Consider the following 965,479-nt stretch of genomic DNA (forward strand, 5'->3'; position numbering starts at 1 on the left):
TTGGAGCAAATGGGGAATCAAGCAAGGGTGTAATTTCAGGTAAAGTTTCAAAGGTAGCTTCAATTCAGTTCCCCAGGAAAATTCTGGATTATGCTTCATTTTAAAATTCTACATTATGCATGGGAGCTGGGCTCTAACAGCCTGAGGGTAATACACCTCAGAAGTCACTGAGTGAACTTCCACACCAAAGTCAGGAGCAAGAACAAAGAGAAATGGGAAAAAGGACTTGAAGAAATCCAGCAAGGCACTGACTACTTGCTCAGTAGGGACACTCAAAATGTTTCCCTGCTTTTTAGAACTGTTGGCTGTTCTAAGATTGTTACAGGTCTGCAGTGGGATAAGTAAGATATTGAAAGAATGCATTTAGAAAATTTGTAGCCATTTGAGAGAGTAATTTTGTCTTTTGAATCTAATAATAATTTTTTAAATTGGCTCTTAAATTTTATTTTTCTAGTAATTCACTTTATTTGCACTTTACAAAAGAATTGGTCTATGATGTATGAGGAAAAAAATAACCTGATTCTTCATCATATGTGTACCATTGGGTTGTGGTATACATGAAAGATGTAACTATTGCTAAAATAGAAACACACTCACTTAAAAATATTTGTTAAATTTTTGTTATGGACCAGAAATCTTTTGGGGGAGTTGCGAATTCAGTTGTGAATCTTTTTTGATCTTACATTTTAGTAAGTAAAATTAAGTCACAATTTTGAAAAATAAATGTCAGATAGTGGTAAGTATATAGAGAAAAATGAGGAAAGAAAAGGGATGGCAGAGAAGTTTTCTAGGTGATGTATTTGTTATCTATTGCTGCATAACTGATTAGCACAGATTCAGTGCCTTGAAAAGTAAACATTTATCATCTCACAGATTCTAGGATAAGGGTCTAGCCACTGCTTAGCCAAGTCCTTTGCTCAGGATCTCATAAAACTGCAATCTAGGTGTTGACTGGGCTGTGTTCTCATTTGGATACTCAACTGAGGATTAATTCATCTTTAAACTCATACTGGTTGTTGTTGGTAGAATTAATTTCCTTGCTGTTCTAGAACTGAGGGTACTAGTTTCTTGCTGGATATTGATTGAAGGTCAACTCATAGAAGGTGCTCTCTGTTCCTTGACACTGGGCTTCCTAACATAGATGCTCATGTCTTCAAAGACTGCAAGAGGGTAAGTCTCCAGAGTGAGTCTGACAGCAAGATGGCATATCATAAAATGTAGCATAACCATGGGAATGATATCTCATTACTCTGTCATATTCTATGTAGTTGAAACCTGTTATAGGTCCTGTCCACATTAAAGGAGAGGGATTGCACAGAGACACGAACATCAGAAAGTGGGCATCATGAGGGCCACCTCTAGAGTCTGTCCATCACAGTGGTCAAAGAAGTCTGCATATAAAGTCAAAGAAGGCTCAAACATGGGAATATTTGAACGATGCTCTGAATATAGCAAGAGAGCAAACCATACAGACATCTGGTGGAAGATTGAGCTAGGCAGAGAGAGTGGGAGAACGCAAAGGTCACGAAGCCAAACTTGAGGCTGAGATTAAAAACAAGTGTAGGGGCTTTCCTGGTGGCTCAGTGGTAAAGAATCCACCTGCCAATGCAGGAGACACAGGTTTGATACCTGGTCTGGGAAGATCCCACATGCCAAGGAGAAATTAAGCCTGTGTGCCTTAACTATGGAGTCGGTGCTCTAGACCCCCAAATTTGCAACTATTGGGCCCACAGATCATAACTAGTGAAGCTGAGAGCACTAGAGCCCATGCTCTGCAACAGAAGAAGTCACTGCAACGAGAAGTCCACGCACCACAACTAAGAGCACCTCCTGCACACCGTAACTAGAGGAAAGCCCAAGCAGAGCAATGAAGACACAGTACAGCCGAAATAAACAAATGCATAAAATTATTTAAAAAAACTATATATAAAGTGTAAGTAAGTGGCCATACCTAATGGTAAGAGAATATAGGTCAGAAATTGGGATAATTGAAGCAGCCAAGTTTGAGTCCTTCAGCTGGGGAAGCAGGAAAGCCACTGTGTCAAATGCTTAGGTGTGGTCTCTCTCCATCAGTGACTGGCTGCATAACCAAGTCCCTGTGTAAAAGTCGCTCAGCAGTGTCCGACTCTTCATGACTCCATGGACTTACAGGTTCTTCTGTCCATGGACTTCTCCAGTCCAGAATACTGGAGTGGGTTCCCTTCTCCAGGAGATCTTCCCAACCCAGGGATTGAACCCAGGTCTCCCACACTGTGGGCGGATTCTTTACCATCTGAGCCACTAGGCAAGCCCAACCAAGTCCTTGGAGGATTTCATTCATCTCATTTTCTCTTCTGTCAGAGGAGGCGAGTAATACACATTGTCATGACTCGAAAGCTGATTCCTAAGAAGCCTGCAAAGTGAAGCAGGAGAAAGTAGTGTAAAACAGCACTTTGCAAATGAGTGTTATTTTCCAGAAGATATGGGCATTCCAAGACTCCCTGGGATTAGAAGAATCAAATACTATACCGAACACAATAGCTCCTGGGGCAGAAGGGAGGGAAGAGAGAGAGAAGGCAGAGTGGTATGGCAGGGATCAGGAGTCAAACAGCAATTAAGGGAACAAAGGTCAGCTGGATGATAATTACAGACAGTTAGGGAGGGAATTAGAGCTGGTGAGGTGCTAATTACACGGGCCATTTAGACAAGGGTGGGGCTTCCCTGAGAAGAACAAAATGAAGGCTGATTACCTGCTAAAAATAAAGCCTGCCCCTCTGAGCCTGGGCTCCAGTTCTGGCAGGGGCCCAGGCAGCAGTGAGGCTGAGCACTGTCTTGAGTGTCTCCTGGGCTTCTAGTATGGGTGGGGTCTGCCTCCACTTCTGATCCTAGGCCTGGGAGCTCTCTCCTTGAGGGGCAGGGATGGGAGTTGGCAGTAGTCAGCATCTGGGTATCCATCAATCAGTGGGATCACTCTAGAGCTTGGCCATGCCCTGCAGAAAGGTGCCAACCAAGAGGGCCAGAGGGGATAAATTCAGTCCAGGCTTTGTTCTTCATACTAGTGCCCTGGAGTGGGGCTGCAACTGAGGGAAGAAGGGGCACCTCTTCTTGATTTGAATCAAGTCCTTATATGGATGATCTCGACTCATTTGAAAATACCCTGATGCTGGGAAAGATTGAGGGCAGGAGGAGAAGGGGACGACAGAGGATGAGATGGTTGGATGGCATCACCGACTCGATGGACATGGGTTTGGGTGAACTCCGGGAGTTGGTGATGGACAGGGAGGCCTGGCATGTTGTGGTTCATGGGGTCGAAAAGAGTCAGACATGACTGAGCGACTGAACTGAACTGAACTGAATGCTGTAGCCCATGCAAGAAAGTTGGGGCAGGTTTCCCAGAGGCTGGTCCTGTGGCTTTTATTTCCCTTATCACCTCGTGGGATCACTGTTCCCCACTAAGGGCATGCTGGAGCAGTGAGAAGAGGTGGGAGAGGGGGCAGGGAGAAAGCACATGCTCAGAGCAGATTCTCCCAGCTCAGGCAGGCTCCTCTGCATCCTGCTGTGCTTGTCCCCACCCCACAGCGGGCACGAACGCTCTCTCCTATACTGTAAAGAACCTCTGTTAGGATGGGTAAATTGATTACCGGATACTAACTCCTCTGTGTGTTTCATACTTTTTCTTTTGTTCATTTTGCTTTGTAATAGTTACCCATTCTTGTGTGACAAATTACCCCAAGATTTAGTGGCTTAAAAGAGCAGTTAACGTTTATTATCTTTCATAGTTTCTATGGGTCAAGAATTCAGAAAGAACTTAGGTGAGTTGTTCCACCATGGGGTGTCTTATATAACATTCAAGATGTCAGTCGGGGCTATAGTCCTCTGAAGGCTTGACTGAGGCTGGAGGATCTAGTTTATTTATTTATATCAAAGTTTAGTTGATTTACACTATATATACATATATATATATACATATATATACATACATATATATATGTATAGCTTGCTCCTTAGAAGGAAAGCTATGACAAACCTAGGTAGTGTATTAAAAAGCAGAGACATCACCTTGACGACAAAGGTCTGTATAGTCAAAGCTATGGTTTTTCCCCCAGTCATGTATGGATATGAGAGTCGAACCATAAAGAAGGCTGAGTGCTGAAGAATTAATGCTTTCCGATTGTGGTGCTGGAGAAGACTCTTGAGAGTCCTTGGACTACAAAGAGATCAAACCAATCAATCCTAAAGGAAATCAACCCTGAACTTTCATTGGAAGGGCTGATGCTGAAGCTGATGCTCCAATACTTTGGCCACTTGATGCAAAGAGCTGACTCATTGGAAAAGACTCTGATGCTGGGAAAGATTGAAGGCAAAAGGAGAAGTGGGCAGCAGAGGATGAGATGGTTAGATAGCATCACCAGTTAGCTTGCTTTCACCTTTTCCAGCTGGGGCACATCTGCAGCTGGAAGCCAGGATAGGATGTCAGCAGGCCTTTCAGAGAGTGGAAACACAATCCCGTATTTTGGGAAGGAAAGAGAGTAGATGTTTTTTCATTGAGATATAATTTGCATACAGTCAAATGCCCAAGTCTCATGTGTACAACACAAGCCTGTATATAAAGTCACATGTGCTCCTGCTGAAATATTTGAAACAAGTCTGGGTGTGAATATAGTTCGTATTGAAATTTGGAACAGATGCATCTAGAGGCAAAGTTTAGTATGAAAAGAAACCTCAGTCAACATCAAGGCATTTTTAGGGCTGAGAGGGAAGAGAACTTACACATATTGAAGAGCTGCTTTAGGCAAGACCTTTTCCATGTGATTTTTGATATAAGACCTGCCACAATGTTGTGAGTTCCTTGTTAAGAACTGCATTTCACAGAAAAGGAAATTGATCCTCAGTTTATGTAATTTTCCAAAGTCACAGAATATTTTCTGCTTTTGAATTGAACCCAGAACCGTCTTGCTTCAAATTACTATACTCTTTTCTTCCTAATTACAATTTATTTAAATTCATCAGGTCCCTTATCTTAGAGACACCCAATCCAGTGTTTTTTCTTTTTTCACAACATATTAAGACAAAACTGTACTGGGTGCTAGGGAAGAAGACAGATCAAAGCTACGTGCCATATTTTAATTGCCGTCAAGAGTCTGGAATGAGTCCAAATGGAATGAAGCAGAAAGGCAAGTCATGTATGATTTGTCTCATCATTTTGGAGCTAGGGAGGAAGTATTTATAGAAAAAAATGTCATGAAGATATATAGTAGAAACTAGTGACTGTTGGCCTAGACATGGATGATGAGAGAGAGAAAGAGAGAATTGCTTCTCTGTGCTGGCCCTACAAGTTGGCAGAGTTGGTGTGGTGCAGGTGTGTGCAACTAACATTTCCTCGCCTCCCTCCACCCTAACCCTAGCCCTGATTCTTCTGGGCTGCCATCAACCCGTCCTACCAGACTTTCAGTACACCTAGCAAAGGTCACACTGAAGAAGTCATTAGTTAGCGACATCAGATCAGGGTCCTGTAAGAATAGATCACAGAAGAGCGAGGAGGCCAAGGAGACAGGAGAGGGAGATCTTCATAGCAGGGTCAGGGAAGGGAGAGGGAGGCGGTCAAGACTTCAGGAACTTCACTTTTCCAGAACACACACTACTGTCCTGTGGGAGTCCATGCTAACATTAGGATTTCTATCTTCTGAGTCCTGAACTTCCAGTTTGATTTTCTAGGAAATGCATTGTCTCTTCTGAGGCCTCCCAGTTTTGATGGTATACAGGAACATAACCAATATACCACACATGCGCTTACACACACCAGCACATCCTTAATTACACATGCTTATTTCTTTTTATAATTAAAAAAAATATTTATTTGACTATGCTGGGTCTTTGTTGCTGCTCGAGGGCTATTTCTCTAGTTGCAGTGAGCAGAGTATACTCTTTGTTGCAGTGCATGGGCTTCCGTTTGTGGCAGCGTCTTTTGTTGTGGAGCCTGGGCCCTGGGGCACAAGGGCTTCAGTAGTCACAGCACATGGGTTCACTAGTTGTGGCACATGGGCTTGGTTGTTCGTGGCATGTGGGATCTTCCTAGTCAAGCATCAAACTCATGACTTTTGCATTGGCAGGTGGATTCTTTACTACTGAGCCACCGGGGAAGCCCCATAAGTTCATTTCTGCTAGAAGTTTTACAAAGTCACTTTCTGTTGGATTCTCTCATTTGTATCCATTTTTGGGAGGCCAGACCTTCATCAACTGGCCGCCTTCTTGACTTGGCCTCATTTAAATTTGTGCTTTCTGGATGGCATCCTTAGGAAAAAACTGAAGGAAAAGTAAAGACAGATTGGGGCTTTAACCAGTTCTTTGGGGAGTGCTCACACCCTGAGGATCTGGAAGTCCCAGGGAGAGGGAGTGTGGGTGGGCAGATAAGACCCCAGTGAGAGCCAGCTCTCAGATATCTGGCTTGGCGTGCTGAAGACTTTCCTTTCTTTTACTCATTTATTCTCTCTTTGACAAATATTCCTTCTCCGTATTCATCTGAGTTAGGGATACAATAGTGAATAAACTGGTCTCTATCCACTTAGACCTTGGTCTCATGAAGAGTACAGACAGATAAATGATAGGAAAAGTACAAAGAAGGGTCACCCAATCCAGCCTGAGGTCTTACTTTTAAGTTGACTCTACTTTCTCAGCTCCTCATTTCCATGCCCCCAGAGCAGATCAGGAATGGTGGCAGACGACCTGGGTGAAATGCATGGTGGTTCCTTCTCGATCTTACCCAGAAAACTGTTCAAACTGTTCCAACCTCATCAATGAACTGAGAAGGTACTGCCTAGCAGTAAAGCCCCAGAGAAATGCAACTGTTTTCAAAGCTCCTGTGACTGAAGAATAAATAGTATACTTGCTATTTAGGAAATAAGGGAGTGTTGTGGGCTGAACAGTAGTTGCCCTCAGAAAGATATATCCAAATTCTAAGACCTGCAACCTGTGAGGATGATGTCATTTGAAAAAGCAACTTTGAAATTGAATGGTATGGCTCAAAAAGGAATTATAAAAAGAAAGTTATAAGTTATTATTAAAAACTCTAGACTGTAACAGCAACTTCCACTGGCTGTTAAAAATTAAAGTATATATTTATTACTATTTAATATGTAATGTCAACTACTAAATAGAACAAAATATTAAGCAGAGAACATGCAACCCTAGAGCAGACACTTTTTAATACTGCATCCCCAGATAATATTTAAGTATCAATAAGCTAGTTCTCAAGGTGAGAAAAAAGAGAAAAGCAACTTCACAGATACAAGTAAACAAAGAATCTTCAGATGAGATCATTTTGGCTGTAGGGTGGAACCTATATCCAATGCTTGGTGTCCTTATAAGGGAAAAGAGAGGGGGAGTTGAGACAGACAGGCGAGGGAGAAAGCCCTGTGGATACAATGGCAGAGACTGGAGTAATACAACACACAAGCCAAGGGATGCCTAGTGTTGCCAGCAGAAGCTAGGAAAGAGGCATGGGATGGGTTCTCCCTCAGAGCCTTGGAAAGGAATCAACCCCCTGACACCTTGATTTCAGACTCCTGACCTTCAGAACTCTGAGAGAATGCATTTCTGTTGTTTTAAGCCATCAAATGTTTGATAATGTTTTACCACTACCCTTGGAAACCAATCAGAAGATTAATGAGATTTTGCTACAGTCTCACTTGCTGAGTAGACACGAGGCGAGGAATCAGGATGAAGGGGTCCTAATCCCTACAGAGAATGATGCAATTTTGATATGGCGTCTTCCCCAGGCTTGAAAGGGGCAATTCTATGTGGCTGAACTTGTACCACATGATGATATCCCTCCTAGGTTTTAGCTATTGGATGATATTTGGACCATAGACCCAAGGAGCCAATAAGCAGACCACCCACATACACAGACCAAAATCAGAGGCAAACGTGTCACCAAAAGCCTTTGAAATATTTTGTTTTTGATATTTCAAAAAAGAATTAAAATAACCATAATGCCAAAAATCAGAACTTTTTTTTTGAATTATTTATATTTATCGTATTTGCATGCATTTAGGTCTCACAAATGGGATTATTCTCTGTTCTTTCTGCAAGAAAATCAACAAGAAAATTTTGCTTGTAGCACAAACAGATAAGCTTCTAGGTATGTAAATGGAATAATCCAAATATATGCTTATTGTATCTAATCTATTAATTTAATTACATTTAAATATTTGAATCACATATAAAATACTACATCAGTTTAAAAGTATGCTTCTTTTTCTTATTTATCACAAAACAAACTTACTCAAAAAATATCTTTGAAGTCAATATTTTTATCACTGGAGATACTTTTGAGCCCCTGAATCACTTAAGACTTACAAAAGTTCATTTGCAGAAAACATCATGTATATTTCTGTATGGGTTGTTGAAAATAGAATACCTATTGAATCCTTATATGACATGGTCACTGAATATTTTATCTCAAGCACACAAGAAGCCATTTCTTAAACACCATCACTGCGTTTTTCATATGTATGTATTTGCAATTTCCACAACGTTAACATTTACTCTGTTGCATGCTAAAATGACCCTCCAAGAACTTATTTACAACCACATCTAATATTTGAATTATGGTTTCTATCACTTTAAATTTTTTAAAACGCTACTTGATCAGCACATTGACAGGGGCCTTTGAGGAGAATGATACTCTAATCCGAAGAGATGATTCTAAAGGTACAGATCTTTGAAATGCCAAAGAGTAGAATAGATTGGAAAGGACCCTCAAATCAACGAGTTATGTTGCTGCTCTTTCACTCATCTGAAGGACAAGACCTGGACCAGATGAGTAACATGAGGCCCTCTCCTTGCTCTAAGACTGGCCCCTAGCAGGAAGTTGGCAGCTCGCCCAGCCTGAGCAGATAAAGAAGGGGCTGGCGCAGCCGTGCGGAGGTGGATAGACAGATGGCATCTACTTATACTTATTAAGGTTACGACTCATGGCCAGAAAGCTCCAGCTAGATTAGGGATGATTACAATTTCCCCAGTGAGTTTGTATTTGTCAACATCCCTGAAAAAGTCATGGCCCTGGTTGTAGAGAAAGGGAGCCCTCAAGAATACAATCGAAAGGAACACGGAGAAAGCTGCAAGTGTCTTAGTCCCGAGGAAAGGATGCTCTGGGTCCCTTGCTAGCACGGATCACGATTTGTTGGCCCACATCCATTCTCTATATTGATCAAAGGCTTTACATGCTGTGGGGCCTGCAACATGATACAAATCCACCTAAATAATCACCAAGATCTCTAAATCCCTTCCAAATGTCATAGACCACTGTCCAAATTCCATGTATGTGGGTGGAAAATGATGGCTCTTAATGACCTCATTGGAAAGACCAAGGCTGATAGAGGAGAAGACAATGGGTTATGCTCCCAATTTTATTTCATAATGGAATGCCTGCCTTCTTAACATCTGGAGTTGAGAGCTCTTTCATGTTAAAACAAAACAAAAAACCTGAACACCTACTATGTGCCATATACTTTTTATAATGAAAATGGAGCAATGAAAAAGATAGACAAGGTCTCTAACCTCATTGATAAGACAGTAAGTACAGGACACTCTGGCAGTATATTGGATGGCATCTAGCCTATCCTTTGCGGTGGTGACCAAGGAAGACTTCCTGGAAGAAATGAGCTAGAGAAAAAGAACTTGTGAGGGAGAAGGGCTGACAGATAGATAATTGAACCAGAAAGAACCAAGAGAGAAGTTCAAGTTTGAGGAACTACAAGTATTTCACCAAGGTGAAATCAGATTTTACAAGAGAAGGAGTGATGTGAGATATTTGGATTAAGTCAAGAAGGATTTTATAAGTTGTTTAGACACTTAGGTTTTATTTTGAGGGTAATAGCATGTTTACATAGAAAGGTGAGTCTGTCGTAATTCAGAGTTCTTGTCTTCAATGCCAGAGAAGAAACCAGATACTTTTAAGATTTGCAGACTCTTTCTTCTTTCATTATATGAATTAGGCATCATTTACAGTAGAGAGAAGGTTAAAGTGAGAGATTAGACAATGAAGCAGTAAATATGCAATGGTATTCCTGCCAATTGTATTTTGTTCTGTGGGCTCCCCCTTTCCTCTGCTGTGTCTTCCAGAAGTCAGCATTGTCCATCCTTTCTGATGTCTACGTCAATGTTGAGAAAACCCAAAGGCACTGGGATCTTGAAAAATGCAGTGTCGACAACCAGGAAAGGAGGTGGCAGCTTCCCAGAGATACTGAATTTGAGCTCAAAGTAAAAGATCTTTAGCTACCTATTTTCATGCATTCATTGGAGAATCAACAGAAAACACTTCTAGAGGAAGCTCTATTGGCAGTTACACTATTTTTACCTTAAATCTCATATGGAGTAATCCACTAAGCACTTTTATTATCTCATTGAATTTTCTCCAAAACTGATGTCAGGATTATTTTCTCGTTTGACACAAGAGGAGACTGTCTCAGTGTGGTTTGCCCAGAGTCATAGAGCTCATTCATGGTAGGAGTTGGGTTGGAAGCCATGTCCTGATCCAGAGTTTGCTTGTAATTTCTGGCAATGCTGAAAACTTTTGATTTGAAGAAAAGTCCAAGAACAGGGCAGGCAGTTCTTTAGTCTGAAGAAGAGAGAACACATGAAACAATCATTCATTCATTCAATAAATTATTTGAGTGTCCACCATGAACTATATTCTCTGACTAGTGATGAAGAGAACAGAGAGAAGCTCTTACTAAGAGCACACACAATTAAGGGAGAAGTTGGGTATCAACACAAAAACTCCATATTTAATGCTTGCCCAGGGTCTCTTCTTTTGAGACATGATCCATTACCTTTTTCATAATGGAGCATAATTTCCTGAAGTGCTGGCCTTGTACATCCATTGAACCCAGAGTGGGCACCTGGCCTAGTGCTGGCTAATGAGTGACTCCTGTCTTCAGCGATTGGTTTGAGCCTGGCTGTGATCATGCCCAGAGTTGTGGAAGCCTCTGGCAAGGATATTTGTGTTCTTTTCTCAGGGATCTTGGTCTGTAAAGGAGTATAATACCAGAAGAGACAGTGACTGTTTTTGCCATCCCATGGGAAAAAAATAGTCTGCTTGCAAAGAAGTGAAAGGAACAAAGAATAAGGTAGAAAAGTTAGGAGACAGAGAGAAAGAGCCCTAAAAGCTTGCTGGATCTAGAGATGCCTTTTGGATTAGGTAGGGCAATAGATTCCCTTTCACAGGTTAAGTTAGTACTGGATTTCTGTCCCAACTGGTACATAAAGAATTACATAATTGCAAATTGTGACAAGTACTACTAAGAATGAAAGGAGGATGAAGCTCTAAAAGAGCTTAACCTTGGGGATGTCCTTCATATGAGGTTGTTAAGTAGAACAGAATGCATTTTATTTGGCTACATCAGATGTCGATACCAATGGTTAGAAGTTGCAGTAGGTTGGCTATAGATTAAACCAAAAGAAAACTTTCTAGCAATAAGAAAATCATAATTTTCCTGACCCTGGAGGATCCCAGAAGGGAGCATGGTCACCTATCAAGGGTGTTTTACAGGGAAATTTCAGTTACTAAATGAGGGGTAACTGTTGTTCAGTCGCTAAGTCTTGTCCAACTCTCTGCAAACCCATGAACTGCAGCACTCCAGGCTTCCCTGTCATTCATTATCTCCCAGAGTTTGCTCAAACTCATGCCCACTGAGTCAATGATGCCATCTAACCATCTCATCCTCTGTCATCCCCTTCTCCTCCCACCTACAACCTTTCCCAGGATCAGGGTCTTTTCAAATGAGTCAGTTCTTCCTATCAGGTGGCCAAAGTATTGGAGTTTCAGATTCAGCATCAGTCCTTCCAATGAATATTCAGGACTGATTTCCTTTAGGATGGACTGGTTGGATCTCCTTGCAGTCCAAGGGACTCTCAAGGGTCTTCTCCAACACCACAGTTCAAAAGCATCAATTCTTTGGGACTCAGCTTTCTTTATAGTCCAACTCTCACATCCATACATGACTACTGGAAAAACCATAGCTTTGACTAGATGGACCTTTGTTGGCAAAGTAATGTCTCTGCTTTTTAATATGCTGTCTAGGTTGGTCATAGCTTTCCTTTCAAGGAGCAAGCGTCTTATAATTTCATGGCTGCAGTCACCATCTGCAGTGATATTGGAGCCCAAGAAAATGAAGTCTGTCACTGTTTCCACTGTTTCCGCATCTATTTGCCATGAAGTGATGGGACCGGAGGCCATGATCTTAGGGAATGGCTTCTCAGGCTGACTCTAATTCTACAAAAGGCTGACTCTCAACCTCAGGTAAAAGTTCTCCTGAAGCCTCTGGCTGGGATCTGAAGGCAAACTTCTATCATGGTTGGGAGACTCAGTCCCAGAATAATGTCAGATGAATGAGCTCTAGTGCTTGTTAGAGGAGTTAGACTAGCAGCCTGCCTTACATGATGATACATTAACAAATACAATAAAGAAAAAATAGTACTATTTGAAGAGCATAGAATTCATCTTAAGGAGGGACCTGTCTGTGGGAAAATATCTTGAAAACTTTTGGCGAGGGCTATAAAGTGCTGGGATCATAAGGGATAACAGGAGGCCTTGTAGAATGAGATGTTTAGGCTTTTCTGTGGGGACAATAAGAAAAATTTGTGTTTGGTTTCGTTTGGGTTCTGTTTTCTCAAAGATTGAGAGAGGGCAGGGAGATTGGAGCTGCAGATAGAAGAGAGGAGATGGAAAAATGGGTCATGGGAATATCCCTGGTCATTGGCATTTTAAGACTAGAAGATGCCCGGTGGTCCCTATGAAGAGCCCTGTGTTATTTCTCCATCTCCCTCAGACCCCTGACTCTTGAGTTTAGTCTACCACCCTCAGGAATGTCTCCAGGGAGGGTGTGAATGTGTTTACATCTGGGTGGACATCAGGGAGGGAACCGGATTTGTCACTAGGTCCATATTATGTAAACAGAGACACTATGCCTGGACACAGGAACCCAAAGGTGACAGTGATATATAAGTCTCTGACTTTCTGCAGAAATCGAGGGGAGGCCTTCGAATCCTACAGGGAAATAGAATGGGAAGATTTGGACCAATTTTATCTGCATCAGGGACAAGGACTCAACATGATTGCTCCAGATTATGCCAGTCTTGAGCCTTTAAAATGAGTGGCATTAGTCCAAGTGCTCTTTGTATTAACTTCTGCAATCCTCACATACCCATTGAGGTAGGTGCTGTCTTGCTTTATAGATAAGCAAACAAGGCACGGGCTTCCCTGGTGGCTCAGTGGTAAAGAATCTGCCTGCCAATGCAGGAGATGCAGGAGATGCGGGTTCGATCCCTGGGTCAGGAAGATCCTCTAGAGGAGGAAATGGCAACCTACTCTAATATTCTTGCCTGGAGAATACCATGGACAGAGGAGCCTGATGGACTACAGTGCATAGAGTTGCAGAGAGTCGGTTATGACTTAGCAGCTAAACAATAACAACAACATAGCTTATTCTAGACTGAGTATACTAAATGTTACACTTCCAGTAGAGCATGAATTATATCATGGCTGGAGGTATACATACATCTAAGGACAGGGAAGCCTGGCATGGTGCAGTTTACAGGGTTGCAAAGATTCGAATACAACTTCGCAACTGAACAACAACAACAGCCACCCATCCCCAGTATGAGATCTTTGCAAACAAATCCTTTGTAGCTTCTCTGGTGCCTAGTGGTTGATGTAGACAGGGCTAGAGAAATGCTTGTTTGGGGGCCATTCCCCTATAGGCAAAGGAGAAATGACTCAGCCTTAAGCCACTAACAAGTTACAAGCTCTTAGACAAAGGCCTGCCTCGGTTCTGGGAATTGTGATAATGAGGCTGCGGAGGGCCTCTGGGCTGAGGCAGCTACTAAGGACACAGGCGCTGCCCAGCTCCAACCTCTTGTGGACTCTGACTGGAAACAGGGATGTGGCAGCTCATTAGGGAGGAATGGTTTTAAAAAATAGTCTCATCATCTCTAATCAGGCAGTGGGCTGGGGGTCAGATCCTTCTCAACAGGATGTGGGCTGGGAGGGCAGATGTGATAGGATGCAGAGGGGCAGCTGCAGTCAGCTGCCGGGAGTGACCCTTCTGGTCACCCTTGCCCACCTCCGAGGGCACTGTGCTTGGAGGTCTTAATTAGGCTCCTCTAGGGTGCAGCTGGGTCCTTGGGGAGCACTGCCAACCAGTGCCCCCAGCCTGACAGGAAAGAGTAGACGTGCTCGGGCCTGGGCCTCGGTAGGGGAAGGTGAGGCTGGCCTGGCACGAAGCAAGCAGCAGAGAAAGGCCGTCTCACCCACACAAGCCCGGCCCTGCCAGCAGCTCTGGGCCTGTGCTTCCGGGACTTCTGATGGGAATGCTGAGAATGGATGAGGGGAAGGCCCAGGCTTCCTCCCCACACAGACACTGCTTATTGGAAGGATGTTGGCGCAAACCACACTGCTGGCTGGCCCCCGCTTCCCCTCAGCTCAATTAAGGCAGTAATCGGTATTTCTTAATTGCTGCTCCATCTCCTGCCCCTCCTCCTCTCCTGGTCCACTGCAGTGTAGCACCGGGAGACCAGTCTGTCCTCTGGGGCTGGCCTGGGGACAGAAGGGAAGTGGTTTGAGGAGGCTGAAAGGCCTCAAGGCCTGGTAGGGAAAAGCCTCGTAGAAACAGTTCTGTAGTTGGAACCTGCCCTCCAGGGCTCAGATCCAAATCTAAGGCCACCCTCCAGCACCCAGGGTGACACTCCATCCAGTGTTTGGGTTTATCTCTACCTGGTCTTGCTTTTCTATTGCTAGTTCCTCTAAATTTGATTCTCCTTTCATAGGTCTATTATTATAGGTAACATTGTCTGTGGTATACTTACTCAGATCTTTGTGGAATGAGCTGAAGTATAAATATAAAAGGGCTTCCCTGGTGGCTCAAAAAAACTTAATTGCAGTTATTTGTGTGGGAACAGAAACAATAATGCGAGGGTGAGGAACTGGAGAGGGTATGTAGCGGAGCTGTAAGAAAGGGATTTTTGATGTCATCAGACCCAACTCAGACATCTCCTCTGAGGAGACACCAGATTACTTACTATCGGATCAAGTCCTGGAGTTGATTGTTAATTCCTACTGAAGAGCTCAGGGAGCCTGGGGCACTGTGAGGGCTCTCAGATGAAGGCTTCTCTAACTGGCTGTGCTTCTTGATCCTCCTTCCCTTCCTCTCTCTTTTTGTTTCCTTCCTTCCTTCTTGCCTGCCTTCCCTCTTTCACTTCCTTACACATGTAATTGAACATTCAAGTTCAAGGTTCTGTATCAGATGGTAACACAAAGAAAAATCACATGTGTATCCTTATTGGAAACATGGAGCTCTATTCTGTATTCTATATATATTCTATATTCTGAAGGGAATATAGACAATATAGAATATACTATATTCTGGAGGGAAGTCAGGTATAGTCACATAGAATCATCATGTCTGTGTAAAGACGTGTCTTTGAACAGATGTAGAAGTACCAGGGTCTCTTCCCATATCACCCCTTATGTTCACTGCCCAGGGAAGATATTCAGGTATTCATTACACCTTTAAGGCTGCCCCTCTTGGATAGGTCGACATTATTGTATCCTGAGACTCTCTGTCTCAAGGCAAATACCTATTTGAAGCCCTTGAGGCCAAAGATTTGTTTAACTCACCCCTGGAATGGGCCTGAAAAAGTGCCCAGTTGAGGCAGACACTCTTAATTGGTGATTAAGTTGGCAATGCGAGTTTGTCTGTGAGAGGCTGACAGAGTGTGGGGTTGTTATGAAATCAAAGTCCAGACCCAAATAATGGACTCCAGACCAAATAATGCTTTTTCCCAACCCCACTTTGAAATCTGTCTCTATTAGGCATAATGTCTTCATCTTCTTAAGCTAATTCATTAACTCTTTCCAAGTCCACATCCTGGAAATTCTGCCTGGTTGCCAGGCCCTCAAAGAATTGCTCAGGCAGCCTGGAAGTGATCAGTGGCTCTGCGTGGTGTCAGTAATGAGGCCAGCGGTACAAACAAGGTTACGGGGTGGAGGGATTCCGAGGTGCCTTCAACAACTGGACCGTAAGAACCATAATATGAACTGCAAGCATGAGCCACTATATGATTTAAAACTGCAGAGTATTGGACTTATTTTAAAAAGAAAAAGGATTTTTAAAAGTAAAATGAAACAGGTAAAATTAAATTTAATAACAGATTTTATTTAATTCATTAAATGTAAATATCCCTTCAACATGTAATTAATGGAAAAATGGAAATATTTTCTCGTTTTTGGTGCTGGATCTTCAAAATTTGGCACAGAATTTTCCTTTACAGATTAGTGACATTTTAGGTGCTTAGTAGCCACATGTAGTGGCTAGTCTAGCACAGCACAGATGTGGACAGTTGGGAGAATCTTGTGACCATCAGAGTGCACTGGCTAGAAATAGCAACTTTAAATTTTATCTTCATCCCATACATATACCACATATACACATCACTTTTCTTTCCAAAATACAGTTTATCCATCTAACAAATCAGGAGGTATGTATATCATCCTCATTTTATAGATGAGAGAACAGAAGCTCAGAGAAATGTAGTAATTTGCCTTACAAATTACTATGACAGGTAACAAGACATGGTGCTGGAACTTGACTCTTCCGTGTCTGTTTGATTCTAAATCCTACCAAGCTAGTGTTTCTGGAGGTCCCATAAACTCTACAAGACAGGTTTGGGGTCAAGGATGTTTGAGGAATGTTCTTGGTGCTTTGGAGAAGGCAATGGCACCCCACTCCAGTACTCTTGCCTGGAAAATCCCATGGACGGAGGAGCCTGGTAAGCTGCAGCCCATGGGGTCATGAAGAGTCTGACACGACTGAGCGACTTCACTTTCACTTTTCACTTTCATGCACTGGAGGAGAAAATGGCAACCCATTCCAGTGTTCTTGCCTGGAGAATCCCAGGGACGGAGGAGCCTGGTGGGCTGCCATCTATGGGGTCACACAGAGTCAGACACGACTGACGCGACTTAGCAGCAGCAGCAGCAGCAGCTTGGAGCTTTACAACATAAGTTAGCATGCGAAAAGTGCTGTGAAGTCCTCGGGTTAATGGAACCTGCTTACTTTTGTTTAATACAAAATTTCCCAGACATGGAACATATGATTGTTTTTCATGCAACATCTATTAAAATTCTAAAGAACCAGTGTTTCAGGTAACGTGCTTTGGGAAATGCACTGTGCTAATGGAATTGTGCTTATTGAAACAAGGCTCCCAGCTATATAAGAGGTCACCTCGCAAGTAATGACAGGATTTTTGAATGTCAGCCTCAGGCATTCAAAGGAGGCACTGACTGGTGACTTGAGTTCAGCAATAATTGTGTTCATAGTTGGTCCTTCTACTTCAGATTAAAATTACAGAGAGTGACCCACCAGGTTCATCTTAGGCAGCCAGAATCCAAGTAATATGAGAGCTCAAACAACCAACTCACTCCCCACTTCACACAGTAGATGATTTATACTCATCATATTAATTGGGACCCTTTAAGATCTTAGAGGGCTTCCCTGATGGCTCAGATGGTAAAGAATCCGCCTGCAATGCAGGAGACCTGGGTTTGGTACCTGGATGGGGAAGATCCCCTGGAGAAGGGCATGACTACCTACTCCAGTATTCCAGCCTGGAGAATTCCATGGACAGAGGAGCCTGGTGGTGTACAGTCCATGGGGTCGCAAAGAGTCAGACATGACTGAATGACTAATGTTTTCACTTTCAAGACCTTAGAACAACTTCAGAACCAAAGCAGAATGACTCAGACTCATTTGGTGTAGTTTCAGCATAAAGCAAATGTGATCACAACTTCCCTGGTGGCTCTGTGGTTAAAAAGAACCCACCTGCCAATGCAGGAGATGCAGGAGACACGAGTTCAATTCCTGGGTCGGGAAGATCACCTGGAGGAGAGCATGACTCCACTATTCTTGCCTGGAGAATCCCATGGACAGAGGATCCTGGTGGGCTACAGTCCATAGGGTCCCACAGAGTTGGACATGACTGAAAGCAGCTGAGCACACGTGCACAAAAGTGATCACATTTCCATTGCTTTGGAAAAATCACTAACTTGTGAATAGGAAAACTGGCACTTAAGTGCACTACACATGGTTTGAAGACTTCACAACAGCTCTGTGGAGGTAGGAGCTAGTATCATCATCATCACCTTTTTAAGCTGAAGAAACATAGGCACAGAGAGGTTAAGTAACCTCCTAGAGGTCGCCCAGCTAGAAAGTAAAACTCCAAAGCAGAACTGTGCTTTCAGGGAGTCTGGCACCTCACTATATGTTTAACCATTTAATCCTGAATCAATGAACTCTCCTGAGTAACCCATTTTAGAACCCAACTGGGCAAATGGGATAGTTAAGCATGTGTGCATATGTGCAGAGAGATGGAGGAAGAAAGAGACACGATAAAGCAGGCAAATTAGAATATATTAGAGACGGGAGAGAAGTCCTGATGGATCCTTGCAGTCACATAGTACTTTATAAAGAGCTTTTATATACATGATCTCATTTGATCCTCATGATAGCTTATTTGCATTAGACCCTAGTGCTGCTAACAAAGTGGCTGAGTGGGAGGGGATCTCTGGGCATCTGAGGTCAGTTCACACCCCTTTCTACCACTGCTCGAGGAAATTAGCCACATGTTCCCTCCAGTCTCCTCTCACTGCCTGAAATCTAGACACATTTTAAAACAACGACTTTGCGTCCACACTTCTAAGATTGACCACAGCCCCTCCTTCAAAGGCTGAGTCCAGACACCACCCAGGCTTCAGTTCACGTTTCTAAGGCCCAAACGAGACTGACCAACACAGGGTGGCAAGGAGCCAGCATTCTTATTTCCTGAGGTTGGATGGCTGGGAGGCCTCCGGGTGTCTGGGCCCATTTCCCGGCACACAGCTGCTGTGGCCGAGCCCGTATAAATGTTTCAGCATTAGATGGGGAAACCGCGTGAGGCACCAGGCGGAGGATGGAAACGCTCTCCCTGTGTCAGTGTCAGGAAGGAGGAAGTGGACCAAGGCCTGCAGGGAAGCCTGCTTGGATACCTGTCTGGCGGGTGCCCTGGAGAGCCCTGGCCTGGAGAACAGCTGAAAACTCCAAACCCCTCCGGGTTCTCAGCTGCCCTCAGAGACCCCGAAAGACTGGCTGGGGCTCAGGGTAGGAAATTCATGCTAAAGTGTATGGGGGACGGGGGTTGTTAGTATTCCTCAACTCAGCCTAGTCCCTCTGCTGGAGGGTCACACGGGGAAGTTGTTCCTTTGAGGGGACCTGGGCATTATCCTGGCAAACTTTGGGTCTCTCTTTGTTTCTCCTGCTTGTTCCTTCCAGATGTAAGAAGAAGGGGCCTGTTTTATATTTCTGTTGAACAAATTAGTTACACCTTTTGGGTTTCCTCACACAGTCCAGCAGATTAAAACATGCCTTAGAGCTCTGGAGAATGTCCCAGTGGTCTCAGACCCTCTGGAAAAACACTCATGTGGACAGCTGCAGGAAGTGGGACCAAGCACTTGCCTTTGAAGCCCCTCAGTCAGAGAAAATTTGCCAAAATGGTCCCCCACATGGGATAGGGAAGGAATCTATGGTGAACTTAGTGGTGTCATCAAAATAGACTCTTTTATTAGATGTCGCTCTTGCTGATGATGTTAATAGCTACTGCTTATTGAATATTACTTGTGAAGCACTTAACACATTCATTCATTCAATAAAGATGGCTTCTCATTATCTTATTTAATTCTCACAATAACCCTTTATGAGCTAAGTATTATATTCTCAAGATGATAGAACTAAAGAATAGAACACTTACGAAATGTGTCTAGTTTCCCTCAGCTGGTTTTGATAGTGGAGGTGGGACTTGATGTACAGACTTTTTTCTGATTCCAAAGCTCATATTCTTAACCATTCATTCATCCATTCACTCATTATTGAGTGCCCGCTGTGGCCAATGCTTTGGGCACCTGATGTGAAGAGTCACTCACTGGAAAAGACCCTAATGATGGGAAAGATTGAGGGAAGGAGGAGAAGGAGGTGACAGAGAATGAGATGGTTGGATGGCATCACTGACTCAATGGACATGAGTTTGAGCAGACTCCAGGAGACAGTGAAGGACAGGGAAGCCTGGCATGCTGTCATCCATGGGGTTGCAAAGAGTCTGACACAAATTAGCAACTGAACAGCGACAACAACAGCACTATGATCTGGGCATTCTTCTAGGGATGTAGGAGTGAACAAAACAGCATAGCTTTCATTTTAACAGACAGACAAACAAAAACCACAGTAAACTAGTGAAATTATAATATGTTAGATGTTGATTTGTAGGAGGAAATGATGCAAATGTTAGATGCTAAGTTTAGGAAAAAGATTTAAGCAAGGTAAGGAGTATAGGGAATATTGGAGTAGAGAGAGGAGAATTTATTCTTTTATATGGGGTGGTAGGGAATATGACCTACATAAGAAGACACCTTAACAAAGGTCTAATTTACAGGAGGGAGTCATTTGGGTGAGGAGAGTTCTAGTTGGTGGAATCTGGGCAAAAGGCCCTGTGGTGAGAATATGCTTTGCTCTGGAGGAACAGCAAAGAAACTGGTATGACTAGAGTGAGACAAAATAGAAGGAAATCAGGTCAGAGAAAAAGTAAAGGCATAGATTGAATAGAGTTTTGTAAGCCATTATGTGGGGTAAGTGAAATGAGAAGTCAAGGAAAGTTTTGAGCAGAGGGATGACTTGAGCTGACATATTCTGAAGCCTGCCTTGCGTGGGTTAATGTCCGTACATATGAGTAGTTCTGTCTGTGGAGGAGTCCCCAGGAGCAAATATACCCCCATACCAACAGATACCCCTAGCACCCAGATCTTGGGTTCTAAAGGTTATTTTCCCAATAGAAGACACCAGAAGTCCTTACAGAGGTTGTTATTTCAAGGATTAGGGCAGGAAAAATGCAAGATGGGATGTTTTCTGGTGCCAGAAATGAAGGCAGTATCTGAAGAAAATTAGATGCTTGTTGAAAGGGGACGGATCTCAACTTGAAAGCCAACTCTAAGGCAATTTGAACAGTAAAATAAATAATAATGGAATTTGATTTAATCCATAGGATAAAATAAAAATAATATAAGCAGATAATTGAACAAATTAATAAATGGGGGAGAAGGGATAGAAATAGTCAAATTAAGAAGTGTAGAATGAATGAAGCAAATACAAAATCAACATGAGAAGACCAAAATAATAGTTTTTGCAGGCAAGTTCCACCAGTGAATGCTAAAATGGGAGGGTGAAAATTTGAACAGAATAGAATATTAGTGCAGTTTTAAAGTACCTCCTCCAAATTGTCAACCAGTTACAAAGGAAATCAAAGTAACTTTGTAGTGGAGAAACCCAGCATGGGGCACTTTGAAATTAAGCAATTAAGGCTAGCATCACTAACAAGGTGTTGATATTATGGAGCCCCAGGATGTTGCATGAGAACATACCATCACTTCTGCAATGAGCTTGCTACAAATGCGTAATCCCAGCTTTGTCATGAGAACACACCAGATAAACTCAAGTCGATAGACGTTCTACAAAATGACAGACCCATTATTCATTCAAAGATGATTAAAGTCAGGGAAAAAATTGTCACCAATAGGAGGAGACTGAAAAATAACAACTTCAAGCAATGTGGATCCAGGACTACAGCTGGAAAGAGGAAAAAAAATTTAAAAACAGGAGAAAATGGTGAAATTTGAATACAAACTGTACCTAAGAGCTAACTGTAGTTAATAGTTAACTGTACTTAATAAAAAATGGTGAAATTTTAATGCAAACTGTAGTTAATAGTGTTAATATCCTAGTTTTGTCACTGTATTAATATGTAAGTCATTAACATTAGGGGATGTTAGGCAAAAGATATACATGAATTCTCTGGACTAGCTTTGGAATTTTTCTGAAAGTCAGTATTTCAAAATAAAATATTTTTAAAAGCTACAGACGTTAACCAGACCTATTGTGTTGATCATTTCACACCATGTACACATATAGAATCATTATGGTGTAGGCCTAAAACTAACGCATATTGTATGTCAATTATATCTCAATTTAAAAGGACTAATTAAAAAATTAAAAATCTTAAATCAGATGTTGCTCGATTGAGACTATACTGTATAGGGACAAGGACACAAGTCAAGAAACTAGTTAGAAGACTGCAGTGGACATCATCCTGGTGAGAATAATGGTGGTTTGGACTGGGATATAATAGGGAAGAAGGTGAGGAGTGGCTGGAGTTTGGATATTTTTGACAGTAGAGCTGACAACATTTGCTGGTAGAGTGATTTTAGGAGGAGAAAAAAGGAACTCAGGATGACTTTAAGGTGTTTGACGCAAGCAACTGAACTTCCAACAGCATACATTTTTAAAAGTATTGTATATTATTTCAATTAATCCTCAAAAATATGAATTAAATACTCTAATCACCCCATTTTAATAGTAACAAAATAACTAATATTTTCCAAGTATTTATACTGGGCTCTTCACATGTAATATCTCAATTCATCCTCATCCATATCATTTTTCCTATTTCGTTTATAAGAAAATAGAGACCCAGAGAGGCTACATAGCTTTCCCACCATCACCCAGCTGGTAAGTAATGGAACCAGGCTTCGGCATGTTGAGCCTGATTCTGGTGCCCACACACCGCACTGTCAGAGCACTCTACTGCCTAATTTTATAATTGAGGAAATGGAATTTAGTAGGTGGCCGAATCCTCCAGGATTCATGCAGTTCGAAAGTGGCAAAGCCAGAATTTGACCCCAGCTCTGATTTCAAAGCTCAGATTCTTCAGCCTCAGGCTCTGCTTGCTGTTGGATTGTGTATGTCTGAGTGTGTACGCTGTTAAGAGATGGAGCTCTCTGGCACAGCCTGCAAAGGGCTGGCTGGGGGTTGTTTGTGGCCACTAAGGATAAATCTGCCACTGGGGGTACCGTCTCCAGACCGGGGATTCAGGCGGCTTCCTTGCCCCTGGTTCTCACACCGACCAGGACGGTTCCATGCCCTGAACAATGATTGGGACGTCATTACAGACCAGGGCAGCCCTGCAGTTCCATATGCTGGAACCACATGTGCCCGAGATGCCTGCTATGCCCTTCAGCCTCTTTGGTCAGCTGCCAGTTGGAAAGGACAGATAAATCATGCACTCATTTTAATGGGCCAAAAGGTCCCTGCTTTCCCTTTCTACTTGTTCAATAGACTGCTCTTCCCAGCCCTGCTCCTAAAGCACGGGGAATTATTCTCTGTCCTTGAAAAATAGTAATGAAATCTCTTAAGAGAATATGCCTGAATAATCAGTCCTGAGTGTCTTGAGTAATAAATTAACTCTAGGTACTAAGAGAAGGTGTTAGTGATTTTTTTCTATTCCTTTATATATTTTTGTTTTTTCCCCATTTTTGTAGTGATCATGCATATTTAGATGATTGATAGTTTGATAATTATTTAAAAGAAAAATCTAAGTGTGGACTCTGACTTAAGGATCCTTACATTTGAATAGTAGGCCCACTACTTATTAGCTATGGGATTGTGAGCAAGTTAACTAGTTAAAGCCTTTCCCTGGTGGCTCAATGGCAAAGAATCGGCCTTCAATGCAGGAGACTGCCTGCAATACAGGAGATGCAGGTTGGATCCCCGGGTCAGGAAGATCCCCTGGAGGAGTAAGTGGCAACCCACTCCAGTATTCTCGACTGGGAAATCCTATGGACAGAGGAGCCTTGTGGACTACAGTCCATGGTGTCCCAAAAGTCCAACGTGACTTAGTGACTAAACCACCACCACCATAACTAGTTAAGTCATAGTTTTCCTGTCTGTGAAAAGGGATTAATGTGAGGTCCCACTTTATGGAGTTTTTACTAGGATTAAATGAGATAATATATGCAAATAATTTAGTAATGACTTCTAGCTATATTGGTATTATGATTATTAACTTCAATTCTACTGGGTTTTCTTTCCTCCATGCTATCCTATGTCCCCCATCCCCATCTGAGTGCTAAACTCATCTTGTTGGCCAACAGAAGGATCCTGGGAATATGTGGAGCCCCTTCATGGATGGTCTGAGTGAGTGTTGACTGGAGGGAGATTTCCCTGGAAAAAGTAGCCATTTTGTTATTATGGTTCTTAGCAAGACAGTCAAACAAAGGCTGATGTTTTTCGTTATTCCCATTCTCCAGGGAGCACATCCGCACTGTCTCCAGTAAATTGGACTTTCAAAGGTAAATGTAAATTCCAGTGTTAATTTATTTAAAGTAAATTATTCAGAGAGTCATATGTCAGCAAACCTCATTTTGTGGCACTATATTAATGTCTTCCTTAAATACAGCTCGCCCTTTCTAAAAGCTGTTTTATGGGTCCAGGAAATCTGTCTATTACAAAGAAGTGCTTATTGTAAAGGATGTTTTAGTCTTCGGGTTCAATTAGGGAGAGAGCCAGGGTCAATGGGAGCCCGATGTGTGAAGCAGCCTTAATAGCTGAGATGTAGGAGGGAAGTGGGAAGCTCGCTAAGGCACCTGGGTTTTCACCCGGCAGGAAGGGATGTGAAGAAAGAGAGATGAAGGGCTTGGTTCAAATTCCATCAGCCTTCAGGGAGCCCAGTGATAGCATATGACCAATCCATTGTAGTAGAAAGAAGCCAGGTTCAGTATGGGAGGCTCTGCGTCCTCGAGTCTTCTCAGGTACAATCTCTCCAGGTCTTGATTTCCTTCTCTTTACCTTGGGGAGAGGAATGTCTCCCCATGGAGCTGCTTGTTATCAAGATCAAATAAAAGAGCTGTGAAACAGTTTGAAAGAGTTAAAGAGTCATAGAAATACAAAGCGTTATATGTGTGGTAATGATTTACAATTTTTATTATCATCAGATCTCAGTGGCACAGGATTGAAATATCATTACTCTTCAATTCTTGACATAGTATCATCATCATTTTCTTTATTCTCTTTGATCCTGATTCTTCACCCTTATTCCCTGCCATCCTGCACCCCCTAAAACCACTCTTATATGTTTAATATATTCTTTAGAAAATACACACACATTCACTCACACACTTATGGGTGTTTTCTGAGTGTGTGGATTTGTAATTTATCTACAAATGGCATTGTTCAGTAGATCTCATTTTGTTTTCTCTTATCACCCAACTCTATGTTTTTAAGAATTGTCTGTGCTGCAACCGAGGCATCTAGTTATTCCCTTAGAATTGCTATGGAGTACTTCAGGATAAGCTTTTCCCACCTTCAACAATGAACTCTCCCAGTGAAGTGTGAGTTCACACTGCCTCTGATTGATTCTCAGCCACCGCAAAAAACAGCAATGACTGTTCTTGTGTACCACTCTTCACATTTGAGAATCTATTTGGAATAGATGCTCAGGAGCAGAACTGGGCGAAGGACAAGAACAGGCAATTTCCAGGAGAGAAAACCCAAAGGAATAGCAAGCATCTGAAGTTTTGCTTGAATGTATTAGTAATCAGAAAAATTGGAATCAAAACAAATGAGCTATCACTTTACATATTTTAAACTGACAATAATTGGAAAACTGGATAGTGCCAAGTGTGAGTGGAGATGAGGGATACAGGCCCTAATTCATGGCTCGTGGGGAGGGGTGGGAAGTGGTACCCAGCACTGCCAGTTTTGGGAGAACCATCAGGCAGTGCATGGTTTCTGATAGGTATTATTTTTATTATTGAATTAAAATCATGATTAAACACTTCCTTTTCTCAGTAAAAGATAATTATCCAATATCTACTAACCTAACTCTACCTAGCTCTATCTGGTGCTAGATCTCAGACATGGTCCTTATTCTCATGAAAATTAAGATACAGCTGGAAATGCTTGGCCATATCTGTACCACCAGGACCTAGCATGTTGTCTGGCTCACTCTAGCTCAGTAAGTGTCCCCTAAAAATTGAACAAGGAGCAGCAGATACTAACCCCACTACCGCTGTCCAATCTTACCATAAGTGGACCAACTCTCAGCCTCTAATACAGTCCTCCAGGCAAGGCCGGTTCTTTTTGTTCTGCAATCTACTCTTGGCTTCCAGGACAAGCCTTAAACTCCTGTCTCCCAACCCCCGCCCTGCCTCCTGCCAAAGTTCTTTGTAACTAATATTAATTATTTTCCAAGCACTTGGTTAAATCCCCTTACCACCTAATACATAGTCAATGATGTAGGTACTATTGTTGCTGTTGTTCAGTTAGTTGCTCAGTCATGTCCAACTCTTTGCGACCCTATGGACTGCAGCACGCCAGGCTTCCAAGTCCTTCACCATCTCCCAGAGCTTGCTCAAACTCATGTCCATTGAGTCGGTGATGCCATCCAACCATCTAATCTTCTGTGGTCCCCTTCTCCTCCTGCCTTCAATCTTTCCCAACAGCAGGGTCTTTCTAATATCAGCTCTTTGATTCACGTGGCCAAAAGATTGGAGTTTCAGCTTCAGCATCAGTCCTTCCAATGAATATTCAGGGTTGATTTCCTTTAGGATTGACTGGTTTGATCTCCTTGCAGTCCAAGAGACTCTCAAGAGTCTTCTCCAACCCCACAGTTCAAAAGCATCAATTTTTCAGCATTCAGCCTTCTTTATGGTCCAACTCTCACATCCATTATTATTATTACCTAATAATGAAGTCACTCAGTCGTGTCTGACTCTTTTCGACCTCATGGGCTGTATGTAGCCTACCAGGCTCTTCCATCCATGGGATTTTCCAGGCAAGAATATTGGAGTGGGTTGACATTAGTACGTACTATTATTGTCCTCATTTTACAGATGACAAAACTGAAGCTCAGAGCAGTGATAGGACTTGCCTGAGATCACACAGCTTTCGAGGTGCAGGCTAAGCTCCACCACAGATCATTTTTGCTCCATGGTCTGAGTGCTCTCTACGACATCAGCCGGGTAGGGTGTAAGGTTGGTTTGGGCTGCTATAACAAAACACCACTGACTAGGAAACTTATAGGGGGCTGGAAGTCCAAGATCAGAGTGCCAGAGGGTCAGGTGAGGGCCCTCTGGGGACCACAGACTTCTCACGTGTCCTCATATAATGGAAAGAGGGAGGGAGCTCTCCTAGGTCTCTTATAAGGGCATAAGCCTAATCTCTTCCCCCAAATCAGTCTATCACCTCCCCAAAATCTCACCTCCTAATACAATTCCATTGGGCATCAGGACTTCAGTGTATGAATTTGGGGGGACGCAAATGTTGAGATCATAGCACAGAGCATTTACCTTTGTGGCAGTGCCTAGTGCCTTAACGTATGTACATTATGTTCTTGGCAAATACCTGCTGAACACAAAGGGCATTTTTATAACAGTCTGTTAAGGCATCAGTTTTCACCCCATGGTCTGATAGAGAATCACCCACACCAGCTCCCCACCCTCACCCTCCAACAGCACAGCTTTAAGCAGCAGAAGTGCTCATTAGAATGGAACCCCAAAGCTTTGCCTTAGTACCCCTCCCCCCAACCAGGAACCTCTGCCAGTCAGCTCCCAAATGGCTCTGTTCAGGGTTGAAAAGATTTATAGCATCCTCTAGCTGCTGACGATATTTCCCTATTGATCCTGCTTCCGGGAGCTCTGCTCAGGGGACAGGGAGTGACCGAAATGCTAAATTTTTACCAGGCTCACTCCAAAATCAGCCAGACAGCCCAGGCCTCCTCTGGGACCTGGAGCTGAAGGCAGAAAAGAGCCACTGAGTTACACACACTTCCTCCTGAGCCACAGTGGGCAAGATGTCCCCCTCCCTCAGTCAGCATCTCAATAGTCAGTTCCCGGGTTTATTTAAGGTCTTTGCTTACAGTTTTCAGTCTTCCCTTTCTCCTAAGACATTTGCTCCTCCACGACACCCCTATACCTCCATATCCTGACACTCTAGCCCCTTTCATCCTTCTGAACTGGACCACCCTAAGACACGCTTGTCTTTACCCTCTCTGAGGGCAGGGACTGTACATCCGCAGTGCTGAGAACAGAGTCTGCTGGGGAAATGTTGAATGAAAGCAAGGCACACACCCTGGTCAATTTTCACAGCAGGAACTGAGAATATGAGAAGCCAGTACTACCATGGATGAATTATAGATGCCAGATTTCAGTTCTCAGATTCTGGAGGGCAGGAGCATCATTTGTTTCATGTTTAGATGAAAGAAATCTTATCTATGGGACAAAATCTGGGTCGGGGTGGCAAAGTATCTGTCCACATATCACCCCTTCTTACTGTCACATCCATGACAGACATCATTAATTGTTTAAGGTGTCCTGTTGCACTGAATACGCAGGCAGGTTTTCCTAATCATGAGATATGAAACCCCGTGCCATCCCTCAGCTGGGAACTGCACCATCCTGTGCTTTGCACCGTAAATGATACAAAGCTGTGGTTTCTCACAGTCTAATTGGAGAGAGAATGCTTTCACATTCAAGAGTGTGTGTGTACATGCTCAGTTGATTAGTCACGTCTGACTCTTTGATAGCTTATGGATTGTAGCTCTCCAGGCTCTTCTGTCCATGGTTTTCTCCAGGCAAGAAAATTGGAGTTGGTAGCCAGGGGATCTTCCTGCCCCAGGGGTCGAACCACATCTCTTTGCATTTGCAGGCAGATCCTTTATCACTGAGCTACTTGTGAAGCCCTTATGGAAAAAGTAAATAACACTATGATGTTCTATGATAATTTATTCATTCATTCAACAAAAGTTTATGGAACACCTATTATATGCCATACGAACTGCTGGGGATATATGAAGATGAATAAGGTTCCAGTCCCTGCTTTCAAGGAGTTTGTAGTCTAATGGAGGACATGGAAACACTGCATTAAATATACAGTATGGTAAGTTGTTTGATGCAGAGAATGTGCGGTGCTATGGGAACTCACAGGAATGGCCTTCGGAAGTCTAAGAAGAAACCAGCTTTTCGATGCTACTGTAAAAAATTACTACCATTATTTGGCTTAAGACAATAGAAATTTATCCTTTAATAGTTCTGGTGGCCAAAAATCCAAAATGGGGTCCTTATTCTCTCCAGAGTGGCTAGGGGATAGTCTGTTCCATGCCTCTTCCAGCTTGCCAGCTTCCACTGTCTCCCTCTTTCAAGGATACATGTGATTGCATCTCAAGATTCTTAATTGCATCTGTAGTCTTCCTTTCATTATATAAAGTAACAGTCATAAATTCTTTATGACTAACTAAAGAATTAGAATGTGGGATTTACTATGTAGGAGCATTTTTCAGCCTCCAGCAGGTGTACCCGGCACTTGAATGGTACCTGGCACACTGTAGACACTTGATAAATGTTCCTTGAATGAGTGAAATTGCATCTGATCTGTGAACACAAAGGTGAGCAAGTCAAGAATGATACAGTCTCATGCAGAGTATGGGGGATGAGAATCTACAGAAGCTGGGGAAGGAAGAAGGAAAAAATGTTGGAGAAACTGATGCAATTGGACACCAAAGTGGAACAGATAGGTGATAGGGGGTGAGGCTTGGGACAATGGTGAGCAAAAGCAAAATACTGAGAAGGAAAGTCAATCCAGTTGAGGATTAACTGCTGTAAAACAGAAAGTTCACCAGCAGTCCCTTTTAGGCATGTCTTTGGCCCCTTCGCTGGGCTGGGACAACCATGAAGAGAAGGGTTATGATGCTGAGATGCTGATGGGCTCACAGTTTCCTGGTACATATTCTGGAGCAGACACTGGTGATCACTCTAATTCTGTTTTGTACAATAAGATCTGATTTCACCCATTTCCAAACATACACAAAGAAGACCGTCAAGTTTGCCTTATTTGAAGGAAGGTCCTTGTTCCAGCCCAAAGGAAGAGAGAACGCTTGTGATTTGTTAAAATCACCAGTGTGTTTGCCCCCCAGCTTCCACTGTGGCTATGCTCGATGAGGCACCAACATGGCATCAGTCTCTGTCTCCACTCACTCAGAAAGGGAGTTGTACTGGAAATGGCAAATTTCCGATGTTCTTTCAAAATGTATAGCTCTACTGGCCTTCTCAAATGGTTTCCATTTATGCGTTAATTTCAGAAATGAGAATTAATAACATATTATGTCTAGAGTATCGTGCCGGGTGCTGAGGTTGTAGAGGTGATGGAAGCAAGACAGACAAGATGCTGTCAGGACTGACACAGCTCTCAGGAAAGAAGCAGCTCCAATAATAAGAGGAAGTGTGGGTCTTATGGGCTTTCCTGGTAGCTCAACTGGTAAAGAATCTGCCTGCAATGCAGGAGACCAGGTTCGATTCCTAGGTCGGGAAGAACCCCTGGAGAAGGGATAGGCTACCCACTCCAGTATTCTTGGGATTCCCTGGTGGTTCAGTCAGTAAAGAATCTGCCTGCAATGCGGGAGACCTGGGTTCGATCCCTGGGTTGGGAAGACCCCCTGGAAGAGAGCATGACAACCCACTCCAGTATTCTTGCCTGGAGAATCCTAATGGACAGAGGAGCCTGGTGGGTTGCAGTCCATTGGGTCACAACGAGTTGGACACAACTGAGTGACTAAGAACAGTACAACACAGTGGGTCTTACGGAGAAAGAAGTGCTCGTCTATCAGAGTGGGAGTCACTCACTCAGGTGGAGAAGAGACTTCCCTGGACTTTCAGAGAAAGAGAGACTGATGCTGAGATCTGAGCGATAAGTAGGAAGACTTGGTTTAGTAAAAAGAAAATGCTGGGAGGTCAGAGACAGCACAGCGGCTAGACAGAGTGCACCAAGCTCGCAGAACTGAAAGAAATCTAATATGACTGGACTGAAGAACTGGGACTTCCACCGGCACAGCCATTATTTTTCAAGCATGCTCACTGGTATATCACTCAATGTGTTTCTTGGCCTTTAATCTTTTTTAAAATTTCAGTTCCCTTTTTTTGATGGTTGCCTGCCCCATTACAATATCCACTTTTCCAGATGGTCACCCCACTTTGCCATATGTCCAACATACCTTCAACTTCTTTATTTTCTCCAGCATCCCTGACTCTGCTTTCCTCTCTTGGTATAAATGACACCCTCCTGTCTGGTGGCTGCCCCCCAACCTGCCTTTTCCAGGACTCAGATTTCACACCCACAGATACCAGTCTTCAAAGGGAGATTGACTCAGTGTAATAAACACTCCGCCTTTGCAAAATGAAGTAGAATCTTTGATCCCTCTCTGGTTGCCCCTTGGAATGAAATGAATCCTTTGAAGTTTGGCACACCTAGAAATGACAAAACAGAACCAGAAGAGTTACAAGGTTAAGACCAAGATGGTGCCACATGTATGTTATTTTGTTAGAGGACAGATTTGAAGAAAATTTCCCAAAACCTAGCTGAAATTAAGGTTGTCAAAATCAGCATCAGAAACTAGATGATAATTCAAGCTGAAAGATCTTCCCTCACTCTCCTGGCTCCTACGCACCAGGATAGCAATCCCATACCATTATCCCTTCTCCCTGTAAGAACTTTCCAGAATGTATTCCAGATGCCATACAAGTCAATATTCAGATTCATTTTGCACGGTCCACAAACACACACGATCTGCCTGTTAGAATTACACCCAGACATGTGCCAGCCTTGTCACTGGGGCTAGGCACTGGGGGTAAGCAACAGCATCATCTGAGCACCTACTCACCAACCTGAAGCCATGATGAGAGCCACACCACAAAGGGAAGGGAATCCAAGAATGCCAAGTTTGCTTTGTAATTGGGTCCACCAGGCAGGGATGGTTATGGGTTGCCCTAGGCCCTGGAAGCAAGCCCTCAAATAATTCAATCCACCCTGTTTTTCTCTCTAAATCAGTGACATGTACTGAAGATCAGCTGAAGTATATGCTCATTAAATATCCTCCAGACCAAGACCATAACCAGTCTCCAACAGGAAGTGTTACTACCCTGCGTTTAGTTCTAGCACTTTGAGTTGCCAGTAGGTGGCAGAAATTCAAAAAAATTTTATAATTCTGCTTTCTTTGAAAGCAAGGTCCAAGTGTGTCAAACCCAATCTTCAACAGTCTTGCCACATCTGCATGAGATTAGAAGCCATGAAAGAAATGTTTGGGAAGGTGATGGACAACCAACGTGGGTTTGCCATGTTTTTAAGTAATTTGGACAATTTCCCTGGAGGGTGTGAAAAAAGACTGTGGTACAAAGCATTTGATCCACTGTGTTATTTTTATGACCCGTCATAAGGAATTGTTCTGTAATGTGTGGATTTTATTCTGAAGTCCACTCTGGTCTTGTGTCTTTTTAATGTCTGTCCACACTCACCATCCATGAATTTTGAAATGTTGTAGTTCAAACTTTTCTGAAGAGGATGAAGTTGGCAGCTTCTAATCCACAATCACTCTTTTTAATCTACAATGAATAGTCTGATAGAAGTTTTTTTTTAATCCCTAAAATAGCTAAAAATAAAAAGATACACATTTTCAGTATGCATTCAGTAGGCAGAATTATGTGGAAATAAGAGTCAGAGATGTGAAGAAATAAAATGTTAAGTCATGGAGTGGAAAAAAATCTTACATCTATTTCAAATTAAGATCTGCAAAATACGATTTGTAGGCTTTCAAATGGGACTAGTTGAAAGTAACAGGAAACACACAGCATATGAAATACGATGAAAAGTTTTCTTTTTTGAAGAAAATAGGAGAAAAACCAAGCTCCAAAATAGTTTCTTTTTTGAAAGACAAATCAAGCAACACCCAGAAGATTCTTAGAAGTTTTGGAAATTTAATGTTTGACATTCCATCAGTAACTGAAAATTTTCAGGAAAGACTGCCTTGGAAATACAAAGAACTAGAGACTTTCTGATGATACCAAGGAGTCAACTCACCATTACAAAAAAATCTGTATTTTTTCCGTACTTTTGGTTAGCTTTTTCCCTCCCTCCTGATACAGAGAGGCAAGACCCAACCTAATTCCATTTCAAGTAGATATTAAGTTTCCCTCCGTCAGCTATGCTGTGATCCTTTCCAAGCCAGCTTCTCCACTTGGTGGTTCTGCCAATAGATGATCTGCCAATAAAGACACCAGTTTGTCGCTGTGGTTGTCCTTTAGGTTTGGAAGCAGGACCCATCCCAGATTGCCCTGTGTTGCTTAGGCCAGTGGTTTTCAAAATGTGGTCCCCTGACTGCCACCAGCAGCATCACCTGAGAAGCTATTAGATACAAAGTGTCGGACCTTCTCTTTACACCAGTGGAACCAGAAACTGTAAAGGTGGAAACTGGTAACTGGAACCTTCCAGGTGCTTCTGATTCACATGTAAATTTGAATCTTCAACAGAGTTGAGGCTCATTGAATTCAAGTTGTAGGGGCTTCTCCTGGAGGGCTATAAAGGTATACCCCAGAGTACAAAGAGCGGGCACAAGGAGGGCAGAACTTGGAAACTCTTTGGACATTCTCAGTATAAGAAAGTGATTTCCGTTGTTTTGGGAGTGAAGTTATTTTTCCACAAACTGATTTTACTTTCTGAAAATCAGTGTAGTGTAGCCTAAAGAGAATGGTTTCAGACTCTATCACTTTCTAGCTGTGTAACTTTGAGCAAATTCCTTAATTTATCTGTGTCTCAATGTCTACATTTGTAAAGTAAAGGTAATATCAATCCTACTTTTTTAGATCGTAAGGATGAAATGAGACAGTGCATGGAAAGCATGAAAAATAATGCCTGACATTTGACATCCACATAATAAATGTTTAGGTATTAGTATTTTTATGGTCCTTCAAAATCAAACTCATTTGTCACCCCAAGCCGAAGTCTTTCTGTCTCCAGCATCCTGAGTTGTTTGGTCCTTTTGCTGTGCTGGAACTATATTTTGTCCTTAGCATTTCCGCATTAGCCTGGTCATGTATCACCCACCTTAATGGAAGAGGAGCAGCTTTCCAATTGAAAATCAAGGTGTTAATACTTGAAGAAAGGAAAGAGATTCTAGATAGGAAAAATGACAAACATCTATAACAGGCATTATACTCAGTACTTGCAAGTCCTTGCTTATTCTATAAAACCAAGTTAAACTAACAAATAGGCATTGAGCCCAATATGCATAGTTACGTGTAGACATACAGTTACCATCACAAGTGACTATCCAGTGGTTATCTACATACGCATTGCTCAAAAGTGACCCATGTGGCATGCTTTATTTCTTGCATAACAGGTGTTGGAAAGATAAATATGAAAGACTTTCAAATTGGTAAAACAAAATTAGTGAATTTAGTTCAATCATCCAGGTTGTCTTTGCCTTTTTTTTGTGTTTGATCTATTTTATAATTCTATACATTGCAGAAAACTAATAAGGATGCATGTTATTGTTATCCACAGAAATGCAAATAATTGTGTTGGTGGGATGCTGGGGTAGGCAGATTCTAAGATAACCTCCCAGTCACCCAGATCCTACAATAATTTCCTCCCATTGAGCTTGGGCAGAACATGTGAATGAGATATCATAACTGTGATTATGTTATATTATACAGCAAAGCACGAATTATTCGAGTGAACCTAACGTAATCACTTGAGTCCTAATTTCATGGGCCCTTTAAAGTAGAGGCTTCTCTCCAGCTGGTGGCAGAAGGGGAAATCAAAGAGATTCAAAGCACCGAAAGGATTTGACCTGAAGTTGCTGGCTTTGAAGAAGGGGGCAGAGTGCAAGAACCAGAGAAGTGTTTCTAGTTGTTGACAGCAATCCCCTTCGACAGCCAGCAAGTAAATGGGGTCTTCAGTAGCCACATGGAAATGAATTCAGCCTGCAGTCTAAACAAGCCTGAAAGCAGATTCTTCCATAGAGCCTTTAGTTAAAGAGTCCCACCCAGCTGACAACTTGATCTTGGCTTTGTAAGATTCTGAGCAGAGAACTCAGTAGAGCCCTCAGACTTCTCATCTATAGAACTGAGTGAGATGGTTAGGGTGTGTTATTTTAAACTGTGAAATTTATGATGTTGGTTACACAGCAGTAGAAAACCATTTTGAATGAAACTGATTATTGCCCTGTGAATAGATCATTTTGCTGTTTTTGTAAATTTATTTCAGGATTCCTTGTTCCTTATATATGATTCTGATCTTTGAATTCACCCTTTGTACTAGTTGTACTATTTTACTGATTCCCTCCTAAGGTGATGAGTTAAATAAAAATCTTTGACACATGCTTATTTTATATTTATATTACAGTCATGATTTGATCTTTTTTATTTGCAAATCAATCTTTAACATTGGAATGAACAACTTTTTTTTTTTTTCATTTGCTGTTTTCTGAGTACCTGTTACTTAATCAGTCTATTTTTTTTCTTTTTAAACTCTTTCAATGTGGTAAGTCACATCACATGGTTTAACTGTTGAATTCTGCCCTCACCTGCCAGCATCTCTTCTGAAGCCCTTAGTCCTGGTACTCAGTTGGGACTGGTTACCTTCAAATCTTTCTACAGAGTTGTCACCCTGGAACCTCCACTGATCACCATTCTGCAAAATTCCTTCACCTCTCTCTTTTTCTTGTCCCATTATTTCTTGGAATTTCTTCCTTTGACTATGCCTTCATTTTATGGGATAGCATCCTTAGGTAGTTTCCTGGGAAAAGATATATTGGAGGTAAACTTTTAAAAATCTTTCATGTTTACAAAAATTTTTTTTCTTCTCTTACTTGACTAGGAATATAATTCTGAATTGAAAATCATTTTCCCTTGGAATTTTGAAGACTTTATCCATTTGTATTTTAGCTTGTAATGCTACTCTAGAGGTGTCTCATGCTATTCTGAATCCAACTCTTTGTATGTGGCTTGTTGTTGTTTTGTCCCCTGCCAGTGGCTTCTCTATTTCACATCAGCTGTAGGAACCAGAAACTGGGAACCATCGTCAACAACTCCCTCCCCCTCATCATTGTATTCAATCCCATTCAACTCCAGTCACCTCCACCTTGCATGTCCATCTTCTTGTCTATGGCTCCATGGCCACGGACTGTCACTACTTTCCTGAGGACTGTAATAGTCTACCAACTGATCTCTTTATGTCTGTTCTTTCTCCAATTCATCCATTCTCCAAACAGTAGTTTCAGTGATCAAGTTCTAAGGTCAACTCTAATCACATTTGTTTTCTGGTGAGAACTCCTCAACAGTTCAGAAAGCATCTAGAACAAAATTCAATATCCTTAAGAGACTTGTGAGGCCCAAATGACCTGACCACTGCCTATGTCTCTAGAACCTGTAAAATTCTCTGATTTCCCTTTGTGCTCTAGTCACGTTGATTTGGTTTATGTGTTAAAAGTGTCCAACTTTTTCCACTTCAGAGCTTTTTCCTGGAATTTTTCCTTCTTCCCTTCACCCAGTTCCTACTCATTGCTCATATTTAGCATAAAGTCCCCTTTCAGAAAGCCTGCTTTTGGTCACCATAGTATAGGTGGGCTTATACTGATAGCTTAGGGCTCCCATGATAACTCAGTTGGTAAAGAATCTGCCTGCAATGCAGGAGACCGGGTTCGATTCCTGGGTTGGGAAGATCCCCTGGAGAAGGGAAAGGCTACCCATTCCAGTATTCTGGCCTGGAGAATTCCATCAACTGTATAGTCCATGGGGTTGCAAAGAGTCGGACACGACTGAGCAACTCTCAATTTCATAGTATAAGTGAGGGCTCTCTTTCATTTCTTTTCCTTTATAACTACATAGAAGAAAGTGAAGAAGAACTAAAGAGCCTCTTGATGAAAGTGAAAGAGGAGAGTGAAAAAGTAGGCTTAAAACTCAACATTCAGAAAACTAAGATCATGGCATCCAGCCCCATCACTTCATGACAAACAGATGGGGAAACAGTGGAAACAGTGGCAGACTTTATTTTGGGGGGCTCAAAAATCACTGCAGATGGTGACTGCAGCCATGAATTAAAAGACACTTACTCCTTGGAAGGAAAGTTACGACCAACCTAGTCAGTCAGTTCAATCACTCAGTCATGTCCGACTCTTTGCGACCCCATGAACTGCAGCACGCCAGGCCTTCCTGTCCATCACCAACTCCCGGAGTCCACCCAAACCCATGTCCATTGAGTCAGTGATGCCATCCAACCATCTCATGCTCTGTCGTCCCCTTCTCCTCCTGCCCTCAATCTTTCCCAGCATCAGAGTCTTTTCCAATGAATCAGCTCTTCACATCAGGTGGCCAAAATATTGGAGTTTCAGCTTCAACATCAGTCCTTCCAATGAACACCCAGGACTGATCTCCTTTAGGATGGACTGGTTGGATCTCCTTGCAGTCCAAGGGACTCTCGAGAGTCTTCTCCAACACCACCGTTCAAAAGCATCAATTCTTTGGTGCTCAGCTTTCTTTATAATCCAACTCTCACATCCATGCATGACCACTGGAAAAACATAGCCTTGACTAGACGGACCTTTGTTGACAAGGTCAACAAAGTGGTGTTGGAGAAGACTTTTGAGAGTCCCTTGGACTGCAAGGAGATCCAACCAGTCCATCCTAAAGGAAATCAGTCCTGAATATTCACTGGAAGGACTGATGCTGAAGCTGAAACTCCAATACTTTGGCCACCTGATGTGAAGAACTGGCTGATTGGAAAAGACCCTGATGCTGGGAAACATTGAAGGCGGGAGGAGAAGCGGACGACAGAGGATGAGATGGTTGGATGGCATCACTGACTCAATGAACATAAGTTTGGGTAAACTCCAGGAGTTGGTGATGGACAGGGAGGCCTGGTGTGCTGTAGTCCATGGGGTCGCAAAGAGTCGGACGCGACTGAGCGACTGAACCGAACTGAATAATAACTACCAAAATTTCGTAGAATTTGTGTAATCTGTTTGCTTCTATTTTTCTTTTCCAGTAGATAGTAGCTTCCATAAAGATAAGAACTATGTCTGTTTGCTTTTGCTAGTCCCTAGCATGGAGAGTCAGCTCTTACACAAATGGTTATCTATTTGGAATTTTAGGAATCTGACTCCAGTCCTGGCCCTTCCATTAATTGTGCAAATATGGGCAAATTACTTAACCTTTCCTGGGCTTGGTTTACTGTATAATGAGGATAACAATACCTATTTCACAAGGCTGTTGTGAAAAATTAAGGACAGAATTCATGGGAACAGCTTTGCACAGTTCCCGGCACATATTAAGTATTTAGTAACTTTAGGTGAAAATAAAAATGATGATGAGAGGCTGTAATTTCAGATCCACGAGTGAGAGAAACAGAAAGAAAAGTCAAATGAAAGGTTCCAATTGTTCCTACATGTTTCAGTCCATTTATGCTGCTATAACAAAAATATAGACACTGGGTGACTTAATAAACATTTCTTTCTTATAGTTCTGAAGGCTAGGAAGCCCAAAATCATGGCTCTGGTTTTCTAGCTCTCAGATAGCTGTCTTCTCATTGTGTTCTTATGTGTTGGAAGGGGTGAGAAAGTTCTCTGGGGTCTTTGTTATGAAGGCACTAATCCCATTCATGAAGACTCCACCCTCATCATCTCTCAAAGGCCCCACCTCCTAATAGAAACACACTGAGGTTAGGGTTTCACCATATGGATTTGATGGGTTATACACAAACATTCAGTTCATAACACCATAAAGCTACATAAACTATTTCCATCTATTGCAATTAATTTCTTCCCTTCTTTCTTACCAATAGAATATTTTTTCTGTTCCCTCCAGAGAGCATCCTCTCTAGACAACCATATGCCTTGGTCAAGAAAGTCATAGGACACCCCCCCCCCCGCCCCGCGTTGGTGGTAACTGATTTTGGAGTGGGTGTGTACTTAGTTCTTGTCAATGAGATGAGGAGTGAACTCTGCTTAGGGTCAGAAGGGAGCCTGGGAAAATTTCCCCTTTCAAGAAGGTGAACAAGAAAAAATAGTCTCTCCGCTGCCTCTGGACCCTGGCTGTGACATCTGTAACTGCTGCAAGGATTTTGTGACTATTAGGGGAATTTGTCTTAGAAAGAAGCTACTGCAGAGCATAAAAATGGAAGGGAGGTGAAAGGAAGATGGGTCTGTTGATGACATCATTGAACTGCGATGGTACCAGGCCTGAGACCTGCCCTCTTTCTCCTCTGCGTTTTCTGGCCATGGGAGACAGTTTTTCCTATCATTGGGGTCTGAGTCAGGGCATAATGTCACATGGAGCCCTAAGCATCCCAACCAGGACCAAGTGGCTAGCTCTTCATCAGAGACTGTATGGCTGAGGGCCATGGACCTCTGACCTCCCTTCCAACTTTGAGATAACAGAATGACATTTAGTCATTTGTTAGACAAAAATTACTTGAGGCAGGGGGATGAGGAGGAGGGAGTTTGAAAATACTTCTGCCAGTAAACAGCACTCCACATTTGAGTGTTTGTAAGTGGGTGGGGTGATATAAACTTGCCATTCCCAGCTCCAAGACTGGGCCACAGTGGCTCCAGTGAATAGACTCTTGTTTCTGCAACATTATTCTTCCACAGCCTTGCCACATGGAAAACATCATGTTTTTTTCCTCTGGAGATAGGCGATCAATTCATTTTCCAAGTGTATCAAAAGAACATTCATTGTTTTGGTTCTCTTTGGCCCTGTTTTGGATGATTTTTATTACTTACCCCAGACTTCAGAGGTCTTAGAAGATACTAAAGTGAAAGGAGGCTTCCCAGTTCCAACAGAAAAGTGCCAAGCTAAGGACTGATCAAGCTAAGAGGTCAGAGCGAACTGGCATCAGAGGGGGCCTGAAGATTTTGTTAACCAGCAGGAATCCCTCATACAGTGTCCCCCTCTGTATCTAGGCCTGGGGAATATTGAAGAGAAGTTTAGTGACATTGTATTCTAAATGCAATGCAAAGAATTTAGTCAAGCTAAGTTCTAAAGTTAACCCTAAGGCAAAATTGCATACTGTCAAGTGGTCTTGAAAGAGACTTTAAATAATTGGTATAGAATACGGCACATGGTTTGCTGTACACAATCCCACATATATATATCTGTATATGTCTAGGTATATATATACAACCTTGCATATATACATATGTATATGTTTATAAATATATAATGTATTTGGTCATCTGTAGTAATTCATGATAAGAAGACAGCAATATGTAAAAAAATACAGATCTTGGTTGGAATAATACTCAGTAAGGCAAGATGCTCACACCATGAAAGGCCAGAGGATCTGAGATTATGAAGGAAAAAGCAGTTTCATAACCCCCATCCTTTCTTAAATGATGCCCTTTCTTAACTGTATTATAATCTCTCCACTGGAGGGTTGTGGTTTAAAGGTGCTTTATTTTTCAAAACATAGAAACCTAGGAGAATGGCCAGAGAGCTTATTCAAAGTCACATCAATGATTAATGGTGGTAGCAAAACTCCACACTGTCATTGGGGATAGGGTGGGGGTTGGGAGCTCTGGGAGGAGGATTGGCATATCCATCCAACACCAGGAGGTTGAGTGTGTTTGTGCCAGAGGTTCACATACCTGCCCAGGTGTCCCACTGCTAGGAAGTCATTATGCTTTTACAGGATACCATGGACAAATCGATATGTGAATCTTAAAATGATTACATCAGTAATCTGCTGCCAAATCAGATCTAAAATGCACTAGCAAATGCCTGAGGCTTAAGAAAAAGTCATTGCTTAAATGCCTTTCTTTCTTTTTTCTTACTCTGCCTGTTTCATAGAGTTATTAAAAAAAAAATATCTTTGCAAATGTTCTCTGTGGATTTTAAAGAATGAGAATTTTATTTTGTTTTTAAGAGGCACGGAGATCTCAGTCCACAGGCCCTCGTTTATGGAATTGTCAAAGTGAGTGGTGAATGATTGTGAATGAAGGTGTTGCCTATGGCCCTAGAAAACCTGGAGATTGCCTGGGTTGTGGGGAGAAGGTGGCTCAGATTCTGCCATAGTGAGAAGCCCTGGATGTTTGTGGATCAGGGTATGAGCGCTGGAACTCTTGGAGGGGGCACTGTAGGTAGAGCAAGGGAGATTAAATTCAAAGGAAAGTCTAGTCCTACTAAGAAATTTACCTCAGACGGGCCCAGTTAAGGTGAAGAATGGGACGAAGTCCTCTAATTTCTGGGAGCTAACAATTAGTGGAACATATTAAGAAGTTCTAGGTAAGGTGACTACACCCTTCCTTCTTATTCCACTGAAATTCTGATACGATTGAGAGAGAGAAGAAACTCTGAGTCTATTGTCTTTCATAAAACATTCAAACAGAACAACAGATCACTTGTAGGCAATTTAGTACTCTTTTGCCATTTTTGCATGTATGTGTCTCTTTATCTGTTTTTTTCTCTTTTAGTTGGGGCATAATTGCTTCATAATGTGGGGTGAATTGAGAGAATAGCATTGACATACATATGCTGCGGTGGTGATGGTTTAGTTGCTAAGCCGTGATCGACTCTTGCGACCCCATGGACTGTAGCCCGACAGGCTCTTCTGTCCAAGGGATTTCCCAGGCAAGAACAATGGAGTGGGTTGCCATTTCCTTCTCCAGGGGATCTTCCTACCATGTGTAAAACAGATAGCTAGTGGGAAGCTGCTGATTAGCACAGGGAACTCAGCTCAGTGTTCTGTGATGACCTAGAGGGGTGGGATGGGGGTTGGGGGAGGAAAGCTCAAGCAGAAGGGAATATATGTGTACATAAAACTGATTTATTTTGTTGTACAGAACAACAAAAATTTTGTTGTACAAAATTTATTTATTTTGTTGTACAGAAGAAGCTAACACAACATTGTATTATTGAATGGTTATTGAATGTTTATTTATTCTTCTTAGGCTCCCTCCAATCTTTCCCCTCACCAAGCACTGAATGGGCTGCTGTAGGAACACCCCAGCTGGTCTTCCCACCCATTCACTCTTGCCTGCTGCAGTCTATTCATCAGCAGACCGTGTGATCTTTTCCAGACATATATGTATCACATTCTATCCGGTAGAAACATAATACAAGCCACACCTGTTAACTTTAAATGCTCTAGTAGTCACATTAATAAAAAGTAAAAAGAAATGTGTCAATTTTAGTGATATATACAAATTATATTATTTAGATATTCAAAATATTACTATGGCAATATGGAATCAATGTAAAAATTATTAATGAGATATTTTACATCCTGTGTCTTGTAATGCCTTAAAAATCCAATGTATATTTACACTTACATCTTGGTTAGGACTGGCCACATGACAAGTGCTCAATAGCCACACACACTTAGCGGCTATGTAATGGACAGCACAGACCTTGCAAATCATGTCACTTCCTCGATTCCCACTGCTGCCCTCGTCCTGTCTAGCGGGTATATTTCACATATGTAAGTTTTAGGAAGGCAGGGATTTGAGCTATGTCTCTAGCACCTGGGATAGTGCTTGGTATATAGTAATGACACCATCAATAATTGCTGAAAGAGCTAAATATTGAATGGCTGTGTATTTTATCTATGAATGAAAGGGTATAGGAAATAGTCTGGAAGGATATATACCAAGATGACAACAACGGTTACTTGCGGAAAGGACAGGTTGGAGAGAATGACCATAGGGAAATTGATCTGCATGTGTTGTTATCGTTTTGTGCATGCATGCATGCTCAGTCACTCAGTTATGTCCGACTCTTTGTGACCCTACGGACTGTAGCCCACCAGGCTTTTCTGTCCTGGATCCTGGATCCTCCAGGCAAGATCACTGGAGTGAGTTGCTATTTTCTTCTCCAGGAGATCTTCCTGACCTAGGGATCTAACCTGTGTCTCTTGAATAGGCAGCCAGATTCTTTACTACTGCGCCACCTGGGAAGCCCTTTCATTTTGTATATATGTTTTTATTTTTATGTGTATTTGGGCATTACTTGTGGAGGAGGGCATGGCAACCCACTCCAGTATTCTTGCCTGGAGAACCCCATGAACTGAGGAGCCTGGCGGGGTAGAGTCCATGGGGTCGCAAAGAATCAGATATGACTGACTCGACTGAGCACACATGCATGGGTATTACTTGTGTAATGAAAATAAATAAATATCACTTTAAAGATAAGAAAGAAGATAGTGCTATTTATAATCAGAAAAACTGGAGATAAAAATCAAGAAGTATTAACAAAGAAAAGAACTAGGTTATAATGTTGGCTTCCTACGGCTCTTGAGAGTGCCTTGGACTGCAAGGAGATCCAACCAGTCCATCCTAAAGGAAATCAGTCCTGAATATTCATTGGAAGGACTGATGCTGAAGCTGAAACTCCAGTACTTTGTCCACCTGATGCGAAGAACTGACTCATTTGAAAAGACCCTGATACTGGGAAAGATTGAAGGTGGGAGGAGAAGGGGACGACAGAGGATGAGATGGTTGGATGGCGTCACTGACTCAATGGACAGGAGTTTGAGTAAACTCCGGGAGTTGGTGATGGACAGAGAGGTTTGGCGTGCTGCAGTCCATGGGGTTGCAAAGAGTCAGACACGACTGAGCAACTGAACTGAACTGAACTGACGGCTGTTGTTAACAATCACCACAAACTTAGTGGCTTAAGATAAGAACACTTAATTTCTGAAGACCAGAAGTCCAAAATTTGTCTCACTGGGCTGAAACGAGGGTAGCAACAAGGCTATGGTAGTTCTGGAGGCTCTAGGTGAAAATGCAGTTCCTCGCCTTTCCCAGCTTCCAGAGATCACCCACACGCCTTGACTTCTGGCTCCTTTTCGTCTTGAAAGCCAGCAGTCCCATGACTCCGATCTCTGCTTCTGTCATCATCCTTCTGTCATCCTTGTTCACTTACAAAGACCCCTGTGGTTACCTTGGACCCACGCAAGTAATACAAGATAACTGCTGCTTCTCAAGGCCTTGAGCTTAGTCATTTGTACAAAGTCTCTTAGGTCATGTCAGGTAACATGAACTCAGGTCCTGGAGACTAGGATGGGCACACCTTTGGGAGCCAATATTCTGCCTACCACAGTTACCCCATCACACTCAGCTGCCTGCCTATCTGGGATATCGAATCGGTTATGTGCTCTGGAATTCCCCCATCTGTGGGCTCCGAGGTCACTGAAATAAAGCCTGGCTGCTACTGCTGCATGTGGGTCCCTGGCTCTCTCTCTAAACTGATATTCTTAGAAATCAGGAGAGGCTGACCTTGGAGTTCCTACTGTTTTTATCTGTCATTTCCCCTTGGGGTGAAAGTTGGCCTGTTTCCTGAACTCGTGTGCCCAGCCTCTGAGCGGGTCCCAGACAACTGCCACCTCCTGGTATTCGTGTCCAGGATAACGTTTTCCCTTGACTGTGGGCTGGATGTCCTGATTGGCTTCTAATGAATAGTCTGTGGCAGACACAATGGATATTACTCCCAGGTTTGGTTACAAAAGACTGCATCTTCTGCCTTGAGTGCCCGCTCATGTTCTTTTTCTGGCTCCAAGGAAACAGCAACCAGCTGCTAGGTTGTGAGCTGCCCTCTGAAGAGGTCCTGTGGCCAGGAACTGGTATCTGTTGCCTACAGTTGGGGAGGACCTGAGGCCTGCCACGAGTGAGCTTGGAAGTGAGTCCCCTCCCGGTGCAGGCCGGAGATGGCTGCAGCCTTGGCTGACACACCGATGGGGGCCTCATGAGACCTGGAGCCAGGGACGCTGTCTTAGTCCCTTCAGGCTGCTATAATCAAGCACTGAGTGATTTATAAACAGCATGCATTTCACATAGTTCTGGGGGCTAGAAATCTGAGGTCAGGCTGCCAGCATGACCAGGGTCTGGTAAGAGCCCTGCTTCAGGCTGCAGACCTCGGTCTTCTCCTTGTGCTCTCATGGGAAGGAGCAGATTGTGGAAAGCCCACTCACGACTCTTATAAGGGCACTTTATTCCATTCCTCTAATCCTAGTTTCATCTAATCCTGATTACCTCTTAAAGGCCTTACCTTCTAATTTGTGTTGACAGGGTTTCAACAAAAATTCAGGGAACATTTAGTCCATAATATACCGAACGCATAATAATAGAACATTCAGTCCATAACAGACACCTAGCTAAGCTGTGCCTGGATTCCTGATCCATGGGAATGATGAGATAATAAACTTGTGGTTTTTAATTCCTTAGGTTTGGGGGTAATTTGTTACACAGTGATAGATAATCAATACAGACCCCTCCTTCCCTCATTTCCTCCATTTTTTTCCTCCCTCCATCCCTTCCTTCCTTCCCTCTTTCCTTCTCTCTCTCTTTCATTCTTGTCTGACCTCATCTAGTTCCCTAAGATGACTTATCTTGAAGAAGGCCAAATAATAGATATTTAAGGTGGTGTAGGACACATATAGTATCAGTCTTATATTCTTTCTCTATATATGGTTTGTTAACCCCAGGAACCCATGTGTTCTGGATCAGAAGCAGTTTATACCAGTCTGTCTCCTCCAGCAACTCTTTGGCTCAAGCCTTGCCACAGCTTCCCAGATCTCTAGGACTAAAGGCCCACGTCCTGATGATGCTCTGCAGAGTTCTGCACGTTTACTGTGTGCATCCCCTTACCACCCTGTTCTGGTCACACTGGCCCCCTTGATGGTCCTCATATGAGCACCCGGCTCCTGCCTCAGGACAAGTGGGTTCCTATTCCCTTGCCTGCAATGCTTCCCCCAAGGATCCACATGGCTTCCTCCTCCTTCACCTCCTGTCGTCTTGACCATCCTATTTGAAATTGCCCCCTTACTCCTTCCCCCAAATGCTTACCTCTTCTCTGTTTTTTCTTTTCCCATCTTACAGACTAGATGCATCTACTTATTTGTTTATTATGTCTTCCCCATTAGAATTCATGTTCCATGAGACCAGTATTTTTTTTTTTTTGGTCTGTTTTTCTCAACTGCTGTATTTATAAAAATGCATGAAACTTAGCAGACACTCCATAAATATGTGTTGAATGAATATTTTAAAAAAGAGCACTGGTCTGGATTTGAGGAGCCCTGGTTCTCATTTTGGCTTCCCTGGTGGCTCAGCAGTAAATAATCCAATTGCCAATGCAGGAGATGTGGGTTCAGTCACTGGGCCAGGAAGATCCCCTGGAGAAGGAAATGGCAACCCACTCCAGTATTCTTGCCTGGGAAATTCCATGGACAGAGGAGCCTGGTGGGCTGCAGTCTATGAGGTCACACAGAGTGGGACACTTAATGACTAAACTAAGGTTCTCTTTTAGCTATGCCAAGACTACCAAAGGGGCTTTAGGCAGGTATACAGTATCAAGCAAAAATTATAATAAGTAGGTGCTATCATTGAGCACTAATTTCATATCATGTACTATGCTAAGTGGTTTATAAACATTACCTTATTTAAACCTCAGAGCAAGTGCTATTATTAGCTCTCTTTTATGGATGAGGTTTACTGAAGCTGAATTTCATCATCTTTAAAATGAAAAGGTTTTGGCCAAATAATCCCTAAGGTCTCTTTCCCCCTCAAAAGTATGTCTTTTGATTTGAAAATTTATCTATGTCTTTCTCTTTGAAAAGATGCATTTATTTATCCATGACTCAGAGGAAGAAAGTAAAGTCTCAAAGCTCCGTCATAAATTTGAACCTCAGCACAACTTTCAGATAAACAATCTTTTGCTTCTTTTTATTCTGAAATGCTCACCTCAGTTTTCTGAATCTTGGGTAAATTCCCTGGAAAGAAATTATCACCATGCTATATACCTTCCATTTGCAAATAACTTCCAACATGAATACCCAAAGGATGAAGTTCAAAATCCTTGTATTTTGAAAGAAAATCCAGGACCATTTATTTTTAGGGCACCAGGAAAAAGTTCAATGTTCATTATTGGTTTTCTATTAGTAATGGAATTCAGGGTTGTTGTCACTGAATGTTCTTTGCCTCTAGCTTAATAGTCTTTCTTTAACAACTTGTCCTAAGAAAATTGGATTAAGGAAAAGTTTTGTGAGACTCTATGCTTACACCTGGAATTACACATTTGAAGGCTGAAAAGGACCAGAGTGATAACCTGAGGCAACCCTCTCATTTTGCAAAACAGAAGGAAGGCTCAGAGAAGGTAAGCTGCTTACCCGAACACACACAGCTAACAAGTGGCAGAGTTGGAAATTTGAACAATTGACCCGATGCCAAAGCACATGCCTTTTCCACTTAATCATGCTTCTCACTGTGACCTTGAAAGACCAGTTCTTTTTGGAGATTTTATTTGCAGCAGTAGTTTTTTTTTTTTTTTATTCCCCACCACAACAAATGTGGCAGAAGACACTCACGAATGCAATATATTTTCATGGTGTACTCAGAGTGTGATGGAAATCAGACGGTATTTTGCATGAATGTAAACAAATAGTACCACAGGGCACTTGCAAGCCTTACCATAATTTATAATTGGTGCAATTATGCAAAATAATATAAGCAAGAGATTAAATGAGTTATAAGCACTTCTCAGAATTTGAAATATAATAATGAAAATGAGACTGAGAATAATAGCTCTGACTAAGTGCTGATTATGTGCCAGGTGTTGAGCTAAATGTTTTAAGACCAAATCTAGATGGAACAAAGAACAGTGGTTGCCCAGATTCCAATCCTGGCTCTGCCATTTGCTAGGTGTTGTACTTGAGCAAGTTCTTTAAACCATTATTTTACCCATCATTTAGGTGTAGCCACAGAGGAGGACTACTATAACATCTACTTCACAAGATTATTTTAAAGATTAAGCATGCAGAACAGTCATTGAGGTTTACCACTTGCCAGGCTCTGTTCTGAGCCCTCAATAAGGGTTAGCTCTTATTACACCACGTCATCCTTAGTGTGAGACCACAGATGCTTGATCTGTTCCCTGCAACTGATACAATCATGCATGAAGATGTGACAGAAGTGCTTGGAATATAATAGAAACTCAATCAATACTTCTTTAATGAATAAGTCCATGAGTTGTGTGCCCTTTTTACTTTTCATTTTGCAGTTGAAGAAACTGAGCCTTAGTTCTTTTTAAAGGGTTACATGGCTATGTTTTATGATATGATGATGTATTAAAATGTGTGACAGGCAGACATATAGAACAGCCTGTGGTTGCCAAGGGGGAAGGGGAAGGGAGGAGTGATGGGCTGAGAGTCTGGAATTAGCACATGCAAATTATTATATATATAGAATGAATGAACAACAAGGTCTTACTGTATAGCACAGGAAAATATATTCAGTATCCCGTAATAAACCAGGGTGGAAAAGAATACGAAAAAATACTTTGCTGTACATCAGAAACTAATACAACATTTTAAATCAACTATACTTCAATAAAACAAAATTTTTTAAATGTGTGATAAGGAATCATATAAAAATGCAATTACAAGAGCATGAGAGAAGAAAGAGGATCCTAAATCTGTTTTAATTAGTTTTAATAATCTGATTGCTCTCCAATATGACTATTCATGATTTGAAGGCATAAGTTACTAGAGCCACACATGATTCTGAGATCAGTGTACTGGGATAAACCTGTGGGCAATGCAGAGCCACAGGGCATTAGGCGTGGGGTGATGCGTGCAAAGGCATTGAAGGAAGATGAGTGTAGCATAAGTGTGCACGAAAGATTGAGGGGCCAGGGCTGGATGCAGGCAGGGTTGTACAGCAATAAGGTAGGTCAAAAAAATACAAAAGCCACCTTAGGTTTTTGTAAACCATTAGATTATTCTGACAGCCCCCTTCCCCCACCCCACCTCTTCCCCCACTTAGGATCTCATTCACCAGGACACAATGAGCAGGAGGAAACCTAACCCAGCCTGGCCAATTCCAAGTGGCCTCCAAGTACCCCCAGCTCCAGCAAGAAAGGCTATATGGTGAATCTGCCTGACCCTAGGGATACTGATAGGGTCCTTTTAAGGGGAAGAGAAAAATTTGATCTGGGATTTTACCTGCAGCTGTCAGAGGGGACTATGTGCACTCATGAATAATCCAGAGGGAATTCAGAACCCCAGAGTGTCCGCTGCCCCGCCATCGGCTGGCTTGGCTGACAGTGGAGTCAGACTGGCGGTTGTGACTGTGGGGTCAGTTCATCCACAGGACCCATCCACAGCACACAAGGTCCTGCCTGGCCTGGGGGACTAGCCATGTCAGCGTTAGTCTCCCTGGGGGGAATAAAAACAGTGTGGCCTTCATGCACACCCAGCACTTCCACCAGTGAGAATGAGATGCAAGTCTGGAAGGCAGGGCATGAAGATAGACAGGGGCTGCAAGAGACAAGGGTGCGGCTGTCTTGTGATGATATTGGCAAACAGTCAGGACCCCCTGACCATTATTAGCCACTGTATTTGCCATTGTTCCTGAGATGCTATGACTGCATTTGGAGATGTGCGTAGGGAATGAATGGGAAAGGGGAAAGATTCCTGAATCAGCAGGGGATGAGCCTGAAGGAGGCAATGATATGCTGCAGAAAGGGCAGACTGTAGGGTTCAAGAGACTTGGGTTCAAATCTCATCTCAGCCAGTGTCTCGTTGTGGGACTTTCCACGGGCTTTGTCACCTATCTGGGCCTCAGTTGCATCATCTGTAAAATAAGGATAACTGTGATAATAAAATACAACAGCTCATGTTTTGGGGCACTGAACTATGCCAGAATTATATTACAGCATAATGTATAAAAGTTCTATATATAGATTCAAACCATGTGGGCTTGAGTCCTACTTCTGTAGTTAATTAAGTAAACCTGGAAAATTAACTTGTCTGAGTTCTCGTTTTCTTGTCTGTTTGATGGAGATGGTAGCAGTCTCCATCTTCCATAGAAAACGCCCAATAAATATTTGTTGAATGAATAAGGGTGGTTGAGACGGTTCCATATGGATAACATGTATAGAACCTTAAGCCTAATGCTTGGCACATAATCATTCAAAAAATACTGGTATTATGACCAGTGAACAGGAGTGAGTAGTGGTTCAGTGGTAATCTGCCTGCCAGTGCAGGAGGTATGATTTTGATCCCTGGGTTGGGAAGATCTCCTGGAGAAGAAAATGGCAACCCACTCCAGTATTCTTGCCTGGGAAATCCCATGGACAGAGGAGCCTGGCGGGCTATAGTCCATGGGGCCACAAAAGAGACGGACATGACTCAGTGACTTAACAACAACAGGAGAAAACAAAACAGAGCATTTAACATTCCCATGATTGTTGCTTACTTGGGTTAGTCTCTCCCGCCTTTGTTCCTTTTCCAGCTCTATGAATGACTCTTCAAAATTCTCTCTCACCTAGCCTTGACCTCCATCCAGACATCTCTACAGCTCCAAGTTGGTCAAGGATTTGTAAGTTAAAGTAAAATCAATCTGTCCAATAGATCTGAGAGAAAGGGCATTGAAGCTGGCGCAGAGCCCTGGGTGGAGGTGGATTCTTTCCAGAATCTGCAGCTTCCTCCCTGTGATGCCGTCCTGCTCAGAACATCCAAGCATCTTGCTATAGCAGTGATCATGGGGAATCCCACCATGTTTGTGGTGATCTTTGCCTCCTGTAAGGAGATGAGGAGCAGACCCCTGAGTGAACTGCTAAAGCGAGTACCTGAGAAGATGACCCATCCCATTCAAAGCCAAAACTTTATCCCAGACAATCCATGGATATCCACCATTACATGCATTCAGCCAAATTACTGGAAATCCTTTCCCCTCCTTTCTGCCTGATTAGATCCGATCTACCCATGAAAGTTCCATGTCTGCTGCTGCTGCTAAGTCACTTCAGTCATGTCCGACTCTGTGCGACCCCATAGACAAAAGCCCACCAGGCTCCCCCGTCCCTGGGATTCTCCAGGCAAGAACACTGGAGTAGGTTGCCATTTCCTTCTCCAATGCATGAAAGTGAAAAGTGAAAGTGAAGTCTCTCAGTCATGTCCCACTCTTAGCAACCCCATGGACTGCAGCCTACCAGGCTCCTCCATCTATGGGATTTTCCAAGCAAGAGTACTGGAGTGGGGTGCCATTGCCTTCTCCAAAGTCCCATGTCAGCAAGACCCTATTCACCGATTTCCTCACAGTCTGGTGCAGCAGGTTAATTAACAGAACACAGGAGTCCTCTTAGGCTCGGGGCATAGCCAGTTCATGTGAAATCAATGACCTGAACTCTCATGTGCACTGAACTACCTAGAATTCGGGCTGCCTGGGGGAAGGGAGTTTGCTTATTTTGTTTATTCTCTAAGTCTGGCTCCTGGAAGGGGCCTGGGATGTAGCAGGCACTGAGCACACACCTGCAGAGTGCGGGAGTGAGTCACGTGATCCTTATCGTACCTCTGTGACTTTGTAGGGCAAGTGTTGCTCTCATCCTCCACATCCACGAAAGGGGGTCTCCGCTGCATAAATACACTGGGTCAGGGAGCTGCTGGACCGCAGAGCTGAGACACCAACCTTGATCTCAGCCTCTGAGTCATCCTCTCTCCCGTAAAGCATCTTTCACTGCATGTTAATCTCCCCAACTATGTTTGGAGTTCCTTGGAAGCCCTGTACAAGTGACTCCTCGTGGCAGTTCCTCCACTGTGAAATTCTTCATGGCAGCTTCCTGACTTGAGAGTTTTGCTTATTTTCAGGCTCCAGGCCTACTGTGACTTCAGATAGCTACTTGCCTATGGTTTGCCGATATTGAAAAGTGCAGAGCTCTGCTTCTATCCTCCAGTTCCAGCATGTTCTCTTACTACTGCCTGACTGTGCTAGGGTCACCAGCCCTCTGCTCGGTGTGACGGTGTTATAAAAGCCTTTGACGTTCAGCCTACTTGACAACACATATTTGTATGTATTTGAAGTGCATATGCTTTGACAATCATGGGCCAAACCTGGGGTAGGAGAGAATTTTCTTCTCCATGTATTTGTGAATTGAAAAAAAAACAACCTTTTTACAAACATTATTACCTTTACAATTAGCATAAACAAAGATAGCTTCAATAAAATTTTTTTTAAAAAAGATTTTTGTCATCAGCTTACTGGAAATGTCCCGACAGACATCTAGGCCACACAAACTTAGTCTCCAATTGTCCCCTCTTGTTCACTTGTACCTTGGTCCATTCTGTCCATTACTTGCTTTGTCCACACAGTGCTTCCTTCGAGTTATCAAGCTCTATGATGAACATAGATGCAAATGTCCTTAACAAAATTCTAGCAAACAGAATCCAACAACATATTAAAAAGATCATACATCATGACCAAGTGGGCTTTATCCCAGGGATGCAAGGATTCTTCAATATTTGCAAATCAATCAATGTTATACACCTCATTAACAAATTGAAAGATAAAAACCATATTATCATCTCAATAGATGCAGAGAAAACCTTTGACATAATTCAACATCGATCTATGATAAAAAACCTTCCAGAAAGCAGGCATAGAAGGAACATATCTCAACATAATAAAAGCCATATATAATAAACCCACAGTAAACATTATCCTCAATGGTGAAAAATTGAAAGCTTTTCCCAGGAACAAGACAAGGGTGCCCACTCTCACCATTACTATTCAACATAGTTTTGGAAGTTTTAGCCACAGCAATAAGAGAAGAAAAAGAAATAAAAGGAATCCAGATTGGAAAATAAGAAGTAAAACTCTCACTATTTGCAGATAACATGATCCTCTACATGGAAAACCCTAAAGACTCCACCAGAAAATTACTAGAGCTAATCAATGAGTATAGTAAAGTTGCAAGATATAAAATTAACACACAGAAATCCCTTGCATTCTTATACACTAACAATGAGAAAACAGAAAGAGAAATTAAGGAAACAACTCCATTCACCATTGCAATGAAAAGAATAAAATATTTAGGAATAAATCTACCTAAAGAGTTACCAAGCTCTAGTTACGTTCTTCCAGCTTCTTTATTTTAGTTTTTCCTCTTTTTGCTCATACTTCCCTGAGAGACTACAACTTCCTTTCTAGTGGATGAACTGATAGTCTGTGAAGGTGAACTTCATCTGATAGGGAAGGTGCCAAAGGAAAGATGGTTTGAATATAAAGCTTCCTTCTCTGATTCCACACAATCAGGCACTAGGTTATATATCCAATTGTTTTCTCATTGGTTCCTGATATTTGCCTTAGTTTTCCAGCTGTATTTTAAGTGACTCAAAGGCAGGTATCTTAAATATAGTTCATTTTATCCCACCTAGAAGGAGCTAAATATGTTTTCTATGTTCTGGATTCCAGATGGTTTTACTTTATGATGCCTTTGCCCAATGTATACAGAATTCCTCCCTCCACCCAATCTGATAAGGCCTTCTGTTTCTTTTAAGACTCATTTTGATGACTTCTTTTCCAGAATAAGGGGCTTCCCAGGTGGCTCAGTGGTAAAGAATCTGTCTGCCAATGCAGGAGACTCAAGAGATACTGGTTCAATCCCTGGGTCCGGAAGATCCCCTGGATTAGGAAATGGTATCCTACTTCAGTATTCTTGCCTGGAAAATCCCATGGAACAGAAGAGACTGGTGAGCTGCAGTCCATGGAGTCACAAAGAGTCATACACAACTGAGCATGCATGCATTCCGGAATAATCTTCCATAGTTCCCAAGGCAGAGCTAGTCATCCTCTCCTCTATAATTTCCCACATAACTTTGTTTAATACTTGTCACCTTATTTGTATGATGCTTTCTCTCTGACTTTCTCAAGTTAAGACTTGGGTTTCATTTTTGTGTGTGTGGGTCCATAGCAGCACCTTTTATAATATCCAACTGAGTTGCCACTCAATAAATAAATGTTGAATATGTGTGTGAGCAGAAGACAGAAATGTCCTCCAGGTAGTTACCGCGATGGATTTGAATGCAGAGTGATGGTGAACAAGGAAAGAAAGAAAGGCGGTGGGGGTGGGGGAGGGGGTATTTTACTGGAAGTCAAACGGATTAGCTCTTGCATCACGCAGTGCTGCTGACCGCTCCCAGAAGGGAGACATCCAAATGTAAGATGCAGAACATTAAATATTGAAAGCAAAAGTTAAATATTAAATTTTAATATGAAACATTAATGCCAATAAACAGAGCCAGCCAGAGGGGGACAAAATTAGGACCAAGCCGTAGCCAAAACGGAAAGAGTCATGGCTCAGGCTGAAAGCTGAGCATGGCCTGGGCTTTCCCAGCAGGGCCCACTGGTACCGGTCACACCCATCAAATTTCCCGGGAGAAGCAGAGGGGGAGGGAAGGAAACCTTTTATAACCCACAACCATAAAACCCAAGTGTTTCCTACAAAACAAAACACAGTAAAGTGTTTCAGAACCGCCAAGGCTTCAGAACTCCTGGTACACTGGAACAAAAATAGAGGCAGCAGAGAGGAAAATGTGAGTTTGCTAAACCCTTGGGGCAGGAATCCTATCTTTTCTTGCACTGTGAGGGACTGGGGTTGTGTGCAGCCAACTTGGGCAGAAAGAAATAACAAGAGTCATAAGAAAAGCAAAAATAATGGGCTTGCTCGGGTGTTTTGCCCAGATGAGAAACAGCCCTGGAAGCAGAAAATTGAAACTAGCACACAAAATTTTAACTTATTAGGACCCAAAGCTTCTCCCATCAGGGGATGTTGGAGCAGTTTTGTCTACCATGACTGTTCAGGGTCAAGGGCCTACCTGCCTTAAAGGGACTCAAGTTAAACCTGAAACATCTCATAAATGGTGAGTTTTCCATCAGAAAACCAATGGAGTTGCTTGGTAAAACTCAGTAATTAGGTAAGGTGTTAGGTTAAATGTCAAAAGGATCTGGATAACTTACTCCAACACTTATATCCAAACCTTGCTTGGTACCTTTAGTTTATGCAAAGCTCTTATGCTAAACGTGAAGGCTGGGACAGCAGGGCCAGATTGGATTCTTCTGGGGCAACCTCTGTGAGGCCCTGGGAATGGAAATCCACGACCGTGAAAAGGAAATAACTTCACGGCATTGGCTTTCAAGGTCAGGATGACACAGAAGACTATTTGTCTTGCTTTAGACTTCAGAGTTGAGGGGAGGAGTGGAGAATTCCAGGAGCAAGACATCCTGCCCCCACCATCACCATCACATTCCCAGGAAAGATCTCACATAACCAGTCCCTGGGCTCTGAGAAATTTCAGAGGTCACTGAATGAAGAGCCCCTACCCCCCAGCCATTCTCTTTCCTAATTTGGGAAAGACATGAGAGTTTGTAGGACGTCAAGGACAGAGGAAGTGCTCCAACAAGTCTCCCATTCTTCAGAAACTTACAGCTTCCTGTGGAAATACGGATGTGATAATAAAAGAATGTGATAATAAAGGAATGAGGGTAATTTAGCTGGAAGGATAATCTTCACAAGAAATTAGCAAGCGTAAGGGGGGAAATGAGCATGGATTGGTGGTTTAATTTTAACCATATGGAGGGATTAACTGATTGGTGCTATCGAGTGACCATATCAAGTGAAAGTCAGTCAGGAGACAGCTTGTGGGGAAATTAGGTTTTCTTAAAGGAAACAAGGTATGAAAATGGGAACTGGAGCCAAGAAACACAGAATCCCTGTCATGTGATGTTTTCTTTCCTCCAGGTCTCTTTCTTTCTCATGCTATAGTTTGGTTATTTTCTCTCCTTTCAAATCTATTTGAACAAGTATGTCTCCCTACTTCTGCCTAGCTTGTGTAATCATAGAAGGCTGAAAGAGGTTAGTCCTGGAAGATAGCGTAGCCTGCTGAGTCTCAGAAGAGAATGGGGAGTTTTAATGTGAGTAAATTGTGCTCTTCTTGGTGTAGACAACCTCACTTATGTCTGCAATCTGGGTGAATATAATCAGATCCTCTGGTAAAAATGTTGTCTCCTATGCAAATTTATATTGAGAATGTTTTCTGGGAAGAAAAAAAGAGAAGTTATACTTTGTATGCCATCAACAACACTGAATTATTCTTAATGCCTCACCAAATGCAGAGAAAAGATGAATGACCCAGACAGTCAGGAGTAGAGCCCAGCTTTCATACTGAGTCACTGGGTGACTCTGAGGTGAGTTGCTTAACAGTATGGGCTTTCGCCTCCAAGTCTGAAATATGACAGGATTAGACCAGTAATTGGTTCTCAGACTATCACCCAGGGATCCCTAATGGTTCACAGGGAGTTGATGTAGGTCCACCATAAAAGCAAAGGGATTGGAACAATATGAGCTTCTTCAACCAGAGAAGGTCCATTTCAATTAAGTTACTTTTCTACTGACTTTTCCATAACAGTTTATAGTTAAAAATGGATTCATGAGTTCAAAAAGTAAAAACTCACTGGGCTAGAATAGCTAATCACTCAGTAGTGTTGCCCTTTTCCATCTCCTTTTACGTACATATAGAATGCCCCCTTCTGAGCATGAAGGAGCGATAGGTGAGTTTCCTCCTTTGACGTGTGAGGAAACTGCAAACTAGAGCAGAAGCAAATTGCCCAAGACCTCATGACAAGTTGATAACTCCACAGATTTAGTCTTTCCGTTATCCCAGGCCTACTGCTTCCTCCACTAGATCAATGATGGTGTGCTAGGACTGCTAGAGCAGATACCACAGACTGGTCACTCAAGCAAAAGAAATTTATTTCCTCACAGTTCTGGAAGCCAGAAGTTCAAGTTCAAGATGCCAGAAAGTTTGATTTCACTCCAAGGCTTTCTCCACATGTCTTTACATGATCTTCCAACTGTGCATGTCTATGTCCTAATCTCTCTTCTGATAAGGACACTGGTCGTATTCGATTAGAGCTCACCCATGTGACCTTTTAGTCTGAGCTACCTCTTGAAAGACTCTACCTCCAAGACTCCATCTTATTTCATGCTGAGGTACTGGGGTTTGGGATGTCAGTTTATGAATCTGGAAGGCAAATAATTCAGCCCATAACACTCAGTGATTATAAGAATCACTCTAAGAGTTCTTCTTTTTAAAAAAAGTTGTTTCAATCCCTTTTGAAAAAGTAACATATGCACTCAATCAAAAAATGCAGGCAAATGCAGGTATAAAAAATTACCTCAGTTCTCCCCTAAACCAAATGCGGTTACTTTTTCTCATGTATCTTTCCAGAAATAACTGATATATATCCAAACCTATATAGTGTAGGTGTGTCTCCTTAGTATATGGGTGTGTCTCCCCAGTATATGCTTCCCAGGTGGCTCAGTGGTAAAGAATCTGCCTGCCAAGCAGGAGACGCAAGTTCGATTCCTGGTTTGGGAAGATCCCCTGGAGAAAGAAATGGCAACCAGCTCTAGTATTCTTGCCTGAGAAATCTCATGGAAAGAAGAGCCTGGTGGGCTACAGTCCATAGGGTTGCAAAGAGTCAGACCTGGCTTAGCCACTATACCACCACCACTGCCCTAGAATATAGCAAGGAGTTTTAAAACAAACTGAAATTCTCATCTGGCTCAATCCCAGGCTAATTAAATGAGAATCTTGGAACCAGTAATAAGGTAGATTTGGCAAACTGTTCCAGACCCTTGTTACTCAGAGAGTGGTCCAAAGTCCTGCGGTATCAGTATTAGTATCAGTAGAGAGTGACAGTGAACAGGTCCAGCCAGAACAAAGAAGGATGGGCTGATGCCTTCAGAAGCAGGAGACAGAGTCCCCTTGTGGAGGCCAACCTCGAGAGCTGCTTCACCATTCCTGCAAATGCTCAGTGCCCACTGTGGTGCCAGTTACTTCAGATGATGCCTGTTCTGCCATCAGACCATCTTTTGCTAGGGAACGAATGTGCCCACTGAGAGCTGGGGCATGGCTCTCGTAAACCACAGCAAGCACACTGCAGAATCGGCAGCCTGGCAGTCCCTCTGGGCTGGTGCAATAAATTGCTGAGGCCATCATCCGTGGCAAATAACCCAGCTTGGCTGCCCAGAGGGCCTGGGAGGGAGGTGTCAGCCAGTCAATTAGCCACGGAAACAACATTCCTTCCTCCAGGGTGGATTTTCCTCTTTTCAACACCACTAACTCAAATGTCGAACAAGTTGTAACTGCCATCGAGGGCAGGCCCTCGTTACAGTATTTGCTTTCTGTTAAGAAAGAGAAAATACCTGTCTATTTCGGTCTTACCTTTGGACATCCGAGGCTTGGGATGGGGCCAAGTGAGCTGCTGGTTAACCACTTGTCTACTCCCACCCAGCTCCATTTACTCCTAGTGCTGCTAAAGGGAACCACTCCTGAGGCTCCTCAATGCTGGTGCAAACCCAGTGCTGGGGTCAGGATGGAGGGATTATTGCATGAAGAGCCATCCTTCTAGGGGACTAGACGTCAGTTGTGACTAGACGTCAGTTGTGACTAGACGTCAGTCCCAGTCAACTTACAGCATATTTCAACATCTTGAAACTCACCTAGGAAAGAGTTAATGAAGTCTTGGATTTGACCCAGTCCTTGAATGAACTGAGATGCCCTTCACAATCCTGTAATGCCAGGCGTTTGCCTCAAAGAGACAATTATGGGAGCCACCAGCTTTGGCAATTCCCTTTGGCAACAGCAACTGAACCATGGGAACTGACCACCTGGGGGAATGTTAAATGCAAGAGCCTCTGTGACTTGCCCAAGACCACTTGGCATGGAGACCGCTAGGATCACAAATTCGCTGACACCAAGTTCCTGGAAGGCAGGCATCATAATTTATGAACTGAACATGGTATCTGGGGGTTCTTTGGAGGGGAGGCATGTAGGAAAGACTCAATGCGAGGCAGTGATGATGATGTCTTTGAGAGGTCTGCACCCAACCCTGGAGCCACTAGGGCATGGCTGGCTACAACTAAGATCTCAAGACAGGTGGACATCTCAGTCAGTGAGAGGGCAAGTTCCCAAAGTGGTTCTCATTTTCCTCCTCTACTTGTGGTTCTCATTTTCCTCCTCTACTTGGAGTGAGGCTGAGGGAGGTGGTAGTGGGTGGACATTTGATCTCTACTTAAGGGGACTGTGAAGTGAAGTGTTAGTCACTCAATCGTGTTTGACTCTTTGCAACCCCATGGACAGTAGCCCGTCAGTCTCCTCTGTCCATGGAATTCTCCAGGAAAGAATATTGGAGTGGGTAGCCATTCCCTTCTCCAGGGGTTCTTTCTGACCCAGGGATTGAACCCAGGTCTCCTGCATTGCAGGCGGATTCTTTACCATCTGCACCGCCAGGGAAACCCCTAGGGGAACTGTGTAGACCTAAGCAAATTTTGATGCTCAGGGGTTAAGAGGGCAGGTCAAAAAAGGAAGCCAGAAGTAGGAGGAAATACCAAGTGAGCAAAAGGTGACTGTTTTGAGTGGGTTTGAATGGTGGAGGCTGAATTCTAAGAGAGAAAAGCAGGGGTGGAAACAGAATGGAAAGATAAACAGTCAAAAGCTGAACATAAACAGAAGGTGGAGTGAAACAGAGTAGAAACAGACCCTGGGGTCTCCTAACTGGTTTTTCTTGGCTGCCAGCTGACTAGGGTGTGGGTGTGTTTCTTGGGTTAAGGGGGCAAACAGAGTCTTATGCACAAAATGCTGAAGCCTCCTTCCCTCTGCCATTAGCATAGTTAGGCAGAGTTAGGCTGTGCACCGGCAGTCATGCAGGTTCCTCTCGCAGCTCTGCTCATTATGAACCAATAGTATGTTAATTGCATCCATGGGTATGCAGACAATGGTTGGCCAAACCCTGGTCTAAACCACTCCCTTTGCTTCCTGGATCAGCTGGGTAGTCATTAATTGCGACCTCCATTAAGAGCTTATCTCACGGTTTCCTCTCTTTGACAATCAATTAAATTAACAGCTACCACTAATACAGGGCCTACTAATATGTTCCTGTTGTTCAGTCACTAAGTCATGTCTGACTTTTTGCGGCCCCATGAGCTACAGCACGCCAGGCTTCCTTGTCTTTCACTATCTCTCAGAGCTGAGTCAAATTCATGTCCATTAAGTCAGTGATGCCATCCAACAATCTCATCCTCTGTTGCCCCTTTCTCCTCTTGCCCTCAATCTTTTCCAGCATCAGTCTTTTCCCGAGTCAGCTCTTCCTATCAGGTGGCCAAAGTATTGGAGATTCAGTTTCAGCATCAGTCCTTCCAATGAATATGTTCCTGACACTGTTCTAAGTATCACAGAAATATTTACTCATTTTATCATCACAGCAACACTATGAGGTAGGTACTAATATTATTCCCATTTTACAGAGGAGAAACTACTGAGGTACAGAGAGATAAAGGAGCTTTCCCAAGGTTATGTTTAGTGAGCAGAGAATGGACAGAAGCCCCAACAGTCTATCTCCAGAACTGTGTTTTCAGCCTCTAAACTGAGTTGCATCTGGAGCTCACTCATGAACTGTTAGAGCTAAATTCATGTTATTTTCCTCTGGATTGGCCTGGGGGGTTGGCAAAAATTGTCTACCCAGTAGATGCTTTATGAAAATCATTCATATGCTGGGAGGAAGTATTTGAGCTAAGATGAGGCCATCTCTGCCAGGACACCTGTGGAGCTCATGGATTGCTCAGGAAGTACTTTATCCAAAAAGCTCAAAGCAGAGGCCTCTAGCAGATCCATAACCAAATGAGGACTATGTGGCAAATGCTTCCAGGAAGCACAATCTAACCTTAATATAGCTGAGGGCCCATACAATCCAGTCTATGTCTAGAGTCATATACAAAGAAGTACAGTCCAAAGTTGAAAATAATTATATATGCATTGTCAATTTTTAGTTGTTTCTCTCCAAAAAATTTAAATGGAATCTACTTCTTAACTCACACAGAGTTTTAAAAATCCCTTTGTTTCTCTTCCTTAATTTATTTATGGCTCAAAAATGTTCTGGTTCCTCTCTTTCCCAGTTCACGTTTTTCATTCTTCCCTCCAAATCTCTCCTTCCAGAAGTGGCATTTGGAGATTGCTTTCCATGACTATTGAGGGACTTGGCAGCTCTGGGTCCTCCTTTCTTTGCTTGCACCCCACGGAAGACACAAACTCATGCAAGAAGTTTATTTCTTTTTTCATTTTGACTGTTTCTTAATGAGGCACTCTCTTGAAGGATGTCTGGAAAACAAAATTCTTACTTCTTACATTAATAAATACCATTTTTTGAGGCCCTCCAGCCTGCCGGTCTGTGGGCTAAGTCCTTCAAGTTTGTTATTCCTGCTGTATCAATTTTACAGGTGAAAAATTTTAGGCTCACAGAGATGAAATAACCATGCTGAATGTCATACAGCTACTAAGCAGCAGAGTCAGCCCTTGTGTTTCTTAAAGAGTGGTCTGCAGAACAAGGTGATCAGAATTAATGAGGTTGCTTGATAAAAATGCAGATTCTTTGCCTCATCCTAGACCAAGTTATTATGGGGAGTGGTCCTGAGGAATCTTAATGAAGATTACAATGTAAGAACCTGTTATATACTTTCTTGCCTTATTGACTGTCGCTTTGCCCTCCCCAACACCTCCCCTCCAGTCAGCTCTCTGTCAGACCCAGGACCTGCCAGGCATCAAACTGGATTTTTCCTGCCAATGAAGTGCAGGACTTTCACTCTCCTCCCCTTTCCTCATAGAACAAGGACTGGCAGCACACACTTGCTTCCTGCTGGGCCTCTAGACTGGTATTTTCCATTTGCAAAACACCCGCTCTCCTCCCTGACCTCCCTGAGGTCTGTGAGTAGGGTGTCCAGTCGACTCAAAATCAGAAAACAAACAAGGCTCCTCTCTAGAATGATCCAGGGAGGGAGGGTCCCCAGCTGTCCAGGGCTGCTGAATGGAGGAATCCATGCCCCGATCCAGCTCTCTGGAGCAGATGACAAACGGCCTGGAAGGAAGGCTGGCTGGCATTCTAGACAGGGCTTGGCTGAGAGTGAGCGATCCTGGTTCTAGTCCTTGCTCTTGTCATTGATTTCCCATGATTTACTGGCTTCTCTGAGTTCTGTCTGTGTGATCGATGGTTAAACAACAGCTCCAAGGATCCTGTTCCCTTCCAAGAGCCTGTGCTTCTAGAAAAGCAGGGTCCCAGGCCATCTGGGGGGTCTCCCAGAGAAACCGTGGTTGGGACCCTGGGACATTTTGCTATTTTGGACAGTTTCATTCTCTTCTCTGATGTCAAACTGCATCATGATTAGCCCTTCTGTCTAAACAAGGCTGAGGCTTGACATGGTTATTGATGAAGAGTTAACTTAGACATTCATGAAACACAATTTACTGAGTACCTCCTATTTGCCAGGTGCCATACTAGGTACTTAACGATAAAGCAGAGGTGACATTTGTGCAGTATTTATGATATGCCTAGCGCTGTTTCCCATGCATTGCTTCATTTAATCTTTACAACAATCCTCTAAGTAGGTAATTATTATCCCATATTCCAGGTAAAGAAGTTAATGCTCAGAGAAGGTGGGCTAGGGTTTGAATCCGGCAGTCTGACCTCAGAACTCGTGCTCTTTGGCATCACACTACACAGTCCACACCAGTCCTCCAAGCTATCAGCTGCCAGTAAGGATGTCTTGTGCCGGTTTTCTGGGACCCACCCTGCTCCTTACGGTGTGCTTTACCAGATTCATCCTCCACCAGATCCTCCATGGCAACCAGATCAGCTCAGGACCAGCCCCACCTCTGAGGCTCCCACCGCTCAGGTTACACCAAGTGCAAACTTGACATTCCAGACCCACCACACCCTGGACCTGAGTACCCACCTCAGCCTGGCCCTTAATCTTCTCATACACCTAAGAGAGAGTGACTCTATGGGGCATGACCTGCCTTATGCAATCTGGGTCTCAGAGCAGTCCTTTGATTGTTCTCATTTTATAGAAGTAGAAATAGAGGTTAGACTTTCCCAATATCAGGCAGCTAGTGAACAGTTGAAATTTGAACACAAGTCGTGTGTTCAAATTCCATACCCCACACCAGCATTTTCCTAACTTCATTTTTTTTCCTCTTTTCATGATTTTGTTTTTGCCATATCCTCATACATTGAACTTAGAGTTTGATATTTTTCTTTCAAATAACCCCCTTTCTTTTTTCCGCTTTAATACATCTTGCCCCATCCTAAACCAAAAATCTAAAATAATCATAGGTTTGATGTACTGGTTACTTTTTCTAGCAGATGTTCAAATAAATGTTCCCTACATTTATCTACATGCCCCTGCTGTTCTTAACTTTCCTCACTGTTCTCTACAGATGTGATTCTAACGACAGGGATGATAACAAGCAGCCTGGGGTGTTGGAAAGACCCCAGACCTGACTGTGCAGCCACAAAGCCATCAGACTCTAGGGGAGGAGACGCCCAGCCTCCACTGTTGGAGGTCGCTGGACAAAAGTGATCTCTAGAGTCTCTTTGAACTCTGCCACCTTAAGCCTTTCCTCAGAGCACACAGGGACAACCAGGGGTCTAGAAAATGCCCCCAGTTTTCCAAGGCTGCTTGGGGATCTGGTGTATCACACGCCCCGCACCCTGCAGGAGGCCTGGCACAGGGCAGGTGCAGAGGAAGTGCGAGCCCCTCTTCCTGGGGGGCTGCTGCATGAGCCTTTCATCCTTTCTACCTCTCCATCCTAACCACCCCCCACCCCTCACCTGCCAGGAACGGGGAGGGAAAAGAAACCAGAGAGGACAGACTGGTGCAGCTGGACCGGGGAGGGAGGCTGTAAAATAATCAGAGGGCAGCCGGCCGGTATCACTTAGCGATGATTGCTCTATCGAAGTGCGAGACTGAGTCGCCATCGTGAAACATTAGTATGCTGACACACACGGCGCCCCCCCACCACCCCCAGTAGAGCAAGGCTCTCTGGTTACAAGAGGGCATGACCTCTGCCCTGGCCCCTCAAAGCCGGGCGACTGAGAGGACTCTTCAGCCACTAGGTCTAGGGACTTGCCTCTGTGGGGAATCACTGTTGTCCTGGAGGGAGTCTAAACCTCGTAGTTACCTATGACCTGTGACCCTGGAGAGACTTCTGGCAGACCTCCCTGCTGGGGGGACGTCAGTGCTCCTGTCAGATGCTGGGTGGGTGGTCTGTCCATGTGGAGGCAGCTGAAAGCCTTGTTTTGGACTTCCTCTTCTCTTCCTGGGGTTTGAAGCCAAATTGCCTACCGTTCCACCTCCAAGAGTCTGTGAGACTTTGTAAAGTTAGTCTTCTCTGAGCCTCAGTTTTCCTTGTCTGCAAATGAGGATAAAGATATCAGGCTGTCAAGTTAATATAGTAAATTCTTTTATAAGACAAATCAAATATTGTGTGTAAGGGCTCCAGGGAAAAATCTCCAGATAAGACAAGAGGAGAGCAAAAGACTGTCAGGACAGTAGGGACAATAGACGCAGTGTTTGGTTTCCTTCTCTGCCAAGATAGCTTGGGTTCATGGTTGATGCCTATAGCTTTTGAGGAGACTATAGAATGAACTTCTCGGAATGACCTTCTTTAGTAAGGGCTGTGTTTACAGACAGGAGGCCTTTCCCTCTTGGACGTGTATGACGAGTCAAATGTTGATAAACACAGGTTAGGAACTTGCCTGCGATCACTTAAGCAGGCCTGTTACCTATGTGGGGATTTTCAGAGCTCAGGGAGGAGTATGGGTAAGTTGCCCCATATCATCTTTTTAATATCATTAGTGCATCGATGTTCACATCTCCTACCTAAGGACTGGCTTTCACAAAACTTTACTGTGAAGTCCCCGTGATGGTCCTCAAAGGTCCTCATGATATTCACATTCTTGTGTAGTCTCCTCCTACACTGAACCAGAAATAATCTATAAACAATTGCATGGCTTCCACCTGAGTCTCTTGGAACACCTGCTCTCAAGGAAGTTAACCACCATATTGTGAGAATACCCAAGAAGTCCTGAAGAGGCCCATACAGAGAGGAACTAAATTTTTTTTGCCAACAGCCAGTACTAAGATGCCAGCTCTGTGAATGAGCCATTTTGGAAGTGAATCTTCTAGCCCAGGGGTCCTCAACCTCCAGGATCTAATGCCAGATGATCTGAGGTGGAGCTGATGTAATAATAATAGAAATAAAGTCACAATAAATGTAATGCCCTTGGATCATCCTGAAACCATATCTCCACCCCCTTACCCTTGGCTCCCAGATCTGTATCAGAATCTCTTTGAAAACTTGTGAAAATACATATTCCTGTGTCCTATCTGGGAAATTTGGGTTCAAAAGGTCTGGTGCCCACAGATCTATATTTTACTTACTTCTATACATTCCCTGGAGTTTTTTTATAAGCAGAGATTTTAGACCTAGTCTGATATTCTCATTTTATAGAATGGGGCAGAGCTGCCACGGCAAATGGCCATCAAACCACATTGCAAGGCTGGGACAGAGGAAAGACTAGAACTCAGGAGTCCTGAGTTATACTTGAGGCTCTTGCCCTAAGTTCACAGATTCATCAGTGGAGCTCAGATGTCAAAACAGGAGGGCAGCCTGGGAGCAATTCATCTCAGGTGTGGAGACACAGCACTGCCTGTTTCCCCCAGGAAGTGTTGGATGGGCCAGGGTAGGCAGTCAGAACAGGCTTCACTGGAGGAACAGGCTCCATTGCCTCTGTGGCTAGGCTAATCACACCCGTCTCCACACAAAGGCCAAGTAATAGCATTGTAACGAGCCTGCTGTACTTTTAAAGTTGCCCTGAACCCAGCATTTGAGTGAAGGCCACTGGATTCAGGCTGGACTTCCATCTGCCAGCCACAGTGAAACACTGCCAGAACAATCGGGACCGCTGTGACCATCTTACATATGTGTGCACGTGGGCCGGTGTGTGTCTGAAACACTGGGTGAGTGAACACTGGGTGAATGAAATGGTCTCTCCGTGGTCCCCTATACACGGTGTCTGCCTATAAAATACGTGAACACACACGTCTGTTTGGGTGTTTCTTGCTACCCTCACATCCTTTTCTCCAGCAAACACACATGATTTGCAGATGCAGGAAATGTCTTTGATGTCATGCATACTTCTTGTCCATTCTTGGTGCCACGCATGGTGATTTACAAAGCCAACCTCCTATATTTGATCCGAGCGAGACCTGCCGCGGAGCCATCAACCTGGTGGCTTTGTAAATATTTTCAGGGCTCCAGTCACAATGGCCACGGAGAGCCCTGTGAGATCAAAGACCTCCCCTCTGCCGTGGTATTTGTAAGAGGAAGGGATGCAGCCAGGTAGGTGTGAGGGTGTTTGTAGACACATTATTTGAGAAGGGTGTGTGGTAGGGGGCAGAGGATCACCTACCAAGATTAGTGCCTGCACCCCCCTGCCCCCCGTCATAGTCGCTCTCACCCTCCTAGCTAAAGACTTAGGCTCCTCTCTCTGTGGGCCGATTTCCAGCTGAAACGGGGAGGAGCAATTTTCAGGAGCTCCTTACAGTGTTTGGCAACTTGGCTACTCGTCAGTCTTGGATTTTAACGTCCTAGTTCTAACAATTAATTGCTGGTGATTCCAGCAACTGCTCCTCTCTCTTTCTTCCTGAGGCTTTTGATGTATATGCTTCTATGAGAGTTTTTTGTTTTTTGTCTTTTTAAATCATGCTGTATTATAGAAATTTGTTAATGTGCCTGACTCTCCCTCCTCCTAGTCCTGTAGCTCTTTAGGGGCAGTAACTCTAGCTCCTCTACTGCTGTCTTTTCAGCCCCTAGTCCAGTTTCTGGAACTCAGTTGATGGGAACTCAGCAATGGATAGGTTCTGAGTTATGGCCTTGCTCCTGTAAACAATCCTTTCCTTGAACCCTAGAGCCTTAAAACTAAGATCCTATTCTTAAAGCATCACTTATACTCTTGAAGAAGTGATTTGTCTGCAACCCCAGGTTTTCCTTCCGGGCACCAAGCAGCAGAAGCTGAACCCCTGCCCTCGCCTCCCAGCCTATGCCCAATGGCAAACACAGAGAGCCTAAATTGAGTGCTCCTGAGGATTTGCACATGCAAAGGGCCTGGGGCACTCAGACTGTGCCTGGCTGAGGTCAGCACTCTCGTGATGCCTGTGAGGTGTCTCAATGTCAGATTGCAACCTCCTAGTGCTTCAGGAGCCTGTGCAGTGGCAGGAGCCTGTCCTGATAAAGGATCATCATAACGATAGTGAAAGTCACTCAGTTGTGTCTGACTCTTTGCCACTCCATGGACTCTACAGATCATGGAATTTTCCATGCCAGAATACTGGAGTGGGCAGCCGTTCCCTTCTCTAGGGGATCTTCCCAACCCAGGAATCGAACCCAGGTCTCCCACATTGAGGGTGAATTCTTTACCAGCTGAGCCACAGGGGAAGCCCATCATAATGACAGATGAATGGTAAAGCTGTTGTGTGTCTAAAATGTCTAGTGCCAAGCATTTGATGTACTTACCCAGAAGCTTCTTTCAGTCTCCACTTTTACAGGTGAAGACACTGAGGTTCAGAGGGCTTAAATAAGTGTTTGACATGACACAGCTTCTGAAGTCAAGACCAAGGGGTCAAGGGGACATAGGTTACGGATTTTGTCACTAATTTGTTGATTCACCCAGCACAACATACTGTTGGAGACATCTGTAGAATAAGGAACACGATAAATATCTCTTTGAGCTTCCTTAGTGGCTCAGCAGTAAATAATCCACCTGCAATGCAGGTGACACGGGTTTGATCCCTAGGTCGGGACTTTCCTCTGGAGGAGGAAATGGCAACCTACTCCAGTGTTCTTGCTTGGAGAATCCCACAGACAGAGAAGCCTGGTGGGCTATGGTCCATGGGGTCACAGAGTTGGACGTGACTTAGTGACTAAAACAACAGCTTCCTCTTTGGGTTCTTATGACAATCCAATGAGCTGTGTCTAGGTCAGAGTTGGACACTTGGTAGGTACTCACTCAATAAGAGTTTGTTCCCAACTCTTCTCTTGGCCTCTTCTAGTACTGTCTTGAATTCAGGGACCTGACAAAGACGCAGCACACTGATATAATTTCTGACCAGAACTGTCAGAGTTATAGTTTCCTCTTGTCACCTCTTTCTTTCGTCGACTCTGTTGGGACATAATGAGAAAGCTGGCATTCTCCAGTCTTTAAAAAATTTCCCTCATGACAGTAAATGTACATCCCCCCTCCCCTTACTGTTAGATCACTGTGAACGTGACAAGAGAGAGCCTTATAGAGAAGCAATTATCCCGAGCAAATGCATTCCACATAATTCAAAGGCAAAGATTACAATGAGAACAGAGACGTACATTATTAGGAAATTAAAGTGGAAATCAAACAAGGATTAGGAACCCCGAGTCTCAAATATTTAATTGTCATAATTGCTTAATTAAAATAGGTTTTTAAGCACTCCATCCCCCCCCTTGCCCATGAGTGCTGGGAGGGTTCTATTTCTGGGAAGACAATCCCAGCACTTAAACTTATCATAACGTGAAGGCTGACCCTTGGCAAACCTTTTCCCTGAAAGAAAAGTTGCGCTGCCTCTTCATTCATGCTTTCATTTACCAACTACAAAGTGAGTGTCTTCTACTACATATTATTTCTTAAGCAGCCTTGGGGCCCACATCCTCGAGGTAAGTGGGTGGGGGAGGCCTTCAGAGCTCCGCTGAACTGACTGGTGTTACCCAAAAGACAGTTCATAGTTTGCCAAACCAAGAGGGAGCCCAGGGCCTGTCGCCTGTATGTGGAGCTGGGTCATGACCAGGAGGGAGGTCAGACTGGAAGGAATAAGGAGAGCAGAAACTGAGATGAGTCACACAACTGAGCAAGTCGCAGGAATGGACCAGGTAATGGACAGTTGGATTTAGTCTGTAAATGCAGGAGTTCCCTAAGAAACCCATTGCTCGTTCAGCATCTGTCTTGCTAGACTGAATGCCTTTTGAGGATAAAAAATATGTCCATCTGATTTGCTGTAGCCCCAGTTCCTAGCACAGGCTTCCCAGGTGGTGCTAGTGCTAAAAGAAAACACCTATCAAAGTGGGAGATGCAAGAGACGCGGGTGCGATCCCTGGGTCAGGAAGATCCCCTGGAGGAGGGCATGGCAACCCACTCCAGCATTCTTGCCTGGAGAATCCCATGGACAGAGGAGCCTGGTGGGCTATAGTCCATGGGGTCGCAAAGAGTTGGACACGACTGAAGTGACTTAGCACACACATATGCATGCAATGCCTAGCACACAGTAGGGGCTTTAAAAATGTGTTGTTTAGTTGAATGAAATTAGAATGACTTTCATCTGATGTAGACCTTGATGTACTTTTTAAGAACAGAGACTTTGGAGAAGTCAAACTAAGATAGACACCTACTAGGCCTGGCCTATAGTAGCTGCTCATTAAGAATGCATTGAGTGAATGAATCTGTGAATGAATGAATGTCAAGGACTGTTCTACACCCTGGAATAGAAAAATGATTAATGCATGGCTCTTGCCCTTGAATAGCTTCTAGATGAATGAGGGACACAGATTTGTGACCAGTTAATGAGAACACAACCTAATCTGAGATGAGTCATACCATTTATCAAGCACAGGAGCTGGCATTTCATTTTCATTAATCTAGAGACTGATGCCAGGATCATTTTTGTGGGTCTAGAGACTTTATCTCCTCAACTTGAGTGTAAACTTTTTGAGACCAGAGACCTGCTACAGTAGAAGGCAATCATTTCATATTTGCTGGATGAAGGCATGAATGAACAGGCAATGTAACTTTCCTTCTGTGTAAAACATTTGCCTGAGGTTGTTTTCAGATTGTGACAAGCACTGTGATTGTCTCCCAGAATAAACTTTATGCATTGCATCCAAGTTTGCCTCCTTTCTTAACAAGTACTATTTCCTCTGACATTCCAGATATCTCTGAAAATTGGGTTGACGTGCTCTTCATAAATACCTGCAAACTTTATGCCAGATACTAAGGGGAGAAGGACAGAAGCATACGATTTGGTCTCTGCTCTCAAAGGCTCATACTCTAGTTGAGGTGATAAAGCCTAGATCCACCAAAACTATCACATCGGCAGCACGCCAGTAGAGAAGATGAGATGTCAGGTTTCATTTTTGATAAAGGGTAATCAGTCTACCCCCACCCCCCCCCCCCACCACAAGCTTTTGCCTGCTTCACCATTTCAGTTCTTTAGCACCACTGCCCTGGTAAATGAGTTGGTTAGGCTAGGAACATTGATTTATTGGAATGGACCTATGTTTCTATCACTCCGGGTTAAAAATAAAAAGCGTTGGTGCCTAGGACTGTCATAAAGAACCCCAGGGTAGAAGAGATGACAAGCCACGTGAGATGAGTAGGTAACTGACTGAGATGTCAGAGGTGAGTCAGGGGACAATTCACCTTGAAAAATGATGTTTGAACTGTGCTTGGAAGGATGGATAGAATTCTCTGTGGGGAAAAGTGTGAGCACAGAGAGGGAACATGAGGAACTGCAGTAAGATTCGACATGTGTACCTTATTGTAGTTCATCCTCCCAAGAGTCTAATGAGGTGAGTCCCACTAATATCTCCATTCTGCATTTGAGGAAACTGAATTCAGTGGGGTTGAGTTCCCTGTTCACAGACATACTGCACCAAAGTGGTCAAGCCAGGCTCAGATACTGGCTGTGTGACTTTGAAACCCTCTCTCCCGCCCTACAGAGTTCTATGCAGGGGGCTGGGTTTGATAGAATTGGAAAGTAAACTTGAATTCACTGAAATCAATAAGCTAGTGCATTTATAAAAATAGAATCAGAGCTCTTTTCTAATTTTCTAGCCCTTTCATTTGACTGAGTTGTGTAGTTATTTTTGCCTTCACTTTGAAAGTGAAATCTCTGCAGGTTGGGGAGGCGCTCATATGACTGACAACTTCAGTTGCATTCAAAGTGCAGGTCAGCTATTTCCAATGTCTGGCTTCTGAAAGAAAACAATCTGCTTTGAGGAGAGATTAAGAGAATGTGGTCAAAAAATGTGAGAACTGGTAGAAAGGGACCCTAAGAAAATACATATGGTAAGTATTACTTTGATTTTCAACATTCAAATCAACAGGACTTATATAATTCCTTGTTCCAGAGTTCCTGCAAAAATTGGGAGTGGGTGGTCTTTGGCGTTTTCCTAAGAGGAGTTCAAGTCATAAATAGAAAAAAATGCTCAAAGTGCCCCAAAGAAGGGTTGGAAGGAGAAACAGAAACAAAACTCAAAAGAAGGAACCATGATATTTTTCAGAGTAGATACAGAGATGCTTAATAATTTACTTCATTACAGGATCCAATATAACACTTGAAAGCTTCAATAAATAAGCATAATGGGTTCCCTTTAAAAAATGTATTGGTTGGCAATTTATTTACTCATGTATATGCACCTTATGGTATGTGACATGTTGCCTTTCCACTCTTCAAAGGAAATTGCTCTATAGGAGGCAGGAGGCTTTAATTAGTGCTGGCAGCTATGGCCAGAGACTCTTTCCTTTCCATAGTTAATTTCTCTCATTCTGCATAGGCTTCTAGGTCTATCTTTCTTTTCACCTTTCTTTTCTTTTTTCTCTTTTCTCTGTTGCTTCCTCTCATTTCTTTTTCTATCCTTCACTTTTTTTTCTGTTTATCTCTTTTCTTTCCTTCCTCTTTCTCTATTTTATGTTTTCTTCTCTCCTTTCTTCCACCTCTCCCTCCCTCTTTTCCCTTCTTCTTTCTTTTTCTTTCTTCTTACTCATTCATTCACACCTCAACAAATGTCAACAAATCTGGCCCCAAGAGATCCCAATTGCATGGGGGGAATTGTATAGGAAAACTAGGCTATGGTATTACTGGTATCATAAATGATGTCTGTAGGAAATTCAAAGCACGTGACATATAAGTGACAATTAGTATAAACTTTCTAGAAAGCAATTTGAAAGCAAAGCTTCCAAAGCGGACATACACACTGACCCAGTAATTCTACTTTGGGGAATCTATCTTAAATGATGGAAGAAAAAGTAAATCTCTGAATATGGAAGAAGCTTTATGCAAAAGATATTTATCATAACAATATTTATTACAATAAACAAAAATAATTCAAATATGCTTTTCAAAAGCTCTAAGTTGTTTAAAAAATAATGGTACTTCTACTCAATAAGGTTAGTTCTCTGAGGTAGGGGTTGGAGGAGGATTCTAGAAAGGCTTCCTGTAAGAGTTGACAAGTAAGCACAATTTTGGGTTAATAAACAAATAATTGCTCCAGAAACAGCATTAACAATCTTAAGTAACTGCCAAGGGGTCTGTATTATGTAGGTGTTTTAACATGCTTGTCTTTTATTATTTATTGAACACCTACTATGTGACATTTTGCTCGATTTTCAATTTTCACTTGGGCATATCTAATGTTAAAGTCTCCCAGGAATTCTGAGAGGTTAGTATAAGAATCATTATTTTAAATGTCAGGAAGATGAAGCTCAGAGAAAAGAAACCACTTGTCGAAGTTCAAACAAAAAAGCCGTCATGGTGGGATTTAAGCCTTGGTCTCCTTATTCAAAGTCTGGTGCTTGTTCCAGTCTCTTGGCTGACATGATGAGATTTCTACATTGGCACATAATGGAGTATGCAAAGCTCAGAAGCATCAGATACATCTGGAAGTGGACAGGATGCTTTTCCCTAGGCCTTTGTGTTCGTTTGTTTTCCATTTGGGAAAAGGCTCCACACCATTCTTATGATATCAATAGTGCTCCTCTTTGGAAAGCCCAAATTAAGACAGTAGTTATGAAATGTAGTTATTAAGAAGTTATTAAGACAGTAGTTTCCCGTTATGAAATCACAGCAACGTCTGCTCACTGTGGTTAGTCCAAAGGGCTGGTCAGGGTTGCAATGCACAGTAACCTGCATTGAAATGGATATGTTGGCAGTTTGCACCAGAGGTAGTCTCAGCTGCGCTGAGGAAGGTCATGTTTAAAACACCATCTCTCCCTGTCAATGCCACTTGGCCTAATCAGACGCTGTCACCAAAGAGAAATGACTACAGTGATAGATCACTTGACAGTTTCCAAAGCATGTCTATGTACATTTGGGTTCTCACAATAATCATATAAAGTAAGACCAAGCAAGCTTCAGTACCTTTGCTTGAGAGATGAGGAAATTGATCTCTGGTGAATGCAAATGCTATGGCAGTGCTGTAAATGGGTGCTTTCATTTTGGAAAGTAATTTGAGCACATGTTAACAGCAACTAGGGCTTCCCCGGTGGCTCAGTGGGTAAAGAATCCTTCTGCGAAGCAGGAAACTCAGGACACGCGTGTTTGATCCCTCAGTTGGGAAAATCCTTTGGAGAAGGGAATGGCAACCCAGTCCAGTATTCTTGCCTGGAAAATCCCATGGACAGAGGAGCCTGGCAGGTCACAAAGAGGTCCATAAGGTCGCAAAGAGTCATACACAACTGAAGCGACTGAGCACGCACGCACACAAACAGCAACTTAAAACTACACCTGTTCTTTCACCCCAGTAATTCCACTTTGGAGAAACTGTCCTATGGAAAGAATACAAAAATAAACAATAGCTATGTGCCCAGAGACAATTACAACAATATTATCTGAAATAACAATAACGAGAAACCACCTTTAGGAAGGTGTCAACACCTTTAGGAAGAAATTAGATCATGAGAGAAGAACCCCCATGGATGAGATTTGGTGTTATTGTTGTTCAGTCACTAGGTCCTGTCTGACTCTCTCGCTATCCCATGAACTATATAGCCTACCAGGCTCCTCTGTCCGTGGGATTTCCCTGGGAGGAATACTGGAGAGGATTCCCTTCTCCAGGGAATCTTCCCAACCCCGGGATCAAACCTGAGTCTCCTGCATTTGCAGGCAGGTTCTTTACCACTGAGCCACCAGGGAAGTCCCAGGAATGAGATTAGTGCTCTTATAAAAGAGACCCTGGAGAGCTCTCCAGAGCTCTTTCTGCCATATGAGGACACGATGAGAAGTCAGCGGTCTGCAACCTGAAAGAACCTGACCATGCTGGTACCTCGATCTTGGACTTCCAGCCTCCAGAACTGAAATAGTATAGATTTCTGTGGTTTATAAGCCACCCAGTTGATGGTATATTTATTACAGCAGGTTGAACTAAAGCAATATCTCTATAAGACAATGAATATTATTACAGCTGAAGCTGAGGCATAGCAGCTTAACTTGGTCTCAGTTTGTAAATGGCAGAGCCGGGCTGCAAACCCAGGCTTTCTGGTTTCCGAGCCCACACTCTCCCACACTGCCCTGCTAGTCTCTCTCTGACATCTGAGAAGCACAAAGTACGTGCCTAACTACGTTTCCAGTTTTTTACCCAGATCATCTCATTTCATTCTCCCATTAGCACTATGAGGAATATACTACAATTATTCCTATTTTTACAGATAAAGAAGCTGGTGTCTGAAGAAATTAAGTTCTTTGCTCAAGGTCCCACAACCCTGATGCAGGCAGGCCGATTTCTGGGTCCTTGCATTTGACAGCTACAGTGAACTGCCCGCTTCTTTTTAGTATTCTTTTGCATCTTTTCCTAAATGCTCTTACGATGAAGGTGCTTTTTATTATGATTTCAATTAAATGCTCACCCTGCTGCCTTTTCTTGTAACTAGAGTTTTACTGGAACACAGCCAAGCCTAGTGATTTACATATTACCTATGGCTGCTTTTGCTATAAAGGCAGAGTTGAGTGAGAAACAGACTCTAGATCCACAAATGCTAAAATGTTCACTATCTGGCCATTCATAGAATAAGTTTGCTGACCCTTGATTTTAGTCCTCAGTGAGCTTGTAAAGGTAACAAGGGAGTCCTGGTTTCCCAACCATGAATTTCTTGAAGGCAGTAGGAAGGAAGGAAGTGAGGAAGCATGGTCTCTATGTACATTTGTAGGTGTGACACAGTCATGCTCCAAATCTGCAGCTCTCTCTTCTCTCTGACTAGATCAGACTAGCAAAATCTAGAACAAACGGTGTGACTAGCACACTGGTTTCTTCTCTAAACCATTTCATGAAAGCCCAAGCAACCATAAAAGGGGCAATGACTGCCTCTGGGTCTTTTGCAAATTACCAACATTAAAACCACTTTGAAAGACTCAGCTATGTCCACAGGATTAAAAAATTTGAGCAGACAAGTGAGAACTGAGAGTTTTAAAGAACATTCCAGTCATTTCAGAAGTTTCCAGAAACAGAAACTCAGTAACTAGGAAGACATGCCCTTTAGAACTAGAAGAGTCTTTCTGTGGCAGTGGGCCCTGGGGGCCTTCCAGCTTGGGATAGGGGTGGGGTAATACTTGGCAGCCCCTGAGATTGAAACAAAGTGTCCAGGAGGCAAAAGAATGGTCAAAACAGCCTCAGGACAGTGAAGCAAAACTACAGACAACTGAAAAACTGATGACAATCAGGGTTTATGCTCAATCAGTTTCTTCCTCCTTGGGCTAGGGCTGTTCTTATAAATACAGAAAGAAGTTTAGGGAGAGCTAAAGAAGTAAGAAGAAAAACACCTTTTGAATACTTCTGTATGTTTTACATACTATGCTAGATTGTTCTCTTATGACATTGTTGGTGCTGTCCTCAGTTTAGAGATGAGGAAACTGAGACTCAGAAAGACCAAAGAACTTGCTTAAGATTATACGTCTAACAGTAATAATAATAATGCTTACTTAATGCTACATGGTATGGTGGTTTGAGGATGGCTTCCAGACCCAAGATCTCTAGGGTTTGTGTCTCAACTCTGCCTCTTACCTTGAATATATCACCTGACTATGGTTCATTTTCTTCATCTGCTAAGTAGGGATAACATTTGCACTCACCTTGAGCAGTCATAAGAAGTTAATAAGTTAATTGATTTGTACAGTGCTTAGAACACTTTTTGACACATAGTATAATTTAAGTGTTTAAATTAAAACTACATGCTAGGCAGTGTCCTAAGTACTTCTTATACATTATTCATAGGTTCCTAATGACAACCCTATAGAATAAGTTCTCCCTCATTTTATAAGTGAAAAATTTAAGACCCCAGACAAACAAGTAATTTTTTCAAACGGAAAAGCCAAGAGGCAAACGTAAACAGCCGGGTTCCAGAGCTGACACTTTCAACCACGTTGCTACGCTGCTTTACTCTGGTGAGCAGTAGGGATCTATCGTTTCCTGCGTTCATCTCCTCGATGTTTTCTCACTTGGCACCTTCCTTGGCACCGCAGCTCTGTTTGAGCATGTGCTCCGTCACGGGAGCCCCAAATGGCCCCAAGCCTCAGACTCTGGCTCACGTGCCAGGTCACCTTACATTTCCTGTCTGGGTTTGCCTTGTGCCTGGATCTGAATTCAAGGGCTCTCTCCCTATCAACTCTCAGCGGCTATTAGTGGAGAGAGACTTTGCTCAGGATAGTTTCCGGCTGGGCCTTTTTCAATGCCTTCAATGTACTCTAAAAAGAATATTGTCCAGTAGGGGAATCTGGCCAAAAGACTGTATAGTAAAATAGAGAAGACATGCAGTTGGATTCTTAGGATGAGGCTCAAGATCTGAGTATTAGTTTGCTCAGGCTGTCATAACTACATACCATAGACTGGCTGAGTTAAACCACAGAAATCTACTCCTCACAGATCTGGAGGCTGGAAGCCCAATATCAAGGTGCTGGCCGGGTTGGTCTCTTCTGTGGCTTTTCTGCTTGCATATGGCCATCTTCTCCCTGGGTCTTCATATGGTTTCTCTGTGTGTCTGTGTCCTAATCTTCTCTTCGTACAATGTCACTAGTCATATTGGATTAGGCTCATCCATGTGACCTCATTTTACCTTGTGTGCGTGCTTAGTCATGTCTGACTCTTTGTGGCCCCATGAACGGTAGCCAGCCAGGGTCCTCTGTCCATGGAATTTTTCAGGCAAGACTACTAGAATGGTTGTCACTTCCTGTCCGAGGGGATATTCCCAATCCAGAAATCCAACTGACATCTTCTGCACATCTCCTGCTTTGGCAGGTGGATTCTTTATCACTAGAGCCACCTGGGAAGCCCCCCTTTTATCTTAGCTACCTCTTTAAAGAAGCCCTATCTTGGAATACAATCACATTCCAAGGTATTAGATATTAGGACTTCAACATTTGGACTCTGGAGAGACAGGATTCAGTTCATGACAGCCAAGTTCCACCACTTTTTAGCTGCATGGCTTTGGGAAAGACATAGAATTGCTCCAGTCTTTCATTTTACTCCCTCTGTAAAATGAAACAAGAGAAAGACCTACCTCATCAGAAGATTGTTGTATAAGGCAACTGTAACAACACTGGGACCTGCAAATTTATTTTGCCTCCCAAGCCTATAAAAAACATAGAGATAATGTTAATACATGCAGAATACCTGTCCAATTTTAAACGTTGTACTTTAATAGGGACATTGGCAAATTGGAGTTGCAAATTTGAGAGGAACCAGAATCATGAAGGATCTGGAATAGAGGGAACAGAAAGAACCGTTAAGTAAACCAAGACATCTAGCTCAAAAAAAAAAAAAAAAAAAAAAAGATGAGATGGGGAAGGAGAATGCAGACAGTCATCTTAAAATACTTGTACAGTGTTATGTTGAAAGGGGAATGGAATTTGTGTTTGGTTCTGGAGAGGAGATTCAATGACAAAAATGTATAGGGAGGAATATCTGAGCCCAATAACAAGGACAGTTTCTAACAGAGCATCCAAAGCTGAGGCACTGTTTCCTTTCCCAGAAGGTATATAAAAAAGACCAAGGTGCTTTGTTGAGCATCTGCTCTGTCAAACATGATGTTAAGCAATTTCACATAGAGTAGAGAAGAGAGAATCAATCCTGCACTGGTTAGGAGGTTGGAATAGCTTGTCTCTGAAGTCTCTTCAGTTTTGAGGATCGGTCTCCCATTAAACTATATTACCTATGTGGAAGGAAAACTTACTCAAGCAAATTTTAGTTAATGAAGTTATCTTAGAAGGAAGCAGAGATGCTCATGAAACTTCCTGCAAAAAGTATTAATTTCTTATAAGGAACTGGGACTGGAAACTAAAATGTTTTCAAAGATAGAAGCAATTTCTCTCCCTTCCTTACTGTTCATGGCTCTCAAATGCTGCCTTTAGCCCCAGATTCCAGCTCATATTTCAGATCCAGCATACTCAGCTAATTGGCTAGAATTTCTGACTTTCAAGTCCAAAGGAACTCAGCTCAAGTAGAACCATGCTTGCTTCAGTGATCTATGGCAAAGGCAGGATGGGATGGAGGGAGTCCATGGGTCAGGGAGCTGTTGTGGTCCATCCTTATAAGAATGAGTCAAAGCTTTCAGAACACAGGGCTGGTACCTGCCCTAAATCATGGTTATGTGAGGATTTCTCAAATACCTGGATAGAGACTTTGACTTCCTCTTCTCTCAGAGATTCTGTTTCCATAGATATTGGGTAGGGTTTGGAAGTCTATATTTTTGAATTGTTCTCCTCGGTGATGCTAACATGAAACACTGTATTATATTGTGATTCTGTCCTTCATGCCGCTAACTTCATTTCTCATTTTCTCCTTACCTGTGGAGAAAAGGGAGCCCTCCTACACTATTGGTGGGAATGTACATGGGTGTAGCCACCATGGAGAACAGTATTAAAATTCCTTTAAAAACTAAAAATAGAGTTACCACATGATCCAACACCACTCCTGGGCATATATCCAGAAAGGACAAAAACTCTAATTCAAAAGATACATGCATCTCATTGTTCATAGCAGCATCATTTACAATAGCCAAGACACAGAGAAGTAAACTAAATGTCCACTGACAGGTGAATGGATAAAAAGGATGTGGTGTGTGTGTGTGTATATGCAATGGAATACACACACACAATGGAATATTACTCAGTAATAAAAAAGAATGAAATAAAGCCATTTGCGGCCACATGGATAGACCTAGAGATTATCATACTAAGTGAAATCAGACATAGAAAGACAAATATCATATGATATCACTAATATGTGGAATCTAAAAAATTGATACAAATGAGCTTATTTACAAAAGAGAAATAGATTTACATACATAGAAAATAAGCTTATGGTTACCAAAGGGGAAAAGCAGGGGAGGGATAAATTGGGAATTTGGGATTAACAAATATATACCACTGTATATAAAATAAACAACAAGGACCTACTGTATAGCACAGGGAACTATAGTCAATATCATCTAATAACTTATAATGGAAAGAATCTGAAAAAGAATATATATATAGGCATATATATGTTTGTATAACTGAATCATTTTGTTGTACACCTGAAACATTGCAAATCATCAACCAGCTATATACTTCAATAAGAAAACACACACACCTTTGCCTCACAGGAATGTATTTGTGCCTCTCACATAACATCTATTATATTATCCTTACTCTAACTTTGTCTTATAACCTTAACTTAGCTATATGTTCCTGAAGGGCCCAGATTATTTCTTCCAGATCTTACCAATCCTACAGCATTTACCACAGTGCCAACATGGCTCTAATTTCCCATAGAATCAATATGGTTCTGAGAACCACCAATAAGCTACATTAATAAGACGTTTCTTACCTCCCCAACCAAGGCAGGGAAACGCACTCCAGAAATGCCTAATTGTTCTGTGATTCGACATAGCTGGGTAGTCAGGCTGGCATGAGGGTGATTAATTACAAGCGGCATGCTGTGCTGCCCCAGAGGCTGGTAGCCTATGTTACACAGTCAATTAGCTACCAGACACAATCATCTAGGTTGCTATTTATTACTGGGTATATCTGAGCAGTGAATCCTGTGAGGCAGAGAACAAGTGAGGGGATCTGTCACCGTGGGCCTCCAGGCAGAAAAACCAGAGAGTGTGGTGGGGGGACTGGGGACCCCTGAACAGAGGCCATTCCCTCCAACTCAGGCAGCTGGAGAGGTTCCAGATCCTCCCAGCCACAGCTCTCAATACACAAGATGAGGAAGAGCTAAACAAATTCAGTTCGACCAGAGTGTGCCAGACACCAAGGAGGCCCTGGGGTAGAGAACACGAAAAAAATATTTGTGCATGAGAAGACTGCAAGCTGGTGGCTGAGGAAGAGGCATAGGCTAGAGAAAAGAGAGATGAGCATGAACTCTTGAAGCAGCTCTCCCAGGCCTTGGTAGATGGGTTGCAGATGAGAAATCAAAAGACAGCTCATGAGTGCCGTGGATCATTGTTGCTGGAAGGCTAAAGACCATCACTTCTGACAAAGGTGATCTGGAAGGGGGTGGAATGCCAGCCAGACTTGGAGAATAAACAGAAGAGCATTGTAGGAAAGAGGGGGCAAAAGAAAGGTTAAGCTTTGTAGACACCTCCTCTCAGAGTACTTGATGTTGTTGAAAGACAGCGTTTCCTAGTGGAAACACCCTGGATACTGGGGTCAGATTCAACCTGACTTTGAAAATCCTAGGTTCTGTCACTTACCTTGAGCTAATTTCTTACCCATCTGGGGCTGTTTCCTAACCTGTGAAAAGGGAAAAAGATATTTATCTCAATGTGTGGTTATGAAGACAGATTGAGATAATCATGTATGTGGAACACCTGGTTGATTCTCAAAAAGTGATAATTCGTGATATTATTACTGCAGTTCAAAACAGACCCAAAAAGCTGGCTTACCCATTCCACTGATGAGAATGAGGGAAAAGGTGTAATTTATCCAAGATTACAGACTGGTAAACAGCAGAGTTGAAATTTAAACTCGTAATCTGTTTGATTCCAAAGTGCATGCCTTCCCCAGGACTTCTTAAAGAGAATGGGAAACACAGGGAATATTTAAGGGAAAATGAGTACAAAATCTTGCATAGAAGTGAAAGTTCTTAGAAAGAGGTGTGCTTGTGCATGCTAAAGCGTTAGTGTACTCACCACTGGCCTCAATCGCTTTGAACTCCCTGCCCACCTCTGCCCTCCTCTCCTGCACCTCTTCCTGTCACTTCCTCTGGCCTTGCTTCTACTGGCTTCTGTTTCTTCCTGCCGTCTTTATGCCTGAGGATCCAGGGCAGTTTGGTAATATCTTGGAGAGTTTTCCCCTTCCTAATAAACTGAGCAGAGCCCCTGGTAGAATTTTCCAGACCTCAGAGACTAAAGACATAAGCTCTGTAATGTCACACTTAACCATTTTCTCCACAAGGGGACCCCACATCAACAGAGAAATAAGGAGAATCGAGTTAAGAACCAGTTTCTGAGAGGGCTGGGGACCAACAGCTCTTTTTTTGACCCTGGAGTCCAGTGACAATGTCCATTTCCTCAAACTGGACTCTCTCACTGTGATGAATTATCTTTCTAGTGTCCACTCACGACCATTTGCAATTTTGCTCCAAATACGCTCCACCCATCCACACTTCCATATGATACCTGTGTCCACTGGTGTTTGACCCTCGAAACTGGGAGTCAATTTCTCTCTAAGAGGCTCCTCAGCTTCCAAGTAGTGTCATGGTATAGATCATGCAGTTACATAGGTACACCTTCTAGTCACCCCTGAATATCAGTTCCAGTGTAGCTGTTTCCCTGTTGCAATATTATTACTATTGTTTCTCTTTTGGATACCAACTCTACAAGCCATTTTTCTTAGTTAGGAAGTCCAGATTCTTCTTTTTCTTCTTCCTCTTCTCTTCTTCATCTGTACCCACCTCCTCATCCTTCTTCCTCTTTTAGGAGAAATTATGTCTTTAGGTCTTCCAGAAAGAAATCCTTGCCATTTCCTCCAAAATTATAGTAGCTAACATTGAGCTGAACACTCAATCACTAAACCAGGACTTAAAAGAAACTTAGAACTAAACTCCCCAAAAGCATTCTTGGACCTGGAACACTCTGACATGGGGATGTTGACTGGAAACTCTTGTGTTACAGCAATGGTTTTCAAAGTCTAACATGCATTAGAATTACTCAGTTTCTAAAATGTCAACCATATTCCCTGGTGATGTTGATACTGCTAGTCTGGGGACCACTTTGAGAAGCACTTTTTTAGAATGCCTCTTTGCTTCTGCATTGCTGAAGTTTAGCCATTTTCTCAGGTGGCTCAGTGGTAAAGAACTTGCCTGCAATGAAGGAGATGCAGGTTTGTTCCCAGGGTCAGGAAAATCCTCTGGAGGAAGAAATGGTAACCCACTCCAGTATTCTTGCCTGGGAAATCCCATGGACAGAGGAACCTGGGGGGCTACAGTCCATGGAGTTGCAAAAAAATCAGACATAACTGAGTGACCAAACAGCAACAATAGTTAGGATCCTGAGGAGCCTCTACTCTCCCTTCTGCTGACCTTCTGCTCTTAATTAGGGCCAGGAATTGGCTTGACTTGTCATTGACTTTTCCAAATGGTGAAAACTATCTCCCTTTGAGAGTCAACACAAATGGTTCCAAAGGGTGACTCTAGGCATGCTCCAAAAAGTTGTCTTATCAACCTGAAAATCTCATTTAAGCTCAATAGCCAGGGGAATGTCAAGTGTGTAAATTATATGGAAATCTTGCACAACAGGGAAGTTCAATTAGAAATACTATCAGAAGTGTCATATTTCTTTTTCCTTTGGGTAATAATGTGAAAAAAAGGACTTTCACTTACTTGGCCACTTCACGTTTATTGTTTGACAACCCTCTCCCCTGATGCCTTATTTATGCATGTGTAAGCTCACACAGCCAAAGCCTAGATGTGCATTGTCCTCATCAAATGATCTGGTACATTTGATTGTTCAAAAGAGAGGAGATATATGTATACCTATGGCTGATTCATGTTGAGGTTTGACAGAAAACAACAAAATTCTGTAAAGCAATTATCCTTCAATTTAAAAATAAATAAATTAAAAAAATACAGATGATTCCTTCATTCAGAAAAGAGATGGTAGATAGGGAAAAGAGGTTTTTTCTTCCATTTTACTCAGAGGCTAAGCATGCACGCTCAGTTGCTCCATCATGTCCTACTCTTTGCAACCCCAGGGACTACAGCCTGCCAGGTTCCTCTGTCCATGGAATTTTCCAGGCAAGAATACAAGAATGGATTGCCATTTCTTACTCTACAGAGGCGAAGATGAAACTATAATTGGATCCCTCTCCATAGATTTCACTTAAGGGTTAGTTCTCTTGAGTAAGGTCCTTTGAGCAGGGCTCTCCATTCAGGACATAGGGCTTGGGGCAACCCTGAACAGTTCAAGGCCCTGATACAGTGTTTTCCACCATAGCAGGCACCACAGGATGTGAACAAGTATCAAAAAGGATGAGTTTCAAAATCAAATATGTTTAGGAAACTTAAACAAGTTCATTTAGGACTTCTCAGAGACTTTATCTTGGTGGTGTTCATCATGGATCTCTCAGAGAAAGGATAATTCTGTAGATGTTTCATAAACTTAACTTTTAAGTAGCCAATACAGTCAATGGTCCAAAATTCAGGATGTATAAAAGTGTATATACTTCAAGAATCATTTTTCTTCATCCAGTTCATCTCACCACAAGCAGTATTATTTTCTTGTATATTTTTCTAGAAATAATTTATTCGTATATAGCAAATAGATAAGGACTGAAAGGAGATCATACAAGTCAATCCTAAAGGAAATCAACCCTGAATATTCATTGGAAGGACTGATACTGAAGCTGAAGCTCCAACTTTGGCCAGCTGATATAAAGAGCTGACTCATTGGAAAAGACACTGATGCTGGGAAACATTGAAGGCAACGGGAGAAGTGGGTGGCAGAGGATGAGGTGGTTGAATGGCATCACCGACTCAATGGACACGAGTCTGAGCAAACTCTGGGAGATAGTGAAGGACAGGAAAGTCTGGTGTGCTGCAGTCCATGGGGTCTCAAAGAGTCGAACATGACTGAGTGACTGAACAACAACAAATAAATTTTCTCCATTTCTAAATAAATGGCATCATATTATAAATACTAGTATATACCTAATTTTTCTCTTACCAAATATTCTTTCTATTTTTGTACATTAAAAAAAATCTTTATATTTAATGACACCATTTCATGACTGTGCCATTTATGTTTTGCATGAATGTGTACTTTTTTCCCCTAATTTTCAGTTATTGGAAATACTTCTATAATTTATAATCTCATATGGAGATATTTTTCCATATGTGAGACAAATTCCAGGAAGTGAAATCATCACATCAGTGTATACATAATACAGAATGTATGAGAGTGCCATGTCAAATTTTTGGAGATTTGCTAAATAGGTGAAGAATGATTTTTTTGGTGTAGCAATAACTTGTGTTTTTCTTATTAAGAACAATGTTGAACATTCTTTCATACATTTAAGACTTTTTTATATTTACTTTTCTCTGAAGTCATTATGAAGTTTGCCCTTCTCCTGTTGGATTGCTGGTCTATTTTTATTGATTTGTAAAATCTCTTATTAATGTTTACAGAAGTATTCCCTTTGTTAGATGAGTTGAAATATTTTTCTTTTTTTTTTCTTTGCTTTTTATCTTTGTTGGGTTTTTTTGCCATCAAAAATTTTTCAAAAATAAACAAAATTATTAATTGCTTTTAAAAGACTTCTATATTTTTTAAAAATCATAGTTGGAAAGCTTTTTCTGCTCTGAAATTGTACAAGAATTCTTCCAGTATCTGTTAGTACTTTTATGTCCTCATTCTTACATTTAAATAGTTGATTCTTTTGAAATTAATACAGGATAAAGTACAGTTTATATATCCATTTTTTCCCCCATTTGGCTAACCAGTTGTGCCAACAATAATTATTGAATAACCCATCTTGTCTCCAAAGATTTGAAGTATCACTTTTTATTATTAAGTTTTTGTGAGTACTGAGGTCTATTTCTAAACTTTTAATTGTTACACGGATTACTTTCCATTCATGCATCAATAGCACACTCTTAATTATTAAGACTTTATAGTATGTTTTAATATCTGGTAGGTTTGCTCCCTTGTCACTCATATTTTTCCAGAATTTTCCTGACTATACATTTTTGTTTAGTTTTACAATGAGCTTTAGATCTGGCTTGCCTGATTTTTTAAAAAAAAATTCCAATTGGTGTATTTATGAGATTGTTTTAATCTTATAGATCACCTACTGAGAATTGACATCTTTCTGACTTTGCAGCTTCCTTTCCAACAATATAAAATGCTTTTTCCCTGCATTTGTTTAAGCCTTTTTGAATCCCTCAAAAGAGTTTAAATTTTTGTATTATATAGATCTCACATATTTCTTGTTAAATTTATTTCTAGATATTTCATCTTTTGTTGCTATTGTAAATGGTCTTCTCTGCTATTACTATGAGGCTTTTTTTTTGAAGAGACTTGTGGTCTGTGGGACCACTTTGGGAAATTCTACTCAGCTCTGTGCATCCTCTGTACTCTAAATAGTGGGTGTCCTGGATGGGGAAATTACAGTTCCAAACAGACCATCCAGGGACCACGTGAGGAACGGGAGGAGGAAGACTGTTCTTTAGCCTTTGGAAGAGTTGGATAGTTTTGGTCCCATTCTGTGTTGTATAGAAACACTTAGAGAATATCTGAATTGGAAGATTATTAAAAGTTCAAGCAATTGAACCCTCTTACATGGAAATGAGAAAACAAATGATCAGAAATTAAAAAAAAAAAAAAACTCACTGAGGTTGGTCAGAGGCTAAGTTTTTGTCGATACCTGTGAACATCTAGGGCTTCCTGTAGCTTAGCTTCCTTACTACTAGAAATACACAACACCCTCTTATTTCATCCTGAACTGTCCTTAATTTCTTCACGAATTCCCGAGGGTTTTAGGGTGTGTACTCAGTGTTTATTTTGCACTAGTTCTACATATTCCCATCTCTTGGCCCTGGGCAATCTTGACTGATCTGTGTTCCTATTTCAGTAAAAGCTTTATCTCTTTTCTAGACCTAGACAAATGGCTGGGTCTATTTGTCATTGCATGTGCAGTCAATGGTCTGGTGTGTGTAAACTATGGCTAGGGGGCTACGGGGACCTGAAATGAGTTCTCCTGCCCAAAGGGGTTCAGAATATAAGGAGTTTCTTCTCTTGTTGAATAGAAGGAACATTTAGAACCCCACTATTCTGCTAGCTCCTCGATCCCCTAGCCCTTCTCATTTCAGGTAACAGGAGTTTAACTGTGGAACTGTTTAAACCTGATGTTTCTTTGACTTTCATGAGGATCTCCTTCCCTCTTCTTTTCTTGCTCAATCAGGAGTTGAGTGCAGTTTACTCTCAAGGTTTTTTTGTGATAATAATCATCCCATTAAACCTTTTCCATACAGCCTGGTGGGAGCAGCACTGTCTTGGGGAAGCAAAAGGCTTGGGCTGCTGTTTTGCTCTGATGGCTACTCTTTGCATGACTTTGACGATGATCACCTAAGCTCTCAGACTTGTTTCCTCCTCCCACTAACAGGAGACAGTAAATTAACTCTATTGAAATATTATTAAGAAATATAAAAATACGCAAAAATCTGGGTGGATCTTAGTGATATACTTTTTGTGTTTAGTTTTTTCTTTGTTCATTTTGAAGCCAACTCAAACTTACAGAAAAGTTGCAAGTATAGTCCAAGTGCTTTTTTTTCTCACTCATTTGAAAATAACCTGCCAATCTGATATTCTATCATCTTTGAATAGTTCAGGATATATTTTCTACATATGAGGGCATTCTCTTACATAACTACAGTAAAACCAACAAAATCAAGAAACTGCGTTAACATTTGACCACCATATAGTCCTCAAACCTTGCCTTTTAGAGCAAAAGAGTCGAGTTCAGAATCACATGTTACGTTTAGGCATCATGTCCTTTTAGTTTCCTTCATCTGGAACAGTTCTTCAATTTTTCTTTGACTTTCATGACCTTTATACTTTTGAAGATTACAGCAGAGTTGTTGCATAGAATGACCCTCAGTGTGAGTTTGTCTGATGTTTTTTCATGATTAGATTCAGGTTGTGTATCTTTGGCAAGAATATCCCAGAAGCAATGCTGTATTCTTTTCATTGCATCCTATCAAGCACATGATTTTGATTTGTTCCATTGCTGATCAAGTTCACTTTGATCCCTTGATTAAGAGGGTGTCTGTCAGGCTTCTCTGCTGTAAAGTTGTCCTTTTTCCCTTTAGCAATATAATTTTAGGTAAAAATATTAAGTCTAGAAATTTTAAGTTTTATAATGTCATTTTATAAAGTTAAAAATAACTAAAATTTTTAAAAATGCTTATTAGGAATATATATATATATGATAAAATCACATTAAAATGAAAGCAAAGGGATGATGAACACAAAATTCAGGTTGGCAGCTACATTTGGTCGAAGGAGGTGGGGAGGTAGGGAGATGAGAGGAAAAGGAATGCACAGATTTATATAAGTTGTTGACAAGTTCCAGGTGTTTGTGTTGGGTGGTTGGCTCAGAAAGACTTATTTAATTATTAAAAACAAAGTAAGAAGTAAAAGAAGGCCATGCTTAGACCAGTGGTGAGAGTGAGTCAAGAACCATTGATTATGATTAATCCAATTCTATGCACTTAAGGTCCAATTGTCAAAAGTTAAAAATTGTTTGATAGGTATTAATTAGAGAGATATTGGAGAGTGGAAGAGACAAACTTCTACATTCACTTCAAAACCCACTGCCTTTAGCTCCAGCGACAGGGCTTGTGCTGGAGGAGCACAAGCTCTTATTATTAAAGGAGCCAAACGCTCCATATCCCTTTACTCCTTTAGCCATAGCTGATTGATTGGGGCCCAGAGAATAGACTGTACAGACCTAGGAAAGCCACGGTAACTTAGAGCATTTTGATAGTAAAATCTAGGAAAATTATTTTTCCTAGAGCAATTTTGCATTCTCAGATCCTTTGCATCCTTCCAGCTTCATTTCCCTTTTGCAAGAACACATTTAGACTTCCAAGTCCTCTACTTCATCCAGGCCCTGGCTCTTGCATGTGTGGGTTTGGCATAGTTGATACAGGTGGGCCTTTCTTGGAAAGAGTCCTGGGTTCTAATCCCACTTGTATCCTTAATCATTAAGTGACTCAAGGCAAATCATTTCTCTTCCACAGGCCTCAATTTATCCAACTGGAATTATCCACCCTTCTCTTTACTCCAGAGATTTTGATTTAGTAGGTGTGGGTAGAGCCCAGGCAGGTGTATTTTGAAAAAGCTCAGTTAAGAATCAATGTACTTGCTGATCTCTACATCTCATTCTCACTTCAGTGGTCTTCTGTTTTCCTAGATGTTCTGCTCTGTGATGGATTTCCACTGAGGAGTTTATCTTTAGAAAACGACCACACTCCATAGATGTTGGTAGCCAAATGTCTGCCCTGTGGCTCCCACCCCTAGCTGTAGCCAGTTTGTCTAGGGGTTGTCACCTGACTCAAAACAAGTCAATTATAGTCTCTTTCCTGAGAATTTGTAATTAGGACAAAGATATTCCAGTCTTAGTCTTGGGCATTCTCTTGAATCACAGTGGAGATTTCTGTATGGTAACTTTGAGTAATAGAGAAAAATTTTAGAATGAAGCTGATGCACTGAAAAGAGAGAGATGCATTCTGAGTTCTTAATTTCCTGGTTCTAGTCCCTGTGGACACCTGGTTTCTTTAAAGTCCTAACGTGATGGTTCATTTTATGTGTCAACTTGACTGAGCTAAAGGGTGCTCAGAGAGCTGGTAAGCCATTATTTCTGGGTGTGTCTGTGAGGATGTCTCTAGAAACAACTGAATCAGTAGATTGAGTAAAGATCAACCTCCCCCAGTGTGGGTAGCCATCATCCAATCCACTAAGGGTTTGAATAGAACAAAAAGGTGGAGGAAGGACTCTTCTTTGCTTGAGTGGAGAGGTCTATTTTCTCCCGCTTTTGGACACAGTGCTTGGTTTCTTGACTTTCAGACTCAAACTGAGACTTATTCCATCAGCCCCCCAGGTTCTAAGCCCATTGGGTTTGGACTGAATTACAACCCTGGCTTTCCAGCTTATGGGACTTTTTGATTTCCAGAACCACACGAGCCAATTTCTATGATAAATCTTTACATATACAAACATATATACACATATACACGCTATTGCTTTTGTTTCTCCAGGGAATCACACTGACTAATACATTTTGGGTAGGTGAGATGATGAAATAATAAAATTTTCTTTATTTTACTTAAGTTGCCTCTTTTGAGATAATTGTCTCTCTCCTGTTCACTGCCCAGCTCATCCTCTTTCATTGTAGACTCTAAGAGCTTCATGTGGGTTGATGGATTATAGACTGAATAGATGTAGGTGCAAAAAAACCTCCTGCTTTGGGGGCAAGAAATAGGAAAGTCAGAGGGATATACAAGTAACTTAAAGTTCTTAGCTTGTCAGAGGAAATAATGTTTATTAATTCTACATTAGGAAAAATATATTTGAATATTAGACCTTTTAATATTATAGCTCTTTCCATTAGAAAGACGAAAATCAAAAACAAGAAGTATTCCTCAATGAAAAGTCCTATGATGTTAAATCAACAAGGAGAGGCCACTTTTGTCTACCCAACTGACAAACAAAACAAGCAAATAAAAATCATAAATACCTAGCATTGTTAAGAATATGGAGAAAAAAAAAAAGAATATGGAGAAATAAACTCCATGTGAACTTTTGGTGTGAATATATATTGCTACAATCTTTCTAGAAGGAAATTTAGCAGCACATGCCAAAACTGTGATTTATGTAGCTATGATTTTTGACCCAGAAATTCCTCTTCTAGGAATGTGTATTAAGGAATTATGAAGGTAAATAAAAATATTCTTTCTAACATGGCTTATGATAGTGAAAATATTAAAATAACCAAAATGCTCAAGGGAATTCCCAAGTGGCTCAGTGAGTAAAGAATCCACCTGCAATGCAGGAGACTCAGGAGACATGGGTTCAATCCCTGGATCAGGAAGATCTCCTGGAGGAGGGCATGGCAACCCATTCCAGTATTCTTGCCTGGAGAATTCCATGGACAGAGGAGCCTGGGGGCCTATAGTCCATAGGGTCGCAAAAAGTCAGATGTGACTGAAGTAATTGAGCATGCATGCAAATGCTCAAAGTTATGGTATTGTTATAAGAAATCATGCTACTTCCATGCTCCAGAACAATATGCAGCCATTATCAATTTTAAGGTAGGTTAGTATTTATCAATATAAAATTAAAAGACATTCACAATAGTCATGTTAAAGAAATAGCAAGATACAGAGCAATATGGATTGAGATTATAAAATTAATATGCATCTCTATATGCATAGAAAAACATTGTGAAGGACGGATAGAACAGCTCTGTTTTTAACCATCAGAAAAAACAGGAAACAATTCAAATGTACTTCTACTGAAGAATGGATGAAGACACTGTTTATCTATTCATGAAACACTACTTAGAAATAAAATAGAATAAACTGCTATTGCATGTAACAATGCAGATAAATCTCAAGTAGCATATAGTATATGGTATTAACTACTCTGTTTTTCTTTGAGAAATAGCTTGATTGTTCATTTTCTTCTTTTTGCCTTTCTTCTACAGTGATACCTTTTATGATAATAATATCTTTTTTGAAATGATTTAGAGTTTACCTAGAGCTTTCAGACTTATAATTCCACTTGAGTCATGTAACAGGACATTGAACGAAGAAAATATTTTCATCATCTACTTTTTACCCGCGAGAAAACAGAGCTAGTAAGGGGCATAACTGGCATTCATTCTTGGGACTACTTCATCTAAGGCCAGTACTCTTTCCCAACAGTGGCCCCAGTGGACATTTGCTTTTTCTTTTTTTTAATCATCTGTGCCCCAAAGTCATTCTGTGCTGAAAATGTATTCTAATTTCTGGTTCCCAACCCAACCACTTCTGATTCTATTCCCATTTCATGTCTACATTTCACTCTCCAAACTTCTCCTTTCCAGGCTCTTTCTCTGCACTTCATCCTTGAAAAGTGTCCTCAAGCTCCATTCCTTTCTGCAAAGGTATGATTCTGCACTACCTCCAAGGAACATATTTCTATTATTACCAAGAACAGTCTAGTGGTAGAATATCTCAATTGAGAGGCACTATGAGGTTTGCAAATTACGCTTTTAGACTCTTCCCTGCAAACTGCAAGACTCTTCACTCTCACTGCTGTGATGACTAGGAAGAAGGCTGGTGCTTGCTTACTTTGCCTGGATGTGGTCTTCATGGGGCTGAGAGATGGCAAGCAGTCATAATTGGATCAACTTTGGATGGGGCAAGTGCTTAGCCATTAGAGCCAGTAGGGGAGAGGTAGCCCTGAGTGTAGGAAAAGGGAAGACAGTTTTGAACTGATCTCTGGAAACTCAATCCACAACTGGTTTTAACTTTCGGAAGTGCCCTAACTTCAGTTGTCACTGCTATTACCAGTAGAAAATAAGCAAAAACTAAATAGCCTTGTGGGTTTGGCTGTAGAAGGTGAATTATCTTCATGGCCACATGAGGGCATTTCCAGAGAATTTTCCATAAACATTAAGGACAAGTACTGACAACTGGGAAATGTTACAGCTGGCTAAAGCAGGTAGGAAACAGGAAGAGATCTTCCTGATCTTGGGTGGTATTGAGACAAATTCCACTGAGCATTATTACAAAGGGGTCTTTCCCTGCCAAGACTTAGTTCTCACTGTGAGCATTGGATAGCATTACCTGAAGGCATCCCACACTTTGCCTGAATTCCCAAAGGGCTTTCATTCAATCAGCCGTTTATTCACCAAACATTTATTAAGAACTCATGGGGATGGGTTGAGGTTTGAAGGAAAGTCTTTCAGAGAGGGTAATGTTAAACTTCAAATTGGAGTCTTTCAATTAAAATGGGGGGACGTGATGATAGGATGGTGCTGTAAGAGTAGGTGTTTTTAACAAGGATACAGAACACCGAGTACCCCACCCCCAGCCCACGAAGAAGACATATATGGGGAAGGTAAGAGTGGAGAGATGCAAGGTTATATAAGACAAATAAGGGACTGTATTCTTTAGGTCATGGAGAGTCCTTAGAAGGTTTTATATGGAAAAGATTCATCTTAGGAAGCTTGCTCTGGCAACCCTGTTGCCAGAGGCTAAAACTGTTTATGGGGCTAAAACTGGAGTTAAGATCAGTTAAAGGACTCCTGTAATAGTTGAGAATAACAATGGCCTAAGCTAAGGCAATGTCAGTGAACATGAAGAGCAGTAAACTTTGAAAATATAATACTAGTAATGTCATGATATCAAACAATTTTGTAGCATACTGTAAGCTAGGCACTATTCTAATACAACAAACTAGGAAGCAGGTATTATTATTTTCTCCATTTCAAAGATTTTCTGAAACTAAAACCATGGTGGTTAAGGAACTTGACCAAGGCCATTTATTCCTATGGTGTCCAAGGACAAGGAGATGGGGATTTAACTGTACCTGCAGTCAAAGCCTTATTTATCTTGGCATGAATTAACTGTGCTAAGGTCTAACTGGGATCTAGAATGAGCTCAGCTCTCCAGAAGAATTCAAAAATTATACTTCTTCTGAGATTATCCAGGAAGAGTTATTCCCTCAGTAGTAAGATATGGAAGACTGAAACCTGAGAAAGAACTCTGAGCTAGAGGCATAGGTTTAGGGATTATCAGCAAGCAAGTGCTAATTGAAGGAAGCTTTATGAGGAAAAGGATTATTTAAGGAAAAGGGCTTCCCTAGTGGCTCAGATGCTAAAGTGTCTGCCTGCAATGAGGGAGACCCGGGTTGGATCCCTGGGTTGGAAGATCCCCTGGAGAAGGAAATGGCAACCCACTCCAGTACTCTTGCGTGGAAAATCCCATAGACCGAGGAGCCTGGTAAGCTATAGTCCATGGGGTCGCAAAGAGTTGGACACGACTGAGTGACTTCACTTCTTCAAGGAAAAGGAGTTGAAAGGAGATGAGTAGAGATGAAATAACACCAAACTGGAAAAGGTTTGAAGACCTCATGGAATATCAACATTTAAGGGTCTGGTAGACGAAAATCTATAAAGGAGATGGAGAAGGAGCATTCAGAGACAAAGGAAGCCTGCTAGCTTGAGCTCATGAAGGCCAAAGTGAGTTCATGGAGGCCAAAAATAAGAGGCCTTTAAGAAGAAGAGAGAGATCATTAGGGTCAGAGACTGCAAAGGTACAAGGTAGACTGAAACTACAGAGTATCCATCAGTTTTAGCAAACAGGAAGCTGGTGACTTTGGTAAGAGCGGTCAGAGCCGAAGGCCAGAACCAGGAGCTTAGAGTGATTATGGAATGAGGTCTGAGGAGCAGTGAGCGCAGACCACTATTTGAAGAAAATGTTCAGTACAGGTTTATCAGACAGGACCTAGCCAGGAAAACACAGCCACTATGAGTACTATTGGAGCAGGAAACGGCAAAACACTCCAATATTCTTGCCTGGAAAATCCCATGGGCAGAACAGCCTGGAATTGGAGGGTCAGAGAAGCAGTCTCTAAGCAAACTGCCTAAAGAACCGTGCAGGCTGACAAAGTTGGACCTGGCAAGGCCATCCCGGAAGCAGGTCTAGTTGCTTCTGAGTGGGGTCACTAGGGGAATACATGGAGAGTTCTGTGGAAACTGCTGTCTCTGGGATAGTCCTTGGCTCTGTGGGTCTGCTCAGGCACTTGGGAAATGTGTTGGTCAGGGGGTTAGCAGCCAAGAAGGTGAGCTAGAACAAGCCACTGAGCACTTCTGCAGCTGTTCCTTTGTCATTGTGTCTAACTGCGGTGACCTCCTGGTTCACTTCTGCCTTCCAAATTTTATGCTTGTTCCTAGACTGGCAAAAACAATGACCAAAGCCATATGAGGAAGAGTACTGGGAAACATGGCTTCTAACCTCAACCAAGTGGACAAAACCCAGTCTAGCGTGGAAGGGGAGGAAATATAAAAAAGAGGTGGTTTTGCTTTAGTGGAGGACCCTTGAGAATGTTGCAAGGGCAAAGTTGTAGCCCTGAGAGAGTGGCTGTAAAGAGGGCTAAAGGATGCAATCCAAGAGACATGTGGAAGGATTAGCCAGTATGCTACAAAAGAATGGACTCTGAATGCTCAGAAGAAGAAGGAAAGGTGGCAAGGTGGCCTCTGGACATCGATACCTTCATAACATAGAAATTATAAAGTCCCCATTGCAAAGGGGGATGGGGTACATTAAGCCAACATGGGGAATAGAGTAACTAGTAAGGAAAACCAAGGCCTTAGAACCAAGGCCTTTTTCTGGAGGCCAAGATAGAGAATGGCATGGGTCTCAGGTGGACCATGTAGTTCCAAAGCACGTGACTGCAGGCTGAGTAATTGAATAATGACTGAGAGTTTGGTTGCCAAGGGCAACATGGACAAGGAAAAGCAGTTTTCACTGATCTGGAAAAAGAGCTTTTGCAAGACAAGGTGTGATTCAGTGCGTGGAAGAACTGCATCTTTGTCACTTCTGCGTCCGGCGCAACACTATTTGATGAACTGAGGTGAAAAGGGGCCAGTTAGAAACTGAAGAAAGGGACTAGCGTGGAAATCTAATGGACAGCTCACTGGAGTTTATAACTCCAATCAGACCAATATTTAAAGCAGTCTCTCAACCTCAGTACATCTGATGTTTTAGACTGGATAGTTCTTAGGTATAGGGAACTGTCCTATACATGGTTAGAATGGTTAGTAACATCTCTGGACTCCACTACCAAAGGCCAGGAGTAGTCCTCTAGTTTTAACAACCAAAAATCTATCCAGACGTTGCTAACTGTCCCCCCGAGGGCAAAATCACCCCTAGGTGAGAACCACCCATTTACAAGAACGCATCCAGCTTTTTTCTATCTTGCTAAATTGAACTTTGGCTTCTAGTCAAAGCTATGGTTTTTCCAGTAGTCATGTATGGATATGAGAGTTGGACTATAAAGAAAGTGAGCGCCAAAGAACTGATGCTTTTGAACTGTGGCGTTGAAGAAGACTCTTGAGAGTCCCTTGGACTGCAAGGAGATCCAACTAGTCCATCCTAAAGGAAATCAGTCCTGAATATTCACTGGAAGGTCTGATGCTGAAGCTGAAACTCCAATATTTTGGCCACTTGATTCCAACTGACTCATTGGAAAAGACCCTGATGCTGGGAAAGATTGAAGGCGGGAGGAGAAGGGGATGACAGAGGATGAGATGGTTTGATGGCATTACCAACTCAATGGACATGAGTTTGAGTAAACTCCGGGAGTTGGTGATGGACAGGGAGGCCTGGCGTGCTGCAGTCCATGGGGTCACAAAGAGTAGGACATGACTGAATGACTGAACTGAACTGAAACTTCTACTCTACGAGGAGAGATTTGGGGTCAAGCTCAATAGGGCTTTCCTGAAAATAGGAAACAACCTACATATATTCAATAAAGGACTGGTCAAATTACTCAGAAATATCATACAACCCTTATAAATAATAATGTAAAAATATATTAACATGTAAATGTGCTTCAGATTCATTTCTCTAAAAGTATTTGTGTGTATATATGTGTATATGTTTGGCCTAGGCAAAAAAATGAAAAGATATACACCAAAATGTTAGCAGTGAAAATCTTAGGGAAGGAAAAATTACAGGCTTTTCTTTTCTTTGTTTCTGAATTTTATACAAGAGTATACATTTTTTAAAAAGGTAGGTATGAGAGCAGAGGGGTATTCTACTCTCAACTAAAAAAGATATACAACTTGAGAGTTGTGAGTTAAGTTTTATCTGGGGCAAAATGAGGACTGCAGCCCAGGAGGCAGCATCTCAGATAGCTCTGAGAGACTGCTCCAAAGCGGCAGTGGGGGAAGGTCAATATATAAGGTTTTGGTGAAGGGGGAGTTCAATACCATAAAGCACTCATTTTACAAAAGGTTTTTTGTTAGTCATGAGGATCTGATGTCACCATGAAGGGATTTTATGCTCCTTTAGATTTGAGGAAATGCAAGGACTGAGATCACAAAATCTGTTCCTAAAAACACGCAACTGTCTAAAGACCTGTCCCACCAGATTCCCTGGAGCACAGAGTGCCAGAGTGCCTCACTCCACCCTGAACTCCCTCAGGGGTTGTTGAAGGTCAGCTATGGCAGCATGGGGTTCAATCTCCGTAGAGGCAGATGGCAAATGCCTTTGTTGTTCACTCATTGGCAATGCCCTTGGTAAGTGCCAATTTGCAGTTTATACTGCTCTAGGCCAAAAAAAGTGGGGATCTGCTTGTTTATGTTCATTTGGCTGGTTTTTGCTCCCAAAGTTATATTCAAAAGAAGTGTCATAATTTGACCTTTGGTCTTTTAGCATCCATTGTTTTCTGGTAAAATTGAACAAAGCTTATCTGAAAGCTAGAGGATGAGTAAGCTGGGCTCTTTCTGCAGCCCCTCCTTCCATTGAGAAGTTCAGATAAGGGAACCATTAGGAAGAAGAGTCTCGAAGAAAGTGTACCCAATACAATGGCTTGGAAGCCACTCTTTCTTCTGATGACCCAGTAAAGGAAAGTGCAGCTCCAGGCCTCTCTTTGGGAACAGTCACTCTTTGGCCTAAATTGACTGGAGGCCTTTTTGGTGCAATAGCTACTTATGGGGCTGCATGCATATCTTTAATTACCCACTGGCTCCAGCTCCCTTCCCCACAGGCCATAACCCTGAGGAAGCAAAGCCTTCAGGCTTTAGTGAGTCAGCGCTAATCGGGCCAGAGAAGAACAAAATGAGGGGAGGGCAGCCACTCTGGGGGAACCTGGGTGCCTGAAGCTGGTCAAGCTGTAGGCAGCTACAAGGTGTGTATCTCTCCTGTGGGTTTTTTGTTTGGGGAGTGGGGTGCTCAGAGTAAGGGCCAGAAGGGGAGGTAGAGGAAATGAAGAACCCTTTCAAAAACAACAGAAGTGATTTCTTCTTGTGTATTTATAAAGACAGGTTTTTAAAAGTGAGATTTGTTTGACAGTGAGTCATCCCCAACATTTGATGGATATGATTCAGATGACCTTCCCTGACAGCATATTCTGAAAATACAGGCTAAGTTTCCTGATTGTTCAGAAACCCTCAAAGAGTTCTAAAAGGCAGCATCATCAGCCTGGTCTTTAATCATCTGTATGTTTGGTGGTGTTGTTGATAGGTTGAAAGCAAATAATAACAACTCCTGGCTCTGCTGGGAGGAATGGATGCTTTCCTAGGGCTGGCAATAATTAATTGCCATCAGAGGCAGAGGATAGAAATCAGGTAGAATTCAAGAGTCCTGAGTTCTAAAACTCTCTCAATAACCATCAGGATGACCTGACTGTGAACAAGACGCTTTACCAACCCCAGATGAAACACGAGGGCAGAGGTAGACTGCAGTGTTAAGGTTCCCATCAACCTTCCTTGAGAGCCCAATATTCATCGAGGTTAAGTGTCCATCCTCTGTGAAGTCTCAGCATCTCATGTTTATCCCTGAAATAACACTTCTCATAGAATATTGTCATTGCCTCTCTGGTATAAGTCCTCTTTAGACTGTAGACAGAAGCCCTGCCTCGTTCACCATTTTCCAAGAACTTGGAACATTTTCTCTCTGTTGCACATAGTTAGTAGATAATTTGTTAAAGTCTGACTGATCTTAGAATTCCCCATCATTTCCAGCTTCCAGTTACTCTTCTGCTTTCTATTATTTCCCCTGCCTTCTCACTGGGTCTAGAATAGCAACTTTGACTCAAGCTTTGGGTGACCTTTGAGTCACTTTAGGGAATCAGCTATGCTGGACAACTTTTGGGTTTTCACTTTGTTCTTCACGACCATTGTTGTGGCTGTGAGAAGGCACCTCTCAGATATTCACCTATGAGAACATGGCCAACCAAAGGGCTAAGCTGCTGAGCTCTGAAATGCATTTTCATGATTTCAAGACCAATCTTCCCAAAGGCTAATTATAGCCAGTGACTGAGTCCAGTAGGAATGATAATGTAGATCTCTTTCTGGCAGACATGAGTCTTCCCTGCTGAGTTAACTTTGATATGAGGACTCCTCAGGGGTCTTGCTCAACTCTCCTTATAACTTCAAACTTGGACTTAGAACTAGTCTAAGACATTTCCCTCCTCTGTTCCTTCTTTCCTTCTCTCTCCCCTTCATTTGGGGTCATGTTTACATCTGATGGCTCTCTCACCATTCTATCTGACAAAAAATCCCAAAATATATTTTATCCAATTTAATCTAGTCTTGGCATCTACTTCTTGGGGGATCTGGACTAACACAACCATTTTCTCTTAAAGTTTCCTCTACACCGTTGGGTTGGTCCCAAGTGTCTTCTCTGCCCTTCACCTACTCTTAGAAAAATGGACCAGGATTAGACTAATCACATCTTCTTTTCAAGGAATTTGAAATTGGTAATAAGTTAGTCTCTGTGCGTAGCTGTAACTGAACGTAACAAATGGTAACCATGGACAGCCATCTTCTGATCACCATGAACTTAAAGAAACAGAGAAAGCTGATCAGGAAAGAAAGAAAACACAATCTCAGTGCCCTAAAGATGGTATTGCCTGAGTACCTGATAACATTTCTCTTCCTTGTTTCAGACCCCCAAAGTCTTCATTGTGCTTAACTCCTGCAAGATACTTTAGTATCTATCAAATACATTCCATTTTTGGCATAAGCTAGTTTAAACTGAATTCTGTTGCTTACAATCAGAAGAATCTAGACTGAGATTCAGTACTCAACTTAATGAAGTTTCAATAATGAAATAGGCCCATTGCTTATATATGACAGAGCTAAAAGTCATTGATCTTCGCCCTATTGCAAGGTGATCATATAATTATCATTCAAACTGTGATACTTTTAGAGTAAAAAGGAGTGTTATTCATAGTTGAACTGAAACAACAGGCATAATCCATGACTGCTCTAGACAAACTGGGGCTATCATGGTCACACTACCTCCATAAAAAGAGCCAATCGATAAAATAATTAATGAAGCTGGATTCAGTGTGGTGTTACAAACCCCTTATAGTATCATTGAAATCCAAGGCATCTCTAAAATTGGAATTTTTGAGATTTTTTTTCAGTGTTCTCATTTGTCAGACAAGAAAACTGAGGTTCAGAGAGAAGTACTTATCTCAACTCCACTCAGCTAATAAGTAGAAGAGCTAGACTCAAATCCGTGTCTCTAGTCCCCTAGTCCAGTGCTCTTCCCTCCATGCAAGAGTTCTCAGAAGTGTTGACTAACTTTCAGGGTGAGTTTATCACTCTTCTCCCTGCCTGGAACATCAAGGCCATTTAGAGTACATATTCTTTTTTTTTTTATTTTTTATTTTAAATAAATTTATTTATTTTAGTTGGGGGCTAACTACTTTACAATATTGTAGTAGTTTTTGCCATACATTGACATGAATCAGCCATGGGTTTACATGTGTTCCCTTTCCTGGACCCCCCTCCCACCTCCCTCCCCATCCCATCCCTCTGGGTCATCCCATTGCCCCAGCCCTGAGCATTTGTCTCATGCATCGAACATGGAATGGTGTTCTGTTTCACATATGATAATATACATGTTTCAATGCTATTCTCCCAGAACGTCCCACCCTCACCTTCTCCCTCAGAGTCCATAAGACTGATCTATGCATCTGTGTCTCTTATTCTGTCTCGCATATAGGGTTATCGTTACCATATTTCAAATTCCATATATATTCACTAGTATACTGTATTGGTGTTTTTCTTTCTGACTTACTTCACTCTGTATAATGGGCTCCAGTTTCATCCATCTCAATAGAACTGATTCAAATGTTTTTTTTTTAATGGCTGAGTAATATTCCAGTGTGTATATGTACCACAGCTTCCTTATCCATTCGTCTGCTGATGGACATCTAGGTTGCTTCCATGTCCTGGCTATTGTAAACAGTGCTGCGATGAACATTGGGGTACACACGTCTCTTTCAATTCTGGTTTCCTCAGTGTGTATGCCCAGAAGTGGGATTGCTGGGTCATATGGCAGTTCTATTCCCAGTTTTTTAAGGAATCTCCACACTGTTCTCCATAGTGGCTGTAGAGTACATATTCTTAACGAGAGTATATTCCTAAACATTCTTGGGAAGTATCCTCTTTGTGCCAGTGTAACAAATTGCATTTTCCAAAGATGGTTGCAATGATATCCCTCATCCTACATGGTCTTCTACAGTGGATTCTTGCCACTTCTCTATCAAAGGTAGAGTCTATTTTCCATCACTTTGAATCTGGGTGAGCCCTATGACTGCTTTGATCAAGAGGATATGGTGGAAATAATGGCAACTTCTTTGCAGTTTTTGCTTGAGCTGTTTAGAATGCTTACCATTGGGAAGTTCCCTTTTGGAGCCACCCACCATGCTGTGAGAACTCACACCATCTGAAGAGGCTGTGGTCAGGAGCCCAGTTGAGTTTCTTCCCAACAGCCAGCATCAAACTCCCAGCCATGTGAATGAGCCATCTTGGACATCCAACCCTGGAGTGGAGTCTTCAGATGACTGTAGCCCAGCCAACGTTCGGCTACAATCTTACAAGTGACACTAAGTGAGAATCACTTAGATGAGCGAAGTGATAATAAATTTTTGTTTTAAACCACTAAGTTTTGGAGTGGTTTTTTAGGTGGCAATAGATAACCAGAACATCCAGAGTCCTCTGAGTCCAAAGCAGGTCCAAGTTGGGAATGGATTTCCTTATTTGGAGTAAGTACTAACCTCCTAATTATAGCCACTGAGAATGATCTATTGCTTGTCAAGACAACTCTTTTGGGGGAGATGAATGGGGAAACCATTTATGTGAATTTTTATTACCTGAGATAAGAACTGTGAGTCTTTTGGGGATCTTTTCCTTGAACAAACCAAGGTAAATTCCAAAAATACTTGGCACCCCATCCATAATTTGGCCCTTCTCCTACCTGCCTCATTTCCTAAACTCTCTGCTATGATTTGACAGTATCTCATGGCTTTAGTGCTTCGCTGACAGTGTGCTATTTTCCTGCATGTGCTGTGCTCATGTCATGGTCTCACCCTGGAATTCTAGTCCTATCTCAATTCACCCACTCCACTCTCACTCATCTTTGGTGTGCTTTGAGACTGGACGTTCTCCTCTCAGTGAGGTATCCCTGAATGCTGTGCCTTCATCTATCTAAGTAAGTAACATATTTATTGGAGTTGACTGCCAATATGCCCAACTTCTCAAGGAGGTTTAAGCCTCTGGGTGATGGGATGGTCTTTATCTATCTATTATTTATTTATCTACTTACATATTTACTTAATTTGGGGTCTTACTTCTTTTTGAGTCCTTAGCATTTGGTCAGACAATGATCAAGAAATGTTTAATGAGGTAACACCAAAGAGGGTCAATAAAAATAAATGGAGGGACTTCCCTGGTGGTCCAGTGGTTAAGACTTCACCTTCCAATGCAGGGGATGCCCGTTTGATCCCTTGTCTGGGAACTAAGACCCTACATGCCTCATGGCCAAAAATTCAAAGCATAGAAGTGGTAGTATAACAAACTCAATTAAGACTTTAAAAATGGCCCATATAAAAAAAATTTTTAATAAATAAATGGAAAATTTTTAGAGAATTTCTTCCCTTTCAACCATCCCATCTCACTAATGATTACTCCTTCTACCAACAAGAATCACAATAACAGCAAAAGCAAACATTTATAAAGCATTTACTATGTGCCAAAAACTCTTATAAATGCTGTTCATACATAATACATACAACCTTATAGATTTACGAGGTGGATATTATTTTCATCCCCATTTTAGAGATGAGAAAATCAAGTAACTCACCCAAGAACCCAGCAGAGCTGTCATCTAAACCCACAGTCTTGTTCTAAAGCCTGACTCTTGCTTACCCCTCATCACGGCCTCTCTGGAACTAATCTCCATGACTTGACACCTGGTTCCTTCCTACAGTGCTCTGTCTGGGGCAAGTTGCTAGTAGCTGCTGTATTCCCACAGGGAGACAAGGTTGCTGAAAGAGAAAGAAAGACAGATAAATAATTTACCACCTGAGAGATGAGAAGAGATTTTTTGGATTAAGATTCAGGAAATTCAAAAGACATAATTGAGACAATACAGTAATAAATGACACAATCATCCAATCGGCTACAGACTCATTCTGGCTTTGGAGGTTGCATTTCCCCTGACATGGCTCCTGCTTCTGCCCCTCCAGTATAATCCCTCCATAAACACAGGTAGATCTCTTCCCACCCACCTCTACCAAAATGAATTTGCTTGTAAAACTTGAGTTCTATTTTTTTTTTTAAGTGAATCTCCCAAGTTATTAAGGGTGTGCGTTGAGCTATGGAACTGGAAAAGGAGTCAGAGAGAGAGAAAGAGATGAAAAGAGGGAGAGAGAATAGAAAGGCTGGAGGGGGTGAGCAGAGAGAGAATAACGGAAAGAATCAGAGACAGAAAGCAACAGTGACACAGAGAGACATCCCCTGGCTGTTTAATATAATCTCCCGCTGAGTGGGGCATCCGCCTCAGTGGTTTCCTTGGAAATGCTGCTGAGCCAGCAATAGATCCATTGAGGAGATCAGTCAACAGACCACTGCAACTCCAAAACAGAACAGAAACTTTCTTTTCTGTCTAGGAGTTGTTATTTTCTCTTTGCAGGGGCTGTTGGGAGGCTGTATGGTTTTCATTGATGGAGTGTGGGTTCTGGGGCCAGATTTTGCCATCGAATGCTCAATAGCTGTGGGCCTTCAGGCAGGTTTTGTCATCTTTGTGCTTCAGTTTCCTCATCTGTAAGGTGGGTTTCATATCAGCACCTACACCAGGGTGGTAACGATGACTGCACCACATTGGAGGTATACTTGATAAATATTATCTTAAACAGTCTTAGTAAAATATCTAAGACCCAGAGCTCATCCCTTGTCTGCTGAGGGCTGTGGAGCCAAGATTCTGCAGATTACTTCTCTCTGTGGTCAGAGGGTAAAAGCCAGAGAGAAGAGTCTCACCTGATGGAGCAGAGGTCAGGGGGAAAGAAGTATTAAGGCTGCAGAATCACCACTTGGATCACTTCCTACCCACAGTTCGTTTATGAAACAAGCAGTTATTACATTCTTCTTGGCAGGTCCTGGGCTAGAAGCTGAGGATAGAGAAATGAGTAAGAAGAGCCTGTGCTCTTGAAACCAACATATAACAGGGAAGAAGACTTATACGTGGAATTAAAATGAATACAATGGGTTCCCAAGGAGATCTGGGTTCAAATCCAGTGACGGATGAGCTAAGTGACCTTAGGTTTATGACTTCTCTGAACTTCAGATTCCTTTTCATTAAAAAGCAAATAATAGTAGAAGTAACAAGAACAACAACAAAAATAATATCTAACTCAAAGTTTTTATGGAGCATAAACTTAAAAACTCACATAAGATACTGAACACAGAGCTTAGCACACAATGCTTGCTCAATAATTATAGTGTTAAAAGAAAGGCAATATAATAGAAAACACATGATAGCTTTAAAAGAATGGATAAAGATCTCTGAGGATCCAGAGGGGGTTGGTATTAAACACACTGTGCAGTGAGGAAAGGTGGACCACATGGGAAAGGCTGCAGAGACAGGGGCATATTGGAAATTATTTTTAAAATAATTAGGAGTTTACCAGGGGAGAAAAGAGGGAGGCATTTTTGGCAGAGGAAATGGCAGAAGTAAAGCACAGAGGAAAGAAAGAGATGGCGTGGAAAAATAGTATAGAGGTTCCTGGGCATATTATCTGGAAAAAACAAAAACTCTAATTCAAAAAGATACATGCACCCCATTGTTCATAGCAGGGCTGTTTACAATAGCCAAGACATGGAAGCAATCCAAATGCCCATCAACACATGAATGGCTTAAGAAGATGTGGCAATGTGGTATATATATGGGCTTCTTTGGGAGGTCAGATGTAAAGAATCTGCCTGCAATGCTGGAGACCTGGGTTCGATTGCTGGGTTGGGAAGATCCTCTGCAGAAGGGAATGGCAACCCACTCCAGTATTCCTGCCTGGAAAATTCCATGGACAGAGGAGCCTGGCAGGCTACAATGCATGGGGTAGCAAAGAGTTGGACACGACTGAGTAACTAACACACACACACACACACACACACACACACACACATATACACACACAATGTAATATTAGTCATAAAAAAGAAAGAAAAATGCTATTTGCAGTAACATGGATGGACCTAGAGATTATCATACTAAGTGAAGTAAATCAGAGAAAGACAAATACTATATGATATCACTTTATATGAAATATAAGAAGTAATACGAATGAACTTATATACAAAAGAGAAACAGACTTCAGACAGAAAACAAAATCATGGTTACCAAAGTGGAGAGGGGTGAGGGGGAGGGACAAATGAGGAGTAAGGAATTTAACAGATATAAACTGCTATATATAAAATATATAAGCAACACAGATTTACTATACTGCACAGTGAATTACACTAATATCTTACAATAAGCTATAAGGGAACATAATCTGCAAAAAATCCTGAATCACTATGCTGTACACCTGAAACAATATTATAAATCAACTATACTTTAATTATACATATATGTATATATGTATACATATATGTATATATGTATACATATATGTATATATGTATACATATATGTATATATGTATACATATGAAATGGGATGGCAGGTTCAAAGAGGGGAAATCCAGTAAGTTAGGGAAGGGCAAAAGAGATCAGAGATGAGATGAAAAGGTAAACCAGGCCAGGTCTTAAAGGAGACCTTTTTTGACAAGATATGGAGTTTATTCTGTATGCTGTAGGCCAACATGTCTCAAGATCTGTTCTATAAGACAGTCAGTCACATTGGGACATGTGAGAGAGCAGCCACTTCCCGAACACGGTCTGCTCTCCAATAAATTCAGGAAATGCTGGGTGAAGCTAAGGTGAGTTCTTTGCTCTGAGGCTCTGCAGCACCTTTTTAAAAATAAATTTTATTTTTATAGAAATTCTAAACATTACATTTCATTTACATTCATTACCAAATTATTGGCTATATTCCCTATTTTGTACACTATGTCCTTGAGCCTGTCTTATACCCTGCAGTTTGTCTCTCCCAATGCCCTGCCCTTGTACGAAGCCTCCCTCCCTAAGAAGAAGATGTGTATATAGCATTTCCCAAAATATGTTTGTCCCGTATCCTGTTCTGAGAAATTTTGTTAGGCAAATCCTGCTATAGGTATGACAGTAGAGGCTGAAACTTCAGATTGGCATTTAAGCAGATTTATATGACAATAGGAAGAATGGATTGAGGGTGAGGAGACTGAATGGAGTGTGGGGTAGACTGTAAGCCAGTATTTGTGCTCAGCCGTTCCAACACTTTGCGACCCCGTGGACTGTAGCCTCTGTTCATGGAATTTCCCAGGCAAGGATACTGGAGTGTGTTGCCATTTCCTTCTCCAGGGCATCTTCCTGACCCAGGGATCAAACCCATGTCTCCTGCATTGGCAGGCAGATTCTTTATCACTGTGCCACCTGAGAAGCATAAATGGCAAGGATCCAAGGCCATGCCAGTGGGGTAAAGGGGGGGGTGACTTAGAGTAGCAGTAAAGAGTGCAGCCAAACTGTGAAGGTTGGAACCTCAGCTTTGTCTCTTAGTAGCTAGTGATTCTGCTGGGTAGACCAATGATTCTACCGTTCCATGCCTCAGTCTCCTCCTCTGTAAAATGAGAGTAATAAGATGCTCAGGGGGATATTGTGAAGATTGAGATAATATTTATAAACCGCTTAGAACAGCGCCTGGCATATATTAACACCGCAAGAACATTTGTTAATTAAATGGAGAAGTCAAGATAGAATTCTCAAAGGAGTTTTGTTGGAGGAAATCAGAAAACAGAGTGTGTGCTGATCAGACCATGTCTCTGCTCTCTTGTCCTATGTTGGTTTCTTTTCTTTTTCTTACGGTTCCCATGGCTCCCTTTCTCCCTTTCTTGTTTCGTTTGCAGACCAGGCCAGTCATGTTGCTTGACAAAGAAGCAAACTGGGAATTTATTTGAGCATGCAATGTACATGAATGCAAATAAAACAAGATAAAATAAAATTTAAAATGATAAACACGTATTATATTAAACTGTATATTAATGCAACATATGCAATAAAAATGACATTTATATACAAATTTGAGTGATTGGGGTTACTAATCTTCCCACTCCACACTCAGGAGCTGTGACTGCTGTTGGGCTCAGAGGTCTCCATCCCCATGTATTGCTCAGAGATGAAAAAGCAACTGGCCTAACTGAGGATGATTCCAGGATTTAAACGTAGCTATTTTCTTACGACTTGTCTCCAAAATGCAAGCTAAGTTGGTCTGTTGCTCAACTGGAGAAAGACTGGCTGTGCCAGCCTTACTTGAGGCACCATTAGAAAGACTTTGCAAGGTAATCCTGATGATGTGTTATTTTTGTCTAACAAGCTTTAAAGCATCCCTGAAACTCTCTTGAAATGTAAAACTGAGATTATGACCTGGGTCTTCCTGACTCCAAAGTTCTTGCTTTTTCCACGACGTTGACCCTTGTAGACAAGTGCTAGTGAGTCATCCACTTGTTAATTCAACACCTCTTTACTAGGTGTCTGCGACATGCCAGGAAGTGTGTCGGATGCTTGGGGATTGGAGTGCAGGGCAAGTCAGACACAGTTCCTGATCTCATGGGGTTTCCAGGCTCTGCGGAAGGTGCTGAGCAAGAAATGAACTGCTGCCAGGCAGTGCAGGGAGAATGATTCACCCGTTCACATGCACGTCCAGCACTGGCCTCACCCACTTGGTAAGCCTAACATGAGTTAGGATCCTGGGTGTCATGATCAAATCAAATCAAAACCAGGGCTAACTTTTGGAATGTGGGGTCTCAGAGAACATGGCTCAAACCAGTTATCTTCCACCTTGGCTACCTATTAGAATCATCTGGGAAATATGTATGCTTAGCTCTTATTCTAGATAAATGGGATAAAAAATCTCTGCCTAAGATACAGACTAAGACCTGACCCAGAGCTTGAGAAGACGTTCTCTCCACACATCTGCCTGTGTGTGAAGAAAATGTACTTGATCTTAGAAATATGTATGGAATGGCCTTAAACACATCAGCAGTAGGAATAGATGATGAAAGCTGGAATTCTGGCTCTACCATTTGCTAGCTGTGTGTGGGTGTGTGGGTGTGTGTTAGTTGCTCAGTCGTGTCCAACTCTTTGTGACTACATGGACTGTAGCCCGCCAGGCTTCTCCATCCACTGGACTTTCCAAGCAAGAATACTGGAGTGGGTTGCCATTCTCTTCGCCAAGGGATCTTCTTGGCCCAGGGATTGAACCTGGGTCTCCCGCATTGCAGGCAGACTCTACCATCTGAGACACCAGGGATGCTCAGCTAAATGTGTGGCTTATGTTATTTGACCTCATAGAACTCCAGTTTTCAATTAAGAGGATTAAATGGGTTAGTAGATGTCACCGTCTTAAGAGAGAAAATGTATAGCAAATACTTAGTTGGTTCTCATTGTTTTTCTTGCTATCAGAAAATCTCACAGACAAATATGAAGCTCAGAGGAGTACCCTTAAGCTCTTTCTTGGGATTCTTGCTGTGTCCCTTCTTCTGTGTTCAGGCAGGTCTTCTCACATCATTTGGGTTTCCTATTGTCCTGAGTGTCTAAATTACTGCATTCTGTATCCCAGTGTCTCTTGTACTTGTTCTTTGGCTTTGGGTTGTTGTTTATTGTTGTTGTTTAGTCTCTCAGTCACGTCTGACTCCGATACACCATGGACTGTAGCCCGCCAGGCTTGTCTGTCCATGGGATTTCCCAGGCAAGAATACTGGAGTGGGTTGCCATTTCCTTCTCCAGGGGATCATGGCTTTAGGTACTGTGGAATATTAAAAAAAAATAGCTTTAGGGCTTCCCTGATAGTCCAGTGGTTAAGAATCTGCCTTGCAATGCAGGGCATAACGGTTTGATCACTGGTCCAGGAAGATCCCGTATGCTGAGGGGCAACTAAGCCCGTGTGCCACAACTACTGAGCCTGAACTCTGGAGCCTGTGCGCTGCAACTACTGAGCCCATGTGCAGCAACTACTGAAGCCTGCATGCCCTAAGGCTCAACAAGAGAAACCACTGCAATGAGAAGCCCGTGCACCAAAACTAGAGAGTAGCCCCCTCTCTGCGTAACTAGAGAAAGCCGGAGCACAGCAACAAAGACACAGCACAGCCAAAAATAAATAAAAAATACATTTTAAAAAACAGCTTCAATTTCTTTACTACTCATCCTTTTGAGACAGAGTCTAATTTCTGTTCCCTTGAATCGAAGTTGGGCTTAGTGTTTCTCTTGATCAACAGAATGCTATGGCAATGATGTTCTGCAACTCTGAGACCAAGTAATCAGAAGCCTTGGAGCTTCAGCCTGGGCATCTTTGAGCACTCATCCTGGGAAGCCAATTGCCATGGATGATGTCTAACCGCTGTGAGGCCACCAGGCTAGAAAGAGCATGGGCAGAGGCCACATGGAGTGGTCCTGAGACTGCATGAGGAGGGAGATTGACCCGAAGAGCTCCCCACAGCCAGTCTTACCAGATCCCGCAGGCTTCATGTGGAGTGAAATGAGTTGGCCCTGCCAAGCCTGGTCTCATTCACAGATTCAAAAGCACAAGAGATAAGTAAGTTTTAAGGTGGTTTGATTTGTAGCTGTAGGTAAGGGGAATAGAAGTTTGTAAACTCAGTGAAAGAGCCGCTTCTTTAGGAGACTGGAGCCATGCCTATAACATGATATGGATGTCCTGGTTGAAGAAGCACATTTTGTGAAGCTGAGTGATGCTGGCCTCAGTAATTCTGTGGTCTACTTACATGGTGTTAATTTAACTTCAAGAGTCCTCCCATTGCTGGAAAGTTTGCTCTTGTGTTCTCTACAGCTGAAAGCATATTCTAGAAGAGGGGTGCTGAGGATAACGGAGAGGCAGAGCTGAGTCACAAAGCCAAGACTAAGAAAGGAAATGATTCATATATTAAGAGTGTGAAACTCCATTCAACAAAACTCTATTGTACATCTAGGATGGGCCAGTGTGGATTCGAGAGATGCACAGATGAAATCCTCATGCATGTGTGGGTGGGGTGAGGGACAAATTATTGCCTTCCGTTTTGTTGAGAGCCAACCGAGAGGTTTCAGTGGGGCATGAGAGGGTATGTTTAACTTTACCCAGAGAGGTCAGGAAAGACTTCAGGGAAGAGGTGGTGCATCAGTGGAGTATTGAAGGATGAACAGGGGTTTGCTAGGAAGACACAGAAGAGGCAGCTGTAGCTCGGGGTTAAATACATGCAATCTGAAAGCAAAATGCACGTACCCATTCCTAGTTCTATCACCGTTAGCTTTGTAGATTAAGATAAATTACTTAACCTCTCTGAGCCTCAATTTCATTTTCTACAATAGGATCAACAATTGTAGTGCCTTATAGGATTATTCTGATGGCTGAGTTAAAACAGGTAAATCTCTGAAAATAGTGTCTCGTACTTTGCAAGCATGCAATAAATGTTGACTCCGACAGAGAAAATTGCCCGTGCAAAAGTATAGAGGCCAGAAACAGCACAGGAGAGTGGGTGAGCTGCTGGTGGTTCACAATGACTAGTACAAGGAGCTGATGGGGACACAGAGGATGGGGTGAGCTGGCAAGCAGTGGGAGATGAAGTCACAGATGACAGCAGGGACCCATCATGAAAAAGCTCACACGCAAGGCATGGATTTTCTCTCCTAGGGTAGTTATTCTTCACCATGATGTGTCTCTGGAAGGAAATATCAGAATCACTGGGTAGGCAGTATATTTTGTTCAAAGCATTTTCAACATTATACATCCCCACTGTTTCGCTAATGCGCAAAGGCAGGAGAACTCTTCTCAACACACAAGGCACTCTGTCTTCAGAGTATGGGGAATCTACCACTTCAGAGAAAGGAGAGGCTGTTGGGCATGTCCAAAGCTCAGCAAGAATGAGATTTTTTTTAATCTTGGGATGTGAGGAGCTGAGAATACTGATGTGGGAAATAGGGAGCCACTGAAGGGTTGCAATCAAGTGAGAGTCATGATAAGCCTTGCATTTTAGAAACAGGACTTTGGGGTCAGTCTGAAGAAAGCGTTGGACAGTAGAAGAAGCCAGTGAGTGCTGGGAGCAGATAGATGAATCGGAGAATTTTGCAATGGTCTAGGCTAGAGATTATTAGGGCTTTACTGAAGAGGGTGGTCATGGAGATGGAGAGGAGGGGGCACAGACTTTCTGGTGGAATAAATGAATGAGGATGTCACATGTTGTGCTGTGCTAAGTCACTTCAGTTGTGTCTGATTCTTTGCGACCTATGCACCGTAGCCCACCAGGCTCCTCTGTCTGTGGGATTTCCCAGGCAAGAACACTGGAGTGGGTTGCCATTTCCTGCTCCAGGGGATCTTCTGGACCCAGGGATCAGACCCACATCTCTTATGTCTCCTGTGTTGGCAGGCAGATTCTTTACCACTAGCGCCACTGGGGAAGCCAGAGGATGTTGTAGAAGTGTCCAAATAGCTGAGTGCTTTTGGATTTCTCTGCCCATGACAGGGCCCTTGGCCCTCACTGTAAGCATCTCTCTGCCTTGTCTCTCACATAAGATGGAATAGATGCATTCTGTGAACAGAGATTTGTGAGTTCCTGCACTGTGGCAGGCCCTTTGCTAGGCAATAAAAGTGAAGATCTCGACTGTTCTCTCCTGGGATTATCTCATTGTATATAGTCAAAAAGACCACAAATAATCTTGACCCAGTAACTTGTGGGTTTTTTCAGCTGAGAGCCAGAACCACAGGAAGGTCATTTCTTAAAACCTGTAATCAGGCAGATTTCCCCCAGGCTGTCTTTGCAACCAGGTGCAGACCTCATTTCAGAATCCTGCCTGACTCAAGAACACTGCCTTTGCTGTAAAGCAGAGATGTGAGGGGAAAGGAGGGCAGCCAAAACCATTCTGTCTTCACACCCAAATCCCTGGGGATTAGACTCATCATCATATGGTGACTGGGAGGCTTCTGACAGGAAAAGCCAAGACATAAATCCCGTCCATTGTAAAACCACGCGGGAAGTAGGCCAGCCCGTGTTTGAGGGCCTCATTCACAAAAGCCCTCTGATCTCCAGGAGCATCGCTCAGCATCTGAGTGCCTGTGGCTCTCCACCTATAAAGCCATGGGGACAGCCTGCTGGCTGCTGTTACCTTCTCCCCAGGGAAGGAGGAAGATACCTGTGTGGATGCGTCCATCATCTTCAGCTCTGAGTTCATTAGCAGAGGGTGCTTCTTGGAAATGTGATGTCCTTTGGTGTAGCAATGCTTCTTTTCAAACTTTGTTTTTACATAAATTAGCTGACTGTGTAATTAAACATCATGTCTTTAGCCCACACAGGCCAAAGGTAAAAAGGATGTTGGGCAAAGGATGCAAAAGGCAAGACACAGCAAGTATGCCAAATCTCCCTTCATGCAAAGGAGAGGCCCAGGGTCTTGGCTCCTGGCAGAGTCTGGCAGTCTGAGCTAGGCAAGGGGGATGGGGTGAGGAGGGTGGTTCTGGGGCTAGTGGGGGGCTTAATTTGCCTATTGCTTCCTTGCAATTCATGGAACTGAATGGTGGCCTAAAGAAAGACATCTTGGGATCAAAAGCAATACACTGCCCAACTGACTCTCCAAGGTCATTTGAAAAAGAGTAGACAAAGAGAGGGGCTTCCCAGATGGCGCTAGTGGTAAAGAACTTCCCTGCCAGTGCAGGAGACGTAAGAGACATGGGTTCAATCCTTGGGTCGGGAAGATCCCTGGAGGAGGGCATGGCAACCCACTCCAGTAATCTTGCCTGGAGAATCCCATGGACAGAGGAGCCTGGCGGGCTATAGTTAGTAGGGTTGCAAAGAGTCGGACATGACTGAAGTGACTTAGCAGGCACACAGACAGAGACTCTAGATGCTAAACTATGGGAGAGTAACTAAGAGACTGGTTAGGAGGTTTAAAAAAATTTTTGGCGAGTATAGGAAGCCTGGATAAGCTTTCTGTCCTAAAGAACAAAGGGGACTTTGGAGACTTCCAGTAGAGCAGTTATAGAAATACTGACCTGACTGACTGGGAAACCAGAATCTAATTCTGGATGCCACACCCACATGGGCAATCAAGGAACTGGAGAGCAGGATTTAGATTCCCATTATACAGATAAGGAAACTGAGGCTGAGGGAGGTGAGTTTGTACATCTAGTGAATAACAAAGCCAGGATTAAATCCAGGACACATGAGTCTAAATATCATGTTCTTCCTGTTATACATGTCTTACAAATGACTGAAGAGGAGTGAAACTTTTGGCTTCTCAAACTCCAAGACAGATGTGAATCAACTGAACTAATCAGACTGATAGTGGGCTCTAGTAACTAGAAATGGGTTGGAGGCAGGGACATACTGAGGATCCAGAGTGGGAGTACAGGACAGCAGGAGTCTCCAAGGCACGCAGACAAGGTTGGGTCTAGAAGGGGGACTGGATTCAGAGGTGGGGTCCACCTCAGAGGGCTGTCAGAGGACTACCATAGGACCCGTACCTGTCTGTCAGCCAAGGGAGGCAGGTTCTTCTCTGAAAGGCACCTACTACCTCAGCTTCTTAAGGGGAACGCACAGAGGTGACTCCATAATTAGAGGGTCCTGGGGCAAAAGGAAAAAGTGGGCCACTCGTCCAAAGAGCAGGGAGAAAGTGTTGAAGTATTAGAATATAGCACTTTTCTCTGTCTTTGGTTCTCTTTCTCAATCCTGCTATTTAACCTGCCTCTCCCTCAGGCATGGGAATCCTCATCAGGTGAGTGCAGCCCTCACAGGCATCCAAGGTTCCGCTCTGCAATTTGTCAGGTGGGCAAGCAGCCCAGCAGGTGCAGGGTGCCCCCCTCCTGCCACCAAGCACAGAGCCCAGGTTAGGGGTGGAAAAGGCACTCTCCCCTTCCCGCAGGCCCACCATCATAGCTGACTCAGTGCACCGCTGACGTCTGAAGGATTGCGACCTCGGCCCCAGGGTGTGCACATTCAAGTAATGCCTGCCCCGTTACAGATGGCTGCTACTGTCCTGCCATGCTCACCTCACTTGGATCCCACTGTGCCCAGCAGAGGCAGAGAGCAGGGCTGGGGAGATCAGGTGGGTTGGCACTTGGGGGCAAGGGAGTGGGCTGCTGAAAACCCACCCTGGGGAGACAAGAAGGCAGCATGAGGCAGAATGAACATGAGCTGAGACTCTATGTCCTTGGAACATACTCTATTTTCTCACTGGACCTGACGTATGAAATATAGTATCAAAGATAACATCATTAATAGTTTCAAGATGGTGACCACAGAACATTAAACCCCCAAAGCAGGATTCTTTTGAAGGCAAGGTCCTGGTTGCGTGCTCATGAAAGCAGCCCTGAGAATATGAAAACCCCAGTAGCAATGACCTTCAACAGATTAGCTTCCCTGGTGGCTCAGACCGTAAAGAATTTGCCTACAGTGCAGGAGAGACCTGGGTTCGATCTCTGGGTTGGGGATGATCCCCTGGGGCAGGGCATGAAAACCCATTCCAGTATTCTGGCCTGGAGAATCGCATGATCAGCGGAAACTGGTGGGCTACAGTCCATGGGGTTACAAAGAGTCAGACGTGACTGAGCGACTAACACTTTCATTTTTTCACAATCTGAGGAATGCTAAGGTCCCCGTCCCACTCTCTGCCCCTAAGCCTTCTGACTGTCGTGGCCAAAGTCCAGATGGCTTCCGTGATCTCCTCAGAAGTCATGGATCTCTCCTCTGTTGTCACTGGTGCTGTCCTCCACTCTGCAGCCTCCAGTGTTGCTGCAACTATTGTGGCTGCCTCCCTGACCCAGACAGGCAAGGAGGGCTCGCTTCCTGCATATGTCGCTTATTACGTTCTAGAAGGTGTGGCCTGGCTCTTTGCATTTCTCTTATACCCTGCATTGTAGAATTGGGGAAAGTCTGTTAGTGCTGTTGTGACTATCTAATTATCTTCCGCGTTGAACATGAAGGGGGTTAAATGAATAATTACACTAGGACTCAAGTGAGTAAATGAAACTGTGTCAGGCAAACCAGGACACAAGGTCATCCTATCTGCGACTGAATAAGGACATTTGGTTGGTCTTATACAGTGTCACACGCTTCTCATACAGCCACCTCAAACCAGCTGTTTAATATGAATCCTATACATCCCAGTTCTCTCCCTCCTTAAGGCAGCTTCACAGCACTCCCAAGGGAAAGATCAGCCCTTCCCTGCTGTAGCTCTGTTTCCCAAATAATATTCCTAATCTCAGTGTCTGTGAGCCCAGATGATAGTGGTGAACTTCCTTATATTCTTTCTCTGCTACAAGTCGAGATGGTCTTTATTCAAATTTGATTTTTAGAGAACTGTCTTGGGACTCCAGGATGGAACAGTGATGAAGGTGTTTCTTGTACCTTAGACATGTCTGTAAGTGGACTGATTTTTTTTTCTTTACTTCCCAACAGCTATTGGGAAGCACTGATCACCTTCCCCCTCACGTCCATGTGCGCTGATGTCCTTTCAAAGGTGACAGAGGTTTGGTGTCGCTGGCTGAGAAATCTTAATTGGCCTTAAATAACATATTTCCGAGTTCAGAAGGGATTTTTATTAATGATTCCACTCTAAAGGTAGAGTTCACTACTGCATAACCTTTACTATAAAGGTAACTGTTCAGCCCATACTATTTTTCTAAGAGGGTAAAATCATTCTTACCCTTTATGAAGAGCCTATCAATAAAAGAGAGATTTCCTGTATCCTGTCAACCCCTATTCACCCCAGCTTTTTCCCTCCTCCCTCCTGGGAATGTGGTCACAGAAAATCAAATCATTGTGTTTCTCATTTGACATCTGAAATGATTTTTAATCTTCATATTATTTTTCTTGAACAAGAGCCACCTTTTTGAAGAGTTCTATTTATGCTATGAAACACAGGTATAGCCTTTTTTGTTTCCTTCTGAAAACAGAAATAAAAACAAAAACAGTTTCCAGGGGTTATAACTTCAGTAGTATCAGCCATAAACACTTGGGAAATTGATGTCTCAGCAAGGGGACCCTCCAAAGCTTCCCTTACAATAGGATAATAGTGGGAAGCCTGATCTTAAACTCTCAAATTTTTCCATAACTTAATCATTTTGTTTGAAAGTTACCATTCAAACAGCTATGTTATCACTCTTTTCTCCCCCCACATCGGCCTTCCTACTTCACTTTTTTTTTTCTTTTCTAAACTGAGCTAGGATCCACAATCCACTAGGCTTCCCTGGTGGCTCAGGTGGTAAACAGTCTGCCTGCAATGCAGGAAACCTGGGTTTAATCCCTGGGTCAGAAAGATCCCCTGGAGAAGGAAACAGCTACCCACTCCAGTATTCTTGCCTGGACAACTGCATGGACAGAGGAGCCTGGAAGGCTACAGCCCATGGGGTCGCAAAGAGTCAGACATGACTGAGCGACTAAGACACGCAGGACCCACAAAGTGGACATGAAGATTTGATCAATCATTTTTTTTTTTTGACAGTCCTGCAGCATCCCAATTCAGCATCACCAATATTATAGTTATTATTTATTTATTGCATTAAAAAATATGTTTGGCTCTATAAGTATGATAGACTGAATGATATCACCTCAAAATTCATATTTTAAGGTCCTAAACCCCAGTATCTCAGAATGTGACCGCATTTGGAAATAGGGCCTTTAAAGAGGTGACTAAATTAACTGAGATTATTAAGGTAGGTTCCAATCTAATACGATTTAGTATCTTTATGAGAAGAAAAGATTAGGACACAGACACACACAGAAGGAAGATGACATGAAGACAAACAGGAGAAGATCATCTAAAAGTCTAGGAGAAAGGCTCCAGGAGAAACCAACCATGCTGACACTTTGATCTTGGACTTTTAGCCTCCAGAATCACGTGAAAATAAATTTCTGTTGTTTAAGCGACTGATCTTTGGTAGTTTGTCATGGAGCCCTAACAAACTAATCAAATAAGTTTATCTTGCATCCATTCAATTTACCACTGTTTTTAATTCTTTTTATTTCTAACATCCCTGAAGGATAATTTACATACAATAAAATTCATCTTCTTTTAAGTGTGTGGTTCAATGCATTTTCAACAAATGTATATACCCATGTAAACGTACCACAATTAAAATATAAAATATTTCCTGTAACCCAAAAAGTTCTTTCAAGCCACTTTGCAACCAATCCCCTCTCCCCAACTACAGACAAAATCTGATCTGCTTTCTGTTACAATAAACTTTGCCTATTCTAGAACTGCATACAAATAGAATCAGACAATATATACTTATTTGTATCTAGTTTCCTTCACTTAGCATAATATTTTTGAGATTCATCCATGTTTCATATATCAATAGTTTCTTTTTATTGCTAAATTGTATTCTGTGGCATGTATAACCACAGTTTGTTTATTCGTTCACCTGTTGATTGACACCTGAGATTTTTAACATCTATGAATAAAGGAACTGTGAGCACTTGTGTATGAGTCTTTGTGTGGATATATGATTTTATTTTTCTTGGGCGAATATCTCACAGATTTTGGAGATTCAGTTGCAGACCACCGCAATAATTTATTGACCATATTTATGTGAGTGTGTTTCAGGACTCACTATTGTCCAATTACTCTGTATGTCTTACGTCAATACTGCACCCTCTTAATTACTGTAGCTTTGTATATAGTCAGACTTCAGGTCCAACTTTGTTCCTCTATTTCAAAATTGTTTTGGCTATTCTAGGTTCTTAGATTTCTGTATAAATTTTAGTATCAGCTTATCAATTTCTCCAAAATCTGCTAGAATTTTAAATGGACTTATGTTAAATTGATGGATCAATTTCAGAAGAATGGGCATTTGAATAATAATGAATCTTCTCATGCATAGATATATGTTTTCTTTCCAATTCAGTGTCTCAGCAATGGATATTAGTTTTCACTGCACAGATCTTGTAGACATTTTGTTAAATTTATCCCTAAGTATTCAATATTTGCTGATATTGTAGTAAATGATATTTTTAAAATGTTATTTGCTAATTGTTTGTTACTAGCACATAAAATTACAATTGTTTTATATACTGACATTGTTTTTTGAGTTCCTTGTTAGTTCCAATACCTCTTTCATAGATTCTTAGAATTTTCTATGCACACAGCCATGTGTCCGTGGATAAAAATAGTTTTACTACTTCCTTTCCAATCTATATGATCTTTAGTTCTTTTTATTGTTTATTGCACATGTTAGGTTTCCAATACAAGGTTGAATAGAAATGATAAGAACAGACATTCTTTTTTTTTGTTCTGAGTGTAAAAGCATTCACTGTTTTGACATTGACTTTGATGTTAGCCTAAGGTTTTCTACAGATGTCCTTTATCCAGTTGGGGAATTTCCCTATTTACTGCTAGTTTGTTCATGGCTTTTATCATGAAAAGTGTTAGATTTTGCCAAGTTTTTTTTTTCAAACAATTTATTGAGATTATCCAATGATTTTTCCCCTTTGGTTTGCTAATGTGGCAAATAAATGTGATTTATTTTCAAATGTTAAACCAAGCTTGAATTTCTTAGATAAAGTAAGCCCCTGTTGGAATCCCAACTAGATTTGTGCTGCCCCATCAAAGGGACCATGAAGGGCTGAGGAGCCTCTTCCTCAGAAGGCTGTGCATTGGCTCTGCAGGGAAATTTCTTCTGAGACCCTGAAGTATGCAGGCCCTTCTCAGAGGTCTGAAGACCAACTACTCAGGGTTAATTCTCTGGACAACTAGTTTTTGGTAACCCCACCTCCTCCTCCTCTCCTCCCAGCCCTAGGGCTCATGGTGAAATGGAGCAGGACCATGTGGTCCTTGATGACCCCCCGCCCCCTGCTAATCATGTTCTCTGCCTGCATTTTTCCTGTGGAAAACTTTAGTCAAAGAATAAGTTTAATCAGAAAAGTGAGAAATGCTGAAATAAAAGAAAACAGTCTAGGGAGACTAAATAATAATATGGTCATTAAACATAGCCAAGGACCTTTAGTTCTTTCTCAAGGACTATAGATAATATTCTGAGCCATATCCTGTGAGCTGTCTTATCGATACTAAAACTCCAGGTGGAAAAGTTAACTACATGATGACCAGACTGTACCCAGGACATGAGCTGCCATAATTCCGAGAATTGACCGCAAAGAAATGGGAACAAATGCACCCTGGAACTGAAGATTAACTGTACCTAAAACAACTAAAATGATGCTGGTCAGACCGCTGATGATCAGTTGAAGATGATTATTAGAGATGACTGTGCTGTTTCTGCATTTAACCTCCCCCCTTCAACTCTGTCTATAAAAGCTCTCACCCTCTGCCTTTCGGGGGGTGGGGAGGGGGAAGTTGGCCTTTGGACAGATGTCCATCACCCTCCTACCAGTTGCTGGCATCTGAAATAAAGCAAGCTTTCCTTTCAACCAACCTGGCCTGTTTACTGACTTTTGAGCGGCGAGCAGCCAGGCCCCCATGTATACCTTTCAGTAACAATGGTACTTTCATAAAATCATGATTTCTCAGAATTGAAAATACCTTAGAGATCAGTTGGTAAAACCTTCCAGCCAATGCATGAATCCTTGCTACAGTGTTTCCGTTAAATGGCCATCCATGCTAGTCTTAAAATCACTTGAGACATTGAACCCAGTTCAGTTCAGTTCAGTTCATTCGCTCAGTCGTGTCCGACTCTTTGCGATCCCATGAATCGCAGCATGCCAGGCCTCCCTGTCCATCACCAACTCCCGGAGTCCACCCAAACCCACGTCCATTGTGTCAGTGATGCCATCCAACCATCTCATCCTTTGTCGTCCCCTTCTCCTCCTGCCTCCAATCCTTCCCAGCATTAGGGTCTTTTCAAATGAGTCAGTTCTTCACATCAGGTGGCCAAAGTATTGGAGTTTCAGCTTCAACATCAGTCCTTCCAATGAACACCCAGGACTGATCTCCTTTAGGATGCACTGGTTGGATCTCTTTGTAGTCCAAGGGACTCTCAAGAGTCTTCTCCAACACCACAGTTCAAACGCATCAATTCTTCCGCACTTAGCTTTCTTTATAGTCCAACTGTCACATCCATACATGACTACTGGAAAAACCATAGCTTTGACTAGATGGAGCTTTGTTGACAAAGTAATGTCTCTGCTTTTTAATATGTTATCTAGGTTGGTCATAACCTTCCTTCCAAGGAGCAAGCATCTTTTAATTTCATGGCTGCAATCACCGTCTGCAGCCATGGGACGGTGGGCTCTCATCGGATCATGGGCTCCGATTTGGAGCCCAGAAAAATAAAGTCAGCCACTGTTTCCATTGTTTCCCCATCTATTTGCATGAAGTGGTGGGACTGGATGCCATGATCTTAGTTTTCTGAATGTTGAGCTTTAAGCAAACTTTTTCGCTCTCCTCTTTCACTTTCATCAAGAGGCTCTTTAGTTCTTCTTCACTTTCTGCCATAAGGGTGGTGTCATCTGCATATCTGAGGTTATTGGTATTTCTCCCAGAAATCTTGATTCCAGCTTGTGTTTCTTCCAGCCCAGGGTTTCTCATGATATACTCTGCATATAAGTTACATAAGCAGGGTGACAATATACAGCCTTGACATACTCTTTTTCCTATTTGGAACCAGTCTGTTGTTCCATGTCCAGTTCTAACTGTTGCTTCCTGACCTGCATACAGGTTTCTCAAGAGGCAGGTCAGGTGGTCTGGTATTCCCATCTCTTTCAGAATTTTCCACAGTTTATTGTGATCCCCACAGTCCAAGGCTTTGGTATAGTCAATAAAGCAGAAATAGATGTTTTTCTGGAACTCTCTTGCTTTTTCAATGATCCATCAGATGTTGGCAATTTGATCTCTGGTTCCTCTGCCTTTTCTAAAACCAGCTTGAACAATTCCACAGTTTATTGTGATCCCCACAGTCCAAGGCTTTGGTATAGTCAATAAAGCAGAAATAGATGTTTTTCTGGAACTCTCTTGCTTTTTCAATGATCCATCAGATGTTGGCAATTTGATCTCTGGTTCCTCTGCCTTTTCTAAAACCAGCTTGAACATCTGGAATTTTACAGTTCACATATTGCTGAAGCCTGGCTTGGAGAATTTTGAGCATTACTTTACTAACGTCAAACTCAGTAGCTCTTGCAAATACAAAGAAGAAATCAAGAAGATTAAGAAGAGATGCTGTTATAGTGAGTCCTTTAGCTTTCCTGAGCATTGCTAAGGCTATTATCCACAGTTTAATCTTAGTGTTTTTGTTTTTGTTTGCTGGGTTCTGCAAACTCTATGGACATACTCTCAGGATTCCACGAATTTCTCATGGAAAAATAACTTTTAAAATTTATTTCTGTTGAAGTCTTAAAAAGTAATGTACATAAATATAGGTATATTTGAATCATTCAGTAAGATGATTTCCATGACTATAAAGAGCTTATAACAGAATAGCCGCACATTTTCAATGCCTGTGTCCACTTTTTCATTTTGTTTGTAATTATAATCTACTTGAGAGACTATTATTAGTTCCAAACAAAGACACTGGATCTAGGGTGTCAGGTTGGAATTCAAGATCAGAAACTCACAGTATGTGTGACTTTGAGCAAACTATGTTGCCTCTCTGTGCCTCAGTTTCCCCATGTGTAAAACAAGTGAGATAATTAAAGTATCTCACTGAATTAATATATTAGATGATATAATATATTAGAACAATACCTGACACATACTAAGTGCTATGTAATGTTTGGTAGTACTGAAACCATACAACTCAGACTAGGACTTGAACGTACACGCTGGGACTCACACCCAGCCAAAACATAGAATACGGCTTCAACCCGTGGTCGTTTAACTGAGATCATACTTGGCCTCAGGACTTTATGAAGCTCAGGTTCTTGATGTCTCACTGAAGAAAGAATTCAGTGAGAGATAAAATGATAGGCAAGAAATGGATTTATTTAGAGAGGAAAAAACTCCACAGACAGTGGGCCATCTCGGAAGGCAAGAGTGGCCCCAGGGTCAGTTTTTATATGGGTGGGTAGTTTCATAGGCTAATGAATGGGAGGAGTATTCTAGCTATTTTGGGGACAGGATCAAGATTTCTAGAAACTGAGCCATCACCCGCTTTTTGACCCTTATGGTCAGCATTGAAACTGTCCTGGCGTCTGTGGGTGTGTCACTTAGCTTGCTGATGTGTCACGGTACTATACCGAGGCTCGAGGTCTAATGGCAGTGGATTTATCTGCCATCTCAGACCTATTTGGTTCTAGTCAGTTTATGTCCTGTCCTCGGACTATGTCATTCTTTTAAAGGTTGTACCCTGCCTGTTCCCCTTCTGTTTCAGTATCACTAGACTGTATTAGCTTACTTATTGACAGCTATTAGCAAAGTGACTAACTTGCCTACAGACACAGGACGAGAAAGTAGGAGAGCTGGGGTTCCCACTCAGGCTGCCTGGCTCCAAGCTGATCATTTTGCATTATCACTTTGTCCTTGAAAGACATAGGCAAGCTCCGAGATGAAAACCTGTGACTACAACCCCTGCCCAGGAATTCTGGAATGCAAGCCTTACTGGACTGGCAAAACCAGAAGGGCTCTCTGAGTACTTCTTAGCCTCTGACCCACAGAGGAACAAAGCCTGCAGGCTCAGTTACTGTTAATTTTATGTGTCAACTAGACTGAGCTATGGGATGCCCAGATTAGTTAGTTACATGTAATTCCTGGGTGGGTCTGTGAGGGAGTTTCCAGAAGAGATTGGCATTTGAATTGATGGGCTGAGTAAAGCAGATGGCCCTTCCCAGTGTGGCTGCCTATGTGCTAAGTCACTTTAGTCATTTCTGACTCTTTGTGACTATAGCCCACCAGGCTCCTCTGTCCATGGGATTCTCCAGGCAAGAATACTGGAGTGGGCTGCCATGCCCTCCTTCAGGGGATCTTCCCAACCCAGGAATTGAACCCATGTTCTTATGTCTCTTACATTGGCAGCAGGTTCTTTACCACTAGTGTATCATCTAATCCACTGAGAGCCTAAATAGAAAAAAAAAAAAAAAAAAAAGGCAGAGGAAAGTTGAAATGACTCTGAACTGGGGGATCCGTCTTTTCCTGCCTTCAGTGAGGCTGGTTCTCAGCCTTTCAGACCCAGAGAAGCTCTTGTGTCTTCTAACCACACTACCAGCTTTCCTGGGGTTCTAGCTTGCAGCCTTATCCTTCACAATGGTGAGAGCCAATACTGTCACCTGAAAACCGGGTTTTTGAGTTGAGTGAGTGTTGGTGAGTGTTGAGGCAAAACACAGTCAAACCAAGAAGAGAATTAAGGGTTTATTATTACTTACACCAAGTAAGGAGAACACCAGGGATCTTTCCCAAAGCAGTGTCTCCCTGAACTACAAAATTAGGGCAGTTTTAAGCTAAGAGTACATGTATATTCATGAAGGGGCTTGGATGGTTGACAGAGTCCAAGGGAGCTAAGGATAAAGACCTCGCCTGCCAATTCAGAAGACATAAGAGATGTCTTGGCCGTCTGCAGCTGACAGTTCTAGCTGCAGCTCAAGCCAAAGAAGCATTTCTACCAGGAGTGTCTTTCTTTCTACCAGAAGTGTCTTTCTTTCCTTAACCCAATCATGTTAAGGAAGAACCACTGCCATTTATTTTCATAAGTGGTTCATGACCTCAAAAAGTTGTAGATGCAAATGTGCTTGGGATAAACAGGCTTTTCCTTCTGCAGTTTACGTGTCATTTTCTGCTAGGAAGTGGAGACTTCCGTATCTTATTGCTGGGAGAATCCTTTTCTCCCAGAATAAAGTAGGAGAAAGCACAGGGACCAATGCCTTCCTTTCTCTCCACCCATTTTTGCATTTTACTTGTTCTTCTCTACTAGAAAGCTACACACTAAACTTGTAGTCCTTAAACATTCACATGACAAGTTAGAGTTAAAACACCCCTCAACCCTCGATTTTCAGGAAGCCCGGTCCCCAAATACAGAGACCACTTTTGTGAAAATGTCCATTCTCTCCTCCTTTGCAGGATTCCCTAGGATTTCCCAGAGGCTGAGAGCCTGCTTCCTCTATGTCTTGGCTCTTCTGGCTTCCTTTACAATGTAGGATAAGGCCACTTAATATTTCTCCCAGTGGTTTCACCATATTGTTAAGGTCAGATGTGGTTTTTGTGGAGTGCAGTTAATATAAATATTTTAAAGTTATTGATAGTTTAGAAAACTTTCTTTCAGCTTTACAGCTAATATTAGGTAATGTCATATAAATTCAAATTCAGGAAAAACTTTATCAAGCTGTAAGATTTGGAAGGTTTTTTTTTTTTTTTTGGCTGTGAAACATGTGGGAATCTTAGTTTCCTGACCAGGGATGGAACCTGTGGAGTCCTAACCACTGGATAGTCTCTGGAAGGAGTTTTCACAGGCCAGCTTTTAGCTCCATACATTCCAAATCTTGTGTCCACATATTCTTTCCTGCTGAATGATACAGGCAACGATCATATCACAATGTGTCCTCTGGCCTTGAAACTTCAGGTCAGGACACAAGGTAAGTTGGCACAGAAGGATTATTCCTGGAAGTTATCTCTGAACCAGAATGGCTAATCATAATGTAACTGTACAGGGAAGTGACCTTGGCCTATGGGAGTATGTACTACCCGTCCCAAGTTCATTGTGTCCCCCATGGTCCATTTTTGTTTAGTGTTCATAGTGTTTTTAAAGGTGCTTGAGTATTTCTTGATTTTACTTCCTAGATTGCTGAGATAGATCATTCATCATTTAATTGTTATTTAAATAATGAACCCTTGCTGTCTCTCTTTTTTCAGAGTGTTGCCCATGGGAGAAACAATGATTCGAAGGGTCTTGCGCTTGTGACTTTCAACTTGGGACTTCAACGTAAAAGAAAAGTTTGTTGTCTCTGAACATGACACCTTAATATTTATGGTACATCTTTCCTGGTTGGTTAGTAATTTAGACCTCAGGTATCTCGTTTACAGCTCCTGAAGAGGTGATTGGGCATCTCTTTGAAGTGCCCCTCATGACCCCCTGAAGTGAATTTCATGTACAACACATTGCCTATAAGGGTCTAGTGATCTCAAACAGTCTCCATATTTGATGACAATCTAGACCTCTGTTGTCATGAGATGTTTTTACAAATAGACCAAAAATACTTTTACTTGTATGGTCTCATGTGCTACATCATTCCCTAAAGGACTTGAGACACTAGATGATTATAATTTCTTTTTATATTGTTCTCTTACAAACAGAAAAAAAAAAACCCCAACTAGAACAAAAGTGAAAAATAAAACTCAGAGGGAAAGGGAATGGTATAGAATGCTCAGAGGGCAAAGCTTATACATAGAAAAGCAAAAATGCAAATGTGATGACCATATCTGGGTTAGCAAATGAACACTGAGCTTCTTTGTAGAAAATGTAAAAAGGAAAACCTGATTAGTTATAAGATACACACTGTTGAGTAGATCAAACCATCACTATTTTGCAGAAACTTGGTTTTTCCTGGTTCTGAGATGGGGCCCAGAATATATTTCATTCACTGTTGAAATCCCAGAGTGGTGCCTGGTTCTTAGTTAACACTCATTAAATATTTTTTAGGAAATGAATAAACAGATGAATGAAGTCAATGATTTTGCTTTCTCTAATACGTTTAAAATTATTTAAAGGCCTATATTGTGCCTCATTCATCCCAGGGATGGGGGAGCCCGGTGGGCTTCCATCTATGGGGTCGCACAGAGTCGGACACAACTGAAGCGACTTAGCAGCAGCAGCAGCAGCATCTTTATATTCTCCCAAACACTTACTATGATTCATTCTTTCATTCAACAAACAATTACTGAGGGACTGTTATGTGCCAGGCATTGTTCTAAGCTCTAGGAATGTGATAGTAAACAAAACGTTCTAATGAAGAAACAAACAAAAACTGAGACAATTTGTATACATATGTATGTATTTGTATTCACATAGTATGTTAGATAGTGAGTGATTCTTTAATGTAATGAGCACATGTTTGAATTCCATATGAATTCCAAGAGAAGCCCCCTTCCCCAGAAAACTCTGGAGGGTCTTCTAACCAAGAAGACCATCAAAACTGTGATGTAATAACAGGGTCTGTGGAATGGCTTCACTGGAGGCCTTAGAATAGTCCCTGGATTTTGTGCTTTCCAATAGTGACTGGGAGGTCTTTTGAAAATCCTAAATCAGAAGACTGTGGGGTGGGAGACCTTGGAGGCCAGAGCTGGCTTGGGAAACCCCGTCCCTCTCAAATTCATCAGTGAGAGCCTAAACTGAGGCCATCTTTAGAAACAGAATTTCCTCAGGACCCATTTATAGCTCTGAGCCACTCTGCTTCCTACTAAGGGAACTCCCAGGCTGGGGCCCCTCTACCTGGCCAAATGCCCCCGGTCAAACACGGGCACTGGCCCCTGAAGAATGTTCCCCTCACTTCTCCTTTGGCTCTCCTTCTGCACAGGGACTGTTCCAGCATCCCTGTTATCTGTGGCGCCAAGAAGACTAAGAGTCCCATGACAGCAGGGGCCGGCGGGGCAGGCACTGGAGGCTGCCTGACGGCCAGGGCCCATTAACCTCCTCTTCCAGCTCATTGTTTTACAAGTGGTCATCGCCACCTTGCCGCCCAGTCAGAAGCTAGTAGCAGCTTTATAGCCTACTTACAGAAAATGGCTCAGCACTTAGGCATTTTCTGGTGCCCCAGGGTTCAAAGTGAAATTAATTTCCATTACCTACCATAATAAATCACCTCAACCAACACATGTATGAAATTCCATTCAGGAGACTCAAGTCATTCTGGGACTCCACAGAAAAGCATACACACTTCAACTTGCACTTACTTAATTTCTCGGCTTTGGGGAGAGCTGATGGGGCCCTACAAAACAATTTGGTTCCAAGAGAGCCAATGGAATGTGAAACAGTCCTAAAACACAGACTGGGAAGAGGCCCGATGATCCTAGGTTTGTGGAGAGGAGAAGAGGGAGTTCTTTCTCTCCTGCAACACTCTTTGGTCCCTGTCCTCTCTCTCTCTCTCTTTTTTTAAATCGTAGCACAGATGCATGGAAGCTGATGAAGCAATCAGGACAGTCGTGGCCCTGTGAGTTTGACATCATAATCTGGATCTGGTTGGAAATGCTTGGTGGCCTTTGGGGGCACATGTGTGGCTACTCATTCTAATTCTCAATCTTTTTTTCTAAAAGAAACCGCTGAATGATCACAAGTGCAGTGTACAGTAGATAATGAAGAAAGTAAATAGCAAGGTTTGGCATTACTGAGACAAATTCATGGAGGCTGAAGGGATGGTGAGCATAACTCAGTTGGCGAATCATGTCTGAGGAATTTAAGGCAGAAAGGCAAAGGGAGAGGGAAGGAGAGAGGCCCAGAATCTATGGGCTGAAAGTGTTGTACAAAGCCCTGAGTCCAAGCAATCACATAGGACATTATAAAGTAACCAACACTATGTGTTTGACCCTGGCTGTGACTAAGGGTTACCTGTAATGATTGTACTATTTAAACCCCTCAGAAACCCTATTATTCTGGTACTCTTTCCATTGGGATCACAGGTAAGAGAGAAGCAGACAAATCTTCAAAGCAAGGAGGCAGGGGCTGGACATAGTTACTAGAAGAAAGGGAAAGGGTACTGGTCAGTCAAAAACAGCCCATCTTCACCTCAGTTTCTCTCTACATAACACTTTGCATTTACAGAAGTGTGTCAGTTCTACAAATTAAAAAATGTTGTTTTCAAAAATTAGAAAAGAAAGAAAACCTACATCATAGGGTTTTATCTATTTTTATCCTCATAAGGTTTACAAGTGAGAAAACAAAGACTCAGTGAAATAAGGAGAATTACCCTAAATCATGTCACCAAGAAGTGATGGAGTCAGCTTTGGAACCCAGGTCTTTCTGAATCCAGAAATTAAGTTCTTAGTATCATACTGTTTCTTTGTAACTCAATGAGTTGGAAGCCCTACTGGGAATTTAAGCTGCAGCCGGAACTGATGTTTTTCTCACAGAGATGGATGGATGGATGGATGAAATGATAGGGAGGTAGGTAAGTGGACAGACGACAGATAGATAGACTTCTTATACTTTCTTTCTGATGACACAATCTTACTATAAATACCCAAGGACTATAGATATAGGAACTGAGGGCACCTTATAAGCAAGCCCTTTGAAAAAAATGCTACTGTTAGATATAGTCCTTTGATTTCTTCAATTTTTATGCCACAAATTATACCAACATATTTTTGAAAACAGAAGCACCTTTCCCTTAATTTTGCTGTGAACCTAAAACTGCTCTAAAAAATCATCTATTTTTAAAAATGAAAGCATCTTATACATATCATTCTGAAACTTTTTCCATATACGCTTTTTAGTTTGACATCAAACATTTTACACAATTTTAATTAACTGGTTCCTTGTAATGAACATCAGGTCTCAATTTACTGCTAGTACTCTTCCTATTAATGTGATGGGTCTAAATCTTCAGCAGGCATGAGCATCATTTGGGGAGCTTATGGAAATACATATTCATGAACACCAAGGCTAGAGATTCTTATTCAAAAGGTCCAGAGTATAACTCAGGAATTAAGATTTTTCTTCTGAACACAATTTCTTCTTCTAGGGGTCTATAGATGCAAGTGATTTTGAGAAATATTTTGCAAAAAAAAAGAATTCAGTTTTTGTATCTTGACAATATAGTCTTTCCATCCCAACATTCAGACTTAAGAAACACCAACCAATTAATTGGCTAGAGTGATACAAGCCTGAATTGTGACTTTGAAATATAAATGCTGTTTGAGATCCAAATGGACTTGCCTCTGTCTTTCTCATCCCTGAACCTGGCTCCAGTCTTTCATTTTTAAAAATATACAGACTCTAGGCAAGCCCATGGTACAGAGAAAAGAGTTCCCAGCTCTCCTCTAACTTGCTGGGCAACCTGAGACAAATCACCTCAGTTCCCAGGCATCGTGGGTGCATCTGTATGGCCCAGTGATCTCTAAGGCCCCTTGAGGCAGCGTGCTTCCCTGAGCCCCATCCCCACCCGGGTGAGGGAGAATTCTGGGACTGGAGAAAAGGCAGCTTCTCTCGTGAGAAGCCTTTATGGGCTCCATTCATTCAGTGCCCCATTTATCCAAAGGCCTCATCTACTCAGAAGTCAGTGTTTCTCGGCCTGTGAATTTGACCCCCCAGCCAGGAAAATGATGGGACATGCCAAGGTGGACATGCACCCACTCCAAGTGGAAACCAGGCACTCTAACAATCTGTTTGACTGAAGCATTTAGTGATTAGATCCTTTCTATTTGCACAGCACTCCGCACACATACACACGTGCCCACATGCACAACACAATCTGCCAACCAACACAGCCATTTTATGAGGGAAAAGGTCAGAGAGCACCATCCCAGTTTTGCAAACGAGAAAACAGAGGCACAGGGACATCGTGGATGGAACACCATCACCAGGTCAGGCACTCATTGGGACCCAAGCTCTGGTCTGAGGCTCTATGCACCAATGTTAACAAGTCTCCAGGGTGCACACATTCAAATCTATTTCAGATGTATTATATCACTTGGTCTTCACAATGGCCTTAAGAAATAGGTACAGGTATCCCTTCCCACCACCCAGCTTTTTATAAGTTCACTTTATGCCATTTCACATTCACAAAAGACTTATACTAGTACCTATCTTTGCTAACTGAAAGAAATCTGTAGAACATTTTTTGCTTTTAGGAAAAAAAAAAAAGCGAAAATTGTGATCATCCTTTGTCCTGCAGCGAGCTGTTACGGAGGTCATCACACATCCCAAGCAGGGAGAGTGGCCCTACCAAGCTCCTTCCCCAGGAACCACACTCAACATCTCAGCATCAAGCTGCCATATCTTTGAACCATGTCTGTGAGCATCTGTGCTTGTCTCTACTTATTTTGTGCATCTGTTAGCAAGATGTGTCCTTAGGTAATTGCTTCTTTGCCTTACTCCGTTTCTACTTGTGAAAGATTTCATAGGAAAGTTCTGCTTTTGGATAGCGGGGAAACCGGTATTATCACTTTATAAGCAAACCCAGTGCTCTATGAGACTTAGTATTTCCCCAGGGCAGGGTTTACATCACATTTGTCAGTGTACTCACCCAAAGTTACCTAGCTTGAAAGTGGCAGGGTCGGGGCCACAGGCAGATCATTTTTCAGTTCAGCACAGTCTTACAGAGCCCCTTTGCTGAAACGGGAAGGCTCTACCTGTGGTACAAAGCCAACAGCCACCTGTGCCATGGGCTCTGGGGAGGGGAGGAGCTGCAGAACGAGGAGCAGATGAAGACCTGGATGCACTGACCACCTCCTCTGTGCAGGGGCTTTACTTCCCTTACTGCATAAACGGTGTCAGAATTGAGGCCCTGGAGCTGCTGAACTAATGGATTCATCCAGTTTTTATATTTTAACTTATGCCTTAAGTGAGAGGACTCATACGTTTCCCTCTTGTCAAGATCTGGGGTTAGGATAATGTATCAAGGATGACTATAGGGAAAAAGCAGCAAAAACATCTCATCTGAATTCCGAGATCCAGGCTGGAGGGAAGAATTCCTCGAGACTGGCTGGAGATGGGCCTCAGTTCACACTAAATGCCATTCTGTTCAACAGGTCTCCACGCAGCACCCTTCCTGTGGCAGGTGCTGCATGAAGCACGGACAACATGAAAATGAGGAAGACTGTCCCTGCCCTCCGTCTAAAAGGGGAGATGGTTGGGAAGAAATGGAGGCAGTGTGCCCTGTGGGCTCTGGAGTCAGACAGCATGGGTGGAATCCCTGTGTAACGTGGGGCAAATTTCTGAAACTTAGTTGTTTCACTGGTGAAGGGAGAGATATGATATTAGTCCTACCTTATGGATTATTGTTGCATATATTGAATGATTTAATACATGTGAAGTGGGACTTCTCTGGTTAAATCCAGTGATTAAGACTCCATGCTTCCCCTGGAGGGGGCGTGGGTTTGATCTCTGATCAGGGAACTAAGATTCCACATGCTACACAGTGTGGCCAAAAAATAAATAAAAATAAAATAGAATGTAGGAAAATCTCCCAGCAGAAGTAATAGCAGAATCAAAGGAACTGTTTAAAAATAGATGGTGAATGATGAGTTTATGGAACTGTAAGTAGGCAACAGTGACTGCAAAGAAGGAGGGGTAACCAGAGATGATATGATGATGACCATGACAATAAATAATATCACTTAAAGAAGTACATGTGAAGTGCTTAGAACAATCCCTAGCAAGAAGTAAGTGTTACCATGAAACCATTATAAGGATGAAGAGTACAGTGACAGAGATACTAATAAACTCAACACACAGAAGAGGGAATGGTGATTCCTTTCCAGAGCAGTGGGAGTCAGGGATGGCATCCTGGATTTGGAAGAATGACTAGGATTTTCCCTGAGACATGGCAAAGGGAGGGCAGGTGGTACTATCACTGCTTCTAAGAAAAACAACTACCATCTACTGAGTGCCTACTGTTTGCAGGTCCTATGCTATGTGTTGACATGAGTTCTCTCCCAGAATCCTCTCAAAAGTGTGTGTGTGCTCAGTCGTTCATTCATGTCTGACTCTTTGTGATTCCGTGGACTGACTCTAGCCTACCTGGCTCTTCTGTCCTTGAAATTTTCCAGGCAAGAATACTGGCAAGTTGCCATTTCCTATTCCTGGATCTTCCCAACCCAGGGATCGAATCTGTGTCTCTTGTGCCTCCTGCCTTGGCAGGCAGATTCTTTACCACTGAGCCACCTGGGAAGCCCCCACTTAATCCTCTCAATAATGATTCCATTAAATTGGCACCATTATTACTATTATGGAACAGATGAGAAAATAAGAGACCCAGAGAGGTTCAATAACTCACCAAGGCCACACAGCTAGTGCATGATAGAAGACTTGAATTAATGATGTTTGATGTCAGAATAAACTTTTTAAGCCATCAAGCTACGTTTTAGTGGTTCTCTATCCCACCCACAGTTATTGAGGGCAATTTTCCTCACTTCAACATTGGACCCTTTAGAACCACTCATTCATAGAGCTTGCCATCAGTTTGTCTCTCCTGGCCCAGCCTTCTCATTGGCTGCCAGCCACTGTGCAGAGAGTGCTGGGGCTGCAGGGGCCACCTATTGAAAGGGGGAGATTTCAGAGGCCAAGACAGAGAAGAATAGAAAGGGGACTGCCAGGCGAGCCTTCCAACTTTTCTCCCAGCCCCTGCTACAGGCACCACCCTCCCTCTACCCTTTCTCTGAATGACCCTGTGACGCCTGATGAAATTAAACCTGCTTCAACAGGAGTGAGCTATGGGCGTCTGGTTCCCTGGCACTTTTAGTCTAATTGCTGCCCAATGAATATAATAGCTCCCCGACTATCTTTTCAACAACATGGGTTTCTGAAGCCATTCGGAGAGGGCTGAACACCAATAACACTCACCCTCCTGTCTGAGGGCTGAAATTCAATATCAGCCAGGCGGTCCTATTTTACTACTTGGTTTTCATCTCAGCAAGCTCCCTCAGTCTCAGGTTTACTGTCCAGTTGCTAGACAGGAGCAATCTGTGACACCCCCCTAACCTCTCTCCTATTTCTCACATCCCAGGGCTGCTAAACTCAAGGTAGGGTCACAGGATTACTTTTCAGTTGGAGAAGAGGCAAACTCCAATGGAAGTCCATTTTGGTGAGCCGGCTAGCTGCTGACCTTGAAGAAGCAACTGCTTGAAGTTGTGCTGGGTTCGAGTCTGGAGGCCAGACGGAGCCTTGGAAAACTAGTCAGACCTGCTATTGCAGTTGGCGAGTGTGGATGAGATGTTGGAACAGGCCTGCAGGGAGCTCTTGTCTTCACCCTTGGGCAGGCAAGGAGTCAAGAGACACCCCACTCCTGATAACTAAATCTTTGTTACCTCAGTACTTCGGCTGTCTCTTGTGGGGGAACAAAACAGCCCACCTCCAAACTGTGTGGCTTTTGTTATCTTTTTCATTTCTGGGATCCACTGGGAAGTTCATCTGCTGTTCTGAAGCTGTTGGCTGGGGCTGAAATCATCTGGAATATCCCAGATCACTCCCATATCTGGCACCTTGGCAGGGGCAGCTGAAAGACTGAGCTCCCTTGGGACCCCAAGGCAGGCAGGCCTGGCTCCTCAGATAGTCTCAGGGCTTCTTTCGTTCTACACGGAGCCGCCATGTGACCTCTGCCACTGGGGAGCTGGATTTCTTATGTGATGGCCCAGGACTCCTCAAAGTAGAAGCCATCAGTGTTTGAAGTTTAGGCTCAGAACTGGCACGGGGTCACTTTTTCTGCATTCACTGGTTATAGTCACAGGGCTAGCCCTTATTCAGGGAGGGATGTCACAAGAGTCTGAATACTGCTCAGTGGAAGCCATCTTTGGAGAGTAACTATTACATTCAGAGTAACTAACATTCAGAGGGTAACTATTACCCTCAGTTATGCATTCCCTGCTCTACACAAGCATGAATCCCATTCTCTTATGTAAGCATGCTTTTGTCTTAGAGAAGTAGCATTTGTTCTGTGCTTCACATAGGTGAGGCATTATGGTAAACAGATTATGTCATTGTCTTTTTTTGGCCTACAAAAACTCAGAGAGCTAGGTATTAGTACCACCAAATGAATAAACTCTCCAAAGTTTGGAGAGGTTGAGTAAATTGCCCAAATTATCCATCTCATTTGTGTGTGTCCCCAAGGTTTTAGCAAAGCTGTCTCTCAGAAGAGCTGGCAGCTAGTTTCTCTGCTTGGCGTTTGCTCTTCCTACTTCTTTGGAAGGCGCTGAGATTTTGCCAGGTGATATAGTCTGAGAGTCACCATTTATTCTTTCTGAACTCTTCAGTGAAGAGGACTTTCACACAAGGTCCACACTCTGCCCGTCACTTCTGGAACCAGTCTGTGGTCTTTCCCTACTTGCTGAATAGTAGTAGATTTTTTTTTTTTTTTAGTAGTAGATTTTCATCCTCCCCTCTGGGTCGTTCTATGTGTATTGAGACTTCCTACTTCTTCCCCACAGCAGAAGTTTCATGGAGAGGAGAGAAGAAGGATTCTGGCCATTTTGGTTTTGGTTTACTGGATGAGTGGAGATCTAGTTCAAATAAAGAATCAAAATGAGTCTTAGTATTAGCTAAGAATTTCACATCATTGCTACTTCTTTGTAAGCTTAAACTCTAGGAGATGTTTACATAAACGCATAAAAGTAAACATGTATTAAGCATATTTTGTCCTCAGTACTGAGGATATAAGAAAATATGATAAACATAACCCACAACCCAGTTAGTAAAGACATTGTTGTTCAGTCACTAAGTCCTGTCTGACTCTTTGCAACCCCATGCTTCCCTGTTGTTCACTATCTCCCAGAGTTTGCTCAAACTCATGTCCAGTAACTCAGTGATGCCATCTGACCATCTCACTCTCTGTTCCCCCCTTCTCTTCTTGCCCTCAGTCTTTCCTAGCATCAGGGTCTTTCCAATAAGTTGGTTCTTCATATCAAGTGGCCAAAGTATTAGAGCTTCAGTTTCAGTATCAGTCCTTCCAATGAATATTCAGGGTTGATTTTCTTTAGGATTGATTGGCTTGATCTCCTTGCAGTCCAAGGGATTCTAAAGAGTCTTCTCTAGCACCACAGTTCTAAAGCATCAATTCTTCAGCACTCAGCCTTCTTTATGTAAAGAGGTAGTAATTACAAAAAATGGGAAACCTCCACAATACTATGGAGGGATATAGGATGAGTTCGTAGCCCTGTGGGCCAGGTTTTGCTGTAGCATCAAACAATATACCAGTTTCAATAGCTTAAGACAACATGGGTTTGTTTCTCACTTATGCTAAGGACCATCACAGGTTGGCAGGGGATCCAAGCTAATGGGGCAAGTAGCAATGACAGAGGGATTCTAGCTCAGGAGGATTTCAACTGCCCATGGAATGCTATAGCCTAGGAGTGACACGTGTCACTTCTGGTCACAACTCATTAGCCAAATCCAGTCACAGCTCCTCCCAAACAGAAGGGATACAGGACACTCAGTACTCTGATTGCATAGGAAAGGGTGTTTAAGGGTGAGAGGTAGTGAAGTATGAGAATCTTGAGCAGGAACAAAGGCTTGGGGGCAAAGGAGAGAATATTATTTAGGAAGACATAAGCTAGGAGAATGAAGGGTGGGGAAGAAAAAGAGAATCCTTGGTCACCACTGCAGGATTTAAAACATCCCATAGATATTTCCCATATGAAAGATGCAGCCATTCAGTTTGTGGCCACAGATGTATTAAGAAATAAGAAAAGCTGCAGTACTCCCATTGTCTGGCTGTAACATTCAAAACGTCCAGCTACAAGGACAAAATTTAAAAAAAGAAAGTGACACCTTTTCATTCTGGAATTGTCCCCATTGAAGTTTAAATGAAGTATTCCAGTGCATGGGGAAGACGTTTCTCTTTGTGCTATTTAAAGGAGTGAAAGGTAAAGTAACACAGAGATACTATTTTACATCCATTAAATTATCAAGAAGAAAACATTGGCAGTAACAGTTAGGGATATGGAGATTGTGGGTATATGTAATACTTATGGATAGAGTGGAAAAGCAGTTTGCTAGAATCTTTAGTAAGCACTGTGGCATTCCATATTTTGGTAGATTGAATGACTGGTCCCAATTTTTTCTCTCTTCCCTTGGCCTCTCTCTGGAGGCAGAGTGCATTTCCCTGCCCTTGATTTTTAATGCTCAGCCACGTGTACTGTCTTGATTAATGGGTATTAGTAAGCATGACACAAATAGGGGCCAGAAATGTGCTTGTGTGATTGGGTATGACCTTTAAGGCTTTTACCATCTTCATAAGAACATGCCTGGGTTAACTGCTATTGGGAGGAGGATGAGAGATACATAGGGTCAGCGCGGTTGGACCAACCTTAGATGTGTTGAGCAGCAGATCCATGAAACTGAATGTTAAATTACTGGGTTTTGGAGTGTTTTTACACAGTACGTTTGAAGCACTAGCCAACCCATACACGTATCAAGCATCATTAGCAATGTTAATATTCTTCAATTCTCCAAGTACACATTGAGAGCTTATTTCGATGAATTCACACTTGTATCAGTCAGCATGGATAAGGTTATTCTGATGTACCGCAGGTGGCTTAACTCAACAACAAAGCATTTCTCACTCATGCAAACCAAATCTGGGAAACCATTAACAATGTGTATTCAATGGTAGGTGTTTTGAACCTGAGTCATGTCTGCCCGTAGTATACAATGGGGCAGTGAGAGAGAAACAGGACAGTGGTGTGGACAGCTGGATGCGCAGATCACTGCCAGTAATCAGAGGGCTATTGAGTTTCAAATCATTCTCTTTTGGCGGAGCTATTCCTCTTCTGTATATTTAGCTTTTGTAAATAATTTAACAAAATAAAAAAAAATTAACTTTGAGTTAATATGCTCTTTCTGCTTTTACCTGTAGTAGCAGATGAATTAGAAAGAACTTACATATCCAACATGGGGGAATGGGTAAGTATAGGTAAGGTATACGTAAGATCATAAAAGGTATTATGGAATAATATGATGGAAAAGAGAGAAATAAAATTTCTAACAGTATGATTTTTAGTTATTTAAAATACTCAAGTAAGTAAACAAATTTTAGAAGGAAATATACGAAAAAGCATAGAGTGGAGATTATCAAAGAGATATTTTTTCTTTAAAGAACTTTTAACCCCATTTTTATGTTGTTGTCAAAATAAAAATAAAATGGCTCATTAAATATCTTTCTGATGCTGCTTATCTGGGAAGCAACAAGTTAGAAAACACATTTGCTACAGAATGCTAGCCCACTGGAGAAATGAGATAGTGTCTATTTAAACATCTTAAGGGTATCAGATGCTAAGGTGTAGTAACTTGCAAACAATACCTGTAATTTGATGAACTGGTAACCAAATCTATCCACCTGAATCCAATCTTTTTTTTTTTTCATCACAGACAAGACTAAAAACAAATAAGAAGGTTTTAAGCTATCAATTCAAGTGAAACACAGAATTTGATCTTCAATAAACCTTAAAACATTATCTGCACAAAAGGGAGATGGTTTGAGGCTCTGGAAAGAGGGGTGGCCCAGCTGCTGAGACGACACTTCCCTCGGACTGAATCTAACAGGCACAGTGGCACTCTTACACTCTGAACCCACGCTCAGCTCTCCTCCCTTGCGCAGCCATGGCCCCAGAGTAAGGTCTAGGTCTCCGTCTCCCAGATGTCACATCAACAAGCACATTTCTGCTATGGGTCAAAGTTTTGGAAATAATTTCAGGAAGACTCAACGCTTCTGGATGCTATCTGGACATAACTCCTTAAACTCCCCGAAAGAGAATAAAAAATTTAACACACATTTTTGGAAACTATAAATAGATGCATTTTCACCTCCACCTGCAATGCAGGAGATCTGGGTTTGATCCCAGGGTTAGGAAGATCCCCTGGAGAAGGGAAAGGCTACCCACTCCAGTATTCTGGCCTGGAGATTTCGATGGACTGTATAATCCATGGGGTTGCAAAAGAGTCAGACACGACTGAGTGACTTTCACTTTCACCTGCTATAGTTCCAAGAGAGTTTCTGTGAGGATTAGTTAAGGAATGTTTGTAAAGCAACTATTATAGTCTTTGCCATATAATAAGTTCTCAAATAATTAATTTATTTAGCAAATATTCTGCCTAATTCTCCTTTGTAAATCTGTCTTTTTTCAGGTAGGTTAGCTCCAAATAGAAAGACAAGAAAGTAAAGTTTTTATGGTGGGGCCCACAACAGCATTTCCTGATAACAAATAACATACCCCATAAAAACCTTCCAGGGCTTTCTGCTTATTTGGTATTTCTTTCTTTTTTTAAAAAATAAGATTGTGATCTGGATCTTAAATGATAACATTTCCGTGTTTATGTAAAATATCCCCTAGCAATATCTTGACATCCTTGTACATGCAATCCAAGAGCATGAAGGGTCTCACATGGACAAAGGGAACAAAGGCTTTCATATCAGTACCTCAGGCCAGTTACTGTGACAAGGTAGCTACACTCAGTCTCATTTCATCTTCTAAGTAACACAAGGAGATAGATTCATTTTAAACATTTCATAGATGAGGAAACTTCCCAGGGGTAATAAAGTAATAAACGGCAAAACAGAAATACAGGCCAACTCCAGGCCCACGCTCTTTACCACATTTAATACTTCCTCAACATGCTTGGTATCAGCAACTCATGAATCCCACACCCCGAGTGTGCTACCCTTGCCCCTCCAGAACCACTCTCTACCCTCCACCACTCAGCTCTCTGCTCAGGGAGCCTGGCTTTTTGAACAGCATCACCAGGCTCCCCTACACCCTAGTTTCCACTTGAGTTTGGCCAGTGGGAGGTACCCACAGGAGACTATGATAGGCAGGATAGGCGAGAGATCAGTGAGGTTGGGAGATTCATTCTACCATTCTCGTTCCATCTGATCACTGGTTGGCAGTGGCCCTGGTTCTCTGCCAAAGCCATGACTTTCCCCCTATGACTCTCTCCAAGGTTATGGCTTTCTCCAGGTTCCAGGAGCTACTCCATTTTCTGCCCCTTTGGACCCAGGGGCAGCAATGACTTCTGGCCCCAGGTTATTAATAGAAGCAAGGTGCTTCACCGTCTCTTGCTGGCATTGATTAATCCTGTTCAAATCTTTGTTTGAATCGTGTTCAAATCCCTTGTGAAACCCTCCTGAATTGCCCCATTCCAGTGGCCATCTGTTTTTTGTTGGACTCCGATTGCTGCAGTTTGGGAAATAGAACCTAGAAAATAGGTAGGCAAAGTTATTTCCTTTAAAAGAAAATTAATGTACTTGGCACAGACCAACCCTAAAAGGAGACTTTCATATACTCAATGCAGAAAAATCTCTTTAATTTTTCTCCTTTTTATCTCTCCCTGAAGATAGAGTTTATCTCCCATTCTCTTCCTGAATTGCCAAGGAGACAAGGTTATTTTATTCATTCAGGGTACTTCTGCTTTAAGTTTGCTATTTCTTCATCTGAAAGTTTGGAAAGTTCAGTAAAGCCTGAGACCATAATAGATGCTAACATTTTAATATTAAACTTTAATATAACCCCTTTTGGTGTTACTAATGATGCCTGATTGATTTAAGTTTCATAGTAAAATAAAATCACTTTGACTTTATTTTAGAATGATGAAACATATTGAAGTCACATACAATTATTTCAAAAGAGGCTACCAGAAGGAGAGACACAGTAGTTAGTTGCTGCTGCTAAGTTGCTTCAGTCGTGTCCTACTCTGTGTGACCCCATAGACGGCAGCCCACCAGGCTCCCCTGTCCCTGGGATTCTCCAGGCAAGAACACTGGAGTGGATTGCCATTTCCTTCTCCAATGCATGAAAGTGAAAATTGAAAGTAAAGTCGTTCAGTCGTGTCTGACTCTTCGCAACCCCATGGACTGCAACCTACCAGGCTCCTCCGTCCGTGGGATTTTCCAGGCAAGAGTCCTGGAGTGGGGTGCCATTGCCTTCTCCCCAGTGGTTAGTTAGATGGCATCTGTTACCACTGGTCTCCCCAGTCAACCATCTTAATAATAAAAATGGATGTATTCAGGAAGCCAGTTAAAGCCTCCTACATTCTCTTTCATTGACCAGAATAATAATGGTTTTAAAAATGGTCCAGTTGGGAAAAGGAAATGTTTTCCCCAGAAATAGTATACCAGAATGTCTCTGTATTAATACAGTTCAAATCCAGCATTGGTCTTTGAGGTGTGTGTCCAGTCCTCCCTGACTCCACCCCTTCTCATTGCCATTGCCCTAGTCCAACAGCTTCCTAATGACTCTCTCTGCCTCTACTGTACTCCTCTCCCATCCAATCATTCATGCTCCAGCCAGAGAGCTCTTCCTGCAAAGTCAGTCTGATCATGTTTCTTCCACGTGTCGAACCTTTGGATGGCACCCCATGGTCTACAGAATAAAGCAAACTCCTGAGAAACACAGGCTAACCACCATTATCTTTCTGGTTATCCTTCTTCCCTTCCAGGATCTATGTTTTATATCCATTTTATCTCTTGGATGGAGCCTGCTCTCTCTCTCTCTTTCACAATCTTCCCATCCTATCCCTCTGTTTAAAATATCATTTGCCATCACCTGCTGTAAGCCTCCTCAGTGCCTTCTCATGCTCAAGAGACCAAGTGAAATGTCACCTCCCGGCTAACACTTTCCCTAACTGCCTCCCCACAACAGACTTCTGCCACCCTTCATTTCCTTCTCTCTCTCTCTCTTTTTTTTTCTAAATCTGCTAAATCTCTTTTTCTCTCTTTGTTCAAAATCATATCCTTTCAGAATAGGGAATATTACTAAATACTAATACTCTCTTATAATGCTATGTCTTTCTGAGTCAATGAAGCTTAATGATAGATTGAGAAAGAAAATGTTTATCAAGTACCCACTGATGTACTATGTGCTTTTTCTACATACATAGTTTCATTTAATCCTCACAATAGCGTTATATAGAGAAACAATTATCCCATTTTGCTGATGAGGAAACAGCCTGAAGACAGAGAAACATTGCTCAAGGAGTATAGTTGGTGGCAGGGAATCCAGAATTTGAGCTCTTGATCTTTCTGACTCAAAATCTATAAATTTTCCATTTTATCACCATTTTCTCTTATAAAAGTTGATTGATAGACTTTTAAGACACAATCTTGTCTACATAACATGTTACAGATGACAAAGTACTTTCAGAGCACCATCCGATTTGATCACCAGTAAACCTGTGAGGTGTTTAAGGCAGAGTGAGTGACCTTACTTTACAAATAAGATCAGAAAGGAGAAGGATTTGCCCAAGGTCATCAAACCAAAAACTGGAGGCATCAAGTCTAGAACTCCTGTCTCCTAAGCATATATTTTTCTTCCTGGAATGAAAGAAGCCTTGGATCATCTAAACAATTTAACTGTCTACGGAAGTTTCAAATGAACCTCCCACACATCTTGCGCTTTTGTCCGATCCTTAGCCACCAAAAACTTAAACCTCTGCCCTGATTGGTTAGATCAGCTAAGCTCTAAAATACCATCAGCCAACTTTGAATTCAGATATAAGATTTTGGTTTTGCCCTATGCTGTATTTTTTTTATAAATGCAATTAGTTCCTCATTTTTAAAAATCTGGTGTTGAGCTCCTCTTGGGGAAAAAAAAAAAAGCCAATAGTGCTGAGATCCTCAGATGTGATGATGAGATGAAACAAGTACATTTCCTTCTTTTGTAGACCTGCTGGCCCTGTAGGTTGCTGAGTTTCTGGCCTAGGTCTCACCATGAAGACTTCTTGTTGACCATGATGTGATGCAAGAGGGCTTGCAGGAGCACTTGCCACAAATTTGCCTTCTTTCCTAATTTCCTTCTCAAAGCTTAGCTTAAGGCTTTGCCTTCCTGGAATGATTCCCATCTCTTAAGCTTTGAAGAGCATCATCTAAGAGGACAACATCTTTGCTCCTTCAAGCAGGATTATAGATATCAAGCATCACCTGCTCCTGCTAGTATCCCTTTATGAAATCTCATGCCATCTGTGCTAGTGATTACTCTTCCCTAAATGCTCCAAAGGAAAAGGGCACTGGTGAGTGGGAATGAATTGCTCATTTCAGGGGATAAGAACTTACTTCTGCCTATTATGCTTTTGTTCTCTGTCTGGCCTTTTCTGATTTCTGGACGACACTGCAGAGACAAGAAATTGTTAGTTGCTCAGTTGCATCTGACTCTTTGTAACCCCATGGACTGTAGCCTGCCAGGCTCCTCTGTTCATGGAATTCTCCAGGGAAGAATACTGGAATGGATTGCCATTTCCTTCTCCAGAGGCTCTTCCTGACCCAGGAATTGAACCCAGGTCTCCTGCATTGCAGGCAGATTCTTTACCATCTGAGCCACCGGGGAAGCAGACATGACCATAATGTAAATAACAAAAATATTCCTCGTTAATCTCTCTGGGCCTTAGTTTCCTCACTGTAAATAAGGTAGTGAACCCCTTGCTCTCTAAAGGCCCTTCCAGATCTAATATTCTCTGATGCTATGAGGAACTATCTTTAATGCAAATTCAGTTCATGTTTCAACAGGGTTTTCCTTCCCCAATTAAAATTCAAAATGTGTCCTTATTTTCAGGTAGGAGAACAGCCTAATGAACTTTCACAGTGTTCTAGCTGTCCACAAGCCAGGGTACTTCCTGGGCACATAAGAGGCCCTACGGAACAGTTGAAAGAGCCTTAGGTTAATAGCCATGATACCTGGCTGTGCCACTTACTTACCATATGATCCAGGCAAATCACCTTTCTTTTCTGGGCCTGGGTTTCTCCATTGTAAAATGAGAGCAAAGGATTCAATAAGTCCGTGATAGTGGATGCAAGAAATCCATATCCATGAGCTTGAGTAGCAGGGGTCGTGGAAAAAATACTGAACAGAAAATCAGGAGACCTGGGTGCTATTAACAGTTCTGCTATTCATTAGGTTTGTGACTTTTGTAAGTCACTGATAGACTCTCAGAGCCTTTGTCTCTACTAGCATTTGCCACTTTTGTGCTATTTGCTTGTATGTTTATTTTTAATCTGGCCAGTATCATTTATCTTCATAAGCACTGGGACCCTGTAGGCATTTGAGTTTTTGTATCACCCTTTCCCCAGGAGTTTCATTTATTCGACTAGTATCTATTGAGCATCTCTTGGACACTACCATAATGTAAATGACAACATGTAATGAAAATGCCAGGACTTGTATGAGAGTTGGTGATAGAGAGAGAAGCATGCTACTGAGTGAAGCTGATTTTCTGGTGAAGTTTATGTCTCTATCTGGTACATACAACACCTGGTCTGGCTGCTGATACAACTGGTTTTCTTAATCTTTCATTACCTTCAACACTTTATCTTCATCCTTTCCTCACCTGCACCTTCACATCCTTTCAACAATGTGTGCCTTGCCCCCATTCACCTGGGTTCTTACTTAACACCTACCAACCCAGTGAGCAACCAGTGAAAGCAAACATATGAGTAAATATTAAAATTAAATGCACATTAATGGGTAACCCCTCATCCCAAAGGAGTGGTGTGCACAGGGCCCCAGGTTCAAGAGAATGTAGATTCAAATGGCCATGAAGCTACTCACTGGCTATGGGACTTGGGTCCGCTTGCTAAACATTTTGGAGGGAGCCTCAGCTTTCTCATCTGTAAAATGGGGATAACAATAGTAACTACCCCTTTGGGGGAGTTTCATGGTTCAGTATGATAATATACTATGTCAGTGTTCAGAGCAGTGCCTGGTGTGAAATCAGCATTCAGATTTTAAATGCTGAATACATGGTGGCTATTATGATCAGTATGAGGCCCAGACAATGGCATTTGTGGGTAGGGTGATCCCAGAGAGTTCTGAGAGAGGAGAGGTCTTCCTATCACCCTCAGTCTTGCTGATTAGCTGGTGTGAAGAATGGCAGAGACAACATTTCAGTTCAGAACCACCCTCAATGGAATGCCCCAGGGAGGGAATCAGCCGCTAGACTGCAATTTGACCCTCTGGCTGCTCAGTGTAGGAAGGAAAACCTTTGCTGGTTCCAGCATTCCCCTGGCACATGGTTTGGACTTCTAGTGCCAAAACACATGGCTTTTTACAAAGCCCTTGATTTTCTGCAAACGTGTTTGTCAGGGTCCTTTTTTGCAGACAATGGATTTATAAAAGAGGCCTGTTCTTCCTTTCTGGCACTTCAAAAGGAAAAAAACAAAATCCCGGAATGGGAAGAAGGATCAAGTGGCTGCTTTGCATGTGTGGGTGTCTCTTGCCTCCAGATTGGGCCACAGTGTTGGAGGCTAGGTTTCAAAATGATACAGTGCTGACAATTACCCACAATTAGGCTAATTATATAATTACACTGTGATTATCTCAAGATAACACTAAAAGTTCACAAAGGGGATGGATGGCCCGGAGGTAAACCTGAGGGAGTTGGGAGAGGGGTAATCAAGGGCCATTAAAGTGGTTCCCTGGGGTCCCAGCAATTGCGCTAGAGGCCAGGCACCAGCTTCCAGGCTCTCACCCAGCCTCCCCTCCACTGCTCAGTAACAAGTCCCTTCTACAGCCTCAGTGGGCTGGGTGCTTTTCAGGTGACCCCCAAATATTCCCTTTACCATCTCTATTAACACAACAAATCATAAAGGACAATTGGGTTGGCAACCACATCTAAATTTCAGGCCAACCCCTCAGCCACACTGCTGACATTTAAAGGCAAGCTGTGAGTGCATTCTATATTTCCACATGTCACTGATGGGCTTGTCATTCTCAGACGGCCAGGCCAGAGCAATTAAGCAAAGGTTTACACTGGCATAAAAATTACCACTTTCTGACAGAGGGCCAACTCTAGAACCTCTGGCCTGCTCTGAATATTGGCTGCCAGCTTCACATTCTGATGAATGCATGTTGAGCTCCAGAGAAAAAGAGGCAGCTTCACAAACATATACAGGATACATTTAGGGTTACTATTTCTGGACCAGGATTCTCAGTATTCATTCAACAAAGAATTACTGAATACTGATTATATTTCTCTTTGCCAGTCTCGAAATTTGAGGTTGGAAATAGAGCAAAGAACAAATCAATCACGGTTCTTGCCCATCAGGAGTTTATAGGCTGGCTAAGGGGACATGTTCAACTTTCGAGTGGGTTTGCCCTTGCTATGACTATAGGGAATTGCATTATTGATCCCAGTTGTTCACTCTGCCCTCTAGCCATGCCATTTGCCTTGTGACTTGGCAGTTCCTCTTCCTAGAGATGGATTTACTTCCTTATTCCCACTTTTGGTGGGCTGGGCCATGTGACTTGCTTTGACCAATGGAATTTGGCTCAGAGTGACAGTGAGTCCACTGCAAGCTTTGTCCTCAAGAGATATCGCTTGGTTCCACTCATCTCTCGGGGAACCTCCAACCTCTGCCATGAAAAGAACATGCTCCATGTGCCCTGATGGTCCCAGAAGAAAGAGAAACACGTGCAGCATAACTGAACTGAACTTGGAGCCAAACCTTGTTCATGGAGCAGAACTGAACCAGAACTTGCAAACCCAGAAACACAGTTGACATCAGCAGAGCCGTCCAGCTGACCCTCCAATGTATGAGTGAGAAATAAATACTAGTGGTTGTATGCCATCAAGGCTTGGTAACCATTCTGTTACACAGTGTTTTTATGGCAATAACAAACTGATAACAAAGACTTTTTGAAGGTCCTTATAAGGATATTGGGGTGTCTTTCCAAGTAGTACTAGTGGTAAAGAATTAAGAAAGAGTGGTTAGATCCCTGGGTCAGGAAAACTCTTGGAGGAGGGCATGGCAACTCACTCCAGTATTTTTGCCTGGGAATCCCATGGACAGAGGAACCTGGAAGGCTGCAGTCTATAGGGTTGCAAACAGTCGGACATGACTGAAGCGACTTCACACACACACACATGCACATAGGATATTGGTATAGGATGTGTTTGGTACAGGATGTGTTTTACCTGAAAAGATGGTGAAGAAAAAATTCTGGAAAAATACAAAGGGAATAAAACTGTTAATGGTGCTTTCCTTTAGAAAGAGGTTTGGGAAAAGGGGCTCAGGGTGTGGGAGGATAAAAAGAGACTATTTGTTTTTCACTCTAAGTCTCTGACTTCCTAAAACTTTCAGTGACAAGCATCATTATCTTTGTAATTTTTAGAGTAAGTGCACTTTAAAAAAACATGTTGGGACTTCCCTGGTGGTCTAGTGGCTAAGACTCTGTGTTTGCAATGCAGGGGGCTGGGGTTCAATCCCCGGTCAGGGAACTAGAATTCCACGTGCCACAACTAAGAGTTCACATACTGCACCTAAAAACGGTTCTGCATGCTGCAACTAAAGATCCTGTCACGTAATGCAAAGATCAAAGATCCTGTGTGCCACAGCCAAATAAGTAAAATAAATAAAATAAATACATGTTGTTTTTCAATCACCCCATCATGTCCAACTCTTTGCAACCCCATGGATTGCAGCATGCCAGGCTTCCCTGTCCTTCACCATCTCCCGGAGTTTGCTCAAACTCATGTCCATTGAGTAAATACATATTAAAAAATAATAAATAAATAAAATATGTCATTTGAAAAATCCTAAAAAGAGAAATTGAGAAGACACCCAACCCTTATTGTATTCTAGGCAATGTGTTACCACTTCTCATATCTTATTTAATTTTTACAAAAATCCTGCAAAGTGGGTAATACTACCCTTGTCTTAAAGATGAGGAAATTGGGCTCAGAAAGTTCTAATAGCTTGCCCCAAACCAAATAGCTTGTGTGCTGGGAAGAGAATATTTGAATTCAAAGCTGCCAACCTCAGCATCAGTGTTCTCTCCTTTATGTTATATGACTGTTTTACACCATCACAGATGAATGAACACCCAGGGCCTCAGTTTCCTCATCTGGAAAAAAAGAGAGTTTCGGACTACATTGCCTCTAATGTTCGTGATAGTCTAAGATTCCGCGAGTGAAAAGTCACATTATGCAATAAAGATTCTTTACTTTCAGAGGAATACAATCAAATTTCCTTTAAATATAGTGCTCCCCGGGCTCACGTAAGTGCTTATTATTTCCAGATCATTAACTGTTTGACATAGAGATTTGGCTGAGAAACTTGAAGCTCAAGAGTGAGAGGCCTCTGCCAACTGAAGATCAGTCAAATGTGGATAATGGCTTCTGTTACTATAAGATGAGTCTACAGGAAAATGTGATTCAATTTATAACAATTCTATCAAATGCTGCTTTTCAGGAATTCATCTGTTGGGTACAACAAGGTACATCTGTGCTATATTATCCAAATAGGTTCCACCTGGCAGGCAGATGACGGTAAAGCTTTAAAAGGAAAAAAAAGGAGTTTTTAGAAAGTACTTTCATTTCATCTTACTCTATTTTAACTTGTTCTCATCTATCACACCATAATTTCTAGGTGATGCAGAGACATTAGATTTGGCTAAGCAAGGAATGATGAACTTTCATTAATAGGTAGAAGTCAAGAGAAAATCATTCATTCCAAATGTCATTCCACAGTATGGAAAATTGGGAAGGGGGGAAATGGAGGGGAAAGCAAGAGCTCATTCTTTGTCCAACTGGTTTTGCTTATGATGAAATTCATAAAATGGTCATGGACGCTGTGTAATGTGAACCCCTAGAGGCTTGCACTAGCTTCTGCTAAAATCGAGGGTCCCAAGAATGCCAAAGGAAAACAAGCCATTAAGAAAACCTGCAACCATTTGGGAGCACTAGGAAGATCAGGCAGGTTATTTGGATGTCTGGGAAAGTCGGGCTAGACGACTACTTTTCGGTCCATACGATTGAACACACGGGATTCCTATTATCGTCAGTATTCTGCCTTAGGTGAATGGCCCCTCTCCCCATGCCTGCTCATTTTTCCTCTTGGTCTCTGTGGCTTCACCCAAGACAATGTCATCATTCTTACCGGGGCCTTTGTAAACCAAAATACCTCCAGACTAAGAAGTTAGCTTCAAGAGCCAGACATCTATTTCATTATGAGTATCTGTCTAGACACAAAAGGGGTCACTCAACACTTGCCGTCAAGGGGTCACTCAACACTTGCCGCCGTGATCCTGGGAGCACCAGGACAACAGAAGACCAACACAAGACAGACGCATGTACACCCCCCACCCCCGCCAACCCAGGCTCTGACTAACCTTAACAGATTCGACGTTCATTAGAAGTAAAGAGGAAACAGGGAGACTTCTCATTTGGTACAAGTCATCTTGCCATGTGCAAAGAATGATTTTATCTGCTGAGTTTGTGGTTTTGCCTCCTAAAGACAAGGGTGGTTGCCTGATTTTCAGAAAAGTCCAACAGGTTCAGCCTCACTATCCCTTGGATTCATTACCAAACCAAAAGGATCAAGAAGAAGATGTTTGTGGCTTGGTTGTTTTGTCCATGACTGGAAATCTTGTGCAGAACAACTGACCTGTAGTCAACAGGTGAAGTGCAGCTTTCTTAGGAATCCTGTTAGCTTATAAATTGTTCTCTATCACCATCCTTTCTGCAAAATTGTCATACAGAATGTAGACCACTTAGTACTGATGAATTCATAATGGGGTCAGGATAGAGGATCAAGTCTTTGGCTCAAGACAGAGGTTTTTTCTGAGATCTTTCTCCCTATAAATTGTTATTTGAAATCTCTGAGCAACCTGTCTTTTAATGTACGCATTCTCAGAAACAGTCTCCTTATACTCTCGTGTTTTCCATGAGGAGATTGAGGTGCCAATATAAGCACCCAACTAGATTTTGGAGGTAATAGTAACAAAATAAGACTTGGGAAAAATACAAAAATAGCCAAATTAACATGGCTTCCCTCAAAATTACGTCATCAGGAGGCCACATGTTTATTCGGTTGAGGCGTCTTTTGCGCCTAACCTTCTCTTACCTCCTTGAGAAAAGCTTTTTCACTTCAGGCACATGGAAAAATTAATCCAAATACCTCAGAATTATTTCTTTTTCTTAACCAAAAAAAAAAAAAGAGAGAGAAAGACATTTCCTAGGTTGTTCTACTCTTTTTATGTGTTTGGTACCTAAAGATTTTTAATATCTCCAAATGTCAAATCTCCTATCAAAGGATTATTTGCAGTTATTAAGGACATTCCAAAGAATGTAACACAGACCTTTAAGGTAATTTCAAAGTTTTAAACTAGGCAATTATTTTGGATTAAGACTTTCTAAGGAGGCAGCTACTTTTAGGAAGACTCTGCTCTTTTGCATATATATATATGCAATGTATATATATATATATATATATATATATATATATATACATTCAGGTCTTCTTTTTGCACAAACTACAGAGGGTCCCGGTCTTGTTGTTGTTGTTCAGTCACTAAGTTCTGTTCGACTCTTTGCAACCCCCTGGACTGCAGCATGCCAGTCTCCTCTGTCCTCCACTATCTCCTGGAGTTTGCTCATATTCATGTCCGCTGAGTCAGTGATGCTATCTAACCATCTCAACCTCTGCCACCCCCTTCTTCTTTTGCCTTCAATCTTTCCCAGCATCAGAGTCTTTTTCATGAGTTATCAGGTAGCCAAAGTATTGGAGCTTTAGCTTTAGCATCAGTCCTTCCAGCGAACTTTTAGGGTTGATTTGTTTTAGGATTGACTAGTTTGATCTCCTTGTATTCTATGTAAATAGCACTTCTTGGGATTTTGAATCATGAGAACTCTATGCATATCTTACTCTATTTGGGTAAAAGTAATACTATAACTCAAGAGTCACTCTCCCAGTCATCAAGCAACCATCCTTTTCACCAAATTTCAGACCCTTGAAGGTTACAAATTTTTAAAAATCTTTAGGTAGATTTTTATCCTGAAGAATCACTGGGTGATGACTCTATTTTATTGCTAAATTCTTTGTTACATTTATGAGCCTTTCAAAGCAATAGGAACTACCTTCTGGAGATGTTTAGATTTGTATAATTCACATCACATTGTAATTTTTATATAGGCAAAGTTAGAAACATTTCTATATTGAAGTTAATAATGATATGTTTAGGGTTAGTTGAAAGGCTTGGAATTTAAACCTTAGATGTGATTGAGAACTATACTGCTGGTATTATCTTCCTTTAATCTTTTCATAAACTGAAAAAAAACCACCCAAACCAAAAAAACCTACCCAGTTAAGAAAGAGATTGGAATAAATGATAAATACTCTTTTAAAAATTCAAGAATAGGAACTGGTCATTGGCCCCCTTAACTGGTTAGGTTTATAGGTCACATTAATCAATATTTGGTTTCATAGCAGATGTGGAGGAAGTGAAAAATCTGGATTCCAAGAAAAACCCAAGAATACTGAAAAGTATCACATTTCACACACATGGAAAAAAATGGAGAGGGAAGAAAGATTTATGTATATCTGAAAGCAATAAGGATGAAAAAAGCACAGCCCAAGACATCAAAATCACTGTTGAGAAACCAGATTTGAATGCTGCTTAGAGTTTTAATTAAAACATCAGAAAGCCCTGAAGAACAAGTGTACATCTCAGTACCCCACAGTGTGATCTGGTATCCACTGGTGGGGAGAACTTTACAATCACATATAAGTATCCATGCACAAAGGCATGCATTTCATCTTTATCTCAATCTCTCTCTCTTACAAACATTTAAAGTTCAGCTTCCAGTATCTTTTGCAAAAGATCTTCTGTGCCTTTTGTTCATTCCACAGACATTTGCTAAATTCTCTAGGAGGGCCAGCCTCTCTACTAGGTACAGGTATGGTGAGCGATACAAAGAGAAATTTGGCAAAGAGGAGCAAAGAAACCCCAAATGATGAAAATGACCAAAAACATTGGGAGAAACTTGAGAAAAAAAATTAGAACAGGATTAAATTTGGAGACAGGGAACACCGGCTCCCCTATTGGCATCCGCTCAGCCTGGCTCTACTTACTCATTCCTACTGTGTGCTTGTTGTTTACTGGGTACTCCAGAGAATATGACCAGAGCAATCAAGACAGTCTTTTGTTCTCACCAACCATGAACACATCTTTTCAAGTTTTACGACACTCTTCCTTCCAAGCCTTCCTAAACTTATTCTTCACTTGCATTCACCAAAGCACACAGCTGGATGTTAGAAGTCATGCCTGCGTCTCTCCAGCTGGGTTGACTGGGTAACACAGCTACAGATCTCCTACTAATAATTTGAATCCGTTGTCTGCCAGTACAGTTATTTTAAGGTTGGCGTGTGACTGCTGCTGGCAGGTTGGTGAGCAGAGGAAAACAGGAAATGAACTAAATCATTTATTAACATTGAAAATAACAAATTGAAAGGTGTTGGGTCCTGGGGTAAATAGCACTTGGCTGCTGCAAATAAGGGAATTGGAATTTTCCAAAGAGAAGCCTTACCTGAAAGAATTTTCCAAAATTTGGTTTTGATGTCGTGGAAAAACACTCATTTCCAACCAATGTTATTGATTGCTGGATGTGTCCTCAAGAAGACACATGCTTACTGAGCAACTAAGACCATGCGCCATGACTACTGAGCCCGCATGCTGTAACTTCTGAGTCCACGTGCTGCAACTACTGAAGCCCATGTGCCTAGAGCCCATGCTCCGCAACAAGAGAAGCTACTACCATGAGAAGCCCAAGCATTGCAACAAACAGTAGCTCCTGCTCACCACAACTAGACAAAGCCTGCATACCGCTAATTCATAATAGCTTACAATCTATTGTGGTCTTTTTCTGTGCTAAGCATCTTGCATGATTGATTTGACCCTCATAAGAACCTTGCAAAACCAAATGGATCAGCATCCCCCTTTTACAGGTGAGGAAAGAGACCTAAAAAAGGCTAAGGAATTTAATTCATTCATTCAACTGACATGTGCTGAGTACCCACTAAGGCCGGACTCTGCTCTGTGTCCTAAGAATAGAGTACTAGAGACAGAGTCCCTTTTCTCATAAAGGCTCTACCTCTGTGGGGGGACCCTGGGAAACATGATGTGTATCAGAAGCTCTCAACCATACCTTGGAGTTGGGCTGCTCCCCAAGCAGCAGCAGTTGGGCTTCTGTCACATGGCACTCACAGCATTTTATCTCAAAATTGTACCTGGCATCTTTGTTTTCTGTCCCTGGATATATCTTGGCCTACAAACAGCTCAGAAGTGGGCAAAGAATTATCACCCATGGATGCAAACTTCAACCAACAGAGGATGGGAGCTGATAGATAAAACCCCCAGTTCCCAGTTTAGGCAGACAGTACAGGGATACAAAGAACTAGAAGTTCAACACACACGTTAAGTGCTCTCAAGAATGCAAAGCAGGGATTGGATATTTTTCTTTGAGAGAATGAGGAATCAAAGATAACTTTACCTGAGTAACGACAGGGGCTTCCCAGGGGGTGCAGTGGTAAAGAATTCACCTGTCAATGCAGGAGATACAAAAGACCCAGGTTCAATCCCTAGGTCAGAAAGATCCCCTGGAGAAGGAAATGGCAAGCTACTCCAGTATGCTAGATTGGGAAATACTATGGACAGAGGAACCTGGTGGGCTACAGTCCATGGGATTGCAAAGAGTGGGGCATAACAGAGCATGCAGGCATACCTTGAGTGACTTGAAGGAGGAGGCTGCCCATATAGTGAGATAGGGAGGCTGCAGATGTAACACTCAGTACTATCAAGCCCTAGGAAGTGGCCCTCATTCTCATGATCAAGTGTACGTTGCCACTCTCTCTAATTCCACCTACATGGGAAGGGAGGAAAAGAGGAAGTAAAGAATATTCCTTTCATTTTAAAGGCACACATCTGATGTTGCTCATATGTCTTTCACTTACATTCCTTGGGTTAATGTTTTGACACCAGGTTTCAAGAATGATGAAACAATGTAGTCTTCAGCTGGACAGCCATGAGCTCAGCTAAAACTTGGGTGTTCTACCACCACAACAGAAGGAGAGAATGGATATTGTGGAACCATCCACAGCCTCTGCCCCTAACTCCTGGGCACATGGCGTCCCCAGCCAGCATGCCAGTATGTCTTTTGAATCTCTTTCTGCCTTAGATACCTTCTTCCACATAGTCCCCTGTTATTCAAGCTGTGTGGCATCTGTCACAAGTCCTATCCCACCCACGTCAAGTGGAATGCTAGCTCAAGTGAGAGATATGTCAGCTACTCATTCCTTTATCGGACAAAACGTTATCTTACCACCTAAAGTGATTAAGATCAAATAAAAGGAGCTGTGGAAAAACAAAAATTAAGGGGACGTGATCCATGTCATCCAAAATAAAGCTACAGAGAAGGGAGAAGCAGATATTTATAGGGAGAATTCTAATCAGAGGCATAATTAAATTAAATCAATAATAAGATATAAGCAGATGTTATAAGGGACAAGAATGCTTGGTGGACTATAGCTACTGGGGGAGTTATTTGAGTGGGTCTTTGAAGAGTGTAGAAAAATTTTGGTAGATCAGAAGGGCAAGTGAGGGCATTGTAGCTCAGATACAGACGTGGGGGGATGGAACACATATAGATTTCAAGCAACGATGAGATGCCCAGTGGTCTGTGGTATCACCCAGAGTGCATGGAGGGATGCAACATGATATGAGGTTGGAATGATGACTTGGGGTCAGAGGGCGACAGTCTAAAATCCCTCACAAAGGTGTTTATACTTTATTTTGCAGGTGTTGAGCCATTTAGGGTTGTGAACTAGGGGATGACTCAACTTGACTTTGATTTCAGGACAATTATTCTTGCAGTAAGGTGGATTAAGTGAGGGAGAGACAGCTTAGAGGTAAATAACCCCTCACACCCCCCACTTACTTTTGGGACTGTCAGGGACTTTTGCCCCGGAGCCTGTCAACTGCTCACTTTTCAAACCGATGTTTTCTCTCCTGGGTTTCCCAGAATGTCCTGGATTTCCTTCACTGCTGCAAATATGAATCATTTTGTGTATTTACATTGGGCCTGATTAAGCTGGAGAGAACAAGGCATCTTATATAATGCCTGAGGAATTATGGGACCTAAAACTGTTTCCCACAGACCTTGGGTAAAGAGATGACCCTGGGCAGCTTCTCTGCTTAAGCTCATATAAAAGTCAGAGCTCATAGTTTTTGGCAGATCATCTATTCCAGTTGTGAATACCAGGCCCACAGAGTTCTTAGTGACTGACTAGGACACAAGAACGCAGGGCTAGTGTCTAACATCATGGGATTCCTCATCTAGTGCATATTCTACCAACAACAACTACGCAAAAAACCCTCCTCAGTCAGTAGAGCCTCATATTTATACTAGTTTGGATTCAGCTCCTGGGCTAAAATGGGCCAAGAAAAATGTGACAAGTATTATTTCTAGTATTTTCCCTAAAACTCAGTTAAACCTAGTGTGTTTTAGGCCTATGGTATTTAATGCTCATTAACTCGTTTTTGGTCAAATTAGAGTCATAAAGTCTCATAAAGACTTTAAAGGTCATCTGGTCAAACTTTACAATCTTTAAAGTTCTACACGGCTTTGAGTAAGGCACAAGAGTTTGAATCAATTGTTGTCTTGGTCACAGAATAAGAAAATGTATGTTACATCATTCATTCACTCAACAAAGTGGTGGATGGGGTGGGGGGACAAAATAGACCCAGTCCTCAAGATGCACCCAGCCCAGTAAAATATCTGTATATCTCCTTAATTCTTTCCTCTATTACTTCCCCATCCTTCTTATTGATTTGACCTATTTGGTCATTTTAGCACTTTGTTCCTGGATTTATTCAACAGCCTGACTTTGACTTTAGAAAGGAGTAAAAGGTCTTCTTTAAGCCAGGCAGACACACCTCTCAACTGCCTTTCATCTACTCAGACTGCAACTTGCCAAGTGCAGTCTTCTGGAGCCTGAGTTCCTGCTCTGTTGGCTGTGTTCACTGCAGTGACTTTCCCCAGCCACGACCATGGGCACTATGGAGACTCTTGATGGGGCCTGGTGAAAAATGCACCCAAGTTTGGCCATAAATTACCCTGACAGTAGCAGTCAGAGAAAACCTGGTTCAAATAAAGGTCTGTTTGCCTCGTGTTGGAGTTTCACATCTTCCTGGGGCTAAACCCCTCAAGAAGCCCATCACCCTTGTCACAGAATTTTTGTTCGTTGAGTACCATTTCACCCTTCAAGTATGTTCAGGTGGGAACAGTGTGTACACTCTAAAGATAGAGCCGGCAGTGGTTATGATAGTAACAAGCTTGGGCAAAGTGCTTTTCTGTGTGCAAAGCTCTTTCTCATTTACATATGAGAATAGGAGACAAACTGCTGTTGAGGATGGGATATAATCAAGGTTCTTCCACCTTTCTTCTACCGTGTATGACCAAATTCCAATTTGATAGTCCAAGCCCTGTGGATCACTATGCTATAGGTAAGAGCAAAATCTGACTCCAGGTTGGATCTGTTTCTTTTACTTTAATCTTTGCTTCCCGTTGCCTTTGTTCCCTAAAAGGATATTGTCTATACACAATGGCCTGCCTTTGGGAACCCTGCCCCTCAGCCTGAATGCTAAACCAAAGTGCCTTTGTTCAGGGAAACACCCTGACCCTGTTCATCTGTGGATAGCTACAGGAACGAAGAAATTAACACATCCCCTCTCTAAGCCTGGCTATTCCAGGAGATATTTGCAAGACATATGACATTTTTACTTTACTTTCTCTACTCCTTCCCCTCTCTGTGCTATAAAAGAACCTGCCATCCAGACCCAATAAGATGGCTATTTTGAGACATGAGTCTGCCATCTTCTTGATCTGCTGGTTTTCCAAATGAAGTCATTATTTTTTGCCTCTACACCTTGTCATGCAGAAGTAGAGCCAGCTGGGACTCTGTAACAGCGAGATGTACCAAACAGTTGTAAACAAAGCTAACTGACCTAGAGAAATACAGGCATCTTGGGCTCTGTAGTTCTAGAACTGTGCTATCCAGCCACAGTAGCCACCCACAGAGCACTGGAAATGGGCTTGTCTGAATTAAGACCTCCTGGAAGTGTAAAATACATAAAATACACCAGATTTTAAAGACTTAAGTATAAAAAAAGCATTTAAAATATCTCTTTAACAATCTCCATATTGCTTGCATATTGAAATACTATTTTAGATATACTGAGTGGAAGAAAAGATATTATTGAAATGAATTTTGCCTCTTTCTGTTTATATTTTAAAATATGGATACTAATCTATTTAAAGTGCCTGCATTATATTTCTTCTGGACAGCGTTGCTCTAAAGACCTGTCTGGGGATGAGTGAGTTTGAATCTTTTTAGTTCCTCTTTAACTGATAAGAGGGCAGACCTCTTCCCAGTATGACAGTGTTGGAAATCACTTTAAAAGAATCCAGGAAACAGACTGGATTTGTTCAGAGAAATGTCTTACTGCTCCCTTTTCCCAACCCCATTTCCAAATGAAAGAGGCCCCTAGGGGTATCTCTGCCCTGAGAAATAAGCCACCAAAGAGATTTTAAAGACTACCCCATCTTGAAAGAAAGTGAAAATACCACAGGACTGAGGCCTAGTGGACAGGAAAGCCAGCCAGCATCACGGCTATCAAGATATCCAGGAATTGCTTTTTAGTCTAACTTACCCACCTATATTACGCTATGCCATGTCTCAGTTGTGTCAGATTCTTTGTGACCTCATGGACTGTAGCCCGCCAGGCTCCTCTGCCCATGGGATTTCCCAGGCAAGAATACTGGAGTGGGTTGCCATGCCCTCCTCCAGGGGATTTTCCCAACCCAGAGATCAAACCCGCATCTCTTGTGTCTCCTGCCTTGGCAGGCAGACTTTCTATCACTGATAAAGCCCACCTAACAAGCATGCAACCAGGGAAACCAGGAAGAGCCTTCCTCTCACCACCTCCAGGCTGTGATATCTTCTTTGGCCAGCTCACATACGGTCATTCACAAACCAGTCCTTGGTACTTGACCTCCTTTAAATCCATGACTCCATGGGTCTTCTTTCATAAACTAGGCTTCCTACTTCTCCCCTCGCCCCAGTCAGAGAATCCCTTTTAAGACCTAAGTCAGGGCAAGTCATCCCTCTACTCAGAAAAATCCTGTGGCTTCCAAGGCTTCAACAGTAGTCTATGAGACCCCCAGCACCTCCCTGACCTCATATCTCCTCCTCTTCCACCCAGCTCACTCAATTCCTGGCGGTGCCGAGAGCTTTCTCTCATATATCTCCATGACTAACTGCTTCATCTTACCTCCTTTAAGCTTTCCTCAGCTTCCACTTCTGTAGCAAGGCTGCCCTGACCACTCATTTCAAATTATAACCTGCCTTCCTGTATTCCCAGGAGCCCCTGGTGGCTCAGATGGTAGAGTCTGCCTGCAGTGTGGGAGACCCAGGTTCGATCCCTGGGTTGGGAAGAGCCTCTGGAGAAGGAAATGCAACCCACTCCAGTATACTTGCCTGGAGACTCCCACTCCTATATTCCCAATCTTCCTATGCTCCTCTATTTTTATTTTTTATTTTTTTCATAATACTTACTGCTTCCTTGGTGGCTTAGCTGGTAAAGAACCTGTCTGTAATGCAGGAGACCCAGGTTTGATCTCTGGATTGGAAAGATCCCCTGTAGAAGAGAATGGCTACCCACTCCAGTATTCTTGCCTGGAGAATTCCATGGAGAGGAGCCTGGAGGGCTACAGTCCACGGGGTCACGAAGAGTTGGACACGACTGAGCGACTAACACTTTCACTTTCTCCCCACTGTCTTCTAATGTTTTATGAAACTTACTTTTTCATCTAACCGCTTACTGTCTGTCTCTCTCCATTGGAATATAAATATCAAAGGGTACAGTCTTTGTGTGGATGCATGTATTTTGTTTATTGATGCATCCCAAGAAACTGGAACATTGGTAGATACCCATTAAGTACTTTTTTAATAGCTAAAGGAAATTATATAATGTCCATCATCCTTTTCACTCCTTTACTTTTTAAAAAAACAGAGAAGCCTGGCAGGCTACAGTCTCTGAGGTCGCAAAGAGTTGGATGCGACCGAGTGTTATGTGAGAGATAGTTGATTTACAATGTTCTGCTCATTTCAGGTGTACAATAAAGTGAATGTGTTATACATATACATATGTCCACTCTTTTTAAGCTTCTTTCCCCACATAGGCCATTATAGAGTGTTGAATAGAGTTCCCTGTGCTATACAGTAGTTCCTTATTATCTATTTTATATATAGCTGTGTGTATATGTCAATCCCAGTCTTCCAATATATCCCTCCCCACTTGTCCCCCAGTAACTGTAAGTTTATTCATTCCCTTTTCAGGATAACACATCACCTGGTGCTGAGAAGACCCCAGTAGCAAACTGACTCATTACTCTGTCATGGCCCAGGCCAGCTGATCCTCTTTCCACCCCTTCCTTAACAAATCCACTAGATACTTGTCAACAGCCAAAGTCAGTAACACACAAACCTTTAGCAAACGCTGGAGTGCAATTAGTTTATGATGGGATTCTCTAATGAGTCTCTGAGGTACAGCTCTTTTACTATAGGATATTTAGTTTTAAAAACCTGTAGGAAATAGAGAATAATTGAAACCTTTTTAGTAAGAGAGAGGTGTGATAAAATTGGTGCTTAGCTATTCATTCTTCTCGATTCTTCAAGGCAATTTTCTCAGAATCAATGCAGAAGAGTCATAAAACAAACAAGTCTGTCCACATTATCTCCGCCCTTGCAGGAATGCCTTCATCGAGTTACAGTTTGATTGTAAACATGAAGACCTTTTATAAAGAGCTGCACAAGGATCATTTATTTGGACAGTCTCGCTGTCTTTTAGAAAGTTTCTTGCTTGGTCACCAGTGAAATAATAAAAGACCTCCATGATTGTTACTACCTTAAAGGTAGTAACAGAAACAAACAAACAAACAAAAATTGTTTTTGCTTCCGCAAAGGAATGATTTGGTGTTTTCTTGTTAGGGAATGACAACAGTGAAATCTAATAGATTTCATGTTTTGCTTTAATTGTCAGAACAGCTTAATTCAGTTCCCTGTTATGATATTTAACTTACTACCCACATCTTGTAACTTTGGGGGGATGAGGAGTTAAGCTCTCCTCCTGATGGGAGTAGTATCAAAAAGCTGGGGACATAAGTTAAGACAACACAGTAATTAAGAAGTATTTGAGAGGGAGATCCTCTGAGGCTACCAAGCATTACTTTAACTCTAAATCAAGTCATCCTCCCCTCTAGGTAGATTTTCTAAAAAATAAGAGCTTTCATACTCAGGGTTCCTCACACACAGTGTTTGTCAGCATATATCAGTTTCAGTTCACTATGTTCTACCTGGAAGATGCATCTCTTTTTGTGTCGTACTCCAATGGCTAGACTCAGAATTTGTTATGCCCAGACCTCTGGCTGTAATTCTGCTGCTTCCCCTGTGTAGTACTTAGCTCTTGCATTCTATTAGGAGTCATTCTAAGAGTTGTCATGGTGGAGGTGGAGGATGGTGGAGGTGGCTGAAGTCGCCTCTGAGTCTCAGGCCTGCCAAATATAGCTATGAGACGTTGGGTAAGTCATTTTATCTTTCCAAACCTCATATCCTTAGCCATCAAATAGGAATGCTTGTAACAACAAAGCCAGCTTGTTGTGAGGATTAAATTAATTGATAGAGGCAAAACCCCAGTAAGAGTGCCCAGCATACAGAGGGCCTATTTGCTGTGGTTTCCCCACTGTGACCAACCACACTCACTCATAATCACAAACCCACCTATGCTTTCATGCATCCTCTGGACCTGTTGGTTTTCCTTAGGGGCCGCTTGGGAAAAACTTATGGATGGATCTCCAGGCCTGTACCTCTGCATCTTCTAGAACAGTCTGCTTTGGTCTATTTAACATATTAGTTTTAGCATTAGATTTAGTTTAAAAGAAGTGAATTCCAGAACTTATTTCTCTTAAACTTCCACTATAAGGTTTTTCAGACTTTTTTTTGTCATTCCTTGATGTAGACCATGAGATTGTATTGAGTTGGCCAAATATTTCACTCGGGTAAGATGTTACAGAAAACGCAGTAAACTTTTTGGCCAGCCTGAAACATACTTTTGACGTTCAGTAAACATCCATCAATGATGGAACTAAAAGCTCCTGTGGGTCTTGCTTGTGTAGCAGAGTCTGGGGCATTTGTCCACCAATTTTGGTTATCCCAAACTACGCATGACCTGCCCATAGATGGCCACGTGGTCTCCTTATGAAAGAGCAACATTATAAATGGCTTTTCTCAGAGACTCCATAAATATGGGGCTGTTAGCACTGATTAAAATATATTATTCACTTTCTGACTATATTCTAACTAGAAAGAAGTTGTGCTCTGAAACTAAGGGTTTATAAAAGCTCATAAAAATTCTTGTGTTTAAACTAAAGGTTTATAAAAGTTCATAAAAATTCTTGTATTTCTTTGCAAAGTTAATTTGGAAGTTGTATTTCCCTCTCTCACAGACACGCGCGTGTGTGCGCGTGCACACACACACACACACACATGCACCAAGCCACATCCAAAAACAAATACCAAACTGCTAAAACTATTTCCGTAGTGGTGAGATTATGCAGGTTTCTTTTTTTTTTTTCTTTTTGCTTATCTTCATTTGATCCTTTTTCCATAAAAATTGAATAAATACATTTTACAGAGAAAGTATATGAGAAAGAGGAGAGAGACAAACACAAGAGAGCAAATTAAAAGGACTGAACATGGAAATCTGCATTCAACTTTCTTTACCTAATAGATTTTGCCCCCAATCATTCTTAAAGTGTCATTACCTAAAAATGTCTGTGCCTTGGTTTACTGGTGACAATGCCATTTGTAGCTTCTCAGTACCTCTGGTGAGCAGGCATAGTAGGTTAATGTCCATGCTGCTGCTGCTGCTGCTAAGTCGCTTCAGTCGTGTCCGACTCTGTGCAATCCCATAGACGGCAGCCCACCAGCCTCCCCCGTCCCTGGGATTCTCCAGGCAAGAGTACTGGAGTGGGTTGCCATTGCCTTCTCCATAGCATGCCTCAAAAATGACAAACTCATCATCCAAAGACAGTCATGTCCTTAATGAACAAGCTCTGAAAAGAAGGAAATCTGAAGACTGAGTGTTTTGCATATTGTTTTCCTTTCTTTCTCTTTCAAATTATTCATTATATATATATATATATACACACACACACACACACATATACACATACATACATTAATTTGGCAGTACCAGGTCTCAATTGTGGCACATGGGATCTTTAGATACAGTATGTAAACTCCTAGCTGCTGCATGTGGGATCTAGTTCCCAATCAGGGATTGAACCCTGGCCTCCTGACTTGGAAGCATGAAGTCTTAGCCACTGGACTACCAGGGAAGTCCCCTCTTTCTTTTTCTTCTTTTTTTTTAAATCATTTTAATTTTTACTGGAGTATGGTTTGTTTGTTCATTTTTGTTTTTAAGACAAGGGAGCAATAGAACTCAAGAGCAGAGATTCAGAAAACAGAATCTTTACTGCATCACTTACCCTGAGACAAGCGAAGTTCAGAGAGGGGATGTGATTTACCCAAGACAATCCCTGTCTTCCCAGGAGAACTCCTCCACCTTTTTTTGGCTTCCTTACTTAACCATCACAGCTCTGTCTAATCAGTTTTCTCATTAGTCGGTTTTTTAGAAGTTGTACTTTAACTACATTTTCCAGGTAAATAAGAGCAAAAGCAAAAAATACCTTGTAAATGAAGCTGCATCTTGTTTCTTCTAGCTACTTTGCTTAATGACCTAAATGCATCATCCCTTTGGTCAGGGTATTGATTTATCAAGGAAGAGGGTGTTATTGAAAAGGAGTGAGTCAGAATGTCCAAACAGGGAGATGTTGCTCTCAACACACTACCAGAGAGATGCTGGGGGTGGGGGTGAGGGGGCAAGGTGGCAGAGAGAAGTGGAGAGGCAGACTGTGAGTTAGGGAAAAACAAAGACCTTTTTATATTTAAGGTACAGAAAGAAAAAATTACAGTCTCCAATCTGCTCACTACACACAGACTAGAAAGTAGGCCAAAGCTAAGGGGTCCCCGCTGGGTCTTGTCCTTTTAAACAAATCCCAGCCACACTCATGACTGGTCCGACAAGCTCCCGGTCTGGCACAGATTTTGATGAAGCTGAGTATCCTGCCTTCTTATGGCTGCCTTAACAAGTGACCACAAGCTCGGCAGCTTGCAATAACATAAATGTATTCTCTCATTGCTTTAGAGGCTAGAAGTTCAAAATCCAGGTGTCAACAGGGTTGGTTCCTTCTGGAGGCATTGAGAGAGAAACTGTCCCTTGCTTCTTTCCCAGCTTATGGCTGTTGTCAACAATCCTTGACATTCCTTGGCTTCCAGATACATCACTCCAGTCTCTGTCTCTGTAGTCTCATGGAATTTTGTCTAGGTGTATCTCTGTGTCTCTTCTCCTCTTATAAGGATACCAGTTATCTTGGATTAAGGGTGCATCCTACTCCATTCTGACCTAATATGAATAATTATGCTTGCAACAACCCTATTTCCAAATCAGGTCACATTCTAAAATACTGGGGTTTAGGACTTGCACATATCTTCTTGGAGAACACAATTCAACCCACAACAGAGGGTAATAGGCTTAACTGAGCAAAAGCCTTGCTACCTTAATGGGCAGCCTCCAGTTAGAATGATAAAATGTGGCGGTGATGGCATGGATGTGTGAGCCAGTGCTATCTGAGGAATGAGGATAGGGCAGTAAAGGGAACATGAGAGGGATTTATGAGAAAGTAAGAGTAAATCAATCGTGTCTGAGCTATGAGCTTGAGGTAAAGCAGATGGAATGAGCAGGGGAGCTGCCTCTGGAAGTCCAGTTGGGCCCATGGAGGGGAGGAACTTGACTTCACCAGCCTGGTACCTCAGTGGTAAAAGAATCCGCCTGCCAATGCAGGAAACACAAAGAGATGCAGATTCGATCCCTGGTAGGAAAGCTCCCCTGGAGAAGGAGATGAATGGCAAGCCAGCAGTAGTCTTGCTTGGAAAATCCCATGGACAGAGGAGCCAGGAAGGCTATATAGTTCATAGGGTCACAAAAGAATCAGACACAACTTAGAGACTAAACACACACACACACACATACACATACACACACCCTCAAGCTCATCAGCAGAAATTCTGAAATGGTTGGGATCAACTGCACTCATATTTGGTTCCTCTAGCCTATGCCTGCCTGTTTGCCATTCTACGTCTCTTGAGTATCTTGTAGACACATATGAAAGCCATCATGCTACTCTTTTCCCATAACTCATTAGATTGAGGGTTGCAAATGAAAAATCCAACCTGGGCCAGCAGACAAGAGAAATGAGTGAAGTGGGCTGGCTTCAGAATTCTGAAAGTTCATAGATTTTCAGTTGTTTAATTGGCTCTGGGTCTCAAAGCTGGGGAGGATTAAGGGGATGTTAAGGATCGTATTAACCAGAGTGGAAGTTCTATCTGGAGGAGAAGATAGATTCTGCTCGGGCAGCTGCTCGGTCACATGAGCAACTATGCCCAAGGACACAGGCTGTGGAGGTAAGTGGGGGAAATCCAGCCCATTCTCTCCTCACCAAGCTGTGAGCCCACTAGCCCCCATCAGCCCAGAGGAACACCTTTTTTCTAGTTTGTGCAAAGTTTCAGTAGAGACAGAGAGCAGCCTTGGCTCCAGTTTGTTGTTGCCAGGCTAGAATATAGGCTCAGTGTTGCCAAGTCTTCAGATTTTTGAAGCAAAGCCGGAAATCTGCATCTTTAGGCAGAATCTCTTAATTTTTAAATGGTACTTTCAATGTTGAAAAGCCCTCCACAGGATAGTGCATCCATGTCAATAGGCTCTGTCCCCCAAATAAGTGTGAGTCTTGTGTGATGGGAACAGGGGAGGCAGCACTGCACCAAGGTCCAAGCTTGCAGTCGGAAGGTCACAGGGGAGAGGGTGTGAACAGCCCCTGCCTCCTAGTGGTGGTGCTGGTTTAGTCACTAAGTCATGTCCAACTCTTGTGATTCCATGGACAGAGGAGCCTGGCAGGCTACAGTCCATGAGATTCTCCAGGCAAGAATACTGGAGTGGGTTGGCATTTCCTTCTGCCTCCTAGACAGTTTCCAAATTAGTCACATTAGCCCAGTGTCCCAGTGAAGCAGTGCCCGGCTAGCCCTGGCCCAACCATCAAGGCAACCCGTTTTGAATGAGTATGAATTGTTAGCGTGAATGGCTGCAAATTACTAGCTGTGATACCCTGGGAAAGTCATTTGAGTTTTCCAGACATTTGTTTCAGCAGATTCTTACAATGATGAAATGAGATAAAGTTTGTGAGGTGCCCGGCACGTGACTTTCACTCTGCTTGTGGCAGCAGCTATCATTTTCAAGACTTGGCTGTGAGTGCATGCTGGTACCCTCTTCAGAAGGAAGAGTTGTATCCTTATTCTTGTCACAATCAAATTCTCCCTTTGAGGAACAAAGCCTAATAACTCTACTCATAATCATTACAGCATACGACAGCGGGGCTCAAAACCCATCATCACCACCTGCTATTTACAAGCCTAATATAAATAGTTATATTTAATCACATGAAAGGAACTTAGAGATGATTTAAGGCACTACTTCAATTTCCTTATTTGCCGGTGACAAAACAAAGACAGAGAAAGTGAGAGTGAGACAGAAAGGGAGAGAGAAATATTCATCTATAGTCACATAGTGAAATATTAAGAGAGCATGAAATGCAGTTTATATTTGTGTTATTGTTTTGATTTTGAGCTTGAAAGAATTTTATGCTTTTAATTGAAACTTTGAGCATTGTAGATATTTCAAACAATGTTAAGTAATAAATGTGTTCTTGATTGATTTGGCAATGAAATACCAATTTTCCAGTCTGAACTAAAATGTAAAAATAAAAACTACATTGCTCAAATCACCCCCCACCATTCTCCACCATGTCTTTGAAGGGAATAGATTGTATTAGAAACATCTTGCACTGAGAGGCAACAAAAGCTGTATTTAGTGTTTTGAAGTGTAGGGTTTGCGTTGATGTCTTTCCGGGGGATCCTGGGGTGTATGTGCTAGAACTTTCCATACAGAGATGTGAGGATGAAATGACCAGTGCATGGTGCCTCCCCAGGGCTCAATGAATAGTAGCTTTGATTCTCCTCCTTTTCATGCCTACATAACTCTGCCCTATGCCCCATTCCTGGCCAGAAAAGACACATGGACTCAATGCTTCCACTCTGCACATTTGGGGGCCATATCAGTGTATTTTATTTTGTAAAGAACTGGAAACTAGCTCAGGACTTGTCACCACGAGCATACTCAGTAAAATTTTGAATTTAAGTAACTGATATTGTGCTGCATTCAATGGTGAGAATGCATTTACATTGTGCTCGGAGCACCCATTCTTATACACATTTGCTTTTAGCCGTGTTTATATCTACCATATGCTAAACAGGACTGAAGACTATTCAAACCAAGAATATAAACATTATTCCAAAGAAACTTAAGTTGTAGTTGTTTAAAGAGAAGACCAGAAGAAACTGCTCCGCATTCAGGGGCTAACTGCTTCCTTGAATTCTGAGGGCTGGTGTATTCATTTGTCTTCTCTCAGGTGGCAGCGCATGTGATGCCTGATGGTTCAAAAGAGGAAATCATGCTCTGGATTCAGTGGAGTCAGGTCAACTGTGAGAAAGTCAAAGCTCTCTGGGTCTCCTCTGGTACAGCGAGGGTGCGTGTCCTCCAGATCTCTAAGGTCTTTAGACAGGCAGAGATTTCTCCGATGGCTTGTTTTCAATGTTGTCCTTGTTTTCTTCTAGATAACAGAAATTTCAGGACCAGCCTCACCTTGACCAGGATGTATTCCTGTGCAATCTCCACCACTGAGAGCAATGAGGATACCTTTTTGTCGATGGGGCTTCTTGAGTAAAGAGTCCAGAGGCACCCTTCCCAGTGAAGCCAGCTGATGGGTGACACATGTTTTGTGGATGGATGCTGGCAGGCACAGCTGATGACTGGGGACCAGGTGCCACATCTGATATTGTGACACCCCACTGTTGTTTAGTTGCTAAGTTGTGTCTAACTCTTTTGCGACCCTATGGAGTATAGCCTACCAGGCTCCTCTGTCCTTGGGATTTCCCAGGCAAGAAAACTAGAGTGGGTTGCCATTTCCTTCTCCAGGGGATCTTTCTGACCCAGGGATTGAACCCACATTTTCTGCATTGGCAGGCAGATGCTTTAGCACTGAGCCACCACGGAAACCCGTGACACTCCATGAACTTCCTCAAAAAACACAGATGCAACCACTAAACTGGCTGATTTACCCTGAATTGACCAAAACTAAGTTTTTCTGCCTCAAAGTTGAAATGAACTACCTGTAGATTAAGTTCGACTAAAGGAAAATTGCATTTCTGTGCTTCTGAACTTGTGAACTGAATTTATACTAGATATATACATGTAGATAGGTATAACCTTATTTTTCTTCTGTTTTTAAAATGATATATCCTCACTATCAAAATGTTGCTTGCCTTCACTTTCATCACCTGTCTGTTGAAAAAAAAATTACTTCACACTTATATAGAACTTTATTAGTTAAAAGGTATTTTTAAGTAATGAAGTTATTCATTAGTAATAAATTTACTCTGTTCTCATGACAACTTTGTTAGATAGAAATCTAGCCCCATATTACAGATGAGAAAATCAAGGCTTATGAAACAATGTAAAATGCCCTGGGATCACCAAGGCATAGTCAGGAATTGAATCCCAGTCTTCCAACTCCAGTGCATCCTTCTTTTGTTTTTAATTTTTCTTTCCTTGAGCTGAGTTGTGTTGTTTATTATAGCTTTTGTGTGTGTTTGTGTGTGAAATAGCCTCTTGTCTGTTTTGCAGGGCAGATTATTTCTGCCTTAGTAAATATAAGAAAATAGATAAGAGCCTTGAGGTCAATGGAAAGGATCCTAAACATCATCATCTTTGCACTGAAACTCCCTAAAATCTGAAGTTTTTTTCTCCTCTCAAATGACTGATACCTAACAATTCTATAAGATTTAGTTCCACAATATTATCCCACTGCAGTTTTTACTCATTTACTGCAGACGTTTTGTCCATTTCTCCTCCTCAAGAGCCCATTTACTAAGGGATATTAGGTAACAAGAGGATTGATGAGAAGTTGAAAGGCCATTTCTGGGTCAATGAGCGGAGATCAGGAGATACCATTTTTTTCTAGTTCGGAAACTTAAATTCACTCGTGTCCCCAGTCCAAGTGGAAAAGCCTCATGTTTATATCTGAGCCAGATGACACTTTATTCATTCATTTATTCCTTCACATATAATGTAAAATGCATTTATTGAACACTTACTTTTGCTAGGTACCATTTTGTTGTAAGGCATTTAAAGGTGAATAGAGCATTAACCCTGTCTTTACAGAGTTAATATTTAGTGACAAAAAAAAATCAAAATATAATTGCATTATAGATGTGGTAATAGAAGTTGACTATCTGCACCAGGGGTCTTCATCTGAATTTATGTCAACTATTTTCATCATTTTTGTGGTCACAAGCAGCCTCAGTTGCATGAACAGAGAGTTAGTATTGACCTGAGCAGATGGAAGGGTCTTCATCAAGAAGATACAGCTGAACCAAGCCTTTTGAGTTTTTCATTTAAGAGACAGCATATTGATGGACTTGCCTTTTCTGGGGGCAAATGTCAAGTGGTGACCCAGTGCTACTTTCTCCAGAGATTTTGTTTATGTGTTTAGTTAAGACTGGCTTCCTGCTTTTGGAAGCAATGGATGTGAAATATGGAAGGAATGATCAAGACACTTGCAATGGAATTTCAACTGACCACTGAAACATTTACACAATGAAATGCTAAACATCAAATATGTTTTAACGTCAGGATCCTTAATATCAGGGACATAGACTGGCTGGATTTCCCTGGTGGCACAGATGGTAAGGAATCTTCCTGTAATACAGGAGACCTGGGTTCAATCCCTGGGTTGGAAAGATGCCCTGGAGAAAAAAATGGCTACCCACTCCAGTATTCTTGCCTGGAGAATCCCATGGACAGAAAAGCGTGGCAGGCTACAGTCCATGGGGTCGAAAACAGTTGGACATGACTTAAATGACTAACACTTTCAGACTGGCTGGGTAAAGCTTCTCAAAAATCTAGTGCAGTCTTCTCCTTAAGAATAATCAAATTTTTCTGGTTGGTATTAAATAGAGGATGATATCTTTCACATCAGGGGACAATAAAAGCTATAATCAGGTAAAAATAAGTAGAGAGAACGTGTCTGGACATTGACCATATCCTTATTACGTCAGAGGATACCATCTTCTGAATGCTTACCATGAGTCAAGGGCATATACGTAGACCCTGGTCTGTCTGTGATCATCATCTACAGGCTTATCCCTAAGGCTTTGCCACTTTCACACACCTGAAAAACAATGGTGTTACCTGGTCACAATCACTCATATTCGAGTAAAAGACTAATGCCTGACATGTATGCAACATCAATGTTACTTCAACTCTTTGGCACACTTAGTGTGCCTCACTGGAGTGGCCTGACAACTGAGACCACTGGCCATGCTTTTTAATTGTCATCATAGACTCTTGGCCTTATTATTCTCACAGATAGGACTAAAAATAGATAAGCCTTCAGTCATCCCAAATTCCAGGTCCTGGACACACACCAGAGTTTAAATTGTGTGCAACCTAATTCTCATCAAAATCTTAGCTGAGAGAACTAAAATCTGCTAGCACCTAAGAAACCTGCTTCTCTTTGCTCTTTTTTAATCACTACTCTACCAAAGATAAAAACAATCTTGATTTGTATCACAATAAGATTTGCCTATTATAGAAGTTTATATAAATGGAAACAAACAAACAAAACACTTAGCTGAGAAAAATGGTATTCATGAAAGAAGAGGCATAGTCTTCATCTAACCTTCTAGAATCTGCAAATAAGAATGTCAAAAATAGCACAATGTCTTTGACAACTCAGTTCCATTTTCTCGTGTAGTGAAGGGGTTGAAAGACCGGAAGCAACACTCCTCAGAAAACTTTGCTAGCAGACAACTAGCATAGAGCTAGAGCCTTCCACCAGAGCTGCTGCTGCTGCTGCTAAGTCGCTTCAGTCGTGTCCGACTCTGTGCAACCCCATAGATGGCAGCCCACCAGGCTCCACCGTCCCTGGGATTCTCCAACTAGTGTGCAAAGTTGGAAGGAGTAAGAAAAGCCTAAGCTATGTTATTACTTCTTGGGCAGTGGCAGAGATCTGTGAATTTTAAGACATATGAAATATTATAGTGGCTCCCAGATATTTTGCTGTGGAACTCTCCACCTTCATACTGGGGATACTGCCAGAAATTTCCCATCATTCCTGCATTTTCCTGGATCCCTGAAAGCTAGAAGCAAACACAGGAATTAAAGCATTTATTGTGCCTTCTCTTTGGAGAGTTCTTTTCTCAGATACCCACATAGTTCACAGGTTTACTTCTTTAGACTCAAATGTCACTCACCAGTGGGGTCTTCTCTGACCACTCTTTATACAAATGCACTCTCATGTCACTCTGTACACCTCACCCCTCTTTATTCTTCACAGTCTACATTCAATTTCTATTTGCTTTATTGTGTGTTTACTTATCCACTGATCTTCTCTCAGGAGAACAGGGATTTGGTTTTCTTTACTTTTGTATCCTCAGCACCTAGAACAGTGCAGAGAACATTAAAGTTGCTCAATAAATATTGGTTGAATGAATGTATAAATGTTGAATACATGAATATATAACAAAGGAGTTAATAACACTAGTCACAATAATAATGATAGTTGTCTTATTCTGTTTGAACATCTATAACAAAATATCAGAGGTAGCTTATCAAACTGGGTATCTTATAAATACAGAAATTTGTTGCTCACAGTTCTGGAGGCTGAAAAGGCCAAGATCAAGGTGTCAGTATGGTCACTTTGTGGCAAGGGTCCCCTTCCTGATTCACAGCTGGTTTTTCTCGCTGTGTCCTCAGATGGTAGAAATAGTCTAGCAGTCTCACTATAGCCTCTTTTATGAGGCAGTAATCCCATTCATGAGGGTTCTACTTTCACGGCTTAAGCACCTCCCAAAGGCCCAACCTACCAACATCACTACACAGGGCATTAGGATTTCAATATATGAATTGTGGGGTGACATTCAGATCATTACATTCTCTTCTGACCCTCACAAGAATCAGCCTTAATAGTTCATTCATGACAATGTGTAGGAGAAGGCAATGGCAACCCACTCCAGTACTCTTGCCTGGAAAATCCCATGAACGGAGGATTTTCCATCCACTGGGTCGCTAAGAGTCAGACACGATTGAGCAACTTCACTTTCATGCATTGGAGAAGGAAATGGCAACCCACTCCAGTGTTCTTGCCTGGAGAATCCCATGGATGGGGGAGCCTGGTGGGCTGCTGTCTCTGGGGTCGCACAGAGTTGGACACAACTGAAGCGACTTAGCAGCAGCAGCATGACAATGTGTAATAGAGTAGTTAATAACAGCAACAACAACCAACCTCTATGAGCAGTTCTATATGCCATCACAGTGCTAAGTATTGAAAGAAAAAGTGAAAGTGTCGGTCACTCAGTTATGACCAACTCTTTGTGACCAGAGTGGGTAGTCATTCCCTTCTCAGGATGTTCCCAACCCAGTGATCAAACTCAGGTCTCCCACATTGTAGGCAGATCCTTTACCATCAAAGTCACCAGGGAAGCTCCCAAAAGGGGATGCTGTGGCTGCATGGGCTGGAAAACAAACCCGGCTCTCCTGTGCTAAGTATTGACATGCATCAAATCCTCCCAGTAACTCTATGGTACAGGAGGCAACGTGCATTATCTCTCAGCATCCCATTCTCCTTGAGGCAGTGTTCGGTCCAAGGATAGAGGTGACAGAACCAAGGGGAAAGCCCAGAATCTTTGTGTGATGCTGAAAGACAGACTTCTCTCTTCTGGATAAGAAGCAGGGGACATGCAGTGCAAGATATTGCAGTAGTCATTCTATTACTACAAGCAGAGTCAGCTTAATACTTAAAGCCAATAGGACGGAAGACAAAGGAGAAAGAACGTGGGCCCGTGGTAACGTCACTGAGCTGCTGGGACAAACTTTACCTGAAGCTCACCCTACTTCTTTCAGTTATATAAACCAAAATATTCTCTCGATTATTTAATCCAACTTAAGAGTTTTTGTTGTTGTTCTTTGCAACTGAAATCATCTTAACTGATCCAGGTAGATATTACCAAGTAGCTGTTTGATCTTAAAGCAAGTTATGGAACATCTCTTTCCTTCTGTTCACTCATTGATAGAGTGAGAATAATAATAGAACTTAGCTCTGGATTTGTTGTGGGAAAAGAGACACATTGTAGATACAGACACTGAGCACAGTACCGGATGCTTAGCGAGATGAATGTATCTTAATATCACTTCAAGAAGCTCACAGTAAAGGGGAGAAGAGAGGACTGTAATTGTTTTAGGTCAGATGTGAGCATATTTGCTCCCATGGCAACTTTTAGATGCCTTTGTTAGCACACACATGTACTTTGATATTTGTTTATTCGTCAACCTCTCAAACTCGACTATGTGAGCTTCTAGAATCTAGAAGGCAAGGTGACTGTTTATCATTCTTTAAACCCGTCCCAGTGTCCAGCTTTGTGTTGGTCATATGGCAGGTGTTTCATAGAAGCATAATGAACTAAAGAACCAAGTTATGAGAAAGAGCCTAAGGAAGGAGGGGGATAGGCAGCCAGGGTTAGAAAATGTATACCTGATGGAATAGGTTTCAGGAGGGGCTGGGAGAGGTGGGAGCCAGAGCACAGGTGGAGGAGGGATTAGCCTTGGCCAGGAAAAAGGTTAATAATGAGAGGGATCTGATTTCTGTCCCCAAATGACCATCATTACATTTATTTCAGGGCTATGCACACAGCCAGGCACTAAATGTTTCCCAGTGGTTATTACTGAGGTAAGGCCTGGGAAAAACATTTGGAACAAAAAGAAATAGTGAACTTTCCTTCAAGAGGGCCAGGGCCAGTATCTGTATTTATGTTATAGATAAAACTGAATATGAATTTTTAAAAAAAGAAGTATAATTTTTCACACCATATTAATCTTCACTATACAATTCTGTGAGAATGAAACAGCTCCAAATGAGGAGAGAAATGAGTTGCTAAAGGTCTCAAGTTACATAACTGATAACTGTAGTAGCTACCTTGACACTCTCTAGTTGTATTTTTAGAAGTATTGTTTTTTCTTCATCAAAAGTTATGTCAGAGTTAACAAAGCATGTATTGTTACTTAAACATGGATTAGTCATGGATTAAATAATTTGGAGTAGATCAAATTCAACAATACAATTGTTGATGCATTAAGAAGCAGCAATAACGTATTGGGTTCAGAGGTTGCCATGGGGACATAGAAATAAATAAGGCATGACCTTTATCTTCATAGAAATTACATTTTTATTACCCTAAACTCAACTAGTTAGAACTTGCTTGCAGTCAGCTTTAAGGAGACAGAAAGCAAATAAGATGTCACCTTGAGGATTCTGCATTTTCACAGCATTAGGACATCTCCTGGGGTTAGTCCACATTGAACCAGTCTTCCACACAGCAGCTGACATTTTTCATTTCTATGATGGCCCGGGGCTCCCCTATAATCCTCTCTGGATGCACTGGTGGGCACAACTCCCCATCCTGCTTTGGAGATTTGAAATGTGCGTATAAATAACAGAAACACACAAAACAGCGGAAACACCTGTGTGTCTCCTCTAGGAGCCACATGTGTGGAGTGGCCCGGGAGTTATCTCAGCACCCTTGTTTCTATGCACTGGAGGATCTGTTTCTGATTTGGACTGTGGACAGGAAGTAACTTGTATTGCCAGAGGGAATTTACATGTTCTTTTCCAATTCTTCCCATGACTGCTCTCTTCTTCCTCTCTACCCCCTCAATTCCCATTAGAGAGACAGAAAGCTGCAGCACGAGGCATGGCCAGCATTTTGCAGAGCAGGATGAAAGGAAAGGAAGCAAGACTTACTAGACCATGTGTTAGTGGATAAAGACTAAATAGAAATCAAAGATGTACCTTAAGCACAAACTTTTAGGCAAATGTATCAGCAAAGATCAAGACTCAGTGGAAAGATCCTGGAAGGAACAGCAGACATCACAGCAGTAGTGATATAGAATTCCTGAAGGAAAACAAAGACTGTCCCAGATAAGGGGTTGGCGATCACCACCAATTTCCTAATGTTTAAAGAGAACATTTATCCAATACTGACTATGTGACTAAATTAGTGCCCTACATATTCGATCCATACTTACTTACTCTAACTTGAACCAATACAATCCTTTGAGGTCACTATTGTTATTATCTTAATTGTATCGATAAAGACAGTGTTTGTGCACAGTAGCTAAGTTGTGTCTGACTCCTTGTGACCCCCTGCCATACTGTAGCCTGCCAGGCTCCTCTGTCCATGGGATTTTCCAGGCAGGAATACTGGAGTGGATTGCCATTTCCTCCTAAAGGGAATATTCCCAACCCAGGTATAGAACCCGTGTCTCTTGAGTCTCCTGCATTAAAGTAACTGCCCAAGATTCCACAGCCAGAACTTAAATGCATGTCTGTTTAACTCACTTTGCTCATGACCACTAAGCCTCATTACTTCCTTAGCAGGGAGGAACAAGAAGCTGATAGCAGAATCCACCATCAATTCTTTACGATCTGTTGTGTGTATCTATAGTACACTATATACAGTTGGGAGTCATGCAATATGGCTTGTATTCCATACAGTGCATTCACCTACTTATAAAAAAGCCCTTTGTCTTTTCATCAACTATAACTGCAAAACAGTAGCTGCAATACCCTTGGAGATAAAAGACAAACAAAAATTTCAACAAATAACTGGAAACGGTAAAAATCAGGACATCGCTTATTTGCATGTATCAACTAGAAATGCTAGAACTGAAAAATGCAATAAGAAAATTAAGGACCCCAAAGGTATGATTTAGCATCAATGAAAGGATGGAAGATAAGGGAGAAACATTCTTAAATATATAAGTTTAGTATGCATTTAATTGGAGTCCTAGGAAAAGAGGAGAGAGAGAAAAGGCAGGGGCTATCAGTTATTTCATTGTTGCTGAGATACATTTTTTTCACATTTTATCTTTTCTGAAGTCAGCATGTGTTTTACTGGAGCTGGACAGTGGTTATCAATTATCATTGCCTGTGCATGTGAGGATCAAAAAGTGAAAACATCAGACTTTCAGAACAGGGGTCAGTGGCTTCGAAGAAAATTTCAAAGACAATAGTGGAGTACACTTTCCACCTACTAGGAAACAAAATATTTATGGAGGAGGGGTAAAGGAGATGGATCAGACATGTTTAACAACATTTTCAAGGACAAGTCAGTAGTATGTTGTTTCTACATAATTTCAAAGCCAGTCACTGATAGCTTTTATTTCCTTTATCGAATCTTTGAGGAAATGCTATATACAGAATTGGAGAAGGAAATGGCAACCCACTCCAGTAGTCTTGCCTGGAAAATCCCATGGACGGAAGAGCCTGGTAGGCTACAGTCCATGGGGTCGCAAAGAGTCGGACACGACTGTGTGACTTCACTTTCACTTTTCACTCTCATGCATTGGAGAAGGAAATGACAACCCACTCCAGTATTCTTGCCTGGAGAATCCCAGGGACAGGGGAGCCCGGTGGGCTGCTGTCTATGGGGTCGCACAGGGTCGGACACGACTGAAGCAACTTAGCAGCAGCAGCAGCATATACAGAATATTCATCGGAAGGACTGATGTGAAGCTGAAGCTCCAATACTTTGGCTACCTGATGTGAAGAGCCAACTCATTGGAAAAGACTCTAATGCTGGGGAAGATTGAAAGGCAGGGGGAAAAAGGGACAACAGAGGATGAAATGGTTGAACGGAATCACCGATTCAATGAACATGAGTTTGAGCAAACTCTGGCAGATAGTGAAGGTAGGGAAGCCTGGTGTGCTGCAGTCCATGGGGTTACAAAGAGTTGGGCACAACTGAGCGACTAAACAACAATAACAACATACATAGACAGCCAAAAAGTAATCCAAAAGACTTGGATTCTTCATGGCAAGAAGTTTTAAGAATAGCTGTGCAGGTAATTTCTTTTGCTTTTATTTTCCCTGTTGGGTAGTACGATGGTTAATTATGTGTTAACTTGGCTAAACAACAATGCCCAGATATAGGTCAGACATTATTCTGGATGTTTCTGTCAGCTGTTTTTGGACAAGATTTATATTTAAATTGGTGGACTAGGAGTAAAGGAGATTGCCCTCCATAGTGAGGGTGGGCAACCCATTGAAGGTTTGAATAGAACAAAAAGGCTGACCTCCCTTAAGCAAGAAGGAATTCTCCAACAGACCGCTTTAGGATTTTAACTGTAACTCTCCAGAGTCTGCACCTTGCCAGGCTTCCCCAGCAGATTTTGGACTCAGGAAGCCTCCACTAACACATAAGCAAATTCCTAAAATAAATCTCTGCCTATAAATATTCACAGTCTGTTGTTTCTGTTTCTCTGGAGAACCCTGACTAATACAGGTATGAAAACTGATATATAATACAATTTTGTCTACAAAACAGAACTTTAACAACAAGCGTGAGATAAAAATTTTAAACGACAAGGGTATATGTCAGGGTTTAGTTGAGCATGGGTTTATTTTTCCTATTCTTGGTTACATAAGTTATAACTGATGGTGTCATGAACATGATGAAATACAGTAGTTAAAGAGAACATTTAAAAATCTCCCTTGAAAATTTCCCTCACTAATAAAATGCACAGATTCAAGCTGTCCAAGCACTTCCATGTACGACTGAAAAATTAAAAGGAAAAGGAAAAAACTACACTCACATATAGGAAATTTGTAGAAAGCTGAAGGGAATATCTTAACAGCATCCAGAGAAAAAGATTATTTTTAAAAGGAGGTTCAAAAGGGAGGGGACGTATGTATACCTATGGCTGATTCACGTTGAGGTTTGACAGAAAACAACAAAATTCTGTAAAGCAATTAAACTTCAATTAAAAAATAAATTAAAGAAAGAGCAGCGGTAGGATTGACATTGACTTCTTATGAACTAAAGTTGAAACCAATGAAATGAAGTCATTACTGTACATAAAGTAAACACTTAGCAACCCAGAATTCTATAACCAGTTAACATTCATCAAGAATAAAGTGAAACGGGCAAAGTTGATCAAAAGGTAAAAACTTCCAGTTATAAGATAAAAAAGTTCTGGAGAGATGTTATGTATAGTATCTGGAGAAGGAAATGGCAATCCACTCCAATATTCTTGCCTGAAGAATTCCATGGATGGAGGAGCCTGGCAGGCTACAGTGCATGGGGTCGCAAAGAGTCAGACATGACTGAGCTACTAACACATACAATGTGTAGTATTGTAACTACAGTTAACAATGTATGTGTGTGTGCTCAGTTGTGTCTGACTCGTTGCAACTCCCTGGACTATGGCCTGCCAGGCTTCCCTGTCCATGGAGTTTTCCTGGCAAAAATATTGGAGTTGGTTGCCATTTCCCACTCCAGGGGAATTTTCCCAACCCAGGAACCGAACCTGTTCTCTGCCTGGCAGGAGGACTCTCTACCACTGTGTTACCTGGGAAGCCCAGAGTCAACAATATTGTATTGCATATTTGAAAATTGCTAAGACAGTAGAACTTGAAAGTACTCATCCCGAGAAAAAAAGTAACTGTGTGGTGATGGATGTTATGCAAATATATATATACACATACATATATTTCACTATATAAATAAAACCATTATGTTGTACGTCTAAAGTACTACAATGTTATATGTTATTTATATCTCAATTTAATTTAAAAAAGAATAAAAGTGAAATAAGACAGTCCCAAGTAAATAAAAACTCATAGAATTCACAAAAGGAACTGGACTAAAGGAGAGTTCTCAGGTCAAAAGAAGAGTCTGAAAAAGGATGAAAATCAACCGAAATGTAAAATGATGTGAGTAAATTCAAGTAAACACTACATACAATACAATTTTGTTTGCAAGTTAACATACAGGACAAATTCATATATAAAGCAAAAGCATGTAAGTCAAGTGAGGGTAAAAAGAGGTTGTGGTGATCTTTGTTTTGTCTAGGAAGAGGTAAAAAAACCAAGTCATTAGACTTTAGTAAGTTGGTGATGCATGCTGTAATTTTTGGTGTCATCACTAATAGTAAAATAATCCATACTTTAAAACTAAGAGAGAAAAAATGTGATAAATACAATCTAATAGAAGGCAACCATGAGGGAAAAAGGAAGTATAGAACAAGCAAGACAAAGAGAAGGCAATATTAGATTGATCCATATGAAATTCTTGGTTTGTAGGAAAAAGTGTTCAAATGTTGGTGATTTCATATAACTCATCCTATATGACATAATTGTGAAAGTTGCTCAGTCATGTCCAACTCTTTGTGGCCAGAATACTGGAGTGAGTAGCCGTTCCCTTCTCCAGGGGACCTTCCCAACCCAGGGATTGAACCCAGATCTCCCACATTGCAGATGGATTCTTTGCCAGCTGAGCCACAACGGAAGCCTGAGAATACTGGAGTGGGTAGTCTATCCTTTTTTCAGGGGATCTTCCCGACCCAGGAATTAAACCGGGGTCTTCTGCATTGCAGGTGGATTCTTTACCAACTGAGCTATCAGGGAAGCCTAAAGGGAGGCAGCCGCCAGGTGTAACTCTAATGCCGTGACTCTGAACAGTAGGCCAACCAAGAACTTCCAGATGTTCAAGCTGGATTTAGAAAAGGCAGAGGAACCAGAGATCAAATTGCCCACATCCATTGGATCATAGAAAAAGCAAGAGAGTTCCAGAAAAACATCTACTTTTGCTTTATTGACTATACCAAAGCCTTTGACTGTGTGGATCACAACAAACTGCAGAAAATTCTTCAAGAGATGAGAATACCAGACCACCTGACCTGCCTCCTGAGAAATCTATTTGCGGGTTAAGAAGCAACAGTTAGAACCGGACGTGGAACAACAGACTGGTTCCAAATTGGGAGGAGTACATCAAGGCTGTATATTGTCACCCTGCTTATTTAACTTATATGCAGAGTACATCATGCGAAATGCTGGGCTGGATGAAGCACAAGCTGGAATAAAGATTGTTTCTGGGAGAAATATCAATAACCTCAGATATGCAGATAACACAATTTCGCTTTTCACTTAGGCAAAAAGTGAAAAAGAACTAAAGAGCCTCTTGATGAAGGTGAAAGAGGAGAGTGAAAAAGTTGCCTTAATTCAACAATCAAAAAACTAAGATCATTGTATCCACTCCCATCACTTCATGGCAAATAGATGGGGAAACAATGCAAACAGTGACAGACTTTATTTTCTTAGGCTCCAAAATCACTGCAGATGGTGACTGCAGCCATGAAATTAAAAGACGCTTACTCCTCGGAAGAAAAGCTATGCCCAACCTAGACAGCATATTAAAAAGCAGAGACGTTACTTTGCCAACAAAGTTCTGTTTAGTCAAAGCTATGGTTTTTCCAGTAGTCATGTGTGGATGTGAGAACTGGACTATAAAGCAAGCTGAGTGCTGAAGAATTGATGCTTTTGAACTGTGGTGCTGGAGAAGACTCTTGAGAGTCCCTTGGACTGCAAGGAGATCCAACCAGTCCATCCTAAAGGAAATAAGTCATGAATATTCATTGGAGGAACTGATGCTAAAGCTGAAACTCCAATACTTTGGCCACCTGATGCGAAGAAATGGCTCACTGGAAAAAACCCTGATGCTGGGAAAGATTGAAGGCAGGAGGAGAAGGGGACGACAGGATGAGATGGTTGGATGGCCTCACTGACTCAATGAATATGAGTTTGAGCAAGCTCTGGGAGTTGGTGATAGACGGGAAGCATGGGGTACTGCAGTCCACGGGGTCTCAAAGAGTCGGACACATCTGAGCAACTGAACTGTAACTGTACTATATGACGCATTTACACTCAAATATATAGGAAAAAGGGTTTCCTAGGTGGCTCAGTGGTAAAGAATCCACCTGTCAAGCAGGAGACATGGGTTCAATCCCTGGGTTGGGAAGATCCCCTGGAGAAGGAAATAGGAGCCCACTCCAGCATTCTTGCCTGGGAAATCCCATGGACAGAGGAGCCTGGCATGCTAAAAGTTGGACACAACTTAGCGACTAAACGACAATATAGGAAATAATAAAAATGTTACTATCAGACTTCACATTATTAATACTGCATGAATCAGTAAAGCAATGTGCTCAAAGTTCTGGGTGAAAAGGATATGAAGAATTCTATATTCAGCCAAAATAATAACCAGTACTAAGAGGCAAGATGAGATATTTTTAGCTAAAGAGCTTATAAAGTTTACTGTCCATACACACTTTATTTAAAAAATTACTCAAGATGATAGTTATAATATAAAAAACACATTCAAATAAACAGACCAACATGAAACACTGTAAATAGAGTATATAATGTAATATATTATATGTAATATAAACAGAGAAGTAAAGGAAAAGCTAGAAAGACATTAAAAGAAGCTTCTTGGAAGATTCTTTGTCAAAGGGCTGTCTTCATACAGAACATAGTTTCTCAACAGGGGACTGTTCTTCCCCTGGGAAAATTTGGCAATGTCTGGGAATGTTATTGGTTTTCACAACTCGAGTGGGGAGGGCTACTGCAGGGGTTCCCAACCTCCCAGATCTAATGCCTGATGATCTGAGGAGAAGCTGATGCAATAAAAATAGAAATAAAGTCCAAAATAAATGTAATGTGCTCAAATAGTCCTGAGACTACCCTCCCTCCCAGTCAAGGGAAAAATTGTCTTCTGTGAAACTGGTCCCTGGTGCCAAAAAGGTTGGGGACTGCTGGATTTGCATCAAATGTGCAGAGGACTAGAATGCTGCTTGACATCTTATCTCATACAGGACAGCCTTCTGTACCAGAAAACAATCTGGCTTCAAAAGCCAATAGTGCCCCAAATGTCAACAGTGTAAACCCTGATGTCCAGTATTCCATGTTCTGCACTTTGAACCAACTCATACTTAGCTATGGATGACATGTACATAATTATAATAATAATATTGAGGCTTTTAGTAGGGTTGTAAAAAAAGGATAGAACACTTACTCTAGCACAATATAATTAAGAAACATTGATGGAGGAGGGAGAAAAAAATAGAAGGATATTACGAATCTCCTGGGGTTGTTAAAACATAGACTTTGATTCAGGAGGTCTGGGGTGAAGTCTGAGATTTTGCTTTTCAAACAATCTCCTAGGATTTTTCTCCCTAGAAACAGTAGATATTTTCTTTCTATACTTTTTGTTTTGAGATTTCCCTGGGAAAACCTCTGCCATAATAATTTATTTGGACTACAAAGAAAGCTGAGCACCGAAGAATTGATGCTTTTGAACTGTGGTGTTGGAGAAGACTCTTGAGAGTCCCTTGGACTGCAAGGAGAACCAACCAGCCCATCCTAAAGGAGATCAGTCCTGGGTGTTCATTGGAAGGTCTGATGTTGAAGCTGAAACTCCAATACTTTGGCCACGTGATGCGAAGAGCTGACTCATTTGAAAAGACCCTGATGCTGGGAAAGATTGAGGGCAGGAGGAGAAGGGGACGACAGAGGATGAGATGGTTGGATGGCATCACCGACTCAATGGACATGAGTTTGAGTAAACTCTGGGAGTTGGTGATGGACAGGGAAGCCTGGTGTGCTGCCGTCCATGGGGTTGCAAAGAGTTGGACACGACTGAACCACTGAACTTAATAATTTATTGATCATTTATCTTATGCTTATTATTATTTTATTTGAAAATAACTGTTACAAAATGGTTAGCATTACAGTGCCCTTTGCCAGTTTTAAATAACTAGAAAGCAACCAAGCAGCAACATTTAAACAAATCTTACTATAGTATCTTCTTTATGGTGGCTTTCTTGTCTCCTTCAAAGAGGATTGAGAGCTTTTTGATTGTTTCATATTTTGATTTTACATTTATTCCCTCTCTGGTCTGAATTCCTCTAAAGCCACAGTTTTATTCACATGGCAGTGTTGATGTAAGACATTTATTCATGTATTAATTTCACATTTAGCAATTACTTGCTGGGTGTCACATTCTCTTAAGGGCTAAGAACAAAACTGTAAATAAGCCACACAGCCTGGTTGGAGCATTTTTGGGAAAGCATTTGTCTTTTTGAAAAAGAGATATATCTGGGTAAAACCTTCCGCCTTCTTTTTCTTCTTGCCTTAAATATAGACAGTGACAAGAAAGGCCTAGAGGATTGCAGAGAAAACTTTACTGAGTATTGCTGAGAACAAACACCAGATATTAGTTATCTCGATTTCTAATATGTGAAAAAGTCAGCTCTCACTTCTTAAACTATTATAGTTGGATATTCTTTTCCTTGCATCTGAAGGCATTTTTGACTCACACAACATATGCAATCAATCAGGAAATGGATTGATGTTTCCCAGTAATGTTATCAAGTACTTGTAATAACAGTTAATGATACTGCATAAGATTCTACATTAAGTATAAGTGGTAAAACGGGAGCAAAAGATGCAGCTTTATTGCTTGCAAAAAGAGAACTGAAACCAATGGTCCAAAGTTTCAGTGGGTCAGATTTGGATTCTACATAAATTAGACCTTTCTAATACAGTGTACCGGAGAAGGCAATGGCACCCCACTCCAGTACTCTTGCCTGGAAACTCCCATGGACAGAGAAGCCTGGTAGGCTGCAGTCCATGGGGTCGCTAAGAGTCGGACACGACTGAGCGACTTCACTTTCACTTTTCCCTTTCATGCACTGGAGAAGGAAATGGCAACCCACTCCAATATTCTTGCCTGGAGAATCCCAGGGACGGCGGAGCCTGGTGGGCTGCCGTCTATGGGGTCGCACAGAGTTGGACGCGACTGAAGCGACTTAGCAGCAGCAGCAATACAGTGTACCGTTAATGAAGTATGCCATCTTGCAAAGAGATTAATTTCCAATCCATTAAACTTCTCAGGAAGAGGCAATAATACCAGAGAAACAATTCCAGAACTGCATGGAAAGACAGATAAGAAACTACCAATATTCCTTCTTACTCCAAGGTTCTAAGAGCAATCTTCAACAATAAGTGTCAAAATGAAAAAAGCTTGAAATCAAAAATTTAAAAAGTGGTTAAATTCCAAATTGAAATAACCAGAACATCCCATTTCCTCAATTCTGATTGAAATTATACTGGACAATTAGAGATCATTATAGTTTCATCTGATTCCTACTCATAAAGATGAAAGATTTTATTTACATCTACAAATGTAATTTTTCTTTCTTCTATGAGTCAATAGACATAGAAAAATGAGACTATAGTACAGAATTTAGGCTTCTAAGCATGCTGAAGAGGTAAACTTACACAGAGTTAATTGTTGTTGTGTTAGTCACTTAGTCGTATCTGACATTTTGCAACTACATGGATTGTAGCCCTGCAGGCTCCTCTATCAGTGGGATTCTCCAGGCAAGAATACTGGAGTGGGTAGCCATTCTCTTTCTTCTACAGGGGATCTTCCCGACACAGGGATTGAACCCAGGTCTCTTGCACTGTAGGCAGATTCTTTGCCATTTGAGCCACCAGGGAAGCCCACACAGGGTTAATAAAAGCTGTCTAGTAGATGTGTAGTATGAGTTTTAATTCAGCAAAAGAAAGAATTCTTTACTTTTAGCTAAAAATACTCTATAAATAATTGCAGTTATGACTCAAGGTGATTATTTAATAATCTTAACATTACAGGAAAGTTCAATATGTTAAGATTTGATTTTTTAAAAACTTAAACCAAAGTTATTATTAAACAATTCAATGTTTAGGGCTAAAATGAGAGCCTTGCTAAGAATGAAATAGTCACATGTCCCATTGCCCACACAGAGGGGAGAAATGGCATACACCTCTCAAGTTGCATGACTCACTCACTACCTGACAGATATAGAACATATGCACATGACCCAGGCCCCTCTGGAGAAGTCAGAATATATCTTAAAAAGACAGTTACAAGAAATAAATCTGAGGTTATTGATATCTCTCCCGGCAACCTTGATTATAGCTTGGGCTTTCTCCAGCCCAGTGTTTCTCATGATGTACTCTGCATATAAGTTAAATAAGCAGGGTGACAATATACAGCCTTGATGTACTCCTTTGCCTATTTGGAACCAGTCTGTTGTTCCATGTCCAGTTCTAACTGTTGCTTCCTGACCTGCATACAGGTTTCTCAAGAGGCAGGTCAGGTGGTCTGGTATTCCCATCTCTTTCAGAATTTTCCACAGTTTTTTGTGATCCACACAGTCAAAGGCTTTGGCATAGTCAATAAAGCAGAAATAGATGTTTTTCTGGAACTCTCTTGCTTTTTCAATGATCCATCAGATGTTGGCAATTTGATCTCTGGTTCCTCTGCCTTTTCTAAAACCAGCTTGAACATCTGGAAGTTCACAGTTCACATATTGCTGAAGCTTGTCTTGGAGAATTTTAAGCATTACTTTACTAGCGTGTGAGATGAGTGCAATTGTGTGGTACTCTGAGCATTCTTGGCATTGCCGCGAGAAATATCAATAACCTCAGATATGCAGATGACACCACCCTTATGCCAGAAAGTGAAGAAGAACTGAAGAGCCTCTTGAGGAAAGTGAAAGTGGAGAGTGAAAAAGTTGGCTTAAAGCTCAACATTCAGAAAACTAAGATCATGGCATCTGGTCCCAGCACTTCATGGCAGATAGATGGGGAAACAGTGGAAACAGTGGCTGACTTTATTTTTCTGGGCTCCAAAATCACCACAGATGGTGACTGCAGCCATGAAATTAAAAGACACTTACTCCTTGGAAGGAAAGTTATGACCAACCTAGATAACATATTAAAAAGCAGAGACATTACTTTGCCAAAAAAGGCCCATCTAGTCAAGGCTATGGTTTTTCCAGTGGTCATGTATGGATGTGAGTTGGACTATAAAGAAAGCTGAGCTCCGAGGAATTGATGCTTTTGAACTGTGGTGTTGGAGAAGACTCTTGAGAGTCCCTTGGACTGCAAGGAGATCCAACCAGTCTATCCTAAAGGAGATCAGTCCTGGGTGTTCATTGGAAGGACTGATTGTGAAGCTGAAACTCCAATACTTTGGCCACCTGATGTGAAGAGCTGACTCATTGGAAAAGACCCTGATGCTGGGAAAGATTGAGGGCAGGAGGAGAAGGGGACGACAGAGGATGAGATGGCTGGATGGCATCACCGACTCGATGGACATGGGTTTGGGTGGACTTAGGGAGTTAGTGATGCACAGGGAGGCCTGGTGTGCTGCGGTTCATGGGGTCACAAAGAGTCAGACACAACTGAGTGACTGAACTGAACTGATAAGCAATAAATCACTTAAAAAAAATGCTGGTGAAAAACAACATTCACCATGTAATTTGTACAGCATTGGATGTGTGTTCCTCTAAATGAAGCAGCTTGCTTTCCTCCGGGAAATGCCAAACATGAACTGTGGTAGGGCCTCCCACTGGATTTCTTGAAAAGAGGGAACAAAAGTGATATGATCTTGGATTTCACAGAGCTTATATTCTAGTTGCTATGAACATCGCATGACTAAAGTGGGATGGAATATTAAATACTGATTTATTCTTTTTAAGTGAAGTAACTTCCTTCTTGTTTTTCACACTCCAAATAGAAACCTCTCACTCCCAAGAAAGGCTTGCAAATAACACAACGGGTTCTGCCCAACATTTACTGCTATACAAACCTATTTGACTACTGGCTCTGATTTAAGTTAAGAAAAATAAATATAAATGACTCTTCTGAACCTTATGTGTATAGATTAATATTATAATACCAAGTCTAAAGTTTCAAAGTCTAATTGCCACATTAATATTTACAATGGGTATTTTTCTACTTAGCATTTTGTTTTCATCTAATGCAAAAAAGCAAAATGGCGCTCTGAGGAGGCTTTGCAAATAGCTGTGAAAAGACAGGAAGCGAAAAGCAAAGGAGAAAAGGAAAGATATACCCATTTGAATGCAGAGTTCCAAAGAATAGCAAGGAAAGATAAGAAAGCCTTCCTCAGTGATCAATGCAAAGAAATAGAGGAAAACAATAGAATGGGAAAGACTAGAGATTTCTTCAAGCAAATTAGAGATACCAAGGGAACATTTCATGCAAAGATGGGCTCAATAAAGGACAGAAATAGTAGGGACCTAACAGAAGCAGAAGATATTAAGAAGAGGTGGCAAGAATACACAGAAGAATTGTACAAAAAAGTTCTTCATGACCCAGACAATCACGATGGTGTGATCACTCACCTAGAGCCAGACATCTTGGAATGTAAAGTCAAGTGGGCCTTAGAAAGCATCACTACGAACAAAGCTAGTGGAGGTGATGGAATTCCAGTTGAGCTATTTCAAATCCTGAAAGATGATGCTGTGCAAGTGCTGCACTCAATATGCCAGCAAATCTGGAAAACTCAGCAGTGGTCACAGGACTGGAAAAGGTCAGTTTTCATTCCAATCCCAAAGAAAGGCAATGCCAAAGAATGCTCAGACTACCGCACAATTGCACTCATCTCACACTCTGGTAAAGTAATGCTTAAAATTCTCCAAGACAGGCTTCAGCAATACATGAACCATGAACTTTCAGATGTTCAAGCTGGTTTTAGAAAAGGCAGAGGAACCAGAGATCAAATTGCCAACATCCAATGGATCACTGAAAAAGCAAGAGAGTTCCAGAAAAACATCTATTTCTGCTTTATTGACTATGCCAAAGCCTTTGACTGTGTGGATCACAATAAACTGTGGAAAATTCTGAAAGAGATGGGAATACCAGACCACCTGACCTGCCTCTTGAGAAACCTGTATGCAGGTCAGGAAGCAACAGTTAGAACTGGATATGGAACAACAGACTGGTTCCAAATAGGCAAAGGAGTACATCAAGGCTGTATATTGTCACCCTGCTTATTTAACTTATATGCAGAGTACATCACGAGAAACCCTGGGCTGGATGAAGCCGAAGCTGGAATCAAGATTGCCGGGAGAAATATCAATAATTTCAGATATGCAGATGACACCACCCTTATGTCAGAAAGTGAAGAAGAACTAAAGAGCCTCTTGATGAAAGTGAAAGTGGAGAGTGAAAAAGTTGGCTTAAAGCTCAACATTCAGAAAGCTAAGATCACGGCATCTGGTCCCAGCACTTCATGGCAGATAGATGGGGAAACAGTGGCAACTGTGGCTGACTTTATTTTTCTGGGCTCCAAAATCACTGCAGATGGTGACTGCAGCCATGAAAATAAAAGACGCTTACTGCTTGGAAGGAAAGGTATGACCAACTTAGCAGCATATTAAAAAGCAGAGACATTACTTTGCCAATAAAAGTCCGTCTAGTCAAGGCTATGGTTTTTCCAGTGGTCATGTATGGATGTGAGTTGGACTATAAAGAAAGCTGAGTGCCAGAGAATTGATGCTTTTGAACTGTGGTGTTGGAGAAGACTCTTGAGAGTCCCTTGGATTGCAAGGAGATCCAACCAGTCCATCCTAAAGGAGATCAGTCCTGGGTGTTCATTGGAAGGACTGATTGTGAAGCTGAAACTCCAATACTTTGGCCACCTGATGTGAAGAGCTGACTCATTGGAAAAGACCCTGATGCTGGGAAAGATTGAGGGCAGGAGGAGAAGGGGACGACAGAGGATAAGATGGCTGGATGGCATCACCGACTCAATGGACATGGGTTTGGGTGGGCTCTGGGAGTTGGTGATGGACAGGGAGGCCTGGTGTGCTGCGGTTCATGGGGTCGCAAAGAGTTGGACACAACTGAGAGACTGAACTGAACTGAACAGTGCATACACTTCATGTTTACATCAGTGATTTCTTTTCACTGACTTTTCAACCAGTTGTGAATGCTTCTTAACATACACCCGTGGACAAGCTGATTGGTCCTTTCACAAACAGACATGTTTGAATACAAAAGGTCCATTCTATTACATGTCTGCTAATACTACAACTGATCTCATCAATATAGTAGTCTGAAGAATTGGTTATTCAGGAATAGGTTTTCTCCCTTCCCCCAACACTAGCATTTTTCTTTCTAATGACACTTGTAATTGAAAAACATTCTAAGTCCAAACCACTTGCTTTGTTGAGTCATGCTAAGTTGTGCAATATTATGTTCCATTCCATCTGGCATTAGACAATATGATAAGATCTAGAATCCTGAATTTTTATTCAAATATGTTTCAGATATAGATGTTTCAAGGTATCATGAAACTATCTATAAATCAGGATTTATTTTGCAGATGTGTTCTATAGCCTTTATGATGGTCACTAAAAAGTAAACAACTACAACATTTTTCATTGTACCAAATGTGGTTTTCCTATCCAAATGTTAAAAATTATTACCATTCATCTGAAGAACTTGTTAAGCATCTAAAATTTTGTACCGGTAAGTATCTGGAATATGCCTTGAAGCAACTTCTGTTTACAGACAAAGTCTGTAAGATATCCAAATACCACTGTGATGTGTTTACAGTTTATAAAAGAATGAAATAGCAAGTCCTTTTGAGTGCATATTTCTAAATGAGCATTAAATGAATTGGGAAAAAAACTAGAAAATTTTCATGTCTGGTGCATGCCAAGTGAATGATTGCATTCATCTTCCCTTTGCAGCTTGCTTTTGGTTGATGAGAGACTTTCTCTAATGGTCATTAAGGTCATTGCTGGGAATTAGTTTACTTTTGTAAATGGATTTCACCTGGAGATGTCATTTCCCTGCAATCAACTGTATCATCTTGGGACTATGAGCAATGATGCTGAACTACTGACAGATGGAGAATTTTGAAATGAGTTCCAACTAATTCTGACAGCCATCACTTCCCACCACCCTTAGTTAAAAATTAACTTTCAATAGTGGGAAAGAAAGATGATGAAACATACCCAATACCTACAAAAGATGCTTAATATCATAAATTGTTATCCATCATTTCTTTTTTGGGGAGGGAGAATGAGTCCATCTACAGAGTCCATCTATTAAATAAAACCGAAAGTTCATTACACTATATCGCCTATGAAATTAAACTTATAGTCAGTCACGAAGAAGCAATCTCCCAGGAAACATCATTGTTACAGGAATCAAAAACATTGTGTTGAGACTTCCCTGGTGGTTCAGTGGTTAAGAATACATCTGTCAATGCAGGGGACACAGGTTCAATCCCTGGTCCAGGGAGATTCCACACGCTTCGGGGGAATTAAGCTTGTGTGCCTCAACTACTGAGCCTGCACTCCACAACAAGGGAAGCCATTCCAACTAGAGAGAAGCCCCTGCTTGCCCCAGCTAGAGAAAGCCAATGTGCAGAACAAAGAGCCAGCACAGTAAAAAATAAACATTAAAAAAAAAAGCATTTGTCAAAAAGAAGCACTAAAATTCACTTGCATAGCTTATCTAATTTAATTAACCCTTAAGGCTTGTCTTTTAAAGTTTTCCCGAAATGGGGAATAGCAACAGTACATTTCTCCAATAGTCAAGAACATCCAAATATTTAAAGTATTTCAGAGGATACTGGTAGCCGGCTGGGGCCACAAAGAGCTAACAGGCTTGGTCACTGCTTCAAAACTGAAAAGGTAAACAAGAGGGAAGCCTCCCTCACTACAGGCTCTGAAAAAGAGGTAGGATCATGGATGCTGGGCCTTCAGTAGTGTAAGCACCCAATTGCTGGAATGATTTATGGTCTCGTGGGAAATTCTCTAGGGGGCTCTATAATTAACAAAATAGGTAAGTTTGGCAGATGCATTAGCTTGCAGCTGAACACTGCTTTTGGAAAAATCCAGGTGAAAGATGAACAAAATACACAGTCCTATGTTACTAGAATTACTGATGGATGTTCTACCTTTTTTCAGCATGTGTATCTCTTTTTGATACCCTATATCCCTGCCGGCTTTGCTGCTCTTGTGCCAGTGATGGCCAGGCAGAGAAATGCAAGCTCTGTTCATGCTAATACTTGACTTTTTTTTTTAGCATATTAGGAAAAGATGTAAGGATGTTGATGAGGGAAAGTTGGAATTTTATGAGCTAAATAGGTAAAAAAACAGTAATGTAAAAATTGTACATTTCAGTCATGTACCAATGTGAAAAAAAGCACTGATCATTATAATAAAGATGTGTTTGAAATGGGGATGGAAACTTGAGGATAAATGGAATTTAATAATGTAGCTATGGTTCATCTGTACATGGGGAGTGATTTAATTCAGAAACTCAGGATCATATTTGAGATTTTGATGTATATGTATATGCAAGGAAGAAATAAGGAATAGAGTGAACATAAACAGATCATAGAGTTTAAGTGAGCCTGCTGATACAATAAAAAAGAAATATAAATTTAATTATGTGAAGAACTTAAAGGTGGCCATATCTTTGAGAAGTCATATAGTACAAATAAGTATTACATGTTGGGAGTTTTGGGAAAAACTAATCCCTCACACCTCAACTGAGAAGTAGACATGAGATCTGGATTGGAGAACTCACAGGGTATAGAGCTTTTCACAACTTTTCTCCAAGTTCAGATCTTGAAATTCTTATTCAGTCAACCCCACGAAGGAACATGGCTTACACAATGCTCTCTGAATGCAAATGGGAAGAAAGGAAATGGTGAGAACAGTGGGACTCTTGGCTTGTGTCCTGACCCTGGCTGTTCACTGCATGGAGATAAAATCTGAGAAAACACAGGCCATGAGAAAGCAAGAAAATGTAGCAAAAGCCCAGGTTATACATGAGGTAGAGTAGTACCATTCTACACTTTAATCCAGTCCAGTAGAACAATGTGGAACCATGGATGTTGGGATTTTAATCTCCCAGATTAGATAGGCCACTTCTGTTGGGGAGAAAAAATAATGTAGAGAAAGAAGTTTCTGTATTTCCTCTCAGAGAATAAATGTTGGTGGAAGTTTCTATTTTTATGGGAAAATGAAGAAATATGTAAAGATGGAGAAAATTTTTCTTCCTACACTCTTCTGCTATTTTTCTGCTTGTTTTATTCAAAATGCTTTCAGTTTTTGTAAATGACAGAAAAATCAATGAAAAGAGCTCAACAAGCAAAACGTGTAAGTGAATGTGTAGTGATTTTATTTGCAATGGCCTCAAAATAGAAACAACCAAAATGTCCTTCAAGAAGTGGAGTTAAATTATGAACAGTTAAATTATGGTATATTCACATCATGGGATACCAAATAAGAAAAAGTAAAACAAACAAACAAAAATGAACTATTGGGATTTCCCTGGTGGTCTGGTGGCTAAGAATCTGAGCTCCCAATGTAGGGGGCCTTGGTTCGACCCCTGATTGGGGAACTAGATACTACATGCCATAGCTTAGACCTGGCACAGCCAAATAAATAGATAAAAATAGTAAAAGAAATGAACTATTGATACAGCAACTTGGATGAATTAAAGGACATTAAGCTGAGGGAGAAAAGTCAATCTCATATGGTCACATACTGTATGACTGCACTTATGTAACATTAGTCATAAAGATGGAAAGCAGATTAATGACTGCCAAGAGTGAGGGATGGTGGGTGGGGGGTGAGTTTGACGAAGAGGAGGTAGCATGAGCGAGGTCTTCGTTGTGAGAGCACAGTCCTGTGTCTCAGCAGCAGTGGTGGTTAGATAGAAAAGCACACGTGATGAGATGGCACAGGACTGTGCACACTTACATACTAACGCTCATATCTTGGCTTGATATTGATGTAAGAACAATTGGGGAAACACTGGGTGAAGAATACACAGAATCTGTACTATTTTTGCAACTTCCTGTGAATCTATATCTCAAAATAGAGTAAAAACAAAAAAAAAAAAGGAAAGAAAAAATGGCTCAAGTGAGAAAGAGAATACATTGGTTTACGGAATTGGGTAGTAAAGGGGTTGAATCTACCTAATTTCAGGCAAACCTGGATTAAACAGTTTAAGTGACATCATTACGAGCTTTCTCCTTTTCTCAGTTCTGCTCACTTTTCTGTGTGTTTATTCTGCAGACAGCTTTCTCAGTGAAGCTGGGGAAGATGTAAGAAATCTAGGCTTATCTGAAGCTAATACGTTTTAACCCCGAAACGAAACAAATTCTTTACCATTAGGGAAGATTCTGAACTTCTTTTTAAAATTTTTATACATTTTTAAAGGTTACAATCCATTTAGAATTATGCAAAATGGTGGTTATATTCCCCATGTTGTACAAAACATCCTTGTAACCTAACTTACACCCAAAAGTCTATACCTCCCACTCTCCTACCCCTACTCAGTCCCCACTAGCAACCAGTAGATTGTTCCATCTGTGAGTCTGCTTCTTTTTTTGTTACATTCACAAGTTTGTTATAATTTTTAGATTCCATATATACAGTATTTGTCTATGATTTCACTTAGCATAATGCCCTCCAAGACCATCCACTGTTGCTGCAAATGGCAAAAATTTCATTCTTTTTTATGAGTTGTATTCTATTGTATATATATACCACATCTTCTTTATCCATTTGTTTGTTGATGGACACTTAGTTTGCTTCCTTATTGTGGCTATTGTAAATAATGCTGCTGTGAACATTGAAATGCATGCATTTTTTCAAATTTTCTTTTTCAGATATATACTCAGAAGATGAATTGCTGGGTCATATGGTAGCTCTTTCTCTCTCTATATATTTTTTTGAGAAATCTCCATACTATTTTCCACAGAGGCTGCACCAATTTACATACTCACCAACAGTGTACGAGGGTTTCCTTCTCTCCACATTCTTGCCAACGTGTTATTTGTGTTCTTTTTTGATGACAGTCATTCTGACAGGTGTGAGGTAATAATACCTCATTGTGATTTTCACTTGCATTTCTCTGATGATTAGCTATATTGAGCATCTTCTCATGTGCCTGTTGGCCACCTGCATTTCCTCTTTAGAAAAATGTCTGTTCAGTTCTTCTGCCCATTCTTTAATCAGGGTTTGTTTTTTTTTTTTGATGTTGAGTTGTATAAGCTGTTGAATATGTTGGATATTAATCCCTTGTTGGTTGTATTATTTGCAAATATTTTCTCCCATTCAGTAGGTTGTCCTTTCATTTTGTTGATGGCTTTCCTATGAAGTGCAAAAGCTTTCATGTTTAATTAAGTCCCATTTGTTTATTTTTGCTTTTATTTCCTTTGTTTTTAGAGATGGGTCCAAAAAATACTGCTATGATTTAAGTGGAAGAATATTCTATGCTTTCTTCTAGGCATTTTATAGTATCTCGTCTTACATTTAGGTCTTTAATCCACTTTATTTTTGCATATGGGTATTAGAGAAGGTTCTAATTTCATTCTTTTACATATAGCTGTCTAGTTCTCTCAGCACCACTTGTCAAAGAGACTGGGAAACCACTGAATTTTGGATCAGATGTCTACTTGAAACCAATCATTGTTTACAGGAAGTTGGGGTACAGAATAGTCATGATGAGCTGAGGGAATGTGTGTGTGTGTGTGCACGCGTGTGTGTGCAGAGATAATTCCAATAGGATCTCACTGAGGAAGAGTGGTTTCCCAGAGAAAAAGTGAGATGGCTTCATCAAACTCAGGTTAGGTGGACCAAGCAAAACAAATGTCTGCTGTATTACTAAAATGTCAGAATAACAACTCTGTGGACATGTACAAATACTTGATAATCTAACTTGCAAAACATTTGAATAATTATATATAATACTATAATGAAGAGAGGTTACACGTTTAAATTATACATATCTTGGGGAAGAAAAGTAAAGGCTAGTAAGAATGAAAAAAAATTTAGTAATTAACTAAACACCTACAAGGAATATGGTCCCAAAATGTGTGGCAAAATCAATCTCATCTACATGGCAATCCTAGTGAAGCTGATAAAGTTAATTCACTTTGATCTCTAAGTAAGAGAATCAAATTTTACAGGTAAAATGATGAATAGCTGAAAGAGGTTAAATTGAAGTTTTGGGAAAAAAAGTAGAGGCCCTTAAACATTGACTCCAATATTTAAAATCACTTAGGCATTCAAACTTGGAAAATATCTTTTTTGTAGGGCAAAACTCCCACTGTAGTTATCTATTAAGCTCAGTGTTAGCTGGGAACTTTTTGTCTGAGTTGGGGACATTTTAGGTAGTGCTCTGTAATGTAAGACAGTAAAAAAGTTGATGGCTGCTGGGAATCTATTTTGTAAGTAGATTCTCTTCAAACTGTAGGGGCAGAGCTAACTGGGGGCTCAATGGTTCAGCTGTCTTGAAATTGAATAGGGAAGTGGAATGAAGGTAGATTTATTTGGAGAAAGCAAAGGAAGCAGGAAGAGTAGAGAACATACAGTCAGAGCAGTCAAGTGATGATCTTTGAGGCTTAGTTCAAATACATTAATATTTTTTTATGGGATATGAAGAATTCAAGGGAGCAATGCACTTGCAACATTCTCAGGTAGCATTTTGAACTGAATAAGAACTGGGGTGTGAGTTAACCTACATTAATAATTGCTATTTGGAAGAACAGGGGGGAATAATAATTAAAAAAGATACTGTGATTCTGAAACAGCCACATGAAGGGAGAATGGGAAAGGAATGTGAGCAGAGGGTAGTGATATTAGAAAGGATTCCTTATATTTTCTATTTGAGAAGCAGCTTGCAGAGAATAAGAATATTCTGCAGGGATAAGAAATAAGGCTGAGGACAGTATTTTTGTCCAAAGTCCTGATCATAGAACTGTTTTCCTCTCATGTCACTAATCTTCTTAATTATACCAAACAGACATCTTTCACCTTCCATCTGTTTGAAAGTATGAGAATAAACTACTTTTTCATTCTTAATTTTTTTTTATTATGGCTCTTGGCTTATTTTGTCTTACATCTGCTTTACGTACATATACACATGTGACAGAAATATCTCAGAACTAACCTTTCCTGGCAGCTCTTAACTTGATGGACTAATCCCTACAGTGGCTGTTATGCAGAACTTGCCATTTGCAAAGCTTGAGTGGTTTCTTAAATGATGTTCAATCTGAGAAGTATGGACTATCTGTCAACTGCCGCCTTTTGGGGGAAGTTACAGGAGAGGAAGAACTCAGCACTCTACATACACATTTCAAAAACAACCATCCTGTGCTGACTCCTGAAAACAAGGTTATATTTTGTCTTAGTGTCCGAGTTGTTTCTTCAAATTTTGATTATATACAAAAACATTTTGAATATAAACCAATGACTCAAATTTTATCTTGAGTAGTTGCCAACAACTTTTGAGCAAGTTGTGAATATGCAACAAGTAATATCATGTGATATTTTGATTGCAAGACACACATACAATTGTCCTTGAAAAATCAATACATAGGATTTGTGAATGCCTTTAGTAATATTAAGGGCTTCCCTTGTGGCTCAGCTGGTCAAGAATCTGCCTGCAATGGGGGAGACCTGGGTTTAATCCCTGGATTGGGAAGATCCCCTGGAGAAGGGAAAGGCTACCCACTCCAGTATCCTAGCCAGAATTCCATGGATTGTACAGTCCATGGGGTTGCAAAGAGTCAGACACGACTGAGCAACTTTCATTTTCACAGTAATATTAAAGACTGCTACTAATACTTAATAATACTCTAAATTGTTTTGTTTTTGATGTAAACAATACAAGCTAAACCTAATTTACTTATACCTATAAAACACATTGAACAAATCGTTCTACCGAATCACAGATGACCATGGGAATGGAATTTATTTCCTGTAGTAGATCCTTTTTGTATGCTTTATATATCCAGTTATCTATCTATCTATCTATCTATCTATCTATGCAGAGTATTAGCCCCACTGTAGATGGAGGCAATGCATGGACTAGGGATAGCAGCAACCCTTTTACACCAAACTGAGTTCAAAGTTCCAACTCTGCTACTGTGGTCTTTGACAAACTCACTTTGTAAGGGTCATCTTTTTTTCTAAGTAGAAAAATAAATATATTTTGTCTATAAACCATCATGTAAAATAATTGTGTCTAGGAGTTTGGGAATTCAAAATTTTCATTTTAGAAAATCAATATGATGTATATGCTGTACTTACATAACTACACCTATGGGGACTGAGGCAACATCCCATAATCAGACATTAGCATTTCTGTAGTGGAAACTTTGAATGTTCACACTAAGTGGGATAAAGACTATCAACAGTCCCACATTAGCAGAAGTATGGTTTTACAGACAAAAATTACAAAAACAGAAAACTTCTGATTTTCAAAATTTGTGAAGTTCTTAGAATTGTAAATGAGGGACTGTGAGTCTGTAACATCTACTGTAAAGGCTTGTTGTGAGGAATAAATGAAAAATGCATTTAAAGAGATTATCACGCGATGAGAGTCCAAAAGAGTTAAGACTATTATTAAGAGTTATTGACTGACGGCTCCTTCACAAATGATGGGACACTATAACGTCTGTGATTGGAAGTCGGTCTCAAAGCAAAGTTAAAATGTCTGATCTGATTCTAGGGCTTGCATCTTCATTAACACCAAAGGGCTAACTGAGCAGTTACCTTAGATATCCAAGTTATTTAAATATGAAGAACCAAAGGATAATTTAAAATAAAATATATTTCTTATGCATGCAAATCCCTTTTCTGATTATTAAGCATACATTCAATATTTATAGTTAGTTCTGCTGTAGCTGTTTTGAAAATATGCTTTTGCTATGACACCATTTATATATCAGGGAACAATTTCAGCATAATGTGCATTTTACATTTGTTTATGAGATTTCATCCAAACGCAACATTAGGTGAACACAGAAAACTGCACACAGGTGAACCAAGCCATGGGGTACACAAAACACACACTCTCAAGAACAATGCGCCACAGCCATCCACATCTGATGTTACACATTTCTACCTGATTTAGATCACCACCGGCCTGCCATCTTTTCATTTTAACCCACACACTGCAACTCTCTTACACCCATTTCCACTAGCAAACTTCACTTCTTTTTCAGGGCAAAGCGCCTTAATTATAGTAGCATTTATGCATTTCTTAAACATTTAACATGTAAAATGCAGTTATTTATATTAGGTTTTGGTGTTTTACTGTGCCAATGACAAAGTTTTTGAGTGTTGTACCCTTGACTCCACTTGCCTGGTAAGCCCTGTGGCTTCATTGCACAGTTTGGCATAGCTCAGTGATTCTGAGGAACATGTACGCCCTGTTACAGCAGAGCTGTCACTCATCATATGTGGCATGGACTGTACCTACCTCCTGGCATGTAAACAAAGTTAATACAATATCCAGGCACATGAGAACAAGTACTCCAACTAATTTACAAAAGTAGGAAAGTATAATAAAAACGTATTTGTATTATGTTACTCTACCAAAACCAAACTTTAAGTCTTAACTTAGTAAAAATGAAAGAGAGACTGGTGGAGTTAGCATTACTGTGTGAAAGTGTTTGTTTCAAACTGGCAAATAATTCTCATGAGTTAAATACCTAATAGTTTTAACTATATTCTATAATGTTCAGTTAATTTTAGTCATGATCAATCCCTACATTTTTGCTCAAAGTATGTTCTTAGGGATATCACTCAGTTCAGTTGCTCAGTCGTGTCTGACTCTTTGCGATCCCATGAACTACAGCACGCCAGGCCTCCCTGTCCATCACCAACTCCTTGAGTCCACCCAAACCCAGGTCCATCGAGTCAGTGATGCCATCCAGCCATCACATCCTCTGTCGTCCCCTTCTCCTCCTGCTCTCAATCTTTCCTAGCATCAGGGTGTTTTCTAATGAGTCAGCTCTTTGCATCAGGTGGCCAAAGTATTGGAGTTTCAGCTTCAACATCAGTCCTTCCAATGAACACCCAGGACTGGTCTCCTTTAGGATGAACTGGTTGGATCTCCTTGCAGTCCAAGGGACTCTCAAGAGTTTTTTCCAACACCACAGTTCAAAAGCATCAATTCTCCGGCGCTCAGCTTTCTTTATAGTCCAACTCACATCCTTACATGACCACTGGAAAAACCATAGCCTCAACTAGACAGACCTTTGTTGGCAAAGTAATGTCTCTGCTTTTTAATATGCTATCTAGGTTGGTCATAACTTTCCTTCCAAGGAATAAGCATATTTTAATTTCATGGCTGCAGTCACCATCTGCAGTGATTTTGGAGCCCGAGAAAATAAAGTCTGTCACTGTTTGCATTGTTTCCCCATCTATTTACCATGAAGTGATGGGAATGCTTTAATAAAAGGAGGTACTTTTTTTGTATTTAATAAGAACATGGCAATATTTTCAGATTCATAAACAAGTATGTAGTGATGAAATATCTGGGGTGCTTTACAGTACTCCAGCAAAGGAAGAAAAACAAGGGAAAAGGGGATCTCCCAGACAGATGTGGAAAAATTTGGTAAGTGGACTCAGTATTATGATTATATGAAGGTTCACTGTATTATCCTCAATTAGAAAGTTTTTTAAAAGTTTGATGTTTCAAAGGAATTTGGGAATTACTGTGTTAAATCAAGTAAGATTCTGACTATAAGACTTCAGGGACTTATATTGTCAAAGGGTGCAGCCAATGTCCTGGAAGGCTGCTGCTTCCCACTCTTGACATGGAGCCCTTTTCTTGGCATGGTATCCAGGTGAGCCATGTTCTGTGGACTATACTTTGGACATCATGACGTAGAGATTATACTGACTACTCCAAAATATTCGCGGAAATTGTGTGCAGTGTTAGTCAAAAGAAACAGCATCATTTGGGTTTCTCTCTGATCTTTTGACTTGCTTCATGAAAATTATTTGCTACCAATTATCACTAAAGAGCAATCTATCTGCGATAGTGGTATTTATGAAATTCACACTTAAGAGATTTTACAAAGATGCCCAGGCTGCTTTCAAATGAGAATAAAAAAATAAACTGCAAAACAAATCAGATGATACATTTTTTAAAAAAATTAAAAAACAAGTATATAGGCTTGAATATAAAGAAATGACTTGGCAGCATACCTTAACTATTAGCAGTGGTTACAACTGGGAATATTGGTAGTGGGTGGTTGAGAGGACGAGGAAACACATTTGTATTGTTTACAGTTCTTTTTGGAAAAAATATTATCTTTTAACAAAAATAAATTATTTTAGTTGAAAATCAATCTATGGTGTTGGGATAGTGGTCAGCCTTAGAGGGAGGCGGGATACAAGAGAGGCTTCTAGGATTCTGATAATTCTCTATTCCTTGATCTCAGGGCTGGTTACACGGTGTGTTTATTCTGTGAAAATTCACTGAGTCATATGTTTATGATTGGTCTATCACCTACATAAAGTTTATTTAAAAATTGCTTTCTAGTGACTTATTAATTATAGCACCTTGTTTTAGTATAAATGCATGTAGTTTTTCCTTATTCATATATTCAACAGGTTTCTTTTCCCACATTCATTATAATTTATTCCCTCTAATTTCTCCTTTACGTGGTTGTAAGAGCAATATTGCATAGGAACCTGGAATGTTAGGTCCATGAATCAAGGCAAATTGGAAATGGTCAAACAGGAGATGGCAAGAGTGAACGTCAACATTCTAGGAATCAGCAAACTAAGATAGGCTGGAATGGGTGAATTTAACTCAGATGACTACTACTGTGGGCAAGAATCCCTTAGAAGAAATGGAGTAGCCATCATGGTCAACAAAAGAGTCCAAAATGCAGTACTTGGATGCAATCTCAAAAATGATAGAATGATCTCTGTTCGTTTCCAAGGCAAACCATTCAATATCACGGTAATCCAAGTCTATGCCCCAACCAGTAACGCCGAAGAAGCTGAAGTTGAACAGTTCTATGAAGACCTACAAGACATTCTAGAACTAACACCCAAAAAAGATGTTCTTTTCATTATAGGGGACTGGAATGCAAAAGTAGGAAGTCAAGAAACACCTGGCGTAACAGGCAAGTTTGGCCTTGGAGTACAGAATGAAGCAGGGCAAAGGCTAATAGAGTTCTGCCACGAGAACGCACTGGTAATAGCAAACACCCTCTTCCAACAACACAAGAGAAGACTCTACACGTGGACATCACCAGATGGTCAACACCGAAATCAGATTGATTATATTCTTTGCAGCCAAAGATGGAGAAGCTCTATACAGTCAGCAAAAACAAGACCGGGAGCAGACTGTGGCTCAGATCATGAACTGCTTATTGCCAAATTCAGACTTAAATTGAAGAAAGTAGGGAAAACCACTAGTCCACTCAGGTATGACCTAGATCAAATCCCATATGAGTATACAGTGGAAGTGACAAATAGATTTAAGGGACTAGACCTGATAGACAGAGTGCCTGATGAACTATGGACAGAGGTTCGTGACATTGTACAGGAGACAGGGATCAAGACAATCCCCATGGAAAAGAAATGCAAAAAAGCAAAATGGCTGTCTGAGGAGGCCTTACAGATAGCTGGGAAGAGAAGAGAAGTGAAAAGCAAAGGAGAAAAGGAAAGATATTCCCATCTGAATGCAGAGTTCCAAAGAATAGCAAGGAGAGATAAGAAAGCCTTCCTCAGCGATCAGTGCAAAGAAATAGAGGAAAACAATAGATTGGGAAAGACTAGAGATCTCTTCAAGAAAATTAGAGATACCAAAGGAACATTTCATGCAAGGATAGGCTCAATAAAGGACAGAAATGGTATGGACCTAACAGAAGCAGAAGATATTAAGAAGAGGTGGCAAGAATACACAGAAGAATTGTACAAAAAAGATCTTCACGACCCAGATAATCACGATGGTGTGATCATTCACCTAGAGCCAGACATCCCGGAATATGATGTCAAGTGGGCCTTAGAAAGCATCACTACGAACAAAGCTAGTGGAGGTGATGGAATTCCAGTTGAGCTATTTCAAATCCTCAAAGGTGATGCTGTGAAAGTGCTACACTCAATATGCCAGCAAATTTGGAAAACTCAGCAGTGGCCACAGGACTGGAAAGGGTCAGTTTTCGTTCCAATCCCAAAGAAAGGCAATGCCAAAGAATGCTTAAACTACCGCACAATTGCACTCATCTCACATGCTAGTAAAGCAATGCTCAAAATTCTCCAAGCCAGGCTTCAGCAATACGTGAACCGTGAACTTCCAGATGTTCAAGCTGGTTTTAGAAAAGGCAGAGGAACCAGAGATCAAATTGCCAATATCCACTGGATCATCGAAAAAGCAAGAGAGTTCCAGAAAAACATCTATTTCTGCTTTATTGACTATGCCAAAGCCTTTGACTGTGTGGATCACAATAAACTGTGGAAAATTCTGAAAAGAGATGGGAATACCAGACCACCTGATCTGCCTCTTGAGAAACCTGTATGCAGGTTAGGAAGCAACAGTTAGAACTGGACATAGAACAACAGACTGGTTCCAAATAGGCAAAGGAGTACATCAAGGCTGTATATTGTCACCCTGTTTATTTAACTTATATGCACAGTACATCATGAGAAACGCTGGGCTGGAAGAAACACAAGGTGGAATCAAGATTGCCGGGAGAAATATCAATAACCTCAGATATGTGGATGACACCACCGTTATGGCAGAAAGTGAAGAAGAACTAAAGAGCCTCTTGATGAAGGTGAAGGAGGAGAGTGAAAAAGTTGGCTTAAAGCTCAACGTTCAGAAAACTAAGATCATGGCATCTGGTCCCATCACTTCATGGGAAATAGATGGGGAAACAGTGGAAACAGTGTCAGACTTTATTTTTTTGGGCTCCAGAATCACTGCTGATGGTGACTGCAGCCATGAAATTAAAAGACGCTTACTCCTTGGAAGGAAGGTTATGGCCAACCTAGATAGCATATTTAAAAGCAGAGACATTACTTTGCCAACAAAAGTCCATCTAGTCAAGGCTATGGTTTTTCCAGTGGTCATGTATGGATGTGAGAGTTGGACGGTGAAGAAAGCTGAGTGCCGAAGAATTGATGCTTTTGAACTGTGGTGTTGGAGAAGACTCTTGAGAGTCCCTTGGACTGCAAGGAGATCCAACCAGTCCATCCTAAAAGAGATCAATCCTGGGTTTTCATTGGAAGGTCTGATGTTGAAGCTCAAACTCCAATACTTTGGCCACCTCATGAGAAGGGTTGACTCATTGGAAAAGATCCTAATGCTGGGTAGGATTGGGGGCGGGAGGAGAAGGGGACGACAGAGGATGAGATGGTTGGATGGCATAACCGACTCGATGGACATTGGTTTGGGTAGACTCCGGGAGTTGGTGATGGACAGAGAGGCCTGGCGTGCTGCAATTCATGGGGTCGCAAAGAGTCGGACACGACTGAGCGACTGAACTGAACTGAACTGCAAAGGTATTGTTAGGAACTTTTATGGAAGATGAAATCCCTAGTTTATAAAAATGGCATATAAGAAAGTCACTCAGTTCTTATGGTATGAGGTGGACCATGAGGTAGGGTTACTTAATCCTGCTAGCTAGCCATTCATCAGTACATGGTAAAAAGATTTCTTTTGAAACCTTATAATTACCTAAGACAAATGGAAAGAAATAATAGACCAACGTAACTGATAAATAGGCAACACAACGAAAGTCCTAATGACAAAGGCAAAACAAAAATTGTCCGTTTGTTCTTCCTACAATAGATCCTGTGTGCACTTTGATGAATACGGAATTATACGTGTCACACTGGGAAGAAACTTCAAAGGTCATTATTCCATCTCACACTCTCCTAATTAGATTTTGATTTGAAAAACATGATCAATAACTAAAAGGCCTAAAATATGCAGCTGATTGTTAAATGGCTGTTTGCTTAAATGGGACAGTTCCTAAGCCATATGAAATTAAAAGTGCATTTAACCAAATACTTGTAATCAGAAGATAAACAGGCCAAACAAGGCAGGTGAACAAAGACATAAGATTAAGTTGCAGCCCCATGTACTTCCTATCACAGAAAAAAATGATTAAAACATGTTCTCATTATCATTAAGAAACCTATAGATTATTCTCAGACTTGGTTCTAGTGCCACTTATCTTGAACTGATTTGAAACACAAATATACAAAATTGATATTTTATGAAAAGTAGTAGTTTAAGGCGTGTAAGGGGTCTGGAAGATCCCCAGGAGGAGGGCATGCAAACCACTCATGCACACACACATGCAAGGGGTAGTCAGTCATGAGACAGAAACGCAGGCACGATCAAGTCTACATATTTAATATATCAAGTAGCAAGAAACAATATTAGTATTTTATTAATGAACACTATTTAAATAATATTTACAACAGCTTTATCAGCACATGTATGTACATTTGTACATCTAAATATGTTTGGAAAGAAAGGTCAGATATATGATTAAAACAATGTAAGACCAAATAAATCCTGGGTCATAATTTTATCACTCCTAAATTCTCATTTTAAAAAACCATTAAGGGAAATTTAACTCTACTATTTTCTAAAATGTTCTAATCAACTTGTAGCATAGTAAAACTGAGCTGCCACCACACTGACTCAGGAATTTTAAAGGGGAGCAAATATTTTAGAAACGTAAAACATACCTTTTCTCTTGAAATTTTATATTTGCTTAGAATACAAAAGCACAAAACAAAAGGAATTTCATTTTCTGCTTGCTGAAGGTATTTGGGTACACCTAGTTTTTAAGATGGTCTTGAAACAAGTTCCTGAAAGGGTCCTGGCAAAAAACTCTTTTAAAAGCAGACTCCTCGATTTTTTTTTCCTTGATTTCGAAGAGGCTCATCTTAGGTTTCCTTTTGAAATACTTCTTCCAAACTTTCTAACCATGCTCGGCTTTACCTTATGGATGTTTCTTTTATATTCTAGAGAAGAAACAGAGATATATATAAATATTGTAAAAGTATAATTCAAAAAGAATTTTCTTCATTCACTAAACTTCACAGTTGGTAATTAATGATTTAAAATATAACACCAACAAAGGAACATTAATACCTTGGCTTGAAAGTAGAAATACATTTCTCTATATTATAAACTGAAGTTTTAGTGCAGAGGTAACGTATGCCCAGCCCATTCCCCAAAGCCAGCAAGTGAAGTCAGTGAAAAAACTCTCACATTTACTTCCATTCTTTTTGAACTAGGAGAGATTATTTCTGTGGGCACTGTTCCCTTTCTTTTGTGCACCATCAAGTTTTTTTTCATTCTTTGGATTACTTCCCTAGGACTTTGAAACTTCTGTATTTTTCCAATTTAGAAGTATCATTGGAATCAGCACTTCTTAATGTGCTGATCCTGATCTCATAGTCCGTTTTCCTTCCACTGCAACCTCACAAATGGGTTCCATTTCTCTATGCCCCTCTTCTGGCTCTTCATCAGTGTTCACAATGATTCTCTACCCAATGTAGTGTTGTTACAACTGGAGGGCACTGACTTCTTTTTGGGTCTGACTAATCCCTCCTTGATTTTCTTGGTCACATTAGGTTTTAGTTTTAGGGGCACATATTCTCTTGACACTCCTTGTTTCTCTAAATGCTCAGTAAACAGAGTTAAGGTCATTTTCACTGATGCTTCCCCCCCCTTTTTTTTTTTCTTGGTACACTGTTAGTTGGAGAAGTCAGTTGCATAGATTCTAAGGAAGGCAGCCCTGGTTCTCTCTCATTTCTCTAGTAATTCCTAATGTGTATTTGGGCATTTTCACTTGGATATCCTAATGGACATAAACCATTCAGTATGTGTGTGTGTGCCCAGTCACGTCCAACTCTTTGTGACCCCATGGACTGTAGCCCACCGGGCTCCTCTGTCTATGGAATTTTCTAGGTAAGAATACTGAAGTGGGTTGCTACTTCCTATTCCAGGGAATCTTCTCGACTGGGGGATGGAACCTGGGTCACCTGCATTGGCAGGTGGATTCTTTACACTAGTGTTACCTGGGAAGCCCACATAAACCATTGGAAGTTGTGTTAGTTGCTCAGTCATGTCCGACTCTTTGCAACCCCATGGACTGTAGCCTGCCAGGCTCTTCTGCTGTGGGGTTTTCCAGGCAAGAATACTGGAGTGGGTTGCCATTACCTTTTCCAGGGGATCTTCCGGATCCAGGGATTGAACCTGGGTCTCCTGTATTGCAGGCAGATTCTTTACTGTCTGAGCTACCAGGGACCTTCACTTTAATACCCTTTTCTAAGGGCTCCGTTATTCTTAATAAGACATAATTATTTCCCCTTTGGCAAGTACTGCAGTTTAGTATTCTCTCCTACTGTTCTCTCATCTCTCTTTACGTATAAGATACTTGATGTATTTTACAGTATTCTTAGAAAATAAGCATATTAGGAAACCCAGATCTCTATTATTTGACAATTATCATAAATTCATTATTTAGTTGTAGAATTATGACTTTCTGGAGAATCTTTTCAGGAGACCAAAGGGACTATACATATCTACACCACCTGTATATACACACTATTAAACATTACTAAATATGGCATGTTAAATCAAATAATCATAGTAAATTTTTCTTTTCAGGACTTCATTGATTTTTAAATTTACATGAAAGACATTTCCATTGAACTTAAGGAACTTCTTGTGGCCACCACAAGAAGTAATGATTTATCAATGCAGCCTAACAAAGCTATTGAGAAATTTTATATTACTCTAATGAAAAAGCATTGACAGGAAAAAAAGTAATAATAGTTTTCATGTTATTCTCAGTATAATCACTATCTCATGAAATCCCTTTAAAAATTTCGAGGACTATAATCATAAGTCCCTTTAGGGAAGAACCAAACTGAGTCTTAATGATCTCTATATTCATCACAGAACCTAGCACACAGTGAGAGTGTAGTAAATAAATGCTTCCTAATTGAAGTCTTAGGAACTACAATGTCCGAAAAACAGGTCTGGACACAAAGGCCTAGGAACTGACTGATGCTATATCCTCTAGTTTCTTGAAGATGCTTTGTTACCATGGACTCATGTCACCTCCATAAGCAACTGAGGGGATGCTGTCACCACATGTGGTTGCAAAGAGTTGGACACAACTGAGCACAACACAAGCACCGTCACTGCCATCAGCATTCTTTCCAACCTGCTCACAGGAGTTAAAATATGACTGTAACCAGGTATAGACTTGAGTTTCACAGTAACTGCACAAATGAGTCAGAGGCCAAATTATTAAAAATAATGGGCAAAGAGGAAAAATTTCAGATATATTTACAGATACAGTTTATCTGTAAATCTATTAAGTAATGTAGCTAATTATATCAAATATTAAATTATTTACCCACCCTTCTGCAATATGAGGCAGTTTGTATAACCAAAAGGGTACAGAATGTAGAGTCAGGAGACCCAGTTCTCCACCAGGAAATCTTTCTGTGGTCTTGGGTACGTGTGTTTTCTATTCTGTGTCTTAAGTTTTCTTATCTATATCAGGGATAACCACTTACTCTGTAATAAAGGTGATGAGTATATAAAAGGAGATTCTTACAAAAGCACTGTAAAAATATGTGGCGTTTATACATGTTAGTTAATCATGTATTAAATATCAGAATAAGAGCTGAGACATACCCATAGTTGGTCTGTTTTCTTGTAAGTGCTTATCACTTGAATTATCTTGATGAACACGCTTTGCAGGTCCAGAGTTTAACTCAGCAGTTAATGAAGTATTTGATGCAGAGCTTCAGGGGAAAATTTTTTTATTTTAGTAAAGCATTCTTTTATATCTCTAAGTTCAAATACATATTCTACATTCAGTTATGATTAAAGAAAAAGTGAAATACTAAATATTCTTTTGTAAAATCCCATAGAAGTAACTGGAGATACTAAATAAATTTTTGGCCCATAGGAGAACTTGGCTGTGTGTGTTTCTAATGTGTATTCAAATCAGAGATTATGATTAAAGGTATATGTCACAATTCTTTAACAGAACATTTCAGAGTGCTGTGGTGAACTTCATGCAAACACTGTTATTCAAAGTGTAGAGATAAGGAGCTCACTCCAAGAGGTGAAACACTAAACTCAGATTATAATACCTCTAATCTGGGGAATATAAACAAGTGAGATTGTTTGGAAACCTTGTTTTTAAATTAAAGCATGATGATAACTGAGTATCTCTCTCTGATAATTGCAATTATACAAAGCAAAATGAAAAGAATGATATCAGTCTCATGCTATTAACAGATCAAATTTCTATCTCAATTTGAGGAGACAAATTACTGAGCACCTATTGTGGCTTCATGTCACAAAATACACAAGTGAGTAGGACACAAACAACGCGTGTCCTGAAAATTTACATAATAGATATATGGTGGAGTAGGGGAAAAATAAGACACATAAAATAATACAAGATAGAGTAAAAAACACTGTGGCAGGTTTTCAATGCTGTAGGTTCGTGAGTTCAGAAGAAGAAAGAAAAAGGGAAGAGTCTGTGGATGACTGGGCCCTGAAAAACAGCAATCCAACCCTTCTCAGTCCTACAGAGGTCAAGTTTCAGCAGGCAGTGTTGTAGGTCAAAGTGGAAGATCTCTTTCTACACTGATTCAAATAAGCTAATTTTAGGAAAATTTCTTGCAAGTCAAGATATTCTATACCATTTTACAAGTTTATATTAATTTGACTGTTCGTTGGGTTAACAATTAGAGACTTTTCCTTATGGCAACAACTTGTTCTGGGAATCCTAACCATGTGGAAAAGTGATGCAGGTTTATGTCTGTGGAACAGCAGAATATGGGTTAGTTATATGGTCATTCAAAGTAGTCAGAAATGACAATTTAATATGCTAGTAAAGAAAAATAGGTATAAACTCAGTGAATGCTGGGAAAAATAAGTCAGCCTATGTATCTAAATTTTTTAGAGCCTGTAAGAGAAATGATCATGGTGTTCATAATGGTGATTTACCAGCTCTGTTCAATAATGCAAATGCCTTCCCAAAATGGTTACAGAGAAGTACCTGTGTTATGAAACTAAATTCAGTTGTAGAAATTTTCTATTCCTAAATGGTGCCAAATAAATTACTATAAATCTATTTTGGATACTAAAGCACACATTTTTGATTTTATATATATATATATATATACATATATATATAAATATATAAACATATACATTTATAAAATCAAAAATTCTTTTTTGGTCATTTGGTGATTTTTATTTCAAGTATAAAGATCAGTGTCATTGGTTACTTTTGATAAGGTTTGTTTTTCCAAACAATTTATGTTAAAGTTGTCTTAACGATTTTATGGTATGATTTTTCACTTTGGCTAGTTCTAGGCCTTTTGTTTTCACTTGAAAATCAGGGTTTTGAATAAACCTACTTGAGTAAAACTCACATTTCTAGGCATGAAATCAAAGCCTAATAATAAAATAAGTTATATATTTATATAAAAGTAAAACATTTAAGTATTTTTAGGATTTAGTCAACTAATGAAATATTTGTTATAAATTTCTGTAAGATTTATATTATATCATAAGATAAAAAGACCTAAAATTGTTATGGGTACAAATTCAAATTATTTTAAAGATTACCTTGAGAAGAAACCTAGAGAATATTCTAGTTGTGTGCCAAATATATTTCCATAACTATTAATAAAAGATTAGCCCTTTATTTCCATACATAGGTAGAATATTTCTGCTTAATAAATGTAATGCATCTCATATTCTTTCAGCTGAGATTATTTCTAATTGGAATCACAGACTTTTTTCAAAACCAAAAATGTATGCACATGTGAGACCATTTTTGAGTGCCAAGAAAGATGGTGGAACAAACAAAAAACCAAGCAACCAACCAGACATAAAGCAAACAAAACCTCAAATTAATAAATATAATTTATAAGTACAAATTTACATATGTATTGTATTTGTATATTTGGCAAATTGATTCAGTTAGTTAAAATACTCTGTTAGAATGGTTACAGAAATTGAAATTATTACATATCTGATATTCTCAATTTAAGTAGTACTAAAAAATTCAGTCTGGTAGGTTTTTGGAATATCCAGTGCTCCTGGATGCTAATGTTTTGTGTGTTTTTTAGAGAGAAAAACTGACAAAATAGATAAATAAATAACTATATACATGGAGCCATTCTGTATTTTTAAAATCCATAATGATATATACACACATCTAAATATGTACATAAAATTGCTAAGTGGAAAATACCAGAGTCTATTACTCTCAAGCTCATGTAGGTTTAATTGGGGGAAAGGAAGATTTTTTTAAAAAGTAATTATGTACATTTCTAGCATTAATCTCTTTAACCTTAGTTAATGGCAGGATCTAATTATTGGTACCAGAGGGAATGTAACAGAGCAATTAATAGACTATGAGAAATCTTACTTTATTTGTCCTAATATTATTTCACAATATTAGATGTTTATATGGAAGCCCTTTAATTTATCTAAACCCACTCCAAGTACACAATTTATATACCTGGATATTTCTTGAAATATCATTTCATTTTGATAATGTCTATGTTTACATTTAAAAGTTATTCTTAGCTATAAACTTTTGTTACATTTGAGTTAAAACAGCAGGGTATGTTACCAGTGAAGAACAAGAAAAGTCTCCAGCACTAATTAATAAAAAGAATAACATGACTGACATAATAAAAATAGTGAGAAGATGGGTAAAACAGATGATGGTGGTTAGCTAGGCTCAGTAAATGATTGATTCCTATATATAACAAATTGCACAATTCAAATTAGTGACATGGCAAAATACAAGATTACAACTGTCATGGATAATCAGAGACATTCACGAAAAATCAATCCATAAAATTTAAGCATAAACATTCCAAGACTCTACTGTACTCTGGAGGAGAAGGAACAGATGTTGGATGTAACTATATGATCACACTCTACCTGGCACAAATAAATAGGCTATTTGTAAATTTGTTAACACTAGCCCAGAGGATAACAGGTCCACAGTGGAAAATAGGAAACTTAAAAAAAGTTATCTTAAGATCGTATACTCTTCTCTCCATAATCACATATTAAAGAAAAAGAGTTAAAGCAAATCAGATCCATTTTACAATTTAATCATTCACTATACCTTTTCATTGAATTCAGTGCTATAGGATATAAAGAATATATAATGGACTTCATGTCTTATAACAATATATTTAAGATATTTTTCCCTGTCTTTAACTTTTAGCTGTTTTACTGCTATTTACCTGGGTATATTTCTTTGTATTAATGCTGCTTGCAGTTTGCAGTGCTTCTTGAGCCTGTGTTCTCTTATCTTTGGTCAGTTTTGGAAAATTATTAGCCAGCATCGTCTCAAATACTGTTTTTGTTTGCTTTTACATTTTTTTTTTCTCATTTCTTTCTGGGACTCAAAATGCATACATGCTAGATCTGCGTACTATAGATGTCTTTTTTGCTCTTCTCTGTATTTTAGTCTTTTTATCCTTTTGTACATTAGTTTGGATATTTTTTTATCAACCTATCTCCTTTAATGAAACCTATCTTTCTTTAATGAAAGTTCATTAAACTTTCTTCTGCCATACCTAATTTGTTAAATTGATTTATTGAGCTCCAATTTCAGTAAATTCTATTTTTCAGCTCTAGAATATCCATTTGATTCATTTTAATAGAATCCAGTTCTCTGGGAAATTATCATCTATTTTATTGAACTTAATCACAACTAAATTTAAGTCCCTATCTGATAATTTCAGTATCTTCATTACTGCTTCTCTGTTTTTTTCTCTTGATTTTCAGTCATTTTGTCCTGTCTCCTGGCATATTTGGTAACTTTTGCTTAAGTGGTAAACACTGCATATGAAAAACTGTAGAGGCTGGAGATTATATATTCTTCAGAGACGATTTAATTTTCTTCTGGCAAGCGGGCAGAGAAGGAATTCAACTGGTCTAGATCTGTTCCAGGTTTTCAAGAACCAGTCTATTTCCAGTTTGCCCTACTCCTACCTAGACCATAGGCCTTCAAAGATTTCAAATAACACCCTGGGTGTTTAACAGGGCTTCTTCTCATGATGATCCCTAACAGTAATTTTTGTATCCTGGCCTCATGAGAAGATCAAAACCTTCTTTATTACTTCAGCCTCTTGGTAGCAACTTTTAGCTTGGTTTCTTGGTCTTTTATTCCACAGAGTTTAGAAACTGGCGAATATGCTGTAGGCAAAAGCTACACAGGATGATTTTGCTTCCCTAGCTCAGTGAGGTGCTGATAGCGCTAGGCTTCCATTTTCTGCTTGACCTCTATATTTGATGCCATGAATTGATGAGTCTGATGCAAATGCTAAATGGAAAAAAGAGGCAGAGAAAGTCCAGTTCTCCACAAGTTGTTTTCCATTTTTCTGGGATCTTAGACCCCCACGTCCTGGCTGTGTTGGTTGTTCCCCAGGGCTTTCAAGCAGCTACTGGTTGAATTTCATTAGCTTTTATAATTGTTTCTGATGGAAAGCCAGGTCTGATATAAGATACAATGTCATAGCCAGAAACAAAAGTTTATTCACTTATCACATTTTAACCAGATATCAAATCCATTAAAACAGTATAATTTTAGGACTGAAGAATTCAGTAATGTCTAAAGGGAAAAATACCAAATGAGTAAAAGTTATCAACAGAAGAAAACTTAAAATTAAATAAACTTTTTGAAGGCCAGAGATGTTTAAATTTATTTTTAATAATCTGAAATATGGAATATCTTATGCAAATATCAAGTGAAATATTTGGGCTTTATCAAGATCTTTGATAATATAAAAGTAGTGTCACATTCAGAGTAACTTATTATATGTATGCTCAAATGTGAATTGACAGTCTAATTTTAATAAAAAGAGCTGTAGGAAACAAAGTATAAAGATGATCTTACATGCACACAAAGATCAAACCAGTTTATGTTTAAATGTACCTTATTAGTTTCCGTTTCCTTTTGGCAGCGGCAGTCATTGCCATGTAGGATGGTACTATGCTTGGTATAGGCAGAGGATGTTTAGTTGAGACTGAAGAAGGGGCAAGCCTGTATATTAAATAATGAAAAACAGAGTAATTTTGATTTGTACTATGGAGGAAAAAAGGAGTATATACTCCCATAATTTGAACAGCACTTTGTATTAATTCATAAAGGAAAATACTGTTCAATACTATAACCTTTCCTTGATTGCCTAAGGTTTTCTTTTCTCTTTTTTTATACCACAGATGGATATCAAGAGATTTCTGCATCCCCACAGCACAGAAAAGTGAAGGTATCATTCTTCCCATGGTTAGACTAACTGTGAATATACAGATTAAGTGAGAAGGATATGTTTTTGCTTGGATGACACGTAGTCAACCATACCTTATACTTATGACTATTTCAGAGTAAGCTGAGAGGTTTGTTAATATCAATAGAAACTGTGGTATTTCTTTTAGTGAAGATATTAATGAATAATAATAAACACTTGAAAATCCACCATTGATAGCTTGTAACATCTAATGCTGAAGTATAAAGAACAAAATAAATATATCTTAAGGTCTCCTCTAGCCTAATGAGGGTCAATCAACTTAAGCTTCAAAATTAAAGACTTCACAATATTGTGTTAGTGGATTAATATTTAGAAAGACAAATAAGATTTAATCAAGGTAAAATACTGACTTTTGTAATCAAGATAGCATACTTCATCTATGAAATAGATCTTAAATATAGTTACAGAGCAAAAAGAAAGCCAATAGTTTAAAGGCTATATAAATAAAGAAGAATTGGCAAATACTCCTTTGTACCTTTGTAAAACGTTATTGTTTGGTAGGGATTCTTGTTCAGGTAGTTCACTTTCCAAGCTCCTGGTATCTTCACATATAAGAAATGTAGACTTTAAATCCTCCTGTCCATGTTCTTTTCTCATGCTGAGAGGGATATCTACTTCACACAACATTTTCAAAGAATTATCACTGTTTATATTTGAGCTGATGGTCTGAAAACTGGTAGTATGTGATGGTTTTAATAAGGTCCCTGTAGATGGATTTTGAAAAGTTTTTCTACAATTTTCTGGAGTATACACAATGGGCTGAAGCTCTTTGCTGAGGGAATCATTAAGCGGCGTATTTTCAGACTCTACAGACGTTTGGGTATGTTTTATGTTCAGGGGAGAAGGCATTAATTTTCTTCGGGTTCTTTTTTGTGAAGGAATTTTAAGCAGATTAGATTCACCTGGAGCTGTGTCTGTTCAACAAAATTAAAAAGAAGCTCAATAATGTTGCCTAAATAGTTTTCTAATAACCTTATCAGTTCAAAGAAGAAAAAAAACCTAATGATAAGCATATTTTATGTTAAATTAATAAAAATTTAAAAGAAAATAAGTTGGAAAGAAAAGAGCTATTGCTAATAATGTCAATAAACTCATTATAAAGAAATTCTAAAACAGAAAATAAATACTAAATAGCAATATCAATATTAATTTATAATAAATACAGCTATCTTGAGATACTGGGCAATTACGACAACAAACTCCAGTAAATGTATACATTGCTCTAAGGATCAGTACTTGACCTTCTAATTCTATAAGATTTTTTCTATGTCTGTCAATCTGTTTCTGTTCTGAACAATCAGCAATGAACAACACAATAATTGAAATAAAAAATATATTAGAGGGAACCAATAGCAGAATAACTGAGGGCGAAGAACAGATAAATGAACTGGAAGACAGAATGGTGGAAATAACTAAAGCGGAGTAGAATAAAGAAAAAAGAATGAAAAGAAATGAAGACAGTCTTAAAGACCTCTAGGACAACATTAAGTGGACCAACATTCGAAATACAGGGGTCCCAGAGAAGAAAAGAACAAGAAAGGGTATGAGAACATATCTGAAGAGATTATAGTAGAAAACTTCCCTAACATGGAAAAAGAAATAGCCAGCCAAGTCTAGGAAGCCCAGAGAGTCCCAAGCAGGATATACCCATAGAAAAATACGCCAAGACACATAATAATCAAACTAACAAAAATTAAACACAAAAATTAAAGGCAGCAAGGGCAAAGCAAAAAATAATACACAAGGGAACCCCCATAAGGCTAACAGCTGATCTTTCAGCAGAAACTCTGCAGGCCAGAAGGGAATGGCAGGATATACTATAAAGTGATGAAAGGAAAAAATTTATAACCAAGATTACTCTACCCAGCAAGGATCTCATTCAGGTTTGATGGAGAAATCAAAAGCTTTACAGATAAGCAAAAATTAAGAGAATTCAGCATCACCAATCCAGCGTTACAACAAATGCAAAAGGAACTTCTCTAGATAGGAAACACAAGAGAAAGAAAAGTCTTATAAAAACAAACCCAAAACAATAAAGGTTTTGGTAACAGGATCACATGTGCGCTCTCAGTTGCTTCAGTTGTGTCAGACTCTTTGCAACCTAATGAACTGTAGCCCACCAGGCTCCTCTGTCCATGGGATTCTCTAGGCAAGAATACTGGAGTGAGCTGCCATGCCCTCCTCCAAGGGCTCTTCCCGACCCAGGGATTGAACCTGCGTCTCCTCCATTTCCTGCCCTGCAGGCTGATTCTTTACCCACTGAGCCATCCTTAACAATAGTTACCTTAAATGTAAATGGGTTAAATGCTCCAATCAAAAAACATAGACTGGCTGATTGTACACAAAAATAAGACTCTTAAATATGCTGTCTAAAAGAGACTCACTTCAGACCTAGGGACACATACAGACTGAAAGTGAAAGGCTGGAACAAGATATTCCATGTAAATAGAAATCAAAAGAAAGCAGGAGTAGCAATATTTGTATCAGATAAAGTAGACTTTAAAATAAACATCATTACAAGTGACAAGGAAGAACACTACATAATGGTCAAGGCCTCAATCCAAGAAGATATAATGATCATAAATACATATCATTTTTTATATTCAACATTCAAGTGATAGCATATATTATTTGTCTTCCTCCGATTTACTTCACTTAGTATATAATTGCAAGGTCCATCCCTGTTGCTGCAAATGGCATTACTCAGTTCTTTTTTTATGGCTATACACTCTTATATACTCTGTCTATATACTGTCTATATACTATGTCTATATACTATATAATGTCTATATACTGCCTATACTCTGTCTCTTGAGAAACCTGTATGCAGGTCAGGAAGCAACAGTTAGAACTGGACATGGAACAACAGACTGGTTCCAAATAGGAAAAGGAGTACATCAAGGCTGTATATTGTCACCCTGCTTATTTAACTTATATGCAGAGTACATCATGAGAAACCCTGGGCTGGAAGAAACACAAGCTGGAATCAAGATTGCCGGGAGAAATATCAATAACCTCAGATATGCGGATGACACCACCCTTATGGCAGAAAGTGAAGAAGAACTAAAGAGCCTCTTGATGAAGGTGAAAGAGGAGAGTGAAAAAGTTGGCTTAAAGCTCAACGTTCAGAAAACTAAGATCATGGCATCTGGTCCCATCACTTCATGGGAAATAGATGGGTTAACAGTGGAAACAGTGTCAAACTTTATTTTTTTGGGCTCCAGAATCACTGCTGATGGTGACTGCAGCCATGAAATTAAAAGATGCTTACTCCTTGGAAGGAAGGTTATGGCCAACCTAGATAGCATATTTAAAAGCAGAGACATTACTTTGCCAACAAAAGTCCGTCTAGTCAAGGCTATGGTTTTTCCAGTGGTCATGTATGGATGTGAGAGTTGGACGGTGAAGAAAGCTGAGCGCCGCAGAATTGATGCTTTTGAACTGTGGTGTTGGAGAAGACTCTTGAGAGTCCCTTGGACTGCAAGGAGATCCAATCAATCCATCCTAAAAGAGATCAATCCTGGATGTTCATTGGAAGGTCTGATGTTGAAGCTCAAACTCCAATACTTTGGCCACCTCATGCGAAGGGTTGACTCATTGGAAAAGACCCTAATGCTGGGTAGGGTTGGGGGCGGGAGGAGAAGGGGATGACAGAGGATGAGATGGTTGGATGGCATAACTGACTCGATGGACATGGGTTTGGGTAGACTCCGGGAGTTGGTGATGGACAGAGAGGCCTGGCGTGCTGCAATTCATGGGATCACAAAGAGTCGGACACGACTGAGCCACTGAACTGAACTGAACTGATACACTCTTATTTTGAGTAACCTCTTGCCACTACTTTCTCAATCACCTGAGTCCCAAATAACTAGATTTTTACCTTTTCCTTGCATTTCCCAACCTTCACCAGTCTTGCCTTAGTTAAAACATATTCTGATCTTGCCATTTTCCTGATTAAAAATGTTTAAACAGAAACATACTATACAAAGATTTTTATTAGGGTAATTTTTGTCCCTTGCTCTAATACTGAGAGACAAATGGTTTTGTTTGAACTTAAGTGTGAACTCCCACAATACTAGACATGATTAAATATTTAAGCACATAGAGATTTCTCACTTTTTTTTAGTGTACAAAATAATGACTTGATTACATAAATAATGATAAACTTCGTCAGCTTCAGTGAACTTATGCTGCATTTCTTAATTTTTTTTTTCCTCCTTTGCTTATTTCATTCTGGTAAACTTCATGGTGCCTGACACAAAGTAATTCTGCATAGAGTGTGCTATTAAGGGAAGAAACTGTAATGTGTATTTCTCACCATGTTTTCAAATCAGGCAGTAAAATTTTCAATTGATGTCATATATGTTTTACAATATAACAATAACTTAAATTACACTGAAAGTTGAATAAAATAAGTGTTATGTAAATATTTCAACAAAACAGTTCAAACTTTCAACCAAGTTAAAAAATACAGTTATAACAATCAGCAAGAGTACATGCATTATTCTTATTACATTAGTTGACAACAGGCTGCTGTGGCTAGGTTGACAATTACCCTCTAGGAAATGCAATTTAAAAACAGGAAGAAAAATATGATCCCTATTCTACTAAGGAATTTTACTTTTCTGAGAACTAGATAAATGAGATCCAGATCTTAAAATAATTTTCCACTCCCTTTAACATGACATTTGTCAAATTTTCCATTACCAGATATTTTTATACTAATGCTGCAGTGTAAAGACAGTTACTTTTCTCCACTGTGCCGCTACCACCAATTTGGTGGCTATTAATAGCTGGAAGATTAACTTCTTTTCCCATGAGAGGCAGCAGGGGTATATAGAAGATAGAAAACTACATCGAGGACAGAGAACTGAATTGGAAGTCAGGAGACCTGGATTCTATTTCTGGTTTTACCAACAACTCACTGAGTGACCTTGGAAAATTCACTTGAGCAGTATGGGCATTAATGTCCCCTAGAAAAACAGGGATACTATCTTTCTATGTACAGGGATTTTTCTAGGATTAGATAACATCTCTAAAATACTTAAGGTTCAAGGAAAGGCTCTAGAATTATAGGCTTCAACTGTTAGCATTATGACATTCACAGGGTAAGTTGTAATTTGCTTTTCAGTATTCCATCAGGTGGTTCAGTGGTAAAGAATCTGCTTGTCAATGCAGGGATGAGGTTCAATTCCTGGGTTGAGAAGATCCCCTGGAGAAGGAAATGGCAACCCACTCCAGTATTCTTGTAAGGAAAATCCCATGGATTAAGGAGCCTGGCATGCTACAGTACATGCGGTTGCAAAGAGTTGGACGCAACTGAGCACATTCCATCAATACCCAATGCACGATTATCACCAAAAGAATATATTTCAAACAACGTCTTGCTTTCAGTTTATCGAATACCCAGTTTATCAAGGCTGATGATAAACTGTAAGAAAACCAAGGTATTATTATTAAAGCAGGAACATCTAAGTATTATTTGAACACGCAGGTTTCATAACAACATTGTAAAAATTCAGAACACATTGGACCATGAAATCTCAAGAGATAAGGATTATCCAGAGTAACTATTTTTCTTGCCCAGATCTATGGAGAGATAACCGCTGAAGTGGCAGTGGGCAAATTCCCATGATAGTGGACCACATTTGCTCTATTGCTTATAAAGAGTATGAGAAGGGGGTACTATCATAATACACCAAAGAAATACTGACATGTTCTTTGGGATAATCTAAACATATATCTAGTATCAAATGTTGATGTGATCAGATATTATTTTTAGCCATAATTCTGCTCTCTTGATAGGATATATTAATAACTTGAAGGAGAAACATGAAGATGTGGCTGATAATGGATTCACATACCACTGTTTTACTGAACCTGAAAGAAGAGATGCTATAGACACATAACATGTATAAAATACAAGTCCAGGAGGTTCTTTTCTTTTATCCTCTCAATTATTAAGTACAGATAAAATAATAAGAGAGCAGAAATCTAATAGATAAGTAGTCCTGAATTGACTACTTAGACTGACAAGTTACTAAGAAATGTTCAGAAGTTAATCAGATCAAAATAAGACTTAAAGACTTAAATAAAAATTCAGCAGTCAATTCACTGAAACTATAAGCATATAATGACTTCATTTACTCATGAAGACTAAAGAACACAATAAACAAGTGAGATTTCACTTTTAATATGATATCTAGAATATATAAATACAAGTTATATTATATATATTAGTAAATTATATATAATATATATATATATATATATATATATTACACATACATAATAAATAGTCACTCCCCTTTAGTTAGGTAAAGGAATACTTGAACTGGGTATAGCAAATTGGAGAGCACTGGGCTAGGGGCTATAACAACTACTGGATATGCTAGGTGTATAAGGGAGATCTGCTGTACTTTTCCATTACAAGATGTGCAGTAACTTTCCAGAAGAGCAGGCTTAGGCATCTGTAGCTACCACAGATTCAGCCTGGGAAAATACTATCTAATTCTTGGGCTTATAGTGGAAATGACAAAGAAAAAACCTGAAGAAAATTATAATTCCTTTAAAAAGGAAAAAAAAAAAAATACAGAGTGAAGTAAGCCAGAAAGAAAAACAACAATACAGTATACTAATGCATATATATGGAATTTGAAAGATGGTAACGATAACCCTATATGCGAGACAGAATAAGAAACACAGATGCATAGAACAATTTTATGGACTCTGAGGGAGAAGGTGAGGGTGGGACGTTCTGGGAGAATAGCATTGAAACATGTATATTATCATATGTGAAACAGAACACCATTCCATGTTCGATGCATGAGACAAGGGCTCAGGGCCGGGGCAATGGGATGACCCAGAGGGATGGGATGGGGAGGGAGGTGGGTGGGGGGTCAAGGAAGGGGAACACATGTAAACCCATGGCTGATTCATGCCAATGTATGGCAAAAACTATTACAATATTGTAAAGTAATTAGCCCCCAACTAAAATAAATAAATTTATATAAAAAAAAATAAATAAAAAAAATAAAAACTCATTGAGGACAAAAAAAAAAGAGTCCCTAAAACAAGAAAAGAAATCGTGTAGTTATGGATTTTCAGAACAAGAGGTTCTATCAGGCAATGTTAGGTCATGAAATACCTCAGCAATGGAGGCGCCACACAGGAGGTGACGGGACATTAAAAATGCATTTTTATAAGGTAGGCTTATAAAATTGGGATGGAAAAAATTGGCAGTTGCTTGGGAGGATAGCAAGTCTTCTCTCCAGGGTCTCTCCATCTAAGGCACCAGCCTACTATATCATATACTAAGCATAGAAGATAGCAGGTACCCTACAGTCTGAAAAAATTTGTTACTTGTAGACCATGTCTTGGAACTTAATTCTCCAACAAAAAGTGTACGTATACTGCATTTCTGTTGCCCTAAAATGGTTACGACCCATGGTTATGTGAATATGACTTCATGTCCAAATAACAACAATAACCATAATGTTGAGACTGTTAAAAGAAGTTACTACTATTCTTTTCAGTACAGTATTAATGTTTATTTGATTAATGAAAGAAAAAAAAAAGTTGTAGTCAGTAATGGAACAAGAAATGTACTCAGATTTTTCTCCTACTTGTCTAAAACTGGTAGCTAGGCTTATACAGCCTCTAAATGGGAAATCAAATAGTTCTTTTTAGATAATAAACTATAGCAATAAAAGAAGACCTAAGTATTGACATTTTCAGGTTCCCCTCAACTAATTTTTTAGACATTGCCATAAATCAAGGCTAATTAGCTGAAAGACCTATGTACACAGAATACATCAAAAGTCACCAGATATTTGAGAATAGATAATAAAGGAAACAGACAAGTATTTTAGGAAACCATGATTAATGTCTTCAGAGAAATGAGAAATTATTACAATCATGAAACAAAATTAAAGTGCTATGGAAAGAAACATTGAATTATAAGACAGAGTTCTTAGAAATTTAAAATGAGAGGAAAAAACTAAAAATAAAGGTTGTAAGATAAAGCTGAAGACATCTCCTAGAAAGACTAGCAAACAAACAAAAAGAGGTAAATACTAGAAAACAGATAACAGAATTAGAAGATTAATCCAGGAGATCCAACATCAGATTAATAATAAGGTTCCAAAGACAGAAAAGAAAGAAGGGAAACAATATTAGAAGAGGTTTATCTATGTAAGCATGTGTATGTAGTTTAAAACATGTGAAAATTTCCCAGAGTGAAAAGATAAAGGTTTCCAGAGAAAAAGGCCCACAAACTGTTTAGTATAATGACTTTAAACAACACCAAGGTATAGCATTGTGACATTTCAGAACAACTCGGAACCCAAAATTTTCCTGGGAGAAAAAGTCTCACACAAAGTATGAAAAATAAAAATGGCATGACAGTTAACAGCAACACTGGAATCTAGAAATCAATGGAAAAACATTTTCACAGTTCTTAGAAGAATTATTTCCAACCTAGAATTCTATACTGAGTCAAACAATCAGAAAATAAAAATATTGCTATACATCCATGATCTAAAAAAATTTTTATTTCCCATATACACATTCTCCAAATCTACTGGAAGATGTGCTTCTGTAGAATAAAGCAGAACAACAAGAAAGAGAATGGGAAAAACAAATACTACATACAGAAACGGCAAAGTGGTACAAGAAAGAGTTTATGCAGTTCTTGACTCAACAAGAAATGTTATTTACTTGATAACACTCGAAATTTATTTTTAAAAAGGTGAAAAACTGTTCTGGCAAAAAGGAGGAGGAAATGTATACACATTGTAAAGGAGTTAAATTCTTATCTTCTAAAATAAAAAGAGAAATATTTAAAATTGGAAAATACGAACAAGAATTAGCAGCATAAATTTGAAATTTTAGGATGAAAAACAAAAAGAAATAGTTAAAAGATGAGTAAGAATTGGGAGTGAGCAGTAATACTTCCACAAATGTTATAGTACTTGTTGGCTTACATAGGTATTACTGTATACAGGTATTACTTCATGCAGAGGCTTTTAATGAAAAGAAAAAGTCAGACCTGGGGGCTGTAAAAGGAAACAACAGACCAAAATTGTCTCTTGCTTATTCTGGGATAGCTTTACTCAAAATCTATGGACTGAGTAGGGTCAAACTAGACAAAGCTATGAAACTTTACATGCAAAAGTCTAACTGAAACATGCAAGGAAATAACATGAAATGGAATTGGCCATCAAACAGAAGGGCAAGATAAAAATTCTTAGGTGGAGAAGATCTTTTCTTTATTTAGCCCCATTCTCCCCTGGCTGACTATCTCACTCTCCCACTCATGTCTTTCCCAGCATTTAACAAAAAGAAAGGCAGGACAGTTACCTTCCTAGAAGAATTTAAAGAAGGCCAATAAATAAAGAATATGAAAAAGAATGTATAATATATAACTGAATCATTCTGCTGTCCAGTAGAAAACAACAACAAAAAGAAATTAACACAGCATTGTAGAGCAACTATAATTCAATAAAATAACGTCAGGAAAAAAAGTAAAGGAGGCCAATAAAAATGTGACTCAATCAGCAAAAATAAATCATTCAATATGATGAGAAGGAGCAAAGCACATTTAAAGTTATGAGTCCCATGATGAAGGAAAATTCCTTCTCTTCAGGGAACAGGTAATTCATTCATGAAATCTGAATGTTAGCATGAGTAATTCTGATAGACTTTAAAGTTTATAGTGAATTATAAGTAGTAGAAATAAAAGTAAAGTTTTATTTCTTAGAGAAATAAAAGACATATTTTGTACGAGGACATGGGTTTAATCACTTTGCTGTCGTATATTTTAAGCATCCTAAAGATCTCTGCATGTGGGCTAAGTCGCTTCAGTCAGGTATGACTCTTTGTGACCCACCCCATGGACAGTAGCCTGCTAGGCTCCTCTGTCCATGGGATTCTCCAGGTAAGAGCACTGGAGTGGGTCGTCATATCCTTCTCCAAAAGATCTCTAGTTTTAGTTATATTTCTTATACCGTTTCTTTATCTTTACATTTAGATTCCATACAAAGGTAAGATGTACTTATTTCTTTACAGGTTTGTTGAGAAATATTCAGATGATTAAACAGAGAGGACAGCGCTGTAAGAATCAAAAAAATTTTTCTATTACTACTTTCAGATTAACTAGAATACATCTAGGTCTAATAACAGTTTGGGGATGTCCTGGAGAGAAACTGGTCATAGAAAAATAACTTTGGTATTGCTTTACTTATAAAGGTCTAACATAGTTTTCAGGAAATTCAAAATGGTCTTTTAAGGTATATTACACCTAACATAGTTGAAGGCACATATTAATACAGTAACAAGATAATGCACCCAATTTTTGTTTTTGTAGTTATGAAGCTTTTATTAAAAACGATAATTTAGCGAAAGTGCAGAAACAATGCTAGAGATTTATTCAACAACTGCTAGTTTAGGGAAAATGGTAGGTGACGCAAGTTCAGTTCAGTTCAGTTCAGTCGCTCAGTTGTGTCTGACTCTTTGCGACACCATGAACCACAGCACGCCAGGAGTCCCTGTCCATCAGCAACTCCCGGAGTCCACCCAAACCCATGTCCATCGAATCGGTGATGCCATCCAGCCATCTCATCCTCTGTCATCCCCTTCTCCTCCTGCCCTCAATCTTTCCCAGCAACAGGGTCTTTTCCAATGAGTCAGCTCTTCACATCAGGTGGCCAAAGTATTGGAGTTTCAACTTCAACATCAGTCCTTCCAATGAACACCCAGGACTGATGTCCTTTAGGATGCACTGGTTGGATCTCCTTGCAGTCCAAGGGACTCTGAAGGGTCTTCTCCAACACCACAGTTCAAAAGCATCAATTATTCGGTGCTCAGCTTTCTTCACCATCCAACTCGCACATCCACACATGACTACTGGAAAAACCATAGCCTTGACTAGACGGACCTTTGTTGGCAAAGTAATGTCTCTGTTTTTTAATATGCTATCTAGGTTGGTCATAACTTTCCTTCCAAGGAGTAAGTATCTTTTAATTTCATGGCTGCAATCACTATCTGCAGTGATTTGGAGCCCAGAAAAATAAAGTCAGCCACTGTTTCCACTGTTTCCCCATCTATTTGCCATGAAGTGATGCGACCAGATGTCATGATCTTACTTTTCTGAATGTTGAGCTTTAAGCCAACTTTTTCACTCTTCTCTTTCACTTTCATCAAGAGGCTCTTTAGTTCTTCTTCACTTTCTGCCTTAAGGGTGGTGTCATCCGCATATCTGAGGTTATTGATATTTCTCCCGACAATCTTAATTCCAGCTTGTGCTTCCTCCAGTCCAGGATTTCTCATGATGTACTCTACATATAAGTTAAATAAGCAGGGTGACAATATACAGCCTTGACGTACTCCTTTTCCTATTTGGAACCAGTCTGTTGTTCCATGTCCAGTTCTAACTGTTGCTTCCTGACCTGCATACAGGTTTCTCAAGAGGCAGGTCAGGTGGTCTGGTATTCCCATCTCTCTCAGAATTTTTCACAGTTTATTGTGATCCATACAGTCAAAGGCTTTGGCATCATCAATAAAGCAGAAGTAGATGTTTTTCTGGAACTCTCTTTCTTTTTCGATGATCCAGCAGATGTTGGCAACTTGATCTCTGGTTCCTCTGCCTTTTCTAAAACCAGCTTGAACGTCTGGAAGTTCACGGTTCACATATTGCTGAAGCCTGGCTTGGAGAATTTTGAGCATTACTTTACTAGCGTGTGAGATGAGTGCAATTGTGCGGTAGTCTGAGCATTCTTTGGCATTGCCTTTCTTTGGGATTGGAATGAAAACTGACCTTTTCCAGTCCTGTGGCCACTGCTGCGTTGTCCAAATTTGCTGGCATATTGAGTGCAGCATATTCACAGCATCATCTTTGAGGATTTGAAATAGCTCAAATGGAATTCCATCACCTCCACTAGCTTTGTTTGTAGTGATGCTTCCTAAGGCCCACTTGACTTTACATTCCAGGATGTTTGGCTCTAGGTGAGTGATCACACCATCGTGATTAGCTGGTCGTGAAGATCTTTTTTGTTCACGATTAAATAATATAACTTTCAAAATGATTATGTAATACAATTTAACCAGGATTTTATAAGTGATCAGAGATAGATCAGAGTTAATGAAAGATATAGAAGAGCCTTTCTTCTAAACCCTAGGGTAAGTTTTGCCTAATGAATCCAATCCTAGTCTTTATAATACTTATCCATTAATAGTTTAGAAAACATCTTAAAATATTTATATAATGCTTTAAGGCATCTTATATACAACTGAAAATGTGCATTTCAGGATAAAGTGGTTTAGTGTTCTATTTATCTGTTTCTACATTATGGCTAGAGATTCCCGCTTCAAAAAGTTTGTTTACTGTAAGTCTGTAAAGAGATTTAAAAAGGAAGTCAGTCAAAAACATTTTGTTGAGATTGTCAAGTTTTAGAAACCTTTCAAAAGTTTTAAAGTATTAAAATGACTTTTAAAATTAACTCTAAATGCAAGTGCAGAAGTTGTGGATTAAATAGTGAAGAAACTAATTTTCATCAGTTGTAGTCTGAAATCTAACACAATATTACCTAGACTACAACACAAGTAAATTAACATTTGTGTTGTCTGTATAGTATTTTATAGCATAAAATATGCTATTAATATAATCTACAGCTTAATACCAAAACAAAAAACCTGAAAACAGCTATGAAGTTAGAAGGAATTTGCCTTCCCACTAAATTATATTTGCCAAGTGGTTAGAAGAAATTATGAATAAATATTTGATAAGTGGTTAATGAAGAATTAAAAACAACTTAAAGATATTCATCTGTCATTTGCTATCATTCCCCCAAACTTTTGAAATTTTAAGGAACATGATCAACTGATGACAGTGCAATAAAAGCAGTAAATTTAGATATTTTGTCTTTGTCAGTAAAATACAACTGAGTTTCATAAAGAAGTATAACAAAAAGACATTTGAGAAATTGCTTATACTTTAAGAGAAACATGGCTTCGTAGGTGGTGCTAGTGGTAAAGAACCCACCTGCCAATGCAGGAGACATAATGAAGAGAGTAATAATGAAGAGACATAATGAAGAACTTGGGTTTGATCCCTGGGTCAGGAAGATCCCCCTGGAGAAGGAAATGGCAACCTAATCCAGTGTTCTTGCATGGAGAATCCCATGGACAGTGGAGCCTGGCAGGGTACAGTCCATGGGATCGCAAAGAGTTGGACATGACTGAAGCAAGAGAGTTCCAGAAAAACATCTATTTCTGCTTTAATGACTATGCCAAAGCCTTGGACTGTGTGGATCACAATAAACTGTGGAAAATTCTGAAAGAGATGGGAATACGAGACCATCTGACCTGCCTCTTGAGAAACCTGTATGCAGGTCAGGAAGCAACAGTTAGAACTGGACATGGAACAACAGACTGGTTCCAAATAGGAAAAGGAGTACGTCAAGGCTGTATATTGTCACCCTGCTTATTTAACTTATATGCAGAGTACATCATGAGAAACGCTGGGCTGGAAGAAACACAAGGTGGAATCAAGATTGCTGGGAGAAATATCAATAACCTCAGATATGCGGATGACACCACCCTTATGGCAGAAAGTGAAGAAGAACTAAAGAGCCTCTTGATGAAGGTGAAGGAGGAGAGTGAAAAAGTTGGCTTAAAGCTCAACGTTCAGAAAACTAAGATCATGGCATCTGGTCCCATCACTTCATGGGAAATAGATGGAGAAACAGTGGAAACAGTGTCAGACTTTACTTTTTTGGGCTCCAGAATCACTGCTGATGGTGACTGCAGCCATGAAATTAAAAGACGCTTACTCCCTGGAAGGAAGGTTATAGCCAACCTAGATAGCATATTTAAAAGCAGAGACATTACTTTGCCAACAAAAGTCCTTCTAGTCAAGGCTATGGTTTTTCCAGTGGTCATGTATGGATGTGAGAGTTGGACGGTGAAGAAAGCTGAGCGCCGCAGAATTGATGCTTTTGAATTGTGGTGTTGGAGAAGACTCTTGAGAGTCCCTTGGACTGCAAGGAGATCCAATCAATCCATCCTAAAAGAGATCAATCCTGGGTGTTCGTTGGAAGGTCTGATGTTGAAGCTGAAGCTCCAATACTTTGGCCACCTCATGCGAAGGGTTGACTCATTGGAAAAGACCCTAATGCTGGGTAGGATTGGAGGCAGGAGGAGAAGGGGATGACAGAGGATAAGATGGTTGGATGGCATCACCGACTCGATGAACATGGGTTTGGGTAGACTCCGGGAGTTGGTGATGGACAGAGAGGCCTGGCGTGCTGCAATTCATGGGGTCGCAGAGAGTCGGACACGACTGAGCGACTGAACTGAACTGAACTGAAGCAACTCAGCACACATGCACAAGAGAAACATCTAAAAATACATTTATTGGCTGTCTTGTTCTTTAAGTTATTTAAGTCCACCTGTGAGCACAATCTAGTTTGCTTCATTATTCCAATCTTTCAAATATTTCATTTCTTCAAAAGTCTATCCCACAGATTTGGCTTAGGGCTCTAAAATGTTTCGAGTAGAAATCAAGAGAAAACAGAGTTGTTTCATGTTTGTCTTTCTAAAAGCAGTTTTAAGAAATATCAGTACATTTTTATTTTTAAAAGAATTTTTAGGATACTTATTTTTTACTTATTATTATAAACAAATTTCCTTAATTAGGCCTTAGGATTAAATACTACATTTATTAGTATACGCCACTTCTTATATGTTCCCACTAACTGACAAGCCAGTTTGTTTCAGTTCAGTTCAATCATTCAGTCGTGTCTGGCTCTTTGCAACCCCATGGACTGCAGCATGCTAGGCTTCCCTGTCCATCACCAGATAAAGGAGCTTGCTCAAACACAGGTGGATCGAGTCGGTGATGCCATCCAACCATCTCATCCTTGGTCGTCCCTTATCCTCCAGCCTTCAATCTTTCCCAGCATCAGGGTCTTTTTCAATGAGTTAGTTCTTCGCATCATGTGGCCAAAAAATTGGAGCTTCAGTTTCAGCATCAGTCCTTCAAATGAATATTCAGGACTGATTTCCTTTAGGATAGACTGGTTTGATCACCTTGCACTCCAAGGGACTCTCAAGAGTCTTCTCCAACACCACAGTTGAAAAGCATCAATTCTTTGGCACTCAGCTTTCTTTATAGTCCAACTCTCACATCCATACGTGACTACTGGAAAAACCATAGCTTTGACTAGATGGACTTTTGTTGGCAAAGTAATGTCTCTGCTTTTTCATATGCTGTCTAGGTTAGTCATAACTTTTCTTCCAAGGAGCAAGCGTCTTTTAATTTCATGGCTGCAGTCACCATCTGCAGTGATTTTGGAGCCTCAAAAAATAGTCTGTCACTGTTTGCATTGTTTCCCCATCTATTTGCAATGAAGTGATGGGACCAGATGCCATGATCTTAGTTTCCTGAATGTTGAGTTTTAAGCCTACTTTTTCACTCTCTTCTTTCACTTTCATGAAGAGGCTCTTTAGTTCTCCTTCACTTTCTGCCATAAGGGTGGTGTTATCTGCATATTTGAGGTTACTGATATTTCTCCCAGGAGTCTTGATTCCAGCTTAAGCTTCGTCCAGCCCAGCATTTTGTAAGATGTACTCTGCATATAAGTTAAATAAGCAGAGTGACAATATACAGCCTTGACATACTCCTTTCCCAATTTGGAACCAGTCTATTGTTTCATGTCCGGTTCTACCTTTTGCTTCTTGACTTGCATACAGATTTCTCAGGAGGCAGGTAAGGTGGTCTGGAGACGAAAATGGCAACCCCCTAAAGTACTCTTGCCTGGAAAATTCCATGGATGGAGGAGCCTGGTAGGCTACAGTCCATGGGGTCACAAAGAGTCAAGACACGACTGAGCGACTTCACTTTCTTTCTTTCTATAGTTCCTTTTGGAGAAGGAGATGGCAACCCACTCCAGTGTTCTTGCCTGGAGAATCCCATGGACAGAGGGGCCTGGTGGGCTACGGTCTACGGGGCTGCAAAGAGTCGGACACGACTGAGCAACTAACACACACACACACACACACACACACACACACACACACACAGACACACACACAGGTAAGGTGGTCTGGTATTCCCATCTCTTTAAGAATTTTCCACAGTTTGTTGTGATTCACACAGTCAAAGGCTTTGGCATAGTCAATAAAGCAGAAGTGGACATTTTTTTGGAACTCTCTTGCTTTTTCGATGATCTGATGGATGTTGGAAATTTGATCTCTGTTTCCTCTGCCTTTTCTAAATCCAGCTTGAACATCTGAAAGTTCACGGTTCACGTTCGGTCGAAGCCTGGCTTGGAGAATTTTGAGCAGTACTTTGCTAGCGTGTGAGATGAATGCAACTGTGTGGTAGTCTGAACATTCTTTGGCATTGCCTTTCTTTGGGATTGGAATGAAAACTGACCTTTTCTGGTCCTGTGGCCACTGCTAAGTTTTCCAAATTTGCTGGCATATTGAGTGCAGCACTTTCACAGCATCATCTTTTAGGATTTGAATTAGCTCAACAGGAATTCCATCACCTCCACTAGCTTTGTTCGTAGTGATGCTTCCTAAGGCCCACTTAAGTTTGCATTCCAGGATGTTTGGCTCTAGGTGAGTGATCACACCATTGTGGTTATATGGGTCATGAAGATCTTTTTTATATAGTTCTTCTGTGTATTATTGCCACCTCTTCTTAGCATCTTCTGCTTCTGTTAGGGCCATACCATCCTGTCCTTTACTGTGCTCATCTTTGCATGAAATGTTCCCTTGGTATCTCTAATACTCTTGAAGAGATCTCTACTCTTTCCCATTTTATTGTTTGCCTCTGTTTCTTTGCATTGATCACTGAGGAAGGCTTTTTTATCTCTCCTTGCTATTCTTTGGAACTTTGCATTCAAATGGGTATATCTTTCCTTTTCTCCTTTGCCTTTTGCTTCTCTTTTCTCAGCTATTTTGTAAGGCTATTTTGTATTTTCTCAACCATTTTGCCTTTTTGCATTTCTTTTTCTTGGAGATGGTCTTGATCGTTGACTCCTGTACAATGTCACAAACCTCTGTCCATAGTTCTTCAGTCACTCTATCAGATCTCATCCCTTGAATCTATTTGTCACTTCTGCTATATAATCATAAGGGATTTGATTTCAGTCATACCTGAATTGTCTAGTGGTTTTCTCTACTTTCTTCAGTTTAAGTCTGAATTTGGCAATAAGGAGTTCATGATCTGAGTCACAGTCAGCTCCTGGTCTTATTTTTGCTAATTGTATAGAGATTCTCCGTCTTCAGCTGCAAAGAAAATCATCAATCTGATTTCAGTATTGACCATCTGGTGATGTTCATGCGTAGAGTCTTCTCTTGTGTTGTTGGAAGAGGGTGTTTGCTATGACCTGTGCATTCTCTTGGCAAAACTCTATTAGCCTTTGCCCTGCTTCAGTTTGTACTACAAGGCCAAATATGCCTGTTATTCCAGGTATCTCTTGACTTCCTACTTTTGCATTCCATTCCCTTATAATGCAAAAGACATCTTTTTTGGGTGTTAGTTCTAGAAGGTCTTATAGATCTTCAAAGATCCATTCAATTTCAGCTTCTTCAGCATTACTGGTTGGGGCATAGACCTGGATTACTGTGATATTGAATGGTTTGCCTTGGAAATGAACAGAGATCACACTATCATTTTTGAGATTGCATCCAAGTACTGCATTTCGGACTCTTTTGTTGACGATGATGGCTACTCCATTTCTTCTAAGGGATTCTTGTCCACAGTAGTAGATATAATGGTCATCTGAGTTAAATTCACCCATTCCAGTCCATTTTAGTTCGCTGACTTCTAAAATTTCAATATTCACTCTTGCCATCTCCTGTCTGACCACTTCCCATTTGCCTTGATTCATGGACCTAACATTCTAGGTTCTTATGCAATATTGCTCTTTACAGCATCGGATTTTACTTCCATCATGTCACATCTACAATTGGCCATAGTTTTTGCTTTGGCTCCATCTCTTCATACCTTATGTAATATCCTAGCATCTTAGTAGATCAGAGAATTAAAAATAAAGCAGTGGTGTAAACAAGCTAAATCTTTATCTCTTAGAGTGATAATACCTCAATGTAGATGATTCAAGAAACAGCAGTAAGCAAACTGTTTAGAAATAGGTGCATACTAATAATGTAATAAAAATACAATGGGAATGTAAGAGTGTGTGTAGGCAAAGGGGAGAGGACTCATTAATGGGAAGGTTTCAAAAAGAAGGCAGTGTCTGAGTCGGACTCTCAATGAGGATAAGGATTTTAATTAACTAGGATGGGGAATGGAGAAGAAGTAGCACTCAAGACTGAGGGAAAAGCCTGCAAACTGTAGAGGCGAGAAAATGAAAGCATGCTTAAGAGAAGGTTGGGCACCAAGTGCCATAGGAAAGTGAGTCCTTAGTCTGACATGGGACTGGGTAAGCTTTTAAAGATTCTTCTAAGTAACGGGTCTGTACTTTGTGAGGAAGATCATTTTAGTGTGAAGACTAGATTCTAAAGGGGGATAGATAAAAAACAGCAACTAGTCTAGATATCACTATAATTATTTCTTACATCAAATTTTCTCAAAATGTTTTAAAAATAAATTGAATTAAACATCATTTTATTCTCTCTGTTTAAATAAATCTCTAAAACACAAGTACTAACTGGCAATTTCATATGGTTTCTTAGGTTGGAGGGGTCTATATTTATTTTTCAGCTTTTTGAAATATTCTACAGATGGTTTCTCTAAATAAAGAGACTAGATAATTTATTACTGATGAGTTAAAAATCCCACTCTTAAAAAATGGGCAGACCTTCTGGGGTCATCTTTTGATGTGTCATATCATGTGTCCTGAATGATTTTACCCAAAGGAACTAATTTATCAAAAGCTTAAGACTGCAAATGTTAAAAGATTTACAGAGCTGTACTTAGTGAAAAAAGCAGAATGCAGTGTTTCACTAACATGAGTCACAGGCTGCAAAGTCCGGTTCATGACAGGGAGACACTGATGAATGGGATTAGATCTAATTGAGGTTTGGTACAAAATGATGGCAAGGATTTTTTCTTTTGCTAGCAGTCATGTTAATATGTATGTGAGCAAGTATTTTAGGAAACGATGCTAAATTAAAATTAGTTGACAAGGTTCTAAAGTGAAATAAAGTATTAATATATGCATTTCAATAAACATTTCTGGGCTACAAGTGGTTGATACAATTACTGTTCTAATCATAAATCTGGATTCTTTTTAACAGCCTTGTGACTCATGGAATTCATAGTTGCAAATGTACAAGTGAATGAATTACAACTATTTAAAAGATATATAACCTTAAAGTACTAATGAATTAACCAAACTAATAACCATTTTATAATGAATTCATAAGACACTATTGTGGTTATTGTAGTATTAATGCCTACACAGATAATGTCAGTTATTTACAAATATCACAAAGAGAGAATACATCTTAAGAACTGCCATAGTCTTTTAAATTAATCTAGCACTATGAGTAATAAATCAACCACAACCTTTTGAAACTTGTCTCCATGGGAAATAGAAGATACCATGTTTTCCTTTCAGTATCATTTTCCTAGTATTCATACTTTTTTAAGATGGGGAAAAAGAAAAAGACAATACAGAGAATCTTTTAATTTGCAGCAGTATTTGCAGTTATGATGAGCATCTGAATACTACTTTGTGGACAAGGAGACTAAGGGCCAAATGAAATATATTTAGGCTTCAAAAATAAGTTTTATTGTCTATTGGTATTGATTAAATTTTATGGCCAAATGTGAAGATATAGGAAAGATTTAGCTTATAAACATTTTGATGCTTCATATTTTTATATGAGGAAGTAGTAAAGAGATCTTTTTTAAAAAATAAGATTTTTTGTATTCAACTAATTATAGGGGAAACAAACATATAAAAACCCTACATTATCAGAATGTCTGTACAAGAAACTGGTTCTACTAGTAACTTTTGTGTACTCTAAGATAAAACCACTGACATGGGTGCAAAATTTAAGAAAAAGAAAGGTTAGAGACAGAAATATTGCTAAATGTGAGTTTCCAGATGGATAATGAGGAAATCTTGACTTTTCATTTAATGTCAGAAATTTTATCAGTTCCATAAATAAACTCTGCAGCCGGCATCTCCACACTGCATGGCACTCAGTGAGTGCATTTTCTGTTTTCCAGACCCCAAAATAGGTGTATGCTTCATTCCAAGTCAACAGACATATAATTTGGAGTCAAAGATTTAAGTCAAATAAACATCAATCCCAAAATTAAGTACTGATCTTGGTAAAGTATTAAAATTAACAAAATTCAAAAAGTTAGTTTCTTCTTGAATAAGGAGTACTATATAGACTTATGAATATAAGGAAAACAGTCCATATAACAAAAATATAAAACCTATGGATGTCTTTAATAACAAATATATAAAGACATATATGAAGAAAATTCTAAAACTTTGCTGAGGAACATACAAGACAGTATGAATATAGAAAGACCATTCTAGACAGAGAAGGTTTGACAGTAGGAAAATGTGAAGACAAAACTGATTTACCAACTTTTAAAGGAACTTTACTTCCTTGGAATTGGAAAAATATTATTCTGACATACATTTCTCATGGACAGGCAAGAACAGTTTAAAAACAAAGAATAATAAAGGAGGATTAGCACTGCTATATGTAAAAAAAAAAAACTACAAACAATCAGTTATTAAAATAACAGTTACTAGTTCTAGGATAGACAAATAGGTAAAAGAATAAGAAAAAAATGCAATAAACAGAATTATCCATGACTACTTACTGTATGCAAATTAAAGTTGCCATAAGGATAGATTGTGAATATATTACACAAGAATGACTAACTCCTTGGAAAACAATTAAGTTAGAGTCTTGTATGTTATCTTACATCAAAATAAATTTGGAATAAACAGAAGTGAAAATTTAAAAAGATTATGGGTGAAAAGCCCTTTTGAGGAATAATTCCAAAAGCAGGGAGAGAAAACAAAACAAAACAAATGAAGCTATTACATAAAATTTCAGTATTAAAAAGGACATCTCAGAAAAAGTTAACAGTAAATGATAAACTTGAAGAATTTTGCAACATGTATCTTTCAGGAAAGAGTTAATAACCTTTGATAATGTCACCTAGTCCTACGGCCTTAAAAATCACCCAATTGTTACTAATTCTCAAATCTATCTTTGAGTTTAGACTTCTGGCATAAATTCCAGATCCTTGTACCCAACTACTTACATGATGTCTCCACTTGTATGTACCTTAGACAAGTTTAAAATGATCCAAACTGAACTCCTAATCTTCTAACTCCTCCACCCTGTAAGCCTGCTCCACCATCTCTTCTAAGGTGACTCAATTCTTTCAGTTGCTGAGTTCAGAAATCTTAGTCATCCTTGACCTTTCTTTCTCTCACACCCTGAATACAATTTGTTACAATGTCCTGCTGACTCTACCTTCAAAATATATTAGAATCTGACCACTTCTGACCAACTCCATTGCTACCAACTTGGTCGAGCTACCGTGATCTTTTACATGGGATTGCAGTGGTGTCTTAAGAGTTTCAACCCTTGTTATATGACAATCTATTCTCAACACAGAAACCAGAGGGATCTTTTAAAATCATAACTAAGATATGCTACTTTTCTGCTTAGATCATGTTATGGTTCCCTGTTTCATTCAGAGTAAAAGCTTATGTCCGTAAAATGACCTACAAGGGTCTGTATGACCTGCCTTTGTACTCTAATGTGTCCTTACTATCAAATAAGAACACAGGAGAAGTTCAATAAATATTACGGAATGAATGAATAAATATCTGAATCTTAAGCTCTTATAAATAAGTAACAATTTTTGCTATACAGACTGTGAAAAAAAGATAACTGATCAAATGATGGCTAAGTCATTCACAGAAAACCTATCTTTAAATAGATGAAAAAATTACTCAAGTATACTAGTAAACAAAGGAAAATTGGAAAGATGATATTTACGACTATTAAACTGGCAAAGAATCAATAAGTAATTAGCAAAGACAAAGAGGGAGGGAGAACCACAGATTTAAAAGGATTTACAGATACATCAACCAATGAATAATAATAATAAGGTATGGGTTTTGTTTGGATACTGAAATAAAAAAGCTATTAAAAATTATTCTGCTCCCTCTTATGTTTATATATATGTGTGTCTCTGTATATATATATATATATATATTTTTTTTTTTTACCTTCCTTCTCTCTCTTTCCTATTGGGAGTCTGGTTTTACCTTCCAGGGGTCATTTTAAATATACTCTTATTTTTTTCTAATGTATCTGCTACTATTCTATATTTATTGTAGTTTTCATTCTTTGTTATTGTTCTGTTTTTTTGTTTGTTTGTTTGTTCCCCTTTTCTTTCTTCTCTTTTTTTTTTCCTGTACCCCATGGCTAGGGGGATCCTTGAGGATCAGATCCTCAGGCCTGATCTCTGGGACCAGAAATCAGGCCTGAGTCCATGGTGGAAATGCTGAGTCCGAACTGCTGGAGTAGCAGAGAATGTAGTTTGAGTCTATTAGACTCAATAGACTCAATAATTTGAAGCTTCATGAGGCGCGATATGTTTCCACTTAAAACACTAAGAAATAGTACCATCAATGAAAACAGGAGAATCAACTTCTAAGTGTATCAAAGGGGTTGTAGGGCATGTAGGAGGAAAAATCTGCATTTGCTGAGGTACAAACAGAGGGAGTGTTCCTGAAGAGGTGCATTTAATTACTATTAATGGCAAACCCTGCAGATACAAAATAAAACCCAAATCACTGGTCACATAATTCAAAATTTACATGTAATAAAGGCAAGGCAATAAACTCAAGTCAATAGACTCATCCCGTCAGCCCCCAGCAATATTAATCAGAGTGAGATATTCCAGAGGTCCACATCTAAACATCAAGATGGTCCTACCCAACTGCCTGTAAACTCCACCGCTGGAAACCTCAGGCCAAACAACTAGTAAGACAGGAACACAGTCTCACTCATTAAAAAAAAAAAAAAGAAATAACACAAAAATATGTTACAGATGAAGGAGCAATGTAAAAAGCTATAAGACCAAAATAAATTAAGAGGAAACTGGCAACCTATCTGAAAAATAATTTAAAGTAATGATAGTAAAGAAGTTTCAAAATATAGAAAACAGAATGGAGAAAATACAAGAAACATTTAACAAAGACCTAGAAGAAACAAAGAATAAACAAATAGTGATGAACAGAACAATTACTGAAATTAAGAATACTGCAGAAGGAATCAATAAGAGAATAACTGAAGCAGAAGAATAGATAAGTGAGCTGGAAGATAGAGTGATATAAACAAATGCTGAGGAGCAGAATAAAGAAAAAAGAATGAAAAGTATTGAGGACAGTCTCAGAAACCTCTGGGACAATATTAATCACACTAACATTTGAATTATAGGAGTCCCAGAAGAAGAAAAGAAAAAGAAAGAGTATGAGAAAATATTTGAGATTATAGTCAAAAATTTCCCTAACATGGGAAAGGACACCCAAACAGCCACCCAAGTCCAGGAAGCCCAGAGAGTCTCTTACAGGATAAACTCAAAGAGACATACAACAAGATATACATTAATCAAATTAAAAATTAAACACAAATAAAAAATATTAATAGCAGCAAGGAAAAGCATAAAATAACATACAAGTGAATGCCCATAAGGCTAACAGTTGATTTTTCAGCAGAAACTCTCACACTAGGAGTGGCAGGATATACTTAAAGTGATGAAAGAGAAAAAACTACAACCAAGATTACTCTACCCAGCAAGGATTTCAGTCATATTTGATGGTGAAATCAAAAGCTTTACAGACAAAAGCTAAGAGAATCTGACACCACCAAATCAGCTTTATAAAAAATGATAAAGGAACTTCTTTAGGAAGAAACACAGGAGAAGAAAAAGACTCACAAAAATAAACCCTAAACAATTAAGAAAATGGCAATAGGAACATACATATTTATAACTACTTTAAATGTAAATGGATTAAATGCCCCAACCAAAGACACAGACTGGTTGAATGGATACAGAAACAAGACTTAGGCATATGCTGCCTAAAAGAGACTCACTTCAGACCTAAGGGCACGTATGACTAAAAGTCAGGGGATGGAAAAATATATTCCATGCAAATGGGAATCAAAAGAAAGCGGAAATAGCAATACTTATATCAGATAAAATAGACTTTAAAATAAAAACTGTTACAAGAAATAAGGAAGGACATTACATAATGATCAAAAGATCAATCCAAGAAGAAGATATAATAATTATAGATATTTATGCATCTAACATAGGAGCACCTCAATACATAAAGCAAATGCAAAGAACTGTAAAAGGGGAAGTCGACAGTAACATGGTAATAGTAAGGGAGTTTAACACCCCACTTACACCAATGGACAGATCATCCACACAGGAAAATTAATAAAGAAACACAGGCTTAAATCACACTTTATATCAGATGGACCTAATTGATATCTTTAAAACATTCCACTCCAAAACAGCAAAATACAACTTTTTCGTCAAGTGCACATAGAACATTTTCCAGGATAGATCAATTCAATCAAATACTTAGAAAAGAACTAAAAACCATCATTCTCAAACTATACCAAAAAATTACAGCGAGAGGAACACTCCCAAACTCATTCTATGGGGCCACCATCATCCTGAAACCAAAACCAGACAAAGGTATCACACACACACACACAAATATATGTACACACAGACCAATATCAATGATGAACATAGATGCAGAAATCCTGGACAAAATACTATGAACAGAATCCAACAACACATTAAAAGGATCATACACCATGATCAAGAGGGTTTTCCCCTAGGAATGCAAAGATTCTTCAATATACACAAATCAATGTGATACACCATATAAACAAATTGGAAGATGAAAACTATATGATATCTCAACTGATGTAGAAAAAGCTTTCGACAAAATTCAATACCCATTTATGATAAAAATTCTCCAGAAAACGGACATAGAAAGAACCATAAAAGCTCTCTAGAAAAATGGGCCTAGAAGGAATGTACCTCAGCATAATAAAGGCCATATATGACAAACCCACAGCAAACAATATTCTCAATGATGAAAAACTGAAAGCATTTCCTCTCAAATCAGGAACAAGACAGGAGTGGCCACTCTCACCACTATTATTCAATACAGTTTCAGGAAGTTCTAGCTACAGCAATGAGAGAGCAAAAAGAAATAAAAAGAACCCAGATAAAAAAAGAAGTAAAACCTTACTCTTTGCAGATAACATCATACTATACATAGAAAACCCTAATGATGCCTCCAGAAAACTACTAGAGCCAATCAATGATTTTAGTAAAGTTGTAGTATACAAATACACAGAAATCCCTGGCATTCCTATATACTAACAATGAAAAACTAGACAAATTAGGGAAATAATTCCATTCACCATTGCAACAAAAAGAATAGGAACAAATCTACCCAAGGACACAAAAGACCTGTATATAAAAAACCTAAGACAGTAATGGAAGAAATTAAAGAAGACATAAAACAGATGGAGAGACACACCATGTTCTTGGATTGGAAGAATCAATGTTGTGAAAATGACTATAGTACCCAAAGCAATCTACATTCAGTGCAACCTCTATCAAATTACCAGCGGCATTTTTCACAGAACTAGAATAAAAAACTCTAAAATTTGTATGGAAACACAAAAAAGACCCCGAACAGCTAAAGCAAACTTGAGAAGAAAAATGGGAGATGGAAAAATCAACCTTTCTGAGTTCAAACTACAGTTATTAAGACAGTATGGTATGGTCTTCAAAGCTACAGTCATCAGGACAGTATAGTACTGGCACAAAAACAGAAACACAGATCAATAGAACAAGACGGAAAGCCCAGAAATAAACCCACACACCTATGAGCACCTTACCTTGGACAAAGGAAGCAAGAATATATAATGGAGAAAAGAAAGCCTCTTCAATAAATGGTGCTGGGAAAATTGGACAGCTACATATAAAAGAATGAATTAGAACACTTCCTAATATCATACACACACACAAAAAAACCCCTCAAAATGAATTAAAGACATAAATGTTAATGCAGAAACTATAAAACTTTTAGGAGAAAACATACATAGGCAAAACACTTTTTGACATAAATCACAGAAATATCCTCTTTAATTGACCCCACCTCTGAAAGTAAAGGAAATAAAATCAATAATAAATAAACGGGACCTAATTAAATTTAAAAGCTTTTGCACAGCAAAGATGAAAAGACAATCCTTAGAATGGGTGAAAATAACTGCAAATGAAACAACTGACAAAGAATTAATCTTCAAAATATATAAGCACCTTATACAGTTCAATACCAGAAAAACAAACAACTCAAGCAAAAACTGGGAGGAAGACCTAAACAGACATTTCTCCAAAAAAAAATACAGATGGCCAACAAGCAAATAAAAAGATGCTCAATACTGCTCATTATTAGAGAAATACAAACCAAAACTACAACGAGGTATCACCTCACATCAGTCAGAATGGCCATCATCAAAAAATTTACAAACAATAAATGCTGGAGAAGATGTGGAGAAAAGCAAAACCTCTTGCACTGTTGGTGGGAATGAAGACTGATAGAGAACAGTATGGAGATTCCTCAAAAAACTAGGAATAAAACTACCATTCGACCCAGCAATCCCATGACAGGGCAGATATCCTGAGAAAATCTTAACTGAAAAAGACATATATACCCCAAAGTTCACTGCAGCACTATTGACAATAGCTAGGACATGGAAGCAACCTAGATGTCTGTCAACAGATTAATGGATAAAGAAGCTGTGGTACATATATACAATGGAATATCATTCAGTCATAAAAAGGAACACATCTGAGTCAATTCTAGTGAAGTGGATGAACCTACAGCCTATCATACAGAGTGAAGGAAGTCAGAAAAAGAAAAACACATTTTGCATATCAGCAAATATATATGGAATCTAGAAAAACAGTACCCATGAACATATTTGCAGGGCAGGAATAAATACGCAGATAAAGAGAACAGATTTGGGACACAGCAGGAGAAGGAGAGGGTGGGATGAATTGAGAGAATAGTATTTAAACACATACATTACCATAGGTAAAATAGATAGCTAGTGGGAAGCTTCTGTATAACACAGGGAGTTGAACCTGGTGCTCTGTGACAACCTAGAGGGGTGGTATGGGGTTGGGGGTGGTTCAAGAAACAGGGGACGTATGTATACTTATGACTGATACATGCTGTTGTATGGCAGAAGCCAACACAATATTGTAAAGCAATTATCCTCAAATTAAAAATAAATTTTAAAAAAGTTATAAGAAGAAACAGTTTATGCCATTTGGCTATTGCTTCATGTTTTTAGAAATGCAAGCATAAATTTCACCATTTATACTTTTTTAAATGAACTACTTCAATATTCTAAGATAAGAAAAATAAACATTTATTAGTGGACTTGCTTACCACTTCCCTATTATTTATAAAGATAAATAAATAAATATAAACTCTCTTTTCATATATAACATACATAATTCATGGAATGAAAAAAACATACTAAGCAGATAGTTAATCTATAAAATCACTTGAATATTAAAATAACAAAGAACAAGACATAATAATAAAAACAAAACCTATCTTCTAATACATTAAAAAAAATTATAAAGGTAACATGACCTCAAGTCTTTCCTTTTGAATGCTGTGAAAAAGAATTAAGTCAAATAAAAGTTTTGTTTTACTGTTGACAAGTATAGTCTATTATGCAACTGCATTGTAAGTGAAATATAGATTTTTAAATAAGGGATAATGATCATCATATAGCAGGTGGTATTTCTTAATCATGGTGTTAAAACTCTATTTCCTCTCCAGCATCTTGAATGCATTATAAATTAGGAATCAAGGTCCCAAAGGCATGAGATAATCTGAAAAAAATCTTAAGTTTTCTTTCTAAAGATCTCAACTAGGTCATTTCTAATGATGATAATGCTTTATTAAGAGAAAAAGAATATACATACATCTGCAACTTGTCTGTGATCTTAATGTAAAGATGTAGTACAAGAAACCTGATAACAGAAACCAAGGTAATTCAGAGCAACCTGTCTATGGAATGCAAGTAAAAAATCTGGGCAAAATATAAAAAACATATGCTAGAAGGCACAGGAGAGCTAACAAGATTGTGAAGAATTATAGGCAAGTATCAGGAGGAAGTTGAAGGCTCAGGAGAGTAATCTCTGCATTTATAGCTATTTCTCCCTTGAGGTGATTTGCTGATGCTGGAGGAGGTGGCAGAAAAGCTTAGCAACACTGTTGAGAGCTTTGTAGAACAGGAATGCAAGAACGAATTTAAGGCCTACTATAGCGAGTTCTCCGGAGAAGGCAATGGCAGCCCACTCCAGTCCTCTTGCCTGGAAAATCCCATGGACGGAGGAGCCTGGTAGGCTGCAGTCCATGGGGTCGCTACAAGTCAGACATGACTGAGCGACTTCACTTTCACCTTCCCTTTCATGCATTGGAGAAGGAAATGGCAACCCACTCCAGTGTTCTTGCCTGGAGAATCCCAGGGACGGGGGAGCCTGGTGGGCTGCCGTCTATGGGGTCACAAAGAGTCGGACACGACTGAAGTGACGCAGCAACAGTATAGCGAGTTCTCTGTAAACCCTCCTTGAACTGAGTTGGGACACAGCTAAACTGAAGGGGGTAAACTAGGAGCAGTCAGGCCCTTGCAGAAGCGGAAGTTCAGAAGTTTCAAATTATCTCAGGCTCTAAAATTGTACTGAAACAATTTTAGACTGCTAACCACAGAAGGAGTCTGGAATAAGCAAATGCAAATCCTCATTGAGGAAGACATTATTATCAGAAGCCTTAAAGAATTTTATAAACAATTCTGCAAATACATGTGTGATGTACAAAAATTAGCATGCATTCAAGGCAAAGCACATGAAAGAAATCCAGCAGAAAGAGAACAGAAACAGACCTAGAAAGGTCTAGGCTTAGGAATTCTCAGACACAGATTTCACCTACTGTATTCGGTGAAAATTTCTACAAAGAAATGGAAACTATAAAAAAGAATCAAATGGAAATTCTAGAACTGAAATATAAGTGAAACGGAGAACTTAATGGATTTAAGACTCATTTGACACAAATTTAAAGAGAAACTATAAAATATGCGAAAAGAAATTTCCAGGAAAAGAAAAAACAATGAAAAGCAGAAGAAAGCAAAGGCATGGATAAGAGAGTAAGAAGGTAACATGCAATATAACTGGAGCCTCAGAAGCAGAAAAGAGAACAAAAGTGGCAGAAGCAATAGTTGAAGATACAATGGTTAAGAACTTTAAAAAACTGATAAAAAACAGTACAGACACAAATTCAGAGTTCTGTGAACCCAGTAAGAGAAGCAGAAATAAAAGTACATTTAGGCACAATATAGCAAAACTACTAAGACCCAAAGACAAAGAAAAAACATTTTAGGAAGCCAGAAAAGAAGTCAGATTATACTCAAGGGAGCAACATTTAGAATGAAAGTTGGCTTCAAAAGCAACAATGAAAACCAGAAGATAATGAAACAGTGTCTTTAAAGTGCTAAAAGAAAAGAGTATCACACTGGAATTCTATACCCAGCAAAACATCTTCAAGAAACTTAAGTAAGACAAATACATTTTAAGATCTAATTGAGGTTATGAAATTTAAGATAGAGAGATTATCTTAGATTACCTGGTGGGCTCAATGTAATCATAGGAACTTTTAAAAACAAAAACTTTCACTAACTGTAAGCAGGAGAGATAGGCAGAAGGAAAGCTAAGCGATTCAAAGCATGAGAATGACTTGCCTTTGTTGGCTAGGAAATGAAGTGATGAAGGGAGTCACATGCTAGAGAACAGAGGTGACCTCTAAAAAATGGAGTGCCTGTACAATGCCAGGTACTTCAGCAAGTTTGGACTTGCTCTGAATTTGATCTATGTGGCTAATAGTCAACAAGAAAACAGAGACCTCAGCCCTACAGCCACACAGAACTGAATTCAGCTAACAATAAAAGCACATTCTCTCCCAGAATCTCCAAACAGGAGACCCAATCGGCTGACATCTTGATTTTAGCCCCTGAAACTTGAGACAGAGTAACTAGCTGAGCCTGCTGGACTTCTGATCTAAGGAACTTTGAGATAATAAGCCAATGTTATTTTAAATTGATATGTTTGTGTTAATTTCTTAGAGCAGCAATAGAACACTGATACAAATGGAAAAATCAAACAGTAATAGATGAGATTGTTAATAGTTCACCTCAGTATATGACAGAACATGAATTAAAAAATTAGTCAGTAAGAACATGATTTGAAGAACACAGCCAGTTTGACCTGACTTAATATATTCTTTAAAAACATAATTGAAACATTTATACCAACTCTATGCTGGCTTTAAAGAAGTCTTTACAAACTTCAAAGGATTAAAATCAGTAAAAATGAGTTTCAAACTTAAAAAGAATATACATTAGCTTAGTGTTGCTGTTCTTATGTTGGGTTAAGGTAAAGATGAGACATAAAGATTTGTAAATGAATCTCATAAATGTTTACATAAGAAAATTTTTGGAGCCTGACAGATCATTTTTTTAAATTATTTATTCTCTAATCCAGGAAACTAATTCCTATGAAACTGGTACACATGTAGAAATGTTAATACAGTAGTCTCCCCTTATCCCATGGGAGGAAACATTCCTAGACTCCTAGTAGATACCTGAAACCAGACAGCACTGCATCATATATTTCCTTTTTTTGTGTGTGCTTCTTCTTACCTGGAGAATCCCCTGGACAGAGGAGCCTGGCAGGCTGCAGTCCATAGGGTTGCACAGAGTCAGACATGACTGAAGTGACTTAGCACGCACACATGACAAAGCCACTTACCGTGAATGCTTGCATACCTGCCTAAGGTACAGTGTAATTTATAAATTAGGCAACAATTCTAAGAACATAATATAATAAAAGTTTGCAAATGTGGATTATGTCTCAAAATATCTTACTGTACAGTTAATGCCTTTTCCATCTTAACTAATCACTTATGCATTCTGACAGTAATTTTGGCAATTTGAGGTCCAACAGCAAACTCACATGAATTTCTTCTTTCTTCTTCATTATTTCATGGATAGAATACCTGTTCCTCCCCAAAATTTTAGCACCTCAGTGTGTGATTTATTTTTCTTTCCTAATTAAGCCAAAAACTTTCTCTTTTGCACCTAAAAGGAAGCTCTTAATGGATTCTCTATGGCATTACTGAATTGCTAGCATCACTTCAGCACTTTGGCGTTATTAAGCAAAATACAGGTTACTTAAAAACAAGCACTGCAATACTGTGACAGCTGATCTGATAACCAAAATGACTACTAAGTGACAAACAGGAAGAATATGATGGATAAACAGATGGTTCATATCTTGGGCAGGATAGAGTAGGACCACATGAAATTTTATGATGATACTCAGAATGGTGTGCAATTTAAAACTGATGAAGTATTTATTTCTGAAAATGTCCATTGAACATTTTTGGACTTCAGTTTACTGCAGGTAACTGAAATGGTGAAAAACGAAACAGTAGAGAAGGGAGGACTACTGTATACGGGTGTGTTCTCTGACATGCACTGTTCACCAATAGAACAATGGTTAAGTAAATGATTGTACAATTCTAACAGCTATTAAAAAAATGCTAGATTCTTTATATATGTACCCTAAAAATGATTAAAATGTAACAAAAGCTTAAAAGTTAGATTATCTGATACAAATATCATACATACACTGTAAAGATAACCAAACTGCTAATAAGCATTTATCTCTAACCTAGCACAGAAGATTGAGGTTCTGGGAAAAGCTGAAGAGGGCATTCTGTTTCTATATTATCTGAATATTTTAAAACCAAGATTATATGTTAGTTTTTCAATTAAAACGCCCCATGCATACTTTCATGAAAGGAGAGATATTAAGTGGTCTGACAACAGAAAAACAGTAAATTCAACACTGTCAGTTGATCTTAAGAACATATAAGATTGTTATTTATTACAGAACATAATATTCTTAATCATAATCTTCAGTCTTTAATTTAATACAGGTAAAGTTTTAAAGAAGGGTGGAAATAAAATTATCTCATCAAAAACAGGTAAAATAACGTCACTGCTAGCGTTATTTAGAACATCAAGCATACTTCCTCTTACACCTTTGAAAGATACCAATTAACTGAAATGATTCTGAAATTAATTCTCCCATTCTCACAAAATAGCAAAACTACTAAAAAATTAACTGTTCTATTGATCGATATTACAAAGATTAATCTTTATAAATAATGTTTATTTACTTAATGAAATAAAAGCTGTACTTACAACAAGGAGAAGAATGAACTGGTCCAAGTTGTGGAAAGGTCATAAGAATAGAAACTTCCGGTAGATTATTTTGCTTTGCCGGTTCACTAGTTTGATCAGCCCAAACCACCACTTTTTTCCTCTCGACCAAATGTTCGATTTCTTTAAAGTCAGACTCAAAAGTAGCATTTAACAGGCCAGATTCTTTTAAAGCACAGTATTGCTTTCTTAGGGCCGGAAGTAATGCATTCAGTACTCTACATACAGAAGGTGACAAGAAGAGAGAGATAAGTACTAAATTTTAAATACAGTATTACAGATTTATGTAATATCCAAAGTATTTGTTGTTGTTGTTCAGTCACCAAGTCGTGTCTGACTCTTTGCTGCAGCATGAGCAAAGATGCCACTCTTTGCCATGAACTGCAGCATGTCAGGCTTCTCTGTCCTTCACTATCTCCCTGAGTATGCTCAAACTTATGTCCACTGAGTCAGTGATGTCATCCAACCATCTCATCCTCTGTCACCCTCTTCTCTTGCCTAAGTCTTTTCCAGTGAGTTAGCTCTTTGCATCAGGGGGCCAAAGTATTGGAGCTCCAGCTTTAGCATCACTCCTTCCAATGAATATTCGGGGTTGATTGCCTTTAGGATTGACTGGTTTGATCTCCGTGTTGTTCAAGGGACTCTGAAGAGTCTTCAACAACACAGTTCGAAAGCATCAATTTTCTGGTGCTCAGCCTTCTTCATGGTCCATCTCTTACATCCATATATGTATGTGTAATATGTTCTTAGTCACTCAGTTGTGTCCGACTCTTTGCAACACCATGGACTGTAGCCCACCTGGCCCCTCTGTCCATGGGCATTCTCCAGGCAAGAATATTGGAGTGGGTTGCCATGCCCTCCTCCAGGGGATCTTCCCAACCCAGGAATCAAACAGGTCTCCTACATTGCAGGCAGATTCTTAACCGTCTGAGCCACCAGGGAAGCCCAAGAATACTGGAGTGGGTAGCCTATCACTTCTCCAGGGGAATCTTCCTGACCCAGGAATTGAACCAGAGTCTCCTGCATTGCAGGTGGATTCTTTACCAGCTGAGCTACCAGGGTAGCCCCACATCCATACATGACTACTGGAAAAATCATAGCTTTGATTATACAGATCTTTGTTGGCACAGTGATGTCTCTGTTTTTTAATACACTGTCTAGGTTTGTCATAGCTGTTCTTCCAAGGAGCAGGTGTCTTTTAATTTTTTGGCTGCAGTCACCATCGACATTTTGGAGCCCAAGAAAATGAAATCTGACACTTTTTCAACATTTTCCCCATCTATTTGCCATGAAGTGATAGGACCGGATGCCAAGATCTTAGTTTTCTGAATGTTGAGCTTTAAGCCAGCTTTCTCACTCTCCTCTTTCCCCTTCATCAAGAGGCTCTTTAGTTCCTTTTTACTTTCTGTCATTAAAGTGGCACCATCAGCATATCTGAGGTTGTTGATATTTTTCCCAGCAATCTTGATTCCAGATTGTGATTCAAAGTATTAGCAGATGATTAAAATGGTTCCCTGTACATATCTTCCTTTATAAATTTCAATCAAATACCTCTAATTAAATACCTTTAATACATTAAATATAGATTGGAAGGTACCTTGTATGGGAATTATAAGAACCAGGCTGCAGTGTCAGCTAGTCTTCACTTGCTTCTATTTGACCTTGGATAAAGTACTAACTGAGGTTTCTCCTCTATAATATGCAGTACAATTGGACAGCCACTACTTTCAACAGAGGACTGTTTTCAGAACTAAATTTCATATAAAATACTTTTACAAAGCATAATATGATTTAAGAATCAAAAACTGGGTTGTGGACTTCCCTGGTGGTCCCTGGTTAAGAATCTGCCTCATAATGCAGTGGGCACGGGTTTGATCTCTGGTCTGGGAAGATTCCACATGCCAAGGGGCAACTAAGCCTATGTGCCACAACTACTGAGACTACACTCTATAGAGCCCATGAACTGCAACAACCGAGTCCCTGTGCCCAGAGCCCATGCTCTAAAACAAGAGAAGCCACTACAATGAGAAGCTCCTGCTCATCTCAACTAGAGAAAGCCTGCATGCAGCAATGAAGACAGCGCAGCAGCAAAAAAAAAGTGTTGCCATTGTTACTAAATATTATGAGATTGAAATGAAATATTAATACACTGTCAAATGATGAAGGTCATCTTAGGTATATAAGATTAAAAAAAAAAAAAAATGAATAAAACTCACCTCTCCTTGAAGTTAGCTCTTTATGAGCTAAAGCAATAATTTTCAAAGACATTCAAAGGAGAAAACTGCAGAAAAGTATGGTGGGTATAGGGCTTCTCTGGTAGCTCAGCTGGTAAAGAATCGCCTGCAATGCAGGAGACCCATGCTCAATTTCTGGGTCAGGAAGATCCCCTGGAGAAGGGATAGCTACCCACTCCAGTATTCTTGGGCTTCCCTGGTGGCTCAGATGGTAAAACATCTGCCACGATGCTGGAGACCTGGGTTTGATCCCTGGGTTTGGAAGATCTCCTGGAGGACAGCATGGCAACCCATTTCAATATTCTTGCCTGGAGAATCCCATGGACAGTGGAGCCTGGCAGGCTATAGTCCATGGATCGTAAAGAGTTGGACACGATTGAGTGACTAAGCACAGCACAGCACAGCACATGGTGGATATAAGAAAAAGATGGGATGCTGGATGCTTAGCTCTGATTCAAAATCTATCCTATTGCTGTCAATCATAGGAGTACTAAACATTTCTTTTTATGTATTAGACCTCCATGAAGAATATTCACTGAAGGAATGCCAGCAACTAAAAAGTTATAAATGGTTCCTAACATTTATATCAACAAGATGTCAAACAACATGAATAACTTAAAATAACTTAGTCCTGGTGTTCCATATTACTCATGACGTCCAGAAGAACAGAACCATTTGAAGTATGGATAGGATAGTAGGAAAAGAATAGGCATTTTAATTTTAACACACTGGGAAATAATTGCTTTGTTATCTAGGAATCTTAAATATTTAGATAGCTGTACAAATAAATAGTTTGTGATATTTTTCTTTTTGGTGATTGTGGGGAGTACTCCATTTAAGCCCAGTAGGTAACAATTATAAGGAAAACTTCTTAATCAGAAAGTTAATAAAAACAATTACTTGTTGAGCACCTATACTAATCAGATGCTATGCAGAGAAGACTTAACACAGCAGGTCTGAAGCTGACATCCTTTGAAAGGCTTGTCAACAAGGTTGGTCCTTGGGTGGTATCTTGAAACACAGATTTTGAGAAGTTCAGATAATTCCCAGAACTATTAAGAGTGGCTCAATGTGTTTAACTCTTTGTACAAACAATGTTGTTTATGCTGAACAACTGCTTTCCTTTTAGAAAGGTTAGAATTTTGGGCCATAATGCTTGGCAGAGAGTACCTATGCCACCAGGTCCCAATGAAAACCCAGGGCACTAAATGTCAGCCTAATGACATTCCAAAGTAAACACCATTTCACATGGGTCATCACAACTTTTGTGGGAGGACTTAAGCACATCCTGTATGGGCCACAGGATGAAGACATAAATGCCTGCAACTAAGTGATTTCCTTTGTACTTTGCCCCATTCACCTTTTTCTTTTGTTGGTTCTGTCTTGCCTGCTTTTACTCTAATAAATCATAACAGAGGAGCCTGAGGGGCTATACAGTCCATGGAGTTGGAAACCATCAGACACAAATGAACAACTAAACCACCACCATGGGGTCAGACATATGATGGATTCTGTGAGTCATTCCAGTAAATTATCAAACACGGAGGTGGTCTTACAGACCTAGGACATATGCCATTTATGCATGTATATATGGCGTATGTTTATTTGTATGTATTTATGTATCCATTTGGCCCAGATGGCCCAGATAGTAAAGAATCTGCCTGCAATATGGGAGACCTGGGTTTGACCCCTAAGTCAGGAAGATTCCCTGGAAAAGAAAATGGCAACCCACTTCAGTATTCTTGCCTGGAGAATCCCACGGACAGAGGAGCCTGGCATGCTACAGTCCACGGGGTTGCAAGAGTAGGACATGACTTAGTGACTAAACCACCAATTGGATATTCTTAGCTACTTGGTTGTAAATTAACCGACCATATATGCATGGGTTTATTTCTGGGCTCTCTATTCTGTTCCATTGATCTATGTGTCTATTTTCATGCCAATACATACTGTTTTGATCACGACTGCTTTGTAAGGTAGTTTTAAATCTGAAAGTGTGATCTCTCAAACTTTGTCCTTCTCAGAATGCTTTGGTTATTTGGAGTCTTTCGTGGTTCCACACGAATTTTAGAATTATTCATTCTAGTTCTGTGAAAACACCTCATATTTTGTATCTTTTTATCCTGTATATTCCTTAAGTAATTATTATTACTTACATTTACAGTTATTTTCACTACTTTTTAATTTTAACCTTCATACTAGCATTCTAAGTGATTAAAACACTACCTTTACTATATGTTTACTTTTACTAGTGAGATTTATACTTTCACATTTTTCTTGTTACTGATTAGTGGCCCTTCTTTTCAAGTTAAAGGAGTCCCTTTAACATTTCTTAAAAGGCCAGTTTAGTGGTGATGAACTCCTTTAACTCTTGGTCATCTGGAAAACCCTATTTCTTCTTTAATTCTTATTGATAACTTTGCTAGGTAGTTTTCATAGCTGAAAGTTTTTCTTTCAGCACTTTGACTATACACAAAATAATTTTTTTTTTTGGTCTTCACTCTATAAGCTCAGGCTAAGACAGTTCATCATATCTATTATTTTTTGTTATTTAATCCTTACAAACTTGTTATAAGGAAAGTGTTACAACTGAAGAGATAAAAAAACTAAAGTTTAGTGAGGCATGATAATTTATGCAAGGTTATACTGCTTACATAAACTAGAACTCAAGACCAACTTCAAAACTCATACTCTTTCTACTATATTGTATTGTCTATGCTTTAGTTCACCAATTTTCTAAATAAATAAGAGAATGTTTGCCCATTTTGAGGCAAAAATTTATATTAAATATATTAATCTATTTTTATGATAAACCAAATACAGTATGGTTGAAATAAATTAAATGTTTCTTTGATAACTTTTAACTCTTGCAGGGGGTGTGAGTGCAAGTAAATGAATGTTCAGTGTTTGCTCTGTGTATAAATATAGGAAGTATGGGGAGAGCAGGGTGAGCTGCTATCCATAGGATAATATTTCCCTAAAGTTTTTCCTTTTCTTTTTCTTCTTCTTTTTAAAAGTAATTATGTTAATATAATTTCCCTTAAATCAAAAGTATGGAAAATTAATTATTGTTATTTGAGAACACTAGAAGAACTCCAGTAGAATTTTAGACTGGCAGAAAGCCTTTAGAGAAATAAATTTGTTATTTTTACAGAGCATGAAAGTGACACCTAAGGAAGTTGACTGACATATCCAATGTAATAAAAATAAAGATCAAGGTATACTTTTTTACTATTATGTTTCAAAAATTAAAAGGAGCTACTACTGAGTTAAAGCATGAATGAGATAGTATAGAATCACTTAAAAATTGGGACATGATGTTGAAAAATATATATATTTTAAATGATTTTAACGATAGCAAAAAATCATTCTGGAATTATGAATGCTTAAAAACTGTTTACTTAAAAATTCAGTTGGTATTAATAGTAGTAGTTTCTAAGAGGGGGAAAGGATGGCTAGAAGACAGGTAGAAAACAGGCTCCTTTTCACTGTAGAGGGACCTTTGGAATTTTGTATTACATGATATATATTGCATAAAAACAATAAATTAAAAAAGAGTTTTCAAAACTATAAAGCATTATTAAAAAACCCGAGGAGAAGAAGCACATCCTTTACACTCATTCTGTGTTTTCTAACTGAGCACGCTTTCTGATGCTGGCAGATATTTAAATAGTAATGTATTTTGTACTGGATAAAACTGATTTTTTTGGCAATGGAAACCTAGACTTCTATGCTTCAGGTTCCTCGGGTCTACAGTGTTAAAATTTTTAGAACAGGTAAACCCATGTACTTACACTTCCGTCTGCCTGTGCTGTTGTTCTTGAAGAGAAGCTAGATCCATCATATGTTTAATTTGTGCTTTCAAATCTTTGTTTTGGAGGTGCAGATGGTGACAATGAAGTTCTTTACTGAGCTCCTGGGGAAAACAATACAAACTATACCTCAGATTCTTTTAAGAATATTAAAGTTAAATCAATATCAATAAAACTTATTTTATATTGGTGTTAAGAATTTTAATTCTTAAAAATATCAAGTGGTATGTACAGAAACAATTTGAAAAACAAGTATTCTGGTACAGGTAGTCTATAACTTACAAGTAAGATAAGTTTCAAGTTTCCTCGGAAACTGAATGTCTCAGAACAAATTTTATTATAATAATAGTTTCTTGGTCTATCCAACTTGTATACAATACTGTCAAAATACATTAATTTGGTCCATTTTTGCTTAAATGTCACTTTTTCAGGGAGGCTTTCTCTAAGCATTACATTTAAAGATGGACACTCTTCACCTCCAACAGTCTCTGTCATGGCACTGATTAGTAACAATTCCATTTATTTATTTGCTTATAGATTCTCCATTCTAGACCACCATGACAGCTGTTTTCTCAAACTAGTTCAGTGTTTGGAGTTGGCAACTGTGTCAAACTGTCCAACTGTGTCAAACAACTCCAGTGTCTGGAGTTGCACACAATAAAAATTTCTTGGGGAATTCCCCAGCAGTCCAGTGGTTACAGCTCCACACTTTCAAAGCAGACAACACGGGTCAGGAAACTAAGATGACGCCTGGTGCAGCAAAAAAAAAAATTCTTAGCTTCACCCAATCTTGGTATAAGCTTCATCCTAGTGCAAAAGTGTAGAAAAGGTTTTGCAGGCTCCCATTTCCTAAGCCTCTTGTGCACATGCCCTCTAATTTACCACCTAAAATTATTTCTCTTTCCTTAAACTTACTAAGCCTTAAGTATGGAAAATGTCAGGTAAGTGGCTATACTAAACTATGAATGGTAATAATCTAATAGCATTTTCAGAATTTAAATTGGAAAATTTTAGTCAATAAAAGGGAGTGAAATATTTTGGACATTGTAAGAGGCTGAGACAAAAAGCCTTATGGTAGCTGTGCCCAAGAAACTTCTACAGATAACTCTCATAATCCACTTTAGATGTTCAGTACTCCTTTACCAACCTGCAGTTGGCCACTGACTGTCTACAAGCTTAAGGTTTTTTTTTTTCTTTTTTAGGTAATACTTCCTAAACCAGTGGTGGGTGCTTTGACTAGAAAACAATATAATTCTATATGTCTGAGATATATTAAAGTTAGGAGTTGTTTATCTACATGATTCATGATTACATTTCAGAAAACAGCAAGGATTTTAGAGCAAACTCTCTTTAGGGAGTCAGGTCAGGATGATACAGTTAGAGCACTGGCTCATGAGTCATGTGATTTTAGAGATGGCTTGACTATGACACAAACGCTACCTGAAGTCCCAAATATGGTCTTTATGGAGATGAGTTTACTTAACTGAAAGTTAAGAGGTTTACTATATGATCTCTTTCATTTTTTCCAGTTAGAAAATTCAACAACCCTAACAGTACGAACGTATTTGCCAAATATTCCATCTTTTCTCTTAAAATCCCTTATTTACTTCTTCTGATAATCCTGTTTTATCTTTCTGTATCACTCTTAAAGAGACAAGCCTTGATTGTATAACTATTTTATCCAATAATAATTCTTGGCTAGTCTGTCATCTTTGAAAAACCAAGTTTACAATTTTAATCTTTTTCATGCTTTGATACACTAATGATTGAATCCGACTGGAAGAGCATAGCCTTTCATGAGAGCTACAGTTAAGTTAGTAATAGCTGAAGTAAGAATATAAGAAGAGGTAATATATAAAACGAGAGCTTTTTGGATGATGTGCTAGGCCTGGGAAATCATAATAGAGAGTTTATACATGGGAGAAAGCACTAAAGAGTGATGCAATCAAAGTTACTTTTTAGAAAGTTCATTTTAGTTGCCGTGTAGAGAATGACTGCAGTAGGATATGAATGGAAGCAGGAAGGCCAAACACAGCAGTCCAACAATGGGGGCTGGAAGTCTGAATTAGGGTATTGGTAATGGGAGATGCAGAAGTGGATAAATTTGAGAGGTTAAGAGGAAGATAATGCAGGAGGGTACAGAAAAAAGGGCAGCAATATGAAAGTCACAGTACTGGGTCTCTGTCTAGGGTTGTATGACTGTGAATAAATCTTTCCACAAACTTATGTCTCAGTTTGCTTATACAAGAAAGAATGGCTTAAAAGTAGATACCTATTTCAGCTATGAAAATATCCACAAAAAAAAGGACAGAGAGTGGGATATGTTAATGGGAATAGAAACAGTTTTAATTTTTTCAAATTATTTACAATGAAATGCATTAAAAAGCAAGAATTGAAAAACTAATTCTAGATTCATATTCAGGTGTGAAAAGTTCTGCTTAAGAGAGTTATAGAAGACAGACTGCTAGAAAAATTAGATTGGACCATGGTAAACAAAATTTAAATTTACTGAAAATAACCTGAACAATATTAACTTCATAAATGCTAATAAGTAGGCAAAAAAACCCACAAAGCAATAATACTGCTACTAAAAAGAACACTGTACCATTTTAAAAATTGGGAGCTTAAGATAATTATGGGAAAACAAAGGCAAACCAGTAAACATCAATGGACTTTTTTGCTTTTTTAATACTAAACAAGTTCTTAAGTACTTCTGTAGTTGGAGATGGGCTATATTTTAGACTGTCAATTACATGAATATACTAGATTATAAGTATAATGCAAATTATACTTAATTTACATTCTAGATGGACTATTTTCAATTCAGTACATAAACATAAATGCATACAGCTTTCAAACTGGTTTTATTTGGCTATAATACAAATAATGGTGACCACATTTAAAACTAATTTTAAAACTAATAAATATCAATTTATTAAATTTAAATCACCTACATGATGAAAACTCAACTACAGTCTGAAAGTCTGCAATAGAATTACTTCAGTCTGACTTAAGAATGACCTCATAAAAGGATGCAATCACTCAAGAAAAACATTTAAATGTAACTTTATTCTTCTGAAAGTAAAGAAAAAGAAATATAGTAAGTAAACAGGGAGGTAGAAGGCATATTCAGTTAAAAACAGTAAAATGAGTCAGTTAAATCTGAGAGAGATGAACCAAAATTTGTCTTATGAAAGATATTTACACAACAGTGAGTTTAAGGAGTACAGTTCTAAGAAAATAAATCTGAATATAAACATGTATGTACCTTTGGAATACAACCATTTTGACCTAAGAGTCCCATTTCAGTTTTGACACGATGAAGCCAATTAGTATTCTCATCAAATCGCTTCAATTCTTCCTCCCTTTTCTTCTCTAGATAGCAGCGGCGAGTTTTCAACATTGCAAGTCTATGATCTCTTTTGCAAGTGGCCTGAAAAATAATGTATTTAATTGTCAATCTTTTGTGATATTTGATGTACGTGATATTAGTACAGTGGTATATTTCCTTTTAAGTGTGCTACTGTAGCCTATTAAATTAGGCTATACTTTTATACTTAAAGCTATTTCCCCTTTGAAATCTCACAATACTGCTGCTTGCAGGAAAATAGGAAATTGAGTTGTGAGTCATTTTTATAAAATTACATTTTGGGAATTTATGACTTTAAGAAAAACAATGGACAAATTGAAGACTATAACTTCTTTTTTGCTGTTGCTAAAATACATGCTTTTAAATGTTGCATTTGAAAAGTTCATATGGGGCCTGACAAGTCCTGTGATTTCCTTATTGAAAACAAAGCAGATGCATGTACTGCTCTTATCTTGCTTTCAATTTGAAAGATGTGAAGAAACAGAGTATTCTATTGTTTTAAGGTTTTGTCTATAAGGCCTTTAGACTGTTTGTTGTCAATGGCAGAAAACAGAGCTTATATCTGATTGTAATAAACATCTGATCTTGCCTGATGGTTGGTTCAGGACACATAATGCATAGTCCAAATATTTTTGGTGTTTTATCTACACATGCTGCTACTGCTAAGTCTGAGTTCAAAACTGGCTTTCTAGTTTTTTACCCCAAGGGTCCTACACACTATCATGGGCACTGTGTGGCAGAATGGTAGGATTTCTTTGGGCTAATTGCCAAAAGCCATTAAACTCAATCATCAACAGATATGATGGCTGGACCTGAGACAATACATCTCTAAAGGTTAGAACAAGCACTTGCAGTGGTTTTGGAAGTAGGGATAAACATACCCTATGGCAGGAAAAAAAAAAATGAAAAAGGAGCAGGAACTACATTTGAACTGGATTAAAGACCTCACTCTTTAACTTTCTTATTATCTTTCATAAAAGGTAAGTTGACATTTTGAGGAAAAGCCAGGCAATGAAGAAATTTGCAAAAATAGGGAACAATGTCACTCTTCTCATTGCCTCTTTCTGTTTTAGGAAACAACTATTTTCATTAAAGTGTTATTTATGTTGTCATGCAATGGGTAATTAATTGTTCTTAATTAATACATAATATACTTTTGAAAATTTCAGTTTAAATTTCAAATAGAATATTGGTAGATGAAATCCACATAAACAAAAGCTCTTTAAGGTTCCAAAATTTTATAAGTAGAATGGGGTCCTGAAACCTGAAAAGTTTAGAGCCACTGATACAACAGAAGGTAGGATACATGGCTTCTTGGCTTTTCCTGCTATGCAGCAGGTGTGAACATTTAGGCAAGGCAAATCTGTGTGGCTCTTCAGTTACCTCATCTGAGAAATGAACATAAATGTATTATACCTGCCTGAAGGAAGGCAATTAAATCAAACTACCTTCATATTTCTCGAATGTTTACAAATATTGCAGATACTCTTAGAAATCAGGGCAGGAAATGATCTATGGTTCTGATGGCAGTCAATATTTAACACTAAAAAATTTTGACTGAAAATCTCAAGAAATATGTTTTTGAGTTAGTACTTATGTTCATGAAATGTATCCTCTATGATGGTTCTTTATGGGGACATTTTTCATCAGGGTAATCCCTACTGAATTACTGTTCTGAAATAAATATCAAGTAAGTGTTTGGAAATAAATTCTAAAATATGTATATTAAACCTTCACCTTAAATTGTTTCCTATTAAAGTTTCAGAAAAGCTTTATATGTTTTATTAATACAATTTCCAAAATACCATAAAAGGTCTTGAGCAAGAATAAACATGTAATTCTAAAATTTAGGTATTATAATACTACTGCTTTGTGCAAAAGAACTGACTGCTAACACAGTGAACTCATTATTTCATTAATATGACTTGTATATTAACTCTATACATTCATAAAATTACCCAGGAGCTTCACTTTAATACTACTCTCAGAGTCCATATTCTAGAACCATTCATAGCTGAATCAATGAGATTCTTTTAGCAATTATGAGAGTAAACCTCTTTGGAGAGGGTCCAAGACAGATATAAAATCCCTTACCCTAGCAAGTAGTTTAGTAAAACTATACTTTGACAATTCTGTGAGAACAAACTAAATTTCTAGACATCTTTCTACATTTTTCAGTAGTTTACAGCCAATAAACTTAAGAGGTTTTATCTCCATTGCTTACCTAGTGTCATGAGAATAGCTATAAAAATTGGAAAAGCAATTGAAATGACCAAAAGTGAGGTATGAGAAAAGGCAAATGTATTGATAAAAGCAGAATAAGGATGCAAACAGAAAAAAGAAGTCAGTCAAATCTACTTCCTCACTCTATGTCTCAGTGTTTCCAGTCACACACATTGACAATTCAACAGGGTAAGTAAAAGAGTGAAAATAACTATTATATAAATTAGCTTGGGATTAAATAGACCAAACTTATTAAATGTACTAATATTTGAATGTTCAAAAAATGACAACCTGAGTCTAAGCTCTGCTAATACACTACTTATTTGCTTCAAAGATTGCCTCTTGACTATAAAAATAGACTATAAAATTCCTGGCAACCAACGCTTCCAGAATTTGGCCCTCCCTTCTAAATAGAATTGATTAATTCCCAATATGGCAAAATATGTCCTGTATCATGTGCCATCTCCAATCTATTTACAGTGGTTAACTCTGGCTACTTCAGATTCAGGGAGGAAGAGTGCTACAACCACTCAATGGTATCTTCTATGGCAAAGGGGTGGGAATTGGCAGGAAGTGTTGAGTATAGTTATGGACGACATAGTGCTCTGGTCAAATTGATGTTCTGTTTTGAATATTGTATTCCTTTTTATTTTTTTTCCCACTAATAGTTCTTATACAGGGTTTCCCAAGGGGCACTTAGTGGTAAAGAACCTTCCTGCCATTGCAGGAGATGTAAGAGATGCAGGTTCGATCCCTGGGTCGGGAAGATCCCCTGGAGAAGAGCATGGAAACTACTCCAGTATTCTTGCCTGGAGAATCCAATGGACAGAGGAGCCTGGTAGGCTACAGTCCATAGGGTTGCACAGAGTCGGACACGACTGAAGCGACTTAGCATGCACGCAATATTTTCATAAAAATGCCCAGTATAAATCTCATTTCTCTACTACGAAGCTTTTCTTCACCACAACCAGAAGTCACTGTTTTTTACTTGGAAAGCTATAGCACTTAGTACTTATAGTATAGTAGGATCCTCAGAAGTGCAGACTGAGGCCAGACAGCCAGAGTTTAATATTGGTTTGGTTACATTGATTAGGTATATATCTCTAGACAGCTTACTTGAATTCTCTGTATCTTTGCTGCTCACAAACTGTGGTAGTAGAGGATATACCTTATAGGCTTGTTATAAATACTAAATGAAATACCCCATGCAAAAGACTTTGAAAATTGTCTGGCAAACAATAAATGCTCAATATTAGCCATTTTTATTTTTGTACTACTACTTACATGACAATCATACAGTGCTGTGTCATTTTTATATCATTTTATTGCTCCAACTGGTTTATAAATTACTGAAGTACTATAATGTCTTATACTTTTATTTACCTCTATTGTGTCTAGCACAATGCTTAGGATATATATAAAAGTGTTCAAAACAAGCTGTTCTCAATCAGCTTTCCATGACTGAATTTCTTGCCTTTTTTCAAGACATAAATCAGATAATTGCACTTTCAGAAAATTGGCATTTATTTAACAGAAACCTACACAAAATTGAAAAATATTATCACTACTGTAAATTATAATATAACAAATGCAAATAATTGAGATATAACATACAACTTTTAGAATAGGTAATACAGCAGTTTTTCAGAATTCCATTTAACTAACATATGTAGGGATTTCATAATAACAAACTGATATATTGGTTGGCCAAAAAGTTTGTTTGGGTTTTTCAAAAAAACTTCAAATAAACTTTTTGGCCAACCCAATATTAATCCTATGAGATATTTTATTATTTGGAAGTCATGAAGGTTATCAAAAGTACTGGCAACAATCTTGTAGTTCAAGAAAGTTAAAGTACATAGCAACAAATTTTAAACAAAGATATAAATTCTAGTCTTCTTCTGCCTTAAAATGATGTGAGGAACATTTTAAATACACTTGAAAAACAAAATTAAGGAGAAATTTTCAGTATTCAATACATTACTAACTATAGGTCCTATGCTGTACAGTAAGTAGATCTCTAGGGTGTATTGGTCTTACATAACTAAAACTTTGTATCCTTTGACTAGTACTTCCTGGTTTTGCCTTCCCCATAACTCCTGGCAACACCATTCGATTCTACTTCCGAGTTTGATGACTTTAGATTTTTCATATAAATAGTATCATGTAGAATCTGTTCTTTGTCTGGCTTATTTCACTTAGCATGTCTTTCAGGTTCACCTATGCTGTTGCAAATGGCATGATTTTCTTCTTTTTTAAAAGCTGAATCATAGTGTATTGTTGTAATACTTAAGAATCATTAAGAGGATAGATCTTATGTTAAGTGTTTCTGTTAATGTAATACTACTACTAATAAAGTGGGTGGGAGGAAACTTTAGGAGGTGTGATACAGGATTATGGCATAGATTGTGGTGATGGTGTCACTAGTGTATATTTATCTTCAAATCTGTCAAGTTGTCTGTGTTAAATGTTTGTGAGTTTCTTTACACATCAATCATATATCTCAATAAAGTGGTTTAAAATAAACATAGTTTCAATAAGGCATAATAAACGCATATTCAGTAAATGAATTACTAATTTTGATAATTAGTTTAACAGTAACTGATATTATCATTGGAGAAGGAAATGGCAACGCACTCCAGTATTCTTGCCTGGAGAATCCCAGGGACAGAGGAGCCTGGTGGTCTGCCGTCTATGGGGTCGCACAGAGTCGGACATGACTGAAGCGACTTAGCATGCATGCATGCATGCAATGGAGAAGGAAATGGCAACTCAATCCAGTATTCTTGCCTGGAGAATCCCAGGGACAGAGGAGCCTGGTGGGCTGCAGTCTGTGGGGTCGCACAGAGTTGGACACGACTGACGTGACTTAGCAGCAGCAGCAACTGATATTATCATATTCATGACACATTATTGATGCTTTATGATTAATTTCTTAGCCTATCACATCTTTCCCATTTCTTGGGCTGAAAAAACCTAAAATGCTAGTTTTTTAAACCACTATAAAAGTTTGATGGCTTTCAGATATTAAAAACTGTGTAAAAATTTTATAGATAACTGTTACTTCTAGAAAAGTGGGAAAAGAAGACTCGGTTAAGGTGGAAGTCTAACAGGACTGGGGGTTATCTACAAAAGAAAGGTTTTAATAAGTAATATATGAATGCATCTCATGTATTTAATCTCTATGTGATTAAATTATATAAACTACTTTGAAAAGACATTAAATTACAAAAGTACTTAAAAATGCAATTAACCTTATCATCAATGAACACCAAAACTGGGGGGGAATCTATTATTTTCAAAATGCTTATTTTTCTGATTTTTGGTACTCTGGAGTTGCACACCTCCAAGTATACATTCTTCTTTCCTGCTTACAACTCATGTTTCTTGAATTTACATTTTATTGACAACTTATTAGTTCTAGAAATTTCTAAGCCTTAGAATTTGCACATTATCCTTTCTTCTTTTGCATTAACATATCTCTTTCAATATATTTACTAGATGAATGCATGTCTTTCTAGTTTTTTTTCACATAACAACACCCTGTTCACATATGCCATCTTTTTATCTTGTATTTGGTGTGATTTCCTTAGATCTCCCAGTTCTTTAATTCTCTCTTTGTGTGCTGTGCTTAGTCACTCAGTTGTGTCCAACTCTTTGCAACCCCATGGACTGTAGCCCACCAGGCTCTTCTCTACAGGGACAAGAGTTCAGGCTCCAGAATCAGCTTGCTTGAGTTCAAATAGTAGCTAGGACTCTTTGAGATGGGTGATCTTTGACAGAATGACTTCTCTGGGCCTTAGTTTCCTCAATTTAATTACAAGGATAATAATATTATATAGCCCACAGGATTTTCAGAGAATTAAATGTGTTAATGGATGTCAAGTATTTAAAATATTGCCTATTACTGCAGCTATAAATTGAAATTTTAAATTCCAGTAAATAAATCTTTAATTTTAGAAGTTTCATTTGTTTTCTTCTCATATATATATTCTTTTCATCTTTGATTCCTTCTTTGATGACTTTTTTATAGGTTTTTTCAGTTTGTTGTATCCGATGTTTTGCGGGGGAGGGGGTTTCTGTCATATTTGCTAAGTCTGCTGACTTGCTTGTGGAGGACTGTTTCACGTGTTTTGTAATTTTGGACAGTGAGTTCTCATTAGTGGTTTGAATTGAAAATCCAAACCTAGGCTTGTTTCACTAGGCTGATTTTATATTGCTTCTACTCAGTTCCCTGATTATTACTGGTCTGATTTCCTGGAGAAGGCAATGGCACCCCACTCCAGTACTCTTGCCTGGAGAATCCCATGGACGGAGGAGCCTGGTGGGCTGCAGTCCATGGGGTCGCTAAGAGTCGGACACGACTGAGGGACTTCACTTTCACTTTTCACTTTCATGCATTGGAGAAGGAAATGGCAACCCACTCCAGTGTTCTTGCCCGAAGAATCCCAGGGATGGCGGAGCCTGGTGGGCTGCCGTCTATGGGGTCGCACAGAGTCAGACACGACTGAAGCGACTTAGCAGCAGCAGATACCATTTCCTATGCTAATTTCTCACTTTAGGGATTTGCTAAACAAAACACATGGACTGTAAAAATTCAAACCTCAAAATCCTGTGAAAAGTGTATCAATAATGATGGTCTTCAAAAGAGACTTTCCTTTCTTACCCTAGGCTTGGTTTCTTATTTTCCTGTGCTAGTTGGTAACCGGAGAAGGCAATGGCACCCCACTCCAGTGTTCTTGCCTCGAGAATCCCAGGGACGGGGGAGCCTGGTGGGCTGCTGTCTCTGGGGTTGCACAGAGTCGGACGCGACTGACGCAACTTAGCAGCAGCAGTTGGTAACACGTTTTCTTCTGGTATACTTCCAATACGAAGAGCAAGGTTTCCTAGTTCTTGGACTGTCATTTCTGAATCCCTGTCTCCCCTTTGGGCCCCTTATCTAAGCAGTGGTGTACATCAAAGCAGGGTAGTGAAAGTGGTCTGTGTGTAGGAGGGGGACAGCAGTGCAACTTTGCTACATTAAATAATAAAACTGATTAAAAGTTTATCTTTTTTTTTTTTTTAAGCACTGATGCAATGGAAATTGTAACAATGTTAATGACAAAACATTCTTCTGGGGTGGGGATGGGATGGGGTGGGTGGAATCTCCTACTGATCTAAGCTGTAAACTACTGCCTGAGTCTGGGGTCAATTGTTCTCTCTGCTCCACTCTGGTACCTAACTCTCCTTGAGTGTGTTAACTTCCTGTTAAGCATTCTGTCAACCCTCACAGAAGCAACAGATTTAACTGAGATTTTACAGCTATTTCCTCTTTATTTCTGACACTTAGGAATTTATTTATTTTTCTTGTACACTTAACTACACATTTCAAAGAATGTTCTCACCATTTCCTCTAGCATTTCCAGGTATTTGTAGATGAGTGATTATGCAACATTATTAAATTTCTAGAATTATAAATCTCCATGTTTTTACCATCTCTAGGAATTAATGATAAAGTTGTTAAATACCTTTTCTACTTTGTCTTCAGAACACATCATTTCTATTTGTTTATGGCACTGTTGTTGATAGAATGATTTAAGTTCATTTTCTTTAAGCAACATTTCTAACTTCAGATATTCTTGCCTGATTTCTTCTCGATTCTGGAACAAGCAGTTCAGAATTTCTTGAAATCTAACAAAAATAAAACATAGAATCTCAGTATTTTGTGATAGGTAATGCAGTTTACTTAGAGAATTGCATGAACAAGGACATATGGTGCTTCTATGACCCCCTAGGGAAAGTGAGATAGCTGGTAAAGGGTTATGAACATTATTTTTATAACATTGGGTTTCTTTCTCTTTCTCTCCTTTCCAAGAAAGATCATGTTATTAAAAGATATCAGTATATTAAGGTCTGTGGTATCAGTTATTCACTGTATTTTGTCTGCATAATCCAGTAACTTACCAAAAATAAAATACTTTGTTTGTAAGAAAAGGATGATAATGTGGACTTGTACTATCTCAATTCACAAGGCCCCAGAAACACTGTATTGTGTGTTGTTTTGGTGTTGGCTCACTGTGAAGAAGCAAGCAATGTGTGGAATAATCATATGGTGCCTCTATGGCCCCCTAGGGAAAGTGAGATAGCCGATTTTTAGCTTCAGAACTTGTTACAGTGAAAACACACCATACGGTCAGGTACCCCCTGCAGCCTGGCCAAGAGTCAGCTGACAATTCCAAGACACAAAACATCCAAGTTTACAATGTGGTAAATCTAGAAAAGCCACTCCACTGTGTTTCCTTCAAAATGCAAGAGAGATATAGGGAATCAAAGTTGGGGAGTATGACTCACATCTCCTACAAATGCATAACAACCTCAAGTGGAATCACTTCTATGAAAGCCCTAAATGGAGTGTGTGGGCTTCCCTGGTGGCTCAGCAGTAAAGAATCTGCCTGCCATGCAGGAGACATGGGTTCGATCCCTGGATTGGGAAGATTCCCTGGAGAAGGAAATAGCAACCCACTCCAGGATTCTTGCCTGCAAAATCCCATGGACAGAGAAGCCTGGCAGGCTCTAGTCCTTGGGGTCACAGAAGAACTGGACACGACCTAGTGATTAAACACAAAAGGAGCCTGCAGTCCTGCATCCTCCAGGGTCAGCAGAATATTGGTCACAGATGATGTCTGAGCTACAGTAACAGTAGAGACAATCACATACAAGCAAAACTCTCAAAGAAAAATTAACTGTGAACCTTTTAAAATAAAATGGCAACACAGTATATGCATTTAAAAATAAATGTTCCTTGGCAAGAATTTTAGGTATATTTGTAAGGATTTGTGGTAAAAACACTGACAGTTTACGTCAGTAGTAAAGAGTTTTTAACTCTTTGGGGAATGAATATAAACCACAATACATCGACTTCACTGAAGTTTTGTCAAACTGATAAATATTTCATAAGAAGTATGTACAGACATTGCAATTTCATTGTATTACATTACAACAACTCTAATGCCAGTAAATGATTTGATAAGTTATCTTTAGGTTATACTTGAAGATAATTTCTTAGATTTTCTGTTAATACTTTACCCAAGGACATAGTTAAATATTTGTCAATTTTGAAATTTTATGGTCTAGATTTATTTTAGTTGGTGGTGTTTAGTGATTAGGAAGGAAGGAAGGGAATTAGTATCAAGGAAAGCTCTTTCTTTAAAAAAAAAAATCATTTTTTAAAAAAAGACAGACCTATGGGATTGGCTAATAACTATTTTCTAGTCATTTAAAACATTCTTGTAGCTAGAAAACAAAATCTTTGCCAATAATTTTAGGTGACATTATGATGAACTCTAGACAATGGTATAGCCCATAAGTGAAGTTATATAGTTACTCTCAACATGAACAACTCTACTATTTATGATTTTTTTCAGTATTTTCTTTCTTATTGTTCAGTTGCTCAATTGTTTCAACTCTTTGCGACCACACAGACTGGGAGCACGCCAGGTTTCCCTGTCCTTCACTATCTCCGGAAGTTTGCTCAATTCATGCCATTGAATCGGTGATGCTATCTTACCATCTCATCCTCTGCCACCCTCTTCTCTTTATGCTTTCAATCTCTCCCAGCATCAGGGTCTTTTCCAATGAGTTGGCTCTTTGCATCAGGTGGCCAAAGGATTGGAGCTTAACAATTATGCTTTAAGATTTTTTTTTGAGTATTATCTTTCTAATAGCTTTAACAGAGAGCAAATACTACATCGTCTTCCCTTTACCTGTTTAAACTTCATAAAAATAGTATTTTTTAAAGACAATGAAAATTCATAGCATTAAAGAAATTCTATGTGAAGTATGATTGACATGATAAAAAGTATTACATATATTTATTTCAGGAGACAGATGCTTTGGCGAGAGAATGACAAAGGCTTTGGGTTATATAACTGTATAATTACCTTCTTTATAAATACATGCAAATTATTTAACCTGTTGAGTGAACTACAACTCAAAGTTTTTTTTATAGTTGGTTAAGTCAGGTTGAAGTGTCAAAAATACCCAAATAAGTGTTCATAGCTCAGGCCATCTCCTTCTTGAATCAACAACCAGAAAGCGAATGTCAATGATTTAAAGCCACATCAATTCCAGAAGAGTCTACCAATTTGTACAATTTTAACTGATAATTAGATCTGGTTAAATAGAGCTGAGCAATTTTGTGCAAGCAATGACTCCAAATTTGAGCAGTGGGTGGCTGCTTTAATTTTCAAGAAACTTGCAACAACAAAGAGCTATCTGGTTACATGAGGCCCAATCCAATATTTGACTAACAAAATATAATAATACAACTAATGATATAGCTGGAGAAGGCAATGGCAACCCACTCCAGTATTCTTGCCTGGAAAATGCCATAGACAGAGGAGCCTGGTAGGCTGCAGTCCATGGGGTCGCTAAGAGTCGGACACGACTGAGAGACTTCACTTTCACTTTTCACTTTCATGCACTGGAGAAGGAAATGGCAGCCCACTCCAGTGTTCTTGCCTGGAGAATCCCAGGGACGGGGGAGCCTGGTGGGCTTCCGTCTATGGGGTCGCACAGAGTTGGACACGACTGAAGCGACTCAGCAACAGCAGCAATGATATAGCAGAGTTAGAAGCTTTAAGATTAAATGAATAATGAGTAAATTTTATTTAAGCTATTTTTTAAAAGACACTGTAAAGTTGGTAGAATATAACAAAAAGTATTATAAGACTATTAAATATAGTTTTAGCTTGACAATGGGTTGTTAGTGGGAGTAACAGAAAATAATTTAAACACTATTAAGGAAATCTCTGGCATAAGCAGAGCTATTAATAATACACAGGTCAACTTTATGCTGTATGAAAAATGGACTCATTGTCACTGATAGAAATAATTGTTTAATTATTGCTTATTGTAGCTGTAAAACAGCACAGTATGGAAGCATAGGATTAAGATTTGAAAGGATAATATATAATTCTTGTTCTAATCTGTGAGTTAGAAAAAAATACCCCATTTCAAATTTCAGAGGTGCTGTAGTCATCAGATGAAATTAATCTGGGCCTAAATATCATCAAAAACTACAATGACAGTTATAAAAATAAAGTGTTATTTTCCTAGAAGTTATCTTAGCATCTAGGGTCAAACTGAGGCAGAAAAAATTATTTTCTTCAAATCAAGGATCTTTTATGTAAACTTCAATACACACTTGAAACTAGGTTGAAAATCACTGTCAACTAGTCTTCCTTATGTACACTGAGACATCTTCTGCAAACTCAAGAGTTCTAAGTGTGAGTAATCAGTGCTTTAAGATATGGTTAGTTTCTCATATTAATGATAATAGAAATTAGCTTTGGAGAAGGTTTACTCAACTTTCAATCAAAGGTGAACAGGTTCCTTTACCTACGGGCCTCTTGGAGCTTTTAATATGTTCATGTACTTTGGAAACTTCTTAGATTCCTTAAGTAAGGAACAATTTTCAAACAATTCAAACAGTTTTCATCTTGTTTGATCCAAGAATTCCTTTCTGTCTTAGAACTACTCAAGATTCAAAGCTTTTCAACTATTGCCCATCAGGACAACTTGGAAATCATCTTAGTGCTTGTGAGTACTATACTACAGCTTTTGTTTTTTAAATTTACCTGCTAAGAAACTTAGAGGAAACAGATCATTTTTCTGTGTCAACTTATATCATTGAGAGATGTCCCTTTAAATAATTGCTTCAACCCAATTAAGTGGATTATTAGAGTTATATCAAGTTAGGAAAGAGTAGACACAATTTATATGCACCATGTAAATAATGATAATGCCAGATACCATTGCTTGAACACATTTGTGTCCTCCCAAATTTACATGTTGAATGAAACCTAACACCTAAGTTGATGGTATTGGAAGTGGAGTCTTTGGAAGGTGGTTAGGTCATGAGGGTGGAGACCTCATCTATAGGATTAGTGCCCTTATAAAACAGCCTCCAGAGAGATCTCCCTCTCTTTTGCTTATGTGAAGATTCAAGAAGTCTACAACATGGAAGGCAGCCCTCACCCAACCATGCTGGCACACTAATCTAGGACTTTCAGCTCCCAGAACTGTAAGAAATAATTTTGTTTGTTTATAAGTGACTCAGTCTGTGGTACTTTGTTGTAGCAGCCAGGAGGGACTAAAACAACAGAAGAAAAATATGGAAACTATTAAAAACCAATTTTGTAAGTGACATAATTAGCTTTACTTTTTCCATCCCATACTTAAGACCTGGTTCTCATTATCTGTATAATCACAATTAAAACTACCTGATCTCCAAAGTGTACCATATAAGACCAATCCATGACTTTCTGAATTCAGTTGAGAATATATAAAGACATACAACAAATGATGATAATAATAAATTTCTGACTAAATTTTAAACTTTAAGTATCTGACTAAAGTTTACAAAATCCTTAAAATGAGATCTTAATGTCAATTTTACCTTTCAATTTCTTTTTTCTGAGGGTTTGAAATCATTAATTTGCTACTTTCATCAGTAAAGGCTTTCTGTTCTTCATAGGCCTTTAGTTTTTCTTTTAACATTATGATCTAGTAGAGAGAAACAGTTGTTAAAAACACAAATTATCTGTTTCCATTATACACAGCCACAGAAAAATTTTAGCTGTGAAAAATAACTGAACAAAATTTCAATTATAATAGCAAAGCAAATCAAAGTTTTAGACAATAAAGATTGCAGAATCCCATAAATGAGGAACTGAGAGAGATTAGCAACAATGTAAAGAAAAGACATACCTCTTTCTTCTGTTCATTACAGATTTTTACATACTGAGTTATATGATTGTCAAGGTTAAGAACATTGCTCTTCAACTGTTAAGAAAAAGAAATTATGATTGTGCATATACAGAGATAAAAATCAGTTTTATATGTAAACAAAATAGCATTATATCCTCATTAATTCAGCTTCATGAATTCAGAATTTGTGACAATTACCATCATATGACAATATAATCAACTATGCTCATGCTTAAAATCTATGACAAGTGGGTAAGGGTATGTTGAACACATTAATAACAGATTTATAAAAGAAACTGCCTTCTTTACTATCAGAGAAAAGGTACTTTAAAGAACTTGCAAAGCAGGCATTCATATAATAAAAATTGCCCATTTTTTCCTTTGTCCTTTGACTTTTAAGATACAGAGATAATTAAAATTTTTACCAGTTTGTATGTTCAAGTAGCTTTTAACAAGTTCTTAATATATTTTATCCTTTTTATGAAAGTATGAGCCCCCTGGCAGCTATGGCATAGTGGAAAGAACATTAAATCCAAATACTTGATTTTGAGGCCTTGCCCACTTCTCACTTAACTTAGAATTTAATACTTAAAATTTTGAACATGTAATTCCTCAACTGTAAAGAAGAGCTAAAAATGTCTTCCTCAGTGGTTTGGTGTAAGCAGTGCATGAAAAATATGTGTGAAAAACCTCTGTATACTCAATAGAGCACAACCTCTCCCAATTTATTATATAAACAATATATGGATATTTCTCTAAGGAAGACAATAACCCACTTATCTTCAATCAGTGGGAGTAGCAGAGAGGTAAGTGGGAAGAGAAGCCATCATACCAGTTGAATTCTAGGTCTATTACAACTCTGAAGTCTTGTGATTTTTACATATCCATCATCATGTTTCACTTACATTAAAAAAAGTTACCCCAAATTACTGGCAAAAATATCAACCTAACCACTCATTATTACATTGCTGTAGCTATACAGATTGGCTACATCAATATCATGATGTGAAAATAAATTATTTTTAAAAAAACTATTTACTTTATAAACTGAGACAGATATTATATCTGCTTTATAGATGAAGTAAATAACTAAGGCTTGAAGAGATAGCAAACATGGCCACGGTTTTCAGGCGGAAACTGCTGATGCTGGGCTACAGTAGAGCATCAGCTTTGGCTGCAACAAATGTGTTGAGGCCTTGACCAATTAAACCAAAACGCCATCAAAATATCACATGTCATGATGTGAAAAAGGTTAGAAAGAAAGGCACTAAAACATCCTAATTCTTTAAGAGATTAAATAATCGTATTTATTATATATGTAATTAAGATGCTTAATGTTTTAATTGTCCTAGTTAATGCTGAATTAACTGGGTTAGTAAAGACATTTCTAGCCTTGATTTCTTAACTCATTAGTAGAAATATATCTCTATTTCATATTTCGCTAGAGGTATAAAAAAGAAAAAAAAAATGCACCAAGTACTGTTACCACAAAGGCAGAGTAAACACACTTACAGAAGATTTAATGTCCTTTGCGCGGTTAGCATACTTAAGAGTGTTATATGTGTCTTCGTAGAACACAGAGGAAGGACTAACAGCAGCAATCATTATAGTTTGACAGTTTCCTCCAAGAGAATCCTTTAACAAGCGAGTGAGCTTACTATTTCTGTAAGGAATATGCTGATTCTTTTTCTGAAAGAACAAAAACAGGGTTCTTATGTTATTTTCCACATTCAAATGCAAACCTGCTACCATTTCACTATAAGAATTTAAGCACTGCGCAACTTTGCCCAGCCTTACACATCTTATGGGACTGCTCAGTGAATATAAGAAACAAACTTCCCATTGAAAGATTATATCTCCATCTGACTAAGTGTGAATGTTAGTTAATCATAAAATATCAATACTGTTTCATTAGTTGTAATAAGTGTACCATATTAATGTGACATATTAATAGAGGAAACTTGAGTGTGGGGTATATTGAATAAAATCTTCCTGTATTATCAAATCAACTTTTCTGTATTTAAAACTATTCAAAATCAAAATGTCTATTAAAAAAAACTTTTTAAAAAAGAAATTAAAATATAAAAGTCATATATGCCCTGGAGAAACATACTCCAGAAGAATAATAAGAATTCTGTATAGCAGAGAGCTACTTCTCTCTTTAAATAACCATCTAATATGAATACAAAATAAATTATCATCTTACAAATACTTTATCTGAAAGCACAACAACAGGTCTAAGAGAACTCTATTTTTCTAGATTATCTTTTGCTTTAAAAGACAGTTATGATTTTACAGTAAAAACATTTCCAATCACTTCTACATAAAAACAGAGCAATATAATGTTAAGGTAAAAGCAATATTGTGCTATCCAATGTAACTCTTTCATATTACAGAAAAGAAAAATGAAGCTAAGCAAAAAGCCACATGACTTGCCTCAGGTCACATGGCTGGTAATTCACAGAGCTAGAAACTGGCCTGAGGTCTCCCAGCTCCCAGTAGTACTATGCTTTCCACCATAGCAGTCTTTCTCAAACAGTGTGGAGTGTGCACAGGCTGATACTACTTGAATTGATTTTGCATGTATAAGATATGCGTTAAACATTGACTAACAAATGACTCAACAGTAGTCGATTATTAACATTAAATCAATATATGGAAAAAATTTCATGAATGGCGAAATTTAGGAAATCAGTCTCTATACCATGCTGTCTGCTCACATATTCTGAGATTTTAACTTAGAATACAAAATATATTTTGCTTTCATAATATTCATGTGATTTTAGAAACTTGCCTTTTTAAAAAAAAATAAAAAAGACTTCCCAAATCATTTTAATGTACTTCATATTTATCAAAATGCAACATTTTGAAGAGTTTAACAGTAACTTTCCTACAGCTGCTGAGCTTGGTTTGAACTAAAATTATCATGTGTGTGAATGCTCAGTTGTGTCTGACTCTTTGCAGCCCCATGGACTGTAGTCCACCAGCTCCTCTGTCCATGGAACTTTCTAGGCAAGAATACTGGAGTAGGTTGCAATTTCCCACTCCAGGGGATCTTCTCAACCCAGGGGTCAAATCCATATTTCCTGCATCTCCTGCATTGGCAGGCAGATTCTTAACCAACAGCGTCAATTAACTTAAAAAAAAAGGAAGTCATTTTTACAAATATAGAAGTTATCGAATACACTGTGCTCTTGTAAGCACTTCTGGCATTGAGTAGACAAAAAATATTTTTTAATGACCCAAAGGCATCTAGCATACATTATCCTACTAGATGATTTAATTATATTTTATACCCTAAGCTCCTCTTCCTAAGAAAACTCAACATTCTTTAATATTTAACTCAATTTTACAGTATATATATAAAATACTAACCAGACCAGAATTAACTTTTTCTAGCGTGTGCTTTGTCTTCATGCCAATTTAATTATCATGCTTATTATGTAGTTGGAGAAGGAAATGGCAGCCTACTCCAGTATTCTTGCCTGGAGACTCCCATGGACAGAGGAGCCTGGTAGGCTACAGTCCACGGGGTCGCAAAGACTTCACTTCACTTATTATGTAGTGCTCATTAAATTGTCATTTAAAAAAAATCAAATTCAAAATAAATGATGAGAAAATATCATAAATATTAACTCTCAATCTGATATCCAATACCTTTCATTCAACAAATTTTGATTATAAAACGAGAAGTTAACAAAACAAACAAAAAAGGCCCATAGCTTTATTTGATATACTAGACTCTCTGTGGTCTTTGCTCTTTATGTAAACATGATTGTTATATTCTTAAAACTTGATTTATAATAGATCTTTAAAACAAAATTATATTAATATGTTTCTGGGAATTATACATATTTCAAAATACTTAAACAAATAAACATATAGTACCTACCTTTGTATCTGCTAAGGCATTGATAACATTCCCAAGAGCTAAAAGTGATCGATTGATATTTGTGCCTTCTATAAACCGGGTCCCTTTAGCGCTGGTAGCACTGGCTCTTTCAGATCCTGCCAGGTCAATGAGTGACATCTTGGCAATTCGGACATTTTGATTGATACTTGCTGTTTTATCTTGTTGTCTCAAATAAATCTTGTTGGAATTTCAGGATAATAGGGAAAATGAGGATTAGATTTAAGAAAATTAAAAGGGAAATGTACATTTTATTTTTAAAAGAGCAAGAAATCAATTATTTTCAGTATAAAGACATACTGAACAAGGTACAGCTTGAGTGGACTGGCTGATATCCAAGAGTACCAAAAGTAATTACCAAAGTTGAGAAAAATTTGAAAATGAAAAGACTTCCTGTATGTGTACTGGAGGGTAAATATTAATAACTCCTGGTTTGATAGAAGGTTAAAACAAGCTGCCTGTTATACTCTGGTAACACTGAGTCTAAGATATTTTGGGGAAATTTCAATGTCCCTGATAAACATTTCTCTCAAGATTACTGATAAATTAAGAGTCAGTGGGAAGAAGAGAAAAGATTAATAAAGCTTTGTGGATTAGAGACTTTCTGAAAGAGTTGATATCCTCAGATTTAAATTCTTTCAACTGTAACTATTAGATGAGTTTCAAATAGCATAATCCACAATAAAGCTTATAATCATTTGAATTTTAATAGAACTAGAAACTACAAATAATAACTACTAACCTATGCTTTAGGCTTTTCTAGACCTGCATTCCTAAAAAGTACTATATCAACTGAATCACACACTCTCTTAAAGAATGCAACTACTTACATGGTCACTATGGTGAAATCTTAATCAGTACCTCCCCAATTTATTGGTTCTGTAAATCTAGATCTATAAAGAGAAAGTCTGCTCTGAATAAAAGATTATCTTTTGGAAAGATTAAATATTTTTTACCAATTTAAGAAAAGAAAAGGAAAGAAAACTTCTAATACTTCCACTTTACTATCATGTATTTTTACACAGGTTAAAAATTTACATGTTTCTAACTAACATCATCTCAATTCTAAATATTCTTGACAGAATCTTCTCAAAGCTGCAAAATAAAGGAAGCACTGAGAAGTAGAAAAGTCCACAGATCAAGAGATATTTTAGAATGTTTGAAGGTTACTATTCATAAATTTGGCTACATTTAAATTCAATTTTAAGAGCTATGGTCTAGTGATCTGTTACCTGGAAAACAGCATGAGAACGAGAAGATGTAGCATTCGTATCAGTGGGATGTTGTGTCCTGTTTCTGTTACCATTATCCAATAACTGCAAAATTTCCTCTGAGGATTTGGGCTAAAGAAGTTGACACAGAAGAAAAACATACAAATTAATCACTGGTCTTTAAATTTTTTAATAAACCATCAACAATCAAGAAGACTTTTACAGGTAAAATAGAAATTATTTTCCATATATTAAATCCCATTAAATATCAATTGTGTATCATCTGCTTAGCACTTTTGTGCTATATGAAAAATAAAAGATAAAATCTAATCTCTCTGAGGAGATAAAATAATACATTAAGCAGAATAATATACTATATTAAATGTCCCAGTAGAGCTTTAAAAGAAAAACCCATTTGATTATTTTAAAGGAAAACAAAACAAGACTGATGATATACTTGATTATTTTAACTTGATACTTCATTATTTTAAAATAAGTACATGGCTAAATTACCATACTTGCTATTTGAACAAGCAAAAAAAGAAGTTTGTAAACATACCTGATGTAAAGTCAATCCCTGAACGACCACCCCTTTTTGGGCATCTTCCCGGACAGCAAGTGGCCCTGAATTTACTAAGAGGTCACGAATCTGTTCATTATATACCTTAAAATAAAAAGGATTGCTTAGCATTGATGCTTAGCATTGACACTGAAACAGTAGCGACAACATGACACAAACATGCATACATTGCTGCCTTAAGGTTATATTAGAATTTGTCTCAAAAAGAAGCAGCAGCTCATTTCCATTCATCTCATCCCTTCTATCACACATTGCCATGACTTTTCTAACATCTGATAAAACAGAAGAGTTTGATAACCAGCACTTGAACTTAAAATTTAATGATGGAGTCCTTACATCCTCCTCCTCTAATTCCCCATTTGATAACTACAAGTCAACAGAAATAGGATAGCTGGAATTGCCTCTTCCTATTTTCTGGAAATATCTGGGACAAATGGTCTTGGGAAACTCAGTAATGGATTGGAAACGTAAGTTATATGGAAGTAGTGTGGTTCTTACTGGAGAAGATATTATTTCATGATGCCCAACTAGTTCAAACTTTTAAATTTCAGAGCTTAAAAGTTAAAGAAAACCCCTGAAAGATGGATGGTATTTATTTCACTTATCCTTCAATTTCATTAAGTTTAACATGTAATGATAATTCCATAATGGGACAGTCTCCCCTCAACTTGAATGAGGGAACTGAGGCCCTCAGAGTTTAAGTGATTTGCCCAAGTTCACAGTCACAAAGGTAAGAGCAGAGTCTGATATCCTCACTCTACTGAATGGCACTGAATACACATCTGTATTTTAAATTTCTGGCAATTCTTTTTCCTCTTAGTAATTTCTGTAAGTAATGTAGGGCTTCCCTGTTGGCTCCCAGTGGTAAAAAAATCTGCACCCCAATGCAGGAAACATGGATTTGATCCCTGGATTGGGAAGATCCCTTGGAGAAGGAAAGGGCAACCCACTCCAATATCCTTGCCTGGGAAATCCAATGGACAGAGAAGCCTGGTAGGCTAGAGTCTATAGGGTTGCAAAAGAGTCAGATATGACTTAGCGACTAAAAAACAACAGTTTAAGTAATATACAGAAACAGTACAATTGACATACTTTTATGAATTTACTAAAGGTACTAAGTTTTCTACTTGATAACAAAATTACAATTATACCTATTTGATAAGATTAAAAAAACACATATAAAATGTAATCTTTAAGAATTATTTTTCTGTAAGTTATATCCATGTTCTAATAAATAGCCTACAGTGATAATTCATTGCTGGGAAAACTTGCTACAATGAATGATAACCATTTTTAAATGCAATAAATTTTTAGAAGTAGTAAAATGATAAAATGAAGAGATAATTTTTTAGTTCTTATTTTTCTGATAAGCAACAGTCACTTTTTAAATGATTTCCCTTACCCACTTCAATCATACAAAATACATAATTACACAATTACTATCAAGCTGGTCTATGCATCAAAATCACCTGGGACCTTTTAAAATACATAGATGTCTTGGCTATAATCCAGATCTATTAAACTAAAATGTCCAGGGGGTGAGGTCTAGGCATGTCTAGTTTTAAAAAACCCCACAGCCAATTTTGGTGCACAGACTGAGTGGAAAACCGTTAGATTAGACATTGCCTTACCATTAATAAAATGAAAAGAGACTTAAAGAAAGAAAAAACAACTAAAAACATTATAAAAATAAGCAAACTTCAAAATTCTCTCAGTTATAAAAGGATCTAAGGAAGAAATAATGAATACAGTGCTATGCTCTCTTCCTAATTAAGTTCAGAACAATTCTTTTCAAAATACTTAACTATAGAAAATGAATTTTACTTCTCATTTATCACCAAGTTCTATAGACTGATGACAATTTTTAGCAACATAATCTTAAATCAATTTTTGAAATGTGAAGAAACTCTCAAACAATAAGATGTCAGCAAGAGCAGTAAAAACTAGAAATTGACCCTTTGACATTACAAATGAAAAGGCAGTAAAATCAGGAATGTCTGTTTCTGCATTGGTTTCTGAAACACTATCTGAACACAAAGTGAGAGTGTCAACCACTTAGTTATTATTTGTTGAATGTCAGCTATTAAGAGGTAGAAAGTCTCAAATGATGAGGTGTGTCAAAAAAAAAAAAAAACCCACACACACGAGAGATAGCAGGAAGGAACCTCACCTGGCCAAATCTGCACAATTTAAGCATACAGATAAATACTTAGAGAAAGGGATTATAATCTATGGGATAATATTAAGAATCCATAAGTCTACATTGATACAGTAGAGGAAAGGGAAAGCTCTTCCTCATAGTAGAAAGCCAATGAAGAACTGTAGAAGAAATGATGGAATTTGAAAATTTCACTATCATCTGCAATCATGATAGTAATTGATTCAGGCATGAATCATCAGTGGATACTAAAATGAACAGACCAAAGACTGAGGAGTCACAGGATTTACACTGTTTCCCTACAAGTTATTTATTAATTATAAAGCGTAATGCATGCTCAGTCGATTGGCTCACGTCCAACTCTTTGCAACTCGGTGGACTGTAGTCTGCCAGGCTCCTCTGTTCATGGTATTTTCCCAGCAAGAATACTGGAGTGAGTTGCCATGCTCTCTTGCAGGGGATCCTCCTGATCCAGGGATCGAACTGGCATGTCCTCCATTGCAGGCAGATCCTTTACCGCTGAGCCACCAGGGAAGTCCCATAAAGGGAAATACAGTACCTTTATAGTGGGAAAACTTTGTAGACACCAGTGTAATGAAACCGATCAAAGTTAATGTAGCCAGTATCAGGACTAACTAATTATATAAGCCTGTTGATATGTTACATAAGAAGAATTCATCATCACTTATGTGGTATTCCTGCCTGTCCATAACCTGAATGTAATACTGACAAATCCAAACTAAAAGTTTTACAACAGCAACATAAAATATAGAGAAAAAAACATTCTGATTAAAGGGACTAAAGGGATGAATTGCAACTGAATACAATATATGATCTTAGATTTTATTTTCAATAAAGGGTGTTATTACAATAATTATCGAAATCTCATTAAGGTCTATAGACTAGATAATGGTATATCATTGTTAATTTCCTGATATTGATTACTATTCAGTTTTTATTTAAGAAATTTCCTGTTTTTACAAGCCTGTAACAAACAGTTCAGGGGGAAAAAAAAAAGGAAAACCACATATGGAGAAAGAAAGAAAAGAGAGTAAAATGTTAACATATGAGGAATCCAAATGAAGGGAATCTAGAAGTTCTTTATACTATCTATATTAATCCTACTACTTCTGTATACGTCAGAAGTTATGGCAAAATACTTAACAGAAAAAAATAATATCTACAACAAATAATTGAAGACCAGGAATTTTAATGATTTTATATTAATATATTCATGAAAAAATTTCTGCCTCCTGATAGAATAATTTGAAAGGACAATGGAATTTCTTATAAAAAGATTTCTCAGTACTATTGATTAAACCAAAAAATGATATTGCCAACTTACCTCCAGATAAGAAACTGCAGTACTACATACTTTTTCTTCTTTAATCTCATCCATGGATTTGTAAAGGTCCAGCATTGTTAGATACATCACTCCAGGTTCAGCAGCTGATCCTAGCATTGTGTGGGTCTTTCCAGCTCCCGTGGCACCATATGCAAGTACTGAGTTTTTTGAAAAGGGATCAGAGTTCTTTGTTATGACACATAATATTACTGTATCTACTGTTTAGTGAATAGTCCCATTTGGATATCCTAAACAGTAACTTGTAAACCCAACAGATCCAAATTCATTTATACTCATTCTTAAATCCTGGCAATTTACAGTATCATCCTGTATTTCTAACTGTTTGAGTTCCACTAAAGCAGAGACTATGTATCCTTCCTACCTAGTAAGTGACTTACACTACTAGTCAGTGATCTGGCACAAAGCAGGTACTAAATATTAATACAAATTTGCAGAATTCCAAATAAAAGCTATTCATAATAATTCCTTTTAAAATTTTTGTTTTAGGTAAATTACTTTGCTTTCAAGACTCTATCCAGTACAAAAGAACAGTGATACATTTCTTCAAATGCCAAAAAAAAAAAAAAAAACCACTCTGAATTACATATGGCAAATACCCAAAATAATATTCAGTTAAAGCAATGTCTTTGAGAATTATTTTTATAAATTAAATCTCTCTGCTAAGTTTGTTAACTACAAAAATACTTTTTAGTAGGATGGATTAAACTGATTCATGTTTCATTCTGTTTTATTTTGTGTAAGCTGGCAGTACAACATGAAGTCTTAAGATAGTTGGATAATATAAAGTAAAATCAAGAAGAAACCAAAGCTTCAGTATTACTTTTCTAGAGATTTTTTTCATTTGGAGTTAAAATAATTTTTTTAAATCTCTAGAGACAATATGGAGTTTCATGAATGAGGAAAAGAATATCTGCTTAAAAATGAGAATCAAAGAAGGTCTAATCAATAAACCACATTCCATTCTTTCTTGACCTAGAGGGTAAACCTTCTGCAATAAAAGTGAATGAGTCGGTGAAAGACAGGGAAACATGTTATAGTTTTGGGGTATCTTAAAGATAATGCCCTAAATGGTGGTAATTATAAAAATATTAATAATGGTGTGAAGTACCTGGTAAGCATTCAATTAACTGGCATTTTGGAGAGCTCTTTTTCTAGGAAATCAACAGAGCTGTTTTGAAAGGCAAATTATAGGTCTATTGAGAGCACTAAAGATGCTTCTTTGGGCTGAAGATATACTAAAACAGCACATGTATGATACTCAACACGGGCTTTAAAAGTAGTTACTTCAAGGTACTATAAAGAAAAAATAGTGCTATGAAGAAATTGCCAAGCGTTCAGAAATGTTCCACTATCCCCCAGGGATAGACTATTGCATAGGTAAACATTGGGAATATTTATGAATACAAATTGTGAGAAATCTGGCATCAACTATCTGAAGCATGTGGTTTTAAAATAAGAAATGGAAAGAATGACCTTCTACAGGAACCAAAGCAAGACCCAGGAAAAGAAAGTTTCAAAAATGTTATATATGATGACTAAATTTCAAAGAAAATCTACATTTACAATGAACTACTGAAGAATTTTTAGCAAACAAGCATCTTAAAATTGTTATATTTAGAAGAGTCAAGCAGATATCCTAATATAAAAATGAAATCAGATTAAATCTCAGCTCAAACAATTACCTGTGCAATTATATCCATTCAAAAAACTATGAAGAATTGGCTTAGTAGTGTGTTCAAAAACTTCCAATTGAGTTGAAGTTTCATCAAAAACAGCATCAAATACAAATTTAAGATCCTTATTTTGTCTCTTTGTAATGTCTCGATTCATAGTTTTCTTTCCATGGAAAAAGCTGATTTCTTCTTGCTTGGGATCAAAAACAAGAATATGCTTATCTACAACATGGACTACTTTATGAAATCCAGAGGCCTTTTCTTTTGTGTTCTCAGGACGCACACGGACAACTACTTTCATGTGATGACACAGGTCTTCCTCAGTGACAGACATTGTCGACTATCCTGATTCCTCTGCTTATGTGAGTGGTTGAATATTTTTCTGAAATTAAAGAGTATTAATATTAATTCTACTATATGCAAAATGACTAGCATGTAGTACTAACTAAAAAAAAGGTGTTAATTGTGTTCCACTCACATAGTAAATGTTGCTGGAAATCCCTAGTTTGAAACTTTCCAATGGTTCTTATTCAGACCTGAATTTCTTTTAATTGCCTATGTCTTCTACCTCATGTCCTATTGTCTTTCCCATTGCCCCTATTCCAACTAACAGGCCAAGTGCCCCAATTAACGCTCTTCTGCTAGCGATTCTATCATAAAGTGCTTTCCTCAATAATTACATGACTAACTTGGTCACTTCTTTCAAGTCCTTGCTCAAATGGTGCCCATTCTGCCCATCCTTATTAAAATTGCTAAACTGATTCCTAATTACCCTTATTAGGGTAATTACTGCTCAATTTTTTCCCAAAGCACTTACCATCTCCTAATAGAATATGTATTTTCCATCTATTTAGCATGCTTGGTGTTTACTTTCTCTATTCTAGTTAAACTATAAGCCCCTTAAGGGCATTTTTAAAAAATCTGTTTTGCTTACCAATGCGTTCCAAGTCTTAAACAGTGCCTAGCACATGGTAGACAGTATAAATGTACATGTGCATGATCAGTTGCGTCCCACTCTTTGCAACGCCATGGGTTGTGGCCTACCAGGCTCCTCAGTACATAGAATTTTCTAGGCAAGAATACTGGGGTGGGTTGCCGTTTCCTATACCAGGGAATCTCCTGGACCTAGGGATTGAACCTGTATCTCCTGTGTCTTCTGCATTGGCAGGCAGATTCTTTACCACCGCACCACTTGGGAAGCTCAACAGACATTATAAAAATGACAAAATATGCATGATTTTAGAGCAGAGACTAGGATCTATATTCAGAGATTAGAATTTCTGAATACACAAAAAATTAGAGGACTACACCATCTCTATTACTTTCTACCTGGACAAGCTAACTGACATATACCTGGAACTATTTTTAACTCTATGGGTCTCTGAGATACAGGTACAGATAAGCCTGGTTGTGTCAATTTCCAGTGCCAAGAGACTTGCAGACAAGTTCAATTTTATTAAAAATAGTTCGTAAGCCAAAGCTATCCCTTCAGTACCTTAATACAATTCTGAGAGACCCTTTGCTGTCCATTCTCATGACCTAAACTAAAGTAGTATCAGAGCTCTCTCGAAAAATCAAAGCTAGGTTTTTGAGTGGCCTACCTCGTGATTATATATGGTTTAGCTATAAAGTTAGGACTTCCCCGGCGGCTCAGATGATAAAGCGTCTGCCTACAATGAAGGAGACCCAGGTTCAATCCCTGGGTCAGGAAGATCCTCTGTAGAAGAAAATAGCACCCCACTCCAGTACTCTTGCTTGGAAAATCCCATGGACAGAGGAGCATGGTAGGCTACAGCCCATGGGGTCGCAGCGTCGGACACGACTGAGCGACTTCACTTTCTTTTCTTTCAGCTATAAAGTTTGAGTTGAAGTAGAAGCCCAGGGTCTGATTACTATTTCAGAGATTTATTAAGTTTTTGTATTTGCATATCATTTAATATTTTTGCATTTGATTTTTGCAATCTGATCACTTTCACTGTTGACATACTTGAGGAAACGGAAACTACTGAGGCCACTGAAGTAATGCAGACAAGAAATGATGCAGTCAACTTAGAACAGGGTGTGGTAAATATAATCTGAAAGTAAAGACAAAAGAATTTTCTGATAGATGGAGGGAATGAGAGAAAGATAGGATTCAGGAATTACTTCCAAGTTCTTGGCCTGAGTGTTGGAAGAATAGAATAGCCATCAACTGAGATAGAAATAATGGAGAGTAAAGTAGGTTTTGGGGTGAAGATCAGGAGTTCATTCTGGATATCTTAAATCTGAGAACATTAATCAATATCTGGGTGGACATTTCAAGGCAGCTGAAAGCTAAGTTAAGAAAGTAAAAGTTGTCCTCAGAGTTTTAATGCCATGTGAAGCTTTTCAGTTTTTCAAGCTTATCATGGCATTAAAATTTAGGGGGGCCTTCTAAATCAAGGAGGAGAGAATGATCAATTGTGCTAAATAACTGCTAATAGGTCCAGTTCAGTTCAGTCACTCAATCATGTCCGACTCTTTGTGACCCCATGGACTGCAGTATGCCAGGCTTCCCTGTCCATCACCAACTCCCGGAACTTGTCCATCTCATGTCCATCACTCTCGGACCTTACTCAAACTCATGTCCATTGAGTCGGTGATGCCATCCAACCACCTCATCCTCTGTCGTCCCCTTCTCCTCCCACCTTCAATCTTTCCCAGCATCAGGGTCTTTTCAAATGAGTCAGCTCTTCGCATCAGGTGGCCAAGGTATTGGAGTTTCAGCTTCAACATCAGTTCTTCCAATGAATATTCAGGACTGATTTCCTTTAGGATGAACTGGTTGGATCTCCTTGAAGTCCAAGGGACTCTCAACAGTCTTCTCCAACACCACAGTTCAAAAGCATCAATTCTTCGGCACTTAGTCTTCTTTATAGTCCAACTCTCACATCCATACACGACTACTGGAAAAACCAAAGCTTTGACTAGACGGACCTTTGTTGGCAAAGTAACGTCTCTGCTTTTTCATATGCTGTCTAGATTGGTCATAACTTTTCTTCCAAGGAGCAAGCGTCTTTTAATTTCATGGCTGCAGTCACCATCTGCACTGATTTTGGAGCCTCAAAAAATAAAGTCAGCCACTGTTTCCATTGTTTCCCCATTTATTTGCCATGAAATGATGGGACCAGATGCCATGATCTTAGTTTTCTGAATGTTAATACTTACTAAAAGTCATCACGGGATTTGGCAACATAGAAGCAAATAAGAGCAATGTGGGGGCAATGGCAGGACAAAGGCCTGAAGAGAAGAAGACTCAGCAAATACAGGAAGCTCTACTGCACAGGTAAGCAAAGAAATGCTGTGGGTGGAGAGGGACAGGGTTAAAAGAAGATATTGTGTTTCCTAAAGTGGAAGAAATAATAATGATAAAGCTAACATATATCATAAAACCATATACTTTTGAAAGGAATTCAAATTAAGGCCAAGGCTATCTAAAAGCAGAAGACACTGGACATAGCACTCGCTTTTTAGGACTCTGTGAGTGCCCAAAATAGAACACTGAAAAGGAAAGGATGGTCATTTATATTCTAACAGTTAGGTTCCAGATGAATTACTACTCTGCTCTTTCTTCACCCTGAGCTTCTATATAGCCAACTCCCATAAATACCTATACTCCTTTTCTTTGACTTTGGACAAGTTACTTGACCTCACTGAGTTCCAGGTTTCTCATTTGTATAAAAGAAATAATACCTAATAGATGTCCTTAAGGCTAAAAGAGATAAAAAGCATTAAGTGTATTAAGGCATTCAAGAAATGCCAATTCTTTTCCCTACCTGCCTCCAATCCTGCCTCTTCTTCCCAAAGATAACTGGCCCATCTTTCCATTGTTTCCCAATGAGCTTATCACAGCCATTTTCGGTAGGTCAATTCTTCCTTATTTGGAGCTGTCTCAAATATTAGAGGATGTTAACATTTCTGACCCCTGTCTATTAAAGGCTAGTAGAATCTCACATTCCTTGTGATACCAAAAACTAACCTCTACATAGATTTCTAATGGAGGAAAGTGAAGAGAAACTGAAGAGCCTCTTGATGAGGGTGAAGGAGGAGAGTGAAAAAGAGGCTTAAAACTCAATATTAAAAAAAACTAAGATCATGGCATCTGGTCCTATCATTTCAAGGCAAATAGATGGGGACAAGGTGAAAGCAGTGACAGATTTCTTCTTCCTGGGCTCTAAAATCACTGCAGATGGTAACTGCAGCCATGAAATTAGAAGATGACTGTTTCTTTACAGGAAAGCTATGACAAACCTAGACAGTATATTAAAAAAGTAAAGACATCACTTTGCTGACAAAGGTCTACATAGTCAAGACAATGCACTTTCCAGTAGTCAAGTACAGATGTGAGAGCAGGACAATAAAGAAGGCAGAGCATGGAAGAACTGATGCTTTCAAACTGAGGTGTTGGAGAAAACTCTTGAGAATCCCTTGGACAGCAAGGAAATCAAACCAGTCAATCTTAAAGGAAATCACCCCTGAATACTCTTTGAAGGACTAATGCTGAATCTGAAGCTCCAACACTTTGGCCACCTGATTCGAACAGCTGACTTATTAGAAAAGATCCTGATGATGGGAAAGATTGAAAGCAGAAGGAGAAGAAGGCAACAGAGGATGAGATGGTTGGATGGCATCACCGATTCAATGGACCTGAACTTGGGTAAACTCCAGAAGATGGTGAGGGACAGGGAAGCCTGATGTGCTGCAGTCCATGGGGCAGCAAAGAATCGGACATGACTTGGCAACTGAATAACAAAAACAGATTCTCACATTCCCTGTGATACCAAAAACTAACCTCTACACAGATTTTTCTAAAAGCTTTTAGAAGTGTTCAACAATGCCTTGCTTTTAACTGATACGATTCCCCCTCTCCCCACCTCAATGGTAGGTAAAATATACACAAATGAAATGGTTAAAAAACATATATAAAACATCAGGTGATTTTTTTCAAAACAGATCTTAGGTTGGAAGGTATCTCTTGTTAATTAATTAACTCATTAACTCAATAAGCTAACTGTTAAAATCCCAGTTCTTCTACTTACTGGCTGTGACAGTGGGCAAGTTACTCAACTCCTTAGGGATTAGTTTCCTCATCTGTAAAGTGGGACTAATAATAATACCTACCTTATAAAGTTCTTGTGCGGATTAGCACTTAGAAAAATACCTGGCACAGAGAAGGCATTATAACGTCTGCTATTATTATTAATATTACATATAGCTTAGTGAGGAAAGAGCCATTGATAAAATAGTGGTGCAAATATGCAAAGCTGTAACTCTGATAAGTGTTATCAGATAAAGGTTAACAGTGACTGATAGAGATCTAACAAGACTGATAGAGTTAAAAGCTTCCCAGAGGAACAACTGGAATGGAGAGCTGAAGATAGTTATTACCAGGTTAAAAAAAAAGATTTCAGGAGAGAAAACTAGTAATGCATTCAATAAATATTCACTGAGTGCCTTCTATGTGCAAGGCATTTTTCCGGGTCTTAGAACAGACAGTTAGAAGTGTATGTGTGGGTTCTTGTTTTAGATGGGAATGTTGTGAAAAGAGACCGAAGTGAGGGAGTGAGCAAGTAAGTGGCTCCCAGGCAGGAGTATTTCAGGGCAACAAGTCCAAAAGCTTGTGGTAGGAAACAGCTTGTGCTGAGGACATAAATGGCTGTGTGGTCAATTTGCTTAAATCTCATTTTGTTTAACCATTTAGTTTTACATGACTTTAATTCTATCTACAGCATTTAAAGAGATGCTCAGTTAAGCTTTGCTCAGTCCAGACTGTAGCTGGAGAACAAAAGGGAATGGAGAGGGCTGCATTAAAAAGATTGTGCTGGATACAGGTGGGGCCAGATCTAGAAGATTTGAATGTCAGGTTATAGAACTTTGAAGTTAATTGGGAATTATTAAATGAAAAAATTATGCTCAATTATGTTCAAATATGCTGATGTCATTAGGAATTAATGAGGTTGTTCCTGCATTAAAACATGATGACTGCTTTTTTTTCTAACATGGCCAAGTAAAAGAGACAGACATCCAGTTGATTCTGACTAAGGCACACAGAAATTACATTCCTTGACCATTTTTACTTAAGTGGCAAAAGAAAAGACTACAAAATTTTATCTGTGCAATAATGTGTTACCTCAAAAATTATTTTCAGATGATCATTCGGCAGATAGTATCACAGTCTCTGTTCAGTTTTGTCATATCTACTTTCAAGTGATATCTGTTGAATAGAATCAAAAAAGCAAGCTGGTAGGATTTCACTGGTGGGACTAAAACATTAAGGACAAACAAAACACCATTTCCTTTATAATAGAAAGGTATCTCTAGAGTGGGTAGAGTAGGAAAGAGAGTGATGAAGAGGCTTTAGTAGTAATCTATAAAATGATAGGGTTGGACTACATTGATAACTAATGTTCTTTTCTAGCTCTAAATTTTATGATTATTGTGTATGACAATACATAACAGCTAACAGGACTATATGTTTCTACCTTTATATTCCTCCTTATCTCTTGCAGTGTGCTTGGTATATAGTTAAGTTCTCAAAACAGCTGATTAATGAATAAATTAATTAATAAGTTATAAAAAGTAGACATGGAATTCAAAAAAGCAATATAGCCGTTTAGAGAGGAGGCAAACACATACTATACTTCTCTAAGAGAACCAACATACCACGGTAGAGTAAAATGGTTGGCAATAACAAGAAATCATAATGAGGACCCTGAAGCATCAAAAAAAGTTAAATAATGTGCCCAGTTTCTTTACAAAATTAGGAAAATGAAATCATTTTTATGTTAATTGTTGAAGACGGTTAAAACACTATCACTTAATAAGGGTAACAGTCAATTTTCTGGGAGAATGACAACATTGAGAGCCTCATTCTTCTGTTATGTTTAAAGAAGTGGTGTTAAAACTAATTCTCTTCAATAGTTGCAAGTTAACATAAACCAAGTTGAACAGGCAAATCCTCATCTTATATCTAGCTACTGTTTTCCTAGATAAAATTTAAGCCAGTTAAGTCAAAGATCATATATGTACTGATACTGTCTTCAAAAGAAATCAGATCATGTGATGTACCTCACCTTGTTCTGCTCCAATGACTTTCCAGCATATGAATAAAATGCAAACTCTTTACCAGGTCCTATAGGGTCTACACCTTGCTCCGGTCTACCTCTCCATCTCTTTTTCCAAATGTTACCCTCCCTCTCCATTACTGTTTCAGTCACAGTGTCCTTCTCCGTGTTTGTTCAACACCTCAGTCTCATTCTGGCCTAACTTTCTCTTCTCTCTGCCTGGAAGGCTCTATCTTCAGGTATTTACAAATCTTAGGATCTCAGTTCATCATTCAGGTCTTTGTTCAAACATCACTTCATAGAGGTTTTCCCTAAAGATTTCACTTCAAACTGTATCACCCTGCCCTTGCTTCTCTAATTCCTTATCAGTTTTATTCTCCTTCCTAGCATATAGACTACTTGGAAAACATATATCATTTGGTTACATATTTATTGCTTAGTTCCCTTCTAAAATGCAAGCACTATGAAAGCTGGAACTTCACCTGCACTCCAGAACCTAGAAAAGGGGTTGTCATATATTTAGAAATTATTACATACTTGTTGAATAATTGAATGAATGAACTAATGAAGATTTTCAAGATACGTGTGCAAAAAATAAATGCAGAATAGTGGATATGGTATTCAACCATTTGTATTTTCAAAAGACATATACATACTTGTATGTGTGTGGGCTCTCTCAGGAAGAGAACACAAGAAATTGATAATACAGTTGCTTGATGGTGGGAAAATAATTGACAAGCAGGTTTACTTTCTCCTTATATTCTTTTGTATTATTTGGGTTTTAAACAAGCTCAGGTATTTTTATCTCAAAAACAAAACAAAAAAAATAATAAAATTTACCTTAAACACAAAGTTTCCCGTAATAATTATGGAATACTTTTTCCTGAGCTGTTATTCTACAAATAGAAATGTGCTAAGCAATTTACACACTTATTTAATCTCTGTAACAACCCTATGATATAGGATTTTCTATCATAGGATATGATACAAAATCATACCTATTTTATATAGAGAGAAACTGTAATACAGAGCGATTAAGTTAACTGGCTGAAGTCACATTATTGGAAGCACAAGACATGAAATTTGAACTCTGACTGACTGAACCTAAAGTTCAAGTATTTAATTATCTTCTCCATAATGAGATAAATATATAACTCTAAGAAATTTTCTGATAGAAGAAGTTAAACTATTTATTTCCACTTTTGACAGAAACCTCAGGGCCTAGTACTGGGGCTCTTGAAATGAACATTGAAATAAAACTGGAAGTTCATAATTTTTCTGTGTCAGTTAGATAATGTAAGTATCTATTTTCAGAAAATGTTATTAATTGAGAACTCTTGAATTAGGTGGATATGGTAATAATTAATAATAATGAACAGTGGCTGTCATTTGAGTACACTCTGTATGTCAGGCATTATGATCAACATTTGACATTCATTATCTCATTCAGTCCTTAAAATATAAAATAGACTCTATTACTGTCTCCAATTTACAAAAACAGAGGCTTAGTTTTAGGATAAGGGATTTTCCCAAAATAACATAGCGATTAAATGAGAAGCCAGAATGTGGATACAGGTCCAAATCTACAATCCGTGTTCTTAGCAGTTATGCTCTATTGGAATCAAAACGAAAGGCTTTCAAAAAATGGAGCAGATGTGTTGTATAAATTTTCTTGAAGGTGTGGAGTAATACAGTTATAAATTATTTCTTAAATACAAATTCAAATTTGATTAAGATTCATTTTTTAGGACAAGGAACTACCTTCCACTTTATCATGTCCAGTCTCTACGTAACTTAAACCTCTTATTGGAAATAACTTGAGTGTTAGAGCCACTGCTTCTATTAACTTGTAAGCATCAAGGAAGAATGAAAATTTCAAATGGAGGGAAGGGCAGTACTAACAATGGACTATTTTTTTTTCTATTTCTATTTTTTTCCTACTAGTTTTCAGAGTTGACAGCATAAAAGTCATTTTATTGTGTACCTTAATTTATTCAAGATATATTTAGAGTGGAACAAGATATGTTTTTAAAATGAAAACTTTGTGTACTTGTAAATACTTGTTTAGTAATAGAAGAGGAGACAATTTCTACCGTTAAAAGGCAGATAACTTTTGTGTACTGAAACTAACAATTTCTACAAAATAGTAGAAAGTTAATAAAAAGCAGTATCTAGCCTTTGGATTTCATGTTCTCTGGCAACAAAGTTCATAAAGACTTAACAAAATCCAAGATGGGGGCGCTGACCATGGTAGAATAACACTATCAACTGAAACCTGTAGAATGCCTAAGACATCCTACCTGGTTGTTAAAAATTAGTAACCTATACACTATACAACACAAATTTTCAATTCTGGCCAAATAATGTCATAAACAGCAGTCAGCCTTGACTTCTCTGAAACGGAGTGCCTAATGAACACTCCTCAAGGCGAATCTCACAGAAACTTTAAGAAGCGATGGTAGAAGAACTGATTCTCAGTGCTTTAAGTACTTTTCATTTGCAGAGCATCATCTACCAGTATCTCTTCCATAGCCTGTCTGATTCTCAGCAAACCCATTAGTCAGTGTTGGCAGGTTTTATCTTGATGCTACAATTGGGGCTCGGGGGAAGGTTCCCAGCTGATCTTTGACAGGTTAACAGCAGAATCTCGCTGGACAAAAAACCTGCAAGTTGGTGAACCAAGGCTCCTTATCTGATAGTTAAGCCTAGAGTTGTACTTCCATCTGAAACAAAACACTCTGTATATGGAGTCCGGAAGAAACTTTGAACCGTAAGGTGCTGAACAGTTAGTGTTCTGCCAAAGTATGGGAAAAGAGCCACGATGCCCTTTAAAATTTCCGACTTCCTCAGAATCTCAGGAAGGAGATTCCTGATCTTCCTGCTGAGCCGTCGAGGACTCTCGTTCAGGCAGAGCCACATTCTAGTGCGTTCTCAAGTTCCTTCTTCCTTTCACTTTCTCCCCAAGGAACCTTAACCAGGCCCACCCGCAACCCTAGCCCATCGCCGCACTTAACGCTTCCGTGTTTGTCAACAAGACCACTTGGTCCTCTATTCCTGAGGCGGCAGGACCTCTCCGCTTCCAGCGAGATAGGTCATCCAAAAAAAGTCCCCGAGACCAGTTTTCTGCTCTAGCCTTACACTCACCTCAGGCCCAAAAAGTTTCAGAGACTCTTCACTCGAATGTCCGCCACCCGGCTATTCAAACTCTGCCTGGAGATTCAAACTCAAGCTAGCTTCCTCAGAGCCTCTTTTCATTGGCTGCCGTCTTCGTGACGTCACCACGCAGGACGTGTGCGTGGCGCGCGGCAGTTTGGCGCCAGGCGTCTTAGCGGCGCGGAGCACTAGAAGCTGCTTTACTCCGCGTCACCGTGGCAACGCGGAGGCTGTTTCCGGAGGCGTTGGCCGAGGTGGGCGGAGTTAGGCTGCAGCTGCAGGTGGGAGGCAGCCACCTGGGATCTTCAGGAAGCCTTCAGACCGCGGGCTCGGGCCCCGTCCCTGGGTTCAGGGTGTGAGTGAGACAAGTGCGGGCTGGGCTTGGCCATGCCCTCTGCTAGGGGGAGAGGCGGAGCCTGTTGGGTATGGATTAATGGGTTTTGGATGTTTTTTTTCTCCTTTTCTCTATCAAGCAATGAGGCCTCCAAGGCACAGGTCCCGCGATCTGGAAGCTATAGGGGCCTGTTCCTTCCAGCCACTTTCATTTGGACAGAACTGGGGTCAATTCATCTAAATTAATCGAAAGTCCAGGACTTTTGGTTTGAGGCCCCAGGCTTCATTGCTCAGGAACCCCAGGCCCATTCCCTTAGTGCCTGCTGACTGTGAAACTATTTGTTGTATGACTGTTTTTTCCATTTCTTTCTAAGATGGCATTACAAAATAAATTTATTTAAATTTATTGGCCTAGTTCATTATTGGATGCAGTGGGCTTTTAAGTCCTGGATTGTAGTTAGAATTTTAGAATGTAACTATAAAAAGAAAAAAATATATATCTGGAAAAAAAATGGCAGATGTGTTTGCTAAGAGAATTCATCGTTTATTTCTCAGGATATTTTTAATAGTATGATCTGAATTTTTGTTGTTCTTATGTTACTATTGTTGTATCCATTCATTCAACAGTTATTGATTGTATATTTTAAGGACATAATAGCACATAGTTGAGTCAAACTCCTGGCCCTCTTGGAGTTTATGTTCTAGTGATTCAACATAGCCATATATACAGGATGGCACACCACCAAATGTAGAGTATTATAAGTGAACAATGAAGGGGAAACCCTCATATTATAGGCATTTATTTCCTATTGAAGAATATCAGAAGCACTTTGTATTGTATATGATGCATAATACATGATTATTTCTAAGCACTGGATTAGAGCATCAATAAAGCTACTAATTGCTGGCTGTACTAGATGGATCTTAGCTAATGAGATAGTGATTTGGATGGTGCTTTTTATAGGCTTTTTATTTTATTTCAAATATGCACTCTGTGGTACTTTACCTTTGATGTCCGGGGCATTTTATTAATTTTATATATATTATCTAATCACTTCCAAGTTTCAAAACAGCCCATGACATGTATATACTATTTATTTTACTGAAAAGAAAACTGAAGTTTTCAGAAAATCTCCTAAAAATATTTCTTTTGAAGGGAACAACCCAGCCAATTCAGAATGGAGTCACTTGTTTCTGAAATACTTTCTGGATTAAGTGATATTAAAATGATATTCTAATCTAGTCTGAAAATAGGCGTGTTTTACCAATTCCTTGTAAAATTGTACTGATCATTGCTAAAGGAGAAGTGTTTAAATTTCTTCCTTTTTGATAGCCACATTGTATAAGGCTGAACCAATTTCACGGGTGTTTCTACACCAAATCTAGTGCTTATTTTACATTTAAATTCTGCATCACATTTGTCGTTTAAAAGAGTTCAGATTATGAAGTGCATATTCTTAAGGAATTGTCCATATCTCTTAAAGAGTAAGAGAAATTTTGTCGTTACAATCAATGTCATTACTCTGGAGAGTGTAATAGAAAGGATAGGAAACTGGTGTATTTTGTAACGAAATGAAGGCAAAAGAACCAAAATTTTTCAAACACGTAGTGCTAAGGAGACAGAAATTCCCACCTTTTGTTAGGAATTAAGAGGATAACTAACTGCCGTCTTACTTAGAACACAGAAATTTAACATAGGTTTAGAGTAAACTGGAAAGAGTGGAGAAAAAGATAAAATGGAAAGTTAAATTTGAAGTTGCATCAGACATAAAAAAAAAGTAAAAGTGAATTTAAAGCTGGCAATTGTAGGAATTTATATCGCACCCCTCCCCCAGGAACACCTTTTGGAGCCAGAGCGCCTGCGGGACTCTTTGGCAGCTGGGACTGGAAGCAACGGAACCAAAGGCAGACGGTCCTCGGTTGCTGGGGCGGACGTGGGTCCAATCTGTCCGTCCTCGCAAGTTTCCCCCAGGGCTGGGACCTGGGCGAGCGGCAAATTCAGATTTTCCCGGACCGTAGTGTTCGTCGCAGGCCCGAGTTGGAGGCTAACTGAGAAGTTCGTTCCTCAGGTGAGGAGAAGGTGGTCGAGTCCCGGGAGCGCTTTTGGAACCCAATCCACGCCTTTGGGGGAACTTCCAGGGGACGACGGATTCGCCCAGCGCAAAGGAAACTCGCGCCTCTGCTCTTACGCTTACTCTCCTCAGCACTCATTCATACCAGTTCAGAAGTTTCTAAACAGTTTCCCTCATCCGAGTGTAATTCTTACGCAAAAGAATGGATTTTCTTCTTCTTATTTAGGACCTTTTTCACATTTTCTGCGTTCGGTTGCCAGCCTCCAGGTCGACTTTTTGGCTTTAGGAATTAAATTTCCAAAGAGTTTTCTCTGCAGGGGGGAGCTGACTGCAATGATGGTAATTGGTAGTACCATTGAGGAAGTAGTTTTCAAAGGTATCGCTCACCTTTGTGTTCCCACGTTTAAAAGAGTAACCTAAATTTATAAAAAAATAAAAAATAAAAAAAATAAAGGAAAAAAGAAAAAAAAAATAACAAGTTATGAAAAAAAAAAAAAAAAAAAAAGAGTAACCTGGCTAATTCCGTGGTCTCAGCAGCTAGACTGAATTTTGCTGGCAGGCAAAAGTTAAATGGCTTACCTAGAAAACCACAGAGTTGGCTCTAGAGCTTAGATTTCCTGACATCCTGCTTCTTTACTGTAAACAGAGGGAACTTAAAACTATCTTAAATCTTTTAGGGTGGCTGGTTCTTAGCAGATTGCAGGGGTGCTCTGAGTTACCTGGATTGGGCTGCAGAAGAGAGGGGATTCCCTTTAGAGCTTGCTTCCTTCCATTTTTAGGGACATATTAAAAAACACAACCAAAGAGAAAGGTTAATTATTGAAATGTTTTTTCTATGCTCACTCAGGTTAGTAGCCAATTCATGAATAATGGAATCTACAGGCTTTGTACTTTGAATATATTTGAGTAAATACAAAGAAATTGATTGCAGAAGAAAATTAAATGCTGTTGAAAACTTCTTTTTTTAATCCTACTTGCCTTTCCCTGCATGGTTCTGATTCTGATATTGGAATTGATGGACTTTTTTATTTGTTTGATTGCTTGTTTTGTTAAAAAAATTATCAAAATCTGAACATCCAGTTTAGATTGTTTACATTTATTGGATAGGCAAAATAATAGAATAAGTTTTGGTTGTACTGTTTAAATACTCCAGATTCCAGTATTTAGGGCTGTACATCATTACAGTGTCTTCTGTTGGGTGCCACACTGTATACTGTGTTTCCAGGTGGAGTAGACCAAGCAATAGGATATTGGCTCCTTAAAAAAGATGAGTCTAATTCATGGCATACTAAAAATACATAGTGTAATCAAAGTATCTTTCCAATTACATGACAATTAAATAAAGCCAGTGGGCTGTGTTTATAACACATAGGTTAAGATAAAAAATTCTGGGGAAAGAATGCTGGTGTTACAGTTCTAGCTTTATGACTCTCCAACTGTGTGACTTTTTGCAGATTACTTCTCTGTTTTCTCCTCTATAAAATGGAAATAATAATAGTACCTACCTCTAACTGTTGGAGTAAGGAGTGAGTGAGTTAGTACATGTAGCGTGCTTAGACTAGTAAGGGCTACTTAGTAAGTGCTCAATAAATGTTAGCATTTATTTTGAAATATGTTAGAAATGCCAAGTTAGAGCATAGTTTGGCTTGTGTATACTTTCTGGAAAGCATAAGGCATAATTCATAATCTGGCTAATTTGTTAACTGCTGAGCAATAAAATTGTTATACTGTTATATAACATTATATAGCATTTATATATATAATTGTTATACAGATGTTATACTGAACATCTAAAATTAAAACACTCATTTAACAAACTTTTTTGGCACAGTTTTTCTGTGTCATATTTGCAACATAATTATGTGAATTATGTCTTTGGTACAGTTGACATATTATCCTTGCTGTTACATCTTATTGATACTGTATACAATATCAAATATATATTTCTGTTTTACAATTATTACATGTGATTGACTTTTCAACATTATTCTTCATTTTCTATTGCAAAAGGAAGTTAAGGCATATTTAAGCAAAATTTATCTTTCTTAGCTATTTTGAGAATGTGGTTTTGGTAGGGTTAGGGAGACAGGTGAAATTTTCTAAAGCAAGGTTTCATACAGACCAATTCTGTAGCATCTGGAATTTATCCAACCATTTTTTTTTCCCCCAGAAAGCACATATTGAACACCTAGTATGCATTTAATTTTATGGATATAAAGGTGTGGTTCTTACTTCTAAGTAACTCATAATTCATGAGGAAGGAAGTGTAGTGTTCAATTGTTATTTATTGTAATAGTGTCAAAAATGTTGTTTGCAACCACAAACAACATTTGGAGTAAAGAGCATAATATTTTCAAAAGGTATTCTGTTAATATGTTTCATAAATTATGTTTTTTCCTCTGCATTTTAAAGAGTTGAGCATTACAGAATAAAACGGAGCAAGTTAGAGGGAAAAAAAAGAATGTATCAGTTATTTACTTGATTTTTTGTTGGCGACAGGGAGCAGACAATTAAAACAGTGTTGGATGTGAAATGTCAAAGTGTTTTCAGTGGAGTGTTTATAAAGTATAGTTTAAAATGATATATATGTCACTGATACAGGGCATGGTGAGATGATCTTGTCAAAAAGTATCCATGACAAATCTATAAGGTTTTTTCACAGACTGATAACCTCTTTTTCTTTTCGGTTGTACATGCATAGCCTTTTTTCAGTTTCTCAAAGTTAAATTGAAAATTAAGATTTAGCATTATGTGAAAAACAATTAAAAGGGCTTGAAATTAAAGAATATGTGAACCTAAAATAGAATGATATTTATAATCCCTTCAGCCGTCTAGATAGCTTTTTCAGATTAGCGTTTTTGATGCATTGAACCCATTCTTTAAACTCAATTAAAATTCAAAAAAGCATATTTCAGAAAATGATGATTAATTAATAAATATTCATATCTCTGATGGTTAAAACATTAATGGTCTTAGAGCTTATCAGGCCACATTAAAAATTTTATTTTCAGATAGTCTCTGGGGTTCTCTTGGGTTCCTTGCCTTATGTAAGGAGGGTAGTCACCTTCACTTGTTTGGAATGATGAGTTTTATATATTTTTCATGTGGCAAATATGGCACACTAATTTACTTCCCCCAAGTATTATGACATTCCTTTTTTTTTTAAATCCAACAATCATGATTTCAATTTTTTTCTAGATTTGTTGATCTACAGAATGCTTCGATACCCATATTTTTGTAGAATCCATAAAAATTTTCTTTCATGCTGGTTGGAATCTGGCATATTTAATTTGGGTGTCTGGCCAAAAAAAATACATGCTACAGCAGAAAGATATAATGAATATGAAGCCCAGGAGGAAACAGATCAAACTGGAGTTCAGGAGTTACACAGATCTCAACATAGAGATTCTGAAGTGATGACTAAGTTACATATTCCAGTGATGGTGGATGAAGTTGTTCGTTGTTTGGCACCACAGAAAGGGCAGGTAAGTTGATAATCTTTTATTTTCTAACACTTTTTACTTGAAATACAATTCACTTAATGTTCACATTTAAGTGGTTTTTAGTGTATTTATAAGGTTATACAATTATCACCACTGTCTAATGCAAGAACATTTTTGTTACCCCAGTAGGAAACCCCAAACCCATTAGCATTCACTCCCCATTGATTCCCTTCTCCTTGTGCCTGACAACCTGCTAATCTATTTTTTGTCTATATGGATTTGTCTGATCTGGACATTTCATATCAATGAATTCATACACTTTGTGATCTTTTCTGCCTGCCTTTTACTTAGCATGTTTTCAAGATTTATCCATGTTGTGATGTGTGTCAGTAATTATTTCTTCTTCTTCCTGAATCATTCCATTGGATGGATATGACTTTTTTTTTAATCTGTTCATCATTTGATGAGGTTTATGTTTCCATGTTTAGACTACTCTGAAATGCTGCTATGAACATTCATGTAAAAATTTTTGTGTGAACATGTGTTCAGTTCTTTTGGGCATGTGCCTTGGAGTGGCTGCTGGGTCATATGCTAACTCTATGCCTAACTTTTTGAGAATCTGCCAAACTGTTTTCCAGAGTTGGTTAGTTTCATCAAATAACAGTTTTAAAAGGAAAAGAATATTATGTTCTATGTGGTTAGGATATGAAAATGAAATTCTATTTATAGGTTCTTGAGAATTTTAATATCTTTTTAGGAATGACTGGAGACAAAGGTAGAAATTTCAATTCCCATCCCGTTTTCTTAGGCTGAGTTTTCAGCTACCCTTCTGTCTTACTGAGAATTCTCCAGAGAAATAAGACAAACAGGATGTGTTGGGGAGGCGTGAGTATATATGTGGTTGTTAAGAGAGAGAGAGAGATTGACTGATTTTAAAGAATTGCCTCAAATGATTATAGAGGGTTGGTAAATTCAGAATCTCCATAGCAGGCTGGCAGGCTGGAGACTCACTTAAGGCTTCCAAAGGCAGTTGACTGGGTGCATTTCTCCCTGTTCCAGGGAGGGCAGTGTTTGTTCTATTAAGGCTTTCCAGTGATTGGATGAGACCAACCCATTTTTTTGGAGGATAATCTACTTTACTCAGTCCAGCAATTTAGATGTTAATCTAAGTTTAATTTGTTATCTGAATGTTAAATTTAAATTTTATCTGAGCCCTAGTTAAATGTTTCCTACTAGTAGCGAAAACCAAATATTTATTTTGGTGTAACCCATGAAGTAGAGAAATAACCAAAGAAAAACAAACCCCATAAAATCTCCTCTTAATTCAGCATTGTATCTGCCTTTTTTCAAAAACCAAGTGGAATAAAATTAGGCGATTCTACAACTTGACCTACCCTGCTGTTTCATTGTTTAAGTTCCTGATAAATGTAATGTTAGTTTGTTTTTACATTTCTATTGTTCTGATTTGAGTTTTCTAGTTACTTTTTATTGAAAGTTTAATTTTATGAATGTTATTTCTGAGAACTTTAATGTGAGGTACACTTAGAGACAATGTTATTTCTTACCTTTTCTGCTGTCTGGCAGACAGCTTTATTCACTATTCCCTTAATCTTCAAGTAATAAAGAACTGCTGACAGTCCTTGGACAGGAGAGGTCTTCATTCTTCCAGAATCCATTATTTGCTGCTTTTCTTTCTGATCCTTTTCTCCAAAATCATATTCCTTTGCAAACTATGAGTCATACATTCACCTCACCTGTATCAATCACCCACTTAATTACTGTTTTTCACATCACCTTCAATGATAAATTTACAAATGAAACTTTGATCATAATAAGAACTTTAAAAAAATCTACATGTAGTTTTGAGTGAGGCCTTGATCGTTTAATAATTATTTCCTTTTCTTTGATAGTTAAAAGATGCTTACTTAAAGAAAATAATTGGTTTTGAGAATTTCTTCTGTATCATAGCCTATTCACTACATATTAATTGTGCAAATATTTATGAGTTTGAATTAAAAGAAAAAAGAGTTGCTCTTATCTTTCTCTTCTTTAGGGCTTCCCTGATAGCTCAGTTGGTAAAGAATCTGCCTGCAATTCAAGAGACCCTGGTTCGATTCTTGGATCGGGAAGATCCACTGGAGAAGGGATAGGCTACCCACTCCAGTATTCTTGGGCTTCCCTTGTGGCTCAGCTGGTAAAGCATCTGCCTGCAATGCGGGAGACCTGTGTTCAATCCCTGAGTTAGGAAGATCCCCTGGAGAAGAGAAAGGCTACTCATGGGGTCACAAAGAGTCGGACACAACTGAGGGACTTTCACTTTCACTTTTTCTCTTCCTTGGAAGTTACTCTTGGTGATCCCATGGACTGTAGCTCACCAGGCTACTCTGTCCATGGAATTCTCCAGGCAAGAATACTGGTGTGGGTTGCCATTTCCTTCTCCACGGGATCTTCCTGACCCAGGGATTGAACCTGAGTCTCCTGCACTGCAGGGAGACTCTTTACTGACTGAGCCACCAGGGAAGCCTTGGGAGATACAGAAGGAATTAAACAAGTTATAATTCTTTCTCCTTTCCCAATTTTAATTATTTCATATTCTGAGTGAATAATGTTTTGTGAGAAAGTACTACTTGTTCTAAAGACATTTTTCTTGCTCTTGAAGATGTTTTAGTCTAGGCTACCTTGGTCAGTCTTTTATTCCTAATTTCTGAAAGCTGGAGACAATAAGCATGATCCTGTCTAGCTGAAGATGATAGCAGTTCAGAGGATATAGGAGACTTGGTATTCTTTGCCCAATAGTGTTGCTAATGTAGCTTGGTGCCTTGAGGGTTTCTGTAAGAGTGGTAAGTTATGAGGGACATGATGGTCATGCAAGGACTAGTACCAGTAGCTATGTAATTTCCTACAAGTAGCTTACCGTGGCTCTGCCTCAGATTCCTCATCTGTGAAATGAAGTACAACCTGTCTCATATGGTCATTGTGAGGGTTAAATGAGTTCATTTATTTAAATTGCTTAGAATGATGTCTTCTGAGTAGTATAAGCTCAGTAATCATTAGCTGATACTCTTATGGGGATTAAAAAGGATCAGCATTAGTAGCTAGATACAATAATATTCAGGAGCATATGTAAAATAGATAGCTAATGGGAAGTTTCTTATAACACAGGGAGCTCAAACCGGTGCTCTGTGACAACCTAGAGGGGTGGGATCGGGTGAAGGTTATATAGGAGGGGACATATGTATACTTATGGGTGATTTACATTGTTGTATGGCAGAAACCAACACATCATTGTAAAACATAAAAATAAAAAAAAAATCATGGAAAAAAAATTAGGAGAAAAATGCTAGGAGACAGCAAAAGTGGAAATAAAAGTACCAAGAAAGGTGAAAGCAACATGTTTGCAGCTGGAAAGTGCTGTTTCTTCTGCCTTGAACCATTCTTCAGGTCTTGAGTTAAATTTCACTTTCTCAGAGAAGCTTTTCCAGAGCCTGCAGAGGAGGATCGTCTCCTGGTTAACACATTCGTAGGGTCATACACTTTTCTTTCATAGCATTTATAATTTTTTTTTTAGTGAGATTATTTGTTCAGTGCATGTCTTTCCTAGCTGACTGCCCTCCATGAAAGTCATGGACATGTTAATTTTGTCTACCATTATGTTTCCAGGGCCTAGCATAAGGACTGTAACGTGGATTTGTAATGGTTTTTAAGGCAATGGATAAAAGTCACAGTAAACTGGAGCACAGATGTGAGGGACAGATAAAAGGAATATCCCTCAGGCTGAGGGAGCCTCTCAGGCTCAGGACTTTTGTATGATTCCAGCCTCAGTGTGGCAGGCCCAGTCTGATGAAGTAGCTGGAGAAGTCTGGTAAAGGAACAGATAGGAAGACTGAGAAAATGAGCTGGTATCTAATTGAGACAGAATGCTACTGCTACTGCTGCTAAGTCGCTTCAGTCGTGTCCGACTCCAGAATACATTATGATAAATGTCAGGCTAAGGTTGTAAGGTTGGGTTTCTAAATACTCAAAATAAGTGTTTTATCTATTTTGATATTCTAGCATCTAATATGAATTTCATTGTTACTTGATTTGCTGAGGTTGTCATGGTACAAGGTATAATTTTCTTTATAAAAATGCATTATACTCTATATAATGGATTTTTCCTAACATCAATAGCAGCATTTCACTTGTTTTACTTTAAATCTTTATAATCTTTAAATAGAGATTGAGCAAAAAGAGAAAATCCTGGGGCTATAGATTTACTTTCTTTAAATACTAAAAGCTGATCAATCACAGAAACAAGGAGCTTATTTTGTTTGACCTCAAATTATTGAGAAAGTTAGGAACCTCTATAAGAGACAGGCCCTGGACCATAGCACATATATGAAGATGCATTTTTTTCTAAAGAAAGGACTATATAAATTTCAGAGGAAATGGACTGTGTCAACATGTAGTTGTTTCCTCTCCTTTATTTTTAAACATATAGCTTTCTTGGAAACAGATTTTTATTTTAAATTTTGTTCTACCTTTGTTTATTTGAAAAATGTTTCTGTTTTAAAGCATCATGGAGCTAGTTAAGTGACCTTTGTTATCAAAATACCTTCAGAAGTGTGATATTTCCAGTGTTGACCTGGTAAATATTTAACACCTGGTCTGTGGGTAAGGGTGGAGTATGGAGTTAAAAAAAACAAAAACCCCAATTTATTTTGTTTGCAGATTTTCATGAAATACAAATTCCTATTATCGCCCATTTCAAGCTACTAACCTGGTATCATTGAATGTACCATTAGGAAGAAATATGTTCATTTGTCTCTCTCAAACCTGTGTGAATGACACTGGATATGACTCTCATGATTGATGCCATTAGGTATCTGTAGGTTATATAGTGGCAAAAATTTTTACCTGACAATTGTGAAAATTAGTATAGTCTTTCAATTTTCCCTTAGCTTATTTGACATTCTCTACTTAAGATCTGTATTTGGTGTTTCTCTACCCTGGAAGGTACCCTGGTGTAGCCATAGAATACTGTTTTCATTTACGTTTTTAGCAGTGACATTCTTTTTTTCTCTAATAAACAATCCATCCCAAATGGTATTCTGTAGTTTGACTTTGTTTATATGATTTACTTGTGCTAAAATCCATAATGCATTATATAACAGTGAGACATTTTGTTGAGTGCAAAATCTTTGAAATCAGCATCAGTGTCCTTTTAGTTTTTGCACAATTTGGATTCACATTGATAAATAAATATAAAATGTAACAGTTTGTTTTTTAAAGTTGTCCTAAAATCTCACCTTGATTTTTATTTCTGTAGAAGTAGTAAGATAATTTTAATTAAATCAAAAAGGGCATTTTAGTAATAAACATATAATTAAAGTTTCAATACAGCAATAAAGCAGTTATAAATATTTTTGCACCTAATTTCAGACCACCAAAATAAATGAAGCAAAAACTATCAGAATTGAGGGGAGAAAGAGACAGTGCTACAATAATAGTTAGAGACTTCAGTACCCACTCACAATATTCTGTAGAACAACCAGACAGTATTTAAATAAGGGAATAGAAAACTTAACACAGTAAACCAATTGTTTAAGACATATACAGAACACTCTACTCAATATCAGCAACATACACGTCTTGAGTACACATGGGATATTTTCCAGGATAGAACGTATGTTAGGCTGTAAGTTCAGTCTCAATAGATTTTAAAAGATATCTTTCAGAGTATCTTCTCCAGTCACAATGGGATAAAATTAGAAATCAATAGCAGAATACAATCTAGAAAATTCATGAATTTGTGGAAATTAAGTAAGACATTCTTAAACAACCAATAGATCAAAGAAGAAATCACAATGGAAATTAGAAAATACATAGAGATGAATGAAAGCAAAATCACAATATACCAAAACTTAAGTCACACAGTGAAAGAAGTCCTAAGGGAGAAATTTATAGCTGTAAATGCCTAGATAAAAAAACAATGTTCTCAAATCAGCATCCTAGCTGTATAACTAAAGGAACTAGGAAAAGAAGAGCAAATGAAACTCAAAGAAAAATGGTGGAGAAAATCAATGAAACCAACTTTCAGGGACCAACAAAGTTGACCAGTCAGTTGTTCCATACAAGATTCTAAGTGTTGCTGCTTGACCGGCATACAGGTTTTTCAGGAGACGTAAGATGGTCTGGTATTCTCATTTCTTTAAGAGTTTTCCATACTTTCTTATGATCCACAAGTCAAAGGCTTTAGCGTAGTCAGTGAAACAGAGGTAGATGGTTTTCTTTAGTTCCCTTGCCTTCTTTATCATCCAGTGAATCTTGGCAATTTGTTCTCTGGATTGAGAAAATAGTATGATAAGGCTGTTTATTGTCACCCTGTTTGTTTAACTTATATGCAGAGCACATCCAGAGAATGCAATGGCAACCCACTCCAGTACTCTTGCCTGGAAAATCCCATGGACGGAGGAGCCTGGCAGGCTGCAGTCCATGGGATCTTGAAGAGTCAGACACGACTGAGGGACTTCACTTTCACTTTTCACTTGCATGTATTGGAGAAGGAAATGGCAACCCATTCCAATGTTCTTGCCTGGAGAATCCCAGGGACAGGGGAGCCTGCTGGGCTGCCGTCTAAGGGGTCGCACAGAGTCGGACACGACTGAAGCAACTTAGCAGCAGCAGCAGAGCACATCATGAGAAATGCTGGGCTGGATGAGTTACAAGCTGAAATGAAGATTGTTGGGAGAAATATCAACAACCTCAGATATGCAAACAATGACACTCTTATGGCAGAAAGTAAAGAGGAACTAAAAACTTCTTGATGAGGGTGAAGGAGTAGAGTAGAAAATCCGGCTTAAAACTAAATATTAAAAAAACTAAGATCATGGCATCTGGTCCCAGCACTTCATGACAAACTGAAGGGGAAAAGGTGGAAGCTGTGACAGATTTCCTCTTCTTGGGCTCTAAAATCACTGTGAATGGTGACTGCAGCCATGAAATTAGAAGATTGCTTCTTGGTGGGAAAGCTATGACAAACCTAGACAGTGTGTTAAAAAGCAAAGACTTCACTTTGCCGCCAAAGGTCCATATAGTCAAGGCTATGGTCTTTCCAGTATTCATGTGCAGTGGTGAGAGCTGGACCATAAAGAAGGCAGAGTACTGAAGAATTGATGCTTTTGAACTCTGGTGTTGAAGAAGACTCTTGAGCATCCCTTGGACAGCAAGGAGATCAAACCAGTCAATCTTAAAGGAAATCAACTATGAATACTCATTGGAAGGACTGATGCTGAAGCTGAAACTTCAATACTTTGACCACCTGATAACGAATAGCTGACTCACTGGGAAAGACCCTGATGCTGGGAAAGATTGAAGGCAAAAGGAGAAGAGGGCGACAGAGGATGCAATGGTTGGATAGCATCACTAATGTAATGGACATGAACTTGGGCAAACTACAGGAGATGGTGAGGGACAAGGAGGCCTGGCATGTTGCAGTCCATGGGGTTGCGAAGAGTCAGATGCAACTTGGCAATTGAACAACAGGAACAAAAACAATATTGACAGTCTTAGCTAGAAGGACTAAGAGAAAAAGAGAGAAGACTCAAATTAACAAATTGAAAATAGGGTGGTAGCCACCAATTCTACAGAAATAGAAAGGTTTATATGAGAGTTCTAAGAATGATTGCATGTCAAAAAATTCGATGGTGGTTTAGTTGCTGAGTTGTGTCTTGTGACCCCATGGACTGTAGCCTGCCAAGCTCCTCTGTCCATGGGATTTTCCAGGCAAAAAAACTAGAATGAGTTGCCATTTCCTTCTCCAGGGGATCTTCCTGACCCAGGGATTGAACCCGGGTCTCCTGCACTGCAGGCAGATTCTTTACCGACTGAGCCAGCTTAGATTAAGTGGATAAATTCCTAGAAACAACAAGACCTACCAAGACTAAATCAAGAAGAAATAGAAAATCTGAATAGACCTATAACTAGTAAGGACATTGAATCAATAATGAACAATCTCTTGACAAAGAAAAGCCCCAGACTCGATGGCTTCACTGGTGAATTCTAGCAAACATTCAGTGGCGAATTACTATGAACCCATATCAGACTTTTCTGAAAAAACTGAAGAGGAGGGAATACTTTCTCACTCGTCCTATGAGGCCAGCATATTCTTGATACCAAAGCTAGACAGAGACACTACAAGCAAAAAAAACTACAGACCAATATCCCTTATAAACATTGACACAAAAATCCTCAGCAGATACTTGTAAACAGAGTTCAGCAGCACATTAATAGAATTATACACCATGACCAAGTAGAATTTATTCATGAAATGCAATGTTTTCGTCAAACAAAAAAATTGATCAATGTTATATGTCACATCAACAAAATGAAGAAAAAAGAAAAAGCATGTAATCATCTTGATCGATGCAGAAAAATCATTTTACACAAAACATACCATATTTACATAATAAAAACACTTAACAAACTAGAATAGAAGGAAAGTACTTCCATGTAGTAAAAGCCTTATATGAAAAACCCACAGTAAATATGATACTAAGTAGTGAAATACTGAAAGAGTTTCCAGGAACATGACAGTGATGCCCATTTCACCAACTCTATTCAACATACTACTGGGAGTTCTAGCTGGAGCAGGTAGGCAAGAGAAAGAAACAAAAGGCGTCCATATTGGAAAGGAAGAAGTAATACTATAACTGCAGATCATATGATCTTATACATAGAAAACGCTACAGATCCGACATAGAGGAAATAACCCAAATCAAAACAAAAAGAACTCATAAATGAATTTAGTGAAATAGCAGCATACAAAAATCTATACATGAGCAACCAACAATCTGAAATGGAAATTATAATATGGTTCCATTTGTGATAGCATTGCAAAGAATGAAGTACTTAGAAATAAATTTAACCAAGGAAGTGAAAGACTTATACGATGAAATCTAGAAGATATTTGTAAAAAATAATGAAAAAAAACATAAAGAATATCATGTGTTCATGGATTAGAATACTTAATATTGCTAAAATGTCAATGTGACCCAAAGCTGCCTACTGATTCAATGAAATTTGTTCCAAAATCTTAATGATATTATCTTAGAAATAGCAAAATCCATCCTAAAATTCATATGTAATCTAAAGGAACCCTGAATGGTCAAAACAATCTTGAAAAAGACCAAACCTGGAGAACTCACACTTGCAAATTTCAAAACTTACTGCAGAAGTAGAGCAATCATAAGAGTGTGATACTGGCGTAAAGTCAGACATATAAACCAATGGAATAGAAAAGAAAACCTGGAAATAAGCTCTCACATATATGGCCAAATGATTTTTGACAAGGGCACCTAGGACATTCAACGGGGAAAGGGCATTCTTTTTAATAAGTAGTGCTGAGAAAACTGGATATCCATGTAGAGAAGAATTAAGTTGGACTCATGTAATACTACATAAATAAATTTACTCAAAGTGGATCAAAGGTCTTAAATGTAACACCTAAAACCATAACACTCTTAGAACAAAAGCTTCACGACATTGGATTTAGCAGTGATTTCTTGGATACAACATCAAAGGTAGCCAAAGAAAAAAATAGATAAATTATACTTCATGAAAATTAAAAAAATTTGTGCATGAAAAGACACTATCAACATAATTGAAAAGGTGACTTATAGAATGGGAAAATATTTGCAAATCATATATCTGATATCAATTTAATATGAAGAATATGTAGAAAAAATTTAAAACTAAACAGTGCAAAACAAACAACCTGATTCAAAAATGGGCAAAGAACTTGAATAGACATTTCTCCAAAGAAGATATACAAATGGCCAATAAGCACATGAAATGATTCACAAGATCATAAATTAGGGAAATGAAAATCAAAACTACAGTGGGATACCACCCCACAACCGTTAGAATGACTACTGTCAAAAAATGAGAAAACAAGTGTTTGGTGAGGATGTGTAGAAATTGGAACCCTTGAGCACTGCTGACAGAACATAAAATGATACAGATGCTGTGAAAAACAATTTGCCACTTCCTCAAAAAAATTTTTAAAGTACAATATTATGATATGATCCAGCCAAGAGTCGGACACGACTGAGTAACTGAGCTGAACTGAACTGATCCAGCAATTCCATTTCTGAGAATATGTACTCAAAAGAATTGAAAGAAGGATCTTGAAGCAAAATAGTTGCACACCAATGTTCATAGCAGCATTCACAATATCTAGAACGTGGAACTAACTCAAGTGTTCATTGATGGGGGAAGAGAGAAGCAAAATATGACCTACACATATAATAGGGTATTATTCAGCCTTAAAAAGAAGGGAAATTCTTCAGTATGTTACACCATGGATGAGCTATAAAGAGATTTTGGTAGATGAATAAGCCAGTCATAAAAAGACATACTAACTATATGATTCCACTTATAAGAGACACTTAGTGTAATCAATATCGTGGAGACAGAAAGTAGAATGGCAGTTGCTAAGAGCTAGGGAAGAGGGGAATGGGGGAGTTATTGTTTAATAATATTGAGTTTGAGAAGATAAAATGAGTTAATGTAAATGGATGGTAGTGATGGTTGTATAACACTATGGATGTGTTTAATACCTAGCATTGAAAGCTACACTTAAAAATAGTTAAAATGATTAGGTTTTATGTTGTTTGTGTTAACATAATAAAAATTTGTTTTAAAAAATGCAAGTTACTGATTTGAAGAAAACACACTTTTTTATATTAATTCATGGCTACTAGAAAGAGATGATTGTTTCATAATTATATGCAAACATTCAAGTAAAATAAATATTGTTGCTTTTCTATTTTACTGTCACAGATTCTATGTTTCTTGCAGATTTTTCTGTATGCGTACTTCTAAAATATCTTTAATGTATATTTTAAAGCCCCATTAATACTAGATTTCATTATTGGTTTTCTGTTTATTATATATGATATTTTATTAGTACCATGAAGTCAAGTGGGCCTTAGAAAGTGTTGCTATGAACAAAGCTGGTTGAGGTGGTGAAATTCCAGCTGAACTATTTAAAAATCCTAAAAGACGTTGCAGTTAAAGTGCTGCATTGAGTATGTTAACAATTTTGGAGAACTCAGCAGTGGCTGCATGATTGGAAAATCATGTTCAAACTACTGTTCAATTGCACTCATTTCGCATGCTAGCTAGGTTATGCTCAAAATCCTTCAAGATAGGGTTCAGCAGTATGTGAACTGAGACCTTCCAGATGTACAAGCTGGGTTTTGAAGATGCAGAGGAACCAGGGATCAAATTGCCAACATTCGTTGGATCATGGAGAAAGCAAGGGAATTCTAGAAAAACATTTACTTCTGCTTCATTGGCTACACTAAAGCCTTCGACTGTGTGGATCACAGCAAACTGAAAAATTCTCAAAGAGGTGGGAATACCAGACCACCTTACCTAGAAACCTGTATGTGGGTCAAGAAGCAATAGTTAGAACTGGACATGGAACAACTGAGTGGATCAAAACTGGAAAAGGAATACGACAAGGCTCTGTACTCTCACCCTGCTTATTTAACTTATATGCAGAGTACATCATGGGAAATGTTATGCTGGATGAATCACAAGCTGATGTCAAGATAGCTGGGAGAAACATCAATAAGCTCAGATATGCAGATGATAACCACTCTAATGGCAGAACATAAAGAGGAACTACAGAGCCTGTTGATGAGGGTGAAAGAGAGTGAAAAAGCTGGCTTCAAACTCAAAAATAAAAAAACTAAGATCATGGCATCCAGTCCCATCATTTTATGGCAAATAGATGGTGAAAAAGTGGAAGCAGTGACAGGTTCTCTTTTCTTGGGCTCCAAAATCACTGCAGATGGTGACTGCAGCCATGAAATTAAAATACACTAGCTCCTTGAAAGGAAAGCTATGACAAAACTAGATAGCATATTAAAAAGCAGAGACATCATTTTGCTGTCAAAGGTCCATATTGTCAAAGCTATGGTTTCTCCAATAGTCATGTGCAGATGGTGAGAGTTGGACCATAAAGAGCCTGAGCACTGAAAAATTAATGCTTTTGAATTGATGTGCTAGAGAAGACTCTTTGGAGTCTCTTGGACTGCGAGGAGATCAAACCAGTCAATCCTAAAGGAAATCAATCCTAAATATTCATTAGAAGGACTGATGCTAAAGCTTAAGCTCCGATACTTTGGCCACTTGATGTGGAGAACTGACTCATTGGAAAAGACCCTGATGTTGAGAAAGGTTGAGGGTAGGAGAAGGGGACGACAGAATGAGATAGTTGGATGGTATCAGTGACTAAATGGACATGAGTTTGAGCAAACTCCAGGAGATAGCATAGGACAGAGGAACCTGCTCTGCTGTAGTCCACGGAGTTGCAAAGAATCTGACGTGATTTAGTGACTGAACAACAACAACAATTTATTTAATACGTTATCTGATATTTCAGATACTTGTCACATTTATAGGTGGTCTGCACTACCTGGTGATGTGATGAACATTTTACATGTGCTTGTTAAGGTATTTAAAATCTTCTAGGCAGCCAACAGTAATAAACACAAAACAATTAGACAATTATATATTGAATTCTTATATTTGATTATTTAATAAAAATTTTTTCTTATCTCTTCTTTTATTGGTAAAATACAGTTTATCAGCTCTAATGTGTACTAGTGAAACTCACATTATTCAAACTATCAAATTTAGAATTTCCTCTTAGAGTTTTAGGGTGGTGCATATGGGCATTTGAATCTCAATGGTAAATTTAGCATATTTTCTCTAACCAGAATGTATATATATTTAATGCTATTTATAAAATACCTCTTCATGTCATAAGAAATACAAAAAACGGATTCAGAAATGAGTTTTCTGGTTGCATTTTCAAATTTTATTTGGCCTTTTTGTTGTTTAGTTGGTAAATCTACTCTTGGGATTTCCCAGGCAAGAATACTGTAGTGAGTAGCCATTTCCTTCTCCAGGGGATCTTCCTGACCCAGGGATCAAACCCACCCCTTCTGCTTGGCAGGTGGATTCTTTACCACTGAGCCAGGAGTCTTTAGCTAGGTGAGTTACTCATTTGTGCCAAAATGTTTCCTAGCTTTTTAACAATTCTTAGAGTTTTAGAAATCCCTGAGCAATAGTCTAGTCATAGTTGCATAGTTTATGACTAAAAGGATAATAAGTTGTTCCTGCTTATTTTCCCATAAAGATATTAGTACTATTTAAAATACTCATTTTATATTATGTGCTTTTATAATTTACATATGATTACAATAGTTTTCATATTAAAATCTTTAATAATTGCAGTGTATTTCTTGAGTGTATATCCACCCTTTCTAGTAAGTTCAGTATCTGTGAGAATTTTCTTGCTTTTACTCCAGTACTCTTGCCTGGAAAATCCCATGGACGGAGGAGCCTGGTAGGCTACAGCCCATGGGGTCGCTAAGAGTCGGACACGACTGAGCAACTTCACTTTCACTTTTCCCTTTCATGCACTGGAGAAGGAAATGGCAACCCACTCCAGTATTCTTGCCTGGAGAATCCCAGGGACGGCGGAGCCTGGTGGGCTGCCGTCTATGGGGTCGCACAGAGTCGGACACGACTGAAGCGACTTAGCAGCAGCAGCAGCAGCAGCAGCAGCAGCTTTCAGTGACTTAATACAGTTTTATCAGTGAATATAATTGTCTTCATTAGAATTTAGAAGCACAATATAAATACAGGACATTGGACCTTTATTTACATAAATAAGATGAATAACCTAATCAATTCTTTTGCCTATCCAGTGTCTTTAAATTATCTTCTTATGATTTGCTCTTTTTATAGTCCAGAAACTGAATCCTACTATTTTGCCATTCAAATATGAGAATTTATGTTTTTTTGATTTAAATTTAGCCAAAAAATTAATTAGAAATTACAGTTTTCCTGCTTTGATGATAACTCCCAAATAAATGTGGTTCCATTGTTGTGAAAATGATCTTCCATTTAAAAAGTCAGATATATGTACTGAATTTTAAGTTTTATATGAGCCATTCTTCAAGTTCAGTAAATAGAGACCTAGGAAGAAACAAATGTCCATTCTGTAAGGGAAGCTCACAGGAAGAAAAAGAAACAGGTGAAGTTTTTCTGTTCACAAAGCATATTTGCATGAGTCATCCTGAGTACTGGTTACTCTCTATTTAGGTCAGCACTAGTCCCTGATCAATAGTCTAATCATAGTCACTGCAAGAGGCTAGGTCCAGTGGTTCTTTCTTTTCCTATTGTTTTTCTAGGTCCCATATTATTTTTGTTAAAAGTGCTAGTAAGTATACCTTGACCTTGTGAGTTCTCAGAACATTTCATTTTACTCTTCTTCCACTACCTTCTCATATAACTACTTAGCTGTAAGTAGCATACTTAAAATGTTATCTTATAATAAACCAAGTTACAAAGCTTTATGGTGACTCATCTTATTGTAATGATCTGTGAACTCTCTCTTTCTTCTTTTTTTTGTGGGTGCTAGTTTTTGTCTCCTTTGGGTGAAACAGATATTTACCAGGAGATAATGTACATTTAAAGATTTTATTTGCTTTCATGAATGTTGTTTCAGAAAGTATTTATATGCATTTTTATAGCTACTTACCTTTTCTTTTCTGTGTATATGTTTCATTTGGTTTGTTTGAGTCCTTAATGTATAAGATGTTATATTGCAGTGTATACTGATTTTAAGGATATATTTTATCTTTGTCATATTCATTTGCTCTGTGTGATATACAGTATTCTTCTATATTTATAATTAAATTTCCAGGAAAGAAAAATAATTATTTTGTTATTTTATATATATATATATATATATTTCTTTTTGAAAAGTAAAAGAAATTAACTCTGGATATATAATATATTTATAAAGATGGAGGCTTTTTCACGTGAGGCCAGTGTATGCTGGGAAAAGTATTATTAGTAACAACAGCATGAAGTTGTAGAAGATTTTAATGTTTGTGAAGCACTTTTATATATTGTTGTCTGTGCTTTTCATTAATGTTTATCTCAGTAGCATTTTGTACAAAGTATCATGTTAATTGCAGAAAAAAAAAAAAGAGGAAATATGTCCAGTCCTTCTGTTGTATTGGAACCATGAAGTAATAAATGATATTGGTTGGACTTGAATGCTCCTAGCTACCAATCAGATTATGTGGTTTATGTGTTTTTTTTCCCACCATTAGTATTAATTAGTTCTTAGGTACCTAGTGGTCAGCCTACAAAAGCTTCAGGACCTGTATTAGGCCTCTAAACTTATAGGTCAGGTACTTTGGTCTGACATCCCTACAGCATAGATCACTAGCTTCCTTGGCACATGAGGGACTACATTAGTGCTCAGTCATTTGAAGTATGTTAATTCCAGAAAAACATCTACTTCTGCTTCATTGACTACACTAAATCCTTTGTGTGGAATGCCACAAACTGGAAAATTCTTAAAGAGATGGGAATACCAGACTACCTTAACTGCTTCCTGAGAAACCTGTATGCAGGTCAAGAAGCAACAGTTCAAACCAGACATGGAATAATGGACTGGTTTAAAGTTGGGAAAGGAGTAAGTCGAGACTGTATATTGTCACCCTGCTTATTTAACTTCTATGCAGAGTACATCATGCAAAATACCGGACTGGATGAAGCTCAAGGTGGAATCAAGATTGCCTGGAGAAATATCAATAACCTCAGATATGCAGATGACATCACTCTATTGGTAGAAAGTGAAGAGGAACTAAAGAGCCTCTTGATGAAAGTGAAAAAGGAAAGTGAAAAGGCTGGCTTAAAACTCAACTTTCAAAAAACTAAAATCATGGCATCTGGTTCCATTGCTTCATGGCAAATAGATGCAGAAACAATGGAAACAGTAACAGACTTTTTCTTGGACTCAAAAATCACTGTGAATGGTGGCTACAGGCTTGAAATTAAAAGATGCTTGCTCCTTGGAAGAAAAGCTATGACAAACCTGTACAGCGTTTTAAAAAGCAGAGACATCACTTTGGCCACCTGATGCAGATAACTGACTCATTAGAAAAGACTCTGATGCTGGGAAAGATTGAAGGCAGGAACAGAAGGGGATGGGAAAACAGAGGATGAGATGGTTGGATGGCATCACCGACTCGATGGAAATGAGTTTGAATATACTCCAGGAGATTTTGTAGGACAGGGAAGCCTTGTGTGCACATAAAACACTTATGTTCAGTTTACAACTATTTACATGGTATGTACATTGTATCAGGTATTCTGAGTAGTCAAGGGATGATTTAAAGCATATGAGAGGATAGGCATAGGTTATATGAAAATACTCCATGGGGTTGCAAAGAGTTGGACGCAACTGAGCAACTGGACAGCAACATGCTTCTTTTGTTATCACAAAACTCTGCTGAGGAGCTCTGGTCTGTCTCAGTGGTCAGGTCACTGGTTTTTTCAGAGCTTGTTCCCAGATTGATCTTTCACTCTGGGTAAGAAATCTTCTGTTTGTAATGATAGGAGAGGGGGAGAAATTGCTCAAAGAAAGGTATGGGATAAATTGACTAGAACCATCAATAGAATGAGTCTTAGAAATAGAGTTGGAGAGGAAGGGTGCTGTGAAGGGCATGAAACTGTAAGAGAATGTTTTCAGGAAATTGTGTTAATACTAAAAAGGGAAACGGACTTCTCGATTTTCCATCTTCTCTATGCTTTTCCTCCTTTTTCTTGCCCCTTGCTACCTTATGTTTCTTCTGTATGGTTTTGATTTTACTCTTCCTTTATAGCAGAAATCATGAAATAAAGCAAATTCAGTCGTCTGCCCTTCCTGTTTTAGAAATGATCTTCAAAATAGTCTCATGAGGACTGACTTTTCCACCAGTCCAGAATATTTCTACCAAGGTGATTTCTTCTTTGAGTAATACGTGTGAAACCAACATTTTTGAATAGAAAGTCTTGATTTTGCTTTAATTTAAAATGATCAAAACAGCAAACAAATGAATTAACATGAAGCCAACTTTTCTTGCTAAGGACTGCTTAGAACTTAAATACAAAGTGAGCTATTTCAGAAAGGAGAATGTAGATAATTATGAGAGAAAAATATTTTATTTTTCTTGGTTTAATATTTTTGTAACATCATTGTCATAACAGAAACTGCCCAGATTTTTCAAATGTTATGTAGTTAATAATATATAATTATATCCACAAAGGGAAATTTATGATATAAAAAGTCAGATATTCATTTGCATTATGATATAAAAAGTAAGGTATTACTTTGCTTTTTAAATAAGATGAAATACAGCATCCCTCTCTAGCTCATTAGGTCAGTTTAGGATGTTAACCACAGTATTGCAGTCTCTGATACTTTTTACTTAACTTCTATGATAATGAAAGATCAAGAATTAACTAGTTAGATACAAAAACAATAAAAACATTTTTAACCCTTATGTTTGATTTTGAGTTGGGATGATTGCATATTCCAGTTACTCCTTTAAGTTGTATAACTGGTGTTCATTTCTTTTGTTTTATATTGGTTTTGGGTAAAAAGTCTTATAAGTCTTTCCAAAATGTAACCTTACCTACCTTAATGTCTGGGCATTTAAGTCAAATTCTTCTTAATTGGCTTAAAGTTATAATTTTGAATATCCATTCTTATTCTCTTCTATGTAACAGTGGAAGTGCCTTAATTTTTTCCATCCCTAAGTCCTTACATGGCTGTGTGTTTCTGGGTGCCTTTTTAATCTTTTTTGTTGGTATTCATTTCTTAGTATACTGACTTATAGCAAGGTCATCTACTCTGAATTTTCCAATAGAGCTAACATGACTGGCTCCCTCACTTCTGGTCATTTGAGTAACACCTTTTTAGATATATCATCCTTGGCCACCTTATTTAAAATTTCAACTACCATCCCACAATGTTTGATATCCCCTTTGCTTGCTTTTTTTCTCTCTCTAGTATGGTAAATCTTTACCACGTTTTTTTCATTTTCAATTTGATTCCTAACTGTCTCTTATGTCCTCCTTCTATGGCATCCTGGAGTTTAAGTTCCACAAACTTGAATTTTTGTCTGTTTCTTTGCAACTCTCTCCTCAATGCTGAAGACAGTGTCTGGCACATAGAAAGTGTCCTATCAATATTTGTTGAAATAATTATCACAAAGAAGAATGAAAAGTACTAGTAAGAGAAACATTAAGAAGGTGGATATGGCAAGTGATTGGGCGAAGCAAAGAAGGCCTTGGGGAAGTGACAAAAAAGACAATGAACTGTTAGGTCTAAGTTTCTGTGCAAAATGAGACCGTTTCCTCATTTTTTCAATAAATATTCATTGAGCTTCTACTGTGTGACAGATGCAGTGCTCTTCATCCTGGGGATACAATGTGGAACAAACTTGGACATGATTTTAGCCTCCAAGGAGCTTACAGTTTAGTGGAGGAGGCAGGCATTTATCAAATAATCATCGAGGTGAATGTGAAATTTCTGCAGCTGTGATAAAGAATACAGCTATCCCTCCTTATCTACAGTTACACATCCACAGATTCAACCAACTGCAGATCAAAATATTCAGGAAAAAAAAAATTCCACAAAGTTCCAAAAAGCAAACCTTGAATTTGTAGCTCACAGGCACACAGAACATTTGCATTCTGTTTGCAACTATTTATATAGCACGTACATTATATTAGGTATTCTAAGTAATCAAGGGATGATTTAAAAGTGTATGAGAGGATGGGCTTAGGTTATGTGAAAATACTACACCATTTTTCCCTTTAAGTTTTATTGAGATATAATTGACATATAGCACTATAAATTTGTGTGCATTGTAATGATGTGACTCACCTACATCATGAAATGATTACCACAGTAAGTTTAGTGATTATCTATTATCTCATATAATTATAAAACTGAAGAAATATAAAAAAAAATTTTTTTCTTCTGATGAGAGCTCTTAGGATTTACTCTCTTAACAGCACTCAAATATAACATATAACAAGGTTAATTTTATTTATCATATTTTACATTTCATCCCTAGTACTTACTTATCTTATAACTTTAAGTTCATTCCTTTTGATTTCTTCCAGTTCCTCCTCACCCACCTTCTACCTCTGTTAACCACAGTGATCTCTTTTTCAATGAGTTTGTCTCTTTGCTTGTTTTTGAGGTATAATTGACCCACAGGACTGTGTTAGTTCCTGTTATGTAACACAGTGATTCAATATTTCTATACATTTCAAATCATCACCACAATAAATCTAGTTACCATCTGTTACTGTATAAAGATATTACATTATTATTGACTGTATCCCCATGTTGCTTTTCATCCCTGTTAATCATTTATTTTGCAGCTGGAATTTTGTACCTCTTAATCTCCGTCACCTATTTCTCTCCTTTCTTGAGCCCCTTCCTCTCTGGCAGCCACCTGTTCTCTGTATCTATGAGTCTGTTTTGATTATGTTTATTCCTTTGTTTCTTAGGCGCCACATTTAAGTGAAATCATATAATATTTGTTTTTCTCGTACTTCCTTCATTTAGAGTAATAATCTCTACATCCACTCATGTCGTTGCAAGTGGGAAGATTTCATTCTTTTATGACTGAGTATGATTCCATTGTATATATACACCACATTTTCTTTATCCATTTATCTCTATATGGGCACTTAGGTTGCTTCTATATCTTGGCTACTGTAAATAATGCTGCTAAGTGATGTGTATATTTTCCAGTTGGTGTTTCTGTATCCTAGGCATGAAATTGTTCGATCTTGTGAAGTTTTAATTTTTTGGGGAGTCTAGGTACTGTTTTCCATTGTGGCTGCACTAATGTATGTTATTCAAGTTCAGTAAAACTTGAAGGGTACTTAAGAGAGGAGCTAAGCCAGAGGACCTGGGAGTAGGGTCTGTCCCAGGAAAGCCCATAGGGTCCTGCTCAGTTACAAAATCAGGGAACATAATACCACTAGCTTTGTTCTTTCTTAAGATTGTTTTGGCTATTTGAAGTCTTTTGTATTTCCATACAAATTTTAGAATTCTTTGTAATTGTCCTGTGAAATGTGCCTTTGGTATTTTGATATAGATTGCATTGAAACTGTAGATTGCCTTAGGCAATATGGTCATTTTCAGTTCAGTTTAGTTCAGTCGCTCAGTCGTGACCAACTCTTTGTGACCCCATGGACTGCAACACGCCAGGCTTCCCTGTCCATCACCAACTCTCTGAGCTTGCATGTTCATCAAGTTGGTGATGCCATCCAAATATCTCATCCTCTATCGTCCCTATCCCCTTCTCCTCCTGCCTTCAATCTTTCCCAGCATCACGGTCTTTTTCATGAGTTCATATCAGGTAGTCAAAGTATTGGAGCTTTAGCTTCAGCATCAGTCCTTGCAGTGAACATTCAGGGTTGATTGCCTTTAGGATTGACTGGTTTGATCTCTTTGCCTTCCAAGGGACTGTCAAGAGCCTTCTCCAACATCACAGTTCAGAAACATCAATTCTTTGGTGCTCAGCTTTCTTTATAGTTTAACTCTCACATCCAAACATGCCTACTGGAAAAACCATAGCTTTGACTAGATGGACCTTTGTCAGCAAAGTAATGTCTCTGCTTTTTAATATGCTGTCTAGGTTGGTTGTAACTTTTCTTCCAAGGAGGAAGGGTCTTTTAATTTAATGGCTGCAGTCACCATCTGCAGTGATTTTGGAGCCCCCCCAAAATAAAGTCTGTTACTGTTTCCATTGTTTCCCCATCTATTTGCTATGAAGTGATGGGACTGGATGCCACGATCTTCATTTTTTGAATGTTGAGCTTTAAGCCAACTTTTTCACTCCTTTCATCAAGAGGCTCTTTAGTTCTTCTTTGCTTTCTGCCATAAGTGTGGTATAATCTGTGTATCTGATACTGATATTTCTCCCGGCAATCTTGATCCCAGCTTGTGCTTCATCCAGTTTGGCATTTCGCATGATGTACTCTGCACATAAATTAAATTAGCAAGGTGACAATATACAGCCTTGACATACTCCTTTCCCAATTTGGAACCAGTCCATTGTTCCATGTCTGGTGCTAACTGTTGCTTCTTGACCTGAATACAGATTTCTCAGGAGGCAGGTAAGATGGTCATTTTAACAACATTAGCTCTTCCAATTCATGATCATGGTGTATCTTTATATATCTTTGTGTCATTTTCAGTTTATTTTCTCAGTGTCTTATAGTTTTCTGAGTACAGTACTTTTACCTCATTAGTTCAGTTTATTCCTAGATATTTTAGTCTTTTTTGTGTGTGTGATTATAAGTTAGATTGTTTTCTTAATTTCTCTTTCTGATAGTTCATTGTTAGGGTATAGAAACACAATAGATTTTTGTATGTCAGTTTGTATCCCATAGTTTACTGAATTCATTGATGAGTTCTGATAGTTCTTTGATGGCTTCTTTAGGATTTTTTAGGTGACTTCCTTGGTGGCTCAGAGGTTAAAGCGTCTGCCTCCAATGCGGGAGACCTGGGTTCGATCCCTGGGTCAGGAAGATCCCCTGGAGAAGGAAATGGCAAACCACTCCAGTATTCTTGCCTGGAGAATCCCATGGACGGAGGAGCCTGGTAGGCTACAGTCCACGGGGTCGCAAAGAGTCGGACACGACTGAGCGACTTCCCTTTCCTTTCCCTTTAGGATTTTTTATGTATAGTATCAAGTCATTTGCAGAAGTTCTACTTCCTTTTCAGTGGGAATTTCTTTTATTTCTCTCTTTTTTTCTGATTGCTGTTGCTCAGACTTCTAATACCATGTTGAATAAAAGTGGTGAGAGTGGGCATCCTTGTCTTCTTCCTGATCTTAGAGGAAATGCTTTCAGCTCTTCATCATTGAGTACTGTCTTACCTTTGGGCTTGTCATATATGGCCTGTATTAGGTTGAGGTATGTTCCCTCTAAACCCACTTTGTTGAGAGTTTTTATTATAAATGGATGTCGAATTCACTCCGGAGAGAAGATGGGAGTATGGCAAGAATGAAGGATTGTAAACCATCCACTAGATGAGCTGAAGACACAAAGGGGAAGGTGGTGAAAGAGGAGGCTAGAGAGGAAAGTGGCGGTCAGAGATGATTAAGTTTGGCTTTTGAAAAAGATTATTCTGTCTACACTATTTAGAATGGATTGGTACAGACTAATCCTGAGACATTTGTTCAGACAAAAGATAAAGTGAGTGGTGATAGTTATAGATTTGGAGATGCATGGACAAATTTGAGAGAGAGATTTAGGAGGTAAAATGTACACGATGAAGCTGACATAAATTAAACACTATTTTCATGTTAGATACTTACTAGGTTCTAGAGATACAAAAAAGATAGCCTGAAGTAGAGGAGCTCTCTGGGATAATACGTTCCTTTATACACATACACAGAAGCATACACATATGGATATTTATATATGTATATGTATTGCTTTGGGGTGATAGTAAGGGAAACTACTACCTGTTTTTCACAGAGAAGATGAATGAAGGCTTTTATATATCTTCTGAAATAATGAGGAATTTCCTTAGTGAGTAAGGAGAAGAAGGGAATTTTAGGGAGAGGGAACTATTTGAGCAAAGTCAGAAAGTCATGAGAAAGCAACATTTGCTCAGGAAAACAAATGTTTAGAGCATGAAGGAATTTGTAAGTTATGCTAACGACATAGAATTTTCCTTTTAAACTCGAGTAGCCTTAATACTGTCTTCCTCTCTCAGTGCCCTGAGGTTTGGCAAGGAATCTGTCGAGTTGATTGGGAAGAGAGATGGAAAGATGGGTTATTATGTTTGAAGAGGGGACTTTCACTTGAAGTGTTTACAAACAGAAATGAGAGACTAGAGATAGAAACTAGATATGGAGATTGAATGTACCACACAGGTGATGTCTAAACCCTTGATAACAGGTATTGTCAAGGCAAAAAGAAGGAAATCTTGAATAACGGTTACATTGAATATCAAAGTTGTAAAAGAATTTGGGAGATGGAAAAAGAAGAGATGGATAAGAGAGGTTGGTAAATGTGTAAAGTAAGTTGTAATATGAATGGCTGCTATGTCTAATTTGCTTCATTACTTTGGGTCCTTTGGCCTAGGACTTAAGGAAAGGGTTGTTTCTTGCTTTTTGAATAGGTTAAATAAAAGCTAAAAGTGATTTTTTTATGCCTTCCAAAGCTACACTGTTTTCATACTCATACTTAAGATTAACTCTTCCTTTGCTTTCAGTTCAGTTCAGTTCAGTCTCTCAGTTGTGTCCGACTCTTGCGACCCCATGAATCGCAGCACGCCAGGCCTCCCTGTCCATCACCAACTCCCGGAGTCTACCCAAACCCATGTCCCTCGAGTTAGTGATGCCATCCAGCCATCTCATTCTCTGTCGTCCCCTTCTCCTCTTGCCCCCAATCCTTCCCAGCATTAGGGTCTTTTACAATGAGTCAACTCTTCACATGAGGTGGCCAAAGTATTGGAGTTTCAGCTTCAACATCAGTCCTTCCAATGAACACCCAGGACTGATCTCCTTTAGGATGGACTGGCTGGATCTCCTTGCAATCCAAGGGACTCTCAAGAGTCTTCTCCAACACCACAGTTCAAAAGCATCAATGCTTCCGCGCTCAGCTTTCTTCACCGTCCAACTCTCACATCCATACATGACCACTGGAAAAACCATAACCTTGAGTAGACTATGTAGCCTAGTCAAGTAATGTCTCTGCTTTTTAATATGCTGTCTAGGTTGGTCATAACTTTCCTTCCAAGGAGTAAGTGTCTTTTAATTTCATGGCTGCAGTCACCATCTGCAGTGATTTTGGAGCCCAAAAAAATAAAGTCAGCCACTGTTTCCACTGTTGCCCCATCTATTTCCCATGAAGTGATGGGACCAGATGCCATGATTTTATCGACACTCTAAAACACCTGCTTGGTAGTCCACAATGTATGCATTATTGTATTTCTACTAGAAACCTAAGTGTTGTAAAGTGACTTTAATTTATTTCAAAGCTTTTCATTGTTGTTGTTTCATGTAAAATAAACATTACCACATAGATTCAACTAATCAAACTAATATTATTTTACTACTAATCCTGACAGATGTGTTTACAAAAAAGATACTAAAGAAATTACTCAGATGGTTCAAAGTGTGCCAGCTTGGAGATTACCCATCTCTGGTCAGTTATTTGAATTTTGCTGTATTTCTTTCCATGAGTTGATAGCTTCAGTGCCTTGGGCTAATATTCAACCTATTAGTTGGCTTATTAGCTTTCAGAAACCAGCCTGTGTTTGGTGTAAATTAAGTGACAGAGAATACCCACTTCAGTTATGAATGTGATTTCTTAACTTTATCTTTCCTGATCTACTTGGTGAATTATTTGTTTATACCTAATGGTGAAGAGGGAAGGGTTTTCTTGTGTGTGAATTTCCATTGAATGCTCTGCAGGGGTTTTGTTATGACAACTATTTTAACCAAAGCAGAAACTTTTTCTTCATATTTATGTATTGATAGTATTTAATAGATAGGATTAAAAGAATTAAGAGCAGAAAATCAATTAACCAGGAATAATAGTATAATCTCCAGATTAATTCTAGATGAATGGATATTGCTGTTAGGTACTATATACTACACTCATAGTCTATAATAAATTTTAAATAAGAATAGTTCAGCTTAAATCTATATAATAGAAAAGTAAGGTTTGTATGGTGTTTAAGAGAGGCATTCAAGGAGTATGGTTTTTGTATAGGTATTGTCAGTTGCTGAAAATTAACAAAAATGTGTATACTTGCTATAAAAATTTCATGATTCTTAAAAATTGGACATTGTATAATTTTTCCCTCAAATAATTTCATTGCTGGAGATAGAAGCTAATTTTTTTTTTAGTCAGGGTGTTTTATATGAATCTGATTGTGGTTTTATTTTCCAGTGTCTTGCATAAAAATTCAAATGTGAGCAGAAAGTATTTAATAAATTTGGCGATATGTGATTTCTAATGAAAGTCTGAGTGAGGAAACTAAATTCTTTGAAATGAGTTTTCTGATTATTCAGACTTTATAGGTAATGCTTTATTATCTAATTAACTTAAATGATGTATGTATGTATTGACTATCAATAGAATTTTTTAGACTGTAACTTAAAGTAGTACTAATGATGTTTTAAGAGAGTACAAAAGCATTAAATTGTCTACACTACATCAACTAGCCTTTGATGGTTTTTGTCTTTGTTATGCTAATTTATTCTACTGACTTAGAAATGAGAGATCTTTTAGATGTTTATTTACACAGCAGGTCAGTAGACTTTTGGTCAACACAGCTATGAATAGGTCCACGTGGTTATTTTGAACATTTGAAATTGTTTAGGTTTTCCTCCAATTTTCATAACATTTTATATATTAATTTTGTTAGATTGCAGAAGAAAGACACACTCATATACTTTGATATTTGTTTTTGTACTCTTTTTATTTCTAACATAATGACTAAGGGGGAAATCTTAAAGTCATATCAAATTAGTTTTGGCTGTTTTGTATACTCTAAAAGGAGTTTATAAAATTCAGTCCGGTAAGTATGCTTTGAGTGTTTTTGTGTGCCTGCACTGTTGGGGAATCGAGAGGTTACCAAGTGGAGATTATCTCCTGCTGTGGCGTCCAGTTCATGTGTTACTCCTGAGGAATACTGTGACCTTGAAAATGTCACTTGATTATTTAAGCCTCAGTTCCTACTATGTTTATTTACTTTTTTCATTTTTTTTTTCTTTTTCCTTTCTTTTAACTGGTTTTTCTTCTTTTTCTTTTTTTCTTTTCTTTTTTGTTGTTGTTTCTTCCTTTTTTTTCTTTTTGGTTCCTACTGTGGAAAAGGAAGATTTTGTAGCTATGTCATCTGTAAGGTCTCTTACAAATGTAACATTATTTGCAGTTGTCAGAGTTGACTTTATAAAGGGCCAGATATCTTCTGATTGCATTTCTCGAACCACTCTCTATTCTTCTCCACCTTGTATGTGTCCTGGGAGGCTGACCTTTACCAACTATATCATCTGGTTCCCTTTCCCTTTGGCCTCTGATTGGATTATACCAGTTAAGATACCAGCTGGAGATCAAAAGGTGAGGGGAAAGTGAATTCATTGTACTCCCTTGTGTTGCTTTGAGTTGGCTGCTTTTCTCTCCCTAAAGTCAGATCTCCTGTCAGAGGGCCCTCTGTATATAACTAATCATTACTCCTCTTGCCCTTCAGGCTTAGGAATGATAATGTCTCTGGTTGTTGTGAGATCTTCTGGAACTGTGCACTATCCCCTATTCTCTATTCCCTAAACTCTGTCTACATCTTTGTGAGTAGTTCCTTAGTTAAACTATCATTCTCAAATTGCCAAGATTGGGTGTGCTACCTTTTTCTTTTTTCTGCCAAAATTGAGTGAATGATTCTGTTCTCTAGGAATCTATCTTGCCACCAGTCTCTATATCTTAAGGTCTTACTACCAATAAGTGTCATCGAGAGTCTTTATAAAATGAAAATATTCTAGGAAGGACTACACGATAAGCTCTCTAACTAATGTTAATTTTCAGTAGTTACAATTGGATTGTATGCTATTTATTTTAGAGACATGTGAATGTATGTGTGTGTGCCCCCTTTTCTTCACTTTGTAATCAAGTGAGAGCTCAACAATTTTAAAGTAATTTTCCTTGTAGAAAATATCATTAGGCTAGTTAGATTAAGATGTGTGGAATCTTTTCTTGTGGCAGTGGGGAATCGTTGAAGAGTTTTAAGATACAGAGTGCTCTGGCTAAATTTCCATTTTTTTATAGGCTATTCAATGGCTATAGGTTGGGAGAATTTGTAGGCAAGGAGACTGATGTTTTATATTAGATAAAAGATAACAAATAACTGAACAAAACAGTGATAATCAGTGTGTTGAAGGAAGGAGTTGAAAAATCAGCAGTTGTAGCAGTGGATGGGATGAAGGGGAAAATACTTAACATCATTCTCTTTTTTGTGTGACTAATGAGATGGAGAGTGATGTTGCTCCATGATATGGAGAATAAGGAAGGAGGGTAAGGTTTGGGGGAAATTGATGAATTGAATATTGGGCTTGTGTGTTTGAAATGCCTAAAGGACATCTAAGTTTTCCTGTCCAAAAGGCAGTTGATTGACTGAATAGTCTGAAGCAAGAAGAAGACCTGATTAAAAATTATTATTTAAGAAGTCATCAGCAAGGCAGTATTGAAGCCAAAAAGAGAATGAGGTCTCTTGTGGGTTTTTTTTGTTTTGTGTTTTTTTTTGGCATGTTAAAAAATATTGTGTACCACAGAGGGAAATGCAGGGGAAACTACTGCATTACAAATTAGATAGAAGAAATTGACCTAAGGAAGGACAGAGAAGAAATGGTTAAAGAACTATGCAGGGATCCAGGACACTGGTTGCATATAAGCTAAGGAAATAAAAGTTTTAAGACATAAGCCATCAACAAGGGCAACTGCACCCAAATTTTAGAAAAATATTGTTTTAAGCTGACAGTTAAGTGATTATCGTTGGAAAAGCAGTTTCAAGGAGTAAGGATTTATTGAAAATCAGATTCCTGTATGGAAGGAACAGAGAGAGCAAGTATAAGTTGATAGGAAAAGATTTGGATGAGTAAAGGAAGATAGATGTGCTTAGTTGCTCAGTCGTATCCAATTCTTTGTGACCCTCTGGACTGTAGCCCACCAGGCTCCTCTGTCCATGGGATTTCCCAGGCAAGAAAGGAAGATAGAGGGAGGGTTTTATGTATGTGTGTATGTATGTATGTATGTGCCTGTATGTCTGGGTGGTTAGGAGGGTAGGTAGGTAGGTAGGTGGGCAGTTATCCTCCTTATTTCTGTGAGGATAGAGCAGGCCAGAGTGAAAGTTTGAAGATAACAGGAGAAGGGATGTCATATAAAAGCTGGAGGAGAGTCTTGGTTCAGTAGCACAGTACAAGATTGGCCTTGAGTGGAGGAGAGACTTGAAGTGAGGACAGGTGTGATTGAAGATAAATTTATAGGTAATGGGTCAGGAAAATTGAGAAGAATCTGGCCTGAGTGCCTTTATTTTCAGGTGATGTCAAAGACAATATGTGTAAATCAGAAAATTGTTTATAGATATTATTGAAGTGGGGGTTCAAGGAGGTTGTTGAAAATTTAGAATAGGTGTTGAAAGTGAGGCAGTGTGGTACAGTGGTTTAGAGTGTGGGCTCTGGAACTCTTCTGCTGATTACTTGTGTGACCACAAGCAAATTACACTATCTGTGCCTCAGTTTTCATCTAAGAATGGGGATAATTATAGTTCCTACCTCATTAAAATATTGTGTTAATAAATGTTTTAAGTATAAATATATGTGTGAAGTTTATCTGGTACATAGTAAATATAAATTATAGTTCTGATTTATACTGCTACTTTTCAAGTTTTCTTATTCTCTTTCTCACCCCTCCTCATGCTGTTGAAATGGAATACTACAGTGGTCACATACCTGACTTAAATGGTGCTATGTAATTATAACCATGAATATATGCATGGGTGCTTCCCAAGTGTCTCAGTGGTAAAGAATTCACCTACCAATGCAGGCTATGCAGAAGACTCAAGAGACATGGGTTCAATCTCTGGGTCAGGAAGATTCCCTAGAGGAAGAAACGGCAACCACTCCAGTATTCTTGCCTAGAGAATCCAGTGGATAGAGAAGCCTGGTGTGCTACAGTCTATAGGGCCAAGAAGAGTCAGACATGACTGGGTGACTGAGCATGCATATGTATGGGTAGCATCTCTTTGTTAAGTTACATTCTTTTACATTAAGGTATATTGGGTTGGCCAAAAAGTTCATTTGAGTTTTTCTGTACGATGGTATGGAAAAAACTGAACAAACTTTTTGGCCAATCCAATATATAATTTTTATGTGAGAGAAGTTAGATGTGTCATAAAATCCAATTTGTTCTTGTCCCTTAACCTTGATATATTACTTAGTCTATGTGTTTCCATCTCTTTTTCTCATTTTATAATGGGCCCTTAATAATCTCAAAAATGAGCCATTAAATTGATTAAAAAATTAATTTCAGCTGCTTTTAAGTTCATCTTGTGGAGGGAGATTCCTATGAGATTTTCATAAACTATAAATGAGTTTTTATTTGCCCTAAAGTGAGTTGTTCAGTCATCTGTCTTTGAAAATTTACTTTGGTGTGTCATGTGGTACATTAGATGAGAATTCTTTCTTTCTTTGACACACAATATAGTGTTTTTTGTTTGTTTGCTCATTTGTTTTACAAGTTCCTGAAAAGTTTTGTGGAAATCAAATAAAAAAAACCACAATTTTTCCTTCCCCATTGCATTCTACTATAATTTTAGTATGTTTTATTTGAATGAAGTACTGAATTAGTTGTTTAGTTGCTAAGTCATATCTGACTCCTTTGTGATCCCATGAGTTGTAGCCCACCAGGCTCCTCTGTCCATGGGATTCTCCAGGCAAGAATACTAGAGTGGGTTGCCATTTCCTTTTCTACAGGATCTTTCTGACCCAAGGATCGAACCCTCGTCTCCTGCGCTGGCAGGCAGATTCTTTACCACTAAGCTACCAGGGAAGCCTTCAATGAATTAGTAAGTATTCCAAAAATCAACAAAAGTTTGATATGATTAAAGGGAAAATTGTATTTTTTAATTTTCAATTTTCATCTCAGATTTGGAAGTCCATGAACATATTGGAATAATGTTGCATAAGGAAATTAAATGCAGCTTCTTAATCTTACAAAATAAAAAGTTTTAATATATGATACTTGTTAAAATATGTCATAACAAAATCCTATCTGGTAATATACTTAAGAGTAATCTGATTTAGAAAAAGATAAAAGGTAAATCTCAGGATATGAAATTTTGTAAGTTTTCCTTTATTGGAATATTTAGAAAAATTGACTGAAAAAATGTCTCTTGATGTAGTAGGGCTAGAAATAGTTGTTGAAGGGAGAGAGCAGGTGTAGAATGCTTTCAAGAGGATGTTTTTGGAACAAGGCAGGAAATAGGGTGCTTTCAGGATGGGAGCTGTGACTCAGATTAAGCATAAGACTTAAGGTAATTTCAGGCCAACTATAGTCACTTCAGTCTAGGTCTTGGAGTTTAATCTATTAGAAGATTTAAAAACAGATCAGTTAACATACTATCATAGCCAGTGTCCACAAGATGGCTTCTATTGATTTTTACTCCCTGGTATTCGTAGTATTTCACAGTTCCTTTCCATAATGAATTGGGTTGACCAGTGTGACTAATAAGATGTTAAGAAATTATGGTGCTTTTCATTTCAAAGGCTAGGTCAGAAAAGAAAGTGTGCTGTATCTTGGATTACTTGCTTTGAGAGGCAAGTTACCATGCCATTAGGATGCTTAAGCAACCCATGGAGAGGCCTACGTGGAGTGGAACTGAGGTCTCCTCACAACCAGCACCAGGTGAGTGAGTTCTCTTGAAAGCAGATCTTCTGGCTTGAACAAGCCTTCAGAGGAATGCAACCTTGGTTGACTCTGTTACTGCATCCTATGAGAGACCCCGAGCCGGATGATTCTATATTCCTGACCCATAGAAACAGTGAGATAATAAATGTTTATTGTTTTAAACCCTTTAATTTAGGGTATTTTGTAACGGAGCCCAGAAACATAATATCCACAAATAAGAACAGTTTCATCTGTGATAATTGCCATTAGAGAAAGGCATGTACGTTTGTGAGAGTGGCAAATAGACTTCTGATTTAGTATGGGCATTTGGGAAAGGCTTATGAGCTTAGATCTAAAGAATAGGAAAGAACATTCCTACCAGAGATAGCACATGAAATCTATTGTGGGAGAAAACAGGGCACTTCTGGAAAACTTGAAGACCAGCTGATTGGCTAAAACTAGACATCAGAGAAGAGATGGAAAGAGATGAAGTCTTCATCAGAAAATGATGGGCCTGAGACTATATTAAGGATTTTTATATTTATCTGAAAAACAGTGGGAATCCATTGAAAAGTTTTCAGCAGGAGATGTGGGTAAACTAGATTAGATATGTATTTTGTAAAAACATTTTGTGGAGCATAGATAAGAGGTAGTAGGCTGGGAATAGGTTGTGTAAAGGTGGATGAAAGGAGACTAGTTAGAAAGTAATTCAATTTACATAAAGAGATTTTGATAGAGTGGTGGCAGTTTAGATGGAGCAAAGTAGGCAGATTTGAGAGGTTTTGTATCAAAAATAAACAGAATGTGGTGATGGAGAGTTAGACATGAGAGGTGAAGCGAGATGAAGCTGTTAAGGGAGGTATATGACCTTGTCATTGGCTGCATGAAGACTCATCTTTTTAAGGAAAATTTCTGTTTTGTTTTGGACATTTTTTACATGCTTTTCACATAGCTAACGTGGAGTTTCAAGAACTAGTTGGATAAATTGTTCGGAAACTCAGAGAAGTCTGAGCATGAGATAAGAACTTGTCAGATTTATTTCAGTAAAGTCATAAATCATGTGATGCAGTCTTTGAGGAATATTGTGGTCAAAAGAACATGATTCATTAAAACAACAATTATTTCAAAATAATGCAAGTTTTTATGCATTTCTCCAAACTATGACTGGAACTCTTTAATTCTCAGCAGTACTTTCTAATATTGTTCTTGTTCCTTTTCTCATCTTCTGTCTTCATCAAATGCAGTGGCTCAACCATCTCTTTTTTCAAAACTCTTGAAGAAGCTACCCCTCTACTCCCATCGAAGCTAACATTTATTCTGACTCATCCTTCATCTTCTTTGCTCTTCATTACTTAATGTAACCATGTTTTCCTGTTTTGACAACATACCACAAAGCTTACAGTGTAGTATAGGGAAGGAAACGGGGAGCACAAAGCCAGATATTCTTTTGATGGTTTAGGAAGAACAAAGTCACAGAAAACCTGAGAACAGTTACACATTGCTGATTCTTGTCAAGTCACCTAGTTATCATCCTGTAAGTAAAAGTGGAAGTCATGGGCTTATTTGATTATTTTTGCCTTGTCAGTTCAGTTCCTCAGTCATGTGTGACTCTTTGCGACCCCATGAATCGCAGCGTGCCAGGCCTCCCTGTCCATCACCAACTCCCGGAGTCTACCCAAACCCATGTCCCTTGAGTCGGTGATGCCATCCAACCATCTCATCCTTTGTCATCCCCTTCTCCTCCTGCCCCCAATCCTTCCCAGCATCAGGGTCTTTTCCAATGAGTCAGCTCTTTGCATGAGGTGGCCAAAGTATTGGAGTTTCAACGTCAACATCAGTCCTTCCAATGAACACCCAGGACTGATCTCCTTTAGGATGGACTGGTTGAATCTCCTTGCAGTCCAAGGGACTCTGTAGAGTCTTCTCCAACACCACAGTTCAAAAGCATCAATTCTTCAGCACTCAGCTTTCTTCACTGTCCAACTCTCACATCCATACATGACTACTGGAAAAACCATAGCCTTGACTAGACGGACCTTTGTTGGCAAAGTAATGTCTCTGCTTTTAAATATGCTATCTAGGTTGGTCATAACCTTCCTTCCAAGGAGTAGGCGTCTTTTAATTTCATGGCTGCAGTCACCATCTGCAGTGATTTTGGAGCCCCCCAAAATAAAGTCTGACACTGTTTCCACATCTATTTCCCATGAAGTGATCAGACCAGATGCCATGATCTTTGAGTAAATGAAAGTGTCCTGATCCTTAAGTAGCTCCATCATTTAATGGTTGGGCTAAGGAAACTGAATCTAGAGGAGGACTGACTGGGATTTCTGTTAACTTCTGCCTGGGAGCCCTGAGCTAACTGCTGCTTCAGGTCTCAGGTCTCAGCTTAGATGGTAATTTCTTTGGAAGGCCTTTTTTAACATTTCATTTCCAGGTTAGGTGCTTCTCCAGCAGCCACTCAATTTTATCATTGTCTTTATCACTGCTGTAATTAGTTATTTAATTGCATGTGGTCCCCAGCACTCTAAACTCTGCTATAGGAGGATGGTAGACAAGTTCAACATTGTATCCCCACTAAGTACTACCTTATCTTTTATGTAATGAAACTCATTAAGCACTTGTTTAATTAATTCAAGCAGATGTTCTCATTAGATTCATTTGCCTTCTTATGTGTATATCAGCCACATTTCTTTTCCTGTTTAGCTTACTGTCAAAATAGATAGACTTGCTCTTTTGCAAACAACATAAAATAGCTAGACTCCAGGTTCTTGTCTTAGATTATGACTTTGAACTCTCAGCCACCTAATACCTATAAAAAGTTTGGGGGAAATAAAATTTATGAAGGACTGCAGTGTACTTGGACCATATAGTTTTCACATTCTTAGAATTGGTTTAACTGAATCATGCCTCACTGTGTTATTCCATTGCTTATATTGAGGAATATTAAAAGTAACACAACTTTTAAACTCATTGTTATATTCACTGTAAGGGTGGAAGAGAAGGTAAGAGAAGGCAGTTTTCTGTGATTTCTTTATGAAGACTGATTGGAATTTTTTTTTTCAAGGTACGGAGTAAGGAAACATTTTGAATGACTATGGTTTGTGTGTATGTGTTTAAATTTTTGTGGATATGACAAATGATGCAACTGCATATGTTTCTCTCTTTTTCAGTGGCTTCTAGGAAACTCATAAATTTTGTGGTCTGCCTTTATCAACTAACATAAATGTTTTATGTCATGTGTTTTGAGTAAGCCTTACTACTGATTTTAATTTTACCTTTTTATTTCTTCTGTTTTCATTGCCATCTTCGAACCTTTTCTATCTCCATTTACTTGCTTTTTTACTTTCTGAACTAACTTGTCTTTGTAAGTCATTTTAATTTTTTTTAATCATAAGGCATTAAAAAAATTACATATGGATTTTTACAGCAAAATGGATCTCTTACTGACAATTTGTTTAGGAACTAAATTGCTATTAACTTGACTTCCCTCCATGGATCCCCTGGGCTCTCCAGAGTATTAGGACTGGCTGAGTCCTGCTAAGCAGCCCCTCTCCTAGGTAACAGTTTCTGAATGAAGGGTCTTTTTTGTTTTTCCTGAAGGGAGTAGTAGTCTTTCATTGCTCTTTTTTCTCTCTTTCAGCCCCAAAATATTTCTAAACTATTTCAGAAATAGTCACCTATATTGCAACTGTGATTTAATAAAACGTTTGAGTTAGGTAGACATAAATTTTATAATAAAAGGAAGGAAAGGTAGTTACTTGCATTCTTTTTTTTTTATATTGTATTTTGTAGTTATTTTGAAGAACCATTTAAGACATTTATATTAATTCTAGAAAGGTCAGTAATCTTGGACCACACTAAGGATAAACTAAATCTAAAAAAAAAATAAGACATCTTCAATGGGCTAAATATATATGGTGATTTTAGGCTCTTTTTCATGTCTAAATTTTGTTTCCACTTCTGTTTTAAGAAGGTAGGAAACATGGGATATTTATATATGATGAATCAGTGAATTGAATTAAACACTTTAATAAACCTTGGTTATATTATTTATGTCCTCTATATAGTTTAAAAAACAACTAGCATTCTTTATAGAGATATTTGCAATAGCAATTTTAAAGAATATATTTTCATTGTTTTGTTAACAAATCAAACTTTTCAAGTTATTTTTGACTAGTAAACCTTTTTGGAAAGTTGTTCCATATCCTTCCGGTCATCTAAATTTATCACAGGCCTTTAACTAAGAAGGCTGGTGAACCTTCTTTCCTTTTGATCTTGCATCCTGGCGGGTGCTTGGATATTTCTTCTGTAAGAAAAGTTTTGGTGGATGAGTCAGTGCACTGAGTCATAGGCAGCATGAAGCCTCTAGTGTTCTATACTAACTAATTGGAAACAGTTTCAAAATTAATTAAGGCACAGTTGTCAGCTCAGTGTTACTGATTGACATCCCACCAAAGTATTTTGTTTTTTGGCAAGTTGCTTAATTGTTCTTTGGTATTTAGTTTTTGTTTTGCTTTATGATTTTTTTTTTTTTTCCTTTTGGTCTGTTGAATAGACCTATAGTTACTATGTTGACTTTTTAAAAAATCCCTTTTATTAACCCTGTTTCATGTGTCTTTAATTTCTCCCTTGCTTGATGCTTTTTTTCCCTTAAAAGTTATTTAATTCAGTCCCTTCTCTTTTTAGCTTGCTGATTTATCAGTCCATGAGAGAAGTCTTTTATGCGCCACAGAAACTAGTTCATATAACAATCGTATATTGATTTGTCAAATAAAAGCCTGCTGTCTGATGAAACATTATGTGTTTTATTTAAGAAAAACAAATTAAATGGCTTGGTTAGTTTCCTTTACATTGCATTAATTTGACCTTAATAAACTTATTAAAAATGATATGATTTTGAAATAGTCTGTTTCTTCATTGTGGTCATATTTGTTTTAAAGTACTTTTATGGCACCCTGCTCCAGTACTCTTGCCTGGAAAATCCTCTGGACAGAGGAGCCTGGTAGGCTGCAGTCCATGGGGTCGCTAAGAGTCGGACACGACTGAGCGACTTCGCTTTCACTTTTTACTTTCATGCATTGGAGAAGGAAATGGCAACCCACTCCAGTGTTCTTGCCTGGAGAATCCCAGGGACGGGGGAGCCTGGTGGGCTGCCGTCTATGGGGTCGCACAGAGTCGGACACGACTGAAGCGACTTAGCAGCAGCAGCAGCAGTTGTATAAAGGATTCTGCAAGGGGGATTGATTAGGTGTTCTTCATGTTTACAGAAGATTAAACAGGAAATCAAGACCAGGAAGGTATTTTGGCTGAAGTGATCAAATATGTTCTGGCAAGATGATAAAGTGCTAGGATTAATTACTGAGAGGAAAAACAAGAGGAAAGAGAAGGGAACTCACATATTAAGTGCTTACTAATTTCCTAGCACTTTACATATATTATTTCTTTAAATCCTCTCAGCGTCCCTGGAATATGGGAATTATTTATCCATAATCAAATGTGGAACTTGAAGCCCAGCTAGTAACTTATCGAAAATCTTCAACAAATCTGTGTAATAAATACATTAGGCAGTTTATGGCAACACATTAGAGTGCTGTCTTGTGCCAAATTTGGAAAGGAAATTTAAGAAAGTATTTGATCTAAATGTACAATAGACAATCTATATGGTAGTAAATTGGAAGAGGAAATGGCAACCCACTTCAATATTCTTGCCTGGAGAATCCCCGTGGACAGAGGAGCCTGGCGGGCTACCGTCCATGGGGTTGCAAAAAAGTCGGACACGACTGAGCGACTAAGCACACAGCACATGACAGGAAAGGGATTACAGTCTTTTAATCATTACTCTTAAATATTTGGCAGAGTGGTAAAGAATTCACCTGCCAGTGCAGGAGATGCAGTTTTGATTCCTTAATGGGGAAGGTCCCATGGAGGAGGAAATGACAACCCACCCCAGTATTCTTGCCTGAAAACTTCCATAGGCAGAAGAACCTGGTGGGCTACAGTCCATGACATTGCAGAGTTGAACATGACTGAACAACTGCGCATGAGCACTTAAATATTACTTTTGAAGTTATTTGAAATTGAGACATATTTTACAATTGATGACATGTCATAATTTATTGGCAGCATTTTTTTTCATAGTATGTATTAATATTGCATCTTATAATCAACATGATCTTAGATTTGTTGGACTAGAGTCAATGGTCTTTGTTCTTTCACTCCTCAGAAACATTTAAGAACAACAGCAACCATTTGACCTTTTGGTTTTTCATTCATTTTACTCTAAGTCTGTTCTAATGAGATGGGCTTTAAGAAATTCTATGGTTAAGTTTTAGAAACATAGGAAAATCTGCCCTTTTGTTGGAGATGCTTATTATTATTATATTCTTATTATGTAATAAGAATATATATAATATAATTATATATTATATATATAATTATATTAATATATAATAACATTCTTTATTATACACTAGTATGTAAGAATCCTAGGGGGAAAAAAAAGCAAAATGTTTTTAACTTTGTGTAGCCCATTGTACAAACTTATTTAACCAAAGAGTTCCACCCACCTCACCTCTTTCTGATCTGTTTTTCAAAAACATTGTTAATATGCTTGGAAAACTTAATGCTCTGCATGTGTAATGTTGGGAGATGCTGAATTGTACACTCTTTTGCCTAAGAATATCTCCAGTTAGTCTCACCTTTCTGAGGGTAAACAGATTTTTCTGTTTTTCTTCCAGTTTTAGTGAGATACAATTGACATATAGCATTGTATAAGTTTAAGATGTACAGCATAATGATTTGACTTACATCATGAAATGTTTACCACAATTTTAGTGAACATCCATCATCTCGTATAGATACAAATTAAAAGAAAAAGTATTTTTCCTTGTGATGAGAAGTCAGGATTTACTCTCTTAACATTCATAAATAACATATATCAATGTTAATTATACTAATCATGTTCTACATTGTGTTCCTAGTACTTAATTTGTAACTGAAAGCTTATACCGTTGCACTGCCTTCATCCAATTACCAACTCCCCCACAACCCCCATAACTGCAAATGTAATCTCTTTTTACTCAAGTTTGTTTTTGGATGTATAATGGACCTATGACACTATGTTAGTTTACTGTTACACAATATAGTGATTTGATATTTTTATACATTACAAAATGATCATCCTGATAAGTCTAGTTACCATCTATCACCATACAATGGTATTATTATTGAGTATATTTTCTGTGCTGTACATTTTATCCCTGTGACTCATTTATTTTATAACTAGAAGTTTGTACCTCTTAATTTCCCTCATCTATTTCATTCTTCCCCCACCCCACCTGAAGGATTCTTTTTTCAGTCTTCTTACCCAAACTCGTTTTTATTTTTTGCTCATAACTTGGTGACACTACTTTACTAACTCCTTGTCTTTCTTTTTTCCCTCGAGTCATCTCTTGGTATATAGTTTTTCCTCTTTTTTCCTCTTTTGCTAGCAAAATTGTGATATGTAAATATTTTTAACTGGGTGTTTAGAGTTTTATTAGGGATTCTAAGCAACTAGAGAATTATTGGTAAAGTATAAATTGCAAAGGAAAAAACTCCATTTTCTAGCATTTTATGACATCTGAAGTTCAGTGTGTTATGGGAACCTCATTACCATATCTTATGCTGATCTCTTCAAAGGTATGACATTTTTCATTCTCAAGAACTCATTAAGAAGGAGTAAATCTCCATTCCCTGGTATATTTCTTGTTTATCTCTTTACTTCTTGACTCCCCTCCTTTTCTCTCCCCACTTCCCTTTGCCCTCTCTCTAAATCTGGAGTCAGTTTATTTATCAGTACTGTGTTCTGCCAAGATTATATAACCATGTAATAGTTGGAGCCATATTAGCACTTGTAAAAAAGAGCCAGCCAAAGTCTTTGGCTTTTTTATATCTAAGCTAAAGTAGCTTCTCCTTATCCGTCTTTATGTTGACAAATAGAGGACCGTGTTTCTTCAGTCAGCAAGACATTCAGTATACTTGATTTTATTGTTACCTTTTTCAGTTTCTTCCTCTGTTACCTGTGGTACTTGTCATCATTCCAGTCAACAGGTGTTCTTGAGTTTGTATTATGTTTTTAGAACTGTAGTGGCTATCATGGAGTTCATATTCTATGTTTTTAAGCATACTATGATCTCAGGGATGAAAAAACCATTGATGCATAACTTAGTGCACTTATAAAGAGGACCCAAAAAGTATAATGCTGCTTTGAAGGATATGGGGAATGACATTAGAAGTGTGGACTGGTGCCAGATTGTTAAGCAATTTGACTCCCAGGCTAAGACACTGTTAGGTATGATTGCTTTGGGGCAGGGAATAATATGTTTCATTTTTTTCTATGCTGCTATTTATTTAGCCCAAAAACTTGAATTTATTTCAAGTAACTTGATGCTTTATTACCAGCACATCATCTTGGCTTCAGTCTCTTTTCTGATTGTTTTAGCCTTTTCTACTTTGATGAACCTATGTCAGGATTTTCTAATATTAAATTAGACATTGTTCATAAAGCATTTCATAAACACTGCTTGGTACATATGGAGATGACAATAATATGATGACGAAATGTACTGGATTATAGATGTAGCCAAGGTGTGTGTGTGTTAGGGGGTGGGGAGGTGGGTTGGTGAAACCACACAATCTGTTCTAGTCTAGGAAGGCCAAGGTGTGGCCTCCAAGGTCTAGCCAAGGCCATTCTTGTAGCTTGCATGTTTTAGACATGTGAATCTCTTGATTTGCAAATCAATAGACCTGTGTTCTGATCCCAACTCTGTGTGACTTTGCAGATCACCTTCCTTTCCAGCCTGCTGTGCCTATTATAGATTATGTAATTGTTTTGAATTAGACAATTATTAAGAAAGGTATGATTCTAGATTTACAATATATAATTGGGGTGAGGTAGGCAAGTAGTGGTTGAGGATGGCTTAAAGATATGATGCTGCGAAGTCACTTCAGTCGTGTCCGACTCTGTGCGACCCCACAGACGGCAGCCCACCAGGCTCCCCCGTCCCTGGGACTCTCCAGGCAAGAACACTGGAGTGGGTTGCCATTGCCTTCTCCAATGCATGAAAGTGAAAAGTGAAAGTGAAGTAGCCAGTCGTGTCCGACCCTTAGCGAACCCATGGACTGCAGCTTACCAGGCTCCTCTGTCCATAGGATTTTCCAGGCAAGAGTACTGGAGTGGGTTGCCATTTCCTTCTCCTAAAGATATGATGAGAGTAGGGCTATCTCTTTTCATTGGAGTATTTCTGATGGATTACCCAAACGAAACTAGTAAATGACTGTTCAGAATTATTTTGCTTCCAGCAGAAATATTATGTTAACTAGAAAAAGGACCTATACAAAAAATCATGATAACAAGACAAAGCTTAAAGTACATTTGCATTTCTCAAATGAGTCAATAAATAAAATTCTGAGGCAACAAAACATCCCCCCAAGTGGAAACTACTCACTGAGCCAACTGAGGAATTTAGAAAAAGAAGTTGGTTAATATCTGATACTTTCACACTCTTTACATGACTAGGGCCAATGTAACCTCTTCAGATTTCAAATATACAGTTTATGGGGCTTTCATTGCTTAGGATACATCTCTTGGGCAGGTAGTTTTAAACTTCTTGCCAGGTTAGGTTTGAAAGGCTTAATCAAACCTTAATTGAATCAACCTTAATTGAAAGGCTTAATCCTTATTCTTCCCACACCCTCCAGTCTCCTTCAGTGCTCCTTCATGTCAAAAGGTCGACAAAGTACTTTGCCTGGAAATATTTTCATTTTTCAATTTAGTAATTATAATGCACTAGTATAGTACTGGTCTTTCTTCAGCTTGGTCCATATTTTACTGTTACTGATTCTTTTCTCTTTTCCTGTTATTACCTGTTTCCCTCTTCTTTCTTATCACTTCTCTCTGGGTCATGGCGTTGATGTGAATTTGTGTGAGAGAGATTGTGGGAGCAAAGAAATTGGAATGGTATCTTCTCGTTAATACTTCTTCCATAAGCAAACACAGAAACAAACCAGTGTCTGTTGCCTTGGATAGGGAGAGGTTGGAGACAGAACAAAAGTTAGAGAGAAGGTTGAGTTTATTTATTGAGTTGGGAAACGTGCTTTAGGAATATCTCTACTGAATTTGCGGAGAAGGCAATGGCACCCCACTCCAGTACTCTTGCCTGGAAAATCCCATGGACGGAGGAGCCTGGTAGGCTACAGTCCATGGGGTCGCTAAGAGTCGGACATGACTGAGCGACTTCACTTTCGCTTTTCCCTTTCATGCACTGGAGAAGGAAATGGCAACCCACTCCAGTATTCTTGCCTGGAGAATCCTAGGGACGGCAGAGCCTGGTGAGCTGCCGTCTGTGGGGTCGCACAGAGTCGGACACGACTGAAACGACTTAGCAGCAGCAGCAGCAGCAGCTACTGAATTTGAAGTGGGGATGATTTTAAAAAATGAAAGATTCTCTCCCTACACACCCCCTGAGGGAAAAAACAAAGCTAAACAAAAACTCCCTGACATTTATATAATTTCATTATAAAGGGTGGGAATATGTTGTTATCATTTCTAGATATCAACAGTTTGAGTTCTACTCATAAGGGTTAGAATGTTAAAAACAGAAGAGAATAATAATGCTATCTATTCAGGAGAGTTGAGACTTTAACCTTACTTTCATTTAAGGCTTTATTTGTCAAAGGTATTCTCAGGAGGTAATGATGAACCTGAAACTGTTCCAACCTGTGCTGAAATACTCCCACACTATGTTGTTGGAATAGATTTAAGCACTCTTGTAAAATCATGCCAGAAAGTTCTTACCATTTGAAGTTTCTGCCCTCAGTTGAATTAAGAGGAGGAATTTCCCATCTGTTTAGACAGAAGAACAGTGATCAGAAAATAGGTAATAAGAAAAGGTTTCCCTGTTTGTGATGTGCTTTTTATGGATGAAAGCTTTTCACTGGAAGAAATTTGTTTTCACAAGACAAATATTTGGACCTGATATTCAAAATAGGTATTTGGAAATGAATTAAACTTATAGCTCTAAATATTCTACTATATAATTATTTGGTTGGTGCTTGAATTAAAAACCAGTAGGTACTCTGGACTGGATTATGCTCACTTTAAAACCTCCCCCACTTTAAAATATCACATCACCACTTTCTTATCCCTTACCAGGATGACTGCAAGAATGTCTTAATTGAGCACTTACTTTCAGTACATCTTCCACTTTGCTGTTCAGTGGATTTAACTTTACATCTGATCAAATCACTTTTCCATTTAATGGACTGTAAATTCCTGGCAGATGTACAAGTTCCTTTACCATCTGGCCTATTCTATATCATCAGCCTCATCTTCTGCCACATGTCTTACTTGCCATCCACAGCAGACCTATGAGTTTTTTCCAGTTTCTGCTACCTTGTATGTGCTTCTGTTCTTTCTTCCATGGTATCATTTACTACCCTTTTATAATTGTCTGCTAACTTACCTGTTTCTTTAAACCAGAGAGGTCATGCCTACTCTATATTTTTCTAACATTTAACTACAGTGTCTCACTTAGTAACTGTTTATTGAATTACTACCCCTTCTCCTGCATCTAGTAAATGTCTGTGTGTCTTCACTCACCAAAGTTTAGAATTGCAAGTAGGTTTATGGCCATTCTTTAAGACCTGTATTTTCTGAATTTTCTTCTGAAAAGGAATCTTTGATTTCTAATTTTTACCCCTGTTATTATTGGTTCCACCCTCTTTCTTCACATTTCAATTATCTGATATAGTTATTTGTTTCTGAAATAGGGTCAGCCAGTGGCATGAGTGTCTGCTTTATTCATATTATATAACCATGGCTATTATATCTGTATTTCTGCTTTTATTTCCTGAGACTTTTAGAGTTACTTTCTGTCCCCTTGGCTACACTTGCTACTTTATGTACATTGTAGACAAGTGAATTTAGGTATAGAGAAGGAAAATGGATCACCCAACTTCACAGAGCAAGGAAGTGATAGAATTTGTTTTATATGGCTTCAGAGCTTATGCATATCTTTTTGCTGTACCACACTGCTGCTTCCTTCTGCATTATGCTGAAGCTGCTTTTTAAAATCATCCTGTAACCTCCCCTCTTGTGAATTCAGTTCTCATTTCCAAATGGATGGCAGGAAGGAAGTGGGGTTCAGGATACAAAATTTTTCTTTCCAGTCAATTTTACTGAAAAAGATTTGTTTATATAGTTTGTGATAGCCATATGGTGGCCATACCACATGCTTTTTATAGTTTGATAGTTCATGGAGAGCAAAAGAAAAAACAATGTTGTGAAACTTTTTTTTTTCTTTTAATTCATGGCCTTTGGGGGACTTTTTTTAATCTGGAAAATAATTTTTAAAAGAAATTTTTAATGTGTGTTTCATACAGTTGGGCTTGATAAATCGAGGTAGGGGGAAGAGAGAAAGAAAGAAAGGTAGATGAGTCCTTAAAAATATTAGTCTATTGGTTGCTTGTGTGTCCTTTGTTACTTGTAAGACAGAATAATTAAAGACTTAGAAAATTTCATTATCCTGTTATCCCAAAGTTTTGTCTTGGTGACCCAGTCTATTGAGTGGGCAAAAGAGTGTGCTCAGAACATGATGGAACTGGCATTTAGAAAATCCAGCAGATAAAATATTACACCCACTGAGTCATGAAACAGAAACAATTAAGGTCCCAATTTAGAATGATTCTGGACAGAGGCTCTAATCGTTAGGCTCGTTTAACAAACATCCATGTGGTAGAGTTGGAAGCATGAGCTAAGTGCAGAAATTAGTAGCTCTTGAGAAAGTTCTGTTTTACAATTTGAGCCTCTGTTAATCTCCTAAATTGACTCCTTTGCATTTTAATATAAATACCTAATATCAGTTGAAATAACAGAGCTATTTAAAGTTTCAAACTCGGATTCTTATCTGATGTTTCTGCTATTGATTCTTTTCTGTGTAACTTATAAGTGCAAAGTTTATCTTATTTTCAAGCAGGCATTTTTATTTATCAAGTCTCCATAAAAGAGCTAGAAAGAGAATTAGAAGATCCAACTTGTAATTAAAAAGCAAGTTTTAGTATAGTGGCTAGAAACAAGGCTCTAGAGGCAAATTGAGGACAAACCTCTGTTCCTCCTCTAACTTGTTACTTTATGATCTACACAAGCCACTTTCCTTCCCTTTGCTTCAGATTTCTCATTTATAAAATTTGCTTTGTAATAGTACCTACCTTGTAGAGTGGTAAATTCACAGTAAATACTAGCAGTTTGTAGTTTCTGCCCTGCCATTAACTTGTTCTGTCATCTTAGGTAGGTTACTTTATATCCTTGGGCTTTGTTTATGTCACTTATTTTGTATAAGTTCCAGGTCTTCTTTGGGAAATGATATGCTGTTTGGAAAAATTTGTATGTTCTCACATGCATCTAATGTGTTATTATTCTTTTTCTTTAGGGTCTAAAGTGTACGGTAGGATAGGAAACTAGAGTTGGAAGGGACCTCATAGAAAATCTCATTCATCCCTTGTACTTTATGGGAGACATGATCTTGGAATGGTACCTAGTTGTAGAAGAAAAATAGGTGAAGACCTGAAATTTCTATTAAGGCAAATATAACATGGAAACATTTTCTTGCTTTAAAATAGGTAGAATAATTAGAAACTCATTTTTCTGTTCATGTCATAAATATGTTTTATGTTGATGGTTTTTAACAGATCTAAATGTATTAGGAAAGTGTATCTTTAGTTCAGTATGCCATAATTCTTTGTGACTGTGGATATTCATTGCAACAGAATATTTGAAGTCTTTAAAAATGACCTTTTCAAATAGATAAATATCTTTCCTCATAAACATTTATGTCATCACTTTCTAGATGTTTTAAGTCACTCTTATTTGTTTCTCAAATGTTAAAAATTAACAGTGCTTTATTCCCAGGGAAGGGGGAAGGAATAAAACAATCAAAAACATTTGTTCAAGATCATCTTATTAAATGATAGAAACTCTAAAAAATAATTTTTATAAGTTTTTAAACTTGTCTGTAGACAAATGTATTTCCCCTCTTCTATTATAAAATTATGTGTATCTACTGAAAAACTTACAAAGAATAGTATAGGCAGTTATTTTTGTTCTCTGGTAGCTTTAGTCATCAAATCTGATGGTCCCACTCAGAAGATAATGGCCTTCAAACACAAATTGGAGAATAGAGAATTCTGTGAAAAAGACACTTTAAATTGTTTCAGAAAAACAATTGTTGTTTACTCTGTGACAGAAATAAGAGAAATGTTATTTAGCCTTTGTTTCTGAAATAATAAACCCCAATTTCCTCATGGACATCACCAGATGGCCAATACTGAAATCAGATTGATTATATTCTTTGCAGCCAAAGATGGAGAAGCTCTATACAGTCAGCAAAAACAAGACTGGGAGTTGACTGTGGCTCAGATCATGAACTCCTTATTGCCAAATTCAGACTTAAATTGAAGAAAGTAAGGAAAACCACTAGACCTTTCAGGTATGACCTAAAATCATAAGATTTATATAGTGGAAGTGAGAAATAGATTATTCAAGAGATTAGAGAGCCTGAAGAACTATGGATGGAGGTTTGTGACATTGTACAGGAGACAGGGATCAAGACCATCCCCAAGAAAAAGAAATGCAAAATGGCAAAATGGTTGTCTGAGGAGGCCTTACAAATAACTGAGAAAAGAAGAGAAGGTAAAGGCAAAGGAGAAAAGGAAAGATAAACCCATTTGAATGCAGAGTTCCAAAGAATAGCAAGGAGAGATAAGAAAGCCTTCCTCAGTGATCAGTGCAAAGAAACAGAGGCAAACAATAGAATGGGAAAGAGTAGAGATCTCTTCAAGAAAATTAGAGATACCAAGGGAGCATTTCATGCAAAGATGGGCTCAATAAAGGACAGAAATGGTATGGGCCTAACAGAAGCAGAAGATATTAAGAAGAGGTGGCAAGAATATACAGAAGAACTGTACAAAAAAGATCTTTACAACGCAGATATCATGATAGTGTGATCACTCACCTAGAGCCAGACATCCTGGAATGCAAAGTCAAGTGGGCCTTAGGAAGTATCACTGTGAACAAAGCTAGTGGAGGTGATGGAATTCCAGTAGAGCTATTTCAAATCCTAAAAGATGATGCTGTGAAAGTGCTGAACTCAATATGTCAGCAAATTTGGAAAATTCAACAGTGGCCACAGGACTGGAAAAGATCAGTTTTCATTCTAATCCCAAAGAAAGGCAATGCCAAAGAATGCTCAAACTACCGCACAATTGTACTCATCTCACAAGCTAGCAAAGTAAGGCTCAAAATTCTCCGAGCTAGGCTTCAACAGTACTTGAACCGAGAAATTCCAGATGTTCAAGCTGATTTAGAAAAGGCAGAGGAACCAGAGATCAAATTGCCAACATCCATTGGATCATAAAAATGCAACAGAGTTCCAGAAGAACATCTACTTCTGCTTTATTGAATATGCCAAAGCCTTTGTCTGTGTGTATAACAACAAACTGTGAAAAATTCTTAAAGAGATGGGAATACCAGACCACCTGACCCGCCTCCTGAGAAATCAGTATGCAGGTCAGAAGACAACAGTTAGAACTGGACATGGAACAACAGACTGGTTCCATTCGGGAAAGGAGTACGTAAAGGCTGTATATTGTCACCCTGCTTATAAGTTAAATAACTTATATGTAGTGTAAATCATGAGAAAAACTGTGCTAGATGAAGCACAAGTTGGAATCAAGATTGCTGGGAGAAATATCAATAACATCAGATATGCAGATGATACCACCCTTATGGCAGAAAGTGAAGAAGAACTAAAGAGCCTCTTGATGAAAGTGAAAGAGGAGAGTGAAAAAGCTGGCTTAAAGCTCAACATTCAGAAAACTAAGATCATGGCATCTGGTCCCATCATTTCATGGCAAATAGATGGGGAAACAATGAAAACAGTGACAGACTTTGTTTTTTGGGCTCCAAAATCACTGCAGATGGTGACTGCAGCCATGAAATGAAAAGACACTTGCTCCTTGGAAGAAAAGTTATGACCAACCTAGACAGCATATTAAAAAGCAGAGACGTTACTTTGTCAACAAAAATCTATCTAGTCAGAGCTATGTTTTTTCCAGTAGTCATGTATGGATATGAGAGTTGGACTATAAAGAAAGCTGAGTGCCGAAGAATTGATGCTTTTGAACTGTGGTGTTGGAAAAGACTCTTTGAGAGTCCCTTGGACTGCAAGGAGATCCAACTAGTGTATCCTAAAGGAAATCAGTCCTGAATATTCATTGGAAGGACTGATGTTGAAGCTGAAACTCCAATACTTTGGCCACCTGATGCAAAGAACTGACTCATTTGAAAAGACCCTGATGCTGGGAAAGATTGAAGGCAGAGGAGAAGGGGACGACAGAAGGTGAGATGGTTGGTTGGCATCACCAATTCAATGGTATGAATTTGAGTAAACTCCGGGAGTTGGTGATGAACAGGAAAGCCTGGCATGCTGCAAACCATGGAGTCTCAATGGGTCGGACACAACTCAGAGACCGAACTGAACTGAACTAATTTTCTCATATCATGAAAAGAAAATAATGATTCTTAACTATAGGTGTATTGTTGGGAAGTAATTAAGGAGCAGATGATGGCATGATCTTTCTCTTAATATTGGGTTATTATACTACTTTCAGAATTGCTTGTGTTAAGACAATGAAAGTGAAAGTGTAAGTCGCTCAGTCGTGTCCCACTCTTTGCGACCCCATGGGCTATACAGTCCATTGAATTCTCCAGGCCAGAATACTGGAGTGGGTATCCTATCCCTTCCTCAGCGGATCTTCCCAACCCAGGAATCGAACTAGGGTATCCCGGATTCTTTTTCAATTGAGCTATCAGGGAAGTCCTGCAATTAACTCACTGGCTTAAGTTTCAGACTTAGGTATTTTTTAGAATTAATATCTAAGTTTAATCAAGAATGGTTTCCTTGATGTCTTTTATAAAAAAAAAGTCTATGGTTATATACTGATCTGCTCTATTTATTCTTAGTGTGACCCTATCTTCTTAAATGTGACCCTTGTTAGTTTCTAAAAGCATTTTATAAATATTGGAGTTGTTGTATTTAATTTTGGCATAGAATATGTATATATGAAGTTAATATCATAAGTGATATTTTGTAATAGCTCTGAAGAACAGGAACCAGAGATCAAATTGCCAACATCTGCTGGATCATAGAAAAAACAAGTGTATTCCAAAAAAAGCATCTACTTTTGCTTCATTGGCTATGCTAAAGCCTTTGACTGTGTGGATCACAGCAAACCGTGGAATATTCTTTAAGAGATGGGAATACCAGACCACCATGGCTGTCTCCTGAAAAACCTGTGTGCAGGACAAGAAGCAATAGTTAGATCCAGACATGGAACAAGGGACTCGTTCAAAATTGGCAAAGGAGTACGTCAAGGCTGTATATTGTCACCCTGCTTATTTATATTGTCACCCTGCTTATTTTCTCTGCACAGTGAAATGCCAGTCTGGATGACTCACAAATTGGAATCAAGATTTCAAGGAGAAATATAAACAACCTTAGATATGCAGAAGATACCACTTTGTTGGCAGAAAATGAAGAGGAACTAAAGAGCCTTTTGATGAAGGTGAAAGAGGAGAGTGAAAAAGCTGGCTTAAAACTTAACATTCAGAAAAGTAAGATCATGGCATCTGGTCTCACCACTTCTTGGCAAATAGATGAGGAAAAAGTATAAACGATGACAGATTTTATTTTCTTGGGATCCAAAATCACTGCAGATGCTGACTGCAGCCATGAAATTAAAAGCTACTTGCTCCTTGGAAGAAAAACTATGACAGACCTAGACAGAGTTTCAAAAAGCAGTGACATCACTTTGCTGACAAAAGCTGTATAGCCATGTACCGATATGAGAATGGACCATAAAGGAGGCTGTGCTGTTAAAGGTATGTAGTTATGTATGGATATGAGAGTGGACCCTAAAGGGGGCTCAGCACCAAAGAACTGATGCTTTCAAATTGTGGTCTGGAGAAGACTCTTGAGAGTCCCTTGGACAGCAAGGATTTCAAACCCTCAATCCTAAAGAAAATCAACCCTGAATATTCATTGGAAAGACACGCTGAAGCTCAAGCTCCAATACTTTGGCCACCTGGTTTGAACAGCTAACTCATTTGAAAAGACCCTGATGCTGGGAAAGATTGAAGGCAAGAGCAGGGGATGTTACTGACTCAGAGGACATGAGTTTGAGCAAACTCAGGGAAATAGTGAAGGACAGAGAAATCTGGTGTGCTGCAGTTCATGGGGTTGCAAAGAATCAGACATGAGAGCAACTGAACAACAACAACAACAATATTAGGCGTATGTAAAGTAATATGATAATGGTAGTGATTATCATTGCCCTACTCCTTGTAAATAAAATGTACTAAATAGTGAAAATATTTTTAAACAAACCAATAACTAACACTTCCTTCCTTTATAAACCTAGAAAGTCAATAAAGCTCCCTAATGTAGCTCTTCATTTAGTACATTGATTTTTAATTCTATTATACCTAACGTCCTTTTTTTTATTGTGAATGTTTTGTATCATCCTTTTTTTATCCTGAACGTACAACCAAATACACAATAAAAAAATCAATGTAATGTACAAACTGTAATTTAAAGAAATAAAAGTGAAATGAAACATAATAAATATTAAGTATTATATGTCAATGATAGAAAACAGCAATATAGTGAAACTTTGGAGTTAAGGTAGAGATTATATATCATTCCATACAGGAAACTTAAGTTGAAAGAGTTAATGTACAAATAGATACTAAAGTAAAAATGAGTGATGCTAGAATAACTTATGGTAGACCACATTTCTTACTATTTAAGTAAAAGAGTAATAATTTTAGTCAAAGTATGAAAACATTAGAAGACAAATTATATACTGCCAAATTGGAGAAAATGGGTTGGAATAATCGTCTAGATTATAATTTAAGATGGTATAGTACTGAAATTGGAGAAGGCAATGGCACCTCACTCCAGTACTCTTGCCTGGAACATCCCATGGACGGAGGTGCCTGGTAGGCTGCAGTCCATGGGGTTGCTAAGAGTCGGACGTGACTGAGCGACTTCACTTTCCCTTTTTCCTTTCATGCACTGGAGAAGGAAATGGCAACCCACTCCAGTACTCTTGCCTGGAGAATCCCAGGGACGGCAGTGCCTGGTGGGCTGCCGTCTATGGGGTCGCACAGAGTCAGACACGACTGAAGCGACTTAGCAAGCAAGCAAGCAAGTAATGAAATATTACTTACACTTTGAATTTCTACATCTAGAAAGAAAGCATAAGAAGCATGATAATTTTGAGGTGGTGGTTAGTTTTGTTTGGTGCCTATTGAATTTGTCCTGTTGGCAGGGTACTGTAATGGAGGTATTCAGCAGGTGATTCAAAATGAGAATTAAAGTTCTAGAAAAAGGTTACATCAACAAAATTTACTTTTAAAGATTATTCATAAAGTAGGAATAATTGAAGCTTTAAGATTAGATAATATTACAAAGAGGATAATAGTAATAATAGAAATTAACATCATCATTGCTGTTAGCATTTGTTCATTATGTGCCATGCAAAGTATGTCTATTAGACATACTTTTTTTACATATTTCTCATACAGCCCCTGTAAAATAGATATAGTACAGTTCTTCCCAGCATCTTTTTACAGATGGAACAACTAGCACACACAAGAGATTACCGTAGTTCACATAGCTAGTAAGTGGAAGAGTTTGAATACAAACTCAGGCAATCTGGTTTAAGAACTCACTTCCAACAAAGGGAATTCTTGGGATGCTCATTCATTTAAAAGAAAGAAGTAGCTGTTAGTGAAGAGGGTAAATCAGAGTGCACGTTGTTATGGACGTCCAAGGACAAAAGCGTGTTTGTTAGAATCACAGACTTAAGAGCATTTTAGAAAAGGCTATGGGATTTGATGATTAGTAAGTTCTTGGGAAAGAATCATTTAGTAATGTCATAGAGTCTGAGAAAATTACCCTAGTGTTTTTTTTTTCTTCAGAATTTTTAAAAATTTTTTATATTCTATTTATTTGTCCAGTACCTATTCTGAACTTTAATATACTTTATCAGACTGAATGTGAACCTTGCAACCATGGTGTATTCATTCTTTTAATAAATCCTGATGTCACTCTCTAAGGAAATCTATCAGAAACAAGCAATCTAATTTTAGATTTGTTTGGGGCAATAGAAACTGTTGAAGATACCAAAAGCTATGATTAAATTAGTTCTAGATGAAAAGGCAAATATTGCAGAAAAGTTTGGTGTGGAAAGTGAAAAAATTTTAAGTATGATTTGTATCATGTAGTTAAGAAAAAGTAACTCATCATTCTTGGGTGTGATAATGAAGAAATATTCATGTGGGTGTTTTGATGATTAATTAGTTGATGTGTGTAAAATGCTTTAAAAAAAAAAGTGTGGCATAAATTCTAAATATTTTATTCCCAGAATTCTGTCAGGCTTCATGGCTGCCTTCCCATGTGCTTGTCTTTCTGCACCTGTTGCTAGAACTTCTTTCCACAGTAGTACTGCTTTTGCTGTCATTTGAAGTCTGTTCCAGATTTCTCATCTCATAACTCTCTCCACATGCTGTTACTTGGTTATCTAATTTTAATATGATGCTTTTTTAATATAACTTTAATAAAACTATATATATATGTATAGCATATACATGTTACACAGTGAAATGCATTTTCTCACCTTTGGTGACTGCCGGAGTCCCACTCCAGCTGGTCCAGGGGTCCCCAAGGGATGAACGGCATCGGCGAAAGGAAAAGAAAGGAGACAGAGAGTTTTTGATGGCCCAAGGACCATAATCTTTATTGCTTTAGTCTGTATTTATATAGCACATGATCTTCTATGTAATGATTTTTACAATATTTTTCCATTCAGATCAACATCCCCTGATTCTAAGATGTGTTAAAAGTTTTTTCCTAGTCTATTGTCACATTTTGGTTACATGTTTACCCTGAAACCTATTTTTATTTTATTAAAACATTGTCTATAAATTATATTATTTTATTTACTTATTTTGTACAGCCTGTTACTACAGCAAATACAGCGTCTTGCTTCAGTGAATAAGTACTATAGCGGTGGTTAAGGGCAAAGTTTTTCATAGTACAGCCATTGTCAGCGGTGGCTTGTTTACCATCTACGCACATACCACAAGACTATTTCTGGCAGAGGGAAGTCTTTTGCAGTTTACTTAGAAACTATTTACAATGCAATTTATATTTTTCTTTTCCATTTATGCTTAGATTCTGAGGGTAAAAGGCAATTGGCTTAGTTTCTGTAATTTTCCCTGATACATGACGTAAGTTTTCCGGTCATCAATAACAATTCCCTCATGAGGCCAGGTCACAATAGGCTTAGGGCTTGTTTTCCAAATGATCATGGCCTTATTCCCTGGCTGAATGTTAGCGACCCACCAGTCAGGGGCCTCAGTAGGTTTAATCATTTTTGGAATGTTTCTCTGGGGCAAGGGATCATTTTTCTTTTTGCTGGACTCTCATGACCTCATCATGGAAGCCTCTACAACTCCAGCCATCAAAGAATAAAACAGAGTTAGCCACAACAAAAGCATAGAAATAAGAAGGAGGGAAGGTTCCAATCTTGGAGAGAAACTGCTTTGCAGTTTCTTCTTGATTGGTGCGTTGACTTTGTCATCCGGCAGTAGGTCCAGAACGGCTCCCAACAGGTGACTTAGGTAAAGTAATTTTGTTCATATAGTATTTTCCCAGAATCATCTGCCCCAAAATGGCTTATCCCTGGGAATTTAATAATATCTTTAACTAAAATTTAGTTACCTGTTTTACTAGCTATTTTTTTAATTCTTCAGTGTTCATTTCTTTCTGTTGTCTGGATGCCTTTTCCTTGTCCATTAAAATAAGAACTTCAATTTGAAAACTTACCACAAATAACACATATCCCCTCCTCTATTAAAATATTTATTATTTGTTAAAATGGGGCTTCTCTGGTGGCTTAGAGGGTAAAGAATCTGTCTGCAATGTAGGAGAGCTGGGTTCCATCCCTGGGTTGGCAAGATCCTCAAGAGAAGGGAATGACTACCCACTCCAGTATTCTTGCCTGGAGAATTCCCTGGACAGAGGAACCTAGAGGGCTATAGTCTATGGGGTCGCAAAGAGTCAAACATGACTGAATGACTAACACTTTCACTTTCATAATTTTAATAACATTTTCCAAATTATATTTCATATCTCTTTAGAAGAGGCTCTTTTTTATTGCTTAAGAATGAAGGTAATTTTTTTCTAATGGGTTTAAGTTTATTTTAAAAAATTAATTACGAAGAGATATTTGTCAAGTCTGAATAAAACACATGCATCAAAATACCATACGCATAGCTCTTTAAACATAAACATTAATTACTCCTGAGGATTAAACATTGCCAAGATGAAATCACTGTATTTCCTTGGTACTTTATTTTGACATTGAATTTATCACACACGCGCACACTTCTCGCTATTGTGTCTCTCTTTACTGATCTAAAACCAAGACCAGTATTTAAAAAGTGCTTCAGTTCAGTTCAGTTTAGTCGCTCAGTCGTGTCAGACTCTTTGCGACCCCATGAATCGCAGCATGCCAGGCCTCCCTGTCCATCACCAACTCCCAGAGTTTACCCAAACCCATGTCCATCGAGTCAGTGATGCCATCCAACCATCTCATCCTCTGTCGTCCCCTTCTCCTCCTGCCCCCAATCCTTCCCAGCATCAGGGTCTTTTCCAATGAGTCAACTCTTCGCATGAGGTGGCAAAAGTGCTTATCTGTGAAACAAGTACTTCAACTAAAAGGCACATTAGAGGATGATGTTATCATAATGTGATCATTCTCTTCAGATCGTAAAACAAGAAATGCTTCACTGTTGCCTTTAGTCCCATAGTTTATGATTATCATTATAACCACTATTTTAATTCTGTTATTGATACTGTAGAATGTGCTTATCTGGAAAGAATATGTTTCTGCTTGAAAGAGAGTAAAACAGTCCTTGTGTTTCAGTTTATAGTTGTCTCCCCCAATTTAGACATAAATGATTGTCTTTTGTTTTGAAAAATTTGATTATACTGTAATATTTGTGCTTTCTGAGTCTAGTGGTATACATAACTAATTTGCATTTACTTTCTGCCCCATTTTGCACACACTGCTCTTTATGCTGATGACCCAATTCTCTGTCATTAGTGATCTTAGATAGTATTGTAAGATAGGTTTGTGTTCTCAATGATAATGTGAATTTATAGTTTAAATTGGTTCCTCTGAAAACAATATAAGTGCATAGGAAATATCTCAGTAAAAGTAAGAGTAATTACAGAACATAAATTTTGTAGCCCCATTTTCTTTGGGGCTTCCCTGGTGGCTCAGACAGTTAAGAGTCTGCCTGCAATGGAAGAGACCCAGGTTCAGTCTCTCGGTTGGGAAAATCCCTTGGAGGAGGGCATGGCAACCCACTCCAGTATTCTTGCTTGGAGAATTCCATGCACAAAGGAGCCTGGTGGGGTACAGTCCATGGGGTCACAAAGAATCATACACGACTAAGAGATTAAATCTTTCACACTTTCATTGTCTTTCAAGCTTTCTTCTTGATTAGCATTCCCATTTCTGATATGAGTTCTCTGAGCGTGTGTACTCAGTTGTGTCTGACTCTTTGCAGCCCTGTGGACTGTAGACCACCAGAATCCTCTGTCCATGGAATTTTCCAGGCAAGAATACTGGAGTGGGTTGCCATTTCCTACTCCAGGAGATCTTCCCGACTCAGGCATCAAACTCACATCTTCTTCATCTCCTGCATTGGCAGGCAAATTCTTTATCACTGAACCACCTGGGAAGCACATTATGAGCTATACTGTATCACTTAAATCTTCAGTTCTACAGGACTTAAGGTTCTAGTCCAGGATTCAGCTATTCTTTTATATATTGTTGTTCCGTTTCTCAGTCCTGTCCGACTCTTTGCATCCCCCTGGACTGCAGCATGCCGGACTTCCTTGTCCTTCACCATCTCCTAGAGTTTGCTCAAATTCATGTCCATTGAGTTGGTGATGTCATACAACCATCTCATCCTCTGTCGTCCCCTTCTTCTCCTGCCTTCAATGTTTCCCAGCATCAGGTTTTTTCCACTGAGTCAGCTCTTCATATCAGGTGGCCAAAGTGTGGAACTTCAGCTTCAGCCTCAGTCCTTCCAATGAATATTCAGGGTTGATTTCTTTAGGATTGACTGAATTGATCTCCTTTCAGTCCAAGGGACTTTCAAGAGTCTTCTTCAGCACCACAGTTCAAAAGCATCAATTCATCGGTGCTCAGCCTTCTTTATGGTCCGACTCTCACATCCATGCATGACTACTGGAAAAACCATAAATTTTTATTTAAGTGGCTGTGAGTTCCTAGACCAGAGCTTCACAATTTAACAGTAACTGCTTTAAACTGAAAACATATTTCATCTGTGTTTTTATACCCAGCTGCTGCTGCTAAGTCGCTTCAGTCGTGTCCGACTCTGTGCGACCCCATAGACAGCAGCCCACCAGACTCCACCGTCCCTGGGATTCTCCAGGCAAGAACACTGGAGTGGGCTGCCATTTCCTTCTCCAATGCATGAAAGGGAAAAGTAAAAGTGAAGTCGCTCAGTCGTGTCCGACTCTTGCAACCCCATGGACTGCAGCCTACCAGGCACCTCCGTCCATGGGATTCTCCAGTCAAGAGTACTGCATTGGGGTGCCATTGCCTTCTCCGTTATACCCAGCAGTTCCAGCCTACACTTTTGATTGTGTTTGTTGTTGTTTCTTTTTCCCCTGAGTTAACAAGTTATGTTGTTGAATGACATAGTTATTAGATAAAGGAGCTTCCAGGAACTTTTGTGAGATTTTTGTATAGTCAAACAGATGTATATGGCTAAACTTCAAGGCACGAGTAGGGATGGGTTTTGGTAAGTCTGAGTTAGGAGTCTTTAATGAGAGCAACAGAAACTGACTTTGGCCATCACAGCGGAAAAGGAATTTATTGAAGTTAAGTGGGTAGTTCTCATAGACAGCAGGAGCCCTAAAGAAGCAGATTTATAAAATGGGCAGAAATCAAGGGCAGCTGGGCACTGGCAAGAATTACCAGGACTGTGTCACTGAACAATCCAAGTTGGGAATCATTCCCTGGACCTTCTCCATTGGATTCTTAGTCCTGTTGCTGCTTTTGAATTCTCAGTAGTTTTGCCACCACTGGACTCTAATCTCCATATGGATAGCTTTTTAAATGTCTCTGCATCTTAGCATTACTCCTTCAGGTTTCAGAATTCCAGGTGAAACATCTGATTGCCTTAATTCAGGTCACTTACTGCCAGGGAATGAGAGCAGAAGGGATCTTCTGGTACCCTCAGCTTACATATGAGGAGACAGAGTCTATTTCTTTCCAAGGAAGACCACACAGGGAGATTTAACTCCATAGGATATTGTTTGATGCTGGGCATTAAAAAAAAAAAAATCAAATATTTAATCCCAAGTTAAAACTTTGTAATCTTGATGTAGAACTTTGTAATCTTGATGTTATTTCAATATCTTATCACTGTGATTTGCTACTTAGATATTCTTTTAACCAATATAAGTTAACTTTTTAAATGATTTTATTTCCTCATTTTAGTGCTGAAAGCATAGAAGAAATCTGGTTAGCATCTATGTATGAGAACTCTTTATATTCTATAAGATTGTAATGCGACAATCATAAAGAAAACCATTTAAAACCTTTAATTCAGTTTTTGCCTATATTTGAGGATAGATTCCTATTCTCACATTAATTTTTTCTCTTATCTTTTTTCCTACTTCCTTTCCTCTTTTTCCCCTCTCATTCTGTTTCTAGTTTTTCTTTTCCTTTGTCACATATTTGTAGAGCACATCTATGTTCAGGTATGCATGCCTTTAAAAAAAAAAAAGACAATGACACCTTCAGCCTGACCAGTGCAGAAATGCAGATCTGAATGCACATGATTACTGTTATAAGTGAGAAATGAAAAAAATGCTGTAAAATAAGAAATTTGGGTTATGTTGGTCATATTGGTAGGATAACTAAGAAGCATACTCTTCTTGCTCACTCTTGTTTTTTTAAAGAATCAGTAATCCAGGTGATACTTCTTTTAAAGCGAAATTCTGAAATATGAAAAACCAGAAACTGTAGTACAAGTAACACTCATTCCCATCTCCCTGAGTTTAAGTTGTGTCTTATTATACACAAATAAATTATTTTCACTTTCACTTATTTGAACTGTCATGTGAACAGTGATTGCCATCTCTTATCTTTGTTTTGGGAAGTTTACAGCTTTTCTATTTATTAATAAAACTTCTTAAATGGAATTTTGGGAGTGTGCATTAATTTTAAAATGAAAGAAAGATAAGTAAAGTGACAGTTGAAGTATGTGAAGAAAACTGAATGTGGTCAGTTGACTTGAATGGAGCCCTGGCTCTGTGTGACTTGTAATATGACACTAGGTAGGTGGCTTGACTTCTTTCAGCCTTTATTTACTCATCTGCACAACAGAGGCAATATTACCTATCACCCTGTATTGTTGTGAGGTTCCCAAGAAAGGATATATGTGAAAGTTTTGCCAGATGTTCTTAGATTCATTTTTTATATAGCTGAAAAATGAGATTAAAAGGTTTATCCTGACTGTAAGTAATTCTGAGATTATTTTAATCTCAGTTTTTCGTAATGAGAGTGAACAATTTCCTAAAACATTTTAGATGACATTTCACTTGAACACATTATCATTAGTGATGCTAAATATAGTGACATAGTAGTGTCCCTAACTCAAAACCTTACTCTTAAAGGTTTCTTCCTTTAGTATATTTATGATTATTGCCTTACTGTAGGAAACTTTCAAATCTTTGCTCTTTTAAAATTTTCTTTGACCATAACCACAGAAATTAATATGTCTGATTCAGGAGGATGCGGTTTTATCTTTCTTCACAAAACAAAGATGACTTTGGCAATGAAGAAGCTTAAATATTCCAGGGCTGTGTTCTGTCTGCCTGCCTTACCTTGTCTTGTCTTTTCTTTATCTTTTCTAAGCATGTGAAGAAGTATTGATATTGCTACTAAGAAATAAACACTTTTGCCAGACTATCAGAAAAGATAGTTAGATTTGCAACATGTTTTGGCATAAAATGAACCACTTTCTTCCTTAGTGCATATTTGGGATTCTAGGTAGCATACAGAAACTCTGAATTCCTCAGATCATAAATATAGATTAAAGCAATTAAATTTCTAAGTATATTTATGTGTGTATCCAAGTTTGATAACCTGCTTTTAATTAAAGGTGTTCAGCACAGTTTTAGCCCATCTAAATGAACTGGAGCTGATACAGTTTAAGAGAGCAGAAATAGATTAGTCCCTTTTTTTTATATTGTTCTTGTAGCTTATATTATACCGGGGATGATTAGTTTACTGAACACAATACTTCCAAAAGCATCAGAATAGCTATATCTCAGGACCCAGCTTGATGAAAATTCATATGTTATTACCTTTTTACTTTTTTATTGCATTAAAGGATATACATTTTCTTTACTCCATCACTATTTTCTACTCACCTATTACTCCTAGTAGCTTCCATTTATTATACCATGTTTTAGAATTCTACCCACTGCCTTACATAATGTTTTACATTTTATCTTCGTAGGAGCTCAGTAGTTATTAAATGCCCATTTTAGAGATGAAGCGACTGATGCTGAGAGAGGCTGAATTAGTTTTTCCATGATCTCAGACACTGTATTTGGTACTACCAGCCTCCTAAGGGAGTTGAGAACGGTTTTTGATTTCCTCTTGTCTTCTAATATCAGACCTATATGTACTTCTCAAAGAAGAATAGACAAAATAGCAGTCTTGGACTGTGAGAAAATTGTTCAGCCCAAGGAAAGAAGAGCAAGAGTAAATGGCTCTTGAAGAGCAAGAGATTATGAAGAAAATCTCTCTTTTGTTGACTTTTTTTTTTTTTTATCTACCCCCTTTCAAACTTTGGTATTTACTTTAGTTTGCGTCTTTATTATGAGACTGTGTAGAAGAAATTAATGAGTGATTGGGGCAGCTGGTTTGAATGTAAATAATCTTAAAAGATTTCTGAACTTAGGCTTTATACAGAGGTTTGAAAATTTGTGAAGATACTACAGGGAGTTTCCATGTAACCTGTATCCAGTTTCCCATATTGTTTAACATTGCACATTAATATTGCACGTTATTTATAATTAATAATCCAATATTGATACAGTATCACTAGCTGAAGTCCATATTTTATTAAGATATTCTTAGCTTAATTACTGGCTCAGATGGTAAAGCATCTGCCTACAATGTGTGAGACCCAGGTTCAGTCCCTGGGTTGGGAAGATCTCCCGGAGAAGGAAATGGCAACCCACTCCAGTACTCTTGCCTGGAAAATCCCATGGATGGAGGAACCTGGTAGGCTACAGTCCATGGGGTCGCAAAGAGTCGGACACGACTGAGTGACTTCACTTTTCCTGCTCCAAGGTCTCATCCAGGATACCACACTACATTTAGTTGTTCTCTCTCTTTAGATTTCTGACATTTCTGACTGACAGTTTCTCATGTTCTCCTTGATTTTGAAGATCTTGATAGTTTTGAGCTTACTAATCAGGTATTTTGTAGACTGCCTCTCTCTTGGAGTTTGTCTGGTGCTTTGCTCATGGTTAGACTGAACTTAGGGATTTGGGGGAGGAAGGTCACAGATGTAAAGTGTTGTTTTTATTACTTTATGTCAAGAGTAAGTTCTAATAACATGATTTAACACTGTGGATTTAAGCTTCATCACCTGATTGAGTTAGGATTTTCAGCTTTCACCATTCATGGATTCTCTTTTTCCTTTTTCCATGCTATACTTTCCAGAAGGAAGTCACCACATGCAGCTCACACCTGGGGAGAGAGGGGATGGGGAAGAGTTATGCTCCCTTCCTTGGGAGTGGAATATCTGCATAAATTATTTGAATTTCTTCTGCATAGAATATTTTTCTCCTTTTCCTTATTTTTTTGTTTGTTCAGTCCTTTATTTATATCAGTATGGACTCATGGATATTTATTTGATATTGGGATATAATCCAGTACTTCCTTTTATTCAAATTGTTTTACTTTGGCTCTTGGGAGCTCTTTCAGCTGGTTTCTGTGTCCCTTTGATAAGCCTCCATTAGTTAAGGTTTTTAATTTTTTTTTTAATTTAGTAATTTCTTTCTAGTACTAGAAATTCTACAGGTTCACTTTGTATACATTCTGCCTAAGTCCTAGAATCATACATTTCTCCATTTTTTTGGAGAGTGGTATTAGAAACCAAGATCTGGGTGCTAGGTATGTTCATTTCTACTTGGATGTCTTCACCCACTCAGCTGGCAGAACAAGGAAAGGAAATAAGTGTATGTATACTAATCTTTCTATATACATATCTAAATATTTATCTATGTAACTTTGTATATCTGTATTAAGCTAAACATGTCTTTATACTGATGTCGCTGCTGTATATTTTATTTCTGTCCTTACATATAAAAGTAATTTGGGATTTCTTCCTAGGTTGTAGCACCTTTTCTCTTCCTATTTTATACTTTCTCTTCTCAGTATCCAGCTAATAGACTTTTAAGTTTTCTGGTTTTAATTAAATATCTGAATTATGCATTAATAATAATAAAAACAATCATTAATATCTTTGCATCTTCTCTACCTGTCTAGAGACTCTTAATATATATGCAAGCAATTACAATCATTTTAAAAAACTAATGAAAATGTTTGTCATACTTTGACATTTCCAAAGAAATATATATTAATTTTAGGAGGAAAAAATACAGATGAGTTTAAAGGAGTCCAAAGATATCCCCTGTGATTGAGATAACCACTGTCAGTCCTCTTGGCATATATCTTTCAAAATTCTTTTTGTGTGTATATGAATTTTCTTCTCTTACAAAATTGTAATCATACTATTCATACTTTTTTGTACATAGTAAACATAAATATCTTTTTCTGTAATGTCTTCATTAAAAGTGTGACTCAGAAACCAGAGTGTCTGGGTCACATCCTAGCCCTACAACTTACTAGTTGTGTCCTCAGGCAGCTCCTCTGCTCCTCTCGGCATCAGTTTCTTCATCTATAAGGTTATAGCAATGTAAGAGCTTCCCGTGTGGCACCAGTGTAAAAGAATCCATCTGCCGATGCAGGAGATACAAGAGACACAAGTAGATCCTTGGGCTGGGAAGGTCCCCTGGAATCGGAAATGGGGACCCACTCTAGTATTTTGCCTGGAAAATTCCATGAACAGAGGAGCCTGGTGGGCTAAAGTCAACGGGATTGCAGAGTCGGACACGACTGAGCATGCACACACTCAATAGGAGTTAAATCAGTGAATGCTGGCAAAAGTTTGGATCACTGCCTGTTCTAAATGAGTATTTGCTGTTATGATTCTCACCCAGTTATTCTCACTATTAACTCTTTCACTGTAGAGGACTACCTTATGTGATATCTAAAGAGGTGGTATAGTTTGTGGGGTTTGTAGCCAGATGGACATGTCTAGTGCTTCTAGTTATTACCTGAGTAACCCGGAGCATGTGGGGTTATGATAGTACTGGGAAGTTTTTGTAAAAATAAACTAAAGCTTTCCTATATAACATCAACTTAAAAAACTTTCTGGCATGAAATGCACACTCATTTAATTTTACCTATTATTCTTTTCAAAGTAAAATAGCTACATGAAGGGCGTCAAAAGTCTTTTATAAAATATTTTTTACTATTAAAAAGCCATGAGTTTGATAAACTTCTTTTATAAATGTAATAATTCTTAGCTGGACACACTAAGAGAAAAGTTCTATATAAGTAAAACCTGATTTACATTATAGTTATTTCTTAAACTGATGCATTATTAATTTATTTGGTAAGTCTTTAGAAATGAAAAATTTTGGTAATGTCTGAAAGAGCATATGTAAAAGTTTGAAAATATTTTATATACAGTTTTGATGAAATGGTAAAATGAAATGTATCTTTTCTGCAAACAAAGGATTAATACTTAATATTTTATTGTACAAATTTCTACCAGTGAGTAAGAACTTGCTATTGAAAATATATAGTAGAGTTAATTTTTTTTTTAAGTACTTGGCTTCAAATCAAGGAAAATGCTTATTTCTACAAAGATGATTGAAACAAATGTCTTCAAATTTGAAACATTTTCTGGCAAAGCAGATGTTTTATTTGAGGCAAGTGTTTCGGGTTGTGTGAAGACTCCAACTAAAATGTTTTCTATGCATGTAAAAAGCTGTATTTAATACGAAATATGGCAGTGTAGGCACAATATTTGGGTTGTATGCATTAGGTAAGAAAAAGTGAAAATCAGAACACTGAATTCTAGAAACTACAAAATTATATTACTCATTTAATTTATGAGATGAATTAGGAAAGCATTTGAACTTAGATGCTTTCTTTGTTTAATTTTCTTGGCATCCGTTTCCTCGTCTGGTGTGATAAAAGTAATGGAGTTTAATGGAATTTAGATCTCCTTGAATTTAAGTTGTGAGAAGGAACATTTACTGTGAAAGTCTGAAGAGAGGCTATAGCTTCAGTTGCTTTGGGTGGATGGTTGGATAGATGGATTTAAAAAAACAGGTTGAACAGTGCTTCATGAGTTCATGAGTTTATTGTATGTATGTGGGACAAGAATTTAAGACATGACTATAATTTAAGACTGTAGCTTTTGCTCTGTTATTATATCTCTGACTTGGGGCTTTAATCCTTCTGACTTCAGGAGAAGAAATGCTTAACCCAAGTTGCTTGCTTTTCACTTTCTATAGAAGTGGAAGTAATTTGATGCTTCACTGCCTAGTTTGCTTCTATTTTCCTTTGCCTGCCCAAACATCTACTAAGGGAAATCTTTACTAGCAATGTGATTGCTTATTCAGGATTATGGCATTATGAAAACCCCCATACATATACACTTAACAAGAATTTTTTATGTAGCAGTACATCATTAATATTTTTCATATCAACAAACATAAACAGTGCATTTACAGTATCCTCTTATAAAAATGTACCACACATATTTACTTTTCTTTGCTGTTAGAAATTCACTGTTTCCAATTTTTGTTATGGTTTTCTGTTTTTCCTGGAAACTTACTAACTGCTTTATGTAATTATTGCATTGGCATTAATTACTTAACATGGACCAAAGGTTAAGTACATTTTATGGTGTTTGGTTCATGTTACCCAGTTGACTTCAGCAAATATCTGCCAATTGACATTCTATCAGCAATATTACATGTGGCCAAATAGTACTACTCTTTTTTTATCAAGAGCACATTATTTCTGTTTTAACTTACATTCTCTTGTTATATCTGAAGTTGAACACTTTGATAGTCTATATGTATGTCTTACTTTTAATGTGCCCACTTAAAAAAATTCAGGTGTTAATCTTACTGGTTCAGATAAAAACTATTATTGACATGCATACTTTCAAATCATATTCATTAAAATTATTTTATCTAGTTTGAAAAATTGATTTTTAGATTATCTTTATAAGTTTGTTGTGTATATACTTCAGAAATTTTCATTTTTGTGAAACACAATCTGTTTTCCATTCAGTTGACTGCAATTTTTGGTCATTGTTTTCATGTTAGGTAGACCTTCTTCACTCCAGAACTCTATTGATAATCACTTATATTTTCTTTTTATATTTTAAATATATTTTTAAATATTTTAAAAAATATTTTTAAATATTAATTTTTAAACTAACTGGAATTTTTTTTTACCCGATATATGTTAAAATCTTTTTGTACTGATTTAGTATGTATGTGTGTGTGCATGTGCACATGTATATGTGTATTTAAAATCCAATCTAGAAATATTTTAATTGGAACATTTAGTTCATTGTATGTAATATAATTTCTGATAATTGTGGGTTAAAATATATAATCTTTTCCATTTTTCTATTTGGTGGCTTAGATATATTATTTTTACATTTCTTCCTTGTTAATTTTCTGATTACATATTCTTTTTCTAATGATAGTTTTTATTAAGTGAAGTCTAGCATACATGCATGAAAATACATTTTAAGTGTACAGTTCCATGAATTTTTATAGATTAATATATACTTATAATTGTTGTTATAAATTATTGTTGTTCAGTTGCCCAGTCGTGTCTGACTCTTTGCAACCCCATGGAATGCAGTACGCCAGGCTTCTCTGTCCCTCACCATTTCCCAGAGTTTGCCCAAGTTCATGTTCATCGCGTCAGTGATGCTGTCCAGCTATCTCATCCTCTGACGCCTTCTTCTCCCTTTGCCCTCAATCTTTCCCAGCATCAGGAACTTTTCCAATGAGTCGTCCATTCACATCAGATGACCAAAATACTGGAGCTTCAGCTTCAGCATCAGTCCTTCTAGTGAACAGTGAATATTCAGGGTTTATCTCCCTTAAGATTGACTGGTTTGATCTCCTTGCTGTCCAAGTGACTTTCAGGAGTCTTCTCCAGCACCACAGTTCAGAGGCGTTAATTCATCCCTGTTGGCTCAGATGGTAAAAAATCTGCCTGTAATTCAGGAGACCTTGATTAGATCCCGGGGTTGGGAAGATCCCCTGGAGGAAAGCATGGCAACCCACTCCAATATTCTTGCCTGGAGAATCTCCCTTGGACAGACGAGCCTGGTGGGCTACAGTCCATGGACTGGCAAAGAGTCGGACATGACTGACTATTATACATAGGTATAGGTGTTAGATAGAGCAATCACTATTCACTTTACAACCTTTTCCTAGTTTTTGAATTTTATTTAAATAAAATCATAAAGTTTATACTAACTTATGGTTGTTTTATTGCATTCAATGTGTTAGTGATAGTCATCTCTATTTTGGTAGGATTAGTAGTTCATTCTTTTTTAAATTACAGTACACTATTCTGTAAACCAAAAGCAACATATTTGTCCATTCTTCTGTTAATGGGATGTTGAGTAGCTACCAGTTTTGCCTATCGTGAATGAAGCTGATGTGATCATTCTTGTACATATCTTTGAGTGTATTTTATGCACTCATTTTTCTGGAGTATGTACCTAACAGTTTAAACACTGAATCAAAGTGTAAGCATATATTTAGCATGTAGTGCTAATCAGGGGATCTGACTGTAGCACATCAGGCTCCTCTTTCCATTGGTATCTCCAGGCAGGTAAGAATACTCGAGTGGGTTGCCATGCCCTCCTCCAGGGGATCTTTCTGACCTAGAGATCGAACCTGTGTTTCTTGCATCTCCTTCATTGGCAGGTGGTTCTTTACCACTAGGGCTACCTGGGAAGCCCTTAGCATTTAGTAGGTACTGCTAAACAGTATTACAAAGTGACTTAATCTCTTTACATTTCTGTCAGCAGTGTATGAATGTTCGAGTTGCTTCACAAACAACAGTTTTGGTATTATCAGTCTTTTAAATTTTAGCTTTTTTTGATATGTATATAGTGGTATTTAATTGGTTTCAATTTTTGTTTCTTTGATGAATAATGATAATTATCATTAATAATAATAACCAGACCACCTTACCTGCCTCCTGAGAAAACTGTATGCAGGACAAGAAGCAACAGTTAGAACCAGACATGGAACAACCGACTGGTTCAAAATTGGGACTGGAGTACGTCAAGACTGTGTACTGTTACCCTGCTTAATTAACTTTTATGTGCAGAGTACATCATGTGAAATGCTGGGCTGGATGAATCTCAAGCTGGAATGAAGATTGCCAGGAGAAATATCAACAGTCTCAGATATGTGGATGATACCACTTTAATGGCAGAAAGTGAAGAAGAACTAAAGAGCCTCCTGACAAAGGTGAAAGAGGAGCGTGAAAAAGCTGGCTTAACACTCAACATTCAAAAAGCAAAGATCATGGCATCCGGTCCCACCGTTTCATGGCAAGTCGATTGGGAAAATGTGGGAACAGTGTCAGATTTCATTTTCTTGGGCTCCACAATCAATGCGGATGGTGATTGCAGCCACGAAATTAAAAGATGCTTGCTCCTTGGAAGAATAGCTGTGATAAACCTAGACAGTGTATTAAAAAGCAGAGATATCACTTTGCTGACAAAAGTCTGTATAGTCAAAGCTATGGTTTTCCAGTAGTCATGTATGGATATAAATAGAGTTGAACCATGAAGAAGGCTGAGCACCGTAGAACTGACAGTTTCTAACTGTGTTGTTGGAGAAGACCCTCAAGAGTTCCTTGGACAGCAAGGAGATCAAACCAGTCAATCCTAAAGGAAATCCTGAATATTTATTGAAAGGACTGTTGCTGAAGCTCCAGTACTTTGGCCACCTGATGGGAAGAACTGACTCATTGGAAAACACCCTGATGCTGGGAAAAATTGAGGTCAAGAAGAGAAAGAGGCGACAGAGGATGAGATGGTTAGATGGCATCACTGATTTGATGGATATGAGTTTGAGCAAACTCAGGGAGATAGTGATGGACAAAGAAGCCTGGCTGCAGTCCATGGGGTTGCAAAGAGGTGGACACAACTTAGTAACTGAACAACACCATCAAAACAAATCAAGTCCTTATTCCATTACTTCATATCTTACATTTTTATCTAATGAAAGCATAATCCCACTCAATTGTTTAAATGAAGAGCTTGTGATGTCTTCTATGTGTGCTATGATATAGTGCTCTGTAAAAGTACTCATCAAGTCTTTATTGTTGAGTGAATAAATGAACAAATGAATCCTCAACTCTTCTCATCTTTCTTTTCAAATGGATGTATTTTGATAATGTGTATATGAAACATTTTAAAATATCTTATTTAGTCCCTGATATCACTGCTTTTATCCTTATCTTTCCACGATCCAGGATTCAGCAAAACTGACTTAAAAGTTCGTTTCAGTTCAGTCGCTCAGTCGTGTCCAACTCTTTGCGACCCCATGAATTGCAGCACGCCAGGCCTCTCTGTCCATCACCAACTCCCGGAGTCTACCCAAACCCATGTCCATTGAGTCGGTGATGCCATCCAACCATCTCATCCTCTGTCGTCCCCTTCTCCTCCTGCCCCCAATCCTACCCAGCATCAGGGTCTTTTCCAATGAGTCAACCCTTCGCATGAGGTGCCCAAAGTATTGGAGTTTCAGCTTCAACATCAGACCTTCCAACGAACATCCAGGATTGATCTCTTTTAGGATGGATTGATTGGATCTCCTTGCAGTCCAAGGGACTCTCAAGAGTCTTCTCCAACACCACAGTTCAAAAGCATCAATTCTGCGGCACTCAGCTTTCTTCACCGTCCAACTCTCACATCCATACATGACCACTGGAAAAACCATAGCCTTGACTAGACGGACTTTTGTTGGCAAAGTAATGTCTCTGCTTTTAAATATGCTATCTAGGTTGGCCATAACCTTCCTTCCAAGGAGTAAGCGTCTTTTAATTTCATGGCTGCAATCACCATCAGCAGTGATTTTGGAGCCCAAAAAAATAAAGTCTGACACTGTTTCCACTGTTTCCCCATCTATTTCTCATGAAGTGATGGGACCAGATGCCATGATCTTAGTTTTCTGAACGTTGAGCTTTAAGCCAACTTTTTCACTCTCCTGTTTCACCTTCATCAAGAGGCTCTTTAGTTATTCTTCACTTTCTGCCATAAGGGTGGTGTCATCCGCATATCTGAGATTATTGATATTCCTCCCGGCAATCTTGATTCCAGCTTGTGTTTCTTCCAGCCCAGCGTTTCTCATGATGTACTCTGCATATAAGTTAAATAAGCAGGGTGACGATATACAGCCTTGACGTACTCCTTTTCCTATTTGGAACCAGTCTGTTGTTCCATGTCCAGTTCTAACTGTTGCTTCCTGACCTGCATACAGGTTTCTCAAGAGACAGGTCAGATGGTCTGGTATTCCCATCTCTTTCAGAATTTTCCACAGTTTATTGTGATCCACACAGTCAAAGGCTTTGGCATAGTCAATAAAGCAGAAATAGATGTTTTTCTGGAACTCTCTTGCTTTTTCGATGATCCAGCGGATATTGGCAATTTGATCTCTGGTTCCTCTGCCTTTTCTAAAACCAGCTTGAACATCTGAAAGTTCACGGTTCACGTATTGCTGAAGCCTGGCTTGGAGAATTTTGAGCATTACTTTACTAGCATGTGAGATGAGTGCAGTTGTGTGGTAGTTTGAGCATTCTTGGCATTGCCTTTCTTTGGGATTGAAACGAAGACTGACCTCTTCCAGTCCTGTGGCCACTGCTGAGTTTTCCAGATTTGCTGGCATATTGAGTGCAACACTTTCACAGCATCACCCTTGAGGATTTGAAATAGTTCAACTGGAATTCCATCACCTCCACTAGCTTTGTTCGTAGTGATGCTTTCTAAGGCCCACTTGACTTCACATTCCAGGATGTCTGGCTCTAGGTGAGTGATCACACCATCGTGATTATCTGGGTCGTGAAGATCTTTTTTGTATAGTTCTTCTGTGTATTCTTGCCACCTCTTCTTAATATCTTTTGCTTCTGTTAGGTCCATACCATTTCTGTCCTTTATCGAGCGTATCTTTGCATGAAATGTTCCTTTGGTATCTCTAATTTTCTTGGAGAGATCTCTAGTCTTTCCCAATCTGTTGTTTTCCTCTATTTCTTTGCACTGATCGCTGAGGAAGGCTTTCTTATCTCTCCTTGCTATTCTTTGGAACTCTGCATTGAGATGGGAATATCTTTCCTTTTCTCCTTTGCTTTTCGCTTCTCTTCTCTTCCCAGCTATCTGTAAGGCCTCCTCAGACAGCCATTTTGCTTTTTTGCATTTCTTTTCCATGGGGATTTTCTTGATCCCTGTCTCCTATACAATGTCACGAACCTCTGTCCATAGTTCATCAGGCACTCTGTCTATCAGATCTAGTCCCTTAAATCTATTTGTCACTTCCACTGTATACTCATAAGGGATTTGATCTAGGTCATACCTGAATGGTCTAGTGGTTTTCCCTACTTTCTTCAATTTAAGTCTGAATTTGGCAATAAGCAGTTCATGATCCGAGCCACAGTCTGCTCCCGGTCTTGTTTTTGCTGACTGTATAGAGCTTCTCCATCTTTGGCTGCAAAGAATATAATCAATCTGATTTCAGTGTTGACCATCTGGTGATGTCCACGTGTAGAGTCTTCTCTTGTGTTGTTGGAATAGGGTGTTTGCTATTACCAGTGCGTTCTCGTGGCATCACTCTATTAGCCTTTGCCCTGCTTCATTCTATACTCCAAGGCCAAACTTGCCTGTTATGCAGGGTGTTTCTTGACTTCCTACTTTTGCATTCCAGTACCCTATAATGAAAAGGACATCTTTTTTGGGTGTTAGTCCTTAAAAGTAATATGGCCAATTTTCTTGTAAACTTGAAAGTGCTCTAAAAATAAACTCTGTTAGAAAAAAAATAGTAATATAAAACTCTGATTAGTTTTCTTTCTATTTCTTTCTCCTTTCTATTTTCTTTTTTACTGGTTTGGCCCAGTCAGTAAGGATGTTATTTAATGACTAATAAGGACCTGGGAGCTCTCCCGTTTAAGGATGCTACTGTTTCTATTAGAGACATATTAGTATAAATTATGACAATCCTCTCTTTGTATATCTGCTCTCTACTAGAGAATTAACATGCAATTTCTTAACAGTCTAATTTTTTGAGGTTGAAGAGTGAGAAACAATATGATCTCTATAAGCTATAAAAATAAAAAGAATAGCATATTTTAAACTCCAGTTTCCCCTGTTCCTTTGTACTTTTTAAGAATTTTAGAGCCTTTTTTCTTCCAGTGATGATCTTCCAGTGATGACTTGAGTGAGAAAAATGAATTTTCAAAAATTGCTATTATTTGTCACCAGTTTTTCCTTCATTTTTGTTGGTAAAGAAAGTAAAAGCATGAATAAATGAAATTTACACATACACCCTAAATCTTTCATATTTTCACTAGGTTTCATTTTCTTCCTCTCAGCTCTCACAATAGCTCCTGGAGATAATAACATTGATTGATGTTAATTTATTTTCCCTTCTTTTCTGTTTGTTCTATGGAGCTAGAAAATAGCCAAAGGCAAGATAAATAGTAAAGAAAATATTCATGCCCAGCATCAATAACTAACCTGTTATAAAAAGACATGGTCTTAAATGTATGTGCAGAGACACACTGGTGAGTCATGACCAATTTTAAGCAATTTGTTGCTAATAATATTTAAAGATAATACATTTAAGTACTTAAGACTGCTTGGCTTATACATCTCAACTGACATTATCTCTTATTATCATTACTACCAAAATGTTTGCTATATCTTACTTAAAGTTTTAAAAATTATAGTTGATTCAAGTTTATGTTATTGTAATGTGTCACTTAGTAATTTGCAAATACACCCATATACACACTCATAGGGGAGAAAAAGGGTAAATAATAGATAGTAATTATTGATTCCCTGTAGGATAGGCTCCAAGAAGTTTGTGTAACCTGTGAAAGCCATCTTCCATCAAAGGCATCAAAGAAAAACTTCTCTGTTAGGGAGTTCCTGGGTAAAGGAGATATACTGGAAGTTTGCTTTTAATGAGTAAACCACTTAATCCACATTTTACTTAATTTTTTTTTATTTTAAAATAAATGTTATGAGTATCACATTTTTAAAAAGCATGAAATAACTGCTTTATATATTCTTAAAATATTTTCTTATTTGAAATCTATCTGTAATCATCTCAAATTATTTATGATAAAATCCGTAGAATCAGGGATTGTATCTTTTCTATGTATGTTTACTGTCCTGCAGTGGATTAGATATTATAGCAGTTGACTGATTTTTTTTTAATTAAATTGAATCCTATTAAAATATCCTACTAGAATTAAGAAAGGCAGCCAGAATACAGATTTCTTTTAAAATCATTAAAGTTTGTTTTTGTTTTTAAATTGAAGTGCAGTTGATTTACAATGTTCTGTTAATTTCAGGTATACAGCAGAGTGATTCAGCTACACACACATACACACACACACACACACATAACTGTGTGTGTATATGTGTGTGTATATATTCTTTTTTAAAGTTTTTCCATTATAGGTCATTGCAAGATATTGAATATAGTTCCCTGTTAAAAGCATTGAGTTTGGAGTCTGATGGATTTGGTTTCAAATCTCAGCCCTGTTTTTAAAAGCTTGGGCAAGTTGTTTCATCTTGAGCTCTAGTTGCTATAGCTGGCTTTATTCTTTGTGTTTGAGAGGATTATAATGCCTATCTTTTAGAATTGTATTTAGAATTAAATATATTCAAAGCATTTTCAAATGACTAGCACATAATAGCGATTGAATAATTAGTAGCTACTACCATTGATATTTTTATTGTTGGTAGTTCAGGATCAACTTGACTTTGTTCTGAAACCAAAGCAGTCCATTATTTTATACTTCATTTAGAAATAAATATTAATTATTACCCACTAATGATTTTAGATTTAAAACTGTTTTACATATTATTTTAAAGCCCAAGTAAAAGCAAAGTGAAGAATCATTTTTTTTTCTAATTCTGTATGTTATTTATTCACTGGATAAGTGTGTGTAGAATTCTGAGTATATTTCAGGTACTGTTTGTAGCCCTGAGGTTATAACAGTTAATAGGAAACATCCATGTTTTCATGGAGTTTATGATCTTTTGAGGTAGGTATAATTAATACACAATCAAATAAATATGTAAAATGTGCCCTTTATATGTTATATGTACATTTAAAAATCTAAATATTTGTGTATGCATATATATTTTTATGATATAGTAGAATCAAGAATTCTGTTTTACCCATGTTAAGTTTTAGATGCATAGTAGAAACCCAAGTAGAAATGACAAATGACATATTTGGGTTTTTGAGTCTAGAGAACAAATGAAAAATTGGGCATTAGAAGGTGTTTAATCCCATAACCAGGGAAAACATAATCTGAGTAATAAATCAGCCACTGTGTGAAATGCTATCGTCAAGTTAAATATGATCTGAATTTTTTGTATGGAGGTCATTGGTGATTTTGTTAAGGAAATGCTTCAGGAATATGGTTAGGATTGAAAACCTGATTGAACTGGGTTGAAGAGAAAATATTATAGGAACAGCAAATGATGTTCTTTCAGAAATGTTCTTTCTTTCTCTACTGCTGCTGTTTAGTTGTTAAGTCGTGTCCAGCTCTTTGCAATCCCGTGAGCTGTAGCCAATTAGGCCTCTCTGTCCATGGTTTTTCACAGGCAAGAATACTGGGTTTCCATTTCCTTCTCTAGGGGATATTCCCTACCCAAGTATCAAAACTGCATCTCCTGTGACCCTAGCATTGCAGGCGAATTCTTTACCCACTGAACTAACTGGGAAGCCCTTCAAATTAGGAAATACTTGCTATTTGGAATATTTCAAATAACAAATAACAATGAAAAGTAATTAAATCATAAATTAATCAGAAATAAAAATAAAATTATACTGTGTCTAATATGAACTATAAGGTAATCATAAATTCTGTATTATTGTTAATCATTTAGAAATATTATATAGCCAATAAAAATATATTAATGTTCACATGCTTAAGATTTCTTTTTCTTTGTAAAAATCTTACAAATCTTTTCAATCTATATTACTGATTGATTTATTTGAAGGATAGTTTTGTGAGTTTGGATTTTATATTTATAATAAAAATTGTTTTACTGGTTCCCCCCTTGAAGACTACATGTTGTTTCATAAAAATTTCTTGACTAATTATAAATAGCCATAATTATCTAGTTTTTCATTCTATGCAATAATATATAGTACTTCTATTATGGACGAAAATGACAGAAATAGTGTGTGGCAAAAATTTTAAATCCTTCAAGTTTGATCTTATTTAGTTGACTAACAATTCTATGTAAAATTTTTTTGAAATGCAATATACTTGTTTACCTTTAGTAATTGCCTTAACTGTCTTAATTTTACCCAATACCACAGTAAGATAATGTTAATTTTTTTCTTTCAGGAAGAGGATACTGTGGTTAAGTAAGTTTAATCCATGTGTACAGTGTACTTGTCCAAAACCTGGAGATTCCTTGGGTGGAAGAGAATGGTGGAACCTGTGAAGATATACTCATATTGGTTAATCTTTAAATATGTATTTCTGGAAATAAACCACTTTGTTAATCACATATTTTCATCCCAGTAATCAGATAGGATGAATGTAATGTTAATACACTTGGAAAGAAGCCACATAAAAATATAAAAAGTACTGTTCTTAATGAGCTTAAACAATATAGCCTTGAATAATTTTTTTCTGAAAACTTAGAAGTATATAATATAAAGCTTCTGAAGTCAGTGAGATAATTGTAGCTCTTTAGAAATAAAAGTTAAGAAATATAAAAGTAACTAAGGTTTATTCATAAATCCAGAGGTTGTTCTGAACTAAAGTAGGTGAGTTTATAAGCTGTCACATTGGCCATGGTCCTCTTTGGCTAGCTCAATAAATCCTGGCTGAACTTTGAATAGATATCTTCAGTTAGGTGGCTGAAGAGTTTTAGAATGTTTTAAAATGTACCATTCAAGAAATACATAAGTAGAATGGTAAGACTATACATTAGTATACCATGCAATTCTTAGAAAGGATGAGGTAGGGCTGGTAAGGGAGGTAGATGATACTAGTAAGTATAACTCAGGATCATTACTTGGATTAAAAAGGTAGGACATATTAGATAGTACTCAGAACATAGGAAGCAGACAATAATGTTAACATTTTTTTTTTAACATGGAAGGATGTCCATCTTATTAAAATATAGTAAGCAAAAGAACATGCTTACCTCAGAGTTGCAGCATTAGACATATAGTATAAATTTATTTTTATTTGTGATTAATTTGTGGTTTAATTACTTTTCATTGTTATTTGTTGTTTGAAGTGTTCCAAATAGAAATATTTCCTATATAAATACACACACATATACTTTGGAGAATAGCTTTACTGTATTGTTTGTATATAAAAAAGTGTAAAGTTTGAACGTATATCACAGAAGTAAGTGATCAAGCTTATGGAAAAATATACCTTCGATTTTCTAAAATAATAGTATGTAAGTATTTATAATATGACTTAGATATGCAAATATTGCTGTCTTTGAAATTTTTCACTTTTAGCCATGTTCTCTCTTCAGGTTTCCCCAATCCTGGTCCGTAACCAGATTAGGTTAATATTTTGTCAGTTGTCTTCTGTTATACTAGTTTTTGTGGCATTTGAAAATACAGTGAATACCATATCACAAAATTGGGTATAACTAACTTTATAAGTGGAAAGACATTCTTGAACATCTCATAGTTGACTCAGACTATTTCTAGCATTTGATTCACCAAACAACATATGAATCACATATGTTATTGAAAATAAATTCAAATATATCATTGGAAAGATGTTTTAATAATCTGACAGAGTCTTCAACCAAGGCATGGATGTTATTTAATTCATTATGATTTTTAACAATGAAGATTATTAAATAACTTTGATCTTTTGTTTGGACTTATTTAGAGGTGAAAATATCATGTCAGATGCTCATTTACTGGACTTCATTTACTATGAATTAAAAGTTAGTGATGTAGCAATATCAAGCAAATATTTAAAAAGTTGACTCCTGCCTAAATGTTAACTTGCTAATTTTTAATATTCACAACAATAAATTGTTGAGTAGAAGAAACGGAAAGATATGAAATGTCTTTTTTAAAGTGAGGCATAATAATAACTGCATAGCTTATGTGTGTGTGTGCAAGTTCAGTCTCATCCATCTCTTTGTGACTCTGGACTATAGCCCTCCAGGCTCCTCTGACAATGGAATTTTCCAGGCAAGAATACTGGCTGCTGCTGCTTGCTAAGTTGATTCAGTCATGTCCGACTCTGTGCGACCCCATGGACTGCAGCCTATCAGGCTCCTCCATCCATGGGATTTTCCAGGCAAGAGTACTGGAGTGGGTTGCCATTTCCTACTCTAGGAGATCTTCACTACCCAGGGATTGAACCTGCGTCTTCCGTGTCTACTGCATCTCCTGCATTGGCAGGCAGATTCTTTACCACTGAGCCTCCTGGGAAACCCACAGCTTATGATGAAGTGAAAGTGTTAATCACTCAGTCATGTCCAAATCTTTGTGACCCCATGGACGGTAGCCTGGCAGGCTCCTCTCTCCATGGAATTCTCCAACAATACTGGAGTAGGTAGCCATTCCCTTCTCCAAGGTATCTTCCTGACACAGGGATCAAACCCAGGTCTGCTCCATTGCAAGCAGATTCTTAACCATCTGAGCCACCAGGAAAGCCTGCAGCTTATGTTAGGACTCAAGTAAGTTTACATTCAACTACTTAGTTTCAGAGTCTTGCTGCTGGCCATATATTCTTTTGACTGAGCCTTACCTTTTGGAATGCCATTTGAAGCATGATGCTTATATTTTCTCCAAAGTCAACATAAACGATATAATTATAGATTACTGTTACTTTTTCCTTTTGTATTGTGAAATGCCATCAATAACTATTTTGGTGTGAAATAATTTTTATTTCCTAAAGGAAACTGATTGTTCATGTAAATAGTAGTATAAAAATATGTGAACTTTTTTCTTCAGTTCAGTTGCTCAGTCGTATCCGACTCTTTGCAACCCCATGGACTGGAGCGCGCCAGGCTTCCCTGTCCATCACCAACTCCCGGAGCTTGCTCAAACTCATGTACGTCAAGTCGGTGATGCCATATAACCATCGCCTCCTCTGTCGTCCCCTTCTCCTGCTGCCTCCTGTCTTTCCCAGCATCAGGATCTTTTCCAGTGAGTCAGTTCTTCACATCAGGTGGCCAGATACTGGGGCTTCAGCTTCAGCATCAATCCTTCCAATGAATATTCGGGACTGATTTCCTTTAGGATGGACTGGTTGGATCTCCTTGCAGTCCAAGGGACTCTCAAGAGTCTTCTCCAACACTACAGTTCAAAAGCATTAATTCTTTGGTGCTCAGCTTTCTTTATGGCCCAACTCTCACATCCATACATGACTACTGGAAAAACCATAGCTTTGACTAGATGGACCTTGGTCGGCAAAGTAGTGTGTCTGCTTTTTAATGTGCTGTCTAGGTTGGTCGTAGCTTTTCTTCCAAGGAGCAACTGTCTTCTAATTTTATGGCTGCAATCACCATCTGCCGTGATTTTGGAGCCCAAGAATATAAAGTCTGTCGCTGTTTCCCCATTTATTTGCCGTGAAATGATGGGACTGGATGCCATGATCTTAGTTTTTCGAATGTTGAGATTTAAGCCAGTTTTTTCACTCTCCTCTTTCACTTTCATCAAGAGTCTCTTTCGTTCCTCTTCACTTTCTGCCATAAGGGTGGTGACATCCGTATATCTGAGGTTATTGATATTTCTCCCGGCAATCTTGATTCCAGCTTTTTTCTTAGTGATCCATTTATCTTAGTTTATTTTTAATGTTTTCACTTATGAAATATTGTTTACCATAATTTTCTCAATGTGTAATTTAGATCTGCAGCTTATTTCATTATTGTTCTATTCCCTAGAATACATTTGAACTTGTAATGAAATATAGCATATGGATGATGTTATAAACTGATTGAAATACTGTGCTAGTAAGTATGTTGCTGAATTTTAATTTCCCTCAGAAACCCACAAGAATTGTTAAATAATTTAGTGTGGATTCATAATTCTCAGTTTCTTGTCTTTCTTTAGTGTGCTGTTTTGAAATTTGGGGATCTAAACCTTACTGCAATGTAACTAATAATTTGAACTACCAAATGAAATATTGTGTTTAATGTCATTATATCTTGTGTATCTTCATTTTCTTATTTCCCAAAGAAACAAAGCCTTCAGAAAGTCATAATAGATAAAGGGAGGATTATGTCTGAAGTCAGTATCAAATATTATTTGTGGAAAAAGAGATGATGAAATAACTGTGAGGATTTTTCTTTGAGCTCTAACTTCTAAATTCAGTTCTAAATCAAACTACTTAGTTTTGTTTATAAATGTCTTCTTTCTATACCTTGAGTTCTTATTTTGATAAATTAAACACATCTGGATCAATTTATTATAGTCTCACTTAACCATGGAGCAAGTGGTAATAAATAACAGAGGCTCCTTTTAAAACCTTCTAACTCCATCAGTACTCCATCAATTGAAGTGTACAAGTGGTTAACGATTACAGGAGTCAACGTCCATGAATGAATCATTTCCATTTGATGATTCCCTGTGGTGATGAGCTAGCCAGTACAGTAAACTTCGCATTTTATAAAGCATTGCTAGGATGCTGTACAAGAGTATTTTGTGATTTGTTCAAGTAATATTGTAATGGAAATTTCAATAAAATGAAAGACTCCCAAAATGATCACAATCAGCTGTGTTTTCATTGCAACAGCACTTAAAGCAATACTACAAAGCTCTTTGAAGCGTATTTCGTGTATATTTGCAATGCTTTATAATTTATATTTGATTTATAGTTTTTCTTTTCAGGGTTCCTGCTACAGCCTACTGTGGTGCTCTCTATTTTGATTTATTGTAATTGATCTGCTCTTAAATGTTGACTATACTTTATTGACTGCTTTAATTTTTCCCCTCAATATTTATTCAAAAGTTGATTTAATACTGTTTATTGTTGATGATTTTACGATTACTTCTTATAAAGAGAAACTTCCCACTTCTAATTTCCCTTAATAGTTCTCTTGCCTGTGACAATAACTATTTAATCAAAGAAGGAAAATAGATGACCTCTTTTCTCATTTATCCTAGAACATAGATAAAATCCCTTCCTTACGTGAACCTTTTTTCCCATGACTAACAATAACAAAGAAAGCTGATGTTTTATTAAATGGTGAATAAATGTCAGCTAATGTTTTCAGAAATTGTAGGATAAAATTCACTGTTTCAAACACTTATCAATATTTTGATACTTATTCTTTGGATTTAAATTTCCAGCTCACTTGATGTGATATTAAGTTATAGAGTTATTTCAAGTTTACTTAGTTGTGTTAAATATGCAAGGGAAATATCAATTAATAGTCAGATATGTTTAGATGCTATTTATTTTAGAATTACAGAATATTTGAGCTTGAAGAGATCATGTTTTTTAATTTTCTTGATGTATCATTGAAGAAATTAAATCCTAGTAAGAGGCAAAGTGATTTGCCTGAAGTCATATAGCCACATTTTTAGATAAACAGATTAGCATGTTACTTATACATAAAATATTAAATAATTAATCTGTTGAATTATATGTGTTTCAGAACATGGATAAATGATCATGACAGAAGAAAAAATAATGTTTACATTAGATAGAATTATAATGTGAATTATTACAAATTAAAACAATTAACAAAATTAAGAAAAAAATTTAATGATAGAGTAAGTCAATATTTGCTATACTTAGTTCATTTGCTTTAGTTACAACTTGTTCAATCAAAGTAATAGATGTAGACTGGCTCTGATGAGAATTATCCTAGATTTCATTTATATCGTACTGTGTAGTGAAGTTATAACACTGAGCCTACTAATAATAACTTTGCTTCACAGTAGAATGTTACTATATATCTCCTAGAATGCAAGTGATGCTTCTTTCATATGATTATCATATTGAGGTTTATATTCTAAAGTTATCCCTGAAGTTATAAATTGTTTTGTAGAATTGAACTCTAGCATAGATGTTTTTTACTTTTGCCTGTAGAATTTAAAATTTGTCACGATACTTGTATTTAAAATTTCACCTGCAGTTTTAAAGTAAATATTTATTCTTTATGTAATTTGGTGAAATCTAGACTGTTTCCTTATAATGTCTTTTGTTTAGGTATCATATTGTACCTATCAAATTGTCCCAGTAATTCAAATTGCTTTTCTGTTATGCTTTTTTAGTACTTTGTGAGATACGGCTGAGAATTTAACAATTAACTAAAATTGGAAGACTTAGGAAAAAAACCTTGAAATATAGGTTTAAAGAGGCAAGAAGATCTAAATTTATTTAAACTTTATGTTAACATAGAAATTTAACTTTCAAGGACTGTACCATTTTTGTAAAAACAAATTTTTTTAGAACAATATTTTTTTTTTACAACTTAAAAATATTTCTATAAAAGTAGTGTATGGATGTACATCTGTGGTGTATTTCATGTCTTGTGGTAGTATCCTAGTGTTAATTATGAACTCCAAATATAAAAAGCAAGCGGTGATATGTTATGGAAGAGTGGTTTTGGCATAGAAACATTTTAAGCAGTAACAACAATTACAAGTCTGAAATTAGATAAACTCCTGAAAGGCAAAGTTGATTTATTTTTAAACCTATTGTGAAAACTAGTAGTCAGAAAATAGTTCAGCATTGTCTTCTGACAGTAAAATATCTTGCTAATTAACAGAAAGTGCTGGTTGTTTCTGCCTAATTTTCACTTCCCAGCAATAGTAAGAAAGAATTTTCTTCATCTGGTTTAATATTTTAACGTTTATTATTTTACAGTAGCCTGTTCCTGATCTCATTTGATATACTCAGTGTTTATATATTTTAAACCTTTTTCAAATGGTTAACTAGATCATTTGAAGTTATTTGAGGTATTACTTTTTACTTCAATCATAGGTAACTAAACTTCCTTCTTTGCTTATTTGTTTGTTTGTTTTGTAGGATCAGGTATTCATTCAAAGATATCATTTCTACTTTGTATCTTAAGATTGTGTCAAATAAATAATAGCCTTGATACTTTGTAATATGAAGACAAATGATATTGTCTCACAACAAATGATAACATATTCTGTAACTCACAACTTGGCATAACTTTCCAGGCTTTAACTGATTATCAGCTTATTTTGGGGTCATGTTTATTGTGACATAAATCTAGAACTGAAGATGGAGAATTGAGAGTAGAAACTTAATTTTAGGTGAAGGATTGAAGGAATAATCGGAAAAATTGACTTTTTGTGTAGTTTAATAGTGTTTCCTTCTCAAATCCAGAGAGCATGATTTAAGATGATTTAATTTAGAATGAATTGGAAATATTGGACATTTTTGGTTGTTGTTTAATAAATAGAAATAACTCCGAAGAAGCACTTGAAAAGTGAAAGTAGACACACAGGGAAGACTAGCTTCCCTTTGTTATAACAATTTATAGTTTTTTGTTTGTTTCAAAGAAGTTGTTCCCCTTGTATTTTAACATAATATAGTCCTGATGCTTAAAAAATATCCTTGTACTAGTTTTCACGTTATACTTATTGTTTAGAAACCTAAATAATCTCTGCAGTAATGCTCATATTTGACATTTAAGTACCTTTGTAACTCTGAGATGCTTTTATTGTTCTGGTTTATTGCTTCAAGTACTCCAGCCACACTTTTTTGAAAATGGGAGGGGGCAGTGTCATAACTGTGGAAAGTATGGGAGGCTCACGACACAGGTTTCATGAACACAGGTCCAAGAAGAGAGACCATCGTACAGGCTTTTGAAGTTCCTGATGCAGTCAAGCTAAACAGGTGTTATTTCTGTTATAGTGAGACCTTTAAGCTCTTTAATTATTTTTCATAGGTAATAAATCATTTTAACTCTCTGACTTAGTTTTCTGATTTTTGATTTATGCCATTTTGAAAGTGTTTCTAAATACATTTGAGACAGAATTAGATGTCATGCCATTATTGTCACTGTCAAATATTTAATAGCAATAATATTAGTAGTGATCTGCAGTGTATGAAGTGTTTTTATATGAATTATCTCTTTATTTCATATAACTGTATTAAGCCTCACCTTTATTAATTGACTTTCCAAGGTCATAGAATGGAGACCCTTTTCTAAATGAACCCCATTTGTTAACTTCATTTTCAGTGGTCTTAAGGGTACTCATGTGTTTTTCTAGCACCGTGTTAGAAGATTCTGTTGAAGTAGTTGGGTAAAGTATTGGCATATCTTATGCAATAATCAGAACGAAGAACTCCTAAAAGAATCCAAAATCTAAGATTCAAACCGAATAAAATTGACACTAATTCCAGTTATCTCTAATGAATTTTAAGACTATACAAATTAAACAAAATCTTCATTTAATATCTAAACTTTATTAAAACAGTTTTTCTTGACAAACAATATTTTCTTTAAGAATTTTATAGGTTTTCCTAGGCAAACAGGGTGAACAATATCTATCACAGGATTATTAGTTGAATGTTTAGTGAGTTAATGTATGCTAAACACCTAGTAGACCTTCTGGCACATGTTAGATGCTCAATAAATAATAATTCCTTTTTTCCTTTATCCTTTTGAAAACAAAATTTATTTAACTACCTATTTGTAGTTTGTATCCTTACAAACATATCATTATATTTGTATGCATTCAACAAATATTTATTCAGCTCTATGTGAAAGGGCTTCCCAGGTGGCTCAGTGGTAAAGAATCTGCTTGCCAATTCAAGAGACGCTGGTCTGATCCCTTGGTCGGGAATATCCCCTGGAAAAGGAAATGGCAACCCACTCCAGCATCCTTGCCTGGGAAATCCCATTGACAGAGGAGTCTGGCAGGCTACAGTCCTTGGGGTCACAAAAGAGTCACACATGACTTAGCAACTACGCAACAACATCAGCAACAGTGTGACAGGTACTGTTCCAGGAATTAGAGATACAAATTGTATTTCCTCTTTTAGCGCTTGTCTTCTAGTGATGTGACACAGATCATAAACATAGTACAAAAGAAGGCTATAAGGTTGATTTTACATGGATAAGTTCTATGAAGAAAAAGTGAAGCAAAGAAAGGGTCAAGGGAGAAATAAGGGTTGATGGTGGAAAAAACTTTTATTTGGGACAGCCTTACTAAAAATTATATTTAAGCAAAATCCTAGAAGAAAAAATAGAACAAATGCTCCATCCTTGAATATCTGCTGTGATTGGGCAGGCAGGTGGCGCATTAAGTACAAATACTTTGTAACAGGCATGTGTTTCAGGAACAATAAGGAGGCTCTGCTAATTAGAATAATGATTCAGGAGTAGAGGAGTGGAAGTTAAGATGAAGTAGAAGATGGAGTCAGTTAAGTTAGATGAGGTTTGCTGGGGTTTTTTTGAAGGGCTTTGTGAAATAGGAGGTCATTAGAAAGTCTGGAGCAGAAGAGGAATGACATGATTTGATATTTGTGCCACTCAGAAATAAATTATAGAAACTAGGAAGTTTTGTTAAGAGCATATCAAAGGAGAGGCTGCAAAGGTTCAGATAACTCTGTAATGTATTAACCATGCAACCTGAGGCAAATATTTCTCCACGTGAGATAGAAACAATAATAACATCTACCTCATAGAGCTGTCATGTAAAGTAGCCCCCAGTTGTCATACATAGAAAGGATCTGGTGAAGCTTTGCTATTATTAATAATAATGAGGATCGATTTATAGGATGACCCATTTTATGCTAGTGATCTAGAATTGATTCTTAACATCTGTTAGGGTCATTGATTTAAATGTAAAGCTATATTATAAACTAGAAGTGGTCATGAGTATGAAGGAAAAAATGCCTCTACTTATAAATTGGTACTTTAGATTTTGAAAGGGTCAGATTTTGAGAGTATCATGTTGATTTCCGATAAAACAGATTATTTACTCTGCTTATAGCAGAGGTTTTCATGGTCAGTGCTCTCATCTTTCTTTGATCCAAATAGGTTTGAAAGTTTTGTGACAACCTTGACATTTTTTACAGCTTTATCATTTGTATCTAAACTAAGCTTTGATTCTTATGTGCTCTTCTTCATGGTAGCACTCCTTCTGTATTCCTCATATGAACCCTTCCACTCTTACCTGTCATTATCCTAATGCAAGTCCTATATTTCATGGCCTCTTATCTGTTTTTGTGCTTCTTGAAGTTGGAAGTAGTAAGTATCATTATTATTATTATTATTATTATCATCATCTTTATAGTTATTAGTTTTAATCACTCACTATGTGCCAGGAAGCATTCTAAGCATTTTATAAACACAAATTTATTTCATTCTCATTGTAACTCTGTAAGGTGAATGTTTAAGAGTTCGTTTTATAACTAAGAGAACAGACTCAGAAATGTTAAACAACCTAATATCCAATCTAGTCTATTTAATTCTTTTTACAAGTCCTATATGCTATACAATTAAACCAGTTAATGATTCAAGGATAATGTTCCTTTGACTTTATTTCAGATTTTTCCTTTCTTCTGATGCACCTTCTTTCCTCTGTTAGGCTTATCTGGTTCTAACCGAGGTTTGACTTGGGGCCATCTTCTTTGAGGAGGGAGACTTTTCAGACCATGACCGCCTATAGTATTACTTGCTTCCATAAACGGAGAAGACAGTGGCATCCCACTCCAGTACTCTTGCCTGGAAAATCCCATGGACGGAGGAGCCTGGTAGGCTGCAGTCCATGGGGTCAATGAGAGTCAGAAACGACTGAGCAACTTCACTTTCACTTTTCACCTTCATGCATTGGAGAAGGAAATGGCAACCCACTCCAGTATTCTTGCCTGGAGAATCCCAGGGACGGGGGAGCCTGGGGGGCTGCCGTCTATGGGGTCGCACAGAGTTGGACATGAATGAAGTGACTTAGCAGCAGCAGCAGCTTCCATAAAACATAATTTACTCCTTGTTAACATTGACATATAACTATACACTGACACTTGACATGTCTGGAATTTTGTTATTTAATCATTTCAGGGATTCATGTTTGGTCTCTTCAAATAGACTGAAAGTCTATTAGGAAGCTAGCAGTATATTTTATAATTCTTTTTATCTCCCTGTAAAATTTATACTCCAAAATTCTCTATACTTCATACAGAATTTATGCAATAAGTGTATAATTTTTACTTTATTAACAAGGTTATTAGATAATTGATTTTAGTATGAATGTTGCTTCATTTGGCCAACTTCATTTGACCACAATTGAAAGATGTATAAAGTCTTCCTGGTCAGTTAAAAATTGAGAAATTTTGGATTCTTTGTTTCTAGTAATATGTCAGAATACCAGTGTATTTAAATTAGGCCTACTGTCCCATTCATTTGAAAATGCAGTTGTTTACGCTCCAAAATATGATTAGTATTGTGATAAAATTTTAAAGGGCAATACTAAAAATCTTTAAAGGTATTACTATCTGAATAAGAAAAATAATAATAATATTTACATTTTAAACATTTGCTTTTAAAGAGTATTTAAAAGATCATCTAGTAAGCTGTATTTTTTTAATTTGGGCTGAATTAGAAGATAATTCAAAAATATTTTCTTAGTTTTAAGACAGCAAAGTCAGAGTAATTATGGAATTGTCTTATTTCAGATATATCATAGGTGATTTTTATTGCATTTAAAATTCTTTGAAACTTCTCCCTCTAGAAGTCTTAGCATTATTGAGAGGCTCCTTTTAAAGACCATCTACCAACTGAAGGTTCTGTTTGTGTTCCTTCAAATTAAGAAGCTATGAAATGTTTTTTGTATGCTAAATTACTTTTGTACTTAGTATAAATTATTTGGGCTTCCCAGGTGGTGCTAATGGTAAAGAACCTGCCTGCCAGTGCAGGAGATGTAACAGACAGGGCTTCAATCCCTGGGTTTGGAAGATCCCCTGGAGGAGGCATGGCAGCCTACTCCAGTATTCTTGTCTGCAGAATCCACATGGACAGAGGAGCCTGGAGGGCTACAGTCCATAGAGTTGCACAGCCTCGGACACAACTGAAGCAACATAGCATGCGTGGATAAACTATTATGGAATTTAGGCCTTTTGTGAATAATTATTTTCTTAATTAAAATGTATTTTATTAATATTATTTACATAGCACCATACCATTTTTAAATTTCCTTCAAGGATATTGTCTTATTTGCATATCCCACTAACCTGGTGATATGGGCTAAAATGGTATATTTGTCTCCATTTATACATGAGGAAATTGAGATTCAGAGAAATTAAGTAACTTGCCCAAACTTTATGGCAATTAAGTGATAGATTCTGGATCAGAAATCAGATATTTTGACCTTTGATCTCTTTCTTGTATACCCTGCTGCCTCGTTCATATCTTGTTTTTCAATTCATGTAATACTTGAAAGTCACAGAAGCAATTTGTTCTAGATTAGATTAGATATTTTCTTCAACTTGCCTCTTCTAATTGTTTTGAATTTTTAAAGACTTTTTTGATTATTTTTCTTCTTCCTAACATATGGAACTCTTTGTAACTTCTTAAGTTTTAGTTTATAACATGTACTCCACATGAGGATTTCATGGTTGTGTAGTGTTTCTTAGTCTGAAACTTGTCCAATCTTGATTCACATGTTTAAACAAGTTAAAGAATATGAAGTTCCTCCTCACCCACCCTTATACATGTGCATGCACATGCATACACATAGACACATATACACACAGTGAATTGAACACTAATACTTATGTATATGGGACTTCCCCAGTGGCTCAGTGGTAAAAAATTCAGGAGACACATGTTTAACCCCTGGGCTGGGAAGATGCCCTGAAGAAAGGAAATGGCAAACCACTCCAGTATTCTTGCCTGGAAAATCCCAATCCATAGGGTCACAAAAGAGTCAGACACGACTGGGCGACTAAACAACAGCAACTTATGTATATAGGTTTGCTTTGATGTGTATAAAATTGATGTTATTTGGAGGCTGAGTAATAGAAAATATTACCGTCATTGGTTTTATTTTAATGGTGATTAAGATTTAATACTTAAACCACGTTGAAGCCACCATCAGTAAAATGACTTGTGCCCCCCACCCCCAACAAGAATTTTTTAAAGAGCATTTGCTGAACACATTGATGTAAGAATTCAGTATTCCATTATTTTCACATTATTTTTCCAAATCTATACACTTAATAATCCTTAGAAGAAAATAACTATCATGCTTGGTAGTTGTGTGTTATTCCTAGAGAAGTCTTGTCTGTTCAGAATATACCTTATCTGAATTTCTTGATGGTGTTGAATAAAAACTGTTTTTCTTATTCCAAAATATACTGACAGATTAGCATTGTCTGTGCCTGAGATCTTTGAGAAATTAAGCTTATTGAGACCACTCATGCCATATTGTTCTTAGTCATTTGTGTTAGTTCAACCATTGTATTTGAAAGCAGATCACATGGCAGTCCATTGTACAGGACTAAGATTTGTGACTGAAATTCATTCCTTATTATAGGTAAGAGTAAAAGTTACTCATCACCAGCAAGGATGAATACTCTAATTGTTTGATGTAATTGAAGAACATATTTTGTGAAGAAGAGAAAAAATAAGTTTTGTTATGACAAGTAAGATTTCTTTTGTGAATAAGATACAATTTAAGCTACAAGATGAAATGTTTGCAGAATTTAGGCAGAATGAGTCATCATAGTAACACCAATACTCTTGATAAAATAAGAAAGGAGATAAATTTATTGCAATGCATTGATTGTTTTGTTTGTGGTATAACTTTTAGGTTCTTTTGAGATTTTTTTCCTTTTACATACGCCCAGGTAATAGTTACAAATAAAACAAAAATAAGCACATAGCAGACGGATACTCAACAGACCTTGACAAGACAATAGTAAATCAAGGGGTTTTGTAGGAGAAATGGTTGCTGACTATGAGGTTGGTGGCCTTCTATGTTCACAGTTATATGTTCTAATTTATTTCTGGTCTGCAAATGCATCAGTATGACAAATGTCTACCTGTCAACAGATTAGACAGAAAACATCAGTAAAGTGTTAACAGAAGTCTGAGTGATTTAAGCACACAATGGTGGAATAATAGCTTGCCGTAGCGATTATAAACATCTCAGTGACATTATAAACCAGATTACTTTCTAGTGTTTTTTTTTTTTTTTGTCAGAATATCTGTTATATCATATATCCAAGTAACTAGCTCATCTCAACATTTTCCTCACTAGCTACATCAAAGAGCTCTCCTCTGTTCCATTTGGTAAATGTATGCCAGGTACATTATATTTGGGGCACAGTGTTCCAAAGGCTGCATGGTGTAATATATAGTGTAATATATATAATGAAAATAATTTAACTTACTCATATATATATGTGTGTGTGTGTGTTTTATTAGGATGAGCTTTTAAAAATACAATTTGGACTTAATGTTCTTCAAGCACTTTCAGGAACCAAACTTCTCGCTTCCTCTATGTATTAATGCTGTTATCATTGGGCCTATTACACTTGAGTGTGTGTGTGTGTTTTAAACTCTCTTCAAAATCTCTGTTCAGCAATATTCCTCACTTCACTGTTTCAATTACTACAAAGACTGATTCTACTCCTGTTTGAAATTCTTAAACCTCTTTGTTCTCCCTCTCAAGCTGTGCGTATCCTCACATATTTTTAGTTTTCTCTCTTCTGGAGTAAGAAGTTGATACTTGGCCCTTCTGGTCCTAACTGGGAGGTGGCAGGGCATGGAGGGGAGTGAGGAAAAGGAAATGCTTATTTCTGCCTCTGTCTGTAATTATACAACTAATTCATGTTTTCTTAAGTAAATGACTCTAATATGCTCATCTGTAAAGTAGAATTATTTTACCTACTGTGCAGGCTGTAGTAAGAATTATATGAGATCAAGTTTTTAAAGTGTGTGACATAGTTAACGTAATTGCAAATTAAATGGTGTCAGTTACCTCTTAGTTACCTAGATTAGCATGCTTTGTGAGCCTTTAAACAGTTCTTCTTACTTCTTCACTCACCACATCTATAATAATTACTGTCTTACCTCTGTAAAAAAGCAATTAGTAGTACATGTTTAGGAGACAGAACTGTTTTTGAAATCAGGTTTCACCATTCAATAGCTGTGCCTCAGACAGCTTGTCTAGCCCTCTCTAAATCTCCCCTTTCTCCTCTGTAAAACAGTAATAATAATAATAGTGACTTAGCTCAGAGTGTGGTTTTGAAAATTGCATTCAATTAACTAAATGTGTGTGTGTATTTATGCCTACATATAAAATGATTGAAAACTACAGATAAAATATTTAGCACCACATTTTGCATAAAATAAATATGAAATAAACATGCATACATTTGTTACTAGTCTCCATTCCTGTTGCCATTTCAGGCTTTTGTGTCCTCTTAGCTGAGTGCTCCACACCAGGTCACTGCTATATTCTCACACCATCCATCTCATACTGTTGTCAGTCAGTCTATTTTTTGTATATAAAAAAGCCCTCAAAGCTGTCCAGTGTCTAGCAAATATGGTATAAATGACTTGCCCTGGCTTTTTAGGACTGCTGCAATTGGATCTCACACTGCCTTTCCTGCATGATCTCTAGTTTGGCTATCTTACCCTGCTACTACGAGCAGTAAAACAGGCTACATACTGCAAAACTAACCCTGTATCTGGAGCATACATGAAAGGTTTTTTCTTTTTTTTATTTCTCTTTTTTTCCTTTTTCTCCTTTCCACCCTCTTCTTCTAATAAATCCTAGAGTCTAGTCGAACATGCTCTCCTTATACCAGACATATCCTTTTCCTACGTATTTTTTAAATTCTTTAAAAATGTTTTTTAAAATTCTGATTCTCTTTGTTTTTATTTATCCAGCAGGTATTTATGGATTACATTCTGTGTGTTATTTATTGTTTGCCACCAGCAACACAAATGTTTAGGACACTTTCAAAGGTTATTCTAAAAAAAATGTAATAATAATAATAATAATAATAAGATACTATATTAGAGAAACTCAGGCCTCCAGGCTGAAAACTACATGAGAGCAGGACCCATGTCTATTTAGGCATACTCTTGTATTTCTAACTTTTAGAATAGAGCTGTGGACATATTAGTGTTCTCAGAATTATTTGAGAATAAAATTTGAATAAAATTTGAGAGATGGAATAAGACAAATGGGAGAGAAGACATGAGACAGCTTGGCATATTTGATTATTGCACATACTTCTGTATGGCTGTAGAATACATTGTAAAATTCATGTCTGGGTGTAGTGAGAGATAATGTTAGAAAGAAATGAAGGGGCCAGAATATGAAGAATATTGTCCATTTTAGAAGTTTGGACTCTATCATGGACTTTTGGAGAGCCTGTGAGAGGGTTTAAGTAGGAATGCCACGTGCTGCTATTTTATTTTAGAAAGAATATCCTGTTAACAGTGTAGTGAGAAGAATTAGAAGTTAAATTAGAGGTATGGATATGAGTTTTGAGGTTATTGCATTAATAAAGCAAAGAAGTTTGAGTGCTTTGAATTGATGATGAAAATAGAAAGATTTAAGATATATTTGTATGATAAAATCAACTGGACTTGACAACTGATTAGTTTTGGAGACTGTGGAACATGAGAAGAAAGGGTAAGCTCTGACTTCTGCCCAGCCTTCAAGGCCCAGCTGAACTGTAGCCTACTACACTTTCATTCATCTAATTTCTGATTAAAATTAATATTTCTTTTTACTCCTTGTAAAATATTATATGTATCTTTCTTATATTGTTGATTTCTTTTTACTAATTGTTATTTGTAAGCATGTCTAAAGTCTCTCACCAAATTGGAAGTCTCCTAACTTATCTTTGTATTACCTTCTATGGCTTTATCTATATTGGATCTTCCATAAATACGCAGATTGTCAATTAATGCCATGCATTTTAATATAATAACCTCCTGAAAAAACTCTAGAAAGTTAAGTATATTCCTGAGGCATTTCAGTATTTTCAAAATGAAGCTAGTTACGAATAGGTGAAATTTAACTAACATTCTTTCAAAAACATTTTAATTCGAAAAATTCAAAATGAGTAATTGCCAGAAAAGAAAATATTCATAGGAAGAAATTTTAAAGTGAAATCAGGCCATATTGTTTCCAAATTCAGATGAGAACCTACTATTAAAAATCTTGCACAGATTGGAAATGACTAATCAACATTAGAAAAATGAAACTGGAAGATCTGCCCTTGTACTGTTCATGGCTAAAAATGTTTTCCTGTCCAATTTTAACAGTGTTGTTCCAGTGTGAAAATGTCAAGAATTAGAAGTCTTATATTGGAAAAAAAGAATCATTTAAGTATCTAGTCTATGGCGGGTGATCTGGGGCAAATCTCGTGATTTCTGTCAGTCTCACCCCTTCAGAGAGCAGCCTTAGCTGTCTTAAAGATATCACATTTGAGAGATATTATATAAAAGGGATACAGATATAATCTATAAAGACAGAGTGGTATATAATGATGATAAATTTGGATTATCTTTATAGATCCTTCTAGCTTTAATCACCTGTGAGTCTATGATTTTAGGTGTTTTAATTTTTTGTTTTCAGTTTCAAATCCATTTGAAAACTGTAACATCTTAAGAAGTAAGTCTTCACTAGTTGCTCTTGTACATAATGGCCAGACATTTTTTTTCAGGCCACATATAAAACATAATTGTCTTTGGAATTTAGTTCAACATATGTATCATCATAAAGTCTTAAGAGAATTAAAATGGTAGAACAGTAATTGTTTTTAACTGTGTTGGAGGCTCATTGTGCAGAGTTCCCACTGGCATATATCTTTGTATTAGGAAAATGCTTTTTCAGTGAGGAATTGTTTTTATTACAATGTGATTACATAATTTCAGTGGGGGAGTATTATGAGATGGAGTGGAAAGAGCACAGGATCTGCTTTTTGGTATTAACTTTGCCCTCAACTAGCTGCCAGCTACCTTCGTTGGGCCTTGGTCTCTTCATAGGTAAAATGAGGGGGTGGAATAGTTTGTTATGTCCCTCTGAATCAGTCCTGAATATTCACTGGAAGGACTGATGCTGAAGCTGAAGCTCCAACACTTTGGCCATCTGATGCAGAGTCCACTCATTAGAAAAGACCCTGATCCTGGGAAAGATTGAAGGCAGGAGGAGAAGGGGACAACAGAGGACGAGATGGTTGGATGGCACCACTAACTCCATGGACATGAGTTTGAGCAAGCTCTGGGTGATGGTGAAGAACAGGGAAGCCTGGCATGCTGCAGTCCACGGAGTCACAAAGAGTCGGACATGACTGAGTGACTGAACAACACAGTTCCCCTCTGAGCTCTGAAATTCAGTGTTTGTACCATGTCCATATCAGATCCACAGCTATTGGTCAGCTATTCAAGTGTGGCTCATCATGGTGAAAAGTAAAATCTAATCTTTTCTATGATATTTAGAAGACCATGGGGATAAAATGTCATTGAGTTGTATTTGATCAAAAGAACTAACCCAAACTAAGAAGTGTCATTTTCTTATTTCAAAGGAGACTGATCAGTAAATAAAAGCATGTTATAGAGTTGTATAATTATTTATCATTATTAATATTCTGAAGAAATTCTGTTATTAATGTGTCTATTGCTAATATTAGATATACGTAGATTTTAAATGGCTTAAAAGTTGGGCATCTTGTGACTCTTTTATGTGATCCTATCATAATGAGTCAAATCTTGAAGAGTATTTCTGAATTCATATAAACAAATGAGTATTGCTGTCTTCATAGTTGTATTGGGAGACTTAACTCTTTTTTTCATATCACATCATTAAATATATACTACACACCTACTATTGTGCACTGATACTACCATATTAAATTGGAGGCAAATTGAAGAATTGTAGTTATGCATCCTATTCTGCAAATGCTAGTTTTTTATTTTCTTTAAATCACCTTCATTTCAATTCTGCTCCTCAGTCTCCCTGTTCTGTAAAGCTATCAATTTCACTTATCCCCCAGACCCCACACACCATCCAGAGCCATGCCAAAGCCCTGCATCATCTTACTCACCTCATATCACATTTAATTTCCCCTAAGATGCCTTTTGTTTTAACCTGTGTAGACCCACTAGGACCAATGGTTGGTTTTTCTACTTCTATGCCATAGAGAGGCATGGAAATCTGGTAGCACGGGGAACCCCTTGACCAAGGATCCATCCCCTAATTCTGTCATCTAACTAGCAGCTCTGAGATCTTACGACCTGTCAGTCACTTCGTTGGTCCTGCACCTCTCTGGAATTTGTTCATCTTTTCCATCTCTCTTCTATTCAATTTCAAAGAAATCTCTTTCTTTTTCTTAAAGATACCACCTACCCAGTGTAACTAACTTTCTCTCTTTCTGAACTTTGTTGTTTTTTTGTAACTAAAAGATATAAAAGTGGTTGTAGAAAGTTTTTTCTTTCTTTTGTGCAAAAATCCTGGAAGAACCTACATTCTAAAGCTCTAGATACCTAGGTGTCTGCTTGAAACAGGAGAAGAGGAACAGAGAGGAGGAAGGAAGGGAGAGGGAAAGAGAGAGAGAGATATGCCTAAAGATGGATTTTCAAGAGTGTAAGTTCCAGTGGGAATGAATCATCTATAATACGTAAATTTTTCTTGTATACTTTTTATGAAGTCATCTCGGGCATGATTCTTATACCATCCACTTATTTTTTTTTCTTATTTTTGTTTTGTTCCTTCTCTCCTTTTTTCTCTTTCTTTATTTCTTTCAGAAAGAGCACAGAAATCAGAGATGGTGAGCTCTTGTTTAGAATTCTCTTTCCCTCACTTACTAGTAATATGATCTTAATCAAATGACATTTTCTCTCTGAACCTGAGTTTTCTGTTTGTAAAAATGTGGATAATGCCACTTTTCCATACTCCCTTACAGACTTCTGTTAGACCAAGTAGGAAGACATTAATGCTTGGAAAGCCATAAAGCAGTGTGCAGATATATAGACTTTATTGATTTAATGCATAGTCAGAGTGGTTTAGAGCCAGTTACACCTGTATTCAGCTGTTGCATTTACCACTTCCTAGCTTAGTGCAATTTTAGCTTCTGTGTGTAGAAAACTTACTAACACCTACTTTGCGGTTGTAAGGAAGAAATAAGATAATCTTTATAAATTTCAAGGTAAACAAGGGTATGTTTTATTCCCACTTCTTAGATGAAGAATTTGAAACTTAGGCAATTAAAATGATTTGGCCAGGGTTATGCAGGTATTAAATGAAATTACTAGAAAAAAAACTGTTGGTATCAAATATGGGTTTGGCTTTTTAGAGAAATTATATCAGGTAATTTCAAAGAAAGAATTCCATATGTTTGTAGCATAAAATAAACATTTGCATATATGTATAGTTGAGATTCATAAAAAGATTATTTGGAAACATTCAGATTTGTTGTTCTTGTGCATATGTTATGCAAAGAAAAATTGTCCAGTTTCCTTATTTTATTATCAAATTTTACAAATTAAAAAATGTAATTGCATGTCATGTTAATGACCCAAGAGAAAAGAAAAACTAATTGGCTCCTTTTTCAGTTGTAGTGCTGGATAACTCACAAGGTCTAGATGTCACTTATTATTTTTAATGGGCATTGTGTATTAGAATATTTAAAATGAAATTTGATGGCTTCACCTATTAACTGAAGACATATGGTAGGGTTCAGTTCTCATTTCATAAATCCTATATGTCTCCCATTTCATCCTTTGTGTTACACTTGACTGGTAATAGTAGACTATGTTTTTTCTATGAAAACTTCCTTGATTGTCAGTATATCACCAAGGGCATAACCATGAGAGATTAAAAAATAATCATGTAAATTATAATCATCTCATTCACATTTTCCAGAATATTTTTTAATACTGAGAATTTTTCTTTTTAAATATTGATTGGGACTTTCCTGGCTTGAGAGAAGGTAATCATATTCAAATTATTTTATTTGATATACTTTTAGTTTAAATCTAGGGTTATATAAGATTTGATGTTAGGGTTTAATAAGATAGTATGACTACTATTTAACTACCTTGTTCACATATATAACTTTTCCAAGCCTAGAAAAGTTCTCTGTTTAAATCATGCTAAACTGCTAGCAATTTTAAAACTGAGGTGAACTATGGTGGAAGATTTTTTCTTTTTCATAGATGTATAAAATAAGTATACAGCCTGGGAGAGGAAATTATTCAATCTTGAGATTTAAGTATGTACTGCTAACAGCCATAAAAATAATAAGACTTCAAGTATTGTTTTAAAGTTGCTATTTAAAAGGGTGAAAAATATATGTAGCCATATGTTTCGTGCTGACAGTTATAGAAGTGCAAGGTTAAGTTATGCTAAAAAATTTACGTTAAAAAGCAGTGCCTGTACCTTTTCATCACATTTACATCTTATGTAATACTTTATATACCTCCTCTTCTCAATTTTCATCAGAAAATTCCTCCATATTATTCTTTGAATAGTAGGCTAACTTTTCTGAGGACGTGATTGGAACACAGGACTCATCATGGTAGCTTGTAGCAAAAAAAAAAAATCAAAGCATAATTGTGCCTTGTCTCTGACCACTCTCCCTGGAAAAAGTTACAACATTTAGGACAGAGAAATGTTCAAATCCATTACAGGAATTTCCTTTGTGCAATGTACACATGAACTGTTTTTTTTTTTTTTTTAAATAAATTTATTTATTTTAGTTGGGGGCTAATTACTTTACAATATTGTAGTAGTTTTTGCCATACATTGACATGAATCAGCCATGGGTTTACATGTGTTCCCCCTCTTGGACCCCCCTCCCACCTCCCTCCCCATCCCATCCCTCTGGGTCATCCCATTGCCCCAGCCCTGAGCATTTGTCTCATGCATCGAACCTGGAATGGTGTTCTGTTTCACATATGATAATATACATGTTTCAATGCTGTTCTCCCAGAACGTCCCACCCTCACCTTCTCCCTCAGAGTCCATAAGACTGTTCTATGCATTTGTGTCTCTCATTCTGTCTCGCATATAGGGTTATCATTGCCATTTTTCAAATTCCATATATATGCATTAGTATACTGTATTGGTGTTTTTCTTTCTGGCTTACTTCACTCTGTATAATGGGCTCCAGTTTCATCCATCTCAACAGAACCGAGTCAAATGTATTTTTTTAATGGCTGAGTAATATTCCATTGTGTATATGTACCACAGCTTCCTTATCCATTCGTCTGCTGATGGACATCTAGGTTGCTTCCATGTCCTGGCTATTGTAAACAGTGCTGCGATGAACATTGGGGTACACGTGTCTCTTTCAATTCTGGTTTCCTCAGTGTGTATGCCCAGCAGTGGGATTGCTCGGACATATACACATGAACTTTTAAAAAATTTTTATGTTTAAACATTTTTAACAGTCTGACTTCTAGTGTATGTTGTCATAATATTCAGTATTATTGGAATAATTGTTTTTATTTTCATCATACCAGTGAAATATTGAGAGAGTGCATTAAACTAAAGAGCATAACTTTCAGAGGATGTGTTGAGAGTATCTTGACTTCCAAATAAATTACAATTCAACTACCTTGTTCACATACATATTTCTTATGCTCCAGGCTTGATTTCTTCCCACCTGGCCTTCTTGTTTTATAATTGAAGTATAGTTGATTTACAGTGTTATGCTAATCTCTGTTATACAGCAAAGTGACTCAATTTTACACACACACACACATACATATCTATATATATATATATAAATATTTACAATCATTTTTTAATATTCTTTTCCATTGTGGTCCTGGTCTAATTTCTAGTTTCTTGCCCAACTCTCAGCTGGCTTTTTATTAGTGTGGCTAAATAAAATAGCTAAGAAATAGATTCAGATCCAGTTATCTTCATTGTGTATCTTGAATGATCCAAGCATTTAAACTTACGTACCCCTGTATATTGTATCCTGTTGTCCTGGTAAATCTTTTACTTCAAAAGTGTTTTGGCTGCTACCTAGATGTTTGGGGCTTCCCTGGTGGCTCAAACAGTAAGGAATCTGCCTGCAATGCAGGAGACCTGAATTCAAACCCTAGATCAGGGAATGGCTACCCATTCCAGTATTCTTGCCTGAAGAATTCTATGGACAGAGAAGCCTGGCAGGATACAGTCCATGGATTCGCAAAGAGTTGGACACGATTGAGCGACTTTCACTATAGATGAGAAATTATATGTCCCCTTACCAATTAGGCAGATATTGGGATATCTTCTTCTAGACCTTCTTTTTTTTTCTAAACTCTGGAGACACCCTGGAATTTTAAGTGACTTTTCCAAGGCAATATAGCTCCTTAGTGGCAAAGATAGAATTTATCACAGATGTTTTGACTTAAGCCCTGGGCTTTTTTCCTGGTCTAATTTGTTAATTAAATATTTGTCCTATGACTACTGTTAGGTATAATCTCTCGCTCTTCTTGAATATCTTTATGTTTAATATAAAGTGTTTAGAGAAACTGTGATAAAGTGAGTCATACCAATTGTAAACTGTTTCCAAATGATGATAAATTGTTGGAAATATTTTTAGCCAGGAGCTTGAAAACCTTAAAAAACTAGCAGCACAACACAATGGCCAGTATGGCCTCATGGGAGGAAATGTAAATTTGTTGTGAACTGGCCAGCCTATGACAAAAATTATTATTTTGTTGATACTCTGACAAATTCTTTTGGACTGATCACTGATAATTGATCCAAACTTAACGTAAAATAAATTGAACTCTAGGCAAAAATATATTAATAATAGTATAATAATTGTTTTTCTGTTTGCTATCGTCTCTGAAAAGCATTATGTGTGTTTAGAAATAAGGTAAGCTGGCAAGAATAAATTTTGTTCATACTAAGTGGTAATTTTCTCTTTCTGTGTTGATTAGGTTTTTCTAGATATGACATTTGGTTCAGGAGGACACACAAGAGCCATTCTACAGAAAGAGCCAGATATTACTCTGTATGCATTAGACAGAGACCCAACAGCATATGCAATAGCTGAACAGCTTTCAGAATTGTACCCGTAAGTAATACTCTTGTATAGACATTTAATTTTGTTGCTCAGTTTTATGGGTCTTGGTTTACCATTTGGAATTTGTTCTCCCTTGTATAATGTTATACTTAACGAAATATTTCCTCCCTTTTTATCCAAAAAGAATTGATGTAAATGATATTTTTAGAACCACTTAAAAATATTGCAGCATTTATCCTTTGAAAATAAGTATAAACACAAAAAATTATTTTTGGCAGATATTTGAAGATGTGTTGAAATCCATCCTTCAATAGTTTTTTGCCAGATAACTCATACTTTAAAAACATTTTAAAAATATTTTATTTATAGTTTCTAAGAATTTAGTGGAGTAAATAAATATGTAAAAATTCTGTAGAATTCATGAGGTCACATACATCAATGTAATGCAATTTTCTTTGAAATCTTTTGGCACTTCACAAATAAATTTAGACCTTTCTATCCCCTGTCAAAAGTAGTGAGCATTTATGGTAGAACTTTAAAACAATTTAGGGTTATTGTCTTTGTAAGTCATAAAAGCATTTTCCTTTAGAGAAAACATTTGAATTAATGAGTTACGTCCATTTGCCATGTTGTTTAAAAGACATCAGGCTGTAAAAGACAGTTATCTTGGAATTCAGATGGTCATCTCCAAATATGTAAAGGGCTCTTTTCTGTAATGGGGAGTTGTTCTATTCTGCTAAGCTCCAGAGACTGAAATCAAAAAAAATAGATGAGAATTTTAGAGATAAGTTGTGACTGGACATAGAGTTTTTACCAGTTGTAGTTGTCCAACAATGAAAAGGTCTCTTTGGTGAAGTAGCGAAAGTAAGACCATGGAAAGGTTCAGTCACAGGCTAAAGTTAGAACGCTGGATTACAAATCTAGAATCGTCTTCAACCTCTCTCAGGTCCCAGACTCTTTGCAGATCTATGTGATTATATCTCCCAATAAAAGTGTAAATAAATATACCTAGATTTTTGTTTGCAAGATCACAGTGTTTGCAAAGTCCCTGGAAACACATTTGACCCCAGGTTCTTTATTTCTAACAAAAATATGGGGGTATGTTTTTATGGCACAGTATTTTTTTAAATCATTCTTTCATTTTAAGCAAAGTAACTTAAAATGCACCTTCTTGAAGTCTTGTACTGGGGCATTCATATTTGTGAAACTTTTTAGGATATGAACATTTGTAGAATGAATGTAGGTCTCCATTATATATCACTAGCATAGACAACCTCATTTTTCTTAGATATTATTGTTTCTAAAGGTGGTGATTCCCAAGATCTCTTATTCTTCCAAACACTCTAGTGTCTTAAATGGAATCTCAAGACTGTATTCTCTTTGCAGTTTACAAATGTGGAAACTATTAGCTATGCATGTTAGTTTGCTAAAAGGCACATATAACTTAATAGTGACAGGGATGGGATGTATATTTTGCTCATCACCCAATAATCTCATTTTACTAAAGTATAGTACTTTATCTCAAATTTTATTGAGGTGTTTTTTAGGTTCATTCACAAAGTAATTCCCTTTAATAAATTAAAGAACAAAAAGATAAATCAAAATAAAACAGAGAGATAATTCAGCTCAGTTCAGTTCAGTCACTCACTCGTGTCCGACTCTTTGTGACCCCATGGACTGCAGCATGCCAGGTTTTCCTGTCCGTCACCAGCTCCCGGAACTTGCTCAAGCTCATGTCCATTGAGTCAGTGATTCCATCCAACCATCGCATCCTCTGTTGTCCCCTTCTCCTCCTGCCTTCAGTCTGGCCCAGCATCAGGGTCTTTTCCAATGTCAGTTCTTTACATCAGGTGACCAAAATAATGGAGCTTCCACATCAGTTCTTCCATTGAATATTCAGGGTCAATCTCCCTGTAGTCCAAGGGACTGTCGAGTCTTCTCCAACACCACAGTTCAAAAGCATCAATTCTTTGGCACTCAACTTTATGGTTCAGCTCTCACATCCATACGTGACTACTGGAAAAACCATAGCTTTGACTACATGGACTTTTGTTGGCAAATTAATGTCTCTGCTTTTTAATATGCTCTCTAGGTTGGTGATAGCTTTTCTTCAAAGGAGCAAGTGTCTTTTAATTCCATGACTGTAGTCACCATCTGCAGTGATTTTGGAGCCCAAGAAAATAATGTCTGTCACTGTTTCCACTGTTTCCCCATCTATTTACCATGAAGTGATGGGACTGGATGCCATGATTTTAGTTTTTGGAATGTTTGAGTTTTAAACCAGCTTTTTCACTCTCCTCTTTCACTTTCATCAAGAAGCTCTTTAGTTCTGCTTCACTTTCTGCCTTAAGGGTGTTGTCATCTGTATATCTGAGGTTATTGATATTTCTCCCAGCAATCTTGATTCCAGCTTGTGCTTCACCCAGCTTGGCATTTTGCATGATGTACTCTGCATTTAAGTTAAATAAGCAGGGTGACAGTATATAACCAGAGAAAATCTAGAATCAATGATACTGAAAAGAAAAAAAAAATGGAGAAAGAAATCTCTCATGATCATTCTTTGAAAATAGCAAAATCCCTTTCAGCCTGATTGTTAATGGTAAAAGAGAGCAAAAATATTTATATGATTAAGATTGAGAGAGAAAACCAACCATAGGCACAAAGTAAATTGTAAGGTGATTTTACTGCAATTCTGTGGCAGCATGTGAACCATAGATTAAATGAATAATGTACTAACAAAATATAAATTATTAAAGTTGATTCAATAATTATAAACCTTTAATCGGTTATGCCATAAAAGACATTAGAAAGGTAACTAAAGTATATAGAAAAACGCATAGTGACCAGGTTTGCAATTGTTATCTAGCTCTTAAAGAATAGGAAAGAGCATTGCCATTTATGCTAGTCCTGACCATGGTAAATATGCAGAGCTCTTAATGTTCATTTTGTATTGAATTCAACAGTGTTTTAATGCCTAATTCTGCTAGAGATAGTATAAAAGAAAAAAGAGAAAAAGTCCAGCATCATTGAAGCATATAAATGCAGAATTCAAAATGCAGTGCTAGTATATCTAAGTCACCCATAATTTAGTTAAAAGAATAATAGTCCATGGGGGTTTCAAAAAGAGTTGGACAAAAAGAATAATAACTATGGCCTTGTAGGGTTTAATTCAAGAATACAAGGATGGCTTCATGTCATACAGTTAATGACAGGTTGATGAGCATCACAAGAATCAATTAGCTGTGCTTATTAAAATCTCAAACACTTTTAGATGTAGGCAGGGCATCTCTTGGGCTTCCCTGGTAGCTCAGCTGGCAAAGAATCTTGCCTGCAGTGCAGGAGACCTAGGTTCAATTCCTGGGTTGGGAAGATCCCCTGGAGGAGGGCATGGCAACCTACTCCAGTATTCTTGCCTGGAGAATCCCCATGGACAGAGGAGCCTGGTGGGCTACAGTCCATGGAGTCACCAAGAGTTGGACACGACTGAGCGACTAAGCACAGCACAACACAGGGCATCTCTCACTCGAGGCTCTTATGACCTGCAGGCGCCATTTCACAGATTCTTTCAGTGTAAAGATATTCAGTGTACCAAGGTGCCATAGTCTAAGATAACTTTTCCTGAACCCTATTAATATTTATCAAATAGAAAGAGTTCTCTCAAAATCAATAAGACAACAAATTCCAATTTGAAAAGTAGGCTAATAATAGAAGAGTCAATCACTAAACATCAGTGTGTGAAAAGATGCTCCACATCAGTAGCTGTGAAAAGGGAAATGAAATTAAAATAATAATAGTATAAAACTTTATACATAGTAAACTGCAAGACATAGCAATTTTGAAAATGAGGATATGGGGGAAAGTATTATTATTTTTCATGGAGACCTTTTAATATTAAAAAAGTAAATAAGCTGCTTAGAATCTATCACATCTAAATAAAAGAAGCAATACCTAAAGAAACATATCCATAGGCTTATTACAGACTTTGTGTATGCATTTTTGTATATATAATCATAGAGAACTTGAGAAAGAAGAAATTAATAGTGGAGAGAGGTACAGAGAAAGGGAAAGTAATAGTTAGAAGAAACAAGACTAGATGAATGATCACCATCCCTGCATACATATGAAAGTAGAAAAAGCCAAGTGATACTATATATTATTTATACATATCTCTCCAATTATAGTATAAAAATGTACATAACAAAGGTAAACACAAATTTGGGCTCGGGATTACTTCTGGGGATAATGGATAAATGGATGGGTGATTGGTTGGAAGGATGGACAGGTTAGATAAATTGATTATATTCTTAAAAATACATCTATAATTACAAGATATAGTGAAGTATGCAAAAAGGAAACATTTTGTCATTTCAATGTGCACATCTTTTGAGGAATGAATTTCTTTCTCTCTTTTATTTATTTATTTTGCTATTGTGAAAGTGTAGCCTATGCTTCTGAAAAATCCCAGGTTCTTCACTCTGTTAAAACTAAGTCAAAAATAGAAACTAACATTTTCACAAAAAAACTAAGCAGTTCATAGGAAAGCTGAATTTTAGGTTAACCCATTTTAGCACTTTCAGAAAAGATAACATGTCAGATCACCTGTTGTTTGAAAACTGAAACTTTTCCCTATTGCCTCTGAGGACTGTGCAAGAGGAAACATATTAAAATTGGAGCATTGGAGTGTTAGCTGACTTTTACCACAGTGGAAGATGGATGTTGGAAGACAATTTTTTTTAAACCTTTTTTTCCTGAATTTAGAGTTAATATGCACTCTGCATATTGAGTTTAGAGAATATAGACATGTATAAAGGAAATAAAAATTATAATTGACTACATCATTTGACTGTAGGTAAAGGAGTTATGGTGCTTTCCTGCTTGCTCAGTGGTAGAGAATCCACCTGCCAATGCAGGAGATGCAGGTTCGATCCCTGGCTCTAGAAGATCCCCTCAGGAGGAAATAGCAACCCACTCCAATATTCTTACCTGGAAAATCCACTGGACAGAGGAGCCTGGCAGACTACAGTCTAGGAGTCGCCAAGAGTCAGACATAACTTAGTGACTACAAACAACAACAGCAACAACAACAAAAAGTAAATTATAAAAGTACAACAAGGTGTTACTTTGAATAGTTTGTAAAAGTAGATATTCTCACTGGGGTAAACGTATATAGAAAAGTATGCAGAAAAAAATTAAACTCACTTGTTAAACCACCTCCTTACTAAGTAGTAATGATTTTGTATATTCCATTCCATCTTTTTAATTGCTAGTGTTTCATTATATTGTATGTATTATTTCTTTTGTGAACTTTTGGGTTTTTTTGGCTTTTTATACCTTTAAAACTTTGAATATCTTGACCAAGTTTAAAAACCATTTTGATCAATTGTATTAAATACATGATAAAGAATTGACATCTTTATCTGCATCCCAACCCAGAAGCATGATATATTTTTCCATTGATCACAGTATTTGTGTTTCTGACCAATATATTTACTGAATTAAAATGACAAAGTACAGAAAAGTGCTGAGAAGTAAATTGAAATAATTCATAGTCCATGACAACCAAAATAAGCAGCAACTCAGTTTACTAGAATTCTAATTCTAATATAGTCTTATCTTTATCCATATTACTGCTATTTTAAATCTTTCTATACTATTTTATTTTAGGTGTATTTCCTTAAACAACAAATACCAGATGTACTTTGTGTAAACAAATCTGAGCATGTTTTCTGTAAAGGATAATTAAATCAAGAGAAGCTTACTCTTTCTATGTCATCTTGTCTTATTCTTTCTATTTTTGTGTTTTATTGAAATTTTCTTCAACATTTAAATTTTCTCTTGTCCACTGTCAATGTATATATATTTGTCTTGGCCTTTTCTCTAGCTATTTTGACAACATTAAAATTTTTTTCTCAATTTACTAATAACTGATGTTAATATTTTTTAAGATTTAGTTCAGTTCAGTCACTCAGTTGTGTCCGACTCTTTGCGACCCCATGGACTGCAGCACGCCAGGCCTCCCTGTCCATCCCCAACACCTGGAGTTTACTCAAACTCATTGAGTCAGTGATGCTATCCAGCCATCTCATCCTCTGTCGTCCCCTTCTCCTCTCACCTTCAGTCTTTCCCAGCATCAAGGTCTTTTCAGATGAGACAGTTGTTCACATCAGGTAGCCAAAGTATTGGAGTTTCAGGTTCAGCATCAGTCCTTCCAATGAGTATTCAGGACTGATTTCCTTTAGGATGGACTGGTTGGATCTCCTTGCAGTCCAAGGGACTCTCAAGAGTCTTCTCCAACACCACAGTTCAAAAGCATCAGTTCTTCAGTGCTCAGCTTTCTTTATAGTCCAACTCTCACATCCATACATGACTACTGGAAAAACCATAGCTTTGACTAGACACACTTTTGTTGGCAAAGTAATGTCTCTGCTTTTTAATATGCTCTCTAGGTTGGTCATACCTTTTCTTCCAAGGATCAAGCATCTTTTAATTTCATGGCTGTAGTCACCATCTGCAGTAATTTTGGAGCCCAAGAAAATAAATTCTGTCACTGTTTCCCCATCTATTTTCCATGAAGTGATGGGACCAAATGCCATGATATTCGTTTTCTGAATGTTGAGTTTTCAGCCAACTTTTTCACTCTCCTCTTTAACTTTCATCAAGAGGCTCTTTAGTTCTTCACTTTCTGCCATAATGGTGGTGTCATCTGCATATCTGAGGTTATTGATACTTCTGCCAGCAATCTTGATTCCAGCTTGTGCTTCATCCAGCCCAGCATTTCTCATGATGTACTCTGCATGTAAGTTAAATAAGCAGGGTGACAGTATACAGCCTCGACGTACTCTTTTCCCTATTTGGAACTAGGCTGTTGTTCCATGTCCAGTTCTAACTATTGCTTCCTGACCTGCATACAGGTTTCTCAAAAGACAGGTCAGATGGTCTGGTATTCCCATCTCTTTCAGAATTTTCCACAGTTTATTGTGATCCACACAGTCAAAGGCTTTGGCATAGTCAATAAAGCAGAAATAGATGTTTTTCTGGAACTCTCTTGCTTTTTCGATGATCCAGTGATGTTGGCAATTTGATCTCTGGTTCCTCTGCCTTTTCTAAATCCAGCTTGAACATCTGGAAATTCACGGTTCACGTTGTTGAAGCCTAACTTGGAGAATTTTGAGCATTACTTTACCAGCATCAGTCAAACAGGAGATGGGAAGAGTGAACATCAATATTTTAGGAATCAGCAAACTAAAATGGACTGGAATGGGTGAATTTAACTCAGATGACCGTTATATCTACTACTGTGGGCCAGAATCCCTTAGAAGAAATGGAGTAGCCATCATAGTCAACAAAACAGTCCGAAATGCAGTACTTGGATGCAATCTCAAAAATGATAGTGTGATCTCTGTTCATTTTCAAGGCAAACCATTCAATATCACAGTAATCCAAGTCTATGCCCCAATCAGTAATGCTCAAAAAGCTGAACTTAAACAGTTCTATGAAGATCTACAAGACCTTCTAGGACTAACACCCAAAAAAGATGTCCTTTTCATTATAGGGGACTGGAAATTTTTAGGATTAAAGTACTTAAACATTTTTTATTGTTAAGTATGTAAAAAAAAAAAAAATGTATTGGTTAACCACCCCATGTAAAGTGAGAACTTGTTTTTGCTTCCTATTCTTTTCCTAGATCTTGGCTTTTAAAATATTATTTTGGCTTTTAAACATCACTGTCTACTATTATGATAATTATCAGATTGCATGTGCATTGTTTGGCAGTAATATCTAAAGTTAATTACACATAAATTGACTTGATTCATTTCAATGCATCTTACTAGCCTTTTTATAATACTATAAATTCCATTTTCAGTTCTTTATATAGGCTCAGTTCTCTACTAATTGATTACATCTTAGTTTTTCTATAAATATGCAAAAGGGAAACATCTGTGTGTTTGTCTACCTGAGACTGTGTTACTAATGCTTTCTTACATGGGTAATAGTTTATTTAGGATAACACTTTGGAAGTTGTATAGATATCAGTCTTTTTGTTTGTTTGTTTCTTGCTTTTAGTATTGTTTGTCTAATCTTACCGTTGATAAGAGATATTAATATTTTTCCTATAGTCTCACATCCTTGAGGAGCATTATGTCATTAATACTATTTGAACTTCCAATGTTTTGTTTGTTTTCAGAAAAAATAAGTATCAATAACTGGCTTCCATCTTTTTGTTTGAAGTTTGTTCTGTGATCACTAACTTGGAAAGTTACAGGTGTATTTACTTATATGATGTGATCTATTCTAAATTATGCATATAATCTGTTTAAGTTGTGTAGTCTCTTCTGTAGCACTTGAATTTTACCATTTACCTTCTTATCCAACGTTTCTTATTTTTCGTTAAATTTGCACAGGATATCTTGGCAAAGGCAAGTTTTGGCTTCAGTCTGACTACCTGGGTTCTTGCTACCACACTATTTTACATATACATGTAAATATATAAAACAGAAATTTAGTCACATTCAGTAGCAGAGTCCAAACTCAATCCCAGGCATTTTGTCTCCAGGAGCAATGTAAAAATCATGTGAAAGAAATATACTATCTTCTTAAACAACCCTATCTACCTAAAATTTAAACTGCAAGGATAAGATATGAGACACAGTTATTATTAATCTTACTAACCAGAAGAGGTTAGTTATGCTATGATTGTCAAAGTGAAAGAATTTTGATAAATATAAACAAGCATTAAAAAAAGACAACTTTGAAAAATTAACTAGATCTTTTTTTGTACTGTTGATGATGGTATGTCACCTCTTCAGTATTTTTGGTAATATATATATTACCAAAATAGAATCTTGTATTTTGCCCCACTAGATACTTTTAAATATAACCTTTATGCAAGGGATATCAGTCTTTACAAGATGAAGGTGTTTTAGGAGATGAAAGTACTTGACTGTGGTTTACTAAACGTTCAGTTCTGAAGCTTGAGGCAAACATGCATTGTACTAAGTAATTTTCGGCAATCTGACAGTTCTAGTGGTTTCAAGAGGATTAGGAAATATAGTCCGTGCCTTCACAGAGTTTTGTTGTTTAGTTGTTAAGTCATGTCTGACTTTTTCTGATCCCATGGATTGTAGCCTGCCTGGCCCCTCTGTCCATTACGATGAAGCAAAACAGATAGCCAACAGATAATTCCACTATTTGTAATTTAAATACAATTGTGATTATGTCTTAGAATGAATATAGTATGTTTTAAGAGAAGCATGAGTATGATATGTTCTAAGAGTGTATGTTCTTATCTAGTCTAGAACATCTTGAAAGACTACCTGAGTATGTGAATTTAACTCAGAATCTGAACTAGTGTCTGGTAGCTCAGTAAAGAGGGAGGGGCGGTGGAGCAAGGGGGAGCATTTGTAGTAGTGAGAACAGAATAGTTAAAGATCTTCAGCAGGAAATTATATTTCTGAAGGGACTGTAAAATGAACAATGTGAGTGGATGATAGAGAGTAAGTGTGGCTAGAGAAGTAAGCTAAGGCCAAACCATACAGGACGTTATTAAAGATTTTGAACTTTAAGAGCAATGAATAGGCAGCAGTGAAACAAGGAATTGATATAATCATATTAGCTTTAAGAGATTATTCTGCCTGCTGTATGAATAATGGGTTGGAGAAGGGTAAAACTGAAATGGATTCAGTAAGACTGTCACAGTGGTAAACAATACACCTGCCAATGCAGGGGTCACAAGAGACGTGGGTTCTGTCCCTGGGTTGGGAATACCCTCTGGAGCAGGAAATACCAACCCACTCCAGTATACTTGCCTGGAAAATTCCATAGACAGAGGAGCCTGGTGGGCTGCAGTCCATCTGGTCGCAAAGAGCTGGACGTGACTGACACCATTTAGAAGGCTAAGAATTGCCTCTCTACCTGGAAGCTAGTGGTGATTGAGACTTAAAGAGTTTCTTTTCTTTATCTTCCTATTAAAATTTTGCTTTGCTTTAATGGTCCCTAGCGTCCCATTCCCATTTTGATAGCATTCTAAAAGTAATTCATTCCAAAGTAAAATTATGTTGCGTGCTTATAGGTGAAACTGATGTTAATATTGTGGCACTAAACTTTAAAAGACCCTTCAAGTATTCCCACTTCTCTGACTTGACCAATATAAGGAAGAAGAAAAAGGATAAATACATTCAATCCTGCCATTTTCCTAATTCCTGCCGAGTATTTGCATTCTCACTGAAGACTTTCAGTAATTTTAATTCCTTCCAGAATCTGCTCTACCTCTTGTCACTCTCTGGGAGAATGGCACCAGCTGGGAAACATTCATTCATTTGTTGGGTGAATGAACCCAGGCAGTAGTCTTATTTAACTGTTTCCTTTTGTTCACCCCTTGTGTGTAATCAGCAGTGAGGGTCATTTAGTTCTTCCTCAAGTCTTGGTAACTTTAATATTTAACCTCTCTTTTTGTTCTTTATTATGAAGTTCTACAGCCAGACTGCTTCTTTTTTTGATCATAGCTCTGATTTTCTCACTGAAAAACTGGATAAATTACTTGACCTCTCTAAGTTTTCTCTTCTCTTATTTAAAATAGGGATAATAATAGTATCTATTTCCTAGGAATGTTGTGAGGATTAGACTTATAACACTGTATAATGTGTTCTTTTAGAGAATACATGAAGTCATTTTTTGGAGTCTTAATCAACATTTTATGGAATAGAATAGAATAGAAAATATATTACATAATGGAAGCTAAGTATCGTTTCTGTGTGTGAGTGTGTGTGTGTGTATATATATATTTATGCATATGGGCTTCCCAAGTAGTGCTAGTGATAAAGAACCCACCTACCAGTGCAGGTAGATGCAAGATACATGGCTTCAATCCCTGGGTCAAGAAGATCCCCTGCAGTAGAAAGTGGCAACCCACTCCACTATTCTTTCCTAGGAAATCCCACGGAGAGGAGCCTGGCAGGCTGCTGTCCATAAGGTTGTACATAGTCGGACATGACTGATGCAACTTAGCACACACATGCATATATGCATATATTATATTTTTGTATATCAGATTGAAGTTGAACCATATTTCTGACTATGTATCTTGATCGAAAATTTTTTAAAACTACCTATCCTAATATGGCTCTATTCTACATATTTGTTCACATTGTGTACTAAATGTTCATTGAAGACAGAAACTTTGTCTAATGTGTGTTCATACCCCTAGAACCTAGGTCTGCTTGGGATATATTAACATATGTAAGCTAGCAAGTTTTTATGATTCAAACAAAACAGAAACCAATGTGTAGATGACAGTTACACTTTCTAGGATCATGTTGCCTGGAAATCCCAATTTGCCTGGAGAATTGGAAGCCCCTGAAAACTGCCTTCTCTTAACCTGTACTTTGCTTGACTGTTTTACAATGAATGAAACAGATGTGAAATATACACACTGACTATGAACAAAGAACATGTAGTTGGGGAATGGAATTGAGTTTCAGAGTAAGAGATGTCTGTAGTCAAAATATTTACAGTGTATACCACTGAATTGTATACTTTAAAAGGGTGAATATTATAGTAAATGAATTGCATCTCAATTTTTAAAATTATGATTGCTTTTAGATTCAGATCTTTTAATTTAGATTTATACGGGATAAGTGCCTTATGGCAGAAAGTGAAGAAGAACTAAAGAGCCTCTTGATGAAAGTTAAAGAGGAGAGTGAAAAAGTTGGCTTAAAACTCAACATTCAGACTAAGATCATGGCATCTGGTCCCATCACTTCATGGCAAATAGATGGGGAAACAGTGGAAACAGTGACAGACTTTATTTTTGGGGGCTCCAAAATCACTGCAGATGGTAAGTATAGCCATGAAATTAAAAGACCCTTGCTCCTTGGAAGAAAAGATATGACCAACCTAGAGAGCATATTAAAAAGCAGAGACATTACTTTGCCAACAAAGGTCCATCTAGTCAAGGCTATGGTTTTTCCAGTAGTCATGTATGGATGTTAGAGTTGGACTATAAAGAAAGCTGAACACCAAAGAACTGATGCTTTTGAACTGTGGCATTGGAGAAGACTCTTGAGAGTCCTTTGGACTGCAAGGAGATCCAACCAGTCCATCCTAAAGGAGATCAGTCCTGAATGTTCATTGGAAGGACTGATGTTGCAGCTGAAACTCCAATACTCAATGAGCTGACTCATTGGAAAAGACCCTGATGCTGAGAAAGATTGAGGGCAGGAGGAGAAGGGGACAACAGAGGATGAGATGGTTGGATGGCATCACCGACTCAATGGACATGAGTTTGAGTAAACTCCGGATGTTGGCGATGGACAGGGAGGCCTGGTGTGCTGCAGTTCATGGGGTTGCAAAGAGTTGGACATGACTGAGCGAATGAACTAAACTGAACTGAAGTGACTAAAACATTTTAATCAAATCATTAAAAAATTTACGTTATATGAAAGTAATTTAACTTTTGTTCTTATTGGGAATTATGATAGTACCTTAGAAAAGGTATGATGGATAGGCTCAAAAAGGTATTTTATCATAGATTTACCAAATGGACTGCTTTTCTCAGTTTTCTTTGTCAACCTTTACTCTTCTGAATTACTACCAGTTGTTCTAAATAGTCTCCATTTGTCTTTAGATCCTCTCTCTGCCCTTGATCCCAGGAAGATGACTTTTACAGATATATCAACAACATTTATCTCCTGGCTTCTGTTGGGTTCAACCAATTAGTGACAGGGGCAGAAAATCAGAGCACAGAGGAGATAAGGTCAGAGTGTGTCTTAGCAGTGACCACATTCGTCTTCAGACCTCATTGTTCATAGGCCTCTTCTACTACATAACAGCTCCGACTCTTGAGAATTTCAGTCACCGCTTTTCGCCCTTGACTCTTCACCTCTTAGCTTTAGGATGCTTCTCACATCCTTTTTTGTCTCTCCTTAAACTAGTCATGTGTTTGTAAATAGTCTCTTTATTAAACTTTTCAGTTACCCTGCTTGGATGTTTTTCCTTTTTTTTTCCCTTGCCAGAAACTTGGTGGACTCACAAGATCTCTGAACCTTCTTTGTCTCTATCTGGATCATTCCCCCTTGGACTCTTCTGGATATGATGTATGACAGATACCACCTGAACTGCTGGAGAAGGAGTCTGGATTTTGGAATCGAACACTCCTGTTTTGGAGTCTTAGTTCTGCCTCCTTCTAGCTGTAGGATTTAAAAAACGTGACTTAGGCTTTCTGATTTTTTATTCTCATCTGTAAAATGAGTTCCTATTCACACACACCTCATGGTGTGTTATGAGGATTAAATAAAATTATGTAATTAAATGCTTTAGCATAAAATTTATAAATATTAGCTATAGTTTCTTTGTTATAATAATTATTGTATAAGACAATATTATTGTCATTGTTCAGTCATGTCTGACTCTTTGTGACCCCATGGACTAAAGCAGGTCAGGCCTCCCTGTCCTTTACCATCTCCTGAAGTTTGCCTAAGTTTATGATCATTGAATCAGTGATGCCGTCCAGCCATTTCATCATCTGACACCCTCTTTTCCTTCTGCCATCCATCTTTCCCAGCATCAGACATTTTTCCCGTGAGTCGTCTGTTTGCATCAGATGACCAAAATACTGGTGCTTCAGCTTCAGCATCAGTCCTTCCAGTGAATATTCAGGGTTGATCTTCCTGAAGATTGACTGGTTTGATCTCCTTGCTATCCAAGGGACTTTCAGGAGTCTTCTCCAGCACCACAGTTCACAGGCATCAGTTGTTTGGTGTTCTGCCTTCCGTATGGTCCAGCTCTCACAACCATACATGACCACTGGGAAGACCACGGGCTTGACTATATGGACCTTTGTCGGCAGAGTAATGTCTCTACTTTTCAACACACTGTCTAGGTTTGTCATCGCTTTTCTGCCAAGAAGCAAGTCTTCTGACTTCATGGCTGCAGTCACCATCCACAGTGATTTTGGAGCCCAAGAAGAGGAAATCTGTCACTACTTTCCCCTTTTCCCCTTCTATTTGCCATACAGTAATGGAGCCGAATGCCATGATGTTGGTTTTTTTAATATTAGTCTTAAGCCAGCTCTTTCACTCTCCTCCTTCACCCTCAGCAAGAAGCTTTTTAGTTCCTTTTCACTTTCTGCCGTTAGAGTGGTATCATCCGCAAATCTGAAGTTGTTGATGTTTTTCCTGCCTATTTTGATTCCAGCTTGTAACTCATCCAGCCCGGCATGTCTTGTGACATGCTCAGCGTATAGATTAAACAAACAGAGTGACAGCAGACAGTCCTATCTTACTTCTTTCTCGATCTTGAACCAATCAGTTGTTCCATACAGGGTTCTAACTGTTGTTTCTTGACCCGTATACGGGTTTCTCAGGAGATACGTAAGATGGTCTGGTATTTCCATCTCTCTAAGAGCTTTCTATAGTTTGTCATGATCTACACAGTCAGAGTCTTTGGCATAGTCCATGAAACAGATAGATGTTTTTCTGAAATTCCCTTGCTTTTTCTATAATTCCATGAATGTTGGCAATTTGATCTCTAGGTCCTCTTCCTTTTCTAAACCCATAATGATGACAACAATTAGTATAATCATATATTATTATCTTATCTTATATGATTGTTTATGATTATACTAATTTTTATCATCATTATTCTAAGATCCTGAGAAGTTTCATTGGTGTATACCAAGATGATTGGCTCTTATTTCCTGTTTCTATCTGCTTGGTTCCTTAACATGGATCTATCAGAGTTGGTTTAAAATTTAAGGTAAGGGACACTGCATCCAATATTCCTCATGATGCAGAGTGTTTTATTACAGGCTCTCTTTCCCACTGTCAGAATAAATACTGAAGACTATATAGAAGCACTTCTGGAACTGTATTATTGTCTTCCTCTCCCTCCCACCCAGACTTAACTGTTTGTAAGTTTTGATTTCTCCATCAACTCTTGGCTTCAGGCCAAAATAACTAATATTTATGTCACCAACCAATCATCTCCTGTTCTTTGGCTTTCTCTTTCTTTATTCATAAGTTGCTGGCCTCTCGGAAGCTACTTTTTCCTCATTAAAGAAGGTTGAAGTTTTTCCATATTTAATTTTTAGTCCCTTCTTATTCTGAAACCTGAAAATTCTGGAAGGCTGATTCTTGAGTTGCCTTCATTTTCTGTAGGTTTAAGTTCTTCTTATTATTTAACTTATTGCTGCATAAGTAGACAGTCTGCAGGTGTTTATTTCAGATGAAACTCTTTGGTTGTTGTTTTCTGATAATACAAACTTAACTGTAGATGTGTGTAGACCTATATAATTAGCACCTCCACACTCATTCCCAAATAGTGTTATAGATTTATTTCTTCAGTTAGAATATTTGATTTAAAGCTTACAAAACCGATTCATGGAAGTCAACATGTATATTTGAAATGCAAATGGTGTTTCGTATTATCATAACTGTGTGAAAATGAATTACCTCTTCACAAACTTAAGATAATCCATTTTTATTGCCTACGTCATTTGAACATAACCATATGGTACCAGGATAAGAATAGCAGCTTGTTCAGCACAAGAGTGACTATACCTAGAAAGACTTCATTTTATTTTATCTTGTATAAGCAATACATATTTAGAGACATATTTTATTACATATGAGAAAATTTTAGTAAAACCCTTTATGTTTGGGCTTCTGAGTTATTAAAAGAATGAAAACAATAGTTGTATTTTCTCTAACATCATAAACTAATTGAATCAAAATACATTTGCTGTAATTATATGTATAATCCTCCTGTTCTCTACACCCTCACTTTTGTCTGATATTTAAAATAAAACTGAAACAAACAGCTGCTGGATTGGATTATCTGCTTTAGTATTTTATTCTTGTTTCCTGAGAGAATGCAATCTAAATTTAATGCACAATTCAACATTCATTTTAGTGCCTGCCGTGTATAGAGAAATAGGCTGGGGATCTGGGATGCTCAGAAGCCCAAGATTAGGGCACTGTGTCTCTGTACCACAAGAGACAGCTCATTATCAAATATATAGGTAAACCACTAGTGAGATCAGGTAGATAAATCTCCTGGAAGGGAAAATATCAAATGCATTCTAAACTCAACCTTAAATTATTTTTGGAATATCTGTTCTTATTTTTGCTGTAAGTATTGTTTGTTGCTCATTTAGTTCAAGAAACTATTTTGGAGCAGATATTAAACTGCATTATGGAAATATAGCTCGGTAAAAAGAGCAATATAATCTCTTTCTATTTTACCAGAAATGATAGATACTAAACAGGAATTTATAGTACAGAGTAATGAGTGCCAGGACTCTTAGATATTATGGAAATAAGCTTGTAAAGTTTAGAAGAACTTACTCTATGTTATTTAAATAAAATGCCATTGTTATAAATATTTATGAGAAGGAAGGATACACATTACATAGGACATATTATGGACGTTTCATAGGACAAGTGAAATGTTTGTAATAACAAAATGTCACTGATCAAATTAAATAAGCTGACTTCCATACAGCAGGCTTTATTCCATGGTAAAATTATTAAAGTTTTTCAATGATGAACCATAGCTTTCCAGATAAAGTTAAACTTCTTGGCTTAGCATAGGAGGCCATTGAGCATTTGACCTCTGTCATTTCTCTCGATTTATTTCCTGTGACTCCACACCAGTCTCCTTATACCTTCCATGAAGTATTAAACTACTTTTACATAATAAACACATCACATTTTGTCCTACCACTCTCTATGTCTACATGCTGTTCATTATTCACCCCACTTATCTTTCAAGACTAAGTACCTTGTCCTTTAGGAAGTCATCAGTGACTTCCCAGTTTGATTTAATATCCTTCTTCTATCCCCTTATTACACCCTTTGCAATCTTTATCCAGGCTCTTAACACATTATTCTGTTGGTTTGCTTCCATATAGTATACTCCTTAAAGCATGACTGTGTCTTACCTGACTTTGTATCTTCCAAACTCTGTAGCAGATACTGGATTACGGTCATATGGATGGATGGATAAATGAATGGATGATGATTTTCCATTTTCTGCATCAAATGTGTAGAAGAAAAAATTAGATGAGTTTGCTGAGTTTATCTGGCTTGCTACTTTCACAATGTAAATAGAACTTTTAAATTCTCCAAACCACTATTTAAAGTAATGTTGTTAGCTTAGATCTAGGTTCCAGAGAGAATTAAGGGGCTAACTGCAGACTCAACTCCTCATTAAATACAGATTTTCTCACAGAAATATTAGAAGATAAACCTTGATTAAATATAGTATCCCTTCCAATGAACTCAGAGCCCTTATTACCAACTTTTACTATATAAAAACCACTTGAGGTACTGCACACCTAAGGAACCTACATGGGAATATACATATTCCCATTATGTCTTTAGGTACTATATGTTGTAAGAAACTTGATTCCATTCTCTACTCATGGTAGTCTGTTTTCCTTTCACTGAAATTGTAAAATTCAGATTTAAAATGTCAAACTCCTATAAACAAAAATAAGCATATCTTTGAAAGAAAAAAAGCTAATTATATGACAGGAAATTGTCATGTAATAAGTGAGGCTATCAGGATGCATAGAATAATATAGAAAATATTTTTTGTATTAACACTCTTACTTATTTTATATCTTAGAGAATTATTTTTCATATCAGCAAGTATATTAAAAGGAACATATTGTGTGCAATGTGTAGGCTCAGCGTAGGATTTTCTGCATGAAAATTTTGCAATGATATTGGTTAATTGCTAGATTTCAGGTACCTTTCTAACCTTTTTTTAGTGGGTGTGAAAGGGTTTATTTGTAAGAGATACTGCCACTGACAGAATTTTATCTTTTTCTCATGGAATTTCAACAGCAATTCCCACATTAAGAGGCATCCCCAGAAAGCTCGTCAAAGGATTTCCACCCACACTCTGAATATCTAACAGGGCTTGACCCATTTTTTTTCTCCTTATTAAGGTAGCAGCATACACATCATGAGGAAAAATAGAATAAGAATTAGTCTAAGCTTGGAATTTCAAAGTTATGTACCTGTATGGAAGGAATTCAAGTGGGAACCAAAATTAGTCTTTATTTCTTATTATATCTCTAATACAAACTAAATTTCTCACAGTGAGGAACCACATCTGGTATCATGAATATGGTTTTAAGTGGTTTAAAATTTATATTTATATTATCAAATGCAATGAATATAAATACCCAAAAAGGAGAACATTATAAGTCAAGAATACTTCTTTGTACTTATTTTTATAACACAAAGTATTTTTTGTAAACCACTTTACTGAAGGATGAATGACATTTTAAAACCTGTATGTATTTAGACATATACAACTTGTTAAATTTTGAGATAAGTATGCATCCCTGAAAACATCACCACAATCTGTGCCATAAGCATATTCATTACCTCGAAAGGTTTATTTCCATTTATTTATTTATTATTATTATTCTGTGATAAGAATACTTAACATAAGATCCACCCTCTTAGCAAACTTTAAAGTATGTAATACAATATTGTTTACCAGAGGATCTGTGCTGCACAGTAGATCTCTAAGACTTACTTATCCTGTGTAACTGAAACTTTGTACCCTTTGCTTAATAGCTCCCCAATTACCCTTTCCCCTAGCACCTGGCAACCACCATTCTCCTTTCTGCTTCTGACTATTTTAGATTAGGACACAAAGTATTTGCCTTTCTGACTAAATAATGTAGATAGTAATAATTAAAAGGAGACTAAAACTTTGAATATTGATATTAGAATTCTTTAAAAGCAAGCAAAATAATAGAGAATAAGAAAAGGTATTTTAAAAATAATTTTGATTATATAAATAATTACATCTGGATATTTAAATTTCTATATCCATCTGAACCATAAAGTTCTTCCCCCATCCCCACCCTGCGGCATACAAATACTCATATAGATTGTAGATGATTTCTTTTTAACCTGAAGAATGAAAGTCTCTTTGGAAGACAAGACTACCTGCAGTTTTTTTCCTCCCATTAACTATGTGACTTTGGCAATTACTCTGTGTGTCAGTCACATCATCTTCATGATGAATGAAGTATCATAAGTGAGAAAATAATGCCTAGTTATTTAAATAAATCTTAACTATTGTTACCATAGCGGTTGCATCTTCTGTTTTTATTATTTTGGAGTCAGTCGCCCAGTTAACATTCAAGTACAAATACGTAAGTGGTGTATTCACTTCTCTGTTGTCGTTATCCCATCATCTGTCTAGATTCAATTTTGAACTTCTTTTTCCATTCTTACTTGGATTTACCCAGTAACGTTTTCACCTGCTCCACCTTCCAACTCTACCAAAACTCCTCCTATCACAGACACCAGTGATATCCACGTTACCAAATTCAATGGTGAATTCTTATTTCTTGAACTGTCAGCATCGTGTGATACAGTTTCCCACTTCCTCCTCCTTGAAACGATATTATTTGGATCCCTTTGCTTTTCTCTTCCCTGTTAGTTCAGTTCATTTCAGTTGCTCAGTCGTATCCAACTTTTTGCAACCCTGTGGACTGCAGCATGTCAGGCTTCCCTGTCTATCACCAACTCCCGGAACTTACTCAAACTCATGTCCATAGCATCAGTGATGCCATCCAACCATCTCATCCTCTGTTGTCCCCTTCTCCTCCTCCCCTCAATCTTTCTCAGCATCAGGGTCTTTTCAAATGAGTCAGCTCTTTGCATCAGGTGGCCAAAGTGTTGGAGTTTTAGCTTCAGCATCAGTCCTTCCAATGAATATTCAAAACTGATTTCCTTTAGAATGGACTGGTTGGATCTCCTAGCAGTCCAAGGGACTCTCAAGAATCTTCTCCAAAACTAGAGTTCAAAAGCATCAGTTCTTTGGTGCTCAGCTTTCTTTGTAGTCCAACTCTAACATCCATACATGACTACTGGAAAAACCATAGCTTTGACTAGATGGACCTTTGTTGGCAAAGTAATGTCTCTGCTTTTTAATATGCTGTCCAGGTTGTCATAGCCTTTCTTCCAAGGAGCAAGGGTCTTTTAACTTCATGGCTGTAGTCACCATCTGCAGTGATTTTGGAGCCCCCAAAAATAAAGTCGGTCACTGTTTCCATTGTTTCCCCATTTATTTGCCATGAAGTGATGGGACCAGATGCCATGATCTTAGTCTGAATGTTGAGTTTTAAGCCAACTTTTTCACTCTCCTCTTTCACTTTCATCAAGAGGCTCTTTAGTTCTTCTCAAACTCCTTTAGAAGCTCCTTCTCATTTTTCCATTATATTTGTGCTTCTCTGGGGATCTTTCTGCAGGCCTCTTTTCTATTTACCCTGACTCCCTCAGTAATCTTATTCAGTCTCAGAGCTTTTAAAACTATCTACCCATTGTTGACTCTCATATTTTTATCTCTAGACATTTTCCTCCAATTGCTTAGTCAACATTTCCACTTGGCTGTCTAATAGAAATCGCAAATCTAACACATCCAAACAAAGCTCTTGATCTTCCCCTTAAAACCTGCTTTGCCCTGAATCCAACCATCTGTTAAGGGTGATTGTATTTTTCTATTTGCTCAAGCAAAATAAAATACATTTTTTAATTCAAAAAAAGAATCTTTTTTATTTGCAGTACAATTTCCTCTAGAAATCCGATTAGCTATACCTTCAAAATATACATAAACTTTGGCCCCGTTACCACCTTAGCAATACCATATTAGATCAATTTACCATCATCTCCCAGTTTCATTACCAGGACAAGTGTTCCTTTTTTAAAAACAAATTAGATCATGCCACTCTGCTCTGTGCCCACCTCCAGTTTACTCTATTCTCGCCTGACCAACCTCTCAGCCTGTTAGCTTATGGTGAACATCTAATTCTTGATCTCCAAAGAAGATTTAGCTTTGGGACCAGGGACCAGACTTGATCACTCAAGAGCTTTTGTGTAGCAGAGTTTTATAAAAGTATGAAAAGGGACAGAAAAAGCTTCTGACATAGACATCAGAAGGGGGACGGGGAGTGCTCCCACTTACTAGTCTTATCAAGGCCTTATATACTTGTACCAGACCCATTCCCACAACATACATCTTAAATTAAAAAGGTTGGAACTAACAACAGAAAGGTATTACCAGACCCACTTCCACAATATAAGTCTTAAGATAACAAGATTAGTCAGAAAGTTCTTGTTAGGGAGAAACATCCTTGAGTGTGATACTTTTTTATATTGACTAAGACAAAGCAGTGCAGAAAAAAAAAAGTTTGTCCTTTTCTTCTTGAGAGCCCCAGTCACCTTTCTCCTCGAGGGCTCCAGACTCCTTTCTCCTCCTTGGGAACCCTGGACTTCTTATCAACCTACCTAGGAATTGACTCTCTCACCTCTTTCCTATTTCAGTATTCCAAGTGTGCTTGAAACAGAGATACGAGTGAAAAGATACCTGTGTGAGAAAGTAGGTGATAAAATGATAGAGAATATTATTAATTTGCTGATGCATCCCAAACTTGAAAAACAATAAAAGCCAAGTGGAATATATCAGAAAGCAAAAGGTGTATTTTGAAGGAGCTTATCAGATTTCTCAAAAGAGTAACGTACTCTGGAAATGTTGTTGTTTATTCTGTATGTTGTGTTTAACTCTTTGCGACCCCATGGACTGCAGCACACAGTCTTTCACTATCTCCTGGAGTTTTCTCAAATGCATGTCTGTTGAGTCCATGATGCTATCTAACCATCGCATCGTCTGCTGCCCTTTTCTCCTTTTGCCTTCAGTTTTTTGCAGCATCAAGGTCTTTTCCAATGAGTCAGCTCATCTCATCAGGTGACCAAAGTATTGGAGTTTCAGCTTCAGCTCTAGAAATTGTATTCTTGAAATATCATTCTAGAAATATGATCATTTGCTCATTTCAGTTCAGTTCAGTTGCTCAGTCGTGTCCAACTCTTTGCGACCCCATGAATTGCATCACGCCAGGCCTCTCTGTCCATCACCAACTCCCGCAGTCTACCCAAACCCTTGTCTATCGAGTTGGTGATGCCATCCAACCATCTCATCCTCTGTCGTCCCCTTCTCCTCCTTCCCCCAATCCTACCCAGCATTAGGGTCTTTTCCAATGAGTCAACTCTTCGCATGAGGTGGCCACAGTATTGGAGTTTCAGCTTCAACATCAGTCCTTCCAATGAACACCCAGGATTGATCTCTTTTAGGATGGATTGATTGGATCTCCTTGCAGTCCAAGGGACTCTCAAGAGTCTTCTCCAATGCCACAGTTCAAAAGCATCAATTCTGTGGTGCTCAGCTTTCTTCACCGTCCAACTCTCACATCCATACATGACCACTGGAAAAACCATAGCCTTGACTAGACGGACTTTTGTTGGCAAAGTAATGTCTCTGCTTTGAAATATGCTATCTAGGTTGGCCATAACCTTCCTTCCAAGGAGTAAGTGTCTTAAATTTCATGGCTGTAGTCACCATCAGCAGTGATTTTGGAGCCCAAAAAAAAAAAGTCTGACACTGTTTCCACTGTTTCCCCATCTATTTCCCATGAAGTGATGGGACCAGATGCCATGATCTTAGTTTTCTGAACGTTGAGCTTTAAGCCAACTTTTTCACTCTCCTCTTTCACTTTCATCAAGAGGCTCTTTAGTTCTTCTTCACTTTCTGCCATAAGGGTGGTGTCATCTGCATATCTGAGGTTATTGATATTTCTCCCGGCAATCCTGATTCCAGCTTGTGTTTCTTCCAGAACCCCTACAATGTGCCAGGCACTTTTCTCTGTGCTTGGACTAAATCAGTGAACAAATCAGACCAAGAGCCCTGCCCCCATGAAAGTTAATCCTAGCATCAGAGAACCTATAATAAATCAAAGTAAATTGTCTCTGTGAGAAATGTGATAGGTACCCTGGAAAAATACTAGAACAGAACAAAGGGGATTGAGAATGTGGGGCAATATAAACAAAGCTAGTTGCTATTTTCAGTAGGGTGAAGAGGGTCTCATTAGAAATGGGACATTTGAGCAGAGACTGAGAAAGCATTAGATATTAGCACACAAGAGATCTGAGAGAATGAGCACTGAGGAGCAGCAGCAGCCAGAGCAGGGCAAAGACATGAAGGTTATACCACACATGCCCAGTGTGTTTAGGGAAAAGCAAGGTCCATATGGGAAGCAGATAATGAGCAAGTAACAGTTAGTTAAGAGTAAGAGATGATGTCAGAAAGCTAATAGGTGGGAGGGAGGGTGGTGGTGCTCAGATGACGGATCAGGCAGAGCTTTGTAGTCAGTTGTAAGAGCTTTGACTTTTATTCTGAGTAAAATGGGAAGTCATTGCAGATTTTTGAGCACAGGAATGAATGACACTGTCTGACATGTTTTAAAAGCATCACTCTGGCTGCTATGTTGAGAGTACTCTCAAGGGGCCAAGGGCAGAAATAAGGAAGCTAAAACAGGGGGCTATTAAAATAATATCAATAAAACTCTGTTTAAAATTGCGTTTTTCACGAGAATTGTGAGAATGTCAGAACCAAGTATTTGATAGAAGAGCACTAATATGTTTGTATGTTTTAGCATGCACTTGTTTGTCAGTTGCTCTTAGACAGTCATTTTAAAATTCTTGTTACTATATTTAGATTTATTGATTTCCTCTCATGCTTTGCACCATTTCTATCCTGGAGTATGAACAACTCAAAGTCAGAAATGATGTCTTATTTACCTCTATATTCTCAGTGCTCAAAATTTGTTTTTTGAATTAAATTAGTACATCTCAAATATACTGTTAATATGCAAAAAATTATCCTAGAAAGAGAGCTAAAGGTTACTTCCAAATAGTAAACTTTAGTCAGTGATAATTTAGACAGCATCATCCTAGAATATAAAAATGCTCATTTCTTCAAATGTAAGAAAGAGGATTTCGTCAGGTTATAAAGTTGTGTGGTATTTTCCTTTTCTGTGTTTGCCCATTATATTATTGCTTTTTACTTTCATCAGTGTCTTTCCTTTTTTTTTGGTAGATAAAATTTTAGTTTTACTTTATTTAAACTTTCTATAACTATTTTATTTCCAAGAGATAAGATAGATATTTAAAAAAAACAAAACACTCTTGAAGAATTAGGGAAAAGGACCTCAAGAGATCTGACTAGTGATTTTCAAAATGTTCTCTGTGAACCCTGGAGTTTCTTTGAGGCTGCTGTAAAGGGGAGGAGGGTGCTAGGCTGACTGAGAACCAGATCTCACAGATCTAGCCCAGCCTTCTGTAAGAGTTGGTTACTTTCAGACACCAAATTTCTTACATTGTTTTCTATACATCATATTACTTTAATAATTCTGTTAACCTAGGTTGAGTGAGTCGGAGAAGGCAATGGCACCCCACTCCAGTACTCTTGCCTGGAAAATCCCATGGACGGAGGAGCCTGGTAGGCCACAGTCCATGGGGTCGCTAAGAGTCGGACACGACTGAGTGACTTCACGTTCACTTTTCCCTTACATGCACTGGAGAAGGAAATGGCAACCCACTCCAGTATTCTTGCCTGGAGAATCCCAGGGACGGTGGAGCCTGGTAGGCTGCCGTCTATGGGGTCGCACAGAGTCGGACACGACTGAAGCGACTTAGCAGCAGCAGCAGCAGGTTGAGTGAGTGCTTGTTCTTCTGAAAGAGGCAACATGGCTTAAGCTTTATAGCCAAGAATAATTACATGTAGTTTTATGATTTCTTTACTAATCAGAGACCTTATTGAGAAAAAAATATAATTCTGTGCCACAGTTGAAGGATAAGAAGAAACAGTGTGGAAGTAAAAATAGTATATTTTAAAACTTGCATTCTAGAGGGATTTTGGATGATTTTGAAAATAAATACCAAAGAGTAGTTCCTAAGATGTATGACGTTTTGATGTCATCACTGTTGTAAGTAGAATAGTCTCCTTGCAGGGGTGCTTCAAGTGGAGTGTTCAGTTAGCTACAGAAATATTGCTTTGTTTAGAATTAGTCTTATGATTTCTTTTGGCCACACTTTTTCTCTCTTAGCAATAGAAGTTTATGCAGTATGGTATTTGGTACAGTTAAAATAGTTCAAGAGGGAAAGAATATCTAAAAACATAAACCAATGTGTTTGCTTCCCTGAATTGCTACAATTGTAGATCCTTTTATCTTCCTACCTGATTTAATAAGATGATATATATCATATTGTTAATATTTCAGCTACTTTTTTGAGAGGGAAACTTTTATTCTAGTTTCCTTCCATTAATTTTACAGCATTCAAATGCTGAAGCAACTATTAATATATTAGTATTAAGGTTTAGTTCAAATTAAGAATAGCACTCTGGGATCTCCAGGTAGCTTATAGTAGCAATATATAAAGTAAGGGGCAAATCATTAATTTTCCTGACCATTGAAAGCTCATCCTAACTATGAATGTGCTAAGTCACTTCTGTTTTGTGCAACTCTGTGCGACTCTATGCACTGTAGCCTGCTAGCCTCTTCTGTCCATGGGCTTCTCCAGGCAAGAATACTGGAGTGGGTTTGCCATGCCCTCCTCCAGGGGAATCTTCCCGACCCAGGAATCGAACCTGCCTCTTTTACATCTCCTACATTAGCAGGTGGGATCTTTACCACTAGCACCACCTAGGAAGCCCTAACTATGTATCAGTTTCAGTTCAGTTCAGTCGCTCAGTCGTGTCTGACTCTTTGCAACCCCATGGACTGCAGCACGACAGGCCTCCCTGTCCATCACCAACTCCTGGAGTTTACTCAAGCTCCTGTCCATTGAGTCGGTGATGCCATCCAACCATCTCATCCTCTGTCATCCCCTTCTCCTTCTGCCTTCACTCTTTCCCAGCATCAGGGTCTTTTCAAATGAGTCAGTTCTTCACATAAGGTGGCCAAAGTATTGGAGTTTCAGGTTTAGCATCAGTCCTTCCAATGAATATTCAGGACTGATCTCCTTTAGGATGGACTGGTTCGATCTCCTTGCAGTCCAAGGGACTCTCAAGAGTCTTCTCCAACACCACAGTTCAAAAGCATCAATTCTTCAGTGCTCAGATTTCTTTATAGTCCAACTCTCACATCCATACATGACTACTGGGAAAATCATAGCCTTGACTAGATGGACCTTTGTATAGCCTAACCTAATTCAAAATATATGCTCTGAGAAGGTTGTTTCCTCATCTGTAATCTGCAGGAAAATGTTAAATATTCAAAGAACAAATAATAACTTTTTACTAAAACCTTGTTTTAGTTATCTGTAGGTATTAATATATAACAAACCATCACAAAATAAGGCAGCAATCATTTTTTTATATTTGTGATTTTATAAATCAGAAATTTGGGCAGGACACAATTCATCTTTGCTCCATAATGACTAGAACCTCAGCTGATAGCTCAAATGGCAGGACATGGGTAGCACAGTGGTTCAAAACAAATTTTTTAAGATGTTCACAAACGTAAATAATGATATTTGATGATGTCTTCATAGAATAAATGAACCATGAAGAAAAACAAGGGAACAATTAGTGCAGAATTCAGGATTTGGGCTATATTTTGTTGTGCAAAAATATTATATTGCAGATGGTTGAGACAATTTTTCATTTCTTTACCTGGTGACTGTATGCTAGACTATCCATTTTATTGTTCTTTAATCTTAAAAGAGTAATTTATTATAACCCTGTTGTTTTCTTGTCTTAATATTTTTACTCTCAATATTAACATGATATTGTTTACATAAAAGTCATTTCAGTGATCATTATGCATATACTGTGGGATTTAAGTAGTTCTAATTTCAGCTGCATAAGAGTATTGAGAATAATTTTTTGTTTCTTTACTTCTCTCTCCTCCCTCCAACCCCATGCCATACAAATTCTTAGCTCCTAACTCCTATTTTTTTGTTTTCACTATGATCCCAGAATCTGCATTCCTAAAAGTTCTTCTAGGTTATTTTTAGGTATGTCCAAATTTGATAACTACTCTGTCTGTCATTCAAAGCTTATACTTACTGGAAAGAGTATTTATAAGCAAGTGTCAGAAGGGCTCGGGAACAAAAGGAGACTCTCTCACTGAAGGGCTTTGTATACAGTAATTAAAGATCTGAGAAGCCAGACTAGGGAAGCTGTCCAGGAATTAGCAAGGTCAGAAGACACTACTGATCCTGAGCCAAAGGGACAGAGGTGAGGAGCTAATTCTGGTGCTCAAGAACCGGGTCACCTGGCTAGAGCTACAATTGCAGAGAAGAGACTGAGAGGAAGTAGAGAAATGTCCCTACTTCTCTATTCCTCCTGCCTGCTGGTCTGTTGTCAATGTCTTCTGTTGCCTGGCTCTGATAGAATCCTGCGGGGTGCAGACTACAGAGTTTAGCGCCCCTGAAATACAAAGCAGATGAGAAGAAGGGCAGATGGTCGATCTGAAGGCAAACATGTCTAGGACCTGAACTGATGTCCAGCTAGATGGGGGATAATACGCCTTCTTAACTGATTTGACTTCTTATTCTTTGGACTGGGAATCAGAAATACAGAATTGTTAAAAATCACAGATAATGGATATCATTGTGTTCAAAACCCAGCTCTACCCTTACTCATTGTGGGACTTCGGGAAAATGACTTGATCCCCATTCCTATTTCCCCATTTGTAAAACGATAAGAATAATAATTAGCTACCTCTCCACCTCTGAAGGGCTTTCCTGGTATATCAGCTGGTAAGGAATCTGCCTGCAATGCAGGTGACCCTGGTTCAATTCCTGGATTGGGAAAATCCCCTGGAGAAGAGATAGGCTACCTACTCCAGTATTCTTGGGCTTCCCTGGTGGCTCAGATGGTAAAGAATCCGCCTGCAATGTGGGAGGCCTGGGTTTGATCCCTGGTTTGGGAAGATCCCCTGAAGGTGGGCATGGCAACCCACCCCACCATTCTTGCCTGGAGAATCCCCATGGACAGAGGGACCTGGTGGGCTATAGTCTGTGGGGTCTCAAAGAGTCAAACATGACTGAGCAACTGAGCACAGCGCAGCACCACCTGTGAAACTGTACACCAAGAAGGCTAAGTGAACTCATGTGGCTACAGAAGGATGCTTTACATTTTCAAGGGAAATAGTGATACTCAACACATGTTGTATACAGCCAAGGTGTTAGTTCAAGGTAGTCCACAGTTTCAACACTGTTGTTGTTCAGTCGCCCAGTCATGTCTCTTTGCGTGGACTGTAGCACTCCATGGACTGTAGCACTCCAGGGCTCCCTCACCATCTGCTGGAGTTTGCCCAAGTTCATGTCCATTGAATCAGTGATGCCATCCAGCCATCTCATCCTCTGACACCCTCTTCTCTTTCTGCCCTCAATCTTTCCCAGCATCAGGAACTTTTCCAATGAGTCAGCTGTTGGCATCAGGTGACCAAAATACTGGAGCTTCAGCATCAGTCTTTCCAATGAATATTCAGGGTAGATTTCCTTTAGGATTGAACTGGTTTGATCTCCTTGCTGTCCAAGAGACTCTCAAATGTCTTCTCCAGCACCACAGTTCAAAGGCATCAATTCTTTGGCACTCTGCCTTCTTTACGGTCAGATCTCACGATAGTAACGTGACTATTGGGAAGACCATCGCCTTGCCTTGACTATATGGACCTTTGTTGGCATAGTGATGTCTCTACTCTTCAACACACTGTCTAGGTTTATCATAGCTTTCCTGCCAAGATGCAATCATCTTCTGATTTCATGGCTGCAGTCACTATTCACAATGATTTTAGAACCTAAGAAGAGGAAATTTGTCACTGCTTCCATCTTCTCCCTTTCTATTTTCCATGAAGTAATGGGGCTGGATGCCATGACCTTTAGAATTTCCAGACATCCAGGCTGTGTTTCAACATTACATTGCATATTATTTCTTTCAACAGTGTCGCCCCTTAGCAAAACTTGATGTTTAGTGGTTGTTTTGATTAAAATAATAAGTAAGATATGAAAATTAATAGCAAACAACAGGTGAGGGTGGTAGTATTCAACCTGATGCCAAGATTCAAAAGTTGTACATTGTCTAACAGGCATATATATATCTTTACTAAGTAATTATGAATAGTATTTTTTCTTTTAATTAATGAATATTCCACGTAGCTCTAAATTTTAAGATGTAAATACTTACTAAGTTGCTTGGTCCAAACTACTTAATATGGAACTTATATATTTATTTTGTTCTGGAGATATTGTGAAAAAATTACCGAGGCACTAAGGGTAAATGAGCCAAGCAAGTTTGGTAATCTCTCATCTACCTCATAGAATTGCTAAGATTAATTTAGCTCAGTCATATCCAACTCTTTGTGACCCCATGGACTCTAGCCTGCCAGGCTCTTCCATCCATGGGATTTCCCAGGCAAGAGTACTGGAGTGAGTTGCTATTTCCTTCTCCAGGGGAATCTTCCCAACCCAGAGATCAAACATGGGTCTCCCGCATTGCAGGCAGACACTTTACAGTCTGAGCCACGAGGGAAGCTTAACTTAGCTGATAAATGTCAAATGATTTCTAAAATGCCTGTCAAGCAATAAGTACTGTGTGTCACATATTATAGGCCAAAAGACATGAATAATAGAATAACAACTCTAGCCACTGTTATTATTACCATTAAAATCATTGAAAACTGACCGGAGGCTTTTATGGTATTGTTATGGGACTCCTTTCCAGACTTCAAGCTAATGTCTCCTACTAAGATATGTTAGCAAACCAAATGTCTATAAGGAAGAATGACCATCTTTGAGAACTGCACTGTCTGATATGGTAGCCCCTAGCCACATGTGGCAGCCCCATTGAGCCCTTGACCTGAAGTTCATGTGACCGAGGAACTGAGTTTTTAATTTTAATGAATTTAAATTTTTTAAAAAATTGATACTTGATTTAATTTTTGAGAAACTTCTAAGAATAACTTAGGCATGTGAATTTACCCTTTCAACTATAAATTTTATGAAATCAAAATACAGATTAAGCATTTCTGATGAAATGTTGGCACCTGAATTGAGATGTGCTGGAAATGTAAAATACATACTAGATTTCAAAGACTTGATACAGAGAAATAGAAAGTAAAAGATTCATTAATAATTTTTATATTTTTAAGTTATCCATGATGGATATATTTTTTCATATAAATTTGTATGTGCTTGTAATTTCTCAAAAGAAAAATTATTGAAAATGGAATATGTGAATTTAAAAGTATGCATATTTTGAATTATGGTAAATACTGCCACAGTTGTTGCAGTTTATAATAATAGAGTTTTAATTTTGTTTTGTGACTGATTTTTTTCATTTCTTAGGACATCAAATTTGTTCAAAAAAGGGAACTTCTCCCCAAAAGTATGTTTATTTAATTCCATCTTAATTGGTTTATGAAGTGAGTTGATTCATACCTTGATTCCATAAATATCTGTTTAGCATCTTTTATAATCTGACCCAGAAATCGAGCCTCATAATAGTTCTCGAACCTGAGAACATTCTCCAATTGATTGGTTATTCAATAGAATTTTCTAAGGAGGAGAGACAATGCTGTGCTAGAACTCTGGAACTGAAAAATACATTCTCTCCCTAGCCATTGCTGGTATCTTTGTCTCATAATCAACTTTTAGAAGTACAGCGGGTGGCTTAAAGGTAAAATGTGTTAACAATAAGCCTTTAAAGGCTTTTTACATCACTACTTATTTTCAAATCATTTCCTAACAAGTTACCCAATGAGTTGAAATCAACCAGAAAAATAAAAGAAAACTGTTAAATAACTTTAACCAATAATGACTAGTTAAAATAAAATAGGGTAACTATAATATTAATTTAAAAATTTTTTAAATTTTTCAGGATAATATTTTTGAGTTTGACAATAGTGTTTATCAAATTCTTGGTAATTTATATTAAGTTGAAGACAGCCATGAGCATATTTGAAAGGGAGCACTATTTGTTTATTCTACAAATTTCGTCAGTTTAAAAACTTTAAGTGGTTTCTTATCTTTTAAGGATGAAATTCAAAATCTTTTTGTCAGAGGTTGAAAGCCATTTATGAGATGATCTATCGACCACTCTATTCTTGTAGCCTATCCTTCTTTTATTCCAGCCTGCAGTTCTTCTGTTTATTATAACATCTTTCCTGTTCCTTCACCTAAAAAACTCCTACACTGTAGCAAGTCTTCTTGGCTTCCCAAGTCCAAATAAAGTGTCTTAGTGTTCCCATAGCATCTACTTTTTATCTCTATCGTAACAGTTATTATTATATCATAGAGTTTTTACCTATTTGTCTCATCTACTACATTTGAATATCTTGACATAAGGATTTTTTTTCAATCCTCTTTGTTTAAAACAGTGGTGTAAAAAGGACCTAATAGATGTGTGACAAGGAATAAATTAGAGAATAAGGCATTCCACTTAAGAATGGATCAACTGCAGATGATTTTAAATTCAAAGCAGGATACTTTTAACCCAGAGAAGCTGATATTATATAACTTTGCTAATTTTAGTTTATTTTTTATTATAAAAATAATAATAAGCCAACGGAAATCATTTTGAAATCAAAGAAAAAAGTATAAAAAATTCACTCACAGTCATCCTAAATAAGCTTCGTGATATTCTTTCCTGCCGGTTTGTGTTCGGTTGTTTGTTGAATGTTGAAATCTCTGACCATAATTGTGGAATTGTGGATTTGTCTCTCTCTTTTTTTTTCCCTTGCTGTTCCATTAGTTTTTACTTCATGTATTTTGAAGTTGTTACTAGGTGAGTGAAAATTAGAGTACCATTAGGTTCAGTTCAGCTCAGTCTCTCAGTCATGTCCGACTCTTTGCGACCCTGTGGACTGCAGCACTCCAGGCTTCCCTGTCCATCACCAATTCCCAGAGCTTCCTCAAACTCATGCCCATCGAGTTGGTGTTGCCATTAGATACTAGAATAAAAATTATAATACCCATTTAGTACTCTGCCTAATACCATAACATATAAATATATCATGTCTTAAATTAGGTTTTATTTTCTATGAAGGATGTCTATGCTTAAATCTTGATACTTCCTTGTTTCTTTGCATTTTGTTAGAAGTTCAGTTAAGTGTTCTTTAATTGATAAGTCCTTTCTTTACATCATTAAACAGGTAATGCTCATCATTATACACATTATTATGTTGTGTAATTTAGCTTCCTTGCCCTATTAAACAGATGATGTTATTATGTGATGTTGCACTAATTTGGTATGACACTAAGGATATATTTTAGAACTTATCTTCCATTTTAAAAAAATGATGTTTCTCCTACATCATTTGCTTCATTTGCTCCTTGTTCATAAAAGTAGGGGTGAGAGAACCTAACTATATAACTTTCTGGGCAGTATGCATGGCTGATTAGGCAAAATTAATTATTGATTCAAAGGCCAAAGCAGCCTTCTCTTAGTTGGTTTTCTTGTCTAGAAATTCACCTTCAATTCTGCTTTTCACCTGCCAGAAAAAGCATCTTTTTTCTTGTTATCAGTGACCTTTGACTTATCAGTAGCATTCAAAACATTGTTATTTCTGCATCACTAATAAAATGTATCAGGTCAACCACCTTGTCAGTTTTAGCTCTTCACTTTCCTATTCAGCTTGCCTTATTTGTGGTTGGAGTGCTACAGAAGGGTTTCAGGAATTTCTGCAGATATTTTGAAAAAGAGCGTGATTCTTAAATCAAAATCACTATCAGATTTGGATTTTTCTTTCATCTTCTTAAGGCCTTCCCTCAGTCATATCTGAAATATATCTTTTTTCTTTAAGTCTTTGTTAGTTTCTAGCCTCTCGTTTGCTTGTTAGTAGTGCAGATTTATCATATTTTTACTAAAGTAGTGTTTGAAGTAGATTAGAAGAGATGCCAACTTACTACCTTTGCTTCACATACCATGCTTTTACCTCAATATATATCCTCTTCTCAAGCTACAGGGTGAAAGAGAAGGATCATTTTTTTGGACCAAATCTCTGTTTTTAAAAATTAGAAACTTAATATTTTGGGCAGAATTTTGCTTCATTCCTCACACATAACCCTCTCTGCAGTATATTTTATAATTAATAAAGCTTCTAGCCTTGAGGAGACCAAACCTCTCGACTAACTTGAAACTCATAATGTTCTCTCTCAAGAAATTATTGAAGGTCAATTTTATTCTTGCTAGGTCATCAGTTTTCTTGTATAATTGAGTCATTATTCCAGAGCTCTGAGATTCCCTGTGCCATTCAGAAGTAATATAATGCTGTAATAGCCTTTCTTTGTAACAACTCACAAAGCCCTAGATGCTTCACAGATGCTAGGTACCGGGTGCTCTAGGAATCATTAGAAATATGTCACTGACCACCCTAAATTCCATTCAACTTCCTGGTCTCTCAGTTGCCTAGGTTCCTTAACCCTAGTGATTTTTCTTTAATCCCACCTCAGCCATTTATTCACATGGTCACACCCTATATCTCTAAAATTTCCTTTTAAAATATCCCACTCTCTAACCTTGCCTTCCCGTCTTTCTAGATTCCCTACTCAGATATTTCCCGTGTTTTTCACCTCTTTGGTGAATTCTAGGCTGTAGTTAACATTAATGACTGTAATTCTTTTTCAATACTCTTGACTCCCTTTATGTCATTATTCCTCTTTCCCACTTTGTTTCTCTATCATGTTGTCATGTAACTCCCAAATATCTTTAAACCTAACCAACTCCTTACTCTGCACCTGCGTCTGAATATTTTTGGAGAAAAGAGTGTAATTGTACTGACTGGACTAATTTGAAATTTATTGCTTACCAGAAATTCATTCAATCAGTTGATATTACTGGGCACCAGCTGTGTATAAGTCATGCTGAGGATATATTAGTGAAGAAAAAATGCAAAAATCCTTTCCCTCTTGGGGCCTACAGTCTAGTGGGAGGTAAAATATCTATTATCAGCTGGTAGTAAGGAGAATATACAGTGGGGAAGAGAATAGGGAAGGGTTGATGAGAGGAAAGGGGAAGGATTGCAATTTTAGCTAACAAAGAAGGCATCGCTAATTTCAAATGGATTTGTTATTGCCAGTGAATTCGTTTCCCAGACAACTATATCATACCTCTGTTCTTCTTAAGGGGCTGCCTTGGTAGCTCATTGGCTCCACGTGCCAATGCAAGAGACATGGGTTCAATCCTTAGCTCAGGCAGATCCCCTGGAGAAGAAAATGGCAACCCACTCCAGTATTCTTGCCTGGGAAATCCCATGGACAGAGCATCCTGGTGGGCTACAGTCCATAGGGTTGCAAAGAGTCGGACACAACTTACCAACTGAGGGCGCACATGCTTTTCTTAAATCTCTTAGCTCCTTTTCTCTCTCTTTCAGCCAATGACCTTGCCACCTACAGATACAAAGATGAAATAAAATAGGAACTGTATCATATTTCTACCATCGGTTTCACCATCTTACCTGTATCTGTACTCACCCACAGTGCCTTTTCCATGTTCACAATGTACCAGCCATACTGTCTTTTCTGTATTGAGGATATGTTCAATTTCATTTCCATATCCGGTACTTCAGTTCAGTTCAGTCGCTCAGTTCTGTCCAACTCCTTGTGACCCCATGGACTGCAGCATGCCAAATTTCCCTGTCCATCACCAACTCCCGGAGCTTGCTCAAACTCATATCCATCAAGTCAGTGATGCCATACAACCATTTCATCCTCTTTCATCCCCTTCACCTCCTGCCTTCTATCTTTCCCAGCATCGGGGTCTTTTCAAATGAGTCAGTTCTTCCCATCAGGTGGCCAAAGTATTGGAGCTTCAGCACCAATCCTTCCAATGAATATTCAGGACTTATTTCCTTTAGGATGGACTGGTTGGATCTCCTTGCAGTCCAAGGGATTCTCAAGAGTCTTCTCCAACACCACAGTTCAAACACATCAGTTCAAAAGCATCAGTTCTTCAGCGTTCAGCTTTCTTTATAGTCCAACTCTCACGTCCATACATGACTACTAGAAAAACCATAGCTTTGTCTAGACAGACCTTTGTCAGCAAAGTAATGTTTCTGCTTTTTAATATGCTGTCTAGGTTGGTCATAGCTTTTCTTCCAAGTAGCAAGGGTTAATTTCATGGCTATAGTCACCATCTGCGGTGATTTTGGAGCCCAAGAAAATAAAGTCTGTCACTGTTTCCATTGTTTCCCCATCTCTTTGCCATGAAGTGATGGGACTGGATGCCATGATCTTTGTATTTTGAATGTTGAGTTTTAAGCCAGCTTTTTCACTCTCCTCTTTCACTTTCATCAGGAGGGTCTTCAGTTCCTCTTCACTTTCTGCTATAAGAGTGGTGTCATGTGCATTTCTGAGGTTATTGATATTTCTCCCAGAAATCTTGATTCCAGCGTGTGCTTCATTCAGCCCAACATTTCACATGATGTACTCTGCATATAAGTTAAATAAGCAGGGTGACAATATACAGCCTTGACGTACTCCTTTCTGAATTTGGAACCAGTCCCTTGTTCCATGTTTGTTTCTAACTGTTGCTTCTTAACCTGCATACAGCTTTCTCAGGAGGCAAGTAAAGTGATCTGGTATTCCCATCTCTTTAAGAATTTTCCAGTTTGTTGTGATCAGGTAATTAGCTCCTGCTATTCTTTTGCTTAGAGCATTCTTCCCTATTGTGTTACTGCCTCTTTCTCATCATTCAAGCTAAACATTTCAGCTTTTAGTGAAGACCTTTTCTTCATCTAAAGATGAAGTAGCCCCTTTCCTCATCTACACTATCACTGTTCTCTATTTCCCCTTTTTTATGTTCTTTATAACATTTATCAATACCTGAAATTATCCTTTTTAATTTGTTGGTGTAAAGGCTTGATTCTTTTTTTCCCTTCAGTGTAATTCCTTACATGCATGGACCTGTTGTCCTTATTCACCTCTTGACTCCTCTTTTGTCTTGGGACGTGGTAGTGATCAACAAGTATTTGTTAACTGATCAATTTCCAGAGAAGTCTAAAGACGCAGAAGAGCACCCCCAAACTCTCTGAGGATTCATTGAAACTGAATCTCTTGATATTTTTATTTCCTTGCAGGAAAATTAGGCTATCCTAGACCTGTATATTCTCTGGCTCAAAGAACATAGAATACCAGCCAAACCAAAACAAAATTATATCTGAAGCTTCCCATTTTGTATGTCATAGTTATCTAAAATACGTAAAATAGTGTCTTTGAAGGATGTAGCTGTTTTTCATGAGAGCTGCTCATCTTTAGCTAATCATTCAAGGGATAAATATTTCATATTATCACTCCTAACTGAGATAAGTGCTCCATTTTGAAGAGTACATTGCCTAAAATTTTTAATAATTCTTCTAGGTCTTCTAGAGGCAGGAATAAAAAATGTTTGACTACTATAATTAGATCTATTTCTTCTGTAACCTGGGCCAGTAGACCAATTTAATAATCCTGCTATTTTTCTCCATAAATGTTCTAGTTATTGGGTTTTAAGAATTGTGTCCTGAGACTTCTCTTGTGGTCCAGTGGCTAAGCCTTTGTCCTCCTAATACAGGTAGTGCTGGTTTGATCGCTGGTCAGGAAACTAGATCCTACATGCTGCACTTAGAGTTTGCATGCCTGTGACAATGAGGATCGAAGATCCCACTAGCCGCAACTAAGACCTAGTGCAGACAAATAAATAAATATTTTTAAGAAAGCCACTCCCCCTAAAACAAGAATGCTGCACACAATGCAGTTAGGTTTGTACACTTGGATTCTTAGCTACATTTAACTGTGTAGAATCTTAAAGTTAGGGCTAGAAAATTTGTGTAACTTTGCCTCAGTTTCACAGCTGGTTTACCCTTACCCTCATTCAAATCTTGTGATTAACATTGTGAAAAGGATACTCTTTTAAAAATATGAAAGTATTCCTCTGTGATCAAGAAAAAGACAAGATGTTCACTCTTGCCCATTCTTATTCAACATAGTAATGGAAATTCCAGCCACAGCAATCAGACAAGAAAAAGAAATAAAAGGAATCTAAACTGGAAAGAAAGAAATAAGACTATTACTGTCGTGGTTGTCGTGATATTACATATAGAAAGTTATAAAGATGCCACCAAAAGACTAAAGGGTGCATCAAAGAATTTGATAAAGTTTCAGGGTACAAAATTAATATGCAGAAATCTGTCACATTTCTATATGCTAACAGTGAATTATAAGAAAGAGAGATTAGGAAGACAGTCCCATTTACAATCATATAAAATAGAAAAAATAAAATATATACCTAGGAATAAATCTACCTAAGGAGGTAAAATTCAGAAAACTATAATATACTGATGAAGGAAATTGAAGAGAACACAAACAAATGGAAATATATATATGATACTTACAAATTACAAAAATTAATATTATTAAAGTGATAATACTAAACAGTCTACAGATTTAAAGCAATCCCTATCAAAGTACCATTGGTACTTTTCACCAAACTAGAACAAATAATTCTAAAATTTGTGTGGAAACACAGAAGACCCCAGATAACCAAAATAATCTTAAGAAAAAGCAAAGTTGAAAGTATCATGTGCCTTGACTTCAAACTGTATTGAAAAGCTATAATAATCTAAACAGTATGGTACTGGTGCAAAAATAGACACATAGATAAATAGAGAGCCCAGAAATGATCCCACACACTTGTGATCAATTAATCTATGACATAGGAAAAATATAACTCGGGGAAAGCCTCTTCAATAAATGGTGTTGGGAAAACTGGACAACTACATGCAAAAAATAAAACTGGATTGCTTTCTCACACCATGCACAAAAATAAATTCAAGATGCATTAAAGACTTAAATATTAGAACTGAAACCATCAAACTTCTAGAGAAAAACAGGCTGTGTGCTTTTTAACATTGATGATAGCAATATATTTTTGGATATGTGTCCTCAGGCAAGGGTAAGAAAAGGAAAAATAAACAATTGGAACTGCATCGAACTGAAAAGCTTTTGCATAGCAAAGAAAACTATCAACAAAAAGAGAAGGCCACATATTGAATGGGAGAGGATATTTGCAAAGGGTATACCCAATAAGTGGTTAATATACAAAATATGGAAAGAACTCATACAACTCAACATCAAAAAATGAACAGACTGATTAAAAAATAAGCAGAGAACCTGAATAGACGTTTTTCCAAGGAAGAGATACAGATGACCAACAGACACGTGAAAAGATGCTTAACATCACTAATCATGGCTTTTATCCAAAAGACAACAGGTAACAAGTGTTGACAAGGATGAGGAGAGAAGAAAATGCTCTTTCACTGTTGGTGGGAATGTATTGTCACAGCCACTATGGGAAACAGTATGAAGGTTCTTCAAAAAATTAATAGTAAAACTACCTTAGGATTCAGTGGTTTCACTCTGGGTATTTATCTGAAGAAAATGAAAACACTAATTTGAAAAGTTATATGCTATATGCACTCCTATGTTTTTTTAAGCCTTATTTACAGTAACCAACATATGGAAACGGCCTAAATGTCCATCAACAGATGGACAGTGGAAGATTGCTCAGCCATAAAAAGAAATGAGATCTTGCCGTTTGTGACAATATGGATGAACCTAGAAGGGAATTATGCTGTGTGAAATAAGTGTGACAGAGAAAGGCAAATGCTGGACGATTTCACTTATATGTAAAATCTAAAAAGTAAAACAGATGAGCAAACACAACAAAACAGAAACAAAGTCATAGATGTAGAAAACAAACAAATGGTTGTCAGAGGGGAGGAGAGTGTGGGAATGGGAGAGATAGGTGAGGGAGATTAAGAGATACAAACTTACAATTAAAAAGTAAGTGAGTCACAGGTATGAAATGTACACTGTGGGGAATATAGTTAGTAATTATATGACATCTTTGTATGGTGACAGACGGTAGCTTGACTTATGTGGAAAGCATTTAAAAATGTAAAGAAACATGGAATCACTATGGTGGAACTACCATAGTTGTGTATGTAAGTCAATTATACTTCAAAAAGAAGCAAATTAACAACTCATGGAAAAAGAGATCCAATTTGTACTTATCAGAGGCAGGGAGTAGGGGAAGGGGAACTGGATGAAGGTAGTTAAAGGGTACAGACTTTCAGCTATAAGATAATATGTTTTAGGCACATACAACATGATTAACATGATTAACATGTTACATGTTACATATTAAATATAAAAATTGTTAATAGAGTAAATCGTAAGATTTCTCATCACAAGGAAAAAGCTTTTTTTCTCTTTATTTAATTTTGTATCTATTTGAGATGATGGGTATTTTCTAACTTATTGTAATAATCTTTTCATGATGTACTAAAGTTAAATTATTGTGCTGTACACCTTAAACTCATACAGTCCTGTATGACAGTTACATCTCAACAAAACTGGAAGAAAAAAATGTGTTTTTTTCACCCTTTATCTCTAGTATAATAATAGCTGTAATATTGGTCGCTGAAAGTACAAGCCCCTGATGGTGATCAGGGCAATTGCAAAATATGGAATGAGCCAATCAGAGACTTGTATGAAATGAATTTAGTGCTGTGATGGGAGTAAATACAGTACAAATACCAAAGATATCTATTAAAAACAGACAGAACAAGAAAGGTTTTTTATGGTCTGTAAATGTAAAATTAGATCAAGCCCTACTTAATGAACATAGGCAGATACAATCCCTTCATATTTCCCATTCCTTCCCTTTGAAATCCCTAAATCTGCAAGGTATGAATTATCTAACCAAATTAATAGCCAGTGGAATGTGATGATGAAGCCTGTATCCCGCTAAAGTAGAAAGGCTAGACACAAGTAGCTTTGAGAAGAGCATGAAAGACTGGCTGAGCAAATGAAAGTGTCAGTCCTGTAGGCCTTCTCTTTACCGTCTTTTATTTGGAGTCTAGATAAATACAATATCTGATGGGCATCTTAATGAATAATATTATTACAATTAATCAATATAGCATGTGAGATAATTTCATCAGTATTTCTTCCTCAGTATTATTTTTAGAGTTCCTTGGTTTTCTTCTGTTCTCTGTCTGGATTCCCACTCTGTAAATTCATCAAGTTTAATGGCTTTCAAATAGTATCTTCATACTAATCTTCTCTCTGGAACTCTAGACTTGTATACCTAAATAACTTTTTTGACATTTCCATTTGGATATATGTAAGAAATCTCAAATTCAGTGTGACTAAAATTGAACACTTGACTTGTACCTGAAACTTGCTTTACTTAGGAGAAGGCAATGGCAACCCACTCCAGTACTCTTGCCTGGAAAGTCCTATGGACAGAGGAGCCTGGTAGGCTGCAGTCCATGGGGTCGCGAAGAGTCGGACCCGACTGAGCGGCTTCACTTTTACTTTTATGCTTTACTTACAGCCTTCTTTATCCTTCTTATTGATTTGGCCAAAATCCTTGTTGTCATCCTTGGTTTATCTCTTTCTCTCTCACCCTTCATCACTCCATCAGATCTTATTACCTGTAACTTCAAATACATCATGAATATTTAGATGGCACAACCTCCAGTACTACCACCCCAATCCTAATTAGATCACTCAATAACCTCTTATCCAACCTTCTTATCTCCTCAGTGTATTCTCAACACATCAGCCTTTGATGATCCTTTTAAAATATAAGCCGGGTTATGTCACCCCTTTGCTCAAAACTGCAGTGGCAACTATTTTATAGAAAATGAAGAATTACAGTAACTTACAAAGCCCTGCAGTGTTCAACCTCCTCATTACTTCTCTGTCCCTTTATCACTTGCTGTAGTCACACTGGCTTCCTTGCTGTTCTTCAAAAGTACCAGGCATGCCTCTGAATTAAGGCTGTTGCACTATTTCCTCTGCCTGGAAAGTTCTTCCCTCTCTTTTTCCCTCCTTCAAGACTTTGCTTAAATATCACCTTCTCAGTGAGGCCTATCTGACCACTTTATTAAAATCACGACCCTAACACTTCTGATCTTACTCTTGTATTTTTTGTTGTCATTTATCACTTATTAAACAATATAATTTACTTATTTAAAATATTTGTTATTATACCCCACCCCTACTAGAATTTCAGCTCCATGAAGCAGAATTGTTTGTTTGCTGATGATTTTCAGTAGCCTGTGATTGTGCTTGGAACATCATCGCATGTAGGAGGCATTGCTCTAGAGAGTTAGATTTGTCTGCCTGAATCTTCTCTTTGCCTCCTTATACAGAGTAAGTGAAACTAAGGGGAAAGAAGAAGTACATATATATCGATGGATTTATTTGTTATTGCATGGTTAAAACACATAAAAATGTCTAAATATAAAAATTTTCTGTCACAATATAGAAATAATTGAGTAATACTAGAATTTGAATAGTTTCTTGCACATAATTTGCTGTCTTCATCAGTAATTAAAATATATATTGCTTGGTTTTGATAATATTTCAATAAATATTCTTGCTGATAAAGGAATTGTATATTCCTTCCTTTTCTACACATATATATCCTCTATGCCATCCATAGCAAGACACTGGTATAGAAAAACCATTATCATTCTGATTGTATATTCTGTTTGATGGATTTGTCAAACCTTACAAGATCTCATTTACATCCACTTTAAAATGAAAGTGACTGTGTTAATTAGCATCTTTTCATTATTAAGGATAATACATAATTGGAACATATCTTCCAGGGATTTTCAACTTATAGTTTCAATTCTAGTTCTAGTTCTAGGTAAGGTGGTAAAATTGCTTCATTTTGTAAATTCCTATATTTATTTGAGCAATATCTTTTCTGAAAAGTGACTGATATTCCTATATGGCTAACATGATATCCTTTTTTTTTTTCCTTTTTTTGCATTCTGTAGATTCACTTTTGTTCCATGTTCCTGTTCCTGGTTAGAATGTTATTACTATCTATGTTCCTGGTTAGAATGTTCCATGTTCCTGGTTAGAATGTTACTACTATCTATCAAGGGAGATTTACTAGTCCATAAATCACTTCCTCTTTGGGGTGTATAAATATTTCTAATTTGACACTTGTGCTAACAGTGGGTAACTCAGTAATATACCACTTTAGAAAAACACAAAGTAAAATATAGCACTTTTTTTAATCTAAAATTTAAGGAGCAGGGCATCTTAAACCACTAGATACTATTTTGGTATAATCTATCACCTTTGTTAACATTTTATTGGATATAAATCATAACATATCAGGTTGCATAGCGATAATATGGTTCACCAAGCATTCTATTTTTATAACTTTATTTAAAACTGACATGTAACTTGCTGTACCTGAAACCCCAAGTGAGCCAGTTATTGGAGTGTAACAAAGTTTTGACGTCAGAGTAGCTATTTATTCCACTGGAAACCATTAGCAATGCATTACCCTTTGGCACTGCTGTTTTTTTCAGAAACATGGTTAAAATTTTATGACTGATTTTGACCAATTAGATGTCTTTCCCTCTTGGAACTAAAAACTTGCTTATAATACATAAATGTATACATAGATGTGTGTATATGTAATATCCATATGATTTGTATTCCGAAGAGATATATCTTAATATGTTTGTATATGTGTATGTTTATACTAATACTGTACATATTAAGCCTTTTGAAGGTTTCTTTTTGAAAACCAAGGATTATTGTTTTATTTTTCTTAATTTAATGACATTACTATTTTATAGATGAGGATTAATTGCATGTTATTATTGTTGTTTATTACAATGGATATAGATACTACAGAATTCTGCCATATTTATTGGCATTATCACTATTGCTCTTATTTTAAGAGGACTCCTTAGCATTTCACTTGTTTATTTTGAACTGTAGAGTGTTTAGAAGCAATGAGGGTGATACCATTTTGTACAAATGTAATATAATCAGTTACAGATAGGTTTTCCTCCTGCTTAGCTTTACTGCTTTTTTTCCCCCAAAGGTACTAAAATATGCACAGTGCATCCATGCATGCAGTTAAAGTCTCTTGGCTTTTGAGCCAGCCAAGCACCAGCTTACATGCTGAGCTCTGCCAGGGCATTTCAAATTGGATCTGATGGGACCACCATTTGAAATTAAGAAGAGGAAAAAGATTTCAGTTTTTTATTTAATGACCTTGCTGCTCTTAAAACCCTGTATGAAACATTGCCAGAACTGTGTGTATGGAACAACTCACTTGTGTCAATTAAGGAGAAGCTTGATTTAATCTGAGAGAAAATTATTCTCTCAAACTCCTGTATCAGACCTCAAATTCAACAGTTATTAGTAGTATTATTTTTAATGTAATATCTACTTACAAATTCTCACATTTTTAAATTAAAGTGATTTACAATAGTTGATTTACAATAATTGTGTTAGTTTCACTTGTATAGCAAAGTGATTCAGTTATATGTAAATATATTTCAGATTATTTCCCATTATAGATTATTACAATACATCAAATATAGTTCCCATAGTAAATCCTAGTTGCTTTTCTGTATTATGTATATTAATTTATATCTGCTAATCCAATATTGGTTGTTTTTCCTTGGAAAATTCAAATGCTTATATGTAAAGTTAGTAGGAGAGCTCCATGCTGGTAACCCTTTCAGCATGTTATAATTTTTTCCAACTACATGTTTTTCTTCTGAAACCCACCAAGACTTTTGTGGGGTGCAAAATGTATAGGATGAGTTCCAACTCCAGAAGTACTATATGTCTTACAAAGGATCATAATATTGCCCAGTGGTTAAAAGTAAGCACTGGAAACAGAGAATTTCAGCCTGTCATTGCCTCTGACATTGAACAGATTATTTCAAAGTTCTGAGTTAGTTTCCTGACCTGTAAAATAGGTATAATAATAACTACCTCAGAGATTATTGTTGTTGTAAGAATTAAATAACAAACATAAAGCCCTTAACTCAATGTCTGACACATAATGATAAAAGTAAACAGTAGTGTATTGCCACACTGACCACACTGTTTGCTGAACCCAGGGTAAGCAAGGCTCAAGCTAAGAGGCTGGAAGAAGATGCAAGGAGTCCTAGGACCTGCAGATGTGTTTATTCTCTCCTGGCTGGCATGGCAGCCATAACACAGCCTGTCTCCTATCTGACGCAGCAGCTGTAGCAACAACCATGACATAACCATAACGCAGCCATAACATAACCTCAGATAACATAGCCATGATGTCACTCCAGTGTAGCCCCGATGCAGCAGCAGCCAGGGCTCTCGTGGTAAAGCTCATACAGGCGTACCACACAGAGTAGCCAGTGACCAAGTGGGTAACTCATGACACGCATGCACAGAGCTATAAGTGATCTCAGCTGTTTCATAACCATGCAAAGTCATTTTTTACAGAGCATGGGGCGAGAGGGCATGAGGGCATGGGGCAAGAGAGCCTGACTGGCACCATGTTGTTAATTTCCCCACAGGTAGCTATCATTTGTGCTATTGGACGTGGTTAATTCTTGTCTCAGAGACAATACAGCATGGTGCTTAATAATACAGGCTTACAACTAGATTGCCTTGGTTAGAATTCCAGTTCTGCTACTTACTTATTACATAACTTTCAAGATGTTTCTTAACTCTGCTGCCTCAGTTTCCTTATCTAGTACAGTGGAAGAATATAATAATATCTACCTCAGGTGTGTTTGAAGATTATACACTTTATACAAAGAGAGTGCTCAGAGCAGTACCTGACACATAGTAAGGGTTCATTAGTGTTAACTATTGTTATATAGAAATTGCTGAATATGGGCTTCCTGGTAATTGAGAGGTGTTTTAAGTTCAGCTCTGCCATTTTATAATGATTAAAAACAGGCCCAGCTATAGCTGGGCTTCCCTGATGGCTCAGTTGGTAAAGAATTCATCTGCAGTGCAGCAGACACAGGAGATACGGGTTTGATCTGTGGGTCGGGAAGATCCCCTGGAGGAGGAAATGGCAACCTGCTCCAGTATTCTTCCCTGGCAATCCCATGGACAGAGGAGCCTCCTAGGCTACAATCCAAAGGGTCAAAAAGAGTTGGACACAACTGAGCCACTAAGCAAAATCACAGCTATCGAAATGATTTACCCAAAGACACACAGCATCTCTGAAGTTCTAACATTCAACTCAGCGTCCTGAAAATGCCTTTCAACAAATATTCATTGTAAAACTAATTTAAACACAAATGAAATAACCTAAGTAACTGACACCAAGATCTGAATGAGTTCATTTTAGTACTTACTGCCAAAATGTGTTATTTCAGATTTTATTGTTGTACTTATTAAAGTTGAGATATGTAGTTCTTACAGGAAACCTTGTTGTGCTCATTTGAAGCTAACCTGGTTAATTCTGATTCAAGAGTGATATTTGGATAGTTCCTGTTCTCACATGTGTATAAGTTTTCCATCAGGTAGATAATTTCAGTCTGATATTACCTGCCAGTGACCTAACTACCCACCCTGGTGACACAGATACTAGATCTCTATAATTCATTTCTTTATTGCCTCCTCCCCTTCAAGGGTGGATGCTAAAACTAGAGCAATGAATAGACTTTCTCCTGGCATGCCATTTCACCTTAAAAAAAAAAAATGTGTACATAGCTTCAGAATTACTATATTAAGAAGTTGTTGAATCAGTTTCATCAGAGATGTGCAAACAGATGCCCTGAATCAACCTCTCAGAGCTATCTATAGTAATACTTTGACATCTTCTTGGTCTTGGAACTAACTGACCTAAGTTTAATTCTTAGCTTCACCACTACTAGCTGTGTAAACTTGAGCAGTTCACTCGTTGTCAAATATTTACTGAGTACCCATTCTGTTCCCTGTTGATGTGCTAGATTATTTTATAGAAATGCATGCAAGAAAAATATTCTCTAATCTCACATTTCAATGATTATAAGTAAGGAACAAAGTGTTGACATTGTATAATTTATAGAATTGCAATGAAAGTCAATACATGATTATCTGTGTTAAAATATTCTGTAAATCATAAAGTTGTGTACTGTTATGAACTCTGAGAATAGGAACCTTAGTATCTAAAATAGTATCTGATGTGTAGAAGTATTTAGAAAATGTCTGTAGCAGACTGATTTCCTTAAAAATCTCAAAAGTATCTATCTGTGCAGAAAATATTAATATTTTAAGATTTAAACTTAAAAATATAGATAACATTCTTTTAATCTGATTTTCCAACTGAATTCCACATATACTCAGAATTATATCAAACCGTCCATATGGAATTAACTAAAATAAAACGTAGTGTTGTTATTGTTTAGTCACTGAGTTGTGTCCAACTTTTTGCAACCCCATGGTCTTTTAGGTTTGCAATGTTATCAGCAGGCCCTACTTTCTGCAATGTAATATAGGGTGTGAATTAAGAAAAAATACAAAATTGGTTAAATCTCTTATGGCCTAAAACTGATAATTTACCTAGAGCCATGGCCTCCAGATTTTAGAATAATTTATATGTCATATAGAAATTATAAATTCCAGGTTTGGACCTAATCACCCAATCTTTTTTTGCAAAATAACACCACTCAAGATATACATAAACTAAATTTATGCTTGGTTTGGGAGATTATCTCTTGCTAATGTATACTTGAATATTCTTTTAAAATGAGAAATGATACACAGTAGTCACAGAAATAAATTTAAGTAACTGAAAAGTACAGAAAAGGCTTTTAAGAGAGAGGTCATTGGAACATAGTATGGCTAAAAAGTTTGCTTCTGACACATATTCAGCTAACTAATTTACATTTACAGAGGGAATGCATTTGTCTTACTCCCTCTGAATTTAAAAATGCAATGAAAATTCACTAAAATCTCACTATCAACTTTAAGTTTTAATGATTTTTTTTCAAGAGGTCAGAAAGGCCATATTTTCTTTTCTTTAACCATTAGCTATTTGCCGTAATCTTATTATGGAATAACACACTGAGTTTTGAAACTAATGAGAACCACCATAGGAGAAAGGTTTACAGGCTTTCTTTTCCTTCTTTGGATGCATCATTTTAACATGCTAGTAGTCAGAAGTGTTTGTTGCCAGTGAGTATTCAAGATCACAGGAAGAACATGGTTATGTCTCCCTAGAGAAACAATTTGACTTGTTAAATTAAACATTGTTTTATAACTAAGCATTATTTTGATATTAAAATGAATATAGATATAGAGTAGATTAAAAATGTACATTAATTTAGAAGTTCAAGCACCAGACTGAATTTTTAGCTGCTATCTTCATTTGAAAAGTACTACTTTGTCAATGACTGAACAACGAAAGCATCTACAGAAACTGAACCCCACGCTGCTATAGCTGTTGACCTTCAACAACCCTTGATAGAGTTCAGGGTGGAGTGAGGCACTCTGTGCTCCAGGGAATCTGGTGGGACAGGTCTTTAGATAATTGGATGTTTTTAGGAACAGATTTTATGATCTCAATCCTTGCATCTCCTCATATCTAGAGAAGCACTAAATCCCTTCATGGTGATATCAGATCCTCATGACTAAGAAAAAGCCTTTATAAAATGAGTGCTTCATGGTATTGAACTCCCACTTTGGTAAAGAATCTGCATGCAGTGCAGGAGACCCGGGTTCAATTCCTGGGTCGGGAAGATCCCCCGGAGAAGGAAATGGCAATCCACTCCCATATTGTTGCCTGGAGAATCCCATGGACAGAGGAGCCCGGTGGGCTACAGTCCATGGGGTCGCAAGAGTTGGACATGACTTACCAACTAAACTACTACTACTACTACTACTACTACTACTGCTACTACTACTACTACTACTACTACTTCCCCCAAACCTTATATATTGTCTTTCCCCCACTGCCACTTGAGAGCAGTCTCTCAGAGCTATCTGAGATGCTGCCTTCTGGGCTGCAGTCCTCATTTTGCCCCAAATAAAACTTAACTCACAAAAAAAAAAAAAAAGAAAGAAAAGTACTACTGACTTCCATTATACATTTTTCCTTCATTTTAGAATACTTGGTTTCATTTAGTGATTTTTTTTTTTATTTCTTTATTTAAACTGAATTTACGGTGCCATTTTAAATGCTACCCATCAAAAGATAATAGGGTAGGAACTGGTAATTTTAGACTTCCACACTAGAGTTAGGACCAGCTGATGCATAAGGACAGCCTGGTGCCCCCTCAGGACTTCCTCTGTCAGTCACCTTGTTGCTTGTTCCCCAGTAAGTGGAACTGCTTTTTTCTTTCTGGAAAGGGGCTACACAGGCACTGAATTCCTAAGCCTCAGAATTCCTAGCAGCTGTCACCCCTTCCCTTATGTGGCAGCTGTTATCCTTTACCATAGCAGTAAGCATTTACTTTTTCTTACTCATTTACTTAATGATTGTTATGCATACTTAGTGTATAAAAGCTGTCATGAGCCTCAAGAATTTGCCATTCCCCTGACATGATAGACATGTCTAAACTCTTTTTTTTTTGGCCATATCTAGCCATTGCTCCTTAAAGATGACTTGAATGAGAACCCTTCTGGAAAATCCCCCAGATATAGTATGTTTGTCTTGATGTTGGTTTTTTTTTAGGGTGAAAGTAAGACATCCATAATTTGTAAACACTCTTCAGATGATTGATATTCATCCTTAATTAGAGACCATTAGATTGAATCATCTAGCCCCTTCAGACCTGGATTCAAGCAGTCATCCAAACACCTTGCATCATCAATGCCAAGCATTCAAAACTATTGTTTAAGTTGTGAGAGAACTTCCTGAATAACTGATAGAATCAATGGGATATTTTGGCAGTATATATACATGGTGATTTTTTTAAAGGTTGAATTCATTAGAACTACTTCAGAACATGTAAGTCTTAGAAAATAATACCCCAAAGAGATGGACATTTCTATTCCAATTACCATACTAAGCTTTATATAAAGTTGGATAAGAAGGTGGTATGAAGGGAGTGGGGTTATCTAGCATAAAGAGTCAGAAATATTAGAAATCATAGAAGGAGCAGTTTAAAGGTCATTTTACAAATACTGTCTGATAATTATTGTGCAGAGAAAACCAAGACTGTGCATAAAATCTTTCTACATATGAAATAAAATGCATTTTTTTCCTGGAACTTTTTAAAGTGTTCCAGAAGGGAAAAAAGGATACTCCAGGAAGGAATTTTGTTTAAATAGTATTGTAATACTATCCTTCAAAGTAAAGCAGTTCAAAGTTTTCTTCCTTACTGAATGTGTTAAATTTAACTTTAACTGAATTCCCTAGCTTTGATTGGAATGAATTGTGAATTTTATTTCCTTTGTTAATAGAATATGCTAGCATTTTTTCCTTTGAGTTTATTCAAGTTCTTCCATGATAATGTAGGTCACAAGATATCATGAACAAAAACTTAAAAGTTTTTCCGTGATAATGTAGGTGGCAAGATATTATGAACAAAACCCTAAAATACACCATTGTAGGTTGATTGTGGTTATAAGGTAGTTCCATAAAGATCTCATGATTCTTAAAAATGTGAAAAATAAGTGTCTAAAACGTGTGCCCTTATGACAAGTATATTGAGTTACGTTTGCAGGATTCACACTGCAGAACTGTCCCTGTGAGACCTGTGTCAGTTTACTCTGTATACCCTTCTTTAGCAAAGTATGATGGAAGAAAAAAGAAACAGTTATTACCAGGTTCTCATCTTTGATGCCTTTAAAAAAGATTAATGCCTTTAAATCATCACCACTTTCATCATCAAAAAAACCTTTCATTGAACTGTTACAAGCTTTTAGGTAAGGTAGATACCAAAAACTGTATAACATGGTCTATATGACCTGTAATAGGTTTAGGTTCTTGTTGCAGAGGCAGCATGAGAAAAAATAAATAACATTACAATGTAGCATGTACTCAGTGCCAAATGAATCAGAAGTAAGCTCTATTGCAGTCTAGAAAAAGAAATTTTCACAATCATTGAAACAGTATAGTCTTTGATGAGAGAGAGAATGAGGGGATAGGGCTGGGCTGGGGTATTCAAGCACAGACAGTATAGGTATTTTTTTAATGTGAGAATTACATGGAATCAAGGATTCAGTGTTTGAATATCATTAAAAAGAATAAAGTGAGATACTAAGAAAATTAAGCAAGTAAGCAGTTCTTACAAAACACATTTTCTTACTAGAATTCTTGCTTGTTCATTTTCCAATGTCTTTTATAATATAAAATAAAGGAAACATCCCTATGAGGGGCCCAAATGTGATGAAACTTTCTCTAGGCCATGTATTTGGGAAAATTGCATTTTTATTTGGTATTTCTTTTAATATTAGACATCTATTTCCCAATTAGATTGGCCTGAAACTGAGACTAGAAGAATTCTTCCTTTTTAAAATACTGCTATATATTCATTTAATAAAGTTTTACTAAATCCCTGCCATCTTAAGACAATTACAAAAGTTATTTCTCCAGCCCTGACCTCTTTCCTTAGTTTCAGTACTATTGCATGCTCAGCTGCTTCTTGGATCTTGCCAACTGGATGTCAACCTAGTGATATCATATGTTCATATTTTATTTTATTTATTTATTTATTTTTACCTTACTTTTTTTTTTTTTAACAAATTTATTTATTTTAGTTGGGGGCTAATTACTTTACAATATTGTAATAGTTTTTGCCATACATTGACATGAATCAGCCATGGGTTTACATGTGTTCCCCTTCCTGGACCCCCTATCCCATCCATCCCATCCTAGTCCCATCCTGGACTCCCTCCCCATCCCATCCCTCTGGGTCATATTTTATTAATTTGGGTTTTTGTGGGGTTTTTTGCCCATGAGAAAGATTGGCCCTTAGTTTTTCTCTTTTTTTAAATGTAGTAGTAGTATTAGTCGCTCAGTCATGTCCAACTCTTTGTGACCCCATGGACTGTAGCCAGGCTCCTCTGTCCATGAGATTTTCCAGGCAAGAATACTGGAGTGGATTGCCATTCCCTTCTCCAGAGGCTCTTTCCGACCCAGGGATCGAACCCGGGTCTTCTACATTGCAGGCAGATTCTTTACCATCTGAGCTGCATATTTAAGTGTAATACGTACTTAATTTCATAGCAGGATTGTGCTGGCTTTGTGAATATCTCTTTTCCTCTTCTCTGAAAGGGTTTATATAAAACTGATGCTATTTTAAATGTTTGGAAGAATTCATGTTGAAGCCATTTCTGCTTGTTGTCTTCTCTGAAGCGTTTATATTTGCAAATTTAGTTTCTTAATAGATTTAGTACTGTTTATATTTTACATTTTCCCATAGGGCCATTTTAGTAAGTTATGATTTTTCTGAGAATTTTTTTCATTTGATCTAAATTTCAAATTTATTAGCATAAAGTTTTTAATAATGTCCTATAGTATTTTTAATGCCTGTGGGGTCCATGGTGTTGTGTTCTTTTTTTATCTATCATGTTAGTACTTTGTTCATTCTTTCTTCTTGATTATCCTAAGGGATTAAACAATTTTCTTAGTATTTTCAAAGAACAAATTTTTGATGTTTCTTTAATTATTTCTATTGTTCCATTTCTATATTTTTTGGCTCTTATATTCATAATTTTCTGCCCTTTTTTAGGCATTTAATCTGCTGTTTTATTAGTATTATTGAAATATAGCTGATTTACAATTTTGTTAGTTTTAGGTATAGGGCATAGTGATACTATTTTTTTGGTTTTGGTTTTGTTTTTTGCAGATTATATTCCATTAGAGGCGGTCACAAGATTTGGGCATACTTTTGCTGTGCTACACAGTAAATCCTTATTTATTTTATGTATAATAATTTCTGTTAATCCCATACTCCTTACTTGTTGCTCCCCTCCTCCCTCTCCTCTTTGGTAACCACAAGTTTGTTTTCCATGTCCGTAAATCTGTGTTTGTTTTGTATATATATTCATTTGTATTATTTTCTCACATATAAGTGATATTATAGAGTATTTGTCTTTCTCCATTTGACTTATTTATAATATCCTCTAGGTTCATCCATATTGCTGCAAATGGCAATATTTCATTCTTGTTATGGCTGACATTCTATTGCATGTATATATATATATACATATATATTTATGGGTAGCTGGAATGGCTACCTACTCCAGCATTCCTGCCTAGCAGATTTCATGGACAGAGGAGCCTGCTGGGCTACGTACAGTCCGTGGTGTCACAAGGAGTCAAACACGACTGAGCAACTAACTGTTTCATTTTCATATATATGTATATATATATATACACCACATCTTCTTAAGTCAGTTGTCTGTTGATGGGTACTTACTTGGATTGCTTCTATGTCTCAGAGTGCATGTATCTTTTCAAATTAGTTTTTGTTTTTTCTGGATATATACACAAGAGTGAAATTGCTGGATCATATGGTACTTCTATTTTTTGTTTTTTAAAGATGCTGCATAGTGTTTTCCATAGTGGCTACACTAATTTATATTCCCACCAACAGTGAAGGAGTGTTCCCTTTTCTCCACATCCTCTCCAGCATTTATTATTTGTAGACCTGTTGTTAATAGCCATTCTGACCAGTGTGAGGTGATACCTCATTACAGTTTTGATTTGCATTTCTCTAATAATTAATAATGTTGAACATCTTTAATTTTATGTGCCTGTGAGCTATCTTTATGTCTTCTTTGGAGAAATGTCTGTTTAGGTCTTCTGCCGTTTTTTGTTTGAGTTCTTTGTCTGATATTGTGTTTTATGAGCTCTTTGTACATTTTGGGTATTAACCTCTTGTCAGTCACTTAATGTGCATATCATTTTTTATCCTTTCCATAGATTGTTGATGTTGTCTTTAATTTCTAAAAAATGAATGTATAGATCATTGATTCTCATTTGATTTTATGTACATTTAATTATGTGAATTTTTCTCAGTAAGGGTTTTAGAAGCATTCCACAAGTTTTGGTGTGTTGCATTTTCATTAAATTCCACTGAACTTAGAAAATACACCCTATATGTTATCAGCCCTTTGAAATGTGATGAAACTAGTCTGATAGCCCCAGCAGATAGTCTATTTTTTTACATATTAAATGTGTCTTTTAAAATATATACATTGTGTGAAGTGTGGAGTTTTTTGTGTCAATTACATCAAACTTGATAATTAAATATTTCACATTTTCTATATGTTCTGCTTAGTCAATGTTTACTAAGAGTGATATTTTTAAATCTACTCTTATGGTTACATATTTATCCATCTGCTTTTAGTTCCATCAATTTTGCTTTATATTTTAAAATTTTATTAATAGAGATATAAAGATTTGTAATTCACATGCCAGTTGGCAGATTTGACCCTTTTATCATGATAAAGTATCTCTTTTTACTTCTAGTAATATTTCTGTCTGCTGTATCTGATACTGTATTACCTTCCTTTTGTGTAATGTTTGCACAGCACTTTTTCCATCTTCTTATTTTTGACTTCTCTGTGTCCTATTAGTTGTCTTTTGTAAGCAGCATATCACTGGATTTTGAAAATCTTTTTATAATTAGAGTATTTTGTCCAAGAATATTTATTATAATTACTGGTGTATTTGGGTTTGGATCTGTGTACCATCTTCCTGCTAGTTTTTTAATGTGTCAATTTGTTCTTTTTTCCTTTTTCTCTTCTTTATTGCCACCTTTTTTGTTATTTATTTTTTATTATCTTGTTATCTATCTGCTCTATTTGCTTATTTGTTTTACATTAGTGTACAATACTTTTTAAGATTACCCTAGAGATCACAATAAACTGCTTTATGAACGTCTAATGTAAATTAGTACTTTAGCCTCTTTCTGTACATTGGAATTTCAAGGATTTATAACATATAACTACATAGTGTCTTTTGTGCCACTATTGTATATTTTAACTCTACATATATATATTGAACCTATAAGAAATTATTTTTATGTAATCATTATTCATCTGGATTTGCCCATATATTTACACATTTCACTGCTCTTTCTTCCATCATGATTTGCCTTCTTGGAGAATATATTCCTTCTACTTGAAGAAAGCCATTTTGTAGTTGTCTTTTTGTATGGGTCTCCTATTGGTGAATGTCTCAAAATATCTTTGTATTTTCAGTTTTGCAGACAATTTGCCAGTTAGTTTTGTCTTCTGGGTTTATTTTGGTTCTGACTGTTGCTCCCATGAAATCTAATGTATTTTTTTTTCCTTCTGGATGCTCTTAATATTTACTTTCCTTTTGTCTTCACAAATTTTACTATTATGATCCCAGGATGTTTTATGTTTCTATCCTCCTTGAAGTGTATTTTGAATATATAGTCTTCAAATGTTGAATCATTTTTTTTAATTCTTGGCTACTATATCTTTAAATATTGCTTTTACTTGATTTTCTGTCTCCTCTCCTTTGGAATTCCAGCTATACATATGTTAGATCTCCTTACCATGTTACATGTCTCTTATGCTTTTTTTCTGTATTTTCAAATTATTTCCTGTGCCTTGAAGTCTTAATACTTTCTACTAAACTATCCTCCATGTCACTAATCTTTTCTTGAGCTATTTCTAAGCTGCTCTTAAACCTATCTATTGAATTCTTAATTTCAATTATTATATTTTTCTGTTTTCCATTTTGATCTAATTTTCATCTTGCTATTTTCTGTAGAGTCATTTAAGGCTGATATTACTGAATTTGTCATCTGTGTCTCATGAACATGTTAATATTTTAAAGCCCATTCCAATAATTCTATTCTGTATCCTGTTTATCTGTTTCTGCTATCTATTGCTTAGGGTGGGTTTATCTAGTTATTTTTTATTTGATTCCACATGTTGTTTTTAAGAGGGCTTCTCAGGTGGTTGCTGCTGCTGCTGCTGCTAAGTCGCTTCAGTCGTGTCCAACTCTGTGCGACCCCATAGACGGCAGCCCACCAGGCTCCGCCGTCCCTGGGATTCTCCAGGCAAGAATACTGGAGTGGGTTGCCATTTCCTTCTCCAGTGCATGAAAGGGAAAAGTGAAAGTGAAGTCGCTCAGTCGTGTCCGACTCTTAGCGACCCCATGGACTGCAGCCTACCAGGCTCCTCCGTCCATGGGATTTTCCAGGCAAGAGTACTGGAGTGGGGTGCCATTGCCTTCTCCATCTCAGGTGGTACTAGTGGTTAAAAAAAAAAAAAAAAAAAACTGCAAATGCAGGAGAGGCAAGAGATGCAGGTTCGATCCCTGGGTCGGGAAGATCCCCTGGAGGAGGAAATGGCAATGCACTCCAGGTTGTTTTTAAGAAGTCTTGGAGTTATTTTGAAAGCATGAAAGATAGTTTCCTCCAGATAGCTACTATTGCTTCTATCAGGCAGTTCATCTAAGAACATAACACCCTAGTGCAACATGAATTGAACTGATTGGAAATTGGATTTCTGTCTTTGTGTGATCTATTTTTGGTCTACTCTTCCACTAGTTTTAGCCCTTTTATATCCCAGCTGAAATTCTGGGACTATGGTCTGGTCATATCCATTAAATGGATTCTAAATTCAATCTTTGTCCCTCATCCTATGAGGATGCTCAGAGTTCTTAGTTTCTTAGTCTCTCAGCTTCCACTTGCAAACCAACAAAGGCTTTGATGGGGGAAACCACTCCAGTGTTGGGTTCATTTGTTTGCACTTTCTTTTTCTCTCCTCAAATCTCAGTTATGCTTATAGCTCTCTGATCCCTTCAAACAACTACTTTTAATTAGCTTATTCAGCTTTTCTAGGGTTTTTTCATTGGGATGATTGGTCTGATCAAGCTGAACTGCTGTAGACAGAAATATAAGTCATTGAATATATTGATTTTGATTATCCCCTGAAACATATGTTCTGTAGTCATTGGAATGTTATATTTTATTTATTTGTATTGCAAGTATCTAAATCAGTGCCTGACATTTATTAGCTTCCCAGTAAGTATTCATTTGTTGTTTGTTCTTGTAGCTGAGTATTGGATAGTCTAATTTCTGGACTAACTGTGTCTGCAATTCACAGTAGCCTTCCAACTATCTGTTAGATGTTAGCAAGTGGAAAAGTAATCCAGCCTCCTATACTGTTATTCCAGAACAGATGAATATTATTCCACTGAATACATTTTGAAAGGGTTGCTGAAAGATAGAAATATAATTACATTTCATCCTTTCTAAAATGTGCTTTCTTTAAGTCAATATATGAGTTGTGAATGACCAAATCAATTTTTAGCAAATATTTCCTGAAGGGAAAGACAATAGTCAGTAAAGATAATGCTGTCAAAGATTTTGAGCAGGTTACATGGAACAAAAATAATTTTGTTTTCATTCCATCTCTACAGTGTGTAGAAATATTCTTTAAGCAAGAGTATATTTTAATAGTACTTAAAAAGTGATTGCAATTAATATCAAAATCAAAATATCATGGACCCTTATGTGGTATGGTAAGCATTAACATATCAAAAAGTGAACAGTTCTCAAACTATAACAGGAGCATGGTGAAATGGAAGAAGAAATACAGCCCACTAGCAGCACATAAAAGAGACTGGAGAAGAATTCTTTATAGTCAGTATGGCCCTGGATTTGGTGTGCTTGGAGCAAATCTTTACCATTGCTCCTAGCTTTCAATTGGCAGCACAGTGACCAAATCATGAAAAGAATCTCTAAGGGAAGAAAAGCAGCCTGGAGCAGAGGGAGAGGTAACGTTTACTGAGGGCCTCCCTTTGCATAGGCCTCTTAGTGGGTGTTCTCATATACACTGACTAACATACACTTCACAAAAGCTTTATGCATTTGGAATTGCTCCGTTGTCTAAATGGTACAAATGAAGAATCTGAGTTGTAAAGGAATAAATGATTAAAAAGTTAATAATCTGATTCAGTCTGACTCCAGAACTTACTGAGATATTTCTTTCATACCAGGCTGCTTCAACAAGGAAAACCTTAAAACACCGCGAGACGCATGAAACTAAAACTGAGGGATATTAAATAACTTGTCCAATACCACAGGGTTAATAATTTTCATACGCCCATTACACTATAAGTATCAGAGCTAAGATTTAAACGTAAGTCTTATGATGCAGTTTCCCCTCTCTTCTCTCTCACTGTTGTTTTAAGAAGAAATAAACCATCTCCACAATGATTTATATACACTTGTGTATATGCCTTTCTATATCGTGTGCTCTTGTTCATTTGTATGTTCCTATATCCAGTACCTGGTAGATATTCCTTTTTCAGCAAGTATTTGTTGAGTACTGAATCTGCTGACCTATAGCTATGAAGAGATGGCAAACATTAAAAATAACTAAAGCATTTTAATAAAAAAAATCAGGCAAACTAGGCAGATTTATGGGTCATTACAAGGTTAAAATGGTGAAGAATTTGAGATCTGAAATGGCACTAAATAGAAGCTTGAGAGGTTACAGTGTGGCGGTTAAGAACATGCCTCTTGAGCCAGGTTGGACTGAGTTTACACTCTAATTCCGCCATTTACTAGCTATATGGCTTGGGTCACTGGCTTCATTCTCTGCTCTTGTTTCTTCATCTGTAAAGTATGTGTTATAATGTGCCTAGCTCATAGGGTTATCAGGTTATCATAAGGATGAAATGATTTAATAAGTATAAAGCAGTTAGCCCAGGGTCTAGTACATGGAAAGCATTCCACAAATGTTTGCTCTTACCATTGCCCAAATAGGAACTATACTTTTATCCACCAGTTTAGCTCCCTCCAAATTCCTTGTTTGAGGGTTGCCTAATGAAGTGGTAAAAGCAGCCAAGGGCCCTGCTCTTTGCCTACAGACCAATAAAATTTAACGACTGGAAAAAAGTAGCACGCTGGGATTTCATGGGTTAATGCTGATGCTAATGTTAGAAGGGCTTGGGTCTACCGTATTCAAACCATCACTACCATCACCCCTCCCCCCAAAAAAAACAAGTTGTATTTTACTCTTCTAATTATGGAAGTTATCACCTGGGTATGCCCCCCAAATGCACACACAAAATGAGTGATTAAAGTATATGATGAAGTGAGCCCTGAAATGAACTTTAAGTATATGAGTGCTGTTCTTGGCATCTTCTTAAGAAAAATTTGTTTTTTTCCCTTCTTTACATTGTGCTGCTTGTGAGTCTGCTCCATATGAACAGAGTTCTCTACATATTCCTCTGCTAGCTCACTGTACTCTCAGATTTCACCACAGGGCTTCTGATAATGGATTGAAGATGGCCTAAGTATGCAGCATAGGTGACTTAACATTAACTTGCCTTTGTTGCTGATCCTGACTTGATGCCTCAGTTTAAGTGACTGAGCCAGTTCTAATAAATTACATTGCTAACTATCCTTTCAAGCCTGAATCTCTTTCCATATCCGTGTCTGAGATCTCAGTTCCTTCACAGGTAAATGATTTGTTCTTTTAGGAAAAATCTAGATCCACTTTTATAATGTGTGGGGTAATCTGTCCTTGGCTTCTCAGGTTGCTCAGTGGTAAAGAATCGGCCTGACAACAGGAGTTGCAAGTTTGATCCCTGGGTCGGGAAGATCCCCTGGAGATGGAAATGACAACCCGCTCCAGTATTCTTGCCTGGGAAATCCCATGGACAGAGGAGCCTGGCAGGCTATAGTCTATGGGGTCACAAAAGAGTTGGGCACAACTTAGCTACCAAGCAACAACACAGCAAATCTATCCTTAACTCCTATCATTAAACTATGCAATTAGAGGAATGATGAAGTTCCATGTTCAATTCTAAATCAAATACAGAATGTGTAGTAGCTACTCTTATATCACCAGCTTCAGTATGTACTAGAGTCCTTTATAATAAGACACACCCAGAGTTGTAATCTAAGTACGGATGACTTGCCAGAGTCAAGATTGCCAATACTTATCATAGTCAAAGCCTCAAAAATGGCTTCCAGCAACCAGAGTATTATTGACATGCTATTGCTAAGTGCCTTAATTTTCTTGGGGTTGGTTTGTAGAATCATTCTCATGTAACATGTACTTTGAGTTACAAGCAACATTGTATTTACATCCTAGGGATCCTAAGGTAATGACAAATGATGACAATGATTTAAACAGATTCTGTGTTTGTAGTTATGGCTAGATGTACTGGTTTCTCTCTGCTTTTGTGAATATTGTGATCCTCTCTGGCCAATTCACATTTTTTTTGTTACTTGTAATATAACACTTGTGAAATACATATGCAGAAATACTAAGAACCCAAAACTTGGATAGAAGAAGAAGAGAGAGGAAGGGAAGGAGGAGAGAGGACCTGAGGGAGAGAGGGAGAGAGAAAGGAAAGAAAACAGAGAAGAAAGAAAAAAGTGACCATGGAATTGCTTATCCAGGAAAATTAACCTCAATATTGTTGCATATGTGAAATAATGCCCCAGGGTCTGAAGTTAAGGTTAAGTTTTCAACAGCTGGTTGGTAAACTTTTAGATGATTTCTTCACTCTGAGAATAATCCAACTCTAGAAACATAAGTGATTGAGCATCAGAAAACTCTGCCTTAAACACATGATTTCCTTTGTGGTGTTGCCTCATGGTATATTATCTCCCCACATGATATTTTTATATTTGTATATGATTATGGTGAGAATTACATTTTTCTTACTTACTCTTTGTCAAGCCTAAAATTATCAGAATGTTAGTGCTAAACACTTACGTTTGAGGGCATCCAAGAATGCAAACATCTCCTATAAGATGTTATTTTTCTTTTAAAAATATATTAGCTTTAAGTAAGCTAGGGCTGTACTTTAGCCTGCTTTGCCGACAAAGGCCGTATAGTCAAAACTATGGTTTTTCCAGTAGTCATGTTTGGATGTTGAGAGTTGGACCATAAAGAAGGCTGAGCACTGAAAAGTTGATGCTTTTGAACTGTGGTGTTGGAGAAGACTCTTGAGAGTCCCTTGGACTGCAAGGAGATCAAACCAGTCAGTCCTAAAGGAAATCAATCCTAAATATTCATTGGAAGAACTGATCCTGAAGCTGAAGCTCCAATACTTTGGCCACCTGATGCGAAGAACTGACTCATTTGAAAAGACCCTGATGCTGGGAAAGATTGAAGGCAGGAGGAGAAGGGGATGACAGAGGATGAAATGGTTGGATGGCATCACCAACTCAATGGACGTGAGTTTGAGCAAGGTCTGGGAGATGGTGAAGGATAGGGAAGCCTAATGTGCTTCTGTCCATGGGGTTGCAGAGTGAGACATGACTGAGCTACCAAACAACAACAGGGCTCTAATGCCTAAGGAATTAAGACTTGGCAGTAGTGATTTGTTTGAGGCTTTTGCTGCAGTGTAAAGAAGATTCCTATAGTTCAGTATAAAACCTCGATCCTAAAGGTTGTAGAAAATATGTAGGTTAGAAATTGTACTAGATCTATAATAATTAACAAAACAAAACCACACAGAACAATATGGAGGAAACAGACTTAGTAGTCACGTACAACAATTTTAGATAGTATAAGTCAACAGTGTGAAACGAATTCTAAAATCATTTTGATCTGGAGCTGTGTTAATATAACTAGAACAAAAGAAGCAAGAATTTATTTCATGCTGATCATTATGGAGTTCAGATTGAGAGACATAGGTCAATTGGGATGCATTTAGAAAAGAGTAGCTAGCATGGTAAAAGACTTTTTGTATGGAAAATAGCAGAAGACATGCGGTGTATGATGTAGAGAAATGAACACGTGAGGAGCATGATAGCTATGATAGTTATGTTTTCCATTGCAAGTAAAAGAAAAAGAAATCGAACTGGTTTTAAATAACAAAAGTAATTTATGGGCTAACTCAAAAGTTCAGGGACAAGTTGGATAGAGGTCAGTCTAATGGCCTGTTTAATCTTTCTCTCTGCTTTGTAGAGTTTTGGCCAAATTGGCTTCCACCCTGTCTATATCTTGAGTCAAGATATCTGCTGTCAATGATCAGGGCTATGTGCTTTTTCATATCAAGTGAGAGTCTGAAAAACACATTTTCTTCCCATAGCTCATTGGAAGAAAAGAATTTTCTTTCCTCAAATCCCTGGGAAATATCTCTTGAACCTTACTGGCCAGAGTTGTGATGCATGCCAATCTTAGAAGAAATTATAGGGGCCATAGGGTCATGTGTGCCAATTAGCTTATCAGGAGAAAGAAACCAGTAGGAGATACACACACACACACACACACACACACACACACATATGTCTCAGGGAATTGACTGGCATTGTAGGGACTGGCAAGACTGAAATGGTAGGATAGGCCAGTAGACTAGAAAGTCTGATGGGAGATAATACTATAGTCTTGCGACTAAATTTCTTTTTCCTCTGGGAAACCTCATTTTTTGCTCTCAAGGGTTTTCATCTGATTGGATAATGCATATCTACATTACAGAAAGTAATAACCTTTATTCTGTCCATGGGATTTCCCAGGTAAGAATACTAGAGTGGGTTGCCATGCCCTCCTCCAGGGGATCTTTCAGACCCAGGGATTGAACCCACATCTCCTGCTTCTCCTGCATTGCAGGCAGATTCTTTACCACTGAGCCACCAAGGAAGCCCATCCTTTACTTAAGTGGAACTGATTTTAATGGTAGCCACATCTAAAAAAATCTTCACAATGATACCTTGATCAGTGTTTTTTTAAATAACCAGGTACTTTTGCCAAGCCAAGTTGACATATAAACCAGCATCGATATGATCAGTCTCTCCCAAAATACACGGGACCTCAAAATTTTTTTGAGGTCCTGTTGGAACAGAGAGTCTTCCTAGTGGCTCAGATGGTAAAGCATCTATCTGCCTGCAGTGCAGCAGACCCAGGTTCTATCTATGGGTTGGGAAGATTCCTTAAAGAAGAGAATGGCAAACCACTCCAGGATTCTTGCCTGGAGAATTCCATGGACAGAAGAGTCTGGAGGGATACAGTCCATGGGATAGCAAAGAGTCGAACATGACTGAGTGACTCACACTTTCACTTTCTGTAACAGAGAGACTGGCAACTAAGAGGTAGCCAACAAATATCCCTTACAATAGCTAATAATAGATGTGTAAGAGGCTGCCATGGTTTTTAATTGTTTTCCATGGGCTGATACCTGGGACAGAAGTTATAGAAATAGTGAGGCAGCAGCCATCAACTTAACTAAAGAACAACCGACCAAAAGAAAACAAAAAACAATAGTGAGTTTTTATTACTGGGAATGTTCAAACCCAGGCTAAGTGACCATGATGTAAGCCATAAAGTTTAAGCCAAGAATATACCTAGATGTATTCTTGACATCTGGAGCAAACTGGAAGAACTCTGAATAGCCTAACCACAAGTTCTTTACCCCACTGTGCTTCCACTGAGAAGGCTCCTAACTAAACAACACTCCTTATCAAAGGGATCAGGCATAATACCTGCTTATCCCTGATTAGCAGGTTTCCGTTCCCTTCCAGCCCATGGGATTATTCACACAAGCCAACACATTCATTTGTGGGCATGTGGCACCCCACTCTCTTGATATGATAAAATCTGCTTCCCACAGCCTCTGTCAGTCCACTCTGTTCCAAAATGCAGCACCTGTGTAGCTGTGCATGGCATTTGGTGTCCTCCTCCCCTGAGCTGTGAATGGATGTGATTAATAAACTGTCAGTCTCATCTGTCCACTGTTGAGTGCCGAGTGTTTGCTTGACCATTTTCATAATCTTAGAATGGAAATCCCTTCCTCACCAATGAGGTGAATGAAAAATGATTAAAAGAGTCTCCTCCATACTCTGCCCCCCAGCAGTGATGGTGGAAAGGGAAAAGATTGAAACATCAGTTAAATAATTGGAATAAGTGATTTGTGAGTTACCGTCCAATCCCAAGATTCTACTATTTCTGTTTTCAATGCTAGTATTAGCATTAATTTTATATTTTCCAAATACAGACCTAGCAGTTTGTTTGTCTTTCTTCTCTTAGCACCCATTGGGTTGTTTTGCAAATTATTAATGCATCTCTTCCTGTCAACTCAAAGCTCAGAAAGCCATACTTTATTAATCTTTGTATACCTCAGAATAGCATAATGCCTGACACATAGCGGATATTCAGTGAGTATTTGGTGAGTGAATCTGAAAATCATTTTCTCCATTGAAATTTGAGAAAAAAATTGCCAATGAGCTGTGAAATTCTCCTTAAGCAACATCACATATAAGTAAATCTAATAAATGTGAACTCCCAACACTGTTGAAATCCACACTTACTCCACACACCTGTAGATGGAAAAATGAGGTCTTGGGAGTGTTGACCATTTTTTTCCCTTCTTTTTCCCCTTCCAAAATGCATGCCAGTTGCCCTTGGGCTTCTAAAGAACCCTGAAGGCAGCATCTCACTTTGTGTAGAAAGGAGAATTAATATAGTTGTAAAGTGATCCCAGCTCCTTGCCAATCTGTTGATTCTGAATATTCCATTCACTTCAGAATTCCTGCTGAGAGCCAAAACATTATTTCCGCAAGAAGGCATTTATTTTAGCCATAGTTTCATTCTTCAAGTGTAGAGTTGCATAGCTTCTCTATCCTGAATTATGTGAAGAATATGGAGAAAGTTAAAATGGTTGGCTTGAAGATGTTTGACCTGTCTTTTTTCTGTTTAATTACATATTCTATTTAAATTTATTTACTAGGTTAAATTTATTTTTTCCAGCTTTATTGAGATAGTAATTATACAGTGATACATAACACCATATATAGTGACATTTAACACTTTACAAGTTTAGAGTATCCAGCACAATGATTTGACTTACATATATTATGAAATGATTTCCACATTGCTTAGTTAACACCCATCATCTCATATAAATACAAGAGAAAAGAGATTTTTTTTTGCTTGTGATGAGAATTCTTAGGATTTATTCTACTAACAACTTTCATAAATACTACACATAAATACAACTTTCATAAATACTACACATAAATAGTATTTCATAAGTACTACACATAAATAAGTATTAACTATCACCATCATTGTACATTACATCCCTAGTACTTATTTATCCATAAGTTTGTACCTTTTGACCACCTTCATTCAGTTCCCGTTTCCTCACCCGCCACCTCTGGAAACCACAAGTCTGCTCTCTCTTTTTTTTTACGAGCATAGTTCCCTTTCACCCTCCCTCCTCTCTCTCAAGATTTCACATATAAATGAGATCATACAGTGTTTGTCTTTGACTTTGCATAATGCTGCGATCCATCATGTTGTCACAAATGGCAAGATTTTCTTCTTTTTTATGGCTGAATAATATTATATGTATACCTATATATGTAGATCTATAAATACATACATATGCATCTTAAGTTCTCTATCCATTCTCCCTTTGATGGGCCCTTAGGTTGTTTTAATGACTTGACTGTTGTAAAAAATACTGTGATGAATATGAGGGTGCTGATATCAGTTCAACATAGTGTTTTTATTTCTTTTGGATATATTCCCAGAAATGGAATTGCTAGATAATATGATAGTTCTATTTTTAATCTTTCGAGGAACCTCCATACTGTTTTCCATAGTCCCTGTACCAGTTTTCACTCCCACAAACACTGCACGAGGGTTTATTCCTCTGATGGAATGGCATATGTTTCCCAGCCCATAGATTTAAGAACTTTTTTTTTTAATTTTTTTTTTTAGGAAAAAATAAAAAGACTTGTCTGACAAGGGAATTTTTCTAATTCATGAACTTCTATACCTTCACTCAGGTGTAAATAAATTGTGTTCATTAGCAGGAATAAATGGAGAAGCTCTATACAGTCAGCAAAAACAAGACCAGGAGCAGACTGTGGCTCAGATCATGAACTGCTTATTGCCAAATTCAGACTTAAATTGAAGAAAGTAGGGAAAACCACTAGACCATTCAGATATGACCTAGATCAGATCCCTTATGAGTATACAGTGGAAGTGACAAATAGATTTAAGGGACTAGACCTGATAGACAGAGTGCCTGATGAACTATGGACAGAGGTTCATGACATTGTACAGGAGACAGGGATCAAGAAAATCCCCATGGAAAAGAAATGCAAAAAAGCAAAATGGCTGTCTGAGGAGGCCTTACAGATAGCTGGGGAGAGAAGAGTAGCGAAAAGCAAAGGAGAAAAGGAAAGATATTCCCATCTGAATGCAGAGTTCCAAAGAATAGCAAGGAGAGATAAGAAAGCCTTCCTCAGCGATCAGTGCAAAGAAATAGAGGAAAACAACAGATTGGGAAAGACTAGAGATCTCTTCAAGAAAATTAGAGATACCAAAGGAACATTTCATGCAAAGATAGGCTCGATAAAGGACAGAAATGGTATGGACCTAACAGAAGCAGAAGATATTAAGAAGAGGTGGCAAGAATACACAGAACTGTACAAAAAAGATCTTCACGACCCAGATAATCACAATGGTGTGATCACTCACCTAGAGCCAGACATCCTGGAATGTGAAGTCAAGTGGGCCTTAGAAAGCATCACTATGAACAAAGCTAGTGGAGGTGATGGAATTCCAGTTGAGCTATTTCAAATCCTCAAAGGTGATGCTGTGAAAGTGCTGCATTCAATATGCCAGCAAATTTGGAAAACACAGACGTGGCCACAGGACTGGAAAAGGTCAGTTTTTGTTCCAATCCCAAAGAAAGGCAATGCCAAAGAATGCTCAAACTACCGCACAATTGCCCTCATCTCACATGCTAGTAAAGTAATGCTCAAAATTCTCCAAGCCAGGCTTCAGCAGTATGTGAACCGTGAACTTCCAGATGTTCAAGCTGGTTTTAGAAAAGTCAGAGGAACCAGAGATCAAATTGCCAATATCCACTGGATCATCGAGAAAGCAAGAGAGTTCCAGAAAAACATCTATTTCTGCTTTATTGACTATGCCAAAGCCTTTGACTGTGTGGATCACAATAAACTGTGGAAAATTCTGAAAGAGATGGGAATACCAGACCACCTGACCTGTCTCTTGAGAAACCTGTATGCAGGTCAGGAAGCAACACTTAGAACTGGACATGGAACAACAGACTGGTTCCAATTTGGAAAAGGAGTACATCAAGGCTGTATATTGTCACCCTGCTTATTTAACTTATATGTAGAGTACATCATGAGAAACGCTGGGCTGGAAGAAACACAAGCTGGAATCAAGATTGCCAGGAGAAATATCAATAACCTCAGATATGCGGATGACACCACCCTTATGGCAGAAAGTGAAGAAGAACGAAAGAGCCTCTTGATGAAGGTGAAAGAGGAGAGTGAAAAAGTTGGCTTAAAGCTCAACGTTCAGAAAACTAAGATCATGGCATCTGGTTCCATCGCTTCATGGGAAATAGATGGGGAAACAGTGGAAACAGTGTCAGACTTTATTTTTTTGGGCTCCAAAATCACTGCTGATGGTGACTGCAGCCATGAAATTAAAAGACGCTTACTCCTTGGAAGGAAGGTTATGGCCAACCTAGACAGCATATTTAAAAGCAGAGACATTACTTTGCCAACAAAAGTCTGTCTAGTCAAGGCTATGGTTTTTCCAGTGGTCATGTATGGATGTGAGCGTTGGACGGTGAAGAAAGCTGAGCGCCGAAGAATTGATGCTTTTGAACTGTGGTGTTGGAGAAGACTCTTGAGAGTCCCTTGGACTGCAAGGAGATCCAATCAATCCATCCTAAAAGAGATCAATCCTGGGTGTTCATTGGAAGGACTGATGTTGAAGCTGAAACTCCAATACTTTGGCCACCTCATGTGAAGGGTTGGCTCATTGGAAAAGACCCTGATGCTGGGTAGGATTGGGGGCAGGAGGAGAAGGGGACGACAGAGGATGAGATGGTTGGATGGCATCACTGACTCGATGCACATGGGTTTGGGTGGACTCCGGGAGTTGGTGATGGACAGGGAGTTCTGGCGTGCTGCGATTCATGGGGTCGCAAAGAGTCGGACACGACTGAGCAACTGAACTGAACTGAACTGAGCAGGAATAAAATTATGTTAACCCACCTCTTATGTTGAAACCAAAGGTACAGTTTCCTTATCCAAATGTCTTTATATAATGCAAAGCATGTGATTGGCAGTTAGTAAATATATATTGGTTTAATAAGCTAATAATAGAATGTGCACCCTTTCATTGATCCTGGGCCTTAAGAAAGACTTTAATATAACAGAAGTATTTTTTCCGTCTCCTGGTCTTATTTCCAGTAAACAGATCCGAGCCATCCTAGGCCAGTTCAGCCAGGCAGAAGCCTTACTAATGAAGGCTGGAGTACAGCCAGGGACTTTGGATGGAGTTCTTTTGGATCTTGGGTGTTCCTCCATGCAACTTGATACCGCTGAAAGAGGTTTTTCCCTTCGGAAGGACGGCCCCTTGGACATGAGAATGGATGGTGACAGGTGAGTATTGATAAAGCATTTTTCTCCTTACAGCAAAAAATCAATTTCTCAAAAAACATTCTGAATTTAATTTCCTTTTAAGACTGTAGAATTCCCATTACACGCCCACACCTAACACCATCCATACATAATAAATCAGTTTTGTTTGCTACTCATTATAGACTTTAGTCTTTCACTAGATTTGGGATTCTAAAAGAAAAATCATTGCTGTCTTTACATAAAATAGTGAAGAGGATAACTTTTGTATTGATTTTCTTTTTTACAGATACAATATGATCTTTTAGGCTTCTAATATTGATAAATATGATACAGAAACAATGGTTGCATTTTGATGCAGACCCAACTATGCCTTTTATGAAAAGTAAAAGGGACTATACTTAATCCATATTCTTTTGAATACTGCATAAAAGGCAAGATTCCAGAGGTCAGCGATTGTATATTTTGTCCTTTTTCTTGTATAGTCACAAAGTTTCAACCTTCTCCAGAGAATCTAAAATTTATGATACTGAATCAGACATAGTGCTATGTGTAAGACAGCTTTCCATTTCTTCTTCATTCCTCACCACCTTGGAATTACATTTGTTTTCCGTCATTTAAATAGATAATATATACTAAATAACCACAAAGAGGGTCACATTTTAGGAAAGTATAGGATAACTTCTTTTAAATTAAATAATTTTAAAAGCTTAGATTAGCACTTGTCTCTATGCTCAACTCTGGCCCAGGAACTGAATAGCCTGTATCTACAAAACAAGGCTTAAACATTTTTTTTTTTCTCATTTTATACAACCCCTCCACCAAATTATGTATCATGGTCCATATATTTGGGAAGCTTACTTTCTAAAAAGAACATTAGACTTTCTCATATCTAAATTTGTAAACTATCCTGTTACTAATCTGCAGTCCTAGACCTGCACAAACATTTGTACTGAAACAAATAGATTTTTCAACATTTCTTCTAGTCTGTCAGAAGGATCTATATATGAGAAGTTTAATGTCCAATTTAAGTCAACAGTGTAATATTGAGTTGACTTTGACTTTTTCCCCCACAGACCTCTTCATCTACTGGAAATTATTCACACATAGACTGCATAGACTGTTCCCCATGTTTTGCTATGACCTGCTAACTTAGAGTGTGACCCATACTTGTTGGAATCTTTTTGTTCTGCACCTTATACCTTCTTTTGCACAAATTGGCGTTCATGGAGTGAAGAATGTGATCATAAAAGAAAATAAAAATCCTTTAAAGACAAGTGACTAATAGTAAAGGTCAAATGTCTTCTCATGTTTGGAGATTGAGGTTGTTGGGCAGAGGTAATAAAATGTCAAGCAAATTTCTGCTATTACTGTGTCTTGCTAAGGATGCCTTCTAAAATACAATGAACAAAGCTTTGAGTTAGTAGTTGTAAATCCCCATATTGTTAAGGTAAAGACATCATCAAACTGTAGTCTGTGAATTGAGAGTTCCTGAGGTTCTCCCCTAAGAACATGAAAATAAGCCCTTGAGAATTAAATTCTAAGTCAATATGTAATAGATAAAAATAGTATTGAGCAAATATATCTTGAAAAGCAGGATGGCTTCCAGGTAGATGGCATAGACTAATCAGACATGTTAACAGATCTGAAGAAATTACATGGCATTCAGAAAGGAGAAATTGGTTCACATGACTTCATAGAAAAAGGAAAGTTAGAGATGAAAAGATGTTTAATGCTAATCTAAGTGGTATTATGGGAAGAGGGAGTCCAAGCCAATAAATCTGGCCAGTCAGATCCTGAAAGCAAAGCTGATATTTCCCTGTGCTGAAGGTGGATACAAGAGGCTTTCCTAACCTGTTGCCATTTAACACTGGAATGTTATAGCATAGTTTATTCTGTACTATCCCAAGTTCAGCAATAGCTTTCAGATTATAATAAGTTCTTATATAGAAGAAAGAAGTTCCCAGCTACAGGGACTTGTGGGTCTAGCTCCGCTGTCAGTTGCATTCTTCACTATAAGGTAATGAATAGATTGCTACTTACATTAATATTTTCTTTCTCTCCTAAGTGTAGTAATTTGTAAGCCGGTGTTCTCTGGAGGAACGACAAGATCTCATAACTTTCAATTTGGAGGGAAAGATTTTGTATCTTAGCTTCTCTACTGTTTGAATGCCTATTCTCAGTAGTAAAGGATTCACCTGCAACGCAGAAGACACAGGTTTTGAGAGGGTCGCAGGCGGGATGGCTAGGGGTCCCCAAGTGGAGGAAATAGACTGCAAGTGTCACAGACTGCACGGTTTCTTTTCCTCTTTCTTAAGCAGCAGGAGGAGACAAACTACAAGTGTCAGACATTTTCCCCCATTCTCTATACAAAATTAAAAGATTTCTTTTAAAATTCCGTGTTGCCACTACCTGGTTTCACCTGAACTTAACTTTTCTCAAACCGTGAGGTAACCAATGCGTTTTTCTTATGGAAACATTTTCTTAAGCTCTGTTAATGAACTATGTATTTGCTTGGAAATCTGCCTTTCTTTAAGATTCATGTCAATTGTTTTATGGCCCAGGATGACACACTTTGTGCCCAGTGCTGTCTCAAAATGCATGTGTGGGTGAGGGGCCTGGTGCCACTCTCAGTTCTGAGGCATTTCCTTTCTCTAATTAGCAGCTTGCTAATAGGTATATCACTTCTTGCTATAAACTAGAAAGGGGGCACTCTTTCTGCCCCCTTCTGATGTGTATGTCGAAGCTTTCTCTGTGTCTTTTATACTTTAATATAACTTTATTATATAAAAGCTCTGAGTGATCAAGCGTCTTCACTGGCCGCCTGATCAAATTCCTCTCCTCCAGAGGCCAAGAATCCTGACATCGTTCACAGCTCATAGCAACAACCTTTCAGTTTGATCCTTGGGTTGGCAAGAGCTCCTGGGGGAAATGGCAACCCACTCCACTATTCTTGCAAGGAAATTCCATGGACAGAGGAGCCTGGTGGGAGAAAGTCCATGGGGTTGCAAACGAGTTAGACACAGCGACTATGCAACACAGCAACAACATCTGAAACCTCCTAGCAGCCTGTCAGTTTTCCAGAATATTGTCCCTTTTGCCCCATTTGCCCTATGGAAACTTCTACACTGCTATTCAGTGTTAACACGACAGTAAAATAAAATTATACCTATTATCTACCGAACTGTATTTGAGCAAAATGCTCTTTTAATTTTCTTACTCAGAAGTAGGTTAAAAAAAAAAAAGAAAAAACTGCTAGGTACATCCATACTAATCGTAGGATTCTCCTGGCAGAACTGGACATATATATTCTATGGTAGAACTGGATATACCCTGTGAGTCTAAATTCATCGACACTAAGAAGGTTCATTCTGATGGCTGGTGGTTTGGGCAGTTGAATTAACAGCTAGGTAAAAATCTAACAGGAATGTTTTGATTGGGCCAAGCATGGTGTTTGGAAAATCTAGGAATAGAAAATCTCTAAAGGACAGTGACATTCATTGAGTTTCTCTGTGCCAGGCACTATGCTGTCTATTTTATAAGTGCATGAACCCTTAGTTCTCTCAACAATTCTGTGGGATAAGCATTGTTACTTTCATTTTACAGGTTGGAATTGAGGCTCCAATAAGTTCAAATACACAATAAGTAGCACAGTTGTGATTCTAATCAAGGTTGATCTGACTCTACAGACTAAATCTTTATCCTTAAAGCCATTATTAAAGGAGCAAAGCATGTTGGATGGACATAGGCCACCTTATAGGATGTTCATTGATCTGGGGGTACCATGGCAGCCAGAAAAAAAGAATAATAGGATCTGGAAAATAAGATTACACACATGCACGCACAGAGGAGAGAAAGAGAGATATGGCGGTCATGGCGATATAGGGGACAAGCCAAGGACAACAATAAAATTTTTCCTAGAGGCACTAGATGTGTTAGCAACGCTCAGTGTTGTTTTGGTGTTTTTGTTTGTTTGTTTCAGTGTCATATTTACGGATTCAGATGTTTGTTGACAACCCCACTCTGATTGACAGTTGGGTCTTAAAGCTACCATATCTTCATTACTTAAAGTCATTACAGTATGGTACCAACAATCAATCCAACACAATAACTGCAAGAGCAAGAACTGTGCTACTAGCACAGCTATCTTTCTAATAATTAAGATCTCAGCTCACACTTATCATTCCTTGACCCATTTCCCTAAAGTAAAGTAAATCGAAATGATCTGACAAAGTGAATGTTATTTCCTGTTACTATAATTTATTCTATTTGACCAGAGGTCAAATTGCTTCACCTCCTCCACCTGAAATTACTGTCTAGGCCTGTTTAGTGTTATGTAACTATCAGGTTTTACCCCATGGTGACTTTTTTCATGACTGTGTCCACCAATATTGTTAACAGTTTGAAGTAATGTATGTTATTACTGTTAAGGTTGTTCTAGTTTTTGTGAGGGAAACTGACCAGCAGCATCTTCTTATTTAGACTTTCTGAATTTAATTTGCACCCTCTTATAAGTAGTAGGTTACTTTACATCCTTAGATTTAGTTAAGTTCCTGAGATATAGACTCATTTAAATATCAGCCAGTAAGCCTTGTATCTTCTATACTGAAAATAAAAATTCAAGCAGTAATTTAAATTTGAAGAAACTAAATCTAAAATATTTTCCATTATTTTAGTTTAGGAGAAATCTTCATAAGCAATAATAACTTCTTTCTGAACCAAAGACTAATAAAGTATTTTAACTTTCTGCTGCCCTGGACCTTATTAAATGTCACATACAGTCCCACTTACATAATCATGGGTATTTGAAATGAAAAATCTATTTCATTTGTGTAAGATTTCAGTCTGTGACTTTAAATGCTTCAGAAGCCCTCTTAGACTATGTGTGTATGCCTGACTTGATCTCAGTTCTCTGAAGTTTTACCTCTTATCAATGATAGCTGACGTCAGTGAACTAATTGACCCTTCTTGTGCATAGGTACCCTGACATGCCCACCGCAGCTGATGTTGTGAACGCGTTAGATCAACAGGCACTTGCATCCATCCTGAGAACATATGGAGAGGAGAAGCATGCCAAGAAAATCGCTTCAGCAATCGTTCAGGCACGTGGCCTCTACCCCATCACCAGAACCCAGCAACTTGCCAGCATCGTTGCAGGTACCCTCATTAATTCTAAACAGTGTCTGAGAGAAGAGAAAATATATATACATATATGTGTGTATGTGTGTGTATGTAAAAAATCCCCTGAAGTCCCAGAGGGATTTATTTGTACTTGAAATCATGCAGGGTAGAATCTTGCCTATCCTTCTCTTATGCCAGCTTTCTTTGGTTTTGCAAGCCTCCCCCCTCCAACACCTCTCTCCCACAAACAATTTTTTAAAATATACTGTAGTTGCTGATTAGTTTAATAATAGAATTTTTTGTTTTTTGCATGAGGTGATTATCATTTCTGCCTACCAAGGTGAAATGTGGAATGACAGGAGCAGAAGAATTTCTCAATCCCTCATAGTGACTGATAAGCATCCTGTATAAGATCTGACATTACCTCTCTTAGTTTGACATTTCTGCATTTTAATATTTTGGGCAAAAGGAGAATTGCATTGCCCAACTGCTAAAATAAAATTCAGTGACTCATACATCTATTCTAAACAACCAGCTAACAAAGAGTATGTGATGTATAGGTTATTCCACTTTGTGAATGCTAACTAAATCAGCCTGAGGGGCTTATTGAAACATTTCATCTTTTCTGCTCTTCGCCACTATAAACCTCTTGAACTTAAGTCTAGCTAGGAGGCGCTTTATTATAGCCTTTCTGTTTGAAGCCAAAGTTGTTTCACAGCTGTGTTCTATGATGAAAGTTTTCCAAGGCAAAAATACAACTCCTGCAGTTATTTAACAGAATTCCAGTGGTAAATTCTCATCTTGTTGGACCATCTAAAATCCTACATCATTTTTATTTACCAAAGGTAATAAGATTTTTTTCAAAAGTTCTGAGTAAGTTACTTTAAGTAGCTAAAGAAGGAGAAAAAAGGAATACTTGTGTAGCTTGTAAAAAGAACCTAGTTTCAGTTGCCTCTATCTTCATATTATCCCTAGTTTAAGGAATAAAACAATATAAATTCACTAATATCAAGATTTAGAGATCCTATAGCCATTGCTCTATAACATAAGTTAATAAGACTATGTTCTACTTAGCTACTAATCATAAAATATGAAGAGTGGACCAAGTCTTTAATTTTTTGCTATATACCTCAAGGCCCTTCCCGCTTACCATTGAAATTCCTGTATAAGTAAGAGTAAAATCTTGTGGGTTATATGGGCATAAAATATTCCATGATTTTCTCCCCCAAAGCATTTATACCAGCAGATTGACATCACATTCACCCTGTCTTCTGTCCCTTCCCTTCTTCCTACTCCATATGCACTAACACATCTATCCACCTTATCCTTTCTGTCATTAACTAGCTGTGTTCTCTGTCTTCCATTTTGGAAAGAAGAGCAGTGAGAAGTCACATTATTTTTTATTAAAAAGAAAATCCAAAACTACTGATGCTGAAAAATGAGAACTCAGGGTTAGAGGGCATCCTAGAGATCATCCAGTCAAAGAACCTCATCTGATAATTGAAGAAACCAAGTCAAGGGATGGTGAGCAGTATCCTCAGTGGTACAACTGAATCAGTGACAACATCAGATCTAGAATTTGAAAGGTCATGAATTTGAAGCATCATTGCTGCTGCTGCTGCTAAGTCGCTTCAGTCGTGTCCGACTCTGTGCGACCCCATAGACGGCAGCCCACCAGGCTCCCCTGTCCCTGGGATTCTCCAGGCAAGAACACTGGAGTGGGTTGCCATTTCCTTCTCCAATGCATCAAAGTGAAAAGTGAAAGTGAAGTCGCTCAGTCGTGTTCGACTCTTCACAACCCCATGGACTGCAGCCTGGTAAGGCTCCTCCGTCCATGGGATTTTCCAGGCAAGAGTACTGGAGTGGGGTGCCATTGCCTTCTCCTGAAGCATCATTGAGAAACTGCTTTTAAGAAATTAAGATAGCTTTTCTGTCTCAGAACTCTGATCTTTGAACTTGGGGAAGTAACAGTATGGTATTCAATAGAAATTATATGAAGTTGTAGAATAGGAACAATTTAAGTGTTTTCAGAAAAATCATGTAGTGAAAAGCATATTTTGGCTATGACAAATGATATAAACATGAGAATTTTCATGTATGTGTAAGTAAATCCCCATTTTAGTAAATGCCATTGACAACTTATTATAATCCATTTTCATGGCTCAAATCAGCCCGTATAATACGACTTTATTGATGATGATATAATTCTTTGGAGAAGGGAAAAACAGAAAAAATTGGTTTCCATTTTGTGCTAATTTATTCAAAAAATATTTTGGGAGAGGCTGCTATATTCCAGGCATTTTACTAAATACTAAAGGTAGAATGAGAAGCAAATCAGATAGCCTCTATGTTCATGAAGCTTACAGGCTAATAAGTGATAGAATAAAAACATGGTATTAGAAACTTGTACTTATAGTTGTAACACTCTTATTTATTATAGTCTGAAGTTATGATTGTGTGGCTCATAGAAAAAGTTGATTCAAGTAGAGAATTATAGAACATATATATATGTTACATAAACCACACCTTACATAACCACACCTGTGGCATATATTCTATAAGCTCTAATTTTGCTTTTATTAAAATGAAGTAAGAATTTAAAGATACTGAAAAAACAATCTGAATGAGCATATTTTCTTGATTTTCATTATTTTTGTCTTAATAATTACCTCTCCCACATCTAATTTGATTGCATTTGTATGTGACTTACCTTTATAAGAGAAAAGTTTCCAAAGTCTCCAACTTAGTATTCATGGAAACAGCAGCTGTGTTTCCTTTTGCATTCATGTTTCACCCATTCATGTGATATTTCACTAAATTATGTATTGATAATAGTAAGTGCCCTGGGCTGTAAGCAAACAGTTCTATGGTTCTTTTGGTGGGAACAGGACTGTATGGAACACTGGAGAGTAGAATGCAATTTGTTTAGTAGAGAAAGGGATTAATCTGTCAAGTCCTTTAAACAGAAGTCTCTTAAGAGAGCTGCTTCATAAAGGAAATACAGGAAGCAATGGAGAGCCCAAGAAGTTTCCTGTATTAGTTTCATAGTGCTGCTATAACAAAGCACCACACACTACATGGCTTAAAACAACGGAAAGTTATTCTTTCACAGTTCTGGAAGGCAGAAGTCCAAAACCAAAGTATCAGCAGGGCTCTGGCGAAGAATGTTTCCTTGACTATTCCTAGTTTCTGGGAGTTGCCAATAGTCCTTGGTGATCCTTGGCTTGTAGATGCATCACTAAGTCTATAGGCCACACCATCGTCACATGGTATTCTTTTGCATCTGTCTTTGTGTCCAAATTTCCTTTATTATAAGGACATCAGTCATGTTTGATACAGGGCCTACCGTAATCCAGTACACACTCATCTTAACTTGATTGTCTCTGCACAGTTCTTATTTCCAAATAAAGTCACACTCACAGGGTTCTGGTGGACATGAACTCTGGGGGGCACTATTCAACCTAGTACAGTTCCTAAGCAATATCTTTATTTAACAAACCTGTATTTTATCAGGCTATAATATGCAGGATTATACTTAAATGTCTTTTCTGGTTCTTCATAAATTCATGCTGCTGCTGCTGCTGCTGCTATGTCACTTCAGTCGTGTCCGACTCTATGTGATCCCATAGACGGCAGCCCACCAGGCTCCCCCGTCCCTGGGATTCTCCAGGCAAGAACACTGGAGTGGGTTGCCATTTCCTTCTCCAATGCATGAAAGTGAAAAGTGAAAGTGAAGTCGCTCAGTCATGTCCGACTCTTCGCGACCCCATGGACTGCAGCCTACCAGGCTCCTCCGTCCATGGGATTTACGAGGCAAGAGTACTGGAGTGGGTTTCCGTTGCCTTCTCTGAAATTCATGCTAAATATGTTCAATATTATCAAGCACTTTGGGAAATATGCCAGTGTTCCTGACACATAGTTAAACCCATATATGGATGAAAATTTAAATTGCTTCCTTTCTTTCAAAAAACTAATAATCTATCACAACAAGAAAGACCACCACTCTTCTAATCACAATATACTTAGTGGAATTATATAATAATTCAAGTGATTAAGCTGTATTTATAAAACCTAAATCCTAGTGCCATTGGTAGTACAAATAACTACAGTTCGAGTATTTTCCCAATCATAGGAGTTCCAGAAGATTGGGGCTTTCAGTTGGAACAGAACACTTACAACTACCATAAATTACTTTGTAAATTACCAAGTCAGTAACGTGTAAGATAATTCCAAAAACAACCTGAAGGACTTCACTGATTATATATACTATTTAAAACTCGTAGCCAGGAATTTTCATATAAATAACACATATACAGTTGTTCCCTCCACTAAAGTTCCCTACACCTACCCTTTCCTGTGGCTAATGTCAGCTCTTCCTTTTGAGCTTAGTTGAAATGTCACTTCCTTTAGGAATTTTTTTCCAGTCCTACACAAATTAGTTGAGATTCTCTCCTTTTTGCTCCCATACCACTGCATTAGCTTGTCATAGCATTTGTGCTGTTCTTGTCTCTTGCTTACTATTTATCTTTTCCCCTAGACTTATACTGTCTTATATAGTTGCCACTAGCCACATATTTCTGTTGAGCTCTTGAAATGTGGTTGCTCTAATTTGAGAAGTGTCATATATGCAAAATACACACAAATTTTGGGGCTTAGTTTGAATAAAGAATTTAACATATCTCAAAAAATTTTATGTGCTTTATATTTAAAATGGAAACAATGAATCTCCCAAAATGGTCTGACAGTAATACTACTTGTAAATTAGAAAATACACACTGCCCTCCCTTATAATTTTGGGATACTCTGAAAAAAAATAATACTCATACAATATTTTTACTAATTAAGAATCTTTAAAGATGAGAAATGGTACATATAAAATTACTCAAGCTCTTCAGGAAAAAGATTTATGCATTTAATTTTGACAAAATGGCCATGGCCTAGATTTTGCAGAATTAATGTATATTTGATTTGTGTAGACTTAAAAATGGTTTTGGCTCTGAATATCTCTGAATAAAAAAAAGTGTGATTATTTTCCTCAATAAACTGCTCATATTTCATACAGAGCTATTCTGCATTCCATTTCTCTTTCAATTCTCTGGATACATCAAAGGGGAAAAAATGACCATTTAATCTTAACTATTAAATTTAGTTTAATGTAAAACTCTTAGTTCAAGTCCTGGTTCTACAACTTGCTTTCTGTGTAAACTCAAACAGTTCTAGGCTGCATCTTTCTCATCTTGAAATGGAAGTAAATAATGTTTATGGTGAAAGTGAATAATGTTTATGATGATGATCATCTTTATTTTTGTTTAGCAAATGTTAATCCTATTAATCATATTTTACTTAAATGAATATTGAAATTCACTTGGAGTTTCCAAACTCATGCAAAAATCAGAGAAATATACTGATTACTTTTCAGGTCGTTGGGATTTGGATTCAAATTCACAAAATGTATAATTAATCCATTGATTATCAAACATTGACAGAAGGCTTATACTATCAATTTTTCGATGGGAAAAGGAGGGTGGAAAGAAGCTTCTTAGATATGTCTAATCCTTGTTGATTGAATGTATAGACATTATTCTCTGGCTAACACTTTGATGTAACCTTTATTCTGACTCATGTACTGGGTACATGGCCAGAGCTTAATGATTGCTTGTTGAACAAATAAATCAATAAAAAGATGTGTACATTCTCAGCCAAAGTAAAATAAAAACTCAGGAAAAACAGTTATAAATTGTTAGCTATTACTGAGAATCAATTGTACTCTGCCCTTCATGTTGAAGAGTAGGGAACCTAAGCATCAAAGTCCTCAGTATCAGTTAAAGCAGCTTCAGGGATAGGTGAGACTCCCTAGGACATGGCATCAAAAATCCTCAAGTTCTATTTCTGCTTCTGCAATTTATTAGACGTGTGAACTTAAGTCACTTATCTGATACTTATTTTCTCATCTGGAAGAGAGGGATAGCTAATTCCTAATATGACCAATAAAGGAGATCATATTTGGAAAGTTCTCTGGGAAAGTTCTCTGTGGCTCAGACAGTAAAGTGTCTGCCTGCAATGCTAGAGACCCGGGTTCGATCCCTGGGTCGGGAAGATACCCTGGAGAAGGAAATGGCAACCCACTCCAGTACTCTTGCCTGGAAAATTCCATGGACAGACTGTAGGCTACAGTCCATGGGGTCACAAAGAGTCGGACACGACTGAGCCACTTCACTTCACTTCACTGTGAATTTTAAAGTGTAAATACACTTTTAAGCATTTTATTCTCTTTGTCCAGTACTTGGATGATCCAGAGAGCAAATAAGTGTACTAGTTAGATCCCTGAGTGTGGTCTTCTACCCTGGAATTCCTGTCCACAGGCAAATAGTGTGATTACAAGCTGTTTTTTCTTTAAAGTTTACATGAGAGGGTACATGAGTTTTATAACGAATAGTCATTCTTTTCTCCATTGGTACATGTAAGGTGTATCTTTCCACAGTAGCACTGGTGGCTTAGGCCTCAGCTTACCTTTGAAATCACTACCTTTTCCCAGAAAAATTTTGTTAATTCAGAGAGAAATTTTAAAAGTAAAAAATAAATAAAGCATTCATTAAGAAAGGCATTGCCATCAAATTTTAGTGGAACGTAAACTGTTTCCTGATGAAGCTAATCAGACTGGTTTGCCATTCCTTTGTTGTTTTAATAGCCTACATGTTGCTGCCTCCTTCTTTCCCAAAAAGCACTCTTTTTAGTAATGTTGCCATAAAAAGAAATAAACAAAGATGTCCAAGAGTTCAATTATGATGCTAGTAAAAAATGGTATGGTCAAACCTACAGTCGAATTTGGATGGTTTGCCAGTGAGTCATAGCTGTCTTTGCTACTGCCTATGATAATGCACTTATTCTTCTGTCATTTTAAATTTCTTGAGTTCAATCTGTTACACACTGTGTGTATTGGTATGGTAACTTCATGCCAACTAAATTATCAAATGACATTTCATAAGTAAACTTATTTCTTATTTTAATAAGTAATCTTTCCCAGAGACATTCTGTACAAGAAGTTCAACTCAGAAGAGAATGAAATGAAATGTAGGGAAAAAAAAAGAAAGGAAAACCTGAAAATCTTCCTTCTAAAAAATCTGGTTATGCTCAGTTTGAAGTACCAAATAGGATATAGGAAATGCTAATCTCAAGTGACTGTGGCTTAATCCTAATTTAATAATAATGCTAGCTAACACTTTTTGAACTAATACTAGGCCCTATCCTAAATTATTTGCAGTTATTAACTCAGTCCTCATGACTACCCATAGTTCAGTTCAGTTCAGTTGCTCAGTCATGTCTGACCCCATGAACCGCAGCACACCAGGCCTCCCTGTCCATCACCAACTCCCGGAGTCCACCCAAACCCATGTCCATTGTGTCGGTGATGCCATCCAACCATCTCATCCTCTGTCGTCCCCTTCTCCTCCTGCCCTCAATCTTTCCCAGCATCAGGGTCTTTTCAAATGAGTCAGCTCTTTGCGTCAGATGGCCAAAAAGGCAAGTACTATTTTTATCCCCATTTTATAGATGAAGAACTAAAGCACAAAGAGGCTGGATAGCTTGTCTCTTGTCAAGTGGAGCTGGAATTGAAAGCTAGTAATCTCTCTCTGGGGGCTTCCCAGGTGGCTCTAGCAGTAAGAACCCATCTGCCAATGCAAGAGATGTAAAGAGACATGGGTTCGATCCCTGGGTTGGGAAGATCCTCTGGAGGAAGAAATGGCAAACCACTCCAGTATTCTTGCCTAAAACATCCCATGGAGAGAGGAGCCTGGTGGGCTACAGTTCATGGGGTCACTAAGAGTCAGACGTGGCTGAGCACAGGCACACAGACAATCTCACTCTAGACCCTGTACTCTTATGTATGACACTACTCTAAATTCCTTTCTTATGATAGGGCACAGCATGAATTTTCAGTGGAGAACACTGATAGCTCAATCTTCCAGGATCTCATATACTCATATAGGAAATAGTCATATAAGCAACTCACTCTGCCACCCTATAATAAATGATATGGATAACAGAGTCAAAAACAAAAGGGTGTAGAAATACAGAGAAGGGAGCAACTGATTTTAATGTGCTGAGAAGGTCTAAGTTATTGAGGAGAGGGTTTGGGTAGAAATTATAGAAAAAGAGACCTTTGAATTGAACCTTTTAGAGGAAGAGTGATGGCTATTTATAGAAAAGACCCCGTCACACAGTAGAAACTTATTAATTACAGAAATGAAAAAAAAAATCAATGAACAAATAAATGAAGCAGGTAAGATTTCAAGGGGCTGTGAGGAGTAGAAAACAGGCAACTCATGGTCCTGTCCCAGGACCCAGCACACTTACAATCCCTGGAATTCTTCATTATCTTGGGATCTCTGTCCTAAATGTGACCTTGAATTAAGTCAGATTCTTAATTTAGAATAACCAAGTCCTCATGGTTTTCCTGATTATGGCAGAATTTCAGACTGCTTCTATGGTATAAGAGAAGGGAAATGCATCCTTTTACATCATTACTCCATTTCTTACTGTTTTATACTCTGTATACTTTTGCAAGTGAAAATTAAGTCATGTCTAAGTCATGTCCGACTCTTGTGATCCCATGGACTGTAGCCTGCCAGGCAGGCTACATATAGGCAGGCTAAATCCCATCTGTCTATGGGATTTCCCAGGCAGGAATACTGGAGTGGGTTGCCATTTACTTCTCCAGAGAATCTTCCCAGCCCATTGCAGGCAGTCTCCTGCATTGCAGGTGTATTCTTTACCAACTGAGTCAGACTATTCTTGGTTCCTGGCTAACTTGATTTCTTTCAAGTTCTATACCTAGCTAACTGTGGCTAGCCTTCCCTAGTCCTGACCAGCTTCTACTTCATCTTTTATCATTCTGGGCCCAATTTTCTTACTCTTTCATCTTTCCTTCACTAACATAGGTATCTTTCATTTTGCATCTTTAACTCTCCACGTGGAATATTGTTCTTATCCATTCCTTGGGAATCTTGGAATATCGCCCCACCCCACCAAGGTCCAATTTTTATTACCACCTACTGCCCAAGTCTCATTTCCCTGATTCTTAATTCCTTACTCTGTCACTAATTGAGTGCTATTCAAGACAACTCATTTTTCACTCTGGTCTCAGTTTTATTTTCTTATAAAAGGAGGGTGTATTAGACCTCCCCCACAATCCCTAATGTTTTATGAAACTATAACAGTCATTTTCCTAGCCCACAGTGTGGAAACCAGAAATACCTTTGAATCATTTCTAAGTGACCCTCCCCCAATTTGATCAGTTTTTAAATTCTGTCCTGATCCTCACTGATAATTTACTCCTCTCCGTTTCCATATCTATCAGGACCACTGTTTATCCCTTGTTTAGATTATTACAATAACCTCCTTAAAGATCTACCAGCATTCATTTTCCTCACTCAAATCCATCTTACACATATTTTGGAGTGTCCATCCAGCCTACATCCTCTTTCCTTGCAATTGCATAGGTCCCTACCAACTCCCAATACCTGATAATGAAAGGATAAAACCTGTGTAGCCATGTTCATTATATCAGGTTACCCTTGAAGCAACTGATTATAAAGAATCATGTAAATTAGATATGTCTCGCAAATTTTGAACCATGAAGACCAAAATCTGTAATTATATGGTATTGGGAATGAAGAATTAGGGCCAGATTTGCCTCTCTTTCAATGAAGAACAAGGTGAAAGCCATAGTTAGGAGAATTGGGAATCAAGAACAGAGTGAAGGAAATTAGTTTGATAAAAAATAGACATCCAGAAAATGGAGATGTTCAGAGATATACACACACAAATGCATGTACAAACGTGTGGAAAGAGTGCTTGTCTGTTAGTTTTTCAGTTCCCTTAAGGTCTACTGCTATTCCCTACAACTGACTTCCTGTGATTCATGAGTGTGAGTGAGTGAGTGTGAAGTCACTCAGTCACGTCTGACTCTTTGCGACCCCATGGACTGTAGCCTACCAGGCTCCTCCGTCCATGGGATTTTCCAGGCAACAGAACTGGAGTGGGTTGTCATTTCCTTCTCCAGGGGATCTTCCCAACCCAGGGATTGAACCCGGGTCTCCCACATTGCAGGCAGACGCTTGCAGGGAAGAGCCACCAGGGAAGCCCCATGTGATTCATACATTTCCTTTTAATAATTGTTTTTTATCTTAAGTTCATTTGAGTGGACTTTGTACCATTCTTTAACATCCAGTCAACCCCCTAGGACATCACAGCTTTACTAATCATGTCATTTACTTGTTCAAAAACTTTCAGTGGCTGTCCTTTGCTCACATGTTTAATCCCAGACTCCCAAACTTGATATATTTGGGTCCATTCTGTGGTCCAGAACATTCTTTTCCTACCTCTCTCATCATCCTCTGTATTCCTGCCTAAATGTTCTGTCTTTTTTCCTCCAAACATGGTTTTTTTCTCCAAAAAGTAAAAAGTTCTCCCTCCATCTCCACTGGTTGAAAACCTGTCCACCCTTAAAGCCCAACTTAAATAATACTTTATATTTTTCATGATTCCATCCTTGATCTCCCAACTTGGTCTTTGATTTAAACTACTATAGCAGCATCTTTTAACTTCCTCATAACAATGTGACGTGACTAGAGAATATAGGCTTTCAAATCAGAACTACATTCAAGCCTGGGTTTTGCTGTTTAACAGTTGTGTAACTTTGCGGAGTTGTTTAATCTTTCTAGGCTGCAGAGAGAGAAACAGGTATTAAGCAAATAATCATGCAAATAAATAGGTGATTATAAATTGTATAAGTGGTATGAAGAAAACACATAGGGTTTAGTATTAACCTACATAGTTTAGTATAATTGTGCAAAGTTTGCAGTTGGTGCTAGTGGTAAAGAACCTGTCTGCCATTGTAGGAGACTTAAGAGTCGCAGGTTCGATCCCTGATTTGGGAAGATCCCCTGGAGGATGGCATGGCAGCCCACTCCAGGATTCTTGCCTGGAGAGTCCCATGGCAGAGGAGCCAAGAAGACTCAAGTCCATAGGGTCGCAAAGAGTTGGACACAACTGAAGTGACTTAGCACACACAAGGCTTACAGAGAGTACAGTAGGGGGCCCTAGCTTAGTTAGGGGTTTTAGGAAGGCTTCCCTGAAGAAGTAGTGACAATTCTAGGAAAAGCATTCTCAAGACAAAGAAACTAAGCAATAACAAAGGCATTGAGGCCCTGCTGTATCCTACTCTTATCACTAGTATTTTCTCTTCTCCTCTCTGGGGTACTGCTTCACTCAGTCCAAGATTTTTGTTTGTTTGTTTTTAATTTCATGTTTCATATCATGATTTGTGTTCTATTAGTAAGCTTAATTCTCAATGCCCTATTTCTTTGTGACATTTTATAACATAATCTCAATAATTTCAAGCATCAGTTTAGTGTATCTGTTAGCTATACCACTCTATTGGTTGACTAACCGTTGCTGCTAAAACATAAGAATATGAATAGACTAGGATAAACACTGCTTTTTTAATTCTAGTGTTTTTTTATTCTTTCCTTTCGATGACTTCCCTTTTCTTTTGGTAATTTTTTAAAAGATATGAACTGAAGTGAAAGTCTCTCAGTCGTGTCCAGCTCTTTGCGACCCCATGGACTGTAGCCTGCCAGGCTCCTCTGTCCGTGGAATTCTCCAGGCAAGACTACTGGAGTGGGTAACCATTCCTTTCTCCAGGGGATCTTCCGAACCCAGGAATCGAACCCAGGTCTTCCTCACTGCAGGCAGATTGTTTACCATCTGAGCCATCAGGGAAGCCCTGTGGGATATTGACATCTGAGCAAATAAGTCTAAATGAGTCTTTCAGTACTAATTTTTCTTCCTTTCCTTGTGCCTTAAATGCTGTTGTTTGCTGGGAGTTCAATCCTTGGTTCTCTTCTCACTGTACGTGTAATGATGGACATCTCCATCCAATTCTACAGATCTAACATCATCCATATGCCCATGTGCAGCTCAAATCTCTTCTGAACTCTAGACCCATATTTGTCACTACTTTCTGAACATACCAACTATTTACCCTACAGGCATATAAAGTTCAGCATTCCCAATCTCACCTTGCTTAGTACCACTGACCATGCCTCTTTTTCTGTTTCTAATGCACCTAATCACATTTACTCAAAAGCCCAAATCAGAACCTTCAAATCAACCTTAATTTGAAGAGAAATGGTGTATCACTAAAACTTTTAAATTCTGCCTCCTTAAATCCTTATGTTCCTTTCCACCCCAATTTCCATTGTTGCTGCTTTATTATACGCCTTTATTATCTTTGCCAGAATATTCACCCTAGTCTTCTAACTGGAATCTATACCTTCTGTGTCTCCAGTCCCCGCCATCCCAACCTCTACCAGAATTATATTTATAAAATATAAATCTCCTACTGTCACACCTCTCCTTAAAATCCTTAGTAGGTTCCCTGTTATCTGTAGGGCAGAACCTAAACTCCTTAACATGAAAAACAAGTCCCTTTGTGATCTGGCTTCTGCCTCTTAAAGCAATTTCTTCTCCACCTTCTCCACTGCCCCGCCCCAGTGCACTCCATGTCTACACCGACCTGCTTACCATTCATTGTCCTGGAACTCACTTTATGCTTTCTCACTTTCATCCTTTTGTATGTGATCTTTCTCTGCAAGATATGTTGTTCCTCATTTCTCCTTCCCCTCAAAAAGAGGAAAAAAAATTGTCTACTTCTTTCAAGACTAGCCATTATTTTGGATCCTTTCTTAACTTTTCCTTTTACTTTCCTCCTGAAGTTGCTCACTTCCCATATGCTGTTCATTTGTCTAATGAGCGTTTACTTCACTACACTCTGTCTCCCTCATAACCTTCATGAGCTCTTTGAATGTAGAGTAACCGTATCTAACTTTCCAGAGCAGCCTCAGTACCCATCTTCTAGGAACTGGGTTAAAGGATAAAAGAGTGGGTTAGAGGAAGCAGGAACTATTCAATCAGGTAGATTTGAAGTGACTCTGTCATCTAAATTTGTAAATGTGGGCATATGTTTCTTAATCTGAAAATATAAATGATAGCAACTACCTCACAGAATTCTTGGATAACTGAAACAGACATGTATTTTAAATACCCAATGAAGACTGATCTCTAGTAGACTTTTTTTTTTTTTTTACTTTTGTTGAATGAACACATAAAAATGAGTGAGTGAGCAGGTTATTGAGTGATGAAATGCATTTGAGTGAATAGAACAAATGCTGTAAAAATTTTATGATGGATTCACCAGTAGAGATTTCCTACACATGCCGCAGCTGTCTCACTTTCTGAAGGGATGGTTAAGATGTCAGCAGGCAGAGATGTAACAGTCAACAAGCTAGGAACCTGAAGCTTGAGAAGCAGTGTGAGGAAAGACCAAGAGTGGAGAAAGCATCCCTTTTTTGTTGAAAACATTATTTCCTGCTGTTACTTTACTTCCCTCTCCTGCCCCTCTTTTCTTCATCATATTAAAGAACTCTAAAGATGGGCTGACTGCCAATTTATTCAAGGTGCATCAGAATCTCATTAACCAGGTGACAAGCTACCCCTGACATAATTAGCTCTAGGCTTGGATTTTAAAGAATGTTATTTTTGTTATTTGTTGTTCAGTGCAAAATCATGTCCAATTCTTTGCCACCCCATGGGCTACAGCACACCAGGCTTCCTTGTCCTTCACTGTCTCCCAGAGTTTGCTCAAACTAATGTCCTTTGAGTTGGTGATGGCATCCAACCGTCTCATCATCTGTTGCCCTCTTCTCCTGCCCTCAGTCTTTCCCAGCATCAGGGTCTTTTCCAGTAATTCGTCTCTTCGCACCAAAGTGTTGGAGCTTTAGCATCAGCATCAGTCCTTCCAATTAGAGAATGTGGTTATTATTAAAAATAATATAAATTATTATTGTTGAGTGAAGATCTCTGATGCCTAATTATTATTATACAGTGAACTGTTTTAGAGACAGCATCATGGTAATGATTTGAACGTACTACATTTTCTTATTTAAAAAAAAAAGAATGTTAACATTTATGTAAAGTCCACTAGAAGGCATTAATCTCGAGGCCTGTGTGCTTCACGTACCTATCTCAGAAGTTGAAATTGGGAATGATAATCTAGCAGGTAGGATATTTACGTTGTTTACTTCATCCCTGTGTTCTTTAGATGAACATGGAATTTCGTGACAAATTTAAATTAACAAGCCAGGTTGCTTGTCTTGCTATACTACTTGCATATTTGCGTTATTAGTCAGGGTTCACAACTCTTCATTCTGTTGTATCACTGAGTAATAGAAAAAGAAATTCATTTTGGAATTACACAAAAACTTGTATTCAAATTTTAGCCCTGCTGTTTACTAGATGTGTGAAATTGCACAAGTTACATAATCATTCTAATCCTCTCTAAGATAAAGATAATACTTCCTAACTTACAAGATTACTGTGATGATTAGAAATTATATTTTAAAACTACCTAGCCATGTGCTAGACATATGATAGAATTTGACAAAACTAATCAATATGAGGAGTTTACTTTTATCTAGTTGTTGATAGAATCTTCTTCACAAATACATGTAAAAATAATTAAAATTCATGATCACAGAGATAATGTAAAATTTTCTCTAATAAACAGACTTCCTTGGCTGTCCAGTGTTTAAAACTCTGTGCTTCCATTGCAGGGGGTACAGGTTCGATCCCTGGTCGAGGAACTAAGACCCTACATGGCCAAAGAAAAAAAAAGAAAATTTTCTGTATTATAAAAGCATCCTCATTTATGTGATACAACATTAAGAAATTCAAGTGAAAACTTCAAAAACCTTTAATACTACTCTACCACCACAACATATATATAATTTGGCATATTATTTCTTTCTTTTTATTTATTCTCACATTTTTTGAGTTGAGATGATTGAAAGTATATAATTTTGGAGTTTGTTCACTTAATGTTTTATTATGTAACTTATTTTTATGATAAAATACTAATCAATAAGAAATACCATAATTTATTTAATCTTATATTCATTATTAGATATTTGACTTACCTCCTAGTGGAGGCTATTATTGGAAGCTATATAGTAAATAGTTTTATGCACATTTAAGGGATTTTGGATCAGCAAGGAATATTTCCTTTCTAGGCTAAATCCCCTAAGTGAGATTAATGGCATACACACACACACACACACACACACACCTTGAGTCCTTGAAGAAATGTTTTTCAAAATGAACATACATCCTTCTAGAAATCAGTAGCCTTCACTGGACATTATCCAAAGCACTGCTCCTGGAACAATTTGGTAGGATAAAGCAGGCAGAAAATAAAAGATTGGGTCAGAGGCTGAGTTCAGTATTAAATTTGGGTATGGTAGGGGAAAAAAGCAGATACTTATAATCTATCTTTTAACTAAAATCTATGTGCTATAGGCCTTTGGAGAAATTGGTCATCTATTCTTTAATTCAGTAAGATCATCTATTAGTCTTTCAATAAGCCTGTTATGAGAAAAATGAAGAAAACACATAATCCCTGCGTTCTGGAAGTAACACACAATCCTGACATACTTTGGAAGCTTATATTTCAGTGGAAGCGATAATTTTTTTTTTTTAATAATTGCAATACAGTTGAGAAGTGTTCCATTGCAGGTTAAGCATGCTACAGGAAGGCAAGCAACTTTACCTTGGAGCATGAGGATTAATTATGCGTATAGACTGACCTCACAAGAAAAAGAGGGCATTGTCAAATATCTTTTCCTGCCACCATCTCCCAAGTGTGGGAAATGTGTCCAGCCCAACTCAGAGTAGTACTGCATGCCCTATAGATTACTCCTAAAGGTTCAAATGAAGAATCTTATTATGGGTCTTTAATATGCTAGCAACTCCTGTGTAGACTTCTGCTTTGTGTTCACAGGATCTGGCAAATAGTCCTCAACCCTGGCTTGAAGATACAATAAGTAAATTTAATGTTGACTATCTAAGTAAATGATAGGAATCATGATTCAGTTTAAGTTATCCCATCTGTGCTAAGCATCTTAAGACATAGATAGTATAGAATTAGTTTTATTGAAAAATAATGTGTGAAAATATCCATCCTTTAATTTGATATTCTTTTTTAAAATTTTTTATTGGAGGCTAATTGCCTTACAATGTTGTGCTGGTTTCTGTCATACATCAACATGAATCAACCACAGGTATACATATGATTCTTACTTCTTGAACCTCCCTCCCATCTCTCACCCCATCCCACCCCTCTAGGTTGTCACAGAGCACTGGGTTGAGCTCCCTGTCACATAGCAAATTCCCACTGGCAATCTGTTTTACATATGGTTCTCTATATGTTTCCATGCTCCTCTCTCAATTCGTCCCACCCTCTCCTTCCCTTACTGTGTCCACAAATCTGTTCTCTATGTCTGCATCTGAAGCAATTGATATTCTTTTAAATTAATTCTGAGCCATCTCTTCTATTTCATCTCAGTGGGTAACATTCCTTGTTACCTTTTTTGTTCAAGCCTATAACTGTTTTTCCCAATTGTATGAGGATTTGTAAGTCTCCACCACCCATAGTGAGATCATGTTGTCATCAGACTTAACCTAGTAGGAGTTGGGGATTAGATGAGCCTCTGAAGAAGTTTCAAAAGAACCTCCCTGAGTAAAGCCAGTTTTATCCAGAACCATTGAGGTTCACAGATTTTAATTACAATTTCAAATTTGTAATATTACTTAAATTTCAGATGAGTGAGAATTTAACACTATATTAAAGGAGCCCAGGCAAAAGGACACGAGTTGCGTCACAGAGACTTATTAAATGTGATGGAAATTCAACAGACGAATGCTGGCAAACAGGTGCAAGATCTGAATTAATTTCTAAACCCTACCACTCAGGGGGAATTGCAATGCATCACATTGACAACCACAGCACATTGTTAATTTCATTCACAAGCTTAAAAATCTCAATACATTTGAACATGTGAATGTATCAAATTTTAAAAAGTGTAAGTAGCATAAGGGTGTCCCAGAACTAAAAATGATAATTTTTCTCTAGGACCTCAAGTCATTTATCTAGCTAGAAGCATGGTGTTTTTTGTGAATGAAATCTATCTTACCGCTTCCACATACAAATTGTGTTCTATTATTATACGTTGTGCAGCCTGTTACTAAGCAAGGTTTTCTCTTATTTTTAATATGACATTCCTTGTGAGTCAGAGGAAGACTGAATATTCACTGTTATAGTTTCCAGTGTCCGCTGTCATGTGTAAAAGGGATTTTTAACAACGCTTCTGGTGGTGCTAAGTGGTGATATTCCTGGAGTTAAAGAAAAATGTAACAAACCAAAACTAGATAAATGCAAAGGCTTATTTGGTGGTATTATTAAAGGTGGTAAGTTGTAAGCTAAAAACCCAGTATCCTCAGTATGCTCTCGCCAAGAATTTGCCTACTTTGGAGTCACTAGTATAGTTGAGCCTTTGATAGAAACCCTGGAGTATTTCCACATAAATCTGCATGTATACACAACATCTTACAAAGATTTCAGGGATTTTATGAATGTCTGCCTTCAGCATACCATTTATGGTACATCTTGATCTTTGGGACTGGAAGAATATCTTTTATTTGGTGGATTTTCCCCTTTGCCGTCTACCATACACCAAGCCCTAGGCCTGGGCCTGGGTATATAAGGAAAATACAAAAAGTTTTCGGACTTTTTACAACCTAGAAGGGGTTAATAGGTAAATAGTATCAAGTAGTAAAGAGTTTGATAAAAATATGTATTAAAAGGTCACTGCAAAAACTTTCTAGAGAAGATTGCACTTTAGTGAGTATTAAGGATGAGTAGTCATAAGCTGTGGGCTTCCCAGTTGGCTCATTGGTAAACAATCCACTTGCCAATGCAGGAGACGCAGGTTCAATCCCTGGGTCAGAAAGATCCCCTGGAGGAGGAAATGGCTAACCCATTCCAGTATTCTTGCCTGAGAAATCCCATGGACAGAGGAGCCTGACGGGCTACAGTCTGTGGGGTCGCAAAAAGTCAGACACAACTGAGTGATTAAGCATGTACATGCACAGACATAAACTGTAAGAAGAGGGAAAAGGTCAATCTAGGCTGAGAATGAGAGCAAGGAGCACTCCCTTGTCACTGCTAAAATTGTGTATTTACAAGAAACGCATAATAACAAATGTATGGAAAAATCTTTCAGTCTTCTTTCACCATTTTCAAGAAGCTTTAAAGAAAAAAAAAATTAAAGGATCTTGGTTTAATTCCCCAAGATTTTAGCCCTTTATTCCTAATTATATACAAGCTTGTCCCCCCTCATTTTGCTTAGCTGAAAAATTTTAAGCATTCATTTTTTGAACATAAAAACAACTGTAAAGGGCCCCCTTCCTAGCAGGTGAGTCAGGAAAAGCCCAGTGTGTACTGCATTGGATGAGTATAGATTCTTAATCAAAAACGTGTAATCAGTACCTGCCCCAAAGTCTTTTGATAATGGCAGCAGTAGCAACTGTTTCTTTTTTAAACCCACTATCAAGAAAGCTGATGAAAAAGAGACAAATGCACAGTCTAATAACCTAAGCTAACAATATATTATTTTCAATGGAACAAAAAGGACAAAAGCCAAAGGTATTCATTACAGCTCCCAGGGTAAGAAACCAGGGCAGTTGCTGCCTTCGCCAGATGCGCAGTCTTTAGTCTTGACAATGCACATCTCCCCAAGGGAAATGTGGAGAGAAAGCCAAACTCTTGCAACTTGATGCAAAGTGATTTGGGTTCCATTACAACATCTCTCAGTAAAAGGCTATTCAGGCTTAGAGTAAAGATTCCATACTCATTTTCTCCCTGAAAATGAGGTTGTTATATAAAACACCAGACATGGAATCAGAGCTTCTGGAAATCACTCTAAACCATGTGATTTAATCTTAACTTCCTTAAAGGCTTATCAGGAAAAAGGAGATGAGATGGTTTAGTTATATACAGTCTTAAAATTGTTGCCTTGTTTTGGGCACACTTCAAAATTCAAGAACATTTTAAAGAAATTTTAAAAATTACATATATAATAAAATAAAGGGTGTTTTATTTTTATTTTGAGATGAATTAATGCTGATCTGGGTTTTTCAGAATGTGTTTCTTAGATGAACTAGCCAGAAATGTCATGCCTTTCTTCTGGGCAAGTTAGGCTCATTCTGTATTACAAAAAAGGGAGTGTTGGAGTGGACTTCTTGTTAAAAAAGACCTGAGTTCTCATTTGACTCTTGTGAACTTGAAAAGATACATATAACTCCTTTGTCTTTCACCTTTAAATGGAAATAGGGATATTTATTTCTTACCTCTCATAATTATTATAGGAATCTAACAACATAATTAAGATATTTAGAAAGGATTAACACAAAACCTATTTTCAGTATTTTCCCAAGTGTGTTACCCAGCAAAGGAGTTCTGTGGAATAGATGTGCTTAGTCATTCAGTCGTGTCCCATTCTTTGTGACCCCATGGACTGTAGCCTGCCAGGCTCCTCCATTCATGAGAATTCCCCCCGGCAAGAATACTGGAGTGGATTGCCATGCCCTCCTCTGGGGGATCTTCCCAACCCAGGGATTGAACCCTGGTCTCCCACATTGCATGCAGATTCTTTCCCGTCTGAGCCACCAGGGAAGCCCATGGAATAGGTAGTTGTTATTAAAAATTAAAAGTTGTTTCAAAAAGTTTGGACATCCTAGGTAAAGAAAGTTATATGGTTACCTTCAGAGCTTTACCATGCTAATGGGTATTGCGGATCTCCAAGAAAAGAATATAACATGCTGGGTTTCTTAGACTTGTGAGATAACAGACACCTTGGTGTTTGGTTGGGGGTGCAAATGCTACAGTTTATGAGATTACTATTTCCCAGCACAGCAGTTTGAAAAATGAGAGTCAAGGTCCTCCTCCCACTCCTTCCCTCTCCCCTTCCTCTACCTCCTGCTTTGTCCTTGAGGAACTATGCTTAAGAAAGCAGATAACCTGTACATAAAAATGTTCCATGAGAACTATTAATAGGGCAGTAATAAAAAAAAGAACAGAGGAAAAAAATGATGCACTTACAATGTGATAGTATGAGTTAACTTAGAAGTGCACCATTAATTTTTACATAAGGAAAATTTGAACTTCATTCCAAATGCCAAGTGTTTTAGTCTAATGCCTAAACCCAATAAGTATTACTCAGATGCTTCAGGGGTTTTCAACAGCCCTCTATCCCACCTACTCTGCTATTAGTTCAGGATGAAAGTAAAATTAGTTTGGAACCTCAAATTAACATATCAGATCCTCTCATCACTCCATTTTACAACTGAGAAGAATAAATAAATGTGTGAAATCACTTTCACATTCATAGAGTGACTACTTTATGCCAAGTATGCACTAGGTGCTCCTGAGTATTTTCTTTACTTGAGTTTTAGGATAATCCTGTGAGAAGTGTTATCATCTCCTCTTCTAATGGAGAAACAGACTCAGAAGTTGTGTTATTGCCCCACATCAGTCATAAAAATGTAAAATATCTGATCTCGGAACCTAGTTTTTACTTTCTCAACCTATTTCTATTACATCATGTCATCGTCATATAATATCATTTCTAATGCTTTTCCACAGGGATTATTAAAATGTGTATGTATAAACACACTACTTACAAATAGCCTGGCCATGACTTAGATAATGACAACTATTTAACTGTAATGAAGGACATATAAAATATTAATGGAAATACTATGTTCCATAGATGGATTGTTTGATATGATAACGTAAATTTTATCCAAATCAGTTTAGAAATTTACTGTAATTCCAAGGAAAGTGTTTATCATTATATGCTTTATTATTTCTAAATTTAATTTGGAGTATAAGTGAATGAAAATACCCAAAAAAATTTTGAAAAGAAAGATAACAGCATGGGAAAGAGGGACTTACTCCACCTGATAGCCCAATGTCCTAGAAAATTTTCAAAAGTAGTAATAATCTGATATTAGCAGAAAAATAGAGAAATACATCAGTGCAACACAATTGAGAATCCAGAGGCAGATCTATTTGTATCTAAAACTGTAGTAATTGATCAAAGCAGTACTTCAAATGAGTAGGGAAATAATATGCTACTTCAGGGTATTAGCTATATAGTTTTTAAAAAATAAAGTTAGATCCTTTCTTCATATTATACTGAAACTTCAACTTTTTGTGTATCAAATATTTAGATGAAGAAAGAAAACTGGAAAAATACAGTTGTTTATAGCTATAATCCTGAAGTAAGGAAAGCCTTCCTAAACTTGACAGAATCTAAAAGACATGAAGAAAAGTCTATAGAAAAAAATTCACAAACTGTAAAGACAGTCACAATCCAGGAACATTCATTGCAACTAAATAGAGAGGCAAAGGGTTAATGTCATTATTTAATAAATAGTTCTTCCAAATGAGTAAAGAAAAAAGAAACATCACATTAAGAGTTTGTTCACAGACTTCATACTGAAAAACAAATGGTCATTAGATTTGAGAAGATGCCTGCTTCTACTGATGGCCAAAGAAATGCAAATTAAAACAGCTATAAGCTATCATTTGCCTGCTATTAGACTGGTCAAAGTTACAAAAAGTGATAGTTTCTAGTACTAATTGAGGATGTGGGGAGCGAGACTCTCACAGATACTATTGGTGGAAGTAAATTAACACAATCTATTGATATTTAGACAGTAAATTTAGAAGTATTTATTCAAATTTAGATGAGCATAAACAGTTTTTGACCTAACTAACACTAATTCTACAGGCATACTATCACAAGTTCACATTTAGTTAGATATAAGTAGTTTTTCCTCATCTCACACGCTAGCAAAGTAATGCTCAAAATTCTCCAAGCCAGGCTTCAGCAATACATGAACCGTGAACTTCCAGACAGTTAAGCTGGATTTAGAAAAGGCAGAAACCAGAGATCAAATTGCCAACATCCACTGGATTATCGAAAAAGCAAGAGAGTTCCAGAAAAACATCTGTTTCTGTTTTATTGACTATGCCAAAACCTTTGACTGTGTGGATCACAATAAACTCTGGAAAATTCTTAAAGAGATGGAAATACCAGACCACCTGACCTGCCTCTTGAGAAATCTGTAATGCAGGTCAGGAAGCAACAGTTAGAACTGGACATGGAACAACAGACTGGTTCCAAATAGGAAAAGGAGTACATCAAGGCTGTATATTGTCACCCTGCTTATTAAACTTATATGCAGAGTACATCATGAGAAACGCTGGGCTGGAGGAAGCACAAGCTGGAATCAAGATTGCTGGGAGAAATATCAATAAATTCAGATATGCAGATGACACCACCCTTATGGCAGAAAGTGAAGAAGAACTAAAGAGCCTCTTAATGAAAGTGAAGGAGAAGAGTGAAAAAGTTGGCTTAAAGCTCAACATTCAGAAAATGAAGATCATGGCATCTGGTCCCATCACTTCATGGTAAATAGATGGGGAAACAGTGGAAACAGTGGCTGACTTTGTTTTCTTGGGCTCCAAAATCACTGCAGATGGTGACTGCAGCCATGAAATTAAAAGACACTTGCTCCTTGGAAGGAAAGTTATGACCAACCTAGACAGCATATTAAAAAGCAGAGACATTACTTTGCCAACAAAGGTCCATCTAGTCAAGGCTATGGTTTTTCCAGTAGTCATGTATGGATGTGAGAGTTGAACTATAAAGAAAGCTGAGCGCCAAAGAATTGATTCTTTTGAACTGTGGTGTTGGAGAAGACTCTTGAGAGTCCCTTAGACTGCAAGGAGATCCAACCAGTCCATCCTAAAGGAGATCAGTCCTGTGTGTTCACTGGAAGGACTGATGTTGAAGCTGAAATTAAAATACTTTGGCCACCTGATACAAAGAACTGACTCATTTGAAAAGACCCTGATGCTGGGAAAGATTGAGGGCAGCAGGAGAAGGGGACGACAGAAGCTGAGATGGTTGAATGGCATCACTGACTCAATAGACATGAGTTTGGGTAAACTCCGGGATTGGTGATGGACAGGGAGGCCTGGCGTGCTGCAGCTCATGGGGGTCGCAAAGAGTTGGATACGACTGAGCAACTGAACTGAACTTAACTGATGTATTTTTCCCAGATCATGATTGCCTTTTTGCTTTGTAGTTTTTCTGCTATATAGAATTTTTGAATGTGCCGCTCACATGTTTACTGCAGCATTTTTGTGTGTGTGTGTGATAGTAAAAATAGAAAACATCCCATTAGAACTGATTCGAATGCATTCTTTTTAATGGCTGAGTAATATTCCATTGTGTATATGTACCACCGCTTCCTTATCCATTCGTCTGCTGATGGGCATCTAGGCTGCTTCCATGTGCTGGCTATTATAAACAGTGCTGTGATGAACATTGAGGTACACGTGTCTCTTTCAATTCTGGTTTCCTCTGTGTGTATATCCAGCAGTGGGATTGCTGATTCATGTCAATGTATGGCAAAACAAATACAATATTGTAAAGTTAAAAAATAGATAAATAAACTAATTTTAAAAAATTAAAAAAAAAAAAAGAAAACATCCCAAATATTCCTGCTGTGCTGGCAATATGAGCTCAACCAGCGTAGAGATTGCCTCTATCTTAATTACCATTCCCAGTTAGGTACTGTTCTTGACAGTACAAACATTTGTTAAATGAACATACAAAATGGACCATATTGTGTCTAGGCAACTGAAATTATTTTTAAAAGTAAGGCAGGTAAACAGAAACTTGCACAAACTGTATAGATCATTCTCTTTGTTATAAATATATACATTTATATACAAAGTGTCATATATCTATCAAGAAAGTGTTAGAAAGTATACCTCTTGATTGCTTTTTGTATGGAATTTGAGTAGTGACATTAACATTTTACTTCATATACAACATAATACATTTTTTGCTTTTGTTTTCTAACAATGACTGTGTTTATAACTTCAAAGTGTAAATTCAACCTTTCTTTCAATCTACTAACTGTTTTTGGTGTAAAAGATTTATAGCAGTAAACAAAGTCTCTGTTTTTACCAAGTATATATTCTAACGGAGGAAAACAGATGGTAAACACATATTTATCCCTGATATTTTGAAGAAAATAATAAAATCATATAAAGGGACTCCAGTGACAAGCTGCTGTTTTCCTTCTTTTCTAATGCTGCAATGTTTAAGAGATGTGAATAAAGTAGGGAGCTACCCATCCAGGTATATGTTGGCAGACAGATATTCTTGGTACAGGTCAAAGGACCCAGTCTGGAACACTCCATGAATTAGTTAAGAGTACAGAGTTTGGACGGAGAAGGCAATGGCAACCCAGTCCAGTACTCTTGCCTGGAAAATCCCATGGAAGGAGGAGCCTGGTGGGCTGCAGTCCATGGGGTCACGAAGAGTCGGACACGACTGAGCGACTTCGCTTTCACTTTTCACTTTCATGCATTGAAGAAGGAAATGGCAGCCCACTCCAGTGTTCTTGCCTGGAGAGTCCCAGGGATGGCGGAGCCTGGTGGGCTGCCATCTATGGGGTCGCACATAGTTGGACACGACTGAAGCGACTTAGCAGCAGCAGCAGCAGCATGGAGTTTGGAAAAATGGGAGTGGTGAGAAGCAGAAGTTGTATATGACATAGGGACATTTGGCCATGGTAAGAACTTCAGTTCCCATTTCATGTGATAGAAAGACCCTAAAAGTGTTGAACTGTGGAATGACATTGAATTCTTGTATGCAAAAGAACTACTGATAACTGTGTGGAAAAGATGATGATGGCTGGCACTAGGGTGAGGGCAGTGGAATTGGTGTGAAATGGTGGGGTTATGGATGCATTCCAGGTAAAGATAAAAAGCCACCAGAAGTTGCTGATATGAGAAGAAGGAAAGAGTAAGAATATGAAACTGTAAGGAATTTAAAATACCACTGCAAACAAACCTGATCTGGAATGTGAGAATGAAGTACCTGTGGTGAGGCAGAACACTTCAACAATTTTCTTGAATAGCTAGGGTCCATCTCTTATGGTATGAATTTTCTCTACTTTACCGTGAGAGATGTAAGTGCCAAATAGTGTCTAGAAGTTATACTGAAATTAGAACTTGTTATCCCTTAGGGGATTTAATGTTCATTTACTCTTAAATATACATTTTTTTAAAAAGTGTTCACTTCAGTAGAGTTCAGTCACACAGTCGTGTCCAACTCTTTGCGACCCCATGGTCGGCAGCATGCCAGGGCTCCCTGTCCATTGCCAACTCCTGGAGTTTAGTCAAACTCATGTCCATTGAGTCAGTGATGCCATCCAACCTTCTCATCCTCTGTTGTCCCCTTCTCTTCCTGCCTTCAATCTTTCCCAGCATCGGGGTCTTTTCAAATGAGTCAGTTCTTTGCATCAGGTGGCCAAAGTATTGGAGTTTCAGCTTCAGCATCAGTCCTTCCAATGATTATTCAGTACTTATTTCCTTTAGGATGGACTGGTTGGATCTCCTTGCAGTCTAAGGGAACCTCAGGAGTCTTTCCTCCATCACCACAGTTCAAAAACATCAATTCTTTGGCGCTCAGCTTTCTTTAGAGTCCAACTCTCACATCCATACATGACTACTGGAAAAACCATAGCCTCGACTAGACGAACTTTTGTTGGCAAAGCAATGTCTCTGCTTTTTAATATGCTGTCTAGGTTGGCTATAACTTTTCTTCAAAGGAGCAAGCGTCTTTTCATTTCATGGCTGCAGTCACCATCTGCAGTGATTTTGGAGCCCAAGAAAATAAAGTCTGTCACTGTTTCCACTGTTTCCCCATCTATTTGCCATGAAATGATGGGACCAGATGCCATGATCTTCATTTTCTGAATGTTGAGCTTTAAGCCAACTTTTTCACTCTCCTCTTTCACTTTCATCAAGAGGCTCTTTAGTTCTTCTTCACTTTCTGCCATAAGGGTGGTGTCATCTGCATATCTGAAGTTATTGATATTTCTCCCGGCAATCTTGATTCCAGCTTGTGCTTCATCCAGCCCAGCATTTCTCATGATGTGCTCTGCATATAAGTTAAATAAGCAGGGTGACAATATACAACTTTGACGTACTCTTTCCCTATTTGGAACCAGTCTGTTGTTCCATGTCCAGTTCTAACTGTTGCTTCCTGACCCGCATACAGATTTCTCAAGAGGCAGGTCAGGTGGTCTGGTATTTCCATCTCTTTAAGAATTTTCCAGAGTTTGTTGTGGTCCACACAATCAAAGGCTTTGGTATAGTCAATAAAGCAGAAATAGATATTTTTCTGGAACTCTCTTGCTTTTTTGATGATCCAGTGGATGTTGAAAATTTGATCTCTGGTTCCTGTGCCTTTTCTAAATCCAGGATTAATATCTGGAACTTGGTATTGAATGTATATTAGCTTTTAATTTCCTTTAGAGTCTGTTTTATTCACATAATTTTGCTATTTTAAAGTATCAGGAGGAAAACAGTTCTGCTCTTTTGAAAAATTGAGAAAACTTGTGGTTTAGGATTTCAAAGCTGTTAAATGAAATAAAGTTAACTTAAAATCTCAATAATATTATGCATTAATCTTTGGAGGAAGTCTTGAACTTAAACTATGGAAGAGTTGAATGAAAAATTTTAAGTAAATTTGCAAATCTTACCAAGATGTCTTATATTAATCTAGAAAAGAAAATATGCAAAAATAAAGTTCACTTTGTACAGTTGCTCATTTCAGATAATAAAGGTTTTCATGTTTGCAGGGCCTCAGTTTCAAATTATTTGCAAGTGATCCACTGCACATGCAAATAATATTATGGACATTCCCAGTCTGTATCCGATATCATTAAATACACGCATGTAGTTGTATTGAGACAGTGAAATTTTTAGCAAATGTAAGAGTTCAGTTGTTCCATTAAATCATAATTTAGTACCCACAATCACATTTGGCCAAAAAGTGGGATATAGAATGGGATTTGTTTCATGACATTATTAAAATTCTATTCATAATGTTTTCTCTAGGAGTATTATGTTCTTTATTTAGTCACTTATTGATGTGACTGAATATTATACTTTTTGTATATTCATCCAGTGATGTGAATAAAACTGTTTGTAGTTATGGTCCTGGATTTTTATTCATTTGCCCATATTTTTTGTCATTATCTATTCATTATCTTTTTAACAAACATTTACCGAGTGTTTACTACAGTAGTTTTTAATCTTGGCTGCAAATCAAAATCCTCTTTGAAGCTCTTTAAAAGTACTGATTCCTGTGTAATAAACCCCTGAAACTGATTCAATAGGTGTGGACTTCAGCCAGGCATCTTTATTTTTTCAAAAGCTCCACAGGTGACTCTGACGTACAGTCAGGATTAACAATCATAAGTGTCTCTATTAAGCTGGAGGAATATAGGAGTTAACATGAAATAATTCCTGTTCACAAGGAGACTGGAGTCAAGTAAGACAGACAAGTAAACCAATAATTACAGTCATGTGATAAGTGCTACACGAAGGATAAGCACACCTCTTCCAGTTCAGGACATACATTGGCTTGGTGTTAAGTGAATCCATTGATGGACTGTAAAATAGAAAAAGGAGATTTTCTCTCAGTACCAAACCAAATGACCCAGATTGTGCTTGAGTCCATATTTTCTGTCTTACCTGCTCTATGCCTTAATCAAATGAATTAGCCATACAAGACTCTGTGATTAAACTCAGGAAATGGAAAAACAGAGAGACCAGTTTCTATTTCTGATAACAGGATATGGGAGATGAGAAAGCAGTGAAGAAGGATTGCAAAACAGCCAGCTCCTCAGAGTTAGGGAGCAGGTATTGCTAATGTTTTTCTTCCTATGGCCTAAATTAGAGTCCAGCTCATAGGTAGACCTTGGTTCTAATATAGTTTTTGAATTTTTTTTCCTGATTATTTGTAGGCAACTGTTCCTATCTAGTCTATGCACACGTAAGAGGACTCTGTAGCAGAGTTGCTCTCTGTCTAGTGACTCTCACAAGGAAATCACTTTTTGCTACCTCAGAAGCACAGGACATTTACTGATTATCTTTTAACTTTCCAATTCAGACAAAGAACCTTGTTTAATTCTTGATAGTAGGATTGTCTTTTCTTATATTTTTGTCTGTTTGTAACATTAAAGTTGATGTTTTGTTCTTACTGCTTTAATTTCCATTACCATATGGTATTTTATACACTTTTGTTTCTTTTTTATTTCATTTTACACAATCTGCATCGTCAGCCTCTCTTCCCATAATTACAAACACAAAAGTGCCAGTATAAAGGAAGAGAGGATATAGTGTCTTTGATCCCCAGAGCAGCACTAAAAAGCTCCACAAAACCACACATTGCCCATTGCAGTTCCTTGTTATCTCCCTAAAAATGCAACTTGGGGAGGCTGACAGGACCACTCCTAGAAATCCTTCTCAAGAAACCCAGTGGACATAGTCCAGGTTAGAATTCCCTATGCAGAAGTAAACGCTAGAAGGAAAGCTTCATGAAATCTAGTTATCCTATTATCTTCAGGATCATCCATTCCTAAATATAAATGAAAGCTCTTATTTTCTTTCTCCATGATCTGATATTGACAAGACCTAATTAGACCTTATAAAGACAAGCTTATCTGGTTACATTGGTGTTAATTTGTGAGCTCCAGATTCATATGTAGGGTGAATACACTTAATGTGAACATGAATTATATAAACTTGAGGTTGTGTAATATAAAACATTAATAAAGTCACTTTATCTGAATACTTTGAAATAAAAACACATTTCTTCAATTAAAATAATTAGTCAGGAATCTCGTAGTTCTATATCTAGCTGGCTACATGAATTGTAAACTATAATTATGATACAGGAAGATGCCTAAAGCTGGTAAACAAAAATGCCTACCATATTTTTTCATATCAAATGAACCAATGCTGTTTATATAGAATTTCTATGGAGATTTTGGGGCTTCCCTCATAGCTCAATTGGTAAAGAATCAGCCTGCAATACAGGAGACCCCGGTTCGATTCCTGGGTCAGGAAGATTCCCTGGAGGAGGGATAGGCTAACCACTCCAGTTTTCTTGGGCTTCTCTTGTAGCTCAGCTGGTAAAGAATCTGCCTGCAATGCGGGAGACCTGGGTTTGATCCCTGGGTTGGGAAGATCCCCTGGAGAAGGGAACCACTACCCATTCCAATATTCTGCCCTGGAGAATTCAAAGAGTCAGATATGACTGAGCGACTTTCACTTTCATGGAGATTTCAGACATTACTTCATTATTTTAGCATTTCCTATTTTTATTAGCTTTCAAAAATATATCTAATGATAATATCAACAAAGTATTAATTAAACTTTCTCCTTTTCTATCATTTCATCTACTTAGTTAACACATATCTGCTGCTGCTGCTGGTGCTGCTACTAAGTCACTTCAGTCGTGTCCGACTCTGTGCGACCCCATACACGGCAGCCCACCAGGCACCCCCGTCCCTGGGATTCTCCAGGCAAGAACACTGGAGTGGGTTGCCATTTCCTTCTCCAATGCATGAAAGTGAAAAGTGAAAGTGAATTCACTCAGTCGTGTCCGACTCTTAGCGACTCCCTGGACTACAGCCCACCAGGCCCCTCCGCCCATGGGATTTTCCAGGCAAGAGTACTGGAGTGGGGTGCCATTGCCTTCTCCGTAACACATATCTAGGCATGGTTAATTCAATGGGCTATGTTAAAAAACCACATCCTCAAATATATATCTTTAAAATGTGATAAAATACAAGGAAAGCTAAGCAGTTACCATGTTGAGCCATAGTTTAATTTCTACAAAATATTAGAGATGCTAAGAAAAAAAAAAAAACTTAAGCCTTAAAGCAGAAATATCCTACAGTATTGATCCATGTGTTCCATGAATGTTTGCCTCCTATTTTACATTAAAATCCATGTACATTAAAACATATTTTGTATTACATTTCCCCTTTGAAAAAATTAGTGTTGAATTAGGCAAGGTTTGAATCACTTAAGGTCTTCAGGAACGCAGCCTTCCTGAAGCATTCTCTAAGTTCAAGTTCTAAATCATGCATGTTTGTTCAGATCCTTAGAATGTTTTGAAACACATTGCCCAGTGACTAAAACTCTTTCCCTGGAAAAATAGAGAAATTGAATATCAAAGGGAAAGAACTTGAACTCCCTCCTCAACTTTGACTTTTGTTTCTGAGAGACTTGGTTGTTGGAAGATAAATTCCCTAGTGTCTAATGTTTTCTAGTCTTTCAATGAAGCAGATTTTGTGGAGGGAAAAGTGAACACATAACACTGATTTGGTTAATGTCAGATGGCCAGGTTCTCGGCTCTGAGATACGTATAAAATATTATTTGTCCCCTCTCTAATCCAGTTTCCTAAAATGATTAATCAGATGTGTCTTAATGCACTTTATTACCAGAGTTACAGATTACTAAAATGTATACTATTATTAAGTTATGAGATTCCCTTATATGTGACTAAGAGAGTTTTGTCAGATATGTATTTTATGGTTTTAGTATTTGCTTTTAGGTTCATGATCCATTTGAATTAAGTTTTGTGTATGGTGAGGTGTAAGGGTTGAAGTTCATTTTATTTTGTACGTATAATCACTTACATTGAAAATCTGTTCCTTCAGCATTGAATTAACTTGACATTTGGTCAAAATACAATTGCATATATAAATGTGGGTCATTTTTCTGAGAGGTGTAAAATTTTGGAACTACGTTATTTGACGCATATACATTTGTAATTGTATCTTCCTGCTCTCTTGATTATTTTCTCTATGGGAAATGTTTATTTTGGCGTCTACCAGTTCTCCCTGGTGGCTCAGATGGTAAAGAATCTGCCTGCAATGTGGGAGACTTGGGTTGGATCCCTGGGTTGGGAAGATCCCCTGGAGGAGGGCATGGCAACCCACTCCAGTATTCTTGCCTGGAGAATCCCCATAGACAGAGGAGCCTGGTGGGCTACATTCCATGGGTTCACAAAGAGTCAGACTAGTGACACAGTCTAGTGTCCTTCGTGCCAAGACACAACTGAGCAACTGAGCAACTAAGCACAGCACGGCACGGCACAGCAATTCTCCATTTTAGGAGTTTATTTGTCTAATGGTAATACAGTCTCTCTGGGCTTTTTTATGCTTACTCTCTACATGATATACTTTTTCACAGTTATTTGCTTATTTTTATTTGTATTTTTAAATTTAATGTACATTTCTATAATGTATAATTATATAATTAATTAGGTATAATGTATAACTAGGTCTTGACAATGATAGTGTATAAGTAGGTCTTGCTAGTTTTCAGTCACACAGACTCTACATTTTTATTGATGTTTAGTACATTTATATTTAATGTAATTATTTTTATATTTGGATATATTGTCTTCCATTTTTCCTATTTGTTTTCTCTTTGCCTCATTTTTATTTTCCTGTTTTTCTCCCTTCTTTTATGTTAAAATATGTTGTGGATTATTTTTATTCTGTATTAATTTATTGGCTTTATTTCTTTGCATTATTTTTATTGAGTGTTTTAGAGACCACAGTATGCAACTTTAAATTCCTGTAAAATACAAGAACCTTGTGATAGTGTAGTTTCATTTATGCACTCTCATCCTTTGTGCTACTGCTGTCATATACAATATGTATTTATATCTGTATTATAAAGCCTAGAATATTGTTATAATTTTACTTAGAGTCCTGACTTTTAATGAAAGTAAGAATGACGGGAAGATAGTCCTGTCTTTTAAGAAATTAAACATATTTCTTATCTTCATATATCTCTCATATTTTCATTATCTTCTCTCTATCCAAGTTATCACCTGATGTTATTTTATTTCAGACTGAAGTATTGGCTTTTGCATTTCTTGAATTTAAAGCTATTAGCAATGAACTCTCTCATTTTTAAAATTCATTTGAAAATGTCTTTGAGCCTTTAATTTTGAAGAATGGTTTTAAAATAGCTTTCTTGGAAGACAGCTGTTTTTTTCCTTCACCAATTTGAGTTTTATTCCAGTATTTTTTTTCCTTTGTTGTATTCAAAGTTTTTCTTACTATCTTCGGCTTGTAGTAGTTTAATCATGATGTGTCTAGGTGCAGTTTTCTGTGTTTATTCTATTTGCGATCACTGAACTTTTTTAGCTGAGAGTTAATATTTTTCATCAAAGTTAGTCAGTTTTTCATTATTATTTCTTCAAATATTTGTTCAACCTTTTGTCTTTCTCTGTTCTTGTTTGACTCCAGTTAGCCTTAAGTGTTCTGAAAGATGTTACTGACACAATAGTTTTAAGCTTTGATGGAATGCTTGGAAATAAAATGGAGAAATATGGATGAAATGACACAATTTTCTAAGGAAATAGTTCATTAAATATATATAAAACACAACCCAGTAAATTTACAGTGGAAAATATTAATGTGGCCCATTTATCCTCTTTTCCTGTTTTTACAAAATCTGTCTGTAGGTGCATTTCCTCCCTCTGCTCTTTATGCGCGAAAAGATTTGCTACAGCGATCTACCCATATTGCTACAAAGACTTTTCAAGCTTTTCGCATATTTGTGAACAATGAGCTCAATGAACTTTACACAGGACTGAAGACAGCTCACAAGTTTCTGAGACCTGGTGGTCACCTCGTTGCCCTCTCCTTCCATTCACTGGAGGATCGCATCATCAAACGATTCCTGCTTGGGATAAGCATGACAGAAAGGTTTAACCTAAGTGCTAGACAGAAGGTGATACAAAAATCACAGTTGGATTCAGATCAGGAAAACAAGGAAGGCATCTCTATAGGAAAGGCCCCTTTAATGTGGAAATTGATGCACAAGAAGGTACTTACTCCAGAAGATCAAGATGTACAGGATAACCCCAGAGGACGCTCTGCCAAGCTTAGAGCAGCTATCAAATTATGAGAAAGTTTTCATCATCTAATCCTTCAAGATTTTCCTCACAGTTTCTCATGTGATATTCCTGGACAACCTAATATAAGAAAGTGTGGGATATATAAAGTTATATAACTATATATGTGTGGATCTAGTGGGTATTTAGCTTTTTTTTCCCTCAAAAAGAAAATGTAAGAAATATTAGCATGACATAGAAAGCTCAATTCAAGGAGCAGCAGTACCTCAAAACTGGAAAAGTATGTTTATCTTAGCAATATATTTGACTTATGAAATGGTTAAATTCTGGTTAAATCCTTTCTTTAACCAGAAAATTTTTTAAAAGAAGAGGAGAATATGTGTATGTAAAATCAAGTTGTCAAAAGAGAGATTATAATTATATCTGCATGCCCAAATCCTGAATTTAGATGTTCAGATTTGGAACAGACTGTCTATGATTCAAATAGTTAATAATGATCATGGAATTTATTTTAATTTTTCTCCTTGGGAATAGCTTTCTCAAATACAGATATTACTATTTTAAAAATGCATTACACTGGTAAATTTAAATACTGAATTATAGTGTTCATTGTTTTAAAGAGATTCTTCAGTATGATATGTGCCATGTTTTCATATATTGCAAACTAAAAATGTAGAATTGCTCTAATAGCCTTCACAGAGGATGTTTCATAAAACTTATATCTGAATTCAATTGTGTTTATTATTGTAATAGTCCAGAATGCTTTTGATAAATAGTAAAATATCTTACCATTTGAATCCTGCATTTTTAAACTGAGCTATTCAAAATAGTCAAGGTCTAGTAAAATGGAAAAGTTTATCATCTATTCCAGATAGTAAAATCAATGTGCTCTTAATGTTCTTATTTACAAATAGTAACTAATTGTAAAATGTTTTCTCAGGAGTTCACATGGTAAAGGATTCTTTAACAAATTGTTGAAATTAACTCATAATTCACGTAACTTTTTATACATAAGTATGCATTTCTGGTTTATTCAGTTATGGTACAAGTACTGAAACAGGCAAAGAAACAAAGGTGAGTAAAATACACAGCCCAGAGTACCAGTCCTGTGGAGCTTATAGTCTAGCCAAGAAGAGCGATAGTAGTTAGCTAATCACAAAAATTAGTATAAAATTGACGAAATGGTAAGGGCGACGAAGTGTATAGAAGTAGTATGCTGTGCTGTGTTCAGTCACTCAGTCATGTCCGACTCTTTGCAACCCCACCAGGCTCCATAAAGTACCATAAATACATCCAGTAGGGATTTCATCTACTAAAGGAAACCAAGTCTGACAACATGGTACTTGATTTATGACTCAAAGAATGAATAAGAGATAGTCAAAGGATACATGGGCATGTTGATTAAAGGTGCATGTCAATGATTGTTTTCTTAAGTAATTCCCCTTGAAGTCATATTTATACTATTAATTTGCTCAGTAAACTATTTATTCAAATACAGGAAAAATTCATCTTATCAATTATGATTACAGAGCCTAAGTTGGAGAATCCAGTGAATAAAATATCAACATAATTAGATGGGCGAAAGATAAGAATTAAAAACTTAAATTTATCTCAGACTTACTTTTTCTACCTCTGTAATAGTTAACTTTAGTTCCCAAGTTTGTTTACCACTTTTAATTTACAGACTGTTCAGACCTGAGGATGTCCCAGGTGGCGCAGTGGTAAAGAATCACCTGCCAACACAGGAGACACAAGAGACATGGGTTTGATCCCTGGGGTCAGGAAGATTCCCCTGGAGTAGGAAATGACAACCCACTTGCCTGGAAAATTCCATGGACAGAAGACCCTGGTGGGCTGCAGTCCAGGTGATTGCACAGAGTAGGACATGACTAAGAGACTGAGTACACACGCACTTTCAAACCTGAAGAATTCTGCAGTGAAATCAGAATAAGAAAATATTCTAGGGAGCAACATGCTCAAATTAGAAATGAATGTACCTAGCTTAATCCTCTGAATCCTTCCTAAAGAATTTTGTAAGTTCCTCTTTGTATGTAAGTCATATTTGTGAATTAGAATGATTCCCCCAGGTGGGTGCCCATCTGAGTATGTGGTTAGAATATAAAAGATTACATGTAATATTCAAGAATGATTCACCTATGTCATCAATCATGTTTGGATGTTATATAACATGGGAATTTTTTCATTAGTGTTAACTGGAAACTGCCTGCACTGGGTTAGATGACATCCTTCCAAAATTCGTGACCTTTCCAAAACAGCGTAATGTGACCTTATTTGGAAATTCGGTTATTACATATGTTAGCAGTTAAGACGTAATACTGGAGCAGAGAAGGCCCTTAACTCCGTATGTCTGTGTCCTTCTAAGAAGAGAAGAAAGACAGATACACAGGGGAGAATGCCACATGAAGACAAAGGCAGAGACTGAAGTGATCTATCTCAAGCCAGGGGACACCAAGAATTGCTGGCAACCATAAGAAGCTAGGAGGAAAGCATGGAGTAGATTCTCCCTCAGGAACTTTAGAAGATATTCATAGCGGCTGAAACCTTGGTTTCAGACTTCCAACCTCCAGAACAGTCAGAGAATAAATTTCTGCCATCTTCTGCTGGCCAATCTGTGGTAGTTTATTATGGCAGCCTTAAGAAACTAGTACTCTGACCAAAAAAAAAAAAAATCTTGAATAATATGCATGAAAAAAATCTTGCTTCAATAAACACAAAATCGGCTTCAAAATATTATAGTGTAAAAACACATTATCTATTTTTTATAATTAGGCTGTTTGCGACAATCATTCTTACCTTCCTCTTAGTCTTAGTTGTAGGATGAATAATCAAATACATGAATAAGTTTCAAATGATTAACACTGGAGAATGGTTTTGAGGAATTTATCCAGTACATATAGAAAATAAAAACAGATTATTGAAATGAATGTACATTGCTTTTCCAATAAAATATAAATTATATAAAACAAACAGTTGTTTTGCATTTCTGAATCTTTCTATTGACTGCCTCTGCCAGTCATTTTATATAACATAGATCCCATTGTGTAGGACATCAGTTCTTAACAGGTTTAATAATTGCTCATTAAGAAATGAAATTTAATAACTACATACAATTTTTAGTTGATACTCCTATTTTGTTTGTTCATTTTGTTTTGACAATTGTATGTTGGTTATTATGTAATCTTTGAAATTTCTAGGGTAATCTCGGAGGAAGATACTAATAATATCTATTTTTTTCTATTTCATGTAATATGTGATATATGGTTTGTGCTTAAATTCACTTATATTGAGCTATTTGTTATATTACAACCAATAGTTTATAAGAAAATACAATATGCCTCACTAGGTTTTTGAGGTTAACTAAAACCTCTTAAAATTCGCTTGTAAATATTTGAAAATTGTATTTTCTTTAGTCTTTGCAGAGTGTTACATATCTTCAGAGGTTTATAAAATTTTTTCTAATTTTTGTTTTTAAATAAGCAGAAATAGTAATGAATTTATACTCTAAAATTTTTAATAAAATTTAAACTTCATTTGAAATCTTATTCAAAAAGTATGAGTCAATGCTTAATGGAAAATTCAAAAGATACAAAAGATACAAAATTTATATCAGTACTTTCATTTGGTTATAAAAGATGAATGTATATATATTTATTCACTAAATATATATTAAAGCTTAACCTTTCATGAAGAAATCAAAAACACCTCTCTCACTTCTTTCTTTTTATACTCCTTCCCTTTCCCTTTCTCTGTTCAGATGTGAATTTCTTATACCAGCAGCTGCCGCTGCTAAGTCACTTCAGTCGTGCCTGACTCTGTGCGACCCCATAGACAGCAGCCCAGCAGGCTCCTCTGTCCCTGGGATTCTCCAGGCAAGAACACTGAAGTGGGTTGCTATTTCCTTCTCCAGTGCATGAAAGTGAAAAGTGAAAGTGAAGCTGCTCAGTCGTGTCCGACTCTTTGAGACCCCATGGACTGTAGCCTACCAAGCTCCTCTGTCCATAGAATTCTCCAGGCCAGAGTACTGGAGTGGGTCACCAGCAGAGATGACATTAATTTATATTTCACATTTATCCTGGAAAAAGAAGTATTATGCAATATTTGTGTGTACTCTCACAAACTAAGCTCTACATGTTAGATTATTAGTAATGGGTAAGACAACTAAAAATTGCTTCTAGTTAAACTTCTCTAATTTTTATTTTAATGTACCTGTTTTTCTATTGTGTTTTTGTGATTGCTGCAGTATTCTAATAGATTTTTTTGTATGTGTTAGCAACAGTCTATAATAGAGATAAGCATTAAAATGTAAAGGGAATTTTGTGAGGTGCTTGATAAATATGAATTTAATGACAGAAATCCTGATCAGAGATATATTTTTCTCAGAGCCACAATGCCATATGTTCAGTGTTGAATGAAGTATGGTTTGTAAAAATCAGCATCATATTCTAAAGAAACTAGATTGTATAACAAGCATAACTATTTTTATATTATTTTCTCAAATTTCATCTGTTTATAGCTACTATTCCCAACTAATGTTTGGTAACACACAGCATGATCTGCAGGAATACTAAGAGATAGTTTAAATATAAATTTTATGAAGTCTTGTTATAGCCTAAATTTTCAGAAACATTAAATGTTCAATAGAGTTAATTAATGCAAGATGCAGTGGTGATAGTTCATTATACTATCATTTAGATGGACCTTAAAATTCTTCACAAAGATTTTGACCACCTTACTTTCTTTCTCAGATAATTTACAAAGTAAAGAAAAAAATGTAACTCTGATATGCAGACTATAAGTTTGCCTTTTTGGTAATGTCACAACTCCTTAGGCAATTCTTTACCTTAAACACAAGTCATTTAAGTACAAATTTTCTGTACTTAAATATATCACTGCTCAGATGCTAGAATACAAAGCTGAAATCAAACAAGAGGACATGTGCCATTTCTGATTCTTGAGTAATAGGTTCTGTTCATTAAGCTCCATCTTTATGCCTGGCCAGTAATACTTGTCTGCCTTACACAGGGTAAGGATTTGTATTGTTAAACAGTCAAATGGTATGGTTCTTCATTCTTTCACAAGGAAAAACATTATCATCCAACTCTTAGAAATGCTAAATTGAGGAGAAGTCTGTATAGCCTTGTAAATAAAACCGTTGGCTTTGGAGTCAGAAAAAATGAGTTTAAATTCCAGGTCTGCGTATATTAGCTGGATATGCAAATTGGGCATGCTCTTTAATATCCTGAATCCTCATTTATTTCACTTTAAAGAGAGGACTGTATTGGTACTTTCTCATCAGGTTGCTATGAATCAAATGGAAAACAATAAATATTTATGAGTTAAAAGTCATAATTACCAAAATATAACACATTTCTGGGCATCATGGCTAAGGAAATATATACTTTATTCCTAGTGGTTTTAAGTGAAGCCTCTGCATCACAAGCAGCAGTTGATTGGGTTTATAGTCAGTTTTATTGTGGGGGAATTTTATTCCTATTTATTATTTATTTAACACCCCCAGTATTTGCTATAGCTTGACAAGGCATAATAAAACACACAGTCTTTGCCCTTGTGGAGTTTCCATTTGTAAGAAAACAAACTGGGAAGAAAAGAACCAGTTATTTGACATTCATTTAGGTTGGAAAATGTTATTTGTCCTCCTACACTTCCGTATCAGTAAGTGCCTGAAACTAAGTGGTCCTTGTAGTAAGATTCTCCAAAACACATTTTGAGGGTGAAAAGGAAATGAGTATTTTATGAGATAAGAGATGGAAGATTTCTATAGGAGTGTTTTACAAGTTTCCTAGTTCTGCACTCTAAAGTCAATGCAGAGAAACTACAGGACCAATAAAGTGTATAAGTTGCAGGTTTTAAAAGGGAAAATAGCATGAAAGGTAAATGGACAGTTCACACTTAGAATGAGCTGGCAATCTCTTTTACAGTGCCACAGAAATGTATGTTACTAAAACAGTATCCATATAATTCCCACACCCTTACCTTCATCTCAGAGTTTATAATTCTCTCCCTTTATCTCCATTTTGTACTCTGATATCTCAATACAAAGCTTATCTTTGCTCCTTTTCTGTCTTCTCTAGGACTTATTTCAGTCAATTTTGCTTTCCCTCATCAGTCTTCAATCCATTCTGCACTAGTATCTTTCCTTCAGTCTACAAGTGTTCAAAAGTGAATCATGCTGAAAGCAAATCATAATGACTAAAATCTCTCCTTGACTATTTTCCATACGCAAATACCACCATCATTCTGTTTTCTTTCATATCTTGACCTTTTATTTGTAAATATTTATTTATCTGGCTATACCGGGTCTTAGTTGTGGTGTACAGGGATCTTTAGTTGTGGCATGCAAGCTCTTAATCGCACCATGTAGGATCCAGTTCCCTGACCAGGAGTCTAACCTGGGCCACCTGCCTGGGAAGCATGGAGTCCTAGCCAATAGACCACCAAGGAAGTCCTGATATCATGACTTCTTAAAGTCTCCACTACATCTAACTTTTCATCTGTATTTCATTTATCCAATTCTAGTACACTTTCTGAAGGAACTATTGTCTTAAAAATTAATGGTGACCTCTTAATTACCAGACCCAATATCCTAATCGTTCTCTTCACTTACTTAACCTCTTCAGCATTTGATAATGTTAATCCATCCTTCCATAAAAATCTGTGCTCCATTGCAGTCTCCAAAATCACTCCTGTAGCTTTGTCTCTCTAACTCTGATTTTTTCACAAAATCCTCTTTCTGTGTTCCATGAGTCAGACCATGTCTTCTATGAGTTGTTCACAAGGTATAGGTAGTCCTCGAGATGTGCATTTAGTGAAGGCAGTACTGTGAAATTACTCCATGATCATCCATAGAGTAAAGGAGAGATGAATAACTTGCCAAGATAACAGATAGTGGAACGAACAGAAATAGGGGTCTTCCTGGTTGTTAAAATTGACATCCAATTAAGTAAGGTATGTATGTACTAATAACTAGGAGTTCAGCTTTGGTCATGGCAAACAATAATTTGGATCAACCATCCCACTCAGAACAACTAGAAGCAATCTAGAAAAGATTTTTTTTTAACAAGAAGTAACTTTGAAAGCACCAGAGACTTAATACTGCAGTGAAAAATATCCAGAAGAAGGAAACTCAAAGTGGTTAGCCCAGCATTTGTAGCTGCCACTTGCCAGTTCCACAAGTGGCAGCTGAGAAACTAAATATTCAATACAAAAATATTGAATCACTGTGTTGTACACATGAAACTAATATAATTTTGTAAATCAACTATACTTCAAATAATAAAAATGAAAGAAAATGTACAACTGAAAGACTATGCAACTCATGGAACTTTCAAATGATGTAAACATCTTACATTTCTGCACAGCGTTTTTATGGTAAGAAAAAAGAATATAGCCTCTTCCTATATTTACATATATTGTTTATGATTTTGCTTTTCTCTTTTTAATGGCACCATACCTACTTCTGAATCTATAAATTACAGTTTTCACACAGAAACCTCTTTGACGGTGAAGAAAACCATGTTTAAAAGCCAGCCAGATGGTTCTCCCATTTTCTATTATGTACATTCGTGATATTCATGGGGTAGGAAGGGGTTAGGGTGAAGGGGAAAAAACAACTATCATGAGTGTTGAACCTAGCTAGTTATTCTAGAATCTATCATTGTTCCTTTGAAGAAATTCAACATTTGTCTTACAACCAGAGAATAAACATCAGCTGCTAGAGAAAGCTATTGAATTTCAAAATCCCTTTGAAATGTCACGTTAACCTGTTTAACTTTCAGTCAGCTCTTTAAAGCACCAAACATTTCCTGATGACTCCCAGATCTAAGACTGCTTATATTTCTCTAACTTAAAAAGTTTGTTTCCTTCCCTTGCAAACGAACTGTGGTGAATGAATCAGCATGTTTCAGCCTGGGAGAAGTGTATCACAGCTGCAATCTGTGTGCAGTTGTTCACAGGTTGGTTCAATTTGTGAACAGGGTCAAATAGAAAATCTGATCATTTGACTGAAACTACAAAGCTCTAGCCTTCTTTATTTTTTAATGGCTGTCCATTAAATTTTAATCTTTTAAGTTGTATTTGTTTCATTGATTATCTTTTATTCTGAGATGTGTAGAAATCAGACAACCATTAATTTAATATTTGACTCAACAATATCTGCATCCTCAGTCATGTCTGACTTTGCAACACCATGGACCATGGCCCATCAGACTCCTCTGTCCATGGGATTTTCCAGAGAGGAATACTGAAGAAACATCTCAGTTGAAGCCACATTTCCCAAATCTGACCCTGTGTTAGTCAAAGGATGTGTTGACAATTTCTACCTATTAAACTCATCTGGCTCCTTTGTTCCTGATGCTTCAAGCTCCCTGCTTTGTTTTAGAAGATCCCAATCTTGCCATCAACCATCCAACCCAGGCAGTTGTACCAGCAAGGCTAATCTAGGTAGGAGTTTTGTGCTAGACACAAAGAATAGAAGGGATGGAATGATTTCTGATGGTCTGCGTAGATCAAATATTCCAGGCTAGTGCTATCCAATAGAAATATAATACAAGTCACTAATTTGAGCCACATTATAACTTTAAATTTAGAGAAGTCACAGCGAGAAAAGTATAAGGAAATCAGTGAAATTAGTAATATAATCTAGTTTAATATATCCAATATACTTTTAACATGTAAACAATATAAAAATGAGATAGTTTCCATTCCTCTTTTTTTGTACTAAGTCCTTGAAATCTGGTATATGGTTTATACTTAAAGCACTTCTCAATCTGCATTTCGAGAATTACAGGTTCTTGAAAGCTCTAAATGTGTAGTGGTTACCAGATTGGACAGCACAGTTTTAAACTCAGAATAAATGCCAGATTTTTCTGTGTATCTGGCTTTGTCATAGAGGTGACCAGCTTTTCACCTTTTGCAAAACCTTCTCCTCTATAATGACTATCTAGTAATAAATGAATGAACAGTTTCTTCTACTGCACCGCATCATCCATGGAGGAGGATATAAGCCGTATCCCCTGAAGTCATGCAGTGCACTGACCCTGACCATGAAGAAGCTACATCATTTCATTCTTCTTCTCTAAAGGGCTAGTGGATTTGATACAGTTACAAAACAGCCTTAAATATAAAATAAACAAAACAGATCTTTGTACCAACATCCAAAATCAAACAAAATGATTCTAACATTCTCTCTAAAAATTGCTTCTGCCTAACTATACCGGGGTTGCCATTCAGATCAGCATTAGAAGTTGAGTGTAAATTCTGAGTAAATTGGTGCAGTCCTGACCAGAAACAAGTAACCACAGCATATATGAAGCCAGGAATGGTGCTTCCAATGAAAGATATTTAAACTTAATGGTTATTCTTTTAAAGGAAGGTGGGGCTTTTTCCTTCCCCGTACCCTTCACCACACACAAAAACATATTGCTATCTTACTGAAGTGTTATAGAGTATTGACCTGAATAGTCTTGAAGACTAAATGCCAAGAAAAAGAAATGCAAAAAGGCAAAATGGTTGTCTGAGGAAGCCTTATAAAATAGCTGAGAAAAGAAGAGAAGCTAAAGGCAAAGGAGAAAAGGAAAGATATATCCATTTGAATGCACAGTTCCAAAAAATAGCAAGGAGAGATAAGAAAGCCTTCCTCAGTGATCAATGCAAAGAAATAGAGGAAAACAATAGAATGGGAAAGACTAGAGATGTCTTCAAGAAAATTAGAGATACCAAGGGAACATTTCATGCAAAGATGGGCACAATAAAGGACAGAAATGATATGGACCTAACAGAAGCAGAAAATATTAAGAACAGTGGCAAGAATACACAAAAGAACTATTAAAAAAAAAAAGCCAAAATTATAGTTCATATGCAGCAGCTATTTTACAGAGACATCTTTAGCATGGTTTCTGTTAAACTACTTCTTATATGCATTTCATTTTTAGAATAACAAATTTATTGCCATTGAATGAAAAAAATTCCCCCAAATTCTTCCAGGTACCAATTTGTTTTTACCCAATGAAGTGCTCTGTGGTGTTTTTAAATGACATCATTTGGAACAGATACATCATCCTTTGAGGAAAGGGCACATTGTTAAGTTTGTTAAAAGCTATAATGGGCATCTTGAATCTTTTCCTCAGAGGTAAAAAAAAAACAAAACTCAATGCTAGCAGTTAATAAATGTTAATAAGAATATTTGAAAATAGTGGCTACAATATTGCAGTGTTAATTGCATTACTCACTGAAAGAAATGCAATGAGTCATATTTTATAGTTGTTACTTATGCCATTTGGAGAACTTTTTAGGCCCTTGATAAAGAGTGAGGGAACTCCAAACCTGATAAAATGAGTCTAGAAAAATAATTTCCTTTCTTTAATAAGGTTTAGGAAATTTGCAATTAAGACAAAAGCAACCTGAAATTGTGTTATGAATTTATAGTCTTTTCAAACTCAACAGGATCAGTTGATTTAAATTGTTCCCAACCTTTACAAAATCAAAGATCCTTTTTGCTATTCCTTATTACCAGCTTTTCCGACAATCGAATCGGTGATGCCATCCAACCATCTCATCCTCTGTTGTCCCCTTCTCCTCCTGCCCTCAATCTTTCCCAGCATCAGGATCTTTTCCAGTGAGTCGGTTCTTTGCATCAGGTGGCCAAAGTATTGGAGTTTCAACTTCAGCAACAGTCCTTCCAATGAACATTCAGGACTGATTTTCTTTAGGATGGACTGGTTGGATCTCCTTGCAGTCCAAGGGACTCTCAAGTCTTTTCCAACACCACAGTTCAAAAGCATCAATTCTTTGGCGCTCAGCTTTCTTTATAGTCCAACTCTCACATCCATACAGGACTACTGGAAAAACCATAGCTTTGACTAGACGAATCTTTGTCGGCAAAGTAATGTTTCTGCTTTTTAACATGCTGTCTAGGTTGGTCATAGCTTTTCTTCCAAGGAGTAAGCGTCTTCTGACTTCATGGCTGCAGTCACCATCTGCAGTGATTTTGGAGCCCAAGAAAATAAAATCTGTCACAGTTTCCATTGTTTCCCCATCTATTTGCCATGAAGTGATGGGACTGAATGCCATCATCTTAGCTTTTTGAATGTTGAGTTTTAAGCCAGCTTTTTCACTCTCCTCTTTCACTTTCATTAAAAGGCTCTTTAGTTTCTCTTCACTTTCTGCCATAAGGGTGGTGTCATCTGCACATCTGAGGTTATTGATATGGATCAAAATAATTCTGGAGAAAAGGAAGAGAGTTATGTGGTATTTAAATTAGCTTCTACAGATGGGTTAGACGAAACACAGAAGACTTAACTACACTAAGAAGCCAAAACAAGTTAGTGGGTTCTCGAGAATTAGGTGTCCATGCTTATTTACTGCAGATTGATAAATGTGCTCACAGCTCAACTCAGAAATGCCTGACTCCTTACTAACTAAAAGAAAATTGATACCTCAAAAAGAACAAGGTGAATGCTTGAATGTAAGCTCCTTCACACATCTCCTTGTAACAACCTTCACCTCCTCTGCCAATTAAGTCCTTTTCATCATCCAAAACTCAAATGTTCTGGTCATGAGAACGCTGCCACCTACTACAGGGAGCATAAGTGACTAAGGGTCTAAGCAGCTGCTCTCAGAAGTTCATCCCTGCATCTGCTTTAAGGCCATGCCTGCCATGGACTGCTTCCCACCAATAACTGAGTGAAGTAGGAATCCAATTACCCATTCCAGGGAGACGCAGGAGTACTTGACAGCAAGCTTTCGCCGAAGAACTCACAAACAGCTCTGCTGAACCTTCCATCCAAACTTCCTTACCTCTCTTCACACAGGGTCAGACTTAGATCACAGTCCAATGACTCCCCCAAACTTCGTCAGCTTCCTCCTTCTTTCCTTTCATGCAGGCCTTCCCTTAATAAACCATTTGCATATTTAATCCTGTCTTGGGGTCTGCTTCTCCGAGATGTTGCACTAATACATCAACTCCAATGTCTCTTTCAGTTTCTCAAACTGCATGTGCTCGTGACACTGTGCAAAAGGAGAGGAGAGTGTGGCCCTATTATAATCTGGCCCACCTTCCCCTCCCCAGTTGCCTCTACCATCCCTCTATGATCTAGGTACACTCAACTCGCTACTGTACTCAGAACACTATACCTTTGAAAATGTCTCCTATGCCTTAAAGGACTTCGTCTCTAGTTATGTACAGACTTCATTTTACAGGACTACAGGCACATCATCCCCTTTGGTAAGCCCTCCTTGACATCTCTGAGCAGAATTTAGAGTGTCCTCCTCTTGCACCCATATTTTTCTTAACTTTCATGATCTTGGCATTTTTAAAGATAGGCCAGTTGTTTTTTTAGAATATCTTTCAATTTGGATTTGTCCGTTGATTCCTTATGATTACACCCAAGTGATATATTTTTGGTCAGATTGTCACATTATGTTCTTTTCATTGTCTCCTATCAGTTGCACGTGAAGTCTATTTGTCCCATTAGTAGTGTTCATTTTGTTCACTTGATCAAGAGAGTGTCCATCGGGTTTCTCTTTGTAATCAACAAATTTTGTTCCCTTTGTAATCAGCAAATAACTTTATAGAGAGGTACTTTGAAACGATGTGAGAGTTGGACGGTGAAGAAAGCTGAGCACCGCAGAATTGATGCTTTTGAACTGTGGTATTGGAGAAGACTCTTGAGAGTCCCTTGGACTGCAAGGAGATCCAATCAATCCATCCTAAAGGAGATCAATCCTGGGTGTTCATTGGAAGGACTGATGTTGAAGCTGAAACTCCAGTACTTTGGCCACCTCATGCAAGGAGTTGACTCATTGGAAAAGACCCTAATGCTGGGTGGGATTGGGGGCAGGAGGAGAAGGGGAGGACAGAGGATGAGATGGTTGGATGGTATCACTGACTCGATGGACATGGGTTTGGGTGGACTCTGGGAGTTGGTGATGGACAGAGAGGCCTGGCGTGCTGCAATTCATGGGGTCTCAAACAGTCGGACACGACTGAGCAACTGAACCGAACTGAACTTTGAAACGATGTAAAAATCTCATTACTCATGTCATTTTCACCTACTAGCTTTAGTATCCATTGAGATTTTTTACCTGGATTATTACTATGCTTGTTGCTAAATGATGATTTTCTAAAACCGTTAATCTTTCTGGATTTAATTGGAGGCTTTCTACCAGAAGGAAGAACTTTCTCCCCATCTATTTTGTCATTTATTTATATCTGTGGAGTATTAGTTTATTCTGTGAGTTGCAATTTATTATGGTATCATTTATTTTAATGCTCCAGTAGTCCTTGATTTGGCCAGGGAAAGCCAAGTTCACTTAGGCCCTCATCCTTCTTTGAGCATTTCCTTACTTTCTGTTACCAAAGATGTTCTAGGGTCATTGTGTTCTTTCCCAGTTCTAGCCCTGGATTTGGTCATTTCTTCAAGGAATTCTGATCACTTTACTATTTGAAACCCACAAGTGATCACTATGTGCTCATTACTACTAGATGCCACTGCTTCCTGACCTTTTTAACAGATGGCTAGAAACTACATGTACCTTTATAGTTGTATCTGTTTCTTTACCTACCTATAATAACTATTGCTCACCTAGGTACATTCACTTCTAATCCAATGCCAGCTGGGTTTATTCTAGCTTTATCTTTTTCCATATTTATAACTCCCTTTCCCATAGTGAGAAACCTTTCATTGTTCTTGATATATTTATATGTTTGCTTAATCTCTCTGCATGTAGCCGATTTTCTGATACTGCTAGGCCCCCACCCTTTTTGCAAATAGACCTCCCCTTTGCTGAGGTTGGTGTCCTCTGCATAGCATGCAGCTTACTTTGTTAGGGCTCAGTTCAGTTCAGTTCAGTCGCTCAATCATGTCCGACTCTTTGCGACCCCATGAACCGCAGCACACCAGGCCTCCCTGTCCATCACCAGCTCCCGGAGTCCACCAAAACCCATGTCCATCAAGTCCGTGATGCCATCTAACCATCTCATCCTCTGTCATCCCCTTCTCCTCCTGCCCTCAATCTTTCCCAGCATCAGGGTCTTTTCAAATGAGTCAGCTCTTCACATGAGGTGGCCAAAGTATTGGAGTTTCAGCTTCAACATCAGTCCTTCCAATGAACATCCAGGACTAATCTTCTTTAGGATGGACTAGTTGGATCTCCTTGCAGTCCAAGGGACTCTCAAGAGTCTTCTCCAACACCACAGTTCAAAAGCATCAATTCTTTGGCGCTCAGCTTTCTTTATAGTCCAGCTTTCACATCCATACGTGACCACTGGAAAAACCATAGCCTTGACCAGACAGACCTTTGTTGGCAAAGTAATGTCTCTGCTTTGTTAGGCCTAACTCATAGCTATTTGACAGTAGAAGGAAGGATGCTAATAACATTTTTTAAAGAAAAGAAGGATAAAGGTGAAAAGGAGATGAAGAGACATAGCTGCTTTTAGCATTCTTTTTACTCTTTTTGTAACACTATATCTCTGTTTGGGGGAAGGAGGCATTATTATTATTATTATTTAATAATCTCTGTTGTAAAGAAGAGAGAGCAGGACTTCCCTGGTGGTTCAGTGGTTAAGACTCTGGGCTTCCAGTGCAGGGGACACTGGTCATGGAACTAAGATCCCACATGCCGCGTGGCAAAAAATAAAAATTAAAAATAAAGATATATTTAAAACAACGAAGAAATTTAAAAAAAAGGAGAACCAGCTTCAGGCTTAGAGCCTTCTGTAAGGAATCTTATCTGAATTTAATAACACTGTTTTATTTTAATTGTGATTGTATTTAAAGTTACCTGATCTATTTCTCTTCTTCAAATATATTTTTTAATGAGGGGAAAAGTTACATATTTTAATCAGCACAGTTCTTAAGTATACAATTCCATGAGATGAGTTTAAACAAATCTATATATATATCACAAATTTATATATATGTATGTGTATATATATATACACACTCACACACATACCATTGAGATGTAGAACATTTTCATATCCCTAAAAAATGCCAATCTCCACCCCCGTAGGTATCTGCTCTTCTGATTTATATCAGAATTGGTTTTGCTTCCTTTGTAAATATTTTTAAGGAAAATGAAAAGTGTTAATCAATTAATTAAATAAGATAAATGGTAAAGATGATGCAAGGAATATAGTATAGCACAGAAGGCAGTGCATAAATGATAGGAGTTTGGGCACAGTGGTTTGTTTCATGGACATTTAACCTCAGAAATATTGCTGTTGCTAAGATGGAGACAGCTGCCAGTGCTATTCAAGTTGTTAGATACAAGTTGTGGCCTTCCCTCTCTACTCTTTCCATATGTACTTATCCTTTAAACATCTATGATATACCTACTATGTGCTATGATGTCCAAGGGCTGTAGATAAATAAAAAATGCCTGCACCCAAAATACAGATGATCACCATAACCTGATGACCATTTGATCATGTGAAATTTTACAAATCTGGCCACAAATTCTCATGACCATTTTATTGATGATGGTCAAAATTCACAAATTCACTAATTTTGTATGAGGACAGTTTCAGAGGCACTTGAAAGACATGTTTTCTCAAAAAAGAGGAAAAGCAGAGGGTAGAATTCCTATTTCATAATTTGCATGTTTTTTAAAATATACAAATTGTTTTCTTATAAAATTACACCTGACATTAACAAAATACATGAAAGGGCCAGCCATACTCTACAACTTCAGCATATTAAACACCATGTTAATCCAAATATGCTGACATGGTTACTCCTCACATAGTAAAATACAGCTAGAAAGAAAATTAAGTTGGATTGAAATTTTTTGGATAAAACTTTAAATGGTACACACTCCTTCTTTTGCTCTACTTGTTTTTACCTTGATATATTTTTATTGTCCAGCAACTGATCCATTTTGTACTGCAGTTAGCACGTTGTGAAAAGGCACAAAAGTAGACACAAATTGATGCTGTCAACCAGTCACCTGATGTTCACAGACTGTCTGGGCCATGTCCCAGACAGAGAAAATGCTCTACTTAGGAGAATAAATTACACCTAAAATTTTTAATTTTACTTTTGAGAAATAGGAATTATAAACTCCCACATAAACATTTCCCACCTTAACTATTAAAATATATTCACACTAGGTCATTTGTTACCAAGCAACTTTTACCAACAAATATCACTAACTTCCCATATCCTACCAAAATTGACAAGCTTCACCATTCTGCGAAGTGGAATAAATTCTAATTTCTCTTTACAGAGAATAGGTAAATAGCAGTAGGTTGTACTTTACTTGTAAAACCTCATGAAATTTGAGACAGGCTACTTAAAGCTATAAGTTCAGGGACAATCATTCATCGACACAAATAAATAAGCAATGTGAACATCTAGAATCTTTTTTCTAACTTTTTGTCGTATTTCTCTATAACAGTATCTCAGTATCTGCCTCACAGGGATCAATGAGATATTGTGTGTGTGTGTGTGTGTGTGTGTGTGTGTGTGTGTGGGAGAGAGAGAGAGAGTGTTTTATAAAGCACGGTGCACTATTCAAGTGTAAGGGAATGCAATCCTCATAAGTCTGTACAGTTTGTTGTACAAAGCCATGGTATAACAAGTGTCCCTGCATTTGAGTATCGTTTAAGTATAAACTTAAGGCAGTTTAATGTAACAGAACAGTATTCACCAGTCGTAAATAATGGTGAATGAGGCATGGCAGGAAATATATAACAGCAGAATTATCATAGGCAGCTTTGAGAGATCTTAAGTGAAGACATGGGCTTCCCTGGTGGCTCAGCAGTAAAGAATCCACCTGCCAATGCAGAAGACATGAATTCCATCCGTGGGTCGGGAATATCCCCTGGAGAAGGAGATAGCAACCCACTCCAATATTCTTGCCTGGGAAATCCCATGGACAGAGGAACCTGGTATGTTACATACAGTCCATGGGGTCACAAAGTTGGACATGACTTAGCAACTGAACAGCAACAACAAAGTGAAGACAGCTCGTAGTTGTGAAGACTCTAAAGCCAAAGCTTGAGAGGAACTAAGCCTAAGGAGCTCTGCTGGAAGGCTCACTTGGCCTGGAGCCATGAAGCAACTTACTTGTTCTCTTTGCCTTGATTTCCCTCACCAGGATGCGACTTTATAAAGGTGAAACTGACTCTGTAGATGAATATTATAAGGCAGAGGATAAACTGTAGATATTGTAATTCTTTGTGATGTAATTTATTATTCTATTTATATTAAATCTACTTTGTTTGTTTGCAAGTTGAGCTTGAGAAGCTGAACTGTTTTAGAGATGCCCAGGACTTAGCCTCCTCCTCCTCACAACACAGGTGAGAAAATATTGCCTTCTCTTTCTTTTGGGAGGAGGGACTGTTTGGGCAAAAATGATTAACTCATGAATCAGTCCCCATGGCTCTCTCACTCTGATGCTCCTACAGGAACATAATGGGTGGAGGAGAAAACAGATGGAGAATGGGATACTGGAATAGGAAAAAAGTTGGCCGTGTGCCTTTTTCCATTGCTAATTTATAGAATCCTTAGGTCATTCCATATGAGGGAAGGAAGTACCTAAAATTAGACGAAAGGTTGGACATTGTTGTAGATTGATATTTCCCCCCCTTTTAAAATTTTTTTTTATTTTGTATTGGGGTATAGCCAATGAAAATGTTGTGATAGTTTTGGGTGAACAGCAAAGGGACTCAGCCATACATATACATGTATCCATTCTCCCCCAAAGTCCCCTCCCATCCAGGCTGCCACATAACATTGAACAGAGTTCCATGTGCTATACAGTAGGTGCTTATTGGTTATACATTTTAAATATAGCAGTGTATACATGTCAATCCCGAACTCCCTAACTATCCCATCCGTGCCCCTGGCAACGATAAGTTCATTCTCTGAGTCCATGAGTCTCTTTCTGTTTTGTAAGTAAGTTCATTTGTATCATTTCTTTTAGATTCCACATGTAAGGGATGTCGTATGATATTAGATTTATTTTTGATATTTGAAAACAATGGTATTCTTTTGTTATTCAGAAATGGCCAGAAAAGAGATAGAAATGGCTTGAGAGGACAGAGAAGAAGGACCTGGTAGAATGGTTTGAGGGCAGAAGTAGAAATAAAAAATAAAACCGCCTTTATTATTTCCTTCTTACTACAGCTCATTCAACAAGCAGAAGCTAGAAAGGTCAGAGCAGTAAACATTACTACCCATGCAGCGACATAGTGCTTAAGGGAAATGGGTGCTGTAACTGGGTACATTTCAGTTTTACAAAACTTATTTTTAAATCAGTTTTGAACTTTTAATCCCTTCATGTGTGTTTTCAGCTTGTTAAGTTATCCTGCCACGAAAAAGTTATTGAGAATCACTGTGGAAGTGAATAGGAGGCATGGAATTGAGAGGGATATTGAGACTGGGCATAGATTTTAAAAATCACTAACACAGTGGTGGTTGAAGATGACCGTATTTGCCTGTCTCTTGACCTGTTTTCAGTTATTGGCTTTACTTGTTTACTTATATTTTATTTTAATTCATTTATTTATGTGGCTCGCCTGGTCTTAGTTGCAACACACGGGATCTATTAGTTGTGGCATGCAGAATCTTTCACTGCAGCACGCGAACTCAGTTGTGACATGTGGGATCTAGTTCCCTGACCAGGTATGGAACCTGGGTCCCCTGCATTGGGAAGGCAGAGTCATAGCCACTGGACCACCAGGGAAGGCCTGCATTATTACTTTAGATAAATGGAGTCATATAATTTCATGCCTAGTTCACTATTTTAAAGATGGCTCTCTTGAAATACTTTGCAAAAATTCTTACTTTTCAATAAATTCTCAATTTTCTGGGCCTCATCAATCCACGGGTCTGGAAACAGAAGTTCTATTAGAAGAATTTGACTTATGTGGCAGTTTGGAACTATTCTGTAGGTTAAAGATAGCTCTGCAAGGCCAGGCTTTCTTGGTCTTTGGATGAAATCCATCATTCAGTTTCATTGCTAGAAAACCCACTACTACTTAACAGGTTTGTGGAAGGATCAAAATGAAAGAATATATATCATGGCCCACAGGACTGCCCCTCCCACCCTATGTTTTGGATTCTCTCTACCTGTCCAACTTTCTCTCTCACCATCATTTTCCTTCCCTTGCTACCCTCCTGGCACACCAGCTGCCTTTCTCATCTTCAAATGTACCAAACTGTTTCTTACCCCAGGGCCTTTGCAAGTGTTCTCTCTGCGTGTAATTTTTATATGTCCAACTCTTTACTCCTTATTTTCAGGCCTCCTCTCAGTATCATCTTCTTAGTGAGGTCTTTTCTTGCTCTATGTCTGAAGTTGTCTCTGTTGGATATTTGGTATTTCATAACCCTACTCGTATCTCTCATATCATTTTTTACAGCCTGCAATTATGTTATCCATTTATGTATTTACTTTGTTATTACCTGTCTCCTCCCACTGGATTTCATGATCTATTTTATTGAGACATAGTGGGCATATGATACTTCATTAGTTTCAGATATAAAACATAATAATTTGATATCTGAATATATTGCAAAATTATCACAATAAATCTAGTTAACATCTGTCACCATAGATGGTTCAAAATTGTTTTTTGTCACGATGAGAACTTTTAAGATTACTCTCTTAACAGCTTTCAAATATGCAGCACAGTATTATTAACTATAGTCATCATGCTGTACATCTCCATGACTTATTTATTGAATAACCAGAAGTCTGTGTCTTTCACCCATTTCTCCCCCTCTTCAACCATTTCTCCTCCCCACCACCCATTTCTTCCCCCAACTACCCTGTGTCTCTGGCAACCACCAATCTGTTCTCTGTATCTATAAGCTCGTTTTGTTTTTCTTTTTTAGATTCCACATATAAGTGAGATCATACTGTATTTGTCTTTCTCTGACTTATTGTACTTAGCATAATGCCCTCAAGGCTCAACCATGTTGTAACAAATGGCAAGACTTCATTCTTTTTTATGGCTAAATAAAAAATGTGTATGTGTGTTTGTATGTATATTCATCTGTGTTGTTGTGTTTGTATGTCACATTTTCTTTATCCATTTGTCCATTGATACTTAGATTGTTTCCATACTTGGACTATGGTAAATAATGCTGCAATGCTGCTGTGAACCTGAGGGTGTATATTAATATATCTTTTCAGTTTAGTTTTTTTTTTTTTTAGATAAACACTCAGACGTGAAATTGCTGTATCATATGGTAGTTCAATTTTAATTTGGGGGGAACTTCCATGCTGTTTGTATAGTGGCTGTGTAAGCTTACATTCTTCCCAATAGTGCACAAGGATTTCCTTTTCTCTACATCCTCACCAACATTTATGATTTCTTATCTTTTGATAATAGCCACTGTTACATGTGTGAGATGACATCTCATTGTGTTTTGATTTGCATTTCCCTGATGACTTAGATTTCAAGATCTTTGAGATCAAAAACCACACCTGTCTTGTTTACTTCAGTGCCCAAGGTAGCTAACACAGTGCTTAGCACACATCAGACACTCACTGTTTGTGGAATGAATGACATGAGTCCTCTGTATATGAAAGTCCATGGGAAGGTTAGATTGAATGTTTTGAAATAATAGAAAAGTAAAGAAATGTAGGTTATACTCTTTCTGAGAAAAAGTTGCTCAGACATGTTTATATGAAGGCATGGAGAGGAGGTAAGAGAAAGCTCTCCATACAGGAAAGGTTCTAAAAGCCGGAGTTTGTTTAGAAAGAACCAAACCAGAAGCTCTGACTGAGGTGGACTTCAGCCTGGCATTCTCTGACCCCAGGAATGGTTCCTGTCTATGCACGAATTCTCATTTGACAGAGCATTTCAGACCAGATGAACCATACCAAATGAAAGCCCTGGAGACAAAAACATCATTTTAATGATACCATTTTGTAGAGCGGTCTGGAATGATTTCATGGGTTAATAGCAGGATCTCTTTGTACTGAGAGTTAACCCACCTTTAAATCATCATTTGTCATCTTCAAATTAATCAGAGACCCAGATGGCATTCTGGCTGAACCAGGATGTGCTCCTAGGAAGAAGAGGCATTACCTGGCATGGTCGTGACTGACAGGCCCAGGTATGTTGGCTTCCAGATTCATTTCTTGAGGAGACTGGGCATATTCAGCTCCACATTTGGGCCTGGCTCCACGGACATGTCCAAAGGCCCACATTTACTAATTACATTATGGCTCACTCCACACAGGACATTTTTTCTGTTTTAATTTCCTGCTCCTGGTAGGCAGAACTTTTTCTTACAACTTTGGAATACTGGTAAAGTAAACTGAAGGACCATGGACTTTGGAGTTACACATGGTTCTCTGACTTGCAAATTCTACGATCTTTGCAAAATCACTTAACCTGACTGAACTTTCCTCCTCTATAAATGCAGAAGAGAACACGAAATAGAGTATTTCTGAGGATTCCATGAGATAGTGGGTGTGTGAATGTGTTTGACACATAAATATTTCCTTCCTTTTTCCCTCTTTTTTTTCTTCCCAGTGTAGTTGATATATAATATCTCTGGTTACAGGCAGAATCAGCATTAGTGTTCAGAAACTTTAGTTCTCAAGGCACGTAGCCTTGAGTTCACATCCCAGGATTCACTGTCCACCTCTACCTTCACTGACTACCCTAAAATGTGATAGGAAGTTTGAATGAAAGTAAGCCTCGAATTAGGACTATGTGACTTTGAACATCTGATATAACACAAAGAAATCTTTTTCTTTAGGCATTACCTTATACATCTTCTTTCTCAGGTCACTTCTTATAGTGATTCCAAAGAAACTGGCAAAGAGAGAGGAATAAAATACATATATCGGGTGTAGTAGACAAAATTTTGACCCCATGACTGTTTCTCTTTCTGGTGTTACACCCATGTTGTGAAAGTGAAAGTCACTCAGTCATGTCCAACTCTGTGACCCCATGGACTGTCCAGTCCATGGAATTCTCCAGGCCAGAATACTGGAGTGGGTAGCTGTTCCCTTCTCCAGGGGATCTTCCCAACCCAGGGATCGAACCCAGGTCTGCTGCATTGCAGGTGGATTCTTTACCAGCTGAGCCACCAGGGAAGCCTAACCCATGTTATGTTACATGGCAAAAGGGACCTCACAATGTAATTAATGTTAATAACCAATAGACCTTAAGATAGGAAGGTTACATTATCCCTTTAAAGCAGGACGGAAATTCTGAAATATTCAAATCATGAGAAGGATTCTGTGCTGTTGTTGAGTTGGAAGATACAGGGAAATGGGAGCTACAGTCCTACAACCACACAGAACTGGATTCTGCCAATAACCATTGAGCTTGAGAGAGGATCCTTGGCTTCAAGAGTCTGAGAACTGCAGCTCTGGCTGACGCCTTGATTTTACCCTTGTGAGATCCTAAGCAAAAAATCTAATCATGTCTTGCTGCACTTCTGACCTGTCAAAACTGTGAGAAAATAAAAGGTGTTGTTTTAGGCCGTTATATTTGTGGTGATTTGTTGCAGAATCAATTTTAAAAAATACACCATGCTTGCAGCTTTCTCTGAAGCATGATAAAAATACGAATTAATCAGGACAGGGAAGAAGTGCCTCCTCTTGAAAACAGCACTTTGGATCTGATGTAGACAAGACAACACTTCCACAAAAATTCTCAAAGATTCGTATTTTGAGACCTTCAGGTTGATCTTTGCTACTGCCCACTCTGGACTCCCTCAACAGCTTTTTGTAGTTGTATTGTAGTACTTTTCATTGTCTTGTTATTTCCTCGTCTATGTGACTATATCTACAACATATTGGTGTCTTAAGAGAAAGAATATGTGATTTACTTTTGTATCTCCCAAACCTAGCCCAGAGCCTGACATGGCTGGAGGCACTAGATGTGTGTTTGTTAAGTGAAACTGTGAATGGATGCAACAGAATTAATAAACTAAACTAACACTGACTTAATAAACTTTTGGCACTGACCTTAATAAAAGGTCAACGTATTTGTTGTGATCACAAAGTGGAATTTAGTTTTACATTGACATGTGTAGAAATTTTTATTTGCTCTGCACTGCATTGCAACTCATAAAATAATAGCCAGCCTGTTCTTTGATGAGCCAATTTAGTTAAAAGAATGACTGTTAAATTTACCAAATCAGTTACCTTCCTAACTGAAGTAACTTTAATTATATGTTTTATATATAAAGTCCTAACATCAGCTCTCTAGAATGATTTCTGGAAAGTTCAGTTGTTTTACTTTGATGCCTGTGTCCATTTATCCACTTGTTCTAGAAACAAATTTAATTCTGAAGATGTTCTTAAAGGACATAGAAAAAATTCTTACTCCTCGAGAGAGAGTGCATGATCCCTGGAGTCATAAAGTATGAAGAGACACTAAGAGAGAGTCTCTTTTGCCTTTAAGAGAGTATCTAAATCACATCCTAAAGTGAAAGTCACTTAGTCATGACCGACTCTTTATGACACAATGGGCTATACAGTCCATGGAATTCTCCAGGCTAGAATACTGGAGTGGGTAGCCTTTCCCTTCTCCAGGGGATCTTCCCAATCCAGGGAGAGAACCCAGGTCTCCTGCATTGCAGGTAGATTCTTTACATCCTTAACCCTTTTATTTATAACTTCTAGGGACATAGTCACCATAACATCTTTTTGTAGCCCATTTCCAATGATCTGGAAATTCATTCTTTCAGTTGCTAACTTCCTTTCCTTAGAAATTTTCTCCTAGTACACAAGTGTGAGATGAAGTCACCAGATATATTTATTTGCATTTTATCATTCTACTATCTCACCTTCCATTCTACTTCATTGTCCTGCCATGGATAATTGGAACTGGGTTAAAAACATGATCCAAGATTGAACCAAGCAGAGTCTTTATCCTAATCCTTCTCATGGTAATTGATGTTTGGATCTAAGAAGCAGCCTGTTAGTTTGTACTGTAACCACATAAAGTAAATTCAGAAGCTGTTATACAGCCACTTTCCTTGAAGGACAAGAGAAATGGAGAAAGTCAGTCTATGGGTAAATGGAATTAATAAGCAACAGAGAGAATCTCAGGCATGATATGAAGAAGGAACACTGCCTGGGTTCCAGAAGCCATTCTATGCTCAGTGAGACCTGGATTTATACTGCTTTTAGAATCTGTAAAGCATCTATTGATCATCAAAATATATCCTCCCCACCTCCTTGCTTTTGTTTTCTTAAACTAACTAGCTTTGGTTTCTGTTACCTTTTAATGAGGAGTTCTAATGAGTAAACTGCCAGGAATTGATCCTCTCTTTAAGCACATTCTTCCTTTCTGGGAAGTGAGAGGAGAGGGGAGCACAAAGTCTTATGGTTTTGCTATTTTATATAATAAATTTTACTTAATGCTTATTACATGTGAAAAGAGATGACCATTGGCTCCTAAGAGGTTGAAGTACTAGAGCCTGGATGTTGTTTCACTACACAGGACTCCTCTAATGAGAAGTTTTCACTCTGGAGCTCCTGCTGATTTGGACAAGACTGTTTAAGGCTCTCCCTGCCTAATTCTGTTTCTTCTTGCTGTTGTCTTTCACAGGCATCGCTCCAATAAACTGTGTGCGTTCCTAATTCCATATCCATGTCAACTTCCTGAAAGACCCAACCAATACAGATAGCCTTCCAAGGAAAATGGAAGGAGCATTTTCCTTTACTCAGTAAATATGTATTGACTATGAACAATGGCCAAGCAATGTGCTTAAACACAAGGTATATCAGCAAACATAACAAAGTCCTTTTCCTTATGGAACTTCACTACAATCAAATAGAAATAGCATTAAACAAACAAATTGGACAAAACACTGGGCCCACCAAATTATAATTGAACAAAGAAACATAGTTGTGATTTTAAGTAAAAAACAAGGAAAAAGTAGAGGGAAACCTGGATGAGGAAGATGAAATATCAGAGTATGTTGAGTTTCAGTGAAGTAATAAAACCTGTCATTTTATATGTTAATCACATTCCACATTTAGGACTCCAGGGCTGGAAACTGTAGGATTTCTTCATAAGTGCAAAATAATGAAGACTTGAATTGGTATCATTATACCTGAAAAATATACAGGGAATTAGAAAAGAAAAACAAGTCTAACTTGTTGAGCTAGCTTAAAAAAAAAAAGAAAAAAGAAAAACTAATTTAAAGAAGGATCCCTTGTCAGGAAGAAAATGAGTCCATAGTAGGAAGTAACTGTTCTCCTCCTTTATCTAGATCAGATACCACCTGGAATACTGTGGTCAGTTCTGGATTCCTTTGGAGAACATTTTAGGAGTGGCAAAAGTAAATTGGACTCCACAGCGGGTATGAGGATGGAGATAAGACCTTGGATCCATATGGCAAAAGAGCCTGGAGATGTTCATCCAGAGCCAAGCCAATCAAGAGTGAGTCATTATAACCACCTTTAAATAAAGAACTGTTCTACATAATTAAAAAAACAAAAATAAAAATCTGAGGCCTACTGGTTGTAATTTTTCATAAGGGTAGGAATAGGAACACTGAATAGAAGCTATATAGAAGCAGATTACAGTTGAGTACAAAAAATAAAAGTCAATTTCTGAAACCTAGAAAAATGAAGACAGCCTAATAGATTCATGGGACACCATTAAATGAAGCAATATGTGCTTTACAGGAGTCCCAGAAGGAGAAGAGAGAGAGAGAGAGACAGCTTATATGAGGAAATAATGTTTGAATACTTCCCAATCTGAGAAAGAAATTGGACATCCAAATTCAAGAAGCCCAAAAACTCCAGCTGGGAAGAATCCAAAGAGGCCTATACTAAGATATATTAAAAATCAAACTGTAAAAATTCAGAGATAGAGAATCTTGAAAACAGAATGAGAATGTGACTTGTTATATACAAGAGTACTCCTATTAGTATCGAGTGATGTATCAGCAGAAACACTACATGTCAGAAGGGAGTATGATGATATATTCAAAGTGCTGAAAGGAAAAGGAAATCTGGCAACCAAGAATATTCTATCAGGCAAAACTGTCCTTCAAAGATGAAGGAGATATAAAGACCTAACAATATAAACAACACCTGAGGGATTTCATCACCACTAAATCTGCCTTACTAAAAGTGCTAAATGGAGTCCAAGCTTAAGAAAATATGAAGCTCTATGGTAAAAGTAAATATAAAAACAAATACAGCATACTATAATGGTAGTGCACAAATTGCATTTGATTTTAGTATGGAATTTAAAAGATAGAGGCATAACAAATAACTGTAAGACTATATTATGGATGTAAAATTAAAAATATCCCTTATGACAGGGATAAACTGGAGGGAGGTATGTAAAGGAGATTGAAATTAAGTTGTTAGCAGTTATAATTGTAAGATGTTTTATATAATCCTATAGTAACCACAAAGAAAATACCTATAGAAGATGCACAAAGGAAAGAAAAGATAGTAGAATTAAAGCACATCACTACCAAAAATCAATGAAATCTAAGGAAAAAAGCCAGAGATGAAAAGGGCAAAATACTCTAGCCTTACAGAAAACAATGAACAAAGTATCAATAACAAATCCTTCCCAGTTAGTAGTTACTTGAAATTTACATGGATTAAGCACTCCAATCAAAGGCATAGAGTGACTGAATGGATTTTTAAAAAGCAAACAAACAATATCCAACTGTAAGCTCTCTATAAGAGACTTATTTTAGATATAAGGACTCACAGGTTGAAAATAAAAGGATGGAAAAGGATATTACGAGCAAATGGTAACCAAGAGAAAGTAGGGTGGCCATATTTAAAGCAGCCATAATAGGCTTTAAGTCACAAATTGTCATTGGAAACAAAGAAGGATATTATATAATCATAAAAGAATTAATTAACCAGAAAGATATAAGGTATAAATATATATGCAACTAACATCAGAGCACCCAAATATGGGAAGCAAATATTAGCAGAATTGAAGGGAGAAGTAGAATTAAATCTCTAAAAATAGGAAGAGATTTCAATGCCCTAATTTCAATAATAGAACAACTATACATAAAATAAGTAAGGAAATAGAGGATTTGAACAGCAGTATAGACTAATTGCATATCACAGATTCATACAGAACCTTCCAACTAATAATAGCAGAAAACACATTCTTCTGAGGTGCACACAGAACATCCTCTAAGACAGATCACACATTAGACCACACAACAAGACTTAATGCTAAAAAGATTGAAGCCATACCAAAGATCTTTTTTTGACAACAGTGGGATAAAACTAGAAATCGGTAGTAAATGGAAAACTGGAAAATTTACAACAGGATTAAACACCCTGCTATAGATTGAATATTTGTGTCCTTCCCCCCAAAATTCATATGTTAAACCGCGTCCGCAATATGATGATGTTTGGAGGTGGGACCTTTGGGCAATGATTAGGTCATGAGGATGGAACCCTCAATGCCCTTAAGAAGGAGACCCTAGAGGGTTTCCTTGCCCCTTTCACCACGTGTGGACAAATACAGGACAGCTGTTACGTGACCCAGGTAGCCGACTAACTTTCACCAAATACCAAATCTCCTGTTACCTTGATCTTAGAGTTCCCAGCCTCCAAATCTCCTGTTACCTTGGTCTTAGAGTTCCCAGCCTCCAGACTGAGAAATAGATTTCCTTTGTTTGTAAACCACCAAATCTGTGGTATTCTTTTATTGTAGCTATAATGAACTAAAACAGAAACGTTACTAAGAAGTGGGGTGCAATTCTAACAAATACCTTAAAATGTGAAAGTGGCTTTGGAACTGGTTAATGGATTAAGGCTGAAAGAGTTGAAGTGCCTGCTAGAAAAAGCCAACATCATTGTGAACAGATCATTAAGGGCAATTCTTGTGAGAGCCCAGAAAGATATGAGAACAGTAGAAAATAATTGTTTTAGAAAATACCTCAATAATCCTGAAACGAATATTAGTAGAAATATGGATGGCAATAATCATTCAGTTGAGGTCTTAGACGGAAATGAGCATCATGTTATTGGAAACTGGAGGAAAGGTCGTTCTTATTATAAGTAACAGAGAACTTGGCCGAATTGTGTCATGTTCTACTGTTTTGTGGAAGGTGGAAATTTCAAGCATTGAAATTGGATATTTTAGCTGAAACTGTTTCTAAGGAAAGTGTTGAAGCTGTGGCTTGGCATCTCATGACTGCTTATAGTAAAATATGAAAAGAGAGAAGTGACTTGAACTTGTTAAGCAAAAAGGAAATAGAACGTAAAAGATTTAGAAAATTCTCAGCCCATCCATATTGCAAAAAATGAAACACTAAGGGTGTGGCCAAGTGACAGTTCAATGAAATAAAGAATCCCAGGTGGAACTGTTGTTGTTGTTCAGTCACTAAGTCCTGTCCTACTTTTTGCGACCCCATGAACTGTAGCACGCCAGGCTTCCCTGTACTTCATTATCATCCAGTGAGTGAAAGTCACTCAGTCATGTCCAGCTCTTTGTGACTCCATCCATGGAATTCTCCAGGCCAGAATACTGGAGTGAGTAGCCAGTGTTCTTCTCCAGGGGATCTTCCTGACCCAGGGATCAAACCCAGGTCTCCTGCATTACAAGCAGATTCTTTACTAGCTGAACCACAAGAGAAGCCCAGAGTTTGCTATCATCCAGAGTTTGCTCAAACTCATGTCCATTGAGTCAGTGATGCCATCCAACCATCTCCTCCTCTGTTGCCCCTTCTCCTCTTGCCATCAGTCTTTCCCATCACCAGGGTTTTGTCCAATGAGTCGTCTCTTCACATCAGGTGGCCAAAGTATTGGAGCTTCAGCTTCAGCTTCAGCTTCAGCATCAGTCCTTCCAATGAATAATCAGGGTTGACTTCATTTAGGATTGACTGGTTTGACCTCCTTGCTGTCCAAGGGGCTCTCAAGAGTCTTTTCTAGTACCACAGTTCAAAACCATCAGTTCTTTGGTGCTCAGCCTTCTTTATGCCCTGACTCTTACATTCGTACACAAATGCTGGAGAAACCATAGCTTTGACTATATGGGCTTTTGTCAGCAAAGTGTTATCTCTGCTATTTTTAATACACTGTCTAGTTTTGTCATAGCTTTTCTTCCAAGGAAGAGGTGTCTTTTAATGTCATGGCTGCAGTCACCATCCACAGTGATTTTGGAGCCCAAGAAAATAAAATCTGTCACTGTTTCTACTTTTTCCCCATCTATTTGCCATGAAGTGATGGGACTGGATGTCATGATTTTCATTTATTGAATGTTGAGTTTTACATCAAGTTTTTTCACTCTTCTCTTTTACCATCATCAATAGGCTCTTTTGTTCTTCTTCACTCTCTGCCATTAAAGTGGTATTATCTGCATATTTGAGGTTGTCGATATTTCTCCCAGCAATCTTGATTCCAGCTTGTGAGTCATCCAGCCAAGCATTACAGATGATATACTCTGCATATAAGTTAAATAAGCAAGGTGACAATATACAGCCTTGACCTACTTCTTTCCCAACTTGAAATCGGTCCATTGTTTCATGTCCAATTCTGTTGCTGCTTGTCCTGCATACAGGTTTCTCAGGAGACATGTAAGGTGGTCTGGTATTCCTAACTCTACGAATTTTCCAGTTTGTTGTGGTCCACACAGTCAAAGGCTTTAGCACAGTCAATGAAGCAGAAGTAGGTATTTTGCTGTAATTCTCTTTATTTTTCTGTGATCCAGCAAATGTTAGCAATTTGATCTCTGGTTTCTCTGCCTTTCCTAATGCAGCTTGAATATCTGGAAGTTCTCAGTTCACATACTGCTAAAGCCTAGCTTGAAGGATTTTGAGCATTGCTTTGCTAGCATGTGAAATGAGTGCAATTGTGTGGTAGTTTGAACATCTTTGGCCCTGCCCTTCTTTGGGATTGGAATGAAACTGACCTTCTCCAGTCCAGTGAATACTGCTGAGTTTTCCACATTTGCTGACATATTGAGTGCAGTACTTTAATAGCATCATATTTTAGGATTTTAAATAACTCAGCTGCAATTTCATCACCTCCACTAGTTTTGTTTGTGCTAATGCTTCCTAAGACTCATTTGACTTTGCACTCCAAGACATCCAGCTCTATGTGAGTGGCCACACCATCATGATTTTCCAGGTCTTTAAGACCTTTTTTGTATAGTTCTTCTGTGTATACTTGCCACCAGTTCCTAATCTCTTCTGCTTCTGTTAGGTCCTTGCCATTTCTGGACTTCATTGTGCCCATCTTTGCATGAAATATTCCCTTGGTATCTCTAATTTTCTTGAAGAAATCTCTAGTCTTTCCCATTCTATTGTTTTCCTCTATTTCTTTGCATTGTTCACTTTAAAAGGCGTTCTTATCTCTCCTTGCTATTCTCTGGAACTCTGCATTCAGTTGAGTATATCTTCCCCTTTATCCTTTGCCTTTCACTTCTCTTCTTTCCTCAGCTGTTTGTAAAGCCTCCTCAGACAACCAGTTTGCCTTCTTGCATTTCTTTTTCTTTTAAGATGGTTTTGGTCACTGCCTCCTGTACATTATAAACCTCTGTTCATAGTTTTTTAGCACTTGGCCTACCAGATCTAATCCTTTGAATCTATTCATCACCTCCACTCTATAATCATAAGGGATTTGATTCAGGTCATACCTGAATGGCCTCACGGTTTTCCCTACTTTCTTCAGTTTAAGCCTGAATTTTGCAATAAGGAGCTCATGATCTGAGCCATAGTCAGCTCCAGGTCTTTTTACTGACTGTATAGAGCTTCACCATCTTTGGCTGCAAAGAACATTATCAATCAGATTTAGTTATTGACCATCTGGTGATGTCCATGTGTAGAATCATCTCTCTGGTTGTTGGAAAAGGGTGTTTGCCATGACCAGTGTGTTCTCTTGACAAAACTCCGTTAGCTTTGCCCTGCTTCATTTTGTACTCCAAAGCCATACTTGCCTGTTATTCCAAGTATCTCTTGCCTCCTACTTTTGCATTTCAATCCCCTATGATGAAAAGGACATCTTTTTTCGTGTTAGTTCTAGAAGGTAGGTCTTCATAGAACCAGTTCAATGAAGAAGCTCTATCTTTTCCAAACTGCTCACCACAGAACTGCCATGGTTCATCTGAAACTCAGTTTTGACCAAGTCCTGTTACCTGAAAAATTGGTTCACCTCTTGGTAGGTGTTGAGCCAAAAGACACAACCAAGCCAAAGGTCTGGAGAAGGAAGGATTTCTCATTACTTGTAGCAAGTAAGGAGACACCAGGGATCTTTCCCAAAGCTGTGTCTTCCCAAACCAAAATTAGGAAGGTGTTAGGCTAAGGGTACGTTCATCCTCATGAAGGGCTTGGACGTCATACAGTACCAGCTTTAGTTGATTCAAGTCAGGAGGGTCACAAAAGGTCAACATTATCATCCCTTAAGCTCTAGTTGATCCTATGGTTGAGCACTTTAGGCTAATGCTTACGATTGAAAGAGAACTGGGAGTTTTTACAATTGATATATTAATTTTGTTACTTCTCTTTCCTCTCATTTGTTTTCTGCATTCTTTTGTTCCCTTAAGATTATTAATTCCTGAGACCTGTTTTAAGGACAAGCATTGTGGTCAGGCTTAGGTCACAAAATGGCTTAGGCCAAAAATGGCTTCTCTCATATCAAGAAAGCCATGCTTGGTTCTCTTTCTCCAGGGAACCCCTACCTGATCTGCTTATACTTCTTTTCTTAAATAGTTGTTTGTCAATTGCTCTCCATTTGTCAGCACGTACTTAAAGTTTCATGGACTGGGGAATCAGCTGAGGTCATTATTAAAATTCCCCAGGGGGATTTTAACTTAACTGAATCTAGTGATCCAGAGAGCCCATTTTGAGAATGTTTGTTGAGCTCAACTTCAAGTTCTTTAACTTAGCATACAAAACCCGTCATGACTTGGCTCTGGCTACTGCTCCATCCACATCTTTTACTTTTCAATCCTAAAATTAACTTTATAGTACTAGAGATTCACTTTTAGCCCCACACATTCTGAGCTTTTGCTGTTTCTCTTTTTTCTTGAACACTTTCACTTTTTCACCCAGTGACTTCTGTGACCTTCACCTGCTCAATCCTGCCCAACTATGTTAGTATCTATTGCTGCATAGCTCATATTAGTTATCTATTAATTAGTTAACATAATTAGTTGTTATAATTAATTAGTTAATACAATTAATTTTATTATAATTAGTTATCTATTGCTGCTTTCCTTATAGCTCAGTTGGTAAAGAATCCACCTACAATGCCGGAGACCCCAGTTTGATTCCTGTGTCGGGAAGATCCACTGGAGAAGAGAGAGGCTACCCACTCCAGTATTCTTGGACTTCCCTTGTGGCGCAGCTAGTAAAGAATCTGCCTGCAATGTGGGAGACCTGGGTTCGATCCCTGGGTTGGAAAGGTCCCCTGGAGAAGGGAAAGGCTACCCGCTCCAGTATTCTGGCCTGGAGAATTCCATGGACTATATAGTCCATGGGGTCACAAAGAGTCGGACACAACTGAGCGACTTTCAATTGCTGCATAACAAATTACCCCAACAGTAGCTTAAAGCAATGGTAATCATTTATGATTATTGAGGATGGCTATGGACCAGGAATTTAGAAATGGTTTAGTTGGGCAGTTCTGCCTTGAGGGTCTTTTAAGAGTTGTGGTCAGATGTCACCTGGAGCCATTTGAAAGCTTAACTTTTGGGGGATTTGTTTCCAAAGTGGCACAATCACAGGGTTGGCAAATTAGGGCTGGCTATTGGCAGGTGGCCTTTCTATGTGGGCCTGCCATCAGGGTTGCTTGAGTCCTAACAGCATGCAGGCTGGCTTCCCTTAGAAGCCAGAAATACATACATACATACATACATATATATATATATATACACATACATATATATATTATATATATATATATAATTTATTTTTAACTGGAGGATAATTGCTTTACAATGTTGTGCTGGCTTCTGCCATATGACAATGTGAATCAGCCTTACGTATATATATGTGCCCTCCCTCTTGAACCTCCCTCAAACCCCTCCCTCATCCCATTCCTCTAGGTTGTCACAGAGCCCAGATTGAGCTCCCTGTGTTGTATAGCAACTTTCCACTAACTATCTATTTTGTATATAGTAATGTATCTGTTCTGTTTTATTGGCCTAATTGTCTAACCTTATGTCAATACCACATTGACTTGATTAATATAGCTTTATAATGAGTTTGAATCAGACAGTAAATGTTTTCACAGTTTTTTTTTTTCTTTTTATAGAGTGCTTGACTTTTCAAGGTCCTCTGCATTTCTATACAAATTTTAGAATTATGTTATCAGTTTTACCCAAAGCAAACTGAAAATCTGATCAGATTTGGATTGAGATGTCACTTTATCTATATATCAATTTGAAGATAGTTGATTATTTATAGTAAGTGTTCTAAACAATTCATTTAGTCAGTTCAATCAATCCAATTATCAGATATTCTTTAATTTCTCTCAGTGATATTTATGTATATATTTATTTTGTAAACTTCCTAAATATAATAGCTCTAGTATATTTTTGGTAGATGCATTAGGACTTCTTGCATTCATGTTGTGTGTAAATAAAAATGGTCTTGTCAAAAAAGTGAAAGTGTTTAGTCGCTGAGTCATGTCTGACTCTGCAACCCCTGTAGCCTGGTGGGCTACAGTCCACCAGGCTCCTCTGTCCATGGAATTCTCTAGACAAGAATACTGGAGTGGGTAGCCATTCCCTTGATCTCGACCCAGCAATCCAAGCCCACTCTCCTGCATTGTAGGCCGTGATTTACCATCTGAGCCTACTTCCCCCTTTGAAGGTTTGTCTTTTGTTTTACTTATTTTTCATTTGTTTTTGTGTGTGTGCTCAGTTGTGTCCAACTTTTTGCACCCCTGCTATGTTCCTCCATCCATGGAACCCTGCAGGCAAGTACACTGGAGTGTGCCCACACCTCCTACTCCTGGGTATCCTCCCCACCCAGGGACCAAACCTGCATCTCCTGAGTCCCTTGTACTGGCAGGCAGAGGAAGAACCAGACATATATATACATATATATACATATATATACATACATATATATATATATCTCGAACCCACATCCCCTATATTGGCAGGCAAGTTTTTTACCACTGAGCCACCAGGGAAACCCATATATTATAATTTGTATAATATATAGAATATGTATGACATATTTAAAAAATATTTAACATGGGATAGTATATATACATACACATGTATATATGTATATCATGTATGTGTGTGTATATGTATATATATATACATAGACATACAACGCACATATGTTCATTTTTAAGTGTATACATTGTGTTATAATTTTCCCAAAAGCTCAGAGGTTCCTGCAATGCAGGAAACACAAGAGATATGGGTTTGATCTCTGGGTTGGGAAGATCCACTAGAGAAGGAAATGGAGAAACTAAGCAGCTAGCACAAGCATATGTGTCTGACCAGGCTGAGTACACCGTGGGTAGAGATCATGCCTTATTATTTTTGTATGTCATGTTTTTCTCAAAGATTAATCAAGATAGAGGGAAAGGAAGATGACAAGGGGGTAAAGGAAGGAAGGGCCAATTTTGAGCAATCAGATTTGGTTGTCATAGGCCTCATGACACATAAGAGTTCTGTTAATTAGCAGATGGTTAACAAAAATATCTTTGTACGGACAGTTGGGAAGAAGCAGGCAGAGTTAGAAAAGCTTCCAACCACGACAACACAAATGTTGAGGAATATGTGTGCACTTTGGCCTCATTCATTCTGCACAGCTCTGACAATCATGTTCAGTCATATTTGGGACTAATTTTCTCTTCTGTTTTTGGTATTTCACTGACATACCCTCGCTCACAAGCAGGGGAGGATGGAAGTTATAAAAATGAGTGTGGTCTTGGAGATGGCCAAGGACAAAAGTTCTCAATAGTAAAAAATTCTTAGAATGTGTCATGAATTTTTTTCAGTTCTAATCTTCTTAAGCTGGGAGGTCCACATGTATTGGAGAAATTAGATTTTTTTTTTCTTTTAACATGATTCTCCACTGAAAGAGAGTTTTACACATTAAAGATATTAATGATGATTCATGTTTTTAATGACACTTGCTGTTCTGTACTAGACATGGCTCCTATAGTTTTTCAAAACAAAATTCTTACCTGATTTTCTATAATCATTAGTTTGTGCTGGACTGTGAAAGAGCCATAGTGTTATTTATTGTTATCTATTGAGCCTGATACACAATAGATATACATCAAATATAAGCAGAATGAATTAAATCATTTATTCAAAAAATTATTTATTCAATCATTTATCCAAAACAATCATATTTAAGATTTCACCTTGCCAGATTCTTCCACACCAAACATACAACTTATTGAAATCTGTTGAAACAATGATCCTTACTAATCATAGTTACAATAAAATATAAAGAAATCCATTTAAGTGAGTTTCTGCCATATGTATGTTTTATATAGAGCATTCTCTAACATCGTCTGGCAATTATCCTTTGCCCACAATTCCTGTCTTCTTCAGAAGAGACTTCATCCTGACTTCAGAATTTGAGGACCCAAGATTTTTTGTCTTCAGAGTTTAGTGTCAGGTAAAACAGAAACCTGACTCACATCTTCAGGGGAATGCTGGTCAGCAAAATTTCATTGAGCATTTTCTGGGTGTCAAAAATTGCACTGGGACAGTAAGATAACTACTACTGTGTCTGCCTTCTAGGAGAAAGTAGCTGACTTCCTCTAAAATCCCTAGAGACTGAACAGAGGTTACTATAGCTGTCACCAATGCCAGGGCCAGATTCTGCATCCCACCTGTCTCAGAACTGAAGCACTAATTCTCCTGTTTGCTCTGTGGTGGTAACTGATAGCTCATGGCTGAGGCCTCCTGGGAGACTGGCCTCACCTTGAAGGGAGCTGCCACACCCAAGGTTCTGTCCCCTGGGCAACATGGGACATAAAAGTCTGCCTCTGCCCTGATTTGGGACAACTCTGCAGGATCATACCTGCTGCAAAGCTCCCAGAAGGATCAACTGGGCCTTCACTGTGACCACTTCGTAGTTTGACTTCTCTCCTGCCCCCTTCTGCTTCCTTCACTCCCTCATGCGTGTTGAGAGTACTGGTAAATCTCTTCTGCTTTCCAGTGAACATGCTCTATGAAAGTCACAATACTTAGGGTACTGTTATGGAATAACCCCTGGAGCTATTCCATAAAGAACCTGCCTTCCAAGGTAGGAGATGCAAGAGATGCATGTTCAATCCCCAGGTTAGGAAGACCCCCTGGAGGAGGGCATGGCAACCCACTCCAGTATTCTTGCCTGGAGAATCCCATGGACAGAGAAGCCTGGTGGCCTACAGTCCATAGGGTCGCAAAGAGGCAGACATGACTGAAGTGACTTGGCACACAGCATACACACCTTTCTTAGGAAGAAGCTAGCTTCAGCCAAAAATTTGGGATAACACTAATAAAGCATAACCTAGTTGAACAACAGAAATTTAATTTACTTGTTTTAGTGTTTATCACACTTGCCTACAAGTCAGAACTAGAACTGAAAATTGAAGGTATGCTCAGTATTAACACTCAGTACTTATGATGTGTGGATTAGTTTCAAGGCACTAGGACTAAAGGAAGTTAATTCTCTTTTACCTATAGCAGCTGCTTTAAGAAAGGGAAAAAGAAACTATTTTCATCCTTTTGAAGAAAATTTCTAGATAATATACTCATATTGTATTTGCAGAAGGTGTTATTATAAAGCAGTGTATACAAAAAAAGTTTCAAGGTTTTTTAAAAAAAATCATTGGTCTTCATATTACATATAGTGAAATATTAGTTGGCTATTTTTATGATACTTAATTCAATACTATATTAGTGTCAGATACATATCAAGTGGTTAATACAAAGTTACTTGCTGTATACTTTCTCTCATAATACAGAATTCAGTATATTATGGTATAAAATCTTTACTAATCTTTGAAAACATCAAATTGTATATACCGAATGAAATGCCAAAACTAAAATAAAATAATTTTATATATAATTTTTACAAATATTGGGGGTATGTAAATTCAAAGTAGGTATAAGTCATTCCCAAAGTCTTTTCCTAAACTTTTCTTTGGTTAACATGTTCAGAGAGAATGATAGATTTCTGTGTTCCTCAACTATTTGTCAAGGTGGTGCCTGAAGCCATAAGCTAAATATTTATATAGAACAATATAGACTTTAAAATCTACATGAACTTTAAAGAGAGGAGATATGACTTCAAAGAATTTCTTTCAATGAGCTGGTTTTCCCTAATCTTAGATAATCCTTTTTCTTCCCGCCTTACGTTGTTTTGCTGTGCTTAAGCAGTCGAGTTTGAGAAAAATTGTGCAAATTTGATTCTGGCTCATAGACGCAGCTTTTTGTCTAGAGATGGCGACAATTTATTTATGCAATCATCAGTTGTTGATAGCCTACTATGTATGGCATTGTATAAGGAAAATTTTCTCCTCTGCTGCAGTCTTATACTGTATAAGGCAGTTTCCATGCAACCTCTTTTATCCAAGCTCTGCTTTAAGCCTATACATTTTTGAACCTTTAAGAAAGCCTGACTGCACTCAGTGTCATTAACATGGAGTGGAGCTATGATGTCGTGGACTGGCCTTCAGCTCGGAGGTGAGCCACGGTGAGTGCTGAGGTCCAGCCCCTCAGATAAACAGTGAGCTGTCTTCCTCTAATTAGGCATCTTTCCAGGTGCTCTCTGGGGAAATAAAGGAGACCTGACATGGATAAGGTGAGAAATAGTTTAAAAACCAACTTGAATTAGTCAGTGGAGTCTGAGTTGCCCCCACTCCCACCCCTTCCTTAGGTCCAGAGGTTACATATTTTCCTGACATTTCTGCATTCAGTTTTCTTGCTCAGCAAGCTTTGTAGAACCTGATGGGTTTACATTACCCAGATGAGTGTGGAAGAAATCAAAGTTTCATCCACTGTTGTGGGTGGGCTTGGGCAAGGGAATGAATATATTTGCTAAATTTAGATGGCTCGTGTAATGCTTACTAACCACAACAACGTGTTTTCAGAACACTAAATTTGGAAAGACAAGCATTTTCCCCCTAAACAGCTGCACTCACCATTGAATTGAACAGAATTGGAAACACTTGAGAGCAGTGACTTGCTTGGTCGTTTTAACGGCAAGATTCCCGTCAGACCAGGGTGACCAAAAGTTAGCGTGCGTGAACAGCTGTCATGAGGAAGTCATTTCCAAACTCTGCTTTAAAAATAGCCAAGACATTTTTATTACAGCAACAGTAGATTTTTATTCGGTGAAATTGCCCCTCATGCAGTGTGGTGTGTCTTGTCATTTTAATTTTGACAAAAATCTGATTTCAAGTGGATGTAAGACTGCCATGTTTGTGGTTTTGATCTAACGAAATGCTCCAGTTAGGGAATCAGTTACTTTCTCTGTTTCCCTAATAATAATAATATTAGTAGTAGTACTTGCCTGGAAGAAAAATCAGCTGATGACGACTCAAAGAATATCTGCCTGGGGTGATCCTTTTGGTGGCCTTTACTTGTAGAACTTCCTTAAAAAGTAATACCTTAACATATTTTTAATTAATTATCACTCAGGATTTTTTAAAATCATTTTCATTTTTTCAAACTTAGAGAACTTCCTGATCCTCTCTCGTGTTTTATTTGGTTTATATGTTCTTTCCTTTTGTTGACCATACTTTTCAAATCTTTGCTCTTTCACTGTGTAGTCATTTTGATGATTGCTGTCTCATTTATTTAACATCTTTTTCTAATTTGTCTTTGCAATGAGGTCTGTAAACAATAGCATACGTTGACACCCATACAAAGCAGCCAGTGCCACACTTTGCAGATAAATAGCTGAATGCCTCATGGTGCTCTGCAGATCTGCACTTGGCTCTTTCTGACTCTCTTCTAGCTTTGATGAAGATCTCAATCCTCATCTTGGCTGGTGAGAGAGAAAAAAGCAACAACTTGCTCCTTTATAATCCATAAACTCTAGAGGCGAAATTACAGTAGAGAAGGATACTTCAAGGATAGCTCAGAGAAGTTATTTTATCTTGTTCTCAGTATGCTTCCAAGTCTCTATGAAAAAAATGATAACTTTAAACTATAAAGTAAAGCTTCATATTAATGTTTCATGATCCACTTGTTTCCTTATCAATTAATGTGAAATAAATATGTATAAAGGAGAAGGAAATGGCAACCCACTCTAGTATTCTTGCCTGGAAAACTCCATGGATGGAGGACCCTGGTAGGCTACAGTCCATGGGGTCCCAAAAAGTTGGACACGACTGAGCAACTTCACTTTCTTTCTTTCTTTCTATATTTCCTTTTGGAGAAGGAAATGGCAACCCACTCCAGTGTTCTTGCCTGGAGAAGCCCATGGATGGAGGGGCCTGGTGGGCCGAAGTCTTTGGGGTTGCAAAGAGTCGGACACGACTAAGCAACTAACACACACACAAGCATGTATGCTGGTGCTGCTGCTGCTGCTAAGTCGCTTCAGTCGTGTCCGACTCTGTGCGACCCCATAGACGGCAGCCCACCAGGCTCCCCCGTCCCTGGGATTCTTCAGGCAAGAACACTGGAGTGGGTTGCCATTTCCTTCTCCAATGCATGAAAGTGAAAAGTGAAAGTAAGTCGCTCAGTCGTGTCCGACTCGTAGCGACCCCATGGACTGCAGCCTCCCAGGCCCCTCTATCCATGGGATTTTCCAGGCAAAAGTACTGGAGTGGGGTGCCATTGCCTTCTCCACAAACACGTATAACTCTCACCTAAAGGAAGCATCCAGTTATTTACATAATACTTTCCAAGGCTTACCCAGGACTGCTTTGGTAGTTTACAGAACTTCTACAAAAGATGTCAGATTCCAAGTCAAGAAAGTTGTGACCACACTGGTTCCCCTTCCTTTGGTTTCCATTTTAGGAAATGTCACCATTATCTAAGCCAAAACCTGGAATATCATTAATTCTACCTCTTCTCTTCAGTTTATGGATTCTGCATCCTAAAATTTCTTTAATAGATTTCCTTCTTTCAGCCTCGATGGCTGAAGCAGACTCCTAACAGCCCCCTTTTATTGTTCAGTCTTGGCTCTCTCTCATTCTTTCTCTGATTTTTAGCCACAGAGATGTGAATCAATGCAAATATTACTGTGTGCTTCTATCTGCTCCCATGTATAGTCTTTAGTGCTACTCTGAACTCAGGATGTAGTCGAAATCCTTAAATATCATCCAAGACCTTTGCAATCTACACCCAAATTACTCTCTCTCCAATTACTTTCTCACCTTGAGATCTGGTGAGAGTTTCTACAAGTTTCCCATATATGCCTCTTGTTTCAGGGCCTTTGTACCTTTTCCTCTACCTGAAAACTTCTCTTGCTCATTTCCTGGCTACCTTCCATTCATTCTTCAAGAGGTCATTTAAATTTTACTGTCTTTAGGGAATCCAAGATCAGGTTAGAAGTCCTGCTTCTGTGCTCCTGAAGCTCTCTCTGGGATTCAGCCAACAGCACTCGTCTCATCAAACTCCTCCCAACCCGTTCTTCCACTGATGAGACCACATCTTACTCAGCTTTTTATGTCCGACACCTGGCACAGACCTGATACAGAGCAGGCTCAATGAATCTTTATTGAATGGATTGACTAATTAGTTAATTAATGAACAAATAAATAGATGAACACTGACTCTTAGTGTGTTTTACTTCTCTTTTGGAGGCTGCTCTCAGGCACTATAACCTTCAGATATAAACCATCCCTGTATCTCTCTCCTGTGGCAACATTCACCAACAATGTGTACTCTTGGGAGGGCAATGGTGTGTTCGGCTGTTTGAAGGTTTCCAAGAGAGTAGCAACAAAGCTTTAAACACAGCTTCAACAGGGAGGAAACAAATGACAATCATAGTAGAGCAGGACAACTTGAAACCACAAGAACAGTCAGTGAAATCCTCTTATTTTCAAGTCATGGAAACCAAGGTCTGGAAAGGCTAACTGGCTGCCATGGGTCATAACCATGTCAACCACAAAAGGTCCTGAACCTCAGGCATCCTGATTCTAGCCTGTATTTCCTGAAGTGTGCAGTGTAAGCCTTCTGTGTTTTGTAATACTGTAACCACTAGCCTCTTGTGACTGTTGGTACCTGATATGTGGCTGGTATGAACTGGGACGGGCTGTGAGTGTAAAATACATGCTAGATATAAAAGAGTGTAAAACATCTCAGAAACAAGCTTTATATTGATTATAAGTGTTCAAATAGTATTTCGGATATGTGAATTTAAGTAAAACACTGAAATTAATTTCTCCTCTTTATTTTAATTTTTTAGATAAAACTAGCAGAAAATTTTAAATTATATATGAAATCCAGGTAGAATTTAACAACGTGGTTTTGTTTTGTTATATTTGCTTTTCCCTGGTGGCTCAGATGGTAAAGAATCCACCTGCAGTGTAGGAGACCTGGGTTTGATCCCTGGGTTGGGAAGATCCCTGGAGGAGGGCGTTGGCAACCCACTCCAGTATTCTTGCCTGGAGAATCCCCATGGACAGAGGAGCCTGGTGGGCTACAGTCTATGGGGGTCTCAAAAAGTTGGACATAACTGAGCAACTCAGCACAGTACATTTGCTTTTTGAATTGTCCTCTATTTAGGTTAGGTGATACTGGTTTTCAATTTATTGTGTTGAAATAAACTTTCATTTATAAATATATTTATTTAACTAAAATGAGTATATTTAAGTCAAAATATTACATAAATACTAGTAGAGATAGCATAGGACTGAAAGAAATCATGAAGGTATTATATAAATGGCCAAAGTTAGGGAAACAGCCTTGTACAATGTATGGTCTGTTCTTAGCCAGCCCAGGACACTCAGTCTTCTACATATAATCTGTAAAATGTAACTGTTCAGAGCTTAACTCCAGCTTTGATAGGGCCTTTGCAACATAAATGCTTCAGCTTCCAATTTGGTTACAAAAGACTGGATTCAGGCACAATTGTCCAGCAAGGAGTATGACAGTCAAGGTCCATCAAAGTTGTCCTATGTCATGAGCTGAGATGTCCATACCTTTTGACCAGAGGAAAAATGCTGGCAATTTCTGGTAGTTGAATCTGGAATTACTTTGGGGGCATTCTGGGTGGGAGAACTGAGGGAGAACATTATGGAAAAAACTGGGATGCTGAGAAATGAAGGATATGTGACCAGATTCCTGAATTACATATTAGAGCCCAAACAGCATAATAAGCTCTAGAATAGGACTGTTTGGCTTTGAATCCTGCTTTGGGCATCATCTAGCTCTGTGATGCAGGATAAATTACTTAATCTTTCTACAGTTTAGTTTCCTTGTCTATTAAACATGTTAATAATTGTCACAACCTTAAAAGTTTTCTATGAGGCACATACTAAATACTGGATCAATATTAGCTGTATTCATCATTGTCCACATTTTTATCATCATCACTGTCACAGAATGATGATATTTAAAGGTGCGTGGAGATATATGTGATTTTAATTTAGAACTGACATTAATTAATTGAGACCTGGAGTCCAAGAACATGCAGAAGACAGTGGATGACTGAATTAGTCAGGATTAGGTTAAAAATTGCCAAATTATCCTACAGGCAGGCTTTCTTAAGAATCCTTTTCATAAAGGACTAATCTCAGTGGACTATGTCCTAGTCACTTTGCTGGCACTGGACAATCCTACAGAAATGCTTCTTTTTAAGATTTCTAAGAACATTAACCCTACTAAATGCCTAAATATTTTTATCTCCATTTTTGCCAATGATGGCACTTTTATGTGGTTAATAGTTGTTTTTATAACATATAATTAAGACATTTTTCTCGCAGTTTTTTTCCCCATGCAGTGAGTGGAGCCTGAGGAAGCAAAGAAAAGGAGGGAAATGTCTCTAAACAGCGTGGGTTTTTTTCCCCTTTTTGCAATCATGCTGATTTCTATACCCTGAGGTTTCTACTCCCACACATTCTAAATTAGCAATAACTTAGATCAGTGTTTTCAACTCGAGCATTAATTTGTGCCTTGTTTTTTCCTTCATATACCTCTTTAAAACCTGAATAAATCTATAAGCAATAATTTTCAACTTTTTAAAAGCTGCCATTTGAAAATCTGTTGAAAGGTGTGGAGTGTATCCCCAGAAAGATGAATGTTCCCACATGTAAAAGAAAATGTTCTGCACAATTTCATGGGGTTCGGGGACCCCTCAAAGTCTGCTAATCCCAGGTTAAACATCTCTACTCTAAGTACAAATAAATCATTGACCAGCCTGAGACTACAAAATAATACAGAAAATGTAAGTGGACAAGGTCCCTGATCTCTGAGGCACAAATGTCTGTGAAGGCAAAAAGTGGAAAAGAAGTGCTTTTATTTTTATTTTTTTTATTGATAGGAAGTTAAATAACTATCTTTTTCTCTTGGTTTATGTCTTTATAATACAGTGTCATTATTAAAAATGCTGTGGATCTTAAATAGAAAATAAGATTACCATCACAGCCTAGGATGAGACCAATCACAGAGAGAAAGGCTATGTGCATCTTCCTGAAGTCAGTGAATGACACCAGGTAAGAACAATTGAAGATTTCTGACCCTCTAGTTCAAGTTAGTCATAGAACAGCCATTCATTTTGCACGTGTGCCAAGCAAAGTTAATTTTCTAAGGTCACAAAGCTAGGTAGCAGCAGAGCCAACACTCTGTCCCAATTCCTCAGCTGGGATTTTGTCACTATATTATATGGCCTCCACAAAATATGTCATAGTGAGATAAAGTTCACAGCCTACCAAATATTAACTTTTGTATAGAGCTATGCTTTGACAAAAGAAGAGTATATATAGGTTATTCAGCATTTTAAAAGAGAGAAAGAATTTAAATTGAAAGAAAGATTTCAAGTCCTGCAGTGCTTGCCATAAAACCATTTAACCTAATTAAACTTGATCTGATATGGTTTTATGGCCCTTGACTATAACGCACTTTTCCTCAATTCTGTTCAAGTACTTTTGCTCAATCTGGTGTTCCACAAAACACTTTTCTCTCGATACATAGTGAACCAAGGATTTCGTGATCAAATAGGTTTGGGAAGGAGAAGGCAATGGCACCCCACTCCAGTACTCTTGCCTGGAAAATCCCATGGACAGAGGAGCCTGGTAGGCTACAGTCCATGTCTCAGGTTATAGTCTGTGTTTGCTGTGTTAAGAAACATAAAGGAACATTATAATGTTGTAGGAAGTCCTGCAGTAAAACATAATAGCAAAAATCTTGTTTGGCTTTTTCCTCAAATCCCTGCACATCAGAACACTTCTTAAGGCAACACCTGTTAAAATGCCACACCATGGATGCTCTGCAGCACACGCTACAAAGAATTCTGCTGTAGCTTTCCAAGGGTTCAGTGTAAGTCCCGTTTTCCAATGATTGTTGCAAATGCAGGGCAACTATTTTATAAAAGCCTGCTGCCTTAGCATATCCTCCTTTCAATTCAGTTTGATAAACAGTGCTAACTAAAACCATTTTTTGTTTCAAGCTTTTGTCTCTCCAGTACACTGGTTTGATGTTCTGCCATCTCACATCTATTCACATCCATCACCTCACCATTTCCATTTCAGAAATATATGTAAGGAAATAATTATACATGGGAATGATTATTTAATTTATTCAATAATAAAAAATTGGAAACAACATAATCTCTTATAATAGGGGGGTAGATGAGTAAGTTATTCATGTAATAACATGTTAGCTACAAAAATTATAATTTTTTATTGAAGCGTAGTTGATTACCAATATTTTGTTATTTTCAGGTGTACAGAGTAGTGTTTGTTATTTTTCCTGGTTATATTTCATTATAGGTTATTATAAGATACAGAATATAATCCTCTGTGTGCTTGCTGCTTATTTATTTTATGTAAGTTGTTTGTATTTGTTAATCCTATACTCCTGATTTGTCCCTCTCCCACTCCTTTCCCCCTTTGGTAACCACGTTTTTCTATTTCTATGACTGTGTTTCTGTTTTATATATAGAATTACTTGTATTATTTTTTAGATTCCACATATAAGTGATATCATAGAGTATTTGTCTTTGTCTTACTTCACTAAGCATAGTAATCTCTAGGTCCATCCATGTTGCTGCAAATGGGCAATATTTCATTCTTTTTATGACTTAGTAATATTCCATCTCACATCTTCTGAAGCCAATCATCTGTTGATGGGAACTTGGGTTTGCAGGTATTGGCTGTTGTAAATAGTGCTGCTATGAATACTGGGGTGTGTGTATCTTTTTGAATTATAGGTTTTAATTTTTCTGAATACATACCCAGGAATGGGATTTCTGGATCATATGTTTGTTCTATTTTTAGTTTTTCAAGAAACCTCCATACTGTTTTCCATAGTGGTTGTACTAACTTATATTCCCACCAACAGTGTATGAGAGTTTCCTTTTTCCCACACCTTCTCCAGCATTCATTATTTGTAGATATTTATGATGGCCATTCTGACCAATGTGAAGTTATATCTCACTGTGGTTTTGATTTTCATCCCTCTAATATTGGTAATGAGCATCTTTTCATGTGCCTGTTGGTCATCTAAAGATCACATTTTTCAAAAATCATTTAATGATATGGAAAAGTTAATGTAATGTTTTTAGTGACATATGTAAGATAAAACATTATATTGAGAGCATCAATGCTATTTTATTATATATATATGTGATTTTTACCCAACATACACATGCACATGCATACCCACACACATATATATGTACACCTACATACCTAAACTTGAAGGAAATACCTTAATATATTCAGGTATTTATCTCTGAGAAGACTAAAAATATTTTAGAAGTATTTTTTTAAATACTTAAAAAAATTTAAAACAAACATGTTCTTTTTAAAACAACAAGTATACTATTAAATAATTGGTTTTCCATCTTTGGCTCAAACTGGAAAAGGACATGTATATTTCATCCAAACAGTGATTACGAAATAGTTTTGTTTCCTTTACCTCCAAATTTACTATTCTTATTTCTGCTAAATCATTCTTCCATGAAGTTGATAGGACCCCTTCCCTGGAATTGTTTAATATCATATTTTTACAAACCAAGCTTTGAAAGCTAAGATGTTTTTACAAGTTAATTTGAGAAGACTATACTTAAAAAAGATCTATATTAGTTTCTTACAGAATATGATCTTTGTAAGTAATACAAAATAAGATATATGCAATTATTTACAGTGGATCTCCACATAGAAGTGCCCTTGAAATAAAAAGAAGTGGACTTCAAACTTTAATACCCATGACTTCTAAATTGTTGAGCACTTGTACAGTCTTTTTTTCCCTTAACTATACCATGATAGTTTTTGTGGTAGCAAGAGTTGATCAGATGTATTTAAAGGAATAAAAGGAAGTTTGTGAGATCATAAAAGCATTTATTTTCATAAAGGAGAAGATTTACTGACTGCCAGGACAAAATTTACTAGACTTTTTAGGAAAATAATATACTCAAACTCACTATAATGTATTATCTTAAATGTCTTGCATGAAATAAAAATATTAGATATATGAAGAAATATTAAAATGTGACTAGCAATCATGAAATTGAAGCAACCAAAAGAAACAGATCCCAGGGCACTCAGATGCTGGAATCAGCAGATACTGCTTTTAAATTAGCTGTTATAAGTATATTTTAGAATTTAAATAAAAGATGTATATAGGAAATATACAATGGTAAATCTCATCAGAAAATTGGAAACAATGAAAACCAAATAGAACTCTAGAACTAACAATTATACTATCTAAAATCTAAAAAATTGATTGGATTGTATTAATAGGTTAGGTAATAGGGGAAAGAAGTCAGTGAACTTGAAGATAGAAAAATAGAAATTATCCAATCTGAAGAACAGAGACAAAAAAAGATTTTTTTAATGATATTTTCTTAGTGACTCATGGGACCATATAAACTGGTCTCCTGAAAGTATAACAGAGTCACAAAAGTGGAGAGACTTTTAAGGGAGAAAAATATATCTAAATAATCAATGACCTTCCCAAATTTGGTAAAAAACAATAACAACAACAAAAACAATGAATCCACAAGCATATCATGGTCAATTGCTGAAAATCAAAAATAAAATGAAACTGAAACAGAGTTATTCACTTAATTCCTTTCTCCAAACTTAGATGTCTCTGTTCTCAACACAATTCCCTGTTTTTAAAATCACTTCAGGAAGCCTTTATGAGGGATTCTTGGAGAACATGATAATTTAGCAATCAGAGAGTAAAGACCCTGAATTCAACCAAAACTTGCCAAATGTCACATTCAGTACCCTTATATACTACTATATTTTAGAAAGTAAGAAAACCATCTTCTTTTTCCTTTTAGGATTTAAGATGGACAGATTACTTAGAAAAAAATATAAATGTGGATTGGCTGTTTTTACTATGGAGGTTTTCAACTTTTGTTTGATATTGGTTCAATTACTGCCTTTACCCCTCAGGCCATACGTTCCATACAACTAAGGAATATTGTTCCTTCCTTATTCAAGGGTATATTTATAGGGTCCAGGTAGATGGCTCATGGTAGATATTCAATGATTAAATGAAAGAATGAGATAAAAATTAAAGTAAATACTTCTATGATGTTGGTTTATATATTAGACATTTGTTTTGTTAACAAACCAGACATAATTTTTTCAGGTGTTACCCTGAACTGTTTGCAATGAACATCTTTTTTTTTTTTTTAATATCTTAATACAATCTATACTAGATTATAAACCTACCAGCCCAAGGTCAGAATTTTATTTATTTATTTATAAATGTTTATTTGGCTGCATCAGGTCTTAGTTGCAGCTCATGGGATCTTTCTTGCATTATGTCAGATCTTTTGTTGTGGCACATGGATTCTAGTTGTGGCATACAGGCTCAACTGCAACAGTAGTTGCAGCTCAGGCTTAATTGCTCTGGTGTGGGGGGTCTTAGTTCCCTGACCAGGGACTGAATCTGTGTCGCCTGCATTACCAGGCAGATTTTTAACCACTGGACCACCAGGGAAGTCCTAACGTCAGAATTTTAAACAAGTCAGTAACTGCTATTGCATTCACTACTCACCTAGATATTATTTCACCTGGAGGGGAAAAAAAATGACCATCAGGTTTCTAGATTCCATTGATTCCTTTAATCCCATTGGTCTTTTCTTGCTGGGGCATTTTTTTCGCAATTCATGTTTCACTTCCTGTAATGTCCTGAAGTCTATAAGGTGACTTAGTGTATGCACATTTGTTAACATTTCTATTGGCGCAGTAATAGTTGTGTGCATTGTTTCAAAATTAAGTGAATTATATTATCAACCAGAATCTAACCAGGAAAGTAAGAATCATTTTAAGATTTTTCCACAGAGTTAAATTAATTCAGGGAAATTATTGCACAGATTATGACATGTCTAAGAACCATAGATGGGATGATAAGGTAATCCAGAGATAAACAGCAGAAAACCACTATCATCTATAGGCTGGAAAGATGAAACATTCAGCAGTATTATTGGCTAGAGGGTCATCACATGGCAGGTGGAACTAAAGGAACCTGTCAAGCAATGGGACCAAGGAGTTTTTGCCGCAAAGGAGAGGCAACTGCTAAGAAACTGCCTCTGGTACAGAGACAGGAGGAGACTGTTCAGACTCCTTCCACTATCTTCCTTTGTCAAACAAAATTCTGCCGAAAGACAGCTGATATAGGATCCTGGGAGACAGGAAGCTGCATGACTCAGTCTTCCTCTCTAATAGAGAGCTGAGCTGAAGAAAGACAAGGAATGGAGCCAACATGCCTAAGCTCCCAAAAAACCTATAGGTAAAATGATTGTTTACAGAATGTAAAGCACTTTCTCAGAGGTTGTATGTACCTTCAACTATTCAATGCCATGTCTCAATGATTCCACAATTCCAACCAATTACTTTTTGGTGCAGAGAGCTTTATGGGATTGACCATTAGAAACTAGAAAAATCTTTCAAAAATAGAAATTACCTAATGCAGTTCCTGCTCATATCATCATGGATTTTTAGGTATTTAATTGAATTATGGCAAAAAATGACTTTTGATATGTTCCCTTTCCCAAGTTTATGAGCCACAGAAAGCTTATCTTCCTGCTAGCACCAGCTACCATTATAGTAGTTTCTTAATCTGAAAAACATAATGAAAAGGAAATACATCAGGTTGTGAAAGCTCTTTAAACTTGCATTGCTGCAGGACTAACTCTAAAAGATTCCTTAAGATTCAGAAAATCAAGAAAACCCAAGAGGAACTTAAATGCTTGAATCCTTCTCTCTGCTGTTGTGGATCATGTCATTGGATACTCCAGAAAATGAATATGTCCTGAAGTGGATGGAGGGTGTCATTAAATCCCCAAGTAGGGTGAGTATGACATAATAATGCTTGACAAGTGTTGAAGAGTTTAAATAGCAAGCAAGTGAGAAAATGGTTTCCTGCAACATAAGAAGTCAGAACTTGAAGTACCTAAATGGAATTGGAAAATGAAAACATTTGAATGACTTTCTAGAAATATTTCCTAATGGAGTCATAAGTTAGGACAGTGGAATTGGTTCTCCAGAGGGAAGTGATTGGAGCAGAGGTTTTTGAAGTAAACAAAAGAAAAAGGACATCTGAGAATACACCACAGGGAATGTACCTCTGGAGTCAGCTATTATTAACTCTTTTCTTTGGTTCCAACATTAGAAATGGCAATGTTACATCTACGTAGAACTATTCAATGAAGTGTATGTATACACACTATCATATTTGATTGTCAGTTGAGAAACTAGGGTTTAGAGAGGTTAAAAATGGCTTGTTCAAAGCACAGACCTGTTAAGTGTTAGAGTTGAGTCTCCAACCCAGGCTCTTATTCAACCTTGAATACTCTGTCTACCACACTGCAGAGCCTTGGGATCAGGAAGAGTCACAACAAACAGAAGCTGTGGTTGACACTGAAAGAAAACCATATTCTTGTACTTCATGTAGACTTATCCACAAGGACAGGAAACTACAACCTGTTTCCAAACATCTAGGGAAGTGTAACTACCAGGATTCTTGGTTTTAGAGAACAAAATAAACTCTGAGTAGTTTAGGCAGAAAGGGATTTAGAGCATCAAATGGCTTACAGAGTGCATCAGAGGCTAAAGAACTAAGTAGTCCTTAGAATTTGTGGGATCTAGGGGCAAGAGTACAAGTACTCACATAACATATCTGAATACTTAAAAGTTAAACAGAAGCTTCAAACTGTTAAATAAAATACATGCTGTGTTTCCATCTTGAGAGATTTACCTTCGAAATGACATAGAAAAGTTAAGATAGACTAGAATTCTCAGACTCCTTTGGTTTGCTCACCGAAGCATAGCAACCTGGGGAAAGCATGGCTCCAGCCCCCAAGACAGGTTCCCAATCCTCTTCCCATTTCTGGCTCCATTCTGGGCCGCAGGGGACCCTCATCTGCATGTGTGTGGTGCTATCGCCCGCGTGTCCAAGATCTATGTATACCCCTGGCAACAAGCCACCCTGTGGCCACCTTCAGACCTAAAGGTGTCCTCACTGGTAGTGTGTCCCACTCCTAGGAGAACAGCCCCAGGCTAGAGGGTCCCTGGAAGCAAGCTCAGGGCTATCTGGGTAAGTAATCTGGGTCCATAGACAAAGTCTGGGGTTAGAGCTCCAGTTAAATATGTCCAATTGGTCCACATACTTCTCTCTCAGTGGTTTTTGTATGTGTGCTTTTTGCCTTTTTTTTTTTTTTTTTTTTTTGGTGGAGAAAGGTGGCCAGAGGAGAGCCAGGGCAAGAGTCTCTAAAGTGTTGGTCCCAGAGCAGGAGCCCCTCTTGCCTGGATCTACGGGTGGAACCAACTGTATGTCCTGCTTGTTCAGGAACAATGTGGCCTGAGGAATTGCCCAACCGTATCAGGGACTTGTTAAGAGAAACTCCACTGCCATAGATACTGGCTGTGCTATGCCTCGGATGCAAGGTCCTGGCCTATAAAACCTTCTTCACAGCTGCCTCAGGAGAACCAAACACTTCTGCAACTGTGTTTGCCAGAAGGCCCAGTCTCTTCATAGAAGGCTGCTATCTCATGTTGCTGATTTCAAGTTTTGTGGGGGTATATCTGATAAGTGGAAATGTAGCTGCAAATGTAGTTTGGTCTTTACAGCTTCCATTACTCAGGAAAACATATTAGAAGTATATTGAAATGAGTGACCACGGGAGACCAAACCTTTTGCAACATCTTTGGAAAAATCCATTTATTGATACAAATGGCACAAATCGAAATGACTTGGATACATATTGCTTTTTTTCCTTCATGGTAAAACCACCATTATGGATTTATTGGTCATGGTTATTTGGACACCCTGCTGTAAAGAATTCTGAGGCTTTCTCTGGACTCAGTGAGAAAAAGCAACTTCTAATTTTCATTATCTGCTCTGGTTATGGGAGGGGCCAAAGCTGTTGCCCAGGCCAATTTTGGAGGCAGAGCTGTTTTAACCACATGTAAGGAAGCATATGTAGGTAAGCTGTTTTAACCATATGTAAGGAACTAAAGAGCCTCTTGATGAAAGTGAAAAAGCTGGCTTAAAACTCAGCATTCAAAAAACTAAGATCATGGCATCTGGTCCCATAGATGGGGATACAATGGAAACAGTGACAGACTTTATTTGGGGGGACTCCAAAATTACTGCAGATGGTGACTTCAGCCATGAAATTAAAAGACATTTGCTCCTTGGAATAAAAGCTATGACAAAACTAGACAGCATAGTAAAAAGCAGAGACATTACTTTGCCGACAAAGGTCCATCTAATCAAAGTTCTGTTATTTTCAGTAGTCATATATGGATGTGAGAGTTGGACCATAAAGAAAGCTGAGCACCAAAGAATTGATGCTTTTGAACTGTGGTGTTGGAGAAGACTCTTGAGAGTCCCTTGGACTGCAAGGAGATCAAACCAGTCAACCCTAAAGGAGATCAGTCCTGAATATTCATTGGAAGGACTGATGCTGAAGCTAACTCCAAAACTTTGGCCGCCTGATGCGAAGAACTGCTTATTGGAAAAGACCCTGATGCTGGGAAAGATCGAAGGTAGGAGAAGAAGGGGATGTCAGAGGATGTGATGGTTGGATCACATCACTGACTTGATGGACATGAGTTTGAGCAAGCTCCAGGAGTTGGTGATGGACAAGGAAGCCTGGCATGCTGCAGTCCATGGGGTCGCAGAGAGTTGGACATGACTTAGCAACTGAACTGAACTGAAGTAAATGTTGAGTAAGTTTTTGTTGAATGAATAAAGTGTAAATAAGTGAATTATAGCTAGTACCTTAAGCAGAAATTAAAATGATTCTGAGTTTTTATACCCTCTAATCCTAATCCATTTTACTTTTTCTATTATCACAGAGAGTTAGAGAAGAAAACAGATATAACAAAGGAGAATCAAAGCAGGTGACATTTGCAGAAGTTAAGGATGCAGAAGGATTTCTCATATAACTTGAGAGAAAAATGATAATGATAAATATTGGATGGAGGGTCAAGATTCCCTTGACCTTCTTCCCAGTCTTCCCAATGTTAGGTAAGGTAACACTACCTGCTGTAAAAAACAAACCTCTATATTTCATGGCTTAACATGATAGAATCATTTTTTCCTGTAGTCATCTTTAACAAAAAAACCTATTTTTAAACTTAACAAAAAAAAGAATGTACATTTCTAACAAATTCTCAGGTGATGTTGATGTAGGTGCTTCTTGTCAGTGGGTAAGGTGGCTCGGGTTGATGAAGGCTTTGACTTCAAACATGAGCTACTATGTTGCCTCAGGTGTCAAGATGTAGAAAGCATATGGGAGGAGGAAGTGGGAGGAAAAAGCACTTGCTTTTTAGCTGCTTTGATTCAAGGGATGACACACATAACTTTTGCTAATATTTCTTTGGTGAGAATCAGTTATTCAGCCCCATCTAGATATAAGGGTGAGGCTGGGACACATAATATCTGTTTGGATGGGTGCTTCCCAGCGATACAGGTATCATTCCTACTCAAAGTATGGTGAATGGACCAGCAACATCAGCATCACCTAAGAACTTGTTAGAAATGCACAATACTTTTTTGTTAAAGGATACTACCTGTCATCTGAGTCTTCAAGGAATCATAATCTTTTTATAGTAACATCAAAGATCATTGGTCACAGATCACCAGAACTAATATACTAATAATGACAAAGTTTGAAACATTGTGAGAACTGGACATGGAACAACAGACTGGCTCCAAATTGGGAAAGGAGTACGTCAAGGCTGAATATTGTCACTCTGCTTATTTAACTTATATGCAGAGTACATCATGAGAAACACTGGGCTGGATGAGGCTCAAGCTGGAATCAAGATTGCTGGGAGAAATATCAATAACCTCAGATATGTAGATGACACCACCCTTATGGCAGAAAGTGAAGAAGAACTAAAGGGCCTCTTGATGAAAGTGAAAGAGGAGAGCGAAAAAGTTGGCTTAAAGCTCAACATTCAGAAAACTAAGATCATGGCATCTGGCCCTATCACTTCATGGCAAATAGATGGGGAAACAGTGGAAACAGTGACAGACTTTATTTTTGGGAGCTCCAAAATCACTGCAGATGGTGACTACAGCCATGAAATTAAAAGACACTTGCTCCTTGGAAGAAAAGTTATAGCCAACCTAGACAGCATATTAAAAAGCAGAGACATTACTTTGCCAACAAAGGTCCATCTAGTCAAAGCTATAGTTTTTCCAGTAGTCATGTATGGATGTGAGAGTTGGACTATAAAGAAATCTGAGCACCAAAGAATTGGTGCTTTTGAACTGTGGTGTTGGAGAAGATTCTTGAGAGTCCCTTAGATTGCAAGGAGATCCAATCAGTCCATCCTAAAGGAGATCAGTCCTGAATATTCACTGGAAGGACTGATGCTGAACCTGAAACTCCAATACTTTGGCCACCTAATGCAAAGAACTGACTCATTGGAAAAGACCCTGATGCTGGGAAAGATTAAAGGTGGGAGGAGAAGGGGACGACAGAGGATGAGATGGTTGGATGGTATCACTGATTCGATGGACATGAGTTTGAGTAAGCTCCAGGAGTTGGTGATATACAGGGAGGCCTGTCATGCTGCAGTCCATGGGGTTGCAAAGAGTCGGACATGACTGAGCAACTGAACTGAACTGAGAATTACGAAAATGTTCAAAGAGACATGAAGTGAGCAAATGTTGTGGGGGGAAATGATTGGATATACTTGCTAGAGGCAGGGTTGCCACACACCTTCAGTTTGTGTAAAAAAAAAAAGCAACATCTGCAAGTGCAATCAAGTGAAGCACGAAACGAGATATGGCTGCATGTGAAGAAATGCACATTTGGGGGCTCCATCCAGGATTACTGAATTAGGGCAACTGGGGGGACCCAGTCAATAAGCTCTCCACAGAATTCTTATGTCTGCCCAAGTTCAAAAAGCCCCCATCTCCAGCATTCTTACCATACTGCCTGGAGCAACTGCATTTCAGAGCACCAATATTTGAAGTCCCTCTGTCTGGGGGTTATACTTCTTTCTCCCTTAAAAGCCATCCGGGCGGAGGTTCTAGAGGCGAACATGTGCTTTGCTACTTCGTTTTGTCACTAAGAACTCCAGCGACCAGATAATAGCATTCTGTGAGCCTACATCCTGAAGTGATGAAGAACCCCAGCAGCCCCCACAGTGGACACGTGGCATGAGAAGAAAAGAGACCTTTGTTGTTTTAAGCTTTGGATTTGGGAGTTTGTTCATCACTGTAGCGTTATCCTGACATACACTCCCTTTCTCCAACCTATAACACTGACTGTAGCTTTTTATGAAATGGCTTTGCAAAGCTTTTCTCCATGGGGTTCTTTCCTCCTAAAAATGTTAACATGCTATCCCCAAATGGATGGTGGTCCCTGGTGTTTGAATATGTCTCCTTCTTTTATTCTTTTTCACTTTTACTTCAAGTGTTTAGTCTGTCTAGAAACCTTGACCATTAGTACAGCAGAATTCTTATCTCAAGTTTGATTTGGCTTTGGTTACCCTGATTTTTTCGTTGTTAACATTGGTGAAAAGAGTCATGCAAAATGTCCCCTACATAGGTTCTTGCTCCATGTTCTAGGTCCCAGTCTTATCTATTGTCTTTCTCTTTTTAGGTTCAAGAGTTCAGCTCTACTGAGTGATTTCTTGAGATTCTGACTCAAGGGATTCAAAGATAAATTGAGTCATAAAAAGTTCAGGCTGTTAGATTAGAAGGATGTCTTCTTATGTGGTCTGCTAAAATTGGATTTAAATTTGGTCAGCACATATACTAACATATATTGCCTATGATCAGCAGCAGGCAGTGGAACAGATTACTCGGGAGTCATATATTTGGGCCTGAAGTGGCAATGGGTGCTTTAATTTTGGGGAGGTTGTAGTAAATTTATCTACCTAATTTCGTTAAGCTTAAGACAGTATTAGCATAATGACATTGTGTTTCCTGAGTGTGGCTCTCTGGTCAGTGAGGGACAGGAGGGACAGATAGCTTGAGATTAAAATTAGGACATAACCAATGTACAATAAAATGTTAACTCTCCATCTTGAACATTAAGGAAATGAGTTTTTCTGGTTACAAAGTTCATATGTATAAAAATAGGTTCATTTAAACTATTTTTGGTGATCATCTATGAAAATGTATATATATTTCTCTGTTTTATTAAATAGAACATTCTAATTTGATCTTGTCATGATGACTCAATCATAAATTATTCCAGAGGACTCTAATAGAGCCTGTGAGTGCAGGGCTATGTGTTAGAGTTCCGGTCTCAACTTTTCAGAGTTTTTCTGTCTACTTCATCAACTCTTGGACTACCAGCTGTCACTTTTTGATGCTGCCAGCGTGTGTCTCCTTGGTGACCTGCTGCCTCCAGGATACCTTGAACTGGGAGAATAGATAATCACGCTCATTAAAGTCATGCCTAAAATATAAGTAAATGTGAGCCCAGGAACATCCTTATGAATAAAGTGTATGAGCTTTATCGTATCACCTTAATCTGATCAGTGACCTGACTCTCCCTTTCTTTTCTCTTTCTTTTTTTCTCTCTCACTCCCCTTCCCTCCCTCCTTCTTTCCCTTCCTTCCCTCCTCAGGAAATTGAGTGAAGATTTGTTTTTGTTTTTTTTAAACCATGTCTCTTTTGAACATGGATGATAGAATGTTGACTACAGGTGGGATGTCATAGCTATTTGGGGCTAATGAGAAAATTCGACATAATGCTTTGCATTTTTAGAGTCCTTTAAACTGTTCAGAATGTTCTCTCTACTGGCATTTGCATCTGTCATTTTGATATAATGCTAATACTGGATCACTTTTGTAGTCATAATGGCTAGAAAGTTGTCTTAAACTAACCTTGCTAATAAGCAAAAATGTCTTAACTTACATTTACAGAGAAGAAGTAAAACTGCCTAACCTATTGCTAGTTTTATTCTTTTTAAACATATGCCTTTTCTTTTTCTAGGCTGTGTGGTCTTGTGAAAAAGACCTAAAATCATCATCTCTTGCTTTGCCTTCATGTATCAAGGGGAGTAACTACTATAGGCCCCTCTCTCCTATCTGGTGCTCTGCATGGAGAATAAGATGGAGTAAAAGTGTACAGAAGGCACATAATTATGATAGGAAAGTGGTAGAAACACAAAGAGGAGCATAAAGTCGATACAACAGTTAGAATTTTGTAGACAAAATTCCTTCCAAAAGGCTCTTCATAGCTCTCTTTGTTGGCAGTTACAGAACTTTATATTCTATGAGCACCTGGATTGTTAAAACCTGTGTGATGGTAAAGGATTTGACCCCTGCCAACCTGTGTCTCAAATGGGCTCGTTTAGTGCTGGGAGAAAACCATCTGGCCACACGCAGAAGAGATGCACCACTTTCAATTCTTCCACTGACAGATGCGGAAGGTGTGATTTATCACACAAGGCCAAGACCTTTAACATGGTTGGGATTACATTCCAGACCTCTTCTGTTGCTCCTTTTCCTCTGTATTGAGCCACAGTCTGCGGGTCTATGGCGGGGATGTGGAGAGAGTAGAAAATATATGTTTTCACTGTAGTAGCGGTGGAGGGTGGTAGATGACTTGTCAGAGCTGTAAACGCTGGACATGGAGACCCAGAAACCACTGGAGGCCACGTGGCTGCGACAGAGGCCTGAGGGGCCACTCAGAGCCTCAAGGAAACAACCATTAGATGAAAACCATTCATTGTTTCCTTCTGATAGCATTGCTGATGGTGGACTCAGCCTCCGGGGCTGCCTTCTGGGCTCTGGGTTCTAAGGGAAGCCTAAGGGAGCAGATGTCCTGCAGGAGCAATTAAACCTATTGGGCCTGGTTCAGGGAGTATGAGGAGCAAGGGTTGGGCTTTCCTGTTTGTTTTAATATTTATTTATTTATTTTGGCTGCACTGAGTCTTAGTTGTGACGCGCAGGACCTTCATTCTTTGTTGCAGTATGTGAGATCTTTAGTTTCGGCGTGCGGGAACAGTTTTTTGTTTTTGTTTTTTTTCCTTTAAGCTGCACATGTGAACTCTTAGTTGTGGCATGTGGGATCTAGTTCTCCGACCAAGGATCAAACCCAGGCCCGCATTGGAAACAAGCAGTCTGGACCAGCAGGGAAGTTCCAAGAGTTGGTTTTCTATTCATCCATGTGGAAGAATTGATGCTTTTTGAACTGTGGTGTTGGAGAATACTCTTGAGAGTTGCTTTGAAAGCAAGGAGATCAAACCAGTCAATCCTAAAGGAAATCAGTCCTGAATATTCATTAGAAGGACTGATGCTGAAACCGAAACTCTAATATTCTGGCCACCTGTTGTGAAGAGCTGATTCATTGGAAAAGATCCTGATGCTGAGAAAGATTGAAGGCAGGAGAAGAAGGGGACAACAGAGGATGAGATGGTTGGATGGCATCACTGATTCAATGGACATGGGTTTGAGAAAACGCCAAGGGATGGTGAAGGACAAGAAGCCTGGAGTCCTGCAGTCCATGGGGTCGCAAAGAGTTGGACATGACTGAGCAACTGAAAAACAACAACAATTCTTTCTACATAAAAGTCAATATTTTCCCCAAATGCACATCTAGTCATGTGACTCTCAGATTGTTTCCTGGCCTTTTCATCAGGCTGAGTCCAGACTCCTGAGAGTGGCTTCCCTTGTCCTGCATAATGGGACTCTGCTTACTTCTCTGGGGACATCTATCTCTTCCTCCCACCTCCTTACACACCCTGCACTCCTGTCCACAGGCTTTGTTTGGTAACTTGAAGGGAATCCTTCTCTTTCGTGCTTCTGAGGCTTTGATAAAGTTGTTTTGTTCCCTTTACTCTCCGTTCTTTTCTTTCTTGACCACTAATCTCCCATCACTTCCTTTAGGATTGCCGGGAGAAATATCAATAACCTCAGATATGCAGATGACACCGCCCTTATGACAGAAAGTGAAGAAGAACTAACGAGCCTCTGGTTGAAAGTGAAAGAGGAGAGTGAAAAAGCTGATTTAAAACTCAACATTCATTTAAAATACAAAGACCACGGCATCCGGTCCTATAACTTCATGGCAAATAGATGGGGAAACAATGGAAACCATGACTGATTTTATTTTCTTGGACTCCATTATCACTGCAGATGGTGACTGCAGCCATGAAATTAAAAGACACTTGCTCCTTGGAAGAAAAGCAATGACCAATCTAGACAGCATGTTAAAAGTAGAGACATTACTTTGCTGACAAAGGTCCAGCTAGTCAAAGCTGTGGTTTTTCCAGTAGTCATGTATGGATATGAGAGTTGGACTATAAAGAAAGCTGAGCACTGAAGAGTTGATGCTTTTGAACTGTGGTGTTAGAGAAGACTCTTGAGAGTCCCTTGGACTGCAAGGAGATCAAACCAGTCCATCCTAAAGGAAATCAGTCCTGAATATTCATTGGAAGGACTGATGCTGAAATTGAAGCTCCAATACTTTGGCCACTTGATGCAAAGAACTGACTCACTGGAAAAGACCCTGATTCTGGGAAAGATTGAAGGCAGGATAAGAAGGGGATGACAGAGGATGAGATGGTTGGATGGCATCACTGACTCGATGGATGTGAGTTTGAGCAAGCTCCGGGAGTTGGTGATGAACAAGGAGGCCTGGCATGCTGCAGTCCATGGAGTCGCATAGAGTCAGACATGACTGAGTGACTGAACTTACTTACTTACTTACTTTTGGGAAGTACTGGGTCCCAGCATTAAGTGCTCTCATAGCACCCTCTTGCTTTCCATCAGAGCCTAGGAGTAAGTGTTACTATGTTTATTATAGTCTTCCCACTATAATCTAAGCTCCTTAATGGCGTAGGTGATATCTGTAATATCTAGCATAGGAGCTAAATGGTGGCACAGTGGTAAAGAATCTGCCTGCTAATGCAGGAGACACAGGAGACATGGGTTTGGACCCTGTGTCAGGAAAATTCTCTGGAGGAGGAAATGGCAACTCACTCTAGTTTTCTTGCCTGTAAAATCCCATGGACAGAGGAGCCTGGCAGACTACAGTCCATGGGGTTGCAAAGAGTCAGACACGACTGAGCAACTGAACATGCACACACACACACACAAAGATGTATGACCAAGCGTGCAATCTAGTTTTAAAATTGGGTTTTGTTAAGCTATTTTTATATTTATTCAGCATCATCATTTATTAAATACATGACTTCAGACAACTGACTTCATCTACCTGGCCTTGAATTCCTTATCTTTTAAATAGGCATAATAGTATATATTTCTTGGGATATAGTTACATGAGATAAAACATGTCAAGTGTCTAGACTAGTGCCTAGCCTATAGAAAACACTGAGTTATATATGATTATAATTATGTATCTTCTACATGATCAGGTCTCTGTACTTAAACCCTTGGTGGAATACAAAATGGTATAATCTAGGAGTCACTAAAGGGACTGACTTAATCTCTCTAACCCACATCAATGACTTTCTGGGGTAAGTTGAGTCTGAACATAGACTCTGGAGACATCTTGCCCTCAGTCTGGCTTAGGGCTCACCACATTCTACCTGCCCAACTCTTGGCCCCTGTAACACAGCTGCCTGTCTGGATTGACAATCCCTGCTAGATTTTCAGAAATACAGCTGGGTCTGCCTCCTGTTGTTTACTTTACCCTATTTTATATAATAAGTCCCTCAAACTAAGCTCTCTTCCCAGTTTAATCTTCTTCCACCTAAACTTCTATTTAGAGAGTGTCTGACATCAAAAAACTATAATATCTTAGAGAACATAATGCATGTCCCTAATTGACAATTAAAGACTGTTGATAGAAGTGCGTTGGCACATTGGTGTAAGTTGCCTGCTTATAAAAATACTTTAAACAGGGAAATGAGGACATTTATGTCCAGTGAAATCTATACTGACACTCCAAGAAAGAGTCAGAGGAACAGCTTATTGGACAGCAAGCAAACTGTGTCTCTGCAGGGCACTCATCATAGGATTCTTGACTCGCTCCCAGCCCTTGTTAGGAATAGAGAAATCCTTCCATTAACACCAGAATATGTAACTATGGGTGTAGGAAAGACTCCAGCTTTCCGCTCCACAAACCCTTATGAGACTTGGCATCCATCTCATGAAGAATGCCCTTTTGTGCCATCCAAGGGATTATAATTGGGATGACCAAAGTCTTTGCCAAATCATATAGTCTTACATGGGCAGCATAAATGGTTTGGAGAGCAATTGAGGATGAAAAAGAAAAAATACACTGAGCTGGAAAAGAAAAACAGCTCACGCTATTTTATTTCTCTGTTACTACATAGTCTTCATGGTGTTGTGGTTTAATCAAAGTTGAATGTATTTCTTTCTTTTTAAGGAGTTAAGTATAAGACCAATCATTACTGATATAATCATTTAATTGACTGGAATTGATCATTCATGTTTATTATTCTTTTCTCTCCTTGGAAGTGTATTGGAAGGGAAAAAATTTCAACGTTATCTGTTGAAGGCCACTTTTCTCTTGCAGTCAGTTACCTGGCAGTTCTGTTTGCATGGTATAAGAAAACAAGAATGGGTTTTAGTGTTAGAAAGATTCAAGTTTGAACCTAGCAACCATTTTCTAACTGAGTGGTCTTTCTTTCACTGAACTTTACCCATAAAAATGGAATGATATTGACCTCAGAGTGTTGCTCAGAGAATTACAATATGAAATGCATATGGAGGGTCAGGCATAGTGACTAGCACATGTAGGGACATAATCAATGAATTCTCAGTTGTTCTTGCTAATTAGGTCAGTGCACATGGAAGCAAGTGCACCCTGTGAAGAATGCTTTACAATATGACCATATTTGACCACATCTTGTGGAAATATTCCTTCTCAGCAGTAAGCTCCCAGACTTTGTCCATTCGCTTATTTTGATGACCTCCTTTCTCTCTGTTTTTGCCTTTTGCCTCCGCATATGCAAAGGCCACTCGTACAAATAACCTAGTTGCCTTTATGTTGACAATGTCAAAAACCAACATTCATTTAATTTTTCTCAAATTCCATCCTGTTAATTTATTCTTGAATGCTTGGAGGAATTATCATCTTCTTATTAGCATAATAAGGCAAAGTCTTCCTACTCCTTCCTTAAGGTCCTTCTCTCAGCTTTTTGTCTCTGACATTGGTACTATCATTTTCTTATGTTTTTGTTCATTGATCTTTTAATTCATACCTTTTAAAAAATTCACTCATTCAGCAAATATTTATGTACCTACTATTTGCCAAACCTGAGTTAGCATTGGGGAGCTAATAAGTTTTCTAATAAGAGGAGCAAAATAAGGCAGTGTTTAAGAGTAAGTGCTTTGAAGTAAGAGAGAAATATCTGTTTGAATCCTGATCCACTGTGTCCTAGCTGTCTGGCCTTGGGCAAGTCACTTCAAGCTCCCAAGACTTTAGTTCCTCATCTGTATAACAGGGATAATATCAGTTCCTATATTTTAGGGTACTCAAGACAATTAATGAAGTATACTGCTGACATATAACAAGTGTAAGCAGTCAATAGATGTTAGTCTTTGTGAGGATAATGATGATGATTTTTAATGACCCAGTTCTTCATGGAGCTTAGACTTTTGAGGAATATCACATAAATTCCCAAAGAGCCATCAAGGTTTCTAAGCAGATTAATGACTGAGTTGTGATCGTCTTTAAGGCCCCAATTTTCATACTTCCCCATCCACAGTCAGACTGTAAGACTAGTTGGTTTCTCCTTTGATTATGTCTCATAGATGAATCCTTTCTTCTCTAATGCCACTAAGACTCCTCCATTCATCCTAAGTGTGATTTTTATTAAAGAGATATCTAATTACCAAATATAATTAAACTAGACTTATTTCTAAAGACTGAATGATCTCGTTGGGAATTGTCCTGCATTGAAGAGGCTGGGCCATGCTGTCATAGAATAATCACATCTCTGACCGTGGCTGTTTTCAGTGATTCAGAAGCTGACTTGTTGAATTCATATATTGGTAGTAGTCTCTCTGCTCTCTTCTGTCTAATCTGTTTGTAAATTTAGAAGTCACTATCTGGCTGAGATTTTATGCAATCGTTATAAGATGAATCTGTTAACTAGGGAATATCCTTCAAATTTGCCCTAATTAAACTTCTTCAAAGGGAACTTTTAGTACTGAGACGGCAAATAGATTCCATCTTACATACTGCCTGTATCAATTTGCTTTTGCACTGTAACATACCACCCTAAACTTAGTGTCCATATTTCGCATATAGAGCATGTGTCTACAAGTTGACAAAATGATTTTGCTGATCCGGGCCAGGCTCAGCTCATTTTGGCTAGACTTTCTCAGGCAGGTGCAGTCAGCTGGCATGCTGACTGGGGAACGTCTGATCTGCTAACGGTTCAGCTAGAACAACTTAACTTTTTTCTATGTGTCTCTCATTACCTCCAAGAGGCTATCCCAGGTATGTTCTAATGGCAGGGTCAGGAATCCAGAAATGCATAAGAACTAGTTCAAGTCTCTGCTGGTGTCAGTTTTTTTCCCATTCTGGTCTAAACAAACCCAGAATTAGAGTGAGAAAACATGACCAAAACGTATGGATAGAGACAGGCATGGAAACCTAGGGCCTCTAGTTCAATAATCTACCATAGTTTGCTTTCTGGTCACAATTACCAACATGACGTCACATGAAAAATATGTTCATTCCCATTCCAAGACCCTCCTAAATCTCAAGTTGTGACATTATGCTTGAAGTCTAGGCTGTTTTGATCTCCATCAGGTTCACATAAACACTTCTTGAGCCAGAAAGTTATATACTAGAAAAAAAAGTTATCTAACCTATACACACCCACCATATAGTAATGAAATGAAAACAGAATGACCTATATAATATTCCCATTTGAAAAGGATAAGAATAGAAGGTACATATCAGTTACTGATCCATAGCAATTCTGAACTTATCAGGGGTAAATTCTGCCAATTTCCCCTACTCTGGATATGAGGAATATTCTTTGATTAGACTTTAGTTCTGCTTCCTGGGAATGACTCCCAATCCATTGTTCTCCATGGCTCTTGGCTCAGCCCTCTATCACATCATTTCTTTTTTACCCTTTTTGGTTCCTTCTTGGGGCTTCCCTTATGGCTCAGAGGTGAAGAATTGGCCTGCAATGCAGGAGAGCTGGGTTCGATCCCTGGGTCAGGCAGATCCCCTGGAGAAGGGAATGGCAACTCAGTCCAGTATTCTTGCCTGGAGAATTCTATGGACAGAGGAGGCTGATGGGCTACAATCCATGGGGTCACAGAGTTGGGCAGGACTAAATGACTAAAACTTTCACTTTCATTTTGATTCCTTCTTAAGAGGCTGTTGGACTATACCCTCTATAGGCTTCCCTATAGAGAATTGGTGCATAAAGGTCTTTCAGACATTTTTTCCTACAGTCTCAATTCCTTTTGGCCCATATGGACAGGACATTGCCATTTTAGCTGAATTAAAATCCACCGTGCATTTCCTTTGAATATGATGTGATTTTACCTCATGAGCTAAAAGCCATAACTTTAATACTGTTCTAAGCCTTTTATTAGAGCAGAGAAATTCTACTAGGCCCCACCTTAACTCTTTCATGGATCTTTAAGAAAGGCCTTATGGCCACATCTGTCATTTGATCTTTTGTCCTCAAACAGTGTTTTACTTTGGTAAGTTTTCTGCTTCCCAGAGAGGCTAGAGATGAAAAACAGTTTTATATTCCCCACTAGAAAACCATGAGTCCTCTACATTTCTTCTGTGTTCTGTGTTCTGCTTATAAACCAGCTAGTTTTTTCTTTAGAACATCTGGTAGCAGTTTATCAAATACCATCAATAAGAGCTGGTCAGCATCTTGAAGGTCTTGCCTGGAAATCTCATCACTCAAATTCAAACATTCATTACTACATTTTCTGCCTTCTTTGTTAAAATAGGTGACATTTTTAGCAGTTGTTTCACCATTATATGAAAGTGCTCAATGAATATTTTGAACTGAGTGGATAAATGGAAAAAGAAGGTTCACATATAAAGATGCAACATAGACAAAATCTTTAGCCAGGAATTCTTTAACCTGTTCAGATGTTTCTACCTCCAGTTCTTAAACCCACTCTATAAAACACTCATCTTGTATACCTTTTCTCAAATATTATATAGATATATTTGCCTTTTCCTTGTGATTTCAGCAGAAGGGTGTTCTCATGTCTGCATGACAAAATTTGTTGTTTGGCTCAGACCCTTCCTTTTCAGTCAGCTTTAGGCAGAAGTAATCTCATTTTTGTACTTAGTATTCATTTTATTTTGCCCAGGATAAGAATCATTCATTTTGATCTCTGACAGCACAGCTAAGTTGAAAGCTGCTTGAGGGCATGGCCTATGCATGATTTGTTTAAAGATACTCTATAGGGTCCATCCCAGTTGTATGTTTAGTAGTGTGTTTAGTAAATTTATTAAACAAATGATGAATAAATGAATAAGTGAATAAATGAACAAAATTTTCACCTCACAAGGACAGAATCATTTTCTATCATGTTTATCCTTAGCAATTACATCACTGCCTGGTATGTGGGAGGTGCTCAGTAAATATTTATTGAATTAAAAATGAATAAATGAAAAAGTAAATGAATCAATGAATGAATTGAAAATAAGCAAATCCACATTCATTATTCCTATTTTAAGTTCCAGCCTACATTATAGTATGAAGTTCTTTTGTGATTAGTTTTAATAGTGATTTCTTGAAATGACCCAGGAACTCAATTCTATTATTATCTCAGTTTTCATTCTTGCTCAAAGACCTTTTCCCAGACAGTGAGAATGAGGAACTGTGCACTATGCTCACCAGGAGCTTCATAATTATAGTGAAATATTTCAGATTTTCTAGTAAGATGGATAGGATGTGCAGGCTTTTTCAGGCCAAGTGGGGCTGGGTTGTCCTTGTAGGCAGAAAGGACTAGTACCTGTGTCCAGGGTCGGGTAACCTCGTATAGATCTCAAAAGTCATCCCTTTAACCATAAATAAACTCCTTTCTAGCTGAAACATATTCCCTGCACTTGAGAAATTAAGGGTTCAAGGAAGTGGTTGTCAGGCTTTATTGTCTGATTGAGTCTCACTTTCCACTCTCCAAATATTCTAATTTAACTGGCCTGGCTAGAGTAGGTACCAGAAAACTTTTTTATCAACTACCCCACTCCCATGAGTCTGATGTTAATGGTCTGTAGGCACATGCTTTTAGAAACACCAATTATATGTGTGAGTGTGCATGTGTGCGTGTGCAGAATGCAAGGAAAAATGTCACAGCATGTTATAGGAGATTGGTGGATGTCTGTGTAAGATTGAATTGGGACAGGAAAGAGCTGGACACGACTGAGCGACTGAACTGAACTGAATTGAGGAAAGAGGAAGCTGTCACCCTTTATTTGAAGTCCTTGTTCAGAGTCTTGGCTGGATAAGCATTTTCTTTTTGCAACAATTTGTAACTTTTTTAGGATCCAAGGAGGGAATGATTGAAGGACTAAGTCCTAAAAGGACTAGGGCATGCATGAATATTGCCAATTATGTTGAGTATTTCTTTCCTAGAAAATCACGGGAGAGTGCCTACATATTTCTGAGAATCCTTACACTAAGCTTTCTGCTGGCAAAAAAAAATAATAAGAATAAGAATAAGAATAAAAATGGAAAGTTCACTATGCTGGGCTTGTATCCAGGATATGGACAGCAGAGATGGAGGGGTTCGTGGGACAAATTTGCTCCATGAGATCTCAGGAAGACTCATTCCCAAGCCAAGCAGTTAATGCAATTTAGAATAACTGAATTTTGTCTGAGTAACATATCTGATCATGTGCTTAAACTTGAATTTGTTGGTACCGTACTTCACTTAGCGCTCTCTACCTGTCTTCCTCCTTTATCCTTGTGTGTGGAACCAGTGGGAAGCAGAGGAGAAAAGATGCTCAGTGAGTACTCAATAACCCTACTAACATCACAAAGCCTTGGGTAGTTGGGGATGTGTTTTATAAGCACTGTTAAGTTTCATCTCTTTTACCCCTGCTGTAATTATCTGTTGGAATTTTATAGGACTGTGGACATTCTGAGAGGAGGGATTTAATCGTTAAGTACTTTCAGCCTAATTGGTTCTCAATTGGAAGAGAAGCCTTGAGTTTGGAAACTTGCCACAAGTTAGCAGAGCATGTTGGTTCATTGCCCACCTGTGGAGTTGACAGATACAAGAGACCATTTTTGACTTGGCATCGTTTTTGGTGTTCAGTTGGCATATCTGTCTTCAGTCTGCTCCTAAGGCTCTGTATTTGTCAACTGTGCCTAAGTTGGGCAGATATGCAGGCTTTTGCCAAGTCTTTCTGGTCCCTGGTCTAAGACCCTAACTGTGGCAATTAGTGCGGGATGAGATAGATGGGAGAGATGTAGCTATATAGATATTGCCCCTGGAAAGCCATGCTTGGGAATTGAATGATAATCAATCTAGTTTTCAACATCAATTTCATTGTATTTTTGCATACCAAATCAAACTGGTGAGCCGGTTATTTATGTTGCTAAATACAAAAGCCACACTCATGTGGAGGAAATTAAGGGCCAGAAAAGGAGAAACAATTAAATAGATTGCTAGATATTCATATTATGGCTAGTGCACAATCATTGCAGTAATAATATGAATATTAATTTATAATATGAAAAATTACTCACAATGGGTTATTATTTAATAATAGCTCTAGCATTTAGGGTTGTTTTTTTTTTTTGCCACAAAAGAAAGTTAATAAAACAAATCCCATAAACTTTAATATAAGTTCAGTGCAAGGATACTGGGATGAGACTGATCTGGTTGAAAGAAGTTAGGTCACTTTTTCAAAGTTACTTAGGTGCTAAGTAAATTTTTTGTTGCTGAAATACAGTTGATTTATAATATTGTGTTAGTTTCAGGTGTATAGCAAATCTTTTTCAGATTCTTTTCCATTATAGTTTATCACAAGATATCAAATGTGGTTCCCTGTGCTATACAGTAGGTCCTTGTGGTTTATTTTATTTAATTAATTAATTTGGCTACACTGGGTCTTAGTTGCAGCACACAGGATCTTTTGTTGTGCCATGCAAACTCTTAGTTGCAGCATGTGGGATCTAATTCCGTGACTAGGGATCAAACCCAGGCCCTCTGCTTTGGGAGCACGGAGTCTTAGGCACTGTACCACCAGGGAAGTCCCTGTTTATCTATTTTTATATATAGTAGTGTGTATCTTTAACCCCCAAATTCCTAGTTATTCCTTCCTCCCTTCCCCATTGGTAAGACTGTATGTTCTGTTTTGTAAATAGGTTCGTTTGTGTAATATTTTAGATTCCACATAAAAGTGACATCATATGATATTTGTCTTTATCTGACTTACTTCATTTAGTATAATGTTCTCTAGGTCCATCCACGTTGCTGCAAATGCATTATTTCATTCTTTTTTATGGCTGAGTAATATTATTTTGTGTATGTATATATATGTACCACATATTCTTTATCCATTCTTCTGTGGATGGATACTCAGTTGCTTCCTTGTCTTGGCTATTGTAGAGTAAGTGCTGAATAATTTTGAAAAAATTTACTTAATCTTAAGACATTCTTAACTTGCAAAATGGAAATAATATTTATAGTACTTACTCCACAGAGTTTTTTCAGTTAGTTAACATACTAATATATTTTAAATCCTATATTCATGCCTGGTGTATAATAAAAATTTGATAAATGTCATTATAAGTACACACATAAGTACAAACACACATAAATCACACATAAGCACACAAACATGCACACTTTCATATGCTGCTGCTGCTGTTTAGTCCCTGTCTGACTCATGTGACCCCATGGACTGTGGCCTACCAGGCTCCTCTGTCCATGGAATTCTCCAGGCAAGAATACTGGAGTCGGTTGCCATTTCCTCCTCCAGGGGGTCTTCCCGACCCAGGGATTGAACCCATATCTTCTGCATTAGCAGGCAGATTCTTTACCACTGAATCACCTGGGAAGCCACATACTTTCATATCCCTTCTCACATTTTCTATCTTGGTAATCAGCTTTTCCTTCCCCTACAATCTTCTGCTATTAATGCTGAGCTATAAGAAGTGGGAAGGTATCATCTAGAATTGTACTGTTCAGTACTGTTGTCATAACCCACATACAAGTGGCCATTGAGCACTTGAGATCTGGCTAGCCAAATGAAAAGTGTAAAATCCACACTAAATTTTGAAGGCTGTGGAAAAAAGATTTTGAAGAGTATGGAAAAAAGAACATGAAGAATCTTGGTAATTTTTGATATATCTACATGCTGAAAAGCTATTTCTGATATATTAGCTTAAATGTGTTATTAAGTAAATAAAATCCATATGTTCTTTTGGTAAAGGCAACTCTACAGACCCTCTATGATCACACTGAGTGGAATATTCTTCCCAAACTGTGTTCAAAGATGCTCTTCTGCTTCCTCGCCTTGCACCTTCAGTTGTACATGCCTGATATTTCTGTTTGGATCTCATTGTTGTCTTAAACTCACCATGTCCTAAACCACATTTCCATTTTCCTCATGACCTTATCCTATTTCTGACTCCCCTATTTTGGTTCTATTCTCACTGCACTCACAACCTCACATTTACATGTCAATAGCTTTTCATCTGGGGGCTTTTCTATTACTTGATCCTTTTCAATCTTTTCTTGCCAAATTCATATTCATCTTGCTAAAATCACTTAAAAAAATATCATCCTTGTTTTCAAAAGCCTTCAGTGACACCCACCAGATTTTTCTGATCTCTCTAATTTCTTGGACAATCTTTCTGTTCTAGAAAATACAAATTATTTTCTATCCTTCAATTGCAACTTCTGGGGATAGTAGACATGTACTAAGGTGCTTTGTACACAGGAAATGGAGTAGGTTTTGCAAGCTGTGAGGAGAGGAAGAGATTTCATTTTTGGACATATGGAAATTGGTATGCCTTTCCCATGAATTCATATTTCTTTCTTCACTAACCTACAAGAAGACAAGAAACTCTCCTTCTAATGAAAATTGAGGTAAAGGAGGTTGTATATAAAAAGAAAAGAAGTGACAATTTCTCAAGATATGAGCCTTCTTATTGTACTACAAATATTCACTAACCATTGAAAGGTGATGTTTCAGATTCACAGTTATTGGGGCATTTGCTCTGAACTATTTCTTCAGGAAAGAAGGCAGTTTTGAGGTCTACCTCCAAAGGCAACATCCCCTGTAAGGTTATTGAGATAAATAGAACTGCCCATGGCCTCAAATCGTATTAATATTTACCACATCTTGAATTTATAAAATTGTTTATGATTTCCAAATAATTTCATGATCATTAACTTATGGAATTGACTTGGGACCAGGAGATTGACATATACAGACATTAATGCCATTTTGGAGAAAATACGGATACAGAATTTAGCCAACTTACTCAAATACACAAAACTACATTTTGATATTAGCTTTCATTGCTTTGAATTTGTAAGATACATAAATCACTCATTCCTGGAACTGTCCAGTCTTGATCTGTCAAGAAGTAGATGTTTCCTGGTGTATCTATAAGAATTAGAGTTTTACTTGTGGAGGTGAGTGTCCCCTGGGAAGTCCATGGCAAAGTTTTCATTATGTACACTATTCAATTATTATTTACATTGGCTTTTGGTTGAGGGAAAAATAATATCCTGCTAATTCTTACCTTTACAATTCAAAGAAGTTTGACATATGCAGTAATCCCACCTTCGTTCCTAAATGTTTATTTTTTATTATAAAAGTAATGAATGTTCATTAAAGTAATATTGGAAAATGCAGAAAGGTAAAAAATAGAATTTATTTATTTTTTATTGAAGTACAATTTGCACATACTGAAAAGCACAAATCTTAGGTGTACAGTTTGATGAATTTTGAAAAGTGTTCCTACCTGTGTGACCCACACCCTAGTTAAGAGGTGAAAAATTTGCATCACCCAGGAAGCTCCTTGACATCCTTCTCCTGACCTCCCTTCCCCACTCTAGGCAACCACTATTCTGATTTCTAATGGAAAACAGAATTAATGACAGCAACCTCAAGTTCTCTCACTGACAATCACTGCTTAACCTAACAGCAGCCTTTGACACCACTGATCATTTTCCATTGTAATACCCCACACCTTGGTTTCGCTGTTGGGAATGGCGCTCTCTCATTATCCCTCTCACCTGAGTGGCTGCTACTTCTCTGTCTCCTTTGCTCAGTTGTCCGCCTCATCCTTACGTCTAACTGAACAGGCACAGTGTTTGTCTCTCTTCCACCTCCCCCCTACCTGCACAAACTCCTCATAGGCTCATGAAGTTGCATGGCTTTCAGTGCTAGAAGTTTTAAAATGTCATTACACTTTATGAAAATAATTTTCAATGGCTACACTGTTATTCTATAGGGATGTGCACCATCACCTACTTATCCATGCCTTTATCATTTGACATTTAGGCTATTATCTTAACTATTGCTAATAACACTGCAAGGAACATCTTGGCACACAAAGTAATCCAGCCTCCATAGTTGCAATACTGGATAGATATCCAGGAAGGGCTAGGTTAAAGGCTGTAGACATTTTGAGGCCGTAGTACATGTTGTCAAGTTGCTTCTCAAAAAAGATGGATCAGTATATAGTCCCAACAGTAGTACTAGTAATAGAGGTCTTTTCTCCTAAATGTGTTGAATTTTAGTCAAAATTTTATAGGAGATAAAAATGAAAGATCAGTATATAAAGTGGCTTGTATTTATTAGAATTTAACAAAATAGTTTATGTAAATTAGTTCGGAGCTTATTTGCTATTACTAATTATAAGTGAGAACAAGATAATATTGGGCTTCCCTGGTGGCTCAGTAGTAAAGAATCCATCTGCCACTGCAGAAAAAGCAAGAGACATGGTTCGATCCCTGAGTTGGGTAAGATCCTCTGGAGGAGGAAATGGCAACCCACTCCAGTATTCTTGCCTGGAGAATCCCATGGACAGAGAAGTCTGGAGGGCTACAGGAGCCTGAAAGAGTCAGACATGACTGAGTGCACGACATCATCTCATCTACAGGTAGTGTCTCTCTACTGTATGCCCATAGAATTGGGATGGCTTGTTGTGAAGTCATTTATTTATTTACTTTTTTTAGCCACACCACATAGCTTTCAGGCTCTTAATTCCCCAACCAAGGATAGAAGCCAGGCTGCCAGCAGTGGAAGCACAGAGGCCTAACCACTGGACCACCAGGGAATTCTCTGTGAAGTCATTTATGTGATGACAGTTAGCCTTGTTAACATAAAGATATGGGTTTGATTAATGGCTTAATCACTTAGTAGCCATGAATTTAGACAAAGTGCTTATGATCTTTGAGCCTCAATGGTCTCTATAAAATATGGATAATATTTTATAGATAATAAAATATCTATAAAATATGGATAATAAAATATGCCTTGCAGAAGTTGGGAAGGTTAAATGAGATAGTGTACATAAATCACGTAGCATGAGGGTGACACTCATAAATGTTAGTTCCTATCCTTCCTACCAAAGTTACATCCTTTCCTAGGTTAAGATTCGCACCATAGCAAAAAAGTGGCAATAAATTGTGAGCAAGCCATTGCTCATGTAGCTTACTGAATGCCTATGAATATAAGAAAGACTGTTTGCCTTTAAAAAAAAAATAAGAATGAGCAAGCCAGAGAGAACTAGAGCTTTGCTCAGGGCAAGGCAGACAGTTGCTACGTCAGGATGTGTCAGTCAGGGATTTCACTAGGGCACTGGAACTGAGGAACTGGCTTGAGTCCTGATCCTGAAGGGATGGGGTTAGAATTGTGAAAAGGTGAACAGGGGATTCAGACTGATAGGAGAACTGTGGTAGTTCCAGAAATCAGGACCAGATGGGAAGCAGATGTTCAAGATTAGCCAAGATGGATATGGTTTCTAATGGTGAGAGATAGATGAGGCAGGAATCCTGGTAGTGAAACACCTAAGTTATGACAGCAACTTTAGAGCCCACTTTTACAAACTTTTTTTTAAAAATAACCTCTAATTTATAGAAAAGTTTAAAGATTAGTATGAAGTACTTCTCTAGATCCTTTTTCAGACGCACCAATATTGAACATTTTGTCATATTTGCTTTATCATCTCTGTGTGTATATATTTATAAGTCTATCTATCCAGCTACCTATCTAATGTGTGCATTGTGCTTAGTTGCTGAGTCGTGACTGACTCGCTGCGACCCTATGGACTGTAGCCCTCCAGGCTCCACTGTCCATAGGATTATCCAAGCAAGAATACTGGACTGGGTTGCCATGCCCTCCTCCAGGGGATCTTCCCGACCCAGGGATCAGACCTGTACTTCCTGCATCTCCTGCATTGCAGGAGGATTCTTTACCCACCGAGCCACCTGGGAAGCCCACCTATCTAATCTTTGCTCCTTAAAACTTTAGTGTCTATTTCCTAACAACAAGGATTTTTTTTCTCTTACATGCTCATAGTATCATTATCAAATCCAAGAAATTGAGCAATGTTACAATACATTCCAACTTCAGCTACTGGCCCAGAAATGTCTTTTATAGCCTTCCTTCTCCCCGACTCCACCCCATCCCATTATATGATCCAATTCAGGATCACCAGCTGCATTTTCATCAATTTTGTTTTGTTTCAGTTTCCTTTAGTCTCCTTTAATCTGGACATTGACATTTTTGAAGATTGTATGTCATTCAGCTTGAGTTTTGTAGACCTCATGTTTTGAATTTGCTTCTGAGCAACTTTTTTTTTTTCCCTCAAGGATGCTATTAGGAGCTGGGCTTGAGGACTATGGGTATAGCAGGATGTGGGGAGCATTTGCAGCCCATGGAGATAAAGAGGCCAGTGAAGCCTTCTGGGTGAGGCCGAGCTCTTGTTCCTGAGCGAGGGTTGTAAGCCTGAGTCACAGAACTGGAAGGGACCTTGAGGGGTCACTAAGTCCGTCTGCTTGGCCTTTAGCAGAAATACATTTTCATTCACTCAGTCACGCCAGCCTATTTTTAAAGTCCTCCAGGGAAAGCAGTTCTGTGTGTGCTTCTTGCTAACCCACATGGGGGCCACTTGCTCACACTGTGTGAAGTCTTCCCTGCACCTCAGCTAACTTCCTCTAGGAGCAGGTCTTAAGCTTTCTTCTCATCCTGCTTTTGGGAAGGACTCACATGTAAATCACAAGCTCTTCAATGTGCTTAGAGAACTGTGTTTTATCACTTGTCCCTTAGGTTTGTTTTCTTTAGTTTAACCTAAAGAATAAAAAAAGGAACTTAACCTATGCAAGTATGTTGTTACAATAGCAATAATGATATAATAACATATTATCATGTCAATAGCTACACATTATCACAGCAGTAATACATTTCATTTTATAATTGGATTTTCCGTGGACCTGACTACCAACAGGACACTTTGGATTATCATTTCTAGTTACCTGTTTTTTTTTTAAATTTAAAAACAATACACGTTTATTATAAAATACAATTTCAAACATTGGAAAAGAATAAAAGAAAAGAAGTAAAATTACTCTCCTTTTCCCCTCTACCATCAATCACATTTCCAAAATTTGTCAACTATTTCTAGTTTTGATGTCTGAAATTCCAGATTTTCCTATACATATTCAAGCATATGTGCATACATACATTCACACACATGCATACTCATTTTATGAAAATTAAAATGGGATCTTATACATACATATTGCAATTTGATGATATTTTCTCAGTATAAGAATGATATATGTTCTTTGAGGAACATATAAAACAATTATAAAGGAAAAAAATTTTTAATCACCTATGACTGTACTGCTCACCTCTGATGTTGTTTGGATATTTTCTGATTCTTTTCTATTTATGTGTGTTATCATATATCTTCCTGTTTAATATTGTTCTTTTTCTTGATCAACTTTGAGCATCTTAGGCTGTTTGTTGCTTTTCTTCTTAATTTGGAGCTCAACTAGGAAATAGTTCTCTCGTGAGATTAGATTATAAGAGGCGGTGGAAGAAAAGCACACTCATGGAAAGGACAGCAGGCTGGCAAAGAGCAGGTGACCAGGCATGCAGAAAGATTTCCCTCCTAAGAGAGAACACAGCATCTGTTACCCACAAATCACTTGGTGAACAGGACTTCTGACAGCCCAATATAATGTTTTGTATATGCAAGGCCAAACTCTCTTTATTCACTATAAATTCATCACTATTGGCAGTGCTGGTAGTAAAGCATTGAATAAGACAAGCATGGGCCTTGACTTTTTTTTTTTTTTTTGCAGAGTTGTTGTTTGTTTGTTTTGGGTTTTTATGTTTGTTTGATTGGTTTTTGTTGTTCCACAGAAACCAAGGGCTAGAGCTCATCAGTTTAAGGTGGGGAGTTGGTGATGGACAGGGAGGCCTGGCCTGCTGCGATTCATGGAGTCTCAAAGAGTTGGACACGACTGAGCGACTGAACTGAACTGAACTGAACTGAACTTGTGCCATAGAAACCAATGGTTAGATCTCATTAACTTGTGGTCTGCTTGGATTTTGAGTTTTTATTTTTCTCTTCTAGTTTTACACTATAAATTCTGATGCAGAAGTCACCATGGATAATTTTTCAAATCAGTTCTTGATGGATTGGAAAGTTTAGAGACTGGATATTATATGCTTTCTTGTTGAAAAATTCTTCAGATTCAGAACTATCTCAGGAGGAGAGAGACTGTGGAATGTCTTGCTCTAGGGGTTAAGATAGATTATGTCAGTTTCTGCTTTTTTCTCATACCTATATCCATCCACCCCTACAAGTGGATATGGTGTGGCCTCCAGTTACTGAGTTAATTAAAAGATAAAGTGGGTGAATTGTGATGTTCTTCACATTATCTTTGCCTCTGAGTGGAGTAAATCTTGCAATTATGTCAGCTATCACACTTCAGATCATAAGATGTTTCCTCCACTCTGCCCCCATACCCTTTTCTGTTCATCAGACTTGAGATCTGAGTGCCCAAGTGATTGTGGGATGCAACAGCCTTATGCTTGTCCCCTTTCCTCACTTTCAGCACTGAATAGGGATTCTCTCTTTTTAGCTCTGGTTTGTCGCTCTGTTTAGCACTGAGGAGACCCTCATTACACACTATATAATGGGCAGGAGCCCCGAGGCTTGCCTCCATGTTGGCAGGTATCTTGGTTCCTTTCTCTTATGCCACAGACAGAGTTCCTATTGCACAAATACGTCTCCATTAAGTACACCCACATTCAATTAGCCTCCTGGATCCCTTTCAGCCAATGCTCACGAGCTTCATTTGTTAAATTGAGCAAACGTTTATTGAGTGCTCATTAGATGCCAGGGGTTGTTCTAAATGTCTAGAATATATTAAAGAGCAGAAGACCAAAATCTTGCTTTCCATGGATGTCGCATTCTAATGGATGTTTTAGGAATGAAAGATTGTGATACTGAGGCTGGGACCATGGTGCCCCATCAGGAACGAAGAGTTCTCCCAGATGCCTTCTCTGGAGTTGACATCTATAGTTTCTATTAAACCCATCTTGTTTATTCTCTCCTTTGTTCTCACATTCTAAGCTTTCCACATGTGTGTCTAAATTGACTTTAGTTATGGCAAGTCTTGGGCTTCCCTGGTGGCTCAGACAGTAAAGAATTTGCCTGCAATGCAGGAGACCTGGGTGCGGTCCCTGGGTTGGGAAGATCCCCTGGAGGAGGGAGGGGTGGTAACCCACTCCAGTATTCTTACCGGGAGAATCCCCACGGACAGAAGAGCCTGGTGGGCTACAGTCTATGGGGTCACAAAGAGCTGAACATGACAGAGACTAAGCACACAGCATGCACAGCGAGTCTCACGTCTGTAAAATGTTGTCTTCCCCGGCGTACTGAGCCATTACACTGAAAGTTCCAATGAGCCAAAAATAACTCAAGTGCACCTTTGCATTTGACAAAACCAACCAGTTCCTCTTTTTTGATCAGTTAATAGGGAACAAAAGTCCTGGGTCATTGAAAATACTGTGTAATGTAAATTTTTGTGATAGGTAGAGATTAAGATCATGACACAGTAAGATAATAATCTTTGTGCCTGTTGAAATAATTTAAAACCATCAGAAGTATAACTCCTCAAAATATGAAGCCTCTAGAACCTAGTGTTGAAAATAAGTTTTAGCTCTCTTTGGGATTGTCCGAGATGCCCTGTGCTTGTTTGTGCTATTTGTATTTTCTTTCGTCTATGTAGTTTCTGGGATCATTGTGCTATTTTAGATCTTACTTAGCCATACTCCCTGTTGAGATGCTAAAATATCCTGAAAGTGGCAATGCTAACTTTTTTTGCATGCCTAGGAGGTGGGTAGTGCAGGACTGATTTGTAATGACACTACTGTAGAGTAAATTTTTAGCTGTAATGTTATTTTGGGCTGCTTGATCCCACCAGATTTGGAGAAGTTTGAATTACCTTAAATAACTAGAACACAGACATTCCTATGTTACCCCTGAGACATGCTCACTGAAGCATGAAAATTAGTTCAGATATGCATCCAAGCTTCATTGACTCTAAGGGTTTATAGGATTATTTATTGATAATTGGGAAATGAAAATTATGCCACGACAAAAGTCTGATTGAAGGTGGCAACAAGAGCAATGTCATAGTTGATTGCTTGTGAACTTTCTGTCTTGGCTAAGGAAACTTAAGATTAACAGTGGCTTCCCATTCTTTGTTATTCTTTCCATAATCACATGAGATCTATTTCCTCACGCCATAAACCATAGGCCAGCCTGTGACTACTTTGACCAATAGAATCCAGTATAAATGATGCTGTTTCAATTCTAGACATAGCGCTTTAGTGGACTGTAGGTCTTACCTCTTCATCTTGGAGCCCTGTGCTGCTGTGTAAGAAGTCTGACAATCCTGCTAGAGAGTCAAAGTAAAGAGACTTCATGGCAAGAGAGAGGAGCCTCATGGAGACCACTTTCTACCAAGGCATAAGCAAATGCATGAAGAAGTTAGCTTGGAAATGGATGTTCTAGCCCCATTCACCCACCTCTGATACCATGGAGCTTGGAGATAAACCATCCAGCTGAACCCTTCCTAAATTCTTGATCCAGAAAGTTGAGAACAAAACAAAGTGGTTGCTTTAAGTTACTAAGTTTTAGGCAGTAATAGAGAAACAGAAGGGGATGACAGAGGACAAGATGGTTGGATAGCATCACCAACTCAATGGGCATGAGTTTGAGCAAGCTCCGGGTGATGGTGAAGGATGGGGAAGCCTGGCGAGCTGCAGTCCTTGGGGTCACAAAGAGCTGGACATGACTGAGCGACTGAACAACAACAAGATAAACAGAAATTTTTTGTTGAAGTTCAGGTTCCATTTTTTTGTTGAAGTTCAGGTTCCATTTTTTACAAAGGTTTTATTTATTCATCAGTTTATCTACCTACCCATCAATGAAACATTTACTAATAGTTCATTATCTCTCTGATGATACTGGGCTATGGTCACATGGAAGTTCTAATAAAGTTTTGGCTTTGTGCTTATTTAGCCTCAATATCACCTTATCATTTAGAAATAAGAATCCTCTTTTTACATTTTCCCTTCATTTATTTCAAATGAGTACCTTGGGTGCTACCATGTTCCAGGTACTATATAAATTGTTGGCAAAACAATGGTGACTAAAACAACACAAGTTATAGACTCAGGAGTCTTGTTTATAATGGAGAAATACAAAGTAAATTTTTTTCTTCCAATCTGTAAAATAAGATAACAACATAGACTTCACAGGAGTTTTTTGGAAGATTATGTGATATGATGAGTGTAACAGTCCTTCTAAGTAGTTATTTTTTATAAAAGTAAAAGCATTTGTTGAGTCTTGATGGTAGTAACAGTAGCAGAAGAGCTCAGAGACAAAGCAGATATATAACATTCAAAGTGAAAATATGTATGTATATGTCATAAGCAACCACTTATAATAGAAATTATTATTTGGTTTTGGTGGGCCCTTATTAGACTTCAGTTGATCCAATGAATTTCTAAAACTATATGAAAGAGGTTGTGTAGATATTTATATGCACATTACTTTTGGATCAGAGACTCAATGCTTATTAGATTTTCAAAGGTATGAGTGATCCTAAAAGGTAAAAAATCACTGATTGAGAGAATAAAGACAATTGCAATATATTAAACCCCTCTGGGTGCCAATTGCTCTATTCAGTATTCTCACACATCACAGTCTCTGTGAGGGAGACTCTCATTCCCATTTTGCAGATTAGAGACTGAGGCACAAAGAGGTTACGTACTTATCCAAGTTTAGTAAGTGATGGGCCTGGCATTTCAATTAATCTCTGTCTGGTCTCAAAGGTCTTCCCACTATACCATGTGTATCAGTTAGAGTTCTTTGCTGCAAGTTATAGTAACCAATCACTCTGGCTTAATCAAAAAGGAAATACATTGAGAAAATGTTGGCACTCACAAATTTTCTGGGAAGTATGGAGAGGCAAAGTCATTCCTATGATTCTGATAGGGACTTTCTAGGGACACACTATTACCCCTTCAAAAACAAATGTCTGGAATGTAAGCCCAACATGCCAATGGATTGAATAGGTGTTTAGAGGTGACCCAAATGAACAGATTCATCCTTACTTTTGTCTGATCCTCTTTCAATGAAAGATAATGTATTTTCTTCAATATTTTGAATACCTAAAGAGGAAATAATCACAATATGGCTTATATTATTATAATCCTTATTACTTTGTAGTTTATACCAAATTTGCACAAATTATCAATTTATATTTTGATCCACACAAGCAGTCTGGAAGACTGATGAGGACAAATGCTTTTATCTGCATTTGAGAAGCAAGGAAACTGCAGCTGGAAGATGCTTCCTGAAGTGTGTGTGAAAGTCGTTCAGTCGTGTCTGACTGTTTGTTTCTCCATGGACTGTAGCCCGCTAGGCTCCTCTGTCCATGGAATTCTCCCCTTCTCCAGGGGATCTTTCCAACCCAGGGATCGAACTCAGGTCTCCTGCATAGCAGGCAAGTTCTTTACCATCTGAGCCACTAGGGAAACCCTCAAAGTTCACATGACTGTTAGGTGCTCTGATCCCCCATGTCGGGGGTTTCCTTTCTACTAGATGTCCCGCAGAACTCAAATGGCTCCACTGCCCACAGAGTTGAGGTAGTTAGGCCCTCACCAGGCAGGCTTGCCACACTGTGCCCTTCTCAGGATCAAACCTGGGTCTCCTGCATTGTAGGCAGATTCTTCACTGTCTGAGCCCCCAGGGAATCCCTAAAACATAACCTGCATGATGAAGGGAGGTGGATTGGCAGCACTATGTGAATTTGTATCCAGACCTAGATGTCAATTTCAGGTGACAGTTTTTACAAATATATGCACCAGTTATGCTGGAGTTCCAGATTGTTGTTCGAAATATAAGAACCTTGAAAAGCCCCCACTTAGCACTACTGGCCAGATCTCATCCTGCAAAGACAAAACATGATACCTGAGTGCATCTCCCACAGGAAAATGAGAGAGTTTTAAAGCTGTAACCAGTGAAATTTCTTCAGTCCAATATTCTCTGGTAACTTTAGTCAGTTGCATTTAATACACCTTTATAAAATATGATATTATTTCATAAGACAAGCTGTTATTACATCCTTTGGCTTCATTGGGATTCACCAAAACTGGTGCAGGTTTAGGCATTATTTATTTTTGTGAAGCCTCATCTTCAAGCTTCTGTGGGATTCCTGTAGTACCAAATGCAGAAATGGACAAATGACCATGTTTCCTTTCTTTTTTTTCTCCTGTTTAACAACCACAGCTACCATTTATTGAGTGTTTACTATATAGTAGGGACCTGTGTTGGGAAAATCCCCTGGAGGATGACATGACGACTCACCTCAGCATTCTTGCCTGGAGAATCCCGTGGGCAGTGGAGCCTGGCGGGCTACAGTCCACAGGGAAACAAACAGTCAGACAGGACTGAGAGACTTGGCGTGCACACACAGGGGGCTGTGTTACATGATTTACATGACTATTCTATTTAATCTGTACCATCACTCTATGAAGTAGTTATTATCCTATTAATTTAACTGAAATTTATATATAAAAAAACTTGTCCAGTATCTTATAGTTCCCAACTGTCTTTGGAGAAATATAAATCTAGTCTTTTTTCCCCTCCATTGTTTGGAACTTTTCATATCACTGCTCAAAGAGAAGATTCTGTAGCTCCTTCAAGTCAACGTAATTGGAGACTACATGGTGCGATGTGTTCACATCTTAGAACTGTTGTTCTTTAATTTTGTGACAGAACAAAATGTGTTACCACACAGAAACCCTGAAATATTATCTCACTTGGGTCCACAAGTTGACTGCTGTTGCTACTTCTCTGATGCTCTTCACAACAACATGTAGCCTACGTCTATCCAGAGGGGTACCCTATCTATCTGTATGACCATCTGAGGATAGAAAAGTCTATTCCTCTTTACACCATTGTAGCTGCAGGATTTTTGGAGGATTAATCATTGAAGGAATAAAGGATGTCCATTAGTGGAAAGGAAAGTCACATGGAATCTTTAGAAGTTCATTCTCTTAGGCAGTCCTAGGGTGCTGGACATTTTAGCCAAGCTGATATATTTATAAGCCCCCTTCCAATGATCTAGTGCTGTGGAGATGCTCCTACTTTTATTCTCAACCTGTTCCCTTTCAGTCTTGTTCTTTATCTCAGCTTTTCATCCTTAACATTCTCCTCTACTGCATCTTTACTAAACACAGGAACATTGGTAATGTCTCCCATACACTTTGGTATTCTCTATTCAAAACAGTAATTAATACTTAAATTAACTTTAATTAAATAACCAGTATACTTTTGTACAGTGAGTATGTATTACTTGATATGTAAGCATGTGTTAAATACTAGGCTAAGTCCCTTATAATATAATTTTCAATATTCACAAGCTTTTATGAAATCGGTTTTTTAAAATCTCAGTTCCACAAAAAAGGAAGCTAATGTCTGCTGGGATAAAAATTTTACCCATATTCCCACAAGCCCAAAGTGATACCCAGGAAGAGATAAAGCCGGAACTGAAAATGGTATATCTCTAGAATTTATGCATTTTTCACAGTGCTGTATTACTTTTAATTATTTAATTAAAATTAATTAAATTATTTAATTTAGGACTAGTGAAATAGTTTGTAGTAATTTCTTATTTCTCATCCTACCATCATTTTTGAAGTCCTAACTTCTTTTGGAATCAAGTTGCTCCTGTGATCAATTTTAGGAATTGGGAAATTGTATAGGTTGAAAGATCCCTTAAATGAATGTTACCCTCTAAAGAGAAAAGCTCTTTAAAGCTGTTGGAATCTGGGCTGAAATAACCAATTTCTATCTATGCTCATGTTAGAAAGGCTTAACCTAGAATAGCTTTTTGAGTGAAGTCATTGACCTCATTTTTCTTCTTCTCCTAAATAGAACCAGTTGGAGATAAGTATATGTTTATCCCTTGTCATTTATTGTCGGTGTCCATAACGGTTTTATAGACTTGCTGCTTTATGCCCTTATGTGTGCATAGAGAAATTTCCTTTGTTTTCGGCTAGTGTTAATTTCCAGATACGTGATTGCTAACTGGCATAGCAAGGACCAGTGAAATTCTCTGGCACTGTGAAGCCCACTTATTTATGTATCATTGAAGTGTTTTTCAGTGGGCCTCAGAGGTGGCCAATTTATTTTCCCATAATAAGAAATGTTAAATGAGCACATTTTAACCCTTTTATTATTTTGTAACATGTACCAGTTTGAGGCTTCTTTCTTATAAGAGTGTGAACTTTCAAAGCTGAAACTGTATCTCTGTATCATGGTGCCTAGCACAGGGCAGATGATCTATGTTATGAAACAACTTTTTGTTTCCTTTAGCATGCTGAGAAGGAAGCAAAGACTTGTCTGTGTGCCACAAACTGGGCATTTACTTCTCCCTCAACAACAACCCTCCATGGCTTTATTTTGAAAGTGAGTAATGGTTAATTCATCTAACAAATGTTAAGAGTTTTTATTATATTTTGGGAATTGTGTGATTGGTATATGCTTTGATCTCTCAAGGAGCTCAGAGTCTAGTAGAGACAAAATAAATCAAAAGATAAATTACGTAGAACATGTTCTCAGTCACTCAGTCATGTCCAACTCTTTTTGACCTCATGGACTGTACCCTGCCAGGCTCCTCTGTCCATGGAATTTTCTAGGCAAGAATACTGGAGTGGGTTGCCATTTTCTACTCCAGGGGATCTTCCTGACCCAGGGATTGAACCTACAGAACATGAAGATGTGTTTATGCATAGAACATCACAGAACATTATGTGTTTACAGAGGAGTGAGGGGCTAGGTCTTCAGCTGAGTGAACAAAGATAGAGAGGATATTCCTGCTAGATAAAAAGGAATAGGTTTCCCAATTAAAAGGTATAGCTTGCTTGAATGTACGTACAAGTGTCAACCAAGTATTTGGATAAACTGGAAAAGTTACTGGCTTTGGAGTAGAATGGTAGAGATAGTAGGAAAGGTGTTAGTTAGGGGCCATATGAAATCATGGAGGATCTTGTGAGCTAAAGTCTGAAATTTGGGTTTCCTCGTGTAGGCAAAGGAGTTAGGGTGAAGAGACTCAAGAGGGTAAGTGAGAAACATGATTTCCTTTTTTTCTTCAGTAATGGGGGCATATAATACCAAAGAAACATTCACTAACTCTGGTCCATCAGGAAAGGCAGCAGGTGAGATAGGAGGCACCATTGAATAATACAAAGAGAAAACCAATTCCATTTATCTCCCCCTTGTTTGGATTAGCATTTTGCTTCTCTGATTAAAGTTAATTCATCTGAACAATTACAAAGTGGGACTTTGGATCAATCTTTTCAGGGAGGTAGATAGGAACCTCTGGCATTTTCTTCTTTATGTTTTGTTTTTATTGAATAATTCACTAATGATTTTCCAGGAGGGGCCCAACTGTATCCATCTCCAGAATTTCCTAAGGGATCGCATTCTTAGCCTTCAATCACACGAGCGGCCTTATTAAGGATTTCATGTTTTTTTCTTCATTCACATAGGCTCAGAAGAGGAGGGAAATCTGTTTGTTATACAGTGTAACTCATTGCATAATGGGTCATTGCATATTTCTGCAAAGAAAGAGGCAAAGGGAACTTGGAAGGAAACAAAAGATGGCATTGAAATGTGATTTGTCAGTGGGAAAGGGAGAGATAGGGAGTCACAGAGGGAAGAGAAGTGGGACAACTATTTTTACTTTCTACATCTCATCAGTTATTAATTCTAAACTCTATAAAGTGTTAATGGGATATACTTTTTAAAAGAGAAGAGGACTGGAAATTGTAAGGCATATGAACAGAAAAGTGAGAGCCATCTTTTGAAAAAAAAAAAACTCTTTGGATGTGATTCAGTTCATTCAATTCAACAAATAGTTGTTGAACTTTGCCTGTGTGTTCTTGAAGATTTCAGCATCTCTTGGAAGAACTGGACTTGTGAATCACTAGCTATGATACCATGTTGTAAGTTAGAAAGATGTATAAATTGATTTGAGTATTTAAAATACAAGGACACTTAATTTTCCCTTTAGGGCTGAGGAAGCATTAGAAGTAGAAACTTTCATCTGTATTTAAGCTAATGCTTGAAGGACGAATTGCAATTTTTCAGAAATGAACAAAGGGTATTATGGGAAGAGGGAAAATTAAGGACAAAAGCTTGAAAATGGAATGGAAATATATAGCATGCTGTAGAAACTGCTCCACTTTTTAGGGTCCTGGAATCTAGGATGTGAGAGGAGAACCTTGGGAGGATGTTAAAAGGTAGAGTACTAGTTAGAATTCTCTGGTTACAAGCAACAGAAACTGACACAAGAACTCATGCCCAGCATACACACAACATCACCATCCCCAATACACACACACACACATACATGCGCACGCACACACACACGTGCTCACACACAATTTACTGGAAGCATACAGTGCTACTCACAGAATCATAGGAAATGCTGAAAAGCAAGGATTCAAAACAGAAACTGGGGCATCAGACACTCATGGTGGTCTCTCCAGAGAGCTTCACGAGGTGAATCATTTTCAATGAATTCTCTTAAACATCAGAGTTTAATGAGATGACATCTAATTTGTTACAACTTGGACACCTATTGGCTTGAAGAGAGGAGGGCCCCTTGATAGAGAGTGCCATTAAGCTAATGGTACTGATAGGAAGAAGTTAGATTCCCTAATCTGTTTGGTTGCTATTACCAAAATAGATGAAAACAGAACAATGACACATGTCCATGAAAAATAAGATGGAGCTGACTTGTGAAGGGCTTTGTATGTCAGCTGAGACTTTTGAAGCATATTTTAGAGGTAGAATCAACAGGGCTCCATGGTCCATTGTCCATTAGTGGGATGATAAGGGTAGAATCAAAGAAGACAACAGAGTTTTGCCATAGATGAATTCATTGGTAATAGAAAATATTATTGAAATAGGTGTCATGGGAGGGTAATGTTTATTCTGAGAAGCCTGCCAGATATATAAGGTGATATATATATATCAGACATATATATATATATATCAGAGCTACCTAAGATAAATCTGGAAATTTCCAGAACAATCCCATGAAGTTTTGTTAAACATATGGTAATCTATTCATGACTTATCCAAAAATTACTGGTTGATAGCCTCTCTGATCTAGAACATCACTCAAAACAAGGAAGGAAGTGAAAAAGCCCTCTGAATCATCCAAATGGATATCAGAGGAACTGCCTATGCTACTGAAACATTTTGATCACAAATTCCCTCAAGGACTTCCCTCAGAGACAATTCATTTTACTTCAGAAATTATTATAGAGATTATAAATATCTGTTTTATTAGCTTACAGAAGATTAGGAGCAACAAATTATACACAAATGTGAATATGGAACATACAGATAATGGCTTAAAATGACAGCTTGGTATTGAAGAGAGAAAATATAAAGTTTCAAATATTGAAACGCACTAAAGTATGTGGGTCTGGAATGCTGTAACGTGGAGGAAAGCATTCTTCTGCTGACAAACATTCAATAGGCCATTGCGTTAGTCTGGATAGGATAAGTAACACTGCAGTAACAAACACTACCAAAATCTCAGGAACTTAACACTAACGGAGATGATTCCTTAGGTAAGGTCTGCTCCTGATCTGGGCAGCTCTCTTAGGCTACCAATCTCTACATGGTGTCTCACTGATGTAGGCTACTGCATATTTGTACACTTGGCTCTCTCAACACATTATCACTGAGGGCTGGGATAGGGCATAGTTATCCCTATGGGCCTCCCTCTGAGCAATTAAGTGTTTTTGTCCAAAAGTGACACACACATATCTACCACTGAGTAGAACTAAACATCTAACCCTGTCAACATGCATGGTGGGGGCAGGCAAGTGTAATCCTCCCTTGCGCCAGGAGTAGAGTCAAACCAGTTATAGGTGAGCACCCAAGAGCTTTCCTGCAGTCATTCCTGAACTGCAACCTTGTGTCAGACTTTAAGTTTACAACAACACTGGAGTCGTCTCAGCACAGCTCAATCATATTTTTCCTTAGAAAAAAAAAAAATAAGGCATTTATTTCATTTTATTTGTAAAATGGTGCAGAAAGCCTTCGTTCATGTAACTCTGTTATCTTTTGTCTGTGAAAGGACCATCTAAAGTGTTTTACAAAGGATTCTACTAACAATAATGAAAATAAATGAAAAGGATTTAAGCATATGAACAGAAAGACTTCCATTACCTAGAACAGAAGTTGATGAGATTCTTCTGGAAAGGGCCAGATAATAATTCTTTAATTATTTTTTAATTTTATGGATCATGCAGTCTTGGTCTCAACTACCCAACTCTGCCATTGCACTGTGAAAGCAGTTATGCACAATATGTAAGGAACAGGTGTGTTCTGATAAAATGTGATTTACAGAAATAGCCAGTAGGCCAGATATGACCCATGGTTCATAGTTTACCATCCCCTAGTGTAGAATATTTACTTGTGGACACCTCTGTGGGAACTTTAGGGCTCCCCAGGGTACCTTTTGAAAATTATGAAATGTGGAATCCTTTCTAAATATACTATTCCTCTCTAGTGAGATTGGACTACTTTCTGTTCCTCAAATGCTATCACATGTCTGTGTTCTTATCTATGTTCTTTCCCCTTCTAGGAACGTCCTCTCCTCTTAAAGGTCTACTCTTTCTTTGGGGACCAGATTGCAGCTTCCTCTTTGAGATTTCTCCTTGAGGACTCTATCTCCAAGGAGAACTGCTGCTAAGTCGCTTCAGTTGTGTCCAACTCTGTGCGACCCCATAGACGGCAGCCCACCAGGCTCCGCCGTCCCTGGGATTCTCCAGGCAAGAATACTGGAGTGGGTTGCCATTTCCTTCTCCAATGCATGAAAGTGAAAAGTGAAAGTGAAGTCGCTCAGTCGTGTCCGACTCCTAGCGACCCCATGGACTGCAGCCTACCAGGCTTCTCCGTCCATGTGATTTTCCAGGCAAGAGTACTGAAGTGGGGTGCCATTGCCTTCTCCACCAAGGAGAACTAGTTCCTCTGAATTCCAAACTGTCTAACTCAGTGTCTCATTGCCTTATTGTTCTTCACTGTGGATATATCTTTTCTTTTCTACTGGATTTTAAGTTCCTGGAAGGCAGGAGAAATGTCCTAGACTTAATCTCATGTGGTGCTAGTAGTAAAGAACCCACCTCCTAATGCAACACAAGAGATGTGGGTTTGATCCCTGGGTCGGGAAGATCCTCTGGAGAAGGAAATGGCAACCCATTCCAGTATTCTTGCCTGGAGAATCCCATAAACAGAGAAGCCTGGTGGACTACAGTCCATGGGGTTGCAGACAGTTGGACATGACTAAAGTGACTTAGCACAGCATGCTACATAAAATAGATCCCTTTTAACTTTCTTCCCTATCAAAGCCAAGCTTCTGCAATACTGGCCACCCTGACTCTATTTCCTTCTCTCTTGTTTACTGATCTTTTTTATGTCATGAACCTCCCACCTTCACATTACACTAGTGCTGCTCTTGACAACACAGCCAACCAACTGTTTCTTGCCAATTTCCAATTGGCATTTACTTATCAGAAACTTCCCATTTGCTCTTTTCCTGTTTGAATCTTCCAGCAGCATCATACTAATGATCCTCCTCTCTGAAATATTCTGTTCATTTTACTTCCTTGGTACCACTCTCTCCTATTCCCCAAGCCCCATTCCAGACATCTCTCTAAGCCTCCTTGCTGAGACTTTCTTCCCCTTTAAACACTGATGTTCTTTAAGGGATCCTATGCCTTTCTCTTTTTATTTGCACATTCTTTCCAGAACAGTATTATTACACCTATGTCTTCAGTTAACCTTCATATCCTGATGACTCCTTTATCTATTTTTCTTACTCAGGCCTCCCTTCTGATTCCCACACCTACAAATTAGCTGCATTTGAGACATCTCTACTTGGATAACTTAGAAGCCTATCATGGATAATCAATCTCTCTAAAGCTAAACTCTTCATCTTTCCTTTCATCCTATATATTCTCTTCAGTGAATGGTGTCACCATCTTGCTACTGCTAAGTCACTTCATTCGTGTCGGACTCTTCGCGACCCCATGGGCTGCAGCCCACCAGGCTCCTCCATCCATGGGGTTCTCCAGGCAAGAGTACTGGAGTGGGTTGCCATTGCCTTTACCATCTTACTGATTGCCAAATCAGGAAGTAGTCAACCATCCTTGATGCTCTGCTTCTGTTAAGATGCTCCTTAGATTTACATTTATTCATGTGTTTCTGTTCTGGTTCATCTTGCATCACAGCAAGATTCTCCTAATCAGTATCCCCTGATCTAGACCTCCTGTCTAGTCATCTTAATCCATTGTACATATCACAAACAGAACTATGTTCTAAAATGCAAATCTAATTCTCAAACATATTTGTGGCCATCTTAGCTTCAAGAAAGGGCTTTACAGGTGGCACTAGTGGTAAAGAACTTGCCTACCAATGCAGGAGACCTAAGACCTATGGGTTCTATCCTTGGGTCGGGAAGATCCCCTAGAGAAGGGACTGACAACCCACTATACCATTCTTGCATGGAAAATTCCATGGACAGAGGAGCCTGTCAGGCTACAGTCCATGGGGTCACAAAGAGTTGGACATGACTGAAGCAACTTAACATGCACAGAATATTGTGTTGAGATGATTTTCACTCAATTTATCCCACATATAGTATGCTAGGTCCTATACAATCTGGCCTGACAACCTCTCAGCCTTCTCTCTGGCCACCTCACTATTGTACTTTGCCTAATTAGTTTTCTCAAACCATGCCTGGAATCACCCCATTCCATCTTGTGCCTGGTTAATTACTGTTTTACTGTGAGCTCTCAGCTAAAATATTACTTCCCAAAAGAAGTTTATCTCCCTGTAATGCTAACTTAGGTGGCCATTATTAAGCTATCCACAGATGCTCTCATTTTTCTCCTTTTGGGCACATGGTTGGATTGCATGTTCCCTCAACCTTGAAGTTTGTTGTGATCATGTGGCTTGCTCTGGCCAACGAAATGTAAGCAGAAACAGTGTGTGCCACACCCAGGTAGAGACTTTTAAGAGCCAGTATGTAATTCACAATACCCACCTCTCTCTCTCAAGGCAGCTGCCTAACTCTAGTTAGTCTGGGTCCCTGATTGAGAAGACTTGGAGCACAGCTCCAGCCATCTAGCAGCAATGTGAAGTGTACTCATTTGGTTAATCTTATAAGCCACTAAGATTTGGGGGTTGTTTGATGCCTTGACTTAATCTAGCCTCTGTTTATTAATATAGTACTCGCTTCTTATAATGATAGCACTTCCCCCTTCACTGTACCTACATATTCCTAAACAACTATGTGTTCTATGAGGATAGAGGTTATAGCTGTTATGCACCTTTTGGTTTCCAGTACCTAGTAAATATTTGGCACTGAATAACAAGCATAATAATAGCAGGTACTTCTATAACGCACTTTACACATGTTCATTCCCTTATTCTGTGCAACAATCCCAGAAGGAAGGTTCTATTATTATCCCTATTTTGTAGATGAGAAAGTAGAATCACAGGGAGGTTAAGAACTTGCTCAAGGTTGCACAACTAGGAAATATCAGAGCTGAGACTGAAAACCAGGCAGATCCAAATCCAGAGTGAGTACTCTTAACCAATCTGCTACACTTCCTTTCTCAGTAAATGTTTATGGACTGGATGAAGCTAAATGAATAGATAGGTTGGTGCTTAAGCAACTACTTGTGTTTCTATACACGGAAAACCTTTCTCTCCCTTCCTCTTCTCTGTCTCACCAGTATTACACATTCTATGAAAGTCAGCTCAGGTATCAACTCCAGGAAGCTTCCTTGATCTCCCCATTATTAGATACTGTTCTGTTGACCTGTGTTAATCTACCATGCCTACCTCCAATATTAAACTCAATTTAGTAAAGAGTTCAGAAATAGGATGAGTTCATATAATGGAGAAAACAGTCATTTTCACTTTAAGATTGGCAGAAAGCATCAGGAATCAGTTAATAAGAGAAGCACAGAGATCCTGACCTCATTGCAGGTCAGCCCTATTTCTTAAAATGTGCAGGGGTACATTAGTGCCATTTCCAGTATAGGCAGGAAAGCCTCAGAGACTGACCATCTCCAGTAACGAGGTAATTTTGTGTTCCAGAACTAGTCCCAACCTCAGTCTTTCCATCTGACTAAGGTGTTATGACTCTCTCCATACATTCACAAGGCGCCTGATTGTCTACATATTTGCAGCAACTCCAGAACCTCATTCACCCTCAGCTATTTGCAAATTGTTACCCCTCTATTTGGCCACAGGTTTAGTTTATCCTTCTAGGAACTGGTGTGGGGAACACATGCTGTTGGAGAGGGGTAAAACACAAGCATTTGGGCTCCGTGGTTTGGACACTGACAAAGCTGAGGCTTATGGCTCAGCAAAAAACGTGAAGCTTTAGGTCTGCTGGGGAGGAGGAGGTGCAGAAAACTACCACAGCAGATGTACTTTCTGCCCTCAGGACATTTTTAAAACCTTAAGTCCTTTTTGGGGAAAGCGTATATGAATTTCTTCCCTGGTGGCCTGGCCTGAAATTTCCTTTTCCCAGACTCTGGCAGGCTGCCTTTAAGGATTCCCCTTGATAACTCTTCTAAGTGATCATCCGTCCGTGATTCTACTTACTGCAGAGGACGTTGGATGGAGAAGGCACGGGGGAGAAGTGAATTATGGCTGGACGCACTTGAGGCGCCATAGTTCCTCCATGGTCATGGGGGACTCGTGCTGGGGGCAGGGGCGTCATACGGCGGCAGAGATGAGAGAGCCCAGATAGTGGCAACATAGAGATTTGAGAAAAGGGTTTTGGTGTTTCAGAAACATTTTTGTTCTCACTCTAAACAAAGATCAAGCTGCATAACACCTCCGTAGGCAACTCCTACTCTGCTGACTCAGGAAGAGCTCCACTCCCAGGGCTCCTGACTGTCCCCCCATACCCCGCCCCCTCTCTCCTGGCTGTGTCTAATCCTCCACGATCCAGCCTCTGTTGTCTAACCTTTTCTCGATTGCTTACCTTCCATTAGGGCTGTGCCCCGTTGTCCAGAAGTTCTTCTCGATGGTCTTCTTGCGTCAGTCACCTACATAGATCACAAAAGGTCTGTAGCTAACTTGTCTCTCCCCCGCCCATTTGCCATCTGGGTTTGGCTTCACCCACTCAGGTACTGGGTGTCTTCTCTGAACCAGATGCTTTATTGGGCAACAGGAACACAATGGTAAAAAGAGAGACTAGGATTGTATGTTCCAATGCGGGGGGGGGTGGCAGTGCAGGGAGAGACAATAAGCAAGTAAATTAATTTTCTGGATGCAATATGTACTACGAAGGAAATAAAAGGGTAATATGATACAGAACCACAGGGAGTGTTTTAGTGGCCAGACCAGAAAAGGTTCTCTGAAGGGGTAATGTTTTAGCTGTGACTTGAAGGAGAAGAAGCCAACCGTGTGAATTTCTCTTCCAAAATATGAATACTTGTTTGTTGCCCTGCATCATTCTGAATAAAACAAGATCTAGGAAGTGGCTGCTTTACTATTGGATGACATAGGTTGCAGACTGTGCATGATCTGCCCCTTAAATGCTTGCACTTATAAATCTCTGCATAAAACTTAAATGACGTTTCAGCCATTTCATTTTAGTGCAGCTAATGTCTTCATGTATCTTAACATCATTACACCCAAAGTGACTAGTTTCCAGTGCTTCCTCTGTTCTTGTGAGATTTTGGAGAAGCCCTTAGCCTTTCTTCATCTTAATTCCTTAGTCTGTAAAATAAAATTACATGTTTTATTAGAATTTTTTTCCAGCCACAAATTCTACAGTTGAGATCATTCCTTCATGGGCTGAAGGTAACTCATGGGAAAGAGCACCAGGGAATCAGGATGAGGGAGAATGAAGAGGCAGAACTGAAGCTAGTGCAGTGCAGCCACCAGGAAACAATCTGCTTCCCCAGAAGTGGCCACAAGTGTGACAAATCTGGGACAGTAAAGTCTATCAGGCCCCATAATTTAGCTGGTTTATCAAATAAAATTTGATATCATTTTGTCTCAGCCTAGTGCATGTCATCTTAAGAGGCCAAGGGGTTGTTCATAAATCTGTGAAGAAATCCTATTTCTATGCAAAATGGTTATTATTTAATGACATATGCAGGCATAAATTGCTGGAACACTCAAATTTCTCTAAGTGCCCCTAGTGTAGGCCTCCCGGAGGGTGAGAGAAGATTGTTATGGACCTTTCCAAGTAACTCCTTGAGTCCCAAAGTCAGCAAAGGGAGCTTCCTGATAGGGACATCCACACTGGCCACAGTCCTAGCTGACAATTTACATGTGGTTCCAGGGCTCTGTCTCACATACCCAGCTGAGTGTATCTTAATGTCTTTTGATCAATGAGCATTTCCTGGTTGAATGAAAGATTGGATCTCTACTAGCATTCAAAAGGTAGATCTCTATTTTGTATGGCAGAGGCAAGGCCAGTCTTGGGGAATAAACAGAAAATCAGGTTGAGAATTGATTTCAATTTTTGTCACTTTATAAACATGATGCAACATTTTCAAAAGCTCCAGGACCTTTTAAAAGGTTTTAATAGAATGACATAGTGAACCTTATTTTCCAAATTTATTCAGTTCATGGATTTAGTAATTTATTTAGTCATGGATGTGTGTGTGTGCACACATGCGTGTTTATGAGTATGTGTGTGTAGAGAGAGATCTCACATTTCTAGTGCCAGGCAGCATGCCATTTGGGCAATAATATTTTAGATATTATTTATTTGGGTCAGTTTCTGATACTTGGCTTCTACCTTTGAGTCACCAGTGTTTAACAGAATAAATAGACTCAATTTGTCTCACTACTGATTGACCTTAACTCACCAAATTCCTGAATTAAAAACTGATCTCCTCTTCAGGTGGGAACTGAAGGGTTCTGTTGATTTTTAAATTTTTATTTTCTAGATTTAAATCTTAAATCTGTGCAATAAGAAAATGTGTTAAAGTTGGCTTGTCCCAGGATTCCCCAGTTATTTGACCAAAAAGCATCTCTTTTTTTTCTTCACTTAACATCTTTCAATACTTCATGAAAGATACTTTGGGTAACTTTGTGTTATAGAATTGTACCTTGAGAAATGTTGATTTGAATTAATCACATTCCCTGGGAAACCTTTATTCTGTGTAGTTATCAGTTAGTGATCTTTTCATTTACTTGTTAGTGTGTAAAATATTCTTCCATAATATAGTGAGAGAGTCCTTTCCTAGGCAGGATGATAGGAAGTCTAGGGGTCCCCAAGGAGAGAGGGGTCTGGAATTCTCAAGGAGAAAGAAAGGACAAACTTTTTTTTCTTTTCTCTCTACATTCCTTAGAATTATATAACAATAATGTATCCTGCCTGAGGACAGTCTCTGGATTAAACCTTCTGGCTAATCCTGTTATTTTAAATTATGGGAGTAGATCTGGTGAGGTCTTTACAACCTCCAGACATTCTTTTGATTCATTGGAGAGTATGTAACTCCACTGCTAACAGTAGCAAGGGGGTACTCTTTCTGCCCCCTTCTGATGCCTATGTCAGAAGCTTTCTCTATCTCCTTTATACTTTAATAAAACTTTATTACACAAAAGCTCTGAGCAATCAAGCCTCGTTTCTGGCCCCAGATTGAATTCTTCTCCTCCAGAGACCAAGAATCCTGGCATCTTTTCATGGTTTAGCAACAACCTTTCAATAGGAAAGTATAAAAAGAATTTTGAGTGTACAAGTAGTGTTCGAAAAGCATCCAGTACGTTTGGTTTGGTTAAAAACAATCCATTGCCTTGAGTTGGTCACATATTTTAGGAAAGATAGTCAAAGTGTCTGATGTCTAAACAAGATATTTTCCAGTCACTGTGATTGGTTCTTTGGACAATAGTGGGAAATGTTTATTTATTTATTTATTTTGAAATAAATTTTTCAGTAATATACATTGCTTGAAGATACATGATATAGGCTGAACTTTCATTTTAAAACTCCAGTGTTTATTTAACCTATTAGTACCTTGTCAGATAGCAACTTTTTAGAAACATTTAAAAAGAGTCTAGGAAATAGATAGTTGTGTTATAACTATACAATTGATTAATACATAGCAATTAAAATGAAAATACTAGATCTATATAAATCAATAAAGATAAATATAAAAAGATTTTCATCATGTCATGTTGCAGAATGCCACAAATGGTAGCATTTATTGAAATTGAAGAAAAGACTTGCATGAAACAATACCACTTAATATTCTTGAGGCATAGAAGCCATTTCTATTAGTGATTTTAAAAGCATGTACTCCATTTCAAGTAAGCATGTGTGAATTTGCATACTGACTCTACTACTATTGGTTGTATGATTGTGGGAATTATTTAATCTCTCTGTGCTTCAGATTTCATCTGTAAAATGAAGATAATAATGCTACCTACCTTTTGGTTATTGTGAAGGTAAAATGAGTGAACATTTGCAGAGCACCTGTAAGAATGCCTACACAGAGTAAACACTATGTTTGCTCTCATTGCTATTATTATTAGAGAAAGTATTATAATGTACAATTGATACACAAAATTCATGAAGTGGGATGCATCTAGAGAGGAATGGAGAGGAATGGACAAGGGATTTCAATTTTATCTGTATTTTTTACTTTCTAAAAGAAAAAAGAAAAAAGTCTGTATCCTCTATTAAAACATAACAGTGTTTGCTAATTTTGAGTGTCAGGCTCATGAACACATTCTAATTTTTGAATTAAAAATTTTTGTACAAAATTCAAAAAACAACAAAAGAAAACAAATAAAAGTAAGATAGAATCACCATGCACACTCTCTTATTAGATAAATGAAGGTCATTAATACTAGTGATGCCATTAGTAACAATTTTCAAGAAAGAAACAATTCCATAGTGTTAAAAAAAATCTTGAAATCATAGAAATTTCTACATTTATGCCATGAATAATTTTTTTCTACTTTAGCTTTCATTCCCTTTTCTGTTGATAACTGCATATGTTAGAGATTGCTAGCTGTCTCCCAGAAATTTTCTTCTTACATAGTAACAGAAACTTTATTTAGACATAAGACCATCAGTAAAAACTGCATTTCCTGACTCTTAAAGGTACACATGATAAGTTCTAGTGAACTGAATATGAATGAAATTTAATGTGTGATTTTTTTCATTCTTCCTTTGAAGAGAATGAACGCATCTGTCCCTTCAATTTTTACCCCTTCCTACTAAGAGAATATGACCATGATGGATGGAGCTGGAGCAGCCATTGTAAGTCAAGAGATGGAGTCTATGAATTAATATTAACCTATGTCAAAGCAATTGTTAAAAAGCGGAGACGTTACTTTGCCAGTAAAGGTCCGTTTAGTCAAAGCTATGGTTTTTCCAGTAGTCATGTATGGATGTGAGAGTTGGACCAAAAAAAAAGCTGAGCACCAAAGAATTGATGCTTTTGAACTGTGGTGTTGAAGAAGACTCTTGAGAGTCCCTTGGACTGCAAAGAGATCAAACCAGTCAATTCTAAAGGAAATCAGTCCTGAATTCATTGGCAAGACTGATGCTGAAGCTGAAGCTCCAGTACTTTGGCCATCTGATGCCAGGAACTGACTCATGTGAAAAGACCCTGATGCTAGTAAAGATGGAAGGCAGGAGGAGAAGGGGACAACAGGATAAGATGGTTGGATGGCATCACCGACTCAGTGGACATGAGTTTGAGCAGGCTCTGGGAGTTGGTAATGGACAGGGAAGCCTGCATGCTGCAGTCCATGGGGTCACGAAGAGTCAGACACCACTGAGTGACTGAACTGAACTGATGGAAAAGTAATAAGATTAAAAATATTCTGGGTTCCTGATGCCTTCAAGAAAGAGAGGTGATGCATTGTTTGAACTTACATGTTACTTTTTTTTTTTTTTTTAAAAGCTGTTACGTAAATTTTGGGTTTCTGCTACTGAACCTGAAGTAATAGCTACCTTAAGTGCCTCATTTTGTTCAGGGAATTATTCCTCCTTTCCTCTTAGTCTACATGTTTATGAGAAGTATTTATTTCATCTTTGGCTTGAGGAGTGGGCTTATGGCCCAAATCAGGCCAATATACTCCAGGGCTGGAGTTGTTGAGAAAGAAAAGCTCTCTTTGCACTGGGGCTTCCAAAGGTTAAGTTTCAAGCTTAACACTGTTGGTGGCTACTTTTAACCCAAAGCAACAGCCTGCTTGAGAGTGGAGCCAACTGAAGAGCAGAAATTAAGGAGTAAGATCAATCTCCTACTACGTCTTTGAGGACATGAATCTATTTATGATTGGAATTTTCTGTACCTAAGATTTTCAGCTGGACTTCCCCAATGGCTCAGTGTTTAAGAATCCTCCTGCAGTGCAGGAGATGTGGGAGACATGGGTTCGATCCTTAGGTAGGGACAATCCCCTGCAGGAGAAAATGGCAACCCACTCCAATATACTTGCCTGAAAAATCCCATGGACAGAGAAGCCTGGCAGGCTATAGTCCAAAGCATCACAAAGAGTTGGACAGAACTGAGCGACTGAGCACGATCATGAAGATTTTCATTTACCTGAATTAATCACTTCCCCTTTTAATTGCTTGAGTCAGTATATCTTTGTTTTTAAGACTTTCAACTAAAAATTCCTGTGTAATGCAGGACTAGTGCCATGTAGCCCTTAGAGTCAGTACCTCTAACTTTATAGATTATTTTCCCTGATATCTACTATGATGTAACCACATCATGGTTCGCCTGCCGCAATCCTGGTGACTTACTGGCAACTTATTTTTATCTCTTGTGTTTCTCTGGTAAATGAGCTCAGCTGGGTAGTTCTGGCTTGCTTCTTATTGTGTGTTGCAGTCAGATGGCACCTGGGCTTAGAGCCATCATGAGATGTCCAGCTGGGCTGGACATCCAAGATAGCATCCTCCCTTACAGGTCAGACATGTTACATGAGCCTTGTTCCCCCAGAGTAAGCGTACCAGAGACCAAGGTGGAAACCGTAAGGCTTCTTCTGACCCAGCCTCAGAAGACATGCAGCATTTCCTGCATTATATCTTATTTTCAGGAAAATCAATGTCCCAACCCAGATTCAGGGGATGGGGACCTCACAAGGGCATGGATCCTGAAAGGTGTGATTCATTGTGAGACATCTTTAAACATTAGCTGTTACCCCCCGAATTTTTTTTTTTTTTTTCATTTTTATGTTCAAGAAAAGTCCAGTTCCCCTTTGTGGTCTGAATCAATAGAGTAACTGACCATTACTCAGTTGTGAAGCAAGGTTTGAGTACAAGGGGCTGAAAGAACTTCTGGGATTTGTGTACTTCTGATTGTAGCCCTCTCTTCATGTGGGTGTTATGGCCTTCCAACCCCCTTCTCCTGCAACATCCCTTTTCTGCTAAAGCTTTTGTCCTCTCTGGAACAGAACACAACACTGTGAATCAAGGTCTGGATACAATATAAGCTGCTCTGAGCAAGTACTAGATATTTCTTTATAACTCCCACCCCTGTAGACTTCAACATCATTGTTTTTAGAGGAAATGTCTCCAGCTGGTAGATTTTAAACCTCCTGGTACAGGTGGAAAAAATTGTCCTTGATCATAGAAAAAGAACTGGCTGGATTCTATGCTAATCAGAGCAGACTTCATTCTCTGTGGGGGGAAGAAAAAAACCTCTCAATGAAACACTTTGAGGCAAAAGCTATTTGAATGATTTTTCTGAATGACGTAAGGTTGGGCTCAGGAGAGGCAGATCAAATACGGTGAAAGAGACTAAGATGTTGAAAGGCATGAATGTCCAGCTGGGATTCATGCTAGTCACAGGCTTGCAATAGCAACTTTGAGAAAATATGACCTTTTCGAAGTTCAATTCTCCAGGGAAAGTAAAGCAATTTAAATTGAGACAATGAATACAAGAAATGATCCCCAAAATTAACACATGGAGAATTTGATAATAGATTTGTTATGAGCCTTTGTTCTCTTATTTACATCAGATATCTGAAACTAGAGAATCTTGGCATACCTGGGAGCTCACCATTGAGAGTTATCAATTTGAGGACTTAGCAACAGACATGGGTTCGATCCCTGGGTTGGGAAGATCCCCTGGAGAAGGGAATGGCTACCCACTTCAGTATTCTTGCTGGAGAATCCCATGGACAGAGGATCCTGGTGGGCTACAGTTCATGGGGTCATGACTGAGCAGCTAACACTTGCAGTTTTTCTGAAACTAGAGAAACTTGACATGCCTGGGAGCTCACCATTGAGAGATATCAGTTTGGGGACTTAATTACTTTTAAAGCATTTAATAAAGTAGTCATCGATTTGCTAAACAGAGCTAGAATTTATCTACTTTCTGACTTATAGGGGCTCAAGTTGGACTTCTAGGGGCATGCTGGCTAAGGTATTCTACCTGAGGTTTCATGAAGCAAGGGAAGCAAGTTGGGGTACATCTAAAGTGGACTCCATGAGGGAACTCAAAAGTCAGAATCAGAAATATCAGAGGTAAACGTCTAGTCTGAGGGTGCTAAGAACAGGATGAAAGCACATGTGGAATGAATGAAGGAGAAGCAGGACGGAAAGGAGCAAGGAGCCTTGGATCAGTACTCTGAATGCAAGAATGCTCTTATCTCACTTTACATGCTAGCAGCTACATGATGAATAATAATAATAGTTATTAATATTATTATTACTGCAATAGCAGCAAAACAACAACAGAATAGCATTTAATTAGCAACTATTATGTGTTAGATACTGTTTTAAATGCTTTAAGTGGATTGTCCCATTTAATATTCAAAATGACTCTATGAGGAAGATACTATTCTTATTTTATAGATGAGGAAACTGAAGCCAAGAGGACAAGATGTTTCCCCAGATCATATATCTTGTATGTGGAGAGCCGAGCTGGAATTTGAACTTATATCCATGTGGACACAGAGCCCAGGCTCTTAATTGCATGATTTAGACACTGATCCACAGATGATTCAATACATTTACAGTTTGCACATGGACTTTGAGCAATGAAAGTAGATCTTAATTTTCCTGTGAGAGTCCCCCTTTGAACATTCTATACAATTGCCTCCATAAGCACCCTCATACTTGCTGGAAAATGCATCCTTACTTTTGATTTGTGTGATGGTATCACCTTTCTCTAGGGATCCTCTTCTATGAATGACAACCCAAACCACCAAGCTGTTTAAGGAGACACCTATAACTAGTATGTTGGGGGTCATTTACTTAGAGGTGGGGTGCCTGCAGCCTTCACTTCCCCATGTTCACTTCTCTGATGAATCGTTTGTTATTTCTGGAACCTAAATTGATTGGTCATTGTGTTGGGTCGTAGTAGTTTTTAGATTTGGTCTATTACCATTTGGTCTATTACCATAATCATCTGGAAGTCTGTAAAAAGTACATATTCTTGGTTCTCCAGACCAGGCCTCCTTAATCCTCAGGAGTTGTTTTTCAGTCACTAAGTTATGTCCTACTCTTTGTGACCCCATGGACTGCAGCATACCAGGCTTTCCTGTCCTTCACCATCTCCCAGAGTTTAGTCAAATTCATGTCCATTGAGTTGATGAAGTCATCCAACCATCTCATCTTCTGCCACCCTTTCCTCCTCAAGAGAAGAGCACTGCAATGTGTATTTTTAACAGTTTCCCCTCTTCAGGTAGTTGTAATATGTTTTATTTTTTCCTCCCTTCAAGGAGGAGAGTCTCACTCAAACCTGAAAGCCTAAGAATAAGTGTAATGAAATGACAGCCGACTCCAATATTCTTGCCTGGGAAATCCGATTCACAGAGAAGCCTGATGGGCTACAGTCCATTGGGTTGCAAGAGTCGGACATGACTTGGTGACTGAAACACCACCACTAAGAATACAATAAGTTATTGACTGTGCTAAGGCCTAAGGCAATGTGGGAATCATCCTACAACCAGGCTACATGCAACAGGAGCTTGAGAACCAAAATGTCCCTGAGGATTAGTGTTGTTCTAACAGCTGATTCCCTCTGCCTCTTCCCCAGACTCCAGCACTTCATGATCTGTCCTTTCTTGCACACATTTCTTCTTTTTTTGACTAAAAACTTACCTCTCCATCCTACATTCAGAGTTGCGAGTGAGAAGATCTGATTGGTATGGTTTGTCATTTTCATCCTCATGACAGAACTTTTGAGTAAGCCCATCTCACAGCCTTCTAGTTGGTCTACATGTTGGCCAAATGTGAAAAAGCTGACTCTCTCTGGCCTAACCAGCTGTGACCAAGGTGGAATTGTGATATAGTAATGCACATTGCCTCCTAATTTGAAATTAATGATACAAAACCAAAAAAACCAAGCAAATAAGAGTGATGACCTTAATAGAAATAGTTGGATGGGAAGCTTAGAAGGAAACTGAGGCTTCTGCTGGCATGCTGAGACTTGGTTTACCTTCTGTGCACTACTCCTGGTTGGGGAATAAATTCCATGTTGATATCACCTCAATCAAGCAGCCTCTGTCCTGATGGTGGCAGGAGAAATTTGGTCCAGGGAAATAAAAGGTATGTCTGGGACACTTGCTGTTACTAAAAATGCATGGGTCAGAGCCTAATCAGTGGCTGATTGGATTCTGAGCCCATTACTCAGTGTTGACATTGGAAATTAAATCCTTGGACCACCTGGATAACCTCATGCTTTTGATTTTGTTGGAGTTAATATTTCTTTCTTCTTTCTTCCTTTCTCTCTCTCTTTCATTTTTCTGAAAGACTTCAACATTAAGAATAGACTTCGACACAGGAGTTTTTCTATGCCCCCAAGAATGAAAAGTTTATACATGTGGAAAATTCCAAATGCCTTGTTGACCAAAATTTAATTCACTCTAGGCTAATTGATTGACTCTCTAATGGGAGCTAATCATTTATTTTGCATAGTCCATCTCTTCATGATGAGGCAACAAAATGTGGGCTATTCTGGAATCATTCCAGTCCTTACTGGTTCTGCATGTGTTTATTTCAGCTCATCTAAGAAGCAGATACAAATACAGAATTAGATGAGTAAGACTCTTATTGGGAGAAACAACTGAGAGAAAGTTGGGAAGCTGGTTAAACTTGCAGAATATAATACATGTTGGATGTTGGGTAAAGGAAAGTGAGAAGGTAGGAAAGTGGTGGAAGCATCTTAGACTGCAGTGTTATCCCAATGAGAGTTAGGCAAGGCAATCAGGGAGTCCTCAAACCAAAGCTGTCAGGAGAATCCCTTGTCTCCTATGCATGGGCCTGCTTTAATGTCTCTGCTTTGTTCAGACTTCAGTCATTGGCTGGGGGTATCCCATGGGCCTCCATGCAAATGGATTGATGGAATTCAGAATACAACACCTAGACCACCAGTCCATCGTACTTCCTACAGTCAGAGATCTGACAGGCACATTCTCATGGCCACAACAAAACCCGTTCTTACTGGGTAACCCAGAGACATTTGTGTTTTGTTTTTTTTAAGAAGTAACCCAAGGGCTATAGCAAACTCTGGGGCTCTTTGCAACCCTATAAATCATAGCCTGCCAGACTCTGTCCATGGGATTCTCCAGGCAACAGTACTGGTGTGGGTTGCCATGTCCTCACGAGATTTTCCCAACCCAGGGATTGAACTTGCATCTCTTCTGTCTCCTTCATTGGCAGATGGGTTCTTTACCACTGGTGCTACCTGGGAACCTCTGGGTCATTCCAAATTGAAAAAGTCGAAGGAAAGCAGCTTGGTTCAAGAACCATTGGTTTCAAAATACGTATTTTATTGTAATTCAAAGATGGCAAAGCCAAAAATCAGCAGACAGACACCATTGAAAAAATAACTTGCTTTACTCACAGATCCCAAGAGGAAAGGTCAGGTCATGCCATGGGGTTCATATGGAGAAGCACTAGGATTGGTCAAGAGGCAGAGAGTATGAGCAGAAAATGTGGGCAAGAGCTTTTGTTGTAGTTTCTATGGCAAGGCGTGGGCAAGACAGGTAAACAGATTTAGGATTGGTACTCTGAATAATTTTGGTGGTCTGTGGAGCATTGGAGCTGTGCCTAGTTATCTGTTACTTGAATCTGGGGTGGTTAGGGCAGGGAGATTGTGGCCCTAAGTGAGAGAGTTTGACAAAAGAGGTGGCGGGAGGGAAGGGCTCTGAATTGGTTGGTTTGCATATGAAAATTGTGCTTGTAGGCCAGTCATTTACTGTTGCTAGGAGTTGGGTAATTCTGGGAGGGAAGATCCCTCTTCAGTCAGCAAAGCTCCACTTGTTAAAGCATCAGATACAGAAAATAGAAAATGTGATTATTACATCATTGCTTCATTCTCTTTTGAGAGTTGAGTTTAGTCTCTAACATCTCCAGTAAATTCTGGGATTATGATGTTTTAGGCCAATCCAAATATTAAAAGCATTATACTCTTCCTCTTCCTGCTTACTTCTGTTCCTTGACATCCCAGCTCTATCTTAGGTCAAGTTCTTGATATTTGTCTATATCAAGCCTGTGATGATGATGGTGATGATGTGATAACAATAAACCACATGCAGAGAAAGGCCCTTAGAGGACTATCTGAAAAGAGAGTCTCATGGAGAGACAGGATGTGACTCCAAGGGCTAGAAAGCAAGAAAATGTTGCAGAGATATTAAAGAGGAGAGAAAACAAAAACCGTGGCAAGTGCCAGCAAAATGAAGTAAATTCTCTTTGTAGTTGAAAGAGGAAGGACGAGCAAGAAATCCTTGTGAAGTTGTAGCTGACATGGGCCTTTGAGAAGTCTGGACATGAAGCATTCAGTGGAAAACATGCTTTAAAAAAAAGTCTATTTTTCCCTTTAGTCTGTGAGCTCCAAGAGGGTAGACTCTAGATCTGTTTACCTGCTAGATCAGAGAGTCTGGCATGTCATAGGTTTTAAGTAAATGTAGGGGGATAAATGAATGAAGAAGCAGACAAGTAAAAAAAAAAAAAATGCTCTGAGATTTAAATCGGGAAGGAGCATGCAGCCTAAAATTCCTCCAGGAAAAGCATGTAGTGCTACTGGATGCAAGTGATGTGAATGGTGTTCAGTGAAATGAGATAGTTCTGAAATGGCTGTGAAGTTCCCATGTTTGTGTGTTACACAGACACCACTGTTCAGTATATAGGTTACCTAGGAATTTCTTTCCATTTGATATTTTAATAGACTTTTCTGGAGAGAATGTTGGATGTTGGTCTTGAATTTCGGTTATTCCCGAGTACCTGGAAAATGGTGACAGTGCCACCAACAAGTCATGAAACTAACTAATCACCTGGGAGAATGCAGTTGAAATTGCAGTAGCACATGCTGTCGGTTAAACCAATCCTGGATAGTTAGGACTTCCTGTTTCCAGGGTGAACAAATTGGATGACATTGTTTTTCTGTTCACCAGTCAAGGAATATTTATTATGGGTCTAACCTGCAATGCTCGATGGTGGACAGATGTTCTGCCGTGCTCCGCTCCAGCATTCATGGTAAACCTGCACATGTTCACGGTATGAGTAATCATAGCTTTTTTCTTCCTGGAGCTCCAAAGAGATCCCAGAATCCCTCTCAACATGGTATTTGGGGTTGCAACTATGGACCAATCAAAATCAGGACTCAGAATGTCACCTGAGATATTTGAATACAAGATTTTTCAAAAGACAAAGAATGATATAGAGACTTTGTAATTTCGCTTTTGCATCATCAAACTTATCTTGTTCCTTGACCTGGCCTACTAATTCATCTAATTACAGACTATACTCCAGTAGGGTGTTTGCCTTCCATCTATGTCTGTTTAGTGAGAACAAATGTTTTGTTCAGGACTCAACTTCTCTGCATCACCTTTTCTGAAGTTTTAATACCACACCCTTTCCTTTTTCCCATTCCCGCACCCCAGGGCAGAATTGACATCTTCTCTTCAGTGCCTCCCCTCTACTATGGAAGATTCTAGGAGCCTGTGTCACTTGTCTCCTTTTCTGTCCTCCCCAATAGCAGCGAGTTCCAGGGCAGATATGGTCCATTACGTAGACAAATGCACACACATACATGTGTATATACACACATACACATATCTGTATGCATATATGAATGGATGCTTTTGCTTTTATGGAATAAACTACCATAGCTTTGTGTGCTTTCCAAATTATTAGGGATGTTGTGTTGTGTTAGTCACTCAGTTGTGTCTGACTCTTTGCAACCCCATAGACTGTAGCCTGCTAGGCTCCTCTGTCCATGAAATTATCCAGGTAAGAATACTGGAGTGGGTTACCATTCCCTTCTCCAGGGGATCTTCCCGACCCAGGGATCAAACCCAGGTCTCCTGCATTGCAGCAGATTCTTTACTGTCTGAGCCACCAGGGAAGATTATTAGGGATATATTTTATAAATATTTATTTCCATTTTTCTCATCCTATTCTACTCCTTTGTGATAAGTTCTCAATAATTTATAGTTTTCAATCATAATTCTCTTGTCTTCAAAACATAACCAAAATTTTTTATTACGTTTTATGGTTTGCAAAGCATATTGATAATACTCCTGTTAGGTATCAGAGCAAGTATGATTTGACAATTTGGTTTATTTTAAATAACGCATTTATATTACTTTTTAAAAGAGTTTATGAAGTTTTTTCCCTAAAACTACATGTTAGAAGCATTTCTAGGAAAATAGCAAGAAAATTAGATGCTACAAATGCCTCTGGAAAACAAGTCACTAAGCCCACAGTTGAAAAACGTAAGCAAGCCCCTTCAAAATATTGTAGAAATAAATAGATATTCATGAAGCTGGATATATGTGTGGATGTGAGAAAGTTAGCTCCTAAAGATAGTTGAAGGTGACCTGAGCAGCAAAATCCAGGTTTCTGGCAGAATACTCGCAAACAGGCTGACAGTCTTAAAGTAGATGGCAGGTTACTAAGAGATAAAACTGTGAGATTCCCAGTCTAGTCTGTAGGCATTCAAGGATGATGCAGCCTGCTAGGTCTTGCACCAAGAGAAGAGCAGATGATGTGAAAGTTCAGGCAAGTACTACATTTTTCTGAGAAAAGCTCATATTCGAAAATGCTTTTGACTCAGAAATTCCCTGTTTGGAGGGTCTGGCCAGGCAGTGAAGGGTGAACTTTACATGAACGTGTCAATGAGGATAAGTGGTTTGTTGTGACAATACAATCTGAGACTCCTATACACTGTTGGAAGTGTAGTATTTGATCATTGACCCTCCTGGGACTCAGAATGAGTGCCTTGTATCTAACAGAGATTGTAAAGCAAACTGACTAGCTGGTGATATGGAAGACTAAGGGGTGGAGGTCTTCCATCCTGGCCCTAGGTCTTATTTAGACAGATTGTTTTGATAGCCGGAGGTGAATGGACTAGAGCTGGGTTAACAAGAGGTCTGCAGGTAATGTAGCAGTTGTACTTTCTTTTAGGGACTGCAGTCAGGTCTGGAGGCTCTCAAAGTAGGTGGACATATTAAGGCTGCCTTGATTAAAACTCTGAATCGTCTAGTGAAACTTGTATGATCCTCTTAACCCAACTTGGTGGTGAGAATAAGGTCACTTCTTATTCTTTTTTAATATTCAGACTAATCACTGGATTGATCTGAGATTTTCCTTCATAAATCATCCAAGAATTTGATTTACTCAGTCCAAGGAGTCCAGGCCTGCTTTTAAATACAGAATAGAGACCTGGACAAAATGATCAGTCAGATCACAGGGCCTGGGTACTACCTAGATTGCTTCTGTCAGAAGCACGTGGTTTACTGTTGAAAAATGCTCTTCTTCTGTGGTCTGATGCCGCCATGCCCCCTGCAGCTGTGACGCCACTGTGGGTTCGGATCTCTTGCAGGCAGCGGTCACTCTTCCAGAGTGAATTTCTCCACTCCCTTTAGCATTAGGCTCTATGAAGAGGGCTCTTTTGGGGGGCTCCCAAGGTTGCAATTCTCTCTACTCAGTATTTTCTTGTACTTAGAGAATTCCATGGAGCCAGGGAGGCTGGCTGCTCAGGAGGGAACCAGTCTTGACCATGTGCTTTTCCAAGAACCAGTTCTTCCAGGATACCCTTAGATGACTCTCTCTTTACAGCTAATACAACTGAGGTCCACAGAATTGGAGAGATGTGCCCATGCAGGGGGGCTTCCCCAGTGGCTCAGCGGTAAAGATTCTGACTACCAATGCAGGAGCCACAGGAGACGCGAATTTGATCCCTGGGATGGGAAGATCCCCTGGAGAAGGGCATGGCAACCCACTCCAGTATTCTTGCCTGGAAAATCCCATGGGCAGAGGAGCCAGTGGTCTACAATCCATGGGGCTGCAAAGAGTTGGACACGACTGAGCACGCATGTGCATCCATGCAGGGAGCAGATGAGTTAGGGACATGTGAGCCTGTGTCTCAGACCAGTGGCAGTCCTCTCCTCCTCTCCTCCCGCTGCCAGCCAGGCTGCCTGCCATCCTCTGGGGCACGAGTGCTCTTTGGGAAGTAGGTAGCTTCAGCTGAACTTCGTGCAGGAGCCTTGTCTTCATACCCTCTTCTGCATTCTGTTTGCCTCTGCAGAGCCAGGCTTGTTGGGGGTAGTAGACAAAGGAAAGGAAATGAATAATTTATATTTCACTTTCTCACAGAGGCTCCCCACTGGGTTGCTTTCTAGGAAAATGTTCCTGGCTTACAGTCTCAGCGTGAGAGCATGTGCCAGGTCCAACCCATTGTCCCCTCTTCACACTGGGATATAACCCAGACAGACACATCAGGCTGCGGGCTTGGATTATTCTTTTTATTTCAGTCCCTGGGAAAGGGAATGCTCTCTATCATTCATGGGCGAAACCTCCCTTTCTTAGTGCTTAGCTGCTGTCAAAATGACCCAGAAGGTGGGTAAGGCGACAGGGGTGCCTCTAACAGGACTACCAGAATTCTTACTTTATATCGTCTACCAGTTTGCCTTTGGAGCTAGGCTGTGGGGTGTTTGTATTCATCTTCCTTGCGTACTAACTTCCAGTTGTCAGAATTATAGACTGAAGAGTTGAGGCAGACTTTATTCCATTTTCTTCCTGCCCACTCTTCTAAATGGGTTAATCAGGATGCCCAGCATTCATTCCTAAAAAAAAAAAGCACACACAAAAACAACAACAACAAAACATACTGTCTACTGAGTATGTGGAGTGGCAAACTCTGGGCTGTTGTGTTCTTCACCACATGACCTCATTCTACTCTGGACACCGCTGCTGGAGCAGATGTAAGGATCTTACCCAAGTGTAGGCAAACCTTCAGCTAACTGGTGGTCTGTGATATAGCTTAGTGCTGGAAGCTCAACCAAACAGTGATTTTTTATGGGATAATCAATTCCCTTCCTGGACTCGACTGTGCTATAGAACAAATCGTTTTGTGAGCAGTGGGAGCGTAGTGAAGGCTAGGATAGACATGAGTGAGCCAAGTTATGAGTAAGTTAAAGCTATGACAAAGCAGAAACTGTGGGCAAGCCGAGTATGGTGTTAAGAGGAAGCCAGGTAGAGGAGATGCAAGAGACAGAGAAACAGACAGGGAGGGTAGCTGAGAGCTTAGTCACACTAGTGACAGCCTACCTGAGACCAAAATCCCCAAACTTGTGCTTCTCAGATCCCTTGAACTTCAACAAATAGAGAAAAACTTTTTATTCCAATTTCTTTAAATATGACCACATTCCAAATTTTTCTTTACCTACTGCCACAATAATCTTTTAAAGCAATTACGAGTTGGCCTGAATGAACTCTGTATAACAGCCTTCATTTCTCAATTCATTTAATATAAAAATATCCTCTGTAGCCTCCCTGGCAAAAATGTGTTCATTTTTTGCTTAAAGGCCTGTAAGGTTGAGGTTGCTGTATATGACAAGAAGGCCCATCACATTTTTATCACTTTGGAGGGTGAATCCTGAGACCATTTCCCACTAACAGCCCCTCATAGATTTCCATGTTCATCTCAACCTCACACATGATTCTTGAACTCCACTTTAAAATATATTATTATTTTAAGATTTTCAGCTCTTCTTATGGAATTTGTTGACAATTAACCTCAAGCTGCTGTTAGCTTTCAATTTTATTTTCCATTTTAAAATGCATCCAAAGGTAATTGACTCCATGAAGACTCGGTTATTATATGCTGTTGGTCTCTTTAATAATGCACACTACATCCTGATCCTAAATTTTCTTTTCAAAGTTGTTTTATTCTTTACCTGTTTATTACCATGACCACTCTCTATATCTGAGCTATAAATTTATAATTTTATTAATTTAGACCTAGATCTGTGACCTTAAAACTTTAGTTAGATGAAGAATAGGACTTCTGGGAAAATCTAGAACCTGTAGTCATTGAACTTAAAGACATACTATCTTGTGAGGAAATTACCTTCCTCTTGCCTTGGTAAAAATATTAACTATCTATATTTTAATTCAAGCTCTTTTTTTTTCATCATAAACCTATAAATCTAAAGACTACTCTCAGATATGGTAATGCAGGACTCTGTACCTACCATGACTTTGTGCCTTTAAATTTGACAATCTTTCACCCTATCATTCAAACAGGGCCAATAGGAGACAAATATTAGATGGGTTTATGGCCTCAATCATGGTCATTATCTTGCCTCTCTTGATTTACTTCGGTCTCTGTTGTCTGTGTTGACTACCTTTCAGTGTCTGCCTACCCCCAGAGTCTCTTGTATTTGTCTCCAACTTTTCCTTGTCTCAAATTTGCCAACAGATCTGGTTTCCCTGCTTTTGATGTTTGGGACACCTGGAACCATTTCTTGCATTCTTGGCCTTGTTCTATTCCTGGATACTCATGGTTACCACCTGACATTCATTCATTCTCCAGGAACTATGAAGAGTTAAGTGAAATGATAACTCGAAGAAAGTTCAATATGCTGTCACTGCTACTTTACAAATGAGTTTCAAATTCTTGGGAGTCCCCAGGAGCCCATGGATGCCTTAAAATGGAAAAGAGTTTGGGTTTTGATTTGCCTTTGACTTGTAAGAAGAAAATTAGACCCAGTTAGCTCCTAAGAAGAAGAAAGCAATATGGACCCTGCCAAAGGAGGCCATATGGTTGAGGCTCAGACAAGGTAAGAAAACTAAACCGAGTTTGTGTTTTCAGCAAGCATTCTTATTACCTACTACAGGAATGTAAACTTGTGGTCTGTGAGCTCTACTCTTTAAACGTTTGCTTATTTCTCTTGTGTGTGCACATGTCAGCCATGATCAGTTGAACTAAGAATAAAAAATGAGTCACGCTTCCATTTTGTTTGAAATATTGACTATTTAAATAAGTGTTTGTTAATGCTTGCTATATGTCATGGCTATGCCAGACTCTAGGGTCAACAAGATGAATAAGACAGATATAACCTCTGCCCTCACAGGGTATACAGTGCATAAATGTTCTGTAGGACAAACAGGAGGAAAAGCCAGATCACCCAAAATGACAAAGCATGTAGAAGCGGCAGAATCCTAAGAGAGAAATGACATCTTAGAGGCCAAAAATGGAGGAACCTTTGTAAATTCCTATTAGCTTCCTTTTCTCTGAGTGTTGGCTTTCTCCAGAGCCCTCTCAGTTGGGCCCTGAGATTTTATTTATAGTTATCCTTGTAGAGTCTTGCATTCTGCCTACCTTGCACACAAGAAGGCTTTATGATAAGTCTGATGTAGGTTCCATCCAGTTTCCCTCCAGTCTCTTTTCCCATTTTTAGGTGCATATTCTCAAGCCTCTATTTGAGATGAATGAAATGGCCTTAAAGTATTCTCATTCTTCTTTGTAACTAGTCTTTGTGGGTAAGTTTCTCTTTCTGAAAAACGTAATCAGTGACATGACAGTAAATGTTTAACTGCCAGCTCTAACAGAAATGTGTGCATACTGGGTTGGCCAAAAAGTTTGTGTTTTTCCATACCATCTTATAAATATAGAAATATACATGTTTCTAAATTCATTAAAGAATTTACTGTCATATATTACATTACAAGTAGTGTACAATCTTTATCGTAAAGTCTGTGTAGTGAACTGATTCTCACAGAGTGTTTTTGATGGTTTTTGCTGAATTCTTTTATCCTTACCCAAACTACTATTGCAATTTAAGAATGAGTGTAGTTAGTTCTAACATGGATGTTGCCTGATATTTTCATTTACATTAGCTAGTAAGACAAAACTGAAGAAATGAAAATGTATGTTGGAGCTTTACTAATTTGCTAGTGATGTGTACAGCTTATTTGCTGAGTTGGATAAAGGTTTTGATTACAGGAAGATTATTTCCTCAAACAATTATAGACAGTATGTGTTTTAAAGTGTAATCTGCATTATTAACATTTTCTCCATTACGTTCTTAAGCCTAGATAGTCAGCAAAACAATAAATCAAGCCCTGACTTGTAGCCTTTCCTGATTTCCATGCTGTGACTGTTCCCACCACGGCTGATTTTAAGTTACCAACATGATGACATGGAATGTGGAGCTGGGCAGGGATGACTGCAATGTACCATTACATAGTATTTCCACGTCGCAGCTGAAGTAGATATAAATAACCTTAAGAACATATATAACATTGAAATGTAGTAAAATCATTCATTAGGAGTGATGGGTTTTGACAATGTATTGGCTTTGTTTTTAATATTACTTAGTTATAAATTTATATAGTACCATTTTTAATAATGGCTGTTTTTATCAGCTTGCCGAATTCCTGAAAACTTAACCAGCTGGCTCTAGCATACCTCTCAGTGTAGCCCTTTGATTTTAGCAGAGCGTCCCCCAGAGCAGAATGAGCAAGGTACTATTACAATCAGTGGTCTGGCTTTGCAACCATTATTGTTTCACGTCTTCATCCTTGTTTTGAGATTTAAGATTTTTGAATTCCAATTTTCAAGCTGTGAGAAATTCTGATTTGAAAGCTACAAAGAGACTGTGGATGTGCTTTCTTGGTTGTAAGCTTTTCACCTTGCGGCGGTTTCAGAAAGAAGGAGGAAATCCTGGGTCCCGTTTGCAACATTCACCACTCCCGGATGCATAGATCTTTGTCCACACTTCAAATGAGAGGGGTATGTCTTCCTGGCACCTGAGCATGACATCCCCCAAAGTCACCAAAGAGGCCAGGAGGATCCCCTTCCATCCTGGCCCAGAGCAGCAGAAGCCAAAGCCTGGGAGTGGAGGAGATTCTTCGAAGCCACAGCTCAGGCTCCCGTGCAGAGCCTGTGTGACAGCTCCATTAGAGGGGTGTGTCACACAGCCATTATCCAGTCACATCTTAAGTGCAGCCCGCTGGGCTCAAATACCACTTTGGGAAGCAACAAATAATTTTCTGTTATTGGCGAGGGTCGCTGCGTGTCTCCTCCTGCTCTTTGGCACTTGTTTCCACAGCCCATTGCTGTTAGGAAGTGAAAACCCAGCATTAAACGTTTAATTCTGAAATATATTTTCTCAAGAGGTGTTCATTTGAGCTCCCTGGATTTTGAAAGTTTTTTTTTTTTTTCACCCTTGGCTGCAAGCTCTCTCAGCCCTAGGCACCCCTGCTGCTGGTCATTGAAGGATGAAGGAGAAAATGATTGCTTTCAAGAGTGAGTAATCACTGGTCTCAAGCACTCCATCAAATAGCATCATCAGCAGAGGGCAAGGGAGGAAGCTGTCTTCACTATTCTGATGCCTGGAAGCTGTGGCTGCTACGTGTCATCAGGAGCCCTCACTTTCTCCTGCATTCTGTATATGAGTGATCACGTAAGCAATTTCAGGTAGAGCTAGGAGATGAATTATACCTACCTGAGGAGTTTAAACATGTGCTTTGGCAACATTCTAATCTCTGTTGGAATTGTGGACCTTTTACTTCCTAGTGGTGGATCTTAGACAAGGTACCTCTCTGGAATCTCAGGGTTCTTGAGAAGTGGCTCAATACAGTGGGCACAATGGGAGCTATGTGCTTTGAGCTCACTGCACACTGCCTGGCATTTGACAAGAAGACTGAAGGTAGCCAACTTATCTGATGAATAGCAATGGCAGGAAATGCTGCTGACTCATGGGCCTGATGTCAGATGTTTATGTGACTAATTGATGTTCATAGTTGCATGTGCTTATTTCATCAAGCCTCAGAGACTTTCTCTTGGTCTTTACATGAAGACCAATAATTTTGGAGACTGTATAATAGTGGTTGGAAGTCTGAGCTTGAACCCAGGTCAACTTGGGTTTGAATCTTTTCTCTGAAGCTAGCTATGCAGTCCAAGACTCAAGATTTATTTCTGAGTCTCAGTGTCTTCATTGCTTTGGAGGAGGGGTCGGAAGACTTTTTCTGAAAATTACTGTCTCATCTAATAACTGCTACCGTAGCATGAACATAGCCATAGATGATATGTAAATGACTATGTTCTAATAAAGACTTTGTTTATGAAATAGTCTGGGCTGGATTTGGGCTGTGATTTATAATTTCCTGAAGGCTGCTATAGAGGAGATGGTAATAGTGTTTCTTTTTAGACTTATAAAGATTAAATGTCATAATGTATATAAACCTAGTACTTGGTATTGAATAGGTATATAACAATTGGTATTTATTATTTTTGTAAGCTGTATCAAAATGACACATTGGTACATATTTAAACAAGAGTTCTAGATGATAGAACTGAGAGTCTGAATAAGAGCAAGATTATAGATCTTATTTTTAATTAGCTTTTCCTCCTTGCTAGTATTTAGCGGGATTTATATGCTTATTTATGGTGATGATAAAATAATAACAGTATATACATACATACATACTAAGTACTTACTCTAAATCTGGGATAATTCCAAGTGCTTCGTGCTTGTGCTCAGTCACTCAGTAGTGTCCAACTCTTTGTGACCCCACGGACTGTAGATCACCAGGCGCCTCTGTCCATGGAATTCTTCAGGCAGGAATACTGGAGTGGGCAGCCATTCCCTTCTCCAGTGGATATTCCTGACCCAGCGATCGAACTCCCGTCTCCTGCCTTGGCAGGTGAGTTCTTTACCACTGAGCCACCTGGGAAGCCCTAAGTACTTTACCTGTTCTTTATTTAATTCTCACAGACAACCCTGTTAGTTCTGTAGCAATTTTAGCCTCCTTTTATATACAAAGAAATCAATGCATAACTTGAGTAATTTGCTGAAGATAATGCAGCTAATAAATAGCAGGACTGAGATATGAACTTCAGCAGTCTAGTGTCAGAAGCAGCTTCCTAACATATAGGTAATACTGCCTCTCCAGTGCACTTCAAAGGCCCGCTGCCCCCCTGATACACTGAGAACTGTGGAGAAGAAATGCCCCAGGGGATACTCAACCTGCTTGGCTTTCAACCCTAGCTCCCTGTGGAGTGCTCTCACTGGGGTCTCCAGCTCCTTTGCTACCTCCCCTGTCCCCTTCTTCATCCAGTCTCGGGATATTCCCTTTGGGGATCTGCTCATCACTCTTCATCCCAGCTCTGTTTCTCTAGGCTTCACAATATCACAGGCACATTCATAATGATACTGACAGTGTCTCTGATGGCTCCCACCTGCACATTCACTGCTTTTTTTAACAGAACCCCCTGCTCTTCTTATTGGGCACACAATAGTTCTGAGTGGAGATATGAGAGACACAGAAGGTGAGACCCGACCCAAGACATCAACTAGGATTTCCCCAAGGTACTTAGCAAGGAGTTTCTAAAGAGTTCGGGGTGCTGCCTTAGGGTCTCCTGACCACTTCTACTGTTGGTCCTGTGTCCCAGGTTAGTGTTCCACCTGTTCATGAGTCTTAGGTATCTCTGATGCCTTTTCTATCTCTTCCAGGCAAATGGAGGAATAAGCTAGGGCCTAGACAGGGACTATTCTTAGATTCTTTTCAGATTTTCCTTTGCTCTGGTTCTGAGTCCTTGGTATTTAGTTTGGACTGGTATATGATATCTAACAACCTAAAGAGAAATTCTCTCTCCTTATCTGCCCACCCCCACTCCCCCCACACACACCAAAGGGCCATAGGCATTCTTGTTTCAGCTGTTTATTTGAACTAACTAGGCCTACTCTTATTGAATGCTAGAAAATAAAAGAAAAATAGTTTAATTATGATGTCAGAATGCTGGGTAGTAACAATGACAATAGCTACATTTACAGGGTTCACTATGTGCCAGGCACTGTTCTAAGGTACTGGAGGCCTTTTCTTACCAATGACAAATTCATTAGTCAAGATTAAGTGCATCCAGCATTAAGGACATAAAAACCAAGTGACCAAGAAGAGGGAACATTCAGAAATTCAGACCAGTTGTTAGGGTGCGGATGGGAACATCAAGATCAAGGGGGAATGAGAAGAGGTGGGGGCAGAATAAGTTATCTTGTTGGAAACTCTAATACATGTTGGGCAAATATCTGGATGGGAGGGTTACAGAGCAGAGAGAGAGTAGAAAGTAGGAAAGATTTAAACGTAACTTTACTGAACACTTAACATGTGATATGTGTTTGCTATACAAATTTTAATTTGGTTCTCCCCTGACAACACCATCTTAGTCAGTTTGGGCTGTCATAACAAAATTCCATAGACTGGGCGGTGTACACCACAGATTTCACTTCTAGTCTAGGCTTCTAGTCTGAGCTCAGGGTGCCAGCATGTGAAGGCTCAGGTGAGGGCCCACATCCTGGCTTGTTGCTGGTGGCCTTCTCACCGTGGTCTTCACACAGCCTTTCCTCGGCTCATGTGCATGGAGAGGGAGACTTCACTTTCTCTCTTCATCTTCTGATAAGGCCCCCAAACCAATGGGATTAGGATCTTACTCTTATGACTCATCTCTCCTTAATTACCTTCAAAAAGCCATATCTCCAAATACAGTCACATTGTGTGTTACAGCTTTGACATGTGAATTTAAGGACACAGCTCGATTCACAGCAAACACTATGATAAAAATATTATTCGTGCTACCATGAACATCAGGGTACATGTGTCTTATGTTTTCTCAATGAATATGCCCAGTAGTGGGATTGCTGAGTCATATAGTAGCTCTGTATTTAGTTTTTTAAGGAACTTCCATACTGCCTCCATAGTGGTTGTATCAGTTTACATTGCCACCAACAGTGCAAGAAGCTTCCCTTTTCTCCACACCTTCTCCATCTTCCCTTGTGGCTCAGCTGGTAAAGAATCCGCCTGCAATGCGGGAGACCTGGTTTGATCCCTGGGTTGGGAAGATCCCCTGGAGAAGGGAAAGGCTGCCCACTCCAGTATTCTGGCCTGGAGAATTTCATGGACTGTATAGTCCATGGAGTCCCAAAGAGTCGGACACGACTGAGCAAATTTCACTTCACTTCACTTCAGATTTTTTGAGGATAGCCATTCTGACTGGTGTGAGGTGATACTTCATGTAGTTTTGATTTGTGTTTCTCTAACAATTAGTGATGTTGAGTATCTTTATATGCCTACTGGCCATCTGTATGTCTTCTCTGGAGAAATGTCTATTTAGATCTTCTGCTGATTTTTTGATTGGATTGTTTGATTGTTTTGATATTGAGCTGCATGAGCTGTTTGTATATTTGTGATGACCCAGATCAGGTGGGACAGTGCGTGATGGGGTAGAAGGGTGGTCCAAGAGGGAGGGGAGATATGTATACATATAGCTCATTCACTTTATTGTACAGCAGAAACTAATACAACATTATAAAGCAATTATACTCCAATAAAAAAAGTATTATTAAGTTTTAGTTTATAGATGAGAAATGAATGCTTAGAGCAAGTGATAACTTGTCCATGGCCTCACATACTGCATATGGTAAAGCAAGGTCCAAACCCGAAGTTCCAACTCCTGAGCCTTCCTCCATCCTTGGCCCCTTAGGGGATGGGACAGGCAAGTTCCTGGGAGCCCTTGGAGGTCCTGGAGGCTGAGTTAGTCCTCCTAGACGTACTCCTGTGTTAGTCTTTCCCACCTGGGGCCGGCTTCTCAGGTGAAGAATGGTGGGAATATCTTTTTCCTCTTTTCTCTTCTCTGTCTGTCTTAGAGTATTGGTTCAAGCAGATGTACTGTTACTTTGTAGAAATTGACAGGCCCTGGAGATACCCAGTGGACTTCTGTGATTTTCTCCTGTCTGTGCCAACGAGAATGAGCCTTTTGCTGCTTCTTTTTCTCCCAACACTGCCAGGGTTATTAATGAAGCCTGTACCTCTCTGGTAGCAGAGGTGGCCATCTGCCCTCTAGGCCATCTATCTCGTTGGCCAGAAGTAACCTTCATTTTATGTGGCAATAAATCCAAGCTCTCTGACAGAAAGAACTTTAACAATCGCAGCTGTCTTCTCCATAATGTATCTTCAGAGTATCTTTTTTGCCAAGCCAGAACTTTGTAGGCAATAGCTTATCTTTCTCTATCCATTCAGCTTGGAAGGATGCACAGGGGCCTTGTTTACCTTGTCAGGAAGAATCAGCTCTTCCATGAGAAAAGGAGGATGAGAAACCACCCAGCTAGATAAGCCATGGCCACATTGTTTATGCTAGTTGTAGACAGGCAGACATGGAAGACTAAGAATAGATCTGCAAATAGACCTCTAAGAAGGCACACATAAAATGAAAATTAAAAGAGACATATGATGCCATCTCCCTTTATCTAACTGGCAAAGATTTTTAAAAGAATCATCCAGATATTCAGTTTGGGGAGATTACTGTGAAATGCCCACTGCATTTGTTTTCACAGCCCTTTTGGAGGGCATCATGTTTCAAAAGTCTTCAAAAGACACCTACCCTTTGAAACAAGTGAATCTACTTTTTAAAATGTATCCTAAGAAAATAGTCATTCATCTGCACAAAGATTTTACTGGGAGACATTCGTGGCCACATTTTTAATTGTGAAATTTGATATAACTTAATGCTTGTATTTGCATAATTAAGCAATCATGGTACATTAATGCAATAAAAAATACGTCAGATGTACTTAAACATTTGCTGACCTAGATAGGTATTTGTGATATATATTTTAATTTAAAAAACAGGTTATAAGCTAGTATATGCATTATAATCTATTGTACATAAGAATAAGAAAGTTGCTCAGTTGTGTCTGCCTCTTTACAACGCCATGTTCTGTAGCCCGCCAGGCTCCTCAGTCCATGGAATTATCCAGGCCAGAATACTGGAGTGGGTAGCCTTTCCCTTCTCCAGGGGGTCTTCCCAACCCAGAGATTGAACCCAGGTCTCCCACATTGCAGGCAGATTCTTTACCGTCTATGCCACCAGGGAAGTGCATAGTGAATGTGTTATATATATATTTAAAGTTATATACTTAAGTTGTTGAATAGTGATATAGAGGTATATGGTTACAGTTTTCTTGACCATCCTATATTTTTATTAAAAATTTTAATACAATAAATGGGTCTCATTTCACTAACAGAAAATAGCTTATTTTAAAGTTATAGGAAGAAGCAATTGTCTAGAAAGTAGACAAGACCACAGACCTGTAGGTATAGAATCTAGCCCTACCTAATGCCCATCAACCCCCACTCACTTCTCTTTTCTGTTATTGCCTCTTCTTTCACACTAGCTCCTTTCTGTGGCTGTCTGTGATGCTGCATGGTTGTATTGCATGACATTTTGGAAACTTTTTGATAAATTTTCTACAGTTCAGAAGTAAGAAGGAAGACACATTTATTGAGATGATTGGGACCACAAGAAAGGAACAGCTTATCTCTTTGTTGTTGCTGTTCAGTCACTAAGTCATGTCTGACTCTTTGCAACCCCATGAACTGCAGCATGCCAGGCTCCTCTGTCCTTCACTATCTTCCAGAGTTTGTTCAGATTTATGTCCATTGAATCAGTGATGCTCTCTCTAACTATCTCATCCTTTGCTGCCCCTTCTCCTTCTGTCTTCAATCATTCCCAGCAGAAGGGTCTTTTCCAATGAGTTGGCTCTTCACATCAGGTGGCTAAAGTATTAGAGTTTCAGATTCAGTATCAGTCCTTCAAATGAATATTCAGGGTTGATTTCACTTAGGATTGACTGGTTTGATCTCCTTGCTGTCCAAGGGACTCTCAAGAGTCTTCTCCAGCACTACAATTCAAAAGCATCAATTCTTTGGCACTCAGCCTTCTTTATGGTCTGACTCTCATATTCATACATGATTACTGGAAAAACAAGAGCTTTGACTATACAGACTTGTTGGCAAAGTGATGTCTCTGCTTTTTAATATGCTGTCTGGATTTGTCATAGTTTTGGGTACAATGGAGAATCATAACTAAGATCTGAACTCTAGCTAGTATCTACAAGGAGGACAGGGCAAAAAGGATTTTAACAAATTATATTCTCACCTTCTCTGGATGTCCTACACTTATACGCTTATTTATACAAGGGTTAGCAACTATGCTTATTTCACCAATGTTTTTGAAGTAAATTTTATTTCCTCTTCTGGAACAAGTGTTAAAATGTTTTGAAGTTAAAGCAAAATTACTCTCTTTTAAAATTTTAGTCTTGTAAATAGAAGTTTAAAATGAAGCACATTTCATGAGCTAACTTGTGCTTATTCAAAATGTTAAGTAATTGTGATAAAACAAATAATGTAAAATTAAATTCTTTCACTGACTTTTTCTATTCTTACACTTATTTAAAAATGTTTTCATGTCTTTGAAAGATAACAAAAGACATAGCTTTGCAATAAGAATGTTGTGCTGTTTCTGTTACTTCTATTTTCTCATCTGGAATTAATTTAAATGAATATCAGCTTAGCTCTCCACAGGATCTAGGCTATTTATACCCACTAAATTTAACTGGGCTAGTTTCAGGATGCCATCATTAACACTACAATGCTTCGCCATGTGGGGAATTGAATTCTCACTTCTAAGGTGGTCTCTGGGATGTGCAAGTCTTCAATGCAGGAGCTGTGACTATGCTCTGTCCAGCTTAGCTGGATTTTGCATTATAATGGAAGTGTAGTTCTTATGACATGAGTTCCATCCACTCTGTTTCTGGTCCTTTTAGTCAGCCAGATATATCCAGATATCTCAACTAATTCTAAAGAACTCTGACCCCACAAGACTATGTGGATAGATCTATTCTCCTCATTCCTTCTTTATGTCATCTCTTGCTTCTCTATCTTGACTCTCATCTGTTGGCTTTTAGGATTCAGTGTCTGTATTTGGTAGTGAATCAATGCCAAGAAGACCTTCACTAAGAGATGTTAATGTGAGTGTCACTTTCCTCCCCTTTCCTTACTCCTGGTTCAGTTCAGTTCAGTCATTCAGTCATGTGCGACTCTTGGCAACCCCATGGAATGCAGCACGCCAGGCCTCCCTGTCCATCACCAACTCCCATAGTTTACTCAAACTCCTGTCGATGATGCCATCCAACCATCTCATCCTCTGTCATCCCCTTCTCCTCCCACCTTCAATCTTTCCCAGCATCAGGGTCTTTTCAAATGAGTCAGTTCTTCGCATCAGGTGTCCAAAATATTGGCGTTTCAGCTTCAGCATCAGTTCATCCAATGAATATTCAGGACTGATTTCCTTTAGGATGGACTGGTTGGATCTCCTTGCTGTCCAAGGGATTCTCAAGAGTCTCCTCCAACACCACAGTTCAAAAGCACCAATTCTTTGGTGCTCAGCTTTCTTTATGGTACTCCCACATCCATACATGACTACTGGAAAAACCATAGCTTTGACTAGACAGACCTTTGTTGGCAAAGTAATGTCTCTGCTTTTTTTTTTTTTTTTTTTTTTTTTTTTATAAATTTATTTATTTTACTTGGGGGCTAATTACTTTACAATATTGTAATAGTTTTTGCCATACATTGACAAGAATCAGCCATAGGTTTACATGTGTTCCCCTTCCCGAACCCCCCACCCACCTCCCTCCCCCTCCCATCCCTCTGGATCATCCCACTGCCCCGGCCCCGAGCCCTTGTCACATGCATCGAACATGGAATGGTGCTCTGTTTCACATATGACAATACACATGTCTCAATGCCATTCTCCCAGAACGACCCACCCTCACCTTCTCCCTCAGAGTCCATAAAATTGTTCCATGCATCTGTGTCTCTCATTCTGTCCCGCATATAGGGTTATCGTTACCATCTTTCAGATTCCATATATATGCATTAGTATACTGTATTGTTGTTTTTCTTTCTGGCTTACTTCACTCTGTATAATGGGCTCCAGTTTCATCCATCTCAGTAGAACCGGTTCAAATGTCTCTGCTTTTTAATATGCTGTCTAGGTTGGTCATAACTTTTCTTGCAAGGAACAAGTGTCTTTTAATTTCATGGCTGTAGTCACCATCTGCAGTGATTTTGGAGCCCCCAAAAATAAAGTCTGTCACTGTTTCCCCATCTTTGCCATGAAGTGATGGGACCAGATGCCATGATCTTAGTTTTCTGAATGTTGAGTTTTAAGCCAGCTTATTCACCCTCCTCTTTCACTTTCAACAAGAAGCTCTTTTGTTCTTCTTCACTTTCTGCCATAAGGGTGGTATCATCTGCATATCTGAGGTTATTGATATTTCTCCCAGCAATCTTGACTCCAGCTTGTGCTTCATTCAGCCCAGTGTTTCTCATGATGCACTCTGCATATAAGTTAAATAAGCAAGGTGACAATATACAGCCTTGACATACTCCTTTCCCTATTTGGAACCAGTCTATTGTTTCATCTCCGGTTCTAACTGTTGCTTCCTGACCTGCATACAGATTTCTCAAGAGGCAGGTCAGGTGGTCTGGTATTCCCATCACTTCCAGAGCTTATTGTGATCCACACAGTCAAAGGCTTTGGCATAGTAAAGCAGAAATAGATGTTTTTCTGGAACTCTCTTGCTTTTTCGATGATCCAATTGATGTTGGCAATTTGATCTCTGGTTCCTCTGCTTTTTCTAAATCCAGCTTGAACATCTGGAAGTTCGTGGTTCATGTACTGTTGAAGCCTGGCTTGGAGAATTTTGAGCATTACTTTACTAGCATGTGAAATGAGTGCAGTTGTGCAGTAGTTTGAGCATTCTTTGGCATTACCTTTCTTTGGGATGGAATGAAAACTGACCTTTTCCAGTCCTGTGGCCCCTGCTGAGTTTTCCAAGTTTGCTGGCATATTGAGTGCAGCACTTTCACAGCATCATCTTTTAGGATTTGAAATAGCTTAGCTGGAATTCCATCACCTCCACTAGCTTTGTTCGTAGAGATGCTTTCTAAGGCCCACTTGACTTCGCATTCCAGGATGTCTGACCCTAGGTGAGTGACCACACCATTGTGATTATCTGGGTCATGAAGATCTTTTTTTGTATAGTTCTTCTGTGTATTCTTGCCACCTCTTCTTAATATCTTCTGCTTCTGTTATGTCCATACCATTTCTGTCCTTTATTGAGCCCATCTTTGCATGAAGTGTTCCCTTGGTATCTGTAATTTTCTTGAAGAGATCTCTAGTCTTTCCCATTCTATTGTTTTCCTCTATTTCTTTGCATTGATGGCTGAGGAAGGCTTTCTTATCTCTCCTTGCTATTCTTTGGGACTCTGCATACAAATGGGTGTATCTTTCGTTTTCTCTTTTGCCTTTAGCTTCTCTTTTCACAGCTATTTGTAAGGCTTCCTCAGAAAACCATTTTGCTTGTTTGCATTTCTTTTTCTTGGGGATGGTCTTGATCCCTGTCTCCTGTACAATATCATGAACCTCCGTCCATATTTCATCAGGCACTCTGACCATCAGATCTAACCCCTTGAATCTATTTCTGACTTCCACTGTATCATCGTAAGGGATTTGATTTAGGTCATAGCTGAATGGTCTAGTGGTTTTCCCTACTTTCTTCAATTTAAGTCTCAATTTGGCAATAAGTTGTTCATGATCTGAGCCACAGTCAGCTCCTGGTCTTGTTTTTGCTGATTCTACAGAGCTTCTCCATCTTTGGCTGCAAAGAATATTATCAACCTGATTTTGGTATTCACCATCTGGTGATGTCCATGTGTAGAGTCTTCTCTTGTGTTGTTGGAAGAGGGTGTTCACTATGACAGTGTGCTTTCTTGGAAAAACTCTGTTAACCTTTGCCCTGCTTCATTCTGTACTCCAAGGCCAAATTTACCCCGGTAGACATTGCTCATCAAACACCATATTTTTTTCCTGCTAAGCCTGGATGCAGTCTCAGATCATTTCCAGTAGCGCTCCTTGAGGAAACATTACCAACACAGTGGGTAAGGTATATGGGATAAAATCAGCTTGTCATTTCTGAATTGATCTTGCTAGCTCTTCTTGTTTTGGGCACCTGCTAATTTAAAATCCTTCCAAATTTAGAGCTTTAAAACAGTTCCAACACTGACTTCTTGATTGGTGCTCCGGTCCCTTCTTATGCAATGTGTATATTTTTTCTTTTAAGCAGAAACTGCCCGTCTTTTTTTTTTTTAATTTTTGTTTATTTATTTAATTTTTTGGCCGCACTGTGTCTTTGTTGCTGTGTACAGGCTTTCTCTAGTTGTGGGAAGCAGGGGCTAGTCTTCATTGTGGTGGTTTTTTCTTGTTGTAGAGCACAGGCTTTAGGGCATGTGGGCTCAGTAGTTGTAGTTCGAGGGCTTAGTTGCTCCACAGCATGCAGGATCTTCCCAGGCCCAGGGATCGAACTGGCATCCCCTGCACTGAAAGACAGATTTCCAACCAGTGGATCACTAGCAAAGTCACCAGGGTATATCTTTGATTAATTGAATTTGTAGTTTTAAAACAAGAGTTTCCAAGTCTCAAATCCTTTACTCAAAACCTTCCTTCATACTTCAGAGCATAAATTGCTAAAAAAAAAAAAAAAAAAAAATGTCAGCTATTGAAACATATACTCCTTCACTTCCAAATCCATTTGGTTTTCACCTGTTATTGATTGGCTATGTTCCATGCCAAATGTTGTACTGGCATAATGGGAACACAAATAAACTGAATCTAGACAGTAGCTTTAGAGAGTCAAGCTCTGTAGAAGGGGGTTCAGAAATTACCACAACGTGAAGCACAATAGGACATGTGCTTAGAAAGGGAAACTGAGTGCTATGGCCTCGCAGAGTAAGCTGTCACTTTCTATCAGGGGTTAGGGATGCAGGTCGTAGGAGAAGTAGCATTGAGGTGCATGCTGGCTTCGCTGATTATTAGGTGTGTGACCATGGGCATGTTATCTCACCTCTCTAAGCCTCAGATTCCTCGATTCAAAGTGAGGATAAAACTGGTAACTCTACAGAGGATTGCAGCGTGGATAAAAAGATGAGAAAATGAAGAGAAGTTCAAGCTAGAATACTGTCTGCGCTCAATAACTGTTAACTCTCAGAACGCCCCCAGAATTAGACCAAGAGAAGAAAAGTGAGCGTCTATATACTGGTCCCTCTCTGTCATTGAGCCAGCTCCTGCCTTTTCCCCCTTCACTGTATGTCCCCGTTCAGAATCGCTAGCAGTGATGCTAATGGCAGTAGTGGAAGAGGAAGCCGGAAGAGAAGGCAAAGAAAGAGGAGGAGAAAGTCAAGGGAAGCTTGTAACAGATAAGGATCGAGGAAAAGATTAGGTTGCTTGAAAAACTGCACTTATCTTTTCGATGATGAGTAATGGCTGAGAGAGAGGTTTTTTTCAATCTGGTCCCTGGGAGATGTCAATTTCTTCTCTTACATGCTGACATGTCATTGCAGGTGTGGTAGTTTTAGAATTGTACTCTTCCTGAACCCCAAGAGACCTCTCAGTGATTGTTCATCTCCACCCAGTCATCATGCTGACTAAATGTCCTCTGTGGTCTTGGATCTTTAGAGTTACTTCTGCATTAATTTTCCCCTAAAATTCCTCTCTCCTTGATGCCCTACTCTTGGCTTCACATATTTTTCAAGGATAATATAAACATCTAATGCCATGGAAACAATTTTGATGTCTTAATTCAAAATGTCTTGATCTTGGCTGTACCTTAGCATCATTAGCAAGTCAGGGTCTCCTCCTTCTGGGATTTTGATTTAATTTATCTAAGGTGAGACCCTGATCTCAGTCATTTTAAAAGCTTTCCAGGTATTTCTTAATGTACAGTTAGGGTTGAGTGCTACTAAGTGAATTGAATAAATTATTGAGATGGAAACCTCAGCCACAGTTTGCCTATTAATTCTAACGTATAAAAAATTGAAGAAAATTAAAGGAGAGAAAATAGTCATTGTTTGTTAGAAAAATATTTGCTTTTTAAAATAGTGAGGCAAAAAAGGCAGCATTCATGACCAAGGCTATGCATAAATAGATAATTTTTGTCAAAAAGCTTGGCTTATTTAGAGCATTGAATAAAGATAGAGATGCTCCCAGGATTTGAAACTGGTCCCAGGATTAGAAATTTAGAGGGATTTGTGTTGAATTATGAAATTAAAACATGGTCTAAGTTTAGCAAAAGTAATTTTCCAATGAGTTATTGCTCAATATTATCTTTACACATTAAATCTTGGCCTGCCTAAAAGGGAAATTGAATAACTTTATGGATTTTTTAATACATATGGCTGTCCCTGGATATATCCATAGGCAAACAGCTCAGACTTTATGTAAAAGGGGCTAGAGAAACAGATCATCTATATAGTTTGGCCCACTAATTTTACAGATGAGTAAACCAAGTGTCAGAGAGTGGGAGGAATTGTGTAATAATGCAAAGGTGAGGCCCAATTTTTACCTTCTGGTCCATTTCTTCATGTTGCTGAATTAAACACTGAATGTTTATTGAATATCTGATATGTGCCTGATTCTAGCAGGGGCACTGTTACTGCAACTGGGAGACAGGATTGGAGTTGTTTGTTGTTGTTTTTCAGTCACTAAGTCATGTCCAACTCTTTGCGGCCCCACGGACTGGAGCTCGTTAGGCTTCCCTGTCCTTCACCATCTCCTGGAGTCTGTTCAAACTCATATCCATTAAGTTGGTGATGCCATCCAGCCATCTCATCCTGTAACCTCCTTCTCCTCCTGCCCTCAGTCTTTCCCAGTATCAGGGTCCTTTCCAATGAGTCAGCTCTTCACTTCAGGTAGATAAAGTATTGGGGCTTCAACTTCAGCATCAGTCATTCCAATGAATATTCAGTGTTGATTTCCTTTAGACTGGTTTTATCTCCTTGCCTCCAAGGGACTCTCAAGAGTCTTCTCCAACACTACAGATTGAAAGCATCAATTCTTCAGTGCTCAGCTTTCTTTATAGTCCAACTCTTACATCTGTACATGACTACTGGAAAAGCCATAGCTTTGACTATGCAGACTTTTGTTGGCAATGTGATATGTCTGCTTTCTAATATGCTGTCTAGGTTGGTCATAGCTTTTCTTCCAAGAAGCAAGCGTCTTTTAATTTCATGGCTGCAGTCACCATTCACAGTGATTTTGGAGCCTAAGAAAATAAAATCTGTCATTGTTTCCACTTTTTCCCCATGTATTTGCCATGAAATGATGGAACCAGATGCCATGATCTTTGTTGGGTGAATGTTGAGTTTTTAAGCCAGCTTTTTCACTCTCCTCATCAAGAGGCTCTTTAGTTCCTCTTCATTTTCTGCCACTAGAGTGGTATCATCTGTGTATCTGAGGTTGTTGATAGGCTTCCCTGGCATGTTGATTCCAGTTTGTGAGTCATCTAGCCTGGCATTTCTCATGATTTACTCTGCATAGAAGTTTAATAAGCAGTATGACAATATACAGCCTTGATGTACTCCTGTCCCAATTTGAAAGCAGTCCATTGTTCCATATTCGGTTCTAACTATTGCTTCTTGTCCTGCACACAGGCTTTTCATGAGAGAGGTAAGGTGGTCTGGTATTCCCATCTCTTTCAGAATTTTCCACAGTATTTTGTGATCTACACAGTCACAGGCTTTAGTGTAGTCAATGAAACAGAAGTAGATGCTTTTCTGGAACTCCCTTGTTTTTTCTATGATCTAATAGATGTTGGCAGTTTGATCTCTGTGTTCTGCATTTTATAAACCCAGCTTATACATCTGAAAGTTCTTAGTTCACATACTGCTGAGGCCTAGCTTGAAAGATTTTAAGCATTACATTTTTAGCATGTGAAATGAATGCAATTGTATGGTAGTCTGAACATTCTTTGGCATTCTTTTCTTTGTGATTGGAAAGAAAACTGACCCAGGTTGGTAGGATAGGAGCTTGAATACAAAAACTAGAAAAAAAATCCCAAGTAGTAACTAAGACCCTCATTTATTCAAACGTCTTGCGAAACTTATTTTAGTTATGCCAAGTGCATGATCTGAATGAGTCCAATGGCAAGGTCTATATTGTTGAGTCACCTGGGCTGTTGACTCCTCTGATAAAGAGGGGTAGGGTCAGAGCCTTGGTGGGTTTGAACCTGAAGGTCAAGATTAAATGTCACCAGCAGTTATAAGGATGGAAGAACAGAGTCTGGCAGTTCATTCCTATGTGCAGTCAGGAGGCATCTCAACCTCATCCTTAATAAATCAAGCCTTCAGGAGAAACACGTTCCAGCATTTTCCTAAGACTCAGTGAAGCGACTCCTTTGGGAAGAAGATTGCTACATGTAATATAGGATGCCAGTTAAATCTGAATTTCATTTAGACAACAAATACATTTTAAAGTGTAAGTATATCTCATATTGGCCCCAAATACACTCAAAAGAGTATTTGATGTATATTCAAAATCAGACTTAACTTGCACCTTCTATTTTTATTTTCTAAATCTGGAAACCCTATGTGGGAAACTCTTCTGGACCTCCTTTCCCCATAATCTGCCTTATTTTCCTTTCTTCTTTGTTCACATAGGATCGAGTACATGGTACCACTATTAACTATTAATACGTCTCCTCTCCTCCCATTTTGTCATATAGAGTACAGGCCCCCAGGGAGCTGGCACAAGTTGGCACTCAGGAAAGGTTGATTGGATGGATGATGAATGGAATGAATGTGTCTGAACCCAAGAATGTGGCTGGCTTAGGACAAACTTTTTCCTGATTTGGAAGAAGCAGTTCCATGTGCAACTGACAGTGGTGTTTACATGAAAATGTTTCTGGGGCTGCCCTAAGTTTTGTTTTTCAGAACCACCCTCTCTAGTCTGGCTTTCTAGAAGCTCCATGAAGCACCTTCTGATGTCTTCCCACCCTGTGATGGGTCTGGGATTGGCCTGCTACGCCAGGAGAATTGAGAGGCAGGTACTCTTCTGAATTGCCCAAAGAAGTTGAGAGGCAATTGCTCTTGAATAGTCCAAAGAGTCTGTCTTCCTTTTGAACCTCAAAGCTGCAAGCCATTGAATCAGATTCTATGGGGGGTGGTGAGTGCATAGGTTTCCTTTGACTTTGTATTCTTGCTGTGTGACAATGTCAGAAATTGGTAAATTTTAGAGAAGGGAACTGGAGACCAAAAAAAAAAACCCTCTGAATGCTGACTTATTCCCATTGTCATGAGCAATTGGTGATTCACCTGCATGTTGATACCTCCTGGAAAGCCTATGTCATGTCTCCATTTGTGATTTTCAGAAATCAATTCTAGCTTTTCAGTTTATGAGTACAAGTACAAAGTTCATGGATTTCAGTAGCATTATCTGGGGGCAAAGATAAAAATGGTAGTCCCTTCCATGAGTACAGGATGCTATGATTTAATGTATGTAAAGCACCTAGTGTGGTGACTGGCTTCAGTAATTGGTAGTTGAAGGTCAGTAAGGAATTTTTAGATACATCAGGTACTTGATGAGATAGGCACACTGTGAGACTGAGCAGCTCAAATGTATGTAGTTAGTATAAGGCAGAGCTAGAACTAGATCTCAGTTTTGCTGATCCTTAATTCCATAAGTGTTCCTACTCAACAGTGATGAGTCCTGAATTTCCTGAGTGATTCTGGCATCTTTGCTGTAAACTAGAGGAGTCCATTTGGAAACCATTCTTGTAAATTCATAAGCACAGACCTTCACATTCCTAGTTCTATGCTTCCCAAATCTGGCAACTCATGCCCTTCCTCTCCTTCTCTTACCATCCAGTGTGGAGGAACACTATGAGATCTGTCAATATTTGGACTCCGTGGTTTTTACTGTAAGCTATTAAGGTTAGGAGTCTTGTGGACAGAATCGAGAGTGAGCCTCCCCAAGTTTAGTTCATCATATGGTCTCTATTCCATCACATCGCACCTTAGCTGTTGGGCCTGAAGACTAAGAATGGAGCATCAATAATTGAAGGTACAATCACAGCTGAAGCTCCCGTTAGTTATTTTTCTCCAACCCTGACATTTTATGAGTCAACAAAGCCAAAGCCATCAATATGAAGCAGATTATTTTTAGCAGTTTCTTAACCAGTGTGCTCTAGCTTTAGATTAAACATTGACGTTGGTTATTATTAAAATTCTGAAAATTCTGGGCAGAGAAGAGCCCACGTTAGTACAGTAAACACTGGGCTTTCATTATCTTGTTTTGAAAAATATCGACTCGCTGCTGCTCCCACCAAATACAACTTCGTAAAACTAAGGGATTGCGGATTTGCCAAGGATTAGTTGTTCAAGGTCAGAGTCCGAATGTGTGGGTGTCGTTTGCATGGTTGGATATTACTTCGGACTTCGACCTTTTTAGATTTGCAATGTCTTAGCAATGGCATTATCTTATTATCATTTAATTCTGTGAAGTTTGTCCCATTTTCTGATCAACACCAAAAATATGGTGCTACAAATTTTTAAAGCAGATTATCACTTCTGCTTTGAGACTTTTGTTATATCCTTCACAATATGAAATAACTAGGACAGCCTCTGATAGCATGGAACTAGGGTTGGGAATCAATTCCCCTGGCATGATGTAGAGGAAAGAACACGGATGTTGGAGCCAGAAGACCTGCCACTTACTAGATGTGTGTCCTTGGACAAATGTCTTAAGATCTTAGGTTTCTCAATGTTCAGTTGAAGGGATCTGGACTAGAGCAGTAATACGCAAACTGAGTCCTCCATACTCATTGAGAGTCTTCAGGGTCACCCATGGAAGAGGGACAAGCAGTCTTCAGACAGAAGTCTTAATCTCTCTGTCTCTAGCCCACTTCAACTACTCATTGCCATTTTTTTAAACCTCTTGAGCTTCTGCTAAAGATTTTATCTGGAAAAGATTTTTCTCAGGAAAGGTCCCATTGCTAAGAAAGTTTGAAAACCACTGGGCAATATGCTTTCCAATCTTTCCAACATTCTAATGTTCTAGACAATACCAAAAGGTTGAAAATAGGTCATCAAAATAATCACTGACAACTTTTAACAAATTCATTTAGAGTTTATTTTGTAGAAAGGTATCCAGATCTGAGAGGGATCCTGAGGATTCTTACTCATCCAATGTAGTGTGGTGCATAGGAGCTTACGCTCTGGGGTCAAATGGCAGAATGTCAAGTTCTGCCTCAGGCTCTTGCTGTACATCTTGAACAGTTCACTTTACCTCTCTGTGCATCCGTGATCTCAGTAAGCCTTATTGTCATCTCCTTGTGCAAACAGGAAACTGAGGCACAAAGACAATATTGAGATGAGGAAGATAACAGTTCCCACCTTGCAGGGTTTTTCTGATAATTAAATGAATTAATGTGTAAACCATTTACTGTAGGAACTGGCACATAGTATATGCTGAATAAATACCAATTATTGTCACAAGTTCATTTATTTGTCAAATATCTATCGTGAATCTGTTGTTTTGGTCATTGTGCTAAATTCTAGAGATTCAGAGTGAATACAATATAATTCCACCTTCGAGAATGTCCTAAGGTAGTAGGAGACAGATAGCATAGAGATGGTCAAGTAAAAACACATATACAGCTGTGTGATAACTTTAGCTAAGGCTCTGAGGAAGGTACATGTAGAGGCAGAAGGAAGAACTGATACAAAGGAGATAACTCAATGACAGTTGTTTGAGATGCTCTCAGTAGGTTAGAAAGGCTGGGGGATGGGTTGTAGGACAGCAGCAAAGGGTGAAGGAGGGAAAGGGCAGACTGGATTTGGATCTTCAGTAACTGATCCCTTTAATGTGTGAGCTCTCCTCCAATATAGATGCTGAGCTAGTGATGAGTATCTTCACCAGCATCTCTGTCCCCCTTCCGCATCATTTCTGACTTGTTCCATCCAACCACGAGGAATTATTCTGCCAAGTTAGAGCCTGAAGGTTTATGTTTGCTTGCGTGTTTCAGTTATTCATTGAGAACTCAAGGATTTCAAATAATTTCTAGACTAATCCCTTGGAAAAAAGAGAGGGTGGGGGAGAAGCTTAAAGACCTTCAGTCTTTTCTAATAACACTTAAACCCAAACAAGCCATCTTTCTGAGAGCCAAGTGAGGCCCTCACACCAAAATCTCTGCTGTCTTTAGTTGGAGAGAAACTCAGGCACAATCTAGGCCTAAATAAGAGATTATGCTGGAAAGCTCAGTGAAAAGGAACAATACATTTAGGCATGAAAAGCTCCTTGTTGAGAAATGAGCCCAAATATAGCAATACTTCCCCTCTTTTGTACCCTGCCCTTCTTCCCTTATGGCCAACCAGTTCCTCAGATATTGGCTTCTGAATGCTTCAGAGGCTCCAAAGTTTTTATTAAAGTTATTTAGCTGTGTGGCATAATTACTGATCCTGGCACAAAGCTGACTCACGATACTGCACTGTAAAAATAAATGAAGAATGAGTGAGCAAAAGATCAAAGGAAGCAGAGGTGAATATCTGAGGGGCTGTTTGAGCCACCACTAAATCTATAGGCTTCGTATGGACAAGGATTATGACTTTTGCTGTCCTTTGTGGCCACCATATGCTTTATGGGCTTGTGGTCGATGCTCAGCAAGACACCTGTGGGCCTTAGTGAATATTCAGTGAACACTTCAATATTTTGGTTTGTGTCCTACAGAGAAGCAGCACTAAGGGAAAGCCAGTATACTCTTTGTGGGCCAGTAAATAATAATGTAAATGGGCAATTGAAGCTGACTTTCTAGGCTGCCTTTAACTTTGTTTCTAATTTGTGCAATTTGCATACATCTCCCTGAAAATTCAGGTCTTTTCAAAATATGAGGCTGGATCATTAAAACTACAACACCTATTCTAATCTTCCGTCGCTCATTTCCTCTGAACCTCCCTCTTCTCTGTCTTAACTGAGACTCCCATTTAAGCCAGTTCAAGGGAGCGAGTCAATCCTAAAGGAAATCAACCCTGAATATTCATGGGCAGGACTGTTGCTCAAGCTGAAGCTCCAATACTTTGGCCACCTGATGTGAAGAGCCGAGCCATTGGAAAAGACCCTGATGCTGGGAAAGGTTGAAGGCAAAAGGAGAAGAGGGCGGCCGAGGATGCGATGGTTAGATAGCATGATCGACTTAATGGACGTGAAGTTGAGCAAACTCCTGTGGAGGACAGAGGATAGAGGACAGATAGCAGAGGACGGAGGAGAGAGGAGCCTGGCGAGCTGCAGTCCATGAAGTCGCAAAGAATGGGAGTTGACTTAGCAACTGAAACGAGAACAACAACAACAATGGAGCCAGGACCAGGCACTGCCTCTGTATTTGGCATTGAGCTCGGCATTGAGGTCAGTGCAGGGGAAGATGACGACTCTCTGCCCTTCAGAATTTAGTAATCCAATTTGGGAATAAATGACACAAAGTTAACAACTGGAGGACGGTTAGCAAGCACCATGATAAAGAGCTAAATCGTATTTTAGAGTTCAAAGAAAGGACAAAGTGTAGTAAAGTAGGGTGAAATTTTACTTTTCTTTTGGCTTTCTACCTCTCAGAAACTTCCTGGCGCCTCCAGTGAATTATTATATTATTAATGCAAATATTAATGTTTGCCTCATACATGAAGACTTTTAGCTATAATGACTTTTTGTCACACAACATAAATTACAAACGGTAATATAAGGATGTGTGTTGGGGTGAGAGGAGCTTAATTTCAATCAATGCCAAGAAAAAGAGGGAGAATGATGTTCTATACATTTTGAATGTCCTTCCACAGAACCCCTTATATTCTTTAAGGATATAGGTATTTCACTGGATTATAAGCCCTCTGAGTGCAGGGACAACCATTTCTTATTAATATGGCTTCCAAATTCCATCATTCAAGGATCTAAAGAGGCACTCAGTAGTATTTGTTGAATTAGTTACATATCCAGAAAAACTGAGCAATTATTGTAGTGATTATCAAAGAAGACAGTTCCTCACATCCCTCAGATCTCCTTCCCAGCTCCATTTGTCCTTTTTCTTTGTACAGAACTCACTAAAATTCCCTCAGTTGATGCAGGTATCTTCATTATTTGGAGATTCATTCATTTATAAAAACTCTGCCTCCTTCCTAGTGTCCTTTCATTAGAGACAATGTTTATGGGATTATTTATCTATGAAATACATAACATTCAATTACTGATGCATTTCAGGTTTTTATGATACAGCATGGTGCTTGCAAGCCAGGAACACTCATGGATACCCAGATATTATGCATGGCCTACACCCTACACTGTCTTGACTTAACAATTGCCTTATTCCATTTCTCAACTCTTTCTCATTGCAGCTACTTCTTTGTATAGTTGTATGTGTGTGTGTGGTGGGGGGAGAGGGGGGGGTTGGCCATGCAGCATGCAGAACTTCCCTGCTAAGGGATTGAACCCATGCCCCCTGCAGTGGAAGCACATAGTCCTAACCACTGGACCGCCAGGGGTGTCCACCTTAACTACTTCTTATTCTTTCTCTTATGATTCTGTATTCCATGTTCTTGAAAGTGGAGAGGATATTCAGGGTGACAGAGAGGGAAGGGTCTGAAGTCTGTCTGTTTGGTTTTACATCTTGACTCTGCCATATAACCATGGGCAAGCTTGTCTGTTCATATCTCACAGGGTTGGTATGGGTGGTAAGTGAGAGCTGGTGTATGTTATTTTGCTCCTCATATGACCTTTGGCTTTCCCTCTTGATTCCTATCATACCTGTCCTGTGGATCTGCTCATCTCAAGCAGACCTGTTTGATCCTGCCCTTCCCTTGGACACTTCCCTAATATAAATCACATTTCTTGTTGTTATTATTTAGTCAATAAATTGTGTTCAATATTTTTGCAACCCCATGGACTGTAGCCCATCAGGCCCCTCTGTCCACAGGATTTCCCGGGCAAGAATACTGGAGTGGGTTGCCATTTCCTTCTCCAGGGGATCTTCCCAACCCAGGGATTGAACCCATGTCTCCAGCATTGCAGGTATATTCTTTACCACTGAGCCACCAGGGAAGCCATAAATGACATTTCCACCCCACCCGCCCAGGCTGTTCTTGTCCTCTCCATCTAGGTAAAGTGGGAAAGTCTGTGATCCAAGGTCACAAAGGGACCTTGAGGAGTCCTTGACGAGTGTTTCAGACATTTAGCTAATATACACACATAAATGCCAACATGCTCACACAATGATTGTCATTATAATATCTAGGTATGTCACTTCCTTCGTTTCTTTTCCCGAATAATAAAAATGTCTTTGTAACTAACTATGGAAATGGTGTGATTTCCATCCTAAGAAATATTAGGAATGTTTCAGCACAAGCTGAAAAAAAAAAAAAAAAACAGGCATTTTTTTCCTTCAGTTCTCTTTATTCTTTGGATGATACCTATCTTTCAGTTCCCATGCTAAGATTTGATGCCAGTCAAAATTGTGACCAATCCAAGATTCTTCCCATGACTTGAAGTGTAATTATAATCTGAACGTAATATTGTTAGCATCACCATCTCTTCCCAACTTTTCAGCACTTGACAAAATAATTCCCAGAGTGACCACTGAATAAGTGACCAGATACCATTTTGAGTTGTGACTTCACAGCCTGTAGAAATTATAAGATAATCACAAAGAAAGGCATGTTAGCAAACTTTAGGGATAAAGAGCTATAAATATAGGGGACCCTCCAGAGCATACATCTCTGAGTTCTTTTCATGGCTTAAGTCCGGGAACTGGGGCTAAACCTTCAACAATCATATGGGAAAGCTAAGATAGAGGGATATTCGATGAGATTCTGACAGACTGCCAAGTTGGAATCTAACTTTGCTTATGCATGTGGTATTCCGGGTAAAGCAATTGTCCTTTTAGTTAAAAGTAATAAATATATTTCTGTTTAGAGGGCAGGTGTTTGGGACCGCTATATTTTGCCTGTGGCAAGCCCATAATGTAAACCAATGTGGTCTGGATGGGAGGAGATAATCAAAGACCACATGAGGTCCTAATCCCTTAGGAGCAGAGGCTCATGATATAGAAACTTAGGTAGTAGCTCTACATGGTTATACATGGCTACTACGTGGCAGGGTCAGGATTCAAATTCAGGTTCATAAGACCCCTGACTTTTTCCTCCCACTACTATCATACACTGCTTCATTTTGAAATTGATTCCAGAGCTGAGAGTGACCTCAATCAATTTCCATTCCAACCACTTTATTTTAAAGAGAGGGAGAGATGGGTTAAGAAATGTCCATTAATGCAAAGAACTAAACCTGTGCTCTGCGACAACCTAGAGGGGTGGGATGGGGTGGGAGGTAGGAAGGAGGTCCAAGAGGGAGGGGACAGATGTATACCTATGTCTGATTGATGTTGATATATGGTAGAAGCCAACACAACATTGTAAAGCTCCCACTCTTTGCGACCCCATGAACTGTAGCCCACCTTGCTCCTCCGTTCATGGGATTCTCCAGGCAAGAGTTCTGGAGTGGGTTGCCATTTCCTTCTCCAGAGGATCTTCCTGACCCAGGGATTGAACCTGGGTCTCCTGCAGTGCAAGCACACTCTTTATAAAGACAGACTCTTTATAATAATAAAACTATTATCCTCCAATTAAAAACAAATAAATAAAAATAAATAAATACCCATCAAGGTGAATGAAAATCTCACCTTGTAAAATATCTGCTCCACATCTAAGGGATGGAAGTGGATTTAACAATCTTGATTAAAAGGAGGCTCGAAGGTGGTCCCTCTGCTTTGGTGGTAGTGTTTCCATATGTAATTCCTTATGCATTTTTCATGGATGCCTGATCCCTTCAAATGGATTTGATTCTGTGATATGTAATGTGAGTAACATTTTTGGAATGCTTTCATTGTGTTCTTTTTTGCTTTTCAGTGTATATGGCTTTCTCCCCAGTAAGCCCAAGAGCTACATCTATTACATGTTTCAGCAGGAATGAAAAGAAAGATAATATTCAACTTCTGACATCCCAATTAGTGTTTTTCAAAACTTCAGCAGTACAATAGTATTCATGCCCCAGTTTGTTGAGAGAAACTAATATGCACATACACATTCCCTCATCTTGCCTTGATTATAAAGTAAGCTTGATTATAAAGTTTTACAGAGATTTATAGGCATCCTGCATAAAGGAAGAACAAGGTGGAGGTATTCAGTTTACCTTGAGGGATTTGAGGAGAGACAGAAGTAGAAGCATGGTCATTCACATGTCCCATCCGCCCTCTTTTAGAATGAAATAGCAGAATATTGGATGAGAAGGAGGGAATGCTGAAGGCTGAGATATCTCTGCTCTCTTTTCTACTTAAGATGCTGGAAGGTGATTTCTTTATAGGTTGTCTGCTCCACTTGAAACTGGCATCACAGAATGGCTAAGCAGAGGGAGGGCATGAATGCAGCCTTCTCAAAGCATCCTTATTTCCCATGAAGCATGTGAAGGACCCAGAATTTTCCCCATGTCCCTGGGATAGCATATGGTGTTTACCTGAGATTTTGTCTGGGGAATTTGCCAGAAAGGATTCCTGGCATAAAGAAAAACGTGGTCTTGAAGTTGAGGACTGTGTGCAAGTTCCAGCTGGCCCTCAATGGAGTCTGCAAAATCATCAGTGGTCAAGTGAGCAGGGAAGGTACTTACTATACCCTCACAGGGCAAATGAGAGCAAACCACAAGTGTTACCCGTTGCAAACTGGACAGTGAATGTCAACAGAACACTCAGGAATAGGACCAGTCTCATGTCAGTGGTCACTAGTCCAGGGAACAATTCATACCAACCACTACTTAGTAGATGTGAGCAAGAATCCAGAGGGTACCACACACACTGAGGACCTGGTCTCCCCCTCTCTATACCATAGTCACAGAGACCACACGCCTTTTAAAACCCAGATATCATCCTAGAGAGGAGTTGAATGAAGAAAGAGAAATATGAAAGTCTAAGAGCTTTATCTCAAAGGGACTGATCATTTACTTAAAGAGAAAGTTTTTCTCAAAGACCAGTGAACCTTCCACAAAGAGATAATGAATATTATAGATTTTGTGAACTATATGAACTCTTTTGCAATGACTGAACTCTACCCTTGTAGCCTGAAAACTGTCGTGTGTGTGTGTGTAGGTGTGTGTTAAGTCACATCAGTAATGTCTGACTCTTTACGACCCTATGGACCATAGCCCTCCAGGCTCCTCTGTCCATGAGATTCTCCAGGCAAGAATGCTGGAGTGGGTTGCTGTGCCCTCCCCCAGGATATCTTCCTGACCCAGGGATCGAACCTATGTCTCTTACGTCCCCTGCATTGTCAGGCAAGTTACATTTCCTGCATTGGCAGGCAGATTCTTTATCACTAGTGCCACCCGGGAAGCCCAAAACAGTAATAAACAATATGTAAATGAATGGGCATAACTATGTTCCAATAAAACTTTATTTATACAAATAGTCAATGGGATTACAGGTGCTAGCTTGCCAACTTTTGGTCAGTATCACTGAATCAAGCTAAGTTTTTTAAATTCAACTGAAGATAATTTTCTCCTGCTACACAAAAAAGGTAGGATCTTCAGAGAAAAATGAAATTAAATGTGGAAATAATCTGTGTTTTATTTGCACATCTCTGTGACATATGAACAAAATTTTACTTTCTCTCATATTGAAAGGAGAGAGGCTGTCTTACTGTAAAGAGGAATGATTTGTCTTGTTCCCTCCCCCAAAGCCTTGTGATCACTAGGAGTGTTGAAGGCTGTAAGACAGGGAGATAAGCTCAAAGTGGGTGATAAAATAGGGAGCGAAAGAGCAGCTGACCACAAAGGACAGAGCAGAGATTCTGGTTTCTTTGCCAGGAGCTCTAGAAATAAAGGAAAGGAAGGCCTGGCATGGGAAAGAACTTTGAATAGTCATAATTATGATAATGGTAGTGATGAAACTAATAATTGCCACTATAATTTCAGTCAGAACGGGCTACACTGTTGTAACAAACACCTCTGAAATCTCAATGGCTTAAAGCAAAAATGTTTTGAAAATGAAAATCACTCAGTTGTGTCTGACTCTTTGCCACCCCATGGACTATACAGTCTATGGAATTATCCAGGCCAGAATACTGGAGTGGGTGGCTTCAGGGGATCTTCCCAACCCAGGGATAGAACCCAGGTCTCCTGCATTGCAGGCAAATTCTTTACCAGCTGAGCTACTTACATCTCATTGATTCTCCATGTCTGTTGAGGGTCAGCTAGTAGCTCTCCTCCACATTGTCCTTGGGCTCCTTCCAGGATTTGACATTGAGTGGCCCCCTTTCTGCAGTATCATTGGTTACAGTGGTTCAGCAAAAGTGATAAACTGGCCATTTCTGGAAATGACACACCTTACTTCTGCTCACATTCCATTGGCGAAAGCCAGTCACACAAGTAAGCCTGACTTCAGTGGAGTAAAAAAAGTGTGATCATTCTCTAGGGAGGAAAAGTTACTATTAATGGGAAAGTAATTTAATATCCCTCAACTACTATTACTGGGTGACAACATACTGAATGAGCATTGTGCTAAGCATATCCTAATTTTAGCCTTACTCAGAGACCCTGTAAGATAGATATTGCCAACGTTGTACTGATGAAAAAAATCAAGATCTTGGGAATTAGGTAACTCATTTTGACAACCAATAGATGGTAAAGATTTAAACCCAGGTAGGTCTGATTCCATAGCTTGTACTCCTAAGTACTATATCATACTTTCCTGATCATTTATAATATTAGATTAGGGATCTCAACTTCAAGTGTATTCAGGGGCCAGGCAATTAATAGAAATTTGTGACGCTGTTTAGATATACTTTAACTTTGGATAGGACTATTGCAACCCGGAGAGCCCATGCTGCGTAATTCATCTTAAACTAATTGTTACTATGTAAAAATATGCTTATTATTGTCAGTTCTCCAGATTCCTTAAAAAGTTGTCATAAATCTGATTTTTACATGTAATTTCCTGATTTCAAAATGTTAAAAGACAATCGAAGATTTTTTTTTTTTAAATATGGGCTAAATAAAATAGATCTAAGAGCCAAACATACCCTATAGGCAGATAGTTTACACTCTTACTAGGTCTTCTGTGCTGTGCTTAGTCGCTCAGTCATGTCCGACTCTTTGCAACACCATGGACTATAGCCCGCCAGGCTCCTCTGTCCATGGGGATTCTCCAGGTAAGAATACTGGAGTGGGTTGCCATGCCCTCCTCTAGGAGATCTTCCCAACCCAGGGGTCAAACCCAAGTGTCCCGCATCGCTGGCAGATTCTTTACCATCTGAGCCAACAGGGAAGCCCACTAGGTCTTCTGGTAGATTCTAATTGGTTCACTGGGGAAACACAAAACTGAGGATAATGAATTCAGATTATTAATTAGGTTAGGCCCAAGTCTATGTGTTATTTCTGGTTAGCTGCAGAGCCAGTATAGTATGGAAAGGCTGAATACTAAATTCAAATGATTATCATCAAGATGCATGAATATGTATATATGTTGGGGACATAATTGTGTATGGACATTTGATTTTTGTTTTTTCCTGTATTTTATTTTATTTTATTTATTTTTTAATAAATTTATTTATTTTAGTTGGGGGCTAATTACTTTACAATATTGTAATAGTTTTTGCCATACATTGACATGAATCAGCCATGAGTTTACATGTGTTCCCCTTCCTGGACCCCCCACCCACCTCCCTCCCCATCCCATCCCTCTGGGTCATCCCATTGCCCCAGCCCTGAGCCCTTGTCTCATGCATCGAACATGGAATGGTGTTCTGTTTCACATATGATAATATACATGTTTCAATGCTATTCTCCCAGAACGTCCCACCCTCACCTTCTCCCTCAGAGTCCATAAAATTGTTCCATGCATCTGTGTCTCTTATTCTGTCTCGCATATAGGGTTATCGTTACCATCTTTCAAATTCCATATATATGCATTAGTATACTGTATTGTTGTTTTTCCTTCTGGCTTACTTCACTCTGTATAATGGGCTCCAGTTTCATCCATCTCAGTAGAACTGATTCAAATGTATTTTTTTTAATGGCTGAGTAATATTCCATTGTGTATATGTACCACAGCTTCCTTATCCATTCGTCTGCTGATGGACATCTAGGTTGCTTCCATGTCCTGGCTATTGTAAACAGTGCTGCAATGAACATTTGATTTTGAACCAATTCAAACGTTTAAACAGCTATGGAGCAATTTTCATTTACAAACTGTTGTCATGTAACATGTGCTAATTTCTTCTTTCTCTGGCCAGTGTGGAGCTGTCATCATTCACTGGGGAGCCTTCCTAAGGAGATGGATGTTCAGTGCCTTCCAGTCTAGTTCATGCTGCACCACCAGACTAAGCAGGCTCATGGTTTGATGTGTGCATTAATTACAACAGAACAAATGGAAAGGCCATTCTCAGTCTGGAGCAAAGCTGATCACACTGGCCTCTGGTGGAAACAGTAAGGACTAGGCTTGGCAGAAAGTCGACTCTATATGTCTTTTCCTGAAAAGATGATGGATGGAGTTTTTGAAGGAATTAGGAAAGAGTGAAACTAGTAACTTCTTTCTTGGGGATCCAGGTATATATTTCTTGAGGGAAGATCTGTCACTTTCATCAGATTCTCAAATAGGTCTTGCCACCTCTTACCATGAAGCCTTTCAAGTTGAAACATCATCAAGAAGGATATGGAAATACCTGCCCCCATCCCAGATCACCTTCCTTAAAAAAAACATGTAAGGCAGGAGAGTTCACTGACCCCTAAACACAAGCTGTAGTTTCCTGCTGCTTTTCTTTGCCTGAAATTCTCTTTCTGGCCATCTGTGTCGAGCCAATTCCCCTTCTTAAAAACAAAACAACTTCCCTCCCCACAAAACTAATCTATGAAGCTTTTCCCAACCCCCTTATGGGATATTTTTAATCTTTGAACTCTGAGAACACTTTTTTTTGTAGTTTTCTGATAGCATTACAATTCTGCCTCTTATAATTATGTGTGTGTGCATGCATGCAAGCATGTGTGCATATAGACCTCATTTTTTTTTTTTAGCAGAATAGTAAACTCCATGAGTTTGCTACAAGGGGTTCCCTTGTAGCTCAGTTGGTAGAGTCTGCCTGCAATGCAGGAGACCCAGGTTCGATCCCTGGGTCGGGAAGGTCCCCTGGAGAAAGAAGTGGCAACCCACTCCAGTATTCTTGCCTGGATAATCCCATGAACAGAGGAGCTGGCAGGTTACAGTCCATGGGGTCGCAAGAGTCGGACATGACTTAGCAACTAAACCACCACCAAACTCCATGAGAGTACTGAGAATATCTGGCTTGAGAAAAAGGTACTAAGATTTCTTTCTTTAGGAATCTAAGAGTTCTTTCTAGTAAAGGAAAAGTTCAACCAGAAAGTCAAAGGGCACCATTAAGGAATAAGACCAAAGTACTTTGTCCTGCTCTAGCAAGTCAAATAAGTTGGCATTAGGCCAAGGTGGACATGATTCGGTAATGTTGACCTACATACACATCTTTTAAAGGTTGTACATAGAGGAGTCTTTTTCATATTACTTGATCATTCTATGTACTGGCACAGTTTCCTGGGCCCCCTTTTTTGACCAGTTGTTATCTATCTTTTCATTGATGATAATAACATTAAAATGCCTCTCTGTGCTTGTTTTGCAATTTCCACTGTTTCACAGTATTGAAAACATCATAGAGTTAAAATCAGGTCACATCTGTTGCTTGTTGGGACCGTAACTTTGCCATATGTTCTAAGATCTGTGAAATGGAGAATAAATCCCTCATAGATGGAGATTTTCAGCCTCTTGGCTCTCAGTGTAAACATAAAGGTGTTCTGCTTTTGCAAGAACTGTGAGGAGTCTAAGTGATTTGACCACATCATCTTAGATCTCCAGGAGCCAGCGTAGTGCTTAATACAAGGTCAGTGTGTAATAGATGTATGAGATCTTGCCAACTTTTCTATAACTGGTCAGTCATGTAACCAGTTTAAGACTAATCTGTCTTCTTCTGTTCTGAGTCAGTGCTTTATAATTTTTAAAAAATAAATCAAAATAGCAAAGATACCAAAAAGTCTTTTGACTGGTTCCTCTGTGTCCTTAAATCTCAGGAATAGAATGATAAGAACCCTGAGCAGACAAGCAAGAGAGTTGTTTCTGCTTCAGCACAGGCCAGTAACTGAGTATGTCAACTTGTATGAGTTGCTTTATCTTTCTGGGCTTCCATTTCTTTATTTGTAAAATGAGAGGCTCAGATTAGATTTCCTAAGAGATCTTCCATGTTTCACATTTTGTGAATCTATTTGCAGAGATACCCCCAACATTATGGCCAAGAAGGCTAAGTGAGAGCGTATTTTGGGGAGCTCATTACATTTCAGGTGTTTTCCTCCACACTGAAGTAAAGCCCTCATCTGTCTTTCCCTCTGCCTCATACCTCCCGCAACTTTATGGTAGAGTTTGCTGCCAGGGTTTTCTTTTTTTTTCTAAATTTCATTCTTTTTGACATAAGTAGTAAAAGAGTTACTATGACGACCAAGTAATTTTCCTGGATGGCCACATTCAATTTGCTTAAGTAGATATTAGAATTGTAACATGTTTCATTAGCTCAGAGGCCCTTGGGATGTAACCCTGAAGTGCTGAGCAGACCAGAGCTTCAGGTTAAGCCCATTGAAACCTGGGTCTATTGACTGTGTAGAGATGACATTTTCTTTATAGGGTCTCTTAGTTGCTTAGGCTTGGTAAGTACCAAAAGTAATTACTAAAGGAAATTATAAGAAGATCTGCTATTTTAGCTAACAAAAAAGAAATGAAAGAAAAACTTTAAACACACTGCTGGATAGCATAAATCAGAAAGTAAATAGCCAAGATATTTAAAAGATATGTTTTGTATCTGTTTGTTTATTTTCCTATTATATGAAAGAGGAAATTAGACCTTTATCTAAATTAAAGCTTAGATTCCCAAAGGCAGTAACAAAGCAGATGGAAATTATATGCAACTAATGTCCAACAGTAAGGAAATAGAATGAATTTGGTTATTTGTGTAAAATGCTAATTCTTTTTTAAAATTGAAATATAGTTGATTTACAATATTATGTTAATTTCTGTACAGCAAAGTGACTCAGTTATACTATACAAATACATGTTTTTTCATATTCTTTTCCATTGTGGTTTATCCCAGGATATTGAATATAGTGCCCTCTGCTATACAATAGGGCTTTTTGTCCATCCATTCTATATGTAATAGTTTGCATCTATTAACCACAAACTCTGAGTCCATTCCTTCCCTTTGGCAACCACAAGTTTGTTCTCTTATGTCTGTCTGTTTCTGCATCACAGATAGGTTCATTTGTGTCATTTTAGATTCCACATAAAAGTGATATTATATGGTATTATCTTTCTCTGACTTACTTCACTTAGTATGTTAATCTCTAGTTGCATTCACGTTGCTGTAAATGGCATTATTTCATTCTTTTTATGTCTGAGTGGTATTCCATTGAATATATGTACTACATCTTTATCCATTCATCTGAAGGTTGGACATTTAGGTTGTTTCCATGTCTTGGCTGCTGTGAATCGTGCTGCTAAGAATGTAAGCATCCATGTATCTTTTTTAAAGTTTTTTTTATTGGAGTATAGTTGCTTTACAATGTTGTGTTAGCTCTGCTATATAGCATAATGAATCAGCCACACGTGTACATATATCCTCTCCCTTTTGGACTTCCTTCCCACTTGGATCCCTTCCCATTCAGGTCACCACAGTGTGTGAAGTAGAGTTCTCTGTTCTATACAGCATATTCTCATTAGTTATTTATTTTATATACAGTATCAATAGTGTGTGTGGGTCAAACCCAGTCTCCCAATTCCTCTCATCCCCAATGTATCTTTTTGAATTATAGTTTTGTCCACATATTTTCCCAGGAGTAGAATTGCTCAGTCATATGGTAATTCTATTTTTAGTTTTCTGAGGAACTTCCATACTATTTTTCATAGTGGCTATACCAACTTACATTCTCACCAACAGGATAGGAGAGTTCCCCTTTCTCCACACCCTCTCCAGCATTTGTTATTTGTAGAGTTTTTAATGATGGCCATTCAGACTGCTGTGAGATGGTACATCATTGTAGTTTTGATTGCATTTAATTAATAATTTAATTAATTAACAATGTTGAACGTCTTTTCATATGCCTATTGGCCATCTTTGTGTCTTCTTTGGAGAAATGTCTCTTTAGGTCTTCTGCTCACTTTTCAATTGGGTTGTTTGCTTTTTTTTGTTATTGAGTTGTATGAGCTGTTTGTATATTTTGGAAATCAAGCCCTTGTTGGTAACATCATTTGTGAATATTTTCTCCCATTCCATAAGTTGTCTTTTTGTTTTGTTTATGGTTTCCTTTGCAGTGCAAAAGCATGTAAGTTTGATTAGATCTGACTTGTTTATTTTTGTTTTTATTTGTTTTGCCTTGGGAGACTGACCTAAGAAACATTAGTATGATTAATATCAGAGAATGTTTTGCCTGTGCTTTCTTCTAGGAGTTTTATGATATCTTGTCTTATATTTAAGTCTTTAGGCCATTTTGAGTTTATTATTGTGCATGATGTGAGGGTGGGTTCTAACTTCATTGATTTATATGCAGCTGTCCAACTTTGCCAGCACCACTTGCTGAAGAGATTGCCTTTTCCCCATTTTATATTCTTGCCTCCTTTGTCAAAGATTAATTGACCATGGGAGTGTGAGTTTATTTCTCGGCCCTCTATTCTGTTTCATTGATCCATATGTCTGTTTTTGTGCCAGTGCCATGCTGTTTTGAATACTATAGCTTTGTAGTATTGACTGAAGTCTGGGAGATTTATGCATCCTACTTTCTTCTTTTTCCTCAGGATTGCCTTGGCAAATCTAGTGTTTTATGGTTCTATATAAATTTTATGATTATTTGTTCTAGTTTTGTGAAAAATGCCATGAGTAATTTGATAGAGATCACATTAAATCTGTTTATTTCTCTAGGTAGTATAGCCATTTTAACAATATTAATTCTTCCAATCCAAGAGCATGGGTATCTTTCCATTGTTTGAAGCATCTTTAATTTCCTTTATTAATGTTTTATAATTCTCAGAGTACGTCTTTCACCTCCTTGTTGATGTATTTAATTCTCATTTATTTTATTCTGTGAACTTCCAGATGTTCAAGCTGGATTAGAAAAGGCAGAGGTACCAGAGATCAAATTGCCAACATACGTTGGATCATAAAAAAAGCAAGAGAGTTCCAGAAAAATATCTACTTCTGCTTTATTGACTATGCCAAAGCCTTTGATTGTGTAGACCACAACAAACTCTGGAAAATTCTTGAAGAGATGGGAATACCAGGACCACCTGACCTGCCTCTTGAGAAAACAGTTAGAACTGGACATGGAACAACAGACTGGTTCCAAATAGGAAAAGGAGTACATCAAGGCTGTATATCGTCACCTTGCTTATTTAACTTATATGCAGAGTACATCATGAGAAATGCTGCGCTGGATGAAGCACAAGCTGGAATCAAGATTGCCGGGAGAAATATCAATAACCTCAGATATGCAGATGACACCACCCTTATGGCAGAAAGTGAAGACGAACTAAAGAGCCTCTTGATGAAAGTGAAAGATGAGAGTGAAAAAGTTGGCTTAAAGCTCAAAGTTCAGAAAACTAAGATCATGGCCTCTGGTCCCATCACATCATGGCAAATAGATGGGGAAACAGTGACAGACTTTATTTTTCTGGGCTCCAAAATCACTGCAGATGGTGACTGCAGCCATGAAATTAAAAGACAGTTGCTCCTTGGAAGAAAAGTTATGATGAACCTAGACAGCATATTAAAAAGCAGGGACATTACTTTGCCAACAAAGGTCCATCCAGTCAAAGCTGTGGTTTTTCCAGTAGTCATGTATGGATGTGAGAGTTGGACTAAACGAAAGCTGAGTGCCAAAGAATTGGTGCTTTTGAACTGTGATGTTGGAGAAGACTCTTGAGAGTCCCTTGGACAGCAAGGAGATCCCACCAGTCCATCCTAAAGGAAATCAGTCCTGAATAGTCACTGGAAGAACTCATGCTGAAGCTGAAACTCCAATACTTTGGCCACCTGATGTGAAGAACTGACTCATTTGAAAAGCCCGTGATACTGGGAAAGATTGAAGGCAGGAGGAGAAGGGGATGACAGAGGATGAGATGGTTGGATAGCATCAACGACTCAATGGACATGAGTTTGGGTAAACTCTGGGAGTTGACGATGGACAGGGAGGCCTGGCGTGCTGCATTCTATGGGGTTGCAAAGAGTTGGACACGACTGAGCAACTGAACTGAACTGATACTACAATTGCTGCTGCTAAGCCGCTTCAGTCGTGTCCGACTCTGTGCGACCCCATAGACGGCAGCCCACCAGGCTCCCCTGTTCCTGGGATTCTCCAGGCAAGAACACTGGAGTGGGTTGCCATTTCCTTCTCCAAGATACTGTGATACTACAGTTATAGTTTAGTAAAGGAAATACTAACATATTTATTAATAAGCTTATGCATAAGTTCTAAAATTTCAGTGGCTTAACAAAGTAGAAGTTAGCTGTTGTATTCATGTAACAAATCAAGACTGGCAATCCTGATCTGTGTTGTTGATTTTTCTCCATGTGGAATTCAGGTTCTCGGCCTTTTTCCATCTCATGCTCTGCTTTCCTCCAAGGCAGGCGTTGGCATGTTATGTCATTGTGGGCTAAATATGACCCTCCACTTATTTTTGTAAATACAAAATAAGTTGTACTGGAATACAGCCTCAAATGTTTGTTTGTGTATTGTCCATGGCAGCTTTGGTACCCTAAAGGCAGAGTGGAGTAGTTGTGACAGATCATATGGCAACAAAGCAGAAAATATTTGCTATCTATCCTTGTATGTAGAAAGTTTGCCAGCCTTTTCTCTAGGGTCCTTTTGTCATCTGCAGGAATCAAAGAGCATGAAGAAGTTACAAACACTTCTTTAAAGCCTTAAATTAGAGAAGCCATATGTTTCTTCTACTTCCATTTCATTGGAAAAAACTGGTCATGTGGCTGCAATAGACATGAAGGGTGCTGGGAAATGTAGTCCCTGGCTGAGAAGCTTCTTGCCAGCAACAGCATGATACTGTGAGAGTGAAGCACACATTTTGGTAGATAATTATTCATCTTTGCTGCAAAACATCTAATCATAATCTTGAAAAGGACCATAAAAATTATACTTATTTAATTCCTACTCATCAAATGTGTGCTATGCTTTAGACATTATTGTGGGTTCTTAAAAAAAGAGAGATGAGTAAGGCTCAGTGAAATAAATGAAACCACCATTTACAGAATTTTTTCATTCTTACTACAGGAAATTCAAATTAAGACAGTCATTTAGTATAATTATGGAGGGAATAATGGACTGGTATGGAATAGGAATGTGGTTTCTGTCTGGTCTTAGGTCAGTGCTGACCCAGATGCCAGCTGTTGATTATTACTGAGTGGAGGGAATATCAAAGAATGGTTTGTTCAGATTCAAAGGCCAGGAGCAGGGACTGTCAGAGTTGGAGTTCAGGGGGCACTGGGCATGGAGAACGAGGGCGCAAGGGACCATGCCATGAGACTTACTAAGGAGCTGTGCTAGCAACTAGAGGAGACCGAAGATGAAGATGGCAGCAGTAAAGTGAGCTTCTGCTAGTGAGTTGGAGAGGCAAGATAGGTTTGCCTATCATGTCTTTGTAATTGGAGTTCAATGCTTTTTCCCTCTAGTACTTTGTACTACTCTCTCTTTCTTTGATTAAACTCACTTAAGTGCCTTGTTGCTTGTCAGTTGGAATAAGACATCATCTTTTTCCCTAAGAAGCACATGACTTAGTAGAGGAGATAAATATACAAATAGATAGTTTCAATAAAATATGGTGATCGCCCTGAGGGTGTCATGCTCAGGTGCCTAATATCATGTGAGGAAGTGATTTGATATGTTAAAAATGACTCCCTAGAAGTGATGACATCTGAGTTATATCTTGATAGATGAGTTGGATTAGGTAGAGGGAAAAGAATGAATAAGGGGGAGGGTTGGCCAGGGAGATAGAATTGGAAAACCTACATAGACCTAAAGTAACATAATGATTTAGAGGAAATTAAAATTTCTGCAATTATTAAAAACATATATAGTTTAAGAGGCAAAATATTAGAGCTTGGAGCTGAAACAATAAGCAAGGGTGAGATTACAGAGGTCTATGAAGACCATGTTGAAGACCTAGGATTCTATCATTTTGGTGATGAGGAGACACTGAAATATTATATCTCTATTTTGCATTTTTTACTAATAGGAAAAAATTAGGGCATTCAGAATAGGCACTGATGACTCCTCATGATAACTATAGTGTAAGGAGAAACATGGAAGATGCTGTATATTCCACTAAACAAATAAGATCAAAAATGCAAAATCCCCCGTAAGCTCCTGATTACTAGCAGCATCCTTATTTTGGCCATGGCTCAGCTAAGGTCAGGGAAAACCAAGGGTATTCTTTTCCTTGAAATTATGAAGGGTGGGAATATATTTTGAGGGATCTTCTAGGCTCTCTTAATATTGTATATCTCACGTTTTACCTTCAAGCATGCTTCTCCCTGTTGTTCTGGGCCTTGTCTTACTTACAAAGAATTAAAAAGTAACCTTTTCCTTGTGGGAGGAAGTACAAATCCACCCTGGAATTCTGGATGAGCCATTTGTTATCTGTTTACCTTTAAAAATAAGTTTGCTTTTGGTCCAGCTTTGCTGGATGATGAAAGGCACTTTGAGGTTTTAGAGGAGAAGGAACTCCTTTCCCTTTTTAGCAACTTCTCTTGTTTATAGCAATGCTTTAGTCTTATATTTCACTCCATCTTGCCACTCTTTCCATTCTCAACTGTCATTGCCATTTGCTTTGGCAATAAATAAGGAATGAAACGCAAAACAAAACAGCCTGCCACGGTTGCTGACAATGATAAGTCTGTGGGGAGAATTTTCAGAAGCCTCAGAGAATAGACTCCAGTGGTTTCTCAGCCCACAAGTTTCAGCTGCACTGGGAACAATGGCTCTTCTGCCTACCTCCAAAAGACAAGATGAGACTTGGGCTTTGTTTTTTCTTTTTCTTCCAAGCTTCAGAGTTGAGCAAACAATCTTGACTTAACCCACATGGAAAACTTGCAAACACAAACACATTCCTCCTCTCCTATTAGTGCTAGGATAAAAAGCAAACTTCAAATTAGTTAATGTTCATGTAGTTAAGTGGTTCCCTATTGACTGGGAAGACGTCGGTGAGGGAGCTGACTTGCAGAGTGGCTTTTGCTGTTGGGCCAAAGGCAGAATGAAAGCCCAAATTGCTCAAATTGCAAGAGAAAGGCTTTTGGTTTTTTTGTTTTTTGTCTTTTTAAAAGTACAAAGAACTCATGTAGGTGGTACAGAACCTCATCTATGGTGTATGCTAGTGTTTCCACTCCACATGGCACATCTGGGAGGCATGTGAAAAATGGAGGCAGACTTTTGGAAAGGGACCATTCTGCGCCTTGTCATGGTCTGTGAATATTTATGGATCAGCCCTTTATAAGGGTGCTTGGCGCCACTGCATAGTTTTATTGTTTGGCAGATTGACAACTAGATCCAAGCTCATTCCTTGGTCCTCTGAAAAGAATGTCTAGGCTTTCAGTAGTGAGGTGGCCACATCATTCCTCTTGGAAGACATGACCCTCATGTTCCATGGGCAGGACTGTCTATGCATCCAATTTGAGAAACGAATCAGTTGGGAACTGAACAATCCTTACAGCAAGAATCTTGGAAAAGCATCAGCTGGTTTGCTGGAGTTTAGCTATTTCATCCTCATACCTGTAGTAAAGTGAGCATTTAAGGAAAATGCAGGATGACATTATTCCTGGTAATTAATAAAAGCAAACAAAAATAATAAAGCAAAAAGAAAATACCAACTACTTTGAACAAGTTGGAAATTGGGTTAGAGGCTCTAAGTTGGAGACAATCTTTGGTTTAGTACAATATCAGTAACTAAGAGAGTTCAGTTTAGTGCCAGAAGAGTTCCTTCTCTAATGAATCACCACATTCATCCTGAAATACCACTGTTAGGTCATGGTATCATAGGGATTTTAACTATCTTCCTATAGATTGTCCATGATGGACAACAAGGAGATGGATAGCTAGATATTTAAGTTTGCTGTAGTTCTAGATAAATTTCACATATGTGCCTATATACATGTGTATGTGTGTGGTTTTGCACTTTTCTCGACAGAAGATCCATTTCTTTTATTAGATTTCCAATGACTTTGTAAGTCTTAAATATTGTGCAACACTGCTAGAATATTGGAGAAGAAAAAGACTTCAGAAATATCTGGTCTGGTGCTTTTCGACGTGCTCAAATTTTTGTGTTCATGAGATTCACTTGAGATACTTGTTTGAAAAAAGATTCCAGAGTGCCAGCTCTACACAGGTTGATTTAGTAGATCTTAAAAGAGGTGCCCAGAGTTCTGCTTTTTAATAAGAACTTCAGAGATCATAAGCCACATGCATGGGCCAAAGGTCATACTTTGAGTGCCAAGTGAACTTGAGGTATGGGGAAAGTATGATTGTCAAGTGCACAGGATTGGTGGCAATCATTTTCCCTTCAGACCAGAGGAGACTTTTTCTGCTTCACATGTTGAGCTTCCATGTAAGACTTCATTTGAACAAAGGCTAAAAAAATGGCCTGGAAGTCACTGACATGAACCAACACCTTCATGTTACAGAAGAGGAAAGAGACCCAGAGAGATAAAGTGACTATGCTAAGATCACAATCGCCTTTAGTGGCAGGATTGAAGCAAGAACCTCATCCCCCTGATTTCTTGTCCAGCTCTTTTCCATCATGGATAAATCTCCTTAAAGCCACATACTGCAGTTGATATACCAAACTCTTTTTAGCATATTATCTAGGAAGGAAAATAGGAAGGTTAAGCTTATCCAACCAAATATGGAAGCCTTCCTGCCTGGGAATGTTTCAATCAGAAGAGAACTGAGTCACCAGGGAGGCCTGGGTGAGGCAGCTCTGGGAGCCTAATGGAAGAAGGCAACTGGATGGGGCACATGTGACTGAAAACGTCATCACCATTTTATCTCGTGTCAGACTTGGCGCCCAAGAAGTGTTGTCTCCACAACGGTCCCAAGAAAATAATTCAGTGTTAGGCCACCCTGTGAGTTCTTTTATTCATCTCTAAATGTAAGTCTTTTCTTTGGTTGGGTTATTATCTGGCAATTAATGGCTTCAAGGTGATTTTTCAAAGTTGGCTTTAGAATTTCCAACGTGGAATACAATTCCAATTCAGTGTAATGGTGGGGAGGAGGGGACACTTGGCATCCCTCACAGAATTTAGAATTGTGTTCATTTAGGAAAGTGAATTTCAAAAGTCTTCAAAGCTCAGTCAAGGTAAGTTTGGGTGGTGATATTAATTATCTAGGCTAACAGGAGTTGTAAAACCAGTCTGAAAATATTTGCCAATCTCTCTCATAATTTCTGATGTTGCTGCATACTGACTTATGAAAACAGTTTCTTTTCTTTGTTCTCTTTTTCTTTGTATCCATTTTGGGTTCTAGCCAGTATTAAGAACTAGAAATTTCAAGGCTGGTTTACAAAACTGTTATATCAAACAAACAAACAAAAAGCTTCAAAAGCTATTAATTTGGAACTTGTAGTGAAGTGCTATTCATTCAGGATGCAAATCAACCTCTTTAAAAAAAAAGAATATTTTATACAGTTTTGTGCAATGACTGCCGACATTCAGAAGCCTGGGGCCCTGCAAAATCCTGAGGTATTTAACTCATCCAAGGAAGATTCCATTGTAATCAGTTGCTTTTTTTTAGTGCCAAATGCATATTTTATTCTGTCAGGGAGGTCCTAGCATCGAGGTCCTAGCATGGACATGTCCAGCCAATTCTGACTTGTCAGAGTCTGTCCCAAGGCCTGGAGGGATGTACACACTAGTCTTTTTCTTTGAGTAAACAAGAAGGTAGTTGGGAAAAGGAAAGCGCTGGACCAGACACAAGAGGCTTTCACCCTGATGTCAAAGAGCTGAGTGTATGGGTTTGTGAGGTGGATGAGGCTATGAAAGAAGATGGGATTTATCCCAGAGCAGCCATATGAAGTTAGTCCCTTCTGGGGCAGTGCCAGACCTTTAGGAAGGTGGGGCAATGTGCCAAATATCTGATGTTCATGGCTCTTCCAGATTGACTCTCTATCCTTCCTGCCCTGCTCTGAACTCCAGAGCTGACTTTGGTTGGGCTCCTTTTGTCCTCTGGCTTCCAGCTGGGTTTGGTTGGGGCATTGCCTGACCAGTAGGTAGGAGCAGAGCGAGATCAAGTGATTACCACTCTAGTTCCATCCACATCCTTGGGCGGAGTGTTTCCCTCATGCAAAACTGTATGTCTCCTGCATTGGTAGGGTGGGTTCTTTACCACTAGCACCACTTTGGAGCCCTCCCTTAAACAAAGACCATGGTAATTCTATCAGTTGTTCTTCTCTACCCCATTCACTCTGTTTCTCCAGATTCCCTGATGACTCCTTTGTCATACTCCTTCAGGCCTGGGCGTGGGCATGATGATCCTCTGTCACTCAGCTTGGGGTAGTGCACTCACTACTCCATGTAGTTTTCTTGTATGTTCACCATTCTGGCAAGAATCCTTTTGTTAAGTTCACTTTAATTTTCCCAGTCTAAATGTGTCATCTGTTTCCAGCAGGTGTGTAGTCACTAATGAGTCAGTGAAATGAATGGTGTAGCATTAACAATCGGGTCAGACACTGAGAGCATATGAGGTAGCAGAGCTCTGGGTCTTAACATGGACAGGAGGAAGCAGTTTTCTGTCATTGACGTGAGCGGATGATTTCTCTGGGCCCCAGTCATCCTTTATTTGTTAGAAAGTGTTTAGGGCCCTGTCACTGTCCATCTAGTTTGGTATCTGGAGATGAACTGGCTTGCTCAAATGAGGGCAAACAAGGCTCTGTTTTCAGAACTCAGAGTCTCCACTTGCTGCTTCACTCAGATCCCAATTTCTCAGCTTCTGCAATCTCTTATTCTGTCTCAGCATTCACTGTGCACTTTTTTTTTAAAAATTTTTTGGCTGTTCTGGGTGTACATTGCTGCTCGGGCTTTTCCCTAATTCTGGCTAGCAGGGGCTACTCTCTACTTGTGGTCGGCAGACCTCTCCGAGTGGTGGCTTCTCCCATTGCAGAGCACTGGCTCTAGGGTGCACGAGGCTACAGTAGTTGTAGCATGAAGACTCAGTAGTTGTGGCTCTTGGGCTCTAGGACACAGGCTCAATAGCTCTGATGCATGGGTTTAGTTGCTCCACTGCATGTGGGATCTTCCTAGATCAGGGTTCAAACCCATGTCTCCTGCATTGGCAGGAGGATTCTTTACCACTGAGTCATCAGGAAAGTCCTTACAGTTCAGTTTTATTCTTAGCTTACCTTTTGATTAAAGACTGTTTGGACTGATATCCTGGCTTTGACCTTGGTACCTTTCCAAGACACAATTAGGGCGTAGCTTGGAGATATTGTGAGTTTAGTTTCCATACTATTGCAATAAGTGCGTATTACAGTAAAGTGTGTTACATGAAATTTTTGGTTTCCCAGTACATATAAAAGTTATGTTCACACTACACTGTAGTCTATTAAGTATTTGATAGCATTATGTCTAAAAATATAATATATATATATACATTAAAATACTTTATTGTTCAAAAGTGCATCATTTAAGCCTTGAGCAGGTTGTAACCTTTTTGTTGGTGGAGGGTCATATCTCATTGTTGTTGGCTGCTGGCTGATCAGGGTGGTGGGTGCTGAAGGTTGGGGTTTTTGTGGCAATTGCTTGAAATAAGACAGCAATGAAATTTTACATATCAATTGGCTCTTCCTTTCACAAATAATTTCTCTATAACATAAAGTGCTGTTAGATAGCATTTTATCCACAGTAAAACTTCTTTCAGAATTAGAATCAATTCTCTCAAAACCTGCCTCTGCTTTATAAGCTAAGTTAATATAATGTTTGAATTTCATTGTTGTGTTTTCAGTAATCTTCAAAGCATCTTCACAGAAACAGATCCCATCTCAAGAAACCACTTTCTTTGCTCATCTATAAGGAGCAGCTCCTCATCCATTAAAGTTTTGTCATGAGATTATAACAATTCAGTTACACTGAATTGCTATAGGCTCCACTTCTACTTCCAGTTATCTTGCTATTTCTATCATGCCTGCAGTTACTTCCTCCACTGAAGTCTTGAACTCCTCAAAGTCATCCATGAGAGCTAGACTCAGCTTCTTCCAAACCTCAGTTAATATTGATATTTTGACCTCTTCCCCTGAATAATGAATGTTCTTGACTTTACCAAGATCCATCACTCTCTGTAGCAGCTATAGTTTTATGAAATATATTATTTTAAATAATAAGACTTGAAAGTAGAAATTACTCCTTGATCCATGGGTTGCAGAATGGATGCTCTGTTAACAGGCATGAAAACAACATTAACCTCATATAACTCCATTAGAGTTCTTGGGTGACCAAGTATATGGCCAATGAGCAGTGATATTTTGAAGTGAATCCTTTATTTGAGAAATAGGTCTCAACAGCGGGCTTAAAATAGTTAGTAAACCATGTTATAAACAGTTGAACTGTGATTCAGGCTTTGTTGGTCCATTTACAGAGCACAGGCAGAGTAAATTTAGCATATTTAAAAAAAATTTTTTTAACTTTTAATTGGAGGATAATTGCTTTACAATGTTATGTTGATTTCTGCTGTGCAACATCAAAAATCAGTCATAACCTTATATATATATATATATATTTATTGATTTATTTATTTATAGAGCACAGGAAAAGTAGATTTAGCATAATTCTTAAGGACCCTAGGATTTTTAGAATGGTAAATAACATTGGCTTCAAGTTAAAGTCACTAGCTGCATTAGCCCCTAATGAGAGAGTCAGCTTTTCCTCTGAAGCTTCAAAATCAGGCATTGACTTCTCCTCTCTAGCTATGAAAGTTCTAGATGATATCTTTGAATTGAAAATCTGTTGTTGAGTGTAGCCACTTTCATTAACTCATCTAGATCTTCTGGATGACTTGCTGTAGCTTCTACATCAGTGCTCACTGCTTCCTCTGGCTCTTTGATGTCATTGAGACAGCTTTTTTCTTTGAACTTCATGAAACAACCTCTTCTAGCTTTAAACTTGTCTTATGCACCTTCCTTGCCTTTCTTAGACTTCATAGAATTAAAGAGCATTGGGGCCTTTTTCTGGATTAGACTTTATTTAAATAAAATAAAGTCTTATTTGGTTTGATTTTCTATCCAGACCACTCCATATCAGCAGTTAGGCTGTTTCAGTTTCTTATCATTCACTGGAATAGCACTTTTAATTTTCTTCAAAAATCTTTTCCTTGGCATTCATGACTTGGCTAAGTAGTGTAAGAGACCTAGCTTTCAGAATATCTCAGCTTTCAACATGTCTTTCTCACTAAGTTTAATCATTTCTAAATTTTGATTTAAAGTGAGAAACATGTGAATCACTTTCATTTGAACATTTATAGGCCATTGTAGGGGCATTAACTGTACTAATTTCAGTGTTGCTGTATCTCAGGGAATAGGGAGACCTGAGGAGAGGGAGAGAGAAGAGGGAACAGCAGGTTGGTAGAGCAGGCAGAATGCACACATTTATCAAGGTCACCATCTTGTGTGGGCACAGTTCCTGGTGCCTCTCCCCACATTAAAAGAGTAATTTCAATGTTCATCAATCAGAAATCACCACAACAAATATAATAATAAGAAAAAGCATGAAATAGCTTGAGAATTGCCAAAATGTGACATAGAAACATAAAATAAACAAGGGCTGTTGGGAAAATGGTGCTGATAGATTGAGTGATATCAAAACAAGCAAACAATCAAAACAACCTAAAACTCTGTATATGGGCAGTAAAGTGAAGTGCAATGAAACAAGGTACACCTATGGTAGCTACTAATGCTTAGAGTTTGTTGCACTCTTCCTATGTTCAGACATTTTGATAAATGCTTTATATTCTTGATCTCATTTAATCCACCCACAGCATAATGATATAGCGTTATTGTTACTATTATGGTGATTGATGATATGATGATGATGCCCATTTTACAGAAGAGGAAGCTAAGAATTGAAAGGCCACATGACTAAGGAGCAGCAACGTTGCAACTTAAACTCAGGTCAACCCAGGCTGAAAAACTGCTTCAGGTATTTTGAATTTGGCTCCCCAAGTTCTTCTACATGAAGGTTAGAAAAAGCCCAGGCCCTGTATGTTTGCCTTCATTTGTCCCTAAGGGGACACATTCAATATATAACTACAGCTTAGTTATATTGTATGACCATAATATACTGAAAGTAATCAGAAATATGGGAAAGTGGGTAAAGGTGATGGTTTTGGGATCACACCAGAATTTTCCTTGTTTTGAGCCAGATGAAAGGAAAAGTTTGTGATGAGACTTACATTTTAACATGTAAGTATTAAGCCATTCATTCATTCTTTTATTTAATTCAGCACACTTTTAAAAATTTCCTATTATGGGCTAGCTGCTAGGAATACAAAGATGAATACAATACAGTATTTGCCCCCAAGGGGCTAAAAGCCAAGTAAAATAAATCAATTTGGGACTAGATAAGTAGAATCTAGTTCCTACAGGTTTAGAGACCACTTTTTATTCCAGACATGAATGCAGCTCTATTCAAATTCTTTGAAAGTAGGTAGTCATGTAAAGTATAAGGGCAATACTGTTACTTAGAATGACATCTGGAATCAGTACATGTACGTGAGCGGTGTATTAAACTTTACTACATAAGCAGAACCAATAGGGTATTATATAATTTATTTTATGGAATTGGCTCACATGATTATGGAGGCTGGCAAGTCCAATATGTGAAGGGTGGGTTGGCAGACTAGAGGGCCAAAGAAGAGCCAGTGCAGTAGTTCAAATCTGAAGGCCCTGTGCTACAGAATCCCCTCTTGCTTAGGTGTGGTCAGTCTTTGGTTCTATTTAAGTCTTCAGCTGATTGGATGGGGCCAGCCACATTATGGAGGGCAATTTTGCCTCCATAAAGTCTACCAATTTAAATGTTAATTTCATTCAAAAGAGTATCATAGAAACATCCAGAATAATATTTGATCACATATCTTGGCTCAGTTAAGCTGACATACAATTTACCATCACAAGCAGCAAGAGACTCAGGAACTAACACGATCAGTAAAATCTGGGTCCTGGAATCTCCAGAGCCCTTTTTCTCCTTACTGTAGGTAGAGAGCAGAGCCAGCTGTAAATAACCCAATTAAGCAGGGTAAGCATGAGACCATGTAATTAGAAGAGAAAGCTCTTGGCTGCTATACTGAACTCTGTTTCTTACTTGCATCCCTGTCCGTGTGTGTGTGTGTGTGTGTGTGTGTGTGTGTGTGTGTGTGTGTGTGTGTGTGCTTAGTCACTCAGTGGTGTTCAACTCTTTGCAACCCTATGGACTATAGCCTTCCAGGCTGCTATGTCCATTGGATTTCCCAGACATCGTCCAGGGGTGTTCCTGACTCAGCGATCGAACCTGTGTCTCTTGCATCTCCTGTATTGCAGGCAAATTCTTTACCACTGAGCCACTAGAGAAGCCCCCATCCCCGTCCTTACCCTCCCTCACTAGGATATTCTGCTGTTCTGCTAGGGCAGCCAGACATTATCTCTTGTTGACTGATGTCTAGATATGCATTTGGCAAAGAATAATTCACTATTGTAAAGATTTACTAAACTATGTCTAAATAAAGTACCATATCTATCATATTAATTAATCCATTTATTTATTCTTTTAGTCATTCATTTAACAAGTCTTAACTGAGAAAGTACTCAATGACAAGAACTTTGCTAAGTTTAGGAATACAGCATCAAACAAGATGGATATAGTTCTGGTCTTTGTGGAGTGTATTGCCCTTGAGGAAAGATGGATAATAAACAAGTAGCTGATCAAATGATTGCTCTGTTATAATTGTGATACATATAAGTGTGATACATACACATATACACACACACACACACACATATATATATATAATTGTGGTTCGGTTCAGTTCAGTTGCTCAGTCGTGTCCAACTCATTGTGACCCCATGAATTGCAGCACGCCAGGCCTCTCTGTCCATCACCAACACCCTGAGTCTACCCAAACCCATGTCCATCGAGTCAGTGATGCCATCCAACCATCTCATCCTCTGTCGTCCCCTTCTCCTCCTGCGCCCAATCCTACCCAGCATTAAGGTCTTTTCCAATGAGTCAACTCTAATTGTGGTACAAAAAAAATAATTACTTTATTACAATTGTGATGAAAAAAATACAAGGTACAAAGAGAGGATATAACAATGATGAGTAAAAGCAGCAGACAATGAGAGCAATCTTCAAACTTACTTCCTTATATCCCAGTCTAGCTCATAACATCTTCCTTTATATAATACTCCATGTTCTTTCTGTTTATGACTTAAAACATATGAACACGGTGATTCTTGAAGCTGTGTGTTGAAAATGACAGAACCAACACAGAGAAGCTGGGGTTTCTAAAACCCCACATAGAAGGCTACCCACCAAATATCAGAATTGTATTTTTACATGTAAGAAATGAATTTATATTGGTGTGTGTGTATATATATATATATAATATATAAATGTTGGTATAGGTTTATTATGAATCTAGAATTACCATACAGAAAATAATTCTGCAATTAAGATTCCACATTAACTTGAAGTGTAGTGCTATCTGTAACAAATATTTAAAATATTTGTCCAATTGATCTCTCAGTGTTTGACCTCTCAGTAATGTGTTAGGCAGTCAGGAAACTCTCAAAGGTTGGAAAAATGGAGGCCCATGCTATAAATTTGAACAAGATAAATGTATTGCCTGTGATAATTTGAAAGCATAAGATGGGCCTATTGAGCCTGTGGTTTCAATTCTCAACTGGGGATTACTTTGCATCCCAGGGACATTGGCAATGTCTAGAGACATTTTCATTTGTTATAACTAGAGATGAAGGTGATGCTACAGAATTGTAGTGAGTAGAGGTTAGGAATGCTACTAAACATCTAATAATGAGTAGGATAGACCCTTTCAATATGTAATTATCTGATCTAAAATGTCAACAGTGGTGTGGTTGAAAAACTCTGTCTGGGGATGTAGCTGAAAAGACTCAGAATAATCATGTAAATTGGATTTTACTTCCTCCTTTCAAAAAATAAAGATAAATCCAGAATAGCTGGACAGTTGTCAGACAATAATGAAATATTGAGAATCTCAAATTTAGGTCCTCTAAAAAATCCTGCCTCAAAACCCCAAACCATAATAAATGAGAACTAAAGAGGCTTTGAGTCACATTGTCTGAGTTATACAGTACTCTAGAGTGGAGACTAGATTAAGGGTGTGAGGGCTTCCCGAGTCTCTGTCTCTAATTTTGTCAAGTCTCAAGATATGTACTATTAAGTTGAGAAATATTACCCTGGGAGCTCAAAAATAAAGACTCAAATCAGCCTTGAGAATTTTATCTAGGAAAGAACTTAGGACATGATTATTAGAACGTAGAACTGATTGGAAACTAGATTAGAAGCCTATCAGGTATTTGAGGGAAAGGCATTGAGAAGGAAATTATCTTTGATAAAGTAGAAAGTATTATCTTAATGAGTAATTACTTATAAGGATTTCAAGAAAATATCCTTGCAGAAATAGTGTTTAAACTGAGTCCTCAAAGATAAAATGGAACAATCAACAAGTTAAAGGAATAGAGCTTTGTGTACACCATGATGCCAGGAACTGAACAAGAATCAGACTAATTGAGGTATAATAAATTAAAGGGAGTATGATGATGGATGATACTACCATGTATGAACAAAAACATAAAGGACTTCAAAAGTTATGGTGAGAATTTTAGTATCTTGTATCTTTCTACAAAATTGCCCATTTCATCTAAGTTATCTAATTTTTTTGACATAGACTTGCTCATAGCATTTCCTTATAATTAAAAAAAATCTTTTTAGCAGTTTGTATATGTTATTCCGCTGCCTTCTGTCTTCGTAGCTTCTGATGAGTTAGCTGTTAATCTTATTGAGATTCCTCAGTATGAGTCACTTTTACTATTTTCAAGATTCTTGCTTTGTCTTTGACACAGACACACACAGAGGAAGGACCTTGTGAAGACAACATGGAGAAGAAGGTTATCTACAAGCCAAGGAGAGAGGTTTGGAAAAAACAAGTCCTGTTGATACCTTGATCATGGACTTCTAGCTGCTAGAATGTTGAGAAGTACATTTCTATTTAAGCCACTGAATCTGTAGTATTAGTTATAGCAGCCTAAGCAAACTAGCAAACTAATATGAGACCTGACATAAGCTTCATGCAATTCAGTTCTCTTTTCTGGGTTGTAATTTTCTTGTCTGCTAGATCAAAACTAAGTGTTTATGTTATCATATAAAGAACAGCAAAGAAAATCAAAACCCTGTCCTTAACTGATCTACCTATTTTAGGAAGTGTCTGCTTTTTACAACTAAGCAGATGCAGACTTATAAAATACAATCCTGTTCTACTCTCTTAAAAAAAAATAAGTATAAATTTTCTGAGGAGACATTTTATTTGACTTAATGATGTTTACTTTGCAAATAATCATTCACCCAGAATATTGCTGATGGTCACTTGATTTATTTTTACTACCCTGATGAAAGCAAATTTGGTTAGTTAGTTTATACTTGTTGTTGTATTGATTTGAGTCATAATGCTTTGATCTATAGTTTTTCAGATAAGATACATTGGGAAAAGAAAGTAAGACAAGGGGTTGGGTCCCACCCACCTCTGTTACTGAGTTTATTAACTACTTTGTAATATGGCATTAATCTCATAGTTGCCTTGCCTAGTTATTCATTCATAATTCAATAAATAAATAAGCACTGGCTCCCTCTTGCTTAACTGGCACTGTACTAGAGACTGGTGACTCAGTGGAGAACTAAACCAGGTCTGGTCCTTGGGTAGCTTATAGACATTTGCCAAAGAAATGCACAAATGTAAAGTTTCAAGTTTGGTAACTCCTACAAGAATAGAATTATGATGCTTTTAAACCTTATCATAGGGATGAGGGCAGTAGGCAAGGAGGAGGGGATTTGACCTAATCAAGGTGTTTGAAGGTCTCCCTGGGGAAGTGATAATTGAACTGAGATGTGACAAAATGAATCGATACTGATTAGGTCATTGGCTTCCCTGGTAGCTCAGTAAAGAATCTACCTGCAATGCAGGATACTAGAGTTTGATTTCTGAGTCAGGAAGATCCCCTGGAGGAGGAAATGGCAACCCACTCCAGTATTCTTGCCTGGAAAATCCCGTAAATGGAGGAGCCTGGCAGGCTACAGTTCATGGGGTCGCAAGAGTTGGACACAACTTAGTGACTAAATCACTACCAAGGAGAAAAAGGTAATGGATGTATATATATACAGTACTGTTTTCTTACTATTATTTAATAAATAGAGACTGATTCAGCTTTTTTAATATAGTCAGTAAAGTTGTAACACATCTTACAATACCCATCTGGAATAAATCTTTCCCAACTTGAAGCTGATTTACCCTGAAAAATTTAGACTTTTAAAGTAATTGCCAACTGTCACATTCATGAAAATAACTAGTAAAAAAAAAAAAAGAAAAAAGAAAAAACTCGATGTAAATCATGGCCCTTTTACATTTTCCTTAATCTTATTGCTATTTTCCATTCTCTACCTATATTAAAAATAACTTTTATATCTACTATATTTCTCATGTTAAACCTGAATTAATGGAATTCTTTCTGCTTCCTATCTAAGGTATTGGAGAGTTAATTCTCTTCATCTTACTCCTACTCAGTTTAAAACCCTTGTAATAATGTACTTTATTTTTGAAGGCTTCTGACCAGTAGACTGCATACTTCAAAAAAGAACTATCTAAACCAAATAGACACTATCCAGAAACAAACCAGCTGATTCCCTAATACCAGGCAATTATATAATGACTATCCAAACTTAATAAAACACTGTTTTCCCCTCAAGGGAGGATATAAAAAGATACTCACCTATTTCTGCTCCTTTCATATAACATAGCTGCTTTCCCATCTGAACAGAGACCAAGTCAGCACTATGGGTTAAGCTCTTTTAACTGAGAGCAAACTGAACCCAGATGTAAACTGGGGAGGGTGGGCCAATTTAGCTTTTGGTCTTGGCAGTGCTAAAGGGCAATTGTTTTCAAAGATTTAAAGTACCTGGCAACTTTGGGCCAGGCTATAAAGTTCAAGCTCATAAATGTTCATTAGCAATTCTCTGATAATTGCTTTGACATCAATTTTCTAAATGGACACAAAACTTAAATTGTCTCATTATTTCTTCCTTCTGGTATGTGTGTTTGCACTACATAGATACTAAATAGCTCGATTTCAGATCATTCTGAACTGGTTTAACTAAATACTTTTTAAAATAGAGAAGAAATTCAGACTTCATATCTGAGCAATTCCGAGGCAGAGATGATTTGATGGGTCTTTTGAGAGGCCTAATTTTGAAAGGTGTGAATAAAAATGTCCCTGTAGAGAAACAGAATGGATGAAGCAAATGTTTGACACGGTAATATAGCTGGAATGAGGTAGAATCTTTACCTCAGATCTAGCGGCTTAAATTTAGCAATTACTAGGATCTAACTGCTGAGTTCATAATGCTGGAGTGTTTGGAAAAGATGGAGACATAGGTGAAAGTCTACTTGCGTTGAGGTGAGAGAGATTTTAGGATCAATAAACAGCACTTAGTTGAAACCACTAATGAGCTACACAACATGTCTCAGAAATCACAAGTTTATTTTGCTTTTGTGAGAAGTTGGAATAACTTGTGGTTGAGGCTGTCAACATGCTAGACCGCAATCTTGTGGCAGCCTCTGATTTTTCTAGTGCCTGAGAAGTGCAAAGTTCCAAGACAAGGGCTGGAGCCCTGTCATCTGAAGCATGCAGTTCATCAGCTTCATGGTAGAAAACAACTTGAGACATATCATCTTAAAACACCAAAGATGTAACTTTACGAAAAACAATTTCTTGATATTCTTCCACACTTCCAACACTCCCACATTTTTAAAAAAAATATATTCTCCTGCAAAGCTGGCACTTTGAAAGTATGGAACGCAGAATTTCACCCCAGTCCCAACCCTTTTTTCTCTTTTGTGAATTAACGAATATACTTAAGAATTTTTGTGTGTGTAGTGGGAGGTAACAGGGTAGGGAGAGAGAAAATAAAATGGAATAAAGAAAATTTGGTTTTATTCTTCTGTTTGGTATTTAGTTAAGACTTGAATAGTCTTGGGGGGTTCTTTCATTTCTCTGTCTCAGATTTATCTTCAAATCGTCATAATTCTTAGCTATACTTGGAACAATATGAGTGCCCTCTGGTGGACAAAATGTCATTTTAAAGTTTTGTGTATATGGACTAAACAACGTTAAGTATAGAGAAAATAAGTCTTATGTTTCCTTTGCTGAACTACTGAAATCCCTAGAAAATTATTTCCTTATGTTCTAGGGTGGTGACAGCTATGAGAATAGTTACATAAAATACAAGGATAAAAGGCAAGTGGGGTTGGCGTTCCAGAACCTATTTGCTACCAAAATAGTGTCTTGGAACTATACGTAGTTTGGATCCTGAGCAGGGAAATCAGATGTCTAAGGGAAGGCTAATAACCCTACTTCTTGACCATCAATGCAAAGATCTGAAATGCTCTCATTAAGAATAAAACACTAGTGACACAACTTGGGTACAAGCAAAGGATCTGAAAATCTGTAAGCATTGGCATTTAGTGGTTAGAATTCAAAAAAGAAAGGAGGAAGGAAGGAAGGAAGAAGGAAGAGAAGGAGGGAGAAAGGAAGGAAAGAAGGGAAAGAAAGAAAGAAGAGAGAGAGAAAGAAAGAATGAGAGGAGGACGAAAGAAAGATCACATGAGTTGTATGACTCATTCACATGCCCAGTGAATGCAAAGGACCAAGCCAATGCAGGTCTTTAGGGCTCATAAAGCATGTTTTTTCATTGCTTGTACAGATCCTGTTTATACTCTGTTGGAGGTTGACATGCTAAAGGCAGACTGTCTGGTTCTTCTTTTGAATCTCTTCAATTTTTGACTTAATACAAGGATAGCAATCTGATTTAAGATTCACCAAACTGATTAAGTCCAAAGATTGTGGACAGTGGTTCATTAATAAATGCTTAACAACTGGTCAGAAAAGAAAGCCCAGCTTTGTAATATTTGCCAATTTCCATGGTGTAAATAATCTTATCATGATTGATTTCAGGCTACCAACACAGTATCACTGAACATATAATTTGGAAGGGACACAAACAATTGACTTTCACAAACTGGTATTAGGCATCTCCAACCCATCATTACATAGAGGACTTTTAATTAGTTTTCCTGTAACTTTGACACTTTGAGCCATGAAGGTATATTACTTTTGTAATAAGAAAAGAAAAACTCAAATAAAAGTTATTTGAAAAGTTGACCTCTATTGAAGAAATTGATAATAAGAAGTGTCTTTCATATTGACACATATTCCATGACACATTCAACAGTCTTTAGTGCTGTCTAAATTGTTTCCAAACTTACTATGTCATTGGCATTTTGTAAAAAGTCTATAAAGTCTACATACTACCACTTGATGGAGAAAGAATATGAAGACCAAGAAAGTTGCAGCAATATATAGAAATGCCCTAGAATTCTAGTTTTCTAGTTGTTAATCTAGTGATTTGTTGTTTTACGTGGATATTAAAAAGAAAATTAGCCACTGAAATTTGTGAATTCTAACTGCATTCAGAGTTTTCATTTGACAATAATGTTTATGCTGGTCACTGCTTTGCATAGAGTTATCTACAGCTATCTCTTCAAGAGACTTCTGACTTCAGAAAGTAATTTATGTCCACATAATGCTATGCTATCAGTGCTAGGGTCCAAAATAATTACAAAAAACACTTCCCCTCCCTAGCCTCCATGGACCTAGAAAATAAGAGTAGAATCTGATTCTATTTTCCATTCCATTTTCCCTTTGTCTCATTCTCTTGTTAGTTCACTCAATGTTGATAGAATCCTTGATAACTCGTGTCTGCTGATGATCCTTACATCCCTGGGCTTAAGAAACCCAAGTGACTAGTTTCAGTATCTTCTAGGCTAGCCCAAAGCACTGAACCATGTGAAAATCAGCAGCTTAGGACAGTGGAAAGAGAACAGAACTTGGAATCAAGAGTACCTCTTTTTTTTTTTTTTTTTTCTTGAAGTATAGTTGACTTACATAGTTGTGTTAGTTTCAGGTATACAGTAAAGTAGTTCAGTTATTTATATCTATAATATAGATATGCTTTTTCAGATTCTTTTCCATTATAGGTTATTGTAAGATATTGAATATAGTTCCTTGTGCTATGCAGTAGGACCTATTGTTTATCTATTTTTATACACAGTAGTATGTATCTATTAATCACAAGTTCTTAATTTATCCCTTCCCCAACCCTCTCTCCTTTGGAAACCATAAGTTTGTTTTCTATGTCTGTAAAAATCTTTCTGTTTTGTAAATAAGTTCATTTGTATCTCTTTTTAGGTTCCACATATAAGTGATATTGTACTATATTTGTGGTCCTCTGACTTACTTTCCGTCTATGATCATCTTTTGGCTCATGCGTGTTGCTGCAAATGGTTTCATTTCATTCCTCTTTTTTAAAGGCTGAGTAATATTTTATTGTATATATATCCCATATCTTCTTTATCCATTCATCTGTTGATGGACCCTAAAGTTGCTGCATATCTTGGCTATTGTAAATAGTGCTGCTACAGCTATGAACACTGGGATGCAAGTATCTTTTTAAACTAGAGCTTTTTCCTGATGTTTGCCAATAAGTGGGATTGCTGGATATATGGTAACTCTATTTTTAGTTTTTTTAAGAAACCTCTAGGCTGTTCTCCATAGTGGCTGCACCAGTTTACTATCCCACCCACAGTATAGGAGGGTTCCCTCCTCTCCAGCATTTATCGTTTGTAAACTTTTTGAAGATGACCATTCTGACTGGTATGAGGTGATTTCTCACTAGAGTTTTGATTTGCATTTCTCTAAGAATTAATGATGTTGAGCATCTTTTCATGTGCCTATTGACCATCTGTATGTCATCTTTGGAGAAATGTCTATTTAGGTCTATGCATTTTTGGTTGGATTGTTTGTTTTCTAATACTGAGTTATATGAACTGTTTGTAAAAATATCTTCGTGTAAATACTACAGTTACTTGTAATTTTCAGCAAGACAATTTCTCTGATCTTCGTTTCCTGTTCTGAAAATAGCGATGTCTACCTCATGGGAAAGTTGAAAGCACTACAATGAATAGAATACAATGGTGTTGATTAAGTGCTTTTCAAAATGCCTGGCATATTATAAACACTTAAAAAATAGTAGCAGTAGTCATAGTAGCAATATTTTTATTTTTATTATTGTCAGTAAATTATTATTACATAGTGTATATTGTTTTGTGATATATTATCATTTTATAATAATATATAATATATAATAACATGTTAACTATCATTAAAATGTTTTGCTGAATATCTAGCATTATATAATATATAATAACATGTTAACTATCATTAAAATGTTTTGCTGAATATCTAGCATTTCATAATAGGTACTCAATTAAGATTGGCTGCTTTTATCTCACTTTCACATGTGAAGAAAATCTCCGGTTAGGCAAATGCAACACTGTCTGCATGGAGGAGGTGAGTCTTTTAAAAACATTGATTTCCTTTTCTTTAAATTTGTGACAAATATATTGTTGGACATTATCCATCTATCATCCAGTTATACCTATCTATCTATATATCTCATCTATATTCTATCAGCTATGTATCTCTTCTATATTCTATCAACTATATATCTAATCTATCCATGCATCTATTGGTTAAAAGCATCTCCATGCTGACTACACTCTCAGAGGTTTATCTTGTTGAATAACTGATTCACTGAAGCCAACTGATTAAAAGTCTTGATTCTAGAGATTACTTTTTGCTCCCTGTTTTGATGAGATCAGCAATTAATCTTGATCAGAAAGTATTTTTTAAAATAAATACCAAGAAAACCAAACAATGAAATGTTTCTGTTCCATAACTATATCTGGGATTATAGGTATTCCCTGAATTTGAAATTTTGGCTATTTCAATCATTTCTGTGCCTTTTCAAAAATGTGTGTTTTTTTCTAACTATGTAAAGAATTCAGCTTTATTACAGAGAATTTTAAGGTTTCGGAAAAGCACAAGTAAGGTAGTACAAGTCACTCATCATTCTATAACACTGAGAAAACAACCATCCACATGTTTTTATTTACCTGTTACAAGGGTGTCTGGGTACATGTGGGTGTCTTTAGGTATACATATGCTTAAAAATAAAATTTACATTCACTGCCTCATAACAGCTTTTATTTAAATGTAATAATATAGGGAATCATTTCTTAATGTCATTCAATAATCTTCTGTGACCTCAGTTTTAACAATGGCATGCTTGTGTATTATGGGGAGGAACCATGACTTACTCTAATAATTGTTTAGTGTAGAACATATAGTTTCCAACTTTATATATTTAAAATGCTGAGATTCATATTCATATTCTTGGTCATAAGCTAGCATTTAGTTTTAATTGATGACTTAGAGGTAGACATAGACATATTCAGGACTCCCCCACTCTCCTGATGTCTTCTCTCAGGCACAAGGTTTAGATCTTCCAACTATACTACTGCTGAATTCAGTGATCTTAAAAGATTTCTTGGCACTTCCTTTCCTAAAGTGACATCAGCAAAACAGTTAAAGCTTTGAGAGATGGCTTCTTTCTTGTAGCCTAGGAGTATATCAAAAGGAGAAGCAAGAAATACCAAAGAAGAATGTTTACTTTATTTGTTGCTGATGGTTTTTCTCTCAGCATTCTTAGAGAAATCCATTCCTTTTCCTGTCTAAGTGGCAGGGTTTCCTGCAGGAAACAGAACTGCTCACGCAGATGAGAAGGCTGTAGTCAAGGCAGCCATAGCAGGTGCCACTAGTACAAAGCGGGTGGTAAGAGCATATGTGAGCTCAGTGTTAGAAAGAGCCACGGCAGTGAGTCAGAAGACTCTAATGAATCCAGATTTCAAGGCACAAGAGCCAACTGTGCAATGCATCAACCCTAGAGGTAGGACTAAAATCCTCAAAGAATCATCATTGGATTATCAACTTTTCAGGGATTGGTGGTCAAAACCAAGCATATACTAATATGTTTATAATTAATTATATTTAGCACAGCTTCTCTGGTATATTTGTTTGTTTAGTAATTTAATACTTGCATCATGTACTGTATCATAGGGAGTACATGAATAGTATTCAATTAATTTGTTTCTCTACAGAGTGTAGAATATAATGCAAGATGCATGTATGCATGCTAAGTCACTTCAGTCATGTCCAACTCTTTGCAGCCCCTTGGACTGTAGCCCACCAGGCTGCTCTATCCATGGGACTCTGACGACAAGAATACAGGAGTGGGTTGCCATTCTCTCCTCTAGGGGATTTTCCCGACCCAGGGATCTAACCCGCGTCACCTAAGTCTCCTGCATTGACAGGCGGGTTCTTTACCACTAGCACTACCTGGAAAGCCCATATTACCAGATATAAGAGAAAATATTTTAATATATTAAGTCATACATTATATGAGTGTGTATGTGAATATATGTAATTGGATACACATACATGTGCATAGGTATTTTAACTCTGAATTTTCCAGTACCCAAATAAGTAAGAGAAACAATTAGTGTATTAGTTGAGTCCAGTGAAGAGAGAAAGCACAGAGTCATTTTAATAGAGAAAGTTTAATACAAAGAATTATTAATTCTGCCTAGAAGTTGGAGTAAAAAGGCATTGGGTTGTATGAATAAAAGAGAATACCTAAAGAATACGGGAATAGCAGATATAGGGAGTAGACACTACCCTTAGGGCTGACATAGAGAACCTAAGGAAGATACCTCCTTCTTTATCCCAGGCAGGACTGAGATCTAGTCCTTGTGGAGAGGGCTACTGTGGCTCTATGGATGGTCAATGTGCTGCTGACAATATGCCCTTTGGAAATTGACAGAAAAATCTATTCTCCAGAGCTCCAGGAAAGCTGTACATGGGAAGGTATCTCACCCCCACAGCTTGAGAGGGATACAGGGAGAAGCTACTGGCCAGTGGGTCCTCTGGCTGGCACACACTGGAGAAGTTGTACGTGCTGAGGAGTCTGGTGAAGAAGACGCTGAGCAATATTAAAAAGGACTTTACACAGTTAGTGACAAGAGTTTTGCTATAGTTACTGGGCACTAAGGAATCTACACGCCCTTCTCCAGGAGCCTGCTGAGAGAACACGCAAGAACTTGAGAGCAAAACCCATCCCCCTGTGGTGTCCCTCCGATGCCAACTGTTGACAAAGCTTAACAGTGTGCCAGTTGGCAAAGGAAACATGTTTAAAGGGCCCATATCCATTTTTGCAAAGCAGGTGATGAAGGGTGAATTTAGAGCTGAGAGGGAACAAATTGATCAAGGGAACAACCCGTTACTGTACATACTTTGTCCTCACAATAAAATCATGCCAGTTGCCAAATTCTGAGACATTTTCTCAAGCATCCTCATACAACTCCCTTAAAGGAGATATTCCATAATGTAATAATATAGTTAATATGTTTATGACTTTTTAGTATAGCTTTATTTATTTTCTTTGTGTTTTGCTGTGCTGGGTGTTCGCTGATGCCCGGACTTTTCTCGAGTGTTTGAGAGTGAGGGGCTACACTCTAGTTGCTGTGCATAGACTTCTCTCTGAGGTGTCTGCCCTTGTTTCTGAGCATGGGCTTCAGTAGTTGCAGCTCCTGAGGTCTAGAGCATAGGCTCAGTCCTTGTGCACAGGCTTAATTGCTCTGCAGCACGTGGGATCTTTCCAGATCAGAGATCAAACCTGTGTCTCGTGCATAGGCAGGCGGATTCTTTACCACTGAGCCACCAGGGAAGCCCTGATACAATCTAAGTGACAATGTCCTTAACAAAACCCTTGTAGAAAAGTTAGTTATTTCTTATAGTATCTTTCTCAATATGCTTACACCAACTTATCTATAGTGGAATTATTCAACTTAAGTCTTATTCATATAATGTTTTAACTAAAAAATCTTAGTCAGTTATTGTCTGAGGTAGAAATACCTAAGTCTGATTGAATTTTACCAACCATGTGATCAACAGGCCTGATGTCTGGGTTAACAGGGTTTACGCCTTTACAACTATTTGTATTTTCAGTAGCAAAGAAAGAGTAACAAGATGGAGCACAGTGCACGAGAAGCTAGAAGAGCAAAACCATGAAAGGAAATGTAGCCATCATGGTTTAAAAGACTTTTGGAAAAAGCTTTTGTGTCCCTCAGTTCTGAGGAGTCAGAGGTCATTCATTACATAGTAAGTGGTAAGAGTCTTCTCACTGTTCAATGTTAAAGAGTTGGCAAACTTTAAGTTATCAAATAATTAATTATTTAACCTTTGCAGGCCATAATGTCTCGTTAAAACTACTCAACTCTGCTGTTATAGCTCAAAAGCAGCCATAAACCATAGTAAACAAGTAAACAAGTTAGTTCGCTGTAGGTTGTTACCCTATCTTTTGTGCAAGAGATACTATACAACTGTATTAGTCTTCTGGGGTTTTCATGTTATACTTTGCCAAAGCAGAAACATGCCAGTTCCGCATGATTTTGAATAGATATCAGCAAACTTCTTTTACGGAAGGGTTGGGTACTAAACACCTTCTAATTTGTAAGCCATATAGTGGTCTCTGTCTCTTTTCTTTCTTCTCCTCTTCCTTTTCTATCTTTTCCTTCTCAACAAATCCTTAAAAATATAAAAATCCTTTTCAGCTTGCAGGCCCTGCAAAGTAAACCATGGACTGTGGTTTTCCTACTCCTGGTCTAGAAAAATGGTTTCAAAAGTGTTTCTTTTAAATGTTACAGATTTCAGTGGCAAACTTAAGGGGAATAAATTGCATCTATAGTTTTTCAGTTGTTCCTTAGCATGATGTGGCTACTTGAGTGTAATTGTTTATTGCCTTGACCTTACTCTCTTATATATTCATAATTCAAGGTTTTCTCATGCTCCAATAAATACCTAATCTTTCTTGCATTGCCATTTGACATTACACAATATCTTTTATTCCTTGCAAATTGTATGCCATTCTGTAGTTATTTGCCTGGCCCACTTAATTTAACATTTTATTGTAGATGTTGCCTTAAAGATGTTTATCTCTGTTGAAGCAAAACATTTTCTCATCTATTGAAAAAGTTTGGCTGCGTACCTTTAAATTTTGTAGCAAACAATTTTTTCCCCCTATTAAGGTGTGGCAGTATTTGAGCTATGCGAACTACCTGTCCACGATTCCTTTACTTTGCCTGTGGGAAGCTGCACCAGAGCAAACTGTATTTTCAGGCAATGTTTAACAGCATGCCGAAAAGAAGAGTTCTAGAAGTGTTTCTATGTCCATCCAAGCTATGGTTGGATTGTCTTTGAGGTAAGTACTTGAGAGTTAGTAAAAAAGATGGTTGAGGGCTATTTAGAGACTTATAATACAAGTCTCAAACCACATTCTCCTTGGGCCACAAAGAATTCTTTTTCTGGTGTTAGACTGAGTCTTAAGAGTCAAATGAAAATTATGCAAGAATTCACATGTTGGTTCACTGTAGTTACACTTGTTTATTTTAGCTTTTGTTACCTTTACTTTTTGGAGTTGAACATAAAAATAGCATTGTTGAGACCAATGTCAAGGAGCTTACTACTGTTTTCTTCAAGGAACTTTACAGTTTTAAGTCTTAAATTTGACTCTTTAATTCCTTTTGAGTTGATTGTTATGTGTGTTGTAAGGCAAAGATCCAGTTTTATTCTTTAGCATGACTGTCCAGTTTTCCCAACACCATTTATTAAAGAGACTCACATGCTTACGTGCTTAGTCACTCAGTTGTGTCTGACTCTTTGTGACCCCTTAGACTGTAGCCCACCAGGCTTCTCTGTCCATGGGATTTCCCAGGCAAGAATACTGGAGTGGGTTGTCATTCCCTTCTCCAGGGGATCTTCTTGACCCAGGGATTGAACCCTGGTCTTCTGCATTGCAGGCAGATTCTTTACCATCTGAACTATCCTATCTCTATTTCATATTACTTGGCTCTTTTTCCATAAATTAATTTATAATACATCATGGGTTTATTTCTGAGCTCTCTATTCTGTTACAGTATTATACTGTTTTGATTTCTTTAGCTTTGTAATATAGTTTGAAGGAAATGTGATGCCTCTAGTTTTGTTCTCAAGATTGCTTTGGCTGTTCAGTGCCTCTTGTGGTTTAGCACAACTTTTAGTATTGTTTTTCCTATTTGCATAAAAAATGCCATTGGAATTTTGATAGGCGCTAATAGTTGATAACCTTGTATTGTATAAGTAGATAGGAAACATCTTTTCACAATGTATACACATATCAAATCATCATGATTTACACTTTATGTCTTACAATTTAATTGTCAATTTTACCCCAGTAAAGCTGAAATAAAAGAATTCACAAGTCAGAAATTTATATTATAACCTAGATTGTTTGCTACTATTGTAAACTTGGAAAAATTCAGTTACCTACTCTCATTGCTGCTGATAAGTTGCTTCAGTCGTGTCCGACTCTGTGCAACCCCATAGACGGCAGCCCACCAGGCTCCGCCATCCCTGGGATTCTCTAGGCAAGAATACTGGAGTGGGTTGCCATTTCCTTCTCCAAGAAACTACTGTCATTAGTTTCTTTCTATATGAAATTGCAATTAAAATCCTTTACTTTGATATAGTGATTAAGTAAGATAACATATACACAACAAAGTGCCCTATGCATAAAAACGATACCAATTCATTAGACATTGCCCCCATACCAGACATTTTTATGATCTATTCCCTGTTAAAAACACCCCTATGTTACCCTGTATCATTTCCTTAAGTGTCTGATGAAGACAAAAACACAACAGCTAGTTTATTATAAAGAATGTATACATACAGATAGTATTTAATAAGTTATCTTTCTCAAGTCACATTTACATTTGAAAAGGATCTAGAATTCTTTTGAAGTGAACATCTATTGAACAGAATTGAGTTGATCATATTCAGTACATGGCACACCATCATCAAGCATTGTAAGGCATTATTTTTGATTTTATTTTTATATGAATCACTTAATATCAACTTGATTCCCCCAATAGCCACTTAAAAATTCCCCTATCCTTCATATATACCCACCCCATTCTAACGTGTGTATTGTATTTTCTTGCATTTGAACTTCCACATGTTTATGGGGATATATGTTTTTTTCTTGAAAAAGTAACTGTTTTTTCATTAATGTGTTTTTAAAAACCACGATATTATATATATAATGTTATACATTTAATTTCTGATTGCTTCTTTTTAAAATCTGAACTTAGTACTTAGATAAATGTATCTTTGCTAGTATATTGAAATGTATTATCAGTTCTAAGGGCTACATAAAACAACAGATGTGTGTGTCATATATTTTTCATTCATCCCCCTTCGTGGTAGCTAGACAAACTCCTGACCACTATGAATAGTGCTGCAGTGAGCATTCACTATAGTAGACCATGAGTGTTAATCAACAGTAACTGACCGTCTTCTGGAGGACTATTCTTCTCCACTATGTTGAGCTTAGAGTTAATCATGTGAATCACTTTGGTGGATGGAATGTGAGCAGAAGTAACACATATCATTTCCTGGTGGAGATATTTGTTGTATGTACTTGTGGTTCTGCTATGATCAGTAATGTTCCAGTTAATTCCTGCTCTGTCAGCCTGGGTCCCAGAGTCAGAATGATTATGATCAGAGCCATCCCACCACAGTGTACAAACAGCACAGACGAAAAGTAAACTTTATTATTTATAAGCCAATAAGTTTTGGTAAATGTTACTATGAAAAAAAATCTATCCTATTCTGACTGATGTAGAAACTGATTGGTATCATGATTAGATGAAACTGTAAAGTTTTTCCATTAAGAGTATTTTGTTTGTTGAAAGGAGAACAAACCCAGTATTTGTGACCACAGAGGTGAACTGTCATGGCCATTAGGACTGTTCTGAAATGTCAGTTTTCTTACGCTAGAAGTAGGGTAGCATTGCATTTGTTACCCCATTTGGACATGTATTCATGTGGACCTTGGTGTGGAAATTCCTTTGGCCTCTTTACTCAGGAATGGACTGCTAGATTATAACCTACATAGCTTACCAGGTTAACCTCCTTTTAACAACGTTTAGTATATTATTATTGCCTTCAGAATATTTTTGAGTATTAGTGAGGTTGAAGACCTGTTCACTTAATCTTGATCGTTTCAAATCTCTTTCTATGAACTGTGTAGGTTTCACTTTTGGCCATTTAGGCATTGTGTTTCTTATCGTTTTTCTGCTGATTTTCTGAAGTTCTTTGTATACTTTGGATGTTGAACTCTTGTCAGATTTTGATATTGCAAATATCTTCTCTCAGTCTGCCACCCATCTGTTAACTTTGACAATGATGTTCACTAAACAAAATTCTTTATTTTGTATAATTTCATTAGTTTTTCTTTCCATGGCCTGTAATTTTGGAGTCTTTGTAAAGAAATTCTTCCCTAGTCCCAAAGTAGCAGAAATAATCTTCTACTTCAACTTATATCATTTTATACCTTCACCTTTCTCTTTTAGATGTTTAGTGTATTCATATTTTAGCTTTTATGTAATATGTTAAGTGGGAAATATGACATTTTTTCTTTGGCATCATTTTCTGAGTAATTTATTTTTTCCCACTGATCTTTTATGCCATCTCTATTATATGGTAGAGTCTCATATTAACGGATCTGTTTCTAGGTTTTCTACCATGTTTCTTTGTTCTATTTGTTAAGTCCCTGCTAGAACCACACTGTAGACAAGTATGACTTGTTAGTTATTGGCTAACATGTATTGGTTCATGGATGTTAATTTTTCATTAAAATTTTTAGAATAAATTTAATTTCTCAGTGTTATCTGTTTTAGAAATACATTAAATTGATATGTTATTTGGAGGAGTTGCCATGTTTGCAATGCTGTTATCTCCATGAATGAAGTATACTTTTATATTTACTGAAGTTTTTTGGAGAGGTGGGCAAAATCATCTAAAAAAGTTTAAAATTTTTTCCCACAAAGTCTTGAACAGTTTTTTTGATTTCATTCCTAGATATTTTTTTTTATTGCCATGTCGTTAGCTGATTATTACTGATAAAGACGAAGGCTACTGGTTTCAGGGAATTGATTTTGTCTCTGGGTACTTTGGTCAAATCTTATTAGTTCTAATGATTTGTCTTTTGATATTCTTTTTTTTCAGGTGAATAATATTATTTGTTATGCATTAAAATTGGTAATTGGTTTGCATTCTCCTTAATAATCTCTCTTTCTCCTTCTCTCTCTCTTTGTGCTATCTTATTGTGTTGGTCAGGACCTCTAACACCGTATTAAACAATTGATGTGATAACATATACCCTTGTCTTCTCTCAACCTCAAAAGATATAAATTTAACATTTCACACTATGTATGATGTTTGCTCTAGCTTTTGGCAGGCTATTATCATCATTTATATCAAGTTAGCAGTTTCTATTTCTCATATTCTAAGAGGGTTTTATAAATCAAAACAGAATGTCTTACTTTAAAAAAATTACTTATTTATTTGAATTGGAGGATAATTGCTTTACAATATTGTGATGGTTTTTGCCACACATCACCATGAATCAGCCATAGGCTTACATGTGTCTCCTCCCTCCTTAACCCCCCTCCCACCTCTCTCCCCACTCCAACCCTCCAGGTTGTCACAGAGCACTGCTTACTTTTATCAAATGGCTTTTCTTAATGAAAGTGACTGTAAGCATCGCCTTCTTTAATGTATCATGTAGTAAATTACATTTTGATTGATATTTAGCCAACTAAGACTTTATGAAGTAAACCCTGCTTGTCTTTGATTTTTTTAAGCATGCAATTAAATTTAGTTAGCTAATATAAGGTTTTTGCATACATGCTTGCAAATAAAATTGGCTTAAATTTTCTTTCCTTATTATGACTTTATGTGGTTTAAATATAGATGTTATCCTGTTATACTAGCTTTTAAAATGGACTGAATAAGACTTCCTGATGGTCCAGTAGTTAAGACTCTGCACTTCCACAGCAGGTGGCATGGGTTCAAGCCCTGGTCTTCAGAGAACTAAGATTCCTTCATGTGGTGTGGTGTGGCCAGAGTAAATAAATAAATAAAATGGGCTGAATAACTTTTATTGCTTTTACATTTTCTGAAACAACTTGAGTACATGACGGTTATCTATTTCTTTAAAGTTTCTCACTCATGCAACTATCTGGGTCTGAAATGTTTGGGAGAGATTGTAGAAGATGGGAGGTTTTTAAAATGATTATCATAAATTTTTTTCGGTGATTTTGGTATATTAATATACTCTATTTCATCATGTGCCTATTTTGACATTTTGCATCTTTTCCAGAATATTTAGTAATTTAATATAGATTTTTTTGTAATGGACTTCTTTTAGGCTTTTAATGAGTTTTTTGCTATTTAAAATGTTTGTCTGTATTAATATAATCATATGGTCAATGATAAAATTCAAATCCCAAGTCTTGCCAATATCTATAAATGCCAGCATTTTTTACTTGCATTATCAACTATCCAGTAAGTTTGAATTAAGAGTTTTACTTCTTTTTCTCTTAGTTATATAGCTCCACATCTGGATATTTCTAGTATACTTCTTTTTGTTTTGTTTTGTTTTGTTTTTTTGTGTTTTTTTTTGTTTTCCATAATTGCATGATTTATTATCAAATGGCCACATCTAGTATACTTCTTTAGAGAGCAATTTTTAAAAAATTGTAGTGTAATTGATTTACAACATTATATTTGTTTCTAGTATACAACATAGTTCTTCAATATTTTTGATAGACTATACTTTATTTAAAGTTATTACAAAGTAATAGTTATATTTCCCTGTGCTGTATGGTATTTCCATATTGATCACTTATTTTATACATAGTTCTTTGTGTCCTTGCTCCCATGTCCCTATCTTGCTCCTCCTCCTTCCTTCTCTCCGCTAGTAACCACTAGTTTGTTCTCTATAAATATGAATCTGTCTCTGCCTTTTTATATACATTCATTTGTTTTATTTTTCAGATTTAACGTATAAGAGATAACCTAGAGTATTTGTCTTTATCTGTCTGACTTACTTTGCTAAGCATAATACTCTCTAGTTTCATCTACATTGTTGCAAATGACAGCATTTCATTCTTTCTATGGCTGAGTAATATTCCAGTTGTATATATATATATACCACCTCTTCTTTATCCATTCATCTGTTGATGGACACTTAGGTTGCTTCCATAACTTAGGTACTATAAATAATGCTGCTGTGAACATTGGGGTGCATGTACCTTTTCGAATTAGTGTTTTTGTTTTTGGGGGGATACCTACCCAGGAGTGGAATTGCTGGATCATACAGAAGCTCTATTTTTAGTGTTTTGAGGAAACTTCATACTATTTCTATAGTGGCTGCACGAATTTGCAATCCCACCCACAGTGTAGTATGGTTCCCTTTTTTCCATATCCTTGCCAACATTTGTTATTTGTCGAGTTTTTGATGATACTCATTTTGACAGGTGTGAGGTGATTTTTGACTTGCATTTCTCTGATGATTAGTGATGTTGAACATCACTGTATGTGTTCTTTGGGAAAAATATCTATTCAGATCTTCTGCCCATTTTTTAATGGAATTCTTTGTTTTTTTGATATCAGTTGTATGAGCTATTTATTAATATATATTTTGGGATATTAGTCCCTTATAGGTTATACCATTTGCTAATATTTTCTTCCATTCAGTAAGTTATCTTTTTGTTTTGTCAATGATTTCCTTTGCTGTGCAAAAGCTTTTAGGTTTAATTAGGTTCCATTTGTTTATTTTTGCTTTTATTTCTTTTGCCTTAGGAGACAGATCCAAAAAATTATTGCTACAATTTATGTCAAAGAGTGTTCTGCCTATGTTCTTTTATAGGAATTTTATGGTTTCAAGTCTTACTTTTAGGTCTTTTAATACATTTTGAGTTTGTTTTTGTATATGGTGTGAGGAAATGCTCTAATCTCATTCTTTTACATGTAACCATCCAGTTTCCCCAGCATCACTTATAATTCATCTAGATTTTAAAATGTAATTAAATATAGTTGTTCGTAGTGTTTTTCATAATTTTAAAAATCTCTTATTTTTTGTAGTTGTCTCCTCTTTTTAATTGTTTAATTGCATTATTGCTCCCAAACAAACCTATGAAATTACTTTTTTTGTATTCTATGATTCTTTTCAAAGTACTCGCTCTTGGTTTGGTTAATAATGTATTTTTCCTCTCTTTTTCTTTATTTCATCAATTTCTAACATTTTTATTACTGCCTGTTTATCTCTTTGGGTTTATCTCTTCCTGTTTATCTCATTTGCGATTATTTTTTTTTAGTTCTTAAATTGACTACTCAGATCATTTGTCTTTAATAAAATCTAGTTCACTGAACAATCTGATTTCTGCATGGTACAAGCATAAAGCTGTTTTATTATTCTTTTCAATTGCTTCTTTCAAACATTTTCTGCCAAGTCTTCCTTTCCCACTCCTTAGGATGGTCTCAGGCAGCCCTCATCATTTCCTGGTCACTCTCATGTATTAAAAAGTCCAGTCTTACTGTAGTTTAAAATTTAGTCTCAGACCAATCAGGTGTTCACCCTCTAGATAGCCTTGATTTTGATCAGGCTAAGTCTGAGTAGGGAAGAAGGTCTGTTGCCTTTTCATTTCTCCCTCATTATTTTAATTTTAATGTCTCTAGAGTTATAAAATGGAAGGCAAGTTTACATATTAGAAACCAAAACAAACGTTTTTTACTTACTTTGCTGCTTTGATGTTTTAACTTTGTCTTGGCTGGTGGTTCCTTCTAGGGAACAAGGGTCTGAAGGTTGACTTTCATGGGGGTACCTCTGTGTGTTTTTCAGAGCTTTAAAGATTCTTCCCACTGCTCTGGTTTTTGGTCATGGGTACTTTCTCTGCTATGACATAGTGCATCCCTTCCCAGTTGTACTCTTAGAAACATACCCCACAACTTCTTGTTGGAGGACACTCTACCTTGGCACATAGTTCTTTAGAGCAAGACTGTTCATGCCCATCTACTTTCCATTGTGTGGCTTATGGGGCACTCATACATGATACAACCTTATCCATTGTAGCCCTCTTTCAATATTAGGGGACTTCCCCTGTGGCTCAGCTGGTAAAGAATCTGCCTGCAGGAGACATGGGTTCAATCCCTGGGTTGGGAAGATCCCCTGGAGAAGGAAAAGGCTACCCACTCCAGTATTCTGATCTGGAAAATTCCATGAAGTGTATAGCCCATGGGGTCGCAAAGAGTCGGACACAACTGAGCGACTTTCACTTTCACTTTTCAATATTATGGACTGTCTGTTTTAACATCCTGGTTGTTTCCTTTCTGTCATACGTCTTATTTATTGGTCAATATATTCAGAGTTGGAGAAGGCAATGGCACCCCACTCCAGTACTCTTGCCTGGAAAATCCCATGGACAGAGGAGCCTGGTAGGCTGCAGTCCATGGGGTCGAGAAGAGTTGGACACGACTGAGCAACTTCACTTTCACTTTTCATTTTCATGCATTGGAGAAGGAAATGGCAACCTACTCCAGTGTTCTTGCCTGGAGAATCCCAGGGACAGAGGAGCCTGGTGGGCTGCCATCTATGGGGTCGCACAGAGTTGGACACAATGCAGCAGCAGCATATTCAGAGTTATCCGTTTTCCTCTAGGCCCTGCCTTAACTACATTTCACAAATATGTATAGCACTTTATTGCTATACTGCTTAAATTGTTTTGAAATTTCCTTCATGTTTTCCCCTTCGCTGAAGAGTTAGTTAGTAGTATTTAAATGTTATATATATTTTTAAAGTTGATTTTTAATTGCATTTTAATTTCATTATACTTTGGTAATTCATAGCAATATAATATGTGTGATTTTGGCTGTAGATATCATAACACAAGCAATTGACTCCATTATGTACATCTCAGGCACCATAGGCGGGCACAAGAGAAAATGACTTGGGTCAGGGAACTTTTGTATATGGTGCTGACTCTATATCGCTCATATATAATGGGATAACAGGAGGGCATAATTAACCAGACGTCTATAATTCATTTTTTTTTTTTATGTAGAAGAGTGGAGAATCATGAAGATGACAAGGGAAGCAAAGACTAGAGGATATGGAAAGAAAATTTCATTACAGAATGCTCTAACCATGTTAATCTTTCCCCTTTGGGGGGAATATATTGAAAATATTCAATTGTTCAAGGCATTACAGTAGATCTTTGGGGGATTCCAGTTGAAACTGTAATTGGGCACTGTGGCAGCGACTGACTAGATGCTCATCAAAGACATTTCCTCTTCTTTCTGTGCGCACTGCCAGCTTACCCTCCTAGCTCACCTGTGCAACCATGCAACCACTCCTCATGAATGAGACCAACGCTGCCTAGGGTGAGTACAGCTTCTCTGTCCTCTTTTTCTTTCCTTGCTATCAGACAGATTCAGAGGCTCCAGTGGAGGATCCCAAGGCCTTAAGGGGTGGCTGTGTCATGGAACGAGCAGCCTGGAATCCTTAGTGACCAAGAAAAGCAGAATCTCCTCACCCCCTCCACTCTATTCTTACTGAATTACACTGAATTGTGATATGAGTCATAAACAAATATTTATCTTGTTAAAACACTGAGATCATGGGATTGTTTTATATAACAGCTATCATTTCCTCTACCTAATAGAAGAAATTTATGGACTGGTAGAAAAAATAAGATAAATACAGAAAATTACAATACAAATTGGAAAGTGAGATATACCATGTGAGAGATGAGGAAGAACTTCTATTCCTGTGGGAGAATCAAGGATGATTATATTGGCAGAGATGATAGATAAACCAGGTAACAAAACTTTAGATAAAATGTAGAAATGAGAGAGTCAGAATAAATAATTATCTCAGAGGTAGGAATAAAAGAATAGAGGGGGCAAGATTGGGAGGTAGAATAAGAATAGATAGGGAGGTATGAATAAGTTACCTATCATATATTAGTTTGGGTAGCAAGAAAGATATGTGATGGAAGGGAGGTGAGAAGTAACATTGGAATGGTAGAATTCTGAATTAGTCAAAAGAGCTAGAATTTTATTCTCTATGTTTTTGTTTCTTTGTTTTCTTTTTAGAACAAGGGAGTAAGAAAAATAGTTTGAAGTGACCTTTATGATGACCACTTGATCTAGAATATGACACAAATGAACTTATCTATGAAACAAAAACAGATTTACAATCATGGAGAACAGACTTGTGGTTGCCAAGGCAGGGTGGAGGGTGAGGGAGGGATGGCTGATTAGTAGATGCAAACTGTTACATATAGAACAGCTAAACAAGGTCTTATTGTATAGCACAGGGAGCTATATTCAATATCCTGTGATAAACCATAATGGAAAAGAATATAAAAAAGCACATGTTTAGTTCAGTTCAGTTCAGTCACTCAGTCATGTCCAACTCTTTGAGACCCCATGGACTGCAGCACGCCAGGCCTCCCTGTCCATCACCAACTCCCAGAGTTTAGTCAAACTCATGTCCATTGAGTCGGTGATGCCATCCAACCACCTCATCCTCTGTTGTTCCCTTCTCCTCTTGCCTGCAATCTTTCCCAGCATCAGAGTCTTTTCAAATGAGTCAGTTCTTCCAATCAGGTGACCAAAGTATTGGAGTTTCAGCTTCAACATCAGTCCTTCCAATGAATATTCAGGACTGATCTCCTTTAGGATGGACTGGTTGGATCTCCTTGCAGTCCAAGGGACTCTCAAGAGTCTTCTCCAACACCACAGTTCAAAAGCATCAATTCTTTGGTGCTCAGCTTTCTTCACAGTCCAACTCTCACATCCATACATGACTACTGGAAAAACCATAGCTTTGACTAGATGGACCTTTGTTGGCAAAGTAATGTCTCTGCTTTTTAATATGCTATCTAGGTTGGTCATAACTTTTCTTCCAAGGAGCAAACGTCTTTTAATTTCATGGCTGCAGTCACCATCTGCAGTGATTTTGGAGCCCTCAAAATCAAGTCAGCCACTGTTTCCCCATCTATTTGCCATGAAATGATGGGACCAGATGCCATGATCTTAGTTTTCTGAATGTTGAGTTTTAAGCCAACTTTTCACCCTCTCTTTCACTTTCATCAAGAGGCTCTTTAGTTCTTCTTCACTTTCTGCCATAAGGGTGGTGTCATCTGCATATCTGAAGTTATTGGTATTTCTCCCAGCAATCTTGATTACAGAGTGTGTATATAAACCATAATGGAAAAGAATATAAAAAAGAATGTGTGTCACACACACACACACACACACACACATATATATAACTGAGTCACTTTGCTGTACAGAAGAAATGAAACAAGATTGTAAATCAAATATATTTCAGTAAAGTAAATTTTAAAAATAAAAAAAATTAAATGACCCATTCAAATATTGAGCTCAATAACATCTCATCCATTGTTGCAATAAGATCCCTAATCATAGAAATGCCGAAATAATAGGGTAGGAGGCACAGAGAAAATGTTGTGCAAGATGAAGTTAGAGAAGAGATAGAAGCTAGATCATAGAACTACACTCAGAAGGGTGGATTTTCTTCTAAGTTCCATGGGACGTCATCAGAGGATTTCATGTAGAAGAATGCTATGGTTTGATTTGTGTGTTTAAAAGACCATGACTGCTATGTATGTAGAAGCTGGACAGTGGGTGGGTAAGAGTGAAAGCAGGCACCAATTAGGAGGTGATGGCTGAAGTGGAGCAGGTCTTCTCAAAGCATTTGAAATCCTAGTTTCAGTATGTTCATTTGGGGAAAGTAATGCATTTGTAGGTCAAAGCAAGTTAGAATAGAAATACATTTTTGTGATTCCTTTAAGTAGAAGTACAAAAACAAACAGCCAAATGAATAAATGAATTTATAAATAATCAAAACAATAATAGCAGAAAAAAGTGCCAAACAGTCTTTCTTGGTAAGAGAATGTAGATTGAAAACATCTCAGAAAAGCTGACTGAACACTCTGTGATTTAGCCCACCCTACCGCATCTCATTTGCCCTGCTTTATTTTTTTAGAGCATACATCTCCACCTAAGATAATATAACCTTTTGTAGAAAACTAATTTATTGCTAGTCTGTCAAACCCCTTAAAACTGAGTGCCAAGAGGAGGACAGGAAATTCAATTTTTCACCATTGTGTCTCCCATACTTAGACTAGCACTTTGGAGAGAGAAGGTAGTATTTGTTGAATGAATGGATAATAACTATTCACAGAAATATGTTTTCCAGGACAAAATGTGTTGCCATATTGGAAATCCTGAAGGCTCAGGAAAGCTAGAGTCACATTTAAGAGTTATTTTTACATTGTATGCGTGTGCGTACCGTGTGTGCTCAGTCGTGTCTGACTCTTTGTGAACCCATGAACTGCAGCCCACCAGGCTCCTCTGTCCATGGAATTTTCCAGGCAAGAATACAGGAGTGGCTAGCCATTTCCTTGTCCAGGGGATCGTCCCAACCAGGGGCTGAACATGCGCGTCTTCTGCATTGGCAGGTGGATTCTTTATCACTGTGCCACCTGGGAAGCCTATTTTTACATTACATTACATTACATTACATAAATATTTAAGAGTAACTATTTAAAAGTTATTCTTAAATAGAAGAGCCCAGCATGGAATAAATGGGAAAAGCATGACCTTTGGAATCTCATGGGAGTGCACTCAAATCCTGGCTTCTTATGGTTACCAGAGGGGAAGGAATAGTTAGGAAGTTTGGGATTGACATGTACACACTGCTATATTAAAACTGGGTAACCAGCGAGGACCTGCTGTACAGCACAGAGAACTCTGCTCAATAATATGTAACTTTTTCATATCTGAAAAAAAAATTGAAAAAATAGATATGTATGAGGGGGGAGCAGTTCCCAGGTGGCTCAGCAGGCAAAGAATCCGCCTGCAATGCAGGAGACGCAGGAGATGCGGGTTTGATCCCTGGGTTGGGAAGATACCCTGGAGAAAGGCACGGCAACCCACTCCAGAATTTTTGCCTGGAGAATCCCATGGACAGAGGAGCCTCAAGGGCTACAGTCCACAGGGTCACAAAGAGTTGGACATGACTGAAGCGACTCAGCATGCATGCAGGTGGATGTGTAGCTGAGTCACTTTGCTGTCTACCTGAAACTACCACAACACTTTAAACCAGTTACACTCCAATATAAAATAAAAAGTTCTAAAAATTCCAGCTTCTGCTCTTTGTAACTCCTAATCCATGCAAATCACTTGCTTCACCTGGAAGAGTGTACAGTGACTTTAATGTATATAAAGCATAATACCTGGGTAATACCTCCCATCTTCATTTTTGAAAAATCATCTTTAATTTGGTGAAAGGAATGTTTGTTTTTTCCTGGAACTCAATTTTTCTAGAATTCTTTATTAGACTTCACATTTTACTTCCTGAAAATTTGGCTGTGATTAAGTGGTATATCTTTGTTCCTTCTATCCCTACCCTAGTGAAATAAATAATTCCATCCTTCTTCCCTTCACTTTTCTAGAATCTTGTTTCCTACCTAGTGTACCACCCTGAGCCACTGAAAACTTGTTTAACTGCACAGCGTTGCCTAGCAATGTCATGCTTCGCTCATGATCTCGCTCACGGTAACTGGACTCCTGCTACTAATTCTTCCATCTTCATATCTCTATATATCCAGTCTCTTAATACCCATTAGAAGGGACATTCTGCTTTTATTAGCTAAAGGTCTTATAGGAGAGTCACCATTGTTATTCATCCTAATAGGATTAATCTGAACTGTTTCTCTCTCTTTTCTCTAAATCACTCAGGTTCTGTGTTTAAAAGGTCAATTACATTTATTCCAAATTGGTCAGACAAACATTTCCTTTGCATCCTGAAAATAAAGTGGCCCAATGAACAGTCTCTTGAGAACGATTTGTTCATTTTAAATATGTATCTGGCAATGAAATGTGTCCTCCCCAACCTTAGGACTGTGTGGAAAGTGATATTCAGCATATGCTGGGATCTGAAATGGAATCTGCATCACAGGAAGCTGACACCAGGAGTGGTGTGGATGAGGTGACCTGGTCCTGTTATTATATCCTTCACCACTAAATGATCATCTTGGCCATGCTATGAGTTTGCAAGCATTAAGCAGAAAAAGCAACAGCCTACTCACAGTGCTACATCATGGAACATTGGAGGTGGGCCAGAAGTAATAAGTATAATTGGAAAGAGAAGTCATTTCAAATCACTAATCTGTAAATGACAAGATCTCAAAGACCCAATCTATGGTCGGCTTGTTTTTAGAAATCCTCAGTGCAGGAATATTCAGATGTGATAAAAGAATTTTGAGAGTTTCCTCCTGGGTGGACATGGGATTTGATCTCTTACCAATGGCTTCCACAATGCCCTCAGAGGCCTAAGCTGTCACCTATAGAGTCAGGAATCAGATCTAGGCCTATCTACCACATGAGCTTAACTGCTACGGTAGACTGCATGGGTTACAAACTCAAATGCTAGCTAGGCTAGTCAGGTAGCTGGTCACACTGGAGAGTGTGCCTGTTTAAAAAGTCAGCTACTACTTAGTTCTGAGAGAGCACTGCCTGCAGGAGTGCAGACTTAGTGAAGCCAGATCATCTGCTTGAAGAGAGTCTGTAAAATCTGAATTTTACAGTAAAATGTCTTGATTTTATAAATGTTGACAATTTAGTAAGGCAATGCGGTCGGACACGTCTTTGGGACAGAGAGATGCAGCAGGGGGTCCAGCAGTCTGTGCCTTCTGGGTACAGTCTCTGCTATTTGTGGGCATAGGCTGAATACAATAAAGATTATACATGGAGTGCCACCGGCTCTTTAGGGAAAGCACAGTGATGTTCTGGGTGAGAGGCTGCAGGCCGAAGATCACCCAACAAAGCCCACTTTCAAATGGAGAAAATACAAATATTCCCTTTATATACTCACTCCTGCACTACAAGAGGGAAAGAAGAAGTTCCTAAAGAAGAGAATCAGGAAGGAGGAAGAAGTGGCAGAGGGAGGGGAGAGAAAGAAAGAAAAAGATGTGACAGCAGCAGCCCCGGGTTGGATTCCATTCTCCTGTTCACTTGGGAAGAGTGACCTGCTGTCTATTACCAAGCAAAGTTAAATTCTGCTCTGGCTTTGACTGACCTGGAAATGTAGAGCTCATTTCAATGAAACACTGTGGCCTTGGGCTTCAATTTTTGGCGAGCTCATTACCTCTATGAAGGGAAAATACAGCCCGTTGTCAATAATATTCATTCTCTTTTCTCTGCCCCTGCAGGAATCTGGTCCTTGCTTGGCTACTGCACACCCTGCCTCCCTTACCCAAGAGAAGGAGGTAAAGGGACCTTTGCTATAAGCAGGGTGGTCCAGGGAGATCTTGCATTAATTGGGAGCTATCACTGTACTTAAATGCATTGTTGGAATACCTTCCATTTAATAAGTGGAGTCAAAATCTGAATCTGCCTAGTCAATGTGGTGAAGGAAGTATCCTGTAAAAATGTATCTTCGGGGCAGCCCTCTGAGGTATCCCATTCCCCTGAGTATCCCATTCCTCCTTCTTCATAGTACCCAATCAGTTCCAGGAATCCATCTTAGGTTCAAACATGGTTGATGAAGGTCTGCAAAGTAAAAATGTACAATCCTTCCCAAGAGGTCTGTAATTTCAAAGGTTTGAAAATGAGACTAACTGACTTCAGAACCCAAGAGAATGAAGCTACAATTCCTAGGAGAGGAATTTGTTTAGCAGGAGAGCAGCAAACAAATAAGATAATCCAGGAAGTGTGGAAAAGTCACAGTGGTAAAAATTTAAAGTCTGGGGACAAGAGCTGCCCATCAGTGAGCTCAGTCCCACACTCTGGGTTAACAATATCATTGTATGACCTTTAAAGCTAGGTGGTGTTGTCAGCGCAAGAAGGTGTGTTGTTAACAAGACTAGGAGCAGAGAAAATGGAGATATGACTGTAGTACTAGAATTTAGTTACTGGATATAGGGTACAAGGTTGATGTGAGGCTGAGCTTCTGAGCTATTTAAGTTGCCTACTATGTGCATGCTCAGTCACTTAGTCATGTCTGACTCTTTGCGGCTCCATGGACTATAGGCTACCAGGCTCCTCTGTCCATGGAATTTTCCAGGCAAGAATACTGGGGTGGGTTGCCATTTCCTACTCCAGGGGATCTTCCCCACCCAGGGATTGAACCTGAGTCTCCTGCGTCTCCTGCATTGGCAGGCAGATTCTTTACCACTGTACCACCTGGGAAGTTGCCTAGACCATTGTAGAATGGAGGTGTGATAGGCCAAACAATGGCTCCTCAATATGTCCATGCCCTAATCCCCTAAACCTATGAATATGTTACAAAGGGACTTTGAAGATGTGATTAAGGTAAAGATCTTGAGATGGGGAGATTATCCTGGATTATTCAGTTGGACCCAATGTAACTACATGGATCCTTGTAAAAGGGAGACGAGAGATTCAGTCAGAGGAAACCTGAAGATGCTTTTTTGCTGGTCTTGGAAATGAAGGAAGGCTCTGTTAGCCGAGGAATGTAGAAAGCCTCTAGAAACTGACAAAGGCAAAAAAAAAAAAAAAAAAATCTTTTAGAGCCACCAGAAGGAATGCAGTCCTCTCAGCTATTTGATTGTAGCCCTGTGAGACATATTTTGGATTTGACTTCTAGAACTCTAACATAAAACATTTGTGTTGTTTTAAATCTTGTATTCACAGTAGTTTCTTACAGTAGCAATAGGAAACTAAGGGTGTTCAAACATGTTTTGCTTCAAAAAACAAAAAACCTCACCTGCTTAAAAATCCACTTTTATATGAAAATCTATATTCTTGATGTCTTAAACCAGAAGCTCTGCCAAAGGTGGCTTGTGTTTGTCATGACAAGAGTCATTTGGAGCAGCATAATGTGGAGTCCTTTGGGTGAGCATGGACTCTGAGGTTCACCATAGTTCCCACCACCCACTACCATCATAGTTATGCAGCAGCTCTCTTCATTACTATACCCTAGGTTTCTGTTTGGTCATTTGAATTTAAGCGCCTTTCTGGGTCATGGTAAATCATCCTCTCTGACAAGTAGCAAAATTGGCTCCAGAGCTTGGAGCTAGGCTTAATTTGCAGCTTGGTGTTAAGCAAGCCCAGCTGTCTATGTTGGAAAACTAAGGGAGACCTAGGCCATCATCTGTAGAATGTCAGGCGATGGGAAGATTGCTTGGTTTCTGTAAAAAAAAAAAAAAATCAAGTTGAGTAGGCACCTGTGAATTTCCCCTCTTTTTCAGGTTGGTCTTATCAGAAGCTCATCAAGCCTGATGAGGTGACGTCACAAAACCAGCCTGGCCTGTGGAAGAATCCCTCGCGACCCAGTTTCTGTGGAGTTCTGCCCACAGTTGTCCACCGAGATGGGCAGAGGACTCAGCCCTGGATGTCAGCAGCGCTGATGGCAGGTGCCCGGAGACTGCATGGTGATGGGCACGGGTGCAGTGAGAGGTGGCTGACAGTGGGTCACAGCGGCTCTTGTTGTGAAGCGTGGAGCTCGTCACTTTCCCAGAGGGCCTCATTTACTACAGACGAGTAACTTGGTATAGACTTATCAGCCCTATACAACACTGCTTCCTATTACCCAGCGTGGAAATACATTGGGAGCATTTGTTCTGCTCTGTCGAGCATAATGGTGTCATGGTGAGTTTCCCAGGATTTTATTGGCACTGATGCAAAATAGCTGTGTTTTTTTTTTTTTCTTCAACGCTATAATTTTCCATGTTCTGATCCTGCAATCATAGCACCATTTGGGTTAACTCAATTGCTTTGTCGCTTTGGTAAAGACAGCCCACACATAATGGCAATTTAAAAAATCATACAATTTTAATAATTGAGTGACTAAGAACCAAAGTGTCTGATACAGGAAGCTCATAATATTTTGTAATATGATTTTGAAAAGATAATAGAGGGTAGAGAAATGAGTCTGACAAGGAAATGACAACACTTTCTTTAAGTACTGCTATTAAGTGGGCATGACAAGCCTAGCTGGTTACTTACAACGTTTAGCAAAGAATGGGATCCTTCCTAGTTGCTGCCAGAGGCGACGCGCGTGTGGTGAGGGGAATGTGTGGCCAATTTTTCTTTCCTCTTTCCTGCCGCTTTTCTCCTAAGGATCATTTTACTCCTCTCCCACCCCTCCCTGTTCCTGACAGACCTGGTGGAGCTAGGGAACACGAGAACCTGCTACATTTTTAAGCTTTTAGATTTTCCTGCTTGGGGCAAGTGGTTTTCAAATTGTTTTTCCCCAAAGCACTAGAATACTAGAATCCATTCTTCAGAAGAAGGTTTTTGTTTTTGGTTTTTTTTTTGAAGTTCAATGTATGCTATATGTAAAAATAGCAGGCTTCCCCAGTGGCTCAGCAGTAAAAAATCTGCCTGCAATGCAGGAGTCACAGGAGAAATGGGTTAGATCCCTGGGTCGGGAACATCCCCTGGAGGAGGGCATGGCAACCCACTTCAGTATTCTTGCCTGGAGAATCCCATGGACAGAGGAGCCTGGTGGGCTATGGTCCATAGGGTCACAAAGAGCTGGACATGACTGAAGGGACTTAGCATGCATATGTACGTTTATAAAAGCAGCACTCCCTGATGGAAGAGTCAGAGAGGCAGAATGAATTCTGATAATTCAGGCTTTCCTTTCTCTCCATAGCTCACAAGGACACAGGGGAAAATGTTTGAAACCCATTGGCTTGGAGCTTGCTGAGAACCCGTGAAAATGCTTTGAAATATTTCCGAAGTTTACTCCAAGTCAAGGTTATAGAGTTTCTAATTCAACTGTGCTTCTAAAATTTCTGTGAATTGAGCATACTCTGTGAGTAAGGCTCAGAGGGCCTCATTTAGATGAAAGGGCATTTCTTTTATTATTTTTTGGGTAATTGCTTTGTTTGTTTGGTAAGCTTGAGGAAGTCTTAGAATTTGAAAACTTCCCCTCAGTGGTCTGTAGGATCATAATTTATCCAAAGTAATTCCCTTCAGACTAAAGAAATACTTGTGAGAATTCCAGCTTCCTAGGCACTTGGTTTTCTCTTTAATGTTGCTTTCTTGTCCCTAGAGGATTATGTGAAATGGTTTCTACTTTTGCTCCATCACTCAAAGATTCTGGGCGGTTAATGTATGGCCATCCTTCCTCAAAGCAGCATACCCTTCAGGCCTTTCCATGTCAAGTAACTGAAAAGGGTAAAAATGGCATCCAGGTCATGTCACCTCAAGTCTCGGTTCTGCTTCTTTCAGATGAGGTCATGAAAGCTCCACGAGGCCAGTTGATTTTCTGATGACGTATGTTATTCTTTGTTTGGTTTCTAATGTGTCAGAATTAAACTCCTGCAGGAGATGTGCAGAGCTCTAGGTGAGACAGTCTCCACTTTGATCAAGGGGTCATGAAGGCACCGAAATAAGCTGAAGTTTTATCCCAAGTCATCAGTCACCAAGTAGACAGCGCAGATTTATCTGATGTCAACACCAAACTTCTGTTGATACTCTGGCATTGTATAGATAGGTTAGACGAAGTCTTGTTGGAGTAGAGAGCTCACTGTAAAATTAAAGAAGACAGCCTATGTATTATTCTTGATCCCAGGATCAAATTCAGAAAGTAACCTTAAGGCAGTCTCAACCCTTCAGGAGCTCAGTTTTTTCCCAAGGGAAAATCATTCCAGCTGTGTAGGTTGCTTTAGAGAGAAAACGGTGTTAATGGAAGAATTGCCTTTCTTCCTTCAATGCTGCGGACAGTAAGTGGCCAATTTACTCAGATCTGAGGGATGTGAGCTTAGACAGGTGGCTTTGGATGCCCAGCCCAGCTCAAAGTCGTGAGAGCAGATCAGAGCAGATGGTGGTGTTTGGTGTCACGGTTTAAATTGTAGATACTATTGCCAGTCATTTAGGCACACAGTAGGGAGGAGAAAGTTCCTATTCTGCTGCAAGTCTAAGCAGTCTTTTTTATTTCCCTCTCATTCACTGTCTCTCTCTTAAACTGTGTCAGATCAGCCTAGGGATACTCCCCAACCACTGTCCTTTTTTGAACCTCTTAACCAATGCTCCGTATGGACTTGAAATTGCTCTCTCGGTGAGTGCTTAAATGGCTACGTTTATGGGGATTGGAGTCAAGTTTAGAATATTCCTCTATTTAGAATATTAATTCCCATTTCCATTTGTCTAATCCTTCTGTAACAGAGTTCCCAAGGACTGCTGTCTATCTCTATAAGAGAATTCTATCTCTGTATGCCATTGACAGCAGACTTGACATATATAAATGGCTTTGTCTGATGAAATGTGAATGAAAACTACCTAAGTCACTTCCTTTTAAATTTTTTGAAAATTTTATACAATTTTAAATGTTATTTTCCACATACAATTATTATAAAATATTGGCCATTTATTCTCTGTCTTGCACAATACATCCTAGAGCTTACCTTATACCCAACAGTTTGTACCTCCTAGTTATCCCATCCCATATGACCTCTCCCCATCACCCTGCCCCACTGGTAACCACTAACTTGTTCTCTATACCTGTGAGTCTGCTTCTTTTTTGTTATGTTCACCAGTTAATTATATATTTCTTAGTTTGTCATTTTTGCATAAAAACTTTAAGAGCTGTTGCATGGTCCCCTCAATTGCTCTTTTTTCCCTCGGCTCTCAATCAGGTGTGTTCCAAATAGGGCACATTCTGTCAAACTAGCTGCAGAATAATAATAATAATAATAAAAAGATGCACAGTTAAGCCACAGGGGACATGAAATATAAGAAGAAAAACATTGTTTAGATTTTGAGATTGGTTGTTATCACAGCAGGTGTGTGCGTGCTCCATCGTGTCCAACTCTTTTGGACCCCGTGGACTGTAGCTCGCCCAGGCTCCTCTGTCCATGGGGTTCTCCCGGCAAGAACACTGGAATGGGTTGCCGTTTCCTTCTCCAAGGATCTTCCTGACTCAGGGATTGAACCCGTGTCTCCTGCCTTGGCAAGCGGATTCTTTACCACTGAGTCACCAAGGAAGCCGTATCACAGCATATTCTAGCATAATCTAACTAATGCACTTGTTCATCTTTCAATGTTTAATTCAATGTCATCTCTTCCATGAATTCTCTTGCCCCTGTAATATGATAGCCCTGGATGTGAATCCTAAATTCACTGCTTTGTACGTAATATGACATTGGAGAAATTATTTAATCTTCCTAAGGCTTAATTACTTTACCTGACAATAAAGAAAATGCTACGACTTTAAGGATTGTCACAAGGCTTAAAATAATTCATGCAAAGTTCTTAGCACTCAGTAGTTGTTAACTATTATTCTTAATCTCTTAGTTTCCCATTTATCATTCTTAGTAGCTGGCACACTGCTTTGCATTTAGGAAATGCTCGAGTTTTGAATAGATACATGAATAAAACATACCTATTATCCATATTGTTTTACTTTTTTTCTTAAACATTAAGAATAAATATACTATATGATCTACCCTGGAATTTTCCTTGAACCAGAAGAGAAGAGCATAGGTTTCATTTGCAAATCACCTTGAATTCTTGAGAAGCCAGAGAAGAAAATGGAAAAGTATTTCCTAGTCTCCCATTTGACAGAAAATACTTGAGATTCTCTTCCAGGTTGAATGAGGCACCAACCGTATAGTTTTGCTTGGTTGTCTTCTGTCACTCTTTGCCAGAAAGTTCTATATGAATGAACTAAATAATGGTTACAGATTATCTCCTTACAATTATCAAAGAGAAAGGAAGACTGTAAAATAATAAAATGCAAGGATGGATTTTATTGCTCCCTTAATTCTTGTTTAAAATGTTCTCATTTCATGTAGCGAGCACTCATGCTGCTTTTATACTTATCCTTTAGGGTAATTTCCTTTTTCTATTCAGAATTAATTCTTGTTTTTAATGGCTCCCCAAAGTCTTCCTTTTCTAATAGTTGCTCACCCATCTGTGCATTAGTATGCCTTTCTATAATTCTGGTTTCCAAGCACAGAAAAATTTCATCTCACCAATGGTACTAACTGTAGAACAGACAAATAAACTTCTTAGTGATTATCTCCCAACACTATCATTGTGGACAACACAGTTCAGGAGATAAGAGGAAATATGAAAGAGATTAATAATTAAGAATCTAGTTACCTTGGTCCAGGTCAGTTTTGTTTTCCCCCAGTTACATACTAAGTTCTTTGAGTACATTGTTTGTATGCCTCAGAACTGAGCTGGAAAGATAAATATCTTTCTGTCAATTATTTGTTGATTTACTGATTAAGATTATGCTCACATGATGATTCTTACTCTGCAACACTACTGCTAAGTATATGTGCAAAGCCAAATGCTAACTTCTGTGGTACTGAATATGAATATGGCAGAAATTAATTAAGTGGTCTGAGTGACTAACATAGAGCCAGGTACCAGACAAAGAGTATGTTTTAAGGAACTTGGCAGTGATAAGGAATCAAGACTAGTTTGCCTTACAACTTGGTAAGGGCATCATAGACATAGATATAAGCTACAGAAGGGGCACAGGGGAGTGGGAAATTGCTTTGAATAAATCATAGAAGGTTCTGCATAGGAGTTTTGTTTAATCTGGATCTGAAGCACTAGTCATTATATGGCAAAAGGATAATGTGAAAGGATAAGAACCCTAATATCAGAAGCGTGTGGCATAAAACAGTAACATGTTTTTAGAAAACTACACAACTTTGAACTTTTGTTTCAAGAGGGTTTGGTTGAGACAGAACTGAAAAAAGTTTCCATAAATGGACTGAAAGGTATTTTGTAATTTTCAAGGTGCAATGTGGAGGGCAGGAATAGATGAAGAGACAGGTCTAGGAGGATGATCAGGAAGAATGACGGGAGGGAATCAGAGTATAAGCTAAAGATAAAGAATAAATATGGCATTGAGTCGAGTGGATCTGAGGTTTGACTGAGTCTCCTGAGACTAACCACAAGCTCACTTGTCCTCAGTTCAGTTCAGTCACTCAGTCGTGTCCGACTCTTTGCGACCCCATGAATTGCAGCACGCCAGGCCTCTCTGTCCATCACCAACTCCCGGAGTCTACCCAAACCCATGTTCATCGAGTCAGTGATGCCATCCAACCATCTCATCCTCTGTCATCCCCTTCTCCTCCTGCCCCCAATACTACCCAGCATTAGGGTCTTTTCCAATGAGTCAACCCTTCGCATGAGGTGCCCAAAGTATTGGAGTTTCAGCTTCAACATCAGCCCTTCCAATGAACACCCAGGATTGATCTCTTTTAGGATGGATTGATTGGATCTCCTTGCAGTCCAAGGGACTCTCAAGAGTCTTCTCCAACACCACAGTTCAAAAGCATCAATTCTGCGGTGCTCAGCTTTCTTCACTGTCCAACTCTCACATCCATACATGACCACTGGAAAAACCATAGCCTTGACTAGATGGACTTTTGTTGGCAAAGTAATGTCTCTGCTTTTAAATATGCTATCTAGGTTGGCCATAACCTTCCTTCCAAGGAGTAAGCGTCTTTTAATTTCATGGCTGCAGTCACCATCAGCAGTGATTCTGGAGCCCCAAAAAATAAAGTCTGACACTGTTTCCACTGTTTCCCCATCTATTTCCCATGGAGTGATGGGACCAGATGCCATGATCTTAGTTTTCTGAACGTTGAGCTTTAAGCCAACTTTTTCACTCTCCTCCTTCACCTTCATCAAGAGGCTCTTTAGTTCTTCTTCACTCTCTGCCATAAGGGTGGTGTCATCTGCATATCTGAGGTTATTGATATTTCTCCCAGCAATCTTGATTCTAGCTTGTGTTTCTTCCAGCCCAGCGTTTCTCATGATGTACTTTGCATATAAGTTAAATAAACAGGGTGACAATATACAGCCTTGGCGTACTCTTTTTCCTAATGATTGCTTAGCAAAGGAACAAATTTGATCAGTCTTTTAATTGTTTTCTGTTTTATTCATTCAATCCTGTCTACTGTTTGTTGTTTAGTCACTAAGTCATGTCCAGCTCTTTTGTGTTCCCATGGATTGTAGCAAGCCAGACTCCTCAGTCCATGGGATTCTCCAGGCAAAAATAGTGGAGTAGGCTGCCATTTCCTTCTCCACTTGCCTATCAAATACTCTTATCAGTTTCATCCCCTAGTGCTTTGATTTATACTGATGATAACTATTAATAACAATCTCAGAATGTTATGAACCGGTTGTATTCTAAGTGCTGTATCCAGGTTACCTCATGACACATACACAGTGAAGAAGGTAGGACTGCCTCTGTGTTACCTCAAAACAACCCTATAAGGAAGCTGGTGCTGCAGATGGAGTTCTGCATTAAAGACTCTATGAACGAGATAATAGAAATCACAATAACTGAGGCATATTAAGCAAATTTCCCAGCGGATGAAGTGGGATTTGAATTCAAGCACTCTGAGTCCACAGACTTAGCATTTCTCCACCCGCTCTACTGGTTCTAGAAGAGAGCAAACACACTTGCTGGTAAACCTGGCAGTGCAAGTAATTGTGTACAGTCTGCCTTATGATAGGCTTAACCCTCCTAAACCTATGGTTCTTGGCAATATGTTACACCATTTCTGAATAGAGATGAGTGGAACAGCAGAGTGAGAGGAAGGAACATCTGCTTTGGGATCAGTCTGGACCCCACATTGTGCTAGCTGCATAGCCTTTGTAAGATACTTGACTTCTTTGCAACTTTCCCATAGCTTTTCATTTGTAAACTGGGAATGGAAATTTACACACTACAGGGTTGGTGTGAAGATTATGACTAAATTAAGGTAAATTTTTCTGGCATATACGGAGTTCTCTGTAAACTTTCACCATTAGAATTAATTGTTTTCATAACTGTGGTGACCACCTGCTTCTCTTGCATCTCTAGGCTTGGATACTTTCGAGAACAGATTCAATACTAAATAAAGCCTGGCTGACTAGTTGACTGGTATTTTTTGCCTTGCTTGGGGGAAGACATCTCAGAACAATATGTTACTATTAGTCATTTTTCTCTAATTTGTACACAGTCTCTTTAATAATGATTTGCATTTGCACAGCCCTTTCTATTAAACAGAGTCAGTTTTACTAATATTAAGGAGGTTTGCAGATACCTATGTTATGGCAGGATTCTGTTTTCCATTAAAATTGGTCAGATTTTAAAAAATGACTGGTTTAACAAAAAAGCCAAGATCAGAATATTCATATTTTCCAGAGACTGGTTGTTTGTTTAGATGGTCTACTGTTTGAAAATCCCCCCAATTTTCCCTTCTCATGACTGTTCCCAACTGAAGACCATTGCTGACATCAAAGGCACTGATGATGTGAATTATTTGTTTTTATCATTCTTCTGCTTTAGCCTCAGAGTAGGTTGATGATTTGTACTAGCTTGCTGTCTGTTGAAAATCCTCTAGATCTGGTAGGTAACAGAAGACATGCATTTAAGTCTCAAACAGTACAATTTTAAATAAACTCTGGAAAGAAGCAAGTCACGTTATTGACATGAACCAATGGCCTACTATATTATGAGACACACAGAAAACCCTACCAATATTTGTTAGCATAATAGCTAGCTCTCTGGTTTGCCAGTATTCCATTTTACAACCTAAACACACATAATTTTTGTTCCAAAGAGTAAAGGAATCTATTTATATAATGTGAACATTTTTTTTTTAACTCAAGCAACAGATAATGAGACACTCACTAATCCCATGTGGCAAATCCTACTCAGAGAGTACTTTTTCTCCTCTTGCAGCCAATCTGTTATTTGTTATTATATTTGTTATTTAGTGTTCTCTTTAAAAATTGGGTAGAGACCTCCTAGCCTTTTGGTTTGCAAGGCAGAAAAATACTGTCCTACTTGCTACTCCTCGAGATCACCATATGTAGAGCAGATTATTCAAAGCTGTCTCCTTTTTGTTGTTTTTTTCTCATTGTCTCACAACATAGGTGGTCTCCCTGAGGCTTCCCCACCAGCTAGATATGTAATCTTTTGCTAGTTTCTTTACTTCTTTGAGCTTCAATTTTTTATCTGTATTATGGAAAAAAGTTTAAAGGTAACGTTTTTAAAGATTTTTTTTCAGCTCTAAATCTTATACATGTTGTACTAGATTGTTAACAATTTAGTTTTACTCGATAAATATTTTTCAGCTGAAGTCAATCAGAAAATGTATTGAATTTCTGTGGACAAAGCAACAGTCCAGGTTATTGTGTTCATTTTCTATTGCTCCAGTTAACAAGTTATCACAAATTTAGGAACTTAAACAACATAGATTTATTATCTGACAGTTTTTCAGATTGGAAATCTTTTATGGGTTTCACTGGGATGAAATCGAGGTGTTACCAAGGCTGTGTTCCTTCTGGAAGGTCTAGGGGAGATCTACTTCTTTGTACTTCACAGAGGACTTCCCTGGCAGCTCAGGTAGTAAAGAATCTTCCTTCAATGCAGGAGACCACCTGCAACATAGGAGACCTGGGTTTGATCCCTGGGTTGAGAAGATCCCCTGGAGAAGGCAATGGCAACCCACTCCAGGATTCTTGCTTGGGTAATCCCATGGACAGAAGAGCCTTATGGGCTATAGTCCATGGCATCGCAAAAGTCGCACACAATTTAGAGACTAAACCACCACCACCAGAGGCTGCCCCATCCCTTGGCTCACGTGCTTTTCTCTCCATCTTTCAAGCTAGCAATGTGGTATGTCTGCCCGTGACTGTCTCTTTTCCCTAGTCACATCTTCCTTTGACTGATTCTTTTCTTCTGCTTCCCTCTTCCTCTTTTATCTTCACCTAGATAATCTAGAATAATCTTTTTATTTAAAGATCAACTTCCAAGGATTAGGACATGAATGTCTTGGTGAGGGGAGAGGGACATTATTTTGTCTACTACAGTCATATATGCGTTTATTTAACAAATAATTTTTTATTGGAGTATACTTGCTTTACAATGTTGTGTTAGCTTCTGCTATACAATGAAGTGAATCAACTATATGTATACATGTATCCCCTCCCTCTTGGGGCTCCTCTACCCTATCCCACCCACCCAGGAGTTCACAGATCTGAGCTCCCTGCGCTATACTGTAAGTAGCTTCCCACTAACTATTTCACATGTGGAAGTGCTTATATATGCATATATGTCAATCCTAATTTCCCTATCCATCCCAAATTTTTAAAAACAAATATTATATGGTAGGCATCCTGTTAGGAACTTGTAGTATAACAACAAAAATTAACTGTTTTCTACCATCTTAGAATTTTTACTGGGAGGTGACATGACATTAATTAGTTTTCCATAGATCCAAATATTAAATTACTTGAATAAGGAAAGAGTGAGACTATGAGAATGTACAAAAAGGTTCATTGACCTAGTAAATGAGGCCAGAAAAGGCTTCTTTTGAGAAGTAGGGACCATTGAACTGAGATCTAAAGGAGAAGCTGGAATTTACCAAGCACAGAAGGGAGGAAAGAGAGAAGGAACAGCGTGTGCAAAGGCCCTGGAGCAGGAAAGAGAATAGCCAACAAGAGAGGCTGAGATGAGGCCACTGTGGCTGAAGATCCAGCAGGAGGGTGCCATGATGCCTTACAAGATGGAGCTGGGGTGAGGAGGAGCCAGATCATGCTCTGCCATCTGTGTTGGTCCTCCCCAGAAAACTTTGTGTGTGCTGATGGCAACAGAAATCCATGCAGCAATTTAAGTAGGACAATGACCTAACCTGATTAGATTTCCAAAAGTTGACTTTGAGAATAGAAGACTCAGTCTCTGCCTTCAAGGAACTCAGTTTTTTAAATAAAAGTTTTGACAATACACATGAAAAGTGAAATACATGAGAACTGAATAGCCAGATAAGCAACAAATATGTTGTAAGGTGGTGCAGATAAGAGCTCTGAATTTAGAGGATGAAAATCAGATAGAATGATCTAAGACTCTAGAGGAAGATAGACTTATACTTCAATATTGATACTTCATTAAGGTTGTCATATTCGTTTCCCATTATGTAGGTAGTTGCTTAGTTGTGTCCGACTGTTTGCAACTTCATGGCTCCTCTGTCCATGGAATTCTCCAGGCAAGAATACTGGAGTGGGTAGCAGGGGATCTTCCTGACCCAGGGATTTAACTCAGGTCTCTCACATTGCAGGCAGATTCTTTACTGCATGAGCCGCCAGGGAAGCCCTTTTCTATTGCTGTGTAATAAATTACCACACACCTCAGAGCTTAAAACATTTATTGTCTCATCAGTTCTGTAGGTCGAGAGTCCAGGATAACTTGTCTGGATTCTCTGCTCAGGGCTTCAAAAGCTGAAATCAAAGTGTTAACAGAGCTGCCTTCTTTTCTGGAGGCTCTAGGGGAACAAACTTCTCCTAAGTTTGTTGGCAGAATACATTTTCTTTGGTCATAGGTCTGCGGTCTCCATTTCATCGTCAGTAGCCCTCTCCAAACCAACAAGAGCAAATTCTTCTCATACTTTGAGTCCCTTTGGCTTCTCTTTCTGCTTTTCTCTCCTGCTTTTAGGTGATCATATGATTACAGGGGGCCCAGTCCATAATCCAGGATAATCTCCTTATTTTAAGGTCAACCAATTAACTTTAATCACATCAGCTAAGTCCCTTTTGCCAGGGAAGGTAGCATACTCAAAGAGCTGAGATTAGAGCATGGAATATTCCTGGAGGCCATAATTCTCCTTGCCATAGACAGTAGAACTAGGCAGAATTCGAAATTTCAAAGGACATGCCTTTAAAGTTTTTACATTATGGCTAAGGAGAAGTTAAGTACAATAATCACCATGTTGGGTGTGTGTGTGTTTGATATCATTGTCATAAATGCTTATAAATACCAGGAACATATACCTGTTTTAAACAAAGCTTCAAGGCCTTAAGTTAACTGCTGAGCATATAGCCAACATAAAGGCTTTCAAATTCAATATTTTAAAACACAGTCTGAACTGGTCAAACAAAATATACTTGTGGATAAATTTGGCCCCATGGCTGCCAGATGTGAATCTTGGAATATATTCTCTGTAAGCTGTTAAAAAAAAAATACTGTAGAAAACTGACACAATTTGAGGCATATGGACCTAGAAACTATTGCTTTTGTCACTTGAGAAAACTGCTGCCTCCTTGAAGTACGTTCTACAGGACGCCGCTCTCCTTTGGTTCCCTTCCTACCTCAGGCTCCTTTGCCCCTCAGGTCAGTTCAGTCACTCAGTCGTGTCCAACCCTTTGTGACTCCATGGACTGCAGCACACCAGGCTTCCTTGTCCATCACCAACTCCTGGAGTTTGCTCAAACTCATGTCCATGGAGTTGGTGATGCCATCCAACCATCTCATCCTCTGTCATCCCCTTCTCTTGCCTTCAGTCTTGTCCAGCATCAGAGTCTTTTCCAGCGAGTCAGTTCTTTGCGTCAGGTGGCCACAGTATTGGAGCTTCAGCTTCACCATCAGTCTTTCCAGTGAATATTCAGGACTGATTACCTTTAGAATTGACTGGTTGGATCTCCTTGCTGTCTAAGGGACTCTCAAGAGTCTTCTCCAACACCATAGTTCAAAAGCATCAATTCTTTCGTGCTCAGCTTTCTTTATGGTCCAACTCTCACATCCATATATGACTACTGGAAAAACTAGAACTTTGACTAGATGGACCTTTGTGGCAAAGTAATGTCTATGCTTTTTAATATGCTGTCAAGGTTGGTCGTAGCTTTTCTTCCAAGGAGTAACTGTCTTTTAATTTCACACCTGCAGTCACCGTCTGCAGTGATTTTGGAGCCCAAGAAAATAAACTGTGTCACTATTTCCATTGTTTCCCCATCTATTTGCCATGAAGTCATGGGACTGGATACCATTCCTTTGCCCCTATTCTCCCCCAACTCCAGATGTTGGGGTAACCGAGGACCTGGTCCTCTGGCCTCTTCTCATTCCACATTTTTCTAGGTGATATCATTCAGTTCTTAGTTATAAATGTTACCTTGAAGGTGATGACTTCATATTTTTAAGTTCTGACTTCTCCCCTGAATTACTGTCATTTCTATCTAGCTTCCTAATGGACATCCCCACTCCCATGTGTAATAGCCATCTACATCTTAATTTGTCTGAAGCTAAACTCTTCGTTTTTCTTCCAAAACCCTCTCCTCTCACAATCTCCTTCATCACAGTGCATGGTTACCCCATCCTTTTGGCCACTTAGTCCCCAAACCTTGGTCTAAAATACATGATGTCTTTCTTACTTTCATATCCTACATCTTATCTACAGCTGATCTATTAACTAATCATGTTGTCTGGATCTTTGAAATGTATCTCAGATTTTGATCATCCCTCACCATTCCCAGTGCTGTCACCCAGGTCAATCCAAAACCATCTCTCCCCAGGACACTGTTCTACTCCTTGTTTGCACCCTTACCTTCCTACTCTCGATTTTCCATGGCAGCAGAGTGATAGTGCTTTTTTGTCTTTTTTGCACTTTTTATTTTGTATTGGGTATAGCCGATTGACAATGATAGTTTCAGGTGAACAGTGAAGGGATTAGACCATACACATACATGTATCTGGGCTTCCCCAGTGGTTCATTGATAAAGAATTCACCTGCAATGAAAGAGATGTCGATTCGATTCCTGAATTGGGAAGATCCCCTGGAGAAGGAACTGGCAACCCACTCCAGTATTCTTGCCTGGGAAATCCAGTGGACAAAGGAATTTGGCAATCTACATGCCATGTAGTCACAAGAGAGTCAGACATGACTTAGTGACTAAATAACAACAATACATGTGTTCATTCTCCCCTAAACTTTCCATCCAGGCTGCCACATAACATTGAGCAGAGTTCCATATGTTATGCATGCAGTAGGTCCTTGTTGGTTATCCATTTTAAATATAGCAGTGTGCACACGTCCGTCCCAAACTCCCTACCTATCCCTTCCCCACTGTTCTTCCCCGCTCTCCTCCACCCTGGCAACCATAAGTTTGTTCTCTAAGTCTGTGAGTCTCTTTCTATTTCATAAGTAAATTCATTTGTATCATTTCTTTTTAGATTCCACATATAAGGGAATAAAATATTTCTCCTCTGTCTGACTTCACTCAGTATGATAATCTCTAGGTCCATCCATGCAGCTGCAAATGGCATTATTTCATTCTTTTTAATGAAAATATTCCATTGTATATGTGTACTACATCAACACAGAGTGCTGCTGCTGCTAAGTCGCTTCAGGTGTGTCTGACTCTGTGCGACCCCATAGATGGCAGACCACCAGGCTCCACCGACCCTGGGATTCTCCAGGCAAGAACACTGGAGTGGGTTGCCATTTCCTTCTCCAATGCGTGTAAGTGAAAAGTGAAAGTGAAGTCGCTCAGTCGTGTCTGACTCTTCGCGACCCCATGGACTGCAGCCTACCAGGCTCCTCCATCCATGGGATTTTCCAGGCAAGAGTACTGGAGTGGGCTGCCATTGCCTTCTCCGAACAGAGTGAGAGGGTTTTAAATGTAAAACCAAAGTGAGATCACCTTTCTTCTCTCTTAAAACACTCCAGAATAGCTTCCAATGTCCCTTTCTTGGCTCATCATCTGGCTCTACCTCCTCTCCAACTTCTTTCTCTTTTCCTTGTTATTTCAATCACATCAACCACCTTCCTTTTCCTTGATGAGATCAAACACAGTCCATCATGCTTCTCTCCACTTGTCTTACCCTGTGGCTTCATTTGGTTATCTACTAACATGGCAAATAGTCAAGGCTCTTTCCTTGACTACCTAAGATGAAATAGCCGCTCCATCCTACCACAACCCTCTGCACCCTTTTTTCTTTGTTTCATTTTTAAACAGGATTTATCACGTGCATGCTCAGTCACTTAGTCATGGACAACTCTTTGGGATCCCATGGACTGTAGACCCCAGGCTCCTCTCTCCATGGAGTTTTCCAGGCAAGAATATTGGAGTGGGTTGTCATTTCCTACTCCAGAGGATCTGTCTGACCCAGGAAGGATCGAAACAGTATCTCTGCATTGACAGGCAGATTCTTTACCATTGCGCCACCTGGGAAGCCCCAAATAACATTTATACTGCATGACAAAAGACAAATTATATCAGGTTATATAATTTAAATGCTTACTGATCTAGTGACTATCTTTCTTCACTAGAATGTAAGATCTAGGAAAGCAACAACTTTGGTTGACTGAAGTACTCTGTACCTAGAACAGAAATAGACATGTATTTGTTGGAATAGATAATAGATGAGATTTTGCTGGCAGAAATTTATCTGAGTTAATTAATCTTAAATGGGGCTTTGCATGAATAAATGATGGATCGATAGAGGAGAAAATCAAAGGCATTTCTGAGGAAGGAGATAATCCTATAAGGAAACAAGCTGGAGGTGAACAAGTCCCAAATCCAGATATAATTAATAATAGTAATAATAACAATAGCTAGGCTTTATTGAGTTCTTCCTGTGTGTCAGGTACCGCTTCATTCTTTCAAGCCATTTGATTCTTGTAGTAATGTTATTAAGTAGTAGGTCAGAGTTCTGTACCTTAAAATCCATAAGTGAATGTATTAGCCAAAAAAAAAATCTCAAGGCTTTTAAGTCATAAACCAAAGCTCCAATCTTGGCTCTGTCATTTATAAAAAGAGAAGCTAGGGTTATTTCCCTTATGAGTCTCAGATTCCTCATCTGTAAAATGGAACTAGCAAACACATTCTATCATAGGGGACTTAGGAGGAGAATGTTGCTCCTTTCTGTCAAAATCAGACTCCTTCCAGGTTTCTTGTGCCCCTTGGGGATGACTTGCACCACTGTAAATCCAGTTTTGTATTTTAGAATCTACATCTTATCCTTAACATCTCTCTTGCTTTCTTCATCTTCCTCAAATCCTTCGATCTGGCCAGTGTCACCACATACACATCTATCAGAGCCACTCACCTCACTCTCTTCCCTTTATGTCTCCTACATGTTCCTTAGTACAGACCCTTGGCTCCTGCCCAAGTTACTGTGACAGCTTTTCAAGAGTTCACACCGACAACTTGGCCTTCTTTCTCTCTATTTCTACATTGCAGTGAAAGTAACATTCTCACAATGGAAATCTCATCAGATTTCCTTTGTCTAAACTCTCCAACTTCAAACCTTTCTGTTTTCTTTTTGTTCATAGATTTATACTAAATTCTTACCTTATCTCACCTTACCTATCTCTCATTACACATTCTTCTCTCCACCTTTCTTTGTTTTTGAACTTACTGGCTCTCTTTGAATTCTTCAAACATGCCACACTCCCTCCTGCTTCGGACCTTTCATGTTCCCTTTGATCAGAATGTTTTTCTTTCTACACCACCCACTTTTGTTTACTGATGTTCCTGAGTCGGTCTTTCTTGACCTCACAGCCTGTGTTGGGTTCTTCCCTTTTTTATATGTTTTCTGAGAACCTTGTTATTGTTCCTGTACAGCTCTGTTGTCAATTCATAATTTTACTTTATGATCATTTGACTAATCCTCCCAGTGGGCTCTATGCTTCTTGAAAGTTGAAACCTATTTCTCACTGCTGACCATTCTATCACAGTGCTTAGCACATCTTCTATGTAGTAGGTGTTCCATTAACATTTACACAATGAAGAATTAAATAAGAGTTTACACAATGTCTGTCCCTGGAGGAGGAAATGGCAACCCATTCCAATTATCTTGCCTGGGAAGTTCGGTGGACAGAGGAGCCTGGCGGGCTACAGTTCATGGTTCAAAGAGTCTGTCACATCATAGGCTCTCACAATAGGCTCTCTCAATCACAATAGTTACTACAATTACACCTTTTAGCTGCTTCAGCTGTAAAATCATCTCCGTTTATTGCCTGAAGAATGTGCAACAGGCTCTACCATTTTGTAAGAGCAGACAGCAAATGTCCCCCAGATAGTTGAAAAACTGTCCAGTTGTATAGAGTTCTATAAGTCAACATTTAAGCCTGTATTTAAAATGAAAGAATGAATATCAAATAAACTGATGTCTACTTTTGTATAGTATAGAAAGAATAACGTGTCTGGTAATTAGCAGAAAGAATCCATCCTTTTCTCAAAGCCACTCCCAGTTTATAAAAATAAAACTGTTGCCAGCATAGAGGAGGCTGCCAGTTACCCTTTGGTAAGTAGGCAAGCAGCCCATTCTTCTAACAACTGAATCATGTTCATGAAACATAAATTAAACAAGAAAGGGGTTATGACCCAACTCTCTTCCAGTAAGTATAACTGGAGTTTCATCTGTTAAAAGAGCATGTCTACCTACTCTGATTTTATACTCAGAGTAGGTCTGAGTCCTCTGTCTTTCCAAATTTATTTCCTGTTATCTTTTTTTTATTACTGTGTTCCATCCCAACAGAGCTACTTGCTGTTTTTTTTAATCTATATCCCAAACTTTCACCTTCTCTGCTTTTCCTACAGGCTTCTTTGCTGTGTAGAATGTTTTCTCTCTCTGCTAGCATAATCTTACCAGTACTTCAAGTCTCACTCAAAGGCATTCTTTGCTGATCTCTCACTTGGAAGGGAATCTCTCCCTTGTAGTCTTCCTACAATTGTTTTCTAAAAAATTTCTTCATTGGCATTTGTTGTTTTATCTTTCATAACCTTGTAAAGTGAAAGTTGCTCAGTCGTGTCTGACTCTTTGCAACCCCATTGACTGTCCATGGAATTCTTCAGGCCAGAATACTGGAGTGGGTAGTCTTTCCCTTTCCAGGGAATCTTCCAAACCCAGGGATCAAACCCAAGGCTCCCACATTGCAAGTGGATACTTTACCAGCTGAGCCACAAGGGAAGCCCAACTTTGTAATATATGCATTTTTTATGTCTTCTGTTAGATTGTAAGGTCCCTGTGGGAAGAGTTCATGTCTGATTCAATCATTCGGCATTTTACTTGCACAATGATGGCCTTAAATAAATATTTACTAAATGAATAAATTAATAAGTAACTATTTAAACAGAGGAAGGAATATATAGATTTCAATAAAACAATATAAAGAAGAACCTAGAAATCATTGGTGGCATATGTCCATGCTCTTAGGTTATACTTCTCTAAAAAGAAAAACTGGAAGATCAATAAATCCTCAGAGAAACCTTGTATTACTCCTAATCATTTTCTTGAGATGTGTTTTAGTTTGACTTGCTCATGATGTAACCTATTAGAAAGAAAAACATAGTCCTACAAATTGTTTAGTAGAAACAAGTAGATTAACATGAATCATATTGAAGAACTAGGTAGAACTGGACAGATCAAGCCCATTTATAGACTTCATCTATGGAGTTAACCAGTCTATGTAAATAATGTAAATAACTAGCACTGAAAGCGGTGTTTGGATCAAGGGTGGCAAATAGCAGGTATACACAATTTACTCTTCTATTCAGTGGGTAGCATAGACATCACTAATCAAACATGGCATTCTTTCCCTCTAACAGGTGTGATCTAAGAACTTTTCCCAGCCCAGTACTCCAGACAGCCACTACCAATTGATCTGAGTTGACACTTAGAGAAAGTCCAATTGCTATACCTTACATCTAAATGATCCTAAATGAAGGAGAGTTTTCCTAAGGTGTTTCATTTTTGTTTGCTGCTTTAAAAAAAATTTTTTTTTTATGTGGCTGATGACATATTTTAAGTCATGTGAAACTTTTGGAATCCAGGTGAAAGATATGTATAGATCATTATAGACTTGGAAGTGTGGGTGAGACAGTTTCTCCAGTGGTCACAAGAGACTTACTCTTCTATGATGCCTTCTGCAAAAGCCACATTGTATGCAACAGAGCTCCATAAACTGTGTTCATTATTGGATCTGATAGATACCAAAGCCTCCCAAGCAATTCATTTAGTATCTTTTTTTCCCCCTGAAAATAATAAGTTGCTTGGGAAAGGTTTAAATTTTATGACTGTGTGTGTGACCTCATCTGAGTTATATTGAAAGGTTGTGTCATAAACTTTTCCAGGAAACCAAAAATAGCCTAGAAGTTATATTTGAACCAGGAAATTTAGGTGACCTGGACCAAGAACAGTACAGGTAACTTCCACAAATGGCAGTTACTAGTTGGTATTCACATCAAGACCAGTGGTCCTCAACCAGGCACAACTTTGCCCCCAACTCCTTCCTTGGGGACATTTGTCAATGTCTGGAGATTTTTGGTTGTCAGTAATGAGAAAAGAGGTGTCACTGGCACTAGTGGTAGAGGTCAGGGATAAATATCCTATAGTTTATAGGATACAGTTCCTACAACAAACAATCATCTGGCCCCAAACATCAATAGTGTCAATTTTGAGAAACCCTGATTTAGAGAGAGTCTCTCAAGAATGTTAGCTCATTAAGATCAAAATCTTTCCTTAGGATTCCTAGTACAAGGCCTGGAACATGGTTCAGTTCAGTTGCTCAGTCGTGTCTGACTCTTTGTGACTCCATGAACCGCAGCACGCCAGGCCTCCCTGTCCATCACCAACTCCCTGAGTCCACCCAAACCCATGTCTATCGAGTCGGTGATGCCATCCAGCCATCTCATCCTCTGTCATCCCCTTCTTCTCCTGCCCTCAATCTTTCCCAGCACCAGGGTCTTTTCCAATGAGTCAGCTCTTCGCATCATGTGGCCAAGTATTGGAGTTTCAGCTACAACATAAGTCCTTCCAATGAACACCCAGGACTGATTTCCTTTAGGATGGACTGGTTGGATCTCCTTGCAGTCCAAGGGACTCTCAAGAGTCTTCTCCAACACCACCGTTCAAAAGCATCATTTCTTCAGTGCTCAGCTTTCTTTATAGTCCAACTCTCCCATCGATACATGACCACTGGAAAAACCATAGCTTTGACTAGACGGACCTTTGTTGGCAAAGTAATGTCTCTGCTTTTTAATATGCTGTCTAGGTTGGTCATAACTTTCCTTCCAAGGAGTAAGTGTCTTTTAATTTTATGGCTGCACCATCTTCAGTGATTTTGGAGCCCAGAAAAATAAAGTCAGCCACTGTTTCCACTGTTTCCCCATCTATCTGCCATGAAGTGATGGGACCGGATGCCATGATCTTAGTTTTCTGAATGTTGAGCTTTAAGCCAACTTTTTCACTCTCCTCTTTCACTTTCATCTTCTTCACTTTCTGCCGTAAGGGTGGTGTCATCTGCATGTCTGAGGTTATTGATATTTCTCCTGGCAATCTTGATTCCAGCTTGTGCTTCATCCTGCCCAGTGTTTCTCATGATGCACTCTGCATATAAGTTAAATAAGCAGGGTGACAGTATACAGCCTTGACGTACTCCTTTTCCTATTTAAAACCAGTCTGTTGTTCCATGTCCAGTTCTAACTGTTGCTTCCTGACCTGCACTGGAACATGGTAGGCACATATAAATGACTCAGGAACTCATGATGTTATTTAGGAAAAGGAGTAATTTTTGCTTTACCTTCAGTTTTATTTCAATAGTCTTTCTGTTTGACCAATGATCCTGGCTACACTTCAAGATAGTAATGATGAAGACACCAATGTATTTAAGCCACAAATAGACACTCTTGCTTCAGCTTACAATATCAATCTGAAATGAGGAACTGACAATGAAGAACTGATGCTTGAAGCATGGATGACACTATATCATTAGAAACATAAGACTTTCTCTTTAGACTATGAATGGGCTCTTTCAATTTCAGATCGTGAGGAAAAATTAATTTTAAACAGCTCTGTTATTGCCCAGGTATCTTTAGCAATCATAGCAATTATTATAATAATGACACAAAAGGCTTAATCTTTCTAGCCCATGTGGTGAAGGGTTAAATCTTTGACAAAATTATTTCTAAACATTAGTCATCAAAATTTATCAAGTTGGCTAAAAGACCTTTGTATAAAGTTCAATATGCTGTCATAAGGCCTCCAGGAATTAGAAAATATATTATCTCTAAATTCCAGGGATTTTATTCTCCCTTGGGGGTGAATTTTGGCTTGAAGCTTAGCTAAGACAGAGTTGGGTGTGGACCTGTCTAGGTTTCTCTGAGAGCCATCTCCTAGGTTTGGTCCTGGGACCTCCAGCAGCTACTGGGTTGCCCTAGAAAGCATGCAATAAAGAATTGACATTTGCCAAGCAACAATACAATGCCAGGTTTTTTAAAAGTATACTTTTCTTAGTTAATCCTTACAGTCACTCCATGAGTATCATGATTTGCTTATTTTATAGATGTGGAGGTTGAAACTCAAAGAGGTTAATAACCTTTAGCAGGATCACTAAGATAAAAGTGGTGGAGTTTACATAGATCTGCCTTATTCCAAAGCTTTAATTCTTTTTGGCTTCTCCATTTAGTATTTGCTTACTGGGGCTCTGGCTAACTATAGGTGTGTTCCCTTACCCAGGTACTTCCTTTTCCCTATATAAAAGAACACACATGAAATATGCAGAAAGTATGGGAAGCAGCAACATAGATTGAAGATACTTGTCTTTTTCAAACAGTAAGGTAGCAAGAACATTTCTCTCCTGAGCTAATATATTTTAAATTAGTTCAAAAATGCTCCAGGCAACTACTGTAATAAATCTAGTTTCTTTTCAAGAGAAACAGTTGCAAGGGGCTTCCAGATCATTCTAAACACAACCTCCCCTTCTCTGTTTACACACACACATATACATGATCCTCCAAGTAGGCTTGAAATGCTCACTACCTATGATTTGTGAATCACTTGAGTTTTTTAAACTCACGAGTAACAGTAGTAATTCCTTCCTCACAGGGTTATTGAAAGTATTAAGTTCATGAAGGTAAGAATGTAGAACAGTGTAAGTACTTGGTGGTGGATTCTTTCTCAGACCTTAGGAGAGGACAGGTACCTGAGTTTCCAGCAGTGCGATCTTGGTGTTACAGGTGAAGATAACTTTGTTAATATCTCCTTGTCCTATCATTCTGGTGGATTTCCAAGGAACCTCTTCAAATTAGTTCATTGTCAACAAATGGACTGTGCAGAAATTGTTCTCTCATCCTATTCCAACAACCTGGAAATCATCTTAAAGTTGGCTCCAGAATAGTCTGAAGCTATATATTAGCACAGCTTTATTCCCCAGACCCATCAATCAGTGGGGAAAACAGAATGAAATAGAAATTCTGGTGGCCATTGGTAACATATGTAACTCTATAATGATAACTTATAATTTGAGTGTATATGTATTTGTGTTTATTTTTAAACATACCTAACCCTTGGACAGCAAGATCAAACCAGTCAATCCTAAAGAAGATCAACCTTGAATATTCATTGGAAGGACTGATGCTGAAGCTAAAGCTCCAATACTTTGGCCACCTGATGTGAAGAGCCGACTCACTGGAAAAGACCCTATTGCTGGAAAGATTGAAGGCAGGAGGAGAAGTGGGCAACAGAGGACGAGATGGTTGGATGGCATTACTGACTCAATCAACATGAGTTTGAGCAAACTCTGGGAGAAGTTTGCTGCAGTCTGGTGTGCCACAGTCCATGGGGTCACAAAGAGTCAGACATGACTGAGCAGCTGAACAACAACAAGAACCAAAAATCAAGGTACATATAATCAAGAAACCTCCTATGGCTCTTCAACATACCAGGTACCCCAAATTCTAAATAAACTAGTCATGTTCCCATGATTACAAGCAGAATTGCAATTAGGCCTTTGTAAAAGTTCTTTCAGAAATTAAAATTTTATTTGCTCAAAAAGATCTCTTTCTCCAAATGACGTTTCCCAAAGGGGAAATTTTTTTCAACACACCTAGAGAAAAATGTGTCTATATTAAACTTGATTCTTATTTTAATAGAAGTAGGAGATCTGTTACTTTTTTTTTTTCCATGGTCATTCTTTGACTGAAAATGTAATTGACACTGAGAACTCTGCTCTCAGACTAGATATCAGAGTTCAAGAAGGCTGGAAGTCTTGAAAAAATTGTTCCCTTTTGTCATCCCTTTGGTGACTGATCTTAATAATTCAAGTGTGAAATTTTATTTACCAACCAAATGTTTAACTTTGCATTTTTGGTATTAGCATAGAAAGCAAATTAGGCTAAATGTATCACCAGCCAGTTTGTTTTATATAATGAATAGCCTTCTTTTCTGCCAATCAGGAAAATTATCTTCTTGGACAAAACCTGTGATTAACCTTGAAGAACTCAAACTTGTATAAATGAAAGGATTGGTTTTGAGATAGGCCATTAAACAGATCCTGGTTTATTAAGGAAAAACAAAAAAATTGCAGTTGTTACCTGTTTCCCTCAAAATACTCTACCCTATCTTGCTTCTTCAGATTCAGTCTTCATTCCCAAATCACTCCCCAATTGCAGCTAAATATAGTACTTTTTAAACTTGTCAAGTTGTGACTCCCTGAAAGTTGACTTGGAAATATCTAAGTGTCACAGATATTGACAGAATGACCGAAGCAGACCTGTGATTTTATTTTAGGGAGAAGAGCCCAGTGGGGAAACCAAGTGATGTTTTACTTCAAAGGATTAAGTCAGGCTAAGAGAAAATGTGGTGTCTGGAAATATTACACTTACTGTTTCCTAGTCTTTTAGATGCTCACATTAGGGGAAGAACAAACATGGGAGATTACAGTCAATTCAACCAAGAGTCACAAAGAATCCAAAAAAAGGAAATGTGGTATGTATTCTAAAACTGAAATCTCCAGGGTTGATTAGTAATGAAATGTCTGTGGAATTAAAAATAGCATTAAAAAGTGTTTTAGAATAATAATAAACTGTCAAAACTATATCCCTCCCCAAGATTCTGCTTGTTCCTTGCAAAGAGTTTCCAACATATTCTGGAACAAGAGGAAAGTTCGCATCTGCAAAAGTACAGCTAAAAGGATGGGGGAGAGGAAGAGAGAAAGCTTTGTCTTTCCTTCCCTCTTCATTGTGGTCGTGATAAAAAGCTCCAGGGCCTCCAGTCCGTGACCTTAGTCTTTTGGAGAGGGCCAGGGGGGTGCAGGCCGGGCTCAAGCTTGCCTTTAGTCAGTGATCTGTGAATAGCTCTTGGTCCCTTAATGACGTGAGCACAGGCTCCAAAGGGAGCGGGTGACTCAGAGCGCAGGAGGCACGGAGATTGCCTGAGCAGCCATTAGCACGTCATTGGTAATCCCAGCGACACCTTTCACATCCGCGGTATTTGTCTCCATGCTCTCCGCGGAAGGGAGTGAGAATGTTTTATTTAAGGGCTCTAGGCTGCCTTCTGCCTGACGGATGGCTTGTCGGCAGGGCTTACTAACACTTGCAGATCTTACAAGAGGAGAGGGGTGGGGTGGGGGTGTGCGGAATTCCTAGTCTAGTTCCAGGCCGCTTCCGTGGACGCAGACAGGATGCTTCTGCACTTGGCAAATGAAAACTGCAGCCTCGGTCCTTTCACTTCATGACAGAAAGCAGCAGAGCCTTAGCCCCTGATTGTGCACAGCAAATTCTCTGTAATTCCACAAATATCTGTTAAACACCTAGGGAAGTATAGAACAGTAGACTGAAAGAGGTTGGTTTGGGTAGTCTGACAGGACTTCACCTGAATGCCAGTTCTCTTGCTTTCTGTTTCTGTGACTTTAGGTGAATGACTTAGTCTTCCAGCCCTGATAATGTTATCTGCAAAATGGAAATAATGGTGACCTTGTAGGACCTTTTAATAGCATTTCGTGATTGAAATTATATATATCACCACTTGAAAAAAGTACAGACTATGTGGTAGCTATTTCTGCTTCCTGGGCACTGGGCTACAGGGGTCTGTAAAATGCAGTTCATCCTTGGCGTAACCACAGTGTAGACAAAGCCAGGCAACAAACAGCTGTACTGCAGTGTGAGAAGTCTACATTAGCAGTACTTCTAGAATTTCAGTGTGTATAAGGATCACCTGAGAAGCTTGTGAAAAAAAAAAAATGAAGATATTGATTCAGTAGGTCTAGGGCAGGGTCTGAGTCTGCATTTTTTTTTTTTACAAGCACCCAGGGGATCATGATGACTCTGGTCCAAGAACCCTGATTCAGGCAGCAGGAACCTAGAGGAATGTCTACAGTGCAACAGGGACAATTAAAGGCGCAGCAGATCCTGACTGTTCACTTCTAAGTTTCTGCCTTATGGATGTTAGACTCTTCATCTTCTCCTCCCATGCTTCCATTCCCCTGCCTGCCCCCAGGACCTCGCTCACACCCAGCACCAAAGTACCTAGCCAACGAGAGGCAGGTTTAGCGAGGGACAACTTTTGGGAAAGCTACATTTTGAGCCCAGTCTTCAAGACAGGGTTGAACACAGGGGGTTACCCTGAAGGGTGAAAGGAAAAGGAGCAGAAAAATGTGCCTTTCCTATCAGCTGCATGAAATTGTTGGTTTAATATATTTTAAAAGCCAGGGAATATGCAACGAGAGTTAAATATAGTTGTTGAACATTTGCCACATTTATGAACTTCAAAAATGTTGAGAGAACATTTTTATTTTTTCCTTCTCACACGGGAGGCTTTGGAAATGTGTACAATTAGCTTGGATTATCAACCCCAGTGGGTGGGGAGTTCCATGTGCACCTCCCACGATTTCTTACGAGTGTAACTCCTGCAAGCAGCACCAAGCAAACACAGTCCTGGCTGCTTTCCTTTTGACAACCAGTTTGATTCCAAGTCAGTCCTAGAGGCAATGCTTAGGCTTAACTGTAGGGCATTAGAGTAGTTAGATTAGTACCCAACTGTGTCTGAGGATCTGACACTTTCTGGTGTGGCTTCTCTGTATCACCAGTAGGCCTTCTATTCATTCACACCTTCTGGGCTCTGCTCACCCTGACACTCCTGCCTGGGGCACCCTCTCAACTCCCCTCACCTGACTGAATTTTAAAACCTAATTGATGATTCATTGTTCTGGTCAAGGGGGTCTTCATTTCACATTGAATACTTTTTCCTATTTAACCAGACTATCTGGCAATGCCTGTAAGACCTTAAAGCCTCTATGTGCTTTGGTCTGTGTATATCATTTATACCACTTAGCTCTGAGCTGTCTACACTGTAGGGGCCACATGCCTACTCACTAACAGTGATTATCAGTCTCTGCTTGGAGGTTGGATACCCCTGGATTTGAATCCAAGCCTTGCTGCTCAGTAGCTGTTTAACCTCAGGCAAAGCACATTAGCAACAACATGACCACACTAATGTTGTTAATAACAACTCTTCTGAGTCCTTACCAGGTGCCAGGCCATTGTGCAGATATCTCATTCAATCATTATAGTGACCTTATGAGGCAGATACAGTGTTGCTTGATCAAAGTCTCAACTTCATTTGTAAAATGTATTACTTACTGTAATTACTATTTCAGTAATAGTGATCTCTCCTGTAAATAAGATAATATATGCACAATATTTGTTACTGTGTGACACTAGTGAGCATGCATGTGTAAGCCTGCATGCATGCAACACTCACACACACATACACATGCATGCTGAACCTATATATTGGATAGCACAAGTACCTCATACTTATCATTTTGAAACATTTGCTTCTATTTTTCCCTTCCACATCTTGCTAATTCACATTAACACTCACCCACTCACCCAAGCCTATATGTGCTGTGTTTAGTCCCCCAGTTGTGCCTGACTCTTTGTGAACCCATGGACTGTAATCAGCCAGGCTCCTCTGTCCATGGGATTTCCCAGGCAAGAATACTGGAGGCGGTTGCCATACCCTCTTCCAGGGGATCTTTCCAACTCAGGGATCGAACCCAAGTCTCCTGCTTTGCAGGCGGATTCTTTACCATCTGAGCCACCAGGGAAGCCCAAGAATACTGGAGTAGTTAGTCTATCCCTTCTCCAGGGGATCTTCCTGACCCAGGAATCAAACCGTCTCCTGCATTGCAGGCGGATTCTTTACCAGCTGAGTTACCAGGCTAAGACATATCCTAGCTCATTTCTATAGCACATTGTTCTAAGCACTCTGTCATACCAACCGTGTGAGGTCCTGTGCCATTATAATTCACATTTTAAATTTTATTAAAACCTTAACACACATGCACTCCTGTGAGGTAAGTACTATTAATGCCCTCATTTTACAGATGAGTAAACTGAGGCACAGAGTGAATAAGTGACTGGCATATGGTCCCCTGAGGAGGAAATGTATTTTATCCCAGACTGACCACAGTGCTCTTTTTAACCCCATATCTAACTGATTGTACTGTGCTTTGTCGCTCAGTCATTTCCGACTCTTTGTGACCCCGTGGACTGTAGCCTACCAGGCTCCTCTGTCCATGGGGATTCTCCAGGCAAGAATGCTGGAGTGGGTTGCCATGCCTTCCTCCAGGGGATCTTCCCAATCCAGGGATTGAACCCAGTCTTCCGCATTGCAGGTGGATTCTTTACCAGCTGAGCCACCAGGGAAGCCCAAGAATACTGGAGTGGGTAGCCCATCCCATCTCTAGGGGATCTTCTCCACCCAGGAATCGAACTGGAGTCTCCTGCACCGCAGGCAGATTCCTTACCAGCTGAGCTACCAGGGAAGTCTATCTAACCAATTATGATGCCCTATTACTTTATTTTCTGAATCACTTTTGAATTCCTAGTCTGTTTGCAATTGCCACTGCCATCTCACGAAACTGTGGCCCATATTATCTAGTTAGTTTCCCCACCTCCAGTTTTCTACCCTTTGTAAATCATCCTCTACCTGCTACAACCCTGAGCTTCCTATGTGCACATTTAATTACCAATCCTTAACTTACAATCTTTCAATGGTTTTAATTGCCTTTAGAATAAAGTCTAAGTTCCAAGGTCCTCTGTATGTCACCTCTCATCTTTTGTTTTCTGCTTTCCCATTTGCATTTTATAAGTGGATGAACTATTTGCAGTTACTGGAATTTCCTCTGTACAAAGTTTTGATGGAAATAGTAATAATATGGAACCAGATAGTGTATTAAACCCTTAACGTATGTTACTCATTCAGCCCTCACAACAATGCGTACCACTATAATCACTGTTTTGAATATGAGACACAGAGTGACTTACAAACTGAGGCACAGTGTGCTTAAGTAACTTGCCCAATTTCAAGTTGCTTGGATTTACATCTAAGTGGTGTCAGCTCCAGAATTCCTGCTTTTTGCTATCATGCTTGGGAAAGTAGGTAGAGTCTGCTGATGCAGTGAAAATGTACTTAGGGGAAGATCAGCTCATCACCCAATCAGATGATTAAAGAGGGCTTAGTCCGGTCTACATCCTTATAGGGTCCAGAAATCTGTTCTTGATACTATTCCTACTCGTAGTCACAATAACCTGATATATGAAGCCAGAGTGCCAGTATACTAAATTGTAATGAGATCTAAAACTCTCCACTGGATCAGATATACTGCACAAACACATCACTCTTTTAAGAGCACAGTGAGGGGGAGTAAGTTGTATGGTTCTTTCTTTTTTTTTAAACATTGTCTTTTATGTTGGAGTAAACAACAGAAATAGCCAATTAGTAATGTTGTGATAGTTTCAGGTGAACAGCAAAGGGACTCAGTCACATATATACGTGTATCCATTCTCCCCCAGCTGCCCTCCCATCCAGGCTGCCATGTAACATTGAGCAGAGTTGTTTGTGCTATACAGTAGGACCTCATTGGTTATCCATTTTTAATGTAGAAGAGTATACTTGTCAATGCTTCTTATGCTTTGTAACCTCAAATTCTGATAACATCCTACTCATCACTACTGGGGTATACCTTTGAGGTAGGCAGGATACTTGTATTAGCATGACAGCATCCTCCCCTCCCCACCTTTCAGATAAGACTTGGATAGGCACTGGCTATACTTCCCTGGTGGCTCAGCTGGTAAAGAATTGGCCTACAATGTGGGAGACCTGGGTTCAATCTCTGGGTTGGGAGGAACCCCCGGAGAAGGGAATGGCTATCCACTCCAGTATTATGGCCTGGAGAATTCCATGAACTGTATAGTCCATGGGATCACAAAGAGTTGGACATGACTGAGCGACTTTCACTTCACTTCACTTCACTTTACTCATCCTATGAAAACTTCCTATGACTATTTCTTTACATATTTTAGTATTCTTAATCTGGTTACAGGTATAAGAGACATTCTTTCTTTTAAAATTTGTTTTGAATATCTCAATGCTAGCTCATAATGTATAGATTTCATTGTTTAATGCCTGGAGAATAATCTTATTTCCTGTCCATTCAAAATGGTGGTCACTCTTATAAACTACATTCTGAAGTTTGCTCACAAGTCTGTAGCTTTGCATAGCCGGGCCCCACTACTTGAATAGCATTCAATCAGTTATCAAGACCTAACCATTGCCTCTTTCTGTGATGCATTGTCCAATTTTGCTAGGCTAAGTTGGGTAACCTACTTCTATGTGTGCGCTCTCTTCCTGTCTCCGCAATAGCATAATCTCATAATGTGTCTAGTTATTCACGCTTGTAATTAGGTATTTACTGTGTTTTCTCACATATCTGGCTTAGAGTCTTCCACAAAGTTGCAGTCAAAATGTCAGTGGGACTGCAGTCATTAATGGTTTCACTGGGTCCGAAAGATCTGCTCCCAAGTCAACTCACTCACATACCTACTCAGTCACTGCTGGTTGTTGTCAAGAGGCCCCAGTTTCTTGCGGTGTGGCCCTGTCTATATGAGTCCTTGTGTATCCTTATGAAACATCAAGCTGGCTTCCCCCAGAGCAAGTGACCCAAGAGAGCAAGATAGAAGCAATGGTGTTGTAGATACTATGTATAAAATCGATTACTAATGCGAGGCTACTGTATATCTCGGGGGACCCTACTCAGTGCTCTGCACTGACCTACCTGGGAAGAAAATCCAAAAAAGCGGATTCTCTTTGCTGTATAGTAGAAACTGACACAACATTGTAAAGCTTTTAAGACCCTCCTCAAGAGTCACAAACCGTCATTCCCACAGTATCCTATTGGTCACATAGATCATTCTGGAAGGAGATTAGCAAGGGTGTGAACACCAGGAAGCAGAGATCTTGGAAGCTAATTACTACAGCCTTTACTTGCCTTTATCTGTCCTGATGGTTATGAACACAGAGTCCAGTGCTTGGCGAATAATCAAGGTTCTCTAAATAGTAATTGGACTAAGGAAAGAAAGGAAGATAAGGAAGGAAAAAGGAAAGAGAGCTAAAGGGAACAACGATGAAGAAAAGAAGGAATTATAGTTATTTCTTTACCTCTTACCTGATCAGATTATTAACTGCTTGAGGATAGGAACTGGGATGTTCTTTAAAAATCACTTTAGTTGATGTGTGCCTATGTAGTCTGATTCTGTGCGACCCTATGGGCTGCAGCCTGCCAGGCTCCTCTGTCCATGGGATTCTCCAGGCAAGAATTCTGGAGTGGGTTGCCACTTCCTTCTCTAGGATATCTTCCAGACCCAGGGATTGGACCCATGTCTCTAACGTCTCCTGCAGTGGCAGGCAGGTACTTTACCACTAGTGCCACCTCGGAAGAAGTTGATGCAGTGTGCTCTTAACATGGTACCTTCATGGATGTTAGTTGACTGAATTATTGAATGTATGAGTGATGAATGCATGAATGAGTGTTGAATTAAATAAAATTGCCTTGTTTTCTGACTGAGCAAAAGCTCTCTGACAATAAGAACTAGATCATTTTCTTTTTTACCCTTATTATGCTCATTATACACTTCTTAAATCTGCAAGGGCTCCCTTGTGGCTTAGGTGGTAAAGAATCTGCCTGCGATGTGGGAGACCTGGGTTTGATCCCTGGGTTGGGAAGATCCCCTGGAGAAGGGATAGGCTACCCACTCCAGTATTCTGACCTGGAGATTTTCATGGACTGTATAGTCCATGGAGTCACAAAGAGTTGGACATGACTGAGTGACTTTAACTTTCACTTTCATGCCTATTATGGTACTAAGCTTATTTTAAGTCCCTAAAACAATTTTTTTGAGTTAATGAATGGATAATTGAGCAGGTCAAAGAGATCACCGCTCAATGAAGCTTTATAAATATTTTTAGTTAGTTTCTTTGGTTTGGGAATATTGTATATCAGCCCAGAGCCCAGTTTCTCTTCTTTCTCTTCAACTCAGTCTAAATAGCAAAATAACAGTAGCTAGTATGTCAATGGACGATGTTATTTTACTTTGAAAAATAGTAGAGAGGGAGTCTCTACTGTTTTCAAAATAAATGATTTTCAAATACAAGAATGTCTTGCTGGATTGTGGTTTGGTTTATTGTGCTTTTCAGATATTGAATTTTTTACAAATGGAAGTTTGTGGCAACCCTGTGTAGAGCAAGTCTACTGGTGTACACTCCAATAGCATCTGCTCATTTTGTTTCTCTGTGTCACATTTTGGTAATTCTTGCAATATTCAAACTTTTATATTATTATTAGATTTGTTATGGTGATCTCTGATCAATGATCTGTGATGTTACTATTGTCGTTGTTCTGGGGTGCCATGAACTGAACTCATATAACATGGTGAACTAAATTGAAAAATGGTGAGGGTGCTCTGACTGCTCCATTGACCAACCATTTCCCCATCTCTCTCCTTCTCCTTGGACCTCCCTATTTCCTGAGATAAAATAGTATTGAAATTAGGCCAATTAAATCACTGCCCTGATAAGAAAGTGAAACAATCTTATTGCTGAAATGAGAAACTTTGAGTGGTCTGAATAGAAGATCCAACCAACCACAACTTTCCCTTAAGCCAAAGCCTAATCCAGACCATGATCATGACTCTCTTCAATTTTTTGAAGTCTGAGAGAGGTGATGAGCTGCAGGAGAAAAATTTGAAGCTGGCAGAGGTTGATTCCTGAGGCTTAAGGAAAGAAGTCATCTCCATAACATACAAGTGCAAGGTGAAGCATCAAGTGCTGATGTAGAAGCAATAAGCGAATTATCCAAAAGGTCTAGCTGAGAAATTAATGAAGGTGGTTACACTAAACAATAGATTTTCAGTGTAGATGAAACAGGCTTATGTTGGAAAAATATGCCATCTAGGACTGTCATAGCAAGAGAGGAGAAGTCAAAGCTTTAAAGGACAGACATTCTCTTCTCACTGAAGCTAGTGACTTTAAGTTGAAGCCAATGCTCATTTACCATTATAAAAATCCTAAGGCCCTTAAGAATTATACCAAATCTACTCTGGCTGTGCTCTATAAATGGACCAACAAAGCTTGGATGACAGCATAACTATTTACAACATAGTTTATTGAATATTTTAAGCCAACTGTTGAGGCCTACTGTCTAGAAAAAAAAGATTCCTTTCAAAATATCACTGCTCATTGGCAATATACCTGGTCACCCAAGAGCTCTGATGAAAATGTGTGAGATTAATGTTTTCACACCGACTAATAAAACATCCATTCTGCAACCCATGGATTAAGGAGTAATTTCTACTTTTAAATCTTATTATTAAAAAATGTATATATTTCATAAGGCTATAGCTGCTAAAGAAAGTGATTCCTCTGATGGATTTTGGCAAAGTCAAAAAGAAACTCTGGAAAGGATTAACCATTCTAGTTGCCATTGAGAACATTCATGTTTCATGGGAGGAGGTCAAAACTTCAGCATCATCTGTAGTTTGGAAGAAGCTGATCCCAACCCTTACAGATGGATGCCTTTAAGAGGTTCAAGACTTCAGTGGAGGAAGTAACTGCATATGTGATAGAATTAGCAAGAGAACTAGAATTAGAAGTTGAGCCTGAGGATGTAACTGAATTGTTATAATCTCATGACACAACTTTAATGGATGAGGATCTGAATATGATGGATGAGCAAAGAAATTGGTTTCTTGAGATGGGATCTAATTCTGTGAAGATACTTTGAAGATTGTTGAAATGACAACAATGAATATCAAAAATTACATAAACTTGGTTTATAAAGCAGAGGTTTTGAGAGGGCTGACTCTAGTTCTGAAAGAAGTACTATTGTTACAGAGAAATAATTTGTGAAAGGACAAGTCAATTGATGTGAGAAACCTCCTTGTCCTATTTTAAGAAATTGCCATAGCCTGTGCAACCTTCAGTACCCACCACCCTGATCAGTCAGCAGCCATCAACAGTGAGGTAAGACCCTCCACCAACAAAAAGTTTACAATCTGTGGAAGACTCAGATGATGGTTAGCATTTTTGAGCAATAAAGCGTTTTTTAGTTAATGTGTGTACATTGTTTTAGACATAATGCTATTGTACCCTTAAAAGACTATAGTATAATGTAGATATAAATTTTAGATTCACTGGAAACCAAAAAATTTGTATGACTTGCTTTATTGAGCTATTCACTTTATTGCAGTAGTCTGGAACTGTACCTGCAGTATCTCTGATATACCTCTGTATACAAAACGGAATATTATATAGTCATAGGAAATGCAACAGCCTGAGTGGAATTTGAGGACATTATACTAAGTGAGATGAATCAGACAGAGGAAGACAAATACTGTACGATATCAGTTACATGTGGAATTTGAAAAAACTGAACTTGAAGCAGTGTAGAGTAGAATGGTGGTTACCAGAGGCTGGGAGACAGAGGAATTGGAGAAATGCTTAAGAGTATAAACCTGCAACTAGTAGATGAATAAATCCTGGGGTTCTAACGCACAGCATGGTGATTACCATCAACAGTAATAAGTGTCTCAGAGACTAGATCTCACCACAATATAGGAATGATAATTATGTAATGAGATAGATGTGTTAGCTAACACTACAGTGATAATTATACTGTAATAAAGAAATGTATCAAGTTAACTCATTGTAAACCTTAAACTTACATAATGTTATATGTCACTTATATCTCAATAAAAAAATGTAAGTTTCTGAGTTTACTGGTATTACTATTTGAGATACTTCTATTAACCCTGGTCTTTAAATATATTTCCTGTAAAGGAAATGAGGTTTCCTTATTTTTATGTAGTCCTGAATGGCTCCCAGAATATTTTCATATTCATTCTCTCATTGAATCCTTACAATAACACCAAGAGATGGGTAATATCCTTGTTTTTAAGATTAAAAGATTGAATTTTTGCTAGGCCATGATTGCCCAAGGTCATGATATTTTGGATGCAGCAGAGCTTGAAATAGAACTAAAGATATTCTCTTGGAATTTTCAACATTTCCCTCCTGAACTGGAAAATTACAGTGCATGTGTATGTATATGATTTAATATTCTTTCTTTTTATATCCTAAAAACTCTCAGAAGTTTCTATTTTTAAAATGTGGGTCCCACCCTTGTTACCCATACACTTGTTAAGAAAATGACTGATACAGTCTAGGCAGTGGACCGTTTCTCTTACAAAAGATCTGGACACAACCAGAGGGCAGAGGCTGCCTTTGGGAGCAGAGTGTTGCAGGCAGGTGGAAGGTGGAGTTAAGACATTCTGGCAAGAGACACTTTGCTCCAAGACTGATTCAAAGACAGGACTCTTAGCCTCATGTGTTGGTCATATTTGGCTGAAAAACAGCAACAAAATAAGAGATACATTCATATAACTTAAGAACAAAGGAATGCATTGTGCAGTCACAGGAAAATTATCCATAAATATAATGCTGGAATTATAGCCAAGCCTCAGGGGATCTGGAAAGCCATCAGTCATCCACTCTCTGTCCTTGCTCTGTTTCTGGAGGCACCCTGGCTCTCATCACTCCTTCTCTAGGCAAATTTTTCATCCCCCTCTCTCAGCATATTGATCTTTTCTACTCACTCACAAATTGGTTTATATCTCCCCGACTTGACAGTCTTTGCTCTTCATGGACTATTTGCTTGGCTTGCTACAAGACAGAGTAACTGTTTTTTGTCCAGATTCCAAATGCATGCAAGAGGAGATGTGATTGGCTAGTCTTGGGTCAATGCTTGTCACTGGTTCACTCGGCCATGATCAAACAGTAAGACCACATTGTATTAACATAAATATCATAGTTCAAGGCTATAGGCTGGGCAGTACTCTAAGAAAGAAGTATAGATATCAAGAAAATTCATACAAAACTTTGGTTCATCTTAAGACCCTATGAAACCAAGGCTAAAAGGACTAAAACTAGGACACATCTGAAGTACTCTGTGCCTGATCATTTGCGGGATGATTTAAAGCTGAACTTTTAAGTTATTTGTCCAGAAATCTTGAAGATGGCTATATATAGAGGTAGCATTGCCCTTCTAGTCTGTGGTGCAGTAGAACTGACAGGGGAAGCGGGGAGTGGTTTTAGCTAAGACAGAAGGCCACCAGGGCAGAATGTTGAGCAGATCATTAGGTTCTTTGAAAGCAGTAGAGCCAATGCCTTATCTGGGTTAAGGCCTCTATGAAATTAAAATTTAGACTTTCTGCATAGTCCCAACATATAGGCCTGGCTGCCTCAATGAAAATAGCAACATAAAATCCCCAGGCAGCTACTGGAGCAGTACTTGTCATTGAGGAAGGCCGAAAACCAACATCTGATAAGCAACTATGTGCCAGGTACTTTCTTTTATTATTTAATTCTCTCATGACAATCCTCTGAAGTAGTCATCAAGATCATTCCCATTTTATAAAGGAAGAAATGGGTTGTCACAAACAAGCTCTCTGATGCTCCAGCTACCAGCCCGTCTAAGCCTCTTTTAGTTTCAGTGCTCCTCTCCTCTCCTTTCTTCTCTTCTGTCTTTCCTCCCCTTCTTAGCTTTCTCCTTTCTTTCCCTTTTTTTCTTTTCCCATCCATTTCTTTCCATCCCTTCCCCTTCCCCTCTTCCTTTACCTTTCATTCTATTTCATTTTTAATTTGAAGATTTTGGGTCAGGCTATGTGCTTCAGGACATTTTCAGATTCCATATTTGCTATGGCCGTGACTAGTCTGACCTGTGAGTGTTTGATTCCCTGCCTTCACCTATCCCATTGATACTGGTGATGCTGGAAACTCTGATCCTATCCAGAGACCCAGGATCACCTGTTCCTAGTTCTGCCTGTCCCTCCGTGGCTGCCCATCCAGGGTACTTGAGAGTCAAGCACCATTGTTCTGAATGTTGTCCTTTGCTATCACCATCACAGCCACTATTTACTACTCTCATATTATGGAACCCCTTTATTTCTTGGCAGTCAAGAGTTAGCATTTCTTTTTCAAACTAGAAATGCCCAAAGCATTTCTCATTATCAGCAAAAGGGTCTCAATACTCACACTTTCATTCTAGTCAGATTTGGGTCCAAATGTGATTATAGTGAAAGAAATTGTGATGATAAATCTGGCCAGCTCCTCCGTAACTCAATCAGTTAGACATTAACAAAGGGAATTGTAGGGGCTTCAGGGAAGGTCCAGGACAGCAATTATAGGGCTGGCCTTTAAAAGAGATATCAGGAATATTTAAGCCTTTACATTTAGGCCTGGTGGCAGAGCAAGAAAGGCGTTACCATCCTGAAGAGTAATCTCTTATGTGCTGTTATAGTCTGTGTGGTATTTAGGCCTGGTGGCAGAGCAAAAAAGGTTATGATCACATTACCATCCTGAAGAGTAATCTCTTATGTGCTCTTATAGCTTGTGTGACATTTAGGGCTGGTGGCCACGCTGACACTTTGCATACAATGCTCTGTGAGATTTTCAAAACAACTTTATTGAGAAATAATTTCATGTAAAAATCTGTATGAATCTAACAAATACAACTCAATGAGCTTGAAGATAAATATAACCCTATGAAACCATCACCACCATCAAGAACATATATCTATATATCTATATATATATATATCCATCACCTCCCAAAGTTTCCTCCTATGTCTTAGTTATTAATATCATGTGTGTGTGGTAAGAGTTTTTAAAATAAGATCTGCCCTCCTGCCAAATTTTAAATATACAATATAGACCCAATATACAAGACAGTTGTAGATACTATGCTTTATAGTAGATTTCTAAAATCTATTTATCTTATAAAGTTGCCATTTTTCCAAGAAGGAGAAGAGAAAAAGAAGCAGAAAGCTTGTTTTGAGAAATAATGACGGAAAACTTATAAAGGAGCCCCTATAAAACTCTCAGTGGATTTCTCAGCAGAAACCTTGCAGGCCAGGAGAGAGTGAGATGATATATTCAGAGTGTTGAAAGAAAAATACTATCAACCAAGAATACTATACTCAACAAAGCTGTCTTTCAGAAATGAAGGAGAAATAAAAACATTCCAAGACAAAGAAAAGCCGAGGGAGTTCATCATCACTAGACCTGGCTTACAAGAAATTACTGAAAGAAGTTATTTTCTTTATTGAAGTATGGTTGATTTACAATATTATATTAGTTTCAAGTGTACAGTATAGTGATTTGGTATTTTGGCAGATTATACTCCATTATGGGCTTCCCAGGTGGCTCAGTGGTAAAGAATCTGCCTGCTAATGCAGGAGACACAGGTGACTCAGATTGAGTCCCTAGGTTGGAAAGATCCCCTGGAGGAGGAAATGGCAGCCTACTCCAGTATTCTTGCCTAGAGGATCCCACGGACAGAGAAGCCTGTCAGGCTACAGCCCATGGGGTCACAAAGAGTCAGACACAACTGAACTATGGAGCACTAGCACAATACTCCATTATAAGTTATTATAATACTGTGATTATAATTTCCTGCACTACACAATATATCCATATTACTCATCTATTTTACACATAGTAGTTTGCATTTGTTAATCCCATACCTTAATTCCTCCACCATCCCCTCTTCCCTTTGGTATCCACAACTTTGTTTTCTGTGTCTGTGAGTATGTTTCTATTTTGCATGAACATGTAATTGCATTATCTTTTAGATTCCACATTTAAGTGATATCATATAGCATTTGCATCTTTCTCTGTCTGACTCATTTTACTAAGCATAATATTCTCTAGGTACATCCATGTTGCTGTAAATGTAGAGAATTTCACTTTTTATGACTGAGTACGGTGAAGGAGGAGAGTGAAAAAGTTGGCTTAAAGCTCAACGTTCAGAAAACTAAGATCATGGCATCTGGTCCCATCACTTCATGGGAAATAGATGGGGAAACAGTGGAAACAGTGTCAGACTTTACTTTTTTGGGCTCCAGAATCACTGCTGATGGTGACTGCAGCCATGAAATTAAAAGACGCTTACTACTTGGAAGGAAGGTTATGGCCAACCTAGATAGCATGTTTAAAAGCAGAGACATTACTTTGCCAACAAAAGTCCGTCTAGTCAAGACTATGGTTTTTCCAGTGGTCATGTATGGATGTGAGAGTTGGACGGTGAAGAAAGCTGAGCACCGCAGAATTGATGCTTTTGAACTGTGGTGTTGGAGAAGACTCTTGAGAGTCCCTTGGACTGCAAGGAGATCCAATCAATCCATCCTAAAAGAGATCAATCCTGGGTGTTCATTGGAAGGTCTGATGTTGAAGCTGAAGCTCCAATACTTTGGCCACCTCATGCGAAGGGTTGACTCATTGGAAAAGATCCTAATGCTGGGTAGGATTGGGGGCGGGAGGAGAAGGGGACGACAGAGGATGAGGTGGTTGGATGGCATCACCAACTCGATGAACATGGGTTTGGGTAGACTCTGGGAGTTGGTGATGGACAGAGAGGCCTGGCGTGCTGCAATTCATGGGGTCGCAGAGAGTCGGACATGACTGAGCGACTGAACTGAACTGAACTGAACTATTCTGTTGTATATATGCCACACCTTCTGTATCCATTTGTCTGTTAGTGTGCACTTGGGTTGCTTCCATGTCTTGGCTATTGTAAATTGTGCTGCCATGAACACTGGGATGTGTGAGTTTTTTTTGAATTAGTGTTTTCATTTTTTTCTGGACATATACTCAGAAGTGGAATTCTGAAAGGAGTTCTTAAAGCTGAAATAAAAGGACCCTAATTAGCAACATGAAAACATATGAAAGTATAAAACTAACTGCAAAAGTAGATATGTAGTCAGGTTTTCAAGGTTCTAATACTGTAATAATGGTGTGGAAGTGACTTGTAACTCTCTGAGTTTTTCTTTGCTTCCTCCTTTATCTCATTATAAAAATCACAACAATATTACTGCTGTTGTTAGAAAAAGGAGACAACAGATCAGAATTTCCTCCTTATCGCGTGCTGGTCTTTCGCCCCTATGCTCTACTAAACCAACATCTCTGTAACATAAATGAAATGTTAATGTTATAGTCCTCATTGTATATAAACTTTCAGCAAGAATCAACACTGCCTTTTTACTTTACTCTCCTGATGTTTTTCCTCCTATTCCTTTGGATATTCTTTTCTAGGATTATTTGGGAGAGTCTCATCTTATATCTGACCTTCACACAGCCAACATTTATGTTGCCTTTAATATACACCATGCACTCATTCTAAGTACCCTATGTATATTTTATCACTAAATCTTTGTAACATCCTATGAGAGGTTATTCTGGTTTTACAGATAAAGAAATTGAGACACAGAAAAGCTGAGTAACTCTAAAAGCTGGGGATTTGAATCTAGGAAACATAACTCCAGAATTCCTGTTCTTGACAACTACTCTAGACTGCTTCTGTATATTGGAATTCTTCAGGATCTTATTCCTAAGCCTTCTTAGCTTCTCACCTAATGTTTCCTTTCTAGGGAGTCACAGCAGTTACCATGGCTTGAATTACCATCAAAAGGCTAACTCTGTAAGTTACATGGAGAACTCTAACCTCCCTTTTTACCTCTAGATGCTTATGTTTAATGTTTGACTAAACATTTCCACAACATATCCAACAGAGATCTCAAATGAAACATGTGCTTATTCTTAGAATCCTTACACATCTTTCATGCCACTTGTCACAACAGCAATTACATAATTAGCTGTGTAATTATTTGCTTCTGTTCATCTTCTGTGTTAGAATGAAAACTTGCTAAGGGTAGAGAATCTGACTGTCTTGCTCATCATGATGGCCACAGCTCTTAATACAGTGCTTGACACATTGCAGTGGCCCAAAAATACTTTTTGAATGAAAGCATAACTGAAGGGATAATAAAGGGATGTGTAAAAAGGAAAAAGAGTCATCTTCAGTCCTATTACACTTTCCATGTCAACGTGCAACTCTGTCAATCGCTTGCATACATTTTAACTAAATTGTATTCATAGGCAGTCAAAAACTTATTATTCTGTTCTTTTTACCTACCAAAAAATATTTAAATAGTTACCATAGATATCTTATCATGTTAATGTCGCATATGTTAAATAACAATTCCCTATTGTTGGATTTTCTCTCAGCATTCAACTATCATAGACATATTTGCAATAGTTTCTTTTTTAGCACATACTTGTATTATTCTTGTGAAATATTTCCTTAAAATAAATCCTTAGAATTATTCTAAGTTTAAATGGCATGAGCACTGTTATTATGCTTGACATATATTATGAAATTGTTATACAAAATTGTTGTAGTGATATCAGCAGAAGCACTAGATAAGGGTTTCTTCAGCACTGGAAATAATATATCAGATACTGCATGCAAACTGGGGGGAACTGCAGAAGTACAGATGCAGTGTTTTTCATGAATAAAAGAATCTCGTTCCTGGTAGCTAATCTTGTCCAGTTGTATTCACTTAATTTATCTCTTTAAGATATTTTTTAACTGTGGCAAATGCTTATAAAATTAACCAGTTTAACAATTTTAAAGTACATAAAAAGTGGCATTAAGTAATTCACAATACTCCACAACCAACATTAATGTTTCGTTCCATAAATTTTTCATCATCCCAAACAGAAACCCTGTACCCATTAATCAATTATTCCTCTTTCCCCCTCCCCCTAGGTGCCGGCAATCACCAGTCTACTTTATATCTCTATGGATTTATCTATTCAGGCTATTTCACATAAATGAAATCAGATGTTTGAACTACGACTTGGATTTGAATATTCATAGCAGTTTTATTTACATATTAGCCAAAAGGTGGAAACAACTCAAATGTCCATCCAGAGAAAATGGATTAAAAAACAATATATGTAAAAGTAGAATACTATTTAGCCATTAAAAAGCAATGAATTACTGACACATGCTACAGTGTGAATAAACCGTGACATCATCATGCTAATTGAAAGAAATCAGACACCCCTCTCTCTTCTTCACTAAATCATTCAAACAGTGTGCATCAGTGGAAACAGCTTAAGATGAAGCACGTTTGAAAGGAGCCAAAGATGCAGCAAAAGGTCCACCTAAAACACTCATTTGCTGGGATTGACTTTATGTTAAATGAATTCAGCAAGCATTTACTAAGTACCGACTGGGAGCCAGGCCCTGCTCTATGTGCTACAGAATGAATTAAAAAACAACCCCCAGTTTAAAGCAGGTCATACCTTCATAGAGATATAAACATGTAAATAAATCATTAATGTAGTATATTGTGCAGAAGGATATATCCTGTGCTATGAGAGCTCGGATGAGAAAAAAGCTGACTCTATCCAAAAGGGTTCAGGAAAAATACAAAAAGAAGGTCTCAATTTTTGTTTGCTTCTAAACTATGAGTAGAGGGTGTCAGAGAATGAATGGAGTATGACTTTATGGGGGCAAGAAAGCATAGAACAGGAAAATGTCTTTAATGGTCTGCTGTCCTTTTTGCTGATTCAGGTCTCTTCTCTTGGCCCCAGAACCGGTGGTTCATCCCCAAATCATCAGTTTTAACATAAAACAAATAATTTTGGCTTTATTTTAATAAGATCTTCTAGAGTATTATAATATAAGGGAAGATTGGAGCTTTTGTTCTTGCTCAATGGTTTGTCAATATCAATAATGTCACTATTAATTGACATTAATGTGTGTGTTGAATGCTACCTGATTTCCTATTCATTTTCATTGGCTTGTAAGAATAGGGTAGGGATTTGGTGATGCTATAAGGAAGAGTAAAGTTTCACTAATTGTTAGAACTAAAGTCATGTTAATTTCAAATGTTTATGTATGAACCTTACAGTGAATGAAAGTCCAAATCTACATTCCCTGACTCTGAGCCCACGGAGAACAGAATGAGCATCACAAATATGCAGCATATGTGCCCTCATACTCCCTTCCATTTCATGACAGCCATCTCTAATCAATATTTGATGATGTCATCTCTAATGACATCTTTTGATGATAAACCTGAACATGCCTCTGAATGCCTTTTCAGGTAGGCAGCCATGCCATGATGAATCAACAGAAACCAATAAAACCCCACGTGTTATATTCCTTAGAGAGGAGACAATGTTGGGTTTTAGTGGTAGTAGTTGAGAGTTTGCAGCCTAATTCTTTGTTTACTGAGGTTCTTTCTCTGAACCTCAGTTTTTTCAGCAGGAGAAATCAGCTAATAGCTACTTTAAGGGTTGTTGCTGGAGGATTGAAAAGATCAAATATGTTAAAGGGCACAGCTCCCGTAATTTAGCAGGTGTCATTAGATAGCTTCAGAGAAGGCAGTGGCAACCCACTACAGTACTCTTGCCTGGAAAATCCCATGGACAGAGGAGCCTGGTAGGCTGCAGTCCATGGAGTTGCGAAGAGTCGGACACGACTGAGTGGCTTCACTTTCACTTTTCACTTTCATGCACTGGAGAAGGAAATGGCAACCCACTCCAGTATTCTTGCTTGGAGAATCCCAGGGATGGGGGAGCCTGGTGGGCTGCCATCTATGGGGTCGCACAGAGTCGGACACAACTGAAGCGACTTAGCAGCAGCAGCAATAGATAGCTTGGTGAAATCAGGATTCCTGTGACTTGCCTAAAACCTACTGCATTTTGCTTTCATGCATCTGAATGCCAGCTGTTTCTATTATTTCCAGTGTTGCTACCATTCTTCTTTTCACCCAAGGGAGAAAATTGGGAGCTCTCTTCTACCTCCCTCTCTTTCGGCCTTCACCACTGGATTTTGTTCATTTATTTCAAAGTCACTCTTACTTCTTCCACTTCTTCTGAGCTGACCTAGCACCACCTGACACCTGTGATGGTTCATCACCACAAGCTTGAATCATTCCATTAGCTTTTTGCCTTTCCTTCCTCTTATTCCAGGGTTTTTCAGCCTTTGCTCTGTTAACATTTTAGGCTGGATGGTTCTTCATTGTGAGGGGCATTGTAGGAGGTTTAAAAGCATTCCTGACCTCTAACCACCAAATGCTAGTACCACCTTCCCGGTTGTGCTAAACGAAAATGTCTCCAGACACTGCCAAATATCCCTTTATATGGCAAAGGGAGATAAGATTGCCCCAAACCGAGAACTACTGCTCTAGTCTCATTTTAAACAATTTCACGCAAGCTGGGAAATTAATGACCTACAAACAGTGTTCTTGCTATGTTGTCTCAGTTCAAGAACAGTCAATAGACCCCTGTTTCCCAAAGATTTAATATTTTTGCCTAGCTGTCAAGTTCATCAGTAGCTGAACCCTATTCTTTAGGCCTTTTCAAACTTGAATGTTCTTATGAATCACTGAGGGAAATCTTTTTAAAATACAGATTCTGCTGGAGTGGGTCTAGGTGGAGTCTGAGATTCTGCTCTTCCCACGAGGTCCCAGGTGAAGTTGATGCTGCTCATCCACAGGGCATTTTGAGGAGCAATGCTTTGAAAGACATCAATCCAGTGATTCAGTGTCTTCTGAGGATTCATAAAGGACAAGGTCCTGCCTAAGAGGAGCTCACAGACCATCAGGACGGAGAGAAATACGAAATAACCATAAGAAAAGTTTGTATTTGTTATCATGAGTATAGCTACAATGATATAGAGATGTAAATTAGTGAGAAATTCATTCAGTCTAGGCTGATATGTAAGTGAAAGGACAGCTGGTAAAGAACCCAATTGCAATGTGGGAGACCTGAGTTCAATCCCTGGGTTGGCAAGATCCCCTGGAGAAGGAAACAGTTATCCACTCCAGTATTCTGGCCTGGAGAATTCCATGGACTGTATAATCCATGGGACTGCAAAGAGTTGGACACAACTGAGCGACTTTCACTTCTTTTCAAAGAGTAAATAATAATTAGAGAAAGCTTTGATGACGAAATGATTTTTTTAAAATTTGGACCTGGAGAACACATACAGAGTCTCTGCTATGTAGAGAGAAAAGGAAGTGTCTCTACAGGAAGTAAGGACAACATGACCAGCAGAGCGAAATTCAAATGCATAAGATGTTGAAGAAACTGCTCAGTTTGACTATAGAAGAGGTTGAAGCTGAATAAGGTCTCAAGAGACTGCCTTCAGGTTAGGAATGACCTGTTGTCATAGTATGTGTTTGATATTTATTATGTAATCAGGAGGAGTGCATTGAAGGTTTTGAAATGGGAAAATCAAGCAATGAGATGTATGTGTTTGAAAGATCATGCTGTTGGCAATGTCGGAGGTGGGTTACAATGAGGACCATCCAGGAATCAAGCCAGACTGCTTGGAGGGGGTCTTGACTAGGATGAGAACAGCAGAAGCCATGGTGAGCTGGAGCTGACACGGGAGCCCTGAGCGTCTGTTGTGGGCATCTCTTCCCAACGCAATGTGTCATCATGTTGGTTGCTTGAAATGGGCCATGGTGGGAATATCTACACCACTAAAATTGGAAAATGCCAGAAACGTTTCCCTGAGAGCTGGTTGTTAAACATGTGCCAGGACACCACGAGTTTTGAAAGAGACTGACAGAGCTGGGCGTCAGAGCCAGTCGGAGGTGTTGTATTAGATGTGTCAGAATGAAGGGCAAGAATGTATCATAGATAACAGGCCCTTATGTAAGCAATCGGGTAGATTCAAGGTTTTTTTTTTTTTTTAATGTAATAAATATTTATTGAGAGCCTACCATATACCTGGCACTGTTCCAAATACCTGCTCCCATGGAGCTTGCATTCTGCTGAGATGGGGAAGATGGGGAAAGGGTGAAAGATACTGCCTTCAGTTTGGGACAGGGACTGTATCCAGGCGGAGTTTTTCAGTTGTAAACACACAGCCATATCCTGTGGTATACTTTCTAAAGCATTTCACGTACAACTCTAATGAAATGTTTACAATAATTCATAGGGCAGATGGGAGAGGTATTTATTGCCCAGATGGGAAAATCTAAGGCTCAGCTCTTTGAAGAGATTTGCTCAGAATCACTGAGCAAGCTGGTGTCAGAGTCAGGATATGAATCCTGGGTTTGTGACAACGTGCCTAACCTTCTGTACCCAGTGCCCACTCCGCTATCCGCTTAATAATGGGCGTAGAGGCTCTGATGAAGCATCGATGGAAACCTTTCCTTCCATGCCACTCCATCTTCACCTGCAAAGGGCTTCCGCACCTGTGATCTCAGTTACTCCTGCAGTCTTAGGTGCTACTCCGCAGTGTTGGTTTGGGCATGTTGCTACGTGCTGAGTAGTCGAGGAGTCGTGGGCTCCCTGCTCCCAGCTGCAAGCCGTGGTGGTTCTGATTACACCAGCAGTGGTTTTGCCTGCTGTTACTCTCAGACAACAAGCATCTCCCAGTCTTGTTTCTGCTTCCCCTGCTTCTGCTCCCAGTCCTTTTTATCTCACTCATTTCTGTCTCCAAATGACATACCAATAACTCAAGCCATCACTAAAATAATAATATTAATGAGAAACAGTACAAAGAAATAGTAGTAGAATAGATATTTGTTGAATGCTGAGTACAATATCCATAAACATAAAACAGAAAATGTACGAGTCTGGTCTGAAAATTATGATTGAAATCTTAAGTTTATCATATCATACTGCAATATTTAAAAGGAAGAAATATAAGTATAATGCAATAAATTTAGGAAATCGAGGCTCCAGTTGCTCAAGGTTCAGGGGTTAATAACAGCAGATGCTTCTCATGTTTGGGATTAGCAAATGCCTTGCTACTAGGCATTTGCGTGGACACCTGGACAGAACCAAAACTGTATCCTATCTGTAACCTAAATGGCCTATCACATTAACTTTCCAAAGTGCAGCTACTTTGACATAAGTAAGCTTTCCCTTTTTCTTTTGTAAAAGCATTTTTTGTGTGCACATGAGTATATGTCTGAATATATATTTATATATGAGACTATATATATATATAGATATGAGTGTATCTAAAGCAGCTACAGTAGTGTTGCTTGGCTGAGTAGGAGGTGATACAGGACTGTGCTATTAGTGAGCGGGAGGTAGGAGGTGGCTATGGCTGATGGGCAGGAGTGTGAGGTAATAGCAGGGTAATACTGTCTGCAAGTATTTTTAGATGACTCCAGAATGAGAAGATGTTGGTTGGTGGTGATGGTCTTTCTTCCTCTAGAACATAGTGATGAGACATGCATAATGAGAACATAAGGATTGCCAGTTTAGAGCAGACCTTTTGTCCATCCAGCCTAGAACCATCGATAAGAGAGGCACCAACAGCTGTGTTGTGGGAGAGTAGGTTTTTCATCTTCCTTGGCATCCTCCATGAATGTTAGAGACCTTCCTCTTGAAATCCTGGGTTTCCCTTAATAAGTCGCTGTAGGTGTGTCATTTTTTAATCTATTTCGGTCTTTTAAAATAAATGTTGGCCTGGGCTATTTCTTGGAGAAAGTGTTTCTAGATTTGGCAAGTTTGCTATCCACTGTCTGGAGCAGAATGTTTTTAATTTATCATCAACTTACGCGTTTTTTCCAAGCTTTCAGGGGGCTCAAATAGTTACAGAATTCCAGAATTTGGTTCATTTTGCAGGATTTCTGGATTGTCATCATGTTTTCTCATGAGAAATATAATAATGTAAGCAGATGAGTTATGAAGATGGAGATGTTCTAGAAGTTTCTATAAATTATAAAGTTTTTATAATTTTTACTTATGGATCAGCAGTAAAGGCTCTGCCGACCAGTGAAGGAGATGTGGTTTTGATTCCTGAGTCAGGAAGATCCCTTGGAGAAGGAAAGGGCAACCCACTCCAGTATTCTTGCCTGGGAAATTCCATGGACAGAAGAGCCTGGAAGGCTACAGTCCATGGGGTCATAAAGAGACACAATTTAGCAACTAAAGAACAACAACGGTTATTTTAACTCATGTTCAAAATCTAGGAGTTATTTCTACTTCACATCCAAACACTTTGTAGGTCCTGGTCATTTTGTCAAGTAACTTACCAGGTTATGTGACATTGCTTTAAAGTCTAAATGCCACTTGCAACAGAAGAGGTTTTTTGGGAGTTACATCCCCAAGAAAATGAAAAATATTCACTGGCCAGACAAATGCAGGAGACCCGGATTCTATCCCTGCGTCAGGAAGATCCCCTGTAGAAGGGAATGGCTACCCACTCCAGTATTCTTGCCTGAAGAATCCCACAACAGAGGAGCTTGGCGGGCTACAGTCCATAGGGTCACACAGAGTCAGACATGACTGAAGCTACTGACCACACACGCACCCCTATGACATCAAACTTGGGCCTCTCATGATTAGTATCAATGATTGAGAAGAGGAGTTTTCTTCCTTACAGTAGTCTGCAAGGCTGGCGGGATTTGGATCACATCACAACAAATTATATTTTCAGGGCCTTCCCCCTCTTTCTAGATTCCTTCACCTTGTTGACTAAATCTTGATAAAGTAAGGCTTTTATCTGGTCCTAAACCAAATCTACTTCTTTGGTAAAACAACTGTACTTTAGGTTGGTATTTAACTAGAGATGACAAGAGAAAATATGTAGTAGAAGGGACATATGATTTTAGAGACATAAATGGTAAAACTTAAAACCTAGGTTTGAGTTATGACTATTCCTTACCAGATAAACCATCTTGACCTATTACGTAACAGTTTCAAGCCTTCCTTTCTTCATCTCAAGGCTGATGCTGATGCCTTCCTGATTATAGGGTTACAGTAAAAATTTAATGTGATAATGAATCTTAAATAGTGCTTGATAAACTAAAAAAAACCTCTCTGCTCATTAGTTACTGCTGTTACTAATTAGTAACATAGACTTTTTATATCATTGGCAATTACTGGGGCATATGATCATAAATTTAGCCAAATGTTCTCCTAAGACAGCTGACATTTAAATGAACATGTCAATTACCTGTGGAACTAGAGACTTTATATTCTATCTCTGTATTAAGTCAAGCAAAGTGTTTGAACTATGTAATTTATACATATTATTCTGAAGAAGATGATACTCTCTGCTTTTCTAGAGTTTTGATATAAGAATTATACACTTGAACAACCTTTCTCTGACTTTTGTTGAACTGAGGTGAAATATAGCATCTATGCTCCTGTGACACACCATCTCTCTTGCTAGCTTTTCGTGTTAAATTGCTCCTTGATTCATGTCTCAGGAGAAGTTCTGACTCTACCTGTAGTTAAACTCTTGCCTGTGACAGGAAGTGAAATTAATATTACTCAATTTTTTTGTATTTTTTGTCAGATTTATCAGAATGTTTAGAACCAGTTTTGGTTTTTTTCTAATTTATCAGAATGTTTGCCCAGCCTATCCAAAGACACACAAGGGCATCTTTGCCTTGAAATTAGTCTTAGTTAAGAATAGTCTGTGGTTTGCTTTAAATTGCATTTTGTATTAGCCAGTAAGTTGCTTTCAGTTTTTGTTGTTGCTGTTGTTATGATGGAGTATAAATCTTAAACAACCATAGTTAGGGCAGGGATGTTAAAAGATTCAGGTTTCCTATGTCTTAGTGAGTGACTGCGCCATGAATGTTCAATTCTATAGCTCTTCAGTACTCAACCTGATACAGAGAAAACTGATCACACTGCATAGTGAGTTGTTTTATGATAATGCTTTACTACTTGAAAAAAAATTGCCAAATTTCAGAGGAATATCATTGCTGAATTTTTTCATCTCTTTCAATTGCCTTCCCACTATCACCACCCTGCCACTTTAAAAAGTCATGAACGTTTTGGTGCTTATTTTCTACGTCCTCAGAAAATCCACATTTATGCCTCCCACATCTTCTTCATTCCATATCGGGCCTCTTGTCTTCAGTGTTTTCTCTGAAATCTGGGCACTCTACGGGAGACCTGCCACGGGGGAGGTGAAAAAGGACCATGCGTGTCCTACTCGTCCTCTCAAGAGTCAGCCTCTTGAGCTGCACTTTCATGTCTTACTAAACAGTCTCCCAAGGCCACATTCTTTTAAGCACTTGCATTTTAAGGAAGATAAAAGAGAATTTGATCCACCAGAATATGCCTTGAGGTTTACATCTTACCAAGGCCAATCTTGTCAACTTTTTAGATTCTCCTTTCTTGTGTCAAAGGATTAAAGTCCAATTAAAATCCATCTGAAAAATAAGCTATATCCCATCTGACATTTAGAAATAATAAAAAAATTATAAGCTAGTGTTTTAAAACTAGGAAGACATTAAAAAAAATCTATTTTATTTATTTCATTAAACAGTTGAGCAATGTACTGGACACTTGGTATACAAAGTATTATCAGGCATAGTCTTTATCCTTAAAGAGCTCACTGTCATGGCTGTCATAGACCTCAATGTCTAGCTCAATACCTGCACCCAAACAGTGCTCTTCTCTTTTGTAAAAGAATTAGATGTTTTGGTTTGTCTAAATTCTGGATTCACATAATTATAAGATTTTATAGAAAAGGAATATAAATCTACATTCTTATATTTATCAAGTCTCAAGATGTCCTATTAGAAGGTTTAATAATCCATTGTAATTTGCATTCAATTTTAGATTACTCCTTCCAACAGAGAAATATCCACCCCGTCCCATCAGTACAAAGTCAGGTACCCCTTTTGTTTTTGCCAGAACAGAGTTGTTGGGATGGAAATCATTTTAGTAGTTAGTCCCTTTTATAGCATTGCCAAGTTTCTTCCAAAATGTTCAATTGTTATTATAGATCCTTTCTGAATGGCTCCAGCTCTATCAGTTAAGGCTGGGGAGTGTAAGACAACCCTTGAGAGTGAGTCAGTAAGAATGTGTATTACCTCTATGTCCACCCAGTCATAAGGGGAAATGGTATGACATTCAGGGTCACAAAGTGTATGTACAAGAGGACATAGTTAAGAATGTGGGAGTTATATTTAGGAGACCAGTCTCACTTGTATTGAACGTTTCTTTAGAGGCACAATCAGTTAGAATCACAGTCATGAATTTAGAAGATGGCTCAAATCCTAGATAATTTTGGAATTTGTGCAGACCTTTTTTAGATTTTATGCTAAACTTTAGTAAATGTCACTAGTGGAAATAATCAGTAAAAATAGGATATTTTGTGTGAGTGGTTCAATTAAATGAACTTAGAGAGCTAAGCACTTTATTTTGGTCACACCAAATTAAACTGCATTGTTTTCACATTCTGAGAGAAAACTAAACTTTAGAAAAACAGTATCCTGTTAGAGGTAACTGCTTTTTGGTTTTGCTCTATCTGAACACCATTATTGTTTTGTTTTGTTTTGTTTTTAACATTTTATTTTGTGTTGGAGTATAGCCAGTTATGAACACCATAATCTTAATGGTAGTAGTTAAATAGTCATCCTAGTTATTTTATACTGGTTATTTAGTTAGTTCTTTCAGATAAAAAGACAACAATATCTAGCGTGGTTTCAAACTTAAGACTTAACGAGAACGACAAGATACACTGTGTATAAATTAATGTATCTACATGTTGGAATGAAACCATATCTTCAGTTGAACAGTGAACTTAACTAAAACTTATATCCAACAATTATGAAAACTTTGCTGGGAAAGATTGAGGGCAGGAGGAGAAGGGGGTGACAGAGGATAAAATGGTTGGATGGGATCATTGACTTAATGGACGTGAGTTTAAGCAAACTCCAAGAGATAGTGAAGGACAGGAAAGTATGGCATGCCATAGTCCATGGGGTCCCAAAGAGTCGGATGACTGAGCAACTGAACGACAGCAACAGTCAAGTGCTTATCTTTTCTGTGTTCCGTACCGGTCTGTGCCTTCCTGTGCTTGTGTGTGTGCTAAGTCACTTCAGTTGTGTCTGACTCTTTGCTACCCTTGTAGACTATAGCCCCCCAGGCCCCTATGTCCATGGGATTCTCCAGGCAAGAGAACTGAAGTGGATTGCCATGCCCTCCTCCAGGGGATCTTCCTGACTCAAGAATCAAACCCACATCTCTTATGTCTCCTGCATTGATAGGTGGGTTCTTTACCAATCGTGCCACCTGGGAAGCCCGTACCCTCCTGTATCAGAGGCCTAATTTTTATGTATAGAATAGTTTCATATTCCTACAGTTTTTCAAAGGCTGTGTCTATCTGGTATGGTTAAGAACATAAGTTTATGTATATTGCCTGGCTTTTCATTTACTAACCTCAAGATGTTACACTAGTTTTTTAACTTTTAGGCTTTTTCCTGTTTGTAAACTGGGAAGCTTTATAGCACTTAGCTCATTGTGTGATTGTAGGCTTAGCACATAATCAGCATTCAATGAGTGTTAACTGTTAATATTAATATTATTATCTGTAGAAAATGAGTTTAAGCCCTGGAATGCTTTCCCCAGTGCCTACCATTTGCTACTTATGACTGAAAATGGTCTGAATAGCCCAGGACTTTCCTCCTTCTTGATTTCATAGCAAGGCCGTTGCTACTTGAGCTATTCTCTGAACTGCCATTTTGATTTAAGATCATCTTTGGTCCATTTAAACTTCTGCACAATTATTTACAAAACTACAAAGGCTCTTAAGTTCATGAAGTTCTATGTTCTTATGGACAGGGTACACATTCCTTAGATAAGCTAGGCCTGGGAAACTTTAAGTCATCTTGAGAAATTCTCATTTAGTCACATATCTAAAAGAGACAGGTCTCCAAATGCAAGTAGGCCTTTAAGTTGCTGTTTTATTCAAATAGGAAGTTTTGACACCTGTTTTACTGTCCTGACTCAGTCAAGGTGATTTACTAACCCTGCATATGGTAGCCTTCTATTTCAGTGTTTGAGGAAGACTTTCTATTTTATTCACTAATATGCTGGGACAACACAGTTTTTCTACTCTTGCTCTGTATTTTCTGAGAATTTCTCCTTTGTCCAGTTGAATTTCAAACTGTCTTGGATTATCTCATTATCTTGAATTAAGGTTGATTGATTCTTTCAGGGACCCCTAGTGCATACGGGAGGGACACTGGAGTGAAGGTAGAGATAGCATATTTCAAAATTTTCAAGGACGCTCAATCTGTTCTCTCTCTTTCCTGGCCTCTCTATCTCATTTTCTCTGTGATATCTGGGAACAGTGTAGTTGTCTTTGTGTAGCTGTCTTTCCTCATATTAGCCGAGTACCTTCCCCTTAATGTGGAAATAGGGGCATTGAGGGAAGAAGGGCCAGTGGTTGGAATGACCTCTCTCTTAATGAATTTAGATTATTGTACCAAGCTAAAAATTCATTTCTGAAAGCACAGGTGAGAAACAAGTGTATACATTTGGTACGGTGACTCGTCCTGGCCCACTGGAGTCACTCAGGACATAACATTGTTCAGTTGTCCTTGAGATGGAAGTCCCTTTAGGGACTGCAAAGTCTCCAGGTCACCATTCTGAGTCAGGCTTGATGGAAGCCCTGTGATAGGACCAAGGAATAGAGACCACTTTTCCCTGTTCTTTCTGAGATATTAAATATCTCTGAGATAAGCATTTCTCTTCCTTGGGCTTCTGTTGAGATGGCTGAGGGTGAATATCCTTAAGTGGCTTAGAAGTTCTATTGTTTGTGTGATTCTGTGAGGCATGGGTTTGAATCTTCCTGAGGACACTCCTTTGGCTTCATTTTTAGATTATGTTTTCTTGAAAGTGTCCTAGATTTGATCTTTGCCCAGAAGCCATTTCTTAATTTTAGTATCATAGGTCAGCTGGAGAAGCAGAGAAATTTTTAACCCAAGAAATCTTGGCTCTGTGATTTTGGTGTTTCCTTTAGTCTTTCTCCACTTGGCTTTTTCTATAAACCACAGAAGTGAGGTAGGACCTTAACCCCGCTGCTTGAAAATCTCCTTAACTGGTCCCCCAGTTCATCAGGTACATTTTCTATTTCTCATGTTATCAGAGGGGACACTGTTGCTGAGCTTGCTGACAATCTGTAAGGAGGCTCCTCTTTCCTCTAGGTTTGGGTGCTACTGCCTTCACTTTCCTATACTTTCAGCCTCCACAAAGGCTTCTACAGGCTTTCACTGACACTTGCCTCATTTCCTTCCAGCTTCTGCCCACTGCCCATTTTCAAAGCCACCCTATATTTTAAACTTCTGTAATGGTAGCACCCACCTTTTGGTACCAAATTCTGTCTTAATTTCCTATTGCTCATGAGAATATACCCTAAAGCTTAGTGAATTAAACAACAATAATAATTTATTATCTGATAGAGTTTCTGTGGGGCAGGAGTCTTGAAACAGCTTAGCCTTTTAGTTTTGGTTCAGAGTCTCTTACTAGGTGGCTATCAGGATGCCATCCCAGACTGCGGTTATTTAAAAGCTGGATATGGCCAAAGGATCTGCTTCCCAGATGGTTCAATCACATGACTTTTGGGAAGATGCCTCAGTTCCTTGCTATGAGGACCTCTCCATAGGACTCTGTGAGTCTACTCATGACATAGCAGCTGACTTCGTCCAGAGGGAATTATTCAAATAAGAGTAAGGCAGAAACCACAGTGTCTTTTATGACCTCTTTGGTAGTAACACATCATTATTTATAAAATAATATAGTGGTTACACATGTCAGCCCTATTCATTGTGGGAGAGAATAACGATGTGAGTACAAGGAGGCAAAGATTCTTGGGAGACATTTTGGAGGGTAAATATATAACTGGAGGCAATCCAGAGATTGGGAATAATGAGAAGCCAAACAGTGGTATTCTGATAAACCGCCCCCCTGCCACCACCAAATAAAACAAAAAGAAATATTGTGATTTGTAGTGTTTGCCATGGTATTTTCCATAAATACTCCCACTAGGGCCAATGGTTTAACAACAGGATTGCAAAATTCCCAAATACTTAACCATTGACTCTAATGAGATGGTCAGAGCCAACTAGGATATCATTGTCCCCAAGTCTGGAGAAGACGCAAGATACAGGATGGATTTGAAGCCAAATAGGCACGGGGCTAGTTCATTTAGGTGGCAAAAAATAGAGGAACTAGGCCATAGGGACAGAAAGTATAGTGGTGATTGCCTGGGAATGTAGATGAATACAGGAATTTGACTGAAAATGGGCATGAGGGATCTTCTTGGTCTGATGGAAATGTTCTAAAACTGGATTTTGTTGATGGTTACACAACTTTGCACATATATATATAATATACAAATATATACGTAATATACATATATAATATACAAATATATATATAAATTTGTAAATATATATAAATTTGTGTGTGTGTGTGTATATATATAGGGGCTTCTCCAGTGGCATAGTGGTAAAAAATCCTCCTGCAATGCAGGAGACTCAGATTCAATCCGTGGGTTGAGAAGATCCCCTGGGGAAGGAAATAGTAACCCACTCCAGTATTCTTGCCTGGAGAATCTCATGGACAGAGGGACCTTGCAGGCTATAGTCCACAGGGTCACAAAGAGTCAAACTTGACTGAAGCAACTTAGCACAGCACAGCACATATAATTGTTTTTTAAGTGGAGGAGATAAGATTCCATCCAGATCTAACTCCACCACATCATGCTACACTATGGAGTATCAGAAAAAAAGAAGCTGCTCTCTGCACTGATTGGTATATTTTAGACTTTAAAGTGGCTCCAATGATCCCCGTCTCCTGGTGTTTATACCTTTACATAATCTTGTCCCTTTGAGTGTGGGCAGGATCTGTGACTTGTTTCTGCTAATAGAATATGACATGTTACTCCCATAGTTATGTTGTGTTATATAAGACGTCCTCTTACTAGTAGATTTATTTTCTCCATCCTTATTGGCTTTGAAGAATAAAGCTGCTACAAATCCTATAATAACCAGGAAATGAATTCTTTCAACAACCTGAATGAGCTTGGAAGTGGATTCTCCCCCAGTCAAGCCTCCATATGAGAAAGCAGCCCTGCTGATATCTTGATTACAGCCTTGTGAGACCCAAAACAGAGACACAAGCAAGCTGGGTCTGAACTCCATACCCACAGAAATGTGAGCGAATACATGTGGCTGTTTCAAGCTGCTAAAGTTGTGATACTTTATAATGTCACAATAGAAAAACAATAAATACTCCTTTGAATATAGTTATATCAAAATTTATGGTTAAATTTATGTTCCATGTTTATAACATATAATTTTATGAACACATTTTGCAGTTAAGTCTTTTGAAATTTTTTTATTTCCCAGGAAAAATAATTGCCTTAGTTTTATTTGATTTGTTTTCTATATACCTGTGACGAACTCATTTTTAATCTCTCTGTATAAATGCAAATCTGATATCAAACACATCAGGCAAACTGTAATCTTTGCTGTTGCTCTTGAGAAGTTTGATTCTATTCTGAGTTTCCTACTCCACTCCCCAATCCCATAGAGGTTTTTAGTTATCATCGTCTTCTGAATTCTAAAATTTTATGATTGGTTATAGTGGTTGTATTCCCTTTTATTCATTGTGTTGGGCACCCAACAAATACTTCCAATCAGGAAACATATGTTCTGGAACATTTACTTTTTATTCTCTCTTTCTCTCTTTGGAGGGGGTAATACCCTCCTGTTATTTTTCTTTGAGAAGAACTTCAAATCCTGTTGTTGCTCTAGATCTCTTTTTCTTGCCTCCTCTGGCATTTTATTCCCACAAATACCTCTTGAGATTAAGGGATGCAAATAAAATACTTCTGTGTTTTCCTCTCTAGGTTTCAGAGTTTCAGGATCTGCTGAATCGGTTATCACTCATCCATCTGACATCCAGCTTCCAAAATGTTGTTTTCTCTCTCTTTTTTCATCCTCGTCTTCCTCCTCCTTCTCTTCATCCTCCTCTTTTTTCCTCAAGCTTGTGCTTAGTTGCTCAGTTGTGTCTGACTCTTTGCGACCCTTTAGACTGTAGCCCACCTGGCTCCTCTGTCTATGGGATTCTCCAGGCAAGAGTGGGCTGCCATTTCCTCTGCCAGGGATATTCTTGACCCAGGGATTGAACCTGGGTCTCCTGCATTGGTTGGTGGATTCTTACCCACTAAGCCATCCAGGAAGCCCCTTTTAAAATGATCACTTCACTATCATTTCAATTTATTTGGGGAAAGAGAGGAACATAAACTGTTCTTTCTAATATCTTTAATCAGAATTTAACTTTCTTGTTATTCTCTAATAATAATCCTATGATATAAGCAGGAGGAACATCATCATCCCATTTTTACTGATAAAATATTTGACACTCAAATTTCTTAAGAGACTTGTTGGAAATTACTAAGCAAGGTCTTCAATATTCAGTTCTCAGTAGTATAGTTATTGTTCTTTTAACCTACAGCTATTCTGTCCTGGTTCTGGTCAATAGACTCAAAAGTGAAACTGTTAGTTGCTCAGTCACGTTTGACTCTTTGTGACCCCATGAACTGTAGCCCCATTAGCTAATGTAATTGTCTCTGTCCATTTAATTCTCCAGGTAAGAATACTGGAGTGGGTAGCCATTCCCTTCTCCAGTGGATCTTCCCAACTCAGGGATTGAACCCAGGTCTCCTGCATTGCAGGCAGATTCTTTACCCTCTGAGCCACCAGTAGTGCCTAATAGATTCAAAGTTAGTAAATTTTGGAGAGGCCTTCTAGTCCACTGTTTCCCAAAATGTGCACAACAGAACATAGTCCCGAAGAAGCTCTGTAAAGAAGGATTCCATGATTAACCTTTGATTAAACCCATGATTCCACGTTTTAGAAATACTCTACACTAATGGATCCCCTTAATTCTATGACACCATGAATTGTAGGAAATAGTTACTAAGATTTAATAACAGATTTTGGCAAGTAGCGAAGAAACATACTAAACACTATATTATGAGAAACACGTAGAATTTGAGAAATGTAAAGTTGTTTTTAAAAGTAAATCTTAGAATTGAACAAATACGATATATATTCTTTCCATTGCTATTCATATATTAGACCTTGAAAATGGTAATAAAGAAATCTGTTAAGAATATTGAGCTCAGTTCAGTTCAGTTGCTCAGTCATGTCTGACTCTTTGCGACCCCATGGACTGCAGCACGCCAGGCCTCCCTGTCCATCACCAACTCCCAGAGTTTACTCAAACTCATGTCCATTGAGTCGGTGGTGCCATCCAACCATCTCATCCTCTGTCATCCCCTTCTCCCACCTTCAATCTTTCCCAGCATCAGGGTCTTTTTAAATGAGTCAGTTCTTCGCATCAGGTGGCCAAAGTATTGGAGTTTCAGCTTCAGCATCAGTCCTTCCAATGAATATTCAGGACTGATTTCCTTTAGGATGGACTGGTTGGATCTCCTTGCAGTCCAAGGGACTCTCAAGATTCTTCTCCAACACTATAGTTCAAAAGCATCAATTCTTCAATGCTCAGCTTTCTTTATAATCCAACTGTCACATCCATACATGACTACTGGAAAAACCATAGCCTTGACTAGATGGACCTTTGCTGGCAAAGTAATGTCTCTGCTTTTTTAATATACTGTCTATATTGGTCATAACTTTTCTTCCAAGGAGCAAGTGTCTTTTAATTTCATGGCTGCAGTCACCATCTGCAGTGATTTTGGAGCCCAAAAAAATAAAGTCAGCCACTGTTTCCCCATCTATTTGCCAGGAGGTGATGGGACCGGATGTAGCATATGTCATAATTTTGTGAACAAAATGAATGAAGGTCTTGCTCTCATGAAATTTACATTTTGATGAGTAAATCAGACAATACACAAGTGAAAACAGTAAATATGTGTCAGGTAATGTAGATGCCATGATCTTAGTTTTCTGAATGTTGAGCTTTAAGCCAACTTTTCCACTCTCCTCTTTCACTTTCATTAAGAGGCTCTTTAGTTCTTCTTCACTTTCTGCAATAAGGGTGGTGTCGTCTGCATATCTGAGGTTATTGATATTTCTCCCGGCAATCTTGATTCCAGCTTGTACTTCATCCAGCCCAGTGTTTCTCATGATGTACTCTCCATATAAGTTAAATAAGCATATTTCTCAAATAAATTGGGCCGTGGAAGCCCTTTTTCATATAACACCTATTAATATTCTAAGTAATTTTTTTATTGATATAGTAACTATTTGCTGAGTCTCTGCTATTTGTAGGGTACTGTGCTCTCTGCCAGATAATGGCCTGATGATAAACCAGTCCAGCCCCTCATGGAGTTTAGGTGAGGGAAGCATGTGTCTAACAGAGGTCTTACCCTAATATGAAAAACTAGTAAAGTTTACTCTGAAGGACTGACATTCAAATTAAAATCAGAAGGATAAGTATGAGTTAACTAGACTCTTGTGGGGTTGGGTGCTGCGGGAGAGGGCAAAGAATATTCCAGTAACAGGTAGTGTTGCTTCACATTACACATTGAGAAATGCTGAGCTAGTCCAATCACCTTCATTTACAGATAAGAAAAGTATAGCCTAGAGAAGTTAGAATTAAAATGAATTTAAAAATGACAATATTGAATAGAACCTTAGACACTGAATCCACTACTATACCCAGCACACAAATTACCTTGACCTTATCCTAGATAAATAGATGTCCTCCTCCTTTTGAACTATGTAAATGGTAGGAAACCTGCCCTTCTTAGATGTTAAGAGAAATGTGAGTCAATTTCTTTTGAAGATTAATAAAATATAAAAAGAAAAAATACCAAAGGTTATTTTGCATGTGTAATATTTACAGCAAATAAATAGTTTTGACACATATAAAAACACTAAGGAGACACAATAATTAAATACACAACCTCACAGCTATGAGTTTGACTCCAGGCTCTTGTAAATGTGAGACCTAGTCTGAATTATATTCCTATTCCCCATCTTACCCACTACTACCATACAGGCTTTACAGAAAGCACACTAGCTCTCATGTTATAGGTTGAAATGATAATATAGCATCCACTTACCTTTTAGAGACATGAAACAGGTGTTTTCCATCTTCCATCAAAAAGCCCTTTACATATGTGTAGACACTCACCATGGGTTGAAATATCTTCAAATAACCTTAGCATCTCTCAGATGCCACAGTTTCAGAACCTTCATTCTCTTGTTTCATCTCCTAATATTCATGCCCTGGAAAACAAAAATTTGCACTCATTTGGCTCTACGAAGCTCCTCTGTCGATATAGTGTCATGATAACTTATCTAAATGCGAAGTCCTCACGAAACTTTTTCAGACCCCTTAGACTCATTTCGTACTAGAGATAGGAAATTTCCCCACTACAGCTCTATCCTGTCATCCTGAAAAAGCTCTATGAACTGCCAAACTGTGATACAAATGTTGGGTGGTTTTGTGAATATTAGTATGAACTTTGTTACATTCTATCATTTACTCAGCACAAACTGAGTGCCTGCTACTGAGTGCCAAGCATTGTTCTGGGTGAAGTGGATACTGTATGTGGAATTTACAAACGAAGTAAACACATCTTATAGTATTAAACAAGGTGCTGTGATGGAGAATGATCAGGAGAGATCTACTTTAGAGAGTTACAACAGACCTCTCTGATGAGGTGTTACTTAATTTGAGAACTAAATGATGGAAGCATGTCATCAATATGAAGAATCAGGGGAAAGTTATTCCCAGTAAAGGAAAAAGCAAACTCTCAAGATCCTGTTTTGAGAGAGCATGTGTCCAGGTCGTAGGAACTGACAGAAGGCAAATATGATGGGACCAAATTGACGTGGGTTCAGATCACCTGGTTTTGTATTTGAAAATCATAAAGGGGCCAGATTTTCCAGAATCCTTCAGGCCATTATCAAGAGTTTGGATTTTTATTCTAAATGCAATAGACGAACTATTGGAGGATTTTATGTAGAGAGTTAACATGGAACTTAAATTAAAAAAAAAAAACCCTCTGACTTCTATTATGGACTAGATGGTGGTGGATGTGGGAGGAAGAACTGGAAGAAAATAGTTCAAAGGAGGGTGTAGTAGTTTTCTGAGTGAGAAAAGAATGATAGCATGGACTAGGGTAACATCAGTAGTTTGGATTTGTATAGATATTTTCAATAAAGGACTGACATTGATTGCTTAAATAAAGGCTTAAGAGACAGTAAATGAAACTCCCAGATTATGTGCTTTCCTTTTGTGAATTTGGTGGTGTCTTTTATTGAAATGTAAGGTATGAGTTTTAGGGGAAATTTAACAGTTCACAAGAAATTTCCCTCCGTATTTCCTTCCCAAAATATCAGCTTTGGGCTTTAACATTCCGAGACATAAATTCTGACCTAAAGTGCATGGAACTTAGGTGTCAACTTAGCCTCATGTTTAGTACAGGGCTTAACAAATGTTTTTATAAAGAGATGGGTAGTAAATATTCTAGGATTTTCAGGACCAGAAGCAAAATATTAAACATTATGTAGATACCTGAATAATCATTTAAAATCTAATCATTTGCAAATATGAAGTCCATTGTTGGGTTTCAGGACCATAAATAAAACAGGCACTGGCTGGATTTAGTCTGTGGAAGGTGGTTTGTTGACCCCTGGTCTGGAACAGCAGTTGACAAATCACTGTCTGTGGATTGAATCTCACCAGCCATTTGTCTTTGTAAAGAAAATTTTACTGACACATAATCACACTTATTTGTTTACAAATTGTCTACGGCTGCTTTCCTGCCACAATGACAGAGTTGAGTAGCTATCGCAGTGACCACATTTCCTAGACTGCTTGGGCTGCTATAATAAAGTACTGTAGACTGAGTGGCTTAAACAACAAAATTTCATTTTCTCATAGTTGTAGAGACTGAAAGTCTGAGATTAAGGTGCCAGCATGGTCAGGTTCTTATAAGGGCTCTATTCCTGGCTCATAGATGGCATCCAACTTGTATATGCTCACATTGCCTTTTCTCCATCTGTGTGTCTGTATGTGTGTGTGTGTGTGCGTGTGTAGAGGGAGAGAGAGAGAGAGAGAAAGCTCTCTGGTATATCTTCTTATAAGGGCACTAATCTTGTCATGAGGACCCTACCCTCATGACCTCCTCTACACCTAATTACCTCTCAAAGATCCTACCTCTAAATATCATCACACTGGGCTACTTACTCAGGGCTTCTACATGTGAAGTATAGGGGGACACAGTTCAGTGCATAGCATCACATGTCCCACAGACCTGAGAGATTTACTGCCTGACTCTTCAGGGAGAACACTTGCCAATCTGGTCTAGAAAACAGTGCTTGAACCTTCTTCTCCAGTCCTATGGGAAAACTGTTATCTTCTGTAAGTTGTCTGCAAGCTCCCAGGAGGCTTATATTCTCAGGGTCCTTTCTGGATCTGAGTCCTTGCTCACAAATGAACTATTTCATCATTTCACATAGGCTCTACCTGCTCAGTACCCTTTCCACAAATGGAGAATTCTAGCTCCACTCCTTGATGTTCATAACCATCACACACACACACGCACGCACACACACAACACAAAAACCAAGTTAACATGCATTCTTCTAGAACATTGTGTGAGAGTTAGGCTTTGAGGACATGGAAGGAGCTTACATTAAAAAAATTACAATTTAAAATTGATTATTGGACATTCTTCCACTTCTCTTCTCTAAAATGCCTCTTGATTCCACTGACTCACTTAGATGCCAATCTCTCAACAAGAGAGATTCTCTCTCCATTCCTCTTTCTTCTCCTTTTATCTTCTCTTCTTTCTCCCATTCCAAATTTGTTTCTTCATCTCATTGAGTGCATGAGCTACTTACAATTTTTTTTCTGCCATTTATGATAGGTTTCATCTTTTATCCCTAAGAGACATATTGAGATTTTTTTCTTAAACTGAAGCTGCTTCCTTCTTAAGAATTCTGTTTCTAAACATTAAAATAATAATTTATTTTTACATCAGTACTAAAATATCATGAGTGGTGAATAGCTATCCTCTGTACAAGTACCTGTTCTTCTGTCTTGCCATAGTTGTAACATTCCTGTAACTGGAGACATTGTTGGTCCCTATTATATGTCACAGAGTTTGCTAGATACGCAACTTTTAGTGCAATATCATGTTGAACTCTTATCCAGCTCTGTTAGGTAAACCCTTGCCTCCCATTTTGCAGATGAGAAAATTGAGGTTCAGGTATCCTGTGTCCAAAATCACGTCTTTAATAAATGAGCTCTGAACCAATCCTTCTGTTGCTAATTTTCAAGCTGTTTTCACTGTAGCACAGTTTTGAATCTGGCCAATCTTTTATAAAATACCAGATACAAACAGAGAAAATATATCATTTCTGAGGAGCAAGAAAATAAAGATGTATTAGTGGATATTTTTAGATACTTTCAACTGTTGGGCCAGATTGTGGAGAATAGAGAAATGACAAATATCATATTTCTGTTCCAAAAAGGACAATAAACGACGTAAGTCACTCTCCTTAGGTTAGTGTATGAAGCAGGTGTAGGGGGAAAATATGAGAAACAACCTTGTGGACTCCGGCAAGGAAACACTTCAAAAAATATCATTTGATTAAGAGACAGCTCGCATGATTCAATGAGGAGGCGGAGGTATTGCCTTGGAAAAGCATCAGATAAAGAAATACTAAATGCCTGTAGAAGTGTCGTGGGTATGGGGGCTAAAAACAGCTTGTGGAATGGCAAACTTTCTGAAAAACATGGCAACAGCAAGTGTCCGTAAATGGCAACCTCACTCTCTGTGGATGAGTGGGAAACAGCAGAGGGTAATTTTTAGATTGCTTGTTTTTTTACGTTAGTGGAGTGAAGTGATGCCATTGGAAATATTAAGAAGGATGAAAATGTGTTGGTGACGAAAGAACACTTATGAAAATAGAATAGAACCAGGACGTGGTAACCTGATGGAGATCACTCAATGACTAAATAGAGAATACTGTTGAGACCTGAAAACCAGTGCTGTGAGCCAATTAACCAGAATAGATACCCCCTTTCCTCTGCAGCACATTGGTGTAAAAGAATGTGTTCCACATTGAGAGGCCTTTTTGAGTTTTCAGTGCAGAAAGAAATGATGTTAACTATCTTTAAGGAACAGAAAATCTCAGTTAACTTGAATGTTTAAGGATGAGGGGATTCTGAGCAATGACATTTTCTGATTATTTGTTTAATAGTTTATCTTGTTTCACAAATGTCCAAGTTTTTGGTCTCAGTCTAATGGAAGATTGAAAATCTTGCTCAGTTTCAGAATTTATTTGGATTAATAAAGACTTCATCATTCAATAGATTTTCACTGAGCAGTTACAGTGTAGCAGGCTATATAGTGCGTGGTGGATGACTTATAGGGAACCTGCTCTTGTAGCATCTGAGGAATAGTAGGGTAGCGATTGAAGCTGAAAGACATTGAGATAACTGTAGGTTGAAACCAACACATTCTGGAAATTAACCTAAGAACCATAAGACAAAATATTTTGCCATCATTGGACTCCATCTCCTAAATATGCATGGTAAACTATGTCAGATTGAAGGCTCTAGTTAGGTAGACTTTGGTTGAGCTTCATTATTAAAATATGATGAAGATAGCATCAATTTTAAGTTCAATCATCATTTTATGGATTACCTTTTTATTATTTGCTTTGTTTCAATAGTAACAACCTAGATCTTGGATTATTAGGGTGGAATCAAATATTTCTACCACATTTAAAAATTTGTATTCAAATATATCGATTTTTAACATTGGTTAGTTTTAGGAGTACAGAAAGATGTTTCAGTTATACACACACACACACACACACACACACATATATATTTCATTTTTTATATTCTCCTCCATTATAGGTTTTTACAAGATATTGAGTAAAGTTCCCTGTGCTATATAGACGTCTTTCTAGATTATCTATTTTATATATAGTAATGTGTATATTTTAATTCCAAACTCCTAGTTTACCCCTCCCCTTCTTCCCCTTTGGTAACTGACAGTTTGTTTCCATGTCTTTGGGTCTATTTCTGTCTTATACCACTTTTTAATAAGAAAAAGCAGTTTTAGAGCAAAGAAAATGGGCCAGTGCAATTTTTTGAGAAACAGGCATATATGCGGTGGAGGGTGGGGGAGATTTGAGATGCATATCTCTTTGAGAAACACTGCAAAAGTTTTGTTTTCTCATGAGATCATGGGAAAAGTTAATAAAATATGTGTGTTTTCAATGCACCAAGTGATTTCCTTAAACTGTAAGCACTGGAAATGGGACTTTTGAATTATGTTCTATCAGTGGGGCATCTTGGATGAAGACTATTTAGCACGTTATGTTTTCAAAGGGCTTCACTCTCCCTTCTCCCTTTAAATTCCTTAATAAAATGAGATTAAAAGATGGAGGAAGTTTGTGTTTTCTCCCACTCTTAACACTCTGTTCACTCATTCTTATTCACAGGAGTTTTTTTTTTAATAACGTTATAATAAAAAAGTAATTTATAGCAGTTTTCTATATGTGAGACATCAAAAACTGCAGCTAAACAACACACAACCCAAATGAATTTTACAAAGGGTAACATTTAAAATGTTACCATCAGCTTCTATTGAATAAATGTTCATAGAATACCAACTGGGGTGTGGAAAACACTCTGTATTGCACTGGGTGGGATTGGGGAGCAGGATACAAAACTAGATAAAACTCAGGGCCCAGAATGCAGTTACAGTGGGGAGGCACTAAAGCATTTTACTCTTGGCTAGAATACAGTATTCAATAAAGTAAATGCTATAAGAGAAGACCTAAAAATTCAGTTGGGATTCAAAAGCAGAATAAATCACATCTAACTGATGGGATAAAAGGTTAGATTCTGTGGAGAAGATCGTGTACAATTGCACTTCATGGATGGGTAATAGTTTAACAGGTGAAAACTAGGTGAAGGAAAGCAATGTCAAGAACATCATGAGTACAGATACGGCATCAAAAAACTTCAGGATGTGTCTCAGGAAGGTTTATGGTCCAGTCTGGACACAGTGGTAGGTTTCTGAACTTTGGTTAGTAGTAAAACATCTTTTTTTACTTGGTGACTTAACACAACATCTATCCTCCCACAGTTCTTGAGACTTGAAGTATGAAACCAAGGTATTGGCAGGGCCATACTCCCTCAGAGAGCTCTGTGGAAGAATTCTTTATCATTCCTGGTCTCTCCCTAGCTTCTGATGGCTGCTGGCAATCCTTGGCGCTCCTTGGTATGTAACAGCAGCACTCTAACCTCTGCCTTTGACTTCCTATGGCTTTAGTGTTTCTCTGCATGCCTCTGCACCCATATCTCCTCTTCCTCTTCTTATTAGGACACGAGTCATACTGAATTTGGACTTCCCAGGTGGCGATAGTGGTAAAGCATCTACCTGCCAATGCAGGAGACATAAAAGACAGGCTTTGATCCGTGGGTTGGAAAGATCCCCTGAAGGAGGGCATAGCAGCCCACTCCAGTATTCTTGCCTGGAGAATCCTCATGGACAGAGGAGCCTGGCAGGCTACAGTCCATAGGGTTGCAGAGAGTTGGACACAACTGAAGCCACTTAGCATGCACACATATTGGATTTAGGGCTCATCCTAATCCAATAAGACTTCATGAAGTACCAACTACATATGTAAGGTCCCATTCACATTCACAGGCAGCTGGGGCCAGGACTTCACCTTATCTTTTAGGGGAACACCCTGTAACAAACAACAGGGAAGTTTCTTGAGATTCTCCGTTTTCCTTGCTACGGCTACTCCCCCCCTCTACAGTGACCATTGAAGCATTTTAACCAGCCTTAGGACTGCCTATCAAGAACACTGGAAACAACTGAGCTAGCACCTGTTCCCACAATCACACTCACACAAAGTGTTAGCTGCTCAGTCGTGTCCAACTCTTTGCAACCCCATGGACTGTAGCCCAGCAGGCTGCTCTGTCCATGGAATTCTCCAAGCAAGGATACTGGAGTGGGTTGCCGTTCTCTTCTCCAGGGGATTTTCCCAACCCAGGGACTGTATGTGGGTCTCCTGCATTGCAGGCAAATTCTTTATCATCTGAGCCACCAAGGGAGTACAGTCCCACAATGCTTATTAGTAGAATCACCTGAGGGGCTTCTTATATACAGAGTCCTTGTGCTTGATACCAATTCACTGAATCAGAGTCAGAGAGAATCTGTGCTACATTTCAGGGCAGCTTTATGATTGATTGAGTGATTGGGAACAGAGGGACACTTTGGAAAATAGACCAAAAAGGCAGATCATGGCGATCCTTGGTATCAGGCTGAGGAACGGTCATTTCAAGGGGAGCTTGTGGTGAGCTCCTTCCTGGTGCTCATTTCTCAAACTGCAGTCAGGGGTACACAGGACCAGTCCCTGGGGCGTTTCCAGGGGCTCCTCCTCACCGGAGAGGCAGCTCTGGTGCCTTTGGGTTCTAGGAGTCCAGCCTGGAGCTCAGAGAGTTCCCCATCTCCTGGGAGGACTCCAGGACACAGGGGTGGGAGCACTCTGCGCCTGAGGCCTGACCCGCAGGGCTATGGGGCCAGGCAGCCCTGCCAGGGAGGCTGTTGCAGGCCTCACTTTGCTGGCTGAGGAGGAAATGCTGCTGCAGCTGCTGTGTTTCCTCATTAGGGTTGCCTCCACCTTGAGCACACGTGTGGGAGCGAGCAAGGGAAGTCAGCACTGGAGGAGAGCTGCCGGCCTAACTGGCGGATGGGCCGCAGGGGAGGGGAGGCCTGCTGCTGGTGACTCAGAGTCAGCAAGAGGTGGATGTCGCCGGTAGGAAGTCGGAGTCAGGAGGCACTGCCAGGTACTTTTCCATCCTCTCCTCGATGATCCCCTTGTCCAGGCCAAACTCAGCCTGTTTTCTAGAGCTACACGAACCATTTGCACTGACTGGAGTTTGTCAAAATAAAACAACCAAAGAATCGGTCAGAATCCAGGGAACAATGTACAGTCTCTTCTGTGCAAGTAGCTGCTAAGTGTTTGTGACCAATACCTCTCACAATTTCTCATCATCGGTAGTACTCTGCTCCAATCAGAAAAAGAGGAACAAGAACATATGCTGATGCTCTCTAAAAATGGGAAGTTGTGCCACTAAAACCTCCCAACAAATCTCAGAGGCAGTTGTCCCATTCTGTAGGTGAGGAAGCAGAGGCCAGGGCACTTGTCCCTCTCCCATGCTGTCAGTAAGCTGCAGAACTCTAATTTATCTCTCACTGTGAGATTAAAGGAGGCCATCCTGAGATGTGGGTTTGATCCCTGGGTCAGGAAGATCCCCTGGAGGAAGGCATGGCAACCCACTCCAGTATTCTTGCCTGGAGAATCCCATGGACAGAGGAGCCTGGTGGGCTATAGTCCATGGGGTTAGAAAGAGTCGGACATGACCGAGGGACTGAGCACGTAAGATTGAAAACATGATTTCTGAGCATCTCATTGGCTCTGAACTTAGGCACTTAGGCTGCCCTTTCAAGCTTTCTGCTTTGAAATCCAAATGCCTTTCTCAGGACACTGCTTTGAAGGAACACAAAGACCTCCTCGGGCTTCCCAGGTGTTGCTAGTGGTAAAGATTCTGTCTCCAACGCAGGAGACCTGGGTTCAACCCCTGAGCCAGGAAGATACCCTGGAGAATGGCTACCCACTCCAGTATTCTTGCCTGAAAAATCCCATGGACAGAGGAGCCTGGCAGGCTACAGTTTATGGGGTCGCAATAGTCAGACACAACTGAAGTGATTTAGCATGAATGCATGAAAGGCCTACTTAATGCTCTTGACAGAAGCAAAGGACTTGCCCAGAAAACCCCCACATCATGTGGCAGGTTGGGAGATTTTGGTAGACCTGAATCCTAAGGACTCACATGACACTCTTAACAAGAATGCAAAACGCTTGTGACACATTTATGTGCTTGGGCTCCAAAACCATGTATTTTCAGCTAGACCAGGTTCCCTCACAGTTGAATCCTTCTTTGCGTTGGCTCTTCTGTGCTTTCCCATGTTTCCTGTGTGTCAAAGCTTGCACATGTGTGTTATTACTCGAGTCTAATTGTTTCTTGAAGATTCTTTCTCCATGAATTTCTGGTCTTTTGATATCCAGTTCCTTTTGCACTCACTGCCTGTATGATGTTGTATAGTAGCTACAAAATTGTTTGCTGTCTGTTTCACGTTTGTCAACTTTGTTTTCCAGAAGAGGATTTAAAGCACTTGTGGGCATTAGTCATTGTTTATGTTTGTTTTCCTCTACATCTTGTGCTGGACACTTACTTAGATGCTCAAAAACTACACATCAAGAGTCTTTTATCAAAGTCAAAACCATCAGGCTGTTTTCTATGTGTACACCCAGCCTCCACTGGTGGATTGTTGTTAGTTTCACAGCCTCTCAGATATAAAAAAGGTGCTTGCCTCCCCTGTATCACTCCTTTCCATCCCCATGTCCCTTTCCTTTCTTTCCTCCTTTCCAGAAGCATTTCTTGGGTGCCTTCTAAGTTATTAATACTGGGGAAACTGCTGTGTTGGGTACTGAGTCATATCTTCCAGGTGATAAATAGAAGAAATGGTGGTACCTAGGGGCGCAAACACTTGACCAGTCACTTCCCATAATCACAGCTGATTCCACAAAGCTCCCAGGGAACACAGAGGACAAAGAAACCAGTGAAAGTCACATTTAGCTGTGTTTTTTGTTTCTGTTGTTGTTTTGCTTTAGATTGCCTGGCTGTACTCCTAGCTGAGCTTTAATGCTTGCAGACGCAGGGAGTCTTTTGGAATAGATCAGTTTCTCAGAGCATGGTCCTTAGATCACTTCTGCAAGAATCATGTTAGGAAGACACCTCAAATTATGCTAGTCACATTAGTTCCAAAGGAATACCATAATTGAAACCTCCCCAAAAGGTTTGGCTACCAAAAAAGTCAATAGGCCTAGGAGAGGGAAACTAGGAAATCCAAACCTTGGAAAAAAATGTATTAAAAAATCATTTACTGTATCTTTATTTTATTTTTAATCAAAGTAATATATATACATACAGACACACATAATACATATTCATATTCAAAGATGTCTCTCTTTGGTGTCTTAAAATATGCACGTCTCTATTTATACAACCAGCAATCCCCTTGCTCCCCACTTTTGTCTACCCTTTCCTAACATCCAGATCTACTTCTCAGAGGGATTCATTTCAACTCTCATATTTCTTTATTTTGTATTTACCTCCAAATTTTTAAGTAACATGTTTATACTGCTACTTCTTGACTTGTTAACTTTAGACTTTATTAACTGCCTTTCTTATGGTAAACAAAGATTTTTCTCTCTTATGACTTCCCTTTCTTTCTGAAGATTCATGTTTTTCATTCTGATAATTTTTCTTATATCTCTTCTTTAATAATTTCATTGTTTCTCCATTTTTCAGATCTTCCTGGTACCCACATTAGTGAGATACTGAATTTCCTGTATTGAAATTCTACTATTCGTTTCTTATTTATTTTGTCTCCTTTCCTTTTTTTTTTTAACAGAATATTAAGCAGAACTCCCTGTGCTATAGAGTAGATCCTTGTTGGTTATCCATTTTTAATATAGCAGTGTGTACATGTCAATCCCAAATTCCCGAGCTCTCTCTCCCTCCCTTTTCCCCCTGGTAACCATAAAGTCATTCTCTAGTTCTGTGAGTCTTTCTGTTTTGTAAATAAGTTCATTTGTATCATTTTTAAAGATTCTGCATATAAGTGATTTCCTATGGTATTTGTCCTTCTCTGTCTGACTTACTTCACTTAGTAGGATTACCTCCGGGTTCACCCATGTTGCTGCAGATGGCATTATTTCATTCTTTTTAATGGCTGAGTAGTATTCCATTGTGTATCCTACTTTCTCTTTGTTGTTTGTGCACTTCCTTGGAGATTTTCTTGACTCCTATTGGATGCTTTATTTTAATCTCCCAGGGTGCACTCTTCTTCCTACTTATTCCTTTATTCATGGCATCCTCTCCTTGTTCACTGAAGGCAAATTCTTCAAAATCTTTTCTTAATTGGGAAGATATTAAATATAGATTGGTTGGTTTTCTCCCGTTTGTTTGCCTGAATTTTTTCCTTCATGTTGGAAGATTTCTTAAAATGCCTGCTAATCTCTGTCAATCCATGTTCAAGTGTGAAGCACTAAGAGACCCATTGAAAGTTCTGTATGTAAGAATGCATTGGGTGATTGAATGGTGAATGAATCCTTTTGATAGGAAGAGCCACTAAATGTCATGAATTCTGGGGTTTATCTCATTTTCCAAGGGAAATAGAATCATTTAGTAATTTGCTTGAAAAGCATGTCTCAGTCTTTTGGCTATGGTAAGAAATTTAGATTTAAGTAATATAGGAACTCCATGAGGGTTTTATGTAGTGGAGTGATGGGGTCTGATTTATATTTTTAAGTGATCATTATGCCTGTTGCATATGGGAACAAATGGAAAATCAGAGAAGTTGGTTATACCAGGAGTAATCCAAATGAGATTGAGTGCTCCATTATTTACCACTGTGGCCCAAATATTCCTCTTTGCAGAGACTCAAGGCTCTCCTATAGAATGAAAGATTAAAAACACAAAACAGCACCCAAAACCCCCAAAACAAAATTGCCCAGGGGATGAGGAGTTATCATTTTGAAACTTTGGACCATTTAGAGTCCGCAAGGTGATAACGGGGCTTCTTGAGTTTGATTTTAATATTTGATTTTGGAATAGCCTAATTCAAAGCTATCCACCTCCAAGCTGCAGTCTAACTTAAACATCAATGCATTTTGTCTTGGCTGGAATTATATAAGGAAGCTTTTTCATTCATCCCCTTATAAAGTTTATAGTCTAGTGATCACACAGGTTGGCTCAACCTCATGTTTAGAAATTCTGATATCTTTGGTTAACTAAAAAAAATAAGAGAGCAAATTCATTATCATCTAATAAAACTGGGTAATTCATAGCTAATTAGTTTATACAGACAAATGTTTCAAAGCAGTGTTTTTGTGAAGAGAAAACAAGATTAAAAACAGCCCTTGAGAGGCAGTTGAGGATAAATGGTTAAGAAGACAGACTACCTGAGTTCAAAGCCTGACGCTTCCACTTACCAGCTGAGTGCCCTTGGGGAAATGACTTAATATCCCTGAGTCTTAGTTCACACTTCTGCAGAATAGGAACAATAATAATAGAATCTACTTCACAGGATTGTTGTGAATACTTGGGTGAAGTTATTATTACTACTCTGAGGATAAACTACTTGGAAACTCACCACTTCAGATGATATGGTTTGAGAAGTTGTCTAGTTGGGGAGACCAGACAGGTATTTCCGAGACAACAGGAAAGCAAAATAAGTCTGTGTTAAAGTAATCCATACTGTTAGTGTTGAGAAAGCAGGTAAACTGAATATGTGTTCAGTTTCATATGGAACTCATGAAGGAAAAACTCCCGAAAGGGTTAAGTCTTGGAAGTGAGTGTAGAAATTATCCAGTTCAATATCCTTCATAAAACCTTTCATATCCATCACCCTGTAGGAAGTAAAACAAACAAACAAAGAATGAGAATATAAGATTGGCTAACGAGATGTTTACTGCTGTGGACCATTGATGCTCAATCCTATAGGGGCCAGCTGGAGTTGTTTCCTATTTGCTATGTTTGAGGGGCCAGGAAACTGAGATATTGATCTGTTAAATTTTGTCCAAGAGTTCATCTATGGTTGAGGGGTTTGCTCATTAACAATTTCATCCTAACTTATGTGTGGGCCTACATTGAGACAAAGTCCTCAGACAAAATCATGGGAGTTTGAGTAAGACTCTCTTGGAATTCCTGGGAACAATGAGTGTGGTGAGTAGGGAGCCAACAGCATTTGCTCAAACCACCACTTTCCCCTTTTGGATCAAACAGTGCCCTCTATTAAGTTTATTCTGTTCCTTTACTGCTTCTTCAATGTAGTGGATGGTCACAATTTCTTTAAAGAAACAAAAAGAGGATTAGAGGTTTAAACTACAGTCCCCATTGCTGTAGATGGTCCTGAAGCTACTGCTACTTATCACCTCCTTCCTCTACCATCCATCTGTATTTCTGTCATTCTCAGCCAACACTTCTGGTTATGTAGGTTGCTTGCTTTAGAGGGTGACCCAGACCTTTATTCCTGAAGGGTTCACATTACTTATTACTGGACACTTGTCAGGCTGTGGTTGCTGAAATTGATAATTCTGTGTTTATCAACAGTCTGGAAGTAACAAGAAGTGCCTCAGTGAATCCTCTGAGTTCGATACCTACTTTTTACTTCCCCAGTGATATAGCAGTAATCTTATCTTCTCATGATAGCTAAGGTTAATTACCACTGACAATATAGAAACTGCCAATTGTCCCTGCCAATAAAGAGCCCAAAATGACCAGGTAGCAGTTGCAGTTTTAGAGTTAGAAGAATTTTACTGTGTCCACTGGTATAAGTATTCCTCACCCGGGAAACCTGCAGAGCCTAAAATTGTAGAAATGGGAAGCATAAGTTCACCTACTGGGTCACTGGGAGAAGTTGCACCCAGAGCCTATTCCCACCGCCAGGTTCCTAGATTTTTGTGTTCTACCTGTTAAAAACACAGCACTGTATAGTGGCCTTTGGTTCCAAATATATACTTCATCTTGAAGAATAACACCCTATTCTAGAGTTCATCCCAACCCTGTAGCATTAGCTATACCTTTAGAAGCTTTTGCAACATTCTCTCAGGTTAGTAGCTTCCAGATGCTGCAATATATGGTAATAAAAGTTGATCTCATTGACATACACCCATTGCCACATTTCCTTTGTCTTAAAGTGAGTCTTTCATGTGTTCATGCATGTGTGTGTTTCTGCTAAATCACTTCAGTTGTGTCTGTCTCTGTGTGACCCTATGGACTGTAGCCCACCAGGCTCCTCTGTCCATGGGATTCTCCAGGCAAGAATACTAGAGTGGGTTGCCATGCCCTCCTCCAGGAGATCTTCCTGACTCAGGGATTGAACCTTTGTCTCTTAGGTCTCCTGCATTGGCAGACAGGTTCTCTACCATTAGCATCACCTGGGAAATCTGAATTGATGTTATATGGGTGCAATGTCAGTAAAGTAAATATTCTGTGGGTTACCAAGTATTGATACTGGCTACAGACACTACAAGAAGGAACGGAAAATGCTTACCCAGAATATGTATCAATTTTTTTCACTATGAATCATTGCCTTTTCTAGAGTAGAATCTGATATAATTAGTTTACCAACAAATGATTGATCCTTTTGAGGGATGGTTCTAGAGCAAGGGCTTGATGTTGGTGTTTGTTACCGATGGGTTGAATGTTCAGCAATGAGGATAATTATATCAGCCTTAGTGAGTGGGTCATCTTGCTGTTGGGTCCATGCATAGCCCCTATCCCTGCCACTATCACTGTTGAAATCCCACAGGACCAATGTGGGCAAACCTAGACAGATGTTGTACATGGTAGGTTTGCAACATAGTTGAGGAACACTAAGCTTGGGAATGTAGTGCTTTTACAGCAAGAAAAAGCAAGCCTACTCTTTCAGGAGAGACATAACCACATTTCTTTTATTGAATGTGCTTATCTTGAAATTCATCTATGTTGTTTTGTGTATCCATGGTTCATTCCTTTTTTTATCATTGAGTAATATATCCTTGTGAGGATGTGTTTATTCATTCACAGGTTGATAGACATTTAGGCTTTTCCAGTTTGGGACAATCATAGGAAAAGCTGCTCTAAAAATTAATGTACAAGTCTTTGGATGAACATATGTTTTCTTTTCATCTGGGTAAAACATCTAGGAGGCATAACAGTTGTTGTTGTTCAGTCGCTAAGTCATGTCACACTCTTTTCAATCTGATGGATTACAGCACTCCAGGCTTCCCTGTCCTTCACTATCACAGAGTTTGCTCAGACTCATGTCCATTGAATCTGTGATACCAGCCAATCATCTAATCCTCTGTTGCCCCCTTTTCTCCCTTCCCTCAATCTTTCCCAGCATCAGGGTCTTTTCCAGTGAGTTGGCTCATTGCATCAGGTTGCCAAAGTATTAGAGCTTCAGCTTCAGTATCAGTCCTTCCAATGAATATTCAGGGTTGATTTCCTTTAGGACTGACATCTCCTTGCTGTCCAAGGGACTCTCAAGAGTCTTCAGCAACACAATTCAAAGGCACAACAGGGGTATGTTTAAATTTTTAAGAGGCATAGGAGTATGTTTAAATTTTCTTTCTTTTTTTTTTAAATTAGTATATTTTCTATTTTTTAACTTTATAATATTGTATTTGTTTTGCCATACATTGACATGAATCCACCATGGGTGTACATGTTTTCCCCTTCCAGAACTCCCCTTCCACCTCCCTCCCCATCCCATGCCTCCAGGTCATCCCAGTGCACCAGCCCCGAGCACCCTGTATCATGCATCGAACCTGGACTGGCGATTCATTTCACATATGATAATTTACATGCTTCCATGCCATACTCCCATATCATCCCGCCCTCGCCCTCTCCCATAGAGTCCATAATACTGTTCTATTTATCTGTGTCTCTTTTGATGTCTCTCATACAGGGTTATCTTTACCGATTGTCTAAATACCATATATATGTGTTAGTATACTGTATTGGTGTTTTTCTTTCTGGCTTACTTCACTCTATATAATAGGCTCCAGTTTCATCCACCTCATTAGAACTGATTCGAATGTATGTTTAAATTTTTAAGAAGCATAGGAGTATGTTTAAATTTTCAAGTGATTGTTCCATGAGTCCCAGTTCCTTCACATCCTCTCCAACTCTTGCTATGGTCGGTATTTTTAATTTCAGCTATTTTAATAAGTGTATGGTGGTATCTCATTTTAATTTGCATTTTCTAGTGACTAACAATGTTGATTCTCTTTTCATGTGTTTATATGCCATCCATCCATTTCACTGACAACATATCTGTCCAAATCTTTTGCCCATTTTTGATGGCTTGAGAGTTAATAGCAAGTTTTGAGAACTATATCCTTATTTTTGTATTTTTTTGTTATGTAAGTCAAGCAGCATCTTCATTGACTGCCCACTTACCTTGCCTCTGGAACATTTACAGTCTATTAGTAATAACTCAAAATTCCAAGTAATTGCTCTTTTGCTCCTTTGGTCTTGTTTCCCATTCCCATAAATATTTGCATGGGCCATGCTGAGACTTGAGGTTATAGATCCTACATATCTAGAGCCCATGCTCTGAAATAAGAGAAGCCACTATAATGAGAAGCCTATGAACCACAACTAGAGGAAAGCCCTCATAGCAATGAAGACCCAGCACAGCTAAAAAGAAATAAATGAATAATTTTAAAAATCCAGGAAGTCCACACTAAATACTTTAAAAACAAGAGTTCTTCTAACGGATACAGGTCTTCCCAGGTGGCAGATGGTGCCTGACTGTCTGTAAAGAACTAACTGACAGTATAGGGGACGTGGATTCAATCCCTGTGTTGGGAAGATCCTCTGGAGAAGGAAATGGCCACCCACTCCAGTGTATTCTTGCCTGGGAAATCCCATGGACAGAGGAGCCAGAGTCAGACATGGTTGAGCATGCACACAACTGTGTACAGAAAAAGGCACAAATAATCCAATAATAAATTTTCTACTTAGTCCGACACACTTCCAGCTCTTCTCAAGACAATGAAGGGAGACGAGTCAGATCCTGAGGAGGAGATTGCCTTGTAATGAGTCTATCTCAACTCAGGGCTTTGCATGGTCTCCAGATGATGGAAACCCCCCCCCGTCCATGGAAAAGCGGCTTCTCCTGCCATCCCACAGACCCAAAGGGGATCTGAGGTTTGGGTGTTCTCAAGGAGATACACCCAAATTCCCACATTTCTGTTCTCAGGGTTCCACTCCTTCCTTCCCTGTGGGGCCCTAACACTTGCAGAGCTATAAATTCAGCTTCCTTTATAACTCTGTCATTCTTACAAATCAAGTCTTGCACCTGATCTTCAGCAGTCTGCCTCGCACCTGCAAAAAATTAAGCCTTTTTCAATGCTGCCATGGAGACCCTCTGCCCTTCACATCGTGCCCTAAGTAGATAGTTGGCTGATCTATCATTTGTTCTTTTGAGTTCTCTGAAACTTGCCAATAAAACAGACCAATCAACTTCACCATCTTTATCATTCATATTGCCTCCATGTCCTTAAAGAACTGGAGCTATTGCACCTGTATTCCATCCCCAACATCAAGAAGTGAACACCTAAGTAACTGCTATGCTACACACACTGTGGTGCTTGTGATAAAGAGCCTGCCTGCCAGTGCAGGAGACACAAGAGATGCGGGTTTGACCCCTGGGTTGGGAAGATCCCCTGGAGGAGGGCATGGGAATCCATTCCAGCATTCTTGCCTGGAGAAACCCATAGACAGAGGATCCTGGCAGGCTACATTCTAAGTGGTCGCAAAGAGTCAGACACAACTGAAGCGACTTAGCATGCACATGTGCTGCGGATATCACAAATCAGTCACTCGCACTGAAATCTTTGAGGGAAACACAACGTGAGCCAAAGATCCCCAGGAACAATGTTAGGCAAGAGGGAAAGTGAAACAGGGAAGGGAGGGATTAATATGTGTGCTTAATATGCATGCTTACGAGCACAGTGAGGGCCACTGGGCACTGTGTCAAAGCTGTCTCAAAGGCTGAGCTTTTTGGGCATTTATCAGCCAGTTACCATCATCATTAGTGGTATTTGTGCCTGTGGCTTTAACACCTCAGTACTTCAGTCCACTCCGTGCACAGGCAGAAGCTGCCCTGAGACCAGAGAAAGCAGCCAGGTATAACAGGGGCTGGCAGAAAGGGTTGTCAGTATGCACAGGCGGAGTGAGTCCCTGGGGGACTTGGTTGGAGGCCTCACTGTAAGGTACGGTGTTCTTTCTGCTAGCTTTAGTCCATCTTCACCCTGTACAACTCACCCAACCTGTAGTCTTTTGAAGATTTAAGATTTGCAGCATCTCTCAGCCCTTGTTTTCTTACCTCATTGCTCACGCTGCACCTTTTGCTGGGAATATCCTCTGTTCCCTAAGGCCCACCCTACTGCCCTGATGAACTCTAACTCCTCTTTCAAATCTCAGTTCAGCTGCTGCTTCCTCTTGGAAGCATTCCCAGCCTCCTGCAGGCAGAGCTACACTGGCCTCTAAGCCCATTTAATACCCTGGACATACTTCTGGTATAGAGCGTATTGTGCTGCTGTTGTTACATTTGCTTTCCTTGCCCATCTCCCTGAAGGAACTTGGGGCAACTTGGGGGGAAGGGTTTCTCTCATTCATCTTTATTGCCTAAGAACATCACATGGGGCCTGGCATTGTGTAAAGAATCAAAGGCTGTTGTGAATAAACAAACGAGTATCAGGTACTATAGACCTTTTTTTCAAGGTCTTGTAGCCAGCCGGTAGCAAAGCTGGAGGTAAAACCCATGTTTTTACTAACGCTCAGCCTTAGAGGGAGTGGCTTTTTTCTTGGGTAATTAGAAGGAAACAAACAAACAAACCAGACATGGGTGTCCCGGATGCCATGTAGAAATAATTCACTCAGGTTGTCTTGTTTATTTTGATGTCACAGACTCGGGGTTGTCCTGCTGACCTGGAGAACTTTGATTTCAAGGCCATACTTGGAGTGGATGTTGGAATATCTTGGAAAATGTAAGTGGTTGTTCTCTTTAGATGTTGTGGCAGGAAGAACCCAGTGGAAATGGGGCTGCATTGAGAGAAGATGTTGGTTACTTTTCAGAACTCTCATTAGCGCATCGTTGTTTGGAAGGCCCTTTCAGTGCTTTCATGAGTGTGGCTAGTTCAATGTTTTCATTTCACATTTTCAGTGTGCAAATTTCTTTCCAAATAACCTCACAATAGCTAATTTAATTCGCTTTCACACAAATGCCTTATGTGTTACTTTTTGTCGTCACCCACAATAATGATCTTTCTGGGTGCTCCTTTGGCGTTCCTCAAGAACATCCAGAGTTGTTCAGCCACTTTTCCTTCAACATGGCTCCTCATTGAGAGTCAACCTCCAGGTGAGCTGAGTTTTACATTGGCCCAGAGTTTTGTTTAAGCCCTTGGGCCTGGTTCAGAATTAAATAGTGATTTTCTGCTTAACAACAGCCCCTAGCAGAGTGGGGAGAGTGGGGTTGGAGGTAGGGATTTAATCAGCCAAGGGGCTGCAAGATGAACATTTATCTTGGCCAAGCAGCTGAGGTCAAGGCCTGACCCTCAGGTCTGTTGCTTTAGAAACCTGGTTTGTCAGCTCGAGGAGGCAGGATTCATTTCTCAAGAGGCTCTCACAGAACCTGAGCTCAAAGAGACTGACAGATAACACAGAATATTCATCTATTGCTTTATAATGATGCACATCTCTCCTGTACATTAGAAAATGCACGTCATGGTCTCTTAGTCAAATTCTGGAAAGCCGAATTCTAATCAGAAAAGAGTTTGGTGAGCAGGGAATCAGAGGGGATGTGACTCAAATGCTTTATGGCATCTTGCTGATAACTCTGAGCCACAGACCAATGGGTAGCTGGGGTACAGTGTTAAAAATTCAAATCTGAACATACCTCTTTTGGCTTAAAACCTTCAGTGATTTCAAAGTGCTCTTGGAATAAAGGGGAAAAAATAACCTGTTCCATAAAATCTGACATGACTTTTCCTCAGCTTCACTCTAGCCTCTTGGTTTGCTTTTATTCTACAAAGCCTTTTTACCTGGTCTTCTCTTCCTTGTCCTAGTTAACTCCTACTACTCTTTAAAAAATGTGTGTAATACATGCTTTCTGATCATCTGTAGTTTAATTCATTTTTTAATAACCCTATCTTAGTGCCTTACGAGGCATTCATAAGGGTTTCCCTGGTGGCTCAGGTGGTAAAGCATTTATCTGCAATGCAGGAGACCCAGATTCAATCCCTGGGTCAGGAACATTCCCTGGAGAAGGGAATGGCTAATCACTCCAGTATTCTTGCCTGGAGAATTCCATAGACAGTGCCTCGTATGAATACTTGGGATACAGCAGATCGGTGAACAAAGAAAAGTCTGTGTCCTGAAGTCTTAGAGAGAAACATACACTAGGAGTAGCAACAAAGAAAAAACAAAACATTCCACATGTACTGCACACATATGTATTTACATGCATACATATATATTCACTTATATATATCATTGGAAGGACTATTGCTGAAACTCAAATACATTGGCCACCTGATGCAAAGTCAACTCATTGGAAAAGACCCTGATGCTGGGAAAGATTGAAGGCAAAAGGAAAAGGGGGTAGCAGAGGATGAGATGGTTAGATAGCATCACTGACTCAATGGACTTGAATCTAAGCAAACTTCAGGAGACAGTGAAGGACAGGGAAGCCTGGTGTGCTGCAGTCCATGGGTTGCAAATAGTCAGACTTGACTTGGCAACTGAAAAACAATATCTAAAAGTAATAAGTATAATAGAGAAAGCATCAGTTAAGTTCAGTCGCTCAGTTGTGTACGACTCTTTGTGACCCCATGGACTGCAGCACGCCAGGCCTCCTTGTCCATCACCAACTCCCGGAGTTTACTCAAACTCATGTCCATTGAGTTGGTGATGCCATCCAACCATCTAATCCTCTTTCATCCCTTTCTCCTCTCGCCTTCAATCTTTCCCAGCATCAGGGTCTTTTCAAATGAGTCAGCTCTTCACATTAGGTGGCCAAAGTATTGCAGTTTCAGCTTCAGCATCAGTTCTTCCAATGAACAGTCAGGACTGATTTTCTTTAGGATGGACTGATTGGATCTCCCTGCAGTCCAAGGGACTCTCAAGAGTCTTCTCCAACACCACAGTTCAAAAGCATCAATTCTTTGGTGCTCAGCTTTCATTATAGTCCAACTCTCACAACCATACATGACTACTGGAAAAACCATAGCCTGGACTAGATGGAACTTTGTTGGCAAAGTAATGCCTCTGCTTTTTAATATGCTGTCTATGTTGGTTATGACTTTTCTTCCAAGGGGTAATCGTCTTTTAATTTCATGGCTGCAATCACCATCTGCAGTGATTTTGGAGCCCCCCCAAATAAAGTCAGCCACTGTTTCCACTGTTTCTCCATCTATTTGCCATGAAGTGATGGGACCGGATGCCATGATCTTTGATTTCTGAATGTTGAGCTTTAAGCCAACTTTTTCACTCTCCTCTTTCACTTTCATCAAGAGGCTCTTTAGTTCTTCTTCGCTTTCTGCTGTAAGGGTGGTGTCATCTCCTTATCTGAGGTTATTGATATTTCTTCCAGCAATCTTGATTCCAGCTTGTGCTTCATCCAGCCCAGCGTTTCTCATGATGTACTCTGCATATAAGTTAAATAAGCAGGGTGACAATATACAGCCTTGACATACTCCTTTTCCTATTTGGAACCAGTCTGTTGTTCCATGTCCAGTTCTAACTGTTGCTTCCTGACCTGCATACAGATTTCTCAAGAGGCAGGTCAGGTGGTCTGGTATTTCCATCTCTTTCAGAATTTTCCACAGTTTATTGTGATCCACATAGTCAAAGGCTTTGGCATAATCAATAAAGCAGAAGTAGATGTTTTTCTGAGAAAGCATAGGTGGCATTTAAAAAATTTATTCATTATTGGCTGTGCTGGGTCTTCATTGCTGTGCACAGGCTTTCTCCATTTGCCCAAGTATTGAGTGAAGGCTTCTCTCTAGTTGCCGTGTGCGGCCTTCTCATTGCAGTGGCTTATCTTGTTGTGGAGCACAGGCTCTAGAACACAAAGACTTCAGTAGTTGCAGCTCCTGGCCACTAGAGTGGGGGCTCATTCGTTTTGGTGCAGAGACTTATTTGCCCAATGGCAAGTGGAGTCTTCCTGGACCAGGGATCAAATCCGAGTCCCTACCTTGGCAAAGGGATCTTAACCTCTAGACCACTAGAGAAGTCCATGAGTGGCAGTAAGGAAGCTGAGGGAGAAGGAAATTCCTGCTTTATAACAGGATTATCAGGGCAATTTTCACTGATAGGGTAATGTTTGAGCAGACCTGAGGGAAGTGAGAGGAGAGTTTTAAGGATACTTGGCCAAAAAATGGCCCCAAACAGAAGGAACAGCAAGTATAAAGGCCCTGAGATAGGATTGTCCTTTGTCTATGGCTTTATAACATTTATCACATGTATTAGATATAGAAATTCTATATTTATATGTATTATTATTTTATTAATGCCAGTCTCTACCACTAGACATCTAAGTTTTCTGGGAGCAGAGACTACGAGAAGTTTTAACATTATATTCTCAACCTCCAAAGTATAAGGACTGATTGATAGAGAGTATATATAGTTCACACATATTTGTGGAAAGGAGAAAGGGAAAGGAGAGGGAGAGAGGGAAGGCAGAATGAGGGGAGAGGCAGGGAGAAAAGAAGTAAAAAATTCCCCAAATAGATGAGGTAAGCATCCTCTTCTCTGGTTGGGGCAAAGATGGGCATCGCCAATATTAACCCCCAGACCGTGTCTTACCTCTGCTTCTGTTGCTACACAGCCCCTCTGTTGCCAAACATATTTTTCCCTTTAAATGTGCTAATAATTTCCTCTGTGTTAGTGTCAGGTCTTACATGCCTGGGAAAACTCTTTGGAATCTTTAATGTGACTTCTCATATTTTTCTCTGATTCATTTTCTATTGATTTTACAGTTTAACTCTTGGGAGGCCTCTGTTTTCCCTTGTATCCAACTCAGAGTAATCTTATTTTTGCCCCCGTCCCTCCTTAATATGCATACTTTCTCATTTTCTTTTGAGCTCTACCAGCCACCAGTCTAGGCCAGTACCACAGGTTAGCCCAGACAAATGTCTGTTTTCTGGGACCATCCATATTTCCCTGGTATTTGGGCAGGGGTTTGCTTCCTGTGTTTTTAAAGCTCTCACAATTCTGTGCCAAGTTTGGAATACACTCTTAGATGAAACAAGGAATCTCAGGAGGTTTTTTTTTTTTTTTTTTTTTTTTGTCAAGTGAGGTGGGCCAGACCACAAAGTCTGATCTGGGTTCCAGGATGGGTAAGAGTAATCACAAATCCACAGAATAAGGTTGCCTCAGCTTGCATTTCCTCCTGAACCAACATGCCAACAGTGATCCAGGATGCATTAGCTTGTACTTGATACCAAGGAAATAAATATGTTACAAGGGTTTTGCACTTTTGCTGACAGTGTCATGCAAGCCCTCCAGATTCAGGCCTCCCAAGATCTATCCCACCTGTCACATGATATGGGGATTTTCTGGGCAAGTCTAATCCTTCTTCTGCCAAGAGAATTGAGGAGGCCTTTGTGCCCATTCAAAGCATTGTCTAAGAAAGACATTTGGATTTCAGAGGAGTAAGGTTAAAGGACAGCTTAGGTGTCTAAGTTCACAGCCAGTGAGATGCTCAGAAATCATGGCCTCCATCTTAAAGGACAGGGGTCAGCAAACTATCTATAAAAGGCCAGATAGTAAATATTTTAGGTTTTGAGGGACATATGGTCTCTGTAGCAACCAATTAACTCCAATATTATAACATAAAAGCAGTCATGTATTCCAACAAAACTTTATTTATAAATAATACAAGATGATGGCCTGGATTTGGCCCATGGTGGAAGTTTGCTGACCCCAGTCATAGGCCATAAAAATCCTTCATTTCTAAGTTGAACTCTGCACTTCATGATGAGCAACCCTCCAACAAGTTGAAAATAGAGTTTCATTGGAAACCTGTTTATAAGAGTTGATTTTGTAGTTATCATTGTACACATTTTACAAGACGTCATCTTTCCCCCCAAAGATTATATCATCTAATATGCTTAGTAAGAAATCTGTGATGATAAATAGGAGTTGTATCAACCAAGTGGAAGATTCTCTGGTATTTTGCTGTTCAAAGTGTGGCCCATGAACCAGGAGCATCATGTCGTCTAGAGGCGAGTTAGAGATGTAGGATTTCAGGATCATCTCCTGATACCATGTGGCAGAATTTGCATGTTGACATGATCCCCAGATGAATCATGTCTGTATTAAAGATCAAGAAGCACTGTTCCAGCACTCAGCACTGAATGTAGTGTCTTAACATGCATTTCATGCTGCAAAATCCTAAAAGATGGAGTGCAGGTTTTCAACAACTCTCTAAAACAACTGTAGTAAATAGGTGCATGTTTTGTCAGAGATTCCTGTAGTAAATTTTTGTTACAGGAATAACCCCCCATTTACTTAACTATTTTGCCAATGATTGGCTTTCACATTATTCCTTGATAAGTCAGACACATTCCTGCTTTTACACCCTGGGCTTTCTCAGTTTTCTTGGCCTAGAATGACCTCTCACTAGCTGACCTCTCTCACTAGCTGAATCCCAAGGATCCCCTGGGGGTGTAACTCAAGCCCCTTTCCCTTTAATTGCTTCCTTTTCTGAACTTCCATTATCTGGTCAACCTACCCTTTGCTATGCACAAGTTCTAGACTGCAATCTCTCTGAGAGTGGAGACCAATATCTTGATCATCCTTGAAGCCCTCAGGGTTTAGAGCATCTTCCTTTGAACTTTAAATATCATATATCAAGGTAGGAACTTTAAACATCATATAGCAAGTCTCATATCATGGGACAGTAGGGCCCACTCAAAGAACTGAGATCATATTCTTTCTCTGGAAAAAACAGAAATCTCACTATGACATAAATAACTCACATCTTGATCTCATTCAAACCAGGCAGGAACTAGCAGTAGTAGTACTTAACCCTAACCCCAGGCATTCTGGGGATAGCCCTGATGATGATGAACTGTTGACATAAGAGGTCATAGGTGGGTGGCATATGACACAGAATCCAGGGAGAAGCTCATATTTTCCAGCACCTGATCCGGTCTATCAGATGTCATTTGGTTGAAGGTAAAGTGAAGATCTGCCACTGATACGTCGATGTTTTTGGGTCACCAGAGGCTGATTCCTGTAGGAAGTCTTGACTGTGTCCATTTAGTAGATTCTGCTATAGTGAGCCTTTTGGCAAGTGAATAAATCAGACTCAGGTCTGACTTATTCATTTATCTGTTGAGTGATTCCTGATATCTCAAACTTAGCAGTATGCTTAATGCCATAAACATGTAAAAGACATATAAAGAAGTACAGTGTGGCCACCGAACTTTTAATTCAGTTGGGAAAGTAAGTCAGGACCTGCTTCCTTAGTTAAACAAATCACACAGCCACTTACCCAGAGCTATTTTTGGCAAAGTGGCCAGTACTTAGAATCAGTGCAATGGATGTGTGGTCAGTGGGGGGTTGTGGTAGTTGGTAGCAGAGCCAGAGAGAGAACCATAGGCTGGAGAGTTAGGGGAAGCTTACTGGAGGCAGCAGGCAGAGTGGGCTCTCATCGAAGGGTGCACTCTTTGAAGAGACTTGCATGGAAAGGCTTGTGTAGCCCAGATCATGGATAAGATGAGCTTCCTAGAAGACCCATCCTTCTCACTCCCACTCTCCACCTTATAGTGTGTAGCCAGGGAAAAGCTGCAGCTCTTTCTTTCCTGGAAGCTGTACCACTGACTTGAGCTTGTCTGTCAGTCTCCCTTACTCCTCCCCATCACCCAACAAATCCAGGCATTTTGGCAGTGTGGCTGGACTAGCGATGTGGTGGAAAACCCCCTCTTCTTCATCAGAACTTGGTTCATTCACTCGGTGCCAAGTTGTCTTCCTCCTGGGCTCCCCGAAGAGGCCACAGATGAGCCTGCATGACAGCCTGGGCCTACCTGAATGCAAAAGTGAATTCTTGCCGCAGGAAAAGAGCAAGGAGCTCCATATGCCGCGTCATCTGTTCCTGCTTATTTTTTCCCTTGGCTGCAACGAGACCTGCTCTGAGCTCTGGGGGAGGCAGAAGCTAAGGTTAAGTCCCATCTTTAGGAGGAAATATTTATCAACTTTTATATGGAATGTTCTTTCAAGTTACTATGCTGCTTATCATGCAGTCAACAGATGCTTATCAGGTACTGCCAAGCCCTGGATCAGATACTGGGGCTATGACACTGAATAAGGAACTGTTCCTTCCTTCTTGGTATTTGCTGTCTACGGAGGAAACAGAAAAATTAAGGCAGGCAGTTATAATTCAGTGATAAGTGCTGGGAGAGATGTACACACAAGGCTATTAGGTACCACCCAAGAAGAGTGCCTCACTCAGATTTGGGGGGTAGTGCAGTAGCAAAGTCTTCCAGATGCACTCATGTCTTCTTGAAACTCTTTTCAAGAACAAGAAGGAGAGGCTAGGTGAAATTGGATAGGAAAGGGAAAAGCACTAGGGAAGTAATTCTAAAACTGGGGAAATATCTGGACAAAAATCAGGGAAAGAGAGGGATCATTGTTCTTTTAGGGGATTGCTAGTGGTTCAGTGTAGCTTGAGAGAAGAGTACGAGTGAGGAGAGCAGCATTAAAGTTAGAGACATAAGTAGGGAACTTGTGTTTGATTTTTTTTTTTTAATGAAATGGTCAGTCAAGGGCTGTCGTAATAGGAAATAGATGAGAGAGTCAGGAAAATCAAGTTTATTATACTCACAAGTCCTAGAGACAGGAGACATAACCTGCCATGCAGGACCATGTGGGAAAACACCAGGGGGGTCAGGAGGCAGAAGACAGGGACCAGGCAAAAGTTGAGGCCAGAGTCTTTGTTGGATTTCCACAGAAAGGCAAGATAAAGCATGGTAAGCAGCATCAGGAGCTTCCCAGGTGGCGCAGTGGTAAGGAATCCACCTGCCAATGCAGGAGACACAGATTCAATCCCTGGGTTGGGAAGATTCCTTGGAGGAGGGAATGGCAACCCAGTATTCTTGCCTGGAAAATCCAATAGGCAGGGGAACCTGGCTGGCTACAATCCATGGAGCCACAGAGAATCAGACACAATTGAGCACGAACAGCACAGGACTGGCTAGTTTGGAAAATTACACAGGGCTTTGGGCTAGAGGAGTGGTATCTAGTTGCCTGGAACCTGACTCTGGGATGATGAAGGCAAAGGAATATTGTTTCCTGGGGTGTATGGGTCAGACAGAAGAGGTAAGGTTCTGGATTGGGTGGTTTTATCCCGAAGGCCTGCCCCAGGCTGAATCCTCGCTCTCTAAGAATTGGCCAGCCCTGGAGGGCAGTCTCTCCCCTAGCAGCATGTTTGTTTTTTTTTTTTTTTTTTAAGAAGTCAACATATCCTAATGTACAGAAAATTGAAAAGTATATACACAGTGTACCTTGTATGAGGTATTAGTTTTAGAAGTTATACTTCAGGTAATAATGGGGAGATTCTGAACAATTTTAAGGAAGGGCAGTAATATGATCAGACCATATTATGCAGTTTAGAAAAATCACTTTGAGGAGAGACTGGGTTGGAGAGAGGCAGTGTGAGGGGAGAAGGCAGAAGCAAAAGTCGTGCAACTACTCAAGCTGTTTGTGGCAAGATGGTCTGCACTCAATACCAATGAGCAGTAGTTGGTAGGTGAAATGTCTCAGCATTAAGTCCTATGTAGGAGAGTTCCACTTCTCCAAAAGGCCAAATAAGAGTCATAATACTCAGACTTCCACACTGCTCTTCTGACTTAGGTCCTGCTCATCTTCCTGGAACCAATCACCGAGTCCAGTGGAATAACAAGCCTGATTCCGCCTAGATCAGGTTATGTACACCCACCCTAGAGACCACTCGCCCAAAGCACTTGGGTTAAGTGTTGGCTGGGGATGGTTCTAGGATGAACTCATGGCAGGGTTATTGGAATGAGAGTGAAAAGCAGCTGGGTAAATAAAGACTCAATATCTACCCCCTTCAATTCTTGATATTCTGGTTCAAGCAACACTCTGGGTCATGGAACCATTCACTGAAACTGGAACCATTGATATAGGTGTGAATTTTTAGTTTTGGAAGGAGGGAGGTTGATAATTAGGTGAAACTCAATGCCTTAGTACATTGGAACTCTGAGTACTAGAATGAAATATTCAGTACGGGTGGAGAAAAGATTACCTGGGGTTTGTTATTTACACAAACATTATCTCTAAACTTATAATGCTGGCTCAAGAATTCCTCCCTGTTGTCCAATTCCTCTCTGTTGTTCTAGGCACCTCCATTTTCCCAGACAAAGTGTCTAGGTACTGAAAATATAAAGGTGAGAGATCCACAGTGATCTCTGTCTTCAGGAACTGATTGTGTGGCAGGAAAGAAGGGTCATATAACTAAGAAACTGCATTATAGTGAATTAGGGATTATTAGAGAAGACAAAAAATGGATAGAATTAATATAAAGAAAGAGACTAGTGACAGTCTCTATTGGAGAGTTGGGGAAGTCTTCAGAGAGGAGATAATTTCTGAACAGAGTTTTGCTGTAAGGGGGAAAGGAAGTGAAAACCCTAAATAATATGTTCAGCATTGGCAGAATTGCAAGTAGGTCTGTATAGTAAGAACATGAAATGGTGGAGGTGTTGGTGAGAAGCTCCGCCCATTGATAACTCTTATTCTAAATAATAGCACATCCACCTCTCCATGTGGTACAATTTGAGAAAGAGCATACTCTTTATTCTTCCATCATTTTACCTATCCATCTCAGGTATGACCTATCCATCATTTTACAATAAAGGACTAAAGTTTTGAGCAAAAATTAAAGTATTAAACTTGAGGCAAGTAAACAGCAAGGGGATCATTATCCTTCACTATGTATTTTTTCACATTAACTAATAGGAGCTAGACAAGAAGGGCTTCCAGAAGTCGGATATGTTCTTAATACTCCCCTTCCTTGCTAGATACACATTAGAATCCCAGCCTGTGTCTGTATATCAAAAGTTCAAGAGCACTAGTTGCTGCTGCATGAAGGACTGTGATTACTCACCAAGAACTATCCCACTCTCTTTAACAAGCAAATTCCTATCCATTCTTCAAAACGCTAAACTACAATACAACAAACCATGATTTAAACCAATATAGCCTCTGCTCCAAGAACAATTTGGTCAGTTTTTGGTGCATCGTATTGCAATGTGTCTATTCACTTACCTGTCTTACCTGTCAGAACTTAAGCTCTTTTTTGGAGGCAGGAAAGGAACCTTAGGTATCTTTGTAACTCATGGGTCTAATGCAGTGTGTAGCATACTCAGAAATCTTTTAAAAGACAAAGTTCCATGTGGTTTAACCATCTTTCATTTCTAGAAGCTTCCCTATAGTAATAGAGAAGGGGCCACCTAACTAGGAGGTTAACATAGGAATTTCTAAAGATGACAAAATTATTAACTGATGATGATTGAATAGAGTCTGTGTTCTTCCCTTCCAATTTTCTGAGAGTTTTTGTGTACCCAATCCTCTTCTTCTTCACATAATGTTTTGTTAGGGGTGATATTTTCATGTTGTAGGACTTTTAATTCAACTGTAACAAGTTGAATTGTAATCTGTATAAACTGATCAAATTTCATGATATAAATCTTTATAATACCCCATTGTCTATTTTTTAGTTTTATAAATACAAGCTTATTGTAGAACATTCATAGAATATAAAAGAATATTAAGCAAATAAATTTCCTCATACCTTCTTTTCATCTACCAAACTCCCTGGCCCCAAAGTGTCTACAGTTTTCTTCTAAAATTCTTTCTCTGCATTTACAAATCTACTCATTTTTTTCCTTCAATACATCGTTATTGAAATTATGTATTTACTCTATACTGGTCCCCTGGAGAAGGAAATGACAACCCACTCCAGTATTCTTGCCTGGGAAATTCCATGGACAGAGGAGCTTGGTGGGCTATAGTAGTCCACAGACTCACAAAGAGTTGGACATGATTCAGCAACTAAGCAATAACAAACAAAAACCAAAAACACTGTGTTCAGACACTGGTGATACTGCTGCAAATGAAAGAGGCAAGGTTCTTGCTTTCTTGGACCTGACATTCTAATGACAGGTAGAGGTAGATAGGTAGATAGAGCTAAGAAATATATATTTTTTAAGAAATAATTTTAAAAATACAAAAAATGAGTGATTAAGTACACAAAAAGATTTAAAACTGAGATTGAATAATTATATCTCTATCTATATATGTTTTGCAACCCCAAGGACTATACAGCCCATGGAATTTTCCAGGCCAGAATACTGGAGTGGGTAGACTTTCCTTTCTCCAGAGGATCTTCCCAACCCAGGGATCGAACCCAGGTCTCCCACACTGCAGGTGGATTCTTTACCAGCTGAGCCACCAGCGCAGCCTGTCTATATATGTACATTTTGTTAAAAACAACAGGCCTCAAATGAAATCACTTATGCTAATCCCCATGTCACCAAACCAAGATTTAATTAGTTTTGGCTCTTCCAGAAATAGGAGAGAATAGACTAGAATCTTAATAGAATAGACTAAGAAATAGAATCTTAAACCAGTCAATCAGGAATCACCTGATCGGCACTAGTTAAGTAGTATGCCTGCTAGACCTCTGCCCACCACATAAAGAAAGTAACCTTGTAACAACAAACTCATGTTTTTCCACGTTTTTAGTATAATTCTTATTCTTGCTCTCTTCTGTCTATCAAAGTCTTTCATTTTGTACAGCTCCCCTGAGCTCCTTTTCATCTGCTAGATTGGATGTTGCCTGATTCAAACTGATTTTTGCTCAAGTAAACTCTTGAAATTTTTACTATGACTCACTTTATCTTATAACTATATATAAATGTATATGAAAGAAAGTGAAAGTGAAAATGCTCAGTCATGTCCGACTCTGCGATACAGTCCATAGAATTCTCCAGGCCAGAATATTGGAGTGGGTATCCATTCCCTTCTCCAGGGGATCTTCCCAACCCAGGGATCGAACCCAGGTCTCCCACAGTGCAGGTGGTTTCTTTACCAGCTGAGCCACCAGGGAAGCCCATAAATGTATATGATATACACATATGTCCTTTTATTGAATATGTTCAATGTTATTGAATATGAATTATTGAATATGTTCTTTTTTCAGAGGCTCTCTATCCTCAATAGAACATCGTAGACCTCTTCTGCTATCATTACATATGGATCTATGCTAAGCTGTTGCATAAGAGTCCATGGTATTAATGTTGCACATGAAAGGTGGTGCTCCTCGAGTTGGCAATGTGTTAGCCTTGTATAGAAATTCACTTTGAATACAGTCATCATTGTACTGCATCATCAGCTTGGGTGTTATCCTTTATATGGAGAAAAACGCTCAAGTGCCTGCTTTCCTTATTAGCTTGGTTGGATGGCTCAGATGCTCGCTCTCTCTAACCCAAGATTTCTGGGTTTCATCAGTCTCTATTCTCTCCTGCAACCATCTATGGGTGGGATAGTGGCTGTGGGGATGAAACGATGGGCTCTGTTCTTTTGACCAAAAGCATTCTCTGCTGTATGTCTTTTGTTGGAGAGATCTGTTCCTTTTAGGAAGGAGAATCTCGTGCTGAAACATATTACATTGTAAAAAATGGATGTTTTCCAGTGTAGAGTGAACATCTACACATCTAGAATGTTTTCCTAGGTGACACAGCTAAATAAGCCCACAGCAGCAGTGGCTATAATGATGCCTCTATCATGAAGTTTTTGGTAATGTAATATCTCACACACTGTAAGTGTTCATTAATACGTGAATGAATGACTGGTATCAGGAACTCAAGAGGACCCTGCAGTCATCAAAGAGTGGGAAGATAATGAGTATATTGCAAGGATGGGAGAAGCTCCTGAAGAGAAAGAACTTTCATTCATTCACCAGATATTCAGTGCACTTACTTTTCAGCAAATATTCAGTGAACACAGTCCCTAGAAGGGAGCTGGTACCTTTCTAGTTGTTGAGCATGAATGAACTCTGAAATCAGAATTTACCAGTTTCGTAGATATATCAGGGTTCTCCCCCAAAATAATCCATCATTTTCCTTAATTGCTTGTTTTAAAACTGAATGTTATGAAGTTCTCTGGGGGAGCGGAATTTGAGGATGGGAACAACAACAAGAAAATTAGGATTATAACATTGTCGGAGTGCCAACTATGTTACATTTTAAATCATTTCAACTAGGTCACTCTAGAAAGAGCCTTTCTGTTTCTGAAGAGCTTAATCCTCCCAGATAATTTCCTCTAATGTGCCACTTCAAACCCCGTCCTCTGTTCTCTTTTTTTCACCTAACTCCTTAAGCCTCATCAGAGGCTGCTGAGCAGTCTTTTTGAACACAAGAAAGATGATTATTACCATCATTATGCTGTTATCCTTGAAGAAAGCACGTAAAGAGACTGACAGAGGATGCATAATTGAAGAAAACATGGAAACTTGAGGTTGTGTAATAGCCTCTTGCTTTCCTGACTGCCACTAAATCTAATTGAGATGAAATATGTGTATATTTACACACATACCCCTATTATGGGACAGTGTTTTGATATGTTTCACCAGACTGTGAGCTTCGTGATAATAAAGACCGCATTTATGTGTTCATCAATATATAAGCCAGTGTTTTCACAGTGCCTGGCACAAAGTAGGCACTTGCTAGCTACCAGGTGAATGAACAAATACATAAATTGCATTTATAGCCACTCATCTCAGCTAATTCTTATGTTTATCTTTTTCTATTTGCTGTAGCTTTTATAGTCTCATGACCCCCTTTCAAGTATCTCTCCGCTTCCACAGTCTTTCTCATTAGTTTATGGAACTCCTGTATTATTAGAGAATCGCCTTTCATTACTTGTACTTATATCCTGGATCATGGCTTTAGGGTAAGGCCAGTTTTTCAGACTTCCCACCCCTCCTTTTAATAGTTCCCCATACTTTTCTTTCCTCTCCAGTGTTCCCAGGAGCCTCAGTTTTATCTGCTGATTGAGATTAAATAATCTCACCCTCAGGGTTCAATTTCAGTTACAATTTCAAGTCAAGGAAGTTCCACTGAATAAGGCAGCTGTGATGTGAGGGAAGGAGACCTGGGTTAATGGTTATATTACAGCTTACTAAATGTTCAGTCTTGGGAAAGCTATTAATATTTAAATTTCAAGCCTTGGTTTCACCATCTGTAAAATGAGATTGGGCTTCCCATGTGGCTCACTGGCAAAGAATTCACCTGCTAAGCTGGGGATGCAGGTTCAGTACCTGGATCAGGAAGATCCCTTGGAGAAGGAAATGGCAACCCACTCCAGTACTCTTGCCTGGAGAATCCCATGGACAAAGAAGCCTGGCAGGCTACAGTCCATGGGGTCACAAAGAGTCGGACACGACTGAGCGACTTTGCTTTCACTTTTCATCATACGTAAATATCTCAGCACAGTACTTAGCTGACAGGAGATGCTACAGATTCACCTGCTTTCCTATATCTTCCCTGGATCTCATGGACATTTCTAACTCAAGGTTTCTAGGCTTCATCAGCACTACATTTGGGGGCAGTTAATTCTTGGCTGTGGGGTCTGTTCTGTGTGTGGAAGGATACTTAGCAGCAGTCCTGGCCTCTATCCCCAAGATGCTAGTAATCCTCCCTCCTAGATGTGACAACCAAAATGTCTTTAGACACTGCCAAGCATCCCTAAAGTGGAGGTGGGTAGCAAAATTACCCCAGTTGAGAACAATGAGTTTAACTTTAGAAACTGAATTTATTAAACTCATTCTGCAACTTTAGTTATTTTTTATGCCTGAATCATTCCTGCCCATATTAGAGGATCTAAAATTCTGTTTGGTAATTGTTCATTATCCATCTATCCATTAGTCCATCCATCCATCCATCCATATATCCATATTTAATTCATTCATTTATAAGTTTCTGGAGGTCAGGTTTTAAAAACTTCATTTTGTTCTCTGCTACATACCCATGGGCCTGGAGTTGTGTCTGACACATAGTAAGTAGTCATAATATATTTGCCAAATAAAGGAATGAGTTAATAAATACATCCATCTACTTATTTATCCATCTATCCAAAACTCACTGAGCACATTTGTCATGAAAGATAAAAAGATGAATAGAACATGGACACAGTACTCAGGGAGCTTAGAATTTAATGAGGAAGACCAAACCCATACAGGATCTGCATTAGTTTTCCATGGCTACTGTAACAAAGTAGCAGAAACAAATTTATTCTCTCATGTTCTGGAGGCTGGACATCCAAAATTAGGGTGTGAGCAGGTTCACTCTCCCTTGGAAGCCTCTAGGGGAAGATCTTCCCTTGCCTCTTTCAGCTTCCCATAACCCAGGCATTCTTTGGCTTACAGCAGCATAATTGCAATCTTTGCTTCCATCTTCATGTGGTCATCTTTCCATATGAATATCTGTGTCTCTTCTCTTCAAATAAGGACACCAATACGACACTGGTCATACTGGTGTCCTTGTAAGACCCTACTTCAATATGATCCCATTTTAACTAGTTATATCAGAAAAGACTTTATTTTCAGAAAAGGCCATATTATGAGGCAGTAGTGGTTAGGACTTCAAATATCTTTGTAGCACACACACCTCAACCCATAATGATTAAATCTTAAAATAGAGGTAGGGAGAGAGTACTCTAGGACCAAGAGGAGGGAGGGGGTAATTCTTAATTATGAATGTCTGCGTGTAAAGAGAGATTGAGATTGGCTTCTCAGTGAAGCCTTGGGTAATGAGTGGAGTTTGGGGTAGCAGGGTAGCATCAGGAGCAGCTGTTTCAAGCTGAAGATACAGAATGGATGATGGCAGACATGGAGTTAGCAAATGGATGGCATTTAGCAAATAGGCTGTCAACCATCCCCTGCCTTGGCTCAGTCTGTCACTGCCTGTAATTTTACCTTGGTTCATCTTTCTTTATTTTATTTTATTTTATTTATTTTTTTAATAAATTTATTTATTTTAGTTGGGGGCTAATTACTTTACAATATTGTAATAGTTTTTGCCATACATTGACATGAATCAGCCATGGGTTTACATGTGTTCCCCTTCCTGGACCCCCCACCCACCTCCCTCCCCATCCCATCCCTCTGGGTCATCCCATTGCCCCGGCCCTGAGCCCTTGTCTCATGCATCGAACATGGAATGGTGTTCTGTTTCACATACGATAATATACATGTTTCAATGCTATTCCCCCAGAACGTCCCACCCTCACCTTCTCTCTCAGAGTCCATAAAATTGTTCCATGCATCTGTGTCTCTTATTCTGACTCTCATATAGGGTTATCGTTACCATCTTTCAAATTCCATATATATGCATTAGTATACTGTATTGTTGTTTTTCTTTCTGGCTTACTTCACTCTGTATAATGGGCTCCAGTTTCATCCATCTCAGTAGAACCGATTCAAATGTATTTTTTTTAATGGCTGAGTAATATTCCATTGTGTATATGTACCACAGCTTCCTTATCCATTCGTCTGCTGATGGACATCTAGGTTGCTTCCATGTCCTGGCTATTGTAAACAGTGCTGCGATGAACATTGGGGTACACGTGTCTCTTTCAATTCTGGTTTCCTCGGTGTATATGCCCAGCAGTGGGATTGCTGGGTCAAATGGCAGTTCTATTCCCAGTTTTTTAAGGAATCTCCACACTGTTCTCCATAGTGGCTGTACTAGTTTGCATTCCCACCAACAGTGTAAGAGGGTTCCCTTTTCTCCACACCCTCTCCAGCATTTATTGCTTGTAGACTTTTGGATAGCAGCCATTCTGACTGGTGTGAAATGATACTTCATTGAGGTTTTGATTTGCATTTCTCTAATAATGAGTGATGTTGAACATCTTTTCACGTGTTTGTTAGCCATCTGTATGTCTTCTTTGGAGAAATGTCTGTTTAGTTCTTTGGCCCATTTTTTGATTGGGTCGTTTATTTTTCTGGAATTCAGCTGCAGAAGTTGCTTGTATATTTTTGAGATTAATTGTTTGTCTGTTGCTTCATTTGCTATTATTTTCTCCCATTCTGAAGGCTGTCTTTTCACCTTGCTTATAGTTTCCTTTGTTGTGCAAAAGCTTTTAATTTTAATTAGGTCCCATTTGTTTATTTTTGCTTTTATTTCCAATATTCTGGGAGGTGGGTCATGGAGGATCCTGCTGTGATTTATGTCGGAGAGTGTTTTGCCTATGTTTTCCTCTAGGAGTTTTATAGTTTCTGGTCTTACGTTTAGATCTTTAATCCATTTTGAGTTTATTTTTGTGTACGGTGTTAGGAAGTGTTCTAGTTTCATTCTTTTACAAGTGGATGACCAGTTTTCCCAGCACCACTTGTTAAAGAGATTGTCTTTTCTCCATTGTATATTCTTGCCTCCTTTGTCGAAGATAAGGTGTCCATATGTGCGTGGGTTTATCTCTGGGCTTTCTATTTTGTTCCATTGATCTATATTTCTATCTTTGTGCCTCATCTTTCTTGATGATTCCAAACATCATTCTCTAAACTCCTCCTCAGGGTTTCCCAGGGGGTGCTAGTGGTAAAGAACCCACCTGCCAATGCAGGAGATATAAGAGATGCAGGTTTGATTCCTGGGTTGGGAAGATCCCCTGGAGAAGAGAATGGTAACCCACTCCAGTATTGCTGCCTGGAGAATCCCATGAACAGAGGAGCCTTGTTGGTTACAGTCCATAGGGTCACAAAGTCGCACACGACTGAGGCGACTTAGTATGCAAACTCCTCCTCAATACAACACTCCAGGTAAAAGCATGTAACTCAGATTATGGCCTGAATCCATGGTCTTTTAACTGAGATCACACCTAGCCTCAGGACTTAATGAAGCTTAGGCTTTTGATGTCTCATCACAGAAAGATTTGTAAGAGGCAAAGTGATAGGTAAGAAGTGGGTTTATTTAAGAGAGAAACATACTCCACATACAGAGTATGGGCCATCTTAGAAGGTAAGAGCAGCACCAAGGTATGGGGCTGTCAGTTTTCATAGGGGTGAGTCTAATGGGTAGATGGAGAATTCCAGTTATTTTGGGGAAGGGGGAAGGGTTTTTAGGAACTGAGCTACTGCCCACTTTTTGACCTTACGATTGGTCTTGGAATTGTCATGGCGCCTGTAGGTGTGTCACTTAGCTTGCTGATGTGAGCATATACTGAGATTCAAGGTCTAATGGAAATCAACTCATCTTCTATCTTGGATCTATTTGGTTCAAATCAGTTTATATCCTGTCCTCGGGTTATGTCAGTTTTGTAAAGGTTGTGCCCTGCCCCCCTTCCCTCCTGTTTCACAGGCAGCTATGGCCAGTCAGGCAGCCTGGGCACCTAAGGCAAAATTTAATTACTACTGTGGCATAGAAGCTGCTGCTGTTGTTTAGTCATTCATTCGTGTCCAAGTCTTTGTGACCCTATGGATTCTAGCCAGCCAGACTCCTCTGTCCAGGGGATTTCCCAGGCGAGAATACTAGAGTGGATTGCCATTTCCTTCTCCAGGGGATCTTCCCAACCCAGGGATCAAACTCATGTCTCCTGCTTGGCAGGTGGATTCTTTACTGCTCAACCACCTGGGAAACTCCTACTGTGACTATTTCCTATAGCTGGAACATGCTGTCCACAGTAGGATGGGTGGGTGATGTGGTTGATTCCACTGAAAAAGCTTTTGTAAGAACCAAAGCTTAGTTTTTGTTGTTATTGCTGTTATTCTCAGAGTTTATAAAATTTTTCTGTCTTTACTATAACTACCCCTCACCTGAAACCATTTCCTGTTCTATTCAAGCTGATTTGATAACGTTTTAGTTCCTTGAAATCAAAACATACCCACCCAGATAAGTTATTGAGGAGTATAGTAGTTTTTTGGGGGTGGGGGTGGGGGCTGCATAGCAAGTTACCACAACCTGAGAAGCTGAAAGCAATATTCATTTATCATCTTAGAATTTCTGTAAGTCAGAAGTCCTGAGCATGATATGGCTTGATTTACTTTTCAATGTCTTACCGATCTGATATCAAGATATTAGCTGGGACTTCAGTTGTCACTTGGGGCTTGGAGTCCTCTATTAAGCTTACTTGTTGCTAGCAGGATTTATTTCCTGACAGTTAGAGGATTGAGGTTCCCATATTTCTGTTAACTATTGGCCAGGGACAGGTCTCTGGGCTCCTGGACTCCTGAGTGTCTTGCCTATGGAGACCCTCAGGCAACCCTCAATGTGGAAGTTTGTTTTCTTCTAGGTAAGTCAACACATGTCTCTTAGACTTCCTGTTTTGCAACCAGCCAGAGACCAACTTTTTAAAGGACTCATCTAATTAGGTCAGGCCCACCCAGTGTAATCATCCTTTGGCATTAAAATGTAACATAATCACAGGAGTGCTATCATATTCACAGGTTCTACCCACATTCAAAAGAAAGAGAAGATATGAGGATGAGGGTTATTGGAGGTCATCTCAGAATTCTGCCCGCCACAAGACATATTCAGGTGGGGGTATTCCAATCTCCTGGCAGACCTGTGGACTACTTGTAATGTTGGATGATGTGCTTTCATCTCTCTAGGTCCCAATTTCTCACCTGTGCAATGAAGGGACTGTTGTTGATAAGGCCAAAGTTGCTGCTGATTCTATGAGCCCTTATGGAACAGATATTTGTCCAGTGCCTCCTGGAAAGTCTTAAGGTCTTATGGGTCAAATTGATTAGGGGATAGAAAGATGGGTCACCCTTGCCTTTTCTGTACCACCTCAGGAACACCAAGCCCTTTGATTCCAGCTTCAGTGTCTACTTCCTGTTTGTTCATAAGATTCCTCTGACAACAGAGGTACAGATAAAAATCATTATGTCTATCTATGGTTCTAATTCCTCTAATTTTGACAATACCTAATGTAGTTAGGAGCCTCTTGGGAACCTTTTTTTTTTTTAATGAAATTGGCACAATCACATATGACTCTCTTTCTCTCAGATTTCTTTCTGCTTCTCTCTACCTCTTCCCAGGCGAGGCTTAAGTGAATTAAATCATAGTTAATTTTTTTTTTAATTCTGAACATCACTACTATTGCTACTGGCAAGAATCAATATCCCACCAAATGCCACAGGAATCAGATTCCAGGTAGCTTTATTTTTGTTTCAGCGTGAACCACCCCATCTTCTACAGGCTGTATATGTTAGAGGAGATTATTTTGTGTGTCTTTAGTCATAATACAGATGTATTTATTAACAGGGATGAATGCCAGGGATTTCTATTTGATCTGCCTGTCTTTACTGTAGTTGCTCATTTAGTCAGAACTAAATGAAAGGAACAAATGCCCACCCTTTTCCTTTGCCATACTGATTTCATACTGATTATTGTCTGCGGCAGCCCTAGGGGCAGTGTCTGCAGGTTGATGGGTTATCTGATGAGTTACGCTGAACATACTATAAACAAGCTAGAAGAATAAGTCCTCAGAGGGTGTGCATTCCTATTACGTGGTATTTGTAAACAGAGTCAGGGTGTTATACTCATTGGTGCACCCTCTTATTTCCTGTCTCACTCCCTGTCCTTCAGTTTTTTTTAGAGTGTACAAATAGGTAGAGATGGTTGTAGAGGCTGAATAGGTAAAGATGCTCCATTATACCAACGATGTCTCCTCCATCTAGTCTCTACTTGGTGAGACTGCCTGTGTTGCCTTCACAAAGTGGACTTCTCTTATCCCTGCTGAGAAGGCAGAGAAACAAGTGACTTGGTCCCTGGGCCTCCTCAACTACTTGATTATAATAGAACCATCCAATCAGCTCCCTGGATTCTTTTTTCTGGGAGCTTAGAATTCAAACTCAGAAACTTGATGCTTCTGCAGACACTAGACTTCAAGAGGCGTAAGGGGACATTGTGGATGAGGACTGTTTGTTTGTTTGGGCTGTTTCCACAAAAAAAAAAATCGGATAAAACCAATAAGAGAGACAGTGAGAAAGAGCAAGAGAGAATTCAAATGTAACTAGAGAAGCAGAACGATAAGAATCCAGCACAGTGCCCGGCTCACATAAGAGTTCAATACATGTTTGCTGAATGACTGACTGACCCATCCATCCCCAGAGAGATCGAGTAATTGCAGTGGTCCCTCCTCTACATCTCCCTATTTTAGATCCCTTGAAATAGCTCTGTGTTATCCTAGTATTGAATATATTCCCTCTTTTGTCATTTAACTCCTGTAAGTGGGTTTCCATTTTCTGCATCTTGATGATCCATAGCTAAGATCACAGCCAACAAGAATGCCTGACCTCCAGCTCCTCCCTGGGCACCAGCTCAGATCCTCTGAGTGGCTGGATGTTGGTTTATGCTGCACGCAGAAGACATTCCTTAACATTTGTGGATGTGACATGTGTCTCCCAATTTATACAAGCTTTCAGTCTACAGAAGTGTGTGATACTGAACAAACAAATCTTGTTCCTCATTAGAAGGATATTTCAGGTATGATTTTCTGTTCCAGGCTCAGGGCTGCAACCTGGTAAGAAGTCCCCATCAAACCACTCCTGGGTGACTCCTGGTTGCCCCATATCAGTCTCTTGTCTTTCTCTTTCATGGGGCATATTTCATTTATTCATACATGTTGAGCAATTAAGGCGTGAGAGACAGTGTACTGGGTGATGGGAAAATGAGGTAAACCAAACAAATAAAATCCTTTTACCTGGTTATTCTCTGTTTACTCCTTCCCACTCCCAGATCCATCCTCCCCTCCTCTGCCCTGTTCTGTGCCTGAGATGCTGACTGCTACACCCAGTACCACAACCACCTTTGCAACCTTGCTAGCTGCATTTCAGTTGGGTTTGGCTAGTGAGAGTCAACGCAGACGATGAGGGGGAGGGCGCGGAGTGATGAGAGGCTAGACTTTCTCCCTGCCCCAAGGTCTCAGCTTTAGCATTGGCCATCTCCTTTATGACTACAGCTCCTCCTCCAAGATCCAGTATTCTCTGATTCCAGGAACAACAGTTCCTCCCTTTATGCCTCCCTGTAACCTAAGAGGTGGCAATGTCTTGTGGCTTTTGTTCAGTTCTAAATGCCTCAACCTTCCTCACTATTTTCCTCAACACTTCCCTAACCTCTTGGAAAATGCCCACTTCCCATTTTAAATTCTTTGGAAAAAAGCATCAGAGTAGAATTCTGTGTCCTGTTGAGTCCCTGCCTGATACAATCCCCAACTCACATGGAGCTTACGTTCTAGTGGGGAAGAGACAGCTAATGAATGAACAGCAAATCAGTTGTCATGTAGTGACAGGAGGTACAGAGGAAAACAAAGCAGGTACACAGAGAGTGGCAGACATGAATATGGTGAATGTGGTCAGAGGAGGCCTCTCTAAGAAAACCTCTGAAGGAGGGAGGGAGAGAACTGCATAGTCTGATGAGCAAGGTCTAGGTCTGAGATGGGAATGTGTTTGCAGTGTTGGAGGAAAACAGACTCATGTGCTGGTAGGAAATGAGATCTTAATGTTTATGATATTGCTTGATGTAGGAAGAGGGAATGCAGGTGAGGAAAAGAACATGGACTCTGGAGTCATGCAGTGAGTCGGGCTCTACCATCACTGGGTAGCCCTGTTCAGTTCAGTTCAGTTCAGTTGCTCAGTCGTGTCTGATTCTTTGCGACCCCATGAATTGCAGCACGCCAGGCCTCCCTGTCCATCACCAACTCCTGGAGTTTACCCAAACCCATGTCCATCGAGTCGGTGATGCCATCCAACCATCTCATCCTCTGTCGTCCCCTTCTCCTCCTGCCCCCAATCTTTCCCAGCATCAGGGTCTTTTCCAATGAGTCAACTCTTCGCATGAGGTGGCCAAAGGATTGGAGTTTCAGCTTCAACGTCAGTCCTTCCAATGAACACTAAGGACTGATCTCCTTTAGGATGGACTGGTTGGATCTCCTTGCAGTCCAAAGGACTCTCAAGAGTCTTCTCCAACACCATAGTTCAAAAGTATCAATTCTTCAGCACTCGGCTTTCTTCACAGTCCAACTCTCACATCCATACACGACTACTGGAAAAACCATAGCCTTGACTAGACAGACCTTTGTTGGCAAAGTACTGTCTCTGCTTTTTAATATGCTCTCAAGGTTGGTCATAACTTTCCTTCAAAGGAGTAAGCATCTTTTAATTTCATGGCTGCAAGCACCATCTTCAGTGGTTTTGGAGCCCCCCAAAATAAAATCTGACACTGTTTCCCCATCTATTTGCCATGAAGTGATGGGACCAGATGCCATGATCTTAGTTTTCTGAACGTTGAGCTTTAAGCCAACTTTTTCACTCTCCTCTCTCACTTTCATCAAGAGGCTCTTTAGTTCTTCACTTTCTGCCATAAGGGTGGTGTCATTTGCATATCTGAGGTTATTGATATTTCTCCCGGCAATCTTCATTCCAACTTGTGCTTATTCCAGCCCAGCATTTCTCATTATGTACTCTGCATATAAGTTAAATAAGCAGGGTGACAATATACAGCCTTGAGATATTCCTTTTCCTATTTGGAACCAGTCTGTTGTTCCATGTCCAGTTCTAACTGTTGCTTCCTGACCTGCATACAGGTTTCTCAAGAGGCAGGTCAGGTGGACTGGTATTCCCATCTCTTTTAGAATTTTCCACAGTTTATTGTGATCCACACAGTCAAAGGCTTTGGCATAGTCAATAAAGCAGAAATAGATGTTTTTCTGGAACTCTCTTGCTTTTTCGATGATCCAGCAGATGTTGGCAATTTGATCTCTGGTTCCTCTGCCTTTTCTAAAACCAGCTTGAACATCTGGAAGTTCACGGTTCATGTATTGTTGAAGCCTGGCTTGGAGAATTTTAAGCATTACTTTACTAGTGTGTGAGATGAGTGCAATTGTGCAGTAGTTTGAGCATTCTTTGGCATTGCCTTTCTTTGTGATTGGGACGAAAACTGACCTTTTCCAGTCCTGTGGCCACTGCTGAGTTTTCCAAATTTGCTGGCATATTGACGGCAGCACTTTCACAGCATCATCTTTCAGGATTTGAAATAGCTCAACTGGAGTTCCATCACCTCCCCTAGCTTTGTTCGTAGTGACGCTTTCTAAGGCCCACTTGACTTCACATTTCAGGATGTCTGGCTCTAGGTGAGTGATCACACCATCGTGATTATCTGGGTCGTGAAGATCTTTTTTGTACAGTTCTTCTGTGTATTCTTGCTACCTCTTCTTAATATCTTCTGCTTCTATTAGGTCCATCTTTGCATAAGATGTTTCCTTGGTATCTCTAATTTTCTTGAAGAGATCTCTAGTCTTTCCCATGCTGTTGTTTTCCTCTATTTCTTTGCATTGATCTCTGAGGAAGGCTTTCTTATCTCTCCTTGCTATTCTTTGGAACTCTGCATTCAAATGGGAATAGTTCTCCTTTTCTCCTTTGCTTTTCGCTTCTCCCTGTAACAGCAGACAAATGACTTCAAATCTGAGTCTCAGTTTCCTTGTTCAGTAAATGAAGATGATATTGGATTGGCCAGAAAGTTCATTTGAGTTTTTCTGTAACATGGAAAAAATGAGATTTTTGACCAGCCCAATAATAAATGCCTGCCAATACAGGTGACACAAGAGACATGGTTCAATCCCTGGATCCCCAAGATCCTCTGGAGGAGGGCATGGCAACCCACTCCAGTTTTCTTGTCTGGAGAATCCCATAGACAAAGCAGCCTGGTGGGCTGCAGCCCAGAGGGTTGCGAAGAGTCGGGCATGGCTGAAGAGACTTAGCACACACACACAGAGTATACCTCAAAAGACTGAGATAAAATTTATGAATTCATATCCTAGAGCCTGGCTCTATATCCCTCCTCTTCCCTTCCAGCAGTTGGCCTCACTCTTAAATGCTGAATTAAACTCTGTGGCTTCATGGGCTTTAACAGACATCCTTGTTGAATGCTTTCATAGTACTCCTTATTCATTTATTCATTCCACCAATATGGGCTATCACAACTTTGCAGTTGTGATTCTGTTTTGAGAATGAACTTTTAGGGTGTCTCTCTCCCACTAGACTGCATCTACAAGAGCAATTCTTTGTCACTTTTGGATACCCGGATGGTAGCACAGAGCCTAGAATATTGTGAACATTTAATATTTGCTGGATGAAAGGAAGGAAAGTAGGAAGAACAATTACTATACTTTCAATAAGTTTTATTTTCCTAGAGACTTTATTCTCTTGGGGAATTCTGGTTCACTAAATAAAAGCTGGTTTAATTGAAATGAACTGTCTGCAAAGATTTATCCTATTTATTTCTGTGGGATATAGTGAAGAAGAAAACTCTATGAAGGCAGGGATCATGTTATCTTATTCATTTTTATATTGTTCAGTTCAGTTGCTCAGTCACGTCCAACTCTTGGCGACTCCTTGGACTACAGCACACCAAGCTTCCCCGTCCTTCACTATCTCCTGGAGGTTGCTCAAACTCATGTCCATTGAGTCACTGATGCCATCTAACCATCTCAGCCTTTGTCATCCCCTTCTCCTCTTGCCTTCAGTCTTTCCCAGAATCAAGGTCTATTCTAATGAGACAGTTCTTTGCATCAGGTGGCCAAATATTGGAGCTTCAGCTTCAGCGTCAGTCCTTCTAATGAATATTCAAGACTGATTTCCTTTAGGACTGACTGGTTTGATCTCCTTGCAGCCTAAGGGACTCTCAAGAGTCTTCTCCAACACCACTAGTTCAAAAGCATCAATTCTTCAGTGCTCAGCTTTCTTTATAGTCCAACTCTCACATCATACATGACTACTGGAAAAACCATAGCTTTCACTAGACGGACCTTTGCTGGCAAAGTAATGTCTCTGCTTTGTATACGCTGTCTAGGTTATTTTCTTCCAAGGAGCAAGCGTCTTTTAATTTCATGGCTGCAGTCACTATCTGCAGCAATTTTGGAGCCCAAGAAAATAAAGTCTGTCACTGTTTCCACTGTTTTCCCATCTATTTGCCATGAAGTGATGGGACCAGATGCCATGATCTTAATTTTTTGAATGTTGAGTTTTAAGCCAGCTTTTTCACTCCCCTCTTTCAGTTTCATCGAGAGGCTCTTCACTTCCTCTTCACTTTCTGCCGTAAGGGTGGTGTCGTCTGCATATCTGAGGTTATGTGATGGGATATTTCTCCCCTCAATCTTGATTCCAGTTTGTGCTTCATCCATCCTGGAATTCACACAATGTACTCTGTATGTAAGTTAAATAAGCAGGGTAACGATATACAGTCTTGACGTACTCCTTTCCCAATTTTGATTTACATCGCTAGTGTTTAGCAGAATACCAAGTGCTTCATGATAAATATGCTTAAATATCTGTGAGTAGAAATAAGCTAACAAAAGATTTAAATCTGATGTGTGTCTGAGTGTGTGTGTTAAGCTGGAGGGGCATGAAATTACAAAACACATTTGTAAAGTCACAGTGAGATTTTTCAAAAACCCTTTCCCTTTCCTCACCCAGCACACAAAAGATGGGTCTGAAAAGAGACTCTTGGAAACTGTCTAGACAAGGTGAGGTGTCATTTAGGAAGAGGCCACTCTGTGAAAACATCATTTCCTCTTTTCTGTTTAGAAAAGGTTGATAGGAGGATGTGTAAAAGACAGAGATGTAGTGATTTGGTTGCCCTGGGGAGACTTGCAGCCCAGCTGGAGATGCCCTGAGGGAGGGGCTCTCGGGGATTCTTTCCCCCACCTGGTACTGGTTGCCTGGAGAAAGCACATTCCAAGACTGGACAGCATCTGACACCCTGATGAGAACAAAGCCCCACATGCTTGGGACACATGGTTCTGGTTATCTGGGGAATTGTGTTTTTCAAAGATTATAATATTTCCCCTTTGTATGTGTCCTATTTCATAGAGGCTCCTGAACCTTCCCAGACATGACTCCTCTCCAGGCGGTACATCCCCCTGAGAAGCACAGGCATGGGGAGACTGGGCCTAGGGTCTAGCAGGAGGACCTCTCTATTAGGACCAGGGCCACGTGGTGCTCACTGGAACCTTGTCTCCTCGAAACCCTCGGGAAACAGTCCTTGCCCAAAGTACTCACTCTCTCTATTTTTAAAATTCTTCTAAGAGCCTATATCTGAGAAAACCTCCTACCAGCCCAATGGAGTTGGGAGATGCAGTTGTAACAGTTATACCTGTGCCCTGCATGTTATTGTCTCTGGGTGAAGCCCAGATTTGCACATTAAAAGATGTGTCAAATAGCAAATGTATCGTACTTATTGTCTGTAAAAATCAAGTTTCCATGAGAAGCAAGAAGAAGCATTGCTTTCTGCCCATTTCATCCTGTTCTTAGGAAATATGGGTTAAAAATATGTCCCTGAGTAGCTGTATAACCAGGTCTCCTTTTATATTGATTATGATAAGGGATATTGTATTAGTTGGACTCTGAAGAGCAGATATTCCCATCCTTGGCAGCACAGCACAGGCATCTCCTTCCCATATTTGGAGAGGTCATAATTGTGTCAATCTTGATGGAAGGCAGAGTTGACTGCTTTACGTGCCAAACATTAAAAAACACAGACACACACTCTTCCCTCCTGCTGGCCCTTAAGGGTAGATTTGGGAGATAAAGAACACCCAGTTAAATTTGAATTTCAGATAAATAACAAATAATATTTTCACTGTTAAGGAGACACTAAATATTCCCTGGGATATACTCATACTATGAATTTTATTACATATCTGAAAGTTCCATTTAATTATGCATCCTATATTTTTCATTTGCTAAATCTGGCAACCCTACCTGGGGGCCAGGTTATATGACTAAAGCTGAACCAGTTAGACATTCCCTCTCTGTATTTTTTAAGAAATATTTATTTGTATTTATTAAATTTGGCTGCACCCAGTCTTAGTTACCATATGCAGGATCTAGTTCCCCCACTAGGGATCAAACCCAGGCCCCCTGAATGGGGAGAGTGAAGTCTTAGCCAGTGGACGACCAGAGGAGCCCTTGTACTTTGAATATTGATCAAGTGATACAGAGAGGCAGTAGCACTTTAGAATTTATTTAGCCAATGGCAGTGGTGACTGTGATATCCAAAGTCTAGTCATGGTAATAGGACTGCCAGTGGTGGTGTCTGTGATGCAGTTAAAATGTTGGAACTGGCGTCCAGTGGCAGCAGCATCCTGATCAGACTGCTTCTTGGATGTAACCTTGATTTCTGCCTGTTTCCTCAGTTTTTCCTCTAGCCTTCCCATAAATCCTGTGAGCTACCCAATACCTTCCCATAAATTCCTTTTTTAAACATATTTTAGCCAGAGTGGATTTCTGGTTGTTTGGGCTCTGGGTCCTGACTGTGATGGTCAGGAATATGGTGACCATGAAAATGTGTCATTCATATCTCCCACTGTAATGAACACAGTTGGCCGATGGCTGCAGACACTGCCCTCTGAATCTACCTCTGTGTTGGCTCCCAGGCCCTCTTCTTGTCGGTTGCTTCTCGATACTCTAGAGAAATGTGGGACTCCTCCAGTGAACAACTTTGGTTAGAGGATTCCTGCTGGCCTGGCTGAAAAATTCTCGGAACATGCTGTGGTCTAAGATTCTATTTCTACTTAATCCTCTTTCCTTCCTTTTCCCCCCTTACAGGTGGCAGACCTACACCCCAATCTGAGGGCTCTCTCCACGTTCTTTTGTTCTCTTCCCTAATAATTCTCTTTCACATCTAATACCACCTGGAAACCTGCAATAAACTAACACGGGGTCAAGTGAAAGGTCACTTGAGCCTTCTACATACGTTTCGTATACAAACTCTTCCTTGGCAGCATTACCTGAAAGATGCTATAAGAGACAGAAATGAGAATGTTAAGATGGCTCACACCCTCATCTGTGGTCACTGTTGTCTATCTTCTTGCAGTCTGGGAAGATGATTTGCAGCTGTTTTAAGAATGAGTAGCTGATGGTGGACTTTAGTACCTGAAGAAATCCAGTTCCTCCTTTCACCTTGGCTTTGTGGCTCAGAAGACGATCATGATTTGAGGTGTAACACATATTGTAAAAATTTCCCTGATGTTTCAATATAGAAATTAATTTATCATAACCACTCTGAAGCTGAAGTTCAAACTCTGGCCACATTGTACCTTTCAGATAAGCTCCAACCCAGCTTCACCTGCTACAGGCATATCCACAGTGATGGTGCCAGTAAGAGTCTGGTTGATATGGTCACTTAGCCTACAGGGGCTGGTGCTGAGAGGAAAGTAAGTCATATTGCTGTATTTTGTTATTCAGCATGACAGGGAGGTATAGTTCTGATGGGATATGCCACAGGCCAAAAAATTAGCTTTGAGGAGAATATTTCTAGCTAGTGACCACCACTGTGGTTTGGCCAACTGTCCGCTTCAGGACTTTGTTGCAATAACCAGAAATACCAAGGTCTTCCTGTGACTCTAACCTGGAGACAGGGTGACGTGAAGAGTAGCAATGAGGGGAATGCTAGACAAGCAGGAGGAGGTATGATGAGGACTGACTTTGGGCAGCCATGTGGCCTGGCTGGAGCCATTGGAGGGCCTGAGAATCAGTTCAATCAGATATCTAGGATGGGGATGCTAATAGTGTCTACTTTATAGTCCTTGTCATTTCTGCTTCTTGTGTGCTATGAGTTCATCTTTCTTAGGGACTCTTACTCCCCTTGGTTTTCCTGGTCACTTCCAGGTGGTGACCTCAGGACACAGCCTTTGATGTATATTCTCCTTAGGCACACAAGGCAGTTGCCTGCCTCATGCTCGCAGCTCCTGCCTAATATCCACCTTCTGAGGGACTGTAGGACAAAGTGAGATTCATCTTTTGCACTCTTTGGGTATTTGGGACCCTCTGCCAGTTGGATCACAACTCCATCTCTCCTTGCTCTTTGCTCTACCCCAACAACTCAGACACAGGTTAGCAAAACCAGACATTGACTAGACATCCTAACCAGGAATGAGATGTCAGGTTCTGCTTCTGACCCACCCTCTTGATTTTTACAGACATTTTTTTTAGGGCTCTTCCACTAAGATGGTTTCAGGGAGGGAGCCAGTGATGCACTCCCATCTCCATCCAAAGGACAGGAGATAATATCTCAAAGTTCCTGATGGCAGCCTTTGGGGCTTTCTGTCTCATTTTCCATCTCTTTGGAAAAGACTGTCAGACAAGTTTCAACTTCTCTGTACTCAGGTCGACAGGAAGCAGGAAAACTAGCATATTCTGAACTGGAAGAATGTAGTGACTTTGCTTTCAACAGAGTCCTCTAGCCATTATAGTCTCTGCTGTTGGAGAACTTCAGGGAGGGAAAGATCTAAGTCATTTCATCACAGCATTGTTACTACTGTATCGTCTACAGAAGAAAACCAGCCATTCTCACGTATTTCTCTTCTCTCTTGAGAACTTACTAGGTAACCGATCATGCACTCTTCTAATTTTTATCTTAGGCTTTTGGTTTATTCTCTTCCACTTTTCCTTCTGCCTTCTACTCCTTTCTTTTTTCTGTAATCTTTTCTTTTGGTTCTCAGCTTGGACTTCCCAATCATTATGGTTAATGGACAAATTCTGCCTCAGTTTCCTCAGCTCTAAAACTGGTGTAACAGCACCAGTATCATAGGATTGCTGTGAATTTTATTTAATTTTTTTTTTGAGCTTTTCATCGAATTTTAAATGATGTAATTTCTTTCTTCAACAAACTATGACATAGCACTTCATGCCAAGTTTTATTCTAGAACCCATGAAGATGCATGGGTTTCCTGTCTCATCTCTCACTGCATCTCCCTGGATTCACAAGAGATTAGTGAACATTCCCAAAATGTGCCTCTTCTTCCTGTCTACTGCCTTTGTTAATGCTGTTTCCTCAACCTAGAATGTCCCTCCCTCACCTATCGAGAGTCTCAGTGGTGTTAGATCCTCAGTGTAGGTTTGTGTTTGAGTTCTACAACTCACCTTTTTCACTTCCAGGTTTTTGGCTGAAGAGCCAAATGGGGTAAGGAACCACCGTTCGATAAAACTTTTTGAAAATAGTTGGGTTTGAAAGGAATTAAGCTTTAATCTTGAGGCCGCACGACCTAGATTTTCCCCACTTGTTTGCAGGGGATATGGTCGAAACAGAAAAATGAAGATTTTCTCTTGGGCAGGGGGGTGGCCTCACCTCTGATTATATATTAATCATTTCACCAGAGAAGGGCAGGGAAGATGCCTCCAGTGTTACTGCCCTTTGGAAAGTGGACCTGTGGGATCTTCATATTGTTTATAAAGACTTATGGGAGGGTGAATAAATAGTCCTCTTAATGATAAGGAGTTAGGACTTAATTCTGTAGGAAATGGCAGCCTTTGAAATTTTCTGAACAAAGGTATAACATCCTCATTGCTTTGTATTAGGATTCATAGCACTCAGACCATATATTGATACACTATTTAAGCATTTTCATGGGTTTCTTCAGATATATCATCTCATTTGACATGTACTTCAGGAAGTGAGTGGATTACATCTTGAACTATATACAGGGCAGAGTCTTTCTGCTCCCCTTCATACCGGAAATCTGAAGATGGATTGTGTATACATAGGTGAGGCAGGGACTTTGTGTTGAACTCATAAGCACAATGTTCTTTTTTTTTTTTCTCTCTCTCTCTCTTTTCCTTGGTGAAGTGAACATGTATCCTGAGAAGCTAAACTTGAAAAGGTCAACCTGTCTTTTAAGCACTGGGTGTCTAGGAAACCACACGGCTGTGAGCCTTTGCCATGAAGGGTTATCTCTGTCTGGAATCGAATCTGTATATATTATGTCAGCCTCAGCCAATTGTCTAGTGATGAATGTGGTGCCTACTTCATCCAGCTTGGCATTCAAGGGGGCCCTCTGTCTTCCAGCCAATGGAAGGATAATTAATAAGCATGACAGAGGAGGGTGAAGAGACTTTTGCATGGAGAATGTGTTGGTTTTGCCCACATGTGTGAGTGATTGTCCTTGTACCCTTGGGGCAAATTCTCTTGTGCAGTGTGAGTCATAGCAACTGTAGCCTCTTAGTTGGAGCCTCAGGTCACATGTGAAGGGAAGCCAGCTTAAAGCTGGAGCTGCTTGCTCATGCCTTCTCAATGAAGGGCATGAAATGTGAAAGCCAGGTGGCCCGTGTCTTTTCACTTTGAGAATTCAGGGATGACCGTCTGGTTACCTACCAACTCAATGGTATAACTCCTGAATTTGGAGTTCATCCTTCAGAACCTAAGGGAGGTGAGTTTATTCATGCTGTTTCCAGTTGGCACAGACATCCACTCAATCCCTTGCCCATTCTTTGAATTTAGTGCCCCAGGACACTAGTGCATATGTGAATACATAAACACACAAGCCCACACTTTAGGCTCAGTTGTAGAAGTTATGTAAGTTAAAACAAATCAGTGAATAAGAATGATGTCTAAACAATCATCAAAGACCAACTTTATATAGTGGTCAGTAACAAGATTGGAATAGATTTTTGACACTATTTTAATATTTCCCACTATCCTAAGCTCTTTGAAAATAGGAACTCTATCTGCCTAATTGACATTTAAAAAGCTTTTTTTTTTTTTTTAAGCTAGAATTGTTTTCCATTTCAGATAACAGAATACCTACTTTTGCTCAGTCATGTCCGACTCTTTGCGACCCCATGGACTGTAGCCTGCCAGGCTTCTCTGCCCATGGAATTCTCCAGGCAAAAATACTGGAGTGGGTTGCCATTCCCTTCTCCAGGGAATCTTCCCAAGCCAAGGGCAGAACCCAGGTCTGCCACATTGCAGGCAGGTTCTTTTCTTGAGCCACCAGGGAAGCCCTCCTACTTACAGTATCTTAACTGAATAGCAGTATTTTTCTCCCATAATGTAAAAAGAGCTTTGGAGACAAACAGGTTCCCTATGTTGTCATTCATGCTCTTGAGATGGCTATAGCAGATACAAAAGTCATGGATGCAACTGAAGTCAGAAACCAAGAGGACTGCATCACTGCCAGAGCCTTTCTCTTCGCCAGTTTCTTATCTGAATGGTAACATGTTTCCATGAAAGTCCCCATTGTTTTTCCCCTCATAATGACTGTTCATGACTACCCCTGCCTAAAGGGCTGAGAAAGAAGGTAACTGGCTTTTCCAACATTATGAAAGACATTTTAAAAAGGATAATATTGTTTGTTGTTTTGGAGTAGATGAAACATGTATATGCTATACAGCTCTGTCTCTTAGTGCCTGATACAGGGTTTGCTACTGCCCAGTAAATAATTGTTGAGAAAAGTGATCCAATCACTCAACAATCACTGACTCAATAATCAAAAGAGAAATAATTCTCTCTCTTTTCATCAGCTCTTAAGAAGTTACTCTTAAGCCACAGCAGGTCAAAAGATGGGTATTCTTTGTTTCCAGGTCCCAGAGTTTCTTTTAAATGGATCCCAGGTTATTTAGCTCTAAAGTTACACTGTTTCTTTTCAAGAAAAGGTACAGAAAGGATTGTCTCAGTGAACTCATCACATTGTTTGAATTATAGCATCTTTTGATTATCTTCATATTTGATAAGGCTATACCCTTTCAGCACTTTTCTTTTGAAAAAAAATACTGGATTATTATTGTTTAGTTTCTATAAAGTACAATTTTTTTTTTCTATTTTCTTTCTTCTCCCAAACTATTTTTGTTTTTGTAAAATTGAAAATACATTGTTCACTGGTTAATTAAAGAAAAATGGAGTTTGTGATGTTGGGTTTTCTGTTCAAGATCATGACAAATATCTCTATCTGTTTACCTACTACTTCCGAGTCCCTGATTAGCATTTGAAGTTTTATTCATGTGGATTTTACATATGTTTTCTTAAGTCTGGAATTTACCTATTTTGTTTCTTTTGTAAATGACACATTTTCATTCATTTATTTTCTAATGGTTTTTATTGGCATATATTTAAGCCATTGTTTTCTATATGTGAATTTTGTATATAACTACCATAATAGTTCTTTTAAATTTGCATTCTCATCTGTATCCTGCATTTTCCTACAAAATATTTTAGTATGTGAGAGTAATAATGATTTTATGTTCACCTTATAAATATCTATATACCTCTCTTTTATTCCCTAATTGCCTTGGCCAGTTGTTCCACAAAAATATTAAATACTAATGATGATAAAAACATTCTTATTTACTTTTTTACTTTAGTTTTACTCTATGGGAATGGTTCTTTTGTTTCCATTAATAGAGATGCTGGCCCTGAGTTCTATTCCTATATTCTTAAGAGGTATTTTCAAGAGTGGATATTAAGTTTTACCCTTTGCCACATCTACGGAAATAATTTTGTTTTTACCCTTATTATCTATCAAATAATGGTTAATCAGATTTTCCAGTGACTCACTTGTTTCATTCTTTCTTATTTATTAACATAGGTTTTAAGATTATGAATTTTCTTTGAAAACTGCTTTAGTTTTATTTCATGAATTCAATATGGTTAGTGTTAATTACGGTTAGTTTCAAAATATTTTACAGATTTAATTTTTATTTCTTCTTTGATCCAATAGTTGTCAGGAGAGTTTAGGTTTTCTCACAGGAATTTTGTCACTTTCTTTTTGTTGTTAATTTCTAGTCTGTTTATTTCTTTTTCTTCCTTTTTCCCTTCCTTTCCTCCCTCATCTCTTTCTCCTTTCCTTTTTTTTCTGACCTTCTTTTTCTTTCTTCCTTGAAGATTTTTAAAGGCACCAAATCCTTATATTCTATTTTTAAATGAGGTTGTGGAGAAGTATAAGACCAGCCCATATTTTTCCCCTTTATAAATAACTTCATCTTTTCTCCCCATATATCTAAAGGAATACTTCTTATTTTTGTAGCCCAGAAAATATATTGAAATGTATTAATCATTTTATGTCAAATTTACCTGGGACACATTATAGTCTTTTAACCAGTAATTTTTTTTTAATTTCTGGATTTTTAAAATGATAACTCTATATATTTACCTATTGTTTCTGTTCTCTTCTTTGGGATCACTATTCATATGTTTATGTATCTCCATATCTTTAATTCATATCTAGTGTTTTCTCTCTGATACTTTTATCTCTTCATTTATACTTCGTCTCTTTACTGTTCTCATTCCTGCACACTGTCTGAAACATGTTTTCAACAACATTGTTATTTCTTGTGCTACTTTTAGTTTGACCTTAAGCTTTCTTCCGCTCTTTTCTAAAGTTTGTACACCATGTTTTATGTTTTGATATCTTATGATAGCATTCCTAAACTCTTCTATCTTTCCATTGTGTTCTTGTTTTATAGAGGTTATTGCTATAGTTTTTTTTAAAATCTTAGTTATATATTTGTTACAATTTTATTCTGCTTCAAAATTTCTTGTGCATGATATTTGTTTGACAATTTTCCTGTTGCTTTTCCTATTTTTATAGCATCTTTCTGTCAGGGGAGTGTGTAATTTCCTCGGTTCTGTCTCATCACAACAAAAATTTGAAGCGACGGACATTAAAGCCCTAAGACAGACCGTGTCTCATCTCTCAGACAGATCAGTGTTACAGCTCCATGTTACAGCTCAGTTTTATTTAGAAAATAAAAGGAAATACACCCTGGAGGTATGAGAGCATGGCGACCCAAAAGACGCAAAGAGAAGAGAGAGAGAGAGAGACCCCCGGCCCTTTGGCTCCTCTTTTTATATGTTTTTTCTCCTCCCCCCGGGCCTGCCCTATGTAAATTGGGCTAGCCAGGAGTGCTGCTTGTTCTACCTGAGGTCCTCACTCCAGTCATCCTCGGACCTTCCTTTGTTCTAGTTTCTCGGGCTTTTCCCTTCCTGGTCTGTTAGCCACCGCCATTCTGGACTCCTTTTTCCTATTCTAACTACCTAACATTTCCGTATAACATCTTTGGGCTTTTAGGTGAGTTTTGCAGGGAGGGAGAGTCAAAACGTGCAGTCTGAACTATCATAGAAGTATGAGTGAATTTTCTTAGCCTTAAGTTTATATTGTGTTGCTCACAATATAAATCTACCTCTCTTTTTATCCTCAATGGCAGGCTACTTTCCTTTTTTTTTAACATTTGTTTTTGCTCTTCCCAACTTCTGTAAACTTCATGCTTAAATTAATTCCAGGGAACTCCCACTGCCACTGATACGTTTTTCTCCCTTCTTGGGTTCTGATGAGTTTTGTTTCTCAAAATGTGCCTCATACTTTGGAGAAGCTTTGTTTGAATTTTAAAGCTATGGATATTCTTATTTGGTGTCTTTCCAGGCCTTAGTATGCTTTTTAATGGATCTGTCTTCAGTTATATATTTTGGTTTGTATTTTAGATAGCTATAGTTTTGCTGAACAAAGATTTTGTTACATTTGCTGCTTTGGAGGTGATTTCTTGAAGAATCAGGAAGCAGTTTCTACATATTCTATGATTTTTAAATCTTGAAGAAAGCTTATTTTACCTGTAATCAATACTATTTAAATTATAATTGCAATCAGCTATGTGCTCAGTGTTAGAACAAAGAATATACTGAGTACTGATTTCACTTTTTCGCATACTTTTCCAGCATCATTGTGTGATAGTATGATATTATAACATTTACATCACATTTGGCTTTAGCAGTATGATAATTCAGAGGGTTACTTTTACAAAAACATTACAGAATTGCACTAGTTTTCCATAGGACTGCTCTTAATCCTTTGATATTCAACTGCTTCTATTTTTAAATGTATATCTCACCATCCACACTGATCTCTTTCTTTGTATTGATTAACTAGTCTGATTTTACCAGATTGTCCTAGGTCAATGACTAGTAGAGTTTGAAAAGTTCTACAATAGGAATTTAGCATACTTCATAGAACCATGAATCTCTTGCAAGTTTGTAATTTTATGTGTAATCAATTTGTATTGTGTTTGTGTTGGATTTTTGGATGCTTGTGTGTGTGTGTTAGTTGCTTAGCCGTGTCCAAATCTTTGCGACCCCATAGACTGTAGCCTACTAGGCTCCTCCATCCATGGGATTTTCCAGACAGGAGTACTGGAGTGGGTTGCCATCTCCTTCTCCATTTTGGATGCTTAATAGCTTATAAACAGAAGAAAATGACCTTCATAAGTAATGTAAAGTGTAGGAAAGGCATTATTAGTAAGAGGGAAGCAATGTTAAAGTGGAAATTTTTTTACCTGTGATATTTTCATTTTATGATGATTTCTTTCCTACACAGTCTTGTAATTAAAGGGATTTAAATAATGTATGTTGATGTGAAAAAGATCTCCTAAACTCTCTTATTTAGGTAACATGTAAATTCATGAAAGTATAGCTTAGCAAGGAAAATAAAAGCTTACTTAAATTTAACTAAAATTGGATTTTATTCTATTCTGATGAAATTCTAAATAGTAAAATTTGTTATATTTTGAGTGTAATATTTGTTTACATTTTTCGTGGCTAGTTTAATATGATTATGAAATTAAGATGATTATCTGTCTCCTACTTAAAATAATCCTACCTCAGGTATTTTTAAATAATTACATTTATTTACTTTTGGAACTTTAAATTTCACATTTGCTTTAGAATTGATGCTTCTTCAATTCATATTAGTGATTGAATCCTTCTTGAATGAAAAACAAAACAAAACAAAACAGTAGATTAGAAATTATAAGACTTGAGTTGAACTTCTTTCCTGACTTGTAAACTTAGTCAAGTCATGTAGCCTCTCTGAACAAATCTTGCTCAAAGAATATGTTGAGATTTAACTAAAATATTATTGAAAACTTCAAAGTGTATTAAAATATTAAAAAAAAACCTCCATTCCCAAGAATGTCTGGAAAAACATCTTTGGGTGGTATCTAGATGAAATGAGAGAAGCAGACAAATGAGTATTTGCTTGGGTCATATCAGTGACAAAGGAGCTGTTTGTGTAATTATCATTTTTCTCTTTCAACAGGGATGACTTTGTGTAGATCAGCTCTTATGGATTTACCTCACTTCATATTCTGCTATTGCTGTGTTTTCTCTTGCCTTTAACATAGCTCAATTTCACAGAAGCCATAAGATAACATTCTTAGCATATTTAGCAAATTAAATTAATCATGGACCACAGGTAGCTCAGAAGATAAAGAATCCTCCTGCAATGCAGCAGATCTGGGTTTGATCCCTGAGTTGGGAAGATCCCCTGGAGAAGGGAAAGGCTACCCACTCTAGTAGGCTTGCCTGGAGAATTCCACAGACGGAGGAGCGTGGCAGGCTACAGTCCATAGGGTCACAAAGAGTTGGACATGACAGAGTGATTTTCACTTAAATATGCCCAGGAGCAATTCTGTAGCAGCTCAGTGCCTTTCACAGAGATGATCTCATTTGAATGAAGAGCACCAATGCACAAAACTGACTATAGTTCCTGGGGTATTGCTTCTGTAGTTATCAGTGTTTAATCACGTCACTTCTGGCCTAGACAGATGTATCATTCAGATTCAAATCTGAAAAATCATTTATTGAGATCCCACAAATGTATTCATTTGTACATGCATACTTTATCACAAACATTTACTGAGCATTTTCACATCTATCTTTTGTTGATATTATGCTAGGCAGTGGAAATGTGGATTCAGATGATGCTGCCCCTTCTTTCTAGGAGCTTACAACCGAACGTAGCAAACAGATGGGTAGTGGGATAATTATTTAAAAAAATCAGACACAGATGCCACTTCCTACCACTTTTCCCTTGTTTACTCTGTTCCAGTCACAGAGGCCTCTTTCCTGGTCTTCAAATATGTCAGTGGGATGTTCTATCCCAGAGAGATATATATCTATCACTTCATCTAGGTCTCTGCTTGAATCACCTCTTTAGTAATGTCTCCCATGACCTCTTTAGGTAAAGTGATACTTTTTCACTCTGCTTTATTTTTCTTCATGGCACTTACCATTTTCTGATATCATATCATATTATTCTTCTTATTGTCTTTCTTCCCCATTAGTATGTGAGCATCACAAGGGCAGAGGCCTTGATTTGATTACTACTTTACTGGAGCATCTAAAATATACCCTGGTTCATAGTAGGCATTGAGTAAATGTTTTCCTAATAGCTATAATAGGTGTATGCACACAAAATGTTTTCTGTCTGACACTAGACTATACTTTCATATTCATATATAATTTCAATTAACTCCTACAAACCATGAAATAGCTACCCCTTTGTAAGTAACATGCAGTGTGAGTCATGAAAGGATTAATGTGTCTTTATCTGGAGGCATAGTGAGGAACAGTGTAGTAGATGATAGATCCCAGGTCTTCTGAGTCCACTTCCGGTAATCTTTCCACTACACATGGATTGCCCAGTAGCTAGGAGAACAGATAAAAGGTTAAATATGTAAATGACATCACTTGAAACTTGGATAGAAAATATTCTGTTATTGCTTTTGCTGAGACTCTTCTCAAGGGCCTAGAAAACTATTATCAACACATTTACGATTTTTCTTTAACATATATCATCCATGAAACCTTTAGTTGGTTCCTTTAGGTAGAGTTTTTATGAGATGATAACCCCTCCTTTCCATTTATCTCTGAATGGGATGACAGACCTAAAATGTGGAAAGGGACTGTATGAAGCTGTGTGAATTGTTGTCTTGGCCAGTTCTCTTTTGGTTGCCAGTGAGAGAAACTCAACTCAAATGCTAGGAGAACTTATTGGCTTATATAATTGGAAAAAAAAAACATGGATGGATATTTATGTAGAGTTGCATTGAAGTATTTGTAGGATTGCAGCAAGACCTTCTCTCATGTTCTCCCTCTCTTATTGCAGAAGCTGCTGCTGCTGCTAAGTCACTTCAGTTGTGTCCGACTCTGTGCGACCCCATAGACGGCAGCCCACTAGGCTCCGCCGTCCCCAGGGTTCTCCAGACCAGGTGACTTGGAACTATTATGAGGCTAATAGTAGAGAGGGAGAATTTAGCAAAATTAGCAGAAGAATTAATTAATTTTGCTAATTTCTCCCTCTCTACTATTAGCCTCATAATAGTTCCAAGTCACCTGGTCTTTGCAGTGCATAAAGTCAGGAAAAGAAAGAACAACTGTCCTGATGGTAATTGTGAAATGTGCCAAGACAGCCCTGATTGGTCTGGCTTAGGTTACACACATGTTTACCTGAGCCAGGAGGCCTGGAGGGCAAGTGAGCACTAGGAGAGTTCACATCCCTGGGGCCAGTATGGGCCTGAATCTTGTGAAGTGAGAATTATTGTAGCCTTGGAGGTCTCTCTTCACTTCCCTGAAGGAAGGAATGCTACACAAATCACCTCACTTTACTCCCCCTACTCTTATAAACCTTATTTTTGCAGTAAACAAATATTATAAGAGGGTTCTCTATGCCTAGCTCTGGAATAGGACCTGACTCTTATCTTTTTAATCAATAATCCTTGACCTTGAAGATACAGATATGAAGAAAAAATGGCCAAAATGGAGAAAGATAAATCACAAACCAAGGTAGAAATTACTTTGGGAGCTTAGATGAAGTGCTGAAAAAAATATGGGCTAGTATCCTGACCACCCCCCTCTACATTCCTCTTTGACCATTCCCAGTAATATTCAGATGAGAGCCTCTTTGTAAAGTCTAGTATATCCTTGGGCATATTCATTCTGTATTTGTTCTGTCATCAAAGGCACTCCTTCCCTATGTTGTCTCAAACAGCTTCAAAGCTGCCTTTCCAAAGTCGTGGTTTTGCAATATTTTAGGATCTTACTGTCCTCTCTTTATTTCTTGCAACTCCTTCAGTGACATTTTGTTCTTAGACACCAGGGACTGTTACTGGGAGAGGAAAGGGATGGGAAGAAGTGAGGAGAGTTAAATCGTGCCAGAAAGTGAACACAGGGTATCTTCAAATTAGATTTATTTATTAGCATGATGACTCACAGGATAATAATGCCACTTTGCCAGTGGCCAGGATAGAAAGCAAGACTATAAAGGAATAACTGGCTGATACTTAGAGGCATCCAAGTTGTTATATCTTTAGGAAGTTAAAAAAGTACCTAGCCTCTGCTTACTCATCCCTGGGCCGGATGTTCTAAGCTGGAAAAAAAATTTTTTTTTTTTCGCTTTCCTCTGATTTTGATCATCAAGGACAAAAGGCCCAAGTTCTGCCACTAATTAGATTTGTGACCTTGAGAAGTCACTCAATCCAGCTTAACTTCTGCTTCTTTGTTGAATAAACAGATGGTTAATTATATCTATTTTGTGGGTTGGTATCATAAAATCTATCTACATATCTCAGTATCATACCCACTGAAATATACATATATATATATGAAATATGTATATACATACATGAGAGAATGTTGACTAAGGTCTTGTTCACAACAGAATACCATATGTATTGAGTAAACCATTTTCCTTATTGCTCCCCCTTCCTCCCACTCAGTCTTGGTTTCTACCTTTATAGCAGGCTGAGCTGAGTCAACTGATCACTAAAATACCTTTTCTTCTTTGAATTCCATTCTTTTGGACATTTTTATACCTTTCACAAGGGAAGAAAATGGCATTACTTTCCAGAAGTTATTTTGTGTAAGTACCATATCCTCTGGTCAGAAGAACTCTTCTTCTCAGTGTTCTCATGCACATTTTTTTTTTTTTTTTGGCTGCTCCCATAAATACATTTAAAGAGTTATTACTGCTCAGTTTCACCATAGGGCTTTCCAGGTTAAGCAGTGCAGGAGAGTCAGCCAGAGCCTTTGGGAAAGGCACAGGCAGCCTTCTTTGAGGGGTCAGAGCTCACCCTGTGGGCATGGCTTTCTCCGTGAAGTTCCCTGGGGATGAACAGAGAGCTGGTCTCCATGTGTACAGTCACTGCAGAGTTTCTTTACTCTTCATCTTTGCCCTCACTTGGGGAGGAATGATTCAGAGGACACTGGGACAGAGCGTGTCTTCTGAAGGCATCCTACCCATTGTCACACCAGCACTGAAGTCAGCTTCGTGTTTCCTGCCAAACCCTATGAGTTCAATTTCCATACCATTTTTCAGGCCTCTGGAAGAAACTGTCACGACCCCAAACAGGCCAGTAGAATCACAGAATGACAGAGTTGAGAACAACCCAAGAAGTCACTCCCATTCAACTCTTTGCTTTAAGGATGAAGAACCTGACAGTCCTTAAGGTTAAGTGACTTGCTCAAGGGCTCAGAATAAGTTAGTGGCAGAGAAAAACAAACCAATATTATCATTACCCATTGCTGGGTATTGTTTATGTAACATTTTAAATTTACAGAATACCTCTTCAATACATGTCTTATTTCACTATTAAATTTATTTAGATTATTTATTATTTTCATCTCCACATACAGGGAAACCAATTTGAGGTTAGAAAATATTAAATAACTCTTTCTGAGATCTTGTCTCCAGCAAATACCAGAAGAGATATCTGCATTCCAGTTATTTTTATTTATTTATATGTGTTTGTTTCCCTTATCATGCATCCAATTGGGGAACAACTGGCTGGTCTTCCTTTATCAAATTTTAATTAAGGGAAAAAACAATGAAAGATTTGCATAAATTAGACCCTGATGATTTAAATAGAAATCTGTTATGGAATTGATAGCTTTAAATTTACAACGGACAGACTTGTTTTTGATTTCTATGGAACCATGACCTTTAGAAATAAGAATACTCTAACATACTTCTGCCTTGACTTCAGTAGAAAATTTAGTGTTTTTATTGAGGAAATTAGTGACTTTTTATTCAGAAAAATAATTATTAATTGAGGTACACTAATTATTAATTGAAGTAACATTAGAAATACTGTTAAGATAAGGGAAGAGAATAAAAATCACCCATCTATAATGCTACAATCTGGAAATAACATTTGGTATACATGCTTTCCGATTTTTAAAATTCTCTTATGCATATGTATAAATCTTTAAACAAAAGTATGTGATTATACAGACTCTTTAAACTATTTTTAAAATAAATTATGATTATTTTCTTTGTGAGTATATACATAGATTCATTTTTAATCACCGCCTAATACACAATTTATGGATACGAAATTATTTAATTTCCTTTTGCTACACATTTAAGGTATTTCAAGTTTGACATTATTATAAATCACGCTGCAGATGAACATCTTTGTTTATAGATATTTGCACATTTCTCTGATTATTTCTCCAGAATATATTTCTAGAATTGAATTGCCAAGTCACAGATTATGAATATTTTTACAACTTTTTATACATCATGGCAAACTGCCTTCCAGGGTGGGGAGGATGGTATTATTATCACAATACTCTGTCTTAATAATGTCTGATTGCCCCCATCCAAATACTATTTTCTGAGTTTAAGGGAATGGCTTTGATTCACATTAGTAATATTTATCACCAATTACTTTAGGAAAAAGAAAAACTCTAACATGTAAGCTTGATTCAGGTATTATGACTTCTAGAAAATTATAAAAAGGGTTCTAGCCTCTAGATTTGGAAACACTGTGAATATGCCTAGTAAAAGGGATATTAGTCCATAGTTTCTAAAAAGAAATAGATGGAGACTCATGTGACTTGCTATTCCAGGGCCATGGTCATTGGCAGTAGAGCAAATAAAAGAGGGTAGATTCTAGAGCCTGACTATCTGCATTAAATGCTGACTCTATTACCCACTAGCTGTGTGGCTTCAGGCAACTACCTGTTTATTTACCTTTAAATGGGGAAGGTAATAGTCCTAGTTAGCAGTATTGTATGAAGATTAAATGCATTATACAGGTAAAGCTATTGAATGATGCCTGACACATGAAAATACTGAGTAAATGTTAGCCATTATTGTTGTTGATGTTATTGTTATTTAGCTGTACCAATTATTATTGAAAGCCAAATATATATTCATATACTCAACAGTGTTTGTTGAAAGAATAGTAAAGGACTGGTGAATGCATCTAGAGAGAGAGTTCTTGGCTCGAGACACAAATCTCGGAGCCTCTTATGGAGAAATTGTAGGTGAAGTAGGTAAGTGACTGAAGGGTGGTCCAGCAAAGAAAGTTGAACAATGAAGACTTTGATTCAGGTCTTATGTCTGTGAAGACCTTACGTCTACAATCAGAAAGAAGAAAGTAAGTTTGTAAAAGGTGGAGCTGATATTGATGATGCAGTAGTTGGTAAACCAGCACAGCAAACAGCAGCCCATTCTGGTTTGAGCAGTTTGGTTTTGAGCAGTTTGGGGTTTTAATCCTAGAAGATAAAGATGAAGAGTGCTTCCCAGGTGGTTCAGTGGTAAAGAATCCATCTGCCAATGCAGACCCTTGGGTCAGGAAGATGCCCTGAGGAGGAGAGGGCAACCCACTTCAGTATTTTTGCCTGGGAAATCCCATGGGCAGAAGAGCCTGGTGGACTGCAGTCCATGGGGTTGCAAAGAGTCGGACATGACTGAGTGAGAAAGATGAAGAAAATAGATATGAGAAGGAATACGGATTGATCCCTTTGCCCCTGCCCATGACTTTATTATTACAGGTGACCTGATAAACTAGCAATAAACACTTAAAAAGCAGCAAGAAGTTAAAGTAGGGTTCTTTCGAAATAATAGTTGCATTTTCTCTAGAGCTTCACTGTCCAACGTAATAGCCACTAGTCATATGTGGCTATTTAAATTTTACTTGATTAAAGTTAAATAAAAATGTAAATTCAGTTCCTTGGCTGCACTGGCCATATTTCAAATTTTCAATAGCTACATATGGCTAGTGGCTACATATTGTACAGCACCAAATTAAACATTTCTGTCATTTCAGAGAGTTCTGTTGGACAATGCTGCTTTCTATGATCGGAAGGATTTAGCAGTGTGGGGATTTCAGACACTCTGGCAAAAGGAAACTGTGATTTGAGGGTATGGCACATCCTGAGCCTTATTTAATTCCTGAGTTCAGTGTATCAGTCTAGTCTCAGCAGGAAACAGACACTGCACAGAGATTGGACAATTTGAGGAGAGTTTAATAATAGATTCCCATTGGCTGGACCCAAAAGAAAGCCAGAGGGTGAGAGAACCTGTTAATGTAATCCACTAAGGTCAGATGTAGAAAGATGGACCACGGATCTGCAGGGTTACCTGGCAACTAGAAATGACTTGGGTTCTCTAACCCTGAGGTCTTTGACCTACTGAGGGAAGCATGCATAGTGAATCCTTGCTCTTCTCTCTGGGTAGTCTGAACTTTTCCTTCTGTCTTCCCACAAAGAGGCACCAGGAAGCCTTTTATTGACATTTTTCCCACATTGGGAACACACTGTTTAAGTTGTGCTTGGGCGGATTTTATTTTACACTTGGAGAGCCTGACTTTTGTGTATTAGTGAAGTACCCAGCAGTTAGGCGTTAAAATATATAATAAAAATCAGAACCAGGCTTGGGCATAGCCTTAAGTGACTGAGGGAGAGGAAGGGGAGAAAGCCGTCTTGACTATACAAGTAAATTTGAGGTATGGAGCCTTGTTTTTTCAAGGATGAAGAATGTGGAATAAAGTAGAGAAACATCTGTTTTCTTTTTGATATCTGGATACAGTCACCAGGCAGCTTTACTTTTTGAAAGTTAGATTGGGGGAGAAATATTACACATTTGGTTATGTAACTTGGTCCCATCACAGACAGATTCTCACTACTGGTATTTTGAGTGATTCAAGACAATTCAAGAAGAAATTCTTACTCAGCTTAAGATCACCTCCCAACCCCCACCCAGTTAGAAATCGTGTAGCTCTTTACTTTGCATGTGCCGGTATCCATAGTGTTATCTCATTGTGGAGATGTGAAAACTGAGACTCAGATTCGACAATTTAGTCTGGATCACACACTTAATTGGTATGGAGACACTCAGAGCCTTCCAATAAAAAGCTGGTGCTCTTCTAAACATTTCTCTGGCATATATAAAAAAGGAATATCACTTATTTCTTGTGTTGATTAAATTTTCATTGGAGAGAAAATATATGCACATGAAACAATGAGATGGTATTCCATAAATTTAAATATACTGAGGACTCATAGTACCTTCTTAGCAAATTCATTTTCTCTGCCTCCAAACCTGTTTGTCTCTCCATCCTTTCTATCTTGGTCATCACCATTATCATCTGAATCACACAAACTAGAAACCTGAAAATCATCCTAACTTTTCCTCTCATTCTCAACTCTTCTGGCCATCCTCCAAATCCTAAAGTTTACTAAAGACCTGTCCCCTTCTCTTCAACCCCACTTCTCTGTCTAATTCGCATATTCCTCATCTCTTACCAGAATGGTTCCAAAAAGCATCTTCACTGGTCTCTAGCTCAATCCCAATCTGATCTGTTTTCCATTCTGGTCCCTTGGAGGCTTTCTTTAAAGCCATATCTGAGCATACCATTCTAATTACTATAGCAGTAATCCCCAAATTCCAGCTATTCTAGTCTTAATTACCTGATTTTAGTCATAGCTGCAGATTACATTCAGGTCTGGTTCAGCTGAGGTGAAGCAATTATGGCCACAGTGGTTGTTAAATAATGTAAAATGACTCTTTTTAATTTTCCTTGTTCTAAGCAATAATAACTAAAATCACAGGTTGGAATGTGCTGGTCACATAATATTTTTATATGAGAATCATTAAACTAAGTATGTTAAGTACTAACTGTTTAGAAGAGCTATTAATATAACATCTAAAATCATCTTAGGGTAAATGTTTCTGCATGCAGAAAACACAGGGCTCTAGAATAAAGCTTAACTCCTTAACGTGATACCAAGATCCACTAGAGTCTGACCATATCATTCACATTCTCTCTCACTGGGTCTTACTTTTTTTGGTCTGTAGTTCTAGTTAATTATGTATTCTGACAACTAGTTTAGATCCTGGTACAGGGTAGATATTCAATAAATATTCATTGATTAAATGGATGAAGAGAACTTGCTTGCCCTACTAGATGTTAAACTCCCTTAAATTTGAGATCAATATGTCAGTCGTCACTGCCTCTCTCTCACTCGCTCTCTTCTTTTTCTCCTTGAACACTGTGTATATAATAAATGTTTGTTGAGATCACGTGGCAGAAAGGATGTAGATAGAATATATCACTGCAGTACAAAAAGTAAAAGAACAATATGGACCAGTACCTGTAGTGGAGGTTGTGTTATTTGAGATAGGTCTTGAACTAAGAATAAAGAGAGAGGAGATAGGGAATTCTATGTGGAGGAATGAATAAAAGATCCAGGCGGAACAGATTGTGAGTGACTTAGCTAGAGTGTTCATCTGAGAGGAGGTTTCTGTGTAGCAAAGAATTTATACTTGCTCAAAGAGAAGTCTAGCCTTATCCTCAGCTTCTGAGAGGTAGTCTTGGAGTGTCATGCCTGATAGAAATGTTTTTATTTTCCTGGGGACCTTGAGTCACACTGAATAGTCTAACAAAGAGATTCAAGGCGCGGGCTTTGAGTCACATGGTCCAGTCTACCTCCAGAAGGACTGGAGACTGAGATCCACTATACAAGGAGTCAATCATGCCTAAACGTGCACTTCCCTGGTGGTTAAGAATCCACCTGCCAATGCAGGGGACACAGGTTCGATCCCTGGTCCTGGAAGATTCCACATACTGTGGAGCAACTAAGCCCATGCAATGCAATTACTGAACCCACATGCTCTAGAGCTCACAAACCGTAACAAGAGAAGCCACCACAATGAGAAGCTCATGCACCACAACTACAGAGTAGCCCCCACTTGCTGCAACTAAAGAAAGCCTGTGTGCAGCCACGAAGAGCCAGCACTGCCAAAAATAAATAAATACAAATTTTAAATTTAAAAAAAAATCATGTCTCCATGTGATGTGTGCTTGCTCAGCTGTGTCTGACTCTGCAACCCCATAGACTGTAGCCCACCAGGCTCCTCTGGCTATGAGATTATCCAGTACAAGAATGTATGAGTGGGTTATCATTTCCTCCTCCAGGTGATCTTCCCGACCCAGGGATCGAACCCATGTCTCCTGTGTCTCCTGCATAGGCAGGCGGATTCTTTACCTCTGAGTCACTGGGGAAGCCCCCTTACATGTGATGGACTCCCAGTAAAAACTGGCTACCAAGACGCAGATGGAGCTTCCCTGGTTGACACAATTCTGTGAGTATTGTCGTATATCGGTGCCAGGGAAGTAACACTGCCCTGACTCCGCCGGAGGGGACAATTTCAAGCTATGTGTTTGAAATCCCCCTGGACTCAGCCCTGTGCACCTATTACCTTGGCTGATTTTTGATCTATATCCACTAGCTGCAACAAACTATAACTGTGAACAAACTATGTCACTGCTCTCTGAGTGTCCTATGAGTCCTTCCAGTGAATCGTATCAATATCTGAGGCTGGTTTTGAGAACCCTCTGAATTTTCAGGTGGTGTCAGAAGTGAGGAAAGTCGTGGGCACACTCTTTCCTCTACCTTCACAGTTGGCGAACTTTCTCATTTTCCAACTCAGTGTAAATCTCAAATTATTTTTTTAAAACAAAAGGGTCCATGGAACCCCATTACCTAGAACTGATGTAGGAGTTGCTGTTGCTGCAGTGGGCCATGGACTCCACATCTTGCTCCTGTCCTTTCTCTCACTTGCCTTGGGGAGTCCTGAAGTCTCGGACTAGGCCCATACCCTTGGGAAACCCCCACCACTGGCCAGAGCTCAGGTAATTACATCTTAACACCTTCTGAATGCAGCCTGCAGTCATTTCTTGGCTTTTCATTTAATCCTGCAGTCACCCTCTGGGGTAGGTATTTGTCCCTTGTATATACATACAAAATAGGCTTATAACAATTAGGAGCCAGCCCAAGGCCACACAAGAGTACAAGGCAGAGCTGGGATTAGAAAGTCAGCATAAGTTCAACTTGATCCTTCAGTAATAGGGAGATAGGAAGGGGGTGGGCGTGGGGGTTTGAACAGGGCAGGGATATTTCACGAGAGAAGCATAGGAGGAAGATGCCGTGTCATGTGGAGCTGAGAGTGGAATGGAGGTGCTGGGAGATGGTTGAAAGTTGAATAGAGCCATGGCTGCACTTGAGCCAGGCTGCTGGAGATACAGTGTGGATAAAATTTAACTTCACAGAGTCCTGGCCTTTTAGGCCAACACTGAAAAAAAAAAAAAAAAAAAAAAGGAACCTCCTGGACCATTGCTCTCTGCCCCAGCTCTTTAAATAGTGAAGAAAAAGAAACATCCTTCTCTGTTTAAATTTTTTTTAAAGCCATTTCATTTTAAGTCACTCATGATTTCCCCTGTCAAAGGACACGCTTTCTCAGAACTAGGGGGGAAATGAATAAAATCTAGAGAAGATCACTAAAGAACTCTAAAGCATGAAAGTGTTTCAGCAATATCTGTGAAAAAAAAAAATGAAAGTCCTGGTGACCTCTGCCAAACTGGAGGCAAAACCAACTCACTTTTGTGAGATAAAATTTCTTGACTTGAGGCATTTGACACATAAAATAGTGACTGGCAAACAATGTAGAAAATGGAAGCTGCTGTGTTCATATAAGAGCTGATGGGTGTGAAGCACTGACTCTGTTGTGTACCCACCACGTATCAGTGCATGGAATGCTCACACCAACCCTGTGTGTGAGGCAAGTGTGTTTAGACCCACCCAGCTGTTAGCACTAATTAAAGCACCATTTTGTGATTTGTTGTTTAGTGTGTATCTTCTTTTCTAGAATGTAAGTTCTCTAAGGACACAGACCTGGTCTGCCTTACTGCCCAGTTCCTGTGTTCACATGGCTTATACATGATAATATTCTGAGAAGGAACATTTAGTATATATTGCAGCTCTCAATTCAAGCTCAGTTCTTCTGAAACTCAGGCAGAGTCGTAGACAATGCAATAGGGACTCAGGTTGATCATTTTGGTTTCGATAAACTGGTCCCTTAGCTTATTCTTCAGTGACCTTGGTCTTAGTTGCCTGACCTGTCTGAACCAGTTTCCCATCTGTGAAATGAAATGCGTAGGATTAACAGTTCCTAAAGTCCCATGAATCTTTGTGAAGCTACGAGTCTGTGAATATCATTAGTTCGGCTTTAGTCAAATTCATCTTTAAGAGAATCAAAACCTGTCACGTGTGATATGGGCCATGCTGCAAATATGTTTCTTCTGATATCATGATTTTTCCCCTTCTTACCCAGGGGATCCCAATCAGCTGAGTAAAATTAAGCATCTGTTCCCATTTTACTGGCAATAAGAAGACCTGCCTTCATGTTCTGACTCTATGATCACTTGATGATATTGAGCACCTTTGGCTTTCAAGCTCTTCATCTATCATTAATAATAATAAGTTATTATTATTATTATACATAATAGTAAGAATAAGAATAAAATCTAATATTCCTGGCATGCTATTGCTATAACTGAATGTTTGTGACTCCCTCAAATTAATTTGTTGAAATCTAATGTCCTATGTGGTGATATTTTGAGGTAGAACCTTTGAGAGGTCTTAAGGGCAGAGCCCTTGTGAATGGGATTAGTGCCCTTATGAAGGAGACACCCAGGGAATTCTATTGTCCCTTCTACCATGTGAAGAGTTAGTAAAAAAACAGCCATCTATGAATCAGGAAATAGGTTCTCACTAGACACTGAATCTATTAGTGTCATAATCCTGGACTGCCCAGCCTCTAGAACTGTGAGAAGTTAAGTTTCTGTTGTTTATAAGCCACCTCATCCATGGTACTGTGTTATAGCAGCCTGAATAGACTAAGATAGCCAAGTACTGTGCAATCACTTTACACACACACACACACACCAATATTTGACTGTGCTACATGGCATGAGGGATCTTTGTTCCCTGACTAGAGATTGAACCCATGCTCCCTGCAATGGAAACGCAGAATCTGAACCACTGGACTGCCAAGGAAATTCCCAATCACTTTATATTTTTAATTCATCTAATTTTTAAGACAATGTTATGAACTAGGTATTATTATTTCCATAAGTGACTATGGAAACAGAGATTCAGAAGTAATTTGCCTCAGGTCTCATGTCTTGGAAGTGGTGGGGAAAGGAATTGAAATAGATCTCTCTGACCTAGAGATTTAAAGACTTTAGCCATGACATTTATAGTCTTTCAGGTGAGTGAGTTGGACTGGATTTTGTGCTTTTGAAATCTTTGTGAAAATCTGATGAAAGTTATGATGTACCTTCCATCGAAAAATAAATATGATTATAATCACGTAATATTTTGGAGGCAGTGTTAAGATTTCATAAACTTTCTAAAATGTAGTGATTGGAATTTCAGGATTAAAAAAAAAAAAACACTGAAAAAAGAAAATCCCCAAATCTGAGCTAGATTTTTTCTAAGAGTATATTCCAGAAGGGGCTTTCACAAGCCTGCGAGAAAACTATTTTTAAGAAAAGTCACAAGGATTGCAATTGACCCTTTTCACCATTAAGTCTGTGTGCTATGGGTTTAGTTACACTGCGACCCCACACCACCTCCTTGCCTGCCTGTAGGCTGGAGAATGCAGCCTGGTTGCCGCTGATTACCACCATTGTCACGAGTTTCCATGCTTGCTCCAAGTTCTCAGATTTCTGTTTTTCAAGTTTAATTTGCCCGGGACATTGCAGGAAGAAAAACCGTGGGGGCATGATTAAAAACATATGGCGTATGAGGTGGGGAGGGGGAGCAGTGAGCACAGCAGGAGGGAGGAGGATTGCTAAATCCAGTGTTTCTAATAAAGGAGAGTGGGAGAGTATTTGCTTTTTTTGCTGGGGCTCAACTGTACTGCGGTTCTGTGTAATACTCCTCTCTCTTGTCCCCAAGCCTAGTGTGCAGGTAGAGAAGGAGGGTAGGGAACTGTGATATCTGCGAACTATGGTGTCTGGTGTTTGGTATAGACAGATAGATAGATTGATCGATCAATTGATCTATGTATCTGTACCTGGGAATTTTCATATTATCTCATGACATAATGATAGCCATCTCTAGCTTATCTCTGTCTCTATCTTCTCCTACTAAATAAACAGAACAAGAGTGGTTCCCAAACCTGATCTGGCATCAAAATCTCTTGAGGAACCAGAATTTTCCCAAATACACATTCACAGGCCCACCCAAGGTGCACTAAATCAGACCCTTGGGGGAGCTACCATTTGCCTACGTACTTATATATCCCTATATACTTGTATATAAGTATATATCACCATTGTGTTGTCATTTTTCTCCATCAGAATTCTTTTACAGTGTAATGAAGTCTAAATGGACTCCCAGGATATTACTACTATAAAGAACTTAACACTTGTTGAAGTAGACTCTTATGGATTTGGAGTTACCCTAAGTCTACCTTCTATTGATCACAATAGCCATGTTTCCTTTTAGGAATTATCTTTCCTCTGTCATGTGCAGATTTAATTGGACTTACTCTTGCTTTCGCCTGGCAGTGGGAAGCAGAATGAGAAATTAGGTTAGTGTGTTTTATCTCTTAAGACCGTATGAAGTGATTTACATAGGAAGACTTCAAAAAAGGAGGAGGGAAAGGAAGAAGAAGAGGAAGAGGAAGGAAAAAGAAGGGTGGGTGCTCAGGTGCTCTGGCATGAGTGTCCTGGTTAGGCTGTGTGGCAGTTCCTACCCCCGAGGTCCCAAGGGCCTCTCTGGTGCCTGTTCTTTCCTGGCCTATTTCCCAAGAACCTCTTTCAATTTTGTGAGCCACCTGAGTCTTTCCAGTGAATTTCTTCTATACTTAAGTTAGCCAGAGTCTACTTCTTCTGCTTATCCTTACATCCAATATCCCTGCAACCTATATTGTATGTAAGAAATAACAGAGGTCCACAGACCCTAAGTTACTTGCCTAAGGACCCCAGGTTAGTAAGTGGTGGGCTAGCCTGGGATCTAGATCTCTCAATTTCAGGGGTGGGATGTGAGTGTTGGTTTGCCTGTATCGCATGTGTGCTAAGTCACTTCAGTTGTGTCAGATTTTGCCACCCTATGGACCGAAGCCTGCCAGGCTCTTCTGTCCATGGGATTCTCCTGGAAAGAATACTGGAGCGGGTTGCCATTCCCTTCTCCAGGGTATCTTCCTGACCCAGGGATTGAACCCACATCTCTTATGTGTTCTGCATTGATGGGCAGGTTCTTTACCACTAGAGCCACTTAGGAAGCCCTGTCACTAGGTTCCTCAGTTTTCTGTTTAACTTCGCTGGACTTTCTAGGTTCTTTTGGAACTTAGGCCAATAGGAATAAGCAGCACCTCTTTCTCTGCTAACATCACCTTTGGAGACACAGTTTCCATCAGTTCTCAAAACAATTCACAGGCCAGCAGGCCTTGCAGCTAATGTCCTGCCTTTGGCAAGTGTCTATTTTAGACGTTTCTAAAGAAGATGAACTCTCTCCTCTGCTGGGGAACCTGGCTCAATATGCCACCCCTATGGGGAGAAGACACTTCCTGCCCACAGCCCTGGGTTGCCCCAAAGCCCCAAGGTGTAGCTATTTATAGAAGATCGTTGAGTTGAAGAGATGGGTTAGCTATGCTAATTTCATCTTGACTTTTCCCCCCAAAGACACAACCATACACATTATGTAGAAAAATTTATGTTAGTTAAACCTCATCCCTGGAGATGTAGCCTGAGGTTGTTAAAGCCTGTTGGTTGAGGAGGAATTAAAAGACACAGGTCGTAGAGGATTTGGAAAGTGCCTGAAAATAATTGTTTCCTCCTGATTATGCTCATCTCCTCCTTCTATGTCCACATCATTGAAAATGCTGTGTGAATAATGGCTTTGTCTATTTTAACTGATTCTTTATCATTTCACGCAGTTCTTTTCATTCATTCAGTTCTTAATAGTTCATTCACATTGTGTGTGTGTGTGTGTGTGTGTGTGTGTGTGTGTGTGTGTGTATTCAGTTGCTAAGTCATGTGCAGCTCTTTGCAATCCCATAACTGTAGCCTGCCAGGTTCCTCTGTCCATGGGATTTCCCAGGCAAGAACACTGGGATGGGTTGCCGTTTCTTCTTCAGGGGATCTTCCCAACACAGGGATTGAACCCAGGTCTCTGGCATTGCAGGCAGATTCTTTACCTGCTGAGCCATCAGAGAAGCCCCGCTTACATTATATACTATTAAATGTTCCCACTACCCTGGGAAGTAGAACCCTATGAGCCATAGGGACACTTCTGCTGCTGCTGCTAAGTCGCTTCAGTCGTGTCCGACTCTGTGCGACCCCATAGACGGCAGCCCACCAGGCTCCGCCGTCCCTGGGATTCTCCAGGCAAGAATACTGGAGTGGGTTGCCAGTTCCTTCTCCAGTGCATGAAAGGGAAAAGTGAAAGTGAAGTCGCTCAGTCGTGTCTGACTCTTAGCGACCCCATGGACTGTAGCCTACCAGGCTCCTCTGTCCATGGGATTTTCCAGGCAAGAGTACTGGAGTGGGGTGCCATTGCCTTCTCCGAGGGACACTTCTAGAGAGGTTAATAATACCCCCAAGGTATGTGTGCCTTGTAAATAGCAATATGAGACCAGAAACTTGGTATCCTGGCCTGGTGCTGCTGCAACCCCTTCTTCTACACAGAATTGTCACATTATGCTGGCAGTATCTTTAGGAAGGGGTTGGGGTGAGTACAGAAGAAACAAGAGAAGGCCTCAAGTCAGATGTGAGAATTTTCTGGCTGTAGGTAACATCACTTGCCATTGTTCGTCTACTACTCACTAGAGATTGGATAATTTGTTAGTCAATTGATTCATCAAAACTTCTATTACTCTCTTACTGTGTACCTCCAGTTTCAAGAAGAATAAAACACAGCGCTTGCCCTCCTAATTTTAAATTCTTAAGAAAGGCTCTTCTTGGCCCGGCTCATCAGATGGCTCCCTTTGAGCCACATCAGTTGCACACAGGGTGGGTTCCATTGTGAAAGGTGGATTTGGGAATCTCACTCTGCAACCTGTTACTCTCTGTGCTACTGTTTGTCAAAGAATTGGGAGGCCAACCTGAAGGAATAGATGCCTTCACACAATAAGGTACAATGTATAGTATAGTAATATAGTGTAAGTGGGACTTCTCAGGTGGTTCCGTGGTAAACAATCTGCCTGCCAATTCGAGAGACACGGGTTCCACCCCCTGGGTTGGGAAGATCCCCTGGAGGAGGAAATGGAACCCACGCCAGTATTTTTGCCTGGGAAATCCCATGGACAGAGGAGCCTAGCAGGCTACAGTCCACACAGTCACAAAGAGTCTGACATGACTTCAAACAGCAACATAGTTTAAGTGGGAATGACAGCTTAATTTTTATCAGTTTTGCTTTAAGGTGCATGGCATGGAGATGTTGGCCATAAATAAAGGCCTTACAGAGGAATTTGGTATTTGGTCGGGGTCTTTAGGAAGGATATGGCACAGTAATCCCTTGGGTCTAAAATACTTTAAAATATAATAGAGTAAGTACAAATTAATAGCATACAAGCAAACCACCTAAGTAGTTTCAATTCTGACCAGAATTCTCTGGAGGAAATACTTCCTATAAACCTCATAAAAATATATGAAAAATAATGTTGGTTATCATAAACTAAGTGGGAGAGTATATTGCATACCCAGGAGAGAGGATCCTTTTTTCCTTCCTCCTAGCTCTGTTATGGAAAGTGTTAAGACATATCATCAGCCAGGCTCTTGATTTGGAAATGATCCATGAGCCATGAAATATTAGTGGGAGTGAGTGTATTGGTGCTATGACCATTCTGGGATATTAAAATGCCATTGACATCCATAACTACCAATGTATAAAAATAACAAATGCTAATGAAATGACCCGAGTGCTCAGAGCATGCAGTTTGGCCCTTGTCAACATTTCACTTCATGAAATATAGGCCACTCTGCTTCTCCTGCTTATATCAGACTGTCTAGGAGAATATGCACTTCATTATTTCATTCCTATCCATCAAAACTTTTGTACCCAAAAAATATTAGGGGGAAATAGTGCCTTCCATTTTTCCTTTTTTTTTCAGGCTGGAAATCTTATTAAATAATGGAGTTAAGATTTTGAAATAGAGACGTGATTCTTTAGGGCCAGGTGATCTGATTATATTGTTTGGATTTATCAGTAAAAACTGTTTGCTATGGGCTTCCCTGGTGGCTCAGCAGTAAAGAATCTGCCTGCAATACAAAAGTGGGTTCAGTCCTTGGGTTGGGAAGATGCCCTAGAGAAGGGCATGGCAACCCACTCCAGTATTCTTGCCTGGAGAATCCCATGGACAGAGGAACCTGGTGGGCTATAGTCCATAGGGTCACAAAGAGTCAGACAGAACTGAAGCAACTGAGCACCCATGCGCACACTGTTTGCTCTAGGCCGCATGGTTGTATTTCTCCCAGGTTTATATATTGAAACCCTAATTCCTAATGAGATGGTATTAGGATGTGGGGCCTTTGGAATACGATTAATTTAGATGAGGTCATGAGGGTAGAGCATCCAGGATGGGATTAATGTCCTTCTTAGAAAAGAAAGAGATGAGAGTCTGCTGCTTGGCCTTTTGAGGGTACTGTGAAAAGGCAGCCACTGATAAGCCAGAAAGCAAGCCCTTCCCAGGCCACCCATCTGTCAGATCTTAGATTGAGCTTGGACTGCCCAGCCTTCAAAACTGTGAGAGATACATGTTTCTGGTTAAATCCTCCCAGTCTTTGGTGTTTTGTTACAGCTGCTCAAACTGACACAATTCTTTCCTGACCAAGCCTCCATATCACATTCTCTGTAATAAGGTTCAGGCTTGGCATTTATACTAAAAAGAGAAAAAAACGTGAGTATAGTTGAGAGTCATGCAACTAAGGGTGACATATACTCATGAATTTCAAATTTTGGAGAACTATTGATCAGAGTGGAGAAGAAAAATGACATGAAATGACTCAGCACTAGGGTCATTTCATTAGCATTTGTTATTTTATTGAATACCTACTGTATACAGAGTATTGATTCAGATACTAAGGAGTGTCTGAAATAGATGCTAAGGACTTGTGAGATAATGGTCTCACCCACACAGAAGAGGAAGCACATGGATTAAATGATGTGAGGTCAGTTATGGAAGAATGCACAGGTATCTAATAAATATCATCCAAATACAAACAATATATCATCACTAAGAAAAAGCAGTGTTAAGGTGACCAAGACCAACAGATTCATAAGCAAAAATCATAAACAGATAATCCACCAAAGTGAAATATCACTCATTTACAAAAATGAGAGGATGCTCATTTTCACTAGTAATCAAGGAATACTTATGAAACCAACAACACTGATATACTATTCCTGTCTATCAACTTGACAACTTCTCTTTTCTTTGTAAAGACAATTCCTCATGCAAGCAAGGCTGCACAGCCTGTTGGGGAGTTACTTGGCAGGATGTAACAAGCATCTTCAAATATTCACACCCTTTGACTCCAGTAATTCCAATTCTGAGAACCTCCTAAAGAAATAGCTAATTCTAAATAACAAAAAAGATTTTTCAGATTAACAGCAGTGCCTTTTTTTAATGGTGGAAAATTGAAAGCAATGTAAATTCCTGAATTTGAAGAATGATTAAGTAAATTATGGTAAGTCTACTTAAATGCTAACATTTACTGAATGTTTCAATGGTGCCAGATTCTGTTCTAGACACTTTTGATGTCTTAATGCATTTAACTTTCACAGAAATTTTGTTACATTCCATTTTTATAGATGAGAAAACTGAGGCATAGAGAGAATAAATAACTTGCCCAAGATCACCCAAGTAGCATATGGCAAGTGAAAGTTGCTCAGTTGTATCCGACTCTTTGCAACCCCATGGACTATAGGGTCCATGGAATTCTCCAAGCCAGAATACTGGAGTAGTTAGCCATTCCCTTCTCCAGGGGATCTTTCCAACCCAGGGATCAAACCCACGTCTCTCACATTGCAGGCAGATTCTTTACCAGCTGAGCCACAAGGAAAGTCGAAGAGTACTGGAGTGGGTAGCCATTCTCTTCTCCAGTGGATCTTCCCAACTCAGGAATCAGACTGGGGTCTCCTGCATTGCAGAAATGGCAACCCACTCTGGTATTCTTGCCTGGAAAATTCCAGGGACACAGGAGCCTGGTAGGCTACAATCCCTGGGGTTGGAAACAGTCAGACATGACTGAGCCTCTAACACTTTTTACCAACTGAGTGTCAGGGAAGCCCAGCAAGTGGCAAGAAAGGGATACAAATGTAGGTGGCTGTAGACTGAAGGGATATTCTGAAGATATTTAATAATAGGTTTATTCAGGATGTATAATACATGATGTACGTGAATGCTAACTCACTTCAGTTATGGCCAACTCTTTGTGATGCCTTGGATTGTGGCCTACCAGGCTCCTCTGTCCTTGGGATTCTCCAGGCAAGAATACTGGGGTGGGTTACCTTGCCCTCTTCCAGGGGATCTTCCCAACCCAGGGATAATACATGAGAAGTGCTTATAAAAATATTAAAATAACCCAATACATTGAGAAACAATAGTCTAATTCAAAGCTATGTTCAAACCCAACCATATGTAGAGCATATCTGATGGAGAGAGAGAGAATTTTGCTGGCATCTAAGGCATTCGTTTTGACTCCATAGCATTCTCATACTTCCCACTGCCTTATGACAATCTAAGTTACTTTTCTGCCCCTCACTCTGCCTGTGTACAGCATGGAAATGGTAAATGGCTTCTCCACCCTCACTTAGTTTATCCCTGATCTCTCTCTCTTCTGTAGATATTTTTCAAAGCCCAGAGTCAGCTCCACTTCCTCCAAGATCTGTCTAAGATTGTTCCAGCTCACGCTGACCATTCAGTTCTCTGATATCCATTGCACTGACCTCTCACCATTTTCCACTCTGTCCTGCGCCGTCTCATTTACTCATCCCTTCATGTGTACCTGTGTGTTCTCTGAACTGGTCTGCCTGCTCCTTGAGGATAGGAGTTACTTTGTACATCTCTCATCTCTCCAACAGCTCTTATCAGCGGACTGAGCACAAAGAAGCCCTCAAATACACACTGACTCACTGAAGCAAGTTTTAACTTGTAACAAGCCTTTTTAAAACAGGCTCGTTTTACATACTGCTTTAAAATAGAGGACATTTGTTTAAACACACAGGGCTTTATTTCAAACACTTAACAATTACTGAGAAATCAGCCTTTAACACTTAAAATAATAATAGGATATTCTGTTTGGAAAATATCTTTAAGGTCATACAATTCAAGTAATTTGATCAATAAGGAAAATGATACCCAGTAAAACCCAGCACTTGGCCCCAGTTCTACAGGAGCAGGATTAGGACTAGAATCCAAGGCTCACACTTCCCAAGTAGGAACTGAGAGGGACCGACACTGCACTGTTCCCAACAGCATTTAGAGGACCCCTCTCCTCCCCTTGGGCTCCATCCCATGCTTCTCCAGTTCTCCTTTCATTTTTTCCCTCGTTCAAAACATGGACCTTGCAGGCAGGTCATTCTCAAAATGCAAAGGTCCTAAAATAACCTTCTTCCCTGCTGAGGAAGAGAAGAGAGAGTTTCCGGACCATCTTTCTCCTTCCTGACCCCTTAGGCTCCCCCTGATTTTCTGTACCTTGGCACAGACTGCCCTGCATGTGTGTGGAGAGACAACCCCTGCCAGATTCTGCATTCAAAAGTTTTGGATTTTATTAGAAAGAGCTGTAACAGTTTGACCACAGTACATCAAGCCCTCCAACATGCAACCACATGGCCAACTGAGAGCCTTTGAACCTGTCATTTGACACTTGTTTTTATTTTTAAAAATTCATTAATCTTCATTAAGGCACCCTACTCTCCGCTCAGGTCAATGATGGCATTTCCTGATCCTGCCATCTTTATCGGAAACAATATTATCTCTTCTCTGATCACTTGGATGAATGAGTATACACACTCACAAGAGTGCAGTTCTTAAATGATGTTTATTATGTAACATATGGTGGGAAATTAAAAAGGCCTGCCATGGTCACTGAGGTGCGTTGGTCAGCGGTTCCTCCCTGAGGGCACCGCCTGCTGTTCCACTGAGGCCAGAGCTGCAGTCCCTGGAGCTCACGTGACTTTCAGCTTAGGGCAGTTTGCTCTGCAAACTGATTAAATGTGACTTTTCATGCTTCCCCAAAGCCTGCTAATGGAAGCTCGCATGATGATGCAGGAAAGCAGCCGGCATTGCAGCACGCTGTAATCTGGCTGGAATTAAATGAGCTTAAATAACAAATGCTCAGATCGTGGTTACTAATTAAGAGTGATGCCAGAATGCCTATAAGTTTTACATATGTTCCTCATTTGGCTGAAATTTTGACAATGAGTAATGCAACACAGACTTGGTCACCTGACCTCCAGGCAGCCGGGCTAGTTGGCTCAGAGCTAAGATCCCAGTGAAAACCTTGAGACTATAAGTCAGACTGGTTCTGAAGACAACTACATTGACCAGGCTAGCTGGTCCAGGTGTGAGTGTGTGTGTGTGAGTGTGAGAGAGACAGACAGAAAGACAGGGTATGCATTCCCTTGCAAAGAGATCAGAACAGATGCCAAGGTCTGACACTAGGAGGGGCATAAATAATAAGTAAAAGCCTTCATTGACTAGCAGCTAAGTGCATTTGTGTGTGTCTTAAGACTGTATTGTGCCCAGGAAACAGGGAAAGACTGAGTCCAAAGATAAATCGCACACACTATGTAGCCACTCCCTCCAGTGATCTTGGAAGATGTTCCTTATGGCGGGACTGTGAAGTGTACAGTTTCAAGTGTAGAACCAGCCCGTCCAGCAAAAACCAAAGTTCGTTGCTAGTGGAACATGGCCGCTGCACCAGCTTCTCCACATTTCTCCCCCTTTGGCTTTGCACATTACTGCTATTGTCCTTCACTCCTTGTTCTAAACTTTGACCTCGTTTCCTGGTATGCGCTGATTCCAGATAAATAACAGACTTCTGTTATCTGGTCTTGGGACGCTTGTTCTTGGACTGACCTCAGCACGTGATCAGCACTGGGATATGATCTAATCTCATGAGACTCACTCCTTCTTTGCCAGTTCTGCTTCATGACAGTTCCTCACTCCCCATTGTATCCTTGATATTAAGGCAAAGTTTCAATTGTGATTAATCTTTTTTTTTCCCTTTAGAGTTAAAATAGTTCTGTCTCTGTCTTACTTTCAGCCTGCTTCTCACATCTGTATCACCTGACTCATCCCACAGGACCCTTCCTTTCAGAGGACTTTTCAGAGACTCTGTCATAGTTTGGTGACAAAGAGCATAAAGTTTCATCAGACAAACCTATGTTCTAATTTTGGGCTTTTTCCACTGGGACAGATGATGCTTTCTGAGTCTCAGTTTCTCTTGTATAAAAATGTAGATAATAATACCTACTGCACAGTTATTGTGAAGATTAAAGGAAGTAATTCCACACTGTGTTTAGTGTGAGGCTAGTATGAAACAGTCAGAAATAATAGTTAATAATATTCATTAATGTTTCTCTCCTTCTCCAGGTACTTTCCTTATGACCTTTAGTTTTTGGTTTAAGTAGTATTGGGTGGTTGGAATCAGAGATGAATATTCCAAATTAGTGGATTGTTGACTACCAGGCATACCTGGAAGATACTGCGAGTTTGGTTCCAGACTACTACAATAAAGTGAACAGTGACTAAACTGAATCACATGAAGTTTTTCATTTCCCAGTGAATATAAAACTTTATCCTGTGTGTGTGTGCTCAGCCATGTCTGACTGTTTGCGACCCCATGGACTGTAGCCCACCAGGCTTTTCTGTCCATGGAATTCTGCAGGCAGGAATACTGGAGTAGATTGCCTATTAAGTATGCAATAGCATTATATCTAAAAAAGCAGTGTATATGTACCTTAATTAAAATACCTTATTGCCAAAAAATTCTAACCATCATCTGAACCTTCAGAGAGTCATCATCTTTTTGCTGGTGGAGGGTTTGAAATATTGTAAAAATTACCAATATGACAAAGAGACATGAGGTGAGACAGTGCTGTTAGAAAAACGGCATGGGTAGATTGCTCAATGTTGAGTTGCCACAAACCTTCAAGTTGTAAAAAATAAAATGTAATATCTGTGAAGCGCAATAAAACAAAGCACAACAAAATGAAATATGCCGTCCTCCAAAACTTCTTCAGGACTATACATCAGTTGAGCCATAGTTTTAATCATCCAAAATTCAGATCCTTGATTTAAAAAGTTAATACACCACTAGTCAGTCTTCTTGCCTCACATTGAACCAGTCAGTACAGAGTCTTTTTCACATTACCAGAGTAAAAGGGGAGTGTGACAACTTTGACAGAAAGTAAACACTACTGTTGGACTGGGGAATGGAGAATTCCAAAACCAAACAGCAACTCAAGTTACTGTAGAGTATGTAGGACAGATGCGAAGGTCCAACAATATAATTTCCCTCCACACTAAAGCTGCTGAACCATAGAAGACAGCTTTAACTAAAGAGAAAAATCTAGTGAGATCTCCTGCAGGGAGTTGTGTTATATGAATAGGGTGAGTTTTAATTTTAGTCTGCAGATATGAGCTCTGTAACGCAGCACCACTGTCCCCCGCAGGCCCCAGCTTTGTCAGCATAGCTCCACTTCTTTGTAACCCTAGCAGATTAGCATCAGAGTCTTGCATTTCACTGTATTAAATATTTACCAACAACCTATTGGCCATATGTCATTGGAGTGTGTGCAGTGACAGGCTCACTACTCGGCACCTTTTCAAGTGGATTCTGTGGGATCTGCAGGGTTCTGTAGGCTTACAGATGCTTTATAATAACCAAGTCTTTTGTCCTTTTTAGTCCTCCTGTTAGCTAAACTGGTATCAATATCATACTTGGGGTTCTGTGGAAGTGAACTTGTCTGGTCTTCCCTTTATAATAACCAAGTCTTTTGTCCTAAAGTCCTCCTGTTAGCTAAACTGGTATCAATATCATACTCGGGGGTTCTGTGGAAGTGAACTGGTCTGGTCTTCCCTCCTTCCATATTCTTTCTTCTGGGGCATTATGAATGATATCAGTATTCCCTACTCATTGCTTATGTATTCAATGGTATTTGCTTTTTCTATTGTACAGGTACAAACTCATTTTTCTTTAGAAAATGAAGTTATTCTTAGAGTTGAATTTTATTTTCAATGCTTATTTAGTAATGGGTTCTGATTCCTTCTGTGCTAGTTTAGGGAAAACTCATCTGTAATGACAAAATCTGAGATTTAGACTTGTTGGGTTTTCAAATTGAAAGCCATTCTATGGAGAAAATGGAGCAGTTTATGACATTAAGCACCACTGGAGAGATGTTTTGAAATGAATTGCATGTCCAATTAGAAGTGACCAATTGTATGAGGAATCAGATATTTGCCATTCTAATAGCTACTTAACAGACATTTCCTGAGGACCTACTATGTGCCTCTCCCATCTGATAAGAAGATCAATCAGATAGTTTCTGCTGAAGGGTTTTGGGTCTGGTCCCTCAGTTTTTGGAAACTAGTAGTTCTTCTCTTACACCTTGACTTTTGTGAAATAGCACAGCTTTTATTTTTTTTAAGAAACTTACTTAAAGCAAACATACTGGTGTGTATGCTCAGTCGTGTCTGACTCTTTGAGACCCCCATGGATTGTAACCTGCCGGGCTCCTCTGCCCATGAAATTTCCCAGACAAGAACACTGGAGTGGGGTACTATTTCCTCCTCTGGGGGATCTTCCTGACCAAGAGATCAAAGCTGTGTCTCTTGCATCTCCTACATTGGCAGGCGGATTCTTTACCCCTACATACTGATGAGAGTATACAACTTTATAGCTTTATCAGTTGTGTATGGTCAATGGGAGCTTTCATTCATTCACTCTCTTTATAATCTATAGTTTTTGTAGATTGATAGTAATAGATTTGAGTTTTTCTTGAGATATTATTTACTTTTGATTCTGCAGGGAACCTGGACATTTATGCCATTTTCATAGGGTGGCAAAAAATGAGAATATTGATCTGAATTTAAGCTTATTAAGTGTTCAATACTCCTCAGTTGATGCTGTTTTACATGTGCTATTTGAAATGAAAACATATCATTGGTTCAGAATTTCAATCTATTCTGAATTTAAACATCAATGCCAGGAGAGCCCTAGAGTTAGGTTTGGACCAGATTTCAGCCATGATCTCAATATCTACTTTCCTCCACAGTCTAGTACCATATATATATTTAATATTGTTAAGTAATTGCATTTTAAGAACATTAAAATCCCAATAATACAGGTGATACTGGATGATGATAAAGTGAGGAAATGGTTTATTGGCCATAGACAGTCACAATTATTTAATATTTTAATGTATCAATATGTGATATATATAATATAAGGCACTGGTTTTGTCTGTTAGCCTAGAGCAGGCAAAGGTAGAAAACAACATATGTTTAAATATTAATAAAAACAGTGTGCAGTGGTTGTATCATGTGTGGCACTTTATGTTGTCAGTTTCCATTTACTGTGTGATTCCTCATGCATAATTTTTAAGTGCCTGTGAAATGAGGTGTTCTTGTTATTGCAGTTATAACATTAGTGGAGAGAGCCCACACTTAAATTAGACGTGAAAGTCACTGCTCCTGGTTTTACTATATGTGTGTGTGTGTGTGTGTGTGTGTGCGCGTGCGTGCACATGTTCAGTTGTGTCTGACTGTTTACAACCCTGTGGACTAAAGCCTACCAGACTCCTCTGTCCATGGGATTTTCCAGGCAAGAGTACTGGAGTGGGTTGCCATTTCCTCTTCCAGGTTTTACTACTTAACTTTAAAGCCTCTCACATATTAAATTTCATTATTTTGTTATGATCCAGATTAGCAAATTGTCCTGATATTGATGATTTCAAAACAGCTGGTCAGTCACAAGATTATGAAATTGTCCAGACATTGATGATTTCAAAACAACTAGTCAGTCACTAGTAGCTGACATTTTATGTTGTGCTAAGTGCCCAGCAGTTTCTAAGTATTTTCTGTATATTTACTCATAACACTGCTAGGTAAATACTACTATTTCTCCATTTTAAAGTTGAGGAAACTAAGACACAAACGTATTAACTTAATTGCATATAGCTTCAGGCATATACAGAAAGTATCCAAAGATTGCAGTTGCTTCCTTTGTGTTCTACTCTCTTAGGCATGTATCACTTGATACAGTGATTTGGTCAGGTGAGCAGTATTTACCAGCTTGCTCTGGGTGGGGCATAGTGCTTCATATTGGTGATATTGTCAGTTATCTCAGAGGCAACCTCCTACCCAGTTCTACCATGTCCATGTTATTTACTCATCAGTTATGACAATGAGCTTTAGAATTCTCAACACAGATCTCTTTATAGCTAAGAAAAATAAATTGGAGGAACTTCCCTGGTGGTCCACTGCTTAAGACTTTGCCTTCCAATGCAGCAGATACGGGTTTGATCCCTGGTTGGGGAGCTAAGATTTCACATGCCTCTCTGTCAAATAAACCAAAACAAAACAGAAGCAGTACTGCAACAAATTCAATAAAGACTTTAAATATGGTCTATATTAAAAAAATCTTTAAAAATTTTTTAAATATGAATTGGCAATGATACTGAGTTTATGTTTTTTTCCCTCAATACAATCTTAGAAACATTATTTTATTTCATTCCTAGTTTATAGGTGAGGAGGGCTTCCCTGGTAGCTCAGCTGGTAAAGAATCTGCCTGTAATGCAGGAGACCCCAGTTCAATTCCTGGGTAGGGAAATCTGATGGAGAAGGGATAGCCTACCCACTCCAGTATTCTTGGGCTTCCCTGGTGGCTCACTTGGTAAAGAATCTGCCTGCAATGCGGGAGACCTGAGTTCGATCCCTGGGTTGGAAAGATCCCCTGGAGAAGGGAATGGCTACCCACTCCAGTATTCTGGCCTGGAGAATTCCATGGACTGTACAGTCCATGGGATCGCAGACAGTCAGACACGACTGAGTGACTTTCACTTTCTTATAGGTGAGGAAATCGGGATTTATTGAATGAGAAAGATTATATTTTCTCCATTTAGACCTGAGCTAAGAAAAAAAGTGTCCCTGCTTATTTTCCGAAGATGGCAAGTGACAACTCTAAGTCCTTGAGCCCATCAGTCCTAGGCAGGGGTCAAGCTTCATAGCTCCAGCCACGTGGGAAATACCAAGTCAGATTCCATTCTGGTGTCTGTCCACTGCACACTTGAACATGTTTTTCTTTTTTCTTTTTTTTCTTTTTTACATCAGCTAATGGTTTGGCTATTTTCCTTTTTCGTTTCTAAACACAAAAGTCTTCATTCCACTTCCTCTTGGATAAGAGATCTTATTGTCTCCGGTTGAGCTCAGATCATTAAGAAGCCAAGTTTGTTTGTTGGTAACTAGTTATGCGGGTTGGGTAGCACATCTATTTTAAAGATTTTTTTCCCTCTTTTCCTTTACACACAACAGCTGATTATGCTCCTTTTCTTGGACAGTAGAGCTTGAATGCCTCTAAAGAGCTTCAAAACACAAAAAGTTTGTCTGCACAAGTGCCTCAGTGTCGTGCACTCTTCCATAAATTACAAGAGAAATTTGTGAAAGCATGATCAAGTTAAAGCTACACAGATGAAGAAAATAAGGCTCAGATGTTCCAAGAACTCCACTCAGTCACAGAGCTGGGAAATGCATAGTCAGGTTTTGAATGTTTGTCCTAGTGATTACACACCCTGTATTCTAGCCCTTGGAGAAGGCAATGGCAACCCACTCCAACTCTTGCCTGGAAAATCCCATGGACAGAGGAGCCTGGTAGGCTGCAGTCCGTGGGGCTGCTAAGAGTCAGACACGACTGAGCGACTTCACTTTCACTTTTCACTTTCATGCATTGGAGAAGGAAATGGCAACCCACTCCAGTGTTCTTGCCTGGAGAATCCCAGGGATGGGGGAGCCTGGTGGGCTGCCATCTATGGGGTGGCACAGAGTTGGACACGACTGAAGTGACTTAGCAGCAGCAGCAGCAGCATTCTAGCCCTTGGGAATTCCGAAGTGGTGCTAGTGATAAAGAACTCACCTGCCAATGCAGGAGACATAAGAGATGCAGGTTCAATCCCTGGGTTGGGAAGATCCCCTGGAGGAGGAAATGGCAACCCACTCCAGTATTCTTGCCTGGAAAATCCCATGGACAGAGGAGCCTGGCAGGCTATAGTCCATGGGGTCGCAAAGAGTCAGACACAATTGAAGTGACTTGGCATACATGTGTTCTAGCTGTTACACCAGGTGGCTGTTGGAGCACAGCTATTATCTCTGAGCAATGGGATGTCCATTTTCAGTCACAATTGTTATGGTATTATGAGAGATGACATTGACTTGAGTCAGGCTCTGTGGCTAGATTGGTTTGAATCCTAGCCTTATTGTTTATAAGCAGGGTGACCTCAGGCAAACTGCTTAACCTCTCAGACTCAGTTTCCTTCCCTGGATAACACTGATCATGCTCATCTGACTGGTTTGTTGGGAGAGTTGCCTAAGATTGGTGGTTTCCAAACTGGACTGTTCACAAAATCATCAAAAAGACTTGTTTAGACACAGAGCACTAACCCCATTCCAGAGTTTTTGATTCTGCTGGTCAGAAATGGGGCCTGAGATTTTGAAATTTTTATAAGTTCCCAGGAGAGGTTGACCCTGCTGGCCCAGGGATTACACTTTGAAAACATTTGTATTAGATAATGTGTGTACAGTGTCTAGTTTAGTGAGCACCTTACTCAGTATAAGTCATCCATCCCCCCTTCCTAACACAAAAGTCTTGAGGCAATGGGACAACAAACAGTCAAGTGTTGAGTCAGGGAGGAAAGGAAGAAGGGAAAGTGACTCAGTCCATAGTTAACATGCTATCACCTAAGGCAAATACCAAGGGGAAATTTTAAGGGCAGTAGATCCTGAAAGTAGGACCTATAGGAGTGCTAAGACAAATAGGTAAGTCACAAGAAGGGCAAAGGAGGAAGGTCAAAGTCAAAGCTCAGCAACTATACCTATTGTCAAAGACAGGCCTGGCTGTGACATCAGATCTGTTTTCAGGTGCTTTCCTAGGCAGTTGTCTTGTTAGCCTTCCATGAACACTGACCATGGACAGTCTTAATATGCCTTCCACTGTGCAAAATTCAGCCACATAATTCTCTCACTTGTTCAACTCAATGGTCCTACGTGGCAGGGGCTAATATTCCCATTTTACAAATTTGTGAGCTGAGGCTCAAGAAGTTAAGGAGTTTATCCAAGGTCCAACAGGCCATCAGTGAAGATTTAGAACTTAAAGCTTGGGTTTTCTAACTCCACATTCCATTTTTCCCCTCTTATGCTGACTTCTTATGTCTCCCTTCTTAAAGTGTTATTCCAATCTCTGAACAAACAAACAAGCCCTAGGAACAAAGGCTGATGTATTCAGAATCTGGTGCTTTTGCACCTTGAGGTGATAAGGATGCTTGAGTTGATCCTTTTACTTCCTGGCCTGAGGCTGGCCTCCTCTTATCGGCACAACCTCCTGCCCAGGCAGAGCCCACCCCACAGCCTGGGCATGTCCCAGAGCAGCACTGGGTTTTTCCGGGATCCGATTGCCTGCTTTTTGCCTTTTCATAACACTCACTCTTTGAGGATGTACATGCAGCTTTCTCTTTGCATTATTTAAGAGATGGTTTCCAGTAAGGGAAACGGTTGAATTCTAAGTCTCCCTGTGATGCTGGTTTTAGGATTTTCTAACTTAAAAATAAAATTGCCTTTTCTTCTTTCACTCATTTTTTTGCTGAAATGCCAGTAAATGGTACCAGTGCTTTCCCCAAATTGAAGCCACTGCTGTGAAAACCTGCGGGACTCATCTTCCAAGGTGGTCAAAATTTTTGTCTAGCCACTTCTGTGAGAAAATACCAGATATGAGCTAATCTGCAGCCATTTGTATCACTAGCAAGGTTGGCTTTGTAAATGATGAATGGATTGATGGATCGTTTGGTTGCTGTAGTCCTTCAAGAATACAATTCAGCACCTACATAGGATGAGCAAAAAATCATCTCTAACTTTAGGGGAATCTAGTTGTGAGGGAGAAGATTGGCATCCTCTATATATTTTATGGGGTGTCCCAGGTGGCTCAGAATCTGCAGGCAAAGAATCTGCCTGTCAGTGCAGGAGATGTGGGTTCGATTCCGGGGTCAAGAAGGTCCCCTGGAGAAGGAAATGGCAACCCACTCGAGTATACTTGCCTGGGAAATCCCATGATTAGAGGAGCCTGATGGGCTACAGTCCATGGTGTCGTAAAAGAGTTGGACATGACTTAGCAACTAAACAAAAATGACACAACGATAAGTATATTTTATATAAAATCTAAAAGAGGGATTCTTTATTGTCAACCTCATTGGGAAAATAAGTAGATATTCTATCAGTGGAAGAGTTCATCCTCATTTTTTCAGGTCCCCTGTACTGTCATTTTCTTTCCTCTTCAAACTTTTAGGACTCCAAACAGCTATTTCTCTTCCTTTTTTCTTCAGAAACTTGATTTTCTTATGGTGTATCAAAGTAATTACACAATTTGTTGCAGTCTCGAGATGCTCTCTATCATTGTTGTCTCGGAACACAGTTGGGTGAAACCACAGGTTTTCTTTTCCTGACGTTTTCCTCTGTGTGGTTGGAGCTTCACTAGCACAATCCTCCTGTCTGTCACTGACTCCTTCCCAGGACTGAGGAGACTTAAACTGATGGGTGTGTTTGAATAATTCAGTCCCTTTCTCTCCTTTTCCTTCTGCAAAGACCACTTACTTGCAGAAGGCATGAGTTTAATGAAAAAGATTCTGTTCCAGCATGCAGAAGCCTACAGTGTTTCAGAACTATCTGTGACTGCATTTGTTGCCATTCAGTAGCTGAGTCATGTCTGACTCTTTGCAACTCCATGGATTGCAGCACGCTAGGCTCTTCTGTCCTCCAGTCCACGGGAGTTTGCTCAAATTCATGTTCACTGAGTTGGTGATGCTATCTAACCATCTCATCCTCTGCCATCCCCTTCTCCTTTTGCCCTCAATCTTTCCCAGCATCAAAGTCTTTTCCAATGAGTCTGCTCTTTGCAGATGTGTGCTAATTTTGGAGCTAAGTAGCCTACCCACCAATAGGTGTAAGCCACATTCTCCAAGAACAGCTTTCTCGATTAAAAGGATGATACATTGGTGCCTATCTATCTCTTCTGACTTATTTCAATATGTTCAGAACTTAGGTGGGAGTTACAGTGTTATGTATTATACTCTTTCAAGCCCCAACAAATAGAAACATCCTAGGCATTTAAAAACATTTTAAATGCTTACTGCTATTTAATATAAGAAAGGCATATTTATACAACAGGTACATTTGTAGTGTGTCAAATCTGCGCTCAGTATTATGCCAGGTCCTAGGAATGCAAAGATAAGATTCCTTCCCTCAAAGCATTTATGGTAGAGTGGGAAGGACTTCATGAATCAAGAACTGCCTTGCACTATTATGTTTGTTATAACAATAAAAGTTTGCATAAAGTATGCTGCTGCTGCTAAGTCGCTTCAGTAGTGTCCGACTCTGTGCGACCCCATAGACGGCAGCCCACCAGGCTCCCCCGTCCCTGGGATTCTCCAGGCAAGAACACTGGAGTGGGTTGCCATTTCCTTCTCCAGTGCATGAAAGGGAAAAGTGAAAGTGAAGTTGCTCAGTCGTGTCCGACTCTTCTTGACCCCATGGACTGCAGCCTACCAGGCTCCTCCGTCCATGGGAGTTTCCAGGCAAGAGTACTGGAGTGGGGTGCCATTGCCTTCTCTGGCATAAAGTATGAGGGAAACCTAAAACAAAGTCATGATAGAAACAACAAGGCTGAGAATTTGCACACTCCAAACACTTATAGAAATCCTAGAGTCAAGGTCTCCACTCTGTAATTTTCTTTCTCCCAATTCATAATCTAATATGCTTTTGCTTTCTTCTTTTCATAGTGTGGCAAGTAAGATGCCAGCCTCAGCATTCTCAGCTCTACAGTTAGAACTTAGCTTCCAATCCTGGTTTTGCATCTTTGTTTGAAGACTTTGGGTGTTTTAATTTTGCCTTTAATGTTATCTTCTCTTCTGGAAAATAGGAACTTAATGGTTCCCATCTCTTGGTGTGGCGAGGTGAAATGAATATAATAATCCATACTCTTGTTTAGCTTGATACCTGGTACAGAGTAAGCATTCATTAAATATTATCAACTTTTACTATTATCATCATCTTGCAGTTCCTTCAACATGCATTCAGCAAATCTTTTTTGAGCATATCTTATCTGACAGGCACAATTCTAGGGTCTGGGAATCCTCAGTGCATAAAATGGATTGAATGAATATAATGGATTCTTCCTTCTTCTCAGGAGTCTACTCCTTCTCAATCTCTAAGTCTGGGAGAGTTTTTTTCTCCTTTGAAAGATCTTCATACTGGAAGTTTGTAGGTAAGTTTAGGCAGAGTTGTAGCTGAGAATTTGGAAGCTATTACTCAGATTCTAATCGCAAGTGGTTAATTTTCACCTGGGGGGACTTCAGCCTGAAAAATGTCCATCTCCATATACTCTGATTCTTTGAAGTTAAGTCTTGTAACCATATTTTCCAAATAATAAGTCAAGGCCAATTTTCTGACATTGATGAGAACCAAAACCATCTACATCCACACACTTTTTCCTGTTCTACATTAACATGACTTTATTCTTCCAAGACTGTGGAAGCATGAAATAATTATTTACTCTTTAAGACTCTTTGAAACCCTTGCCTTGAAATCCTTGCTTTGCTATAACTGCCAATTCTAAAACATTACGTCATAATCCTTACCCAATCAAATCAAAAGACCCACCTTAAGTCAGACACCCAAACCTCATAGATATCCCAGCTCTACCTTCACCTCTTTCTTACTATATTATTTGAGGCAAAATTCCTTAATTTGTCACCCTGGGTTTCCTAAAGGGAAATAATGAGAATAGAGCAAATTTATTGGATGTTGTGAAGATTAAATGGAATAAGCCATGCAAAGTTCATTCACTTCTGAGCTATGGCGAGCACTAAGTTACAGAAGAAAATGAAACGTCATGATTTGTGAGCTGTTTTGCTCTTGGAATCCTCCTTTGGAATTGGTAGCTTGATTACAAGGGCGGATTTACACCATGGCTACAAGAAGCTGGTGAACACGTTGCACTTTGGGGTGTACCACTGGATTCTCTAAGTGGAGACAAAATTCAACAATGGCAGAGTAGAAACATTCCTTCCGGTATTTTCCAAGTATATCCCAGCTCAGCAAATTTGGCCAAACTGGCAAAATCTTAAGGAAATAAATCTTCAGGAGAAATAAGCAGAGGAACCATTTTGACATAACAAAGCTGTTCATGCTGGGGGCAGACTGGATTGCCAACTGGCTCCATTCGGCTTAACTCTTGGTCCCAGACAGACAGGCTCCACGAGCCATGGGTGGGATCGCTCAGCAGCCTGGGAGCTGACTCTGGGACTTGAGGAGAACACATATTTACAGTTTGGGACAGAAGAAAACGGGGCTTTAACTGAGAAACTTCTGCAGTTCTGGGGACTTTTTCTCCCTACTCCGAGGGCAAGAAATACACAGACTATAATAATTTTGACTCTTTCTGTTGTTCAGAACTTAGCTGGGATTTCACAAGTTTTCAAGTGGACTCTCTATCTGGTTTATTTGCTATTTATTATGGATGAATTTACATTCAGCGTCCATTGATTGAGTCCATTGATTGACCAATTCCAGATGAAATATGTTGTCCCTCAACATGCGAGTTAAGTAGGATAAGTAAATAAAATATTAAAAGTTGTTGCACTAAATGTTATGGAATGTCACTTACAGGTGGCCCTAGAGGGGAGATACTAGGGAAAAACAAAGACTTTAGTGACATGTTTTTAATCTAGTCTATGTTCAATTTATTCTGACTCAACAAAATAAGACAAATAGGACAATCACAATATTTCTGTACTGCGTCCAGATCACATGAAGATAATTATGGGTGTGCAGCTGAACTGCATTTAACCGATGTATTATTACATGTTGTCAGCCAGGCTTCATTTGAATCAGAGTCCTAAAGCATGACAACAGCATGTGACAAAGGCCTGATGATGGCAAAGTGAGGCCTACTGCATTTTCTTGTTGGAATTATAAATGCCTTGTGACCCCATGGAGTGTAGCCTGCCAGGCTCCTCTGTCCATAGAATTTTCCAGGCAAGAATATTGGAATGGGTTTCCATTCCCTTCTCCAGGGGATCTTCCCAACCCAGGGATCAAACCTGGATCTCCCGCACTGCAGGCAGATTCTTTACTGTCTGAGCTCCCAGGGAAGCCAAATACCTTGATAGTATAGACTATAACTACACTATGGAAATCAGTTAAATTTCAGGTAACATGATTTTGTTTGTGCCTGGCCACCAAATTGGAGGACATTATGTTTGGCAGAAAGTTCTATTTAGGGTAAGAGTAGAAAGGAGTCAAGGAGGCTTAGTACCTGCAATCTTCTTGCTAATAAATTTAACATAATCCTTTGTTATGCTAGACTAGTTGTTTCAAGTACCACATTGCCTATAGTTTGCTTTCAAGTGCTGTCAACATGATGACTGGAAAATTAATTAAACTGTCTTGTCCTAAGGCTATATGATGTCAATAATGAGTATGACTCCCCACCCCGTACTAAATTTATCCAGATGACTGACCTAAATCTACTAACCAGTTGTTTTGATTCTAGGTAGTATCTAAGTTTGGATTCTGTTGGAAAAAGAATTTAAGACAAGGACTTCCGAACCTAGGCAGTAGTCCCAGGAAGCAGAGAAGACTGTGGGAAGGAGAAAAAGTCAAAATCAGAGCAAGTTATTGAAGAAGCTGCCAGAGCAGCTGAGAGGTCTGAGATTGTCCCTTGGAACTGTCCATCTGAAGGAAGGAGGCTGGTGCTGTTTTTATCCACCAGCTCCTGCCTCCCTTGCTTGAGGGTTAGCCCTAGGGGGGTAATTCCTGCATTGCTAGGCTGCAATTCCAAGTGAAGGGACTCCTGTGACCTCAGAGAAGGTTGTCAGAGCTGAAAACAGGATGCTCACAGAGAGAGATGAACCTCGGCTCTCAGGAACTCACCCACAATAGCTGCAGCTGAAATCAGGGGTGGGTCCGGCGAACATGAAGAGAGGAACCAAAAGCATCTTCTAAAGACACCCGTAGATTTTCCTCTTGAGACATCTTATTTATCCTCTTTCCCACACAGCAAGTGTCAAATCAAAGCAGATTTTTTGAAAGAAATCATTTTCTTTGGCCTTGCATAAATTCCTCCGTATTCTCAAAAGTGGACATGAAGATTCGAAGAAGAGAATTACTATTAAAACATATTTCTAGAAGCATGTATAATTTAATAAGTCAGCATTTTTATCCCCTGGGTTTCTCTTAAAAGAGCCCAGGAAAAAGAAGAGGTAAAGCATTTGTCCATGTTGTAGAGGGAAGAAGTGTATTTTTATCACTGATGTAATGGCCACAACAGGAGATTTGGAGGCCATGTTCATAACGATGTAGCACACTTGACCGGGTTGTCCTTTTCTCTGTAGGGAGTTTGATGAGGGCCATAAGCAACCACCGGCCATGCTGACTTTCTCCTCCTCCCGTCTCCCCATCCGTATACCTGGACATTGACTTCAGATCTGAAGAAACAGATAATCTCAATGCCTACTTCAATGTCAGCAAGCTCCCCTGCAGTGTAGAGTTTTTACAGATGGAGTTCAATGCAAGCTACCCTCTGGTGGGGCACTCTGGGATGTCAGAGGGGATGGAGGGCTTGGCTTACCCAAAGGCAAGGAGCAAAGGCTTCCATTTATGCTTTCATTGGCATAAAAGCTTGAGTTGTCTGAAGTTCTTTTTGCAAAGGGTTTCAAAGATTGCAGAGCCCAGAAAAAAAGTTGCATAGCAAATAATGACAATTCTGACATATCTTAAGTCTTGAGAGGTCCTCTTATCTTGAGGCTGGTGGGGAGAGGTGGTGCGACTCAGGGCACAGGAGAGCAAAAACAGAGGATTTCCAGACATGTGTCTTCTGTAGAGCTACTTTGCTGCTATGACACTGGAAATGGTCTGTAGGGAGCAGAGGAGAAACCAGGGGCAGAAAAACCCAGAAAATTATAAATGACCTCAAAGCTGATGAATTTCATCCCAGGATTCCCTTGGATGCCGAACAACAACAGTAACAATTTCACACAGCCCCAAGCTGAAAGATGAAAATGTTTCATGTCATCCTTTCCAGGATTTTACTTTGCTTTGTTTTCTCCCAGTGAATAAGATTGTAATCCTTCAGGCTAGGACCCTCAACCTAAGCAAAAGGTAGCATCTGCCTGGATCATGATAGGTGTTTAATAAATATTTGTTGAAAGGTTGGATAATTCATTATGGTGTAGTGTAAAAATAAGTAAGGGACAAAATGACATGATTCTTGCCCAGGATCTGTGACTAATAACTTCCCTCACTCTCAGTTTGTTAATCAGTAAAATGAAACATTAATTGAGCTTCTATAGTGAACAAAGCTCAGTGCTGTGAAGAATGTAGTGAAAAAGTTCAAGTTTAAGAATTAGTCTTTGTCTTCAAAAAGGATGATTCTTTTATGAGAGAAATTTATAAATAATGATGAAGAGCTCAGACCCTAAAGTTTAACTTGGGTTCAAATCTCAGGTACCCTACTCACCAGTAAAATGAAGATAAGAATGTACGTGCCCACTCGGTTGCCCAGTCGTGTCCGACTCTGTGACCCGATGGACTGTAGCCCACCAGACTCCTCTGTCCACGGAATTTTCCAGGCAAGAGTGCTGGAGTGTGTTGCCATTTCCTACTTCAGGGTATCTTCCTGTCTCAGGGATCAAGCCTCTAGCTGTTTTGCCTCCTGCTTTGGTGGGTGAGTTCTTTACCACTGCACCATCTGGGAAGCCCGAGTGTTGTTGAGAAGAGAAAATAAACCAATGCACATGAAGCACACAGCACCAGAACATACCACTCAATAAATATTGGTTATTAATAATTAATTATAAACAAGTGATCGCAATAAAACCCAAATGCAGCTGACCTGTTGGTATATTCTTCTGCAACAATGGGAGAAGATGGGAAGCTTCATACTGACTGACTCTGCAAATGGAGTGGGGTAGGATGTTCACAGGATGCTTTAGAGTTGCTTTTGGATTGGCTCATAAAGCGTGAGAAAGATTTCAGTGGAAAACATGGTGGGGAAAGCCTTCCTAGGAGAAGAGAGGCAGTATTGTGAATGTCAAGGGAAAGGAAGGGCCTCATGTAGATAGTCTGTCATGAAGAGAGGGTTCGTGTTACTGGAGATGCTAAGGACACTTGGTGAGTAGCTCTTATCCTGTGACAGCTTTTCCCTCCTCCAAGAACAAACGCATTACTATTGTTCTGAAGTGTGTGAGGTACTTTAGCTGTTATCTAATTTCACTCTACCCCCTTCTTCCTGTTTTAATCACTGGAACTCTGTTTTGGTACAGCGGCAGTGTGTTCATTTACAAATGTTCACCTCCCCTGATACCTTGTAGCTGGGCAAGACTATAGGACATTGCTCCAGCCAATGAAATTCAAGCAAAATTCTAGTGGGGCTGGGGAGACATCTAGGCAAGCAGTTCTGTTCCTGACCAAAATGGAGCATTTCAACTGGCAAGCAAGTTTGCCCGCCTTCCTTTCCTGTCTTTCCTGTTTCTGCCATGAACATAGAAACAACGTCAGGAGGAAAAATCTCACCAATGAGGACAAAAGCCATGGATGGTGGAGCAAGATACTAGAATGGACCTGAATTTTTGATGAGGTCTTTGAAAAGTCTCAGGTCTTCGCTGATAGCTCAGTTGGTAAAGAATCTGCCGGCAATGCATTGTATAAGACTTTTGAAAAGTCTCATGGGCACTGTGCTGCTAGGAGAGAAACAAGTCCTATTTGGTTAAGCTGTTATAATCCAGTTCCTATTACATGAAGCTGAATACCATTTAAATAGATACATTCAGTTAGATAGGTCATGGTTGCTGTGTCTTTTTCTGTATGATGTGCTTATAGCTACACTAGGAAAGAACATAGGACATATCATGTTTTCCCTACTTGAGGTTCCTTTGTTTAGGCTCTTTTCAGTATGTATATTTCTTTAAATAGATTAAGGGAGAATTAGTTTCTTTGAATTCAAAATCTCTGAAGCAAATAAGTTAAAGGGAAGTTGTAATAAAATTTTAACGTAGGAGTTGATGGTTGCTGAAAATCAAATCCAGTTTATGGGTCTATAATCCTTGCCGCAAGGAAAGTTTTGAAAGGGGTTGACTAGCACTCTTTCTTTTGCTGGAGAGGTACTTATAGAGTGGCTCAAGCTATAAGTTGCAGACAAAGCCTCTGTGTGTATTGTCTACTATTTTCCCGAGTACTTTCCAGTGAGCAGTGCCAGCTAGTGAAGATTTCTCAGCTTCTATCAGTGGGCTGAGTTAGAGAGGGTGGTACTTGGAGTCGCACTTGATAGAAAATAAAGGACTTGTGAAACTCTTTGATCTGTCTCAATCTTCTGGTTCATGTCAGTGGAAAAAAATCAAACAGAAAAGTCACCTCGAGTCCAGCAGATTCCAAGGAAACAGACTACAGAGGGAGTAGGGATTAGATCATGGAGGGATAGCAAACTAAAACAACTGCACATTGCTTTGTGAGGGCAGGCCAGTTATTATGGGTGTTCTTGAAGCTGAGGTTTCTTATTACTCTTGTTGTCCTAAATAAGGCTAGCTAGTACATTAGTGCTTACTGTGTTTCAGGTCCTGTGTTATTTACTTCATACGGGTTATCTCAGTTAATTCACAATAAACCTTTTGAAAACTTACTATCATTAACTCTTTCTTAATATGGGAGAACATTGAGACTCAGAGATGTGAATGACTTGCCGAAGTTCACCCTTTATGATGAAATACTGTATGGTCTTACTTGCTTCTGGCATAGTTTATTTTGGATAAACCTATATTTTCACTAGCACTCCTATTGAACATTGAAACCTTTCCAATTGGTAGGTTAAGTCCTATTGGTGAATCTTAAGGCTTTGATGACAAGTGTTCAAAGAGTTTGCCAAAGTCCCACTCATTGCCCTTTTATTCAAAGATCATGATAACCATCTTTGTCTACATTCCTAACAGGGAGAAGAATACAGAAAGCACTGTTCCCTTCCCAGAGTATTCCCCAGTTACTTATTTATTCCTTTATTAAATATTTATTGTGTTCCTAATAGGTGCTAGATTAAGTCCAGGAGAGGAGACAAGAGAGGCAAATCGTTAAGTGCAGTACAGTATTGAAGGTGCAAAGGCAGAGGAGAGTAAGTAAGGCAGGTAAAGGCAATAATCAGTTCAGCTAGAGAGATGGAGGTCTAGATGACACGAGAGCTTCATCTTATTAGATGGATGTAGAGTTGAGGCCATCTCTTCAAATGAGTTTCCATCCTGCTTCTCCACTGATGCTGTCTCATATATTTTGAAGCGTTCTATCTTGGCTGGATGTGGTCACATCAGTCTTCTAAATCCTAGAATACTCAATTTTCAAGAATTCAACAGAATCCTCTTTGAGAAGCCATCCAGTACCTCAAGATGCAATGATGTCTACTCAGAATACTTGAGTATTAATGCTTGTTATATTAAAAGATGCAGTCTGACTGATATATTTTGAAATTATCAGTTGATCGAATGCTCAATGTTATGTACTCATATGAAGTAGTTAATAGGACATCACTTATTCATTAATTTCACAAGTTGTTACGCATCTGATCTTTGCCACATCACAATACAATGCTGATGATACAGAGATTCATGAGACAGAGTTCCTGACATCAAAGAGGTTCCAGTTAACTGGAGAGAGAACATACCCAGGTAATTATAATAACTTATTTTAGGTACCATAACAGTGGTGTGTTTAGAGTTCTGTGATTATTTCTATCTCAGAAAAATCAAGGAATTCTTCCAGAAAAGGTGATGTTCAGACGAGCCTTTGAAACATGAGTAGGAGTTTCTGGAGTTTGCCAGAAAGAGCGCTGTGAGGCTGTTGGGGGCGGGAGCATGATACACTGATGCAAGAGCACAAGCAGGGAGACAAGAAGGCTCTGAGAGTCTGGGAAGAAAAAGAGTGTGGTTGGAACGTAGAGGACCTGGCAAGAGGTGGGAGATGAGATAGAAGGGCACGTGGAGGATCTATTTGGAACAAATTCCCTTTCACCTCTGCTCCTTTCCCACAACCCCCTAAATCTTTAATGACCAAGATGTTTCTGCTTTCATAATTTCAGGAAACCAAATGAAGGCCATTTATCACAGCAAATCCACGCTTGACAACCCTCCCTAAAATTATTTGTTTTTAATATCTCTGTCCTTTTCTCTGAGCAGCACTTGAGCCTTACCGGAATAGCTGACACCCTCACCAAGGAACGCCTCAGCAGAACTGGCTTTCCAAAATTCCCCACAACCCTGAGAATGAAGTGTTCTTCCCGTGCAGAGACCTATCATTTCAAGCTTTCGTAATGTTCAAAATACTTAACCATTGTTTTCCCGAGTGTTTGGCGATGGATTTCCTTCTTCCAGGAGCACCAATATTCTGCCAGGCTTGAACTTCCTAACCTCTACTATTTGTTAAGCTAGAGGGGTGGAGAGAAAAAAAAAAAACAAAAACAAAAATTAAAAAAAAAAAAATGAAGGCTTTTTTTTTTAAGAATGGAAAATTTTATTTTATTCATCCTAAAATAGCTGAAAAACTAGCTGAATGGAATCACATACAACTTTTTAAAGAAATTCATCTTAGAGTTCAGATGAAATGTGGACCCCTTAAGGTTAAGAAGAACATATTTTTGAGGAGACTGTGGGGAAACTTGGAAAAGAGACTTAGGGTAGAACGTCTCTCTGGATCTCTTTCCCTCCCTCTCCCCTCCTTCCTCTCTCAAGTAGGAACACGTATACTTGCATACACATATGTAGACTCTCAGCTCAGTGAGACTTCATTGAAATAGTGACCTCGGCAATTGGTGTGATCCAGAAAAGTGAGTTTTCTGGATAACAGAAAGTCAAATCTTCATACTTGTCAGGCTTCTCAGGCGGTGCAGTGGTAAAGAATCTGCCTGCCAATGCAGGAGACACAAGAGATGCTGGTTCAATCCCAGGGTCAAGAAGATCCCCTGGAGAAGGAGATGGCAAACCACTCTAGTATTCTTGGCTGTAAGATTCCATGGACAGAGGAACCTGGCAGGTTAGAGTCCATGGGGTCTCAAAGAGTTGGACGTGCCTGAGCATGCATGAATACTCATGCTTTCATACAAAGACTAATTAACTTTTGTGAAATTAAATGTCTGGTACACTTTTGTGCCTTCTTAGAGTCCAAGAAACATACAACATTTCTAGTTCCACCACTACATAGATTACGACTTAAGGGTACATTCATAAACTCTGAGTTTCAGGGTTTTTTTTTTAGTTTTTCCATTTCATTCTGTGTTGAGATAACTACAATGTTCTGGGTACCCCACATCTCTACCCATCCTTCATTCAAGAGTTCCTCCTGAATTCCCATCCTCAACTGCTATTTGCTGCCCCCTGCTGGCACCTGGTGGCAGGACCTTTCTACTTTTACGGGGTGGGGGGGGGAATGTGCCCTCATTAACCCTTTGATGGCTGTGTGAACCCCTCAAATTCAAATTTTGTGTTAGTTTTCTCTACAGAAGAGAAAATAGATTCTGGGGAGTATGGTTTAAATAAGGTCACATTATTTTTTCTGCCAGTAGAATTCCAAAATGGATTATTATATGTGTGGTTTGTGAGCATTTAGAAAGAACTCAAGGTCATGTGGAGTGAATAACTGGATCAGTAAATACACATGAAACATATTAACCCCACTAACCCTATCTTTTTTATGTTAGAAATACTAGCCTGGATTAGTGAAATGCAGCAGATGTTGATCACATTGGTCTTGCCAGTTTAGGCTTTGTTGATGGCTCTAGGACCCCTTTCCTTTTCTTCATAGTGTTGTCCTTGCTGTGGTGTCAATTCCTTCTCCAGCCACGCTGAGACAGAGAAATGTTTGCCAGGTGGTTGTACAGTAGTATCAGTGCTCAGCTGAACAAGTCTGAGCCCCTGGAGGGCAAGGATAGAGTTCTATTTTCTTAATTTTCTATGTCTTTCTTTTTATATAAATATACACCAAAGGCAGTGAATTTGTATGAAAAGCCTATTGAATTCAAGTAAATTGCGGGAGGACATTGGGCAAGATACTTATTTCCTTTGTACCTCCTAAATAATGAATGGTTGGACTCAATCTCTAAGGTCCTTCCGCACTCTGATATTCACTGTACAAAGGTATAGCCTCAGAGATGACTGAATGGGGCAGAACACTAATTGTACCGATACAAAATGACTTTGACTTTAAGTGATCATTTTTAGAGGTTTTTTTTTTCCAAAGTAAGTTTTACCATTTCTGTTACCTATCCAACTGACAGGCTGCCAGCAATCTGTTCTCTCTGTTGCAAAAATCACTCCCCTCCCACTTCTTATTTGCTGATACTAAACTTTGTATTGGGAAAGCAACATGAGTGCTAATTTTTCCATAGTACTGAACAGAAGCATTTAAAATCCTGAAGCCCTCTGACCCTTTTTGGTGACCTGAGGTTCATCCCATGGAAGAAAGTACATAACTTTGGTGAGAGTTGTTTTTATTTCTTTCCCATACTTTCTACCTCCTAAATTCTGCTTTGTGGCTATGTTTCGGATAGATGATGCTGCCATAAATCTTTTAATAAGTGGGGAGCATTGTAGTATAGTCACTGATAGGCACCTCAGTATTTCTAGTCAGAGCACAATCTGGCTCCTTGTGTTGACTGATTTGTGAATAAACCAGTGATAAGTCAGTGAACAAACATTTAGTGTGAATGTACCCTCACTCTGTGGAAGCTACTCATCATAGAGAGCCAGAGGAATGAAAGACAGAGTCCCCAGCCTCAGGAAGATGTAATACAAACAGCAACGCCACAGTCACAAACAGAAACAAACTGGAAGCCACAGAGGAGTACTTAGAAGTCAAGTACACAGTTTAGAGATTTAGTGTCTTGACTTCAGAGTACAGTAGATCTCTTTGGTCAAGAGGATTTCTGTGCAGGCTCCAGGGCCGGGAGGTTCTGCAACAGAGCTCTGCCATCTTGTCAACAGAATGAGTTCACTGTTTCGTCAGAGAGAGTTATGGCTGCCATCTTGTGCCCCTCTTCTCTGAGAAGACTTGTTCTATGGCCCCTTCTCTTTCATTGCAAGAAATCTTTGTCTTTCCATTCTGGAGTTTGGTGTTTGCCTCATCTCCCTTGAATGGTGGGCCTGTTCAGAAATTATAGGTGAATATCCTCTTGTAGCTAAAAATAGACTTTGGTATCTACCCTGCTCCTCCATGAACTATGACCTGGTGCATTTATGGCCACTCAGGTTCAGCTTCCAGAGTGGGAATGGGAGGTAAGAGGAGAAGCGTGAGATCAGTCAGGTGAACCTGGCTCCAATTCATGCTCCACCACTTCTTTGCTGTGATACTCTGACTGATTTCCTCACCTCTCTAGCCTCAGATTCTTCATCGGTAAGTACAGGATAACAAAGAGCTGTGGCTTCAGGAGAATATGTTTGGCAAAGATAAGGTTCTGAAACTTTATGAGGGCAGGATATTGTCTTATTGTTCTAGCACCTCTCACCACGTTTAGGTCCTTAAAACCGGTCATCTAGTCATTTGATAAATATATTTGATGAATAAAAGTACATCTCATCCTGACTTTGCCACATCTTATCTCAGTGACACTTAAAGTATAAATGCAGGGTAATGATATTTGGCTGGCAGAATCCAATATGGCCTGAGTGGCTTTATTTTATATCATATTTGGATGACTAGACTTTGGAGCCAGATGGTCCTGAGTTATAATCCTCTATCTCTTATTTATTAGTTATATTGAATGAATTGTTTGACTACCCTGAGCCTCAAGTTTATCCTCTATAAAATAGAGATGGTATCATCAACCTAAAATATGTTGTGTTATATATGTTTATTTAACATATGTAAAATGGTTAGCATACTGTCTAACATATGAGGTAAAAAGTCTCTAGCAATTTTTATTTTGTATCAATTTTTGTTAGTGATACTAGACTCAATCCTTCCCAGTCACTTGCCAAACTAGCTTTTGTTTCCAAGTTAGGCTATGTTTTATATGGCGCCCTGCGGTCCATGGGGTTGCAAAGAGTTGGACAGGACTTAGTGGCTGAATAACAGTAGACCATGTGAAAGAATCCAGCTCAGTATAAAGCTCATGTACTGTCAAACACTTGGCTTTGGAGAGCCAGGATTATTAATAAAGCCTGTATCCAGTTGGGAACTTGGCATAGCTAAGCTCTTCCTCTTGATGGGCTTTTCTTTAAAAACTCTCTTATCAGGACGGCTACAGTAGACCATGTGAAAGAATCCAGCTCAGTATAAAGCTCATGTACTGTCAAACACTTGGCTTTGGAGAGCCAGGATTATTAATAAAGCCTGTATCCAGTTGGGAACTTGGCATAGCTAAGCTCTTCCTCTTGATGGGCTTTTCTTTTAAAAACTCTCTTATCAGGACGGCTACGGAAAGACTTGCCTTTCCTGTTGATGTGGGTGGGGGGTCAACATGCTAGTGGAACACATGGCTATCTTCTCCACCCTTTCTCCATTCAGAGCCTCTGGCCCCCAAGACACTCTGGGAAGAGTGGTTGGCTTTGCTCTCAGGGTCTGATATATATGCCTGCCTCTTGCACCAGTATTCCAACTGCACTGTCCCATAGAAATTTGTTGAAAGAGGGTTGATGGTCATGAGATTTTGTCTGTAGGACTGTTCTTCCAATAGATTATGAATTAAGTAAGCTTTGACGCTAACCTGGAAACTATTATCAAGACCCTCCATCCCCCACTCCTGTCTCCTTCTCCAGGGGATCTTCCCAACCCAGGGATTGAATCCGGGTCTCCCGCATTGCAGGCAGATGCTTTACCATCTGAGCCACCAGGGAAGCATTTAAATCTCTATCACTGCTCCCCAAACTATGATCACATACACTGTGGTATCTAGAGGGGAAATAGTTTCAATTTCAGCAACCAATATGCAAATGGTTTCTGGGCTACAACTGGTTGAGATGTTCTTATTGTTAGAGCAATGGTTATGTCGATACAGAAAACTCATTCTGGGGATTTGGGCTCTAAGTCGAGCTCTGTCCGTCCCTTGCTTTCTTGCTTGGGACCTGCCATATCCTTCCCTGGGACCCAGTGTTGTTTTTGTTTGGTAGCTCAGTCGTGTCCAACTCTTTTGCGACCCCATGGACTGTAGCCTACCAGGCTCCTCTGTCCATGGGCTCCCCTTACCCAGGCAAGATTACTGGAGTGGGTTGCCATTTCCTTCTGGAGGGGATTGTCCCAACCCAGGAGTCTTTACCAAGTATACTTGACTGTAAGAATGAAGGGTTTGGACTGAAGCCCCTTCCAACTCAAAGAACCTCTGATTCAGCAAAGCCCTTATTACTGTAGCTGTTAGGAAATGCTTGTCTCAGATTGACTGTGGTGGCCACTGCTTTCCTGGCCTGTCACCGAGCTCACTGCTTCCTTTTCCTCTCACGTCCCTGTGGTATTTTGGCACAAGATGAGTCACTCTGCCGGCTGTGGCATACATCCGGAAATGGACTGCCATCCTCCTTCCTGGCACAGGGAGAGAGGAGTGTGACTTTTTATATCCCCTCTTATTGATTAATGACATCTACTACCCAAGAATTATGATTGTTCTGGTCTCATCAAGCCACATCTCTGAATACAAATCCTTTGCGTTCCTGCAGCCTCAGGATGAGTCTGACCTCGGAGAGGCTTTGGGAACACTTTAGGAAGCATCTCTCTCTACCACTGAAAGGTTCACAACTATTGTTTTCCTCTTCTGACTCATCTTTGAATCAGTAAATTAAATATGTATAACTTGTGAAGATTTCATTTTTATTAAAGCAAGGTGCTTGGCTGAGGAAAGTCCAGATTTAGAGGTGTTTTAGCTCTCTTCCCTTCTCAATGATGTTCTTTCCTTTAGTTTGCAAGAGGGCTTTCAGAGAGCTGCTTCCTCCCTCTGCCTCTCTGTAACTCTGACTCTTCTCTGTAACATGGGGAAGTTAAATGTGAGTTGACTGCTGTCTGCTCTCCTAGGGGACTGGCAAGACTTGAGGATCCAGAGGCTGTTTCTCAAGTAAGTGCTGGTCATTGTGTCTTCTGGGAGGTTGTGCCTTCCTCTGGAATTGGGGAAGACTCATATTCTTTCCTTCTATTGTTTGTGGTGTGTTCTGGAATGCCCTTTCTTGATGATCCTCCCTTCTAGAATGTTCTTTTCTGACCTTCCCATCCCCATCTGCCACTTCATCAGTTCCTAAGTTCCTCCATTTTATTTCCCCAAAGGGGACTAATTCATTTTTTCAATCTAAAGCCTTTTTGCCTACATTAGTTTTTTCCTAACATGAATGTCTGTACAATGTACTGTCTCTCTCATCTTTCAAATAATTTGTTTGGGTAATGTATCGGATTTTTAAATAGTTTTTGCCTGGTATGCGATTTTTCCCTTCTCAACTGAACTGGAGGTTTCTTGAGGGCAGGAGACCACATGCTTTTAAATAAATAAATACATTTTCATCGAGTTCTTTTTATGTTTAAGACATATTATAGTTTATTTCTCTGTGTTGTACTGAGCGTAAATTTTGGTGGTGGTGGTGGTTTTGTTGCTAAGTTGTGTCCGACTCTTGCGACCCCATGGACAGTAGCCCACCAGGTTCCTCTGTCCATGGGATTGTCCAGGCAAGAATACTGGAGTGGATTGCCATTTCCTTCTCCAGGGGACCTTCCTGACCCAGGAATTGAACCCAGGTCTCCTGCATTGCAGGCAGATTCTTTACCAACTGAGTTGCATAAATTTTAGGTGTTGCCAAAACCCTTTGTTAACAACTGATTGAGTAGCATATGTTATCAGGTGAAAAGAAATATAACTGTTACTTGGTAAACCATCAAAGTAGAGGAGGTCATAGGATTTTGATGTTGTTATTTAGACTAAATTTTTCACTTTTTCCATGCATTTTAGTCCTACTCAATTCTCCAAGTATATATTAAGTGCTCACTAAGTGCCAGGCACTATCCTAGGTACCAGAAAATGCTTGAACTCCCTGTGCTGAAGGAATGGTTATGCTTTCAGTAAGTAAGTGATTTAACAATCAGATCTATTTTCTTCCCAAACAGTGGGGACAATAATTCCATCTTGAAAAAATATATAAAACTTTTTGAAATTGGGAAGTGCTCAGTTATTTTTTGTCTTCCTTAACTCATGGAGAGGATGTGCCTCATGAAAAGTTATCTCTTCTTGAATATAGGAAGCTTTTTTCTCTTTGTCTAAGTAATTTTTATTTTCAGGGAAGGGGATACCTAATGTGAATGGTAGTTTTACGTACCTACAATAAGAAGTATGAATGACAATGAGTTGCTAGGGTGACTACCTCAGTCTTGCTCCTTTTTTTTTTCACTTACCTCCAGCAGACCACTTAGAACTTCTAACTTTTTCCTCAGTTCTCTTTCCTTTTTTTGTTGTTTTGCTTTTATTTTTTTTTCAAATCACCGTTGCCACCATAGCCAAATCCTTTTCAGCTTAAAAATGTTTATTCACCAAACAAGGTTTTTTGAGTTCTCACTATGGTCACTATTCTAGACACCAAGATTAGAGGAGCCAACGAAACTGACACAGTCCTGCCTTCATAAAGCTTACTTTCTAGTATAAGTCAGAAAATAAATAACTTAAAAAAGAAGACAAATTCTATACTGGGAGAATAAGAGCCAGGGAGAAAAATAAAGCTTGGAGAGTCAATAGGGGACACTGGGAGTGATGGCTATAGTTTTAAGTAGATAATAAGAAAAGCTAATCATCGCATAAGGACTCAAAAAGAGTCAGAGACAAATTATGTGGCTATCTGGTGGAAGAACGTTCCAGGGAGTATGAGAAGTTTACACTAAAAGATATGAGTTCAGAATGAATAAGACAAGAAGTAGGAGATGCAGGCACAGGGACCACGTAAACAAGGATCTGAAGACCATTGTAAGAACTTTGGCTTTTATGCCAAATGAGATGTGCAGTTATTAGAGCATTTTGAGATGAGAAAAGATGTGTGATTTATCTTATGTTTGAATGTAATTATTTTGGCTGCTGGATTGAGACATATTTTAAAAGGGCAGATTGCATCATTAATTCTTAGAGAAATGGAATCAAAACTACAATGAGGTATCACCTCACACTGGTAAGAATGGCCATTATAAAAAAAAAAATCTACAAATAATAAATGCTGGAGAGGATGTGGAGAAAAGGGAACTCTCTTGCACTGTTGGTGGGGATGTAAACTGATACAGCCACTATGGAGAACAGCATGGAAATTCCTTAAAAAACTAGGATTAAAACTACCATATGACTCAGCAATCCCACTACTGGGCATATTCCCTGAGAAACCCATAACTGAAAAAGACACATGTACCCCAGTGTTCACTGCAGCACTATTTAAAATAGCTAGGACACAGAAGCAACTAGATGCACATCGACAGAAAATGGATGATGAAGCTGTGGTTTGTATATACAATGGAATATTACTCAGCCATAAAAAGAATGAATTTGAGTTGGTTCTAATGAGGTGGATGAACCTGGAGCCTGTTATGTAGAGTGAAGTAAGTCAGAAAGAGAAAACCAAATATGGATATACATGTATATATATATATGCATTAATATGTGATATTTGACATATATACAAAATATACATATATATTTATATATCAGTTCAGTTCAATCACTCAGTTGTGTCCAACTCTTTGTGACCTCATGGACTGTAGCATGCCAGGCTTCCCTGTCTATCACCAACTCCCGGAGTTTACCCAAAGTCATGTCCATCGCGTTGGTGGTGCCATCCAATCACCTCATCCTCTGTCATCGCTTTCTCCTCCCACCTTCAATCTTTCCCAGCATCAGGGTCTTTTCCAATGAGTCAGTTCTTCGCATCAGGTGGCCAAAGTATTGGAGTTTCAGCTTCAGCACCAGTCCTTTCAATGAATATTCAGGACTGATTTTCTTTAGGATGGACTGGTTGGATCTCCTTGCAGTCCAAGGGACTCTCAAGAGTCTTCTCCAACACCACATATATATATGGAATCTATAAAAATGATATTGATGAACCTATTTGCAGGGAAGGAATAGGGCCACAATATAGAGAACAGACTTGTGGACACAGTGGGGGAAGGAGAAAGTGGCCCAAATGGAGAAACTAGCATAGACATATATACACTACCATATGTAAGATAGATACTAATGAGAAGTTCCTGTGTAAGGCAGGAAGCCCAGCCTGGCACACTGGGCTGACCTAGAGGGTTGGGTTGAGGGGAGGGGAGGGAGGCTCCAACTGGAGGTGATATATGTATAATAATGACTGATTTGCATTGTTGTACAGCAGAAACCACCACAACATTGTAAAGAAAATTTCCTCCAATTAAAAAATAAATTTTAAAAAGAGCAGATTAAAAGTAAACAAAAGACAGAAGACTATTGAAGTAACCTACATGAGAAATTAAGGTGGCTTGAAACGGAGTATTGGGTTGGCCAAAAAGTTCATTTGGGTTTTCTGTAACAGCTGAAGGAAAACCTGAATGAACTTTTTGGCCAACTTAGTAGGAGAGGTAGAAGCTGGGGAAAGTTTCCAGCTTCCTGCTTGGAGGTAGGGCCCAAGAGAAATTGCTGATGAATTGGACATTGGATGTGAGAAAAGAAGTATATTCAAGGATCTCTGCAAGTTTTAACCTAAGCGGCTAAAAAAATGGACTCCATTTTGTAAGAGGAATATGTTTGAGGCACTTAGGTTTGAGATGCTTATTAGAAATGTTAAGTAGACAGATGCTTACAACAATATAAAATTCCAGAATGAGGTTCTGGTGGGAAGTCTAAGTTTGGGTGTCATCAGTGTATAGATGGTACCAAAGTCATCAGGCTGGATAAAATGATCAAGAAAGTTAATGGAGACAGAAAAATGAAAAGGTATAAGGGCTGACTCTCAAGGCGTTCAGTGGTCAAGATCCTGGAGAGATGAGAGGAACCAGCAAACCAGATCAGCTTGTGAGACGAAAGGAAAATCAGGAGACCATAGTGTCCTGTAAGACAAGTGAAGAAAATTTATCAGGGAAGAGATGAAATGCTTCAAATGCCAAATGCTTCAAAGTAAGATGAGGGTTATCAAACTATTCCTCAGCTAGAATTCTGGTTTTTCTACCCCCAATTTCTCCATACCATTAGACCTAACTTCCTAAAACAAACATGATTTTTATCATGTCCTGATAAAAACAACTCCAAGTGGATTTAATGATGATAAACTAAAGCCCAAAGGGCTTCTCTGGTGGCTCAGAGAGTGAAAAATCTGCCTGCAATGCGGGAGATCTGGGTTTGATCCCTGGGTTGGGAAGATCCCCTGGAGAAGGGGATGACTATCCACTCCAGTATTCTTGAATGGAGAATCCCACGGACAGAGGAGCCTGGCGGGCTACAGTCCATGGGGTTGCAAAGAGTTTGACACAACTGAGTGATTAACAAATGCACACAAAGCCCAAATGCCTCTGCCTGTCATTCAAACTCTTATAAAACTTCTCTGCTCATCACTGTCTTGTAGGAAAAGGCTTGTTTCTTAGAGGTTCCTGTACCTCTTATGTTCTTTTCTCTCTCTGAATGTTTGCTTGTGCTATATTCACATTACATGTGGCCTTCCCACTCCTCTCTACCAACCCCAATCCTCTCCCTTTCCCATCCAATCTAAATCCCTTGCTATGCCAGACCTCGAGGTGTATTCCTGTCCCTCGGACTCCACATTTAACCATTACACCATCCACAGTGACACTCGTACAGTCTCGTGATTTTTCAACAGTCCACGGACAGCTGTGTCATCTTCTCTATAAGACTATGAGTTCCTTTAGAGTAGGAACCGTGTTTTAAGCTCCATGGCTTCGATAGCTCCCTGAAAAGCTGAGTCTTTAGGATTTCACATTTAATAAGCCTCCAAGGGATACATTGAATCGTTGAAAATTAGAACAGAAATGGAAAGCTATCTTTAGCTATTTGCCTGGTCTAGTTTATTTTCTTTCATTTTTTTTTTTTTACCAATGATAGTATTTCTTGACAAGAATATCTTGTAGGAAATCTCAATCTATATTAGAGGGTAAGTGTAGAGCTGTCCTTTATGGTTGAAGGTAGTGGGGAGGAGCCCTGAACTTCGCCATGTGTCTATTCTTCTCTTTCAGCCCACCTACCTTTATCCCTAGGGCAGCTCTGAGGCACGTCCATGGATCCCAGTGTGACACAGGAAGAACTTGAAGTTCAGAGGCAGTTCATACAAGTAGTAAATAACAGAAAATTAATATGTGTGTCCCCAAATTCTGTACTTTGTTTACATTATATAAAAAGAATGGATGGGCTAATGACTAAATGAAAAAAAAAAAAAGAGAAGTATATGGTAACTGATATTCATTCATTGTATTCATTATTGTCTGTAGTCTGGGTCCCTCATGATTTAACCTTGAGCTTTTCAACAAGGAAGAACAAACAGCATTCATTGTAAGGATAAGGCTGGAGGAGTTTAACAGATGGCCTCAAAGTTAAGAGATGAAGGTGGGATTGAAACCCTCAAAACTCTAATAATGCAGAAATTTGCATTTCTGCCACGTTAGACTCTTTCTGGAGTAGAAATAAGAGATGAAAGAAGGAAATACATTCAAAAGATATTTTGAATTTATGCACCAAAATCTCTTATAGTTTTATCTCTTCTATTTCTCTCTTCTTTCCTTACTTCCCTCTCTCTTAATGTATTTTACTAGTTATAATGTCAGTACAAGATGACTGTAAAGGTATTTATTAGCAAGGCACTACAGAGTCACAGGCCAGAAGCTATTTTGCATGGCAGGATGGATTTCTGATGAAAGCATGTTTCATAAACTTAAAACAACATATTGGCTGGGGACACAAGACGGCATCACTATGTCTCATATTTAATTTAGCCTGCAAATTCAATCTCTCAGCCAGTAGAATTTTACATGTCCTGTGTGGGATGGGGGTATATTTCAAACTAGTGTAACTTAGTAGTGTTAAATAGCACTGGGCTACAAACATTACCTGGGGAGGGTCTTTGGAATATTTAGTGTACATTTGCAGATCCTTTTATGACAAACTACATTTCTTTGTAGCCCCATTTAGATTTGTCTAGAAATGCTGCAGACTATTAAAAATAAATGAAATGTCTTGAATGGAATATAAAACGTATTTATTTGGGGAGTTTCATAAGTACTAATTTTAAGTTCTAGAGTCTAACTTATATGCCTTATAGAAAGTGAGTGAAGTCACTCAGTCATGTCTGACTCTTTTCGACCCTATGGACTGTAGCCTACCAGGCTCCTCAGTCCATGGAATTTTCCAGACAAGAATACTGGAGTGGGTTGCCATTTCCTTCTTCAGGGGATCTTCCTGACCCAGGGATCAAGCCCTGGTCTCCTGCATTGTAGGCAGACACTTTACCATCTGAGCTACCAGGGAAGCCCATGCATGCATTATAGAAATAGCAACTTATTCAGGTACATAGAAAGAATAATTATGCCATGTCTGGGTAATGCTTTCAGCTTTATAACTTGCTTTTACATATCCTGTCTTATTTGATTCTCATAACAGCTCTGTGTTGTATTTGATAATATACCCATTTTAAAGATGAAGAATTTAGGGATCATAAGACCTACCATCTCATACCTATGGTATGAGACCAAGGTGCATGTGTGTGTGTATGTGTGTGTGCGTGCACACGTGCACGCACGGTCAGTTGCTTCCAATTATTTGTGATCCTGTAGACTGTAGCCCACCAGGCTCCTCTGTCCATGGGATTTTCCAGCCAAGAGTACTGGAGTGGGTTGTCATTTCCTCCTCCAAGTGATCTTCCCAACCCAGATCTTCCCGAAACTGCATCTCCTGTGTTTCAGGCAGATTCTTTACCACTGAGCTGCCAAGGAAGCCATGTGAGTTGGGCCATAAAGAAGGCTGAGTGCCAAAGAATTGATGTTTTTCAACTGTGGTGTTGGAGAGGACTCTTGAGAGTCCCTTGGATTGCAGGAGAGCAAACCAGTCAATCCTAAATAAAATCAACCCTGAATATTCATTGGAAGGACTGATGCTAAGGTTGAAGCTCCAATACCTTGGCTACCTGATGTGAAGAGCCTACTCATTGGAAAAGACCTTAATCCTAGGAAAGACTGAGGGCAGGAAGAGAAGTATGCAGCAGAGGATGAGATGGTTAGATAGCATTGCTGACTCAGTGGACATGAATTTGAGCAAACCCCCAGAGATAGTGGAGGACAGAGGAGCCTGGAGTGCTGCAGTCATGAGGTCACAAAGAATCAGACATGATTTAGCAACTGAACAACAACAAGGACTTATCCAAGGTCATAGAACCTCAAGCTGATGTGTCATAAGGGTCACCTATGGTGGGAAAGTATGTTTCTTTATTACATTATTATATATTTGTTTCATTATTAGTTATAATAAAGAAGCATATTTTTTTCCTTTCCTAAGTAAAAATTACCCAGGACTTATAAATTTAATATTAGCATCTATTACTGAGCTAGTGGAATCCATAAATCATTTTGGTGGACACTGGTAGAGAACTAATAACCAACATACAACAGTATATTCTGTATAGCAATCTGTGGTTGGCAGAGTACATTTATCTGCAGTATCAAATTCAATCCCTCCACCAGTCCTGAGAAGGAGGGTGGCCAGGGTATTCTTGTCCAGATTTTATAGATGAGCTGGTTAAGTGACCTAGTAGGAACCTTGTAATTACAGATTTTAAGAGAAGAAACATAAACCTGATTGTAGATGTCAAGTTCAGAGATCCTCCATGTGGAGTGCTGAATGCATTATTTGACATATATTAATTGCTTAATACATTATGGTTGCATTTTGTTATTACTTTTGTTGTTTTTTTCTACATCACACTATTTCTAAGCATATCTCCCCTTGACCAAATTGGCTGGTGTCTACAAACCCAGCTAGTGAGTCCATTCTTTAATCCTCCCCTTAAACCATTCAGCTGCAAACAATCAAACAAATGTCTGGATTCTGGAAGCTGAATTTGAGTAGGACAACTGTTGAATTGTCAGTTGGGAAACTTTGCAGGCAGAAGTGGACTTTATTTTACAATGGGGTGAACTGTAGCTATCATTTGATGCGTTTTAGTCAAGATGGACTTCAGATTTTATTAATTTTCTCAAGATTGCAGGGATGGAGCAAAGATGTCACAGTGACCACTAAATATCATTGAATCTTTAAGTTACTATAAAATAAAAGTTGCCGTCATATGGAGGCAATCTCAGAAAATCATTGAATAATCAGAAAGTTATTCAGGATTGTTCCTGCAGGACAAAATGCTCTGTGTCTTTAATTCAGAATTTTCAGAACTTAACTGACGTGCTGCAGTCCATGGGGTCACAAAGAGTCGGACACGACTGAGCAACTGAACTAAACTGATAATATCTATCATTTATTGTGTGTTTACCACAGCCAGGACAGTGTGTTTACTGTTATATGTAAATTATACATAGAAAGACCATATACCCAGGTGTCTCTAGGAATGCCCAAATGTGTGCTGTGCTTAGTCACTCAGTCATGTCCGACTCTTGGTGACACCATAGACTGTAGCCCGCCAGGCTCCTCTGTCCATGGGGATTCTCCAGGCAAATACGGGAGTGGGTTGTCATGCCCTCCTCCAGGGGATCTTCCCAACCCAAGGATTGAACCTATGTCTCCTACATTGCAGGTGGATTCTTTACCATCTGAGCCACTAGGGAAGCCCAAAGTTCCATTATTACCTGTCTATTGTATCAGTTCAGTTCAGTTGCTCAGTCGTGTCCGACTCTTTGCGACCCCATGAATTGCAGCACGCCAGGCCTCTCTGTCCATCACCAACTCCTGAGTCTACCCAAACCCAAGTCCATCGAGTCAATGATGCCATCCAACCATCTCATTCTCTGTCATCCCCTTCTCCTCCTGCCCCCAATCCTACCCAGCGTTAGGGTCTTTTCCAATGAGTCAACTCTTCACATGAGGTGGCCAAAGTATTGGAGTTTCAGCTTCAACATCAGTCCTTCCAATGAACACCCAGGATTGATCTCCTTTAGGATGGATTGATTGGATCTCCTGGCAGTCCAAGGGACTCTCAAGAGTCTTCTCCAACACCACAGTTCAAAAGCATAAGCATTATCTATTTTCACTTTCAAAAGTGTTCCAGAAGGGGAAAATAAAGGATAGATAAATGAATATATGTGTGATAAGAAATCTAGAAAAATGTTAACTATAGAATATATATATATATATATATATATCTCAATGATGGTATATTAAAGTTCTTTCAATATTTTAATATAAAATGTTGGGGAAAAATCCTGGTTTGGATGATAGAGTCTATGGTTATCTAATATGATCTCATTTGATATATAAAATCATCCTAAAAGTTAGATAAAATTATATTCTATATTTTACAGATGACAGAAATTGAGTCACCAGGAGGTTAATAAGGTCTCCATATTACATACCTAGTAAATGGGATGGAACCCCCACCCAGCAGTGCACCTCCAGAACCCATGCAGTTGGGGATAATACTACACATCCCCCAAATATACAATTGCAGCAAACACCTTTTCTTGTAACAGCTATTTAAATTCCACAGAATTAGTGTTTCCCAAAATACATTTTAGGAAACATTGTCACAGAGAAGCACAAGGCAGGAAGGAACTCACATTTATTTGTTTATCTTTTAACTGCCCTTTATTAGTCAATTATCTGTTAAGTACTTTATAAACATAATTTCATTTACTTCTCTCAGTGATGTTTTAAAAGATATTAATATCTTTATTTTATAGTGAAGAAATGGAAACTTAGAGCTATTAAGTCACTAATCTATGGTCACACGTATAGTAAAGTTCCAAGCTGGAATTCAAATCCAGAGATATCTACCTTCTTGACACTTCAATTGATTTTTTTTTTAATTGTTTATTCTGCCGCAGTCATGAACTTAGCCTAAACATGAAATCCATACCTATGTAGAAAGGCTCTGAATATTATGGGTGAATATTAATTTAAATGTAAATAGTCCATTAGAATAATTCAAAAATATTCTTAATAATACAACATTTTTAGAGAACAATGAAGGTAGAAACTAGTTATCTTTTAAGTTGCATCACGAGATTATATTATACTACATTTGCTAACTGCTAAGTTGCTTCAGTCGTGTCCGACTCTGTGCAACCCCACAGACGGCAGCCCACCAGGCTCCGCTGTCCCTGGGATTCTCCAGGCAAGAACACTGGAGTGGGTTGCCATTTCCTTCTCCAATGCATGAAAGTGAAAAGTGAAAGTGAAGTCACTCAGTCATGTCCAACTCTTCTTGACCCCATGGACTGCAGCCTACCAGGCTCCTCCGTCCATGGGATTTTCCAGGCAAGAGTACTGGAGTGGGCTGCCATTGCCTTCTCCATATACTACATTTATTAATATCCAAATTCTTTAGTCATCATTAGTTGAGCACTTATTGGTGAAAGACTTGAAAACTATTTCCTCTTCTTAGGAAATATTTACTGATTTTCTACTCTGTGCCCTTCTCTGTCTCAGTTCCCTTACCTGCAGTGTATCTCATAGGACAGTGGTATGGAAGTTAAATAATAGCTTCAAAGTATACTTAGAACAATGCTAGCCTCACACGAAGGCATCCATATATTCACTTATTCAACCAGTTCACTTACTCAATCAATTGGGCGTGCAGCATATGTCATAATTTTGTGAACAAAATGCATGAAGGTCTTGCTCTCATGAAATTTACATTTTGATGAGTGAATCAGACAATACACAGGTGTAAACAGTAAATATGTGTCAGGTAATGTAGATGCCATGATCTTAGTTTTCTGAATGTTGAGCTTTAAGCCAACTTTTTCACTCTCCTCTCTCACTTTCATCAAGAGGCTTTTTAGTTCCTCTTCACTTTCTGCCATAAGGATGGTATCATCTGCGTATCTGAGGTTGTTGATATTTCTCCCGGCAATCTTGATTCCAGCTTGTGCTTCATCTAGCCCAGTGTTTCTCGTGATGTAATATGCATGTAAGTTAAATAAGCAGGGTGACAATATATACAGCCTTGACGTACTCCTTTTCCTATTTGGAACCAGTCTGTTGTTCCATGTCCAGTTCTAACTGTTGCTTCCTGACCTGCATACAGGTTTCTCAAGAGACAGATCAGGTGGTCTGGTATTCCCATCTCTTTCAGAATTTTCCACATCACTTCATGGGAAATAGATGGAAAAACAGTGGAAACAATGTCAGACTTTATTTTTGGGGGCCCCAAAATCACTGCAGATGGTGATTGCAGCCATGAAATTAAAAGACGCTTACTCCTTGGAAGGAAAGTTATGACCAACCTAGACAGCATATTAAAAAGCAGAGACATTACTTTGTCAACAAAGGTCCATCTAGTCAAGGCTATGGCTTTTCCATTAGTCATATATGGATGTGAGGGTTGGATTATAAAGAAAGCTGAGCACCAAAGAATTGATGCTTTTGAACTGTGGTGTTGGAGAAGACTCTTGAAAGTCCCTTGGACTGCAAGGAGATCCAATCAGTCCATCCTAAAGGAGATCAGTCCCGAGTGTTCATTGGAAGGACCGATGTTGAAGCTGAAACTCCAATACTTTGGCCACCTCATGCGAAGAGTTGACTCACTGGAAAAGACCCTGATGCTGGGAAGGATTTGGGGCAGGAGGAGAAGGAGATAACAGAGGATGAGATGGCTGGATGGCATCACCTACTCGATGGACATGAGTTTGGGTAAACTCTGGGAGTTGGTGATGGACAGGGAGGCCTGGCGTGCTGCAATTCATGGGGTCACAAGGAGTCGGACACGACTGAGCGACTGAACTGAACTGAATGTATAGGATTATGTTCCAGATGTTCAAGCTGGATTTATAAAAGGCAGAGGAACCAGAGATCAAATTACCAACATCTGTTGGATCATTGAAAAAGCAAGAGAGTTCCAAAAAAATATCTACTTCTGCTTTATTGACCATGCCGAAGCCTTTGATTGTGTGGACCACAACAAACTCTGGAAAATTCTTGAAGAGATGGGAATACCAGATCACCTGACCTGCCTCTTAAGTTATTTGGGGGAAGAGTTTTCTAGTCCAGAAAGACAGCCAAGGTAAAGGCCCTGAGGCAAGAGTATTCTTGACATGTTTGTAAAACAGCTATAACGTCTAGATAATGTAATTGAGGGAGCAAGGGAGAGAATTAGGGGAGAAGTTCAATGATAACAGAAGGTCAGATCAGGAAGAGCCCTGTAGGTCACTGTGAAGCCTCGGGCTTTAGTGAAGAGCAGGACTGATGTTTTGAATAGAGCAGAGATGTATCTGGGGTACACAGTAATGGGACCACTGCAGCCACTGTGTGAGGAAGAAGGCTGCTGAATCATCCAGGTGAGAGATGGTTCTGGCTTGGGTCAGAGTGATAGCAGTGGAGGTGAGAAAGGGTGAGATTATAGATACATTTGGAAAATGGAATCAAGATGATTTGCTCACTGACCAGACATTGGGTGGGTGTGAAAGAAAGAAAAATGTTAAGGGCAAATCCAAAGGTTTTAAAGTGAGAAACTGTAAGGATGAAATCATAACCTACCAAGAGATGGCAACTTTGAGAGAAGAGCTCCTAAAGTGTTGCCTTAAGTATCATGATTATTTAGTCTCTACAGCAGCTCTACTAGGAACATTGCCCTGGCCTCATTTAGAAAAAAGATACATAGCTGATGCTCAGTACTGTTAAGTGGCTTAGCCAGAGAAATAGTTACAGATCATTTGGTTCCTGACTCCAAGAGTGATACCCTGATAATTACAGGGCATATTTCTTCAATTCTTCTAGTTCAGTGACTAACTAGATTATGATATATTTTTAAGTGTTATATCATGAAGGCTAAATTCCTTCAGCTATGAGTAAAAATCCCAATGTAGAATTTGTAAAGGGGGTGGCATAAAACTACCAAAAGAAGGTCTTGTAGCTCCTATCAATTGTCTTATCAGTATAGAATTGCCACCAGCACCATTATGCTCCACAAAATGAAAAAATAACAGGTAAATCTGGATAAATGTTCATCTGCCAGCCTAATCAAAGCAATCAGCCAGATCAGTAGGAGACTGGGATTTCATTTTAACGTTTCAAATCAATATTAAGGTAGATGTATATCTATATTTATGTTTATACATCTAAATCATCTGTATTCTATATAACTACATATATGTTTTTACGTACGTGTGTCTTTCTGTGTGTGTATGCTGTCATGTCCACCTCTTTACGACCCCCTGGGTTATAGTCACCAGGCTCTCCTGTCCATGGATGGAATTTTCCAGGCAAGAATACTGGAACGGTTTGCTATTTCCTACTCCAGGGTATCTTCCCGACCTAGGGATCGAATCTGCATCTCTTGCTTCTCCTACACTGCCAGGTGAATTCTTTACCAACTGGGCCACCTGGGAAGCCCTGTTTTATATATAACCTTGTGTTTTAAGCCTGTTGAAAGATTTGCTTCTTAGAAATATTTAGTAGTATTTTAGATTCCTCACTCTCTATTCTTGGAGGCCTGTTGAGACGATTTCACGGGAAACATGAAGCTTTATCTTCTGTGTTATTTATTCAAATATCTTCTATATTTGAATAAAATATAAAATGAAGCAAAAATCCAGGAAGTTCATACATATTTTTAAATTATAACCACCATTTCCTGTTAGTGTTATAGCTGCCATTCCATCCTCTACTAAAAAGCTAACTGTGTAAAACCTAAATATAACATTATCATTTTATAAAACACTTTTTAGTGCCAGGCATTGTTTTGTGTGTATGTGTGTGTATATACTTATATATAAAGAGTATATAACCATACGTATACATTTTATCTATCTATATCTATCCATCCAATCAGTGTAAGGTTGTTTTTAGTTAGCTTATCTTAAGAAAGTGAAGTGAAAGTGAAAGTGAAGGTTGCTCAGTCATGTCCGACTCTTTGTGACCCCATCCTCTGCAGGGCAGAATACTGGAGTGGGTAGCCTTTCCCTTCTCCAGGGGCTCTTTCCAACTCAGGGATCAGACCTGAGGTCTGATCAGGTCTCCCGCATTGCTGGTAGATTCTTTACCAGCTGAGCCACAATGGAAGCCCAAGAATACTGGAGTGGGTAGCCTATCCCTTCCCCAGGGAATCTTCTCAACCCAGGAGTTGAACTGCAGTCTCCTGCATCTCAGGCTGATTCTTTACCAATTGAGTTATCAGGGAAGCCATTTATTCTGAAATTGTATCCTTCACACTTCTCTTGATATTAAAATGCCTTTTATTTTACAACATAGTGAAAATAGAAGTTTTTTTTTCAATGTCTTTACTTGACAAAATGAGAAATAAGAAATGCTATATTTTCCTCCTCCACCATTTCATAGTCCTCTTCCTTCCATCACCATCATCATCATTTTTAGTTTGACTTGGCTATGAAAACTGAACTGTGCAACTGAAAATCTGAAAAGACATTTTCATTCAACATGAGATTGGATACCCTTGTGCTTTTTTTCCTTACATTTTTTTTCCAAGCAGCATGGGTCAATTTATTGGCTTCAGATTCTCAGGGATTATTTCTTGGCTTTTGAAGAACACATAAAATCAGTTTTAAAAGGTGATAACCAACCTATTAGGAGAGCTAATCTGTAGATGAGACCTTACCTATAGCTTTCCAGAATCCAACCTGGCACTTAAATGAAACATTGTTTCTTTACTATGATGAGAATTTCATCAATATCAAGTCAACGAATTTTCTAAAAGTTACATTGCCAGGTTGATAATGATACTGCCTCCATTTTGGAACCAACTGAAAACCAAATGCAGCCCCTCAACCTCCTATCCAGACATCTGTGTAAACTTTGGGTACATTTGTGTGTTTGGTCATAGATTATCATGCAAAAATAGAATTAGTATCAACAATATTGTAAAGGAAGGCCTTTTATGTAGATACTCATAAAGTAAATATTTTTTAAAATAAGCATTGTGTCTATTTAAATGGAACCTTAATATGAGCTGTTCCCAGACATTTAACAAATAAAGATTATTCATCAAACCATAGTTCCATTGTTTGCCTTCCAACCTGTTGTGAAAACTTCACAGAACTTTTATACTTCAGATTATTCTCAAACTATATAATGCCCCAAGTTCCTAAACTTCTCATCCTTTTATTCTTTTAACTTTGGTTAAAAGATTATTTTGTTCTTTAGATAAACCTAATTGAGCATGGAGAAGTCTTTGTGCTTCTGTATATTAGAGCAGTGCCACTCCAACTTTTTGTCTCCAAGACCTTCTTTACACTCTTAAAATTACTGAGGAACCCAAACAGCTGTTCTTTTTTGTTTAAATGTGTTTCATATGTATTGATACCTTCTATATTAGCAATTTTAAATATACATATTTATTTTAAAATAATTTTAAAACAATACTAAACACAGTACATGTTAACATAAATAACATTTTAAAGTAAAATGTATTTTCCAAACCAAAACATATTTAGTGAGACTAGCATCATTTTCAATTCTTCCAATTCTCCTTGTATTTGGTTTGATAGAAAACAGTTGGGTTCTTATATCTGCTTCTACACTCAATCTACTGGGATGCATGGTTTTAGTTATAAAACAGGAAGAAGATTCAGCATCACACAGATAGTACAGTTAGAAAAGGGAAGCACACTTTAGTAGCCTTTTCAGATCATTGTGGATATTCTTGCCTAAGGCCTAAAGATATTTTTTAATATTTACTTTTATCATTTATTTGGCTGTGCCAGGTCTTAATTGCAGCGCTTGGGATCTTTTACTGTGGCATGCAAAATCATTTGAGACATGTGGGATCTAGTTCCCTGACTAGGGATTGAACCTGGGCCCCCTCCATTGGGACTATGGAGTCCTAGGCACTGGACCACCAGGAAAGTCCCCCTAATGTTATTTTTAAGCTCTGCTCTGGCTATATTGTTCTTCTATTCCACTAGAGCCATAACTGGTTTTAAATATTTTACATTTACCATTGGAGACATTCTTCTTTGATACTACATCAAAACTTGACAGGTGGTATCTTTTTTTTTTTTGTAAAAACAAATATGCTCATGTTGTTTCTCTCATATCCTTTTTTTTTCTATCGAATATTTTATTTTATTTTATTTTTTATTTTTAATAAATTTATTTATTTTAGTTGGGGGCTAATCACTTTACAATATTGTAGTGGTTTTTGCCATACATTGACATGAATCAGCCATGGGCTTACATGTGTTCCCCATCCTGAACCCCCCTCCCACCTCCCTCCCCATCCCATCCCTCTGAGCATTTGTCTCATGCATCAAACCTGGAATGGTGTTCTGCCCCACATATGGTAATATACATGTTTCAAAATCCACTAGTCTATTTTGAGTGCATATTTTCCTTTATCAGACATAATTTTATAACATCATTCAGTAGTCCTGTGGAAAATATTAGTTCACTGAATTATGTAGCTCTTACCACTTACTTCACCAAAAAAGCCTTTACATTTGAAGAACTTGTCAAGCTCACAGTGGTGGTACAGCTTTTCTAAAATTCTAGTATTTTTGCAAGTGTAGTTGTTCTCATTGACAATAGATACTACCGGTTGTTCAAGGTTGTTCAAGGTTCAAGGTTGTTTTCCTTGAAGTGACAGGCTTGCTTTGTTCATTTTTGAGAAAATGTCTGCCAGATCCCCAAGTTTGAATACCTGTGGTTTGACAGATATCCTTTCAACCAATTAAAAATGATAGCCCATGGGAAAAAAAGCAGCTAATTCAGCTTGCAACTCAATCACACATGTACCTTTTCTTGAGACATGTTCAGTATTTAGTAGAAGTGTTTTTTCATATTTTCTATTTTGGATGTGAGAGTTGGACCATAAAGAAGGCTTAGCACTGAAGAATTGATGTTTTTGAACTGTCGTATTGGAGAATACTCTTGAGAGTCCCTTGGACTACAAGGAGATCAAACCAGTCAGTACTGAAATCAGTACTGAATATTCGAGGGAAGGACTGATGCTGAAGCTGAAGCTCCAATTTTTTGGCCACCTGATGTGAAGAGCTGACTCATTAGAAAAGACCCTGATGCTGGAAAAGATTGAAGGCAGGAGGAGAAGGGGAGGACAGAGGATGAGACGGTTGGATGGCATCGCCAACTCAATGGAAATGAGTTTGAGCAAGCTCTGGGAGTTGGTGATGGACAGAGAAGCCTGGAGTGCTGCAATCCATAGGGTCTCAGAGAGTTGGACATGACTGAGCAAGTGAGCAACAACTATTTTGTCACACTGAATTTTAAAAAACATGTTCAAGGAGTGAGATTTAGTAAGATTAGCAATTTTTACTGCTTCATCGAGGACATTATTAAGCAAAACTGGTTTTCTTCTTTTGAGTTCATTTGGTAAAGACTGTAATGACCAGTTGTTTAGTGTTTGCTGTCACATTAAGGTGCTAACAGTGTTACTCATCATTACTTTAGCGCAATCAGTGAAAAAGCAAGTATCATAGTATTGTTATGAAAAGCATTTTGACTTTGAGCCTAAAAACTTTTTGAGCACCCCTGTGGGTCCACAGACCACATTTTGAGAATGTTCATATCTGAGGAATGGCCAGATCCAGGCTTACCTACTTACCTACCTTAGTGTTAAGAAATCCACCTGGCAATGCAGCAGATGCGGATTTGATCCTTGGGTTGGGAAGTCCCCTGGAGGAGGGCACAGCAACCCCCTCTAGTATTCTTGCCTGGAAAATCCATGGACAGCCCATGGGGTCACAAAAGAATCAGACACAACTTAGCAACTAAGCAACAACAAATCCTGATATAAGATTCCATGTAGCATCTTCCCTTTCAGGGCTATATTCATCACTAATGAATTCAAGCACTAACATGCTTACAAGGGTAAATATCTGTTTATATAATTTAAATTGCTAATGAAAATAATGTCCAATATCAGTGTTAAAGTATAATTTTCAATGAGTTAAAAACGTGGATCTAATACAAATATATAGTAAGCCTGTATCAGAGATTTATTGGCCTCATTAATAAGGGAAACAGCAGGATGGTAAACCTAGTTCAAAGGAGAAAATGTGAAAAAATTATAGTCAGTGGGAAAAAGAATGCTAAAAGAAGGCTGCAAAATTGGATTCCAAACTGATTAATGTCCTGCAGTATAATAAAATCTTAACCTTTGGAGTTATATTTCCTACTTAATGGAAATTATTTGCATCTCTACTGGACGAAAATAATTTGCAGCTTATCCATCTTGTACAAGTTAAGATGGAACTTAAATTCCAGGCCCTAATCAAGACCATTACAAATCAAATGCAGTTGTCTTTCCCTAGATCAAAAATGGATCCTCATGCGGGTTTGTTCAATAGTCCTGTATGGCTCTGAAAGGGAATAGAGTCATACTTTTGCCTTATTTTCAAGTTTGAATCATTTTTCTTAAATTGGAAATAAAACTATGGATAAGAATGCTTAAGGGAAGATCTTCCCAGGCTCTTGAAATGCTGCTGTATAGTTGAATGAATTTATTACATATTTATTGAGCGTCTCTTTTGCGACAAGCAGATTTCGTGGATAGCTTTAGTTTATCTTCATAACAACCTCATGATGTAATCATTATTATTTCTATTATATAGAAGAGGAAACAAGGACAGGAGGTTACTGAGTTGCATAAGGTAACACAGGCAGTAGGTTGTAGAGCAGAGATTCAGATATAAGGTCTGACTTTTAGCCAACACAACCTGGTACTGTGTACAATGATGGAGAATTATTTCTGCAAATTTTGCATTTTATCTCTGGCAAGCAAAATTAATGCATTCATTTTATAAGGTAATTTTTTTCTGATTAAAAGAATAAGATCATTACAGAAGATGTGACACATGAAAAGAAAGAAAAATCAAGTTCCTTCAAAGTTTCACTAACCAGACAAAAACGCAGTTAGCACTGTGCTGTGTTTCCTTGTAATTCTTATTAAATATATAAGCTTATGAATATATAGTTGCAAATTGCACTGTGATCTGTAAAGTGAGTGTGCTAATTGAATTATAAAATAACATTACATGGACAGATCACTTATCATTGGACTTCTTAGAGTTTTCAATATTTAGTAGTTTAAATGATGTGATGGACACTTTAAAATAAAATCCTCTGATCTCCCTGTCAACTCAGTGAATAGGTACTATGATTATCTGTAGTTAGTTGAGGAAGGAAATGGCAACCCACTCCAGTGTTCTTGCCTGGAGAATCCCAGGGATGGCGGAGCCTGGTGGGCTGCCATCTATGGGGTCGCACAGAGTCGAACACAACTGAAGTGACTTAGCAGCAGTTGAGGAAGATAAGCTTACACAAGGACATAGCCAGTGGGCAGAGCTAGAATGAGCCCTTAGAAAACCAAGCCTAGATTTTTGATCATTTGGAAGAGCAGGCACTCAAGTTTAGATTATTTTTATCCACACTATTTTCCAATGGCTCACACAAAGAGGTCCTGGGATAGTCTGATATTCATCATGTCTACCTATATCTTTGAAATTGTATTTACTGCCACAATCTGTGACATCTTGCTTTCTTGAGATGAAATGCATTCCCTGCCTCCATCCACAAGGTTCATCAGCATCTCCTTTGCTCTCCTAAGCCAATAAAACATGCCCTGGGTGGTGGTGCTTCATACGTCTGCGTGCCATACGCTGCCACTCACAATCCGCAGGTGTGTTTTATCAGATTATTAATACTTCTTAACACACACAAAGCTTCAGTCTGCCCAATTCTGTAAAACTCTCTCCTTGAGAAGAAGGATTTGTTTGTTTATTCAATTAAAAGAAAAATTATCTTCAGTTTTGACATACAACATATGGAACTGCACAGCATTACTAGGCAAAACAAGAACTCAACCACAGCTTTAACACACCAAATTCCACCAAATGCTCTGGATTTGGGGAGTATTCAAAACTTTCTTAGTGCAAATAAGATTTTAAAATGTATTAAACTCACCAGAGAGCTTCCACCTTTCATATAATATTTTGTCCCCAGGCCATGGAGAGCAGAGATTGTCTATATTCTGAGTCTAACACATCCTTTATTTATGTAAATAAATTTGTTCTCTTGTGCAAAGAGGGTCTTTTCTTTAGTGTTTTATATAGCCTTTGAGGATATAGTTTCAAACCTCTGTTCTACCTTCTTGAAATTATATTTTGTAGGCTTTCACCAATTTGATGCATCCTTGGTAGTTCATTTTTTCAAAAACATGTTTCTATAGCATGACTAATGTCAAGTGGATTCCTGAGAAAAGTAAACAAGGATATTTTTCAAAGGGGTTGATCTGTCTACTTTGGAAGATATACTGAGGTCAGAAAGGGTCTCTTTAATAGGCTGGATGTACATAACCTTCCACTTATTAAAAGCACAAAACAAAACAAAACAATCATCATCAACAATAATAAACTCTTCCAGCTAACCCTCAATACAAATGTTCATTATTTTGAAAATGCTCTTCTTGCCGAGCAATAAAAATTTGACACAATTAGTGGCAAATTCTGACATCCATCTTCAAGGGACTCACATAATTCCCCAAAGTCTTTTCACCTGTCTGTGTCATTTTATATCTGGCCAAGTGTGAAAGGAAATCTTGTATTTGGCCCCTAGTTTGGGGCCAATGTACTTCTGTATCTGTCTTCACAATCAAGGCAGACAAGAAATATTTTATGGCTCTTATGATGGAAAGTAGCAAATTCCTACTGATATCAATACATCTGTGTGGTACCCAGAATGTCGCTGAAGCAGGGCACGGAAACTGCTTCCTGAAGGCCGAGGGTTAGGACCACCTTTAAGCCTCAGTGGTTTAAAAAGGGGGAGGTGCTGACTCACTAGCAAGCTAGAAAGCCAGGACTGGAGCAACAGTGGATGGGTGTTCCTCTGGTTTGTATCCCCAGACCTTGGGCTTGCAAACAAATACCTAAAAAAAGGAAAAAAAAGTGAAGCATTGTCTTGGATATTCTCCCTAGAATTTCACTTGGGCCCCATAACATCAGAACAGATAGCAAAACTTGATAACATTTCTGTACACGAGGGCATCTAATTTCAAATAGTAAAAACAGACTTGTCTTTGATTTGCATGCATGCGAATAAGCCATGTCCAACTCTTTGCGACCCCAGAGACTGTAACCTGCCAGGCTTCTCTGTCCGTGGAATTTCCCAGGCAAGAATACTGGAGTGGATTGTTGTTTTCTTCTCCAGGGGATCTTCTCAATCCAGGGACTGAACCCATGTCTCTTGAGTCGCTTGCATTAGCAGAAGGGTTCTTTACCAGCTGAGCCACTGGGGAAGCCTGTCTTTGATTTACAGTCCAAATGGCTTTGTTTCTTGAGGGAATCTGTGTTGCCTGTTAACATGAAAAGATGGGGGACGGGACACCACAAACTGCTTGTGAGACTGCGGTCTTTGATTTACTGTCACCCTAATTTGATACGCAGTTTGTGGTGTCTAGTCCCCCATCTTTTCGTGTTAATAGACAACACAGATTCCCTCAAGAAACAAAGCCATTTCAGTCCCCTCTAATTCTGAAACTGGGATCATGTTTCAGTATTTAGGTCCTGGATAATGTGTCTGGGGATGCCATTTATGTGAGATGGAGGAGTGATGAGCCTTCACGCTTTCTAAGGCCTATCCATCTCATTGAGCAAGGCCTCCTTTCCTTCTGTGAACTGTGGCTCCAGTCAGGTTCTGTCTTGTAAGGAGCTCTGTGCTTTAGGTGGACAGGTGAGTCCATCAGGGAACCTGGGGACCATTTCTAGCTGTGTCACTTTCCCAAGTTTGGCCCTTTGTTTGTTCTCTGGTAGAATGAGAGGCTCTGATGAGACAGTATTGGCAGTTCTTCTGGATCTAGCCTTCTACCAAGGAGTGGGAAGACCATGTTCTGAGTTTCTCTCTACATTTCCCACTTTCTGCTGAGTCATAAAGAAATTCTCTGGGATGGGATGCTGGCTCTGCAGGTTGCCAACTGTTGCACTTTCAACAAATACTTGTGCTTTCTGTAAACCTCAGTTCTCCTGTGAAATGGGACTTGTCCTCCTCCCTCGTAGGAGTGGTCTGTGAAGAAATGCAATCATAGATGAGATGTGTTTAGAACAGTTCTGGAAACATTTTAAGTGGTTTAAAAGTTAATTGGCTTTTGTTTGTTTTAAATGAGATAATCTCTCTTATGTACATAGCACAGTACCTGGCACATAGAAAAGATCTGATAAACACGAGCCATTGTATTATTATTGTCTTTGGCAGGAAGTGGAGGTTTTATTTTGAAACTTTTCACCTGTATTTTTGGTTTGAAGAAAGCTATTTGACCTCATCACTCTAGAGGTATATAAAGATGAAGGGTTTCTCCTACTCTTTTCTTGCTTTAGTAGAGAGAACATGCTGACTTCAGAAAATGATGCTGCTAACAATCCTTTGGTGTCCATACTTTGACCTAGACATAGGACACAGAATTCTTCATCTATTTTTCTTTTTTTCATTTTTCCCTTTATGCATATAAGTAAACAGAGGTTTAGATGATTCCAATTTGAAGACAACCTCCTGCAGCTGCTGGTGGCTGCATCAGCCACAGTCCATGCTGGGATGGGGATTTCACTCACATGAATGCAAGAGCAGATCACTCATCAATCGACCCAAAGCAGACCAGCCCTTTGAAGTAGCCAAAAGGAGAAGTCCAGCAGAGGCAAGGGGAGTAGGAGACAAATTCCGTATTCAGAGGGGCTTCCCAGGTGGCGCAGTGGCAAAGAACACACCGACCAATGCAAGAGATGCAAGAGACATGAGTCTGATCCCTGGGTCAGGAAGATTCCCTGGAGAAGGAAATGGCAACCCACTCCAGTATTCTTGCCTGGGAAATCCCATGGACAGAGGAGCCTGGTGGGCTACAGTCCATGGTGTCTCAGAGTCAGACAGGACTGAGCATGCACAGACACACACAAGTATATCCAGATAGATACATACGTAGCGTTTTAGTCAGCTTGGGCTGTCATAACAAGAGCGGTTAAAATAACAAAAATTGATTTTCTCACAGTTTGGAAGGCTGGAAATGTAGGATCACGGTACCTTTGGGGTCGATTTCTAGTTAGGCCTCTCTTCCTGGCTTGCAGACAGCTGCCTTCTCTCTGCATCTGCACAGGGCCTTTCCTTGATACATGAGCTGGGGAGGGGGGCGTGCCCTGGTGCCTTTTCCTCTTTTTATGATCCTAGTTCTATTCAATTAAGATTACACCCTTATGACCTCATTTAACCTTAATGACCTTCTGAAAAACTCTATCTTCAAAAATAATCACATTATGGAGGATGGGATTAGCACTTCAACATATGAATTTTGAGCAGACACATTACAGTCTATAACATATATGTATATGAAAGTGAAGTCGCTCAGTCGTGTCTGACTCTTTTCGACCTCATGGACTGTAGCCCAACAGGCTCCTCCATCCACAGGATTTTCCAGACAAGAATACTGGAGTGGGTTGCCATTTCCTTCTCCAGGAGATCTTCCTGACCCAGGGACTGAACCTAGGCCTCCCGCATTGTAGGCAGATGCTTTACTGTCTGAGCCACAAAGCTTAACAATATGTATATATAGAGAGATATCTTCAGAGAGAGAGAGAGTCATCTGAAGCAGAGATTTGGTTCCTGTATTCTATGACTCTGTGATCCTTTAATTTCATCAAAGTAGGCAAAGTTAATTTTTACCTTCTTTTGCAAGGTCTGCTGTGAATCTTCGGAGAAGGCAATGGCACCCCACTCCAGTACTCTTGCCTGGAAAATCCCATGGACGGAGGAGCCTGGTAGGCTACAGTCCACGGGGTTACGAAGAGTCGGACGACTGAGCGACTTCACTTTCACTTTTCCCTTTAATGCACTGGAGAAGGAAATGGCAACCCACTCCAGTATTCTTGCCTGGAGAATCCCAGGGACGGCAGAGCCTGGTGGGCTGCCGTCTATGGGGTCGCACAGAGTCGGACACGACTGAAGCGACTTAGCAGGAGCAGCAGCAGCAGCTGTGAATCTTCTGACTACTGTGTGCAGTCATTATCCTAAGTGCCTATCTCCTTCATAGTTTTTTTTTTTTTAATACATTAAAAACTGTATTAGTATTTGTTTATTGCTCAATTAACATCTGTCTCTGTCTTACAGACTCTGTCTGGCCTAGTCCCCAGACTCTGTGATCACCAGTTGTCTGTCTTTTCCTGGACAGCTTACTGCCCAGCACATGCATGGGGCACAGGATACAACCCAGTTTCATGGCCTTCTTACTTGAAGACCAAGCATACTCCTGCCTTGGGGCCTCTGCACTTGTAATCCCTCTGCTAAGAATATTTTTATTCTAGATATTTGTAGGGCAACATACTTCTGACTACTCTACTCAACTGCTACTTCCTCTGAGGCCTTTTCCACTCATATTATAAAAACTGTTCCGTTTCCTTCCCCACTGTATTTCCCCTTGTAAACCTTTCCAACAACTCACTTAGTCCTGCATGTCTAATTAGCTTCATTTTTGTCTGACTCCTGCTTTATAAATAAGGCTTGAAGAGAACAGGACACTTGCTACTTTGTTCACTACTGTTTTGCTCCGTTCATTGAGTACAGAGTCTGGAATGTAGGACATTCTTGATAAAATATATGTTAAATACATGAATGGAGAATCATTTGATTAGATGATCTAATGAAATTTTTTAAGTTTACGTCTTTCAAAAAGGGGAGTATGGGACAGTGAACACAGGAGATTCATTGATTCTTCTCCCAAGAACATTCTTTCTCTTTAAATATGAGTTCTTTAGGTCTCTCATGTATCCTTTAGGTCTCCAGCAGCCTTTACTTGAGCCATGAAATTGGGAATGGATATTCCTTCCATGCATTTTCTTATGACAGTCCCCTTCACCTTGGTGCATGCATTGTACTCCTCTGAATTCTCTTGCTTACTTATTAGAATGTATATTTCATGAGGGCAGGACCCAGGATTGCTGGTACATTGTAAGAATTCATTAAATATTTGCTGGATGTATCAGTCTTGGTAAAAGGGGGAAGTTTCTTTCAGACCATAATCAGTTCAAATAGCTTGTTTTTCTACCTGAATTCAAGGGTTTATGGGTCAGTTCTCTGCCACCTTTAGAACCATTTATAAAGGTAAGTCCTCCTCCAACATTTCCTGTATCACAAGGCTCCATGTAGAAGCACAACACAAAAGAAACCCAGAACACTTTACTTTTGGGGATCAATTGTAGGGGCTTCCAATGGGAAAAGAATATGTTCACTAGTTTGATTGGAAAAGACTTGAAAAAAATCCCCTTTATAAAAAGAAAAGTTGTTAAAATTTTCAAAAAAGAAGATAATTCAGAATTAGATCCTTATTCCAGGAACTGTATTAAGAACTTTATGCCCAACTTCTCATTTAAGGTTTAATCATAAAGTAAGTAATATTATTAGCCCCATATAAGGAAACTGATATTTAGAAAGATTGAATGTCTCACCCAAGATCAGATACCAACTGAATGATATAGCCTGGACTCTGATCTGATTATCTGACCCCCCAAATAGTCTTCTCATTAATTCTACTCAAGTACCAACTTGTTTATGTGTTCTATATCATATTACACCTAAGAGAAATTGTTTGATTCAACAAGCCCATGAAGCATGTCTATAAGGCCTTGGAGAAACTGCACTTAAACTGTAAGAGGATATAGAGAGCCAAAAGTGGATTCCAAAAGGTTCCCAGTAACCTCCAGAGTTTATTCTTGGCTTCCTCAATGGAGGCAAAATCCAAGAACATTAGAGCTGGAAGATGGCTTTAAAGGTCATCTTGTTTATCATCTTGTTTAATGTCTCCATTTTAGAGATAATGAAACTGAGGTTTGAACAATGACAGGATTTCCCCATGTTGTCCACGTAACCTGTGGCAGAGCTAGTCCTGGGTGTTCCCTGCTTTGGAAAGACAGAAAAGCAGAAAACAATCTATTGGTAGCATGGAATTAACACAATTTAAAGTAATTATCAGGCTGGTATTAAAATAGGTCAAACATGTTTGATTAGATCTACTCTCGGGAGTTAAATACTTGTGGTGTAACTTAGTAGGAGTGGAAATATATATCTTAGCTTTAGTTCATGGGCTTGATAGGTTTCTGAAACCATTAAAAAAGGATTTATTTGACTCTGGTTCCTGTTAAGGTAATTTATGAGCTTGTGATAAAAGTGATATGGTTTGTTAAAGAATGATGCAGATGTGCTTGTGTAGTTTTGTTGAATCAATAGCAGATACTTGGATCTTATCATTATATAATTTGTTATTTGACATCTTCATTGGTGAAATTTACTATCTGCCTACTCAATGAGCTCACAGCTAATACCAGATTTGAAATGATGTAAAAATTAGTGTTTTACATACACTACTTCGTTAAAATGAATATGGTTACTATTAAGCCAAGCATGAGACTAGATCATAGTAAAAACTCAAAGAATGGCATTTGCTTGTCCATTTTTAGGCTGTGCTGGAAATAATTTAGATACAGATTCTCATATCCTCATTAGATGCAGTGAGGACTAAACAAGACAGAGATTCTGAAAAGGCACACCAAGAGAAAAATTATAGAAAATCTAAATATTCAGCATTGTAATTTCAATCAACCTGAGTGACTTTAAGGAGGCTATTTCATCAGCTGATTGTAAAGTTTGTCTAAAAATCAACATGGCTCTTCCTCAAGGCATTAAATTCACAGTAGATTAAAAATTATAGTGAGTTTTCCCCCTTCAATATGTACCTTGCTGAATTGCGATCCATTAAATGAGTAGTGGGCTTTTCACTTATTGAAATAAATGTCTTCATGTGGTAAATGCAGTTCAGACTCCTTGTTTACTGCCCTGGAGCCACTGGTTTTGCTAGGAATGGAAAATGCAGTCCAGATGATATCTCCATATCTAGACTACCAGGATGGCTTTCCTCCACTGGGAAAGAGGTGGCTTAGTCAGAGGCCACAAGATGTTTATTCACGTATTTCTCCTCCTCTTTCTAGAAACTGTGGAATCGCTTAACTTCTTTGACATTAGTTTTCGTATGTATGAATTGCAAACAATGATCTTAGGAACATGGGGAAAAATGACAAGAATAAAAGTAATAGGTACAATTTATTGAGCATCTACATGAGCAAGTGCCTAGGTTAGGGACTTTTGAGTGTGTTTTTCTATTCAATAATCACTAAAACTCTGGGTAGTAAGCATTGTCCTATTTCATAGCCAGGAAAAATAAAGAGATTAGTCTCAAAGAGATTAAATGCTTGCTCAACGTCATTTGACAGCATCAAGATTTGATACAGATTTCTCTGATGTCTAAGTGAATATTTTTAGCCACTTGAGTATGCTGTCTCTAGTAATAAACATATAGAGGGTATTGTGAAAAGTAAATAATAATAGAGGGAAATTATGGATATCTTCAATATATAAATGCTAAAAGGTGTTTTCATAGATTATCCTACATAGTCCTCATGACTCTTGGGATAGCTATCTTCACACTTATTATTTACTTACTTTTTCTCTGGTTTCAATGTATTTCTGTATTTTGCCAAGATAGAAACCAAAACACTGGTTAAATCACACTAGGTCTGTAATAGGAAATTACAATATTATAAAATTGAAATTGTCTCATTGGATGTGAAAGCATGGGTTGTAAAAGAGAATGCTGGTTCTTTGTGACATCCAATTCAAGAGTTTATGGAGGGCTTTGAGAATTTTCTGTGGATAGACCAGAAAAGAGCAGGCTAATTAGCATGACTTTTCATGATAGTAAAAGTTATGGCTGCAGACATTTGCTGACATAGTTTTGCTTTTCTAATAAACCTGAGATGAAAATAAGGAACTCTGAACATGCTGCTGGTTTATTTGGAGATGTGAATTTGCAAATGTAAAAAATTATTCAAATATATCTTTTACTTTTGAGGAATAAACATAGATATAGTATTTTAGGGAGGTTATCTTAATTTACATAACAGACTTTATAATCATTTCTTTTGATAAAGATAAATGATCTAAGTGGAGAATAAAAAATATGATCAACAGAACATTTCTATAGGTGTCTCTTAGAGGAGTGCAGAAATTCTGATATCATATGGTGAAAAGTATAGGAGGCTTTTCAAAAGAAGTAAAAGCTGAATTCAAATACAGACTATTTCTTTGCCTAAACTATTTATAAAAATATCAATTGACTTTTTGTTTCTCAAGCCTCATAAATATTTATACGTGCTAATGTGTATGTGTGTGTACATGTGCATAGAAAGTTTTCAATATATTAATTCTTATTCTTCTACATTTCCCTTGTCAAATTAGCTTTCCCTTGAGACAAATTGTTAGCTCTAATTGATTTTGGCCAAACTAGCAAAACTCTTTGAAAAGTTTTCAATCAGTGCCAGTTTTTGAGGCATTTTCTCATACTGAGGAAGGTGAAAACAGTTTCTAAGAATTATTTCAAAAAGTATATGACCTTTCTGGATAGTTTATGCACACCGGCCCATTAATCTTTTGATGCTCATACTGTCAAATGCACCTGTCTTATTCATTTCCAGTCACTGTATAGCTCACCCTCTCCAGGCCTCTTCAGAGCCTTCTGCTTTATGTCGGACTCAGTTCTGTTTCTGGTTTGCCTATCATGTGATCAGCTCCAGTTGTCACCAAACCCTTTTGACTCTCTTGTGAGGCAATGCTTCCTGTATTCTCTGACTTCATCTTCACCAATGAAGCCATTGTGTACTGAGGAAGCTAAGATCCATCCTATAAAACTTGCAATGATTTTCACTTAAAGACATGAAACATACTTTCAGAGCTAGAGTGAAATGTGCCAGCCCTGATGAAGACTTAAAAGAGCTGGTAGGTGGAAAAATCGCCACATTCTCTAGAATGATCTCTGTTACCCATGGTGGAGCCAAGCTCTGTAACCGGACACTGAATACATCTCTAAGCACTAACAGGAGAGCTAAGAGATACCCAGCTCTGAATTAGCTTGACCAACAGCATGACCACAAGGAAAGAATGAAAGGCCACAATTACCCTCGGCTGGAGTACACACGATCTCTGTAGTGAACATTTGGTTTCCATCTAAACTTTCCCAGCATTAAGTGAAAAAAAAAAAAAAGTGGCTAAAAATGTTTTCAGGATTTACTGCTTGTACATTGCATAGTGAATGAGAATGGGTTTTGTCAAACACATTTGGCGATTATGTACTGTGGGTCAGCTGTAGCTGTGACTTGATGTACCCTGCGTGAGAAGTGTTTGTTCTCTAAAAACACATGGTTCCCAGACTTACAGTGGGCTATGATTTGGCTTCTAAATGCCAAAAAAGCTGCAGAATGCATTAACATAGAAACATTTATGCTGGGAAATTTTCAGGTGAGGAACTAATTCCAAGTGGAGACCAAGATAAGGGAGGAAGGTAATATATTAATTCGTCTGTAGTTTCACACTGGTATAGAGATATAATTCCGGACTCTCTGTGACCCCATGGACTGTAGCCTGCTAGGCTCCTCTGTCCATGAAATTCTCCAGGCCAGAATACTACAGAGGGTAGCCATTCCCTTCTCCAGGGGATCTTTCCAACACAGGAATTGAACCCAGGGATTGAACCCAGGTGTCTTGCATTGCAGGTGGATTCTTTATCATCTGAGCCACCAGGGAAGCTACCTGGAACTTTATATTTTCCTTAAATTTATAAAACTTTGCTGTAGACAAAGCATGAATAATGTAATGGTATAGAGTCCCCAGTCTGCATGGATTCTTGGTTCTTTCTTATGGAACTTAGAACCTCAGGGTCTACCCCACACACACCCCACCCTTTAGTACCCCTCCAGCAAAGCCACTGGCCTCAGAGTGTGCAAGAGATTGCTATGAAATGCTGATAGTTGAGCAATGAGTAGAAAGAATCTCTTATGAAAAGAGATGAAAACTCATTCTAGAGAGAGAGCTTTTAAAAAGGCTGACAACATTATAGCATGAATTAAGATAAACCAACAAAAGCATCTCGGTATTGATGAGGCACTAGGATCCTGAGATGAGTAAGGGATGCTGACAGCTGCATGCACAGAAGGGGATGAGCAAGGTGGGCGTGGAGGCCGGAGTGCCTGGGTGCTTGGTTATGCTCACATGAGGAGATGGCAGACTGCGGTGGAAAACCAATGTTAAATGCAGTAAGTGCTGAGACACTGAGTTCTGAGTATTAATTACTGATATAGTATGTGTGAGTGATGCCTTGCCAGGGTAATAATTGCCAATAAAAGTCTGGTGTCAGATATTAGAAAAGGAGAACTAATTTTTTACAAAAACCATTCCTTCAAGCATAGAAGTCTCTGGAATCCAATTTTTATTTAAATCTTCTCAGTGCTCTGACTAACTCCTCTTACATAAGACCCACCTCACAGGGTTTTTGTGATGATTAGATAAGATGTTTATGTTTAGGGCAAGTAGGTACTCAATGTGTAGTAAAGGTTTTTTTTTGTTTGTTTGCTCAGTCACTATGTTGTGTCCAACTCTTTGCGACCCCATAGAATGCAGCATGCCAGATTTCCCTGCCTTTCACCATCTCCCAGAATTTGCTCAAACTCACATCCACTGAGTCACCTACGTCACCCAACTATCTCATTCTCTGTTGTCCCCTTCTCCTCCTGTCCTCAATCTTTCCCAGCATCAGGGTCTTTTCCAATGAGTTGGTTCTTTTCCATCAAGTGGCCAAAGTATTGGAACTTCAGCTTCAGCATCAGTTTATCCTTTTTTTTTAATTTCTCAATTTAACACCAATTTTGTTTTATGAGAACTCCTGTTACCTTAGTTGGGGCACCATTCCAGTGTAAAGAGTGCAAAGTTACCATAGGAAAGTGGTCTTATTATCCATGCATTTTGATTTTAAAAAAAGGTTACATGCAAAAAGGGATTTTATTTGTATCTTCCTTGACTTTCAGTCTTTTCTCCTTAGTTCACCCATCATGGTCCTTATTTTGGGGCCACTGGACCAGACTGTTGTGTAGATGCTTTCTTTGGTAGAGGGTCCATAGGGTTCCTGTTTTGAGTCATCAGTTCACTTGGAATAAAATCGTGGATCCATATTGATCAACAACCTCCAAAAACTTCATGAAGTTTTTGTCTAACCTCTACTGATCTCGTTTCTCCAAAGTTTACAATTTAGGTCCTCTAGTTCCTGTTTTTTTCATCATAGTCTTTCCTGTCAATCTATCTTTCTCTTCTTTCATAGTTACACGCTTTGGGATTTCTTCAGTTGAGCTGCTGGCTTTTTTTTTTTTTTTTAATAAATTTATTTATTTTAGTTGGGGGCTAATTACTTTACAATATTGTAATAGTTTTTGCCATACATTGACATGAATTAGCCATGGGTTTACATGTGTTCCCCTTCCTGGACCCCCCACCCACCTCCCTCCCCATCCCATCCCTCTGGGTCATCCCATTGCCCCGGTCCTGAGCATTTGTCTCATGCATTGAACATGGAATGGTGTTGTATTTCACATATGACAATATACATGTTTCAATGCTACTCTCCCAGAACGTCCCACCCTCACCTTCTCCCTCAGAGTCCATAAGATTGTTCTATGCATCTGTGTCTCTTATTCTGTCTCGCATATAGGGTTATCGTAGGCAGAGCTGCTGGCTCTTAAACTCTTCCATGACATAAAACTTTTAGCAGAATCCTGCTAATTTGGTCTAATAAAGAAAGTTATATCTTGAATAAATAACTCTTGTATGAAATTGAATGTTTCCTACCAATTGTTGAGGGCACATCTCATCATTCTTTTCACTTATCATTGTTAGCCTCTGGGCACATTTAAAAGAAGATCCCTATCAGCTATGACAGATGCTGATATTTGGCTAGATCTACAACTTACAACAAAGTGGAGGAATGACTCAATTATCTTTGCTCATGCCTGAATTATCTGTGTAATTGGGATGGGAAAGTACAGCAAAGAATGCTGCCTATTGCTATTTTTAAGCTCTGCTCCTGCTGTGTTGTTCTTATGTTTCACTAGTGCTGTCATTGGCTTTAAATATTTTACATATCATAATTAATGATTTGGCTGCACCCTGAGGCTTTCTTAGCAAACGGCACAATTTGCAAATTGAATAGCAAATAATTACATAGGTGAGATCGTTTATGAATAGGAAATGAAGAGATACATTGGTGTGTCTTCAAGTTTGTATATTTAAACAGCATGTGCTCAATTTATTAGTGAGTTATGAGAGGACTATTATTGTCCGAAGCTCAGGTATATGTGGAAGGAAATTAATATTGAGTGATAATTGATCTTTAATGATATATAGAAAGAACGGTCCATTTGACCTCCAGAGTGCTTAATGGTAAAGAAGAAGCACTTTCAACCAGATTTTCTCATACAAGTATAAATCCTTTTGGTCTCTGGGCTTTTTATTTCCATTTTAAAATTGAAAATGGAACCCTAGCTCTTAAAAACAAAACATAATAAAAACACAATCAAAGAGTGGACTTCAGATAAATCTTAGTACTATGCTCACATGCCAGGTGTTACATAATTATTTAGTAGGTATTCCCAATTTTAGTGAACTTTCTTGTTTACTAAGTAATGGACTACTATCATTGAAATTTAGATATATCCCCTCAAAGGGAAAATCTGCTTGAGTACCCAATCTAAAATGGCACTTCTATAACCAAAGACAACTTGGCTATATAAATAGACAGTCATGACGTTATCGCAGCTGAGGAGATTTCATCCCATTAGAAACTTCACTCAGAAATGTAGAGGAGTGCTTAATAATGAATGAATGTGATTTAAGGCTGCTTTATACTGATGACACTTTTCCTATAAATATTACAGAGACATTTAAATTTTTATCTCCCGTAATTCTAATGAATGAATTTCCCTGACCCTTACTGAAAATTAAACCTGTAAAGTCTGCAATTTACTGATGATTGCTTGGGCTATTAAAGAGACTAGAATTTCAAAACATTTTCATTTCATTCATAGATTCCTGTAATGCTTTTGGAACCAAAGTTTAAAGAAGCTGAGTTGGCTTCACTTCCAGTATTAACCATTGGGAGAGTGTTGTAGTTTCTTCAACAACTAACTTCATTAACATATTAAAATCCTAGCTAGAGTATAAACATGGGGGCACACAGAGACCCACTCTCCTGTGGAAGATGTGCTAGGAAAAATATTAAAAAGGGAGAGTGATACTGTGGCTGCTACTGCTATATTTTGAAAAAGTGTGTCCAACCCACTTCTATTTGTAATAAAATATTCCTCCTCCTGCATTCCAGCTTGAAGTATAAAGACTCAGGGACTGGGAGGCAGAAATATTGCTGTCATTATTTCCAGGATTAATGATAAGTAACAACATGGGCTTCCCTCGTGGCACTAGTGGTAGAGTCTGCTTGCCAGTGCAGGAGCCATAAGAGATACGGGTTTGATCCCTGAGTTGGGAAGATCCCCTGCAGGAAGGCCTGGCAACCCACTCCAGTATACTTGCCTGGAGAATCCCATGGACAGAGGAGCCCGGTGGGCTACATTCCATAAGGTCACAAAGAGTTGGACATGACTGAAGTGACTTAGCAGCAGCAGCAAGTAACAACACTAATTAATTTCTATCAAATACCAGAGTGAGCAATGCTACATTTAGCTAGAATTATCCCTCTTCTCAGATAACTGTAGCTGAATTCTTCCAGTAATAAAAGTTTAGATTTCATTAATTTATTCATTGTAATAGAAAACTGTCTAAATTGCCAAACTTATATGGCCCAAGTGGAAAGTTTATTAAACATATAAATTCATTCCATCAACAATTTTTGAGTCTCTACCAGTGACTGAGTCAGTGTGTGGGGGTGAGAATGTGCTGTTTCAAGAAATATATACACAAAGTTCACAAGAATATGGACAGAAAAGGTGCTGTGAGAATACACTAGGGAGAGATGAACTGGGGGAACTTCCAGACATGATGTTGGACTGAATTTTAATAGTGACCTATTTCTTGTTAATGGAAGAAAACACATTTCAGGTAGAGAGCCAGTATACAAAGCATCCACAGGTCAGAAATAAAATTTAAATTCTCTGATAACGTATGTGATCTAGGTTCATCCTTTTCCCTCATTTCTATCCCAGTAGAAATATTCTTCAGTTGTTTTTAATTAGTCACTCTACATTTGATCTCCTCAATATCTCCTGAAGCTCTTCCTACCTCTCTTTTCTGACCTGCGGTCACTGCCTTTGTTCAGCTTCTTTCTTCTGTGGATTTTCATGCCTTCTGTGGATTTTCATGCCTCCAGCCTTGCCTTCCTTCATCTCCTTGTTCACACTTTTCTCAAAATGAGTTTCCTGAAACACATCCCATCACTTCCTTCTTCTGACTCCACTCCTTCTTGGATGATGATCAGACTCCAAATTCAGAGGCTCTCCTCCCAGCAAATCCTCATGTCCACATTCACAAAAGGATTCATTCACAGTTCCCCAAATATTCCATGCTTTCTCCTATCTCCTTCATTCTATATATGCTCTTTTCTATACCTCTATTCCTAGAACATTCTTAATTCTTCATCCTCTAACCCAACATATCTTTCAAGACACATTCAAGTATCCTCTTGGAAGCAATTCCTGGTTCCTCTTGCTTCAGTTACATGCACCTTCTTTGTTCTCCCATAATGCATATTTCTGTCTTCTAGCACGTATCACACAGTAATAGATGATCCTGTGTGTGTGTGTTCCTTGTTGTTGTTGTTTAGTCACTCAGTCATGTCCAAATCTTTGTGACCCCCATGGACTTTATAGCCCACCAGGCTCCTCTGTCCATGGGATTTCCCAGGCAAGACTACTGGAGTGGGTTACCATTTCCTTCTCCAAGGTATCTTTCCAACTCAGGGATCGAGCTCACGTCTACTGCATTGGCAGGTAGATTCTTTACCATTGTACCACCAGGGAAACCATGTTCTTTACTAGGGTATAAGCATCCTGAGGGCAGAAACTGTTTTATCTCTTCATATATGATTGCTAACACAATATTCTACATGATAGAGATTACCAATGAATTAATGAATGAATAAGCTATTTCTCAGGAATGCAGTATGTTTATTATTCTTATAATATATATTCATATCAACATCTCATGGAAAATTCAGCTATCTTGAAGTTCTTGATAATTTTGGCACATTCACTGTCTAGGACAGTTCCTACCTCATAGAGGTTGATCCACACACGCTTGTTGACTAAATCAATAAAAAAATAACACTATGGGTTGAATTGTGTCCCCCCCCCCCCCACCAAATAAAGATACTGAAGTCCTAACTCCCCAGTACCTGTCAATGTGACATTATGTGGAAATAAGGTTTTTGCAGATGATCAAATTAAGGTGAGAGTATTAGAGTGGGCTCAATTCCAATATGACTGTGTACAACGTAGACCTCTGGACATGAAGAGAGAGAGAGAGAGAGAGAACATAAGGAGAATGCCATGTGGAGACTGAATCATGCTGCCACAAGCAAAGGAATGCCAATGACTGCCAGCTAACTGACAGAAGCTAGGAAAGGGTCATGGAACAGATTCACCCTCACTGTTGTCAGAAGGATCATACCTTACCAACAACTTGATCTCAGCCTTCTAGGCTCCCAGAACTGTGAAGCAACAAATTTATGTTGCTCCAAGACACTAAGTGTATGGTACTTTGTTACATCAGCCTTAGGAAACTAACCCATCTAGGGACAGAGATTTAGATATTTTGTTGCCTCCAGGGGCTGGTGTGACTCTGTGGGCAGACTGTAGTAGCACTAATGAAGACTGTGAACGACACAAACGAAAGCTTGTCCCCCGTGGCTAATGAGAGAATTACTGTGGGTAGTGGTTTTTTTTTAAAAGATACAGATTCTTGTGGTAGAACTAGGGGGGCAGTCCACACTTTACAACTGACAACTGGATTTCCAGATTAGGGACCAGCCGTGTGTATTTTTCTAAAAAGCTGCAGACCCGCCCCAGCCTGGGTGGTGCCAGCTCCCTCCACGCTGCCTTTTCTTCTCAGTGTGCATTCACCTAATGGTCAGATTGCAGTGGGGGTTCACTAGGCCTCCTCCTTCATTGCCCATGAGGCTCTATCCAGGGGTGGTAAACCTATGTTTACCTTTACAACTGCAAACTTTTCTCATTCTTTTTTTTTTTAACCTATTATATCTTTCTGTTTTCCCAAACACACCTGCAGTGCTTAGTCCTGAGGTTTACCATGCTTTCCTATTATTTTTATCTAAGAAAACAAGCCTCTTTTCTCCTCTTCTCTTCTTTCCTTTCCCCCGGGTCTTGCTTTTTTTTTTTCTTTTTCACTGTACCTGGCTCTCAAATGTTGCTCCCCATGTCAGAACTGCTGAATTTAAACATTGCCAAGGAAACTAATTAAACATAAGTAGTTCCATGTTAACTGTTGATTTATTATCTGATGCAGTCTGTTGCCCTTTTGAATTTAAAGCAGATCAAAATCCCCAGAGAATCAGAGGGAAAGAATATAGTGTTAAAAGACTGTTTTACAAGGATTCAAAAGGGAAAGATACTTTTAGAACCCAACTAATGTGACGTCATGAAGAAATACAGAGATTTAATGTTTTGTGTTTTTTTTCATTTAAAATTATCAAAACAAAATAAGATCAAAGGACTTGAATTTAGTGTACATGAAAGAGCTCGCAGAACTTCCCTTGCATTTAGATCAATCAGCTAGAGCACAACGTAAGTGGAAATGAATATGTTTGAAAAAATCTATATGCTCACTGCAGAATGATATGTTTGAGAGACTTGCTAAGTGCTTACATTAATACATCCTGAAGTACTTTCTAATCAAACATATTATTGCATCACTTTCCACACTGTTGTAAGTTGGAAAGTTTCCTCATATGTTAGTAGTTTTGAAAGTCACATATGAAGTCCTCATTGCAGACCCATTTCATCATCCCCCATCTTTCTAAAATGTGTTAATTTCCACCAAGCTTGTGGCTGCCCACTGTTATGCCTTGACATACCAGCCTGTCAGTTTGGAGATGGTGCATCTGTTGCCTGAGCTCTGAAAATCATGAAGTGTTATTTCCGCAATTAGACCAGTGGCTATTGGTGTCTGTGTTGGAAAGGAGAATACCTACAATGATGACAAATGAAAATGTTTTCTCTGTGGAGGCTCAAATCATTTGTGTGAAGCCAAGTTCAAGGCCCATCCAACATACATCTATAGTGACTTGTGTTTGAAATTTTACACCTGTTTATATTATACATGAATTGAACCTGGTATCATGTGAATTGTTGACGGTGAAAGTTGAAACCACAGGAAAATTATCTGGTTTCAGGTTTGGTTTCCAAAGCGAGACTCAGACAATAGTTATAGAATGTTCAACTGAACCTGGGTGAGTTTGTATAATTCTCCTGGTTTAAGCCAGGGGAAACGTTTGCCATCCTACCTAGCTACAACTTTTATGAAGCAAAGAGGAAACGTGATCATATATGTCTATGGAAAAGTTTAACAGGGATTGCAGATAAACTAAAGAACCTAGTGAACTAAAGAACCAGTGAACCCAAGGATGTATAGAACACTGAGAATGCAGCCATTACAGTCCCACACACTTTGAAACTTTGTTATTCCTTCAGTTCAAGTGTTACCCTTGTGAAACTGTCCTTGACCCCACAAATCAGCATTAGATAGTTCTATCATCTGTGTTTCCATAATAGTTTTTTCCCATCTATTCTAAAAGTAAATTACTTTGGGGGAGGAATTCTGTTCATTTCTACACTATGGACTCCAGAAAGGCATAAACATTTATTTTTATTCATCTTTGTGTTCCAAGAACATAGCACAGTGCCCGGCATGTAGTAGTCAAGCAATATTTGTTAGCTGAATAAATGATGGAATTGGTTAACTGTGCCATCATTTTTTGCTTAGCTGTTTGAGACATGAGTGTAAATAGAATGTCAAACCATAAAAAAGTACAGAAATCAATCTAAGAAATTGGTTTAGTGTTGTAAATCAGCTCCAGAACTTGGTAAATGTGGAGAAGACCTGAGGTGACCAAAGCATAAGCTAAAGCAAATGCTTCTTAAAATCAAAGCAAATTGTTCTTAAAATCAAGCATTTAGAAAATAGAGGCTAAGTCCACAAAGAGCAAAGGAAATCCAAAAGGAAGCTTAGATGTGAGATGATGAGCTTTGAGAAAGAGGATCATGACCAGTTATTGGGTATCTCCGGTAGGAATAAAGCAAGAATAGACACAACAAGGATTAAGTAAGGTATAAAAAACCTATTCCATTTTGTAGTGAGTTACTATGGCTCATCAGAATACTTTCCCACTTCAAACTTCATCTAGTTAATTGTCCACACTGCCATCAAAGAAATGATTACAAATTCTAGGACTGTTATACATTTTTACAGCTTAAAACCCCTCATTGAATATTTGTTACTTCCCATATTATTTTCTAAACTTGCCTGGAAATAGTAATTTTCCCAGGTCACTGATAAACAATTAGAGATTCTTGCTCATCCTCTGAATGAGAATCTTAGGAGATGGGAGTTGGGAGTCTGTTTTTATTTTTATTTTTATTTTTATTTTTTTTTATATGGAACGCTTCACGAATTTGCGTGTCATCCTTGCGCAGGGGCCATGCTAATCTTCTCTGTATCGTTCCAATTTTTTTTTTAGTATATGTGCTGCCGAAGCGAGCACAGGGAGTCTGTTTTTAATAAAACATTTTGTTATGTTTATCCTTAAGCAAGTCTAGATTTATCTCCAGGATAAAGTGCTTCTTCCTTAGAAAAGTACTTTAGGTCCACTCTTTTGTACATGGCCTCATTTGCCATGCACTGCGTTATGATCTAGTTATAGTAACATACAGTTTTGCTTCTCTATTTCTTTCCAAATACTATTATCTCTACTTAAATTCTAGTCACACTTTAAACCAATCTCAAGTTACATTTTTTCAAAAACATTTTCTCACCCTCCCAGGAAAAGTTGTTGTTCAATTGCTAAGTCGTGTCTGACTTCGTGGAACCCCATGGACTGCAGCATGCAAGGCTCCTCTGTCCTCCACTAGCTCCCAGTATTTGCTCAAATTCATCTCCATTGAGTTGGTGATGCTATCTATCTATCTCTTCCTCTGCCACCTCCTTCTCTTTTCACCTTTAATCTTTCCCAGCGTCAGGGTCTTATCCAATGAGTCAGCTCTTTGCATCAGGTGGCCAAAATTTTGGAGCTTCAGCTTCAGCTTCAGCCCCAGTCCTTCCCATGATTGTTCAGGGTTGATATCCTTTAGAACTGACTGATTTGATCTCCTTTCAGTCCAAGGGACTCTCAAGAATCTTCACCACCACAATTTGAAAGCGTCAGTTCTTTGGTGCTCAGCCTTCTTTATGGTCCAACTCTCACATCTGTATATGACTACTGGAAAAAAATCATAGCTTTGACTATATTGACCTTCATCAGGAAAGTGACATCTCTGCATTTTAATACACTGTCTAGGTTTGTCATAGCTTTCCTTCCAAGGAATAAATGTCTTTTAATTTCATGGCTGCAATCACTGTCTGCAGTGATTTTGGAGCCCAAGAAAATAAAATCTGTCACTGCTTCCACTTTTTTTCCCATCTATTTGCAATGAAGTGATGGTACTGGATGTCATAATCTTAGTTTTTTGAATGTTGAGTTTTAAGCCAGCTTTTCACTCTCCTCTGTCACCTTCATCAAGAAGCTCTTTAGTTCCTCTACTTTCTGCCTTTAGAGTGATATCATCTGCCTATCTGAGTTTGTTAATATTTCTCCTAGTAATTTTGATTCCAGTTTGTGATTCATCCAGCCTGGCATTTCACATTATGTACTCTGCATATATGTTAAATAAGCAGGGTGACAATATATAGCCTTATCATACTCCTTTCCCAATTTTTAACCAATCTGTTGCTCCATGTCCGTTCTAACCATTGCTTCTTGACCTGCATTACAGGAGACCTTCTTGACCTTCTCAGGAGACAGGTAAGGTGGTCTGATACTCCCATCTCTCTAAGAATTTTCCCACAGTTTGTTGTGATCCACATAGTCAAAGAGTTTAGCATAGTCAATGAAATAGAAGTAGATGGTTTTTTTGGAACTCCTTTGCTTTCTCCATAAGCCAGTTCAGTTCAGTTCAGTCACTCAGTCGTGTCCGGCTCTTTGCGACCCCATGAACCGCAGCATGCCAGGCCTCCCTGTCCATCACCAACTCCCTGAGTCCACCCAAACTCATGTCCATCGAGCCGGTGATACCATCTAACCATCTCATCCTCTGTCGTCCCCTTCTCCTCCTGCCCTCAATCTTTCCCAGCATCAAAGTCTTTTCCAATGAGTCAGCTCTTCGCATCAGGTGGCCAAAGTATTGGAGTTTCAGCTTCAACATCAGTCCTTCCAATGAACACCCAGGGAATGTTGGCAATTCGATCTCTGGTTCCTTTTCCTCTTCAAAACCCAGCTTGTACATCTGAAGTTCTCAGTTCATGTACTGCTGAAGCCTAGCTTGAAGGAGTTTGAGCATAATCTTGCTAGCATGTTAAATGAGCACAATTGTCCAGTTGTTTGAACATTCTTTGGCATTGCCCTTCTTTGAGATTAGAATGAAAATTGACCTTTTCCAATCCTGTGGCCACTGCTCAGTTTCGCAAATTTGCTGACAATATTGAGTGCAGCCCTCTAATAGCATCATCTTTTAGGATTTTAAATAACTTAGCTGAAATTCCATCACTTCCACTATCTTTGTTCATAGTAATGCTTCCGAAGGCCTAGAAAAAGTACTAGACTTCTTACTACATTCTCTTTGTTCTCTATCCATATTTTTTCTATAGCATGAACTTCTTAGGGACTTCCTTGTAGTTCAGTTGGTAAATAATCCATCTGCAATGTAGGAGACCCCTCTTCGATTCCTGAGTTGGGAAGATCCCCTGGAGAAGGGATAGGCTACCCATCCCAGTATTCTTGGGCTTCCCTTGTGGCTCAGCTGGTAAAGAATCCATCTGCAGTGCAGGAGACCTGGGTTCGATTCTTGGGTTGGGAAGATCCCCTGGAGAAGAGAGCGGCTACCCACTCCAGTATTCTGGCCTGGAGAATCCCATGGACTATACAGTCCATGGCATTGCCAAAAGTTGGATACAACTGAGTGAGTTTCAATTTTCACTTTCAGGAACTTCTTAAGATTAACAAATATGTTTAACTCATTTAAATTATGTGTCCAAGACTTAGCATAGTGCCTGGACATCATAGGGTATGTATTGGGTGTGCCAAATGTTTGAGTTTTTCCATAAGATGTTATGAAAAACCCAGACAAACTTTTCGGCCAACCCAATATGTTTCATGACTTCTGTTGTGTACCAGATAGCACCTCATTTGCCCTTTGTCAAGAACCATTCCACATGACGAAAGTCTCCATGGTGACTTTCTGCATGGCTTTATATTTCCAGAGATGACTCTTCTTTACAATCATCCATAATTACCACATCGTGTTTGCTTCTCTCTCATTGTTTAAATATATGTCTGTCTAACTAGAGTGCAAGTGGCTTGTGAGCAGGGAGAGCATTTCATGTTTTATTTTCATATACTGTTGATTTGAGAATTTCATAAATGGCCTGAAACTGTATATAATTTTAAAAGTATGTGCCTCCTTTTTTTGAGGGGGGAGAGAGAGCTCATGATTTGAATTACATTTCAAAGAGATCTACAACTTCAAACTATTTAAGAGCAATTCTCAGCTTGCAATAATAATGGTAAGAATAACTTATTTGTGCAGAATTTTACAATTTACAAAGAACTTCCTCATGCATTACCTATTCATTCTGTACAGCAGCCCTGAGACAGTTACAGCAGGCACTCTTAGCTCTATTGATCAAATAAGGAAACTAACACCTGCGGTGGTTAAGAGCCTCTACTGGAGATTAAGTGTCTCCAGAGCTGGAGTTCTTTCCACTATATACATCAAATGGCTTTTCATGAAGAGTTTGCATAATCTCTTTTGGACACATGGAATAGGTTAAGCTCCTGCAAACAGCAGACAGGCAGGTAAAATTTAAATTACCCTTTATACTCAATGAGTGAGGTCTGTTACTTTACTCTCCCAACGATTTGTCTTTAGTGTCCTGCTTGTGTATAAGAGGAATTTCCTTTTTATGTCTTCATCCTAAATACAGATTAATTAGAAAAATCCCTGAACTCTCAGCACCAGCATCTTCCTGTTCGTCATTGAGAAACATTTGTTGAATGGATTTCATACATAAGACACTGAGCTTAGTGCTAGCAACTGTAAATACATAAGCTGCTACAGAAGACCATTGGAAAATTAATACTAAAATAAACCAGCTGGTCCAGCCAGCAGTAGGAAAATGCAGCCCTAATACTGTTTCAGTAGTATTCAGGGTCCTAATATTCAGTGTCCTATACTTTTTGAACCAGTAATTCTGTTTCTAAAAATGGGTCTTATATAATTCTAAATATAGAAAACTTTTAAATTTCTAAGTAGCATTATTTAGAATGGTAAAATAATGAAAACAAACCTAAATCTCCAGTAGTACATCAGTTAGTATATAAATTTTGATTCATCCCTGGTAGCTCATTTGGAAAAGAATCTGCCTTCAATGCAGGAGACACGGGTTCAATCCCTGGGTCAGGAAGATCCCCTGGAGAAGGAAATGGCTACCCACTCCAGTATTCTTACCTGGAGAATCCCATGGACAGAGGAAGCTGGGGAGCTACAGTCCATAGCATCTCAAAGAGTTGGGCATGACTGAAATGACTGAGCACACACTTGTGACTCTTAATCTTTTCACCTTATGTGAGCATTTCCTATTTGTAATCATTGAGAAAAATATCTGATCTACCTCTGTTCTTCTAAGTTACATGAATGAACCTTTTTCTTCCTTTTTTCCATAACATTTCTTTATTAAGCTTATTCGATTTGGATTTTTGTCACTAGCAGCCAAGATCCATGAGTATAATGTTAGTATGCATGTGTGTGTGGCTCAGGTGAGTCCAGCTTTTTGTGATCCCATGGATTGAAGTCTGTCAGGCTCCTCTATCCATGGAATTTTCTAGGAAAGAATACTGGAGTGGGTTACCATTTCCTACTCCAGGGGATCTTCACAACCCAGGGATTGAATCTGTTTCTCTCGCATCTCTTGCATTGGGAGGTGGATTCTTTGCCACTGAGCCACCTGGCAAGCAACAAGTTACTATAGACCCTACCAATACAAAACACATATAAAACAAATTAAATCCAACAGAATTCTTTTTTTTATTCATATAAAAAAAAAAACTATGTGAAACAGTTCCAAAGCAATGATTATTGATTTATTAGAGATCAGTTTGCTCTTGATCTTCCTAGCTTTCTGTATTCTCCCCCAGATCTTCTGTAATAAGTATATGCTTCATTTTAAATTGTAAACAGTAGTACTCCCAATACACATAGCCTGGGAAACATCCCAGAAAAGAAAAGGGACAAGAGAGAGAGTAATGTAGGCAGTTAGGTACAGACTGCTTACTGAAAAGCATATTGTTTTCTCAGGATTTATGTCCACCATGTGTAAAGTAGAGAGCTAGTACAAACCTGCTGTACATTGCAGGGAGCTCAGCTTGCTGCTCGGTGGTGACCTGGCAGGATGGGATGGGGGAAGGTTGGGAGGGAGGGCCAAGAGGGAGAGAATATATGTATACATATAGCTGATTCACTTCATTGTACAGGAGAAACTAACACAACATTGTAAACCAACTATACCCCAACTGGAAAAAAAAAGGTATATTGCTTCCTTTTCTCTTCCACCAGCTGCTCCTTGAGAAAATATGCTAAAGTGCTGCTGAAATGTTCACGGCACCTGCCATCAGATATCTATAGCTGTCATGAAGCTTGGTAGTGGAAAATGTTAAATCGACATTTGTTCCCAAGGAGTGCATAGGTGCTTTATTAGGAGTGAATGTCAGATAAACAGAGGAAAAGGTTAAAAAAAGAAAGCTTTCATTTTAATAGATAGCAAAGTGTAAATATCTTGGTAAATCTTATTAGACTCACACAATGCTCTGACACCACTGGTGTTTAAACTGCCAAACAAGGTTCTGACTAGGCTAGGGTGAAGATAGACCATCGCAGCCAGCTATCTACGGTATAATCCCAGTAGCCTATTGTTAGATAACATTTGACTATTACTTCAGGGGGAGTGAAATGACTGTGATGATCTATATATCCTCTTAGCTTTATCAGTGGCTGACAGAGCCTTGAATAAGGCAGACACCTTAGGTTATATTTCTTTATCTGAGAGGAGTTCCAGGTTCTGGAGTCCCATGGTGTATAACAGTCATCCACTGTAAAATAAGTGAAGATAACAGAACCTCCACAATAGCCTGTAATAGGGTTAAAACTGGTGTTGGTTTCAGAGTCTGTGTGAAGGCAATTGGCTAGCAAAGTACAGAGCACTTAAAACTGAGCTGGGGGTTATAGTATCACTGGATTCAGTCCTATTGTTAAGAGACGGATGGAGTAGGGCTCTCCAGGATAACGTAATAGTCAAAGGGATTATTAAAAGATTTAATCAGTTATGTATCATCTTTGGATATTTGGACAGTACATTTAGGCAGTCACATTGAAACCAAGGATTGGGTTCTGAAAACTGATTTCCCCATGTCATCTTCCCCAAAGATGACATGGCAAGTTGGAGGGAATATATTTTCTGGTCCCTCCCAGACCTGCATTTCTAAGATATGTTCTTATGACCAATTATAACGTTAAATTGGTGGTTGCACACAATTGCTAAAATACGTCATCATTTGGCCCTGTGATAAGGAGATTAATTTAACCTAGAGTTTCATCAGATCTTCATCACACCTCACCTGGAGCTCTTCCATAGTTGACTGTCTGACCTCTCAGCCTCCACCTGTTAACCCTTCCAGTTCACCTTCCCCACCACTATCAGAAAAATATTTAAAAAATATCTTATGAGAACTTTCCTCTATCTAAAATAAAACAAGAACTGTGGAACAAAGTCTCTCTTCTAACTTTCTGTTGCCTAGAAAATTGTCTCCTTCTTTATTTTGATATCATATCTCACCTCAGCCTGCCTCTCTGGATCACCTCTTGCTGCTCTTTACCTATCTTCTCTAACTACCTTAAACTTCCAAATACTTCTTAATAAGCCATAACTTTTCATGTCTCTGAGACTTTATTTCCATATGTTCTTCCTCTGATAGAATGTGTTTTTCCTCCTTCTTTGTTTGGGGAAAGTAATGAATCATGAGGCAGAAGAGGGGCTTCCTGGGGATCCAGTGGTTAAGACTCAACACTGCCAGTGCAGGGGGCTCAAGTTCAATCTCTGATCAGGGAAATAAGATCCCACATGCCACACATGGTCAAAATATTTTTAAAAATATGAGGCAGAAGAGGAACACATCAATAGAAGAATGTAGTGGAGAGCTGTTAAATCATGGTGGAGTATTAGCAGTTTATCCTCAGGTCAGAAACTAGAGACTCAGATGTGCTTGAATCATAACACATGGGTTGATAGTTGTATGAAATTTCCTCCACTTATCAGGGATCTAGGATTTCTGGAAAGAAAAGGACTCCATAACAGACCCTGACACCTCAGTGTTATAATTTCCTCAAGGCAAAAAATTCTCCACTTCACCAATGAGGAGACTAAGGAACCACACAGGTGTGGACTGATAGCCTAGAATCTTGCAGCTGGTAAATCTATTAGACTATGCTGCATCTAGACTGCCTCAAATATCCCATCTCAACTCTTCTTGACACTTTGCTTGTACACCTGCTATAACATCTGCCAAATGGTGTTGTAACTTACAACTTGCAATTTTTCCTTCCTCTTAAAGTTGAAGTCTACAAGAATATGTCAGTCAAGTTTCTTGCCACAGTGCCTGGCACATTAGAGGCAAGTAAAAAAAAATGTGGCATGACTCATAAGTAGAAGAAAACTTGGTCTGTCAGGCAATATGTCCACTGAATGTACTGTGTTCTACTCCCCAAATTTATATTTGATAGCCATATTTATTTTTGCTTAGTTTATAATCTAGGTGACAGAATGGTGACCAGCAATACTGTTATAGCCAATGATATTTTGCCTGACTCCAAAGGATTTTAATGTGAAGATGTGATTTAATACAATTTATAATTACTGTGCAAAGAAAAGAAAAATAAACTCTAAATGTATGTTATGCAGGACAAGCTTTAAGAAGATTCCAGAAAATAATTTGTAGATCAAAACATATGTGAATTGGTAATGAAGCATAAAGTTATCTGGATTGTTTATAATTCTTAGATGACTGAACCTCTATCTATATTCTATGACTTAAACAACAGATTAAAAGCTTGAAAAACACCCGTTGATAAAGGAAAAAAAGTGGCTAGACAGTAACAAATATTGGCATCTAATATGGATTAGGCACATTGCTATAAATGACTAAGGCATTGTCACATTCGATCCTCGCAACAACCTTTTGGGAAAGTTAACTGGATCTCTAATTTGATCATCCAATTAGTCAATGGTAGAGCCAAGATTCTCATCCAGAACTGAGTCCAATTCCTATAACCTTTACCTAATACCATGCTGCCTTCATAATAAATTTCAAGGGCCTATGAATATTACAAGGGGTATATACTTTGGCCGCCTAATACAAAGAGCTGACTCATTGGAAAAGACCCTGATGAAAGGAATGAAGCCAAAAGGAGAAGGAAGCAGCAGAGGATGAGATGGATAGATACCATCACCGACTCAACAGACAAGAATCTGAGCAAACTCTGGGAGATAGTGAAGGACAGGGGACCTGGCGTGCTGCAGTCCATGGGGTCGCAAAGTGTCGGACACAACTTAGCGACTGAACAAAATACTCATACACAAAACGAGAGGCCCTGCTTCCATCAAAATCTGGACATGAGGCCACCTGGTTATGCTATAACAGCAGAAGTTTCAGTTAGGCCATTTGAAGAGGACACTAAGTTGGAAGGTGATGGAGTCTTCTCGGGAGATCAAATAAAGAAAGCTTTAAAGGCCTACAGCTATCTCTCTGGAGGTGAAGTGGTCATGATGATGAAAGGCTCATTTTAGTCCTAACTTCTGAGTTTAGTGAAACAGGGTACAATGTGCTGATCGAGCATCTTTAGAGACTCCAGGGAAGGCAGCAATTAATACTGCTCTGCTGTATAGGGTAGCAGGACTTCTGTTGGAACAGCTGTTTGTTGATCCAGCTGACATTCTCTTTCATCCACCCATCCATTGTTCTCCTTAAACAATAGCGAGATACAAATGTGAGTTTTACTCACTCTAATGAAAAGGGTAGAGTTTCTCTCCCTATAAATATTTTCAAAAGCCTTGATGATTCACGAGATTTGCACAAATACATTTAGAGCCGAAAGTAAGTGTATGAGGCAGTAGGAGAATACTCTGCCCCTGGCATAACAGGGAGAGGAGGGCTCCTGCATAAAAGTAACTCGACTTGTGCTTTTAAGACAAACATGCTCTTCATTACTCCCCTGCCTACCCAACTCCCCCCTGGAAAAAATAAACATTATACAAAACAAAGCCTGACAGAAGAGAAGACAGCTTCTTGGGTGGGCATGAATGCGATCCTGCCTGAAGCAAGGGGTATACACCAAGATGACCTTCAAAATTTCCTTTCAATCCTATTATTCACCAAGTTTATCTAAACATTGTTTATGAAGGAAGATAAAATATGGATGAGTTTTCAAATGAAGAAAGCAGCAAAGACTGTCTTACTGATTCTGTCTTGTTGCAAAAGGGAAATTGGATTTGTACCTTCATCTCCTGCATTTCTCATTTATTTCATCTGGGCACGCGGGGGATGTTAGCAACATCAAATTCACCTTGTGCAATAAAAACATGATAGCGTCACCCCTTTTGCTTTGCAGAAATCTACATTTTCCTTTTCAAGTTAGTAGTCATTCTTGATACTTCTCTCTTAGCGAAGATTCCAAACTTTACAACATCTCCCTCTGGGCATTTTTCTTTAAGAGACACTTCTGAAAAGAGGGGCTCAAAGTACACATGAAATTTGACTCAAATACCTGCAGTTTTCCCCAAACATTTTCCAAGGTATCAGATCACAGGACCTAATTTTGTTTTATTCCTTGTCTTTCATCTAGACACTGAATCCCACTTGTTTAGCTGGATGTTTCTTATAATTCAGGATGCAGCTTGAATGCCATCTCTTCAAAGATCTTTCCTGACCACTCCAACATAAAGTTGTCACTCAGTCACTACTGTCACACCCCATTGTTCCAAGTCTCTACCTTGAATTTGTAACCATCTTATTTATTTAATGTTCACACCTCTCAACTGGAATTTGTTCCATAAGAGCAGAGGACAAACCTGCTTTACTCGCCACTCCACACCCAATAGTTACAACAGAGCTTACACAGAGTATGTACCCAAATAATATTTGTTGGATGAGTGAATGTATGGTGCCCTCAACAGGAAATACACTGCAAATGTCCATGAATAATTTCATATTACACAAATCACATATGCATGGAGAAATACAGATACATGTTAATTATTTGGCATCAAGTTTGTGTTGATTGACAAGAGTAAGAAAAGTTGAAAAAGCATGAAATTGGGGTGGATTTTCCCAAAGTAAAACAAGTTATGGTAAAAATGTAAGAATTTAATCTGGCATTGCCTCTTTGTATCGGCATAATTGCTTTCCTTACAGAAAAATCCAGTAAGAACAAGTTCTTGGCATCCTTTCTGGCCTCAAAGGTTTTAGTGATCTCTTTTGTCTCCTTTTGAGGTCCCTATCCTGTTTTTCAATCTTTTTCATACCTCCTAGGACCTAGGTTTTCTTTTTATGTGTGTGTGTACTATGGCATGAGATTTCTTAGTTCCCCAACCCAGGATGGAACCCACATCCCCTGCAGTGGAAGCATGGAATCTTAACCACTAGACCACCAGAGGAGTCCCAGGTTTCTTGACTTAAGCACTATTCTTGGGTTGGACACCATTTCTTTGAACAGATCTTAGTTCTATTTTTCAGCTAAAAGTTGTTCTTACCCCTTGAAGAGTGTCTGCTCTTAGCCAGTTTGGGTAACAGACTAAGCAGATCTGCTTTGGCTCCCTGAGCCCTATCTTAGCTTCCCTCCTCCAGCAACCAGAGACTGAGAGCCTTAGGCTTTTCTTAAGTCCTTCCTTTCTCAAATCTTTTAAATTATCCCTCTTTTTAGCTGATCATTCCTTCTATTTTCATCCTCTGAGTTTGTCCTCAGAGACATGTTTGTCTTTGATCATTCCATTTGACTAGTTCATCATGTTCTATCAATCTTCAAGTTTTATTTTATTTTTTGGGAATATACAAAATAAAATATGCTTTATTAGAATATGTTCACTTTTCAAAATACACATTCACTGTGTGCATAGTCCAAAAGTTTAAATTGTCCTCAACCTGCAGAATGAAAAAGGGTTTGAAAATTAAGCTTTAGCTCCAATATCTGTCTTAATTGGAGCCTATGCAAAATTGTATTTACCCTGTTTATATTCACAGTGTATTGTAAAATTTATTGGCATCAACATTAAGTATGCTTGGAAGACTTCCCTGAAGATAAAGTAAGATTTTGTATTTCTCAAACTGGGCTTTGAATTGAACATTTCAGTAATGGTAATGATTTTCAGATTCCTGACAAAGCCACTTAATTTTTTCTAAAATTTATGACTGGTGACAACCTTAGCACCAACATTTAATGGAACAGAGTTGCAGCCAAGTGTATCTTTTGTTGCACAACTAGGACTTGTGAGGGGAAAAAGTAAAATAACTTAATCATGGTATCTGAAGTCTTCCACTAGTTGACCTCTATTTAATTACATAAAAAAGAACTTGAATTTATGTAAGTATAGAAATATAATTACATAACAATTCTTTGTTCATTTTAAGTACAGATTAGGAACACACACACACACACACACACACACACACACACACACACACACACACACACACACACACACACACACACACTCTCCCAACTTCAGTTTCAAGCAAGGTTACACTCTTCTACTAAGATTGTTCCTCAGCCACCAAGACAATTGGCCTTCTCACAAATATATCATTTTCTCTGTCTTTGCTCAGATTGTTCCTTTAACATGAAACACCCCTTTAAGTCCTTTCTTGTTTTAAATTACAATTACTATTCAGAGTCTAACTCAAATGTTACCTTCTTATCAAAATCCTAGTGTCATTTCAGATGAATCAAATCCTTTCTTTGCCCCTGCTAAACAATCAACTGAACTCATCCTTCAGACTTTTGAATTTCCTGTGAACTGGTAGTTGCACCTCTTGATTTGATAAGATTTAGGTTAATTTTGGTTGGGCTATTTGAATGAGGAGTCCCATATTGTCATTTTCTTTCTCTTTTTACATTTTAGCTGTCATTGGTTCTCAATGTCTATATTTGTTAATAATTAGGGGATGTCAGATGGTGATATTCTAATTCAGTTTTTCTTCTGTGTTATTAGTTGGGATAATATTATTTTGGAAAATTTTCCTCATCATTTGGTTACTACATGGTTAAGTTTGACAGGAAAGGCTTTACTTGTGTGGATGTGTGCTAAGTTGCTTCAGTTGTGTCCGACTTTCTTCAGCTCTATGAACTGTAAATCCTCAGGCTCCTCTGTCCATGGGGATTTTCCAGGCAAGAATACTGGAGTGGGTTGCCATGCCCTCCTCCAGGGGATCTTCCCGACCCAGGGATTGAACCCACGTCTCTTATGTCTCCTGCATTGTCAGATGGGTTCTTTACCACTAGTGCTACCAGGAAACCCTCCCACTTTACTTACCACATGTCAAATAATATGTTGATTCACTAGCATCCTAAGAAGATGACCCTCACTTTTAAAAGATCATTCAGTATTAAATTCTACCTCGGTGATCTTGTTGTTGTTCAGTAGTTCAGTTGTGTCCAACTCTTTGCAACCCCATGGACTGCAGCACACTTCACTATCACCTGGAGCTTGCACAAACTCATGTTCATTGAGTTGATGATGCTATCCATCCTCTGTCATCCCCTTTTCTTCCTGCCTTCAATCTTTCCCAGCATCAGGGTATTTTCTAATGAGTCAGTTCTTCACATTAGGTGGCCAAAGTATTGGAGCTTCAGCATCCTTCCAGTGAATATTCAGGACTGATTTCCTTTAGGATAGAGAGTTTGGATCTCCTTGCAGTCCAATATCACAGTTCAAAAACATCAATTCTTCAGCACTCAGCTTTCTTTATAATCCAACTCTCACATCCATACATGACTACTGGAAAAACCATAGCCTTGACTAGACGGACCTTTGTTGGCAAAGTAATGCCTCTGCTTTTTAATATGCTGCTTAGGTTGGTCATAACTTTCCTTCCAAGGAGTAAAAGTCTTTTAATTTCATGGCTGCAGTCACCGTTTGATTTCTTCTGCAGTGATTTGGAGCCCCCCAAAATAAAGTCTGCCACTGTTTCCACTGTTTCCCCATCTATTTGCCGTGAAGTGATGGGACTGGATGCCATGATCTTAGTTTTCTGGATGTTGAGCTTTAAGCCAACTTTTCCACTCTTATCTTTCACTTTCATCAAGAGGCTCTTTAGTTCTTCTTTGCTTTCTGCCATAAGGGTGGTGTCATCTTCATATCTGAGGTTATTGATACTTCTCCCAGCAATCTTGATTCCAGCTTGTGCTTCAGCAAGCCCAGCGTGTCTCATGATTTACTCTGCATATAAGTTAAATAAGCAGGGTGACAATATACAGCCTTGACGTACTCTTTTCCCTATTTGGAACCAGTATGTTGTTCCATGTGCAGTTCTAACTGTTGCTTCTTGGCCTGCATACAGATTTCTCAGGAGGCAGGTCAGGTGGTCTGGTATTCCCAGCTCTGAAGAATTTTCCACAGTTTATTGTGATCCACACAGTCAAAGGCTTTGGCATAGTCAATAAAGCAGAAATAGATGTTTTTCTGAAACTCGCTTGCTTTTTTGATGAGCCAGCAGATGTTGGCAATTTGATCTCTGGTTCCTCTGCCTTTTCTAAAACCAGCTTGAACATCTGGAAGTTCACGGTTCACGTATGATTGAAGCCTGGCTTGGAGAATTTGGAGCATTACTTTACTAGCCCGTGAGATGAGTGCAATTGTGTGGTAGTTTGAGCATTCTTTGGCATTGCCTTTCTTTGGTATTGAAATGAAAACTGACCTTTTCCAGTCCTGTGGCCACTGATGAGTTTTCCAAATTTGCTGGCATGTTGAGTGTGGCACTTTCACAGCACCATCTTTTAGGATTTGAATTAGCTCAACTGGAATTCCATCACCTCCACTAGCTTTGTTCATATTGATGCTTCCTAAGCCCCACTTCACTTCACATTCCAGGATGTCTGGCTCTAGGTGAGTGATCACACCATTGTGATTATCTGGGTCATGAAGATCTTTTTTGTACTGTTCTTCTGTGTATTCTTGCCACCTCTTCTTAATATCTTCTGCTTCTGTTAGGTCCATACAATTTCTGTCCTTTATTGAGCCCATCTTTGCATGAAATGTTCCCTTATTATTTCTAATTGTCCTGAAGAGATCTCTAGTCTTTCCCATTCTATTGTTTTCCTCTATTTCTTTGCACTGATCACTGGGGAAGGCTTTCTTATCTCTCCTTGCTATTCTTTGGAACTCTGCATTCAAATTTCCCCTGTACATTTCCCCTCTATCTCTTACATACCTTGTTGTTGGTGGTGGTAGTTCAGTGGCTCAATTGTGTCCAACTGTTTGCCACCCCATAGACTGTATTCCCCCAGGCTCCTCTGTCCATGGATTCTCCAGACAAGAATACTGGAGTGGGTTGCCATTTCCTTCTACAACATTCCTTGTTAGCCCTTGATTTAAAAAACATCTAGATTATATATATTTCTCACTTTCTTCACTGCTCCCATCTTGGTTCAGTCACTACCATCTTGTATTTAAATTACTATAATAGACTCCAAAATAGTCTACCTACTTTTGTTCTTAACTCCTACAGTCTAATGCAAGATGTTAAAATGTACATCAGAGCATGCCATTTTTAACATGAAAAGCTCTGTAATACCTTCTCACCTAACTCAAAATAAAATCCAAAGCCCTTGAAAATAAGTGAAAGTTGCTCAGTCATGTTAGACTCTTTGTGAGTGGAACCATATAGTCCATGGAATTCTCCAGGCCAGAATACTGGAGTGAGTAACCTTTCCCTTCTCCAGGGGATCTTCCCACACCAGAGATCAAACCCAGATATCCCACATTATGGGCAGATTCTTTACCAGCTGAGCTACCTATGAAACCCAAGAATACTGAAGTGGGTTCCCTATCCCTTCTCCATCGGGTCTTCCTAACCCAGGAATCGAACCTGGGTCTCCTGCATTGCAGGCAGATTGTTTACCAGCTGAGCTACTAAGGGAGCCCCAAAGCCCTTTAGGTGGTTAATAATCTCATTTCTTAACTACATTAAACTCCTTATTTTTCCTTCAGCAGATAAATCATCCAGCCTTAGGGGTCTTTAAATTTTTTATTCTTTCTGGCAGGAAGGTCCTTCTTCAGATTTTATATGTCTTATATTTTTACCTCCTTTATTCAAGTGTAACATTTTCAGCTCACCTTCAGTTATCATCTTCTGAAAGATTTATTTACTTACATTCTGTACTTTCTGACATCAGAATAGTCAACAAAAGAGTCCGAAATACAGTGCTTGGATGCAATCTCAAAAATGACCGAATGATTTCTGTTCATTTCTGAGGCAAACCATTCAATATCATGGTAATCTAAGTCTATGTCCCGATCAGTAATGCTGAAGAAGCTGAAGTTGAACGGTTCTATGAAGACCTACAAGACCTTTTACAACTAACAGCCAAAAAAGATGTCCTTTTCATTATAGGGGACTGGAATGCAAATGTAGGAAGTCAAGAAACACCTGGAGTAACAGGCAAATTTGGCCTTGGAGTACAGAATGAAGCAGGGCAAAAGCTAATAGAGTTCTGCCAAGAGAACGCACTGGTCATAGCAAACACCCTCTTCCAACAACACAAGAGAAGACTCTACACATGGACATCATCAGATGGTCAACACCAAAATCAGACTGATTATATTCTTTGCAACCAAAGATGGAGAAGCTCTATACAGTCAGCAAAAACAAGACCAGGAGCTGACTGTGGATCAGATCATGAACTCCTTATTTCCAAATGCAGACTGAAATTGAAGAGTGTGAGGGAAACCGCTAGACCATTCATGTATGACCTGAGTCAAACCTCATACGATTATACAGTGGAAATGAGAAATAGATTTAAGGGACTAGATCTGATAGACAGAGTACCTGATGAACTATGATGGAGGTTCATGACATTGTAAAGGAGACAGGGATCAAGACCATCCCCAAGGAAAAGAAATGCAAAAAAGCAAAATGGCTGTCTGAGGAGGCCTTACAAATAGCTGTGAAAAGAAGGGAAGCAAAAAGAAAAGGGGAAAAGGAAAGATATTCCCACCTGAATGCAGAGTTCCAAAGAATAGCAAGGAGAGATAAGAAAGCCTTCCTCAGTGATTAGTGCAAAGAAATAGAGGAAAACAATAGAATGGAAAAGACTAGAGATCTCTTCAAGACAATTAGAGATAACAAGGGAACATTACATGCTAACATGGGCTCAATAAAGGACAGAAATGGTATGGACCCAACATAAGCAGAGGATATTAAAAAGTTCAGTTCGGTTCAGTTGCTCAGTCGTGTCTGACTCTTTGCGACTCCATGAATCACAGCACGCCAGGCTTCCCTGTCCATCCCCAACTCCTGGAGTCTACCCAAGTCTATGCCCATTGAGTCGGTGATGCCATCCAGCCATCTCATCCTCTGTCGGCCCCTTCTCCTCCTGCCCCCAATCCTTCCCAGCATTAGGGTGTTTTCCAATGAGTCAACTCTTCGCGTGAGGTAGCCAAAATATTGGAGTTTTAGCTTCAACATCAGTCCTTCCAATGAACACCCAGGGCTGATCTCCTTTAGGATGGACTGGTTAGATTTTCTTGCAAGAAGAGGTGGCAAGAATACACAGAAGAACAGTACAAAAAAGATCTTCATGACCCAGATAATCACAATGGTGTGATCACTCACCTAGAGCCAGACATCCTGGAATGTGAAGTGAAGTGGGGCTTAGGAAGCATCAATACGAACAAAGCTAGTGGAGGTGATGGAATTCCAGTTGAGTTGTTTCAAATCCTAAAAGATGATGCTGTGAAAGTGCTACACTCAATATGCCAGCAAATTTGGAAAACTCATCAGTGGCCACAGGACTGGAAAAGGTCAGTTTTCATTTCAATGCCAAAGAAAGGCAATGCCAAAGAATGCTCAAACTACTGCACAGTTGCACTCATCTCACGGGCTAGTAAAGTAATGCTCCAAATTCTCCAAGCCAGGCTTCAATCATACGTGAACCGTGAACTTCCAGATGTTCAAGCTGGTTTTAGAAAAGGCAGAGGAACCAGAGATCAAATTGCCAACATCTGCTGGCTCATCAAAAAAGCAAGCGAGTTTCAGAAAAACATCTATTTCTGCTTTATTGACTATGCCAAAGCCTTTGACTGTGTGGATCACAATAAACTGTGGAAAATTCTTCAGAGCTGGGAATACCAGACCACCTGACCTGCCTCCTGAGAAATCTGTATGCAGGCCAAGAAGCAACAGTTAGAACTGCACATGGAACAACATACTGGTTCCAAATAGGGAAAGGAGTACGTCAAGGCTGTATATTGTCACCCTGCTTATTTAACTTATATGCAGAGTAAATCATGAGACACGCTGGGCTTGCTGAAGCACAAGCTGGAATCAAGATTGCTGGGAGAAGTATCAATAACCTCAGAAATGAAGATGACACCACCCTTATGGCAGAAAGCAAAGAAGAACTAAAGAGCCTCTTGATGAAAGTGAAAGATAAGAGTGGAAAAGTTGGCTTAAAGCTCAACATCCAGAAAACTAAGATCATGGCATCTAGTCCCATCACTTTATGGCAAATAGATGGGGAAACAGTTGTAACAGTGGCAGACTTTATTTTTTGGGGGGCTCCAAAATCACTGCAGATGAAATCAAATGGTGACTGCAGCCATGAAATTAAAAGACTCTTACTCCTTGGAAGGAAAGTTATGACCAACCTAAGCAGCATATTAAAAAGCAGAGGCATTACTTTGCCAACAAAGGTCCGTCTTGTCAAGGCTGTGGTTTTTCCAGTAGTCATGTATGGATGTGAGAGTTGGACTATAAAGAAAGCTGTGTGTCAAAGAATTGATGCTTTTGAACTGTGGTGTTGGAGAAGACTCTTGAGAGTCTCTTGGACTGCAATGAGATCCAACCAGTCCTTCCTAAAGGAGATCAGTCCTGAGTGTTCATTGGAAGGACTGATGTTGAAGCTGAAACTCCAGTACTTTGGCTACCTGATGAGAAGAGCTGACTGCTTAGAAAAGACCCTGATGCTGTGAAAATTTGAAGGCAGGAGGAGAAGGGGACGCAACAGAGGATGAAATGGTTGGATGGCATCACCGACTCAATGGACCTGAGTTTGGGTGGACTCCGGGAGTTTGCATTGGACAAGGAGGCCTGGTGTGCTGCAGCCCATGGGGTTGCAAAGAGTCAGACACAACTGAGCAACTGAACTGAACTGAACTGTACTTTCTGTTTTCATTAGATCAGAAGATCTGAGAAGGAAGGTGTTTTTATTCTGTTCACCATTTTACCATTTTCTCTTAGAACAGTGTCTGCTAGTAGTTTCTGCCACTGCTGTGAGTTGCTAAGTGTAACTCTTTTGTGACCCCATGGACAGAGGAGCCGCTAGGCTTCTCCAGAGAATCCTGGACTGGGTTGCCCTTTCCTTCTCCAGGGAATCTTCCTAACCCAGGGATTGAAGCTGAGTCTCCTGCATTCCAGGCTGATTGTTTACTGCTGAGCCACCAGGGAAGCCCTCTGTCAGTAGTCAGTCAATAGTTACTTGTAGATTGAGTGTGTTAATTCTTAGCTTGTTACTTCTTATGATCTTTAATTTCTTATTTTCCAGTTTAAAAATGTTCATTTGGTTAATTTTTATAAATTATAATTCTCTTTAAAAATTCTTCTTTCTTGGACATTGTCCAATTTTTTATGTTTACTTTCTTGAATGTATTGTTCACCGTTATTTAAAAGTCCCTATTGAATAACTCTAATATCTATATCATCGCTCTATTTCTATTGCCTATATTCTTTTCCGTTTTTTTAATACTTTCAATCATGTGATTCTGTGGGGCGTTTTGTTTTCTTCCCTTTCTCATAATTTTGCATGATGGATGAAACACGGTAGGGGAAATTTTGCCATTATATGTAGGACAGAGTCCTCACATTTAGGACATAGTCTTCATTCCATACTCTAAATCCTAGAGTGGCACCCTTCTCCATTGACAACTGAGAAATCTTAAATTTTTGTAGATTCTTCTTTATTTTGGCAAAGATTAAACTTTAATTTCTGTCTTCTTAGTATCATGTGACTTCTGAGGTTCAGTCTTAAGCCTCCCAACTGTTGTTTTATTCTGGGCTATTTGAACTCTCCCTCTATAAATAATATAACAGAATTTACATATTATCTGTATATATTTATGATACATATTATTTGTATATATATATTTATGTAGTTTAGGAGTCAGTCAGCAGCTGGGAAAGAGGAATCTGAATGTAGATTTTGGGGTTTCTTCTTTGAACTTCCTCAGCTTCAGGCTTTTCCCCTTCAAATGCTACCTCTGTGGGCAGCCCTGAACTCCAGCTAAGTAACCATCTTTAAGTCATTTTTTATTATTGAAACTTGACTACTTTTATAAAAATAACATGATTATTATAAAAACTATGATATATGGACATACCTTGCTGTGATCACATGTCTAAATGATCTGATTGTTATAATGATCATATGCTTTTATTTGTTGCATAGATTTGCCAAAATAGAAATTCTGAGTCAAGTTTCATGTTGTAAATATTATTAGCTGCTGCTGTATTACTTTACACAGTGCTTTTTTCTCTTACCAACAGTATATGTAACTACTGTTTCTCCACAACCCATCCGGAAGAAAATATAATCAACATTTAAATTTTTAATAGACTGAAATATTACAATCTATTAAACTGAAATTAACCCAAATAATATTGGGTTAATAATACAATATCAATGTTGATTTGATGATATTTTCTGTTTACTTTTGAGTTGAACATCTTTCTGACATTCATTGACAATTTGCCTTTCTTTTTCTGTGCGAATTTTAGGTTTTTTTTTTTTTTGCTTTAAATGATATTGTCTTGTTAATTTTGATTTATAGGAGTTCTTTGTGGAGTAAGGAATGCTAAGACTTTTTCAGACAATTCTTTATAGTCCATTATTTTTATTTTAACTTTGCCTCAATCATTTTTCTATTCAAAGTTTTAATTTTTATGCAGCTATCTATCAGTTTTGTCTTTTATGGCATCTGGATTTGTTACTTGATATAAGTCCCCTTACCTTTTATGTTATATAAACATTTCTCTACATTTACTATAATCCTTTTGTTTGACTTTTTGCAATAGTACTTTAATCCTTCTGAAATTTAATATTTTATGCTGCAAGGCTAGGATTTAATTCTTTCATTTTAAGATGTATAGCTGTTTATATTAAGATCATTTATTAAATAAATTATAATTTTTCCAGAAATACTCAGATTTATGCTTCTATTTTTCAATGATCTCCTGTTTTTTTACTTTGTTTTTGGTTTTTGATTATGCTAATGACATTCTGTTTGATTTCAATAACCAGGATGGTAAATTTTATATGTGATAGGGTATTCACTTTCATCTCTTTTTCAAAAAGTTTCTTATAAATTATGATATATTTATTTTTCCATATGTACTTAAAAATAATCTCCAGTTTCTTTTTAAAATTTTGAATTCTTTAATTGCTATTTCATTTTGGATGACTTAGATCCTTACCTTATATATAATGAAATATATATTATTATAATAGATATGTGGTTTAAGCGACTGTCAGCTTTGGGAAGCTGGGATTTGAATATAAGTTTGAAAGTTTCTTAAGCAAAAATTCAATGTTAATATGTGTCAATTGACACTAAAATATATTAACTCGAGGAAATATTTATATTTTTATAATATTATTTTAGAATTCAAGAATACTCTACAGACATCATTTATTCTTTCTATTTATTCAGGCTATTTATTAATGACAATTTAAAATGTTTAATAACTTTTCTTTTAAAATGTATTACAAAATGTATTATAGTGTTATCACTATTGTCATCAGGGCAATATATAAAAATCATTTTCTTTTATCCAGTTAGCTCACTGAGATTTTTCTATTATTTATTATACATTTTATAGAGTTTATTTCAACCATAAAATCATGAAACTAGAGATGTTTTTCTTTTTGTTTGTAATAAATATACAGCTAATTGTTTTTCTTATTGCATTATCTTATCCACAATGCTGAATCATTATTTCAATGGTGGTCATTCCAGTATTCCTCTTGTTTTAATGAGAATGGTCTTGGCATTTTAATAGTTAATATAAAGATGCACCGATTGTTTTACTATGGTAAAAATTTACCACTATATGTAGGTAATTACACTTTTATTCTTAAAATAAAATTTGTAATAAGAATGGCTACTGAAGGGTATGAAATGTCCCTTAGATATATTTTAATATAATCACGTTAATTTTTCCCTTTAATATGTAATTTCAAGAAGTGTTAACTTAAAAAACTATTAGAACAATTAGAACAATTCATGCATCCAAAATTTATAAAATCGGTGTTACCTTAGTAAAAAAAAATATAATTTTTAAACATATCCCTTTTGTAAATGGGTTCATACTACGTTTAATATTTTCATAATCTACTTTTCCATTTAACAATTTAATGTAGTTATGGTCCTTGCTTATAAATACAGTCCTACATTACCATACATATGACTACATAGCATGGTATCACATGGATAGATACCAAAATGTGTCATGTTGGACCTTTAGATTACTTGAGTTTTTAATGATTAAATATTTTTTTATTTAATTAATTTATTTTTTATTGAAGGATTTTTGCTTTACAGAATTTTGCTGTTTTCTGTCAAACCTCAATATGAATCAGCCATAGGTATACATATATCCCCTCCGTTTTGAAACTCCCTCCTATCTCCCCCCCATCCCACCCCTCTAGCTTGATATAGAGTCTCTGAGTTTCCTGAGCCATACAGCAAATTCCCATTGGCTATCTATTTTACATATAGTAATGTAAGTTTCCCTTTTTTAAAAGATATTATTCAAGGATGTTTTGAATAACTTTGCAACCTGAAATTAGCAAAGTGTGATTTAACTGATTTAGAAAGATTAGTCACAGTCACACAAATATTTAATTTCTTCTATGGAATTTTATTGTTAATATTTCAAAATTTTGCAAATTTCCTACACATCCCTAATGCATAGTAGGAGAAGGCAATGGCACCCCACTCCAGTACTCTTGCCTGGAAAATCCCATGGGTGAAGGAGCCTGGTAGGCTGCAGACCCATGGGGTCGCTAGGAGTCGGACATGACTGAGCGACTTCACTTTCACTTTTCCCTTTCATGCACTGGAGAAGGAAATGGCAACCCACTCCAGTATTCTTGCCTGGAGAATCCCAGGGACGGCAGAGCCTGGTGGGCTGCCATCTATGGGGTCGCACAGAGTCGGACACGACTGAAGCGACTTAGCAGCAGCAGTAGCAGCAATGCATAGTAGTCCATTTAAGACTTAGTAGCCATGCATGGCTACTTTTTATCTTGAGAAAATTTTATTATTATATATTTTAGTTTGGCTTGAAATGATAGGATTTCCATGTATTCTTATTTTAGTTTGGCTTGAAATGATAGGATTTCCATGTATTCTTATCCTTAACAGAAGAAAATTGAGGACCAATCAGAGGAGAAGAATAAGAGGGTCTGTGGAAAACACCTTTCTAAAATGGGGTGAAGTCACCATCAAACAAATTCGTTCCTTAGAAGAGTTCATTCTCTTAGAAACTGTTTTTACCTCAGGTGATAATCTCTTTCACTTGTCCAGATCTTTTTATAGAAGATCTTTTCTATAAAGTGGTGGTCATTTCTAACCACCCTAAGTTAGGTGATTAAAAGATAATATGGAACTTTCTAGAAAAATATGTATAAATTCTGAAATAAACTGAAGATAACAATTGGTCAGTGAGTACCAGGATTATAAAAACATTCTATGTCACTAAAATCATATGCTTTTGAAAAATATTTTCAGTCTTTCTCTACACTGTGGAAAGCATATAGCCATTGAAATCAAAGAGACCTAGATCTAGTGTCACAGATTTGCAGTTACAACACTTTTCGAGTGTTCAGTTATTTGAGGTTCAGTTTCTGGAATTGTAAGATGAAGATAGTAATACTTAACCTTTCAAGATGAATGTAAAAACTAGGGAAAAAACATATGGAAAGTCCTCTGCATAGTATAGGGCATTCTGTAGGTGCTCTGTAAATAATCATAAATTACTGTGATAGCACAATTGCTGGTAACAATAATAAGTTATGTAAAATATGGAGAATTTACAGACTAGACAGTGTTCAGACTTTTAACTTTTTAAGAATTGACATTACTCATCTAGCTACTATTTGCTTATACTCATTAGTATTCATCCTGGAGACTGTCTTGGCATAGTAGATTATTGATGACAATGCTTCCTGTTCTACTTTTTGTTTGGGAGCAAGTTTAATTTATATGCTGATTAATTTGGGGAGCTGGTCACCTTACTCTTCTGCCTTTGTCATAGATCTCATTTGTTTGTAATCAATTTTTCTTAACCTTTATACACCCAAGGAGATGGCACATGAATACATTACTTATTTGCTTCATACTTTTATTTATAAGACAAATAGCTGACGGGTAGAACGTAAAAAGAATAGATAAATTATGACTTCTTTTTGGAATCAAAACTGTTTCAAACTTGTGAAGGCTAGTTTTGTGGCATCAACGCTTAATGAAGCAATTAAGCAGTAGGTACAAAAGAGAGGTATTGCTGAGGCTTTTCTTTCAAACTTTGAAAGTTTATAGGAAAAAGCCCCAAAACTTAGAACATTAACTTTACCTTTAAACATATGATTTGTTACAAGGCATTTATACTTAAAAATAATAAGCTTTATTTTTTAAAACACATAATCCTCATAAAATGATTCCTCTGGGTACTATATTCACTATTGATTTGACTTTAGTTATTTTAGAAATCAACTATAATTAACTGAAACAATTAAATTAGCTATTAAGTTAGCAAAGCAAAAATAGAGTCACACTAAAATGCTTCTTTCCTGTATGTTCATTTATTTGCTCAATGCCAAACTTCATGTTCAATGCATATAATATCCTAGAGTATCAAAACCTCTGTACAACTAATCCCTAAGTGAGAATAAATAGTTTACTTGAGATAGGAAACAGAAAAAAAAAGATTAGTTTTGTGGAAATTCTTACCACTAATATAATGTCTGTAAATATATGAAAATATGAATATAGTGTATATTCATGGATCATTAAATAAGTATGTATGAAACTAGGAGTATGCTTATCATAAAAGGTATTTTTCCCCACATGAATTTTATATATAAATTTAAGGTAAAGAGAAGTCTTCTCAGAATGAGTGTATCTTTTTTTCCATCTCAGACCTACAAACTTGATCTAAGTTTGAGGAATGCATTCCTATCATGATACCTTTCAACCCTGAAATCTCTCATTGTAACAGTGTTGAAATTCTTTTTTAAAGATAATCTTATATTAGTTAACAAACAGTTGCCCTTGAGTGGTAGGGCAGGGGTATGTTATTGTAATAACTGATATCTTGACAGTCTCACATATTTCAGAGTGGGAACCATGAATGAATATAGTTCAATACTGACCATGATTTTGAGTTTTAAAAATGACATCAGAGCATCATATTTTTTCCTAAATCATTTAGTAGTCCTGTGAATAATCATCAACAGTTCTCAGAATCAGTGTACTTCTAATTTTTCTCACTAAAGCTTATTACTAGATGCAATGACAAAAGACATTCAGGGAAGTGTAAGAGATACTAGAGGGCAATTCAGAAGAAAGACTGCTGCTGCTGCTGCTAAGTCACTTCAGTCGTGTCCGACTCTGTGCGACCCCATAGACGGCAGCTCACCAGGCTCCACCGTCCCTGGGATTCTCCAGGCAAGAATACTGGAGTGGGCTGCCATTTCCTTCTCCAGTGCATGAAAGGGAAAAGTGAAAGTGAAGTCACTCAGTCGTGTCCGACTCTTAGCGACCCCATAGACTGCAGCCCACCAGGCTCCTCCGTCCCTGGGATTCTCCAGGCAAGAGTACTGGAGTGGGGTGCCATTGCCTTCTCCAAGAAGAAAGACTAATAGTAAGGAAAATAAGAAAGAAGTGATGGAGGACGGAAGACAAAGGTGAGGGAAGAAAGGAGAGGAGGGAGGGAGGGTAGGAGGTAAGAAGGAAGGAAGAAAAAAGAATAGAAGTAAAAACTAGAAAGAAGTGGGGAAAAAAGAATAAAGGAAGGAAATAAATTAACCACCATTCTTTATTTTTTGTCTCGGTCTAAGGTTAACATGTGACATTGGATCCTTACAGAATTATGAGATGGGAATCTCCCCCATTTTCTAGAAGCACACTCCTGTGGTGCTCATAGAAGGGATGTTTGATTCCAAGGGGTCACTGATACACTGAGTATGAAGTTATGCCAGAGCCTCCATACTTTGTTTCTTCACTGGTTTGTGTTTGGGGTTTTATTTCCTGTCTTTGCTCCGTAGGCATCATGAGCACACTGTAGGCTAATTTTAGCCACAAGAAGTTAATGTTACTTTTAACTACAGATGGCTAGGCAATTGGGTAATTTTGTTTCTTTAGTGGCAGCCTGTCAGGTTAGCGCTGATAAAGCCACAGTAGTAGGAGGTCACTTAATTGCCAAGGGCTCCAATCACTTATCTTGTTGTGTACAAGCTACTTTAATTGAAAACACAAAGGCAAAGAAACAGAGAAACCGTTGCTGGTGAGACACTGGGTTTGAATCTCAGTTCTGCTACTGTTACTAAACAGAGTATCCTTTGGGAAATTTCTTACCTTAACATCAGGTTTTCTCTCCTCTAAAATGAGGATCCATAATGATATATAGTGTGCTTCTAAGCCTTCAAGGAGTTAATAGGTAAAAATGTACTGGCACATAACAAATGGTATACAAATATTGCTGGAAAATTATTAGGTAGAAAAAAACTCAGAGAAATGTGGTTATTTCTTTTCCCTCAAGTTTTCAAAAAATCTCAACCACAGTTCAATATTTGCATATTGCTTTCTAATTTCCTCTTTTATTAAAAAAAAAATTAATGGCTGTTTCTAAACTCAGTGAGAAAAGGACATTTACACTTTTAAAAATTGGGACAACTCCATTTTGTTTAAAAAATGCCCTGAAGAATAAGTGAAAGACACAAATTGACAACTGTCTTCAACTCCCTAGAGAGTCATGTTGGAATGAGCAAATTGTTATCATCTAAATCCTGAGCCCTTGGGATAGGATGGAAGCCCTGTCTCACTTGACCATATATGTTTTTTTTTTAACTGGCAGAGAATCAATCCAAATGCTGAACAACCAGAACTGCATCTTCTAAGAGACCCAATTTAACATCTTATTCTGTGCAAATGAGTATAAGGTGGTGAAGAATGTGAACGGATATCTTGGTTTGAATACTTTCCAGAGGTAGAATTTATGAGGCTATTGAAATTCTGCTAGAAAAGAATTATTGCCTATGAATTTCCAAGCTGAGCAATTTAAGGTAGATTAGAATGAAACCTCTGTGATCAGAGCTGTTAACAAGGAGGCTTCTCACCAATAAGCAATACATTATGGTAGTCTTGGTGGGGGTGGGGGGAGGGCTGTGGCAGCCAGTTTTTTTGGCATAATAGGAAGTGGATCCAGTATTTTTATTCCGAATTACCAAAGTAGGGTACTTTGCAAATGCTATCAATTTTTTATTCATTAAACTTCTGAAATCATGTTGAGGGAAAGGAATTTTCTTCAACTTTCAGGTAAGGAAGAATGGGAAGTAGAGGTGAAATTCAGGTCATTATGATGGGTTAGAAATTTGGGATGGAATGTGGTTTTATGGATAGCCAGTATTTATTATTTTACATCCCTCAGCATAGTCTCTGATGTGCAGCTCTGATGACTACAGCCTTGGAGAATCTATGAGCCTCTTACATACCTTGTGAAAGTAGGGCTTGCTCCTCTGGAAAGTACACATGGTTCCTGAGCTTGGGCATTTGCCTTTTGCTGCTGCTGCTGCTAAGTCGCTTCAGTCGTGTATGACTCTGTGCGACGGTTCGATAAATATCCCCGTTCATTCTTCTCTTTATTGAAGAACGATCCTGCAAGAGATCATGGTAGTCTTCTCCAGTTATATTTCTCTTACTCTTCATGAAGAAGAAAAAAACAAAAACAAAACATGTAGCCTATATAACGGGAAAAAAAGCACTTCATTAAAACTGTCTTTTGAAATACCCTATTTCTCATCTTTAAATGTAAGATATTTCTTAATATTTGAACACTCACTGTTTTCTCAGTTCTCTGTGATATCTATCTATCTATCTATCTATCTATCAATATATTACTACACTCTCCTACAATTTCATTTTTGTTTTTGGTGATCAGTTTATTACTTTTGCTTTTTTTTTCCCATGTCTTCTTTTGTTTTTGTTTTAATTTCACTGTTTAGCTTGCTTTCCTTACTGGTGTTAGTGACAGATTGTATAATTTCAGGTATAGCATACTGAGCTTTACTGAAAACAATATCATATCAAACTGACCCTCTTAGAGAAGGTAAGCACAACTCATGGGTTTAATCATTGCATTCCATAAAGGGGAATGTCACTTAACCAGCTTTCCTCTCAGTGCCAAGCAATCAGCTCAAAGTATTTTTATTCAGATAAGTGAACATGCTTGTCATAGCTTACTTATGCCTGTTAAATCTTTCTATGAAATATTTTACAGAGAAATATGTAAATATTTTGACTGCTTACGCCATTCTTTTCAGACGACTTTGCAGATTACACATGAATCTCTATATGAAACAGGAAGGAAAAGCAAGCAGAAATTTCTTAATGTAGCATTTTTCATTAATGAAGACAGAAAGGCTAAAGGAAAAATTTTTTTAAATGGGGTCTTAATGTAAATAGCCAAGAAGAGTAATATACACTCTATGAGTTGGCCTCTAAATAATACCAGTATGATGGAAATACATTGAGTTTCCAGGACAGCATGTCCTTTTACCTTTTCTTACTGACAGCAGATAAGTAAACCAGGGCTTAGGAGTAGAGTATTTGCCAAAAACACATTAATGTGGACTTTGTATTTAGCAAGAGTTTTATGAGTTTGCTACATCTTACATGAACAAGGGTCTATAAACCAGCCTCTAATCTTAGAAATACATGGTCTTTACAACAACCTATAGTTAACAGATGTGATATATTCTGAATATACATAGGGTAGAGAAAAGTGAGGGAATTTTCCCCAGGCAGTTCTCATTAAACATAGAAAGACTTTGTTTCAGTTCAGTTATTTAATTTTTGCTTTTTCAAGATTATTGTTGAAAGAATAAGAAGATGAGATTTGAAGATCAATGCCATAGAACAATGGTGCTGATTTCACCATCTGAGGTGACATAGCTGTAGATGTTTTTAACTCTTAAATGACCATATTTTCCATTTTTTTCAATGGAACACATTCAATTTTGGGAGTTATATGTATAAATGTATGACTTGACTGAGGAAAGCATTCCATCACTAATACTTGCTCATGACTGTGGGGCTAAATAAAACATTGGTCAGGGTCCCTGGTTTGAAACAGTTAAAAACATCTTTGGCCTTAGTCAAAAGGAGATGCATTGGGAAAATAACAGGGATGCCCATAACTGACAATTGACTCAGAGCTATAGGCTTAGAAAATGGAGATTTGCAGACCAGGCTGCAGGAAGTGCAGTCAAAGTCACACTGTTGCAGCTCTGTGATCTGTGGGCTCTTATGGTAGTTGGAATCATGACTTCCCCTACATTTCCTCATTCTTGGTACTGTCCATCTAAGATTCAGAGTTCCAGAGCAAATGCAAGATCAGCAAAATGAGCAAATGCTAGCTCATTGACTTGTTCTGTGGTGCAGCCAGGAGAGGTAGAAGAGGGTCCCAGCTACTGTGGTTACAGAGGGAGACAGCAGTAGGAAGCAAGCACTGGGAATTGTCTTCCAACTGTGATGGCACACAGTGAGGGACTAATAAAAACAGTGGGAAGAGGATTATGGTCAGCTGAAGAATGACAAATTTCTACTCCAAATGAGTATTGGCTTAGAAGTCATGATGAGTTTTTAGATTGGACTTTTTTTTTCATTGAATATTAGGAGACCTTGGATAAGTCCCTTTTGTTGCCTGTTCCTCAGTCTCTAAAATGACAAATTTGATTTAGAGCAAGATTAGGGGGTGGGGGTAGATGACACTTACAATGTCTTTATGCTGGTTTTCATAGCAGACATCATTAGTCAATCACTGTTGTCTTTTCTCCTCAGAGCAGACATGACCTCAGAATCCTTAACACAGTGTTTTGGCTGCAGTTACTAAATTATTAGAGTTGACAAATGAGGTAAATGTTGCCAATATTTCTGAACTAGAGGTTAATTATATTTTCTTAAAGTGTTAATATTCTTTGAAGTTCCAGGTGTAAGAAGTATTATTAGTTGAATTATTTTAGAAAAATTGAAGGAAACTAGACCAGGTGGGAATAGACTCATGAAGTATCAAATCCAGTAATATCTGATTGAAGTGAAAGAAAATATTTTCAAATTTGACTCACTTTCATTATGAATGTCGAGATGTGGAAGGAACCCTTTGTTTCTTTTTGAATGTGCTGATCATTCTCTTTCATCAATCCAAGAAAGTCCTGAGCTTATAAAGACTAATCTTTAGACAATAGAAAAACAAGGTATGGGTCTGAGGTTTAAAACTGTGAATTATTGAAGGTAAATGAATATAACACTGTATTGTTAATGGAAAGGAAATTACCATTAACCATGAATTATATTGTTAATGGTATCTTCTTAGGTGGCTCCGAATCTGCCTGACAATGGAGGAGATGCAGGAGATGGTCAGGAAGATCCCCTGGAGAAGGAAATGACATCCACTCCAGTATGCTTGCATGGAAAATTCCATGCAGAGAAGAGCCTGGCAGGCTACAGTCCATGGGGTTGCAAAGTGTTAGACACGACCATTACCATATTGTTAATGATAAAGGAACTACTGTTTAGTCTTCTAAAATTTATAGAGTACAGGATCTGAAATGGGTCAAAAATCCATCCTAGAATTCACTAGGGTGTTTTACTAAACCTAATAACAGGTTTAGCTATTGTGATGAAATAAATATTTATCTTTCATAGTGTTTTGTTTTTCCATTTTATTAGTGAGACTTCATATTTAGATCCTTTATTAAAATCTCGAGCCTAAGCTAGATGGATTTGCAATTTAGGGCAAGTGACACCAGATGGAATGACTACAGTCCAGAAGTTGCCAGTCTCCAACTAGCTAACAGCATCTCTTCTCCATTCAGAAGCTTTCCATTGTCTTTCATTGGGCTACGTTTGTACTCATCTACACATCAAAGTTTCTTTTTGGAATGATAATGACTTGCAATATGTCCTTGAATCATGCCAGGAAAACATCTTTCTAATTCTAGAGTAATTTTCGGTACCAAGAAACCACAAAAAGTCTTCTAAAACAATTTTTGGACACTGGCTTTCCCCAGTGGCTCAGCGGTAAAGAATCTGCCTGCAATGCGGGAGATGCAGGAGATGAGGGCTTGATTCTTGGGTTGGGAAGATCTGCTGCAGGAGGGCAGGGCAACCCACTCCAGTATTCTTGCCTGGAGAATCCCATGGACAGAGGAACCTGGTGGGCTACAGTTCATGAGGTCACGAAGAGTCGGACACGACCTAGTGACAAAGCACATATGGATTTCTGTAGAGTACCGAGAACAAGGTTAGTTTTACACCCATTTTTCCTCTATTGTTCCTGTGGTAGATTGCAAAAGGATTCTTCTTCCTGTATGCAGGTTTTTAACAATGCAACTTTTAGGCTTTCCTTGTGGCTCAGTGGTAAAGAATCCACCTGCCAATGCAGGAGATGCAGATTCAATCCCTGGTCCTGGAATATTCCACATGCCATGGAATAACTAGGCCCTTGTGCTACAATTACTGAATCCCTGCTCTAAAGCCTGAGAACTGCAACTACTGAGCCGATGTGCTGCAGCTGCCGAAGTGTGCATGCCCTGGAGCCTGTGTTCCACAACAAGAGAAGCCATTGCAGTGAGAAGACTGCACATGGCAACTAGAGAGTGGGCCTTGCTCTCTGCAGCTAGAGAAAAGCCTATACAGTAGTGAAGACCCAGCACAATCATAAATAAATAAATTAAACTTTACAAGATGCAACTTTTATCAAGAGAGGTGGAGTCTATTTCTTTGCCCCTTACTTCTGAGATAGCCATATGTCTTGCTTTGGCCAAAGCTGCTAAGTCGCTTCAGTCGTGTCCGACTCTGTGCGACCCCATAGACGGCAGCCCAACAGGCTCCCCTGTCCCTGGGATTCTCTAGGCAAGAACACTAGAGTGGGTTGCCATTTCCTTCTCCAGTGCGTGAAAGTGAAAAGTGAAAGTGAAGTCGCTCAGTTGCATCCAACTCTTAGCGACCCCATGGACTGCAGCCTACCAGGCTCCTCCATCCATGGGATTTTCCAGGCAAGAGTACTGGAGTGGGATGCCATTGCCTTCTCCGGCTTTGGCCAAAGAGTTCTTAGCAAATGTGATGCAAGCAGAATCTTGAAAAGTGTTTGCACTTTGGAGTTCATCTTGTTATTTGGGGAGTGCTGAGCCCACCACCACATGAGTTAGTCTGTGCTAGCCTTTTCGATGATGGGAGATATGTGACCAAGTTATCTCCATCACTCTAGTAAACATAGAGTTGATCATCAGACATGTCAGCAAGGCCATACATCACCATTCAGCCCCATCTGAGCTGGCCCACTGTGAACTGCCCAGTCAACTCTCAGAATCGTGACAAATAACAAATATGTGTTGTTTTAAGACATGAAGTCTTGGGGTGGATTTTTAAGTGGCAAACTATACCCTACTAGTTGCATCATCCTTCACCCAGAAGACCCCTGGAGAAAGGAATAGCAACCCACTCCAGTATTCTTGCCTGGACAATTCCATGGACAGAGGAACCCAGAGGGCTACAGTTCATGGGATCCCAAGAGTCAGACATTACTTAGTGACTAAAATAAAAAACAGAGGGTAATCTATAGAAACTCATCAGATTTACCACTAATTGTCAGTGAATAGAATGCTTCCTTAGATTTACTGGGAAAGACTGCTAATTCCCTTTCCACAGCTTTTCAAAGAAAACTGGCTTTTGACATTTTGGTTTTCATTATTTTAGATTCAGGCATTATTGTTTTCAATGAAAACATCAGATGTTGACTTAATTTTAGATCTAGCAATGATACAGGTGTTAAACACCTTAACACATACAGTAAAAACATCGTAACATCAGCCAATTTAAAACTGTTGCAAAGTAAGTAATTTCTCAACTGTTCAGGGTTAATCTGCTACATGGATTTGGTATGGCATTGAAGAATGAAAAAGGCGAAAGGGAGCAAAATTGTCTCAGAGAGAGAGAGAAGGAGCATTTAAGCTACACAGTATCTTCCTGACAGGAGCGAAAGGTCAATTTACTTTTAGAATTTATAAAGTTCTTTGTTTAAGACATTTTGTTCTAAATCATATCATTCTAAGCTGTATCTTATCCTATGTCCCAGGGCCAATGGATTCATATATTCTCTCTTCCACCTTCAGTCTATTTCTAACAACTCATCTTCTGTTTTCCCTGGGAATTATTGTCCTCACATATAGAGTTCTCTTCAGAATTTTCATCTGCTTTGACTGTGCTACTTGGTCCCCTTTCAAAGTTAATTAATTTATATATGTACATACACATGCATATAATTATGTCTTACTCATCTGCTATTCCTCTCTGTGCCTTGGAAATAATTTTCTGGAGGAAAATTGGCCAGAGACATGTTTGGGAAAAATGGCAAAGCATGGTAATCTATGGTCAGAAAGATCGTGCCTAATTATATATCATATCTGTACTTATAAAAAATTCTTTTTTGTTTTATCATCATATTTCAGTAATGTGATAGTGCTTTAGGGTTACACAAATATGCTGTTTATACAGTTCTGGAGTTCTCTGGTCTGGTATTGTGATGTCAATTATTTCAGTTGTTGCCTCTTAGGAACCATGGTGAAGTTGGAGAGTGCTAGTTTTGTGACTAGGCATATAGTATTGTTATTACATGCTTTAGAATCAAATACCCAGATTCAACATAGAACCATAGTGTTCTCTGCAAAGTGGGAATAAAGTCACAATGGTTCTTATGGAAGCTGGTTTCAAATGGGTAAGAGTTCTTCATAGATTGAAAATTTTAAATGCTCAAGAATAAGACTCAGGCAAAATGTCTCATCATTTTAGTTCAACACCCCTTGGATGTGATACATAACATGCAATGTTTTCTTTAGAAGTCAGGAAACTCTGTGAATACTTTTATTCTGGATAATTCAGTCCAAATTCTCTCTAAACATTTTCCTCCAAAATAAGTATTTAAAGCATTTATTGAAAATGCTACTGTTAACTCTAGTAATGTCTTATGAAAACCATTGATTTCTGAAATAGAGACAGCAGGAAGCAAAGGTGTCTCAATGAAATATAGTCTCTTAAACTCTTTTCATTTATGGCTGCCTGTATCAATGGGGGAAAAAGCAATAGAAGGATATTCTGTGTTAACAGTAGATAACACAAATTGTGACCTGTAATTAGTAACTTGGAATCTCTTCTGCTTCTCAAAGGGACAACAAACCAAAGGGAACAAGTCACCTGGAAGTTTGGAATGAGACTGGCTCCAGATGACTATAATGAGCTGATAGGATCTGTGAGAAGAATAACTCTTTTCTGCCCATTGCTAAGAAGACACTCCAAACCTGGGTTCTAGTGATGAATGGTCTCTTTTCAGTATTTAGTAATAACTGATTAAAGGATGAAATAAGAGTCTTAACTGTGCCTAGTGGTAGCTCAGAATCAATTTCTCCTCTTTCCTAATTCTTTCACCAGTCAGTGGGAATAGCCTTGGATTTCAACATGATTTATAACCTTCAGTGGGATGTTTGCTTGTGGGTATCCTTAACTGTATGTTAAGGACTATATATATAGTCAAACATTGTCTCATGTTATCTTTTAGCCTCTCTAGTGTTTGTGTGGGAATTATGAGGAAATAAGCTGCCCTCAAGGGACCTTTCAACCAGGGCCAAATTTAGCTTTACCTTCTTCCCCCCCAACTGTCTTACAGGCAATCATCCTATTTTAGTAGCTCCTAGAATTACAACAATGCTGAAAGTTTATTGGTGACTCCATTTACTTTTTTCCATTTACTGAGTATTTGTGTAATACATGCAAAGCAGTATGCTGGTACAGTTGGGGTTCAGCAGGATTAGGACCAAAGCCTTGACCTTAAAGTAGAATCAAGTGACACTGTGAAGTGGAACCACTTTTTACCTTCTAAGGAGAGTCTAGCTACTGATTAAGTGAGAATATGGTATCTGTTAGCCTTGACAATCCAACCTAACTTGTCTTAAGTATAGACCTCTTCTCAATCCTGCCTGTTGGCATGATGCACTCATTCAAAGCACAGTTGTTTTCTTGAGCACCTATCATCATTCATTCAATTATTTGTTCATTTAAGGAACATTTTTTGAGTGTCTATTTTGTGCCAGACAATGTGTCAGTCTCTGGGGATAGAGCTGTGAGTAAAATGGAGAAAAATCCCTGCCCTATGTAGTTTTCATAACAGTGGGAGAAGACAGATGACAAAATGAAGAAGTTAAAATATATAGTAAGTTAAATAGAAAAAAAAATCCATGGAGAAAAATAAGGTAAAAAAGTGGGATATTTTCTGTATGTGTGTGTGTGTCTTAGAGGCAGTGATTTTAAAATAGATAGTGATATATATATAGGAAAAGGAGGCTTTGGATAGTCTAGGGGGATCAGGAATGGTTTCATGGGTCAATTGATATTAACTCTGAGGCTAAAATGTAATATAAGCCAGAGGAGAGGTAAAGTAGGTTGAGGGTCAGCACAGGAAAAAAAAAAAAAAAAGCAGTTCAAAGACTCAGAAGGAACTGAGAACTTGTTGCATTCAAGGAATTGAAAATTTTAAATGGCTAAAGTACATTTTGGAAGGAGAATAACACGTGATGGTTCTCCAGACTAAGCACAAGAAATGTCACAAAGGCATTGAATGCCATGTTAAGAAATTTGGACTTTATCCTAACAACAGAAACCATTCAACAAATTTAAAGGTTTGGAAAGCACTTGAGGTTGATCCCTAGGGGCCTTTAGGGAGGCAAGATGGAGCTCTGTTCATTTAAAATCTTGACTCTGAATGGCCTCTTAACTCATGTTCTTTGACTCAACTAATTAGCTTACCTTTTAACTAGTTAATAAGATACATTTATCTGTGACCCACCTGCTTGTTCATTTTCATTTATTCTCTAACATATGTATAATATTGGTAGCGTGTATTTTGATCATGTCCAAATAAACCCTTTTAATTCAAGTATCTGATAAGATTTGTTTCTCTTAGACCCCAAATCATTTGTTGCTGTTCAGTTGCTCAGTCGTGTCCGACTGTTCATGACCACGTGGACTGCAGCATGCCAGGCTTCCCTGTCCTTCACCATCTCCTGGAGCTTGCTCAAACTAAAGTCCTTTGAGTCTGTGATGCCATCCAACTATCTCGTCCTCTGTCGTCCCCTTCTCCACTGCCTTCTATCTTTCCCAGCATCAGAGTCTTTTCCAGTGAGTTGGCTCTATGCATCAGGTGGCAAAAGTATTGGAGTTTCAGCTTCAGCATCAGTGCTTCCAATGAATATTCAGGGTTGACTTCCTTTAGGATGGACTCGTTTGATCTCCTTGCAGTCCAAGGGACTCTTAAGAGTCTTCTCCAGCACCACAGTTCAAAAGCATCAATCCTTTGGCGCTCGGCCTTCTTTTTGGTCCTACTCTCACATTCATACATGACTACTGGAAAAAACCTTAGCTTTGACTATATGGACATTTATCAGCAAGCTAATGTCTCTGCTGTTTAATATGCTGTCTAGGTTTTTCATAGCTTTTCTTCCAAGGAGCGAGCTTCTTTTAATTTCATGGCTGCAGTCACCATCCACAGTGAATTTTGAGCCCAAGAAAATAAAGTCTGTCACTGTTTCCTTTGTTTCCCCATCTATTTGCCTTGAATTGATGGGACTGGATGCCGTGATCTTTGTTTTTTGAATGTTGAGTTTTAAGCCAGGTTTTTCACTCTCCTCTTTCACATTCATCTAGACGCTCTTTAGTTCCTTTTCGCTTTCTGCCATAAGGATGTTGTCACCTGCATCTCTGAGGTTATTGATATTTCTCCTGGCAATCTTGATTTTAGTTTGTGCTTCATCCAGCCTGGCATTTTGCATGATGTACTCTATATAAGTTAAATAACCAGGGTGACAATATACAGCCTTGACGTACTCCTTTCCCAATTTTGAACCCAAATGATTAGAAGCCAGCTAAAAATTCTGAGTGAACATACCAAGGTCAGAACTGCAGTTTTGATTTTAATTTTAACTCACTTGAGCCTGTATTGCATTGGACAGTTTTTTTTCATTGACATCTACAAAATACAAGAAATTAATTATTTCAAAATTAACTCCTTCAGCACAATACATGTCCAAAAATATAATGTACATGTATCATTCTCAAGAACATTTTGTAACATAGTGATGAAATTTATAGTTGGGATAAAAATTACTATATAGATGAGGAAATTGCCACCTTCAGAGAGAATATCACTTAATTTATACTGTATACAAAACTTGCCTGTAGTATTATTACTTGTACTTTATATATTTTATGTTTTATGTATTTTAATAAATTGCTTTTTGTTAATTCATAAATACAGTGCAAAACTCTGAAGGTTGTAAAAGGGTATACAGTTAAGTCTCTCTTCCTTCCCTTTTGCTAAGCCACACTATTTGCCTCCCCAATGTTATTTTTATGTAATCTGTCAAGATACATCTTGTGTGCATGTGTGCTAATCTGCTTCAGTCGTGTCCGACTCTTTCCCTCCCTATGGACTGTAGCCAGCCAGACTCCTCTGTCCATGGAATTTTCCAGGCAAGGATACTGAAGTGGGTTGCCATCTCCTCCTCCAGGGAATCTTCCTGACCCAGGAATTGAACCCTCATCTCCTATGTCTCCTGCATTGGCAGGAGGATTCTTTATCACTGCATCATCTGGGAAGCCAATGCTTTTTTTGGGGGGGGGGTTATTTTTCAGATATGCTTTTGATTTTCAGTCCTTCTGAATTATTATGTTTTAGGTATCTCTCTTATAGGTAACATAGGGCTGGCTTTATTTGCTGTTTCAAATCCAGGACTGTATTCTATGCTAGGAAATATTTCAACTTAACTTCTCCAGGATAGAGCATTGACTCTTAATGAATTATTGAAGTCATTATTCCCTCTCAGTCCAAAGATATTGGCTCAATAAATATCTATCCTCCACTCTATTGACATTATTTTGGGCAAATAGGGTAGTTTTGAGTTTTCTTTCAGACCATCTCCCTGTGCTTTAGGTTGGTATCAAGTTGAGGCTTGTGAGGATTCCACTGTTGACTGGTAAATTTAATTCCTGTTGTATGAAACAAGGAGTCATAAGTTTTGTCCCCTCATGATATGTCATGAGCTTTGGGATATTATATTCTATGCCTTTGTTTTTCTGAAATCTGCAGCTGCAGGTACAGTTTTCTTATTTGTTTGATCTTGACTACATTTGCAACCTTTTCCATTGAGAATTATAAATTTGTTTTAGTTTCACTAAAGATGCAATTGCAACTCTAATTTTTCTTATGTTTTTGTTTTAGATGATTTCTTAGGGATGATACAACATGATCTTTATGTAACACTTTAAAAACTAACATTTAAAAATCACCTTTTGATAAAGTTAAATCCTACTTACATCAATTTATTATTATTATTTGCACAAACTTTATTTTCAAAATATTTTCTTCTCAGACTCATGTATCTCTCTTTTCTCACCAAATATTTTAAAAATAGGAAAATATAAATTTTGCATATTGTTCAGTGAATTTAAGAGAATAGATTCTCTTGTGATAACTTTCTAAATTCAAGTTTAGATCTTCATCTTTAGATTTATCCCAATCATGATTTTAACTGATATCAGCAGTTAACTAAGGTGTGCAGATTTCAAAGCAGTTTGAAAATGACTTTCTCAGACTTCAAAGAGGAAAATAGTGTTTTTGTAAAGGAGTCAATTATATGTAATATATGCAGACAGAGAGAAGAAAATAATGAGAAATGCCCATGTCAGAAAGCTCTAGTTAAGTAAGCCAATAGCTTCTATATTAATGTAATTTCAAATCATACCATGTAATATCGCGGGACTTCGCAGGTAAAGAATCTGCCTGCCAATGCAGGAGATACAAGAGAAGCAGTTTCGATCCTTGGGTCGGGAAGATTGCCCAGAGAAGGGCATGGAAACCTACTCCAGTATTCTTGCCTGGAAAAATCTATGGACAGAAGAGTCTGGTGGGCTGTAGCCTATAGGGTTGCAAAGAGTCAAACATGACTGGGCACACAAAACAGACATGTAGTATGTCATATATGTGAGCAACATAATAATGAAAGATGTCCACTGGAAACAATAATAGAAATTAAAGCAAACCTTCATGTAACTTTATTTTTCAGAGAAGCTAAGAAATAATTTGAGAAACAAGAGTATCAAGAGATAATTACCTCCTTTTGCAGGTGAACCTCAGTTTATGCTGCTTTTGCAGATATGTTTTATAATGCCATCTGACTGACCCCAGGAACCCAAATCCAAAAGCTTTTGCTATTTTTGGCATGCAAAGTAAAACTTTAGTAAAATATAAAGGCAAAAAACTATGGTAGAGGTTTACACATATCTCTCAAACATTCAATTCACCTTGGAAAACCAAGTCATTTTATTTCAGTTCAAAGCTTGAAGATGTTCTGATTGCTTTTGGAAAATGTTTTTGAATTACAAAAGGGTTATTTTTGCATTGATGACCCAATTTTTGTCTCTTTTAATATTCTAATTTCACTCAGACCTCACTGCACTAAGAAAGTAGAGATAAATTTATAAATTTTGTTATTTAAACACTTTGTCCCTTAAAAGCTCCGTCTGAACTATATAAACAAAGCATGTAGTTGATCCTTGGGACCAAATACTTTACTGTACAACTGACTTAAAGTTGGATTTTTTTCAAAACATGGAAAGTATCATTGAAGCCCAATTGTGGAGCTCATATAAATGCTAGATTAAATGTTGTAAGTAGCTCTGAAAATCCAGGCTGCAAACATAGAAAGCAATCAGTCCACTCATAATTACTATGCCACTTGAATTCTAGTACTTTATGAGGAAGGAAAACAAATCTAGTTACTCGTCCCTTTTGTGAATGAAATGTGCTCTGCACTACAAATGCAAATTATTATCCCTCATCTAAATCACTGACTTAATGATATTCTATTTCCAATCTCATCCTCATGTCATTGACAACGAGTAAGCTTAATCTAATGATTAAAAAGTATCCTCTGTTATATTTTAGCTGGAGTGTGTTTCAGAGTTGTGTGCTTTAAAGTAATACAAAATAGGGGGTTTATGTTTTTACATTTTTGTTAAGAGGATATTGAAAAATTAACACTTCTATACTTTCTCCTAAAGAGGGATGATGCAAATGTATATTAGTTCCTGCCTAGAGAGCTCAAAATCTTTTTTAGAGAACCAAGATATAAATACACAGGAGATCAGTAAAAATTCAAAATAATATTATAAGCTCCAAGGGAATATATTAAAATATCTTATTTTGTGAAAAAATTGGGAAATAATCTCCTAAAAATTGTAAGTGATTTTTATTATTTTAAGTACTGAAATGTTCTGGATTTTTTTTAAATAGCTTAACAGTATTCTAGTCACAGCATTATACACATACTTCTCCCTTACTAACCATATCAGTGACAATATCAATAAATTACATTTTTCTTGGTGATTCAAAACTGTGGTTGCAAATGTTAACTGTTACAAAACAGGGAGAGATGTGTTCTTTAGATCTTTAGGAACTCCTAATGGTAATTTTTTAGTGGTACTTTCTCTGTTTTTCTCTCTCCTGATGCACTATTTAAATATTTTTTACTTGCTCTTCTTTGGAATAGGAAATAAGGTATAGTGTGGAAGTGAGTGTGTATATATAAATGTATGAGTGTATCTGTGTGTGTGTATGTATTTGTGTATATATGTTGGATATGCATGTGGAAATAACAAAGGCAGAAATGCTTTCCAGATGATCATGACTAAGGGAATGTACTGCTGCTGCTGCTGCTAAGTCACTTCAGTCGTGGCCGACTCTGTGCGACCCCATAGACGGAAGCCCACCAGGCTCCCCCGTCCCTGGGATTCTCCAGGCAAGAACACTGGAGTGGGTTGCCATTTCCTTCTCCAACGCATGAAAGTGAAAAGTGAAAGTGAAGTCGCTCAGAAGTGTCCGACTCTCAGCGACCCCATGGACTGCAGCCTACCAGGCTCCTCCATCCATGGGATTTTCCAGGCAAGAGTACTGGAGTGGGGTGCCATTGCCTACTTGTTTAATAAAAGACAAGAAAGTGGCTTAGAAATTAGAAAGTCATTTATGATATAAAACAGTTCTAGGGGCTAGGCTATTTGATCACCTTCTCTTCCACAGGATTCCTTCAAAGAACCTGGCCAGTTTGATCTATCACTTACTCTCTACTTTTGTCTTAGTATTTCTATCAACCACTTATCAAAGTTCCAGTTAGTTCACTTAGTTGCTATGACAGACTTGGCACTTTAATTCTTAACCATTTTGGAAGTCTATCATAAGCTTTGGTCAATCCAAATTTCATGTGAACCAGTTACTTATGACTGTGTTTAACATAAGACTAAATATACTTAGAGTAAAGCTCTCAGGAAATGGAATCTTATATCTGCAACAAATGTATTTTGTAAGTGTACATTTTGACTCCACAATGTCTTTTCTCTATAAAGTCGAGTGCTCCTTTTGTATATTTTATAGCTTATCTCATAATCCATTTTTATATTAATCATTTATGAATATGTCACTTTACTCCTTATTGGTCAACCCACATTCCCCTACTACCTAGAAACTCTCCTGCTTAAAACTGACAATGAATATATATTCACTGGTTTGAAGAGAAAAGGAATGCTAATAACTGCAGTTGTCAGTGACAAGTTACAAGCAATCTGTGCCATGAAGTCAGAAAAGAGAAAAAATACTTGGAACTGACATTATTGGGCAAACTTTATGAAAGAGGTGAACAAATGAGATGGTTATATAATCACAAATCATAAGGCTTTTGTTTTAGGATGACCATCATTTTCATCTCCATCATCAAAAATAAACTTTCACTTGCAATTGTTAATTACTAAGCAATACTCATTCTGATTTAAGACCTGATACTAAAAGACATAAACTCATTCATAGAAAACTATGCCAGGAAGATAGCATATCAATCTGGCTATTTTCTCTCTAGAGCATTAGCCACTATATTAGCAAGCTGAAGATATATATATATGTGTGTGTGTATATATATATATATATATATATATATATATACACACACACACACACACCTCAAGAGTTCATGGTATAGTCAAGTTTCTCTCTTGATAACATTTTGAGTGAGCTTGTCTAAAAGACCTAAAAACCCAGTGGCGACAGCAAATCATTTCACACAGAGATGAAGAAAATGAAAAGTAATGGGAAGTTTTGAAATTCTTCATATGCATAACAGAGTAAAGGAAGACATTGACCCCAAGAAGTTACAGGGTACATAGATGATATATAAATGGGTAGAGAGATCAATCTTTTTGTAAAATATATTTATTTTTTAATTGAAGGATAATTGCTTTACACAATTTTGTTGTTTTCTGTCAAACCTTCCTAGATCAATCTTCATAAACAACAATTGCTTTTTCTCCTCCAACCCAAGTCTGTTCCCAATCCAGCTCTTTATTTTTTATTGGTATGTGAACTTGATATTCTCACAAAACAGCTAAGCAGAAATAGTAAATTTAGACTTATCTGGGCTGAATGAATGTCATTAAGGAAATACAAAGGTCCCTTGACTGTACTAGGTTATTATGCATAGTCATCCACTAATCCAAGAACTTACACAAGCACGTTAACTTTCAGTCAATAATATTCCTGTATCACTTTATCAATATGTTACATAAGGTAAAGTGAGTTGCCTATCATGTTTGAGGAGTCCATGCTTGACTGATTTCTGTATCCTCACTACCTAGCATATAATCTAATGGCATGTGTTCAGTGTTTTTTGAAGGAATTTATGAATAAATTAGAGACATACAAGTAATCTGTAACATTCATTGTAGTCAATGGCACAACTTTTTAAGAAGACAATTTTGATCAGTGAAGAAATTTTTTTAACAAAAGAGAAGAAGACAAGCTTGGGGTATAGCTTTAATCTGTAAATATGACATACAATTTTTCATATGTAAATGTTCACTTGGTCTGTATGGGTACTGAGCTAATGACTTGGGTATCATTTGCAGTACACAATCCCTAGCTTGGGTAAACAATTCAAAACATATCACTGACTTTTGTATTCTTTGAAAAATTCTTTGTAGTTGATGTAAGTGCTTCAGTGTTAAAACAATTTTGTTATTCAAGCCTTATGGATTGAAAGGCTTTCAAATATATGAACTGGCTTAAAAGGTGAGTGATCCTTACCTTTTATATTAGGACACAGGTACTATATATCTCCCTGTTCCACCATTCCTAACCTTTGCCTGCATGGCCACAAAATGACCACTCTGTCTTCGGCTATCATGTCAATATTTAGAGCAGAAAAAGGGAGATGGATGAAAGAAAAAGCTGAAAAGATGTGTCAGCAGAGATTGTCACTTAAAAAACCAGCACAGTTACTCTGCAAGATGAATATTGTAGTGTTTCAACTTCTCTAACTGGGAGAAGCAAAGGAGGAGTAGCCAGTTCATGATCTCTGCCACAATATGGCATTGAAACTTGGTAGAAAAAGTCAGAAGATAGACAACAATGGATTAGATTGCCTGGGCAGATATTGCAGAGTAAGAACAAAAGACTGAAGTAAGAGCCTTAAAGATACCTGTAGAAAGATGGCTATTTTATGAAAGTTGGGGTTGGGGAGGGACTGAGAGAGCAAAGATGACAAGTGAGGTGGAAATAGTTCCAAGAGAAATGTGTTGGCAACCAAGTAAAATGCTATGAAGTGATGATTAAGGAGTAGAAAAAAGCAATGATAACCAGGTCACTGGTAAACTTGAGTAGAACAATTGTGCAGAAAACTGAGAAGAGGAAACAGTTGACAGGAGCTAAGAAGTGAACATGTTTTGAAGAAAAGAGAACAGAGAATAGCGGTTGCTTTTTCAGGAATTTGATAGTGAAAAGAAAAAGAAACAGAACTGAGTCAACCGGAAACTTGTCAGTGTTGAGGAAAGTTTATGAATATATTTTAGACTGGAAATATCTGAATATTTATTTAGGCAGTAAATACATAAATCAATGGGGTCACAAAGATTTGGACACGACTGAACGACTAAGCACAGCACATATAAATCAATATCTAATAGATACGAGTTACCTAAGGAAGAGAGATTTCTTTGACTCCTGGCTTCTTTCTTCTTTTTGCATAATGTTGAATGATATTTACAGTGGAATCTTCAGTTCTTAGTGATTGGGTTACAAAGATGAACGTGGTATAGTCTTTACCCTTAATAACGTATAACCTCGAAAATGAGAGAGACAAATAAGCTGAAGTTTTAAGTTCTGATTTGTGAAGCCTAAACCTTAGGGAATATTGGGTTTGAATGTCTCAATAAGGGTACTAAACACACAAGACTCTTTAAGAAAGAACTCTCTCCTTCCCATTATAATTCTTTATCTGACATTCTATTTGGGAAGTGGGGTTTTATACAGCACAGACCAATGGTCTTTAAAAAACAGAAGATGCCTGGAAAATCCTTCTGAACTTCGGAAAAGTTGTTGAAGCTTCTGGGCTCTTGATGACAAATTTGATTGTATACATGTTTCATTAAGAATCAAAGCATGTGCATCCTGCCGCACTGAAGCCAACAGCAGAAGTACAACAGCTTCCCAAGGTGCAGTGACTAATATCTTGAGTAAGGCCTTAGCATTCCCTTTATAGATCAGGTGTTAATATACACAGACATGCTTGCTCACAGCACTGAAAATTAATATGAACACAGTGGGCTAAATAAAGTGCCACTCTGAAAATGCAAATGCTTTGGGTAGAATGGGAAACATTTTATGGTTTCCTTTAGAAATACTCTCTCAGTTCCTTTGAAGATAAAAATAAACTGCTAAAAATCCCATTAAGACCTTTTTAGAGGTGGTTGTGTTTTTCCTTTAATATCTTGCACTGAAGCAGTACCTTTGACCTGTGTTAAAATAAACATGTTTCCAGAAAGGACAAGCAGGAATTAATTCATGACCAAGTACTTCTCCAATGACAAATATTTTTATCCTTTGGAATAATGATATTTTAAACTAAGATTAAGAAAAAAGTTTCTCCTTGGTCATCTAATCAGAGATTCAGTGGCATGAGAAGGATAGAAGCGGCCGTGTGCACACAGTCACTGCAGTTGTACCCAACTCTGCAACACTATGGACTGTAGCCCCCCAGGACCCCCTGTCCATGGGATTCTCCAGTCAGGAATGCAGGAGTGGGTTGCCATGTCTTCCTCCAGGGGATCTCCCCGACCCAGGGATCGAACCATGTCTCCTGAGTCTCCTGCATTGCAGGTGGATTCTTTACCCTCAGAGCCACTTGGGAAGTTCTAGAAGTGGTCAGTTAATCAAAACATCTGGACATAGAAGAGTTTTATCTTCTTGGATCAGGGACTTGGACAATCCAGTACCTTGAAGAGGCAACAGTGACAATTTTATAGGCTCACTGGGCCTGACAAGGCCTTGGTGATCAACCTAGTAGGGATTATTTCAAGATTTCTCTGCTTCTGTAAATATTTTCCTCAAAGTATATGCAGGTGAAAAGATAAAGAACTAAGTTCATACATAGGAACTTTAGGCTAGTTATCCTCTGTCTATGGGCCATGGCCCAAGTTTAATGCAGTGATTAATAGCATAGAATACGCCACCAGACTTTTGTATAGAATCCTCTTTGTTACTTAGTTGGTGACCTTGGAAGAGTTGCTTAGTTTCCTTTTCTGTAAAATGGGAATAGAAATAGTCCCTACTTGATATAGTTTTTGTTAATATTGAGTAGTTCGTAAATAGAAAGTGCTTAGAATACTTCTTGGCACATAAAAATTACTATTTATGTTTAAGTTGTCATTATTATAACTTAATTCTTGTAGCATTATTAGAGGTAACTAATTTTTAATTTTAAAAATGGGAAAATTGAGGCCTACAGAAGCTAATAATTTGCATAATATCGTTCTGTTAGTAAGCAGTACAGCCAGGCATAGAACACAATGGTTTTAACCCCAATTTGTGTATTCTTCATGATACTATTTTGGACATCCTCCATTTGTTATCATGTGCCCACCAGTGTTACTATTCATTCAACGTCACTTGAGTAAATGGTCAAATTTTAATTAAAAAAATCAGATCATAGTATTATTTTAAGTAATTTATTTATAATTTTATAGTAAGTTATAAGCTACACAAATTTTATTTCCACAAACTTTTTAAGGAAAAGCAAGATATATTAATTTTTAATGTTGCTGTAAAAATTACCATAAACTTAGCAGCTTAAAACAGCACAAATTTATTTCTCTTACAATTCTGGAGGCCAGAAATTCTGGAATCAGTTTCACTGGGATAAGGACAAGGCATCTGCAGGCTGGATACTTCTGGAAGCTCTACAGGAAACTATTTTCTTGCCCTTTCTAGCTTCTAGAGGTCATTTGCATTCCTTGGCTTATGGACCCTTTCTCTGTTGTTCAAAGTATATCACATAAATATTTACTTTCTTTATCATATAGCCTTCATCCTTTCTGACCCTCCTACTTCCTTCTTATAAATATCCTTGTATAATAATTATGCTGAGTCTACCTAGATAATGCAAGATAATCTTCCTGTATCAAGATTCTTAAATTAACCTCATCTGCAAAGTTCCCTTTGCCATGTAAGGTAGCATATCCATGGTTTCTGGGGATTAGAACACAGACATTATCAAGGGGACATGAGTCAGCCTACAAAGTTTAGATTTAGAGATACTTATTTTATGTTATTTTGAAAACCTTCTAAATAGTACAAATTTAAAAGGCTAGAGAAAATTTCTATAAAACTCTTGATACCCTTTCATCTTTTACTCTCTCCACCCACATACTTGCTCACCAAGGCTGCTGTAAGATCTGATGTTTGTTAATTATCAGTTTTCCTGCAGAAAGATGTCTACTTAGGATACAGTACTCATCTAAATATGTTAAGGGATACAAGACAAAAAAATATTTAAGTATTATAGGATTAGGGCTTCCCAGGTGGTGCTAGTGGTAAAGAACCTACCTACCAATGCGGGAGAAATAAGAGAGGTGGGTTCAAGCCCTGTGTGGGGAAGATCTCCTGGAGGAGGACATGGTAACCCACTCCAGTATTCTTGCCTGGAGAATCCTGTGAATAGAGGAGCCTGGTGGGCTACAGTCCATAGGTTCTCAACGAGTCAGGCACGACTGGAGTGACTTAGCATGCACACATTACCTGATTAAAGGAAAACCATGATAAGAACTTTAAGAATAAATATTCCTTAAAGTTTTTGATTGAATCAAATTTGAGCTACATTTTTCAAAGTGTTTTTCCTAAAAATACACTCAGATGACCATTTATCCCCATCCCCATTTTAGGTTTTGTTTTACGGAACAATGAGAATAAAAGATGATTTATTACAGCTTTTAGATAAAGAAAGAAAGTGCATCAGATTAAGTTTATAATCTAAGGCTCCAAGTGACATAACCACTCTAAAGTCAGAGTATAGAGCAGAGCATGACTGTAGAGAAATCAGCTTGCACTGGTAGACAGGAACTAGTTAGGGCTCTTCAGTCAGCAGAAATAAAACTGAGAATGGTTATATGATTTATCTCTATAAAACACTTTTGTTATACAAAGGGGGCCTATAAATATTACTGAAAAATATTATTATGTGAGTCAAGACATCATCCTCACTTCTAAAATTTCAAAGAAGTAATTTTAGAAAAATATTTTGAAAAGAGAACCCTCGATAGACTAGCATTTTTAGAGAATAGGTTGGTAGACTTGATTAAGTAACATGATCAATTAAGTTTTACCAATTTTCGAAGACCATTGAGCTATTTAGTATTGAAGTACCTATTCATCAATCATACAAAAATATTTATATTGAGTTCTTATTCTGTGTCAAGCACTGGGGTAAATGTTTCAAAATGCAAATGTAATTAAGATACCACTATTGTCTTCTGAGATTTTGAGAGTCCTGTTGAAAAATCATATAAATAAATAAGCAAAAGAGAGAGAGAGTAGGCAGTGATAATACGGTGGAGAACTGTATATATAATATAAGAACATCTAACCTCAAACTGTACAAGAAGGTAGGGATTCTTGTGGGCATTGCTTGGCCTGAGACTTCAAGGAAAAGTATCAATTGCCTCATTAAGAAGAGTCCACACCACTGTCAAAAGCATAAACTGGCATAATGCTTCCAGGAAACCTTTGATATGGCAAGATAGAAGAGTGATAGACTGGAAGGCTGACTAGCACTAAGTTGTGAATGACTTTTTGTGCTGGACAATTTGACTTTCCTTCTGCAATGAATGCAACTATAAGGAATACGATAGTATCTGTGACTTGGAAAAATCAATCTGGTGTCATGTCAAGGCTGGATTAAATGAAAGAGAGACTACATACAAGTAAAACAACTAGAATAAACAACTAAAATACTATTTCACTAATCCAATTAAGTAATAAGGATATTAGCCAATAAAATAGAAATAGGTATGATTATGTGTGGCAAACTAAATATATGGATCTAGGTTCAACAAGACAGGAGAAGTGAACTAAAAGGATTTATTTCAGGTAGATGATAGTATAGTCACTAGAATGGAGAATATAGGAAAACAGACAATTTTTACAAAAAGGATATTGAATGAATTTGTGGGTCTATTTGGTTGGTACTACCTAGAGGATATTGTGCTTACCCAATTGCTCAGTGGGCAAAGAATCTGCCTGCAATGCAGGAGCTACAGGAGATGCGGGTTCAATCCCTGGGTCAGAAAGATCTCCTAAAGGACAAATGGCAACCCACTCAATTATCCTTACATGGAAAAATTCCATGGACAGAGGAGCCTGGAAGGCTATAGTCCATGGGGTGGCAAAGAGTAGGACATGACTGAGCACGCACAACATCAGTTCAGTTCAGTTCAGTTCATTCACTCAGTCGTGTCCGACGCTTTGCAACCCCATGGACTGCAGCATGGCCAGGCCTCCCTGTCCATCACCAACTCCCGGAGTTTACCCAAACTCATGTCCATTGAGTCGGTGATGCCATCCAACCATCTCATCTTCTACTATCCCCTTCTCCTCCTGTCTTCAATCTCCCAGCACCAGGATCTTTTCCGAAGAGTCAGTTCCTTGCATCAGGTGGCCAAAGTATTGGAGCTTCAGCTTCAGTATCAGTCCTTCCAATGAATATTCAGGACTGATTTCCTTTAGGATGGACTGGTTGGATCTCCTTGCAGTCCAAGGGACTCTCAAGAGTCTTCTCAAACACCACAGTTCAAAAGCATCAATTCTTCGGTGCTCAGCTTTCTTTATAGTCCAACTCTCACATCCATACATGACTACTGGAAAAACAATAGCTTTGACTAGATGGATCTTTGTTGGTAATGTCTCTGCTTTTTAAAATACTGTCTAGATTGGTCATAACTTTCCTTCCAAAGAGTAAGCGTCTTTTAATTTCATGGCTGCAGTCACCATCTGCAGTGATTTTGGAGCCCCCCAAAATAAAGTTAGCCACTGTTTCCACTGTTTGCCCATCTATTTCCCATAAAGTGATGGGACCAGATGCCATGATCTTAGTTTTCTGAATGTTGAGCTTTAAGCCAACTTCTTCACTCTCCTCTTTCACTTTCATCAAGAGGCTCTTTAGTTCTTCTTCACTTTCTGCCATAAAGGTGGTGTCATCTGCATATCTGAGGTTATTGATATTTCTCCCAGCAATCTTGATTCCAGCTTGTGCTTCATCTAGCCCAGTGTTTCTCATGATGTACACGCACAACATAGGATATTGCAAACATCATCTGTATAGTTGGATATTTTGGCTTCGGGGTCAGAAGAAAAGTTGGGATAGACATATATGTTTATGAGATATTCACTAAGAATTGAGTCTGTAGGCATGATTGTGCTGTGTGCTAAGTTGCTTCAGTCGTGTCTGACTCTTTGTGACTCCTGGATTGTAGCCCATAAGGCTCCTTTGTCCATGGGATTCTCCAGGCAAGAATACTGGAGTGGGTTGCCATACCCTCCTCTAGGTATGATTAAATTCATTCAAAGAAAGCAAGAAGAGTAAAATAGTTTAGAATGAAGGCATACAGAATATTGTTGTTTTTTATCTTTTAGTTTTATATGGAGGTATATCTGATTAACAATGTTGTGATAGTTTTAGGTGGACAGCAAAGGGACTCAGTCATACATAAATGTGCATACATTCTCCTCCAAGTTCCCTCCTATCCAGGCTGCTATATAACATTGAGCAGAGTTCTCTGTGCTATACAGTAGGACATTGTTTGTTATCCATTTAAAGTATAGCAGTATGTACATGTCGATTCCAAGATCTCTAACTATTCCATCCCTCCACCATTTCCCTCTAGCAGCCATAAGTTTTTTTCTCTAAGTCTATGAGTCTGTTTCTGTTTGGTAGATAAGTTCCAGAATACTACTGTTTAGAGGAAAAAAATAAATGAAAGGAAGACATGTCACTAAAAGATTTAAAGGCTGATAAAATAGAAAGAAGGGAATAACTTTAGGATATGAAGCAAACGTTGTGGCAATTGTGTGTGTGTTAGTTGCTCAGTCATGTCCAACTCTTTACAACCCCATGGACTGTAGCGTGCCAGGCTCCTCTGTCTATGGGATTCTCTAGACAAGAATACTGGAGTGGATTGCCATTTCCTTCTCCAGGGGATCTTCCCAACCCGAGGATCGAACCTGGGTCTCCCAGATTGCAGGCAGATTCTTTACCGTCTGAGCCACTAGGGAAGCAAGCGTTGTGGTAATTGCTACTCTTGTTTTCTAACCCTGAAGTAGCAAATTCAATGACCTATGGGCTTCCCAGGTGGCTCAGTGGTAAAGAATTTGCCTGCAATTCAGGGGACACAGGTTTGATCCCTGGGTCAGGAAGATCCCCTGGAGGAGAAAATGGCAACCCAGTCCAGTATTCTTTTTGTGTGTGTGTTATTTTATTTTATTTTTTTATTGAAGGATAATTGCTTTACAGAATTTTGTTGTTTTCTGTCAAACCTCAACCTGAATCAGCCATAGGTATACATATATCCCCTCCCTTTTGAACCTCCCTCCCATCTCCCTCCCCATCCCATCCCTCTAGGTTGATACAGATCCCCTCTTTGAGTTTCTTAGCCATACAGCAAATTCCCGTTGGCTATCTATTTTGCACATATTGATGTAAATTTCCCTGTTACTCTTTCCATACATCTCACCCTCTCTTCCCCTCTCCCCATGTCCACAAGTCTATTCTCTATGTCTGTTTCTCCATAGCTGCCCTGTAAGTAAATTCTTCAGTACCATTTTTGTGGATTCCATATATATGCGTTAGAATACGATATTTATCTTTCTCTTTCTGACTTACTTCACTCTGTATAATAGATTCTAGGTTCATCCACATCATTAGATGACTCAAAGGCATTCCTTTTTATGGATGAGTAATATTCCATTGTGTATATGTACCATATTTCTTTATCCATTCATCTGTTAATGGGCATCTAGGTTGCTTCCATGTTCTAGTTATTGTAAATAGTGGGGCAATGAACAATGGGATACAAGTGTCTTTTTCAACTTTGGTTTCCTCAGGGTATATGCCTAGGAGTGGGATTGCTGGGTCATATGATGGTTTTATTCCTAGTTTTTTAGGGACTCTCCATACTGTCTTCCATAGTGGCTGGATCAATTTATATTCCCACCAACAGTGCAAGAGCATTCCCTTTTCTCCACACCCTCTCCAGCATTTACTGTAAATAGACTTGTTGATGATGGCCATTCTGACTGGTGTGAGGGGATATCGCATTGTAGTTTTGATTTGCATTTCTCTAATAATGAGCAATGCTGAGCATCTTTCCATGTGTTTGTTAGCCATCTGTATGTCTTCTTTGGAGAAATGTCTGTTTAGGCCTTTTCCTCGATTTTTGATTGGGTTGTTTGTTTTTCTGGTATTAGGTTGTATGAGTTGCTTGTATATTTTGGAAATTAATCCTTTGTCATTTGTTTCATTTGCTATTATTTTCTCCCATTCTGAGGGCTGTTTTTTCACATTGCTTATAGTTTCTTTTGCTGAGCAAAAGCTTTTAAGTTTAATCAGGTCCCACTTGTTAACTTTTTTTTAAAATTTCAATTACTCTAGGAGGTGGGTCATAGAGGATCTTGCTTTGATTTATGTCATAGAGTGTTCTGCTTCTGTTTTCGTCTAAGAGTTTTATAGTTTCGGGTCTTACATTTAGGTCTTTAATCCATTTTGAGTTTATCTTTGTGTATGGTGTTAGGAAGTGTTGTAATTTCATTCTTTTACATGTAGCTGTCCAGTTTTCCCAGCACCATTTATTGAAGAGGCTGTCTTTGCTCCATTGTATATTCTTGCCTCCTTTGTCAAATTTACAGTGCCCATAGATGCATGGGTTTATTTCTAGGCTTTCTATCTTGTTCCATTGGTTTATATTTCTGTTTTTGTGCCAATACCATACTGTCTTGATGACTGTAGCTTTGTAGAATATTCTAAAGTCAGGGAGGTTGATTCCTCCAGCTCCATTTTTCTTTCTCAAGACTTCGTTGGCTATTTGGAGTCTTGTGTTTGTGTTTCCATATGAATTGTGAAAATTTTTGTTCTAGTTCTGTGAAAAATGCCATGGTAATTTGATAAGGATCACATTGAATCTGCAGATTGCATTTGGTAGTATAGTCACTTTCACAATATTGACTCTTCCTACCCAGGAACATGGAATATGTCTTCATCTGTTTATGTCATCTTTGATTTCTTTCATTAGTGTCTTATAATTTTTTGCGTACAATTCTTTTGTCTCCTTAGGTAAGTTTATTCCTAGATATTTAATTCTTTTTGTTGCAGTGGTGAATGGAATTGATTCCTTAATTTCTCTTTCTCATTTTTCATTGTTAGTATATAGAAATGCAAGTGATTTCTGTGTATTGATGTTGTATCCTGCAACTTTGTTAAATTCACTGATTAGCTCTAGTAATTTTCTGATACTATCTTTAGGGTTTTCTATGCACAGTATCATGTCATCTGCAAACAGTAAGAACTTTACTTCTTCTTTTCCGATCTGGATTCCTTTTGTTACTTTTTCTCCTCTGATGTTGTAGCTAGGACTTCCACAACTACGTTGAATAATAGTGGGGAAAGTGGGCACTCCTGTCTTGTTCCTAATCTTAGGGGTAATGCTTTCAGTTTTTCACCATTGAGATTAATGTTTGCTGTAGGCTTATCATCTATGGCTTTTACTATGTTGAGGTAGATTCCTTCTATGCCCATTTTTTGAAGAGTTTTAATCATAAATGGGTGCTGAATTTTGTCAAAGGCTTTTTCTGCATCTATTGATATTATCATATAGTTTTTATCTTGCAATTTGTTAATATGGTGTATCACATTGATTGATTTGCATGTATTGAAGAATCCTTGCATCTGGCATAAACCCAACTTAATCATGGTGCATGAGGTTTTGATGTGTTGCTGGATTCTGTTTGCTGAAATTTTGTTGAGGATTTTTGCATCTATGTTCATCAGTGATGTTGGCCTGTAGTTTTCTTTTTTGTGTTTTCTTTGGTTTTGGTATCAGGGTGATGGTGGCCTTGTAGAATGAGTTTGGAAGCATTCCTTCCTCTGCAATTTTTTGAAAGAGTTTTTGAAGGATAGGTATTAGCTTTTCTCTAGATGTTTGATAGAATTCTCCTTTGAAGCCATCTGGTCCTGGGCTTTTGTGTTTTGGCAGATTTTTTATCACAGCTTCAATTTCAGTGCTTGTAATTGGGCTTTCATAATTTCTATTTCTTCTTGGTTAGTCTTGGAAGATTGAACTTTTCTAAGAATCTGTCCATTTCTTCCTGGTTATCCATTTTATTGTCGTATAGTTGTTCATAATAGTCTCTTATAATCCTTTCTATTTCTGCATTGTCTGTTATAACCTCTCCTTTTTCATTTCTAATTTTGTTGATTTGATTCTTCTCTTTTTTTCTTGATAAGTCTGGCTAAAGGCTTGTCAATTTTGTTTATCTTCTCAAAGAACCAGTTTTTAGTTTTATTAATCTTTACTATTGTTTCTTTCATTTGTTTTTCATATAGCGCTGCTTGGATCTTTATGATTTCTTTCCTTCCACTAATTTTTTTTTTTTTTTTTGCTCTTCTTTTTCCGGTTGTCTTAGATATAATGTTAGGTTTTCTATTCGATGTTTTTCTTGTTTCTTGAGGTAGTAATGTATTGCTATAAACTTCCCTCTCAGAGACTTCCCTGGTGGCTCAGATGGTAAAGCGTTGCCTACAATGTGGGAGACCTGGGTTCACTCCCCGGATGGGGAAGATCCTCTGGAAAAGGAAATGGCAACCCACTCCAGTACTCTTGCCTGGAAAATCCCATGGACGGAGGAGCCTGGTAGGCTACAGTCCATGGGATCCTAAAGAGTTGGACACAACTGAACAACTTCACATTCACTTTCACTTTCCCTCTTTGAACTGCTTTTGCTGCATCCCATAGGTTTTGAGTTGTCATGTTTTCATTGTCATTTGTTTCTAGACTTTTTTTTATTTCTTTAGTAACCTGTTGGTTATTTAGAAATGTGTTGTTTAATCTCCATGTGTTTGCCTCTCTTACAGTTTTTTTTTTTTCTTTCTTGTAATTGGTATCTAGTCTCATGGCGTTTGGTCAGAGAAGATGCTTGATATGATTTCAACTTTCTTAAATTTACTGATGTTTGATTTGTGACCCCACATGTGGTCTATCCTGAAGACTGTACCCTGTGCACCTGAGAAGAAGGTGTATTCTTCTGTATTTGGGTGGAATGTTCTTGTCCTGAAGATATCAATGAGATCCATCTCATCTAATATATCATTTAAGACTTGTGTTTCCTTATTAATTTTCTGTTTTGGTGATCTGTCCATTGGTGTGAGTGGGGTGTTCAAGTCTCCTACTATTATTGTGTTTCTGTCCATTTCTCCTTTTATGTCCGTTAGTGTTTGTCTTAGGTATTGAGGTGCTCCTATGTTGGGTGCATAGATATTTACAATTGTTATGTCTTCCTCTTGGATTGATCTCTTGATCTTTATATAGTGTCCTTCCTTATTTCTTGTAATCTTCTTTATTTTAAGGTCTATTTTGTCTGATGTAAGGATTTCTGCTCCAGCTTTCTTTTGCTTTCCATTTGCATGGAGTATATCTTTCCATCCTCTCACTTTCAGTCTAATGTGTCTTTACGTCTGAAGTGGGTTTCTTGTAGACAGCATATATATGGGTCTTGTTTTTGTATTCATTCAGCCAGTCTGTGTCTTTTGGTTGGAGCATTTAATCCATTTACATTTAAACTAATTATTGATATATATGTTCCTATTGCCATTTTCTTAATTGTTTGGGGTTGATTTTGTAGATGTTTCCTTCTCTTGTATTTCTTGACTATATAAGTCCCTTTAACATTTGTTGCTGGTTTGGTGGTACTGAATTCTCTTAAATTTTGCTTGTCTGAAAAACTTTTTATTTCTCCATCAATTTTGAATGAGATCCTTGTTGGGTACAGTAATCTTGGTGGTAGATTTTTCCCTTTCAGTACTTTAAAAATATCTTGCCACTCCCTTCTGGCCTGCAGAGTTTCTGCTGAAAGATCAGCTATTAAGCATGTGGGGTGTCCCTTGTATGTTACTTGTTGCTTTTCCCTTGCTTCTTTTAATATTCTTTCTTTTTGTTTAGTCTTTGTTAGTTTGATTAGCATGTGTCTTGGCATGTTTCTCCTTGGGTTTATTCTGTATGGAACACTTTGCACCTCTTGGAATTGATTGACTATTTCCTTTTCCATGTTGGGAAAATTTTCAACCATAATCTCTTCAAACATTTTCTCATACCCTTTTTTGTTCTCTTCTTCTGTGACCCCTATAATTCGAATGTTGATGCATTTGATATTGTCCCAGAGGTCTCTGAGACTATCCTCAGTTCTTTTCATTCTTTTTACTTTATTCTGCTCTTCATAAGTTATTTCCATCATTTTTATCTTCTAGCTCACTGATTCATTCTTCTGCTTCAGATATTCTGCTATTGATTCCTTCTAGAGTATTTTTAATTTCAGTAATTGTGTTGTTTGTCTCTATATGTTTATTCTTTAATTCTTCTAGGTATTTGTTAATTGATACTTGCATTTTCTCCATTTTGCTTTCAAGGTTTTTTGATCATATTTAATATCATGATTCTGAATTCTTTTTCAGGTAGTTTGCCTATTTCCTCTTCATTTATTTGGACTTCTGTGTTTCTAGTTTGTTCCTTCATTTGTGTAGTATTTCTCTGCCTTTTCATTATTTATTTGTTTTTTAACTTATTGTGTTTGAGGTCTCCTTTTCCCAGGCTTCAAGTTTGAATTCTTTCTTCCTTCGATTTCTGCCCTCCTAAGTTTGGTCTGGTGGTTTGTGTAAGCTTCATAGAGGGTGAGATTTGAGCTGAGATTTTTGTTGTTGTTGTTGTCTGTTTTTCCCCTAATGGGCAAGGCTGAGTGAGCTGGTGATCCTGTCTGCTGATGATTGGATTTGTATTTTTGTTTTGTTTGTTATTTAGATGGGGCATCCTGCACAGGGGGAGACTGGTGGTTGGGTGATGCCGGGTCTTGTATTCAAGTGGTTTCCTTTTTGTGAGTTCTCACTATTTGTTACTCCCTAGGGTTAGTTCTCTGGTAGTCTAGGGTCTTGGAGTCAGTGCTCCCACTCCAAAGGCTCAGGGCTTGATCTCTGGTCTGGAACGAGGATTCCACAAGTGGTTTGTTATGGCACTAAGTGAGATTAAAACAAATACCCAAGAAAGAGAAACCAAAGATGAACCCCAGACAAATGGCAGTTACAAAATCAGACAAATAAGAATTAAAATAATAGAATATACACATATACCCATAAACAGAGTCAAAACAGTCCAACTAAAATAAAGTACAGCAGATTGACCTGGCGAACAAAGGAAATAAAAAATTATATTTACCAGTTAAGAACAAAACTATCTAAAACACAGACTGGAAAACAAAACTAAAGCAAGGTGCAAGGTGGGGAATAAAGCAATGGAAATAAAACTAACAAATATGTTGAGAGGAAAGGAAAGAAAGAAAAAATAGATATGTAAAGTTAAATAGAGGTAAATGAAGAAGATATATGTAAAGATTAACTGCAAGGGGAAAAGAACAGTAGGAAAGACAAACAAAGGAATAAGTGTAGAAAAAATATACTAGGTTTAAAAAAATTAAAAATTGATATTACAAAAAGAGAGAAAAAAGTAAAGGAATAAGAAAGAAAAAAAGAAGAAAAAAAAAGGAAAACTCCACAGAACTGCAAAAGCCCAATGTAGAGGCAGAGGTTTATAACAACAATAAAAATTATGACTGAGAAAAACAAAAGCTCAAAAGTTTAATTAGATTTCATAGTGCCAATAAAATCGACAACTACAGCAAAGAGGGAAAAAGAAAAAAAAATCCAAAAATCTACAGAACAAGTCAAAACATAAGAATAATAAATATTTTTCTTGAGTCACTGCTGTCGGAGTCCTTTCCCTTGCTGGGAGTCACAGTCCACCTCACCTCCCTAGGACGCCCTCCGACACTGTGCTGGTCTCTGGACCTGCTGTGGGGGCAGCTCAGATTCTAATCTGGTCCTTCTCCTGTGTGTTCTTGTTTCCAATGTCCACAGCTGTCAGAACTAGTGCATTTTCTTTTGTGGGCGCTCTCAATGTCCTTTTATATATTCCATAGACACAGAATCTGCCTAGTTGATCATGTGGATTTAATCTGCAGCTTGTACAGCTGGTGGGAAGGTTTTGGGTCTTCTTCCTTAGCCACACTGCCCCTGGGTTTCAATTGTGGTTTTATTTCCACCTCTGCATGTGGGTCATCCACTGGAGTTTGCTCTTGAGGCTGCCCTGGAGGACTTGGGTTTGCCCCTGTGAGGGCCAGGTGTGGAGGTGGTGCAGCTGCTTGGGTTGGAGGGGTTCTGGCAGCACCAGGTACTCAGGGGCATTGGCGGCTAGGAAAGCAGAAAATATAGTGCTTTAGAAGGGTATGGCAACCAGTATTGGCCAATACGCTCCAGTATTCTTGCCTGGAGAACCCCCCAGACAGAGAAGCCTGGCAGGCCACAGTCTACAGGGCTGCAAAGAGCTGGACATGACCAAAGTAACCCTACACACATAGACACAAGACATTTTTGCCTGTGGCAGCTCTGCCCCCGTGAGAGCTGAGCATGAAGGTGGTGCAGCTGCTTGGCTTGCAGGTACCCTGACAGTGAAAAGTGTGCAAGGACACGAACTGCCTCCACCACAGGAGTTATGGCCCTATCAGTCTTTTTTTGAGCCTCTTTGGTAGCTGGCGATCAGAAGGTCTCTTTGGCCAGTCTTTCTCTGGTAGCTGGGCCCATTCAGGCACTCAGAGGGCTGCCTTGCCTGGGGTTCTTCTGTGTTGTTCCACGTGTCAGGCATATAGAGGGGGCCCCCTGGCTGGGGTTCTACTCTGTAGATCAGAGCATCAGTCACTTAAACGAGCACCCTGGTAGGGTTCCACTCTGTGGTTCAGTGCCCACATTTGATGGGCCAGCCTGTCTATTGTTCGGCTGCTGATGCTGGCCTATGGGGAGAAGAGGTGATGGCTCCATCTCCTGTGCGTGACTCAGCAGTATCGCTTTGCTTCCATCGGTGTCCAGCTCTCCTCCACTAGCATTTCCCCCCTCAACCTCCTCCCTCACATCCCCTCAATCTGTCTCTCCACAGTCAACAGCAGCCCTTACCCTGGGATTGCTCCACAATTCCTAAACTCCAACTCCCGGCCGCTGTGCCTTCCAGGGGACTTGTGTCCTTGCCCAGGGACTGTCTGATTCTCATTCCATTTAGGCAGCCACGGATCAGCTGTTTCCCTCTCAGCCTTAAATGTTTCTCCTCTGACTCAGACAATTGCCCCGATGTGGGGATTGGACCCCTGCTTCAGCTCCCCAACCCGCTGAGGGCAGGTCCAGTCCTTACTAACACTCCTGTTTTTCCCCCTATTTCCTTCGTCCTACCAAGTTTTGTATGGTTCTGTATATTCTTTTCCTCTGGTCAGGTCCTCCTGTCTGCTCTTAGCTGGTGTTCTGCATGCACTTCTGTGTCTGAAGGTGTATTCCTGATGTATCTGTGGAGAGAGATGTACTCCACGTCTACCTACTCCTCTGCCATCTTGTTCTCCTCCACTCCAGTATTCTTGCCTGAGAAATTCCATGAGCAGAGGAACCTGTGGGGCTGCAGTCCTTGAGGTTGCAAATAATCGGACATAACTGAGCAACTGAGCACACACAAATGGGAGCCAGACATGGAATTTAACGGGCAGAGAAGCTTGAGTATAGCATGGTGAGCAAGACTGTCCTATGGCAGAGGTCACCCTATCCACAAGTGGAAGCTGCTGTCTAGGTCCTGCCTAGTTTTTCCCTGTGGGAATTTGGGTCAATGTTGCCAGATATTTGGCTTTTCATGACTGAGCACATTGCACACGCGCGCGCACACACACACACAGGAAAACCTAAAACTCGGTTTGTATTTCATATGAAATCTGCCAATTGTAAAATGTTCCAAGCTTCACTAAAAGTGTCTATGGGATTTTTTTCAGCTCACAGGCTGCCAATTTGCAACATCTGCCTCAGCATCCATGATGAGAACAGTGCTGGGCCAGAGAGATTGCTGGTTGGACCCACAATTGTAATCTTCCATTTCCATATTCATGAGTAGGTTCTCCCCATAGATTCCTGGGTGAATAATTTTGACATTCTGTGCTAATCTACATAAAGGCTCACAATTGGAAAAATGAAGAAGTAGCTCATGAAAACAGATATTTTATAATTGATGCCTGAGGATGTTTTCTAACCTTTGCTAGCTACTGTCATGTAAGACTTTGCCATCTATAAACAGGCTGACCATATATTTTAGCAATCAAACATGGGCATATTTGGGGTGAAAAGGGGTGCACTCAGCAGGAGGTATAAAGTGAGATGTTTGCTCTCCCTAAATATTAAAGCATATTGTGTGTTGACTTATCTATATTTTATTTAGATCCTGTGAATTTAATGTTCCTATATTAAATGGGGTTCATTTTCTCAAAGCTACTTAATCTGCAGTGTCTATCTTGAGAGTACACCATGAGAATTTCAGTATTTTTAAGTCTCGCTTGCTAGTCATGTAGTTTCTTTGGAGCAAGAGCAATTTTCCTGTGTCTCAATTAGCGGTTTCTTTTGTTTAGGAATATACAGTCTAAGTAACCTTCGAATAGGAGAAAAATTAGGTTGTGCCTCTTCCCAGGTTGAACATATAATTTGCTCGTTTATAAATTGAGCATCAAGTGTTGTTCTTCTCCTATGTGTCAAAGGCCATTCAATTAGCAGGATTAATTTTCTCTGGCTTGATGTCAAGTTCTGCTATTTGGCTTTGGGTTCTGAAGCAGATGACAAGTACATAAAAAAAAAAAACTTTTTAGAAGATGAAATAAAAAGGTTTTTCAATACATTAATGATAAGCTATTTGTGCACCTAGATTCCTAAGATGGGTGTTATATGCCCCCACAGATTTTTGCTCCACAGTGAAGACATCATGAAAACACCCACTCACATGGGCATTGCTGGTTATTCTCTGCTAAATTACACTGGAATGGCCTTGGGGGCAGGAAAACAAAACATAATAATCAAATATCTGATATATTCCCAGGAATTCAATGCCAAAGTGTTTCTGAGCTGGTTATAAGGAAAACTCTTTTTAAGATACCTTTTTTGAAATGCTTTTTAATTAATTTATTTACTTATATCAATTTTAACAGTTTTACTATAAATTAATTTACAAAGGATGCAATGGACTCCCTGAAAGTGAACATGTAAGCGATATTTAGTATATTCACAAAATTGTGCAACCATTGACACAACTTAAGAATATTTAAGAATATTTTAATCACCCAGATGAGAAACCCTATTGTTAGGCACCTACCACTGCACATTCTCTCTGTCTGTTCTCAACATTTCACATACATGTAATCATACAGTATATTGTTCTTTATGACTGGATTCTTTGACTTAAAAAATATTTTAAAGGCTCATCCATGATGTATTTAATTTTTTATCATTGTTGAATAACATCTAACTGTATGAATGTACCATATTGACTTATCCAGTTGTCAGCTCATGAATATTTCTATCGTTTGTACTTTTTGGCAATTATAGTTAATGCTACTGTGAACATCATATACAAGTTTTTGAGTATACATAAGTTTTTATTTCTTTGGGGTATATACATAGGAGAGGAATTACTGGGTCATATGATCCTCTTGTTTAACTTTTGAGGACTTGCCATACTGTTTTCTAAAAGAGCTGTACCATTTTATTCTCCAATCAGCATTGCACGAGGCTTCCAATTTCTCCACATTTGTTTTTATCTTTCTGTTTTATTGTAGCCATTCCAGAGAGTGTGAAGTGGTATCTCATTGAGTTTTTGATGTTTGTTTTTTTGAAGCTAATGATGTTCACCACCTTCTCATGTGCTCAGTGGCTATTTATATATATTCTTAGGAGAAAGATCTATTCAAGTCCTTTGCCCACTTTTTAGTTGTGTTTCTTGTTTTTGGATTGAGTTGTCAGATTTCTTTATATATTATGGATACATGTCCCTTATTACAAATATGATTTGCAAAAATTTTCTCCCATATAATAGGTTGTCTTTTCACTCTTTTTTTTTGGTGTTGTTGTTATTTATTTATTTAAAATTTTTTTTTAATTGGAGCATAATTGCTTTACAAGGTTGTGTTAGTTTCTGCTGCACAACAATGTGGACAAGTGTACACACACACACACACACGTATCCCCTTCCCCTGTGCTTCCCTCCCACTCTCCCATCCCACCCGTCTAGGTCATCACAGAGCACCAAGCTGAGCTCCCTCTGCTGTCAGCAGTTTCCCATAGCTGTCTATTTCATGCACGGCAATGTATATATGTCCGTGCTACTCTCTCAATTCATCCCACCCTCTCCTTCCCTGAAATGCATGTCTACAAGTCTATTCTCCACATTTGCATCTCTATTTCTGCCCTGCAAATAGGTTCATCAGTACCATTTTTCTAGATTTCATACATATGCATTAATATACGATATTTGTTTTCTTTTTCTGACTTGTTTCACTCTGTATGACAGACTCTAGGTTCATCCACATCACTACAAGTGCCCCAATTTCATTCCTTTCTATGGCTGAGTAATATTCCAGTTTACATATATATCAAACTTCTTTATATGTTCATCTGTTGATGGACATCTAGTTTGCATCCATGTGCTGGCTATCATAAATAGTGTTGCAATGAACAATGGGGTGCATGCGTCTATTTGAATTATGGTTTTCTCAGGGTATATGTTCAGTAGTAGGATTTCTGGGTCAAATGATAATTTTATTCCTAGTTTCTTAAAGTGGAGAAGGAAATGGAAACCCACTCCAGTGTTCTTGCCTGGAGAATCTGTGGACAGAGGAGCCTGGTGGGCTGCTGTTCATGGGGTCACACAGAATCGGGCACGACTGAAGTGACTTAGCATGCTTGCATGTATTGGAGAAGGAAATGGCAACCCACTCCAGTATTCTTGCCTGGAGAATTCCAGGGACAGAGGGGCCTGGTGGGCTGCCATCTATGGGATCACACAGAGTCAGACATGACTGAAGCGACTTAGCAGCAGCAGCAGCAGCAGTGGCAGTTTCTTAAAGAAGCTCCATACTGTGGAAAACAGTAAAGAGATTCTTTTAAAAACTAGGACTAAAACTAGAATATGATCCAACAATCCCATTACTAGGCATATACCCTGTGGAAACCATAATTGAAGAAGACACATGTACCCTAATGTTCATTGCAGCACTGTTTACAACAGACAGGACACGGAAGCAACTTAGACGTCTATTGACAGATAAATTGATAAAGAAGATATGGTACATATACACAACGAAATATTACTCATCCATAAAAAGGAATGAAATTGAGTCGGTTGTAGTGAGGTGAAAGAATCTATAGCCTGTTACACATAGTGAAGTAAGTCAGAGAAAAACAAATACTGTATATTAACACATATATATGGAATCTAGAAAAATAGTGATAAACCTATTGCAGGGAAGGAATGGAGATGCAGACATAGAGAATGGACTTGTGGACACAGCAGGAGAAGGAGAGGGTGGGATGAATTGAGAAAGTGGCATTGACATATATACACTATTATGTGAAAAGTAGATAGCTAGTTGGAAGCTGCTGTATAACAGGGAGCCTAGTGTGGCGCTCTGTGATGACCTAAAGGAGGGGGATGGGAGGGGGGAGAGAAGCTCAAGAGGGAGGGAATATATTGTATAATTATGGCTGATTCACATTGCCGTATTGCACAAAACCAACACAATATTGTACAGCAATCATCTGCTAATTAAAAAAAAAAAAACAGTTATCACCTCATACCAGTCAGAATGGCCATCATGAAAAAAATCTACAAACAATAAATGCTTGAGAGGTTGTGGAGAAAAGGGAACCCTCTTCCACTATTAGTGGGAATGTAAACTGATACAGCCACCACAATACTTTTTTTTGAAAGCATTAGCCAGCAGCAGGTAAAGAAAATTTAGTTGGAAAAAAGTAAAAGTAAATAAATAGGTAAAAAGAGTTCTTATTGTCCTGTTGTTACTGCAAATATGAGTCATTGAATTCATCAAATAAGGAGGCTTTAAAGCATATGTGTGGGACAACTTTTGAAGTCTCATAAATATTGATGTATTTCAAAATATGATCTTTGAGTATCTCCAAGGTAACTTTTGGTATAAAATATATCAATGGCCTTATAGAGCAGAAAATGGTCTTTGAGATTTTTAAATTTCAGTTCTTCCTCTGCTTCTTCAGAGGAGTTTGATAAAATCAGAAGACTTGTTAGTGTAAGTGTTAGAAGTTACAGCCTGGGCTTCTTACGTTAAGATCAAGGCATTTTCAACTACATTTGTTTTATGTTTCAACCATTATTTATAGTATGAACATCATTTCAATACCCAGAGAAGCAAGGGAAAAAAATCTTAGAATGTTTAAATTGGTTTAACACACCATGAAAAATTTCATTAATTTTAACATGGTATATCTAGATGGAATAAAGACTTTTGAAAGACCATTGGAAACACACACCCATAAATATATACATGCACACTTTATCTGATACTATTCACCCTCAGCATATTCTCTGAACTGCAATAGCTATTTGGCATTATTTCTATTTTTAGTAATACCTGGAGGGATGTTTTAACTTGTCTTGGTAAGAGGTTTCTGGGGACAAATATCTTTTTAGAAGTCCTGAAATAAAATCCTCTCTCCCAAGAAAATATCTTTTTTTTAACATAAGTTTTCAGTTATTTGGTCATTGAAGTCTCTCCTGAATTATTTAAAAGTTCTGGAAACTAATATAGAAACTAGCAATTGCAACTTGACACACAGCAGTTGGCATTTAGGCACAAAAATTATGATTGAAAGGTACGATTGATAACAGCTGTGTATCTACCTGTTTGCAAGACACTGTGAGTGTCTTGTGTCTGGGTGGTTCATCCTCAAAGTACCAGGCTACTTCTGAACTACATTTACTTAGACGCATTAAAGAATAGCCAAATAATTATTTCTCTCTGAGATGAACCTGGTCTGTGCTCTTGAAAAAAAAAACCAAAAAAAAACCCCCACAACTTACTTATTTAAGGGAGAAAAGTACCTGCTTATAGCTCCACACCAGAACCTTGGAAGTTATTTTCCATTAATTTGGTGAAATAATTATGACTAGTAAATATAAAATATACAAATAAAATAATTATAGTTAATACAGAATTTTTATTATAGATTAAAACTGATTAAATAATAATGATTTCTCTGTCACACTAAGGAATGAAAACTTGGTACTGTTTCTATCTAAATTAAGCATGATTGCACAGACATGAGCACTAGATAATTAACTTGGAAATTTCTTAGCTTGTTTGCTTTGGATATCTCTGTTTTGGCCTGGTTTAGGTTCATTATGCTGAATTATTCAGAGTCCAAAATTACCTCTGTCCCATGCTGTTCCTTTCCCAGGGAGGCCGTGACAGTCTCTAGGCTGGTCCCATGATTCCTATTTCCTAATGGTCATACCCTTGTATAATCCCCTCCTCCTGAGTGTGTGTAGGGCATGACTTGCTTCTAAATGATGTAATACTACAAATATAAGGGGACATATAACATATGATGATGTATCCATAATTACCTTACTTAAGGCTGTGACATTTATCTTGCTGAGACATTTTTTATACCTAATTAGCTTTGAAGATGCAGGCTGCCATGCTCCAAGTTGCTAAATAGAGAGGGTCTTGTGTCAAGGGACTGAAGTCAGCCTTCAGCTGACAGCAAGCAAGAATCTTGAGACCATCCATTAACATCTTGCAAGGAGCTGGATTCTGCTTATAATCATGTAAGCATAGAAGTGGATCTCTTCCCCATTCAAACCTTGAATGAGACCACAGCCCTAGCTGATGCTTAGAATGAAGCTTTGTGGGACCCTTAAGCAGAGACACAGTTAAGCTGTGACTGATCTCCTGACCCATAGAAATTGTAAGATAATGAAATTTATGTATTGTTTTAAACTGACAAGCTTGTGGTAATATTGCTACTCAGTAATGGAACACTAAAACTGTAGCCTATATTGGAATGTTTGTTCCTTATATCAGGGTTCATTTGTTTAGTAAATTATTGCACAAATGTTTATAAAGATTTTGTGATTCATAACCCTGCAAGATGACTTGGTCTATAAGATGAGAGAAATATCATCATGTCATATAGGTACTATGAATACGGTTTGGGCAAGATCAGTAGAAACATAAAGAAGGAATTGGTCTGTCCAGTTTGACCAACTCAGTAAGAAAGAATAATAGGTATGTGCTGTGATAAATGCTAATGATAATCAAAGCCGATAATCATAGGCTGTGATAAATAGTATAAAGCACATAAATAAGATGGTGGTAAATAGTAACGATAATAATGATCATTGAGCATTTATGTCAAGTGCTTTTTTCAAAAAATGTATTAATCTGTACTTTGTTTTAGGTAATGTAAATGAATTTCTTGCATTTTAACTAAATTAATAATACACTTTTTTGTACAGTATTTCTGTTAGCACATTCATCTTATAAATGAAGAAACTAAGGTGCTGACATTAAACAACTTGAGTTGGTGGCAGACCTGAGACTTAAACTTTGGCCAATTTGCTCCGGAGTTTATGTTCTTAAACAGAAAGACCTGCTTCCAATGGAGCGATCAAAAATTCTTCTCTGAGATAACTTTAGTTGTTATGTGATAGATGAGAAGAACCCAAAGATGCAAATAGCCGGGGAAGTGCAGTTCTGGCAGAATGAACAAAAGGGAAAAAGCCATTAAGAGAGAAAGAGTTGGCATATCCTAAGAGTCAACAGAAGGCCAGTGCCACCAGACTTCAATGAACACTGGTGCTATTGGAGCAGGATGTGAGGTTTGGACCATGCAAAGAGGTTTATTTTATTCTTAGCGAAACTACCTCTTAGAAAACAAAACAGAGGTATTTTATACAGGGAAACGAATTGGCAGCTGTGCAGAGAATGGTTTGAAAGGAATAGAAATGGATATGAAGAGACCGATGAGGATATAACTGCAGTATTCTGAGCGAGAAAGAATGATGGTCTGGACCAGGGAGGAGACAGAGGAGACAGAGTGATGGATAGACAACAGGTCCATTCTGGAGGAAGAATCACTGGATGAGCTGAAGCAGCTGGAGATAAGGCAAAGGGAGGAGTTAAAGATGAAGAACACATTTCTGCCTTTAGTCCTGGATGGATGATGGTGCTTCGGTCTTTTACTGGGTATGCATTATGTGCCCGCCACTGTGCTGGTGGATACAACACCTTCTTGTCATGGGCTTCCTCAAGCAAGAGACAGAGAGAGAGAAATTGATTGATTAGCAACAGAGTATCACATGATGTGTTAAAACATAGAAGCATCTTAGTGCCATGGAAACATGGAAAAGTAAAAGGAAGTGAGTCATTCTGCCTGATTTTCCAGGGGATGTGTGGGCTAAATATCAGGAAAAGCTTTCACAGAGAAGAGGGTATTTGAGCTAGACCTTCAAGGTTAGTGAAGAGAGGGAGGGAAGGAAAGCAGAGGAAATGGCTTAACAAGGGCACCAGTTTATCTAAATAACGTTACTTAGTTATTTATATTCCTCATTCCACAAAGAGTTTGAAGTAGTTTGCAGAAGGACAAAAAAGTATGACGTGTTTAGAGAATAATAGTCTAGTGTGGCTAGGAAGTTAGAAGCAGGATGAAAAGTCAAAGTTCGTCGAGTCTGGTTCAGGACTCATTCATGAACATTTACACATCATGTGTGGAGGTGTTTCTTCTCTTACTAGAAATTCACGCAGGTATGATGAACTCTTGGTAAGTATAAGAGATATCAATTGTGCTTAAAACACTCATAAAATCCTCCCCCTCAAAATAGAAGCAGCATACCAGATTTTTTCCCCAATACTTTGCAGAGTCAAATTTACCTGTATTTATTCATTCAATAACTATTTAACAATATATGGAATCTTATTAGTCATAACAAGCTAAACATGATTATTGCACTTCAGGTACAAACAATCTTTTAAACTAATAACCCAACAAATTAATTAATTAGATTTGTGTAAAGTGCTAGAAAGGAAAAGTGTAAAGTGCTAGAAAGGAAAAATGCAGGTTGCTATGACAACATTTAAAATGGGAAATTTAACCTAGTCAGGGAGGTCAAGGAAATGGTAATTAAGATAAGTAGGTCACATGATAATAAGTGCTCTGTGGTGTGTGAAAATGTCTGTTTATAGGAAAAGGTAAACAGCATTTGTATATATCTGTTCATTTATTTATCCAACATATTATTAATCAATTTTGACCAGATTCGAAGCACTATGAGAGAAGCAGAAACAATATAACATTTCTCCAATAAATTAATTTTGTACTTAATAGTTCATAAAACATTAAAAAAATCAGATACGAGTTCAACTATACTAGAAAACAAGAGTCTGCAAATCAGTATCTTCAAACGTATCTTACTTATCTGATAATACTAGGACTGTCTTGAAAACCATGTCCTTTGGGGGAACTGCTGCTGCTGCTGCTGCTAAGTCGCTTCAGTCGTATCAGACTCTGTGCGACCCCATAGACGGCAGCCCACCAGGCTCCCCCGTCCCTAGGATTTTTTAGGCAGAAATACTGGAGTGGGTAACCATTTCCTTCTCCAATGCATGAACTAGAGGGCAGGTAATAAAGGCAGAGACCTCTCTGGCGTATGGAGAATAAATCAATTTTATTACTAGTCAATTGCACCGTAGGAACTAAGTTAAGGATTCCCCTTGCCAGTTCAAAAGGCTCCATTTTGAGCAAAGCGTATGTGATTAAAATAATTGCAAGAACAACAGCAACAACAATTTCTCTCACTGTAATAATTCAGTGGTCTTCTCTGAGTTTCAGTTCTTCCTATCAGTGTTACAACCAGAAGTAATAGGGCTAAAAGCCTGTCACTAAGCTGTTTGCGGGAGACACTTCTCCCTAGACATCTTCTATGATAATCTCTCCTTGGGAGTTCATCTTATGACCACCAGCATATATGCTAAAGGACTAAGGAATCCAGGTTTTAACTCACATTTAAATATATCATGTAAAAGGGATGGCTTCCCTGGTGGCTCAGTGGTAAAAGAATCCACCCACAATGCAGGAGCCTCAGGAGACCGGGGTTCGATCCCTGGGTTGGGAAGATCCCCTGGAGGGCACAGCAACTCACTCTAGGATTCTTGCCTGGAGGATCCCCATGGACAGAGGAGCCTGGCAGGCTACAGTCCATGGAGTTGCAAAGAGTCAGACACGCCTGAAACAACTTAGCCTAAAAGGTGTAATTGGGTCTTCTACCATGTCTGGTAGCAACAGAAGAGTATAGATTACATACATCAATTAGAAAAAAACTAAGTCAATATATTCTAATGAAAAGTGAATGCAGATCATCATTGTGTAGTAAAGAGACACCTGAGTAGCTCCCCCTATTCTGACTAAAATACCTATAGCAGAAACAGGATAGAGCAAGCCCCAAAAGTCACAAGGATCTCCTGAAGATTAAGTATTCAATTAATTGTTCAGTCATGTCTTGAAATTGAGTCTCTTAAGCCTACAACCAAAATTTTTTATTGTTTTAGAAACAAAAAAGCAAAACTTATTTTTTTTAGATACTCTGTTTCTTAATATACTATAGCCAATGATAAGCTTATTATATGTATATTACCATTTCCAGATGGCCCAAACATCAATAACCTCATTCTGAGAACATCCATAGTTTGAGCCAATATTTCAAATAATTCTTGCTTCCAGTAGTTTGGATTATACCTGAATATAACTGATCACACACATACATACAAGCCCACACATTTTATCCACTAGATAGAGCCAGAAAAAAATCCGATTTATTGAATTCTCTATATTTAGTGATTCCATTTATTAATGTCTTTTAAAAAAAGCATTAATTTACTCTGAGAAGCGTGTTATCATGATTTAAAATTTTTTTTAATTAAAAGTTTTTTTTTAACTTTTATATTTTAATATAGCCAATTTAGGGTTTCCCTGGTGACTCAACTGGTAAAGAATCCGCCTGCAATGTGGGAGACCTGGGTTCAATCTCTGGGTTGGGAAGATCCCCTGAAAAAGGGAACGGCTACCTACTCCAAGATTATTGCCTGGAGAATTCCATGTACTGTATAATCTGTGGGATCGCGAAGAGTCGGACACAACTGGGCGACTTTCACTTTCATGTAGCCAATTAACAATGTTTGATAGTTTCAGGTGGACAGCAAAGGGACTCAACCATACATATACATGTATGCATTCTCTTCCAAACTCCCCTCCCATCCAGGCTACCACATAACATTGAGCAGAGTTCCCTGTGCTATATATTAGGTCCTTGTTGGTTATCTATTTTAAATATAGCAGTGTGTACGTGTTCATCCCAAAGTCCCTAAATACCCCCAAATTTATTTTCCATCACTGCCATCACATTTTAAGTCCCTATGCCGAAAGGAAAATGAAGTTTAATAGGGGATATAAAACACATCCGTAAATAACCAAAGTATAAAGTGCAGTGTGAGAGATACAGAAAGAGTGACGCTATACTGATCTGTTTTCAGTGGAAACTCATGGAGGCCTTTATGAAGGAAATGGAATTTGTTACACTGAGGCATCCCATTCATGGCAAGGGAGCCATTTCTTTAGGCATAAAGCGTCTTTCAGTATTTGAACCTCAGAGGAGATGGCAGAAAGCTAATTAAGTGCCAAGGATGGCTTTGCTGTTTTTACTTTATTTTACTTTTAAAGATTTTATTGGCAGCTTAAGCTCGATTCTGAGACTTCTAGTTGGCAAAAGTACTATTAGCCTTAGCTGCATTCAGGACAATTTACTATGTGATAAAAATTGTCATTTGTAGATGCTTTTCCTGTCAATAGAGACTAAGGATTTCATTACCACTGAAATGCGCCTGTCTCAGTGTAAAGGTCAGAAGCATGTTGGGGAAAATGCTCAGATATTTCACTGTCATGAAATTGTTCTATTCCCACAAACTCTAGAATAGATACTCTCCGAGGGTTCACCATTTACTGCACGTAGAATGACTGTGGGCACTCGGTTATAGAAGATGCTAACATTTTAAATTTGATGCATTTTTGCATTGGTGGAAAGAGGTGGTGAGAGAGAGCTGTAACTCACACATTTGAGATGCTTATGGGAGAAACAAGTGGGCATGAGCGGGAAGTGAGAGACAGGAATGGGACACAGTGTTTCTACTCAGGCCATTTCCTGCCAACCTTTTTATTCCACCCAACTGGAGAGATGGTACTTTGTGGAACCTAAATGATGAATAAGGTTTCCCAACAGGACCACAAACCAACCTGAACCATAACAGGATATTACAGGTTACTGTCTCCAGTAAGAGCAAACATTCTCAGAGGGCTGTAACAACAATAAGAAAGATCATAGAGGGCTTAAGATGCCATCAGTGAGATACTGCACAGAAGAAAAAAAAATGAGTCAGCATGCTTTTGTCTGGACATCCAGTTTGTGCTGGGATGGTTAGATTTTAGGCAATTTCATCTGCCAATTTAATCCTTTCTTGTTATGTCACATAACATATTCACAGAGCTCAGAGATGAAGACATGAGCATCTTTTGGGAGAGACATGATATTGACTATGGCAACATGTAATTGGATATTATATTAATTCACTTACTTGCAGAGCGTTTTTAATTCAAATGTACCTTGACAGAGGAGATCACATCATCCAAGCTTTAGAACATGGGCAGATAGATGCTGCATTACACTGTGATTCTGAAACTTTAGTCTACCAACCAACCAACCAACCATATGCCTGATTTTCCTGGAATAACATCTGAATTCATTGGTTTTGAATTCTAAAAGGAGATTTTGCTTTTCACAGATGAATTTAATTGCCTCAGTAATTTTAAATTTGTCTTCACCCTTCCTCCCACCCCATCCCTATCCATTCATTCTCACAGTCAACAACAACAATGTGTCAGATACTCTGCTAGCTACAGGATATTCAAGGGTGAATAGAACACATATTCACTACTGCTTAAACAGGATCTGAAGACAGATCCTATCTTCAGAGAAGACATAAAATTATAGAGAAGAAGACATAAAATTAAAGAATAACAATGTGGTTTAAAGTACTGTGAACTGTGAAAGCAGAGAGCCAAGTCCTAACCCTGATTGGGAAGGTCAGAAAAACTTCACTGCAAATTTGAGCTATGGATGTGATGGGTGAAGGCACAGTGGGGATGGTATTTCAGTTAGGAAGAAAGAACAAGTGAAGAGGGAGGCCCACAAGTCTTGTGAGCTCTTGCTGTTTGCTCTTCTTGGAATATCCCCTCACCTTTTTCCACATCTGACCCTTCTCTCTTCCTGTCTCCATACCTAGTTTACATATATGCCATGTACTCAGTTGTGTCTGACTCTTGTGACCCCATGGACTATAGCCCACCAGGCTCCTCTGTACAGGGAATTTTCCAGGCAAGAATACTGGAGTGGGTTGCCATTTCCTCCTCCAGCAGATCTTCCTGACTCAGGGATCAGACCTGCATCTCCTGTGTCTCCTGCATTGCAGGCAGATTCTTTAGCCCTCGAACCATCAGGGAATTGAAAGAATAAGATGAGGACAGAATAAAGTCTTATTATATGATGTATGAACTTCTTATGATTTTCCTTGCTTCTCCAAATACCTCTCAAAGCCACTTGCTCACATAGGTCTAACTTTTAGATATTCCAGGTTTTATTTCATATCTCTTTTTTATGGATTCCATTGTGTAATTGGAAAAGAAGAGAATTGGAAATAAGAAGGACCTTGGTGTGAACCCTTGAGCAATTATTGACAAAGCATGTAACCTTGGATGAATTGCTCCATTGCTTTCAACCTTATGTAACAGGGATGTCGTGAAGTCAGTATAAGGTAACACCACATGACTGATTTATTGATTAGGCTGAACGTGGTTTGGTCCAATCAGGAAAGTATTTTATTTTTCTACAGTCTTCACACATGCTCTGTTGTACTTCCCTTAGTTCAATAATATTTAGGCAAGACATTACAGCTAGAGCTCATCTTAGTCAATTCCACTTTGATAATAAAGATTAAATTTCAGGCAATTAAAAACTTTCATATAGACTTAAATCTAAATTCTAAACTTTGGTCTCAATTTCATTCCATCTATTCTGGGGAGATAGCATGGTTTCTCCTTTTAGTATTCCTCAATATTTCTTTTATTCTCTAACTCCCCCACTTTTCACCCTCCAACTCCTCCAAGGTTAAGAAGAAGAGGAGGAAAATGGTCAAAGTTATTTTTATTTATCTTGTCCTGTTTGAAGTTCTATCTTGGCTTACATTACTTGTCATTCCCTCTGTCTTGGCAAATTATTAAATGCTCCTGTTTGTGTAAGGCACAAATGTGTGAGTGATTAAATACCCATATGAGACTTCCACACTGGGCAGCTGCTAATATAAATGATGCATTCAATACCTGGCCTGTTGCATTCGCTAACCAGTCTACCAGTTGTATAGCAGTTCACCCCAAGATACCTATAGTACCCTTTTGTCTTGGGGAGTCTCAGTAGCATGGCTTAAGCTGGTTATCTTCTGTGGAATCTGACTGACCCAAAAAGACTCCTTCACTTCTTCCATGACAAATGCAGACATGTGCAGACATTCTATTGCTACCCTCTTGTCTTATGCTCTAAAGCATCTCTAGTCATGCTCCCACCATCAGAATTTTCTGATGGAAAGCAGATACTAATCTTGATTGAGGACAGAACTCTAGAGGACACATGTCATGATCCTCAGGCATTTATGCCCACATTGTACTCTCATGACAGCACCGAGCTGGGCCCATGGGTTTTTCTAGGTCGTTGAGCATCTGGCCTTGGAGGTAGATGTCCATCTTTTCCTTTTCCAGATGTTTTAGATGTCTGTGAGTTTTGCTCTGGGCCTCTTGGCTGGCAGGCATTAGAAAACCACCTACCTTCTCTCTCCCACTAGGAAGAAGTGGACACATTCCCAGCTAGGCGGGCAGTTCTCCTTCATCTGACCTTACATGATTTAGATGGAGTGATAATTTGAAGGCTGAAGGACTGGTGTGCCCACTATATAACATGTCTCCTTTATTGCTGCCTGCAGAATCTAGAGGACTTGTCTCCCATTGTCTGTTAGTATATAATTTTAGCCTAAATGCTCAGACAACAGTAAATGTTCCATTTTACACTGAGGCTCATATGTGAACTTCATAGCACAGCACCTGGCATATTATGGGACTCAGAAATGTTACTTGTTTTTGTTTTGTTTTACTTTACTTGCAGAGTCTCAATTGGGCATTCCTGTAATGCAACTACTTATATAATTTTTAAGGGGGTATTTAAATCTAACACTCATATTCTGGCATTTTTTAAATAAGCAAGAAAGCTAAAAGAGGATAAAAAAAGGAAATATGAATTTTAAGAACTGCTTTGGGGAATGGAGAAAAATAACACCTTTCTACATTAAAATACCTTCTTTTCCCCCCTTCAGTTCAGAGGACGGTTGGCCTCATTTACACTTGCCTTTTCCAGAAGCTAACTTGTAGCTCAGCTCACCTGCTTTTAGGAAAAGGTTGATTCATTTTACTAGCATCCAACTAGTGCATTTGAAATTGCTGATGAAAGGTACTGTAAAATCCCTGGTCTATTTTGATAATGATTTGTACTTGTAAGGCAATCTGCCCATTAGTGTAGAAACGGAGAATTGGGACAGCACCTTATAAAATGATCTCTGAAAGCAAGCACGGAGCCCCAGAGTCTGCTGGGTAGGAATTTATATTCCCATAGCATTTTGACTCAGCACACAAATGTGGGATGTATGGGGGTGTTTGCATCAGTGCCAGATTGTCTGCCTACACCAGAGGCTGTCCTAAGAGATTAGTTGTATCTGCCTTTGCTTACAGATTGGAATTTAGGGAGCCTTTATTTCAGTGCTAAGTTACAGCACAGGCTTTCTCTTCCTTTTATATGATTGCTCAGGTATAATCACCCACCAATAATCATGATATATCAAAATGTATCCACTTGTTAGCCAATTAGGTGGAGTATAATCCATCACTAACCTGCTCCTGTTAATATTCCCAATAAAGGGATTACTAAACCAGAGGCTATTCGTCTACTGTAATATGCAGTGATATTCTCTCCCATCTATGCTGCGAACTTTGCCCAGAATTTTACCGCAAAAATGCAGTTGTACTGAGAAAATATAAAAACTGTTACAGTGAATTAGGCATGAGTTTCAATTTAAGTTGTGTCAGCTTGAGTAAAAAAATTTTTTTAACTTTTTCTGAGTTACATTTTTAAAAGACCTATATATCTTAGTTTGCTATGAGGAGAAAATGAGCTGATATGAGCATAGGTGGTCAAGAAGTATTCATTCTCTTCTCTCCTCAGTGTTAAGGTAAGACTCACTTGTTACGCTTGCAGCCAAAACTGCTACTGGACTATCAAAAAATTTTTTGATAGCAATTGTTCCAGTATTAGAGTTTGGGGAACTAGCACTATCCTGAACTGGAGTGCCTCAGGGAGGCAGGAGAAGGTGACTAAAGCTCTGGACAGTTGCGTTTCTCAGCCTCACTTGCTCCACCTTTAAAGAAGATAAATAATAAGTTGGAGTGAGATTTAGGTGAGATAGAAATGGGAAGGGCCTGGGAGAGGGCCTGACCCAGGCTGGATGTTATTGTTATAAGCACAAGCACTAGGATTCCAAATTGTGTAGTTTGGGCATTTTTTGTAGCCCTCTGGTCTCGGCTCATCTTTAAAATGAGAGCATTAGACTATTTCTTGGGAAGAGGGCTCTTTACCTATATAATTATCTGTTAGCATAGGAAAAAACTATATCTGGATTATTTTTAGCATAGAAGACACCATCATGATTAGACAATTTAAAAAATATTATGCTACAGCATAGCCAAATATTTGAGTTATTATGTATTGAGAACAAGAAACAACTCCTTTTCCACCGGGAAATTCGTTATCACCCAAGAGAAATGGGGAATATTTCACTGGTTGTAATTCTGTGAGGCTTACTAGCAATAAAAAGAGAAGCTGGAAATAACACGATTTCTCTGCTGTGATAAAAACATGTATAAAATTCACTGCAGAATTAACAACTTTTACCATTTATAAAAACTGCAACAGCTTCGCCCATATTTCTAGATTTTCTTTTCTGAGGAAGGGGGTTGCATGCGTGCTAAGTCGCTTCAGTCATGTCTGACTCTTTGCCACCCGATGGACTGTAGCCCGCCAGGCTCCTCTGTCCACGGGATTCTCCAGGCAAGAATACAGGAGTGGGTTGTCATGCCCTCATCCAGGGGATCTTCCTGACCCAGGGATCTTCCCTACCCATGTCTCCTGCGGCTCCTGCATTGGTAGGTGGGTTCTTTACCACTAGTGCCCCCTGGGAAGCCTGGAAGGATGCAATATTCTGATTTGATCTATTTAATGAAATTGTGGACTTGCCTCAGAGGAATTAGCAGGAAAGCTCTTTGCCTATGGTGGTGTGGCTTATTCCATTACCTGGCAGTGGTGAACTTTTGCCTCCCTGCCCCCATGTGACTTCCTGTTACAACAAAACAGTGCACTTCTCAGTTTGCGGGCCTTGTTTCAAAAGCTGATCTAATCCAGACGCCATCTTCCCATGATGCCTTGGTGAGATGTGTTACAAGAATAGACTCAATTGAGCAATTTTTCTCCTTTATTTTCCATCATTCTGTGACTTGGTACTTTGCTTCTATTTTTTTGCAGTTGTAACAACAATGACCATGACAACAGCAAAAGCTAATATTTACTGAGAATTTACTTTGTATTTTTTTGCATTGCGTGTGTGCTCAATGGTGTCCAACTCTTTGTGACCCTATGGACTGTGATCCTCCAGGGTCCTCTATCCATGGAATTTTCCAGAGAAGAGTACTGGAGCGGGTTGGCATTACCTGCTCCAGGGGATCTTCCTAACCCAAGGATCGAACCCACATCTCCTGCATCTCCTGCATTGGCAAGTGAATTCCTTACCACTAAGCTATCTAGGAAGCCTCTTACTTTGTTTTGGTTCTGTTTAAAAACTTTACATGTATTAACTTACTTACTCCTAATGTAGGATTTATTTTCTTCCACCCTTTACAGAGGAATAAAGAGGTTAAATAACTTGTTCTGAATGAGAACTTATTAAGTAATTGAGGCAGGACTTAAATGCAGGCAGTATGGCTCTAGAGTCTATGCACCTAACCACTATGTTTATAAATATTCACCATCAGTGTGAACGCCTCTGCTAAGCAAAGTCTAAAATGACCCCCACAATGATCCCTGACTTCTGACATTCAACCCTTCTGTAATTTCTCCCCTTTGTGTAAAGCCCAGATTTAATAACTTGCTTCAAATATTTATATAGAATACAGTAAAAGTGAGGAGATACCACTTCTGGGATCAGGTTAAAAAAGTCTGTGACTTCCATCTTGTTCTCTCTCTTGCTCTTTCTCTGGCTCTTTCTTCTGATGAAGCAAGTTGTCATGTTGTGAGCAGTCCTATGGAGAAGCCTGCTTGGCAAAGAACTCAGGGCGGCTGACAGCCAACAACCAGCAACAAACTGACGTTTTCAGTCCAATATCTAGTGAAGAACTAAGTCTTGCCAACCAGCATGTGAGTGAGCTTGGAAGTGGATCCTTCCACAGTTGGCCTTGTAAAGATGGCAGACTAAGCCAATTCTGTAATTGTTGTCTTGCAAATGTCCTCTCTTGTGAGAGAACCCAGTTACACTGTACTTAGCTTCCTGACCAAAACTGTGAAATAATAGGTATTTTAAGCCACTAAGTTTTTGGAATGATTTGTTATACAGTCATAGATAACTGATACAACTTTAGCACTTTTATTATTTCTTTTTCTTTTTCTTTTTTTGGCCACATGGCATGCGGGGATTTTAGTTCCCTGATCAGGGATCAAACCTGTGGCTCGTGGGTTGGAAGCATGGAGTCTTAACCACTGGACCACTAGGAAAGTCCCTATTTTCCCTCTTCCGCCCCTCCCCCCCACCTTTCTTTCCTTCTTTCTTTTCGTCAATGCTTGCTATATATCAGGCTTTTTTTTTCCCCCTCACTGCTGCTGCTAAGTTGCTTCAGTCATGTCCGACTCTGTGCGACCCCATAGATGGCAGCCCACCAGGCTACCCTGTCCCTGGGATTCTCCAGCCAAGAACACTGGAGTGGGTTGCCATTGCCTTCTCCATTTTTTCCCCACACACCTTATCTTATTTAACCTTCATTCAGCTCTATAAATAGAGTTTTCCTGGTAGCTCAGCTGGTAAAGAATCCTCCTACAATGCAGGAGACCCTGGTTTGATTCCTGGGTTGGGAAGATCTCCTAGAGAAGGGATAGGCTACCCACTCCAGTATTCTTGGGCTTCTGTGGTGGCTTAGTTGGTAAAGAATCTGCCTGCGATGCTGGAGACCTGTGTTTGGAAGATCCCCGGGAGAAGGGAAAGGCTACCCATTCTAGTATTCTGACCTGGAGAATTCCATGAACTGTATAGTCCATGGGTTGGCTAAGAGTAGGACAAAACTGAACGACTTTCACTTCACTTCTTCAGCTCTATAAAATATAATTTTCAGATTACAGATCAGAAAACAGTCTCAGAGTTTATGAAACCTCATTTCTAATAAGTGGAAAGCCCAATGTAGTACCTGCATTTCTGTGATCTTACTAGTAATAGATATCATTGCTAAGTGACTTTAATAGGTCTTGCACTAAGAGCTTTATATACATTACCTTATTTTGTTCTCATAAAAATAATCTGAAATGGGTTTCTCTACTTCCATTATCTTGCAAACAAGTAAACTGAGGACCATAGATGTTAAACAACTCACTTATAGTTACAAAGATAGAACATTTTATGTTATACTTATTAGTTTTAATTGTAATTCACATGCCTGATTTCTTCAATAAACTTTAAGCTCCAGCAGGTCTTGTATCTTTGTACACCATAACACCTGGCATAGACCTTCCCATATGGATGCTGAATGGATGTTTACTGAAGTGAATTTCAACATTAAGTACTCCATTTTGTACATATGGAGAGTCAAATTTATTCAGAGTGATAACAAATACCAAGAAAACTCATTCAGTACTATATAAGTTCATTATATATATATATAGTCATATACATATATGAATGGTATTTTTTCTGTTGTTTTGACAACATACTGGAGGAGGAGAATTGCTCGGTTTTAAGAGAAAACTGAGGTACAAAAATCTGATATCATTGACCCCATGACTCACACAGCATAGAATCACTCAGATCTCTCCTTCAGAATTTGTATCTTTATCTCACATCTTTTGCAACTAAAAATGGTGGCCTGATAATGAATTCTAAGAGTCTACAAAATTAGTAGCTATAAAATAATCGAATACCTTAACATATTGCCCTTGCTTGAAGAGTTGAAGGCAAGAAAGCAGGATACAGAAAGAATTTCTAAACTGGAATTCAAACCAAATAATATTTGGAAATTAGAAGGATGAGGTAACCAGAAAACTCCTTAAGCAGACACCACATTTCAGTAAGTTGAATAATTAATGTAGTTTATCTTAGGGGTTCTTGCTGAATTGCTTCATAAGAATGCAGCTTGAAAATTATCAACTTGATTAATTCATCCACTAAGAAATATTTAATAAATGCTTCTGATAGCAAGACAGTGTTTTTGTAAGTAATAATATAAAAATGAGTAAAACATGGTAACCATGCCAAGGGTCTTTCAGTATAGTAAAAAATTTACATGTGGACATAAATATAGTATCATCTAAGTGCAAAGATACAAGAGAATGTATATGGTTAGATAGCATCCCCAATGTGTAGCAACCCAACGTGTACAAATTTGAACAAACTTCGGGCAATAGTGAAGGACATGGGAGCCTGGCATGCTGCAGTCCAAGGGGTGGTAAAGAGTCAGACACAACTTAAAAGACTGAACAGCAACAATAAATTGCAAAGATACATGTATGTTTTAAGAACACAGACGGGGGAGTTTCTACTTTCAGTGTTAGGGGTAAATCAAAATAATATGTGTTACATAAGATTTTAATCCATTCACATGATTTCCATATTCTCTGAAATTTTTTTTAAACGAAGAAATATAATTGCAGAAACTACAGAATAAATATAGACATTTTGGAAAGTTTTGGCTCTCTATAACAAATTCCTAGCAGCTAATGAGTCACCCAGAAATATGACACAATTAATGTTATATCTCTGTGTACTAACATTAGCCCAGAATCACACCAGGAGAAGTACGATTGTGAGAACCACAGGTACTTTGAACTCCCCAAACGTGTCTCAACTTCAGAAACACCTGTGCTAAATAACTTTGTGTGTATCTGCTGTGATGACTCAAAGACTTTATAATTACATGGGACTTTGCATTGCCAGATTTTTTTTCATTATGATTCAGAGGGAAGCATAGTACTGCACTATAGAATATAACTTGACTTCCTAGTTATATTTTGATTTCATAAGGAGTCAAAATAGAATTACCTTTATCCCTCGAGCAGCTTCTAATGCAATAGAATTATAAAACAGACTGACTTTGAGACTTTCAATTGTTCAGGTCATACAGAGACTACATTTTAAAACCAGAATCCTAATGTATTTTCTATTAAGTTTATTTTATAGAAAATGCTGTAATATCTTTTGAAATAACAGAATTGTTGTGTTAAATTAGCATTGCCCCCATATTTGTCTTACAGACTACAATGCCTTCCTCCTTTTGAAATGTATAATATTTGAGCATACAACTGTCTGTTTCTCATTGTCACTATCACCTTATCTACTGCCTTCTTTCTTTGAAGGCTTTTTTACTTGCTGCCTGAAGTTTGTATTTTAAGTTCAGCTATCATCGTAGCTAACTTACACATCTACATAAGCAGCATATCTAATACCCTGAACTTGTTAAGAATGCTCTAATACTTGTGAAACACTATATCTAAACTGGAACTCATGATCTGTTTTTCTTCCTGGTTTCTCATTTCGATTATCTGTCATCTACACTCCAGTCCATCAGGGAGAAGAAATCCTTGCGGTCATCTTAGATCATCCTCCCTTTCAGTCTCTCTATTTTATTCTCATAAAATCCTATCAATTCTTTCTCAAAGATATTTATGCTTCTCACTTTCTCCCTCCTTTTCTTTCTTAGTTCTTGCCACAGCTGTAATCTTGCCAATGTTTCATACTTTGGTCTCTTCCCCCTTGGATTCACCACACATACACCCTTAGATGATTTTCCTACATCTCTGCTTCTGTTCATCATTTTTTTGGCAAAGCATGTAATGAATCACAGCTTTATCTCATTCTGCCTGTTTTTTCCCTTCAGTATACTTTCTACCCCTTTTTTTATTATAAGAGTTTCACCTATTCATAGAGAAAATGAAAAATACGGTCATGTTAAAAAAATTCCATTTTCAATAGCATTTTCCTAGATTCCATATACATATATGTGTTAATATATGACATTTGTTTTTCTCTTTCTGACTTACTTCACTCTGTATAACAGGCTTTAGGTTCATCTACCTCTCTAGAACTGATTCAAATTTGTTCCTATTTATGGGTGAGTAATATTCCATTGTATATATGTACCATAACTTCTTTATCCATTCATCTGTTGATGGACAACTAGGTTGCTTCCATGTGCTGGCTATTGTAAATCATGCTGTAATGAACATTGAGGTACATGTGATTTTTGTTTTTGAATTATGGTTTTCTCAGGGTGTACGTTCAGTAGTGGGATTGCTGGGTTGAGGTGCATGCATAGAGAATGGAATTGCGGAGAATTTACATGTGGACACAGTGGGAGAAGGAGAGGGTGGAATGAATTGAGAGAGTAGCATTGAAATATATACTTTACCACATATAAAATAGACAGCTAGTGGGAAGTTGCTATATAACACAGAGAGCTCAGCCTGATGCACTGTGACAACCTAGGGGATGAGTTGGGGGGGTGGGGTGGGAGGGAGGCTCAAGAGGGAGGGATATCTGTTTGCTTATGGCTGATTCACATTGTTGTATGGCAGAAACCAATACAACATTGTAAAGTAATTATCCACTAATTAAAAATTTAAAAAAATAAAATTTCTTAAAAAGATTCCATTTGAATTCTTTGAAATATTTGGTCTTCCCACTAAGAATATGGAATAATTATATTCTGAATTTAAATGTAAAATTGTCTTACATATCTCTATAAAGTTTTGTAACCTTCTACATGAAAGTCATATATTTCTTATGTGTGGTATTTCTAAATATTTTTAATAGCTATTGTAATTCAAAGCTTTTCCTTTGTATTTCCTAACTGGTTATCAAAGTTTTATATAAAAATGCAGATATTTGTTAATTTTAAAATATTCTCACTTACTCAACTCTCCCTGATTCTAGGAATTTTCAGTCTATTTTCTTGCAGTTTCTGGGCACATAATCTTATATTCTTCAAAAAATGATAATATTTCTACTCCTTTCTTTTCAACATTAAATTTGGATAGAACTTCTGGGAAAATGCTAACTAATAATGGAAATAGTCCACATCATTGTCTTGCTTTTGATGTCAGTGGCAATGATTCTATTGTTTCGTTAAGTATTGTGTTAGGTATGGTTTTATGATATGTGTTCCTAAGTATCCTTTCTTTGCTTTCTAAGAGTTTTAAAAAAAGGTGTTTAATTTTTATCAAATACTTTTTTTGCCATCATCTGAGAAGGGAAAATATGTTTTCCCCTTTTAATTACTTCTGCAATATAATCTTTAATAAATTCCCTGTTGTAAAATGAATGTTGCCTATTTCTATGAGCTTGTGGGAATGATTTAAGATATTTTAATATTGATAATCTAAAGGTTGATGGCTCATTGGTCAGGAATCCTGCTCCACTAATAGCTCTAAGCTGATTCTACCTTACCCCAAATATTAGTGATTTTTGTTTGTTTGTTTGTTTCCAGAAGATATGTAGTGGGTGTTTAGGAAGAATTAATCTCATGGTCCTCCCCTCTGGTCTCGTTGCTGATGCTGAAACCTCTTGAGAAAGGTGCGTAGTCACCCTCTTCCCTTTACTGGTGGTTCCTTTTATAAGAAAGATATTCTTTAAAGAAAGATGCTTGGTTTATTATGGATTCATACCACAGATAACTACAGATAAAAGCCTTTGAGACACCAAATATCTCTGTGAATCTTTCCAACTTTTCTATACTACCAGTTCTATACTGAGTTTCGTGAAGATGTAGGGTTTCTTCCAAACTCTGACCCTGGGATGCTGCAGCAACATTGATTACATCCTAAAGTATCATAATGCATTTCAAGTGAAAGGGATGTCTGAGAGCTACCAGTTTGTGAGTTGGACAGGTTCAGCCATATTCTGAACCTAGCTTATATTCAGGTAGGTCAGTTGTATATTAGTAACATTAGTTACTTAATATTAAACCATTTAGTCAAATTTATCCAGTTCAATCATTCTTTCCATTGTATGAAATCCTTTTTCCTTTCCTTGGGTCTTTTAATCTCTAGGCTTTCTACTTAGAAAGACTACATACCTACAGTATTGCAGCTATGTCTTCCGGTATATTGGTTAATCCTTAATTTTCCTGGAGGATATCCTCAAATAAACACAAGTAAGAATTGTGGACGCTCAAATTTCTGAACCTTACATGTTGAAAATATCTTACTTTGCTTTTTTTTCTTGAATGACTGAGTGTAAGATTCCAGAATTCAAGCATATTTCCCTCAGTCCTTGGAGCCATTGCTTCAATATCTTCAAGCATTCAGTTTAACTGATTTTTAGACCTTTATAGGTGCCTGCTTTTCCCTCCTTTCTCTGTAAACTTTTATTGTCTTATCTTTAATTTTGAAAATCTGAGGAGGGGTCTAGTACTTCACTCCCTGGGCACATTCATTCTAAATAATAATATTTTCCTTTAACAGTTTTGAATTTGCTGTTGTCACTGTTGTCAATATTATTTGCCTCCCTTTCATTTTCATCCATGTTTTCATGATGAAATGATTGTCAGTGGGTTATTGAACTTCCTGAATGATCCTTTATATCTCTTACCTGTATTTTTCACAGTTCATTTTTTGTTTTATCTTCTTTGCTCTGAGATTAGAGATTAAAACAAAACAAAGCAAAAAGCTTATCTCCCAGGTCTTTGCTTTTTTAAAAATTGATTTCCAAAAGGTCTTTTTCCTCACTGTGCTTATATTTTTTCAGTGCTGTCTCTTTCAGGACACATTAAAATTTTCCCTTAAACTGTATAAACTATATTTCCTCTGGGATTTATTGTTATGTTTATTTTTAATTCTATATTATTCCTCAGTGCTACTACTTTTTCTCATATATTCTTTTGGTTCACAGATGTTCATATTTAAGAATAAAGGACTTGTTGAAATATTCTCAGTAGCTAGCCTGTGTTTTTTTCTATTGCTGTATATGGAGATCAATTTTAACAATAGCCTTTTCTCCAAAATGGGAAAGTTTGCTGAAAGTTTTTTGTATGTAGACAGGGTTATGGATAGGAAAGCTTACCAGCAGGATGTGGGGATAGGTAGTTGGCTTCCAGTGCTGAAATGAGAGCTTTATTCTGGTGTCTCAACCTCAAGTCTTAGCTATCCCAGGGTGATTCTTCCTTCCCTCCCTCCCTTCCTTTCTTCTCTCCCTCCCTCCGTCCTTCCTTCCTCTCTCTCATTCTCTCCCTTTCATCTTTCTTTCCTTTTTCATAAAGCCCTCTGATTTCATTCAGACAGAAAATACTGGATTGACAGTCCTTCATTCTGAAGTGTGGCTTATGGTAAATGGGCAGAGTCCTGACTACCATGACAGTTTTGTTTGCAGAACTGTAACAAATTCTTTTATTTAATATTTTCCCCTCACATCTCCTCTTATCTACTGACTCCGTGGTGTTCCATTCTCAACTTTGAACTTCCCCCATGTATTTATTCTGGACTGCAAGTACTTCAACTGTCTTGTCAACCACTTCAACTACAATCCATTTTCCAGTAATCTGTTGAACTCTCTTACACTGTAGATCTTGACCTGTTGATGTCTCGGACATGATTTCTTCTCTATTATGAATGTATTACTTTTCAGCATTGCAGACTCTCAATACAGTGAGGTCTTGAGAGGGAAAGAAGACAAATGCATGTGCTGCAAATATCATCATTTGTACCATAAGAACTATTGTTTTGATAAAAATGATGCATTATAATTATAAAAATTTCACACAATGCAAAAAACCAATGCATAGAAATATGCAAAATTCACACAGAATTCCATGAGCCAGAAATTACCAATATTAATGTTGATCAAACCTGGTTTCAGGTACTTTCTATATATAAATTAGAAGATTAATGACTTAGAGATATACTGATGGAAAAATATAGAGAGAATCATACTGAAATATCCTTTACATTATAAAATATTGCATTTAATTTTCAGAATTTCATCTTGAATGAGACATGCCCCCATGCTCAAATTAATTTCAGTGTTATCAACCAAATCAATCAATGTTTACAAAGTCCCCAAAGAACCAATTCTGAAATCACCTTGGCTCCATATTGTGATTTATTCACAACCGTGATTCTTCCTAGTCCTTTCTGAACATGTCTGGGAATTCCCAAAGGATGTTCATACTCTGCTTTTCTTCTCCTCACCTCTGGGCCTAGCTGCCCCTAAACTCTTCTGCGATGTACTAAACAGGCTCTGAAGATCAGAGAACAAGTGTGATTTATCGTAATTCTTTGCAAATTAAGAACAATCCCATATCTGTTGTTATATCTTGGCTATTTAAAATGCTATTTTGTATTATTATTATTAGATATGTTCGATTTACATACTTTTTACAACATTTAAGATTATACCTTTACATTATTGTTTTTACAAGTTTTTAAAAACAAATTTCTGCCCTTATTGTCTTAACTAGACTTCATTGTCCTCATAACTTCCTGTAATATGAGAAATTGAATGGTAGGCATTTTCTGAATAGTGAAGATTTTCCCACATATGACCTAAGAAATACATATGATTTTCTTTACGTTATTAAATACGCCTTAGTTTTAAGTTGTATTTTCTTTGTCCTTTTACAGCTATATTTATCCAGAATAGTATACTTAAATTGTTTTTGTTTTTGTTTTAGACTTTTATTTAAACTATTTGGTTTTATAATGGCATGACCAGGTAAATTCTGTAAAATTTCTGATTTAGGTGAACAATTAACATTTATTTGAATGCTATTTTATTTTCTAAATTTTCTAAAAATAAATGTGATATATATATATTCATATATGTATATTTTATTGTAGTAAAAAAAACATAACATGAAGTTGACTCTCTTAACAAATTTGCATGTGTACAGTACAGCATTGTTAACTTTATGCAAATTATTACACGGTAGCTCTGTAAAACTTTTTCATCTTTCATGACTGAAATTCTATATCTATTGACCATCAACTTTCATTTTCCCCTCCTTAGGGCCCCTGGCAACTACCATTCTACTTTCTTATTCTATGAGTGTGACTACTTTAGATATCTCATAAAAGTGAAATCATGCAGTATTTGTCTTTCTGTGACTGGCCTATTTTGCTTAGCATTTCTTCAAGGTTCATTCATGTGGTAGCATATATCAAGAGTTCCTTCTTTTTTAGGGCCGAATAAATGAAAATTACATTTTCTTTATTTATCTGTTGATGGACATTTATGTTGTTTCCAGCTTTTGACTCTTGTGACTAATACTATAATGAACATAGGAGTGCAAATATTATTTTAGGATTCTGTTTTCTGTATGTTTGGATAAACACCTAAAAGTGGGATGACAAGCTCATATAGTAGTCCCTTTTTTGAGGAAACTCTATTACAGTATTTTCCATAGTGGATGCATCATTTTTCATTCCTACTAACAGTGCACAGGAGTTCCAATTTCACCACATCATCACCAAGGCTTACTATTTCCTTTTTTTTGCGAACAGTCATTCTAACATTTGTGAGGTGATATGTCTTGACTTTGATTTCCCTGATGATTAGTGATGTTAAGCATCTCTTCCTATACTTGTTTG

General features: G+C 38.6%; 2 protein-coding genes, 5 long non-coding RNA genes and 1 pseudogene across 19 annotated transcripts; 2 read left to right on the forward strand and 6 right to left on the reverse strand.

Annotated features, from left to right (window-relative positions):
- Positions 1-130,198: 130,198 nt before the first annotated feature.
- Positions 130,199-189,577, reverse strand: LOC145526846 (uncharacterized). The gene is made up of 2 exons (XR_014069231.1): positions 189,508-189,577; positions 130,199-132,397 (listed from the first exon to the last, which is right to left on the reverse strand). It is a non-coding gene; the product is annotated as an uncharacterized LOC145526846 (long non-coding RNA).
- Positions 189,578-199,882: 10,305 nt separating this feature from the next.
- On the reverse strand, positions 199,883-284,889 carry KIF18A (kinesin family member 18A). Of its 5 annotated transcripts, none has more exons than XM_081543515.1 (18): positions 284,822-284,889; positions 280,744-280,827; positions 274,605-274,977; positions 272,902-273,059; positions 269,378-269,482; positions 268,840-268,950; positions 267,590-267,787; positions 265,210-265,386; positions 263,698-263,772; positions 263,387-263,493; positions 258,456-258,618; positions 250,624-250,788; positions 247,338-247,459; positions 241,292-241,527; positions 209,358-209,796; positions 208,510-208,617; positions 203,214-203,323; positions 199,883-200,518 (listed from the first exon to the last, which is right to left on the reverse strand). In XM_081543515.1, the coding sequence occupies exons 3-18, from the start codon at positions 274,927-274,929 to the stop codon at positions 200,436-200,438; spliced, it is 2,682 nt and encodes an 893-aa protein (XP_081399641.1). In that variant the 5' UTR covers positions 274,930-274,977; positions 280,744-280,827; positions 284,822-284,889; the 3' UTR covers positions 199,883-200,435. The 5 variants fall into 5 exon arrangements, with proteins under 5 accessions (XP_081399641.1, XP_081399642.1, XP_081399640.1 ...); XM_081543516.1 differs by having other exon boundaries at positions 274,605-275,005; positions 280,715-280,827; XM_081543514.1 differs by lacking the exon at positions 280,744-280,827.
- A 78-nt stretch (positions 284,890-284,967) lies between these two features.
- METTL15 (methyltransferase 15, mitochondrial 12S rRNA N4-cytidine) lies at positions 284,968-660,180 on the forward strand. Of its 9 annotated transcripts, XR_014069234.1 has the most exons (14): positions 287,134-287,232; positions 290,434-290,720; positions 386,503-386,639; positions 453,403-453,594; positions 458,549-458,727; positions 508,750-508,816; positions 534,895-535,017; positions 573,840-573,932; positions 635,671-636,946; positions 640,788-641,726; positions 646,666-646,758; positions 650,697-650,765; positions 657,265-657,308; positions 659,587-660,180. XR_014069234.1 is itself a non-coding variant. In XM_081543521.1 (6 exons), the coding sequence occupies exons 2-6, from the start codon at positions 290,451-290,453 to the stop codon at positions 491,526-491,528; spliced, it is 1,224 nt and encodes a 407-aa protein (XP_081399647.1). In that variant the 5' UTR covers positions 284,968-285,084; positions 290,434-290,450; the 3' UTR covers positions 491,529-494,463. The 9 variants fall into 9 exon arrangements, 6 of the variants coding, with proteins under 6 accessions (XP_081399647.1, XP_081399648.1, XP_081399651.1 ...); XR_014069232.1 differs by lacking the exons at positions 287,134-287,232; positions 508,750-508,816; positions 640,788-641,726; ... (2 more) ...; positions 657,265-657,308; positions 659,587-660,180 and adding exons at positions 284,996-285,084; positions 516,714-516,883 and having other exon boundaries at positions 635,671-639,158; XR_014069233.1 differs by lacking the exons at positions 573,840-573,932; positions 635,671-636,946; positions 640,788-641,726; ... (2 more) ...; positions 657,265-657,308; positions 659,587-660,180 and adding an exon at positions 540,671-540,705.
- On the reverse strand, positions 326,206-335,714 carry LOC145526850 (uncharacterized). Its single transcript, XR_014069236.1, has 2 exons — positions 331,412-335,714; positions 326,206-326,782 (listed from the first exon to the last, which is right to left on the reverse strand). It is a non-coding gene; the product is annotated as an uncharacterized LOC145526850 (long non-coding RNA).
- LOC145525182 (uncharacterized) lies at positions 462,508-465,781 on the reverse strand. Its single transcript, XR_014068081.1, has 2 exons — positions 464,879-465,781; positions 462,508-464,544 (listed from the first exon to the last, which is right to left on the reverse strand). It is a non-coding gene; the product is annotated as an uncharacterized LOC145525182 (long non-coding RNA).
- Positions 598,224-605,449, reverse strand: LOC145526849 (uncharacterized). The gene is made up of 4 exons (XR_014069235.1): positions 604,229-605,449; positions 602,195-602,844; positions 601,106-601,280; positions 598,224-598,565 (listed from the first exon to the last, which is right to left on the reverse strand). It is a non-coding gene; the product is annotated as an uncharacterized LOC145526849 (long non-coding RNA).
- A 219,417-nt stretch (positions 660,181-879,597) lies between the features above and the next one.
- Positions 879,598-879,710, reverse strand: LOC145528018 (U6 spliceosomal RNA; annotated as a pseudogene).
- A 32,772-nt stretch (positions 879,711-912,482) lies between these two features.
- On the forward strand, positions 912,483-913,220 carry LOC145526851 (uncharacterized). The gene is made up of 2 exons (XR_014069237.1): positions 912,483-912,566; positions 913,015-913,220. It is a non-coding gene; the product is annotated as an uncharacterized LOC145526851 (long non-coding RNA).
- The last annotated feature ends 52,259 nt before the right edge of the window (positions 913,221-965,479 follow it).

Source organism: Giraffa tippelskirchi, chromosome 11 (genome assembly GCF_054371585.1).
Source record: "Giraffa tippelskirchi isolate mGirTip1 chromosome 11, T2T-mGirTip1v1.2.pri, whole genome shotgun sequence".
Lineage (NCBI taxonomy): Eukaryota > Metazoa > Chordata > Mammalia > Artiodactyla > Giraffidae > Giraffa > Giraffa tippelskirchi.

What these genes read in the sequence shown, in the direction of transcription:
- KIF18A (XM_081543514.1), bottom strand. Translation starts at nt 274,929, where the DNA reads ATGTCTGTCACTGAGGAAGACCTGTGTCATCACATGAAAGTAGTTGTC. An exon ending in CTGCAGTTTCTTATCTGGAG is followed by an intron (nt 269,483 to 272,901) that starts GTAAGTTGGCAA and finishes TTTTATTTTAAG; the next exon opens with GTATATAATGAACAGATTCG. An exon ending in AGAAAACAGACCAACTATGG is followed by an intron (nt 200,519 to 203,213) that starts GTATGTCTCAGC and finishes TTTCTTCTCTAG; the next exon opens with AATATAAAAGAAACATCCAT.
- METTL15 (XM_081543521.1), top strand. Translation starts at nt 290,451, where the DNA reads ATGCTTCGATACCCATATTTTTGTAGAATCCATAAAAATTTTCTTTCA. An exon ending in CAGCTTTCAGAATTGTACCC is followed by an intron (nt 386,640 to 453,402) that starts GTAAGTAATACT and finishes TCTTATTTCCAG; the next exon opens with TAAACAGATCCGAGCCATCC. An exon ending in ACTTGCCAGCATCGTTGCAG is followed by an intron (nt 458,728 to 491,082) that starts GTACCCTCATTA and finishes ATCTGTCTGTAG; the next exon opens with GTGCATTTCCTCCCTCTGCT.